Consider the following 1,153,433-nt stretch of genomic DNA (forward strand, 5'->3'; position numbering starts at 1 on the left):
TTCTGTTTTATGCCTTGGTTTTTTCGGCCATCAGGCATGTGGAATCTTAGCTCCCCAACCAGGGATTGAACCCACACCCCCTGCATTGGAAGGCAAAGTCTTAACCACTGGATCACCAAGGAAGTTCTGACATTTTGATGTACAGCCTTCATCACTTTCTTTTATGAGCACTTCCTTATTTTCTGGCAACACAGAACACTCCAGTTTCACTTTGTATATTTCCTACCCCACACCTAGAAGCAGTTTCTTTTCCAAGAAGTCCTGGTTGCCTTAGTTGGAAAACGGTATTAGAAACCAAGAACTAGGTGCTGCTGGCTGCTGCTGCTGCTAAGTCGCTTCAGTCGTGTCCAACTCTGTGCAACTCCACAGACGGCAGCCCACCAGGCTCCTCCGTCCACGGGATTTTCCAGGCAGGGGTACTGGAGTGGGTTGCCATTGCCTTCTCCTAAGAACTAGGTACTAGGTGTTAAACTCTTTTCAAACAAATCTCACATGATTCAGTGCTGTCAAGGATATATTAAAATTGATGTTTTCATCCATTATGGATGGAGTGACTGATACAATTAAATTGTTCTGGAAAAATAAATTTTCAATATGTATACAGCCTTAGAACTTTTTATGCAGGCTTTTATGTTGTATTTTCACATCTTAAATGCAAAACATTTTGCTGTATTATTTACAATAGCACAATATTAGAAAAGTCAAACAACATGGAAATGGTTAAATAAAAGAGTAAGAATCATTAAAAAAGAAAGTTTAAGCCATCTTAAATTATTTCTTGTATAAGATGGCTAGGAAAATATATAGATACATAAATTTATGAATACCATAGAGCAATGGTTTTTATGGGATGAGGCATAATAACACTGTGTGTCTGTGTGTGTCTGTACTGAAATATATGCTATAATTTGTTTATAGGGAAATATCTTTTAAGACAGGAGGAAATTTTCCAAAATATTAATAGTGATGGCCTCTGGATTATGTAATTTTAATAATTATATTGTGTAATTTTACTCTTATATTAATTATAAATTAGTACATATAATACATATTATATATAATATAGAAAACTATGTAATTTTTACTCTATTTTTTCTGTTTTTCAAAAATTCTTTTAAAGGCTGGTACTTATAAACATCCAACACTAAATACAAAGACATTTTTTTATTTTGTTTATATATAGTTTATTTTGTCTTAAATATAAATTATATAATAACAAAAATAATAGTATATAACGTAGCTCTTACATAATTGATATGATAGGAAATCTAATACCATGCATCAATCATTTGGATTCAAAAAAACAATTCAGTGGCTTGAAAATGATATATTAAGTTCTGAGGCTGAAAATATACTTATTTAGATACCTGAAAAATGAAAATAAAGTTTTTAATAAAATCTGCAAAAGGATATATACACTCATGACTGTCCTGTGTTTATAAGTTTGTCATTAAGTGGCACAAAGTGGCCATCTAAATAATTTTATTGTTGTTATCTAATTGCTCAGTCGTTTTCAACTCTTTTGTGACCCAATTACTATCGGGCTATTTGTATTCTATGGATGACTAATTTACCATGATTTTTTCTTATTAACTTATTATTTATCATTGGCTGCAGTGGATCTTTGTTGATGTTCTCAGGGTTTCTGTAGTTGTGGCAAGTGGTGGCTTCTCTCTAGTTGTGGTGTGCAGGCTTTTCATTGCAGTGGTTTCTCTTGTGGCAGAGCATGGGTCTAGGGCACACGGGCTTAGTAGCTGCTGTTCACTGCCTTAGTTGCTCTGCAGCATGTCAATGTTCCTGGACCAGGGATCAAATCCGTGTCCCCTGCAATGGCAGGTGGATTCTTAACCACTGGCCCATCAGGGAAGCCCAACACCATGATTTCTTGACCGTAAGGGCTCGTATCTGCAATATAGGAGGGAGACCTTAACCAGGAGACAGATTTTGGGGATAGATCTCAAAATCACATGGCAAGTTGATGGCAATGATTGAATTCAACAAAGCATTAAACACTAGAAAGAGCCCTGGACTAAGGGTTGGGCCATCAAAATTCCTCTGGGTTGATTGGCTTTATCACTCTTCTCCTGGCCTTGCTAATGCCTTAGAAACAGACATACCTTTCTGGGTCATGGGGAGGGTGAGGGAAGGCAACACACAAATTTGAGAGTTATTACAGGGAGTGGAGCATGTTGAAATTACAAAGTCAAACAAACTTGGCTTTCAGATGATGGCAAGGCGGGTAATTAATTCACTTGGTACTTTGAGTTCTGGTTTTGTTTTTCTCTTATGCAAATCTGGGTTTGTTTTGGTGAAGAAGTAAGTAATAATTTCGTGTTGTCTTCCCCAGCTACAGAGCTAGGTCACGTGACCCAAAGTTTTACCAAAAGCAGCACTTTTATTCTGTAAAGTTGCCAAGGCAACACCAGCTGCTTATGACATCATGTGACTGAGGGGACACAGGCTGATTTTAGAAGCCTAAAATTATCACTCAATCTGCTCACCAAAATTCTGAAACAGCCAAGACGGCCTCAAGCCCAAAGAAAAGCTTCATTAATACAGTTCTGTGAAAATGGTGGTGGTAATGAATTATGTATTCTTCTCAAAAGTCTGGTACCACAGCCTCAAATCACATACTAAAATACTCAAGATCAACACATGCTGGGCACGCAGGACATACTTGCTAATCTGTTTTCAATTAAAGTTTTTCCAACACCGTGATGAATAAAAATAATTTTCAGTTTCCATGAAATGGAGTTGAAAAATTCAAATTTATTTGTATTGAACTCAAATTATATCTCAAATTGTTCAAGATCTATTAGACATGAAGAAAAAAAGAATGATATATGGACTTCCCTGGTGGTCCAGTGGTTAAGAATCCACCTTCCAATGCAGGGGACAAGGGTTCAATTCCTGGCTAGGGAACTAGGATCCCACATGCTGCAGGGCAACTAAGCTGGAGTGCCTCAACTACTAAGCTGGTGCACCATGCTAGAGAGAAGCCGGTCCAGTGTGACGAAGTTCCCACGTGCCACAACTAAGACCTGATACAGCCAAAAATAAATGAATACTTTGTTAAAAAAGAATTATATTTTTATATTATAGTATATAATTATATAGTAATGGGGAACATATATAGTCATTGTTTCAACACTTTTATGATGATTAACTGTAGCCCAAGGGCCATAGTAAAAGTCTAAATTTTAGGATCTCTCAGAATGAATTGCACACATGGACACACTGAAGAGGACTAAATCACTTGCCAGGCATTTAGAAGCTCGGACACTGGTCTCAACCTCATGTCACCTTCTCTTCAGTCAGTCAGTCAGTCAGTTGAGTCGCTCAGTCGTGTCCAACTCTTTGCGACCCCATGAATCGCAGCACGCCAGGCCTCCCTGTCCATCACCATCTCCCGGAGTTCACTCAGACTCACGTCCATCGAGTCAGTGATGCCATCCAGCCATCTCATCCTCTGTCGCCCCCTTCTCCTCCTGCCCCCAATTCCTCCCAGCATCAGAGACTTTTCCAATGAGTCAACTCTTCACGTGAGGTGGCCAAAGTATTGGAGCTTCAGCTTTAGCATCAGTCCTTCCAAAGAACACCCAGGACTGATCTTTAGAATGGACTGGCTGGATTTTCTTGCAGTCCAAGTGACTCTCAAGAGCCTTCTCCAACACCACAGTTCAAAAGCATCGATTCTTCGGCACTCAGCTTTCTTCACAGTCCAACTTTTACATCCATACATGACCACTGGAAAACCATAGCCTTGACTAGATGGACCTTTGTTGGCAAAGTAATGTTTCTGCTTTTGAATATGCTATCTAGGTTGCTCATAACTTTTCTTCAAAGGAGTAAGCGTCTTTTAATCTTCTCTTAGAGGAGAAATAAATTAGAATGAAAAGTAAAAACTAGACTAACAGCAAATGTAAGACTTTAATCATATCATGGTGCCCTGGCTTTCCTCTTTTTCATTCTCAAAAACTCACTTTTAAGTTAAAATAGTTGCATCGAAATGTATGCTTATGTTGACAAATGAGTAAGCTTCTTGTTGAAGGAAAATAACCACCATATAAGCACTCCTTGAAAACAGAAAGACTTCTCAGCTCTTTACATTTAATTGTGTAAAGATGAATAGCTGAGCACCTACTATGTGCAGGACAATGTAGTGGGTCCTACGAGGGTACCAAGATGACGCAGACGTCACCCTTTCCTCCAAGGAGACAAAATAAATGTACAAATAGCCCAACAAAAGTTAAAATAATTAAAACTAAGAGCAGGGACTTGCCTGGTGGTCCAGAGGTTAAGTTTACCTTGCAAGGCAGGGAACATGTGTTCAACCCCAGGTTGGGGAACTAAGATCCCATGTGCCTCGGGGCAACCAAGCCCACACACCACTAAGTCCACTCTGCAACTTGTGATGCAATGACAATCCTGTGTGTCATAAGTGAATAGTTAAAATATTTTTTCAAAACAAAACAAAAATCCCTAAAAGCAGTAGAGCCATGAGAGCACAGGAAAAGCAAAGGTCCTCACCTAGAAGGACCAGGCGCGGTATCATGGGGAAAAAAAGATATTTTGGACTGAAATGAAGGATTAGAAAGACTATAACAAGCTGAATGGGGAAGAGCATGCCAAGGAGGAGGCACAGTGTGAGTCAAGGTTAGGGAGCCATGGGGAGAGCTCAGGTGCCAAGCGAAGAGGCAAAATGTACTCAGGAAGCTGTTCAGTGGGAATGGAAGGGTAACGGAAATATTGCAGGGAGAAGTCAATTCTGACTCCGTGTTGGAACTGTTTCTTTGACTGGCTTTTGTTACTATAATCATGCATAATGACCTGCCTTGGAGGACTCTGCCCCTAACTGTTAAACTAAAGTGCCTTTGTTCAGAAACCTGTCCACCTGTAGATGGCAGGAAGGAAGAAATTAACACACCCCTGCCTGAGGCTTGCCCTTTTAGGAGATATTTGCGAGATTTAATGGCCTTTTTTTCTTTGTTTCCTCACCTCCACAGTCTCTGATCTGTAGAAGAATCTGGCATCCAGACCCAGAGAAGATGGTCAGCTGGCTCTCTGGATGAAGTCGTATTTCTTACCTCAACCCCTCATCTCTGAGTCATTTGGCCTGTTGCTCTGCGAGGAGAATGAGTTTGGACTCAGTAATACAAAGACTGGGACCAGGCCCCAGAAGATGCTGAATGCCATCCTGAGGCACTTGGACTTGACTCCAAGAATAAAAGGAAAGGACTGAAGACTTTGGGCAGAAGAGCAACAAATATAACAAAAAGCTTAATTGGGGGACTGTCCACTGTAGGAAGGCTAACCGGGAGGAGTAGGAGTCACATCTAGAGCTGGTGGAAACCACCCATGAGAAGCAGAGGAGATGCAAACTGGATGAGGATGAGCAAGCAAATACCCTGAAGAGGAATGGGGGATAATCAGCAGCACATGATATCCAGCTGCACCAGTGTGAGCGCAAGGAAGTACATCACAGCAACACAGATAGGTATTCGTTATTGTTGTTCGGTTGCTAAATCACGTCCCACTCTTTGCTGCCCCATAGAGTGCAGCACACCAGGCTTCCCTGTCCTTCACTGTCTCCCAGAGTTTGCTCAGACTCATCCATTGAGGCAGTAATGCCATCCAACCATCTTATCCTATGCTGCCCCCTTCTTCTCCCGCTTTCATCTTTCCCAACACCAGGGTCTTTTCCAATGTATCAGCTTCTCGCATCAGGTGGCCAAAGTATTAGGTATTATATGAAGACAAACAACACTCCGACCCCCTGTGCTTGCTAAAAGGTTCAGGCTTTGTCTATTGAGCTTTTACCCACTGGCTTCCTTCCAAGGAGGAGTGTATATGGGTTTGCGCCCCTGTGCGTGTGTTCACATGTCTATGTGATCAGACTAGGGAGGAAAGAAAGAGGAGAAACAGACTTAACAGGGCTAGAGGAAAAGCTGTCAGGAAATCTAGAAGAGAGAGAAAGCAGGGGATGTAACAAGAGAACTGAGAAGGACAGAAAGTTAATGCAAAAGTGGGGGTGCAACATCGATCCCTTAATGCAGAATAGAGCAAAGAATCCGATTCAATTAAAATTATTTTCCCCTAATTTCTCTAATTTTTCCCTGCTTAAGTCTGCAGGCCACACACCAGAATTGAAGCATTTGGATCACAGCTTCAAAAGGGTGACATATATCATCAACCATGGTTTGGTTGTGTATCGTCCTGAGAATGGCAAAGGGAGAGATTTTTTCATTTATTAATATTTTTATATTAAATGTAAAGGTGCAGGTGGCAATGTCTAGAAGCAATTTTAATCATTATAACAGAAATAATTGCCATGAGATCCATCATCATTGTTGAAATGGATTTGTTCATCTGACCAAAATGACACGTGGCTCAAGAAATTAGGTAAATTAGTCAAAATTCAGATTCTAGCTATAGCTGCAAAATTAGCTCTCAGAATATTAATCTGATATAAAATATACATGACCATTCTAAAAATTATACCTGTATCTAAATACAAATTAAAAGAAACTGTATAGTATTACGTAAGCAATCATATCAAATAATTCATTTGCATTTGGGAGAGAGACCTGATTAAACCAAAGTTGTCTGAGTAATCATTTAAACTATATAAATTTGAAGTTAGTTAGGTGTGTATCTTTTTTCAGAGAATTCAAGGGCTTTGCTGGTCAGTGGTAAAGAATCTCCAACTCAGGAGACACACGTTTGATCCCTGGTCCAGGAAGATCCCACATGCCTCAGAGCAACTAAGCCTGGGCGCCACCACTCCTGAAGCCTCTGCTCTCGAGCCTGGGAGCCACAACTGCTGAGCCCACGCGCGGCAGCTTCAGAAGCCTGAGCGCCCTAGAGCCCATCCTCTGCAACTACAGGAGTCGGGAAAGTGAGAAGCCCGAGCGCCACAGCCAGGGCGTAGCCCCCGCCTCGCACAACTAGAGAAAAGATTGCGCACTAACAAAGACCCAGAACAGGCAAAAATCATTAACTAACTAACTGGCTTGAAAGTCTTCAAAAAATATGTAATTCAGTTTCATTTTAGAGAATTTGAAAAGTGGACAAAAGTTATCTTTTGCCCACCATCCAAATAACAACTGCATGTTGATATATTTAATCCTTTTTCTTTATATAGATTTCTTGGTTGCTTTATATAGTTTAAATTATATTTTATGTGTAAATTTGTGTCACTTAATATGAGTATTTTCATGTTATAAAATCTTCATAATGATTTTAACAGATAAGTAACAGTCCATCAAGTCAGTATACCATGATTATTTATTCCTCTGTCATTGAAACTGTAGATATCTGATATTTTTCTGTAATAGAGAAACATCTCATTGCATATTTTTTTCATAGTTAGGTTTGTTCCCTTGAAATGAATTCTCAGAAGCAGGATTGCTAATGTAAATGTAATTTGATTTTAATAAAAATATCTCACCTGATGTATAAATTCACTCTGTCTCATTTCTAACTTTGGGATGCTTGGTAGGAAAGAACAAAGACTCATAAAGCTGCACATAGCAATCCCTAGCATGACATCATTTTCTCTCTTTTTTTAAACTTATTTTTGGCTATGCTGGGTCTCCCTTGCTAGGAGGGATTTTCGCTAGTTGTGATTGGGGGCTTCTCGCTGCGGTGGCTTCTCTTGCTGCAGAGCATGGGCTCTGGGAGTCTGGGCTCAGTAGTTGAGGAGCACGGGCTTAGTTGCTCCAAGGTATGTGGGATATTCCCAGATCAGGGATCGAACCTGTGTCTCCTGCATTGGCAGACGGATTCTTATCCACTGGATCACCAGGGAAGTCTTCATTTTCTCTTTTTCTGCTTTTCTCACTGTCAAGCAATCAAGAACTAAAAGCAAGAAGGGTAAACTTTGAGGCTGGTGTCACATGTACTGTGCAGAGGAGAGGGAAGTGTGTGGGGATCACTTGCTTTCCCCTGGCTCTAGCTGTGGTCTGTCTTCTCCATCTAGTTCTGACTGGCCACTCTGAAACTCTGAGACTCTGAAACTCACATCTAAAGCTTTCCTTCAGCCTCCTCTGTCTGGTACCCCTGGCCTGTATCTCAAAGCCCCAGAGTCATGGAGAAAAGCAATAATGCCTGAACTCTTTTAACTAACTCAAACCCAGACTGTAATATCTATATGTGTCTCTTCTCCCCAAAAAAGCATTCTGCGGCTGTGGCACTGTTTGGCCACTAAGTTGTGTCTGACTTTTTCGCAACCCCAGGGACTGTAGCCCTCGAGGCTCGTCTGTTCATGGGCTTTTCCAAACAAGAATACTGGAGTGGGTTTCCATTTCCTTCTCCAGAGGATCTTCCCAACCCAGGGCCTGAACCTGCGTCTCCTGAATTGACAGGCGGGTTCTTTACCGCCTCTTTACCGCCTTCAGTAAAGAATCACCTGCTCTTTACTGAACCACCAGAGAAAACCTAGAAAGCATTCTAGGCTCCACTTAAGAAAAATTGACGTCTGTTTGTGTACCTCATTCGTGTTGTTGCCCCAAACTATAATTTATTCGTATTGAACACAGTCAACCAGTGTTTTCCAAAATTCAACGTGTCAGAATCATATGAAGGGCTTGATAAAACAGCATTGAGCCTCACCTCCGGAATTTCTAATTCACTAGGTCTGAAGAGGGGACCAAGGATTTGCATCCCTGACAAATTCCCAGGTGATGCTGAAGCAGCTGGTCCATGGTCCACGCTCTTGAGAGTCACTACTGAAGAGTTTTCCATTATGTGAGGATGCTGCAATGTGTTTATACTTTCTACTGTTGATGGACATCTCGATTGTAATCATTTAGGAGCTATTATAAATAATAGCTCTGTGAATTTCCTTGTACACATAACTTGTTCACATACGTAACACATTTCTGTTGGGTCCCTGGGAATTACTGGGTTATAGAGTGTATATATATTCAGAGTAAGTAGATCCTGCCAACAAGTTTCCCAAAGTAGCTGAACTAACTTATACTCTCAGGAGCAAAAAGTATTTGAGACTTCCTGTAACTTACAGGATCTCCACCAACATTTAGGCTTGCGGAGCTTTTAAGTGTCTGCCAATCTGTTGACGATGGGTGATTTCTCATTGTGGTTTTAATTTTCATTTCCCTGATGACTAATGAGGTGGAGGCCTTTTAATATGTCTATTGGGCATTAGGATTTCCTTTCATATGAAGTGCTTCTTCAAGTTTTTGCCCATTTTTCTAATTGATCTCAATGAGTTCTTTATACATTTTAGAGACTAGGTCTTTGTCAGTTCTATGTGTGGCAAACATTTTCTTCCATTGTGCAGGATGTCATTTCATCTTTGCAGGACCTTCTTGTGAATAGCATTTCTTGATTTTCATGGAGTCTATTTCAGTGTTTCTCAGACTATCTTGGCGAAGCACTATTCCCCCCACCCCCCGCCCACTCAAATCAAATGGGAACTGAAATTTTTGAAAATGCAGTAAAATGACTGAATATAAACAGGAAATTTTTTAAAGGGCTTTCCTGATAGCTTACTTAGTAAATAATTCCCCTGCAACGCAGGAGACCCCGGTTCGATTCCTGGGTTGGGAAGATCCACTGGAGAAGGCATAGGCTACCCACTCCAGTATTCTTGGGCTTCTCTGTGGCTCAGCTGGTAAAGAATCCACCTGCAATGTGGGAGACCCGGGTTTGATCCCTGTGGGAAGATCCCCTGGAGAAGGGAAAGGCTACCCACTACAGTAAAGTGACTGAATATAAACATGAAAAAAATTTTAAGGCATTCAAAAAACTTTAAGCATTTTATTATCAAGCAGTATATTCAGGAGACCCCTCTCCTTCTCCCTAAGTCTCAACTGATTTTCTGAGAATATTGTACCTAGAATGAAGTGAAATTCAGGAGAGAGTGGAAATTTTGAGCTTAATACTCATCAATTAACCCTTAAACAAAAGAACATTCAACTGCCAAGTTTTTTTATTGCTGAATAAATGTCACAAAATATACTCTTCCCTTATTCCCCTGAGTTTCTTTTCACCTTGTTCTTTACTTTCACTCCATTTCTCTCCCCACTGATGACCTCCAATCACCCTGAAGCACAGGGATGGTTAAAGTCATGGATATGTACACATGATACTTAGCAACAAAACCACATAACCCTGCAATCCCATTCCTGGGCATATACCTGGAGAAAAACATGGTCTGAAAGGATACGTGCACCCCAGTATTCACTGAAGCACTTAGCAGCACTGTTTACAACAGCCAGGACAAGTGAGCGATATAAGTATCATCTACAGGGCAGTGGATAAAGAAGCTGTGGTGTACACACGCACACACGTATATGTATAATCAAATATTACTCAGCCATTAAAAACAATGAAATAACGCCATTTGCAGCAGCATGGATGGACCTAGAGATTGTCACACTGAGTGAAGTAATTCAGACAGAGAAGGAGAAGGATCATATGACATCCCTTGTCTACCGAATCTAAAAAGAAATGATACAAATGAACTTATTTACAAAACTGAAAGAGACTCACAGACAGAGAACAAACTTATGGCTGCTGGGAGGGAAGAACAGGGGGATGGAGTAGTTAGGGAGTTTGCGATCGACACTGGATAACTGGGCTTCCCTGGAGACTCAGTGGTAAAGACTCCAGCTGCCAATGCAGAAAACATGGGTTCAATCCCTGGTCCAGGAAGATCCCACAGGCCTTGGAGCACAAGAGCCTGAGCGCCACAGCTATTGAGCCTGTGCTCTACAGCCTGGGAACTGCAGCTATGGAAGCCCCTGTACCCAGAGCTCTTGCTCCACAGCAAGAGAAGCCACCACAATAAGAAGCCCGAGCGCTGCGTCCGGAGATAGCGCCCCCTCGTCACAACTGGAGCAAAGCCCTTGCAGCCGCGAAGATCCAGTACAACCAGAAAATAAAATTAATTAATTAATTAATTAAAAATAATTTTTTGAAAAAGGCTAACCAACAAGGACCTACTGTACAGCACAGGAACTCTGCTCAATGTTGTGTGGCAGCCTGGATGGGAGAGGCGTTTGGGGGAGAATGGGCACCTGTATGTGTATGGCTGAGTTCCTTTGCTGTCCACCCAAAACTATCATAACATTGTTAATCAGCTATACACTGCTACAAAGTTAAAAGTCTAAAAAATAAAAATAAAGTGATTACCAGTTAAAATATTATTTTATCAAAATGTCTCCAGAATTTCTTTTACTCTGAGTTAAAATTTCATGTACACTAGGTAAATGACCTACTCAGACTGTTGCTTGATTTTTAACAGAGCATTTAAAACTCTCTTATAGGACCTATTTATAGATAAAATGGTGCAATGAAACAGGAATATTATATGGTTAGGTAAGAGAAAAGGGAATGTTTGAGCAATATTATTATACAAAAAGAAATTAGAATGTAATGACTGATTTAATTATGCGACTCTTATTTTCTTCTCTGTTAAGATGACTTACAAGGATGATTATGTGATTCATACACTGTTTCTGTGTTCATCTCCTAATTTTGAACCTTTTGTGGGCAGAGGTTATGTCTTATTCATCTTTGCAGTAGATTTTTTTGTAGGTAAACTTTAACAGGTTAAGAAAGTTCCTTTCTAGTCCTAGTTCATTACAAATTTACCATGAATAGAACTTCCTTGGTTGTCCAGGGGTTAAGACTCCCCTTCCAGTGCAGAGGGTGTGGGTTCAAACCCTGGTCTGGGAGCTAAGATCCCACATGACTTGGGGCCCCCAAAAAATGGAACATAAAACAGAAGCAATATTGTAACAAACTCAATAAAAGACTTTAAAACTTTTCTAAAGCTTAAAAAAAAATGTTACCCTGAATGAATGCTTAATTTTTTTACATGTTTGCCCTGCATCTATTGTAATGATCATATGGTTTTCTGCTTTAATCAGTGAATATAAAAGAATGCATGAATAGATTTTCTAAATTAAACTTTTCTTACATTCCTGGGACAAATCCAGTTTGGCTGTGATGTACTGTTACCTCTACACATGGCTGGATTCAACTTTCTAACTTTTTGTTCAGAAGTCCATGTGTGAAACTGGCCGGAAGTTTCCCTTCTTCTTACTGTCTTTGTCTGACTTTGATACCAATGTTACGCTTGCTTTATTAAGCAAGTAACAGAAAATTCCCCTTTTCCCCTATTTTATGAAATATTTATGTGAGACTAGAAAAGCATGTTCTTTAACTTACACTTAACTGTTAGATCCCAACTTTAAAGTCTTTAGACTTTAAGTACTCAGTTTGGGGAAAGTTTTTAACTATTGATTTCTTTCTTTAATGGTTTGTAGGACAATTTACATTTTGCATATTTCTTGGGTCAATTTGATAAGTTATATTTTTCTACAAAATTGTGCATTTTATCCATGTTTTAAAGTGGGGCACAGAATGAAATTAGAATACTTCCTCACACCATACATAAAAATAAATTCAAAATCGATTAAAGACCTAAATGTAAGACCAGACACTATAAAACTCATAGAAGAAAATATAGGCAGAACATTCTTTGACATAAATTACAGCAAGATCTTTTTTTGACTCACCTAGAGTCAATGAAATGAAAATAAAAACAAAAATAAATGAGACCTAATTAAACTTAAAAATGTTTTTATATAGCCAAGGAAACCATAAACAAAACAAAAAGACAACCCTCAGAATGGGGGAAAATATTTGCAAGTGAGCCACCAATAAGGGATTAACCTCTAAGATATACAAACATCTCAGAGTTCCAGGTGGTTCAGTGGTAAAGACTCCACCTGTCGATGCAGAAGATGCAGGAGACATGGGTTTGGTCCCTGGGTTGGGAAGATCCCCTGAAGGAGGAAATGGCAACCCACTCCAGTATTGTTGCCTGGAAAATGCCACGGACAGAAGAGCCTGATGGGTTACAGTCCATAGGGTCTCAATAAAGTCTGACATGACTTAGAGACATACAATACAAACAGCAATACAAAACAACAATATAAACAGCTCATGCAGCTCAAAAAAAAAAAAAAAAAAAAACTACCTTGAGGAAATCAGGGTTGAAAAAGACACATGTATCCCTCTGTTCTTTGCAGCACGATTTACAATAGCTAGAACATGGAAGCAACCTAGATGTCTGTCGACAGATGAATGGTAAAGAAGTTGTGGTGCATATACACATTGGAATATTACTCAGCCATAAAAAGGGATGCATTTTAGTCAGGTCTGATGAGATGGATGAACCTAGAACCTATTATACAGAATGAAGTGAGTCAGAAAGAGAAAGATAAGTATCATATTCTATGCATATATACAGAATCTAGAAAAATGGTACTGAAGGAATCTATTTACAGGACAGCAATGGAGAAACAAACATAGAGAATAGACTTACGGACATGAGGAGAGGGGAGGAGAGGCTGAGATGTATGGAAAGAGTAACACGGAAACTTACATTACCTTATGCAAAATAGATAGCCAACAGGAATTAGCTGTATGGCTCAAGAAACTCAAACACGGGCTCCGTATCAATCTAGAGGGGTGGGATGGGGAAGGAGATGGGAGGGAAGTTCAAAAGGGAGGGGATGTATGTGTACCTATGGCTGATTCATGTTGAGGTTTGACAGAAAACAACAAAATTCTGTAAAGCAATTATCCTTATATAAAAAAATAAATTGAAAATAAAAACAATCAAAAATGGGACACAGAGTTGCCCATAATACTATCTTATTACATTTTAATCTCTGCAGTATATGTTCTTACGTTGTGCTGCTTTAAGCCAGTTTTGTGATATGTATGGAAGCCACAGAAAACTAATACACCACCCCTTAATATTAGTGTCCTTAGGCTCTCTCTTTGCCAAACTGACCTTCAAATTTTACATTTCTCTGGGGATGTTGTCAAGATTTAAAAAAAAAAAAATCTGTGTGCTGATATCTCCTAAATCAGCATATTCTGTCTGACATTCTGCTCAAATTTGTACACCCAGCTGCTCACTAGATATGTTCACCTCCACATTCCATGATTCCTCAAATTCAATGCAAACAGAACTCACCGAAACATACTCCTCTGCATCGCTCTTCTCTGAATCAGAGGCTTTGACCCAAATACTTTGGCCTCCTGATGCGAAGAGCTAACTCATTGGAAAAAACCCTGATGCTGGGAAAGACTGAGGTTAGAAGGAGAAGGAGGCGACAGAGGATGAGATGGTTGGATGGCATCACCAACTCAGTGGACGTGAGTTTGAGCGAACTCTGGGAGACAGTGAACGACAGGGAAGCCTGGCATGCTGCAGTCCATGGGGTCCCAAAGAATTGGACATGACTGAGCACCTGAACAACCATCTATGATAACAGCAGGCACAGAGAACACGGTGAGGGAAACACTGGCACTGCGCTCAAGGAGCTGGCAATCTAGCCCACAGTAAACTTCCATTGAGGGGCCCAGCTGTCTTTACAGGTGATGCGGCTGAGTATCACAGATACCGCTCTTCTCTGGCTCCACCCCCCAGTGGCAGCTCACACTCTGATTGGTGCAGCCGTGCACAACTCGGCTGCTCTCAACCACTGGCAATCCGGCAGGAAAAGGGATTCCGGGGTGGTACTCCTCTTCTGCCCTGTCCTGTTTTCCAAACCAGGGTGTGTTTCCTTGCATGCTTCACCACCACAGTTACTCTGGAAAGGAAGCTACAGGCGAGAGATTAGTTGCTTCCTCCCTTCCTGCCTTCTGGTCCGCTCTTGACAGAACTGGGTAGATTTCTCCAGACTATCGCCTGTGGGTGGCCTCTTTTCTGAGACAGAATTTCCCGTGTTTAAGATCCTTTTTTGATTTTCAATTCGAATGGATTTGGAGCAAAATGGTGAAAGTAATTTCATATATATACTATTCATACATGATAAATTATATGTTAAGTAATTCTATATGAAATAACTTTATATATATATTATATTACTATAAATTAATATAGATAGTCAATCGTAAAGGAAATCAGTCCTCAATATTCATTGGGAGGACTGATGCTGAAGCTGAAGCGTCAATATCTGCCCTCCTGATGAGAAGAGCCGACTCATTGGAAAAGACCCTGATGCTGGGAAAGATTGAGGTCAGGAGGAGAAGGGCGCGACAGATGAGATGGTTGAACGGCATCATCAACTCAATGGACATGAGTTTGAGCAAACTCTGGGAGATAGTGAAAGACAGGGAAGCCTGGCATGCTGCAGACGGTGGGGTCACAAGGAGTCGGACACGACTGAGCCACTGAACAAGATAAAGATACATACATGAGAAAGCTACCATTGTACCCAGAACTGGAATGAGCTGAGAGATGGAAGAGAGAAAGAAGACTGGAAGCTAATGGCTACTTAATAGCAGAATAAGGAACTGAAAACGGCCTACTTTATTATTTGTCCTCCCTGAATTACAAAATAAACAGGATAAAACAGTATTTCATCTATACAGACTGCAAAGCATGACATTAAGATGCTCTGCTAATTAAACTTAATTGGAACCAGATTTATAAAACGGGCCATGAGCTGTGGAGGACAAGGACTCTGTGTCATTCACCTTCCTCTTCTGTCCATGCTGGCTATTGTTACTATTGTCTAGCTGCTATCTTAATTATCATGTGTAACAGAATTTAGAAATAGTCGCTTTGGAGAATGATCAAAATGAGATTTTACTTTTATTGATGATTATAAGATTTTTCTGAGCTCCCCTATGGGTGAACTAAAAGACCACGGACCTCCTTGTAAAAGGTGGCTTTCTACAGCAGGATTGATGATAACTAAATGCTGTGAATCCGATTTTTGTTAAGCTCTTAGAAGAGTAAATCATTCAAAACCAATTTCTCCTTTTTTATCAACTGCACAGTCAGCACTTTATTGTTGTTGTTAAGTCACTGAATCCCATGGACTACAGCATGCCAGGCTTCCCTGTCTTTCACTATATCCCAGAGTTTGCTGAAACTCAAGTCCATAGAGTCAGTGATGCTTTATAGCTGCTTTATAGCACTTTATATATGTGCGTGAAAAAGAAAACTGCATGTCTGTAAACATAGTCAGCTGCCCCTGGTTCAGACTGACTTGTTCCATCAAGGCAAAGGAGTGCTGTGTCACAAAAGCCAACAGGGGGTCCACATAGCATACAGAGCACTTGGGAGATGGGAGGGTGGCAGGGAAGCACGGGCAGAGCGCACAGAAGGGGATAAATGCAGGATGACAGTGTGTCAAAAGAGGATGGGAACCACGTGGGGGAAAGGCGAGGTGGCGCCTCAGAGAAAGAGAAAGGAAAATAAGAGCAAGAGGGGAAAGCAGCAGAAAACATGAGTGAGAAGTGTGTGGGGAATGGATCTGGCCAAAAGGACACTGCAGTGGGAGTTCTCCTCCACGCCTGGGTCAGAACAAAGGGACAGACCAGACGGAGTAGGATGTGTGGGGGACGTGAAATGAACTCTCAACTTTCTATTTCCGGTTCCAGAGTGTTCTTGATGGGATTGTGTGTTCTTGATGGGATTGTGTGTTCTTGATGGGATTGTGTGTTCTTGATGGGATTGTGTTATATCCATTTTCATCCATGTAGCAAGCACCATGCATGTCTTATCTAGGACAGATGATTCTGAAACTAGTATTTATTGAGCAGCTGTTATTATGGGTCTTTCCCTCCACCCAGGCACATTGCATATTGTTATTTCATTTAATCGTCATAAGTAGCCTGTGATAGAGTGTTTATCCTCCTGTTAAGGGTAGGGGAAATTAGTCTGAAGGGAGTTAAATAATTCTCCTCATGGTTGGACCTTGAGTGATGTTTGTGTGTGTTTAAAAAGCCCTTGTCCTGAACAAGAAGACCTAACGTGCTTTCAAAGCAAAAAGTCAGAGAAACACATTGTCCCTAAAGCCACAGGTTCATCAGACAGAGACCTTGTTTTTAAAATTATCAGTGGTGGAACTTCTCTGGTGGTCCAGAGGTTGCGTGTCTGAGCTTCCAATGCAGGGGGCACAGGTTTGATCCCTGGTGGAGGAACTAAGATTCCACATGTGTAGCCAAAAATATAAATAAATAAAATGTTTTTAATTAAAAGAAATAAAATAAATCACACAAAAATTAACAGTGTTAACAGCTTCACTGAATGTTTGTCACTGCCTCATGTGGGCCTTTGTCTTTCCATCATCTGATAGCCATTTTCCTGCTATGTGATTAAGACCTAAGAAAAGTGATGTAGATGATCTTATTTGCAAAGCAGAAACAGAGACACAGACATTGAAAACAAACATATGAACACCAAGGGGAAAAGAGGGGGTGGGATGAATTGGGGGACTAGGATCGACATATACACACTATTGATATGATACTATGTGTAAAAAACATAACTAATGAGAACCTACTGTATAGCACAGGGAAATCTACTTGGTGCTCTGTGGTGACCTAAATGGGAAGGAAATCCAAAAAAGATGGGATGTATGTGTAACTGATTCAGTTTTCGGTGGAGCAGAAACTGACACTGCAGTGTAAAAGAACTATTAATATACTCCAATTAAAAAAAAGAAAGAAATATTTTACCAAAAAAAAGTAAGCCAAGGACATATATTGTAGGTTTTTGTTAGAGCATCACCTCACTCCAAGATACTGGGTGCCAATTTCTGAACTAAATAAGTCACCCAGCTGCAACACAGCAGATAAACCACAAAATCTCATGGCATAAGAGAATATTAGCTTATTTCTGAATCATATTAATCCAAAATAGGCATTTCTGATTAGCAAGCTCTACTCTCTCAGCGAAAATTCAGGAATCCAGAATCCTTCCATCTTGTATCAACAGCTACCATCTCCAAGGTTGATGCAGAAGGTCAAGAAAAATGTGTGGGAGGCCTGAGTATTAGGCAAGTCTCCTGAGCTCGCATTTCATTGGCTAGAACTCAAACACATGACCACATTCATTGTGAAGGAGGCTGGGAATTGTAATTTAACTGTATTCTCAGAAAGAAGAGAAAATCTATTAATATATGGTTATCGCTACCGATGCCACATACACCCAGTTACCAAATTTTAATTTAGCATTCTCTTCTGGTTTCCAGATATAGAAAGAGCCAAAATAATCATGGACTGTTTAAAGTACTTTTGCCTCAAATATACACCGAGCGTATACTGTATGGAAATGAGTGGACTAGACAGGATATGAAATCTGCTTGGAACCATGGATGTCAGTGGAAACTTCTCTGTAATATCCATTGTGTTATTTGCTAACCGTCTTCTTTCGAAAAGAAGGAAAGAAACACGTGCTATGTCCTAGGCCTTTTATCAGGAGGGAAGATGGAAGCAATCGTTTTGATGGGGGCCAGTTTTCACTGGGAGAAAATGATGCTCTGGCTAAATGCTCACCAGAGGGTTCTGGTTTCCAACCTCTGCCCATCCTAGAAACACCAGGGACCCTCCCTGTACTTCTTGGTACCAGGACGCTCCTGCCTGATCCTCAGGGATACCCAGGCGTCTCCCGGCTCTCTTCTCTCACACAAGCAGGACTGCCGTGGCAAGTTCAGACTCGGCTGCAGGCAGATGACTGGACTACAATTTCCCTCCTCCCACCCCTTCCAACTTCATTAGAAACCCTGTATCATCCAAGATGGTTTTCCCGAGCCTCTACAGATTCAATTCCCCAGGCCTGTGTCATGGACAATGGATACTGCAAGCTCCAGAGCATCCTAGCACATCTGCCAACTGTAACCTGGGCATCCTTTGCCCATGCCCCTAGGCTGGAGCTTCCTGAAAGGGACACATGTCCTTCTTCCTTCCTCTAAGTTCTCTGAAGGTGCCCATGCCCCAGGACCCACCAACCTCCCCTCTTCCCTGGTCCTTCACAACCTCCCCTCTCCCGTGGTCCTCCCCTCTCCCCTGGTCCTTGTTTGGGGGGTGTATGTGAGGGGAGACGTAGGGTTTTTGTGTATTTTTTTTTTGCAAACACATAGTCTCTCTTTTTAAAAATATTTTTTAATTGAAGTATAGTTTATTTATAGTGTGTGTTAGTTTCAGGTATACAGAAAAGTATAACTGATTCAGTTACATACATCTGGACAGAGGAGCTTGGTGGGTTACAGTCCATAGGGTTGCGAAGAGTCAGACACGACTGAAGTGACTTAGCACACATGTCATATATATTTATATTCTTTTTCAGATTCTTTTCCCATAAAGGTTATTCCAATAGTTCCCTGTACGATACAGCAAGTCCTTGTTTATCTACTTTACATACAGTTACTACCAAATTCCTAATGTATGCTCCTCCCCCACCCCCACCTTGGGCTTTCCTGGTGGCTCAGATGGTAAAGAATCTGCCTGCAATGCAGAAGACCCAGGTTTGATCTCTGGGAAGATCCGCTAGAGAAGGGAATGGCAACCCACTGCAATATTCTTGCCTGGAGAATTCCATGAAAAGAGGAGCCTGGTGGGCTATAATCTGTGATGGTCACTAAGAATAGGACTCAACTAAACGACTTTCCCCCACCTTGGAAACAAGTCTGCTTGTTTTGTTCTAGACGTCACATCTCAAAACTGATTACGCCATCCCAAATGAAAATAGAAGCCTGAATATGACTGATTCAAGGCCCAAAGCCAATAGAAGTGTTCCCAGTCCATAGAGCTCCTGGGGATTCCCAGTGGGGCAATCCAGGGAAGACCCCTGAGAGCAGAACCCAACAGGGATGATGTCATATAGCCAACGTCCATGTGAAGAGACTCCCGCTTTGCTCCTGCTCAGCACCCTTTCCCCTGACTTTTCCAAAGACAGACTGAGCCCAACACCCACACGCCTCTGGTCCTGGCATTCGTCTTTATGCTCCTCCCCAGAGTCAGATGCAACTGAGCGACTAAGCACACAGCACACCCTGGGTCTTCTCTCTTTGCCTCGGTGTCCAGAGAAGGATCAGAATTGGAGCTAGTAGCAAAGCATTATGGCAGTCAGCCTCTCTCCCAGCCTCTGGTTTCCCTGTGAGAGAGGAGCCCACAGCCGCTGGAGGCCAGCAGAGAGTACATGGACGCAGCCCAGCCGACAGCATTCACCTCCTCCCATTCATTATCTAATTCATCTGATCAATCTACAGACATATGCTGATGCCTTCTCTCTGCCAGGCCTGCTGCTGGACCGTGAGGACATGATGACTCACACAGCCTCTCTGCCCAGACTTCATCCTGGGGGGTTTTCCTCCCAGGAGCATCTTGGTCCCTTCTAGCACAATCCCTTGTGAAAACAGAGTCAGGGAGGGCCCCTTCTCAGCACGTTGGGCAACAGTCGGAGATTAGAATGGTAATGGATTTTCCCCCCCTGGAGGTATGGGTGAGGGCTTTTAATTTCAAAAAAAAAACAAACCAGTCCCCTTCAGGCCAAATAGCCTTGGATTCTGAGTATGCATGTCTTCCTGTATCACACTATCCTCAGTTCTTTGCGAGGATCTCGGGATACACGTTTTCTCTGCTCTGGTGGGGGATGATGGGGAGAAAGGGGATGATGGGGAGAAAGGGGATGATGGTGTTCCTTAGAAGAAGAGAAATAAACTCATATCTCCTGCCCATGAGATTTCCTTACAGCCTGGCAGCTGCTCTGATTTCTTCACATTTCGAAGAACTGTTTCCCTGGGTCAAAGGTCAGCCCCCTACGCCCAACAGCTGACATTCCTAGAACCTCTTCCGTCCACCCATTACCCATAGAAATTTCTCTCCCGTTAGTAGTGCAGCTCCTGCAGGGTGCTGATTAGGGTCTGCTTCCACTCTCTGCTCTTGGGCTTGGGTGTCTCTCTAAGGTCAGCTATTCTGAGACTCTTCCCAGAGCACCTGCTCCTGGGGCCAGACCTGCTGGGCCACCCAGAGTGGGAGGGGAGATGTGTGGCCAATTCAAAGGTCCCTGCTGCGGAGCCTTGGAAAAAGAGGCCAAAACATCCCACTTGGTTGATTTCTCTTCCTAAGTTGAAGATCTTTTTATCCTCAGTCTCATCTTAGGAGCAGGGGGTTCCTTGTCCTTCTGCCAAGGCTCCTGTTTTTTGCAGGCTGTCCAGCTGTTTTTCCAGCCTGTGCAGCTGCTGTCTGTGCTCACCCAACTGCTCTTACAGGACTGGACATGTTTCTTTCTTTGCCTTCTCTTATCTCTTGGCAGCAAGCCAAGCAGCAGAAGCCACTAATAGTAACCAGCTACTCCAGCGGAGGTCACCGCCTGGGGCCTTTCTTTCTCCTCCATCTCAGGAACAAGCTCTGCTAGTTCAGATTCTATCTTGTCTCCAAGGATCCCCATGGAACTGTCCAGGGGTCCGGAGTTAGTTTTGCCTATTGGAGAACACTGCCTTCTCCTGTAAGCTCAAAGACTCGGCATGGAGGAAGGGGGCCCTCAAGGGGTTAAAGACATGGTCCCTGCCTCCCATTCAATGCCCCCCTCCTTTAGGGTCCTCCACTGATTCTCTGATGCCTCACAGTCCAGTCTGTTAACCTCGGTTAAAACTTCTCCTTCACTGCCCTTTTCCTGGGTAGATTCTCCATTTGGAGGATCCAGCCAAGAATATTCTTTCTCTTCCATAGTGGAAATCCCCGTGATGTCTCTGAACCCCCCTGCTTGTCTATGCTGCTGCTAAGTCGTTTCAGTTGTGTCCAACTCTGTGCGACCCCATAGACGGCAGCCCACTAGGCTTCACCGTCCCTTGGATTCTCCAGGCAGGAACACTGGAGTGGGTTGCCATTTCTGCTTGTCTATAACATAGGGCAAATTCTCAAGCAGAGGCAATTTGACACTCCTGCCAAGGAATATTTGGTAATAACCTGCAGACATTCTTTTTTTACAATTTTATTTATTTATTTTTGACTGTGCTGGGTCTTCGTTGCTGCACAGGCTCCTCTAGTTGCGCTGCCTGGGTTTCTCACTGTTGCAGAGCACACGCTCTAGGGTGCATGGGCGTCAGTGCCTGCAGCAAATGGACTCAGGTCATTGAGTTCAATGGTTCCCCAGCTCTAGGGGACAGGCTCAGCAGTTGCGGTGCATGGGCTTAGTTGTTCTGTGGCATGTGGGATCTTCCCAGACCAGAGATCAAACCCGAGTCTCCTTCATTGGCGGGCAGATGCTCTACCACTGAGCCACCAGGGAAGGCCTGAAGACATGCTTGATTGTCACATGAGGGTGGAGGGATTCTGCTGGTAGAGGTGGTGAAGGGCAGAGGTCAAGCACTCGAGTAAACAGCTAAGAAGCACAGGACTGCTCGCTCAACAAAGGTTACCTGCACTAAAATGTCAGTGGTGGGGAGGCTGAGAAACTTTGCCCTGTGGGTTTTGGTCTCAAGGGATCTGTGAGGTTCTCTCCAGCCTGGCAGTCTATGAAATCCCAACAACTTTGTCCCACTCCCACCCCAGGGGCTAACTCTTCATTTCAAGTTCTGAAGGCATATTACTTGGGGAATATTCAGTTAGTGTGCGATTTCAAACAGACTAATAATAGTAATACCTAATGACAAAATTGTATTCAACTTGAATAAAACATAACTTGTTTGTAGATGTTGTGGCCCATTTTGTGCACTTTGGGTTTGTAGAGTCCTTATCAGTTTGTTTTTAATTCCAACATTTGGCTTTTTTAATCAAGCAGAAGTGCAAATATTTGTCATTGCCTTCTTTTTTAAAATTAGTTTCTATTGGCATATAGCTGCTTGACAATGTTCTGTTGGTTTCTGCTGTACAGTAAAGTGAACCAGCCATACATTTACATATATCCCCTCTCTTTTGGGTTTCCTTCCTGTTTAAGTCACACACAGTTTGGGGTAGAGTTCCCTGTACTATACATTACGTTCTTATTAGTTACCTGTTTTATACATAGTATTAATGTATATGGGCTTCCCAGGGGGCAAGGAGAAGGAAATGGCAACCCACTCCAGTATCCTTGTCTGGAAAATCCCATGAACAGAGGAGCCTGGTGGGCTACAGTCCATGGGGTCGCAAAAAGTTGGGCACGACTGACTGACTAACACACTTAGGGGCCACTAGTGGTAAAGAACCTGCTTGCCAATGCAGGAGATGTAAGAGACATGGGTTTGATCCCTGGGTTAGGAAGATCTCTTGGAGGAGGGCATGGCAACCCACTTCAGTATTCTTGCTTGGAGAATCCCATGGACAGAGAGCCTGGCTGGCTACAGTCAATAGGGTTGCAAAGAGTCGGACACGACTCAGTGACTTCACACACACATACACACACACACACACACACACACACACACACACACACACACACACACATCAAATAGTGTATATATGTCAATCCCAGTCTCCTAGTTCATCCCAACCCCAATATTTGTTGACTGTTGGATGAAGCTGTCCACTGGGACCTGGAATTTTTTTTTTTAACTAAACTTTCAAAATGCAGTTTTATCTCAATAGAGAATGTGATTTTCCTTAGTCACGTTCTAGTTTAAGTAGAAGAAATATTGACCTCTTTGAAGGTAAGACATTTTACATCCACAAACATATTTAAGGAAGAAGGACGGATCTTTTCTTTTTGTTAAGGTCACAAGATTTCCTGATACAGAGGTTTTCGCTTTTCCCTCTTGATCATGTTCCAGTAGGTTATCTGTAGACTTGAAAGTAATGAAATTGCCTTTCTCTACATATTTGCCTGTCAAGTCAAAGTTCTTGCATCCAGATTAACCCCTAGAGGGGAGTCAAATAATTGACATCTGCTGGGTCTGGAATCTTTGAAGTCAGAAGCCAATTCCTCAATCCAAAGCAGGGCTCAGGGAACTCAAAGGGAAGAAGAGTTTGTGAAAGTTTGTGTGTGTGACTGTGGTATGTTAGGATGGCAGGGCTGCAGCAGGAAGTGCGGGGTATCTGTCAGGAAGGGCAAAGGAAGAGGGAAGGGAAGCAACCGGAAGAGTGAAAGGAAAAGAGAAAAACAAGGGTCAAAGAGGAGCGTTGGGAGAAGCCATGGGAAGAGGAGAGGATGGAGAAAGGGAAGGGGGACAACACAGGGCAATAGGCATGTGGGGCCAGGAAAGATGTACAAACAGTGAACCATGGCAGGATGCCAGGGTGGAACAAGAAACTCCATGTACTCAAATTAGGCAAATTTTTTTCAATAAGAAAAATGTGACTGCATAAAGAAGATGTGGTGCATACATACAGTATTACTCAACCATAGAAAAGGGATGAAATTGTGTCATTTGCAGAGACAAGGATGGACCTAGAGACTGTCATACAGAGTCAAATAAGTCAGAAAAAAAACGTTGTATATTAGCACATAGGTGGAATCTAGAAAAATGGTACAAATGATCTTTGCAAAACAGGAATAGAAACACAGACATAGAGAACAAACGTATGGATACCAAGAAAGGAAGGAGGGGTGGGATGAATCGGGAGCTTGGGATTGACATGTATAGATGTGAAGTTGCTTTAGTCGTGTCTGACTCTTTGCAACCCCGTAGACTGTAGCCCACCAGGCTCCTCTGTCCATGGAGTTTCCCAGGCAAGAATACTGGAGTGGGTTGCCATGTCTTCCTCCAGGGGATCATCCTGACCCAGGGATCAAATCCAATGTTTCCTGTGTCTCCTGCATTGGCAGAAGGATTCTTTACCACTGCGCCACCTGGGAAGACCATTCAGTCCCTGAGCACTTCTTAATACAGGGATCCAATGCTGCCATCTTGCTCACCCCTCGATGTATACACTGACTCTCAACACGTCTTCTTTTGCTTAGTCCAGTCACTTTCTCTGAGATGCTCCATCTCTGCTTCCCTAAGCACCTCCCATCAAGAGCTCCCTTTCCCTCTTAGAATGGTGAGAAATAAGGTCTACAAGGCCTTTACTCAGTGGTAAATTTCTGATTCCTCTTGGCACATCACCTTTTGAGGATTCCTTGTTGAGCCACAGGACTCATGTCAGAGTAAACCCCTCCAAAGAGGTTTCTGGGTATGTGCTAAGTTGTTTCAGTTGTGTCCGACTCCTTGTGACCCCAGGGACCATAGCCTGCTAGGCTCCTCTGTCCATGGAATTCTCCAGGCAAGAATTCTGGAGTGGATTGCCATGCCCTCCTCCAGGGGATCTTCCTGACCCAGGAATCCAGCGTGGGTCTCTTATGTCTCCTGCATTGGCAGATTTTTTTTTAACAACTAATGCCACCTGTGAAGCCCAAGAAGAGATTCCTAAACCCCAGTAAACCCCAGGCAGTTCAGTCAGCCCTGATGACTTCCTTCATCCTGGAATTCCTCTTAGAACAGGATGACTCACTGTGAGATCAGCAAAGAGGACCTCATCTCTACTGGAGTGTGGGCACATCCCCTGGCACAAGGTGGCTACCTAATTGCTATAGATTTCACAGCTGGTAACCTGAGATGTGGGCTTCACAGGTGGCTAAGTGGTAAAGAATCTGCCTACCAAGCAGCAGACTCAGGTTCGATCCCTGAGTCAGGAAGATCTCCTGGAGGAGGAAATGGTAAACCATTCCAGTATTCTTGCCTGGAGAGTCCCACGGACAGAGCCTGGTGGAAGAGGACAGAGGAGTTCACATGGTCACAAAGAGTTGAACACAACTGAACACGCATGCCCTCATGAAAAATGTAGATTCCATCAAGGTAACGTTATGTCCAGCTAAAATATTTGATTTCCCAACCACATGGACAGTTCTGGTCAGTGAGAGGGTAGACCCTGAATGAAAAGGCCAAGGTGTAGCAGGAACATGCCTCTTTATGGTCTCCTTTGCCCTTTCACCCCAGCTTTTTCATGTTGGAACCACAGATAAGAGACCTGGGGCTGGAGCAGCCATTTTTTGACCCCGAGGCATTAAGCACATAACAGATGACAAAGCAGAAAGATAGAAAGAGCTGTGATTCTGGTTGTGGCTCTGAGCCACCAAATGAGTGCTGAACTGCTTACTCTGGGACTGCCTATATGTAAATCCACTCAAATCCTGCTTAAGCCACTATAGAAAGTGTTATGGATCGATTTATATCCCCTGGAAAAAAATATGTTGTGGTCCTGGTCTCCAGGAGCTCAGAATGTAACCTAATGTGGAGATAGTGTCCTTACAGAAGTAATCAAGTAAAAATGAGGTCATGAAGGTGGACCTGAATCCAGCATGGCTGAGGTCCTCATTTTCAAACGAGGAAAATAGATAGATATGTAGAGTATATACAGATACTGGTTTCATCAAACCAGTTAATCCTAAAGGAAATCAATCCTGACTATTCATTGGAAGGACTGATGCTGAAGCTGAAACTCCTGTACTTTGGCCACCTGATGCAAATAACTGATTCATTGGGAAAGACCCTGATGCTGGGAAGGATCGAGGGCAGGAGAAGGGGGCAAAAGAGGATGAGATGGCTGGATGGCATCATTGACTTCATAGACATGAGTTTGAGCAAAGTCCAGGAGATGGTAAAGGAGAGGGAAGCCTGGTGTGTTGCAGTCCATGGGGTCGAAAAGAGTTCGACACAACTGAGCAACTGAACAACAACAATTTGCCATGAAATAATGGGACTGGATGCCATGATCTTAATTTTTTGAATGTTGAGTTTTAAGCCAGCCTTTTCACTCTCCTCTTTCACCTCCATCAAGAGGCTCTTGAGTTTCTCTTCACTTTCTGCCATTAGGGTGGCATCATCTGCATCTCTAAAGTTGTTGATATTTCTCCCTGCTGTCTACAAATCAAAGGGACCAACAAGAGAGGCTTTACTCAGAGTCCTCAGAAGAAACCGACACTTCTGACACCTTGCTCTCTGACTTCACACCTCCCAGAACTGTAAGACAATAAATTCCTGTTGCTTCAGCCCCTCGGTGTGGTGTTTAGTCAGCCCCCACAAACAACTACAGGAGGGTTTTCTGTTATTTGAAACAAGATACCTGCCTATATGATACGGCCACACAACCCCCCCTCCTCCCGTCTCCGCTGCCTCCCCCACACTCACCCTACCTATGACCTCAACCATCATCTGATCTAATCCAACATTTGAAAAAAAAAAAAATCCTCTCTGACATAAGATGACTGTTCAGTGAGCTGTGGGGATAATCAGTAAATTGTATTTAAACTTAATGAGCCATTAAGAACTGAACCACCAGAGAGATTTTTCAGAGCTCTTAACAAAAGCCAAGAGTTGAGTTCCTCCCACTCATGGTGGAGCCCATTGCTTTTGGAAAAGCATCAACTTGTGTACAGACTGCCTGTGGCCACAGTCCTATCGCAGTTTTGAGTCAATAAGATAGGGCCAGACAATAACATGGTTTTGCATTCTGACTGTCCTGGGCTCTAAATTCTGCCCGTGTCTGTCTCTATCTTGAGAAGCTTTCTAAGATTGATGGATTCATTTTGGAGATTCGTTTGGAAGCAGGAGTTTCAATATTCTAACCATTTGTTGTTGTTCAGTTACTAAGTCGTGCCTGACTCTTTGTGACTCTATGATCTGCAACACGCCAGGCTTCCCTGCCCTTCACCACCTCCCTGAGTTTGCTCAAACTCACGTCCATTGAGTCGATGATGCCATCCAACCATCTCATCCTATGTCGCCCACTTCTCCTCTTCAGTTCAGTTCAGTTCACTCGCTCAGTTGTGTCCAACTCCTTGCAACCCCATGAACCGCAGCAAGCCAGGCCTCCCCATCCATCACCAACTCCCGGAGTTCACCCAAACTCATGGCCATTGAGTCGGTGATGCCATCCAACCATTTCATCCTCTGTCATCCCCTTCTCCTCCTGTCCTCAATTTTTCCCAGCATCAGCATCAGGGTCTTTTCTAACAAGTCAGCTCTTTGCATCAGGTGGCCAAAGTTTTAGAGCTTCAGCTTCAGCATCAGTCCTTCTAACCATTAAGGGAGGATTAAATGGTATGCCAGAGAAGGCAATGGCACCCCACTCCAGTACTCTTGCCTGGAAAATCCCATGGACGGAGGAGCCTGGTAGGCTGCAGTCCATGGGGTTGCGAAGAGTCAGACACGACTGAGCGACTTCACTTTCACTTTTCATTTTCATGCATTGGAGAAGGAAATGGCAACCCACTGCAGTGTTCTTGCCTGGAGAATCCCAGGGACAGGGGAGCCTGGTGGGCTGCCGTCTATGGGGTTGCACAGAGTTGGACATGACTGAAGTGACTTAGCAGCAGCAGCAGCAGCAGCAGCAGCAGCAGCAGCAGCAAATGGTTTGCCCCAGGAAGGACTTCATTCGGGTTTCCAAATTTAATATATAGCCTGGTTCCACCAAGAATGTGGAGGCCTGGATTATTCTTCACTCTCTTATAGTGAGTTACCTGGCAGCTCCAACTTTATAAAGCAAAGGGCAAGATACTTAGACAGTAAATTCAGATTCCCACCATCCACGAGGTACTCAGTCCCAAACTTTTCATAAATGCTTGAGTGAAATTTGAGGTGCTCTTTCTCCCCCAAATGGAAAATATAGATTGGAGGCTTTCATTCATTTTGATCTCTTCTTTAGAGTGAAAGTGCTGGAATCTAGCTGGCACTTAGTTCTAAATGTATATGAATGAAGACTGAGCTCTTGAAATTAAACTTTAATGACAATAACACATTGATGTACACGCTCATACAAACAAAAGATTTGAAAACACCACTACTAATGACAAATGGTTCTTAAAAGCTTCCTAGGAACAAATGTTGGTCTTAGATATTTAATTACACATAAGCTGAATCCTGTGTAAGATACACTGTTCAGCAAATTCTAATGGTGACTGCTGCTGCTGCTGCTAAGTCACTTCAGACGTGTCTGACTCTGTGCAACCCCACAGATGGCAGCCCACCAGGCTCCTCCGTCCCTGGGATTCTCCAGGCAAGAACACTGGAGTGGGTTGCCATTTCCTTCTCCAATGCATGAAAATGAAAAGTGAAAGTGAAGTCGCTCAGTCGTGTCTGACTCTTCGCAACCGCATGGACTGCAGCCTACCAGGCTCCTCCGTCCATGGGATTTTCCAGGCAAGAGTACTGGAGTGGGGTGCCATTGCTGCAAAACTATTGTGATTCTTTATTTTGACATGTCATTTTAAATACAGTCAGCATTTTTTTTCCTTCTCAGATTGAACATTTAGTGAGTCTGGGGGTCAAATATATTCCCTTTATGTGCCTTACTGCTTACTCTGCTATCATATATATAGTATTGTTTGTAAACCTGCTTACAGATTACACTGTGATTCTCACAATAAAGTGCCTCAGACAGGGCCCAAGTTTTAAAAGCTATATTTCTCTACTTCTTATAAATCTTCAACTTTTGTGTCATAAAGCCTTGGAAACACAAGATTCTTCTAAAAGCTCTTTTAGTTACTGTAGTAAATTCAAAATCAATGACAGATATTTAACTTTAATTGTTGTAGAATTTCTAAACAATTTCAAAAAAGATTAAATAAATGAACTCTCAGAAATGTAATCAACCCTATAAACAGAAATCATATCCCTGTCACCTATTAGTATCAATATGTGTATAAAGCAGCAATGGGGATTTTCAGATAATCTCTGAAAATGATATATTCATTGGTTAAAACAGTTACATAAAAACCACAGCCATGAGAGAATGGGTGCATGTATGGCTGGGTCACTTTGCTGTGTACCTGAAACTATCACAAAATTGTTAATCAGCTTTACTTCAACATAAAATAGGTTTAACTTTAAAAAGTATCATGAAAGCACTAAAATGATGATGCATATCTGCATTAATTGGTATAGTATTATGTCTATGGCATATCTTTAAGGAAAAAGGTAGATTTCAATTTTATCATGTGTAGTACGATCTCATTAAAATAAATATTTTTAAATTTATTTTTAATTGGAGGATAATTGCTTTATATTGTTGTTAGTTTCTGCCTTACAACAACATGAATCAGCCATAAGTAGACATATGCCCCCTTCCCTCTTGAAACTAAAATAAATATTTTTAAAATAAATCAAATATATATTTTTAAAAACACCCATGAGAAGACTGGAAAACTTTAAGCTACACACACACACGCGCACACACACACACGCACACACACGCATCATTTTGAAATAAACAAGCACACTGAGCTCTCTCTAGATACTCACTTCTCCTTTATATGCCTGTCATGTCTTTGCTTCCAAATGTATCGTTTGCCTAAGGATATGGAAACAGACTCTTTAATATACATAATCAAGATAAACCTAGCACAAATTGTTCCAAGTTGTATACAAACCCTGGTCCCCAATCTTCCCATTGAAGAGCAGTTTTTTTTCTTATTTGAAATCATCCTCAACAGGTGGAGACTACACCAAGTCCTTACCTGACTCTCAGGTGAGCCTGTGGGTAGAGGTGAGGATGGTCGGACTTCTCAACTCGGTCAGAGTATTACTAGACTCACATACAAAACCTCCTTTTCCCTGGACCAGCTTTTTTCCTACCCATCTTCCCTAGTGGGAAGGAAGTCTGTGATAAACAGGAATATAAAGAGAGGGTGGTGACTTAGAATACACAGTCGAATTCATAGAGGCAGAAGGTGGAATGGTGGTCACCAGGACCCGGGAAGAGGGAAGTAATGGGGAGTTATTTCTTGTTTCCTGAGTACTGAGTTTCAGTTTGAGATGATGGAAAGGTTCTGGGGGCTTCTCTAGTGGCTCAGAAGTAAATAATCTGCCTGCTAAGCAGGAGACCTGGGTTCAATCTCTGGGTCAGGAAGATCCCCTGGAGAAGGAATTGGCTCCCCACTCCAGTATTCTTGCCTGGAGAATCCCAAGGACAGAGGAGTCTGAGGGGCTAGCACAATGAGGTAAATGTACTTAAAGCCGCCGACTTGTACACTTCAAAAGAAGCTATGATATATGTGTGTATCTATACACAATGGAATATTATTCCTCCAAAAAAAAGAATGAAATTTTGCCATTTGCAACAGTAGATGGACCTAGAGGGTATTATGGTTAGTGAAATAAGTCAGACAGAGAATGACAAGGATGTTATCACTTAAACTTGGAATTAAAAAATAAAAATAAAAACAGATAAATACATATAACAAAGCAGAGACAGATTCACAGACACTAAGCACAAACTCATGGCTACCAGTGGAGGGAGGAGTAGCGAGAGGCAAGATGGGGGAAGGGACTGAGGCCCAATTTACTATAGATAAAATAAATAAGCTGTCGGTACAAAAATATATTGTCATTTTAAAAGTCAGATTCTTAGCTTCTAACCCAGACCTATTGCACCAAGTATTTGTTGCAGAAAAAATCAAGCATCTGTATTTTAGACATTCCCCCAGGTGATTCTTACACACAGCAAACTTTGAGAAAGACCCTATCAGGTAAATAGAAGCCCAAGGCAGTCAGCTTAAACTCCCAGATGAAGTTAATTTTCTCTACCTTTAGAGTATGATCTAAAGGATAAGGTGAAGATAGGGGTTCTCAGCACAGATGATATTTCCCCCAGTGGTACTGGGCAATATTCGGACATATTTTGGGTTGTCAAATTTGGGACTATGCTGCTATTTAAAAAAAAAAAAAAAAGGTGGTTAAAATGATAAGTTTGTGTTAAGTATATTTTCACCACTGTTTCTTTTTAAAGTTGTGTTAGTCACTCAGTCGTGTCCGACTCTGTGACTCCCTGGACTATAGCCCATCAGGTTCCTCTGTCCATGGAATTCTCAAGAATACTGGAGTGGGTTGCCATTTCCTGCTCCATCTTTTTAAAGTTAAACATAAACAAAGAAGGGCATGTTGGTCAAACAACATCTAGACTTGTCATGTCTGACTCTGAGACACCATGCACTGTAGCTCACCAGGCTCCTCTGTCCATGGGATTCTCCAGGCAAGAATACTGGAGTGGGTTACCATGCCCTCCTCCAGGGGATCTTCCTGACCCAGGGATTGAACCTGCATCTCTTATGTCTCCTGCACTGGGAGGCGGGTTCTTTACCACTAGCACCACCTGGGAAACCCTTTTCTACTCCTCTCCAATGAGTCCCCTTAGGAATTTGGAAAAAGATGTGGACCCTATAGATGACTTCTTCAGCTGGCCCACAGCCAGGGTTTATGGCAGAGCCCCTGCTTGGAGAGCAGGTCTAGTCCTCACTAACCTCCACATCCAGTCACTCACCAAATCTTGTCACACAGCTGGCAGCAAGTGTGCTGCACGCCCCATGGTTTGTGTCAGGACCGCTCGGCATGGGCCGGGGTGACTAAGCCACCAAGAAGGGGGACATGAATGGAGACAGGTGCCCCAGCTCTGCTGCTGTGTGAGCACACCTGAGCACGAGTGTCCAGTCACGTGCTACCGGACCTCAGGGTGAACAAAAGCCCGTCGTCTGCAGAAAGGTGAAAGCCCTGGAGCTACACAGCATGGAAGAGCGAAGATTCGAGTCTCATAGTGTCTTTCAAGTCACTGGTGAGCCGTCAGGAAAAAGGTTAGCATAACTTGGTTCATTACATGAAGGCTGCTGGGTGGAGTTTCAGCTTTAGATTCTGGACAAGGACCAGCTTTCTCACAGTTAGATAGGCCCAAAGGCAAAAGGGTGATGAGGTTCCAGACAGAGAATGACAAATACTGTGTGATTTTACTTATATGTTGTATCTAAAAAAAAAGAGTGAAGATAACAAAACAGAGTCATAGATTCAGAGAACAAACAGGCAGTTGCCAGAGGGGACAGGGTGGGGGGAGCAGAGAAACAGGGGAGGGGGATTGAGAGGTATAAACTTTCAGGGCTTCCTGGTGGCTCAGTGATAAAGAATCCATATGCCAATGTAGGAGACATGGGTTCAATCCCTGGTCCAGGAAGATTCCACATGCCACAGAGCAACTAACCCTGTGGGCCACAGTTACTGAAGCTCACGTGCTCTAGAGCCCATGCTCAGCAACAAGAGAGAAGCCCCCACACCCACAACTGCTCCCTGCAAGGAGAGAAAAAACCCACACAGCCATGAACACCCAGCACGGCCAAATAAATACATAAATGAAATTTTTTTTTAAAAGGTATCAACTTTCAGTTACAAAATAATTGAGTTACAGTATGAAATGCACAGTGTGTGGAATATAGTCAATAATTATGTAACATCTTTGTATGGTAACAGATGACAACTAGACTTATCATTCTGAAACATATAGAAACACCGCAACACTATGCTGTATACCAGGAGCTAACATGGTTTTGTAGGTCAATTACACTCCAAAAACAAACTCCTAGAAAAAGAGATCATACCTATGATTACCAGAGGAGGCAGGTGGGGGGAGTGGAAATTGGATAAAGCAGTTATAAAATAAATAAGTACCAAGGAGATAACAGACAACATGGTAAAGATAATTAACACTGCTCTATGCTATCTCACATTGTTAACAGACTAAATCATGAGTTTGCATAACAAGGAAAATAGGTCTATTTCTTTAAGGTTGTATCTCTGTGAGATGATGCATGTTCACAAACCTATTGTGATAATAATTTCACGATATATATGTCAAATCACTGTGCCATACACCTTAAATATATGCAGTGCTATAGATCAATTATATCTTAGTAAAATTGGAAGGGGGAAAAAAATGATGACTTCTCAAAACTCTTCAAGAAAACGGTGGCTCCAGCATTGGTGGAGGTGTTCTTTGAATTAGATTACATTTATTTATTTTTAGCAAAAAATAATAATTATTATATCACTATCATGTAGCATAAAATTGTGGAATTGATTAACTTATTTAATTCCTTTTTTCAATTAAAAAATGTCTTGTTGGAGAATAGTTGCTTTACAATGTTGTGCTAGTTTCCGCCATACACCAAGGTGGATCAGCTATACGTACACATACATCCCCTCCTTTCTGAACCCCCTTCCCATTTTGGTCACCACCCAACACTGAGTAGAGCTCCCTGTGCGATACAGGAGGTTCTCACTAGCTGCTGCTGCTGCTGCTAAGTCACTTCAGTCATGTCCGACTCTGTGCAACCCCATAGACAGCAGCCCACCAGGCTCCCCCGTCCCTGGGATTCTCCAGGCAAGAACGCTGGAGTGGGTTGCCTTTTTCTTCTCCAATGCACGAAAGTGAAAAGTGAAAGTGAAGTCGCTCAGTCGTGTCCGACTCTTCGAGACCCCATGGACTGCAGCCTACCAGGCTCCTCTGTCCGTGGGATTTTCCAGGCAAGAGTACTGGAGTGGGTGCCATCGCCTTCTCCGTCTCACTAGATATCTATCCTATTGTTTAGTCACTCAGTCGTGTTGAACTCTTTGCAGCCCTGCGGACTGCCAGGCTCCCCTGTCCTTGGGATTTCCCAGGCAAGAATACTGGAGTGGGTTGCCATTTCCTACTCCAGAGATCTTCCCGACCCAGGGATCGAACCCAAGTCTCCTGTGTCTCCTGCATTGGCAGGTGGACTCCTTACCACTGAGCCACCTGGGAAGCCCATTAATAGTGTATATACATGATTTAAACTCCCTTCTGTGCCAAGATTCTCTAATCGCCTCATTTCATTCCCTCCCTCTGAGTCCAGCTGCTATCTCCCTGGGGTGGGGCGCTCACCACCTCATCTTGGGTCACTGATCTTTTTTTGTGGATACTCAACCCTGCCTACTACCAGCAACCTCATCTTCTTAAAATATCATGTTCCTTTGGGTGCTGCTCCATTCCAAGTTTCCTTCCCAAGCCTGTCCAATGTACATGCTTCTCTCAGCCTTCCAAATTTTCCATAATCTTCCTCCACCCCAATGAGTTCATAAACTACACTCCAGGTAGATCTTAGATCTTTCATGTTTCTTTTTTAGCAGTATATATATATATATATATATATATATATATATATACCTATATCAGCACCTTTCCTAGGCAGAGGAACGGTTCAGACAAAGGCATAAATTCGTAAAAGCACAAGATATAGTCAGGAAATAGTAGGCAAAAGCTTACTCTAAGCTTGCACTAAAATTCCATGACACTCCATTTAGTCATCACCTCAAACATCCTCTTTCCTCTATTTTTAATAAGTTTTCTAGCCACTGAGGCTTAAATCCCCAAATCACCCTGCCCAACCTCACCAGAAATGTCCTCTGCCCCATCACACTGTTGATTCTATTAGGTTGAATGCATGAAATAATGGTCCAATATCAGCAATTTCACATGACTCAGCCTAATACTTTTTCTCAGCTCTCTCTTCTCTCATCATCCCGGATGCTCTGCTACTTAGGGCCTCACCACCTACCTCCTGGCTCTCCACTGGACTCCCCACTCCAACCTGTCCTGGAGTTTTCCCAGCACATCTGGCTCACGGTTCTCAGAAAACACTATGGGATTTCCCTGCTGGTCCAGTGGTTAAAAATCTGCCTGCCAATGCAGGGGACCCAGGTTCAATCTCTGGGCTGGAAAGATTCCATATGCCACGGAGCAACTAAAGCCCGCGTGCCACAGCTCCTGAAGCCCACAGACTCCAGAGATCGTGCTCTGCAACGAGAAGCCACCACACTGAGAAGCCTGTGCACCACAACTCGAGAGCAGCTCCTGCTCCCTGCAACTTAAGAAGGTCGCTGCGTCACAGCCAAAATAGACAAGTAAATAAATGCATACTTTAAAAAAGGAAGCGAACACTATGGAAACCACGTCCCCTGATGCATGCAAGACACACCAAACCCCCATTCGCACTTTCCAGGCTCTCCACAGCCTGTATCCAAACTGCTTTTGCAAACTTACCTTCTACTTTACGGTTCACCTGGAACCATTGGTGGAAGGGGCCTTATACTCAGCCGGTCCAGTGATTCCCAAACCTAGCTACACATCACAATCTCAAAGGGAGATTTTACTTTGTCAGCCCATCAATCCATCAATTCATACATGGGTCTACCATGGCTAGCACTTTTAAAAATTTTGTTTTCATTAATAGACCTTATTTTTAGAGTCACCACCTACATTGGGAAGAAAGTAGAGTTCCCATCTCCCCCCACACCCCCCGCCCACCCCGCCACACATGGCACACACACACAGCCTCCTCCACCATCAACAAATACATATGTTACACTCAGTGAACCAACAGGGACACATCATTAACAACTACAGAAAATGTTTTTGAATAGGTAACACCTAATTTTTTTCTAAAAGATCCAAATGCTACAAAAAGATACAAGTCTCTCTCCAGCCCCAGGCTCCTGACCGCCAGTCTCCCTCCCCAGAGGTCAATTTTATGAAGATACAATTATACTTGTAGTAAGTCTCCATATACAATTTTAATACAAATGAATAGCATGGCATACTATATATACTCTAATGTACCTTAATGATTTCCTCTGAAGAATACATATTGTCAATATCAACACAAATCAATCTGCTTAACTCTGCAGGGTTGTCTAAGGTCTAGTATTTTTATCTTTAACTAACCATCCCCTATTGAAAGAATTGTCATTTAGTTACTAAATCGTGTCCGACTCTTTTGTGACCTCCATGGACTATAGCCTGCCAATCTCCTCTGTCCGTGGGATTTCCCAGGCAAGAATACTGGAGTCGGTTGCCATTCCCTTCTCCGGGGGATCTGCCTGACCCAGGGATTGAACCTAAGTCTCCCGCATCGGTAAGCATATTCTTTACCACTGAGCCACCAGAAAAGAGAAGGAATGGAAGGAACTTTTTAAACTGCAGTTTTCCAGACCTCATCCCAATTGTACTGATTAAGAATTCCAAAGGGATAAACCCTGAAATATCTATCTCGTATATGTTTTCCAGGTTCTTCTCATATAGGGATTAATATGCTGAGAAAACTGGAAATGGAGGATGTATAGTGATTTTCCCAAAGGCTCAGAGCAAAGAGGGTAAGAGAACCATGGGATTTCCTGAATAGGAAGTGTGGATGCCTGATTAGATCTAGGAGGTATACCATAAAAGTGTGACTGTGATCAGTAACCCCAAATGTCATGGTCCCTTTTATCAAGAGATTTTCAGTGATTATATTCTTGCTGTACAATTCACTGGTGTTGAAGTGCTTTCTGAGTCATCGAAGGAATATTAAGGCAATATCATCATGATTTTTAATGAGAAGTATGTTTTACTGGCCTCTAAATCCATGGGTGGTAGGTTTGGATATTTTCAGCAAGCAGTCTATTAAATTTACTCATAACTCATTGGAGTCACTCTGGGCTGTTCTGTAAAAGCAAGAGTCTTCTGTGTATCTGCACAGGGCATGTTTAGAGAGAACTAGCTTTCCAGAAATCTCTAGTCTCCACTTCACCAAAGACGCCCTGTTGGGCAACGCATTTAAGCTCAGTTTCTCAGGCTGTAAAATGAGGATAATAATGAAAGCCATATTATTCACTACTTCACGGGGTGACTATGAGTTGATTCATATGAAAGCATTTTGAAAAGTATAATGTCTCCTCTATGAAACAAAATAATATCATTGTATCACTTTAAAGATATGTTGTGCATCAAAATGTTCAGGGGCTTCCCTGGTGGCTCAGATGGTAGAGAATCTGCCTGCAATGCACGAGACCCAGGTTCAGTCCCTGGGTTGGGAAGATCCCCTAGAGAAGGGAAAGGCTACCCACTCCAGAATTCTTGCCTGGGAAATGCCGTGGCCAGAGGAGTCTGGCAGGCTACAGTCCATGGGGTCGAAAAGAGTCAGACACAACTGTACGACTAACATTTTCTTTCACTAAAATGTTCAGATGTAGAAGATCAGGCCCAGACAAAATTGACTAACATTACTCACGCATCCAAGTCTAAATTCTTCAAATTATTTTCAACCTATGAAAGTGATATAATCACATAGTAAAAAAAGTTCAAAGGTCATGGGGATATTAAATGAAAAAATAATGATAGCATAAGGACTGATAGATAGATGGAGGGTAACATACCACAAGCCATGCATTATCCTCAATGCTTTTCAGAGTAATCTTTTGAGGTACCATTATTGTCTTCATTTCATAAGTGAGGCACATAACACAACATTATGAAGCAACTACACTCCATTAAAAATTAATTTTAAAAAAGTGAGGCACAGAGAAGTTGAGTAACTTTCCCAGGATCCACAGCTAGGACGTGGCAGTGCTACTTTTATGTCTTCGCCCCCAAATGTCAGCCTTCTTCTCCAAGGGTGACCACTGTTTACAGTGAATTACCTGTCCGTATTCATTGTCTGTTTCTACAGAGCAAATAGCCCTAAAACCTAGTGGCTTAAAAGAATGAACATTTATTATCTCACTGTTTCTGCGGATCTAGAATCAGGGTGTGGCTTAGCTGGGTGTCTCTCTGATGTTGCCCAGGGCTGCAGGCTCAGCTGAACACTGGACTTGGAGAAGGTGTGTCTCCAAGTATATTCACATGGTGGCTGGTGGGTCTCAGTGCCTCACAGACTATTGGACTCAGCATCTCAGTTTCTCATGGCCAAGGGCCCCCCCTCAGTTTCTCAGGACATGGACTTCCTCACTGGCTTGCCTCAGGACATGGCAGCTAGCTCCGTCCAGTGTGAGAGATCTGAGATCACACCCAAGAAGCCGGTCACTTCATAGCCTAATTTCGTAAGTGATATCCCATCACTTGTGCCATACTCCGTTCACTAGAAGCAAGTCACAAAGGTCAACCCGCTCTTGAGGGCTGGAGGTTACACAAGAGTCTGAACACCAGGAGGGTAGGGGATCTTTAACGGCCATCTTAAAGACTGTCTATTGTGGGACTTGCCTGGTGGTCCAGTGATAAGAGTCTATCTTGCAGTGCAGGGGCTACGAGTTCAGTCCCTGGTCAGATCCCACATGCCGCAAAGCAACTAAACCTGTGCGCCACAACCACTGAAGCCTGAGCGCTCGGTCCAGTCACAACTAGAGAGCCTGTGCACAGCAATGAAGGGTCTCATTTGACCCAATGAAGGTACTGCATGCTACAACAAAGACCCAACACAGCCAACTAAATAAATTAAAAAAAAATTCTTTTCAAAGACTGCCTATCATGATAGCTTTCTAAAACTTGTTTGTGCATGCAAAGTGAAAGTGTTAGTCCTTCAGCCGTGTCTGAGTCTTCGACCCCATGGACTGTAGCCTGCCAGGCTCCTCTGTCCATGGGATTCTCGCCATTTCCTTCTCCAGGGGATCTTCCTGACCCAGGGACTGAACCCGGGTCTGCTGCATTGCAGGCAGATTCTCTACCATTTGAGCCACCAGAGAATCCCAACGCATACAAAACTTCTTTCCCAAGATAATATCCTTGGCATGTGCCTTTACAAACATCAAGAGGATCCTCGCATTTATTATAACACAAAGAATTCCACCGAGTGGCAGTCGCATAACTTAAGTCCGCGATTGATGGGCATGCAGGCTTTTTCCGGTAAAATACCCTTTCTACTAGTTTTCCTGGTGTGTATTAAGCACCCTTGTGGGCAAGGCTCTGTGCTGGATGTGGGGAACACAGAGATGGAAAGATAAGACCCCTAACCTCAAGGCATCCTCAGCCAAGTAGAGAGAAAAGACAGAGATGAAGAACTGTGAAGGCCCCAGCAGACATGACTGTGGCAGGAGGTTCAAGGTGTCCTGTAAGACCCAAAGAGGGACTAAGCACGTCTGATAATTCCAGAGGGAAGGAAACCCTTTCTCTTCCCACAGATAAGCAAACTAAATCACAAACTTGCCATTTTTCTCACCCACACCTTCCCTGAAAATACACGCTCTTGTTGGAAACAGTATCACAGACTCCTGGGGTGAGCAGCATGCATGGGTGTGTGCTAAGCCACTTCAGTCGTGTCTGACCCCAGGGACTGTGGCCACCAGGCTCCTCTGTCCACGGGATTCTCCAGGCAAGAATACTGGAGTGGGTTCCCATGCCATCCTCCAGGGGATCTTCCCGACCCAGGGATCAAAACTGTCTCTAATGTCTCCTGCATTGGTCTCCATAATGCCATGTCTAGACCATGTCCTAGAAAAATGATGTCAGTGTGAAAGAGAGAAAAAACAAAAAACAAAACACAGAGCTTGGCATTCTGGAAATCAAACAACTGACTATATTTCATTTTTCAGTCAGGACAGTTTGGGCATCTTTTAGTCACTGTCTAAATTAGCTCATGTGACATTTTTATGGATTTTTTTTTTTAGAGAAAGAGAATTCCATATTCACTTTACCCTCATTAAATACTAATTTATTTTGTCTACCTGAAAAGACTAATAGTACAGAATTAGCTTATTGTTCATTGTTCAGTTGGTTACAAAACAGTCACTTTAGAATACATGTCGAAGAAATACCCCTGTGTGTGTAAGGTATTAATGATGCTTTGTGTTTTCAGCAGCATTGCTGTGTGTCCTAAAGTCATTGTAGCAACTGGGCCCTGCTCCATCTTTCAGATCAGTTAAAGGTCCGTAGAGTCATAGCAATGTTTTTTCCAGTAGTCAGGTATGAATGTGAGAATTGGACCATAACAAAGACTGAGCACCAAAGAATTGATGCTTTCTAACTGTAGTACTGGAGAAGACTCGTGAGAGTCCCTTGGACTGCAAGGAGATCAAACCAGTCCATCTTAAAGGAAATCAATCCTGAATATTCATCGGAAGGACTGATGCTGAAGCTCCAATACTTTGACCACCTGATACAAAGAGCTGACTCATTGGAAAAGACACTGATGCAGGGAAAGATTGAAGGAAGGAGAAGGGGACGACAGAGGATGAGATGGGTTGGATGGCATCACCGACTCAATGGACATGGGTTTAAGCAAACTCTGGGAGACAGTGAAGGACAGGGGAGCCTGGTGTACGATAGTCCATGGGGTCACAAAGAGTCAGATATGTCTGATATCTGACTTAGTGACTGAACAACAACACTTATCAGTAAGAAGGGAACATCATTCCCATGGTTGACCATTTTGTAACAAATGAGTGCTGTTTTTTTCTGAAAATATCTCATTAAAAAAACACTTTTCTCAGGAATTCCCTGGTGGTCCAATGGTTAAGATTCCGTGCTCCCAATGCAGGGGGTCCGGTTCCATTCTCAGTCAGGGAACTAGATTCCACATACCGCAACTAAAACCTGGAGCAGCCAAATAAAGAAATAAATATACAATTTTTTTTTTTTCTCAAGTGGTGATAATGGGGGCTTTGGATTTAGGTACCCAGGTAGGAATCCTAGGTCTAATGCTTAGGATTATATGACCCGAGGTTAAGTCATTTAACTTCCCTCCAACTTAGTTTCCTTATGTTTGAAATGGGCTTAGTCACACCTACCCCACTGGGTTGGATTAATGTAAAACAGTGCCTGATTCAGAATGAGGGCTTATTGAACTATAGCAGTCATCACCGATGTCCACTAGACCAGTGTAAGAGATGCTTAATTCTCTCACATTCCACTCCCTGGAAAACAGATGGTTCTTAACAGAGGCAGGAAAGAGACATTAGCTCTTTAAATATCACTGGTCAGGTTTTGACTGGGTCAGGGGAAAGAGGAAGGCAAAAGAGGGGCAGGATTCAGCCCTAGCAGGGCCCTTGCTGCCTCAGCCAGGGAGGGAGGGATTCCCTTCAGGTGAGAAGGAGTGAGTGAACTCATCTGTTCGTTGTTGGTGGTTAGTTGCTCAGCTGTGTCTGACTTTTTGTGATCCCATGCACTGTAGCCCACCGGGCTCCTCTGTCCATGGGCAAAAATTTCCCATTTCCCATTTCCCAGGCAAGAATACTGGAGTGGGTTGCCACTTTCTTCTCCAGGGGATCTTACAGACCCAGGGATCAAACCTGCGTCTCCTGTACAAACCCATCTCCTCCCAAGTTGCCTTGGCTCTATAAAGCTTTAAGGATAATTACTACAAGCATTGCACTGGCCAGCAGCTCAAAACCCTCTTGATATGGAGCAAATTTGTTCACATTTCTTGGAAAGATAAGGCTTAAGAGACAAAAGTTCTGCATCACTTCGTGCCTGTTATTCACTGACAATAACAGAGCCAATGTTGGTAGGATAAGCGGGCCCCATGCAATAGAGAAAGAAGGAAGAAGAGTGGCTAGCCCAGACCCACTTCTCGAGTTTACCCACAAATCTGCCTCATAGCTACAGGCAGCCTGCCATGACAAAAAGAGTGCAAACAGAGGCTAGAAAACCCAGGTTTGAGTCTGCAAGGGCTATAGAGTATTCATGTTTTACTACAAACATGCACCAGAGAATCAGTGGTTTTTCCCTTAGGTTGTAGGAAGGACCACTGGAGAGAATGGGAAAGAAAACATTTTGAATACTCCATGCAAACATTTTAAATTTTATTAAAAAAATAAAAAATCACTACCGAGTACAAGCTACCTCTGTTTGGTGAATAAAAGTGATTTCCTTCATTTGGACCCCCTGTGCTCACACATCTGCTTTTGACTTTCCCTATAATATTCCCTGGGAGGAGGAAATGCTAACCCACTTCAGTATTCTTGCCTGGAAAATCCCATGGACCAAGAAGCCTGGTAAGCTACAGGCCATGGGGTTGCAAAGAGTCGGACATGACTGAGCGACTTCACTTCTCTATAATATTCCCTGATAATATCCCTGGTGGCTCAGTTGGTAAAGAATTCACTTGCAACACAGGAGCCCCGGGTCTGATCCCTGGGTCAGGAAGAGTCCCTAGAGGAGGAAATGGCCATCCACTCCAGTATTCTTGTCTGGGAAATCCCAGACAGAGGAGCCTGGCAGCCTACAGTCCATGGTGTCACAAAGGATCGGACACAACTGAGTGACTGAACCACATAAATCACAAAGTATTCCTCATATCACTAGAGGTACCCTGGGTCATGCTGCTGCTGCTAAGTTGCTTCAGTCGTGTCCGACTCAGCGACTCCATGGACTGCAGCCTACCAGGCTCCTCCATCCATGGGATTGTCCAGGCAAGAGTACTGGAGGGGGTTGCCATTGCCTTCTCCGCCCTGGGTCATGGACAATCCCAAAACACTACTGAGGGTCAACCTTTATGCATTTCCTAAACTTTTAAATTATTTATTTTCATCTGGTTGTACTGAGTCTTAGTTGCAGCATGCTGGATTTAGTTCCCTGACCGGGGTGAAACCCAGGCTCCCCTGCATTGGGAGCGCAGAGTCTTAACCACTGGACCTCCAGAGAAGTCCCAAACTTTATGCCTTTAAATGTCAGGACAATGTCACCAATTTGAAGGCAGTGAAAAGACAGCAGGAATATCCATTTTCTTTGTCTACATCAGGGTTTCTCAACCTGGGCTGGATAATTCTTTGTTGGGGTTTGTAGGCTGTTCAGCAGCATCCCCAGCTGCTACCCACTAGACACCAGTAGCACTACCTGACGTAGTCATAACCCAAAGAGTCTCCAGAGAATGCCAAATCGGGAGCAGGGGTGGGGTGGGGGTTGAGAACCAGTCAGTCAGTCAGTTCAGTCACTCAGTCGTGTCTGACTCTTTGCGACCTCATGAATCGCAGCATGCCAGGCCTCCCTGTCCATCACCAACTCCCGGAGTTCACTCAGGCTCGCGTCCATCAAGTCAGGGATGCCATCCAGCCATCTCATCCTCGGTCGTCTCCTTCTTCTCCTGCCCCCGATACCTCCCAGCATCAAAGTCTTTTCCAATGAGTCAACCGTTTGCATGAGGTGATAAACAAGGGACACGTACCCGTGCACTAGTAATTTGGGGCAGAGATGTCTGCTGGCTGATATTTTGTCTCTGCAGAAAGATTTCAGGTGGGTAGATCCCCCGGAGAAGGAAATAGCAACCCACTCCAGTATTCTTGCCTGGAGAATTCCATGGACAGAGGAGTCTGGCGGGCTATAGTCCACAGGGTTGCAAAGAGTCAGACTTGACTGAGCCACTGAGCATGAGCATGAGAGCAGGAAGTACAGAGGATATCTGATGGCTCCTCTCATGTTCCCAGGTGAACTGTCACCTCCGCAGCCACTGACCACCTCCACAGTTGTCATTTGGGGAGACCTGGGGAATGGAACAAAAGGCCTCCCTTGGATCAGAAGTCAATATTATCTAACCTCACGAGCAGGACTTCCCTGGTAGCTCTGACGATAAAGAATCCACCTGCAGTGCAGGAGACCTGGGTTTAATCCCAGGGTTGGGATTCACGTGCCCACATCCTCTGCTCTTGACAAGGGCCTGCCCTGCAGAGGAAACCAATGATGGAAAGCTCCCTCTCTTCTCAAGAATCCTAGTTTTACTAATACATCTCCAAACTTTATGTCAGCCAAGGGGACCCCTCACCTCAAAGAAATACAAGCCATCCAAGGGCATATCAGTAGCCTCCAAATCTGATATTTTTTTCTTTCTCATTTGCTAAAGCTTTTCAAAATCTGATTTTTTTTTTCATTTTTATGGACCACACAAAATCTCAGTGAGCAAGAGCCCATGAGAAATTCAACCAATGGAGGCTTTGATTTTTCCTCACCTTCTGATCCTTCTGCTAAAACAGCAAAGCAAAGCTGCGTTATTAAAGATGTAAGTGCAAAAAAGACTCTTGGTTCTGTTCTAGGCACTTCGGAACAGCTGAAAGAAAGAGAGAATTGGACCATCATGTTGCTCCTTGCCAGGCCTCAGCTAACCTCCAGTCCTTGAGGGAGTGAAAAACGGGGGTAAACACTGCCTGGGAACTTTCCAGAGCTGAAGATGATGCCAGAAAATTCCCAAGCAGGGCCTCTCCTTTTTCTCCTCCCACCCCAAAGGCTGTCTCCTGCCTTTGTACAGAATCATTCAAACCAAACAAATCAGGAGCTATGATGTAGGCAGCGACTACACTTCTGGACAAATACAGATGAATACAAAGGGGAAAAGAGGAACCGTCAACAGAGGTTATAGTCTGCTCTTTGGACTCACCTGCTAAATGTTACCCATCAGCAAAGATTAAAAGCCTGCCACATTCCAGGCAGACATGGTTCTCCAGGAGCAGCTGAGCCTGGAAGTCAGCTGGCAGTTCCGTGGCATGGTCTGGTCATTCCTAAGTACTCTCTAGAAGGCAGAGTTGCGGGTCAAGTGAAAGCACGCTGGCTCCAGCCCTTGACAAAGCCCCACAGCCAGGGAGCAGGTGTAGCCTGCCAAAAACAAACAAAAACTTCTCCCAAACAACAACACACAGTTAACACCCGCAGCCTGTCAACACCAATTAGCCTGCCCGACAAGCAGAAGCCTATTAAGACCAGCACTCCAACCCAGCCAAGGTTCCCTGCAAGCAGAAACTGTCATCTCCCGGCTTCCCTTAAGGAAGTGACCTTCAGTGGAAACCCACCACAGCCCGCACAGCCCTCAGGTCCCCTGTACTTTTAGGGGGTCTTGCTGGGTGCAATTATGACTTTCCTGGGCTCTAGGTACTTTGATTCCTTCCTCCATAATAATATTAAAATTTGTGATACAACTTTCAATACTTTGATACCTGTTTTTTTAATGTCAGGCAAAAGTGAATAGATTTTCGAGGGCCTGAAGATACTTTTCAATATTTTCATTTTGTTTTTTTTTTTCCTTCGAAGAGAAATTAAACATTTTCCTGGGTCCCAAAAAGTTTCTCAGATCCTTGGCACTGTGCCCACAATATCTAATGAAGTCAGCTCTGATTCAGTAGATGACTTGCAATTAAAAAAAAAATACCGTTACCCACAGCCTAACCATCTAACTAGGTACAACCTTAGCCTTTCTAAAGTCCATTCCATTGATAAAATACGGATACAACACACCTAGAAGTTGTTTCAATTCATCACTTAAGAATGATTCCTTACAAAGGGAGATGCTGAGAAGCTTAAAAAAAAATCAACTCACCACACAAGATAGATTTTCTTCAATATTTTATTTATATAGAAATACTTAAAAAATGAAGTAGCACCATTACTTAAGTTTTACCTTTATTATGTAGAACTTTAAATGTCAGAAAAATAAAACTCTTGATACAATTTCAAATCTTGTCTCAGCAAATATAATATTAGTATTTGACCATGAGGTTAAAGGCCCTTTATCATAAAATAAAATATACTTTGTTTTTTAAACTTTGCTCAGTAAAGTACATTTAAGCTCAAGTAACGTCACCTACATATACATAAACAAGTGGTAAACAAATGTATTAAAATAGAAATACTAAAACTATAGTGGTGCAACAGAATTTTTGTAACTTGCACTGAATTCTATTTATACAAATGTTAGAAAGCATCAACAGTTCCTTTTGACATGTTTATACATTTCCGTTTTTTTGTAATAATATAGAATAAAATATGCTTTATATCACTGAATAGAAAATATGCTGGGTGAAGCAGTTCTAGAAGATTTGTCTGAACCTATAAAATCTCCATCCCAACAGAATACTGTTCAAAACATTACACATTTTATGGTTTGTAATTCCGTCACAATTGTGTGATTATTAAAAAATAATACAGTGTTCTTTGCCATAAGGCCATACTAAAATAAAAAGATTTAACCCAGCTACAAAAAAGTTCACTGAACTTAAATTAAAATACTTGTAAACATCTTTGCAATATGAAATATAATTTTTCAAGTCAAAAAAGAATAAAATACTTCAATCTGTATTAATGCAATTTCTCTTTAAAACTTTTAAACGTTTTTTTTTTAATATATAAGAGATATGTTACAGTTTCTTTAACTTTAATAAAGCTGCAGTATCCTGGTATTACAGGAACTCCTGGCCCTTCTACGAACATTCAAAAAGGATCCACTGTGTTCTATAATAAGAATGGTAGGAACCCAGCCACAAAGGGGAACACACAGAAACAGTCCACACACATCCCATAGCACTATTATTATCCTCTTCATCATAATAATTATTGTTCATTTTTTTCCCTACTTTTAAGAAAATGGAAAACTTGTGGGGTTTTCTTCTTCTGGAAGCTTCCTATTAAGTACAGTGTAGAAACTATCATTGCTAGAATGTCGCCGTTCCTATTATTTATAGAGCATGCATTTCAGGTGGTTCGGAGGTTTCCCAGGCTACAGTACTCGGATGCTGATATCCTGGCAAGTTCCTTTGTTTAAAAATTTAAAAAAAAAAAAAAATGAGCGGATACTACAGCTTTCCAAGTTCCTCTTCGGATCTCAGAGTGTGAGCAGGAGGGCGGGGAGAAGGTGGGACACCTCGAGTTAGGCAGAGAGGCGTCGCCAGGGAGTGAGGACTGAAGGGGGGGTGGTCCTCCTTCGCCCCGCGGTGCGCGCCAGCGCGCGCTGCCTTCAGGAAAAGATGCGGATGGCCTGAGTGACCGCGGTGTGGCAGACCGGGCACTCGGGCTCGCTCTTCTCGCAGATGCGGTTAGCGCACTCCATGCAGAAGAGGTTGTGGCCGCAGGGCACCAGTGCGGCGATGACTTCGCTCTCAAAGCACACAGAGCAATCGCGGCTGCCCTTACGCCGCAACCCGGAGGAGGAGGACGAGGAAGAGGACGAGCTGGAGGACGAGCTGGACGAGGATGAGGAGCCGGACGCGTCCGACGACGAAGGCTGAAGGCCCGCCGGCAGCTGCGCCCCCAGCCCATTGGCATAGGCGGCGTAGGCCAGGCCCCCTCCGCCTGGGTCGCTGCGCACACGACGAGCCAGGTGGTGCTCGCCAGCCCCCGGGGCCATGTGCAAGGGCGGGGACAGGCGCGGGCAGCTGGCACCTGGGTGCAGTCGGCGGTGCACCGGCAGCCCCAGGTTGGCGCTGGAGGGCGCGCTGGCTCCGCCCCCGGGAAAGACCACCGAGGAGGACGAAGCAGCGGACGAAGATGCGGAGGACGAGCAGGAAGAGGACGGGGGAGCTGCAGGTCCGCCTCCCGGGGACCGCTCGAACTGGCCCCAGAGAAGGGGCGCCCCGGGCGGTGGAGCGGGAGCCGGGTCAAAGGCGGGCGGAAGCTCGGGGCAGCTGTCGGGGGAAGGCACCGAAGCCTCCCCCGCCGCCGCCGCCGCGTAGGTGTATCCACTGCCGTTGTTGTTGTTGTTTCCATTGTGAGCAAAGCTGAGCGCTGGGCTGGGGGGGCTGTAGTCCGCCAGGCGCGGGGTGGCGGCCGCGCTGCCGCTGGTGCCCGCGCCGAAGTAAGAGTCTGTGGAGGCGCTGCCGAGCGAGCTGGAGCTGTCGTTGCGGTAGCTGGAGAAGGGCTTGCGGCCCGGAGTGGGCGTGATGCTGGGGGTGGGCTTGCTCCAGAGGCTGCCTGGGCCGGACCCGCCGGACCCATGATGCAGATCGAAGCCCACATCCGTGCCGTTGGCGTGGAAATCGTTCTCGTCGGTGAGCTCAATGATGCCGCCGGTGCGTAGGGCGATGTGGGCCTCGATCTCCTCGCGGGCGCGGTCCACGTTCTCCGGCATACCCGTCACCTCGAACACCGGCTCCTTGTCGCGGCTGGGCGTCACGATGTATGTATGCGTCTGCTGCTGGATGCGCTTGATCGTGGCGCCCTTGGGCCCCACCACGAGCCCCACCACGCGATAGGGCACGCGCACCTGGATGGTGGTCTGCCCTGGCAGGTTAGGCGGCCCGGGCACTGCGCCGTTCAGCGCCGTGTTCTTATTGCGCGAGGCGCGGATCATGGAGAAGTGCTCGGCGGCGGAGATGATCTCCCTCCGGGCCATGGCCACATCCTCCTTCCTGCCCGTCACAACAAAGACAGGCTCCTCCCCGCGAACTGGGGTCTTGATATAAGTGTTGGTCTTTGCCCGCAGCGCTTTGATTTTACAACCTGGGAGTCCGGGTGCAGGGGAGGGAGTGGGAGAGATAGACAGACACGCCCATTAACCGCGGAGACCAGGGACTGCCCGCACCGGGAAGCTGGAAGACCGAACGCGCGATGGGCGAAAAGGGGGCGGCTCCCTCAGAGACCCCCCGGCCGCGCCACAGGGATGGGAAGCCGGTTCCACCCGCAAGGCGCTAGAGGACCAGCGCACTGGCTGCCCAGCCCTCCCCCAGTGACTGCAGTCAAATCCGAGAATCCCAGAAAAAGTCAGCTGGGGAGATGCCGCTGGGACCCAGCGGGACGCGCCGTCCGCCCAGAAGACGCGGCAGAGGGGTTCGGGGAGGACGACCAAAAGCCGGGATCCTCCGGCGCGGGGTCCTTGGTGGGAAGTCGGGGGGGTGGGGAGCAGTCCCGGGACCCATTGTTCCTCCTCGGGGCTCCATTCCGCTTTGCAGAAATCCAGAACCCTCCTCCCATCCGATGCTCACTCCTCCTCCTCCACCCTCCCCAAGGACCGCTCGGAGGCCCCCTCCCCCAAGCATCTATTTAAATTTTGTTTCCCCGGAGTGGGCTGGGTGGGGGGCGCCAGGGGAGAAGGCGGTGATTTTCTCATGAGAGAGTGTCTCCCGCCGTGGCCGCGGCGCAGCTCTGGGAGACAGCCTGCCTGCACTTTCTTTGTCTGGGGCGCCGGCCCATCGCGCGGCTCTGCCTTCCTCCTCAAGGCTCCCCGGCACCGTGGGTCTCCCAGCCTCCCTCTCCCGCCCTCCCCGAGGGGCGGTGGCCCGAGACCCTCTCTCCTGCATCCGCCCATCCCCGGCCGGACCCACCTTGCCGCCCCACGATCTCGGCGACATGCTCGGAACTGGGCACCGGAACGCACTCGGTCATGTTCACGCTCTTCTTTCGCGGCTCGCTGTCGTACAGAGACGCGCCCTCGTCACTGTCCAGCCCTAGCAGGGAGAGCTGGTCGAGTGCGAGCTGCAGAGCTCTTTGGTCATCCAGGGTCTCTCCGCCGCCGCCTCCGCCGCCGCCGCCGCCGCCCCCTCCGCCGCCGCTGCCGTTGCGCTCCAGGTCTGCAAACAGCGAGCTGGGCATCTCTCGGCCGTGCGCGCCGCGCCCCCGCCGGCCCTGGGCTCGGCGGCGAGAAGCTTCGGCCACAAAGGCAGCCGGGAATCGAGTGGTCAGGGGCGGGGAGGCCGGCCGGCTGCAGACAGCTCCGTGGCTCTTTCCTCGGCTCCGGGAGGAGTGGATCGTTCCTGGCGGTCCGCGCCGGACAGTGGCTGCGGGAGCCGCCGCCTGGGTCCCCACCCCAGATCTGCTGGCGGGTGGGGTGGGGGCAGAGCTCGAGCGGCAGCCGCGCGTGCCCCCCGAGTGCCCGGCTGGCTGGCCACAATGCCGAGCGAGAAGCGAGCAGGCGAGCGACAGCAGCGTTTCTTTAAGGAGCCCCTCCCCGGCTCCTCCACTCCCTCCCTCCCGCCCGCCCGCCCGCCCTCACTCAGCGCTTTTTCCTCCTCTCCTCCCCGCCTCTAGACTGAGCCTCTGCAGCCAGACGGCTCCGGAGGGGGACGAGGGAGGCGCAACGTCACCGGCGGGAGCTGACACTACAATGCTACTGACACTATCGCTGGGGGAGGCGATTGGCGCGCGCCGGCCGGGGGCGGGCGGAGGCCGCAGGCTGAGCGAGCTGAGAGCTAGCGCCCCCAACCCCCGCGCTAGCCGCAGCCCGCCCCGTCCTCCTCCCGCCCGCGCCCCTCCCCCGCCGCCGCTAACGCCTCTCTTTGTTGTCTAATGCGGGACCGACCGGCCCGGGACACTTTCCTGCACCTCTCAGCCGAGGACAGTCAGTATCCCCAGGTCTCCTCCCTCGCCAGACTGAGAAAAGGAAACGCGCCCAACTCTGATGCCAGGGCCCCAGCTCCAAGACAGCGGTCCTTGGAAAGTCCCGTTAGCGTCCCCAAATAAAGCACCCCTAGAGCCAACGATGCCTCCGGGAGAAAGGTCTATTGTCTGCCCCCCAAAAGACAGACCGATCCCTCGGACACGGAAGACAGGTCTCGAGATCCTTGTGTGCACTGGCCAAGTGGCCCCCGGCCGGGGCTGCCCACCTGCACGCGAGCGCAGGAGACACAAAGGCATACGCCCGCTCGCATCCCCACTCGTGCGCGCGCGCGCCCGCAATTCTGTCCCCTTGGGCGGCAATTTGCCCAACTGGCCCCGAAACTGCGGATCAGAAAGCCAGAAACAGGCTGCAGTGCCGACCTGGCCCTCCCGGCCTCCGGCGACTTCTGGAATGCACCGCGCAGAGGTCCTGCCCGTGCCCGGCGCGCAGGCAGAGACCCCGCGGGCGCTGACACGCGCACGAGCGCCGCGCCGCCACAGCGGGGACGCCAGTCATACCTCCAGCGGGCGCGGGCGCGGATGTGCGCGCCCACCGCTCTCCGGTCCCTCCCATGCCCCACGGTCGGGCATGCGCAGTGCGCGCGGCGAGCGGGCGGGCCCTTTAAGGCGAGCGCGGCGGAGCTCCCCGGCCCCTCCCGCGGCCCCGCCCCAACGGGAGGTGTGTGCTCGCAGCCCGGCCGCTCTTTGTGCGCTCCTCCGGGTGGGGGTGGCGGCGGAGGGAGGGTGCGATGGGACCGGCCGGCGGGGATGGCGAGCTGCGCCCCCTCCCGGATCTCCCGGGGGCCGCCTCCGAGCGCAAGGGAGAAGAAAGGAGGCTTTGAGGGGCGGGCCGGAACGGGGCGCGCTGCCCGGCCGCCCCGCTGCTCGGTCCCTCTCCGCCCGAGTCCCCCCCTCCGCCGCCGGCCCGAGCGGGTGCCCCCGGATCTTGGCGCGCGCGCTCCCCTCTTTTGTTCTGGGCTCCGCCTGGCTCGCCGGGCCCCTTGCGCCTGACCCTGGCCGTTCCGCAGAGCGGCCGGGGCCGCGAATCGCTAGGATGGCCAGCGTCCGCGCGGCGGGGCTTCTGATGAAGACAATGAGGCCATGTGGCCGAACCCATAGACGGGTTAACTATGGAGTCCTTGCGGGGCCACGGGGCGATCTCGGGGCTCGAAGGCAGAGGCTCCCCAAAGTGCCCCCTGCGTGACCCAGGGACGAGTGAGGGAGCGCCCTGGGTGGTCTTCGAATCTTTCTAATCCATAAAATAGGGGAAATCAGACAGCCCTCCCCACCTCGTGGGTTCTGGAAATTAGATGTGACAATGGACGGGAGCGCGCCTAGTAGGCAGTCAGGCACATGCCTAGACTTCTGAGAACGCGAAGGTGTTTTTCCTGCCTCGCTCACCTGGAGCTGTCTTGGCGAAGAGGTGCTGATTATTTCCTTAGGGAAATGAGACTTGGAAGCCACTTGCAGTGGTTATTTCCGCAGGATGTTTACATCAGCTTCCTGGTGTGTGTGTTTCTTCAAAGGGGAAGGTTGGTGAGGGGGTGGGGATCGGGATAGGGGTGCTGAGCCTTCCCAGAGAGTCACCACCTAGACCCCCCCAGTAGAGAGTTCTATTTTTTAACCTAGTTTTTGTACTCAAACCCTACCAATTTGAGAACCAGGAGGGAGTGTCCTTGAAGATTCCTGAGGGCTGAGAATAAAGGGTCCTGGCTAGGAGTAGAGGGGTGGCACAGAGAAGGCTCAGCCTGGAGCCCCTCACTAAAGGTCTGAAACGCCAAAGCAGACAGGAGAAGCCCTCCTGTCAAAGGCCTCAGTATTTGCATCTTGCCAACAGAATCTACTTTTGGCCTCTCAATTCAGTTTCTAGGAGCTTCATACACTCCCGATCAGGCCAACTGAGGTTTCTTTTTTCAAATAACAGACTTGATGAAGGTCAAATTTTTGCTGGACTTCCATGGCTGATGAGGCCTGCGCCCAGGTGAATGAAGACCACCGCCCCCACCTGTTTCCTAGGCAACAGTCCTGTCATACATCCTCCCCTTCACACTGAAAGCAGTGTGAAGCTTTCAGATGGTCAGTTCAGAAACTGGTCTGGAGATCTGAATGCTTCCAAGTCCCTGAGTCCTCCCCAGGAAGGTGAATACACTTTGTGGACGTGGAAGTGACACATGTGAAATCTTCCTTCCTTACTAAATCAGGAAGCCAGGAACTCCACCTGCCTGCAGTGCAAATGCTCCATGAAATCTCAGCCCCCGTGAAGGATAAGCTAAAACTCTGACCACGGGAGTTCATGGAACGTGCCGGTCCCAAGGTGCCCATGACCTGCCACGCAGCTCAGGTCACCCTCCACGGACCAGAATTCTTCAGTTGAAATGTGTGCAAAGATAGCACATTTTTGGAAGATACCCATGAAGTCTAAGGGCCTCTGGAGAGTAGGAGGGGTATGATCCTGGTGGCCGAAGCTGGGACGGCCGACAGATCTGGTTCCCAGTCCAGTTCTGCCCCAATGTTTCTTGCCTACAAAAAGAAGCTAGTATCTAGCTTTCCATTTACTTTCCAAGAAGGAGGGGGTTGGTTTAGCAGGTAGATAATGACAGTGAAAAATGATTCATTGTATGTTGCAAAGTCCTAAGCAGAAGTATTGGAAAATGGGTGTTTTCCCCACAGCCACTTCTTACCTACTTGTATTTATTAATAATACTGACTAGTCAGGGTATCTTCTGACACTTGAATGCTGTTATAAAAGTAACACTCTGGAAATTTTAATTCTCAATTAATGGCTTTTATAAGCCAAGACATCTTAGAGCTTGCAAGTCTAGTTCTGTTTTTAAATAGATAATAACACCCAACCCCAAAGTTTCTGGTTAGACTTTCCCAGGCTCCTTCAGGACCCCAGAGCTTAACTGCTTTTCCTGACACAGGACATGTTCCCTAAGGACATCCCCGATGTGGCCATATTATTTTTTGTTGTTGTTAGCACAAGAGAGAAACTTGCAGAATGTGATCTGGTAAGAATATAGGGAAATTCAGTTGTCATAAGGAAAGGTAAAGTCACGCAAAAACAAGATTAGCAAGAGACCGCCCTGTTCTCCAGAAGCTCAGAACTGTTTTGCAAACATCTTGCTTCCCCTTGACAAACTAATTAGCTGGCAAAAGAAACTAAAATCCTCATGGGAACACAAGTGCACTTTCAATCAATTCATTCAACATTATCAAGCAGCTACATTATTATAGGTGCAGAGTAAAGTGCTGAAGCTACAGAAATGAACAAGGCGGAGGAATCTTTCCCTTGGACCCCCTGCATGCATGGGTACATGTGTGCTAAGTCGCTTCAGTTGTGTCCGACTCTGTGTGACCCTATGGACTGCAGCCTGCCAGCCTGTCCATGGGATTCTCCAGGCAAGAATACTAGAGTGGATGGCCATTTCCTTCTCCAGGGGATCTTCCCGACCCAGGGATCAAACCTGCATCTTACGTCTACTTGCAGTGGCAGGCAGGTTCTTTACCACCAGCACCACCTGTGAACCCCTCCCTTGGACACCGATCCAAATCCAGTTCACAGCAGAGGTAAGTGTCCAGATGGTACTGAATCTGCTTAAGGTTCCAGGAAGACTTCTCAGTGGACATTTGAGTTGTGCTTTCAAAGGATGAGGTGGGTAAATTAATGGAAACTAGTGGGTAGTATAGCATATGATAGGACCTCAATAAGTGTTTATTAAGTGAATGAGTGAACCAGGCTGAAAAGGCCTAAGGCATAATTTTCTTAATTATATGGATGAATACCAGTGTCTGGGAAATAGCTCAGACGACTTCAGCCACAACTACATGATTCTTTATAATAATATTCACAGGTAATAATCATTAAGCACTTATTATATGCCTGGCACTGTTAACAAATGCTTATAATACAATATCTTAATGGGCTTCCCAGGTGGCTCAGTGGTAAAGAATCCACTTGCCAATGCAGGAGATGTGGGGTTGCTCTCTGGGTTGGGAAGAGCCCTTGGAGAAGGAAATGGCAACCCGCTCCAGTATTCCTGGCAGGCTACAGTCCATGGGGTTGCAAGAATTGGACATGACTTAGCAACTAAACCACCACCACCACCAGTATTCGTGCCTGGGAAATCCCATGGACAGAGGAGCCTGGCGGGCTGCAGTCCATGTGTTCACAAACAGTTGGACACAACTGAGCGGCTAAACACACATACACACATACACACAGATGCAGCTTAAGCCTCTGGAGCCTTCCCTTACACAGGCTGTTCCTCAACCTGGGAGGTCAGTTCAGTTCAGTCGCTCAGGCTCAGTCGTGTCTGACTTTTTGCCACGCCATGGACCAGAGCACACCAGGCCTCCCGGTCCATCACCAACTCCCAGAGCCTACTCAAACTCGTCTCCATTGAGTCAGTGATGCCATCCAACCATCTCATCCTCTGTTGTCCCCTTCTCCTCCTGCCTTAAATCTTTCCCAGCATCAGGGTCTTTTCAAATAAGTCAGCTCTTCACATCAGGTGGCCAAAGTATTGTAAGTTCAGCTTCAGCATCAGTCCTTACAATGAACACCCAGGACTGATCTCCTTTAGAATTGACTGGTTGTATCTCCTTGCAGTCCAAGGGACTCTCAAGGGTCTTCTTCAACACCACAGTTCAAAAGCATCAATTCTTCGATGCTCAGTTTTCTTTATAGTCCAACTCTCACATCCATACATGACTACTGGAAAACCATAGCCTTGATGAGATGGACCTTTGTTGGCAAAATAATGTCTCTGCTTTTTAATATATCTGCCTAGGCTGGTCATAACTTTCCTTCCAAGGAGAAGCATCTTTTAATTTCATGGTTGCAGTCACCATCTGCAGTGATTTTGGAGCGCCCCAAAATAAAATCAGCCACTGTTTCCATTGTATCCCCATCTATTTGCCTTGAAGTGATGGGACCAGATACCATGATCTTCGTTTTCTGAATGTTGAGCTTTAAGCCAACTTTTTCACTCTCCTCTTTCACTTTCATCAAGAGGCTCTTTAGTTCTTCTTCACTTTTTGCCATAAGGGTGGTGTCATCTACATATCTGAGGTTATTGATATTTCTCCCGGCAATCTTAATTCCAGCTTGTGCTTCTTCCAGCACAGCATTTCTCATGATGCACTCTGCATAGAAGTTAAATAAGCAGGGTGACAATATACAGCCTTGAAGTACTCCTTTTCCTATTTGGCACCAATCTGTTGTTCCATGTCCAGTTCTAACTGTTGCTTCCTGACCTGCATACAGGTTTCTCAAGAGGCAGGTTAGGTGGTCTGGTATTCCCATCTCTTGAAGAATTTTCCACAGTTTGTCATGATCCACACAGTCAAAAGGCTTTGGCACAGTCAATAAAGCAAAATAGATGTTTCTCTAGAACTCTCTTGTTTTTTCGATGATCCAGTGGATGTTGGCAATTTGATCTCTGGTTCCTCTGCCTTTTCTAAAACCAGCTTGAACATCTGGAATTTCATAGTTCACATATTGCTGAAGACTGGCTTGTAGAATTTTGAGTATTACTTTGCTAGCATGTGAGATGAGTACAATTGTGTAGTAGTTTGAGCATTCTTAGGCATTGCCTCTCTTTGGGATTGGAATGAAAACTGACATTTTCCAGTCCTGAGGCCACTGCTGAGCTTTCCAAATTTGCTGGCATATTGAGTGTAGCACTTTCACAGCATCATCTTTTAGGATTTGAAATAGCTCAACTGGAATTCCATCACCTTCACAAGTTTTGTTCATAGTGATGCTCCCTAAGGCCCACTTGACTTCCCATTCCATGATGTCTGGCTCTAGGTGAGTGATCACACCATCGTGATCATCTGGGTCATGAAGATCTTTTTTGTATAGTTCTTCTGTGTATTCACCAGGGATCCCCTAGTGGCTCAGATGGTAAAGCGTCTGACCACAACGTGGGAGACCTGGGTTCGATCCCTAGGTTGGAAGATCCCCTGGAGAAGGAAATGGCAACCCACTCCAGTGCACTTGCCTAAAAAAATTCCATGGATGGACGAGCCTGGTGAGCTACAGTCCATGGGGTCGCAAAGAGTTGGACACGACCAAAGAGTTGGACACGACTGAGTGACTTAACTTTCTTTCTTTCTGTGTATTCTTGCCATCTCTTCTTAATATCTTTTGCTTCTGTTAGGTCCATACCATTTCTGTCCTTTATTGAGCCCATCTTTGCATGAAAGTTTCCCTTGGTATCTCTAATTTTCTTGAAAAGATCTCTAGTCTTTCCCATTCCATTGTTTTCCTGTATTTCCTTGCACTGATCACTGAGGAAGCTTTCTTATCTCTCCTTGCTATTCTTTGGAACTCTGCATTCAAATGGGTATATCTTTCCTTTTCTCCTTTGCTTTTCACTTCTCTTCTTTTCACAGCTATTTGTAAGACCTCCTCAGACAGCCATTTTGCTTTTTTGCATTTCTTTTTTCTTGGGGATGGTCTTGATCCCTGTCTTCTATACAATGTTACAAACCTCTGTCCATAGTTCATCAGGCACTCTGTCTATCAGATCTAGTCCCTTAAATCTATTTCTCACTTCCACTGTGTAATCGTAATAGATTTGATTTAGGTCATACATGAATGGTCTAGTGGTTTTCCCTACTTCTTCAATTTAAGTCTGAATTTGGCAATAAGGAGTTCATGATCTGAGCCACAGTCAGCTCCCGGTCTTGTTTTTGCTGACTGTGTAGAGCTTCTCCATATTTGATTGCAAAGAACATAATCAATCTGACTTTGGTGTTGGCCATCTGGTGATGTCCATGTATAGAGTCTTCTCTTGTGTTGTTGGAAGAGGGTGTTTGCTATGACCAATGCGTTCTCTTGGCAAAACTCTTATTAGCCTTTGCCCTGCTTCATTTTGTCCTCCAAGGCCAAATTTTCCCATTACTCCAGGTGTTTCTTGACTTCCTACTTTTGCATTCCAGTCCCCTATAATGAAAAGGACATCTTTCTGGGTGTTAGATCTAGAAGGTCTTGTAGGTCTTCATAGAACCGTTCAACTTCAGCTTCTTCAGCATTACTGGTTGGGGCATAGACTTGGATTACCGTGATATTGAATAGTTTGCCTTGGAAATGAACAGAGATCATTCTGTTACTTTTGAAATTGCAACCAAGTACTGTATTTCAGACTCTTTTGTTGACTATGAGGGCTACTCTGTTTTTTTTAAGGGATTCTTGCCCACCGTCTGGGAGGGGTCTTAGCAATTTATTTACAGGATCACAGATCTTAGCAAAATTTTCAAGAGCAAGGTTTTTTTTTTAAATTCTTCTCTTAAGGAGTACCCCTAAAATGATGTAACCTTCTAATCTTCGATACACTATTGCACCTAAGGTCTGGAAGCTAGTAAGTGGTACCTGAGCCTGTGATCTTAATCACCCCTAAGTTCCTTCTCATTTCTGAGACACAGTTCCTCAGCTGGAAGTTGGAAATTTTTCCAGGCTTGCTTCTGTAACAATCATGTGTGTGAGGGGATTTGACAGCATTTTGTTTTTCTGATGTTCTGTGGCTTTTATACCATTAACATGTATGTAACATATAATATGTGGAACTCACACATATATTTTAAGAATATTTTAATAATATGGGAAATGTTCTTATGTTGAACAAATGCAAATAGGGAGATAAGGTATGTGTGCGTGTGTGCTACTAAACACTCAATAAGCTTTAGAAAAAGCAAATGAATAGGCTAGAAAGAGACATCAAAGTTTGACAGTGAATATTCTTTAAGTGGTGGGTCACAATTTTATTTTCATTTTGCTTTTCTGTATGTTTCAGACTAGGCATATATCTTTATTCAATTTGTTTTTTAAAGTAATGCATGCTTAGTTTAAAAATTAAATAATGCTAGAAGTCTTAATGGGCTTCCCAGGTAGTGCTGTGGTAAAGAACCCTCCTGCCATTGCAGGAGACAGGAGAGATGTGGGTTTGATCCCTGGGTCCAAAAGATCCTCTGGAGGAGGGCATGGCAACCCACTCCAGGAAAAGACAACCAGCATAGTGAAAAGTCTCAAAATCACGATGTAAGAGAAATATTGGAGGGAATTATGACTCTTTGGACAAGAGGAGCTTGGGACTAACAATATTTACTCCTCAGAGTTGAGAGTGACAAACAGATTAAAGTAATAAAATAGGGACTTCACTGGTGGTCCAGTGTTTAAGACTCTGTGCTTCCAACGCAGCAGGCACAGGTTGAGTCCCTGGTCAGGGATCTAAGATCCCAAGTGCCCCATGGCCAAGAAGCAAACAAACATAAAACAGAAACAGTATTGTAAAAAATTCAATAAAGACTTTAAAAACGGTCCACATCAAAAAATCTAAATAATAATAATAAAACAAAAGAGAAAGTGCCTCACAGTCATAAGTCAATCCTAAAGGAAGTCAATCCTGAATATTCACTGGAAGGACTGATGCTGAAGCTGAAGCTCCAATACTCTGGTCACCTGATGTGAAGTGCCAACTCATTGGTAAAGAACCCCAGTGCTGGGAAAGATTGAGGGCAGGTGAAGAAAGGGGCAACAGAGGATGAGTCAGAGGTTTGATAGCACCACTGACTCAATGGACATGAGTTTGAGCAAACTGCGGGAGATAGTGAAGGACAGGAAAGCCTGGTGTGCTGTGTCCATGAGGCTAAAAATATTCAGACACGACTTATCAACTGAACAACAACAACAGTGTTAAGTGCTCAATAAATAGAGGTTTAAAAAATCAAAAGTGGGAAGAGACAAGGCAGGGGATGGATGTTTTTAGGATATTTAAAGAACTACTCAATGGGAGGTAAGTTCTGTGAAACTCTGTGGAGCAGAGCAAGGATAGAAGCTACTGGAAGGCATACTGGCAAAGGATAATAATTTGCTTACGCAGCAGATGATCAGGGTGGGCCACCTCACAAGGGATGCTCACAGGCATGAGGACCACTGGACCAGGAGACACCTACAGAGGGTTCATGGGCTGGCTGGGCAGATAGGTGAATTTAATCAGTGGTAAAATTTTGAGTTTTTTTTCCCTTTTGGTCTGCTAACATTCAAGTAGTCAACTAGTCTCTGAGCATCAGTTTTCTCATTTGTAAAATAGAAATATTAGTCCTTATGTAGGTAGGTAACAAATGTGAGATAGTCTTTCTTGCCAGTGGGATGTAGGCATAGTCTAGTAGGTGAGGGTTTCCTTGTTTTCTTGTCAGACCTCTTATAAAATGATAGGATACGGAATGGGAAAAAAGTAGTAAAGGCTTTTTAGTCTTTCTCAAGACTTTCTATGAGCACATTGTCTCTGATCTCAAAACTTTTTTAAAAAAGTAAGGAATACTTCTATAACCTAGAGAACTTTTCTGTGTATATTAAACATCACCCTCAAAGTCTGGATGCTATTAATAAAATGCAGCTGGTGGTCCGGTGGCAGAGACTTCACCTTCCAATGCAGGGGTTGCAGGTTCAACCCCTGGTTGGGGAGCTAAGATCCCACATACATCAGGGCCAAAATACCAAGACAAAAAACAGAAGCAATATTTAACAAATTCAATAAAACTTTAAAATGGTCCACATTTTAAAAAGAAGTTAAAAGAATAAATACAGCAATGATATTCTCACAAAGAACTCTGAGCTATTTTATCCTCTGAGCTAGTTTATCCTTCTGAGCTAGTTTATCCTCATGACAAAAGCACTTTTTCCCATGCGTTTGAGTTCAAACAATAAAAATTATGGTGAGGCTATTGAAATTTTAGCAAATAATAGAATCAGTTTTGTCATGTTAATATTATAAATCTTGGGGACGATGGTCAGTGGTTAAGAATCTGCTTTGCAATGCAGGGGATGCAGGTTTGGCTAAGATCCTAGTCAAGGATCTAAGATCCCACAAGCTGTGGGCATGCCATAACTAAGACCTGAAGCAGCCAAATAAATATGTTTTAAAAACTAAAACAAACCTTCTGCAATTTTATTAAAATTCTTCCATCAGTAAAATGTGTAGGCAGCCATATCAAGGAGATTCGCTGACTCTGACAACCAAAGAAATGCAACGGAAGTGAAAGAATGCTTTGGAGTAAGCACCATTGCTAGCAAGCCTAACCAAAGACTTAAAACAGAGGTCATAAAGTAAATCTCAGGGGTAAAAAAATAAGTGTGGTCTCTAGTTGGAAGCATTATAAATGAAAAGTAAAAAGCAAAACACAATAAAGCATACAAAATCATTGTGTGCTTAGTTGCATCCAACTCTTTGCAACCCCATGGACTGTAGCTTCCCAGGCTCTTCTGTCCATGAGCATTCTTCGGGCAAGAATACTGGAGTGGGTTGCCACGCCCTCCTCCAGGGGATCTTCTCATCCCAGGGATCGAACACAGGTCTCCCACATTGCAGGCAGGTTCTTTACCATCTGAGCCACCAGGGAAGTCCAAGAATACTGTAGTGGGTAGCCTAGCCCTTCTCCAGGGTATCTTCCCAACCTAGGAATCAAACTGGGGTCTCCTGCATTGCATGCAGATTCTTTACCAGTTGAGCTACCTGGGAAGCCCATACAAAAGCATTAAACAACCAGATAAAGCAAATGCCAACAAGTTGGTAGTAGCAAATATGAGGAGGATAGATTCCTTCTTGAAGAGAGTTTGATTCTCAGGTGAAATTTTACCTTGTAAAGGTCAAGGTCATGGTCTCTGGGGCTGGACTGCTTGGGTTTGAGAGCTTCCAGTCCTGCTAGTTATGCCTCCCCTTCCTGAGCTGTTTCCTTATCTGTAAAATAGAAGTGGTTACAGCTCCTGTCTCCCTGGGTTGATGTGAATGAAGTGTGAGGAGTGCTGCTTGCCGAGGCACAGGGTGACGCTCGCATAACTGATCAGGAAAACTCTGAAATAAAAAGAGCAGCACGTGCACTCCCGTGTGCAACTATGGTATGCAGCTGTGAAAAATTAAAACTGCATACATCAGCATCAGACGAGAGCTAGATCATTACAATGGACATCAACGTTTAGAAACAAACATACACTGTAAAAGTATTTACTCTATGACAAGGGTAGAAATGAAAATGAGTGGGGGAAAAGATTCTCCAAAACTGATGGTGAGATAGTCCAAAACTAGATACTCCAAAACTAGCTGGCTGTCTAGAAGCACTACATTGGGTTGATTTTCTTTTTAACCTCATTGCATACAATGGAATAAATTCGAGATGGGTTGAGGAATTAAGTTTGAAAAATGAAATCATGAACGAACTGAAGGGAAATCACTGTTTCTATTATTTTTAAGTTGGAAAACGGCTTTCTGAGCATGATCCTAATGGTGGAAATCATTTAGGGAAAGGCTTACGTAAAGAAACTATGAAACTGCAGTGCCGGACAAAATAATGTACAGCAGGGCTTTTTCAAATGTGAGGTGCCAGCAAGGACCTTGGGAGGCACACAGATAAGCCTCTTCTGTTTTAATCATTCTATATTTTAATTGAATTACAAGATCTTAGTATACCAAACCTTAGAATTTACTGATATCAAGGCAAGGAAGAAGCTAACGTTGATATGCATGCTTAAAAGGAAGTCAGTTTGGACAAAATATTAGATGAATAATATTAGAGTTTGTTCTCAGCTATAGTAACAAATAGATAATGAAAATGTTTACTATTTACTGTAGATAAGACATGGAAGCAACCTAAATGCCCATCAACAGATGAATGGATAAAGAGGCTGTGGTACATATATACAATGGAATACTACTCAGTCATACAAAAGAAAGAAATGCCATTCACAGCAACATGGATGGACCCAGAGATGGTCATACTGTAACTGAAGTAAGTCAGAAAGAGAAAGACAAATATCATATGATATCACTTAAATGTGGAATCTAAAAAAAGATTATGTAAATCAACATATTTACAAAATAGAAATAGACTCGCAGGAAATAAATTTATGGTGACCCAAGGGGAAAGGCAGGGGAGAGATAAATTAGGAATTTGGGATTAACAGATACACACTACTATACATAAAATAGATAAATAAGAAGGAGGTACTATGAGCACAGGGAACTATAGTCAATACCTTATAATAACCTATAATGGAAAGGAATTTGAAAAGTATAAATATATATGTAACTGAACCACTTTGCTGTACACGTGAAACAGTAAATCAAATATATATGTATATATGTATATAAACAAATGTTATATGTGTGAGTGGTGATTAGAGGTGGAATTGGGTAAAAAGGTGTTTGAACTAAGTTAATTCTCTAAAATTCATTTGTAATTATGATCTTATATTAGGGCTTCCCAGGTGGGGCTAGTGGTAAAGAGCCTGAAATGCAGGAGATGTAAGAGATGTGGGCTCGATCCGTGGAGGAAGGGGAGGAGGAGATCCTCTGGAGGAAGGACGGCAACCCACTCTAGCATTCTTGCCTGGAGAATTCCAATGGGTAGCAGAGCCTGGCAAGTTATAGCCCATGGGGTTGCAAAGAGTCAGACACGACTGAGCAACTTTCACTTCACTTTAAATCTATCACCTACTGTACCATGTGGTACAGGGAGCTCTGCTCAGTGTTATGTGGCAGGCTGGATGAGAGGGGAGTTTAGGGGAAAGTGGATACACACATATGTGTGACTGAATCCCTTTGCTGTCCACCTGGAATTATCACATTATTAACTGGTTATACTGCAACATAAAATTTAAAAAATTTTTAAAACTGAAAAACTAAAATAATAATTTTAAAAAACCTATTTGAGTTATGAGATAAGTACTAGATGGCATCAACATCTGGTACTTGGATGGCATCACCGAATCAATGGACATGAGTTTGAGCAAACTCCGGGAGGTAGTGAAGGACAGGGAAGCCTGGTGTGCTGCAGCCCGTGGGATCACAAAGAGTCGGACACAGCTTCGTGACTAACTGAACAACAATAACTAGTATTATCTCCATTTTCTCTGTGGTTAAAGATTACCAGCAACCCTATCATTGCTGGACGGGATAGCTGTAAAGAATCTTTCTACTTGCTTCTCACTAGCTACTTCTTTTCCTTCCTTTTTTTTCCTCCCCCTCCCTTCCTGCCTCTCTTCCTTCCTTCTTGTTCTTCCTTCTTGACACAAATATGTAGAGAGTGCCCTGTGCGCCAGGCACTGCCTGGGCCCTGAGATTCAAGGATAATCAAGATAAATGTTCTTGGGGAGTTTACAGCCTAATGAGGAGACTAGCATTGATCACACACAAATAAACGGATAATTCCAAACGGGGACAAGTATGCTGACAGACAAGCATGTGCTGATCTGTTGGTCGCCTTTAATTTAAGGTTTCCCACTGAGGTGGGAAGAAATGTAAATCTGTTTTTCTCTTAAAGCCAGGAGCCTTACATATTTTCACAAACCTCCCAACTCCCTACATCTATGGCCGGTGTAATGAAACCGTGAAGATTCCCCATGTAGGTTTAGGCAAAGAAGACCTGGAAACATGATTTTTAAAGGGCTTTGTGTTGAGGAGGAGGATCCTAGAAGGAAAAGCCACCTGTGCCTTTAACATAGTCAGTTTGGCTTCTGATCGCCCATTGATCTTAGATCTTTTCACTAACAGTGATTCTGGCTTCTGATCTTGGGAAAGGAATGATTATATCTTTACCATACCTACGTGGCGTTTAGGCAAATGTCCCCTAAGAGGCAGAAGCCACTGGTCTTCTCCTCTCCTCCTCCCCTGCCCCATACTGAACAATCTGCTTTTCATTTATTTAGTATATACACACAATACACACAAATACACACACACACAACTTTCCTGTACCTTTTTCAGGTTTGGCGCAGGTGCCCCAGGCTTGGGGGCAGCTGGGGTGCGCCTATGGGAACTGGCTCCCCCTAGGATGGGTTTCCTATCCTCACTATCATGTCCTCTGCTGCCAGACAGTCTCCAGAGGGCTGACCTGGCTGCTGTGAGTGAGCCCTTCCCCGCCCAGGATGCCTGGGCTCCATTCATCCTCTCTATCCTGCCTGTGGTGTGCATCTGCCAGGACTCTCTGCCAAGTCAACTACCAACTGCATAGCAGGAGTAAGTTGTTTTGGATAGTTTTGTTTTACCGTTTTTTTTTAAAAAATTTATTTATTTATTTATATATTTTTTTTGCAGGATTTGGGAAACCATCAAATACCAGAATCAGAGCTGAGACAAGAAAAAGGAAATGGCTCAGGAAGAGAGATGATCTTGTCTCCAGAGCACCTTTTATCCTTCAAGTTTGTGACTCTTTAAAAAGATGTCTTATATATCAGGTAGTGATCACTAGCTTGATCAAGGCTAAAGGCAGAGAGGATGGAAGCCAAACACCCAGGGCAGCTTCTTAAGCACTTCAGGACTTAACCCCCAACCCACCATCACCAATCACCACTATTACTATCAATGCTACTATTACTGCTATTACTAATATTATCACTGCTGCTCCTGTTATTCCTACTGTAGTACTATTGCTACTGCTGCTACTGTTACTACTGCTACTATTCCTACAGTTACTACTGCTACTACTATTACTTCTCCTTCTCCATTCCCTCTCCTCCTCCTCGCTCTCCTCTCCTCATCATCAGTATTATGACTGATCATTAGCCATTGTCAGGAAGCACTTTTAAGCTTGCAGTTTCGCTGCCACACCAGATGTGTGTAACCAGCATGATGCCGCCATGCCTCCCTTTCTCATTTGTGAAATGAGGGTGGTCCTAGGACTCACTTTGGAGACTGTTGCTTTAAGTGAGTTGATGGATCTAAAGTGCATCCCACAGCACTCGGCGCTTAGGTAGGGCTCAGTCAATGCCAGCTGCTATCATCTCAACACCCATGGGGTTTTTCCATCAACATAGTTCTCCATACCACTGCCTTGAATTCCCCTCTTATAAAAAGTCTTTTCCTCATGTAATTTTTCAGCATTCTCTTAGGCGCCATTCAAAGGTCACCTCCCTGATAAAGCTTTCCAGGCCAACCCCAGCATCAAATGCGATTTCTCTCCTTTTCATCTCCCAGCCAAGAGTTAGGGTCGGTCATCAGCACCCCTTTCCTTCAGCCTGATACAGCAAGTCCCTTACAAATGACCCTTTAAGTTGTGAACTTTCAAAGATTCGAACATGCATCTGGTTCAGCAAGGAACCAGAACCTGTGCCATCAACGTTCAGTTCAGTTCAGTTCAGTCACTCAGTCGTGTCCGACTCTTTGTGACCCCATGAATCACAGCACCCCAGGCCTCCCTGTCCATCACCATCTCCCGGAGTTCACTCAGACTCACGTCCATCAAGACAGTGATGCCATCCAGCCATCTCATCCTTGGTTGTCCCTTTCTTCTCCTGCCCCCAACCCCTCCCAGCATCAGTCTTTTCCAATGAGTCAACTCTTCTCATGAGGTGGCCAAAGTATTGGAGTTTCAGCTTAGCATCATTCCTTCCAAAGAAATCCCAGGACTGATCTCCCTTCAGAATGGACTGGTTGGATCTCCTTGCAGTCCAAGGGTCTCTCAAGAGTCTTCTCCAACACCACAGTTCAAAAGCATCAATTCTTCAGCACTCAGCCTTCTTCACAGTCCAACTCTCACATCCATACATGACCACAGGAAAAACCATAGCCTTGACTAGACGGACCTTAGTCGGCAAAGTAATGTCTCTGCTTTTGAATATGCTATCTAGGCTGGTCATAACTTTTCTTCCAAGGAGTAAGCGTCTTTTAATTCCATGGCTGCAATCACCATCTGCAGTGATAGAGTGCCTGATGAACTATGGAATGAGGTTCGTGACATTGTACAGGAGACAGGGATCAAGACCATCCCCATGGAAAAGAAATGCCATCAACATTAGGCCTGAGTGAAACAGCAGCTTGCCCTCCATCTCCTACTGCTGACAACCCTTCCGCTCCACCATCTCCCACCTCCTCTCCCTCCTCCAGTCAGTGACTCTTCTTGCCTGCTCACTCGACGCCAGCCCCTGTGTGCCTGCTGTTGTTCTGCACTACTGTGCTTCTCAAGGTAGTGTATGTAAGATTAAAAATATTTCCTTTGTTTTGTGTGTTTGCTTACTTTTTATGTATTATTTGTGTGAAGAGTATTATAAACCCATTACAGTATGGTACCATTTAGCCGACTGTGTTAGTTAGGTACCACGGCTAGCTTTGTCGGACTCATGAACAAATTGGACTTACGAAGGTGCTCTTGGGACACAGCTCATTCGTATGTAGGAGACTTACTGTATTTTTGTTCTTCGTGGATCCTCTTACTGCCCCTGCGAGGCTACAGGTTCGTTGGAGAAATCCCTACCCCGCTTTTTTCTGTTACCCCCTACTTAACCTCTGTGTCTCAGTCTCCACTTCTGAAAAATAGGGGTGCAAGTGTGCTAAGTCGCTTCAGTCATGTCCAACTCTGTGTGACCCCATGGTCTGTAGCCCACCCAGCTCCTCTGTCCATGGAATTCTCCAGGCATGAATACTAGAGTGCGTTACCATTTCCTTCTCCAGGGGATCTTCCTGACCCAGGGATTCAACCTGAGTCTCTTACATTGCCTGCATTAGCAGGTGGGTTCTTTACCTGTAGCGCAAACTGGGAAAATAGGGTGGGGGCAGGGGGATATTAACTGTAAGATGCTCATGGAGTCAGCACAAGGATTTTTTTAAATGTGACATGTAATCACATCATGTGATCCCTAGCATCAAGGAAGGAATATCACCCAGTAAGATGCTCAGAACATGTTTGTGGAGGGATGCTCATGACAGCTGACGTGGTGATGGTGAGAGGGTCTATAGCTGGAGGGCTCAGGGTCACTGTGGTGAATGGAGTCAGCAGATGTGTGGGCCACAGAGAGCCCTAACTGTCCCCACTCACAGCGGGTGAGTCTGCAGCCACACTGACGCCACTGTCCCCACCGCCCTCCAACTGCAGGACCCACTGTTCCAAGGGGGCCGCATCTGTGGCTGCAGGCCTGACACCATCTGGGCGTCTGCCCCAGCACGTGTCGGCTGGCTCCTCCAAGGCACAGGCGTCACTGTCCTCGCAGCATCACATCTGCAAGGCAACCCACCCGCCTCTCGCGGAACACGGCCAGCTGAACTTGAAACAAAGTCAAGGCCCAGAAATTGGGCAAGAAAACTGGCCATGACGAGTCAGTCTGAAGGGAGTGCTCATCCAACCTCACCAGCCTCTGCTCCTGTGTTTCAAAGAAACACATTGTATTCATCACACCTTTCTCTCTAGAGTGTAGATCTTTCCCAAGGTCAGCAATATTTTTTTAACTTCAGGTATTATTGTTATTTTTAATTTGGGGTATAGTTGCTTTAACAACGCAGTATTTTTTTTTAACTTCAGGTATTTTTTTTAATTGGGATATAATTGCTTTACAGTGAAGCAAATTTACGTTACGTTGACAAACTGTTCAGCGTGCTGTGTCAGTTGCACAGGCTGGTGTTACAGGTGTTCTAGGAAAGGCACCCCTGCAGGTAATTAACACCTCAGGGAATGACTGAGGAGGAGTGGGAGCTGGATCTGCCAAAGCCTGTAATGACTGATGTATTCAATTCTTTCTCCAGTGAGCCATCCAGCACCTCCTCCAGGCCGGGCATCAAAGATACAAATGTCAGAGACAATCTCTGTCCCAAACTTGCTTACATGACAGCTGAGAGCACAAACTTAGGTGTAGGAAGAACCTGGGTTTTATTTACTTGTTTTGAGATGTGGGTGAGTTACCAAGCTCTGAGCTTCAATGCTAAAAATGGGGGTGAGAGTAAAACTACCTCGGATGTCTTCCCTGGCACTCCTGCAGTTAGGACTCTGTGCTGCTGAAGTATGAGACAGTGGGCCTCTGGGCTGGACACCTGGTGTTTGTCAAGCAGAGTAAAACTGAGCTTTTGTTCCCACCCAGACACTCCAAGGACAAACCTAGTGGCAAAAGTTGAGCTCTGCTAAAGCAAAGAGATAAGGTGCCCACTCTGAGGTCAAGGAAGACGTCCCTGTCTGTACATGTGCAGGAAGCCTTCTGCGGGTTGAAAAGGGAGGGGTGGCTCCACCCCATAATAAGTGTGTACAGGTAGCCATAGGCCTCTGCAGTGGGATCTGTCTTAGCAAAATTTCCACATACGTCTTGGCGAGAGTCCATGGACTAGTCAGTGAGTGGTGAAGAAACAAGATAACTGGCCAAATATTAACAAAGACCTGGAAGGACTGTCCTGTAAAAGCGATGTAAACACCTCTTTATTGCAATTCTCCTCACTCAGGACCCCCACACTCCTCTCCTAGGATGCACCTCTACCTAGCTTCTGACTTCTGACTTCCTGCGAGCCTCCCCATTAGAAATGACAGCCAGCTGTTCAGCACTGCCTAGTTTTGACTTACCCTGCTCCCCACCCAAGATGCCCACATTCCTCTTCAGGAGTGCATTTCTGCCTCGCTTCTGTCCTAAATAAATAACTTGTTTCTCTGTGCTCTCTCCTATACACTGTGCTGTAACTCTAATAATAAATTTTGGGCCTGTTTTTATAGTGTTTGTCTCCTGAAAACATTCTTGCTTTCAAATGTGGGCAAGAGCCAGGGCCACTTTGCTTTTAGCCTCTAGCCCCTCGTGGTCTAGTGGCTAGAACTCTTGGTTGTCATCCAGGTTACCCATGTTCAATTACTGGGCAGGGAAATAAGATCTCTCTTCAGGATCTCTCACTGCTCTTCCTCCGAGATAACTTCCACTGCAGGGGGAGCAATTTGGATCCCCATTCAGGAAGTTCTGCATGCTGCCAAAGGGAAAAAAAAAAAAAGGCCACTTTGCAGAGTTACTCTGATGATCCAATGAGCACATTGGTCCGAAGTTAGTATAATACCTGGTCCAAGGAAACACTCCATAAATGCCGACTAGCGTGATCAGGGGGAGACAGGCACATAACCATGCATTTATTATACACTCAACCTATTGCTATCATGGTGGTCCAGAGTGCCAAGGGATCCCCAGAGATGGAGGCTCTGGGTCTTTCAAGTGGAATCGGAGATGTCTTCAGAGGAGGAATTTGAGCCAAGATTGGAATGGATGGGAGGTAGCCTGGAGGCTGAAGGGAAGGAAGAAGGAAGGAAAGGGAGGTAGCCCTCATTCCATGCAGAGGAAACTGCACGTGCAAAGCATGGATGACCAAGAGATGACAAGTCACTTCACTGTGGCTGGCCCCACAGTCAGAGGGGTTGGTCACTAGGAGGTGAGGCTGAGAAATGACCAGGGGCACCACGGCACCAGTGGTATGCAGGTAAAATTCCCTCAAACACTTGTATGCTAATGTCATCAACCACACGCCTTTGGTCAGCTGCAGACATGGGGACCAAGCATGGCTAGAACAGAGCTATCCATGCGTGTGGTCAGCTTATCCGTCTGCTTTAATAACTCAAAATGGCCAGACGCTTTTTCATGAGAAATACTCTTTTTCTGACTACAAAATGAATAACGTTCATTATTGCTCTATTACCTGATTGTGTGTGTGCTCAGTCCTGTCTGACTCTTTGCAACCCCATGAACTGTAGCCTGCCAGGCTCCTCTGTCCAAAGGATTTTCCAGGCAAGAACATTGGAGTGGGTTGCCATTTCCTTCTCCAGGGGATCTTCCCAACCCAGGGATTGAACCCACGTCTCCTGCATCTCCTATGTTGGCAGGCAGATTCTTTACCACTGCGCTATACAGAGGATTGCAAAAAGATTGTCTTTAATCTCTTCTCCCACTTTCAATTAAGAACCCCTCAGTCATGGCTTTGTTATCTGGTGTGTCGAGTCAATCAAAGGCTGGTTATAGACCTGCAGTCTCCTCGCTTCCCCCTTCCCTCCTGTCTTTGGCATATGCTGAGTAAAAACCAGCTCCCTCCATTGCCCCAGCAACACTTCTCATCTTGTTGCTTTCTTTTCTTTGGGTTGGGGAAGGGTCCTGTGATGCTAATCATACTGGTTTCCTCAAAAGTGGCCCATTTTTAAAGCAATGGATTTTGCCAAAAGTCAAATCTGAAGCTTTTCAATAAGATGCGTTCACCGTGGTTTCTGACTGGAAACTGGTGGCTGAGTTACCAGGGAGCTTTGTCAGCTCATACAGCCACGTCCTCCCCTCTTCCATCCAGCTTCATGGGGGTAGGGGCCGTGGGCTGGGGTAGGCGGCTGTATATGGGGCTATACCTCCCCCTAGGTGATGTAGAGGAACAGCCCTGGTTAAGAACCTCCCCATCAGAAGGGGTCTGTTTACTCACTTCACAGTCAATGGAAAAGGACCCCAGAGCGAACTAGTTACGCCAAACCCTAAAGCTGGAGTCCCCTCATTAGAGCTCCACTCACCCCATTGTTCCTTTAAACAGCACCGTCTCCTGGAGCTTTAAAGTGCAGTTTACTCTCAAAAAGTCAGTGTTCGCTCCTTCTCTTCCAGTAACAGGTTCGCTCAGTGAAGTCAGGCTCTATAATGTGGCCTCCACTTGGCTCCAACAGCAGTTAGTGAAAACAGCATGAAGCAGAAGTTGGGTCCATTTAGGTGGTTAGTCCTGTTCACTGTGGCTTTTCCAACATAATGCTTTTGTTTTCTGATTTCCAAAATATGATCTTACACACAGGATCATGAAATGTGGTCCACTTCACAAAAGCATTTTAAGAGTATATAAGAGTGGGCTTCCCAGGTGGCGCTAGCTAGTGGTAAAGAATCCACCTGTCAATGCAGGTGACATGAGAGCTCCAGGTTCAATCCCTGGGTCAGGAAGCTCCCCTGGAGGAGGGCATGGCAACCCACTCCAGTATCCTTGCCTGGAGAATCCCATGGACAGAGGAGCCTTGTGGGCTACAGTCCATGGGGTTGCAAAGAGTCAGATACGACTGAACCGACTGGGCACAGCACAGTAAAAGGAGAGGGTAGGTTTCCCCTTGCATGCACTGATAATTGGATCCAGTTTTCTCCATAGGTTTTATATAAAATTCTTGAGGAATGCACTTTACCCATCAAAGAGGCACAGCTATCACAAACAAGGCCTGGGTGTCCAAAGTTTTCCACGGTCCACCTTTGAATGTGAGCCATTGTTTAAAAGTCTTTATTGAATTTGTTACAGCTTTGCTTCTGTTTTATGTTATGGTTCTTTGGCCAAGAGGCATGTGGGATCTTAGTTCCCTGACCAGGGATCAAACCCACACCCCCTGCATTGGAAGGTGGAGTCTTAACCACCACACCCCCTGTGGTTTATATTAAATGTCCAGGGTAGGCAAATCACAGAGACAAAGCCGATTCGTGGTGACCAGGAACAGGGGAGGAAGCAGGGATGAGAAGCTACTACTTGACAGGTAGAGTTTCCTTTGGGGGTGATGAAAATGTTTTGGAACCAGATAGAGCTGGTAGGTGTACTAACTGCCACCAAGCTGTTCACTTTACAATGGTTCTTGTTGTTTAGTAGCCCAGTCATGTCCACACGACCCCATGTACTCTTAGCTCACCAGGCTCCTCTGTCCATGGGATTCTACAGGCAAGAATACTGGAATGGGTAGCCATTCCCTTTTCCAGGGGATCTTCCTGACCCAGGGATTGAACCCACATCTTTTGCATTGCAGGCAGATTCTTTACCACTGGCAAGCCACCAGGAAAGCCCATAAAATTGTTACTTTTATGCTGTGTGAATTTTGACTCAACAAAACACACACACACACACACACATACACACAGTTACCCATTTCCCAAAACCGTCCTCCCTGTCCTCCTCCCATCAGTTCCTGGGGTCCACCCCCAGCCTCCTGCAGTTCACCCTTCAAATCCCAGGGTGCACCCCCTGACTCCCATGCCCCTAGTCCTGAGGCCCCACTGCGCTCCCTCGACCCTGGGAACATTCCTTCTCTTCCAACAGCCAACTGAAACGCTGTTCCCTCTCCCAGCAAGTCTGAGTTTTCTGTTTTCCCGTATTTTCCCACGGATCAAAGTCTGGTTCTTTTGTATAAAGCTGTGTGTGCCCTGTCCCCATAGCTCATTAAACAGCCTCCCTTGAAAAAGAAAAAAAAAAACTTGTCTACATATTTCTCCTACCTCTGCCTTGGATCACTTCCTTTCTTTCCTTTCGGCCTCCGTGAAGATCTTGCTTTATCATTTATCCCCCTTACCTGGGCTTCCCAGGTGGCATGAAGTTTTACAAATCTGCCTGCTCAATACAGGAGACATAAGGGATGTAGGTTCAATCCCTAGGTCAGGAAGATCCCTTGCAGAAGGAAATGCAACCCACTCCAGTATTATTGCCTGTGAAATTCCATGGACAGAGGAGCCTGGTGGGCCGGAGTCCATGGAGTCGCAAAGAGTCAGACACGACTGAGCCCGGTTGCACCCTTTCCGCTCAAGCTCTCTCTATCTCCTGTGTTTTTAAATTCTCCCTCATATATGCTTGCTTCCCATTAGAAGGTTGGCCTGTCCCACTCTCTCCTTCATAAAGAATTTCCCTCCCTTCACTCCACACCATGAGCTCCTGCCCTATGTCTCTGCCTGTTCATGTAAGATTCTTGAAAGAACTATCAGTTTCCTCCAGTCACCTCTGAAGTCACAAAGGCATCCTGAAGTCAGTCTCACCCTGCTGCTGAAAGGACTCATTCTGCTAGACAATTCCACCACCTTTCTCTTCATCTAAGAAAGCTTTGCAGACGCCCAAGTCTGGGTTGAGATCTCCTGGGCGTTTCCCACAGCGCTTACGCTTACTTTGCCTAGAGCATCTGTCTTATTGCACTGAGGTTGCCTGTTCAGCCTGTGTTCCCTCCACAATGATGAACACCCGAAGGGACACATCTGTGTTAAAAAACAACGACAACAACACCACTCTACACCCAGCACCTAAAGCACTTGGCACGTTGAGTCCGTGTACTTATCCTCCTATACTTTTCCAAGTGTCTACTCCGCATTCATGCGTGTGTGTGTGTGTGTACTAAGTCGCTTCAGTCAGGTCTGACTCTTTGCGACCCCATGGACTGTAGCCTGCCAGACTCCATGGGATTTCCCAGGCAAGGATACTGGAGTGGGTTGCCGTGCCCTGCTCCAGGGGATCTTCCCCACCTAGAAATGGAACCCCACATTTCCTGTGTTTTTGCATTGACAGGTGGATTCTTCACCACTAGTGGCACCTGGGAAGACCCCAGATGTCAAGCAGCACTTATCAAATGATCTCTCATTGGTTTCTGGTTCCAAAATGCTAACTATTAAATTTTTATATTTAGCCAAGTATATTTCTGCTCTGCTCCATTCATCTATATTTAGTTTGAACTCGCACATATTTTAATATTGAATTTTAAATCATTTTATTGTAACTATTTCTTCTGTCCTTTAAAATAAAGTTTGAAATTATTTTCTGTATCTCCATTAAATAGTCTCTTGATTTTTTTATTCTGATTATAATGTCTGTAAATGCCTCATAGAAAAAAATCATCTTTCAATAGCATTTAGCCTTCCCACATGAAACATAGTATAGTTATTTATTCAAATCTTTATTTATATCTTCCAAAAATATTTTATATATTATTTTCTCCTTAGATATTATGTGCTTCCTAAACTGGGTACTGTGAACTACCACTTTCATTATTTTGCTTTGTAATTCTCTGGTGGCTCAGACAGTAAAGAATCTGCCTGCAGTGCAGGAGACATGGGTTTGATCCCTGGGTCAGGAAGATCTCCTGGAGTAGGAAATGGCAACCCACTCCAGTATTTTTGCCTGGAGAAGTCCATGGGCAGAGGAGCCAGGCAGGTTACAATCCATGGGGTTGTCAAGAGTTGGACACAACTGACCAACTAACGTGTATATATATCTTGCTTCATGTCTATGCTGCTGCTGCTGCTAAGTCGCTTCAGTCGTGTCCGACTCTGTGTGACCCCATGGACTGCAGCCCACCAGGCTCCTCCATCCGTGGGATTTTCCAGGCAAGAGTACTGGAGTGGGGTGCCATTGCCTTCTCTGTCATGTGTGTGTGTGTGTGTGTGTGTGTATGTATATATATATATATATATTCAATTATTGGTGGACCTAACAGAAGCAGAAGATATTAAGAAGAGGTGGCAAGAATACACAGAAGAACTGTACAAAAAAGATCTTCATGACCCAGATAACCATGATGGTGTGATCACTCACCTAGAGCCAGACCTTCTTGAATGTAAAGTCAAGTGGGCCTTAGGAAGCATCACTACGAACAAAACTAGTGGAGGTGATAGAATTCCCAGTAGAGCTATTTCAAATCCTGAAAGATGATGCTGTGAAAGTGCTGCACTCAGTATGCCAGCAAATTTGGAAAACTCAGCAGTGGCCACAGGGCTGAAAAAGGTCAGTTTTCATTCCAATTGCAAAGAAAGGCAGTGCCAAAGAATGCTCAAACTACCGCACAATTGCTCTCATCTCACATGCTAGCAAAGTAATACTCAAAATTCTCTAAGCCAGGCTTCAACAGTACGTGAACTGTGAATTTCCAGATGTTCAAGCTGGATTTAGAAAAGGCAGAGGAACCAGAGATCAAATCGCCAACATCTGCTGGGCCATCAGAAAAGCAAGAGAGTTCCAGAAAACATCTACTTCTGCTTTATTGACTACCCCCAAAGCCTTTGACTGTATGGATCACCACAAACAGTGGAGATTCTTCAAGAGATGGGAATACCAGACCACCTACCTGCCTCCTGAGAAATCTGTATGCAGGTCAAGAAGCAACAGTTAGAACTGGACATGGAACAACAGACTGGTTCCAGATCAGAAAAGGAGTACATCAAGGCTATATGTTGTCACCCTGATTATTTAACTTATATGTAGAGTACATCATGAGAAACGCTGGGCTGGAAGAAACACAAGCTGGAATCAAGATTGCCAGGAGAAATATCAATCACCTCAGATATGCAGATGACACCACCCTTATGGCAGAAAGCGAAGAAGAGCTAAGAGTCTCTTGATGAAAGTGAAAGAGGAGAGTAAAAAGGTTGGCTTAAAACTCAACATTCAGAAAACTAAGATCACGGCATCCGGTCCCATCACTTCATGGCAAATAGATGGGGAAACAATGGAAACAGTGACAGATTGTATTTTGGGGGCTCCAAAATCACTGCAGATGGTGACTGCAGCCATGAAATTAAAAGACGCCTGCTCCTTTTTACACAAAAGCAGAGACATTACTTTGCCAACAAAGGTCCATCTAGTCAAGGCTATGGTTTTTTACAGTGGTCATGTATGGATGTGAGCGTTGGACTATAAAGAAAACTGAGCACCAAAGAATTGATGCTTTTGAACTGTGGTGTTGGAGAAGACTCTTGAGAGTCCCTTGGACTGCAAGGAGATCCAACCAGTCCATCCTAAAGGAGGTCAGTCCTGAGTGTTCATTGGAAGGACTGATGCTGAAGCTGAAACTCCAATATTTTGGCCCTCTGATAGGAATATCTGATTCATTGGAAAAGACCCTGATGCTGGGAAAGATTTAAGGCAGGAGAAGAAGGGGATGACAGAGGATGAGACAGTTTGATGGCATCACTGATTTGATGGACATGAGTTTGAACAAGCTCCGTGAGAGTTGGTGATGGACAGGGAAGCCTGGAGTGCTGGAGTCCATGGGGTCTCAAAGAGTCAGCCATGACTGAGCAACTGAACTGAACTGAAGTATTTCATAATTTAAAAAGATCATAATATTTCAATTGTTTTATTCCCTTTTAATGAAATAATTGTATTAAATTCAAAAGGACAATTTCCTTTTAAAGAGTGTGTTCAAGAATGCTCCTTTAGCTACAGTTACCTGGCATCTAGTACTGCATGTTATTATATCTCCTTAAAATGATGACATCCTTGTCTCTCTTTCCAATATTGCACTCCTTTTATTTTTCATGTGCAATTACATTATCTAGTTTTTGTATTGCTTCAAGCAATCATCATTCATCTGTCAGACACTGTAACAAAAAATTAGAGTTCTGATGAGTGTGTGATCGAAGCTTACTCAGAGGTACAAAGGCAGTTGATTTTCCATGAGATCCTTCACTGATGGTGGTGAGAAGGAGGAGTGGTGCCAGCTGGAAGCCAGGGAACTGACAGAGAAGATTTCTTCCACTTTAACTGATATAGACATTAGGTTAAGTTCACATGCAGTTTTGATGAAAACGTTAGCCTTCCTTAGGAATGAGAGCATTGGGCAGTACACAAATACGATTCTAAGTTTCAATTTTGTACTAAATGTTCTTTAACCTTGAGAGCCAAAAATGTTTGCTTTTTCAGAAAGAGACAGAGTTAGAGAATGAACTTATGGTTGCCTGGGGGATGGGACAGTTAGGAAGTATGGGATGTATACACTGCTATATTTAAAATGGATGACTAGCAAGGACCTACTGTACTGCACAGGGAACTCTGCTCAGTGTTATGTGACAGGCTGGATGGGAGGGGAGTTTGGGGGAGAATGGATACAGGTATATGTATGGCTGAGTTCCTTTGCTATGGGTAGCAAAACTATCCTTTTTGTTAACTATCCTTTGCTATGGATAGTTCCTTTCAGGTGGATAGTTTCCACCTGAAACTATCACAAAATTGTTAATTAGCTATAACCTAATATAATATAAAAAGGTTAAAAAACAAAAGAAAAAAATCTGAAACAAAATGTTTGTTTTTTATAGGTTCTTATGCTTTGGATTAATTTCTAAATTAAGAAGGATAGACAAAAAGTTGTCTTCAAGAAGGAATATCTTCTGTTTTGAAGCCCCACCTTTTCCACCATCCCCCCAGCAGTACCTCATCTTCGCTCTCACCTAAATTGCTCTCCTTTCTGAGCATTGCTTCTCTGATTAAAAAGTCACTGGACTAGATGATTGTCATGAACTTGTGGGACTGTTGATCTATGTCGAAAGCACATTTCCTAGTGGTATTCACTGACTGATTAACAGATTTGTTGAGATACCAAAACAGAGAAAAGTGTTTCCATGGGTGTTGTTGCCAGGAGTTGCTGAAAAACCATGTTAGGGGGTAAAATTGAGGCTGGGCTAGAGATGGAACTTCTAAATTCCTTCTGAAAACAAGTGCCAAGTCCAGGACTTTAGAAACAATTATCTGAACACATTGTTCAACATTATTTCTTTTGCAAACATTTTCCAAATGTCCTTCAGACACAGAACTTCCCATGCCTTGCTGAAGGCTACTTTGTAGACACCTCTGTTCCTGTACTTTCCACACTGCACCTGAATTATCTTTTCATTTCTCTGTCCCCATGAGACAGTAAGTTCTCTGTAGTGTGGAGCTGTGGCTTATGACCTCTGTAAGACTATCAGCCTTCAGCTTAGCACGTGGCAGGTAGAAGATGCTAGGAAAACTTCTGCTGAATAAATAAGTGAGACTGAGAGTGAGTAGGTGAATAAATGACTTGAACCTACAGCTCTGGGGTATAGACCTATGCTGTATGGCAGCCACATGTGGCCACTTAAAATTTATTACAATGAAATGCAATAAAAACAGTTTCTCCACCACACTGGCCACATCTCAAGTGCTTAATAGCCACATGTGGCTGGTGACTACGGTATCAGACATCACAGATTGTAGAAAATTTCCATTATGGCAGAAAGTGCTTTTGGTGCTGGTCCAGACTATTATGTGCATTGCATACACACATACACACACCCCATGGGATTACAGGGACTCTCCAGTGGAGTTATGAGGAGGGTCATCTCACTCCGAGAGACTTAGCTGAGTCACTACCAGAATGCACGGCTCCCTGCTTTTGATGGAAGGAAGAAGAGGTTCTAGAGGAAATAAAAGGGTGTGCCTTCCACTCCCTACTTCAAACCCTCTTAGAGGTCAAAGTGCAAGGAGACACCCAACTGCCACGATGTTAGATGGGATTTCATTCCTTTCCCAGATAACAAGCCTTCCATGATATTCCCATTACTCTATACTTTCGATTTATAAAGGGAAACTCCCATGTCTCACATGATAAATCATCTTTATTTATTTAAGGCTGGGAAGAGGCCAAAAAGCAAACCGTCAGTGAACAGCACACTGTAACCACAAATGCCTGCCCAGAAAGCCCTCGTGGAGTGCACGCGTTCCCTGCAGATTCCAAAACACTCTTTGTTGAGCAATGCTTGCTGGGGCATTTTCAAGTGTGCTGTGTGTTTGTCCCTGGGGCTTGATCTTAAGCTCTGCTCATCTGTCATCTTCTGAAGGTCCACTGCTTCGGGAGAGATGCCTGGCCACGGGGGATGACAGCCCCCTTCAGCCAGTAAGGGCTGTGCTCAGACACTGCCAAACTCCCCCATTTCCTTTTTGGAAACAATAAGCAATGGTTACTGTGTGCGACAGGGAAATCCCTGGGGCGATCACTGGATTCTTAATAAAAATTCAAAACTGCCCACAATCTTCCAGGCAGCAGCTTCTATGAATGGAAGATTTTTTTACATGAAAAGGATCTCAGAATGCTGCTGAACAACAAATGCCACGTAGAGCACAGATTGTCACCATCTTAGGCTGGACATATAGAAAGGAACCTTTATATCAAGAAAGTGTCGGGCTTCCCAGGTGCTCCAGTGGTTGACTCCTTGCTCCTGATGCTGAGGGCACAAGTTCTATTGCTGGTCAGGGACATTTTGCATGCCACAAGGGGCATGGCAAAAAAAAAAAAAAAAAAAAAGAATATATCATTGAAAAAGAAAGTAAGTGTCCAACTCTGTTTGGCCCTGGGAAACACACATCAGTCCAGAACTTGGGGAAACACCCTGGGGAATTGTCTAGGGCACAGGTCCTGATGAAAGTGGCAAAGATGATGAGGAAGCATTGCCTTCCTAGGTGACTGAATGGTAAAGAATCCACCTGCCAGTGCAGGAGACACAGGAGACATGAGTTTGATCCCTGGATTGGGAAGATCCCCTGGAGGAGGAAATGGCAACCCATGCCAGTGTTCTTGTCTGCAGAATCCCATGGACTGAGGAGCCTGTGGGCTATAGTCCATGGAGTCCCAAAGAGTTGGATACAACTGAGTGTACACACACACACACACACACACATACACACACACATGCACGCACACACAACCATTGCCTTTGGCTACTAGAAACTATATTGGCTGACATTTCTCTAGACAGAAGGATGAAGATACAAAATATGCCATCAGGCTGACGTAGTGATAAAGTAGAACTCGACAAATAAGGATAAACTCTGGCAACAAAAAAGTTTATTGGGCAAAAATTAATTTGTAAAAGTAAATGCCTAAGAGTTTCAGATAACCACAAGCTCATTATAAGGCAACATAATAATTGGGATATTAAAAATAGAAATGTAAATGCTCATGAATGATATGGACTGAGTGGGGGTGGCTAAGAGTGCCCCCAATGCTGAACACCAGCATTCACCTCCAAGTGCTTTCTTAGGAAAGGGGTTCAGGGCAGCATGATCAGGATGTCATGGGCTAGGAGCACTGAGTCTGGAGAAAAAGTATTGGTGGTACTGATGGATCTCCACAGATCTCTTGAAGGTCACCTTATAGGGGAGAGATTCGATAGGCCTTTCACCTATGTGGTTCATTGTTCTGAATAGTCACTGAGCAGAGGAATGAGATGCTAGGGGAACCATGCTAGAGGCATGACTTCGTTTAGTCCTTAGGATAACTCCAGCAGATCAGTCTGATTATTCTCACTTGACACATGAGAAAGATGCTTATGAATTATCAAGCTCAAGGTCACAAGTTTGTAAGTGGCAAAGCTAGGACTCAAACCTGCACCTGGGAGTCCCCTTCCTCTAGGAAGTCTCCCCTGATTATGTTCCCCCTAACTATACAGGTCATCTGAGTTAAATTCACCCATTCCAGTCCATTTTAGTTCGCTGATTCCTAGAATGTCAATGTTCACCCTTGCCATCTCTTGTTTGACCACTTTCAATTTGCCATGATTCATGGACCTGACATTCCAGGTTCCTATGCAATATTGCTCTTTACAGCATCAGATCTTGCTTCTGTCACCACTCACATCCACAACTGGGTATTGTTTTTGCTTTGGCTCCATCCCTTCATTCTTTCTGGAGTTATTTCTCCACTGATCCACAGTAGCATATTGGGCACCTAATGACCTGGGGAGTTCCTCTTTGATATCCTATCATTTTGCCTTTTCATACTGTTCATGGGGTCCTCAAGGCAAGAACACTGAAGTGGCTTGCCATTCCCTTCTCCAGTGGACCACATTCTGTCAGTAGGCATCATGGTCAACAAAACAGTCTGAAATGCAGTACTTGGATGCAATCTCAAAAACGACAGAATGATCTCTGTCATCTCCAAGGCAAACCATTCAATATCACAGTTATCCAAGTCTATACCCCAACCAGTAACACTGAAGAAACTGAAGTTGAATGGTTTTATGAAGACCTACAAGACCTTTTAGAACTAACACCCCCAAAATATGTCCTTTTCATTATAGTGGACTGGAATGCAAAAGTAGGAAGTCAAGAAACACCTAGAGTAACAGCAAATTTGGCCTTGGAATGCAGAATGAAGCAGGGCAAAGACTAATCGAGTTTTGCCAAGAAAATGCACTGGTCATAGCAAACAACCTCTTCCAACAACACAAGAGAAGACTCTACACATGGACATCACCAGATGGTCAACAATGAAATCAGATTGATTATATTCTTTGCAGCCAAAGATGGAGAAGCTCTATACAGTCAAGAAAAACAAGACCAGGAGCTGACTGTGGCTCAGATCATGAACTCCTTATTGCCAAATTCAGACTCAAATTGAAGAAAGTAGGGAAAACTGATAGAACATTCAGGTATCAAATCAAATCCCTTATGATTATACAATGGAAGTGAGAAATAGATTTAAGGGACTAGATCTGATAGATAGAGTGCCTGATGAACTATGGAATGAGGTTCGTGACATTGTACAGGAGACAGGGATCAAGACCATCCTCATGGAAAAGAAATGCAAAAAAGCAAAATGGCTGTCTGGGGAGGCCTTACAAATAGCTGTGAAGAGAAGAGAAGTGAAAAGCAAAGGAGAAAAGGAAAGATATACGCATATGAATGCAGAGTTCCAAAGAATAGCAAAAAGAGATAAGAAAGCCTTCCTCAGTGATCAATGCAAAGAAATAGATGAAAACAACAGAATAGGAAAGACTAGAGATCTCTTCAAGACAATTAGAGATACCAAGGGAACATTTCATGCAAAGATGGGCTTGATAAAGGACAGAAATGGTATGGACCTAACAGAAGCAGAAGATATTAAGAAGAGGTGGCAAGAATACACAGAAGAACTGTACAAAAAAGATCTTCATGACCCAGATAGTCATGATGATGTGATCACTAATCTAGAGCCAGACATCTTGGAATGTGAAGTCAAGTGGGCCTTAGAAAGCATCACTACGAACAAAGCTAGTGGAGGTGATGGAATTCCAGTGGAGCTATTTCAAATCCTGAAAGATGATGCTGTGAAAGTGCTGCACTCCATATGCCAGCACATTTGGAAAACTCAGCAGCGGCCACAGGACTGGAAAAGGTCAGTTTTCATTCCAATTGCAAAGAAAGGCAGTGCCAAAGAATGCTCAAACTACTGCACAATTGCACTCATCTCACATTCTAGTAAAGTAATGCTCAAAATTCTCCAAGCCAGGCTTCAGCAATACGTGAACCATGAACTCCCTGATGTTCAAGGTGGTTTTTGAAAAGGCAGAGGAACCAGAGATCAAATTGCCAACATCCGCTGGATCATGGAAAAAGCAAGAGAGTTCCAGAAAAACACCTATTTCTGCTTTATTGACTATGCCAAAGCCTTTGACTGTGTGGATCATGACAAACTGTGGAAAATTCTGAGAGAGATGGGAATACCAGACCACCTAACCTGCCTCTTGAGAAATCTGTACACAGGTCAGGAAGCAACAGTTAGAACTGGACATGGAACAACAGACTGGTTCCAAATAGGTAAAGGAGTATGTCAAGGCTGTATATTGTCACCCTACTTATTTAACTTATATGCAGAGTACATCATGAGAAACCCTGGACTGGAAGAAACACAAGCTGGAATCAAGATTGCTGGGAGAAATATCAATAACCTCAGATATGCAGATGACACCATCCTTATGGCAGAAAGTGAAGAGGAGCTAAAAGCCTCTTGATGAAAGTGAAAGAGGAGAGTGAAAAAGTTGGCTTAAAGCTCAACATTCAGAAAACTAAGATCATGGCATCTGGTCCCATCACTTCATGGCAAATAGATGGGGAAACAGTGGAAACAGTGTCAGACTTTATTTTTGGGGGCTCCAAAATCACTGCAGATGGTGACTGCAGCCATGAAATTAAAAGATGCTTACTCCTTGGAAGAAAAGTTATGACCAACCTAGATAGCATATTCAAAAGCAGAGACATTACTTTGCCAACTAAGGTCCGTCTAGTCAAGGCTATGGTTTTTCCTGTGGTCATGTATGGATGTGAGAGTTGGACTGTGAAGAAGGCTGAGTGCCGAAGAATTGATGCTTTTGAACTGTGGTGTTGGAGAAGACTCTTGAGAGTCCCTTGGACTGCAAGGAGATCCAACCAGTCCATTCTGAAGGAGATCAGCCCTGGGTGTTCTTTGGAAGGAATGATGCTAAAGCTGAAGCTCCAGTACTTTGGCCACCTCATGCGAAGAATTGACTCATTGGAGATGACTCTGATGCTGGGAGGGATTGGGGGCAGGAGGAGAAGGGGACGACTGAGGATGAGATGGCTGGATGGCATCACGGACTCGATGGACATGAGTCTGAGTGAACTCCAGGAGTTGGTGATGGACAGGGAGGCCTGACGTGCTGCGATTCATGGGGTCGCAAAGAGTCGGATATGACTGAGTGACTGAACTGGACTGAACTGAACTAAACTATACAGGAGGGTTTCTCTGGTGGCTCAGATGGTAAAGAATCCACCTGTAATTCAGGAGACCCAGATTAATCCCTGGATCTGGAAGATTCCCTGGAGAAGGAATGTTTACCCACTCTAGTATTCTTGCCTGGAGAATCCCATGGACAGAGGAGACTGACTGGCTACCATAGGGACACAAAAAGTCGGACATGACTGAGCAGCTAAGCACGCGTGCGCACATACACACACACACACACACACAGAGCTATGCAGGAAGTCTATCCCCTTGACCTCTGACCTCTCTCTCTCTCAGGTGCACCTTTCCTCTAGGGCTGCTTCTCTCTCTCTCTTCATCCATTCCCTGGGATCTTTCCTCCTATGCCCTCCACAGAACCCCCCCACACACAGTTTCAATCTTCATCACTCCCTGTTGGCAAGTCCCAATTATTACCTCCTTAGCTTGCCAATTTCCATTGCCCCCTTTATCCCTTCAGTTCAGTTCAGTCACTCAGTCGTATCCGACTCTTTGCGACCCCATGAATCGCAGCACACCAGGCCTCCCTGTCCATCACCAACTCCCGGAGTTCACTCAGACTCACGTCCATTGAGTCAGTGAAGCCATGCAGCCATCTCATCTCTGTCGTCCCCTTCTCCTCCAGCCCCCAATCCCTCCCAGCATCAGTCTTTTCCAATGAGTTAACTCTTCTCATGAGGTGGCCAAAGTACTGGAGTTTCAGCTTTAGCATCATTCCTTCCAGAGAAATCCCAGGAGATTCCAGAGAAATCTCCTTTAGGGTGGACTGGTTGGATCTCCTTGCAGTCCAAGGGACTCTCAAGAGTCTTCTCCAACACCACATTTCAAAAGCATCAATTCTTCAGCGCTCAGCTTTCTTCACAGTCCAACTCTCACATCCATACATGACCACAGGAAAAACCATAGCCTTGACTAGACGGACCTTTGTTGCCAAAGTAATGTCTCTGCTCTTCAACATGCTGTCTGGGTTGGTCATAACTTTTCTTTTTATCCCTTAGGGCGGCTTTATCACTGGTAAGTATATAAAGTTCTGGACAATGACCAAACACAGCAATCAGCACTGCTTGAACACCTACCAGGCTCAGGGGGAGCCAGGGCGGGGGCGGGGGGAGGGGGAGAGGAAGTTATCAGAAAGCAACTGATGGGAACAAAAGATGCTCAGAAATCACCATTTGGTTGTCAAAGAGCACATTCTCTGCATAATTAGCTAGTACTCAATCCCTGACGTCTAGGTATTCCCCATCCATTGGGAGGAAAAAAGACAAAGATATGCTAACAAACAATTTCAGGTATTGTGAAGTGATGCAGGGGCTTCCCTGCTGGCTCAGTGGTAAAGGACCCACCTGCCAATGCAGGAGACATATGAGACACAGGTTCAGTCCCTGAGTGGGGAAGATCCCTTGGAGAAGGAAATGGAAACCCACTCCAGTATTCTTGCCTGGAGAATCTCATGGACAGAGGAGCTTGCCAGGCTATAGTCCATGGGGCTGCAGAGAGTCGGATACTCCTGAAGTGACTTAGCACTCATGCACAAAGTGATGTAAGGGAGTGCAGAGGTGGAAGAGTGAGGACCTGCTGAGATGTCTCGGCCACTGTTCTGGAGGAGTTTGAGGGCAGACAGCATGGCAAGGGCTTTCCACACAAAATCACATTGAAATAGAGAGTGTGGAATGCCACCCGTAGTGGTGGGCCTGCACTGTTTGGAGATGCCAACAAGTATGGGGTGACTTGGGGTGTTAATCACAAAGGTCAATAAGTTTCTCTGCCCATGGGATTTTCCAGGCAAGAATATTGGAGTGGGTTGCCATTTCCATCTCCAGGGGATCTTCCTGACCCAGGGATGGAACCCACATCACTTTCATCTCCTCCATTGGCAGGTGAGTTCTTTACCACTTGCACAACCTAGGAAGCCCCCACGAAGATCAAGCTGTCAGCTAATAATGAGCAGAGGTGAGGAGATAGGCATTTGGCATACATGTGACTTAGGTACACATGCTTGGTACTCATTAAGTTTATTTATTAGTAAAAGAGCCCAGAGACTTTGAGGAGGGAATTTGGACCCTATCTGATGATCAATTAGAGATGAGATACTTTCTGAGCCTGCAACTCCACTCTAGGACTTTATCTTACAGGAATGCCCGTTGTTCAATTCAGCACTCTTCAAATTTTTTTGGCAATAGTGGAAAAGATTCAAAAAAATGTTTTTTGCCAAAGAATAACGTGGCAAATTGTAAAACATCATACAACGGAGCACGATGGAGCTGACATAAAGGAATGAGCTGAATAAATGTGTGTCCGCATGAAGGCTTCCCTGGTGGCTCAGTGGCAAAGACCCTGCATGCCAGTGCAGGAGATGCACGTTCAGCTTCTGGGTCAGGAAGATCCCCTGGAGAAAGAAATGGTAACCAGCTTAGTATTCTTGCCTGGGAAATCCCAGAGGAGTCTGGTGGGCTACAATCCATAGGGTTGCAAAGGGCTGGACAAAAGTGAAGCAACTTAGCATGTGCACATCAAGACTTTGAGGACTTATTACAAGACCATACCATGCATTCATTCAGTCTTTCACCAAGCCCCTTACTGTATGCCAAGCCCTCTTCTAGTATATTAGTTAGCTATTATTTTTGGCTGCTAGTTATAGGGAGCCAAACAAGATATAGTGGGTGTTTTTCTCTCACATAACAGAAATCCCAGAAATAGGGAGTCTAAGACTTGTGTGGTGGCATCCTATTTCATTAATAACGTTCTATATTTCTGCTTTACCTTTTTTTCCACCATTCTGGTTTACAGTCTAAAAGTTGCCTAATGATCACAATATGACTGCTGCAATTCCAGTCATCACAGCTAAATTCCAGTCAGCAGGGAAGAGGACAGGGAAATGGCAGTAAAGGCATATTTTCCATCTGAATCAACCTCTTTCAAAACAGCTTTAATGGAAACTTTACCCAATTTTATTTGTATTTCATTGGCCATCTCTATGTGCAAGGAGAATGGGAAATGTGGATTTTTACTGTAGCTCGATACAATACAGAGGGAGGAAAGAAAGAGATGCTGGGAAGATACTTCTCACAGCTGAACACCTTGGGTGATGCAGAGATTAACACACAGCTCTGCCTTCAAGAAGCTCAACCTTCAGGGAGAATAATTTCCTTCCAAAATGGTTAAAAGAATAATTACATCTTGAGGCATAAAGTTTCATCTCAAGAAAGAGACTCTGTAATTTAGGACTGCACCATCCCAGAAGATTCTAGACCGTAGAGAATTTTGCTGAGTTTGTTTTCATTCACAAAGAATCGTATTTCTGTCTATGAAATCACTTGGGCCTTGCTCCTACCCACCAGCATTTATATTTATATTGCATGTAACTCTGTGGTAGGAAATGGGAGAATTATTTGCTGATAGCAAATGTCCACAGAAATTCTGGGCAGATTTCCCTGGGAGACAAATGACAGGTAGAGGCAGAAGCTGTTGCACTCCTGCCTGTCCCCTCCCCTGCCTTAGGTTAACCCCAGTCGTACTCAGGTTGTGGGTACCGTGGCTTTAAGAGAGGGATTCCTGTAGGCGGGGTGCAAAACCCCCTGTCTGTGCATTATGTAGCTCCAACTCCAGACACAGGAGAGACACGTTTTTCTCTCTGTTTTGTTTTACGCAGATCCCTTGTTTTTAGACAAAGTCAATGTGGTGGGCTCTGGTGGTTTTCTGCCCCCAAGGGAAAAAAGTGATTTTTTTTTTTTAAGCTGGTTTCTTCTATTTCTATCTTGGCCAGGGGTGAGGATTTCCCCCAGAGCTAAGAATAGAGAAAGTATTAGTTGCTCAGTTGTGTCAGACTCTTGCAGATTCCATGGACTATAGCCTGTCAGACTCCTCTGTCCATGGGATTTTCCAAGCAAGAATACTGGAGTGGGTTACCATTTCCTCCTACAAGGGATCTTCCTGACCCAGGAAACAAGCCCATGTCTCCTGAGTCTCCGCATTGGCAGGCGGATTCTTTACCACTTAGCCACCTGGGAAGCCCCATTTTTTTAAGCAAGGAAGGGCCAAAATCTGTGTGACTGGCTAGGTAGAGCACAGCTTTACAGCAGGGCCACTCAGCGGCCCATGACAACCTAGAAGTACAGCCCGAACTTAGACTAACCAAGACACTAGAGAGGAGGGGGCAGGTACACAAGCTGCCGAAGGGATAAACCAATAACCACTGGTGGGTGATGGGTATCAGGAGCCTGGAGGAAGACTTGGTTTGGAACTGAGCGACTCTGTCCTAGCCTCCCATTCTGTGCAGGGGAAAGATGAGTCCAAAGAGTCTCTGTGAGTGAGGGGTTTCGTGGTCATCACAGAGAACCCTCGGTCAGTTTTGGGCTCTGGGAAGACTATTTCCTCTCTTCTGCTGCCCCATAGGTCTAAAGACAAAAGAAGGGCTTCCCTGGTGACTCAGTGATACAGAATCCACCTGCCAATGCAGGAGACTCGCATTCGATCCCTGGGACTGGAAGATTCCCTGGAGGAGGAAATGACAGCCCGCTCCAGTATTCTTGCCTGGAGAATCTCCTGGACAGAGGAGCCTGGCAGGCTACAATTCATGCAGTGGCAAAGAGTCATACACGACCAAGCAACTGAACAACAACATGAGCATAGGGTGCCATAAGAATGAAGCAGATGCCTCAAAACTCAGCAGGGGTGGAGGCAGAGGGGAATTTATATGGAGACGTTCTTGTCACTTGCTACAGGAAGCGCATTTCTTCAGAACGCCTTGATAGGGGAGTCCTAGAATGAGCTTCATTTGACTCACAATGAACCTGGGATCAGAGATGGAGAGTGACTTACTCAAGGTGACCCAGCCGATTAGGGACAAACAAACATCAGGCTCCAGTCTTTTGATACTTGGGTCAGATCCAGGCAGGGAGTTTCACCCAGTGGTCCCTACATGGACTTTGGAGTTTGGTTTGACTTCATACTCTCCTACCTGCTCACATCTCTGAGCCTCTGCTTAGTTATTTGCAACTTGAGGATAAGGATTCTGTCTTCTCACAGGGATGCTGAAGGACAAGACTGAGATAAGGCACACCTGTAACACACTTCACACTGCACCTGATGCTAGAGCTGCAAAATTGCCACCATGACTTAATAAAGGGACTAATGGGACATCCCTGGCAGTGTAGTGGTTAGCCTTTGCCTTCCAATGCAGGGGGAGAAGGTTTGATCCCTGGTCAGGGAGCTAAAATCCCACATGCCTCAAGGCCAAAAAACGCACAAAACAGAAGCCATATTGTAACAAATTAAAGACTTTTTAAAAAGATCTGCATTAAAAAAAAAAAAAAAAACAAAAACTAGAGTGGACCCTGCCCCTACGACAGAGGGAGCTGGTCAAAGGAATGTGAATTTCTCTGGATCAAAAAAGCTGAGTTCATCCTCCCTTCAAAGCTTCATGCAGACCAGAGTCTGGCCCCCAACTAGGATTCGAAGGGGAATTTAAAACCCGCCCTCCTGGTGAGCCTGACTTAGCCAGATACAGCAGACAACACCCCTCGCCTGGCGGACACAGCCAGGCTCCTCTGTGGACCCAGTGGGCTCAGCGACTCGGTCCACACTTCCCGGCCCCTCTTGCTCCTCCCTTCCTGCGCGGTCCTCCCCTCTTGGAGCCGGCCGGCTGGAGCCACGCCCAGGAGTGGGGATGCCCTGGCAGCAGGGCGGTGAGCCGGGGCCTCAGGCAGGGGCGTGGCCAGCGCGGGCGGGGGCGTGGCCAGCGCGGGCGGGAGCGGGCCCCCGGAGCGCCGGGGGAAGCATCTCTGTGGGAACCGCCTTCCGCCGAGCGGATGCCAAGGCAAGCAGAAGGTCTGACTCAGCCCAGCTGCTTCATCCGAGCCCCTCGTCACATGCTCGCGGTCGGGACCACAGGCCCCAGCGACGATGGCACTTAACCGTGAACAAGCCAGCTGACGGCCCCGCTGTCCCATTCCTGGTAGGGCCCCTGAGGATTTCGTGAAATCTTGTTCCTGTGGTTGCTACGGACCACTCTTTGAGTTCTAAAGTTCAAATGTAGCTTTTTCTTTTCAAAAAATCTGCCACAATTTAAAGTGAACTGTGTTTCTATAAAAAGGAAAAAAAGTAGTACTTTTTCGGAAAAACCATAGCCCAAACTGGAACATTTAAATATGAGATTGATGTATAAATATGCATACCCTCTCATAAAAATAGAGTGGTTTCGACTTATGCTTATTTTTTCCCTTCATGTGTTAAGTGTCATTGAAAATCCACCAAAAGCCATCTTGTGGGGAGTAGAGTCAGTGGGTCATGCCCCTCGCCTACTGCTGGAGACAATTTTTTTAGGCATTATTTATTATTAGCCATTTTATTCATTTGGCCACCTGGGATCTTAGTTCCTAGACCAGGGATGGAACCCACCCCCTTTGCATTGGCATTACAGAGTCTTAGCTATTGGACACCAGGAAAGTGACCAGAGACAACTGTTAATCCAGGGAATGGATCTTCACGCTGCTTACAGAGGCACGATTTCTTGACAAATAGTCATCCAGTCACCCATTTCCATTACCTCGCACGGAGGTGTGTTTCCAGATCCCCAAGCAGAGATGAGGGATGGGCGTGGCCTGAAAGGGATGGGTGTGAAGGGCCCACAAGGAATGTTTCAAAGGAAGGAAGAGTGGGGAAGGCTTGGAGGTCCGTGTTCCCCTCAAAGAGATGCTAGGACTGTGCTTGCTCCAAGAAGACGCTAAGGGAACACCTCCTCCAAGTCACGGCCACTGCGTTGTGTAAGAGAAGCCTCGGGTTCAGGTCCCACTGCCTCTCTGCATGGTTCTGGCCTAATTCCTTCATGTTCCTGACTCACTCTAAGAGGAGCCGGATGGTGCTGATGCAGAAGTGTGCTGGGGTGACTAACTGAAAACATGCCTGCTCAGCCAGGAAGAGATGTGGGCAGTCCCTGGGTCACCCACGGGAGAGGGCTGGGCGTGTTTGGTGCTCTGGCAGTCGAAGCATTTACTTTATTTCAGGAGAAAAAAGAATTGAGAACAAGACCAAGAATAGCCAAGAGTGGGGATGACAGGACAAGAAGAGAGGATCTTGTAGTGCCCAAAAGTAAAAAGTGATTAAACACCCAGGCACAGGTATGCACAGGAGTTTGTCAAAGGACCGCAGGGAGGATGAAAGAGCCCCCATTACGGCCAAAGCTGGACCGATCTGAGTAACACAATTAAGGGACATTGGATTATAAACCAAAGTATAAAATAAATGGGCTTCCCTGGTGGCACAGTGATAAAGAATCCATCTGCAATGCAGGAGACGCAGGAGATGTAAGTTCAGTCCCTGGGTGGGAAAGATCCCCTGGAGGAGGGGATGGCAACCCACTCCAGTATTTTTGCCTACAGAATCCCCATGGACAGAGGAGCCTGGTGAGCTGTAGTCCTGGGGTCGCAAAAGAGCAGGAAAGAGCAGAGTGTCTACACCACCACAACATGAATAAAGGCCCCTGCCTCATACTGACGGAAATAAAAGACTAAGTGACTGAGTGAGAGAGGAGAGACCAGCGCCCCACGCCGAAGGATCCGAAATCATTCCTGTTTACACTGGCCCTTCCAGGAGTTGGGCAAAACTCCCCATTCCTTATGTGTGCGCCATGTGTCCTGGCTTCCTTCAAAAGACCAGAGGATGGAAAAGCGGGGGAAGGGGCAAAAAGAGTAGCTTTGGGACTTCCCTGGCCGTCCAGTGGCTAGGACTTCACCTTCCTATGTAGGGGGTGCTGGTTCGATCTCTGGGGAAGCTAAGATCCCACGTGCCTCAGGGCCCAAAACCAAAACAGAAAACAGAAGCAATATTGTTACAAATTCAGTAAAGACTTTAAAAATGACCCATATCAAAAAAGACTTTAAAAAAAAACAGAAATACAGTAGCTTTATGGTGCAGAAGCTGACAAACACTGTGTTTTCCAAGTGATCAAGGCCAATGTGGGCAGCCGCACTTCACATTGAGAGCACTTACTATTGATGTCGGTGTCATAGTATCTTTCTTGCAAAAACCCATAACCCCAGTCTAATCATGAGTAGCTCATCAGATCTATTCCAAAAGAGGGACATCCTACAAAATACCTGACCAGAATTCCTGAAAACTGTCTAGGCCACCAAAAACAAGGAAAGTTTCATGAATTGTCAGCCAAGAGGAACCTAAGGAGATGCAAAGACTAAATGTAATGTGCTGTCCTCAATGGGATTCTGGAACAGAGAGAGGACATAGGGAAAAACCAAGAGAATCCAAATAAACAGTGGACTTTAATTAACAATAAGGGACCACTGGGCGTATATCCAGAGAAAACAATGTCCGACTCTTTGTGACCCTGTGGACTGTAGCCTACCAGGCTCCTCAGTCCATGGAATTTTCCAGGCAAGAGTACTGGAGTGGGTTGCCATTTCCTTCTCTTGGGGATCTTCCCAACCCAGGGATTGAACCCAGGTCTCCCGCACTGCAGGCAGACGCTTTACTGTCTGAGCTACCAGGGAAGCCCAAATGGGAAGGAAATCCAAAAAAGAGGGGAGATATATATACACACACATACATATATATATCTGATTCACTTTGTTGTACAGCAGAAACTAAGACAACATTGTAAAGCAATTATACTCCAATAAAAATAAATAATGGACCACTATTGTTCCATTAATTCTCACAAGTGTACCATGCTGGTAGGTAAGGTGACTATAATAGGAGAAACTTTGTTGGGGGTCAGGGGGTGTGTAGAACAGTCGGTACAATCTACTCAATGTTTCTATAAGTCTATAGCTCTTCTATGCTTAAAAAGTAGAGTCTATTAATATAAAGAAGGAGGAGGAGGACAGGAGGGAAGATAATTTTTAGTACATGCCTCCATAAAGAGCTGACTGAGAGAGGGTATGGTCGGCAGAGGAGGTGAGAGTGACTCAGAAAAGGGGAAAGTGGGGTATCCTCATACCCCCCAAAGTTTCAGGGGGATAGACAAACCTCCAAGGTGAGGCAGGGGGAGGAACTGGCATCAGGGACCTGAGTCCAGGGCTGTCCGTGTGCCTGCAAGGCAGTAGGAACACCCAAGGTGGGGAATTTCTGGTTCTTGAAACTTGATTCTGTAAAGGAGGAAAATGTCTTTGCTATTTATAACCACAATAGCCCTCTAAGGAAGGGGTGCTCTGGCCCACAAAGACTCTTTTGTTCTGCCAAGCACCTCTATGAATGCAGACCCGCCTGAAGCTGACTCTGGAAGGGGATGAAAGGCAGAGGGAGGAAGAGAAGAGATGGAGAAGAACCAGCAAAGTGGCAGAAGGCTGAGGGCTCTGCAGGGTGAAAGGGCCAGTGAGGAGCCCTCCCGTAGGTCGGTCAGAAGGACTTTTATAACAGGAATGTCAAGCGTGCTGTTTTAAGATGCTTGCACTCAAATCCACCACATGAGCTTCCTTGGTGACCCACAGCTCATCCATAGATGCTCCAAAAGCAATGGCCTGGGACATCCCCAGTTGATTTCCTGGAAAAGAAAGAAGGTGGAGAGTTTCCATGGGTCATCACTTGGGTGGAGATATAGAGGAATGTTCAGGGAACAGAGCGTCAGATAATTCAGTAGATGTGCAACACTGGGTGTGGAGGTGACTGTGGGGATGGAGGCCCCCAGGGAACCCCAGGCATCTTGGGGAGAGTTGAGCCTTGCTTGCATCCTTTGGGGAGGGACTACATGGAACAAGGTGTCAGCCAGGATCTCCTGGACCTCCATGGGCTAGGAGATGCCCGCTGACAACTGGGCTCTCTGCAGCACTTTCTTAGTGTTGGAGGACTTGCCACGGTGACCAGGTCCATGTGGACAGAATGGCTGGGTTCATATGTCCAAGAAGGTGTGCCTGGGGCCCTTCCTAGGGAAGACAGGCACTCAGAACTTGCAAACTCAGCTCACACCACGGAGCCCTGCAACTAGTAGGTGCTCTAACCCTGCGCACCTAGTTCCTTCTCCAGTGAAGCTTTGCTTAAAGAACACAGCAGCCTGATTGCATCACAAGAGCACAGCGCAGTGCCGCTCCTTCCATCCGGGCGTGTGTTTGCTTCATTGCTGACAGTCATCTCTGGTAGGTAATGACGAACACACCATTCACTAATTAACACCCCCAGAAAACATCTGTTTTTCTTCTTTCTGGTTGGCATTTGGAAATAGAAATCACCGAGGATCTAAACTGTCCGTGTGTGTGTGTGTGTGTGTGTGTGTGTGTGTGTTGGCGGGGTGCAGGGTGGGACAGCAGGCAGGCAGCCAAGAGTGACTCTATTTAAAATCTCCCCGACCAGCCGCAGCTTGCTGCCTGGCACAGAATAGCTGGCGTGGGTTAGGCTTTCAGTAAGTGGTGGCTGTGGTTGACTGTGGTTGTTACTGTTGTCGGGAGCCACTGAAGGGTTGGGATGGTAGGAGGTGAGCATCCGTCTCTGGTGGTAGAGTGAAGGGGACAGTGTGTTAGTCGCTCAGTCATGTCTGACTTTTTGTGACCCCACAGACTGTAGCCCACTGGGCTCCTCTGTCCATGGGATTCTGTAGGCAAGAATACTGGAGTGGGTTGCCATTCCCTTCTCCAGGGGATCTTCCTGACCCAGGGATCGAACCCGGGTCTCCCATATTGCAATGGGTTCTTTACCGTCTGAGCCACCTGGAAAGTCCTTGGGTTCTGGCAAAGGATAAGCTTTAGAACATCACCTCTGATGCTGGACGCAGGAGGATGAGCTTGTGGTTGGATGTGAGATATTTTCATCGGGACCAGAATCCTTATTTTTATTTTCTTAATTGGAATATGATTGCTTCGCAATGTTGTGCTGGTTTCTGCTGCACAATAAAATGAATCAGCTGTATGTATACATACGTCCCCTTCCTGTTGAGCCTCCCTTCCACTGCCTCCCACCCCTCTAGGTCATCAGAGCCCCGAGCTGAGCGCCCTGTGCTGCACAGCAGCTTCCCACGAGCTTTCTGTCTCACACATGGTGGTGTGTGTATGTCAGTGCTCTTCTCTCAGTCTGTCCCCCCTCCTCTTTCCCTTCTGTGTCCACACGTGCATTCCCTATGTGGACCAGACTTCGTAATACTTACGTGTGATGAGTAAGTTTATGTTTCTGGGATGACATTGAAAAGAATGAAAAGAACTGCACAGCTGAAGTTGGGATTTTTTTTTTGACTGCTCCATGTCTATACCCCCTTGAGTTCAGACTGATAAACCAGTTATATAGGTACAGATGTTCATGTGGGCACGTTTAGAAAACATTTGTCTGGAGAAAGATGGACATAAAAGTCAGCTAGATAAGGAAAGAAAAATATTCACTTTTTTGTGAATAATGTTACAGTTTTGATGCAGTTTCTTTGTAACATCTTATTTTGACGTAATGTCAAACTTGCAGAAATGTTGCAGGATAAGGTGTCCCCTGTACTCTCCACCCAGATTCACCAATTGTTCACATTTTGCCTCATTTGCTTGATTTTTCTCCCTTTATTCTCCCTTTATTCTTCCTTTTTCCTCTTTCTCCCTGGAGATTATATATATATACATATATATATGTATATATGTATATATATGTGTGTGTATATTGATATATCCAATTATTTTTATAATATGCAAAGTACATTCTAATATCTTTATAAATATATTAAAAGTTATTGTGACTATTCAGTTCAGTTCAGTTCAGTCGCTCAGTCGTGTCTGACTCTTTGCGACCCCATGAATCGCAGCACCCCAGGCCTCCCTGTCCATCACCATCTCCTGGAGTTCACTCAGACTCACGTCCATCGAGTCCGTGATGCCATCCAGCCATCTCATCCTCGGTTGTCCCCTTCTCCTCCTGCCCACAATCCCTCCCAGTATCAGAGTCTTTTCCAAAAATAATAAATTTTAGCAATGTACTCATGTAATTTAGACAAACAATTTCTGAACCGTTTGAAATTAGAGATACCAAGCCCTTTATCCCTAAATACTTTAGTGTCTATTTCCTAAGAATAAGGCTCTTTCAAACCCACAGTGCCAGTATCAAAATCAGGAAACTTAGTATTAGTGCTATTATGTAATCCACAGTCTGTATTCAAGTGATATCAGTTGTCCTGATCATCGTCTTTTTAGGTTTATTTTATTTTGGTTATATTGGTTTTTCACTGTGGCACAGGATTTTCTCTAAATGTGGCATGCAGGCTTATTTGCCCTGAGGCACATGGGATCTTAGTTTCCTGACCAGGGATCAAACCCAAGTTCTCTGCATGGGAAGGTGGATTCCTAACCACTGGACAACAGGGAAGTCCCCTAATAATCTTTATAGTAGCTCCCTGCCCCCCGGATCAGCAACCAACCCAGAATGTCACAATCCATTTAATTTTCGTGTCTCTTTAGTCCCCCTAATCTATAAGGGTTCCTCAGTCTTCACCTCCCATGATCTTGATATTTTAAAGTACAAGCCAGTTAATTTATAGGAAGCCCCTCAGTTAGGGATGGCCTGACGTTTCCTCATGTACAACCCATTCAGGTTACACATTTTTTTTGGTTAAAAATGCCCCAGAAGTAATGAGTCTTCACTGTGTCTTATCATGGTGCATATGAAATGGACTTACCTTGCTGTCAGTGATGTTAACATTCTCACCCAGTGATGGTCAGATATTAAGGAAATTGTGTTGCACTAGAGGACACTGTTTTATAAACTGCTTTTTCACTTAACAATTGATTACAAATGTTTGGCATACTTTAAATATTCTTATACAGAATCATTCTAATAGATGCATCATTTTCCACTGTCATATCATATTTACTTATTACAATTCCTATTATTTTGCCAAATTTTAATGTTTTGCCAAATATCTCCTACCATGAGCAATGCAATGCTGAATATTTTTATAAATAATTCTTTTCTATATCAAAGACTACTTCCTGAGAGTAAATCCCTAGAATTGGAGTTGACAAAGGTTACGAATAATTTTGGGCTTCCCTAGTGGCTCAGACGCTGAAGAATACCTGTAATGCACGGGACCTGGGTTCGATCCCTGAGTCAGGAAGATCTCCTGGAAAAGGAAATGGTAACCCACTCCAGTAGTCTTGCCTGCAGAATGCCATGGACAGAGGAGCCTCGAGGGCTACAGTCCATGGGGTGGCAAAGAGTCGGACACAACTGAGCAACTGAACACGCGTTTTTGTTGTCATCGTTTCACACACTTGTAAATGTAGTTGTAAATAATTGTTCCACTGGTAAGTAATTTGTGGAGTTAGGTCTTTAGTTAAAGAGCACAACCAAGGGACTTCCCTAGTGGTCCAGTAGTTAAGAATCCTCCTTCCAATGCAGGGAATGTGGGTTTAATCCCTGGTCGGGGTGGGCAATGAAAGATCCCGCATACAACTAAGACCCGACACAGCCAGAAAAAAAAAAAGAACATGACCTGACCTAAAAGCTCGGTGGTGAAGAGTATAGGCTCTGGGGTCAGGCTGACCTGATGCTGAGTCCTGGCTCCGCTGGGTGACTCTGGGTGGGTCAGTCACATTGGGTCTCAATTTTCTCAACTGTAAACTAGGAGATAATAATAGGGTCGTGGTGAAGATTAAATGAATTATTCTGTGTAAAACGCCTGCTCCTGGGCACTCAGTAAATGTTGGTTGTAATGGTTGCTTTGTTAGTGTAACCCAGTCTACTGAGGACTGCGTTCAGAGAGATTTTTACTCACCAGGAAGTGTGTACAGGAGATGAGAAGAGCAGACAGAGTCCAAAAAGGAGCAGCAAAGGACAAGAAGAGAGGCTTTCAGAGACGTTCTCGGTGGGGCTGGGTCCTTGTTATGCCACATCCTGCATTGATCTGCTTTACCAGCCCTTTCCAGGCTCAAAGTTAAGGAGTCTGAGTGGTTAGAAAAAGTGTTGAAGTGTTAGTCATTGAGTCATGTCCAACTCTCTGTGACCCCATGGACTGTAGCCCGCAAGGCTCCTCTGTCTGTGGGATTTCCCAGGCAAGAGTATCGGAGTGGGTTGCCATTCCCTTCTCCAGGGGATCTTCCTGACCCAGGGATCTCCTGCATTAGCCGGCAGATTATTCACTATCTGAGCCACCAGGGAAGCCCTCTGAGTGGTTAAGGGGTTGTCATTGTTTTTCTTTAAGTATTTTTTTAACTTTTAATTTTATATTGGAGTATAGCGAATTAACAACACAGTGATAGTTTCAGGTGGACAGCAAAGGGATTGTATCCATTCTCCCCCAAACTCCCCTCCCATCCAGGCTGCCGCATAACACTGAGCAGAGTTCCCTGCGCTGTACAGTAGGTCCCTGTTGGTTATCCATTTTAAATATAGCAGAGTGTACCTGTCTACCTCAAACTCTCCAACTCTAAGGGGCTGTCATTTGGATGGGTTTACTTTTCTGTGCCATGTGGACGCCGGTCCCTTGGTGACTTGCAACAGCTATTTAAGGTGCCTGCAGGCTGCTGACTTGGTGTTTCAGCCTCAGTCAGGAGCACTTTGCCGTTGTTGCTCTTCTCCTTCCATCTCCTTCAGCATCAGACTCTTCCAGCGAGTTGGCTCTTTGCGTCAGGTGGCCAAATGATTGGAGCTCCAGCTTCAGCATCAGTCCTTCCCATGAATATTCAGGACTGATTTAATTTAGGATGGACTGGTTTGATCTGCTTGCTGTCCAAGGAATTCTAAAGAGTCTTCTCCAACACTACAATTCGAAAGCATCAGTTCTTCAGCACTCAGCCTTCTTTATGGTCCAGCTCTCACATCTGTACACGACTACTGGAAAACCCACAGATTTGACTCTACAGACCTTTGTTGGCAAAGTGATGTCTCTGCTTTTTAATACTTAGGAACCCCTAAGTGATGAATGAACTTGGAAAATATTGAGCCCAGTGCCTGGTACATAGTAGGGGCTCATCTAAGGCAACCTGCTTCCGTTTCCCCCACCCCCTGTCTCCCCCTTCCTCACAGACACAGCAGATGATGGATAAAAGCATGAACCAGCACTGTGGTCCCAGTCTGGTCCTGCTCATTACCTGCTGTACGATACTGGGCAGGTCAGGTACACTACCCTCTGAACTTCTCTTTGCTCCTCTATGAATCATGGTTTGGGAACAACATGCTTTCAAAGGGGCCTTTCAACTCTAATATTCTATGATTTTATCATAAAAGATTTGATAGAACTGCTTTTTCCTGGAAGCTCACACCTTTGCGATATTTACACACAGGAATCAAAATATAAAGCGAAGGGTGCAAACTGCTCAAAGAAGGAATGCCCGAGGGTGTTCAAAAGGACCTCCATCCGCTTAGCCTCTTATCATCTGACCTGCTTGCCAGGCACTAAGTGCCTCCGTAGAAGCTCCCAGTTGCCAGTCCCCCTCAGAAGCCGGGTTTCCTATGGTGGCTCCACTAGCTTAGTACTTGTCAGACCCCAGCTATGCAGCTGTCGGTAGGGAGGGTGGAATTCTTTCCAGCCTCACGATGGAAATTTCAAGAAAATCATGTGAGTCCTTCACAGAGAGCTGCACCCTCACCACCGCAAATGCTATCATGGCAAAGACAAATATGTAACATTTCAGAACTCGGGAGTGACCCACGCTCAGAAAGGGAGCAATCTGGCTGATGCACGGCCATCCTGTGGTCCAGCAGAGGGAAAAGAAAAACAATGAAGTTTCTAATTACCCGGCCACAATCCTGTATTTTGATGGCAAAGAAAGGAAATAACAGAGTTCTCCTCTAGTCCCAGGCATGCCAAAGGGGCCAGGAGAAAAGCCTTCAGCCGAGACGACTGCTGAGCCCACGGCTGGCCCACAGCTGGCCCTTGGCCCAGTCAGCCCCAGTCAGCACCCCTCAGATGAACCCCCAGAAGCCGATGGTGGTCCCCACTTCCTCCTCTGCCCCTTTTGCAGGAGTATCAGCAGCAATTACCTCCTCGAAACCTCTTAACTCTCTTCCATGTCCTTTCTCAGACATATGTATTGGGGTGGGAGGAATTGGGGTCAGGGAGATCAAGCAACAGCCCTAACTTACTCAGTGATAAACCAAATCACAGCTCGTCCACCCAGGGCATTTCTGATCTGGGCTCCCATTGCTCCTTCGCTCTGCGCTCCCTGAAGCTCTGACACATCCTTTAGTTCTGATGTCACCTGTGGCCATGAGGTCCTCGAAGCTCTCCTGGCTTACTGGACTGCAACAGTGGTGGGCTGGAGCTTCAGTCCTAAGATTTTTAGAGCATGACTCATACCCCACCTCAAGAATTGGTCAGAAGCATCAGCACAGAGAGTCTGGCATGAAAGGATGCTGCTGTTGTTTATTCACCAAGTCGTGTCTGACTCTTTACAACCCCATGGACTGTAGCCCCCAGGCTCCTCTGTCCATGGGATTTCCTAGGCAAGAATACTGAAGTGGGCTGCCATTTTCTTCTCCAGGGGATCTTTCCGACCCAGAGATTGAAACCCGAGTCTCCTGCATTGGCAGGTGGATTATTTACCACTGAGCCACCTGGGAAGACCTGCCTGTCGCTATACCCATCCTTTAATCAATGGGAACCCTGAAACCTCTCCCAGGACTTTGCAGCACATGAAGGGCAGAGTTGGACTGGGTGTCCTGGGCCAGATCCTAAACTTTGCTAGGGTGTCACCTGGCTGTTCTTAACTTCACGAGCCTAAGCCTGCAGGTTCTCAGGGAGCAGGGATGGTCGCTGGGGGACATATTAGAAACACAGATCCCCTGGCCCCTGACCCACTAACTCAGCAACTCTGACTGTGGGTCCCAGAACTCTGTGTTTAGCAAGTCCTACAGGAGATTGTGAGGCTTCCTAGGCGACGCTAGTGGTAAACGCAGGAGACGTAAGAGATGCGGGTTGGATCCCTGGGTTGAGAAGATTCCCTGGGGGAGGAAATGGCAACCCACTCCAGTATTCTTGACTGGAGAATCCCATGGACAGAGGAGCCTGGTGGGCTACAGTTCATGGGCTCGCACAACTGAAGTGACTTAGCATGCAAGCACAGGTGATGCTGAGTCAGGGTCAAGTTTAAGAATTTGTACGGGGAGGGAGGTGGGAGGGGGGTTCAGGATGGGGAACACGTGTACACACGTGGCAGATTCATGTTGATGTATGGCAAAACCAATACAATATTGTAAAGTAATTAGCCTCCAATTAAAATAAATAAATTTATATTAAAAAAAAGAATTTGTATCCCTCAAGATGTGGATTTTTCTGGAACACTGAACTCCTCAAAAGCAATAGTATATGACTTTTCACTCTTCTTCCCATATCTAGCATGGGACCTGGCGGTCAGGCAAGTCTCAGCAACCGGCTGTGGTCCTGCGGCCCCCACAGCCTCCAAAGGAGGTGACCTTGATGGAGGGGAGAAGCAGCGGGCTCGTTTTCCAGAAGGGGCATCTATTTAGTGATTGCTATTTAAGATAAAATGGAGATTGTTAGGACTACACTGAAAAGATATTAGGGGAAGTGGATGAAACCAGATGGTGAGAAAGGCGGAGAGAGCAGGCAGAAGCTGGGGCCTGTTTTAAGTGATCACTTCCCACCAAAGCAGCCTGCCCTTGTCCAGTTCACTCACTGACTTGCTTTTTGTTTGTTTGTTTCTTAAATATTTACTTATACGGCTGTTCAGGGTCTTTGTTGTGGCACGCAGGATCTTTCCGCTGTGGCATGTAGGATCCAGTTCCCTGCTCAGGGATCACCCATGCGGCCTGCATTGGCAGCATGGAGTCTTAGCCACTGGACCACCAGGGAAGTCCTCACTCACTGTTTGTAGAGCCCCTCCAAGAGCCTGTATTCAGGAACAGTGTCACCTGAACAAACTGACTGCTGGGGAAAATTCCTCAAAGCACTTCGCCCAAACAGATCAACGTTTAATTTCTAATGAGCAGCTTTCAATTAGATTCTCGGTTTGACCACTGTCGCCACGGCAGGCCTCGTGCTCCAGCCAGTGGCCAGGTGTGGCTGACTTCACAGCCGTGTTACCCTGGTGTTCCGTCCCACTGTTACACCTGGGCCAGTGGTTCCTAACTGGGGCAGCTTCACCATCCAGGAGACACTTGACGATATCTGGGGATATTTCTGGTTGTCACAGCTGAATGATCTAATGGCCCCTAGTGGAGATAGAACTGTGGATGGTGCTGGACATCCTTCAGTGCACAGGACAGACGCCCCACAACCAAGTGGCCTGGCCCCAGATGTCCATCATACTGAGATAGAAGAACCCTGCTCGAGGCTTCCTCTCCCTGGTGATTAGTCACCTTCTTAACGGCCTCTCTACCTCCAATCTCATTCTTTTTTGTTTTTCAATATTTATTTTTAATTATTTGGCTGCCTGAGGTCTTAGTTCTGGCACACGGGATCTTTGTTGCAGCGCTTTCAGCTTCTCTGTAGTTGTGGCATGAGGGTTTAATTGCCCGGAGGTGTGTAGGATCTTAGTTCCCTGACCAGGGATGGAACCCCTGCCCCTGCATTGGAAGGAGGATTCTTAACCACTGGACCACTAGGGAAGTCCATCCACTCATTCTTAGAAGCTTATTTTATTTTATTTCCTAAGAAGGCTTAAGTCAAACATTTATTGCACACACAAAACTTCAGACACATGATACGGAACTCAGTCACTGCTTAGAAGCAGCTTTGTTCATGCCACAAGTGCACACGTGTACACACACACACACACACACACACACACACTGTTCACAGCACTCATCACCCACGGTCCAAACTCCAACAACTGTTTAAGCCCCGCACACTTGCTCATCTTTCCAGACTGCCCAGGTGGTGCTAGTTGTAAAGAACCGATTGCCAGTGCACAGGATCTGAGAGATGCATGTTTGGTCCCTGAGTCGGAAGGATCCCCTGGAGGAGGACATGGCGACCTACGCCAGTATTCTTGCCTGGAGAATCCCATGGACAGAGAAACCTGGCAGCTACAGTTTCATGGGGTCGCAGAGAGTCAGACACGACTGAAGTGATTCAGCACACACTCGTCTTTCCATTTTTGTGTCCTCATCTCTCTCCAGTCTCTGGACTAAAGTCCTTACCCTGCTGATTCTGCACCAGAATCTCCTGGCAGACTTGTTAAAACGGTGGTTACTGGGTTCCATCCCCAGAGGTTTTGATTCAGTCGGTCTGGATAGTGGGCTGTAGGATTTGCATCTATTCTAGATGAGACTGCTGCTGCAGCTGGGCTGGGGCCCACACTCAGAGAACCTCCACCCTCCACCAACTTCTCTTTGCCTCTGGTCCTGCCCCCCAGCCTCTGCTTCTGTCCAGAACGCTCATGCTTTCTGTCCCTAGACCCACCCAAGTTCTTCTGTCTTCACAGTCCAGCTCAAATGCCACCAGGGATCGAACCTGCATTGGAAGGCGAAGTCTTAACCGCTGGACCACCAAGGGAAGTCCCCTGGAGAGAGTTTATTTAGTCAAAGGGACTATTTATTTATTTATTTATTTATTTTAGGGTTTTTTTTTTTTAAGTTTTTTATTTTTAAATTTTAATATCTTTAATTCTTACATGCGTTCCCAAACATGAACCCCCCTCCCACCTCCCCTCCCCATAACATCTCTCTGGGTCTATTTAGAAAGACATTGGCAGGTTTAAGGGAAACTAACAAGTATGCTGAGGCATCCTAAGACTGGCCATTGCTGGAAGCCATGACCACTGTGAAGGACAAGGTGGGGGGATGGTTCCTGGAGTCAGGGGAGGGTCACCTGAGAGGAGCCCCGGGCTTGGGAAGAGGAGCACAGACAAGGCTAGAGAGCAGCCTGGCAGGCAGGGCATCTGGGGAATAAATGCCCCAGCCTTTCTCTCCAGCGCCCTCTGCTGTCCTGCTAGTGCCACCCACTGGCTGAAAGTTCGCTCAGCTGAGTCTGACTTTTTGATCCTATGGACTGTAGCCCACCAGGTTCCTCTGTCCATGGGATTTCCCAGGCAAGAATACTGGAGTGGGTTGCCATTCCTTTATCCAGGGGATCTTCTCGACCAGGGATTGAACCCCATCTCCCACACTGCAGGCAGATTCTTTACTGTCTGAGCCACCAGGGAAGCCCATTGGCTGAACCCAACAAGAAACCAGAGACAAGGGAAAGTGTTGATCCAGCCCATTGAGGTCAGCCTCCAGGGGGCCCAGAGCAGGTGGAAAAGGTTAGAGAGTGGACCTGGGCTGGGGGAGGGGTGGGGTGGCAAAGAGAGAGTCCCCAGCACATGGCTTCTTTCCCTTCTGTGAAATCCTAAAGTATAGCATCCATATCAGAATTGCCCCCTAGAACCCATGACAAGCCTGGGACTTTGCATAATAGAGTGGGTTATTAATAAATATTTGGTGAGTGAATCTTTCATCATTAGCTGGTCAGTATGTCCAGTGATTAATTTTCAGACATTTCATGGAATTTGGTCACTCAAAGAAGTTTCTCAGAATATTCTAAGAATGTTCATAACTCCAGAGAGAAACCTGCCAGCTGAGGCCCCCATGACATGGCTGGGAAAACCAGCTAATCGTATTTCCCAGCCCTGTCCACCAATTTCTCGCTTATATCACTTTATCTTTCAAAGCGAAGAATATAAAATAGCGATGTGTCAGGCTTGTGGGGGAATGTTTTCTCAGATTTCAAGTCATCAAAGAAAACAGAAAAGAATGGAATCAACGACAGAGAAACTCGTCTTCTAAAAGTGAATTATAACCAAAGTAAAATTAAAGGGAGAAAATTATTCGCAAAACATATTTGCATTAGAAATGATCATGAGTTCAAATGGATTATTGTTGTTCAGTCACTAAGCTGTGTCTGACTATTTGTGACTCCATGGACTGCAGCACACCAGGTTTGCCTGTCCTTCACTATCTCCCGGAGTTTCCTCAAACTCATGTCCATCGACAGTGATTCCATCCAACCATCTCATCTTCTATTGTCCCTCCTCCTCTTGCCCTCAATCTTTCCCAGCATCAGGATCTTTTCCAATGAATCAGTTCTTTGCATCAGGTGGCTTCAGCTTCAGCATCAGTCCTTCCAATGAATATTCAGGACTGATCTCCTTTAGGATGGACTGGTTGCATCTCCTTGCAGTCCAAGGGACTCTCAAGAGTCTCCTCCAACACCACAGCTCAAAAGCCTCAGTTCTTCAGTGCTCAGCCTTCTTTATGGTCCAACTCTCACACCCATACATGACTACTGGAAAAAACATAATTTTGACTATAGGGACCTTTGTCAGTTAAGTGATGTCTCTGCTTTTTAATATGCTATTTAGGCTTGCCATCGCTTTTCCTTCAAGGAGCAAGCATCTTTTAATTTCGTGGCTGCTATCACGGTCCGCAGTGATTTTGGAGCCCAAGAAAATAAAATCAAATGGATTAATTTCTTGTAAATATGTAAAAAAAAACAACTTGAGCTTAAGAAAGAAGTGGTCTTATATTCTAGCACAACTGGTGATCATTTATTGAGCACTTAGTATGTGCTGGGAACTATACAACGTGTTTCATGTATTTTATCTCATTGAATCTTCACAACTGGCATTTGAGCTCTGAAACATTGTGATTGTCATTTTTCACAGATGTTGAAACTGAAGTACTGAGAGGATAAGTAAGTTTTCTTGGTTCTCATAGCTGGTAAAAAGGCAGAGTTGGAATTTAAATCCAGATTTGCCTAATTAAATCCAATTCTCACTAGAAAATAGACAGCTAAATGCCAAGACTGTAATCACTGTACAAATTCAATTCAGTGACTATCTGAGTGCCATTTACACCTACTAAATTAGGTAACACTTTTTAAAAACGATTATTCTGTTCCACTGCAGATCAGGCACTAGCAAAATGTGTACCCACAGAGCTGATGACACCATGGATGGATATACACTTTGGGGAAGCAACACAGCGGAAGCCATCAGAAATGAAAACCACATTCACAGCGTTTCTTCCGTGATCAGAAGACTGGTTCACTGTGCTACTGGGACAGCATTCTGTATGAGGGGCAAGGATGTGCGGTCTGGGTCTTGGGTTTGCCTTCTTTGAGCAGGAGAAAGACAAGTGTCTTCAGATATGCCAGCCACTGTGCTCTTATCTATATGACCCAGCCCCACCTAGGAGCAGCTTCCCCCAAAGGATTGGGGAGGGGTGGAGTGTGGCATTGGTCAGCTGACTGGGCTGGACGAGGGACAGGATATGGTCCTCCTAAAGCCCTAGGATGGGGTGACCCAGGCACTAGGACCCAGACAGGTGGGCACAGCTATGTTCCGAGTTGTATCCTTCTCAGAAGACTCTTTGTTTGCTCCCAAGCCAGATTCTCACTCACCTGGCGACAGCTGCTCTTAGAGGTCCCCGTGCTGATGTCCAGATATTGAGCAGGTGGAGCCAGGAGGTTCCTAGCTAGAACGTACCATCCTTTTCTGAACTGGAGGACAGCTGTCTCCCTGTGAACTCTGGGAACTGCAAGGGGCTTTCTGACATCCCCATCCTGATTTCTTCTGGAAACGGAGCAGGAATTTTCTATTTCCTTCAGTCATCTCTTTGCCTGATCTGTATTTTCGGCTTTCCTAGTGGCTTGGTGGTAAAGAGTTCACCTGCCAGTGCATCCCTGGCTCGGCAAGATCCCCTGGAGAAGGGAATGGCTACCCACTCCAGTATTCTATCCTGGAGAATTCTAGGACTAGAATTCTCTAGGACTAGAGGAGCCCGGTGGGCTTCAGTCCACGGAACTGCAAAGAGTCGGACACTACTTAGCGACATAAACAACAACAACCTCCCCTCTATATTTTAGTGGCAGCAGCAGACTGAGCGTCCCAGCACTGCCGCTCACGCACTTAAAGTCTCGTTGCCCTGCTCCACCAGCACTATTACCTGCCTCACAAGTCCGTCCTGAAACAAAATACACTGTGTTTTGTAAGGGCTTGGCACATAACAGGCAATCAATAAATATTCACTTTCCCCTTTTCTTTATTTTCACTCCTTCAACAGATGACAGATGAAAACACCTCGGTGTGTCTTCCTTTTATATGATAAGGCCCATCTCGTGTGGGGCTTTCCCCTCCCTCGCATTTTTTCTTACAGGGTCAGAGGGCTGGACCGCGAATCCCGCCTGGTAAATCAACCAGGGGCAGGCAGGGCAGTACAACAGGGCTCCACCAGGGGGCAACCGAGAGCCAGGCTCCACCGGGCAGGGTCCGCACAGGTGACCTCAGGAGCAGGGAGACACAGGAGGCTGCAGAAGCTCTGGAGACCCTCCCAGGCTCTGTCATTAGGGACTGAAGATTTAGGGAGAATGAGCTGTGTCACCAAACTGAGAACTCTAGAGGCGCAGACCTAGGTGAGGTGAGCCCAGCATGGCTCTTAGGTTAAAGAGGAAGTAGTTCTATAAACTTCTATTATATTTATAAAATATAAGCATATTAATCTATTTATAAATATGAATATATAAATTATATTATGTATACTATAAATATGTGCCTATAAAGCTATGTGCTTTATATTTTAAAATATATTTATAATATAATATATATTTATATTTTATATTATTTATATTATAAACATATATAGAGGTTTAAGATCCCCCCAATAATATTCTTACTATATCGGCACATATGATTAATAGCATCTCTTGTTACTATTACTCCCCTGTCTGAGAGGGTTTCTTCTGGACTATATTTAGGCTGCAGCATGTGGGATCAAACCGGTGCCCCCTGCATTGGGAGCACAGAATCTTAACCACTGGACCGCCGGGGAAGTCCAACCAATATTTATTTTATCTGCGGTCATGTCTAATGTCAAACCCAGTCTACTCAGGTCATAGCGATTCTTCTGGAGCATAGAGAAGGCAGCCCAGCAGTCACAGGCTTTAGGACTGGGGACGGAGGAGGTATTGCCTTAGAGGAGGACTTGGAAATCCTGCTCTCTCCTCTCCATTGCACCACAGAAGGAAGACAGCGCAGGAGACACAGGGGAGCAGACGCGTGCGTCATGGGTTCCCCGCTGTAGCCCAGCGCACAAGATGCGGTGGGGCTGGATGTTAAGATGAGGGAGAAGCCACAAATGGAGGGAGGGACCCGCCAAAAAGGTTACAGAATCCACAGTTTAGCACGGGTCAGGTGGAGGGTGTGTCTGAGATTCAGAAGGCTCTGCAATACTGAGAACAGCTGGCCAGGGAGAAAAACCAGACTTCAACTGCAATAAGAACACAGGCTTCGAGTTAATGTCCATAGCCAGGGAGAAGTAGCCCACGGGGAGGGTGGGCATCCCTGCCTCTGTGTCTGCCTTCCAGCTGCGCCCCCCCAACCCCTTCACACCAATGTTCTCAGGTTCCAGTGCTGGCAGGCTGTCACCAGCCACAGGACCTTTGCACATCCCCACTCTCCTCCCTCCACACTCAGCCTCCTGGCTCGGTCATCTTCTTCTCCACGCTTTCCTTTATGACAACACTTGTCATTTTATTGACTTGTAATTCTGCCTCTTTTTTAAAATTCATTTTTAATTGGCACATAGTTGCTTTACAGTGTTGTGTTTGTTTCTGCTGTGCAACGAAGTGACTCAGCTACGAGTACACGTTTGCCCCTCCTTCTTGGGCCTCCCCCCACTCCCGTCACCCCCATCCCACCCCCTAGGTCGTCACGGAGCACCAGGCGGGGCTCCCTGTGCTATGCAGCAGCTTCCCACTCTAACTGCTTTCTATATGGTGATGTATACGTCTAAATGCTGCTCTTTCCATTTGTCCCACCCTCTCCTTCCCGTCTCTGTGTCCACAAGTCTGTTTTCTACATCTTTCTATTCCTGCCCTGCAAATAGGTTTATTGATACCATTTTTGTAGACTCCATATATATGCAGTAATATACAATACTGGTTTTTCTCATTCTGACTTACTTTACTCTGTGCGACAGTCTCTAGGTTCATCCACCTCAGTTCCGCCTCTGTCTTGGATTAACACCCCCCTCCCCCTCAAGATGACAAGTTCCCTGGGGGCAGGGACCATCTTTATTTTCACCCATCACTGTGTGCCCAGCACCCAACACAGACACTGGCAAAGGACAGACCCTCAGTCAACCTTTGCTGAATGACCGGACACACAGCTGAACGAGTGAACATGTGGCAACAACTTCATTTCCACTTTTGGAAGAAGGAACGGAGGTCATCGGGGAGCTATGTCCGCACAGAAGGTGGGGGAAACGGGTCAGAAGCGGGGCAGATCCTGCCCTCCTGGAAGAAGCAGCCCTGTTCCCACATCACGCCAGCTTTTCCTTCACCCCCAGTCAGAAGTAAATCTGCAGGGTCTTTTGGAGAAGGGAATGGCTACCCACTCCAGTATTCTTGCCTGGAGGATCCCCTGGACAGAGGAGCCTGGCGGGCTACAGTCCATGGGGTTACAAAGAGTCAGACACAACTGAGAGACTCACACTTTCACTTTCACTTCGGTTTTGCATTTACTTCTCATTATGAAAATTTTCAGCAGATGAGAAAAGCAAGAAGGACAGTGTAATATCCATTGGAGAAGAAATATTTTAAATTACAGGCACTTCCCTGGCGGTCCAGTGTGTAAGACTCCGCTCTTCTGCTGCAGGGGGCGTGGGTTTGAAACTTGGTCGAGAAACTAAGATCCCACATGCTGTGAGGTGCAGCTCCCTAAACAAGTTTATGACAGGACAACAGGAACAAAAAGATATTTAGAAAAATAAAGCAAATTACAGCTATCATGACAATTTTCTGTCAAGACTTCAATTTTCATCTTTGCTTTATTTATGTATCTTTGTGTCTGTTGTTAGGGGTCTAATGGTTTACGATGTCTATCTTCTTTGTGAATTGTACCTTTCATCTTTAAAAATATTCACCTTTGTTTCATTTAAAAATAAGTAAATAAATTTTAGAAGAGAGGGACACTTCCCTGCATAACCCAAATATGGACTGGGTTGATCCATAATAGGATGATCAGGAGTTTCTTAGTATCATCTCACACTCAGGCCTTGTTCAGATTTCCCCCACTGGGCTCCAAAATGTCCTCTACACTTGGTTTCCTAGAGCCAAATGAAGTTCTTGCCCAGAGCAGCATGTTTTGAAAACCATCTCAACTGTCTTAATTCAGACCATATGCTGACCAGCGTGGAACCAGATGTCTTCCATTTACACACCGGCATCCTCGGTCCTTCTTCCTTCTCATCCATTCCTGGACAGCCTTGCAAGTCCAGGGAGGAATCGCCACAGAGCCCAGATCCCTGGGGGGAGAGACCCACAGTGCTCCCCCCAACCCCAGGAGAAGCATCATGCAAGTCAGAGGAGCAGAGAGATGAGCCAAATGGAAAGTATTTTCTTTTTCCAAACTTGCCAAACCCTCCCGGGAAATCTGGCCACCCTCTTCTGAAGGAAGCTGCTGCCCCCAGGCAAATCCTGGGGGGTGCTGTGGTGAGGTCGACCTTTGCAAAGTCACCCACTTAAGAAAGGCACTTTCTCTGGCTCCCAGCCCCAGCGAAGCCGGCCTGAGGTCGGCCAGAGGGGCTGCAGACGGGCGTGTCACCAGAATGCTTGGGAGTTGAGCTGGGGGGTGGACACAGGACTTGGCTGTGCCAGTGAGATTTTTTTCCATCTTGATGGGAGTTTTGTGGTTTTCACATTGCCTTGGGATAAGGCATCTGAAGTGTCCTGCAGATGCCTCTCTTAGGTCTCCAGCTTACACTTCGTTCCTTTGGGAGCTTTGGGGGACAGCTTCCCCTGCCCCCTAACCTCGGATTCCTTGCCTGTACATGAGGGTACATGTGTGTGTGTTCAGTCACTCAGTCCTGTCCGACTCTTTGCGGCCCCATGGACTATAGCCCGCCAGGCTCCTCTGTTCATGGGGTTCTCCAGGCAAGAATACTGGAGTGGGTTGCCATGCTCTCCTCCAGAAGATCCTCCCTACCTGGGGATCGAACCTGAGTCTCAGGTGTCCTGCATTGGCAGGCAGGTTCTTTACCACTAGCACCACCTGGGAAGCCAAAAGCATCTATACCCCAATAAAATTTAAAAAACAAACAAACAAACAAAAAAAGGATAGAAGAGACTCCTGGCTCACTGTCCCTTCCTACCCCATTGGTGCAGACGCTTCTCTGAGGCAAGGCCTGTGCTGGGAGATGGAGGGTGTTCAGCAGAGGCCTGGCCTCTACCCACGAGAGGCCAGGAGCGCTTCCACACATTGTCCAATGTCCTCTGGGGGCCTAAACCATCCTCTGTGGAAAATCCCTGGTTTAGGTCCTAAACAGAGACTTGTTTAAAAAGCCAGGAAAGTTCCAGAACTGTGCACACCAGGTCAACACAGGGAACTCCGGTGATGGGGGAAACTCCTGAGCATGGTGCCTGGCAAACCTGGGAGCTCTAATGTGTCCAGAAGGAAGCTTGTCTCCCTCCCACTTCCCTCTTCATCTGGCCTGGGCTGGTGAGAAGGGGGTAGATGGAGGGTCTGGATGCAGCCGAGGTCTGACAGCCAACTCAGGAGAAGGAGGGCGGAAATAAAAGGATGAGGGGTCTGAGGGGACCAGGGAAAAGACACAGGCGGTCAGGGGGAAGTGGGTCCTCTGGCAGCCCCTGCTGGGTGAACCTGAGAGGGCTGAGGGCCATGTGAGCGCCTGGCGGAGGGGGAGCCCCTGGGATGGGGCCAAGGGGCCACGTGCAGTCCCGGCTCCCCCCATGGACTCTGATGTAAAGGCTGGACTGTACGACTCCGCTGGCCATTTTACCCCCTCTGCCATCCTCTGCAGGGGCTTGATGGTCTTGACCTGTCGGCACGTCCACCACATCCCCCTCCTCCTTCCACAGAGGGACTGTGGTGTTAGGCTCACCCGTGAGCATGTGGTTGTTTACTGTTACTTTTGCTGAGGATCCTCCAGAGGAGGTCAGCATCCTCAGGATCCAGGCAACCCTTCGCTGCTAGTTCTCCTGCCTCGCCCGGTCCCTTCTGCCACCAAACCCACCTCCCAACCTCACTGAGAGGTCTGGGCCTCTGGGTCTCCATCTCTCAGGCCCCTTCGGGCTTCAGTCCTTTCTCCAACCATCTCCAAGGAGCCCAAGCTCACCTGTCCTTGTGGCGCCTCACCTGAGTCCTCGAGCCTGCCCCGCTCAGCTCTGCTATGCCCTCTGCCTGCCTCACCCGCCTGGGAATTTACCGATTGACGCTGCTGTAAAGGTCACCGAGCCCTTCCGGTCCCCAAGCTCTCTGAGCCGCTGCTAGTCTGCCACCAGACCCTCCTCCATCTTCCATGACCCCATCCTCACTGCTGCTCTCAGGACACCAGAATCATCTCCAGACGCACTTCTCAGGAGGATCTTCCTTCCTCTTTCACTAAAGAGCAAAACCAGATGAAGCAAAGGCCATCGGAGCAAAGGCCATCATGCTCTGTTTCAAATATGACCTTCTCTCCATAATCACAGTTGCCGCCCAGGTCAGACCACTGTCACCTTCTGCCCGAAGCACCACAGTCCTTCCCATCTGACTTCTACAGAGCTGCCAGAGTGACCGCTTGTAAAAACAAATGTAAGTCCGCTCATGTCACCCCCTCTAGAATCCAAGATTTTGATTGCCCCTAGGGGAAAGATGAAATTCCTCAAATGGCCTTTTGGGCCTGGCATCACTTCCCTCCAAGCTATCTCTGCTCTGGCCATGCTGCTTCGTCTAAAGTCTTCAGACCTACAAATATTCCCCCTGCCCCAGGCCTTTGAACACTGGTGGATCTGGAACATGATTTCCTCACGCATCCTGGTCTTGTTGCTGTCGTTCAGTCGCTTGGTCCTGTCTGACTCTTTGTGACCCCGTGGCCTGCAGCACGCCAGTTTGCTCTATCCTTCACCATCTCCTGGAGTTTGCTCAAACTCATGTCCACTAAATCAGTGATGACATCCAACCATCTCATCCTCTGTTGTCCCCTTCTCCTCCTGCCCTCGATCTTTCCCAGCACGAGGGGCTGTTCCATTGAGTCAGCTCATCATATCAGGTGGCCAAAGGACTGGAGCTTCAGCTTCAGCATCAGTCCTTCCAAGGAGTATCCAGGATTGATTTCCTTTAGGATGGACTGGTTTGATCTCCTTGCTGTCCAAGGGACTCTCAAGAGTCTTCTCCAACACCACAGTTTGAAAGCATCAATTCTTTGGTAGTCAGCCTTCTTTATGGTCCAACTCTCACATCCATACATGACTACTGGAAAATCATAGTTTTGACTATACGGACTTTGTCAGCAAAGTGACATCTCTGTTTTCAATAACTTTCCTTCCAAGGAGCAAGAGTCTTAATTTCATGGCCAAGATGTGCTCCAAGGTCACTTTCTCAATAGAAGCTTTTTTCTGGTTCCCCAGGAGGTCAGGTTGCTTTGGCTTACATCCCTTCCTTCCAAGACACTTCCCCAAATAGGACCACCAATACGTCCAGAGTGCCTGGCTCAGCCTTTGGCACATGGTTGGGACCTAGTAAATGTTGCTTGTTGGATGAATCTCATCTCCAGTCCTTCATTCTCAGTGGACCTCGTCCTGATCTCTCTCTCTCCTCCCTCTCTACCCACACCCCACATCAAAGGGTCTACTAGAGGTGAACTCTTTTAACCGCCGTTCCCTTCGCCCCACGCCCAGCCAAGCTCGAACGTCAGAAGTGGGCATTTGTGCCTCCACAGCCGCTCTGAGCCGACCACGAGAACACGGGGGGTGGATTCCACAGCTGTTATCGAAAGCCTTTCAGAACGGCTTGAGTCTTTCCGCTGAACAGTAGACTGGGTGAATTTCTTGGAAACAATGTGCTTCTTACGAAAGAGATGAAGTTGAAAGTTTCTCAGCAGTTTCTTCCTGGTCTGCCAGACTGTGCCTTGCTAGCTGTGTGCTTTCTGGCATTTTCTGGCTCTCATTTCCATCAGGGGAACTGTGAGCCAACGCCCCGGGGGGCCGTGTTGAGAGCCAAGGCCCAGGAACTGGAAGGGCTGAGTCTGAGGCTCTGTTGCAACTACTTATTAGCTGTGTGACCTTTTGGGATTTATCCAAGTTCAAGGCACTTTAGATCAACATCTGTCAATGGAGAAATAACTAACATGTACCTGAGTCAGTTGGGAGGCAGGGTTTGGGAATGTGAGGTCTGCATTCTTTTTTAAAATTTTATGTATTTTTTCGTTGGCTGCACCAGGTGTTAGTTGCAGCACACAGGATCTTTAATCGCAGCACCTGGGATCTTTTTGAGTTGGGGCAGTGGAATATAGCTCCCTGACCAAGGATCGAACCCCAGGCCCCTTGCACTGGGGGCTCGGAGTCTCAGCCGCTGGACCACCAGGGAAGTCCCAAGGGCATCTGCTTTCTAAGACCTTAATTTTTGTATGTAAATAATGCTGAGACCCAGAGGGAGGGTGATGAAAGTTCACTCCATTTAATGAAAGAATGAGTGATCACTGTGTGTGCGAGTTTTCCCAGAGCCCATAAGATTTGGAAAATATACCATTTACGGCAAAGCGGAGCTTCTTCAGACCACCATCACAGGAAAACAGATGCAATCCCACCCCGCTGGCTCTCACCCACCTGCCATTATACGACCTGTAGCTCTTAAAAAGGAGGCCCCTAGTTTTTTCTTGAGGTCCCGAGAGTGTCTCTGATGTGGGCCCTTGCTCTGTGAACACGGAGCTGTGCTCTCCCGAGCCCTCTGGGTGTTGAGACTAAGCAGTGTCACGGGCGTTAGTGGGAGAGGTGTCTTTGCTCTCTCCTCAGCTGCCCTTTGGGCCAGGAGGAAGGAAATTGTGCAGTCTTATCTCTCTGGGGGCTCAGAGATTTAGCAAAGCAGCTTTTCCAGTGTCCACTCAAAGGCTGCAGTGGGTTCAGGGGGACAAATCTGAAGTGCAGATCCTCGGTGAATTCAGAGTTGCTCCAGTCTTCTTTCCTTGCCATTGTTAAGGGCATGTGTGCCAAGTTGCTTCAGTTGTGTCTGACTCTTTGAGATCCTATGGACTGTAGGATCCACCAGGCTCCTCTGACCATGGAATTTTCCAGTCAAGAATACTGGAGTGGGATGCCATTCCCTTCTCCAGGGGATCGTCTGGGCGCAGGGATCGAACCTGGCTCTCCCACATTGGCAGGCGGATTCTTTACTGTCTGAGGCACCAAGGAAGCCCTGAGTAGAGCTAGTGACGGCCAACTGAGGGCATCCCAAGCTACAGCTCAGGAGCACCTGTCTGGTCCTATGGAGAACAAGGCGCCAAGGAGCCCATTCACTCAAAACTCCATAAACTCCAGGACACCAGCTGCTGCTAAGTCGCTTCAGTCTGATTCTGTGCGACTCCAGAGACAGCAGCCCATCAGGCTCCCCCGTCCCTGGGATTCTCCAAGCAAGAACACTGGAGTGGGTTAGCCATTTCCTTCTCCAATGCATGAAAGTGAAAAGTGAAAGGGAAGTCGCTCAGTCATGACCCACTCTTCACGACCCCATGGACTGCAGCCCATCAGGCTCCCCCGTCCCTGGGATTCTCCAGGCAAGAGTGCTGGAGTGGGGTGCCATTGCCTTCTCCGCCAGGACACCAGGGCCCACCTCTTTGAGGCCTTTTGGATATACCACCACCAAAAGGAAGAGGGCACTCAGCACAGTAATCCATCCCACCTGGCTGAAGGCAGCACATCACTTAAGAAATATTAACCTTTCCTAAATCATAATTGAAAAAGACAACATGCACCCCAATGTTCATCACAGCACTATTTACAATAGCCAGGCCATGGAAGATGAATGGATAAGGAAGCTGCGGTACATATACACAATGGAATATTGGTGGTGGTTGGTGGTTTAGCCGCTAAGTCGAGTCTGACTCTTGCGACCCCATGGACTGTTACTCAGCCATAAAAAGGAACTCATTTGGCTCAGTTCTAATAAGGTGGATGAACCTAGAGCCTATTATGCAAAGTGAAGTGAGTCAGAAAGAGAAAAACAAATGTCATATATCAACGCATATATGGGCCACAGTTCATGGAGCTGCCAAGAGTCAGACATGACTGAGTGACTAAGCACAGCACCGCATATATGTGGAATCTAGAAAGACGGTTCTGATGAACCTACTTGCTGGGCAGCAATGGAGAGGCAGACATAGAGAACAGACCCAGAGGGGAAGAGTGTGGGACGACTTGAGAGAGTAGCACTGAAACATACACACATATGTAAAATAGACAGCCAGTGCTCTGTGACAATCTAGAAGGGTGGGATGGGGGTGGTGGTGGGAGGGAGGGTCACGTGGGAGGGGACATACGTATACCTATGGCTGATTCATGTTGCCGCATGGCAGAAACCGACAAGATATTGTAAAACAGATATCCTCCAGTTGGAAACAATTTTTTTTTTTTTTTAAATATTAACCTTTCCAGGGAAGGGAGTTATCACTGCAAGAGAGAAGCCCGGGCAAAGTCTCAGATTTGAGGATATTTTTACCTTCTTTGGAGAAATATTTGACCAGGAAGCACCGCTTTTTCTATATCAAATTCCATCTCAAAGGCTAAATTCTATTTATCCTGAAGGGTTGAAGGTGTGGTGGCGGTGGTGGTGGCAATTTTAAAATGTTTCAAAGCCTCTGACAACAGCCAAATGAATTCACCTCTCACTGACATTCTCAAAAGTGCAGTTGTTTTAATAAAGGAAAATAAATTTGGAAAGGATAGGCTGTAAAATTAAAAGTGTGCGTTTTCAATGATCTCATGTGCTTTGCTGGACAGAAAAATTCCCCTAGCTCTGATTTTTCTAGCTGCTCTTAAAAAGAAAGATAAAAGAAGGGGAGTAAACATTCATAACTAGACATCTCATAAGGTCATTTCTTTTTTTCTTTTTTGAATTAGGGCACATAAAAAAAGAAACATCTAAATCTGACGTTCAAACAACCTTTCAGTTTGATCCATTCTCCTTGCCTTGAGTACATTTTATAAGTGCCCCAAATCTTTGAGCCTGTTCCTCCCTTTCTTTGCTCCTACCAGGTTTGAAAGGCAAATAACTTCTTCCTCCATCAATGTTCTGTCCAGAATGAACACCATATGGATGCTCTTTTTCAAACTGAATTATTTTTGGTTAGTTCTCTCCTTTGACCTTTAGCCTCCCAATCCTAAAATAACAGTGTACACATTTGAAAAGACTTAAGAGTTTCCATATCTACCATGGGGGTGGAAGAAAGTTAATTATCCAGATGAAGCCTTGCAAATGTTACTTAAAATTGGACCTAAGAGGTATAGTGCACATTTTTGCTTGCAAATCATGAAGCAGTTAAGAAAATTTTCAAAAAGTGCAAAGTATAGCTTTATTATTACTTTTTAATTTATTTAACTGTGCTGGGTTTTAGGTGCAGCACGGGGGATTTTTACTTGAGGCATGTGGGATCTACTTCCCTGACCAGGGATCAAACTGGGGCCCCCTGCATGGAGAGTGCAGAACAACTGGACCACCAGGGAAGTCCTGGAAGTATACTTCTAAATAACTGGTAATTAAAATCTCTATGGCAGTTGCTTTCAAACTTAAGTATGCATCGGAATTACTTGGAGGCTTTGTTAAAACAGCATACTGAGTTCACCTCAGTTTGATAGAGGAAGTCTTAGATGGGGGCTGAGACTTTGCATGTCCCACAAGCTATGACAAACCTAGACAGTGTATTAAAAAGCAGAGATTCACTTTGCTGACAAAGGTCCATCTAGTCAAAACTGTGATTTTTCCACTAGTCATGTACGGATATGGGACTTGGCTCATAAAGAAGGCTGAGTGCCGAAGAATTGATGCTTTCAACTTGTGGTGTTGGAGAAGACTCTTGAGAGTCCTTTGGACTGCAAGGAGATCAAACCAATCAATCAACCCTGAATATTCATTGGGAGGACTGATGCTGAAGCTGAAGCTCCAATCCTTTGGCCACCTGATGCAAAAAGCCAACTCACTGGAAAAGACCCTGATGCTGGGAAAGATTGCGGGCAGGAGGGGAAGTGAGCAACAGAGGATGAGATGGTTGGATGGGATAACCAACTCAACAGACATGAGTCTGAGTAAACTCCAGGAGATGGTAAAGGACAGGGACTGTCTCCAGTCATCCTCATGACTCAAGATCAAGTCTCTGGCTCTCCAGCCCTGGGCCAGGATTGGCCAGGTTGGGAGGGTCTTGGTCCCTTCACTTCTGCCCTTGCAGGGAGCCCTTCTGTATGTCCTGCCCCCTTCCTTTCTTCGAGTCCATGGCATGTGACTCTCTCGTGAACTGCAGGGCACACAGGCCTTCCCACGGCTAACCCCTGAATTGAGAGAAGATGCCGTCTGTGCCACAGGCTCTGTCTGTGGAAGAGGATCAGAGGAAAGTCTTCTCAATTTCCATGGTCCAGTTTGTGTGTGTAGGTTGACATTCATAATCCTGTTTTTAGAATCTGACCTAAATGCTTGGCTTTTACTATTAATTTTATATTTTCCCCCCTAGTTTCGGAAGTCTCAAGTGCTTTTTGCCTTAAAAAGAAAGGATTACTTGGATTGCTTCACGAGGATACATCTTCTTATTCTTGGATTTAATTGTCTGTTCAGCTAGAGAGCTCTGGGCCTTACTTAAGACAGGTTGTCGCTCAGTAGAGTCCGACTCTTTGTGACCAGATGGACTGCAGCATGCCAGGCTTCCCTGTCCTTCACCATCCCCTGGAGTTTGCTCAAACTCATGTCCATTGACTCAGTGATGTCATCCAACCATCTCAAGGGAAGGAATATTTCTTACCCAGTTTTAAGGGCATGGGTTAACCTAATATCTGAAATCAATTATTTCTCTAAACTCACTGGCCATAAATCTGAGCAATATAGGTAATGATTTTTGAAACTCGGACACTGGTAGGTTTACCTAAGTTTGAGGCACAGGATAAAAATATCATAAATATGAAGATCTTCCTCTTGTCCTTTGTTACAGTGAAGATGAGGCTTCTGTGGATGAGTTCTCCGACCCTGACGCTCATCAGGCCACGGTCCCTGGAATCCTTTTGTGATGTACTCAGAGCAGGAGGTGCAGCTGCATAAGATATGGGACCTGGGCCATGCGACGTCTTCCCCGTCCTCTTCTCATACAGCACATGTGAGGATCCAGTGAGGATCTCTCTCCCTCTGTCCCCTCGCACCCCAACACATACCCCCATACCCCTGGGGTCGTAACAGATGGATATTTCTCCTCAAGCCAAGTAGTGCTAGTGGTAACGAATCCACTGGCCAACGCAGGAGATGTGGGCTCGATCCCTGGGTCGGGAAGATCCCCTGGAGAAGGAAATGGCAACCCACTCCAGTGTTCCTGCCTGGAAAATCCCATGGACAGAGGAGCCTGCAGGCTACAGTCTGTGGGGTTGCAAAAAGTCGGACAGACACGATGGAGCGACTGGGCACACTGAAGTCTCACCTACCCAGACTCGCCGCCCCTTGCCAACCTGTGCCCTGGGGTTGTCTTAGAAAAGGCGAGAAGCTGATGTTGCCTATGTCTGTCCTCTGAGATCTCAGCGCCTCAACGCCAAGGATCCTCCAGGAGCGAGGGTCTTGGTTTGATGGCATCCTCATTGCCCCTTGTCTATAAATGACTGCCAGAGACCAAGCCCAGTGTAAGAACAGCAACACCCCCATCCCACTTTGGGACAGGTTAAATACTTGGTTCAGGCTTCCCAGGTGGCCCAGGGGTTTGATCCCTGGGTGGGGAAGATCTCCCAGGGAAGATCCCCCGGTGGAGGAAATGGCCACCCACTCCAGCATTCTTGCCTTGGAAATTCCATGGACAAAGGAGCCTGGTGGGCTACAGTCCATGGGGTATTACAAGAGTTGTGCATGACTGGGCATCACAGCTTCCAGGTTCACTTTCACTGCATTTCATACGTGCATGTGAGTGTCTGAGCGTGGCCCAGGGACAAGGGGCCCCTTCGCCAGCTACATAGCATGGCAGACAACTCATGTGACGGACTGGCTGCAGCCTGTGGCCTGCGGTCACCTCCCTGCTCATTGCTGCCTCCCCAAACATGGAGAAGGAAGAGCGGCCGTCCACCAGGCTGCCGGCCTCCCCCACACCAGCCCATCTGGCAGGGCCGCAGAACGCAGTGAGCGCCCCAGCTCTCTCGGGGCTGTGCCTCTTTTCTATTAAATGCAGCGTTTGCTGATAAAGTGGAGAGTCTAGGAAGACTTTATATGGTGCATCTGGCACTTTGAATGATGTTACTCACAAATGCTATAAATCGATGTGTTAGCTCTTCTTGTGTAATTCAAGTTTTTAGATAAGCCAGTATGTGGTGGAACTCTCCTCAATTAATTCAGGTTATCAGCATCTGCTCAACTTGGACAGACAGTGAAATATCTAGCTAAACCTTCCCCAAAGGCAGGGTCAATCAGACTTGACCAGATTTGCCAGGGCTCTAGTGTTAAGAATGACCTAGTGTATATATTAAAACAAAACAAAACAAATTTAAAAAAACCCTAAACAAACAAAAAAACATTAAAAGCATTTCGAGTCTGGTCTTATAATTTTATGCATTTTGAAAAAGAATCCTTCTTTTAAGTGGCTATAAAAGGTATTAGGGAAACATCAAAAATTACAAAATCTATTTTTGACTGGATTCATTTGTCCCTTATACGGGGATCTCCCTGAATGAGGCAACTGAGGAGATTTAGGGAAGACATTTACAATAAAGGCAATAATCTCATCATGTAAGATAATACCCTTCAGTAAGGCTAAGAGGAAACAGCCAAGAGAATTACAGAAATGTACTTTTTTTTTTTTTTAATTTCAGTTCAGTTCAGTTACTCAGTCATGTCCGACTCTTTGCAACCCCATGGACTGCAGCAGGCCAGGCCTCCTTCTCCATCACCAAATCCTGGAGTTCACTCAAACTCATGTCCATCGAGTCAGTGATGCCATCCAACCATCTTCATCCTCTGTTGTCCTCTTCTCCTGCCTTCAATCCTTCCCAGCATCAGGGTCTTTTCCAATGAGTCAGTTCTTTGTATCAGGTGGCCAATGTATTGGAGTTTCAGCTTCAGCATCAGCCTTTCCCATGAATATTCAGACGTGATTTCCTTTAGGATGGACTGGTTGGATCCCGTTGCAGTCCAAGAGACTCTCAAGAGTCTTCTCCAACACCACAGTTCAAAAGCATCAGTTCTTCGGTGCTCAGCTTTCTTTATAGTCCAACTCTCACATCCATATGTGATCACTGGAAAAACCACAGCTTTGACTAGATGGACCTTTGTTGGCAAAGGAATGTCTCTGGTTTTAATATGCTGTCTAGGTTGGTCACAACTTTTCTTCCAAGGAGCAAGTGTCTTTTAATTTCATGGCTACAGTCACCATGTGTAGTGATTTTGGAGCCCCCCAAAATAAAGTTTGTCATTGTTTCCTTGCTTCCCCATCTATTTGTCTTGAAGTGATGGGACCAGATGCCATGATCTTAGTTCTCTGGATGTTGAGTTTTAAGCCAACTTTTTCACTCTCCTCTTTCACTTCCATCAAGAGGCTCTTTAGTTCTTCTTTGCTTTCTGCCATAAGGGTGGTGTCATCTGCATATCTGAGGTTATTGATATTTCTCCCAGCAATCTTGATTCCAGCTTGTGCTTCTTCCAGCCCAGCGTTTCTCATGATGTACTCTGCATAGAAGTTAAATAAGCAGGGTGACAATATATAGCCTTGTCGTACTCCTTTCCCAATTTGGAACCAGTCTGCTACTTTAATTAACATTTATTTAAATATGAGTGATGCAATATATGAAGGAATGTGAAAACAGAAGGTTTAAAGGCTAATAGTTGAACATTATATCAAAACATTGTTTGGATGGACAAATAAACCTTAAGATGAATCAGCTGTAAAAGCGACTTGGTTTAACTAATCTAAAGGTAGCTCATCTTGCAAGTTTGTGGTCTCTTCAAAGGATGTTAAATGCTGTTAACCAAAGATTACATATAAAGTATGCTTAACTGGAGGATGTAGTTGGAAGTGTGACGCTGACGACAGGCAGAGGTGGGCTGCTCAGTGCAGAGGATGCAGGCCCCACACCCTGCCCTCAGCACTGAGCAGCCTGCCCTCATCACAGCCTGAGTTTTACTGCTGGGGGCAGTTACACACAGGGTAGGGAGGACGGCATGGCAACCCACTCCAGGATTCTAGCCTGGAGAATACCACGGACAGAGGAGCCTGGCAAGCTACGGTCCATGGGGTCACAAAGAGTCGGACACGGCTGAAGCGCATACAAAGGGAGAAGGGTCCGCTGCAGTGCTCATTATAACATCTGCTTTGTAGCAGAATCAATTACAAAGAAATTCTGGAATGCCCTATGTAAAATATTATACGGATCAACTTTATTGAAAGTGAATGCACAGAGATGATGCAGCATACAGAAATTTTCCCAGTATCAAGCCTGGGTGACCTTTCCTCATTTATTACAAAGGGAAGGATCAGCCAGCAGGGGTGGTTACTTATTCTTGCTGAGGGTTCTCTGCTTTTCTGCGTGCTCCACAATCTTCTCTTCCACATAGAGACCCTTCCGCTTCCGCACCGCATTCATGTACTTCCGGGCCTGGTTCTCGGAATCGGCCTTTTCCCCAAAGTGCAGGTACTCCTCCTCGGTGGTTGGTACCCAGAAGGGGTCGCTGGGGATGATCTTGTAAAGGAAGGTGACAGAACGTGCTGCATTAGACAACTATACTTTTATTCCCAAAGCCAATTCATACAGTCTTAGTTTAAGGAACGAACGCTAAGCAATGAAGAGGTAAGCTTGCTAGAAATGGTAACAATCAATCATGAACAAATGGAGACAGATTCAATGAAACCTGTAATATACACATTAGTCTTTACTCTTAGAGCCTTTATAGAACACTAAGGAAGTAAGAAAACTATCAATTTTGAATAATAAGAAAAACTCCCCCCTACACCACGATACCCCTGGGTAGAGGTGTTATTTCATTAATTTTGCCTTTGTCCTCAGCACAGATCAACACATGGGTCTATTCTTGATTATTCTGAGTTTTTGCTCCAAAATTCAGTGCAGTACTAGGAGGTCAGTATTGCCAACATGCTGACCACATTCTATAAAATCGGCTTTACCAGTAAGGACAGTGAGATTCTGACTTTCATATGTCTTGTTCTTTTTGTTGTTTTTTTCTTATTTTCCAACTGGGCAGAAAGACGAGTTATGTCTCAAGCAGTCTCAAATCCCAATACTCTTCGGTTTGAGACACAGAAATGAAAGAAAAATTTATTTTAAAATAGTCACTCTTCAATACAACAGTAGGAAATTTCTGTGGACCAGGAAGGGAGAGAAGAGAGCCCACAGTGATAAACAGAGGTACAAGCCCCATCCACTTCCCACAGGGAGCCAAGACAGGAGTGGTCACGAGGGCCAGACTCTTACTGCCCACTGAGGATGGACGGGCCCAAAGCCACATACCCCAGGCATGTGGGGACCAGACTCCCCCAGTCTTCTTGGGAGGTGGAGTAACTATCTGCCTGGGGCTGTGGCTAGAAGTGACTAGTACGTCATGAGAGAAAAGCTATCATATCACCTTCTGAAGATGAGGCTCAGCCTGTGCAGAGTCTGTGGTCCTGCACCGTCCACACTGGGGAAGGCACTGACCTGAGCCTTGGCCCTCAGGAGGGCAGAGGAGGAGAGAAGCCCCGCTGCAAGTGACCCTGCCAGTGTGACTCTGCGAGGACAAGAGGAAATCCAGCACCATAAAAGACAGGCGCCAGACTCAACAAAAGGAGAATGAACAGTCAGAGAGATAACAAGGCAATCTGAAGACAAAGTTCTAGAGAGTTCATGTAAAAATCCTCCAAGAAATAAAGGAGATGGGGGTGGGGAACAGCAGTCATAAAACAGTAGGCAGTTGTGAAAAAGAACTAGACCACACGTCACAGTCTCGTAAGTGTGTAAAAGCACAGAACAGTGCCCTTAGGCTGAAGTACTAGACATGAGGACTCAGGTGTCCTCAAGGTATATGTCCTCAGGTCCACAGAGCATCAGCAACATCTCCAAAGGTGCCGTTAGCAAAGGACTGGCAGGAGGTTGTTATTGTTCAGCCAGTCACTAAGTCGTGTCCAACTCATTGAGACCCCATGGACTACAGCACACCAGGCTCCTCTGTCCTCCACTATCACCCAGAGTTTGCTGAAATTTATGTCCACTTAGTTGATGATGCCATCCAGCCATCTCATCCTCCACTGCCCACTTCTCCTCCTGCCTTCAATCTTTCCCCACATCAGGGTCTTTTCCAATGAGTGGCCTCTTCACATCAGGTGGCTGGAGTCCTGGAGCTTCAGCATCAGTCCTTCCAGTGAATACTCAAGGTTGACTTTCTTTTGGGACCGGCAAGTTGCTGGGGTCCTGCCCACTCCAGGTCTCATCTGACAAGGTAGCAGAGCAGTGCGAGGGGCGATGCTGCTGATCTGGAAGTCCCCACGTGTGAGAGGGCGTGGAGTGGCCAAGAGGCTGGTAGCGGCCTGGGCGCAGGACAAAGGCAGCTGCTGGTGGGGACTTCCAGAGATCAGATCCAATCTAAAGGAAAGATTCCTGAGAGTGTTTGGTACTACCATACTGGCTCTAGCAGCTAGATGGGACCGGACCAGGCAAGCCACTTCCTGGATAAGGCCACTGAGGCTCTAGAGGGCACTGTGCTAGAGCTGAAGTCCCCCCCTTCTCCCCACAGAAGGCCCTCTCTTTCTCGGAGAGGGGACGGGGACGAAGGTCAGGAAATGGACCATTTACTTGGCTGGTCATCCACAAACACTGTACTTGTAGGAGACTAGCTCTAAACCAGTGATTAGTGTCCCCCTCTAACTAGTGGGACGATAAACGCATCGTGGAATATAAAGAAGCCACATGTTCTTAGCAGGTCTCAGTGGTAACAGTGAATACATTTTTGTTGTTGTTCAGTTGCTAAGTCATGTCCAATTCTTTTCAACCCCATGTACTGTGGCACGCCAGGCTCCCCTGTCCTTTACTATCTCCTGGAGTTTGCTCAAATTCATGTCCATTGAGTCGGTGATGCCATCCATCTCATCCTCTGCCACTCCCTTCTCCTCCTGCCCTCAATCTTTTCTAGCAGTAAGTGAGGGGCTGGTTGGGAGACAGCGGACTCAGACTGGCCAGTTTAAGACCAGAGAGTCCTTTTTTCAAGAATGCAGAACCCAGGAGCTTCAGAAGGGCCCCATTTTCCCTCGGCACATATCTCTGAAGTTTGCTCAGTCTGCTTCCCGAGATTCTGGGGCCACTGTCTGTGTTCATCTCCTGCTGCCCAGGGACTTGCCTGACACAGGCCCAGTTGCCTGCACTTCCTCTGTCCTGCACGGGCAGCTGCTGTCTTCACCTGCACCCCTCCTGTATCTAGGTTCTTGCCTTGACATGTTGAACAAACTCTCAGGAGAGGGGAGATGGAGTACTCTTTGTCAGGAAGAGGCTAGCCTGGTTCAGCCCCATCTGACTGCATCAGGGTCATTATGAATTTTCTTTACGGGCGATGACAAGGTGACTCCAGACAGTACAGGTGATGCTCACAGAAAAGCATCTCTGAGGCAGGAGAGCAGAGCTTGCCATCAGTTTTGAAGAAAAGGTGCTTTCTTCTAACAGGATCACCCAGAATTCATGTGCCTGCAGGGAGGATATTTTTTGTACCTTCAGAATCTAAAGAGGACCTCATCTAACTCACAGGAAGGAAGGCACCCAAGTGCTAGTTGTTGCCCTGAGCATTAAAAAAAAAAAACAAACCTAGAAAATAAAGAAGCTTTGGGAGCCGGTTTCAATACTTGGCCCAGTTCTCCCTGTGATTACAGCTGGCAGGTGGGAAATACCACGTCCATTACATGTTTTCGATGCTACCGCAATCACTTCTGCCCCACCCTGCACGGCCTTCATCGCACCCCTGGGGGAATCTCAGCACTAAAACAGTGAGACTCGAGGTTACGCTGACATACGTGTAGAACAGCACTGACTGGCAATATTTCTTTCTGTGTCCCTTATTAGCTCCTTTTCTTCCTTTTTTTGCAGAAGGGTAAAACATAGAAAGAGAAATTATGAGACTGCTGACTTCAAAGGTTTCCTCGTGGAAAATGCCTGTAATTTTATTTTCTCTATTTTTCTGAAGCACTTTCTCTCAAAAGCTCTTGATTGTAAATTATATGGTGTGGTAGAATACAAATGAAAAACAGTGCCTTGGAGTGAGAAGCCAGATCTCGACAACTGTGTTATTTCTGAACCTAACTACGGAGGGGGCGGCGGGAAAAAACTGAGACAGCCAGAAAATATCAGATCAGTGACATTTAAGCGTAATGGATCTTCAAGACTTCCTCTGTCCTGTCCCCAAAGATTTGAAGCTTTGGGGAATGGGACCACGGCAGGTGGCAAGGGGATGACAGAGGGATGGTATAAAACTGCAGCTAATTTTCTTGACTACACTTCCCCTACAGTTGTTTACTGAAGGATCGATTTATAATAACAAGCTATAACTAAGCCCCAAACTAGCATTTTTTAAAAAACTACTATTAAGTATATAAGATTAACTTTCAACCCCTCACCTCTTTTTTCACATTTTGAGAGAGAAATAAGACTGAAGAAACCATCCTGATTTTCGTACCAACAAAAACTGCATTATTTGGTCAAAATTTGCTGTTTTATATTAACTGTTCCTAAATACCTATTCTGCTCTTTTTCTTTGGTAATAGGTATTTTGGGTGGGCATACAGACGACCGAGGTTCTGGGGGGAGGGGTAGATAGTCACACCTTTTCTATAAAGCCCAAGACAGTAGGTAAAATAGACTGTGGGCCACATGGTCTCTAACAGAGTCCACTTGAAAGCAGCCCCATAAGCTATGCAAATGAAGGGGTGTGGTTATATTTTATTTACCAAAACAAGTAATGGGTCAGCGTTTGCTGACTCCTGGTGCTAGTGCCAAAGAAACCACCTGCCAAGGCAGGAGATGCAAGAGATGCGGGTTCGATCCCTGGGTGGGGAAGATCCCCTGGAGGAGGAAATGGCAACCTACTCCAGTATTGTTGCCTAGAGAATCTCACGGACAGAGGAGCCTGGTAAACTACAGTCCATGGTGTTGCAAAGAGTCAGACTCAATATGACCCGGGTAAGACCACACTGCTAGTCTCCTTGTCAGGTGGAGCCTTGCTTGACGGGCCGGATGAGTTGTTCCGGGCACTGGGATGAAGGGGAGTGACTTGGGCAGCACCCTCTTAAAAGGCTGGAGTGCGCCCTCTGCCTATTCCTGGCTCTTACTGGCTGGAACACAGGGGTGATGGGAGGGGGTGGAATGGCCAGACCACCGTGGACGCAGAGTGCTGAGAGAGGCAGCCCTGGACTTGAGAGAACCTTCTGCTTTAGCTGAGCCATTCTGCTTTGGGATTCTTTCCACAGAGCAGCCTTTTCAGTTTCATACACAATGTATTTGCCAGCTGGGAAAGGATGAGAAGTTTTATAGATTAAAAAAAAATGTGCATTATAGAATCACTTTCAAGGATAAGAGTGACTATAAGGTGATGAAGTATTTTAAACAAATAGAATAAGCGAATTCCAATATAGAATTCTTTCAGGGATGATGTCATTTCAAGAGCTCTGAATATGTGTCTTCCATCTGCATCTACAGAGAATCCCACTGGTCAGTCAACCTACACTCTGTTCTGACCAAACATCCTGCCACCCAGTTTTTTGCACCAGGGTTGATCTAGGTCTTAATGAGATGGACTTGTCATCTCTTAAGACATTCAGAAGCATGAGCTCTAAGTTCTGAAGGCTGTTTCAGCAGTGGCAGCACAAGTGAAGAAGTGTTGCATTTCTCAAGGTCGTTGCTCTGAAGTGGAGTAAGTCTTCTGTTCTGAGCATCACTTTGCTGCACTGTCCTATAATCACACATCTGGTTGCTGGAACGTGTGTGAGACAATGCTGTTTTTCATTAGGAATGTCAGTAGTATATTTATCCTGCTCCAGTATGCTTGCCTGGAGAATCATACGGACAGAGGAGCTGGTGGACTTCAGTCCATGGGGTTGCAAAGAGTCAGACTCGACTGATTAACACTTTCACTTCTTCATAGACATAGTTCTTCAGAAACTGTCTTTATGAATCCATCTGTTCTATTTTTTACTGGTTTGTGCTCTTATGTAAAAGTTGAGTGCCAAAAACCAAAACCAAAAAGCCAGAAGTCTGGATAAGTGGGAAATTATTATCCATAAGCATGGGGATTAACAAATAACTTACATGTTTTGTGCTACTGTTTTCTACATAATGAAGTCCGGCAATGGTATCTACTCAGACACAAGCCAACAGAGCCATAGAAACGTCACTGAGTTTCGAGACAAAAATGCAAGAAAAATTTCATAGGAAATCACTGTTAAAATGTAGCTTGTACCAACAACCAAAAAATGTAACCTAAATTGGAACAATATTAACTTCAGTTCTATCAAGCACAAAAAATGTAACTTTCTTTTTTTAAGGAGAAGCAGACACAACTGGGTGTTTTGGACTAGCAACAGATTTCGATGATATAAACTTGCTCAATTAAAATCAAATTTGCCCTGTCCAAGGTTATTTTTTCTAAAGTGTCACCATTCTTTATTTTGCCAGATTCACGTGACTACAGAATTCATGTTAAAGAGAAAGCTCTTCCCCAATTATTTCCATTCCCCTGTATTGTCTAAATTTAAACTGTTCATCTGAAGTGTTCCAGAGAAGGGACCCAGTTGGCTAAAGAAAGTAAAAGTGAGAAGAACTTAGCACAGAACCTAAACCATGAGCTTTGTTTAAACTGTTTAAGGAAAAATCGGGATTATTTGTTTGAAGTTGAATTCCTTGTGCTAGACAGTAGGTCCTTGCTGGCTATCCATTTTAAATACAGCAGTGCATACATGTCCATCTCAAACTCCCTGACTACCCCTTCCCCTCACCCCTTCCCCTCCGGTAACCATAAGTTTGTTCTCCAAGTGTACGTGTTTTGATGAGTCATTTTGTGCCACAACACCTGAAGCCCATAGGAGCCCTGAGTCTCCATAATGGGGACTGAAGAACGTGAAACATGGAATAATTCAAAGTTCTCTCTTGTAAGAAGTGTAACTGTTTGCCTTTAAATGTTAGAAGTGCTTTTTCCCCAGAAGAAACATTAAAGTTCCATTTTCAAAATATCTGTGGTTTTCTTACCTACAATATATCTTTGGAAGGGGAAAAAAAGGATTAAACGTTCTGTCTTAAATTTTACATCAAATGAAAAAAAAAAAATGAGTACGTGTGTGTGTGTGTATTACAAAGCACATATAATCTCAGGTCTTCCAGTCTGGATGAAAAAATGCCATCTGCTTTGATCAAGCAGGACCAGGCAAGACTAACCGGCCTGGGAAGTGGTTGGCTCCTGGGGGCGCCCCCTGTGGGGAAGCACAGCTTGAGATGACAAGGAAGGAACTCGGATTGGCTTCTTACCTCCCAGTGGCTGAATACCAGCTGTGGGCTGGCCAGGCCACTGGTCCTTTTCCGGATCTCATCGGCAAAGCCAAAGCTCTCAGCCACGGGCAGCACAGCCTTGATGATGAACATGTCTGTCCCCTCTTTCATCTCCTCCTGCAGCACTCGTCCTTCTCTCTTTGACAGGACCGCGTAGACCCGACCTGCGAAGCCGCACATCTTTTAAATTCACTGACCGGTTACATGTCTTGAGCTGCACCGAGATGCGACTGTTCCTACACCCTCTTCACACTCGACTAATGATTAAATTTGATCCCAGTAATTCTGGCTTACAAAGGCGTGGGAAATATCCAAACATTTATTTAAAAGGATAAGCGTGACAATCAGAGAAAAATTAGAAACAAGTAACAAAAGGTGAAATCGCCCCAAAGTGCCTTACCCAAGACAATCCCCTCGACACAGCATGGGAAGAGGGGACTCTAAAAGGACCCTGGGTACACTGTCACCAGCAGCTGTCTTTGAGTATGAAATCCAATGAGTTAGTGTGACTGGGCTTTATAAATGTTAAAAGTATTTTCACAATTACAAGACATTATTAATGTGATGATAATTATAGTGATGACAAGCTATTTGGGCCTTAGTAGGACCAACAGACTGGTTCCAAATAGGAAAAGGAGTACGTCAAGGCTGTATATTGTCACCCTGCTTATTTAACTTCTATGCAGAGTACATCATGAGAAACTCTGGACTGGAAGAAACACAAGCTAGAATCAAGATTTCCGGGAGAAATATCAATAACCTCAGATATACAGATGACACCACCCTTATGGCAGAAAGTGAAGAGGAACTAAAAAGCCTCTGGATGAAAGTAAAAGAGGAGAGTGAAAAGTTAGCTTAAAGCTCAACATTCAGAAAATGAAGATCATGGCATCCGGTCCCATCACTTCATGGCAAATAGATGGGGAAACAGTGGAAACAGTGTCAGACTTTATTTTTGGGGGGCTCCAAAATCACTGCAGACGGTGACTGCAGCCATGAAATTAAAAGACGCTTACTCCTTGGAAGAAAAGTTATGACCAACCTAGATAGCATATTCAAAAGCAGAGACATTACTTTGCTAACTAAGGTCTGTCTAGTCAAGGCTATGATTTTTCCAGAAGTCATGTATGGATGTGAGAGTTGGACTGTGAAGAAGGCTGAGCACCGAAGAATTGATGCTTTTGAACTATGGTGTTGGAGAAGACTCTTGAGAGTCCCTTGGACTGCAAGGAGATCCAACCAGTCCATTCTGAAGGAGATCAGCCCTGGGATTTCTTTGGAAGGAATGATGCTAAAGCTGAAACTCCAGTACTTTGGCCACCTCATGTTAAGAGCTGACTCATTGGAAAAGACTCTGATGCTGGGAGGGATTGGGGGCAGGAGGAGAAGGGGATGACAGAGGATGAGATGGCTGGATGGCATCACTGACTCGATGGATGTGAATCTGAGTGAGTTGCGAATCTCCAGGAGTTGGTGATGGACAGGGAGGCCTGGCGTGCTGCAATTCATGGGGTCCCAAAGAGTCAGACACAACTGAGCGACTGAACTGAACTGAAGCCAGCAACTAGCACAATGACATTTTTATACTAAAAATTAAAGCCATATATATATATATATATATATAAATGCTCACTCATATTTAAGCTGATGGTGTTTCAGTGGAATAAGAATATGGGTTTTATTCCCCGAAAACTGATTGTGTTTGGAATCTTAACATCTGGTAAGAATTTTTGGTTCTGGGCTTCCTGATGGCTCAGTGGTGAAGAACCCCTGTGCTATGGCAGGAGACCTGTGTTCCAGCCCTGGGTGGGGAAGATCCCCTGGAGGAGGAAATGGCACCCACTCCAGTACTCTTGCCTGGAGAATCCCATGGAGAGAGCAGCCTGGCGGGCTGCAGTCCGTGGAGGCACAGAGTCAGACACGACTGAGCACACACAAGCTTTAGCACCACGTCACAGGAACTCTAGCATATCCTCTTGGTTAACACCTTTATTTCAACTTCAGGCATAATTCTGCCCTCCATGCAGAAGGGAGACAACCTACCCTGACTGGCCTCTGTATGAGCGCCACTGGGTGCTCCAGATACCCCTCCAATCAGTAAGCAGAACAAACTGCAAAGAGCAGATAAATCAAAAACCACGGACAGTGGCGAGGAACTTGCTCAAGTGCGGGGATACCTTCAGCCGCCACTCAGACAAAATGCTTCTAAGGACAGCGTAATCTACAAACACGTTATCCTGGAGAATTCACACTGCACCGAAGCAGAGCACAAGTCTCCTGGGACTACGGTCCTGGACTCTGTCCTCCTCAACAACTGAGCAGGGAGCTGGTGTGGAGGTCGCCCACCTTGACTTACAGTTAACTTTTTAGACTAGAAACAGTGCACAGAGCAAAACTGTCTGAACTGGCAAACTTTTGTCTCTGACTCAGATTTCCCCCTGGTGGTGGTGATGAGGAAGGAGAAAGGAAAACCAACGGCAGGAAACCCATTGTGTCACAGGCTCAAACAAACAAACAAAAGCTTAAAAACTCTGATGGGCCTTCCCATCTCCAGGCTTAGCAGAAAAACACATTAAAAACGCCCACAGTGATGACAGGGACACCTGTCCTCTTTTCTAACCCGAGGAACGCTGCGCCCCAGCCCCAGCACAGCCCTCCCCATGCACCCAAAGGGGCTGACGCGGGCTTCTCCACTGTGTGCTCTGTCTTCAACAGCCGGGCTGGACCAGCTGCCCTGGGCTCTATTAAAACCGCTTCTTTTCAAATTTCAGCCATTTTCATATTCCCCCAGGTGGCACAGTGGTAAAGAACCCCCTGCCACCACAGGAAGACGTGTTTGACCCCTGGGTTGGGAAGATCCCCTGGAGAAGGAAATGGCAACCCACTCCAGTATCCTTTCGTGGGAAATCCCCTGGACAGAGGAGCCTGGCAGGCTGCAGTCCATGGGGCTGCAGCGAGTTGGACATGACTGAGTAACTCACACACACACACCATCACCAGCCTAAGTGTCTTTTCCTCAGTCCTCTCTCTCTCTGACTCCTCTGCAGTTTCTGTAACTACTGATCAACACTCTGACAAATCTCAACCACCTTAGGGCTACTTTCCTCTGACCCCTGGCCCTCTGACCATCATTCTACTGTCTACAACAATAATTCTTAAGGGTATGATTTCTTCCTAAGAGTATTCTTTGAGGCTCCAAGCTCTTCTCCAAACCAACTTTCCCCTCAGAGAGCCCCTTCATTTCTCAATGGTGTGGTTTAGATGATTAACTTTATGTCTGGGATGCCTGGGACTCTATTTCTTAGCCAGGCCTCTCATTTGACCTCTGATCCCACATTTACTGAGACTGTGGCCCTCAGGGCATCTCCATGGTGGAGGGTGTGCTAAGTCACTCCGGTCATGTCCCACAACCCCATGGGCCTTTAAGCCGCTTGAAGACAGCATCAGCCTTCTCTCCTCCAGTCTTTCTCTGACATGACTTTCCTTTCCTCTTGCATCCTGACCACTCTCCTGTTTGAACTACTATTAATACAACTTATTCACAAAGCTTTTAGAACACAGTATCTAGAACTGAAAGCAATATTTTAGATACAGTGTGAAAAGCTCTTGAAAAAAGCAGAACAATTAGCGTCTTTATTAGCGATTCCCCTCTGGGCTGTGTAAGATTTGCCTGAAATTCGTATGAGGGAAAAAAATTCACTGGAATTAGCCAGCGAGTGAACTAGTCATCTTTATTTACTCTGCCACCTCATTCTAAGGGAAGTTTTAAGGTGGTTTATGGAAGTACAGCCAAAACAAGGCGGGAGAAAGAATGAGTAAACTGGGGCAAATGCACCATGAAGAGGTGGGCCAGTGGGGATGAGCTGCCTGATTCCATCCCACTGCAGAGGTTAGCCGCTCCTCCTCTTCCTTCACAGGATCAATAATTGTAACTGAAACTGAATGTAATAAATCATGTAAATTTGGCCCATTCCATCTTAATTCTGCTAAAACTAAAAAACTGGGACACAATGATGGATCACTGAACAAAGGAAAACAGCCACAAAAAAAAACAAAACAAAACACCCTTCCAGATACACTTGGTGCTCATGACAGGTGTGTCCAATGCTCAAGAGCACTCAGGGACCCTCTCTACAGCTGCTGTTCGGCTGGGACACAAATGCAGCCGCATCAACGAGGATTCGTGAGCCTGTGGCCCCTGACTGGGAATATTCTGACGTCCTCCTGACTGGGCATCTGCCCCATCACCCCGAGTTGTTCGTTCACTCACTAAGGAAGCTCACTGTGTGCCCAACTGTATGCAAGGCAGCAGGGGACAGGCATCCTCCAGGATGGAGCCAGCAAAAGAAAGGTTAATTGCCTGGACTGGTTGTGATCAGGGCTCCGGTTTTAATGACTACACTATAAATGTCTCAGCCTGTACTCCAGGCCCTTTATGACCTGGCGGAAACCCAACACCCCAGCTCCTGAAACGGCCAGACCCTAGTGCACGGACCCTACACTCTTAGCCAAGATAAACCATGCACTGCCCACAGGACACGTTTGAGGTTTTTCCACTCTGAGCTCAGTTTCTCCAACTCAGAGCACACTCAGCCCAACTTTACAGTCAAATCCTTTCCATTGTTTAAAGCCCATTCAAAAACAACTTGTTCCAAGAAGCACTCTGTGAGATCCTAAGATCAAAATAATCTCTTCACCATCTGGGTCTCACCTGTTCTTTTGTGGCATTATATTCTTATGTATCAATACATATTTTCTTCTTCCACGCTAGGCAGTAAGATTGGTCTGCAGATTCTACAATCTTTAGAGCTAAAGTTTGGCAATTAAAGTTGACTTTTTTTTTTCTTTTCTTCTGAATTAGCAAAGGAGGCAGTGGTTCATAGCAATGTTTTCTCTAATAGGAAACAAATAGGAAACAACGTGAATTTCCAATGTGGGGATGATAGGAAGTAAACTATAGCATATCAGATTGATAGGATATTATGCAGAGGTTAAAATGCAAATTATGACTACTAAGTAGCCAAATGGAAGTGTGTTTATAAAGTAAATAATAAATGTAAAAAGCAAAACACCTAGCAGCCTCTAGCATAATACAAAAACAGCTATGCAAAATGTACTGCTGTGGACAAAGATTGTACAAGAAAATGAAAAACGACGGGTTGATTTCCAAGAAGGAAGATTTTTCTTTCATCTTATGGTTTCTGTTACTGTTGGTGACACTTGTGGTTTAACTTCAACTAAACACACACACACACACAGAAATCGGTGGGCACTGCTTATTCCTACTACACTAACTTCCTTTTGTCACAGAACACCCAGACTGCTAAATCAAGCCAGTGCGGTTGACAGGATGCAGATGGTCTTCAACCAAACACGAGATAACGTGCACTGTGGACACAGTGGGGAGTGTGGGCTGGTAGCTGTAAGATAGATGGATTCAGCCACAAGTCTATAGGAAATGGATGTTAAGCCTCACTCCCACCCAGGATGGATGTCCTGAGTTTAGAAGGATCAGCGCTCTGCTCACAGCTCTGTCCTTACTGTGATAATCAGCTACTTAAAAACCCGGAAGGCATGGGATCAAATCCCAAGTTGGCATGAAGCTGGCAAAGGTAATAAATACTTCAACAGGATTAGGATCAGTATCTAAGAACCCAATTTAACAAGACACAGTGTGGGTAAACGCAAGGTTTTACTGTTGGGTTCAGTCAACCAGTGGCCAGGATTAGAAATATAGGGCTGCACTTGCTATTGTTGGTGATTAGTTGTTCAGCGGTGTCCAACTCTTTACCACCCCACAGACTGTAGCCCACCAAACTCCTCTGCCCATGGGATTCTCCAGGCAAGAATACTGGTGTGGGTTGCCATTTCCGTTTCCAGGGTATCTTTCCAGACCAGGGATAGAACCTGCATCTCCTGCATTGACAGGCAAATTCTTTACCACTGAGGAAGCCCCATTAATGCTGCAGAGCAGTTCCTAGAAAACCAACTAGAAAGGCATTTAAGTTCAACAGAAGTTTCTGGTGCTGCGGACAAAGACAATTTAATATCTAGTTGATAAACACAAAATTACTCCATCCATCAAAGCTTATTTCAAAGTTCAGTCACTTTCAAAAGACTTACCTGGTTTTGAATTTTGCTATCCAAATGATTCATAAAATTTTGCCAAAAATGTATACTTATTCACTAAATTCAATTGTATTTTACTAATTGTTTTACAAAATCAAGCTCTGGTCACCTTAACTCATCTCTCAAAGCAGGAACCATGCTTAATACAGCACTGGCATATACAGCTCAATGAATTTTTGTTGCACTGAATTATGAGATGCTGGTGAAATATAAAAAGAATTTTATATGAAATTTTATATGAATTTTATGTGAAATAAAAATAAGCTTATAAAAGTAAACAGTAATACTAAGTAGGCTTCTGATACATTAAAATACATATATTTATAACAGTATAAGCATTTATCCCTAAAATAAGACAGAACTACAATAATTGTAGATGTGACTAAAACTAGTACTATCTAACAGAAAAGTCATTTTTTATGTGTGAAGTTCTCACCCAAAGATAAAAAACAATGAAGAGCATGAATGACAGATGGAAATAGTTGGAAGAAGAAATATGAAGAGAGACAATTTACTAGTTACATGATGATCAATTAAAAACACAAACCAATTCTGATGTCTATTCAAGCCTATTAAAAAATTTTTCATGGGCTAAAAAAATTCTAATAAAACTACACTGCTAGGAAAGTCGATTTAAGAAGGTCATTTTCTTGGCATTATTTCCCTAGACAAAACAATTTTAAGATAACTATTTTTTCTGTAATATTTCCCATTCTGACCATAAGCAATTCTACACATTTATAAAAGGATTTCTAATTTCAGCAATCTGTGTAGAAAAAAGTTTTCAGAGACTCACTCCTCTTACTAAATAAAAAAAGCCTGAACTCGTCCTTTTGTCAATTTTTGCCAATTCTTGGAGAGTTAAAGCAACTGGCAGGCTTCCCTGGTGGCTCAGTGGTAAAGAATCTGCCTGCAATGTGGGAGATGAGGATTCAGTCTCCAGGCTGAAGTTTTCCTGGAAGATTGCTGACCATCCATGTAGGAAGCAAAAAGTCTCAGGAATATAGAGATCTCCTCATTTCTTTCTCCAGTCATAGGTGGTGATTTAGAAAGAAAAAGCAAAACGTAAGAGAACACAAGAGCTGACTACCCTGACAGAGACCTCTGATACTAAAAACTGGTTATCACAACCAAAGCATTCCCCCAAACAAGGTTTAGGAGGCAATTTTCTAGTTTAAGAAGGCTTCAAACCAATTAAAAAAAAAAATTCCAGATCAAATCTAAACAGTTTTTTATAAGGCAGTGGGTAGGGTAGTCAGTCGGTGTCTGAGAAATGTGTTGTGAAGGCCAAATCAGTGACACTGGTCCAAACTGTGTACAGTGGACCCTTGAACAACACAGGTCTGAACCGTGTGGGTCCACTTATACATCCACTTGTACACGGATTTTTCTAAGTACATACCATGCTGTTGCTGTTTAGTCACTCATGGGCTGTACCCTGCCAGGCTCCTCTGTCCATGGGATTCTCCAGGCAAGAATACTGGAGTGGGTGCCATTTCCGTCTCCAGGATCTTCCCAACCCAGGGATCGAACCCATGTCTGTTACGTCTCCTGCTTTGGCAGGCAGATTCCTTACCACTGAGCCACCTGGGAAGCCCAAGCGCATCCTACAGTACTACCCAGCCTGCATCCGAATCCACACACAGGGAAGGCCAACTCTAAAGGAGTGCACGGATGTTCAGCTGCACAGTCAGTCAGTGCCCACAACCCCCGTGCTGTTCACGGGTCAACTGTACTAACCCTTCTCCATGGTCACAGGTGAGATTTGTACCCGGATAAGGCAAGGCAAAGACGTGTTCTGCTTTGAAGGGAGAGGACGGCAAAGAACCCTGAGGGCTGAGATAAGCATTTCTTCCTAGAAAATGTCAGAACTGACTCTGCTGGCCAAGCGGAAAGTGCCAGGTGAAGATCAAAGAGCAGGATGACTAGATGCTCCAAGGACTGTGGGGCACGTGCAGGGGCCTGGTGGTGATCTCCTAACACAAACGAACACATGGGCACAGAGCACCAACTCCACAAAGGCGACTCAACAGTCTGCTGGGGACTTCTGGTAAATGCCAACAGCTGATCCTGGCTTCAATTTCTCTGCTGAAAAAGCTGTCTTCTCAGAAAGGTCAAATGTTGCTCCGAATGGATAATGCAAGGAGAGATGGCAATTTGGGAGGAGACATGTGTTCCCGTTACCCTGGGAGTGCAGTGGAGAGACAGGCAGGCACAGACCTACATGGACCCCGGACTTCAGGAAAGATCATTTCAAACACACAAAGGAAAAGAAAAAAAAACAACAAGACAGTTTTCAGGATAACAAACCCTAAGATGAAACTCCTTTCTGGGAGTAATGGGAGTCTGAAAATATCAATCATGAATGTTCCCAATGAGAAAAAAAAGGAGGAAATATCCTCCCCACCCAAAATAAAGCTGTTAGGTCACAGGAGGTACCTGCTGTGCCTCTGACTCCTGTTTGAAGAGGACACACACAGGAGATGGGAGAAGAGGAAGACAGCAACTAAGACTTGGGGGGCGGTGCACAGTACGTCCTGGATGCTGAAAACTAGAATAAGGTGAGCTGACCAAAATTACAGTTATAAGCAACAAAAGGGTCTTTTCCATGACTTTCAAAACAAGGACGAGACACACTTAAAACGTGGAGAGGCTTGTGTAATGTTAACGGAGGACAGCGGGATAGCAGAGGCTGGTTCTCCATACCTACGTTAACTCCATTTTCCCCAACAAGGAGACTGGAGAAGAAACCAGAACAAGCAGAACAAACCTCATCCAGGAAATGTTGAAGTTCAAGACAGCTGAGAAGTTGACAAGCAACTTCTTAAACCTTCTTGACCCTTCTCAAACAAGTTCAAGTCTCCAAGACCAGAAATGTGTCCTATGGTCCTAAAGAAATCTGCCCTTTTCAGAACTGATGCATAGCAGGGTAGCTGGCAAACTACACACTAAGTAACACACTTTTTAAGGATAAAGGCACTGGATTCCGTAAACTACAGACTAGAAAATCATATGCTAATTTCTTACAGAATCTTAAGAAAACATTATGAAGATCTGTATATATTTATACAAGCATGAGTTAAATGAAGACATGGACTTTCTAACATGAAGTCGTTATCAACCTAAGCTTATTTCTTCTTCTAACATGGCTAGTAAGTTGGTAATGAGGGGAATGCTATATTCAGAAAGGACCTCAACTTCATCAAAACATCTGATTCATTACTTTTCTTTTTTTGCATCATGGGGCATGCAGGATCTTAGTTGCCTGACCAGGGATTGAACCTGCAGCCCCTGCAGTGCAAGTGTGGAGTCCTAATCACTGGAATGCCAGGGAAGCCCCTGATTCAATACCTAGTGACCTTCCTTTCTCACCAGGACACCTAAAAAAAAAAAAAAAAGTTGAAAAATGAATCAATGTGTTAAGATTATAGTATTGAGAATTTTCTTGGGCAAAACCGCCAAACTTCCTCCATTATTGTAATGTTTATACTATTTTACACACACACACACACACACACACACACACACACACACACACAATCTAAGAAAAAAAAAATATATAGACCAGGTTTACTCATATGTAAATACAGGGGTTCTAGTGGGACTATATCACTTCAGTTACTGAAATTTAAATCCAGTTTTTTGGGGAACAAAATAGGAACAACAACAACAACAACAACTTATTAAAAAAAGAAATGAAATTGATCCTAACTCCTCACAAGTTAATGACAAGATGCAACTGCTCAGACTTTGTTAAAAGAATGCTGTGTCACCCGTGGGAGGTAACAGCGTGTCTGTGTTTGGTCCCAGTGAGACAGTATCTTAGGTTGCTTAATTTAAGAAGGAGGCTGACCAAATACAGTATGTCTAAAGGACAGCAACTGGATTGATGCAAGGATTAAAAAAAAAAAAAAAATGCATATCCTGAAAACCACCTGAAGGATATGGAGAGTTTTCCCCTGGATGTAAAACTAGAAAATAAATGCTACCCTCAAACATATAAAGTGCTATGCATGTGAGAGGGACCAACGGTGGGATGAATGGCGAGACACTGGCACGAAACAAGACTTTTGCTCAATTAGAAAGAAATTGTTTAATCTCAGAACTGGCTGTGAGCTACTCACCCACAGAAGTATTCAAACAGCACCTGCCAGGGTAGCAGAGATAGGATACCTCTGAAGTCTTCTTCAAATCTGAAGGAATCAAGACTATCTGGTTCTAATTCTACCTTTACCTTCTAAATTAAGACGGTTAAGCTGGCTTAAAACTCAACATTAAGGAAAAAACAAACTAAGATCATGGCATCTGGCCCCATCATTCCATGGCAAATAGAAGGGGAGAAAGTGGAAATAGTGACAGATTTTCTTTTCTTAGGTTCCAAAACCACTGCAGACAAGGACTGCGGCCATGAAATTAAGACACTTGCCCCTTGGAAGAAAAGCAATGACAAACCTAGAAAGCATATTAAAAAGCAGAGACATCACTTTGCCAATGAAAGTCCATATAGTTAAACTATGGTTTTTCCAGCAGTCATGTATGGATGTGAGAGTTGGACCTGAAAGAAGGCTGAGTGCCAAAGAATTGATGCTTTTGAACTGTGGTGCTGGAGAAGACTCTTGAGAGTCCCTTGGACAGCAAGGAGATCAAACCAGTCAATCCCAAAGGAAATTAACCCTGAATATTCACTGGAAGGACAGATGTTGAAGCTCCAAAACTGCAGCCACCTGATGTGAAGAGTCAGCTCCTTGCAAAAGATCCTGATGCTGGGAAAGACTGAAGGCGAAAGAAGAGGGCAGCAGAAGACGAGACGGTTACATAGAATCACCGACTCAATGGACATGAGTTTAAGCAAACCCCAGGAGACAGTGAAGCACAGAGGAGCCTGGTGTGCTGCAGTCCATGGGGACGCAAAGAGCTGGACAGGACTTATCGACTGAACGACAATAACAACAATGGAAATGTGAAGAAAATCTGGGAACACTGGTTTAGACCAGTGTTCGCTGAACTCAACGATGGGTTCCATGAGATATTAACAGGATGCCATACTCAAGGTAGGCTGAGAAACACTGCATGTTCCAGGCCATACCAAGATCTGACACCTGGCACACACTGACTTTCAGCCATCCAAGGATAACCAAATCTCTATGGCTTTGTTAGCTCAACTGTTTTTGAAATGCTGCTATGGGTGCTCAGTTCCTTTCACAGGAACTTTACTGTGATGCAAGTCTAACTTTCTTTTGGGGGGGAAAAAACCCCAACAACTTAGATTTATGCTTGTAGCAATTAATCAGCAAAAGAACCAAACTAAAAGGAATGCAGAGTAAGCACATACTGACTCAAAGGACCTCAAAGCTAGAGAAAATCCAGCAGTTTGGTCCACTCGCTCAAGCAGTGCAGGATCCTCCGTCTGCCCTCCTCACTGCAAAGCAGCTCCAAGACCTCAGAGGGGAAGAGAACTACTGGGTGCCAGGCCTGGTTCTGGGGCCTGTATTTGTGTTCTCATGTTACTCTCCACAACTTCCAATGAGTTATTACCTTCCTTTTTCAGAGGTGAAGAAAATATGCCTCAGTGAAGTCAAATCCTTTAAAAGTCAAAACAGCTACTGAGTCCCAGGCTCAACGTCTCCTAAAGAGATCGTAAACATTCTTCTCCCGAAGAGAGAAAAATCAGGAGTGGCATTTGGTATGTTAGCAGTGGATAAAGTCCTCAAGTCTCCTCAGAAGAGACCCAGAATTCACAGAAGCCCTTTGCATTAGGGGCATAAGAGTGTTGTCAGACTCTTTGATCGTTATCACAACTTTGCTTACCCAGATTGATATGGCGATTCCCTTGTGAAAAACTATTGCACAGGTTTGGATAGTAATGTATATGAGCAGTTTAAACCTCATTTACCAGACCTTTCATTATAGAAACGAGTCTTTCTACTTTTGCAGAATAAAATATCCTTAGTTGGCCAACTTCCACTCCCTTGCCCCCAAGATTTTTATTTTACATTTAAGGCCTCTGGCTTTCCAAGATCTTGCTGTTGTTTAGTCGCTTAGTCATGTCTGACTCTTTGTGAACCCGTGGACTGTAGCCTGCTGGGCTCCTCTGTCCCTGGGATTCTCCAGGCAAGAGAATACTGGAGTGGGATGCTGTTTCCTTCTCTAGAGCATCTTCCCAACCCAGGGATCAAACCTGCATCTCCTGCATTGACAAGAGGATTCTTTATCACTGAGCCACCTGGGAAATCCTATTCTAAGATCTTGTGCCACGTGCTCAGTCCCTCAGTTGTGTCTGACTCTTTGTGACCCCAGGGACTATAGCCCAGCAGGCTCCTCTGTATATAGAATTTTCCAGGCAAGAATGCTGGAGTGGGTTACCATTTCCTAGTCCAATGGCTTGGCTTTCCTGTTGGTAAAAGATGCAGGAATCCTATGTGGCTGGAGCCCCACACCTTGATAAAACTGAGAACACAGTAGCTACAACAAGGATGGTATTGGCCCCTCTTGGGTCCCTCAATTGAGAGCTACCCTTTCCTTTGGCTCAAGGAGTCTCCAATATTCTCTCCAGGGTCCTTCTTCCTCACCCCATCGTGGCCTACCTCAAGGGACTCAGAGCCTGAGTTTGGGGCTGTGCACTAATGCATGCAGGGTGGCCCACGGGGAGGTGGCTAAGATCTTAGTTCCTTGATAAATCAGACAACAATGTAGCTTCTGTGAAAACATATTAAATGAGTTTGGTTTTCTAATCTACTACTCAGGGCATCTGAGTCTTTCCCTCTCCCGCCTTACCGAGAACATCGCTGGTGGCCATGATATCGCACGTGTACATCGCTGCCATCAGTCGCTGTGGCTTCACTTGCAGTGCGTAGCGACAGGCTTCCTTCATGGTGGCTATGAGCTGTCCTGAGAAGGGCCCGTAGCAGTCAGTGAGTGGAGGCTCTCCTTTCTGGGAAGCCCTTTTCTCAAAGGGCTCGGAGCCATCGTCTTGCAGCTCCTGCTGTTCGTCTCCACCTGAGCGGGTGTCACCTCCCCCCTGCCCCTCCTTCGCCAGATCACCCGGTTCTTGATTCTGTTTATTACTTGCTGTCTGTTCTTCAAACTTACTCAGGTCCCATTTTTCCAGGACAAAACACACACCCATGAGCGGCTCCTCGCACATGGGGCCGGAGAGGGTGGCTAGCTGGAAGCCGCTCACAATGCTGTTGCCCAGGTCTCGGTACCGACTGGCTTCTTTTGAAGCTTTGCCATCGAGGCCTGTCCACACTGAATTCTGAAAATCCTCACTTTTATTTACTAGTATGTTGGGCCCACATTTTCTTGGGCCAAATGACCAGATTTGGTCCACTGTGTTCCTCCACTTCCTCCCGGTGAGGTGGTGCTCGAGCTTTCCTTTGAATTCCCAGATTTTCTCTTGGGTCTTCTGATGGATCATCTGAGAATTATTTTTGCCCTCATTTAGAGAGGATGTTAACTGCTCCATAGAACGAATCAGGTCACTGCTTTCTTCTAGAATCTGAGTGACCTCCTCTGGGAGCGGCAGGGCTCGGACGCTGAGTGTGGCAAGTTTGTTGGGAGTCGTCATGGTGATGAGCCCATCGGAGTCAACCTGGATTCCTTCAGGGATTTTGCTCTGATCCTCCTTTGTTTGGTGGATGACTGCAACTTTCTGTTGTTTGCCAATTTCTTCATTGACCATGTCGACTTTCGGGGGTTTTGTGATTGTTTCTCTGAACGGAATGATGGGTTCAGATACACTGATTTGAATCTTTGCAAACCTACAAAGTTGAGAGGAATAATACAAGGTTATCATTAAAATGGCATCAGAACTCCCATGGAGCAATATTACATAGTAAATATTCTGCAAAAATGCAGATATATAAAAATTATTTCACTAGGAAATATTGGTGATTTACAGTCTATCAGAATTCAAAAACCACTTTCATTTCAGATTGAAAAGACTACCTCTAGTGGGAAGTGATCTTCAGGAGTTCCTTGCATATACCAGAATCTCACTGCATTGTTCATTCATTCTCAAAACAAATAAACCATGTATTTAGATAAGACTGTTCTGAGTGGAGAATAAATGTTTTAATAAGATTGACATATTAATTCTTTAAAATAATATTTTCCAGTTGAAGAATCTGGATAAGGAAAGCTCAATGATGAAAACTTAATAATATAGAGAAAAAAAAATTCACAGAACATCAGGATATCCACTCAAATCCTGACAGTGTACTTGGCTTTGATGAGGCTCACGGTGAGGCCAACAAGGTCAAGGAGCTTGTTTAGAGTGACTCTCCCCTAAAGACCTTCTGCAATGATGGGAATGTTCCATACCTGTACTGTGATTACTGAGCACTTGAAATGCAGCTAGTACAACTAGGGAAATCAAGTTTTATTTTTATTTAATTTTAATTACATTAAATAGCCACACGTAGCTACTGAACATCTGAAATGTGGCTACTGTGACTGAATTTTCAATCTTATTCAGCTTTATTATCTGGCCACTGTACTGGACCACAGAGGTCTTGACCGCAAGTGTGGCATCGAGTTCGGAAAGCCCCTTCTCTCACATGCCATCAAGTTTAGTCTCACACTGCACTTTCTTTCAGATGAGCTGCGTCAGTTCACCAAGGGCAGACTCTGGAAACTGGCATGGTTTGACTCTGATGACGATCAAACCAGGCAATCTTTCTTTTTCTCTTATTTTCTGTCTACCTCATTCCCAGGTAATACTAAGGCTTTGGTCTGGTCTACCACCAGCAATGTGGATGGATATATGTATAAATGTACATATATATGTACATACATAAGCACATATGTATGTATACATATATACTATGAGATATCTCTGGATCCTGGAATAACGCTTTTTCCCTGGGAAATGTGATTCAATAAGGAAATTAAATACTGAAAGTAAAACGTTTTGAAATGCTTACTTTTGATTCTAGGTTTGTTTTTGCTTTCTACATTTTGTCGGTATAGGGCAGGTATTTGGTTTATCTGATTTTATACTTTTTGATAAATTCGAAAATTCAATAAATGGTTTTCTAAAAATCATGTTACCACAAGTGTTTTTAGAATACAGAACCCAAATAGAATCATAAAACGTGGAAGAAAATTAAAATGTTCTGAAACAATATTCCCTTTCAAGGAAGATTTTGGTCTTGCCAGTGAGTATGTTTACTTTCAAGGATTAGTTTATTTCAATGCTATATATATTGTTGCAGAATATACAACAAGATGGATATCTATCTACCTGATACTTTATTATTACTCTGACACTTGAACTTGATGAAGGTGGCAGACACAGACAAAACTGTAGTTCAATCTTACCTAAGAACTGGCACTTGTTTTGAAACATTCATATGCTCTGCACTGACAGGGTTTAAAGAACCTTTAGCCTGAGACATAAAATTTAAGATAAAACAACAATGAAAAAAGATGTATGATATGTGTGTGTGTGTGTGTGTGTGTGCGTGTTTTCTTCCCACTAATCACTTATTATGTACGAGGCACTGTGGTACATGGTTTACATGTGTTACTTAGTAGGTGTATTACTATCCTCATTTTGTAGAGGAGAAAACCAAGTAAGAAAGATCAAATAATTCCTCCAAAGTCACAGAACAAGTAAGCTGGGTTTCAAGTCTAGGTCTGACCTCAGAATCAGTGTGTTTAGCCGTTATGCTATCTGGAAAAATCCAATTAAACAGCATATTAAAGGAATAATTCACTACAATACTAAGTAGTTTTTATTATAGGTTATAACAATTGATTTGTATTAGGACATCTGCTAAAATATCACATTAAAAGTATCTAATAAGCTATTCAACTATCTTTACAAATGCTAAATGGCATTCAGTAAAATTTAATATCCATTCCTGGTTTTTTAAAAAGAAAAGCACTTAGAAATTTTAGACATAGGAAAATATTTTTTAAATTATCATTATTTAGAGAAAATAAGTTCATATACTGAGAACACTCAAGGAAACAGACTGCACAGCTACTAAAACTGTGAGAGTGAGTCCATCTATGACACTGTCCCATTTCCTTGTATTATAAGGTCCAAAGGACTAAAAGTCTCATTAGTCCTAATTTCTAAGGTTTCCAAGAATTCTCCCACAGCCGTCACTTGTAAGATTAATTACAATCACTCCACATCATGGAAAGGTTGGTGTGTGTATGGTTGTCATACCTACAAAGTGTCTTAGAGCTAAAGGTTCTTTAAACCCTGGCAGTGCAGAGCATGTGAATGTTTCAAAACAAGTGCCACAGGCTCAGACTACATTAGTAATTTTCCATGGCTTCCTGCCATATCTGAGCATTACTGCCTTGAGAGGTGGATGGTGAGAACTCTGACAGTTTTGCTGGCCAGAAGACCACAGGTAGCCCCCTTGTCTCCCACACCTGTACTAATGCATTCCTGAACATGTGTGTCAAAGTCAAAAGGGCTTATATATTAGAAGGCAGGTTCTGTTGTATGAGAGGTTAAAAAAAAAAAAACTTTAGAATTTTCTCTATGTTCTTATTCTAACTGCCAACTTTAACAGTCATATCAAATAGTACACAAAGCAAAACTCCACTGATCTATGGCTTGTCACAATGCGAACACTCATGTAAACCACTACTCAAGTCAAGAAACATTACTAACCGTCAGAAGGCCCCCTCATGTGTTCTCCCAACCCCACGAATGTAACCACTATCTTGATTTTCACTGTAATCCATTTAAAATTATTTTTTATCACCTAAACATGTAACCCCTATAGTACATATGTTCAGTTTGGCCTGCTTCTTGGACTTCATGTAAATAGAATCAAACTTATTTTTTTCAATTGTCTTCTTTTGCTCAATATTATGCTGTGAGATTCATCCATGTCTGCAGTTAACTTGGAGATTATTCTATAAAATTCCATAATTTTTAAAATCTATTTTGAGTTTTTTTTCAGCTTTTGCCTATTAAAATTTTTATTGCTATGAATATTCTTTTTAAAATTTATTTATTTTTTAATTGAAGGATAATTGCTTTACAATATTGGTTTCATTTCTGCCATACATCAAGCTATGAATATTCTTGATACATCTGTCCACTGTGTGTTACACACAGATAGAACAGAAACGAGAGTGGATTTGCCAAGCTATAGGAAGTAACTATCTTCCTCAGGAGATAACACCAAGTAATTGCTGACTTGAAGCAGAATTCTAAGTACCAAAAAGTATTATTATTAAAGGCAAGTTAATGACCCGAGAAATGTAAGGTTACTTAACACTGGGTTTTAATTTGGTAGCAAAAAGTGCAAAAAGAAAGAAAATAGTGCAAAAAGAAAGAAAATAGTTCAAAAACTCCAAAAAATAACATTTCAATATTATTTTAAAAATAAAATAAAATAAAATAAAATAAAATAAACCCTCTGAGGGACTTTCCTGGTGGTTCAGTGGTTTAGAATCTACCTGCTAATGCAGGGGACACTGGTTTGATCCCTGGTTGGGGAACTAAAACCCCACATGCCCTGTGGCAACTAAGCCCATCCATCACAAGTACTGAGGCCAGGCAACCTACAGCCTGTGCTCTGGAACAAGGGAAGCCGCTGCAATGAGAAGCCCGAGCACCACAGCTAGAGAGGAGCCCCTGCTCCCACAACCAGAGAAAGCCCGAGCACTGCCAAGAAGACCCAGCACAGCCAAAACTAAGTGTGTGAATAAAATCTCACATACACACACACATATATATAGAGAGAGAGAGAGAAAGAGAGAGAGAGAGAAAGAGAGAGAAAGAGAAAGAGAGAGAGAGATAAAGAAAGAGAAAGAGAGAGAGAGAATGAGAGAGAATGAGAGAGAGAGAGAGAGAGAAAGAGAGAGAGAAAGAGAGAGAGAGAAAGAGAGAGATAAAGAAAGAGAAAGAGAGAGAGAAAGAGAGAGAATGAGAGAGAGAAAGAGAGAGAAAGAGAGAGAGAGAAAGAGAGAGAGAGAGAAAGAGATACAGAATATAAACCCATGTAGGTGGTGCTGCAGAAGCAGCTCTTCTTATTCTACTGTGTTACTAGTAGTAGTAAAGTAGAACTACAATACCACCACCACCTGCTACCACTAGTACCACCACCACCAATTTTACTAGGTTGTTTTAAGAATTAAATGAGACATGCAGACTTTAACAGTGACTGCTATGTAATATTTAGTAGGTAATTATGTTGATTACTTATAATTATTATTTAACTTTAATGATTATGGTTATTAAAGCCCCAGAAAACTGAAAAACAAAAGGAAGGCAGGCCACTATAGGGCCATTCATCAAATAAAAACAAATGATCAATAAATACATTAAAAAATGTTTCAGTATCATTACTAAGCACAGAAAGTGTATACTAACAGTGAACAAACATTTCTCTTCCAGACTGATGAAATTTAAAAAAATTATGATATACAGGGCTGCCAAAAGTTTGGGAAAAGGAACACTTTCACATACATTTTGCTAGTTACAGTGTAAACTGGTACAGACTTTAAGGATAGTATGGATCATAAGCCTAAAAAATATGCCAGCAATATAATATGCCACCTTCTGAGTTAGCAGTTGTTAGCAGTTAGCAGTTTATCTGAACCGAATAATCAGAGCTGTATATATAGATATCTGTAGATATTTGAGTATGCATAGAACAGAGTAGGGATTTATCAACCCAAATGTAATGGTCATAATTATCTCTGCATGGTAACTGAATGATTCTTTTTATTCTTCTGTATTTTCCTAATTGCTATAATAAACATATATTACCTTTGGAATAAAGAGGAAAAACGTAACTCACAAAAAGTTATCTGGGAATAGTTATGCCTATTTTATGACACATATCACTATGATAGAAAAATATTAAGATATACTGAAGGTTTGTATTAAAATATTAAGATTTACTGTGGAGATAACATCAATAAGGAAGGAAGTCTACCCTAATTACAGCCTAAGTTCACAAAATATGATTTTGTTTTGTTGCATATATGCTTAAATTTTGTGGGTATATGCTTAAATACGTATTTATGAAAATATTTTATGACTTACACTAAAAATGCAAAATCATGCAAGCAGAGCAGTGAATACTATTAGTAAAATTAAATCTATGATCCAATAACACAATAACAATTCATGTTTAAGTTGAGGGCACTTAATTTTTCTCCAACAACAAACAACATTATAAATTCAAGGGATTTAGCAAACACTAAAATATCCCATTGATTTGGGGGCTCCATCTCGGTCATCACCTAACCTTTCTTTTAAGTCATCCAGGCAGCGCTGAAGATGGACTTCCCCTGCTGTGACTAAAACGTGCTCTCCTGTTTCCTGAATTAAGATCTGGACACAAGGATCAGCTTGGTTTAACAGCTTCATTCCTTTGACGAGTTGAGGCATTTCACCTAGGTTAACACAATGAAATATTGATTAAACACAAGGTAACGACTAACATTATCTAAAGACAGCATCCATGGGAAAACTCATGACAAATTCTGAAGGGAAAAGCATAATGCGATGAACTTTTACGATAATGGTTTACTCTGTTTTTCCAAATAATATAGCAATGTGAAGAAAACTATCCTCTAATAATTTATTTGTACAGACAGCTAACATGAGACACATGTCACAAACTTATCATCATCAAGGCTTCCAAAGCTGAGCCATACCACTTCTTCAAACTCTCAGCAGATATAAATTACCATTATTATACTTGTAAATCATCAAAATATATTACAAATGTATATATACATAGAAATGTAATAGAACTCTTTCCATACAGTACCTATAAAACTATAAAATCACTATTCTAATTAGTATGAGAAAAACTGAGGTCAGAAAAAAAAAATCACCATCTTCATTTCATCAAAATCTGTGTAACTGGTGAGTGGGACTATAAAAATTGATATCACGACTTAGTCAAGCCAATGACGCATGTCTTCCGTTGGACTGTGCGTAACTTTGTGAGGTGCATTTTTTAGTAATAACAGTCACTATAACCAAGTGCTACAGTAAATGGAGCCTAGAAGCAGATCTGTGCAGCTATCTTATAAAGTGTTATGGTAAGGTTTTAAAAACTAATGAAGCCTCACTGTGGAAGACAGACTCCAAGATGGCCCCAAGCCACCCTGGTCTTCTGCTAGCCACACTCCAGTGCAGTCCCCTCCCACAGGGAACCGGGCTGGCCTGTCGGACCAACACAATACTGCAGAACTGGTGCGTGACTCTTACGGCAGTCACAGAAGGCTTCTGCTTTAGTGTCCTGAACCCCTGGGGAAAGCCAGTCACCACACTGCACTCCAGGATCACCAAGCACCGTGAGGAGAGGTCCCTGTGGAGGAGCCCAGGCCCCCAGTGAGCACCGACTTGTGAGGCCCTGTGAGTGAACCACCTTGCAAGTCCAGGTACACTTTCAGATGGCTGCGGCCTGTGGTCACACACAGCTACAACTGCATAAGACCCCCTAACTAAACCCTTCCAGAACTCCTGACCAGAAGAACTGCCAAAATAATAAAGGAGTAGTTACTGTTCTCTCAAGTCACCAAATTTTGGAGCAACATGTTAGGCAATCCTAGGTAACTAACAGAATTATAAACCACAATTACAAATGTTTGGGCTGGCCAAAAAGTTCATTTGGGGTTCCCTGTACCATCATACACATCTGTTAAGGGTCTCCGGGATCCTCAGTAGCTAGGATATGTCTCAGAACCTGGGGCAGAGACAAGCTTTCTGAAGGCCCGGCTCTGAGGAGAGAGGGGATATACAGATGCAGGGGCAGTGAGGCTACTACACACGCCAACAGAAATCTGTGTTTGTGAGCAAATCACACGTTTGCTCTCTGGTTCCCCTAGAGCAGTCTGGAAGACACTTCACTGGCTACCCCTGAACACTGGGAACAGCAGAGTCCCTGGGAACAGGGGGTGAGTGACAGGCACAGGAAGTAAAGTACAAGAGTCAGTGAGGACTGGCCAGGCACATGGTAGGAACCGAAGACTAAGTATTAGTTATTGGTACTAGAGGGCCTGGTGTGTGTGGGTATCACACAGTCAGACAGAAAGGGGCAGGGAGTGCTTTCCAAACACAAAGGGAATGCCAGATGATCTAGCACACCCACGGGGGAGCAGATGTGAATTCTGAATCAAGCAGTCTTGTATAAGATTCTAAAGAACCAGTCACATAAAACATGAGCTTTGCTGAGACACAACCCTGTGCCAGGGTTCTGGGGGATGCAAAGACGACCGTGTTTCTGCCATAAAGAAGAAGATAAAGTCTCCCTGGATAGCAAAGGTGCCTAAAGACGCCAGGTTCCTAAGACAGACGTTAGATTCCCCTGGAAATGGTGGTGGTCTGTATGGCCTAATGGCTGTGTAAGTTATATACCCCTGTTATGTACCTCCAGGAAAATTCACAGTCTACTACTGAAACAAACCAGGAGAAACCAAGCATTAAATGCATGCATTAAAAAAATGTAATGAACATCACATGAACATTAAAAACAAGGTCATCTTACTTGGGTGTTTTGGTTCAATAGCAACCCTCACAATAGGGGTGGCTTCGAAGTTGAGAGGTATGAACGGGGGGCAGGATGGTGAGGTACACAGTGTGGCCGACTTCAGCACGAAGTCCTGAAGGCCTCCAATTCCTGCAGGGAGGAAAAGACCCATGGAGTCACTAAAAGAAGACAAATTCTGAATTTATGTTAGAAAAATAACGTCAACCCAGTATATATGTCACAGATAAAAAACACTTAAGAAATCAGGCTAAAACGTATCTACTTTGACCACAGCAGTGATCCTGTTGAGATATGTATGTTTGAAGACATCAATTACTTTTTAAATTGGAACTCTAAAATTTTTAAATACATTAATTTGATGAAGATGAGTCTCTACTGAAATAATCTCTTTTGCCAAATCGACTTCCATGTGGGTAAACAGAATTTTAGAGACTTTCAGATGGGACTATCAGTTACCCCCCACCCCACCCCTCTCCTGCCCTGATCCACTTCAGGCTCCCAGCTGGGAGTTGCATAAGCTTCTAGAGCAGGGGTTTCCACCCTCTGGGCTGCATACAGGTATCTCCTGTCAGATCGGGTGGTGGCATCAGACTAGAAATAAAGTGCACAATAAACATAATGTACTTGAATCATCCTGAAATCATCCCCACACCCCCAGTCTGTGAAAAAACTGTCTTCCATGACACTGGTCCCTGGTGCCAAAAAGGTTGGGGACCCCTGCTCTAGGGGATACATATTTGTCTTTGAACAGATAGGAACAGAGAGAATGCCTCCAAAAGTGAGATGAAGGGGTCATACTGAACATCACATCCAGAGTAAGAGCAGACAACACTTTAGAACAAATTAAGAAACATATGGGCTTCCCTGATAGCTCAGCTGGTAGAGGATCCACCTGCAACGTGGGAAGATCTGCTGGAGAAGGGATAGGCTACCCACTCCAGTATTCTTGGGCTTCCCTTGTGGTTCAGCTGGTAAAGAATCCACCTGCAATGCGGGAGACCTGGGTTCAATCCCTGGGTTGGGAAGATCCCCTGGAGAAGGGAAAGGCTACCCACTCCAGTATTCTGGCCTGAAGAATTCCATGGACTGTATAGTCCATGGGGGTAGCAAAGAGTCAGACACGACTGAACAACTTTCACTTTCACTTTAAGAAACATATAGAAGGGCCATTTTTGTGCTTTTGGTTTCAGTTCAGTTCAGTTCAGTCACTCAGTCACGTCCGACTCTTTGCGACCCCATGAATCGCAGCACGCCAGGCCTCTCTGTCCATGCTGCTAAGTCACTTTAGTCGTGTCCGACTCTGTGCAACCCCATAGACGGCAGCCCAAGAGGCTCCCCCGTCCCTGGGATTCAAGGAAGAACACTGGAGTGGGTTGCCATTTCCTTCTTCAATGCATGAAAGTGAAAAGTGAAAGTGAGGTCACTCAGTTGTGTCCAACTCTTAGCGACCCCATGGTCTGCAGCCTACCAGGCTCCTCCGTCCATGGGATTTTCCAGGCAAGAGTACTGGAGTGGGGTGCCATTGCCTTCTCCCTCCTGTCCATAAGGTAAACAGTAAAGAGGGCATGGAAGGAGAGGTCACCTGTTTTAGGAGAAAGTGACACAGGTGAAAGGGGCAGGGATATTCAAGCAGCATTCTGCTTCTCCATCTCCAGTTTAGAGACAAGTATGGAAAGCAAACAACCCTGCTGCTGTTGGCTGACAAATGGATGTAAAGGTATAGGATGCTGGGGTGCCACACTATGAACCACCCGTCCTGGAGGAGGGAACTGAAGCAGAGCCTTCTGACATACAAGCCCAGAAGGTGGCAGAGGCCTCTGAGTCTGATCACACAGGGTGAAAAGCCCCCTCCAGCTGCCCCTCCTGAAAGTCTCCAGGCGTCACTCTCCCCACTACATTACAGGGTCACTCCAGCTATAGGAACACCTTCTTCACATTGGGCTGGAATAGGTCTCCCCCATCTCTACACACTGTTCTGAGTTCCATTCCTCAAAGGTCCACAGAAAACGTGCTTCTTCCACTTTTACCAACTACCCTTAGGTTTCAGAGGCATCTGTCAGGCCCTTTTAATCCCTGTCTGTCTCACACTAAACCTCATTAGGTCCTTTGACTTTAACTCATGACATGACCGCTAGAACTTTTCTGTGCAGGGGACGCTCTTCAGACTGATGTCTCCAAGGTGCCGCCAGTTCATTTCCTTGGTCAAGGTCTACACTTTTTACTGCTGTGCGTCTTGGCCCAGCACACAGAGACATCTATGCCTGGCTATGGCTTCCTGTTAACGTCCCTCACGTACCATGGCAGACCCGGGTCTGCCCAAACCTCCATCAAGTCTACTAGAAATAACAACATCTGCCATGAATACAGGGGGTGAGGACAACCTCACAGTAAATACTCCCCCTCAAACCTCATCCATCCTGCTCTGACCTCTGGCGAGCAGGCACTTCCTTCCTGCTCAGATAGCACATGGTTTCAAGGAAAAGATAAATGCTGGTCTCTCCTCTGTGTCACCAGGGAAGCAGGCTGCAGATGGTCACTATATTCTGAACACTGTCTCTGTAAAACCTTCTGGTTTACATTTTTGCTGTTCTTGCTACTTAGATATGCTCAGATTTGTGAACATGATTGCAACTCCCCTAAAAACAGAAAAACAAAAAGTCAATACTACAGTATTCCTAGTCAAGATGAAGATTTTAAGGAAAAAATTATGCTCCAATGACAGTCTTTGGAGTTATTTGAGTGAATCACAATAAAATGATTTAAAACTCACTTTGAGAATTTCTTGTTGCACTATCAGATAATTATTAAGTATAGAACTTTACACAAAACACATTTTAAAACAAGCTTTCTGTTTTAAAAATGATGCCATCAGATACAATTAAAAAAAAACAAAAACCAAAAAACAGGGACTTCCCTGGTGGTCCAGTGGCTAATACTCTTTGCTCTCATTGCAGGGAGTCAGGGTTTGATCCCTGGTCAGGGAACTAGATCCCACAAGCTGCAACTACGAATCTGCATGATGCAACTAAAGATCGCACATACCACAACTAAGACCCAGTGCAGCCAAAAAAATAAATAAAAATTGAAAAAAATAAATAAACCACCACATCCCTATGTAATACCATTCTAATACTGTCACTATATTCATTTGATATATTTCCCTTTTTAGTCCTTCCTCTATTGGCACACATAATTTACACCGTTATAATCTCCATATAGCATCACTGACTCAATGGACATGAATTTGAGTAAACTCTGGGATGCCTGACATGCTGTAGTTCATGGGGTCACAAAGAGTCGGACACGACTTAGTGACTGAACAACAACAAAATTTCCATATAATTCTGTGCCATTTCCCCCCCCTATTTAAATCATGGGATTTTCACTTCACTTGTTTAAATCACAACTGTATCAGTTAAGGAGGAATGATTCCTTCACATACAGTACACCTGCTCAATCATTTTTCAACTGCGCGACTGAAGGACATGTTCCCTTCAGAGAATTATTTTTAGAATTTCTGGAATAGGAGACTTGATAGGTCAGAAAAAAAATATGTAAAATTAGCATTGCATGAATTTGTTTCAAGGATTAAAGAGGATGCAAAGTTTTTTCCATGCATATTTCTAAAAAAGCATATGATTTAAAGAGAAGAAAGAAAAATCAGGCTGAGGAATATGAAGCAAACAGAATTTACTAAACAGCAAGAATTCTAGCTTGTTTTCATACAAACGCCAGTAACTTTTGTCTGACTGTAGATGAAGGATCCAAGTCCTCGCTGGTCCCAATTCTTCTCTATATAGCAAGGAATATTAGCTATTTTGGGAGAGTGAACTCTGGCTTGGGCTTCCCAGGTAGCTCAGCGGTAAACAATCTGCTTGCCAATGCAGGAGAGGCAAGAGACACCACTTCAATCCCTGGGTTGGGAAGATCCCCTGGACGAGGAAGTGGTAACCCAATCCAGCATCCTTGCCTGGGAAATCCTATGGACAGAGGAGCCAATTGGGTTACAGTCCATGGGGTTGTAAAGAATCGGACACGACTGAGCATGCACTCATAAACTCTAGCTCACAGACCGGGGTGACACCCGAGTAAACACCGAGTTCTCCCACTGGGCACACTGGTCCTTACCAGAGTATATACCATACCCTTCAAATGCTTCTTAATCAAAAATCAGCATTTTTGCAAACACCATCAGACCAAAATTTTTTTCCAAGCTGTCTCTGTTTCCTGTTACTAATGATTCCATTTTTAGTTGTTTGAGAAACTACTATACTGTTGTCCACTGGCTGTACCAATTCACATTCACACCAACAGTGTAGAAGGGTTCCCTTTTCTCCACATCCTCACCAGTATTTGTTATCTTGTGTTGTTTTTGATGATGCCCATTCTGACAGGTGTGAGGTGGTGTCTCATCATGCTTCTGATTTGCGCTTCCCTGATAATTAGCGATGCTGAGCATCTTTTCAAGGGTCTGTTGGCCATCTGTTTCCCCTTTGGAAAAATATCTGTTTAATTCTTTGGCCCATGTTTTTAGTCAGATTGATTCTTTCTCATGCTGAGTTACGCTGGCTGTTTATATATGTTGGCTATTAACCCCTTATTGGTTGTATCATTTGCACATACTGATATGCAAGAAGATATTTCAAACAAAAAGCAAATGTGTTATTTACAGTAGCCAAGATTTGGAAGCATATCTTGGCTATGAATGGATAAAGACTGTATGTATACAATGGCATACTACTAAGCCATAACAAAGAGTGAAAATATTGCCATTTGCAGCAACATGGAAGCACTCGATGGGCATTATGCTACCTGAGATAAGTCAGAGAAAGACAAACACTGTATGGTATCACTTACTCTTGGAATCTAAAAAGTGCAGCAAACAAAGAAGCAGACTCCCAGATACGGAGAACAAACTAGTGGCTCCCAGTGCGGAGGGACGCGGGCAATACAGAGGAGGGGGAGGCCAAGGCACAAAATCACTGCGTGTACAACAGGCCTAAGGCTCTACTATACCACAGGGGGAGTACAGTCAATACGTTATAATAACTGTCAATGGAAAGTAATCTTTAATATTTGTATATAAATTGTTTAAAAAGTATTCCGTAAACAAGCAACATGAAGGGGCACAGCTTTTATGATGTGAGACTGGAAATACTGTGTGGGGCTGGAGAGACGGATGGGCCTTTTGTCAACAACTGTTTTCCTTTAATGACCCCCTGCTGCACAGGTTCAATCAGTCGAAAATGAGGTCACACTGGCAGCAGGAACTGGTGAAGTCACTACTGAGTTCTAACGCCGCTTCGTGGGGACGAGACTGCGAGCTGTCTGGACAGAGGACAGCATTACTATCTTTAGCAAAGTTTAGATGTGTAAAGTGGTCTTTCATTGCCAGTATAAAAATATTATTGGAATTGAAAAAAACCCACAAACTTTGTGGTAAAACATGTTAGGGCTCTAGACAGAATATGGTCACCTAACCTCCAAAGTTTTATTTCAGGCCAACTTGGACATCACTACACCCAGAACCACCAGCCTGTTCCTCCTAAACTGTTTAGTAAGCCCAAGTTAATGGATTTCTTTAAATCTTCACAGTAAATCCAAGGTATGTACCGTGGATGTCTATAGAGCCTCAGGCCTATGACAGTAATAAACACTGCTTTAGAAGACACATGAGGGTTCAGACAACTATCACACACAAGAAATGTCTTTTCTAAAGTACAGGTTCGAAGAGTAGTTGTTGAGAACCCAGAAAACCTTCGTTCTGGTCCTTCTGTCTTTGAATACCAAGGAAGCCCACATCCTCTGCCTCTCATGTGTGTCTTTATTCTGTACCTTTCCTATCAAACTCGGATTCTACTCTCTGTGAGTCAACTACAAAGGCTATCAGGGGATCCATGTGCTTTATAACCCTTGTCATGGAGGCAGCAGGCAGGCAGCTATGATATAATAAATAAGAAATAGGCCTTTTCCAAGCCTGCTTGCCTAGCATCTCCAGCACAGACCAGTACTGCTAATGTTTTCAGAGGATTATCAAGTCTGTCTATTATGCTAAACACGTTTCTTAAATCAACTGCCCTTTAGCTTCTTGGTGTTAAAAGGAGGCCCAAGGGAAAACTCTCGCAAAATGACATCACTGTGTCAGGATTTTTTTTTTCTTCTCCTAGGGACAGATGGAGCTCATAACCAGCTAATAACAGTTTTTAAGAAAGTTTCATCAGGATCTGGGGCCTTTTTCTCAACAGAGGGACTACAATAAATGGAAAATGTAACACCTTAAGAATCAAAGCCTTTTTTCTTTTTTTAAGTGCTATAGGCTTGCTGTCTTCGTCTATACTTGAGAACAGGTGGAAACTTGGCGTCAGGGTCCTGAACCAGGTTAAGGGAGCTATAACTAGGGTTCACTGTGGAGTTTCAATTTGTGCATCAGTACCACTTTCATTTATGCCCCCAACCACCATTCCTGTGAAACAGAATCACTTGGTAGAGCTGGCTGTCACTAAGGGAATTAACACAGTTGGAAGGGTCTAGGATTCAACAGGGGAAGAAATTTCATCGTGGACCTGGAGGCAACGCAGAGTACCTGAATGGTGTATCTCAAGGTGAATGAAAGGGCAGTCAGTATAAAACAGTCTTCTGGTTGTCTCTGGGCATGTGATGTCGTGATAAAGAATCTACTGATGCTAACCCGGGAGAAAGGATGATGCACATGATTAAAATATTTGAAAACGTTTTCCATTAGAACAGAAATAGATGTGAAGGAACCCAGCATATATTAATACAAAAGTGCTGGGATGCAATGGGAACCCAAAGTGGTTTCAGAATACCTGGTGCACAGAACACAGTCAGGGGGCTAGTGAAACAGGAGGCTGAAGGAAAGCAGAGACAGACTGTCAAGAGATGTGGATATCAACTGAGTTTAGACTTTAATGAGCTAGATGAAGCGAGGGTAAGGTGTCAAGTCTTGGTGGTTACTTAGGAATTGGAAAGAAGGGACAAGGAGAAATGAGGATGAAATCCAGACTTCTAACTTGGAAAACTAAGCAGATGATTACTTAGTCAAAGCATTTCTGAACTCTTGAGGTTCATGATTTTTTCCTACCATTTTTACTAGTTCTTTATGTAATAAACACTTTAACTCATCACATTTTTTCCTTCAGACTACAGTTTCCCTGTTTATTTTGCTTCTATTTTTTCTTTTTAGTATCTTTTTGAGCTTTTTCTATTTGGCATCTAAACTCCAGAGCTTATAAAGTTGTGCTTTCAAAGAACTGAAATTGATTCAATATTCAGTTACTTTTCTAATAACTTAGTTTTAAGGGCAGGGGCACTTTATGAAGTTTCTTCAGTGAACAAGTAAACCTGGGGGACTTCCCAGGTGGTCCAGTGGTTAAGACTCTGAGCTTCCACTGGAGGGGATACGATTCCTGGTCGGAACTAAGATCCCCATGCCATGTGTGGCCAAAAAATGGTGGTGGTGGGGGGGAATCTGAAGGGGGACAAAGGCAGATGCATAAGCAATTGCAATGTAATGTCGTAAGAGTCACAACAGCAACAATACAAGGTGTGTTTATGTGGGGAGAGAAATTGAGAAGTTACAGACTTCCCAGAGAAGCTGACACTCAGGAGTATTTGAGATAACTCTGAGGGCTGAGTGGGGGAAATGGCAACAGTGGAGGCCCAGGTGAGAATCCAAAGTCATTACATACAGCTGCAGTGAGGATCAGAAAGCAGGAATGAAGAGACACTGGCACCCCATTCATGCCTGTTTCTCCGAGATCTTGCAGCTGCCATCAATACTTTCCCTTAGGCAACACGCATTCTTGTTATGTTCGATTTGGAATCAGAGGGACTTGAATTTAATTAAAGCTCTAAGCTTATGCCAGTGACCTGATCCCTCTCTAGTTTTAGTTTCCATATATACTTATGGCACATGGTACTTTCGTAGGGTTACCATGAGCCTCAAGTAACTTAAAAGAATAAGAGAGTCCCTGGCACAGAGTCAGCACTCATAAATGGAGGTGGTGGCAGTGGTGGTTATAATGGTCATGGTAGTATCAGCAGCTGTCTTAGTAACAGTTTTATTAATTAGGGTTTTCTGGTGTATGTATGAAGAGCATATTTAATTTTTTATATATACCATTAGTTAGTTAACTGTAATAAAGGTTGTAACAACTTCTTGAAAGACACAAGCTTATAATCATATCCATTTATAAGCTTTGAATCCCATCCCACTGACCTAAATTTATATTTTGTATAGCAACACATGGTTTTAAGTGATGCTCCTTCAAAGATGTGATTCCAATTCAAAGATTTCAATAAAATGGAGGAAATGTACGATGTTTAGAATGTAAAGAAAATAAAACGCCTAGTACAATTTTAAACAAAAACAGAAATTTGTTTCAAGATTTGAAACTGTAACTGGATTTCTTCTAGCTTTAAACTAAAAATATTTCCAATTAAAAACAGGAGGCAGAGACCCTTCTGGATGAAATGGCAACTTCATCACAAGTATACAAAAGACTCTAACTGAAATGACCTAAGGAAGGAAACAAAGGAAGAACTGGATGACCACTGAAACTATAGAGGCCACTTCAAATTGTGAGCCCTCTCTGTTAACTGCAGAGCACATCAAAGAAAAACAGCAAGTGTCAGTTCATGACTCAGTTCTTGAGAAATCAACACAACTAAAAAAAAAGACTGTATACACGATGTACTAGTGGTGGTCTATTTGATAACAGATCAACAGAGATGAACGAAGAGCCCAGAAACATGGACGTGTGAAAGTGAGAAAGTTAATGAAATGGAAAAAATAATACAACTGTATCTATACCACACACCATCTAGAAAAATAAATTTCATGTGGACTTGAAAGCACAAGTCAGGATGACATCATGAGACTGCAAAGTCTTACTCTATTATAAAATCTATAAAACAAAAATACCATAAACAAAGTAAAAAGTAATAAAATAATGATGATTTCAATGTCAAAACAAGACAAAGGATTAGTAGGCATAACATATAAAGAACTAGTACAAATCAATGAAAAGGAAGGCAACCAACAGGAATGTAGGCAAAGAATATAAACAGCTTTAAGAAAAGAGACCAGAAGAAAAGGAAGCTCAAAACACTGAGAAAACATACCAAAAAACTTAATCTCATTGATAGTAAGTTAACGTAAATGAAAACCACGAGATACTATTTGACACCGATACAACTGGTATAAATCTGAAGAATCCACATGCTGGCAAGGTCTTATGAACTGGACATGGGAACAAAAATTGCTATAATCATATGAATCAAGTGAGAGAACAAGTTTGTGATGTAATGTTCCACCAAATACGGTAGATGTGTAATTCACTGGTTTGATTTCTGCTTGTATTTCCCAAATCAGTGTGAGCAGAAGGCTCACTAGTGTACCAGGAACATACCACAAACAGTGGCACAACCCTAGGTGACTTGGTAACTGGTGGGAACATTTGTGGTTGGGGCCGACTGCCGGCATTCGTGGGCAGGGCCAAAGATGAGGGCCTTAGAGCATGTGCAAACATCCCACACAAAGAAGTTTCCTGAGCTGCGTGGCCTTTGAGTATTCTAGACAAGCCTGTTTATAATGATCTGAGTTCAAATTTAACTTCATTTGAAAAACAAGGTACTTCTGGCACAAATGAACACATGTTGCATTTTCGGGAGTTTTACTCTTTTCACCATGAAAATGAGCCAGTCACTGTTTTAGCAGCAGCCACTTCTGGCTCCAAGTCATCAGCACAGCACGTGAGCATGATGCTGCAGCCACGGCCATCACACACACGGCGACCACAATCATGTCTCTCACTCGATCTGTCATCTAGCATAGTCAGACTGGAACGTTTATCACTGCAGGGTGACAGCGAAAGTTGCTCAGTCAAGCCTGACCCTTTGCGACCCCACGGACTATACAGTCCATGGAATTCTTCAGGCCACAATACTGGAGTGGGCAGCTTTTCCCATCTTCGGGGATCTTCCCAACCCAGGGATCAAACCCAGGTCTCCTGCAATGCAGGTGGATTCTTTTTCAGCTGAGCAGGTTACTTTATCATAAAACAACAAAAAAAATTTTTTTTAACAGTAAGAAAACAACCTTTCTGAGGCTTCAGCACCTGAATACTTGCATTGTTTTGAATTATCACACAGCCATAGACCCTGGGATTATGTCATAAACACATTACATTCGCATTAGTGAATTTAGGCCCTAGAAACCGAAACTGCTCTCACCTCTAGACTGCCAGCCACGGACTTCCCTGGAGCCTGGTGTGCGCGGAAGGAGTCTTGGATTTCTACCCGATAGGGAGCTGGAATGTTTCTCGAGGTTAATCAAGGTCCTCAGAGCGAAGCATACGGCAGCCCCAGACTCAAGGCCCTGCTCATTCTCAGTTCCACAGGAAGCCCCTAATCTCCAGGTCCACCCACAGGCTGCCCTGGCAGGAGAAGTGAGCCTGTGTCACCTAATGCCACCTCTGTGGCCTTTACCATCTATAAAGATTACTTTTTCAGTGGTAAACATTTTCCTCAAAGTCAATTCAGGAATTACGGAATTTAGTGGGGTCTATTGAACCTACGTGTTGTTGTTTAGTTGCTCAGTCGTGTCTGACTCTTCTGAGACCCCTTGGGCTGCAGCACGCCAGGCTCCTGTGTCCATGGGATTCTCCAGGCAAGAATACTGGAGTGGGTTGCCATTTCCTTCTCCAGAGGATCTTTCCAACCCAGGGATCGAACCCACATCTCCTGCATTGGCAGGAGGGTTCTTTACTGCTGAGCCACCAGAGAAGTCCTGATGTCATTATTAATTTGAGAGTAAGGCTCAAAACAGCTAGTGAAGGAATATTTCACAGAATTCCTGAGCTTCTTAAGATTTATGTCAACAATTTCTACATTTATAGGTCTGTGCTGAGCACCACGGAGGAGGCAGAGATGAAGCCAACCAAGATCCCACAAATTTCTCTCATTTAATATTATAAGCACTCCTAAAACATTTTTAAAACTCAGCCACATTATTGCTGATAATTTATTCCAATCCTTGAACCTTGGAGCTGGAGATTTTTGTGACCATTGCCACGTGTCCAGGTCTTGACGTGGCACAGTTACTGTGGCATGGCACACGTACAACTTACTTGATACCAGAACTCACTGAAGAAATGTAATCCTATGGTGAAAAGGTAACAATGCTAGAATGTTAATAAAACTTTAAGCAAATACAAGTTATTTTAATCCAAGCCAATACTTTTGCCAGTGAATCCATTCCTTCTCTGTGAGAAGCAGCTTTCAAAGTGGTTCTGTTATTGTGGCCTGATCACTTCAAAGATCAATGAAGTAAGAATTTTTGATTGAATTTTTAAAAAATGTTAATAGTACAACAAAGCTACAGTAATCAAAACAGTATGGCACTAACAAACACAACACTGTAATACAACTATAGTCCAATGAAAACATAATAAAAATAATAATTTAAAAAAAAAACAGGATGGTACTGGCACAAAACATAACGTAGATCAATGGAACAAGACAGAAAGCCCAGAGATAACCACGCTCCTATGGTCCCTAACCTATGACAAAGGAGGTAAGAATACACACTGGAGAAAAACAGTCTCTTCTCTAAGTAGTGCTAGGAAAACTGGGCAACTACACGTAAAAGAACAAAGTTAGAATATTCCCTAACACCATGTGCTAAGTCACTTTAGTTGTGTCTGACTCTTTGTGACCCTATGGACTGTAGCCTGCCAGGCTCCTCTGTCCATGGGACTCTCCAGGCAAGGATACAGGAGTGGGTTGCCATTTCCTTCTCCAATACCATACACAAAAACTCGAAATGGATTAAAGACCTATTATGTAAGGATGGGCACTAAAAAACTCTTAGAGGAAAACATAGGCAGAACACTCTTTGATGTGAATTGCAGCAAAATCTTTTTTGATCCACCTCCTAGAGTAGTGAAAATAAAAACAAAAATATATAAAAGGGATCTAATTAAACTGAAAAGCTTTTGCACAGCAAAGGAAACCATAAACATAACAAAAAGACAACCCTTAGAATGGGAGAAAAGATGTGCAAATGAAGCAACTGATGAGGGATTAATCTCCAATGCATACAAACAGCTCATGCAGCTCAATATCAGAAAACCCAAATAACCCCATGAAAAAATGGCCAGGAAATCTAGACATTTCTTCAAAGAAGATATACAGATGGCCAAAAGCACATGGAAAGATCCTCAACATCACTAATTATTAGAGAATGCAAGTCAAAACTACAATGAGGTATTCCTTAACACCAGTCAGAATGGCTATCATCAAAAAGTCTACAAACAATAAATGCTAGCGAGGGTGTGGGGAAAAGGGAACCCTCCTACACTGTTGGTGAGTATGTAAACGGGTACAGTATGGAGATTCCTTAAAAAACTAAAAACAGAACTACCATATGACCCAGCAATCCTAGTCCTGGGCATATACCCAGAGAAAATCATAATTTGAAAAAAGCACATGTACTCCAATGTTCACTGCAGCACTGTTTACAACAGCCAAGACATGGAAGCAACCTAGATGTCCACTGACAGAGGAATGGATAAAGAAGACGTGGTGCACAGACACAATGGAGTATTACTCAGCCAAAATAATGCCACTTACAGCAACGCGGATGAACCTACTGGTATTGTAAAGAAATCAAAATGCTCTGTAAAGAACAAAGGAATCTATACTAAAGAGCTGGATTAGTGTAGCCTCAGTTAAAAAAACAAGTGAAAATAATTAAAGCAGGATTTTACTCAGAAGATAAAAGAATGCCTACAAATCACCACAAAAAGGCAGACAATCTTTAAAAAAATGTAGGTAAAGACTTAATGACAATTCACAAATGGCAAGAATCAATAGTTAATAAATAAAAAGGAGTTTAACATCCCTGGTTATCAGGAAAACCAACTACTACTCCATAGACATCAGAGTGGCTCAAACAAGAACAAAACCAAGTGCTGGCAGAGAGATGGAGCAACTGAAACTTGCAGGCACTCCCGGTGGAGCATAAACTTGTCCACTCACCAGGCCTCAACGTAAACCTGCCCTATCACAGCAACTTCTCTTCCAACAGATATGTACAGACGTTCAGCAAAAAACACGCACATGAATATTCAAAGCAACAATACTCCTAACAGACCAACACCGGAAATAAACTACAATGTCCACCAACACAAGAACAGAAAAATAGTGGCAGTCACACAATACAGCTACTGGAATGAACAGATTACAACTGTGTGCAATGACATGGGTGAATCTCACACTCAGAGTGAATGAGTACGAAAAGCCCAAATGCCTTCTCTATAACTCAGCTTGTACAAAGTTTAAAAATGTGTAAAAGTAACCTATGTTAGATGCCAGGGCAGTTGCTGCTCTTTGGGGTGGAGGGTGCAGGTACCAGTGACTGGAAATGCAGGTGGCTTCTGCACTCGGGCAGTGTTCTATTTCCGGGGCTGGATGCTACCGACGCTGGCCTATGTTCAGTTTATGAAAACCTATCAACCTGCGGTTTAAGGTTTGCATTCTTTTCTATGTGGCTATTATGCATTAATAAAGTTACTTAAGGGTGCAATTTGGCACAAATTACATGGGTATTTAAGGTGCTTCTGAGTCTTTCAGAGACGCCATTAGCTGTAGCTAATAAAGATAAACCTTTTTTAGAGCGTTTCAAAAAGAACTGGCAGGAAGAGCCAGCAGATGGTTTGTCTTGTTCACTGTGTCCTTTCTCTGCACATCACCCGAGGACTAATGAAAGGTATCGTTCACGTCAACGTCCTTACATAGATTCTTCTGAACATGTCTGCCCTTGAGCAAATCACTTCTTTATTCAAGCAAGTGCATCCAGGAGGAGACTGGCCACCCTCTGTTGTTCACACTCTGGTTCTTCACTCAGAGGTTGGTCTTTTTAAAACATCCACTGGAAGATAATATAAACGGTTTAGAAAACTACTCTTTGGGTTTTGGTCTGTTTCATTTGTTCTTGTTCAGACTCTAAGTTGTGTCCAGCTCTTTGCTATCCCATGGACTACAGCACACCAGGCTTCCCTGTACTCCACTATCTCTCAGAGTTTGCTCAAACTCACGTCTGGGGTGGGGTTTGCTTGAGTTGATGATGCCATCCAACCATCGCATCCTCTGTCGCCCCCTTCACCTCCTGTCCTCAATCTTTCCCAGCATCAGGGTCTTTCCCAAATAACTTGGCTCTTTGCATCAGGTGGCCAGAGTATTGGAGTTTCAGCATCACCATCAGTCCTTCCAGTGAATATTCAGGGTTGATTTCCTTTAGGATTGACTGGTTTGATCTCCTTAAGTGAAGTGAAGCCGCTCAGTCGTGCCTGACTCTTTGCGACCCCGTGGACTGTAGCCCACCAGGCTCCTACGTCCATGGGATTCTCCAGGCAAGAATACTGGAGTGGGTTGCCATTTCCCTCTCTAGGGAATCTTCCCGACCCAGGGATCGAACCGAGGTCTCCCGCATTGCAGGCAGACGCTTTAACCTCTGAGCCACCAGGGAAGCCCCTTGATCTCCTTAATGTTCCTTAATCTCCTTGAATTTCCCTTAAGGGAATTTTAAGAGCCTTCTCCAGCACCACACTTTGAAAGCATCAATTCTTCAGAGCCTGGTCTTCTTTATGGTTCAGCTCTCACATCTGTACAAGTTTCACTGGGGGTGGGGGACCAATCCCCAGCAAACACCACATAATTCTCTAAGACTGCCTTTATTTATATATAAAAAACATTCATCACAATACCCAAGAATTTCCAAGGGTCTCATCCCATTTTTACCAGCTACCACTGCTGAAAACTAAGGACCATTAGAGTAAAATAATCTCAGCTCCATCATCAGAAATGTTCCTTGGGCTCTAAGAAAAACAGAGTAAGTGCTATGAAAAGTAGGTCAGCAAAGTAATGTGAAAGTTGTTTCCAGTTGACTATTTCCATAATATGATCCATGGCGGCCTTGTGTATATTGGTCTCTTCAGCAAATATCCCAGAAATACTGTGAGGTAAGATGATCATTTCTAACTGACCCCAAATAGGAGTCCTGCAATAAGGGTACACCAGGCGGCCCTCCTTGACTCTCCCAAGGCACTTGGCTTTGTTTTCTCAAACAGCCACAGGTGTCCTTCTGATTTATGAACAAGCTCTGTCTCCAGTGAAACCTGTGGCAAACGAAAGAATCCCGCCATGACAAAAAAGGCAGAAATGCCAACTCAGCATCTATAAAGCAGCTTTCACAATAGAGACTAATGGGAACCATTGGCTCAAGACTTCCCAGACTGTGCCGACTAGGTGGAGCTGGATGACCAATAACCAAATCCCATTGGTGCCCTGGTCCCCACCAGTTCACATAGGATCTTCACCTTTCTGACCATCACCTTCTCTGGGAATCCCAGGGGCTGGTCCTCACAGGCTCATGAGCCCACACCTGCCACAGATACTCAGGCATTTGTGTTCTCACAGTGCAGAAACTCTGAGGGATCTCCGATGCAGGGGCAATGTTTCCTTTGAATGCCATACGCCTTTAGAGGGCAGACAATGCTAGTGACCCAATGTCTTAGAGTCAACTCTTCCGGGGTTTACTCCTGCCTTCGAAGGTCTCCGTCATGGGCGCCACAAGGCAAATCCAGTGATAGGTATCATGCCATTCCTCCCTTAGCTACTGGACTCTCCTGCCACATCTGATTTCTTGTTCCTTAGGAGCAGTTTCCTTCCAGGAGGGCTCAGTCATTTTCAAGGGCCCCTTCCACTAATACCTTCATATGCCCCTCATCTGCATCCTGGAAGGTGATGCAGCCCGTGCTGAAGCTGATCCTTGGTACTTCAAGTGTTTGAGTTACTACTAATCAAGTTACTATTCTACAGTAAGAAAATGACTTGCGGTATTTGGCTCAGGAGCAGTAGAGAAGGGAGCAGTGACAGTACGGTCACTGAACACCGCAGGCTGTAGGGAAAGCCCTCAGGGAGATGGGAAAGCGGCTAGCTTCCCAGATTGAGTACCAGGTATTAAGTAGGTCACTGCTTCATGGAGGATAAAATCTACTCTAGAAGCATCTAACATTTGCACACAACTTTCACAGCTTGCTTGTAAAAACATCACTGTCCCCAAATTAAAGACAGAAACATCAAATTTCTACTTCAGCAAGTTTTGGGGCTTCCCAGGTGGCACAGTGGTAAGAACCTGCCTGCTAATGCAGGAGATGCAGGTTCAATCCCTGGGTCAGAAGATCCCCTGGAGAAGGGAATGGCAACCCAGTCCAGTATTTTTGCTGGGAGAATCCCATGGATAGAGGACCGGGCAGACTACAGTCCATGGGGTTGCAAAGAGTCAGACACGACTGAGTGTCTGAGCATGCACCCCTCAGCACTCCCTAGTGCTCCTCCCTTTCAGAGGTGGGGAATGTGAGGGGTACAGAGGGGAGAGACTGATCTCACATCAGTTTCTGGCAGTTCCAAAAAGAGTCCAGTTTTCCTGACTCCCAGGACAGGACTTTTCCTCTGTGCCTTGCTTCATCAGTGGATTGCACAGAAGATGAATTACATTTTTCCAGCACCAATAAATAGCCATGATATTTCTGCTCCTTTCCAAAATCCCTAAAATCTCATTCAGATTGCCTGTCCTTCAGTGAAGGAAAAGTAAAAATGATGAATCTGGTAAAGAAGAAGAGAGGAGGAGGAAGAACTGGTGGGGACAAAGAGGCGATGGATCCCTCTGTCCCCGCAGAGCTGGTTACAGCAGGGCGTAGGAGCACCGTGCAGCAGGGTGGAGGGGACGAGGTGTAATTCCTGAAGACTCCAGTACCTGAGCCCCTGCACGCACACTGCTGGGGGCACAGGTTCGATCCCTGGTCGGGGAACTAAGCTCCCAGGATGCTGAGAGACACAGCCAAAAGATCTAAAAATAAATAATTTTTAAAAATCGTATTCCTTGTTCTTAATACAACACCATTGCCTCTAGTTGTGCTCTTTGGAATAAAACAAGCCTTTAAATACTTTTGAAAGCTAGCTACCATCTCCCGGAACACTTCTGTTTCCAGAAAACTCCCTAAAATCTTCTTAAATTTTTTTTAAATTTAATTTTGGCTGCACTTGGATCTTGGTTGCTGCGCACAGGCTCTCTCTAGTTTCAGCAAGTGTGAGTCTGCTCTCCAGTTGTGGTTCCCAGGCTTCCCACTGTTGTGGCTTCTCTTGTCGCCCAGCACAGGCTCTAGGTGCCTCATCTTCAGCAGTTGCGGCCCACGGGCTCCAGGCACGCGGGCTCAGTAGTGGTGGTGCATGGGCTTGGATGCTCTGTGCCATGTGGGATCTTCCTGGACCAAGGATCAAACCTGTGTCCCCTGCACTGGCAGGCAGAGTCTTATCCCCTGTGCCGCCAGGAAGTGGCCCCTAAAAACTTCTATTTCCTCTGTGCTCCATATATAAATTTAACTAAGTACTACATTTAGGTCGAAAAATAAGCTGCCCACACTGGTGCAATTTCAGGCAGTCCAGTCATCTGTGTGAAAAAGGTCTATGGTGTGTGGATGACAACAGGTGTGCTGCAAGCTAGCAGTCTGAGGTAGCTGCGAGTCCAGTCTGAGGTTTCCTTCATGAAGCCTGGGAACCAGTTCATAAAGTAAAAGGTGTCAGCGACAGTCACCTGTATGTGAAGGACAAACCGGAGTCCAGACAGAAATGGCAGGAGAGGATGTCTGTGAACCATGTTCTATAGTCATGAAGCATGAGGAGCCAAAATGCGGTCTGAAGTCTGGCTCAGTCACCAGAGCAGTCGGCCTGTGGAGGCAGCGGTAGACCAGCAAGTGGGGGGAAAACCTGGGCACCCACCCTGCCATCAGGGCCACGGCCTCTCTGGCATGGGGCATTTGTCAAGGGCACGGGCTGGGGAGACAGTGAGGGGGCTGCAGGGTAAAAGGGGTCAGCCGGCAGGAGAGGGGAAACGGCGCTGACAGTCGCTGAGGCGCAGGTCTGTAGGGGAGATGGCAAAGCCAAGTGAGGGCTTGTCCAGGGAATTGTACTATAAACGCCCTTTGGCTATAATGTGAGGTATTCAAATGATCGATTTCTCCAGTGCGGGAGAAAGAAAAGTGGATAATCATATTTTATAATAATTTTGCCCTGAAGAGCTAAACTTTGTTTTCTTTAGTAACTCATATAGCACTTTACATATGCCAGGGTATATCTGCCTAATTCTTCAAGCACATGGGATAAAAATAAATATGGTAGTGAAGTCTTTTTTTTTTTTAAAGCAGGCAGCTCTCTCACTTGCTTCTTTGGTAAGTTCATCTCTTTATTTTGCAGCGGGTAGGGGTGGGGGAGTGAAAGTGAAATGTGTTAGTCGCTCAGTTATGTCCAACTCTTTGGGACCCCATGGACTGTAGCCCGCCAGGCTCCTCTGTCCACTGGATGCTCCTGGCAAGAATACTGGAGTGGGGTGCCATGCCCTTCTCCAGGGGAATCTTCCCAATCCAGGGATTGAACCTGGGTCTCCTGCATTGCAGGCAGATTCTTTACCTGCTGAGCCACCAGGGAAGCCCATTTTGCAGGGGAGGCGGGGAATACCTGACTCCTTGGGATGCGGTGTCACACCAGCACTCAGGGCACCTTCCACTGGTACTCATCCCTGGTCCTGGCCCTGCTGTCCCTGCTCGACTGGGTGTGTCACGCCACTGCTCCACTGACCACAGCAGAAGCCAGCCGAGAACAGGACTGGTGACAAACTGCACCCACCTGGCCCAAACCTAATGGAAGGGGCTGAAAGAAATGGAAGAACAAAAGTTCAAAGGATGGGCCAGCAAAATGCATCCTGCGGCTCCGAAGCACTGAATTTTAAGCCATTCTGAATATTATTGCTGGGTTTACAATAGGCCCTTGTGTTCTCTGTTTGTGAGCCAGGTCAGCTGGTAGCTGGCCGGGTGCATTTCTCTGGGCGCTACTGAAGGCGACAGTAACAGAATTCCCTAAGAAGTGCAGGGCAGTGGGAAGTGGCCCAAACACTGTCAGCTTATCTTAGGCGTCTACGAGCAGCACACCGAACGGTACTTATTATTATTACTGAAGGGCTCACCTTTCCGGGGAGGTGGGAAAGGTACTCATTATTACTGAAGGGCTCACCTTTCCAGGGGTTGGGGGCACTCCAGGACCTCAGAGGTGAGGAGAGATGTGAGGCAGCTAGAACAGGTGCTCAGCAAAGTGACCCACTCTTAACAGCTATCATTATAATCAGTGCTCATCATTACTTTTAATCGAAATGTTTCGTCTTTGACAGTTAGGGAAGTCATCATCATAGACATCTATCTCAGAAAGCACTGACTGCTACATTACTATGCCAAGACCCGCAGCTGAGACATCCAGGATTCTCAACAGTAAATACTCCTGGTACCCACAGGAATGGGTTTCCCAGGTGGCTCAGTGAGCAGTAAGGAATCTATCTGGCTGCCAAGCAGAAGATATGGAGAAGACATGGAGTTCTCAGTAATGGGGTGTGTGTGTGTGACATGGAGAAGACATGGGGTTCTCAGTAATGGTGTGTGTGTGTGTGTGTGTGTACACACCCTTCCCCACCATTCTGAATCAGAACATTAGGTCACCTATTTTCAATGATAAAAACTAAATCACACCTCTATTCCACAGGTAAGCCAACGTAACAATCCAGATGGGTTTAACAGTGACACATGCATACATTTTTTTGCTTGCATATGCAATACATACTATACAAAAATGGGGTGTTTTATCAGGAGAAAGGGCAAGACTCTCCACTTTTCTCTATGTGCCACTGCTTTGCTTAATTCACTATATTGCTTATCCCCCTAAATAAAAAGAGAAGAAATGAACTAAAAATATATAATTTAATTTTTAATGATGCTTGGATATAACAATCAGTTAGCAGAATTCCTGCAAATTTAACAACTAGCTCTTATAAGCTGTCTGCCTTTTCTGTGCCCTACAGGGCTTACCCTAGATTTTCTAGGCCTGAACTTTCTAGAAATGGCTTTTCGGAGCTCCCAGTTTGCATGAGTTCCTGTGAAGCAGCCTGTAGCCCTCAGGTCCTTGAGTCTTTGATGACTAAGGCTCACTCTGCTGTTACTTGCAAGTCTACCCCCGAATTGACCCCTCAGGATGACACGCACCAATGCCAGTAACGCAGGCGCTTGCTGAGGTGGCCTTTCCAGCACCACCCCCGTGGCCTCACTGAAACCATAGCCTGGAGTGACTTTAGTTAATGTCTAGAGCTACGCTGGTTGTCATTTCCGTGAACTTGAAACAGAAATCACCATACCACTTTGGATGTTCTATTTCACCTTCTTACATAAGCTATTTTTAACCTATTTTTAAGAGTGATGTCATACATGCTCTCTATTATACATCACCCTTGGAAGGAAGCTAGCAGGGGGATGATAAGGACCGGAGCTACTGTAGTGCTCTTCTACAGAGGAGGCATCTGCAGGTGAGCAAAGGAAGAAATGCTGTGACGTGTATTTGGAGTTCAAGTTTCATTTTTTTTAATAGTGAGAAAAAATATTATGAAATGGGTATCACTTCCACTAAGGCTATTTGGATAAGATAAAATGCAAATGTTTTAAATCAAGGGATTGCTTATATCCTATAGTTGCAAATTTAATTTCTATTTTGTTCCAAAAGTGACTTAAACTGTATTTTAATATCAAACTGGTGAGAACCTTTTTGAGTAACTTTTTACTACTAATTTCAAGTTTTAGTTTATAACAGCCTGTGCAGTTTCTATTAGGAGGGCTTCACTAAAATTTTGGGCTTCCCAGGTGGCACTAGTGGTAAAGAACCTTCCTGGCAAAGCAGGAGACTTAAGAGACAAGGGTTTAATTCTTGGTTCGGGAAGATCCCCTGGAGAAGGGCATGGCAACCCACTCCAGTATTCTTGCCTGGAGAATCCCCATGGACAGAGGAGCCTGGTGGGCTACAGTCCATGGGGTCGCAAAGAGTCTGACATGACTGAAGCGACTTAACACACACAGCATTAAGATTTACTTGTGACCTAGAATCTAATTTTAAAATTTGATTTCTACATAGAACACAATGTTTCATGTATACCTAGTGAATCCACCTTACATTCTAATAGGGGAAACAGACAAGCCCAGAAGGTTCCAGAAGTTATGAATCACATTTTCCTCCCTCTCAGAGTTCTGGAGACAGAAAGAGAGGCTTGATGCTAACTTCACTTTCTTTTCTTTATTTTTTAAGTGGGTGTTCTGCTTTAAGCTACCTGGATTTTCTGTAATATTTTCTTTATTCTTGAAATTTAGATTTTTGTCTGACATATTTCTAGGGGTCTTCTTTTTCCTACAACCATGCCTATTACTAAGGGTGTCTTTTCACTACAAGGACTCAAGTCCACAGAAAACTTCGTATTATTTCTTTCAAGCATAGACACATATACACATATACACATTAGTATACACTACTTACACTGAATTGTGTTTATTTTCCACGTTTTCAATCTTTTCACTGAGGATTTAAACCTTTTTACTTTTCGGTTCTACTAGAATTTTTTAAGCTTTCTTTTCATTCACTGATTCAGGTTTCTTCAGTACTGAATCTGCTCCTCATTGCTTTGTTTTAAAATTCTACAGCCATGTTTTTAATTTCCAGTAATTTTTTTTCCTTGTCTCAGATCCTTTATTTTTGGTGACTGCTGGCTCTGGTTTTATCAATGTAGTAGTTTCCTAATCTTACTAATAGTTCATTTTTCTAAGTTTTTTCTAGGTCAAATAGTCCTATCCACTCCTGATGGTCAAACTGGTCTTTTTCTTTTGAATTGTCTTCTATTTCCCTAGATCTACTGGCATCTTCTACATTCACTCCAAGAGAGGAAGTGACCATGTTAGTTTTCTGAGTGATGGACTGTAATAGATAGCACACATTGTCTGTTCTAATCTGGAGCTGTCACAAAACGAGGAGGGAAGAGTTATTGGAAATTTCTTTGCCATCTTGGTGATGAGATCATCTCTATGGTGTAACAAAGGGCCAGCAAGCAGAATTAGGGAAGAGCGTTTACTTCTGTCTCAAATAGTGTCATTCTCATGTCCCGAGTTAAATAAGCGCTAATACTGATTTAATAGAGGTATAGGGGTATATGTATGTGTGTGTGCGTGCATGCACAAATTACGTTTAATATCTGCAGAACATTTTAAAAACGGACTCTATGTCAAAACTGAAACCTCACTGAAGTCCTCAAAATATATTCTGTACAGCTATTATTTTAGGCTCTGATCTTCCATGACTTTTTCCTTCCTAGTTTACATGCTTATATGATTAAAAAAAAGAATGATTATATAAAACGAAAATTATTAAAACTGTATTCCCTTCACCTTAAGTACTTAAGGAAAAGTGACAGTTTTCTTTGCCCCTCTTTTCTCCTTGGCTGTACCCACAGCTTTCCCTAAGCATATTACTTATTATCTACATCTCAGTAAATTATATATATTTGTTATAAAAACGAATAATAACAACAGAAGAACTGAGCTGCTAATTTCTAAGATTACTCCAAGCAATAAAGTTTTCTTTTACAGAAAAGAAAGTTTAAAGTTTCATTGTTCAAATGTAGCCTATCTGGAACACCTGGAAATAATTTCAAAGTTTTCAAAGTCACTATTCTAATAGATACTACTTCCAACCTTACCATTACTGGCCTTTGAAATATAGAAACTGAAAGCTGACTGGACAGATCAAATACTGTAGATAAAAGCATTGTGAAATGCATACAGTGCTATAAAAACGTAAGGTGGTGGTATTAAAAATGGATTTGAACATGAAACCCCAAACTCATTCATTTCAGTGATTGCCTTAAATCTTGGAACAAAGGCAGAAAATAGTGAGACTAATCCAGACCCAGTTCTGCATCTCCCTGGGATCATTTCAGGCCGGTCAACTCTAATCAAATTACACTCCATCCGCCAGGATTAGAAACAAACTGAGAGGTTTTGGTCAAGTGCCACGGTTTTTCACTCAAAGCCATCATGCTCACTTTATCGGGGGAAGTCTGGAAATTTTGTGATCAAATCTGAAAGTAACTTTTCAAGAGCTGTGTCCGGTTGTTCTGACAAAGAAGAGCTTTATACTCGTGGTCAAATTAACATCTCTGGCTGTAACTAAGTAGCTGGCGAGAAAATAATCATGTTGACAGTGGACAGGGGATACAAAACCTAAAAAACCTCAGACTTTTAACACACGCATGGTAACTGAATAAAATTTACGGTCCCACTCTCATCCATCCAGAAATACATGGCCAAGATATAGTCAAGAATGTGGAAGAAAAGGACTGCTGAAGATTCAACTAATGGGATTTTTTTTACAACATCTGAAAAGGCAAAGAAAATGAGGCACACTGCATCTTAAAGTAACAAATACAGTAAGAAAGATCAGGTGCAGGAATGTACAGGACCTAGTGAAATAATTCAAATATAAGCAGATGTACCATTGGTCCTTCTAGAACTATTCACAAATAATTATTAGTAATCATGGTGTTGACTAAACAAAGTGCTTCATGCTTAACCAAATGCTTTAATAAACATTGCCTTATTAGGGTTTCACAACAGCATAGTGAGGAAGCCCCCAGGTGAACTGTCAGGGGGTTAACAATGGTAATGAACTCGAAATGTGTCAAAGGAGACTATACACTCATAGTGCAGTGCCTCTTGACAATGTGAGTGAGAGCCCAATGTGCAAGTGCCGAACTGCACTAAACTAATAATATGTTCACTAACAATCTTATAAGACAGATGAAAGATGCAAAACCACGTGCGTACCTGTGCACTGTGTAAAGAAAACCTTCGGAAGGACACGTACTGGTTTGTTTTCAACAATTATATCAGAGAAGAGGCTGCAGACAGGAAACTACTAATTTTTGACATTTCTATTCTGCCTGGATTTTTTATAGACATGTATTACTTTTGAAACCCAAATGAATGAAATCAAAATAAAATGTACCAGCTAAATTTGCCAACAAAGAAAGGGTATAATTCTGAAGACAGAAAACAAACTGTGTTTGTGTGTGTGTGTGTATATATATATATATATATTTTTTTTTTTTTTTAAATAAACACAACCTAGGATTATGCTATGGTTTCTGAAATTATTGGAACTTAAGAACTGAATAGTGAACTTCATCATCAAATATACTTGCTAGAGGGAAAGAACACAGATTCACCCGTATTTATTGTGCCTTAACCATCATATGCTAAGCAGCTACCTACCAACTTAGGACTCAGCGAATTCTATTTGCACTCAATTTACCCAGAGCCTTCCTTATTTATACCCAGTTAGATCACTTCTAGCTTTGCAGATGAGCAACCCTCACACCCTGAATATAAATTCAAAGATTGCTATACTTTCTAAATATCAAGGTTTTAGTCATGAACGTCTACAGCATTATTATATGTAAGCTCAGTTAAGCTGTCTACATTCTTCCTAAATTTGGAGGCAGGCACTTAGCTAGAGTAAAATTTGGCAAAGCCTTTAAAAAGCCTAATTTTTTCCTAGTGTTGTAAACTGCCTATTATGATTAAGTACAAGGCATATTTTGCAACTCAAATTCTAAAAAAGGGCATTCTTCCCTCTTCTGGCTCACGTGTGATTAACTGTTACTAAACACACCTAGCTTTCAAATCAAGAAGCCAAACTTATTCCTTAGAAATACATGTGGTTTGACCAACGGGATATGCTCACAAAAACCTCTTTTGTGAACCTGCACGGCTCCAACTCCCATCCCACTTGGTCTCTCCCACCTAACCTGGTTCCCGCACCCCCTCCCCGACCCTGTCACCTCCTGACCCTACACACAGTGCTGTCGCCGACACTGCTGGGGCCACAGTGGCTGAACCAAGCTGCTCTCTATCTCGACCCCGAAAAACCCCTCTGCCTTTACAGTTAGCAGGAATGTAACCTTCTATGAAGAAAGTCAAAGTATTAGTTGCTCAGTGGTGTCCGACTCTCTGTGACCCTACAGACTGTCGCCCACCAGGCTGGGATTTCCCAGGCGAGAAAACTGGAGTGGGTTGCCATTTCCTTCTCCAGGGGTTTTCCTGATCCAGGGATGGAACCTGGGTTTCCTGCATTACAGGTGGATTCTTTACCATCTGAGCCACCAGGGAAGCCCTGTAACCTTCCAGAAAGGACTTTAATTTAAAAAGTTTATTGAAAACTTCCTTGAGAGTCTCCAGGAAAGAAAACAAGACAAACGGGATCTCTTCGACAACTGAGTTTGGGCAGTGGCACTGTGGGACTGACTGGATCCTCAGCCCCAGCCCCTTTACCTGAAGGACGCTATTCCCAGACAAGATCAAAACTCATCCTTCCTTCTGTCAGCCCAAAGGGTCTCCTAAGGCTCATTCCACAAGTATTTCTTGAGCACTTACTTAGTTCAAAGCATACTGCTGGGAACTGTCAGAGACTCAAGGACCAGGGGCCATCCTGAGAGAGTTTACAGTCTAAGTCTTATTTATGTGGTGGGGCACGTAACATTTCAGTGTTGACTCTTAAGTTCAAAGACTGCTTTGAAAAACACAGAGGCCAGCTATTAACAGAATTAAAAATATAATAGGAAATGCCTTCTGAAACATTAGAGGATCTAAAAACAGAGGAAACTAATGCAATACACACTACAGAAGCATTAAAACCCAGCATAAAACAGAACAATCAGGGACAAAGCATGTCAGCCATAACTAGAGTGACAACAGAATTCATTACCCAAGCTAGCATTTTCAAAGTGAAAGGGGGCGCTATCAGTAACATCTCCAAGACAACAGGCATAAGCCAGGATGTCTGTCTGAGCAAGCCAGGCAGTGAGGTTTGCCTACTTACAAAAACAGCTGCTTTACTAAGAAAGGAAAATGGAGTTAATTGGTTCAAATGATTATCTTCCTTTCAGAATCTGAAAACCAACGAGGCATACTGAAAAAAATGGAAAACAAAATCAGATACACAAAAAAACATTCTTTCTACAATTTTTGCAATGAACAAAGCTCCGACTTGTTATATTTTAAAATAAATTTAAATTTGGTCATAATACTGTGAGTTTGGAAAATATTTTTATATTATTTAAAGTCAGTATATCCAAATGATCTATAACTATATCAGCAAGCTAACACCTTCTACTTGTTCAGGCTTTTAATTTTTAAAGACAACTCCATATTTTAACATAGGTTTAACATACTGGGTTCATTTATAAACTTGTCTAACCTCATAAAGGGAAATCCTTCCAAATTTATTATGAAAAAAATCTTTGAATATATTAATGTAGAAAATTAAGACTTTTATGGGCCAAACAAATGCAGAAAACACTCAAAGGTACTCAAAATATGAAGATCTTTTGAAAGTCCTGAGAAGACTGATGTTACGTTGCTTACAATGAGATCCTACAGCCATGAGATCTCAGGCGTGAACAGCCCTAAGGGATCTCACACCTGTAAGGCAGACGCCACACTTCTGTCCCGGCACCCAGCCTAGATGCCTGCCCCAAGTTCTACACCTCTAAATTAGTGCAGGTCCTTGGGAGAAAGTAACCCCTGGTGAGCACGCTGACCATCAGCAACAACAAAGCAGCAGCCCGGGAGCACCCGGCGTGGCCATGGGCCAGAAGCTCAAGTTCTTAGTGCTCTGGTCTTCCGCTTGCCCATTCCTGATCTGCAGTCCCTCCGTTTCCCCATATGTAATCTAAAAGCCAAAATGCCAACAGACTGGTGAATAACTGTAATAAGATCTCCTAGAACTTCCACAGACTTTCTTTTCCTCCTGCTCAAAATTCTGTCATCTCTGTGCTCAGAAGGTCCAAGTGGGAGCACCTGTCTATTCACTCACACTTCAAGTGTCCCAGCAAAGTGCACTCAGTGTGCAATAGGGCTGGGCTCACCACAAGAGATGCCCAAAAGACGGTCCTTGGCCCAGAAGCTCAGAAACACCATCTGAAAACGCAAATGGTGGAATGGAAGAAACGCTTTAACGTTTAACATGTTAAAAGAGGTATAAGGAACTGGAAGCAAGGAGCCAGATGTCTCTGCCTGGAGCAGCTGGGGAGGCTTCAGGGAAGGTGCCTGTGAGCCGGGTCTAGATTCCAAGTTGATCAGGCAATAAAGGGAAAAAGAACACGTGAGGAGCAGAAACAGCAGGTGCTGAAACACAGGGTGATAAAAATCCTGATCTATTCACAGTTGGTGGGAATGTAACTGGTGTAGCCACTATGGAAAACAGTATGGATGCACCTCAAAAAGTTAAAAATAGTATGTATGTACGTATGATCCAGCAATTCCCACTTCTGCATATACACCCAAAAGAAATGAAAACAGGCTATCAAAGAGAAGCCTGCACTCCCACGTTTATGGCAGCATTATTCACAGCAGCCAAGATTCGGAAACAATCTAAGTGTCCGTCAACAGATGAATGGATGGAAAAGTTGCCGCACACACTTCAGCCATGAGAAGAAGGAAATCTTGCCTTTTGCAGTAATACGAATGAACCTTAAAGACTATTACAGTTAGATAAACCAGAGGAAGACAAACATGGTATGAGATCACATATACACGGAATATGAACAAGCCAAACTCAGAGAAACAGAGAACAGAACGGTAACCAGGGGAAACTGGGAAGGTGGTATTTAAAGGCACAAACTTGCAAGTAGCAGGCAGTCAGTCCTGGGGTCTAAACCACAGCACGGTGATTACAGACAAGAAGACTGTGTAATGAACTTCAAAGTTACCAAGAGATAGATCTTAATTGTTCCCACCACAAAAAAGATACACAAAAAAGAACCCCTCCTGTGAATGCAGGAGGCAAAAGGCGCGGGTTCTATCCCTGGGTCGGGAAGATCCCCTGGAGAAGGGCACGGCAACCCACTCCCATATTCTTGCCTGGAGAATCCCATGGACAGAGGAACCTGGTGGGGTATAGTCCAGAGGGTCACAAAGAGTCGGACATGACTGAAGCGACTTAAGACAATAACAACAACAACAAAGACACAGTAATCACGTGACATGATGGGGGGAGAGCTAACACTACTGTGGCGATATCCTGCAACATACAGATGTATCAAATCCATGTGTTTTGTACACCTGCAATACAAACACTGTTCAATGTCAACTGCATCTGAAAAGAAAAATTTTAAATGTTCTGATGGACTCAGGAGTGGTGAGAACTGAAGCCCAGGCTTGAGGTGGGGGAGCAGACAGTGAAGGGTCTATGAGGCATGGGCGAGAGAAGTCCAGGCCCCCAGGCATGTGGCGGCAGCAGCGAGGAGGAACAAGGGGAACACTGCTCCTTGTGGGAGGGGAGGGGGGCTCACCACGTCACCTGTGTGGCCTCTCTTTCCCAAACTGGGTGCAACCGACACAGTCTCACTGTTCAGCTTCTCTCTCCGCTTCTGAGAGGAGCCGAGCTATTTCTCCTCCTCTGCTTCCCAACAGCTTTCTTCCTCCTTATAAAAGGAGAGACCTGAATTCTGGTCTTAACTCTCCCTTCACAAGCTTTCTGAAGACCCAATCTTGGCCTGAATCTTGAGCTCCTGGTTTCCCTTTTTTCAGGAAGGAGGGACCGGACTACACGAACCATGAAATTCAAGGACACCGTGAGCCAAATGCCCGGAATCATTATAGCATATTTTTGTTTCAACACTCACAGGAAGTGAGGAGACCCTGTAACGGAAATACTCTGAACAATCTCAGCTACCCTACCGTCTAGGACACAGCATCTGCCTCCTATAAAGGATGGCTGGGATGGTGTAAAAAAGCCACCTCACTCTCGGTCTTCTCACGTGCAAACTGAAGATAATGCATCTACCACTCGAGTCTGCTGTGAGACTTAAGCGTCACTGGACATCTGGCACGCAATAGGTGCTAAGTCAATGTTGGTGAAATTTAGTTTGATATATTACCTTTCAAGTACATTTCTGTAAGTGACATCTCTATGAGTAGCAGTTAACAAAAGATACGCAAACACAATGACATTGATTAAGTAGACTATTTAGAAAACGAAATTTCACAATTCTCATTTTAGAAAAATTGAAGGCTTGTGGTACTGAAGAAAAACAACCATTATACAATAAATCTCACTGCCACTTCTGTAAAGAACTAAAAGGTCCCACTCATTACCCTACTCCCACCCCCGGGGGAGAGGGGCTTTGCCTTTGATTTGCAAAGCATATCTGATTTCTTCCAGCCATCAGAGAGTCAAATAAGATGGATTTAGATACAGCAGTGGAGGAATAATAACTCTTACTTCAATTCTGCACTTGAACCAATAGACCCAAACCCTTTGAAATATGATCATCAATGCAATTACATGCTGAACTGCTGTAAATTAACAAACAGTCATCTGGGAAACATAAAGCAAAACTGGTGACAATGTGCTTCTAATTGCACAGTAGAAGACGGGAGATCAGGATATTAGTGCTATTTTATATGCTGCTTCACTGCCCACTGACCAGCATAGATTTTCATAATAATGTTTTTTTCAACTAGAAACAACCCAAGGAGTCATAACTCAGCTTCCAAGGTGAAGAGGAGACTGAAGGGAAAAAAAATGCAACTGAAACAATCCCTTTAGTATTTGGAAGAAAGTGGGGAGTGGAAGGAGAAATGAAAGGGCCAAAATAAATTTAAATGACTGCTTGGAAATCAATCTTCGGGTTCACACAAGGAGCTTAACTGAGTTCAACTTCCTTATCTTAGTGATTCAGACATCTCTCTGATGATAGAAAAAAAATGCCTGCCTTCATGTCTGCAAGACTCTGACCTGGGCAAGAGGGGGCAGTTTACAGCGCCTGCATAGAATCCTATTTGTACTGACAAACTCAGTCCAGCTAAGCACAGAACCTACTCAGCACTCAGATGCCCTTCACCTGACTGTTTCATACTCTTCATACAGATGTAGAGGCTACAGATTTTACATGGGGATCTGGCGTGGTGCACAGGCTCGAGCACAGGCTCACTCACACGCTCAACACACAGAAACCCCAGTCTTTGTTCCTCTGGTCTCTGATGTGGTGAAAATCCGTGGGAAAGGCTGCCCCCTGGTGGTCACCTAGGTGAAGCGCCACCCTTGCTGGAGGAGGAATAACTGGATAGCTGCACATGGCCTTCCACCATCCTAGGATGGCTTCAGAGAGCTAGCCCACTCCACCCCTGCCCAGAAATCTAGGCTGGTATAAAGGATGATCTTCCCCTGCGCTTTCAGTGAAACTGGCAACACTGCTGAGTTGGTTCAAGTCCAAGAAAACCATTCTGCACCTCAATTAAGGCACAGCCATGTGCAGCTGGTCCTTGTATATACAATCAGGATGAGAACTGCTTTCTGAAAGCTCCTGGTAGTTAGAGATGTTTAGAGGGAGGGAGTTCCTATCTGTCAAGTGGCCTCTGAAACTCTGGTTTTCTGAATGTCATCCAGAGAAATCCACAGATGGGGGTGGGAGTCGGGACAGAGAGGGTACTGAGAACAGCAAAGCAACCAGAAGAGGGAGGAAAGCCCAATTTAGCGGCAATTTGGAAGTTCCTGGAACACCAGTGAGAGAGAAGGAAAGGCTTATCCTAAGAGATCATCTGACCCAAGGTTATTTTCTATGGATGTGCCTTCAGGTCTGGAAGTTTCCACAAAAATGGTCAACTTGCCAGAGGTCTCAGATGGCGTGACTGAGTGCCTTTTCTCATGTAAGAGGCAATCTTATTGGCTAGTTTGGGAGCAAAGCTGTGAGGGCCTAGAAATAATTTGGAAGATTAAATGTAAGCACTCAGCATAAGAAATCTAACCTACTGGTTAATATGTTAATAGAACCAAAATATAGTGAGAATGAAATCCACATATGTAAGAGAATGACAAGCCTATAAAATTAAGAAAATAAAGATTTGTCTTTTCCAAGCAAATGACAGTTCACTACATGTTTAAAAAAAAAAAAAAAACTCCATCTTATTTTTTTTCTTTTAAGAGACTTGGGTTCCCAAGAAAGAAGGCTTATCAGAGATACTGATAGCCCCTCCTCTCTTCCCTGAATCCCTAAACCTCCAAATCTCAAGTGAAATGTCAAAAGGGAAAAACTAGGGAAAGGCTATGTCAACTCAGGAAAAGGTTTCATCCAAATGCCAGAAAAGTGTGAAAAATGGAGCTAAATTAAAGGTCACCCAGGCATCCTAGAATTAATATATGCCACTCAGGGCGCAACTGGTCTCTCCACAGTTGAAAATAGATTCTGAGCCTCATAAATACCTACAGTAAGAAAGCCCAGGGCAGGCGTCTTCATTCCAGGCAAGACCCTGGCTGGGGCAGAATCAGTCATTCTGGATGCTGGCCAGTGGACTCAGTCTGAGACAGCCAGACCCGGGGCCCACAGCAGAGGCGCTTAGGAAAATAGGAAGAACTTCTCCCCAGACAGACTGGTACTGGCACAATTTAACGGTTTAAGATGATTCGGTCATAATCAAGTTAGGAGGCCAGAACAACACAGTGCTGGGTTTAAGTCACAGCCCGTTCCTAAGCTCCCCATCACTAGAAAGGCTTAACATGTTAAGGATGTCATCTCTTCCCAAATGTATCAATTCACACATATAAAATTATTTCTTACTATAAGACATATGTATGTAGGAAAAAAACTTATGCATGGACAGAAGTTTGGAAAAATATACATTATACTGTATATTCTAAACACCTACAGTAATTACCTCTAGGACAGTAATTCACCTAGTTTTTTCAATATTTACTGAGCTTTACAGTAAAAGCAGGTGATCACAATTTACTTCTGTAAATAAATCAAATGTCCCAATACAGATATTTAATTTACTGGGATGAAATAAAATGATTTCAAGTTCATATGGAAAAATAAATGTTCAAGAAGAGCCAGGAAAAAAAAAGTATTAAAACAAAAAGTGATAAAACCTGATTAAGAAAGAACTGACTAAAACCATCAAAACCAGACAATACAGACTGAGGATAGAAAACCAGAGCCTGGAATCAGACAAGTACAGTATTAGAAATTTAACAGTGACAGAAGTGGTAGTGAAACTCAGGGTTTGGGGGGAAGGTTTATTTGAGAAACTGAGGGCAGAACAGCTATGCTGCTGGAAAAAAGAAAACAAAAAAATGCTGGAATATTCGGCCAGTGGGTAACCTGGTCCACGCCAGAGCTTAGCTGGGCACACAGGAGCTATGCGACATGAAACAGTCCAAGAACAATGTAAGAAAGAGTGTAACTGCCAAAAGTATGTGACACAGGATAAGAAAATTAAACAAAAAGAAAAGAGGAAAAGTATCACGCGTGGTCCCTAAATACCACACATCCGAGAAAATGATGCAGCAAGTGGGGACAATCCAGTTCTCAGCTATGGGGGCTGAGTTCTGCCTTATCTAGGGAACTCAATCTTAGTCAGGACGCTGGAAAGGGGCCTCAATTGGCTCCTGGGAGGGGGGCAATTCTGGCCTTTACAAAGCCTAGGACAACGCTCTTCTCTTGCCTGGACCAAGGCACACAGAAAAGAACCAAAAAAGACTCAGATATCTCTGCTTCTCCAACACCAAAAAGCCTCTTGTAGCCCAGAACTTACCCTGTGAATCTCCCAGAACACCGGGGATACACGGAGTGGAGGAAGAAGCAATTCGTTTCAGGGTCTACAGGAGCCAAAGGAAGAATCTCCAGTGATGGCAACACCCGGCGCTGGGCCCGCGGACCGCCTTACCGCATTAAACGCCACTCTCCTGATGCACTTTCAAATGAGAAACGCTCAGACCAAGCAAGGAGTCTGCTCTCATCTACGCAATCACAGAGTATTTATGATGAAAAGCAAATGTGTTCACTTCTAAAGGGAAGTTTTCCACACCCTTTCTCTTGTACTTGGGAACATTTTAAACTCTGGAGAAGTAAACGATCAACACTAAGTAGCTCCGGCTGCTCATGTGTTCTTTCAACTCAACTCAGTGATCTTCCTATCTGATCAACTGATTCATTCGACCAATATTCTCTGAATGCAGTGCAGAGACTCATGAGGCCCAGCTGGAAAGGTGTCTGCAGTCAGTGCCTTATGCCCAAATTAGAGCTTGTGTGAGGTATTAGGATGGTATAAGCTAAGTGTCCACCAATGATGGAGAAAAGGGCTTACTTCCCTAGGAAAAGGTGAACTGACCTTCCTCCCCATGCTATAGAACTGGAAAAAGGACAAGTACTTTTCAAAAGACCACAATATATTTTATTCCAGGGCAGAACATAGCTGCTTTCAGCCCCTACTGCTCTTAATACAATTCTAGAGATCCAGCTAAGGATGTACCTTACAAATGACAGTTTAAGAAAATTAATATATTTCCTTTTAAGAAAACAAACTATTCTGCTTTTTTGTGAAGTGCTTTATATTCAGTAACCACTATTATTTTCAGAATAACATTTCAGAAGAATATATACCCAATTTATAGTTAATACCTTCTTGAAAAGGGCTCCCCAAGTGGCTCAGAGGTAAAGAATCCACCGGCCAATGCAGGAGACGTCGGTTCAGTCCCTGGGTCGGGAAGACACCCTGGAGAAGCGAATGGCAATTTGATTCAGCATTCTTGCTTACGAAATCTCAGGACAGAGGAGCCTGGCGGGTTATAGTCCGTGGGCCCATAGGAGAGTTGGACATGACTGAGTGTGTACACACACACACACACACACACACACACCCTCCTTGTGGGGGAAAGAAAAAATTAAACGTTAACTCTGAATCTACCCCAAACAGCTCATGGCTTTGTTGAGGCACATAACGTGGCTTCTCAGGGAAGAATATGGGATGATACCACTTCACTCTGGGTTCAAGCTGGCACACGTGCTTCTTAGAACTTCTCTAGCTCCCAACTTGCAAGCCAGTGCCTCTGCCTCAGCCACTCCTCCTCTCTAAAACACCACTTCTGGAGTCAGGCTCTGACCCAAACGCAACAGCGTTCTTGACATCAATGGTGGCAATTCTGAAGTTTCAAGGATTCACCCTTTCTGCCTTGCTTCTCTGGGAAACTAATTCCTTCGGCCATCTCTACTTCAAGCTTTCTCTTGAGGAAGTTACTGAAAGTTCTAATTCTCTGTTAACTCTGAATAACGAAGGATGAGAGGGAGAGTCAGAGAAATAGTTTCAGTAGGAACCAAAGCTTTCCTGGTGGCTCAGGCAGTAAAGAATCTGCCTGCAATGCAGGAGTCCAGGGTTTGATCCCTAGGTTGGGAAGATCCTCTGGAGAAGGAAATGGCAACCGACTAGTATTCTTCCCTGCAAAATCCCATGAACAGAGGAGCCTGGCGGGCTACAGTCTATGGGGTTGCAGAGTTAGACAAGACTGAGCGACTTAAACCACCACAGGAGCCAAAGCACCTGATTTCTTTTCTACACACATTTTTTGGGAGGATTTTTTCAAACAGCCTTCAGAAGAACAACAGAATGTTTATGGTGGCCGGCCTGAATTTTTTCAATTAGATCAAAAGAGCTGCATTTATTAATAAATTGAGCGACAAGCTAAATTAGGAAAGTGTTCTTTAATCTTCATAATTATATGCTTCACTTATGATTTATTTTCTTAATATGTGTGACTATTGGCAGTCAATTAGCTAATGATAATGTTTCCCATGGAAATCAATGGTAAATAACCATGTTACTTAATTAACATTTTGCCTTTTGATATTTTTTGTAACAAAATAAAGGGCATCCTCCTGCTGCTTTCCATTATCTTCATCTGTAAGATGAAATGAAGGATCAGAGGGGTTAAGTACCTTGCCCAAGGCTACAAAGCTGAAAAGTTGCTCAGCTGGAATTTTAACCCAGAGGGTCCTATTTCTAATCCATATACTTCATACTCCTCCACTGAATAGCATAATTTCTATAAAATTGCACCAATGGTGTCAAAGAAAGACATTAACACTGTCGTCTCTTCCGATCTTTTAAAAAAACAAATTGGATGATGTTTAAGGTATAAAAAAGGTAAGAAGAAAAATAAAACAGGTGTCTTGCTGTCACCTGTTCTTCAAAGCAGTTGTACCAATGTACAAATTACATTAAAAGGTTATAAGTTTCCAAGGTCTCATCCCTACAACATAGGATATTGCCAGATTTTAAGAATTTCACCATTCTAACAGCTATCATGATTGAAAAATATATGCATTTCCTTGATTACGTTCACATCTAATGAGTCTGCCACAGTTTAGACATACTAGAAACATATTTCTCTCTCCAACATCACACCTTCCTCTCAACCACATAGTTTGTCTTTTCTGAAAAAAAAAAAAAAAAAAAAAAAAACAAGAGATATTGAGCCTTTATAATTACTGCCACTACTCAAAATCACTTCAAACTATTTCAAGAGTCTTTACAAATACTTCCTTTCTGGAAATTAAAAAAACATTCTATTGAACAATTTACCCTCTCTCCCAAGACTATAATACATATCTTCCTAGCCAAATCTTTGTGCACAATATTAATAATTTCCCTCTGAATCAATTCATAAAGGTAGCACTTTTGGGTCAAAGGATATGATGACTTTCCAAGGTGTAGTTATCTTTAAAACTCTTGATACATATGCCAAGTGGTACTCCAATGGAGGGTAACAATTCAGGGGTATATGAGTGTGTCTTGACAGTCAGCCGTCAGTCAGCTGGACAAAACTGAATTTGGCCTTGTCAACCAGACTACTGTGTGACTCATCACAGATATCTTCCTTAACTGCATAAGCCATTTACAGAAGTAAAATTATTTCCCCATTCGGCAGGCATTAAAAACACTAAGAGGTCCAGTGCCTCACTGTCAGTTTTTTAAACTTGACCTTTGCTTCATCCATCACCACCTACTCTTTCCTACTTCCTATATCTGACATTTGATTTGTTAGTATCTTGGCAGCTTAGTTAACTTCCAGGCTCTGACTTCCCTGGCCTCCCCAGGGTTGGCATGAAAATTATGCAGACCCAGCTCACAAGTATGTTTCCAATATCACCTGAAGTGGAATATGACCTGCAGTACATTTACTACTATGTGTAAGTTCTAAATACAACTGTTCACTTTTTCAATTACTGCATCTGAAATAGGCTTGGCCGGTAGGGCCAAAATCAAATAGAAATGAGGAAACCACAACAAGCTGACGAGCTGAGTCTGTCGAGGTGGCTCAGTGATAGGTGAGCTCGCCCCTTCCCTGCCAAGTAGGTCTCGGTGGTACTTCCTCCAGGTTTACACCTGGGACAGCTCCAAAATGTCTAAGAATAGTCTACAGTCCCTCCCTGACGGGTACTAGACTCAGGGCAAACTTCTATTGCCACATCTGAGCAATCCTCACTAAACATCTCATCTCCATTTCTTCCCAAACCATCTAGCAGTCCCACCTAGTCAAGGTAAAATCCTATGGTGGTGTTCAGTCACTCAGTCGTGTCTGACTCTTTGTGACACCATGGACTGTAGCCTGCCAGACTCCTCTGTATATGGGATTCTCCAGGCAAGAATACTAGAGAGGGTACAATCCTATGATCTAACAGCTAGCAAAAGTTCACTGTGGTTTCTCCGTAAGTTATCACATGCTTTGAAATTTTCCAAATCTTCCTTCCTCTTACAGTCAACCAGGTCTTTCACACTGTTGAGTTGGAGAGGTTATAGTCTACATACCACTCACCACTGGAGCTGGCACTGCATCCTTCACCTTTCCCCTTTCACGACCTCTTTTTCACTCTGAAAAACAGCTATCATCAAACTGTCTCTCTCTCTCTCCCCACCTTTGCTTTCACCCAACCACTCCTTCAGACTATTAACCCACAGCTTGCCTTTCTTTACTGAAAAACTTCAGCAAAAATCATTTCAATTATCTGTTCCTTTATTTCCTCTGGCAAGCTAGTCTCTATAACTACCATGTAAGAGTAAAAGAGAAATATAGTATTTGGAGATGGATACCCTTCACATACTCATTTGTTCTCATATAATGTCTAGAGTGGCAGCAGGCTAATTAACAGTCAATTTCTAGGTTATGGAGTTGTATTCATCAACTTATTCAAAAGATGTTATGCAGTTTTAGCCAGTTACTCCAGTGAGTAAAAATGTGGATTCAACAGACACATCTGAAAATGAGCATTTCACTAAACCATATGGTAACAATTCCATCCGAGGTAACAGACAAGAGGGCTCCAGCCATCCCATAACCTCAGCTGCCTCGAGGCTAAAAGGAACAACAGCTTGTCACATTTGTTAAGCGCAACTGCAGTACGCGGGTTGCAAAGTGCTGAACTAGAGGACATGTAAAAATGTAATAAGAATAAAAATGCTGCATATTAAAACTAAAGAAATCTAGCCAAAGTTATCAGTAAGATTCAGGCTATGAATACTTTCACTTGGAAAAAAAAAAGAAAAAAGATGAGCCAACTCTTCTAAATAAAAAAGAAAGAGACAGTAACAATTGATAACATTATAGAATCACAACCTGGCAACCAACCAGGTATAAATTTCTTTTAAATGTAAACTGGTAATTTTTTGTTTTTGTTTTTTTGCTGTGCCGCACAGAATGCAGGATCTTAGTTTCCTGGTGAGGGATCGAATCTGTGCTGATGCAGGTATAAGCTGCTTTCTTGAGGTTTGATTAAACACAATGAAAATATCCCCTAATTTGTTATTCCTGAATATAGCTTAGTATAAAGCTGATATTTAAACTACACAAATATAAAATATTCAAAAAACTATAGACTGGGCAAACTTACAAATACTATAAACATTTTACAGAAAAAACTACCAAAAAATTGAATTCACTGTTCTATTAACATATTGAAATATACTCATCAAATAGTTTATCCCAGGAATATAAAGTTGGTTTTATATTAGAAAACATATTGAAGTAATTCACAATGTAAGTGGATCAAAACAGAGAAATATCACCTGAAAGATGTGGAAAATAACTCTTGATAAATCTCAACATCAACCCACATTTAAAAAATTAATCTAGTAAGCAGAAACAAGAAGATACTTTATTTTCATCATATAGACTAACCAAATCCAATCTGACGGAAACACTGTTTACAGGAATTCCTCTACCTTAAAAGAAATAAGACACTGTTCTCACACTACTCTTCAACATTGTTCTAAGAGTTACAGAAACCGCACTGAAACAAAAGGGAAAAAGCTATAAATGTTCTGAGAAGAGATTATCTCAGAGAGAAAACTAAACAGGCTATAAAACTGTACAGAAAGTATGATTTTTTTGTATTAAAAGTATACTACAGGGATTCCCCTTGTGGCCCAGTGGTTAAGAATGTGCACTTCCTCTGCTGGGGGCACAGATCCGATCCCTCATCAGGAAACTAAGCTCTTTCACTCTGCAGCACAACAACAACAAATTCCCAGTTTACACTTAAAAATCATAGAAGGTAAATTTTGTGTAACTACATTTCATCACAATTTAAAACCTAAGCATACACATGTAGAGATTTTAAAAAGACTGGTGGCTACCCCCATGTAAGAGAGAATTCTTATTTGGCTTCTCTGACTTCTCAAACAGATCTCTACTGTGACCCACATTATGCTGAAAACTTTTAAAGATGATTATCATATTCTATAGAAACTTCTCCAGAATGACACTGTCCAAAATGGTAGCCATTAGTAACATGTGGTTACTGAGTTCTTGAAATGTGACTGGTGCATTTGATGAAGTAAGTTTTCTTAACGTTATCTGATTCTAATCTTTAATGGCATATGGCAAATGGCTAACAACCGAACAGTCTAGTAGAGGGTAGAAAAGATGGAAGTTTCCCATTTTGGAATCACCATGACACAAAGAAAATAATGGTAATTTTATTAATCATACAAGAAAAGTCTGTATGAAATACTGGGAAATTGAATATAACAGTGTATGAAGAAAATATGCAATGCTCAAGTATTATTTTCTTCCAGAAACACAAGACATCTTAATAATCAGGAAATAACTAAATATAATTCATGACATCAATTATAGCTAGGAGAAAAGCTCTATAACCCTGTCTTCAGATGCTGAGAATGTATCAGTAAGATTTAAGTATTTATTCCTGATTTTCAAAAATCTCAGAACTTTCCCAGCATGATTAAAAAATACAAATCTTTGGGCATCAGCAAACCTGTAACTAACATACTAGGAATATTTCCATTAAAGTCAGGAGGAACATGACAGATGAGCAGCGATAACTATTTTATCATACCTTTACAGGCAATACAAAAATAAAAAGAAATAAGGCAATTATTACAAAATCAGAGAATAAATTATCTATAAAACAAAAGTTATTAAAAATCAGCTGAAACTATTAATACTAAGAAATGAATAGTAAGGCTCCTGGTTATTCTTTCCAAGTGGAAATGCTGATAAGTATATTTAAAAGAAATCCACTAGTAAGTGAATTTAAAGTATTACAAAAGTACTACAAAGGCTTAAGAGTCACAAAATGTTGAGCTTTCCCTTGAAACAATCAAATCAAATCTGCTAGTAAACTCTTCAAAGGTTTCTGACTCTTCAGTCACTCCACATGAGTAAGGATACAAATACTCTCTCCCCATTCAATGCACACTGACTTCCTACCAACCCAGCAAACAACCATGGCAAAACTAAAACCATTTCAGAAAAAGGCTAATTAATATTTATTTTCTTTATGTTGAAAAAAGAGAACTATCATGTTTCCTCTTGGAATATGCCCCTGAAATGTTAAAGAGTTAACCATATGGAAGAGATCTAAAAGTGTACGAGAGAAAGCTAAAGATTTGGAATCCTAATTCAATTTCCCCTCACATTTTAATAGGAGCCTGGAGCAAACATTTATTTTTAGAGATACTCTCAGCAGAGAACTGAACAAAAGACTATTGTGTGTTCAACCTGGTAAGGTCTCTGTGGTCCCATCTCCACCAACTTTTCAAACATCAGGTTGGAGTTAAATGATTTTCAACTTTCAACTGACTATTTCCAGACCATAAAATCTAACCACACTTATCAGACGGCTCCAAGTATTCCAAGTGAGTTATAGCTGAGTTCAAATGTGAAATCTGCATTTTTCAAGTGCCAGTAAAAGAACTTTACTTTAGACTTTGACTCTAAACACTGACTTGCTCAAGAATGCCATATAATGTTTTCATTTCCTTCTCCAACAAAAATTTTCATCTGCAGCTGATAAATCTGACTTGGTATCATTTTGGATGAAAAGCATATGGGTATCAGTCTTATCACTCTACGATTTTCTTATTAAAATAAGAACTGTACCTTTTTCCCTAAGTTAACAAGAATAAAAAAGATGAAGTTAACAGGCATGCCTGATCACTATAAACAAAGTCTCTGTTTGTAGTATGTGTCCAGCCACAGGCCTGCTACAATGTAAAAAGAAAGAAGAAACCACCTTTGATCCATGGTGTGGTCATCTTAAAACATGTCCTCGAATTCTCTGAGGTATCTCCCATTTAAGGGGAGCTAGTTCCCTCCCTGTGAGTCTGGGCCAGGCTTAGTGACTCTTACCTCTTGATGAAGAAAATGTGGCAAAAATGAGGCTGAAGGCGTTACGGGTTAGGCCACAGAGGCTGATGCAGTTTCCTCCTGGGATGCTCAGCTGCAGAACCCTATCAGTGTGCTGCAAGGAAGCCAAGTAGTCATGTGCCAAGGTCACACGTTCCAGCCCTAGTGGCACATCCACACAAGGTCCCAGCCAACAGATAGCATCAGTCAGCAGACACGGGAGTGAAAAGCACCTTCACAGGATTCAGCGCCCAGGCTTTGAGCACTTCAACAGACACCGTGCGGCATGGAAACAAGCGTCCCACCAAACCTGCCTGAATAGCAGATTCATGAAAAATTAAAGACTGCCTTTGTTTTAAGCCACAAGGCTTTGGGTCGTTTGTTTTGCAGTAACAGATAACTAGAACATGTAGACTAATACAACCATATTCGGCCATTCAGTTTATTCTCCTCATTCACACCCCACCCCATCCCACTCTCCCCCTGCCCCCTCCCCTCCCTGCTCATCCCCTATGACAGGAAACCTTTTCAGTTAACAACAACTATGCCGGCATACCTGGTCTCAGTCAGCTCACTCTAGAAACCACAGCCAGAACCCCAGCATTTATTACCCTTGCTGGCAATCAGCTTTCTCTTGTTCTGCTTGCTTCTCACCTCTTAGCACACCCCTGTCGGGCCTTAAACTTACTCCCCACTCTAAAAGGTTGTATTAAACACCCGGCTTATGAAACTGCTAGTACTGCTACATATACTCCAGGTTTTAAATCAACGAACAAGTGAAATTTGCCTTACAAACTGGTAACTAGTTCAAGATGTTTTGATGGAGCCACTGAAATGGGTTCTCAACCCAACCTAGTAACCATATCAAAAATGTACTGTGCCTCTAATGAATACTAGGAAGAGAAATGTCCTAATAACTGACCTAAGATTTTTCTTTAAAAAACACAAGCCTGAAAAGTTAAAGCTAGAGGGGACCTTGGAGATGATCTAGTCTAGGACTTTTTTTCAATCAGTGGTATACTGACATAATCCAGGGACAATTTTTATGACAAAAGTACTAAGCATTTTTATCTCACTCTATCCTCACTGAAATGTCAACCTGCCATAATATAATGGCAATGATAAACTTGAATTTTGTTTGTATTTTATTTTTACATTAGTTTGTATCTTACAAACATGATGTACATAGGATTTTGTTTATATTTTAGAGTACAGTAATAAAATGTATCCATACAATGCTGTTTAATGTTCTAGCCTTAAAGTTTATATGATAAATATAATAAAAGAAGCTCTGAAAGTCTGTAACAGTATTAGAAAAAAAATTAAAGTAGCTGTTCTATTTTTACAATAAGATTGTTAGTAAAAATTACTCTAGTCCAGATTATTTTGGAGAGCTGGGGACCAGAAAGCTTATACAACTGGCCTGAGGCTATATATTACTTAGTGGCAGAACTATGAGCAGAATTTTGGTATACTTGTGCTTTACAGTCAAGCACAGGGCTCAAAGAGATCTAGGTTAACAGAAAACAATTTCTGTATGCTTCAATTTAGAAGGTAAGCTGAAGTGGCTGGTTGGATTCCAAACCCTTCAATGTTGCATTTATAACCACTCTGGCAGACTATCTTCCTCCCTAATGTAGAGAAACAGAACCGTAACGAAAGGGCTTCAGGCAACACTAGGCAAATGTGGAGGAAATGTGGTTGAGAGTGTGGACAGGCTCTTCAAAAACCATTCACCATCCCATATTCCCTGCCTTACTTGTAGAAACTGTAAGAGACTCAACCTTTGGCTTTCACTGCAGCTAGGGATGACCACATGACAAAATCACAAAGAAGCGAGGATATATACTACACTGGTCACTAACAGGGCACTTCTTCCCAAATAAAAACACCAGCGCTTGCTCAACAGGGACCCCAGATGTGCCAAACTTAACCTGTTAGCCCTGGATTATGGGGAAGTCCAGGGGGAAAAAAGGTGCCAGGCAGTGGGGGTCAGGGAGCAGTGCCTGCTAATTCCAACCGCAGGTTGTGGTGTTTCCATATGTTAAGACTGGCACCAGTGTGTGCTGGCTGAACACCAGCTCCGCTTCACACCTGCCCACACTTCCCACATCCAAACCGCTGAACTTCCTCATCACTCCACAGAGCAAACCAGACCTTTTCATCCTAAACATATCTTAGTTTCTAATTGCCTACTGAGAGAGGTAAAACCTGGCATAATGGAATAATCAGAACACACATGAGAACTGATATTTACGAGAGATGTATAAAGCCTCTATTTATGAGCACTTCTTTGTAAGAGATATTTTAGATATCTAATAGACCATATATGGGGTAGTCACTGCCAAAGGGTTTTAAAGTAACATCAACCAAATCATCCAAAATAAATAAACTAATGACCACAAAAATAAATGAAACATCAGTGCTGTGAGAAGGCCTTTGGCCCGTGTGCCGTCTTCCTGCAAGGAATGTCGATGCAGATGCCACCTTGGTTCCATGGGGACAAAGCCCCAGGCTAAGGACTGCGAACAGGTAAAAAGAGGGAACCTGCTCCTCGATGACATAAGACAGCCACGGCATCAGTCCTTAACTGTCTATCCTCTACCCTGATCTTCCCACTGAGGGAAACTGAACACTATGCAGTTGGTTTTTTGATCACTGGCAGTTAGACACAATCCTAATGAATCACTGCAGATGGTGACTGCAGCCATGAAATTAAAAGACGCTTACTCCTTGGAAGGAAAGTTATGACCAACCTAGACAGCATATTCAAAAGCAGAGACGTTACTTTGCCAACAAAGGTCCATCTAGTCAAGGCTATGGTTTTTCCAGTGGTCATGTATGGATGTGAGAGTTGGACTGTGAAGAAAGCTGAGCGCTGAAGAATTGATGCTTTTGAAGTGTGGTGTTAGAGAAGACTCTTGAGAGTCCCTTGGATTGCAAGGAGATCCAACCAATCCATTCTGAAGGAGATCAGCCCTGGGATTTCTTTGGAGGGAATGATGCTGAAGCTGAAACTCCAGTACTCTGGCCACCTCATGTGAAGAGTTGACTCACTGGAAAAGACTTTGATGCTGGGAGGGATTGGGGGCAGGAGCAGAAGGGGATGACAGAGGATGAAATGGCTGGATGGCATCACTGACTTGATGGACGTGAGTCTGAGTGAACTCCGGGAGTTGGTGATGGACAGGGAGGCCTGGCGTGCTGTGATTCATGGGGTTGCAAAGAGTCGGACACAACTGAGCGACTGAACTGAACTGAATGCTTCTACAAAATATATCTCACTTTTCTGTTTAATTCACTTTATCCCAAAGTTGTGTGTCCATCTTATTTTTTTAACAACTGAATTTGGTAAACAAATGTTTAACCAACAGGCACCTTTACCAACACCCTAGCTCCTACCACTGCTCCCAAATAACTTCAAAAGATCAGTACAAGACAGTGAGGTATTTCTCTCTTCCCCAAGATGAAGAAAGCTTTAATCTGTGGTAGGTCTCCTGCAGATAGCAGGGTTACGGCTGCCTTAGGAGGCAGATGAGAGAGATGGTCTCCCTGCTCATAACACAGCTGGCCTCAGGGCTGAGCAGCACATGGCAATCTAGAAACAGACAGAAGGAAACCAGAACTACTGCACGTCATGTTCCTAACCTTTGCTGGGGAGAGAGCACAAGCAACGACCCTTCACTGGAGGGGATACGACAGAAACCACGCACTGAACCCTTCTTCAGAACTTCTCTTTTCACTTGAACGTTGTGTTAGAGATCTTCCACTTCACCTTCCATTTCAGAAACAAAATTAACTGAGTGTGAGGAATACAGGAATCAGGAGGAAGGCTTATAAACAAAAACAGAGTGCTTTCTATTCACCTTCCCATGTCCTTCCTGATAAAAAATGTCTGCTGGTTATGGAAGCTCATAAGTCATGTCAATTGTTAGGGTTCAACAGCATTTTCCAAAGGGGGTGAAAGGAATGGGTAACACTGAGGAGAGGCTAGAAATTCATGCCCCCGAAAAAAGCAATGAAAAAAAAGTTTTTAATTACATATTTCTGCAAGGGAGCATCAACACACAAATTTCTTGGACTAAAGTGGACAAAATCCAGCAGCTCCAGACCAGTAGTCTAGACCATTTCTCTACAACATGAAAAGAAGCTGGAGTCCAAGAAGTCCCCCCATAAATAGCTAAACACCTGACAAGTACTCCAAGGGTTCAGAATGGGACCCAGCATTCCATATCACACTCAGAGTGACTATGATGATCCAAGGAAAATTCCTTCATCTGATTCAAGTTCGTACTGAGGACCTTTAAAAGTGAAGTCTGCAAAGAAGTAATGAACATTATGGAGATGAGGAACAGTATTTATGAATTTATAATATAAAACAACATTCAATGGATTAAAAAATCCTGGAAGAAGACAGACCCTTTTATCAAAATAGTTTCTGATACTTTAGAACCAGAAGTGTCTTATTCATCTGAACTGACTTTACTATGAGCAGAAATTCTTTCTCATCCCCAAATGAATGGAACCTCAGCTTATTCACTGATTTCTTAAGCAGTTACTTTATGGGCTTCCCTGGTAGCTCAGTTGGTAAAAAAATCTGCCTACAATGCAGGAGACCTCAGTTCAAGTCCTGAGTTGGGAGGACACCCTGCAGAAGGGACAGGCTGCATACTCCAGTATTCTTGGGCTTCCCTGCTGGCTTACAAAGTAAAGAATCCTCCTGCAATGCGAGAGACCTGTGTTCCATCCCTGGGTTAGGAAGAACCCCTGGACGAAGGTATGGCAACCCACTCCAGTACCCTTGGCTAGAGAATCCCCATGGCTAGAGAAGCCAGGTGGGCTCCAGTCCAGGGAGTTACAAAGAGTTGGACGTGACTGAGCGACTAAGCATAGCACAGCACTACTGTACATGCTAATTATCGAAAGGCACTAAGTAAAAACCAAAGGACACGACCCCAAATAAATAATCAAAAAAAGAGACGAGAATGAGATCCAAGTCATTTCCCTCAGAGATCTCACGTGGTTTGGGTGACATGTCAGGCTACGTCTCGGAACGGAGCACAGATGTGACACACAGCACCACCCTACCGAGCACGTTTCCTGGAGGCACCTCCTCGAGGTCTTCCAGCTCCCTTCCCATCAGAAGGTACAGGTGTTGCAACGTACAGCATGCCATGTGGGGGACCGGAGGAAGGTCCTCCAGTGGAGCTGAGAAGCCTAATGGCACCTGGGCAAAAAAGAAAAAAAAACAGAAGCTAAGTTAGGAGACATCAAAGGAAAACAGGTTTGGGTTAATACCTACAAAGTTACTTTGATTGCTAAGTAAGATATAGTGTAGTCACATTTCATGTAAACCCAAAACATTCAGATCTGAAATGGTGTGATATAAAAATAAGTCTCAGTTTATGAGTAAATTCTGAACTAGAGACACTTCTTATATACATAAAGCCTGTCAAGAATTACACATCAAGTTTATGATTTATCTCTAACACCCAAAAAAGATGTCCTTTTCACTATAGGGAACTGGAATGCAAAAGTAGGAAATCAAGAAACACCTGGGGTAACAGGCAAATTTGACCTTGGAGTACAGAATGAAGCAACACAAAGGTTAATAGAGTTTTGCCAAGAGAACACACTGGTCATAGCAAACACCCTCTTCCAACAACACAAGAGAATATTCTACACATGGACATCACCAGACGGTCAACACCGAAATCAGACTGATTATATTCTTTGCAGCCAAAGATGGAGAAGCTCTATACAGTCAGCAAAAACAAGACGGGGAGCTGACTGTGGCTCAGATCATGAACTCCTTATTGCCAAATTCAGACTTAAATTGAACAAAGTAGGGAAAACCACTAGACCACTCAGGTATGACCTAAATCAAATCCCTTATGATTATACAGTGGAAGTGAGAAATAGATTTAAGGGCCTAGATCTGATAGATAGAGTGCCTGATGAACTATGGAATGAGGTCCGTGATCTTGTACAGGAGACAGGGATCAAGACCATCTCCATGGAAAAGAAATGCAAAAAAGCAAAATGGCTGTCTGGGGAGGCCTTACAAATAGCTGTGAAAAGAAGAGAAGCGAAAAGCAAAGGAGAAAAGGAAAGATATACGCATCTGAATGCAGAGTTCCAAAGAATAGCAAGAAGAGATAAGAAAGCCTTCCTCAGTGATCAGTGCAAAGAAATAGAGGAAAACAACAAAAAGGGGAAGACTAGAGATCTCTTCAAGAAAATTAGAGATACCAAGGGAACATTTCATGCGAAGATGGGTTCGATAAAGGACAGAAATGGTATGGACCTAACAGAAGCAGAAGACATTAAGAAGAGGTGGCAAGAAGACACAGAAGAACTGTATAAAAAAGAGCTTCATGACCCAGATAATCACGATGGTGTGATCACTCACCTAGAGCCAGACATCCTGGAATGTGAAGTCAAGTGGGCCTTAGAAAGCATCACTACAAACAAAGCTAGTGGAGGTGATGGAATTCCAGTTGAGCTATTTCAAATCCTAAAAGATGCTGTTGTGAAAGTGCTGCACTCAATATACCAGCAAATCTGGAAAACTCAGCAGTGGTCACAGGACTGGAATAGGTCAGTTTTCATTCAAAAGAAAGGCAATGCCAAAGAATGCTCAAACTACCGCACAATTGCACTCATCTCACACGCTAGTAAAGTAATGCTCAAAATTCTCCAAGCCAGGCTTCAGCAATACGTGAACTGTGAACCTGCAGATGTTCAAGCTGGTTTTAGAAAAGGCAGAGGAACCAGAGATCAAATTGCCAACATCTGCTGGATTATTGAAAAAGCAAGACAGTTCCAGAAAAACATCTATTTCTGCTTTATTGGCTATGCCAAAGCCTTTGACTGTGTGGATCACAATAAACTGTGGAAAATTCTGAAAGAGATGGGAATACAGACCACCTGACCTGCCTCTTGAGAAATCTATATGCAGGTCAGGAAGCAGCAGTTAGAACTGGACATAGAACAACAGACTGGTTCCCAATAGGAAAAGGAGTCCGTCAAGGCTGTATATTGTCACCCTGCTTGTTTAACTTATTTGCAGAGTACATCATGAGAAATGCTGGGCTGGAAGAAGCATAAGCTGGAAATCAAGATTGCTGGGAGAAATATGAGTAACTTCAGATATGCAGATGACACCACCCTTATGGCAGAAAGTGAAGAGGAACTAAAAGTCTCTTGATGAAAGTCAAAGACAAGAGTGAAAAAGTTGGCTTAAAGCTCAACATTCAGAAAACGAAGATCATGGCATCTGGTCCCATCACTTCATGGGAAATAGATGGGGAAACAGTGGAAACAGTATCAGATTTTATTTTTTGGTGCTCCAAAATCAGTGCAGATGGTGATTGCAGCCATGAAATTAAAAGACGCTTACTCCTGGGAAGGAAAGTTATGACCAACCTAGAGAGCATATTAGAAAGCAGAGACATTACTTTGCCGACTAAGGTCCATTTAGTCAAGGCTATGGTTTTTCCTGTAGTCATGTATGGATGTGAGAGTTGGACTGTGAAGAAAGCTGAGTGCCGAAGTTTGATGCTTTTGAACTGTGGTGTTGGAGAAGACTCTTGAGAGTCCCTTGGACTGCAAGGAGATCCAACCACTCCATTCTAAAGGAGATCAGTCCTGGGTGTTCTTTGGAAGGAATGATATTGAAGCTGAAACTCCAATAATTTGGCCACCTCATGTGAAGAGTTGACTCGTTGGAAAAGACTCTGAGTCTGGGAGGGATTAGAGGCAGGAGGAGAAGGGGATGACAGAGGATGAGATGGCTGGATGGCATCACCGACTCGATGGACATGAGTTTGGGTGAACTCTGGGATTTGGTGATGGACAGGGAGGCCTGGCGTGCAATCGGGTCACAAAGAGTAGGACTTGACTGAGCGACTGAACTGAACTGATAAACTTTATCGCTAATATAAATTCTGCTGTGACCTGGTGAAAGTGAAAGTGAAGTTGCTCAGTCGTGTCTGACTCTTTGCGATCCCATGGACTGTAACTTACCAGGCTCCTCAGTCCATGGAATTTTCCAGGCAAGAGTACTGGAGTGCATTGCCATTTCCTTCTCCAGGGAATCTCAAAGTTTAAATTAAAGATTTTTATGGAGAAAATGGTAACAGTTTAAATGACCTAAATAAATGGAAAACTATACCTAATACATTTATGGATAGATGGTAACCACGATGGTAAGAAGATCACAAGTAGATTTTTATACCCCTTTTACAACACTTTTACCCTCCCCTAAAAAGTAACTCCAAACACACCAACTGCTGTACTCCTCCTTGCTAAATCTGAACATGTCACAGACTAGCACAAACTGCGCAGTGACCACTCGGCATGGCAACAAGTCCAAGGATTCACCTGCTGCTCACACTGATAGAATAAGCACTCAAGGCAGGAGGAGTCGATGGCGCAGCCTTTCTTCTGCCACCACCTCTGCCTCTCATCACAGCCAAGCACAGCAGCGGCCCTGGCTTACCTGCGCCCAGAGGAGCACGAGCATCTTAGAAGCACCCGCTCATAGCACCTCACTGATGCTGCCTGGCTCCCTGGACCTCTGGCATTCATCCTCTGACCTTTATCATCTGATTACCACATATGCACCTTCTTAGACAGCTCTAGCTTGTGGTTTATTTCCCCTTTGGTTCAAACATACTTAGATGCTGGCTGTTCACCGACTGTCAGACCTTCCTGATCAATGTCTTGGATCTGCCTGCCAAGAAACCACTGCCTATCACCTGCTCACCGCCCATGCCTTTGGCTCATGCCACCTGGGTTTTGGATCTTTATGTCTCAGACACCTGGCATCGTCCTGGAACCACCATGACATCTGTTCTTCTCAGTTCTTTCCTCTAGCCTTGAATTTCTAGAAAAGCCTTATAAATTAACTAAATAAGGTTTGAAAACCTGATTCTTGTACTAGCCTAATTTCCTAAATGCTATTAGATTAAACCCATCTACCAATAAGGTAATCACGAATCTAACAAGAATGCAGAACCATGAAACAACATACAAATGTTTTCCTTCCTGTTCTTACCTGCTGCAAAAACTCAAGAGGACTGTATTTGGGTCCCAGGACAAAAATTCTCTTTCCTCTTCGCGCCACACCACTGAACACTCGAGCGAAGGCGATAAAAGACTCCTGCTCGCTTCCTTCTGGGGGCACGGGTTTGGGGGTCTCATTTTCCACCCCCTGCTCATCACCTGCCAGAAACAGAAGCACCATGAATGCCCAAATGCTCTCTGCATCCAGGAGCTGCTGAGAAAGAGAGGGGCCAAGGAAGACACTACTGTTAGCTGAGACTGAGCAAGGAAACACCAGGATAGAAGTTTATTGATGAAAGCTACCTTCAAAGCTAAAAGCCCCAGAGCAGAAGGACAAGTGTTTCAAGTTTGGCAAAAACCCCATCCGTATCACCGAGGATGGGGAAATTACTGAGAAAAGCTGTACCTTTTGGCTCTTCTCCCTGTGGACTCATTTCAAGGGCACCTGCATCTTGGGTGGGCTCCACGGGTGCCTGGCCCTGCACCGCTGCCAACTTTTCCGCATGCCTTCGTCTTGCACGCTCTCGCCTCTCAGCAATCTCCTCCTGTGTGAGAGGTCTACAGGACACCACAGACATGTTAACACATGGCCACAGCAAAGATCTCAGTCTGTTCCAGCCAAGAAACAGCTAGTATTAACATGGACAGCAAGGAGATCAAACCAGTCAATCTTAAAGGAGATCAACCCTGAATATTCACTGGAAGGACTGATGCTGTAGCTCCAGTATTCTGGCCACCTGATGCAAACAGCCAACTCGCTGGAAAAGACCCTGATGCTGGGAAAGATTGAGGGCTGGAAGAGAAGGGGATGACAGAGGATAAGACGGTTGGGTGGCATCACTGACTCAAAGGACATTGAGTTTGAGCAAACTCCAGGAGACAGCGAAGGACAGAGAAGCCTGGCGTGCTGCAGTCCACAGGGTTGTCAAGAGTTGGACACAACTTAGTGACTGAACAGCAACGTGTCTGGAGAAGACGGTGGTGGGTCCCCAGTCCCTTCCTGGTGGAAACTTTCTCCGAGTTCTCGCTTTCACTGCAGCAAGAAAAGAGAAGGCCTACCATACTTTCTCTGGGAACACCGCTGCTGCTGCTCAGTCACTCAGTAGGTCGGACTCTTCATGACCCCATGGACTGTAGCCTGCCAGACTCCTCTATCCATGGATTTCCGAGCCAAGAATACTGGAGTGGGTTGCCATTCCCTCTTCCACTGGGAAAGCTGGGTCCCCAACTACTGTGAGCTTATGAAACGACATGCAAGAGCCCGCGTCACACACAACAGCATGGAACCTTTCTCAGGCACCCATGCTCCTCCTCTGTAGGGCAAATGGCTGGAAAAGAAAGGGAATCAGTAACAGATACCACCGCTCAGAACACTCTAACAGAGAGAGAAGCAGATGACCTCAGTAAGAAACCGAGCTTTTCTCCATGAAAGTAGGAAAATACACCTCCATGGAGGACTAGGGTCCAAGAGGAAGGGCCAGGCTGAATGCTGGCAATTCAAGCTGGACATAAGGGCCAACGGTGACCAGTCACGGTGTTAGACCCGAGTTCCACCAGAGGAAAGGTGTGAGCGCACGTCTGTGTGTTTGCTGGAGGCTCGCCTGGGGGGTGGGGCCTGCTTGATCCTGTCACGTGGTGCCCACCTCCTCAACTGCCCCCCAACTTTGGTACTATGACTCTTGCTTCACGCCTCCATCTATGGCTGATGACATCATCTCCCATCCTGCCATTCCCCTTCCCCTTCTCTCTCCTGGAAGCCACTCAGATGCCATACTGAGAATGTACTGGTCCCATGCACGCTACATGCCACATGCTCCTGGAGGTCCTAACGTCAGGTGCTCCAATCCCCTTCCTACATCATGTGGGCTGCCGCACATGTAAGGCACCAGCTGTCCACTGCTGTCCTCTTCAGACACCCACCTGCTCGACAAGACCTCCCCCCAGGACTGGACACCACTTCTATTCCCTTAGCACCTGCCCTTTGAAATGGATGAATTTGGTTCTAGAAGTCAGCCCCTTCTAGTCAGACCCACCCCAATGTAAGCGGCAGGGCTGTGCCATCAGATACAAAAATGAAAAGGGAGCGACCTTTGAGGATGGCTTGCTCAGGGCTGTCGGGAAGTCACATCTGCTGGCATTAGCTCCTCTCCACTGGAAGCTCTCAGTGTTAAAGGTCGTTCACACACAGGATGGAATTTCTAGGCTCTTGTTCTGTCTTCTCGAGCAACACCCAACAAACATACTCCCCTCTCCTCGCCTTTCAATCATCTGCCCTCATGCGCTTCCCCTCGCCCTTCTCTTCTTCAGGCTACACACTCCACCTGCCCTGTCAATCAACCCTTACGTAACTTATCTTGCTTCTAGACTTTTTATAAGAGTATCTGAAAAGTATGAATTAACCTATGGCTGATTCTTATTGATATATGACAGAAAACCACAAAATTCTGTAAAGCAATTATCCTTCATTAAAAATTTTAAAAAATATATAAACATGGAATACCTTACTATCACTATAAAGAAAGAGGTTAAAAAACAAACAAACAAACAAAAAACCGACGCACTGGTTAGTGCAGAGAGAAATGGTCTCTTCCAATGGGCTTATCAGTTCAGTTGAGTTCAGTCACTGAGTCCTGTCTGACTCTTTTCAACCCCAAGGACCGCAGCACACCAGGCCTCCCTGTCCATCACCAACTCTTGGAGTTTGCTCAAACTCATGTCCATTGAGTCAGTGATGCCCTTCAACCATCTCATCCACTGTCGTCCCCTTCTCCTTCTGCCTTCAGTCTTTCCCAGCATCAGGGTCTTTTCCAATGAGTCAGCCCTTCACATCAGGTGGCCAAAGGACTGGAGCTTCAGCTTCAACATCAGTCCTTCCAATAAATATTCAGGACTGATTTCCTTTAGGATGGACTGGTTTGATCTTGCAATCCAAGGGACTCTCAAGAGTCTTCTCCAACACCACGATTCAAAAGCATTAATTCCTTGGTGCTCAGGTTTCTTTATGGTCCAACTCTCATATCCATACATGACTATTGGAAAAACCATAGCTTTGACTAGACAGGCCTTTGCCGGCAAAGTAGTATCTCTGCTTTTAATATGCTGTCTAGGTTGGTCATAGCTTTTCTTCCAATGAGTGTCTTTTAAGTTCATAGGCGCAGTTACCATCTGCAGTGATTCTGGAGCCCAAGAAAATAAACTACTTTCATAACTATGGCACAGACAATGTGTTAATCACTCTGCACGTATTATTGAAACATACTTATCCAAACAACTATATGACACAGGTATTCTTACTCCTGTTTTACAAATAAGAACTGGAGCCTTAGGAGAATTACACAACTCGACCCAGAGTCACATGGACAATATACAGAGGAGCCGTTAATTCAGACCCAGATCTGACTCTTAATTCCATACTCATCATCTGTGGCTACACCCCCCATTCAGAAGGAATTAGAAATGGTAAAATCATCACATTAAGTAAATGTGGTTTTATTTTAGCTTTGGTTAAGAAAGAAGCATATCAGTTCACATGTAATAAATCCTCATTTTGTCAGAGCTCGTAACAAGATTACCATTTACATTCATGAAGTTAATATCAAATGTAGAGTCTTGCTGTCCATCAGCGTTATCTATCCACCCACCCAGCTGACACTTGCTATGGGTCAGGCACTGCTGTGAGTGCTGGGGGTGGTGACAGGCAAACAAAGCAGACAGAAGAGAAGGCAGCAAGGTGGTTTTGAAGAACCCATTGTGTCAACTAGTATTTACTGAGAATAAACAGGAATCACTTGCAAGAGAACTGAGCTCTACTAGTCAAGGAACGTCTGTGGGTGCTGACTTACTGGGGCTGCAGCGGAGCTAACTGTTGGTGATGGTGCCGAGGGGACGGCAGTGACCAACAGTAGAGGTGAAGGTGACCAGAGGTGAGAATGCGGACTGGAGACTCAAAGGGCAGACTGGGGAGGTGAGGCTGGAGAAGGAAGGAAAGAGGCAACAACACAAAACCACCCGCTCTCAGGAGTCCAAGCTCAATGTCCACGCCCTGGCCTCTGTGGAGCCAGCTGCAGGGGTGGGCTGGGGAGAGACAGAGACGGCCGAAGAGCTGGCTGCAGCCGGTGCTACCAGTGACCACAGCGCCAGAGAGCCGAGATGATGGCAACTAAGGGAGCAAGGAGTAGTTTCTGCCTGAACATCACATCCTGTTACAACAAGAAACTGGTTCTTAAGAAGGAAGCCAAAGCAGCAGACACAGGGATTCGGGGGGACAGGAACTGCCTGAAAACCTCCTAGCAGGATCTTACTCAACAGGCACTTAAGCATTCAGTAAGAATTTCTGATAGACTACTAGAGAAAACAGTGGTTGAGAATGGTCAGAGCAAAGGCCCCAGAATCTAAAAAGGGCAGGCAGGCTGGAAGACTGTTGTCGAGATGTAGCAGTGGAGATTAACAAGCTGCATAGATGATGGAGGCCAGATCCCACTGGTGAAGTGGTACCCGTAGGCTGTCCAGCTGGACAAATGTGGATTCACATACTCTTCTGGCCTCCTTCTAGCTATGTGACCTTGAGTACACTCAGTTCAGTTCAGTCACCCTGTCATGTTCGTCTCTTTGTGACCTCATGGACTGCAGCACGCCAGACCTCCCTGTCCATCACCAACTCCCTGAGTTTACCCAAACCCATGCCCATTGAGTCGGTGATGCCATCCATCCATCTCATCCTCTGTCGTCCCCTCCTCCTCCTGCCTTCAATGTTTCCCAGTGTCAAGGTCTTTTCAAATGAGTCAGCTTTTCGCATCAGGTGGCCAAAATATTGGAGTTTCAGCTTCAGCATCAGTCCTTCTAATGAATATTCAGGACTGATTTCCTTTAGGATGGACTGGTTGGATCTCCTGGCCGTCCAAGGGACTCTCAAGAGTTTTCTCCAACATCACAGTTCAAAAGCATCAATTCTTTGGAACCCAGCTTTCTTTATAGTTCAACTCTCACACCCAACCATGACTACTAGAAAATCAATTACTACTTCATCTTTTTAAGGCCTCTTAACTTCCCCAGGTTAGATTGAAACAGTAAATACCTGCACTGCAGAACTACTGTTAGATTTAAACGGCATAATCAACAGTGAGGCAGGAATATTATAAGGTTGAAAAACTGGAGCCAATTATTAGTGCTATTACCATTATTGTTTAGAAAGCTCCCAGAATAGATGTGGACAGTAAAGAAGAGAAGCCTTCAAACTCCTGGATAGAGTCAATCTTTTCACTCCAGACACCAAGATCCTGAAGGGAGAATGGCAAGTGGACTGGCCAAGTTAGACACTGGGACAGCGAAACCAGCTAGGAGGCTAGTGCCACGATTCCCACAAGGAACGACTGGGATCTAATCACTTACACTAGTGGGGGAGGAGGACCCGTACCAGTTCATATGATGTAAAAGAGATTCTCTAAGACTTCGGAAACTTGAGAAAGGATCCGTCTCCCACGGCTGAACTTCATCCCTCTCTCTCCACACGCACACAATACACACAAAGATCCGCAGAGGTACTCACACGTTCAAAAAACTCTAGTGAAGCAGACAGACAGGCTGAGATTACAACTTGTCTGACATTCAACAACTGTTAACCGAGGCTACCACTACTCTAACTACTCTTGTTCAAATTTATGCGAACTCAGGGACTTCTCTGTTGGTGCAGTGGTTGAGAGTTCACCTTCCAGTGCAGGCGATACGGGTTTGACCCCCAGTTGGGGAACTAAGATCCCACAGGCCATGGCACATCTCAGCCTGTCTGCTGCAACTAGAGAAGCCCGCATGCTGCAAAAAAGACCTGATGCAGCAAAAAAAAAAAAAAAAAAACAACTTTTTTTTTTTAACATGAATTTGAATTAACAGTCCCAGAGCTGATTTCAACAACTGTTTCCTCCAGAGGCATCACAAAAAGATCAAGTACTCAGTAAAATTTACGTTCCCACAGGGGCTGCTCCACATGAATTCCAGACTGAGGACAGAACCGCACCTTCCCCATCGCACACCCTCCTTGCACCCCATCAAGCCCGCCCCATCTCCCTGGCCCTACCTGGCTTCCCTATGATCCTTACCTGGGCTTATTCTGAGGCAAAGCCTTAGCATCAACTGCAAACATTTTGGAAACAAAGATAATAACTGGAGCAGTATCTTCACTTCCACATTTCATAAAAGCTAAACAGACAGGAAAGAAAAATGTTACTTTAATAATCCAGGCTTTCTGAAAACAAGAAGTTTAGAACATGGCATCATCTAAATACATAAGCAACCTATCATCTTTTACAACTATAAGAAAAATTCTATTTAGAAAAAAATAAGATTGCTAGAAAAATAGTAAAGTGAGAGCGAGAGAACTGGCAGAAAGGAGAAAAGAAAAGCAAAACTGACAGGGTGGGAGAAGAGCTGGAGGAACTCCAGGTAGGAGATGGGCTTAACTACCCACCAGAAGCCCTCATAACTGCTTCCAGTGGAGAAGGGATAGAATTAAGGAATTTTACCAAAGGACAATAGTCAACAAGGTAGCTTATTAATAAAATACATAATAGTAGTTTTTCCAACCCTTCAGAAAAGTTAGAAAATAAAACAGACAAAAATATCATGATAACCAAAAAACCTTAGAAATGAAGATTAAGATGCAATACTATAAGATATTGATTTTCCCTAAATCTATAAATTTTAACATAATTTCCTAATCAGCATATGGACATTTTTCTTAACTTACATTAAAAAAAAAAATTCGTTAAGGAAAAAAAAAACCCACCACTGGTGAGTAATTTTTTTAAATCACCCTATATCAAAATAATTTACACATAAAGAATTCAAGAGTAAAATTCAAATAAGAAAATAAGGAAGAAAGAATTAAGTATCTATCAGAAGTCTTGCCAGGGAAAACTTTGAAAGGCTTTGAGGAACAAAGCAACATACCTTGACTCCGATTTTAACAGGCTCACCCTAGCTGCAGGCAATCAAGAACAGACTCAGGGATACCAGCTGGAAGGCTACTATAATACCCAGGTGAGAGAGCATTGCTTGCCCCAGGAAGGCAGAAATGGAAATGTTGAAAGTAGTTAATTCTGGATATATTTCAAAGGAAGAGTAAACAGGATTTAAAGATGGACTGGAAATAGGGGCATGAAACCAATGTGAAAATTAAGAGCACACCATTGTCATGGGAAGCCTAGAGACTGGACAAGATGAGCAGGAGAGTGACTGCAGGTAGAAAACAGATGAGATCCAAATACCAAGCCTTGCCTGGGGCATCCCACAGTTAAAAAGTCAAGGGGATGGAGAAGAATGGGAAAGAGATCAAGACTGAACAGGCAGCTCCAACAGCAAAGATGTGGCTTGGTTTCTTGGCCTCAAGAGGCTATTAGAAGTTCAATCTGGAGATTGTTATGAAAAGTTCCAGCAAAAGAGATTTAAAAGAGCCTACATGGTGAGCTGCTATTCATGCTGAACCTATAAAGACAATCAGGCCAAGTTTAATGAAACTAAACTTATTCTGCAAACAAATGAGTCTTAATTTGGCTATCTTGGGTAGAAATGAGAGTGACTTTAGAGAGAAAAAAATTATGTTTCAACAGAAACTGTAACACACACTTGGGAATATTAGATTCTAGTTCTGTTACCATCTTTGAGGTTGTGTTTTACTATCTATAAACTGGGCTGGATCCTGAATTCTGGTTTCCTCAAATATTAGGCTATAACTCTCCAAACTAACATTTCCATTTTTTCCTCCCACTTTTGGTGTGGAAACACTGAGAACCAAAGCTGCTCCTTTCTTGAAGTTCTGCAACTTGAGATAAATTTAAGAGAGACCATCACACAATAGTCCATTTGGGGGCAATATTCTGGCCCACTGGTGTGTAAGCCACTCAGGAAGTTTACCTGAACACTGAACGACATCATCAAAGACATTTCAAATTGCAAATGATACTCGACTCTAACATCTAGAAATCTGCACTGGCTGCTCCCTAGATTCAGAAGCTGGTTTATAATTAGCTCCAACCATGAACCTTTTTGTCTTCACAGAAATGCCTCTTAGAAATACCGGATTGCTTGCACCTTAGAAGCCTAACTTTGAGAGCCCACCTGCATTACTGCTTGCAGAAATGGATTTATAGATGTCTAGTTAAACCAACTGTCAAGACTAAGAGACTGGCTTAATGAGACACAATCTACCAACTCGGCTTCTGGACTGTGAAACTCCACAAAGAAGGTTTAAAGGCAGAACTGCAGAACAGCACACTTTGCCACTCCACAAGGGGTTTCTTGAGCGGAGAGTTAATTTAGGCTCATCGTTTTTAAGGAGCAGAGAACTTAGGAAGTTGTTTTTTTTCTGTCCCCTTAGTTGTCTAATGAACTGCGATAAAGGGCCTGTTCCTGGAATATAACTATCACCAGAAATATCTGCAAAGAGAAGGGGCTGGCGTGGTGGGGAAATCGGCAGGGCCCAGTGATCGGAGCCCACTCTGTGGTCCAGCAAACACTCTTTGTAATCAGACTTTCACTTTTTCATTTTCCATGGCAAATGCCTTTCTCCCCTTTGAAGTTCTAACCCACTGACAGTATTTAAGGTGAGGGTTTCAGATATTTTAGCACGTTATTCTGTTTTCCCAGGTCTCTCCCTTGTACATGTTATTTACTTCTGTTTGATTTTTCTCCTGTTTTAATAAAAAAACTGGGGGGTTGCGGGTGGGATAAACAGCCGGGGAGACAGGGAGACAAGGAGAAACAGGTGGAAGCCCAGAAGTCAAAGAAGAAAGGGTCTCAAGGAGGAAGGAGGGATTGACTGTGTCAAATGGTAGTGACAGAGCTAGTCAGGAGGACTGGGAACTGGCTGAGAGATTTAACAAAGGAGAGTCAACCACGGGTCTGAGAACTGCAGTGATCTGAGGGCAGAGGTAGCAAACCCAAAAGAGAAAAAGAGCAGGACAGAGTGGTGCGCACAAATGAATTTCATGGAGCCATATGAGGCCGGGAGCAAATAAGGCTCCCTCTCATGGGCCAAGCATGTACAGGGCTTCAAGAGGAAACACAGACCCTGAAGTCACTGTTCCACAGGCCCTGGAGACATAGTCACCACAGGAATGCATTCCTGGCTACCTGAGAGGATGGAATAGAGCATGATGATAAGATTATGAACTGTGATCTAGGCAAAAGGGAGAGGTCTCTAGTCTCCTCACTCCACTGACAGAGCAAAATGGCTCTGGCGAAACTGAAATGTTAGAAAACAAAAAGCAACTAGAGAAATGTTTGTGAAATTGTTTACAGGGGGAGTTGGCCATTTGGCCATTTAGCAAGCTAGCATTTAGCAAATTGGTCTAGGGAAGTCTTGACTTAGGATGACCAAAAATACATTGGCTGGCGTGTCCGTCTTTACCTCACCTGCTTTCAGAGCCTGGGTTTCCGGTGGGAGAGAATCAAAAGTCTGCGATCCTGCACACATCAGTTTCTCCACTCTCTCAGCTGTAATGTCGAGGGGACTAGGAAGCTTCTGACACACCATAGCTGAAGTCTGCTGTTAAGGACTCAAAAGCCTGAGCAAGCGCTCTTCACCCTGGCAGAGACTCAGACTCTGCACGAGATACTGAAGTAACAACATATACCATGCCTGGGCTGTAAGGCAATACTCTGTAAGTCACATCTCAAAACATGGATACAATCTCAGGGAGTTCATGGACGCTCTAGAGCCCAGAAAGGGTGCTCATGGCAGATACTCTAACACTGACATCCTACGGAACAAACGAGGCAGGACCACAGAGCTTAGGAGTTTGGCCGCCTGTGACCCAGTCCTCACAAGCTTTCATACAGTTCCAGTCTCTATCAACTGGCACAAAACCACCATCAGCCGCTCACTATGATACGGGCAGGCCCTCCAACAGAGCGAGGTCGCCGTAGGGGTCTGTGTTTATTACAGCCCTGTGGTCCACTGTTGGCCCACTCCCCAGAAACTGCACCCTCAGTCCACCCCATGGGTACTGCTAAGTACACACAGATCAGTGACAAGAAGGTATTAATAGTCTAAATTCCTCTATAAAATTACTTTGGTTGGGACTTCCCTAGAGGTCCAATGGTTAAGACTTCACCTTCCAATACAGGGGGTGTGGGTTCGATCTCTGGTCGGGGAGCTAAGATCCCACAGGCCTCTCGGCCAAACAACCAAAACATAAAACAGAACAAGAGCAACACCGTAAAAAATTCAATAAAGACACTAAAATTGGCCCATATAACAAAAGTCTTGAAAAAAAAAAAAAGAAGATAGTCTAAATTCACCTACAAAGTGACTTTAGTTAAGGTAAACCGCTTAAAATCAAGTCCTTTTGGAATCACTAATTTGAGAGGAAGTATCAACAAGGTAAAGAAAATATGGGTTAAAATGAACCAGTGATCCTAACACAAACATCTAAAGTAACTACTTCTATGCAAATCTTGGTCCAGGAGTTTTGATTTTATGGATTAAGAAACAAAATTAAAATGTTTTTTAAGAACATTCAAATTTGTATTAATCTTAATTAATATTAATATAGTCACTTCTAAAGTATTTAATACAGTTTCATGGTAAAATATTAAATAACCCCAGAAAAAACTTACTCTGAATTGGCATGCGTTATTTTCAGAGGCCCTCCTGATGGCCAATAACACACTTTTTTCTTGTTCTGTCAGATCTATGATTTCATTAACAACCATTAATATAAAGGATACCAAGAACAGCTTGAGATATGGGTAGCCACTGACTGCAGATAGCATTGATCTGGACTCTAGGATCTGAATGCCGTGCCTCTCGGGCTCCAATTTTTAATCCTAAAGAAGTCACGATTTTATCAGTTTTTTCTTTGTCCCTATAGTAAACAAGAGATGGGTGGATGGGAGGTGAGAAGAGAGAAAGATCACATAAAGATACAAAGGGGCAGTGAGGAAGAGAAACACAACATCACAGGACACATTTATTCCTAATGCACTACTTGACTATAAAAAAACAAAAATGCTGGAAGGGGGCTCCTGCCATAGGGTTAAACTGCTCAACCTCTACTTTTCACTTCCAAATGAACGTCTCTTGAAAATGTCCCATGAAGCACCATTGCACAATCATCTTAAACACACTATGTCAACTGGTAAAGCGATTTTATAAATAAATACTAAAAGCAAAAATCATTATTCCACCGCTGGAACAACTTGGAAATTTACTAAAGCAAACTTTCTTTTCCACTTGTATCAGGCAAGGTTTTTTCCTTAAGTGGGGACCCCATGAGTGATCCTCAATATCAAGCAGCTTTTCTACTACATTTACTATTTTACTTTAAACTGAGTTTGTAAAAATGAAAGTCTGATGGTTCTTCCCCCCTCTTTGCCTCAGCACTCTATAAAATATTTCTCTTCTGTGCCTCCTGTCACCCTGTAATTGGGTTACACATACTCCTTTAAATGGTTTCCGAGCTTGGTAATTAAAGCCTCTGTAAAGGCTCTCTTCACTTTCCCAGTCTACCTAGCTTTCAGAAGAGTAACTCGTCAAACTGCAAATTACACTGCCCAGAGACAAACAATTTATAACAGTCTTACTTTTTCAAGACAGCATCATACAAACTCCATATATTTTCCAGGATCAACTGTACAAATAAAGGTTTCTTTCCTTTTGCCTGTTAAAAAAAAAAAAAAAAAAAAGGATGTATGGGTTTAAAATTTCTGAATATTTCATCAATATCTAACGTATTCATTCTTGATGTGCTTTACTATCGATGCTTCATTTCTACTAGAAAATACTTATTCAACAACAAAGTGGAGGAAAGTAGCTATATGAATGCTTTAAACAGCCAATAATCCAGTCAGTTACAACTCACTCTTCTCTTTCCAAACCGTGGACACCACACAAGAAACCACTCGGGGGGCGGGGTGGGGAGGTGGATACATCACTGCAGCTGCCCTCCCACTGCCATCAAGAAAACACATGGTACCCAAGCTGAGAGCTAAAACTCCACTCTAAAATGTCCATGGACTTCATTCTAAAGGATGTTCTTAAAATATGAACGCTGTTCAACTTCAAGGAAGAGGATATTAAAAAAAACAAAACCCCTATTATTTCTCTTATCAAACTATACAAAATCACAGCATAAGCACTTTGAAATGGATACTCTCATAGGTACAAGAGATGGAATATAAACTGAAACCCTCTTTCTCAAGAGCTACTGGCAAGGTATTGGGAAATTAAGTCATTACCTTTGAATGACTGGTTAAAAAAAAATCGTAAAGGCCTAAAAATGTATGCATCAAGATGCCTGTAACAGGTTTACTTAAAATATCAAAATATTTGAGAAACAGAAAGAAAAACTATGTTCAATCTTAGGAGAATGATTACACGAATGATAATGATGTAAGAGGGTGTTTATTACATGACAGGAATTGCTCTTAAGACTTTTCTTGGATATTTCATATAATTATCATAATCACTCCATGAGATAAATATTACTATCTTCAATTTGCAGAGGAAAGAAACACACAAGTGTCACAGAACTAGAAAGCAGTAGAGCTGAGACACACAGAGAATCTCAAACTATGCTCTTTGCTACTCCACTCCACTGGCTCCTTTTAAAATTTATTTTTCATTTATTTATTTTTTAAATTCTTACAATGTTGTGTCAATGCTACTTTCTCCGTTCGTCCCCTCCCCCTCCCTGTGTCCGCAAGTCCATTCTCTACATCTGTCTCCCCATTCCTTCCCTGAAAATAGGTTCATCAATACTATTTTTCTAGATTCCATATATGTGCCTTAAGATACTGTATTTTTCTCTCTCCTACTTCACTCTGTACTAATAGGCTCTAGGTTCATAAACCTCACTAGAACTCAAATTTGTTCTTTATTATAACTAATTCCATTCTATACACATTGTACCACACTGTACCCACATCTGTATCCATTCCTCTATTAATGGAATCCTAGGTTGCTTCCACACCTTGGCTACTGTAAATAGTGCTGCTGTGAACACTGGGGTGTCTGTGTCTTATTCATTTATGGTTTTCTCAGGGTATATGCCCAGGAGTGGGGCTGTTGCGTCATATGGTAGATCTGTTCCTAGTTTTTTAAGGAATCTACACACTGTACTATTTATAAAGAAATTTCAATGACAAGGGAAGATGGTCACAATAGGACGTCAAGAGGAAAAGTGTTTACATTGTATAAACAGCATAATCTCAATCGAGGGATATATGTTATCTAAACAGAAAGAAAGAAAGAAATGAAAACCATACCATTAGCAGTGTTGGCCTCTGGTATTTTTTTGCTTTCCTGTAGCTTTATACTAAGGAATACCTTCTAAAAGGAATATACATGCTCTTCAATGAGAATACATTTATAAAATCCTTAATTTTATATTTAAAAAAAAGTCTTCAAGAAAAGCATCCTTCCTTTGAGGCTAGGTAACTCAGCAGCCCTACAAGACCTCCACCGACAGAATGAAGTGCTCCAGGGAGCACCTGCCTCACCCATCAGCAATGCATGGTGACTGGCGTTCAATGAGGAGGCCTCGGCTGAGGCTAGGAATACAGGCCACACAGTGACATCTACAACAGACATCTCTTTAGAAAGGGGACACATAAATGCATGATGCAAAATATGTGTCTTCAAGTTCAGCGGCCCAGGATCTGAGATTTCTGCTCCTCTTAAATAGGAAAAACAATGACAACAACATGCAGTCCTTTGATCCTGATAAAGAACTCTATTTAAGCAATACTTGGACACAAGACACAAGAGCTTTAGCCACATATATACAGTAGAAAATCTCCCATAAACTGACTCACATAAACTGAGGCAAATTACAAGTGTGTTACAGTGCAGGTTTTCACAGGGCAAGAATGTGACCACCGATCAACAGGGACAAGAGACCACATTACCTGATCCACCTTCATAATCTTCTTAGCCTTCGTATTTATATAATAATCTCCCCACAATGTTTTCAAAAGAACTTCCTTTCTGATGCCAGTTTTTTGACTGTAGATTTTGGCAAAGTGCTCAATTCTGAAAGAAAAGCAAGTGTTCACATTATTAATAACAACAGAAATAAGTATGAGTCTAGCTAGCATTTGGGCGTTTCTGTGCTAGGTACTGTTCAACGCGCTCTGAATTCATTTCAACTCTCTTACGAGGTAGGTACTATTTATCTCCCCCCTTTCATGGAAAAGCATAATGAAGCACGAGATATCACACAGGTAACAAATGAAGTTGGGATTCAAAGCCAAGCAGTCTTGCCAGTGTTCCTGTCCAACTTTCCCTACATTCATATGAATGAGAATTCGGGCTATCAATCCCTTTCTTAATTCTGCCAGCATAAAACAAGAGGAACACTGGCCAAGCAAACAGGCCCCAGCTGTCCACTGCAACTGTGCCAACAATAAACTCTGTTTCGGCCCTTCACTGTAAGTTCCTATTGCTCATGGAGTAAATAAGCCCTACGGCCAGAACCTGCCAGAAAAGGCTCTGTAGCACCGGAGATTAAACAGGAAATACACATACACTTACTTAGCCCTCTCCAGTCCTTAGAGAAACCAGTCAGCAGCAGGCCTACTCTACTGCAAACCCCAGCCAAATGGGAGCAGTCACCGGACAAACACAGATGCTGTATATTACACCATCTGCAGTGTCTGGATAAAGGACCCCCCCAAAAAAAACCTTTTGCAGGGAACACTATGTTCCTACACAATCTAAGCTTTGAGTCCAACTCTCAAAGTACCAGCAACTTACAAGACACCTGCCGTATTTTCCAAAGCATCCAGGGGTTAACTACAACCAAGTCCAATTGGCTGACATTCTCTTATGATGACGAAAGCCTGGTGGGAGCAGTAAGAAGCTGGAGGAGTGGAAGTTGATAATTATAGTTGGAACCAGAAATATGAAGGGCATCAGGCAGCAACTTAGAAGCAAAGAGACACTACAGAAACTACTGAAGACAAAAACCCAGTGGCCCCTCTCACTGAGAGTCACAGGAGAGAAAAATATCCAATCAGGAAGCAAAATTCATATCACATGGTTATAAGCCATCAAAGTTCTGAAAGAGTTGGCCTCAAGGGTCCATCCCATGCAAAGCAATTCACTATTTAAAGCTTTATTTCTCATTTGATCTGAAAGATATTAACTTAGTAGAGGTCTTAAAATTTTTTTCTAAACGTTTAGTTTCTATTATATTACATTATTTATAACTTTCATATGTCAACTTTTATATATTTTATATTTATGTTTATAGTGATATTAAAATATAAACTATGTTATTATGCTATATGTAAATAAGTTTATACATTTACATGTTACACTGTTTCATACAAAACTTTTTATATAAGATTATAAATAAATTTGTATATACAACACGTATATAATGGGGCTCCCTGGTGGCTAAGATGGTAATTTGCCTGCAATGCAGGAGACACAGGTTCAATCCTTGGGTTGGGAAGATCCTCTGGAGAAGGGAATGGCAACCCACTCCACTATTCTTGCCTGGAGAATCTCTTAGGTAGAGGAGCCTGGCGGGCTACAGTCCATGGGGTCGCAAAGAGTCAGACACGAGTGCACAACTCATGTATATAACAATGCAGAATTTATATATAATTTATCTACGTATGTTGTTGCTTGCTCACTCATGAAAATTTTTTTTTCCTTGAAATTTCCTTCTTTTAAAAAAAACAGTATCTCCTCAACAGGGGGTACAAATACCTACTGTCACTTTTCTGATCAGGCACATTCTATTCATGCTTCTAGGATTTTTTTTAATGTTGATTTGTGCTTCCCAGACTGTTATATTTCCTGTTATCCTTTACAACATGTCAGATATATGTCCTATTTTTAACTCAAAAAGTGGTAAACAAACACTTTTGCAAACGCTAAGACTGCTATGGAATCATAAATTAAAGGAAGACACTTGCCCATCTGCTTATAGGTCACCGTCTTCCACCCTTTTCTAGTCTGTCACGTCTATACACATACCTACACATACAGACACTTATAAATCTTTGAAAATCTTGTTCTTCATCCTTTACCTCCTTTTTCATCCCCTGGTTACCACAAAAGCTGCTTATCCACATCAAACCTTTCCCCACTATTGCTTGGCACTCTTATTCCTTTTGTTAGTGACAATGACAGCTTCTAGCAGGACTTCCCCATTCTTGAGTTCTGTTTTAATTCACTTCCTCGACTGAGTAACTTCAAACAGGATTCTCAGAAAAGATCTGCAGAACATGTTTTCCAGGTCTTTACTAACTCATCAATCTTTGGCCAATCCACCTGAATGAGGATGCAGCCACATATGAAATTACTGGGCCACATATGCTTTTGAGTCCGAGGTACCCAACGGGCTAATATTAATTGCAGGATTCTAAGATGTTGTGGCATGAAGAACTACTAGGAAGGGCTTTTCATCGTGTTCTCTTTCCTGTCCCTGTTGAATAGGGTTGGGCCTCAGCTCTGTTTACCTTAACCAGAAACTATTAACAGATCGTTGTTGCCACCTACCCAAGCCACTGCGTTGCTGCTTTTTCAGAGCAGATTCTCCTGGAGTAACAACTATTAACAGGACAAAGTCAGGCTATATGGCCACTAGTCATACTTCTTAATCCTGTCCCACTATGTGAGAGTTCACAGAAACATTTTCTAAATTCTGAAATGTGCTCATTTCTCACATTTTGTGACACGTGGAGTTCCCTATTCACTGACATTTTAGAGGAAAACTGGAAGGAAAGGGTCTCCAGTGCTTTCATTTCCAACACCGTTTTCCCATAAGTTAACACGTCAACTAGGTGAGAATAGGCACTATCAGATCTTCAAAGATGACATTGTCTAATACAGAGGAATTGATCTATTGACTGAAAGTAAGTTAAAAACGTCCAAAGTTAGGAGGGATACTGAAGTTCCCCTGATTTCATTCATTTAAATCTCTCCTCATTCCTTCTTCCACGATCAACTCCCCCAATTCATGATTTAGACTAAAATTCACATAAAACATTCAATTATTTATGAAAATAAGTACTAGAAAAGGACAAGCCCCCCAGCTTGTGGCTCACTAACAAAATGCTTATCAATTAAGAAATCAATAGGTCTGACTCTCTTACATGGCGGAATGAATCACTGAACTTTTCAGCGCAAAGCTCTTAGACATTATCTTAGACCTACATTATTATTTTTCAGATGAAGAAACTGAGGACCAGAAAGTTGATAAAGGAAGTCATCAACTACATATGAAAACTACAAATGTTCAGGTTTGTTAACTTCCATTTTCACTATAATCCATTATCTGAATGTATTTAAGTCTGATATGATCTTTATAGTAAACCAAGGAATCTATAATTTATTACAAACTAACACACAAAAATTATAGTATTATAATTTATTATGCTGCCCCAGGCAGATGTGTTCAGTCAAAATGATGTTGAAGAGTAACTTCATGTAAAAAGGGAGATGAGAAATAACCAAGGTTGGTTTCACCTGGTCCCTTATTCCTGGTTCTATTATCCCCACAAACTGTATGAAAGGTTAAGCCCACAACTAAAGCAAATTTCCGGAGAAGGCAATGGCACCCCACTCCGGTACTCTTGCCTGGAAAATCCCATGGATGGAGGAGCCTGGTGGGCTGCAGTCCATGGGGTCACTAAGAGTCAGATACAACTGAGCAACTTCATTTTCACTTTTCACTTTCATGCATTGGAGAAGGAAATGGCAACCCACTCCAGTGTTCTTGCCTAGAGAATCCCAGGGATGGGGGAGCCTGGTGGGCTGCCCTCTATGGGGTCGCACAGGAGTAGGACACGACTGAAGTGACTTAGCAGCAGCAGCAGAAAGTAAATTTCATTATATCCCACAACTGTTTATCCAAGTCGAAGACATTTTTTCTCAAGGTAAAAAATCCTTTGAATTTTCTGATTCCATGAGTAAGCAATGGTCGTGGTTAGAAATGTAATCAATTACCAAGCACATTCAAAACTGCTATCACTACTACTTGGCCTGAGCATGTACATATCCAGAAGGGCAATGAGAGGAAACAAGGGTCCCAATATTCCACAGTGAAGATCCCACAGAAGTACTATGGTAAGAAAGCATGAATTTCCGTGCCAGGAAGCCTTTAAACTGAACAACAGCTCTGCCACTCAGTGGCTGGGTGATGCTTAAGAAATCATCACATCATCTTCACTGCAGCATTACTGACAATAGCCAAGGTATGGAAACCACGTAAGTGTCCATTCACAGATGAAAGGACAGAGATGATGTGGTGTGCTCATGTGTGCGCGTGCACACACACCACACACACACACACACACACACACGAATAGTACTCAGCCATAAAAAGAATGCAAACTTGTCATGTGCAACAACATGGATAGACCTCGAGAGCATTAGGAGATATGTCAGATGGAAGACAAGAATAAATACTGCATGATGTCACTTACATATGTAGAAGCTTTAAAAAACAAAACCAAAAAAACAAGCATCTTACAGATACAGAGAACAGATTGGTGGTTGCTAGAGGCAAGGAGTAGAGGGTTGGCAAAATGGTTGAAGGGGGGTCAAAAGGTACAAACTTCCAGTTATAAAATAAGTCATAGGATGCAATGTATAAAGCATGGTAAGTAAAGCTAGTAACATTGCATTGTGTAACAGAAAGGTAAGAGTCAAAGTTAAAAATCCTCATCACACACACACACACACATTTTCTAACTATGTAGTGTGACGGAAATTAGACTTACTATAGTGGTCATCTATATACAAATATAAACAAATATTTACACAATATGTACAAAGATAGATTACGTTGTATACTCGAAATCAATATAATGGTATATGTCAATTATACCTGAACAAAAACGAAGTGGGCAAAGAACGTGAAAAGACATTTCACCCAAGAGGATATATAGATGACAAATCAGCTCATGAAAAGGTTCAACCTCAGAAGCTGTTGCTGCTGCTGCTGCTAAGTCACTTCAGTCGTGTCCAACTCTTAGAGATCCCATAGATGGCAGCCCACCAGGCTCCGCTGTCCCTGGGGTTCTCCAGGCAAGAATGCTGGAGTGGGTTGCCATTTCCTTCTCCACTGCATGAAAGTGAAAAGGGAAAGTGAAGTCGCTCAGTTGTGCCTGACTCTTAGCGACCCCATGGATTGCAGTCTACCAGTCCCCTCCGTCCACGGGATTTTCCAGGCAAGAGTACTGGAGTGGGTTGCCACTGCCTTCTCCAGAAGCTGTTAGGAAAATGCAAAGTAAAACCGTAACAGCACGTCAGTATATATCTAGCAGAACAGCTAAAAAAAAAAAGAGAAACAGTGATGATACCAAATGAGGGTTAAGATGTGGAGAAATGGATCACCACACATTGCTGGTGGGAATATGGTATACCTACTCTGGAACAATTTGATAGTTTCTTTAAAAATCAAACATATGAAAAAAAAAATCAAACATATAACAACCAGCAAATGTACTTCCAGGCATTCATCCCAGAGAAATGAAAACTTATGTTCATATAAATACCTACACACGAATGCTTATAGCAGCTTTACTCACAGTAGCCCCAAACCAGAAAAAACCCAGACGTCCTTCAGTGGGTAAATATTTACAGAAACTGGTACAACCAATACTATGGAATAGGACTACACAATGAAAAGGAAACCACCAGTGATGCACGCAACAATTTAGGTGAGTCTCCAGAAAACAACGCTGAAAAAACCCAATCTAGAAAACATTCTACGTTGTTCAAGTGCACTTCTATAACATTCTTGAAATAACAAGTTACAGAAATGCAGGACAGTTAGTCGTTGAGGAGGAGCTGGGAGTGGGACGAAGTAGGTGTTGCTATGTTAGCGCAGCGCAAAGGTGCTCTGTGGTGACGGATTTTATCAGTGTTAATGGCCCAGCTGTGATGTTACACTACAGTTCTGCATGACAGTACCTTTGGAGGGACACTGGGCAAAGGAAGAACAGAACACTCCTGTATTCTTTCTTACGACTGTACGTGAATCTATGATACCTCAAGATGAAAAGTTTAATTAAAGCACCAGTTATATATAGAATCCACAGAGAGATTTCATTAGAGTCAAAAACTTACCCAAAGCCCCACCCATCTATTGCACTTGTAAACACCACATTCCCCTGGTCAGGTGAGAAGTACAGGTGGGAGTCATCCGTGTCCTCCAAGCCAGTGCTCCAGTCATACACCTGCTCTCCTTGCTCAGAATTCGGGTTCACCTGGGATTCAGCCTCTCTCTCCGCTCTTTCTTCTAGCACTTTAGAAGTAAAAAGAGTTCCTGTGAGTGCATTAATCTAGGAGAGATGGCAAAATGGCAGAAGGTCATTCGGATGCATGGCACGCCCATGACAGGAGACACTCTGTCTAACCCTCCTTAAGTCTAGACTGCTAAGTCACAGTCTGAACTCCTATGAAGCCCACGAGGATAGAACTGGTGTTTACAGCAGTCATTAACTTACATGTTATCAGCCACTTATTTCAACACCCAGTAAGACTAAACCGTAAGGCTTTTGGACGGACGGTCACTTCTTTTTTTGATGCAAACGCTGACCTGTCGTATCTTCAATGTGCTCTCCAGCATGAGGGCCAGGTGTCACTAGAACTCCTGGTTTCCAAGCCCCACAATCTGAGTTTATGACTTTCGTCAACTCCCTCTCTGTTCCTCATGTCAGATGTTTGAACTGTTCACTCCTCTCTTCAGGCCCTCTTTCTGACCTCTAAGCTCCAAAGATTCTCACTCCTAGGTGACCAATCTTATTTCCTACCTCAGAGAGAAAACAAAATCTACTGTTCAAAGATCCTGCAGGCTCCCCATCATCCAACTTGTAAGTCCATCTCTACAAACACTGCTGGTTCTCCTCCTTCCGTGGCAGGGCAGGCGTATTCCACCTGTTCCATGCCTGCCTGTCTCTTCAGGGAACTGGATCCTCTGACCCAGACTTTCTCACTGCTCCACCTTTATCATTTCCTTCCTGTAGCAAACATTCTCAACGTGGCCTTATCAATGGTGCCCCACTGTCTTGAAAAAGACATTTCAAACCTCCACACATGGCATACAGGGTTACCCAGAATCTAAACTGTATTCCTTTCTACTCCCATCTCTTATCATTACTGTACTTGATCTAGTTCTTCAATTGTAACCAATAATTTACATTCTTTGAATGAACCTTACACTATGTTTTTTCTTTTCTTTATACAACATAATTCTCTCCTGGCACGTATTACCTTTCTTCCATCTCAAGACTCCTATTATAAGACTCTCCCTACTCTCCCCTTCCTATTGACCCATTCTGGGTGAGGCAGGCCTCATTTATGTTCTCAAATCATATTTAGGGTTTATCTCATAATTGTTCCCCAAACATCTTTTACGTGTTTTTCTCCCCTAACTCACTGTGAGATCTCTGAAGATAGGGACTCTGACCTGTCTGTCTTTATATTCACAATCCTTAGCATGAAGTAAACCTTCAAGAACTCATTTATTCAACATACAGTTATGGTAATGTCTGCTGAATAAATAAATGAATGAAAGCTTTGGTAAAATTTCACCCAAATACAGGTAATAAAAAAAGCCAAAGAGTTTCCTAATGTTGGCTTCACTTAAAAACCCAACCATAAGACTTTCAACAAGAGAACATTAAGACCTACTGTTCAAGTTTTCTATTCCAGGATGCTCCCAGGAGACGGAGGGGACTCCTGAGATGATGCTGGCTCTATTGCCTCTGCTGCAGTATGATGACTCCAACACATTTAAGTGGATTTTCTGCAGCAAAGCCTCATACGCAACCTAGCAACTTCCTTACAAGTCTCCTTTGAGCCACAGTTTTTAAAGTACTGAAATAAAGGATAAAATACCTGTTCTAATATATTCTTGAGGTGAGAGTAGGCCTCCTGTGGGGTGAATTTCAGTTCCACTATCAAGCGATCTATCTTATTGATCACTAAAACCGGACGGATGTTTTCGAGCCAGGCTTGCCGCAGAACTGCCTGTGTCTGATTAAAACAGAAAAGAAAATGTAAAGCTCATGATTTAAAGTACATTAGAAAATCCTGATTAATAAGTAGCTTATTTTCGTGCTCCTCTATCACATACAACTCAGACCATGCCAGTCAGACACAGGTATTCATTAGACAGTCAAAAATATATATCACAGAAGCAAAGAACTGCAGGCAGGAAATTGTTCTTGCCTTTATGGAACTGACTATTTAAGAAGGATAAATAAAAATTGTGTACAAGATAGTAAGAGTTTTGTGAAATTAAACACACACGAGAACACACACAGTTTGTTGAATAATCATTAAAAAAAACCCACTCATGCTGTAACACACAGGTGGAAAAACAGAGTATGTCCCCAGAAGCTCCCTGTGCACACTCTCCTGACCAGAAACCACTTCTTGCCATTAACCACTATTCAGCTACTTTGAAGTCACGTCTGTTAATTTAACTTAACTTGTCAGGACACCCAGCACACTACATAGACTAAGGCTTTGCTTCTCTAGATGCAGGACCTGTGTGCTTACAGGAAATCAGAAAAGTTACAGAATACGTGCAGCACATCTTCCTGGAATGATCAGACTGTCTCCATTTCTACAAGAAAACCTCATTTCACTGTGCTCTGCTTTACTGTGTATCACAGATGTTGCTTTATTTTTTTTTTTTAACAAACTGAAGGTTTGTGCAACTCTGCATCAAGTCTACTGGCATTCCAATAGCATTTGTTCACTTCTTGTTGTTCTGTCAGATTTCGGTAATTCTCATGATACTTTACATTCTTCATAATTAATACAGTTGTTGTGATCTGCCATCAGTGATCTTTGATGTTACTATTACAACTCAATGAAGGGTCAGAAATGGTTAAGTATTTTTTAGCAAGAGTACTGTTTTAATCAAGGTATGTACATTTTTTAAGACATAATGCTATTGCATACTTAAGAGACTTCAGTATAGTATAAACGTAACTTGTATGTTCACTGGGGAACCAAACAAAGTCATGTGCCCTGCTTTACTGCAATATCCACTTTCCTGCAGTGGCTCAGGACCAAACCTGAACTATCTCCGAGGTATGCCTGCAATGTAAGCTTTTCACTCTTCTTTTTAGAAATCATTAAAGCAAACCATGGTACAATAGGAAGTAGGACCCAAAGGTGACAACACTTTTAAAGAAAAAAAATAAGGTTTCAAAGAAAAATTATTCTAAAAAGTGAGATTAGAAAGCCACTGTGAGTTTCATGCTGACCAGCTGTATGTTCACTCTGGCCTTAGGGAGAACTATTTCAACTTTGGTGGGAAAGGTAAGAAAGTGCAGATTAAGAATCTGGAAGAGGAAGAGAGGGGAGGAAGGGAAAGAGAGTGTGTGTGTGTGTGTGTGTGTGAGTGGGAAAGAGAGTGTTTGAGTGTGTGAGTGTGAGAGTATGAGTATGTGAGTGTGTGTGAGAGTGTGTGTGTGTGTGTGTGCGTGTGTGTGTGTGTGCCTGCAGACTGAGAAACCAACAGAAGAGCCTTGCCCACGTAGGGGAGAAGCAGCTCAGAATTTCACTGTCAACAACCCCTCAGAGCTGAGAGACTCTTACACTGGAGGAAAGTCCCCAGGCCCGCCTACATGCCTCTCTCATTTCCACTGAGTCCCTCTCCCAGAGAATACCACAGACATGTCAAAGGACCTTAAAGTCATTCTCTCTAATATCCCTCCAGAACTCAGGTGACTTAACTCCACCACAGGCTGGAACACAATGGAATGTGAAATGGAAACTAGCTTTCTGGTGTCACAGGAAGTCTAAAGTGCCACATCGTCACTGATGGCCAGTGCCTCCTCTCCCCCTCCCTTCTCTAACTAGTTAAACATTTCCAGGCGACCATCCACTACCTGCGGGCAGACCCCCTCCACAGCGTCCACGACGATGATGCACCCGTCACAGATGCGAACAGCCGTGGACACTTCAGAGGAGAAATCCACGTGGCCTGGAGAGTCTATTAGGTTAATCAGGTACTCCTCATCACCTGAAATGAGATTTGAAAACACGTATTGGGCAGTGCAGGTATGCAACCCTCTCCTCAGGCAACTGAGAGCAGGAGAGCTTCTAAGAAATGACTGAAGAAAGGCTCTGTCACATGAAACAAAAGCTGTGAGGGTCTCGAAACCATTCATCATTTTCATAGCCCAACCCTTCATTTCATTTTAGCTTTCACGCTAAAGCTCCCAAAAGGGAAGAGATTTACCCAAGGTCACAAAAGCAGTCACACGTCAGAAACATACCCAAGTCTATCTATCAGCTTAGTCACTTCCTGTAAAGGTCACAGGTGCCTTTAGACTTTGCAACTGGGGAAACAACACTTGTCTGTTCATCTGGCTCAGAATCAGAGTAAGAAACCCGGGAGTGAGAAAAGACTGATGTTTACTGCCTGGAACCCAAGCAAATGTCCTAAGCCTCTGTAATCTGCTTGGAAATTCTCTATGTTCATATGACCCAAGACAGAAAGTCAGAGATCAAGGACCAACTATGTTTCACTCAATTTCACACTGCTAACACGTGCCATTATCGTAAAGCACAGGGCCTGCTGTCAGAGTCACTGAAAGAGTAATATCGGTACACTTTTGTCTAAGTCTTACACACAAATACACACAATTTAAGATGAGAGGCTTGAACATGCTTAAAAGCTGACAGCGCCAGGACACAGGAGCACAAGCCTTTCACAGTGACAGCAGGCAAGCAAAGATACTAGCTATATTATACTCTGAGGCGTAATGGCAAATAGCTGAGAATTTTTCTTTTCTCTGTAAAATAGAATGGACAAATGTCTGCTGAGATTGTGGGAAAGGGATTGAGAGGTGGACTTGAAGAGACAAGAGGGTTTAAGAGAGCTCCAGTGGGAGAGAATGAGCAAGGTCTGACAGAGGACACACGAAGTCTGCCAGCAGCCCAACGACCAGCCGAGAGCCCAAGGGTACGAGGGAAATGTGCAGAGTCAGCTCTACCAAGGGTTAGAGTTTTACTGGGAGGACAGGAGGCCAAGACAGCAGATACACTGAGGGCCTCAGCGAGACTGTCAGAAAAAGACAAGTCTGGATAGGAGAAGGCAGAGATGAAATGAAGGATGCCGATGGGGCGCAGGAGACTGAAGGGCTTCCTGAAGTCAAGCGGGTCCCTTGCTACACAGGTGAGAGAGCTGGAAAAGTAAAGATTGTGCAGAATGAGTATTTAAATGGGAAAAATCAGAGGACCAGTAAGGGGTGATATTAAAATGCAGAAAGCAGCCATGCTAGGGGTGAGTGAAGCAGAGGCATACACATCACTATTGTTGAGAAGCCAAGCTCAAGCTGTTGGAAGAGGTCATTTTTCAGACACAGGAAAAGCTACCTTGGTGGATTTGGGTAAAAAGGAAAATGATAAACCAGGTGCCAAAGTCACTAATGAATGGCGACCAGGGACTGTAACCAGAAGCTGAGGTGGTGAGAAGGGATGGAGAATAACTGGATAGAAGGGAAGAGTCTCGAAGGAGAGGGAGTTTTAAAGCAACGGTGGAAGAACTAAACTGAACCAGAACCAGGGTACAGGGAGAAGGGTGATCCCATGTTCTCACCCAGGGACAGAAAGAGTATGACAGAATAAGTAGCACTCACTCAAAAGAAGGACAAGAGAGCAGCAACTAGAAAACCGCCAGGCAGGGGGAGGAGGAAAAACTGACAAAAGACGCTGAGGATGGAGGGACACACGTTCCCCTTGGAAAGTTTCAGAGAAAGGTGTGGGCGGGAAGGGAATAGTGAGGGGCTGAGGGCAGGCGTGAGAAGGACGAGATGACTGAGAGGCCAGATCACGTGACCTCCATTGTGGGCAGTGACCAAAGACAATAGAGATGGGGGTAATGCCACAAGAGGTGCCCTTACGGAGCCAGAGCACCCCTGGTGGGCAGCAGAGAATTTCACTGAAGAGGAGTCAGTGGCGGCCTGTACTGAAGACTTTTGAGAGACTCCTGGTCCAAATAAACAGGCTGGAAATGTATTAATAATTACTTGGTTCCCAGGACCCCTGAAGTAGGAAAATCCCATGGACAGAGGAGCCTGGAGAGTTACAGTCCATGGGGTCATAGAGAGTTGGACATGTCTGAGCATGCAATCATTATGCAGGACTACCGCCACATGCTAACTACTCTTTCTCTGGGAAGGCCTCTTGATCTCTCTGAACTCCGTTTTGCACACATGTAAAATGAAGAGAACCTCCATTTCCCAGGATTGCCATGAGGGTTAAACAAAACCATGCAGATGATACACACAGCTCAGAATCAAACCATGGTGCACCCATCTTCTCAGATCTTGCATCATCTGAATGCTTCACAAAGGAAAGCATTCATTATCTTTAGAGGAAAAAAACCTGACCTTTAGTCAAACTAGGCACAATGGAACCCCATCCTCCAAGCCTGGTCCCAAAGGAAAAGGACAGTGATCAGAAACACAAGTGAATGTTTACGTGTCTGGAAGCGACAGTAGCTACTGATGCGTGCTGGCCTCGTGTGCATCTGGATGGCACGAGTCAGTGTCCCCGGGGCCCAGTCTTAGAAATTAAGACCAGAGGGTCACAGAACTGAAACCCTCTACTTGCCCATAACTGCAGACCCCTACGGAGGTGTTTGCCTGGTGGCTCAGATGGTAAAGAATCTGCCTGCAATGTGGGAGACCCAGGTTTGATCCCCAGGTCGGGAAGATCCCCTATGAACAGAGGGGGCTGGCAGGCTACAGTCCATGGGGGTCACAAGGAGTCAGACACAACTTAGCGACTAATACTTTCACTTCCTGCAGGTGTTTACAGAGGGGTGAACTTACACGTGGATCTGTCTGCAGATAGCCTCCACATTCTTGGTCTCCACATTTGGAGCACATCTAAGCTACAGTATGGCTGCCTCTTGGGTAAATACTGAGTGTCCCCCTGAACCAGCCTGTCAGCTAGCACATATGCCTGAAGTACAAACTGAAAGCCTATTAGTGAAAGCCCACTACAATTTGCTCTATACTGTACTTCACCATTTTTTAATAATTGCCAGATTTTTTAAAAACTGGATGAGTTTACCAAAAATCTTGATGCCTTTTCTTAAAAAAAAAAAAAAAAAAAAAAAAGGACAAAACAAAACAGAAAAACACAGGGCACCTGTCAGTTGGAGCTAAACAGCACTAGCCCCCACCCAGGTGGAAGGGGTGTTTCATGGGTGGACCGAGTCTGTTCTCTGGCTCACAGCAGAACCCCCTGCACTGCCTCACTCATGTGGAGGTGCTGACACCAGCACCACACCAAGGACCAATGATACAGTACCTAAGAATCACGTGAGACCAGTGCTGGGGTAAGCAGTTAACTCTTGGGGGGGATTTAAGTTAGATACCTACCTCACAGCTTGCAAGCACACACATACACATGCACACTTATGACAGGATTTAATGTGAAAACATAAAATAACTGGGGGTAAAACTAGAGCAATTTTTATTTTAATCTTGTGTTTTACTGTAAATTTTCTACAACACGTATAAAATTTGTAAATTTAAAAAAAATTTTTGTAAAGATGAATCAGAATGAAAACTTCATTTTAGAAGCTCTGTGATACCAATCATTTGTTCACAGGTATAAAGAATGGCTGCTGCTGCTGCTGCTGCTAAGTCACTTCAGTCGTGTCCGACTCTGTGCGACCCCATTGACAGCAGCCCACCAGGCTCCTCCGTCCATGGGATTCTCCAGGCAAGAACACTGGAGTGGGATGCCATTGCCTTCTCCGTAAAGAATGGCTACAGAGTAGAAATGACAACAGGCCTTTTGAGACTATTTAAAGAACAGTCAATGAACTTCTAAACTCTTCAAGTTCATAAAAATAAGGAGAGATAGGAAAAAAACTGACCACTGAGCCATTTGCTGAATCACAGAATTAGGACATACTCTTTAAAATGTGAGAGGTGGTTTTTTAAAAAATTAAGGCATTACTTTAAATACATTGGGAATTCATGTACCTAAGAGCTTCAAAACTGGTTTAGTTCAAAACCGTTTTAAAGACTGACCTTAAAGAGAAGAGTCACGCCCCACACAGCACAACCCTTGGTGTCAGTGTCAGAGATGTGACACTGTGAAGGATGAGCCACAGGCCAGCCCATTAGGGAAATGAAATACGTCTTTATCACTTTCTTCTACTTATCAAAACTCACGTGCTGCGTAAAATTTCCAAACAGTACAAAATAAATATTTTGAAAACTGTGAGTTTTCACATAATCCAGTCCCTGATAATTATGGTTAAGGTTTTAGTATACAGCCTTCCAGACACCTTCATCTACATGCTTAATATATTCTTATCATCAAAACACATTCATGTCTCATAAGTATTTACTCTGCAACTTGCTTTTCATCTCTGACTTTATCTTTTCTATATAATCACACAGTTGTTGGAAGAGCTGGAGAGCACTTCACAGCGTGGATGTATCAGTCTACTCAACTATTTTCCAAAGACAGACACTAAGGCATTCTTTTCACTTATACAGACATTTGGGTGAATATCAATGAACATAAATCTCGCATGTGCGTGTGACTATGTCTGTCGGACAAACCCCTAAAAGCATTACTGTCCGAGTGGCATCCCGATCTGCGATACAAGCTACAGTGACCACGGCGATGCAGAGCCAAGTAAATAAGACTCTAGATCTAACAGGCAGGCCAGAGGACAGAACGAGGACCCAGCGAGGAAACGGGACGGTAAGACTGAGCCAGCAAGGTGCTGTGACTCCAGACCTTCCCAGAGAAGATATCTCCACAAGCACCTGGGTGGACGGGGGCAGGTGTGAACTGCCAGCGCTTCTGCCCCCAGGCCAGTCAGAGGTCCCCATCTGTACCCAAGTCTGGACAGCCTGACTCTGATCTGAAAATTGATCATCTGGAAAGGCCAGAATGAAGTTTGTGGAAGGTAAAGCAAAAAAACCTGAGGCGTGAAACTGATTTGGAAAGAGAAAGGAAGACACAAAAGATACAAAATCATTGTTCTGTAAAACGCAGACCAACTTACCTTCCGCATAATGCAGTGAGATGGCACTGGATTTCATAGTGATCCCTCGGACCTGTTCATCTTCTCTGCTGTCCATGTACCTCAACTGTAAAAACGCAGCCTTAATGTTAAAACAGACTGATGTGGATTTTTGTTTTAAATATTTAAATTTTTAGGCTTATTATTGCCATGAAGCTGTTCATTAGGTCCCACTATTATTACCTTTTAAACCTCTGCAGCATTTTTCTTGCCTGCTGCTGCTAAGTCGCTTCAGTCGTGTCCGACTCTGTGCGACCCCAGAGACGGCAGCCCACCAGGCTCCCCCGTCCCTGGGATTCTCCAGGCAAGAACACTGGAGTGGGTTGCCATTTCCTTCTCCAACGCATGAAAGTGACAAGTGAAAGTGAAGTCGCTCAGTCATGTCCGACCCTCAGCGACCCCATGGACTGCAGCCTACCAGGCTCCTCCGCTCATGGGATTCTCCAGGCAAGAGTACTGGAGTCGGGTGCCATTGGCCTGCTCCTTTTCTTGCCTAGTATCATGTATTTCTTTCTCCTTTCCTTTTTCCTTGATCAGTTTTTAGATGTTTATCAGCTGTAATGCAAGATAATCACACAATGTCTACATTGCTAGTAGTTCTTTTTAAATTAATAGACTTTCTTTTTAGACCAGTTCTAAGTTTCTAGAAGAACTGGAAAGTAAAGAGGTTCCTAAGCACTTCTACACACAGTTCCCTCCCTGTTATTTACATCTTACATTGTGTGCAGTGTGGTACACGTCACAATCAGTGAACCAATATCAATACGTTACTATCAATTAAGGTCTATAGTTTACATCAGGATTCACTCTTTAAATGTAAAATGACATGCCCATCATTACTGTATCATATTTGTTAGCTGTATGAATCTTTTGAAGAACAAACTTGGCTTCTTTGATCTTTTCTACTTCATTAATTTATGCTTTATTATTTCATCTACTTACAGTAGAGTTATTATACTTATTCTAACTTCTCAAGTAGGAAAAATAGAAGCACTTTATTACTTTATTCCACCCAGTTTTTTAAGCCTCCTCTAGACAGTATCTTGGGCCAATTTCCTGGGACCTGACCTGCCTCAAAGGCCCCATTCTTCCTTTAGCATCTCAGGTCTACTTTTCAAATTCAACTTTGCTTCTCCATCTCCTCTTCTCTGTATTACCAATCACTGGATAAATCCTTCTGCCTATATCTTAAATTCACTAGAGGAAGGAATATCTTTATTTTTCTACTACAAATAAATCATTCCAAGTCCTTTCAATTCACAGCTAGAAACAAAGGTCTCTTTCATTTCATTTCCTAAAACACGACCCTCATACTTCAGAAGCCTTTTTTTGATACTCAGGTACTTCAAGATCGTCATAATCTGATACATTTTTTTGTACCAGCACATTTTCCTTCCTCAGTAATTGCTAGGCAAATGTTCCACTCAAATCAAGTGCAACCCACAAATTAGCCTTTATCCATTTTATCCACACTATTTCCTGCTATGAAGCATCTATTCCACCTGTGAAATCTTCCACAATCATGCCAGGTTATCATCTGACTTGCTGCAAAAATTCATTCTTGCACTTATAAAATATTAATATAAACTAATATAAAAGCAATATAGAAATAATTTTTTCTCAACAATCTATTTTATCTTGCTAAATGGACTGCCAGTCTCTTAGATGCATGAACTATGCTCTATACTTTTGGGGTCTTTATGAACACAACAAATCCTTTATTGCATTGTAGATTTGCTAGTACTTACGGAAATGCAAGTATATATCAAATGTAATACCATACCTTGCCTGCTAGGCGGCTGGAGATGATTCCATTGCTAGATATAAGACAGTCAGCCAGAGTAGTTTTTCCTGTTAAAGTAACAATATTAATTTAAATAGACTTCTTTTCTTAAAGGGGGAGGTAGGTAGATTGCATCTACATATTTAACATTTAACCATAAGAACTGCTTTACCAAGTATTTCCTATTTACCTACAATAAGTGAAAGAAGACACAATGAGCGTTTTAACTAGACTTCTGAACAGCACACTATCTGGAAGGGCAAAGATTCTAGAATTCCACAGTGCTATAATCTGTATCTCTAACTCTGCGGATCAACCTCACTTTAAAAGCTGTCCAATAACTTTTTTTTCTTGGGGCATACTTTACACAGGGGCTTCCCTGGTGGTTTGGTGGTAAAGACTCTGCCTGCCAGTGCAGGAGATGTGAGTTCAATCGCTAGGGGGTGGGGAAGATCCTCTGGAGAAGGAAATGGCGATCCACTTCAGTATTACTGCCTGGAGAATCCCAAGAACAGAGGATCCTGGCGGGCTACAGTCCAGGGGTTGCAGAGTCAGATACGACTGAGCAACTAAACAACAACAACCCTTATCCTAGTGCCTCGCTGGCAGGAAGGGGTCTTCAAAATACAGCACAGCCTATCTCTTCGCTTTTATCTCCTCCTCCCTCACTTTCAGGATGGTGTATAGGTTTTATTTCACACTCCCACCTCTTACCACTTTGCTGTGACTGGGTGAACAAAAAGCAGTTTGAAATCAGGAGGCGATACTGCGGCATGAAAGCAATGTTTGTCGGGAGCTAAGCATCATGGATCAGCCCACCTTGCCCTCTTGTGTCCCAGACTCTGGTCACATACATTTCTTTCTCCCCTTCTGATACTATTCCCACTTGAAATGAGTGTCCCCATCTGCCATCCTGAATCACTCTTCAGGGTTCATCTCTAATACTAATTATGCTATAAAGCCTTTTCTTAACCCATTCCTAGCTTCCTGACTCTCCAGCTCTTTCAATCCTTATCATCTACATTTTGCATGTCTCACTTTGTGTTGCCTCAACCCCCAAATCACCTCTACAGCTGAGGGGGTGCCCTGTTCATAAATTTCTACCATCTGACATAGAGGGCAAAGAACCCTGAACTTAGAACACAGGTTCTGAGAATATTATGTTAAGACTACAGACTTGTTATATTAGAAAGCCATTTCAAAAATACTTGATAGTTTAACAAAAACTCAACTTCTCATTTAAAAACCAACACTGTATACTATCTAGAAGAACACCAATCCCTAGTTGGCTGTGTTCTACCACATCAAACTTTTAAAAGAAATAAGACTTGCAACTTAGCGGCACTCCAATGACACGTGTGGAGACACACCCCCTTAATTACTGAAACGGAGCTATTTAGAAAGGCCTCTTACCATGGTCTACGTGAGCCAAAACGCAGATATTCCGAATGTTAGCAGTGTTTTTCTGGAGCTGAATCATCTTATCCAAACTGTTGAGCACCATGGTCACTTATTTCCTGTGACTTAACAATTAAAGACGTATTACAAATGACTAAAGATCGGGACGATAAAAAAGGGGTTTTAATACTGGAAACTGACAAGATTTCTCAAGTTCCTTCAAGTAAAAACCCTTATTAAAGGCAGATACCCAACCAGACCCAAGTCCAATTTGAGCACTTCAGCAACTACTGTACTAGGACTGTGGATTTTACTCATCCTTCCGGATCTGCGATGAATCACAGAGCTCCTTAGGGCTGGGTGCCCAGTCACACCAGGAACTCTGCCCTATACTCTGTACTGGGGTGAATTTCTCCAGGTAAGTGATGACGTATCGCAAGGGTCGTAAGCAGGAGAGGAGATGCTGATATCTCTCCTTCCGCTCCTCGATCTTTTCCCAAGTCCCTCCTCCTATCACTCCCGCTTGCTTTCAGTGGAGGGGAAACATTCTGCTTGATGACTGCTACGGAGACCGAATAAAGTTTTGGGTCACGTGCTTATTTGCTGAGCAGGTGCAATGAACGTCTTTCATTTCTTCCCACATTGGGGAAAAGAAAAAAAAAAATAAACCCTCATCTCCACCTTCCCTTCTTCATCACTTCCTTCTTCTTTGAGGACTCCGGGTCCACACTGAAAAGCAGTCGGGAGCGAGCGGACACTTACGCTCGGACTGCAGCCGCTCCCAGCCCGGGTTCGCCCCCGGCCCCGCTCCGCCGCCGCGGCGCCCCGGGTCCCCCCACCGCCTGGAGCTGCCAAAGGAGGACGCCCAGCGCCCTGCGGGCCCGCACTCACCGGCTCCCGCCGCCCAACCAGCCCCGCTCGGACCCCGGCGCCGAACACACCACGCACGTCGCAGGCGCCCACAGCTAGGTATCTCCCGAAGGCCAGCGCGCCGGGGGCAGGGCTAGCGACGCACGACCTTTGACCCGCACGCGTTTCTGTTGCCGCCGGAAACCGGCGCCGCGTCAGTCTCCTGGGCTCCTGCGGTTGCCTTGACTACGGAGGGCGCGGTGGAACGGCGGAAGCTGCGAGTTTGCAGGAGCCGAGGAGCCGGGAGCATGAGGACCTGGTGTCTGTGTCAGATTTGTACTTGCGGGTAAGGAACGGCTGGCGTGGCGGCTTCCGGGCTCGGAAGTGAGCTAGAGCCGCGGGGGCGGGGACGAAGCCCTCAGAGTGGTCCCCCCGCGGAGGTGCGGGGACCCGGGCGCAGCGACATCCCCACTTATTCCCGGGTCCCCGAATGCTGGCCGCCAGCTATCTCGAGTTAAGCAGTTCTGCTTTGTGGGCTCCTGGCACTTTCCAGGTGGCGCTAGTGATAAAGAACCCGCCTGCCAATGCAGGAGACCCAGGAGACGAGGTTCCATCCCTAGTTTGTGAAGATCCCCTGGAGGAGGGCACAGCAACTTACTCTAGTGTTCTTGGCTGGAGAATCCCATGGACAGAGGAACCTGGCGGGCTACGGTCCATAGGGTCGCAAACGCGATTAAAACGACTTTGCACGCACGCATGCATTTGTGGGCTCCCATCCAGGGGCGCAAACTCCAATGCCATCCAGCGGGGGGATTTATATGCCTGTGCATCAGCGGCCGGAGGTCAGGCTGCTAAGTGGGGGAGATCTGATTCGACTGGGAGAGTGTATGCCCCACACTATTTTAAAAATTAATAAAAGGAAACAGAATAGAACGGTGTGCAAGTCGATGAGTTTTCGACACGTGTTACGCTTTCTTTTATCCCTTGCTTTCTTTTTTTCCCCACCCCTGCCTGACCGATATTTTCTTTCCCAAGCCCATCCAGCCTGCGCTCCTTTGGAATCTGACTTCCTGAAACCTAGAATTGGTCAGTGAGTCCTGCCTGACAACCTCCCATCACCTAAGAAATAGTCTTCTCCTCCTCAACTTCCCTGTTGACCCAGGGATTAGATCACTGTTTGCTCAATGAATATTATGTCAGCCTTGTGGTATTGTAATCTCCTCCAAAGGAAAGACACTTAGAATGTTGATAAAGCAGTTTTCCCCTTAGTTTCATGGTAAACGTTTATAATTAATAATCCAGTGTGGATTAAAAGATAAATTGACATTTGAGGACTTGATTCATATTTGAAAACCCTGATGTGCACAAAAATTAATTATTTCTAATCTTTCATTTCTATCCAACCCAAGTCCCTTTCCCGTCCAGCTGTCAGGAATTTTCAGTCTTCATGATGTTGGAGGATCCCTTTTCTTCAGGCAGTTAAATGATCCACGGAACTGAGGCATTAACCAGGGAACTGAGGCATTGCCAAAGCAAGAGGAATCTTCTCTGGGCTTTAAACATTGATAATGCTTCCCACTGACATGTCTCTTGCTGAAGTTCTAAGAATCCCCTCAGCAGTGGTGCCACCCCAACTTGCAAGTGTATGTTTGTGGTACAAGAATCTTGGCAAAGCCGGGAGCCACTATTGAAGGGTTCACCTGACCAACTCTTGAGATCTGGCCACCACCTGCAACTGTGATAGAGTGGGGCAACGATCCCTGCTGTTCTAAGAGAACAAACTCATTGATGTTTCAATACACTGCCTCTGTCTATCAGGATTAAGATTGTTGGGCCCCTTTGGGAAATTTAGACCTGTGTCTGTTACTTTTTCATCTTGGTATTTTAATCTTTTTTTTTTCCTATTATGTAACTAAAAATTTCCAAATGTCTATTTCTTTATCAGTCAAAACTGCCATCTATTATATTTTCCTCTGCAGTGTGCACATGCAGTTGCTCATGTGAGTTAAACTGTGATGAGTTTTTAATGTTTGCATAGGCGACATCATTGTCCACGTGGAACCACAAGGATTTATGAAAATTCTGGCGGGTCTTGTGCCACAACTGAATATTTGGAAAAATATCCTACATATGGCAGTGTTCTTCCACCTCAGAGTCTGAAGCCCAAGGAAGAATTTCGAGCATATCGTGACAAGATGGAAGGAATAACAACATTTAAGTAAATATCAAGAAACAATTTGCTTTACTTATTTTTTCACCACTCTCCTGGTTTTAATAAAGTTTTCCTTAAACTATTTAGTTGATTTAAGTTGAACCAATCTAGAAAGCAAGAAACTGGTTGAGTCACAACTTGAGAAAACCAGAAAGATGAGAACTAAGCTAAAATGACAAAAATGAGAATGTAGAAGGGAAATATAAAAAGTTCTGTTGATTTCTTTTTTAACCTAAAATATCTGTGTTTGTCTGCTTTCCAATGTGACCAGAATGCAATAACTTCCTAAGGGTTATGTTTGTATCTACTCCAGCTTTTGCATCTCTGATCTGTTTTCTAACTTTAGGTGACCAAGATGACCTCTTTCTTTTTTTAATTTTATTTTTCACTGAAGTATAGTTGATTTGTAATGTTGTCCCAATCTCTGCTGTGCAGCAAAGTGACTCGGTTATACACTTACAGACATTGCTTTTTTAACATTCTCTTCCATCACAGGATATTGAATATAGTCCCTGTGCTATATAGTAGGAGCTTGTTGTTTATCCATCCAATAGATTAATATAATAGATTACAATCTGCTAATCCGAAACTCCCAGTTTTTCCCTCCCCCACGCCCTTGGCAACCACCAGTCTGTACTCTGTGAGTCTGTTTTTGCTTTATAGATAGGTTCATTTTTGCCATATTTTAGATTCCACATACAAGTTATATGGTACTTGTCTTTTTCTTTCTGACTTACTTCACTTACTTATGATAATCTTTAGTTGCACTCATGTTGCTGCAAATGACATTATTTCTTTCTTTTTTATGGCTGAGTAGCATTCCGTTGTATATATATGTACCACAAGGTTTTTATCCATTCATCTGTCACTGGACATTTGTTTCCATGTCTTGGCTATTGTGAACAGTGCTGCTGTGAACATAGGGATGGTGCATATATCTTTTTGAATTATAGTTTTGTTGGATATATGCCTGGGAGTGGGACTGCTGAATAATATGGTAGTTCTATTTTTAGTTTTTTGAGGAACCTCCATACTATTTTCCACAGTGGCTGTACCAACTAACATTCCTACTAACAGTAGAGGAGAGTTCCCTTTTCTCCACATCCTCTCCAGCATTTGTTATTTACAGACTTTTTAATGATGACCATTCTGACTAATGTGAAGTGGTACCTCGTTGTAGTTTTGATTTGAGTTTCTCCAATAATTAGTGATGTTGAGCAAGATGACCTTTTTAAAATGCATATCCAATCTTATCACCTCCCTGCTAAAACTGCTCTTGTATTTTCCCATTATATTTAATATAGGATCAAATCCCTTCGTTGCTTAGTCCCCACTTTCTTCTCTGATTTATTTTCACTGTAATGCCCTTTGCACTCTTCTGGTTATATCCCATAGGACATTTTTCATTTCTTGAATGTACTAAATTTCCCTTGTCACATAGCCTTCCAAGATACTATTTTACCTGCCTGAAATTCTTCCTGCATCTTACCCTAGTTTATATTGGTTCAACCTATGGATCTCAACTCAATTATTACTCTGAAAAGCCTTCTCTGACACTCAGTTTTTGGTGAGGTAAAAGTCCCCTATATAAGTTCTCAAAGTATCTGCCTGTTATTTATCATTAGATTAGTCTCAGTGAAAGCAGGAACTGTGTGTCTTCTTATCTCAGCATTCTGTTTCCAGAAACCTATTACATGCCTACTAGCTCATAGTAGGTGCTCAATATTTATTCAGTGTGTGAAAGACAGAAAAGTTCTTTTAAGCCTCAACTTTTCACTTGGCTCAGCACTTTTGATCTCTTTGTATCTCTGTAAATTCAATTATTTTCTTTATTCTGTTGATGTGCACACTATATTCAAGGCACAATCTAAGGCATTAAAAAATATCAATAAACATAGGTTCTTGCTTTCAAGGAACTCGTACATCAGATTTCTATAATTTAGAGTTTTTAAAATGCTCTCGAACAATGTTAACTTTTAGTATTATCCATTTTCATTTCAAAGAAAGATCATTTTACTTACATAGCAAACTTTTAGTCCAATACTTTTACCTTTTAACATTTCAGGCAGCTCTTGTGGTTCCCTCTGTAGGTGTGTGGCTCTTCCAGAAATGTGAAGATATTCCATAGTCCTCAGACTTTTGTGTGATTTGGAATCATCAAGAAAGGTTATAGTTATAGGTTCCAGACCACCACCTAAAACAGTCAGTAGTTAATGGAGTGGATTCCAGGAATATGCATTTTTAACCAGCAACACTGGTGATTCTGTTGCTACAGACTCAATGCAGTGGGCAGGTCCTGGACTGTCCACTGGCTCTGATGTGGAATGGAAAGAAGGGCTTCCCCACCACCGTTTATAGTCTTGTGACTATAAACGGCCCCCAAGCAAAAATCAGACAAGCAAAATAATCCCAGATCATAGTCAATGAGATGAAGGAACTAAGCAGCTGGTTGAGATAGAGCCAAGGGGAAAGCTTGCTCCTTTTTTCTCCACCTCTACTCCTTTCTTCCTTGATGCCTTAGTGATTCATAATGGAGATTTGAAATAAAGTTCACAATATTCATATTTGTTGAATAAAGATTTTGCATTTAACCAACTCTAAAAAATGAAGAAAGTTTAACCTGCCACATGTTTCTTTAAAAAAGTCAATTGCTTTTCAGTTCTGGGTTTTCTCCATTGCCTTGTTCAAGTAGCCTTAATAGTAAAAATAAAATAAAACTAAATACAGATTCAAATATACCAACAAAACAAAACCTTCCATTTCTTAAATCATCTTTCCACTTAGTAAAACACTAGATCTTTTCTTTGTATTTTGGGAATTAGCAGTATAGTGACTCAGATGGTAAAGAATCCGCCTGCAGGAGGCTTGGGTTCGATCCCCTGGGTCGGGAAGATTCCCTGGAGAAGGAAATGGCAACCCAATCCAGTATTTTTGCCTGGGAAATCCCATGGACAGAGGAGCCTGACGGGCCGCAGTCCATGGGTTGCATAAAAGTTGGGCACAACTTAGCAACTAAGAAAGGAAGTAATTCCAAGGACCACATTCAAAGGATTTGGAACTCTTGCTTGACTCCCTCATGTTGACGATGTTGACTAGGCAGCAGATAGCAGCTGATTCATCTGCACAATTAAAAACTAATGTGTCATTCTGTTCTATACTTTACTGTAGGAAGAGACTGTAAAGAGCAGATGTCTAGACTTGTACAGGACTTTTGGTCCTTTGGAGGATTACAATTGAAGCACAATCAATGACTGCCAGAGTTGGCAGGAAGGCTGCTCTGAAAGTCTGAGTCCAGACATGTCCAGTGTTTTAGGATATATCAGATGAGTAAGAGTGCATTTACTCTTCCCTACGTCTCCATAGAAAGTTGCTTTGGGTTTGGAGGTAAACTTTCTAAAATGTAACTAGTCTAACGAGAAATTAAGACTTCTAAGATTTCTCTGTCCTCTCCCTGATTCTTCCACTTCCTGCTTGCATTTTAGCCTGTTCCTCTCTAGCTGGTATTTGGAAAGAGCAAAGAACAATTCAGGTATCTGGAGAAGCAGAGGTATGTGATGTCCTCTGTTGTTCATCCTCTAAATAGTATATCTCAAGCCTTTGTTAAGTGTCAGGTGCTATGCTTGGTGCCTGGGATACAGTGATGAGCGGAAACAGTCCTGATCTCTGTGCTTAGAGACACTGCAGTCTAGTGGAGGTGGCAATCAACATTCAGAATGAGTATAAAATTGCACCAGTGATCAAATCTAGGAAGGGTAGGCACCAGGTAACTTGAGAGCCAGAATAAGAGGCTTGACTTTATCAGGGAAATGAGAAGAATGATTTAAAATCTGAAGGCTGTAAAGCACTTAACTGGATTAAGAATGTAAGAAAGTGCTTTCCAGGCAAAGAGCAGCATGAAGCAGGAAGGAGAAGGCCAGCAGGGGCAGAGGAAGCATGAGGTGAGTTGAAGCTACTGGAAGGGGCCATGCTGTTTCTTCTATAGCCTTAGAGCAGTAAGAAGCCACTGAGGGTTTCCTTTGGGTGGGTGGGTGGGTGTGCTGCAGGGGGTATGAAAAGATTGGAGAGTGAACTAGTGAGTGAGTTTAGGAAGCTACTGAACTGATGTGGATGAGCTATTACAAAAGCTTAGAATATCAGGGTGGTGGATGAGACAGAGAAAAGCAGTTAGATTTAGGAAAGATTTAGGAGAAAAAGCTGATAGGAGGTGGTGATAAACTAAATTTAAGAGGGAGGTGAGACATGAAGGGGCTTCCCAGGTGGCGCCAATGATAAAGGAACCTGCCTGCCATTGCAGGAGATATACAAGACAATGGATTCAGTCCCGTGAGGCATGAAGGGTCAGTCTAGGTTCCTGACTGTGCAGCTGAGGAAGTGGTGGTGCCATTCACTAAAACAAGGAACAAGCAAAAGGGGCCAGATTTGTTGGGGAGAAATATTTTGATTAGGGGTATAGTACGTTTTGAGGTGCCATTGACTATCCGAGAGGCCTTGTGAAAACTGGTCTGGATCTAAGAGAAGTGGTCTAAGCAGAGATGTAAGTTTGAGAGGCATTTACATCTAGTTAGTGATGGCAGCTGTGGGGGTGGAGGAGCTGTGCTCAGGAGGGAACATGGGATGAGCAGAGCAGAGTGTGCAGACCCAAGTGCGGAGGAACTCTAGCACTTCATGCCTGAGTCTAGGAGGGGGAAGCGACATAGGAGACTGAGAAGAAATAATGAGGAAGACAGGGAGAAAGAGATTTCCATAAATAGAATGGTCAATAATGAAAGCTACTACTGGAGAGCTCTGGTAAGATGAGGACTAAGGTCCACACCTTGAAACTATACTAGAGAGGGCTGTGCAGTGGATTGACAGGGGTGAGTTAACAAGTCTAAGAAAGTTACATTGTGAACAGAGAAGGGATTCAGTGAGTTTTGTTTTGGGGAGGTTATGACCGCATACAGAGAATACTGATTAGTTAAAAAATGGTTTGAATAAATCATAAAAGAAGTGACCACAGCCAAAAGAAAAGAAATGCCAATAGAAGTGTCAATAGAAAGTCAATGCCAAAGAAACGAAAGCAATTTGGAAGACTTTTAGTAATAGTAGTAGTAATCAAAATAATCACTTTATGTGTACAGAACAGTCATGTGTATGCTGTACATGCATATATGTGCCAGTCCTTAAAACAACCCTGGATGACGCAGATGACATTATGGTTCTATTCTATAAGTAAGGAAACTGGAGCAGACAGGTGAAGTTATCCAATATAAAACATGTGGCGGTCTTAACAGTCCAAGTCTGTGGTCTTCTCCAATTCAACAGACCGCCTCAGTGTCTGCAATAATATAATGTTTATCAAATGCCCAGGGTGGCCAGGGTACCCTATTACCCCCATCCCTGGCAAGCACTGCTGGGGGATCAGAAGATGAGTAAGACTTATATGCTGTGAATATGATTGATGTCTAAAGGCCAGAGTCAGATGTACATGACTCCTTTAACTGATTATTTAATGATGAGCAGGAAGACAGCATGACTCAACAAAAAGACAGCACACCCAAACAGTTCATTAGAGTCTTTAATAGGATGAATAAGGGTTTTGACAAAGTAGACCCAGGGGATAGAGTTAAAATTTTTTCAGATTCATTTAAACCTTTAACCTGTGACTTTCTTCCAGATTAGACCAAAAATTCAATTGTTGGAAGATTTTATTTTATTTCTGTAAGATCCAATTAACCAATGATCTACTGTAAAGATGTTTGGAAAACTGGAATTTTTTTTATATTTATTTTTCTTAAGATATTTAGTCACTGGGTAGGACATAAAGGAATTCAATAATCTCTTTCAAGTAGTTTACCAACCATCACCCTTTTAATATCTTCTAGACTTTTCTAGTGAAAGTCTTGAAAACTTTAATACTGAATTGAAAGAGTTAAAAACAAAAGAACCTGGGAGGCTATGTTTCAAACTTATATATTTCAGGTCAGATTATCGTCCTTATGAAATAGACAAACAGCCTCGCCATGCACCAGAAGAATATAAACCAAAACAGGGGGTGATGGATCTTGGCACCACCTACAAACGGGATTTTAATTCTTACAAAGTGCATCCTGTGGTGATAGTTCGGCCTCTGGAGAGACAACAAGTTAAAAAAGGAAAGCTGGACACTGTCCCAACCTATAAAGGTAACTTGCCATTTCCAAAATTAAAGAGCCAAAAAACAAAAACTTAACCTTCAGCTTTGACATCCAACATGAAATCGCAATTCTGACAGATTGCCAAACTTAAATCTCCAAGGCTTAGGAGAAAACTTCTCTTTTGTCAAAATAATATTGTATAGTGAGGAAAAAAGACCACTTGCTTGGTTGAGAGTTAAGAGACCTGGGTTCCTGTCCAAATTCAGCCACTTAGTTTTCTTTATCTCAACCCATGAAAACAAAAGACACTGCTGAAAAACATTATGTCCTATTTGTCACATTATGCCCTTTGAGTTGGCACTTCTCCTTTCCTCCCAGTATGACACTACGGAGCCTACTGCAGCCTTTGAGAAAGTCAGATAAATAGCAACCCTCTTTACCATTCAAGTTCCAAACCAACCAAAAGAGTTAGCAGGGAGAGAACCAAAATATTGCCTTTTACACTAATAAAGGCTGGGATAAAGGATGATACTTACCTCTGTTAGCAGATGGTCCCTGATACTGAACTTCAGAATAAAACAGTCGTGTTCACCCAGTCAGACAATGTTGGATCTTCACAGGCCACCTGCTCCTCTAGGCCCTCCAGCATGGAATACCTTCTGCCTGCTGGCAACCAACTGCAGGGAGGAAGGGGCTGGACGATGTGTGACCAGTTTCTTTCCAAAAGTCAGTCTGGTCTTACAACACTGTTGCTTTGAGCAGTTCTTTATTTTCCAACAATAGGCTAATTGGTTAGTTCATACTATTTCTATATTTTTTGTTAATAATGTAATAGCATATTTAGGCTTACAATCTTTTCACTCATATGTAATATAACTGAATGGCTATGTCCTATGAAAACTTTCTATAAAAGTGATGCCATCCACAATAACAGTAATGATTTATATTTTAAATAGATAATAACTGAATACACACTTATTCTTTAAACATCACTCTTAGCAGTTTAATGGGTAAGTAAAGTGTATGTTCCCTGGAAAAGGAAATGACAACCCACTCCAGTATTCTTGCCTGGGAAATCCCATGGACAGAGGAGCCTGGTGGGCTACAGTCCATGGGGTCACAAAAGAATCACCCTTTTTAAGACTGAGTGACTAAACAACACAGTATATGGAATTAGTATATTATGATCTATAAGTCAGCTCAGTAGGGAGATCAGGAATAATGTTCTTTGTTTTGTTTTGTTTTTTTAAGCTGTGAGCATATAAGATACCATACAAGGAACACATTTTTAAGACAACACCTATAGTGAACATATCAGGGCTTCCCTGATAGCTCAGTTGGTACAGAATCTGCCTGCAATGCAGGAGACCCAAGTTCGATTCCTGGGTCAGGAAGATCTGCTGGAGAAGGGATAGGCTACCCACTCCAGTATTCTTGGGCTTCCCTTGTCCTTCAGCTGGTAAAGAATCAATCTGCAATGTGGGAGACCTGTTTTGGAATGATCCCCTAGAGAAGAGAAAGGCCACTCACTCCAGTATTCTGGCCTACAGAACTCCATGGACTGTAGGGTTGCAAAGAGTCAGACATGACTGAGTAAATTTCACAAAGATTTTCACATACAGTGAACAAATATATTTTTATAATCTAATATAGCATGTAGTAATTGCTAAGATACATATTAATTGGTATGCATAGGAGATAATGTATTATATAGTAATTTGACATAAAACTGGTGAAATGTTTGTACTGGGTCTTTTAAACAACCATAGTAAGATTGTCTTCTTTTTTTTCCTCTGTAAAGTTTACTTAAAATACAATAATACTGATAATCCTTGATGCCTTCTATTTACATGTAACATACACACACGTGCACACACACTCACACATCCAATACTAGTTCTGGCTTCTCATTACCTGGGCTTCCTATAGATTCATGTACTTCTACTCCCATAACCCAATGTTGAGGATTCCTGGGTTCCTTCTGGCCTCCTCTCTCCTGATCTTTCCTAGTGAGGAAAAGTTATCCTTGTATTTCAGGGTTGGGGGCATGAGACAAGAAAATCTATGGGCCAAGGGGACATGTTACCATCCTGTGTAATGACCACACTACAGGCTCTGTAGATCCCTCCATAAGGACAGATCTGTAGCTGACGAGGAATCAGAATGGGAAGAGCCTCTCACTATAACCTAAAGTTAGAGAATAGAGGGCAGATGGAAATGGAATGTGATTAAAAACAAAAAACTATAGGATAGTGAGAAGGGCGTCATCTAGATTCTGGAGATGTGGCTCTATGGAACTGGTGACTCTTAGACAGAAATATATCTGCCCCAGCAGCCTTGATTAGAAACTTATTCAGACTAAAGTGTACATAAAGAAAATAGGTCTATTCGATTTGATAAATACTTTTTAGGGATTACTCTTCTCTGTGCCAGGCACTACAAGGAATAGAGATCTGAATGGAGCAGGGTTGTTGACATTTAGAAACTTTATAGTTGAGGGAAAAAGAAAGCAATATAGCATGAAAAATTAAATAGTCATACAAGAAATAAATGAAACATCACAAGGAGGGGGAATGATTCACTAGAAAATTTATGAAACAACTAGTGCTTCAAAAATTTAGACTGAACAAGTGATATCTATCACTGCAGGCTAGTCTGAGAATGCATCAGAGACTAGTAAGTATTGATGTATGGAAAGAGAAGGGACATCCTAAAAGCTGGGGTGAGATGAGCAAAAAGTCATAAAGCCAGAAAAATAAAAGGGTATTCAGTGAACACGGTGTGAACCAGGGAATTTCAGGATCTGAGTGATTGGTGTCTAATTCCAAAAACATAGGTTATGATTGTGGTGTTTTGGTTGTCAGACTGAGAAGCTTAATATTTTTCTAGTAGCCACTAAAATTTTTTGAGTTCTGCTACCAGATAGGATATAGTAGATGGCAGAAAGCCATAACCTCCACTGAAACAGCTAAAAACACACATAAATTTTTAAAAATCTTTTTTTAAATAGAAGCAAAGAATTAAATTTACAGAAATGGAGGAGCCCTTCCTAGATGAGCTGAGGTGGCCAACTGTTCACTCCTCTGGAAGCATCTGTCAAGTCTAGGCAAGGCTGAAGATTGGGGTGGCATAAGCAGGGGACTCTTCTAGGGGGAAGGGAAATCAGTGGAGAACCTCACACATAGGCAGGTATGACAGATTAGAATCTATAAGTACCCCAGATGCAGGGCTGGTTTCCCTTGTGGGGTGTTTGCTAAGTGTTGAGGGGGCATGGTGGGCTAGAAGACTAGGCTAGAAAGAGCTCACAGAAATGTCCCACAGTCTCCCTTGGGAACAGGTGCTTGGAAGACAAAGCCCCGCTAGAATGAAGGCAAAACTACAAACACATCACAGGTTTTGTCCGAAGAAATTTGTAGTTAGAGGAAGACTTTGTCTAAGTAAAGATGTCACTGAGTGCCAGTCTCACTCAGTTCCTGAGTGGATCACGGTGGTCTGCCCCACATCCTATCTGCCCAACAGAAGAAAGAGGAAGCTGTCTTCTGTTGAAAGTAACACTGATTTTAGTTTCTATGATTTGCTTATGCATAACGTCCAGCATATAATAAAACCTTATAAGACCTATGAAGAATCAGGAAGTATTTGAAGAGATAATGATCAAAGAATTTCCAAATTTGGTGAAGGAATTCAGGCCACAGATTCAAGCAGCTTATCAAACTGCAAAATAAACACAAAGCCATGACTGGCAACTGTCATCAAACTTCTGAAAACCAAGTAAACATAACTTCTTAGAGGTAGTAAGAGCAAAACTACACATTATCTACAGAAGAAAAGTTGGAAACATACTTAACTTCACCAGAAACTATAGAAGCCTGAAGACAATGAATGACATCTTTAATGTTAAAAGGAAAAAAACCTGAGAATTTCAAACCCAGTGAATCTTAGAATTTTATATGTAGTGAAATCCTTCAAAATAATGTAAAATAAAGAGGTTTTTCAGTTCAGTTCAGTTGGTCAGTCATGTCTGACTCTTTGCAACCCCATGAATCACAGCACGCCAGGCCTCCCTGCCCATCACCAACTCCCGGAGTTCACTCAGACTCACGACCATTGAGTCAGTGATGCCATCCAGCCATCTCATCCTCTGTTGTCCCGTTCTCCTCCTGCCTCCAATCCCTCCCAGCATCAGAGTCTTTTCCAATGAGTCAACTCTTCGCATGAGGTGGCAGGGAAGGAAAAAAAAAGGAGAAAATTTGTTAGTAGCAGATACATACTACAAAAGTAATTAAAGGAAGTTCTTCAGGTTGAAGGAAAATGATTCCAGAGAGAAGCATGAAGAGCAGCAATCAATGAGTCTGTAAAGAGAAAAACAGTAGAGAAAATTGATGAAATGAACTGCTGATTCTGTTAAAAGATAACAAAGTTGAATAACTCTAACCACAATGACCAAGGAGAAAAATAAGAAGAGAAGACACTAACTACAAATATCAAGAATGAAATAAGGATCTTGCTGTAAACCCTATAGAACCTTATTTTACAATATTTTTTCTTCTATTTCCTTATTCTTATTTTCGATGATTTCATCAGGTTGCTACTCATTGCATGATTGCCTCAGATGGAAAAACTTATAATTTAGATAGTAAAATAAACAGGATTTGAAAATGACTTGAAACAGAAGGGAGTGAGGGAGAGAAAATTAACTGGATGAAATCTTTACATGAGATGGCAAATTCAAGTGTTTTATTACTGTTGTGTTATTTAGGGAAAATGAGTCTGAGCAAGATGGTGAACTCAGCTGGGGCAAACTAAGTTTCAATTTACCTCTTGGACATTTGAATAGAGATTGTCTAGGAGGAAGACAGATATGTTGGTTTGGATTTCAAGGGAAGTCTGGAGTAGAGACTCAAGTTTGGGAGTCATCAACTTACAGGTAGGATTAAAACTGTGGGACAAGTTTGATGATGTGTAGATTGAGAAAGAAAGGATGGAGCCCCCTGGCTTTATGAAAATTGGTCCCACATTCTTGGTGCCATAAGACAACACAGAGAACAGCGCCCCAGCTACCAAGAGAAAGAAACTGCATATGCCGCTGAGGACTTTGGTCCTCAAAGAGGAACCCAGAACAGCTCACTGTGTAAGGATGGAGTTGGAGCTCTGCATCCGGCTGTTCATGATGAGCAAACACATGCAAACACCTCATGCACTTAAAGCTGTTTAGAAGAAAGCAAACTTCCCATCTAAACTGAATGGCCCTCATCTAACACGTGCAGTACTGTAGTTGCCAAATGACCAGATGCATTGTTAGATGTAGACGGCATTATGTTTGATTTTCTTCCATAAGTATCATAAGATACTAAGAACCAATGATATTAATAAAGACCATGATGTTTTAAAGGTATTGCTAGAGTGTTACTAATAAATATTATAGGAAAACAATAAATCTCCAGACATATGAGCATAGGGATATTTAAAAGAGGCGAAACAATTTTCTGCAGATCTCTGGAATTAATACATTGCTATCAAACCTCGTCTCTCTAAATTTTTGCTTCCTTTTTGAAAACCAAACTTTTTTGGTAAGGAAGAATATTATTCTCTTCTATTTAGTTTCTCTCATGAAATTAACATCTTTTTTTGTAGACATTTTGGCAACAAAGGGTCTCCTTGTATGTTTATATTGAACCATAGACCTTCCATTAACATCCTCTGGTTTCCTTTTGGTTACTGAAAAATAGTGCTATAATTTTATACTTGTAGCAAACAACAGAGATTCCTTCATGGTGACTCAAGAAAAAGCGAGTTTGTGGTAAAGCTTCATGTGACATGGAATTGGAAAACTATTGCGTGCAGAGGAAGCTTGAAGGAGAACTACCCCTTGCCCAGCCCACCACTGCCATGAGCTAGCTGGCTTTTCTCACAGCATCCTCACTCCCCTGGACACATCTTCTCTGATCGCCCTCCAAGGTCTCGCCTTCTCTGCCTATGTATCATGTCAGTGTTTCCCCATGAGTCTGTTGCAAAGTCTTCAGCCCACCACAGCTCTCCAATTCTGCTCCATGGCACCTTTCACATTCTTCTCCCACATGCATCTGAATTTGTTTTCAAATGTAAGTTCACAAGACCAAGAATGTGCATGACCCAGATCATCTTTTCTTACCAGGTCTCTACTATCCGAAAGATTGCCTGCTCTTAGGTTATTCACTCTCATTCAAATATCAGTAGCTTGAAGGTGGTGGTTAAAAACGTGGCTATTTTGGCAGAAATGCCTGTGTCTGAGAAGTTTTTCTCTTCAAAAGAAGTATCCACAGAAGAAGCATTTGAACTTTTGCCTTTCCAATAAACACTGCATGGCCTTTAGCCTAGACTCTAATTCTTTATTATGTGTATCTTCTGTCTCTTATAAATTATTTTTTTGGTTTTAGAGATACATATTTTGGGGTGAAGTCAATTCCATAGTATTTCTCAGCTTTCTCCCTTTCTCATCTAGAAACAGAAAGCCTAAATAAACCTCAGTTGAAATATAAGCACTTCAGTTTTCCATCCATGGTCTAGGTGAGCTGCAAGAAGAAGAATTAAGGTATTTAACACGAAATCCCAGGTTCAGCCCTGATGTTCATTTCTAAATTCCATACTTAGTCTCCCATACTTTAGAGAGCATTCAGTCTGGGCCCCTCACCTCCAGATCGAAGCCAGTGCTCCTCCTAGGATAGTACAAGTTACCCTGGACCCTGTATATTTGCTCAGGGAGTCCTGTAGGCTTCCAGGGGTACAGTGGAGCTGAAGTTTTCTCTACTTTGAGGAGTCCCCCCAAAGTAAGGGGTAATATCCACATCACTCTTGCCCACACAGCAGGGCCCTTGGTTTTATGTTAATCCCTAGCTTTTATGCTTCACTTCAGCATATTATAACAAAAATCCCAACCAGTTCCTGGGAACACAACTCTAATCTCCTAAATTCTGTCTTCACCCAAAACACAACCTTTTCAGTTTTCAAAAACAACCAACAGTCAGGCTCAGATGTTCCATTCCCATGTTATATTAGAAGAATCTGAAAGTGGAAAGTTGTGTGTATTAAAGTGGGGAGATAGGAAGAGGAAAGTAGATGTGAAGGAAAAAAGGAATAAATCTGAGGGGAGATCAGTGGAACTTCCTACTTAATTGGTGTTGCAATACCTAAAGGAAATGCAAGGAAGGCAATGAGAGAAGTCAGGCACGATTTTTAGAAGGTGGTGGTGTTCTTCAGTATTTAAAAATGCTCTCTCTCTCTCTTAAATTTTCAAGATGATTATAGAGCTTGGGACATTCAGAAAAGTGAACTCTACAAGCCACAACAAACTTACTATCCCCCTACTGTGAGATTTGGAAATTCAACAACATTTCAGGATGACTATGTCCCTCGGGAGATAAAGCCCAGACAAAGCTGTAAACCCAGCCCCGCGGTCGAACGCTCTACCATCCCCTTTAGTGGTAACACAAGTCATCGCCTTGATTATGTGCCTCATCTACCCGAATTCAAGTTGGCCAGGCCAAAAGACAGCTACAAGCCACCCGACCAGCCCTTGGAGGATCTCACAACTCACCGATGTGACTTTCAGGGTCTCGTCGGTGAAACGGCAAAGATCTGCAGACCTGCACACACCAGAGTGGCCCAGGACGCTCCATTCGAAGGAAGCACCGAGTTCCGGGACAGTTTTCAAGAGTGGGCACTCCCAGCACCGCAAGTACAGAAAGCGCCGGAGTACGTCCCTCCCGCAGGCACCATGCAGCTGGAGAGCACCACCCACCTCGACTATGTCCCGCATCAGGCCACGCGTGTGCTTCCTATCAGGCCTGCTTCTCGTAGGAGAAATCATAACTTTCCTTTCCAAGGAAAGAGCACCACGAAGCAAGATTTCCCAGCATGGGAAAGCTGCCGTCAGGGACTAATTAAGCAGGAGCCGCAGATCCCCAGCCCATCCGGAAAATTCGATGGCCTGAGCACTTTCAGGTCTCACTACGTGTCCCATGAACTAATTCCCACCAAGAGCTGCAAACCTGCGGATGCTCCCTTGAAGAGGTCGCTTCCGTTTGATGACGTCACCACGTACTCTCTGGAGTATATGCCCAAGAAACTGGAGACCTGCCCGGCTAGCTACCCTTCCCCTCCTGGCTACCTGTTTGAAACTACAAATTCCCGAGGTCATAAATTCTTCCGCAAGATCCCTCCCGCGGTGAAGGCCTTCTAATTCTCAAATCACGTTTAAAAGGAAGCGGACTCACCGCATGTTGGCTTCTCAAGGACAAAATCAATTTTCTATAGTAGAAAGAAAAAATTTTTTAAGTGAAAACTAATCATTTTTTAAATTTTTAAACAAGAAATTTAGAAAATCTGTCAGAGGAAATCAGGATTTTAAAATCCATTTCGAATTAATATTTTAACCAAGATTGTTCTTTAGTATGTGTTTCTGAGACTTAAATTATGTACATTCCCATCAGAACTATTTTTAATCGCAACATACTGTTTGGTAACTTGTTTCAGTCTATTATAATTTATACTTGTGTTTATACTTATGTCAAGTATATGGTTATTCACATAGGTATTATCATTCTTCAAGTGCCTTAGGACTTTTCTAGAGCACCACGGAAAATAACACACGGATTCTTCTTTCAAGACAACAGTATTTTTCTCCTTAGACTTCAAGGCATCTACGAGGTGTTCCCTGAGTCAGGTTTTCATTGGTGGCTGTTAAGATGGCTGCACTGCTCCTCCCAGGGTTCAGGTTAGTGAGAGGTACCCTCAGGGGGAAATCTAAGCCTGCGTGGGTTGGAAATCGAAGCACCCGAGTTCACAGTTCCAATGATGTTAATTTCTATTTGTGTTACCCTAGGCAAGTGACTCTTGTCTTTGAGTCTCAGTGTCTTCATTTGTAAAAGAATGTCTGCTCTGTCTACCTCACAGAAACTTTGCTCTGAGCATCAGGTCCTGTGATGCCTTGAAATCCACAAAGAGTACAAACCAAGAATCAGGGGTTGTTCATAAGTCACCTAATCTCTTTTTGTACCTGTTCCTCCATTTTCGTATTAGGAGAATTCCCTACTCAATACTCCCTTTCTGGCCTGTAGCAAGGATTGTAGAATAACCTAACCTGCTTCGAGCTGATGAGGAGTATGATTTCTGAGAGAAGTCTTGCCCTCTACAGCTTCACAAGCACCCTAGAAATTGTTACAGAGAATGGAGAGTGTGGGTAGGGGAATAATGTGGTTTGAATGACACTATTTCCAAAAAGGAAAAAGCATTTGCAGAAGTTTAGAGTATGACCAGCAGCTCTGAAGAAAATGTTCAGGGCAACCGCAGGCAGTTATGCACCCAGTTGCCACTCCCAGAATCAGTGCAGAAGAACCAGGCTCAGTATGAGCACAGTTCTGCCCTCTTTTCCCTCCAGTGTGAAGAGCAATTCCAAGAAGGGAGGGAGGGAAGGAATGGGGGCAGCAAGTGAAGTGGACAGAACAGACTGTGTATATAAATGCTGAACATTCCCTAATGAATGAAACTCTCTCCCCCAGCCCCAGCCACGCCATGCTGCACGTGGGATCTTAGTTCCCAGACCAGGGTTCGAACCCATGCCCCCTGCATCAGAAGTGTGGTGTTCCAGCCACTGGATCGGCAGGGGAGTCCCATGAAATAAATTCTTATTGGGTGTTTTTTGGGGTAATATGATTTATTTTATCTTAAAAGTTTAGTCTTGTAGTTTTAGAATTGTTTCAAAACGTATATCCATAACTGAGAATAAGTCCATCAACATTTGGTTAAAGTATTTTTCATTATGTGGCAGTAATTTGTTTTTATTTACTTTTGTATTTATTAGGGGAAATTATGTTGAATTATATGTATCTAGTAATAAAGTATCACTAAATGAATTTTCATGAAATCATTTCTGCAACCAATTTTCTCTGGAAGAGACCTTGTTAAGAAAGTATTTTCTAGGTAAAAGTATACATAATTCACACACACACAGTCACACAACATTTTAAAAGCACTGGAAACCAGTAATATTATTTAACCATCTGCCAGATTTAGAATGAGTTTCCACTAAGCCAAACTTGGATGAATCTGATGAAGAATGGGGGACATTTGGAGACAAAAAGGAGTAGGAAATTTCACCCCTACCCCATCCCGTCTCTACCCTGTGTCCCTGCATATCCTTGTTGTGGAAAATAAGACCACAGAATTAGAAAGAAAGGCTCTGTCGTTCATAAGACCTGGAGGGACAACAACGCCAAGAGTGAACGCTAATGTGCACCGTGGACTTTGGGTGATTATGCTGTGTCAAGGTCTAGCCGCCACTGTGACATCCACACCCTCGGCACAGGCTACTAAAGGTAGGGAGCTGTGCAAGTGTGGGAGCACAGGGTAACTCTCTGTTCTTTCCACTCAGTTTTGTTGTGAACCTAAAACTGTTCTAAAACAATAAAATGATTAAAGAAAAAAACCAAAAACTAGGCGGCAGGAAGAATGGAGGGGGGTGTTCAGCAGTCAGAGGCTGGGGATCCCCATTCCCCAGCCCCTTAAAACATCTGATATATAGACTTTTGTACAAACTACCCAAGGCCCTCTCTGGGGCTTCCCTGTGGTTCAGTTGGTAAAGAATCCTCCTGCCAATGCAGGAGACACAAGAGATGCAGGTTCGATCCCTGGGTCAGGAAGATCCCCTGGAGGAGGAAACAGCAACCCTCTCTAGAATTGTTGCCGGGGAAATCCCATGGACAGAGCCAGGTGGGCTACAGTCCATGGGATTGTAAAGAGTCAGACACGACTGAGCGACTGACACACACAAGGCTCTCCCTGAGAGTCTCTGTGTGAGAGTAGCCTGGTAACGTGAGGGGAAGAGACCTCTGAACATTCATCAAAGAAAGGGAAGATGAACCTGGTAATCCTAAATTAGCAAACTTCAAAAAAAGCTGTTTAAAAAGAGTGCTGATAATATGCTTTTCGAAGGTCACAGTATCCAATACAACAAGAAACTTTCACTCCACTCAGTGCTGTTTTATACGGACATGCAGATTTTCATCTTGTGTCACAGACTTAGGATTTTCACCAATGTCACCATCCCCATCCCCTTCAACAGCACACACAGGTTCCCAGCTGCTCTCTAGGGTAGCCAGGTCTGTGTCTCCATCACCTCCAGTATCCTCAACAAGACTTCTTTACTTGAATCCATTAGGGAGTTACAGTGGTTAGCAAGGAAACATGGCCAGGAGATGCTGACAGTCAGCAAGCCTTGGAAGATGGGAGCCAGAAGAGGGGTGAAGACGCTAGTTTCTTCCACAGACAGACTAACACGTGTACCTTCCCTGTCTGAGCCCTGTTTCTTCATCTACAACACAGACTTCAAAGGCTGTGTATCCAGAATATATAAAGAGCTTTTAAAACTCTAAGAGGGAAAATGGATAAAAGATCTAAACAGCTACTTCACTAAAGATTATACACAGATGGTGTATTAGTTGTTAAAGTTGCTGTAACAAAGATTCACAAACCAGGTGGCATAACCATTTTACTTTCTCTCTGTTCTGGAGGCTACAAGTCCAAGAGCTGGTAGAGCTGGTTCCTCCTGAGGGCTGCAAGGGAAAATCTGTTCTTTTCTTCCCCCTGCTTCTGGAGCTTTGCTGGCAACCTTCAGTGTTTCTTGGCTTAGCAATCTCTGCCTTCATCTTCTCCCTATGTGCAGGCACCTGGGTCCAAATTCCCCATTTTTATAAGACTACCAGTCATGGGACTTCCCTGGTGGTCCAGTGGTTAAGATTTTGCCTTCCAGTGCAGGGGTGTAGGTTCCATGCCTGGTCAGGGAACTAAGATCTCACATGCCTCATGGACAAAAAAACAGAACATAAAACGAGCAATATTGTTACAGATTCAATAAAGGTTTTAAATAATGGTCCACATCCGAAAAAAAAAAAAATACCAGACATATTGATGTTCACAGACTCAGGTCTTTTACCCACCCTAATGTTACACACCCGAATGGTCTCATTGTTCCCTGATCATTTGCAAAGACCCTAATTCCAAATAAGGTCACATTCTAGGAGTTAGAAATTTTTTGGGGGGGAGGAGGAATGGACAAAGTTCAATCCATAAAAGATGACAGAGAAGTATATGAAAACATACTCAACATCATTAGCCAACAAGGGAATGCAAATTAAAACTACAATGACCTACCACTATATTCCTATTAGAATAGCTACAATACACACAGACACACAAACCTGACAACTGGACATCATTAGTCAATAGGGAGATTCAGATTAAAACTATGAGACCCCTGTTAGCCAGGTGTCCCACACTGCAGGTGGATTCTTTACCATCTGAGCCACCAGGGAAGCCCAATCAGACACCACTGTGCATCTATTAGAATGGCTACAAAATACACATACACGCATGCACACATGCTCAGTCGCTCAGTCATGTCTGACTCTTTGCCACCCCATGGACTGTGGCCTGCCAGGCTCCTCTGCCCATGGGATCCTCCAGGCAAGAATACTGGAATGGGTTATCATGCCCTCCTCTGGGAATTTTCCTGACCCAGGGAATGAACCTGCATCTCTTATGTCTTCTACATTAGCAGGCAGGTTCCTTACCACTGGCACCATCTGGGAAAGCCCACACACATACACATACAGACACAAACAGGACAATCTTCAGTACTGACGAGGATTTGAGCAGCTGACACCTGTATGTCATTAGTGGGAACATAAATTTTGGAAAACAGTTTGACAGTTTCTTCTAAACATGCACCTATCATATGAGCCAGAAATCCACTTCTAGGTATTTATCAAAGAAAAATGAAAACCTAAGTTTTACACAAAAGCCTGTATATGAATGTTTATGCAATTTGACTCATCCTCATTCCATACTGGAAACAATCCTGATGTCTTTTAACTGGAAAAATGACACATATATCTAGTATACTCAAACGGACTCAATTCAAGGAACAAACAATTGATTTGCCCAATATTATGCATGAATCTCAAAGGTGTTTTGGTCAGTGAAAGAAACTGGTCCTCAAAGGCCACATAATGAATGATCACACTTGCATAAAATTCTGGAAAATGAAAAACTGTAGGGACAGGAAATAAATCAGTAATTGCCAGGGGGTGGGGGATGGAGAAATTAGTGATTACCAAGAAGCAAGATAAAGGAATTTGGGGCATAAAGGAGCTGTTACATGAGAAAATGTGGTGGTTGACAAACAACTGTCTGTATTTGTTAAAACTAGGAGAACTGTAGGGGCTTACCAGGTGGTGCCAGTGGTAAAGAATTCTCCTGCCAATGCAGGAGATATGAGAAAATGTTTCAATCCCTGGGTTGGGAAGATCCTGGAGAAGGAAATGGCTACCCACTCCAGTATTCTTGCCTGGAGAATTCCATGGACAGAGGGGCCTGAAGGCCACTGTGCATGGAGTCTGCGAAGACTCAGACACGAAAGAGTGCACACACGCACACACACGCACACACACACACACACACACACACACACACACACACACACGAGAACTGTAAACCACAGAGTCAACTTGACTGCATATCAAATGATAAAAACCATCACCCAGGAGGTGGGAAGAACCCAAGAAGGCATATAGACTGTGACGAAGGAGTATAACTGTACAACAGATGAACGCCATAACCACACTGAAGGGGGTGGGAAAAAAGGGGGTGACCTGAGTTACACTGGAAGAGGGTTCTGCTTGGGAGCTCTAAGGCAACAGACAGAAAGAATGATGTAACCACTCTACATTCTCATTGGTCATAGTTTTTCTTTTCACAGGGAGTATGCATCATCAATTCTGAGACTACTTGAAGTCAAACCAGAAAAATACATTGCTGATAATGCACCCCAGGCTTGTCCCTCTCAGAGAAAGAAGTTGTCAAAAAAAAAGAAAAAGGTATAATCATATTATACTTTTACTATAGTCATGACCTTTATGGTGCTGGATTGGCATCCAAGATTTCAGCGTAAATTCCTACCTATGGAAGGAAAACAGTTGTGTGTGCATGTATGCGCTTGTGTGTGTGTGTGCACAAGCATGCGTGCGCACGCATTCATGCACTAGTTTATATGCAGTCAACCTTTCAACTCTCCCGATGACCAAAGATAAAGTGATTTGAGCAACAAAATAAAGACAGTGTTGGATTTCAACCCATTTATACGTATATATATGGAAGGAAGGCAAGAAGGAGGGAGGAAGCAATGAAGGGAGGAGAGGAAAGAGGAAGGTCGAGTGGGTTGGCAATAAAGAAGGAAAGATGGGTTAGAGAAAAAACACAAAGAGCCAAAAGACATACCAAACAGAAAAGTACAAATTACATTAAGATATAAATTTTCATCCATCAGATTGACAACATTTTTAAAACACTGGAAACCTATATAAAGTTGGTAAAAAGGGGAACTCTCATATACTGTTTGTAGAGACATTTTGATGGTAATTTAGCAGTATCCAGATAAGCATGTCTGTCAATTTAAGTCCATCTAAAATCTATAAGAGTATTACCCTTTAGGCATAAAGATATATGTTCCAGGATGTTTACTGCAGCATTTGTTTGTGATAGAAAAAAACAGAAACAATTAAATGTCCATCAGCAATGGACAAGAATGAGGTAATAGTAAATACAATTCAAAAGAATGAAGTGACTCTTATGCACTCAGATGGGGGAAAGGCAATAACATATTGATCAGTAGGAAAAAAAACAAGTTTCATACAAAATATGTCTTGTTTATTATAAAGAAAGCACAAACCATGTGTGTTTGTAATATAAATATATCTTTGAGCATGCAAAGTAAGACATCTGGGATGATACATATCAATCAGTGTGTGGTCTCTATCTTCTGAACAAAATTGGAAACTAGGTTTTCTGTTGAGAATCAGGGTAGCTGTTCTGAACATTTTCCACTCAAGGAGAATGGTTCTGGCTGGAATTGTGTTGGGAATAGGAAACGCAGCTGACACTACGTTGACAAATCTTAGTGAAGGCTCAAAATGGAAACTGAGCCAATGGTCAGGGTCATCTCATTTCCCCAGCAACTCACGATGTAGAGGAGGAAGGAAGAGCCACAGAGTGAGCATCTGCTATGATGCAGGCTGCTAGATGCTTCACAACTAAACCAGTTAATCAAAGCCTCCCAGACACAAGACAATCTACAGGGTGGGAGAAAATATTTGCAAATGATGCAACCAAGAAGGGCTTAATTTCCAAGATGTACAAAGAGCTCATACAACTCAACAACAACAATAAAAAAACCTATCCAAAAATAGGCAGAAGACCTAAATAGACATTTCTCCAAAAACAGCAATACAGATGGCCAAGAAACACAGGAAAAGGTACTCAACATCCCTAATTACTAGAGAAATGCTAGTCAAAAGTACAGTGAGGAACTACCACACACCAGTCAGAATGATCATCATTAAAGACTCTTCAAATAAACGCTAGAGAGGGTGTGGGGAAAAGGGAACCCTCCCACCCTGCTGGTGGGAATGTACACAGGTGCAGCCACTGTGGAAAACAGCACGGAGGTTCCTCAGAAAACTAACAAGAGTTACCACATGATCCAGCAACCTCACTCCGGGGTATATACTGGACAAACTGTAATTTTAAAAGATACATGCACCCCTATGTTCATAGCACCACTAGTCACATGGCCAGACATGGACACGACCTGTGTCCATCAACGGAGGAATGGATGAAGAGGTAGTAGACATGTACAATGGAATACTACTCAGCCACAAAAAGGATGGAATAATGCCATATGCAGCAACATGGATGCAACTAGATATCATACTCAGTGAAATGTCAGAAAGGAAAGACAAATGCCATGTGCTATCACTTATGAGTGGATCTAAGCAATGACACAAATGAACCTACCTATGAACAGGAACAGAATCACTGACTGAACAGACTGCTGGTCGCCAAGGGAGGGAGGCTGGGGGAGGGACTGAGTGGGAGGCTGGGGTTAGCAGACGTAAGCTTCTATATACAGGATGGATAAACAAGTTCCCAATGTGTAGCACAGAGAACTATATTCAGTATCCTATGATAAACTATAATGGAGAAGAATATTAAAAAAGAATGTGTAAATATGTATAACTAAATCACTGGAACATTTTATGCAAAGATGGGCTCGATAAAGGACAGAAATGATGTGGACATAACAGAAGCAGACGATGTTAAGAAGAAGTGGCAAGAATACACAGAAGAACTGTACAAAAAAGATCTTCACAACCAAGATAATCATGATGGTGTGGTCACTCACCTAGAGCCAGACATCCTGGAATGTGAAGTCAAGTGGGCCTTAGAAAGCATCACTACGAACAAAGCTAATGGAGGTGATAGAATTCCAGTTGAGCTATTTCAAATCCTGAAAGATGATGCTGTGAAAGTGCTGCACTCAATATGCCAGCACATTTGGAAAACTCAGCAGTGGCCACAGGACTGGAAGAGGTCCGTTTTCATTCCAATCCCAAAGAAAGGCAATGCCAAAGAATGCTCAAACTACTGCACAGTTACACTCATCTCACACACTAGTAAAGTAAGGCTCAAAATTCTCCAAGCCAGGCTTCAGCAATACGTGAACCGTGAACTTCCTGAGGTTCAAGCTGGTTGTAGAAAAGGCAGAGGAACCAGAGATCAAATTGCCAACATCCACTGGATCATGGAAAAAGCAAGAGAGTTCCAGAAAAACATCTATTTCTGCTTTGTTGACTATGCCAAAGCCTTTGATTGCTTGGATCACAATAAACTGTAGAAAATTCTGAAAGAGATGGGAAAACCAGACCATCTGACCTGCCTCTTGAGAAACCTGTATGCAGGTCAGGAAGCAACAGTTAGAACTGGACATGGAACAACAGACTGGTTCCAACTAGGAAAAGGAGTACGTCAAGGCTGTATACTGTCACCCTGCTTATTTAACTTCTATGCAGAGTACAATATGAGAAACGCTGGACTGGAAGAAACACAAGCTGGAATCAAGATTGCTGGGAGAAATATCAATAACCTTAGATATGCAGATGACACCACCCTTATGGCAGAAAGTGAAGAGGAACTAAAAAGCCTCTTGATGAAAGTGAAAGAGGAGAGTGAAAAAGTTGGCTTAAAGCTCAACATTCAGAAAACGAAGATCATGGCATCTGGTCCCATCACTTCATGGGAAATAAATGGGGAAACAGTGTCAGACTTTATTTTGGGGGGGGCTCCAAAATCACTGTAGATGGTGACTGCAGCCATGAAATTAAAAGACCCTTACTCCTTAAGAGAAAAGTTATGACCAACCTAGATAGCTTACTCAAAAGCAGAGATATTACTTTGCCGACTAAGGTCTGTCTAGTCAAGGCTATGGTTTTTCCAGTAGTCATGTATGGATGTGAGAGTTGGACTGTGAAGAAGGCTGAGCACTGCAGAATTGATGCTTTTGAACTGTGGTGTTGGAGAAGACTCTTAAGAGTCCCTTGGACAGCAACGAGATCCAACCAGTCCATTCTGAAGGAGATCAACCCTGGGATTTCTTTGGAAGGAATGATGCTGAAGCTGAAACTCCAGTACTTTGGCCACCTCATGCAAAGAGTTGACTCATTGGAAAAGACTCTGATGCTGGGAGGGATTGGGGGCAGGAGGAGAAGGGGACGACCCAGGATGAGATGGCTGGATGGCATCACTGACTCGATGGATGTGAGTCTGAGTGAACTCCAGGAGTTGGTGATGGACGGGGGGGCCTGGCGTGCTGCGATTCATGGGGTTGCAAAGAGTCGGACATGACTGAGAGACTGAACTGAACTGAACTGAAATCACTTGGCTGTAGAGCAGAAATTAACACACACTTGTGTCAATCAACTACACTTCAATTAAAAAACAACTTCCCAACCATAATTTGACACGGACAGTAATACCCCAATCTGAAGATCAGGAGCTCAGAAAGTTCAAAGTTACACCAAGAAGAGGGTGGCAGAACTCCAGCTTCCATTGGTGGCCCTCTAGGCTCTCTCTTCACTTTCTCTGGCTGGAGCACGTTCCTCTAGAGTGGTGGAGCTGCCAGATAGAAGGCGTCTGTGTCTCTGAGTGATCTCAGGGAGCAGAGCTCTTCTACCCGCTAAACCATCTACCAGTTCAGACTTTTATACAAGACAGAAGCATTCTTCTTGTGTAAGCCCCTCAACAAGATAAAAGTTTACTTTATTCTCTGCCAACCCACTGTCCCAACGTCCTAATCAAACAGTTTCTAAACAGAGGAATAAATTTAGAATAATTGAAAACATTAGGATCCAGATTAAATGTGTAAAAGAGAACTGACGAATTTTGAAAACTCAGCAGTGGCCACGGGACTGGAAAAGGTCAGTTTTCAACCCAATCCCCAAGAAAGGCAATGCCAAAGAATGTTTAAACTGTTGTACAATTGTGCTCATTTCACATGCTAGGAAGGTTATGCTCAAAATCCTTCAAGCTAGTCTTTAGCAGTCTGTGAACTGAGAACTTCCAGATGTACAAGTTGGGTTTTGAAGAGGCAGAGGAACCAGAGATCAAATTGCCAACATTCACTGGATCATAGAGAAACCAAGGCAATTCCAGAAAAATTTCTACTTATGCTTCTCTGGTAGCTCAGATGGTAAAGAATCTGCCTGCAATGCAAGAGACCTGGGTTCTATCCCTGGGTCAAGAAGATCCTCTCGAGAAGGGAATAGCAACCCACTCCAGTATTCTTGCTTGGAAAACCCGTAGGCAGAGGAGCCTGGCAAGCTACAGGCCATGGGGTCACAAGAGTCGCACATGACCAAGTGACTAACACTTCTACATCTTTGCTTCATTGACTATGCTAAAGCCTTTGATTGTGTGGATCACGTGTATCAGAACAACCTGTGGGAAACTGCAAAAAGAGAAGAGAATACCAGACCACATTACCTGTCTCCTGAGAAGCCTGTATGCGAGTCAAGAAGTAACAGAACAGGACATGGAACAACGGACTGGTTCCAGATTGGGAAAGGAGGATGTCAAGGATGTATATTGTCACCCTGCTTCTTTAACTTTTACATAGAGTCCATCATCCAAAATGCTGGCTGGATGAAGTACAGGCTGGAATCAACATTGCTGGGAGACATATCAACAACCTCAGATATGCAGATGATACCACTTCACCCTAATGGCAGAAAGTGAAGAGGAACTGAAGAGCCTCCTGATAAGGATGAGAGAGCAGAGTGAAAGAGCTGGCTTGAAACTCAACATTCAAAAGTCTAATAAGATCATGGGGTCCAGTCTCTTCATGCCAAAAGAAGGAGAAAAAGTGGAAGCAGTGACAGATTATCTTTTCTCAGGCTCCCAAACCACTGTGGATGATGACTGCAGCCATGAAATTAAAAGATGCTTTCTCCTTTGAAGGAAAGCTATGACAAACCTAGACAGCATATTAAGAAGTGGAAACATCACCTTGCCAATGAAAGTCCATACAGTCAAAGCTACGGTTTTTCCAGTAGTCATGTACTGATGTGAGAACTGGACTGTAAAGCAGGATGAGCACCAAAGAAATGATGCTTTCAAATTATGATACTTTCAAGAGAAGACTCTTTTGAGTCCCTTGGATAGCAAGGAGATCAAACCAATCAATCCCAAAGGATATCAAGGTGATGAGGTAGTTAGAGAGAATCACCAACTCAACGGACATGAATTTGAGCAAACACTGGGAGATGCTGAAGGACAGGGCTTCCCTACAGACTGCATGCTGCAGTCCATGGAGTCCTAAGTTTCCTTTCATCCTCTTTTCCTCCTCAGACACTGAGACCATCCCTGGTGAGAAGGAGTGAAAAGCACAGGGCCAATCCCTAATTGACCAGGTTAAGGTTCAGAAATCACTGTGTGTAAAAGCATAAGCTACAGCCAAGTTTGGGTTTTCCTGCTTAGAGCAAAAAAGGAGGCTTGTGTGTAGGGGTGAGCTGAATTACAGAAAAAAAACTAACATTCAGCTCTTAAATTTTTCTGTACCAGTAACCCATATCAATTTTTTCTTGTCCTTTGTTTTATGCTTGAAAAGGTCTTTCCCATTATGGTAGTTCTATTCCAGTTTAATGGCTACACTGGAGCACTTTAATCAAGGCAGAATTTGTTCTGTTCTATGCAGTGGGTTTGGGCTCTCACTTTATTTATTCCTCTTAAATTAGTTGACCACTTTCTCTCTTATACAATTTTTAAAAAATTTTCCAACAACATTATTGAGATACAATTCACATAGCCTAAAAGTCACTGTTCAATGTACACAGTTTACAGTAAGTCCCCTACACGTGAAACGTCAAGTTGAGAACTGTCAAAGATGCAAATGTGCCCCTGTATGTCGGCTACTGTAACTATACTACTATAGTTCCTCAAGGTCCTGTAATGTAAGATGAAGAATGTTTTATTTTCTGTTTGCTTTTTATGTGTTATTTTTGTGAAAAGTATCATAAACCTATTACAATGCAGAACGCTATAGCCAATTGTGTTTGTTGGTTACTTAGGCTAACTTTGTTGGACTTACAAACAGGCCTAGAAACAAGTTCCCTTTCATGTATATGATTTTTAAATATTTTCTACCATCTGCACTGTCCACTTGCTTGGTCACATTTCTTGTAGCAACAAAACTTTAAGTTTTCATGTAGTCCCATTCATCTATTTTTGTTGTTGTAGCTTGTTTTTCGAGTCATATCTAAGAAACCATCTCCTAATCCAAAGCATGAAGATGTATGGCTACAGAGCTCCTTCTAAGGGCTTTATTGCTCTAGCTCTTAAATTTAGGTCTCTGATAAATTTTGAGTTACTGCTTTGTATACCTTATATGCTAGGAGTCCAAGTTCATTCTTTTGCATTTGCATATTCAGTTGTCCTTCACCAATGAGAAAGAAATTATTCTTCCCTCATTGAATTGGTATTGTCACTCTTGTAGAAAATCAACTGACATAGATATATGGATTTGTCTCTAGACTTTCAATTCAATTTCATCAATCTATGTGTCTGTGCTAGGTTAGCACCATGTTGCTGTTCAGTCAGTAAGTCACATCTGACTCTGCAATCCCATGGACAGTGTGCACTGCAGCCTGCCAGACTCCTCTGTTCGTGAGATTTCCCAGGCAAGAATACTGGAGTGAGTAGATGCAGGGATCAAACCCACGTCTCCTTCGTTAGCAGGTGGGTTCTTTACTGCTGAGCCACCAAGGAAGCCCATGTTAGTACTGCACTGTCTTGATTGACTTGTAGTGAGTTTTGAAAGTGACATGTCTGAGCCCTCTAACTTTGTTCTTTCTCTAGATTGCTTTGGCTATCTTGGGTCATTTATATGGGTCATTCATTTCCATATGAATTTTAGGATCAGCTTGGGTCATTCATTTCCATATGAATTTTAGGGTCATTCATTTCCATATGAATTTCCATTTAGGATCATTCATTTCCATATGAATTTTAGGATCAGCTTGCCAGTTTCTGCAAAGAAGCCAGGGTTTTGATGGGGACTGTGTTGAATGTGTAGATGAATTTACTGTCACGTGAATAATATTAAGTTTTTTGATCCATACATATACAGTGCCTTTTCCATAAATAAATGCCTTTATTTAGATCTTCTTTAACAGTCCTTGGGCTTCCCTGGTGACTCAGACGGTAAAGAATCTACCTGCAATGCAGAAGACATGGGTTCAATGCTCAGGTCGGGAAGATTCCCTGGAGAAGAGAATGGCTACCCACTCTAGTATTCATGCCTGGAGGATGCCACGGGTACAGGAGCCTAGCAGGCTACAGTTTACAGGGTCACGAAGAACTGGACACAACGGAGCATCAACACATTCTTTCATGTCCTTAAAAAAACTTTCTGTAGTTTTATAATGTTCATTTTTTAAAAACTCTTCTTCCCTCTCTGACTAACTGCTTTTGGGTTTAAACTCATTTATAACGGGGCTGTTTCTGTGCTTTTCTTATACTGCACGACTTCAGTGTGTTCTGCACTGATGCTGCCCTGTTTTACTTACAGCAGTTTTGCAAGACACTCCGACATCACGTTAGGAAAGTCTACCCTCCTATCGATTTGTTTTTCTAAAAATCTCTTGTCCTCACTCACTCTCCCATATGAATGTCAAAATCATATGAGGTTCTGAGAAAAGAATTCTATGGCAATTTGAATTGGAAGCATGTGTTCTGGTTCATTTAAGGGAATGGGCTCCTTCATAGCACTCAGAGTACCTTTACTTATCCAAATTTTCTGTTATGTGTTTCAACAATATGTTGTATTTTCCTTTATGGGTTCGGCGAGGATTAATTTTGTCTGTCACTTCTCATCCGTACCTGAAAAAGTGATATTTTAATGAGGTTTGTACTTGGAATTGATGTTTGAATGGTTTAAGAATTCTGAGGATGTTGATGTAAAAAAACCAAATTAGAACATTTCCTAACACCATATACAAAGATAAACTCAAAATGGATTCAAGACCTAAATGTAAGGTCAGAAACTATAAAACTCTTAGAGGAAAGCATAGGCAGAACACTCGATGACATAAATCAAAGCAACAACCTCCATGACCCACCTCCTAGAGTAATGGAAATAAAAACAAAAGTAAACACGTGGGTCTGGTTAAACTTGAAAGGTTTTGCACAGCAAAGGAAACTACAAGCAAGGTGAAAAGACAACCCTCAGAATGGCAGAAAATAATAGCAGATGAAACAACTGACAAACAATTAATTTCCAAAATATACAAGCAGCGCATATAACTCACTACCAGAAAAACAAACCACTGAATCAAAACGTGGGGCAAAAGACCCACACAAGACATTTCTCTAAAGAAGACATACAGATGGCTAACAAACACATGAAAAGATGTTCAATATTGATTGTTATTAGAGAAATGCAAATCAAAACTACAATGAGATTATCACCTCACACCGGTCAGAATGGCCATTATCAAAAAGCATGCAAACAACAATTGCTGAAGCGGATGTGTAGAAAAGGGAACCCTCTTGCACTGTTGGTGGGAATGTAAATTGATACAGCCAGTATGGAAGATGGTATGGCAGTTCCTTAAAAACTAGGAATAAAACCACCATATGACCCAGCAATCCCACTTCTAGGCGTATACCCTGAGGAAACCAAAATTGAAAAAGACACATGTTCCCCAATGTTCGCTGCAGCGCTATTTACAACAGCTAGAACATGGAAGCAACCTAGATGTCCATCAACAGTAGAATGGATAAAGAAGTTGTGGTACATATGCACATGGAATAATACTCAGCCATAAAAGTAACACATTTGCGTGCGTCATAATGAGGCGGATGAACCTAGTGCCTATTATACAGAGTGAAGTAAGTCAGAAAGAGAAAGATAAATATCATATTCTTAAGCATATATATGGAATCTAGAAAAATCAGAAAAATGGTACTGAAGAATTTATTTGCAGCGCTGCAGTGGAGAAACAAACATAGAGAACAGATTTATGGACATGGGGAAAGGGGAGGAGAGGCTGAGATGCATGGAGAGAGTAACATGGAAACTTAATTACCATATGTAAAATAGATAGCCAATGGGAATTTACTGTATGTCTCTGAGAACGCAAACAATGGTTCTGTATCAACCTAGAGGGGTGGGATGGAGAGGGAGATGGGACAGAGGTTTAAGATGGAAGGGACATATGTATACCTATGGCTGACTCATGTTGAGGTTTGACAGAAAATAACAAAATTGTGGAAAGCAATTATCCTTCAATTAAAAAATAAATTAATTTTTAAAAAAGAATTCTGGGGATGTTGAGATGGGGTGAGTGTATCGTGCACATGAGAAGGACATACATTTGGGGGAAAATGCAGAATGTTATGGACCAAACTATATCCCTCAGAATTTATACAGTGAGGTCCTAACCACCCCTGTGACTATATTTAGAGATAGGGTCCTAAGGAGGTTAGAGGTTAATTGAGGCCAAAGGGTGAGGCCTTAGTCTGAGAGGAAGGGGCCTTGTAAGAAGTAGAAGAGACACTCAGAACTCTCTCTCTTTTCTGTGTGTACTGAGAGAAGAGGTTATGTGAGGACAGAGACAGAGGAGCCTGCCAGGCTACAGTCACGTCCATGGGGTTGCAAAAGAGCTGGACATGACTTAGCAACTCAGCAAGAACAATAGTGTCAGAAGGTGGTTGTCAATAAGCCAGTAACCGAAACCAACCCTAAGAACACCTTGATTTTGGACGTCTTGACTTCTAGAACTGTGAAAAAATAAATTTCTGCTCTTCAAGGCACCCAGTGTGTGCTTTTCTTTCATGGTGACTTGCAGACTACTGGGGCTTCCCATGTGGCACCAGTAGTAAAGAACTGGCTTGTCAATGAAGGACACCTAAGAGATGTAAGAGAAGTGGGTTCCATCTCTGGGCTGGGAGGATCCCTTGGCACTGGGCATGGCAACCCACTCCAGTATTCCTGCCTGGAGAATCCCATGGACAGAGGAGCCTGGCAGGCTACAGTCCATGGGATTGCAGAGAGTCAGGCATGACTTAGTAACTAACACTACAGACTACTAATAATACACGGTTCTACACATTTAACCTCAGATATGCAGACGACACCAGCCTTATGGCAGAAAGTGAAGAGGAACTAAAGAGCCTCTTGATGAAAGTGAAAGAGGAGAGTGAAAAAGTTGACTTAAAGCTCAACATTCAGAAAACGAAGATCATGTCATCCAGTCCCATCACTTCATGGGAAATAGATGGGGAAACAGTGGAAACAGTGTCAGACTTTATTTTGGGGGGCTACAAAATCACTGCAGATGGTGACTGCAGCCATGAAATTAAAAGACCCTTACTCCTTGGAGGAAAAGTTATGACCAACCTAGATAGCATATTCAAAAGCAGAGACATTACTTTGCCAACAAAGGTCCGTCTAGTCAAGGCTATGTTTTTCCAGTAGTCATGCATGGATGTGAGAGTTGGACTGTGAAGAAAGCTGAGCACTGAAGAACTGATGCTTTTGAACTCTGGTGTTGGAGAAGACTCTTGAGAGTTCCTTGGACTGCAAGGAGATCCAACCAGTTCATTCTAAAGAAGATCAGTTCTGGTGTTCTTTGGAAGGAATGATGCTAAAGCTGAAACTCCAGTACTTTGGCCACCTCATGGGAAGAGTTGACTCATTGGAAAAGACTCTGATGCTGGGAGGGATTGGGGGCAGGAGAAGAAGGGGACGACAGAGGATGATTTGGCTGGATGGCATCACTGTCTTGATGGACATAAGTTTGAGTGAACTCCGGGAGTTGGTGATGCACAGGGAGGCCTGGCGTGCTGCTGTTCATGGGGTCACAAAGGGTCAGACACGACTGAGTGACTGAACTGAACTGAACTTGTTAAAAGAGATAACTAATGAAAACCTGCTGTATCGCACAGGGAACTCTACTTAGCATTCTGTAGTGACCTAAATGGGAAAGAAATCCAAAGAAGAGGGGATGTATGTATACAAGTGACTGATTAACTTTGCTATACAGTAGAAAGACCTCATAAAGCAACTATCCTCCAATAAAAAATAAATAAAAGATGTTTCTGCTTATAGAGTGGACGAGGCACTCTAGAGAGGAGACAAAACTCAGGAGGCTCCTGTCGTGGGCCCTGTGAGGAATGACAAACACATTGGGAACAGTGGGAAACTGACAGAAATGGATGGAAGTGAGAGGAAAGGGGGGTGGGTAGCTTTCGATGTAGTCATTGTGATCTGAAACATGAACTAGGGGCAGATCAGATTTGGTGGAGATTATGAGTTTGATTTTGGATACTTTTAAAACTATTGATTTGTGTCATCTATGATATCGAAAGGTTATTGCACTCTAATGGCAGAAAGTGAAGAGGAACTAAAGAGCCTCTTGATGAGGGTGAAGGAACAGAGTGAAAGAGCCAGCTTAAGACTACATAGCAAAAAAAACCTAAGACCATGGCATCCGGCTGCATTTCTGCATGGCAAATAGAAGGGGAAAAGGTGGAAGTAGTGACAGATTTCCTCTTCTTGGGCTCCACAATCACTGCGGATGGTGACTGCAGCCATGCAATCAGAAGACGACTGCTTCTTGCCAGGAAAGCGATGAGAAACCTCGACAGTGTGTTGGAAAGCAGAGACATTACTACTCTGCCAACAAAGGTCCGTATAGTCAAGACTGTGGTCTTCCCAGCGGGCATGTACAGTTGTGAGAGCTGGGCCAGGAAGAAGGCAGAACACCAAAGAAGTGAGGATGCCTTTGAACTGTGGTGCTGGGGAAGACTCCTGAAAGTCCTTTGGACAGCAAGGATATCAAACCAGTCAATCTTTAGGGAGATCAACCTGAATATTCACTGGAGGGACTAATGCTAAAGCTGAAGCTCCAGCATTTTGGTCACCTGATGAGAACAGATGACTCATTGGAAAAGTCCCTGATGCTGGGAAAGATGTAGGGCAGAAGGACAAGAGGGCATTAGAGGATGAGATGGCTAGACAGCATCACCAATGCAATGAACATGAATTTGGGCAAACTCCGAGAGATGGTGAGGGGCAAGGAGGCCTGGCGTGCTGCAGTCTATTGGTCACAAAAAGACAGACATGACATACGACTGAACAACACCACCCGTGGGGGTAGAGTCTAAGGAATGGTGCTTTTCATGAGTGCCTCTTGTGATGCTGGCCTACTGCCATATCTCTGAGGTGAACCCATGAAGCCAACTTCCCTGTGCTCTTAAGGTACATTGTGAGTGCAGGGAGCAGGTGAGAGTGGCAATTAAGACCAGAAGCTCTGTTCAGACTAACCCGATTTGAATTCTGGCACTCACAACTGTGTGGCCTAGGCGAGTTTTTCCAACTGTTCAATAGAGTATGAACAACACTGGAGACATCCCTGGAGGTCCAGCGGTTAAGACTCTGAGCTTCTGGTGCACGGGACTTTGTTCAATCCCTGGTTGGTTACATGGTGTAGCATAACAAAAAAATAAAATAAAATAAAGTTTTTAAAAAAGAAAATGAACAATATTGACTTGACAGGTGACACTGAAGTGATCCACATAAACTACTTTGCTGAGCACCTAGTATAGTCCACATAAAACAAATCTTAGTGGCTGAGATATTCAGTCCAAATTACTATGCATTTTAAAACAAGTCAAACACTGGTAGCAAGGAGAGAAGAGTGACTGCACACACCTTGGGGGGCAGTCCCGGATGTTACAGGGCTGGAACGCAGCCCGTGGCTTGCGGAGCTGGTCACAGAAGGCCTCGCTCACTTCCTGCCCGTTGGCCATCAGGCACTGGGGTCTCTGAACTTGGGCTCCCAAGTGGCCGCACGTGGCAGAACAATGAGTCCAGTTGCCAAGCTCCCAGAAAGTCTCTGCAGAAAGAAAAGGAATGTCACAGATGGCTGCCGGAGGAGAAGGGAGGATGGGCTGGGGACAACCCGGCCAAAGACCACCACGAGCTGCTTTCTGGTTAGCTGCCCATCGGGCTCTCTGAGCAGCACACAGAGAATCTGCCATCAGGTGGGGTGAAGGGGTCCTTTATCTCATTTTCCCTTGACTAGCTCATTGTCATAACTGCGGGGGGTTATTACAGCCAAGATGGAGCCCTTGGTCCTATAGCTGGACTGGAACCCAGTGTGTCTGATGCCAAATCTAACTCTTTCAAAATACTACCTCACATTTCACAAAGGCCCCTTGACAGTTCAAGGCAAGACATACAGCCTGGGAAAGGGGTTGTCTCAGGCCAGCTAGGTCTGCCAGAAAAGTCCCAGAGAAGGAGGAGAAACTCTGTGCAGTGGGCCGGCTTCTCAAGACTCTCCAAGCAGAGCCAAGAGGACAAGAGAGGAGGGTCTTTCCGGGGATGCCCTAATGCATTCTCTTTCTCAAAAGTGGATCAGACTGAGAGAGACGAAAGATGATTTAGCATGGAGCAGGGATTAAGCAGACAGGTTCAAGATAAATTTGAATTCCATTCTTACTTCTCCACTAATTCTTAATTTAAACTTCAGATGAGACCTGAAGCTGAATAAATAATTTGCCATAGAGCCCTCTGGAAAGGTGAAAACGGGAGTTCCCTTTTAAAAAGCTGAAGCTGACCACCTCCAATAATCATGGTTTTTTTCCTTTTAGTGCTTGTTCCAAGCAGCCTTTCCTTTCCCTTTTGACACCTGGGTAAAAAGATGAAGTAGGACACGATGATGACAGATTTGTGTATGATCACAGAAAGTGCCAGATTTTCTTGTAATGATCCCAAGTAAGAAATAGATACCAGCTGTGTCCAGAGGCTGCTCCACGGAGAACACCTATGCCTTTAGCGTAACTGTTTTATGGTGCTTCCTTTTGATTTTGAAATTTTGTCCAGAGTTGCATATCATTTTCAAACCAGAACAATACACATTTTTAGCTGTCCTACAGTTCAGTTCAGTTCAGTCGCTTAGTCCTGTCTGACTCTTTGCGATCCCATGAATCGCAGCATGCCAGGCCTACCTGTCCATCACCAACTCCCAGAGTTCACTCAAACTCACATCCATTGAATTGGTGATGCCATCCAGCCATCTCATCCTCTGTCAGTCCCTTTTCCTCCTGCCCTCAATCCCTCCCAGCATCAGAATCTTTTCCAATGAGTCAACTCTTCACATGAAGTGGCCAATGTATTGGAGTTTCAGCTTTAGCATCATTCCTTCCAAAGAACACCCAGGACTGATCTTTAGAATGGACTGGTTGGATCTCCTTGCTGTCCAAGGAACTCTCAAGAGTGTTCTCCAACACCACAGTTCAAAAGCATCGATTCTTCGGCACTCAGCTTTCTTTGTAGTCCAACTCTCACATCTGTATGTGACTACTGGGAAAACCACAGCTTTGACTAGATGGACCTTTGTTGGCAAAGTAATGTTTCTGCTTTTGAATATGTTATATAGGTTGGTCATAACTTTCCTTCCCAGGAGTAAGCGTCTTTTAATTTCATGGCTGCAGTCACCATAAGCAGTGATTTTGGAGCCCCCCCCCCAAATAAAGTCTGACACTGTTTCCACTGTTTCCCCATCTATTTGCCATGAAGTGATGGGACCAGATGCCATGATCTTCATTTTCTGAATGTTGAGCTTTAAGCCAACTTTTTCACTCTCCTCTTTCACTTTCATCAAGAGGCTTTTTAGTTCCTCTTCACTTTCTGCCATAAGGGTAGTTTCATCTGCATATCTGAGGTTATTGCTATTTCTCCCAGCAATCTTGATTCCAGCTTGTGCTTCTTCCAGCCCAGCGTTTCTCATGATGTACTCTGCATAGAAGTTAAATAAGCAGGGTGACAATATACAGCCTTGATGTGCTCCTTTTCCTATTTGGAATCAGTCTGTTATTCCATGTCCAGTTCTAACTGTTCCTTCCTGACCTGTATATACATTTCTCAAGAGGCAAGTCAGATGGTCTGGTATTCCCATCTCTTTCAGAATTTTCTACAGTTAATTGTGATCCAAGCAGTGAAAGGCTTTGACATAGTCAATAAAGCAGAAATAGATGTTTTTCTGGAACTCTCTTGCTTTTTCCATGATCCAGCAGATGTTGGCAATTTGATCTCTGGTTCCTCTACCTTTTCTAAAACCAGCTTAAACATCTGGAAGTTCACAGTTCACATATTGCTGAAGCCGGGCTTGGAGAATTTTAAGCATTACTTTACTGGCATATGAGATGAATGCAATTGTGCGGTAGTTTGAGCATTCTTTGGCATTGCCTTTCTTTGGGATTGGAATGAAAACTGACATTTTCCAGTCCTGTGGCCACTGCCAAGTTTTCCAAATTTGCTTGCATATTGACTGCAGAACTTTCACAGCATCATCTTTTAGGATTTGAAATAGCTCAACTGGAATTCCATCACCTCCACTAGCTTTGTTTGTAGTGATGCTCTCTAAGGCCCACTTGACTTTACATTCCAGGATGTCTGGCTCTAGGTGAGTGATCACACCATCATGATTTATCTTTGTCGTGAAGATCTTTTTCGTACAGTTCTTCTGTGTATTCTTACCACCTCTTCTTAATATCTTCTGCTTCTGTTAGGTCCATACCATTTTTGTCCTTTATCGAGCCCATCTTTTCATGAAATGTTCCCTTGGTATCTCTAATTTTCTTGAAGAGATCTCTAGTCTTTCCCATTCTGTTCTTTTCCTCTATTTCTTTGCACTGATTGCTGAGGAAGGCTTTCTTATCTCTTCTTGCTATTCTTTGGAACTGTGCATTCAGATGTTTATATCTTTCTTTTTCTCCTTTGCTTTTTGCTTCTCTTCTTTTCATAGCCATTTGTAAGGCCTCCCCAGACAGCCATTTTGCTTTTTTGCATTTCTTTTCCATGGGGATGGTCTTGATCCCTGTCTCCTGTACAATGTCACGAACCGTCATTCAAAGTTCATTAGGAACTTTGTCTAACAGATCTAGGCCCTTAAATCTATTTCTCACTTCCACTGTATAATCATAAGGAATTTCATTTAGGTCATACCTGAATGGTCTGGCGGTTTTCCCTGCTTTCTTCAATTTAAATCTGAATTTGGCAATAAGGAGTTCATGATCTGAGCCACAGTCAGCTCCCCATCTTGTTTTTGCTGACTGTATAGAGCTTCTCCATCTTTGGCTGCAAAGAATATAATCAATCTGATTTCGGTGTTGACCATCTGGTGATGTCCATGTGTAGAATCTTCTCTTGTATTGTTGGAAGAGGATGTTTGCTATGACCAGTGCGTTCTCTTGGCAAAACTCTATTAGCCTTTGTCCTGCTTCATTCCGTATTCCAAGGTCAAATTTGCCTGTTACCCTAGATGTTTCTTGATTTCCTACTTTTGCATTCCAATCCCCTATAATGAAAAGGACATATTTTTGGGGTGTTAGTTCTAAAAGGTCTTGTAGGTCTTCATAGAACTGTTCAACTTCAGCTTCTTCAGCGTTACTGGTTGGGGCATAGGCTTGGAATACCATATTGAATGGATTGCCTTGGAAACTAACAGAGATCATTCTGTCATTGTTCAGATTGCATCCAAGTACTGCATTTCAGACTCTTGTTGACCATGATGGCTACTCCATTTCTTCTAAGGGACTCCTGCCCACGTTTATTTAAAACATTTTTTAGAAATAGCTAAATTTATTGAGAATTTTGCAGGTGATAGGTACTGAGTTAAACACTTTAACATCAATTTTCCATTTAATTCTCATAGCCATCTTGTGATTTAGTTTATTTTTGCTTTCAGAGGTAGAAATGTGACCTCTCCAAGGTCCTGCAGCTGGACTGGAACCCAGTGTGTCTAATGCCATACCTAACTCTATGTCAGATTTCATAAAGGCAAGACAGTTCAAGGCAAGGCATACATGCCTTTCTTAAAAAAAAAAATACACCTCTTTTTATTGAGTTATAACTCATATAAGAAAAAATGCTCATATGTCAAACATGCAATTTTATGAGTTTTCACAATTGTATGTACTTAGGTAACCATGATCCAGAGCAAGGTATATACATTTCATCACTCACAAAGCTTCCTCTTACCTATGAAAGCAGGTTAAAGCCTAACAGAGTTTTGCCAAGAGAACGCACTGGTCATAGCAAACACCATCTTCCAACAACACAAGAGAAGACTGTACACATGGACATCACCAGATGGTCAATACCAAAATCAGAGTGATACATTCTTTGCAGCTAAAGATGGAGAAGCCCCATACAGTCAGCAAAAACAAGACTGGGTGCTGACTGTGGCTCAGATCATGAACTCCTTATTGTCAGACTCAGACTTAAATTGAAGAAGGAATGGAAAACCACTACTTTCTGAATGGCAGACAATATCTGAATGGAAGACCATCAGGTATGACCTAAATCAAATCCCTTATGATTATACAGTGGAGTGACAAATGGATTCAAGGGATTAGATCTGATAGAGTGCCTGAAGAACTATGGAGGCAGTGAGCAAGACCATCCCCAAGAAAAAGAAATGCAAAAAAGCAAAATGGCTGTCTGGGGAGGCTTTACAAATAGCTGAGAAAAGAAGAGAAGCTAAAGGCAAATGAGAAAAGGAAAGATATACCCATCTGAGTGCAGAGTTCCAAAGGATAGCAAGGAGAGAGAAAAAAGCCTTCCTCAGTGACCAGTGCAAAGAAATACAGGAAAATAATAGAGTGGAAAAGACTAGAGATCTCTTCAAGAAAATTAGAGATACCAAAGGAACATTTCATGCAAAGATGGGCACAATAAAGGACAGAAATGGTATGGACCTAACAGAAGCAGAAGATATTAAGAAGAGGTGGCAAGAATACACAGAACTATACAAAAAAGATCATCATGACCCAGATTACCACAATGATGTGACTCACCTAGAGCCAGACATCCTGGAATGTGAAGACAAGTGGGCCTTAGGAAGCATCACTACGAACAAAGCTGGTGGAGGTGATGGAATTCCAGTTGAGCTATTTCAAATCCTATAAGATGATGCTGTGAAAGTGCTGCACTCAATATGCCAGCAAATTTGGAAAACTCAGCAGTGGCCACAGGACTGGAAAATGTCAGTTTTCATTCCAATCCCAAAGAAAGGCAATGCCAAAGATTGTTCTGACTACTGCACAGTTGTACTCATCTCATTCGCTAGCAAAGTAAATCTCAAAATTCTCCAAGCTATGCTTCAACAGCACATGAATTGTGAACTTCCAGATGTTCAAGCTCGATTTAGAAAAGGCAGAAGAACCAGAGATCAAATTGCCAACATCCATTGGATCATTAACAAAGCAAGAGAGTTTCAGAGAACCATCTACTTCTGTGTATTGACTACGCCAAAGCCTTTGGCTGTGTGGATCACAACAAGCTGTGGAAAATTCTTCAAGAGATGGGTATACCAGACCACCTTACCTGCCTCCTGAGAAATCTGTATGCAGGTCAAGAAGCAACAGTTAGAACCATACATGGAACAACAGACTGGCTCCAAATCAGGAAAGGAGTACATCAAGGCTGTATATTGTCACCCTGCTTATTTAACTTATATTTAGAGCACATCATGTAAAATGCTGGGTTGGATGAAGCACAGGCTGGAATCAAGATTGTTGCGAGAAATATCAATAACCTCAGATATGCAGATGACACCACCCTTATGGCAGAAAACGAACAACTAAAGAGCCTCCTGATGAAAATGAAAGAGGAGAGTGAAAAAGTTTGCTTAAAGCTCAACATTCAGAAAATGAAGATCATGGCATCCGGTCTCATCTCTTCATGGCAAATAGATGGTGAAACAATAGAAACAGTGAGAGACTTTTTTTTGGGGGGGGGGGGCTTCAAAATCACTGCACATGGTGACTGTAGCCATGAAATTAAAAGATGCTTTCTCCTTGGAAGAAAAGCTATGACCAACCTAGACAGCATATTCAAAAGCAGAGACATTACTTTGCCAACAAAGGTCCATCTAATCAAGGATATTGTTTTTCCAGTAGTCACATATAGATGTGAGAGTTGGACCATAAAAAAAGCCGAGCACCAAAGAACTGATGCTTTTGAACTGTGGTGTTGGAGAAGACTCTTGAGAGTCCCTAGGACTGCAAGGAGATCCAATCAGTCCATCCTAAAGGAGATCAGTCCTGGGTGTTCATTGGAACGACTGATGCTGAAGCTGAAACTTCAGTACTTTGGCCACATGATGCAAAGAACTGACTCACTGGAAAAGACCCTGATGCTGGGAAAGATTGAAGGTGGGAGGAGAAGGGGATGACAGAGGATGAGATGTTTGGATGGCATCACCGACTTGATGGATATGAGTTTCAGTAAACTCTGGGAGTTAGTCATGGACAGGGAAGCCTGGTGTGCTGTGGTCCATGGGGTCACAAACAGTCGGACACACTGTGTGTCTGAAGTGAAATGCACTGCTCTTCCTCCCAGGCAACTACTTTATTTCTGTCAATATACATCAGTAGTATCTGTTCTTGGACTTCATACAATATGTATTCTTTTCTGTCTGCCTTCTTTTGTTTAACATAATGTTTTTTTTCTGATCTAGATTTTTAAATTATTATTTTTACTATGAATTTATTTATTTTAATTGGAGGCTAATTACAATATTGTAGTGGTTTTCCAATTCATTGACATGAATCCGTCATGGGTATACATGTGTTCCCCATCCTGAACTCCTCTCCCACCTCCCTTCCCATCCCATCCCTCTGGGTCATCCCAGTGCACCAGCCCCGAGCACCGTGTCTCATGCATCGAACCTGGACTGGTGATTCGTTTCACATATGATAATATACATGTTTCAATGCCATTCTCCCAAATCATCCCACCCTCGCCCTCTGCCACAGAGTCCAAAAGACTGTTCTATACATCTGTATTTCTTTTGCTGTCTAGCATATAGGGTTATCATTACCATCTTTCTAAATTCCATGTATACGTGTTAGTATACTGTATTGGTGTTTTTCTTTCTGGCTTATTTCACTGTGTATAATAGTCTCCAGTTTCATTCACCTCATTAGAACTGATTCAAATGTATTCTTTTAATGACTGAGTAATATTCAATTGTGTATATGTACCAGTGCTTTCTTATCCATTCATCTGCTGATCGACATCTAGGTTGCTTCCATGTCCTGGCTGTTATAAACAGTGCTGTGATGAACGTTGGGGTACATGTGTCTCTTTTAATTCTGGTTTCTTCGGTGTGTATGCCTAGCAGTGGGATTGCTTGGTCATAAGGCAGTTCTATTCCCAGTTTTTTAAGGAATCTCCACAGTGTTCTTCATAGTGGCTGTACTAGTTTGCATTCCCATCAACAGTGTAAGAGGGTTCCCTTTCCTCCACATCCTCTCCAGCATTTATTGTTGTAGACTTTTTGATCACAGCCATTCTGACTGGCGTGAAATGTTACCTCATTGTGGTTTTGATTTGCATTTCTCTGATAATGAGTGATGTTGAGCATCTTTTTCATGGGTTTGTTAGCCATCTGTATGTCTTCTTTGGAGAAATGTCTATTTAGTTCTTTGGCCCATTTTTTGATTGGGTCGTTTATTTTTCTGGAATTGAGCTGCAGGATTTGCTTGTATATTTTTGAGATTAACTGTCAGTTGCTTTGTTTGCTATTATTTTCTCCCATTCTGAAGGCTGTCTTTTCACCTTGCTTATAGTTTCCTTTGTTGTGCAGAAGCTTTTAAGTTTAATTAGGTCCCATTTGTTTATTTTTGCTTTTATTTCCAATATTCTAGGAGGTGGGTCATAGAGGATCCTGCTGTGATTTATGTCAGAGAGTGTTTTGCCTATATTCTCCTCTAGGAGTTTTATAGTTTCTGGTCTCGTGTTTAGATCTTTAATCCATTTTGGGTTTATTTTTGTGTATGGTATTAGAAAGTGTTCTAGTTTCATTCTTTTACAAGTGGTTGACCATTTTCCCAGCACCACTTGTTAAAGAGATTGTCTTTAATCCACTGTATATTCTTGCCTCCTTTGTCAAAGATAAGGTGTCCATAGGTTTGTGGATTTATCTCTGGACTTTCTGTTTTGTTCCATTGATCTATATTTCTGTCTTTGTGCCATCACCATACTGTCTTGATGACTGTGGCTTTGCAGTAGAGCATGAAGTCAGGCAGGTTGATTCCTCCAGTTCCATTCTTCTTTCTCAAGATTGCTTTGGCTATTCAAGGTTTTTTGTATTTCCATACAAATTGTGATATTATTTGTTCTAGCTCTGTGAAAAATACCATTGGTAGCTTGATAGGGATTGCATTGAATCTGTAGATTGCTTTGGGTAGTATACTCATTTTCACTATATTGATTCTTCAAATCCATGAACATGGTATATTTCTCCATCTATTTGTGTCCTCTTTGATTTCTTTCACCAGTGTTTTATAGTTTTCTATATATAGGTCTTTAGTTTCTTTAGGTAGATATATTCCTAAGTATTTTATTCTTTTCGTTGCAATGGTGAATGCAATTGTTTCCTTAATTTCTCTTTCTATTTTCTCATTGTTAGTGTATAGGAATGCAAGGGATTTCTGTGCATTAACTTTATATCCTGCAACTTTACTATATTCATTGATTAGCTTTAGTAATCTTCTGGTGGAGTCTTTAGGGTTTTCTATGTAGGGGATCATGTCGTCTGCAAACAGTGAGAGTTTTACTTCTTCTTTTCCAATTTGGATTCCTTTTATTTCTTTTTCTTCTCTGATTACTGTGGCCAAAACTTCCGAGACTATGTTGAATAGCAGTGGTGAGAGTGGGCACACTTGTCTTGTTCCTGACTTTAGGGGAAATGCTCTCAGTTTTTCACCATTGAGGATAATGTTTGCTGTGGGTTTGTCGTATATAGCTTTTATTATGTTGAGGTATGTATGTTCTTTCTATTCCTGCTTTCTGGAGGTTTTTTTTTTTTTATCATAAATGGATGTTGAATTTTGTCAAAGGCTTTCTCTGCATCTATTGAGATAATCATATGTCTTTTTCCTTTCAATTTGTTAATGTGGTTATTATGTTGATTTATTTGCAGATATTGACGAATCCTTGCATCCCTGGGATAAAGCCCCCTTGGTCATGATATATGATCTTTTTAGTATGTTGTTGGATTCTGTTTGCTAGAAATTTGTTAAGGATTTTTGCATCTATGTTCATCAGTGATATTGGCCTGTAGTTTTCTTTTTTTGTGGCATCTTTTTCTCGTTTTGGTATTAGGGTAATGGTGACCTCATAGAATGAGTTTGGAAGTTTATCTTCCTCTGCAATTTGAAAGAATTTGAGTAGGATAAGTGTTAGCTCTTCTCTAAATTTTTGGTAGAATTCAGCTGTGAAGCCCTCTGGTTCTGGGCTTTTGTTTGCTGGAAGATTTCTGATTACAGTTTCAATATCCGTGCTTGTGATGGGTCTGTTAAGATTTTCTATTTCTTCCTGGTTCAGTTTTGGAAAGTTGTACTTTTCTATGAATTTGTCCATTTCTTCCAAGTTGTCCATTTTATTGGCATATAGTTGCTGACAGTAGTCTCTTATGATCCTTTGTATTTCTGTGTTGTCTGTTGTGATCTCTCCATTTTCATTTCCAGTTTTGTTGATTTGACCCTTCTCCCTTTGTTTTTTGATGAGTCTGGCTAATGGTTTGTCAATTTTATCTTCTCAAAGAACCAGCTTTTGGCTTTGCTGATTTTTGCTGTTATCTCTTTTGTTTCTTTTGCATTTCTTTCTGCCCTAATTTTTAAGATTTCTTTCCTTCTACTAACCCTTGGGTTCTTCATTTCTTCCTTTTCTAGTTGCTTTAGGTGTAGAGTTAGGTTCTTTATTAGACTTATTTCTTGTTTCTTTGGGTGAGCCTGTATTGCTATGAATCTTCCCCTTAGTACTGTTTTACAGTGTCCCATAGGTTTTGGGTTGTTGTGTTTTCACTTTCATTCATTTCTATGCATATTTCTATTTCTTTTTTGATTTCTTCTGTGATTTGTTGGTTATTCAGCAGTGTGTTGTTCAGCCTCCATATGTTAGAATTTTTAATAGTTTTGCTCCTGTAATCGACATCTAATCTTAATTCATTGTGGTCAGAAAAGATGCTTGGAATGATTTCAACTTTTTTGAATTTACTAAGGTTAGATTTATGGCCCAGGATGTGATATATCCTGGAGAAGGTTACATAGGCACTTGAGAAAAAGGTGAAATTCATTGTTTTAGGGTAAAATGTCCTATAGATATCAATTAGGTCTAACTGGTCTGTTGTATCATTTAAAGTTTGTGTTTCCTTGTTGATTTTGTTTAGTTGCTCTACCCGCAGGTGTGAGTGGGGTATTAAAGTCTCCCACTATTATTGTGTTATTGTTAATTTCCCCTTTCATACTTGTTAACATTTGTCTTACATATTGCAGTGCTCATATGTTGGGTGCATATATATTTATAACTGTTATATCTTCTTCTTAGATTGATCCTTTGATCATTATGTAACGTCCTTCTTTGTCTCTTTTCACAGTCTTTATTTTAAAATCTATTTTATCTGATATGAGTATTGCTACTCCTGCTTTCTTTTGGTCTCTATTTGCATGGAATACCTTTTTCCAGCCCTTCACTTTCAGTCTGTATGTGTCCCTTGTTTCGAGGTGGGTCTCTTGTAGACAACATACATAGGGTTCTTGTTTTTGTATCCATTCAGCCAGTCTTTGTCTTTTGGTTCAACCCATTTACATTTAAGGTAATTATTGATAAGTATGATTCCGTTTCCATTTATTTTGTTGTTTTGGGTTCGAGTTTATACATCCTTTCTGTGTTTCCTGTCTAGAGAAGATCCTTTAGCATTTGTTGGAGAGCTGGTTTGGTGGTGCTGAATTCTCTCAGCTTTTGCTTGTGTGTAAAGCTCTTGATTTCTCCTTCATATTTGAATGAGATCCTTGCTGGGTACAGTAATCTGGGCTGTAGCTTATTTTCTTTCATCACTTTGAGTATGTCCTGCCATTCCCTCCTGGCCTGAACAGTTTCTATTGAAAGATCAGCTGTTATCCTTATGAGAATCCCCTTGTGTGTTATTTGTTGTTTTTCCCTTACTGCTTGTAATATTTGTTCTTTGTGTTTGATATTTGGTAATTTGATTAATATGTGTCTTGGGGTTATTTTGCCTTGGGTTTATCCTGTTTGGGACTCTCTGGGTTTCTTGGACTTGGGTGATTATTTCCTTCCCCATTTTAAGGAAGTTTTCCATTATTATTTCCTCGGGTATTTTCTCATGGTCTTTCTTTTTGTCTTCTTCTTCTGGGACTCCTATGATTCGAATGTTGGGGCATTTAACATTGTCCCAGAGGTCTCTGAGATTGTCCTCAATTCTTTTAATTCCTTTTTCTTTTTTCCTCTCCCATTCATTTATTTCTACCATTCTATCTTTTACCTTACTAATTCTATCTTTTGCCTCTGTTATTCTACTATTTGTTCCCTCCAGTGTTTTTTATCTCATTTATTGCATTATTCATTATATATTGACTCTTTTTTATTTCTTCTAGGTCCTTGTTAAACCTTTCTTGCATCTTCTCAATCCTTGTCTCCAGGCTATTTATCTGTGATTCCATTTTGTTTTCAAGATTTTGGATCATTTTCACTATCATTATTCAGAATTCGTTATCAGGTAGATTCCCTATCTCTTCCTCTTTTGTTTGGTTTGGTGGGCATTTATTCTGTTCCTTTACCTGCTGGGTATTTCTCTGTCTCTTCACCTTGTTTATATTGCTGTGTTTGGGGTGGCCTTTCTGTATTCTGGCAGTTTGTGGAGTTCTCTTTATTGTATAGTTTCTTCACTGTGGGTGGGGTTGGACGGGTGGCTTGTCAAGGTTTCCTGGTTAGGGAAACTTGTGTCGGTGTTCTGGTAGGTGGGACTGGATTTCTTCTCTCTGGAGTGCAATGAAGTGTCCAGTAATGAGTTATGAGATGTCAATGGGTTTGGAGTGACTTTGGGCAGCCTGTATATTGAAGCTCAGGGCTGTGTTCCTGTGTTGCTGAATAATTTGCCTGATATGTCTTGCTCTGGAACTTGTTGGCCCTTGGGTGATGCTTGGTTTCAGTGTAGGTATGGAGGCGTTTGATGAGCTCATGTTGATTAATGTTCCCTGGAGTCAGGAGTTCTCTGGTGTTCTCAGGATTTGGACTTAAGCCTCTGGCTTCTGGTTTTCAGTCTTATTTTTACAGTAGCCTCAAGACTTCTCCATCTATATAGCATCTTTGATAAAACATCTAGGTTAAAGATGAAAAGTTTCTCCGCAGTGAGGGATACGCAGAGAGGGTCACAGAGTTACATGGAGAAGAGAAGAGGGAGGAGGGAGATAGAGGTTACCTGAATGAGATGAGGTGGAATCAAAAGAGGAGAGAGCAAGCTAGCCAGTAATCACTTCCTTATGTGCACTCCACAGTCTGGACTGCTCAGAGATGTTCACGGAGTTATACAGAGAAGAGAAGAGGGAGGAAGGATACAGAGGTGACCAGGAGGATAAGGGGGGGAATCAAAAGGAGAGAGACAGATCCAGCCAGTAATCAGTTCCCTAAGTGTTCTCCACAGTCCAGAACACACAAAGAGATTCACAGAGTTGGGTAGAGAAGAGAAGGGGGAGGGAGGAGATAGAGGCGACCTGGTGGAGAAAAGGAGAGTCCAAAGCGGGAGAGAGCAGTCAAGCCAGTAATCTCGCTCCCAAGTAAAAATGGGTACTGAAGATTGGGTTCTTAAAGGTACAAAATTGATAACAAATATCAAAAAAGCAAAGATTTAAAATCTAGAGTAGAGGTTGGATTTTCAAACATACAATATTAAAGAAAAAAACAACAAAGTCACAAAAATTATAAAATATACATACATATATATATGAAGTTTCCTTTAAGAAATAGGGTCTCTCTCTGTCTCTCTCTCTCTCTCTTTTTTTTCCAAAGTAATAGTAGGTTATAAAAATGAAAACTAAAGGAGTAATAGAGGACTTAAAATATAAAAAAATTAAAAAAAATAAAGAATGATAGTAAAAATATATCTAGGACTTTCTCTGGTGTTGTTGTGCGCAGTGTGGGGTCAGTTCTTTTTTGGATAGTTCCTTGATCTGGCGTATATTTCTCAAGATCTATAGGCCCCTTCCTATGTAGTCGGTACTAACTAGAGGGTTTTAATCTATTGCACCAGTCACTTCCAAGGAGGTTCCCTCTGTTTTAGCTTCTGTTTGCTGATCTCAGTTCAGTTCAGTCACTCAGTCATGTCCGACTCTTTGTGACCCCATGAATCGCAGCATGCCAGGCCTCCCTGTCCATCACCAACTCCCAGAGTTCACTCAAACTCACGTCCATCGAGTCAGTGATGCCATCCAGCCATCTCATCTTCTGTCATCCCCTTCTCCTCCTGCCCCCCTCCCAGCATCAGAGTCTTTTCCAATGAGTCAAATCTTCACATGAGGTGGCCAAAGTACTAGAGTTTCAGCTTTAGCATCATTCCTTCCAAAGAAATCCCAGGGTTGATCTCCTTCAGAATGGACTGGTTGGATCTCCTTGCAGTCCAAGGGACTCTCAAGAGTCTTCTCCAACACCACAGTTCAAAAGCATCAATTCTTCAGCGCTCAGCTTTCTTCACAGTCCAACTCTCACATCCATACATGACTACTGGAAAAACCATAGCCTTGACTAGACGGACCTTAGTCAGCACAGTAATGTCTCTGCTTTTCAATATGCTATCTAGGTTGGTCATAACTTTTCTTCCAAGGAGTAAGTGTCTTTTAATTTCATGGCTGCAGTCACCACCTGCAGTGATTTTGGAGCCCCCCAAAATAAAGTCTGACACTGTTTCCACTGTTTCCCCATCTATTTCCCATGAAGTGATGGGACCAGATGCCATGATCTTTGTTTTCTGAATGTTGAGCTTTAAGCCAACTTTTTCACTCTCCTCTTTCACTTTCATCAAGAGGCTTTTAGTTCCTCTTCACTTTCTGCCATAAGGGTGGTGTCATCTGCATATCTAAGGTTATTGATATTTCTCCCGGCAATCTTGATTCCAGTTTGTGTTTCTTACAGTCCATCGTTTCTCATGATGTACTCTGCATATAAGTTAAGTAAGCAGGGTAACAATATACAGCCTTGACATACTCCTTTTCCTAGTTGGAACCAATCTGTTGTACTATGTCCAGTTCTAACTGTTGCTTCCTGATCTGCATACAGATTTCTCAAGAGGCAGGTCAGGTGGTCTGGTATTCCCATCTCTCTCAGAATTTTCCGCAGTTTCTTGTGATCCACACAGTCAAAGGCTTTGGCATAGTCAATAAAGCAGAAATAGATGTTTTTCTGGAACTCTCTTGCTTTTTCCCTGATCCAGCGGATGTTGGCAATTTGATCTCTGGTTCCTCTGCCTTTGGTCTCTTCAGCGTTTAATTTCCACCCTGACACAAGGGGGGCGGTGGTGGACACTTTTTTAGGCTCACTTGTTCAGTTGTGCTGTGGGGAGGGAGGGACGCTGCAAACAAATATCACTGGCATGTGTGGGGAGTGCTCACAGTGACTCGGCCACACTGGGTTTGCCCCCGCTCACAGCATGTGTGCTTTCCCAGTCTACACTGCTCAGGCTCTAGGTTGCTCTGCTGGGAACTGTCTGAGGCAGACCCTGGGTTGCATGCACTTCCCAGGTCTAAGCTGCTCAGGTTCAGGTTCTCAGGTACTCCACAGAGGCACAGACTTGGTTGCGCCTGCGTTTTGTGCCCTTCCCAGGTCCGAGCAGCTCAGGTGACCAGGTGCTTAGTGAGCGCGGTCGCCCCCAGGTGGTGGCTGCAACTTATCACCTCCCCCGTACCTGCCGCTCAGTTTTCTGGGTGTAGAACAGGCGCGCCTTCTCAGGTGTGCTGTGTCTCTTTTCTGGGGAGCTGATCTCTGGCTGAGACCCTCCCGGCAGATGTCGACCATCCAGAATCCCTAGAAGTCTTGGTTAGCAACGAAGCCCGCTTGCAGTTTGGTAGAGAATGCCCATCTGGGGCTGCAATTGCCCCCTTCCAGCTCTGGCTGCCCTTGCCTGCCTGTCTCCAGCAGGGGATGGGCCGGTCCACGGCCAGCTAGGTCTGCTCAGTCCTTTGTTCTGTAAGTGGGCCTGGCAGTGTCTTAGGTTAGGGCTTTTCGGGGGATAGCTGTCCTACAGTGTGGGTTGCTGTCTCTAGTTTCCTCAGATTGCCCTCAGAGCATTCAGGCCCAGTCCTTACCCTAAGCAAAGCAGCATGCACCTCCCTGTCCAGCCCTGCTAGTAGTGGATGCGAGCGTCTGGGCTGTTGGGAGTTGCAATTAGGCATGTAATCTGTGGGTTTTAATTAATTTTCCTCCCAGTTATGCTGCCCTCTGAGATTCCAAGGCTCGCCACAGACCCGCTGGTGAGAGTGTTTCCTGGTGTTTGGAAACTTCTTTTTTAAGACTCCCTTTCCAGGCAGATCTCCTCTTTTGTCTCTCTTTTTATCTTTTATATTTTGTTCTCCCTCCTTTCGAAGACAATGGGCTGCCTCTCTGGATGACTGATGTTCTCTGCCAGCATTCAGAAGTTGTTTTGTGGAATTTGCTCAGCGTTCAAATGTTCTTACAATGAATTTGTTGGGGAGAAAGTGGTCTCTGCGTCCTATTCCTCTGTCATCTTAGGACCGACCCCCTGATCTCTAACATAATGTTTTTGAGATTCACCCATATTGTTATTTGTATCAGTAACTCATTCTTTTTTATTGCTGAATACTGCTCCATTGTATGAATATACCATGCTTTGTTTATCCATTGGTCATTATGGAGTAAAGACTGCAAAGAACATGCTGGTATGTTTTTTTTTGTGTGTGTGTGTGTGAACATGTTTTAATTTTTCTTGGGTAAATAACTGTGAACGGAATTGTTGGGTCAAGGGTAGGTATGTGCTTAACTTTATTAGAAACTGCCACATAGTTTTCCAATGTGGTTGTCCCATTTTATCCACCTATCTGCAGTGCATTGGGAATTTCTTTTGATGCCAAAAAGTTTACGGCATCAGTAGGTTTTCACTCTTCTGGTAGGTGCAATACTGCATCTTATTGTGCTTTCAATTTTCATTTTCCTGATTCCATCTGTCAGTCTTTTTTTTTGTGAACTTCAAGTCTTTTGCCATTGTCTTTCTCAAGGAGAGGACAGTTCATTGTTAAACTGTAATAATTCCTCATATATTCTGGATATAAGTTCTTTATCAGACACAGGACTGCCAATCTTTCTTCCAGTCTGAGACTTATCTGTTCCTATTCTTAATAGTGTCTTTGATTAGCACATTTTTGATGAGGTCCAATTTTTTTTTCATTTTATGATGAATGATTTTTGACACAAATTTGTAGATCATTATTTCCTCCCATATAGAACTCCTCAGTGGCTTCTCATGTTTTGGGAATAAAACTCCAGTCTTTATCTTGACCTTCAAAGCCTTGAATGATTTGGTCCTCAGAAGTTCTCCAGCTTCATCTCACACACCTTCTCCTTCTACCCCACTGAACCCTCACCACACAAATCTTCTTTCTGTTCCTTGACCATGCACAGCCTGTGCTCACTTTAGAGTCCTCGCACTTACTGTTCCCTCTGCCAGAAATGTTCTTTCCTCACCTCTTGGGATGGATGGCTCCACCCTATCCTTTAGGTCTGGACTCATTTATCACCTCCTCAGAAGGCTAAAGTGGTGATGCACAATCACCACGGGGCTCACCACCCTATTTGCTTTTCTTCATAGCACTTTCCACAGAGAAATAGCCTGTACACTTATTTGTTTACTGGTTTATTATCCATCTCTCCGACGGGAATGCCAAATCTTTGAGACTAGACCCATTATATACTTAGGTGCTCAGCCAGTATTTGTTAAAGTGACAAATGAATTTCTTTGAAATGCTAGCCACTGGTTCCAAATAGGAAAAGGAGTACATCAAGGCTGCATATTGTCACCCTGCTTATTTAACTTATATGCAGAGTACATCATGAGAAACGCTGGGCTGGAAGAAGCACAAGCTGGAATACGATTGCTGGGAGAAACAGCAATAACTTCAGATATGCAGATGACACCACCCTTATGGCAGAAAGTGAAGAGGAACTAAAAAGCCTCTTGATGAAAGTGAAAGAGGAAAGTGAAAATGTTGGCTTAAAGCTCAACATTCAGAAAACAAAGATCATGGCATCTGGTCCCATCACTTCATGGGAAATAGATGGGGAAACATTGGAAACAGTGTTAGACTTTATATTTTGGGGCTCCAAAATCACTGCAGGTGGTGACTGCAGCCATGAAATTAAAAGACACTTACTCCTTGGAAGAAAAGTTATGATCAACCTAGATAGCATATTGAAAAGCAGAGACATTACTTTGCCAACAAAGGTCCATCTAGTCAACGCTATGGTTTTTCCAGTGGTCGTGCATGGGTGTGAGAGTTGGACTGTGAAGAAAACTGAGTGCCAAAGAATTGTTGCTTTTGAACTGTGGTGTTGGAGAAGACTCTTGAGAGTCCCTTGGACTGCAAGGAGATCCAACCAGTCCATCTTAAAGAAGATCAGTCCTGGGTGTTCATTGGAAGGACTGATGCTGAAGCCAAAACTCCAGTACTTTGGCCACCTCATCCAGAGAGTTGACTCATTGGAAAAGACCCTGATGCTGGGGGGGAGGGGTTGGGGGCAGGAGGAGAAGGGGACGAGAGACGATGATATGGCTGGATGGCGTCACTGACTCGATGGACGTGAGTTTGAGTGAACTCCGGGAGTTGGTGATGGACAGGGAGGCCTGGCGTGCTGCGATTCATGGGGTCACAAAGAGTTGGACACGACTGAGTGACTGAACTGAACTGAAGGGTTGGCATATTCCACAATGTGCACACATGTGTGTGTGGTGCATGTGTGTGTGTGTGTGTGTGGTGCATGTGTGTGTGGTGCGTGTGTGTGTGTGCAGGAGGTGGTAGAACAATGTAGGTAGTTTCAATAAATCAAAGTTTGAAATATTCCAAAGATGTCACCTTTACCAGCAATTTCAGCCTCATGAGTATCCGATCTTTTAATTAACTGATTTGAAGGTATTCATTTGATTTTCATGTTCCATTCCACATGGAACTTCTCTCTGCCTTTGCACATCCTGATTTCTCTGCCTGGAACATTCTTCTTCCTCCTCCCAGAGCAACATTCTGACTTATGTGGAAACTTGGTTGGCTTCTCCAGAGAGCATTAGAGACCCCTCCTCAGAGCTACTATGTCTTTTGGAACTGAGTCACTGGAAAAGAGCCTGATGCTGGGAAAGACTGAAGGCAAACAGCAAACGACAAAGGAGGTGGCAGAGGATGAGGGATGAGATGGTTAGATGGCATCACCGACTCAGTGGACGTGACTTTGAGCAAACTCCAGGAGACAGTGAAGGACAGCCAAGTGTGGCATGCTGCAGTCCACAGGGTCGCACAGTGTCAGACATGACTTAGCGGCTGAACAACAAACAACTATTACTGCGTTTGTCACTCTGCTTCAAAATATCTGTTCACATGAGCATCTCCTTCTCTAGACTATGAGCCTCTCAAGGGCTAGGTCATCTACGTATTCCCAGCTCTGGCAGAAGCAAGCAAGCACTGGGCAAATACTTGTTGAACATGGCTGTGTTTGTGTCTGAATGTTTGTGTCTCTCTAAAATTTATGTGTCACATCCTAACACCCAGGAGGTGGGGGCTTTGGGGAGTAATCAGGTCTCATAGGCGGAGCCCTCATGAGTGAGATTAGTGCCCTAATGAAAGAAGCCCCAGGGAGCCCCTTTATTGCTTTGGCCATAAGAGGACACAGAGAAAAGATGACTGTCTGTGAACCAGGAAGCTGGCCCTCATCAGACATCAGATCTGGCCCTACCTTGGTCTTGGATTTCCCTGCCTTCAGAACTGCAAGAAATAAATGAAATGCCTGTTGTTTATAAGCCACCCCCTCCATGCTGGTCTGTGCTACGTTGTTATGGTAGTGCAAACAGACTAATGTTGAACGAATGGACGAAGGTGCTTGTAAGGATGGTAGCATTATGTCTAAAAGAAGAGAAAACGGTATCACGTAAATACCCCTAGATAATCATCTCATAAATAACATGAGCTGGCTTGTTGAATGGCGACTCAACACGACTTTCTCCTTCTGTGCTCTCCCTGCATCCACATCTCTAGAATCTCTATTTGCAGAGTTACATTCTACATGACCTAACCTGAAATTGAAAGACATTGGCTAAGGATTTAAAAGATTGAAACGATGCAGCCTTTACTGTTCCTATGCTGCTGCTGCTGCTAAGTCACTTCAGTCGTGTCTGACTCTGTGCGACCCCATAGGCGGCAGCCCACCGGCTCCCCCGTCCCTGGGATTCTCCAGGCAAGCACACTGGGGTGGGCTGCCACTTAGAGTAGACACAATAAAACATGAGGTCAGACAGCAACTTCTGTGTGTCCTTCTGCAATTCACTCATTTTAAGCTACAAGGAGCTGAGATCAGCAGTACGGGTTCCCTGTGATACAGGCATTTCTGTTTTTCTTTTTTATCCTAAGTACCAAGGATCTCTATTCTCAAGTCTGATATTGAATCTGCAGCTATAGACAGATGTGTGGAGCCTTGGTGTCATCCTGTATGTCATGGTGACCGGGTCCCATCTGTTCCAAGGACGAAATTTCCAGGAGCTGAGGCAGAGTGTGTTCACAGGGCTTTATTATGTGCCCGACTACCTATCATATGAAATAAGAACATTAATAGCAAGCATGCTGACCCTCAATCTGACAAACAGAGCTACTTGACCCCATCTTTGGCAGCATCCATGGGTCAAGATAGGCCAGGAGGAGCCACTCCAGCCACTCTGTGAAGAGGACTTGTTGGTGTCAGCGTGGATGTCTCTGGGCTCAAGGTGGGCCAAGAGCCAGAGCTTGAATAGATGCAGGGTGGGGTCCCATACCATCCTTGTGAACCCCTCCCTTGCCATGGAGAACTCCAGCACCAAAATTCCAGCCTCTAAGCCCTGAAGTGTCCACCTTCATACCAGCCTGGCTATTTCCAGAGGAGACCATTGGGATGCTGGATACAACCGACAATTCAAAAGACAAGATCACCAATCCTGCCACTCCCCCACCCATCCCATCTTCCTCGTGTGACTCTGGGGCCTCACTCTCCAACAGAGGCATCTATGGCATCCGAGGCACCAGCGACAGTCACGGCACCCCTGACACCCACAGCACCCAAAGCACCCACGGACGTCGTGGCACCTGCAGTGCCCCCAACACCAGTGACACCCATGATACGAGCAACACCTGTGACACCAGCAGCAAAGCCCCAGAGGGAACCCACTACCCCAAATGTGGCCAACACCGCCGGACACTCCTACCAAGCCGGGCAGTCCCACTCCCCAGCCCCTCCCTCTGGCCTCAGCAAGAAAAAGAGGGGTGTGGCTGGGGGAATATGGAGGTTTATAAGACAACATTGTTGTGGGCTGCCCAGCAAAACCCGCACAAGTAAAGTAGGCCCAGAAACCACCCATGATGACTGACCAAGACAAAAGCAGCCCTGCCGAGCTCCCTGGGACCCAGTCAAGGGGACTATGGGATTCAAATCCAGCACCTTCCTGGCCAGCTCAGAGGATGGTCTGGAGTGGCCTGGGGACCAGAGGAGGCGCCACCCTGACCCAGCTGCCCCTCCTCTGCCACTGGGTGCAACTTTGCAGACTGGGCTGTCCCCCGGGGCATGTCCCCCTTCCCCCACACTCCCCCCTTTCATGTTGGTGGTGGAGCGGATAGTTTTTGCCCACTCTGGTTCTTCATAGTTTTAATAAACTTTATTTCTCCAGAAAGATATATCACCCTCTGTTTTGCATCTTCTCCAGTTAGAGAAGTGTGTACCTTGTAGCAGTTGGAGTTAATGACTGAAGAATTAGCACAATCATTCTGAAGAGCAAGAATTGCTGCACTGCAGGGCAGAAATGCAAAAAGAGGGTATTATCCTCTTGTACTGACAATACTGAACATTTACAGAAGGGCCAAGAAGAACTTTTGGTCCTTGTAATCATGACCTGGAAGCTTAGGATGGTGCCCTTAACTAGCCAGTGTTTGGTGTGGTCAGGTCCCTGTGCAGATAAGTTTCCTGAATGTTCTGCAGGAGTTGGGCTCTCTTCTCTCTCCTGTGGGGAGGGGCCTGATGGGTGGGGTTTGATTTGTTACAACATTTGTTTTATGTTTTGGTGTTTTGGCCTCATGGCATGTGGGATCTTAATTCCCTGACCAGGGATCAAACTTGCACTGCAAAGTTGTAACCATTGAACCACATGCATTCTTAGTCACTCAGTCATGTCCAAGTCTTCGTGACCCCATGGACTATGGCCTGCCAGGCTCCTCTGCCCATGGGATTTTCCAGGCAAGAATACTGGAGTGGGTGGCCACGCCCTCCTCCAGGGGATCTTCCCAACCCAGGGATGGAACCCACATCTCTTAGGCCTCCTACATTGGCAGGCAGGTTCTTTACCACTGGTGCCATCTGGGGAAGCCAACGCATATACAACACAGACACATGACAGTTTCCAGTGCTGATGAGGATGCGAGCAGCTGGAACATCTGTATGTCATTGGTGGAAAACAGTTTGACAATTTCTTCTAAACATGCACGTATCATATAAGCCAGCAAATCCACTCCCAGGTATTTATCAAAGAAGAATGAAAACTTATTTTATACAAAAGTTTACACATTTGTAAACTTTACTCATAATTGTATAACATTTGTACAATTGAGTCTCAAACTGCATCTGTTTGAGCATACAAGAGATGTGTGTCATACAAGAGATGTGTGTCATACTAGAGATGTGTGTCATTTTCCCCATCCGTCATATGGAAAAACGACACACATCTCTAGTATACTCAAACGGACTCAATTCAAGGAACAAACTGTTGATTTGCCCAATATTATGCATGAATCTTAAAGGTGTTTTGGTCAGTGAAAGAAGCTGGGCCTCAAAGGCCACATAATGTATGATCACACTTGCATGAAATTCTGGAAAATTGCAGGGACAGAAAATGTATCAGTAATTGCCAGGGGTTTGGTTGGGACGGAGAAATTACTGATTACCAAAGAGGAAGATAAAGGAATCTGTGGGGTAATGGAGCTGTTAAGTGAGAAAATGTGGTGGTGACTGACAAACCACTGTCTGTATTTGTTAAAACTGTAAGAACTGTAGGGGCTTACCAGGTGGTGCCAGTGCTAAAGAATCCACCTGCGAAGGCAGGAGATTTATGAGATGAAGTTTCAATCCCTGGGTTGGGAAGATCCTGGAGAAGGAAATGGCTACCCACTCCAGTATTCTTGTCTGGAGAATTCCACGGACAGAGGAGCTTGGTGGGCTACTATCCACTGGGTCTGTAAAGAGTCAGACATGAAACAGTGCACATGTACACACACACACACACACACACACACACACACACACACACACACACACGAGAACTGTAAACCACAGAGCCAACTTGACTGCATGTCAAATGATAACCATCACCCAGGAGGTGGGGAGAACCCAAGAAGGCATGTAGACTGTGACAAAGGAGTGTAACTGTACAACAGATGAAGGCCATAACCACACTGAAGGGGCCAAGAAGAAAGGGGGTGACCTGAGTCACCCTGGAAGAGGGTTCTGACTGAATGCACTAAGGGAACAGCAGGAAGAATGCTGTACCCACACTGGTCATATTTTTCCCTTTCGCAGGGTGTATCATCATCAGTTCAGAGTCACCAAGAAAATACATTGCTGACAATTGAGAACCAGGCTCCCTCCCTGTCAGAGAAAGAAACTGGCAAAAAAAAGAGAAAAAGGCATAATCATACTATACCTTTACTATAATCATGACCCTTATGGTGCTGGACTGGTATCCAAGACTTCATTCAGTGTGAATTCATAGATACAGGAGATGCATGTGCACAACACATATATCTCCATGTATATATGTGGAAGGATGGAAAGTAGGAGGGAAGAAGGGATGGAAGGAGAGAAGGAATGAAGGAAAAAAAAGAAAAGGAAGTATCAGTACACTGTTGAAATACCTGCTGTGCTCCATTGCTTATCTCATGTGACCTTGCAAACTCCAGGGGGAATTCCAATTCCCACAACATGAATTTCCTGTAGAAAGACTCACTGCTAATCTTGAAGCACTATACAGTTGAGCCTTAAACAATGGGTTGGGGTTGGGTGGTGGGAGGTTGAGGCACCAGCCTTCCCTGCCATGGAAAATCCACGTATAACCTGCAGTTGACCCTCCGGTACACTCAGTTCCTCTGTGTTCACCGTTCCGCATCCATGTGTTTTTCATCCGGCTCTGGATAGTATAGTATTTACCAGTCATAGAAATCTGTGTGTAAGGGGACCCAAGCAGTTCAAACCCATCAACTGTGTAAGAGCTGGATGGTATCGGGAGAGGTTACTCACCAAAACCAAACAGGTGTTAGTTCTTCTGTGCTGCTGCTTACCCCTCTACCGCTCACCTCCATTCCTGCTCCAGCTCACACACTCGGAGCTTCCTTCCCCCCTTGACATCCTCTCAGCTGTGATTCACAGGAAGTAAGCGTCCGGGACAAGGGAGTGAGAGTGGATCTCTGTGTGTTCTGCTCTGAGTCCTGGAACCCACACTCCCAAGTTCAGCCCAGAGCACCGAGCCCACCAGGGTCCAGCCCACCTGGACCCACAGAAATGCCACCAAGGTGACATTACCCCAGGCCAACCAAAACCAGAATGCAAGTGAGTCGCCTGCATTTATGAGGATGCCACTGAATAATCAAAGTACATTTATTTTTGAATTACTAGTCAGAATCATGACAGAGAACTCTTATGTGATAGAAACAGTAGTAAAATACAGTACACAGCAATGTCGTTTGAATGAGATCAAAGACAAATGGTACACCAGCACGTGAAAAATAGCCACTTTAACTACAAAGATGAAGAAATTTAATAGGAAATTTTGTTACTAAGAAAAATATATGTCCCATATCTTTATTACATACTGTACAAAATAAAATATTGCACCTATAAATCATATAAAAATATATACAAAGAGTATTATACAAATGCTCTCTCTTTTAACTTAAAAACCTCCAGCAATCAAGTGTGATTGGTGATGAACAACTCAGGGGCTGGCGTGTCCTCGTCACATCCCTATACCCACTCCCCACTGCCACACCCTCTAGGACAGTAACGCTCATCCTGGTGTCAGTAGGCTGCAGTGACAACAAGAGCTGTGGTGCTCAGGACATGGCAGGGACTCAGCAAGCTTGTCTAGACACACCCAAAGCCAGAGCCCACTGTTCACTTACGTGTGAGCAGGGACTAGGGCCAGCACACCTGCCTCAGCAGACTCTGCTGCCACAGGCTGCAGGCAGCTGTGACCCCGAAGGAAGATGTATGACTACCTATTTGGGGCTGGGTGCCAACTAATGCCATAACTGGTAAGACGGAAGGAAAGAGCCCAGCTTTAGAACGTATAACATTCACTCCAAACTTCATCTTCACCCCGACACCGTCACTGACCCCAGCCCACACCCAAACCAACTCTGACCTAATCCTAATCCATAAAGTCAACTCCAGCCTCAACCCCAACTTAACTTCCATTCTCAACTAACCCAACCCTGAAACTAAAACCAACCCTAAACTTACTCACCAAACCCCAACTCTAACCCCTCATCCTAACTGTACATTACAGCTCAACCCTAATTCACTTTGGATTCACTGAAAAATCAGTTCAAACTAAAACAATTATTTACTATAAACGACTCTGGTCAGCTATCATGTTTCGTAGTTACATTACTTTCTTACAGTTTTTCCAAAATAAAAATCCTTAGGAATATTACTTTCTGCATAAATTAGGTCTTATAAGACTTTGATTTTCTGTTTGTGTGCAAGAGAATAGTGCTTAGAAAAGTCTCATTCACAGCTCTTAAAAGGACGCTTTGAATATACTTCAAAATCAGTAGACAAGGTGGACTTTCCCTCTCCTTTGAATTCTAAGATCCCTCATTCGCTCACACATTTCCTTCCACAGTTGTGAAACGGCAGCCACGTTTACTCTGTGTTTCCTTCCACAGGTTCTCTTAAGAGTGAGGACAAGGCGCCATTCCCCCCAGGACCTCTGGGTCAGTCAGGGTTACAAGCCTGTCCAGAGTGACTCTCTCTCACAGATGACATGTTACAATCCATAGAAATGCCATCAGAGCCAACATCTTAACGACTAGTGGCCAGAGCTTCTAAAATGTAGATGCCTTATCAACCTGCCGCAACCCTAGAACTGAGAGAAGCCATCAGCTGCTGCGTTTGCCAGGTCTTCAGGATGTCCCACTCTGTGCTCGTCTACAAACAAGGAAGAGGCAGCTAGTGACAGTGCACTGGTGACCGTGGGGGTCTCCTGAGGTCCCAAGTGCAAAGGCGTGCCTGCTGCTTACGGGATTTTATGTTAGTCCTGGAATATATCACTTAAAAGAGTTGGAATTAAAAACCAGCCATGGGGACATGACAGCATCCAATGTTAACAGCGGTGATTTTGCATCAACTTTGGTTTGATTGTAGAATTGAGAGACTTTTAGAGAAGTATTATTACACATGTTTTGGATCAAGCTACATGGGGGAAAAAAGAGCTTTTACATTTTTGTTTTACCTTCACAGCAGCATAATGACCCCCACAAAGTTTTATCCTTCTTGACACGACTGACAGCACCTTTGTTTGTAGCGGTCTAGCGAACACAAATGAAGATGCTTTACAAACGTACAGTAGTGAGTTGTGTCTGTGCAGTCTCCTGAAAAAAATATATATACATATCCATTTAACATGGAGCTCATTAGAGACCTAGTTTTATGAAAAGTAGAAACCGAGATCACAGAGTGAAGCAAAGTAACTAGGCCTGGGTTAGGGTCTTTGCTCTGCACTAGAGTCAGAATTGCCCTGAGGGCTTCCCTGGTGGCTCAGTGGATAAGAATCTGCCTGACAATGCAGGAGATATGGGGTTCAATCCCTGGTCTGGGAAGATCCCACATGCCATGGGGTAACTAAGCCTGTGAACCACATGGGCCTATGCTCTAGTGACTGGGAGCCACTACTGAGCCCACGCACCCTAGAGCCCATGCTCCGCAACAAGAGAAGATATTTCAATGAGAAGTCTGTGCACTGCAACTGGAGAGTAGGTCCCGCTTGCCACAGCTACAGAGAAAAAGCCTGTGCAGCAACGAAGACCCAAGTGCAGCCAGATGAAGAAGCAAGTGCAGCCAAAAATAATGGATAAATTAATAACACTAAAAACAAAGTGCCCTGGACCCACTTCTTAGCTGGGCCAGGTGGCTTCTCGCTGCCCTGTGGGGACTTCAGATCTCTCAGGCCACCTGCTCCTCTCACTAGCTTTGGGGGCGTCATGGACCCTGGGAAAGACTTACCAAAGCTATGGACCTGCTTTCTAGAAAAATACGTACATGATTCCATTTCACATAGAACTTCAGGACACTGGCATGCCTGCCCAACCCCATCAAGGGAAGCCCTGGCAGAGGGGCTAAGACTCCAGGCACGAGGGATTCTGTGGAGAGGTGATCGGTGTCTGCTAGAAGGCCACTGGCCACCCTACTCCTTCAACTGGTTTTTCTCTAAAGAACACCGAGCCACACCCACATCAAAGCAGCTACTCCCCGAACATCCCAAGATCCCACACCCGTTCAGAATGGCCCTGTGGACGAGACCCTGACAAGGTTGGCTCCCTGAGGTCAGGTTAGGGCAAGGTTTGGGGGTGGCTGTGATACCTGTGAGGGGTACGTACTGTCACAGGAAGGCCCCAGGCAGTGCTGCCAGGAAGCGGGTTTCTTTCCCGGTGCACAGCGTGTCTTAGTCACGGGCTTGCAGCTCCCTGGGTGGACACAGTCAACTTTCCGAGACTGGAAGCCTCGGCCACAGGCTGTGGTGCAGGGCTTCCAAGGGCCTGCACGCCAACACGCGTCACAAGCTCCCAGCAAGCAGTTCCTCCGAACAATGGGTCTGTGATAAAAACAAACAAACACAACAATGGGAAATGGGAGAAGCCTGGGATCAACTCTTTCACTGTACCGTCTTTTCAATGTGTGAAAGGTCTGACAGTTAAGACCTTATTCACTGATTGGCACTGTTCCTAGCGGACTAAGCAAAGAGGTGGAGGAATCCAGACCTTAATGAAGGCAAGCAAAGCACATGTTTCCACGAGCCTCCAACACCCACTCAAGGCCTGCACCCCAAAAGGCCACTCTCCAGAGAGAACAAGATGGCAGAGGAATAGGTGGGCATGGAGTACATTTCCATGGATACATCAGGAATACACCTTCAGACACAAAAGTGCCTGCAGAATACCAGCTGAGAGTGGACAGGAGTACCTGACAATAAGAAAAGAATATATAGAACCATGAAAAACTCAGTAGGATGAAGAAACTAGGGGAAAAAACCTGGAGTGTTAGTGAAGGAAAGTTGCTTGGCTCAAGGTAGCCTGGAGTTAAAACTCCCCTCCGGGTCCTCCCCACCATTCTAGGCAAAACAAAGAACTCTCTCACCCAAAGAAAAAAATAGACATCAGGTTGATTACACCCACCTCCAAGCCGGCCCAGCCTCTGGCCGATCTCCAGAACTCCTTGCCCTAGCTGTTTAAGAGATCACTACTCCTAGCAACCTTGAAGAAAACAGGCCCCCTTAAGACAGTAGCTTTCTACATACATGCCTATATATACTTACACTTTTCTTAGATGAGTGCAGCAGCTCGCTAATCTGACTCATGCCCCTTCTCACCTCATTAAAGGTGATCTGTTCCTGTAGAGTGCCAATCTCGTTCTTTTTCTGGACCTCGCCTACTCTAACTCCGGACCTCACAGTTGGTAAGACTGGACCTGCCCTTACCTGCCCTTACCAGGTTGGGGAAATGAAGCAGGGGGCAGGGGTCCCATCCCCACATCAGGGCATCTGTCTGAGCCAGAGGAGAAACGTTTAAGGTTGAGAGTGAAACAGCTGATCTGTGGCAGCCTAAATGGAATGAGAATCAGATAGTCCTTGCCACAGCCATACATACCCCAGACAGGGATGCAGGTCCCTTAGAAGGCGCAGCGGCTGGAAGCTGGAGTTTAGGGATTGTGGAGCAATCCCAGGGTGAGGGCTGCTGTTGACTGCGGAGACACGGAGTGAGGGGAGGTGAGGGAGGAGATTCTGGTGGGAAATGGCTGTGGAGGAAAGCCAGGCAACCATGGAAGCAAGGCGATACTGCTGAGTCACACGTGGAGGATGGAGCCATCACCACAGCCTCTCTCTCCCCACACACCAGCATCAGCAGCTGAATAATAGAGAGACTGGCCTGTCAAATACCTGACACGCTGAACTACAGTGTAGGACCCCAGCCAGGGTGCCCCTTTAAGTGTCTGATGTGCTAATCTACACAGTAGGACCCCAGCTGGGGGGGGGGTCCTCTATGTGCCTGACCTGTTGAACAACAGAGAAGCACCCCAGGCAAGGGAGCCGTCTAAGTGCCTGAACCAGTGGAGCAACAGAGAAAGACTGGCCAACGAGGCCTTCTGATCACAGCTACAAGAGGCTTGAAAAAAGATTCTGATAGGGCCATAACTCCTGTGGCAGAGGCAGTCCATGTCCCTGCACACCTGGCACCACCAGGGTCCCCATAAGCCAAGTTGCTGCACCACCTTCATGCTCTACTCTTGCTGGGGCAGAGCTGCCACAGCCAGAAAAAGTCTTGTGTCTATGCACACAGGATCGCTTCAGTCGTGTCCGACTGTGACCCTGTGAACTATGGTCTGCCAGGCTTCTCTGTCAGGGAGAAGGGGTTTCTCCAGGCAAGAATATTAGAGCGTATTGGCCAATACTGGTTGCAATACCCTTCTAGAGCATTATATTTCCTGCTGCCCTAGCTGCCAATTCCTCTGAGTACCTGCTGCTGCCAGAACCCCTGCGACCCTGGCCTTCACTGGGGCAGACCCAAGTCCTCCAGGGCAGCCTCAGGAGCAAACCGCAGTGGACAACCGACATGCAGAGGTGGCAATAAAACCACAATTGAAACCCAGGGGCAGTGTGACTAAGGAAAAAGACCCAAAACCTTCCCACCAGCTGTACAAGCTGCAGATTAAATTCACACAATCAACTAGGCAGATTCTGTGTCTATGGAATACATAAAAGGTCACTGAGAGCTCTCACAAAAGAAAATGCACTAGTTCTGACAGCTGTGGACACTGGAGGCAAGAACACATAGGAGAAGGACCAGACTAGAATCTGAGCTGCCCCCATAGCAGGTCCAGAGATCAGCACAGTGTTGGAAGGCATCCTACCTAGGGAGGTGAGGCGGACTGTGACTCCTAGCGAGGGAAAGGACTCTGACAGCAGGGACTCAAGAAAAACTCATGTTTTGACTTGTTCTGTCGATTCTTTTGCATTTTTTTCTCTTTTCATTTCCTCCCCCCTCTGTTGTAGTTGTCGATTTTATTGGCACTATGAAATCTAATTAAGCTTTTGAGGGTTATTTTTTTTTTTCCTTAATCACATTTTCTATAGTTGTTATAAACTTCTGCCTCTATGTTGGGCTTTTGCAGTTCTGTGGAGCTTTCCTTTTTCTTTTGCTTCTTTTCTCTTTTTTTAATTTTAATTTTTTAACCTATTATTTTTTTTTTTACATTTATTCCTTTGCTTTTCCTACTGTTCTTTGCCCCTTGCAGTTAATCTTTACTGTATATAAATCTTCTTCATCTACCTCTGTTTAACTTTGCATATCTATTCTTTCTTTCCTTTCCTCTCAACACTTTGTTAGCTTTATTTTCATTGCTTTATTCTCCAACTGGCACCTTGCTTTAGTTTAGTTTTTCAGTTTGTGCTTTAGTTAGTTTTGTTCTTAACTGGTAGATATAATTTTTGGTTTCCTTTGCCAGATCAATCTATTGTACTTTATTTTTGTTGGACGGTTTTGATTTTGGTCATGGGTGTATATGTATATGTGTATATTCCACTATTTTAATTATTATTTGCCTGATTTTGTAACTGCAGTTTGTCTGGGATACATCTTTGGTTTTTCATTTTTGGATATTTGTTTTAATTTCACTTAATGCCATAACAAACCACTTGTGGAATCTTCCTTCCTGACCAGAGATCAAGCCCTGAGCCTTTGGAGTGGGAGCACTGACTCCAAGACCCTAGACTACCAGAGAACTAACCCTAGGGGGTATCAAAGAGTGAAAACTCACACAAAGGAAACTACTTGAATACAAGACCTGGCATCACCCAACCACCAGATGAAGTTGTTCACCTCATCTAAACAACAAACAAAACAAAAATACAAACCCAGTCATCAGCAGACAGGATTACCACCTCACTCAGCCTTGCCCATCAGAGGAAAAACAAACAAACAAATAACTCAGCACAAATCTCACCTTATAGGAAGCTTACACAAACCACTGGACCCACCTTAGGAGGGCAGAAACCAAAAGGAAGAAACAATTCAACCTTGAAGCTTGGGAAAAGGAGACCTCAAACATAATAAGTTTAAAAAATAATGAAAAGGCAGAGAAATACTACACAAATGAAGGAACAAACTAGAAGCACAGAAGTCCAAATAAATGAAGATGAAAAAGGCAAACTACCTGAAAAATAACTCAAAAATAATGCTAGTAAAGATGATCAAAAACCTTGAAAACAGCATGGAGAAAATGCAAGAATCAATTAACAAAGATCTAGAAGAATTAAAGAATAAACATACAGAGACAAACAACACAATTACTGAAACTAAAAATACTCTGAAGAAATGAAGTTGCTTAGTCGTGTCTGACTCTTTGTGACTCCATGGACTGTAGCCTACCACACTCCTCTGTCCATGGGATTTTCCAGGCAAGAGTACTGGAGTGGGTTGCCATTTCCTCCAGAGGATCTTCCCAACCCAGAGATTGAACCTGGGTCTCCCGCATTGTAGGCAGACGCTTTACCATCTGAGCCACCAGGGAAGGAATCAGTAGATTACTGAAGCAGAACGAATCAGTGAGCTGGAAGATAAAATGGTGGAAATAACTTCTGAAGAGCAGAATAAAGTAAAAAGAATGAAAAGAACTGAGGATAGTCTCAGAGACTTCTGGGACAATATCAAATGCACCAACATTCAAATTATAGGGGCCCCGGAAAAAGAAGAGAAAAAGAAAGGGTATAAGAAGATTTTTGCAGCCATGAAATTAAAAGACGCTTATTACTTGGAAGGAAAGTTATGACCAACCTAGATAGCATATTCAAAAGCAGAGACATTACTTTGCCAACAAAGGTCTGTCTAGTCAAGGCTATGGTTTTTCCTGTGGTCATGTATGGATGTGAGAGTTGGATTGTGAAAAAAGCTGAGCGCCGAAGAATTGATGCTTTTGAACTGTGGTGTTGGAGAAGACTCTTGAGAGTCCCATGGACTGCAAGGAGATCCAACCAATCCATTCTAAAGGAGATCAATTCTGGGTGTTCTTTGGAAGGAAGATGCTAAAGCTGAAACTCCAATACTTTGGCCACCTCATGTGAAGGGTTGACTCATTGGAAAAGACTCTGATGCTGGGAGGGATTGGGGGCAAGACGAAAAGGAAACAACAGAGGATGACATGGCTGGTTGGCATCACTGACTTGATGGACGTGGGTTTGGCTGAACTTCGGGAGTTGGTGATGGACAGGGAGGCCTGGTGTGCTGCAATTTATGGGGTTGCAAAGAGTCGGACATGACTGAGTGACTGAACTGAACTAAACTGAACTGAAGAAGATTTTTGAAGAGATTGTAGTTGAAAATTTCCCCAAAATGGAAAAGGAAATAGTCAATCAAGTCCAAGAGGCACAAAGAGTCCCATACAGGATAAACCCAAGGAGAAATATGCCTAGAGACATACTAATCAAACTAACAGACTAAACACAAAGAAAGAATATTAAAAGCAGCAAGGGAGAAGCAACAAATAACATACAAGGGAAATCCCATACACTTAACAGCTGATCTTTCAGCAGAAACTCTGCAGGCCAGAAGGGAATGGCAGGATATATTTAAAGTACTGAATGGAAAAAATCTACAGCCAAGATTACTGTACCTGACAAGGATCTCATTCAAAATTGATGGAGAAATAAAATGCTTTGCAGACAAGCAAAAGTTAACAGAATTCATTACCACCAAACCAGCTTTACAACAGTTAAAGGGTCTTATATAGTCAATAAATACAAGATAAGAAAAAAGATCTACAAAATCAACCCCAAACAATTAAGAAAATGGTAATGGGAACATATATATCAATAATTAATTTAAATGTAAACAGATTAAATGCTCCAACCAAAAGACACATACTGGTTGAATGAATACAAAAACAAGACCCATATATATGCTGTCTAAAAGAAACTTCAGACCTAAAGACACATATAGACTGAAAGTGAGAGGATGGAAAAATATATTCCATGCAAATGGCAAGCACAAGAAAGCTGGAGTAGCAATCCTCATATTGGACAAAATAGACCTTAAAATAAAGAGGATTATAAGAGATAAGGAAGGACACTACATAATGATCAAGGGATCAGTCCAAGAGGAAGATATAACAATTGTAAATATCTATGCACCCAACATAGGAGCACCTCAGTACATAAGATAAACACTAACAGACACAAAAGGAGAAATTGACAGTAACATAATAATAGTAGGAAACTTTAACACGCCATTCACACCAAAGGATAGATCATCAAAACAGAAAATTAATAAGGAAACACAAGTCTTAAATGATACATTAGATGAGATGGATCTCATTGATATCTTCAGACTTTCCATCCAAATGCAGAAGGATACACCTTCCTCTCAAGTGCACATGGAATATTCTCCAGGATAGACCACATTTGGTGTCACAAATCAAACCTCAGTAAATTTAAGAAAACTTAAATTGTATCAAGCGTCTTCTCCAACCACAATGCTATGAGTCTAGATATCAATTACAAGAAAACATTTTGTAAGAAACACAAACACATGGAGATTAAACAACACATTTCTAAAAAAAAAAAACAGTTACTGAAGAAATCAAAAGGGAAATAAAAAAATTTCTAGAAACAAATGACAATGAAAACATGACAACTCATAACCTATGGGATACAGCAAAAGTAGTTCTAAGAGGGAAGTTTATAGCAATAAAATCCTACCTCAAGAAACAAGAGAAACATCAAATAGACAACTTAACTTTACACCTAAAACAACTGGAAAAGAAGAACAAAAAAAACCCCCAAAATTAGTAGAAGGAAAGAAATCATAAAGATCTGAGCAGAAATAAATGAAAAAGAAATAAAAGAAACAATAGTAAAGGTTAACAAAACTAAAAGATGGTTCTTTGAGAAGATAAAATCAATAGCCTTTAGCCAGATTCATCAAGAAAAAAAAGAGAGAAGAATCAAATCAACAAAACTAGAAATGAAAAAGGAGAGGTTACAACAGACAATGCAAAAATACAAAGGATTATAGAGACTATTATGAACAACTATATGGCAATAAAATATATAACCTGGAAGAAATGGACAGATTCTTAGAAAAGTTCAATCTTCCAAGACTGAACCAGGAAGAAACAGAAATTATGAGCAACCCAATTACAAGCACTGAAATTGAAGCTATGATTAAAAACCTCCCAAAAAACAAAAGCCCAGGACCAGATAGCATCAGAGGAGAATTCTATCAAACACTGAGAGAAGAGCTAATGCCTATCCTTCTAAAACTCTTTCAAAACTCAAAATTTCAAAAAATTGCAGAGGAAGGAATACTTCCAAACCCTTTCTATGAGGCCACCATCACCCTGATACCAAACCCAGACAAAGGCAACCGAAAAAAAGAAAACTACAGACCATTATCACTGATGATCATGGATGCAAAAATCCTCAACAAAATTTTAGCAAACAGAATTCAGCCACACATCAAAAAGCTCATACACCATGATCAAGTTAGTTTTATTCCAGTAATGGAAGGATTCTTCAATATAAGTAGATCAATCAATGTGATACACCATATTACAAATTGAAAGATAAAAACCATATCATCTCAATAGATGCCAGAAAAAGCCTTTGACAAAATTCAGCACCTATTTATGACTAAAACTTTTCAAAAAAAAAAAAATGGGCATAGAAGGAACCTACCTCAACATAGTAAAGGCCATATATGATAAGCCTACAGCAAACATTATTCTCAATGCTGAAAAACTGAAAGCATTCCCCCTAACATCAGGAGCAAGACAAGGGTGTCCACTTTCACCACTATTATTCAACATAGTTCTGGAAGTCCTAGCTACAGAAATCAGAGAAGAAAAAGAAATAAAAGGAATCCAGATTTGAAAAGAAGAAGTAAAGCTCTCAATGTTTGCAGATGACATGATACTGTACATAGAAAACCCTAATAGTATCAAAAAATTACTAGAGCTAATCAGTGAATTTAGCAAAGTTGCAGGATACAAAATCAATATACAGAAATCATTTGCATTCCTATATACTAACAATGAAGAATCAGAAACAGAAATTAAGGAATCAATCCTATTCACCATTGCAACAAAAACAATAAAATATCTAGGAATAAACTTACCTAAAGAGACAAAAGAACTGTAGCAGAAAATTATAAGACACCAGTGAAAGAAATCAAAGATGACATAAATAGATGGAGAGATATTCCATGTTCCTGGGTAGGAAGAATCAATATTGTGAAAATGACTATACTACCAAATACAATCTACAGATTCAATGTGATCCCTATCAAATTACCAATGGCAATTTTCACAGAACTAGAACAAAAAATTTCATAGTTCATATGGAAACACAAAAGACCCTAAATAGCCAAAGCAGTCTTGAGAAAGAAGAATGGAGCGGGAGGAATCAACCTTTCTGACTTCAGATTATACTACAAAGCTACAGTCATCAAGACAGTATGGTACTGGCACAAAAACAGAATTATAGACCAATGGAACAGGATAGAAAGCCCAGAAATAAACCCATGCACCTATGGGTACCTTATTTTTGACAAAGGAGGCAAGAATATACAATGGGGCAAAGACAGCCTCTTCAACAAATGGTGCTGGGAAAACTGGACAGCTACACATAAAATAATGAAATTAGAACAATTCCTAACACCATACACAAAGATAAACTCAAAATGGATTAAAGACCTAAATGTAAGACCAGAAACTATAAAACTCTTAGAAGGAAACATAGGCAGAACACTCAATGACATAAATCAAAGCAACATCCTCTATGACCCACCTCCTAGAGTAACAGAAATAAAAACAAATATAAACAAGTGGAACCTGATTAAACTTAAAAGGTTTTGCACAGCAAAGGAAACTATAAGCAAGGTGAAAAGACATCTCTCATAATGGGAGAAAATAATAGCAAATGAAACAACTGACAAATGATTAATTTCCAAAATATACAAGCAACTCATACACTCAATGCCAGAAAAACAAACAACCCAATCAAAAAGTGGGGAAAAGACCTAAACAAGACATTTCTCCAAAGAAGACATACAGATGGCTAACAAACACATGAAAAGATGCTCAACATGGCTCATTATTAGAGAAATACAAAGCAAAGCTACAATGAGACATCACTTCTCATCAGTCAGAATGGCCACTATCAAAAAGTCTGCAACCAATAAATGCTGAAGAGGGTGTGGAGAAAAGCGAACCCTCCTGCCCTGTTGGTGGGAATGTAAATCGATATAGCCACTATGGAAGACAGTATGGAGATTCCTTAAAAAACTAGGAATAAAACCACCATATGACCCAGCAATCCCACTTCTAGGAATATACCCTGAGGAAACCAAAATTGAAAAAGACACATGTATCCCATTGTTCATTGCAGCACTATTTACAATAGCTAGAACACAGAAGCAACCGAGATGTCCATCGGCAGAAGAATGGAGAAAGTTGTGGTACATACACACAATGGAATATTACTCAGCCATAAAAGGAATGCATTTGAGTCAGTTCTGATGAGGTGGATGAATCTAGACCCATTATACAGAGCGAAGTAAGTCAGAAAGAGAAAGATAAATATCGTATTCTAACACATATATACGGAATCTAGAAAAATGGTACTGAAGAATTTATTGACAGGGCAGCAATGGAGAAAGAGACATAGAGAACAGACTTATGGACATAGGGAAAAGGGAGGAGAGAGTGAGATGTATGGAGAGAGTAACATGGAAACTTACATTATGATATGTAAAATAGATAGCCAAGAGGAATTTGCCGTATGGCTCAGGAAACTCAAACAGGGGCTCTGTATCAAACTAGAGGGATGAGATAGGGCAGGAGATGGGAGGGAGGTTCAAAAGGGAGGGGATATATGTATACCTAAGGCTGATTCATGTTGACGCTTGACAGAAAATAACAAAATTCTTTAAAGCAATTATCCTTCAATAAAAATATAAATTTTAAAAAATGACTTGGTTGGGGGGGGGGGTGGGGAACCACTCTCCTGAGGAGTTGGAGTAGTCGGTTCAGGTGAGGAAGACAGTGATACATTTGTTAACAAACTAAGTTCTGTCTGTATAAGCACTTGAAATATATTCCGGTATGAGTATGAGCTTGTAGGTGAGCCCTTGTGTCCGTAATGGGACGTGCCTATGCTTCCACTGAGGTCACACTGTCACTCGGACACTGGACCAACCGACTTCCTAGCTTGGCTGGTGGCTTCTTGCCACCCTCGGGGAGCTTCATGGTCTGGCAGGCCACCTGCTCCTCTTGTGCTGACAGCAGCACCAGCTCTGTGGGCATCATGGACCCCAGGGAACACTTACCAAAGCTATGGATCTGCTCTCGAGAAGAAGACACATGTGATTCCATTTTGGTAGTGAGACTTTTGGGGAAGAAGGATCTGCCTCTAGTTGTCTTGCCCTTTAAAGCAGATCAGAAAGTTAATAGACCCCTGCTTTTGTTGTTGTCAGAAAGGGTCCACTGTGTGTGTATAACCATGCGCCAGAGAACTTTCCAAATACTTTCCCACAGACTGACTCATTTATTCTTCACAAGTACCCTACATAGTAGGTACTTTTTTTTTTTTAATGAAGTGTCAGTGATTTGCAATATTATGTCAGTTTCAGATGTACAAGGGCTTCCCTGGTGATTCATATAGTGAAGAATCTGCCTGCAAAGCAGGAGACCTGGGTTTGAGCACTGGGTTGGGAAGATCCCCTGGAGAAGGGAATTGCAACTCACTTCAGTATTCTTGCTTGGAGTCCCATGGACAGAGGAGTCTGGTGGGCTACAGTCCATAGGGTTGCAGGGTTGGACACAACCGAGTAAGCACAGCGCAGCATATAGCCTCTGCTGTATATCATACCCTCATATCTTGTTTATTTTATAGCTAGTAGCTGACACCTCTTAAACCTCCTATTCCTATCATGCCCTTCCTTCACCCCTTTCCCTGTTTGCTAACCACTAGCTTGTTTTTGCGGAGAAGGCAATGGCAACCCACTCCAGTACTCTTGCCTGGAAAATCTCATGGACGCAGGAGCTTGGTAGGCTGCAGTCCATGGGATCGCTAAGAGATGGACACAACTGAGCGACTTCACTTTCACTTTTCACTTTCATGCATTGGAGAAGGAAATGGCAACCCACTCCAGTGTTCTTGCCTGGAGAATCCCAGGGACAGGGGAGCCTGGTGGGCTGCCATCTATGGGGTCGTACAGAGTCGGACACGACTGGAGCGACTTAGCAGCAGCAGCAGCAGCTCGTTTCTGTGTCTATGAGACTGTTTCTGTTTTCGACATTCAAGTGTTTCATTTCTTAGATTCCACATATAAGTGATATTATATGGTATCTCTCTTTCTCTGTCTGACTTGCTTTACTAAGCATATGTACACTCCAGGTCTATCCAAGATGTTGCAAATGGCAAAATTTCTTTTTTTATGGTAGAATACCATTTCATTGTATACCATTCATATACACACACAAACACACACCACAACTTCTCTTTATTCATTCATTTGTTGATGGCTACTTAGGTTGTTTCCACATCCTGGCTATTACAAATAATGCTATTATGAAAATTGGGGTGCATATATTTTTTCTTTCAATGTTGTGATGGTTTCAGGTGAACAGTAAAGGGACTCAGCCATACATACATGTATATCCATTTACCCCAAACTCCTTTCCAATCCAGGTTTCCACATAACATTTTTGAATTAGTGTTTTCATTTTCTTCAGGTTTATACTCAGCACTGGAATTGCTGGATCATCTGGCAGTTGTTTTTAAGGAACCTCCATATTCTTTTCCATAGTGGCTGTACTAATTCACATCCCCACTAATAGTGTACAAGGGGTCCTTTTTTCTCATCCTCACCAACATTTATTATTTGGTGTCTTTTTGACAATAGACCTTCTGACAGGTGTGAGGTGATGTCTCATTGTGGGTTTGATATACATTTCTCTGATGATTAGTGATGTTCAGCATCTTTTCATGTGCCTATTGAATGCCCTCTGATTACTGAAAAGATATTTACCCTGGAGGGTTAGCCACCTCAGAGGACCCATTTTGGGGTATCTGTTGTTCTCTAGGGCAGAGCTCCTGGAACTAATGTATTTGTATCACATAAGAATATCTCCCCATCCCCAAAGATGACTGGAAGAGGGCCCTAATCTGAGCTAGTTGTCACTGTCTTTCTCCCAGGAATTTGGAAGTTGCTGGAACAAGACACATAAACATGAGGCTGGAGTAGCAGTGGCCATACTCTGCCATGAGGGCCAGGGAAGTAGAAAAAATAACATTCTGCAGAGATGAGAAGAGAAATGACCCTAATGACTATTCATTTCGTAGTAATAGTCCCTCCTGAGGTTTCACAGCACCATCCCTTTGGATTGGAATGTTTCTGTGTTCCTATAAAAGCCTCCTTATCCAAGCATATAATCTATAAGGAGTTGAGAAACACCACTGTAAATGTGATAAGATGAGAAAATTCTGATAACCTGAACTTCTCAAACAAAGTGTGTGTGCCTGCTAAATTGCAAGAGTATTACACATAGTTGGAAGCAATACTTTGATTAGCAGGTAGGGGAAAGACTCCATCAAAGGGTTTCCTTAAGCAATATTGTCACATCAAACTGATTATAAGATTTATAAGAGGAAGAAGGATGAAGGTTTCCTGTTAACTGGAGGGTTTTTGTTTTCCCCAGTGGGTATGAATCTTATGGGGCCAAAAGTTGGGTTCCTTTAGACAACAGGACAGAGATAGACCAAAGTTTCTACTAAAAAGAGTTGAACTAACATTCCAAGAATATTCAGAGAATACATTTTAAAAGATACCAAATTGTTGTATCTAAGAATGGCTGTCCTATCTTAAGAACTCTCCCACTATCTTTGTATAAATCATTCCAAGTTGATTTTTGTTGTTTCCAGCCCACAGGACCTTAATTAATACAGCTACTTTTTCTGCTTCAATAGAAGATAGGGTCAGTGGGAAGTCAGAAACTATTCAGCTTCCTAAATATAGAAGATGATACAGGAACATGGAGCTGGACACCAGTGAAGATGCTGAAACCCAAGAGGCTGGTCACTTGAGAACCCAGTAAAAGAATGCAAGATTGCTCCAGCAGAGAGCATCACTTCCTCATGGCCAGGGATGGGACTGCAGATGGTGATGCCCGAGCTGGGGGCTCATAGTCTGTGTACCAACACTGAGTACACAAGTGGAGCTCATGTTTTTCTATGTAAAACATGAAAGTAGAAATGGCAGCAGAAATCACAAAGTAACCGTGTTTCTAGTCTTTCTCAGTTTCTCATTCCTCTTCAGTCCAGCTCTGCTCCTGCCTCAAATAACCCCTCATCATCAGCCAGATGGAACTACTGATTCTGTAGGGCAACAGATTTCAAGTCTGCCTTATTATCAGAAGTATGTGGGCAGCTTAAAAAAGATGTAGATTCAGAAAGAATTTTAAAAAAATAAAAGACAAAAGAGATGTAGATTGCCAGCTTCCATTCCCTTCCAAAGATTCTAATTCATTAAGTCCCAATTGAGAGCCCAAGAATCTTTATTTTAAAGAAACTTTCGAGGGAATTCTGACTTGTGGCTGAGGTTAAAAATTACTGCTCTGGGGAACAAACTCTTTCAGTCCTCAATCATTTCCTCAGATCCCCGTGTTGTCTTCTCACCTATATGTTAGCTAGTTCTACCCTGATAATTCTCACTTCCTTAAAAACTCTTTCCACAATGGAAGCCACCTCCCAAACTCTTCCCAGGGTCAATAAAAGAGGCTAGCAGACACCCCGCTCACCAAAGGTTCTCTACCATGGCCATGAATAATGTTACTCCCTATTGCTGCTGCTGCTCACTCACTTCAGTCGTGTCCAACTCTGTGCGACCCCACAGATGGCAGCCCACCAGGCTCCCCTGTCCCTGGGATTCTCCAGGCAAGAACACTGGAGTGGGTTGCCATTTCCTTCTCCAATGCATGAAAGTGAAAAGTGAAAGTGAAGTTGCTCAGTTGTGTCCAACTCTTAGCGACCCCATGGACTGCAGCCTACTGATTAAACACCCTCTAATATTTACTGACAGAGAAGGCAATGGCACCCAACTCCAGTACTTTTGCCTGGAAAATCCCATGGACGCCCTACTATGGCAACTGGGTGTTGCCTACCCACTGCATTGTAAAGTGAGATTTAATGCCTCACCTATCTTCAGCGAGCCCACCCACTCAGCAGAAGAGGTCTGTGGGGGACAGTGAGGCCAGTAAACTGCAAAAGAAACCCACCCACAGAAGCTCTTTAAACTAACCTAGTCTTGCTTCCATAAACCACCAGATATTTGGGGAAAAGTAACAGCATGAAAGAAAAGCACTAGGATTAAAGCTGAATGGCCAACCTTGGGTGAAGCAGAAACAATAGAGAAAATAAAAGGCAATTTGACTCTTTTTTCCCTCCTCGGGTCAAGGAACTTTTTCTTTCTATTACTTCTTTTAAAAATGTCTCCCCTTTCATTTCTTTTCCATATCTCTTTCTCCAAAACCCTACTTAATTGGATACCCTCTTGGTAGATCTTTCCATGCCTTGTTGTCCTCTCTATTATCATGAATATTTTTTTGTTTCCTGTTCTGGCTGCCAAAAATTAGTTGGAAAGTGAATGGCATACTCAAGGAACTGAAGGAAGGACAGTGTGACTGAACACAAAGAGTGAGACAGAGTGAGGTCCCGGATGAGGCTGTGTAGGGAGGTGGGACTTGACTGTGCAATATTTTATAGGCCACATAGTCAATTTTGGTCAACCTTTGTCCTAAGAGCAAGTGAAGCCTCTAAAGTGTTGTTAATCTAGCAGGGAGATGGGTGTGGTGATGGTAAGATCAGATTTGCATTTTGGAATGATTACTGTGGCTGCAGTATGGAGCCTGGGTTAGAAGGATCATGGGTGGATGGAGGGAGATTAGCAGGATGGCTTGGCCAAACAGATTGGTGGTAAAGAAGGAAAGAAGTGGATCGGTTAGAGAAAAAACACAAAGAGCCAAAAGTCATACAAAACAGAAAAGTACAAATTACATTAAGATGTAAATTTTCATCCATCAGATTGGCAAAATTTTTAAAACATTGGAAATCTATATAAAGTTGGTAAAAAGGAGGACTCTCATATACTGTTAGTAGAGACAGTCTGATAGTAATTTAGCAGTATCCAGATGAGCATGTCTGTCAATTTAAGTCCATATCTAAAATCCATCCTATAAGAGTATTACCCTTTATGCATAAAGATATATATTCCAGGATGTTTACTATAGCATTTGTCTGCAATAGCAAAAAATGGAAACAATTAAGTGTCCATCAGCAATGGACAAGAATGAGGTAATAGTAAATATAACAGTTCAAAAGAATGAAGTGACCCTATGTACTCAGATGGGGGAAAGTCAATAACATATTGATCAGTAGGGAAAAAAAAGTTTCATAAAAAATATGTCTTGTTTATTATAAAGGAAGCACAAACTATGTGTGTTTGTAATATAAATATATCTTCTGCAAAGTAAAACATCTGGGATGATACATATCAATCAGTGTGTGGTCTCTATCTTCTGGACAAAACTGGAAACTAGGTTTTCTGTTGAGAATCAGGGTGGCTGTTCTGAACATTTTCCATTCGAGGAGAATGGTTCTGGCTGGAATTGTGTTGGGAACAGGAAATGCAGCTGACACTACATCGACAAAACTTAGTGAAGGCTCAAAATGGAAACTGAGCCAAAGGTCAGAGTCATCTCATTTCCCCAGCAACTCACGATGTGGAGGAGGAAGGAAGAGCCACAGAGTGAGCATCTGCTCTGACTCAGGCTGCCAAGTGCTTCACACTAAACCAGTTAATCAAAGCCTCCCAGACACAAGACAATCTACGGGATGGGAGAAAATATTTACAAATGATGCAACCAAGAAGGGCTTAATTTCCAAGATGCACAAAGACCTCATACAACTCAACAACAACATAAAAAAAAAAAACCTATCCAAAAATAGGCAGAAGACCTAAATAGACATTTCTCCAAAAAAAGAAATACAGATGGCCAAAAGGTACTCAACATCCTTAATTACTAGAGAAATGCAAATCAAAATTACAGTGAGGAACTACCTCACACCAGTCAGAATGATCATCATTAAAGACTCTTCAAATAAATGCTAGAGAGGGTGTGGAGAAAAGGGAACCCTCCCGCCCTGCTGGTGGGAATGTACACAGGTGCAGCCACTGTGGAAAACAGCACGGAGGTTCCTCAGAAAACTAACAAAAGTTACCACATGATCCAGCAACCTCACTCCGGGGTATATACTGGACAAACTATAATTTTAAAAGATACATGCACCCCTATGTTCATAGCACCACTAGTCACATGGCCAGACATGGACACGACCTGTGTCCATCAACGGAGGAATGGATGAAGAGGTAGTAGACATGTACAATGGAATACTACTCAGCCACAAAAAGGATGGAATAATGCCATATGCAGCAACATGGATGCAACTAGATATCATTCTCAGTGAAATATCAGAAAGGAAAGACAAATGCCATGTGCTATCACTTATGAGTGGATCTAAGCAATGACACAAATGAACCTACCTATGAACAGGAACAGAATCACTGACTGAACAGACTGCTGGTCGCCAAGGGAGGGAGGCTGGGGGAGGGACTGAGTGGGAGGCTGGGGTTAGCAGACGTAAGATTCTATATACAGGATGGATAAACAAGTTCCCAATGTGTAGCACAGATAACTATATTCAGTATCCTACGATAAACTATAACAGAGAAGAATATTTAAAAAGAATGTGTAAATATGTATAACTAAATCACTTGGCTGTAGAGCAGAAATTAACACACACTTGTGTCAATCAACTACACTTCAATTAAAAAACAGTTCCCAACCATAATCTGACACAGACAGTAATACCTCATTGTGAAGATTAGGAGCTCAGAAAGTTCAAAGTTACACCAAGAAGAGGGTGGTAGAACTCCAGATTTCATTGGTGGCCCTCTAGGCTCTCTCTTCACTTTCTCTGGCTGGAGCACATTCCTGTAGGGTGGTGGAGCCACCAGATGGAAGGCGTCTGTGTCTCTGAGTGATCTCAGGGAGCAGGGCTCTTCTACCTGCTAAACCATCTACCAGTTCAGACTTTTATACAAGACAGAAGCATTCTTCTTGTGTAAGCCCCTCAACAAGATAAAAGTTTACTTTATTCTCTGCCAACCCACTGTCCCAACATCCTAGTCAAACAGTTTTTAAACAGAGGAATAAATTTAGAATAATTGAAAACACTAGGACCCAGATTTAATGTGTAAATTAAAGACAACTGACAGATTTGGAAAACTCAGCAGTGGCCACAGGACTGGAAAAGGTCAGTTTTCAACCCAATCCCAAAGAAGGGCAATGCCAAAGAATGTTTAAATTATTGTACAATTGTGCTCATTTCACATGCTAGGAAGGATATGTTCAAAATCTTTCAAGCTAGTCTTTAGCAGTCTGTGAACTGAAAACTTCCAGATGTACAGGTTGGGTTTTGAAGAGGCAGAGGACCAGAGATCGAATTGCCAACATTTGCTGGAACATACAGAAACCAAGGGAATTCCAGAAAAACTTCTACTTTTGCTTCCCTGATAGCTCAGATGGTAAAGAATCTGCCTGCAATGCAAGAGACCCGGGTTTGATCCCTGGGTCAGGAAGATTCCCTGGAGAAGGCAATGGCAACCCACTCCAGTATTCTTGCTTGGAAAACCACACAGGCAGAGGAGCCTGGCAAGCTACAGGCCATGGGGTCACAAGAGTCGCACATGACCAAGTGACTAACACTTCTACATCTTTGCTTCATTGACTATGCTAAAACATTTGATTGTGTGGATCCTGTGGATCACAACAACCTGTGGGAAATTGCAAAAAGAGAAGGGAATACCAGACCACATTACCTGTCTCCTGAGAAGCCTGTATGTGAGTCAAGAAGTAACAGAACAGGACATGGAACAATGGACTGGTTCCAAGTTGGGAAAGGAGGATGTCAAGGATGTATATTGTCACCCTGCTTCTTTAACTTTTACATAGAGTCCATCATCCAAAATGCTGGCTGGATGAAGTACAGGCTGGAATCAACATTGCTGGGAGACATATCAACAACCTCAGATATGCAGATGATACCACTTCACCCTAATGGCAGAAAGTGCAGAGGATCTGAAGAGCCTCCTGATAAGGATGAGAGAGCAGAGTGAAAGAGCTGGCTTGAAACTCAACATTCAAAAGCCTAATAAGATCATGGGGTCCAGTCTCTTCATGCCAAAAGAAGGGGAAAAAGTGGAAGCAGTGACAGATTATCTTTTCTCAGGCTCCCAAACCACTGTGGATGATGACTGCAGCCATGAAATTAAAAGATGCTTTCTCCTTTGAAGGAAAGCTATGACAAACCTAGACAGATATTAAGAAGTGGAAACATCAACTTCCCAACGAAAGTCCATACAAAGCTATGGTTTTTCCAGTAGTCATGTACCGATGCGAGAAGTGGACTGTAAAGCAGGATGAGCACCAAAGAAATGATGCTTTCAAATTGTGACACTTTCAAGAGAAGACTCTTTTGAGTCCCTTGGATAGCAAGGAGATCAAACCAATCATACCAAAGGATATCAAGGTGATGAGATGGTTAGACAGAATCACCGATTCAATGGACATGAATTTGAGCAAACCCTGGGAGATGCTGAAGAACAGGGCTTCCCTACAGACTGCATGCTGCAGTCCATGGGGATGCAAAGAGTCGGACACGCCTTAGTGATGGAATGGCAACAGCATAACATACACCGCTGAGGATGGCGCCATAGGAAGTTATAATTGAGTAGGAACTGTGCATTATGAGAGGTGGAGCACGGGAGGGATGATGCCATTTCCAGACATCACAGTCCTTATCCGAGGTGGGGAGGTTGTGTGCTGCCCCAGGGTGGGGCCAGTACCTCTTTGTGTCATCACAGCCGGACTCAGAACTGTTGGGGTGCTGACAAATTACGTGATGCTGCTGCGTTCTCACAGTGCGACCCAGGCAACGTCCAAGACACTGAAAGGAAAGCACAGTGCAGTGTAAACAACCTTGTGTAAACCTCCCTGTCGGTCTACTGGTTAGGACTCTGTGCTCCCAATGCAGGGGGCACGGGTTCGATCCCTGGGTGGGGAACTAAGATCCTGCATGTGGTGAAGCATGGCGAAAATAAATAAAGACTGATCTTAAAAAATTAAAAGAAAACAACCTTGTGAGCTCCTGCGTGCTGGGGCACCAAAACCACGTGCTGTGGCAACGTTGCCAGAGACCAGCTACAGGGGTGAGCTGGCCAAAGGAAAGTTGCTGTTCAGTTGCTCAACTGTTTCTGATTCTTTGTGACCCCATGAACTGCAGCAGGCCACACTTCCCTGTACTTCACCATCACCATCTCCCGGAGTTTACTCAAACTCTTGTCCATTGAGTTGGTGATGTCATTCAACCATCTCATCCTCTGTTGCCCCCTTCTCCTCCTGCCCTCAGTCTTTTCCAGTATCAGTGTCTTTTCCAATGAATCAGCTCTTTCCATTAGTGGCCCAAATGTATTGGAGCTTCAGCTTCAGCATAAGTCCTTCCCGCGAATATTCAGAGAAGGTAGGGAGGAGGGAAGCCCAGCTGTAAGGATCAGATTGCTCTCCTTCAGAGCCAGACAGCTTCCTATGTTTCCTTTCATCCTCTTTTCCTCCTCAGACACAGACCATCCCTGGTGAGAAGGAGTGAAAAGCACAGGGCCAATCCCTAATTGACCAGGTTAAGGTTCAGAAATCACTGTGCGTAAAAGCATAAGCTACAGCCAAATTTGGGTTTTCCTGCTTAGAGCAAAAATGGAGGCTTGTATGTAGGGGTGAGCTGAATTACAGAAAAAAAATTAACATTCAGCTCTTAAATTTTTCTGTACTAGTAACCCATATCAATTTTTTCTTGTCCTTTGTTTTATGCTTGAAAAGGTCTTTCCCATTATGGTAGTTCTATTCCAGTTTAATGGCTACACTGGAGCACTTTAATCAAGGCAGAATTTATTCTGTTGTATGCAGTGAGTTTGGGTTCTCATTTTATTTATTCCTCTTAAATTAATTGACCACTTTCTCTCTTATACAATTGTTTTTTACAATTTTCCAATAACATTATTGAGATACAATTCACATAGCCTAAAAGTCACTGTTCAGTGTACACAGTTTACAGTAAGTCCCCTACACGTGAAACGTCAAGTTGAGAACTGTCAAAGATGCAAATGTGCCCCTGTATGTCGGCTACTGTAACTGTACTACTATAGTTCCTCAAGGTCCTGTAATGTAAGATGAAGAATGTTTTATTTTGTGCTTGCTTTTTATGTGTTATTTGTGTGAAAAGTATCATAAACCTATTACAGTACAGTACTCTATAGCCAATTATGTTTGTTGGGTACCTAGGCTAACTTTGTTGGACTTACAAACAGGCCTAGAAACAAGTTCCCCTTCATGTATATGATTTTTAAATATTTTCTCCCATTCTGTGGGCTGTCCACTTTCTTGGTCACATCTCTTGTAGTAACAAAGCTTTAAGTTTTCATGTAGTCCCATTCATCTATTTTTGTTGTTGTAGCTTGTTTTTCGAGTCATATCTAAGAAACCATCTCCTAATCCAAAGCATGAAGATGTATGGCTACAGTGTTCCTTCCAAGAGCTTTATTGCTCTAGCTCTTAAATTTAGGTCTCTGATAAATTTTGAGTTACTGCTTTGTATACCTTATATGCTAGGAGTCCAAGTTCATTCTTTTGCATTTGCATATTCAGTTGTCCTTCACCAATGAGGAAGAAACTATTCTTCCCTCATTGAATTGGTATTGTCACTCTTGTCAGAAATCAACTGACATAGATATATGGATTTGTCTCTAGACTTTCAATTCAATTTCATCAATCTATGTGTCTATGCTAGGTTAGCACCATGTTGCTGTTCAGTCAGTAAGTCACATCTGACTCTGTGATCCCATGGACAGTGTGCACTGCAGCCTGCCAGACTCCTCTGTTCGTGAGATTTCCCAGGCAAGAATACTGGAGTGAGCAGATCCAGGGATCAAACCCACGTCTCCTTCGTTAGCAGGTGGGTTCTTTACTGCTGAGCCACCAAGGAAGCCCATGTTAGTACTGCACTGTCTTGACTGTCTTGTAGTGAGTTTTGAAACTGACATGTCTGAGCCCTCTAACTTTGTTCTTTCTCTAGATTGCTTTGGCTATCTTGGGTCATTTATATGGGTCATTCATTTCCATATGAATTTTAGGATCAGCTTGGGTCATTCATTTCCATATGAATTTTAGGGTCATTCATTTCCATATGAATTTCCATTTAGGATCATTCATTTCCATATGAATTTTAGGATCAGCTTGCCAGTTTCTGCAAAGAAGCCGGGGTTTTGATGGGGACTGTGTTGAATGTGTAGATGAATTTACTGTCACGTGAATAATATTAAGTTTTTTGATCCATACATATACAGTGCCTTTTCCATAAATAAATGCCTTTATTTAGATCTTCTTTAACAGTCCTTAGGCTTCCCTGGTGGCTCAGATGGTAAAGAATCTACCTGCAATGCAGAAGACAAGGGTTCGATGCTCAGGTCGGGAAGATTCCCTGGAGAAGAGAATGGCTACCCACTCTAGTATTCATGCCTGGAGGATGCCACGGGTACAGGAGCCTAGCAGGCTACAGTTCACGGGGTCACGAAGAACTGGACACAACGAAGCAATGAACATATTCTTTAATGTCCTTAAAAAAAACTTTCTGTAGTTTTATAGTGTGCATTTTTAAAAAACTCTTCTTCCCTCTCTGACTAACTGCTTTTGGGTTTAAACTCATTTATAACGGGGCTGTTTCTGTGCTTTTCTTATACTGCACGACTTCAGTGTGTTCTGCACTGATGTTGCCCTGTTTTACTTACAGCAGTTTTGCAGGACACTCCGACATCACGTTAGGAAAGTCTACCCTCCTATCGATTTGTTTTTCTAAAAATCTCTTGTCCTCACTCACTCTCCCATATGAATGTCAAAATCATATGAGGTTCTGAGAAAAGAATTCTATGGCAATTTGAATTGGAAGCATGTGTTCTGGTTCATTTAAGGGAATGGGCTCCTTCATAGCACTCAGAGTACCTTTACTTATCCAAATTTTCTGTTATGTGTTTCAACAATATGTTGTATTTTCCTTTATGGGTTCGGCGAGGATTAATTTTGTCTGTCACTTCTCATCCGTACCTGAAAAAGTGATATTTTAATGAGGTTTGTACTTGGAATTGATGTTTGAATGGTTTAAGAATTCTGAGGATGTTGATGTAAAAAAACCAAATTAGAACATTTCCTAACACCATATACAAAGATAAACTCAAAATGGATTCAAGACCTAAATGTAAGGTCAGAAACTATAAAACTCTTAGAGGAAAGCATAGGCAGAACACTCGATGACATAAATCAAAGCAACAACCTCCATGACCCACCTCCTAGAGTAATGGAAATAAAAACAGAAGTAAACACGTGGGTCTGATTAAACTTGAAAGGTTTTGCACAGCAAAGGAAACTACAAGCAAGGTGAAAAGACAACCCTCAGAATGGCAGAAAATAATAGCAGATGAAACAACTGACAAACAATTAATTTCCAAAATATACAAGCAGCACATATAACTCACTACCAGAAAAACAAACCACTGAATCAAAACGTGGGGCAAAAGACCCACACAAGACATTTCTCTAAAGAAGACATACAGATGGCTAACAAACACATGAAAAGATGTTCAATATTGATTGTTATTAGAGAAATGCAAATCAAAACTACAATGAGATTATCACCTCACACCGGTCAGAATGGCCATTATTAAAAAGTATGCAAACAACAATTGCTGAAGAGGATGTGTAGAAAAGGGAACCCTCTTGCACTGTTGGTGGGAATGTAAATTGATACAGCCAGTATGGAAGATGGTATGGCAGTTCCTTAAAAACTAGGAATAAAACCACCATATGACCCAGCAATCCCACTTCTAGGCATATACCCTAAGGAAACCAAAATTGAAAAAGACACACGTTCCCCAATGTTCGCTGCAGCGCTATTTACAACAGCTAGAACATGGAAGCAACCTAGACGTCCATCAACAGTAGAATGGATAAAGAAGTTGTGGTACATATACACATGGAATATTCAGTTCAGTTCAGTTCAGTTGCTCAGTCGTGTCCGACTCTGCGACCCCATGAACAGCAGCACGCCAGGCCTCCCTGTCCATCACCAACTCCCGGAGTTCACTCAGACTCACGTCCATCAAGTCAGTGATGCCATCCAGCCATCTCATCCTGTCATCCCCTTTTCCTCCTGCCCACAACCCCTCCCAGCATCAGAGTCTTTTCCAATGAGTCAACTCTCTGCATGAGGTGTCCAAAGTACTGGAGTTTCAGCTTTAGCATCATTCCTTCCAAAGAACACCCAGGCCTGATCTCCTTTCGAATGGACTGGTTGGATCTCCTTGCAGTCCAGGGGACTCTCAAGAGTCTTCTCCAACACCACAGTTTAAAAGCATCAATTCTTCAGCACTTGGCTTTCTTCACAGTCCAACTCTCACATCCATACATGACTACTGGAAAAGCCATAGCTGCTCAGCCCTAAAAGGAACACATTTGCATCCATCCTAATGAGGCAGATAAACCTAGAGCCTATTATACAGAGTGAAGTAAGTCAGAAAGAGAAAGATAAATATCATATTCTTAAGCATATATATGGAATCTAGAAAAATGGTACTGAAGAATTTATTTGCGGCGCTACAGTGGAGAAACAGAGAACAGACTTATGGACATGGGGAAAGGGGAGGAGAGGCTGAGATGCATGGAGAGAGTAACATGGAAACTTACATTACCATATGTAAAATAGATAGCCAATGGGAATTTACTGTATGTCTCTGAGAACGCAAACAATGGTTCTGTATCAACCTAGAGGGGTGGGATGGAGAGGGAGATGGGACAGAGGTTTAAAATGGAGGGGACATATATATACCTATGGCTGATTCATGTTGAGGTTTGACAGAAAATAACAAAATTGTGGAAAGCAATTATCCTTCAATTAAAAAATAAATTAATTTTTAAAAAAGAATTCTGGGGATGTTGAGATGAGGTGAGTATATTGTGGACACAAGGACATAAATTTGGGGGGAAATGCAGAATGTTATGGACCAAACTATATCCCTCAGAATTTATACAGTGAGGTCCTAACCACCAATGTGACTATATTTAGAGATAGGGTCCTAAGGAGGTTAGAAGTTAAATGAGGCCAAAGGGTGAGGCCTTAGTCTGAGAGGAAGTGGCTTTGTAAGAAGTAGAAGAGACACTCAGAACTCTCTCTCTTTTCTGTGTGTACTGAGAGAAGAGGTTATGTGAGGACAGAGACAGAGGAGCCTGCCAGGCTACAGTCCTGTCCATGGGGTTGCAAAAGAGCTGGACATGACTTAACGACTCAGCAAGAACAATAATATCAGAAGGTGGTTGTCTACAAGCCAGTAACTGAAACCAACCCTAAGAACACCTTGATTTTGGACTTCTAGCTTTCTGCTGCTGCTAGGTCGCTTCAGTCGTGTCCGACTCTGTGCCACCCCATAGATGGCAGCCCACCAGGCTCCCCTGTCCCTGGGATTCTCCAGGCAAGAACACTGGAGTGGGTTGCCATTTCCTTCTCCAATGCATGAAAGTGAAAAGTGAAAGTGAAGTCTCTCAGTCGTGTCTGAGTCTTTGCGACCCCATCAACTGCAGCCTACCAGGCTCCTCTGTCCTTGAGATTTTCCAGGCTAGAGTACTGGAGTGGGTTGCCATTGCCTTTGCCATTGCCTAAAATAGGAACATCAATAGCAGGCATGCTGACCCTTGACCCGACAACCAGAGCTACTTTACCCTATCTTCGGCATCATCCATAGGTCAAGGTGGGTAAGGAGCCACTCCAGCCACTCTGTGAAGAGGACTCGGAGGTAACAGTGCAGAAGCTTCTGGGCTCTAGGTGGGCCAAAAGCCAGAGCTCAGAAAGTCTGAGCTTGAAGAGACCCAGGGTGGGGCCCCAGTCCATCCTTGTGAAGCCCTCCCTTGCCATGAAGGACTTCACCATCCAAGAACCTCAGCCTCAAAGCCTTCAGATTCCCACCATCATACCATCCTGGCTATTCCTGAGGGAGACCATTTGGATACCAGAGACAATCCACGATTCAGACGAGACCACTGACCCTACCATTCCCCCACCTACCCCATCTTCCTGGTGTGACCATGGGGCCACTCCCTCCACCCATGGCACCCCCGACAGCTGCCATACCCACCGCATGCCTGACACCCGGGGCACCAGTGATATCTGCGGCACAGGTGGCATCCGACACACCAGCAGCATCCGAGACATCAGCGGCATCCAAGACATCAGTGATAGCCGCGACAAGCGCGACACCCATGACACCAGCGGCACCCGTGATACCCGAGACAGCAGCGGCAGCCGAGACACCAGCAGCTCCCATGACATCAGTGGCACCCACGACACCCGTGGCACAAGTGACACCTGTGACACCAGCAGCACTCATGACACCCACGGCAAGAGCAGCACCCACTGCAAGAGCGGCACCCGTGACATCACTGGCACCCATGACACCCAAGACACCAGCAGCACCTCGGACAAGAGTGGCATCCAGACACCAGCAGCACCTGTGGCACCCAAGACACCCACGGTACCCGTGACATTAGCAGCAAAGCCCCAGAGGGAACCCACTACCCCTGAGTGTGGCCAACACCGCCAGACGCTCCTACCAAGCCGGGCAGTCCACTCCCCAGCCCCTTCCTTTGTCCTCAGCAGGAAAAAGAGGGGCATGGCTGGGAGAATATGGAGGTTTATAATATTACATTGCTGTTGTGGGCTGCCCAGCAAAACCCGCACAAGTAAAGTAGGCCTAGAAACAACCCATGGATGACTGACCAAGACAAAAGCAGCCCTGCCGAGCTCCCTGAGACCCAGTCAAATGGAAATTGGGGTTCAAATCCAGCACCTCCACGGCCATCAGGAGCCCTGGCCAGCTCAGAGGATGGTCTGGAGATGCCTGGGGACCAGAAGAGGCGCCACCCTGACCCAGCTGCCCCTCCTCCACCACTGGGTGAAACTTCACAGACTGGACTGTCCCCTGGGGCATGTGCCCCTTCCCCTACACTCCCCCCTTTCATGTTGGTGGTGGAGGGGATAGTTTTTGCCAACTCCTTGGTTCCTCATAGTTTTAATTAACTTTATTTCTCCAGAAAGATGTATCTCCCTCTGTTTTGCATCCTCTCCAGTTAGAGAAAGTGTATAGTCATGTAGGACTTGGAGTTAATGACCTAAGAATTAGCACAATGATTCTCAAGAGCAACAACTGCTGCACCCCAGGGCAGAAGTGCAGAAAGCGTACATTATTCTCCCACACTGACAATACTGAACACTTTCAGAAGGGCTGAGGGGAACTTTTGACCTCTGCAGCCTGTGTTAAATTGACCAGGAGGTCTAGGATAGAAGAGAACCACTGGTGTGCGGTGTGGTCGGCGCCCTGTGCAGATGAGTTTCCTGAATGTCCTGCAGGAGTCTGTGCTCTCCTCTCCGCTGTGGGGAGGGCCCTGGCGGGTGGGGCTCTGTTACGATATTGCTCGTTTTATGTTTTGGCCTCATGGCGTGTGGCATCTTAGCTCCCCGACCAGGGATGGAGCCCACATCCCTTGCATTGGAAGGCAAAGTCCTAACACTGCACTGCCAGGGGAAGCCCCTTTTTGGATGTGTGGGTTTGACCACAGGGACTGGATGATTTTTAAATACTAGGTTTGTCAGCGTTACCTGGTTCCCTTGTTCGAAGAGCCCTTGAACACAGGGGTGACTGGAACACGGTCTTCTCCCCAGAGGCCTGTCTCTGAGGATGCACACTCTCGGTGGCAATGCCTGCACCGTTCCATTGGCTCTTGTGCGCTTACATGTCACTTGCCGACTGCGGAATCCTTCACCACAAGACACAGAGCACTCTGACCACGCGCCTGTGAGCCACCTAAGAACAAAAACTACAGGAGCTTAGTGGGTCAGAACCTATGGGGACTGTCTTCCAAAGAGAAAGCCCATCCTAGCATTATGACTGTTTCAGGGCCGACACGTGTCTCTGGGAGTGGGCAGCAGCACAATAACTCGCAGCCATACTCTCAGATTTCCTTTCACTCAGAAGCAACAGAATCACCATGTAGAGACAACAGCATCGGGGCGGGACAAAGTCATCCTCAGGGATGTTAGAGCCATCAGCTGTGTGGCCTGAGAGAGCAGAGCTGGGGCAAAATTAGGTGGAAATTTTGGAAAGGTGATTTTCAACTCATGGAAACCAAAGGGAAGAAAAAAGGAGGTAGCACCTGTGTGCTCCTTGTTGTTGTTTGGTTGCTCAGACTTGTCTGATTCTTATGACCCCATGGGGTGTAGCCCACTGGGCTCCTCTGTCCATGGGATTTTCCAAGCAAGAATACTGGAGAGGTTGCTATCTCCTCCCCCAGAGGATCTTACCAACCCAGGGATAGAACCAGTCTCCTGCAGCTCCTGCATTGGGAGGCAGATTCTTTACCATTATTGCCATCTGGGAAGATGAATTGGGAGACTGGGATTGACATATGTACACTACTCTGTATAAAACAGATAACTAATGAAAACCTGCTGTATCGCACAGGGAACTCTACTTAGTGTCCTGTAGTGACCTAAATGGGAAAGAAATCCAAAGAAGAGGGCATGTATGTATACATGTGACTGATTAACTCTGCTGTACAGTAGAAAGACATCATAAAGCAACTATCCTCCAATAAAAAATAAATAAAAGATGTTTCTGCTTATAGAGTGGACGAGGCACTCTAGAGAGGAGACAAAACTCAGGAGGCTCCTGTCGTGGCCCCTGTGAGGAATGACAAAGACATTGGGAACAGTGGGAAACGAACAGGAATGGGTGGAAGTGAGAGGAAAGGGGGGGTGGGTAGCTTTCGATGTAGTCATTGTGATCTGAAACATGAACTAGGGGCAGATCAGATTTGGTGGAGATTATGAGTTCGATTTTGGATACATTTAAAACTATTGATTTGTGTCATCTATGATATCGAAAGGTTATTAATGGCTTTACCCCTGGAGATGCAGATGATACCACTCTAATGGCAGAAAGTGAAGAGGAACTAAAGAGCCTCTTGATGAGGGTGAAGGAACAGAGTGAAAGAGCCAGCTTAAGACTACATAGCAAAAAAAACCTAAGACCATGGCATCCGGCTGCATTTCTGCATGGCAAATAGAAGGGGAAAAGGTGGAAGTAGTGACAGATTTCCTCTTCTTGGGCTCCACAATCACTGCGGATGGTGACTGCAGCCATGCAATCAGAAGACGACTGCTTCTTGCCAGGAAAGTGATGAGAAACCTCGACAGTGTGTTGAAAAGCAGAGACATTACTACTCTGCCAACAAAGGTCCGTATAGTCAAGACTGTGGTCTTCCCAGCGGGCATGTACAGTTGTGAGCGCTGGGCCACGAAGAAGGCAGAACACCAAAGAAGTGAGGATGCCTTTGAACTGTGGTGCTGGGGAAGACTCCTGAAAGTCCTTTGGACAGCAAGTATATCAAACCAGTCAATCTTTAGGGAGATCAACCTGAATATTCACTGGAGGGACTAATGCTAAAGCTGAAGCTCCAGCATTTTGGTCACCTGATGAGAACAGATGACTCACTGGAAAAGTCCCTGATGCTGGGAAAGATGTAGGGCAGAAGGACAAGAGGGCATTAGAGGATGAGATGGCTAGACAGCATCACCAATGCAATGAACATGAACTTGGGCAAACTCCAAGAGATGGTGAGGGGCAAGGAGGCCTGGCGTGCTGCAGTCTATGGAGTCACAAAGAGTCAGACACGACAGGCGACTGAATAACAACACCACCCGTGGGGGTAAGGAATGGTGCTTTTCATGAGTGCCTCTTGTGATGCTGGCCTACTGCCATATCTCTGAGGTGAACCCATGAAGCCAACTTCCCTGTGCTCTTAAGGTACATTGTGAGTGCAGGGAGCAGGTGAGAGTGGCAATTAAGACCAGAAGCTCTGTTCAGACTAACCCGATTTGAATTCTGGCACTCACAACTGTGTGGCCTAGGCGAGTTTTTCCAACTGTTCAATAGAGTATGAACAACACTGGAGACATCCCTGGAGGTCCAGCGGTTAAGACTCTGAGCTTCTGGTGCACGGGACTTTGTTCAATCCCTGGTTGGTTACATGGTGTAGCATAACAAAAAAATAAAATAAAATAAAGTTTTTAAAAAAGAAAATGAACAATATTGACTTGACAGGTGACACTGAAGTGATCCACATAAACTACTTTGCTGAGCACCTAGTATAGTCCACATAAAACAAATCTTAGTGGCTGAGATATTCAGTCCAAATTACTATGCATTTTAAAACAAGTCAAACACTGGTAGCAAGGAGAGAAGAGTGACTGCACACACCTTGGGGGGCAGTCCCGGATGTTACAGGGCTGGAACGCAGCCCGTGGCTTGCGGAGCTGGTCACAGAAGGCCTCGCTCACTTCCTGCCCGTTGGCCATCAGGCACTGGGGTCTCTGAACTTGGGCTCCCAAGTGGCCGCACGTGGCAGAACAATGAGTCCAGTTGCCAAGCTCCCAGAAAGTCTCTGCAGAAAGAAAAGGAATGTCACAGATGGCCGCCAGAGGAGAAGGGAGGATGGGCTGGGGACAACCCGGCCAAAGACCACCACGAGCTGCTTTCTGGTTAGCTGCCCGTCGGGCTCTCTGAGCAGCACACAGAGAATCTGCCATCAGGTGGGGTGAAGGGGTCCTTTATCTCATTTTCCCTTGACTAGCTCGTTGTCATAACTGCGGGGGGTTATTACAGCCAAGATGGAGCCCTTGGTCCTATAGCTGGACTGGAACCCAGTGTGTCTGATGCCAAATCTAACTCTTTCAAAATACTACCTCACATTTCACAAAGGCCCCTTGACAGTTCAAGGCAAGACATACAGCCTAGGAAAGGGGTTGTCTCAGGCCAGCTAGGTCTGCCAGAAAAGTCCCAGAGAAGGAGGAGAAACTCTGTGCAGTGGGCCGGCTTCTCAAGACTCTCCAAGCAGAGCCAAGAGGACAAGAGAGGAGGGTCTCTCCGGGGATGCCCTAATGCATTCTCTTTCTCAAAAGTGGATCAGACTGAGAGAGACGAAAGATGATTTAGCATGGAGCAGGGATTAAGCAGACAGGTTCAAGATACATTTGAATTCCATTCTTACTTCTCCACTAATTCTTAATTTAAACTTCAGATGAGACCTGAAGCTGAATAAATAATTTGCCATAGAGCCCTCTGTGAAAACAGGAGTTTCCTTTAAAAAAGCTGAAGCTGACCACCTCCAATAATCATGGTTTGTTTTCCTTTTAGTCCTCATTCCAAGCAGCCTTTCCTTTCCCTTTTGACACTGGATAAAAAGATAAAGTTGGACATGACGATGACAGATTTGTGTATGATCACAGAAAGTACCAGATTATCTTGTAATAATCACAAGTAAGAAATTGCTGCCAGCTGTGTCCACTGGCTGCTCCACGGAGAACACCTATACCTTTAGCTTAACTTTTCCAGTCCTTCCTTTTCATTTTGGAATTTTGTCCTAAGTTGCATATCATTTGCAAAGCAGAACAGTACACATTTTTAGGTGCCCTACAGTTTATTTAAAACATTTTTTAGAAATAGCTAAGTTTATTGAGAAGTTTCCAGGTGATAGGTACTGAGTTAAACACTTTAACATCAATTTTCCATCCAATTCTCATAGCCATCTTGTGATTTAGATTATTTTTACTTGCAGAGGTTGAAATGGAAAGAAGCTATGTGACTTCTCCGAGGTCCTGCAGCTGGACTGGAACCCAGTATGTCTGATGCCATAACTAACTCTATGTCAGATTTCATAAAGGCAAGACAGTTTAAGGCAAGACATACATGCATTTCTTTTAATAAATACACCTCTTCTTATTGAGTTATAATTCATATAAGAAAAAATGCTCATATGTCAAACATGCAGTTCTATGAGTTTTCACAATTGTATGTACTTAGGTAACCATGATCCAGAGCAAGGTATATACATTTCATCACTCACAAAGTGTCCTCTCATCTATGAAGCAGGTTAAAAGCTAACAGAGTTTTGCCAAAAGAACACACTGGTCATAGCAAATACCGTCTTCCAACAACACAAGAGAAGACTCTGCACATGGACATTACCAGATGGTCAACACCAAAATCAGAGTGATTACATTCTTTGCAACCAAAGATGGAGAAGCTCCATACAGTCAGCAAAAACAAGACTGGGAGCTGACTGCGGCTCAGATCATGAACTCATTATTGCCAAATTCAGACTTAAATTGAAGAAGCAGGGAAAACCACTACTTTGTGAATGGAAGACCTAAATCAAATCCCTTATGATTATACAGTGGAAATGACAAATACATTCAAGGGATTAGATCTGATAGAGTGCCTGAAGAACTATGGACTGAGGTTTATGATATTGTACAAGAGGCAGTGAGCAAGACCATCCCCAACAAAAAGAAATGCAAAAATGCAAAATGGTTGTCTGAGGAGGCCTTACAAATAGCTGAGAAAAGAGGAGAAGCTAAAGACAAAGGAGAAAAGGAAAGATATACCCATCTGAGTGCAGAGTTCCAAAGAATAGCACGGAGAGAGAAGAAAGCCTTCTTCAGTGACTAATGCAAAGAAACAGAGGAAAATAATAGAGTGGAAAAGACTAGAGATCTCTTCAAGAAAATTAAGAGATACCAAGGGAACATTTCATGCAAAGATGGGCACAATAAAGGACAGAAATGTTATGGACCTAACATAAGCAGAAGATATTAAGAAGAGGTGGCAAGAATACACAGAAGAACTATACAAAAAAGGTCATCATGACCCAGATTACCATAATGATGTGGTCACTCACCTAGAGCCAGACATCCTGGAATGTGAAGTCAAGTGGGTCTTAGGAAGCATTAGTACGAACAAAGTTAATGGAGGTGATGGAATTCCAGTTACTTCAAATCCTAAAAGATGATGCTGTGAAAGTGCTGCACTCAATATGCAAGCAAATTTGGAAAACTCAGCAGTGGTCACAGGACTGGAAAAGGTCAGTTTTCCTTCCAATTCCAAAGAAAGGCAATGCCAAGATTGTTCCAACTACTGCACGATTGTACTCATCTCACATGCTAGCAAAGTAAGGCTCAAAATTCTCCAAGCCATGCTTCAATAGTATGTGAACTGTGAACTTCCAGATGTTCAAGCTGGATTTAGAAAAGGCAGAAGAAGTGGAGATCAAATTGCCAACATTCACTGGATCATTGAAAAAGCAACAGTGTTCCAGAAAACCATTTACTGCTGCTTATTGACTACGCCAAAGCCTTTGGCTGTGTGGATCACAATAAACCGTGGAAAATTCTTCAAGAGATGGGTATACCAGACCACCTTGCCTGCCTCCTGAGAAATCTGTATGCAGGTCAGGAAGCAACGGTTAGAACTGGACATGGAACAACAGACTGGTTCCAAATCGAGAAAGGAGTACATCAAGGCTGTATAATGTCACCCTGCTTATTTAACTTATATGCAGAACACATCACACAAAATCTGGGCTGGAAGAAGCACAAGCTGGAATCAAGATTGTTGGGAGAAATATCAATAACCTCAGATATGCAAATGACACCCACTCTTATGGCAGAAATCAAAGAAGAACTAAAGTGTCTCTTGATGAAAGTGAAAGAGGAGAGTGAAAAAGTTGGCTTAAAGTGCAACATTCAGAAAATGAAGATCATGGCATCTGGTCCCATCACTTCATGTCAAATATACGGGGAAACAGTGCCAGACTTCATTTTTGGGGGCTCCAAAACTGGTGCAGTTGGTGACTGCAGCCATGAAATTAAAAGACGCTTCCTCCTTGGAAGGGAAGTTATGACCAACCTAGATAGCATATTGAAAAGCAGAGATATTACTTTGCCAACAAAGGTCCATCTAGTCAAGGCTATGGTTTTTCCAGTGGTCATGCATGGATGTGAGAGTTGGACTGTGAAGAAGGCTGAGCGCCGAAGAATTGATGCTTTTGAACTGTGGTGTTGGAGAAGACTTCTGAAGAGTCCCTTGGACTGCAAGGAGATCCAACCAGTCCATCCTAAAGGAGATCAGTCCTGGGTGTTCATTGGAAGGACTGATGCTGAAGCTAAAACTCCAATACTTTGGCCACGTGATGCGAAGAGCCGACTCACTGGAAAAGACCCTGAGGCTGGGAAAGATTGAAGGCTGGAGGAGAAGGGGACGATAGAGGATGAGATGGTTGGATGGCATCACCGACTCGATGGACATGAGTTTGAGTAAACTCTGGGAGTTAGTGATGGACAGGGGAGCCTGGCGTGCTGTGGCCTATGGGGTCACAAAGAGTTGGACATGACTGAGCAACTGAACTGAACTGTACTGCCCCTCCTCCTAGGCAACTACTTCTTTATTTCTGTCAACATACATCAGTACTATCTGTTCTTGGACTTCATACAATATGTGCTCTTCTCTGTCTGTCTTCTTTTGCTTAAAAGAAGATTCACACATATTTTTGAGATTCACACATATTGTGTATATCAGTAACTCATTCTTTTTTATTGCTGAATACTACTCCATTGTATGAATATACCATAGTTTATCCATTCTTCTATTAATAGTCATTATGAAGTAAAAACTGCAAAGAACATGCTTGTATGTTTTTCTTTCTTTGTGAACATGTTTTCATTTTTCTTGGGTAAATACCTGTGTTTGGAATTGTTGGGTCAAGGGTAGGTATGTGCATAACTTTATTAGAAACTGCCACACAGTTTTCCAATGTGGCTGTCCCACTTTATCCATCTATCTGCAGTGCATTGGGAATTTCTTTTGATGCCAAAAAGTTTATGGCATCAATTGGTTTTCACTCTTCTGGTAGGCGCGATACGGCATCTCATTGTGCTTTCAATTTTCATTTTCCTGATTCCATCTGTCAGTCTTGTTTGTGAACTTCAAGTCTTTTGCCATTGTCTTTCTCAGGGAGGGGAGAGTTCATTGTTCCTCATATATTCTGGATATAAGTTCTTTATCAGACACAGGACTGCCAATCTTTCTCCCAGTCTAAGGTTTATGTGTTCATATTCTTAATAGTGTCTTTGATTAGCATATTTTTGATGAGGTTCAATTTGATTTTTTTTGTTTTATGATGAATGTTTTTTGACACAAATGAATTGAAAAAGTAGATCATTATTTCCTCCCATATAGAACTCCTCAGTGGCTTCTCATGTTTTGGGAATGAAACTCCAGTCTTTACCTTGACCTTCAAAGCCTTGAATGATTTGGTCCTCAGAAGATCTCCAGCTTCATTGCACACACCTTCTCCTTCTACCCCACTGAACCCTCACCACACAAATCTTCCTTCTGTTCCTTGACCATGCACAGCCTGTGCTCACTTTAGAGTCCTCGCACTTACTGTTCCCTCTGCCAGAAATGCTCTTTCCTCACCTCTTGGGATGGATGGCTCTACCCTATCTTTTAGGTCTGGACTCACGTATCACCTCCTCTGAAGGCTAAAGTGGTGATGCACAATCACCACGGGGCTCACCACCCTATTTGCTTTTCTTCATAGCACTTTCCACAGAGAAATAGCCTGTACACTATTTGTTTACTGGTTTATTATCCATCTCTCCGACGGGAATGCCAAATCCTTGAGACTAGACCCATTACATACTTAGGTGCTCAGCCAGTATTTGTTAAGGTGACAAATGAATTTCTTTGAAATGATAGCCACTGAAGGCTTGGCATATTCCACAATGTACACGTGTGTGTTTGTGCGTGTGTGTGTATGTGTGTGTGTGTGGTGCATGTGTGTGTGTGTGGTGCATGTGTGTGTGTGTGGTGCATGTGTGTGCGTGTGTGGTGCATGTGTGTGTGTGTGTGGTGCGTGTGTGTGTGGTGCATGTGTGTGTGTGCAGGAGGTGGTAGAACAATGTAAGTAGTTTCAATAAATCAAAGTTTGAAATATTCCAAAGATGTCACCTTTACCAGCAATTTCAGCCTCATGAGTATCCGATCTTTTAATTAACTGATTTGAAGGTATTCATTTGATTTTCATGTTCCATTCCACATGGAACTTCTCTCTGCCTTTGCACATCCTGATTTCTCTGCCTGGAACATTCTTCTTCCTCCTCCCAGAGCAACATTCTGACTTATGTGGAAACTTGGTTGGCTTCTCCAGAGAGCATTAGGGACCCCTCCTCAGAGCTATTGTGTCCGTCGGAGCTGACTCACTGGAAAAGAGCCTGATGCTGGGAAAGACTGAAGGCAAACGGCAAAGGAGGTGGCAGAGGATGAGAGATGAGATGGTTAGATGGCATCACCGACTCAGTGGACGTGACTTTGAGCAAACTCCAGGAGACAGTGAAGGACAGCCAAGTGTGGCATGCTGCAGTCCACAGGGTCGCACAGTGTCAGACATGACTTAGCGGCTGAACAACAAACAACTATTACTGCGTTTGTCACTCTGCTTCAAAATATCTGTTCACATGAGCATCTCCTTCTCTAGACTATGAGCCTCTCAAGGGCTAGGTCATCTACGTATTCCCAGCTCTGGCAGAAGCAAGCAAGCACTGGGCAAATACTTGTTGAATATGGCTGTGTTTGTGTCTGAATGTTTGTGTCTCTCTAAAATTTGTGTCACATCCTAACACCCAGGAGGTGGGGGCTTTGGGGAGTAATCAGGTCTCATAGGCGGAGCCCTCATGAGTGAGATTAGTGCCCTAATGAAAGAAGCCCCAGGGAGCCCCTTTATTGCTTTGGCCATAAGAGGACACAGAGAAAAGACGACTGTCTGTGAACCAGGAAGCTGGCCCTCATCAGACATCAGATCTGGCCCTACCTTGATCTTGGATTTCCCTGCCTTCAGAACTGCAAGAAATAAATGAAATGCCTGTTGTTTATAAGCCACCCCCTCCATGCTGGTCTGTGCTACGTTGTTATGGTAGTGCAAACAGACTAATGTTGAATGAATGGACGAAGGTGCTTGTAAGGATGGTAGCATTATGTCTAAAAGAAGAGAAAACGGTATCACGTAAATACCCCTAGATAATCATCTCATAAATAACATGAGCTGGCTTGTTGAATGGCGACTCAACACGACTTTCTCCTTCTGTGCTCTCCCTGCATCCACATCTCTAGAATCTCTATTTGCAGAGTTACATTCTACATGACCTAACCTGAAATTGAAAGACACTGGCTAAGGATTTAAAAGATTGAAACGATGCAGCCTTTACTGTTCCTATGCTGCTGCTGCTGTTAAGTCACTTCAGTCGTGTCTGACTCTGTGCGACCCCATAGGCGGCAGCCCACCGGCTCCCCCGTCCCTGGGATTCTCCAGGCAAGCACACTGGGATGGGCTGCCACTTAGAGTAGACACAATAAAACATGAGGTCAGACAGCAACTTCTGTGTGTCCTTCTGCAATTCACTCATTTTAAGCTACAAGGAGCTGAGATCAGCAATACAGGTTCCCTGTGATACAGGCATTTCTGATTTTCTTTTTTATCCTAAGTACCAAGGATCTTTATTCTCAATAAAGAATCTGTTCAGTTCAGTTCAGTCGCTCAGTTGTGTCTGACTCTTTGCGACCCCATGAATTGCAGCACGCCAGCCCTCCCTATCCATCACCAACTCCCAGAGTTCACTCAGATTCACATCCATCGAGTCGGTGATGCCATCCAGCCATCTCATCCTCTGTTGTCCCCTTCTCCTCCTGCCCCCAATCCCTCCCAGCATCACAGTATTTTCCAATGAGTCAACTCTTCGCATGAGGCGGCCAAAGTACTGGAGTTTCAGCTTTAGCATCATTCCTTCCAAAGAACACCCAGGACCGATCTCCTTTAGAATGGATCTGTAGCTGTAGATAATATGTCACTATTTTGAGAATGAAGGGTCCCATTATCTTCATGCTTTGCAAGTCCTCAGCCACAGAGTTAAACCTCATTCTCATAAACATTTTGATTTTCTTAACTCTGCCCCTCTCTCTTGGCCTCTTAAAGAGTTTTGCAAGACATACCTTGATTAGGTTCTTGTGACTAAGCACTGAAACATAACAAAGTTAATATGTGTGGGAAAACATACTTGTGAAAGAAGACCAATGAAAGAATTGATTCAACAATCCTTAGCAAATCCTGCCTCTATAGACATTTACCAAGTTAGCGATCATTTTGCAAGTAGAACCCAATACCTGTGTTACCACATATAATGATGCTCATTTGGGATATGAGCTCCCTGGGCTTCCTCAGGAATGAATTTTTTTTTAAAGGTTCCACATGGAAGGTACAAGTTGAACAGGTTCTTAGCTACACTAACACATAGCATCTCTACATGTCTTCAGGGTTTACAGCCTAACTAACAAGGTAGGAAAAAATACATTCACCAGAATTCCAGAAGGGACTGAAGGAAGCAACTGGGGCTGACAGGCTCCTCCCCACCAGACAGCTTTGGGAACAGGACAAGGGGTGGTGCTTTAGAGGGGACCTCACATGGTGACAGGTGCATGCTTTTAGGAAAGTTGTGCAGCGTAAGTGTAAGGGCAGACAATGGTGGAGGAATGCTGTATATTGTGTGACGTCAATCTTGATTCCTCAGTCACGTGACTACAGTCATGAGCTGCCCGACTGCAGAGATGTCTGAAGAGAAGAGATGTGTGGGGCAGAACTGAGACACCATGCAGACCCCTGAGTGGAGGGGGGAAGGGAGGGGTAAGGCTGGAACTGACTTCTCAGGGACCTGAGGGAAGGCACTAGCTAAGACTAGGCTTAGACAGGCTAAGCCTACCCCATCTGTTGAAAATCTTCCATATTAAGATCCCAGAGGACCACAGAGGTCTTTGGGCCTGGCGTGCTGCAGTCCATGGGGTCACAATGAGTCAGACGTGACTCAGAGACTGAACAACAACAAGAGGCATACCAAGGTCTTTCTGGCCCGCACTGAGAGTCCAGGGGGGTGATATGAGGAACACTGAAAGAGACAAATATATATTTGGGATCTAGCACACACTTTTATGAGTCTCAGGTTTCCTCATTTATACAACTGGATAGAAGATTACTGCCCCCAACATTGTGCTATTGTAAACATCAAAAGAGGTAATGACATGAAAGGGCTTCACGCGTGACTAGTCCAACTCCCCATCTATTATGTCTCTGTGCCTGCATGTGTGCTTGGCTGTCTCCAACTCTTTGCAACCTTAGGGACGGCAGCCCGCCAGACTGTTCTGTCCACGGGATTCCCAGGCGACAACACTGGAGTGGGTTGCCATTGCCTCCTCCAGGCGACCTTTCCGATCCAGGGATGAAACCTGGGTCTCCCGAATTGCAGGTGGATTTTTTTTTTTTTTTTACTGCTGAACCATCAGGGAAACCCATTTATGTCTCTGGGTTCCTCTAACTGCCAACAAGAAAAGCCATGGAGACAGCTCTTTCCATCATCCCCTTAGTTCAGCAGTGGATTCTATAATCTCATACTGGTTCTGCCACTGATCCAATATTATCCATTTATGTGACATTTATTTAATACTTACACCTGTCTGAGGTGCTGGAGATACAAAGGGGGAGTAATGAATGATATCTCATGTCAGTCTAGCTGACTTCTGGGATCAACTCTCAATTGCTTCCAAACTCTGGGGAGAAAGAGGAGCATTATTTATTGAGTCTTCAAACCATCGCAACTTGATTCTGGTGTTAAGAGTTTGCTGAGCTCCAGATATTATCCCTAAAGACAGCAGCAGAAGCATCCAAGTGCCATCCTGTTCCAGAGGCTCACTGCAATGACCTTTCCCAAACTATAATACTGACTCCACTGATTAGTAATTATTGAGCACCTGCTGGGTGCCTCATACTATATTATATTCTTAGGGCACAAAAGAAACATTAGACATGGTCTCTAGCATGAAGGGACCCACAGTTTAGTGGAGGAAACAACTGGAGACTAATGTGTGTCAGGACTCAGTCAGGGACCAAGCGGTGAGAAAGGAGAGGTCCAAAGCAATCAGAGAAGGATTCACATAGGAGATAAGAATTCAGGTGGTTTAAAGGACAGTGAAAGAGCTAATTCTTAGGTAGGTCAATAAGAGGACCAGGACCCTCGAGGAGGAGAAAGAGACAAACTTTTTTTCTACATTCCTTGTCTTAGTCACTTAAGATATTTTTTCTTAAGCTTTGAGTTGCTACAACAATCTATTTCCCCTAAGACTAACTTTCTTTAAGCCCAGAGCTAACATTACTTTGCCAACAAAGGTCCGTCTAGTCAAGGCTATGGTTTTTCCATGTATGGATGTGAGAGTTGGACTATAAAGAAATCTGAGCGCCAAAGAATTGATGCTTTTGAACTGTGGTGTTGGAGAAGACTCTTGAGAGTCCCTTGGACTGCAAGGAGATCCAACCAGTCCATCCTAAAGGAGATCAGTCCTGGGTGTTCATTGGAAGGACTGATGTTGAAGCTGAAACTCCAATACTTTGGCCACTTGATGTGAAGAGCTGACTCATTGGAAAAGACCCTGATGCTAGGAAAGATTGAGGGCAGGAGGAGAAGAGGACAACAGAGGATGAGATGGTTGAATGGCATCATTGACTCGACGGACATGGGTTTGGGTGGACTCTGGGAGTTGGTGATGGACAGGGAGGCCTGACATGCTGCGGTTCATGGGGTTGCAAAGAGTTGGAGCAACTGAGCGACTGAACTGAACTGAACTGAACTGAACTAATGATTATATAACAACAATGTATCTTGCTTGAGGACATGTTTCTCCTTCTTAAGAAAAACCTTCTGACTATTCCTGTTATTTTAAGATATATGTTGTTGGAGTGGGTCTTGAAAGACCTTTAAAACCTTGAGATATTCTCTTAATCTATTGCTAGTAACCAATTGGAAAAAGTATATAAAGCCACACCTGAACTGGTGAGTGGGGGCACTCTCCACCCACTTCTGATGTCTATGTCAGAAGCTTTCTCTGGCCCTTTTTTCACTAATAACACTTTGGCCATATGAAGTTCTGAGTGACTGAAACTGTGTCTTTAGTCCCGAAGCAAAATTCTCTCCTTCAGAGATCATGAATCTGGCACTCTTCACTGTAAGCTATCAATGGGAGGTTTTGGGGCAACATGACTAAGGCAGTGAAGGCCACTTCTTCCTGGGAGAGCAGTATGAATGGAAGCCAGATTTCCAGAGTAAGCTGCATGGTGTGTGTGTGTGGTGTTGGATCACAAGGTGGGAAGCTGTGTGTGTGTGTGTGTGTGGTGTTGAATCACAGTGCGGGAAAGTGCGTTGCCTAAAACAGAGTTTAGTGCTAGCTTAGAACAGAGGCCAGGGTTATAAATTAAGGAGATGTAGTGCCAGAATGGGCTTCCCAGGTGACGCTAGCAATAAAGAACCTGCTTGCCAATGCAGTGGATGAACGAGATGTGGGTTTGATCCCTGGGTTGGGGAGATCCCCTGGAGGAGGACATGACAACCTACTTCAGTATGCTTGCCTGGAGAATCCTACAGTCAGAGGAGGCTGGTGGGCTACAATCCATGGGGTCACAAAGAGTCAGACAGGACTGAAGCAACTTGGCACACAAGCACACACATAGAGGCAGAGTATGAAGGATCTTGATTCTGGGCAGAAAGTTTATATCTCATTGTAGGTTCTTAGGCAGAGAAGCAGCAGCAAGGTAGTCATAGCCTTCTGAGAGAAGAACAGGTAAGACAGAGTATTAGATTTAGTGCCTGTTTGTAAGTGGACAGTGACAGCAATAGTTAAAACCATATAACGTCCACTTGTTTACTCCTTGACTCCAGAATCCACAAAACCGAGTCCTACTTCGCACATATTATAGGAAACACTTGAAGACAACAAGGACTTGGTACTTACCCAGCAAGTGGAGGACGGATGTTGCCATTGCCTTTCCAAGAGCATTGGTGGCTGTGCAGACATAGGTTCCTTCATTTTCAAGGGAAAGGTTCTGCAACAACAGGGATCCATTGAAAAGCAAGGAAATATTGTCACTCAGAGATCCTCCTTTCTTCAACCAAGTTACATTAGGCTGAGGGACACCTTTGGAATAAAAACAGATATGACAAAGGCAATTCCTTTAAGAACAGAGCCACAGAATCATATGACAAATACCATTTAGCACTCTGACCACAAGCCAGCAAATGGGTTTCATCACACATAATAGGAAAGATGGCTCTTTCTATTTCTACCACTCCTCTATGGCGGGTGAGGGATGCTGCTGAAGCAAAGGGCTTTGGTCAGCTGAGCATGGGGGTAGTTTACATCTGAGTCAAAGAACAGAAGCCAAAGAGGGTGGGCTTGCTCTGCAATGGAAAGGGAGAGTAGTCTGAAGTTGAGTAAAGATAATGCAAGACTGGTTGGAAGAGAGGAGCTGATGAAGCCAGATCAATGTGGAGGCACAGAAACAGAAATTCCTAGCAGTGAGTTGTCGCAAAGAAGGCTTTTGGAAACAAAAATATCAAATGTGGACCATTAAGTGGCCCACTGTGCACATGAAATGTGACATTCCTCCTTCAGGAAGAATACAAAATCTTTAGGGAAATAGATTTTGCTCATCCCCACTTTTGTGAAAGAGGATAATATAAGGGAACACAAAGAAGGGTTGCATTTTACATTTGGGTCAGTGTAGGGTGAACAGATTGTACGTGACATCTTGGGACACAGAGGGGAACATGAGGGATTGAAAAAATTTCTTCCCTCACATCTCGAGAAGTCTTGAAGTCTCAGCAGTTTGCTGGGCTGTGGGGTATGAAGCTCAGAGGGATCGCATAAGGTTCCTTTTAAAAAAATAAGTCCATTTGCATTTTTCTAAATTGGTGTCTTTTATTTATTTATTTATTTTTTGGTCGCACTGTGTGGCATGTGGTATCTTAGTTCTCTGACCAGGGATTGAGCCCGGGCCCCCTGCATTGGAAGCACAGAGTCCTAACCACTGGACCACTAGGGAAGTCCCTCATTTGATTCTTAAGAGCTGGGGTGACCTTGGATGATGTCTGAGATCCAGCAAAGTTATTGGTTTTGAGGATGTCTCATCTTCCTGCAGTGCTCTGCCTAGAGAGACTGGCAGACACCGCAAAGCTTTCTGACAAAAAAGAGATGTCACTGCTCTAATTATGAAATCTGCTATGCATCTCACAAAAGGCAAAACACATGCTTCATGAACCCTTAGATTCTCAGTCTTTTTCCAACTCTGGGGAAGCAGCCATTGTTAGCTTTGTCTTACAGCTAAGGAAGCTGGTCAAGGCAAAATAAGCCCAGAACCTAAATATTCAGAGAAGTGCTAATCACAGGTGTACTTATCTTTTGTTGTTTCTTTTCAAATATAAACACAAGGAGAGGTTAAACTTCCCGAAGGACACCAGCTGGCAAACCCTGGATCTGAAATTCACACCCATGCACTTTCCTCCAGAACTTACTTGTTAACCAGAGGGTAGGTAGGTCCTGTATATTTCTTGATAGATTACTTCCATAGTAAGCAGGCTCTTTAAAAATATATTTTATAGTTGTTTATTGCTGACAATTAGGAAAGCAATAAACACTGGCATATTTATCTGGTATCTAATCATTTACTAAAGTTTATTATTTTGAATAGTTTTCAAGTAATTTTCTTCTTTTTTTAATAGTAATCATATCACCTCTATGTAATGACAGTTTTATCATTTTTTCCTATATTTATATTTATGAAAGTGAAAGTGTTACTCACTCAGTCATGTCTGATTCTTTGCAACCTCATGGACTGTAGCCTGCCACGCTCCTCTGTCCACAGAATTCTTTAGGCAAGAATACTGGAGTGGGTAGCCATTCCCTTCTCCAGGGAATCTTCTGGACCTAGGGATCGAACCCATGTCTCCTGTGTTGCAGGCAGATTCTTTACCATCTAAGCCACCAGGGAAGCCCTATGTATTTTTCTATTAACTATTGCATTGTATTAACTAAAGTCTCTAGAACAATGCTGAATAATAAGTTAGAGCAGGCACATTTCTCTTGCTTCCAACTCTAAAGGGAGCATTATTAATGTTTTATCCTTAAGCAGGTGGTTTGCTTTTGCTTTCTGATAGCTGTCAAATCAAAGAAATTTCCTTGTAACTCTAACTCACATGGAAATTTCTAAAACTTTGAGTTAGTATTTGTGAAAAGGGGAAAGCGTTAGTCACCAAGTCGTGTCTGACTCTTTGCGACCCCATGGACTGTAGCCCGCCAGGCTCCTCTGTCCATGGGATTCTCCAGGCAAGAATACTAGAGTGGGTTGCCATTTCCTTCTCCGGGGGATCTTCCCAACCCGGGAAATGAACCCAGGTCTCCTGCATTGCAGGCGGATCCTTTACTGACTGAGCCACCAGAGAATCGGCTTTTAAAAAACTTAAAATATTTAAACCTATTAATTTTCTTTTGAGTATAGCTTTGACTATCTTATACTTTGAAATGAAATAAATCATTACCATTGTTTCATTCATTCAAAAATGTTTACAAAATCCCTACTCTGTGTGAGACTCTATGCTGGAACTAAGGATATGATGTGCACTAGGTCTCCTCAAGAAACTTAATTTTAGAAGGGGGCTTTGCGGGGCAACAGATGATTGCAATAACATGACATAAGGGCTTCTGATAAACACTGGATGCCACTGGCACATAAAAACTGTATTTAATGCAGACTGGAGAGAGGGCTAAGATTTTAACATGCAGGAACAGCTAAGCTAATACATGAGGATAAGGGGGTGGGAATTGGGGGAAAATTGTTTTACACAGAGGGAATGGTGTACAAAAAGGCATAGACATGAACGAAAATATAATGCATTGGGGGAATCATAAATTGAGTTTTTTTATGACTGAAGTTTAAAGTACATGGAGTGGGAGTAGGAGAGATGACTAAATAGGTAAGCAGATGCCCATAAAATGAATATTTATTAATATTATCCATAGTAAGGAGTTTGGTGGAATTTATCCTAAAGGAAGTAGAAAATGGCTTAATTATTTGAAGCAGTGGTAATATTTCAGATTGGTGCTTTAGAAACATTGTCCTGGATGTGATGCAAATGGGGAAGAGTCAGGCAAGGGTCAGCAGGACCAGTTAGGTGGTCACTGAACCAATTGAGGTGAGACACAAAAGGGTGGGAGTAGGGGAACTAGAGAGAATAGATCAACTTGGTAAATACTCAAGAAGAAAAACAAATAGGACTTGGTGACTGATTTGATACAGGGGAGTGAAGGAGAAAAAGGATTTAAGGAGGACGTGCGGATAGCGGGTGGTACCATTAACTGAAACAGGGAAAATAAGAGGAAGAGCGGACCTGCATAGAGAATTTGATAAACTTTTTCTTTTAAAATAACAGCATTTTATTACTTTTTTTTTAAATGGGGGTACACTGCTTAACAATGTTGTGTTAGTTTCTGCTGTATAGCAAAGCGAATCAGCTACATGTATACATATATCCCCTCCCTCCCAACCCGTGCCCCCAACCCACCCATCATCCCGTTCCTCTAGGTCATCACGGAGCACTAAGCTGAGCTCCCTGTGTTATATAGCAACTTCCCACTAGCTCTCTGTTTTATGCATGGTAGTGTATGTATGTCAATCCTAATCTCCCAGTTAATCCCACTTTTCCATTCTCCCTACCCCATGTTTATACGTCAGTCATAAAAAGGAATATAATTGGGTCATTTGTAGTGGATGAATCTAGAGTCTGTCATGCAGAGTAAAGTAAGTCAGAAAAAGAAAAATAAATATCAAATATCATATATTAACATATATATGTGGGATCTAGGAAACTGGTACAGATGAATCTATTTTGAAGGCAGGAATAGAGAATATGATAAGTTGCTTTAAACATGTTGAGGCCTGAGGGGCAGGCATCTAATTTAACACACACTCGCAGGAGCCTGCTGGAACACTCCAGGGACACGGCCCGGCAGGTGACACCGTCATACTCCCCCTTTGCCGTGCTCCGGAGCTCCAGAATCTCCCAGAAGAGAGCTTACACTCAAGTTGGCCCTGACTTCTGTGGGTGCCATCTAGGGGACACCTCTGGATCACCTGACTCTGGAGGACAGGGGAACCTGTAATAAATGGAGTCACCTGGAAGAGAGCTCATACTCGTATCTGGCACCCTGATTTCTGTGACTGTGGTCAGGGGACACCTCCGCATCATGTGGCTCTGGTGGCTAACGGGGCTTATATTTGTGGGTCCCACAGGATTCTGACCAGTGGAGAAAGAGTTCTTAAATTCCCCCAGGGCACAGCGAGAGGCCAGTGACCCAGGTGCTCCTTCTTCCTTGAAGGAAGCCTATTAGCTAAGCATCCTGACTATGTCCACGGGACAGGTTTCTGACAAAACCTGCATCTGGGGACTGACAGTGACCCCTTCCAGAGACAACTGAGGCTGGGAGCTGTCTTCAAGCTCACCCTCTGCCATGCTCCGTGGTGCTGGTGCTCCCTGGAAGTTAGCTTTACTGTGGGTGAAAGTGAAAGTGTTTGTCACTTAGTCCTGTCTGACTCTTTGTGACCCCATGGACTGTAGCTGACCAGGCTCTTCTGTCCACGGAATTCTCCAGGCAAGAATACTGGAGTGGGTTGCCATTTTCTTCTCCAGGGGATCTTCCCGACTCAGGGATTGAACCTGGGTCTCCCATATTGCAGGCAGACTCTTTACCGACTGAGCCACCAGGGAAGACGTTACTATTGGTACCCTGGTGTGTGTGTATATATATATTATACTGGGATACAGTTGATTAACAATGTTGCGTTAGTTTCAGGTGTACAGCAAAGTGATTCAGTTATATATATACATGTATCTATTCTTTTTCAAATTCTTTTCCCATTTAGGTTGTTACAGAATACTGAGCAGAGCTCCCTGTGCTGTACAGGAGGTCCTTGTTGTTATCTGTCTTAAACATAGCACTGTATATATGTTGACCCCCAACTCCCAGTCTATCCCCCTCCACCATACCCCTTTGGTAGCCAAAGGTTCTCTTAGTCCGTGAGTCTGTTTTTGTCCTCATTTGTATCTTGTACCGTGGTTTTTGTAGCTGCCACCCAGGGGATGCACCTTGACCTGGTGGCTCTGGTGGCCAGGGGTGGGGGGTGGGGAGCAGGGACAGGGGTGGGATGAAGCAGTGGGAGGATAGGGAGGTGTAGGGGGTGGGGGGATTGCATTCCTGGGTCCCATGGGACTGTGGCAATCAGAGAGATGGTTCTTGGCAGGCTACCACCTCCCGAGCACTGCCCAGGCAGTGCCCTGAAACACACCCTCAGCCTTTCTGAGGAGGAGGTCTCTTTGCTTGTCCTGGAGCTTTGGTCTGAGAGCTAGCTTCAGGTCTGGCTCACATTTAGTGGCCCGTGTAGCTGCTTTTAGGGAAGGTAGGCTGTCAGCTGTAGTGGCCTCTTGGCGCTTGCCCTCCGCCTCACTCCATCTCACCAGCATCACCCAGAAAAGCAGCTGACATGCTCATTTGGAGCCCTAATTTCTGCAGTTGCCACTCAGGGGACACCTCCAAATCTTCTGACCCTGGTGGCCATCAGGGACCACATTTCCAGTCCCACAGGACTGTGCATGTCTGGGTATGTAGCGAAAACCTGATCCTGAGGGTCGCGCTTCCAGCCCGCCTGAATCTAGGTGACGAGAATCTCCCTGTGGGACACAGGGACACAGGTCTTGGCATGTCCTTAGTTATGCAAAGGTGTTAAAAATTCAGCAGGCTGAGGAGGGGAGGGGAGTTTGGGGGAGAAAAGACACACGTATATGCACAGTTAAGTCCCTTCACTGTTAACCTAAAACTATCACAACATTGTTAATTGGCTATACTCCAATACAAAGTTAAAAGTTGTTTGTTTGTTTGTTTTTTAAATACTGTAGGCTAGGGAAAGAGACACAGATGTGTATAACGGACTTTTGGACTCAGGGGGAGAGGGAGAGGGTGGGATGATTTGGGAGAATGGCATTCTAACATGTATACTATCATGTAAGAATTGAATCGCCAGTCTATGTCTGACGCAGAATGCAGCATGCTTGGGGCTGGTGCATGGGGATGACCCAGAGAGATGTTATGGGGAGGGAGGTGGGAGGGGGGTTCATGTTTGGGAACGCATGTAAGAATTAAAGATTTTAAAATTTAAAAAATAAAAAACTTAAAAAAAAAACAGTGCTGCGATGAAAAAAAATTAAAAAAATGTTCATTAAGTAAAATAAAATAAAATAAAATACTGTAGGCTGCTTTGACAAGCACAAATGTTAGAGACACAATCAGGAGCTGAGCTGAATGACAAATTCATCTGCATGAGGCTGCTCCTTCAAAACTGAGACATGTGGTTGCTTCAGCTACTGTACAGAAGCCAACACAGAGACACAGAGTGGTTGAATGGATGAAAAATGAAGAGCCATCCACATGCTGTCTACAAGAGACTCCCTTTAGAGGTAAGAAGGGCAGTCCAAGAGGGAGGGGTATATGTGCATATATGGCTGATTCATTTTGGTCTGCAGCAGAAACTAACACAACACTGTAAAGCAACTACACTCTAAGGGAAAAAAAAAAGAAATTGTTCTTCTCTGCAGTATATAACTCTGGCTGTCTTCTAAAGAGGGTGATGCTTTTCCTTTAGAACACCTTGGAAGGTTTAGCTGCATGAGTGTGTAGGCAGGGGCTGTATAAGAGGGAGAGAACTTCAAGTTCTCATGGCAATCCCAGGAGGTTAGGGGTGAGGACAGGAAGGCTGTGGGTGAGCAAGAACAGGGAGGAGTAGGGCTGAGAGGTGATATGCCTTTGCCATGACCCCTGAATCTTTGGCTTTTCTTGAAATATTTGCCAAATGCTTGGTATTCATGGATGTCTTACTATGAACATAAACTAGTCAAGGAAGTGAGTTGTGCATTCTTGGCTGATGGAGGGCAAAAGAGAGACCACAACAGGTCTGTGTCAGAGTGAGTGAGAAGCAGAGGGTTCAGGGCAGTGCAAGCTCCCCAAGAATGATTGGAAGTCAGTTCCAGAAGGCTTTGGAATCTCCAAACCCTGCAAATGATAGGAATCATAGATAATTCCCCTTTTTGTTGTTAATTGAAGGATAATCGCTTTACAACATTGTCTTGGTTTCTGCCATACATCAACATGAATCAGCCATAGGTATACCTATGTCTCCTCCCTCTTGAACCTCCATTCCACCCCTCTAGGTTGTCACAGAGCCCTGGTTTGTGTTCCCTGAGTCACACAGCAAATTCCCACTGGCTATCTGTTTTACATATGGTACTTTATATGTTTCCATGCTACTCTCTCCATTAACCCTCTCCTTCCTCTCCTCCCATGTCCATATGTAGAGATAATTCCACTTTAAACCTAAACCTCAGTACGGCAAGGGGTATAGGACACCGAGTTTACACAGACTGTGATGTTCTACACAGATAAGGGGTTTCAGAAAATAAAGCCAGAGTTGGCAAGTTTGTAGATGTCGAAGGGGAGATAAAGGTCTCTAGCACTGAGGGAAGGAGCATCTCAACACCTAGAGCATCACCACCACACATGGGGATGTTTTCCAAGAACTGCAGAGGCTGGGGGAAACTCGGGCAGAATTCTTTATGGTTTTTCAAACCTACAAATGTTTGCTCTGTTGAAAAAGCTATAAAATATCAGAAATAGTTTAAACTTATTTATCTAACCTCAAAGACAGGCTATTTCCCTCAAGACTTACAGCTCTGAAATATTCAATGTTCTCTTTCCACAATGCTGAAATCATTTTTGGAAGGCAAATGTTATGGGGGAGAAAAGTTCAGATCTGGAGGGGCTGTGAAACACGTGTTGTAAAACGTCTGCACCTCTGGGGTGCCTTTAAAATAGTCACTGTTTAAAAACACATTTCCTTCATCCTTGAAAGGCCCATGAATTATTCTACACTATAAAATCCTTTGGCCTCTTCAGGCCAAAATGTTAGATTTTTCTGTCAATGGATCACATACATTATACTTGTATGTTTTGTTCATTGGTTTGTTTCCTCCAGCTACTCAACACTCAGAAAATATTCTGTATTTTTTCCCACATATGAAAATTGAAAGTTTAAGCTACCATTACTGACCTTCAGGGGATGTGAAGAAATGATGCTGCTGGTTTATAAGATTAGAGGTGAATCAAATACAGTGTAGGCAAAGCACAAACGGAGTCATTACTAATAAAGAAGACAAACAAGAGTCCACACTTTCACTGTCGAATAGAATATCTCAAAGCTACTAGCACAAAGGGTAGACACCCTTCTCCACTGTAGGGTCTCCACAGTGTAGGACATTCTGCAAAGCATTTTCTTCTTCTGAGTTAGTTGTAGACCCTTTGTTCTTTTGGCAGTAAATGCAGTATAACTATGGTTTTTGGTTATAAAGGACCATCCATCAATGATGCCATATCCAGAGTGTGTGTGTGCACTCAGTTGCTCAGTCATGTCCGACTCTTGTGACCCCATCAGCTGTAGCCCGCCAGGCTCCTCTGTCCATGGGATTCTCCAGGCAGGAATACTGACCCAGGCAGGAATACTGGACTGGGTTGCCATACCCTCCTCCAGAATATCTTTCTGACCCAGGGATCAAACCTGCGTCTCCTGCATTGGCAGGTGGATTCTTTACCACTGAGCCACCTGGGAAGCCATATCCAGAACTTCCTCCACATACAAAGCTATGGCTTTTACTATTCAAATTCTCCTCTCAAATAGAGGAAGTACTTCCTCTTTTCTAGTAAAATGATGTCCACAGACTGGTGTAATCAGGTTCCCAAGTACTTTGATCTCAGGACTTTAGAGACAACCTGGGTCATCAGATCAACCCCCAGTTTCATCATCAAGAGTCCTTCCTCAAAGGTTTCTTTTTTAAATTGTGTTTATTTTTTCATCCCAGTTTGATGCTTTTCTTCTTTTTAAAAAAAAATTCTGGAAGACAATTGCTTTACAACATTGTGCTGCTTAGTGTCATGGCCTCGAAAGTTTTGAAAAGGTGATTCTTGGGATGTCCCTGGTGGTCCGGTGGTTAAGAATCCACCTTGCAATGCAGGGACCTTGGGTTTGGTCCGTGGTTGGGGAACTAAGATCCCACAAGCCTCGAGGCAACAAAGTCCGAGCACCACAGCTACTGAGCCCACTTGCTCTGGAGCCTGGGTGCCACAACCAGACACTCCAGGCGCCACAAGGAAAGGTGCCGGGTGCTGCAACTGAAAGCCAATGCAGCCAAATAACTAAATAATAAAAAGGACCTTTTTCTGCCACAGATGAAGGGTGCCAGCAAGTCCTCTTCCTAGTGTGCTCATCCCTGACCTCTCAACAGTCCTGAACGCCCGCTCTGCATGGGACCAAGCCGTTCGCTTTAGCTCCAACAGTCACATCTTGTGAGCACTACGTCGTACCTCATAGTTCATGACAGACATATCTCAGTTCACTGCTGGACAGTGTCTGTCAGGGTCCCATTTATAGTCTGGAAAGGGCCTGTGAGAGTTATACTATCTATTATCTCAAAACCAAAAACCCTCCAGTGTTCCCTGAAGAATAAGAGTCAAAGTCAAAGCTGGTGCAAATCAAGGATAATGATAACACACTGGAGTTAACCAGTGGTGAAAACCACTGACCCTGGCACAGGGAATCCCTCAACAGCTCAAACATGGACAATCTTGGAACATTCGGAGGCCCTTCCTGGTATACCCTAATTTTGGTAATCCATCAGTATAACACTGGGACGTAAATGAACAAGTAGCTTTGATATGTCCCTTAAAAGGGACATAAACAAAAAGCTTTGATTATGTCTCTACATTAACTGTACGGCTTGTTTGGCAGTCATGTACCATGATTTACAAGTTGATCTTCCTCCTGCTCCCACCAAATCCCACAGAACCTCACGTGGGTGGTGTCAGTGGAGCTCCCGGGATGAAACCTCAAGGCTTGGTTGACTCCCCAAGGTTCCCTTTCCTCCTCCCTCAAGCCATCGACTCTTCTCCTGTGTCTCTGAGCTGCTCCACTTCCTCTGTGAAGTGGTTCCCTTCTCCTTAGAAGTGATGGGGAGTAAGATTCAGTTTCCCCAGCTCCATAGCTTTGACTCTTCTTGGAGGAGAAAAGACAAAAGCCCTTCAATGTGCAGGTACCGCTGCTCACAGCAGCTCCTTCTCCAGCCCCGAGAACCTCACTGTTCCATCTAACTGTGTAATGCTAAGATTTTCTGTGTGTCTTCTCTCCCTCTTTTCACTTGGAAAATTTCTACTAATTCTTAAAGCTCTCTCTTAAGGCTGCTCGTCATGACCCTCTCTGACCCTGAAGCTGAGTTCTCCTTTGCGGAACTCTGAACATATTGACATGCCTAATTCCACCTCCAGAACAAGCCCAGAGCATGGATCCCACCCTGCCCTTTAACCCCAGCCTCCAGTTCACTCCTTATTCCCCACTGTTCCCTGGGGGAGAGGCTCTCATTCTGAGAACATTTGAGGTAAGTTCCAGAAGACTCTTTGGCCCCACTTACTGGCTAAAGCACTGGTTCTTAACCTTGGCTGCACATCAGAATTGTCTTGGGAGACTTAAAAAACCCCATTCTCAGGCCACATGGCAGAGAAATTAAATCAAACTCTCTCAGGGCAGAGGGGCATGGGGTGGGAGGTGACGTCCAGGCCTGAACTGACACTGTATCTGTCAGTTGCTCAGTCACATCTGACTTTTTGCGACCCCATGGGCTGTAGCCCATCAGGCTCCTCTGTCCATGGGATTCTCCAGGAAAGAATACTGGTGTGGGTAGCCATTCCCTCCTCCAGGGGACTTTCCAGACCCAGGGATCAAACCCAGGTTCCCTGCATTTCACGAAGATTCTTTACTGTCTGAACCATTAGGGAAGCCTCAAACTGACACTATTCATGATAATAAAATGACTTTTGTATATTACTTGCCAATCATGAAAATAAGCACATGGGTGTTGAATTATCAAATTCAGAACTACGGGAAATAAATGAATGAGAAATAAGAAAAATTAAAGGGGCTCCTAAATTGGGATGTTACTAGAGATGTTGAAATTGTATTTGGCTTGTTATCATACCAGAATGTGGGGTGTTCTCTCCCCAATGACAGTTTTTCTTCCATCAGTAGTGTCTGAATGCCTTTTTTTCCAGCCTGAACCAAGAAGCCCTCATGCTTTTTAAAATTTCTGGAGGTTGAATTCCAGTGAGATCTCCTCTCCTTCAGCCCCCACCCAGTGTGGGTCCTGTGTAGCCCTCTCTCTTACCAGGAAGGCACAGTTAGAGCCAAGGAGCGAATGTGGACAAATGAGTCATTCAGGGGCTTCTGATGGTTCTGTGTGTCTTACATGAGAGATGTCTCCAGCCTCCATAGCCATCTTGAGCTCTCCATCCACATCCAGGGGTCTCACAGCATCAAAGAGCTGAAGTCGAGACCCATGGGGCAGACAGCAAGTAAGGCCTTCCTTACAGGTAAGTAGGTATGATTGGTTTGAGGCCTTGGCTCTTACTGCCTACATTTTTTATCTATTGGCCCCACCACGTGGCATATGAGACCTTAGTCCCCCAACCAGAGCTTGAACTCCCTGCATTGGCAGCATCAAGTCTTAATCAGTGGGCCACCAGGTTAGCCCGTCTCACTGCCTTTAAAGAAAAGCTCCCTCACTACTCCCTGGCAGATCTCAGACAGGTCTGGGGAGCTCTGCACCAGACACCCAGGCTTCCACTCCCACCACATTCTGAGGAGCCAGGAGAATGCAGGGCAAGCCCAGGCACCACTCAGAGACCCATGGGAGTGAAGCCACTTGTTAGAACTCCAGCTTCAGATGATCACCAAGAGGAGACCTGACGCTGGAAAGCAGGGTGGAGGAACCAAGCCTCTGCCTCCAAGATGAGCATGCAGTCCAGCAAGTTCCGTCAGGGCTGAGTCACCTCCATCTAGGGAGTCTTAGATCGAAAAAGCAAGAGAGTTCCAGAAAACATCTATTTCTGCTTTATTGGCTATGCCAAAGCCTTTGACTGTGTGGATCACAATAAACTGTGGAAAATTCTGAAAGAGATGGGAATACAGACCACCTGACCTGCCTCTTGAGAAACCTATATGCAGGTCAGGAAGCAACAGTTACAACTGGACATGGAACAACAGACTGGTTCCAAATAGGAAAAGGAGTATGTCAAGGGTGTATGTTGTCACCCTGCTTATTTAACTTATATGTAGGGTACATCATGAGAAACGCTGGGCTGGAAGAAGCACAAGCTGGAATCAAGATTGCCAGGAGAAATATCAATAACCTCAGATATGCAGATGACACCACCCTTATGGCAGAAAGTGAAGAGGCACTGAAAAGCCTCTTGATGAAAGTGAAAGAGGAGAGTGAAAAAGTTGGCTTAAAGCTCAACATTCAGAAAATGAAGATCATGGCATCTGGTCCCATCACTTCATGGCAAATAGATGGGGAAACAGTGGAAACAGTGTCAGACTTTATTTTCGGGGGCTATAAAATCACTGCAGATGGTGACTGCAGCCATGATATTAAAAGACGCTTACTCTTTGGAAGGAAAGTTATGACCAACCTAGATAGCATATTCAAAAGTAGAGACATTACTTTGCCAACAAGTATCCGTCTAGTCAAGGCTATGGTTTTTCCAGCAGTCATGTATGGATGTGAGAGTTGGATTGTGAAGAAAGCTGAGCACTGAAGAATTGATGCTTTTGAACTGCGGTGTTGGAGAAGACTCTTGAGAGTCCCTTGGACTGCAAGGAGATCCAACCAGTCCATTCAAAAGGAGATCAGTCCTGGGTATTCTTTGGAAGGAATGATGCTGAAGCTGAAACTCCAATACTTTGGCCACTTCATGCAAAGAGTTGACTCATTGGAAAAGACTCTGATGCTGGGAGGGATTAGGGGCAGGAGGAGAAGGGGACGACAGGGGATGAGATGGCTGGATGACATCACCAACTCGATGGACATACGTTTGAGTGAACTCTGGGAGTTGGTGATGGACAGGGAGGCCTGGTGTGCTGAGATTCATGGGGTTGCAAAGAGTCGGACATGACTGAGCGACTGAACTGAACTGAAGTGAGTCTTCATATCAGAACTGTGCTAATGCACAAACCACAGGGGGAAAGCTGTGGTAAATCTGACATAAGATATCACTGTGGAGAGGTTATACACTAGTTTGGGAGCAGGAACCTGCCACAGGTCGTAAGCCCTATTCTAGTATTCCAATCAAGGGTTTGCAAATAGCAGAACCAATAAAAAAAAAATTTTTTTTTTAATATGAGGAAGTCCAATTCACAAAACTGAAAAAATGTGGCAGTCTTTTAGTTACACTGTTATGCTGGGGGAGAGAGTTGGTTTATCCACTGGTCTGTTGATGGTACATAGAAGAGAGGTAGGCAGTTATTTGCAGGGCAGAGAATAAACAGGTACAATGTGAAATGACAAGCTCAAAGGCCTGTGGGTCAGCTGTTTTCACCATGTAAAGGGCTGAAGGTTACCATGGGGCTGGGTGTCTGAAGTTTTCAGGACAGACACGTATTGGTGGGACCGAAGACAAGAGCAGGTGTAGATATCTGGGGATGAAAGCAGTGTTGCTGATGACAGGACTGGCCCACAAAAGCTCCAGTCTGAATGCTTCAAGAGATGGCAGGACTCTGTAGATACAGAAGCCCAAGCACACAGCTCTTTTGCAATAAGAATGAAATTTGCCAGGTGCTTGAACAGCCCTTTCTGATTTTCATTCTGCACATCTAGCTCTTAATACCGTATTCCAGCATTTCTTTCTTTCTTTCTTTTTTTTTTTTTTTTTTATAATTTGGCTGCACTGGTCTCTGCTGCAGCACATGGGATCTTTAGTCACATGGGAACCCTTTGTTGTGGCCTGTGGGATCTGGTTCCCTGACCAGGGCTTGAACCTGGCCTCCCTGCCTTGGGAGCACAGGGTCTTAGCCACTGGACCATCAAGCAGTCCTCCAGCATTTCTTTCTACTTCTTGATCATATAGAGACTCATGTTTCCTCCAAATGGGGAACTGAGATAGATCAAAGATGAGAAGAAAATCATGTTTCAAGGAGCATTCAGGATAGAGCTTTAGCAGATCCTCAAAGAATAGATATTTGGTTTAAAGTGAGCTTTTTCATCCAATAAACCAATAACCCAAGTGTATCAGCCTTAGGTGAGGCAGTGGGGAGTCATTACCAGACCGCTTGCCATGTTCCTTTCCTCCTACTGCAGACAAGGGGGGACCTCCGTCCTCCTGGGGACAGGGTGGGCAGACCTGGTCAGACCTCTGGCCCAGTGCTGGCTGGCACACTGCAGGCCAGCCTCTTGGTGGACTCTGCCTGGAACCTAGCCCTCCCACATCAGGCGGTCCTCTAGTGAGGTTGGGCCCTGGTTTTGCCCATGCCTGAGGCCCTGACACCTTGTCCACAAGCTGCGGTGCCTCCTCAGGCCTGCCTCAGACCTCAGCCTTGACACTCTCCTCTCTGGTTAGACCACCTGGGTCTCCATTCTGCTGCCTCAAGCCCAGAGCCTCATCCTCCCTCCAGTTCCTCAAGAGTCACACAGACTTGGGACTAAATCTCAGCTCACGCATCTGAGCATGTTTACTCATTAGCAATACAAAGATAGCAATGATATCCACCTCACATTGTTCAAGCTGACACATGTTAGGGACTCAAGTTCCGGTCAGGTTAAGGGCTATGTATTCTGAAAGCTATATGCAAAATGTTGTGGGTAAGTGTATTTTTCTGGAAAGAGAGTCTTTTTTGTGTGTGTTGGAGGTGGGGAGCAGGGGGGCAGCCAAAGGGATTTGTAACCTAAAGATGTTAAATCACCGCCATTGAGTTCCACACCATACAGTATAAACCAACACTTAATGGGGAAAAATAATTGTCAGAGAGATGAGGCTGTGCTCAGGAATTCAAGCATATCATCTTGCTGCACAGCAAAAACTGTTCTCAAAATCCTCCCCTGGAATTATTAAAGCCAGTAAAGAAAGCTAATAATTCAGTTACACATCAACAAAACTCTAGGTATATTTCACAGCATTCTAACTCTAAAAACACCCCCAATTAAGAGAGTACCTTTAAAACTGTATAATCTATTTCTTCTGAAATGGATCTCCATCTCTTATATATGAAAGGCTTTCCTTCTCTTTGCTCAACTCATGGAGTACCCAGCCCCCTGATGTTACCTGGTTAGAACCTTGCTTCTGCCATCTGCTGTACACATGCTGTGTGCACTCAATTTTGTACCTTCAACCCACTTATCATTTGAAAAGATCCTGATGCTGGGAAAGGTTGAGGGCAGGAGGAGAAGGGGACGACAGATGATGAGATGGTTGGATGGCATCATCGACTCAATGGACATGGATCTGGGTGGACTCCAGGAGTTGGTTATGGACAGGGAGGCCTGGCGTGCTATGGTTCATGGGGTTGCAAAGGGTCAGACACGACTGAGCGACTGAACTGAACTGAACCCACTTATCTCCCACAACCCCTCCTATCAGTAGGGAGCTGAAAAATGACAGGGATGTAGGGCTTAAATCTATACCACGCTAAAGTTTATATTTTTTATAAGGCAGTTTGCCCTGTTTTGTTAGTTTTTCTTTAAACAACAAAGCATTACAGCTATTTCTGTTCCCAAACCTTTATCCTTCTTTTCTCTTCTAGCAGTACCAACAATCCTGACATTGGTACATACATGTCCTTCCCATGAAAGTTTGTATATTTTTGCCATAGCTCATATGCTCACAAATAAAACATATGATTGTGCCATGGGTTTTCAAACTTTACATGTTATTATATGTGAGTATTATGATTATGATTATGATTTTAATAAGGTATAATTGAAACACTATAAAATTCACCCTCTCAAAGCCTACAATTCAGTGTTTTCTTAGTATTCATAAAGTTGTGAAACCACCAGTCCTATATCATTTCAGAACAGTTTCATCACCCCCAAAGAGATACCTGTGCCTATGAGTCATTACTCTCCACTCTCTTGTGTTTTCCTCTCCTTTTGGCCACTGGCAGCCTCCAGTCTGTCTCTATGGACTTGCCCACTCTAGACATTTCATGGAAATATAATCATATAATACGTGATCTTTCATGTCTGGCTTCTTTCACTTAACCCTGATTTTTAAAGATTGATCCATGTCTTACCATGTGTCAATATTTCATTCCTTTTTATGACCAAATAAAATCTCATTGTATGGATATACTACATTTTGATTACCTATTCATTAGTTGATGGATACTTAAGTTGCTTCGACTGTTTGGCTATTAAAAAGAAAGTTGCTTCTCTCTGGAGTGCAGTGGAGTGACCAGTAATGGGTTATGAGACGACCCTGTATGCAAGACAGCAAAAGAGACACAGATGTGTATAGTGGACTTTTGGACTCAAAGGGAGAGGGAGAGGGTGGGATGATTTGGGAGAGTGGCATTGAAACATGTATACTATCATGTAAGAATCAAATCGCCAGTCTATGTCCAATGCAGGATACAGCATGCTTGGGGCTGGTGCACGGGGATGACCCAGAGAGATGTTATAGGGAGGGAGGTGGGAGGGGGGTTCATCTTTGGGAACGCATGTACACCCGTGGTGGATTCATGTCAATGTATGGCAAAACCAATACAGTATTGTAAAGTAAAATAAAGTTAAAATAAAATAAAATAAGAAAAAAATTTAAAAAATAAAAAAAAGAAATAAAAAGAAAGTTGCTATGAGCATTTGGGTATGAGTTTTTGTGTGAACATGTGTTTTCATTTGTCTTGGGTATATACTTAGGAGTGGAAGTGTTGGGTCATATGCTTAACTTTTGGGGAAACTGCCAAACTGTTTTCCAAAGCATCTTCCTAGCTTAACCCCATTCTAAATCTGTGGACCAATAGAGTTTCTTAGAGACTGAAGAGGAGCCCAACACACGAGAACAGTTTAGAGCAGAGGCTCAGATCAGCCGCACTGCTAATGAGTTTAAGGGATAAGAATAACAAGCAACCCAACACAGACATCACAGAAAATTATAGGATAAATAATGTTCTTACTAAGCATTAACAGATGAAAAAATATGTAGCTATTGATATTTATTGGCCATTGTCCTCAGATGAGCTTCCCTTTCTTACCAGAAGGTGGCAGAAAGGGTGCAGTTTAAACTCCAACCTCCCTCATTTTTACAGGAAACTTTCTTTTTCTTTCTTTAAAGAATAAAACGATCACAATCTCCCAATTCATCCCACCTCCCCTTCCCTACTTGGTGTCCATACATTTGTTCTCTATGTATGTGTCTCTATTTCTGTTTTGCAAATAAGATAATCGATACAATTTTTCTAGATTCCACTTATATGCAATAATATATAACACTTGTTTTTCTCTTTCTGACTTACTTCACTCTATATGACATAGCTAACTAATGAAAACCTACTATATAGCTCAGGGAACCCCACTCATTGCTCTGTGGTGACCTAAATGGGAAGGAAATTCAAAAAAAAGAGGAGAAAATATACATATGTATACTGATTCACTTTGCTGTCAGTGGAAACTAACATAACACTGTAAAGCAACTACCCCCCAATAAAATCAATTTAAAAAATAAAAATAAGACAAATAACACTTGCAACTTACAGCTTTTAACCTTAAAAATACAGATTCTCAGGTCCTATTATTTACTATCATTTATTAGAAAATCACGCAAGTGTGACTAGGGAGAATCACTATTGATATCTATACCCCATGGGTTAAATAAAACATAAACTATAAGAAAGAACCAATAAATCTGTCCAAAAGTTATGAATAGATAAACCCACTCTAATTAGTATAAACATTTTAAGGGCAACTGAAAAATAAAAGTGTATACATACCACAGATTGACGGGAATAATCACAATTTGCAACATGAAATAAAATGTAATTTCAGAAAGCAGTATTCAAGTTTGTCAATGTTATGATGCCCTCATCTATCAAATCAGAGACTGAATTAGATGATAGCCAAGGTCCCTTCTTCCACCAATACAGTCTATTTCCCATTTTAGAGAGGCGAGTAGGACAGACACGTGACTCACCTGTCGTCATACACTAGGGTCACCATCTATATTTAAAAAGATGAATTTCCATGAACAACTACGTTAGTTATGGCTTCTGCCCATAAGAAAACACAGTAAGTTAACTTCAGGCTTATTTAAAATGGCACACAACTCAAAATGAGGTGTTTATTTTGAAAAGGAAAGGACTCCTGATGAGTTCCTGGGGTCTGGTCTATAGGGGTGGCTGCCAGGTAAAGACAGACTAAATGGGCCCCTTCCTAGGAAGAGCTGAAAGTGGGGTGGAGGCGGGGGTGGGGGAGGTGGGAGGGAGGAGGCAGAAGAGGCCCCGAGGGAGTGAGAACTGTACAGGGTCCAAGAGGCTGCAGGAGTCTGGAGTGGTCAGAGACGGCCCACACACTGCTGGGGCCTGGCGGGAGAGTAAACCGTGACAAGTTTAATGGTGTTAGCTGCAGGCTTCCCTCCTGAAGACAGTTTCCGCTGAATCCAGTCCCTGACCTATGACCGCAAATAACACATCCCACTCCTTCCAAAGGTTCATCCCCCACCAACCCCCATCCCTCCCGCTGCTCCAAGCCTAATTGTGAACTATTACAGGGAAATAAGAAGTTTAGAAATAATGTTAAAAGTTGAGGTTTCTCTTAATAGAAGTCAGATTTATTTTGCAGAATCCTCTGCAGGTGTAGGGCCATAGAAATTTTAGACATTTGTGGCTTGGCAAACTGCACAGTTCCATTCTGCTTTTCTCCTTGCTGCGGCCAGAGAATGCTGGCCCTCCTATAATGGTGGGTGTGTTTTGCCAGAAAACTCACATATTTGCGGGTGGAGTCAGTTGGGAGGCTGGAGAGATTTTTCAAAAGTCTGGGTAGGGACTTCAAACACTGCAGGGACTTACAAGGGGTGAAAAATAATACCTCAGAGGTAAGCAAATTTCCACTGCTGGTGAAGCTGGAGGTGCAGTTCCAGAAACATGACAGGTAAGTGACCATCACAGGGAGGCAGAGCTTCAGAACTGCAAGGCTGTGCTCTAGAATCCTGCCATCACATGCACCTTTTCTGTGGTATCTGGACCAGCAGTAAGGGCTCCACGGGTTATCCTGGGCTCTCTGGCCTTGGCAAGATTCATCTTAAGTGGCTGCCAACTACAGGTATCCCAAAAGAATGTGGAAACCAGGCAAACACAGTTCTCTCTAGAGAATTTAATCAATGCACAGTCAATAATAGGCATATGCAAGGTCACCTTAAAACACTAGATCTTCATTTTAAGGAGTTTATGATATTGATCTCAGTTTGGGGATGCACAGGATCAGGTTAAGTCTTAAGAATCTGTGATTTAAAGAGATAGAATGAGGAAGGTAAACTTCCAAAGTCATTCTATGAGGCCACCATCACCCTAATACCAAAACGTGACAAAGATGCCACAAAAACAAGAAAACTACAGGCCAATATCACTGATGAACATAGATGCAAAAATCCTTAACAAAATTCTAGCAATCAGAATCCAACAACACATTAAAAAGATCATACACCATGAACAAGTGGGTTTTATCCCAGGGATGCAAGGATTCTTCAATATCCGCAAATCAGTCAATGTAATTCACCACATTAACAAATTGAAAAATAAAAGCCATATGATTATCTCAATAGATGCAGAGAAAGCCTCTGACAAAATTCAACATCCATGTATGATAAAAACTCTCCAGAAAGCAGGAACAGAAGGAACATACCTCAACATAATAAGCTATATATGGCAAACCCATAGCAAACATTATCCTAAATGGTGAAAAATTGAAAACATTTCCCCTAAAGTCAGGAACAAGACAAGGGTGCCCACTTTCACCACTACTATTCAACATAGTTTTGGAAGTTTTGGCCACAGCAATCAGAGCAGAAAAAGAAATAAAAGGAATCCAAATTGGAAAAGAAGAAGTAAAACTCCCACTGTTTGCAGATGACATGATCCTCTACATAGAAAACCCTGAAGACTCCACCAGAAAATTACTAATCAATGAACATAGTAAAGTTGCAGGATATAATATCAACACACAAAAATCCCTTGCATTCCTATACACTAATAATGAGAAAATAGAAAGAGAAATTAAGGAAACAATTCCATCCACCATTGCAATGAAAAGAATAAAATACTTAGGAATATATCTACCTAAAGAAACTAAAGACTGATATATGGAAAACTATAAAACACTGGTGAAGGAAATCAAAGAGGACACTAATAGATGGAGAAATATACCATATTCATGGATCAGAAGAATCAATATAGTGAAAATGAGTATACTACCCAAAGCAATCTATAGATTCAATGCAATCCCTATCAAGCTACCAGTGGTATTTTTCACAGAGCTAGAACAAATAATTTCACAATTTGTATGGAAATACAAAAACCTCAAACAGCCAAAGCAATCTTGAGAAAGAAGAATGGAACTGGAGGAATCAACCTGCCTGACTTTAGGCTCTACTACAAAGCCACAGTCATCAAGACAGTATGGTATTGGCACAAATACAGAAATACAGATCAATGGAACAAAATAGAAAGCCCAGAGATAAATTCATGCCCCTATGGACACCTTATCTTTGACAAAGGAGGCAAGAATATATAATGGATTAAAGAAAATCTCTTTAACAAGTGGTGCTGGGAAAAATGGTCAACCACTTGTGAAAGAATGAAACTAGAACACTTTCTAACACCGCACACAAAAATAAACTCAAAATGGATTAAAGATCTAAATGTAAGACCAGAAACTATAAAACTCCTAGAGGAGAACATAGGCAAAACACTCTCCGACATAAATCACAGCAGGATCCTCTATGACCCACCTCCCAAAATAAAAGCAAAAATAAACAAATGGGACCTGATTAAACTTAAAAGCTTCTGCACAAAAAAGGAAACTATAAGCAAGGTGAAAAGGCAGCCTTCAGAATGGGAGAAAATAATAGCAACTGAAACAACTGACAAACAACTAATCTCAAAAATATATAAGCAACTCCTGCAGCTCAATTCCAGAAAAATAAATGACCCAATCAAAAAATGGGCCAAAGAACTAAAGAGACATTTTTCCAAAGAAGACATACAGATGGCCAACAAACCCATGAAAAGATGCTCAACATCACTCATTACCAGAGAAAAGCAAATCAAAACCACAATGAGGTACCATTTCACACCAGTCAGAATGGCTGCGATCCCAAAGTCTACAAGCAATAAATGCTGGAGAGGGTGTGGAGAAAAGGGAACCCTCTTACACTGTTGGTGGGAATGCAAACTAGTACAGCCACTATGAAGAACAGTGTGGAGATTCCTTAAAAAACTGGAAATAGAACTGCCTTATGACCCAGCAATCCCACTGCTGGGCATACACACCGAGGAAACCAGAATTGAAAGAGACACGTGTACCCCAACGTTCATCACAGCACTGTTTATAATAGCCAGGACATGGAAGCAACCTAGATGTCCATCAGCAGACGAATGGATAAGAAAGCTGTGGTACATATACACAATGGAGTATTACTCAGCCATTAAAAAGAATACATTTGAATCAGTTCTAATGAGGTGGATGAAACTGGAGCCGATTATACAGAGTGGAGTAAGCCAGAAAGAAAAACACCAATACAGTATACTAATGCATATATATGGAATTTAGAAAGATGGTAACGATAACCCTGTATGTGAGACAGCAAAAGAGACACAGATGTATAGAACGGTATTTTGGACTCTGTAGGAGACGGAGAGGGTGGGATGATTTGGGAGAATGGCATTGAAACATGTATAATATCATAAATGAAATGAATCGCCAGTCCAGGTTTGATGTGTGATACTGGATGCTTGGGGCTGGTGCACTGGGACAACCTAGAGGGATGGTATGGGGAGGGAGGTGGGAGGGGGGTTCAGGATGGGGAACACGTGTATACCTGTGGTGGATTCATGTTGATGTATGGCAAAACCAATACAATATTGTAAAGTAATTAACCTCCAATTAAAATAAACAAATTTATATTAAAAACAAAACAAAAACAAAAGAGATAGAATGGCCCTAGATTAAGATAAGATCAGATGAAAATGTAGTTTCTCCTAAAGAAAAGATAAATCAGTTAGAAAGAAGATTTATCGGCTGTTGTAAACAGAGCAGAAAGAGCCACCAAGGCATAGAATGGTGACGCTCAGCCAAGGACAGTCCAGGACAGACCAACTAGGCCAGAGGACCCTGACATTCCCCCTTGCTGACCTGGCCTTCTCCAGCACAGCTTTGGTCAAGCTGGAGGACACAGCTAATGATTTCCCACACAGCTCCTCGCTCTGACTCTGTACTCTCTAGGCAATCACCTGCTAGAAGTTGGCCTTTTGTGCAGATCTGCCACAGGGACAGAGAGCTGTGGTCTGGCCAGTATGAACATGCTGGCTACAGTGAAGTCGTGTTCATGTCCTCCTAGCCCTCACTGAGAATGAGTAAAGTGTACTCTATTTTATACACGAGCCTTATGAGCTGGTGTATGCTCACTCTTGCAAGACAGATCTTCTGTCCGAGTGCTGAAAAATCAGATTTTTAAGCCCACAAGACTGTCTGAGCCACCAAAATGCTAGCTGGTGCCTCCTGGCCACCCTGGGCTGGCCTGTGCCCTCCCACTAGAAATGGCCACACTCACCTTTTACAGGACACTGTATGGTCACATTTGCTTGCAGGGGTGCCTCCACGAAGCCGCCAATCACAACGGAGAGATGGCCATGCTCTGGTCTGGTGATGTTTCTTCCAACAGACAAGATGACAGGAGCCTCTTAATTCAAAGGGAGCAGGAAACTGTTAGATTCAGGCTTTTGCTCTGAGTGACCGCACTGCACTTGGTAAGCTCTGCCAAGCTCCTGGAGAGCAGGTGCAGACTCCTGGCTCAGTCCACATCCCCTGTGGTGCCCCATGGGGACTTGCACACTTACAGGCTGGAGGTGCTCAATGGACGGATGCACAGATGAGATATCTACAAAGAAGCATTGTAACCACCATGTACAGACTGTGAGGATATTTTGGCTTTATAACCAAAACTGGGGATAAATTAAAGGATAAAATTAGGGGATAAATTAGAGGATAAAATCCTCTTTGATCATTTGAAAAAGAAGGAAGTCAGAAATTCATTCAGAGAAAGGCATGGCAGGGCAGGAGTGACATCTCTATGGTGCATCCTTGGATGAGTAAAGGCAGGACCAAAACACACCAGGTCCTGGGACCATCTGACTCTCTTTCTGGAAGGAAAATGTGAATGAAACCTGCACAAAACTTGCATGGAAAAAAATAATAAAAACAAGGTCATAAAGAATCAGGAACTCATTCACAGACTTTTACTTTACTGGATTTTAAGAACCATGTACTTTTACCAGATTCATTTATGAAGTCATTCAGGAAATATACTCTGTGCCTGGGCTGGACAATGGAAATACCAAGTTGGAACACAAACATTCTTGTCCTCAATCAACTCAGAGACTGGTGGGAGACACCACTACCATTACAAGGTGATGGGTGATGAGGTAGAGAAAGGTGCTAGTTGCCCAGGGGTCTCTCAGGAGTATGTAGGGGTCTACCAATTACAGGGTGATGGGTGATGAGGTACAGAAAGGTGCTGGCTGCCCAGGGGTCTCTCAGGAGCATGTGTGGGTCAAGGAAGGCCACATTTCTCTACCATAGAGCCACTGCCATGAGATCCGGGTTCCCCAACCGGGATTCAACCCACATCCCCTGCATTGGAAGGCAGATTCTTAACCGATCGGCCACCAGGGAAGTTCTCACATATTTCTTTACTTTTTTTAAAATCACTAATGCATAGCAAGTGAAAGAGTAACAACATTTAGCTGTTTGGTAACCATGTCTTCTGCAGAAGAGAATTTGGGAATGATCATGTTCAGGTGACCAAATGTTCCATCTGTTCCTGGAGTGCCTGGGGCACTGAAACGGCATGCTGGGAGTTGAAAATACAGGGACTTTTGGGCTGAGAAAGGACTGTTGTTGTCATGTGTCCTCTGGCCCTTACGGACCTTGCACCAGCTCTCCCACGAATCTGGGCTATCCTAGGATGGACTTACAAGGAAACCTGGGAGCTGCAAGAGGGACTTCTGTTCCTCCCAACAATCCAGAACCTCAAAACTAAGGTTTTCTGGAAAGGAGCAGATGTTCACAGAGGAGAATCATCCAGGAGGATCAAGGCACAGGAATCAAGGTGTGAAGGCCCTACCATGGGAATGCAGCCAGGAGAGGGATGGGGCACCAAGCCATGTAGATCCAAGGAGCTTTGAAAATCAATTGGTCCCACCTCCTCAGGTTATATATGTGATGGACTGCCTACATCAATGCGTGGCTGTCTAAATGCTGGATTCCAATCCCAGATAATTGTCTTTCTCCTTATCTTATCTTAATTATTTGAGCCATAGATACCAAACCACAGAGCAGAGAGTTGGAGGGTAACTTTCTTATTTGATATTTGATCCCAGAACATGAGCCTGCCACAAGGAAGCATTGCTTACAACTTTGCCAGCTAAAAATGTTCCTTCATCAAAAAGCACACTTTAGTATTAAAATGAGTTTGTCTACCTCCTGGGACAATTTACACTAATTTACAATGACAATTTCCTGAAAGTGTTTTTAAGGATTGGGCAGAGGAGTGCCATTGGGAGGTATACATCAAACTTTAAAGGATAATTATCTCTTTTGTTGGATGGTGGCATTTTAAAAACGAAATGTCAGCACTATTAACATCTCCAATTAAACCCCATCTTGTTAATTTCCAATTCTTAGAAAGTGAACTCGAGAGCAGCTGTTTTCAAAGCGTGGTCCTTAGGCCAGCAGTGTCAGCATAACCTGGGAACATGTTAAAAAGGCACATTCTGGGACTTCCCTGGTGTTCCAGTGGTTAAGACTCCTTGCTTCCAGTGCAGGGGATCCCAGGTTGGGATCAAAGATTCTACATGCCTCAAGGCCAAAAAAAGTGCACATACTCAGACTCCACTCCAAGCCTGCTGTGTCAGAACCCCTGGGAATGGGGTCTGGAGATCTGTGTTTTAACATCTGCTTCCCCGGTGATTCTGCTGTGTGAAGCATGGAAACTGCTGCTCCAGAGTTTAATGTTAAAAACCAGACCACACCAAAACACTCCAGGCTGCATAATGGGCATTACCTGCATATAGCACAGAAGAACTTTCCACATCTGAACCGAGATGATTAGCTACAGCACATCCATATATTCCTTGGTCTTTCTTTGTAGGTTTCCGAATCTGCATTTTCCCCATTCCATCCAAAATGACTCTGTAGAACAGTTAGAAAGAGGATGTGTTCATGTGACACATTGAACTACTTGAGAACCACAGCGACCCACAGAGAATGAAGACATTGACTTTAGGCTGGCAAGGATCCAGAAGATAATCTTGTTGAGCTTCCTGCCTATAAGCAGACCACTATGGGAGAGGGCAATGGCACCCCACTCCAGTACTCTTGCCTGGAGAATCCCAGGGACGGGAGAGCCTGGTGGGCTGCAGTTTATGGCGTCACACAGAGTCGGACACGACTGAAGTGACTTAGCAGCAGCAGCGTGTACACTGGAGCTGGAGGAGGGCATGGCAACCCACCCCAGTATTCTTGCCTGGGAAACCTCATAGATAGACGAACGTGGCAGGCTATACAGTCTATGGGGTCGCACAGAGTCAGATACAACTTAGCGACTAAACAGCAACATATAAATTGGAGTGTGGAAAAGTCACTCTTCTTGGCTGAAACTCATTGAGATGGTAGAGGTGGACTATGCTCAGAGATCCAGACTTCCTATCTCACTCTGCATGCGAACAGACTCTTCCGGATGGACTCAATGCTTAATTTACCACGTTTAAAAAAAGACAAACTAGTAAGTATTAGTTTGCTGGAGGTTAAGCCCTCATTTTCTGCCCTGAGCCTAACAGACTACAGATGTGAATTTTTCAGTTCAGATTTTCACGCTGGAAGTGAGTGGACCTTTAGTTACTGCTCCTTGGAAATGGTTATTTTCTCATGGTATGAAAAGCTCAGTGGAAGTAACAAAGCTACTGCTGCATTATATTGGGTTTTGAGCATGCTGTTAAGAATCAGGGCTACACTGTGTGAACCTCTTATGGTTTCTCAATTATTGATATTCACAAACACCTGCATGTAAATACCACTTAGAAAATCAAAGCTGGTCAAGAGTATCCTCACAGGTGAGATACTGATTCAGGGGATGGGAAAGAATACTTGTTTTACTTTAATTTTTTCTTATTGATTTGAAGTTGCTAATAGATTATCTGGATCAGCAGTCCATATACTATTTTTTTACCTGCCTTCTTCCCACTTTACAGATCTTAGCAATATGGACGGTTCTGTTGTTGTTATTGTTCAGTGCCCAGTCATGTCCAACTCTTTGTGACCCCATGGACTGCAGCATGCCAGGCCTCCCTGTCCCTCACCATCTCCCAGAGATTGCCCAAGTTCATGTTCATTGCATTGGTGATCCCGTCCAGCCATCTCATCCTCTAATGCCTTCTTCTCCTTGTGCCCTCCATCTTTTCCAGCATCAGTCCTTCCAGTGAATATTCAGGTTGATATCCCTTAAGATTGACTGGTTTGATCTCTTTGCTATTCAAGGGACTTTCAGAAGTCTTCTCCAGCACCACAGTTCAAAGGCATAAATTCTTTGGTGTTCTGCCTTCTTTACAGTCCAGCTTTCACAACCATATGTGACCACAAGGAAGACCAAAGCCTTGACTATACAGACCTTTGTCAGCAGAGTAACAATGTCTCTGCTTTTCAACACACTGTCTAGGTCTGTCATCACTTTCCTGCCAAAAAGCAATCGTCTTCTGATTTCATGGCTGCAGTCACCATCCGCAGTGATTTTGGAGCCCGAGAAGAGGAAATCTGTCACTACTTCCACCTTTTCCTTTCTATTTGCCAGGCAGTAATGGGGCCAGAAGCCATGATCTTAGTTTTTTTTACTATCTAGTCTAAAGCCAGCTCTTTCATTCTTCTCCTTCACCCTCATTAAGAGGCTCTTTAGTTCCTCTTCACTTTCTGCCATTAGAGTGGTATCATCCTCATATCTGGGACAGATATGTTGGCTGACTGAGTTATACACATCTTCCAAATGTTAACACATTCCATTATACAATACCAAAAATACACGCATTCTTTAATATTACTATCCCAACTTTTCAGAAAAGTCTTTGAGCTTTGGGAAGCAGTCAGACTCCCACCTTCTGGCTTATAACTGCTCCAGCCTAGCATTTCTCAAGATGTGATTGGTGTATAGGTTAAACAAACAGGGTGACAGCAGACAGTGCTGTCGTACTCCTTTCTTGATCTTGAACCAATCAGTTGTTCCATACAGGGTTTTAACTGTTGCTTCTTGACCCTCATACAGGTTTCTCAGGAGACAGGGAAGATGGTCTGGTATTCCCATCTCTCTAAGAGTTTTCCACAGTTTGTCAAAATCTACACAGTCAAAGGCTTTATCGTAGTCGATGAAACAGAGATAGATGTTTTTCTGAAATTCCCTTGTCTTCTCTATAATCCAGTGAATGTTGGCAATTTTATCTCTAGTTCCTCTTCCTTTTCTAAACCCAGCTTGGACATCTGGAAGTTCTTGGTTTGCCTAATGCTGAAGTCTAGCATGTAAGATTTTAAGCATGACTGACTGTTTTGACCAACTGCTAAATACTCTTATGTTTCTTCATGAACTGAACTGGGCCACTTCATTTCCTGTCACTTTACATTGCTTGCTTACCCTCTGCTGTAGCTATAAAGAACCTCTAACAGTTTCCAGAACATTCCATGGTCTTTCATCACCCTGAGCTTTTGCGTATGTTGTTCACTCTATTTGGAATGCCCTTCCCCACTTCTGGCAACACTGACTTACCCACTGAGTCCCGGAGCAAATGTAATTTCCCTTGTAAACCTTTCTCCAATACTCCTAGAGTTATCTTCTTCCCCCTCCGGGCTCCTTCTGGTTTGGTTCATATATTTATTTGATGAAATATCTTTTCATTCTCATGAGATTGTGATCTTTTCAAAAGTAGGGACAAGATCTTATTCACAGCTGTGCATTTTCAATGCCTAGCACAGTACCTTTTATATAGCAGTTTTCAAAAGCATTTAATGACTCAGTGTATGAATGACTAGAGTAGAACAGAGTAATGGTAGAGAATGAATGTACTAGAGAATGCAAGCTCCCGTGCAACCCACAAATGAAGTATACAAAGGTGGGAAGAAAGCAAAACAGCTGAATTGCCCAGAACAAAAACAGGAATAAGGCAGAGGTAGCTATGACCAGGGCTAGGCTCTCACTGTTAAATCGCTGTTAAGAAACAGTTGATTAAGAAAAAAAGTAAAACTAACAACTCTATGTGACAAATGTTTATACATGAAAATCTTTTTTTAAATTATTTCATATGTATGTTTGTATGATTTAGCAATTCCCAAAGGATTCCTTTGTTTTAGGGTCTCAGTTTTACAGTACAGCAAGAAGTCACCAAGGAATAGCTGAGCACACATGAACCTTCTTGCCAGGTGATGTCACCCAGGATCCAGGCTGGACCAGTCCCTGGGCTGGAGAACCAGAAGGTAGAGTCCTTTAAGGAATCTGATCTTGACCTCCACCACAAAATCTTATTCTTTACTTGAAGTGATAATGAAGTTAATCTCTTCACAGACGTCACCCCTAGGGAATCCACCCACAGCCTTTGCTTCCTAGCTGTGATCTCTTACTCAGCTGGCATCCAAACACACTCCACGCCTACACTGTTGCCTCCTATTGGAGAGGGGCACTTGGAAACATCATTCCATTTCTGCATGACTTCAGTTGAAAAGATTTGTGAGAGTCAGAAAAATGTATTTAAACTGGAGAACTTTTCTTGCATAAAGAAATTTAAACATAAGTTGAAAAAATTAATTAGGTATATTAGAGAAAAAATGGAAATAAAAATAGATCTTTTAAAAATTCCCTTAAAATATTAAAAACAAAAACTCTTACTAGCCAAGTAGGACTGCTTCAGTGTCAAATGGCTGGTCCTTAAAGTATGCAGAAACAGGTCTGAGTTAGGATGGCAGAATCTTTATGGGATCTTCAGGAGCCTCAGCCACAGAAACTAATGCAAATTCCACTTGAGCAAGTCAGATAATCACAAAACAACTCAGTTCAACAAACACTGACTTGAACTAACCACGGTCTTCTACCATATCCCTCTAGTACTTTATGGCCACAAATCAGCTGATCAATTTTCTCAGCCTCTGTTTTCTTATAGTTTCTTTCTTTCTTTTTTTTTCTAAATAAACTTTATTTTGGAATGATGTTGGCATTACAGAAAAGCAACGAAGACAGTACAGAGGGTTCTTATCTCCTTCTTTCTTGGTTTTCCCTGATGTGAACATCTTCAGCATGTGATACTTTCATCAAAACTAAGGCACCAGCATCGGTCCATCACTGTTGTTAACGAAACTTCAGTCTTTATGTAGATTTCATTAGTTTTTCCACTAATGTTGTTATCCTGCTGCACAACCTCCCATTCAGGACATCATATTGTATTTAGACATTGTGTCTCTGTAGTCTCTTCTGGTCTGTGGCAATTTTTCTGTCTTCCCCCACCCCCTCCCTTTTTTTGATGACTTTGAACAGTTTTGAGGACTACTGATAATAAATAGAATGTTCCTCAGTTTGGGCTTCGCTCATGTTCCTTATAATTTCTAAAGGGAAATTGTTGAGCAATCCTGAAAGGGTGGTCCTTGGATCTCAGGGATCCGTGAGGTCAAAACTATTTTCATAATAGTAAATATTGATACTATACTATTATTTGCCTTTCTCACTGTGAGTGTTGACATTTGCACTGATAGTAAAAGCAGTTGTGGATAAAACTTGGCACCAGAATGGAATAAAAGCTGTGGCAGCAAAGTGTACCAGTAGGCACTGTATTCTGGCTACCACACACTTGCAGTAAAAACAAAATGCCAATTTCCCATAAGAATGTCCTTAATGAAGCAGTAGAACTTATTATTTCACTAAATCTCTACCCCTGAGTGTAAGTTTTGTAACATTCTGTACAACAAAACAGGAAACACACACCATATCTCTGCTGTCTGCCAAAGTCTGTGGGTGTGACTGTTTGAATTGCTAGCTCAACTAGCTCCTTTTTCATGGCATACTACTTTACTTGAAATAATGACTGACAGATAAGCCAGGGTATTTGGATTTAGGTATTTGGAAAATATATTTTTTTAATGAACAAAAATGAGCTGGCCAATGCAAGGAAAACAACTGACAGTAATTGTTGCCGATGATAAAATTCAAGCTTTCACGTGACAATTAGAATTTGAGAAAATCAGTCATGCTCACTGTGAGTCTGACTGCTTCCCAAAGCTCAAAGACTTTTCTGAAAAGTTGGGATAGTAATATTAAAGAATACATGTATTTTTGGTTTTGTATAGTGGAATGTGTTAACATTTGGAAGATGTGTATAACTCAGTCAGCCAACATTTTCCAAATGACCAATGTATGATGTTATAAAATCTAGTCTAGTTAAAAGATCCATTCAAAGAACAAGATAAAGCAGCAGATTTCATTTTAACAGACTACCAAAATCTCTTTACCATGGTTTTAGATTCCACATTCCACCTAACCTTTAAGAAACTACTGCTTGTCTATTTTTAATGTAGCGTTAAAGAAGAATAGCCATAATTACCTTAAAAGATTATGAATGTATTCCTTATCCTCCCAATTAACTTATCTATATATGTATGAAGCCCAATTTTCTCCATAAACTTCAATTAAAACAACATATGGCAACAGACTGAATGTAGAGTATTGAGGAGAAAACCCAGCTATGTTTTATTAAGCCAAACATTAAAGAGATTTGCAGAGATGTAGAACAATGCCATTATCATTAATCTTTAAAATACTGCTTTTCAAAAATTATGTTATTTACATGAACATGAATTGGGCTTACTACTATTCTAAATTGATTAACAAACAGCTATTTAAAATGTTTCATGGTTTTAATTTCTAACAGCATAAACATCATGAGATATATTAATATATTAACATAAAGTTAATTCAAATTAACAAAAGTTCTTTGGCTTCTCATCATTTTTTTTAAGTTTGAAGGAGTCCTAAAACCAAAAGATTTGAGCACTGCTAAGTTAGTTGATCTGGAAGGTTTATTCCAGTTCAAAAACTACATTATACTCTTAATGTTCAGAGTTCTAGGCAAAAAAATTAAAAATTAGACTTGTTCTATCTTTCCATTCTAAGACAGTCCAATGATTTATTATAAAAATTGAATTTTACCTAGATTTCTTTTAATGTTTCACACATTAGGTGATGTAGAAAAAAAAGGATGATAAAAATAAAACTTGCATTTTTCAAGTACCTTATGGATTGCAAAACAATTTAACATCTATGTCTCTTAACAATCCCTGGAGGTGGATAAGGAGCTGTTGAATGCAAATTGAAAGAAAGCAAGATGTCTACAACCCTGTGTGTGTGTTAACAACAAGATTTGGAGACAGTAGAGAACACAAAATGAGTGAATGGTTCTGTTATTCTGTTATTTTATGTAAAATGAATGAAATGTGACATTTTTGCACTGACATGGATAGCTATTACAATAAATAAGGTGACTGAATACTGTTTCAAACGTCTCAAAAAACTTTGATCCTTATCATCTTACTTTTGGATTTTGTGACATAAATCATTGCCTAATATTAGAAAATGACTTCAGGTAATCTTTCTACCAAAGCTATTATTTGTGTGACCCTCTAACCTCCCTGGCGGGGTCCAGAAGACGTGGTCCCTGGTTCTGATTGGCCATGAATTAGTCATGAGAGTCTATTCCTCAGTGATCTCATTGAGAAAGTATCAACTCCTGCCCTGCCAGACTCATGGGGCTGGTGTGAGTTCAAACGAGACACCACATCTCCCAGATATAGAAGATTCTTGCAGTTCCTGCACATTCTAAGAGAACTGCAAGTATGTTTTTTCAATGGCTTGATTGATTTCACTTTTTTGGAGGGATAATTTTTTTTAATTTTTTGGCTGCACCATGCAGCATGTGGGATTAAGTTCCCCGTCCAGGGATCAAACCTATGCCCCCCTGTGTTAGAAGCACAGAGTCTGAACCACTGGACCATCAGGGAAGTCCCTGATTTTATTTTTAAGTATTAAGTGACCTGAAAAGAGAGAGTCTGTAGATGCTTACATTTAATCTTATGGTATCCAGTTTTGTACTACACCTTCATGGTCGTGACTGTGATGGTACAATTTCATTTTTAGAATTCCAGTGCATATGTTAATGTCATGCCCTAACATTTTGGAGTTTCTTTTCCAAAGGATCCTGTTGGAAGCACATTCTTAGGAGAAGGAATTTGACAATATTTCAAGGAAAGCTGGAAGATCCATTTAGAAGGCATCTCAGAGAAAACACTGTACTCTGATTGTACTTACTTTTCTGAGGGTTGTAACAGTGCTCCATCCTTGGTCCACGTATAGGTGGCCTCACTGCGGGTGACAAGCTCACACAGTATGTTGATGACCTCCGTCCTTCTTGTAATGTAGACTGTATTTCCAATCCTTGAATTTACTGTTTTATTAAAGGAAATCAAGGTGGGTTGGCTCTGCCTCAAGAGGACAGGTCCCTTTGGCTTGAATGTCAGCTTGCCTGAGTTTTTGGAGTTCGAGCTTTGGGGCACACTTCCAGTCTCCCCCCTTAGCTGAGCCATGGGAGGAGCCTCTCCAGGGATGCCCCTCCAGTGTGCATGTGCAGGCTGCGTCTTGGTTAACTCGGCCACCAGCTGATATATCACCTGGGATGCCAGATCATCGCTGATCTCCCCCGTTTCCATGAGCTGGCTCATGTTCCTGATCAACTCATCAAACTGGGCGGTCTCCATGCTATAGGCTCCCTGTTTAACTGCTGCTTCAAACTGCTTGTTTTCAAACTCCCAGGAGTTGGCGTTTCCTGCAGAAGGGCTGCAGTGGCCCAACAGAGCTCTCAAGAGAGACTGATTGTTAATTTGGCCATTGTGCAGATAAAGCTCGTTTTTGTTGTTCCACATCAGCCTCATCTTATGCCATGTGGCTCCCAAATTATTGGCCTCATTGTTGTCCATCCCAGGATATTCCCTGGTGTGCCCTCCAAGGGCTGGGGGTGCAATGAGCCGGTTGTCGGTGCCAATGAGCTTAAGCACCACAGTCTCCTGTGCGGGGCCTGCGATGCACCGGTACTCACCAATGTCAAGGGCCGCAAGGCTGTGAATCTTCAGTGAGCCTGACTTTGTGAAGCCAAGTCGCTTGGAGTTCTGCAGACAACGGCCGTCCTTCTCCCACTGTATCCGAGATTTCTGGAATCGTCGCACTGGGCACTTAATAATCACAGATGTGTTGGGAAGCAGGTATGCTCTGCTCCCGATGGTCAGGTTAATGCGTTTCTCTTCCCTTGTCTGGATGTAGACTCTCTGGACACCGAGGATCTGAGGACCCTGCTCCCTGACTCTGGCCTTCATCTCTGGTTTCATTTCTGTTGGAAAAACAAAGAAAGCAAAACACAAATATCTTTATAATGACATTTGTCCATACTCTTCCAAGGCTGACAGAAATCAGCAAATTCTTTTCTCTTCTAAAACATTTGAGAACTTAAAAAAAAATGAGATATATAGTTATTTATGATATATATGTATGCATATATATATACACATATCCATAAATGGGGACAAATTTCACTTTAGCAGCAAAGAATGAATTGCATGAAATCATGTCAATTATTTTATAAAGGAGCTTTTGGTTTGGGGAGGCATGAGGTTAAATGGTTAAATGTTTCCATCAATAAGGGGACGTCTGATGTGCGGGGCCTCCACCATCTCGGAGGCTCTTGAGGATCTAATATGGCTCAGCCCAGGGTACCCAAAATCTGAAGGAGGCAGTGAGCATGGGGAGGTGAGTGAATGTATTCAAAGGATCTGAAAAGGAGGATGCAGCTGAGAACCACAGCAGATCACCCAAGCAGGCCAGTGAAACTAGCATGCGGGCCTGAAGAAGCCAGTGATGGAAGAAGAAGAAAAGCTCAAACTGGCACTTAGAAGCCAGCTGAATGGTCAGAGTGAATCTCAGCACTACCATCTGAATAAGTGATCTACTCGCTCTGAGCCTCAGTTTTCTCACCTATAACATGCAGGTGATATTAACACCTTCACTGGAGGAATGTGAGAAGTCAGAGCATTTTTATCAAGGGCACAGTAGTGGGATGTATGAGATCTCAGACATTACTGTCAGCTGACAAAGGCGGGTCCAGCCAGCATCAATGGGGCAAGCAGCGAGGGATCACAGGTGGGCTGACTCTTCCTTGTCCTGGGCACCAGCCACAGGTAATGGGTGGAGGCCAGAGAGGATGCTCGCCAGATCCCATCCCCCAAGAGAAGCAGCTCTCCTCCCTCCCCCACTCCCCCTGCGCTGTTGCCCCACCCCCACCCCTGCACTGCCTCTCACTTACAGGAAGGAAGGTCTCAATGCATCCTGGGGTGATACTGAAGTAAGTAGGTAGGGGGATGTGATGTGGGTGGGAATCTGATTCCTCTTTGAAGATGTAGGTAGGTACATGGGCTAGAGGGCAGGAAGCACCAGGGAGTAACAGAAGAGAGACTGGACTCACATCAATGACACTGTGGAATGAAGGTCATGAGACAGGGGCCTAAGAGCCTCAGAGGACCCCAGTTATGGTTCTTCCAATGGTTACGGCTGTAACACTGGTAGGGGTATGCTGGGAGAACTAGATTGAGACTCCATTTCTGTTTTTGTCTCTGAAACTTTTTGGCCTTGCTGCACAGCATGTGGGATCTTAGTTCCCTGGCCAGGGATCGAACCTGCACCCCCTGCAATTGAAGTGTGGAGTCTTAATCGTTAGATCACCAGAGGGAAGTCCACCTAGGACGGACTTCTCAGGCCCTGGACACTACCCAGATTGCGCTTGTTGGAATAACTCTTGATTTCTCTTGGGTGGTTCATGATCCCGTTAGGGTCTGGCTGCTGCCTGCTTGGGTGTGGGGATGGCAGTAGGTTCAGAAAAACAACCAGGGTAGATGCATAACTTCCACAGTAGAGTGTGTTCTAAATCAGGGACAGGCGTAATAAGTCTGCAAGCAAATTCCACTGAGATGCCATTTCTAGGCCAGGCCCCTTGTCCAAGGTTCTGCCAGTGAACTCTCCCTCCCCTCGGATCAGCTTGAAGTGGAGCCAGATGGCCTGTCGTGTGTACATGTTTACTGTTGGGATAGAGATTCTTCACAGAGGACATCAAGATCCCCTCAGTCAGTTAAGGCATAGAGATTTATTTTTAGGTTGGCAACACAGAATTTTAAACTTACTGCTGTTCAATAGTGGTCAAAAGCAGGAGGAGAATTCCCGCTAAATTTGTGGTTCACCTGTTATTATAGGCAGAAATGCCATCTTTTTTTTTTTTTTTCAGCAAGCCCCTTGGTCACAAAGAATCGGACATGAGTAAGGTACTAACACATTCACTTGCAAACACTGGGCTTCGCTGATGGCTCTAGCGGTAAAGAATCTGCGTGCAATGCAGGAGACATGGGTTGATCCTTGCAGGAGATCCTTGGGTTGGAAAGATCCCCTGGAGAAGGATATGGCAACCCACTTCAGTATTCTTGCCTGGGAAATCCCATGAACAGAGGAGCCTGGTGGGCTACAGTCCATTGGGTTGCAAAGAGTCAGACACGATTTGGCAACTAAACATTTATTTATTTGGCTGCACTGGGTCTTAGTTGATGTATGTGGGATCTTCAGTTGTGGTATGTGGGATCTAGTGCCCTGACCAGGGATGGAACCCAGGCCCCCTGCATTGGGAGCATGGGGTATTGCCACTAGACCACCAGGGAAGTCCCAGAGATGCCACTCATAATAGCAGTCTGCACAAGGGCTCGATCCATTGTAACAGATGGCAGCTGTAGCCCTGTACCAGGTCTTGTTGTAACACTGCTGCTCCGAGTGTCTCCTCTCCCGACAGTGTGTTGGACTACTCCCAGCAAAAGGGTCCAAGCAGCTGGGAGACAGTCCTGGGGTTCAGGCCAAGGCTATTGACTAACCACCTGGAAGTATTTCTCTACTTTCCCAAATAGTATAGGCTCACAAAGAGTCAGACAGGACTTAGCAACTGAACAACAATAACACAGACATACTGGTATGTAGAGTTTCAGTATCAACTCTGACTACAGGCAGTGGTTCTCAAACTTTGCTGTCAATTAGGAGCACCAATTGTTATTATTTTTTAATTTTACTACCCTGGGTCCCACTCTCCAGATATTCTGACTTATGGGGAACAGAAGCCTGGGCATCAAAATTTGTAAAACCTCCCCAGGAGACTCAAATGTAGAGCAAAGACTGAGAACCACCACCCCAGACTGTCTCACTGGGTTAACTCAAAGATAATTTGATGGGCTGCTACTGGTGAACAGGGAAGGGAAAATAAGAAACAGCCACTGTGTTTTCTGTGAGAACCCTGCCAAAATCTTTACAACATGCAGTGTCCTCTGTAGGAGGAAGCAGGAGGATGCTTTGTGGTCTTACCATCAGGAATCCTTGTATTTCCTCTCAGTAATTAATTCATTTCCTACCCAATGAACACTGAACTGTGTCATTGACCAGGTTGCCTTTTCCAAGACAGTGCTTATGTTATCAAGTTTAGAGCTAAATTTGTGCCTGCATATGACGGAAATGTACAATTCAAGACATAACTCTATATTAGTCTTGCTTATTTCCTTTTTTATTAGCATGGGTAACTCAGAGGGAAAAGAATCTGCCTGCAATGAAGAAAGCCTGGTTTTGATCCCTGGGTCAGGAGGATCCCCTGGAGAAGGGAATGGCAAACCACTCCAGTATTCTTGCCTGAGAATCCCATGGACAGAAGACCCTGGCGGGCTACAGTCCATGGGGTCACAAAGAGTTGGACACAACTGAGTGACTAACACTCACTAATTTTAATTAGCTGGTTGCTTTTTATGAATATTTAAAAGTGGCCTATTGTCACAATGCAGGGTGTGTAATATATGTGTATACACATACCTAGCCATAATACCTGCATACATGTGTTTATATATACTGATACCTATACAGGCATCTTTTTATTACTATTTAAAAGAATTCAGTTTAACACCCTGTCTGGTCATTGTTTCCTATAATCCATACTCCACGATGGATTATGGGAAAGACAGATGGTGAACATGGATGGTTTTGAAATTTGCTCTTTAAATCAGAGTTTAAGCTGGGTCAACGTCAGAATTTTGAACTTGTGCAACTGAGGGAGGGGTGGAGAGAGACTCTCTTAGGGCTGCTACAGATGAGGCCATAGCTTGAATATTCCTGCTTTTACTGGGAAGGGGTCAAAGCCCACACGGGGAAGGAAGCATATGCCTACCTCAGGGTTCAGGCTGGAGATGATCTGAGGCTGGTATGATCCCACACAGCATCCTGTGTGAAGATGGGTTCTAGTTACCATAGAGATGGGTTCTAAGTACCTTTAGAACTGGTAGCCAGATGTCCCCAGCTAAGCTTGGGGTTTAAGTATTAACAGATGGGGCCATGATGCCTTCAAAAGCAGGCTGGGGAGTCTGCAGGTGACAGGTGGTGTTTAGCCTTGGGAAAGGACTGGCCCATGGCTGGGTGAGCCACACGAGTAGCCCAGTTGCTTCCTCTGGCTGCATGCCCATCTGCTGGAAGGCAGATCCATTCCCAACCAGGCCTGGTTAGCCACTTCTCACACCAGGTATAGAGCAGTTCAGTGACCAGGTGTGCCTGGGCAGTGCTCTGGGACCCAGGATCTGCTAGGACTTGGGCCAGTTTCCCTCTGTGACTCCTGTCAGTCCCTTCAGAGCAGTGCCTGGAGCCTGGCATCCTCTGACACAGTTCTTGGGTAGGAATCTGGCTTGGGGTGACTGCCTCCTTCTGCATTTGTATGTGCCCCCAAACTGCCGAACCAAATAAGTCTGAGGAGATGGTGTGGACAGGAACCCATGGCATCCTACTGGGGGGCTGTGGGCAGTGTGGGGACACCAAGCCATCCCTCCATCTCTCCCATGCACTGGACATGAGAAACACCACATCGTTCAGCTTTTCTAGAAAAGGAAAAGCTCTTCCTTCTGAAGGTCCTCTTTCTGGCCTCTATGCCAGCCTTCCCTGCCCAGTTCCCAAGGCTGTTTACATGCTCGTGTCCTGCCATGATTCCAGTTGTATCCCTGCCATGACTCTGAGCCTTGGCGCCACACCAGGTTTCTGCCCCAAGCCATCTGTGCTGGGTGTTTACACTTGTCTCACCAGCACATGACTCCTGCTACTCCCAGATGGGCTTTGGCTGCAAAGGAGCCTCTAAGTTGTCTTATTCCCTGGAGCCCTGGCCCTCAGAGTCCAGCCTGCAATTCTTTAAGGCAGAAACTGGAGTCGCCTCCATTCCTCCCTGTCCACTGGTCTGCTGGCCCTTCCTCTCATTGACTCACAGGTCCATGGGATTGTTAGTGTCCATTCCCAACTCTGCAGGTGGTGATGTCACATTGGTAGCAGGAAGCCACACAATGGGAGAATCTATACCACAGAAATCAGCAAAGGTAACAAACAACAGCTCCCTCTCCCTCCTCACCACCTACTTGGTCCCAGGGTTGCTTGTTAAACACAAACATACCCTTCTCCTCTGAGCTTCCAATTCTAGCCAGGCAACGGATACTTAGATGGGATACCTGAAATGTTGGAATTCATCCTCACCACGTCTGTCCTTATATTCTCTCACCTAGATATTGTCACATCCCCTTGACTAGACTTGCATATTCATATTTTCCCAATACGTCTATGTGTACACCACTATTCACAATAGCCAGGACATGGAAGCAATTTAAATGTCCATCAACACAGGAATGAATAAAGGAGATGTGGTACATATATACAGTTGAATATTACTCTGCCATAAAAAGGAATGAAACTGTGCCATTTGCAGAGATGGAGATGGACCTAGAGACTCATACAGAGTGAAGTAAACCAGAAAGAGAAAAACAAAAATCATATAATATCACTTATATGTGGAATCTAGAAAAATGATGCAGGTGAACTTATTTGTAAAGCAGAAATAGACACAAAGGTAGAGAACAAATGTACAGACACCAAGGGGGAAGCGGTTGGTTGGGATGAATTGGGAGATTGGAATTGACATGCATACACTACCTTATATAAAATAGATAACTAATGAGAACCTAGTGTGTATAGCACAGGGAACTCTAGTCGATACTCTGTGGTGACCCAAACGGGAAGGAAATTTTAAAAAGAGGGGTATATATGTATATGAATGGTTGATTCACTTTTCTGTACCGCTGAAACTAACACAACATAGTAAAACAACTATACTCCATTAAAAATTAATTGAAAAATATATCTATATAGCCGTCCAAGTAAATAAAACAAAATAAAATCTGACTATGTCATTTCCTTCTTTAATAAAATCTAAACTCCTCAGCATGGGTTTCAAAATGCTCTCCAGCCCACTTCTCAAGCATTATTTCACCATTACCCATTTTTCAGCCTCTGTTCTAATTCTACTGACCTTTTTTTGTCAATAAAAACATTTGTTTTGCATTTTATACAGAACAACCTGGAGTCTGCATCATGACAGTTATGCAGCGGTCTACACACAGTATTATCCATTTCATCTGGGGATCAGGGATTCACACAAAAACAAGCAGGAGTTATAAGGGAGGAAGTGGGGCACAGCAAGAGTGCATTTTTAATTCTTTCTTAAAAAGAAAAAGCAGTAGAACCTTCTGAGTCTTGAAATTTGTGCGCATGAGGCTTCTAAAACAAGAGGGTATTGGTAGCTCTTGGGGAAGGGGCAGGATAAGAACTCTGATAAATAAAGGGATATTTGCTTGTGGCAGGGGATGAGAAGGGAGGTTGACTATTTTTCATGCCCTAAGCCCCAGCACCTGATATTCAAAGACGATATCCAATCTTAAGTCATTTCCCTGTTCAGAAAGAGGCACTAGTACTCCTGGGATGAGGCCATGAAGACATCATGCTGGTCATTCCCAAGTCCCTGTTCTACAGCCCACAGCATATTAAAGGGGAAAAAAAGGTCACAGGGTAATGGTTTGTGTGCAGTTTCCAGAAATGCCCCACTCCATTTGACATCCCTCACCTCTGTCGACACTGCTCTCTTTTTTCTCAGACTGTCCTGTATCCCATGTGGGTCTAATGATGGGACACATCTTTCAGAATTCCGCTCAAAGCTTCCTCCTTTATGAAGCTCTCCTTCACATCCCCTAGAGGGATCGAGCACTTCTACATCCCATTATGACATCACTGGCACTTTATTCTTCTTTATGTATGTCTCTCTCCTACTGGATTATGAGTTCTTAGAGACCAGACAATGGATTCTTTTCATTTTGTATCATAACATCTAAAACGCAGCAGCATCTGAAGAATGATTGTTGAAAGAACTGATAATGAAATACTGCCATCTGACACTGAAAACAATATATGCCCAGGCAGAGAGATCATCTCTGTCCTTAGGGCACTGCATAGTGCCTGGTACATAGTAAACTCTTACTGTTTATTGAATGAATAACAAACAAATGACAAGCAAAAGATAAAATAAATGTATGCTGTTGGATGCTGCAGGAGGTAACAACCAGCCCAAGAAAGGTGCTGGTGAGGCAGCCTAATGGCTGGCTGGGTTTCCAAGGGCTGCAGCTCTGTCAGGCAGGCAGGGCTGGGTGTTCCTGGAAGCTGAGAAGGCTTAGAGGAAGAGCAGAAGAAGGGAAGATGAGAGTCTGAGAGCTGAACAGGCTGGTACAAGGAGGACCACCAGGAGCTGCAGAGAAGTGAGAGGATTCAACTTAATCTGGGAAGGGGATAAGGCATATTTTTCTTGACATTTTGGGGCTTCCCTGGTGGCTTAGAGGGTAAAGCGTCTGCCTGCAATGCAGGAGACCTGGGTGCGATCCTGGGTCGGGAAGATCCCCTGAAGAAGGAAATGGCAATCCACTCCAGTACTCTTGCCTGGAAAAATCCCATGGACGGAGGAGCCTGGTAGGCTACAGTCCATGGGGTCACAAAGAGTTGGACATGGCTGATTGACAACATGTTTGTTTGTTTATTTATTTGTTTGTTTGTTCTCGACATTTCAATCATACAGGACATGTCTGGGTGCCTCCCTGCCCTCAACCATTTTGATGTCAATACTTGGATTAAAAATAAGAATTCTTTACCAAAATTCAGGAACCCTTAAACCAGGAGCCATCACTGAAAAAAAAAAAAAAAAAAACTAAACTCAAACATTACTTTCTTCAGATGCCTGATTAGCGGCCAAGACAGGTAGACATTTAATAGCAATCTGAGACTTTTAATAACAATCTGAGGCTGATCTAAGCCTGACACATTTGAGAAACATGTCTTTGAGTACATCTCATTATACATGCTTTGGGGGCCTATATATGAAAAAAATGTCCAGAGCTATTGCCTAACTACCCCATATAAACTCATATCCTAATGATCCAGAAGATACAATATTAGTTACCGTTACATTTTACCCCATCTTAAAGCCATGACAGGAATTAAAGGAAGGTGTAATGACATTAAAAATAACTAATATTTTTGAGCCTACAGTACATTCCTGGCACTGCTTCTAAGCACTTTCTAGGCATTAATTCTCAGAACAATTCTATGGGGTAGGTATAATTACCATTCCCATTTTATTGATGAAAAAGGCTCTGTGATGAGCCTCACAGAGATTGAGTCTGTATCAATGTTACATGATGAGATACTGAAAGAAATGAGATTAGACTCTAGTTGGCTTAACCACAATGTCATAATACCTTTCGGAGATTAAAGAAATTGAGAAATATTATAGAGGAAGGTAGGATTTGTTCTGGTCCTTCAAGAATGGGAAGAGTGACAGTCACTAGATACGGTGAAGGGAAGAATTTATGGGAGGAAAAGTTGGAGGTGGGAAAATGCAGGGAAGGTCTGGGGAGAAGCAGGAAGGAGCTTCTAACTGGAAGGACTGTATGGTGCACCACTGGCCTCCAGGGAGCGCTCAAAACATCTCGTCCACCCCCACCCCCCAGTCTTCACCCCATTGCACATCAAAGGGTCAAAATGAAGAGCAAGAAGACTCACTCTTCCAAAGAGGATAGTTTTCACTTAAACTCAAGGCACTGATTAGGACACATTTCTAAAAATGGAGCCTTGAAATGGAATAAAGATCACAGCATAGTCAGCCTTGATTTTTCTTGTCTTCAGACCCCTTCCATCACTGAGGGATCAGGCCTAAAAAGAAGACCATATATTTCCAGTATGGTGAGCAAAGCAGGTGGATGTGATGTGAAGGAGAGGGGACAGTTAGAAGGTCACTATGCTATGCCACAAGCCTTGACATTTTTAGTGGAATAAAAGTGAGTTCATCCATGGAGACATGAGAACTTGGTAGTCAGTACAGTGATTAGGAAATAACTGATATGATGAATTTCTTGGGAATTCTTAGGAACAGGGAAAAAAATCCACATACAGGTAAATCAAATAGCATGAATATGAAGTATGTCTAATCAGGATGGGGACATTATTTTCTTTAGCAAATCCCAGTAGCTCAGGTCAGGGAACTAAAAAAACAAGCCAACAAAAACCACCTAAAAGGAGGTGATCACCCATCAGGGTTGAATGAGGGTCACTGAGGCAGTGGGTTAAGGAAGGGCACAGAGATCTGACTACAGCATTGGCTAAGTGCATGATGATGACATGCCAGTCAAGAGGAGTGGTTTCTAATGCAAGAGCAGGAAGTCTCGGGACAAAAACGTGCAGGAAGGTCACAATGAAGCATTAACTAAATAGGCAGACGGTGAGATGGGGGCAGGAGGAAGAGCAGAAAGCTATTTGAGTACCAAGGAATGAGGAATGAGGATGGGGGCAGTTAGGGTGTTTGTGATGGACATGTACATTCTGTTGTATTTAAAGTGGATAACCAACAAGAACCTACTGTATAGCAAGGGAACTCTGCTCAATGTTCTGCAGTGGCCTAGATGGGACGGGAGTTTGGGGGAGAATGGATACATGTATATGTATGACTGAGTCCCTATGCTGTCCACTTGAAACTATCACAACATTGTTAATAAGCCATACCCCAACACCATGGTGTCCCTATGCCAAGGTGTGATGGTGGTCAGGGAAATTGATCACATTGGGGATTAGGGACATTAGGGTATGAGAAAGTCATGGGTGCAGTTTGTCCTGGATGTTGGCAAATGTCAGAAAGAAAGAATGGACCTGTAGTGGTCCTAGAGAAAGGTAGAAAGGATCCTGCGGGTCAAAGCATCTGAAGGTGGGGGCCATGTGCGTGCTGTGAGATGACAGAGAGAATATGGTGCCGAGGCAGCAGGGGGAGGATGTGAGTGCCAAGCTCATTCCTGGCTCATTCCTGGTGGTGGGGAGAAGAGGATGCCATTGTTTTTTCAATAATGCCTGCAGGGAGGTTCACAGAGTAAGTGCTCAGTAAATGCTATAAGGCTATGACTTAAAACAAAAAGTCATTATTGTTACTTTGTTTTGTAAGTTTCTTCAGGAAAGTTTTTGGTAAACTTAGTAGTGTGTGTGTGTGTGTGTGTGTGTGTGTGTGTGTGTGTGTGTGTGTGTGTGTGTGTGTATACCTATATTTCTTTTCCTAAGAAGCATTAAAAATAATAGCTACCTTCTGATTTTTTTCTTACCATAAGTTCAGGAGGGTACCTGAGGCAGTTAGTGTTTCTTTTTATGTGAATACTTAAAGACAGTGAGAAACAATCAGGAAAGGGACCCTATCCCAGGGTCCCCAACACCCGGCCACAGAGCAGTACCAGTTGTTGGCCTGTTAGGAACTGGGTCACACAGGTGAGTGAGCAAAGCTCCAGGTGTACTTCGGCTGCTCCCCATCACTCTCTCATCACCCCCAGATGGGACCATCTAGCTGCAGGAAAACAAGCTCTGGGCTCCCACTGAATCTGCATTATGGTGAGCTGTATAATTGTTTCATTATACATTACAAGGTAGTAATAATAGAACTAAAGTGCTCAACAAATGTAATGGGCTTAAATCACCCCCAAACCATCATTCCTCATCGGCTGTGGAAAAACTATCTTCCAAAGACTGGTCCTTGTTGCCAAAAAGGTTGAGGACTGCTGCCCTACCCCATTTCTCATGACCACACTGCTGCCCTATTTTCAGCTACCATGGGGGCAGCCCTCCGCTCATTTTTTATCACCCTCCTACAGGAAACATGCATATGCATGTACCTATACTAATTCATGTACACTGAAGATAGAGATGACTGCTACATGCATTTTAGCTTTTGGATATAATGAAACCATAATATTAACTTTTTATACTCTGCTTATTATTTATAATAAACTGAAGAAGTATCTAAACTGTCACCTTTAAAACCAAAGCTATTTCACATTTTCATCCTTGCTGGTTTTAGATTATTAGACTATCCAAAAGAAGAGATACTTCAATATTTAAAAATACTTAGCTCATCTACTTTGAATAGGATGAATCCCCACATATCATTAGTGAAGTGAATCAGAAAGTACTTCACTTAACTTATGGTTGCCAGGGGGAAGGATGGAGTAGTTAGGGAGTTTGGGATAGACAGGAACACACTGCTATATTTAAAGTGGATAACCAACAATGTCCTACTGTGTAGCACAGGGAACTCTGCTCAATGTTATGTGGCATCCTGGATGGGAAGGGAGTTTGGGGGAGAATGGATACATGTATATGTATGTATGGCTGAGTCCCTTTACTGTCCACCTGAAACTATCACAACATTGTTAATTAATCAGCTATACACCAATACAAAATAAAAAGTTAAAAAAAGGAAAGTATTTCAGCTTAACTTCTACTAGGAACACTACTGAGTTGTAAGTGGGGGAAATCATGATGAAGCGAACACAAGGACGTGTAAACCCTAGTGAGGAAGCCTAGGGGTGCATTTGTTAAGAGGGTGGACATTTCTTCAAGCTGACTTTTCTTAGAGTTGTAACTTGATCATCAATATTATACCATTTGCCACTGATAACAATGCTGAGTTCTGCTTGATTTGCTGTACCTACAGATTAGAAATGAGTTGCTCTATGGAAAATGAAGCCACTGGAGGAGGAGAATAGAATGAGCAGATTCCACAAAGTGTGGACTTTCCATACTTACTCTTGCACAAAGGCATCTGGCAAGATCTCACCAGAGGGGGTCCAGAAAGATGCCGGCACAGAGTGTCACTGAGGGGGACCCGACGGCCTTTGGCCGTCAGCTTCTGGCACATCTGCTGTCTCCGCTGGGTTCCAACACCACAACTGACAGAACACTGTAATGAGAACGGTGGTGATAGAGTCAAGCGGAGCGAGAGCAGACACGTCCCCAGCAATAGCCACGTCTCCCACAGTGAAACAGGATGTACAGGTGCGCCAATAAGTAGGCAGTTCCCAGGCCTGAACATCTTTCAGAATATGGAGACTCTCTCTCCCCACCATTCCCCTGCCCTCTCCTCTGCCTTTTCTCTTTTCCCTCCTTCCTTTCCTTTCTTCTTTCTTTTTTTAAAAAATCTATTTGCAAGGTGGGATTCCCTGATAGCTCGGTTGGTAAAGAATCCACCTGCAATGCAGGAGATGCCAGTTCAATTTCTGGGTCGGGAAGATCCGCTAGAGAAGGGATAGGCTACCCACTCCAGTATTCTTGGGCTTGTGCCTCAGCTGTTTTGTAAGGTATGAGGCCCACTGTTTTTTCCAATTTTACTGAGATATAATTGATATATAACATTGTATAGTTTAAGGTATACAACATAATGATTTATATACATATATACTGCAAAATGATTACTGCAATAAGTTAACAGCCAGAATCTCACATAGTTACAAGGTTTTTAACCTTGTGACTGAATATTTTAAATGAATGTTTATAACTGACATAGTTTTGTCATAATATGAAGCAAAAAAATTTCAGAGACAGGATAACATGTATGTTTTAAATAAATACTAAAAGCCCAATGAGATACCATTTCCCATTTCAAACCCATTAAGATGGCTATTATTAAAAAAAATAGATGTGGATACACTGGAATGTTGATGCACTGCTGATGCAAATATAAAATGGTACAGCCTCTATGGAAAAGTTTGTCGGGTCCTCAAAAAGTTACACAAAGAATTAACATATGATCCAGTAATTCCACTTCTCGAAAAATATCCCCCAAAAATCGAAAGTGGAAACTCAGATGTTTGTATACCAATGTTCACAGTAAGCATCATTTACAATAGCCGAAAGGTGGAAACCACCATACACTACATGGCCTTTTATGTCTGGCTTCTATCACTTGGCATAATTCTTTGAGGCTCATCCATGTCGTAGCAAGTATTAGAATTTCATTCCTTTCTTATGGTGCAATGATATATGTATATACCACATTTTGTTTATCCATTCATCTGTTGATGGACATTTCGATTACTTCCTTTCTTCTTTCTGAGATAGTAACTAATTTTTAGTAATTAATTGCCATAGGATTCTGGGGCCTTGTAGTTGATGTCTCATTTGTTTGTTATCTATTTATTTATATAGTAAGATGACTTTGCTTTTTAAAAATGATATAATACAGATACGTGGTATCAATTTTGTATGGGGACTAGACTTATTGTGGTGATCCTTTTGTAATGGATACAAACAATGAATTTCCATGTTGCACACCTGAAATGGAAATGCCAATTATAGTTCAATAAAAACTTTAACATTAAAAATGGCATATACCCATGATCAAGAATTGAAAAACTAGAAAAACATAAAAGGAAAGGTCTTTTAAAAAGCACCCAAGCTGCTATACATAAAATAACATTGATATGTGATAATCATTGTGTGTATAAAAATGATAGCTGATAATCATAATTACATATGTACATGTAATTTTAATTTAACATTTTACTATGGTTTTATTAGGCATATTAGGAAAAAATGAAATAAGATGAAAAGAGTTCAAGTAACTAATTCCTAAAAGAACTCTCTGCAGTTAAGGAAGATGAAAGAAACCAATAAGAGATACAGGTGGTTATTGGGTTGGCCCAAATGAACTTTCTGATCAGCCTGATATTGTTACTGATATATTCTGACATCCGAGAGTATCTATTGACTCACTGCTAAGAAGAGGGACAGGCACATTCACATTTCCATATCTCTTCTCTCCAAACATTTGATTTTTTTTTCACTTTATTTTGCTTTACAATACTGTATTGGTTTTGCCATACATTGACATGAATCAGCCACGGGGGTACATGAGTTCCCAATCCTGAACCCCCCTCCCACCTCCGACCCTATATTATCTCTCTGGATCATCCCTGTGCACCAGCCCCAAGCATCCTGTATCCTGTATTGAACATGGACTGGCGATTCGTTTCTTACCTGATAGTATACATGTTTCAATGTCATTCTCCCAAATCATCCCATCCTCTCCCTCTCCCACAGAGTCTAAAAGTCCGTTCTATACATCTGTGTCTCTTTTGCTGTCTCACATAGAGGGTTATCATTACCATGTTTCTAAATTCCATATATATGTGTTAGTATACTGTATTGGTGTTTTTCTTTCTGGCTTGCTTCACTCTGTATAATCGGCTCCAGTTTCATCCACCTCATTAGAACTGACTCAAATGTATTCTTTTTAATGGCTGAGTAATACTCCATTGTGTATATGTACCACAGCTTTCTTATTCATTCATCTACTGATGGACATCTAGGTTGCTTCCATGTCCTGGCTATTATAAACAGTGCTGCGATGAACATTGGGGTACACGTGTCTCTTTCAATTCTGGTTTCCTCAGTGTGTATGCCCAGCAGTGGGATTGCTGGGTCATAAGGCTATTCCCAGTTTTTTAAGGAATGTCCACACTGTTCTCCATAGTGGCTGTACTAGTTTGCATTCCCACCAACAGTGTAAGAGGACTCTCTTTCCTCCAAACCCTCTCCAGCATTTATTGCTTGTAGACTTTTGGATCGGTGCCATTCTGACTGGTGTGAAATGGTACCTCATTGTGGTTTTCATTTGCATTTTTCTGATAATGAGTGATGTTGAGCATCTTTTCATGGGTTTGTTAGCCATCTGTATGTCTTCTTTGGAGAAATGTCTATTTAGTTCTTTGGCCCATTTTTTGACTGGGTCATTAATTTTTCTGGACTTGAGCTGCATAAGTTGCTTGTATACTTTTGAGATTAGTTGTTTGTCAGTTGCTTCAGTTGCTATTATTTTCTCCAGTTCTGAAGGCTGCCTTTTCACCTTGCTTATAGTTTCCTTTGTTGTGCAGAAGCTTTTAATTTTAATTAGATCCCATTTGTTTATTTTTGCTTTTATTTCCAGTATTCTGGGAGGTGGATCATAGAGGATCCTGCTGTGATTTATGTCGGAGAGTGTTTTGCCTATATTCTCCTCTAGGAGTTTTATAGTTTCTGGTCTTACATTTAGATCTTTAATCCATTTTGACTTTATTTTTGTGTATGGTGTTAGAAAGTGATCTAGTTTCATTCTTTTACAAGTGGTTGACCAGTTTTCCCAGCATCACTTGTTAAAGAGATTGTCTTTAATCCATTGTATATTCTTGACTCCTTTGTCGAAGATAAGGTGTCCATAGGTGTGTGGATTTATCTCTGGGCTTTCTATTTTGTTCCATTGATCTATATGTCTGTCTTTGTGCCAGTACCATACTGTCTTGATGACTGTGGCTTTGTAGTGGAGCCTGAAGTCAGGCAGGTTGATTCCTCCAGTTCCATTCTTCTTTCTTAAGATTGCTTTGGCTATTTGAGGTTTTTTGTATTTCCATACAAATTGTGAAATTATTTGTTCTAGCTCTGTGAAAAATACCATTGGTAGCTTGATAGGGATTGCATTGAATCTGTAGATTGCTTTGGGTAGTATACTCATTTTCACTATATTGATTCTTCAAATCCATGACCATGGTATATTTCTCCATCTATTAGTGTCCTCTTTGATTTTGTTAAACTGTTTAGCTAATGTCAAGATTTTGATATTTATGTTCTGTTCTGAGATGCCGATGCTAGCCTTAATTCTACCCTTAAATGAATTTATGATGCATCTTCTGTCTTTTTTCACCAGGATCTGTGTCTTTCTGGATTTTTTACTGGGAGTCATCTTGGTGTGTCTTCTTGGCCCTGAAAGTCTTGATCCCATACCGTAAGACAGATTTATGCATGGATGATTTGACTGCCTCTCTGTTGCCTTTCCACGTGGAGAAAAACAAAATGAAAAGGAAAATACTTGGGTCATAGTTGCTTTTTTTAAAAAAAAATTATTTATTTAATCTTTTGGCCACACAGCATGCAGGGACCTTAGTTCCCTGACCAAGGATTGAACCAGTGTCCTCTGCATTGGAAGCACAGAGTCTTAACCATTGAATGGCCACGGAAGTCCCTTTCCTTCCCTTTTGAACTGTAGCAAGTTTCATTGTCTGCTGGCATCTAAGGCTACTGTGAAGATGTGTGAGGCCAGGCAGGAGATTTTTGTTGTTTGTTTGACTTTTATGCTCAGAGGCCTTTTGCTCTTGGTTTTTTTAACCCATGAAGTTCAGCACCTTATTTTCTGGCTGTGTCTTAGTGGGTAATATTTCTTGGCATGTAGTATGCCAGTCCAATTTGAAGGTTAAAGCTTTTATTAGAGGAAGCTAATTCTCCTTATTATCTCTGAATATTTTTTGTTCCACTTGTTTTGCTCTTCTCACAAATACCTATTACACTCATGTTTAATCCTTATTATCTCTGAATATTTTTTGTCCCACTTGTTCTTCTCACAAATACCCATTACACTCACGTTTAATCTCCTCTGACTTCCATATCCATCACTGCCTCTAAAAACCAATTTTACATCTTAACTCTTTTCCATATCATCTTATATGAGTCATTCCAGCTTATATATCATAGCTCTCTGTTTTCAGTTATTACTTTTTGGTGCTTGTAAAATAACTTTTATGTCTGCTATATAAAATTTTTCTTTTCAGTTTTTTCCCCCTGACTATTCCAAGTTGTCTTTTCATCTCCTTCTGTTGACTTATAACCTCTTTTTGAACTCAAACCTCATTTTATTTTATTTTTTCTTTCTTTCTTTCTTTCTTTTTTTTTTTAGGATCCTTCTTGCTTTTTATTTTATTTATTTATTTATTTTTAACTTTATTTTACTTTACAGTACTGTATTGGTTTTGCCATACATTGACATGAATCCACCACAGGTGTACATGCGTTCCCAAACATGAACCCCCCTCCCACCTTCCTCAAACCTCATTTTAGAGCCATTCTTCCCTCCACTCCCTCCACTTCCCACCCCCATCCCCCCATCCCCTGCCCCAGGCCAAGATATCATGACTATAATTTCCTTGGGAGTACAGAGACTGTTTTTTGACACTTTTCTCTGGCTAATATCATTGTGATGCTGTTGTTCATGTGACTCTTGCTCCCTGTTCCTTTCCCCATGCCCTGACTTCTTTCTGATCCTTCACTTCCCCTCTTTAAGTTTTGATGCTTAGTTTTTACGCTGGAGCTTTGAATGTAGCTGGCCATTCACCAATGTGAATAACATGGGTCAGGGGATGAGCTTGGGCATTTCCATCAGTTTCTTGTCTTCCACAGTCTGTCATCAAATTTTTATTTCCTCTTCCCACATCTCTCTTCAAACTTTGGCATTTGAAGGGCTAGGGTGACTCAGGGAACAGTCTCTTAAGTAACTATAATCACCCAGCAAGCATCCTTCATGCCACTCCATCTCTGCAGCCTTCCTGGGCTACAGGGCCTCCACACATGTTCTCTCCTGCAGCTCCATCTGCCCTACAGCTCTGGAGGGACATTCATGGTATTTTCAGGGGTGGCACATGGTCCCCCATCTAGTGTCTATAATCAAGAACTGCTGAGAAGGCCTTTTAGGACTCTCACATTTACTCCTTGGGAAATCTACCTCCTGCTCGTGCCTGAAGAAATATTTGTCAGCCCTCAGCCTTCTCTCTTTCATTTTGGTTTAGATTTTATGGTCTTTGGCAGGTGTGTTTCATAATTTATAGTTTGGGCTTGTGGCTGTTTCATTGTTCATTGAAGACAGAGTGTTCTCTCTCTTTCATTATCTTTGTGGGTTTTTTTGTTGGGTTTCAAAAAAGGGGAATGGAATTTTTTAAGTGCTTTTATTGTTCTATTCAACAGAAAGCCCTAATTATTAATATGTTTTCAGTGCCAAGGGAAGCTTTTTGTAAGCTTTTGAACAAGATAAAAATTACCATTTAGCAACTTATGATGTACATTAAATTCCTTACATAGGAAAGGGTTCGGTTCCAACAGCGCATTCGTAAGTCCAATTTGTTCCTAAGTCCAACAAGGTTACCGTAGGTACCCAGCTAACACAATCAGCTATATAGTACTGTCTGCAATAGCAATTGGTTTATAATACTTTTCACACAAATAATACATTAAAAAAATAAACATTTTTAATCTTACAGTACAGTACCTTGAAAAGTTCAGTAGTACCACCTACATCACTGCTGCTTTTTATGCTTGCTTCCAGACATCCTGGGCTTGAAATAAAGACACTGCACAACTGTATTCTACACAGGGCTGTACAGGACTCTACACACAAGCACAACCAGTTGTAGAGGAGGCATGTATGCGACAATGTACATCAGACCCTGAACTAACTTACATGATTAGACATGCAAATACACATTCTCATCTTTAAAAGTTTGCAACTTGAAGGTTTGTATGTAGGGGATTTGCTGTATTTTTTTTTTTAAACAAGTCAAATCATCATCTAGGAGTTTTCCAATAATATAAAAACAGTAGTTAAATAATTGCCAGTCACCATTCACAAGCCATTTCTAATGATCAATATTTGACTTTTTATCCCCACTATGAATGGGAGGATCAGCTGCAAACCCCTTTTCTGAATAGAGATCTTACATGATCTTGTGTCCGCTAAGTTCAAGGTTAGCATGCCACTTGCACAAGTCCACAGCGGAGAGAGTGGAGATGACAGAATCAGTGACATTAATTATAAGTTACAAAACAGCAACTTTATGCCAAAGCATTGTGATCATTCAAAAGAAATATGGTAGATTCCTCTGGAAGAGCACATGCAACTTTGTAACTATTTGTCTGTGACCTTCAAATTAGAAGGTCTGTTGGGCAGGATATAAAATCCTTGGCTCACATTTTCTTTTTCTAAATATATTGCTCCACTGTTTTCTACTGTGATGTGGCATTGTTGAGAAGTGTGATGCTAACCTGATTTCCTTTCCCTAATAAGTGACTTTGTCCTTTTGTTGAGATACACTTACACATTATTCTTTACCTTTAAAGTCCAGTGGTTTTAGTAGAGTATGTCTTGATATGGGCCATTCTGGGTTGATTTTTCCATGTATGTGGTATGCTCTTTCAATATAGTGATTTGAATTTTCTGTTTATAGTTTTGTTCTGTTGTTTTGGTTTCTTTTCTCAGGACTCTAATAATAGATACATGATTTTCTTTCTCTGTTTTTTACAGCCATCATTTTTGCTTAAATCCTTTTTGTTTTTCTTCAGTTATTTTCAATTCTCTCCTTTCTTTTGTTTCTCTTATTACACTTTCTGCGTCTGGTCATTCTTGTGTTCCTTCTAGTTTAGTCTATATGTTTCTGACTTTTCCCCCCTTAGTTTTCTAATTCTTTCCTGAACCTTGTCAGATAATTTTTCACATCCCCCTGTTATTTATTCAGCTCACTTCAGAATTTTTCTACTTTTTATTTGTTTCTATAGATGTCTTAGCTTCCTTTAGCTGATTTTATAATAGTAAGTTGTATTTTCATCCACCTCAAAGTCAAATTTTCATTATGTTGCTGCGTTATCGATACTTTTTTCTTGGGGTATCCTTCTATGGGGTTTGCAGTTGGTCTTGTTTAAATGAAACAGATTTTTCTCTGTACTTTTGAAATAGTGTAAGGGGGTGTTCAAGGGAGTTATTTCACTGTAAAGGACTCCCTCCTCTGGTGCTGAAATGAAGTATTCAAGGGTTTGGCCACAGTTTTGAAATTGGCTCTTCTAGACTCTTTTACTCCCAAGGAGCTGAAGGAACTGAACATCTTTCCTTTACCCCTTTGTTCCTTTTCAGCTTGGCTTAACATTCTGGCAGGTTTTGTTGCACATTTCTACAGTCTTAAGGATGCAAATTCCTCCAGTGCTCTCCAATCTTAAGGCCCTGAATGAGTTTGCATAATTTTTCTTGCTCTAAACCATACACAGGAGCCTTGAGTCTTCTCTTAGTTTCACTGATTATCTGAGATTGACATGTTAAAGGTTCTTCTATTCTGGAATAGGACTACTTTATTATGGTGATATTTCTCTGTTCCATGGGTATTTTTCTTGTTTCTTCTCTATTAAAAAAAAAAAAAAACAACTCCAACTGCTATACTTGCTATTACATATGGTTTGCCGTGCCCCGCCCCACTCCACTCCTTATATCACTTCCATTAGAGTTACTATCTTTTATCTTTTTCTTTCTTTCGGCAATTTTGGAATATTAAACAACTATGCTGCTATCTACTACTGTGGGCAGGAATCCCTCGGAAGAAATGGAGTACCCATCTTGGTCAACAAAAGAGTCTGAAATGCAGTACTTGGATGCAGTCTCAAAAACGACAGAATGATTTCTTTTCATCTCCAAGGCAAACCATTCAATATCACAGTTATCCAAGTCTATGCCCCAACCTGTAATGCTGAAGAAGCTGAAGTTGAACGGTTTTATGAAGACCTACAAGACCTTTTAGAACTAACACCCAAAAAAGATGTCCTTTTCATTATAGGGGACTGGAATGCAAAAGTAGGAAGTCAAGAAACACCTGGAGTAACAGGAAAATTTGGCCTTGGAATGCAGAATGAAGCAGGGAAAAGACTAATCGAGTTTTGCCAAGAAAATGCACTGGTCATAGCAAACACCCTCTTCCAACAACAAAAGAGAAGACTCTACACATAGACATCACCAGATGGTCAACACCGAAATCAGACTGATTATATTCTTTGCAGCCAAAGATGGAGAAGCTCTATACAGTCAACAAAAACAAGACTGGGAGCTGACTGTGGCTCAGATCATGAACTCCTTATTGCCAAATTCAGACTCAAATTGAAGAAAGCAGGGAAAACCACTAGACCATTCAGGTATGACCTAAATCAAATCCCTTATGATTATACAGTGGAAGTGAGAAATAGATTTAAGGGCCTAGATCTGATAGATAGAGTGCCTGATGAACTATGGAATGAGGTTCGTGACATTGTACAGGAGACAGGGATCAAGACCATCCCCATTTTCAGAAATGCAAAAAAGCAAAATGGCTGTCTGGGGAGGCCTTACAAATAGCTGTGAAAAGAAGAGAGGTGAAAAGCAAAGGAGAAAAAGAAAGATATAAGCATCTGAATGCAGAGTTCCAGAGAATAGCAGGAAGAGATAAGAAAGCCTTCTTCAGCAATCAGTGCAAAGAAATAGAGGAAAACAACAGAATGGGAAAGACTAGAGATCTCGTCAAGAAAATTAGAGATACCAAGGGAACATTTCATGCAAAGATGGGCTCGATAAAGGACAGAAATGGTATGGACCTAACAGAAGCAGAAGATATTAAGAAGAGGTGGCAAGAATACACAGAAGAACTGTACAAAAAGGATCTTCATGACCCAGATAATCATGATGGTGTGATCACTCACCTAGAGCCAGACATCCTGGAATGTGAAGTCAAGTGGCCTTAGGAAGTATCCCTATGAACAAAGCTAGTGGAGGTGATGGAATTCCAATTGAGCTGTTTCAAATCCTGAAAGATGATGCTGTGAAAGTGCTGCACTCAACATGCCATCAAATTTGGAAAACTCAGCAGTGGCCACAGGACTGGAAAAGGTCAATTTTCATTCCAATCCCAAAGAAAGGCAATGCCAAAGAATGCTCAAACTACTGCACAGTTGCACTCATCTCACATGCTAGTAAAGTACTTCTCAAAATTCTCCAAGCCAGGCTTCAGCAATATGTGAACCGCGAACTTCCTGATGTTCAAGCTGGTTTTATAAAGGAAGAGGAAATAGAGATCAAATTGCCAACATCTGCTGGATCATGGAAAAAGCAAGAGAGTTCCAGGAAAACATCTTTTTCTGCTTTATTGACTATGCCAAAGCCTTTGACTGTGTGGATCACAATAAACTGTGGGAAATTCTGAGAGAGATGGGAATACAGACCACCTGACCTACCTCTTGAGAAATCTGTATGCAGGTCAGGAAGCAACAGTTAGAACTGGACATGGAACAACAGACTGGTTCCAAATAGGAAAAGGAGTCCGTCAAGGCTGTATATTGTCACCCTGCTTATTTAACTTCTATGCAGAGTACATCATGAGAAATGCTGGACTAGAAGAAACACAAGCTGGAATCAAGATTGCTGGGAGAAATATCAATAAACTCAGATATGCAGATGACACCACCCTTATGGCAGAAAGTGAAGAGAAACTAAAAAGTCTCTTGATGAAAGTGAAACTGGAAAGTGAAAAAGTTGGCTTAAAGCTCAACATTCAGAAAACGAAGATCATGGCATCTGGTCCCATCACTTCATGGGAAATAGATGGGAAACAGTGGAAACAGTGTCAGACTTTATTTTGGGGGGCTCCAAAATCACTGCAGATGGTGACTGCAGCCATGAAATTAAAAGACGCTTACTCCTTGGAAGAAAAGTTATGACCAACCTAGATAGTATATTCAAAAGCAGAGATATTACTTTGCCACCTAAGGTCCGTCTAGTCAAGGCTATGGTTTTTCCTGTGGTCATGTATGGATGTGAGAGTTGGACTGTGAAGAAGGCTGAGCTCCGAAGAATTGATGCTTTTGAACTGTGGTGTTGGAGAAGACTCTTGAGAGTCCCTTGGACTGCAAGGAGATCCAACCAGTCTATTCTGAAGGAGATCAGCCCTGGGATTTCTTTGGAAGGAATGATGCTAAAGCTGAAACTCCAGTACTTTGGCCACCTCATGCAAAGAGTTGACTCATTGGAAAAGACTCTGATGCTGGGAGGGATTGGGGGCAGGAGAAGAAGGGGACGACAGAGGATGAGATGGCTGGATGGCATCACTGACTCAATGGCCATGAGTCTGAGTGAACTCCGGGAGTTGGTGATGGACAGGGAGGCCTGGCGTGCTGCGATTCATGGGGTCTCAAAGAGTCGGACACGACTGAGCGACTGAACTGAACCAAACTGAACTGATGCTGCTATCATGATTTTTCTTCACTGGAAGCCTTCTAAGCACTTTTAAAGGAACTGCTATTAACAATATATTCTTTGATACCAAGGCATTCATTTTTCCATTTTCAGTTACCTTTAAATGCTGATGATTCCCAAAACTATAGCTTTACTGTAGATCTTGCATGAGCTACAATTCTTTATTGATACCTTTATAGATCTTCAAACTACACCCATTTAAAAAATCAACTCATTTTCTGTCGCTTTCAAGTCAACTTCCAAGCATGTATTTCCTTCTCTAATTGTTAGTATCATCTTTGTCCATTAATTACTCAAGATAGGAATCTAGGACACTCCTCTTTTTTTTTTTTTTTTTTTTTTGCTCATTTTTATCAATTCAATTAGCAAATTTGCCAGTTAGTTCTGCTAAATCTCACTCAAAACCACCCATGTTTATTGATCCCAACTGCTCATTATCTCTCATTCTTTTTATTTCCATTTTCATCAGACATGGTCCTTCAAACTCTAGGTTCCTTCTTCTTCTAACACATTGTTCAGAACTATTGTCTAAAAACTCTGCCTTTTATTTCTCCATTCAGACACCTCCTACAATGCCCTCAGTGACTGTTAGGGATAAATCCAAAGTCCTTCACAATCTGGCTGCCACCTCTCCTTCATCTCTCACCTTCCCCCATTTCTTTAATGCATTCTATCTTAAGCCACATAAGATTGATAAGCTCACAGCCTATACCTGTGTATATACTCTTGTCTCTGCCTAGGACACCCTGCTGTCTCATTTCCACACATCTGGCACTCATCATTTAACATCCAACTCTTAATCTACATCTTCTACAACACTTTCCTGGGACCCAGGGAGACTTAGATTTTCACATAGTTCGGTAGATGGGACATCTTTATTCGTCTTACATATCTTTTTCATCCGTCTGTCTTTGAAGCCTATATTCTTGGTTGTCTCAGATTCCTGGTACCTGGGGCATTCAATCATGAAAGTTGCTCAGTCGTGTCTGACTCTTTACCAACTGAGCTATCAGGGAAGCCCACAATCAATCATAGCAGTGCTCAGTAAATGACTGTGAGGATGCAGGGCTGTGGCAACAGGCATATTCAAGTCAGAAGAAGCTTCTACAAGTGCCTTTAAGTCCACAAATAAGGGCATTTCCATCCTACATACCTGCTTATCAGTAAGCTGAAACTGTCTTATTGATAAGATAGTACACGTGTGTGTGTGTGTGTGTGTGTGTGTGTGTGTGTGTGTGTGTGTGTGTGTGTGTCTGGATAACACTTTCATGCAATTGTGTGCTAGTACATATTTTACAACAGGGTTCATGGAGAAAAGGGCCTTGCTTATAACATTTGCCAATTTCTGTGGTGTAAATACTCCCATCATGGCTGATGTCAAACTGTTATTGGAATATCACTGACTACACGGTGGGATGAGATCACAGTTAGTTCTTAAAAGCCAGTATGAACTGGCTCTAACACGTGTTGGAGTACTCCTTTCATAAGTCATAAAGAAAACATCTATTGAAAACTGGAAAGCCATGTTTGGAAATTCATGTATCCTGGGCATATCTTGAGCTGTACTTTGTAAAATGTTTCATGTATAGAGACCACTTCCTTTTTATTTAGCATATAGACAGATTTCAAGAATTGAAAGAGTTGGCAGGTATAGGTAGTTGAACACAGGAGGTGAACTGAGAGATGATCACAGGTGTTGAAAAGATAGTGCTACATGGACAGAGACAGGAAGTAGGTGGGGAAGCTGGATGGGATGAGGGTGTCCCTTTGCTTGAGGATCTATCCTACTTGAAGAGCTAAGGATAAGGTATCAAAGAGAAAATCAGAAACTGTGCCCAGAAACAGAAAATCACCTATAGAAGTCAGAGAAGAAGTCACATCACAGAGTCATCTCTGGAGGGTAAATGTAGTGATAAAAATCAAAGGGTCAAACATTGAGCTTTTTGAAGATTTGGAAGAAGACACACCAATACAAAACATGCAGTCAGGTAAATAAAAATTAAAAACACCAAGGAATATCCTGAAGGAGAATGATGAAAGTGGATGAAATGGCCAAATGCTCCATCGAAGCACAGAGAACAAAGACTGAGGAAAGGCTACTGGATTTCAGGCAGCGGGAGGGGCCACAAGACAACTTGTGGAATGACTGCCCCATAGAAGAGTCAATGTTCCTTTCTTATAGCTACAAAAGCAGCATAAGAGTTGAGGCTCCTTTCCACATAAAACTTGGTTCAGATCTAAGGAAATCAGGGAAAAGGAATGATACAATGAATGAACAAAGCCCAAACATGCCATGAACACAGTGAGTGAATTACAGCTGCAGCCTGAGAGGCTTGGCGTGATGAAAAATGGAAATTCTGGCGTGGCTTTTTGGTCTTTCTGGGACCAGGGGTAGTGGCTGGTTCCAGCGGGGAAGGGACACATCCAGAACCATGAACTGGATGGCTGCCCGGAGTGAGCCATCCCATGGCAGAGGGATGAGTCTGGCAGAAAGCTTTAGGGAGGGTGGCAATTTGGCATCAGGATCTCTGCTGAAACAAGGTAACTCAGAGATGAGAGAAAATATTAAATATCAACAGAAAAGCTGAACCATACAGGAAAATACAAACTGCAGGGCAACACATGTGCCTGACTGGACCCAAGTCTGAACACCAGCTCTGCCCAGCTGTGACATGGGCACACCTGCTCCTCCTCCAGACACAGGTTTCCTGGAGATGTGGCCTTGGCTGGGTGCAGGCAGATGTCTTGATTGGGCTTGGGCTGACCTCTTGGAGTGTGCACAAGGTTGCTCTTGCCTCATGATGGCCGCCTAGGAAACTGATCTGCCTCTGGTCCAACCCAGCTCACGTGGATAACCTCCTTTGTCTCCTTTTCTTCCTCCCAACAAAATCCCTCCCAGTGAGTGATATTTCCTGTCTTGTTAGCTAGCCTGACTTTTTCTACAGATCACGACTCCAACACACTTTAACATGTCTCCTGTCTTTGCAAAGACAGTTGAGGAAGAATGTTTATCTGCTCAGAGGTCTGCAGGGCCCAAGGACCTGTCAGCGATCTCATGGCCACTGACTGCAAGGCCACTATCAGCCAGATGAGAACACCATATGGGTGCTCAGGAAGTAGCTTCCCAATAAAATGCAATTAAAAAAAAAAGCTGGGTCATTATGAGTTAGAGCTGAGAAATGCTGTATGATTTTAGAGACTAGAAGACTTCAAAGAGGAGGGAAGCTCAGAGCTGGGCCTGGGGTTTGAGGGTATCAATAAGAGCAAAGACACAAAGCAAGTCTAAGTCAATAGAGTGATGGATGTTCATTTGGTGAAAGACAACCAGCGACTGCAAATTCCATCATTCACAGAGAGAAGGAACAGTAGAGGACAGTGAGGGTGTCACCCCCTGTCTCTCCTTTCTAAAAGGCCTGTGGGAAGAGTTTGTTCCAATAAACAAGATGCAACTGTGAAGGCCTCTGCTTTCTTGGAGAAAAGAAGAGATGAGGAGGGCACATCCAGATACAGGGACCTGCTTTCCATGCCACCACTGCTCATACCTCGTCTTTCCTTTTTTCTGCCTCTTCCTCTTGGGTTAGGACAGCATATGCCCAAAGACATTACTGCCCAGAACAATCCCTACTGTGGACACACTGAAGGGTTCAAGAACTCTCCCAAGGAGAAGGGGTAGGTGAGGAAATGCTTCCCAAAGGGTACTGTGCATGACAGCACCTGGGGAGTCTCATTCAAATGCAGATTCTGATTCTTTAGGTCTGTGTGGGACTTGAGATCATCATCTCTTCCAAGATTCCAGCTTCCAAAGAGATCCCTGTGAGTTTGGGGTTGGCATATACACACTATTATGTATAAAACAGACAACTAATGATAACTTACTGCATAGCATAGGGAACTCTACTCAGTGCTCCGTGGTGACCTACATGGGAAGGAAAACCAAAAAAACGGAGGGGATATGTGTACACGTATGGCTGATTCACATCGCGGTGTAGCAGAAATCAACACAACATTGTAAAGCAACTATACTCCAATAAAAATTTTAAAAAGAATAAGCAAGACTGGAAGATCTGGAATAACAAGAAAGGGGGCTGGGATGTGAGTCCCATCCGTTCAAGGAAAGCCCCACAAGGAATTGAAAGTTGATTTTTCAGGCAACAAGACCTTTAGGAGTTGACTTGATAGACGGAGTGGTGGGAATACTATGAGGTGTTAAGATAGTTTGGAGAGGGGGAAGATGGTACAGAGGCAAGGAATAAGGTGGGCAGTGTAATACATAAAAGAGAACCCTTGCAATAAAGCCAAAAGGCAAGGATTCTATTCCTACTTTACAGCCTATTTTAGCTATTTGGGTTTAATTTCTCCCTCTTGAAAAATGGGTATTGCTACTAGACTATATTAAGTCCTCCTGTTACTGCTGCTGCTAAGTTGCTTCAGTCGTGTCCTACTCTGTGCGACCCCATAGACGGCAGCCCACCAGGCTCCCCCATCCCTGGGATTCTCCAGGCAAGAACACTGGAGTGGGTTGCCATTTCCTTCTCCAATGCATGAAAGTGAAAAGCAAAAGTGAAGTCGCGCTGTTGTGCCTGACTCTTAGCGACACCATGGACTGCAGCCTACCAGGCTCCTCTGTCCATGGGATTTTCCAGGCAAGAGTACTGGAGTGGGGTGCCATTGCCTTCTCCGCTATTAAGTCCTAAATATGCACTAAAATGTTAGTTTGGAATTCTGCTTATTGCAATTAATGTGAGCTAGAGAGGATAAACAGTCAATTCAGCAGTGGCATCAATGGAATACAGAGGAAATAAAGGCATGAAACATTTTCAGAAAGTTGAAATGACAGGGTTTAATAAAATTCTATATAAGGAGACATAAGGCAGAGAAGAACGAAACTGATTTTGAGTTAATCCTGGGATACAATGACTTTGGTTCTCTCAAAAGACAGAAGTCATGGGATTTGGTGTAGGAGAAATATGATGAGTACAGATTAAGTAATATTGAGTAAACACTGAAAATGAATCATTATGGGTGGGTCTGGAGCAGGGCACTCACACAACCCGGAGAGTAAATGTGTCCTGAAATTCTGCGTCCTGGACATTCCACTCACATCAAAGGAGCCCCAGCTCTCATCTGAGGGAGGACATACTAAAAGGCTGAAAGGGAGGAGGAGCAGAAAAGAAGGGGCTGTAAAGTTGGGATGGCCCTTACCTTGGACCAGTCTCCCACAGTCCAGTGTGGAGGACAGTCTGTCCTGGCACAGGACTTACGGGATGAGGCCTTGGGTCCTTGGCACAGTTCCTCGGAGAGATTCAAGAAGCTGCCATCCGTTAAGAGCTGCCGACAGGTGACCCTGCGATTCTGCGTTCCCCCTCCGCAGGTCCTGGAACACTGGGAGGACACAAGGAAGTGAGTCCACGGGCTCAGCCCTCCTTGGTTTAGTGAAACACAGGGTTCTTACGATCATAAGCCTGGCAGCCATACCTGCTGCCACTCTTCAATATGCCAGCTAGGAGGGCAGTCAAACTGGTTGCATGCTTGTAAGGCATGGGGTTTCTCATCTCTGCATTCCTCAGGTGGGGAGGGGGACTCCCCAGGGTGCAGGCAGTACACTTCTCGAGTCTGGATGCCAACACCACAGGTAGCTGAGCAGGGTCCCCAAGAGCCCATGTGCCACCTGTACCAAAACAACAAGTAGGCAAAATTCACTGTTCAGTGGACTCAGTGGGACATCCAGAGCATGGACAACTGCATGCTGCTCTCTGGACTTCCAGCCTCCACCCTCCATATCCACAGCATCAATAAATGCAATTAGAGTGCAGAAATACAATGTTTAAAGGCAAGACATGTCAGAAAAGTGCTTAAAGATTTCACCTGTCTAGGAAAGTCTGGAGTGAAAGAAAAGCAGATTTCTCTCCATCCTAGCCTACCACCATACATCATTAATAAAATCTTGGTTTTGTTTTGAATAGAGCCCCAAAGCAAGGATGATTTATACAAGGTGTCAAAAGAAATTTTAAATGCTTAAAAGCACACTTCAGGAAATTTTTAGGGCACCTGGATTCATTATTTGGAATATCCCTAAGAAAATTCTTTTATGTTAGGATTGGATTTACAGCACATATATATACATAATGTGATTCCTTTCCAATAAGATCTCGGAAAAATCAGGTTTTCTCATGAAACATCTGCAAAAATGAAAAACCAGGGCAGTTGCTTTGGGTATATATTTCCAAGTTGCCTTCAAAAATGATTCTCTCAAGTCACACTTTCGCCAGAAGTAGAGAGAGCCTGGCTTCTACAGCCATATGACCACTGGACCGTATCATTTGAAAAAGGCTCTGCCCATCTGATGGGTGAAAAATTGTATATAATGATTATTTTAAAACTTGTAGATATTTAATTATTAGTAACCATGAATCTTACCCCAGCTGTAAAATATTTTTCTAAGCTCCTGGCTTATCAAAAAGACAAACTTTAACAAGAATATAGAGAATTTAATAATATATTTGAAAATTTTGATGAAATAGATAAGGTATTAGGCAACTACAAAAAGTTCTTTTGAAGAAAAGGACTAGATTGTGCTAATTTTGTGATTAAGTTCCTAAAAGTTTCTAAGAAACAAATGAATTCTTATGTTACTTAAAATGTTCCAAGGTAAAAAAGAGGATTAAAATGTAAAGAAAACATTTGATTATAATCTGTGATTATATATTCTTAATTTTAAAAAGAGAGAAATAGAAATTCTAAGTAACAAGCATATTAATCAAAGGATTAAAATAATACACAGTATGAACATTCATTTGGAAGGATTGATGTTGAAACTGAGGCTCCAATACTTTGATCACTTGATGTGAAGAGTCTACTCATTGGAAAAGACCCTGATGCTGGGAAAGATTGAAGGCAAAGAAGAGGATGACAGAGGATGAAATGGTTAGATAGTATCACCAACTCAATGGACATGAATTTGAGCAATCTCCAGGAGATAGTGAAGGACAAGGGAGCCTGGTGTGCTGTAGTCTATGGGATTGCAAAGAGTTAGACACGATTTAGTGACTGAACAACCACAGCAACACACACTGTAAACTGAACATTTGTATCCTTCTCCAAACTCCAAAGATTCCAAGAATACTTATATTATTTTCCAAATTGTTCTTATATTTTAATTTCTTCTGTAATGAATTCATCTTTCATTTGGCGAATGTGTGAACTATCTTCATTAGCATTAGATTGTTTTCATATGCTTTGGAATGCCATTTTGCAGGCTCAACAGGAAGGAGTTTTCTCTCCCTCCACCTCCTTTAATCCTTTTCTCTGTCTCTTAACCCTTTCCGTTTACAGTTTGGTTTGCTTCCACCGAGCCCTCTGGGGTATCCAGGCTAGAACCAGGTCCATGTGGATAATGTGGCATAGAAGCACTATGAAGACATTGACACCCCAACCACTGAGCCAACAGGTAAGCCAGGCCTGGAGCTGCTCCCAGGGCTCTATTGTGTCTGTCCTTTATCTTCACAGGTGAGGGGCTTCGGCTAAACAAAGGCTTCTGGTTGTGGTCAGCAGCAGCTTTTCTTCACAAAGAAGTAAAGAATATGGGTCCTTTTCCATGAATTAAAAGAAAGATGCTCAGTCTCTGTTACCCAGAGGATCTGAACTCTCACTGACCCCAAACGCTGTGGGGCTAAAGACCAGAAGAACCATAGGTCCAGTTCCACTCACCACTTCCCTCTTCTATTCCTTTCCCAGCCTATGTAGTTATTTTCACCGTTTCCCGGGTGTGATGTTTCCCTTTTTTATACTGTAGCTATCACTGATCTGTATTTGGAGCAGAATGTGAAATTAAAACATGATCTGAATTGGAAGTATATTCGCTAACCTATTAATTAGGCTACTAATATATAAAGTTCCAGTAGCTTTAGGGGTGAGGAAAATCACCAATAGTAGATACTCTGACGACAATCAGACCACACAGCTAAAAATTAGAAGGCTTTTGCTGCACTATTAAAACAACTCAGCTTAACTATGTAATTTATTAGGAGCCACTTTGGGATGGTCAGTCTTTCAAGAAAGTATATAACTACTAGAATTGATTGGTGACATAAGGGACTGGAAGGGGAACCATTCTTATTCAAGAAACAGGTAACAATTTCTTATTAAGAGACAATGAACACAGCATTTTTTGTTTTAATTCAAGACCTGGGTAACAAGTTGATACAGAAACATTTTACTCTTGGCTTTTGTCTCCCCACCTCCCTGTCTAGCCATGTTGAGTCCTGTCACAGAAGAAGAAGGCTCTTCTTGGACTAGTGGAACCATTATGTAACCCTGTCCATTTCTCTCTCCTGGAAAAAGCAAACTCCATAAATAGCAGACACTCAGCAGTTAAAGGACAGACCAAAGGGAGTAACCCCAGAAGAGCAAATAAACATACAACGCCCCACCTTGGAGAGTTCAGGCTAATACATCAAACACATTTGCCTCTGGGTAAATAAAGATCTACTGACTGTCCAACCCAATCTCACTGGTAAGTTTCACCCTGGGGTGATATTTTACTGCTATTGCCCTTGGAGTCAGTAAATATTTGTATGGAAAGTATTGTGCAACACCCTGTTCCTGTTATTCCTACACCACTGGTTTCTAGAACCTAAAACATTTTTGTAAACTTACCTTTATTTTGGCATCAACCCTTTGTCTCTGCTGGGTTTTTTCCAAAATAACTCTCAACCTTCAAAAACTTTATTAAACTTGCAACTTTGAAATGAGGAATAGTATTTCTCTTCACATAAAAACAGACCCTTAATTTTGCAAAGGGGCCAAGATATATTGTGTGCTGTATTATTCCCAGCTTGAAAGCTCTGTGGGCAAGACTGCTGAGGCAGATTATGTGCAAGATTCCTGGCCAAGGCTGAGTGATGAGGAACCTGCTCGTGGGCTAGTGCATGAATAAACCAGCATGCTCCCTTCAGTAGCATAAAGGGACAGTTTCTAGATCTGAAGTCAGATCTTGCCCCAGTTTGGTGAGCAAAGGAAGGATGGCACTGCAAACCAAGCTCAGCCCTGCCTTGGCCTCCTAGGCAGGTAAAGCAGAGGCTGGTAGTCTTATAACTAAAACAAACCCTGAGCATTTCAAAGGACTCATGAGTAGACATGAAGATAATTGCAAAAATACTAGGCAGAGTACTGCAGATGTGAGTGAGAAACGCAACCTGAAGCATGGCTCAACAATGAAAGACTAGAGCTGAAAAGGACCTTGGTGATGATAAATTCTAACACCTTTCATCAACATTCAGATGAAGAAACTGGGCCCTAAGAGCCAAGGGACACGTCTGAAGTGTCCTGATTGAGGCAGAACTGGCCTCTACTCCATGCTCCATATCCACTCCCACTTCTCTCTGCACTGTTAAGACACATCCCTATCATGTGTCCAAGGTTAGGATCCCATCTCACACCGTTGACTTCATATATCAGGGAGCAGAGAGCCGCTGATCACTTTTATGGGAGAGTACCAGCTCATTTCATGGATAAGGGCTCCAGGCAGAGGGCCGAGACCCAGAGGCATGAATGAGCAGGAGCATGGGTCAAAGTGAATAATTCAGTGTGGCTGCTGGGCAAGTTCAGGTTCCTCTGAGTGTGTGTGAGTGAGCATGTGTGTGTGTGTGTGCGCGTGCACATGGGCTGTGATAAGGTGAGAGAAGTGATGACAGGGAATGTGGTTCAAGAACCTAAAACCAGGGTCACCAAGGACTTTATCTGCTCTCATGGGTTGAACTGCTTTCTTCAAAATGAAGCTGAAGTCCTAACCACGAAAACTCATAAATGTGAACTTATTTGGAAATAGCATCTTTGCAGATGATAGACTTAGGCTGAGGTCATCAGATGTTGGGCTCTAATTCAATAGGAGCAGTGACCTTATAAAAGGGGAAATTTCAATGCAGAGACCTACAGAAGGAAGATGCTACGAAAACACACAGGGGATTTCCCTGGTGGTCCAGGAGTTTGGCTAAGACTCCACACTCCCAACGCAGAGGGCCTGGGTTCCATCCCTGGTCAAGGAACTAGATCCCACATGCCACAACTAAGAACTGGTACAGCCAAATAAATAACTAAATATTATAAAAAGAAAACACACAGGGAATGCCATCCACAAGCTGCTGCTGCTGCTGCTAAGTCGCATCAGTCGTGTCCGACTCTGTGTGACCCCATAGATGGCAGCCAGCCAGGCTCCTCCGTCCCTGGGATTCTCCAGGCAAGAACACTGGAGTGGGTTGCCATTTCCTTCGCCAGTGCGTGAAAGTGAAAAGTGAGAGTGAAGTTGCTCAGTCACATCCAACTCTTCGTGACCCCAGGGACTGTAGCCTACCAGGCTCCTCCGTCCATGTCCATGGGATTTTCCAGGCAAGAGTACCAGAGTGGGTTGCCATTGCCTTCTCCCATCCACAAGCTAAGGACGCTCAAGCTACCAGAAGTTAGGAGAGGCGCACAGAACAGGTTTTCCCTCAGAGCTGTCAGAAGGAACCAACCTTGATTAAGGGTTTCTAGACTCCCCATATGTGAGACAGTGAACTTCTGTTGTTTAAGCCACTCAACTTATAGAACTTTGTTATGGAAGCCCAAGGGAACTCATACATATGGCAAAGTAAAGACTGTGGCTTTTCCACAGAGAAAAGGAAGTCACTGGAGGGTTTTCTGTGGGAGTTCACATGGCCATTCTCCAATTTAGAATACAGTTTCACAGTCATAGGTGGACATATGGATCAGAGCAGGAAACACTAGAGGCAGGACTCAAATTTTATGATAAATGGTCGAGGATATATCTAATTTGGACTCAATCCAACGATACTTTCAGATTCACATGCAGGTGGGCTTTAAATGGGTGACACTCAGATGAATTATGGCAGGCTAGCTATTTCGGTTAAGGTAATTAATTAAAAATTTATAATTGATTTCAATATCTCTACCTTTGTTCTCCCCATCTCAGGGTTTGAGCAGTCTCTTTTAAGTGTACATTTTTTTTTTTTGGCCATGCAGTGCAGCATATTGGGAATCTTGGTTCCCCAACCAGGGATCAAACACACATCCCCTGCATTGGCAGCTCAGAGTCTTAATCATTGGACCACCAGGGAAGTCCCTAAATGTAAATTTGATTTATCAAATTCTCCAATGGCTTCCCAACAACTCTCAGGATCAAGTCCAAACGCCTGCAATGGTCCTACTATGTCTGGTCTTGTCTCTGGTCTGGTCTCTCATCTCCAGGCTTCCTCTCTATCTAGTTTCTTGGACACACCAACTTCTTCCTTTCCTTGGGACCTCTGTATATACTGTTCCTTCTGCCTAGAACACTCCTTCCTCTATGCTTCCCCTGGCCAATTTTCACTCCTCTTTTACATATCAGCTTACATAGAACCCTCAGGGAGGCCTCCTCTGAATGCCTGCACCCAATCCTCAGTCCAAACCAATCTACATTAGGTCCTTATGCAACTCTTGTTCTTGAGACTTTTTCTGTTTCTTTATAGCATGTATTATAATTTAAGTAATATATTTATTTATGTTTGTTTAACTCTTCCTCCTACCCCATGCCAAGACTCAAGTTGAAGGAACCAGATTAAAAACCTTGTACAGCATGATTCCAATTTCTTGGGACAACAGGTTGAGATATTAAACTATGCTTCTCACCTCCTGAATTTCTCCTTGTCCTTCACCCTGGTCAGACGGGTAGTTTCCATCTCATAGAGCCTCACCCGAGGGATGTGGTGGGGGTGGGGGGAGGAGAACAGAAACTAGCTTCTCCAAAAATATCTAAATCATTGCTTCTGATATTAGATTAAGACAAAACTGAGAAACCTAAGATGAGTAATTTGGATTCTTAAGGTTTTGGATTCTTAAGGTTTTCAATTCTTAACATGAGTGCTATTTCCCCTGAGATAAAGGGGATGTTCCAAATGGACAGAATCTCAGCATCACCTCCCATATACTTGATGTTCTTGGAGCGCTCCGGATAGAATTGCTGATAAAGTGAGCATCCTGACTCCCAGTTAGATCAAACCTTCTAATACTCCTACTGTGTTGTGTCTTCTGCCATTTTCTACTAGTATTCTGGTGCAGATGACTCTGGAATTCAGTAGACCTGGGGGCGGAGGTGGGAGGTCTAGGGAAGATTTCCCTATGCTGTTTCTGGGCCTTGCTCACCAAAGTAACTGTGTAGGTCTTTACTGCCTTGTCTCAGTTGAGTACAGCAAGATGGCTCTAACATAAGTCAAGAAGTTCCCTGGGGACTTCCCTAGTGGTCCAGTGGTTAAGAATCCTCCTTGCAATGCAGGGGATGCAGGTTTGATCCCTGGTCAGAGAACTAAGATTCCACATGCCTCAAGCAACTAAGCTCACACAGCAACCACTGGGGCCTTGCACCACAACTAAAGAGTCCATGTGCCACAGTGAAAGATCCCATGTGCCGCAACTAAGACCCTACACAACCAAATAAAAAGAAGGAGTTTCCCTTATTTCCTTAGCTGACAATCTAAGTCAGAAATATAGTAATGGATATAAAATGCTATGCCTGGTTCCCTGTAGATGTGGTCTCCCTAAGGATGTAGCTGGCCTCCTCCAAGACTGAGCAGGTTAGAGACCAAGACCCACAAAGAAAGGACCCATCTGCAGGACAGAGAAACATGGATCTCCAGGATGCCCTCACTCACTGGATCCTCACCACCAGCACCCTGAGACCACCAAGACAGGACTTTCTTCCTCACAGCCAACACATCTCATGGAATCAAAATCAGAAAGATCAAGAGACTTCCAGAAGCACAAATTATTTCCTGAATGACCATAAAAATCTATCTTTAGTCCTGGATGTAACAGACATAATAAATGTCCTCAATTGCTTATGATCCCAGACATAATTAAACTTACCTTTAGTGAATGCAGGTACCTAATTAAATGGGTGATATAATTACTAAGAGGCAGAAAGAGAATCTGGCAATGAGGAAGAGAGGAGGTGACTGGGAATGAGCTTTCAATTTTGGCTTTAAATATATCATAGAAGAGGGGTCAAGATTATACAGGTAAAGGATAGAGAAGAGAAAAAACTGGGGGCTGGATTTTGGAATGTCTTGTGAGAAACTAGTGATGCTGAGTTATAATCCTCTGGAGCTAACAATAGCCAGGGACAGAGAAACATGAGGAAAATCTATGCTTCCTTCTGATAAAAATCCCCAGCATCTTATAAGGACTTAAGAAAGGAAGCAGATTAATTTTTTAGGTCAACCTTTCAGGCCAAGGAGACCAAAAATAAGCCAACATTGCCCACTCTTTGGGGACTCTTAACAGTACACCCCACAATCTGAGCTCTCTGGCAGGTCAGTGGGAAGGGTGAGAACACACAGGTGTGATTTCTAGGTAACAAGTAGGAAATCACTCAGTTAGTCCACAAATATGGACTGAGCACCTTCTGTGTACCTGTGTTAACTTGACCTCAGAGCCTGTGTTCCCTGATGCGGCTTCAGGCAAAGAAGTACCCCTGAAGGGACAGACATGAGACAACAAAACTGCTGAGCTCATGGTATTGCCAGCAGCAGCCAGTTCACATTCACTCACGTATGACGCAAAAGGCCGGGTAAAGGGGATTCCTGCTTAACCTGACAGTATTCTGTATCTTAGTGAGAATCTGGCTGGCACATAGCTTGAACAGAGAAGGGAGAATTCTGATCTCCATGGGTGACTCCCCCCTCAGCCTCAATACACATGCATGATTCTCTGCGGGGAGCAGAAGACCGCACGTACCTGGGTGGGCAGGGCTCTGTGTTACAAGCCTGGCTCATTGCCGGAGGGCGGTGGACCATATCACACAAGGTGTCATTGACCGTCTGCTGGGTCTGCAGGTGTAAGCACACTGCAATGGCTTCTTGATGGCCTAGAGGTTGGAAAGAGAAAAAAAAATATGCAAATGACTTAGAATGACTCATTGTGGGGAAAAAAGAAAACAGGGAAAAAAGAAATTGACCCCTCATTCTTAAGCCACTGCCCTTTTGACTGTATTGCTTGCCTGCAGGATGCATTTCAGGGTCCACATGGAGCAAATGACTGTGCCTTTCCTAAAGTCTCCCAGGCTCTATTATTTCCTCAGTTGCTTTGTAAACTTCCAAATGGTCATTTTGAGACATCAAGGACCACCCCTGAGACCCCATCCACTGCCACACTGATCTACGTTTCAAACACACTCAAGGCCAGGAGTTCCTGCAAATGAATCATCCGCATGCTCCTTCCAAACATACACAATAATTTCCCTAAGAGGAATTTCCTATCAGCTCCTAAAGAATAACACTCTCTCACATGAGTGGAATCAAACAGTATTTGTCCGCGCCTAATGTATATTGGACTGAAAGGAGATCAAACCAGTCAGTCCTAGAGGAAATCAACCCTGAACATTCATTGGAAGGACTGATGTTGAAGCTGAAGCTCCAATACTTTGGCCACCTGATGTGAAGAGCCAACTCATTAGAAAAGACCCTGATGCTGGGAAAGACTGAAGGCAGGAGGAGGAGACAACAGAGGACAAGATGGTTGGATGGCATCACTGACTCAATGGACATGAGTTTGAGCAAGCTCCAGGAGATGGTGAAGGACAGGGAAGCCTGGTGTGCTGCAGTCCATGGGGTTGCAGAGAGTCGGACATGACAGAGCGACTGAACAACAAATGTATATTGGGATGCACTTTTAAGGTTAACTTATATCATGGTCAAATTCATAGAGTCAGAGGGTACTTTGGTAGATGCCAGGGGCAAGATGGGGGCGAGTAAGTGTTAAATGGGGACAGAATTTCAGTTTGTGCTCAGTCGTGTCTGATTCTGTGATTCCATGGACTGTAACCTGCCAGGCTCCTCTGTTCACAGGATTTCCCAGGCAAGAATACTGAAGTGGGTTGCCATTTCCTCCTCTAAGGGATCTTACTGACCCAGGGATCGAACCCTTATCTCCTACATCTCCTGTATTAGCAGGCAGATTCTTTACCACTAATGCCATCTGGGAAGCCCTTTTGTACCCAAAGGGTTCCAAAATGCAATACAGCCAACCAGCTTCCCTGTTCAAATACATACTTTCACAGGCACATTTTTCCTTTGAAGCTAGACAGGTCTGTCTGACTCCAAGGCCCAGTCTCAACCATTATTTTGTTTGTTGAGACAAATTAAAAAAAAAAAGATTATTGGGAAATCAGAACTGAGCAAAATATAAATCAAATTTTGACAGAAAAAATCAAATAAAAATTGTAATAGCAACCAACTATGCTATTTGAAATATGCAAATGTATTCAGTTTCATGCAAGAATGCGTGTTCCACATTGTGGTTCTTTTTCCAAATGCCATGTTTCGATTCAACCATTTTACAATATTTCGCAGAGTACAGTATGGACCAAAAGTATATGTAAAATGTATATTCGAGATGTTGAGTTCTTTTCCTTAAATTTTCTTTGCTTTCTTCAGTTGTAATCTCATGCTCCTGGGCATAGTAGGATGCAGTCTTAAATCTCCATGCATCTTCCAATGAATTTTTTTTTAATAAACACTAACCTGAAACATGAAGAGACACTGCTACAACATTATAACTCAGGTTCCTCCCTACAAATGTTGAACTCAGTGATTTTACAGGGACACAGATGTTCATTTTCTAGCAAGTTTCATTTCTTTTTAATCTGAGAAAAATGCAGTTATCTTTCACATATATTCTAATTTATAACCAGAATTATTTACAAAATACACTTGGAGACTATTTTGGAACATGAGTGGGTGGATCTGAAAGCACCAAAGTTACCTCATTTTAACCATTTTTATGGAATTTCACAATAGTTGTGACAAATTAAACCAAGTTTACTCAAAAGAATATAAAAGTTTAATGAGAGACTTAGGATACTTATTGAGGTGGAATGTATTTTCCAAAGATGGCCATGAGACTATCTCCCATCCCTCACACTGAACCTATGACATGACTTCAACACTTTCCACTTCAAGAGGTTTGAGCAAACCTTTATCCTCAAAAGAAAAAAGTTATAAAGATAAGTTTACTTCATCTCATTTTTAGCAAAATTTGGACAGTAATCACAAATATGCATTTAGAAGATATAAGATAAATCAAGTGTTGAAATTTCAATTCAATTTCTCTAATAAATCCTTTGGTAGCATAAGGCAACATTCTTCACTTCACAGTTGACTTCTGCAATGTCATAATACAAGGGTTATTTTATTTTTTGGCAAAAAATATCTAAAGCCTACATCAAGAAATGAATTCATAATTAAAGGGTGAAAACACAGACGCTAAGAGGGGAAGCAGAGCCAATAAATGAGCTAATACATTCTCTTGTGTTGGTTTAAGGTTAGTTCAAGTTGGGTTTCCTGCAAATAACTCTTGACTAATTCAACATGCCAAGGAACATATCACACACACACACACACACACACACACACACACACACACAGAGAAATACTCAGAGCAACAACAACAAAAAAATCTACAGTCAGAACCTTTAAGGTGTTACCCAGTACTTAATATAATAAATTACTTTTTAAAAGTTGGAAAATGATTTGAATAAGAAAATTATGTTGATATAATAACCAAATGGCCTTGGCCCTCAGAAATAGATGCAATATGCTTTTTTAAGCAGAGGAACATTAACAAAAATTGATCCGACATAAGTCTATAAAGAAAACTGTATTAAATTCCATAACCTAGAAATTATATAGGCAATATTCCTTTACCATAATAGAGTTCATCAATAAATGAAAAATAAATAATTAAACCCCCCAATCCGAACATCAGAATTTAAAAATAATCATTCCCGATAAGTGGCACTAGTGGTAAAGAATCCATCTGCCAATGCAGGAGGTGCAAGAGAGGTGGGTTCACCCCTGGGTGGGAAAGTGCACCTGGAGAAGGAAAGGGCAACCTGCTCCAGTATTCCTCCCTGGAGAACCCCATGGACAGAGAAGACTGGTGGGCTGCAGTCCATGGGGCCACAAAGAATCAGACATGACTGAGTGACTGAGAACACACACACAAAACTCCTAGCTTAAAAACAGTAATTGGTACATATTATTTGACAAGAAAAAGGAGCAGAGGAGGGCTTAAAGCAACTGGATATTAGATGAACAATGCTTGATGATGCTATTAATATTATCATGAAATGGATGACTTTTCCCAAGAAAATCTAAATTATGAAACTCACTTTAAAATTCAGTTCAGTTCAGTTCAGTCACTCAGTCATGTCCAACTCTTCGTGACCCCATGGACCACAGCATTCCAGGCCTCCTGGTCCATCACCAATTCCCAGAGTCTGCTCAAACTCATATTCATTGAGTCAGTGATGCCATCCAACCATCTCATCTTCTGTCGTCCCCTTCTCCTTCTGCCTTCAACCTTTCCCAGAATCAGGGTCTTTTCAAATAAATCAGATCTTCACATCAGGTGGCCAAAGTATTGGAGTCTCAGCTTTAACATCAGTCCTTCCAATGAATATTCAGGACTGATCTCCTTTAGAATGGACTGGTTGGATCTCCTTGCAGTCCAAGGGACTCTCAAGAGCCTTCTCCAACACCACAGTTCAAAAGCATCAATTCTTTGGCACTCGGCTTTCTTTATAGTCCAACCCTCACATCCATATATGACTACTGGAAAAACCAGAGCCTTGATGAGATGAAACTTTGTTGGCAAAGTAATGTCTCTGCTTTTTAATGCACTGTCTAGGTAGGTCATAACTTTCCTTCTAAGGAGTAAGAGTCTTTTAACTTCATGGCTGCAATCACCATCTGCAGTGATTTTGGAGCCCCCCAAAATAAAGTCAACAACTGTTTCCACTGTTTCCCACCTATTTCCCATGAAGTGATGGGACCAGATGACATGATCTTAGTTATCTGAACGTTGAGGTTTAAGCCAGCTTTTTCACTCTCCTTTTCACTTTCATCAAGAGGCTCTTTAGGTCTTCTTCACTTTCTGCCATAAGGGTGGTGTCATCTGCATATCTGAGGTTATTGATATTTCTCCCAGCAATGTTGATTCCAGCTGTACCTCATCCCGCCCAGCATTTCTCATGACATACTCTGCATATAAGTTAAATAGGCAGGGTGACAGTATACAGCCTTGATGTACTTCTTTCCCTGTTTGGAACCAGTCTGTTGTTCCATGTCCAGTTCTAACTGTTGCTTCCTGACCTGCATACAGGTTTCTCAAGCGGCAGATCAGGTAGTCTGGTATTCCCATCTCTTTCAGAATTTTCAACAGTTTATTGTGATCCACACAGTCAAAGGATTTGGCATAGTCAATAAAGCAGAAATAGATGTTTTTCTGGAACTCTCTTGCTTTTTTGATGATCCAGCAGATACTGGCAATTTGATCACTGGTTCCTCTGCCTTTTCTAAAACCAGCTTGAACATCTGGAAGTTCACAGTTCACATATTGCTGCAGCCTGGCTTGGAGAATTTTCAGCATTACTTTACTAGCATGTGAGATGAGTGCAACTGTGCAGTAGGCTGAGCATTCTTTGGCATTGTCTTTCTTAGGGATTGGAATGAAAACTGACCTTTTCCAACTCTGTGGCCACTGCTGAGTTTTCCAAATTTGCTGACATATTGAGTGTAGCACTTTCACAGCATCATCTTTCAGGATTTGAAATAGCTCAACTGGAATTCCATCACTTTTACTAGTTTTATTTGTAGTGATGCTTCCTAAGGCCCACTTGACTTCACATTCCAGGATGTCTGGCTCTAGGTGAATGATCAGACCATTGTGATTATCTGGGTCGTAAAGATCTTTTTTGTACAGTTCTGTGTATTCTTGCCATCTCTTTTTAATATCTTCTGCTTCTGTTAGGTCCATAGCATTTCTGTCCCTTATTGAGCCCATCTTTGCATGAAATATTCCCTTGGTATCTGTAATTTTCTTAAAGAGATCTCTAGTCTTTCCCATTCTATTGTTTTCCTCTATTTCTTTGCACTGATCACTGAGGAAGGCTTTCTTATCTCTCCTTGCCATTCTTTGGAATTCTGCATTCAAATGGGTATCTCTTTCTTTTTCTCCTTTGCTTTTCATTTCTCTTCTTTTCACAACTATTCGTAAGGCCTTCTCAGACAGCCTTTTTGCTGTTTTGCATTTCTTTTTCTTTGGGATGGTCTAGATCTCTGTCTCCTGTACAATGTCACGAACCTCTGCCCATAGTTCATCAGGCACTCTATCAGATCTAGTCCCTTAAATCTATTTCTTACTTACACTGTATGTGGCTCACAGCGCTGGAGAGGCAAGTGGCTGAGAGGAGATACTCTACATCCAAGGTCAGTAGCGGTGGCCCTGAGGAGATACCCCATGTGCAAGGCAAGGAGCAGTGGCTACACTTTGCTGGAGCAGCCGTGAAGAGATACCCCACATCCAAAGTAAGAGAAACCCCAGTACAACAGTAGGTGCTGAGAGAGGGAATCAGAGGATAGACAGACTGAAACCACAATCAGAGAAAACCAATCTAATCACATGGAACATAATCTTGTCTAACTCAATGAAACTAAGCCATGCCATGTAGGGCCATCCAAGACAGACAGGTCTTGGTGGAGAGTTCTGACAAAATGTGGTCCATTGGAGAAGGGAATGGCAAACCACTTCAGTATATTTACCTTGAGAACCCCATGAACAGTATGAAAAGGCAAAAAGATAGGACACTAGGAAAGGAAAGATAGGATAAGAAAGATAAACTCCCTAGGCCGGTAGGTGCCCAATATGCTATTAGAGATCAGTGGAGAAATAACTCCAGAAAGAATGAAGAGACGGAGTCAAAGCAAAAACAACACCCAGTTGCGGGTGTGACTGGTGATGGAAGCAAGGTCTGATGCTGTAAAGAGCAATATTGCAGAGGAACCTGGAATGTTAGGTCCATGAATGAAGGCAAACAAGAGATGGCAAGAGTGTACATCGACATTTTAGGAATCAGCGAACTAAAATGGACTGGAATGGGTGAATTTAACTCAGATGACCATTATATCTACTACTGTGGACAAGAATCCCTTAGAAGGAATGGAATAGCCATCATAGTCAACAGAAGATTCCGAAATACAGTACTTGGATGCAATCTCAAAAATGACAGAATGATCTCTGTTCATTTCCAAGGCAAATCATTCAATATCATGGTAATCCAAGTCTATGTCCCGACCAGTAATGCTGAAGAAGCTGAAGTTGATTGGTTCTATGAAGACCTATAAGACCTTTTAGAACTAACTCCCAAAAACGATGTCCTTTTCATTATAGGGGACTGGAATGCAAAAGTAGGAAGTCAAGAAACACCTGGAGTAACAGGCAAATTTGGCCTTGGAGTACAGAATGAAGCAGGGCAAAGGCTAGTAAGAGTTTTGCAAAGAGAACGCACTGGTCATAGCAAACACTGTCTTCCAACAACACAAGAGAAGACTCTACACATGGACATCACCAGATGGCCAACACCAAAATCAGACTGATTATATTCTTTGCAGCCAAAGATGGAGAAGCTCTATACAGTCAGCAAAAACAAGATGGGGAGCTGACTGTGGCTCAGATCATGAACTCCTTATTGCCAAATTCAGATTTAAATTGAAGAAAGTAGGGAAAACCACTAGACCATTCATGTATGACCTAAATCACTTTAAAATTAAGAGTTTGTATATGACAGTAAGTGCAGAGGGGACTTGAAAATGATCTTATAGATCCTGTAACAATTCCCCTCCCAATCCTGTCCCTAAAGGGAAAAATAAGAACTGAATTTATATAGTTGTAGAAACAAATTCTTCCAGACTTTTTAAAGAGATGTCATCTATGATAGGAACTATTTAAGATTATTGAAATGTATGCAACCTAGATGTCCATCAGCAGATGAATGGATAAGAAAGCTGTGGTACATATACACAATGGAGTATTACTCAGCCATTAAAAAGAATACATTTGAATCAGTTCTAATGAGGTGGATGAAACTGGAGCCGATTATACAGAGTGAAGTAAGCCAGAAAGAAAAACACCAATACAGTATACTAACACATATATATGGAATTTAGAAAGATGGTAATGATAACCCTGTATGCGAGACAGCAAAAGAGACACAGATGTATAGAACGGTCTTTTGGACTCTGTGGGAGAGGGATAGGGTGGGATGATTTGGGAGAATGGCATTGAAACATGTATAATATCATATAAGAAACGAATTGCCAGTCTAGGTTTGATGCAGGGTGCAGGATGCTTGGGGCTGGTGCACTGGGATGACCTGGAGGGATGGTATGGGGGGGAGGTGGGAGGGAGGTTCGGGATTGAGAACACATGTACACCCGTGGCAGATTCATGTTGATGTGTGGCAAAACCAATACAATATTGTAAAGTAATAATAATAATAGTAAATAAAAAAAGAAATGTAAGGAAAACTCCAATTCATTAAAAAAAAACTAGTATAAACCTGATGACAAAAATCTATAAAAGAAAAGAGAGCAGATCTACTTAATATAGTGTTACATGACAGATAGTTTACATGACAGATGCAAGCCTAGGGCCATACTGAAAAGGATAGTTAGTTATGTTTTCCTCTCTGCTGATTAACCAGTATGATAGAATAAATACTACTATATACTCCCAGGTAATGAAAAAAAGGAGAAGCATTATATCGTACGGACCTAGAGGAATGCCATTTTGGTGTTAAAATGCAAGTTTTATAGTACTCCAAATAGGTGAGTTCTTTTTAGGGGCCAGTTGAGGAGACAGCTGGTAAAAATTAAGGATTGTTAAAAGCCATTTGGCCTCATGAAGGGCATCATAAACATCAGTGGAGCCTGAGAGGAAGTGATCAGTTATATCAAGAGTAGCTGAAAGAAACTCCAGCTCAAGGCCTGTTAAGATTTGAAGGGATTTGAAGAGGACAAAATGGTGACTGCTAATGTACCATGTCGGAAACACATCTCCATGGGGAGTATGCCCAAATGAGCCCATGGTGGGCCAATTCAGCTTTCAGACCCCTTTCCCATTTGCAGGAAGGCATCCTTGTACTCCACCATGCTCAGTGGAGGCTACCAACTTGCATCAGTATCATTCATATCTAAATGCAAAATCCTTAGTTAAATATGGGGTTAGCCAAAAAGTTCATTTGAGTTTTTTCCATAACATTTTACAGAAAAATCTGAATGAACCTTTGGCCTACCCAATAGTAGCACACTGTAGTCAAGAGTATAATAAAAAAAAAAAAAATTACATTATGACTTCAAACCATGGGCATTCACAAATCAAATCATTCACACACAAATATTCACACACGCACAACCAGAAACAAACAGATAGGAACTTCCTATGATCCAGCAGATAAACCCACTGACCCAGCCAGCAGATAAATCCATCCACCCAGACCTTTCCCTTGCCAGTTTCCATTAAGAGATGCATCTCTAACTAGTTAAGATTGAATTCCATAGTAGGCTTTAGATTTCACTCCTTTCCATCATAGGAAGTTTGTTGACCCTTTGCGTTTCCCTTTCATTCTGGAACTTTCTCATTGCCTTTTTTAAAAAGAAAATTATTCACTTGGCTGTGCTGGGTCTTTGCAAGATCTTCAGTTGCAGCATGCAGGAACTAGTTCCCTGACCAGGGCTCCCTGCACTGGAAGTGTGGAGTCTTAGCCACTGGACCACCAGAGAAGTCCCCTCTCATTGCCTTTTAAATGCACCTGGACTCTCTGTCATGAAATGACAGCACACACACGGCCCTCCCCTAACAAACCATGCCTTCTCGCCATCTTCCTCTCTGTGGGCTCCCTGACATCTCTTGTTATCCCTTTTAATCCTTTTTTTACAATACAACTGGGCTAACCCTTCTGAAATAAACATTTGATCATTAATTTCCATTTTAATGACTTGGATGGCTTCTCATTGTTCTTAGGATAAAGACCCAAATGAACATGGCCCGTAAGACCTTCACTGTCTGGCCCCTGATTTCCTTTACAGCATCATCTCACATTAAACCCCATCTTTCTCAGTACACTAGCTGTGCCCAACTTCTTCAGCTCCTGGAATCTCCCATGTGCCCTCTTGCCACCTAGTGCCCTTCCACATGATCCTTTTCCTGCTGGAAATTCTCTTTGTACCACTGTCTTAAACTTTTGCTTAATTAATATCTCATCTTTCAGACTTAAAAGTTAAAATGTAATTGTTCTTAGGGAATCTTTCCCTGACCTCCCAAGTTAGGTCAAATTCCTCCTATTATGTGCTTTCATGGCATCATATGCTTCTTTTTAAAATTTGTTTCTAGTTATTTTTTGGTCACACCACACGGCATGTGGGATCTTAGTTCCTTGACCAGTGATCGAACCTCTGCCCCCTGTGATGGAAGTGCAGATTCTTAACCTCTGGACTGCCAGGCAAGTCCCAACCATATACTTTTTTTGTAGCTGCAATAACCAGCTGTAAGTTTAAACATATGTGTGTGTGATTATGCGATGAACACATTTCCCCCTCTAGATCTGAGTTGCAGAGGTGGGAACTATTCGTCTGTATTACTAGGTCAGCACCTTGCACAAAAAAACACACAATAAATATTTGTAGGATGTTGTTTTCGAATGAAACAATAAGAGATTCCTGCTACTGTCAAGACCGAGGCAAAGTTGGCATCATCTACCTGATTTATTATTGTTCTTGCAATTCTGGGCAGTGCAATGAGAGATAAAACCTAAACATAATAAACAACTATTGAAAGAGAAAATCATCATTAATTGCAGATGATGATTTACTTGAGGAATTCAAAGAATGCACTTGGCACAGTTAGATGCATTAAGGGGTTCAGCAATTTAGTCCATTTTCTTTTAAAAGGAAAAAACAATATTCTAAGATGAATAACTTCTTATATTATAAACTATATTATAAACATATTATAAATTCTTATATTATCCCACCAACATTTATAACACACATGTGCCAGGCACAGTGATTAAACACTTCTCCAACATAATCTTGCTTAAGAATCATATTTAATCCTTTCATTAATCCTAATAATGTAGGTGTGGCTCTTCTCATTTTACAAAAATAAACCTCTGCAAATTTAAATAACTAGCCAAAGGGAGAGGCAGAACTATGGTTCAAAATGAGGCCAAAGTCCATGTCTATGCTACTAGCCGGTGATTTTGGAAAACACAAAGGGAGAGATGAAAGGTCATAAATGCAACAAATAATATAAGACATAAGAGAAAATGTCAGTGAGGAATGTTAATCGTGTGCATGTGTGTATGTTCAGTCATTAAGTCATATCTGACTCTTTGCGACCCCATGGACTGTAGCCTTCCAGGCTCCTCTGTCCATGGGAATCTCCAGGCAAGATTACTAGAGTGGGTTGCCATTTCCTCCTCCAGGGGATATTCCCCACCAAGGGATCAAACCTGCATCTCTTATGTCTCCTGCACTGCAGGTGGATTCTTTACCACTAGTGCCACCTGGGAAGTCCATGTTGATAGTGTATAAATTACAAAACCTTATCAGTGGGTATTTAAAAGGTAAGCATAACTTTCAGGATGTACATACACACATAACATAATGCTGTATACTATATACTTCCATACACTCTAGAGACTGGAAATTGAGTATGTCAGCATTCTTTATACTTTGGGGAATTGAGAAAGAATTGTTGCCACTCCAGTATGAAAGCAGACTTGTAAAAGATTCTTAAACATCAATGATTACAACAAATTGATCTACTTTTATTTCCTGTATGTTGTGAAGGCAAGTTAAGACTATACAAATATACAATATCGGGATGGGAATCAGAGGTTTATCTTTTTTAAAATTTATCACTTGCCTATCTTATTTTTCTACCAGAAACAGGAATGCTGAAGAAATAACTGCATGCCTGTGGAAATTTTATTTTCCTGTGGTTTCCAGTCATTGCAGACTTACCCTCCCTGTTATTCAGGATGAGGGTTAAAATCCACATTCAAAGCCACACATAAGTGGGCTTGCAGAGGCTGAGCCTCTAAAACCACATGAAAATGGATTACAGAGAGGCAAGTGTCACTGCCTGTAAGTAATGCAGTAGGGACAGTAAAGCCAACATAACTGAGAGCTGTGCTCCCTCAGGACAAGGACCGTGCTTTCATTCTATATCATGGTACTGAGCCTGGAACCGAGTGGAGAGCATAGAGTCTAGCACAGAGCAGGTGTTCAGTTTCCTACATTTAGAGGATTATATAACCCTCCAAGCATTCCAAGTATTCAACAAAATTGAGTTACACATTTAAAATGAAATTTTAAGCTTGAAATCAAGAAATTAAAAACATTAAGAAAATTTAAGCCTGAACCCAAGAAATTAAACCATTGCTTTTTGCAAAGTGAAGAATCTTACTATAAGCACTTACAGTTCAACCCTTCAATAAAGAAGTTGTCCACTCTCTATTTTGGATTGTGTGATACACTCTGACTCTCAGCTTCCCTAGCCATACCATTTGGGTTCATGGGCATGCAAGGTTCATCTAATGATGTTATCCTGAATTACGCAATACAGGATAGCCTCACAAGGCTAAATTCTGTTTAACTGAGAGTTGAAAGATTAGCAAGCTGAGCCCTGTTAAAATTTGCAAAATGTGTTCCAGTTATACAAGAGGATGTCAGAAACAAATGGACACCATCCCATCCACTGTGTGAGTACTGAAATGCACTTCTAACATGTGCAAGGCCTTTCTCTCCTCACAGCTGGCCGAAGGCCCACAGTGCCAATAAGGATAAATTGAACTGGTCAAGTTTCACAAAACTTGTATGCCTTAAACAGATGCAGAGATCATTTTACTATTCCTAACTGTATATCCAAGGGAAATGAAGATGTACATCCACACAATGTGTACATGAATGTTCAGAGCAGTTTTAGGCATAGTATCCAAGACATGCGAATAAACTAAATTTTAACTGATGAATGGATAAATATGGACATATCCATACAATGGAATAGTATTCAAACCTAAAAAGAAATGAAGTGCTGACTTATTTTGCAACATGGATGAACCTTGAGAGCACACTAATGAAAGAAGGTGGTCACAAAGATTGCTTATTGTGTGATTCCATTTATATGAAACGTCCAGAAGAAATAAAAAGTAGATTAGTAGTTGTGAGAGGTTGCTGGTAGCAGGAAAACGGGGGTTTCAGAGGAAATGGGGAGGGTGATTTCTTAAGGGTACAGGGTTCTTTTGGGGTCAAAGTGTTCTAAAATTGTTTTGATGGGGTCTTCCCTGGTTGTCCAGTGGTTAAGAATCCACCTTGCAATGCAAGGGACACAAGTTCGACCCCCGATTGGGCAACTAAATCTGTGTGCTGCAATCAGAAGAGTCTGCGTGCTGCATGAAAGATCACACATGGCACAACTGGGACCCAATGCAGCCAAATATATCAGTGCTAAAAGAAGATTGTGGCGATGGGTACACAACTTCGTGAATATACCAAAAAACACCACGTTGTATACTTCAGATACATAAACTGTGGTATGTGAATTATATCTTAATAAAGTTGTTACCAAAAAAGCAGAAAATCATGCCGGGGGGTCCAGGCCTCCTGGAGGTGGAACGCAGGGCCATCTTGGTGGGCACTGGGAACACAGCAGATACGAACATTTTGGCATCAGGCTCCAAAAATGAGGTCAATTAGACTCTCTCAATTGAATCAGAATTCATCTGGTCAATTTTCCTTGGGCAACTCTATGTGGTCTGTTAAGTTCTAAGGACCCAACATGCCACGCTTTCCCATCTGGATGGCATTCTCAGTCAGGAAAAAACTGAAGTCAAGGATGACAGAGTTCTAGATGCAAGGCTAATTCTATCAATGGCAGTATTCAAAAGCTTGAGATTAATACAGTAGATCTGGAGGTATGCAAGCAATAGCTGGGGGCTTCCCAGGTGGTGCTAGTGGTAAAGAAAGTGTAGTCATTCAGTCATGTCTGACTCTTTGAGACCCCATGAACAGCAGCCCACCTGGCTCCTCTGTCCATGGAATTCTTTAGGCAAGAACACTGAGGTGGATTGCCATTTCCCTGCTGGCCAAGGCAGGAGACGTAAGAGACTCAGGTTCAATCCCTGGGTCTGAAAGATCCGCTGGAGAAGGGCATGGCAACCCATTCCAGTATTCTTATCTGGGAAATCCCATAGACTGAGGAACGTGGCAGGCTACAGTCCATGTGGTCACAAACAGTCAGACACAATTGACTGAGCAGGCATGCAAGCAAGCATGACTATCTCTGGAGGGCTTCCCCTGACTCATCTGGAAAGTACCAGTTCCCAGATTACGAAGGGCATATCAGTCTTAAGGCTTCCGAGATATAACAGAAGACATGTCCAGGACCCTGAACCCAGAGGTTTGGGCCAAAGCAGACATGAAAGTGAGCAGGAAAGTGAGACTTCGATTCCTGGGAGGGAAGAGACACAGCCAACATTTAGTGTTGGGTGAAGCAGACTAAAACTCCTGGCTAGTTGAGGTGGGCTTCTAGGAAGCAGGGAGAAAAGCAAGCAAGAGAGAGATAGAATCCGGAGGCAGATAAGAGTTCTTTTCCTAATTGCACAGGGGTACCACCATATGAAAGACAGTAGCTTAACTGAGACCTAGGGGTAAAGCACACACCATTTCACCTGGGTTTACTGATGGGCTGGTGTCCAGGATAGGTGGATTTACAGGTTGAACTACACAGGAAAGAGAAAGACAGATACCTCAAGTCAACAGCGACTGGATGGCAAGAACAGAGAATGCACTCTACCTGCCTAGGGAAGAGGCCAGGGCACAATGACTGGTACATGAATTCTTAAGACTTAATGGGGAGTGCTTAGTAAAGGGTGCAGGGCTGCCAGGAGGAGTGGCGCAGGCTGTTGAGCCAACTGCCTCCTAAGGCAGCAGCTTCCTTAGCTTTCGTACCACTGGCTGGCACTGAAGTCAGAGCACTTCTCTTTTTTTTTTTTTTTCCTTTTTTCTTTGACCATGCCACATGGCATGTAGGATCATAGTTCCCTGACTTGGGATCAAAGCCATGCCCCTTGCAGTGGAAGTGCATGGTCTTAACAACTGGACCACCAGGAAGTCTGGTTAGAGCACTTCTAGCCCCCAGCTTCAGCCACGACAGCTGACTGGAAGGCACAGTCAGGAGTCAGTGAGAGGATGTCAGGGGCCTGGATTCCTGGGAGAGGAGTCCCCTTCACGTCACTAGAGGATCTTGGTTTCCCACTGATTATTTCTGTCCTTTTACTTCCAGCAGAGAGAGAATGACTGTCTGGACCTCCCTCTGCTCATTCACTCCCTTTTGGATCCTGGAATGCTTGAAGCACCTTGGGGCTAATTTCCACCCTGAGGGGGCCACCTGACAATATGATCACTTCCTAGTCCTATCAGGGTCCCTGGCTATGTGTACACACATGTACACACACAGAAATCATGGTGATCAGTTTGCTCCATACTGGTTTCTGGCTCAATGTGCAGGTATGAACCTAAATTATTTTCTGAGGATAACTTCTGACCAAGAGAGCATCAATAAGGGAGTTCCAGGCTGATTCATTGCGTAATTCTGACTTATGCACAACACTACCTCAACTTATCATTTCTTGCATTTTCCTATTTATTCTCTATTAATCGGTGACCTCGGTAACCATCTCAGTTAGACAGATGCTTAGGAACACAGGATCTGGTCCCACTGTCCCTAATCTTTCTAAAATAATGATGATGAAAACAAAGAAAAGGCACAGTTTTCAATTATTCAAATAACTTCTCCTCCTTTGGACTTCTGCTAGTTTGTAGATGAGGCTTTACTGATTTAGTATTGCTATTTCTCAAACCATCAGCAATGCCAGACACAGCTGTCCCTTAAGTAAAAGTTCAAATACCTCCCAAACAGGTGGCGGTGCAGGGGGTGAAGCCAGCGTATTCCCAGTCGTAGGTCGTCTCACTGTCCTGCTCCTGCAGGGAGGCGGCCAGCTCTCGGGCTGCAGGGCTCTCATCACAGGGCTGCAGGAGGCAGGGCCGCTCTGTGGGCAGCCGGGGGCCCTCACACTCTTCCTCTGGCAGCTCGGTCTCAGTTTGCGTGAAGGTCAGGAGCACGCGGCACTTCACCTCTCGCACCTGAACACCTGGCCCACATGTGGCACTGCAGGTGGACCACGGCTCCGGAACGAACCTGCAGGCAACCGGGGAGCCCCAGGGATCGGAGCAGGGGAGGACACGGGCCATCAGTCCAAAGAGATCACAAAGGGGGAGTGACACATGAAGGAAAAAAGTAACTTCATTCAGAGGAGATTCAATATGTTTCAGAGGCTGTCCTTTTGTTGGTGCCTGAAAATGTGTCGTGGACAAACATTCCAACCTCATCAGCAACAGAAAGAAGCTTTTACCAGAGATCCACTGAACTTTTGCACCTATTTTATTTAACTCAAATTCTGTGCTCTGACCTTTGCATATCATCGTTAAAAGGTTTTCTGTAAGATTTGGTCATAATAAATCGTGTAGAGATAATTTCTACTCTGAGTTCTTTTATAACATGGAGATGTTCACCAGTATTTATTCAAGAAATCATTTTGGTGCTTACCCTGTCTTAACAGGCAGAGTTTTATTAAAATGTCTTGATATTTAGCAGCAAAACTGTAGGATAGCATGCTTTCTGCAGAGCGGTGGTGGTGGTGTAGTCACTAAGTTGTGTCCAACTCTTGCAACCCCATGGACTGTAGACCACCAGGCTCCTCTGTCCATGGGATTCTCCAGGCAAGAATTCTGGAAAGGGGTTGCCATTTCCTTCTCCTTCTGCAGAGTAGATGAAGTAGATGAAGCTTTAATATTCTTTTGTATTTAATATATGGGCTTCCCTGGTGGCTCAGTGGCAAATAATCTGCCTGTCATTGTGGGAGACACAGGTTTGATTCCTGGTCCAGGAAGAGCCCCTGGAGAAGGAAATGGCAACCCACTCCAGTCTTCTTGCCTAGAGAATTCCATGAACAGAGGAGCCTGGCGGGCTACAGTTTATGGGGTCCCAAAGAGTTGGACACGACTGAGCCAACTAAACAACATCAACATTTTAATATATAACAACACACAAAACTTCTGAATTTTCTTGAAACTATCACAGCTGTTGCCCAATCTGACTGAACAAAGCATGTATTTCTTATCCTGAATCTTTATCCACTTTGGCCTACAGGTCAAATCCCATCCACCTATTTCTGCACAGCCTACCTGCTAAGAATGATTTTCATAGTTTTAAATAGATGGGGAGAAAAAGGAAGGATAATACTTTGTGTCATGTAAAAATGACATAAAATTCAATGTGTGTCCATAACTAAAGATTTATTGGAATACAGTCATGGTCACTTGTTCAGCCTTGTTTACGGCTGCATTTGTGTTATGTGCCAGGTCTGAGGATTTGCAATATAGACTGTTTGGCTGGCAAAACCTAAGGTATTTATTATTTGGCTCTTTATAGAAAATGTTTACTGATTCCTGCATTGAATTTAAGACACAGACTCCATCGGGACATATAATTTTAAGACAATCTGAAGCAACACTTGCATCATGAGATATTAATAAGTGATAAGCTGGAAAGAGAGCAGTGATTGAGTAAGTCTGGAAAACACTGTTTTCAATAATGTTCAATAGGTTTATTTACCAAAAGATTTCCCCCAAAACTATGATATATGAACACATACCATACATACTCAAGGGGAGTGGATACGACGTGCATGATTTCCTAAATTTAAGTGAATATGACCTCTATTCATGGGAAAATTTTGTACTAAACAACTTCAGAAAAAATGCTGCTGAGCTGTTTGCTTCAAATACAGTTCCAAGGCTTAATGTTTAAAATCTCAGAATAGGCTGGTTGTAAAGAATCATCTAAGCATCTCTCTCTACATGAGGCTTCACCACAGTTATACACAAGAGCACAGCAGAATTGAAACATTATTGCTCTCCATGAGCAATAAAGAAATATCAATAACACCTCCCTTTTTTCATTTTGTTTTGTTGGAAATTGTTACTTGGAAACTATTTTCTAATCCTCATTTTCCATGACTCAGCTCCTTAGGATGGAGTAGTACTGGAGCAATATTTGCATCTTTACTCTTTTCTGTGCTTGCTGTTTTCCCATGGGAAAACTGGAAAGGAGACTGATAAGAAGACACATCCATACAATGTATTCAATAATAGAATGATGTCATTGAAAAGAAGGAGGTGAATCTGTGAATTGATAAGGAATATTCTCCTTTTGGAGGCTGTTAAATGAAATAAGTGTGTGGTCTTGTGCTATAAGTATCATATGCTATGATCTTTTGTCTAACTACACAAAAGGACACAGACATGCCTATATAGTGTATATATTACATATTGTTGTTGTTCAGTCGCTAAGTCATGTCCCACTCTTTGCAACCCCATGAACTGCAGTACGCCAGGCTTCCCTGTCCTTCACTAACTCCCTGACTTTGCTCAAACTCATTTCCATGGAGTCAGTGATGTCATCCAATCATCTCATCCTCTGTCACCCCCTTCTCCTCTTTCCCTCAATCTTTCCCAGTATGAGGATCTTTTCCAATAAGTTGGCTCTTTGCATCAGGTGACCAAAGTATTGAAGCTTTAGCATCATTTCTTCCAATGAATATTCAGGGTTGTTTTCCTTTAGGATTAACTGGTTTGATCTCCTTGCAGTCCAAGGGACTTTCAAGAGTCCTCTCCAGCACCACAATTCAGAAGCATGAATTCTTCAATGCTCAGCCTTCTTTATGGTCCAACTCTCACATCCGTACATGACTACTTGAAAAACCATAGTTTTGACTATACAGACCTTTGTTGGCAAAGTGATCTCTGCTTTTTAACACAATGTCTGTCATAGCTTTTCTTTCAAGGAGCAAGTGTCTTAATTTCATGGCTGCAGTTACCATCCACAGTGATTTTGGAGCTCAAGAAATTAAAATCTGTCACTTTTTTCCACTTTTTCCCCATCTATTTGTCATGAAGTAATGGGATTGGATGCCATGATCTTAGTGTTTTGAATGTTGAATTTTAAGCCAGCTTTTTTACTCTCCTCTCTCTTTCATCAAGAGGCTCTATAATTCCTCTTTACTTTTTGTCATTAGAGTGGTATCATCTGCATATCTGAGGTTGTTAATATTTCTCCCTGCACTCTTGATTCCAGCTCATGATTCATCCAGCCCTGCATTTCTCATGAGGTACTCTGCATATAAGTTAAATAAGCAGGGTGACAATATACAGCCTTGTACTCCTTTCTCAATTTTGAACCACTTTGTTATTTAACATCTGGTTCTAACGGTATAAATTTATAGCCTCTATGTTATCTATGATGATTTATATATAATTTCTCTTTTCAGGAAGTAACTGCAAGAGCTGGGAACTGGAGTTTATAGAAGGAGGCTTTTACTATATTTTGTTGCTTTTTTTAAAATTAATTTTTATTGGAGGATAGTTGCTTTACAATGTTGTGTTAGTTTCTACTGTACAGCACAGTGAACCAGCTATGCGTATACATGTATCCCCTCATTTTTTTTTTTTTTTGGATTTCCTTCCCAGTTAGGTCCCCACAGAGCACTGAGAAGAGTTCCCTGTGCTATACAGTAGGCTCTCATGAGTTTTCTATTTTATGTATAGTATCAATAGTGTATATACATCAATCCCAATCTCCCAATTCATCCCACCCCATTCTTTCTGCTTTGGTGTCCATACAGTCGTTCTCTACATCTGTGTCTCTATTTCTTTTGCAAATAGGATCATCTATATGATTTTATAGATTCCATATATATGTTAATATCTGATATTTGTCTTTGTTCATTTTCAGTTTGCACCTTTTAAAGGCTTGAACTTTCTAACCATATACATACTATACTTTTATGGTCATTAATTTTTTCTCTTTTCTCTTTCACAATAAAAACTAAAATTGGGGATTATGTTTTAATGGGAAGTAGTTTTTTTTTCATTCAGATTGGACTCTTACGTCTCATAGATTCAGAATTCTGAGAGAAGGTGGAGTAAGTGAGAAGGTCCCTCTTAATTCCCAACAGGGCAAATGATGGTTACACTTGATGTTTTTCAGGTGTCCTGAATGTTTCAAGTTGGTTATCATTTTTTTTTTTTCTTAGCTTGTGGGATCTTCATTCCCCAACCAGGGATCGAACCCCAGCCTTCAACAGTGAAAGTCTGGAGTTCTACCGGACCACCAGGAATTCTATCAAGTTGGTTTTCAAAGATCCTTGTAAGAGTCCTCTTAAAAAACAAATATCAGAACTGTCCAAATTATCCATGAGTTATCTGGGGGAGGTGAGATGGGGAGTCATGGTAACTCAAAAATGCGTGCATCATCCTGTATGATTTTTCTCCTATGCATTATTTTTTATTTAAACAAAGGACATTATCATGTTCATGCAGTTCTGAATCTTGCTTTGTCTTTGTCCCCCCCTCTACACACACACACACACACACACACACACACACACACACACAAACACACACACAGTAATTTTTTCTTTAAAGAAAAGAAAGTCATACAGCTGCACACAAGCATTTGAAAAGTGATGTCTGGGCAAAACAACCAGAGAAACAGAGCATGTTCCCTGTGTCTTTGCACAATGCATGCATGCATGCTCAGTTGTGTCCAACTCCACAACAGAAAAGATTTGTGTGTGTGTGTGTGCTCTTTTTTAAATTTTTTTATTTTTTTTTGAAAGGAAAATAGAGTTTATTAGAGTGGGAGATGCTTTTATTTTTATCTTTTTTTTGGGGGGTTTAGACAGTTTAATGGGCTTAGCATAGGTTGTAGTTCTAAAGGATTGCTTTTTCTTTCTTTTTTTTTTTTGCTTCTCTTTTTTTAAAAATTTTTTTAATTTTAAAATCTTTAATTCTTACATGCGTTCCCAAAAGAGCAATTCAGGGGACTTCTCTGACGGTCCAGTGATTAAAAGACTTAGTATTCCAATGAAAGGGTGCAGGATCAATCCCTGGTCAGGGAATGCCACATGCCTTGAGGCCAAAAACCCAAAACATAAAAAAAAAGAACAATTCACTTATAAGAGAGCCTAGGCAGGAGATGATAAAACCACAGAATAAAATAGAAAACTACAGAGCTGAAGAAACAAACTGTGAAACATAACATTATTAGAAACTAACAATTCAGAACCAAGAGAAAAAAATAAAAGAAACATGGCTGAAGGTCAAATTAATAATATAGAAGCAAGACTTGGAAGTGAATGCAGTGTTGAGAGAAAGAGAAGTTTTAAAGCAATTAGAGGGGTGAATGGAGGGCTGGGCTGCAAAGGAAGCTCCTGGGTGATGGAGATGTTCTGTATCAAGAATGGGGCTGGGGTTCTGTGTTTCGTGTCCACCTGTTTAAACTCATCACTTTAGACAGACACAGATTTTGTATGTAAATTATATCTCTCTAAAATTGATTTTAATGCAGTTTTTAGAGATAAAATGAGAGAGAATCCAATATTGAAGATAGTTGGATTCTTCAAGTAGAGGTTTCGACACATGAAACAGAAAAAAAAAAGTTCATAAATAAAATATGTGAAAAATGTGCCTAAAATACAGCCTGGAAAGGTTACACTGTCTTCCAGGAAAAAGTGATACAAAATGATTAACATAAAAACCTAGAGCTTTCAGCAGAATGCCCTCCCTAAAGATGCCCACACCCTAACCCCTAGAATATATGAATATGCTATTACATGGCAAAAGGGATTCTGCAGATGTGATTAAGGTTATGGACCTCAAGATAGGGTGATTATCCCAGTGGGCCTACTCACACAAGTCCTTAAGAACAGAAAGAATCCTCTGGCTGGAGTCAGAGAGATGCAGCAGAGCACGAGAGGCACTCAACCCGCTGTGGCTCCGGGACGGAAGGGCCAGGAGCCAAGGAAGGCAGGAGGCCTCCAGAAGTGGGGAACAGCCCCTGGCCAAGAGCCAGCAAGGAAATGGAGATCTCAGCTCTGCAACTGCGTGGATCTGCACTCTGCCAACTGCCTGAATGAGCCTGGAAGTGGCTTCCACCCTTGGCCTCCAGAGAAGAGATCAGGCTGACAGATGCCGTGATTTTAGCCTAGTGGGATTTATAGAAATCAGCTAAATCTATTTGGTTTCTGACCCACCAAACTGTGAGATAATACATTTGTGCTGTCTTAAAGCACTGTTGCTGCTGCTGCTGCTAAGTCACATCAGCTGTGTCCGACTGTGTGACCCCAGAGACGGCAGCCCACCAGGCTCCCATCCCTGGGGCTCTCCAGGCAAGAATACCAGAGTGGGTTGCCATTTCCTTCTCCAGTGCAGGAAAGTGAAAAGTGAAAGTGAAGTCACTCAGTCATGTCCAACTCTTTGTGACCCCATGGACTATAGCCTACCAGACTCCTCCATCCATGGGATTTCCCAGGTAAGAGTACTAGAGTGGGTTGCCATTGCCTTCTCCAGTCTTAAAGCACTAAGTTTATGTAAATGAATATACTTAAAAAATAAGACTTTGAGGATGAAAAAAAGAATTCCATAAGCATCTAGGTACAAAAATCAAGTCCCTTATAAGAATAAAGTCAGGTGGAATTCAGACTCAGCAACATTCAAAACCAGAAAAAGATGAACAAAATTTTTGAGAGAGAGAGTTGGGGTCCCAAGAATATTATGTCCAGTCAAACTGCTATTCAAATACAAAGGCAATAATTTCCTGTTATATAGCAACAGTAACAGTACCAACCTAATGGGGTTAGGTTGGGATTAAATGAGATATCAGAGTGAAAAGTTCAGTAATTACAACAAAAATGACAACTAACATTAATTACATTGTTATTTGTGTGAGACACTGTTCCATGTACTTCACATATGTTTCATCATTTACTCATAGCAACAACCCCATCAGGAAGTATTATTATTCCCATTGTACAGATGAGGAAACTGAGGATAATTTATCAAAAATAACATAGTAGCTACTGGCATTATTTTACCCTGCCTCAGCAGTATCATAGGTGAGAGATGCAATTTGAGATCATCCCAGATGACAATCAAAGGACCCCAGGAAAATCTGACAACACTATTTTGGGGCATTTATTTTTCTGATTTCAAAAATGAATAAACTAACACCAATATCCACTAAAATAAATTTTTGCTATTAAAGAAGAATGTAACATATATCTGTGAAAGGAAAGCATATTTTGGGAAAATATATTATCGGAAACAGAAGGAAACGCTACAGCATCTCCTTAAAAGTTTATGACAATAAAATTCAAGGAAACGTTCTATAAGACAAAAGATAAATGAAGAGATTAAGAAAGTCAAAACATGAACTTCCGTGGTGGTCCAGTGGTTAAGAATCCATGCGCCAATGTAGGGGACTAGGGTTCGATTTCCGGTTTGGGAAGAAACCACGTGCTATAGAGCAAGTAAGCCCGCGTGCCACAACTGCCGAAGCCTGCACCCTAGAGCCCATGCTCCGCAACCAGAGGGTCCTCTGCAGTGAGAAGCCTGCACGCTGCAACTAGGAAGGCCCTGTTCACAGCAACAAAGACCAAGGCAGGACAAAAACAAACAGAACACTCAAAACATGGCCGGAAAAAATCTCTGGCTTGGTTGAGAAAAGGCTGAAAAAATACAAAAATAATGCAAAGTTTGCTCTATGACAGAAGAAAATCCAAATGAATTAGTAGGAAATACATTCACGGTAAGGACAGTAAATGGTTGGTTGAAGGGCAGATGTGCATCCAAAACATGGAGGAAAAAAACACAAAAAGGTGAGGGAAGTATCACATGTTAAAAATAGAGAAGAGATTCAATACACAGAGTTGATGAACCTTTAGAATAAATAAGAAAAACAATAGAAAAGAGGCACAAATACAACAGAAGAAAACTTTCATGCACCCAAGAAAGATTTCAATCCATGTCCCCAAAATTCTGTTTACCAAAATTTGAAAAGAAAATAATACCTGGACTGATTTTTAAAAAAATTCTCTAATTGTAAGTATATGGAGAAAAATCTTACGTTTAAGTTAAAAAAAAAAAAAAGGTTCACAACACAAGTATTAAGGACAGTTTAGGCATAAAGAAGATAGTTATTAAACAAGAGTTCCTATGTCTGCTCATTTGAGGGTATAAGAAAGGGACTCTTAAATGCAGAGGGTCTGAAAGATTTATGCCATCTATATAATCTCCCAGAAAAAAAATGCACAAAGATACACTCCCATTTAATGAGAATTTAATTTTTAAAATTACCATGGGAGAAAAACAGAAATAAGATTCAGCACTGCCTGAACACTGCAGTATCTTTTGTTTAAATTTTAAAGAGGAAATTTGATGGTAGGAGTTAAATGCCTTCAATGTGTCCATCTCAGAGAAGGCAATGGCACCCTACTCCAGTACTCTTGCCTGGAAAATCGCACAGACGGAGGAGCCTGGGGGGCTACAGTCCATGGGGTTGCTAAAAGTCGGATACGACTGAGCAACTTCACTTTCACTTTTTACTTTCCTGCACTGGAGAAAGAAATGGCAACCCACTCCAGTGTTCTTGCCTGGAGAATCCCAGGGATGGGGGAGCCTGGTGGGCTGCCGTCTCTGGGGTCGCACAGAGTTGGACACGACTGAAGCGACTTAGCAGCAGTAGCAGCAGCAGCAATGTGTCCCATCTTCTGGCCCCCAAATTCCACCCCAGCAAATGTGTCCTAAGGAGACAATTAGAGATGTAGAGAGGGGCAATTTGAGATTTGCTACAGTTTTGTTTATTATAGTGAATAATTAGACACAAATTGTAGAAGGCCAGAAAGATCTTTCTAAAAATGTAATTGTTGTGATTACATCACTTGTTAAAAATCCCTAAATGACTCTCACTGCCTCCAGGTGAAGTCCAAATCCTTTATGAGCCATGGAAGGCCTCCAAGACTTGCCCACTTTCCCGACTGCCATCACCACCTCCTCAGCCTCCAGCCCCCTCTCCTCACTCAGTACCTCAGTGTCCAGGTGCGGTGGTTCCCATGGACCAGCTGGCCTACATACAACCTCAATGCCCGGCGTGCTGTTCTGATACCCATGTACATCTTAAGGCATCACTTCGTGTACCAGCTCTCCCAGGAAGCCATCCCTGAGCTTTAAGCCTCACAACGCAGCAATCTAATCGCTAACTTCTCTGTCTGCCCTATGAGACCAACCCAAGGATGGGACAGCCTTGAATTCAGTTCTCCTAACATAAAATTGGAGCTCTTCCTCAAATCACAGGCCAGAGCATCACCATCCACCACTTAGTAGATCTGAAATGTTGGAGATAATTCCTTAGTCTAAACATTTGTTTCTTCATCCCTAAAATGAAGCTAATAATAATGCCTCCTTATGGGGTCATTGTGAGAATTGGATCAGAATTAATCCATACAACACTGAGGACACAGTCTGGCACAAAGTCCTCAATATTAGTTGTTACTACCATTGTGAGAAAAACAGAATGTCTAAAATATAACCTGATTCAATTTGAGCAAACACAAATAGAGACGCTAAAATGGCACGGATACACGAAGTGTTCTGAATCTGTCTCATTTCCTTGGTTCTCATACATGCTAAACGGGAGGGAGGGCAGTGTGACTAAGGAAGCTCTGTGAATCCCATAGAAACTAGCAAGGCTCCGGGGAAGAACTTTTAAAGCAATGATGAACCATATCAACTGTCAACACATTCCACAGCTGAAAGCTAACACGGTTAAAACTGCAATTCCCCTGGCTTTGCTTTATAAGCTGTAATTTTTATTTTTCTAATTAAAAAGAAAAGCTTTTTGAACATCCGTTCTCTATGTAAAGTCAGAGCTTGAGCCATGGTAAACCACAGAGACAGAAATATTTATCTTCCCCAGGCGGCTTTGGCAGGCATTCTTCAGGGATCCAAAATACAGCTATGTTCATCTTCTCGCTCACTGTCAACAGGCAAGCATCCCCAAACCACAAAAGACAGGGGGAATAAAAGGATGAACAGGAAGCTGAGATATGTTGTGGTTTTGTTTGGAAATCAAGGGAATGACTAGAGTCAGAGTGGTGGGAGGAAACCATAAACTTCACACTAGACAGCGGGAACAGGGCAGCAACTGCCAGGCAGCGTGAATTATAAAGGAAACCTGCAGAGAGACCACAGAGAGAGGGAGAGGGATGGTGCGGAGAGGCAGCCATTCAGGCCCAGGAACAGGTGCTGGGGAGCAAGAAGCAGTCCCACAGGAGAGGGCGGATCAGCTTTGCTCAGCGAATGTGAACAGGAAGAGCCACCACCAAAGTCAGGTGGGGCTGACAGCACCTGCAGGCTTGAGGATGAACATGGGGCCAGACCCTGCTGCAGCGTACACGATATGGCCCTTTCCCAGTTAGGTAAAGCTTAAGAAAGAGCCTGGTTTCCTTGGTGGCTCAGTCGGTAAAGAACCTGCCTGCCAGGGCAGGAGACATGAGTTCAATCCTTGGGTCAGGAAGATCCCCCAGAGAAGGGAATGGCTACCCACTCAGTATTCTTGCCTGGGAAATCCCATTGACAGAGGAGCCTGACAGGCAACGGTCCACAAATAGTCAGCTATGACTGAACAACCAAAACCACCACCACCAAGAGGGACCCTAGAGATGATCTGATCCGATAGTTCCCAAATTTGGATGCACCGCCCCCCTCTCCAGTAAAACATGCTGCTGACAAATCCATAGAGCTGGAAGTAGAACAGAGATGACCATGGGCTGCAAGGAAAGGGACCAGGGATGGGGAGTCAGTGCTTCCTGGGTACAGAATTTGTGGTGGGGATGATGAAAACTCCCGGAGACGGATGGTGGCGAGAGTTGCACAATAGTGTCAATGTACTTAATACCAGTGAACTGAACACTTAAAAAGGGTTAAGATGCTCCACTTTAGGTTATGTCTATTTTACCACAATTTTAAAAAGAACTGGCAGAGCCAAAAGAAAAAAAATATGCTCCCAGAATGCCTGATTTGGTGAGGCCCAGAAATCTGCATTTTAAATAGCATTACAGGTGCTTCTAAAAAAGCAATCTGAGGACCACACTTTAAAAAGTGGTATTGTGGGAACTTCCTTGGTGGTCCAGTGGTTAAGACTCCGAGCTTACAATACAGAGGGCACAGGTTCCATCCCTGCTCAGAGAACTAAGATCCCACATGCCATGTGGCGTGGCCAAAAAACCTTTTTTACAGTGGTATTCTGATGATCAAAAACAGATCTTTCTCTTTTAAAGATACACACTTAAGTATTTATGAATGAAATGACATGCTGTCTGGGTGTGCCTCAAAAAAAGCCCCACTATGGGTGGAGGCAGTGGTGTGGATGAAACAAGAGTGACCCTGAGTTGATAACTGTTGCAGTTGAGAGTCAAACTCATGGGTGGGACTGTCATACTGTTCTCTCATTTTTCATACAGGCTTGATATTTTCTATAACCAAAAAAAAAAAGCTGTTTCAAAATCCAGGTGGATGCCATTCCCAGCAGAAAGGAGAACGTAGTTAAAGTGAAGGAGGCACCTCGTTACAGTCAAGGAACAGCCAAGAGCAGCGAATGCTGGAGCACCTCATTCCAGTCTAAGCTGGGGGTGGGGGGAGTTGTGGTCAGAGATGAAGCTGGTAGTCAGGAAGGGTGATACCTACCCCACTATGACTTGTTGGCTGGTGAACAAGCATAAGTCTTTGGGAAATGGGGAAACATTGGGATATGATGAACATTGTAAGAAAAGATTAGACTTCTGCCTTAGCCAGACTGGGTGGATCTGAGGAGATCAAAAGTGAAAGTGAAAGTCGCTCAGTGATGTCTGACTCTTGGCAACCCCATGGACTGTACAGGCAAGGAATTCTCCAGGCAAGAATACTGGAGTGGGTAGCCGTTCCCTTCTCCAGGGGATTTTCCCAACCCAGGGATCAAACCCAGGTCTCCCACATTGCAGGCAGATCCTTTATCAGCTGAGATCATCAAGTGGGGAGCAAATCAGAAGGCTGTGGTAGGTGTCCTGGTAAGTGACTTCGAGACCTGAACAAAGGTGGCAGTAGGGATGGAGAGAAGGAGAGCTGCAATGGAGAGTTTAGTAGATATGACTTCACAACTCTAGTTAATTATAGACAGGGGAAACATGAGTAAGAGGCAAGAATGATTGCAAGCTCCCAGTCTAGGGAACTGACATCAAAGCCTTTAACCAAGAGAGAACATGAAGAAGGATTAGGAACGGCAATCTAATTGTGTTTATTTTTAATTAATTCTTATTGGAGTATAGTTGCTTTACAATGTTGTGTTAGTGGCTACTGTATAGCAAAATGAATGGGCCACACATGGAATATTGCTGTGCTGTGTTTAGTTGCTCAGTCATGTCCGACTCTTGGTGAACCCATAGACTGTAGCCCAGTAGGCTCCTCTGCCCATGAGGGTTCTCCAGGCAAGAATTTTGGAGTGGGTTGTCACTGCTTTTTCCAGGGTATCTTCCCAACCCAGGGATTGAACCCAGATCTCCTGCATTGTAGGTGGATTCTTTGGCATCTGAGCCACCAGGGAAGCCCCATGGAATATTACTCAGCCATAAAAAGGAACAAGATTGGATCATCTGTAGAGGCATGGGAAATGTGGACCTAGAGAATGTCATAAACACTAAACTCAGAAAGAGAAAAAGAAATATCATCTATTAACACATACATGTGGAAGCTAGAAAATGGTATAGGTGATCTTATTTACGAAGCAGAAATAGAGACACAGATGTAGAGAGCAAATACTAGATAACATCTAAATGTGTTCTGAGAAGAGACCCTGGCAAGATGTATCATTCAAGACTGAGAGCTCCCTGACCATCCTTGCATGACAGCTACAGACTCCCTTGCAGGCGTCCAAGTTCCTTTTCTTCTCTAGATTCCATCCCTTACAGAACCATAGGAGATCAGAGCTGGGAGAAGCTTCCAGTAGCATTTAGCCTAACACCCTCCTTGTACAACTGAGACGTCTAGAGATGGTAACTGTCTAAAATCCCTATGACCTTTTTAATATGTTTAAGGTTGCCCTAACTTCAAATGAAAAGCAACAACAAAAATCAAATACATACTTATAACCCTTCCTTTTCATCAACTTGACTACCAGTCTTGTCCCATTTCCTTGTAATTCAGAATTCATTCCTTAAAGATCTGCAGCGTTTTACTTCTCTACACTTTGAACACTACTGCTCTAAAATTAACTGAATTTGCTCTGCCAGGGACTGTCTGATGCAGGCCCTGGTTATAAGCAAGATGAAAAGACAGCCTTCAGAATGGGAGAAAATAATAGCAAATGAAGCAACTGACAAAGAATTAATCTCAAAAATATACAAGCAACTCCTGCAGCTCAAATCCCGAAAAATAAATGACCCAGTCAAAAAATGAGCCAAAGAACTAAACAGACATTTCTCCCAAGAAGACATACAGATGGCTAACAAACACATGAAAAGATGCTCAACATCACTCATTATCAGAGAAATGCAAATCAAAACCACAATGAGGTACCATTTTATGCCAGTCAAAATGGCTGCTATACGAAAGTCTATAAGTAATAAATGCTGGAGAGGGTGTGGAGAAAAGGGAACCGTCTTACACTGTTGGTGGGAATGCAAACTAGTACAGCCACGATGGAGAACAGTGTGGAGATTCCTTAAAAAACTGGGAATAGAACTGCCTTATGACCCAGCAATCCCACTGCTGGGCATACACACCAAGGAAACCAGAATTGAAAGAGACACGTGTACCCCAATGTTCATTGCAGCACTGTTTATAACAGCCAGGACATGGAAGCAACCTAGATGTCCATCAGCAGACAAATGGATAAGAAAGCTGTGGTACATATACACAATTGAGTATTACTCAGCCATTAAAAAGAATACATTTGAATCAGTTCTAATGAGGTGGATGAAACTGGAGCCTATTATACAGTAAGCCAGAAAGAAAAACACCAATATAGCATACTAATGCATATATTTGGAATTTAGAAAGATGGTAACAATAATCCTATATGCGAGACAGCAAAAGAGACACAGATGTATAGAACAGTCTTTTGGACTCTATGGGAGAGGGAGAGGGTGGGATGATATGGGAGAATGGCATTGAAACATGTAAATTATCATATGTGAAATGAATCGCCAGTCCAGGTTTGATGCATGATACAGGGTGCTCGGGGCTGGTGCACTGGGATGACCCAGAGGGATGGGATAGGGAGGGAGGTGGGAGGGGGGTTCAGGATGGGGAAACACATGTACACCCATGGTGGATTCATGTCGATGTATGGCAAAACCAATACAATATTGTAAAGTAAAATAAATAAATTAATTAAAAAAATTAAATTAACTGAGGAAGACTTTGTCAAACAAAACAGCTTTTCCTCAGTCCCTGAAGCTGTTCCTTGGTTTCCTGTGAAGTCTGAATACTACCTGCTGCACCTCTCCTTTAAGGCTTTGCCCCTTGCTCCTTCTAACAGTGAGCCTTCCTTGGATCTATTCCTTCCTCTGTTGATGACTCCTACTCTTTCATGATCCACTTTTTTTTTTTTTTGAACACATGATCCACTTTTAAAAAATATTTATTGATTTGGCTGCACTGGCTCCTTGTTGCAGCATGGGGGATCTTCAATCTTCATCTTCAGTCTTACTTGTGACATGTAGGATCTTTTTAATGTCAGCATGCAAACTCTCAGTTGTGGTATGTGGGCTCTAGTTCCCTGACTAGGAATCAAACCTGGGCCTCCTGCATTGGGAGCTTGGAGTCTTAGTCACTGGACCACTAGGGCAGTTCCCAAGGTTGACTTTTGACTCCACTTTTTCCTCTAAACCTCCACACTTCCATCATGAGCCAAACACTCCTCTCTTCAGTCAGTTATTCTGGGGTCATTCACCTCACGGTGTTCACAATGTCTTCTGGGTTCACACCCAGATGTTCTGCACATGTCATAAGTGTGATATGCCAGTTCTCTTGGCCCCCTTGGCCAGTGGAAGCAAGGTGCCTTCTCAACGAAAAGGAATCCATGTGCCCATGGGGCTCACTGCTGGGTTGTACCACAGTGAAAAGGGACATTGACAGATGAGAGCCTGTTCTGAGAGGAGCAACGGGGTTGGTATTAAGGGATTTAAAAACAATACACAAAAACCGCTGAAAATGAACTTGGGAAAGATAGTACTCTAGGGATTCAGTTTTCTGCAAATTTGTGAAAACTTGTCACGTGGGATGAGGCATAGATGTATTTTTTTTCTGTTTCAGAAAGCAGAAATTGGAAGGAGGTTATATTTTGGCTCAAAAGGAAAAAAATACTGCAAATAACTCAGGTTGTTCAATCCAAGAAAGAGCTCTCAATGCAGTGAACTGTGCCCTTGCCGAAGGTGTTGAAGAGAGACTGGCCACCCAGCCTCTGAGTTCTGCTTTCCTCTGACCTCCTGTGAATTGTTCTCCCTGTGACAGCCTGTCAGCACGGCAGGCCTCACATACCTGATGTGGAATCAGCTGTCCTGTCCAATTCCTCAAGTATCACTGATGCTGTTTTGCTTCTAGATTCCTGGGAGAGATTCAACATCTTCGATTCCTCTCTCTCTTTAGGTCCCCATACCTTCACCTCCAGAATGTTTCTTGACGTGCTCTTGATACCCTATCTCCATGGGTACGGTGACAGCCCAAGCTTGCCAAATCCCATGTGGACAGAAGTCATTGGAGTTTTGATCTCTCTAGAGAGTAAGCCTGGCCTTCTCATTTTATAAGTAAGGAAAATGAGACACAGAAAAATGAAAGACTTGTCTAAGGTCACATGGTTACAAGTGGTGGTTCTAGGCTCCAAGACTCCTGGTGCCATGTTCTTCCGTGCCCCATACCACAGCAGCTCCGGGAGTTCTCCTGATAATCACTCAGGGCATTGTGTTACATTTCAGCTTAACTGGTTTGATAAACATTGGCCATGTCTTATCCATGGAATGATCAGTTTATTTGGTTAACACTGTTATGGTCTTTGGTCAAATCATTTGGGTTAATCTAGATCTAGATATTACCCCCAATCTGGTAACTGTAACAGAATACTGAGTCTGCTTTGAGTTAAAAGGCACTGTTCTTTCCTGTGCTTCTCGTAGATGTTGCCAAAGTAAGACTGCTGAATTGTGCAATAGGAGAATTCTAGCCAGTTCAGGCTCTCTAGAGTCTGCAAATCCAGGTCATTTGGATTTGAAACATATCATTGTCCTCCAATGAGTACAAAAATGACATATATCATGTTAACTGGCTAGGCCCTGAATACTCCCATAAAAGGTCCTGGACTCACGTTGGTTCTTCTGTTGCTATTCTGGTCTCTTCTAGTTCTTGAGCTTGCTTCAGCCAAGGTGATTTAGCTTCCACTGGGCTTTTTTCTAAGGAAAAAGGAACATAAACAACAAGCTTAATTACTGTTAATCATTCAAGAGTTGGACATGTGATTGTAATTTATTAGAGATTTCATCAAATTTTTTTTTTCAAATGAACAGTGCATGAAGTGGCTTCTAGACGGAACCAAAAATTTCTGTCATGTATTTTTTAAATTAACACATTATCAGAATGCAACCAAACAATCCCATGACACAGTTGAATACATTCTCCAAGTTAGCATAAAAACACCTTTTATAAATCAGTACCAATCTCTATTGTTTGCATATTAAAGCTCTGATTTCAACCAGATCAGTTTGCTTTCTTTTGCCACACAGTTTTTGCCCACTGAGTGAAGACATTAATAGAGACAAGCAAATAACATAGAAGGCTTAGAAAACTGCGAGGAGGAGTCTGTACTATGGTTTACTCAAACTTTAAAATGTTGTAGTTGTTTAGAGAGATGATTGCCAATTACAATTGGCCTGCAGGAGCAAGCTGGTGCCCTTCTCTGTCCTTTGACGCTTCCTAAGATGTGAAGAAAGCATCTAATTATGAAGGGAGAAGGGAAATAATTTTGGACTGCTTTGGAGAAATCACAGACGCTAAGAAAGTGGCTATAAAAGTACCACTGACTGCAGAAAAGAAGGAGAAAAGACTTCCCTGAATAAGTTATATAATCTGTATTTGTACCTTGCATGGAAACCAGTGATTTTTCCAGAAGACAGACATCATGAAAGAAATGAAGAATTGGTTGCTTATGAGGCTATTTGTATGAAGAATGCACCCAGAAATCATGAAGAAGAATCTTACCATCCTCTCTGATGGGCTAATAAGGACGGTTCCTTGGCACTGACACTTGGGAGTAATTCTTTTTCCATTTCCAAAAGGAAATACTTGTCACAAGGATTGGTAATACCTTACTAAAGTGTGTGTATGGAAATAATCCTGTCTAGAGGGGAATACATACATACCCCAGAGGTGGTGCCAAGGTTTGCTCACCCATGGATGCTACCCATGTCTGCTAATTCATGCAGAACAAATGGAACCACACAAAAATTTCTGAGTCCATCTATAAACCTAGACTGGAGATTTAGTCTATAAATCTAGACTTTCAGTCTAGAAAGTCTTCCTTGTTCATGGTAGACGATAGGACGTACGATGAAGAGGACACTGTTCCTTCCACTCTGGTGGAAGGCAGGTAGGAATCTTCCTATTCCTCTCTCTCTTCATCTTCCTCCTCCTTTTTCTTCAAAGCAGGCACTGCATCATGTAATTTTATGTCCACTTCTTTCTGGAGTTATTTCTCATCTGATCTCCAGTAGCATATTGGGCACCCACTGACCTGGGGAGTTCATCTTTTAGTGTCCTATCTTTTTGCCTTTTCATACTATTCATGGGGTTCTCAAGGCAAGAATACTGAAGTGGTTTGCCATTCCCTTCTCCAGTGGACCATGATTTGTCAGAACTCTCCACCATGACCCGTCCATCTTGGGTGGCCCTACACGGCAAGGCTCATAGTTTCATTGAGTTAGACAAGGCTGTGGTCCATGCGTTATGTCCAAATGTTAATATAAGCCTACACAGACAGGAGCCACTGTACCTATACAGTAAGTCTCCTACATACAACCCTTCAAGATGTGAACTTCCAAAGATGTGAATGTGAATCTGGTTTAGCAAGGAACTAGAACTTGTGCCATAAACATCAGGCAGCCTGTCTTCCATATCCTATTGCCAACAATCCTTCAGCTCGACCATCTCCCACCCCACCCCTCCTCCAGTCAGTAACTCTTCTTGCCTGTTCAATTGATGTCAGCCCATGTTCTACACTACTGTACTTCTTAAGGTACTTACTGTAAGATTAAAAGTGTTTCATTTGTGCCAGTACCATACTGTCTTGATGACTGGATAGGATGGGGAGGAAGGTGGGAGGGGGGTTCAGGATGGGGAACACATGAAAACCCGTGGCAGATTCATGTCAATGCATGGCAAAACCAATACAATACTGTAAAGTAATTAGCCTCCAATTAAAAAAAATGTGTTTCCTTTTTTTTTTTAATGTATTGTTTGTGTGAAAAGCATGATAAACCTATTACAGTACACTACTATATAACTAACTGTGTTAGTTGGGTACCTAGGCTAACTTTGTTGGACTTATAAACAAACTGCATTTATGAACCAGCTCTCAGAATGGAACTCATTCATATGTAGGGGACTTAGTGCACTGAATCAACAAGATCTAAGTTTCTCTTCAAGACCAATTAATGACATAGGTTTAACTTCTTTATCTAGGTGGACAGGTCAATCTGTCAGTGAACAGTTTTTGTAAGAAAGTTAGTATGTTTAAATGCAAATGCTGCGGTATTAGTAAGAGAGCTGGAAAGCACCACCTGATTTCACTTTAAAATGCACCAGAAATTTACCTTTTGGTTTATAACAGGGGATGGGAATGATACATTCTTCTTTGATGTGTAACTTCAGTTGTGGGTTACAGCCGCCAACGTGCTGCCCACGGTGGTTGATGCACAGCACAACTCGATAACGTAACCCTCGGCCACAAGTCACTGTGCACTTCAGAGATGAAAAGAGAAGCCAGTGAAATTCTACACGAATATTAAACACAAAAGATCACCAAATAAACATTACATAAGGAAGGGGGTGGAGGCTAATTTCCCATGATTCTTATGCTTCAGGGCCCCTCCCTTGCAAGATTACTTCCAATTTTCACTTTGAAAAGTATTTCAGGTGAGGTCACAGCACAAGAAATATTGAAATGCCCTAAAATCTTTCTATACAAATATGAAAAAACTTAATATAGGTTTTTCTCAAACTTGATTAAAAATTCACACATCATCCAAAACAATCTGTGAAGACAAAAGAAACCTTTTGAAATAGTTAATTAAAAATATATCAAATTTTGCTCAACCATGCTACAAGATTACCTTCCTATTCTGTGTATAGAAACTTATCTTGCAAAAATATCATTTGAAAAGGCTCTCTAAGAGTATTCAGCCAAAAATGTAGGGAAAAATACTACAGGTGTAATAAGGCAGTTAAAATGAATGAAAACATTATGTTATTTTCTCTAAATTTTGTGAATTTTGTGTTGTCAGCATTTCTTTTCTTGAATAATTTGTTTATGATTTAGAAGGTACTTTTGCCTATGAATGGAATTTTCTCAAGTCATGAATATCCAGGATATCTTTGCAGTTTATGTACATTATGTTGGTAAGTATATATGTATGTATGTGTGTTTCTTTTTTTAATCAAGGCTAGTTTTTAGGACTACTTAAGGTTTACAGAAAAACTGAGCAGTGATTATACTGCAATAAAAATAAAATAATTAAAAAAAAAGAAAAACTGACCAGTTAGTATAAGAGTTCCCATATGCCCCCTCTCTCTTACACACAGTGAAAGTGAAAGTGAAGTTGCTCAGTCATGTCTGACTCTTTGCGACCCCATGGACTGTACCCTACAAGGCTACTCCCTTCATGGGATTCTCCAGCAAGAGTACTGGACTGGGTTGCCATCCCCCATTATTAATATCTTGCATTAGTGTGGTACCTTTGTTACAACTGATAAACCAATACTGATACATTATTCTTAACTCAAGTCCAGAGTCACATTAGGGTCGTCAGCTTTAAAATACTTGTAATTTTTTACAATTTCATTATTCTAAATAAACATTTATTTAGATACTCAGTATTTGTGTTTTCTATTCTTTTTTCTTAAAAAGTCACCTCCTTGGTAGGGGAGGGATGGACTGGAAGTCTGAGATTAGCAGATGTAAACTGTTGCATATAGGATGAATAAACAACAAGGTCCTACTGTATAGCACAGGAAGCTATATTCAATGTCCTGTGATAAATCATACTGGAAAAGAATATGAAAAAGAATGTACATATATGTAAAACTTGATCACTTTGCTGTGCAGCAGAAATTAACACAACATTGTAAATCAACTATATTTGAACAAAGTAAAAGTTTTAAAAAGTCACCTCCATATTGTTTAAACTTCAGGCCCCACCAATCCTGGATCCACCCCTGGGAGAAGTCAAGAAACCTTGGGCACAGAACAGATAGTGCTCTGCAGACGTGATCTCACTAAGGGTTCTGATACACTGACAGGTCAACAACTTCATTCCTATTTAACAGATGAGCCAATCAACAACTCACCAACTAAGGACCTTCCTCAAAGTCAAGTAGTTCCTAAGAGGCCAAATGGAATTTCATCCCAGAGCCTCCTGCTGTCAAAATAATGACTTCACCACTGCTTCATAAAGCTTGATGATTCTTTCCTAAGCCCATAGATGTTTCTTAAAATGTCAGAGAAGAGTTTCAGAGGATATGAAGGCCTTTTGCAGCATAGACGCATCTTCAAGAAATTCTTAAAGAGATGGGAATATCAGACCACCTTACCTGCCTCCTAAGAAACCTGTATGAAGGTCAAAAAGCAACAGTTAGAACCAGACATGGAACAATGGACTGGTTCAAAATTGGGAAAGGAGTACGTCAAGGTTGTATATTGTCACCCTGCTTCCTTAACTTCTATGCAGAGTACATCACTTCAAATGCTGGGGCTGTATGAATCACAGGCTGGAATCAAGATTGCCAGGAGAAATATCAACAACCTCAGACACACAGATGATACCACCCTAATGACATAAAGTGAGGAGGAACTAAAAAGCCTCTTGACAAGGATGAAAAAGGAGAGTGAAGAAGTTGGCGTGGAACTCAACATTTAAAAAACTAAGAGCATGGCATCCAGTCCCATCACTTCATGGCAAATAGAAGGGGAAAAAGTGGGAGTAGTGAGAAATTTTATTTTCTTGGGCTCCAAAATCACCAAGGATGGTGACAGCAGCCATGAAATTAAAAGATGCTCACTCCTTGGAAGGAAAGCTTTAACAAACCTAGACATTGTATTAGAAAGCAGAAACATTACTTTGCTGACAAAGGTCCATCTAGTCAAAGCTATGGTTTTTCTAGTAGTCATGTATGGATGTGATAGTTAGGTTGAGCACCAAAAAACTGATGCTTTCGAACAGTGGTGCTAGAGAAGACTCTAGAGAGTCCCCTGGACAGCAAGGATATCAAGCCAAGTCAATCCTAAAGGAAATCAACCCTGAATATTCATTGGAAGGACTTATGTTGAAGCTGAAGCTCTTGGCCACCTGAGTAAAAGAATTGATTCATTGGAAAAGACCCTGATGCTGGGAAAGACTGAAGACAAGAGGAAAAGGGGACGACAGGGTATGAAATGGTTAGACAGCATCACCAACTCAATGGACTTGAGTCTGAGTAAATACCGGGAGTAGAGAAGGCAATGGCACCCCACTCCAGTACTCTTGCCTGGAAAATCCCATGGACAGAGGAGCCTGGTAGGCTGCAGTCCATGGGGTCGCTAGGAGTCGGACATGACTGAGTGACTTCATTTTCACTTTTCACTTTCATGCATTGGAGAAGGAAATGGCAACTCACTCCACTATTCTTGCCTGGAAAATCCCAGGGATGGGGGAGCCTGGTGGGCTGCCATCTATGGGGTCACACAGAGTCAGACATGACTGAAGCGACTTAGCAGCAGAGCAGCAGCAAACACTGGAAGATAGTGAAGGACAGGGGAGCCTGGGCTGCTGCAGTGCACAGGGCCCCAAAGAGTCAGAAACGACTTAGTGACTGAACAACAATATCTCAGTGGTTTTCAAATAGGCTGCCAGTCTCTGGGCTTTCCCAGCATCAGTCTATCTTACCTCATTTACTTAAAATATAACACATTTACTCTCTTCCACAAAAACAGTGAAGCTTCATAGTAACCACCAGATCAAGAATACATTTCTAGGGACTTCCTTGATGGTCCAGTGGCTAGAACTCAGCCCTCCCAATGCAGGAGGCCTAGTTTCAATCCCTGGTCAGGGAAAAAGAGCCCATATGCCACAACTAAAGATTCCTTATGACACAACTAAAAAGAGCCTGCATGCCACAGGAAAGATCGAAGATCCCACATGCCTCAAGTAAGATCTGGTGTAGCCAAATAAAATAAATATTCTAAAAGAGAACACACTTCCAGTGTCAGTTTTAGCATCTCTGTCTTAACCTTCCAATTCTTAATAACATCTTAATAATATCTCTTTAATCCAGATAAATTAGGGCCTTTCCAACCTCCAGTCATTCTGTGTCATTTCTGCTTTACCCCACCATCCTGGCCTAGCTACACCACACAGTGATGCTTTCTCTAGGCTCCTGCGTGGTTCGAGTCTGCGGATCTGAAACATGGGTTAAGTACTACAAGGGCAACAAAGACTTTCCAAATAACTCTGTTTCAATCCCTGTTCCTTTCAGATGTACCATGGTTCTCAATCATTTTTACCTGCTCTGATGCCTCCAACATTCTCCCTCATATCATCCTTCAACTGTCTTCTCAGCTCTTAAGGAGTAGGAACCATGTTCACATACAACTTCTGCATCCACCATGTTGCCCAGTACAGTACTGGCCACTGAGCAAATAATATTGAAGTCTGAGACTAAATTAAAAGTGGCATGTTCTCCAATCTTACCTGAGACCACTCCATGGCAATCCACTTGGGACAGTCAAACAGATTGCAGGTTTGCATCACCTTGGGTTTGGGTGCATACATGCACTTCCATTCTTCCACTTGAAGTATCTCTCCATGCATGGACTCTTCCACACACACAAAGGTCCGTCTCTGAATCCCGCCTCCACAAGACACTGAACATGCAGTCCAAGGGTTATGTTCCCAGCTCAAAAGCAAAGAAGTGAAAACACATTATTCATTTGTTGCTTGCTTCAAGTTTGCAAAGTTGATTGCAACAAGTACAGCCATAAGACTTTAATCTTTACTACTACACACACTGTGTTGTCTTAACTCCTTGGTCCTGAAGGTTATTGTCAGATGGGAGTAATACAGCTGCCCCAGTGTATTAAAACAACAGGGCCGTTGTGTGACAGCATCTTCAATCTGACTCTAAAGTATAATAGACCAATGGAGAGTATTACCAGGGAAACATACAAACTCCGAGTCAGAAAGAATCATCCTAACATGTCTAGGTATAAAAGGGAATGCAAATATCTAATCAACTGGAATGTGTTAGCTCCCTCTGTAACGTGCTGTGCTTAGTCACTCAGTCATGTCTGACTCTTTGCGACCCCATGGACTGTAGACTGTCAGGCTCCTCTGTCCATGGGGATTCTCCAGGCAAGAATACTGGAGTGGGTTGCCATGCCCTCCTCCAGGGGATCTTCCCAACCCAGGGATCAAACCCAGGTCTTCCACATTGCAGGCAGATTCTTTACTGATTGAGCCACCAGGGAAATTCCCCTCTACAATACCTAGGTATGAATGCATGCTTGACATCTTCAGGGACAGAAAATATTACCTTTGAGGCAGCCTATTCCATCTAATTCTTAGAAAGATCTTATTATGTAATTTGTTCTTTGTTCCCTTAGCTCTCTGTAAAGGGTCTAGTCTCATACATTTAAGACTACTGCTACAGATACTATGGTTTTCGCCAGTGGCTCAGACAGTAAAGAGTCTACTTGCAGTGTGGGAGACCCAGGTTCCATCCTTGGGTTGGGAAGATCCCCTGGAGAAGGAAATAGCAACACACTCCAGTATTCTTGCCTGGAAAACCCCATAGATTGAGGAGCCTGGTAGGCTACAGCCCATGGGGTCGCAAAGAGCTGGACACAACTGAGTAACTTCACTTTCACCTTTCACAGATACTAAAGCTCCTTGAAAACTGCTTAGAGCATATTACAGAAAGGAAAAGGAAACATGTAACTCACCGAGGGAGAGGCTGGAAGTGGTCATAGGGCATGATCTCTTTAAATCCATCGCTAGAAATGAAATCATGAGAATATAATTACTACTCAATACATTTACTCATTTGACTAGTACAGATGTCACATGACAAAAGACAGAGCTCTTTCAAATTATACGGACACTTAAATATGCCAACTGTTCTGAACTATTTCCCCCCAAATTCCCTTTCCACTTGCACACTTCTGCTACCGTCTCCTTAATTTTTAGGAACATCTCTGATATACAACTTACCCAATTCTATATGAAAGTGAAGCTAGCAGTATATACTTATTAAAGTAGTATATGTTCATCATCTCTTAATTTAGATAAATCTATTTATTCCCTTTTATCCTCTTAAATTATTGTGATAAAATATATCCATGATATCAACACACTGTCTTATTAGCAGGATCTTTAGAAAACCACTTTGTTTAACAAAATCTGTCTTTTGAAAAGGCCTCTATTTATGATTATGTACACCTGGGATTATAGGAAATGCACAGCCTTGTGATAGGAAATGAAATCCACTGAGAACGCTTCCCTTTCCACTTGCACACTGCCTCAGCCAGCTGGCAGAGAGCTGGGGGATTCTGGGACTTGATAGTGTGCTGTTATTTTAGGATCCTGTAGCAAAGCCAAGAAACTTCCCCAATCCAACTTCCCCAATCCAGAAGTTGGATTGCCAACTTCTGGCAATCCAAGTCACCAGGTACTAAATTATGCAGCACGATGGTTTATGCATAGCTTTTCTGCTCTGGCAGTCAAACTCTGCACTTCCTGCACTATGCATTATTTATACTGAGTTTAAGGTGAACACTTCAAAAGTCAAAATGTGGTCATCGGTAACTCAGTTTAAAAAGCTAAAATGGTGAATTATCGATATTCACAGCTGGTAGGTGGACTAGATGCACTTAAATGAAGAGACCTTTCATGTTGTATACACAAGACATGCTCAGAGAGGTTCATGACAAAAGTGAAAGGTCACATAATACGGACACAGAGCCCACAAGCACGAACCAGATGAGTGAGCAGATGAGCCTAATGCCTCCTGACCATGGTTATAAATGGGTTCGCAGGTACCTGCCACCAGGGTACGTTCAAGGTCATGCAATGGAACTGTGTTGCTTGATAAGGATGGATCAGTCCCAGCTGTTGTTGATTTCTTTTTTAAAATTTTTAATTGGAGAATAATTGCTTTACAAAATTGTGATGGTTTCTGCCATCCATCAACATGAATCAGCCTGTGTCATACAGGCTCCCTGTGTCATACAGCAAATTCCCACCAGCTGTCTGTTTTACATATGGTAATGTATGTTTTCATGTCAGTTTCTCAACTCATCCCACCCTCTCCTTTCCTCATTGCATCTACAAAGTCTGTTCTCTATGTCTGTCTCCATTGTTGCCCCACAAATAGGTTCATCAGTACCATCTTTCTAGATTTCATATATATGTGTTAATATATGATATCTGTCTTTCTCCTTCTGACTTACTTCAGTCTGTATAACAGGTTCCAGGTTCATAGACCTCATTAGAACAGACTCAACTGCATTACTTTTAATAGCAGAGTAATATTCCATTGTATACATGTACCAAAGGGCAGTGATACAAACCTTGATGGGCAAGGATCCATGCTGCATTCCTTCAGTTTGGGTTTTGGTTTCACATTTTCAGGGTAGTAATGGCAATAATGGTCAGGAACCACCCTCTTCAAGCGGATATCCACGCATTCAGCAGAATTGAGCTGATACCCTAAAGGGGCAGAACAGGAGTGTCTGAGTATTGCATTCATTTGGGATTTACTTGGCAATGTGATCGCTTGCCACACATTTTTTTTCTTTCTTCTTTAAGAAACTCAACTCAGTGGTTCTCAACCCTGGTTGTATAACAAACAGAATTGTGTGGAAGCCTTCAATACATACCGGCACCCAGGTCCCCTCCTGGTCCAATGACATCAGAAGCATTACAGTCAAGAAATCACCATTCCCACAGGTCAAAGTGGGAGGAGTGGGTCCTATCTGTTCCCACAGTCACACTGCAACTGAAGAAATATGGCCATTCCTTTATTCCCAGGCTACCTAGAAGGTCAAAGCAGCAGATGCCCACTGCTTAATCGGAAGAGGGTGTAAGGTACTTTAGCAAAAGCACTTATGGAGAGCTAGCAATTGGACTGAATGCTGCTTCCAGTTTCCCAAGCTCCTTTAGGTTTACAGTTACTGTGGGGAGTGAATAAGATCATGAGTGTCAAAGCTTTGTTAAAAATGTAAATCTTTAAACAAAGGCTGGGTGATATGGTACAGCAGCAGCTGTACCATATCAGAAAAGTTATGACCAACCTAGGCAGCATATTAAAAGCAAAGACATTACTTTGCCAACAAAGGTCTGTTTAGTCAAAGCTATTGTTTTCCAGTAGTCATGTATGGATGTGAGAGTTGGACTATAAAGAAAGCTGAGCACCAAAGAATTGATGCTTTTGAACTGTGGTGCTGGAGAAGACCCTTGAGAGTCAGAAAGGAGATCCAACCAGTCAATCCTAAAGGAAATAAGTCCTGAATACTCACTGGAAGGAAGTATTCAGTTTCAGCTGAAGCTGAAACTCCTATGTTTTGGCCACCTGATGCAAAAGAACTGACTCATTTGAAAAGACCCTGATGCTGGGAAAGATTGAAGGTGGGAGGAGAAGGGGACGACAGAGGATGAGATGGTTGGATGGCATCACTGACTCAATGGACATGAGTCTGAGTAAACTCTGGGAGTTGGTGATGGACAGGGAGGCCTGGCGTGCTGCAGTCCATGGAGTTGCAAACAAAGAGTCAGACATGACTGAGCGATTGAACTGAGCTGAACTGAAGTGAGCAGCAAGAAAAAAAGAAAAAAAAAGACTGTTTAAAAAAGACTCTCGGGTTCTTCTAAAATGACTGAAATGTTTGACCAAGACTGAGAATGACTACTTGCATTATAACCTGCATAATAACTGATTTGTGTTATACTTAGTACTTACTTTTTAAGATTTTTGTTTTGATATGGACCATTTTATTTCTAAATTCTTTACTGAATTTGCTATAGTACTGTTTCTTTTTTTTTTTAATTTTACTTTACAATACTGTATTGGTTTTGCCATACATCAACATGAATCTGCCACAGGTGTACACGTGTAATTATGTTTTGGGTTTTTTCTTTTTCTTTTTGGCGACAAGGCATGTGGGATCTTAGTTCCTCAACCAGGGATCAAACCTGAAACTCCTGCTCTGGAAGGCAAAGTCCTAACCACTGGACCACCAGGGAAGTACCTATTTTTAACACTTATGATTAGAAAGTTATAATAGACTCCTTTGAGAATTTTTGGAGCTCATGTACAGAAGGCTAGTTATTCAGTGTCGTATCTCTTTACTGTTGTCATGGCACTGTGCAAGGCTCTTGTTTCCTTATATTTCCCCTCCTTCCATTACAATCCCCCAGAGACATCTATTTATTGTTAATGTGTTAAATATACATCCATCTTTTGTAATATTGTTTCATGTGTATCTGCTTTGACTAAATAAATGATACTGTGTCTTAAATCATCTTTTGTTTACTACTTTTCTCACTCAACGTTACATTTTTGAGAAGCACCCTTGTACTGAGCTGTTGTTTCATTCTTCTGTATAATATTCCATTGCTAGTACACTTTACTCATTTCCTGCCCTGGGGTACCTAGGTTACCTCTGACAACAATGAACTTTCTAACTGGGGAAATAGCATTTCCTATACAGGGGAACAAAACCCTCCCATCTACATCAACCCCTGCTTCATAATCCTTCAAAGAAGAAGGAATGAAAACTTATTCCTGATTCTATTCAGTAAGTTTTTACAGTCTCTGAGGAAAGTGAACATTCCATATGGATAAGAGCTGTAAATTCAAAAAACAACTCACAAAATGATGCTTCTATTTCCTGAAAGATCTAATTCCAAGCTTCCAGTCACTATATAAGTGTCATGTTAAGTTTTTTTAAAAAGGTAATTTTTCAAAACCAGAATGAGCTCTTCAGAAGAAAAAAAGAGTCCAAAATTAAGTTCTCAGCCTTAGTCAACTGGTATAAAGTTCCAAAAATACATTTAAAGGCCCAATGGCTGAGAGCAATCTGATTTTATAAAACACTAGACAGCTTCCTACAAGTTGTGGCTTAAATGCAAGCTGAGTGTAGAAGGACAGACTGGTATGCATTATAAAAAGCAAGGTCAAAAACCACAGGAACGAAAATCCAAATGGCGTCAATAAAATACGACTTGGGCGCCAATATCTGCCAGAAAGTCTGCAACATCAGATGGCAGTGCCAATCCGAGTACTTTCCCTGAACTAACCTCACGTGTCCCACACAGATGACTGCAGACAAGACCGGGGAAGTCCACCCAAGTACTCGGAGGCCAGCATACTAGTCTTCCTCATTATCCCAAACTCTGAAATGCCATTTACATAAATCATGTAGATTCGATTACTAATATAATTAGATTTTGGTAATGCTTTCCTTGTGGGTTTTATGTGTGTGTATTTCCCCCAAAATAATAACAGAATGAAATTATAGCTACTCGAGTCAAAGAAAAATTTCTTTGTTCTAAATGGAAACATATTTCTAGAAGGAGACAAAGAGCATGCAGGTGTTTATAATTTGGGGGGAGAGACAATTAATTTTCCTCCTTAATTTTGTCACAGTACACAGATAACTAAAAGAGAAAGAAATAAGACAGACTGCTTTCCTACATTAAGAACAAATGTACTAAAATTCTGCTGGTATACAGGAAATGGCAGGATGTTGGGGGAAACTCCAAAAAGAGCCTAACATGTTCCTTCTGTCCTCACAGAAAACACCATCTTTGGTGATGGACTCACAGCTAGGCGAGTCCCATGAAGGCTGGAATCCTGACCAGCAGGCTGATTGTGGCTTTCCTTGGGCATCCAAATATGAGAAAACCTATTCTCCTCCCAAGAACTGAGCCAACTGAACTAAGCTGAATCCCATTGTACATGTCCCTTCCAGAATGGAAAGCATCTCTTTTAACTTCGGTGTCCAAATGAAAACACATATTTAACTGTGTGTGAAAGCTAGAAAATAAATTAAAACTAAAGAGATATTTGCTGTTTTTCTCATAGATAATTAGAATCAAAAAGAATTCTTTAGGATTAGAATTTTAAAAGACATAGAATTTGAAAGCCTCCCTATCTCTTTGCTCTTATTTTGGGGTCCATGAGAGACATGCAAACATGTTTCCAGTTCTTTGCTCAAAGGAAAGGGTGTTCTCTAAATCCAGTTTTCACCTGTTTTCAGGAATAAGGCAGATGCATGTTCATTAACCCCACTGGGTCCCAGGCCGTGGAGTAAGATGCTGCGTGGTTACATGTCTCTAATTAGCACACTAACTTAAAAGTCAGCTTCAAAAACACAAACATGTTATTTTTAACTCTGAGCTCTAAATATTTAGGAACAAAGCCTGTGCCTCACCTCCTCCACATGTCACAGTGCAGGGAAAGAAGTCAGTTTGTCTCCACTGATGGCTGATTGGCTGGTAGAAGAAGAACTGGACCACACTGTCCTTAGCCACAGTGTACCTGGTCTGGACAGAGAGAACTGTGATAACATATCTGCATGCAATGAAACAGCGCCTTCCACATCTTTCAACATGAGGTGAATACAAGTCACTTAGGTAGATAAACGTGTCTATCACAACACATTCTCATACACAAAGATTCCCGGAATGTTAAGATGTGATAGCATTTCAATTAAATTTGTCATAAACAGGATTTCAGAAGATCTTCAACCATTCTCCCTGGAGTCATTTTCCTAGGTAATTCCATGCTTGTGAATGAGTTCACAAAAACGTAGGCAGACTTTAAAAAAAAAAATGTATTGGCATATAGTTGCTTTACAATGCTGTTAGTTTCTGTTGTACAGCAAAGTGAATCAGCCATTTGTATACATATATCCGCTGTTTTGGCTTTCTTTCCCATTTAGGTCATCACAGAGCATTGAGTAAAGTTCCCTGTGCTATACAGTAAGTTCCTATTAGTTATCTATTTTATACATAGTAGCATATACATGTCAACCCCAGTCTTCCAATTCATCCCACCTCCTCTTCCCTGCTTGGTATCTGTAAGTTTGTTCTCTACGTTCATGTATTCCTTCTTTGCAAATAAGTTCATCTGTACCAATTTTTTTTAGAGTTTTCAGTCTGTTTAACATTTTTTCTTCCTGATACATACGATTTTAATTTCTATGAGAACAGGAACTGAGATGTAATCTGGGTTTGCTTCAACATGGCACATAATTAGGAATCTTACGTTTTTAATAACAACATCCCTAAGCATCTTTTAGCAGAGCCTTCTGAAAGCACAATTACAGAAACTCGAAACGTACACAAATCCACAGTGTTTGCCTATGAGCCTTGCTGCATCTAGTTAACAAAGAGAAGGTGCGTTGCTGAGCATGAGAAGGCAGTTACAGACAAAGATAAGTTTACTTTCAGCTTATTTTATTTCAGCAAGTCCTCTCCCATCTTTCTTTTCTTCTCTACTGATTGAACAAATGAGTGAATTGAGGAAAAGTCCTGGAATGCAACACAAAGAGAAAAATAGAGGGAAAACAAAGATTAAGCTTGTGGGGAACAGAACCAGAAATGCCAGTATTACATAGAGTTAAAGAGAAAGAAGAGAGGGACTTCCCTGATGGTCTAGTGGTTAAGACTCTGTGCTTCCACTGTGAGGGGTGCAGGTTTGATCCCAGGTCAGGGAACTAAGAGCCCATGAGCTGTGCAATGTGGGAAAGACAGAAGTACTCAGTCTAAAAATATTCATAAAGTTCTGAGCAGGCATCATTTAAAAATGGAACAACAAAGACAAAGAGAAATTCTAAAAGTTATCAGAAAAAAGATGATTCCCTACAAAGGAGTGAGAATCAGAATGGCATCAGATTTCTCATAGGCAATAATGGATACAAGAAAACAAACACCTTTAAGACGATGAGGGACAATAGTTTTTAATCTAGAATTCTACAACCAAATTATTCACTACCAAGCAACGATCAGTTGTCGACTTATAAACAATCTAAGATCAAATTAACAATCAGTAATCAGTGAAATAAAGTTTTCCTCAGAAACAAAATGACAGAAACTTGACCCCTCAAAGACTAGAAAAAGAAACTACTTAAGGGTATACTGGAAAACAACTAACATAAATGCACAAGAAAGCAATGATATGCAGGAAACAGTAATGATGAAATGATCAGTAAAGCTTACTACTAAATATAAATAAGACTTGACTGAAAAAGAAAAGTGTGATGTACTTACTTATAAAACAGCAAAAAGTTGTAAAATTATCAAATGAAAAATTCCAGACCGGAGATGTGTGTGGAAGAAGGCAGAGTTACAGGGATGGGATGAGGTTACAGAGTCAGAAAAGACTTCTAAGGAGTCTAAGAAGTTAAGAGTTTTTTAGATTCACGAAGCACCATGAAGCTCAAGCAGAAGAAAGTTACTAATTCCATCAATAGTCAAATTGATGAAAAACCAAGAGAAAATGGTTGAAAACAGACCAATAAGATACATTACCTTCTAAGGGACAAAAACAAGTCTGACAACTGATGTCTCAACAGACTAAATGGAAGCCAGAAGACAGTGGAGAGGTATCTTCAAGAAAGAGTTTCACAATGACAAAGAGGTCAAGTCACTACAAGAGCTAATGATTCTAAAAGTTAGTATACCTAGCCACCAAGCTTCAAAATATGTAATTCACAAGTTGACAAGAATAGAAAAAATACAGACACCTCCACAGTCATAGTGGTAGTTTTATCAGGTCTCTTGTGGTAACAGAATAAGGAGATAAAACTCAGTAAGGTTATAATTTTGAATAAAACCATTAATAAATATGACCTAATTGATATATCTATTAAAAGATGCTTACTCCTTGGAAGAAAAGTTATGACCAACCTAGATAGCATATTCAAAAGTAGAGACATGACTTTGCCGACTAAGGTCCGTCTAGTCAAGGCTATGGTTTTTCCTGTGGTCATGTATGGATGTGAGAGTTGGACTGTGAAGAAGGCTGAGCACTGAAGAACTGATGCTTTTGAACTGTGGTGTTGGAGAAGACTCTTGAGAGTCCCTTGGACTACAAGGAGATCCAACCAGTCCATTCTGAAGGAGATCAACCCTAGGATTTCTTTGGAAGGAATGATGCTAAAGCTGAAGCTCCAGTACTTTGGCCACCTCATACGAAGAGTTGACTCATTGGAAAAGACTCTGATGCTGGGAGGGATTGGGGGCAGGAGGAGAAGGGGATGACAGAGGATGAGATGGCTGGATGGCATCACTGACTTGATGGACGTGAGTCTGAGTGAACTCTGGGAGTTGGTGATGGACAGGGAGGCCTGGCGCGCTGCGATTCATGGGGTTGCAAAGAGTCGGACATGACTGAGCAACTGAACTAAACTGAATTGGTATATGTAGAATGCTGTGCCCAACAACAGAAGACTACATATCATACTCTTCCAAAATTTGCCACAAATTATTTTCACAAATTTCAAAACATTGAAATTATATAATGTTCTCTGACTACAGTAGAATTAAGGTATAAAATGATGTGATTTCTTGAAAATTCTGAAATACTTGGACACTACACTTGTAAATATACAAGTCAAATAATATATCACTATGAAAATTATAATACAATTTAACTGAATGATGAAGGAAAAGATTTCATATTAAGCTTTGTGGAATGAAATTTAAGGCATGCTTTGAGGGAAATTTATAGAGTTAAAATTGTATGTTATGGAAAAATTGGATGAAAAATCACTGATCTAACCATCCATTTCAAAAAGTTAGAAAAAGAAAAGCATATTGGATCCAGAGAAAGTACAGAGATGGTAATAATAAAGACAAAGGCAGATATTAATGATATGAGAATTAAATTACATATTAGTGGCTTATAAAGCCAAACAGTGTTTCTCTGAAAAGTTTAATAAAACTGAAAGCACTCCAACATGAATGATTAAAAAAAAAAAAGAGTAGGGACAAATAATCAATGTTAGGAATGAGACTCACCACAGATTCTCTACATAATAACAATACTATTAAAAAAAACTATGTTAATAACTTTCAAAAAGCTAGTTGAAAAAGACAAGTTCCTTGAAACAAAACTGACACATAAGGAAATCAAACATCTGACTAATTAGATAACAACAAACTCACACAAACTGTTACAGAATAGAGGAAGTATTTTTCAATGTATTTTATAGTTTATTACAGGAAGGTAAGATCAGTTTAACATCCCCAAATCAATGTAGTTCACTATATTAAAAGGAAAGAAAGAAAAAAACATAATCACTACTTCTATTGAACATTGTACTAAATGTCCTAAGTAATGCAAGAAAGCTCCAATACTTGCCACCTGATGTGAAGAGCCAACTCATTGGAAAAGAACCTGATGATGGGAAAAACTGAGGGCAGGAGGAAAAGAGGGTGGCAGAGGATAAGGTGGTTAGATAGCATCACTGACTCAGTGGACATGAATCTCAGCAAACTCCAGGAAATAGGGAAAGACAGGGAAGCCTGGCATGCTGCATATAGTCATGGGGTCTCAAAGAGTAGGACATGACTTAGTGAGTGAACAATAACAACAATGCAAGAAAATTTCTTTAAAGTATACAACAACTGGAAAAGAAAAAACCAAACTCATTATTTGTGAGTGTCATAATTGTGTATGTACATAATCCAAAAGAATTAACAAACTATTAGTATTAACATGTGAATGCAGTGAGAATATAATGTCAATATATAGAAACCAATTAGATTTTCATTCTCCAGCAGAAAACAAATAGAAAAAAAACGTAAAACATTTACAACAGCATCAAAATAATAATCAAATATTTGGAAATTAATAAAAGATATGCAAAACATACACACTGAAAATTATAACCATTATTGAGAAGAATTTCAAAATAACTAAATAAAGGGATGACTATACCATATTTATGGACTGGAAGACGATATTGGAAGGTGAATTTTCTCAAAATTGACCTACAGATTTGAAAGTAATTCAAATCAAAATAAGTAGAATAAAAGTTTAGAAGCATATTTCAAAGTTGACACGGAAAGGGAAGGAGGTAAGAATATCAAAGATAGTATTCAAGAACAAAGCTTAAGAAATTACACTGGCAGATACTGACTTGTTCTAATGTTACAGTAATTAAGTCACAATGGTATTGCTGCATATAGATGAATAGGTCAGAAGAGAATGTAAAAATCAAGCCACACATATATAATTTGGAATGTAAGATAGATGGGGAAAGGATTGTCTTTTCCACCTAATGATTTTGGTTCAACTGGATAGTCATGGGGGAAAAGATACTGATTCTATTTCATATACAAGTATCAATTCTAGTATATACCTCTCAGTGTGAAACGTAAAATAGTAATGTTTCTAGACAAAAATAAACAAGAATATTTTTATGATCCAGAATAAAGAAAAGATTTTCTAGCCAGGATACAAATAGCTTACATATAAAGTTTAAAATAAACAACCTATAGCCCAACAAAATTAAGAACTTCTGTATGGGGACTGATAGCCATAAATAAATTTAATGGAGAACAAACGTTGAAAATGAATTAAGAATTTAACTCTAGAAATTAAAAATACAATACCAAGATAAAACCCATGTAAAGAGAAAAGAAACAAAAACTAAAATTTACATGAATAGAATTCTTTATAAACTCTGAGAGTTAACAAGACTAAAATCTAGTTCTTAGGTACCTCAGAGACAAGCCTTTGGATGGTTTGAACAAACAAAAATTAGACAAGGAACCAGAGAACACGTTTAGGAATGAAAGAGACATAGGTACAGATGAGTTTTTTGTTGTTGCTGTTTTGTTTTGTTTTAGTGATAAAGGAAGGCTATGATTACATTTCAAAAGTTAAATTTGAAAAATTAGATGAATTGGACACTTTTCAAGAAAATAATAAATTGCAAACGTTTCTACCTCTGTGATTCACGGCACACGCTTAAAATGAGATGGAATTCTGACTGAGAGGAATGATGAGAAAGGTAAATTTTATTTTCTGTTAGGCACTGAACTTTATCCCCCACAAAAAGTTTTGTTGAAGTTCAAACTCACAGAACCTCAGAAATGATCTTATTTGGAAATAGGGTTTTTGCAGGTCTAGTAAAGCTAAGATGAGGTCATTAGGATGGGCCCAACCCAGTGTGACTGGTGTCCTTATGTTACCGACCAGGGTTCTTGGCCTCCTTGGTCAATAGAAATTGATCAGAGGTAAGATAAAAAATTTAGGCGAGACGTTATTGCAGCTAGCTCCTTCTGCAGCGCTGGGAAAGAGAACAAACAACAGATTCCCCTGCTCCCTAAGGGAGCGAGACGCAATCCTTACCGGGGTGAGGGTAGGGGTGTGTCCAGGAGGTCAGACTGGAGGGGTGACTTAGGTGGTCTGCACACCCCTTAGGTAGTGGCGTGTGCAGGGGGCATGCTCAATACTCTGCCTTTGTTCCTAAACCCAATTTTGCTCCAGGCTCTTCAAAAGTGGCAATTGGGCTTTTCAGTCTCTTTGGATCTTTTGTCCAGAATCTGCCCCAACTGTGCATGCACACAGTTATTTTTAGCCCCATATAATTTATTTGTATTTTGTCACATGAGAGGTGTGTCCAGGTGCAATCATTGCAGTGAAAGGTTCCAGGTCCCAGCCCGTCTCACTTATATAAAGTGAGACATTTGGGCACAGATGTGGACATGCACAGAAGCAAAGTGATATAAAGAAAAGGTAGAAAAGCTGAAGATTTAAGAAGTGAGGAGAGAGGCATGAACAAATTCTCTTTCATATCCCTTTCAAGGAAACAGTCCTGCCCACATCTTCATTTTGGACTTCTAGCCTCCAAAACTGTGAGATCAATAAACATCTATTGTTTAAGCCACCCAGTTTACTGCGCTTTGTTACTGTAGGTTCAGGAAGTGAACGCATGCCCTGACTCTGAAAACTGTTCTGCTGTGTTTTGAAACACATGTGGACATGGGGATTTAGCCACCATCTGCACCACACTGCAAGGCTAAAATCTTCTCTTTGAGAGAGAGGAAAACAGATAGTTTCAAACCCTCTCATCCCTGGGTAAGTTAGATGAGCTGCCATAGCTCCCCAGAAAGAAAAGAGAGACCGTGTAGGTAGAAAACATACACAGTATCCAGAGCTGTGGTTGGACGAAACCAGAGACAGGCTTGCCCAGCCGAAAATCAACATGAATGTACTTAGTGCCACTGAGCTGTACAGTGAACCATGGTGAAATAAAAACATTTTTCATTTTACCACAGTAAAAGACATTAAAAAAAGAAGAAATGAGAAAATATTTTTCTACAGAAATACAAAATATCCAAATAGAAGAAAGAAGAGACAACTAACATAAAAAGGAAGATTTCAGACTATGAGGAAAACTTTTTTTTTTTTCCTTGAAGAGAGACATACCTTTTAAAGACAGGAAAAGCCACCAGCAATCTTTATTAAAATAGTTAACCATGGAAATAGATACCTTTCTCAAAGCCACTTACGTTTATTTTACTAGATTATTCTCATACACATGTACTGAAAGCAGATATTCACAAACATCTACTTACAGATACCCAGTAAATTCTTACTGAAAGGATAGCGCCTCAGGGTCCCACCAATACAGCACACAGCGTCAACCACAGGCTCCAGACTCTCTACTGCTACAGGGTGGCCACATACACATTTTTTTTTTTTTAGGTTTAAACATCTCTTTTTACTGTCACAGATTTTTTCTTTTCTTTTCTTTTTTTTTTAGTTTTTTATTTTTTTTAATTTTAAAATCTTTAATTCTTACATGCGTTCCCAAACATGAAACCCCCTCCCACCTCCCTCCCCATAACATCTCTGTGGGTCATCCCCATGCACCAGCCCCAAGCATGCTGTATCCTGCGTCAGACATAGACTGGCGATTCGATTCTTACATGATAGTATACATGTTAGAATGCCATTCTCCCAAATCATCCCACCCTCTCCCTCTCCCTCTGAGTCCAAAAGTCCGTTATACACATCTGTGTCTTTTTTCCTGTCTTGCATACAGGGTCGTCATTGCCATCTTTCTAAATTCCATATATATGTGTTAGTATACTGTATTGGTGTTTTTCTTTCTGGCTTACTTCACTCTGTATAATCGGCTCCAGTTTCATCCATCTCATCAGAACTGATTCAAATGAATTCTTTTTAACGGCTGAGTAATACTCCATTGTGTATATGTACCACAGCTTTCTTATCCATTCATCTGCTGATGGACATCTAGGTTGTTTCCATGTCCTGGCTATTATAAACAGTGCTGCAATGAACAATGGGGTACATGTGTCTCTTTCAATTCTGGTTTCCTCGGTGTGTATGCCCAGCAGTGGGATTGCTGGGTCATAAGGTAGTTCTATTTGCAATTTTTTAAGGAATCTCCACATTGTTCTCCATAGTGGCTGTACCAGTTTGCATTCCCACCAACAGTGTAGGAGGGTTTCCCTTTCTCCACACCCTCTCCAGCATTTATTGCTTGCAGATTTTTGGATCGCAGCCATTCTGACTGGTGTGAAGTGGTACCTCATTGTGGTTTTGATTTGCATTTCTCTAATAATGAGTGATGTTGAGTATCTTTTCATGTGTTTGTTAGCCATCTGTATGTCTTCTTTGGAGAAATGTCTATTTAGTTCTTTGGCCCATTTTTTGATTGGGTCGTTTATTTTCTGGAATTGAGCTGCATAAGTTGCTTGTATATTTTTGAGATTAGTTGTTTGTCAGTTGCTTCATTTGCTATTATTTTCTCCCATTCAGAAGGTTGTCTTTTCACCTTGCTTATATTTTCCTTTGTTGTGCAGAAGCTTTTAATTTTAATTAAATCCCATTTGTTTAGTTTTGCTTTTATTTCCAGAATTCTGGGAGGTGGATCATAGAGGATCCTGCTGTGATTTATGTCTGAGAGTGTTTTGCCTATGTTCTCCTCTAGGAGTTTTATAGTTTCTGGTCTTACATTTAGATCTTTAATCCATTTTGAGTTTATTTTTGTGTGCGGTGTTAGAAAGTGATCTAGTTTCATTCTTTTACAAGTGGTTGGCCAGTTTTCCCAGCACCACTTGTTAAAGAGATTGTCTTTACTCCATTGTATATTCTTGCCTCCTTTGTCAAAGATAAGGTGTCCATATGTGTGTGGATTTATCTCTGGGCTTTCTATTTTGTTCCATTGATCTATATGTCTGTCTTTGTGCCAGTACCATACTGTTTTGATGACTGTGGCTTTGTAGTAGAGCCGGAAGTCAGTTGACAAAATTCAACATCCATTTATGATAAAAACTCTCCAGAAAGCAGGAATAGAAGGAACATACCTCAACATAATAAAAGCTATTTATGACAAACCCACAGCAAACATTATCCTCAATGGTGAAAAATTGAAAGCATTTCCCCTAAAGTCAGGAACAAGACAAGGGTGCCCACTTTCAACGCTACTATTCAACATAGTTCTGGAAGTTTTGGCCACAGCAATCAGAACAGAAAAAGAAATAAAAGGAATCCAAATTGGAAAAGAAGAAGTAAAACTATCACTGTTTGCAGATGACATGATCCTCTACATGGAAAACCCTAAAGACTCCACCAGAAAATTACTAGAGCTCATCAATGAATATAGTAAAGTTGCAGGATATAAAATTAACAAACAGAAATCCCTTGCATTCCTATACACGAATAATGAGAAAGTAGAAAAAGAAATTAAGGAAACAATTCCATTCACCATTGCAACGAAAAGAATAAAATACTTAGGAATATATCTACCTAAAGAAACTAAAGACCTATATATAGAAAACTATAAAACACTGATGAAAGAAATCAAAGAGGACACTAATAGATGGAGAAATATACCATGTTCATGGATCGGAAGAATCAATATAGTGAAGATGAGTATACTACCCAAAGCAATTTACAAATTCAATGCAATTCCTATCAAGCTACCAGAAATATTTTTCACAGAACTAGAACAAATAATTTCAAGATTTGTATGGAAATACAAAAAACCTCGAATAGCCAAAGCAATCTTGAGAAAGAAGAATGGAACTGGAGGAATCAACTTGCCTGACTTCAGGCTCTACTACAAGGCCACATACACATATTGCAGAAGCAAAATAAGAGTATCTCAGGAGCTCACATGCAAAATAGTGTGACTCAGTAACAGAGTGACAAGAGTCGTCCACTAGAAATAGATCATTCAGGAAAATAAGGATGCTTAGTGAGAAATCCACTGGGAAGAAGAAAAAGTGCACTTTTTCAAGAAAAGTCCAATCATGAAAATACAGCTTCTGAAAAAGTATAAAAAAAGAAATTCCATCTCATTGCTGCAGTGAGTTGCCAGATTTTAGAATCAGCACAATAGCCACAAAAGAATCCAGCATCCCATAGATGCCTTCATATTTTACTCATCACATCAGAATATAGTTGTTTTCAACATTCCATTTATTGAAAGTCCATGTTGTTGTTGCTGTTGTTGCTAAGGTGAGTCCGACACTTTGCGACCCCATGGAAGCAGTGCAACGGGCTTCCTGTCCTTCACTACCTCCTGGAGATAGTGGAGATGTCCATGAAATGAGGTCTAATCTAGGAACTGTATGCAAAGGGTGCCTTTGTATTTCAGTGCACCCAGGACTGAGCGAAATTATTAACAGCACTCTGTGGGGTAGAGCTGATGGAGGTGATATAATTATAGCTGAGCTCTTTCAAATCCAAAAAGATGATGCAGTGAAAGTGCTACACTCAATATACCAGCAAATTTGGAAAACTCAGCAGTGGCCACAGGACTGGAAAAGGTCAGTTTTCATTCTAATCCCAAAGAAAGGCAATGCCAAAGAATGTTCAAACTACCACACAACTGTACTCATCTCACATGCTAGCAAAGTAATGCTCAAAATTCTCTAAGCCAGACTTGGAGAACCAGTACATGAACCAAGAACTTCCAGATGTTCAAGCTGGATTAGAAAAGGCAGAAGAATCAGAGATCAAATTGCCAACATCCATTGGATCATAGGAAAAAAGCAACAGAGTTCCAGAAAACATCTGCTTTATTGACTACACCAAAGTCTTTGACTGTGTGGATCACAACAAACTGTGGAAAATTCTTAAAGAGATGGGACTACCAGACCACCTTACCTGCCTCCTGAGAAATCTGCATGCAGGTCAGGAAGCAACAGTTAGAACCGGACATAGAACAACAGACTGGTTCCCAATTGGGAAAGGGGTACATCAAGGCTGTATATTGTCACCCTGTCTATTCAACTTACATGCAAAGTACATCATGCGAAATGCTGGGCTGGATGAAGCACAAGCTGGAATCAAGATTGCCAGGAGAAATATCAATAACCTCAGATATGCAGATGACATCACCCTTATGGCAGAAAGTGAAGAGGAACTGAAGAGTTTTTTGATGAAAGTGAAAGAGGAGAGTGAAAAAGCTGGCTTATAACTCAACATTCAAAAAACTAAGATCATGGCATCCAGTCTCTGCACTTCATGGCAAATAGATGGAGAAACAGTGGAAACAGTGACAAACTTTTTCTTGGGTTCCAAAATCACTGCAGATGGTAACTGTAGCCATGAAATGAAAAGATGCTTGTTGCTTGGAATAAAAGCAACCTAGACAGCATATAAAAAGCAGAGACATTACTTTGCCAAAAAAGGTCCATGTATCCATGATTTATCCATTATGCATGTATGGATGTGAGAGCTGGACCACGAAGAAAGCTGAGTGCCGAAGAATTGATGCTTTTGAACTGTGGTGTTGGAGAAGACTCTTGAAAGTCCCTTGGACTGCAAGATCAAACCAGTCAATCCTAAAGGAAATCAGTCCTGAATATTCACTGGAAGGACTTGATGCTGAAGCTGAAACTCCAATACTTTGGCCACTGATGCAAAGAACTGACTCATTGGAAAAGATCCTGATGCTGGGAAAGACTGAAGGCAGGAGGAGAAGGGGATGACATAAGCTGAGGTGGTTGGATGGCATCATCGACTCGATGTACATGAGTTTGAGCAGACTCTGGGAGTTAGTGAGGAACAGGGAAGCCTGGCGTATGGCACATGGGGTCGCAAAGATTCAGACGTGACTGAGCAACTGATCTGAACTGAAATGGAACTGTGGGGTAGAGCTGGTCTTCACTTTCTCTCGGGTTGAAGCCAGTTCTTCCTATATATATATATATATTTTTTTAAGATCAGCTGTTGTTCTTAGTTGATTGGAATGGAAACAGATACAGTGAAATACAAGGCTGACCATCATCAGGGACCTCACACACATTCTTAACTTCCCACTCAAAGGAGAGCCATTACCTGATTGCCTCATAGGCCAAGGAGAGATGAATGGAAACCGAGTTTCCAATCTTAGTAACAACACAGGCTGGGTAGTACTACAGTGCTCTGACCAAAAAAAAAGTAACCCATGGAAAAGGATATTTCCTAGAAACCCACAGAATTTGGACAAGCTTGTAAGTCAGGGAAAACCATCAGAATTATTCTTGCTTCATCACAGCATCTCTGATTTGCCAAATTCTCTCCCACCAAGTATACCGCATTCATGAAAGAAAATGGTTTGGGCATGGAAGTGAGGCTTTATTTACACATGAGTCAGACAGTTGTGTGTAACACCCTCTTTGATAAACAATATATTTTTTTAAAAAAAACCTTTCTAGTCAAGAGAGATCAAAAGCTTTCCAGAAATTGAAGTTAAAACCCAGAATTGTTTATTTAATCTGAGAAAACTAGAACTCAAGAGACAGGAAAATAGAAGACTGAATACAAATTCATACAGTGGAAACATGCTAAAATGCATCCTATTAAGAGGTGAATATAGAATTTGGACATAAAGGTGTAAAGTAATTTTTGAGTGTTGTTTTTCAGTTGCTAAGTTGTGTCCGACTTTTTTTGTGATCCCATGCCCTCCAGGCCCCTCTGTCCATGGGATTTCCCAGGCAAGAATATTGGAAAGGGTTGCCATTTCCCTCTCCAGGGGATCTTCCCAACCCAGGGATTGAACCCATGTCTCCTGCATTGGCAGGTGGATTTTTTTTTTAACCACTGAGGCAACCAGGGGAAGCCCAATTTTAACTACACATGTAATATATGACTGTATTTCTAAGAATTAAATTTTAGAATATTATAGGTAAAACTAAGATCACTCCCCCAAAACACTGATACCCTCTAAAATAGCCACTATTTTCTCAGTGTTTTCAGTTTGGAATACATCCTCTCAAATCTTAAAAAAATGTATATACACACAGACATACACATATTCATATATGCACATGTATATGGGTACAGACACACTCAAAGTAAATAGTTTATGTGTGTATGTGTGTTTATGCATGAGGTCAAAAAACAACACATTTTCCATGTTAAAACCTTCACCAAACATACCGTAAAATTTTAACCTTTGTGGCTATTTTTCTCATCCCATTACTGTACTGTTTCCTACTCGGTCAGACGTCTCTAAGTTGACTTGAGAGGAATACAGATCTTCTGAGTAGGAATGAAAAGAGAATTTTTTAAGAGGGTATGTTTGTGTTTGTGTGTGTGGGTTTTACTACGTTAGCATCAAATGGGAAAATCTTAAGAGAAGCAACCCAAGCCCAGAATTTATGAACAACAATGGGTTAGAGAGAATAGAAGGAAAGAGAGATGACAGTTAGGGCTTCCCCAGAAGACTTTCCCAACACTGCTGTCAAGGAACAGCGTTGGGTTGATGCTTCAAGGGTCTGACACAAAAGTCACTTCAATGTCTAGGAAAGGCAAGTGAAGTCCAGGAATGGCAACTTAAATGTCTACAAATGTCTATGCCTTCAATGTCAGGATCACGCGAGGGCCCGGTGTGCACCATGGCAAGTGAGGACGTGTGCCCTGTGGAGAAAGCAGCTGTTGCACAGCTGCAGCCAACTATCACCATGGCAGAACGCAAGCTGGTGGTCAGACCTTCCCATTTTTAAAGTGAAGCAGGGAAAAAAAAAGAACACTGGTATTTTAATGTTAAAATAATCTCTTGATTTTTTTAAAGGTTGACAATTTAAAACCCAAAGTTTCAAAACAACAAATCCACCCAGACTGACACTTGGCTGGTCACTCTGGAGGCTGACTTGGCAAACAGGACAGCAGTTTGCAACTCTCCTCTAACTCCAAATGTCTTTCTCTGCTGGCACAGCCAATGCTTTGATGAAACTTTGACAAGTTAACATAGAGCAGTTCTTTAGAAGGCACTGGGTCTTCTCACAGGTAAATATATTCCTGGCAATTGGAGCTCTTGTCTTTCTTCCCTTTCCATTTTGAATGAGTTTCCCAAAACGGATAGATAGGACAAAACCATCCACTGAAACACCCCTTTCTGCTTGTCTTAAGTATTTTCAGTTGTATCAGAAGAATTTCAGGTTGTGTCACCTTGGAAAAACACTGGCCACTGCATTTCATGTCCTCTGAGTGAAAGAAGATGTCCCCGATTTACCCAAGAGAGGGGACACAGAGCCCTGGTCACAGGAAAGAAGAGTTCTTATGAGGGGACCTTGTGACAGGTGTCCAGACAAGTGCTCATGATGAGACATTACTGAGGAAACAGGAAAGGAAGGTAAGGGAGGGGCCTCTGTCTTCTCTGCTCTGCTTTGCAAGGAGAGCAACAGAAGAGTTGTGGTTTAAGACATGGAGCATTTAACCACGGACCATTCTCACTGAACTCCATCGAGAGGTTTAAAACTGAACACAGCAACCAGAGACTACAAATTCAAAACAATCATTCCCCTATAAGAATGAAGTTTGTTTCTTAACTATTGGGGTTAAGGAACAGAACCTTGAGAGAGCTGAATGAGTTTTAAGAACTGACTGTCAAGGTGGAAATAGTAATGACACATGCCCTGTATGATAACAGTCACTGGCTGCCGACCAAACCAACTTGTTCTTTTCCAAATTCAAGACATGCTGGGCCCCTGATGCATGACATTTTATGAAGAGACTCGTCCTACCTTGAAGATGAAATCAGCCATCAGAGGTCCTGGAATCTTAAAGGTCTGCCTCTCTGAGCCCTTCTGAAATTCCACTGTTGTGTTTTCTACAACAAAAACTCCAGGGCTGTTAAAGCTGTGCTCTCCTTTGCTTCCTTGAAGTGTTTTTGATTCAATAACTAAAATTTAAAAATAAAGTTTTAATGAAAGTATCTTAAAAGCATTTCATTTCAAAAGATATTTTAGTACATGTAATTGCATCTGATATCAATACAACATCAGTACATCCACTCAGTTTACAAACACTGATTCAAATTGGGGAAATAAATATATAAGCTTTTTGTGTGTGCATGCTAAGTTGCTTCAGTAGTGTCTGACTCTGTGCAGCTCTATGGACTGTAGCCCACCAGGCTCCTCTGTCCATGGGATTTTCTAGGCAAGAATACTGAAGAGGGTTGCCATGCCCTCCTCCAGGGGATCTTTTTAGCTGTCTATAAAAAGGAGCAAACAAGATTGCTAGCTCCAGTAAGGTCTACTCAACCGTTTGGAGTCATAAGGGCAAGAAGAAAACTTTTCTCTATATTTTTTCATGATGTAGTTATTACTTAAAGGTATGTTACTAATTTTCTCACCTCTTCAGATCATACGCTTAGACTTAACTAAACTACAATAAAATTTGAATTTGCCTTGAGATTATTTTTTTATTTTGAAATAATTATAGATTCACAGGAAGTTGCAAAAGTAGTGAAGAGGTCCTGTATACCTTTCATTCAATTTTACCCAATGGAATGGTTACATCTTATCCAACGATAATACAATATACAAACTAGGAAACAGACATCAGTACAATGTGTGCCTATAGTCCTGTGCTATTTCGTCACACATCACCACAACCAAAACACAGAACAGTGATATCAACACAAAGATCTCTCTCATGTGTCACCTCTTCAGTCACAGTGGCTTTTATTCAAGATTTATTTATTTATTTCCCCTGTCACAAGGCATGCAAGATCTTAGTTCCACGGCCAGGGACGGAACCCATGCTCTCTGCACTGGAAACACAGAATCTCAACCCCTGAATCAACAAGGACGTCCCTCACATTGTGTTTTAAATGAACACTAGTTCTTTCCGATCTCTAAAAGAACACTGCTGATGGTTTAACCAAAATAACACTCCTCCTTTATTTAAATAATTTCTTTCTTTCCGTTTCCTTTTTTTTGGGGGGGGGTATTTTATTTTATTTTTAATTGTAGTATAATTGCTTTATAATGTTGTGTTAATTTCTCCTGTACAACAATGTGAATCAGCTGTATGTGTATATATATCCCCTCCCTCTGACATGGGTATTTTATTCTATTTTTTTTTTTTAGTTTTTTAGTTTTTAAATTTTAAAATCTTTAATTCTTACATGTGTTCCCAAATTTCCTTTCATTTTATAAATGTTCCCATACTTAGTGGAGCTGATTCACCTGCATTTCTGGCTCCAGGTCTACTCCTAACTCACTGCCTTGGCTTTTTATGGCCTATTTCTAAAATGAGGAGTCAGAGCAGACAATCTCCCAGGTCCTCTTCTCTGAAATCTACACTTGACTCACTGGTTCTTTAACCATCTCGAACAAAGGACACAACAGAACTACAACTCCATTCAATCTAATAAAAAGCAACAAAATGATCTGGTTTTAAGAGGCTGCAACCCACATGCTGCTGTGCTTTGGCAGTTGTTTTTTTTTTGTTGTTTTTTTTTTGTTTTTTGCCGATTTCTCTCTGCCACTGGAGCAACTGCAGGAATTCAAGTGCCCTGGACAGACTATTTAACAGGCATTAGGAGACATCCCTGATTATCCCTGACAGGCAGGCTGGGAACTTTTCTGGGAAAATTCAAAGACTGGACACAGGCTCCTTGATCTGCAGGAGTCATTAGTGGTCAAAGAATAATTCTGGCTACCCTCAGACACACAAAACCCCAACCACTTTGGCCCTGATCTCCATGACTGCAGTAGATTTTTGGAAAGTGTGAGATTAAATTCATTTCCTAGTTCCAGTGAAGATATAAAACTGAATGCTATAAAGCGAGTTGTCAGTAAAAATGAGATGGGAAACTAGAGATGGTAAGAGAGCCCTACACTGGATGAATTAGACCTTGAAATTAAAGGAGGAAAAAATCATGAGCATTCAGGTAATATCAAAACATGAAATAAAGTGGGGCAAAATTCATCACCGCAAAGAATAAGGCATACAAAACACCAAGTTTCTCGATGGAGATTGAGCCTGAAGTGACTTGATTAAATTCAAGTAGTGTCCGATGGATTCGGCGGCTGTGTTGGGGCAGTGATTGTTTTACCACTGAGCTGACCTTCTGCATCATAGCTTGCCAAGCTCCATGTGGTTGCAGAGTTATGGCTGCGGAGGGTGGGGGGTGGGGGGCGGCAGCGGGGGTGGTGCCGGGGAGAGGTCAGAATCTGGAAAGGTGATCTGGGGGAAGGGAAGACCAACATGACACCTATCTTTTGACCCATCTGTTCATTTGGTTTTCATTGTTTTTAATGTTTATTTAATTATCTACTTGGGCTTCCCACGTGGTGCTAGTGGTAAAGAACCCGCCTGCCAATGCAGGAGATAAAAGAGACTTAGGTTCGATCTGATCCTTGGGTCGGGATGATCCCCTAGAGGAGAGCATGACAACCCACTCCAGTATTCCTGTCTGGAGAACCTGATGGACAGAGGAGCATAGAGTCACAGAGCTGGACACAACTGAAGTGACTTAGCACACATGCATGCAAGTATCTACTGCATTTTCTGCCTCCTTTAATTTTTTTTCATGACATTTTGTTGTTCTTTTGTTTTCATTTATTTTTAGGCCATGCCATACAGCATATGGGACCTGAGTTCCCCAACCAGGGACTGAACCCATGGTCCCTGCATTGGTAATGCTGAGTCTTAACCACCAGACCAACAGGGAAGTCCCTGAGGTTTTGGTTTTTGATTCTGAGTCCATTCTATTAACTTCAATGTTGTCCAAGATCTTTAGTGATGAAGATGTGAGAATACAAGGTAGAAAACCAGTTTTCAAGTGCATATGAATTACCCAAACTACTCCTCTCCTCCACTTCTCATAAAATATCTTTATTCCAATTCTTGCAAAAGGTTTCCCACTCTCTGGGTCACAAACCCTGGCTGCATACACAGGAGGTCAAAAGCAGGTACCTGGACTTCAACTGCATGACTTGGTTCAGAAATGGGTGGTCAATAAAGCTAAGGGAAGCACTCTGATGAAGCCACCTTTTGATGGTTTGTGGATCCCAGCACTGCTGACACTTCAGATTAACAAGGCCACTGTGATGAATTCACAGTGAAGCAGAGGCCAGTGTTGTTCTTCAGGAGTCATCATTTTTATGGGGGATAAACTTGCTTCTCCTTAGTGCCTATCCCTCTTAAAAGTAATTGGCAGAAAAGGGTTTTTGAAAATCAACAATTCAGACAATGTGTTGATTTATGGATATGTTTTTTAAGTTGTTATTTTAAAACTATTTATTTAAATTGGAGGATAAATACAATATTGTGATGGTTTTTGCCATATATCCACATGAATCAGCCATAGATATGTCTCCCCCATCCTGAATCACCCCCCACCACCTTCTCTCCACCCTATCCCTCCAGGCTGTCCCAGAGTGCCCTGGGTGCCCTGCTTCATGTATCAAACCCACATTTGTCATCCATCCTGCATATGGTACTGTACAGGTTTTAATGCTATTTTTTCTTTCTCTTTTTTTTTAGATATAAATTTATTTATTTTAATTGGAGGTTAATTACTTTACAATATTGTATCGGTTTTGCCATACATTAACATGAATCTGCCACAGGCATACACGTGTTCCCCATCCTGAACCTCCTTCCCACCTCCCTCCCTGTACCATCCCTCTGGGTCATCCCAGTGCACCAGCCTCAAACATCCTGTATCATGCATCAAACCTGGACTGGCGATTTATTTCATATATGATATTACACATGTTTCAATGCCATTCTCCCAAATCATCCCACCCTCTCCCTCTCCCACAGAGTCCAAAAGACTGTTCTATACATCTGTGTCTCTTTTGCTGTCTCACATACAGGGTTATTGTTACCATCTTTCTAAATTTCATATATATGTGTTAGTATACTGTATTGGTGTTTTTCTTTCTGGCTTACTTCACTCTGTATAATAAGCCCCAGTTTCATCCACCTCATTAGAACTGATTCAAATGTATTCTTTTTAATGGCTGAGTAATACTCCATTGTGTATATGTACCACAGCTTTCTTATTCATTCATCTGCTGATGGACATCTAGGTTGCTTCCATGTCCTGGCTATTATAAACAGTGCTGCGATGAACATTGGGGTACACGTGTCTCTTTCAATTCTGGTTTCCTTGGTGTGTATGCCCAGCAGTGGGATTGCTGGGTCGTATGGCAGTTCTATTTCCAGTTTTTCAAGGAATCTCCACACTGTTCTTCATAGTGGCTGTACTAGTTTGCATTCCCACCAACAGTGTAAGAGGGTTCCCTTTTCTCCACACCCTCTCCAGCATTTATTGCCTGTAGACTTCTGGATAGCAGCCATTCTGACTGGCGTGAAATGGTACCTCAGTGGTTTTGATTTGCATTTCTCTGATAATGAGTGATGTTGAGCATCTTTCGATGTGTTCGTTAGCCAGTGCTATTTTTTTCAAATTAAGGTCCAACACCCGGTGAATATGCTGCAGGCTTACACTGTGATATGCAATCCACAGCTCCTGAGAACTGCACTCATAGCCCTTCAATCCTCAGAACTCTCAAGGACCCTCTGTGTTCCTATAGTAGGACAGCTAGTGCTGGGTAAAGATCCCAGGAAATGTATAAATGCTCCCACACTGCAAAAGGCAGAGGATAACAGCCTCTGTTCCTGCTGCTGCTGCTTCCTTTTTTCTCCTCTTCAGGCTTAAATGACTGGGGTTGCAGAGAAGAGTCAAGGAAGAGATGCTAATGCATAGTCAAATAGATGAAAGAGAAATATCCTATGATATCACTTACATGAAATCTTAAAGAAAGATACAAATAAGCTTTGGCATTTGTTAGCTGGCTTAACAAAGAAATATATTGGAAATCCCCTTATCTTCTGCTGCTTACTCTGAAGAATGAAGTTAGTGTTGTCCGAAGAATAAATAAAATTACATACCAGGAAAAAGAAAAAGAGGATCAGAAACCAAGACGCTCTTTTATCCCCAAATCTTCACAACTCAAGTCTACAATAGTACCTTTACCTATTTTGATCCATATTAGTTATTTTTAAAAGAAATAACTAGAAAGATGATGACTGCTCCTAACTACTTCTAGCTGAAAGGCCTGCCCTGAGAAGTATCAGTTCAGGCTTCTTTCAGAAGAGGCAGGGTCATGCTAATTATCCCAAGAGGTCTCAAATTTTAAGAAGGCCACAAAGTATTGTTAGGTAAGTATGTAATGAGCATTTAGCATGGCTTCCTTGGTTATAAATACATCAAACTTATGCTTCAAGTTGTATTTTATAGTGTATGCACACTTTACTCAGCATCCATTTCCTTTGATGAGTCATTATGCTCATGCTTATATTTATACATCTCTATACAGTGAGTCCCCTAAATATAAACCTTCAAGTTGCAAACTTTCAGAGATCAGAATGTGTGCTCGCATGTCCAATCAGTAAGTTAGTTCACATGTCCGGCGTACATTGTCGCAGGTGTGCATCCTCAACCAGTGATCATGCTGTGTGCAAGCAGAGTAGTACAGCATCTTTATTTCAAGCCCAGGATGTCCAGAAGAAAGCATAAAATAGCAGTGATGTAGCTGGTACAATGCAGTGAATTGTGTTAGCTGGGTACCTAGGGTAACTTTGTTGGACTTACAAAACACTCTTAGGATGGACCTCGTTTGTATGTAAGGAACTTACTGTATATGGTCATCAGACAGCATTTAGACAACAAAGAAAAAACAATTCTTACAATCAATCATGGAGGTTTTCAGTTTATGGCATCTTGCCTTCTCCAGTTTATTGCCAGTCAACATATTTCATGTTGAAGTTTTGCTTCAATAAAATCCCTTTTGCAATAACCCTCTTATTAATTCCATTTTTGAAATTTTAGGGAAATCTGGAGCTGTGTGCTTGATATAATACTGAGGCCACGCTTGCAAAAGGACTGGAAATTCAGGCTCTAATCACCTTGAGGCAATATGCAAGATGGGTATTATGTAATTAAATTCCACAGCAAAGAGACTAACATTATGTTACTGAGTATCCTCGGTTTTTAATGATGTGCCTTTTTGAGGGTGGCACTTAATACAGATCTTAAAAAGAATGATTTATTTCTGCAAAGTCAGCTTAATTTCAGGACTATATCTTTGGAATAAAATTAAGAAAACTCTTATACAAATCAAGAAAATAAAACCACATCTATATTAAGATGTTGAGAAATGCTAATTAATTCCTTTGTAAATGAAGCCAGTTCATTCTCTTCACTGGCAGAGAAAGGCAATTTTCAGAAACACTTCTGAGCCAGTTTTGAGAATGTTCAGACGGAAAAATACTCCAAGCAAGAGATCTTATCACTTTTGGAGAAATGGGAATATTTTTGAGCTCTATTCTTGGGACAGTGCCAGTCTTGAGTATTAAAGTTATATTTAATATGCCAGAATAGGTATGTATGTAAATGAGTATTTTACCTCAAAGTATTCATCTTTACTAAACCTGTTTACTGCCTACTTATTCTGCTTTTTGAGCTTCTTAAGCTCTCTTTAGAGATGAATTTTAAATAACTGTCTTTAGTATCATGAAAAAATCAGGCCCAGTCATTGCATATTTTTATTTTCTAAAATATCTTTTTGATATGCTGTAAAATTCACATGCCATAAAATTCACTCATTTAAAATATAGTTTTGTGGTTTCAGCATATTCACAGAATTGTGAAACCATCACCACAATCTAAGTTTAGAACATTTTTGTCACCACTCCTCCAAAGAAACCCCATATCCATTAACAGTCCCCAGACCTGCCACCAACCCAACTCACCCTTGCTCTACGCAAGTGCTAACCAGCTTTCTGTCTCCTTAGATTTGCTTACACTGGACACTTTATATAAAGACAATCATATATTAATAACATGTGACTTTTTTGTGACTCATTTCTTTCACTTAGCACAATGTTTTCAAAGATCTTATCTATTGTAGCAGGCTTTCTGTGGCGCTAGTCATAAAGAAAATGCCTGCCAATGTAGGAGATATGAGACTTGGGTTCCATTTTTAAGTAGGGAAGATCCCTTGGAGTAGGAAATGGTAGCCCACTCCAGTATTCTTGCCTGGAGAATCCCATGCATAGAGGAGCCTGGCAGGCAACAGTCCACAGGGTCACAAAGACGTGGACATGACTGAGCACAGAGACATCTATTGTAGCACATGTCAGGGACTTCATTCTTTGTTACAGTCAAATAATATTTTACATATGCCACATTTTATTTACCCATTCATCTGTTAATGGACATGTGAGCTGTTTTCACATCTTGGCTATTATGAATTATACTGCTATGAATATCCAAGCTAGGCTTCAGCAATACGCGAACCGTGAACTTCCAGATGTTCAAGCTGGTTTCAGAAAAGGCAGAGGAACCAGAGATCAAATTGCCAATATCCACTGGATCATGGAAAAAGCAAGAGAGTTCCAGAAAAACATCTTTTTCTGCTTTATTGACTACGCCAAAGCCTTTGACTGTGTGGATCACAAGAAACTGTGGAAAATTCTGAAAGAGATGGGAATACCAGGCCATCTGTCTTGCCTCTTGAGAAACCTATATGCAGGTCAGGAAGCAAGTTAGAACTGGACATGGAACAACAGACTGGTTCCAAATAGGAAAAGGAGTACTTCAAGGCTGTATATTGTCACCCTGCTTATTTAACTTCTATGCAGGGTACATCATGAGAAACGCTGGGCTGGAAGAAGCACAAGCTGGAATCAAGATTGCCAGGAGAAATATCAATAACCTCAGATATGCAGATGACACCACCCTTATGGCAGAAAGTGAAGAGGAACTAAAAAGCCTCTTGATAAAAATGAAAGAGGAGAGTGAAAAAGTTGGCTTAAAGCTCAACATTCAGAAAACGAAGATCATGGCATCTGGTCCCATCACTTCATGGCAAATAGATGGGGAAACAGTGGAAACAATGTCAGACTTTATTTTGGGGGGGGGTCCAAAATCACTGCAGATGGTGATTGCAGCCATGAAATTAAAAGACGTTTATTCCTTGGAAGGAAAGTTATGACCAACCTAGATAGTATATTCAAAAGCAGAGACATTACCTTGCCAACAAAGGTCCATCTAGTCAAGGCTATGGTTTTTCCAGTGGTCATGTATGGATATGAAAGTTGGACTGTGAAGAAAGCTGAGTGCCGAAGAATTGATGCTCTTGAACTGTGGTGTTGGAGAAGACTCTTGAGAGTTCCTTGGACTACAAGGAGACCCAACCAGTCCATCCTAAAGGAGATCAGTCCTGGGTGTTCTTTGGAAGGACTGATGCTAAAGCTGAAACTCCAGTACTCTGGCCACCTCATGCGAAGAGTTGACTCATTGGAAAAGACTCTGATGCTGGGAGGGATTGGGGGCAGGAGGAGAAGGGGACGACAGAGATGAGATGGCTGGATGGCATCACTGACTCGATGGACATGAGTTTGAGTGGACTTCGGGAGTTGGTGATGGACAGGGAGGCCTGGAGTGCTGCTATTCATGGGGTCACAAAGAGTCGGACACGACTGAGTGAGTGAACTGAACTGAATATTCAGTACTTCATAGTTTTGAACCAAAATGTTATTTTACAATGTGATCATTCAAATCATTCACAGATCTAAATGATTTTCACCTGTTGTCAAACATCAAGTTGGCATTTACAAGGATGAAGATTTAGTCTCATTGAGTGGTGGGCTGGGACTCCCCTGGTGGCCCAGTGGCTAAGACTCTGTGCTCCCAGTGCAGGGGCCCGGGTTCCATCCCTGGTCAGGGAACTAGATCCCACATGCCACAACTAAAGATCTTACGTGCCACAACTAAGACCTGGCACAGCCAAATAAATAAATTTTTAAAAAGAAAGAGCTCTGGTGGGCTTTAAGCCATTTTAAGAAGAAGCCTTAAAAAATGTTTTGATGCATTATTCTAGAGAAGGCCTTGAGTGAACTGACCATTATATGGTTGTAAACATTTTAATATTTTAAATCAGTCACACTCTTTTAGTCATAATTCATACAATAAAGTAGGGTTAAATAAAAAGACTTTCCAATAATGGCTCACTCTCACTGTCCTAAACATATTTTCTTCCTTCCCTAATTTAGGCCCTAATGTACTATGAAGTTTTTTTTTAAGATTTTTAATCTATATCCTTGGTGACAAACACATTTTGACATAAACATTCCTCAAAGGACATTACTGTTTAGAATATCAGTACTGAATCTAAAATATACAAACACACACACATGCACATACACACTTGAAAGCTACAGAAAATGCACAACGCTGAGAAATTCATACAACTTGAAAATCTAAGATGGTGGCTCAGGAGAAACAAAAAGGCAAAATATGCAGCATTTTAATCCAGTGGACCTTGATTTGTGTAGTTTTAAAATAGCTATATTTATAACTACTTAGTGTTTTGTACTTTTTACAGAAAGATAGAGCTGAACACAGTGAGCTTCTTCAAGGTCAGGGATCCAGTCTTGGCAGAGACTCAACTTCCCCAGAAAAAGACTAAGAAAGTGCTTCGCATGGCCACAGGAAACCCTGGGAGAGAAATACACAAACTTCGGTATTACCAGTTTCTTTGGGTCTTAAGAGACCAAAAAGGGCTTCCCTCATAGCTCAGTTTGTAAATCATCTGCCTGCAATGCAGGAGACACAGGTTTGATTCCTAGGTTGGGAAAATCCCCTGGAGAAGGAAATGGCAACCCACTCCAGTATTCCTTCCTGGAGAATCCCATGGACAGAGGAGCCTGGTGGGCTACAGTCCATGGGGTCGCAAGAGTTGGACACAACTTATCAACTAAACCACCACCAAGAGACCAGAAAAGCTAAGACAGAGGAGATGCCATGTGACTTTGAACAAAGAAACATACAATCCTAACCCTTTATTGTTTCAAACTCTTAGGATTCTGGAAAACCAGTGTTTACTTTCAGTGCCCCCTAGATCTAGGCTATGATGTGCTGTCAACAGAGCTTGTACTTGTCAGCTTTATTCACTGATGCAGCTCTGTGTTTTAAATTTTGCTTTGCTGTTTTTCATTCCAAACTGTTGAGATCTCCAGAAGACTCTTGAATCTAAGTTTACTCTCCACATAAAAAATAGTTCATTTCACATATAACTTGATTTCTTCTCCTGTGAGAGGATTAATCCCAAACTGGTGTACTTCCCACTAGGACATGAGAACCAAAAAAATCAGGGTCACAGATCATTCCCTAGAGATATAGACTATTTCAGTGGGCGTGCTCGGTTGTGTCTGACTCTTTCGCGACCCCATGGACTGTAGCCCACCAGGCTCCTCTGTCCATGGGATTTCTCTGGCAAGAATACTGGAGTGGATTGCCATTCCCTTCTCCAGGGGATATTCCTGACCCAAGGATCAAATTCACGTCTCCTGAGGCTCCTGCATTGGCAGGCGGATTCTTTACCCCTGGTCCACCTGGGAAGACCTAGACTATTTCAAGGTGATAAGCAAAACCATTAAGATGTTGACCTATTCATTAATACAAAGAAGTATATATACATACATACGTTTTCTTTACTAAATAAGCTTTCAGAAAAGAAGAAAAATGTTAAGATTAAATCTTGCTTACAGAGATGTGCAGGTCCTTTCACTGTAATTCTCACACTTCGACTTCCCAAAGGAACAGCAATTACATTTTCTTCCCCTAGGAAAGAACACAAGACAAATGTATTAAAACTTCTGTACTAAAGGCCCATTGAAATAAGCAACTCAATCAAAACTAAGGGCATGCATGAAGTGTTCTTAATTGTATTTCATTTCCATCTTCAGTCAGGAAATCTTCAGAAAATGGCTATTGTGTCTAAGGCATGTTAATATATGGACATAATTCCATATAAATATTGGGTTGGCCAAAACATTCGTTTTTTTATGTAAGATGGCTCTAGTAGTGCTCAGTTGTCTTTAACTTCATTAGAAACAATTTTTTTAGACTGTATTAAGACAGCTGTCATATCAGTGTGCATTTAAAAGATAACTTACAAAACTGGTAAATTTTTGTGTAGCCATGTTAATAATAAAGATGGAAGAAAAAAAGCAACATTTTCAGCATATCATGCTTTATATATTATTTCAAGAAAGGTAAAAACACAACCGAGAAGCAAAAAAAGATTTGTGCAGTGTATGGAGAAGGTGCTGTGATTAACTGAATGTGTCAAAAGTGGTTTGTGAAGTTTCATGCTCAAATTTCTAGCTGGACAATGTTCCATGATGCAGTAGATCAGTTAAAGTTGATAGCAATCAAATAGAGTTACTGAGAACAATCTATGTTATACCACGCAGAGATAACCAACATACTCAAATATCCAAATCAAGTGTTGAAAATCATTTGCACCAGCTTAGTTATGTTAATCATTTTGATGTTTGGGTTCCACATAAGTTAAGCAAAAAAGAATCTTCTTGACTCCGCATGTGATTCTCTTCTTAAATGTAACAAAAAGTCCCATTTTTAAAAACAAATTGTGACAGGCAATAAATAGGGGATGCTGTACAGTAATGTGGGACAGAAGAGATCATGGGGCAAGGGAAAAGAATCCATCAACAACACCAAAGGCCAATCTTCATCCAAAGAAGGTGATACTGGGTGATATGGTGGAATGGGAAGGGAGTCCTCTATAATGAGCTTCTTTCAAAAAACCAAATGATTAATTCCAACAAGTAATGCTCCCATTAGACCAACTGAAGACAACACTTGATGAAAAGTGTCCTGAATTATTCAACAGAAAACCCATAATCTTCCATCAGGATAATGTAAGAGTACATGTTTCTTTGATGACTAAGGCAAAAACTGTTACATCTTGGCTGGGAAGTTCTGACTCATCCACCATATTCACCAGACACTGCTGCTTCGGATGTCCCTTCAATTTGGTCTTTACGATACTAGCTTCAGGGAAAATTTTTTAGACTGTATTAAGACAGCTGTCATATCAGTGTGCATTAAAAAAAAAACCTTACAAAACTGGTAAATTTTTGTGTAGCCATGGAAGACTGTAAAAAATTCCCTGGAAGACTGTAAAAAGCACCTAGAACAGTTCTCTGCTCAAAAAGATTAGAAGTTTTGAGAATATGGTATTATGAAGTTGCCTGAAAAATGGAAGAAAGTAGTGGGAAAAAATGGTGAATACATTATTCAATAAACTTCCTGGTGAAAATGAGAAATGTTTCTTTTACTTTAAAAAACTGAAGGAATTCTTCAGCCAATCTATTTTTTAAAAACATTAAAGAAAAATTAAAATAAATGCACTGATCAACTTGAGTGAGTCCACAAACTAGGGCCCTAAGGTCATATTCATTCATTTGAGATTGCTTTTGCCCTACAAAGGCAGAGGTGAGTAACTGTAACAAAGACAATATGGCTCACGAAGACTAATATACTTACTACATGGTTCTCGGCCAAAATGTTTTGACAATACCTGGCCAAGATAATTATTGCATGGAAATCAGGGGCCCCTGGCCCCTGAAAAGAAAACAGATTTTTTTTCTTGCTGTTACACATTCTGAAATTAATTTTCATGACCACATAATAATCCAAGGGTATATGAAATTCTCAGAGAAGGCAATGGCACCCCACTCCAGCACTCTTGCCTGGAAAATCCCATGGACAGAGGAGCCTGGTGTGCCGCAGTCCATGGGGTCGCTAAGAGTCGGACACGACTGAGTGACTTCACTTTCACTTTTCACTTTCATGCATTGGAAAAGGAAATGGCAACCCACTCCAGTGTTCTTGCCTGGAGAATCCCAGGGACGGGGGAGCCTCATGGGCTGCCGTCTATGGGGTCGCACAGAATCGGACATGACTGAAGCGACTTAGCAGCAGCATATGAAATTCTATCCCCAAGTCTCCTATTTGATAATCAAGTCTACGACTAAATGATATTAGTACATCATCAACAATATGAATTACTTCAAGCAGATGTTGTGTTTTGTTTGTTTAACTTACAGAGAAGAGTTTTTGATAGCCTCTGGGTGAAGTTCTTGAATCAAAAGATGTCACTATGTTTATTGACTTGTTTATAAGTTTTATCAAATAAAAATACTTTTTACTATTAAAATTAGAAAATTCAAAAAGCATTCCAGACAAAATAAAGCTATTTCCAATCCAACTGCCCAGAGATCACTTCTAGCACTGTGATAAATATCCTTTCCTGATTTTATATTTGTTTGTTTTTGACACACATACATGTAAAAAAATGAACACTATTTAAATGCTCACTATTTTGGGAGGAGTTAGATAAACAGTGATACGTCCAGGCTAAGGATCTTTCCAACCTAGAGATTGAGCCTGTGTCTCTTGCATCTCCTGCATTGACAGGTGAATTCTTTGCCATTAGCATCACCTAGGAAGCCCTGAAGGAATACTCTGCAACTGATAAAAGTAACAATGGGAGGCCGCATTACTTGATGTGGAAAGACTGCTAGCATATATACTGATTCATGAAAAAAGCAAGTTAATATATGTTTTTACCCAGTGTTGTCTTAGATAAGTACAATCATTTGTTTTCCTGGTAGTTGGATCACTTGTGAATGTATCCTCAAGCAGCATATTGCTTAATTTTGCTTGTTTGGGACCTTGGTTAAAATAGAAAGAAACTACATAAATATGTAGTAAGAATAAGAATCACATATTTTTATGTGATTTGCTTTTCTTTGAACAATGCTGTTTATTTGAAATCAAGTCATGTTGATGAGCCTAATTGTCCTTCATTCACTTTCACAACTGTACACAACATAATAGTTAAATTAAACATCTTTGAATCTCCTTTTCCAGAAAAAAAAGAAAAGAAAAGAAAAAAAGCAAGTTAAAAAATAATTACATGGCCAACTATATCTTGAATATGATGTCAAAACCATAGGTAACAGATGAAAAACATAAACTGGACTCCATCAAAATTAAACTTTTCCACATCAAAGGGCGCTAGCAATAGAGTGAAAAGGCAAGGCATGCAGTGGGGGAAAATGTCTGTAAATCATGTACCAAATAAGGGTTAATATTCAGAACAGATGCAGAGTTTCTACAACCCAACAACAATGACAACAAAAATCACCCCAATTCAAAAAGTGGGCAAAGGACCTGAATAGACATTTTTCCAAGAAAGGAAATGCAAATGTCAATAAGCACAAAGAAACAGGCTCAACATCCCTAATCATTAGGGAAATGCAAATCAAACCCACAAGGAGATATCACTTCACACTCAATGCTGCTGCTAAGTCACTTCAGTCGTGTCCGACTCTGTGCGACCCCAGAGATGGCAGCCCACCAGGCTCCCCTGTCCCTGGGATTCTCCAGGCGAGAACACTGGAGTGGGTCGCCATTTCCTTCTCCAATGCATGAAAGTGAAAAGTGAAAGTGAAGTCGCTCAGTTGTGTCCGACTCTTCGCGACCCCATGGACTGTAGCCTACCAGGCTCCTCCGTCCGTGGGGTGCCATTGCCTTCTCCATCACACTCACTAGGATGGCCATTATTAAAACAAACAAACAAACAAAATAACAAGTGTTGGTCAGGATGTGAAGATATTAGAACCCTTGTGAACAGCTGATGGAAATATAAAATAATTTTTCAATCACTATGGAAAACAGTTACTCAAAACATTAAATATAGAGTTATAATATGGTTCAGCAATTCTACTTCTGGGTATACCCCAAAGAACTGAAATCAGGGACTCATACAGATATTTGCACATGCACATTCACAGCAGCATTGTTTCAGCCAAAGATGAAATCAACCTAAGTGTCCATTCACTGATGAGTGGAACGCTATCACGTGGTAAATATATACAATGGGATATTTTTCAACCTTAAAAAGTAAGGCAATTCTAGGACTTCTCTTGTGGTCCAGTGGTTAAGAATGTGCCTTACAATGCAGGGGATGCAGATTCAGTCCCTGGTAGGGGAATGAGGATCCCACATGCCTCAAGTCAATTAAGTCAGCACACTGCAACTACTGAGTCCATGTGCTCTAGAGCTGATGTGCTACGACAAGAGAAACCCACATACCACATACTGCACCTAGAGAAAGCCCTCATGCTGCAACAAAGGTCTGGGGTGGCCAAAATGAAAAAAAAAATTTTAAGTATTTTTTAAAAAAGTAAGACAATTCTGACACATGCTATGACACATAGATAAACCACAAAGATACTATGCTAAGTGAAATACACCAGTCACAAAGGGATATGTATGATTCCATTTATATGAGGTATGTTAAGTTCATAGAGACAGAAAGTAGGATGGCTTTTGGCAGGGGATGGGGTAAGACATATTATCACAATCTATCTCTAGAACTTTTCTCATTTTGCAAAACTGGAAGTCTGAGCCCACTAAATAATAACTCTCCATTCTTTCTCATCAGACCATTGACAGTGGTTTCCTCCCAGGAAAGAAAAGAATTCTGGGAGTGCCTGAATGGAAACAGTTCTATATTTTTTGAGTTTTCTATAATAAAAATGCACCAATGAGTTACTTTAAAATACAATTTTTTAAAAAGCTAAAAACATTATTTACAGAGGAAAAAAAAGAAAATAAAGGACCAGGGCCAAAATGTTTTTCAAAACCTTAAGCAAACAAGCAAGTTGCAGATAATAGGAAATTGAAAGCTTCCCAGTTAGTGAATACCAGCTAAAATAACTGATACCCAAACCAAACACAGAGATCACATAAATAAATATGTGAACTAAAATTAATTATCACTATGGATGTAAAAATAATAAATACAATAAAGCAAATAAATTTCAGAACTCTATCTTAAGGATCACACATCATGACTAAATACAGTATATTATAAAAATGAATGATTGATTCAGCATCAGAAAAAGTATTAATATAATTGGTTATAATAACAAATCAAGTGAGTTAAATATTATGAACATTTTAATGAATATAAAAAGGTATCTGACAAAACTCAGCATGCATTACAATAAGATTCCTTTTAAAACCAAGGACAGAAAAAAATACCCTCAGTTTAATAAAGAATCAGAAGCCATGAGCAGATTTAATGGTGAAATATTAGAATTATTTCCACCATGGTTAGGAACACACAAAAATTATCATAATTTTCCCCCACACTCTTGTCAGTGTAAGTAGAAAATAAATTAGAGGAATATATATTGGAAATAAAAAATTTAAAACGTTAGTTGTAGATAATATAACTACTTAAAATTCAATAAGAAAAAAATTATTAGAGACCAATATTCCTAATGAATATAAATGCAACAAGTCTCAATAAAATACTGGCAACCATGATCAAGTGGGCTTTACTCCTGGGATGTAGGAGATGGGACAGTTCATCAAATACAAATCAATCAATATAATACATCATGTTAATAGAATAAAAGAAAAATCCTATTATCATCTCAATAGATAAGAAAAACCATTTGAGAAAATTCAATAATGATAAGAATAAGAACGAAACAAATTAGGCATAGAAAGAACATATCTCAAAATAACAAAGGGTGTATAGGACATACCCACAGCCAACATCATACATAATGTGCTTTTTATGCTTTGTTCTGTATTTTCCAATTTTATATAATAAAAATGTATTTTTTCTTACGATTTTTTAAATTATTTAGGAAATTTTCCAATGGCTTCAGATTTTATGATGGCATCTCCAGTAATAGAGAGTGACAAGGATTTTCAAATGGAGTCAGAAGAATAACGATTCTTAATAAGCTGAGGCTGGCCAAAATCCAAAGGACAATAACCAAAAACCTGTATACTTCATGGTGTCATTATTTAAGGTAGAAGAGTCAATTATATTTTGTTGATGAATATACAGTACAATTTAACTTTTTATTTGGTGACTTCCGTGAGAAATACCTCTATTTTAAAATGATAAAAACAAGGAAATCATAAAATAAGCTTTAAATAGGTCCACAGATACATGGTCTTCATTTTTCTTTCTTCTATAGTTTCAAAGTTCTCTGCAGTGAAAAGGGCTTGGAAGCAAAGATTCCCCAGTGACAGTAAATATTGCCTATGTTTTGGGCTCTAAATACCATTCCCCACTAAAAAGAATCAAGACTTCATGAAAAAAAAAAAAAACACACACACAGGCAATTCTAGGTCTGGAGAAGCAAAAAAAAATTCAAAGTACGCCTAGAACACCCTGTTGTCTCAGAACACAGAGCAGTGTTTAAACTCCAAAGGAATTATGTCGAAAGGGTTCAGCAGGAACTGCTCCCACTGGCCACATTTTGGACAATATGCAGCCCCACATGAATAGTGTCTATAATATGACAAAACATAAAACAAAAATCTCTGAATACAGAGTGAGAAATGAAAAACAAAAAAGACCGGGGAGCTTCTTTACAGAAGAATATCAGAAAGTAAATATAGAGGTAAGGAAAGAATTAGAAAATTGCCATTTGTAACCAAACCCCAGAATAAGCACTATTTCAAGCAAGGGTCAACAATAGATACTAAACCCCATGTGAGAAACTACTGCAAAACAGAATATTTAACACCTTGAGATAACATTCTGTAGGTTTCTTACAAGGAAACAGATCTGCATAAGATAGTGATCTGTTTCCCCACCTTAGACCACTGATCAAACTCAACACTGCTATGTCACAGACTTCCTGATGTAATACAATATACAGCACTTTGTACCATGGTTGACGTGTTCCTACCTAGACAGATGTCCAGTCCAGTTCCAATCAAGCCTTGGATCTCAGTGCTCTGTTTATAGGAAATATTGAGAGAGAACCACAAATAAAGTGGCAATCAGATAAACCCACAAGATGGGAAATTCTATAAGACAAATGGGATGAACACATTACAAAGTCAATATTATGAAAAAATAAATGGTCTAAATAAGAGACACATCTGTTGAGAAGGAATGTTATGGAGGCTTTTTCACAGAATAGCTACACTGACCAGGGCTTCCTTGGTGGTTCAGTGGAAAAGAATCCACCCGCCGATGCAGAAGACCCGGGTTCAATCTCTGGGTCAGGAAAAACCCCTGGAGAAGGTAATGTCAACCCACTCCAGTACTCTCGTTTAAGAAAATCCCATGGCCAGAAGAGCCTGGTGGGCTATAGACCATGGGGTTGTAAAGAGTCAATATGACTGAGAGACTAAACAACAACAACAACAAGAGAGACATCTATGTAACGAAAATTGTTTTGAAAATAATAAATAAGAAATCTCTCCTAAGAAATCCTCTTTGGGTAGATCAACTGGGCTAAGTAACTCTCTTAGAAAATCTTTGTGAACTTAAACTGTGGTGTCTTTGAGGAGCATTTATCCTGTGTGTGTATGTGTGTGTGTGTGTGTGCACACATTCCAACTGCTATTCACTGACAGTTGAACACTCAAGTGAAACCTCTCAGACTAGAAACCCTGGCACTTTATTTTAGTCAGGTGGTTCACACTTGGGGGAAATACATGGCTGTGTAGAGGGAAGTGAACCCTCAGTTGCTTACAATACTACCTTGTCAGAAAATGCATATTGCAGGGCAGCTGGGCAAGGCTAGGAAGGCAGCAATCTGTAACAGTCCTCACCTAAGGATTTAACATCCTGTGGTCCACTGGAGAAAGGAAAGGCAAGCCACTTCAGTATTTTTGCCTTGAGAACCCCATGAACAATATGAAAAGGAGGATACCAAAAGTGGAACTCCCCAGGTCATTAGGTGCCCAATATGCTACTGGAGATCAGTGGAGAAATAACTCCAGAAAGAATGAAGGGATAGAGCCAAAGCAAAAACAATACCCAGTTGTCGATGTGACTGGTGATAGAAGCAAGATCCGATGCTGTGGGGATGACCCAGAAAGTTGTTATGGGGAGGGAGGTGGGAGGGGGGTTCATGTTTGGTAATGCATGTAAGAATTAAAGATTTTAAAATTTAAAAAATAAAAAACTAAAATTAAAAAATAAATAAATAAATAAAATAAAAAAATAAATAAATACACAATAAAGCAATTAAAAAAAAATATTGCATAGGAACCTGGAATGTCAGGTCCATGAATCAAGGCAAATTGGAAGTGGTCAAACAAGAGATGGCAAGGGTGAACATTTATGAATCAGCGAACTAAAATGGACTGGGATGGGTGAATTTAACTCAGATGACCATTATATCTACTACTGCGGGCAGGAATCCCTCAGAAGAAATGGAGTAGCCATCATGGTCAATAAGAATCTGAAATGCAGTACTTGGATGCAATCTCAAAACGACAGAATGATCTCTGTTCGTCTCCAAGGCAAACCATTCAATATCACAGTTATCCAAGCCTATACCCCAACCAGTAACACTGAAGAAGCTGAAGTTGAACGGTTTTATGAAGACCTACAAGACCTAACACCCAAAAAAGATGTCCTTTTCATTCCAGGGGACTGGAATGCAAAAGTAGGAAGTCAAGAAATACCTGGAGTAACAGGCAAATTTGGCCTTGGAGTACAGAATGAAGCAGGGCAAAGACTAATAGAGTTTTGCCAAGAAAATGCACTGGTCATAGCAAACACCCTCTTCCAACAACACAAGAGAAGACTCTACACATGGACATCACCAGATGGTCAACACTGAAATCAGATTGATTATATTCTTTGTAGCCAAAGATGGAGAAGCTCTATACAGTCAACAAAAACAAGATGGGGAGCTGACTGTGGCTCAGATCATGAACTCCTTATTACCAAATTCAGACTCAAATTGAAGAAAGTAGGGAAAACCGCTAGACCATTCAGGTATGACCTAAATCAAATCCCTTATGATTATACAGTGGAAGTGAGAAATAGATTTAAGGGACTAGATCTGATAGATGGAGTGCCTGATGAACTATGGACAGAGGTTTGTGACATTGTACAGGTGACAGGGATCAAGACCATCCCCATGGAAAAGAAATGCAAAAAAGCAAAATGGCTGTCTGGGGAGGCCTTACAAATAGCTGTGAAAAGAAGAGAGGTGAAAAGCAAAGGAGAAAAGGAAAGATATAAGCATCTGAATGCCGAGTTCCAAAGAATAGCAAGAAGAGATAAGAAAGCCTTCTTCAGCAATCAATGCAAAGAAATAGAGGAAAACAACAGAATGGGAAAGACTAGAGATCTCTTCAAGAAAATTAGAGATACCAAGGGAACATTTCATGCAAAGATGGGCTCGATAAAGGACAGAAATGGTAGGGACCTAACAGAAGCAGAAGATATTAAGAAGAGGTGGCAAGAATACATGGAAGAACTGTACAAAAAAGATCTTCATGACCCAGATAAACATGATGATGTGATCACTAATCTAGAGCCAGACATCTTGGAATGTGAAGTCAAGTGGGCCTTAGAAAGCGTCACTATGAACAAAGCTAATGGAGGTGATGGAATTCCAGTTGAGCTATTTCAAATCCTGAAAGATGATGCTGTGAAAGTGCTGCACTCAATATGCCAGCAAATTTGGAAAACTCAGCAGTGGCCACAGGACTGGAAAAGGTCAGTTTTCATTCCAATTCCAAAGAAAGGCAATGCCAAAGAATGCTCAAACTACCGCACAATTGCACTCATCTCACATGCCAGTAAAGTACTGCTCAAAATTCTCCAAGCCAGACTTCAGCAATGCGTGAACCGTGAACTCCCTGATGTTCAAGCTGGTTTTAGAAAAAGCAGAGGAACCAGAGATCAAATTGCCAACATCCGCTGGATCATGAAAAAAGCAAGAGAGTTCCAGAAAACCATCTATTTCTGCTTTATTGACTATGCCAAAGCCTTTGACTGCGTGGATCACAAGAAACTGTGGGAAATTCTGAGAGAGATGGGAATACCAGACCACCTAACCTGCCTCTTGAGAAATCTGTATGCAGGCCAGGAAGCAACAGTTAGAACTGGACATGGAACAACAGACTGGTTCCAAATAGGAAAAGGAGTATGTCAAGGCTGTATATTGTCACCCTGCTTATTTAACTTTTATGCAGAGTACATCATGAGAAACACTGGACTGGAAGAAACACAAGCTGGAATCAAGATTGCCAGGAGAAATATCAATAACCTCAGATATGCAGATAATACCACTCTTACAGCAGAAAGTGAAGAGGAGCTAAAAAGCCTCTTGATGAGAGTGAAAGAGGAGAGCAAAAAAGTTGGCTTAAAGCTCAACATTCAGAAAACGAAGATCATGGCATCCAGTCCCATCACGTCATGGGAAATAGATGGGGAAACAGTAGAAACAGTGTCAGACTTTATTTTTGGGGGCTCCAAAATCACGGCAGATGGTGATTGCAGCCATGAAATTAAAAGACGCTTACTCCTTGGAAGAAAAGTTATGACCAACCTAGATAGTATATTCAAAAGCAGAGACATTACTTTGCTGACTAAAGTCTGTCTAGTCAAGGCTATGATTTTTCCCGTGGTCACGTATGGATATGAGAGTTGGACTTTGAAGAAGGCTGAGCGCCGAAGAATTGATGCTTTTGCACTGTGGTGTTGGAGAAGACTCTTGAGAGTCCCTTGGACTGCAAGGAGATCCAACCAGCCCATTCTGAAGGAGATCAACCCTGGGATTTCTTTGGAAGGAATGATGCTAAAGCTGAAGCTCCAGTACTTTGGCCACCTCATGTGAAGAGCTGACTCATTGGAAAAGACTCTGATGCTTGGAGGGACTGGGGCAGGAAGAGAAGGGGACGACCGAGGATGAGATGGCTGGATGGCATCACAGACTCGATGGACGTGAGTCTGAGTGAACTCCGGGAGTTGGTGATGGACAGGGAGGCCTGGCGTGCTGCGATTCATGGGGTCGCAAAGAGTCGGACATGACTGAGCGACTGAGCTGAACTGAACTGAACTGAGATTACAGAAAACTTATCTCCACACTACAGTTTTAAATGCTGTCTCTCCTAAACTGCAATTCCCGTCTGTTTCTGTAACTCTCCATAGTATATTAATATTTGATACATCTCATGTCCTTGTGGTACTTTTACAGAGCAGCACCTCCCAGAATTACCTTGAGAACTTATTAAAACACAGATTCCTGCTCCTCCCACAGAGATCCTGTCCCACAAGCTTAGGGTGGAGCCCAAGAATGTGTCCATCCAGCAGCCTCTGTGTGATGCTACTATGGAGCATCTGTGATCTGTGTTTCCGATAGCTTTGAACCAGGGTAAGGGAAAACTCCAGGTCTTTAAGACAGGAAGTCGGGTGGTTCTACAGTCCCAACTTTTCAGGATTTCTCCACCATTCTGCAGAAAGGCACAATTCTAGGTCTGACCAGAAATAGAGGGAGAACCCTGATGAGAAAGAGAATTTTAAAGAGGGAGGGGCCAGCAGCACTAAATGGTCCTCCACTGGGGCTTCAAGTGCCTTTTGGATGAAGCAGTAAAAAGCTTGCTAATGGGATTCATAGACAGTATCAACTGGGCAGTAAGCACAGGAGGCTGCCATCTGAGGAACAAATGACAAAAACGGAGACACAGGAAATGTAAACAGTTTTTCCAAAAGTTGTCAATAAAGCTAAGTGAAAGATTAGGGTGGCAGCTGGAGATGTGGAGAGTTTAAAAAATCTATATACATATACACATATATTATGTATATAATTAGGTAAAATATATGTGTTGTTGAGTTGCTAAGTCGTGTGCAACTCTTTTACAACTCCATACTGGAGTGGGTTGCCATTTCCTTTCCCAGGGGATTTTCTCAACCTAGGGGTTATACCTGCATCTCCTGCATTGGCAGATGGATTCTTTACTGTTGAGCCACCAGGGAAGATATATATATCTTATCCATACACACATAAATATATACACATATACACACACACATATATTTTGCAAATTATACTTCCATTTAAGATGGAAGAGATCTGGTCACACTTAACCCTGATGGGAAAAGGAGACAGAGAGAGAGGATAAAGGAGAGAGATGATAGGTGGGGTGAGATCTCTGAGGAAGCAGAGGGGGCTGGAATCCAGGGCACAGACGGAGGGATTAATTAGCCTTGGAAAGGAAGATGGACACTTGTTCCTCTGTAATGGGAGGGAGCAAAGAATGGATGGGCGCAGCTGCAGGGCGAGGTCTCTACTAACGGTTTCTGTTTTACTGAGCTTTGGGGGTTTTTACAATCTTCTTTGGAGTCTAGCACAGAATCAGTTTTTGTAAATTGTCCATAAATGTTTGAAAAGACAGTATGTTCTCTCAAAATGCAGTGCTCAATAATACCTGTTAATGTAACATGACTTAGTTCCTACTAAGTGTGTTCAAGTCTTCATAACAGTTTTATTTGCTTCAATTTCTTCTTACAGACCTATAGGGCTATTGTTTTCTTTGTACATTTTTTAATGTTTATTTTTGGGGCTTTCCAGGTGGTGCTGGTGGTAAAAAAAAATGTCTCCCAAGCAGGGGACATGGGTTCCATCCTGGGTTGGGAAGATTCCCTAGAGGAGGAAATGCCTACCCAGTCCAATATGCTTGCCTGGCAAATCCCATGGACAGAGGAGCCTGGTGGGCTACAGTCCATGGGGTCACAAAAGAGTCAGATCTTAGTGACTGAGCATGCATGCATGCAAGATTCTACTAGCTTTGATATTAACACTGCTAACACGCTTTCTCGTCTCCCCTGTTACACACACTGGGATACTTAAACCCCAGACAAATGGCCTCCAGGTAAATCCTCCTCAGTTTGGAGCTAACAGGAGCAAGCTGTATCTTGTGTTTCAGGACAGGTGAAGTAGGCACCACTTAAAACCTCCTCTCACAAGTTTGCATATGAGGCCACCAATCAGGTCTTATTTTGGGGCCTCTTTAAAATATTATACTCTCTAATGGTATAGAATCCAATGGTTGAGAACATGGCAGACAGCAGAAGGTTTCTTCTCTACCCCATCTAAACAATGTTCATAACAGCAGGTCCATGACTGGGAAATCTAGATTTGGTGGTGGTATTGGGAACTGGTTGCTGTTGAACACCTTCATTGTTTGGAACTACTTCAAAACATTTCCATTGAAATTTGGGGTGAGATATCCTTGATACTGCTACTTACTATGTCATCTTTCAGGGCTTCTTCTCAACACACTCTGCATTTTTTTTTTTTAATTCTACAAACTACTGGGAGAGGAAATATGGAATCATGGCTAAGATCATAGACCACAGAGTCAGGCAACCTGGGCTGGAATGCCAGCTTCACCTCTTACAACCACTGTGTGACATTGGGCAAGTTTCCTACCTTCTCTGTGCCTCAGTTACATGTGTAAAATGAGAATAGTAATACTTGTTTCAAGGAGTTGTTGAGAGGATTTGAAAACAAAATACATGCAAAGGATGTAGAAGAAAATCTAACCAGCAGTTGGGCTGGGTAAGCACGAGTCATTAAAACCAGGCTGAACACATACGATGCCCCTAGGCACGATCCTGAGTGACTTGAGAAAACTGCCTCCTTTGTTCTAACAAAAAGCCATTCCTACAATCAAGAAAACTGAACTTGTGCAAGCTTAAGTGACTTGTCCAAGATCACAGACTTTCCAAGCAGCAGGGCTGGGGTCAGAACCAAACACTGCACTCTTAACCCTTCTACTGTTGAGACCCAGGTGTCACTGTATAAACTCCCACTCTCCCAGCACAAGTACACTCATTATACTTTGATTTTATGGACCTCACTTGTTTGATTTTGCAATCACTGGGCTGACCTAACGATATGTTAAGTTTGCTTCCACTGACTTCCCTCCCACACATAAACGCTCAAGTCCAGCTGTTCCATCATATTTTCTTCTATGTCTCATTTCCTGCCACAGAGATCACCACTTTGCTAAGTAGCAAAATGTACAGGAAATAAACTGTCCACACAATATTAACTAATCAATAAACATCAGTTTCAGCCCAGGAGGACTGCAATTTATACCACATCATTTATTTACACTATAAAGTCAAGTTAGAACTGCACCCACCTAAATACATACATTCCAACATAACACGAGAAAAGAGATGAACTCTTCTATTACCCTCACTGTGACAATCTCATTCTCACTTTCCCATCTCTGGTTTGTTTTTTTTTAAACTTGGTTGGGTATTTTACTGAATAAAACTTTCGGTCATGCATAATTCATGTTATTTTTTGACCCTGAATTTTTTATTCTTCTGCTCTTTTAGGCTCAAACACATACACACACACACACACACACAAACACACACACACACACCACCCTCCATCTTCTCTCCATTCCCAAAGAATAGAGGAGCTTTTTTAAAGAAGAAAAGTATCGAATAAATGCTAATGCTAATAATAATTATATGAAAAAACTGAAAATAATATTTATCTTCCTTTTTTTATTTTTTTAAATTTATTTTTTTTAATCTTCCTTTAAAACGAGATAATGGATTGGAAGAATCAATATAGTGAAAATGAGTATACTACCCAAAGCAATCTACAGATTCAATGCAATCCCTATCAAGCTACCAGCGGTATTTTCACAGAGCTAGAACAAATAATTTCAAGATTTGTATGGAAATACAAAAAACCTTGAATAGCCAAAGCAATCTTGAGAAAGAAGAATGGAACTGGAGGAATCAACTTGCCTGACTTCAGGCTCTACTACAAAGCCACAGTCATCAAGACAGTATGGTACTGGCACAAAGACAGACATATAGATCAATGGAACAAAATAGAAAGCCCAGAGATAAATCCACACACCTATGGACACCTTATCTTTGACAAAGGAGGCAAGAATATACAATGGATTAAAGACAATCTCCTTAACAAGTGGTGCTGGGAAAACTGGCCAACCACTTGTAAAAGAATGAAACTAGATCACTTTCTAACACCGCACACAAAAATAAACTCAAAATGGATTAAAGATCTAAATGTAAGGCCAAAAACTATAAAACTCCTAGAGGAGAACATAGGCAAAACACTCTCAGACATAAATCACAGCAGGTTGCTCTATGATCCACCTCCCAGAATTCTGGAAATAAAAGCAAAAATAAACAAACAGGATCTAAGTAAAATTAAAAGCTTCTGCACAACAAAGGAAAATATAAGTAAGGTGAAAATACAGCCTTCTGAATGGGAGAAAACAATAGCAAATGAAGCAACTGACAAACAACTAATCTCAAAAATATACAAGCAACTTATGCAGCTCAATTCCAGAAAAATAAACGACCCAGTCATAAAATGGGCCAAAGAACTAAATAGGCATTCCTCCAAAGAAGACATACAGATGGCTAACAAACACATGAAAAAGATGCTCAACATCACTCATTATCAGAGAAATGCAAATCAAGACCACAATGAGGTACCGTTTCACACCAGTCAGAATGGCTGCGATCCAAAAGTCTACAAGCAATAAATGCTGGAGAGGATGCGGAGAAAAGGGAACCCTCTTACACTGTTGGTGGGAATGGAAACTAGTACAGCCACTATGGAGAACAGTGTGGACATTCCTTAAAAATTTGCAAATAGAGCTGCCTTATGACCCAGCAATCCCACTTCTGGGCATACACACCGAGGAAACCAGAATTGAAAGAGACACATGTACCCCAATGTTCATTGCAGCACTGTTTATAATAGCCAGGACATGAAAGCAACCTAGATGTCCATCAGCAGATGAATGGATAAGAAAGCTGTGGTACATATACACAATGCAGTATTACTCAGCCATTAAAAAGAATACATTTGAATCAGTTCTAATGAGGTGGATGAAACTGGAGCCGATATACAGAGTGAAGTAAGCCAGAAAGAAAAACACCAATACAGTATACTGACACATATATATGGAATTTAGAAAGATGGTAATGATGACCCTGTATGCGAGGCAGCAAAAGAGACACAGATGTATAGAACGGACTTTTGGACTCTGAGGGAGAGGGAGAGGGTGGGATGATTTGGAAGAATGGCATTGAAACATGTATACTATCATGTAAGAAACGAAGTGCCAGTCTGTGTTCGATACAGGATACAGGATGCTTGGGGCTGGTGCATGGGGATGATCCAGAGAGATGATATGGGGTGGGAGGTGGGAGGGGGATTCAGGATTGGGAGCTTGTATACACCCATGTTGGATTCATGTCAATGTATGGCAAAACCAATACAGTATTGTAAAGTAAAATAAAGTAAAAATTAAAAAAATAATTAAAAAATAAAATAAAATGAGATAATGAATGTGAAAGCATTTTGTAAATTGAAAAACATATAAACACAAAAATGGTGTTTATTAATACTCTTACACACATATAACCACTTGGCATCATTTAACCTAAAACAACATTGTATAGAACAGGGGTTGACAGCTTTCCAAATTAGGGTAGTCAAGTTTTGTTCTGTCTTGTTTTTACTTCTTGGTCTTGCACCATGGTATGTGGGATCTTAGTCTCCTGACCAGGAATAGAACCTGCACTTCCTGCATCAGAAGCATGGAGTCCTAACCACTGGACCACCAGGGAAGTCCATATGATAGTCAAGTTTATCTGTGCCTTTGTGGGTGTGGTGGAGGACTGGTAGATGAAAGAAGAGAAAGCCAGTGTGTGGTTACATGGATTCTGAAAATGCAGGGCTGATTGTATACTTCCTTTTGACACAGAGATGGGACAAATGAAATGTGCCAAGGAACAAAGTTGGGCAAAATAAAAATCAGAAATTAACAACCATCCTTTAAAAGAAGACAGGGGACTCGGCAGGGATTGGATTTGGTGAGAGAAACTGCTGCAAGCTGAAACCCAATTTCTACACCTCTGCTGTAATTACATCCCTGCCCTGAGCTGCTCATGTGCTCCAGCATGTGTGGTGTTTATTGCTACATCTGCAAATGAGTGTCCTTAGCTATTAGCCTTGGTGTCTATGTAGAAACATCTGCTCCCAGTCTGGAGGTGTAGATCTCTAATGGCTTAAAATGCCTTTACCCCAAAAGAATATGTACCAGGCAGAGTGTCTAACAGTACATGCTACTGTGCTGGTTTCCAGGACTAGTTTTGAATAGCAAGTGGCAGAGGGAACTTAGGCCTTCCCTGGTGGCTCAGCAGTGAAGAACCTGCCTTCCAATGCAGGAGACACAGGTTTGATCCCTGGGTTGGGACGATCCTCTGGAGGAGGAAATGACACCCCACTCTAGTATCCTTGCATGGAAAATCCCATGGACAGAGGAGTCTGGTGGGCTACAGTCCATGGAGTCTCGAAAGAGTCAGACACAACTTAGCTACTAAACAAGAGACGGTTCTATTTTACATAGAGCACCTGACAACATTGTTGTGTCCGATGTTTCCCAGAATCAGAGTATAACCCTTCTTCTCTGCCCTTTACACTGCAGCTAAGAAATCCAGAGCCTGGTAAGGACTAAATAGCCACTTGCCTCTGACTCTGTAATGGGATACCTGCAAATATGCTATTTTGGCATACCGATTACTGGCATACAGCCGGCAGCGGCTGCGCTTCGCTGGACTGGCCTTGAGAAGATACCCCACATCCAAGGTCAGAGAAACCCCAGTAAGACGGTAGGCGCTGGAGCAATTGTGAGGAGATACCCCACGTCCAAGGGCAAAGGAGAAGCCCCAGCAAGATGGTAGGAGGGGCGAATTCGCGTTTAAAAGCAAATCCCATTCCCGCCAGAGATGCTAAGAGGGCTCAAACAAACCTTGTGCAGGACCCAGGGACTCCACAGAGACTGAGACAGAACTGTGTCTGAGCATCTTCTGTGGAGGTACAGGTCAGCAGTGGACTGCCACAGGGACAGGGCTCTAGGTGCAGCAGACTTGGGTATGGCATAAACCCTCTTGGAGGAGGTTGCCATTAACCCCACCACAGAGCTGCGAGAACTTACACAGGACTGGGAAAAAGACTCTTGGACGCCTCAAACAGTGCCTTGTGCACCCGGACCCAGGAGAAGGGAGCAGTGGCCCCATGGGAGACTGACCCAGACTTGCCTGTGAGGGTCCAGAAGTCTCCAGCAGAGGTGTGAGTTGGTGGTGGCCTGCTGCAGGGTTGGGGGCACCGAATGTAGTAGTACATGCATGGTATCTTTCGAAGGAGGTCACCATTATCTTCATTACCCCCACTGTTTGGCCCCAGGTAAACAGCAGGGAGGGAACACAGCTCCACCCATCAACAAAAATTGGATTACAGATTTACTGAGCATGGCCCCGCCCATCAGAACAAAACCCAGTTTCCTTCTCAGTCAGTCTCTCCCATCAGGAAGCTTCCATAAGCCTCTTATTCTTCTCCATCAGAGGGTAGACAGGCTGAAAACCACAATCACAGAAAACTAACCAATCTGAACACATGGACCACAGCCTTCTCTAGCTCAATGAAACTATGAGCCATGCCATGTAGGGCCACCCAAGACAGACGGGTCATGGTGGAGAGTTCTGACAAAACATGGTCCACTGGAGAAGGGAATGGCAAACCACTACAGTATTCTTGCCTTGAGAACCCCATGAACAGCATGAAAAGGCAAAAAGATAGGACACTGAAAGATGAACTCCCCAGGTCAGTGGGTGCCCAATATGCTACTGGAGATCAGATGAGAAATAACTCCAGAAAGAATGAAGAGATGGAGCCAAAGCGAAAACAACACCCAGTTGTGGATGGGACTGGTGATAGAAGCAAGGTCTGATGGTGTAAAGAGCAATACTGCATAGAAACCTGGAATGTTAGGTCTATGAATCAAGGCAAATTGGAAGTGGGCAAACAGGAGATGGCAGGAGTGAATGTCGACATTTTAGGAACCAGCAAACTAAAATGGACTTCAATGGGTGAATTTAACTCAGATGACCATTATATTTACTACTGTGGACAAGAATCTCTTAGAAGGAATGAAGTAGCCATCACAGTCAACAAAAAAGTCGGAAACGCAGTACTTGGATGCAAACTCAAAAACAACAGAATGATATCTGTTCGTTTCCAAGGCAAACTATTCAATATCACAGGAATCCAAGTCTATGCCCTGACCAGTAAATGCTGAAGAAGCTGAAGTCAAATGGTTCTATGAAGACCTTTTAGAACTAACTCCCAAAAAAGATGTCCTTTTCATCATAGGGGCCTGTAATGCAAAAGTAGGAAGTCAAGAAACACCTGGAGTAACAGGCAAATTTGGCCTTGGAGTACAGAATGAAGCAAGGCAAAGACTAATAGAGTTTTGCCAAGAGAACACACTGGTTATAGCAAACACCATCTTTCAACAACACAAGAGAAGATGCTACACATGGACGTCACCAGATGGTCAACACCGAAATCAGATTGATTATATTCTTTGCAGCCAAAGATGGAGAAGGTCTATACAGTCAGCAAAAACAAGATGGGGAGCTGACTGTGGCTCAGATCATGAACTCCTTATTGCCAAATTCAGACTGAAACTGAAGAAAGTAGGGAAAACCGCTAGACCATTCAGGTATGACCTAAATCAAATCCCTTATGATTATACAGTGGAAGTGAGAAATAGATTTAAGGGACTAGATCTGATAGACAGAGTGCCTGATGAACTATGGACAGAGGTTCATGACATTGTACAGGAGACAGGGATCAAGACCATCCGAAAGAAAATGAAATGCGAAAAAGCGAAATGGCTATCTGAAAAAGCCTTACAAATAGATGTAAAAAGACGAGAAGTGAAAAGCAAAGGAGAAAAGGAAAGATATAAGCATCTGAATGCAGAGTTCCAAAGAATAGCAAGGGGAGATAAGAAAGCCTTCTTCAGTGATCAACGCAAAGAAATAGAGGAAAACAATAGAATGGGAAAGACTAGAGATCTCTCCAAGAACATTAGAGACAGCAAGGGAACATTTCATGCAAAGATGGGCACAAAAGGACAGAAATGGTATGAAACTAACAGAAGCAGAAGATATTGAGAAGAGGTGGCAAGAATACACAGAGGAACTGTATAAAAGGGATCTTCATGATCCAGATAATCACGATGGTATGATCACTCACCTAGAGCCAGACACCCTGGAATGTGAAGTCAAGTGGGCCTAAGGAAGCATCACTATGAACAAAGCTAGTGGAGGTGATGGAATTCCAGTTGAGCTATTTCAAATCCTAAAAGATGATGCTGTGAAAGTGCTACACTCAATATGTTAGCAAATTTGGAAAACTCAGCAGTGGCCACAGAACTGGAAAAGGTCAGTTTTCATTCCAATCCCAAAGAAAGGCAACACCAAAGAATGCTCAAACTACCGCACAATTGCACTCATCTCACACACTAGTAAAGAAATGCTCAAAATTCTCCAAGCCAGGCTTCAACAATACGTGAACCATGAACTTCCAGATGTTCAAGCTGGTTTTAAAAAGGCAGAGGAACCAGAGATCAAATTGCCAACATCCGCTGGATCATGGAAAAAGCAAGAGAGTTCCAGAAAAACATCTATTTCTGCTTTATTGACTATGCCAAAGCCTTTGACTGTGTGGATCACAAGAAACTGGAAAATTCTGAAAGAAATAGGAATACCAGACCACCTGACCTGCCTCCTGAGAAATCTGTATGCAAGTCAGGAAGCAACAGTTAGAACTGGACATGGAACTACAGACTGGTCCCAAATAGGAAAAGGAGTATGTCAAGGCTGTATATTGTCACCCTGCTTATTTAACTTCTATGCAGAGTACATCTTGAGAAACACTGGGCTGGAGGAAGCACAAGCTGGAATCAAGATTGCCAGGAGAAATATCAATAACCTCAGATATGCAGATGACACCACCCTTATGGCAGAAAGTGAAGAAGAACTAAAGAGCCTCTTGATGAAAGTGAAAGAGGAGAGTGAAAAAGTTGGCTTAAAGCTCAACATTCAGAAAACAAAGATCATGGCATCCGGTCCCATCACTTCATGGCAAATAGATGGAGAAACAGTGGAAATAGTGGCAGACTTTATTTTGGGGGGAGGGGTCCAAAATCACTGCAGATGGTGACTGCAGTCATGGTGGCTCAGACGGTAAAGCGTCTGCCTACAGTGCAGAAAACCCGAGTTCAATCCCTGGGTGGGGAAGATCTCCTGGAGAAGGAAATGGCAACCCACTCCAGTATTCTTGCCTGGAAAATCCCATGGATGGTGGAACCTGGCAGGCTATAGTCCATGGAGTTGCAAAGAGTCGGACATGACTGAGCAACTTCACTTTCACTCCTTGGAAGGATATGACCAGCCTAGACAGCATATTAAAAAGCAGAGACATTACTTTGCAACAAAAGTCCATCTAGTTAAGGCTATGGTTTTCCCAGTAGTCATGTATGGATGTGAGAGTTGGAGTATAAAGAAAGCTGAGCACCAAAGAATTGATGTTTTTGAACTGTGGTACTGGAGAATACCACAGGGGACTCTTGAGAGTCCCTTGGACTGCAAGGAGATCCATTCAGTCCACCCTAAAGGAGATCAGTCCTGAGTGTTCATTGGAAGGGCTGATGTTGAAGCAGAAACTCCAATTCTTTGGCCACCTGATGCAAAGAACTGACTCATTTGAAAAGACTCTGATGCTAAGAAAGATTGACGGCAGAAGAAGAAGGGGATGACAGAGGATGAGATGGTTGGATAGCATCACGGACTCAATGGAGATGAGTTTGAGTAAACTCTGGGAGTTGGTGATGGACAGGGAGGCCTGGCATGCTGCAGTCCATGGGGTCGCAAACAGTCAGACACGACTGAGTACTGAACTGAACTGAACTAATTATTTTGAATTAAAGGTACTAAGAAACAGCCATTGTGAGGACACTGTGTCCCTCCACTGGACGAAAGCAGGGATAAAGCTTCCAGGGGAAGGTATCTCCCTGTACTGAGGGGTAGAAGCCATCCTTATCACCAAAGACAGCGAATTTCAAGTTGAGAAGCCCATGTAAACCAATATAAACATGTAAAATTTCCTGGGCTCTTTAGGAAGACAAGCCATTTCTGTGGAACCTTTTCATTAGATCTTTGGAAAAGTCTTCCTATGAGATCCTAGGACTAACTTCTCTGACCTCCATTCCACCTCAAGGTCTGTGCTTTTTAAAATAAGGAATAAAGTATAAATATATTTAATAGATTTTCAGAACTAAAAGATGTCTTAGACATGATCTGTGCTAACAGATTCAGGACACAGATGAAAAAGTGCAAGTTCCTGTGATCTTGCCTAAGATCACAGACAGTGGCCAAGAAGAGGTTATTACCCCAGTCCAAAAATTCCAGTCCCAAAATTCTGTTGCACAATATTTAGTCTCACCGAAAACATAATGGGAAGCAGAGTTATTTCCAGTGAAGAACCTGTATTCATTCGTGCAACATTATTGAGCTCCTCTGACATGCTCAGTACCCTACAAGCTCCAGGAATAAAATGATGAAAATGATAGATACAGAATCCACTTTTGCAACATATGACCAGCAGGAGAGACGAATTAAGCAAACAAAGATAGCTCTCTCTTGAACAACACAGGGGTTAAGGGCACTGACCCTACATGCAGTTGAAAATCTGGGTATAATTTATAGTTATCTCTCTGTATCTGTATCTAAGTTTCCACATTCGGGGATTCACCCAGCTGAGGATCATGTCAGTACTGTAGTATGTACCATTGACAAAAATTTGCCTATAAGTGAACCTGTGCAGTTCAAACCCATGTTATTTAAGAGTCAACTGTAAATGAAACAATTACTCTTTGCAATAAAGACTAAGAAGGAAATAGAAAACAGAAGGGCTGACTTTAGGTAGATTGGTCAAGGAAAATATCTCTGAGGAGGTGACGCTTAAGCTCAAGGTTGAGAAAGAGACAGCCAAGTTAAGAGCTAGGAGAAGCGTGTTCTAGACTCAGGGATTGGTCAGTGCAAAAGCCATGGAGGAAAAGGTCCCTGGGAAGTAAAAAATCTTCCAGAAAATCAAGATGACTACAAACTAGTGAATGAGGGCAAGACAGCACACATGACATGACATAAAAGCCAGATAATAAGACTTTGAAAGTCATGAGAAGGGGCATGGATTTTAGAGTAAGTGTAAATATAAAGGCAATTTACAAAGAGGTATTAAGCCAGGAGTTCCTGGCCAGTGTGGATACTCTGCGAAAAACAGCCTCCATAACATTCCTTCTTAACAGAACCTACATGTCATTGTCCTCTTGTTTTTTTGTTTGTTTGTTTGTTTGTTTGTTTGTTTTGCAGAGGACATAGAAGATGCACAAAAACATGTGGAAGAGCAAGGCAAGGGTGAAAGCAAGGGCCCTACATTCTCAATCTTGAGATCTCCTTCCATGCCACGCTCTCTCTTGTGAATTAAATATCCCATGAAAATGAATGGAGTCTGGGAATTCCCTGGTGGTCCAGTGACTAAGAATCTGCCTGCCAATGCAGGGGGCAAGGATTCTGTTCCTGGTTGGGGAACTAAGATCTCCACGAGCTGTGCAGTGGGGCCAAGAATATTTTTTTTAATGTAAAAAATAAATAAAATGAACAGGGTGCTTGGTTTGAATATTCTTTTGCCAGACACAGTTCTGGCATACAGCACTATCAATCAGAATCTCACCCTACAAAGACGAAGGCAGGGAGGCAGAAAGAGACGAGGTAAAAAGGCAGGAGGAAGGGAGAACAATCTGTTTGCCACCTCAGCAAGCCTGTTATAGTCAATAACAGTCTTCTTTGTCATGGAATAAGTTAAGTATACAGATGGTTTTTGGAAATAACAGTCAAAACAGAAATGAAGAGCATATGAAGAGAAAAAAAAAGTATATGAAGAGAAAACATTGTAAGAACTGCCCTGTGAGGTAGCCCCACAGTTCGCCTAGCCCAGGATTCTGTATTTTCTCAGAGACCCAAGGATGCTTGGTAAGAAGGTTATGGGGCTGCAGGTCAGCCTCAGGTGTCACTGCATCAATAAGCTTAGCTGTCACCAGGGAAAAATGTACAGTTGACCCTTGGACAATGCAGGGGGTGGGGATGGCAGCAATTAGGAGCAACAACCCCCTCCAGTCAACAATCCAAGCATAGCATAGGGACTTTTCAGAGTGGTTAAGACTGCACTCTCAACTCAGGGGCTGGGTCAATCCCTGATTGGGGAACTAAGATCCCAAATGCCATGCATCACAGCCAAAAAAACCCCCACAAAATCTGAGTATAACTAATAGTCAGCTCTCCATATATGCTTTCTCTGTTATCTGTGGTTCCACGTGGGTGGGTCCAACCAACTACAGGTCATTTATTCATGTAGTATTTACTGCTGAAGAAAATGGAAAACCATGCAGTTCAAACCCGCATTGTTCAAGGGTCAACTCTATAAACAGGTCAGGCAAGGTGAGCTTATTTATTTATTTGTCTCAGGGGTGCATGGTCCTTCTATGGACAAGGTCAAAACAATGGCAAAATCTGGAAATACAAGTGAGTCCTCCAGTACCAAATCCAAATGCTCCAATCAGGGGTGTACGCTTTTTTGTTGCTGTTTTTAGACTCTTCTCTCCTTAAAAAGCTGAGTGGCCTCCAGCTCTCTGTTCCAACAGCCAAAGCTATGGATGCCAGTTGTGAGTTCAGCCTCTCTCCTCCTCCCTCTGAACAGGAAATGTGCATGTTGTATGTGGATTAATTTCTGATATTTCTCACAGTGAAGGTTTTGGCTCCAGGCTCTTCCACCTTGAATCTGCCTCACTGCAGGATGGAAACAGGGCCCAAGAGCAGCCTCATGCACTTTCTTGCTAGCAGGGCTCTGCCAACAGCATCTCCCTGCCCTGGCCTCCTTCAGCGTGAGACTTGGGGAAGATAGGAATGACGGCTTGGCAAGGTGAGGCCCAAGGAGCCTGGTGGACTCTGCAGGCCTGGGGATGCACACTCAGGGAGAGACGTGGCTTCATTTCCCACATTTCTTTCACACAAAGCATCATTATAGGGAAGTGCTTCCATATGGCCCATGGAAAATCTCAGCCAAAAACAGCTTCAGTTGGCCAGATTCAGAGCAGTAACAGACATGAAGGGGCCATAATGAAAAGCAAGGATGAGAAGCACCAGGTTTTCACACAGGCAGGCAGGCATCTTTGCTAACTTTAGCCTCAGCCCTAGAGCAGGCAGACAGAGCTTGGACTTGCCAGCAGCATGCCCCCAGCTCTACTAGCTCCCTTTAGGGATGTGTGTCTGAGCTCTAGCTGCTCTTCCTTTGCAGAAATTATTCAAAAGTATTAAATGTTTTAAACCTTTTTCTCAAGTCACTAAGCACCCTTCTGCCACAATTATTTCTAAAGTTTGCACGGATATTTTGTTGTACCGAAATTGTTTTTTCTACTGTTAATCCCTTTGCCAATGCTTTATCCTAAAGAAGAAGGAAGTGATGTAGAGATCATAGCTTCCAATGAAGAAAAGGTGGCTAGAGAGTAGGGTCATCTCCCTTTATCCTTCAGCCAATGTTAACTATGTGTCAGACACCTTTTCATACGTAGTTTAATTTGATCCTCACAATGACCCTAAGAGCTGAGCATAATTATTATCCCCATTGGTGAATCTGTTTGAGAGCCTTCACTCTCAAGCAGCTGATTCTACCTCCTAATGAACAGAGTGTAAAAAGAAAAGAAAAAAAAAACTGTTTTGGAACACAGTTAATTTCTCACCATGCTCTCCAAGGGGACCTAGAGTAGTTACTCAGTTCTTAACATGGTATGACTGTGTGCCCTCTCCTTTAGTCCTTGCAAAATCCTTCCCTCCATTCATTCATTCATCTTCTATTTACTTCTAAACCCACTGCAATCAGGCTTTGGTTTTAGCCAGAAATTCATTGAAACCACTCTTGCTAAGGTCACAGATTTGGCTTCAAATTGCCAATGAGAAATTTTTGGACTTTTATTCCAGTTGACCTCGAAACAGCATTTCACATGGCCGACTATTACCTCCTTTTTTGGAATTACTTATTCCTTCAGCTCCCATACTGCTCCTGCTAAGTTCTGAGTTTACCTACTCTTCTCATTATCTTTTCACTTGAATCCCCTCAAATGTTTTCCCTGGCTAAATTCTCATGCCTTCCTAATATATTGTATATACTCTCTTTGGATAAACTCAGTTAATTTATAACTAAAGGGAATTCCCTGGTGGTCCAGTGGCTAAGACTTCATGCTCCCAATGTAGGAGGCCCAGGTTTGATCTCTGGTCTAAGAGTTCGAATGCTGCAGCTAAAGATCCCATGTGTCACAATGAAGATGGAAGATCCCATTAGCTGCAACTAAGACCCGATGCAGCCATAAAAAGTTAATTAACTAAAAAAAATATGTATTAAAAAATGCATAACTAAAGACCATTAACAATGGACTGTCACATTTCAGATCAACTCTTTCACCTCAAACAAAATATAATTAACATCTGATAAAAGGTATCAGAAAAGTAACAAAGCATTGAATACTTATGGGGCCACATTTCTGGAAAGAAGAAAACCCAAAGAGGTGAACCCTTATTTTTGGTATGCATCTCCTCTCCATGCATTCCTTCCCCAGATAGACAGAAAAGAAATCCACCCAGCTGCTCAGGCTGGGAAATCTGCATCATTCTAGCTTCCTCTTCTCTTTTACAGTTCTCACTCTATGAATTAGCAAACTCTGCTGACTCTCTCTTCTAAATCTCTCTGCCCTCTCTGCTCCTTTACCTCTCCCACCTCACTACAACCCCGACGAAGATAACTGTGGCATCCTAGTTGGACTCCTTGCTTCCAGGCTCACCTCCACAAGTTGCCAGAATCACTTTATTAAAATGCAAATCTAATCAAGTCCCTCCACTGCCTAAATTGCTGTAATGACTTCACTTAACCTGAAACGTGATTCACAACAATGAAGGCCTTTATGATTCCTTCTGAATGCCACTGTGTCTTTCCTCCCACCCTAACCGATGTGCAACCCTCGGTTACTCAAGAAAGTCCAGGCTTCACTCTAGTATCACACCATGAACTTTGTGTTTCCTCTGCCTGGAAAACCCTGTCCACCCTCTACTCCTCCTCTAAGTTTCTCCCCATTTGGGGAGAATGAGTAAAATCCCCATTTCATAGACTTCCCTAGGAGTCCAATGGTTAGGACTCTGTGCTCCCAATGCAAGGGGCACAGGTTCAATACCTGGTGGGGAACTATGATCCCACAAGCCAATCAGTGTGGCCAAAAAAGTAAATAAACTTTTGGCTTCCCTGATAGCTCAGTTGGTAAAGAATCTCTTGGCAATGCAGGAGACCCTGGTTTGATTCCTGGGTCAGGAAGATCCCCTGGAGAAGGGAACAGCTACCAACTCCAGTATTCTGGCCTGGAGAATCCCATTGACCAGTCCATGGGGTTGCAAAGAGTCAGACAGGATTGAGTGACTTTCACTTTCACTTTCTGTTTCATAAGTTAAATCCAAATAAACTCAAAGGAATAAGATTTTAAAGTAGGAACACACATACAAAAAAGCACTGGCAGAAGGCATAAATATATAATTTTTTCTCTTTAAGGCAGGGGGTAGGCAAACTATACCCTGAGGGTCAAATTTAGCCTGCAGGCTAGTTTTGTAAATAAAACTTTATTGGAACACAGTTCTTCCCATTGGTTCACTGGTTGCCTGTGGCTGCTTTTCATCTGCAGCAGCAGTGCTGAGTAGCTAAGACAGAAACTATATAGGCTAAAAAGCCCTTAAATATTTCTTCTCTAACCCTTTACAGAAAAAGTTGACTGACCCCTAATTTTTTAAAAAAAATTAAGCAGCTATTACCAAACTTAAAAGGTGGAGAATTCTGGGTATCTATAATTTAGAAACTACCGATTCTACAAACAATACTGAAAGTCAAATGACAAACTGAGAATATTAAAAACAGTTACAACAAATAGTATATATTCATGATACAAGTGAGGAAAAGATCACCATCCAAATAGGGAAAAGAGTAAATGACTTCAGCAGCTAATTGAAAGATAAAAAAGTATAAATGGACAATTAATACAGGACAATATTTCAATAAATACAGGATGATATTTTCTACCTTGTTAGCAATCAAAAGGGGGAAAAATAAATAATGACTCCTAGTTTACCTTAAAAAAATCAGCAAATTAAAAATAATAGTTGTACTCTGTATTGGCAAAAGTTCAAAGAAACAGGTAATCTAAGAAGAGGTAATGGGAATAAAAATTTGACCTATTACACTTTTGGGGAGAAATGTGTCTTTTAGAACACCAGTCAAAAGTTCTTACTACCTAAAAACTTTAGCAATGGGAAAATGTTATTTTACTATCAGACAGTGTAAAGCACATGCTGTTGTATGGTAATGTTAAAACTTACTTTTTTCAGGAGACACGTGTGACTTTGACTGTCCCCGCACCAGCCTGCAGGTGGCACCGTCACCAGCACAGACACCACAGTTGTCCTCCTTAGCGTTGCTCCCCAGTTGCCGGTCGCAGCCCACTGCCTGCAGACAGAAGATGGCGGGCCAGGAGTGGGTAGAGATATGGGCATATCAGACCTTATGTATTTCAGAAATCATACTGATGGTGTTATCCTTCTTAAATGTATAAGTTGGCTCTCTTTGATGAGAACATAGATTTTAAAATATATAATAATAAATAAAGGGATTTCCCTAGGGGTCCTGGGGTTAGGACTTGGATTTGCCTCCCAATGCCCAGGACATGTGAGTTTGATTCCTGGTTAGGGAGCTAAGATCCCACATGCCTCATGGCCAAGAAAAAAAAAAATCCCCAAACACAAAACAGAAGCAATACTGTAACAAATTCAATACAGAATTTTAAAATGGTCAAAACAAACAAACAAAAAAAAACTCAAAAATAATAACATATAAAGCTTTACACCACCATGTCATTTATATATAAGATTCTTATCCAAAGACCAAAGAATTAAAGATGAATGGAGGCTGCCCCTTGACATTCTCACCCTTAGTTTTTTATTTATACTTCTATTCAGCTATTTTATGTACATAAAATGAAAGGAACATTACAAATACTTCCTCTCTCCTCTTCCCCCAACCCCTTCCCTCTCTTTCTATCCCTACCCTAGTCCTGTTCTCTCACTTCTTCCCCCAGATGACCACTATTTTGAGGTTGATATATATCCTTCTGATCCATAGTTTAACTTTTTTCTGTTTTAATCTCAATCTATACCTACATCCCTGGTCTTCATATCATAAAGAATCTGCCTGCAATGCAGGAAACCTGGGTTCAATCCCTGGGTTGGGAAGATCCCCTGGAGAAGAGAATGGCAACCTACTCCAAGATTCTTGCCTGGAGAATCCCATGCACAGAGGAGCTTGGTGGGCTACAGTCCATGGGGTCGCAAAGAGTCAGACACTACTAAGCGACTAACACACAAACCTATATCTTATTCATATTGATAAATCCATCTCTCTCAATATCCTGTATCTGGATCTTTATATCTCCTTCTGTATCATTATCTATATTTATACCTACATATCTTTACTTGAATATGTATATATATGTGTGTGTATATAATTCTTATAAAAACTTTTATAAATAATTTTTAAAATATAAGGAATTAACAAGAGAGATATCTCAGAATATGTTTATACTGCATCCTTCAGTCTCTTGTGATTATTACTTTTTTGTGAGTAAAGTGAAGTGAAAGTCGCTCAGTCATGTCCAACTCTTTGTGACCCCATGGACTTAATAGTCCATGGAATTCTTCAGGCCAGAATACTAGAGTGGGTAGCCTTTCCCTTCTCCAGGGGATCTTCCCAACCCAGGGATCGAATCCAGGTCTCCCACATTGCAGGTTGATTCTTTACCAGCTGAGCCACAAGGGAAGCCCAAGAATACTGGAGTGGGGAGCCTATCCCTTCTCCAGCAGATCTTACCGACCCAGGAATCAAACCAGGGTCTCCCGCATCGCAGGCGGATTCTTTACCCACTGAGCTATGAGGGAAGCTTTTGTGAGCAGTCTGTGTGTATCTGCTGAACTGTGAGCTTCCTTATATGAAAAAAAGGGCTACATCTTATATTCCTTTTTATTTTATTAAATATGACTTTTACATGACATACACTAACTAATGAGCTGGTTTATTTCCAACTCTCTGCATACATTCAGTGTTATTTGTATTTATATGCCTGGTGGTTAAGTGCAGAGACCTTGGAGGCAAACAGCGTGATTACAACTACCCAGACCTACCACCCTTCTCAAGATACAGGATATACAACAATGCAAACTACTCTAGGAGACTCATTTTCCTCAAGAGTGAAATAGAGACACTTGGGACATACTTCACACAGGGTCTATACTAGGAATGAAATGAGAAAATACATGTAAAACTCCTAGTACAGTGACTAGAATACTTGAAGGGCTCAACAAAAGAGAGTCCCTTGAATCACCTCTCTGTTTTTCATTTTGCCTGGACTCCCGGGTTGAGCCCCTACGCTTCAGCTTGGGGGAACTGCTGGATCAGAGTCTGTATCCAAGGTGTTGACGGGAATATAAAACTGGAGGAAGTCAAAACCACATCTATAGACTATTCTTTCCAAAATGCTGCTGCTGAAGGGAAGGAACAAGATCAAATGAAAGTTTCAGGGGGAGGTGGGAAAAGTTCCAAGGAAGTTTGAGGAAAAGCCTATGATTAGAGATATTTTCAAATTCACAGAGGGATGTCGTGAAGAAAGGCTTTACGTTTGTTCTGTGTATTTTCAAACGGTGAAAGCTACAGGTTTAGGTGTAATTTAGTTCAATATGAGAACGTATTTAGAGTCAGTTATCCAACAATAAATATTCAATCACAGGCTAGGTAGGAGACTTTGGGACAGGAAAACTGGAGAGGGTATTAAATTATTTGATGAGCAGCTGAATCCTTTGAGACCCTTTCATTCTGATTATATGAATTTTTATAAAGATAATAGTGAAATAGTAATAATAATAGTTGATTTTTATTGAATGCTGGTGCTATGCCAAGCATGTAATACACATTATTTCATTTAATTTTCATGGCCACCTTTTGATACCTTTTATCTCTATTTACAAATTAGGCATCTGACTGTTTCTGAGGTTACATGACTTTCCTACATTACACAACTAGTATATTGTTTGAATACCCAGTTCCTCTTGACACCAGAATCTTATCACTATGTTCTACCTTCCTCACCTTTAGTATCAGCAGATGGACAACAACAAACCCAGTTACACAGGCTATTATATTAATATTTACTAAATACATGTGGAATAACTTAAGAGTGATTGATTTTGGAACCATACTTGCATTTTTAAGATTCAATCAATGAGTAACTTGTGTTCAAGCAACTTTCTCCAAGGGGAGTAATTCTACCATTAAATTATAGAAATACTGTTCCTGGGCCAAGCTCTGTCCTCACACATGTGAGTCCCTGAGCACTTCACATTTCATGAGAATGAGAATCGCTCTTTATCTGGTCATCCAGGAAGGGTGTGGGTTTAGGAGCTAGGATGGGCTTATTTTGAAGAGTGTTTACAGCCTTGCAAGATCTTGGGCAATCAAATACCTCCCTGAGCACTGGTATTTATTTCATAATTTTTAAAGCCATAGTTCATCCAAATCTTGCAGCCAAAAAAAGCATGTGAAAACATCACAGAAAAATAATATCTGAAAAGATCTGATTGTCTTGTGATTCATAGGAGATAAGCCAAAACTGCCCTAGAAATTGAGGGACTACTGAATATTGGCTTTCAGATCTCATCATAATCAACAATCAGCAGCTTTTTAAGAATTGCCTGAAGTATTTTCAAGTTCAGTGACTTCTCCTGAAGTCAAGATCTCTAGCTGTAATGATTTAAAGATCACTAACTGACAAACATATCAATAAAATGTATTAACATCCACACAGCCAATTTGTATAGAGCCAAGCATTACAGAGTCTAAATTAATAAGATGGGATTCCTATTTTGCAATGCAGTTGATGAGACAAGTTACACAAGACAGGGGATAATATAAACAAAAATTTAAGATATATGAGCAGTGCTTTGGGGAATAAATACTCATATATAAATCGTCACTTCAGTGAAGGATTATTTCATAGTTCTGGCCTATGATTTCTTACACTGTTCATAGAAGTCAGTGTTTAAATCAGGGTCTTCACTCCAGATGGAGCAAATTTCCAGATCAGTTTCTGAATTTCCCAGATCAGTCAAATTTAATCCTTCATGAAGCAAATAATTTTTTGAGTCAACTTCTGTTTGAGATCTCTGAAAATTGAATTCTACATTACAAAAATTCTAACATTCTGCCTGAAAAATCAGAGTATATGGAGCTATGGCAGTCAATAGGAATATTCATAAATAATTAGTTTCTCCCTTCAGCCCATGGAGGTCTGCACTTTCCCACTCCCTTAGAAATAAGTGTGATCACTGACTGTCTTTGGCCAACGAAATATGAGTCTAAGGTCTGAATCACTTTGGTTAGAAGCTTCAAGGGTCAGGGCATGAGTCACACGTTCCCCTCCTCACTACTGTAGTTATTATGCAAAACGTGTGTGCAAATAAAGGCTCCTTCAGTCTGGGTCTCTGAGACATTCAGGGCAGAGACCCCTGCTGACCCACACTGGCCAAGTAGCATGAGTTAAAAGTAATCTTTGTTTTAAGCCATGGAGCTTTTGGGGGGTTGTTTATTACTGAAGGAAAACCTAGTCTGTATTATATTGGAGTTCTACTTAACTAATGATGGATAGAGCAAGGTCATTAACATCATGGTGTTGCTTGAAATTGAACACTTCACATTAAAATCTAGATTTCTGGCTCCTGTTGACAAAAACTGATGTTTATATATGGTTGATCCCTTGAGCACATCAACAAGCAGGTATATATTCTCCAGCTCATGACAGCCCTCGTGACTCACTATGACTACACCTGAGCAGTCTTCCTCCCTGAGGGGGGTGTAAATATTTGAGTTTCAACCTCTATCCTAAACTGTCTAAGCATCACTCATCTATTGTGCTGATTGTCGTCTACTAGAATCTCATCTCGTTTCCAGTTACAAACTTCAGTGATGCTTGCAGCAACACAAAAAGTACAAATATCATCAATATAGCCCAAAGGTTAAAAACAGATTTTGGAATTCAGTTTCTTGGGTTCAAATTCCAGCTCTACCATTTTCTAGCTGTATCATCAGGGCAAATCACTTAGCCTCTTCAAATTCCAGTTTGCTTATGAACGGAGTGAGGATAATGACAATCTCGGCTTCAGAGTGTCTGATGAGCTAACACAGCCAAGGGCTTAGACAGTGCCTGACCCTGAGTAAGCATCCAGTATGTGTTGGATGCTATTCTTTTCACTAGAAACACAGAGTGATTTCTTCATTTACCCAGTTGTCAAGGAATTCAATAAACCTGAAAGATATATTAGAATTGTTCTGCAGATCTGGTTCCAAACAGGTCTTATTTCTGGTAAAAACCAGGCCCCCAAAGCAGAAGCAAATTTCATTGAGTGAGTATAGTTGTCTAATGTTAGATGCTGTGCTCAGACTCATGGTAGGTTGTTCTTAGGAGCACAGTGACACAGTCATGTAAATAAACAAACTCTAAACACACTTGCAAAAATTATTTGTAGTCTCTGCTAAGTGAACATCAGGGCTCAGTTCATTGATTCCGAAGTAATCAGAGAGAACCACACAGTTTAATTTCTCCCATCCCGATAACTGTGGCCAGCCACAGCCACACTGTCCAGGAAAGGGAATTTATGTGAACATCATCCCGTGGAAGGAAAGATATTGAATTCAACTGAGAAGCATGTAAGTCACATCTGAAGAAGTGTACACAATTCTTTTGATCTGAATGGCCTTACCAGAAGAGCACTCAGCTTTCATCAAGGTACCACCTGCCCAAAAAAATCCACTTGCCCATCAGACTCACAAAAACATGATAGGAAGCACACATTCTACTTTAATTTTTTTTCCCATCTGATCCTAGTTCCCCAACCAAGGATCAAACCTGCACCCCACCCTCTGCATTGGAAGCATGGAGTCTTAACCCCTGAACTGCCAGGGAAGTCCCAGGAAGCACACATTCTAGAGGGACTCATTCAGCACTGAAAACCACCTTTATCCTGTGCACCTGCTCAGTCATTCAGTCGTGTCTGACTCTTTGTGACCCCATGGACTGTAGCCTGCCAGGCTCCTCTGTCCATGGCATTTCACAGGCAAGAATACTGAAGTGGGTTGCCATTTCCTCCTCCAGGGGATCTTCCTGACCCAGGGATCAAACCTCGGTCTCCTCCACTGGCAGGTGGATTCTTTACCACTGAGCCACCTGGGAAGTCCTCTTGTTATCCCAACTTAACCTATTATCTGCTCTGACCCCATCTTCCCCAGATATCTGCCACATTGCCACTTGACACTCCGCCCATGGCACTGACCTTCCTAGGGACAATCCCGACCGAGCTATTTCTTAAAAAAATTCTTCACTGGCTCCTTTCACAACTTTGAGAATCAGTTCATGATTGGTTTCCACTTATAGCTGTAGTCTCAACTCCTAGCCTTGTCCCACGGGTATTTTTTCACCTCAGCTCTACAAAATGAGTCAAAGATGCTTAAACATACCTACTGTCACATCTCTTTACAAACTCTATTCTTCCGCCTGGGATTCTCTTCCTCATCTTGGTTTATGCAACTTCTACTCAAGTCTTCAAAGCCTCATTGTCCAAACATTGACTGGATTGCATTGCTCCTCTTTAGTCCAGATTAAATTGTTTTTCATAACAATTCATTGTCAAAAATGTGTAAAACAAAAAGGCATAATTCCACTGAACAAAAATAGCTATTATTATTTCATGGAAGAGCCCAAAAGTTAACTGGTGGTTATAAAGGGAAATCACTGACAGCATATATAATAAAAGAATAAAGTCATAAACTCTGACCTTTGGGAAGATTAGTCAACAGTAAATGGCAACCCATTCCAGTGTTCTTACCTGGAGAGTCCCAGGGATGGGGGAGCCTGGTGGGCTGCCGCCTATGGGGTCACACAGAGTTGGACACGACTGAGGTGACTTAGAAGCAGCAGCAAACATCAAATAAAGATGGTTTATGAGTAGAAGAGAAAGGAAGAGAGATTGGTTAGGCCACCAAGGGAGACTGGCTAGTCTAGTTTTGGAGTAAAAAGGTGAAAGTAGAGAGGGAAAAAAAGTGAAATGTGATAAATTTGATTGAAGTATCAGGATAGAGGACATGTAAGCAAATACACTTGGTAACCACAACGTGAATTCAGGAAGGTGACACTGAGAATTGTAGTGTCATAAACAGAAATTAACAGATAGCAGTTTAAATAACTAGTGGATCTGGGAAGAACAATACTAGTTCATTTGAGAAGGGGTGGGGACTGAAGAAATTCCCATGGTGTATTGGAGGAATTTGTGTAATCTCCCAGAATGGACATCAAACTTGAACTAGAAAATTCAAGATTGGAGGCTGAGAGAGAAATAAAAGAGACCAAGAGATATGAACAACCTCTGCATCTGCAAGTAGATAAGACTCGTTTATTCAACCAGTTTTTAATTAAGGACCTTTGATGGGGACAGATATTGTGGAAGTACTGGGGTATGGCAGTGAGTTGAAATGTACAAGTTAAAAAGATAATGTCACGGTAGCTCAAAAAACAAGATCTAACTATGCTGTCTGAAGGTAGAATTGACTCAGCAATAGATTACATGTGTAGATTGAAAGAGAAAACTCAAGAATGATTATTTTTAAAAGGTACAGATAAACCTATCTGCAAAACAGAAATAGAGACACAGACGTAGAAAACAAATGTACGGACACCAAGTGGGAAAAAGGGGGTGGGATGAACTGGGAGATTGATACTGACACATATACACTATTATGTATAAGATAGATAACTAATGAGAATCTACTGTCTAGAGAGTAACACAACACTGTAAAGAACTGTATTCCAACAAAATGTTTTTAAGAAAAGAATGACTCCAAGGTGTTGTGGTAAGCAACTAGAGACTGCTTTCCAGACGGAGGGATGTAGGAAGGAGAAGCTCATCTGATAAGCAAGACCACGGTTCCTCCAAGTATAAGAAGTCAGAGATACCTGGCAGGGTCTGATACTTAGTAGATGGTTAGGGATATTTGCTACTATTACTGCTGTTTTTGTTATGAACATAATAGGGTAGATGGAATAGTAAGCATTCCCTATGTTTACAATTTTTTCCAGTGATCAAAGGAATGGAGTAGAATTCTATCCCTTCCCAACAATCCCCACACTGTCTCAGCAACCTGTCATAGTCTTCTGAGTCCTCACCCCTATTATAAGCCACGGGGGGTTATACTTCAGTCACATTCATCACAACTCTGCAAAGATCACTCTAAAAAGTCTGCTGGAGTACACTCATGCTAATTACTTAGTAAATAAGTCACTGCTCCCACAGGCCTCAAACAATGAATTACTTTTAACAAGAAAATTCAGAGAACCTATCAACACCAATAAATCAATAGTTCTCAAAGTGGGGTCTCTGGGCTAGCAGCATCAGCACCTCCTGGGAACTTGTTAGAAAGCAAATTTTGAGGCCTTACCCTAGACCTTTTGGGTCAAAAGCTCTGGAATGGGGTTCAGAACACTGTGTTTTAACAAGTCCCTCAGGTGATTCTGATGTACTTTCAAGTTGGAGAACCACTGATCTAGAAAAATCCACAAGTCATATATTATTGTCTTTTGACTCTATATGGGCACAATTTACACTATTTTGAATAAGTAAAATATAATCTACAGGTGAATAACACTCCTTAAGATATGTTTTACATTAAAATCCTCAAAGGCAATATTTCATCTGCATGAACTGAAGTACAGAAGAGAAAGGTTATCTTTACTGACAGTGGTTGCAGCACCGGCTGGAGACAGGGGCCCGGGAAGTAGGTGTGGCTTACCTGGCAGATGCCACTGATACACATGTCCAAGGAGTCAGCAGTGCACCGTGTCCCATCCAGGACTTTGGGTGCCAGCTCCACCACCAAGTTTTGTCCCCGGGCCTGACACCTGAGCGCGCAGGGGGTGGCAGGGTCGTTGTACTGTGGAAGCCATTCATAATAACGTCCCTGGTACTGAACATCATTGTAGGCTGAACACTGCTGGGCTCGGAAGTCCTCTGCATCCGGAGGGCAGTCCTAAAGCAGAGAAAAAGGGCCACAGGCACATCGTGAGGTCAGCTGGGCCAGCGCAAGGCTGAGCAAGAGTCCCATGACAGCAGACCCCCACCTCCTCTCCGGAAGTCACTTCATTCCTTCCTTTTCAAAAAAAAAAAAAACTTCAGAATCTTCAGTGTGGAATTCTACTGTGGAATTTTCTGATCACGGAGGGAATCACCTAATTTATTCTGATTATTTTTCCACTCAGGTAGTTTTTTTTCAGATAATTAAAGCTTACCCTATGTAAATGCCTAATTCTGCTCTATTTTAAACATACTGGATATAAATTTTCAAACATATTACATAACCTCTTTGTTTTTGAAACAAGGGAAATGGAATGTTTTTGGAGTTTTCCCAGTGACCTAAGGCCTTCCATAGGAAATATTAATCATCATCCATGCCTTCAGGAGCCATTTCAACGTAAATGATTATTAGCCATTATTTTAACTGGCCCCAAATTGCTGCACTAATGTGGGAACTTGCATTTGTTTCACTATTTTTGTCATCTAGTTCATGCCTTTCCTCTCTTGCTCTCAGGCCCCCAGTCATCACTTTACTGGTACCCAGTGCCTGCCTTTGACTGGCTCTAGAATGGAAAGAGACAACATGGTTTTTTCAAATCTGTCTACAATAAAAAGCTAATAAACAGCCCCAAGGAGCTCTCATGTGAAAGTCGTGGCCAACTGTTTGCGACCCTAGTCCTTGGAATTCTCCAGGCCAGAATGCTGGAGTGGGTAGCCTCTCCCTTCTCCAGGGGATCTTCCCAACCCAGGGATCAAACTCTGGTCTCCTGCATTGCAGCCAGATTCTTTACCAGCTGAGCCACAAGGGAAGCCCAAGAATACTGGAGTGGGGAGCCTATCCCTTCTCCAGCAGATCTTCCCGACCCAGGAATCGAACTGGGGTCTCCTTCATTGCAGGCGGATTCTTTACCAACTGAGCCATGAGGGAAGCCCCAAGGAGCTCTCATACTAAAGGTAAAAAGTGCTTGTACAAGTTTTGATGACTCAAGGATCTTATTTAATTACTAACCGGTCTCATCAGACATTTCCAAAGCAAGATGCTGAATGACAAAAACGCTCCTTTACTCTTCAAAACTGAGCACATACTTCCCAATTAATGGGAATGAATTCACTTTTTAATTAAATAAAATAGATTCAGAGAGGTGATTTTTTTTTTGTATTGCAAAAGAAATAAATGTTCATTGTAAAAACTTTGGGAATAGTTTCTATTCAAAAAAAGAATAAATAACAAAGATTCTCATACATAAGTCTTTGACCAAATTTTATTATTTCCCAAGGACAAACTTCTGGAAATAAAATTTCTGAGAAAAAGGGTATCTTTCATGAACATTTCAAACTAATGCTTCATTGCCCTTCAGTAAGGTCTTCTTATTATCATCAGGATACATAAGGTCCCTTTTCTCAGTATCTCTTCTTGGTTTGGATATAATTTTCTAAATTTTTTTCTAATCATAAGTGTTAAATAGAATTTCAATGTTTTTTTTTAAATTTCAATGTTTTAATTTGCATTTCTTTTCATTATTTAGGTTTAGTGTCTTTTCATGTATATTTGCTTCTTGCATTAATTCTTCAAAAATTTGGGTTTTGTCCTTCATTTATCTCTGGAATGTTTGTGTTTTTATTATTTTAACAGATAAGGCTATTAAATTTCATAGTGAAGCTATCAACTCTCTGTTGTTTGTACTGAAAATATTTTTCTCATTTAATTTTGTTTCTGGTGCTTTGTGAAGTCAAGAAGTTTTAAATTTTTATGTAGTCATATTCATATTTCCTTCCAAGGTTTCTTTCTTTACTAATGAGATACGCTTTTCCTACCCTGCCATGAAAAAGATAAACACTTAAATGTATTTTTCTAGTTCTTTAATAGTTTAGCAATTATGCTTAACTCTTAATTGCATTTGGAATTTATTTTGATCTATGGGGTAAGGTAGAACTCTAACTTTATTTTTCTGCAAATAGTTATTAACAGATTATCAGCCAGAATTTTAAAATATAATTTCTTCTATTTATCCTCTTTTCACTACTTGATTTTTATATTTTACTTGTTTATGCTTTAGACCCTTATAAAATGCCTTAAATCCTTTTTGAATATAGTACTGTCCATGGAATTCTCCAGGCCAGAATGCTGGATTAGGTAGCTTTTTCCTCCTCCAGGGGATCTTCCCAACCCAGGGATCGAACCAGGGTCTCCTGCATTGCAGGCAGATTCTTTACCAACTGAGATATCAGGGAAGCCTTTTTTGAATATAGTTAGGGAATACATAAAATATAATTAATAAACTTTCCCCTGGCATTAGTTGTATTACTTTGTTGTGAATCCATTGTGTCTACATTTTTTTGTTTTAGCAAGATTAACCCTTAACCAAGGTCACAGATATGAAAGAATCAAGTTGAAGAAGATTAAGACCAGATGACATTTTTCTCTTGGAATAAGGGCTTTGTCTTCCATCTAGCCATAGAGAAGATCATCAGTAATAAAATTATCTCAACTCCTCTTTCCTCAACCATGGCCTATTTTCTCTATATCTGACTCTTTGAAATCCAAACCAGAGAATTTTAGAGAGCAAGGTAAAAATAACTTCCCCTGCATCAGGCCCACTTACCATCCTAAGCGTGCTCCAGGAACTGCAAGTGCTAGCTGACTCTTGAATGTCTTAAACCCCCCAAACCAATGAAGCTTTACAAAATCAGCTAATTAACAGAAAGCAACTAGGAAGCTAGCCGAACCTGAGCCCTTGCTGAAGGGGTGGCCAGATTGGTCTGTGTGACCCAGCCTCCTTTGCCAAGGCTGTCAGAGGCAAACAACTAGTCCATGCTGGGTCAACCTTTCCCAGGAATTTGGAATTGCAACAGAAGAACTGAAGCTGAGAACTCACATTAGTCTGGGCTAGGCTAGTCATTTTTTAATGTGATGCATGTTGAAGTAAAGTGAGCCAGTTCCCACAGCAAAGAAAAAATAATTAGACAGGAAAGAAGGTCAGATCACAAACCATGGGTTTCAACTGAAGGAGTAAGTAACCTAGGCTTCACTTTCTGATTCCTGGGTCCTCGAGATGTGCTTATGCCTAAATTCCACTAAACATCCACCCACCCATTCAGTGAATTCCATTTCTTTAAGCTAATCTGAGTGGGCTTCTATTCCTTACAAATGATGACCCCTGCTTAAGACAGCCATATATCTGGACAGTGTTTTCTTGTTTACCAGGAAATATCACTGACATTCTCTCGTCATAACTACCCTTCGCATGGGGTATGTCAGGATTTCATCAGCCTCGTTTTCATAAAGGGAGGAAACAGATCCAGAAGGTCTTCAGTCGCTAGCTCAAAGACAGACAACTAGAATATGACAGAGACAAGACTGAGTCCCAAAGTAATGAGCATTCCATCCCATGATACTGCTTTCTAGTCATTCTGGGGGACAGTGACTGCTTATATTATTGCTTTCATTCACATGGTGCTCTTCCAGTGTCAACGTTAAGCCTGTCTAGTCTGCTTCAGCTGGGTTCCATGCCCTGGCTCGAGACAATCTAGGGATCCTTGTGTCTAAAGTTTAGTTGATGTTTAGGAAGCTTGGATGCCAAACATCCTTCTGCTTCCCTTTGCCCAAGAAGTATTTCTTCACATCAGTTAAGTTCAAGACAACACTTATTTATTAAATATACTTTATGGGTTTTGCCCAGGTGACATGCTATGAGGAACACAAAAGAAGAATATCATCCATAAACTACCTAGTGAGCTTGTTATCTTATTGGAGATGTAGAATCCATGTACATGGAATTCATTGAAACAGTAGGTTATCTATTGCTGTTTGTAGACTTACAGCAGGACTTTGCAATGAAAGAAATAAAATTTTTATCCAAAAATTAAATTTAAAATTGAATAAATAGACTTGATTAGGAAAGAATCAGTCTGATAAGGAGAGAATAAATCCTAATCAGGAAGATTTGACTCAGTCAGGAAGGAGTAGCTGGCCTGGGAGGCACAGAAATGGAAAAGGGGAAGGAGGAGGAGAGAGATGAAGAGGGAGATAAGGAGGGGAAGAGATGGGAGGAAGGGGAGAGAGGGAGGTGGAGAGGGAATGAGATACAGCGCAGACAACAAACAGCACCCATTCAAGGACATTCTAAAGACAGAGGTCTCCCTTCCTTCCTAAAGCCATGAGAATACATCAACTAGCATGGACGACTTTGGGAGAGAAGTCGAGACAGAGACTATCTGATAAACTGAGCATTTTTATGTGAGAGAGACCATTTCCTAAGAGATGATTTATATAATGGGACTGGACCAAACTTTAATTTGGATTAGATATATTCCCCTAGATAACCAATGAGTAGGGACTCAGGAGAAATACGATTTTTGTATAAGCAAATATGAACATTTTATCTTATCTTCCTATCCATATTGTAGTATGAGCTAAATTTCATGATCCTCTTACATACCAAATGCCAAATTTCCCAGCATAAAAATAAATTACCATAAGTGGCCATTATCAGCTAGAATAAGCAAATGATGCATCATGAAGAAGTAACAGTTCAGAAGGGACCTAAAGGGTGATATGATGTGAATAGGACAAGATATGAGAGACAACATAAGCAAAAGGCAAACAGTAGAAATAAGTTCAATATCTATGAGGCACAGCCTTGTCCAGTCAGGGTGAATAAGATATAAATCTCACCAACTGCTGGAGGGCCTGAAATGCAAGTGAGGGGAATTGAAAGCAATATGGTGGGGAGTGACACAAAAAAGGGACACAATACATGGCATTTTAGGAGGGCCAGGATGATAACAAGATGGGCTGGAGTTCTGAGACAGATATGAGAGGAAGAGGTCCTTGCCTAATGTAGGAGTAATGGGGGGAAAAAAAAAAACAGCTCTAAGAAAAAACTCTCAGAAATTAGCCTATGAATATGGGATCCAGAGTATACAGGATCTTTCAGGGGTCACATGAAATGTTACCTCTTCTGGAAAATTGTCAGGGAGCCCAGGGAACCCACTGTGCAGAATTACACATGCCTCAGTCTGTGTTTGTATAAAAATGGGTTCAGGCTACAAAAACACTCTTTCCCAATTATGATATACTCATTTTTAAAAATATGTTCCCTTTGCTCTCTTCTAGCTGTACCTTTAATCCCATAAAGCCTGGTATAAAAACATATGAGTGAGTGAATTCAGGTGTATGGCCTCCTTGCTGACATGCATGACTGCTCTTGGAACTTCTCCACTTCTCCATATACCCCTGATAAGGATAATTCTTCCCTGAGGCCTCAGTGGCCCAGCCCTGGCAGCAAGAGTCCACGCTGAGTGCTGATCGGAGGATCATGTCTGAGGACAGCCATTATCTGAAGCCATAGGACTGCACACAGGCATGCTCTGTTCCCTTCACCTCACAGGCCTTCCAGCCCAAAGTCTCATCTCCCCTAATCACTTTCAACTTTGTAGGGAGTATGAGGATTAAATTTACTTATTCATGAAAAGGCACTCAGAACAATGCCTAGGATTTTTAGTAGTACTTAATGAGTCTGAGCCATTATTGTTGCTATTATTACTGATCTTGATTAGGAGTTAGAAAGCTGATACACATGTGAAAAATTACATGGTCCTAAAGCTGAGAGCCTGAGCCTTCAAATAACCAGGAACAGAAAAGTATTAGCAACCTTGGGAACAGGACCGAATGTCAGGTCTCCAGAGCTCACCGGCAGTGGCTTCTGCTTCTCAATACAGCACACTCCCCTTCGTGGCCACTGAGTGACATCCCTTGGATGGAATGGGAGATCTTGCAGTCCCATCACATAGAGCTCTCAAGTCCCCAGCACTGTAGGTGCAGGCATCTTTGGATCACAAAGCAAGTTTCCCTTATAAAAGAGTGCCTGACCTGGGAATCACTGAAGGCAGCTTCCTTCAGAGGAGTGAGTGACGTGTCCCATCCCCAGGGACAGGGGAGCCACTGACTACTGAACGAGTGTGGCCTATTTCAGTGAGGACATTGGAAGCGTTGAGAAGTAACAGCAGGACTCATAACTCAGTTCTCCCTCCACTTGATGAGGGCTGCAGAACAGTCCCCACTCCTGCTCTCTGGACTCCTTGGAGATTTCAACAAGGTTATTCTAAATCCCTAATTAATAAAACAGGAGGCATCTCAAGTAATTACATGTAAAAAAAGAAACCAAGATGTGACCATATTTGTACCCTGAGTTCATTCTGGTTACATCCAGAATGGTTCTAGTGGTAAAGAACCCACGTGCCCAAGCAGGAGACATGACAGACACAGGTTTGATCCCTAGGTCAGGAAGATCCCCTGGAGGAGGGCATGGCAATCCACTCCAGTATTCTTGCCTAGAGAATCCCATGGACAGAGGAGCCTAGCGGGCTACAGTCCATGGGGTCAGGAAAGAGTTAGACACGACTGAAGCGACTCAGCATGCATGCATGCACATAGACTTACTGCATTGGACACCCTTGCAAGGTTTCTATAATCACTTCTGAAGAGGAACAGATCTTCTACAGATCATCAACCCTGCAGCTAGGGATGCCTTTATCCATGTGGTCTGCAGCAGGGCTTGAGTATCGTGGCTACAGATACTTGGCACATGGAGAGGGAGAGGCACCCTGAACACCACTGATATGAGAGACCTGCCACAGGGTGCCCTTCCTCCCTGTAAAGAATGTTGTTGGAAACTCTGCATTTGTAACGACAAGTGCAGAAACTAATGTCCTATTCTAATGAAATCTCTCTAACAACCCTCGTAGGACTCCAACTCTGAGAAACAGAAGAGGGCGACATTTACATGGCTGTCCTATCCACTAGCTCCCACCGCCTAAGCATCTCCTTCTTACCAGCCTAGAGGTGGTAAAGATTTCTGCAGATTCCTCTGAGGGGGGCATCAGTTAGATATCAAGGTACTCTCAAGACCCTCAGAGCCTGAAAGGCATCAGACCTTCACTCAAACCAAAGTTTGAGTTTGACCATTGTAACCAATACACACCAATTTTAGAGATTATGTTTTATCTCTCTCTATATATATCTCTATATTGTATGGCCCAATAATCCTAGACCTTTATCACCTTTTTATCTTGATCTGGGCATTTAAAATGAATCCCCCAGATAGCTTCACAGAGTACTGCTTGAGAGTATACTGTTGTGAAATTTATTCTGGAATGACTGCAAGGAATTTGCCATACCAATTTGTTTGAGAAGACAAGCGGTTCCATGGTGTTCATCAGAATAATGCACCTTCCCCAAAGATAGTCAAAACATAATCCCTAGGACCTGTGATTAGGCTACCTTATATGGCAAAAGGGGCTTTGCTCAAAGCATCCTTTGACTACGGTTAAGGACCCTGAGGTGGGGAGATTATCCTAGATTATCTGGGTAGGCAAAACTTGTTCAGTTGTCACCAAAGGCCAATGTGACTACATAAAAATGGACAGAGAGATGTAGTGTTGCTGGCTTTGAAGACGGAAAAGGGGTCCACAGCCAAGGAATAAGGGCAGCCTCTAGAAGCTGGAAAAGACAAAGAAACAGATCCTTCCCTGGAGACTCCAGAAGGAATGCAGATCTGCCGACACATATTAATTTTAGCCCAGTGAGGCCGTTATCAGACCTCCGACCTTCAGAACTATAAGATAAATTTGTGTTGCTGTAAGCAAGTGTGTTATAATGCATTACAGCAGCAATTAAAAAATATAATGTACCCAGGCAAAAGGCAGCAGATCTAAAAGTCGTGTGTGTAAGTCCCCCAGGCTGCTCATGCATCCACATGCTAGACTCTGCTTATACCTAAATTCCAGCCTGCATCTATGCTAAGGTCAGCTTCTCTCCCTCCTTCATCCCCTCCTGGATTCCAGCTCACTTAATTGTGTACCTAAGCACACGTGTGTTGCTCGATTCTCTAAGCTCATCTTGTCTTAAGGACACACGAAACCTATTTGCTTTGACTCCCAAAATCCCTTTTAGGACACAGTGAACACAAATATATCTACCTGAGGGCTGGGTGTCATTGTATTTTGAGTGCCCTAAAAATTTGTTGATGTCATTCAGTCGCTAAGTCATGTCTGACTCTCTGCGACCCCATGGACTGCAGCACGCCAGTCTCCTCTGTCCTTCAATATCTCCTGGAGTTTGCTCAAACTCATGTCCATTGAGTCAGTGATGCTGTCCAACCATTTCATCCTCTGCTCAATAAATAAGAATTTTTCCCACCCATGTTTGAGAAAGAAACATTTCTGCTTCGTCACTTATTAAAACAGGCTGAAACATGGCTTGAATTCCACAGACAAAAGGTCTTGCTAAAACTGTGTGTTCTCTACTCCCCAAGTCCAGAGCTGCCCATGGAAGAGAAGTTCCAGTCAGTAGAACAGAAACGCTTATTCAGGACTGCAGTCTCATACTGGCCCAGGACAGAGGAGGAGGAGAGAGGACAGTCCCCCAGTAAGTGAAATATTTAGAATAAATGGATTTAGATCTCCAGGGTTTCAGAATTTCCTTTGAACTCCTGTCATTTCAATGTGGGTATAAAATAGGATTTGTGTTTTCTGACATTTATTTTGCATTGCACATTTGTATTGGAATTTTATTTTTTGTTCATTTTGATCACTGTAGGATGAGAGCAAGGTTTAGAAAACCTTCCCAGGTGTGATTTTCTTGAGTCACGACTTTCAGTACTCCTTAATACATTTTGCAGGGGGTAGGACAGGTGTTTTGGAGCACGAGAAACAGCACTAGAGAAGATCAAGTCTGTACTCTTCCCACGTGGTCTCTGGAAAATAATTTCACCTCCCTCAACTCCAGGCCCCTCATTTGAAAAAACTAACCACACCTCATATGCCAGCATCTCAGGGATGGTTGTGAGGGTCAGGTGAAATCCCACACATAGAGCACTTTGAACTTGGAAGGCATTTATAAGTATTATGTACTGTTTCCATGAAATCAGAAATTATTAAATGCTTACCAAATTAGACCATAAAGTGACCTAAAAAAGGTAGTATAAATGGAAGGTATGAGATACACAAAACCTATCATCAATTAAACAAATATTCAAATTTTCGACAAGGAGTACCAAGAGGCCATTAGCTTTAAAATACATAATGTTATTACTTAAAACAAGAACATATTTTATGGGATTATATATTTTTATGACAGAACTTACATTATTGCTGCATGTCTTGTACCGAATATTCTGCCCTTCACAATTCCTGCAGGGGAAAAGAAAATATGGATTTCATGGAAGTTGCAAGCAGGGGAAAAAAAAGGAAAACGAGGCACTTGTAAAACTTATTCATGAACACTGACTCAAAAATTCAAAGTTTAAATTCTAAGAAATAACTTTTAGGAATCAGGAGGCCAAAAAGTCTCATAGAACTGTCACAATAGTGAATTCTTTAGCTGAATTCACGTAATAGTATTACTTAAGCACAGTTTTAACCCTAGGGTTCATATAACCACTGAAATTCATAGTATTATAGTATTGTGTATAGTGTGTGTGTGTGTGTGCACGCATGTGTATAATGTGTGCATATATGTTTTTTTTCCCCTGTGAAAAGGAAAGGAAAGGTACTGGCAGAAGCATTTTGTGTAGCACCCCTCTGCGGGAGAATTTCTCTTCCTTACTTGCTGAGGTCACCAAGTTAACTGGGCCCTCTATAACCTCCCTCTCTAATCAAAACAACCATCTCACTTATATGTGAAATCTAAAATATGACACAAATGAACATATCTATGAAACAGAAACTGACTCACAGACAAGGAGAATGGACTTAATGTTTGCCAAGGTAGGACAGTTGGGAAGAGTGGACTGGGAGCTTGGGATTAGCAGATGCAAGCTAGTATATATAGGATGGATAAAGAACAAGGTTGGACTACAGCACAGGGAATTATATTCAATATCTATGATAAACCATATGGAAAAGAATATAAAAAAGAATTAAATATGCATAACTGAGTCACCATGCTGAAGGGCAGAAGTTACATTGTAAATCAACTATACCTCAATAAAGTTTAAAAAGCAAAAAATTTTTAAAAGCATAATTCCTAAAAAACAAAAAGTTTCCTAATGCATTGAACAGGTATATTCAATCATATTTTCATATGTTACTACATTCACATTAACTGTGAAAATAGTCTAAAGAAATACAACTGTCTCTGCCAGGAATTAGCTTGTGGCAATGCTTATATTTTACTTCAGCCACTGGTCTTACTAAACAAACGCTACAAAATAGTGTTGGGGCAACTTTCTTAGACTACCGATATTGTAGGGTCTGAAGTCATATCCCCATATATATATAGGTTTGAGAATCCAGGATGACCACCACACACACTCCCCCCCTCCCCTCCAGCCACTTGCTCTGGGACCCTGCACTCATCTTTCAGGCAGACTTTCCTTCTGGACGTCTGGAATTCCATCTGGCAGGTCCCCTCCTCAGTGTAGGGCTTGCTGCTCTACATTTTCTATATACATTAACTCCTTAAGATAACTTACCTGTAAACTTTTCCAACTTTTCTATGGAGTTATGTTTTTACCCTTTATGTTTCCTTGGCCCATTCAATGGCAAATTTGGAGCCAGAAAAGCTAAACACAGGCTTAACTCCCAATCTTGAATTAAAAGTCAATTGGCACTATGTCATTTGTTTTAGAATAGTTAATCTGGGAAGAACAGAACTACTACAAATTGAGTCCAAAGAGATCATTTTTTTTTCTTTGCTGGCGTGATTTAAATATGAGCCTATATGAAATGACTGAACCAGTCTATGTCAGCAATATATAACTCACTGCATACCCTTTCTGACGATTCTATTTTTATCAACTATAAAAAGAATAAGTGAAAACTAATAATGTGCCAAGAAGTATAAAGGAGGAAAATATATCATTAAAAAAATCCCATCATCAAGACCTTTACCCTTAATATTTTAGCATTTCATCTTCCAGTGTTTCTGCTATAATTTATTTATAGATTTATAGCCAATGCAACTGTGTATTCAGTTAATTTAATATTATAGCCATATTCCTATTTTATTAATAATTCCCTGGAAAAACTGTTTAAGGACTACATAATAAACCATTATAAATACATTACTTGTCTTATAGTTTTGCATTTGAATTTTTAAAACTTGTGGTAAAATACACATCACATAAAATCTACAATCCTAACCAATTTTAAGTATACTATGCAAAGCTGTAAGTATATTCACACTGTTGTACAGATACTGGGCTTCCCTGATGGCTCAGACAGTAAAGAAGCTGCCTGCAATGTAGGAGACCCGGGTTCCATCCGTGGGTGGGGAAGATCCCCTGGAGTAGGAAATGGCGATTCACTCCAGTATTCTTGCCTGGAGAATCCCATGGACAGAGGAGCCTGGCGGGCTACAGTCCATGGGATCACAGAGAGTCAGGCATGACTGAGCGACTAACACACACACACAACACACACACACATTAACTTTTGTAGGCACTTGCGCTGTCTCTTGTTTTTCCCTACTTTTAGAATTTATGTACAGTAAAATTCACTTTTGGGATGGTTCACAATTCCATGAGATTTAACAAACCCATACAGTTGTGTAAGCACTGCCACAATCAACATGTGGAACAGATCCATCATCCCATAAATGCCCTCAGGTTGCCCCCCTGTAGCCAACTTCTCTCCACCCTCAGCTCCTGGCAGCCATTGACTTGTTTTCTGCCCCTATTAACTTTACCTTATCCTGTAAATGGAATCACACAGTATATCTTTTGACTATATCCATCCGTGTTGATATGTGTACCCGTAGTTCACTCCTTAACTGCTGTAAAGTATTCCACTGTGTGTATCACACAATTTACCTATTCACCAGCTGGATATTTGGGTTGTTTCCAGCTTTTAGCAATTATAAACACAAATGTTGTAAACATTCACACACAGGTTTTGTGTGAACACAACTTCAGTTCTCTTGGGTAAATACTCATGAGCAAGATAGCTGAGTCTTCTTATTTTATATAATAATTTTCTGCTAAATATTTTTACACTTCCATTTTTGTTCAAATTTAGGATACATATCTAGAAATGGGTAACGAATACCAGTTGTTTCATCTTATGACTCTTTCGTGCATGCATTTTTAACTCTTGGTTGGCTAAGTATTATTTGACTTGGTTGTTTCTTCAAGAAGGGTAAATGTCTCCCACATTACTGACCTTTGTGTTTCACATAGGAAAGGTAACACTGCAAGATCTATTACTTTTTTCATGATCCTTTCCCCTCAAAACTGTAGACATGCTTTATTGACCTTTGACATTTAGACATGCAGAAGACAAGTCTGAGTTTTATTCTATTGTACATGTATTTTATTTTTTTTGTGGAAGCATATAGTGTTTTGTTTCATTAACATTTTAAGCAAAAACCACAGTTAGGGTGTACCTATTAATAGTCATGTGTTTATTTTCATCTATTTTGACTAAAAATGTTTGGCCTTTTTGACTGGAATACTCAGGGTCTTTATTTTCAGTGTTGTATATTATTCTCAGAATATAATTTTGATTACTCTCTTGTTCCAAGAATATTTGTAATTCTTAAGTACTATGCAGCTTGTGGGATCTCAGTTCCCTGAGCAGGGATTGAACCTGGGCCAGGGCAATGAACATGAAAGCCTGGAATCCTAACCACAAGGTCACCAGGGAACAACTCTGATACACTTTTTCTTTCTTTGCAATCCTTCATGAACTCACCCTTCTCCATCTACATCTCAAACCATCCTCACCTAACTTTCTGTTTTAACTGCAGCTTGTATCCTAGTCTCTTCATATCTGTTTTCTGGAAGATCCAATCCCTAACGGGAGTTACAAAACATACGGGAGAAAGACATTTTGGAGTGAAATGAAGAGCACTACAGCGGCCTCCAAAAGCATTACCTAAATGATAGTTACATTTCTGAACTGAAATACAGACGAGGTACTCAATTTTCATTTGACTACCTGTTTTTATCTTTTTGGTCTTAATTTATTATATTTAAAAATGTATACATGTGTATATTCCCTTATACATTTTGAAGATGAACATTATAAAACTAAACCGATAGCATTAGAGTAACAGACCTCATACTGGTTGAGAATTACCTATCTAAGATCCAAAGACAGAATTCAATAATGTAAGATTCCGTTGTCTTTGAGGTATATGATGGTTTTAGAATAGGCAGAGGAACCAGAGATCAAATTGCCAACATCTGCTGGATCATCAAAAAAGCAAGAGAGTTCCAGAAAAATCTATTTCTGCTTTCCTGACTATGCCAAAGCCTTTGACTGTGTGGATCACAAGAAACTGTGAAAAATTCTGAAAGAGAAGGGAATACCAGACCACCTGACCTGCCTCTTGAGAAACCTATATGCAGGTCAGGAAGCAACAGTTAGAACTGGACATGGAACAACAGACTGGTTTCAAGTTGGGAAAGGAGTACGTCAAAGCTGTATATTGTCACCTTGCTTATTTAAATTATATGGAGAGTACATCATGAGAAACACTGGGCTAGATGAAGCATAAGTTCGAATCAAGATTGCTGGAAGAAATATCAATAACCTCAGAATTGCAGATGACACCACCCTTATGGCAGAAAGTGAAGAAGAACTAAAGAGCTTCTTGATGAAAGTGAAAGAGGAGAGTAAAAACTTGGCTTAAAGGTCAACATTCAGAAAACTAAGATCGTGTCAGCCAGTCCCATCACTTTATGGCAAATAGATGGGGAAACAGTGGAAACAGTGTCAAGACTATTTGGGGGGGGCGCTCCAAAATCACTGCAGATGGTGATTGCAGCCATGAAGTTAAAAGATGCTTACTCCTTGGAAGGAAAGCTATGACCAACCTAGATAGCATATTAAAAAGCAGAGACATTACTTTGTCAACAAAGGTCCATCTAGTCAAGGCTATGGTTTTTCCAGTAGTCATGTATGGATGTGAGAGCTGGACTATAAAGAAAGCTGAGCGTCGAAGAATTGATGCTTTTGAACTGTGGTGTTGGAGAAGACTCTTGAGAGTCCCTTGGACTGCAAGGAGATCCAGCCAGTTCATCCTAAAGGAGATCAGTCCTGGGTATTCATTGGAAGGACTGATGTTGAAGCTGAAACTCCAATATTTTGGCCTCCTGATGCAAAGAGCTGACACATTTGAAAAGAGCCTGATATTGGGAAAGATTGAAGGCAGGAGGAGAAAGGGACGACAGAGGATGAGATGGTTAGATGGCATCACTGACTCAATAGATGAGTTGGGTAGACTCCCGGGGTTGGTGATGGACAGGGAGGCCTGGCGTGCTGCAGTTCATGGGGTCGCAAAGAGTCGGACACAACTGAATGACTGAACTGAACTGAACTGAGGTATACGGAGGCAACAAATTAAACTAATTCAGCCTTTTGCTGAGTAGCACTCCTAAGAGTTTTAATGTCTGTTCTAATTTTCAAACAATGAATTAGGTTATATTTTATCAGTTATACATTCATTCATTTAATCAAAACTATTTGAGTACAATATATGTATTAGGCATAGGGCTGAGTACTGGTGATACAGAAATGAATGCAAATTGTTATTGAGCTAAAAAGTAAAGATACAGCTCTAAATTGATGTGATGAGTTTAATAATAAGCTATACATGGGACCTATAGAGACAAGAATCCAGGTATATAGTTCTCTTGACTGTTCACTGAGAATGTCTTTCTAGATTATCACAATAGGCCGATCCAGTCTTAGTATTTTCTAACACTGTATATTTCCATCTTTGTGACTCATCAAAGGTATAAATTAAAATTTATTAAACTCCCAACCACTAACTCCGATACATTAAATTTTAAACATTCCAGAAGCACCAAACTGGGGGTCTGGCAGGGAAAATTTATGAGGGTGGAGAACTCTCTTTCTTGGTCAAAAGGATACGGCTCCATTCTCCTGGGAAACAATAGCCAGGCCAGTGGACAAGGTCATCTACTTACATGACCCATTTCATTGTGTTTATGATGTGTGGATAAAGGAAGAAAATAAATTATAGAAAAATGTGAAAGGGTAATTTGAAGTATTCTGCTTTTTTTTTTTTTTTTGAAAGGCCCCAACTGAGGAAAGAGCTAACAGATTAGGGAGTTCAGTTCAGTCACTCAGTTGTGTCCGACTCTTTGCGACCCCATGAACTGCAGCACGCCAGTCCTCCTTGTCCATCACCAACTCCCGGAGTCTACCCAAACTCATGTCCATTGAGACAGTGATGCCATCTAACCATCTCATCCTCTGTCGTCCCCTTCTCCTCCTGGCATCAATCTTTCCCAGCATCAGGGGCTTTTCAAATGAGTCAGCTCTCTGCATCAGGTGGCCAAAGTATTAGAGTTTGTCCTAATGAACACCCTGTCCTTCCAATGAACACCCAGGACTGATCTCCTGTAGGATGGACTGGTTGGATCTCCTTGCAGTCCAAGGGACTCTCAAGAGTCTTCTCCAACACCACAGTGCAAAAGCATCAATTCTTCAGCACTCAGCTTTCTTTATAGTCCAGCTCTCACATCCATACATGACTACTAGAAAAACCATAGCCTTGACTAGATGGACCTTTGTTGACAAAGTATCATCTCTGCTTTTTAATACGCTGTCTTCTAGGTTGGTCATAACTTTCCTTCTAAAGAGTAAATGTCTTTTAATTTCATGGCTGCAATCACCATCTGCAGTGATTTTGGAGCCCAGAAAAATAAAGTCAGCCACTGTTTCCACTGTTTCCCCATCTATTTCCCATGAAGTGATGGGACTGGTTGCCTTGATCTTAGTTTTCTGAATGTTGAGCTTTAAGCCAACATTTTCACTCTCCTTTTTCACTTTCATGAAGAAGCTCTTTAGTTCTTCACTTTCTGCCATAAGGGTGGTGTCATCTGCATATCTGAGGTTATTGATATTTCTTCAGGCAATCTTGATTCCAGCTTGTGCTTCATCCAACCCAGCATTTCTCATGATGTACTCTGCATATAAGTTAAACAAGCAGGGTGACAATATACAGCTTTGACGTACTCCTTTTCCTATTTGGAACCAGTCTGTTGTTCCATGTCCAGTTCTAACTGTTGCTTCCTGACCTGCATATAGGTTTCTCAAGAGGCAGGTCAGGTGGTCTGTATTCCCATCTCTCTCAGAATTTTCCACACAGTCACAGTTTATTTAGATCACAGTTTCTTGTGATCCACACAGTCAAAGGCTTTGGCATAGTCAATAAAGCAGAAATAGATGTTTTTCTTCAACTCTCTTGCTTTTTCCATGATCCAGCAGATGTTGGCAATTTGATCTCTGGTTCCTCTGCCTTTTCTAAAACCAGCCTGAACATCTGAAAGTTCATAGTTCACGTATTGCTGAAGCCTGGCTTGGAGAATTTTGAGAAGTACTTTACTAGCGTGTGAGATGAGTGCAATTGTGCAGTAGTTTGAGCATTCTTTCGTGTTGCCTTTCGTTGGGATTGGAATGAAAACTGACCTTTTCCAGTCCTGTGGCCACTGCTGAGTTTTCCAAATGTGCTGGCATATTGAGTGCAGCACTTTCACAGTATCATCTTTCAGGATTTGAGCTATTTAGCTCAACTGGAATTCCATCACCTCCACTAGCTTTATTTGTAGTGATGCTTCCTAAGGCCCACTTGACTTCACATTCCAGGATGTCTGGCTCTAAGTGAGTGATCACACCATCATGATTATCTGGGTCATGGAGATCTTTTTTGTACAATTCTTCTGTGTATTCTTGCCACCTCTTCTTAATATCTTCTGCTTCTGTTAGGTCCCTACCATTTCTGTCCTTTATCGAGCCCATCTTGCATGAAATGTTCCCTTGGTATCCCTAATTTTCTTGAAGAGATCTCTAGTCTTTCCCATTCTATTGTTTTCCTCTATTTCTTTGTTTTTTTTTCTTTTTAAATTTTAAAATCTTTAATTCTTACATGCGTTCCCAAACATGAACCCCCTCCCACCTCCCTCCCCACAACATCTCTCTGGGTCATCTCCATGCACCAGCCCCAAGCATGCTGCACCCTGCGTCAGACATAGACTGGCGATTCAATTCTTACATGATAGTATACATGTTAAAATGCCATTCTCCCAAATCATCCCACCCTCTCCCTCTCCCTCTGAGTCCAAAAGTCCATTATACACATCTGTGTCTTTTTTCCTGTCTTGCATACAGGGTCGTCATTGCCATCTTCCTAAATTCCATATATATGTGTCAGTATACTGTATTGGTGTTTTTCTTTCTGGCTTACTTCACTCTGTATAATCGGCTCCAGTTTCATCCATCTCATCAGAACTGATTCAAATGAATTCTTTTTAACGGCTGAGTAATACTCCATTGTGTATATGTACCACAGCTTTCTTAGCCATTAATCTGCTGATGGACATCTAGGTTGTTTCCATGTCCTGGTTATTATAAACAGTGCTGCGATGAACATTGGGGTACATGTGTCTCTTTCAATTCTGGTTTCCTCGGTGTGTATGCCCAGCAGTGGGATTGCTGGGTCATAAGGTAGTTCTATTTGCAATTTTTTAAGGAATCTCCACACTGTTCTCCATAGTGGCTGTACTAGTTTGCATTCCCACCAACAGTGTAGGAGGGTTCCCTTTTCTCCACACCCTCTCCAGCATTTATTGCTTGCAGATTTTTGGATCGCAGCCATTCTGACTGGTGTGAAGTGGTACCTCATTGTGGTTTTGATTTGCATTTCTCTAATAATGAGTGATGTTGAGCATCTTTTCATGTGTTTGTTAGCCATCCGTATGTCTTCTTTGGAGAAATGTCTATTTAGTTCTTTGGCCCATTTTTTGATTGGGTCGTTTATTTTTCTGGAATTGAGCTGCATAAGTTGCTTGTATATTTTTGAGATTAGTTGTTTGTCAGTTGCTTCATTTGCTATTATTTTCTCCCATTCAGAAGGCTGTCTTTTCACCTTGCTTATATTTTCCTTTGTTGTGCAGAAGCTTTTAATTTTAATTAGATCCCATTTGTTTATTTTTGCTTTTATTTCCAGAATTCTGGGAGGTGGATCATAGAGGATCCTGCTGTGATTTATGTCTGAGAGTGTTTTGCCTATGTTCTCCTCTAGGAGTTTTATAGTTTCTGATCTTACATTTAGATCTTTAATCCATAACAAGACAAGGGTGTCCACTTTCACCGCTACTATTCAACCATAGTTCTGGAAGTTTTGGCCACAGCAATCAGAGCAGAAAAAGAAATAAAAGGAATCCAAATTGGAAAAGAAGAAGTAAAACTCTCACTGTTTGCAGATGACATGATCCTCTACATGGAAAACCCTAAAGACTCCACCAGAAAATTACTAGAGTAATCAATGAATATAGTAAAGTTGCAGGATATAAAATCAACACACAGAAATCCCTTGCATTCCTATACACGAATAATGAGGAAGTAGAAAAAGAAATTAAGGAAACAATTCCATTCACCATTGCAATGAAAAGAATAAAATACTTAGGAATATATCTACCTAAAGAAACTAAAGACCTATATATAGAAAACTATAAAACACTGATGAAAGAAATCAAAGAGGACACCAATAGATGGAGAAATATACCATGTTCATGGATCGGAAGAATCAATATAGTGAAAATGAGTATACTACCCAAAGCAATTTACAAATTCAATGCAATCCCTATCAAGCTACCAGCCACATTTTTCACAGAACTAGAACGAATAATTTCAAGATTTGTATGGAAATACAAAAAACCTCGAATAGCCAAAGCAGTCTTGAGAAAGAAGAATAGAACTGGAGGAATCAACTTGCCTGACTTCAGGCTCTACTACAAAGCCACAGTCATCAAGACAGTATGGTACTGGCACAAAGACAGACACATAGATCAATGGAACAAAATAGAAAGCCCAGAGATAAATCCACATACATATGGACACCTTATCTTTGACAAAGGAGGCAAGAATATACAATGGAGTAAAGACAATCTCTTTAACAAGTGGTGCTGGGAAAACTGGTCAACCACTTGTAAAAGAATGAAACTAGATCACTTTCTAACACCTCTATTTCTTTGCATTGATGGCTGAGGAAGGCTTTCTTATCTCTCTTTGCTATTCTTTGGAATCCTGCGTTCAAATTGGGTATATCTTTCCTTTTCTCCTTTGCTTTTTGCTTCTCTGCTTTTTACAGCTATTTGTAAAGTGATAACCAAAATCTTCTATCATGCTGACTTATAACCCTAGAATGCTTTTGATTCTAATTTCAAAATTATGGAGGAAATTATAAACCATGGTTTAAGATTGTATTTGAATTGACTTTAATATAGGAACAGAAAAACTGTGGAAACTTAGAAAGAGTGACATTTTTTTTAAAGTGTATTAGAACTTCAGAAATAATTTTTCAGATGCATTTTTAGCAATTGTTTCATTTTAGTGATTTAAATGAAAAAAAAAAAACCTAATTTTGAAAAACTTAACACTGAAAGGAAAGCACTTATTTGCTGGTGGCAGCTATGGTTATGTCTCATAACTACTGGTTATGACCATACGGTTCGGGTCTATACCCCAGTGCCGTTTGCTATATCCTAATTGTGAGGCACTAACTGGAATCTTGAATGTTGAGCCTGAAAATCTAAACCTAAAATGTAAGTGTATCTCTACTAAAAATCCCACTACAACTGAAGCAAAGTGATATGAAAAAAGAGCATTTTATTTCATGAATTCTCAAAATATAAACTACCATTTTAGACACATTCCTTCTCCAATGACTTTTTATGGTGAACCTATCATGTACTAGGATGTGGATATAAGGATACAGGAAGGTTATCTCTTGGTTCCCATAATAAGTCAGTAGTAAGGGTTTTTAAACTCAAGTATCTGGTGGGCATTTTTCACATCCTACTTCACTTTGTCCAACTGAACACATGCTGAACCCACACTGCCTGGCCTCTACTGATGTGGCATGCTTTGGTTACAATTTAGCATGAAAATGAATGGCCACTTTATGAAGAGGAATAAAGTAAAATGCAAGTTATTTTAAAGCTAAGGACACTGAAGTTCTAATTCCCCAAGCAGGAATCTGCCAGCTTATTCTGGAAATAATTCCTTTGGCTCAAAGCAGCTGAGCTGCAGAAATATGACTTCCAAGTTTTTAATTTCATTCTAATTATTATTTGTAAGAGCTAATGGTTATCAGGAGTATATAAAAATTCAAGAACATCATTTCACAATTATGTATTTTCTATCCATTACAACATTCATAACACCCTGAAATTGAAGATTTTTGAAGCCATAAATTTTATGAATATATAAAAAACATATGTTGATTCCACATGAGGATACAGTAAAAACATTAATAAAATTTCCCTGGAGTTTATAGCATTATAATTTATTGCATTCATTTGCTGATATATTGACTCAAATACTAGTGTCTTAAAAACTAACAAGCATGTGTTTTGAAGAATAGAAATATATTAATTTTTTAAAACAGTAGTTAACTTAAACCTGTCTTTCCCATGGTTGGCACTTGACTAGAATATCAAATTACAAATTTCTGCAAGCAAAAGAGTCATTCTGGCTAGCATATGGTCCACAGTGCAAAAGAACTATGTGTATTTAAATGTAATCAAATTCTGAAATAACTTTATCCACAAAGAAATACATAAGCAAAATAGCCACACTCATGTCCTTTCCTACACCATGAATTTAAAGGACACTGACAAAAAGAGAAGGCACTGAAATGCTTTCTAAAACTTTGGGATAGCTTTCTGTTGGTTTTTATGTAACCACCTCCGCATACCTCTTCCAAGAAAAGTTGACCACAAAAGCTCAATATTTATGAAGATTTAATGAGTCTCTAAGGCTGTTCAAGGATAAGGAGACCTGATAAGCTTTCCAGGGGAAGTAGATTTCTTTCTTAATAATCTCAGCATACTTCCAAAATTACAGTGAAACGTCTCAATATGCGAGTAGGTACATAAGGTTTGGGGCTGCCTAAAAGGTGCAGAACAGGAATGACAGAATTATTCATGACCCTGCTGCCTTTCCTCTGAAAAAATCTAATTTAATTTTTATGGAGAGAAATAATGTTACTGCCCCTGTTTTTTTTTTATCAGAGTCATGGAAAGAGTGAGTATATCACAGGCCTGGCCTTGTATCAGGAACTAAGCTGAGAACATAGATCCCCTCATCACACACTTGTCTTCCTGTAAACATCCTAGAACACACTACACTCTCATTTAACTTTTTTTTTTCTTATATTTGGTAAAGAATCTTCCCTACTTTCAAAAATGTATTCAAATTGGATGAGCTCAGTTCAGTTCAGTTCAGTTGCTCAGTTGTGTCCGACTCTTCAGGGAGCAAGAAAAAATTTGGAGAATCTCAGGACCAAATGTAAATTTTAAAATATAGGTTAAGATGTGTACATAAACAGACTAAAAAATACTGCTTAAGTCCTAAAAAAAAAAAAAACACTAATTCAAGAATGACTTGAAATACAATAGCAATATTTAGGATAGAACTGTTTTGGGGTCTCTGCAATTATTTGTGAAATATTTTAGGTCCAAATAAATGTCAGAAGGATGCAAACTCATGCCTACACCAGTAAGCTTCATCATTTCTTAAAAGTTTTCTTCAGATTTAAGAAACATGTCATTACAAATTTAGTGGAAGCCCCCTGCCAAACCTACTCAATCCTATTCCCCTGCCTCCTGCCCCTTGGTGAGAAGTAACCAAGTAAATAGCATCATAGTTTACATAACCTTCCACAGCTTGATTTTTTTTGTCTCAACACTGTGTTTCTGAAAATATCCATGTTGATAGATGCAATTCTAACCCATCCATTTTTATGACTCTAGAGTAATCCAGTTTATAAATACAACTCAAATTCATCAATCCTTTTTATTGATTGATTTTCTTAAAAGTCTATGAAGGTTTATGTTGGTTCTGCAATGACCAATCTTATACTGTCACCTAGGGTACTACATTTGCAGGCTTCCCTGATGGCTCAGCAGTAAAGAATACAGCTGCAATACAGGAGACATGGGTTCTACCCCTGGGTCGGGAAGATCCCCAAAGGAAATGGAAACCCTGTCCAGTATTCTTGCCTGGGAAATCCCATGGACAGAGGAGCCTGGCAGGCTACAGTCCAAAGAGTCACAAAGAGTTGAATACAACTGAGTGACTCAGCAACAACAACAAAGTGTACATTTGCACTAGTTTCTTAGGATACACACTCTAGTGGATCTGTTCCGTTGTGGGCATTTACAGCTTCACTAGTACCAGATAATGACACACTGTCCTTTAAAGTGGGAATACCAATTTTCATTCCCATTAGTAGTACAGAAAAATTCTTGTTTTTACATATCAAGGCCAATACTTGGCATTTTTAAACTGAAAAGTTTCCCAGTTTGAAGAATATGGAATATCTCACTTTGTATTTTTTTTGCATTTTTGTTGTTAGGTTAATATTTTCATGTTTTAGACTATGAAAGTTCCCCTTCTGTGAATTTCCTGTTCATATCCTTTTCCCATTCTTCTACTAGTTTGCTTTTGTTTTATTGTATTTCAGTATCTCATACACTAATTCCTTATTGGTTATATTCATTATCAAGATTTTCTCCCACTCTATGCTTTTCTTTCTTTTTTCTTTTTTTGGCCATAACACAGGGCATGCATGCAGGATCCTAGTTCCCTCACCAAGGATTAAACCCTGACCCCCCTGCAGTGGAAGTGCAGTGTCTTAACCACTGGACCACCAGGGTAAGTCCCTATAGTATATATTTTTATGATACAAAGGTGTTTGCTTAGTCTGCTTGAATTTATAAATATTTTCCTTTGTAACTTATGCCCTTTGTGTCTTAGTTAAGGACACAAAGCTCACCCAGAGATCATACAGATATTCTATATATTATTCTTCTAAACGTTTTCAAGATTCACTTTTCATAAGCAGATTTTAATCTACCTGCAATTTATTCTTTAATGGATTGACATTTTCCTATATTTTCCCTTTGGATATTAATAATCATATTTGAACCCCACGTATGGAATATTCATCCTTTCTCCACCACTTTTTAAATTGCCATAAGGTTGACAGTCAATACAGAGCACTTCTTGTATCGAGGAATCACATGGATCCCTCAAATTGTCTTCTATAGTTTGTACCTTCTTTCCACCCACCTCACCTCTTCTTTAATACCAGGCAATTACGGATGTGCTCTACATGTCTATAGCCTTTGCATTTCAAGAATATTACATACAGTTCCGGCAGGGAGCGCGGTGAGAAGCAGATGGCGGCCTTCACCCCGGCGCCCTCCAGGTCCTCTGGCCTCCGGTGGGCAGGTGAATTAGGGGCCCCCAGGCCAGGACCTCCTGAGGGCGGGTGAACCGGGGGCCCCTATGCCGGAACCCCCGGTGGGTAGGTGAACTGGGGGCGCACTCACTCGGACAGCTTGGGCTGTGTCTTGCGGGGCCTCAGAGCTCTCACCACCACCACCCACTGGAAGCCGCAGCAAACCTGACCCTCACCCTCACCTCTGCAGCCTAGTGGCGGCGGCCGCCCAGAGCCCGGATCTCGCTGACCAACCACCCGGTTTCTTGGCCCAAGGCTGGTAGGACTTAGGCCAAGCCTCTGCCAGGTACCCGCACGGATTGGATACCTGAGGTGACCGCTCACCGCGTGGGGGCTGACAAAGGCTTTAATGACACAGAAGGTGAGCGGAGCCGCGGTGGGTGACGGGTAGAAATTAACGGTTCTGCAGTTGGTGGTGATTCTACCAAGACCTTGACGTCGAAAGATACTAACAGAAATGATGGAATAACTTACCCCATGCAGCCAATAGTTACTGCTCATCGCCCTTTGGGAAGATTTACTGTCCATTATAGAAAGCCTGTGTCTATAATATGAAAAAACTGCTCTCAACTTTCCCCTCAACCTTTCAAAAGAAAACTATCTAGGCCTTCTAGATGCAAAGAGGTTGCTGAAGTATGATAAAGTCAAGTTATAAAATCACCTGTCTTGTAAATGACCTTTTTTCTTTTTTAAACCATAGAAAAGACATGTCTTCTGGAAATGATATTTCTAAATGAAGTTGTTTGACCACCTCTAGAAGTGACCTCAGTAGCCCCCAAGGTCCACGTTTGTCCAGTGGGTTAGAGGATATGGAATGGATGACAGTGAGGAAGTAAAGCAGGTTCTAGAGCAGACTGGCCATCCTTAGAAAACATTTCCATATTATAACCATTGTTTGTGTGTGCGTTTTATTCCTCACTACTGTATAAATATAGTTGACAATAAGTACTTTTTGGCAATAACTAGTCTTTCTAACGGAGAAGGCAATGGCAATCCACTCCAGTACGCTTGCCTGGCAAATCCCATGGACAGAGGAGCCTGGAAGGCTACAGTCCATGGGGTCACTAGGAGTCAGATATGACTGAGCAACTTCACTTTCACTTTCCACTTTCATGCATTGGAGAAGGAAATGGCAACCCACTCCAGTGTTCTTGCCTGGAGAATCCCAGGGACAGGGAAGTCTGGTGGGCTGCCATCTCTTGGGTCGCACAGAGTCAGACACGACTGAAGCAGCAGCAGCAGCAGTCTTTCTAAATGTTCTGAAGTCCTGATATATGTTAAAACTAGAAGTAGTAAAAAGACATTTTGTAAACATCTTTATGTTAAAATTCCTTTGAAATATTGTTGGGGGGGCAGTGGTTGTGGCCAAACCAACCTCTTTGAACACTGCATTCATTGTATCTATGTACTGGTTGAAGGTTGGGGTGGCGGGGGAAGGAGGAAATTCGAAGAGCTCGGGGCAAGACTAAGCACTGTGTTTTTTATGTTTGTGCTGTGTATATAGTGTATATAAGGGACAAGTGAGTTCTAATTTACAACATTTAGTCTTTCTAGATGTTAAAGAGATTGCTAGTGTAGGACAGAAATAGAGTTAGTAAATTAATACATTTTGTACATTTTGTGTGAAAATTTCCAGGGAAGATTGTCTTCTGAAAAATTGAGCTTTATTGGCCTCTGGGTTGGTGGAGTGGAGAGAGATGGGAAGGGGGTTGGTCTTAGGCTAGAATGCCTGTATTTTGAAGATATTTTCAGATTATAACTGTTTCATATGCACAGTTTATTCAAGACTGCTCTGTATATAGTGAACAGATGAGGTCCTTATTTGAAACATCTAGTCCATCTAGATGTTTAGAAGTGCCTGACATAGGTTAAATGTAGAAATCATAAAATATCATTTTGTAAATATCTTTTTGCTCAAATTCATAGGAACTATTGTCTTTGGGAGTATTTAATGTTAAACCACCTCCATGAGCAAGTATACTGTTGTCTGTATTTGTTCTGTGGTTTGGAGGAGGTGGGAGAGAAAGAACTGCAAAAGGTAATATGCCAGTGTGTTCATACCTGGACATATTCAGACCAAACCATTTTCTGCATGTTATATGCATTTTGTTTGGTGGTGTATATAATGGACAAATGAGTCCTAATTGTGCAACATCTAGTTTCCAGATTGAAGGCAGGAGGAGAATGGGATGACAGAGGATGAGATGGTTGGATGGCATCACCGACTGAACGGACATGAGTTTGAGCAAACTCCAGGAGGTGGTGAAGGACAGGGAAGCCTGGCATGCTGCAGTCCATGGAGTCAAAAAGAGTCGGACACTACTGAGCAACTAAACAATAACAAAGCCTCTACTTTTGTAAACATCTTTTTATTAAAATTCCTGTGAAATATTATTGTTTGAGGCAGGTGGCCAAACCACCTCTTTGAACACTGCATTGTATTTGTGCACTGGTTGAAGGCTGGGGGTGAATGAGGTTGCCAGTGAATGACAAAGTAGTCAGTAAAAAAATTAACATATTTTAAGTAAAATTAGCACATTTTGTACACATTGTGTGGAAATTCATAGGCCAGCTTGTCTTCTGTAAATGACTTTTGGATATGAATTTGTTCAGTCACTCTAAGCATTACATGCCTGTACTTGTCCACTTGATTGGTGGTGGAGAGAGGAAGTGAGGGAGGGAATCGCTCAAGCCAAACTGGTCATGTTTAGAAGGTACCCTAGATGATAAGCACTGTTTCGTGTCTTCTCTTGTGCTCATGCTCAGTCGTGTCCAACTCTTTGTGACTCTTTGGACTATAGCCCACCAGGCTCCTCTGTCCATGGGATTTTTCAGGCAAGAAAACTGGAGTGGGTTGCCACTTTCCCCTCCAGAGGATCTTCCTGACCCAGGAATCAAACCCACATCTCCTATGTCTCCTGCGTGGCAGGTGGATTCCTTACCTGATGAACTACTGGGGAAGCCCCCAAATAATTATTATTTCTTCTCTTGTTCAAGACTTAGATGAGTGAAGGTTTATTTTGCAGTGCTGTGTACACAGTGGACAAGTATCTAGTCCACTTTTACAAGTATCTAATAAAAGACAATATCTAGTCTTTTAGATATTTAGAAGTGTTTAATGTGTTGAAAGTAGAAGTAGTAGAATAATGCTTCTTATAAATAGCTTTTAAAAACTGATGGGAAATACTGTTTTTGTAAATGGGATTGTTAAACCTCGTCTCTAAACAGTACACTCTGTGTTTGTCCATTGGGTTGAAGAAGGTAGGAGGGAAGATTGCAAAGATGTTTTGCTAGTATGTACTAGAAACCTTTTAACTTATCCATTGCTGTATGTGTCACATGTATCTCATTTACCTTTACTGTATATATTATGTATGTACTGGACAGATGGGTCCCAGTTTTACAATAGCTAGTCTCTAGATATTAAAGAGGTTGCCAATATATGATCGAGTGAAGTTGTTCAGCCGTGTCCGACTCTTTGTGACCCCATGGACTATCCATGGAATTCTCCAAGCCAGAATACTGGAGTGGGTAGCATTTTCCTTCTCCAGGGGATCTTCCCAACCCAGGGATCAAACCCAGGTCTCCCACATTGCAGGCAGATTCTTTACCAGCTGAGCCACAAGGGAAGCCCAATGCATGATTAAAGTGGAGTTAATAAATTAATATGTTTTGTATACTTTGTGTTATAATTAACTGAAAGGCTGTCTTCTGAAAAGGAAATTGTAAATCACATCTAAGTGAAACACGTGAGTATACTCCACCCACTGTTGGATAGAGGGCAAATAGGAGGAATTGGGAGAAATGAAGGGTTCTAGGCTAGAATATTCCTTCATAGAAGACACTTGGATATAACCATTGTTACATGTGTGTAGTTTATTCAATACTACTGTGTATGCAGTGGACAAACAAGTCCTTATTTGAAACATCTAGGTTTTCTAGATGTATAAAAGTATACAACCTATGTTGAAAGTAGAGTTAAAGTAACACCTTTTAAGTATCTTTTCTGTTAATTCATAGTAATGGTGGTATTTGGGCAGTGGAATTATTAAACTTGAGTAAACTCTCCAAGAAAAGTAAGTTAATTGGATGGTGGGGAAGCAGGGGCAGGAAAGGAAGTACAGAGAGAAGCGGTCTGTGCCCATCAGTCTTTATACAAGTTCAGACTATATAACCATTATTCTCTTTATGCATTTTAGTGAATACTGCAGTGTTTTAATCATAATTTTGCCAATATCTTTATCTAGAGACCTGTTGCCATTTTTGTACTTTCTGAAATTTTTGTTGCTAAGAAAGTCAGGATTACATTTTTTACCTTCCAGATTGAGTTGGTATAGTATATTCTTAGTTATCAAAATACTCATAGCCTTGGGACTTTGAAATGGTAAATATTCATGGTGTATGAAAAACAAAATACATAACTAACTGTATGGTCATCCAGGTCATTGCATCTATCAGAGGTTCAATTCTTTTTACTGCTGTGTAGTATTCCATGGTATTGATATATTATAGTTTGTTTACCTGTTCACCCACTGAAGGGCATGTGGGTTGTTTCCATTTTGTGTGTGTGTGTGTGTGTGTGTGTGTTTGATATTATGAGTAAAGCTGCTGAAAACATTCAGGTTTCCATGTGAAAACAAGTCTTCATTTCTCTGGGATAAACGCCTAGGTGTACAACTGCTGGGTTGTGCAGTAGTTACACGTTTAATTTTTTAAGAAACTGCCTGTGGCCATTCTGTTTTATCTTCTCACTCCCAGTATAGGAGTGATCCAGTTTATCTGAATTCTTACCAGCATTTCATGTTGTCAAATTTTTTATTTTTTTAAAAAAGCTATTCTGATACATATGTAATAATGTCTGATTGTGACTTTAATTTGCGTTTCCCTAACAGCTAGAGATATTAAGCCCATTTTCATGTACCAATTTACCATGTGTGTATCCTCTTTAGTGAAATAACTGTTCAGCTCTTTTGTTCATTTTCTAATTGGATTCTTTGTTGTTGTTTTTTTTTTAATTGTTGACTATTTTGTTCTTTTTTTTTTTTAGTTTTTTATTTTTTTAATTTTAAAATCTTTAATTCTTACATGCGTTCCCAAACATGAACCCCCCTCCCACCTCCCTCCCCATAACATCTCTCTGGGTCATCCCTATGCACCAGCCCCAAGCATGCTGTATCCTGCGTCAGACATAGACTGGCGATTCAGTTCTTACATGATAGTATACATGTTAGAATGCCATTCTCCCAAATCATCCCACCCTCTCCCTCTCCCTCTGAGTCCAAAAGTCCATTATACACATCTGTGTCTTTTAAATATAAATCCTGGTTCTTTATCAGCTACAATGGTTTGTAAATATTTTCTTCCATTGATCTAGGTAGTAATACTACATTTTGGCTATGTAAGTCTTATATTAGGTGGACTGATTCCTTTTACTCTTATTTTTTTTCAAAATTGTGTTAAGTATTCTGTGGCTTATACCTTTTGATATAAATTTTAGAATAATCTTATTTAATTTACAAAAATAAAACTTTGTAAGAATTTTGAGTGAAATAAATCTATAAATCAATTTGGGCCCAGCTTTATGCCCCACTTGTCTCCTAGAATATTGAAATCAGAAGATCCTTGACTGAGAAATCAGAGCAGCACAAATAAAAATACCTAAAAAACATCATCAGGCAATGAGATAGACCAGCCACATCTCTTTAAAATTAAGCTCATACCTCTTTTCCTTAAATATGAACAAGAACCAACAAGGATCACCAGAAATCTTAGAAAAGTCTTTATTATGAAATATCATGACATAAACAAGACAGAAAACAGTAATTCAAAAAGAACTGAGACAATGCAAGGGAAAGAAAACCACACCCTCCCCCAAACTCTATTTATATGCTGAGAGATAAAAGAGAAGATGTTGCATCTGAAAACCAGGGACAGACTGCTTTAAAAAATTATAAATTAAGGAACAAAAAATATCTCAGAGAAAGAGGAAAAACAAAACTACTGAGAGAATTGGAATGTAAGTTCAGGTAAATCTCCCAGAAAGTAGGGCAAATGGACAAAGAGAGAAAAACAGTTAGTCTAATATCTGCATAATACATACATATACAACTTTTTAAAAATTATAAATAAAAATTAAAACTTAAAAATACCTTTTGGTTAAAATTGTAAAATCTCTAACATAGTTTTCAATATTCTTCACAAAATTACCCATTCTTACCTATCCCCTAGAGCCATACTATAGTCAAGAAGGCTGTTTAAAATCAGTCCGGGATTTATTAATTCATTCATCTATTCATTAATGGAATAAAATATACTAAATTTCCACTACATACCAGTGGTAATGTGGGACACAGCACAAAGGGGAAAAATACATCTATACCACCTAAAATTTTGTTTCAATTATTTTACAAATTTTTTAAAACACAATAAAATAAACCCTCTGATAAAACTATATTCACAAGATCCTATAGAAGCACAGAAGTACTGCATCTAACCTAGAAAATGGTAGAAACTGCCAACAAATGCTTTAAGGAAGAAATGGAGATTCAAAGGAGTTTCCAAGGTCAACTATGTGTTAACAACCAAAAGGAGAAAAAAGATGCTTCAGGCAGAAAGAAGAGCATTGACAAAAGATGTGAAGTGATAGGTGAGCACACATTCACCGTTTACCCACTCAAGTAACAATGTTTGTGTCCTAATCACATGTTAGATGTTAGACCTTAGAGTGGTAAAGTCAATGTCCCTTCCCTAAAAGGAGTCTTACCTGCCAATAATGAGAAGCATAAGAGAGGAACATCAAAGTTAGACTCAGACGTCAAGATAGATTTCCTAGATGAAGATGACCATGAAGAATAAGTAAGAATTAGCCATATATCACACTAAAAGAGACACAAAAGAATACATGACAAGATGTAGATGATTAAGACAATAGATACACAAAGAAGGACCAGGTTTAAAATGAAGGAAAGAAGTAAGGTAACGAATACAGCATAGCAGTATTTTCAAACATCATTAGAAAATAAATTAGAAAAAAATGCCAGTGGCAAGGATCTTGAAAATCATTCTCAAACACACAGGAAAATAAATAGATGAAAGTGGCTGGAGTAAAAGTAGATGAACAGAAATAACTAGCATTCATGAAAAAGAGGACAGAACAAAAAGGCAAAAACCAGCAGTAAATGATATAATAGAAGAAAATTTTTCCTATAATGAAAAAGGATCTAAATCTGTACAATAAAAATGGCCACCATGTGCCAAGAAAAAATAAAAGAGACTAATATATAGAAACAACATTGTAAAACTCTTGAGAGAAAAAGCCTTCCATAGGCAGCAAGGCAGAATAAATACATTATCTACCAAAGAAGAGCCCCCCAAAAAAAGCCAGCCTGAGAGGTCTATGAGCAACACTGTATGCCAAACTTGTGGATAAAAAACTTCTGAGGCTTAAGAGGGAAAATTTGTGTCTCAGGAATTGCATACCCAAATAAGCCATTCACTGTTTATGTGTGAAGTCAAGAGAAAAACATTTTCAGATATAGAAGGATTCATAAAGTATAAGACCTACAACTTTTTCCTGAAATTAAGAAAGCTATAAAGTCTTACTGCTTGAAGTGTGGTCCACAGACAAGCAGCATTGACATCACCTGGGAATTCATTAGAAATGAAAACTCCTGGGCCCCACTCCAGACCTACTGAATCAAAGTTTATATTTTAACAAGATCCCTAGGTGATTCATATGTGCATTAAAATTCCAGAAGCACAACTCAAAACATATCCCTGCCAACAAAGTGATGATTCAGAAAGAAGAACTGAAAGTACTGACAATGAACACTGAAATAATATATGTACACAAACTCAATTAAGTTTCGATGATGGTTTGAAATATGATTATGAAAGAAAAGATAAAAAGGGGATAAATGCTGCCAATAAATTGAGTGTAAGATACCAAGTTATAATAACAAAATCCCACTGAGTGGAAATGAAAAAGAAAAGCAGAGAACATGCATTGACTTACAAATAAGAAGAGACTGGTATTTTATTATTGGCATTGATAGTTATAAAGCAACTGTTAAAGTATGATTTTGAAACATCTTAAATTTAATCATCAGAAATATAAAAACAAAATGGCTCAGCAAGTAAAGAATTTGCCTGCAATGCAGGAGACACAAGAGACTTGGGTTGAATCTCTGGGTCAGGAAGATCCCCTGGAGAATGAAATGGCACCCCACTCAAGTATTCTTGCCTGAAAAATCCTATGGACAGAGGAGCCTGGTGGGCTACAATCCAATGTGTCACAAAGAATCAGCCACGACTGAGAAACTAAGCACGTATAATTTTGAAATTACCAGAGGTAAAGTTCAGCAAAATGAAAGAATGAAAGATTTTAAATAGAGAAGGTCATCCAAGCACATATATTGAACTCTCTCCCTCTTATAACTACCTAGTGAAATAACCAACAAAGCATATTAATAGGTTAACATCTCTACATCATAGCTAAAAATTCATAGAGGTTATACACAAGCCAGAAACTTCAATATACATATGAATAATACTGAATTAAAGGATGGTACACGAATATGCTATTCACTTACACAAAAGAGAAGCCTGCAGGAGATGCAGGTTCAATCCCAGGGTCAGGAAGATCCCCTGGAGGAGGAAATGGCAACTCTAATATTCTTGCCTGGAAAATCCCATAGACCGAGAAGCCTACAGTCCAGAGTCATGGGGTCACAATGAGTCAGACAAGACTGAATGACTGAGCATGTGCACGCACACACACACACACACACACACACACACATCTCTTCAAACAATGCTTGCATCCTATTCTCTATCTCACTTTTCCTTTTAGGACTCCAATTATACATGATTTAGACCTTTTCATCTTATATCCATACCTTTTCATCCTTGTTCTGTGTTCATTCATTTTCCCTGTGTAATTTAGCCTGGATATTTCTACAAATCTGCACTCTCTTCTGCTGTTTCTAATCTGCTGTTATGTCCATCTATTTAGTTTATGATTTTAGTTATCATTTGCTTCTATTCTCAAATTCCCATATAATTCCACTTTATGGATTCCAGTTCTTTGGTGAAATCCTATATCCTTCCATCTATTTTTGTAAATATTTATTACAAGGATTTTGTTTTTTAATACACAGGTCCTAGGACCTATTTCTAACTCTAGTACCTATTTCTATCATCTGATTTTCCTCTTGTTCTTGTCTCATGGTAAGACTGGTAATGTTTTATTGAATTATGGGCATAATCTATAAAAATTTGTATACTCTCTGGTTGGTGTCATCTTCCTCTAGGATGTTTTTTAAGCTTCTTGGGGGCAGTTGAAACAGCAACAAATTTCATTATTCAAGTTAGGGTTGAATTAATTAAGACTTGGTTTCAGTCTTTGTAATATCTAGTTTATTTAGGATTAGATTTCCCTTTCTCCTAGGGTATAGCCCTTCAAGGATACAAACTATCACGTGAGGTGTTTACCATAGCTTTGAACTCCAATTTTTATGTCCTAGGAGAAGGAAATGGCAACCCACTCCAGTGTTCTTGCCTGGAGAATCCCAGGGACGGGGGAGCCTGGTGGGCTGCTGTCTAGGGGGTCGCACAGAGTCGGACATGACTGAAGCGACTTAGCAGCAGCAGCAGCAGCAGCAGCAGCAGCAGGACTATGAAACTGCCAGTAAATCTGGTCAGTTTCTCAGCCTCTTAGAAGCTGGTTTCTGCTTGACTTATCTGCCTCTTACTGCTTAAAAACTGGTAAATGCCTGGATAAAAAATATGACTCAAAGTCATTTTCTGCATATCACTGCCTTCAGGGATCTGGCAGTCTCAAGTTCTAAGTCCATGATTATTTTTTACTTCTCAGTTTCTGATTCCCAGGCTCCCCTGGTGGCTCAGCTGGTTAAGAATCTACCTGCAATGCCAGAGACCTGGGTTTGATCCCTAGGTTGGAAAGATCCCCCAGAGAAGGGAAAGGCTACCCACTCCAGTATTCTGGCCTGAAGAATTTCATGAACTCTATAGTCCATAGGGTTGCAAAGAGTTGGACATGACTGAGCAACTTTCACTTCTGGTTCCAAATTACCCATCATTAGACTGCTAATATCTGTGATAGTTTTATTATATCCAAAGCATGGTCCAAAGTGAAGTGAGACAAATAAGGACTAAAAAGTAGATTTTTATAAACCTACATGAATTCCATTTAAAGGCAAATCTTTTAATCTAAGATTATGTCTACTTTTTTATGTCTATTTTTGCTTAAATGCAAAAATTCTGATTGTAATTCTTTCTTGAAAAGCCTGTGTTGGTGGACCATAGTTGAATTTTTGCTTTGTTTTTATTTTTGCCTTTATTTGACCAAATAAAATATTGACAACCTATATCAGTTCCAAATATGCTTTTTCTTTTTGGACAGTTTCCTAGAATTTGAAATCCAAAAATCTGAGATTCTTTTCCACAGTCTACTAATCCACCTCTTTCTTCAACACTGGCCCTTTCTGCTTTCTCCCTTATCTACTGTTTTTCAGGAATAAAAGCCTCTTTTCATTTCCTGCTCCAGCAACTTTTCATATGCTGGCTCCAGTATCTGGATTTTATGGCCCATTACCCTCCACCCTCATATAATTCACTTCCTCTAAGCAGTCAGGTCTCAAAGAAAGACTCTCAGTCCAGAGGACTTCCCTGTGTTGGCATTATCTACCCCCTTGACAAAATGTTAATTTCATATAATTTGATTACATACTTGTCTATTGTTTGTCCCTCTAGATTAGAAGAACCATCAGGGTAAGTGCTGTGCTAGTTTATTTTTTTAACTTATTCATTTGGCTGTGTTGGGTCTTAGTCGCAGCCTGCAGGATCTTTATTGCGCCATGTGGGATCTTTTGCTGCAATGCACAGACTCTCTAGTTGTGGAACTGGGTTTCCGGAGAGAGAGCCAGTAGTTGTGGCACGCAGACTTAGTTGCTTCATGGCATGTGGGATCTTAGTTCCCTGACCAGGGATTGAACTCACATCCCCCACATTGCAAGGTGGGCTCAACCACTAGACCACAAGGGAAGTCCCTCTGTGTTAGTTTAATTCACAATTGTTAAACTCCTTGCCCATACCAAGGTATAAAAAACATTTTGGAGCTGGAGACTTGGGTAGTATAAGGATTTCTGAAGATTTCTTTGAGAAATCTATGCTGGGAGCCTAATCCTCAGTCTGCTGTAACAGAAAAAGAAGAGACAAGAGCTTCGATCTGCTAACTCCCAGTCAAGAGGAAGAAATTTTGGGAATGCCAGCTGAAGAGTTCAATAGGTGTCTCTTGCAGTTGGTTGGTATCTAATTCACACTTGAGATACATAAGAGCTGAGAGCTCAGCTGCAGTGGACTGTGTAAGCAGAGAAGTGTTGCTATATTGGCTCCTAGAACTGGGAAGTTTCTTTAGCAAAGTTCAAGGAGGGTTTCCAACGAACCAGATGTGGACTGCATGCAAGACAGTCAGTGTGAGTTGTCTTAGGAACAAACATACCAAGACAGCTGCTGAGAGGGTGAGTATATATAAATAGGGAGAGGTTGGGACATGTCTAGGTGTCCTAGAATAGGAAAGAGCAGCATTACCAAGTTAGAGGATTGCGAATACCACATCTCAAGTGAACTGCACGCAAAGAATCCCAAGGGATTGGGTGGGTGGGTGGCGGGGGGCGGAAGGAGGAGATAATGTCTCAGAGAAATCCATCAAAGTGCTCACAATAGATAAAAAGTAGCTTTGAATACCTCCTAACAAGATAGTATCAATACCTGCTCCCTAAATTAATGGCGGGAGCTTCCCAGGTGACTCAGTGGTAAAGAATCTTTCTGCCAATGCAGGAGATGAGGGTTAATAATTGGGCTGGGAAGATGCCCTGAGGGGAATGGCAACCCATTCCAGTATTCTTGCCTGGGAAATCCCATGGACAGAGGAGCCTGGCAGGCTACGGTCCATGGGGTCACGAAGAGTCAGACACGACCAAGCAACTGAGCACACACACACACACACAGTCATGGCAGCACTCTACTCCTCCTCCTCTACTCTTGCCAAAATCTCTTTTTCTGAGTATGTACAGAGAAGGCAGAAAAAGCTGAAGAGTTGCCCTTCCTAACTTGAAGCCCTTCCAGTAGCAGCCAACCACAGTTAGGAGAGAAAAGACACAAATTCACACTGAGATAGACCACTTGGAAAAAATCATATTCTAGGCAAAATCAAAGCACTTTTTGAATACAGTAATAAGCATGGAAGCATTTTGGTTGTATGACAACAAGATGAAAATGACCATTCATGGTCCTTAATATATTCCTCTTATTCTTTTTAACAAATACAAGTACATACCATTTTTATTTTTTAATTTTGCCTTTATCTCTTTTGCCAGTGGATAAGTGGAATTTATGGTGTTGAACTGATCCTTGATTTGAATAAGGACCATTTATACCAGTGATTCAAATGGAACCTTGATCAAAATTTTGAGGCTAAGTAGTCTCATCTCCTCTATTCTTTCTAATTATTGCCTTGGCATTTATCACAGGATATATTTTTTATGGGGGCAGGGCATGAGGGATGATGCCAAGGAAATATAAAATGCTCTAATATATGGGGTTTGGCTTTTATATTCAGTTGTTGGTGATTGGGGAAGTACATACCACTTTTAAAAAGTAAAAGACAAACACAAATAAACCCCACTCTTTTCCTATTGAAAGTGAAAGTGTCAGTCACTTCCAACTCTTTGGGACCCCACAGACGGTAGCCCGCCAGGCTCCTCTGTCCATGGAATTCCTCAGGCAGGAATACTGGAGTGGGTTGCCATTCCCTATTCCAGGGCATCTTCCTGACCCAGGAATCGAACCCAGGTCTCCTGCATTGCAGGCAGATTCTTTACCATCTGAGCCACCAGGGAAGCCACTAAATATCTAGACATTGCAGCTGTTATACCACCAGCACAGTACTTCCGAAAGCCATGAAGCCAAGTTGTCTTCCCAACACCGCCCATCCAAAGGGGCTGACGTCCCATGGAGAAGAGCAGATAAAGCTGCCGCTTACCTGCCAGTCAAACATCTCCGCAGAGAATATGAGGCTCCTCCCCCACAAGTCCTCGAGCAGTCACTCCAGTCTCCCCAAGCGTCCCAGTTGCTATCTTTCTCTTCATCTGAACGAGTGTTTCTTGAGGTCTGGAAAGTGGAAAGCACAATAAATTATAGACAAAATGCTAGAGATATCCCAAAGGCTTTCCTAGTTTTCCCAGACTCTTAGTCTAAGCTGTTCACAAACACTAAAGTTGCCTGAAAGTGCTTTGCTTCAGAATGGTTACATCAAACACACACAATAGTTAGGGTTTTTTAAAATATATTTATTTATTTGTTTGTCTGCACTGGGTCTTAATTGCTGGTACACGGGATCTTCGATCTTTACTGGGGCATGTGGACTCTTAGTTGTGGCATGCAGGATCTAGTTCCCTGACCGGGGATTGAACTGGGGCTCACTGCATTGGGAACACAAAGTCTTAGCCACTGGGCCACCAGGGGAGTCCCACACATAAGATAGTTTTATATGGAAACTAGAGGCACATGAATACCTTTCCATTTATGAGGGTTTTATCCAGATGGCTTTCTAGCTCAGATTTAAGTGTCATATTTTATCATTTCAACATTTAAACACATTGGCTAAATATTAACAATAATATTTATTATTATTAATTTTTTATAGCTTACATAGCAGGGTCCTAGCTTGTACCTTGGAGAAGGCAATGGCACCCCACTCCAATACTCTTGCCTGGAAAATCCCATGGATGGAGGAGTTTGGTAGGCTGCGGTGCATGGGGTCTTGAAGAGTCGGACACGACTGAGTGACTTCACTTTCATGCGTTGGAGAAGGAAATGGCAACCCACTCCAGTGTTCTTGCCTAGAGAATCCCAGGGACGGGGGAGCCTGTGGGCTGCCGTCTATGGGTTGCACAGAGTCGGACACGACTGAAGCGACTTAGCAGCAGCGGCAGCAGCGGCAGCAGCAGCAGCAGCTTGTACCTAAGGCATTCTCACCTCTGTCTGTCATATAGACTGACAAACTTCAAGGAAACCTTTGTGCATGGGGATTTGTGGAACCCCCTGAGAGAGGGTCCACCCCAAGAAGACAAAATAGATAAAGCTTCAGGGTCCAAGAAAATAGAGAAAGTTCAATTATGAATACAGTTGGTTTAATTTGTATTCTGGACTTGCCACCATTGATTTATATCAATTGTGTGTGTGTGTGTGTGTGTGTGTGTGTGTGTGTGTGTGTGTGTGTGTGTGTGTTTGTATTAGTTATTCAGTCATGTCCGACTCTTTACAGCTCCATGGACTGTAGCCCACCAGGCTCCTCTGTCCATGGGATTCTCCAGGCAAGAATACTGGAATGAATTGCCATTTCCTCCTCTAGGAAATCTCTCTGACCCAGGGATCGAACCCAGGTCTTCTGCATTTCAGGCAGATTCTTTACTATCTGAGCCACCAGGGAAGCCCTTATATCAAGATACATTAGAGAAAAGAGAACTGGGAGAGTTTAAAATTTTTTAAATATATAGATGGATATAGGCTCAATGGTAAACAATCCATCTGCCAGTGCAGGAGATGTAAGAGACATGGGTTCAATCCTTCAGTCAGGAAGATACCCTGGAGAAGGAAACGGCAACCCACTCCAGTATTCTTGCCTGGGAAATCCCATGGATATGGGCACCAGGTGGGCTATAGCCCATGGAGTTGCAAAGAGTCAGATACAACTGAGTGACTGAGCATACATACACATAGAAATGAAAAGAAATGATGTGTATTACTTAAATAAAATCACAAAACTTTACAGAGAGGACTAAAGCAGAGTCAAAGAAATGGAGAAACATACCATAGTCCTAAATAGCTGGAGTCAATACTGCAAAATGTTAATTCCCTCCAAATTCATCTATAAATTTATAACAACTCCAATCAAAATCCCAAAAGGAGGTTTTCTGGATCTTAACAAATGATTCTAAAGTTCAACCAGTGGAGTAAATGTCTACAAGAGCCAAGAAAAAACTGTAAAAGATGGGAAATTAGAAGGAAATTGCCTCAATTAAAAGAGTATAGAACTGGCATAGCAATAAGCATTCATATCTATTAAGTTTTCTTAAAAAGCCCAGAAACAGACCCAACTATAAGAACATAGTCTAGAACCACAAGCCAGTGTGATGAACAGTTTAAAAGAAAACCATAGATAACTTCTTCACAAGATACACCAAGATTAATTCAGATATATTCCAGAAATCAATATTTTAAATGTGGAAACCATAAAATGGTAAAAAGTTATAGACTAAAAGTCACACAGACTTGATGTAACAAAGATTGTCCTAGATATATCAACCAAGGAAGAAATCCTAAAGGAAAAGACTAACAGATTTAATTACATTAAAATGGAAACACACATAGTATTTTCTATCTCACCTATAGATAAAGGGATAAGTATGTGAATATCCAGGTTTCCTAGGTGGCTCAGTGGTAAAGAATTCGCCTGCGAATCCAGGAGACATGAGAGACGCAGGTTCGATCCCTGGCTTAGAAATATCCCCTGGAGTAGGAAATGGCAACTCACTCCAACAGTCTTGCCTGGCAAAGCCCATAGACAGAGCCTGGCAGGCTACAGTCCATGCAGTTGCAAAGAGTCAGACATGATTTAGTGACTAAACACCACCAACAAATGTGAATATCCACACGAAAATGCAGCAATAAAAGCACAAGCATATGGGCTGGAAGAAAACCACCAAGATGCCTCTAAGGATGGAGGGAGCAGGACGAGGAGTGAAGGCTGTTGGAGTGCCGAAAAAGGAGTGCCAAAGGAACATTTTATTTTCTTCCCTCCCCCCATAAAAGATGTGACACAAACATGACAAAACATTCAATTTGATGAAGCCAGGTGGTACTAGAATGGATGCTAGTTTTCTCCAAACTTCTATGGATTTGACATTTCTTTTTAAAAATTGGAGGTTAAAGGCAATCGTTGAACATCCATAGAAGTTTGGAGAAAACAAACACCCATTCTAGTACCACCTGGCTTCATCAAATTGAATGTTTTGTCATGTTTGTGTCAGATCTTTTATGGGAGGAGTGCCCAGAGAAAAGAGTCAGACATTAATTAAAATGTTAGCAGCCACTACCTCTAAGCAAAAGGATGCTGAGCAATTTTACTTCTTTTTTATTTGTGTCTCTGCATTTTGTAAAGTTCTTTTGTAAAGCCAACACTTTAATATTTTAATCGAAAACAAGCAAGCAAACAAACAAAACCACATCCTGTTGACATACAGAAAAGCTGAAATCAGACAGGACTTCATAGGTGAGTCCTATGTTAGAGACCAGGAGAGTTTATGCAGGAAACCCTGACATCTAATAAACTGTAGCAAGAGACTCCACTAGATATTACACAGATTTCCTTAAGCCTTTAGGTCAAGTTACCTCATCCAACCAAAAAAATAAATAAAAAATTAAGAGCAGGATCTGCAGAAAGGACCTTCAAATGTGAAATGAAGAAATAATGACTCCTAGCAAGGAGGAGGTTTTCCAATAATTTTTACCCACGTCTCACCAGTCAGTCGGTTTCCTGGCTCCTTACCAAGTCACCTATTTATAGCACAGTAAGCAGCCCTACTAGAGGCAATATTTCAGCAAAAGTCAAGTGAAAGGAAAGAATAAATATCTGGCAACTGATCAAGTCTGTCATCAGGGATAAGGGCTAATTAAACCCATATTATTTACTGTTCTAATTAGACCACTGTTCAGTTCAATTTTCTGCACCAAATGTCACCACACAAAACTGTGTCCTGTCTATAATGTAATATAAAATAAAGTTTTAATTCATAAAAAATACAATAAGCAGTTTAATACATTCATCTGGGCTTTTAGGTCGGTGAGTTCAAATCATTTTAGGTAAACATTTAAAATATACACAGCTGAAATTGATTTTTCATTTTGTCACTTGATATACTGATAGGTTGAATGTGAAAAGCTGAAAAACATCATCATATATATTTTAAAGTGAAAGTCAAGAGTTCACTGCAATATTGTTTTAATTTGTTTTTATTCCCACTGTCCCATCTGTTCAGTTTAGAGTTTCTTTCCATAACTTCTCCACCTACACTTACCAAAAAAAGTATCTTGATTCTAAAATAACTAAAATAGGCAAGTTATAAAGGCAGGTCTTGTGGTCTCTCTGATTGAATCAATAAGACATTTTTTTTTCCCCCTAAGAAAACAGAAAAATGACATCTCAAAGGGGTCCTCGAGTTTGTCTCCTCTCTGGCCATGAAGACAGTCAGATTCTCCTTTGAAATGCCACTGCTATTTCCTACCAGCCAATCTTCCTGCCCATCTCATCTACTTTTCCTAGGAGTAGCAATGACATCCCATTTTATACCCACTTTTCATCTCTTCCATTTGATGCCAACAGCATGATGATAATGATGATAACACAAACATTTAGAAAAATAAAACCTCTTTTGGAGCTGAACAAAGTGCCACAGGGTCATTTCTGAACATTTATATTTGTGTGTATTCTTCCTTATAGTGAAAGAGAACTTGCTTCCCTGGAACTTTCAGCCTTCAAAAGCAGTGGATGGTGAGTCTCCATCCTCTGCTACAGAAGAGCTCTTCTTGAGATTTCTCAAACCAGCTGGTACCCTCAATTGTCCCAGCTGTCTCGGGAATGTTTCCTCTCTGCGCCAGAGGGATGGTACGGGGAGGGAGATGGGAGGGGGTTCAGGATGGGGAACACGTGTACGCCCGTGGCAGATTCATGTTGATGTGTGGCAGAATACAATATTGTAAAGTAATTAGCCTCCAATTAAAATTAATAAATTTAAGTTTAAAAAAATAAAATGTAGCATCCAGAGTATAACATTGCTATCTGAGAACAATACAGACCACACAGTGTCCCTATTCTCCAGGTTTCTTTTGATGAAATCTAAGTTTCCATATCCCTTTATTCCCTCCCTTTCCCTTCCTCCCTTCCTTCCTCCATCCCTCCCTTCCTTTCTTTCCCCTTTCTTCTTACCTTTTCCAGTCACATCATTTCTTGGATCTCATTATGGAGGCAGTATTGCATAATGGTTAAAAGTTGTATGACTCTGGTTGAGTCATAGCCTTCTTAGCCTTTCTAAAACTCATCGAAAAATAGAAATAACTTTACTCCAACAGTATTTAAATAAAATATCATCTAAATAGACTGTATCACACAGCATCTCAGTAAAGGTAATAAGTGACTGTCTCAATCTCTCTCTCACTCAATGTCACTCAGTTGTGTCCTATTCTTTGTGACCCCAAGGACTGTAGCCTGCCAGGCTCCTCTGTCCATGGGATTCTCCAGGCAATAATAGTGGAGTGGGTAGCCATTCCCTTTTCCAGGGGATCTTCCGGACCCAGGGATTGAACTTGGGTCTCCCGCATTGGAGACAGATTCTTTACTCTCTGAACCACCAGGGAAGCCAGAATGTCTCAATAAGTATAAACTTGCTATTGTTCTTCAAAATAATGTCTTTTTTTCTCCAAACAATGACAGGAGAGCCAGCTCTCTCCCATCTTAACTTAGGCAAGACTTAACATTAATGGCTACTGAATTTCCTTTTGTTGGTTTTGGCCCAGAATACCAGCCTGCTGATATCTGTTTGAACCCTGATCCTGTCACCCCTTTGACAAGTCACTTCTCTCAGCTTTGCAGTTTCCATGCTCCACCCAAGTCTCTGATACACATGCTAGACACAGCTCCCTCATCTTACAGAATTCCACATGCAGATTTCTGCTTTTTTACAATAGTAAGCAGACCCTAATGCCAAGTAAGCAGCCAACTAATCAAACTTGGAATCTGTGAACACAGTTTAACATTACAATAAAAATATGAAACAAAAACCAATCACCATCATCAAGCATTAGGAGGCAGGAAGACTGGTGGGGAGGGAAAAAGCCAGCCATCAGGAGGAACTGTATCAGAGATGCTGGGGTGGGGTCTGTATTCTTGGGCTGCATGTTGGTGGTGAGTCTCCTGAGAGAAGAGGTATTTAGCAGCCTCACTTTGGTCAGCTCCAGCTCTGAAATCTAGTGACAGTAAAGTATGTTTGACTGATATTATTTGACCTGAGGGTCACCCTGAAGAGGCAACTTCTGTTTGTAAGTTGGGTACCACTATTCCACATTCCTTCTTCTCAGACATCCCCATGAGCTGTCTGAAAAATGATTAAGTGATTAATTAAATTCCTTGTTATTAACATTTTATAAGGTAAGTTGTTATCTGAATCCTTTGTTGTTGTTGTTGTTGTTGTTGTTCAGTCACTAAGTCGTGTCTGACTCTTTGAGACCCCATGGAATGCAGCATGCCAGGCTTCCCTGTCCTTCCCTGTCTCCCAGAGCTTGGTCAAGTTCATGTCCATTGAGTCAATGATGCCATATGCTAACCATCTCATCCTCTGCCACCCTCTTCTCCTCTTGCCTACAATCTTTCCCAGCATCAGGGTCTTTTCAAATGAGTCAGCTCTTCGCATCAGGTAGCCAAAGTACTGGAGTTTCAGCTTCAGCATCAGTCCTTCCAATGAATATTCAGGGTTGATTTCCTTTAGGTTGGCTGGTCTGATCTTCTTGCAGTTCAAGGGTCTCTCAAGAGTCTTCTTCTCCAGCAACAGAATCTGCAACATCAATTCTTTGGCATTCAGCCTTCTTTATGGACCAACTCTCATATCCACACATGAACCCTATCCCTAGACTTTACCCCTAAGTCTGAGTCAACCAACATCATGTCACTCAGCGACCCTGTTCTGGGCCAGACTCTGAAATGTGCACAAAGAAAAAGCTGAAGAATCTGGTCCTGCACAAAGCAGCTACCATGTTTGTAGAGAGTGAGCATCCTTGTCATAGTTGGTGTTGCCATTTTAATTGCTAAGTTGTGTCCACCTTTTTGCAACCCCATGGACTGTAGCCCAACAGGCTCCTCTGTCCATGGGATTCTCCAGGCAAGAATACTAGGGTGGGTTGCCATTTTCTTTTCCAGGGGATCTTCCCAGGTCAGGGACTGAACCCATGTCTCCCACATTGGCATGTGGATTCTTTACCACTGAGTCACCAGGGAGGCCCATCCTTGCCAATACCTTTCCTATATTGCTTCTAACATTCTCAACAAACCCCTGAGGTGGATATTACCAATCCTCATTTTATAGATGTACACCTGCAGCTTCCAGAACCATATGCTCAAAATGTGGGGGAGCCTGCGCAGAACTCCTTCCTGCCTGACCCAGATGAAGCCTGCTTCTATTCCCAGATGCTCCTTGCCTGCCCTTCTGGACCAGGAATCCAATCAAAAGAAGCAGCAACTTATCACCACTCCCAGTTGGCATTTCACGTCTTGGATCAAACAGATCTGCTGCTGCGATTCACTTGACCACAACATTCCTTCCACATCTCAATGAAGTCTTCTTGCTTTCCTCCCCCTCTCTATGTTGTAAGCCTATTAAAAAAACAGAGACATCACTTTGCAGACAAAGATCCATATAGTCAAAGCTATGGTTTTTCTAGTAGTCCTGTATGGATGTGAGAGTTGGACCATAAAAAAGACTGAGTGTCGGAGAATTGATGCTTTCAAATTTGTGGTGCTGGAGAAGACTCTTGAGAATCCCTTGGACTGCAAGAAGATCAGACCAGCCAACCTAAAGGAAATCAACCCTGAATATTCATTGGAAGGACTGATGCTTAAGCTGAAGCTCCAATACTTCGGCCACCTGATTCTGAAGAACTGACTCACTGGAAAAGGTCCTGATGCTGGGAAAAATTGAAAGCAAAAGAAGAGGGTGAGATGGTTAGATGGCATCACTGACTTGATGGACATGAATCTGAGCAAACTGCAGGAGATAGTGAAGGACAGGGAATCCTGGTGTGCTGCAGTCCACGGGGTCACAAGGAGTCAGACACAACTTAGCAACCGAACAACAACAAAATGTTGCAAGCAGAGCTCCACTTACATTTTTCCAAAATATTTGATTTTATCTACATTATTCCATGAGGAAAGCCTGCCTTCTTTAACTTTTTATTTTGTACTGGAGTATAGCTGGTTAACAAGGTTGTGATAGTTTAAGGTGGACAGCAAAGGGACTCAGCGATACAGATACATGTATCCGTTCTCCCCTGAACTCCCCTCCCATCCAGGCTGCCACATAACACTAAGCAGAGTTCCCTGTGCTATAGAGTAGGTCCTTGCTGGTTATCCATTTTAAATACAGCAGTGTGTACATGTCCATCCCAAACGCCCTAACGATCCTTTCCCCCCATTCCTTCCCCCAGCAACCATAAGTTTGTTCTCTAAGTCTGTGAGTCTCTTTCTGTTTTAAAGTTCATTTGTAGCATTTCTTAGGAATATTCTTGACTAATGTTCACAGCCAAGATGCATTTGTTAATTCTGTCATACACACATATACAAAGGGCTTGCAATGTTCAAGGTTCAGTGAGGATGAGGATCAGGTCCTCAAGACAGTGAGTAGCAGGTGAGATCAGAATCAGCCCTCAGTCACTGAGAACCATAGACACAAGGGACCAGAGCAAGTAGATGCTGAAACGGAAACAGTTTCCACCTTGGTTACTTTCCAGTTCGCTGTTCAGTCACTCAGTCGTGTCTGAGTCTTTGCAGCCCCATGGAATGTAACCTGCCAGGCTCCTCTGTCCATGGAATTCCCCAGGCAAGAATACTGCAGTGGGTTGCCATTTCCTTCTCCAGGGAATACACTAATTCTGCTGGGAGCACTGGGCTAACCCTCGAATGTCCCCATCAACTTCTCCGATGTAGTGGGATTGCAAGTGTGTTCTTATTTTTGACTCAAATCTATTTTCTAATTATAATGGAATTACAACACTTTCTATTTTCTTCCTTTTGCTTATTTATATCTTCCAGTTTTATATAATGAACATGTATACTTTATGCAATAAAACACCCAATAAAAGTTATTTTTCTTAAGGGGGAATAAAAACACTAAAGGGCAACCTGTGAAAACACATCCAGAGTTGCAACATGTTGTGCTGTTTGGTTAAAACTATCAAGCTTCAAGATCTTTTAGGAAATCCTATTTTCCTAACTAAAGTTTTACCTAGGGAATATTCTGGAAGAAAATTTTTAAAAAGTATATTGTTTGCTCATTATATAATAGGACCAGTTAAAGCCAAGAACATTGTAGGAATAAGTGTGCTTACAATCTCATAAAGGCTTGAGGACTTCTTGCCTCCCTTGCATCCCCATGCATAAATCAAATCATAAAATATTTCCCTGACAAGTTCTTAAATCTGTGACTTATAATGAATAGTACAGTTCAACTAGTCTTACAAAAACGTTAGTAATTAAACACAGATTTCACATATAAGGTCGCTTATTGCAAATGCTACATTAACAACTCCATATTAAAAACAACTCAAAATAAAATAGGTTCCACTGGGATACAAGTGCCCAGACATCAAGTAAATGTTCATTCCAGTGTTACCACAAAGGTTATTTTAGGAGATGACAAACGGCTCAGATTTTTGTTAACAGTAAATACAGTTTTCCAGGTCAATACTACCTTAAGATCTTTAACAACAATTTCTTAATATGAATTTAGGGTAAATGTCACTCAAGCTGTCACAGTGATTCAATAATTCAGTTCAGCTAGAATACCTAAAATACCAACATATTGAAAGCTGTATGCTAGGCATACGCCTCTGTCTTCTCGGTTCATTCTACGCTGCACTGCTCCACTCCAGTGGTCAGTGACCCCTTTCCTAACCAAATGGCACCCCACTCCAGTACCCTTGCCTGGAAAATCCCATGGATGGAGGAGCCTGGTAGGCTACAGTCCATGTGGTCGCAAAGAGTTGGGCACAACTAAGCGACTTCACTTCCACTTTCACTTTCCTAACCAATGTGTTACCTATTATTTTGTCATTGTTCTTCAGTTGCCAAGTTGTGTCCGACTCTTTACTGCCCCATAGACTAGCTCTCCAGGCTCCTCTGTCCATGGGATTTCCCAGGAAAGAATACTGGAATGGGTTTCCATCTCCTTCTCCAAGGGATCTTCCCAATTCAGGGATCGAACTGATGTCTCCTGCATTGGTAGGTGGATTCTTTACCACTGCACCACTAGGGAAGCCCACCTACCTTCTGAAAACTGAAAACCCTTCACTGATCCCTCGGGACACCTGTTCTGTACCTCCAGACTCTCCATGACCTGCTCTGTCTCATCCTTCAGCTCTAGTTCCTGCAGATCAGACTCATACCACATCCCATATTCCAAGCACACCATATTTCCCATGATTGCCCAAACACATTCATCAAGTCCTGCTTACTTTTGCAAACCCCCCCAAAAAACACCAAGACACTCCTCTTGGAGCAGCTCTATTTGCAGGTGACCAGTGAGTGAAGATCTAGGACCAACCAGCCCTCTTTCCCTAAAGCTGAGGTCAGTATAGTTTGGGAGAGCTTCTGAGCAAGCCTCTTGCTTCTTGATTTTTCCTGCCATCCTATCACTACCTAGGAGGCTGGCCCCAGGTCTAGAATTCCTCACCTCACTGAGTCTCCTTCCCTAGTTAGCCAGGCATAGACTGACCTGGTTATGTACTCCAGTTACCATCACTCTCAACTTCCTGGTATAGAGGTTGATGCAGCCTATTGTTCCAGTCAATCCTAAAGGAAATCAACCCTGAATATTCCTTGGAAGGAACTATGCTGAAGCTGAAGCTCCAATACATTGGCCACTGATGCGAAGACCTGACTCAGTGGAAAAGACCCTGATGTTGGGAGAGATGGAGGGCAAGAGGAGAAGTGGGCGACAGAGGATGAGAAGGTTGGATGGCATCACTGACTCAATGGACATGAGTTTGAGCAAACTCTTGAGACAGTGAAGGACAGAGAAGCCTGGCATGCTGTAGTCCATGGGGTCACAAAGAGTAGGACACGACTGAGCGACTGAACAACAACAATTATTCTAGTAAAAGAAAAAAATCTCCAACAAATGCCATGAAGAGGTCCCAAATTATGGCAACCACAGCTTCTCTGTGTCAGGATGAAGGAAAACTAAATAAACCCTTCCAGAATTCTGAGAGTGAGGCAGGCCTTTCATATACAGCAACTTAGTCCAGCATGTTAAGTCCCAGTGGGAAAGAGGGCAGATTCAGATGGGGATAATTTGAGGAGCGATTTATTTTTTTATACATATTTTATTTTTAAAACTGATTTATTTGGCTGCCTGGTCTTAGTTGCAGCATGTAGGATCTAGTTCCCTGTTGTTTTGTTGTTTAGTTGCTAAGCTGTGTCCAACTCTTTGTGACCCCATAGACTGTAGCCTGCCAGGATCCTCTGTCCATGGGATTTCCCAGGCAAGACTACTAGAGCAGGTTGCCATTCCCTTCTCCAAGGGATCTTCCTGACCCAAGGATCGAACCCGTGTCTCCTGCATGACCAGGGATTAAACCCGGGTCCCCTGCATCGGCAACATGGAGTTTTAGCCAGTGGACCACCAGGGAAGTCCCTTGGGGAGCATTTTAAAAACACACTTTGCATACAGCATAAATTAACACAACATTATATATCAGCTGTACTCCAATCAATAAAAGAAAAGCTTACACACACTCTACTCAGATGAGACAAGGTACAGGGAAACCTCAGGGCTGGTACAGTGCCCGGTAAGACAGTCCACATTATCTGCCTGGGCCGTGCTTGCAAGACGGGGTAAAGGCAGGCAGGGGCTACATGTAAAGGGGCTGGTGGATAGAAACTAAGGCCTTTGCTCAAGAATTACAAAGGACTTCCCTGGCAGTCCACTGATTGAGACTTCACCTTCCCGTGCAGGGGGATGCAGGTTCAGTTCCTGGTGAGGGAACTAAGATACCACATGCCTCACGGCCCAAAAACCAAAACATAAAACAGAAGCAATACTGTCACAAATTCAATAAAGGCTTTAAAAATGGTCCTCATCATAAAAAAAAAAAAATCTTGGAAAAAAAAAAAAAGAATTACAGCCCACAGCAACCTCATAAAGTGAGAGCTGGGCAAACAAACACACTTCTCTCCTCCCTCCAGCCACTCCTCTGCAGTGCTCACTACTGGCCAAATCCAACCGGGAGCCAGAGGGCCTGGGGAGACCACTGATGCAGTCCGCACAGGTCAGCCTGCCGGGGTGGGCGGGGTATGCAGCACAGGGTGGGGAGCAGTGAAGAGTGGATCTGGAGGACCACGGGAAGCTTTCCAGCCCAGTAATTTATTGACTCACTGGAATATTTTTAAGCAGAGGAGTGACTTCGGTAAATTGTATTTTGGAAAAATTACTCTGGCAGGAGTGTGGGGAAGGACTGAAGGAGGAGAGCCTCACTTAAGTGCAGAGCTGGAAGGGCCACTTCATAGAGCAGACAGGAAACAAGAGCCCAGGCTAGACACTGCCAGTGTCTGAAAGAGGAGGGCATAGACGTGAGGGGCTTTGTTGTTCATTCGGAGTTTTTCATTGAGACAGAATTGACGTGTTAACGTTACATTACGTTAGTTTCAGATGTACAACATTGTTGTCATTGTTCAGTTGCTCAGTTGTGTCTGACTCTTTGTGATCCCATGGACTGCAGCATGCCAGGCTTCCCTGTCCTCCACTTGCTTGCTGCAGCTTGCTTAAGTTCAAGTTCATTGAGTCAGTGATGCCATCTAACCATCTCATCCTCTGCCGCCCCATCTCCTTTTTGCCTTCAATCTTTCTCAGCACCAGGGTCTTTTCCAATGAGTCAGCTCTTTGTATTAGGCAGACCAAGTATTGGAGCTTCAAATTTAGCATAGTATAACATCAGTTCAATCACTCAGTCGTGTCTGACTCTTTGTGACCCCATGAACCGCAGCACGCCAGGCCTCCTTGTCCATCACCAACTCCCGGAGTTTACCCAAACTCCTGTCCATTGAGTTGGTGATGCCATCCAACCATCTCATCCTCTGTCATCCCCTTCTCGTCCTGCCTTCAATCTTTCCAATGATTTGCTATTTGCACTCATTGAGAAATGATCACCATAATAAGTCTAGTTAACATCATAACCATACATAGTTATAATTTTTTTCTATGTGAGAAAAACTTTTTTCTTAATTTAATTAATTTAATTATTTTTGGCTCCACTGGGTCTTCACTGCTGCGTGTGGGCTTTCTCTAGCTGCAGAGAGAAGGCATTGCCCTTCATTTTGGTGTGCAGGCTTTTCTCTTGTTGTAGAGCACAGGCTCCAGGGAACATGAGCTCCAGTACTTGTGGCACACGGGTTTAGCTGCACCACTGCACCTGAAATCTTCCTAGACCAAGAATCGAACCCATGTCCCCTGCATTGGCAGGTGGATTCTTAACCACTGGACCATCAGGGAAGTCCAGGAATACTTTTAAGATCTATTCTTTCAGACATGAAGTTTTAGGGGGCTAGAACAGTGAAGGGGATCAAACCTGTGTCTCCTGCATTGGCAGGCAGATTCTTAACCACTGGACCATCAGGGAAGTCCAGGAAAACTTTAAGATCTGTGCTTATAGACATGAAGAGCTAGAACCAGCGGGACCTGGTAGTTGACCAGATGCAGGGAGAAAGAAGACCCTAGGATGACTCTTGGGCTTCCAGATGAAATGACTTGTGGGAGACGCTCATCTCATTCAGCTTCAAAAGCATCGTCAATGCCATCCCTGAGGTGAGATGCTCAGTGGCCTTAGGTACTGCATTCAAGCAGTACCTAGATTACAGCTAAGATAAAGAGAGCAAATTGGGGTCCCAGGAGGAATCTGGCCTGTGGGTCTGATTCATCTAACCATAATTGTGTAGCTTACCACCAAAAAAAGGAATTATTTATAATGTTTAAAAATATGGAGATTTCACATAAAAATCTATATTTCTGACTTCTCAGGAAAAGGAAAGAGAAAATCAGTACAGGACTCACATCCCAACATGGTAATAATTCAAACAAAGCATGGCCACAGAGTTTGTAAGGGGCATGTGCCCTCTAATTTGTCCCCATTCAGCCACTACAAGGATTCACACTATGTGCCTTGTCCCCAGGGTTGCAACTGGGAGTTTGCCAGTAATGAATGACTGTCGGTGTGAAGGTAATCAGTTGACATGTGTGTTTGTAACTGATTTCAGATTCTTCAGTCTTGCTACAGAACATGTTTTAGTGAGTAAAAAATACACACACAAATAACTTAAAAATGGGCTTCTCAGGTGGCGCTAGTGATAAAGAATCCGCCTGCCAACGCAGAAGACACAGGAGACACAGGTTCGATCCCCTGTCAGGAATATCCCCTTGGAGATGGAAATGGCAACCCACTCCAGTATTCTTGCCTGGAAAATCTCGTTGATAGAGGAGTCTGGTGGGCCACAGTCATGGGATTTCAAAGAGTCGGACATAACTGAGCACAGCTTAAAACAAAAGAAGAATGCTTTGTTGTCTTCATTGGAGACAGAGTCCAGCAATGTGCTCAAGTTCAAAAAGTAGAGTTTAAGAAGTTATTCCATGGTGCTTAATGTCTAAACTCTACTCTCCTTAAATCCCTGGACTTTGTCCCTGGAGTACTTCACTAATATAATGTATTAGTGTATTTAAGAAGCTCAAATAAAAATTCCCAAAGTACAGACATATCATATTCTGGAATTCACCTGTGCTATCAATAACACAGGACATCATGGTCCCCAGAGAGCCCACACCAGGAATTACACAGACCACCTCTCCACAGCACCCCTACACAATCCCATGCTAAGGATGGGAACATCTAGGCTATTTTTGCCATGAGTGCAATGTTCCTGGCTACTACACAAGTCAGAAAACAATCATAGCCTCCAACTGTAGCAAGAGACATAAATATAAGTGACCCCATACAATAGGGTTTGGTTTAGTTTTGACTGTATTTTTTGGTTAAAAAGAAATTCCTAAATACAAAGCTACTTTATAGGAAGAAAGATGTGATAGATATTATTGGCAATACTTTGGTAAGCTGGGGGAGAGTGGATACATGTCTATGTATGGCTGAGTCCCTTTGCTGTTCACCTGAAACTGTCACAATATTGTTAATTGGCTATATCCTAATACAAAATGTTTTTGGTGTTAAAAACAAATAAATAGAAATCAAATTCTTAAAAAAAGATTCTGGAAGGGGAAGAAATAGATAATATTTTGGGAAGTCATCCTGAAGCACATACGGCACAACAACAGGTAAGACTGAACAGAGAGGAAAAGCAAGCCGAATATAAAAGCCTGATGGAGAGAAATGGCGGGCTCGGTGACCAGCTATCCATGGAGAACAACTAGAAAAGCAAAACTATCCTCCGTAAATGAAATCAAGACATTTTCAGGCAAACAAAAACAGAGAGAATTCACCACTGGCAGATCAGTCCTGAAGGAAATATGAAAAGGTGTGTTTAGAGGACTTCCTTGGCAGTTAAGATTCCACCTTTCAAGCTGGGGATGCAGGTTTGATCCCTGGTGGAGGAACTGAGATCCCACATGCTGAGGGGCCACTAAGCCCTTGTGCTGCAACTACTGAGCCTGCCAGCCTCAACTACCGAGAAGCCCGCAACAAAGATCCCACATGCCGCAACTAAGACCCAATGCAGACATAAATAGATATATTTTTAAAGGTGTTTTTAGGATAAAGGAAACTTGGAGATATGGAAAGAAATGTATAGCAAAAATGGTAAAGAAGAATGTGGGTCATTATAAATAAAGAGCAACTATATAAAATGACAATTATTGTGGCTTATGGCATTTAAAATATCTCTATGGCATGAACATATCTGATAACAATGTCATATGAATCAGAAGCTTGATAAATGACATTAAAGTATCCTAAGACCCTTGTATTTCCTAGGAAGAGGATAAAAGGGCTAATTAATACTTGACTTTGATGAATCAAGAATATATGCTTTGCTAAATGTAGAATTACCATATGATCCAGCAATCCTACTCCCAGGCATATACTCGGACAAAACTATAATTCAAAAAGATACATGCCCCCATATGTTCATAGCAGCACTCTTCACAACAGCCAAAACATAGAAACAACCTAGGTGTCCATCGACAGATGAAAGGATAAAGAAGATGTGGTACATATACGCCATGGAATATTACTTGGCCACAAAAAAGATTGAAATAATGCCATCTGCAGCAACACAGACACAACTAGAGATTAACATACTAGGTGAAGTCAGAAAAAGAAAGACAAATAACACATGGTATCACTTACATATGGAATCCAAACTGTGGCACAAATGAACCCATCTATGAAACAGAAACAGACTCACAGACATAGAGAACAGACTCAGGGTTGCCATGGGGGAGATGTGGAGGAGGGAAGGACTGGAAGTTTGGGAGTAGCAGATGCAACCTTATATATATGTTAGTATTGTTGTTTTTATTCAGTTGCCCAATTGTGTCCGATTCTTTGTGACCCCAAGAACCACAGCACACCAGGCCTCTCTGTCCCTCACTACCTCCTTGAGTTTGCTCAAACTCAAGTCCATTGAGTCAGTGATGCCATCCAAACATCTTATCCTCTGTCATCCCCTTCTCCTCTTGTCCTCAATCTTTCCCAGCATCAGGGTCTTTTCCAGTGAGTTAGCTCTTTGCATCAGGTGGCCAAAGTGTTGAAGCTTCAGCTTTAGCATCAATCCTTCCAATGAATATTCAGGGTTGATTCCCTTTAGGATTGACATTAGTATATATACAATAAAAATTGGAAAGCAAGTGGAGGAGACTTGCAAGAAGTCAAGTAATATTGACTAAAAATTAAACATGAAATTTTAAAACATAATAATCCACCCTACCAATGTTTTTCATAGTCTTTTGTCATATTCTAAGAGATATCTTTGAGGAAATAACTTATTATTATTCTGTGAAGGAACTTTCATCCCAAGTTTGGCAAATCCTTCAATTTCACATTTCCTTATCATCTATTAAATTCACAAAATTTTGGATTCATGTCAATGTATGGCAAAACCAGTACAGTATTGTAAAGTAAAATAAAGTAAAAATTAAAATTAAAAAAATCTTTAAACATAAAAAATTTATATAAAATGGCATACATCATGTGATGGCACTGTTATAGAATTATGTAGATTTATTTATCCTATTCAAACTCCTATTTACACATGTGTTTGAAAATGTCTAGAAATGCTATTTACAAAGTATGAGCATTATTATTTATTCTAGAAAAGATAAAGAAGATGTTAAAAGTCAAGTTATTTCTAGAAAATGGAATATAGGGTGATTTGTAGTTTTCTATACAGTTGGAGTTTAAAATAACAAAATATAATCTTAGTGTTAATTATTCTGATAAACAAATAAATCCAACCTGCATTCAAAGAAGTCATTCCACTGTGGCTTCAAAACCCAAGGCAATTCAGGATCTCCCTAATGAATGCTTGCCAAGAAGCCTTCATTGAAGGCTGGCATTCCTGTGAGCAATACTTATGGAAACTGCCTCAGGGCATCTAGAGGCTGCGTGAACAAGGCACACAGTCCAAGGCTTCCAGCCTCAAACATCTCAACATATATTCTAGAAATGAGACAGGCTGGGACCTATGACCCTTTTGCGGCAGTGCTGCAGTGCTTGTACCTGAGCGAACGTCTCTTCAAGTAACAAAATGCAAAGAAACTATAACAGATTAAAAATAACTGGGTGTATGCACAGCTGTGGCAAATTAAGGACCACAAGATGCAACAAGACCAAAAAACCCCTACTGCCGTTTCTGAAGATCTTCGAGCAAAAGCAGGGTATTGAGCATGCCCCCTGCACACAGCATCACCTAAGGGGTGGGCAGACCTCCTAAGCCACCCCTCCAGCCCAACGGTGGACATACCCCTACCCTCACCGCATAAAAGGAACCAGCTTTCTGGGGAGGGAGCAAGTGAACACGTTAATTGTTTTTGCTATTTCCTACAGCTACAGGAGCCCCAGCAAATTCTTGCTTGAATTTCTTTTCTGGTTTCTAGTCAATTTCTATTGATTGGGGAAGGCCAAGAACCCTGGTCAATATCGGTTGGTATCAGAAGGATACTTCTTAATTGATTAGTTTTGTCCTCTGGGGCATTTGGCAATGGAGACGTTTTTGGTTGTTGCAATTAGAACAAGAATGTTTTGACTAGCATCTAATGGACAAAGTCCGGGGATGCTGCTAAACACCCTCCACTGTACAGGACAGCGCCATCTCCCCTGCTCCCAGCAAAGAATTGTCTGACCCAAAAGTCAACAGCGGCAAGAATTAGAAACCCATTCAAGAAGGATGCATGTCCATATGACCCAGATGCTTTACTCTGATAATGACTTATGTTGGTTAAAGTGAAAAAAAATTCTAAACAAACTTAACAAGTAAGCATCATTAATGCCCTCAACCTTCAGCTAAGTCTTAACAATGCAAAATGCTTACTTTCACTCCCCACACTGGAACAAAATAATACCCTGCATATGTATAACACTTCTCACCATTTTAAAGCAGGTTCATGAAGATTATATACTTTCTTGCCCTACATTAAGAACCGCAGAATCATCGTAAGAAGCTCTTAATTTCAACATACCTCAAACCATATTCAAAGCCTTCAAATTTGACAATCCACAGTAGACTGTTCTTTCCAAGGAAAAAAATAAGCATAGACTTTCATGTTTAATGATATCGAGTTTTTAAAAAATTCCTTTTTGACTTCTCTCAGTGATTTACTTCCATCCATGGTTAGCCATTGCGCATAGAAAAACACAGGTTTTGTGCCAACAACTCATCAAGAATATTACCCAGACCACATTGGAGGGGCACAGGCTTGAAATAAACTCCCACAAGAAATATTATTTGACAGCCATGAAAGTAAGTAATGAAAGAAACCAGCATATTGTTTTTATCTCATGCCTCTCCTTCTAGGATCAGCTGAATATCTGCATGCTCTGGGCCACCACGGTCACCCCAGGTAAAGAAAGAAAATTGAGACATTGTGCATATCTGAGACTGGTGACTCTGAGACTGGTGACTCTGAGACTGGAAGAGATGACAGCAAAATCCCAGTTCCTTCCTTAGAAATTGTGGTCTCTGATGGTCCAATGGTAAAAAAATCCACAGGCTCAATACCTGGGCCAGAAGATCCCACATGCCATGGACCAACGAAGCCCAAGCTCCACAACAGGAGAAAGCACCCCAAAGAGAAGACTGTGCGCTGCAAAGAGAGAGCAGCCCCTGCTCGCCACAACTAGAGAAAAGCCCTAGCAGCAACAAAGATCCAGCACAGTCGAAAGTAAATAAACAAATACATGAAAGTTTTTAAAGGAAGGATTGGGAACTTCCCTGGTGGTCTAGTGGTTAAGACCCTGTGACCCCAGTGCCAGGGGCCCAGGTTCAATCCCTGGTCAGGGAACTAGATCCCACAGGTCACAACTAAAGATGCCTCTTGTCGCACCTAAGAGCTGGCACTGTCAAGTAAATTACTTTATAAAAAAGAAAAAAAAGAACAAGGAAGGATAACTACTCCTCAGCCTGGGAGGCCAGGAGTGTTTGCTGGGAAGGTATCACTTGAGCTGAATCTTTATGGTGTGCAGGAATTTAGGAAGCCTAAAGAGTGAACTGCTGCTGCTGTGCTGTGCTCTGTCATGTCCAACTCTTGGCGATCCCATGGACTGTAGCCCACCAGGATCCTCTGTCCATAGAATTCTCCAGGCAAGAATACTGGAGTCAGTTGCCATTTCCTACTCCAGGGGACCTTCCCAACCCAGGGATCAAACTTGTGGAGAAGGAGGAAATCTTCGCATAAATTCTAGACAGTTGTATGCAGAGTTACCAAAGAAATATGGTAACATCTAGATGACTTTATTTTGGGGGGCTCCAAAATCACTGCAGATGGTGATTGCAGCCATGAAATTAAAAGACACTTACTCCTTGGAAGGAAAGTTATGACCAACCTAGACAGCATATTAAAAAGCAGAGACATTACTTTGTCAACAAAGGTCCATCTAGTCAAGGCTATGGTTTTTCCAGTAGACATGTATGGATGTGAGAATTGGACTATAAAGAAAGCTGAGCGCTGAAGAATTGATGCTTTTGAACTATGGTGTTGGAGAAGACTCTTGAGAGTCCCTTGGACTGCAAGGAGATCCAACCAGTCCATCCTAAAGGAGGTCAGTCCTGGGTGTTCATTGGAAGACTGATGTTGAAACTGAGACTCCAATACTTTGGCCACTTGATGTGAGGAACTGACTCATTTGAAAAGCCCATGATGCTGGGAAAGATTGAGGGCAGGAGGAGAAGGGGATGACAGAGGATGAGACGGTTGGATGGCATCACCGACTCATGGACATGAGTTTGGGTGAACTCTGGGAGTTGCTGATGGACAGGGAGGCCTGGGGTGCTGCGGTTCATGGGGTCACAAAGAGTCAGACACAACTGAGCGACTGAACTGAACTGAACTGAGAGATCTGTTATCATTTCTGTTGATTTTTATCTACTTCTTTAATATGACCTTATGTTTACACCAGCCTCATTTCAAGTGCTTGCTATATACACATGTGGCTACTGGCCATCACATTAGACAATGTATATACAGAAAATTTGTCATTATAAGAAGTTCTATTAGATATCAGTGGTATAAATAATTGTTGAAAATATGGTCACAAAATTGAAAGCAAAACCAAAAACTTTTTTGGAAAAGAAAGTTTGCATGTGTATGTATGTATACACACACATATGGATTTAAAATACAATCTTAGGTTAAATAAATCTTATAAATCTTACATTAAATATTTTATTTGATCATGAGTTTAATTAACTTTAAAAATATCCAGTGGGAATTTTTAATAATAGAACTTCAGCTTTCAAAGTCATCAAAGACGATGAACTCAAGTAAAATATGATCTATGAAGCAAAGTAACAAGAATAAAGAAACATATCCCAGATTTTGGCTGTCCAAAAAAATATGAACATGATAAAAAAGTAAACCAAAAGTAACAGAAATGAGAGCAAGTATTAATAAAATTAGGCACTTGGTTTTCAGCATTTTAATTTCTTTACATTCTCTGTAATTGGTTCCGTTTTCCACAATGTCAGTTTTGCTCTCCGTTGCTTCTCGTGCTGCCTAAATCCTGTTATTGCATCATCTGTTTATATTCTTTCCTTAACTCTGAAGCTCCCTTTTCATCTCATTTTGTGTTTCCATACACTCAAGTGTTTTCTTCAATTTTATCAACAGCTTAAGCAAATGTTATTTAAACTGTATTTTTTTCCTGCAAAAAATTACCTTCTAAATATTCCTGCTTTGAAATATAATTTTGTGTTCTGAGGCAGTTTTTTTCTGATTTCTCATGTTATTATTATTGACTTTTACTCATTGTACAGGGAGAAATCTCTCATAGGCTGGTGATTGTCCCACAAAGTTATGGGGTAGATTCTTGTTGACTGGACAGATTCCCATTTCTTACCTGGACACTACAGGCAAATTTCTTACATTTAGGCTTGGATGATGAATGAGGAATAGGTAGTGAATCAAGACTAAAAGTGGAAGGGAGGGGGTTGGAGGGAGACTCAAGATAGAGGGGATATATGTATACTTCAATTGATTCACTTTGTTGTACAACAGACACTAACACAACCTTGTAACAATTATACTCCAATAATAAAATAATAAAAAAATGTTTAAAGCTAAAAGTAATCCCAAAGAGAGAATATCAGCTCCATAGTGTCTCCTCTACTTTCACTAGGGACACTGCATCACAGAATGATGTTTCCAGATGTGTTTCCTGTCCATACCAGTCTCCACACCACATCAAGTGAACTTCCCAGCACAGCTGCTCACCTTCTTAGAAAGGACCCATACGTGCTGGGGAAAACCCACTTCAGAGAACGGCACAAATATCCACAGGTTTTTGTTTCATCTGTTTCCTTTTGAGCTTGATATTCCTGGACCAGGAGCTTCCAGGTATTAACTCACAACAGCCAACAAGTCTCCAGGAGCAATCACGTCCATCTCCCTGTCATCTATCTGAGACTTAATTTCAAGGCCGCTTTTAAATTTGACTGTGCTTCTAATCCACTGGATGACCCCCGGCATTTAGTTAAGTCAGTATATGTCTTTTCTGTTTCCCCATAATAATATAAAATGCCAAAATACTCAAAGATCTTGAAATTACATTCATCAGTAATTCAAAGCTACAATCCAAGTTAACTTGCATGAGTGCCAAGCCACTTCAGTCATGTCTGACTGTTTGTGACCCTGTGAATGGTAGTTTGCCAGGCTCCTCTGTCCATGGGATTCTCCAGGCAATAATACTGGAGTGGATTGCCATCTTCTTCAGAGGATCATCCAACCCAGGGATTGAACCTGCATCTCTTGGGTCTCCTGGACTGGTAGGTAGATTCTTTCACCACTAGCACCACCTGGGAAGTCCTCTAGTTAACTGAGCCCTTCAGTTTACAGCTCGGTTGTCACTTTCTCAGAGGAACATTACCTGACTTCAGCCTATAATTATAGAGCAAACCGTGTGATTCACTGATTAATGTCTGTCTCATCAACTAGGCTGTAAGCGCCATAAAGTTTGGTATTTGATCTGGTTTCATCTGCCAGTGCATCTCCAGCACTTAGCATGGACCTGACCTACAAGAGGAACTTAATGAAAGTATTTACTAAATGAATGCATGAATCAATAATTTATTTAGTAAATGCATAGAGATGATGCTTTCAATCTAATGTATTTGGGGGGGAAGTCATGTTTTGAGGTAATAAATCAAGGAATTAAAATTTCTCTAGTACAGAAAAATTTCTCTAGGAACCATTTTGAAAGAGAAGTGGGCCAGAGCCCTGAGCAGTGAATTTATCTCTTTTGTTTATTGACTGAAATTTGTTCTTCCCTAAAGTAGCCAAAGAATTGAAGCTTTTGAGTTGTGGAGCAGAAAAGACTCTTGAGAGTCTCTTAGACTGCAAGGAGATCAAACTAGTCAATCCTAAAGGAAATCAACCCTGAATACTCATTGGAAAAGCTGATACTGAAGCTCCAATACTTTGGCCACCTGATGTGAAGAGCCAGCTCATCGGAAAAACCCTGATGCTGGGAAAGATTGAGGGCAGGACGAGAAGGGGGTGACAGAGGATGAGATGGTTGGATGGCACTCAATGGACATGACTGAGCAAATTCCAACAGACTGAATAACTGAGAGTGCATGCACACACACACACACACACACACACACAGAGGGAGATAGTGGAGGACAGAGGAGATGGCACATCACAGTCCATGGAGTTGCAAAGAGTCAGACACGACTTAGCAACTGAACAACAACAAAGTAGCTGTTGATTCTGGTCATGACACCAAGCTATTCCATAGAACCCACAAGAGATAAAAAAAATATATATATACTACCCAAGACCTCAGCAAGTGTGGGCCCAAACTGGCTCATTTTTGCCAGTGTTAATCCTCTTTTTATTACTATTTAAGCAGAAGCTTAAGGAAAATTAATTCTGTCTTCTGTGGAGCTGGGTTGACTTAGCGGCTATGTTGTAATTGATAATGAAACAAAACCCTCAGGCTTGTAATAGCTGATACCTGATGCTGGTTCAGCTTGAATCTATAATCCATTGGCTTCAAAAGTCGTGTAGAAATATGGGGATTTGGAAGGTCATGAAAGTGGAGGACCCAATTAATATCTGAACATCCAAACTGAAGACTCCAGAAGTCTGGTTTTACATTAAACAAGCCTTTCATATCTTTCCCAAGGACACAATGAAGGAACATGAATAGGGATAACTTTAATGTGGAATCACAAACTGTTAGAGCTGGAAAGGGCCCCTCAGGCTTATCATGTTTACAGATGGTGAAACAAAGGGCCAAGAGGAAAAACTACACAGTCAATCGAGTGACAGAGGTCTTGGGTGAGAATATCTGCTTGCAACTCAGGACTCTTCCTCACTAAGCACAAAGCCCACTTCCATGAATGGTTAGTCAACTGCCCTCTTCCCATCTTTTCCCTTCTGCACTATTCATTCTAAACAGCTAAGCCAGATATGTCCCTTTAAACATCGTTTCACTTTCTGACTTATTTTCTGACTTACTTCACTCTATATGGTAGACTCTAGGTCCAACCACGTTTCAAGAAATAATCCAATTTCATTTCTTTTTATAGCTGAGCCATATTCCATTGTATATGTCTTCTTTACCCATTCTTTATCCATTTCTCTGTCAATGGACATTTAGGTTGTTTCCATGTCCTGGCTATTGTAAATAGTGCTGCAGTGAACACTGGGGAACAACAGACTGGTACAAAATTGGGAAAGGAGTACATCAAGGTTGTATACTATTACCCTGCTTATTTAACTTATATGCAGCGTACATCATGCAAAATGCTGGGCTGGATGAAGCACAAGCTGGACTGCAAGGAGAAATATCAATAACCTCAGATATGCAGATGACACCACCCTCATGGTAGAAAAGGGAGAGGAACTAAAGAGCCTCTTGATGAAAGTAAAGAGGAGAGTGAAAAAGCTGGCTTAAAACTCAACATTCAAAACACAAAGATCACGGCATCCTGTCCCATCACTTCATGGCAAATAGATGGGGAAACAATGGAAACAGTGACACTTTATTTTCTTGGGCTCCAAAATCACTGCAGATGGTAACTGCAGCCATGAAATTAACAGATGATTGTTCCCTGGAAGAAAAGCTATGACAAACCTAGACGGCATTTTAAAAAGCAGAGACATTACTCTGCCAGCCAAGGTCCATCTAATCAAAGCGATGGTTTTCCCAGTAGTCGTGTATGGATATGAGAGTTAGACCATAAATCTGAGCACCGAACAATTGATGCTTTTGAACTGTGGTGTTGGAGAAGACTCTTGAGCCTCCCTTGGACTGCAAGGAGATCAAACCAGTCCATCCTAAAGGAATTCAGTGCTGAATATTCACTGGAAGGACTGATGTTGAAGCTCCAATACTTTGGCAACCTGATGTGAAGAACTGATTCATTGGAAAAGATGCTGGGAAAGATTGAAGGCAGGAGAGGGGGATGACAGAGGATGAGGTGGTTGGATGGCGTCACCAACTCAATGCACATGAGTTTGAGCAACTCCGGGAGTTGGTGGTGACCAGGGAAGCCTGGTGTGCTGCAGCCCATGGGGTCACAAAGAGTGGGACAGGACCGAGTGTCTGAGCTGAACTGAACATTTGGGTGCACGTGTATTTTTGAATTACGGTTCTCTCAGGGTACAGTGCAGTGGTAAAGGATCTGCCTGCTAATGCAGGATGTACAAAAGACACATGTTCGATCCCTGGGTTGGGAAGATCCCCTGCAGTAGGAAATGGCAGCCAACTCCAGTATTCTTGCCTGGGAAATTCCATGGACAGAAGAGCCTGGTGGGCTACAGTCCATGCGGTCTCAAAGAGTCAGACACGGCTGAGTGACTGAACACACACACACTCTCACTCTCTCTCTCTCTCTCTCTCTCACACACACACACACCCCACAGGGTATATACCAGTAGTGGGATTGCTGGGTCATATGGTAGTTGTACTATATATTAGTGAATATATGTGGAATCAAGAAAAATGGTACTGATGAACCTATCTGCAGGGCAGGAATAGGGATCAGATAAAGAGAATGGACTTATGGACACAGTAGGGGAAGAGGAAGTGGGATGAGTTGGGAGAGTAGCATTAACACATATACACCACCATGTGTAAGACAGAGAGCTAGTGGGAAGCTTCTCTATAGCATAGGGAACTCAGTCAGTGTTCTGTGATGACTTGGCGGGGAAGGGGAGGTCGAAGAGGGAGGGGATACATGTATACATGTAGCTGATTCACTTCACTGTACAGCAGAAATTAACACATCATAAAGCCATTGCTGCTGCTGCTAAGTCGCTTCAGTCGTGTCCGACTCTGTGCGACCCCAGAGACAGCAGCCCACCAGGCTCCCCTGTCCCTGGGATTCTCCAGGCAAGAACGCTGGAGTGGGTTGCCATTTCCTTCTGCAATGCATGGAAGTGAAAAGTGAAAGTGAAGTCACTCAGTCACGCCCAACTCTAGTGAACCCATGGACTGCAGCCCACCAGGCTCCTCCATCCATGGGATTTTCCAGGCAAAAGTACTGGAGTGGGGTGCCATTGCCTTCTCCGATAAAGCCATTATACACCAATAGGAAAAGAATTAAAAATATCATTTCACGTCTGTCACACCCACTTACTGCTCAACTATTCAGTATATTCCTACTAGCCATAAGACAAAACCCAAAGTCTTCAGCTTGTCCATCAAGACCCTCCACCTTCTCCCCTCCTACCAGCATTCCCACATCACCTTTCTCTATGTACCAGCCACTACAGGTCAGTTTTTCTGGCCATCACTCATCATCACACTGGCTGTGCACAGATTTGCTTACACCATTCCCCTTATGGTGACACACTGATGCACGCTTGCTAAGTTGCTTCAGTCATGTGCTACTCTTTATGACCCCATGGACTGTAGCTCGCCAGTCATGGGATCCCCTGAAGATTCCTCTGTCCATAAGATTCTCCAGGAAAGAATACTGGAGTGGGTTGCTGTGCTCTCCTGTAGGGGATCTTCCCCACCCAGAGACTAAACCAGTCTGGTGCCAGGGAGTCTGCGTCCACCAGATCTGATGATCACCCCACCACAAGCTGCCCTTATCCATCTAGAGTGACCCAGAGTCTGAAACAGGAGCCACTTCTCCATCCTTGAAACAGCCAAGCAAAACTATCCCTTTTGTTTCCTTCTCATGGAGAACAATGGATGTTTGGGAGCCATGGGTTTGCCTTAAAACAAAACAGGATCATAATAACCCTTAGGAAGTAGACAAAAAATAAACAAAAGCCCATTTTGAGCAGTTAGAGCCAAGGCTTGAATTTTGTGATATATGAGCATGTTCTGAAAAGGAAGGAGGAATCTTCTTATTCGCCAGGAGAAATCTTAAAAGCTAACGCTGGAGAAAGCCCTCCTGCCAAGGTCACTGCCACCACTGCTCTGGGAAGGGAAAAGCCTTCTTTCACAGCATCCAGCCTCCCCTTCCATGTGTGGACAGATCTGGCTGGGTACCTGACAGGAAATATAACCAGTGGGAAATGGAAAATTTTACTGAGACCATTTCTCCTGCCAGGGCAGAAAGAGTCCAATGTGGGGACACTACTACTGGTTTGAAGTGCCAAATAATGAAATGTTGTTTCAACACTCTTTCCAAACGAGGGAAGAGGAAGCGAAAGATGAACAGCAGAGGAAAGCAAATCAGGAAAAGGATGCAAGGGGAGAATCAGGGAAGCAGAATGACCAGAACCAGCTCTTAGCGGACAAAAGTTTCAGATGCTTGCAGCAAGAGGGCAGCCCAATACTTCCTTAAAGAACTTCACTTCCAAATGACACCAGGACCACATTATCCAGGCAGCATCCTTTGAAACCCAATCTAGACTGTCACTTCTGCAAGTGACATTTTGGACATTTTCTTGGTGTCCAAACACAGAAAAAGTATGAGAAAGTTCCAGCCCTTTAATTATCCCTCAGAAAATTCCATAACAGAGCTTTGTTTGACATTATTGAAAATTATTTATTCTGTTGGATGTTAAGTAAGGAAAATTCCTATTTTACTTCACTTATTAGAAAAATGATAAACTACTTTAAACCTGAAGTGTACTGTCTTCACCTGAAGCTAGCTTCACGTAAACACCCTTGTAAATATCATTCACATTATACAATGCTCTTCATAAAATGACCCTGGTTCCTGGATAATAGTCAGAAGCAAGGGCTTAAAAGTGAAATAGACTTTAGTTGATGTACTGTCACCCAAGAGCCTTTGGCTTTGGTCTAGTTACTTATCCGATCTCAATTTTTTGAGACAAAAAAATTTTTTTTTGTCCCCAAGGTATGTGGGATCTTAGCTCCCCAGCAAGGGATTGAACCCACGTCCCCTGCATTGGAAGGTAGATTCTTAACCACTGGATCACCAGGGAAGTCCCAGATCCATTATTATTATATATATTAATTATTACATGACTGAAATACAGCACTTTTAATAACCTTGTAATAATCTCCTCACACAATGATTATTTATAAAATTGTGTTATGTTTTCAGACTAGTGTTAATTAGACTCTAGTAACTCATATCTACGTTTTAATTAGTTTCCCCTGCCCCCAACCATAAGAGGCAGAGAAATTAGATAGTTGTAAACATCAAATTCATTACAAATGTATATGCTTTTCTTTAGGGAAATGAATGAGTATATCATTCAAAAGGCAAAGGAAAGCACACTTTTTTTTTTAAGTACTAAAATCAAAAGAGGGTGATGTTAGATTCCTGATTTCACTCATTTAAATTGAAGGCAAATGGACACAAGGGTAGAAGAGATAAAAATGGAATGATAAGGGAACCAACTCTTACCCAAAGGGAGATGATATAGGTAGTTAGAATGTAAGGACAGTTACAATACCATAGGAGAGTTAAAAGCTAAGTACAAACAGCAACAAACAGAACAGAAAATATATAAAGAAAAATCCCATAATCAGCAGGCAAATATTAAGGCATCTCCCAGAATGCTGATGAAAAGGATAAGGAAATTCAAACAAGAAGAGAGTAAATAATACATGTGGAGATCAAAGAATAATGTTCTAATACATGGCTTGTGTTTTTAACTGTATAGAAGGAAACTTTTCTGAGATGAAGACAGATTGCCACACAAAGATTGAAGGGGTTCATTTCAGGCAAAATCATGGAAAGGAACCACACACATAAACACATTCAGACCAATTATCTGAAGTACAAAGATTTAGAACTAATCCTACAAGCTTCTAGACAGGAGAAACATACACGATTACAAACTAAGGAAAATCCTTCTAGCCAAGAATGACTTTATTATTTTTATGTTATCCATTTTTTTCTTAATTTTGTGTTATTTCTCCTTTGTTTCTTTTTTTCTTTTGCTAAGACTTATCAGAGTTTTATTTATGGTATTGCTACTTTTTTCCAAATAACTATGTTTAAATTTAGCCTTTCAAGTGCTTTTAACTATTCTAATGAACAAAATTCTGCTTTCACTTAGATTAACTTTTTTTTTAGCTTTACCATTTTATCATTTATTTTCTTTTTTTTTTTTAGTTTTTATTTTTTTAATTTTAAAATCTTTAATTCTTACATGCGTTCCCAAACTTTCTAAACTCCTTAGGTATATTTTGCTTTCCCATTGTCAGGAATTGAATGTTTGTCCAGTTCCTTTCTATTCATGCTTCCTTATGAAATTTCCTTTAATTATAGCTCAGGCTGTATATTTTAACATAAGGCATTCTTTTTATTTTTCATTTTCATTATTTTACATATAACCCACAATCATGGATTTTATTTTACCTTAGATCCGATAATTATTGGCTTAGCAAAGAGGGCTCTTTCATTTTGCATATGACTGGGCTTATTTCATTTCTACTTTTTTTACATATTCCATTTTATTGCATTGTGATAAAAATGTAGTACATATTCTAATATGGGTGATTTACTGAGTTTTCTTTGTGAGCTAGTATATAGAAATATTTTTGACTTATGCCTGGGTTTCTTTTTTTTAAGATACGCTTTCTGTTTGGAAAGCATATGGTTGAATATACATCTATTAGAGTAACTATGTTGAATATATCTCAATTTATATAATCTTACTGATTTCATCTTTCACTTTCAATAGTTCTTGAGTTGATTCTCTTAAATGTTTAGATTATAATTTCTTCAAATAATTACAGTTTTGTCTCATCCTTTATAGTCTTTCAAACACTTTTCTTATGGCATTAGCTATGTATTCTCATTTAACACATAGAATTTTTATATGGTTCTATTATTCCTCCCTTATTTCAATAAGATGTTTTAACACTAATAGGATATTAATTAACAATATTTTCAAAGAAATTTTCCTTATGGTATTACTGAACTGAAAAAATTGATTGGTATTCTGAAACTGGAGTGGCTGTAAGGAGATACCCCACGTGCAAGGGCAAAGGATAAGACCCAGCAAGATGCCTTGTCTAACTCAATGAAACTATAAGCCATGCTGTGTAGGGCTCCCAAGACGGATGGGTCATGGTGGAGAGTTCTGACAAAACGTGGTCCACTGGAGAAGGGAATGACAAACCACTTCAGTATTCTTGCCTTGAAAAACCCATGAACAGTATGAAAAGGCAAAAAGTAGGACACTGAAAGATGAACTCCCCAGGTAGGTAGGTGCCCAATATGCTACTGGAGATCAGTGGAAAAATAACTCCAGAAAGAATGAAGAGACAGAGCCAAAGCAAAAACAACACAAAGTTGTGGATGTGACTGGTGATAGAAGAAAAGTATGATGCTGTAAGCTGTAAAGAGCAATACTGCATAGGAACCTGGCATGTGAGGTCCATGAATCAAGGCAAATTGGAAGTGGGCAAACAGAAGATGGCAATAGTGAACATCGACACTTTAGGAATCAGCGAACTAAAATGGACTGGAACGGATGAATTTAACTCAGATGACCATTATATCTACTGCTGTGGACAAGAATACCTTAGAAGAAATGGAGCAGCCATCATGGTCAACAAAAGAGTCCGAAATGCACTAGTTGAACGTAATCTCAAAAAGGACAGAATGACCTCTGTTCATTTCCAAGGGAAACCATTCATATCACAGGAATTCAAGTCTATGCCCCAACCAGTAATGCTGAAGAAGCTGAAGCTGAACAGTTCTATGAAGACCTATAAGACCTTCTAGAACTAACACCTAAAACAGATGTCCTTTTCATTATAGGGGACTGGAATGCAAATGTAGAAAGTCAAGAAACACCTAGAGTAACAGGCAAATTTGGTCTTGGAGTATAGACTGAAGCAACGCAAAGGCTAATGAGTTTTGCCAAGAGAATGCACTGGTCGGTCATAGCAAATACCCTCTTCCAACAACACAAGAGAAGACTCTACACATGGACATCACCAGATGGTCAACACTGAAATCAGATTGATTATATTCTTTGCAGCCAAAGATGGAGAAGCTCTATACAGTCAGCAAAAACAAGACCAGGAGCTGACTGTGGCTCAGATCATGAACTCCTTATTGCCAAATTCAGGCTGAAATAGAAGAAAGTAGGGAAAACCACTAGACCATTCAGGTATGACCTAAATCAAATCCCTTACGATTATACAGTGAAAGTGAGAAATAGATTTAAGGGACTAGATCTGATAGAGAGAGTGTCTGAAGAAATATGGATGGAGGTTCATGACATTATACAAGAGGAGGTGATCAAGACCATGCCCAAGAAAAAGAAATGTGAAAAGCCAAAATGGCTGTCTGAGGAGGCCTTACAAATAGCTGTGAAAAGAAGAGAAGCAAAAGGCAAAGGAGGAAAGGAAAGATATACCCATTTGAATGCAGAGTTCCAAAAAATATCAAGGAGAGATAAGAAAGCCTTCCTCAGCGATCAATGCAAAGAAATAGAGGAAAACAATAGGATGGGAAAGACTAGAGATCTCTTCAAGAAAATTAGAGATACCAAGGGAACATTTTGTGCAAAGATGGGCTCAATAAAGGACAGAAATGGTAGGGACCTAACAGAAGCAGAAGATATTAAAAAGAGGTGGCAAGAATACACAGAAGAACTGTACAAAAATGATATTCAAGACCCAGATAATCATGATGGTATGATCACTCACCTAGAGCCAGACATCCTGGAATGTGAAGTCAAGTGGGCCTTAGGAAGCATCACTACGAACAAAGCTAGTGGAGGTGATGGAATTCCAGTTGAGCTATTTCAAATCCTAAAAGATGATGCTCTGAAAGTACTACACTCAACATACCAGCAAATTTGGAATATTCAGCAGTGGTCACAGGACTGGAAAAGGTCAGTTTTCATTCCAATCCCAAAGAAAGGGAATGCCAAACTACCACACAATTGCACTCATCTCACATGCTAGTAAAGTACTGCTCAAAATTCTCCAAGCCAGGCTTCAACCGTACACAAACCGTGAACTTACAAATGTTCAAGCTGGTTTTAGAAAAGGCAGAGGAACAAGAGGTCAAATTGCCAACATCTGATGGATCATCGAAAAAGCAAGAGAGTTCCAGAAAAACATCTATTTCTGCTTTATTGACTATGCCAAAGTCTTTGACTGTGTGGATCACAAGAAAATTCTGAAAGAGATGAGAATACCAGACTACCTGACCTGCCTCTTGAGAAATCTGTATGCAGGTCAGGAAGCAACAGTTAGAACTGGACATGGAACAACAGACTGGTTCCAAACAGGGAAAGGAGTACATCAAGGCTGTATACTGTCACCCTGCTTATTTAACTTATATGCAGAGTATGTCATGAGAAATGCTGGGCTGGATGAAGCACAGCTGGAATCAAGATTGCCAGGAGAAATATCAATAACCTCAGATATGCAGATGATACCACCCTTATGGCAGAAATCAAAGAAGAACTAAAGTGTCTTTTGATGAAAGTGACAGAGGAGAGTGAAAAAGTTGGCTTAAAACTCAACATTCAGAAAGCATTCAGAAAACTAAGATGGCATCCAGTCCCATCACTTCATGGCAAATATATGGGGAAACAGTGGAAACAGTGACAGACTTCATTTTGGGGGTCTCCAAAATCAGTGCAGATGGTGACTGCAGCCATGAAATTAAAAGACGTTTGCTTCTTGGAAGAAAAGCTATGACCAACCTAGACAGCATATTAAAAAGCAGAGACATTACTTTGCCAACAAAGGTCCGTCTAGTTAAAGCTATGGTTTTCCAGTGGTCATGTATGGATGTGAGAGTTGGACTATAAAGAAAGCTGAGCACTGAAGAATTGATGCTTTTGAACTGTGGTGTTGGAGAAGACTCTTCAGAGTCCCTTGGAGTGCAAGGAGATCCAACCAGTCCATCCTAAAGGAGATCAGTCCTGGGTGTTCATTGGACTGATGTTGAAGCTGAAACTCCAATACTTTGGCCACGTGTTGTAAAGAACTGACTCACTGGAACTGATGCTGGTAAAGATTGAAGGCGGGAGGAGAAGGGGATAACAGGATGAGATGGTTAGATGGCATCACCGACTCAATGGATATGAGTTTGAGTAAACTCTGGGAGTTGGTGATGGACAGGGAGGACTGGCATGCGGCAGTCCACGGGGCTGCAAAGAGTCAGACATGACTGAGCGACTGAACTGAACTGACTGGTTCTATGTTAAATAGAGCTTCCCTGGTGGTTCAGAGGGTAAAGAATCTACCTGCAATGCAGGAGTCCCAGGTTTGATCCCTGGGTCAGGAAGATCCCCTGGAGAAAAGAATGGTAACCCACTCCAGTATTCTTGCCTGGGAAATCCCATGAACAGAGGAGCCTGGCAAGTTACAGTCCATGGGGTTGTGGAGAGTCGGACTGATACAATAAACACAGAAGTTAAATACACCACATGCCTTCATGACAAATTTTGAGAAAATTCTAAAGTTTTTTTTAATGACTAAATTTTTCATCTAATAATGACTGAAGTATAAACTATTTTTTCATTCCTAGGAAAACCACATTTGGTCATGACATATTAACCTTTTAAAAAAAAAAACTTCCTGGATTTCATTGAATAATATTTAGGATTTTAGACTTTGGTTCATGAAATTGAAGTATATTTTCTTCTCTGTGCTTTCTTTGATATGTCAGTATGATACTAGTCTTTTAAAAAGCTTTCCATCTCTTTCTATACTATAGAATAGTTTATATTACATAGGACATATATGTCCCCTTAAATGATTGTTAGAATTCATATAGAAAAATACATTGATGACGTTCTAATTAACAGAAACTGGCTGCTTCAACTTTTCCAATGGATATTGCTCTATTTATGCTTCCTTTTTTATTTTAGGAGTCTAAGTTTTATTTTACAATTATCCACTGTATTCAATTTTTCCATTTTATTAGAAAATTACACACTGTAACTGCTCATGATTCATAATCCTTTCTATAGCTGTCACTCTGTTTCTGATTATTTCTGTCTTCTTTATTCCTTAATCAGTTTAGTTCAGTCACTCAGTCATGTCTGACTCTTTGCGACCCCATGAACCGCAGCACAACAGGCCTCCCTGTCCATCTCCACTCCCGGAGTCCACCCAAACCCATGTCCATCGAGTTGATGATGCCACCCAACCATCATCTTCTGTCATCCCCTTCTCCTCCTGCCCTCAATCTTTCCCAGCATTGGCTCTTTTCAAGTGAGTGAGCTCTTTGCATCAGGTGGCCAAAATATTGGAGTTTCAGCTTCAACATCAGTCCTTCCAATGAATATTCAGGACTGATTTCCTTTAGAATGGACTGGTTGGATCTCCTTGCACTCCAAGGGACTCTCAAGACTCTTCTCCAACACCACAGTTCAAAAGCATCAATTCTTCAGTGCTCAGCTTTTTTTATAGTCCAGCTCTCACATCCATACACGACTACTGAAAAAACAATAGCCTTGACTAGACGGACCTTTGTTGACAAAGTAATGTCTCTGCTTTTTAATATGCTGTCTAGGTTGCTCATAACTTTCCTTCCAAGGAGTAAGCGTCTTTTAATTTCATGGCTGCAATCACCATCTGCAGTGATTTTGGAGCCCAGAAAAATAAAGTCAGCCACTGTTTCCACTGTTTCCCCATCTATCTGACATGAAATGATGGGACTGGATGACATGATCTTCATTTTCTGAATGTTGAGCTTTAAGCCAACTTTTTCATTCTCCTTTTTCACTTTCATCAAGAGGCTCTTTAGTTCTTCTTCACTTTCTGCCATAAGGGTGGTGTCATCTGCATATCTGAGGTTATTGATATTTCTCCTGGCAGTCTTGATTCCAGCTTGTGCTTCCTCCAGCCCAGCATTTCTCATGATGTACTCTGCATGTAAGTTAAATAAGCAGGGTGACAATATACAGCTTTGACGTACTCCTTTCCTGATTTGGAACCAGTCTGTTGTTCCATGTCCAGTTCTAACTGTTGCTCCCTGACCTGTATACAGGTTTCTCAAGAGGCAGGTCAGGTAGTCTGGTATTCCCATTTCTTTCAGAATTTTGCACAGTTTATTGTAATCCACACAGTCAAAGACTTTGGCATAGTCAATAAAGCAGAAATAGATATTTTTCTGGAACTCTCTTGCTTTTTCCATGATCCAGCAGATGTTGGCAATTTTACCTCTGGTTCCTCTGCCTTTTCTAAAACCAGCTTGAACATCTGGAAGTTCACTTATTGCTGAAGCCTGGCTTGGAGAATTTTGAGCAGTACTTTACTAGCGTGTGAGATGAGTGCAATTGTACAGTAGTTTGAGCATTCTTTGGCATTGCCTTTCTTTGGGATTGGAATGAAAAATGACCTTTTCCAGTCCTGTGGCCACTGCTGAGTTTTCCATATTTGCTGTCGTAATGAGTGTAACACTTTCACAGCATCATCTTTCAGGATTTGAAATAGCTCAACTGGAATTCCATCACCTCCACTAGCTTTATTTGTAGTGATGATTCCTAAGGCCCACTTCACTTCACATTCCAGGATGTCTGGCTCTAGGTGAGTAATCACACCATCATGATTATCTGGGTCATGGAGATCTTTTTTGTACAGTTCTTCTGTGTATTCTTGCCACCTCTTCTTAATATCTTCTGCTTCTGTTAGTTTCATACCATTTCTGTCCTTAATTGAGCCCATCTTTGCATGAAATGTTCCCTTGGTATCTCTAATTTTCTTGAAGAGATCTCTAGTCTTTCTCATCCTATTGTTTTCCTCTATTTCTTTGCATTGATCGCTGAGGAAGGCTTTCTTATCTCTTCTTGATATTTTTTGGAACTCTGCATTCAAATGGGTATATCTTTCCTTTCCTCCTTTGCCTTTTGCTTCTCTTCTTTCCACAGCTATTTGTAAGGCCTCCTCAGACAGCCATTTTGCTCTTTTGCATGTCTTTTTCTTGGGGATGGTCTTGATCCCTGTCTCCTGTACAATGTCACGAACCTCCATCCATAGTTCATCAGGCACTCTTGTCTATTAGGTCTAGTCCCTTAAATCTATTTCTCACTTCCACTGTATAGTCATAAGTGATTTGATTTAGGTCATACCTGAATGGTTTAGTGGTTTTCTCCACTTTCTTCAATTTAAGTCTGAATTTGGCAATAAGGAGTTCATGGCCTGAGCCACAGTCAGCTCCCAGACTTGTTTTTGCTGACAGTATAGAGCTTCTCCATTTTTGGCTGCAAAGAATATAATCAGTCTGATTTTGGTGTTGACCATCTGGTGATATCCATGTGTAGAGTCTTCTCTTGTGTTGTTGGAAGAGGGTGTTTCCTAGTCATACTTGTCAAAAGTCAGTGTATTCTACTGGTTTTCTTAAAGGAAGTGTTTTTAGCTATATTGATGAAGTATATTGTTTTTTGGATGTTACTCTTCTATTTTATTATTTTTTTGTTCTTATCTTTACTTCCTTTGTGTTACGTTGACATCACCTTGTACACTTTTTGAGTTGAGCATATATTATTTTCATTTTAAATCTTCCCTGCTTTTGAGACCAAAACCTTTCTTTCAGTACTGCTTTTATATGGGGTCTAATTTTTTTTTTATTTTTTTTTATATCTGGTAATTTTTTTTTTAATTTTTTAAATTTTAAAATCTTTAATTCTTACATGCATTCCCAAACATGAACCCCCCTCCCACCTCCCTCCCCATAACATCTTTCTGGGTCATCCCCATGCACCAGCCCCAAGCATGCTGCATCCTGCGTCAGACATAGACTGGCGATTCAATTCACATGATAGTATACATGTTAGAATGTCATTCTCCCAAATCATTCCACCCTCTCCCTCTCCCTCTGAGTCCAAAAGTCCGTTATACACATCTGTGTCTCTTTCCCTGTCTTGCATACAGGGTCGTCATTGCCATCTTCCTAAATTCCATATATATGTGTTAGTATACTGTATTGGTGTTTTTCTTTCTGGCTTACTTCACTCTGTATAATCGGCTCCAGTTTCATCCATCTCAACAGAACTGATTCAAATGAATTCTTTTTAACTGCTGAGTAATACTCCATTGTGTATATGTACCAAAGCTTTCTTATCCATTCATCTGCTGATGGACATCTAGGTTGTTTCCATGTCCTGGCTATTATAAACAGTGCTGCGATGAACATTGGGGTACATGTGTCTCTTTCAATTCTGGTTTCCTCAGTGTGTATGCCCAGCAGTGGGATTGCTGGGTCATAAGGTAGTTCTATTTGCAATTTTTTAAGGAATCTCCACACTGTTCTCCATAGTGGCTGTACTAGTTTGCATTCCCACCAACAGTGTAGGAGGGTTCCCTTTCTCCACACCCTCTCCAGCATTTATTGCTTGCAGATTTTTGGATCGCAGCCATTCTGACTGGTGTGAAGTGGTACCTCATTGTGGTTTTGATTTGCATTTCTCTAATAATGAGTGATGTTGAGCATCTTTTCAAAAGCAAAAATAAACAAATGGGATCTAATTAAAATTAAAAGCTTCTGCACAACAAAGGAAAATATAAGCAAGGTGAAAAGACAGCCTTCTGAATGGGAGAAAATAATAGCAAATGAAGCAACTGACAAACAACTAATCTCAAAAATATACAAGCAACTTCTGCAGCTCAACTCCAGAAAAATAAACGACCCAATCAAAAAATGGGCCAAAGAACTAAATCGACATTTCTCCAAAGAAGACATACGGATGGCTAATTTTTAAAATATAACTATCTATCTGATCATTAGCTATTCTACATCTTAGGTACAGCTAATCACTGGGAGGACCTCAATGCCAGGACTAATAGAAAATCCAATATAATCCCAGCAGGATTGCTAAAGAATGGAAGGACCGCTTTCCCCTATTGTGGACTCTAGATTATTACAGAATATGACATGTCAGATAAACCTGAGGGAAATTTTTGAGACTACTGCTCATTTGTGCCTTAGCAGTATAAAGGGTAGTCAATTTTTTTCTTCCTGTCCTTATGATGCCTATTGTAGATCAAGTCAAAAGGGAATATTCTCCCTTGTTTGCACAATATGCATAGCTTCCCCATATCCCTTCTGCCCAGTAATTAGATCAAAGTAAAAGAGATTGCGGGCTTTCCAGGTGGCACAGTGGTAAGAATCCACCTGCCAAGCAGGAGACAAGGGTTTGATCCTTGGGTCAGGAAGATCCCCTGGAGAAGGAAATGCCAACCCACTCCAGTATTCTTCTTTGGATAATCCCATGGACAGAAGAACCTGTTGGGCTACAGTCCATGGGGTCGCAAAAAGTTGGACATGACTTAGTGACTGAGCATGCCCCAAAGGAACTGAGGCACTTGCAAACCTTATTGGTAACCTCTGTCTAGGCAAAGACTCCTTCAAATTCTACTGTATGTCTTAAAGGTGAGGATTCCTTCTTATTGCCAGCAGATTGTGAATATCTCAAACCCAGTTAATTTACTGAGAGTTCTTTGGTAGCTGGTTTGACAAACGCTGGGCTTCCTGGTGGCTCAGACTGTAAAGAATCTGCCTGTGATGCAGAAGACCCTGGTTCAATCCCTAGGTAGGGAAGATCCCCTGGAGAAGGAAACGGCAACCCACTCCAGGACTTTTGCCTGGGAAATCCCATGGACGGAGGAGCCTGATGGGCTACAGTTTATAAGGTCTCAAAGAGTCAGACATGACTGAGGGACTCACACTTTTCACTTTGATAGACATTGCTCAATAGCAAAATACCTACAAACAAGCATTTAGGCTACTGAGATGCAAAAATCATACATATGTTTTAGTTTATGAAAAATTTTTCATTGACCCCAGAAGTGTCTTTATAAATCTTATAAAAAGATTTTTAATGGGAGAAGCTTCTGGAACATCATCATTCATATGAATCTGGTAAGCAGGTTAAGGAATCCCAGCACTGGAATGTTTCATTTTCAAAACCAAACATCTCCATCTTTGTGGACTAAAGCCTGCTTTTTAAAATAAAATCAGTAGCTTTTTCCATCTTAAAGTAAGGAATATATTTTTGCTTATGAGAAACACTTAGGTTATTTTCTTATGGTCCCCACAAATTAGGTAACTGATTGGGTTTACCCTTCTAAGTTAGCTGGGTTTATGCCTCCAAACTGGCTTCTAGAAAGCTCAGATTTAAATATGTACCCCCTCTTATCCTGTAGTATGCATGTCCTGGTGTGCATTTCTATTTTAGTCTTATTCCTGGCTATAACATATTTTATTTTAGCCTTATTTTGGCTATAACATATGCCCCTATACTTGTCTTTTCTTTGTCACCTACTGCTGGGTTATTTCATATTAGATTTTGTATCTCTTTATAGGCTGCCTTGTTTAAAATTAGATACGTTTATTTTTTAATAAAAACTCTTATTCTGCAATATTTGCATAGTGAGGCTGCCTGATACAGTTTTACTCTCCACTAGATATACATAATTATGGGTGACGCTCAGAAAATACACATTGGAAAACCAGTACAGGGAGTAAAGGCTCCCCACTTTCTGGAGACATTCAAAGAAAAGCTGGAGGACTTCATATCAGAGTGGCATTATCAAACGTGGCATCTCTTTTCCCTCCCTACCAGCAGAGGAGAAGTTGGAGAAGAGATATTTCTACCACCTGCAGCCATCATTCACTAGGTGAGATAAGAATTATCCAGGCTGCCCTTGATGCTCTCTGGGATCTGAAAAGGAGAATCTTTTCTCCTTAGCTCCAACAATGATTTGTGCTTACATAGTTTAGAAGAGAAATGTTCTAACTCCTTTGTACCTTGGTGTGTTCATATCTATAAATCATGAGTCTATTTACTGAGCATCTCTTCCTCCCAGAAATGGCTACACCTATACCTGAGCTGGCACATATAAGTGAGCAGAGGCAACTTGTCACAAAACAGGCAAACAGGTGTTGTGATGCTCAAGAGTTGTAGTAATTTGATCAAGGAACTACTATATGAGTATCTCCAAGCCCAGGGAACCTGGACTCCCATCCCCAGCTTTCCTAGCTCTGATCTTGTTTTGCCCACACCAACTTAGAGACAGCTTGAGGATGAAAAATAATTTAATTAACAGAATGCTATTTTTTAGGTTATGATTCTTGCCAATGTCATTTATTACAGAATAATGTCTACAAATCCAAATTAGCATAATAGGTGACTCAATAATTCCTTGTGTGCTGCTGCTCAGTCACTAAGTCATGTCCAACTCTTTGGAACCCTGTGAATGGCAGCCCACCAGGCTCCTCTGTCCAGGAGATTTCCCAGGCAAGAATATTGGAGTGGGTTACCAATCATTTTCTCCTCCAGGGGATCTTCCCGACCCAGGGATCGAACCTGCTTCTCCTGCATTAGTGTTCTTTGTCACTGAGCCACCTGGGAAGCCCCAATAAATCCTTACTATTGCTATAATCAATCAGATCACAAAAACTCAAAGGAGAATTCTTTTTTTTTTCCTGAAAACTGTAAAATATGTGTTGAAGACTTTTTCCACTTGAAAGAACCCATACAGATGCATCATAAATTGCTGCCATTAAAAATTACTATTTGGACTTAATATTGTTTTGAGTTCATAGTCTATATTTTATAGTTACACTCTTTCAAGCTGTAAAGCATTATTATAAAACAAAAAATATTAACAATGTTTGTCTCAGAGACTCACTATTCCCTTTATGCTAGGAGGCTCACCACACTTTCCTCCGGTCAGAACACCAACCTTTAATTAAATGTATGTCTGCAATGTCTGTTCCTCATATACCATTCCAGATGTCTATCCAGTGAGAAGGGGTCCCTGGGCCGTTTTGTGGTTGATGTCCAAGTCACTTTCCTGCTTTTACTGGGCAGTAAGCCAAATAAATGATCTAAAGCATTCAAAGTAGACATAAAAATTAATAAATTTTATTCATATGAAATTCAGGATCATGCACCCTGTTTTATGAAGCATGAGTGCTGTCAACAAACTAGAGGGGATTTTTTTTTTAAAATAAAGTCATCCCCCTGTAAATTTACTCAACACCATTGTCTCCAGACAGGGAGACAGCTTCCTTCAGACAAAGCAGAGCGAGTAGGGCATAATCATTTGAAAGATTTGAGCTAAAATGTAGCTTATTGCAGAGCGAGTTATTTTCCAAACCTCTAGACCCACAAACTTTCTCTGGTGAGTTAAAATGACATTAAATTCCATGCATATGTGTGCAGCCCACAAAAACACCAAAGGACAATGAACTTAGCACCAGCCCAGAATTCCAATCACACTGAGAAGCTGTGACTCACAGTTTCTTCCCATCAAGGTCAGTACCTAATGTGTAGACACCCAAGTTCCTCACCCCCAGGAAGAAAATATTCCTCTCTAATTCTCTGCTTTCCATCAACACCTTCAGCCCAGCATCGCATCAGGATCAGTTTTGACCATTCGTCTGTCCTGCTGGGCTGCAAGCTAGTTGAAAACAGAAACTGTCTTGTTACTCGTTTTATCACCAAGAGCTGCTGTATCATAGGTGATCAATTTGCTGAATTGAATAAAAGATCTAGTTCATTTTTGTTTAGCAGGGTTTAAGGAGACATTTCACATTACCTTTCCCATTGCATTCTTGTGATTACACCCAGACGGTCAAATTTAATGAAATGCTGAAAATGGAAATACTGTGGCAGGTCATAATAAATGCCAGTTCAGGAATGCCTTAAAAGTGTGTTTCTCCAACACAATGCAGTATTGTGCTCTTTCCAAGGGCCATAACTTACCCAACCCATTTTGACAGACTCTAATGAACCAAATGTCGTGTGTGACAATATCCATTACCTGGGCTTACTGCAGTTTGACAGCAATTGCATCCAGAGAAACACTGTATCCTAAGCTGGCTGTTTCTAAAGAAACATACCCCTTTCACACAAAGAAAGATAAACAGGAACGCATGATGATCTGATGAAAATCCAATCTGATTTAAGAAGTAGGAAGATAACCCAGCACAAATGAGGAAAATTCAATAAATTCCATGAAATGCCAATGGAAAAAAAATAACAGCTTTCTGGAATATGATCAACTGGTTAAAAGAGAGCTGAATATTGTTTACATAGCTTCTAATATAGTTCTACAGCATTTCCTGCAATTTATACTTACTATTAAGGATAAAAGCTACAACCTTGGTATATATTATTGCCCATTATTCAAACGGAATAGAGTTTTCTTAGAAAATCCATTTTTAAGGAAGAACATGGATCCCAACATGTTTCTTTAATTTCCACTTTTACACATATGTTCTGATCTGATAAAGGAAGCATCTGTTAGATAGATGAAATATACAGAGATGACTCATTTGTCTGACACTGTTACGGAAATGAGTAATTTTCCAGATAAAGAAGGATGCCCTCCAGAGTCGCATTTTTAGCTTAACTCTTTTAAAATGGAAAGCATACATCGAAGTCTTTAAATTAGGGACCTAGAAAATAAGCTTAACAACTTCGTGATGCTCAGCATCATTTCAGGGAACATGACATAGATACACTACCATGTGTAGAATAAATAGCTATTGGAACCTGCGGCATAACACAGGGAGCTCAGCTCCAAGGCAATGGCAGCCCACTCCAGTGCTCTTGCCTGGAGAATCCCATGGATGGAGGAGCCTGGTGGGCCACAGTCCATGGGTCGCTAAGAGTCGGATACGACTGAGTGACTTCACTTTCACTTTTCACTTTCATGCATTGGAGAAGGAAATGGCAACCCACTCCAGTGTTCTTGCCTAGAGAATCCCGGGGACGGGGGAGCCTGGTGGGCTGCCGTCTATGGGGTCTCACAGAGTCGGACACGACTGAAGTGACTTAGCAGTAGCAGTAGAGGGGTGGGATGGGGGGTGGGAGGGAGGCTCAATAGAGAGGGAATATATGTATATACATCACTGATTAACTAACACAACATTATAAAACATTTATACTCCAATAATACAAATTTTAAAAATAAATAAATAAAAAGCTAACTGCTCCTAAGCACTAAGCCTTTGAGTCCTCAAGGATCGTTTTGACTTTGTTGTGAAACTGAGCTATGGTCTCAAACCCCAATCTCCACCCCACATTCTGCCCCAGTTCTTGCCCCTTTGCCACACAGAGTGACCCAGCCTCAGTCCTCTCTGTTCAACACTCCAGGCTGTGGATGGCATTTCAGATTCAGCTCTGCCAGCTTTATTCCTGGAGTCCCCACCTGGACAATCAGTTGGGCATCAGTTTGGAACCTCCTTCCCAGGCGACTCAGTCGTAAAGAATCTACCTGCCAACACAGGAGATGCAAGAGACGCAGGTTCTATTTCTGGGTTGGGAAGATCCTCTGGAGAAGGAAATGCCAGCCCACTCCAGTATTCTTGCCTGGAGAATCCCATGGACAGAGGAGCCTGGCAGGCTACAGTCCATAGGGTTGCAAAAAGTCAGACACAACTGAGCAACTGAACATAGCACATTTAAGACAAGAGAGGTAACCAATGCTCCTGGTCTTATCACTAGCGCCTTCTCTGGGTAATCAGTACCCATAGGTGGCCTAGCACCTTCTAAAATGTTCCATATCATTTTTAAACATCAGATTTTTAATGTCAGTTTTATTGGGTTGGCCAAAGAGTTCATTCAGGTTTTTCCACAAAATGTTACAGAAAAACCCAGACAAACTTTTTGGCCAACTGAATATCCATGGTGTTATCCGTCTTGTAGAGAAAAGATTTAGGACCTACAGGTCAGCTACCACACCTCTAGATTGCCTGCTCTTTGACAATTCTGTCCCTCTGAAATTAATGCAAAAAGCCTAGTCCTGGGTGGTCTTTTTCAATTTGAGATCCAGAGAAGTACAGTATTTTTGAATTTTTTATGGTGAGTTTCCATTGCTGACATAATCTGAAAAATTAATCTAAGCATGTTATGTCTCAGCTGAGGGGTGGAGGGAGGGACATCTGACAGCCAAATGGTGCCCCTGTTCCCTTTTGTATTTATGTTGCTGATTGTTTTCAAGTTGATGGGTTACCCAAAGTGATGGGTTTTACTTTCAAGGAAATTTTTCCCAAACCAGAGTGCAAGTTCTCAGATTTTGAGCATTATTGCAAGGGAACATTTCCAGAAGGTCCTCTTCCCAAGGTCAAACATATCCAACCTCAATTTTTAATACCCTTTTCATCACAAAATTATTCTATTAAATGATTTAACATGAACAACTTTAAGGTGTAATGCAAATTACTGTTTCAAACTAACACTTTATTGATTAGCATTTGTATCAATAAATAAATATTCATGTTCACGTTACAGTATGTGTGTGGGTTTATGTAGGGGAAATTGAACACCTGCACATAAACATCTCCCAAAGCTGAATCCTGCAGACATCTGTGCTCTATAAAGCAGAAAAAAGGAAAAGGTTTCCATAAGAAAATAAAGTTTCTCCATAAAAGACAAAAGTAAAGGTGCCTTATTAGTGAAGTTCTTCAAAGAAAGACAAGAAAAGAAATGATCCACGAGGCATAGAACTTGGTGGTCACTTATTCAGTGTGAGTCTTGAGTATATTCATTCCCTAATCTTTTCCATTTATTAAAACTGCCCCCACCCTTCAAAGTATCCCAGTATTGTTAGCCACTCCCCCTGAGTGACCATTCCTCACTATTTAGAAAGAATATTTATCATGTTTTAATGATCAAAGTATTGTATAGTCATCTGTAGAAAGCCTAGAGAATATACTTAAAAGAAAATTTTAAACATGCATAATTCTGCAGTCCAAAGATAACCACTATTAACAGCTTGGGGTATTTCTTGGTGTTTTTCTTTCTGTCCACATATGAAAAAAATTGGAGACTTCTATGATTTTGTGACCCAATCTTACAATCTATGGATATAATGTTAATGTTTCCCATGTTATTTTGAAAGTGCACATATAATAAAAATTTTGTAATAGTCCATGTTAGAAATCCCATAATTTATCCAACCATTTCCTTATGGTTTAATATTCAAATTGTTCCTGGTTGTCACATATTATGAATAATGATGAGATCAATGTAATCTTGCATAAAACTTAAAAAAAAAACTTAAAATATTCCCTTGACTAATTCCCAGAAAAGACATAAGTTGGCTAAAAGTAAACATATTTTTAAGGCTCTGAATAAAGATGACAAAACTGCTTATCAAAAGCATTGCACCTATTATTATTCACTAGCATCACATATGGAGAAGGCAATGGCAGCCCACTCCAGTGTTCTTGCCTGGAGAATCCCAGGAATGGGGGAGCCTGGTGGGCTGCCGTCTCTGGGGTCACACAGAGTCAGACACACCTGAAGTGACTTAGCAGCAGCAGCAGCAGCAGCATCACATGGCCTGACTTTTTGTGTCACAACTGCCAGCACGAGGTTTTCATATTGTTCCTTTTTTAAAGTAAAGTTGGGGGGGGATGCTATGTGGTCATTGCTTGGATTTACATTTTATTGATTACAAGTAAAATGGGGTTTTTCCACATGAGTTAACAGGTTTTTTGCTTTCCTTTTAGAGGAATAAATTATTTTCCTTTACTATTTTCTTTACTTTTTCTTACAAAGTATTTTACACAGTATTTTACCACAATTTGTATATGTGTTATTTTCCTTTAACTTTTCATTTGAATGATTTTCAGTAAATACTCATTTTTAAGCCTTCCTAATAGTCAAACCTACCAATACACTCTATTTTCCATTCATTCTAAGTTTCTCCATTAGAAATTTGAGAAACATTTACTTTTACAGTCTTATTATATTTTTATGGTTTAATTTTTATTTAACTCTTCAATCCATATGGAATTTATTTTGGCATGTGGAAAAGACTTTAAATTAACTTTCTCTAAATAGTTAACTGACTGTTCTATACCACATGTTGAATATAGTAAATGTGTACATTTACTGAAAGTATTTGAGACTATAAGTTTACCTCTCAGTATAAATTGTAGTTAATTATGATTTTTTGATACAGTATTCTCTTTTTGGTTATTTCCTACAAAGTGTGTAATTATATTTCTCATGTCCTCTTTGGCCAATAATTGCTTTAGGAGAATATTTTTAAATGTCCAAGAGTTTATACTTTTTGTCTTAAAAACATCCTGTCTTAATGTTTATTTGATTTATTTAGATTCAGAGAACTTGGGCTACATTCATCTCAATATGCTAATTTTTCTACATTTGCATTTCCTAAATTCTAAGATGCTGCTTCTCACTTTTTAAAAAAATCAGAATGCAATATAATTAACATATATATTAGCAATATCTGTGGATTTTCTTCACAAAATCTTTTAGTAAATCAAAAGTGACTTATAGCATGTATTTAACTTCTTCCCTTCCACTCAATCTCTTCTGCCATTTGTGAGTATATATTAATAGGTTAGCTCTCTGAGATCTGTATAACATAGCTACCATCTTCTTCTCATCAATTTTATTACCCTGTCCTCTTCCTCTGTTACTAAGTTTCTGAAATTTATTTTCATAATTCAATTTCCTGTGAAACCGGAATACTTAATACTGACTACGTCTTGATTTCTTTGACACTGTGTGTGTGTTTGCTCACCCACTCTTTGTGGCCCCGTGGACTGTAGCCCGCCAGGCTCCTCTGTCCATGGGATTCTCCAGGCGAGAATACTGGAATGGGTGCCATTTCCTACTCAAGGAGATCTTCCCAACCCAGAGATCAAACCGACATCGATGAACAAGGATTTTGGGAGAGGGGAGGAAGCAGAGGAGGATGTTCTAAGCAACCGGGACAATTTGTATAAAGACACAGATGGAGAAGAGCCACATGAATGGACACACAAAAGCTTCATTAATAAATCCAGGCCTAGACTTCCCTGGTGGTCCAGGGGTTAAGAATCCACCTGCCAATGCAGAGGACAGGGGTTTGATCCCTAGTCAAGGAACTAAGATCCTGTGTGCCACAGGGCAACTAAGCCCATGTGCAGCAACTACTGAGCCTGAGAGACACAGCTAAATAAATAAATTTTTTTTTTAGGTTTTGGCTTTTCTTCCCAAACTTATTTATTTTTAATCAAAGGAAAATTGCTTCACAATCCGGTACTGGCCTCTGCCATAGGTATAAATGTGTCCCCTCCACCTTTAACTTCCCTCCCACTTCCCACCCGTTCCCACCCATATAGGTTGTTATAGAACCCTGGTTTGAGTTCCCTGAGTCATACAGTGAATTCCCAATGGTTATCTATTTTACACATGGTATATGCTTCCATGTTACTCTCTCGAAAAACCCAGGCCTGGAAATTTATTGGAAGACAATGCCAAGAGAATGTCCAGATGGGACACCCCTAACAGCTACACTCTTGTTCCCCACTGGCTCTTGGAATGACCCACCAAGCACAGTAGCCAGCAGCACCTTAACCTCAGGTCCACTGATCTCAACTGCTAACTCCAGCCCAACAGAAATGTCCAGGTTGGAAAGCTGAGTGACCACCTGTCCCAATTTGCCTGGATGATTTCAGCCGCAAGAAAACTGGGACAGTTGGTCACCCTACGAAAGTGGACATGAGATACTTTTATATTAAAAGTATCATAAAAGGTTAGATAGAAAATAACACTAGAGACACTTTTAAAGATATTTATGATTTCTTTATTTGGCTGTGCTGGGTCTTAGTTGTTGCATGTGGGATCTTAGTTCCCTAACCAGTACCCCATGTCCCCTGTGTTGACAACATGGAGTCTTAGCCGCTGGACCACCAGGAAAGTCTCTGTGGACACTTTCAAGGTACTTTTTCAGCTGGTTTCGGGCATCCATGGCGCCAGAACCACCCGCGTACCACCTGAACAGCCTTCAAGAGGCCTCTGCTACCCAAAGTCCACATCCAAGAAATACTGTCCAGAATGATACAGCCTCAAGCACGAGCAGGCAAAAGCATCCGTGGAATGACCCAAACCTCCCAGAGCCTTAGCCCCCCAAGAACCTCTTTGCAAGCCATGCCTGTACTTTTGTGCTGTAGGCCAGGACTTGCCCAACCAAAAACAACATTTCCAAACTCCAAATCAGCCAATCAAAACATAATGCTTAAAATCCCTCATGATAGGGTATAAATTCCACTATTGCCTGGACATCTAGCCCTTCCAACTTCAGCTTGCATAGAGTCAGCGAAGTCTTTTCTGGCCTGACATGGCTCTCTCACCCAGCCAGTGAATCCACTCACCTTTGTCTTATAGCTCTCTCCATCTCTGTTCTTCCTCCTTGACAAGAGAAAGAAATAACATGCTTCCATCCTGCCACATCCAGTCTTCTACCTGCCACTTACTCCCCATCCTCATAGCAAGCCCGAAAGGCCAGCTTCCTGGCCCTAGCCCTGCCTTGGTCCAAGACAGCAGACACCACTAAAATCCACTCACATTGTTATGCCTGAAGCAGAAGAGACCACAGTAGATTGTGAACCCTGACATTCATTTAAAAGAAACTTATATTTGTAGCAAAGAAGAGACGCCCAATGGCTTTTGCATGTGTGTGCCAATAGAGTTTTATTTACAAAAACTTAAGAGCGGGGCAGGTTTTGACCTGTAGGCAATACTTTGTAGGCTACTGATTTAAGTGACTTGTTCAAGGTCATAGGTCTGATGAGTATCAGAATTTGGATAGAATTCAGATCTCCTGACTTCCAGTGTGTTTTTCCATTCCACTATGTTGTTGCCTTTATAATTTATTTTGTATTCATCACACACTACCTTGTTTTATTATTAATCCTATATGGCTACTTATGATATTTTGGTAGTCCAAGAGGCAGTGGACATCCAAGGACTGAGGATGACACAGCAGAGCGATTAGAAGTAACCTAGTCTCAAAGTGCTTGAAGACCTAGTACATCCTGGGCAGGGACAGGTCAGACCTCAGAAAGAAGAGAAATCTGGGCACAGGCAACAAGGGCTGCACTGGAAACTGTTTGGAACTTCAACGTCTTGTATCTACCATTTAACTCACCTGATGAACGTAATTTGAAAAATTACCTAGTACCCCAAAAATGAGTCAAAGAAGACAGCATTGGAAGAGGAAAATGTCTGCATGGTTCAAAAGCTCAACTGACTCTCCATTAACCAATCTTTCTCTTTAATGCTTGAGAATGAGCTGATGTGCAAAAATCTCCACGATAATGAAATTCAGAGTGCACGTATACCAAAGTGAATCAGAGTAGCACGTATGGCTACGTGTGCAGTATTCATGTATCTGTAATGTGCCTGAATTAGGAATCAAGTACAAGTCATTCCAATTAATGTGTTCCTGTCTTCTAGCATTGATCTAATGAGAAAGCAAGCTCGTGGTCTAATTCTTTGGAATACTGAAGGAGCCTAACTACATTTGACCAAGATTACTCACTAACAAAGGAATGAACTATTCAAACTCAAATGGCTCGCTGCTTAAAAACATTATACACACAGGCCAGAAACAACAAAGAAAACTCTCCTGTGCAGAGAACATGTGAGCTGCCCATTTAGATCCCCAGAGACACTGGCAATGTCCTATAGGTACAAGGGTCGTGTCTATCTCCCTTCATGGGAAACTTCAGAAGCTGGTATATACTTCCCAAGTTAAAAACTATTATATGAATAACTTGGGAACATCAAGTGATATTTCTGAGGCCTGCCAACAGTTTAACCACAATGAAGCTCCCGGCCAAGATATTCATGAAAAGTTCAGAAGAAGTTACTTTGAGAAAGATGGACTCGCAGCAAACAGATTTCTTGTCCTTAGAAAGAATACATAAATCAATACTCAAACAAGCAAAATGAAAATCCAGTTTTTTCATAATCATTGAAGAAAAGAGACATTTAGAAGTTTAGAAAGAAGACTCCACAAAGAGTTCATTATTAACATGTTATTGTTACGATGCATACTAAAAATTCATTCAAACATTGCTCTCATACTTCTTCTTCCCACAGATTAGAAGTAAAAAATGTCTTAACTGAGCTGCAGGGCAAAAAACAGACACTTGGCTTTGCTACTTCTTTACTGTGTGATCTTGGGTAAGACACTGTTCCTCTCCAAAGCTCCACTTCCTCACCTGAAAAAACAGAATCCCTAAACTTCCTTCCAACTCTGTCAATCTATAATTCCAGGGCCACACATCCTCTCTGCTGATGGAAACAGTAGAGAAAATACAAACTGAAGTAGCATTTTGCGACAAGAAATCATACAAGTAGGCAAAGAGTTAACTTGACTCCAATGATGACGTTATTCTGATTTTTGACAAACAGAGAATTTTACAATCATAGAGTTTTACAGATGTAGAATGATCAGACTCTGAATTTGACTTTAGGAAAGGAAATGGAATTTTTGAAAATAATGCTGTCTAAGGTAAGAGGGGGTATGGAGGAAGGAGATGATAGAAGTCTGACTTTAAGAGCTAAAGGAGGAGGAAAAAGCAGCAGGAGAAAATAAGAATTAGGAAATCAAGTAGTCACTGAAAGCAGTGGTAGATGACAGCATAGGTGACAGTGATTTTAACTTGAAAAAAAATCTTGAATCCACTTAAATGTGGGCAGAAAGAGACAAAAAAAAATACCAGATTGGTCAGTGACAGATGGTGACAGGGAAGAAGAGATGATGGGTATAAACAGTATAAAAGGATCTCTGCAGGGGACTTCTCTGGCTGTCCAGTGGTTAGGACTCCATGCTTCCAATGCAGGGGGTTCAGGTTCTGTCCCTGGTGGGAAGCTAAGATCCCACATGCCTTGAAGCCACAAAACCAACAAAATATAAAAGGGCCTCTGCAACACAAAATCCAGGTGGTTCTCTCCCAAATGTCCATAAGCTTACATTAAAACTTACCCTAGGTTAATTAAGCTCCAATACTTTGGCCACCTGATGCCAAGAGCCAACGCACTGGAAAAGACCCTGGTTCTGGGGGAAATTGAGGGCAGGAGGAGAAGGGGGCGAGAGAGGATGAGATGGTGGGGTGGCATCACCGACTTGATGGACATCAGTCTGAGCAAACTCTAGGAGACAGTGAAGGACAGGGAAGCCTGATGTGCTGCAGTCCGTGAGGTTACAAAGAGTCAGACACGACTCAGCAACTGAACAACAAATAGTTAATTCCAAATTCTCAGGGAGTTAAGAATGAGCTCATGAGGCAGCTCATGAATTTGAAATTATTCCCTTGGATCTGCTAAGGTCTCCAAAGTCCTATTCACTGTATAGTGGTGGTGATTTAGCTGCTAAGTGGTGTCCAACTCTTACAACTACACAGACTCTAGACCACCAGGCTCCTTTGTCCATGGGATTTCCCAGGCAAGAATACTGCAGTAGGTTGTCATTTTTTTCTCCAGGGGATCTTCCCAACCCAGGGATCAAACTTAGGTCTTCTGCATTGCAGGTGAATTCTTTACTGATTGAGCCACCAGGGAAGCCCACTGTAACAGTGGAATTTGGATTTTTAGGAAAAGAGATAATTTTGACATGAGTCTTCCAAGAGAAGCAGCTGGGTGTATCTCAGAGTGGGAGAGACTAAAGTTTAGAATATAAGTTTCAGTTTTTTTCACATAAACATCTGTGTGTCCTTGAGTAAGTCATTTACATGTTCAGAGCGTCTGTTTCCTTGACTCTTGAAATGCGGCATTTGAGAAAAGGCTCCACCAGCTACAGAATCCTACGACTCTCTAAGTAAGTTTATTGCATTGCTGGCATGACTGCCTTGCTCATCACCATCATCCAATTAACACTCTGTAATGTAGAATATTTCTGTAGTTTCAAAAAGTAGACTATTTAGGACAGGAAGGAGTTTGGAACATGAAATACAGTCACTTTGTTTTTCAAAACAAATAAGGGGGCTTTCCTGGTGGCTCAATAGTAAAGAATCCGCTGCCAAGGCAGGAGACGTGGGTTCCTTCCCTGGTTCAGGAAGATCCCACATGCCACAGGGCAACTAAGCCCGCGTGACACAGCTGCTGGGCCAGAGCCCTAGAGCCCAGTGCTCTGCAGCAAGAAGCCACCACAATGAGAAGGCTGTGTACCGCACCTAGAGAGCAGCCCCTGCTCGTGACAACTAAAGAAAAGCCTGCACAGCAACAAACACCCAGCACAGCCAAAAATACTCCTTTTTAAAAAAATGAGGACTCTGAGGTCCAAAGATGCTGAATGACTTTGTTAAATTACAAGCCAATCAGTGGCAGAAGCAAGACAAAGGCTGCCTTGCTAGTCCTGCCTGCACCAAAACGCATGGCTACCAGTTGGCTTCAGGATGGCCTACTTCACTAGAAGCTGCCCCAGTCCCCTTATAACGCATAGGGCGCCTTTTAGGTGACTCATTAAACACAGCCTACATCACAGCTGGGCTTTACTGGCCTCAGGGCTCTTAGTTTTCCAGACATCTAATCCAGGGGATATTGGAAGAGTGACCTGAAGGTCGTCATGAAAATACACCAGAATCGAGTACACTTTAAAAAGTTCTACAGGGTCATTGAAGACAACAAGTATCCACACTGTCTGCCCACTTCCCATTTTATCAAATGAGTATTTGATAGGCGGAAGTTCCTGGTGAACCCAGCCCTGACCCACAACTTCAGGAACCAGACAGCAGCCTCCACAGCATAAGCACTTTGTCACTCTGGCTTCAGGCTGCTGGGACAGTGGGATGGCTGCCCTGAAAACCTCTGAGAGGCAACCTGGGGATTTCTGTGTAGGAGCGATGCTGCCTGCCACACAATATGCTGCCACCTGCTCTGAGATGAGACAGTTGGTTGCAGAGAACGCAAGGTACAGACATCGGATCCAGCAACCTGGTTGTCTCTCTCAGATATCATAATGTGGGAAAGAAGTTGAACACAGATGAGTATGTGCTGTATGAGCCCATCAAAACTGGGTCATTTGTAAAGACAGACCTAGAGTCTCTTATACAGAGCGAAGTTATAAGTCAGAAAGAGAAAGACAAATATTGTATGTTAACATATATATCTAGGAAGATGGTATAGATAAACCTCTTTGCAGGGCGAGAATAGAGACAGCGACATGGAGAATAAACAAATGGACATTAAGTGGGAAAAGAGGAGTGTGAAATAAACTGGTAGATTGGGATTGACATACATATACTATTGATACTACATATAAAATAGATAACTAATGAGAACCTACTGTTTAGCACAGGGAACTGTACTCAGTGCTCCGCAGTGACCTAAATGGGAAGGAAATCCAAAAAAGAGGGAGTATATGTATATGTAGCGCTTCCCTGGTGGCTCAGCGGTCAAGAATCCACCTGCAATGCCAGAGACGCAGGAGACTCAGGTTCAATCCCTGGGTCAGGAAGCTCCCCTGGAGGAGGGCATGGCAACCCACTCCAGTATTCTTGCCTGGAGAATGCCATGGACAGAGGAGTCTGGTGGGCTACTGTCCATGGGGTCGCAAAGAGTTGGACATGACTGAAGCAACTGAGCATGCATGCACATATATACATATGACTGATTCACTGCTGTACAGCATAAACTAACACAACATTGTAAGGCAATTATATCCCAATTTTAAAAAAACAGAAAAAATAAACACCAAAATGAACCTATAACAGTGATAGAAGTCAGACTAGTGATTACTTCCTGGGTGAGAGATACAGAAGGGGTCCATGGAGCTTCCTGGGGTGGGGGAATGTTTAACTGCTGGATCTGGGTGGTAGTTACACAGGCATCAGTTCAGTTCAGTTCAGCTCAGTCGCTCAGTCGCTCAGTCGTGTCCGACTGTTTGTGACCCCATGAATCGCAGCACGCCAGGCCTCCCTGTCCATCACCAACTCCCGGAGTTCACTCAGACTCACATCCATCGAGTCAGTGATGCTATCCAGCCATCTCATCCTCAGTCTTCCCCTTCTTATCCTGCCCCCAATCCCTCCCAGCATCAAAGTCTTTTCCAGTGAGTCAACTCTTCACATGAGCTGGCCAAAGTACTGGAGCTTCAGTTTTAGCATCATTCCTTCCAAAGAAATCCCAGGGTTGATCTCCTTCAGAATGGACTGGTTGGATCTCCTTGCAGTCCAAGGGACTCTCAAGAGTCTTCTCCAACACCACAGCTCAAAAGCATCAATTCTTCGGCGCTCAGACTTCTTCACAGTCCAACTCTCACATCCATACATGACTACGGGAAAAACCATAGCCTTGACTAAATGGACCTTAGTCGGCAAAGTAATGTGTCTGCTTTTGAATATGCTATCTAGGTTGGTCATAACTTTTCTTCCAAGGAGTAAGCGTCTTTTAATTTCATGGCTGCAATCACCATCTGCAGTGATTTTGGAGCCCAAAAAAATAAAGTCTGACACTGTTTCTACTGTTTCCCCATCTACTTGCCATGAAGTGATGGGACCAGATGCCATGATCTTCGTTTTCTGAATGTTGAGCTTTAAGCCAACTTTTTCACTCTCCTCTTTTACTTTCATCAAGAGGCTTTTTAGTTCTTCTTCACTTTCTGCCATAAGGGTGGTGTCATCTGCATATCTGAGGTTATTGATATTTCTCCCAGCAATCGTGATTCCAGCTTGTGTTTCTTCCAGTCCAGAGTTTCTCATGATGTACTCTGCATAGAAGTTAAATAAGCAGGGTGACAATATACAGCCTTGACATACTCCTTTTCCTAGTTGGAACCAGTCTGTTGTTCCATGTCCAGTTCTAACTGTTGCTTCCTGGCCTACATACAGATTTCTTAAGAGGCAGGTCAGGTGATCTGGTATTCCCATCTCTCTCAGAATTTTCCACCGTTTCTTGTGATTCACACAGTCAAAGGCTTTAGCATAGTCAATAAAGCAGAAATAGATGTTTTTCTGGAACTCTCTTCCTTTTTCCATGATCCAGAGGATGTTGGCAATTTGATCTCTGGTTCCTCTGCCTTTTCTAAAACCAACTTGAACATCTGGAAGTTCACGGTTCATGTATTGCTAAAGCCTGGCTTGGAGAATTTTGAACATTACTTTACTAGCGTGTGAGATGAGTGCAATTGTGCAGTAGTTTGAGCATTCTTTGGCATTGCCTTTCTTTGGGATTGGAATGAAAACTGACCTTTTCCAGTCCTGTGGCCACTGCTGAGTTTTCCAAATTTGTTGGCATATTGAGTGTAGCACCTTCACAGCATCATCTTTCAGGATTTGAAACAGCTCAACTGGAATTCCATCACCTCCACTAGCTTTGTTCGTAGTGATGCTTCCTAAGGCCCACTTGACTTCACATTCCAGGATGTCTGGCTCTAGACGAGTGATCACACCATTGTGATTATCCAGGTTGTGAAGATCTTTTTGTACAGTTCTTCTGTGTATTCTTGCCACCTCTTCTTAATATCTTCTGCTTCTGTTAGGCCCATACCATTTCTGTCCTTTATCAAGCCCATCTTTGCATGAAATGTTCCCTTGGTATCTCTAATTTTCTTGAAGAGATCTCTAGTCTTTCCCATTCTGTTCTTGCATAAAGATATTTAAAAACTGGTCAACTTCTACACTTCAGATATGGATGTCATTTACTATACATATGTTATACTTTAATAAACAATGAATTTAACATATTGTGTGCAGACCCTTGATATGAATGGAGAGTATGCATCTTCCTTTTCTTTTCCATGAGAGTATCTACGATTCTCCGAATTGAATCTTCACAAATAATATTACTAGCAATAACAATAGCTACATGAAGTACCTTTATGCATCAGAACCTGTGCAGACAGACATAGGAATTACTTGAATTATCTCCTTTAATTCTTAAAACATTTCCGTGAGGTTGACCAATACCATCATATATCTCACAGATGACAAAACTAAGGCACAGAGAAGTGAAGTAACTTGTCCAAAGTCACACAGCAAGTAAAATATCAGAAATGAAATTCAAACCAAAGCAGTGTGACTCCTAAGTCTATGTTCTTAACTTTTCATCACATTTGATGGTATGTTGCATGAAGGGGGAAATTTTCAAACCGAGGAATATTTTATCTAACTTTTCTCTGATATTACAGTGCAGTGTGCAAACTCAGCATGAAGAGGAAAGAGGATCCAGGCTTGGGCCGATAGGTTAACAATTCTCTAGTTGATTACATTCTTGAGATTCATTCAACAGATACACCTAGTTTGGTAAAAATGCCCTTTTTTTTTTTTTTTTTTTTTGCCTTTAATAGCAGAGGGTAGGTGCTATTATTGGCCTGTTATAGTTTGACTTTGTTCCTTCAGTGAAAAGAAACACAGTGGGAACAACACAGAATGTTTTCATAGGCTATCCACTGGGCCCTCCAGAACACTATGTCCTAGGACAGAATTTCCACTGTGTGCCACATGCTTTTAAGGTCTGCCTTAGGCTTTTTGGAAAGACTGAAGGGGCTTAGTTTCCTCTTCAGATAGCTTTTATATTGTTATGATATTAAATATAATTTATCTGTAGAAGCTGGAGAAAGCATTAACCACTCTTTAATTAAAAAACACAAAGCTCGTGATTTTCTAGACATCCTCTTCTATTCTTTACTGGCTCCTCATTTAGTTTCTCTGAAGCTTTCCTATGAAAACCTATTAAATCATTAATTTCTCGATTAAAAGGAGACATAAATCATAGCTGAAGCTCCAACACTCTGGCCACCTGACACGAAGAGCTGACTCACTGGGAAAGACTCTAATGTTGGGAAAGGTTGGGGACAGGAGAAGAAGAGGGCGACAGAGGATGAGATGGTTGGATGGCATCACTGACTCAGTGGACGTAAGTTTCAGCAAACTCCAGGAGACAGTGAAAGACAGGGAAGCCGGGTGTGCTGCAGTCCAGGGGGTTGCAAAGAGTAAGTCACGATTTAGTGACTGAACAACAACAACAAATCATAGAGCCTCTAAAAATCCATCCAGGAGAAAGGGCAGAAAGCAGCTTGATGGTTTAGCCCCTCTTAGCAACCGGGCCCAAAGCGTTAACTGAGGTCTATATTATGAAAATGACTTCCCAGGTGGATCAGTAGTAAATAATCCGCCTGCCAGTGCAGGAGATGGGGGTTCAATCCCTGGGTTGGAAAGATGCCCTGGAGAAGGAAATGGCAACCCACTCCAGCGTTCTTGTCTGGGAAATCCCCATGGACAGAGGAGCCTGGGGGACTACAGTCTGAGGGGCCACAAAAGAGTCGGACATGACTTAGCAACTAAACAACAACAACAAGGCATCAGTGTAAATTTAGAATGAGAAGGCATAGTACCGAGGGTGCAGTTTTGCTCTCTGCATCTCAGCCAAGCTCAAGTCTTGCTCTCCAGTGGGGTTTTGTGCAGCGATTTAAACACACACCCATGTGCACACAAGCACACTCACAGAGAGGCAGGCATCTGTTTTCCTTTCTGGAAAATGGGCTTGATAAAGGTAAGTTTTGGTACTGGTCAAAAAAATTTAAATAAGAGCTCAGAGGGCAATGAAAGCAAAGCTTAATCCGAAAACAGAACTTTTAGATAATTTCAGAATCACATGATGAATTTAGCAATAGCTAAATTGAACAAATTTAAATATTTATCTTAATATTTAAATATTTCCGATGAAAATCAGAGACCGTGTCTCTCAAGCCAATGCCACAACCAGAGCAGGAGCCACACCCTGAGCAGGAAGCTACTCGCAAGCATGGGCAGCCCAGGGTTTCAGGGTCCTTCCTGATGTCACGGGTCTATTGTACTAGTTGTGCTGAGGAGGAAATAGAAAGATTTTGAAGCTATTTTTGAGAAACTGTTTCCTGCAACTGGCATATGGCAGAGCCAAAAATAGGCTCTCCAGTGAGGCTCTTACCTGGTCGTCATAGCGATACGTGAGGAACTGCTCCCCGGTCGTGTCCTCCAGAAAACTCCCCTGAGGGGAAAGTGCAAACTCAGGAAGGAAGTAGGCCCCAGGAGACTTCTCTGCTGTGGTCTGAAAGGCAAGATTGCTTAGTTACAAATAAGACCTCAGTAAGGACCCCCAGTGGGCTTCCCTGGTGGCTCAGTGGTAAAGAATCTGCCTGCCAATGTGGGAGATGCAGGTTAGATCCCTGGCTCAGGAAAATTCCTTGGAGAAGGAAATGGCAACCAATTCCATTATTCCTGCCTGGAAAATCCCATAGACAGAGGAGCCTGGCAGTCTATAGTCCATGAAGTTGCAAAAGGGTCAGACACAACTTAACAATTACACAACAATAACAAAGGACTCCCAATAGGCAGTCTCTGAAAAGGGTGAGTCCACAAGAATCCAACCACGAAAGGTTTCACCAAGAAAGGGGAAGTGCCTATTTACAATAGCCAAGACATGGAAACAACCTACTTTCTTTCTGTTGTGATTGTTTGGTGAAGGAGTAAGAAACACACTTATTTTTTCCATCCTGTAACAGAAGTGCATATATCCTCTCTTGTTTTGAGTTCCTTCTTATTTAGATCACCATAGAACACTGAGCAGAATTCTCTGAGCTATACAGTAGCTTCTCGTTAGTTATCTGTTTAGGGCACAGAATATGTCTGCTGGACATGGTTCCTAAAGTGGCCCTGGGACGAAAAGGAAGGGACGCTAAAGCCACAGCCCCTACAAAGAAAAGAAGACCCCAACACCTGTTAGCAGTGTTCCACGGAGCTCTATGTGAAATATCAGAAAAAGTAAAAAGTCTTCCTTGTATTAAAGCTTGTCACCCCTCAGTATTCATTAGTGTGGGAAAAAGAGAAGACACTTAACTACAGCTGATTACCTTCTGCTTTGTGAGCCACTGTTCTGACTTTAAATTGTATTTATTAGACTTCTACAAATAAAAGCTGGAGAGGGTGTGGAGAAAAGGGAACCCTCTTGCACTGTTGGTGGGAATGTAAACTGATAGATCCATTATGGAGATTCCTTAAAACCCATGGGTAAATCTTCCATATAACCCAGCAACCCCACCATAATTCAAAAAGATACGTGCTCCCCAGTATTCACAGCAGCACTATTTACAGTAGCCAGCACATGCAAGCAACCTAGATGTCCATCGACAGAGGAATGGACAAAGAAGATATGGTACATATACACAATGGAGTATTACTCAGCCATAAAAAGGAACAAAACTGTGCCATCCAGAGACGTGAATGGACCTAGAGACAGTCTTACAGACTGAACTCAGAGAGAGAAAAGCAAATACAGTACATTAATGCATATTTATGGAATCTAGAAAAATGGTATAGATGACCTTATTTGTAAAACAGAAAGACATAGACACAGAGAACAAACTTTTGGACACGAAGCAGGGAAAGGAGGGTGGGATGAATTGGAGATTGGGATTGACATATACACATTATTGATACCATGCATAAAATAGATACCTAATGAAAACCTACTGCATAGCACAGGGAACTCTACTCAATGCTTTGTGGTGACCTAAATGGGAAGGAAACCCAAAAAGGAGAGGATATATATATGTATAGCTGATTTGAGCTTCCCTAGTGGCTCAAATGGTAACAAAGCACTCAAATGAGTCTGCCTGCAATGTAGGAGACCCAGGCTTGATATACAGGTCAGAAAGATCCCTTGGAGAGGGAATGGCAACACACTCCAGTACTCTTGCCTGGAGAAGTCCACGGACAGAGGCGCCTGTGTGGCTATAGTCCACGGGGTCTCAGCGAGTCGGACACAACTGAGCCACTAACACACACATAGCTGATCCACTGTACTATACAGTATAAGCACTATATTGTAAAACAACTATACCCCCAATTAAAAATAAATCTTTAAAAATCACTTTTGAGGACTAGATGAATTACTAGGAGTAGACTTCTCATCTAGCTTATGTTCCTTATCGTGTAGAAACTCAAACAAATATATTTTCCTCCTCCTTTTGTTCCCCTCCAATCTCCAACAATCTGTGTAGTAATTTCCAAATACTGACGTTCATCTGGTTAAGAATTCACTGAGGAAATATGCATACAGATTTCTGGATCATATCTGGAAAAAATAATAAAAAAACTGAGATGGGAATAAAAACTTGCATATGAAAATCAAAGGTGAATTTGATGGTAAAATTCATTTCTGTATTTCCTAGAAAGCTTGAGTATTTGTAAAAGTATTGTTTTTCTCACCAAAATAAAAACACATCTAGGTAAACCTCAGGGCCAAATTTTATATAACTACTAGAAAATAATGGATTCTATCTTAAGATAATTCATGGAAGCTGATAACCAAAATGCTCAGCAAAGATCAATAAATGTTACCTGCCTCTCTTCGCTTCAGAGATCATAGAATCATAGTTTAAAATGCCTGAAGAGGCCTTAGAAGTCATCTAGGTCAAACTCCTAAATTTAGAAATGAGTGAACTAAGGCTCTGAGAGTTAAGATGCTTGCCAAACAGCACAGAGCAGGAGCCAGTGATGAAACCTGTTAGCAATCATGTGCAAAGACAAAGTTAGGTCATTTCACCAAAGGCGGGGGGCTGGGAGCAGCCTAAGATGATCACCCAAAACTAGCTCCCTAAATACACAAAGCCTCCCTGTATAACGGGCTTCTCAGATGCCTCAGCAGTACAGAATCCCCCTGAGGTGCAGAGGACGAAGGAAATGAGGGTTGGATCCCTGGGTTGAGGAGATCTCCTGGAGAAGGAAATGGCAACCCCTTCCAGTATTCTTGCCTGGGACAAGAGGAGGGACAATCCTAAGGACAGAGGAGCCTCATGGGCTACGGTCCATGGGGGTCTCAAAAGAGTTGGACATAATTTAGCAACTAAAAACTACAATCCTGTATGATGCTTATTTTTAGTTGACCATACAGCCAACACATATTTATTGAGCACCTACTATACGCCTAAAACTGTTCTGAGTGCTTTGGATACAACGACATACAAGAAAGATAAGGTGTCTCTTTTCATGGAGGTTATACTCTAGTGGAAGAGATGGGTTTTTTAAAAAAGCAAACAAATTTCTAAATGTGATAATTAAAGCTCTAAGTGCTACAAAGTAAATAAACAAGGGATATGCAAATAAAGTTGGGAGAGGGTTGTTTAACTTTATATAAGAAGTGGGGTGTTAGAGAAGGCTTTTGAGATTCTCTTGGATGGCAAGGAGATCAAACCACTCAATCCTAAAGGAAATCAACCTTGAATATTCATTGGAAGGACTGATGATGAAGCTGAAGCTCCAACACTTTGGCCACCTGATGCAAAGAGCCGACTCACTGCAAAAAGACCCTGGTGCTGGGAAAGACTGAAGGCCAAAGGAGAGGGAAGGAGACAGAGGATGAGATGGTTGGATGGCATCACCGACTCATTGGACGTAAGTTTGAATAAACTCCAGGAGACAGTGAAGGACAGGGAAGCCTGGTGGGGTCGCAAAGGGTCGGACATGACTAAAGTGTTAACACACACGCACATACTAAGTCCCAGGAATGCCTGGTTCCAAGATCATCATCCGTTTATCCCCATCATCTTCTCCAACCCTCCCCACCTCAGCTCCCTTCAGCCGTCTCACCTCCAAGCTGGCTCTCCTTCCTGGGCTCCTCTGAAGCTGCCCCACCACTGAAAAAAACATGCTGCTACATGTACTCCCAAGTGGCTGCTTTCTGCAGCAAGGGGGACTGTCCTAAGCCTCTGTAATCAGAGTATTTGTCTGCTGTGCTTCTTCTATGCTATTAACAACAACTACAAACATTTCTTAAGCTCCAAGGAGCCTTTTTTTTTTTTTTTGGAAATTCGATTGGGTAAAATGATATGTGTTTGCCTTACATTTTGTTCACTGTATTCCTATTCCAGGCTTCTGCCTCTCCCCAAAGGCATCTCAGTGCAGCATTGTGGAGGCAGTTCCAGAAGGCTGAGTGAGGGCTGTGTCTCCGTCATGTCTGTGTTCCCCATGGAGATGTCTGGTGTGATTCAGTGAGAGTCTAAGACTGATGGACACTACCTGAGCCATGCAGTAGGGGGCGAAATTTCTCGCCAAACCCATTGTGTGGGAATTAAAGGCTACCAGTTCCTGGACTAGGGCTTCCCTGATGGCTCAGACAGTAAAATATCTGCCTGCAGTGGAGGAGACCCAGGTTTGATCCCAGGGTCGAGAAGATCCCCTGGAGAAGGGAATGGCTACCCACTCCAGTATTCTTGCCTGGAGAATCCCATGGACAGAGGAGCCTGGCGGGCTAAGTCCATGAGGTCTCAAAGAGTCGGACATGACTGAGTAACTAACACTTTCACTTTTCTTTTCAGCCCCTGAGCTAGACCAGATTCTCTCTAGGCTCACATCACACCCTGTGTCACTGATGGACTGATTTTACATTCACCTCTCTTGATCAAAATCCTTCCTCCCAAGTCAATTTTCAGTCCTGTGGGAGCTGATGCTGCAGCCTGGTGCAGTCTAGTCCTCTCCATCTGTGGTGGTCAGCGTGGGCCGCCATGCTTGTGTGAAGTCTGAAGTGCTGACCCGTAGCATCCCAGGATAATGAGAGCTCAGTGCTGGAAGGGACCTTCTCAGTCATCCAATCCAGCCTGTCCCCCTCAGCAATTCTGCCCGATGCCCTGCAGCCTCTAAGTGAATACCTTTATGACAAGGAGCTTACTCCCTCAGAAGGCAACAGGGGTTTGTCAGAATCTAGCAAACTAGGGTTGGGAGAAACTGTGAGACTGAGATTGATACCACTTCCCTGGTGGCTCAGGGGTAAATAATCTGCCTATCACACAGAAGATGCAGGTTTGATCCCTGGGTCGGGAAGATTCCCCTGGAGGCAGAAATGGCAACCCACTAGTCCAGTATTCTTGCCTGGAGAATGCCATTGGCAGAGGAGCCTGGTCGGCTACAGTCCATGGGGTCACACAGAGTCAGACACAACTGAAGCAACTTAGCATGCAAAATGCATTTATACTAGGTAACTAATGAGAACCTACAGTACAGCTCAGGAAACTCCATTCAGTGCTCTGGGGTGACCTGAATGGGAAGGAAATCCATAGAAGAGGAGATACAGGTTAAAACAAAAAATAAAAGAAATCCAGCAAACTATTCTGAAGTGGCCCATTGCTCCCCAAGGGTGGAATGAGGCACCTTTCCACTTTCTGTCATCCTCCCCTACAGCCTTCCCCTGTCTTCCCCTCCCCTCTAGCAAATGCACATATTCTAAGTTGAATTCTAAAGTCTAAACACAGCAGAATCTAGGCAGGGACCAACAATTGAGTCACAGATCTATATAACTGGAAGAAACTTTTGCTGTTGCTCTTGTGCAGCCACTAAGTTGCTGTGCAGCCACTAAGTTATATCCAACTCTTTGCGACTCCATGGACTGTAGCCCAGCTGACAAGTGAAAGTTCACCCCCATCCCATCCCCCCAAGCTCCCTCCATGGGGGCAGTCTTAGGAAAACCAGACTTTTCCTTAAGGAGAAATGGCTAAGTTCTCTTATGACTTCAGAAAGCAAGCAGCCTGGGCAGCAACAAACACACACTCCCATTCTCACTGGATAGGGAGCCAACTTCCTAAATGTTGGGGAGACTTGGTGGCAGGTGGCGCCTCACAGGACAGGGTGACTGAGGAGGTCAGGCCCCTTAGGCAGCAACAATTGAAGGGAGGACGGGGAGGTGGGGTGGGGGAAGAGAGGCTGGACCAGGATATGTGCAAGCTTCCCATGACACAGATCCAGAACCAAGGAGAGAAGCTGCCAAAATGCATCATCCCCCCAAGCCACTGTCCAAAACTGCTAAGTCACGTGGACTGGGGGTCAGGAGGAATCCAGACGGCCCCTTCAGGGACCCAAGAATGCAGCTTACTCACCTCCCCCTCCAGCCAAAGGCTTTGACTTTGGCAGGAAAGAGTAAGGGATGGCAATTCAAGGACAAGGTTTGCGTGTCCTAGACTCCATCCATATAATCAGAGCTATGGTTTTTCCAGTAGTCATGTATGGATGTGACAGTTGGACCATAAAGAAGGCTGAGAGCCGAATAATTGATGCTTTCGGATTATGGTGTTGGATAAGACCCTTGAGAGTCCCTTGAACAGCAAGGAGATCAAACCAGTCAATCCTAAAGGAAATCAATCCTGACTATTCCTTGGAAGGACTGACGCTGAAGCTGAAGCTCCAATAACTTTGGCCACCTGATGTGAAGAGCCAGCTCACTGTAAAAGATTCCAATGTTGGGAAAGATTGAGGGGAGGAGGAGAAGGGGGCGACAGAGGATAAGATGGCTAGATGGCATCATCGACTCAATGGACATCAGTTTGAACAAACTCTGGGAGATGGCCAAGGACCGGGAAGCCTGGTGTGCTGTAGTCCATGCAGTCTCATAGTCGGACATAACTGAGCTACTGAACAACAAGAAGCCTCCATCAATACCCTGGGTAGGATAGAGAATGTCTCTCAAGACTTGGCAAAAGGTTTAGCTGATATGATGGAAGGAGAGACAAGTGGAGAAGTAGGTGTTTCTATACAAAAGAATGGGAACTCAATATGCCTCAAAAGTCAAGTGGTCACCGTTGACATTATACAGTGGGATTCCCACTGAATTTCAACAAGTCATTTTAAACCCTTCTCCCAAGCTTGGTCTGAGCACTATAACTGGATGTCTCTCTCTCTCCAGAGCATGAACACAGCCAAGCACCATACCACTGACCTCTACAGAACTGTGGTCAATAAAGGTCAGTAAGGTTCTTTCCTAGGCTTTCCGGTGGTTCAGACAGTAAAGAATCTGCCTGCAATGCAGGAGACCCAGGTTTGATTCTTGGGTTATGAAGATCCCCTGGAGAAGGGAATGGCTACCCACTTCAATATTCTTGCCTGGAGAATCCCATGAACAGAGAAGTCTGGCAGGCTATAGTCCATGGGGTTGCAAAGAGTCAGACACAACTGAGTGACTAACACTGACTTTTCACTTTCACCTTTCAAGGCTCTTTCCTACCTGTCACTGTGAAGTCATGTCTGTAGTGGAGAGCTGGACTGTACTATCCCTGATCATCCAGGCTCTCTTTGGATCTGACCCATCACCCCAGCCTGCCAAGGCTCTCTTTGGACCCTGACTCCATTTATCAAAGGTTGCATCGCTTTCTCCCCACTTCGTGTCAGCCTGAATTTGAACATGAGCTCTGCCTCCTTGTTTCAGCCACAAACACTTTGCTGGGACAAGACTGAGAACGAGGCTCTTCTCCAGGCTGGCAGGGACTTGACCAGCTTTGAGTCTCCTCATTTCAGAATCCTCAACTTGGTCACTACAGAGTCAACAAACAGACTGCAGATTCTGTAGTGACACAGACAACACGTGGAAGTAAGACACTAGTTCCAAGAGCTGAGACTCCAGCTGGGCTTTATAGGTCAGGACAAAAGCCAAAGGATACGAAGGCATAACCCTGAGTCACTATTTTTTTAGATTTTTTTTTATGTTAACCATTTTTTAAAGTCTTCATTGAATTTGTTACATTATTGTTTCTGTTTTATTGGGGTTTTTGTTTTTGTTTTTTTGTCATGAGGCAAACAGGAGCTTAGCGCCCCATCAGACCCATACCCCCTCTGCATTAAGAGACAAAGACTTGGCCACTGGACTGCCAGGGAAGTCCCCTAAGCTACTATGGCACTGCAATTTCCTGGGACACCAGGGTTTAAAAGAGGCCAATTAAAGTCACCATCAGGAATTTGAATGCATAAGAAGTCAGTCTCAATTAACGGCAGCTAAGGTCTACAGGGAAGAGTTAGCTCCAGGATGAAAGGTGCAGACCACTCCTACAGGTGAAAGGTCCTTTATATTTTTTTCCTTTTTTTGGCTGCACTGTGTGGTATGTTGAATCTTAGTTCCCTGACCAGGGATCGAACTTCTACCCCCTGAATCCAGAGCACAGAGTCTTAACCACTGGACCTCCAGGGAAAGGAGTTCAGCTCAGTTCAGCTCAGTCATGTCCAATTCTTTGCAATTCCATGGACTGCAGCACGCCAGGCTTCCCTGTACATCACCAACTCCTGGAGCTTGCTCAAACTCATGTCCATCGAGTAAGTGATGCCATCCAGCCATCTCATCCTCTGCCATCCCCTTCTCCTCCTGCCTTCAATCCTTCCCAGCATCAGGGTCTTTTCCAATGAGTCCCCTTAAATGATAATATTTGTTGAGTCTTAAAGTGTATGTTTTAAACAGAATCCCCGGACTCTGGGTCAGCCTGCAAGGAATATATTCCCTGGAGGGTCTCTGGGTGTTATTCCTCCCATCCTGGATTACACATGGGATTTTACAGTTTCTACCTTCCAAGGTCCATGAGGGAATAATCAAGTTAACCAACATTATTTAAATTCAGGATACCAAGTGCATTTTTGTTCCAAGATGCACGATGTGCATTTTGTTTCCTGAACCTGAAATGAAGGCTCAAAAAGAAACTTTCTGGATCATTTTGGTTTTTCAAGTAGGATGTCATCATCCCAAGATGTTTCACTTCATAATTAAATATGAAATATATTTACTTTGCCAAGATTGACAGGATTAGCTGAAAGAAAATGAGTTTTCACAATTATTTGAGTCTTTACAAAAAATGATACTAGGAGTTTAAGGTTCCTCTTCTCTATTTACCATCAACAGACGAATCCACTGGGCTTCCCCAGTGACTCAGTGGGTAAAGAACCCACATGCAATGCAGAAGGCACAGCAGATGCATGTTCAATCCCTGGTTCAGGAAGATCCCTGGGAGGAGGAAAATGGCCACCCACCCCAGTATTCTTGACTGGGAAATCACATGGACAGAGGAGCCTGGCAGCCTACAGTCCATAGGGTCATAAGAAGTCGGACATGACTGAGAGAATACATTCTCTCTATCTTACTGGGTTGAAGGGCCTATCACTTGAATAAATGCCTGAATACAAGTACATCTCAGCTAAAATATTGGATTGGTCAAAAAGTTTGTTTGAGGTTTTCCATACCATGTTACAGAAACACCAACACCAAGTCGTTGCAAACTTCACCTTCACTCTGAGTCACATTTTCCAAAGAAACATGAGTGGCAGACCCTTCTGGGTCCCTCCTAGTGCTGAGAGGAGGGTGATGCCTCTTGGGTGTGCATATTCGGAATGAGCTGTTCCTCGGAGAAGGTTTTTCCTTGAGTTTAAACTTATCCTATTAAGACTCTTTCGCTAACTGGAATGTGGATCTTATCAACGTCACTCACAGCAGCACTCTTCCACCTGCCACTAAACACATGGTGTAGCAGTGTTTAGTTGCTGAGCTGTGTCCCACTCTTGTGCGACCCCATGGACTGCAGCTCACCAGGCTCTTCTGTCCATGGGATTTTCCAGGCAAGGGTGCTGGAGTGGGGTGCCATCCCCTGCTCCAGGGGATCTTCCAGATTCCTGCATTGGCAGGCAGATTCTTTACCAGTGAGCCACCAAGGAAGCCCCACTAAACACATAGTCTCAAATTTCTCTTTCTCTCTCCTCCCATCTCCTCCCCCTACACACACACACACACACACACACACACTCACACACACTCACATATACACTCACATACACACACACACACTCACATACACACACACTCACACACACTCACATACATACACACACTCACACTCACATACACACTCACATACACACACTCGCACACACACTCACACGCACTCACACTCACACACACTCTCACACACTCACACACACTCACATACACACACTCACATACACACACACTCACACACACTCACACTCACATACACACACTCACATACACACACTCGCACACACACTCACACACACTCACATATACACTCACATACACACACACACTCACATACACACACACTCACATACACACACACTCACACACACTCACATACATACACACACTCACACTCACATACACACACTCACATACACACACTCGCACACACACTCACACGCACTCACACTCACACACACTCTCACACACTCACACACACACTCACATACACACACTCACATACACACACACTCACACACACATACACACTCACACACACTCACACTCACACACACACTCACACTCACATACACACACTCACACTCACATACATACACACACACTCACATACACACACATATACACACACTCACATGCACACACACACTCACATACACACACACACACATCTTTAGTCAGCCCTGGCAAGCAAGGCCAAAAGTAATCTGTGAAAAGATCTTGCTGGAACAGACTTCACCTTGTATTAATAGTTCCTTGAAAGGAGAAAACCTGAACATGAAATCTTTATATATGTGAACCCTCTTCAGTCCTCAGCAATAGACTTGGTGCATACAAGAATGTCAATAATTAATTGTCCTTTCTAGAAAAACCAACATAGGTTGCCCTTCCCACCCCACGGAGAGCCCGACATGACTGATGTTTGAATATTCTTTCTGCCACAGAAAGACGAGAATGCTCTGGCTGAAGACCACGCTGGCACTTCACAAGGGGTTATTTAAAAACTAGACTATTACTCTAAACGGGGAGAGGAAAGAAAGCCTGCCTGTGCCAATATACACAATATAGATCCTCTTTCCCCGGAGCCCACCCCTCCCACAAAACTGTACTTAGGAGCCCATTTTTCAAGGACTTGAAGTAAGCTCACCCATTGGAAAGAGCCTCAATCACCAAAATGTCACGTGGAAATAACTGTAAAACACCTCAGGGGAAAGAATTGGAAAATTGTATTCCCTGAACAGTACTCCACAGGTAAAGAAAAATCTAGATGGATGATCATCACAAATCTTCATCAGTTGTAAACTTCCTACCCAACTTTTTCCTGCTCCTAATCCCTCCCCTCTTCCTGGTCCAGTCATACCGGTGATCATCCGCATAGAGAAGGAAGTGATCATTTATTCGAGGAAAGTGAGCAAAACTGTGGTTGCTGAGAAGTGCTGTGTGTGAGAATAATCCAGAAGGGAAAGTGCCATGGAGAAGGGAGGTGTTTCCTGGAAGAATCTCTGTAACTCCCTCTCCAGCATCATCCACATCCACCCTATCAGGGGTACAAGGCTGAGGGAGGACCAGTCTCAGGCGGATCCACTCTGGGAAGTGGAATCTACCCTTTGATCTCAAAGTGAAATATATATTTTTCCCACAGCCCCTTCCCCATTGACACTCATGATTACCTCCCTGGCAAAGAAAAGGCATATTTGCTTTTTAAATAGAGTACAAATCACTATTTTACTTTACCCTAAATGGCAGGAGGAGGGGACTCCCCAAAACATTGCTGTCCAGATACTTCTTGATGGTATGTCCAGGGTCAACATACTGTTTGTTGAGCACCTACTAGGCCCTGAGGCTGTAGCAGACAGAAATCACTTTTCTCAAGAAGTTCATATTCTAATTAGGGGAAACAAAATGAACATAATATATGAGTTGTACAATGTCACATGGCTTCCCAAGTGGCATGGTGGCGAGGAACCCACCTGCCAGTGCAGAAGATACAAGAGATGTGGGTTTGATCCTTCGGTCGGGAAGAGCCCCTGGAGAAGAGAAGGGCAAGCTACTCCAGTATTCTTGCCTGGGAAATCCCACTGACAGAAAAACCTGGTGGGCTACAGTCCATGGGGTCACCGAGAATTGGATGTGACTGACCACACACGCATGGCACGGCATGGCATGGCATAATATCATACAGGAAAAAGAAGTTGGACATGCTGGAGGGGTATAAATTGCAATGGCTCTTTGTTTTATTTAAGGTTTTTCTTTTCATGTGGATCATTTTAAAGTTTTTATTGGATTGATTTGTTATTAATATGGTATTGCTCCTGGGTTTTTTTGTTTTTGTGTGTGTGTGTGTTTTTTTGCTCCTGGTTTTTATGTTTTGGCTCTATGGTGTCAGGGCACGTGGGATCTTAGCCCCCCAAACAGGGATCAAACCCGCCCTCCCCTGCATTTAAAGGTGAAGTTTCAACCACTGGACCCACTGGACCACCAGGGAAGTCCCTGCAGTTTTAAATAGAGCGGTCAGGATAAGGGGGGCAAGGTAGGGGAGCGTTTCTTAGGGAAACACTTCTTATTTTCCACTTTTCCAAACACACGAGTTGGAGCCTGCCCTTTTCCTTGCAGGCATCGCAGCGTTGACTCTCTCTAGGAACCTGGGATCTGCCAGGCTCTGGAGTCATTTGCTTCTACCTACAGCAGCGCTGTGACGCTTTGCTCCTTGGCCCCAAGTGCCTGTCTGCCTCCACAGCTCTCCGACTCCAGCCAGGCCAGGCCTCAGCCCTCCTCTCTGGCTGTTCCAATGTCTCCTGCACCCAGCGAGCCACAGCCCACCCTGCCCAGGCCCCAAGAGCACAAGTGCAGGCCTAAATAGGCAGAAAACACCGTTACTGGACAACAGATTGATTACATGGGCACAGTGTCTTTGTTGCCAACGTCAGAATCCAACGCTAAGCATAATGCAAATCAGTGTGTGTCCCAAGACATGAACTTGTATAAGCCCATCAGTGAGAGAGGAAAAGGAAGGAGGGAAGGGAGGCAGGGGGGAGAGAGGGAGAGAAAGGCAGGGACAGAAGGGAGGAAGGAAAAGAGGGAGGGAGTGGAAGAGAGAGAGAGCGCAGGAGACAGGGAAGGAGGGAGAGAGGAAGGGAGGGAGAAAGAGAGAAGAATGGAAGGAAGGAGGGAGGAAGGGAGAGAGAGAGGACAGAGGATGAGAAAGACAAGGAGGGAGGGAGGGAGAGAGGGAGGGAGGGAGGGAGGGAGAAGGAAGAGAGGGATGGAGAAAGAAAGGAGGAAGAAAAGGAGGAAAGAGAAAGAAATGGAGGAAAGGGAAAAATGTTACCAGTGCTTCCCCATTTGGCAACAAGACATCACCCAACCTGACAGAGTCCAGAAACACATCGGGGACACAGTCATGTTTATTCAAGGTCTTTCTCACCCTCATGGCTTTCTTTCTTTCAGGAAACAGCTCGTCTATGCAGCTGAAATCCTACAGGCTTTCAAAATGCAGGCTTCCAAGAGAAGAAAAAGATAGAAATGTGCTGTTTGCATATACTCCCCAAAACATTTATATTCATCCTAAGCCAGTTTGTTTTTCTAAGCTCAGCAGGGCAGGAAGTCTTCAGTGCTAACACGTCAGCAGAGCTGCCAGATTTGCCTTTTGGATGCTCCTGCCTTTCAGAATTCTTAAACAAGCAAGGCGATAGGAAGATGGTGATTTATAGTCAGGATGTCTCTGCTCCCTGTGCAGAAAATGGCATCACTCGAATTCCCATAAACTATCCAAAAATACTGGGGGTTTAGCATCAAATGGTAAAGACTTCTTGAAAACCCAAAGTCATGCTTTTATAAAATTAAGATGCTAACATTAATCCCAACAATTCAATGGTTAACAAAGCTATACTGGAGGCATACATCAGAAGAAATTGTAACAAACAGATTATCTTCTGTTCTTTTTTAAAAGGAGAAAGGCAAACTATAGCGTTTGTTCCAAGCAGGACATTGGCTGAGACACAGGTTTGGGGACTTGAGTTGATATATTTTTAAGGTATAATTTTAATTTTTTAATGATGTATGGAATGATAGTAATTTTCTTTTGCAGGCTTAAAAACACAACCCCATCGTTCCACATTTGTTTGACATGAAAATGTCACTGAGGTTTAAATCCTGAATAAACATAGGATTAGTTTTACGAACAGTACCAGACACATGGAAAGTCACACTCATAAGCCAAACTTGGAGATGCTGGACACCTGTTAAAAGTGGTGATGGATATTCACATTTAGAAAGGGGTCCAGATTTGTGGTGGGGAAGCCAGGGGTCCAGCCCACCTCCCCATAAACTCCATGGGCCCTGCCATGTTCTTTCATGTCTCTAGTTCTTGTTGTTTTGTTCTTGTCGTTTGTTGTTTAGTCACTAAGTCAAGTCCAACTCTTTTCAACCCCATGGACTGTAGTTCACCAGGCTCCTCTGTCCATGGGATTTCCCAGGCATGAATACTGGAGTGGGTTGCCATTTCCTTCTCCAGGGGGTCTTCCCAACCCAGGGATCAAACCCACATCTCCTGTATTGCCGGTGAATTCTTTACTGCTGAGCCACCAGGGAAGACTGGTAGTGTAATTGCAATTGCTCAATTAATCACTTAATTTGTAAGAAGCTGTACCGATGAATGCCACGATGATTCATGTCATCACAAAGTTCCCAAAACAGTGGATATGTGTATATGTATGGCTGAATCACTTTGCCATACAGCAGAAATTAATGCAACATCGTAAATCAACTATACTCCAATTTAAAATTTAATTTTAAAAAAGAAGTATGAAATCCACTGATGACTATCGAAATTTCTCAGTGTAACTTTCCATTTTAATCTAACTTGCACAATGTCTGTTACAATCCCTCTATATTTCAAATGACTTCTTAAACGTCTTCTAACAAACATGAATTTTCTTTGACCAAAAAAAATGTTCCCCAAAGAAGTTTTTGATGTCAGCAGTAATATAAGAGTGTACTGAGTATCACCTCAATGGGAGTGTTGAGCTAGTCATCAGAGACTGAACGGGAGACAGTCCACATCCTCAGGGAGCTCACCGTCTAGGGCTGGGAGTGGACTGAGACGAGATCAGCAAGTAGATCATTCAAAGTCAGGTGAGAGGGTCATCCAGGAGAGGGAGGGACAGGATGCTGCAGGGGCACATGAGAGGGACGTGGCCGAGGCAGCGGAGGCAATGGGCATAATGAACGGCAGAGCAAGCTGGATGAGCAGCGTGTGCACGTGGAGAGAGAGCAGAGGGGAGAGGCCAGAGGGGCAGACTCAGGCTGGGTCTCGACGTGGGTCTGGTGAGGCAGGTCGAAAAGTCAGTGTCTATTCCTAGGAAGCAGCCAAGGGATATTATGTAGAAAAGTGAAACTATCCTTATGGAGAATGAATTGGAGGGGAGTGAGACAGAAGGCAGGCTCCTGTAATACTCCAGGAGGGAGAAGGCAAGAACGACAGGATACAGAGAAGAATATGAGTCATAACAATTTAATATATCTCAGAACTTAGGGGCACACGTGCACCTGTGGCTGATTCGTGTCAATGTATGGCAAAAACCACCACAGTATTGTAAAGTAATTATCCTCCAATTAAAAGTAATTAATTAATTAAAAAAAGAAAACAATTATGCCAGTATATTTGAAATACTGGTATATTCAAAATTTTAAAGCTTTAGAAAAAAACTCTAAATAAGCAAAACTGACTAAAATAAAACCAAACAAACAGAAAGGGACTCCCCTGGTGGTCCAGTGGTTAAGACTCTGCACTTCCACCACAGGGGATGCAGGTTCAATCCCTGTTTAGGGAACTATGATCACACACGCAGTGCAGCTAAAAATAAAGAAATGAAACAGAAAAACCTCAATGGTCCTTTAACTATTACAGAAACAGAATCAGTATTTAATATTCTTCCCATGAATATAACAAAGGAGCCAAATGGTTTTAAGGTGAGCGCTACAAAACATTCAAAGTGTAAAGAATTTCAATCTTAAAAAAAAAAAAACTCTTTCAAAGAACAGAAAACAAGGAACACCCAATAATTCATTTTTACAAGATTATACACTTGATAACAAAACCAAACATATCAATCTCACTCATGAAATGAATATAAAACTCCTCAAGTAGATATAAGCAAAATAAATCTACTATCATATAAGAAGAGACCATCAACAGCAGAATGCATCAATAAATTTTGGTCGTACCCTGGGACACAATGGAGCAATGAAAATGAATGATCTCAGCTCCACATACCGAGAGAGATGGCATTTAAACCATAACACTGAGAAGAACAGACAACAGCATGGTTTCATTCATATAAAACTCAGAAAAGGCTAACCTCCCGTAGCGCATTATTTGGGGATAGGCACTCAAGTGGCTAAAATAAAATTCACCTTGTTGTAGCGATGTCTGAGCAGAGAGGAGGATGCAGAAGGGAAGGAACACACAAGAGGCTGCAGGGGGATTGATAGCATCCATTTCATAAGCGCCATGGTGGGTACACAGGTGTTCATTACACTATCACAGCTGCCACCTCATGTATGGCTGGGCAAGCTGGGTATTACACTCAGTATATGGCCATCTCCCCTTAAGTACCATGTTATATAAGGAATATTATCTGTGTATGCAAAATAATCATCAAAGTAAATGTTATAAAAATTAAAATATATATGCAAAATAATTATAATCAAATGATTTATGATAAATTAATAGTAATATAATAAGAAAATAAGCTTTAAGTCAAACCTGTAAGAATATGAATGTTTATACTTAACACAGGATGAACATAGCCTTTTATTTATTTTATAAACATACCCTTTTATATCAATGGAAAAGTGGTAGATTCGTCAATAAGTTCTTTGAGACAATAGGTAAATTAGGAGGAAAATGGGCAAACTCAGATCCCTTCTTCAATCAATGCATCAAAATCAATTTCATATGGATAAAAAATATAAATGTTAATATATATGTGTGTGTGTGTGTGCCTGAATGTGTGTGTATATACACACTCAATATATTCCAGAAAGTGGTGGAATTTTGTAAGATCAAGAACTGTGAAAAAAAAAGTCTGATATCTGTCTGATTGTTTACCCATTGTAAGTTACTCTATCTTTCATCTGAAAGTTTTGAACATATTTATAATATAATTACAATTATAAATGTTATAATTACAATATTTCTAATTTAAAGTATTTGTAGTGACAGACAACAACTAGACTTAATCACAGTGATCACCTTGAAATGTTTAGAAATATTTAAATATTATGTTGTACACTAGGAACTAATATGGTACCATAGGTCAATTGTACTTGGAAAACTAAGAAACAAACAAACTCAAAGAAAAAGAGGTCAGAGATGTGGGAGCATTGGATGAGACAGTTAAAATTTTCAGCTATAAGATAAATTACTAGGGATGTAATATACAAGATGTTAAATACAATTAACACTGCTGTACATTATATATGAAAGTTAGAGTAAATCCTAAAAGTTCTCATCACAAGGAAAAAAAAATTCTATTTCTTTAATGTTGTATCTATAGGAGATGACTGATGTTCACTAAACCTATTGTGATAATCATTTTATGATATATTGGGTTGACCAAAAAATTCATTTGGGGTTTTCCATTACATCTTATGGAAAACCCCGAATAAGCTTTTTGGCCAACCTAACATGTAAGTCAGATCTTATGCCATACACCTTAAATGTATACAGCATTGTATGTTAATTATGGGACTTCCCTCGTGACTCAAGTGGTAAAGAATCTGCCTGCAATGCAGGAGATGCTGGAGATGAGGGTTGGACCCTGGGTTGAAAAGATCCCGTGGAGAAGGAAATGGCAACCTACCCCAGTATTCTTGCCTGGGAAATCCCATGCACAGAGGAGCCTGGTGGGCTATGGTCCACAGGGTCGCAGGGAGTTGGACATGACTGAGCTATTGAGCGCATACACACACACACACACACACACACACACACACACGTTAATTATATATTAATAAAGTGGGAAGCAAACATAAAATTTAATCATCCAAAAAAAAAAAAGTTTAAGAATTCTAGGGAATTCCCTGGTGGCATATTGGTTAGGACTCTGCACTTTCATGGCTGAGGACCCAGGTTCCATCCTTGGCGGGGGAAACTAAGATCCCACAAGCCACGAAGCATGGCCAAAAAAAAGAAAACGAAAAAAGTTTAACACTTGGCTTCCTAAAACATTTCTACTAACTGTGTTCTGTTCCTGCATGTGAGCCACACTGTCCTGTTTCTTTGTGTGTCAAATTTTTATTGAAAACTGGACATTTTAAATAATATAAGGTGGCAACTTTTAACCATCACCCTTCGAAATCATAAATTTTACCAGAATATGTGTATATTTTCCTTTGTGTCTTTTTACATCAGTCCTGACGGTCCAGCGAGTCCTTTCAGACTCGAGTCTTTTCTTCCTTCCCTTCTCTGCATTCAAGGAAACATTCCACCAATAGCAGCTTCACTGTAGCCTCTTTTCCATCCACAGCTTTTCCTCCTTCTGCTTCCATGGTTTGAACACCAGGTCTCCAAAATCTGTTCTCCAAGTCCCTCAGCTTTTCCCTCATGATTGACACTCTGTGGTTTTCCACTGTTGCAGATGGTATTTCCTCCACTTGGACATCCTTCAATTCACCCCCTGGATTTTTTACTTTGAAAATTTCATTTGTTTTTTGTTGGGGAAAACCATTTGGGGCTGTAGTGGAATCTCTTTACATACTCTTAGTTTGTGGTTTTCCAGTTTCTTTCTGTTTCCTCCAGGGCAGTTCTATTTCTATGCAAGAGGGAAGCCCCATATAAGAGTTCTGTAATAGAGATGTCTGTTCTGAGAGGCTGCTTGTTGTACCTTTTTCTGGGTGCTGAGTCCCCTACGATGCTGCGGCTTTTAAACTCTTTTGTGTATAAATATTGGTGCTCAGATACGGCAGAACAAAGCGGCCACCATCCCACCATGCCAAGGAGGAGGCACAGTCAATGTCCCTGAGGGACCTCAGAGAACCGGCTGGCCAGGTAGCAGTCCCCTATCAAGACACCAACAGAAAAACTCTCTCAGAACTTGCCCAGTGGTCCAGTGGTAAGACCTCACCCTCCAATGCAGGAGGTGCAGGTTCAATCCCCGGTCTGGGAGTGAAGTGCCATATGCCTTACAGTCAAAACACCAAAACATAAAACAGAAGCAATATGGTAGCAAATTCAATAAAGACTTTTTAAATGGTCCACATAAAAAAAAAATTCAAAAGAAAAAAAAAGAGAGAGAGAGAGAACTTCTCTGCCCCCAAGCCCTATTCTCTTCCCAGAGGGAGAAAAGCTCAGAGCCATCATTAAGCCTGCATCAGGACCAGCCTGCCTGCCAGCCCCAGAACCTACCCATGGCCAGAGGGGCAGCTGGCATCAGATAACTACAAGATTACATGATCCTGAATTACTCTGATATAGCAACTACAGAATGAAATACATTTATATGCATATCAGATCTTGATGTGGGGAAAATCTTTAGAAGTACAACATCAAAGGCAGAAACCATACAAATATTTATACAGCTAATATTAAATTTGAAAAGTGAAAAATCAAACATGAAAATACTTGAAACACATATAACAAATGATTGTTAATGCCAGTGTATAAAAATAGCCCTTAAAAACAAGTAAGAAGATGAGGAACAGATTAATTTTTAAAATGGGCAAAAGACATGAATAGGAAACTCACAAAAGAAGAAAGGCCAACAACCAAGAAAGGTATGATATCAATAGCCATAAGAAAGAAAGTTAAAACACTTACCAGACTGGCAAAGATTTTAAAGAATATACTACTGGGCCAGCAAGCATCAGGTTTGAAACACATTTTAGCAAGTTGGACTTTCAAATGTTTAAATGCAAATGAAGAACAAACCACAATCTTAACTTTCTAAATGCACACAAAAATTATCATGATGATGTGATCACTAATCTAGAGCCAGACATCCTGGAATGTGAAGTCAAGTGGGCCTTAGAAAGCATCACTACGAACAAAGCTAGTGGAGGTGATGGAATTCCAGTGGAGCTATTTCAAATCCTGAAAGATGATGCTGTGGAAGTGCTGCACTCAATATGCCAGCACATTTGGAAACCTCAGCAGTGGCCACAGGACTGGAAAAGGTCCGTTTTCATTCCAATCCCAAAGAAAGGCAATGCCAAAGAATGCTCAAACTACCGCACAATTGCACTCATCTCACACGCTAGTAAAGTAATGTTCAAAATTCTCTAAGCCAGACTTCAGCAATATGTGAACCGTGAACTCCCTGATGTTCAAGCTGGTTTTAGAAAAGGCAGAGGAACCAGAGATCAAATTGCCAACATCTGCTGGATCATGGAAAAAGCAAGAGAGTTCCAGAAAAACATCTATTTCTGCTTTATTGACTATGCCCAAGCCTTTGACTGTGTGGATCACAAGAAACTGTGGAAAATTCTGAAAGAGATGGGAATACCAGACCACCTGACCTGCCTCTTGAGAAATCTGTATGCAGGTCAGGAAGCAACAGTTAGACCTGGACATGGAACAACAGACTGGTTCCAAATAGGAAAAGGAGTCCGTCAAGGCTGTATATTGTCACCCTGCTTATTTAACTTCTATGCAGAGTACATCATGAGAAACTCTGGACTGCAAGAAACACAAGCTGGAATCAAGATTGCCAGGAGAAATATCAATAACCTCAGATATGCAGATGACACCACCCTTATGGCAGAAAGTGAAGAAGAACTAAAAAGCCTCTTGATGAAAGTGAAAGAGGAGAACGAAAAAGTTGGCTTAAAGCTCAACATTCAGAAAACGAAGATCATGGCATCTGGTCCCATCACTTCATGGGAAATAGATGGGGAAACAGTAGAAACAGTGTCAGACTTTATTTGGGGGGGGGGGGGCTCCCAAATCACTACAGATGGTGACTGAAGCCATGAAATTAAAAGACGCTTACTCCTTGGAAGGAAAGTTATGACCAACCTAGATAGCATATTCAAAAGCAGAGACGTTACTTTGCTGACTAAGGTCCATCTAGTCAAGGCTATGGTTTTTCCTGTGGTCATGTATGGATGTGAGAGTTGGACTGTGATGAAGGCTGAGCGCCGAAGAATTGATGCTTTTGAGCTGTGATGTTGGAGAAGACACTTGAGAGTCCCTTGGACTGCAAGGAGATCCAACCAGTCCATTCTGAAGGAGATCAACCCTGGGATTTCTTTGGAAGGAATGATGCTAAAGCTGAAGATCCAGTGCTTTGGCCACCTCATGTGAAGAGTTGACTCACTGGAAAAGACTCTGATGCTGGGAGGGATTGGGGGCAGGAGGAGAAGGGGACAACCCAGGATGAGATGGCTGGATGGCATCACGGACTCGATGGACGTGAGCCTGAGTGAACCCCGGGAGGTGGTGATGGACAGGGAGACCTGGCGTGCTACAATTCATGGGGTCGCAAAGAGTCGGACACGACTGAGCGACTGAACTGAACTGAACTGAAATAAAATCTCAGCACAAATTCGTGTGAGGTGTTGTGGGGAGGGAGGTGGGAAGGGGGTTCATGTTTGGAAATGCATGTAAGAATTAAAGATTTTAAAATTTAAAAAATAAAAAACTTAAAAAAAATAAAATAAAAAAAAAAATAAATAAAAGCTTAGACAGCTAAAACCGTAACATGGTTATGAAGCTCTTGGTCTTAGCACATTCATTCACTCATTCATTCTGTACTTTTGAGCACCTGCTCCATGCCAGGCCATGGTACTAAGGATGACAGTGGTAAAGGAGACAGGTGTAGTTCTACCCTCAAGGAGTTTAAATTCTAAAGAAACTATTATGAGAGCATTTCAGGCAAATTTTGATAATTTTAAAATATGCTAATTATATGGCTGCTTGACCTCCCAATCTAAAAACTAATATTGAGGGACATGTTGAAACATTACTCAAAACACATTTAAATCATAAGTAGCTTATCAGTACAGTAAAGGGAAGAAAGACAGCTTCACTTACTCCAGTCTTTGTAAAGATTCAACTCCAGGGACTTCCCTGGTGGTCCAGTAGCTAAGACTCTGTGCTCCTAATCCAGGGGGCCTGGGTTCAATCCTTGGTCAGGGAACTAGAGCCCACATGCCACAACTAAAGATCCCGAGTGCCACAAGTAAGACCTGGCACAGCCAAATAAATAAACAAAAATAAGCATTCAAAAATTAATAGAACTTTCCTGGTGCCTGATAAATCACATCAGTCATGTCTGACTCTTTGCTATGGATTATATCCCACCAGCCTCCTTTGTCCATGGCGTTCTCCAGGCAAGAATACTGGAGTGGGTTGCCATGCCATTCTCCAGGGGATCTGCCTGACCCAAGGCTTAAGCTCATGTGTCCTGCATTGCCAGGCGGTTTCTTTACCACTAGTGCCACCTGGGAAGCCCTCTCTGGTGTTCCAGTGGTAAAGAATCTTCCTGCCAATAGAGGGGACACAGGTTCGATCCCTGGTTCAGGAAGATTCCACAAGCCACTGGGTGGCTGAGTGGAGCTCTAGAGCCCATGAGCTACCAAGCAGAGAAGCCACCACAATCAGATGCTCACTCACCACAGCGAAGAGCAGCCCCAGCTCACCACAACGAGAGCAGCCTGTGTGCAGCAACAAAGAGCTAGTGCAGCCAAAGATAATAAATAAATGAATAAATAATTTTTTAAAAATAAACTTAAAAAATGATAATAATTCAGTGTGACTGCATCTAATACTTATATTTAGTTGATGGCTGACCATTACTATGAATCTGCTGGTGCCCCCTCCATAGCAAGTCAACACCAGCAGTAAAGAACGGACTGATGTCGTTGGTTGTGTTTAGGATTAACTGAAATGCAAATGGATCACACACCTTCCTTGTGAGGAAGGCAGCCTATATACTTGTTTGAAAAGCAGTTCTGTTCTGATGAAAAGTGTCTTTAAGCGTTCAGAAGAAAAAATGGTGTAGCTGCTCAAAGGCTTGCCTGCATCTACTCAGGGATTTGTGACAGGCTATAAAAGAGAGGCGTTTGCTACTTGGCGTAGTGCAGAAACCCAGGCTGTGGAGATGAGGCCAGACCAGGAGGAAGGCAGAGGGACGATGAGCTAGCTGCCAGAAAGAACCTGGAAAGGGCCCATCATGGGTTTCTCCTTGTCCGCAGGGAAGTCGCTCGCATGGGGAGACGGTTTCATATTCCTAGAACTTTGCTGCTCTCAATTAGGAGACAAGAGAAGGAAGAAACAGCCACAGTATTGAATGGCTTATTATGTGCCAGGCATGTATTACATGCTTGACAGTTTACTAAATTAATCTCACATCAACCCTGCAAGGCAGTTCATATCACCACCACTTCTTTAAGGGGATATATTGAAGTTCCTTTGCTTTTTTTTTTTTTTTTTGGCTGCACTGGGTCTTAGTTGCAGCATATAGGATCTAGTTCCCTGACCAAGGATTAAACCCAAGCCTGCAGAGTCTTAACCACTGGACCACGAGCAAGTCTCAAAATTGAGGTTCTTGAGGTAGAGAGAGCTGCTGAGTATCACAGTTAGTGAATGTCAAAGCCTATTGAAAACTCATTTATTTCTTCTTCACAGAGCCATACAGGATATAAAATAACTTCCTTGGGCAAAAAAATATATGAGGTTAAACATTTAGAAGAAAATATAAGAAGATATCTGTGTGGTATCAAGGTAAGAAGGGATTTCTTTAAAAAGACATACAAGGTCAACTATAAATGATAAGATGAATAGACAGCTATCCATTCATTCAATACTCTTGAACATCTACCAGAGACTGCTTGAGGAACTTGGGATCCATCATTGAAAAAAAAAGACCAAAATCTCTACCAACAGAGGATTAGTATCCAGCATATATAAACAATGTCTACAAGTGAGAAGACAAAAAAGAAACTCATGGGCAAAAGGTATGACAAGCAGTTTACAGAAGTAAAAACCCACATGGCCAGTAAGCATTAAAAAATGGGTATTTAACTAGCCATCAGGAAAATACAAATTATAAACATCAAAGAAATAATGTAACAAATACAAACCTGGCAAAAATGAAAAAGCTTGAAAACACTGAGTATCATTGGAGATGATATGGTACAAGAAGGATTCCTAGATTTTTGGTCAGACTATAAATTGGTTTCCATGACCTCAGATAATAATTTGTGCAATAATAGCTAGTAAAGTTGAAGATGGCGTATTATTTCTCTCAGCAATTACTTCCCTAGGCACAGACCCTAAAGGAATTAACATATAAAAGAACATGTAATAAAATTGTCCATAAAAACAAAATTGGAAACACTTTAATTAGATGTGCGACAGGAGGGTAAAAAAAATACGTGTTCTGATGTCTTCATACAATGGACCATTACTCAGCAGCAAAAATAAATGAGTGAAAGCTACACTTAACAACATGGATGAATCTCACTAACATAATGTTGAGCAAAAAAAATATGAAGTTGCAGACTATTCACAGTATAATTTCAGTTACATAAAGTTTTAAAAGTAGAAAACCACAGTATAGGAACTTCCCTGGTGGTCCAGTGGCTAAAATTCTGCACTCCCAGTGCAGAGGGCCTAAGTTTGATCCCTGGTCAGAGAACTAGGTCCTACATGCCGCAGCTAAGAGTTCTCACGTCACAATTAAATATCTCGCACACTGCAACTGAAAGATTCAACATGCCACAACAAAGATGGAAGATTGTGGCTCAACTAAGAACTTGCACAGCCAAATAAATAAAATAAATATTTAAAAAATAAAAATAAGTAAAACAACACTACATATTTTGTTTAGGAATATGCAGTAAAAGTATAAAGAAAAGTAAGGGAATTTTAAACTCTAAATTCAGAGTAGTTATTACATCTGGGGATAAAAGAGGAAAATGTACCTACTTATTTGTACTGATAGTGTTTCATTGCCTAAGCTGGGAGGATGTACGTGAATAGGTACTGTATTAATATTTGTGTGTGTGTGCTCAGTAGTGTCCGACTCTTTGTGACCCATAGACTGTAACCCCCCAGGCCCCTCTGTCCATGGAATTCTCCAGGCAAGAATACTGGAGCAGGGTGCCATTTCCTACTCCAGCAGATCTTCCTGACCCAGGGATCGAACCCAGGTCTCTCACATCTCCTGCACTGGCACCACCTGGGAAGCCCTGTATTACTATTTAATCCAATCTAACTCTTAATGATTACATAATAATAAATTTAGCAAACTAAGTATAAATCTATAAAAATAGACCTTGCTTATGAGAAATAAGCAAGGACTCCTCAAATATAAATTAATGCTGTTCTCTGTGAGTTGTAAACAGCTAATCTTTGCTTTGGGTTTCGAATCTACCAGGAAACCCTGACTTAGAGAATCAGCACAAAACGTGCAGCCAGGGACATAAAGTACTGAAAACAGTGAAGGAGACATCTTAACAGCTTTTCCTAAAAGCACACTGAGAAAACAAAAAGTCAGATTAACGGTGTCAGGTTGTCAAAGGCTACTTTGGAGATACCTCAGGGCAAAGGCTGTAAAGTATAAGAGGCCCAGGTTTTTAAAACATGGGCAAGTGTGGGAAAGACCCAGAATGGTCTGGGGAATGGGGCACTCCTGAACTTCGAGACTGAGGGTATGGGAAAAGCAGAGGGTTCATTACTAGAAGGATTTGGGGCATACCTGGATCAGAGACCCAGCAAAGCTACAATAGGAACCACTCTGTGTTTCTCATGCTGCTTACTGGGTTGGCCAAAAAGTTAATTCAGGTTTGTCCATCACATCCTACAGAAAAAGCCAAATGACCATTTGGTCAACCCAATACTGGTCTCCCCAACTCAGTATGAACTTCTTCCAAGGCAGAGAGGAGGTCGTCAAGCGAGTTCTCACATGTCCATGGATCTGTGCTACACTGGGAGGGGCCCAAAGCTAAAGCACACAAAGACCTCAAGGAGTGAGAGAGCAGGGTCAAAGGTGAAGTCCAACAGAGGAGAAAGACATGAGGAGAATGAACTCAAAGTCAAACACGATGAGAGGGGAGATGAACGGTGGTGAGAGCACTGGGAAAGACTTTGCCAACGTCTTGAATCTTGACAGAGATAGGACTAGAAACAGAGGGGCAAGTGGAGAAAGGCTTGAGAGGAGGGGAGAATAAGCAGAGGAAAGCAGGAGGCAACAACAGTTCTATATGACTATGGCATGGAGACACACCCAAACACACCACCATTTGAAGGAGACAGTAGCCACATCCAAGGGCAGAACTCAATGATGCCTGCCTCAGTCACCAAGAAATGCTGACCCAGTGAAGTTTGCCCTCTGCATCCACAGGTTCCACATCTGCGGACAGAAAATATTCAGGAAGGGATTTCCCTGGTGGTTCAGTGGTTAACACTCCACCTTCCAATGCAGGGGTTGCGGGTTCAGTTCCTAGTCAGAGAACTAGTATCCTGCATACTGCAGGTTGCAGCCAAAATTTTCAAAAAGCAAATAAGCAAACACAACATTATAAATCAACTATACTTCAAATTTAAAATGTTTTTTAAAATGAAAAGAAAATATTTAGGACAAATTTTTCCCAGAAGTTCTGAAACAAAACTTGAGTTTGTCACGCACCATCGACTACTTACACAGCATTTACATTGTATAGATAGCTATTTCCAGAGCACTTGCATTGTATTAAGTAGTATGAGTAATCTAGAGATGATTTAAAGTCTACAGAGGATGTGCTTAAGTTACATGCACATAATTGAGCATCCTTGGATTTTGATATGTGCAGGAGGTTCTGGAACCAATTTCCCTACACACAACAAGCAGTGATGTACCTATTTCCTTTCATTCTCCCCACCAATGCTAGTTACATCTTGACTCAAAGGAATGACCTGTTTTATTGAGCCAATACTTTAACCTGAATTTGTGGCCAAAATTCAAATATTTCCAAGTGAATTCTCATAAACTTCTATACCTCTAATAAAGACTGTGCAAGCTTAAGAAGCCTGCCTGGGATGTCTTCCTCAACCAGTATTATAATAAAGGCAGTTTGGTCCAGCTGACATTGGGCTGGGTAATGACCTAGTGAGAAATGTGCTTGGGAAGCAAATCAGAATAGATTCACATTTCTTTACAAGTTATAAACAACACATTTTTGTAACCAGAGAAATAAACAGAGCTCACTTCTAAGAAAGCAAACATTTGTAGGAAAGTCACTAGATGACATCTGCTCTCTGATGGAAAATTTACGGAAAACAGCATGATCCACGCCAAGCCAAGGGAAAGACCAATTAGTATTATTTAGACTACGTCACTATTACACTTCCTTGTACAAGAAACAATCACCTTCCCTTTCACCTACAAATCTCTCTACCCTTTAACACCAATGTTCTCCAACTAGACACTAAATGTTTCCTTCTTCCAAAAGTCAGTAATCTATTCAGGGCTCAGTGCCAACAGCAAGGATGAACATTACTGGTAGGCTCCTTTGGCTGACCTAACATATATTAGGAAAGAAGGGTGAAAAGGGATGGAAGAGAAGAAAGAGTGAGAAAAGAAGTAAAATTAGTAAAGGAGGAAGTGCCTAAGACTGTGACAGGTAGAGTCCCTCTACTCAGTCACTAGCCACTTGCATTATGCTATACACTGAGAAAGACATCGAGTGAATTAGAGAAGTGAGTTTATCTTAGCTCTGACTCTCACCGGTTCTGAACCTTGGGTAGGTCTGTCTGGGGATCCATGATCTCTGAGGCACTCTTTATCCTGTCCTTGAATTTTCAAATACAACTGGTCTACCACATACTATGCCACAGAGGATACAGAGAAGCCTGTTACAAGGAGTCCAAACACAAAGTGACACAGTCACGATGTCAGCATTCATGTAACTACGGTAACCAAGTCCCCCTACCCAGAAACTGTCCCAGAAGACCACAGGAAAACAGAACACGGGACTATCAATAGTTTTGAATAACTATTTTCAAATAGTGTCAACCATATGATAAAAATCTTAAGGAAATGCAGCATTTATTTATTTATCCGGCCTCGATGGCCTTAGTTGTGGCATGTGAGATCTTGGCTGCATCGTGCAGATCTTTGGTTGTGGCACACAGACTCTGTAGTTGTGTGTTGGCTCAGCAGTTGTGGCATGCAATCTTAGTTGCTCTATGGAATGTGAGATCTTAGTTCCCCAACCAGGGATCAAATCCACATCCCCTGCATTGCAAGGTGGATTTTTAACCCCTGGACCACCAGGGAAGTCCCTTAAGGATTTTTTTTTTTTTTTTTTTGGTGTTAGGTCAAGTATAGGTAGGATCCAATAAAGAAAACGTCACCAAGGGCAGATTTTTAAATATTCATTCTTAAGAAAGTGGTACAGCTGGAGACCATGACAAAGCACAGAAAGAGCTTCACTTGAAGTCACTCTCTTACCAGGGACCAATAGCAGTCAAAGGTGGTTGGGAGAGGAGCCACATTAAAATAAGTATGCAGACAGAGCAATGACCCCAGCTCCTACAATGAGTCCTTTAGGATGCTAGATAAATCAAGTTGCAATTAAAAAAAAAAACTATATGATCAAAAATGATATTTTTTTAAGATTCTTTTGATGTTGACCATTTTTAAAGTCTTTATTGAATTTGTTACAATATTGTTTCTGTTTCATTTTGCTGCTGCAAGGCAAATGGGATCTTAGCTCCTCAACCAACAACCGCTGCATTGGAAGGTGAAGTCTTCTCCATTCGAACCACTGGGCCACCAGGCAAGTCCCAAGAATTATATTTGAAGTATTTAATGATTGTTAAAGCACAGGTACCAACCAATCAGATGGCAGCCATGATTACTGATTTGGCCAGGTAGATAGGTATGGCTGGTAGGTACTTGCTTAACTAATCCCAGATCCATTCCTGACCATCTTAAAGACAGATTTCTAGGGTATACAAACAAACCATCAAGGAGCCTGTGGTAGCCATCACTACTGTCCACTACATATTTCCAGTTCTCCTCTTGGGCCCATGGTACGAGTGCATGACGCCAACCCTTTGAAGTTAGGCATGGCCATGTCACTTGCTTTGGCTAACAAAGCAAAAAACGCCTAACAAAATGTGAGTGGTATGCGTCACTTCTATCCAGAAAATTCAGAGAACCAGCGCTCAACTTGTCACATTTCCTATTCTCCACAGAAATGGCAACCAGCAATGTTTTAGATGGCAACAGCACTGAGAAGAAATGTGATAGATATACAAATGAGTGAGAAGAAGCCCTCTGTGTATTATGCTGCTGAGATTTTCTTGAAGGTTACTGCAGAGGATCTAGCCTATCCTGACTGATGCCAGGAAAAATCTGCCCACTAGTTTTGGGAATAATCAAAAGGTGATGGGGCCATTGCAAACACCCATTCAAGGACATGTGAACAGATTAAAAGCAACTTGGAAACTACATGCATCTGCAGCATTAAACAACAGTAACAGAACATGCAAGAGGTAATATATTTTTTTTTTTTAGTTTTTTATTTTTTACATTTTAAAATCTTTAATTCTTACATGCATTCCCAAACATGAACCCCCCTCCCACCTCCCTCCCCATAACATCTTTCTGGGTCATCCCCATGCACCAGCCCCAAGCATGCTGCATCCTGCGTCAGACATAGACTGGCGATTCAATTCACATGATAGTATACATGTTAGAATGTCATTCTCCCAAATCATCCCACCCTCTCCCTCTCCCTCTGAGTCCAAAAGTCCGTTATACACATCTGTGTCTCTTTCCCTGTCTTGCATACAGGGTCGTCATTGCCATCTTCCTAAATTCCATATATATGTGTTAGTATACTGTATTGGTGTTTTTCTTTCTGGCTTACTTCACTCTGTATAATCGGCTCCAGTTTCATCCATCTCATCAGAACTGATTCAAATGAATTCTTTTTAACCGCTGAGTAATACTCCATTGTGTATATGTACCACAGCTTTCTTATCCATTCATCTGCTGATGGACATCTAGGTTGTTTCCATGTCCTGGCTATTATAAACAGTGCTGCAATGAACATTGGGGTACATGTGTCTCTTTCAATTCTGGTTTCCTCGGTGTGTATGCCCAGAAGTGGGATTACTGGGTCATAAGGTAGTTCTATTTGCAATTTTTAAGGAATCTCCACACTGTTCTCCATAGTGGCTGTACTAGTTTGCATTCCCACCAACAGTGTAGGAGGGTTCCCTTTTCTCCACACCCTCTCCAGCATTTATTGCTTGCAGATTTTTGGATCGCAGCCATTCTGACTGGTGTGAAGTGGTACCTCATTGTGGTTTTGATTTGCATTTCTCTAATAATGAGTGATGTTGAGCATCTTTTCATGTGTTTGTTAGCCATCCGTGTGTCTTCTTTGGAGAAATGTCTATTTAGTTCTTTGGCCCATTTTTTGATAGGGTCGTTTATTTTTCTGGAGTTGAGCTGCAGAAGTTGCTTGTATATTTTTGAGATTAGTTGTTTGTCAGTTGCTTCATTAGCTATTATTTTCTCCCATTCAGAAGGCTGTCTTTTCACCTTGCTTATATTTTCCTTTGTTGTGCAGAAGCTTTTAATTTTAATTAGATCCCATTTGTTTATTTTTGCTTTTATTTCCAGCATTCTGGGAGGTGGATCATAGAGGATCCTGCTGTGATTTATGTCTGAGAGTGTTTTGCCTATGTTCTCCTCTAGGAGTTTTATAGTTTCTGATCTTACATTTAGATCTTTAATCCATTTTGAGTTTATTTTTGTGTGCGGTGTTAGAAAGTGATCTAGTTTCATTCTTTTTACAAGTGGTTGACCAGTTTTCCCAGCACCACTTGTTAAAGAGATTGTCTTTACTCCATTGTATATTCTTGCCTCCTTTGTCAAAGATAAGGTGTCCATATGTGTGTGGATTTATCTCTGGGCTTTCTATTTTGTTCCATTGATCTATATGTCTGTCTTTGTGCCAGTACCATACTGTGCAAGAGGTAATATTTTGGAAGCAAAGCTTTACTCTAGGAATCTAAACTTTAGGTAGCATTTGCTGTGAATACTTAAGAAAACAAAAGTGATCTTGGACTTTGAGAAACAAGATATAAAAGATGAGTTGATAAGACAATAGTTTTAAATTAAAGGGAAGCTGGCATTAATAAAAAACAAGGAAACAATCTTAATGCATTGAAAGGAGAAAAGAACAGAAATTACAGAAAATAAACTGGATGTAGTTTTTTAGAATACTAAGATGAGAGATCAGTAAAAATGAAAAAGAGCAAGGGAAACTAATTAATCTAAACAACAAAGAGAAAATATTTTGAAGATAAAATTAACAGAGCATCAAGGACCCATCATATAATAACAAAAGATATAAAATTTATGTTATCAGAGTATAAAAGGGAAAAAAGAAATAGCATAGGGTTAAAAAATACATTTGAAGAAATAATGGCTGAAATTCTACCAATTCGGGGAAAACCATAAAACCAAAGATTCAAGAGGCTGAATCCTTAAAAAGAATAACATCAAAGAAACACACACACATACACACAAAATACCATAATCAAACATCTGAAATTAGCGGACAAATAAACACTGCCTATAGGGGAACAGCAATTAAAATGGATAGTGGATTTCTCATCTTAAACCAAAGAAGCCAGAAAGAAGCAGCAGACATTTCAAGTGCTGAAATTTAAAAAAAAAATAAAAACGTTTGGACCAGAACTCTATGCCCAGCAAAAATACCCTTCAGGAATAAAGGGGAAATCCAGACATTCTCAGAAGAAGGAAGACTAAGAATTGTCACCAGAAGACCTACCTTTAAAGAAATGATAAAATAAGTACTCTAAAAAAAAGGCGGGACTTCTTTGGTGGTGCAGTGGATAAGAATCCACCAGCCAATGCAGGGAACACAGGTTCGATCCCTGATCCAGGAACATCCCATATGCCATGCAGCAGCTAAGCCCGCGCGCATCACAACTACTGAGCCTGCACTCGAGAGCCCATATGCCATGCATCGCAAACTACTGAGCCCATGTGCTGCAACCGCTGAAGCCTGAGCACCCTAGAGCCTGTGCTCTGCAACAAGAGAAGCCACCGCAAGAGAAGTCCACGCGCCATAACAAAGAGTAGCCCTGCTCATCACAATTAGAGAAAGTCCATGATCAACAATGAAGACCCAGTGCAGCCAAAATTATTTTTATTTTATTCTTTTTAAAATTATTCTTTTAAGTTTAAATTAATTTTAAAATTAAAATTAATTAAATTCTTTTTAAAATTATTTTTAAAAGATATTTGAAAGATGGTAAATTATAACAGAAGATCTGAAACTCCAAGAAGGAAGAAAGAACAATGTAATGGGTAAAAATAGGGTAAAGAATGCCCTTGTCTTCATGAACTTATTAAAAAAATGTTTTATTTACTATTTTTGGCTGCACTGGGTCTTCATTGATGTGCACAAGCTTTCTCTACTTGCAGACAGCAGAGACTACTCTTCATTGCAATAAGCAGGCTTCTCATTGTGGACCACAGGCTCTAGAGCACAGGCTCAATAACTGTGGCACAGGGGCCTAGTTGCCCTAGGGCATATGGGATCTTCCCACACCAGAGATCTTCCCACACCAGAGATCAAACCCATGACCCGTGCACAGGCAGGCAAACTCAACCACTGAACCACCAGGAAAGTCCTTCATGAGCCTTATTAAAAACTACATTTGATAGTTGAAACAAAAAATTATATCATCTGATGTGGTGCTCAATGTATGAAAAGAATACAATTAAGATAATTATGCTATTAAAAATAGGAAAAGGTAAAACCTAAATTAAGGTAAAGTTTTGACACTTCACAGTGTCTGTGATAAGATAGCACCACCATAAGAGGGTTAAGGGAAAGAGAAAGATTCAAAACCTTTACAGATAAATCAACACGTAATTCTAAATAAATTTCAAGAAGACCACAGGAAGGCAATAAAAGGGAACCACAGGAATAAGAGACAGAGAAACAAAACATAAAATGGCAAGCTAAAACCCTAATATAGAGACTTCCCTGGTGGTCCAGTAGCTAAGACTTGGTACTCCCAATGCAGGGGCCCTGGGTTTGATCCCTGGTCAGGAAACTATATCCCACAGGTCACAACTAAGAGTCCACATGCCACACTAAAGATTCTGCATGCCACACACACACACACACACACACACACACACACACACACACAAGATCCCCCATGCTGCAACTGATACCTGGTTCAATCCAATAAATAAATAAACACTTTTAAATAAAAAATAAATAAACCCTACAAATATAACATACAGTTTTAACATCAATAATATATATTTATATAACATATAATTAAAACATATCAATAGTTACTTTAAATGGTTGAAATATACTGTGTACCAGATAGAGACTGGCTGAGTGGATTAAAAAAAAGTACACACAACTTAATTATATGCTCGCTATAAGAAATCACTGCAGATATATAGACAGGCTGAACATAAAAAATATTAAAGTAAAAGAAAAATATATTATGCTAATAGCATATTTAATACTTATTTCTTTAAAGGAGTGGCTACATTAAAAGACATAAACTTCAAAGCAAAGAAAATCTCCACAGAGGAACATTCCACCAAGGAAATATAGGCACACTAAATGTGTATGCACCAAACAATAGAGCTCTAAAATACTTAAAGCAAACACTGATAAAATTGAAAGGAAAAATATGCAAATTTACAATCAGAGTTGGAACACCCCATGTCAGCAATTGATTGATAACTAGATAGAAAGTCAACAGTGCTACAAAAGAACTAGACAACACTGTCAATCAGCACAATTTAATCGACCTTTAAAGAACACTTTACCCAGCAATAGCAGAACATACATTCTTTTCAAGTGCCCATGGAACATTCACTAAAATAGACCATATTTTTGGTCATGAAACAAACCTCAACAAATTTAAAATAATTGGAATCATACAGTGTGTTCTCTAGCCATAATGGAATTGAGCTAGAAATCAGTAACAAAAAGGTAACAGGAAATTCTCCAAATAGAAAATAAATAACATATTTCTAAATAATTCATGGGTCAGAGAGAACTCCTCAAAGGAAACAGAAAAATTCAAAAAATGAATTTTAAATTAAAACGTATCAAATTTTGTGGAATATGGCAAAACAACTTACAGAAAGAAAAATTTATAACACTAAATGCTTACATTAAAAAAAAGAAAAGATCTCAAATTAATGATCTAATTCCACTCCAAGAAAATAAAAAACAAAGAGGAAAAAATCCAAGGCAACCAGAAGAAAGAAAATAATAAAGAGCACAAGCCACGGAAACAGAAAACAGAAAAGCAGCAGAAGAAATCAATGAAAGAAAAACCTGACAATTTGAAAAGGTCAACAATATGCATCAACAAACAATAAATTGACAGAGAAAAAAATCAAGACTGATGAAGAATAAAGATATGATACAAACGACCAATGGGCTTCCCTTGTGGCTCAGCTGGTAAAGCATCCGCCTTACAAGGCGGGAGACCTGGGTTCGATCCACTGGATCATGGAAAAAGCAAGAGAGTTCCAGAAAACATCTATTTCTGCTTTATTGACTATGCCAAAGCCTTTGACTGTGTGGATCACAAGAAACTGTGGAAAATTCTGAGAGAGATGGGAATCCCAGACCACTTGACCTGCCTCTTGAGAAACCTGTATGCAGGTCAGGAAGCAACAGTTAGAACTGGACATGGAACAACAGACTAACAGTTCCAAATAGGAAAAGGAGTACATCAAGGCTGTATATTGTCACCCTGCTTATTTAACTTCTATGCAGAGTACATCATGAGAAACTCTGGACTAGAAGAAACACAAGCTGGAATCAAGATTGTTGGGAGAAATATCAATAACCTCAGATATGCAGATGACACCACCCTTACGGCAGAAAGTGAAAAGGAACTAAAAAGCCTCTTGATGAAAGTGAAAGAGGAGAGTGAAAAAGTTGGCTTAAAGCTCAACATTCAGAAAATGAAGATCATGGCATCTGGTCCCATCACTTCATGGGAAATAGATGGGAAACAGTAGAAACAGTGTTAGACTTTATCTTTTGGGGGCACCAAAATCACTGCAGATGGTGATTGCAGCCATGAAATTAAAAGACGCTTACTCCTTGGAAGGAAAGTTATGACCAACCTAGATAGCATATTCAAAAGCAGAGACATTACTTTGCCAACAAAGGTCCATCTAGTCAAGGCTATTGTTTTTCCAGTGGTCATGTATGGATGTGAGAGTTGGACTGTGCTCAAGAAAGCTGAGCACTGAAGAACTGATGCTTTTGAGCTGTGGTGTTGGAGAAGACTCTTGGGAGTCCCTTGAACTGCAAGGAGATCCAACCAGTCCATCCTAAAGGAGATCAGTCCTGGGTGTTCTTTGGAAGGACTGATGCTGAAGCTGAAACTCCAGTACTTTGGCCACCTCATGTGAAGTGTTGACTCATTGGAAAACACTCTGATGCTGGGAGGGATTGGGGGCAGGAGGAGAAGGGGATGACAGAGGATGAGATGGCTGCACGGCATCACCGACTTGATGGACATGAGTTTGGGTGAACTCCAGGAGTTGGTGATGGACAGGGATGCTGCGATTCATGGGGTCGCAAAGAGTCGGACATGACTGAGCGACTGAACTGAACTGAAGTGAATTGAAGAAACTACCAATATCAGGAATGAAACAGGGCATCACTACAGATACTGCAGTTATTAGAAGGATAATTATGGAAAGCAAACAACTCCACATGTATAAATTCAACTATTTTGATGAAATAGGCCAATTCCTTGAAAAACAGAAACAACCAAAATTCACCCAACATAAGATAATCTAAAGAGTGCTATAACTATTAAGGAAATTGAGTTCATAGTTTAAAGCTTGTCCAGTATGAAAGCTCCAGGATCACATGGTTTCTTTCACTGGAGAACTGTACCACACATTTAAAGAATTAACACCAATCCTACACAATCTGTTCCAGAAAAGAGAAGAGGAGGAAACACTCCACAACTCATTTTATGAAGACAGTATTACCTTGATATCAAAATCAGATAAAGACAGTACAAAAAAAAAAGAAAGGACAGGTGACTAAGTCTCATGAAGGGAGATGCAAAAATCCTCAAACAAAATATGAAGAAATAAAATTCATCAGTATACAACGAATGATACACCATGACCAACTGTGGTTTATCCTGAGTGCAACGCTGTTTTTATTTGAAAATCAAACAGTATAATGTATCAAATCAAGAGGGTAAAAAAGATGAGTCACAAGATCTTATCAATTGATAAAGAAAAAGGCATTTGACAAGATTAAGCACTTATTCATGATAAAAATTCTTAGCAAACCAGAAATAGAGAACTTGCTCAGCTTAATAAAGAGCAATAATCTACAGACAATGTCATACTTACTGATGTAAGACTAAATGTTTTCTCCCTCATATCAGGAATAAGGTAGAATGTCCACTCTCTGACTATAACTGGAAGTGATAGCAAGTGTATTAAGGCAAGAAAAGAAAACAAAGGCATACAGATTGAAATGGAAGAAATAAAATCTTATTTATAGATGATGTGATTGTCTGTTTAATCACTTCCTAGTCACCTTATTCATGACGAAGGGACTCCCACCTTATTGTTACAGGAATGGCCAATACATGACACATGGCATTAGACAGATGAGACAGACAACAGTTTATTAATCTTATATACTCAGAGTCCAAGGGAAGAGCCGATACAACATCCCATGCATGCGTGCTTGCATGCTAAGTCGCTTCAGTTGTGTCTGACTCTTTGCTACACTATGGACTATAACCCACCAGGCTCCTCTGTCCATGGAATTCTCCAGGCAAGAAATATTGAAGTGGGTTGCCATGCCCTCCTCCAGGCGATCTTCCCTACTCAGGGATCTAACCCCTGTCTCTTACGGCTCCTGCACTGGCAGGCAGGTTCTTTATCACTAGTACCACCTGGGAAGATCACCACATGCCATACAGGACTCCATCGTGGTCTCACCCAGGACAAAATAAACAAGAAGGGACAAGGGACAGGCTTTGTAGTATCCAGAGTGTGAGGTGACCTCTGGCTCTCTCAGGAGGATATGACTGGCTTGTTTGAGTAATTCTGCAGGCTGCAGGGAACAGAAACCCACTACTCTGCTATAAGCAGGAACTTTGCCTTGATACTTAGATAAGGAAGGTTGTATGCCTAGGAGACCATATCGATGGGAAGAGTGGGGAGGGGAACTGTCAGATACACACTCAAGGCTCTTGTGGGTTCACCAGATATCAAGGCAGCACATAATACTGGGCCTTAATTTTAGGCCACATTGTCTACATTGAAAATCCCATGGAATCTACCAAAAAACTCCTAAAACTAATATTGTGGCTCATCTGGTAAATAATCTGTCTGCAATGTGGGAGACCTGGGTTTGATCTCCAGGTTGGGAAGATCCCCTGGAGAAGGGAATGGCTACCCATGCCAGTATTCTGGCCTGGAGAATTCCATGGACTGTATAGCCCATGGGGTCACGAAGTTGAACATGACTGAGCAACTTCCACTTTCACTTTAGAATGGCTGCAGGCTACAAACTGAAAGAAAGTAAAAGTTGCTCATTTGTGTCCGACTCTTTGCAATCTCATGGACTATACAGTCCATGGAATTCTCTAGGCCAGAATACTGGAGTGGGTAGCCTTTCCCTTCTCCAGGGGCTCTTCCCAAACCAAGAATGGAACCCAGGTCCCCTACATTGCAGCCAGATTCTTTACCAGCTGAGGCACAAGGGAAGCCCAAGAATACTGGACTGGGTAGCCTATCCCTTCTCCAGCTGATCTTCCTGACCCAGGAATAAAACCTTGGTCTCCTGCATTGCAGGCAGATTCTTTAACAAACTGAACTATCAGGGAAGCCCAAAGCAACACCCAGAGTTCTACTGCATTTCTGTGTTTTAGCAAACAACATATGGATAATAAAATGAAAAGCCCAACACCATTTACAATCACTCCAAAAAATGAAATATTTAGGTACACAGACAAAAGACATTGTTCAGAATTTTACAAAATGCTAATGAAAGAAGCCAATAGATCTAAATACTAAAGAAACAGACTGTGCTCATGTTCATTGGAAGATTCAGCTTAGTAAAGATGTTAATCCTCCCCAAACCAACCAATAGGTTTAACACAATTCCTATCAAAATTCCAGCAAGATTTTCTGTATAATATAGTCAAGCTTATTCAATAGTTCATATGAAAATGCAGAAAATAGCAAAAATAATTTTGATAAAGAAGAGTAAAGTGAGAAGAGTGATTATACATAATTTTAATACTTACCATATAGATAAAATAATAAAGATGGCATGGTACCGGAGGAGGAATAAACACATAAAACAATAGAACAAAATAAAGAGTCTGGTAACTTCCCTCATGGCCCGATGGTTAAAGGCTGCCTGCCAATGCAGGGAAATTAGAGCTACCAAGGGAACATTTCATGCAAAGATGGGCTCAATAAAGGACAGAAATGGTATGGACCTAACACAAGCAGAAGATATTAATAAGAGGTGGCAAGAATACACAGAAGAACTGTACAAAAAAAGATCTTCATGACCCAAATAACCATGATGGTGTGATCACCCACCTAGAGCCAGACATCCTGGAGTGTCAAGTCAAGAGGGCCTTAGGAAGCATCACTATGAACAAAGCTAGTGGAAGTGATGGAATTCCAGTTGAGCTATTTCAAATCCTAAAACATGGTGCTGTTAAAGTGCTGTACTCAACATGCCAGCAAATTTGGAAAATTCAGCAGTGGCCACAGGACTGGAAAAGGTCAGTTTTCATTCCAATCCCAAAGAAAGGCAATCCCAAGAAGGCTCAAACTACCACACAGTTGCCCTCATCTCACACGCTAGTAAAGTAATGCTCAAAATCCTCCAAGCCAGGCTTCAACAGGACCTGAACCATGAAATTCCAGGTGTTCAAGCTAGATTTAGAAAAGGCAAAGGAACCAGAGATCAACCAGACATCCGTTGGATCATCAAAAAAGCAAGAGAGTTCCAGAAAAACATCTATTTCTGCTTTATTGACTATGCCAAAGCCTCTGACTGTGTGGATCACAACAAACTGAGGAAAATTCTGAAAGAGATGAGAATACCAAACCACCTGACCTGCCTCCTGAGAAATCTGTATGCAGGTCAAGAAGTAACAGTTAGAACTGGACATGGAACAACAAACTGGTTACAAATCGCGGGAGTACATCAAGGCTATATACTGTCACCCTGCTTATTGAACTTATATGCAGAGTACATCATGTGAAATGCCAGGCAGATTGAAGCACAAGCTGGAACCAAGATTGCTGGGAAAAATATCAATAACCTCAGATACACAGATGACACCACCCTTATGGCAGAAAGTGAAGAAGAACTAAAGAGTCTCTTGATGAAAGTGAAAGAGGAAAATGAAAAAGTTGGCTTAAAACTCAACATTCTGGAAACTAAGATCATGGCATCTAGTCCCATCACTTCATGGTAAATAGATGGGAAAACAATGGAAACTGACAGACTTTATTTTCTTGGGCTCCAAAGTCATTGCAGATGATGACTTCAGCCATGAAATTAAAAGACACTTACTCCTTGGAAGGAAAGCTATGACCAACCTAGACAGCATATTAAAAAGCAAAGACATTACTTTGCCAACAAAGGTAAATCTAGTAAAAACTATGGTTTTCCCAGTAGTCATGTACGAACATGAGCATTGGACTATAAAGAAAGCTGAGTGTTGAAGAATTTATGCTTTTGAACTGTGGTGTTGGAGAAGAACGCTTGAGAGTCCCTTGGACTGCAAGGAGATCAAACCAGTCAATCCTAAAGGAAATCAGTCCTGAATATTCATTGGAAGGACTGATGCTGAAGCTGAAACTCCAATACTTTGGCCACCTGATGCGAAGAACTGACTCATTGGAAAATACCCTGATGCTAGGAAAGATTGAGGGCAGGAGGAGAAGGGGATGAGGAGGACAGAGGATGAGATGGTTGGATGGCATCACCAACTGGATGGACATGAGTTTGAGCAAGCTCCAGGAGCTGGTGATGGACAGGGAAGCCTGGCATGGTGCAGTCCATGGGGTCACAAAGAGCTGGACACAACTGAGTGACTGAACTGAATGCAGGGGATATAGGTTCAACACTTGGTCCAGGAACTAAGATCCTAGACTAACTAACATGCCAAGGGGCAACTAAACCCATATAAGACAACTCTGAACCCTTACTTTAAAGCACATGAGTCACAACTACTGAACCGATCCACCTAGAGTCTGTACTCCACAACAAGAGAAGCCTCCACTATGAGAAGCCCGCACACTGCAACTAGAAAGTAGTCCCTGCTTGCCCCAACCAGAGAAAACCTGTGGGCCACAGTGAGACCCAGTGCAGCAAAACAAATTAAATATTTTAAATTTGTTTCTTAAATAATAGAGTCTAGAAATAGACCCACGGAAATACTCCTGGTTAATTTTTGACAAAGGAACAAAAGTACTTCAGTGGAAGGACAGTCTCACTCTAATGCTGAAACAACAGGACATCCACAGGCAAAAGTGAGTCTTGACCTGAACCTTTCACCTTATACAAAAAAAAAAACAATTCAAAATGGATCACAAACTTAACTGTAAAACTATAAAACTTTCAGAAGAAACTATAGGAGAAATTTTTCAGGACCTAGTATAGAGTTCTTAGCCATGACACCCAACACCAGCATCCACAAATGAAAAAATGATAAGCTGGGCTTTATGCATGCATATGCTTCAGTCGTGTCTGACTCTGTGCGACCCCATAGACGGCAGCCCACCAGGCTCCCCCGTCCCTGGGATTCTCCAGGCAAGAACACTGGAGTGGGTTGCCATTTCCTTCTCCAATGCATGAAAGTGAAAAGCAAAAGTGAAGTTGCTCAGTCATGTCCAACTTAGCGACCCCACGGACTGCAGCCTACCAGGCTCCTCCATCCATGGGATTTTCCAGGCAAGAGTACTGGAGTGGGGTGCCATTGCAGAATTTAAAACTTTTGTTCTGCAAATGACTATAAGAAGGGGTTAAAAAACCTAGGGACTACCCTGGTGGTCCAGTGGTTACAAATCCTCCTTGTAATGTAGGGGATGGGGGTTTGATATCTGGTGAGGGAACTAAGATCCCATATGTCATGGGAATACCAAGCCTGCAAGCAGCAACTACTAGCCATTGGGCTCAGGAGCCCTCACATCACAATGAGGGAACACCATGAACTGCAACAAAGACCCAGCACAGCCAAAAAACAAAATCAAACTACAGACCAGGAGAAAAGCATTTGTGAACCACATAGCCCATAAAAGGAATTCTAACATACCAAAATTGAAGAAAGTAGGGAAAACCACTAGACCATTCAGGTATGACCTAAATCAAATCCCTTATGATTATACAGTGGAAGTGAGAAATAGATTTAAGGGACTAGATCTGATAGACAGAGTGCCTGATGAGCTATGGACAGAGGTTTGTGACATTGTACAGGAGACAGGGATTAAGAACATCCCCATGGAAAAGAAATCCAGTGCTCGCTTCGGCAGCACATATACTAAAATTGGAACGATACAGAGAAGATTAGCATGGCCCCTGCGCAAGGATGACACGCAAATTCGTGAAGCGTTCCATATTTTTACATTTCTCCAAAGAAGACATACGGATGGCTAACAAACACATGAAAAGATGCTCAACATCACTCATTATTAGAGAAATGCAAATCAAAACCACAATGAGGTACCACTTCACACCAGTCAGAATGGCTGCGATCCAAAAATCTGCAAGCAATAAATGCTGGCGAGGGTGTGGAGAAAAGGGAACCCTCCTACACTGTTGGTGGGAATGCAAACTAGTACAGCCACTATGGAAAACAGTGTGGAGATTCCTTAAAAAATTGCAAATAGAACTACCTTATGACCCAGCAATCCCACTTCTGGGCATACACACCGAGGAAACCAGAATTGAAAGAGACACATGTACCCCAATGTTCATTGCAGCACTGTTTATAATAGCCAGGACATGGAAACAACCTAGATGTCCATCAGCAGATGAATGGATAAGAAAGCTGTGGTACATATACACAATGGAGTATTACTCAGCCGTTAAAAAGAATTCATTTGAATCAGTTCTGATGAGATGGATGAAACTGGAGCCGATTATACAGAGTGAAGTAAGCCAGAAAGAAAAACACCAATACAGTATACTAACACATATATATGGAATTTAGGAAGATGGCAATGACGACCCTGTATGCAAGACAGGGAAAGAGACACAGATGTGTATAACGGACTTTTGGACTCAGAGGGAGAGGGAGAGGGTGGGATGATTTGGGAGAATGACATTCTAACATGTATACTATCATGTGAATTGAATCGCCAGTCTATGTCTGATGCAGGATGCAGCATGCTTGGGGCTGGTGCATGGGGATGACCCAGAAAGATGTTATGGGGAGGGAGGTGGGAGGGGGGTTCATGTTTGGGAATGCATGTAAGAATTAAAGATTTTAAAATTTTAAAAATTAAAAAAAAAAAAAACATAAAAAAAAAATAAAAAAAATAAACTAAATGAAAAAAAAAAAAAAAAAGAAATCCAAAAAAGCAAAATGGCTGCCTGAAGAGGCCTTACATAGCTATGAAAAGAAGAGAAGCAAAAAGCAAAGGAGAAAAGGAAAGATATTCCCATCTGAATGCAGAGTTCCAAAGAATAGCAAGGAGAGATTTGAAAAAAAAAAAAGCCTTCCTCAGTGATCAATGCAGAGAAATAGAGGAAAAAAACAGAATGGGAAAGACTACAGATCTCTTCAAGAAAATTAGAGATACCAAGGGAACATTTCATGCAAAGATGGGGCTCAATAAAGGACAGAAACGGTATGGGCCTAACAGAAGCAGAAGATATTAAGAAGAGGTGGCAAGAACACACAGAAGAACTGTACAAAAAAGATCTTCATGACCCAGATAATCACGATGGTGTGATCACTCACCTAGAGCCAGACATCCTGGAATGTGAAGTCAAGTGGGCCTTAGAAAGCATCACTATGAACAAAGCTAGTGGAGGTGATGGAATTCCAGTGGAGCTATTTCAAATCCTGAAAGACGAAGCTGTGAAAGTGCTACACTCAATATGCCAGCAAATTGGAAAATTCAGCAGTGACCACAGGATTGGAAAAGGTCAGTTTTCATTCCAATCCCAAAGAAAGGAAATGCCAAAGAATGCTCCAACTACCACACAATTGCAGTCATCTCACACACTAGTAAAGAAATGCTCAAAATTCTCCAAGCCAGGTTTCAGCAATACCTGTATGCAGGTCAGGAAGCAACAGTTAGAACTGGACATGGAACAACAGACTGGTTCCAAATAGGAAAAGGAGTATATCAAGGCTGTATATTGTCACCCTGCTTATTTAACTTCTATGCAGAGTACATCATGAGAAACACTGGGCTGGAAGAAGCACAAGCTGCAATCAAGATTTCCAGGAGAAATATCAATAACCTCAGATATGCAGATGACACCACCCTTATGGCAGAAAGCTAAGAGGAACTAAAAAGCCTCTTGATGAAAGTGAAAGAGGAGAATGAAAAAGTTGGCTTAAAGCTCAACATTCAGAAAATGAAGATCACGGCATCTGGTCCCATCACTTCATGAGAAATAGATGGGGAAACAGTGGAAACAGTGTCAGACTTTATCTTTTGGGGGCACCAAAATCACTGCAGATGGTGATTGCAGCCATGAAATTAAAAGATGCTTACTCCTTGGAAGGAAAGTTATGACCAACCTAGATAGCATATTCAAAAGCAGAGATATTACTTTACCAACAAAGGTCCGTCTAGTCAAGACTATTGTTTTTCCAGTGGTCATGTATGGATGTGAGAGTTGGACTGTAAAGAAAGCTGAGCACCGAAGAATTGATGCTTTTGAGCTGTGGTGTTGGAGAAGACTCTTGAGAGTCCCTTGGACTACAAAGAGATCCAACCAGTCCATCCTAAAGGAGATCAGCCCTGGGTGTTCATTGGAAGGACTGATGTTGAAGCTGAAACTCCAAGACTTTGGCCACCTCATGCGAAGAGTTGACTCATTGGAAAAGACCCTATTGCTGGGAAGGATTGAGGGCAGGAGGAGAAGGGGATGACAGAGGATGAGATGGCTAGCTGGCATCACTGACTCAATGAACGTGAATCTGAGTGAACTCTCGGAGTTGGTGATGGACAGGGAGGCCTGGCATGCTGCGATTCATGGGGTCACAAAGAGTCAGACACGGCTGAGCAACTGAACTGAACTTAAATGAAGTAAATTCCTTTACATAAATTCACCTTGTGTGTGTATGCTAAGTCATTTCAGTAGTGTCCAGCTGTTTGTGACCCTATGGATCGTAGCCCACCAGGCTCCTCTGTCTTTGGGATTCTCCAGGCAAGAATACTGGAGTGGGTTGCTGTGTCCTCCTCCAGGGGATATTCCCGACCCAGGGATTGAACCCATGTATCTTTTGTCTTTTGCATCAGCAGGTGTGTTCTTTACCACTAGCACCACCTGGGAAGAAAAATTCACCCTACTATCAATGAATAAAGAAGAAAGAATCTATGAATTATGAATACTGAACACATATTAGGGCTCCATTTGCACTTTTACTGTCAATAGGGAGGGCTGGCGTGCTGCGATTCATGGGGCCGCAAAGAGTCAGACATGACTGAGCGACTGAATTGAACTGAACTAGTCTTATACTGCTGCTGCTAAGTTGCTTCAGTCGTGTCCAACTCTGTGCAACCCCATAGACGGCAGCCCACCAGGCTCCCCCGTCCCTGGGATCCTCCAGGCAAGAATACTGGAGTGGGTTGCCATCTCCCTCTCCAATGCACGAAAGTGAAAAGTGAAAGGGAAGTCGCTCAGTCGTGTCCTACTCCTACTGACCCCATGGACTGCAGCCCACCAGGCTCCTCTGTCCATGGGATTTTCCAGGCAAGAATACTGGAGTGGGGTGCCATTGCCTTCTTCGAGTCTTATACTAGTTTTTCATTAAGATGACTTTCTATCTTGACCTCAGGGATTGTCAGTCAATGGATTCATTCACTGAATCTCAGAATTATGTGTTAACCTCACAATCTTAAATTACAAAGCTCTCAGCTCAGTAAGTATTTCCACATGACAGTTTAAAAAAGCTTCCCAGGTGGCACTAGTGGTAGACAACCTGCCTGCCAATGCAGGAGACGTGGGTTGGACTCCTGGGTCGGAGAGATCCCCTGGAGGAGGACACAGCAATGCACTCCAGTATTCTTGCCTAGAGAATTTCATGGACAGAGGAACCTAGCAGGCTGTGGACTATGGGGTTACAAATAGTTGTACATGATTGAATCAGCTTAGCACCTGCACATGTCCTATGCACCATGGGTCTGTTTTTTACTATTTATTTATTTATGTGGCTGTGCTGGGTCTTAGTTGCAGCTTGCAGGATCTTTAGTTGCGACATGCAGGATCTAGTTCCATGACCAGGGATCAAACCCAGGCCCCCTGCAGCAGGAGCACAGTTTTAGCCACTGGACCACCAGGGAGGTTCCTCCACGTGTCTTTTGAAAGACAAGCTTCCTTTGGTAACTGCTGAAGTGGAAAAAAACTCAACATCTGTCTGTGCTGGCAAGGAAGAACCTTGGGAGCCAAAGCTCCCTTGATACACCTTGTGTCCTGGGGTGGGCATCAAAGAAGATCAACTGACAATACAGGAACAAATCAGCAGTGAGGTCAAAAAGAACAGAGACGTGTGGCCTGTCACACTTGAGGGATTCACTGAAGTCCCGCTGTAGAAAGATGAAGGGTTATATCAGCATATAATACGTCTTGCTCTGTCTGTGTACATATATGTGTATGTGCCTATCTATTAGACACTTTAATCAATTAACTACAAAATAAAGTGAGGCCAGTTCACTCCCTAGCATGGATTGGGCTGTTTCCCAACCCTCGTCCCCAGTCTTTCAGTTGTCTTTCAGAGTGTCTGGTTGCTCCTAGATGTCCATCAACAGAGGAATGGGTAAAGAAGATGTGGTACCTATATGCAACGGGATATTACTCAGCCATAAAAAGGATCGACACAGTGCTATTTGCAGGGATGTGGATGGACCTAGAGCCTGTCATACAGAGTGAAGTAAGTCAGAAAGAGAAAACAAATATTGTATATTAATGCATATATGTGGAATCTAGAAAAACGGTATAAATGACCTTAATTGCAAAGCAGAAACAGAGTCATGAATATAGAGAACAAACTTATGGATATCAAGGGGGATGAAATGGGAGACTGGGACTGGCATATATATACACTACTATGTATAAGATAGATAATTAATGAGAACCTGCAGTACAGCACGGACCTCTGCTCAACGCTCTGTGGTGACCTAAGTGTAACCTAAAAAAAAAGTGGATACAGGTAAACGTATCACTGATTCATTTTGCTGTACAGCAGACACTAACACAACATTGCAAAGAAACTGTATTCCAATAAAAATTTTCATAAATAAAAACCAACTAGAAAACCAGCAGCAAAAAATAAGAAAGTGTCTGGGGAAATTCCCTGGAAGTCAAGTGGTTAAGACTTGGAGCTTCCACCGTAGGGGATTTCGATCCCTGTTTAGGCAACTAAGAGCCAAATGCCGAAAAGTGCAGCCCCAAAATGAAAAAAATTATTTTTAAAGTGTCTGGTTGCTAAGAACCTCCTAAGGATCCACAAGGAATCAGCCAGATGCAGAGTGGGCATCACCCGGCAAATGGCCTCCCTGCATCAGGGGCTGCACAGAGCCCGTCAGAGCACAGCCCCTGGCCGCTGCACGCGTTCCTTCCCTGCTCAGTGCACCGAATGCTTTCCCGGCTCTGATGAGGGGAGCTCCTAACACATCCCAGAAAGTGTTTACAGAGTGAGCAGCCCCGGGTGCCCCTCCTCCCAGAGTTATGACCACAGATGCCTGCCACATGCCAGACCTTCCAGGGACCGGGTGGAGGGCCTGCAGGTCAGTCTGGAGCCCCTAGGTTTCCTCCAAGATGTCAGGCCACCAAGCCTGTCCTGAGGAGGGAAGCAAAGGACTGGCTGGGGTCCTGGGAGGGCCTGCAGTCCTCAGAGAGCCACAGAGGTAGGGAGTAAGCATATTCCACATATACGCTGGTGTCCTACCAACCACCACTTCATGGAAAGGAAGCTCCACGTTCTCAGTATGAAGTGTTTGCACTGAAAGGAATTTCACTTTAACAGCTTCAGGGCGTTGGGCCCACTTCCTTCTGCCCATTCCAATAATTCCTGCTTCTCTTCCGTTTCAGCATCAGTGAAGGGTGACTACAATAATCGCCAGCAAATGAACAACCCTTTCTCCAGAAGGATGGTCATGCCCCCATGCATCCAGTCTGGCTCCTCCCCATCGCTGGCTTCCACCTTCCATCCCAGCAAGGGAACAGTCATCCCCTGGGCATCCCCAGAGAACCAAACCAAGCAGGAAAAGGGTCTTCACAGTCCCTGCCTGTACCCCAGGGCTTTCTCCTTTCCAAACTCTCCTAGAGTCTTGCCCCCCAGATTTCACTGAGCACCAAGTCTTGCTTATAGTTTTATCCCCCTCCCTGACTGGCACCTTATTTGGGAGACTGTAATATGTAGGGGTCTCTCTTTTCATAACTTATAGTCGTTGTTGTTCAGTCCTTAAGTCGTGTCTGACTCTTTGTGACCCCATGGACTGCAGCACACCAGGCTCCTCTGTCCTCCACTATCTCCTGGAGTATGCTAAATTCATGTCCATTCAGTGGGTGATGCTATCGAACCATCTCATCCTCTGCCACCCTCTTCTCCTCCTGCCCTCAATCTTTTGCAGCATCAGAGTCTTTTCTAATGAGTCAGCTCTTCGAAGCAGGTGGCCAAAGTATTGGAGCTTCACCTTCAGCAATAGTTCTTCCAATGACTATTCAGGGTTGATTTCCTTTAGAACCGACTGGTTTGACCTCCTTATAGACTCATTTCTTATTCACTGTATAACACAGCTTAACATGGACCTTTAAATGAGCACACCACCACTCAGAATTCCCTGCTCTCATAGCCAAGGTGGCCATTTCTACCTAGATTTAAGGGTGACAGTTCTTTATTTTATTGGAGCATAATTGCTTTACAATGTTGAGTTAGTTTCTGCTGTACAATGAAGTGAATCAGCTATATGTATACACACATCACCTCTGTCTTGGACCTCCTTCCCACCCACCCCCACCTCACCCCTCTAGGTTAACAGAGAGCACCCAGCTGAGTTCCCTGTGCTATACAGCAGCTTCCCACTAGCTATCTATTTCACACATGGTAGTTTCACTTTCATGCATTGGAGAAGGAAATGGCAACCCACTCCGGTGTTCTTGCCTAGAGAATCCCAGGGACAGAGGAGCCTGGTGGGTCACCATCTATGGGGTCACACAGAGTCGGACACAACTGACGCAACTTAGCAGCAGCAGTGTATATATGTTAATGGTGACAGAGTTTAAAATGTCTGGACTGCTACTAAACTGACAACATTGTTTAGGAATATCAAATGCTGGTGGCTATACAGTGAGGGGGCTTCTTTGGTAGCCCAGGTATTAAAGATTACCCACCTGCAGTGTAGGAGACTTGGGTTTGATCCCTGCATGGGGAAGATCCCCTGGAGAAGGGAATGACAATCCATTCCATTAGTCTTGCCTGGGCAATCCCATGGACAGAGGAGCCTGGTGGGCTACAGTCCATGGGGTTGCAAAGAGTCAGACGAACACACACACACACACACACACACACACACACACACACACACACACAGAGTGAGAAGGGCCTTCTCCTAAGTCACGAGTGGGAGTATGAACAGGCACAACTTGGTAATTAAGAAAAATACTTGTGAATAAACATGTTGAAGATTTCATTATTTATCCTAATAAACTAAAAAGCAACCAAGAGGCAAGATCAGAAAATAGGAAAGCAGGGTTCAATCTCAGCTGACACCTGGACCCATTATTCCTCTTCAGGAAAGAATGAGCTCTGTGAACAAAAACAGCTAGACAAGGAATTGGTGAGTTCCTGAAGACAAAGATCAGTAAAAGCAAAGGGGGAAAAAATAAAGATACAGACCATTGCCCTCTAGAACTAAACAGGAATTAGTGTGGAGCGCGAGGAGACAGAAAGAACCGATCAAGAAAGAAAAGGGATACAGGAGAACAACACTACTTAACACAGAGCATAAAATTCACTGTCCAGTATTCACAGAAGTTTAGAAAAAATGAATTGTTAAATATGCTTGCCACATTCATAAAATGGAGCACTTCGAAACTGGGCATTGAAAAACTTAAAGCTTTACAGGCTGCATACTCTTGAGGAAAGAAAAGATCAGAAATTAAAGCAAAATAATTTACAAATTTGTTTGAAAAATGACATAATACTTCCTTTTCCTCTGTCCTATAAAATTTCTAACTTAAAAAATATATATATATATGTATTTATTTATTTATTTGGCTGTGCTAGGTCTTAGTTTGCAGCACGCAGGATTTTTAGTTGCAGCATGCAAAATTTTAGCTGTGGCATGAAGGACCTAGTTCCCTGACCAGGGATTGATCCCAAGCCCCCTTCAATGGAAGCACAAAGTCTTAGCCCCTGGACCATCAGGGAAGTCCAAAAAATTTTTCAATTTGTTTATATGGAAGACTTCTAGAAAAAGGTAAATTACCAAAATTGATTAAAGAAGCAGGAGAAAACCTGAATAATCCAATAATCACAGAAAAATGTTTAAAAAGTTGTCAAAGAACTACTTCCCTGAAAAGATCTTGGGTCCCATTTACTATTAAGGTAAAACTACCATTTATTTTGCTTTCAAACCTTCCAAGAATAGGTTATTCCTGTGCTATATAAACTGATCCAGAAAAGGAAAAAATGATGGAAAATGTTCCAATCCATTTTACAAAGTTAACAAAAATTTTGATATTAAAAACCTGGGAAATATAGCACCAACCAACATTACTTATGAACACAGATGTAGTACTTTTCAACAAAATATTTGCAAACCAAATCCAGCTGAATATTAAAAAGGCAGTATGCCATGGCCAAGTACAGTTAATGCCGGGAACACAAGGAGGATTCAGTATTAGAAAACCTATTAATATGATTCATCATGGTAGAAGGTCAGAGAAGGAGAAGAATATGATCATCTAGATAGTTCTGAAGAACCTTAATAATCAATTGTGTTGGAAACTGTAGCTTTAAATGGAAACCACTGGCAATAGTTGGTTCAGTGAGGGGACACAGCACCCCAGGAAAGCAGGCTACACTAGGTGACGGCCAACCAGAATTTAAAAGCTGTGCTAGGAGCCTCATTTTTCAACCCCCTCCTTCCAGCCAAATATCAGACGAGGAGATCAACATGCACAAAAGTAACCCTAGAATGGGGACTGTGAACTAAGGCACTGTTTGTTTTTTTCAAACTGTAAACACGGCCCATTAATGGGCGATGAAATTCATTGGGTCTTAGCCAGCCATTTTTTCATAGAATCGCTTGGAATGGAATGGATATAAAAGACAAATACCATAGTGAACCACTCTTGGAAAGAATTAGCATTGTTTTCTGAAACTTTCGTTCCAGAAATATGAATGCATAGTTATATACATGACTTGAGTCATGATGTTAAAGGCACTTTGACAGACATAGAGAACAAATGTATGGACACCAAGGAGGAAGAGGAGGTGGGATGGAGTGGGAGACTGGGACTGACACAGATACACAGCTGCTGCTGCTGCTAAGTCGCTTCAGTCATGTCTGACTCTGTGCGATCCCAGAAATGGCAGCCCACCAAGCTCCCCCATCCCTGGGATTCTCCAGGCAAGAACACTGGAGTGGGTTGCCATTTCCTTCTCCAATGTACGAAAGTGAAAAGTGAAAGTGAAGTCACTCAGTCATGTCTGACTCCTAGTGACCCCCATGGACTGCAGCCTACCAGGCTCCTCTGTCCATGGGATTTTCCAGGCAAGAGTACTGGAGTGGGGTGCCATTGCCTTCTCCAACACAGATACACTACCATGTATAAAATAGGTAACTAATGAGAACTACTGTATAGAAAAGGGAACTCTACTCAGTGCTGTGTGGTGACCTAAATGGGAAGGAAATTCAAAAAAAGAGGAGATGTATGTATACATATGGCTGATTCACTTTGCTGTACAGCAGAAACCAACACAACACTGTAAAGCAACTACCTTCCAATTTTTAAAAATCTTTCAAAAATAAAAAGTTTTTAAAAATAAAATGTACTTCCTCCTGTGGGCTACAGTTAAAAAGCTGAAGCAACACTGAACTAGGGGATTAAGAGGAATCAATTTTTAAATTTCTACTTGCTACAGACTAAAGTCTAGGGCTAGAGTTAAAATTATGAGTGAGACAGAGAAGGCTGAGCACTGAAGAATTTATGCTTTTGAAATGTGGTGCTGAAGAAGACTCTTGAGAGTCCCTTGGACTGCAAGGAGATCAAACTAGTCAACCCTAAAGGAAATCAGTCCTGAGTATTCATTGGAAGGATTGATGCTGAAGCTCCAATACTTTGGCCACCTGATGCAAAGAGCTGACTCACTGGAGAAGACCCTGATGCTAGGGAAGACTGAAGGCAGCAGAAGGGGGCAACGGAGCATGGAATGATTAGATAGCATCACCGACTCAATGGACACGAATTTGAGCAAACTTCAGGAGATAGTGGGGGACAGAGGAGCCTGGCGTGCTGTGGTCCACGGGGCTCAAGAAGCCAGACACAACTTAGCGACTGAGCAACAGTGACAAGACAGGAAGGAAGGTGTCATAACCTCCCACTCTAATAGGCACACCGACCTCATGACGGAAAGCCACTAGCTTCATGTCATGAGGTGAGCCCTGGCCACAGCTCCTCATTACTGAAACTCTTCCCAATTCAGGAACAGTAGTTTGTGACGGTGGTGTCAGCGTAGCTACTGAAGCTTGCTCTCTGGTACCATATTACCTCAAGGCAAAACCTGGCTTTGCCAGATTAGAATAGATTATTCAAAAATATTCACTCCCACCCCTCATTCCACACATACAGACGATCTCTAAGGGAGGAGCATACTTGCCCACTCAATAATTTTGTTGGGATTTTTGGGGGGGAGGCTTATAATTTAGGTAGCTTTATTTTTTATCTAAATTAATTTTTATTGGAGTATAGTTGTTTTACAATGTTGTTCCTGCTGCACAGCAAAGTGAATCAGCTATACATGTGCACATATCCCCACTTTTTTGGATTTCTTTTCCATTTACGTCACCACAGAGCATTAAATAGAGTTTCCAGTGGTATACAGTAGGCTCTCATTAGTTATCTATGGTGCCTTTCGGAAGTGAGAATGAGTTTGTTTAAGGGCTTCCCTGGTGGCTCAGACAGTAAAGCGTCTGCCGGCAATGCAGGAGACCCAGGTTTGATTCCTGGGTCAGGAAGATCCCCTGGAGAAGGAAACGGCAACCCACTCCAGTACTCTTGCCTGGAGAATCCCATGGACAGAGGAGCCTGGTGGGCTACAGTCCACGGGGTTGCCAAGAGTCGGACACGGCTGAGCGACCTCACCTCACCTCACCTTATACATAGTAGTGTATGCATGCCAATCCCAACCTCCCCATTCATCCCTCCCCCAGCTCCCCTTCTGGTGCCCATACATTCTCGACGCTCTCTCTGTGTGTTCCCCGCCTGTGTGTTCTCTATGTCTGTGTCTCTATTTATGCTTTGCAAATAAGTTAATCTGTACCATTTTTCTAGATTTCACATATAAGCAGTATTATACAATATTTGTTTTTCTCTTTCTGACCTACTTCACTCTGTATGAAACTCTCTAGGTCCATCCACATCTCTCAAAATGGCATTACGTCATCCTTCTTGTGGCTGAGTAATAGTCCATTGTATTCCATTGTGTATATATACACCAATCTTCTTTATCTAGCCCACTCCAATAATTTTGGGCTTGGCCATATAACCTGCTCTGTCCTTCCCTCTGACAGTCTTCTACATGAGTTGCTTTGGCCAGTGGGATTTTACAGAAATGACATAAGCAGAATGCATAAGGAAAACGCTTGTAGTCTTGGCCTTGCTTTCATGTGTCTCTTTCATCACCAAGAGAAGAACATCCTCTTCTTAGCCTGCTAGTCTGCTGAGAAAGATGACAGACCATGTGGGACAGAGGCTCATTAAAAGAGAATCCCTGTTGGAGCAGAACCCTCACAAGATTCATGCATACAAAGTTTTAAAAATAGAAACAAATACAAGAAAAATGCAAGCAATGAACATGTCTCACTAGATAAATTACTCAAAATAAATTATAAAGAATCTGATCTTGCTTTTAAAAAGTTCAAGAAGTAATACAAGAGTTTAAAAAAAAAACATTTTTTTCTGTCACAACATTGTAAAGCAATTATACTCCAATTTTAAAAAATAAATACAAGTAAACATTTTAAGATGACAGAAGAAGTGAGTTTAGCCAAAAAATGGCAAAAGTAAAAACATTACAGATTTGAAGAGCACACTAAAATAAAAAAACCTTTCTGGAAACACATGTACATGCTTATGAAGGTTAAAAATTATCTACATTATGTCCAGATGAGAATATGGACTTCAGGATAAGGAAGAAATCATGTACATATCATGGCAGAAAAGCGAGACACAAACAAGGGTTAAAAATCAGATTGGCCCCAAGTTCTCTTCCCTAATACTCTAATCAGTGCCAAAAACTGCAGCACCAAGATTTACAAAGACCTGAAGAAAAAGAGCGAGAAAAGTTGTATTCGACTGTGTTGTTGAATTGTTTCTGTTCTTATTGAGAAACATTAACTGCACGTTTGTTAGGTGTCCTTTGTTACCATCTAGTTTTAATCCTGTGTGTTTCCAGTTCATCTCCGAGAGTACTCGTCCTGTACCCAAAGCCTGTCCCCAGTTGCTTACTGCACTGCATTCACTTACTTCTGTCCTAGGATCGACTGTTTGCTGGAGAACAGCAGGACATGAGGTGTGAGACAGGGAATGGACCAGACTAGTCAACAGCTTCCATACCGCATTGGTGCCTGACTCCTTCTCTTATCAAAGATGCTCTTTCCTTCTCTCTAGAGTCACATCTTCCTTTTATTTTCAAAATTCAACAGTTGTGAGATTCTCAAGAAACCCCCTGGGACTTCCCTGGTGGTCCAGTGGTTAAGAATTGGCCTTGCAGTGCAGGGGACACAGGTTTGATCCCTGGTCGGGGAACCAAGACCCCACATGACTTGAGGCAATGAGCAGCAAGGAAGAACCTGTGTGCCACAGCTGTCTCAACGCAGCGAAATAAATAAATAAATACTTTAAAAAGAGAAAGAGACTTCTAGAGTAGGTAACTTGAAAATTTTAAATGTCGGTTCATCAAAAAAACATAAATAAAATGAAAATATTAATGATACAACAGAGAAATCATTTGCAATATATTAGGTACAAAAGACTAATATTCTTTATCTATAAAAGGCACACACAGGTTAATGAGAAATTCTTAGTTGAAAAATGGGCAAAAATATGAAAATAAAATCTTTTATTCTATTTCTAATGCCTCAAAGAGACCATGCACAAAAGCAGTAATACAATTGGCCCTAAAGTATTTTTAAGAATCTCTCGCTACTAAGATTTCCTTAAATCTTATACTGCCAACTATTGCGAAGTAAGATGACATTTTTATAGATCCTTTCTGAAAGGCAATTAGAAAAATTATTTATTCATTTGGCTGTGCTGAGTCTTAGTTGTGACTGACACAAGCTATCTGCAGTCTTCATTGTGACATGTGGTATATTTAGTTGTGGCATTTGGGATCTATTTCCCTGACCAGGGATCAAACATGGGCCCCTGTATTGGGAGCTTACAGTCTTAGCCACTGAACCACCAGGGAAGACCCAAGAAAAGCAATTTGATAGCATAAATCAAAGGTCTTACAACTGCACCAGGTTCCTGACCCCAAGATTTTGCTTCAACAAATACATTTTCCTAGAAATGTATTCAAAGAAAATAATCACAAATATGAGCAAAGAGGATCTGCAAACATATTTTCATAGCAGTATTATTTGCAACTTCAAAAAAACTAATGAACTTAAATGTTCAGCAGTAAAGAATCAGTTAACAAAATATAGCACACCAAGTGATGCAATATTATGAAGACATTAAATATTATAATGTGATAATAATATAAAAATGTCTTATGAAATATGCCTTATATTGTTAAATCTTTACAAAGTTATCCAAATACAGTGTAATCACTTTTTAAAAGATATATATATATGCTACTACTAAGAATATTGGAAATATATACAACAAAATCCCAACAGCTGTCAGAATGAAAGGTGATTCTATTCATCTTTGTCCTTTCCGGTATTTTCCACATTTTTTTATGAGTATGTTTCGTGCTTTTAAATCAGAAGAAAAAAAATGGAAATTTCAAAAGACAGAGTGAAGGGAATTCAGAGTCCTTTAATACTAACAATGAGTTTTTATTAATAAAATACTTATTCTTCCTTTTAAAAAAATTTTTTTCAACATAACATGTTATTATATTTATAAATGAAAGCTTAGGGAACAAATGCATTTCTGAGTATTTGACCACAATAATTTATAGCATACATTGGCTGGAGCTGTTCAGTGCTGACAAATTCCAGAAAGTAATTGCATAAAATACTTGGAGAGGAAATTGCTTTATGCTTCCATGCTATTTATGGAAATTAGCATCTTTGTAAAAATAAACTGAGAGCAATCACAATCATAGACCTTGAAATGTGGTTTCCATAAGATGTTAGCTTTGCTGCTTTAAGACCCATTAGCAATGTGGAGAGGAAACACTGCCTGGTTGTTTTTTCTTTTTTTCCTGTTATGAAACTGTTGCATATAATTGTTTTTTTCCTCTTGGATCCTTAATCCCTCCCTTTCTCCTGACGGCTGCCCTTTGGAATGCATATGCACTGAAGTATTCACTTTGCTCCTTAAAACCTTTCCAATGACCCTGTTCCCTTCTCAAAGAGTATTACCTATTTTCTTTATTCAGTGCCTCACCTTTTGCAATTTACAGCTTGCCCCAGAATGACTCCTTCAAACAGAACTGACAATTTCCCAAGATTGGGGTGAAATTTTCACCCCTCTGTGTTCCTAAAGCAAGCTCAAAACCTAAAGGAATCTTCCATACTTCCTTTGTTCTCTATCAGTCCCACATACTCACTAGTCAAGATCTATCCCTTCAGGCTCTGAAATGGTGCCCAGAATCACACCCTCTGGTCAATGACTAACTCCCTGACCCCTCTCCCCACTTAACTCCCATCTCCCACCCCATGTACTCTTGTGAACAGTTAAAGTTCTCATCATTACCAACCTGCACTGGTACCAACAATGTACCAAGCATCTCTGACTTGAATGTGCTCCTAGTGGTCCAATGGAATCATTCTAAAATTTTTAAAATATTTATTTATTTAGTTCTTTGGCTGTGCCACATCTTATTTGCAGCACACAGGATCTGGGATATTTAGTTCCAGCATGCGAACTCTTCGTCGTGGTATGGGAGATCCAGTTCCCCAACCAGGGACTGAATCTGGACCCCCTGCATTGGGAGTGTGGAGTCTTAGCCACTGGACCAGCAGGGAAGTCTCTCCAAAGGAGTCTTAATAGCATCTTTCCCATCACCTCCTGATCAACGCCCAAAGCTTCTGTACTGCCCATTGAGCCAAGCCCTCTTTATCATTTATTTATTTAGCATGCTCGGCAAGGTCCTCTCTAGTGTAGCCACAGAGTAACTTTGTTCATCCTTACTTCATACTCCATGCTGTTAAATATCTTACTCTTCAAATTTAGTGTCAGTAGAAACCAAGAGGACAAAACCGAATGAAGAACCATTTCTGAGATGGAAAAAGGGAAGTTGAGGGGTACGGGGCAGGGGCAACAGAGAAGAGGGTCTCCAGAGAGATCCCAGGAGTCTGGGTCAAATGAGCAGAACGTGGAGAATCCGGGCACTGAGACAGAGCTGGGTGGGTGGGGAGGACTTCTGTTTAGGAAGTGCTGAGGCCTCCAAGGGATATCCTGGTGGAAGCATGCAGCAGTTTATGGATATATTAATCTGCAGCTCATGGAAGAGGCAGGCGGAAATCTCTCAGAGATACTGGGCCTCTTCCATTTTAGTGAGGTCACCAAGAAGAAAGGAAGAAAGAGAGAGCGAGAAGAAGGGAGGGAGGGAGGAAGAAAGAAAGGGAGAGAGGGAAAAAAAACGAGAGAGGGAGGGAGGGAGGGAGGGAGGAAAGGAGGAAGGAAGGAAAAGAGAGAACAAGAGAGAGAGGAAGAAAGAGAAACAAAGGAAGGGAGAAGGAAGGGAGAAAGAGAGAAAAGGAGGAAGGGGGGGAAGGAAGTTATTAAAATTGTGTTTTATTTCCAATGTTTACATTTAACAGTTGATGTAAAAATACACTTTTTTATCTTTTCAATGTAGATATAATCCTATTTGAAGAGAATATTAAAAGCCTATCTTTGAAAGCCTGAATCACTATGAGACCTGACTGCTCAGATGATAACCCCAGGCAGGAGCCTCTGGAGAGAAAAACCAGCAGTGATTGGGGCTGCCCGGGGAGAGCGTGTGGACAGACAGAGAACGGGGCGAACAGCAGAACTCTGGAACTAAGCAGCTTTTAGAAACAGCCAGAAACAAGACGATGGCTCAGGTGGTAAAGAATCCTCCTGCCAGTGCGGGAGACGCTGGTTCAGTCCTCGGGTCAGGAATATCGCCTGGAGGAGGAAATGGCAACCCACTCCAGTATTCCTGCCTGGGAAATCCCATGGACAAAGGAGCCTGGTGGGCTATAGTCCATACGGTTGCAAAGAATCAGAAACCCATGCATTCAAATAAGTGATCAAAAATGTTCACTTGTTGTTGCTGTTGTTTAGTTGCCAAGTTGTGTCTGACTCTTTGCGACCCTGTGGGCTGTAGCTCGCAAGGCTCCTCTGTCCATGGAATTCTCCAGGCAAGAATACTGAAGTGGGTTGCCATGCCCTCCTCCAGGGGATCTTCCCGACCACCCAGGGATTGAACCTGTGTCTCTTGCATTGGCAGGCAGATTCTTTACCACTGCAGCACCGGGGAAGCCCCAGCCCTAGGACTAGAACCAATTAAAATTGGTTCTATCAATTAAAATCGGTATCTATCAAAATAGTCACATGGACCTTTCTCAATGCCAAAACACTGGAATTTAGGAGGCAGAGCAGATGACAAAGAGGATCTAAGTATCCACATTCTAAAGGGAACTACCAGGCTTTCCCTGGAGGTCCAGTGGTTAAGATTTGCCTTCCACTGCAGGGGGTGCAGGGTCAGTCCCTCATCAGGAAGCTAAGGGCCCACATGCCTTGTGGCCAAAAAACCAAAACAGAAGCAATATTATAAAAAATTCAATAAAGACTTTTTAAAAAATGGTCCACATCAAAAAAAACTTTAAAAAAAGTATAAGAAAAAATAAAGAGAACTACCAACGTAAGGTGGATCTCACCCTTAGAGTTCCTTAAGAAGGATCACCAGCCAACACCCCACTCCTTCCCGTCTAAGACAGAGAACTGAGATGCACTGAAGGAAAAAAAAAAGAATCACTCATAGAATCAGGGATCCCTGCAAGGAGGGACTGTCAATCCACTCTCCAGGTGGGCATCAGCTTAGACTGGATCCACTGATCTGTCCTGGCAGAGAAAGACTGGAGAACTGAAGGGAGCTGTCCAGATAGGGAGGAGGCAGCGCTGGAGCAGCCTCTACCCCCACCATCTGCACAGCATGGATGTGAACACTGTAGCCCTCCAGGCACTTCTGTCATGGAATTCTCCAGACAAGAATACTGGAATGGGTTCCCATTTCATTCTTGAGAGGATCTTCCCAATCCAGTGATCAACTCTGAGTCTCCTGTGTCTCCTGCATTGGCAGGCAGATACTTTACCACTGAACCACCAGGGAAGCCCATGGATCAAGTGGTCAACACCAAAGGATCTGGATTCAAACCATTCTGTCAGCATCCACTCAACTGGGCTGCCTGGAAGAGGATCCCAGCAGTATGAGACAAACTGGAGCTGAGCCTCCTGCTTCAGAAAAGGCAGGCGCTGCAGAACCCTTTGAAGAACTCACACGTGCCACCCAGGGGGTGCAGAGAGTCAATGAGAGCCGGACAGATGATGACAAGGACCACACAGTGGCATCCAGTTAAGAGCTGTTTGCCCTTCTCCCCATCCCCTCTCCTTGCTTCCAGCTTCAGGAGAGCTGGATCCAAAATAACTAAAAGGAAGAAAGATCTCCAAACCAATCCTCACCACTGGTTGAGGTGAGAGGAGAATGGATCTCAGTACAACCCCACTTCAGTTACCTGGAGCCCTGTGTTAAGGCTAGACTAGACAGAAGGGAGATGAGATTTAAATCAAGTGGGGAATTGAAATTTTAAATCAGACTGGACGTTTAATAAATGCAGGGTTCTCTGGTGATCCAGTGGTTGAGAATCCACCTGCCAATGCGGGGGACACAGGTTCGATCCCCAGTCCAGGAAGATCCCACATGCTGTAGAGCAACTAAATCCGTGTGCCACAACTACTGAGCCTATTCTCTAGAGCCTGGGAGCAGCAACAACTGAAGCCCGTGGACCCGAAAGCCTGCGCTCCACAAGAGAAGCCACTGCAATGAGAAGCCCGCACACCACAACTAGACAGTAGCCCCTACTCGCCACAACTAGAGAAAGCCTGTGTACAGCAACGGAGACCCAGCACAGCCAAAAATCTAAAAATAAATAAATAAAAATAAAAAAATAAATGCGAGTGAATTTGCCCAAGAGTGCACGGAGGCATGGAAACAGATTGGATTTGGCCAAGCATAGCTGGAGCCCGTGACTGGCTTTGTGTTTATATCTGCCTGAGCTGAGACTTCTCAATGAAGAAGGCTGGAAGAGGGTTGGAACAGCAGCAGCTGTCTTCTCAGGGAAGATCTGGGTCCCTGAGGAGAAGGCCCAGAGCAACAGGAAGCATCCAGGGCCAGGGCATGACAGGAAGAGGGGAGGCCTCTCCAGCTGCCTGACTGAAGGGAACAGCGAGCTCCTCCAGAAATGGTCAAGAGCGAGTTAGGAAAACACGAGGCTGCAGACCTCATGGCTTGCTCTGCAATCTATCATGATTATTGTGGTCAGTGATTATAAAGACTTCAGTTTTAGCTGATTCAATAAAGATAATCTAGTTTTTATTAAGTGAATTGGCACATCCCTTCCTCCTTGCATCTCAGCCTCACAGGGCTGTTAACTCTCCATCAGCCAACTGCAGCAAAGCCCACATGCAGCAAAGAAGACCCAATGCAGCCAAAAAAGAAAAACCCAGAATGATTCATTCAGTTCTGTTCAGTCGCTCAGTCATGTCTGACTCTTTGCTTCCCCATAAGCTGCAGCACGCCAGGCTTCCCTGTCCTTCACTATCTCCTGGAATTTGCTCAGATTCATGTCTTTTGAGTCTGTGATGCCATCCAACCATCTCGTCCTCTGTCATACCCTTCTCTTCCTGCCCTCAGTCTTTCCTAGCATCGGGGTCTTTTCCAGTGAGTCAGCTGTTCACATCCAGTGGCCAAAGCACTGGAGCTTCAGTTTCAGCATGGTGGTGGCAGCACTTATAAGGAAAAGTGAAAGTGAAGCCGCTCAGTTGTGTCTGCCGACCCTTTGCCCCCCATGGACTGTAGCCTACCAGGCTCCTCCATCCATGGGATTTTCCAGGCAAGAGTACTGGAGCGGGTTGCCATTTCCTTCTCCAGGGGATCTTCCCAACCTAGGGATCGAACCCAGGTCCCCCACATTGTAGGCAGATGCTTTTACCATCTGAGAGAGACTAAAGACGACCCCAAGAGGACTTCCCTGGCTGTCCAGCGATTAATTAAGACTCTGTGCTTCCAATGCAGGCAGCATGGGTTCAATCCCTGGTCAAGGAACTAAGATTCTACGTGCCATGTGGTGTGGCCCCCTCCCCCAATTTTTTTTCTAAGACGACTCCAAGGGTCCCCCAAACAACCAAATCCTCAGAGGAGGGGCAGCTTTAAAACAAATCCAGGCTGACACTAAGGAGATAACCAAGTATCCAACCCTCAGGAGCAGAAACTGATCTAGCCTTCACTGTAACATTCACCCAGGCCGTGTGATGGGACCACCCACAGCTGCAGAGAACCTTCCCTGAGAAGATCAAGTCCCACCTCCCAGCCTCTGCAGCATTCTCCCTTCTCAGCTGATGCCTCTTGGGTGCCCCCTACAGTTCCCCAGCAGAAATTACAGACACTTAGCTTGTTTGAAGGACATCAAATCAGTCAATCCTAAAGGAAATCAACCCTGAATATCCACTGGAAGGACTAATGCTGAAGCTGAAGCTCCAATACTTTGGTCACCTGAGGCGAAGAGCCAACTCATTGGAAAAGACCCTGATGCTGGGAAAGATTGAGGGCAGGAGGAGAAGGGGACAACAGAGGATGAGATGGTTGGATGGCATCACTGACTTGATGGACACAAGTTTGAGCAAACTCTGGGAGACAGTGAAGGACAGGGAAGCCTAGCATGCTGCACTTCATGGGGTCACAGAGTCAGACACGACTCAGCGATAGAATGACAACAACATTTGTTTTAAAAGGTTAATATATCAAGGGCCTTTACTACATGTTGCTGTTTAGTCACTCAGTCAGTCGTGTCTGATTCTTTGTGACCCAATGGACTGTAGTCTGCCAGGCTTCTCTGTCCATGGGATTCTCCAGGCAAGAATACTGGAGTGGGTTGCCATCTCCTTCTCCAGGAGATCTTCCTCACCCAGGGATCAGACCCACATATCCTATATTGGCAGGTGGATTCTTTACCTTTGAGCCACCTGGGAAGTCATGCCAGACAGCTTTTTTTCTCCGTTCACAATGGATTGACTCCTCCAGAAAAGTCTGTGAGGTAGGCACCCCCTATCTACAAATGTGGACACTGAGATGCAGAGATGTTTGTATGACAGGCCTTGAAGTGGTGCAGCTGGGATTCCAACAGCCGATGCTGCAAATGATAAAGACAACTAGCCTGAAATCTCCACTTACAGCCTCCTGTGCACACACTGCCCCACACATGGAATCAACACTGCCAAGCCACACAGATATGGAAAAATCAACAAGAGGTCAGTGAGTGATTCAAGCTGGGGAGGCACTGCCCTTGGCCAAAGGTCAACAGACTGCCTCAAAGCTCATTTTAATTTTATAGGGTGGAAGAAAACAAAACGAAACCCCGTGCCGTGAAGCCTCAGCCCCATTTGACCAGGAACAAATCTCTGTTTCAGATCTGATGAGATGGAAAAGCAAGTCTCCACCCACCATGCCCCAACCCTACACCTCGCTGACCACAGAAATCCTAAGGTTACCCTGAAAAGATTTACATCTGTTCTAATAAAAGCAATCTATTAAAATATGGATGGAGTAGCATCAATAAAGTGAATAATGGGGGAGAAGCTGTACCTCACTAGCCAGTTCTGTATGAGTCACAGAAATCATGGGACACTGGAGCTGAAAGGGGCCTTAGAAACACTAAGTCTGAGAGTAAAATGCGAAGCAGAGAGGTCTGATTAATCTCTCTCAGGGTGTATCTCTTTATTTATGTGCACAAGCCCATCTAAGAGATGTTAGAGCCTTATTAAGCGTCAGGGCCTTTGCCAGACCCTGAGAGTACAGAGGCCACTAAGCCATGTGATGACAAGTTACATGATCAGGGAGGGGCTTCCTTGTTCCAATTCACACTAGATACTGAATGGACCAGCATGTTCTAATTCACACAGGGTGCAGTATGGGTTCGAAGCAGCTCTCAGGACAAAATACTTAGATGTGCTCTGCACTTTATTATTTTTTAAAGGTTTTATTGATGTGGGCCATTTTTAAAGTCATCATTGAATCTGTTACAAAACTGCTTCTGTTTTATGTTTTGGTCTTTCAGTCACAGGGCGTGTGGGATCCTAGCTCCCCTACCAGAGATCAGACCCACACCCCCTGCATTGGAAGGCGAAGCCCCAACCACTGGATAGCCAGGAAATCTTGCTCTGCACCTTCCCTGGTGGCTCAGCCAGTAAAGAATCCACATACAATCCACACGCAGTGCAGCAGACTGCCCGAGTTCAATGCCTGGGCTGGGACGATCCCCTGGAAAAGGGAATGACAGCCCACTCCAGTATTCTTGCCTGAGAAATCCCATGAACAGAGGAGCCTGACGGGCTACAGTCCATGGGGTCGCAAAGAGTCAGACACGAGTTAGCGCCTAAATCATCAACAAACTGCTTGGCTGAATCCAGTCTACAAATATATTTGTCTGGCTTGCAACCCTTTAAAAACTGGGAGATCACATAGGAGGTCTGGATAACCAGCTATCTTGAGCAACAATATGATCCAGCAACCCTGAGTTTGCACTCTCATTTGGCAATGATGGCTGGAATTGAGTAGAGGCTGCCCTTAAGAGATGGAGAAGGTACCATCAACTTTGCCACAGTCTCAGCTATTCCCAATTGCCTCTCAGGCAAGGCAAGCTTCCTTCCTTGGTTGGCGTCTGCCCAGAAAGTATATGATGATACAGTGCTAGAGCAGTCCCCCTCCAGACTGGCGGGAAAGACGAGAGACTAAAGACAGGCTGCATAGGGCAGGCATACTGGTGGCCTCCACTCCATCTTCCGGAGCCTGCAGAAGCTGAGCCGGGCCAGTTGCTGGCACAACCAGTAGTACAGTGGGCAGCTTTGCACTTGACCTGTTGCTGGCAGCCTCATCTGGGTGCGGGGACTGTGAGCCATGGGCCACTGCTGCCCCGCCCACCAGGTGCACCAGCCTCCTCACCGGACACTGGGCTTCTCCAATGAGCACCTCATGCCCTTCCCCTCCAGCAATCCAAAAACCCAGATGGCCTCTACAGGACCCACCTGCTTGCCGTGCAGCCCAGCCCCACCAGCCAAGTGATCACCACTGACCCCAAGCTGCCTGTGGAGGCAGCGACTGAGAACTGCGCCAAGAAGCTGAGACTGGCCTTCCTAAGGGATTTCATTCTGGTTTTCAATCTGTTGATTCTGGGTGTAGATCCCGATGGCAGCCCCTGTTCACCCTTCCCAGACCCCAATCTCCTGCACGATCAGGAGTCACCCCCATCGGCGATTCCCCCAGCCACCTCAGCAGCGCGGGACCCTCACACTTCCCTGCTGAACACAGCTAGTGCTCTCATCTTCGTGGCCAGTGGAGCAGGCAAGACAGCCATTCTAAAGCACATTTGGGAGGACGAGGAGGAAAACCAGTCTCCACCACCCTGGTCCAGCTCTGCACAGGGAGACTTGGCTGGTTTCTGGAAGAGGCAGTATCCCAACTCCTGACCTTGCCTCTCAAGAAGTATTCCACTTTGTAACCAGCACCAAGAGATGCTATAGCTGAGACTATGCACAGCCCAAGTAGGAAGAGGCCTTCCGGGGCTGGGACCTGCTGCCAGCCCACTACAGACTTTATTTTAGAAAAGCAGTTTTGTGCCAGTGGAAGCTGAAAGGGTGCAGCCACCAGTGCTGCCAGGGGTCTCAGGCTATGTGCTGTGACTCAGGTGACTCAGTTACTAGAAAGAGTATTTGTGTGTATAAAGAAAGAAAGAGGGAGGGAAAGGGAAAAAAGGGAAGACAGGGAGAAAGAAAGAGTGAAAAGAACTACAAAACAGTATGTGTTGATGGACATACACACAGAATACTTTTTTAGTGGCTGAACTAAGGCCAGAACCTGGGCTCTGCCCATTCATCACGCCCTGGCCTCCAGCAGCCGTATGCCCCTCCAGGGCACATGCAGACAGCCATTCCAGACTGAAACAGACAGGATCCATCACAGCCCCAAGCCACCCCTTGTATATAGTATCCACTGTGGTATTAGGACTCAGAGAGGACCCAAGGGATTGGATTATTCTTACAGCTAAGGCAACGAGAAATACCATTTGCTGGAGGTAAGAAACAATATTAGATTCTCTTTGGTACACGATTAACATCAGCCACACTACAACTTAGGTGATTTAGAATAATACTCCTAAGTAAACTGAGGGATGCCCACCATTCCTCTTCCCCATCTTATTACCTGCAGGAGGGCAGAGTGCATGAAGACCAGCCACATTAGCAGCCACCAGGGGCTCTTCAGGGAAGCCATGGGGTCGGGTCTCCCCAGGGGTGTCTCACTTGTAGCCTAAAGAGGAGAAAAGATTTGGTTTCCATTCAGCTCCAGACCCAGCAGTGGCAACACTCATGACTTACCAGATCAACAGAGGGAGTAACCCTGAGCCCCACATACTGTCTTGGAAAGCTTTGTGTTGGCCCTTGGATGGAGCTACCTACTGTAGAGTACAGGCTGTCTGGGACTCTCTTTAGGAGGAGTCCATATCAAAGTCAGGAGGGGAGCTAGACCCGCCTGCACGGTGCAGCCCATACCTCCAGCCCTCCAAAAGCCAAGCCATCTCTGCACCAACCACTTCCCAGCGCATTTGTCAGCAGCAGGGTGTGGCTGTTGGCATCCGACTCAGGGAAGCCAGCGTGGAGCCAAGGGTTAGGGCACCTGCCAGCTTCTGCTACTTCAGGCACAAATAAGTGTAAGCCCTACTAAGCCAACCCAGAGAGGGGAAGGAGCCTGCCTAAGATCACACCGCAAGACAGTGACCATTCTAGGACTGGCATGCGGGTCTTCTGCTAGTTCCCCACCAGAAGACACCGTTCATCGTCCTCGGAGCCCCCGCCCTGCAGCCAGCGAGCTGAGTGAGGAGGGGTTCAGAGGGTACAGCCTTGGAGAAGCCCACGAGCACAATAGGTGAGGGCAAGCCAGCGGGAGGCTGGAGGGCAGCGGGGGCTTTCCTCAGAGTCCTCCTGACGGTTTGCAGGGAAATCAGGATGGGTCAAGCCTGGAAAAGCCAAAAAGCCGAGGTCACCCTCGCCTCTCGCTTCGCCTCGCGGGCGCCTTGGCGAGCTGGTGTCCGGGGGCGGGTCGGTGGCTTCTCTCCATCTGGAGAAAGCATTAAGGGCCTGGCCTAATGCGATCCGCAAATGTGCTGCTGTTTCCGACCTGAGGCGGCGACTCTGGGCCGAAGGGAGGCGGCCAGTGCGGGGCCCTGGGACTGCGCGCCCCTCTCGCTCGCTCGCACCAGCGGTCCCCAGCGCGCACTCCTCCTCCGAGTATCCGCCGCCCGGCGGTCCCCGCTCCCCCGCTGCGTCCGGGTCCCGCACGGCCACTGGCCGCGGCGGGCGCGTCGCGCAGCCCTTGGCGCTCTGGGCGCTCGCAACCCGCTTGCCAAGCGGCCGGAGCTTCCGACGCCCGAGCCCACTAGCTGCTGTCAGCCTGTTTTCTACCTAGAAAGCCCCCAATCCGAAGATTCCCCAAGTCGGTGGAGTTCCCTCACGCTCAAGCGTCCCCGAATGTCTCTCCCCTAAACCACTGGGACCCACGGAGCCTGCCCGGCCAGAGGTCTCCGAGCCTCGCCGAGGGCCCGGGTCCTGAAGTTCCCGGGAACCGAGTCGTGCCCTGCCGCTCGGAGCCCCTCAACCCCACTGCGCCGCCTTGCTCTCCCCCACACCCGCGGTGGAAGAGCCTTCGCGCCCCCGGGCGCCAAGCTCCGAGCACCCACCTGGCGCCGCAGAAGCGTCCGGGACTTGCAGCCGGGCGGCGCGGGCTCGGCGCGCGCTGGGGAGAGGCGGACGGCAGCGGCCCGGTCCACACCTCGTGCGGGATCCGGGACCCGTACCTTCCCCGACGCCGGCCTCCAGCCCGCGGCGCCGCAGTCGTCGCCGCCGCCGCCGAGAAGTTAAATGGGGCTGGGACGGGGGCCGCCCCGCCTCTCCCGCCCCCTCCGGGCGTGCGGAGCGCGGCGCTGGCCCCGGCCCAGAAGCGGAGGGCGCGCGCCGCCACCTGCACCGCCCGGCAAGTGCACAGCGCGCCCGGGCGCCCGCCCGCCCTCGCGTCGACCCCGCGCCCTCCGCCCTTGCCGGGGACGCCGCGGGCTCGAAGGGAGCGCGCGAGGGGCGGGAGCCGGGCGGCTCGGAGTGCGCGGGGCTGCGGCGACGGCGAGACTCGGCTGGAACGCTCCTCCGCCCGCTTCCTGGAAGCCACTCCTCGCCCTGGGCCGGCCGCCAGGCGTGGTGCCAAGAGCCGGGACTGCCGACGCCGCCACCGCCGCCGCCGGCAGGCGCGCAGGGAAAGGCGGCCGCTGAGCCGCGAGCCAGCCGGGACGCCCCGCCTCAGCCGGAGCCGGGAGCGGGGATGCCATCGCCAACCCCCGCCCCAACCTCCCCGAACCTCCGCCCGCCCCGCCCGGGCCCGGGCGCCGACTCTGCTAAGTCAGGCCCAGCGGCCACACGGAGGTTTGCCCGGAACCGCTGGCTCGTGCCTGCGAGCCTCCGGCGCTCCCGGCCAGGCATGACCAAAGTCGGAGACCAGTGGCCCCTCCCGGCCTGCCCGCCTTCACCTCCAGCGGCGCCCAGAGCACACTCTGGGCCTGGGCCAGTGGACTCCGGTGAGCTCGCTCCCCACTCGGACCCTTGGCTACCAGGGACCACCAGCGACCTGGTGCCTCTTGCTATGAGCCGAACTTGGGTAACAGAGCTGCGCAGCTGCCCAAACACTGGGGTGCCCGGGCCTGAGATTTGGGGTGGCGGTGTCAGGGACCCGGAGTAGGGTGAATTTCCTCGTGGAGGTGGTGAGAAGTAGGCCTTGACCTAATCTCAGAGGTGTGAATACAAGGGCCTCGGGATGGCTTTCAAAATCTCATTATGCCTAGGGCTAAGTCTTCACAGTCCCCATTTCCTTGGGTGCTTAGTGTGTGCCAGCTATGTGCCAAGCTCTTCATGTGCAGCTCATCTTCACAAGAGCCCCATGGTGTTAGTAGCATTCTTCCCATTTCATGGATGGGAAGCTGAGACCCAAGGGACACATAACTTGTAGGCAATGAGTTGCAAAGTCAAGGCTGGAGCCCTCATCTCCTTTCTCTAAAGGCTCCACTGTTCAGCCCTGAAGGTTGTCTCCTGCCTTTTCTGTGGTTGGTACCTTACAGGTGGTGGCAGAGTTTTATCCAGGGGAGCTGGTGCTGCCTGTCTACCTCCCTCATCTTCCCTTCCTTACTGTGGGACTTCCTCTGGCCCAGAGGAGGACCTCCAAGACTGTCTCTGTCTCTCCACTCCAGGTAGAATGACTGGAATCTTTTGGGAAGTGAGCAGCAGACAGTCAGTGTGAAGGGGGCAGAGGAGAGACTGGTCACTAAGTGCAGGGGAGGCTGGGCTAAACCAGAAAGATTGCAGCCATGTACAATTGATTCTCCTTATTTGCCATGTGAGTTTTGTTCTCATAAAGTCAAAAGAACTTTAAAGTGAATTTGGGAATACCAAACCATTGCTCCTGGGGAAAGCACAGGATTCAACTCCTGCCAGCCTCTGAGCTATAAAGCTACCTGGTGGCTTAGATGGTAATGCGTCCACTTGCAATGTGGGAGACCCAGGTTCTATCCCTGGGGCAGGAAGATCCCCTGGAGAAGGAAGTGGCAACCCACTCCAGTATTCTTGCCTGGAAAATTCCATGGATGGAGGAGCCTGGTGGGCTAAAGTCCATGGGGCCACCAAGAGTCAGACACGACTGAGCCTCTGAGCTACGTTCTTGTCAGCTGATCAATACATAACATTAATTTATGTGTGTTTCCCCTTAAAGACATATTTGTTGTTATTCTTGTTGTATAATCCCTAAGTCATATCCGACTCTTCTGTGTCCCCACGGACTGTAGCCCGCCAGACTCCTCTGTCTATGGGATTCTCCAGGCAAGAATACCGGAGTGGGTAGCCATTCCCTCCTCCAGGGGATCTTCCTCACCCAGAGATGAAACCCACGTCTCCTGCACTGCAGGAGGATTCTTTACCACTGGAGCCACCAGGGACGCTCTAAAGATATCTTCAGTTCAGTTCAGTTCAGTTGCTCAGTCGTGTCCGACTCTTTGCGACCCCATGAATTGCAGCACGCCAGGCCTCCCTGTCCATCACCAACTCCCGGAAGGAGTTCACTCAAACTCACTTCCATCGAGTCGGTGATGCCATCCAGCCATCTCATCCTCTGTCGTCCCCTTTTCTTCCTGCCCCCAATCCCTCCCAGCATCAAAGTCTTTCCCAGTGAGTCAGCTCTTCGCATGAGGTGGCCAGAGTACTGGAGTTTCAGCTTTAGCATCATTCCTTCCAAAGAACACCCAGGACTGATCTCCTTTAGAATGGACTGGTTGGATCTCCTTGCAGTCCAAGGGACTCTCAAGAGTCTTCTCCAACACTACAGTTCAAAAGCATCAATTCTTTGGCGCTCAGCTTTCTTCACAGTCCAACTCTCACATCCATACATGACCACTGGAAAAACCATAGCCTTGCCTAAAGACATCTTACTTAACATATATTATTGATTCATTAATGCTGAACCCACAATTTGTGCCCAAGTAAGTTTATCTCACAGGTATCTCTAACACAAGGCTTTTCTGCACAGGGCATATCACAGGATTCCTCTGCTTAGGAGCATGAGAGAGCAAATCAGCACTGCTCTTGAGGGCCATTTTAAACAGAATCACCAGGAAAAAAAAAAAAAAGAATAAAACGTGAAAAGTGGCACTGAATAGGCCATCAGAGAATGCTTATTTACAGTATGAGAGCTGAAACAAGGTGGAACATGGGGCCTGGATGAATCTGAGCTAGGAACACGTGTATCAGTTCAGTTCAGTTCAGTCACTCAGTCATGTCTGACTCTTTGCAACCCCATGAATCGCAGCATGCCAGGCCTCCCTGTCCATCACCAACTCCTGGAGTTCACTCAGACTCACGTCCATCGAGTCAGTAATGCCATCCAGCCATCTCATCCTCTGTCGTCCCCTTCTCCTTCTGCCTCCAATCTCTCCTAGCATCAGAGTCTTTTCCAATGAGTCAACTCTTAGCATGAGGTGTCCAAAGTACTGGAGCTTTAGCTTTAGCATCATTCCTTCCAAAGAAATCCCAGGGTTGATCTCCTTCAGAATGGACTGGTTGGTTCTCCTTGCAGTCCAAGGGACCCTCAAGAGTCTTCTCCAACACCACAGTTCAAACGCGTCAATTCTTCGGCACTCAGCCTTCTTCACAGTCCAACTCTCACATCCATACATGACCACAGGAAAAACCATAGTCTTACTAGACGGACCTTAGTCGGCAAAGTAATGTCTCTGCTTTTGAATATACTATCTAGGTTGGTCATAACTTTTCTTCCAAGGAGTAAGCGTCTTTTAATTTCATGGCTGCAGTCACCATCTGCAGTGATTTTGGAGCCCCCCAAAAATAAAGTCTGACACTGTCTCTACTGCTTCCCCATCTATTTCCCATGAAGTGATGGGACTGGATGCCATGATCTTCGTTTTCTGAATGTTGAGCTTTAAGCCAACTTTTTCACTCTCCTCTTTCACTTAACTCAAAATTTCACCCCTCATCAGAGAACATGAATGTGCTGCAAATCTTGATTTGGGGGACTGCAAATACATTTTAGCAAGTAGGCAAGTTCGCAGATACGGAATCTGCAAGTAATGAGGACTGACTGTGTGTGCTTCTCCTGTCAAGGTGTAAACTCAAAGCCTGAGCTGAGCATAACATGCCTGCATGATCAATTGCTCAGTCAGGTCCGAATCTTTGTGACCCCATGGACTGTAGCCTGCCAGGCTCCTCTGTCCATGGGGATTCTCCAGGCAAGAATACTGGAGTGGGTTGCCATTTTCTTCTCCAGGGAATCTTCCAGAACCAAGGATCAAACCCATGTCTCCTGCACGGTAGGCATATTCTTTACCACTGAGCCACCTGGGATGCCCCTGTCAAGGTATGGTCGAGGAATAATGATTCCAAACACAATATACCAGACTCTATTCCAGGTACTTTGCTGGTATTAACTCTGTCCTTACACCAGCCCCTGGTAGCTCAATTGGTAAAGAATCCACCTGCAATGCAGGAGCTCCCCGTTCAATTCCTGGGTCAGGAAGATCTGCTGGAGAAGGGATAGGCTACCCACCCCAGTATTCTTGGACTTCCCTGGTAGCTTAGCTGGTAAAGAATCTGCCTGCAATGTGGGAGACCTGGGTTTGATCCCTGGGTTGGGAAGATCCCCTGAAGAAGGGAATGGCTACCCACTCCAGTATTCTGGCCTAGAGAATTCCATGGACTATATAGTCCATGGGTTCACAAAGACTGAGTAAAAGACTGAGTGACTTTCACTTTCACACCAGCCTGTGGGGTATCATGTTTATTCTACTTCACAAACTAGGAGACTGATGTAGACAAAGGTTTAGACACCACATGTTCTTAGCAATTAGACAATACCACATCTCACGTCATTCACATTCCAAAATAGAGCCTATTGCAAAAATCACATGAATATTCCAAATGAAACGGAGAATTCAAAGGGAGCTTATGCTTGTGCAGTGGCAGCCGGCACTCGCTCTGACTCAGGAAGGCACCAAGAAGGCTGCTGCAGTGGAGGAGGGTGGGGTTGTTAGAAGCTTTGAGCTGCTGGGCTCTCAGGTATTAATGGCTCAGCGGGGACTTCCTGTCTCATGTTCCTTGGCACACTCTTGACTCTGGAGTCAGCCTCCAGGGACTGCTCACACCGAGGAGGAGGCCAGGGATGAGCCTTTCTCTCCCACAAGTGCCGGGGAACATCAGGCCAGCCCCCTCAAGGAACAGTTGGGAGAACAATCAGGGAACTGGTGCAAAGCAAAGGCGAAGCATCACCAGTTCCCTGATGGAAGTTCCCCTTCCTGCTCACCCTGGCGGGTTGAGTAGTCAGTCCTGTGAGTGCCATTAAGGCACTGTGAGTTAGTGTTACCCATCCGAGCTCTGTCTGCTCGCTGCACAGCAGGCCAATAATCAAGAGACCAGGTGTTGAGGCAAGGAATAGTGACTTTATTCAGAAAGCCAGGCATCTGAGAAGATGGAGGACTACAGTACCATCTTATGGGGTCTGGACGCCAGTTTCTTTTATAGAACAGAGAGAGGGAAGAGGTGAGGAAGTAAAATAAAAAGGCCATGGGTCTTGCAGAATATCTCCTGGCTTGGCCAGCACTGGGGAGCTAGGAGAAGATGTATTAATTTCTTCAGAGGTCAGGGTGTCTCCCGGGGAGCTGAACAAAGGTACTTTAGTTTAACATCAGGCAGAGGGGCAGGGTTCCCTGAGGCAGGCCATTATGTGTGCTTACAGCCACAGACCGCATCCTTTTAGTGATGAGAGTACCAAAAGCAACAGGAAGCAAAGCTTAAAAGAAACAGATCCAACATGGAGTCAGGTATGCTCTTTCCTGTTACATCAAGATAGCAAACTCCCCAAGTCTGGGAGGGTGGGCTGAACCTCACAGGTCCTATCCCCAGATTCACCGCCTAATCACCCCCAGAGAGCTCTCCTCCATCACTCTACCCAAGTATAAATGCAGAGCCATCCTTCAGTCCCTGTAACTACTCCCCCCTGCCACCCACTCCCCTCTCCCCTGAAACCTGCCACCGTGTTTAAACAAGACATTACCGAAGACATGGAGGTGGGGAAGATTGGGGAATGGTAAGAACAGAAGGGAATGAACCCCCTAAAAGCTATATCTGTCTGATCAGGCTTCTGGGTGGGACTGCAGAACCAATCTCTCTCTGGTGGGTGGGGGAGGGGAGGTGGGGGTGGGGGGATTCAGACCCCTCACTGCCTAGCTCCTGGACTCTCCCCTCATGAGAACCCCCACCACCTGGGGACAAAGGCAATGCCTTTCAATTTGGAGAGGTCTAAGAAACCAAGTTCCATTTCCTCCCTAAAATCCATCCTCCTGCCTTCCCAGTCTCCCTTATCCGTCTCCCAGCATCGCCTACTGACCACAACCAGACACAACAATGCAACATTTGTTTCAGAGATATAGAGAGAGGTAGAGAAAGAAATGGAAACCCATTCCTGTATTCCTGTCTGGGAAATCCTGTGGGCAGAGGAGCCTGTTGGGCTATGGTCCATGGGGTCACAAAGAGTCGGTCACAACTTAGAGGCTAAACAACAACATACAGAGAGGACCAGGAAGTTCCTACCAGTGATGCTGCTCTTGGGGTATGTGTGGATTTTACCCTGAGAAGTGACGTCACGTCAGGGCTTTGGCCTGAGTTTGTTCCTGATAACAGAATTACTCTTTCTGGTTGCGGGTCTTGTAGATGGGCTTGGGAAGCACACTCAAGACTGTGCTGGAGGCTTGGCGCACAGGAGCCCTTGGAGACAAATCCTAGAGAAGTTAGAGTTGACTGCAGAAGGCACGGAAGATCCACTGGGGAAACATTAGGTGAGCATGGTATCTTCCAGGTGCAAGTTTGCCCGGGAAGTGCTTTTATAGGAAAGACCTGGAAGGGAGCAAGGGGCACAAATAGGGATGGGTGGAGAGCAGAGACAGCCTGTGCACAAGGGTACGTGTGGATAGACACACAGGCAGGCTCAGAGACTGAGAGTCATGCCCTCATGGTAGTTTGAGTCACTTTTACGGAGCAGTTCTGGGTTTCCTTTGGCCAGTCGTCTCGCTTTGCCTGGTTCTGAGTCTGTATATGGTACATCTCAGGATCCTCCCAGGTTGACCCACTCTCTTAGCCAAGATGGAGTCTAGTGAAGAGGCCTATGGGTGGGTTGACATCAGCTGCTATGGCGGTGGCCCCTCCCTTTTTCACCTTCGAGCAGCCTTTCTGCGCATGTGTAGTCAGGAAGATTTCCTAGACCTTGAGAATGAGGAATATGTGGTCTTTTATCTGGGCAGGACTCAAGCTCTTCTCTTACTCCCGCTATTTTGGGGCATCTGTCCACTGGGGAGGAACTCCAGCAGCTCAGCCTGGGGCCCATCTCTCTCCTGCCTCACTCTCATAGGCCAAAATGGATGCTTCAGCGAAGGTCCCGGCTTTAAGCCCCTGACTGCCACACTCACATAAATGGGAGGTGGGTGTATGTTCCCATGACGAGGGTTTGGACAGAGCATCTGCCCCAACAGCATCTTGCACACCTGGCTTCTCAGGTGTTCCCCACCACACATGGAAAACAAGCTCAGCTAGAGGTGGTAGTTTTCTGTCTGTCCAGAGCCTGTCTTTGGAACAGAAATTTGCTTCATAAAAAGTGTTCAAGTCTCCTGCCTCATAAGCAAAAAAAAAAAAAAAAAAAAAGCCCTTGGGAAGAGGTGTGACAAGAGTGAAGGTCCTACTCGGCGAGGGGCTTTGTGCGCTTTGGCACGCCCTCATTCTTGGTTTCTGCTCTTGTCCTGCACCTAGATCCCCAGGGAGCCCCTTGGGGAGCCGGATCCATGATTTCAGGACTTCTTAGAGGTACTAGACCCATCATGTCAAGGGAGGAGGCTTGGGCATTCATACTTCTGTAGCACTGGAGGTCTGAGCCAGTCAGAATCTCTGTCAGGAGAGTGAGGTGGTGTTGGACAGACCTTTCTAGAAAGCTCCAAACCTTTGGGGTTGGGCAGGGGAGAGCTTTAGTCCCCCAAAGTGTTGCAAAGGAATAGGTGGGTTTTGGTGACCCTTCTCTGGGCCAGCAAACTCTCCAGGCCCCAGACCCAAGGCTAACTTCACGTGGCCTCTAGGGCTAGGAGGGGGCTGACTTGGCTGTTTTACGTGCATCTCATACTCTGATTGTATGTGTAAGTGTGTGTTTTGTGCTCAGTCATGTCCCAGTCTTCACAACCCTATGGACTGTAGCCCACCAGGCTCCTCTGTCCATGGGGTTTCCCAGGCAGGAATACTGGAGTGAGTTGCCATTTCCTTCTCCAGGGGATCTTCCTGACCCAGGGATCGAACCCTCCTCTCCTGAATTGCAGGTGGATTCTTTACCACTGAGCCAGGGGAAAGCCCATAAGCTTTTTGCATACAAGCAAATACTCAGGCCTCATTCAAGACTATAGCTTCTTTCTTTGCACATCATTCTAACAGGTTTGTTCATCTAGTTTTCAAGACTAAATTAGAAGCTCTGAGTTAGAAAGGGACAGAATCCCTACTCAGAAAAGGGGATACTGGCAGCCTAAACGTGCTACAGAAAACCTGTAAAAGGCACAAAAGAAGTAAAAGACACCATAGGTCTGGTACAGTTTTGTTCACACTGGTAGGGCCTGAGAGGATCAGAGGGTCACTGCAAGGGCTTTGTTCATGCTCATAAACTCAGGTTATCTGCAAATGCACTTGTTCATCATATTAAGTTTATGGATGTATGGAAATACAGGCTACGTTTCAGAAAAACAGTCACTCATCAAAGGGCTAAATTGTAAGAAAAAGAAAACAAAGGCAGGCACCATCTATTCCTTTAACAAGTTACCTTTAACTTCCTGAAAAGTTCACACCTGTCATGAACAGTCCTCCAATGAACATTGGGGTACATGCGTCTTTTTCGATTATGGTTCTCTCAGGGTATATGTACAGTAGTGGGACTGCAACAAAGGTCCATCTAGTCAAGGCTATGGTTTCCCCAGTGGTCACGTATGGATGTGAGAGTTGGACTATAAAGAAAGCTGAGCACCAAAGAATTGATGCTTTTGAACTGTGGTGTTGGAGAAGACTCTTGAGAGTCCCTTGGACTGCAAGGAGATCCAACCAATCCATCCTAAAGGAGATCAGTCCTGAATATTCATTGGAAGGACTGATGTTGAAGCTGAAACTCCAATACTTTGGCTACCTGATGCGAAGAGCTGATTCATCTGAAAAGACCCTGATGCTGGGAAAGGTTGAGGGCAGGAGGAGAGGGGGATGACAGAGGATGAGATAGTTGGATGGCATCACCAACTCGATGCACATGGGTTTGGGTAGACTCCAGGAGTTGGTGATGCACAGGGAGGCCTGGCCTACTGCGGTTCATGGGGGTCACAAAGAGTCGGACACGAACTGAGCAACTGAACTGAACTGAACTGATGGTACTTTTATTTCTAATTTGTTAAGGAATCTTCGAACTGTTCTACATAGTGGCTGTACCAATTTACATAACATGTGTAAAATAGATAACTAGTGGGTGGGGCAGCGGGAAGCTGCTATATAGCACAGGGAACCCAGCCTGGCGCTCAGTAGCGTTCCACGTTAGAGGGTGGGAGGCTCGAGAGGGAGGGGATATATATATATATATATATATAATCACTCCCAGGTGGCGCTGGTGGTAAAAACAACAACAACAACAAAAAACCCACCTGCCTATGCAGGACACACAGGAGGCATGGGTTCTACCCCTAGGTGGGGAAGATTCCCTGGAGGTAGGCATGGCAACCCACTCCAGTATTCTTGTCTAGAGAATTCCATGGACAGAGGAGCCTGGCAGGCAACAGTCCACAGGGTCGCAAAGAGTCAGACACGACTGAAGCAACTTAGCATGCATACACACACACACATATGTATATATATGTAAGAAAGTGTTAGTCACTCAGTTGTGCCTGACTCTTTGCAACCCCATGGACTGCAGCCCACCAGGCTCCTCTGTCCATGAGATTTTCCAGGCAAGGTGTGTATATATATATATTTATATTTATATATAACTGATTCACATTGATGTATGGCAGAGACCATGACAACACTGTAAAGCAATTATCCTTCAATAAAAAAAGTTCACACCTAGCACATCATCTCTGACAATTCCAGACCAAGCTTTTATTCCAGAATTGATTCATTTGAGCAAAAAGAACAGAGTGCAAAGTACTCTGTACACTTCACTGTTTAAAAATGTGATACCAGTTTTCTTACAAGTTGTCAAGAAAGTTGTGCCCCAAAGAATTTTCTCCTGCGCTGCACTGCACGCCACTCACCCCACACTGCAAAATGAGACCCGCCTGTTTAGTCTGCTTCCTTACGTGTTCCTTACTCTGTCCGCTTGGCAATATTTGGGTTGGAAACACCACAAAGAAATACTTGAAAAGTCTTTTTTCAAATATAAGTTCAATAAAAACATTTCTATGTATTACATTTTGCAAAACACACTTAACTTCAGGAGAGTCTAGATAGCCAATTAAGCATTTTTTATCCCTTCTTTACCAAGACTTGGGCAAAATTTTTCTATGGATGAGTATGAAGAACTAAATTCCTTCAGATGCAACCATTCACATCTGGTCAGTTTTAGGCTTAATGAACAATTCAGTTAAATACGGCAAAATGCAATATTTATACTTTTTGCAATATATATTAAATTTTTGCCAGGTATGTCTAGGTCCTAAGCATACAGTGGCATGATAAGATACAGCTCTTCCTGGAGGAGCAAATGAGATACAGTGTGATCAATGATTTCAGAGATATAAGCACAAGGAGCTAGAAAAGTTTTGCATAGGATGGAAACTAATTTAGTCATGGGGCTTTTAAAGATGTCTTAGGAGAAGTGATATTTCAGCTATGAACTAAACTTTCTATTTTTTGTTTGTTTGTTTTTTTTGAGAATCTCCATACTGTTTTCTACGGTGGTCCAGCTTACATTCCCACTAACAATGTAGGAGGGTTTCTTTCTTTTCCCCACACCCTGTCTGCTGCTGCTGCTGCTGCTGCTAAGTCACTTAAGTTGTGTTCGACTTTGTGCGACCCCATGGATGGTAGCCCATCAGGCTCTCCCGTCCCTGGGATTCTCCAGGCAAGAACACTGGAGTGGGTTGCCATTTCCTTCTCCAATGCATGAAAGTGAAAAGTGAAAGTGAGGTCGCTCAGTTGTGTCTGACTCTTCGCAACCCCATGGACTGCAGCCTACCAGGCTCCTCTGTCCATGGGATTTTCCAGGCAAGAGTACTGGAGTGGGGTGCCATTGCCTTCTCCCTGTCTAGCATTTGTTATCTGTAGAGGTGGCTCAGATGGAAAAGAATCTGCCTACAATGCAGAACAGGGTTTGATCCGTGGATCAGGAAGATCCCCTGAAGAAGGACATGGCTATCCACCCCAGTATTCCTGCCTGGGAAATCCCATGGACAGAGGAGTCTGGTGGGCTATAGGCCATGGGAGCTCAGAGTCAGACATGACTGAGCTACTAACACTTTCAAACTTTCATTCTGCCTGGTGTGAGGTGGTACCTCATTGTAGTTTTGGTTTGCATTTCTCTGATAATATAGCAATGTTGAGCATCTTTTCATGTGCCTGTTGGCCATCTGTGTGTCTTCTGTAGAGATCATTTTCCATTGGATTGTTTGGTTTTTTTGTTGTTGATTTGTGTGAGCTGTTTGTATATTTTGGAAATTAAGTCCTTGTCGGTCCCATCATTTGTAAATGTTTTCTCCTAGTCTGTAGACTGTCTTTTCTTTTTGTTTATGGTTTTCTTTGCTGTGCAAAAGCTTGTAAGTTTGATTAGGTCCCATTTGTTTACTTTTGTTTTTATTTCTGTTGCCTTGGGAGACTGATATTGGTATGATTTATGTCAAAGAATGTTTGTCTGGCTGTATTTTTAATAATTCAAGCAAGAGCTCATGATGGCCTAAGCTGGTACAAATGGTAGTAAAAACAGAAGAAAATAGATTTGAGACACTTGTTACAGAATTTTTAAGACTTGGTGAATTACTTAAAAGAGTAGAGAGAGACAGTCAAGGTTGATACCCTGATTCCTGCCATGGGCCATGGGTGATGGCACTGTCATTTGTGGAGACTGGGAGTGTAAGAGGAAGAGGAGTGTATTGGGTGGAAAGAGAGAGAGTGAGAGATGATGACTTAACTTGGAACATTCTGAGCTGGAAATCCCTCTGGGTCTAGAATCAGGAGGACAACCTGAGCTGGAGATTTGGCTCCATGACTCATCAGCATGTGGTTGATACTTGAAGCCATGGAAGTTGATAGTGTGGATGAAAACAGCCAGCTCATCCACCATCTATCCATACATCCATCCATCAGAAAAGGAATTTCTGTGTGTTCTCCAGTGTGCATGCAGTATATATGTGAAAGTTTGAGGGTTTAGTCACTCAGTCGTGTCCAACTCTTTGCGACCCCATGGACTGTAGCCCACCAGGCTCCTCTGTCCACGGGATTTTTCAGGCTAGAGTACTGGAGTGGGTTGCCATTTCCTTCTCCAGAGGATCTTCCTGACCCAGGGATCGAACCTGGGTCTCCCACATTGTAGGCAGACACTGTACTGTCTGAGCCACCAGGGAAGTCCCTATATGTATAATTTCTCCTAAACAGTGAAAATATCACACGTTTTTCTTTCTTAAAAAAAAAAAAAAGAGGAAAAAAAAAAAAACACCAAGGAGCCATCATTGTGAGGCACTTTTGATTTCTGTCTTCACCACTTGCTCATAGGGTTGAGTGGCTCTGGCCAGAAGGATGTTTCCTCAGCTCTGTTCTTTTGCTCTTTCATTGTGAACTTCAATCTGAAAGACACACCCACCCCTGAATTCTCCAAGGCAAAGTCTGACATTCAATCCTAGCCTGGGGCTCTGGTTTACCATCAAAGCATGAGTGGGTCTTATTCAGCCTTTCCCATGAAATTGCTAAATGCTATTTCATTAAATGTGTGCCAAAGAATTGTATTTTTATTGTTGTTTTTTAAAAACCAAGAAAGAAACCAAAAAACTCTGTGAAACAAGTATCCCCAAATTCATGTATGGTGTCAGGAAGACTGAGAACAAAATGACTAGTGTTCTACAAAGCATAAATAAGAAAAATGGGAAAGAGGTTTTTCTTTTAAAAAGGAAGTCCCTAGGTATACCTATGGCTAATTCATGTTGATGTATAGCAGAAAACAAAGCAATATTGTAAAGCAGTTATCCTTCAATTAAAAATAAATAATTTTTTAAAAAACCCTGATATTGACATGAACTGTCAGATTGGGTAGAGACTTCAGATCAAAGATGATTTAAACTCAAATGTTGTATTCAAACTACCCATTCCCCACTGAAACCACTAAATGGATACTATATCAAGTTCTCTATGAACACTGGAAGCTGAGGAAGGAAACTGCCCCCGTAACTGCGACTCTCAGGGTTGATGTGATACACCAGTAGCCATTCTCTGACAGGGGCCCTTGTGACAGAGGAAGAGAGCTGTGCGCTGTGAATGTCATCTTAGGACGCTGCCAGGAAGCGGGGGCAACTACGGTTACCTTGCGGGAGAGTCAACATCACCTGTTCTTTTCTTTTCTATTTATTTATTTTTGACTGTGCCGCACAGCATGCAGGATCTTAGTTCCCCGGCCAGGGATCAAACCCACGCCCCCTACAATGGAAGCATGGATTCCCTGTGAACCACAGGACTGCCAGGGTTAGTCCCAACATCACCTGATTCTTTTGCTACATCTGGCCTGTGGCCTCACAGGGATGGTCCCTCTGGAGGGGCATCTCCCTGTGTGGTATGCCCCTGGGCTGCCTCCTGGAGTGTGTGCAAACCGCAGACCGTGGTTTTCACAATGATCAGTTTAAGGTGACCCTTCTGGTGAAGGTTCTGAGGAGCCGCAACCCTTCCATCCTTGGAATCTCAAGAGTCACAGGAGCCTTTGAAGAGCGATCATCTTCTGAGCTGCATCTAGATGCACTGGGAGAGTCAAGAGGCAGAAGTAGTGACGGCTGAGAGCAACAGAGCCTCGTGTCCTCCCGTTATGGGTGCTCAGTTATTACCATGCCTGTGGCTTCACATGGACAGTTATTAATATGTACCTAAGGGTTGAATAGGCTTCCCAGGGGGCACTAGCGGTAAAGAACCCCCCTGCCAATGCAGGACGGCATGGCAACCCACTCCAGAATTCTTGCCTGGAGAACCCCATGAGCAGAGCAGCCTGGCGGGCTACAGTCCATGGGCTCATAAAGAGTGGGACCCGACTGAGTGACTGACACAATGCTGCATCAGTTTCCCAGGGCTGTCCTAACAAATGACCGTGGCCAGGTGACTCACAACAACAGAAACTGTCTGTCTCACTCTTCTGGAGGCCAGATGTCCAAAGTCAGTGTGTCAGCAAGTCCGTGGAGCACCTGAAGGCTCTGAGGAGAATCCTTTCTCGCCTCTTCCTTGGCTTCCGGGAGCACCACTCCAGTCTTTCTCTGTCTTCACTGCTCTCCCTGTGGCCTGCTCCCCCGTGTCTGGTCCTGGGACCTGCTCCCCCGTGTCTGGTCCTGGGACCTGCTCCCCTGTGTCTGGTCCTGGGGCCTGGTCCCCTGTGTCTGGTTCTGTGATAAACCCCCTCTCCTTTCTCTCTGGATGCCAGTCACTGGGTTCAGTGCGTATGTTTGGTCACTCAGCCATGTCTGACTTGCGACCCCAAGGACTGCAGCCCACCAGGCTCCTCTGTCCATGGGATTTTCCAGGCCAGAATACTAGAATGGGTTGCCATTTCCTCTTCCAGGAGATCTTCCCGACCCAGGGATTGAGCCCGTATCTCCTGTGTCTCCTGCACTGCAGGTGGATTCTTTACTCGCTGAGCCACTGGGGAAGCCCCGTTGGATTCAGGGCCCACCCTAAATCCAGGATGATCTCACCTTAAGACCTTTAACTTGACTCCATCTGCAGAGACCTTATTTCCAAACTCACATTTTCAGGTACTGGAGATGATGACTCAGACATTTCTTTTTGGAGGCTGTTAATCAACCCACTCCAGCCACCAATACTAATGTTTACTCTAGATTCTGTGTCCCACTTGAAATGATGCCCAAAGAAGCTGTCCAACACAGCTTATCAGAGGTTCTATGACTGAGACCAAAGGACATTAAGGCACTCTAATAATAACATACTAATACAAATGTAGACACAGACAGAATGTAGAAAGAATTCTCATGGGTCGATAATAACCAATTGAAAATGGTCAAAAGATTTGAAGAGGCACTCACAAAAGCTACACATATGCCCAATGGGCACATGGAAAGATGCCCCACATCATCACTCACCATCAGGGACTGGCCAAGGGAGGCACAAAGGGGCTTAGAGTTACGTACTGTCTATTAAACAAGAGACTTTCTACACTAAGTCCCCTACATACGAATGAGTTCCATTCCAAGACTGCATCCATAAGTCCAGTTTGCTCATCAGTCCAACAAAGTTAGCCTAGGTACCCAACAAACACAGTAGGCTATATAGTCCTGCATCGTCATAGGTTTATAATACTTTTCACAGAAATACTACATTAAAAAAAAAAACAAAATAAACATTTTTAATCTTACAGTACAGTACCTTGAAAAGTACAGTAGCTATATCACTGCTGCTTTTACGTGGTATAGGGGAGTGCAGGTTCAATTCCAGGTCAGGAAGCTAAAAACCCACATGCCTTGCAGCCAAAGAATCAAAACAAAACAGGAGCAATGGTAACAAATTCAATAAGGACTTTAAAAATGGTCCAGATTTTTTTAAAAATTAAGAAAGCAAACAACAACAACAGAAGAATATCTAGTAGCTATTTATATTTAGAATTGTGGTGGGTTAGTGTCTGCTTCCTTACCTTTGTGCACCAGTCTGGAGGTTGGCTAGAGCCATTCAGTTCTGGCCCATGCGTCTCCCTGCAGTCAGCTAGCTTGGGCATGTCCTCCTGGTGGAGATGCACAGGTGCAGAGTACAGGCAGAAAGACTTGAGGACTTTTCAAGTCTCCATTGGTATCCAGCCTGCTACCATCCACAGGCCAAACAAGTCACCAGCCTGCACCCCAGGTCAGGGTGGTCACAGGAGGAATTCGCAGCTGTACGACTGTACTTCGGAATCAATTCAACATTAAGAATGACCGAGGCCTTTTGCCAACGCAGTGTGTCATGTTTATTGGGTGATTCACAGGTCAGCTAAAACACATGAAGGGGAAAGACCGGAAGCTATCAGTCATGTCAGGAAACAAAATATTTAGCAGTTCTTAGCTTCAAGTGTTGTCTTCCATCACAGCTTGAGGAAGATGGGCCAGTCCCTGACAGAGCTGTAGTGGGTGCTGTTTATTTTTAGCAACAAGAAGCACATACTTTTATTTAACCAGTGACTTTAGGACAATCAGCAAAAGAAGAAAACTGTATTTCCATGGAGCCAAGACAAGAAAATCATTTATACAAATTAAACTGATACAAAATACATTATAAAGAGAACCACACATACAAAAGTCATTAAGTTGGTCAAAGAGCAAGAATGCCACAGAACCACCACGCTGAGAACACTGGTGTGAATTCATTTCGGTTATGAAACGTATGTCCGAGAGAGTCTGAGTTTTCACATTTACTGAGGTAAAGGCACAATCACTTCCACGTAGTTAATGGGGAAGAAGCCAGATTCCCCACGCAGAACTCCTTCATACCAGTTTTCATCTATCTGATTGGTTAACGTAATGATGTCCCCTTCTTTAAATCCTAGTTCTCCTTGGTTTTCAGGCTCAAAGTCATAGAGACCGCGACAGCAGGGCTGGTCCACGGGAGCGTTAGAACCTGTGTGCATCGCGTGGAGACAAAAAGTACATGGTTAACACGACGGAGCATCTGTGGGGCGCTGCAAAGGTGGAGAGTTGCAGAGACCAGAAACAGCAGGCCCCTGCCTGCCTTTCCAGGCCAAGGCTGGCTCAGCACCCACAGGGGGCCCTGCACTTGGGGCCTCTGCCCCCCTCAGCTCTCCCTCCTCCCCTAGCTGACCTCCTGAGCCCATGGCTTTCCTCATCAGTTCTCCTAGCCAGAAAAATTCAGGCCCAGCCCCTGTTCTTGAAGCAGCTGTTCAGCTCTGCCCGCAGCCCAAGGGAGGTGCAGAATTTTACAAGGCCTAACCCCTGCCCTCAGGGAGCTCATAGTTTCTTTCGGAGAGTGGACAACACATGAGAAACACCTGAAGAACAAAGATGAGGGACTTCCCTGGTGGTCCAGTGGTTCAGACTCCAAGCTCCCAATGCCAGGGACACAGGTTCAATCCCTGATCAGGGAACTAAGATCCCCGCATGCCACACAGTGTGGCCAAAAAATAAAATAAATTGGTACAAAACCAAGGCTAAAACAACAACAACAAAACAACAAAGACAAGGTAGTGGATCACCTATAACTCAGAGAAGAAGGGAGCAGCAAAGGCCTGGATGGTCAGGGCCATATTCCTAGAGCTGGTAACCAGGGCGTGGAACACGGCAGGGTGTGAGACTAGGAGACAAGAGCAGAATCTCTACAGGCCAGGCTTCAGCCTTGGGATCGCTGCACCAAGCCAGTAGTTCTCAGGACAACATTTTTAACGTAACTATTGTTTCACTTCAAAACCAAACTAAACACGGTAACAAGAGAAAGACAAAAAGAGAAAGCAAATACATGCAAAATTGACTGCTAATGAAGAGGTGCATGTGTGTGTGCTAAGTCATTTCAGTCCTGTCTGACTCTGTGTGACCCCATGGACTGTAGCCCCCCAGGTTCCTCTGTCCACTGGATTCTCCAGGCAAGAATACTGGAGTGGGTTGCCATGCCCACCTTCAGGGGATCTTCTGGACCCAGGGATCAAACCCACATCTCTTACAACTCCTGCATTGACAGGCGGGTTCTTTACCACTGGTGCCACCTGGGAAGCCCCAATGAAGAGGTCAGTAGTGTTAAATTAATGTGATGGCATAGAAGCTTCCAGATAACTTTATGAATATATTTGTGTATGTATTTAACATATAATTATTTTCATAAAAGAATATTCCTATTATATTACTATGAACATTTTCCAGGTTACTTTTAATTACTGAACAATTGTCAACTATATCAGGATAACATAATTTCTTTATTGTTGTTGTTTTGGCTGCGTGGTGTGGCATGTGGGATATTAATTCCCTGACCAAGGATCAAACCCCTGCTCCCTGAATTGGGAGCTCAGAGTCTTAACCACTGGACCACAGGGAAGTCCCTAACATAATTTCTTTAACTAATATCCTCTCATAGGATATTTAAAGGTCTTCCTTTCCTTCCTTCCTTCCTCTTTCTCTCTCTCTTCCCTTCTACATTCCTTCCTTTTCATTTTCCCATTTGTTTCCTCTTAGCATTCATTGATAACTCTTTGAAAAATATCATAATATATGTGTATTTACAAATAATGTACATTTAATTCCTGAGGGTAAACTTCTAGAAGGAAATTTCCTCTTCATAGACATAACTTTTTCCAAGATTTTTAAATTTTACTACCAGTATATTTTTCTATTTTCTTTGTCTTAAAAGTATTAGGTGCCCGACTGCAAGGAGATCCAACCAGTCCATTCTGAAGGAGATCAGCCCTGGGTGTTCTTTGGAAGGAATGATGCTAAAGCTGAAACTCCAGTACTCTGGCCACCTCATGTGAAGAGTTGACTCATTGGAAAAGACTCTGATGCTGGGAGGGATTGGGGGCAGGAGGAGAAGGGGACAACAGAGGATGAAATGGCTGGATGGCATCACTGACTCGATGGATGTGAGTCTGAATGAACTCCAGGAGTTAGTGATGGACAGGGAAGCCTGGCGTGCTGCGATTCATGGGGTTGCAAAGAGTCGGACACGACTGAGTGACTGAACTGAACTGAACTGAATATATTATGGACTTTTATATCATAAATATTAACCCCGTATCTGTCATGTTTGATATATACACTATTTCCAGCTTATTATCTGTATTTTTTTCCTTTCATTTTGTTTTTGGAGTGTGTACTGGGGATGGGGCAGGGATGGGGGTTTCTGTTTTATTTTGTCATCCATGCAGAAATTTTAAACCACATAAGCAAAGTGATGAAACTTTTCATTCATAGTTTCCCTTCCACAATTATATATAAATATTCAACTAAATTTATCCCAGTAATTTTTTAAAATTAATTTTTAATGTGAAGATGCTTTCCTTCAATCCATTTAGATTTTTGCAAATAAAGATATTATACATTTTTAATAATGTTTAAGCAGCTACCTGAACACAATTTATTAAATAGTAATAATCCATTATTCTCCACTGATTTCAATACTACTTTTGTCTTATGTGCGCTTGGATCTATTTTAGCATTTTCTACTTTCCCCCACTGATGCATTTCAGTAACTGTACCACACCATTTTAAATAGTGTAGCTTTAAAGTAAATGTCCCTTGGACTGCAAGGAGATCAAACCAGTCAATCCTAAAGGAAATCAACCCTGAGTATTCATGGGAAGGACTGATGCTAAAGCTGAATCTCCAACACTTTGGCCACCTGATACAAAGATCCAACTCATTGGAAAAGACCCTGATGCTGGGAAAGATTGAAGGCAAAAGAAGGGGCAGCAGAAGATGAGATGGTTAGATAGCATCACTGACTCACTGGACATAAATTTGAGCAAACTCCAGGAGATAGTGGAGGACAGGGGAGCCTGGTATGCTACAGACCATGGGATTACAGAGAGTCTGATACGACTTAGCAACTAAAGAACAACAAAAATTAAAAGCAATTAGTAGAGCAAGTTCCTCTCTATTACTCTTCTACAGGAATCCCTTGGAGATATTGCAGGTTTGGTTCCAAACCATTGCAATAAAGCAAACATCTCAATAAAGCAAGTCACACATTTTTTGGTTTCCCAATGCATATAAAAGCTGTTTACACCATCCTGTAAATAGCATTGTGTCTAAAATACAATGTATACACCTTAATTTTAAAATACTTTATTGCTGAAAAATGCTAACCATCATTTGAGCCTTCAACAAGTCAATCATTTCTGCTGGCAGAGAGTCTTACCTTGGTGTTGATGGCTGCTGACTTATCAGCCAGTTGCCGCAGCCACCCAACCACCAAAGGTTGGGTTGCCAAAGGCTGGGTGGCTGCAGCAACTTCTTAAAATAAGACAACAGTGAAGTCTGCTTCATGGATTGACTCTTCCTTTCACAAACAATTTCTCTGTAGCAGGCAATGCTGTTGGATAGCATTTTACCCACAGTAGAACTTTTCTCAAAATTAGAGTCAGTCCTCTCAAACCCTGCTGTTGCTTTATCAACTAGGTTTATGTAATACTGTAAATCCTTTGTTGTCATTTCAGCAGTCTTCACAGCATCATCAGTAGATTCCATCTCAAGAAACCTCTTTCTTTGCTCATTTATCAGAAGCAGCTCCCTGTCTGTCCAAGTTTCGTCATGAGGTTGCAGCAGTTCAGTCACATCTTCAGGCTCCACTTTGAATTCTACTCATTCTCTTGCTCCTTCCACTACATCTGCAGTTATTTCTTCCACTTGAGTCTTGAACCCCACAAAGTCATGCATGGGGAATGAAAGCGACTTCTGATAATGCTGATATTTTGACCTCGCCCCATGAATCACAAACATTCTTAATGGCAAGCAGAATCCCTTCCAGAAGGTTTTCCATCTACTTTGCCCAGATTCATTAGATGGGTCACTATATGTGGTAGCTATGTTGTTCAGTTGTTCAGTCATGTCTGACCCTTTGCAACTCCATGGACTGCAGCCCACCAGGCTCCTCTGTCCATGGGATTCTCCAGACAAGGATACTGGAGTGGGTCCCCATTTCCTTCTCCAGGGGATCTTTCCGACCCAGGGATCAAACCCGTGTCTCCTGCATTTGCAGGCAGATTCTTTACCACTGAGGCACCAGGGAAGCCCCACACAGGCAGAGTAGATTTAGCATAATTCTTAAATGCCTTAAGATCTTCAGAATGGTAAATAAGCATTGGCTTCTACTGAAAGTCACCTGCTGCAATAGCCCCTAACAAGAGAGATACTCTGTCCTTTAAAACTTTGAAGACAGGCACTGATTTTTCTTCTCTAGTTATTAAAGTCCTAGATGGCACCTTCTTCCAATAGAAAGCTGTTTCATTTACACTGCAGCTCTCTTCTTTAGTGTAGCCACCTTCATGAATTATCTCAGCTAGATCTTCCTGATAACTTGCTGCAGCTTCTACATCACTTGCTACAGTTTCAGCATCAGCATGTGCTACTTCACCTTGCAGTGGTTAAGAATCCACCTGCCAATGCCGGGGACATGGATTGAATCCCTCGTCCCAGACAATCTCACACATAGCACAGCAACTAAACCTGTGTACCACAACCAGTGAGCCTGTGCTCTAGAGTCTGCTCTGAAACAAGAGTTCCTCTGCCATCCTGCATTTTCCATTTCAATTTCCTCTTTCTATTATTATGAAACATTCTTATTTCTCTCCCCATCCAGACTTTAAGTAAGACTTGAAACAAGTTCTGCTAGAGACTGTGTTCCTTTCTCAACAAGTCTTTTCCAGCCAAGTAAAGAGAGAAGATAAATTTGGGGCTGGTCAAAAATTCAGCAAACAGCACCTGTTCTCTGGGGGAGGGCCTCCCTCAGTGCCACCCTCAGTATCAGTTCAGTTCAGTCACTGAGTCGTGTCCAACTCTGCGACCCCATGAATTGCAGCACGCCAGACCTCCTTGTCCATCACCAACTCCTGGAGTTCACCCAAACCCACGTCCATCGAGTCTGCGATGCCATCCAGCCATCTCATACTCTGTCATCCCCTTTTCCTCCTGCCCCAATTCCTCCCAGCATCAGAGCCTTTTCCAATGAGTCAACTCTTCACATGAGGTGTCCGAAGTACTGGAGTTTCAGCTTTAGCATCATTCCTTCCAAAGAACAGCCAGGACTGATTTCCTTTAGAATGGATTGGTTGGATCTCCTTGCAGTCCAAGGGACTCTCAAGAGTCTTCTCCAACACCACAGTTCAAAAGCATCAATTCTTCGGCGCTCAGCTTTCTTCACAGTCCAATTCTCGCATCCATACATGACTACTGGAAAAACCATAGCCTTGATTAGATGGACCTTTGTTGGCAAAGTAATGTCTCTGCTTTTCAGTATGCTATCCAGGTTGGTCATAACTTTCCTTCCAAGGAGTAAGCGTCTTTTAATTTCATGGCTGCAGTCACCATTTGTAGTGATTTTGGAGCCCCCCAAAATAAAGTCTGACACTGTTTCCACTGTTTCCCCATCTATTTCCCATGAAGTGATGGGACCGAATGCCATGATCTTTGTTTTCTGAATGTTGAGCTTTAAGCCAACTTTTTCACTCTCCTCTTACACTTTCATCAAGAGACTTTTTAGTTCTTCTTCACTTTCTGCCATAAGGGTGGTGTCATCTGCATATCTGAGGTTATTGATATTTCTCCTGGCAATCTTGATTCCAGTATGTGCTTCTTCCAGCCCAGCGTTTCTCATGATGTACTCTGCATATAAGTTAAATAAGCAGGGTGACAATATACAGCCTTGACGTACTCCTTTTCCTATTTGGAACCAGTCTGTTGTTCCATGTCCAGTTCTAACTGTTGCTTCCTGACCTGCATACAGATTTCTCAAGAGGCAGGTCAGGTGGTCTGTATTCCCATCTCTTTCAGAATTTTCCACAGTTTCTTGTGATCCACACAGTCAAAGGCTTGGGCATAGTCAATAAAGCAGAAATAGATGTTTTTCTGGAACTCTCTTGCTTTTACCATGATCCAGCGGATATTGGCAATTTGATCTCTGGTTCCTCTGCCTTTTCTAAAACCAGCTTTAACATCAGGGAGTTCACGGTTCACGTATTGCTGAAGCCTGGCTTGGAGAATTTTGAGCATTTCTTTACTAGCGTGTGAGATGAGTGCAATTGTGTGGTAGTTTGAGCATTCTTTGACATTGCCTTTCTTTGGGATTGGAATGAAAACTGACCTTTTCCAGTCCTGTGGCCACTGCTGAGTTTTCCAAATGTGCTGGCTTATTGAGTGCAGCACTTTCACAGCATCATCTTTCAAGATTTGAAATAGCTCAACTGGAATTCCATCACTTCCACTAGCTTTGTTTGTAGTGATGCTTTCTAAGGCCCACTTGACTTCACATTCCAGGATGTCTGGCTCTAGGTGAGTGATCACACCATCATGATTATCTGGGTCATGAAGATCTTTTTTGTACAGTTCTTCTTTGTATTCTTGCCACTTCTTAATATCTTCTGCTTGCGTTAGGTCCATACCATTTCTGTCCTTTATCGAGCCCATCTTTGCATGAAATGTTCCCTTTGTATCTCTAATTTACTTGAAGAGATCTCTAGTCTTTCCCATTCTGTTGTTTTCCTCTATTTCTTTGCACTGATCACTGAAGAAGGCTTTCTTATCTCTTCTTGCTATTCTTTGGAATGCTACCCCATGGACTGCAGCCTACCAGTCTCCACCATCCATGGGATCTTCCAGGCAAGAGTACTGGAGTGGGTTGCCATTTCCTTCTCCAGGGGATCTTCCCAACCCAGGTCTCCTGCATTGTAGGCAGATGCTTTAGCATCTGAACCACCAGGGAAGCAATCTCTCAGTATCACGCCCACTGCTAACCTTCCACCCCACGTGGGAGTGAGAGCCAAGCCCCACCCCGGCACCTCGCTTAGGGAGCATCTGTCAGTGAAGTTCCCCAGTTGGACTGAGATGGTCCCCTCTTGCCTTCCTGCTGCAGTGGTTCTCAATCTGGAGGCATGATAAACACCCCCTACCTGGACTGACCTCAGAACAACTAAATCAGAAGCTCTGGCAATGGGACCCAGACACTGGAGTTTAAAAAATTTCTCAGGTGTTTCCAATTTCCAAGAGAGGTCGTGAACCACCAGCCCCATGGTCCTCTTTCACTCCAACTCCTTTGACAAGAGGCTGGGAGTGTCTGGGAGCTAGTGGGGAAAGTGGGGGGGGGGAGTGATGGCGGGGGAGGGGAGGCTGTTCTTCCTCTTCAGGTGGGAAGCTACTTCCCAGGTGTGACTTCCAGGTAGGTCAGCATTTTAAAATCTGGGCTCCCTGGCTCATTATTTCGAGAATCTTCCTGATGCTTCCAGCATGTAGATGGCTCCTTCCATAACAGAACACTGTCCCACCCCAAGTTTGTTGTAATGACGGGAATTGGGGATTGTTTAGTCGCTCGGTAATGTCGGACTCCTGGCAACCCCATCAACTGTAGCCCGCCAGGTTCCTGTCTATAGCATTTCCCAGGCAAGAATACTGGAGCAAGTTGCCATTTCCTTCTCTAAGGGATCTCCCTGGACAAAGGATCAATCCTGTCTCTCTTGCATTGGCAAGTGAATTCTTTACCACTGAGCCACCAGGAAGCAGGAGAATTTAAATAGGGGGCCCGGTTCATGATCTTGAATGTGAACAGAATAACCTTCACTGATTTCAAAGCATTAGGGAATTGTGTGTTTCCAGGCCAGACTTTCCATTTTCCTTTGGAAATACAGCTCGGATCTAGGTGGGCTGGGGGGCTGTGGGAGCTGGTCACTGAAACCCTGCAGCAAGTCAGGCTGCTGAGTCAAAGTCAATTTTACTAGTGAATAACTGTTCCAGAGTGGTCTATTAAAACGATCAGTATTCTTTTGTCATTTCTCCCACGACCAGTTTTTGACACAGAGGGAGTCAACTGCCAAGCCCCATGATGGTTTGGGGAGGCATTTCCTGGAACACAAAACGTCCGTGCTAGAAGGGTCTTTAGTGGTCTTCCACAAGCTTTCTTCTTGAAGAAGAGGCAGTATGGGCCCCTGAGAGGTCACAACAGCCTGGCCCCAGAGCTAATGGCAAAGTCAGAAAGACACCAGGGCTCCGCCCGGGACCGCCTCTCCTGATGTCACCTCCTACATGCTCTACGCGGCTGCTAAGTCTTGCTAAGAAACTTCATAGGCTATCACACTGATTACAGGGCTGTGTGTGTATGTGTGTACGTGTGTATGTTGGGTTGGCCAAAAAGTTAGTTCTGGTTTTTCCATAACATCGCATGGGAAGACCCGAGTGAACTTTTTGGCCAATCTGTTTTTCCTCCCATTCACTTTGTAAGCCAACTGTGATGACTGACATAAATACTAAATGGCAGACATGCATTCATCCCAGCCCCCGCCTATGCATGCATACGTGTGCCCTCGCTGCACACATGCTCTGAACCAATCGGGGGAGAGACACGTCCCTCCCGTCTCACTTCATTTACTCCAGGTGAGGGACCACTGCCATACTTCCCACTTCTGCCTCCTAAGAGCTGGAACTCAACCAGCACTCACATCACACTCCATCAGCAAATCAACCCCAAACGTGGCGTCTCTCCCAAGACCCGGGAGTGGAGAGCCCCTGGGCGAGAGTTCCCCAACTCCAGTGAGGCGTGAGTGCTGGGTTCTCCCCAGCCTCTGCACTGTCCCCCCACCCCCAACATTCACCCACCGAACACAGTTCTCAACAACAGTGCAGGCACCAGGTAGGTCCACCCCCAGCGGAGCTCGGCCCACGGATCTGAACTGTACATGCAGCAAGATGATATTGGGAAGAGTCATCTGATGCCTTCATCATGCTGGGTCATCTTGGCCGTCTGGGGACCCCAACCCAGAGAGCCATGGCCTCCTGTACTTTAGGGAGAGGGTGGAACCCACACGAGGGAGTGATGTTTAACCGGTAATTTCCAAAATAATGCCATTTCAGTTGCGAGATGGTGTGGACGCTGAGGCTTTCGGGCTTTCATGCCTGAGCCAGACAGGCTTTTATGAGATTTGAAGCTGAGGTCGAGCGAGACTTCCGGGTTCCGAGGAACCAGAGGCTGAAGAACTCGGAGCACAGAGATTTGTCTGACAAGCATGGGGAGGGAGGGACTGTTTCTTGCCACCAGAGAAGAGACAAGAGCACTTCCTGGAGTCAGGGAAGAGGTGGAAGAAGAGGGCAGTTTGGAAAGGCTGAGATGCTTCCTGATCCCACCCTGGGGTGGGGGTCTTGGCCCCATTTCCCACTGGAACTGTAGGAGAAGGTAGGCTTCAAAGAGCTCTAGACTTGAGGGTGCTGAGCACAGTGGAAATGGTGGGTTGTGTAATTAAACAGGGGCTTCCCCTGTGACTCAGCAGTAAAGAATCTGCCTGCAATGCAGGAGACGCGGGTTCAATCCCTGAGTCCAGAAGATCCCCTAGAGGAGGGAATGGCAACCCACTCCAATATTCTTGCCTGGAGAATCCCCATGGACAGAGGAGCCTGGAAGGATACAGTCAATAGGGTTGCAAAGAGTCAGACACAAGTGAAGCCACTGAGCACCCTCACATGTAGTTAAACAGAGAGGGTGCCAGAGGGGGTCACCTGGGCTCCCCATGCACTGTGAACACATCTCCTCAAGGTCAGGCAGGAAGTGAGAAGCGCTGATGGGGGATCTGGACCAGAGATGCCCTGGGGGTGGGTGCACAGGCTCCCAGTGCAGAGGTCCAGTAACCCAAGGGCAAAGCCTTGGTCCCCTGACCTGGGCCCAGACCTGGTGTGATAAATCTCCTCTGTGGAAGCAGTTAAGACCCTGACAAGCTTCCCCACCCATCACCGTGATGTTCCCTAAACACCTCCTGTACCCAGGCAATATCTTGAGGGTACAGAAGGAGGTAAGAGACAGCCTTGGAGGAAAAACCAATAGCTCTGGCAGGAAATTTTAGCTGAACTGACCAGGTTTAAGTCTTGAATCGAGCAAGCAATAAATGGACAGTCTGCACTTTCTATTGGAAGAGACCGAGTTACCTTGAAATGGCCAGATTACGTTTTTTTCCACCATTAGAAGAAATGGAAAAAAGATTAATATTTTTTTTCTTTTGGCCAACAGTAGAAATGGAAAAAAGATTAAGTTGTTTCCGCCATCGGTCTGAAGGGAGGCTCACGAGCAAGTTTGGTTAACGAGGAATCGAGTTTGTGCTCAATCCGTGACAGTGTGTGAACTTTCCCTCTGCACAAAAGACAGGGCAGGACACCACAGATGGGACGCTAGAAGTGAAGGCAGAGGAGGTGACACGTGCTCAGTGGGATCTTTTCAAACTGGCCGTGCTTGGCGCAGATGTGTGCAAGGAGCCTGAGCGCTCGGTGCCCGAGGATAAGCTGCACCTCTGCCCAGATCTTCCCCGAAGAAAGGAGGGGTCCCACCCAGCGGCTGCATCTTTCCTGAACACCCACTCCCCTTTCCCCTGGACCTTCCACCACCACCTCCATATGCAAGCTGTCTCGTGCATGGTGCTTGGCACCTGAACCCGCTGAGAATCTGTGCACGTGAGCTCCTGGCAGCCGAAGCCCCAGCCCCGGGCCATCCAGTGAGGAGGCTGCCTCTCCCGCCCTGGCTGGGGAGCCTGTGTTTATTTTCTCTCACTCCTGAGGCCTGGCTTCACGTAATGTGAGAGCAGAGGTGGGGAAAACACAGTCTCTTCCTTGTTAAGGCACTGAAACAAAGATTATTTTAACAGAGAGAAGGGTGTGTCCCTATTGAATATTTATTATTCAAGCTCTGTTCCACACCATTAGGGAGTTAAAAAAGAGACCCAACCACAAGAATTTTAAGGAAGGTGGTCAGTCAGTCAGTACTGCATCGGCAACACGCAACAGGTCAGGAAATTGTGTTCTCTCTAAAAGAAATTTCACTCCCTTCTGGGCAATAATGTGGACTGGCTTCTGACAATATTTGGTCCCCTCTTGTTTTAACAGAAGGAAGATTCTCTGGAGGCTCTTCTCTGACTCCAGCTTTTATCTCCCCAAGTCCCTGCTGCAAAAAGCTACTCACGTGAACAGAACTGCCAGGCACATTTTACTCTGGTAGCCATAGTCCCACAATGAATACCACAGTCCTGGTCAGCTAGAGGGATAGAAGACTAACCCTCAGTTTTCAATATTTACCATGTGCCAAGAAAACATTCTAAATGCCTACAAGCAGACTTAATTCTCAGAGGAACCCTTTGATGAGGTACCATTTGTCACTGTTGTTCAGTAGCTCAGTCGTGTCTGACTCTTTGTGACCCCGTGGACTGTAGCCCACCAGGTTCCTCTACGGATTTCCCAGGCAAGAATACTGGAGTGGGTTGCCATTTCCTCCTCCAGAGGATCTTCGCATCCCAGGGGTCGAACCTGCATCTCCCACACTGGCAGGCGAATTCTTTACTGCTGAGTCACCTGGGAAGCCTGAGGTATTCCCCACAATGTGATAGAGAGAGAAATTGGGGTTCCAAGCATTTAAGCAGCAGTGCTGAGATCTGACCTCCATCTAGGTCCAGATTCTGAGCTCTTGATCACCATGGCATGCACCCAGTCTGAATATCGTTGGATGGTGAGTTTATGCCCACTCGGTTTCTGAGCCAACCACAGTCAACAGGGTGGTCCATCAGCTGGGTTGGAAAGAGCCATGGGTCCTCAGCAGGGCAGGCTCCTGGAGCTCCCAGGCCTGGGATGCTCTTCAAGAGTGCTCTCCACCTTAATCCTTCTCTGATCCTAGAAGGTCTGCCCACATCTCACCCCACCCTATCAGTCACTGGAGGGATGCCCTTCAGGGCCTTACTCTCTGTGCAGCTTCAAAGTGAGCAGCTCAGGCTCCAATCAAAAATACCATTAAGTCCCTATACATAAGAACGAGTTCCATTCCAAGAGTGCATTTGTAAGTCCAGTCTGTTCGTGAGTCCAACAAAGTTAGCCGAGCTAACCAACTAACTAATCGGCTATATACTGCTGCTTTTACGCTTGCTTCTGGACATTCTGGGCTTGAAATAAAGACACCGCTCTACTGTCCTCTACACAGGACTGTACGGTAAAGTGCACACAAGCACACCCACTTGTGGAGGATGCATGCACGTGACAAGGTATGCCAGCCATGAGAAGTAACTTGCAATAGCTTTGATTGGAAATGCGAACATTCACATCTTGGAAAGTTCCCAACTTGAAGGTTCATTTGTATCAGACTTAGTGTAACAAGCAAATAAAAATGGGCGTCTATTCCGGGTGGTGGGTTAGACCACAGGGTGGGGCTGGTGTGCTGGTGTTTCTGCAGCCCGGCCACCTCATGTGTTCCCTCCCTCTCTCTCTGCCACCAGCCAGGACCTGGGGGCCTGTTGTCAAAAATATATTTCCTACCCTGACTTTGAAGAAGATCATGGAGGAAGCAGAAGTGGTAAGAGGGGCAGGGACATCCTTCTCTCCATGACACTAAAAGTCACAGCTCTTTCGTTGTCCTTGAACTTGCCATATTTTCAGATCACCCAAGGAACCCACTGCACTCTTGTCTCCTCTGGTGGCCCTGACTTTGGGGATTTCATTACCTGGAAGCATCTGGTCAGAGCATCACAATCGAAAGGCAAGCGACAACCCCCTCTCCTACTTTGTGGTGAGCGGGGAAGGGGATGGAGAGGGAAGTAAAATTCACACACCTGCTGTCAACATGCGTGCCTATCAATGTACAAGGTACAGAGTCTACAGAAGCTACTGACCTGAGGAAGGTTCTTTGTCTTTTAGTAAATGCCCCAAACTGCTGTGCCTTTTAGAGATTTTGTTCCTGCTCTTTATCGTGTTTCTCTTGCCTCCCTTGTCATCAGGCTGCGACCTGTCACTTTTTCCTGCCGACAGTGGGCCTTCCCGGAGCAGTCCCCCAGGCCTTTCTAATCTGCTCCTTCCAGTCTGCTGTAGGCTGGGAAATCAGATAACCAGTTATGAAACGTTAACAACTGCTGTGTCCTGGGCACTTATACTATGTAGCAAGTACCATGTATGCCCAGTACCTCTTATTTATAGGATCTGATATAATCCTCAGAATAACCCTCTGCAGGTAAGGTGAGAATTCCTATTTTTTTGATGACAGAATTCTGACTGAGAGGGATGAAGTAAAAGCCAGGACTTGGGCCTTCCTCTGAAAGGCAGGTGACACCTGTCCTGGCCGGGTAAGCCTGTTTTCTGCTCACTTCCTGGTCTCAAGTCTGGAATGCAGGGGTGTCTACACATGACTTCTGCTTCCCATGGGGAGAGAGGAAGGTACCCGACAGCAGGTGGAATGGGCAGCCAGTTAGGAGGAGTATGGTCAGCCACCCAGAGACTCACCACACCCATACCATCTACCTAGAGAGTTCATCTCTTAACGGGTTGGGCCAAAAAAGGACTTGGAACTTTCAAGTCTATTTCTGCTTCAGACTCAAACACTGAGTGTGTACCCTGGGCCAGGCACCATCTCTCTTGAATTAGAACCAGCATATCTGGTTCAAGCTCCCTTCAAAAGTTGTCATTTTTTTCTTGATCAAAAATCTTAAGCTCTGGTAGCAAACATTTTTTTGAAGCTAACACTTTTGTTTGAGCTGACCCAGATATAGCATTGGTATATAACTCTGATGAATACTACAAAACTCATTTTTGTTCAACATCTGCAAAGGACAATTTTCGTTCATTTGGTAAGACCCTATGAGATAGACAGTTTGGATCCCTGGGTTCTAGCTCTGGGTGAGGTCACCTCTGGACCCTGGTTTCCTTACCTGCAAATTTTACGTATAGATCTATGGCTAACGCCATGGACAGAATGTCTGTGTGCCCCCAATATTCAGATGTTGAAGTCCTAATCCCCAAAGTGGTGGTATTAGCAGGTGGGGATGTTGGGGGATGACAAGGTCATGAGGGTAGAGCCCTCATGAATGGCATTAGTGCCACCAGGGACAGACGACGAGAAGACAGCCATCTGCAAACCAGGAAGGGGTCCCTCACCCGACAACGAGTCTGCCGGCACCTTGATCTTGAACTTCCCAGACTCTGAAACTGTGAGAAATAAATGTTGGTTGTTTTAAGCCACTTGATCTAGTATTTGTTATAGCAGCTCGAGCTAAGACAGTTAAGTCGTAAAGTAGTGAGTACTGTCTAGTAAAGGTTTATGAACAATCTAGAAATAAGAACTCTGTATTTATCCATAGGAGATGTGATTTGTTAAAATAACTTGTCAGTGGAACTCAAGCTTAATTATTATAATCTATAAAAATAAGCACCTTTAATTTGTTTTTGCCTTAATACCAATCCTCTACCACTCACAGATTATAGGAGATGGATTTAATTAGTGATGTTTGTGCCCTCCTCCATTCACTAACAAAGCTTTCCCTTGTGTACTAAGATAACTCGCACAGACTTCTCGGAAGCTGTGGCTCATTATTTAGCAAAGTTTCCTGGGAGGTTAGCCCTCTGCTACAGCCGGGTCCAGGGCGTGTGGGTTGCCTTTGCCACTCTGAGTTAAGGGAAAGGAGAAGATGAACAGCAGCCTTAATCAGAGGTGGCTTCCTGGCCACTGGCAGGGGGATCAGTTTGCAGACGGTGTTTTGCTTGGCCAGCTCCTTGCTTTGTACAGTGTGGATTAGTTGCCAGTATTTAAAAATCAGGAGATTGCACATAAATATGTGATTTCTGGCTTCTCTTGGAAAAATCCTAAGGGCTGGCTATCCTCGGTCCACATTCTCGGGCAACAAGCGGCTGCAGTTTGGACAGGGTGAGTACTCTATCCGCTACAGACTCCTCTGCCGCGGTGCTCCTGAGTTGGAGGCCAGTCAGACATCACTGGCCTCACTGTTTTCTCGTTATTGTTGTTGTTTAGTTGCTCAGTGGCATCCGACTCTTTGTGACCCCATGGACTGTAGCCCACCAGGCTCCTCTTTTTCCCAGGCAAGAATACTGGAGTGGGTTGCCATTCCCTTCTCCAGAGGATCTTCCTGACCCAGGGATCGAACCCATGTCTCCTGTATTGGCAGGCAAATCCTTTACCACTGAGCCACCTGGGAAGACCTTCCCACAATCTGGCATCAGGACTTGCACCGGAGGCCACACCCACTCAACTCCAGAGGGGGTGTCACCCATGTGGATTCAAACACAAGGTCCTCTGGAACTGTGCTGCATGGCCGCCCTGTTTGTAATCCTTGGAGACTGACTTCACTTGACTATTTTTTTTTTAAACATAAGTACATACATGAATATTAAGATAACATTATTTTAAGTTTGAGCTTAAAGACCAAGCATATCATTGTAGAATATAGGCTGAGATTTTAAAATATGCATCTGAGATGATAGAACCATTTCAGCCAAGGAGTATTAAAATTTTGACAACTAAATTGGAAATTATGTCAAACAGGCTTTTCAAAAACTCTTTTTACAGACTATTTAGTAGAGTTACAGGAAACCATCCCCTGCAGCAAGAAAACTTTTCCCTCTGAAGCTTTCTTGAGACAAAAAGAATAAAAAAGGACCCTTCCCCCTTTCTCACATCAATGCCTATTGATCAAGAATAATAATCAGAGCTCACACTTTACTTTTTAATAGTATTTTTTAAAATACAGAAAATAGAAAAACGTTCTGTCTGTGCACTTTGTAAATTTTTAAGAATGCTAAGCCACAGAATTTAGAGCTGGAAAAGAAACCTGGACTGTATTGAGTCCAATCACTTCATTTAGGAAAAAGTATAAATCAGTCCAGAGATGTTAAGAAACTCTCCCAAAGTCACACAGCAAATAAGTGCCAGAATTCTGAATTCCAACATGAGACTCCCATTTTTTGCTTATATCTCTTTGTCTATAACTCTGACTCTGAACCACTACTGATAATATAAAGACATGGAGATTGCAGACAGGCTGATGGAAAGGGAAAAAAAGACCAAGGAAAGAGCAGGAAGGACAGGAGAGAAAGAGTAAAAAAGGACCTGCTGACCAAGCAATCACCGTTGTCACTGCTGTGTGAAATTTTAATTTCCTCTTTGGAAATTCAGGTTAAAAATACATCCATTTCTACTTGCAGAGTGCTCGTCTTCTTTAAGTTTCACACTTCACACTTTACTTCTGAATAAATGTTTATTTTCTAATGTAATCCTAGAGATTTTACTCCAATGAGGGGAAGGACTTAAGCCCTAGACATTACATCCGAGCTCCCTAAGAAGTGTCAAGGAATTTATAAAAAGTTTCTTTATACCCAAAGGGAGTTAGAATGTCTTAATATACATCATTTGAGAGATTTATTTCACCTCGCTCTGAAATGCCTGGAGCACGTTTGAAACCAACACTTGTTCACTCATCTCTGCCTTCCACATTCTTAACGCCAGTCTCAGTTTGGTCCATATTAACCCTCAGTTGTGATTAGACAAAGTGGAGCCCTCTTTAAGAACAGCAGTGCAAAATAAAACCTCCATAGGGACTTCCCTGGGGGCGCAGTGGATAAGAACCCACCTGCCAATGCAGGGGACACAGGTTCAATCGCTGATCCAGGAAGACGCCACATGCCCGCCGGGCAACTAGGCCCATGCAGCATGACTACTGAGCCTGTGCTCTAGAGCCCAGGGGCCGCAACTGCTGAAGCCCACACACCGAGAGCCCATGCTCCACAACCAGAGAAGCCATCGCAATGAGAAGTCCACGTACCGCCACTAAACAAAGCCCGCTTGCAGCTATGAAGACCCAGCACAGCCAAAAATAAAAACAAATAAAATTAGAAAAAAGAAGGCCTTCATAAATAAGTGAGTTGATTAAAAAATGTACAATAGCCTCTGTTCTCTAGTCTTTATATTTAGAATTCAGCAAGTGACAATTTACCCAAGGTAGGGAAGATGTCTAAGCATAGGTCACAAGTTCCTTTACTATTTTCCTGAAAACCAAGGGTTTTCTGGGAACGACCCAGGCACACATTTTAGCGCGAAGACTTTTCTTGGCCTCCCTTTCTCTTTGGGGACAAAGAGGCAGCATACTCCGATGAAGCCTCATGACCCCACACTCAGGGGCTTGGACAGGCAGTGGTTTCTCCTCGCCAGAGCCTAAACTTGGATTTTGTCTGCAATCCATCATTTCAAGATGTGATTTCCACCACCACCCCCTCTCCCTTTTTGGCTCACTTTATTCATTCTCTTAAGTACCTAGAAACCATATTATCAAAGATTCCATCTCAGTCCCACCGCGGATTCAGCCTAATTGATCCACGTCCTTTCATCTCCCCCCACCTCTTTTCTTTTTTTTTTTTTTCTTTAGAAAGAAGAAATGATGAAGAAAATGTTCTTGGAATTCATTTCTGGCAGAGTCCTAGGAGCTTTGCTTTAAATTGTTAGTGAAATGCTTGACATTTTTCCTTCACTTTATAAACATTATGTGCAAATCATTCAGAATCCTAATGGAAAGTAATTTCCCATTAATGCCGGCTATAAAATGCCATTTTCTTTTGAAACTGTGCCTTAGAAACAAACAGTACGGGACCCCTTCACACTCGCAAATTCTACCCACGAATCAACGAGGAGCCCAGGGCAGGGGTTGGGGACTAAAGCGGAGGCAGATGGTACGCGGCGGCATGGCATGCGATGTGCTGGAACGGAGGCTCCAGTTGTGGACCCTGAGCCTTCCTGAAGGCCGTCTTCTACACATCTGGGATCTCTGGCTGACCATCACCCAGCTAACAACTTAATCTGCCTGGGGACTGAGCTACTGGCCAAGAAGGAGGGGACACAGTACTACGTGCACAGTCTGGATGAGGAAGCCAAGGAACGGACTGTCCTATCGCTGCTTTCTTCTTCCAAGTCAGATGCATACAACAGACTCCCTCTGCAACCACTTGCTGGCCCGATTCCCTCCGATCAAGAATCTTGGAAAGAAATCTTTCCTGATGCTCTTGAACGTTTGCTGACATTCCCCAGTATTATTTCTTAACAAGATAAAATGAAAAATCTGTAAGATGTAGAACTACCATATGACTCAGCAACCACACTCATAGGCATATACCCAGAAAGAACCATAATCCCAAAAGACACATGCACCCCATTGTTCACTGAAGCACTATTCACAATAGCCAGGACACGGAAGCTACCTGGATGTCCATGAACAAATGAATGGATAAAGAAGCTGGGGTATGTATAGACAATGGAATATCACTTGGCCATAAAAAGGAACAAAACTGTGCCATTTGCAGAGACACGGATGGACCCAGAGAATGTCATACAGGGTGAAGTAAGTCAGAAAAAGAGAAGAACAGATATCGTATATTAATGCATATATGTGGAATTTAGAAAAATGTTAGAGATGAACCTATTTGCAAAGCAGAAATAGAGACACATAGAGAACAATGTACAGACACCAAGGGAGGAAGGCAGGAGTGGGATGAATTGGGAGATTGGGGTTGACATATACACACTGCTGCTGCTGCTAAGTCACTTCAGTCGTGTCCGACTCTGTGCGACCCCATAGATGGCAGCCCATGAGGCCCCCTCGTCCCTGGGATTCTCCAGGCAAGAACACTGGAGTGGGTTGCCATTTCCTTCTCCACATATACACACTACTATGTATAAAATAGATAATTAATGAGAACATACTGTATGGCACTGGGAACTCTACCTAATGTTCTGTGGTGACCTAAATGGGAAGGAAATCTAAAAAAAAGGGGGGGACCCTTGTAAATGCATGGTTGATCCACTTTGCTGTACAACAGAAACTAACACAACATTGTAAAACAACTATACTCAGTTGTGTCCAACTCTTTGTGACCCCACAGACTGTAGCCTCTGTCCATGGGATTTCCCAGCCAAGAATACTGGAGTGGGTCGCCATTCCCTTCTCCAGGGGATCTTCCCGACCCAGGGATCGAACCTGCATCTCCAGTGTCTCCTGCATTGATAGACGAATTCTCTACCACTGAACCACCTGGGAAGCCCTTCTGGGGTCCTAGGGTCTGCTGGTTCTAATTCATTCAGATACAATACAAGGAGGAAGGCAGGCTGGGGTTGGACTTGCTTTCAACGTTTTTAGTTATATTTATAACCAGCTTCTTCCTAACAGAAATTTTGAAATGGCTCATAATAACATATGTATTCAGAAGAGAGGTTCCACAGAACAGAAAGAGAAAAGTAAAGCCATAAAAAGTAAGGAAACAATGTATTTTCATACAAACAGTAGAACTTGTGAGTAAAGGTGGGAGGGGACTATTAAAAATGATATGAGAGGGACTTCCCTGTTGGTCCAGTGGTTAAGAATCCACCTGCCAATGCAGGGGACACAGGTTCCGTCCCTGGTCCTGAAGATCTCACATGCTGCTAGGTAACTAAGCCTGCACAGCACACCTGCTGAAGTCCATGTGCCCAGAGTCTGTGCCCTGCAATAAGAGAAGCCACTGCAATGAGAAGCCCGCACACCACAGCCAGAGTAGCCCCCTGATTGCAACTAGAGAAAGCCTGCACATAGCAACAAAGACCCAGTGAAGCCAAAACTAAATAAAGACATTTTTTCAAAAATTATACTGGAGCAACAGACATATGCTGGGACCGTCCCAAGCAAACTAGGATGCAGGGTCACCCTCATTAAAGGGGAGGAGGTGCACATGGACCAGCTCTGGCTATTTTATAATGATTGCTGTGCTTGAACTTTGCATCTGGCACTAAGCTTCCTGGGGGCGGGAAGAATATGGAATACAATGGGTACACAGTTTTCTATAAAGAAGGAAGTATACCTATCCTTCAAAAGTCATCGGCTTCCCATTATTGAATACATGCTTGTTTATTCAAATACGCTTATTGAAATACAATTTAAAGAATATATCTTTAAAAAGGAAAATATTGCCCAGAATCCTACCATTTAGCCTGGGCTACATGCACATATTGATTTACAAGGATCTGTATGCAGGTCAGGAAGCAACAGTTCGAACTGGACATGGAACAACAGACTGGTTCCAAATAGGAAAAGGAGTACGTCAAGGCTGTATATTGTCACCCTGCTTATTTAACTTATATGCAGAGTACATCATGAGAAACGCTGGACTGGAAGAAACACAAGCTGGAATCAAGATTGCCGAGAGAAATGTCAATAACCTCAGATATGCAGATGACACCACCCTTATGGCAGAAAGTGAAGAGGAACTAAAAGCCTCTTGATGAAAGTGTAAGAGGAGGGTGAAAAAGTTGGCTTAAAGCTCAACATTCAGAAAACGAAGATCATGGCATCCGGTCCCATCACTTCATGGTAAATAGATGGGGAAACAGTGGAAACAGTGTCAGACTTTATTTTGGGGGGCTCCAAAATCACTGCAGATGGTGACTGCAGCCATAAAATTAAAAGACGCTTACTCCTTGGAAGAAAAGTTATGACCAACCTAGATAGCATATTCAAAAGCAGAGACATTACTTTGCTGACTAAGGTCCATCTAGTCAAAGCTATGGTTTTTCCTGTGGTCATGTATGGATGTGAGAGTTGGACTGTGAAGAAGGCTGAGCGCTGAAGAATTGATGCTTTTGAACTGTGGTGTTGGAGAAGACTCTTGAGAGTCCCCTGGACTGCAAGGAGATCCAACCAATCCATTCTGAAGATCAGCCCTGGGTTTTCTTTGGAAGGAATGATGCTAAAGCTGAAGCTCCAGTACTTTTGCCACCTCATGAGAAGAGTTGACTCATTGGAAAAGACTCTGATGCTGGGAGGGATTGGGGGCAGGAGGAGAAGGGGACGACAGAGGATGAGATGGCTGGATGGCATCACTGACTCGATGGACGTGAGTCTGAGTGAACTCCAGGAGTTGGTGATGGACAGGGAGGCCTGGCGTGCTGCGATTCATGGGGTCACAAAGAGTCGAACACGACTGAGCGACTGAACTGAACTGAACTGAATCACAGTACACTGATAACTCTATGTCTTTCTTTTCAACTTCATATCAAACCACAAACATTCAAATGTTTCGACATAATTTCCATGTCAGTGAGTTTGAAAAGCTGCACAATATCCCACTTGATATACCATCATCTACTTAACCATTATCCTAATGTTGACAAATATATATAAATAAATATTGGTTATTAGTCTGTTCCCAATTATAACTTGTTCTTCCTCTGTATAGTGCTATAATAGGTACAGGAATATGCTTTTGGTTAAATTATTTCTTTAGGGTACATTTCCAGGAATGAAGCCACTGAGCGTAGGCAAACATTTTTATTAATTTTGATTGATATTGTTGAGTTGATTTCCCAACGAGTCACCCCAGGGTGGCAAACTCTGGCCTGTGGCCCAAGTGACATTTGAATGGAATACAGCCATGCTCATCCATTTCCATACGGTCTGGGGCTGCTTTCACATCAGGACAGAGTTGAGAGGTTGCAACCAAGACCAAATAACTGACAAAGCGTAAACGTTTTATGACCTGTCCTTCTACAAAAAAAGCTTGCCAACTCCTAGGTTATCCTTAATGCACGTTCCCATACCACCCTGCATGCGGTACCACGTTCTAATGGAAATGAATTGTGTAGGGTCTGATGTGCTCTTCCACAACATATGTGTAGTAGATAGATGTGTGTGGTAGAAATTGCAAGCTGGCCACCAACACTCTCTCTCTCCTCTTCACGGTGATATAGTGGTGGGATGTGGCTCTCCAGCTAAACCCACTCCCCCAGCCTCTGCAGCTAGCTGTGGTCCTGTGACTAGGTCCATCCCAGGGGGATGGGAGTGGAAGTAACATCAACCATCTTTGGTTTACTTACCTAAAAGGAAACCTCTAGACCTGGACTTCCATTTTTAATTTCTATCTCATTTGAACCATTGCTTTCTTGAGTCTCTGTACAACAGTAACTATTCTTACCCTAACTCATGCAAAAACTGGTACCAGAAGTGGGATGTTGTCATGATAAAAGCTAAAATTAGTGGCCAAGCTGTAATGAAGAAGAAACAGATATAAATGGCATGAAAGTCGGTGATCCTAGTTAGGGTGTGGACAAATATTTGGTAAAACTTTTGCCTGTGATAACTTTCAAAGCATGCCACATATCAGGAGCCTAAAGGAAGAAATTGGGGAAAACAGAATGTGACTGGATGGTAACTGCTCCTTGGTACATCTAGCTACTTATTGTAAGAAAGGGAAGAATTGCCCGGTTTGCAAGCAAAAAGGGAAGGGACAAGAATCAGAGATTGGGTCCCGGGACATTAGAAAAGCTTCTGTACCACCAAAGAACGGACGATGGGCAGGTTGTGCTCCAGGTCATTCTCAGAGACTTCTGTAAACTGAATGAATGGACCTCATTCCACAGCAAAGATTTATCTAAAGGTATTGCCTTCCCACTCATCTGCTATTCCAGATGGCCTCAAGGTAGCCTCCATAAGCTAAGAAAGGTTAGCTGGGACTTCCCTCGTGGTCCAGCGGTTAAGAATCTGCCTTGCAACACAGAGGACACAGGTTCGCTCCCTGGTCAGGGAACTAAGATCCCACATGCTGCAGGACAACTAAGCCCACACACCTCGACTAGAGAGTCTATGGGCCACAATGAAGAGCCTGCATGATGCAAAGAAGATTCCATGTGCCACAGCGAAGACCCAAGAGAGCCAAATATAGAAATATTTAGAAAAAGAAAGGAAAGGTTAGGCAAGAAAGGAAAGAAGCAAGGCAGTCTTAAGAGCTATCTAAGAAAGAAACTTGGATGTGATTACTGGCATGTGGGAGCGCTTGGGAAACCCAGATCAGAAGCTATTACACTTTTGGAGGCCTTGAATTGGGAAAGGAAGTGCTGCTCTAACCGGAAAACACCTGCATGTATTGAACCTTGAAGAACCCTCAAGACGCCTAAGCAGCAGTAAGCACAATCGTCCAAGGAAGCGGCTTTCCAAAGGCTACTTCAGATGTGAAGATGTGGAAGCCATGAAAGACGTCTGAGAAGACAAATCTAGGGACCTGCAGGATAAAGGACAAGAGCTAGGCTTCTCACCTCTTCCACGGCGTAGAACCAGGGTCTAATCTTCTTTCACTGACTCAGTAGAGGGTCCCGCAGAATCCATCATTTCTTTGGACAAGTGTGTGCATGCTCAGTCACTAAGTCATGTCTCACACTTTGTGACCCCATGGACTGTAGCCCTCCAGGCTCTTCAGTCCATGGGGATTCTCCAGGCAATAATACTGTAGTGGGTTGTCATTTCCTTCTCCGGGGGGTCTTCCAAACCCAGGGATCAAACCCACATCTCCTGCACTGGCAGGTGGTTCTTTACCACTGAGCCACCAGGGAATCCCAGCAATCACTAAGGATTATAAAATAGGTATGTCTTCCAAGGGGGGAGAAGTGGGGTTGGAAGAATTAGGAGATAGGGATTGATACATGTACACTATTGATACTATGTATAAAGTAGACAACTAATGAGAACATACTGTATAGCAAAAGGAACTCTAATTCACTGTGGTGACCTGAACAGGAAGAAAGTTCAAAAGGGAGGGGATATATGTATATGTATGGCTGATTCACTTTGCTATACCGTAGAAACTAATAAAACATTGAAAAGCAACTATACTTCAATAAAATCAGTTTTAAAAATTAAAAAATAAAATAGGTGTGTCTTAAATTCCAAATAATGTTGGAAAACAAGAAGGACCATAAATTATGAAAACTATAAGGAATATCTGAAAGATAGAAATCAAGCAGCTGGAGAAAATGAAGCTCAAAATGGTCCCCAAAAAGAGATGCAACAAAAGTGGGTTTGGAGGGTGCCCCAACCTCAGAGTAAGTAGATTTGGGAGCTGGAGGACTAGTTGGCATTCTGGGAAAAGGGTGGCCTGATGACTCCTCCCACCCTGGCCTTGTACCAAGTACCTGGGAGACCAGGCATCTGCCTCCAGGAGGAGTACTGAGTGCAGGGACCTGAAACAGTGCCGTGAGGGAGGCAGCCAGCCAGAAAACCAGAAACCACTGCACCTCACTCAGCAAAGCATCCGTAATCCCTCAAAACCATGGGAAGTGGGCAGCAGTAACAGACACAGCACCCCAGGCAAACTGACATGGAATCTCAAATGAGAAGTTACACACAGAGCAAAGAATTGTTTATCCATTAGCACTTGGCAAAAATTGAAGTCTAATGACACAGGCAAGGGGAAGCAGGTATTGCTATATTAATAGTAGTGTACCTGTTTTAGCAGGTAATTTGGCAGTATCAATGGTCTCTTAAATGCATTCACTCTAACTCAGCAATTTCATTTCCAAGAAGGACTTGCCCATCAGCACGTAGAGACAGATAAAGGACATTCCTTTTAGAAAATAACTGGAAGCAACCTTAATGTCTATTAATAGGGGAAATGGTATCTACAATGGAAAACTATGAAGCCATTACAAAATAATAGGATAACACATACAACATGGAATATGACTCAGCCATAAAAAGAACAAAATAATGGCATTTGCAGCAACATGGATGGACCTAGATTGTCATACTCAGTGAAGTAAGTCAGACAGAGAAAGATAGTCAGACACATATATACATGTGATATAAGTAATAAAAATATGGTAGAAGTGAACTTATTTACAAAATAGAAGTAGAATCACAGATATAGAAAACAAAGTTGTGGTCACCAGGGAAGAAGGGGAAGGAGGGCTCAGCTGGGAGACTGGCATTGACATATACACTCTACTACATATAAAATAGATAACTAACAAGGACCTATCGTATAGCACCGGGAACGAGACTCAACAATCTGTAATGACCTATATGGGAAAAGAATCTGAAAAAGAGTGAATGCATGCATGTGCATAACTGATTCACTTTGCTGTACACCTAAAACTAACACATTTTAAATTGACTATACTGCAGTAAATTTTTTTTTTAAATAGTGGGATAGATCCATATGCATGATGTGGGAATAACTCCAAGAAACGATGGTACATTTACAAAAGCTAAGCGTAGCACAATACCTCTAGTACAAGATCTTGTATTTGAAAAACAGTGAAGGGTTTAAAGCAGTAAGTATACAGTATATCTATGCACATCAATAGGTATGACGGTGTTCATACCAAATTTTTAACACTGGCAACATCTAGGAAGGGGCCTGGGGTAGAGTGAGTGATCACAAGGAACTAAAGTATGACTTATACCACTTGAATGTTATTTTTCTCAGTTCAACCATTTTCTTTAGGCATATATTTGTGCTATTTGTCTAATTAAAAAATAATGATGCAACACTTATGATGGTGCCTACCACATAGCAGGTGCTCAGCCAATGCTGATTCAAATTTTTTCTTAAATTAGGAAAATATTTTACAAGAGTTAAAAATTTACATATAGAGGGTAATGCACTATGATGGTTCTATGGCCAAGGTATGACACACGAGAAGGCAGTAGATATAGATATGATAGACAGTGCCTGATAAACTATAGACAGAGGTTCATGACATTGTACAGGAGACAGGGATCAAGACCATCCCCAAGAAAAAGAAATGCTAAAAAGCAAAATGGCTGTCTGAGAAGCCCTTACAAATAGCTGTGAACAGAAGAGAAGCAAAAAGCAAAGGAGAAAAGGAAAAACATACCCATTTGAATGCAGAGTTCCAAAGAATAGCAAGGAGAAAAAAGAAAGCCTTCTTCAGCAATCAATGCAAAGAAATAGAGGAAAACAATAGAATGGGAAAGGCTAGAGATCTCTTCAAGTAAATTAGAGATACAAAGGGAACATTTCATGCAAAGATGGACTCAATAAAGGACAGAAACGGTATGGACCTAACAGAAGCAGAAGATATTAAGAAGAGGTGGCGAGAATACACAAAAGAACTGTACAAAAAATGATCTTCATGGCCCAGATAATCATGATTGTGTGATCACTAACCTTGGGCCAGACATCCTGGAATGTGAAGTCAAGTGGGCCTTAGAAAGCATCACTACGAACAAAGCTAGTGGAGGTGATGGAATTCCAGTTGAGCTGTTTCAAATCCTGGAAGATGATGCTGTGAAAGTGCTGCACTCAGTATGACAGCAAATTTGGAAAACTCAGCAGTGGCCACAGGACTGGAAAAGGTCAGTTTTCATTCCAATCCCAAAGAAAGGCAATCCCAAAGAATGCTCAAACTACTGCACAATTGCAGTCATCTCACACACTAGTAAAGAAATGCTCAAAATTCTCCAAGCCAGGCTTCAGCAATACATGAACCGTGAACTCCCTGATGTTCAAGCTGGTTTTAGAAAAGGCAGAGGAACCAGAGATCAAATTGCCAACATCTGCTGGATCATGGTAAAAGCAAGAGAGTTCCAGAAATTTCTGCTTTATTGACTATGCCAAAGCCTTTGACGGTGCGGATTACAATAAACTGCAAAATTCTGAAAGAGATGGGAATACCAGACCACCTCACTTGCCTCTTGAGAAACCTGTATGCAGGTCAGGAAGCAACAGTTAGAACTGGACATGGAACAACAGACTGGTTCCAAATAGGAAAAGGAGTATATCAAGGCTGTATATTGTCACCCTGCTTATTTAACTTATATGCAGAGTACATCATGAGAAATGCTGGGCTGGAAGAAGCACACGCTGGAATCAAGATTGCCAGGAGAAAATATCAATAACCTCAGATATGCAGATGACACCACCCTTATGGCAGAAAGTGAAGAAGACCTAAAGAGCCTCTTGATGAAAGTGAAAGAGGAGAGCGAAAAAGTTGGCTTAAAGCTCAACATTGAGAAAACGAAGATCATGTCATCTTGTCCGATCACTTGATGGGAAATAGATGGGAAACAGTAGAAACAGTGTCAGACTTTATTTTGGGGGGCTCCAAAATCACTACAGATGGCAACTAGCCATGAAATTAAAAGACACTTACTCCTTGGAAGGAAAGTTATGACCAACCTAGGTAGCATATTGAAAAGCAGAGACATTACTTTGCCAACAAAGGTCCGTCTAGTCAAGGCTATGGTTTTCCTGTGGTCATGTATGGATGTGAGAGCTGGACTATAAAGAAAGCTGAGCACCAAAGAATTGATGCTTTTGAACTGTGGTGTTGGAGAAGACTCTTGAGAGTCTCTTGGACTGCAAGGAGATCCAATCAGTTCATCCTAAAGGAGATCAGTCCTGGGTGTTCATTGGAAGGACTGATGTTGAAGCTGAAACTCCAATACTTTGGCCACCTGATGCAAAGAGCTGAGTCATTTGAAAAGACTGGGAAAGATTGAGGGCAGGAGGAGAGGGGGTCAACAGAGGATGAGATGGTTGGATGGCATCACTGACTCAATGGACATGAGTTTGGGTAAACTCTGGGAGCTGGTGATGGACAGGGAGGCCTGGCGTGCTGCAGTTCATGGAGTCGGACACGACTGAGCAACTGAACTGAACTGAACGTGGTGGAATTCATCCTTGATGTAAGTGCTCAATACAAGGAAGCAGGAAAGGGTGCATTACTAAGGGGGAAAAGGAATTTACCAAATAACCTAAGAGAGAAATTCAGGACCTCAGTGTAGCCACACAGAATATAGCAATGAGCAATGAACAAGCACTTTCAGGAGAGCCTTGCAGAAGGGCATGCGGTACCCACAGAACAGTCAGCTCACCTGTTGTCTTTGCTGAGGCGGCGGTGGACACCCCATTGAGCTCGCTGGGACTCCTTTTTATGGGCCGTGGCTTGTATTCTCGCTTGGGGACGTTGGATGCAGCCGATATCCTGTGATACACATTTTAAGATGAGTCAGACATCTGATGAAAAATTCAAAGCCTCCAAACCTACATTTGTTCTGCCTTGTGGACCTACACATTTGGGTCCTAAGGTGATGGTCATGAAGGGGTTGGTTTTTACACATTGACCCTTGAGTAGCCCAAAGTGATGGCTTTGATATCCCAAATGTAGTTTTTTGGCTATATGCAGATATACCTCATTTTATTGCACTTTGCAGATATCTGCTTTAAAAAAAAAAGAAAGAAAGAAACAGCTGAAGGTTTGTGGCAACTCTTGTACAGCAAGTCTCTGGGTGCCATTTTTCCAAGAGCATTTTCTCACTTTGCATCTCTGTATCCCATTTGATAATTCCCCAAATATTTCACACTTTTTCTTAGTTATCCTATCTTTTGTGGTGATCTGTGATTAGGGATCTTTGATGTTTACTATTGTAATTAATATGGGCCCCAGAAACAGTGGCATGTGAGCTGGCAAGCTTAATTGATAAAGTGTGTTCTGACTGTTCTACCTACCACCTCCAGCTATTCCCCCATCTCTCTCCTTCTCCTTGGGCCTCCCTATTCCCTGAGACACAACAATATTGAAATTAGGCCAACTGATAACCCTATAATGGCCTCTAAGTCTTCAAGCGAAAGTCTCATATCACTCACTTTAAATCAAAAGCTAGAAATGATTAAGCTTAGTAAGGAAGGCACATTAAAAGCCAGGAGAAGTCAAAACCTAGGCTTCTTGTACCACACAGCCAAGTTGTGGATGCAAAGGAAAAATTCTTTAAGGAAATGAAAAGTGCTTCTCCAGTGAACACACAAATGATAAGAAAGCCAAACAGCCTTATTGCTGCTATGGGGAGAGTTGTAGGGGTGTGGATGCAGCTCACGGATGACTTTGGGGGGTTCAAGACTTTGGTGAAGGAGGTCACTGCAGATGTGGTGGAAAGATTAAGAAAACTAGAAGTGGAGCCTGAAGACGTGACTGAATTGCTGCAATCCTCTGATAAAACCTGAATGGATGAGGAGATGCTTCCTATAGAGGAGAAAAGAAAGTGGCTTCTTGAGACGGAATCTATTCCGGGTGAAGATGCTGTGAAGATTGTTGGAATGGCAACAGAGATTTAGAGTATGACATGACTTAGTTGACAAAGCAGCAGCAGAGTTTGAGAGGGTTGACTTCAATTATGAAAGAGGTTCTACTGCGGGTAAAATGCTATCCAACAGCACTACCTGCTACAGGGAATTCGTCTGTAAAAGGCAGAGTCAACTGATGCTGCAAACTTCGTTGTCTTACTTTATGAAATTGTCACAGCTGCCCCAACCTTCAGCAACAACCACCCTGATTATTGAACAGCCATCAACATGAAGGCAAGATGCTTCACCAGCAGAAAAGATTAGGACTTGCTGAAGGCTCAGGTGATGCTTAGCATTTTTAACAATAAATATTTTTAAATTAAGAGTATATATTGGGTTAGCCAAAACATTCATTTGGGTTTCTTCCATAAGGTGTTACAGAAAAACCCCAAAACAAACATTTTGGCCAACCCAATACATAGTGGGTTGTTTCTTTTTTCCTTAGACATAATGCTATTTCACACTTAAAAGACTACAGTTTCGCATAAACATAACTTTTATATGCACTGGAAAGCCAGAATATTCATGTGACTCACTTTACTGAAACATTCACTTTATTGTGATAGTCTGGAACCAAATTCTCAGTGTCTCCAAGGTATGTCTGTATCTGTAAAGTATTTTCTCTCATAAAGTCTCTGAGGCATCTAGCAAGTACCAGGGATGAACTGGGCACTCAACAATGTTCACTTCCTTCTTTTTTTCCTCTTATAAAGATAGAATTAGGAAAAGACACACATGTGAGCAGGAGATGAACTACCTGCCTTCGAAAGTGGATGATTCAGAGACTGGACACACCTTGTGTCTTCCTTTTACAATTGCTGCATTGATTTAAGCCAAAATCCCTCCAAATTTACTCATTATGATAATCCCATGTAAAACAATTATCTGTTCTCAAATTTGGTCAAAAAAGGGGGTAGTATTTCAACCCAGTATTTCAATTAATAGGGTTACTAAGCATGACATCACTGATTTTCAGAAAACCATATAACATGCTCATCAGTAAAGTCATAAGGAACATGGCAATCTTTCTTTGACCATTTGGGGGCATTTTTGGCTCATTCAGTATCAGAGTCAGTATTATAAACATGCCCTGATATTTCTGCTGGGGAAGTAAAAATACATCTTGTTCGAGATAATTACATACTATCTGGAGGGCTTCCCCAGTGGGTCAGTGGTAAAGAATCCGCCTGCCAATGCAGGAGATGCAGTTTGACCCCTGGGTCAGGAAGATCCCTTGGAGTAGGAAATGGCAACCAACTCCAGTATTCTTGCTGAGAAAATCCCATGGACAGAGGAGCCTCGCAGGCTACACTCCATGGGGTCACAAAGAGTCAGATTTGACTGAGTGAGCACGCACACCAGAACCTGCTGTATAGCACAGGACTCTACTCAATGCTCCGTAATGGCCTACACAAGAAATAATCTAAAAAAACGAGTGAAAAGTGTTAGTAGCTCAATCGTACCCAACTCTTTGCAACCCTATGGACTGTAGCCTGCCAGGCTCCTCTGTCCATGGGATTCTCCAGGCAATACTGGAGTGGGTAGCCATTCCTTTCTCTGGGGGATCTTCCCAACCCAGGGATGTATGTATATGTATAACTGATTCACTTTGCTATACACCTGAAACTATTAATAATACACATTGTCTGAAGACCATCTCACTCCTCCCCACATCCCTAGATGTTGGGGAGTGGCCCTATACCATCCCACCTTCAGCTCAACTCTCATCAAGCCAGCAATGAAGACAGGACCGCTCTGAAAGGGCTGAACTCCAAGCCAAGTGTGCAACCTGGGTTGCCCTAAACACAGGTCATGGAATAAGGGACTTGAGCAAAACGAGAAAGGAGAAAAGCTGCCAGACCTCCTTTCCAGGTTCTGTCCTATTGGACAAAGTCATACAGTTATTATCTCAGCACAATCCACACCCAACCATGAAAGCCAGTGGAAGAAAATGCAACACAGGAAGGGGCAGTGGGAAGGGGGAACTGGGGAGAAGATAGAGAGATGGATTTCTGACTTCAACTCTGCAGCCCTCATCTGGCAGTCAATGGGGAGGCACTTACCTCATCTGTAGCTTGCTCTGCAGCTCCTGCAGAATCTCTGTGGACTGTCTGTGATAATCTAAAGCGGCCTCGACAAACACGGCCAGCTGGCTGACTTGTTCTACCTGCGGCACAAGTGGAAAATGACTCCGTGGAGGCCAGCGCCTGGGTCATGTTCAGATAGAGGAGACTAGTGACCCAGACCCGGCTTTTCAGGGAAGACCCCCACCCCACCACCACCACCAACCCTGTCTGCCTGGGCTCTGGTCGATTTTGTTTCATTTCATCACAAAGTAATAATCACACAGGTCATGGTAGAGAGCTAGACATGCTAGAGAAACATGTCCAAATCTAGTTTTGATTATGAAGTTGCTTTAACTCAATAAAAAAAAGTCTGTTTTTCCAATTAGATGATATTCTCAGGAGATATGTATGCTATAAAGCTCACGGATCTGAAAAAGTAGAGATAAAGCTTTTCCAATGACAACTCAAGCCAACATTTAGTAAATGAATTTGCTTCCTTAGTGAAGTGTCTCTATGGGCAATTTTGAACTAAGTCACATCAAGAAAGTAAGTAAATTAAGCTATTTTCAGGCTTCCCAGGTGGCGCAGTGGTAAAGAATCCGCCTATCAATGCAGGAGACACAGGAGATGCAGGTTCAATCCCTGGGTTAGGAAGATCTTCTGGAGGAGGAAATGGCAACCCACTCCAGTATTCTTGCCTGGAGAATCCCCATGGACAGAGGAGTCTGGTGGGCTATAGTCCATGGGGTCACAAAGAGTCAGACACAACAAGCAACTGAGCAGCACACAAGCTGTTTTCAGACAAGAAAAGAAGCCAGGGAGCAGGTCGTGCCCCAGGGCAAAGATATGCCAGCCCCCTATATGTATTTATTGCCATCAGCACAAAATAATTTCCCGGAAATAAACAACCCAAAGGAATGAACTAGGAAGACTCTGGTATCTCTCTTTCCCATGAACCAAGACATTCATGAAATTTGAGACCAAATTACAGGGGATGAAAAAAAAATCAAAAAGTTATGTTATATAGAGAGCCCCAAAGACGTGGGGATGCAAAATTTGAGGAAGAGACATTTCCAGTGGGGTATCAGAGCTCTGCCCCCAGCTTCCCTATATGTCTGGGGGGCTGCAACAAAAAAGAGGGATGAATGGAGCTGATTTCCACATGCCTCAGAGGAGGGACCACTGGGTGGAGGTGATGGGGAGGGAAGGGGTTCCAAGAGTGAATGCCGTGAACTCCAGAACGAGACAAAGCACAAACCAAAATCAATCCCGCTTTTTCCTAAACTTCCCCAGAGTGCATACCTCATCTCCTTACTTCATTTCTAAGTAACTTAGGGGAAAGTCTGCCTGCTTAGTCCCTCCTACACAATTACCCTGCAAAACCAATCATGGGCTCCTTTGCCTTCAAAGACCCAAGCTATTTTCATTTTCAATCACTGACTGTGCTTTATCTGTCTACACTTTAATTCTCCTTGCCCACGCACACCATTTTAAACACAGGCTCACTGTGTTTAAGATCTACATGGACTTCCGTTTGGGTCATTCTGTGATCCGCATCTGCACAATGAAATCCCATCATATCACATTTACATAACCACACTCTGTGGCTGGAAAAGCAACAAGCCTAAGCCTGAAATTTCCAAAAACCCAATAAACAAAACAAAGACAGCCTGGCCCCTGCGAAATTCTAAGGATTTAAGGTTCACATCTTTGGCTTTTACACACGCTTTTAAGTAAGTCCAGCACCATGGCCTAACAGGATCACAGCAGAATCTGCGTCAGGTTCCTTACAGTGCAAGAGCTGTGGCTGGTTAACAACTGCACCACACTCCCCTGTCTTTAGTAAGGTTAATTTATATATATACATACATATTTTAAAAATTTTATTTATTTACTTTTGGCTATGCTGGGTCTTCATTGCTGCACAGGCTCTTCTCTAGTTGTGGCAAGTAAGGGCTACTCTCTAGTTGCGATGCACAGCCTTCTCATTGTGGTGGTTTCCCTTGCTGTGGAGCATGGGCTCAGCTGCTCCACAACATGTGAGATCTTCACGATCAGGGGTTGAACCCATGTCTCCTGCATTGACAGGTGGATTCTTTACCACTGAGCCACCAGAGAAGCCCAACTGTTTAAAAGAGTGTATTTTTTTTTAATGTGAACCTTGTTTAAAGTCTTTATTGAATTTGTTAAAATATTGCTTCTGTTTTATGGGTTTTTTTTTTTTTTTTTTTTTGTAGCCACAAGGCATGTAGGCTCCTAGTTCCCTGACCAGGGATTGAACCCGCACCATCTGCATTGGAAGGTAAAGTCTTAACCATTGGACCACGAGGGAGGTCCCAAAAGTCATTTTCTAGGGGCATGTGACTAAGCAGAAGCAAAACCAAAACCACGTAACAGGTCTTTCCCTCTTTGTTGGATGTGTCTTTCTACTAATGCAATACTTCCTAGATGTCTTCTTCCACATATCACAAGTCCCTTGATATGTCTATAAAATAACAGTTATAAATTCCCTAATGGCTAAGCAGGTAAAGAAACCACCTGCCATACAGGAGACACAGGAGACTTGAGCGACACAGGTTCAATTCCTGGGTCAGGAAGATCCCCTGGAGGAGGAAATGGCAACCCACTTCAGTATTCTTGCCTGGAAAATCCCATGGATAGAGGAGCCTGGCAGGCTACAGTCCAAGGGTTGCAAAAAGTGGGACACGACTGAGCACACACTCATTCATTCAATAGTAATAATAGTGGTGTGGAAGTTCTATGATCAAATAACTTTGAGAAACTGCCTTGTGTATTCTCTCTAAGGACTCTCTTAGAGATTAATTTTTCATATATTCATATAATCTGAACAGCCTTGTGATAAAGAAAACCTGTTTAGTTTTGGTTAACCCAGCGTTTCCCAAACTTATTTGACTGTGGAGACATTATTGACAAAACACAAACTACATCCTGTGGAATAAATTTTGGGAAACTCCACTCTAGATCAATGAAAAGCACCCAGGAATCTGGAATCTAGTCAGTCCGCTTGTCCTGGAAGCCCATAGACAGGGGAGGGTTCCCAGGCTGGGCGTTTGTATCAAGAGCGCATACAGAATCCTACAGATGCCTGCCTTCATGGAGCTGGGGAAATGGCATCTTTGTGTGGTATTTCTGGCTCTTGCCGAAGTCAAAGACCTACATTCCGTTATGTCAAGTCATGAGGAATAAGCTTCTCTGCAAAGACAGAAGAGGAGCATGTTAACAGGTCTCCAGGTGATTCAGCAGCAGTGGGGGGACTTCCCTGGTGGTCCAGTGGCTAAGACTCCCCACTCCCAATGCAGGGGCCTGGGTGCCATCCCTCGCCGGGGAACTAGACCCCACGTGCCACGACTAAGAGTTCACGTGCGTCCACTAAACATTCTGAGCACCGTAACTAAGACCTGGCACAGCCAAACACATTAAAATAATTGGGAAAAAAAAAGGCAATGGAGACTGGGAACCAACTTCTGAATACCCTGTACCCCCACCTCAGAGCCCACTGCCGGGGGTACAAGGGCCCCTCTCCTAGGGGGTGCTGCTCTGGGTGCCTCTGAGGGCACTGGCAGTCCCAGCCTGACCCAGCGAAGGAACCATCCTAGACCTGCCCCTCTGGGCTCCTGGAAAGCTCAAGGCCCCAAATGCCTCCTGCTTGCGCCTGCGTGTAGAATAAGGAAGCTACTCGGCCCCCAGCCAGAGATGAAGCAATGCTCGATGTCTCAAGTCCTACTCTTACTGACAAGTCCCCCAGGGACAACAGTGGGGGGCCAAAGGGGACTCTTCTCGCATTCCCAACTCTGCCCCAAATTGGCAGGAAAACAGAGGCCGCTTTCCCTTAGGAGTGTTGGTGTGAACCACTCAGGTCCTTCTCACCACCCTTTCCTTCTTTCCACACCAGAGGAGAAGGAGGAGGAGGCCTGTTTGTTTGATTGATGAGATCAGGGCGAACGGACCCTGTACTGGAAAGGCAAGAGGGTCTTGGCCCAGGAGGTCTGTTTTCTTGAAGAGAGTGGGTTTGTAAAGCGACTTTTCTGCTCGGCCCACCCACTCCCCGAGGGTGGCTCTACAGGCTAGACCAGGCCTGGGGGAGGCAGCTGGAGCCCAACGTGGGCACAGGCCCAAGCCGCCCACATGATTTTCCAGACGGTCCTGTCCTCCAGGCAGGGGGCTGGTTTGTCGTCCTTGTATGCCTGCCCCCCTACCTCCCACTGGGGAGAATGTAGATGGAGAAGACAGATAGGCAACCTCACCTGGAAACCCCTACAAATGGCCCGTTGGCTAGAGAATCAAGGGGAACTGGAGAACATTTTCCAGACCTTTCCTCCTCAAAAAGACTGCCAGACCACCTGGATGTGACCAGACACTGTTGTGGAAAAAGACAAGGCTGTCCCTTTCTGGGTCCCTTTCTTGCAGTTGCCACAAGAAGAGGATGAAGGCAGTCTTCCGGAGCTTCCATAATAACTTGTGAGTCTTCTTAACTGTAAACCTGAGAGGGCAAAGTTAAGAGCAGCCTCCCTCTCATGAGTCACTCCGTAAATGGTAGCTCTCGTCACTGTCATCATCACCACCACCACCGGTCTCCTTAGCACTGTCATTATCTCGAGAATCAGCAACCACAACACAGATGGGTAAGCACCACTGTGGTTAAAAACAGCACAAGGGAAGGTGGGAAGAGAAAGAGAAGGAATCTCGTGCCAAGGAAGCCTGCAAAGGCCTTCACCCTTTCTTTATTTTGATCTCTTCCCATCTCAATAGTCGATTTCCATGGAGATGTGAGCCCAGGTCCTAAAATGAGGGAGCAGACCCTGCTCCTCAGAGCTGAATGAAACCACCCCACCTTTACCTGCTAAAGGAAACTTTAGGGGGAACCCTGAAATTCATGCCTCTGTGAGTCCTGAGTTACAAACTAGCCTTCTCCCAGGATAGCAGGATACCTCCCAGGATAGTTAACTCATTTGAGACAAGCAGAATACTGTCCCTGTCAACAAATGGACAAATGACTGAGCTTTTATCAGGAAGGGATTATTTCTGATTTTGACTGATACTAGAAGGAAAACTGAGGTCTCTTGGGTCAACCACCAAGGATAGAGAAATTGATTCAGGGCTCCCTAATGGAGTACTTTGTAATAGCTTATCACAGATTATGAATGAAGGTCACGACAAAGCACATGGGTTAGATAGCATGTTTGCCTCAGAGTTTAAATCCATCTCTAAAGGGCACAGGGCCGGAGGGGCGATCTTTACTGCAGCCCAGTAAGGAATACATGCATCTGATGCCTCTCAAAACACTCTCTAAATACTTCATTTTTGAATCAATATGGCAACCCAAGACAAAACTAAACCAAATGGCCTATGGTTTGGGGATAATTTCAAGGAAATTTGTATTTTTAAGGGAAAGCAAACAACAAGGGAAAACTGTTATACCACTTCTCATTTTTCATAAAGTGTAAAAAAGAAAAAAATCATAAAATATTTAAAAGGAGAAACAGAATGTGCTTCTCAGCACTGGGGTCTAACGGACATGGGAATTTCAAATTGTTTCCTCCAGGATTGATGTCTTGTTAACATTGAACATAATCTTTCCTTGACATCACCATGGCAGATAAAAGGTGCTCAGGAGACTTGGTTTGACTTGACTCAAAAGATGCAAGACCTCAATGTACCTTTTAATAAATTATTGTAAGTAGAACATAGTTTTGCAGATATATAAATCCTCTGACTTTTTCCAACAGGTTGGAAAGTTCAACAAATAGGACCAAAGTAATGCTGGGCTGAGGTGGCTCATGGCTTCACCAAGGCCAGGCTTAAGGCAGGAACTCCAGAGGCAGGTGGCCAAGCGTTCTTGAAAAATGCCAAATGACCTCTCATTGCCAAGGCAAAGAAGAGTGGCTTTCAACCTTCATGGTGTCCACTTGGGGGTTACCATCCCATTTAGTTTCATTTCCACCTAGTCTTTCCAGGTGGAAAAGCATGTGCCTGCAATGGGTTTGATCTCGGGGTCAGGAAGAGCCCGTGGAGAAGGGAATGGCCACCCACTCCAGTACTCTTGCCTGGGAAACCCCATGGATGGAGGAGCCTGGTGGGCTACAGTCATGGACGGCAAAGAGCTGGAAACGACTGAGCGACTGAGCATGCACACAAAATCTAACTTTACTTGCACAAATAAAATAAGAGCCGGTGGCAAGAATCACGGTACAAGAGAATGTTAGCATTTCTGAGGGATCTGTGTCAAGACCTTCACAATCCCCAAGTTCACAGGTACTACAAGGGTACAGCTGGCCATGTTTTTATATCCTGAAGGTTCACTGTGACAAGCAAAGGCATCAGAGAGCTGGATGATGAGTGAGGCGTCCCATGAGCCAAGGAAGCTGCTCCTCCTCAAACATCTGCCTCACAGAGCACATTTCAGTTTTAGCAAGACCGCAAATTACCATATTCTTGGGCTTTCCATTCACCTGCAAAACCACCAATAGTATAGCCTCAAATATCACAAGGGCAGCTCTATCACGCACCTCACCCAAGACAATCCCACCTCCCCAGGGCTGACCTAAGCGCATCTCTGAGGTAATCCCAGGATAAACAGGACCCTCTCCAGATCTGAGATTTGAGTCAGGACTTGCTGGATGTCCGAAGCTATTTCTGAGGCAGGAGATAATGGTTACGGAAAATTCCAAAAATTTGTAACAACTAAGGCTCCCAAGCTCCTCAACATGCTGACGACCCTCGTCATACAGTCAACGTTTTCATTCACATTAAAGTCTCCTGTTTGGTGTAAATACTTACATCATTTTCTAAAAAATTAAACATGCTTCTTTCAGCCAACTCCTTTGACTCTTCAAATTTTTCTACTGCTTGTCTGACTTCTTCATCTGGTATCTTACCTACTCGCTTCTTTTTATAATCGTAATCCAGGCGGCGGCCTTCCAGCTTTTTCAGGTGGTGCTAAGAGACAAAGGAGTCCTTCAAAGAACTGTTACACTCAACACAAACAAATTGTTGGCATTACAAAAATAGTCATTGCTTTTTCTCAGCATAAATTCTAGGGGGCAGGACCCCACCTTATAGTTCTTTTGCATGCACTCAGCATCTGTTAGCAGCTCCTCTCACTGCTGGTCAACAAGGAATATTTGTGGAATGATTGAATGGGTAGATGGATGGATGGAAGACAGACTAAATGAGTGTCTATATGGAACATAAAGATGCAGTATCAGGTTTTAGATTAATTTTCCAAGGTTCTCTATAGAACCCTTCAATTAAGTTCCATTAATTTCTAGGTAATTTCCAACCAAATTAACCATACTCCCAAAAATGTACATTTCTTTTGGCAACTCCTCACTAAGAAGTAGATTATAAAGCACAAATTTCTAGTGTCCTCTTGAATACTTAGGGATCTTCCATAAATTTCCCAAATAATTACAAAATAAGTTGAATAAACGCTATTGATGAATGTAATGCACACAGAGGACCGAAAGTATGATCTCTTTAACAAAGTATAACAATTTAGAGGTGTCCATTCGTGGAATCCAGTGCCTTCTGTGGTAGTAAGTTCCCCATTACAGTCTGTTTAAGCTGAGGGCTCTCATGTCAGAAATACTATAGAAGGGATCACTATACAGGTCAAGGGAGTTTACAATTATAAGCCCTGGAAAACAGATATTTGATATTGAAAGTGTAAGTCAAAACAGACTCTCCCACTGAAGCATGTGGGTAGCTTGACTATTCTTTTTAGTGGGAAGCACTGGTTCTAACTTCCACAATGGTTGGGAGAACAAAGTATGAGACAAAAAGTCAGAACCATCTGTCTTACATGTTCCGTGACTCTGGGCAAGTCTCTAAACCCCTCCATACCTCCACAACTATGGTTGTAAATGGGGACAACCAGGCTTAACCTGGCTACTTATGGGTGATGAAATGTCTGTAAAAGCTCTTTGACTCCAATAAGACCTTTTATAGATATGTCAGGGATACGTTACATGAATGGGCTTCCACTCAGGAGGTCCAGGATACATAAAGCATAGTTGAGACGATGAAAAGCCTAATGAATATTGGACACAAGTCTTGATCATCCATAGTATTAGGTTTAAATGTATACAGATTCTCCATCAAACCAGAGCTGAGTAACAAGTGGTACCACTTAAAAATTATCTTTTTCATAGGGAAAAACATCTAAGGCTATGTGTATTTTGAACATTTATCCCACTTTCTATTTAGGATCCACATTCATATCCAGCCACCCTACTGAACCAGGTTGAGTGGAAGAGCAATGTTGTCCGGTGAAGTTTCTTTCTTTCTTCAAGGACAACAGCATAAGAAGAAAGGGCATATTATGTGTTTCCACAAAGGACGTGTTTGGTTTAAAGGTTCCGCATTTGGGAAAGATACCTTGGTATCCCCACAGCTCATAATGCCTCTTCTCTAGAGTCATCTGTTCAATAATAATCTGTGAGCACAAAGGCTGTGCTAGTCATCGTGACTACAACAGTGAACAAAACCTGACTCCTTACTCCAAAGCACTTTCTCCCAAACAACAGAAACAGAGAAGCCGTGATACTCACAGCACAAGGCGCACCTGATTAAGTCCAGCAGAGAACAAGAGCTTCCCACAGGGCAGAACATCGGAGCTGAGACCCGTGAGGTGAGATGGCTCAGCCGGGAGAAGTGGGGAAAAGGAGAACGAGAAAGAACAGAGAGAGCGCCCAGTGCCATGGGGACTGTACCTAATTCAGTGAGGCTGGGCAAAGAGCTCAGTGGGAAGGCGCTATCAAGCCCAACCAGTCAATCAACAGAGAGGAGGAAGGACTGGGAATTGGGGACTAGGTGCTAGGTCTTTACTCCCCGTGGGCAGCCCCTGGAGGGCTTGTCCCTTAGGAAGACCGCTCTAGCTGCGATGTGGAGAGTGGACTGCAGGGGCCGAGATGTGAGGCTGGGAGTCAAGGTCTGCTGTGCTGATGTGTTTAAACATTAACCAGAAGAAGTCAATAGAGAGAAAGGGGAAGAAGGGAGGTTCTAGAGAGAGGATGAAGGATGTGGCAAAGGCCCTGAAGAGGTGAGGACGAAGGATTCTGGGGCCCAGTGGAGGACTGGCCTGAGGGAGCAACTACTGCTGCTGCTAAGTCACTTCAGTCGTGTCCAGCTCTGTGCGACCCCATAGACGGCAGCCCACCAGGCTCCCCTGTCCCTGGGATTCTCCAGGCAAGAACACTGGAGTGGGTTGCCATTTCCTTCTTCAGTGCATAAAAGTGAAAAGTTAAAGTGAAGTCGCTCAGTTGTGTCCGACTCTTAGCAACCTCATGGACTGCAGCCTACCAGGCTCCTCTGTCCATGGGATTTTCCAGGCAATAGTACTGGAGTGGGTTGCCATTGCCTTCTCCAAAAGAATAGACAGCAATTGCCCTGATATGGAAGAGGAAAAAGGAGGACAGTGGGAGTAAGGCTCTGAGCGAGGTGCTGGGCATAGGGTAGCAGAATGTTCTGGGAGTTCCTGAATGGATGCTTTCATTTTTCGTTCAACCTCGCCAAGTTCCCCTCCATAGCCCTTGGTCTCAGTGTGAATTCTAAACGTCTACACGGGCACCCCAGACTCTCCCCTGGGAAGCTCCGGGATACAGCCCAGGAATCTGCATTTCTAACACGAGATGATGATGCTATTGCTCGCCCTGGGACCACACCAGGAGAATCACTGGGCCTGAAAAAGGAAAAGGGGGATCTCCCCAAAGTTCAGATGACTTCCAAGCTGGTCCCCGGCTGCACTCAGATCACTCTTCAAGGCCCCAGGTGTTAGACTTCTGGGCAGCTCCTCAAGAGGGTGCCCAAAGAAGGTCTCAGTGCAGGCTGTCCCTCCAGAATAGAAGTCCCTGGTGGGGTGGATGTCTCAAGGCTGCTTTTGTGCATCTGCCAAAACACCACCAAGCAAGTGATGTGTGATTATTTGCAGGTCCCTGAAAGCTCCTAGATATGCTCTGGAGGGCCATTTTTAACATTTTCCAAACACAAAATTGGGCTTCCCTGGTGGCTCAGATGGTAAAGAATCTTCCTGCAGTGTAGAAGACTTGGGTTCAGTCCCTGGGTTGGGAAGATCTCTGGAGAAGGGAATGGCAACCCACCCCAGTATTCTTGCCTGGAGAATACCATGGACAGAGGAGCCTGGAGGGTTACATTCCATGGGGTCGCAAAGAGTCAGACACGACTAAGAGACTCACACCAACACTAAACACAAAATGCTGATTCCTAGATACTGATTTCCATGAGAAGTAATGGAAAATAATGATCCCTAGTGCAATGAATCGAAAGACGCAGCCTGGATGGGAGGGGAGTTTGGGCGAGAATGGATACATGCATACGTATGGCGGAGTCCCTTTCCGTTCTACTTGAAACTATCACAACATTGGCTATACTTCCGTATAAAATAAAACATGTTTTAAAACTAAAAAAGATTTGCGAGAGTAACACTGAAACACATACATTACCGTATGTAAAAGAGATAACCAGTGGGCATTTGCTGTGTGACACAGGGAACCAAAGCCAGCCAGTGCTTTGCGATAACCTAGAGGGCTGGGATGGGGAGGGAGGTGGGACAGAGGTTCAAGAGAGAGGGGACACGTGTATACCTATGGCCGGTTCATGCTGATGGACGGAAGAAACCATCACAACATTGTCATTATCCTCTAATTTAACATAAAAGTTAAAACAATAAATAATAGATGGTGGCATTAAAAAAAAAGGATGCAACTAGTACTGCATGACTGTGATGATCAAAAAACCAGTACAAAGTTCTGGAATCATTTTGTTATGTGAAAACGACTGTAGGAATAGGTATCTTGAGCTTGGCTTCTAGCTGGCTTCAATAAGACACAGAATAAAGGTCTGACTGTCCTGGAACTCTTTCCTGGTAAGCCAGGTTACCATAACTGAGTTATTATTTTACCACCCACAGTAAGATGATGTTTTCACTGAGTTGCTATGGAAACGTTCTAATGATTTTAAACAGTCTAAACATCATATTAAGTAGCAACAGGCAGATTTATAGCCTAGAAAACTTACCCCGATCTCTTTTAAATCTTTGTCTTGTAGTAATTGAAGTGGATCAATAAAAGTTTGCTTTACATTAATATCAAGAGAGTCTTTCACCTCAGCCATTAGCTTCATGGATTCACCAACTTCTATCAATGCACTGCCTTCAACAGAGAATACAAACAAAAAAGGCTCTTCAGCAGACTTCAAATCCAAGTGAACAGTGATATTTATTTAACTCCTTCCCCAAAGTTTGTGATGATCAATGATGTGAAATAAGGTCCTCAGTCTGGGACCTCTGAATCTTGACCCAGAGAAAAGAAAATGTTAAAATGAGAAAGTCTTTCTATTTTACACATTTTCCTCACTGCTTCTGCGCTTTTCACTGCAGAGAATTAAAACCAAAGCTCCGACAGACTGAGGCACTTGCCGTATCTGCCACTAGAGGGGGATAAAGCTCCTTGATTTTAAACTGGTGGTTTTGTGACCTGGCACCAAAGGTTCCTTAGAAACTAGAACAAAACCCCTCTTTGTAAACAGTGAAAAGGATTCATTCATGGGGGCTAAGTATTAACCAATAAAGATGACAATAGAAATAAGTGAACAAATCCTCATCTCAGCTTCTGGCTTCTAGGTCTTCTTGAGGCCTTGTATTGAATACTCCCTGTATTCTTGAGATGGTTCTAAGGCTCCCAGCCCTTTCTGATCAAAGAAAGCCTGGCAGTGTCACACACACAGCGTGGGCAGAATCTGCTCCTGCAGTGAAGAGCAGGCCAGCCACACCGGGCTTGAGCAGCCACAGGCAGCTTCAGCTGGACTGAACCCTGATATTTGGCACCAGCTAACCTGCAATAGTACGCAAGCAGGCATTCGGGGCAGGGGCGGGGAGGCGGTGATTCTAGGTGGCTCATGGTAAAGAATCTTCCTGGCAATGAAGGCAATGCAGGAGACTCGGGTTTGATCCCTGGGTGGGGAAGATCCCCTGGAGGAGGAAATGGCAACCCACTCCAGTACTCTTGTCTGGGAAATCCCATGGACAGAGAAGCCTGGCAGGCTGCAGTCTATAGGGTCACACAGAGTCAGATGTGAGTGCAGCGACTAAGCACACACGCACACATCCTGGCAGCTGAGCACAAGGAGGGCTGTAGTGACCAAGCTGACCAAACTCTCTTTGCATCGAAGCCCCTGCCCTGTCACCTGACCAGATGCCCTGCAGGGCTGTCCACGGATGTCAGGGCCTGCCTGGCGGCCTCTCCTGTTCCTTTCACTGGTCAGCCTTCAGAACAAGGAATAGGCCGTCTTGGTCCCAGTCACCCAGGAAATAAAATAAAATTCACATTATACTGCTCCAAAGGACACTGATACCCTCTGAGGCTAACATTTGAGGGTCTTTTTTTCTTTCAAGTTTTCAAAAGACTTTCCCCTCAGTTTCCTAAATGAATTACTATGGCCTAATATCTGAATTCTCAATTGCCATATCTTGCCTTGTTACCACTACAAGAGGAGCAAACATGCCAAATTCTCCGGGAAGACTTAACAATTCAATTCACCCACAATTTATCAATTTAAAGTAATCTCAATCAAATTATATATGCTTTTCTGTGGAATTCCCTAGCGGTCCAGTAGTTAGGACTTGCCTTCACTACCATGGGCCCCAAGTTCAATCCCTGGTTGGGGATCCTGCAAGCTACACAACGTGGCAAAAAATAAGATAAAATTAATATTTTTTTTTGTTTTTAGTAGAAGGAACTTAAAAGAACTCTAAATTTCATCTGGAAAAATAAAATAGGTGAGTATGTCTGTGAAATTTTTATAATTTCTAGGGGAAATTTAGTTAAATATACTTTAAAATGATGATACTTAACATGGTACTTGATCAAAGCAGAGTACAGATCCAGAAAACAGAAGAGAAAGATCAGAAACAAATTTAAAATATTATATATAAAATTTTATAACAGAAAAGCTATAGCTGAGAAAGGTTGAACTTTTCAAAAAAGTATTAGGGCAACTAGCTATGCATTTGTGAGAATACAAAATTAAAACCCTATTGTACAGTATTTGTCCATTAAACTCAAGAGCTTAGAAATTTAAAGGTAAGGAAAGAAAATATAGGTATGAAAATTAAGTATAAATAAACATTTGTACAGTTTATTAGTGCAGGGGGAGGGGTGGAAATGTTTTTCTAAACAGGATACCAAAGCCATAAACCATAAAAGAAGATCAGTGAGCCCCACTAAATCAAAAGCAAAAATCTTTCTCCATTAAAATGATCTCTGTCTACAAGAGCAGAAGGTACAGGCATACCTGGGGCCAAACTTCATCCAACATATGTGGCAGACAAAGAGTAAATATTCTGACCACTGAGAAAGGCTCACAGGGACGTCCCTGGTGGTGTACTGGCTAAGACTCTGCACTCCCAATGCAGGGGGCCCGGGGTTCCGTCCCTGGTCAGGCAACTAGATCACAAGCCACAACTAAAGGTTCCACACGCCACAACGAAGATCCTACACACTGAAACTAAGAGCCGGTGCAGCCAAATAAATATTTACAGAAAAGAAAAAGTTCACGGAACAGTAAGAAAAAAAAATGAACACCTTAATATAAAAATAAGCAAAAGACACAAATATAAAACTCACAAAGATGATGACAAACATAACTAAAAAACCTGCCTCACACACAATCCAAAAAATGAAGTTAAAACAGTGCCCAGATACCAGTTCTATTTGCTAGAAATCAGATGATCAGTTATTTAAAAGGAAACTAACAGGATAACTCTCAGAGTTAGTATAACTGTGCTGGAAAACATTCTCATACCCTCCTGGCAGGAGTGTCAATATGGTATAACCCTTCTGGAGGGTCATTTGAAATTATGCTTCAAAAACCTGAAAACTAAGCATCCTCTTGACTCAACAACTTAATTACTAGGAATTTCATCTAAGAACATAATCTTGGATATTTCCAAAGCTTTATCTAGGAAAGTGGCTATCATAAATGCTGTGTAAATTTTTTTCACATTAAAAAATCTAAATATCCAGTAAATGGAATTCATTGAACAAACTATGGATATATGGAATATTATGCAGTCTTTTAAAAAAAAAAAAAGGCCTGTGTGGAATATTACTCAGCCATGAAAAGGAATGAAACTGAGTCGTTTTTAGTGATGTGGATGGGCTAAGAGTCTGTCATACAGAATGAGGTAAGTCAGAAAGAGAAAAACAAATATATTAAGGCATATATGTGGAATCTAGAAAAATGGTCCGGATGACCCATTCCTGCAGGGCAGGAGTAGAGACACAGACACAGAGAATGGGCATGTGCACGTGTGTGGGGAGGAGGGGAGAGTGGGGTGAATCAGGAGAGCGGCTCTGACACAGACACACGGCCACGTGTAAAACCGATGGCTGGTGGGGAGCTGCCGCAGGGCACAGGGAGCTCAGCCTGGTGCTCTGTGACGCCCTACAGGGGAGGGGATGCATGCATACACATGGTGAGTCACGCTGTGTCCAATAGAAACTAACATAACATTGTAAAGCAACTATCCCCCCAAAAAACAGTGGAAAGTACTGCGGAAGATTGTTTAACAAAAGGGACCGTGTTATAGTCAGTGGGGGTAAGCAGATTACAAAAGGGAATTAGGGTATATATACCATAAGCCCACTTTAATATTTTTAAAACTGTATATGAACAAATACAAGAATAAACCAACAGTATTAATATAAAGAACAAACAACTCTTGCAAATGAAGCAACTGGCAAACAACTAATCTCAAAAATATACAAGAAACTCCTGCAGCTCAATTCCAGAAAAATAAACGACCCAATCAAAAAATGGGCCAAAGAACTAAAGAGACATTTCTCCAAAGAAGACATACAGATGGCCAACAAATACATGAAAAGATGCTCAACATCACTCATTATCAGAGAAATGCAAATCAAAACCACAATGAGGTACCATTTCACGCCAGTCAGAATGGCTGCGATCCAAAAGTCTACAAGCAATAAATGCTGGAGAGGGTGTGGAGAAAAGGGAGCCCTCTTACATTGCTGATGGGAATGCAAACTAGTACAGTCGCTATGGAGAACAACACAGAGATTCCTTAAAAAACTGGAAATAGAACTGCCTTATGACCCAGCAATCCCACTGCTGGGCATACACACTAAGGAAATCAGAATTGAAAGAGACACGTGTACCCCAATGTTCATCACAGCACTGTTTATAATAGCCAGGACATGGAAGCAACTAGACGTCCATCAGCAGATGAATGGATAAGAAAGCTGTGGTACATATAAACAATGGAGTATGACTCAGCCATTAAAAAGAATACATTTGAGTCAGTTCTAATGAAGCGGATGAAACTGGAGCCTATTATACAGAGTGAAGTAAGCCAGAAAGAAAAACACCAATACAGTATACTAATGCATATATATGGAACTTAGAAAGATGGTAACGATAATCCTGTATGCGAGAGAACAAGAGACACAGATGTATAGAACAGTCTGTTGGACTCTGTGGGAGAGGGCAAGGGTGGGATGATTAGGGAGAATGGCATTGAAACATGTATAATATCATATATGTAACGAATCCCCAGTCCAGGTTAGATGCAGGATACAGGATGCTTGGGGCTGGTGCATTGGGATGACCCAGAGGGATGGTACGGGGAGGGAGGTGGGAGGGGGGTTCAGGATGGGGAACACGTGTACATCCGTGGCGGATTCATGTTGATGTATGGCAAAACCAATACAATATTGTAAAGTAATTAGCCTCCAATTAAAATAAATACATTTAAATTAAAAAAAAAAAAAGAACAACAAAGAGTATAACTGGGCCCATCACTGGGGAGGTAACTGTGGGTGATGCTGGCATCTTCTTTTATTTTACTTGCCTGTTTTCTAAATGTCTTACGATGAACATGTATTATTTTTTAAATTTTAATTAATTTAATTTTTGACCAGGCCATGTGGCATACAGGATCTTAGTTCCCTGACCAGGGATAGAACCGCGCCTCTGTGTTGGAAGTGCAGAGTCTTAACCACTGGACTGCCAGGGAAGCCCTGAACATGCATTTCTTGATAATAGGAAAAATTAATAAGGGTTGTTAAAATGAGGGTTGTGTGCATTACCAAAACTCGACGAAGGCTGCGTGCTCAGCTCTCCCAGTGACGTGGTAATACTCACCAAAAGTGGAGCCTTCCCCGAGCTCCTTGCCATATTTCAGCATGCAGTCGCCCAGCAGGCCCTCCGTCTGCGGGTAGCCCGTGGTTTTCACCTGGCCTCGGATCTTCGACACAGTGTTCAGCATTCCTAGCTTAGCTCTGTATGCTTAAAAACATTATCATTTGTACTTCCTTAAAGTGGCACAGCAGAGTGACAGGTACACAGCATTTAACAAATGCAGCTGCGAAATCAAGGTCGCCCTAGACTCAGTGTCAGAGACCAGAGACAGGAAGGGCCCTGTGTGACCCAGTTTCTCACAAGGCTTCCTAGATTATTAACTAGGATAGGTGCTGAGGGCCATGATGAAAAAGTGAAATTAGGGCACAGACTGTTGACTCCCAAATAACATTATAGTAACCGAGGCTATCATTACCCTACCCACAGCTAACTCATTGAGTCAAGACGCAGACACTGGGGAAGACATATTTTCCTAGGGACCGACTGCAAACTAAGAATAGAATGGCTGAGGTGGGTGTTTCAAACCAATTGGTGGTTAACACCCACCCCCACCCCCAAGAGTGTATCCAGACTGATGGTCTTCAGTGTTATGGTACAAGGGCAGTGCGCGCCACACTCCCATTTAGGAAGCAGAACCAGCAGGCAACAGACACTCCCATGGTGAACAGGAGTCTGTGCTGATGGTCCCTTGGATGCAGCTCCACTTCTGGACCCAAGGGAAATGGTGGGCAGCCACTAGATCCTTTCTCTGACCTAGGCCATGAGGGTTGACTAATCCCAGCTCTGTGCAACATGCCACGCTAACTACTAGGACCTTAGAGAGACCGAAGACAGGGACGCCCTGGTGAACCAGTGGTTAAGACTGTGCTTCCACTGCGGGAGGCATGGGTCCAATCCCTGATCAGGGAACTAAGATCCCCCATGCTACTCAAGGTGGGCAAATAATAATCTTAAAAAAGAGAGACACCTAAGACACACTCTGCCCTCAGGGAGTTCACACATAGTTCTTGGAAGGCAAAAAATCTAGATGTCATTATACAAATAAAGTCTTATGCGGTATACAGAAAAGAACATATAACAATATGCTGAATAAAGATGGAAAGATGCCTCCATCTCAAAAGTTCAGAAATAGAGTAAGATGCAAAAAAGGAATGCTTATGGTTTATAACCAACAGATAAAGGGTAGGCTGCTTTGACTGAAGAAGAAATTAATACAGAACAAATCAGGAAATCCTTAGGGGAAAACTGTACTATGAACTGAACTCCAAGCTAAGGATCTGGGATTTTATTCTGCAGGCTATGTGATGTTTGAGATAATTTTAGGCAGTAACGGGATAAACTTATTTTCTCTGATTTTAATAATTACATATTTATTTTCATGTATTCTAGGCTACTGCTGCTATTGTTAAGTCGCTTCAGTCATGTCCAACTCTGTGCGACCCCATAGACAGCAGCCCACCAGGCTCCTCTCCTGGGATTCTCCAGGCAAGAACTTTAATGCGCCTGCAAAACACCCAAGGATCCTGTTAAAATGTAGAATATTTTATCCAATGTATGTTTTTAGATTTATTTCCTAGATTTTCAGATGTTTGGATGTGTGCTGATTCCTTCAGCCAAGGGAATCACAGTAATTATGTACAAATAATAAATTCATACAAAGTAAAAGCAGATTTGGAAATCCACAGAATTCAAAGCTTGGACGCCCTCTGTTGGTCTCTATAATTTAGAACTTAGGAAAACTTCATCAAGGGAATCCTGCTTCAGTGCCTAGGAACGGAAGATCTCCTGTCAAGAAGCTGCAGGAACAGCGGATATTCTCCTGTTTCTGAGGTTTATCCGATTCACTTCATCAGCGTTTGAGCCATGAAGTGAAAGCAGTTTCAAAGTCACTGACACTGTCAGAACAGGATGACAGAATTAAAAAGAAAAAAACAGAAGAAACAACTGAATAAGGAAGTATTGACAAAATATTCAGTGGGTTTCCAAAGCCTCTCTTCCTTAGAAAAGGGCCTTAGGGCTTCCCAGGTGGCACCAGTGGTAGAGAATCCATCTGCCGATTCAGGAGACGCATGTTCAGTCCCTGGGTGGGGAAGATCCCCTGGAGAAGGAAATGGCAACCCACTCCAGAGTTCTTGCCTGGGAAATCCCAGGCCACAGGAGCCTGGTGGGCCACAGTTCGTGGGGCCGCAAAGGATCGGACCCAACAGAGCACACACGCACGCCTGCAGCAGGCTCTTGCTCTCAGATCAAGGCTCCATCCAAATAACGTCTCCATAGTTCACAGAAGCCCCTGCTCTGTTTGCCATCAGCTAAGAAACACTGCAACTACCTTTAGTCACTCAACTTTAAACTACTTAATTTCATTATTTGGACATAGAGGACATTGTTTCTAGATCATGTCAACCAGACGCTCCGTAGATATTGGTTATTAGAATCTGTGATGTTCAGTAAAACTCGGTTATTAGAATCTGTGAGTGAACAACTGAATATTTCAAGACATTTTCTAACTTTACCTGGATTTGGCTGAAGATATTCTGTGGCTTTTGAAAGAATTTCTGCAACAGCTTTATTCGTAATGTCTATTTTCTTTTTAGAAAAGAAAGAAACATAAAAATATTAGTAAATGACAAATTCAACAGAAAAACAGAAGAATAAATTTCATTAAGTTAGTATTTATAACAACACTGTTATAATGATTTTTACTCCAATGAGCCTTTCAACATTTTGGGTAGACAGAATATTTTCTTAACTTTTAGATTCTGGGACATCTTTTCAATAATTGCTCCTCCCAATGACAGTAGAGAACACTAACTTCTTTTTCAGCATTAAAACGAATATTAATGTAATTTAGGAAACTTGCAAAACTTATTATGCTCCACTACATTATTGGATATACTTGAAGGTCTCTCAAAACCAAGCCAACCAATTCTGGACACTCTGGCTGTTGGTTGACCAGAAGATAAATATGAGCATATACAGTAAAGTTAACCATCCACATTTCAATAGCTTTATTTTATACCATCAATAGTCAAAAAGAGAACGTTTTAAAGTAAAAGGATATTCCACTCATGAGAACAATTTAAAAATCATCAAAATAATGAGAATAAATATTGTTTTAGGTTTGATGTTAAGTTTGAGGGAATCCTAAGCAATGCATTTGTATTGTAGTTTGAAAACTCCAAGGGACTTTGCCTAATTACATAATGAGTTGGTGATAAATGTGTATTTCATCTGTTAATGTATGACTTAATGGAACCTAAAGTGAAGTTCACTAAAAATGATCGCCAGTTTTCTATACTGAAGTTGTTCTTGTTTAGTTGCTAAGTCGTGTCCAACTCTTCGCAACCCCATGGACTGTAGCCCACCAGGCTCCTCTGTCCATGGGATTTCCCAGGCAAGAATACTGGAGTGGGTTGCCATTTCCTTCTCCAGGGGATCTTCCCGACCCAGGGATCAAACCCATGTCTCCTACAGTGGCTGACAGATTCTCTACCACTGAGCCACAAGGAAAGCCCAGTACTGAAATTACTAACTGCATTAATAAGATCCATATGTTTAGCTTAAGGCTTAAGACCTGGGTTTGAGATTTATAACTTTGTATAAATTCATTATTAATTAAAGCACAACTTGGAATGGTCATTTCAGGTACACAGTTCTCCTGGGACATGAAAAGTCACCAGGTATCTAAGAATCACCTCTGAAGGGTGAGGGTGAGAGGAGGTAGAGGCGAGAATACTTTCTACTTAGACTCTTCTATTTCTTTTGGGGGAAAACACCAAGAAACAAACAGCCCAAACTCAACAGGCCTTGCTCTGCACATACTGGCAGTGCTTCCAAGACAGCCCAGGAATGAATACAGGGAATGAATCCTTTACAAATGAAAGAGAATGCCACTAACCATGTTGGCAAATGCGGTCAATCAAGATAAACACTGAAAAAATAACTCATTGCATAAAAACAAAAAAAGTTAAAAACAAAAACCTTGCTTCTAGAATAAGTGGAAATACTGGGGGTAGGGTGGGTATATGTGTTCAGATTAAGAAAATGCAATGAAGGGATTTCCCTGATGGTCCAGTAGTTGAGACTGCCAGAATTATCTTTTTTTTTTTTGGTTTTATTGATTGATTCTACCTTTTTGCTGTTATTATTGTGTATTTGATTAATCTCTCATTTATCTGTATTGATTTCTTCCTTTCACCTAGAGTGATTTGTTTGCTGTTATTTTCCTACCTTTTGGTTTGAATGATTTATTCATTCTCTTCCAACATTTACTTTCTGTTAAATGCATTTAAGACAGCTATATATCACAGGTTTTGACACACAGAGTTCTCATGACTAAGTGATCTTTAATTTTACTTTCCATTTCCTCTTGAGATAAGAATTACTTTTGCATGTTCTTCCATTTCCAAACATCCAGAATTTGGAAACTATACCTTCCTTGTAATTCTTGTGTTCTACGATTTTACTTAGGAAATTTGTTTCTTTTTCCTACAGTCCAGTAAATAATTGATTACTGAAACTGTTTTGAAGGAATTTGAAGTGAATATAAATTCTCAATTTGAGAAATGAAGACTATATTTACTTACAATCAAATTTATTAGCCATATTTTATGCAAATTCCCTATGATCCTATTTATTATTGTCAATTTAATCTGTTATTTTATGGGAAAGCTATGCATTTTTGTCAGTTCTCTATGTATTTCTGATGGCTTTTGCCTTCTATATTTAGCTGCCATGTTATATGATGCATAATGTTGTATGATGTCACCATATTCCGATAGACCACATGATACATCTTCCTATAATGCTTTAAAATCTCCTTTTTCCAGTCAGTACTCTTTCAGCCTCAGATTTTACTTTGACATCACTTTTGTTCCCCTGTTGTGTATGGTCAGCACTTGTCATGGCATATCTTTCTCCATTGTTGTTGTTCCATCGCTAAGTCACATCTGACTCTTTGTAACCCCAGGGACTACACCACGCCAGGCTCCTCTGTCCGTGGGATTCTCTAGGCAAGAATACTGGAGTGGGTTGCCATGCCCTCCTCCAGGGAATTTTTCTAAGCCAGGGATCGAACCCACATTTCTCACGTCTCCTGCATTGGCAGGCGGGTTCTTTACCACTGAACCAACATTAACTTTGTCATTTCTATGTTATGTTTCAGGTGAGCCTAATATCATCTAATTCACCTGCTGTAGAAAGTCCTTAAAGCTTCTTGTCACCTATTAGATATTTCCATGCTTTTTGATGCTGTAGCAAAACAGATAATAATTTTATTTTTATATTTGTTGTGTCACTCACTTGGGTTTGGGGAGGAAAAAGAAGTAACCAAGAGAGGTTTCAGTCCATCAACTGAAACTAAAATTCCTGAAATGTGCTTTTAAATTTAACCTTTCAACTGAATCACTTTGTTAGTAATAACGTTGCATAAAATATATCTTTATTTGTAAAGAAATTTAAAGTAATTTTAGGTATGCCAATGATGTTTAAATGTTCTGTGTTTCTCATTCTTCCAAAACTGTTTCCAAAAGCAAAACAAAATAAGCTTTCTGTTAAAGCATTAACATTTCTAGAAAATTAACTGTGTTCACCCAGAAAACAAGAAACTCCCCGGAGGACAGTGAGACCAGGTCCAGGGCATCCTGTAGAGGGTGGCCCCCCACACACCCTGCATGGCACAATCTGGGGCTGTACTCCCTTCCCCCACATCTGCTGAAAGCCCTGCTACCTGCTACAGCCTCCATCTTACCCCCAAGGAAGCCTTTCCTTGGAAAGCAGAGAAAGCTTTGATTTCTCTCAGCCCTCTCTCATTGGGGGAGTCTGGTTGTTAACACAGGGTTATGTTTAAAGGCCCCAAGACAAAAGGGAAGGGAACTGAGGAGACTGATAAGTAGTGATGGTCCCACTTTTGCCTCCACCTAAACTATTTCACGGGCTTCCCTTGTGACTTAGTGATAAAGAACAGGCCTGCCAATGCAGGAGACACAGGTCCCATTCCTGGTTCAGGAAGATCCCCTGGAGAAGGAAATGGCACCCGCTCCACTACTCTTGCCTGGAAAATCCCATGGACAGAGGGGCCTGGCAGGATATAGCCCATGGGGTCGCAAAAGAGTTAAAAATGACTTTGACTAAACAACAACAGCAAAGGGCTTCACACAGGTGACCAGGGAGCTTGTTCAGAGACACAGAGTCCATAGTCTTCCTTTGGAATATGATAACAATCATTTCTATAGTACCCTCACTGGATTTTTTAGATGTTTTCACACATATAATTTTTTTTTGCATAATTCTTAAAACATCCATGTGAGGCAAGCAGAGCACACATTATCATCCTTGTGTCACAGGTCACGAAAGTTTGAAACAGCTTATCCAAGTAGGCGCAACTGGTTCCAGTGGCAGAACCAAGATAAAAATTGCTATGCAGCTGCTGTAACACATGGAAACAGAGTCCTCCACACATTAGATCAATGTTTACGTATTTGAAGAGTCTCCTCCCAATAATACAGTTTGACTCTCCAAGATACTTAATCATAACGACTTCGGCTTAAACTGTTCACCAAGATGGGCCATCTTTGGAGCATTCTGACTTTGTCCAGTAGAGGGCACCAGTTAGCCATAGCCCATCTCTCAAAGCCAGGGTCTTTATTTGAACTTGGAAGTAATGAAAGAACTGCCTTTTGGATTCCATAATCTACACTTTAATTCATACCTCCTAGATCCCCACTCTAATATCCTTTACGATACCAGTATATCTCATATCACAGTAAAAGTCAAATTTATGAGATAATTTACGTGAAAATGTTTTCTTACCCTTTCCATGTCAAGAAATTCGTCATCTAGTTTTGTTCCTTCAACACCACTGATTTTTTCACTAAACAGCTGTAGAAATAAACACAAGTAATTTGTTTGTACAATCATTCATTATCACAGTATTTGACTCAAATTATTACCAAAAAAATTCAATTCCAAATTGTTGGACTTTTTGGACGAAGTACTTTAAGAAAATCATTGGAGGGGGTAACCATAGCTAAGAATATGGGAAAAAACACACCCCTCACTCGTTCAACAGACACCTATTATGCGCCTACTACATGTAAAACACCGGAGAAGGCAATGGCAACCCACTCCAGTACTCTTGCCTGGAAAATCCCATAGGTGGAAGAGCCTGCTGGGCTGCAGTCCACGGGGTCGCGAAGAGTCGGACACGACTAAAGCAGCTTAGCAGCAGCAGCAGCATATGTGAAACAGAGGCAGTTTCTCTAGTAGAAACATAAATAAGATCTTTTATCTCTGCTGCGGCAAGTGGGGTCTTTACTTGCGGCATGTGGGATCTAGTTCCCTGACCAGGGATCGACCCAGGCCCCCTGCATTGGGAGTGTGGAGTCTTAACCACTGGACCACGTTATTTTGAACACACTAAGGTTCATCTGTGTTAAGGAGGAGATGGAGAATGAATGGCATAACTGATTTAATAAAGTATGAGAAGTATCTGCTTTATGTAATTAGGGGTAACTACTAAAAGCTCAAAACAATTAATATACATATAATACTACGAGTTATAACCATACCAGCACATCAGTGGAAAATCAACAATTTCCTATCCAAAAGAAAACAAGGATAAAGGATATTCAGGAGAACATAAAAGGTGACAAGTGGAAACTACAAAATTAAGATAGTAATCACAAGTCCAAAAAGGTCAGTAATCATTATCTACGCAACTAAGTTCAACACATGAAAAGCTAATGAATAGAGTTGATTTTAAAAATCCAGCTATGTAGAGCTTTTAAGAGACATACCTAAAATGCAACGCACAGGAGAGTGAAAATACTAATAGACAAATTATCTTCTTGTTGTTGTTTAGCTGCTAGGTCATGTCCGACTCTTTGTAGCCCGACAGGCTCCTCTGTCCATGGGATTTTCCAGGCAAGAATACTAGAGTGGGTTGCCATTTCCTTCTCCAGGGGGTCTTCCCAACCCAGGGATTGAACCCAGATCTCCTGTATTGCAGGCAGATTCTTTAGCATCTGCAGCCATGAAATTAAAAGACACTTGCTCCTTGGAAGAAAAGCTATGACAAATCTAGAGAGCGTATTAAAAAGCAAAGACATCCTTTTGCCAACAAAGGTCCATATAGTCTAAGCTATGGTTTTTCCAGTAGTCATGTATGAATATGAGAGTTGGGCTATAAAGAAGGCTGAGCGCTAGAGAATTGACGCTTTCAAATTGTGGTGCTAGAGAAAACTTGACAGTCCCTTGAACTGCAAGGAGATCAAACTAGTCAATCCTAAAGGAAATCAACCCTGAATATTCATGGGAAGGACTGATGCTGAAACTGAAGCTCCAATGCTTTGGCCACCTGATGGGAAGAGCCAACTCATTGGAAAAGACCCTGATGCTGGGAAATATTGAGGGCAGGAGGAAAAGGGGAAACAGAGGATGAGATGGTTAAATAGCATCATCAACTCAATGGACATAAATCTGCGCAAATTCCCGAGATAAGGAAGGACAGGGGAGCCTGGCCTGCTGTAGTCCATGGGGTCTCAGAGTCAGACACAACTTAGCGACTGAAGAATGAAAACAAAATTAATAAGGAGAGACCTGATCTAACAACAAATGGAGCAATTCATGAAAATTCTGGTATAATATAATCTGCCTAACAGCATAACTTATAAAAAAAAATAAAGCAAAAACTGAGAGAAATAACTGAAAAAACAAATCCACAATCATTAAGGAGATTTTAGCACAACTCTCTCAGAAAACTGGCAGATCAAACATGATTAAAAGAAAATAACTTGGAAGGGATACAGATAAGTTTTAATGATCAAATTAATATCCTTGATAAAATATGCACAAATATATATATCCCTCCAACTAATAAACAGATAATATATAGTCTTTGGAAGTACAGATAGAACATTAGAAACAGTGATCATTTACTAGGTCACAAATCAGTCAATACCATACAGAACACATTTTTAACCATAATTCAGTTAAATTAGAAATCAATCCAATATAAATAAATATGCAGGTATAAAGTTTTAAAATTCAGTCCTAAATAACGAGTTTAAAAGGAAGTCCCAAGAGCAGTTATCCAAAAAAAAATTTGATAATGAAGATACATCAAAACCTGTGAGATGCAGCAAAATCAGTGTTTTGAAATCAATCTGTTACTTTAAATTCATTTAAAAAAAAATCACCTCCATGTTTCAAACTGATACATGTCATTCAATCTAATTCAACAAACATCTGAAAGTCTACCAACTAGGTCAATATGCTAAACGTACAAAGATCAATCAATCTAAATACAATTTCAGGTCTTCCCTAACAGCAGCAGCTGGTGGCTCTGTGGTAAAGAATCTGCCTGCCAATGCAGGGGACATGGGTTCGATCCCTGGTCCTGGAAGATCCCATATATCGCAGATCTCATGCATCACAACTACTGAGCCTGTGCTCCAGAGCCAGGGCACCACAACCACTGAGCCCACACGCTGAACTCCTGAAGCCTGTGCTCCGCAGCGAGAGAAGCCACCACAGGGAGAAGCCCGAGCGCTGCAACTGGAGAGCAGCCCCCGCTCGCCGCAACTGGAGAAAGGCCGGTGCAGCGATGAAGACCCCGTGCAGCCAGAAATAAACAGGCCTCCTTAAATACACTGCAACCACTTACACTGAGAGGCAGAAGCAAATGGCCGTAACACAACGAGATGCGGAACAGAGAGAAGCACAATTTGTCTTCAAACCCAGACGGAGGAAAGCAAATTAAATGGATGAGAAGGTGCCAAGAAATTCCCAGAACTGACCAGAAGTGGGACAAGGAGATTCATTAGGAGATAAGGGACACACACACAATGAAGAGGCAGACAGTGGAAGAGTGTCCAAATTTTAATCTAAAACTCTATCTACCCTCTTCAGCCTTAAACACTAGTAAGCCCTCACCTATCCAGCTTCTCCATCACAAACACTGCATCTGACCTAAGTAACGAATCCAAAATACACATAGCCAAGGAGATATGTCTCCTGTGATCTTCCCCTCATGAGAAAAAGGGTCATGTTGCCCATCAGACCTGTCCCAGGATGGCCTGTTGCTATAATCAGAGATGACAATCTTCATTCACCATCTACTTCTCGGCGGGCTCCAATTTAATCAGTAATGGGAAAATAAAAACCGTTTTCAAAGACTACCACAGAGCACTGATGCAAAAGACACTTATTTGGGAGACATGAAGGTTTTGCTTTTCATCTAGATGTGTTGGGGTTTTAGTGGTAAACGTTAACACAGCCTTGGACTTCTGCTTGTGCAAAAAAATAAAATCTGTTTTCAAAGAACTCTTGGCTTCTCCAACTTCTTCCCTTTTACGAAGCAATAAATTAGACAGCAAGAAAGCCAGAACCTAGGAGAAAATGTAAAGAAGCAGGTTTTATACATCAGGATTTCAAAGTGTGCTTTGGAACGGTGTTTTCCAACACACGTGCCACAAAACACCTGCTGCACAGGATACGAGTAAGAATCGTACAAAAGAACAGCTCCTCCACCACGTCCTTGGAAACATGGCGATAAACAAAACTAAGCAGACCTCTACTAAAAGAGACTTTTCAGAGACTTTAAAGTGGAAATGGGCATCGTTGATTTCCAAGGGGGTGCATGTAAGATAGAGCATTTCCCACCCATATCTGGTCATGGGAGATGTCTCAGCTGAGTAGTATGTGCTTTGAGAAGCCCTGAACCAAAAATTTCACCTTCTCTACTGGCTCCTTTTTTTTTTTCATTCAACCAGTCAGTAGTCATGTCCTGCTGTTATCAGCTTGGAAAACAAGGCAATACTCCAGTGTAAATCTAAATCATGAAGGTTATTTATGAGTTGTTAACATTAGGAGATGAGCACAGGGCACTTGTGAGTTCTCTGTGCTAGTTTTGCAACTTTTCTGTAAGTCTAAAAATATTTCAAAATACAAGATGATTTTTAAAAGTCTCTGAAGGCAGCAGAGAGCAACCAAGGCAATCAGGATCTCAGAGGCCCAAAATCATGAAGAAGGGAAACGCACTGAGAAGAGCAGTACATTCACAGCTGCTTTTTCCCTTTGGGGAAATTCTTGCCTTGCCACACATGATATAAACAGAAAGCCTCAGCCTAGAACCTGGAGCAGCCTTGCTGGGCTGGGAAGAGGGAAACTGAAGTGCACTGTAACCTAGGAAATCAGGCTGCTGCTACTGCTGCTAAGTCGCTTCAGTCGTGTCCGACTCTGTGTCACCCCATAGACGGCAGCCCATCGGGCTCCCCCATCCCTGGGATTCTCTAGGCAAAAATACTGGAGTGGGTTGCCATTTCCTTCTCCAATGCATGAAAGTGAAAAGTCAAAGTGAAGTCTTTCAGTCGTGTCTGACTCTTAGCGACGCCATGGACTGCAGCCCACCAGGCTCCTCCACCCATGGGATTTTCCAGGCAAGAGCACTGGAGTGGGGTGCCATTGCCTTCTCCAGGAAATCAGGCTAGAAGAGGCCAAAATTCCAGGAAAAGAAAAAAGGACATATAAAGAAGTAAACCCAATAGGCTGTGTGCAATTTTTCTATCAAGGCTTTTGACAATTCTTAAGCTATATATGCACAAGACAAGATGCTTGGCTACCAGCAAAAAGTGGCTGCTAGAAGGCTAAAGATCAAAGTGGAGGTTTCTGCATCATCACAGTGATCAAGAGACAAAATTATAGAGTTCAAGATGCCCCAAAACAAGGAACCTCAGTAAACACCCTGGGTTTTTGGTTCAAACCCTGAAGGCTTAAAGGCCTAAGACTAACTGCCTAAGACTAAGATAATAAATACAGTGAAGCTGCAGGGTATAATATCAATATGAAAAAGTCTGCTGCAGACGTAGAGAGTGAGCTGACCATTGTTGGCAGGAAAGATGGGGGAAAGGGATAGTTTTATTCAATTCACATAAAATTTAAAAACACAAAAAACTAACCCATAATGATAGAAATAAATGTAATGGTTATCTTTAATGGGTTATCTTTTCAGGGTTATCTTTAATGGGTTATCTTTTCAGGGTTACCAGGGAGCATTTCAAGGAGCCGGTTACGTTCTACACTGTGAATTGGTTTTGTGGATGTGCTCATGTTGTTCAAATACATCAAGCTACATATGTGTGAGCTGTCACTTCCCTGTATGTATATTTTATTTCAATTTAAAAAAAAATGTTTAACTCACTCTCCCATGAGCCCTGCTTTCAATGCTTTCAATATTTGCAATTATCATATTTTCATGATTTATTTATCCACAAGGAAGCTTAATAAACAATACTGGTCCACTTCTTCCTCCCTTGTCTCAATAACAGAAAAAAAGTTCGTTGTCTGACTATTTACATCTGGAAGGGTCTGCTTCTTAGAACTGTGACTAAACCATACAGAATCGAATCACCTAGATTCAAAAGAACAAAAAGCCTGTAGGCTATTACGTGGTATTGCATCCACTGTGCCCTAAATGCTGCTTTCAGTTTAATCGTTACAGCAGCAGGATAAAGAAATTGACAAACGTCAACAGGAGAAAGGAGATAGATAAAAGACCTACAGAAAATGTTGCAGATATTGAATCAAGATGGTGGCTTGAACACACACATCTTCCTCTTCACTGTACCAAATACCTTTAAATAAACTTTATATATATATATATATATATATATATATATATATATATATATAAAGAGAGGCATATGACACATACATAACAGTGCTGAAAAACAAAAAGGGTGCTAGCAGCAGATCAGAAATGGTGAGAAATTCCTAGAAGACAGGAAGCAGATGGGATCAGCAAGCTGAGGAAACGGACCAATATAGACACGGCAGAAAACTGCTCCCAAGATAAAAATTAATACAGAGAGATTCCAAGTCTGAATAAAATGAGCACAGATAGAAGAGAGTCTCTTTTATCATCCAGAGACTTGATAAAAGAGCCGTATAGAAAGCTACAAGGATTGACGACGACTGTCCAGCCTGTCCCCATTCCCACAGCTGTACCTGACGGCAGGGTCTGAAGTTACTCCATTTTTGGTTCAAATCCCTAACAGACTGCTGATTAGAGAAGAACTGGGCAAATTATGGAAGCTCTCTGTGCCTCCAATTCCTTATCTGCAAAATGTAGAGACATAAGGGTTACTACATATATATACATATATATAGTCAACATTATATATGTGAATATATATAATATATAGTTAGAACTGGACACGGAACAACAGACTGGTTCCAAATAGGAAAAGGAGTACATCAAGGCTGTATATTGTCACCCTGCTTATTTAACTTATATGCAGAGTACATCATGAGAAACGCTGGACTGGAAGAAACACAAGCTGGAATCAAGATTGCCGGGAGAAATATCAATAACCTCAGATACGCAGATGACACCACCCTTATGGCAGAAAGTGAAGAGGAACTGAAGAGCCTCTTGATGAAAGTCAAAGAGGAGAGTGAAAAAGTTGGCTTAAAACTAAACATTCAGAAAACAAAGATCATGGCATCCGATCCCATCACTTCATGGGAAATAGATGGGGAAACAGTGGAAACAGTGTCAGACTTTATATGTTTGGGCTCCAAAATCACTGCAGATGGTGACTGCAGCCATGAAATTAAAAGACGCTTACTCCTTGGAAGAAAAGTTATGACCAACCTAGATAGCATATTCAAAAGCAGAGACATTACTTTGCCGACTAAGGTTCGTCTAGTCAAGGTTATGGTTTTTCCTGTGGTCAGGTATGGATGTGAGAGTTGGACTGTGAAGAAGGCTGAGTGCCGAAGAATTGACGCTTTTGAACTGTGGTGTTGGAGAAGACTCTTGAGAGTCCCTTGGACTGCAAGGAGATCCAACCAGTCCATTCTGAAGGAGATCAACCCTGGGACTTCTTTGGAAGGAATGATGCTAAAGCTGAAACTCCAGTACTTTGGCCACATCATGCGAAGAGTTGACTCATTGGAAAAGACTTTGATGCTGGGAGGGATTGGGGGCAGGAGGAGAAGGGGATGACAGAGGATGAGATGGCTAGCTGGCATCACTGACTCAATGAACGTGAATGTGAGTGAACTCCAGGAGTTGGTGATGGACAGGGAGGCCTGGAGTGCTGCGATTCATGGGGTCGCAAAGAGTCAGACACGACTGAGCGACTGAACTGAACTGAACTGAACTGATATATAGTATATAATAGATATACATGGGTGCATGTGTGCTAAGTCACTTCAGTTGTGTCTGACTCTGCGATCCTACAGACTGTACCCTCTCCAGGCTCCTCTGTCCATGGGATTCTCCAGGCAAGAATACTGGAGTGAGTTGCCATGCCCTCCTCCAGGGGATCTGCCCAACCCAGGAATCAAACCCATGTCTCCTGCATCTCCTGCACTGGCAGGCAGACTTTACCACTGTGCCATCAGGGAAGCCACAGCTATAATAACTTGCAGCCAAACTCATTCCTACTTGATAGACCTTAGTATTGATACACCTTGAATGGTTCTATTCAACCTGCTCTCACCAATGACCTTTTAGTTTCTAAACTCCCAAAATAAATCTTCACTCTTCACTAAGATGGGCTCTCTGGGTATTCTGACTCTATTGACCAGAGTCAATAGTCAACAATGAGTCAACTCTTCTTCAGAGTTCCTCTTTTCTTGGCCTGTGGAACCTAAGTCTCTTCTCTTTCATCCCTGGATGCTCCTTTATTACCACTAAAGTTATTTTTTTTTTCTCATCGTACACACACTCCTCCCCTTCCTACTCCCAACTCATCCGCCACTAACTCCTATCCTACATCCCAAACATCTCTTGATTCCATTGCCTTCTCTCCACTTCCATGAACACGTCCTCCGTTCAGGCCACTACTCTGAGAACCTCCCAGCTGGGCTCTTTCAACCCCTCCTCCACACTGCTGCCAGTCAGCTATCCGAAATGGCAACTGAATAATGTCATTCCCCACACTGATTCAGTGGCTTCCCATTGCCTTTAAAATAAATCCCACCTCAGCTTCCCTGGTGGCTCAGCGGTAAAAAATCTGCCTGCCAGTGTAGGAGACACAGGTTCGATCCCTGATCCAGGAAGATCCCACATGACACGGAGCAACTGAGCCCATAAATCACAACTACTGAGCCTGAGCTCTAGAGCCTCGGGAGCTGCAGTTACTGAGCCAGAGTGTCAAAGCCTGAGCCCTTGAACCTGAGCTACAAGAGAAGCCACCACAATGAGAAGCCCGCGTACCACAGTAGAGAGCAGACCCTGTTGGCAGCAATTAAAGAAAAAAAAAAAAAGCCCATGCAGCAAAGACCCAGCACAGTCAAAAATAAATAAATAAAATTATTTTTTAAAAGAATAATAAAAAAAGTCCTTAACAATTTTTTTTTAAAACCCATCTCCTTAACACAGAGGACCACGCCCTCCGTGATCTGACTGCTCCAGTCACTTTCCTGCCACTCTTGATCAACACTGCACACTCCTTCGTTTCTAATCCTGAGTCCCTTGGAGTATCCTGCCCTTTCCAGCCTTTGTACATGCTATTCCCAATGCCTCGGAAGGCTTTTCCCATCTAGCTAACCCCTAACGAGGCTTCAAGGCTCAGCTCAAGTGTCACAGGATGACCTAGCTGGATGCCGTTCCTGTGGTCCCCTTCACACAGTAAGTGTTAACGCAGCACTTATCCCCCTGCACTGTCAGCCAGCCCCGTGCAGTGGCCTGTGAGATCCCTGAGAGCAGGATCTTGTCTGTCCTCCGCATGACAGCATCCGTAACACTAGAAGAGTACAAGCCAAACAGTGGGCCTCCTGGCCAATAACTGCTCCCCCTCCCATTCCCCGTCAATGCACCGAAGGGCACAGAGGCAATCCGTGGAAACGTTAAGAACATTGTTTGAAATTCTATTAGTGGCTCTCTGCTCTGCTCAGTTGCTCAGTTGTGTCTGAATCTTTGCGACCCCATAGACTGTATGTAGCCTGCCAGGCTCCTCTGTCCGTGGGATTTCCCAGGCAAGAATACTGGAGTGGGTTGCCATTTCCTCCTCCAGAGGATCTTCCCAACCCAGGGATTGATCTCTCACGTCTTTTACGTTTCCTGAACTGGCAGGTGGGTTCTTTACCATTAGTACCACATGGGAAGCCCTTTCTATTAATGACACTTTTCTCCAGTAAAAGTCCAGAAAAAATTGATCCTGAATGATAGCAAAGAAATAACTATACTATGTCTAACCATGTGGTCGCCAATGAAGATAAGATTCCAGTCAGTGAAATTAAGAAGGTTAAAAAATTCTCATCATACAGTTGCTACATGGCAATACCAGAAAAGGAAAGCATGATGATTAATTGAAGGAAAGCAAACCTGTTGCTTTAGTAACTTCAAGATAAGAAAAAAACTAGTAACTTCTGATTTTGTCTGGGTCACTTTACAAGAGATATGTGGAATGAAATCTCAGAAACTTAGAAAAAAAATTCCTCCCACAGAGTTACAAGTGAAAGGCATGAACCTATATGACTTCTCTTTGGAAATCTGAAGACACATTGCTCATGAGAAAACAACCAAGAATATAGTATCTAGATTTCTTTTTAAGCCAATAGAGCAGCAACTTGTAAGTACTGAAGCTTTCAGAAGAAAATGCTGATTCACCAACACCATCTTGCAAAAAAAAAATCTCCAGGACCACAAAGGTTTAGGCTCAGATCTCCCTAACTATGCACACACTCCACTGTCACTTCCTCTCACGCTGACCTCACGCACTCCCCAATACTCCAAGAGGAGCCAAACTAGAGAATTCCCGTAGTCCAATGGTTAGGACTCAGTGATTTCACTGTCAAGGGCCCGGGGTTCAATCCCTGGTCAGGCAACTAAGAACATACAGTCTTGCAGTTCAGCAGGGGGCAAAAAAAAAAAAAAGCCAGACTTATTTGAAAATTCAAAACAGGTGGAGAAGAAATCACCTTACATAGTTTAATCCCTTTCTACGGCCTCTGTCATATCCTCTGGCCCTAGCTGTTGGGCTAAATTTAACATTCTGTATACCAAATATGACCTTCTCCGTTCACCAGATGGTTTTGGTGACCACTGGGATAGTTGGTTTTTCCCAACACATGGGCTTCAGGGAGGAGAATCCTCACTAATTTCACATTCAGTTGATATTGGAAATGTGATACCACTGAGAGATACAAAAGATAACAGCAAAATCAAAACAAAACAAAATAACCCTGCAAGTACTTGAGGCCACACCAGACGCTTAAGTTAAACTTGGGTCTGTATCTGGAGCTGAGGGCCAGATGTCATAAAAGTTCCCCAAGCTTGGCCCCAGGGAGCAAAGAAACTACTGACATGAACCCCTCTTGCAAATCCTGCACGTGTGCTCCGTCATGTCTGAGTCTTTGGGACCCCATGGACTGCAGCCCACAGGGCTCCTCTGTCCATGGGATTCTCCAGGAAAGAATACTGGAGTGGGTTGCCATCTCCTCCTCCAGGGGATCTTCCGGACTCAGGGACTGAACCCACATCTCCCACGTCTCCTGCATTGCAGGCAGATTCTTTACCTGGGAAGCCCACAAGATGACCTCTAACACAGTTGAAAACCCGAGGTAAGAAAGCCTCAGTGCTGCTTGGAATGGTTTGGGTGCACCACCCACGTCCCCTTCAACATGGCGGCCTCATGTAAGAAAAGCCAGTCTTGGCAGCTTCCTGGGAGATGCGATTCTGGCCCTCCTCTGTCTCTTCTTCGCAGAGCCTCCATTCTCCTCCAGGGCACCCACCGCGTGCTTCCTCCATATACCCTCCCACACAGCCCTGCCCTTCCAAACTCTTCTGAGGACATTTTTAAAGTACTCGCTTGTTTCCACAGGGTCATTTGAGCTCAAGGCTAAAGGACTCAAATCAAGTGAGACGTCCCTGATATTGCAGTCATGAAACTGTAACAGTACAACGTACAGCTGGTCTATTTTGAGATGCTGATAAGGGGGAAAGAAGACGTAAAAAGGAATGGTACATTCTTTTCCTTCCCATGAAAGCTTTCATGACCTTGCTCTACACTTTACAACAATACTTCCTTTCTGGCATGTGTCCCTGAAAAAATGTGTAAATCTGTTTTTTCACAATTCAAAACATGTTCTTAACTCACTTTAGCAGCTTGTTTACTTAAAGCCATCATCAAAGAACCCTTTAGTAAAATAAAACGATGCTAATGATGTAAAGATCACACTTATATCTATTGGTCATATAAATTCAGATTTGGGTACATCTTCTATTCTCAAAATGTGGACCATCTCTATGGTTTGTGGATGGGGGAAAGATAACTATTTGAGTTTTAAATTTTTTTTTCTTTTTTGTTCTTTTGTTTATTTTTAAAATATGGTTGATTTAAATTCCCGGTGGCTCAGCAGGTAAAGAATCTGCCTGCAGTGCAGGAGACACAGGAGAAACGAGTTTGACCCCTGGAATGGGAAGATCCCCTAGAGAAGGGCATGGCAACCCACTCTAGTATTCTTGCCCGGAGAATTCCATGGACAGAGGAGCCTGGGGGGGCTACAGTCCAGAGATTCGCAAAGAGTGGGACACGACTGAGAGACTCACACAGCCTTGATTTAACAACAACTAGAGTCAGACACGACTGAGCAACTTCACTTTCACTTTTCACTTTCACGCATTGGAGAAGGAAATGGCAACCCACTCCAGTGTTCTTGCCTGGAGAATCCCATGGGTGGAGGAGCCTGGTGGGCTGCAGTCCATGGGGTCACTAAGAGTCGGACAGGACTGAGCGACTTCACTTTTACTTTTCACTCATGCACTGGAGAAGGAAATGGCAACCCACTCCAGTGTTCTTGCCTGGAGAATCCCATGGGTGGAGGAGCCTGGTGGACTGCAGTCCATGGGGTCGCTAAGAGTCGGACAGGACTGTAGCGACTTCACTTTTACTTTTCACTCTCATGCATTGGATAAAGAAATGGCAACCCACTCCAGTGTTCTTGCCTGGAGAATCCCAGGGACGGGGGAGCCTGGTGGGCTGCCGTCTATGGGGTCGCACAGAGTCGGACACAACTGAAGTGACTTAACAGCAGCAGCAGCAGCAGTACAAATTTTTGTGCGTGACACAATAATTCAAAATTTTTATAAGATTTACACTCTACTTAATGTTATTGTAAAATAAGTAGCTATATTCCCTGTACTGTACAATATACCTTTGAAGCTTATTTATTTTATCCAGAGTAGTAATATTTTTTTCAGTTCTACTTGCTCTTACCCATATAGGTTTTTTCCTACAGTCACACAGGAGGTTTCACTGGACACTTTAATCAGGAAAAAGACCTTTCTGTGATCTCAATGCAGATTTCAGAGCCTGCGTGCATTTTGCCTCTTCTTTGCCAAACTGAAGCTACTGACTCAGAAAATTTAGTAATTTTGCTTTTTAAACAGCAGCTATAATGACAAAGCAAAAAAGAAAATCAATGGATCAAACTCAATTCCAGAACCAATTTAAGGCAGCAACATTAGTGTGACCACAAAGCGTATGCAATTCCCAGAAACTTGCAGAAATGGGGACAGAAAAGGCCAGTTCAGCAGCAAAGGGGCAGGAGTGTGGACTGTCTGCCCACATCATGTTTGTACAAGACGTCATTAGAGGAGACTGTCTCCAAAAATCCACACTTTGGGATCAGAGCTTCCAACTGACATCACGGTTGTTGAAGGTATCTTCTATTACAGCGCAAATAAGTAACACCCAGGATGAAAGGTGCAAGCAAATAATCAGATCAAAGGAAGAGCTTTCTGAGACTCCCCTGGCAGTCTAGTGGCTAAGATTCCACCTTCCGGTGCAGGCGATGGGGGTTCCATCCCTGGTCAGGGAGCTAAGAGCCTACACACATCGCAGCCCCAAAACCAAAACAGAAGCCATATTGTTTTTTAAAACAGAAGCAATATTGTAACAAATTCAATAAAGACTTAAAAATTGGTCCACATCAAAAAAAAAAAAGTTTTCTATCAAGATGGTCTCTCTCTCGTCTTGACAGACTCCTCTCACTTTGAAAATGCTGAGGGTCCTACAAGGTCTGGTTTCAACTCTCCCCTCAACTCTTGCATTCTCTCCTGGGAAATTACGTACACTCTCAAAATCTTCACTTACCATCAAGCACCCAAATTATTATCTTTATCCCCAAATCACTCCCCTGAGACACAGATTCACATGTCCAGCCACCTCCTTAACATCTCCATTCAAGTCACGCCCCACAAGGAGCTCGTCATTTCTCTCCTCCCTTGCCAACTTGCCCAGACAGCACCAACTTCCCAGGCAATAAGAGAGGAGACCACGTTACAATCTCCGAAGTTGTGACTTTCGGCTTTGACCTGGGAAGTGCATATACATCCCAAACTAATTCAGTTTAACTTAGAAAAATAATCAGACGCATAACAAAGAGCAAACACAGGCTTAGAGCCTCCTTCCATAGTCAGCAACACTGGCCTCCACTAGCCTCAGCTTGGACACAGTCCCTGCTGAGGGGCTGGGACATCAGAGAGAGAGGCCAAAGAGCTGACCACCACTCCACATGGACCCAGGACTGGCAATAAAATGAGCACTATAATTCTTGAACTGTTGGAGGATGTTCCAATCTGAACAGTTTGCTGCTGGGAATCTGTGCTGGTTATTTCCCTATTGACTCTCAGCCGCAGCCCCACCCTCCTGCATCTACTAGGTGATGCCAAGGCTGGGACTCTGCAATCTGCATTCGTCAGGCTTGCATGCCGCTGGCTTCTATGAGGTTCTGATGGTGGAATGAGGGAGGAGGCGGGAAAAGGCTCTGTTTCTGCTTTCAGCCTCTGTTAGCATCCACTGAGCAGCAGCACAAGCTCCGTTTCCTAGTCTTGGCTCTTGAGTACCAGCCGTGGGATGTGCCCCAGGGGATTCAAGTCCCAGCTCTCATCACTCCCTCAGGGCAGACCCCAGCCACGGCAGCCCTCCTCTGAAACCCTAGGTTTTGAGATCACAGCTCTTCCTTTTGTCCCCCAGCATCTAGATGTAGCAGCCGCTTCCACTTCCTGAAGCTACTCATGTCTGGATGACTTCAGCATCCCCTTGTGTTCTTTCAATCTTCCAAACCTGGCACAGTCAGAAACCCCACTTTTTTGCTGTTAATAATTACTTATTTTAATTGAAGGGTAATTGCTTTACAATATTGTGTTGGTTTCTGCCATATAAGAACATGAATCCGCCATAGGTACATATATATATGTCCCCTCCCTCTTGAGCCTCGTCCCACCCCCTACCCCATTCCGCCTCTCCAGGTTGTCACAGAGCACTGGGTTTGAGCTCCCTGAGTCATACAGGAAATTCCCCCTGGCTGTCTAGTTTTACGTGTGGTGGTGTGTATGCTTCCCTGCTACTCTCTCAGTTCTTCCTGCCTGCTCCTTCCCCTCTGCGTTCACAAGTCTGTTGTCTAAGTCTGCGTCTCCACTGCTGCCCTGCAAAAAGGTGCATCAGGACCATCTTTCTAGATTCCACGTATACCCTGAAGGAAACCATAGCTGAAAAAGACGCAGGTACCCCGGTGTTCATTGCCACACTATTTACAATAGCTAGGACATGGAAGAAATCTCCCTTAATTGAAACACTTCGCGTGGTTTCTGTAACCTAAATGGACCCTGAGTTATGATACAGAATTTCTTTTGCTCTGTGGTTTGTTTTCTTTTGTTATAGATTTTACATTCTCTGCTCACAAAATATCACTTCCCATGGCTGAAGTCTCTACCTTTGGTTACCATTTGTTCTGCCAAGGAGACTGCTCTCCAGCCTGGAAATGGAAGAGTACACATCAGTCAGAGGAAACTGAAATCTCATGAAGGAGGCTGGCTGGACTCACAGATAATTCTGGGCCCGCGATCCACATAACTCAACTCGCAGATTCTAAATTCAATTTTATACTGAATATTTAATAGGTTAAGAGAAGCATAGGCCTATTTTAAATGTTTGGGGTTTTCTCTTTGTGGACACAAATACATCCTAAGATCTGATGAAAAAGAATCTTGTTCTGATCCCTCTCCCTCTTGTGGCCCCTCTCCCAACAAGCCACCATCCTATGTAGTCCTGTCCATTCAGGCTCAAGCTGCAGGAACCCCAGTCCAACTCACCAGGACCTGACCCTGGACAGTCTTGCACTTGTCCAGGACATGATATTTGGATAACTGCGTGGAATTAATCGTTAGCATGGAAAATGACAAAGCTGCCCTCCCTTTACAGACAAATTAATACCAGGTAGGTTACACCGGCGTGAGATAATTCTCGCCAGATCTCTCATGTCTCTGCATGTCTTGCAAGCAGAGGCTTTACTCCCTTTGTCCCAGGCTATCTTTTCAAGGATGCCCACACAGCGACCAGTCTTAGAAGATGCGATGTTTCTCTCCAGGGAAAAGGACAGATGTGTTGTGTGCACACATGAAGCAACTTGGCACACAGGCACACAAACAAGCCCTGGAGAGAAACATCATATCTTCCACAACTGGTCGCTGTGCAAACATCCTTGAAAAGACAGTCTGGGGAAAGGGAGCAAAGCCTCTGCTTGTAAGACAGAAATAAAAGAGGGGGGTCTCCCTTTGAAGCAAAGGTAAGGCAGGCTTACTGCCCATAACAGAACGTTCAGGTGCCCTAGGCTCAGGATTCCTCTCCCACAACACAATCTACTTTGTGTACAGGAGTTACGTGACCCTCTTCACATGTCCTACAGGAATTCGGTCTTGGAAACTAGCACCAGAAAGTTCTGCTACTCTGGCTACTTCTATTTCTGTGAGTAATAAACTCATTTGTCAGGGCTTCCCAGAGGGCACTAGTCGTTAAAGGACCTGCCTGCCAAAGCAAGAGACTGAGAAACTTGAGTCAATCCCTCGGTCAGGAAGATGCCTTGGAGAAGGCATGGCAACCCACTCTAGTATTCATGCCCAGAGAATCCCATGGAGAATCCCTGGCGGGCTACAGTCCATAGGTCACAAAAAGTCGTACATGACTTAGTGACTTAGCACACACACATGCAAAGTCACTTGTCTCTGACCCAGAATCCTTGTATCTTTTGCAGCATTCATGAATGGAACAAGCTTGCAAGCAGAGGAAAGTTTCAGACACTCCACAGTTTTTAGTACACGTCAGCTAATGTGAAAACAAAAACTATCACGCTTTAGAGGATGAAGTAAAGAACTGCTTCATAATTTGGCACTGGGAAAAATGTCTTAAACAAAATACATGAAAGGAATACCAAAGAGGGAAAAAATAGATAAACTTGACTACACCAAAGTTAAGAAATTCCATTCATCAATGGACACTATTAGGACAGTGGAGATGATGTTCACAATAATAAAAAAAAAAATTGACGTACAACTGACAGAAGTAAATGCAGAACAAACATGTACCCTGTAAATCAGTAAGAAACATGTAAAATCTGATAGAAAAACCGGCAAAATAGTTGAGTGCAACCTTCACAAACAGGAAACCCTGGAGAAGGAAATGGCAACCCACTCCAGTATTCTTGCCTAGGAAATCCCACGGACAGAGGAGTCTGGCGGGCTACAGTCCATGGAGTCTCAAGAGTCGGACACTACTAAGCAAGTAAACCACCACCGATGTAAATGGTATTATGTTTTTAATTTCAAATTCCACTTGTTCTTTGTGGTTATATAGGAAAACAATCAATATTTATATATCAGTGTTGCTGTTGTTGGTTATTTGTTTCAGGAGCGTTTTATTGATTTTTTTTTAAATTTTCTGTATACATGATAAAGTTTCTCACTATTAGGAAAAAAAAAAAAAAAAGGAAACCCAAGGGCCAATAAACAGAAAAAGGTGCCTAGCCTCATTCAAAATCAACAAAATAAAAATGAAAGCACCATGGAAAATCATTTGGGAAAACAGTTTGCCATTATTTAATGATGGGCACCACAGGACCCAGCCATTCCTAGCAGCATTATCAGTATTAGCCCCAAACTGAAATAACTCAGAAGCCTACCAACAGGAAAATGGATAAATAAATCAGGTATTTTATACCCCAATAAAAATGAACGAACTACAGCTACATGAAACAACATGGATGGCTCTTACAAAATAAACGCTGAGTTGAAAAGAAGTCAAACACAGAAGGGAATATATATCACACCTTGTATTTATAAGTTAAAAAAAAAAAAACAGAGAAAAGTAACCCATTGTACTTAGGGATGTTTGGGTTGTACAATTATAAATAAAAGCAATATGCAATGGGCTAAGAAAGGCAGGATAGCAATTGCTTTTAGGGAGAGAGAGGGGTATATAACTCTGAGAAGCTACATGGGGACAGGTGGTGTCTGGGACGCTAGCAATGTACCGTCTTGTTCTTGATGGGATTACACCAGTATTCAGTCTACAAATAAACCAACAATCTGTATGTTTTATACCCTTAAAAATTAGTAAATATATACCAACAAGACTGAGGAAACGATATCCATGTCATGAAATTGAACTCAGCCCGTAAACCAGAAGCTCACACATAGCCCTTTCCAACTCAACCCTCTCCCCTACCTCATAGGTTATCACTATTCTGACTTTTGGGCTTCCCTGGTGGCTCAGACAGTAAAGAATCTGCCTGCAATGCGGGAGACCTGTGTTTGATCCCTGGGTCAGGAAGATGCCCTGGAGAAGGAAATGGCAATCCACTCCAGGACTCTTGCTTGGAGAATTCCATGGATGGAGAAGCCTAGAGGGCTACAGTCCATGGGGTTGCAAAGAGTCGGACATGACTGAGTGACTAACTCTTTCACTCTCACTTTTAACTTTTACCCTCAAGCGTACATTATCAAATACTATGGTTTACCTCGGTCTGCTTTTGATTTTTCCCTAAATGAAATCAATAAAATATTTGCATTTGAGTCTGAAAATTATTCTTGATAAATCAACTCACTCCTGTGATGCAAATGCTTCTCTGAACATAATATTTTTGTAATGAATTAAACAGTTGAAACAGAACTTTACAAATGTGTGTGGATTCATGAGAACAGCAACTGAAATTAAGCAAGAGAACCTTATCCATGGGATTCCCTGATAGCTTAGTTGGTAAAGAATCCATCTGCAATACAGGAGACCCCGGTTCAATTCCTGGGTCGGGAAGATCCCCTGGAGAAGGGAAAGGCTATGTGCGGATTCATGAGAACACCAACTGAAATTAAGCAAAGGAACCTTATCTATGACATTAACTCAGTGGTGTTCATTTGAATTTTACTGGATTAGCAGTTTTATTTGCATTTAAGTTGAATTAAGTTTGGAGTTCATGCTTAAAACTATAAGCATAAGTTAACAGTTTCAAGTTCATCCATATTTAAGTAACAATATAATAAACTAAATTTAACTCGACACATGGAGTCCCTTATAAAAAGGGGTCTGGTGTTCACACAGATTTGAGAAACCCTGCCTAGGAATTGCCCACCCCCCCCCCCACCCACGCACAATTCTCCCATCTCACTCTCCTGCCTACACCCTACTCCACCTTTACCCCAAGACAAAACCACAACTTGCTTTTTACAGCCGGGAACATTTAAGCAAAATGCTTTCCAAACCACCCATGTCATCTCTGTGAAGTATGTCAGGCACTCTGCATGTCAGCTTTGGAATTCATTCCAATTCCATTTGTCATATAGGTGATCAAAGCTGGGGACCAAAATCAGGCACAAGCAACTAAGGGAAGTGTGCAAACAGTTTATTTGGGCCGGGTGACAGATCTTTGAAACGCTAATGACAATTACCCACAGCTCATGCTTTGGCACTGCAGCTGCTTCCCTCCAAGCTGAACAGTAGAGAGCCCTCACCCAGTGCTTTTCTTGCTGACTGCTGCTGTAAAAAATTACCAAAACCTTAGGGGTTTAAAACAACACAGACTGAGACTTTCCTGGTGGTCTAGTGTTTAAGACTTTGTGTTCCAAGGCAGGGAATGAGAGTTCGATCCCTGATCACAGATCTAAGATCCCCCAAGTCTCTTGGCCAAAAAAAGCATAAAACAGAAGCAATATTGTAACAAATTCAATAAAGACTTTAAAAATGGCCCACATTGGGGAAAAAAAAATCTTGAAAAAATAAAACACGGAAGTCTACAGTTGGTGTTTCCAGGCTAATATCAGTTGCCGGCATGGCTGGTTTCTTTCAGAGGCCTGGGGGAGAAAGCGTCTCTTTGCCTCTTTGGGCTTTTAGAGGTCATATTCGCCTGCATCCTTCGCCCCTGACCCCTTCCTCGCAACCCTCCAATCTTTTACTTCCACCTTCACTTTGCCTTCTCCTCTGTCCTGCCTCTGTCTTATTAAGGACTCTGTGATTACATCAGACCCAACCAGGAAATTCAAGATAATGCCCCCATCTCAAGATCCTTAACTTAATTGATACCAAGCAAGGCCTGTGGGGCTCCTGGGCAAAAGCCTTTCCGTGTCCATTTCTTTGATTACAGGAAACAATCTTCATTCAGCTTCAATGAGCTTCCACAAGTTTCAATGGGCAGATTTGAGTATTTGTTAATTAGGGAAGGGAGGGAATGCGAGACCAGGGAGAAACAAGCAGCCTTGGGGCAAGGTCCTGGTTCCCCATCAAGGGATACACACAACAGTATCTTTGAGGTGTTCTGCAGATACTGAAACCCCCTGCAGGGGGTTAAGGAAGAAGTTAATGATTAATGATGGCATACTGCCCACAAGCAGGCAGACCCCAGACCAGCTGCACCTGAAGATTGAGGATGCTGACTCCTTCTTATCTCACCATCCACCCATCAGAAGAATGTCCACGAGCTGACGATGTCTTCTTTGAAAAATTACTATAAGACTTCTCACTATCCTCTCCAAGTGGACACATAGTTTTTCAAGGCAGGATCCTGCTGTGTCCCCATTTGCCTGGCAAAGCAATAAAGCTATCCTTTTTCTGTGTGTGCTAAGTCACTTCAGTCGTGTCCAACTCTTTGTGACCCCATGGACAGTAGCCCGCCAGGCTCATCTCTCCATGGGATTCTCCAGGCAAGAATACTTGAGTGGGTTGCCATTTCCTACTCTAGGGGATCTTCCCCACCAGGGATTAAGCTCGCGTCTCTTGCATACATCCTGTATTGGCAGGTAAACTCTATACCGCTGGCACCACCTTTTAATATGTGAGAAGCAGGAAAAATGTTGCCAGTTGCTCCTTTATCGAGTTAATGAGGATTCTCTGAGGGTTCTCTGCAGAATAATACCTTATCTGGAGGGAGCCGATGAGGGGAGAGAAGGAGTGAGGTGAGAGCCAGGCCAAGGGGAGGAACGAAGTGCAGGTCACATTGTGACTCTGTGTATGTGTGTGTGTGAGAGAGAGAAAGAGAAAGACGGGGGATGGACTTGAAGGAGGGAAGGAAGGGGAGGAAGAAAGAGAGGAACAGGGGTGAAGGTCAGGAGATGATGCTGGTGTCCGACTACATTCTTTGGCACCTTTGGTTTCACAGAAAGACAGGAGAGCTTTCTAAGACTGAGCTGGAGGAAAAGTCTTAGGTGAGCATCTTCTCAGGACCAGCTCTTCAGACGCTGGTATAGGCAGAGCTCATTCCTCCACACTGTGGCTGCTGCTCAAAAGCAAATTTTTGGAACATAAGTACCTCTAGATACTCCTGACTCTAGCAGCAGTCTTTTAAAATTTTTAATTAGAGTATAATTGCTTTACAATATTAAGTTTCTGTTGTACAATGAAGTGAACCAGCCATAGGGATACGTAGATCCCCTCTTTCCTGAGTCTCCCTCCCACCCCATCCCCATCCCAGCCCTCTAGATAATCACAGCGCACCGAGCTAAGCTTCCTGTGCTACATGGGGCTTCCCACTAGCTCTCCATTCTATCCCTGAAGTGTGTAGATGCCAGTGCCACTCTCTCAATTTGAAATGAAACTATTGGGACCCCAGAGAAGCCAAGGATTAGATCAATACTAAATAAAGGTAGAGTTTAAGAAGATGAAGATTATTAAACATCTTTTACTGGAGGTGTATTTTTAATCAACTGAACTATGTATCTCTACCTCTGACGTTATGTAGCTAGTGTGAATGTATCTGGGTTACAGAAAGGTTACCTCACCCACAGTCCCACCAAAATGCTGGCAATAAGAGCTCCTGAAGAGGTTTTTTCTCATCCTCATTAATGGAGAGAAGCAAGGATGGCCAAGTGCCCTGAAGAGACCAGTGACATTCATCCCCCTTGAGAGGACTCGTCAGAGCCATCCCACACCTCTCCACGGGACCCAGGTCTTTAGGCCCCTGCACCACATGCTTCCCTGCGGGGAACCTCACCACAGCGAGTCTGTCTTACCTACACTGTGGGTAAGTCCCTCATGCCGAGTGACTAGGCATCCAAGGGCCTGGCTCCCTTAGGTCCAGCATTTTCCCCAACTCCCCTCTGAGTCTAGACCCCTGTGAGCTCGCAGCTGTCCACCACTAGGGCACCACGATAGCCTACTGCCCTGTGGGGTGGGGGTGCTAGGAGGAGATCCCAGAAAGGATGGAGAAGGTCGAGCATGGCTTCTCAGAAGCCAAGGTGAGTTGGGCAGGAGAAGGGCACACTCTCAACACTGGGGGAGCAAACGGGCATGTTTCACTGGGACCCTAGAGATTAAGCAGCTGGTGGGGATGCTCATAGGCCAAGAGAAGAGGAGTCTCTGGACTTTGGCATTTTACAGTAGTAAATACCAATAATGGGAGTAGTAGTAATAATAATAAAAATGTAAAACATAATCTTTATCATTAATTGGAAATGGCTACCCACTCCAGTTTTCTTGCCAGGAAAATCCTGGGGGATGGAGGAGCCTGGCTCCTCCAGTCCTTGGGGTCACAAAGAGTCAGACACAACTGAACACACACACACTTTCCATTATCCAATCATATTATAAAATACTTTGTATTAAACTAAGACAATAGATACATAATAATAATAATCCTATTATCATTAAATACAATAAATTAGTGTTTGTTATATTAAATGTAATAGTGATATTATTAATTTATTATTGTTACCATATAACAAAATGTTTTTGAGTTTTCATTTTATTAGGAAAGTACACTTCTTTTTTATTGCTGTTCCATTTGAATAAAGTCCTTTCAATACTAAAATTATACATATATATTTGCACGTCTAAACATTTTTTTAAATCGGAGAAGGCAATGGCACCCCACTCTAGTACCCTTGCCTGGAAAATCCCATGGATGGAGGAGCCTGGTAGGCTTCACTTTCACTTTTCACTTTCACGCATTGGAGAAGGAAATGGCAACCCACGCCAGTGTTCTTGCCTGGAGAATCCCAGGGAAGGTGGAGCCTGGTGGGCTGCGGTCTATGGGGTCACACAGAGTCAGACACGACTGAAGGGACAGCAGCAGCAGCGGCAGAGTTGCTTTATAATGTTGCGTTAGTTTCTGCTATACAACAAAGTGAATCAGCTACATCTATATATATGTCCCCCCCTTCTTGAACCTCTCTCCCCTCAGCCCCATCCCACCCATCTAGGTCACCACAGAGCACTGAGCTGAGCTCCCTAGGAAGAAGATAATCTTTGAAATCAGGTAAATTCAGATTTGCTAGAAATTTGTTTCATTCCCTTATCTGTCTTTATATTTTTCTCACTTTGCTAAGGACCAATGACCACTTCAAAAGTGGCCAGAAGTTCACATGTGGAGCTGGAGAGTCAGAGGGACTGGACACCAGACACTTCTGCCAGCCCTGTTTCTACTTGTTCCACAGGTGGCTCTGCAGAGGACATGCCTTCTATAAACAGCAAGGCCTAAGGCTCAGACACTGGGATGCCAGGGCCCACAGTATCCCCTCATGCAATCTGCTCTTCTGATTGGCCAATTTTCTTTTGAAAGAAAGTGAAAGTGGCTCAGTCGTGTCTGACTCTTTGTGACCCCATGGACTGTAGCCCACCAGGCTCCTCAGTCCATGGAATTCTCCAGCAAAAATACTGGAGTCAGTAGCCATTCCCATCTCCAAGGGATCTTCCCAACCCAGGAATCAAAGCTGGGTCTCCCACACTGTGGACAGATTCTGTACCATCTGAGTCACCAGGGAAGCATCAGGGAGACAGAGGGCAAGCCTCCCTCCCATACTGCTGCATTCTGGTGAACATGCTCTAAGTGACCCTTCCCAGAGCCCCAGAGAAAGCATTAACTAGCTGCCCTGCTCTTTTCACTTTGGCTGCCAGGAAGCTCAACAACAAATGTGAGGATCAATAATAGCAACTCCATGGACCTTCTCACATGTGTATTTACATGAACATATATTCACATGGGGGCTTCCCAGCTGATGCTAGCATTAAAGAACCCACCTGAACGAAGGAAAAGATGGCGGAGGAATAGGACGGGAAGACCACTTTCTCCCTCACAAATTCCTCAAAAGAACATTTCAACGCTGAGCAAACTTCACAAAACAACTTCTGTAGGCTGGCAGAGGACATCAGGCAACCAGAAAAGCAGACCATTGTCTTCAAAAACAGGTAGGAAAAAATATAAAAGACAAGAAAGGAGACAAAGGAGGTGGGGAGGGAGCTCCGTCCCGGGAAGGGAAGCCCGTCCCGGGAAGGGAATTTTAAGAAGAGAGGTTTCCAAACACCAGGAAACACTCTCCCTGCCGAGTCTGTGGCGAGCCTTGGAAACACAGAGGGCAACATAACAGGAAGGAAAAATAGATAAATAATTAAAACCAAGAGATTACAAGCCCACCAGTAACTCCCCCAGCGGAAAAGCAGCACGGACGCCTGCATCCGCCATTGGGAAGTGGGGGCAGGGCAGGGACGCGCGGGAGGCGCGGGCTGCAGTGCTTTGTAAGAATCGGGCAGGAACGCCCCACGCGGAACCAGAACGACCTAACTTGGGCTAGCAAACCAGACTGTGGGATAGCTACCACGCGAAAAGCTCAAACATAAGACACCGCCAGGACCGAGCACAGAATAAAGGACGGAACGGAAAAAGCCGGCTGCAGACCATCCCCCGCCGGGGACAGGCAGCCAGAGCCGTAAGGTCTGGAAAGGGGCAATTGCAGACCCGGAGAGACTTTACTTACCTAATTGCAAGCAGGCTCCTTTGCTAATACTTCTGGGGGTGCTGGACAGTCACAATCTGCCTCACGGGGTGCACCAGTGGTCCACCCAGAAACCTGAGCAGCAGCGGCAGAAAAGGTGACAAGCCGCGGCGACCGCGCTCGCCAAACTCCTGAGCTACTCGGACCTGGGAAGGGCACAAAGCGCAGTTCCAGCCGAATCTGTGCCTCTGAGGGCTGCCTGAGCGCCGAACCTGAGCGGCTTGGACCGGGGAAGTGCACGCAGCCTAGGGCCGGCCCCAGACGGTTCCCGGCTGAGCATCGTAGAGCCGGAGCGGTTTGTGCACTGCGAGAAAGGACAGGTCAAGCGGAGCAGAGATACTGTGTGCACACGACAGTGCTATTTGTTTGCAGCATCCCCCCTCCCCACAGCGCGACTGAACTAGTGAGCCTAAAAAACCAGCAAACAGAAGAAGTTAATCAGAGGGAACCACCTTGGAAGTGATTCCACACGGCCCATAACACCAGAAAGGGCCAGATATATATATATTTTTAATATTTTTAAAAGCATTCCTTTTTTTTTTTTGCTTTTTTTTCTAACTTTTTTTTAATTGTTAAGTCTTCTATTTCTCCTCTAATTTTTATTTCTATAACCTATTATTACTATTTTTTTTAAAAGACCTTTTTTTTTTTTTTAAGGCAAATACCATATATAGTCTTTGGATGGTTGTTGATGGTTTTTTTTTTATTGTTTGTCTGTTTGTTTGTTTGTTTTTTAATAATTCTTTTTCTTTCTTTTTTTTTTCTTTCTTCCTTTTTCCTTTTGCTTCTCTTTAATATTGTATCTTTGAAAATCCAACCTCTACTCTAGATTTTTAATCTTTGCTCTTAGGTGTTCATTGCCAATTTTGTACATTTAAAAACCCAAACTTCACTACCCCAGTTTACCTGAGAGCGAGATTACTGGCTTGACCACTCTCTCCTCCTCTGGACTCTCCTTTTTCTCCACCAGGTGGCCTCTGTCTCTTTTCCCCCCCATCTCTCCTCTATCCAACTCTGTGAATCTCTGTGTGTTCCAGACGGTGGGGAACACCTAAGGAACAGGTTACTGGCAGGATTTGTCTCTCTCCTACTCATTCCTCTCTCTGATCCTCCTGGTCACCTCTGTCCACTTCCTCCCTCTCCTCTTCCCCGTATAACTCTGTAAATGCCCCTGAGCGGTCCAGACTATACAGCGCACATAAGGAAGTGACTACTGGCTAGTTTGCTCTCTTCTCTTTTGATCTCACCGCATCTCATTTCAGTTACCTCTAACTACCTCCTCCATCTTCTCTTCTCCTTATAACCCAGTGAACCTCTCTGAGTGTCCCTCAATGTGGAGAAACTTTTCATCTTTAACCTAGATGTTTTATCATCGGTGCTGTATAGATGGAGAAATCTAGAGGCTACTGTAAAAATAAAACTGAAAACCAGAAGCAGGAGGCTTAAATCCAAAGCCTGAAAACATTAGAGAACTCTTGAATTCAGGGAACATTAAGCAATAGGAGCCCATCTAATGCCTTCATACCTACACCAAAACCAAGCTCCACCCAAGGGCCAACAAGTTCCAAAACAAGACATACCACGCAAATTATCCAGCAACACAGAAACAATCCCCTGAGCTTCAATATACAGGCAGCTCAAATTTATCCCAAAACCTTTGATGTCTTGTAACCCATTACGGGTTACTCCACTGCACTCCAGAGAGAAGAAACCCAGCTCCACCCACCAAAACTCCAACACAAGCCTCCCTAACCAGGAAACCTTGACAAGCCACTGATAGAACCCCACCCAAAGTGAGGAAGCTCCATAATAAAGAGAACTCCACAAATTACCAGAATATAAAAAGGCCACCCCAAACGCAGCAATATAACCAAGATGAAGAGACAGAGGAATACACAGCAGGTAAAGGAACAGGAGAGTTGCCCACCAAACCAAACAAAAGAGGAAGAAGTAGGGAATCTACCAGAGAAGGAATTCCGAATATTGATAGTGAAAATGATCCAAAATCTTGAAATCAAAATGGAATCACAGATAAATAGGCTAGAGACAAAGATTGAGAAGATGCAAGAAAGGTTTAACAAGGACCTAGAAGAAATAAAAAAGAGTCAAAATATAATGAATAACGCAATAAATGAGATCAGAAACACTCTGGAGGCAACAAATAGTAGAATAACGGAGGCAGAAGATAGGATCAGTGAAATAGAAGATAGAATGGTAGAAATAAATGAATCAGAGAGGAAACAAGAAAAACGAATTAAAAGAAATGAGGACAATCTCAGAGACCTCCAGGACAATATGAAACGCTCCAACATTCGAATTATAGGAGTCCCAGAAGAAGAAGACAGAAAGAAAGATCATGAGAAAATCCTTGAGGAGATAATAGTTGAAAACTTCCCTAAAATGGGGAAGGAAATAATCACCCAAGTCCAAGAAACACAGAGAGTTCCAAATAGGATTAACCCAAGGCGAAACACCCCAAGACACATATTAATCAAATTAACAAAGATCAAACACAAAGAACAAATATTAAAAGCAGCAAGGGAAAAACAACAAATAACACACAAGGGGATTCCCATAAGGATAACAGCTGATCTTTCAATAGAAACTCTTCAGGCCAGGAGGGAATGGCAAGACATACTTAAAGTGATGAAAGACAATAACCTACAGCCCAGATTACTGTACCCAGCAAGGATCTCATTCAAATACGAAGGAGAAATCAAAAGCTTTACAGACAAGCAAAAGCTGAGAGAATTCAGCACCACCAAACCAGCTCTCCAACAAATTCTAAAGGATATTCTCTAGAAAGGAAACACGAAAAGGGTGTATAAACCCGAACCCAAAACAGTAAAGTAAATGGTAACAGGATCATACTTATCAATAATCACCTTAAACGTAAATGGGTTGAACGCCCCAACCAAAAGACAAAGACTGGCCGAATGGATACAAAAACAAGACCCCTCTATATGCTGCTTACAAGAGACCCACCTCAAAACAAGGGACACATACAGACTGAAAGTGAAGGGCTGGAAAAAGATATACCACGCAAATAGAGACCAAAAGAAAGCAGGAGTGGCAATACTCATATCCGATAAAATAGACTTTAAAACAAAGGCTGTGAAAAGAGACAAAGAAGGCCACTACATAATGATCAAAGGAACAATCCAAGAAGAAGATATAACAATTATAAATATATATGCACTCAATATAGGAGCACCGCAATATGTAAGACAAAAGCTAACAAGTATGAAAGGGGAAATCAACAATAACACAATAATAGTGGGAGACTTTAATACCCCACTCACACCTATGGACAGATCAACTAAACAGAAAATTAACAAAGAAACGCAAACTTTAAATGATACATTAGATCAGTTAGACCTAATTGATATCTACAGGACATTTCACCCCAAAACAATGAATTTCACCTTTTTTTCAAGTGCTCATGGAACCTTCTCCATGATAGATCACATCCTGGGCCATAAATCTAAACTTGATAAATTCAAAAAAATCGAAATCATTCCAAGCATCTTTTCTGACCATAATGCATTAAGATTAGATCTCAATTACAGGAGAAAAACTATTAAAAATTCCAACATATGGAGGTTGAACAACACACTTCTGAATAACCAACAAATCACAGAAGAAATCAAAATATGCATAGAAACGAATGAAAATGAAAACACAACAACCCAAAACCTGTGGGACACTATATAAGCAGTGCTAAGAGGAAAGTTCATAGCAATACAGGCATACCTCAAGAAACAAGAAAAAAGTCAAATAAACAACCTAACTCTACAACTAAAGCAACTAGAAAAGGAAGAGTTGGAGAACCCCAGAGTTAGTAGAAGGAAAGAAATCTTAAAAATTAGGGCAGAAATAAATGCAAAAGAAACAAAAGAGACCATAGCAAAAATCAACAAAGCCAAAAGCTGGTTCTTTGAAAGGATAAATAAAATTGACAAACCATTAGCCAGACTCATCAAGAAGCAAAGAGAGAAAAATCAAATCAATAAAATTAGAAATGGAAATGGAGAGATCACAACAGACAACACAGAAATACAAAGGATCATAAGAGACTACTATCAGCAGTTGTATGCCAATAAAATGGACAACGTGGAAGAAATGGACAAATTCTTAGAAAAGTACAATTTTCCAAAACTGAACCAGGAAGAAATAGAATATCTTAACAGACCCATCACAAGCACGGAAATTGAAACGGTAATCAGAAATCTTCCAGCAAACAAAAGCCCAGGTCCAGACGGCTTCACAGCTGAATTCTACCAAAAATTTCGAGAAGAGCTAACACCTATCCTCCTCAAACTCTTCCAGAAATTGCAGAGGAAGGTAAACTTCCAAACTCATTCTATGAGGCCACCATCACCCTAATACCAAAACCTGACAAAGATGTCACAAAAAAAGAAAACTACAGGCCAATATCACTGATGAACATAGATGCACAAATCCTCAACAAAATTCTAGCAATCAGAATCCAACAACACATTAAAAAGATCATACACCATGACCAAGTGGGCTTTATCCCAGGGATGCAAGGATTCTTCAATATCCACAAATCAATCAATGTAATTCACCACATTAACAAATTGAAAAATAAAAACCATATGATTATCTCAATAGATGCAGAGAAGGCCTTTGACAAAATTCAACATCCATTTATGATAAAAACTCTCCAGAAAGCAGGAATAGAAGGAACATACCTCAACATAATAAAAGCTATATATGACAAACCCACAGCAAACATTATCCTCAATGGTGAAAAATTGAAAGCATTTCCCCTAAAGTCAGGAACAAGACAAGGGTGTCCACTTTCACCGCTACTATTCAACATAGTTCTGGAAGTTTTGGCCACAGCAATCAGAACAGAAAAAGAAATAAAAGGAATCCATGATCCTCTACATGGAAAACCCTAAAGACTCCACCAGAAAATTACTAGAGCTAATCAATGAATATAGTAAAGTTGCAGGATATAAAATCAACACACAGAAATCCCTTGCATTCCTATACACGAATAATGAGAAAGTAGAAAAGAAATTAAGGAAACAATTCCATTTACCATTGCAACGAAAAGAATAAAATACTTAGGAATATATCTACCTAAAGAAACTAAAGACCTATATATAGAAAACTATAAAACACTGATGAAAGAAATCAAAGAGGACACTAATAGATGGAGAAATATACCATGTTCATGGATCGGAAGAATCAATATAGTGAAAATGAGTATACTACCCAAAGCAATTTACAAATTCAATGCAATCCCTATCAAGCTACCAGCCACATTTTTCACAGAACTAGAACAAATAATTTCAAGATTTGTATGGAAATACAAAAAACCTCGAATAGCCAAAGCAATCTTGAGAAAGAAGAATGGAACTGGAGGAATCAACTTGCCTGACTTCAGGCTCTACTACAAAGCCACAGTCATCAAGACAGTATGGTACTGGCACAAAGACAGACATATAGATCAATGGAACAAAATAGAAAGCCCAGAGATAAATCCACACACATATGGACACCTTATCTTTGACAAAGGAGGCAAGAATATACAATGGAGTAAAGACAATCTCTTTAACAAGTGGTGCTGGGAAAACTGGTCAACCACTTGTAAAAGAATGAAACTAGATCACTTTCTAACACCGCACACAAAAATAAACTCAAAATGGATTAAAGATCTAAATGTAAGATCAGAAACTATAAAACTCCTAGAGGAGAATATAGGCAAAACACTCTCAGACATAAATCACAGCAGGATCCTCTATGATCCACCTCCCAGAATTCTGGAAATAAAAGCAAAAATAAACAAATGGGATCTAATTAAAATTAAAAGCTTCTGCACAACAAAGGAAACTATAAGCAAGGTGAAAAGACAGCCTTATGAATGGGAGAAAATAATAGCAAATGAAGCAACTGACAAACAACTAATCTCAAAAATATACAAGCAACTTATGCAGCTCAACTCCAGAAAAATAAACGACCCAATCAAAAAATGGGCCAAAGAACTAAATAGACATTTCTCCAAAGAAGACATACGGATGGCTAACAAACACATGAAAAGATGCTCAACATCACTCATTATTAGAGAAATGCAAATCAAAACCACAATGAGGTACCACTTCACACCAGTCAGAATGGCTGCAATCCAAAAATCTGCAAGCAATAAATGCTGGAGAGGGTGTGGAGAAAAGGGAACCCTCCTACACTGTTGGTGGGAATGCAAACTAGTACAGCCACTATGGAGAACAGTGTGGAGATTCCTTAAAAAATTGCAAATAGAACTACCTTATGACCCAGAAATCCCCCTGCTGGGCATACACACTGAGGAAACCAGAATTGAAAGAGACACATGTACCCCAATGTTCATCACAGCACTGTTTATAATAGCCAGGACATGGAAACAACCTAGATGTCCATCAGCAGATGAATGGATAAGAAAGCTGTGGTACATATACACAATGGAGTATTACTCAGCCCTTAAAAAGAATTCATTTGAATCAGTTCTGATGAGATGGATGAAACTGGAGCCAATTATACAGAGTGAAGTAAGCCAGAAAGAAAAACACCAATACAGTATACTAACACATATATATGGAATTTAGGAAGATGGCAATGACGATCCTGTATGCAAGACAGGAAAAAAGACACAGATGTGTATAATGGACTTTTGGACTCAGAGGGAGAGGGAGAGGGCGGGATGATTTGGGAGAATGGGAATTCTAACATGTATACTATCATGTAAGAATTGAATCGCCAGTCCATGTCTGATGTAGGGTGCAGCATGCTTGGGGCTGGTGCATGGGGATGACCCAGAGAGATGTTGTGGGGAGGGAGGTGGGAGGGGGGTTCATGTTTGGGAATGCATGTAAGAATTAAAGATTTTAAAATTAAAAAAAAAAAAAAAAGAACCCACCTGCCAGTACAAAAGACATGAGACTTGGGTTTGATCCCTGGGTCAGGAAGATCCCCTGGAGAAGGGCATAGCAACCCACCCACTCCAGTATTCTTGCCTGAGGAACCCCCATGGACAAAGGAGCCTGGCGCACTACAATTCATAGGGTCACAAAGAGCTGGACACGACTGAAGCAACTTGGCACACATGCATACACCCACAGACCTCCACAAGCCTTGACTTTACAACAATGTACTTATATTTCCCCTGGTCACAATTACTCTTTTTCCCATTTTACTTCTAAAATTTCTCGTAAACTGTTTCAAACCCTATGTGGTACAAGAGAATATAAATACTATATGCCAAGGAAAAAAATATTTAGGTTAAAATTATAAAAGTTTGTGAAAGCAATTCACAGACAATTGAGGCAGACATGATGTCTTTTACATAATAACCAAACTGCAAAAAATCACTTAGGCCACCAGATAAGGCATCAGGGCCCAGACTTGTCTAAAGCAAAACGATATTTTTTTCCCTGAAAGATATAATATAGTGTGTTATCAGCTTAATTTAAAATGCACACAGCTTCTAAACAATAAGAGGCACTTTTCTTTTCCATGAACAAAGACGTTTTATTCATATGTGAATAAAGCAAAGATTCTTTCTGTTCTATCTACATGAAGCAACTCTGCATTTTTATACAAAATGAGGTATTTTGCACCAGGCAGAGCCGTATTATAGAACCACTGTGCATTCTGGATGAGGTTGTCTGATTGCACATGCATTAATAACAAAAAGCACTTTGTATTACCAAATAAGAAAAAAAAATACTTAAGCCCTCCATGACACTCTCTTCTGTTTCTCCTTCAACACAAGCATTGATGGGCAAACCATACATTAATGCATTCACTGCTAACCTAGCACTGGGCGTGCTCCATTAAGGGTGGCGAAAGTGTGTGGGCCCAGAGTGAAAGGACCAAATAAAAGAAACATGAACCTCCATACCGACTATTTTTGAACAGCTGTTGGTTAAATTTTTTCCAAGGGTATAATTTTAAATAGGTTTTGTGAGGCTGGGGGTCGGAGGTGAGGCCCAGGGAAGAATCTCCCCCCAAATGATTGTGAACTCACTGAGACAGCAAAGGATTGTTGCTGTTCAGTCACTAAGTCATGTCTGACTCTTTGCAACCCCACGGACTACAGCACATTAGACTTTCCTGTCCTTCACTCTCTGTCAGAGTTTGTTCAAACTCAGGTCCATTGAGTCAGTGATGCCATCCAACCATCTCGTCCTCTGTTGCCCTCTTCTCCTCCTGCACTCAATCTTTCCCAGCATCAGGGGCTTTTCCAATGACTTGTCTCTTCACATCAGGTGGCCAAAGTATTGGAGTTTCAGCTTCAGCATCAGTCCTTCCAATGAATATTCAGGGTTGATTTCCTTTAGGACTGACTGGTTTGATCTCCTTGCATTCCAAGGGACTCTCAAGAGTCTTCTCCAGCACCACAGTTTGAAAGCATCAATTCTCAAAAGATAGTTTCTATTTATTCTAGGGTTAAATCCCTGAATTATTCATATTTCAGGATAATTACAGAAGCATTATAAAAGTAGCATATTCTTTAACGAACTTTGCTCTTTCATCTCCAAAAGTTTAAACTGTCTTCTTAAGACTGTAAATAGGGGGACTTCCCTGGCAGTCCAGTGATTAAGATTCCACCTTCCAATGCAGGGGTTGGGGTTTCAATCCCTAGTCAGGGAGCTAAGATCCTACATGCCTCACGGCCAAAAGCCAAAACATAAAACAGAAGCAATATTATAACAAGTTCAATAAAGACTTTAAAAATGGTCCACATTGAGAAATCCTTTTTTAAAAAAAGAGTATAAGTATAGTCCTTAAGTTAAAGAAGATCCAACACTGACCAACCTATTAACAGGAACTGACACTTATCACAGCAATAAAACTGGATTTGAAATACGAAGTCTTAACTTAAAAGCAAATTCTTCATTTCTCCCACATTTGAGCAACAAATTACCGAGAATTCCTGATCTCCTGGGTGAATAGCTAGGAAGAAATGAGACAGAGAAAGTATAAACTAATTTAAAACTAGAATCCGGACTTCCCTGGTGGTACAATAGGTAATAATTCACCTGCCAGGGCAGAGGGCATGGGTTGCATCCCTGGCCCAGGAAGATCCCAGATGCCACAGACCAACTAAGCCCATGCACCAAAACTACCAAGCCCATGCTCTAGGGCCCATGTTCCACAACAAGGGGAGCCCGGGCTCACAGCAACTAGAGAAAGTCCTCTGGTAGCAGCAAGGATGCAGTGCAGCCAAAAATAAATAAATATTTAAAAAATAAAATAAAGCTAGAATCCACAATGATCATTTGGAAGCAAAACATGAATATCATCATGATAGTCCTCGCTGTCCCCCAGCCTTCGGCAGTGTACATGGGAGGGACTTTACTCCAATAACAATATCCTTGGGTTCTAATCTTAGTACATGCAGGGCGTGCCGCCCCAATCTTCAACTCCGAGCAGGCCAACCTATGTTATCCTGTATTCTTCACCTAAGACAAGGCTTGAGCTAAATGGCCTGCTCCATAGACAGCTCCACTGCCTCATCTTTATGTCTCATCCTTTTCCAAGAAAAATTTCTTAAATGTGTAGTTCTTTTAAAAAGCATACTCTCTTGCCCTGGTACTCAGACAGGCTCCTGCCCCTGGGCCTTTGCACAAGCTGTCCCCTCTGCTGAGCACACGTTTCCAGCAGATATCCGCACAGCCACCTTCCTCACCTCCAAGTATTTGCTTAAATGTCACCTTCACAATGAGATGTACACTGACCATCCTATTTAAAACTGCAACTGCCCCCATGCCTACCTGTATTGCCCCAACCCATCCCCCCTTCTTTAAAAAGTTATTTATTTATTTATTTAGCCACATTGGATCTTAGTTTTGATGGCAGGATCTTCACTGGGTCATGCAGGATCTTTGGTTTAGATGCACAGACTCTCCAGTTGGGGCACTTGAGCTCAGTAGGTACTCCCCAGTATATGGGATCTTAGTTCTCTGACTACTGATCAAACCCAGGTCCTCTGCATTGCAAGGCAGATTCTTAACCACTGGACCATCAGGGAACTCCCAATCCATCTTCCCTTTGTTCTACATTTTCTTTTTCTCCCAAGGCCTTATGACTTTTGAACCTACCATGTAATATACTTGTTGGGTTTTTATATAAACACATCCCAAGCACCTAGAAAAGTGTCTGGTACATAGTATGTACTCAATAAATATGTTTCAAATGAACAAGTGATTCCTTGGAAAGATCCAAGATGAATCACTGAAAAGAAATTAAAACCAATGAAAGATATCAGTAAAGGTCATTAGCTAAAAATAAGTACACACAAAATGAATTTTCAAATCTTGATAATAACCAGCTAGGAAAATTACATGTTTTTAAGCAGAAGAATTGTTTATATAAATAGAACCTATGACAGTAAATAAGGAAGAACAGAGCTATGATGCTCCCCAGCTTCTCAGCCACTCCTAGAGGCCTTTGATCTCTGAGGAAGAGGGGTTTGAAAAGTCACACACTAAAAAACACACAGAAGAGAAGAGCCAATTCATCCCAGCAACAAAAAACATTAAGTACTTCGAGTACTTAAGAATAATTTGTTAGACCTATATTGAAATAAAGCCTACAAAATTTTTACTGAGGGACATAAAAGAATTCAAAAGTAAATGGCAAAACATGGTAAATTCTTAAGTGGGAGGATTCAAAAATCCCAAACAAGCTGTTTCTCCACAGGTAATTATCTAACACACTCCCAACAACTCTTAATGGCAATAGTTTGATAAAACTGATAAATAGATCCTAAAACTTACCTCGAAAATAAAAATGCAAAAAGAAAAAAAAAAAACAGAAAATGCCCAAATCCATAGAAAGAGCAACAATCAGAATAGAAGGTATAGAAATGGAGCCAATATGTAGGATCTGGTTTGACAATTCAGGTGGCATTTAAGATCAATAGGAAGAGGCCACATTATTTAGTAAATTCACTACCCACATTATAGATAAGAAATGGCAACCCACTCCAGTATTCTTGCCTGGGAAATCCCATGGACAGAGGAGTCTGGCAGGCTACAGTCCATAGGGTCACAAAGAGTTGAACACAACTGAGCAACTAAACAGCAACAGTTAACCATATTAATGACATTGAGGGGAAAAAAGCATTGCTATAACTATGTGCTGTGCCGTGCTTAATCACTCAGTTGTGTCCAACTCTTTGAGATCCCATGGAATGTAGCCCCCCAGGCTCTTCTGTCCATGGGGATTCTCCAGGCAAGAATACCGGAGTGCTTTGCCATGCCCTCCTCCAGGGGATCTTCCCAAACCAGGGATCGAACCCAGGTCTCTCACATTGCAGGCAGATTCCTTATAGCTTCAAAAAATTTTTTCTGGTGAATTCACAGTTTAAGTATTTTAAAAATGGGGGACTTTCTTCAAGGTCCAGTGGCTAAGACTCCATGTTGCCAATGCAGGGGCCTGGGTTTGAGCCCTGGTCAGGGAACTAGATCCTACATGCCACAACCAAGACCTGGCACAGCCAAATAAATAGATAAATATTTTAAAAATGAAGCCATATAAATAAGGCCATAGGTAGGTGAAATTGGTGTAATCTCAGTTGGAAGCCTTTCTAAGTATGATTTCAAAATCAGAAGCTATGATAAGAAGGACTAATAAAAATATCATAAGTAAATAAATAAATTCTATTACATTAAAACAACAATTTCGTTTTGTCCAAAGACACCATCCAGTCATTAGAGAATGAAAAGACAAGCCAGAGAGAGAGTAGGAGAACACGTGCGCACAACATGTAACAGCAAAGGCCGGTACCCAGCATGTATTTTAAAACCGCCATAAATAAGAAAAAGAAAACCACTTTTAAATGGACAAAGCACCTGAACAGGCACGTTACTAAATGGGAAATTCAAGTGGCCAATGAATAAATAAAAATGTTCAGCCTCTTGGTCTCCAAGAAAACATAAAGTAAAACACCAATGTGTTGTCCCTACATACATACTAAAGTATTGGCAATACCAAGTGTTGATGAGGATGTAAACTATATAAAGAGGTTCTTAGAAATCAATAAAACACAAACACCATGTACGATGGGAAGCCCTATTCCTGAGCAGTAATGGGAGGCAGGTGTGCTGAGAACTGGGCGCAATACGAAACTGAATCCAGAAGTAGCAGCAGTTAAGTGCAGCAGCCGTGAAATGTGACAACTGCTACAGACATCACTTACATTGAGTACCAGAACTGCTGGAGCTCTGAGGCAGCCCAAGAAAGGTGCAAAAAGCTTTCTGTTGTGATTACCAAGCCCTGTAAATGATTCACACCTTTGATCTGCAAGTCGGCTTTCTAGTTTCACCACACCTGTGAAGAAAATGCATCATCCCCAGGAGAAGGTAATTCCTGAACACTAACTAGACCCTTGGGGCTTCCCTGGTGGCTCAGCAATAAAGAACCTATCTGCCAAGCAGGAAACTAGGGTTCGATCCCTGGGTCAGGAAGATCCCCTGTAGGAGGAAATGGCAACCCACCCAATATTCTTGTCTGGAAATCCCATGGACAGAGAAGCCTGGTGGGTTACAGTCCATGGAGTCACAAAACTGTCAGACACAGCTGAGCAGCTAAACAACAACAAAACTAGACCCTCAGAGAGAAGGCTGTAATTTAGACACGCAGTTATCACAGTCTAAAACCAAAGCCACATCTTCAGATGACTTTAAGTCATTCTTCAGATCAGAAGTTTGTATTATTCCTAGAGAGAAATCTGATCTCTATATAACTTGTCTGAAAATGAAACTACTGCAGTTAACATGATTTATAAAGTACCTATTTTTCTAATGAATCATCAAATTTCTTTCCTTTCCTACAAACTGTCTGAAAGGAGGCTAATAAGTCTTAAATGCAAGATAGGTTCTCATATTTAACTAAGATCTTACATCCTAACAAGAAAATAATAAATCAACCTTTAAATGTCTGCTCTCCTTGTGATATCAATAACTCCATTCTGAATTCCACCTTTTCCTTCCCATTAAACAGGACCATGATAAGCAAAGTGAATTTTTTTTAAAAAACTGTGTAAGTCAACAGGAGACAAAAACATTGGAGCAAAAAGTACTTTTATGATGCTCTTCACAAATCTAAACCTGAAATTTCCTTAAGATATAGCCTTCATAGTTTGGTTTATATCAGCATACCTTGGAGATACTGTGGGTTTGATTCCAGACCATCACAATAAAGTGATGAACACAATAAAATCACAGAAATTTTTGTTTTCCAGCACATAAAAAAGTTATGTTTAGGCTGTACTGTAGTCTTCTAAGTATGCAATAACATTATGTCTAAAAAAACCAGTTACATAACAATTTTTAAAAAGCATCTTGATAAAAAGTGCTCTATATCATCCAAGCCTTCAGCAAGTCATCGTCTTTTTGCTGGTGGAGAGACTCAAACAGAAGCAGGGAGAGAATCTCGTGAGATGCTCCAGGTTTGGGTTCAGTATAGAACCTTTCAAGAATTAAAGCTCTGTCCAGCTGCTTTAAGGTACTCCGTAATCACAATCAGCAATGTCTGCCCCATTCATTCATTCCTACGCATGCAATGAGTGACTACCAGGATCCTGTTCCCCCTCTGTGCTAAGTCCCAGCAAAACAGTAAGACAATTCCAGTCCTCAAGGAGACCCAAATCTACTCAAGGAAACATGCGTCATTCACTAAACAAACATTTACTGAGTGCCTAGCTGGAGTGCTAGACTCTCCTTTTGGCCTGGAGACTCCATGATTAATAGTCAATAAAATGACCACAGAATGGTAAACAATGAGAACTGTACTGATTATAACCGCTAGTAAATGACTGCACGCAAGTTCAGTCATGTCTGACTCTTTGTGACCCCATAGACTGACCCCCAGCCTCCTCTGTTCATGGGATTCTCCAGGCAAGAATACTGGAGTGGGTTGCCAGTTCCTTCTCCAGGGGATCTTCCCAACCCAGGATTGAACCCCATGTCTCCTGCCTTGGCTGGTGAGTTCTTTACCAATGAGCCACCAGGGAAGCTTGAGTAAATGATTACTAGTGTTTTAACTAGTTGCACTGGGACCTGAGTCAGGTATATGAAATCCCATCACTATGCAGGGTTTTAAGAAGCAAACAAATAAAAAACCATTATGAAGCTCCAATACTTTGGCCACCTGATGTGAAGAAACAACTCACTGGAAAAGACCCTGATGCTGGGAAAGATTGAAAGCAGGAGGACAAGGGGACAACAGAGGATGAGATGGTTGGATGGCATCATCGACTCAATGGACATGAGTTTGAGCAAACCTGGGAGATCGTGAAGGCAGGGAAGCCTGGCATGCTGCAGTCCATGGGGTCGCATAGAGTCAGACATGACTAAGGGACTGAAAAAGAACAAATACAAAACAACAGGGCCTGGGCACCAAATGGATAAAGATCTGGATAAAGTCCTGGAAAATGGAACCAGAATCCAGGAGCCTAGCAAGTCCTTGATATTTTGCAGGATGTGTTCTTTCAGGAAAAGGTGCCAGTCTGCTGAAAAACTGACCTATAAATTGGACAGGATCCCAGTGAAAGGAATGGAGTAGGGAAGTCCTGTTGACCACCTGATACCAGTGAGGGGGCCACGGAACAGACGCGAGCGCACATTGCATGATTCTGGAGGAAGGACCCACATTCTGAGTCCAGGTCCCAAACTCTAACCAGTTCCATGGAGCTTCACTACATTTTGGGTACTAATGTTTTGCAGGGGACTACAGGTGACCACAGTCCCTTATCTGGGGGGTATGGGATAAAGAAATAAGCCCCTGTATTGAATATAATGATTGTAATAAGGTATAATGACAGTAATAACTTTGTAGGCATTTCTATATGCACATACTTCATCTACTTTTTAAGCCTTATAAGAATCATACCTATTGAACCTGTAACTATAAAGTATTTAAGAGAAATTAACAGAATGTATAAATGGTATTGTGTGTGGGATTTCATTGGTTACATTTATAAAACTATTCAAAGAGCAAGTGAAATGAGTGCTTTTCATTTTCAACACCAATATTACTAGATTTACAAATGAATCTGCAAGATTTCACCTTTGGGTGATGCCATGCATGTGTGCTCCGCCATGCATGTGTGCTCCGCCATGCATGCTAAATCTTGTCCGACTCTTTGCGAACCCAAGGGCTATAGCCCGCCAGGCTCCTCTGTCCATGGGATTTCCCAGGCAAGAATACTGGAGTAAGTTGCCATTGCCTCCTCCAAGGGATCTTCCAAACCCAGGGATCAAACCAGCGTCTATGTATTGGCAGGCAGATTTTTACCGAGCCACCTGGGAAGCCCTATGGGTGCTGCCATGACCTTGCAATGCATCACATCAGGAAGTAAGGGCCTCTAAGAATGGAAGATTTGTCTAGCTTTAACCAGCTTTTCTCCTCTTTCATTGGTTGGCTAATATTCCTTAATTCAACATATTCCCAAGCAGGCTAACTTCTTCCAAACGTTATGGAAGCTCAGCAAATATGAAGTAGACAGCCAAGCTCTGTGTCATCCAAAGGTCTTGCTCGAAATTTTCAAGCAGGGTTGCTTGTGACTCAGAATACACACCCTAAAATGTCATTTATTCTCCCACTCTTCAGAGCACATTTCAAATACCAACCTCCTTTTGAAACCAACTTCCATACCGCAACAGTGCATGCACCACGTGTATCTCTCTGGCTCTGAATTCGCTTACACTTTAAGCTTCAACACATTCCAAAGAAAAGAGATGTTCAGATCCTGAAATCTTACCCACATCACTTCACAAAAGTCTGCCCTATTGCAAGAATGCATGCTCAAGAAACAGCTTAAGACTCTTGAAGAAATGCTAAAATTAAATCCAGAGAAGGTTCTAGCCCACAGAAATGCTTCACACAATACTGACAAGTTGAAAATCTTCAGTCATTGATGTTTGGTAAAGAACTTCATTGCTGTTTAATTATCCAAGGTCATTTCCACTTGCCTCCATCAAACTTTCTCCATTTCAGAGTCCCTGTTGTCAATTCACTGAATTAAAAAAAAAAAAAATGACCTAACCCTGTGAGCTCAGGAAGGGCACCAAGCTTCCTGGGAAGGAGTTCTCTTTCTCTCCCCTGTGATGCCAATTCTTTCAATGTCAACCCAGATTCACAATGTTCCAGCCTGTGTATCTTCTCACAAAAGTATCAGAGACAAGGATCCATTTTTACTCAAAACACCCTGACACCAGATGTGTGGGTTTTCATTTCCACCCAACAACCAATTCCCTAATTCTCCAATACCAACTGAGTGTCTTACAATTCAGTTCTGACACTGATTACCCAAAGCTCGCATCAGACTCCACAGGTTTCAAGGCTCCATCCCACAAGACTGCCCAGACTTCAGATACCAGGCACAAGTATGGAGTCTCCAGGTTACCCACACTTCTGTCTGACTTGGCTACTGTGGACTTAAAAAATATTCACAACCTAAAAGTGAAGAGTTATGTTTTATTCCGTGGGAATTTTTAGGACTTAAGCCTGAGAGGCAGCATTTCAAATAAGCCTAAGAGAACTGCTCAAAGGAGGGGAGGGGAGGACCCAGATTAAAAAAAATTTTGCAACAAAGAGCAGGTAGTTAGAACATCAAATGATTGTGCTTAACTGAGTCCAATTCTTTGTGACACCATGGACTTTGTGACACCTCTGTCCATAGGATTTCCCAGACAAGAATACTGGAATGGGTTGTCATTTCCTTCTCCAAGAGATCTTCCAGACCCAGGAATCAAACTCAGGTCTCCTGTGTCGGCAGGGAAATTCTTTACCACTGTGCCACCTGGGAAGCCCCTACTGACAACAGGCACAAACTGTCCAACAGGCTTAATTCCCCTTCTTGATTTCACCTGGAAAGGACACACTGGTTCAGCCTCTTCATTTTCCATCAAGGTGGAGGCCCAGATGGGTTAAGTGATTCTCCCAAGATCACAAAGCAGAGGCAGATTGAAGTCTAAAACTGCTGTGCCCCAGGGTTACTGGACCATTCAATATGAAAGGATGCTTGTGTTTCTAGTTAAACAGGAAGAAAGAAACTGTTTGCAAACACATCAAGTTACACCTAGGCTGTCAGCTACTACTGGGGACTAGGGAGAGGTTCACCCCCAACACAAGAAGCAGGAAATACCCTGGAAACGCAAACCGGATCAAAGTGGAGAAAGGGATGGAGAAATGGAGGTAACAGTAGTTAACCCTGTGTGCATGCACACTCAGACATGTCCAACTGTTTGTGACCCCATGGACTGTAGCCTGCTAGGCTCCTCCATCCATGGAATTCTCCAGGCAAGAATATTGGAGTGGATAGTCATTCCCTTCTCCAGGGGATCTTTCTGACCCAGGGATCAAACCTGGGTCTCCTCCACTGCAGGCAGATTCTTTACCTTCTGAGCCACCAGGGGAGCCTTCACCCAAGGCTCTGCCCCTTCCTTAACCTGCAAATTGTCCTGGGTCTTGCCTTCTCAGAGAGACATGACCCCATCCCAATAGCTTTCGGTTAAATGACTTGGCCCTCCCTCTCTGTTCCTCCTATGGACCCATGCATTACCTCTGCCTCACACCCACCTTTTCTCACTGCCCCAAATACCCTCAAGAGACCTCAGTGAGCAAATCAATAGCCTTATCAAAGAAAGAACATGTCATGCTGTCTATACTGCTTTTCATCCTTGGAGAAGTAAATTAAATAAATCCAATAATATTTGTTCTTTAACAATCTATCCCAGTCTTCTGATATTACAGTCCTTATTTTGATGACAAGCTTCCAAGAATTTTTCAATTATGGCAATTTCAGCTGATTTCCATTCCCAAAGAACCTCCACCTAAATCTACCAAGGAGAATAGATGCACCATATTTCTTTAAAATATGCGTGTCTGGCAACTCGAAAGGGTACCATCTGGTTCGCATAATTTCTGCATGAAATTATGCAGTTTCTGAAAAGCCTATACAACTTATATGAGGCACTCCTGCTGCAGTAGAAGCCAAAACATTCCATGGTTATTGTGCAAATTGACTCAGGTTAACTGAGGCTGAAACTGGCCATGGTCCTTAGAATGATCAACACCCTGAGAACGCGGCTCACCAATTAAAATATACATATTTAATCCATGTCATGCTAGAGAGGAAAGATAAACATGGAAATGACATCATCCTCAAGAATCATTTTTGAGCTCTGGGAAAAGTAAGTAGAGAACTGGCAAGAAAAGCAACTGGGACTCTTTCAAAATGAAGCAAAGGAGAAGGCAAAATGAAGCCGGAATAATTAAAACAAGAAAGGAGCAATCATGGAGAGGAGGGAAGCCAGTGAGGGGAATCGGTGCTGCTTCCCTGGTGAGGAATCAGTGAGAGACGCATGGCAAAACACCTAACAACCTCTACCCAACCCTAGTAAAAACATCTAGGTCATTCCTCGTCAGCAGTGTAAACTCTGGCTAGAGGAGTCCGTAGGTGTGTGACAGGTGACCTCGGGGTACTCGAGTCTCCTGAATTACAAAGTAAGAATGTATCCAGGTCACCAGGATGAATCAGACTTGTTAAGTGACTGGAAAGCCTCCAGAAACACACAAGCCAATTGCAGATGCAGACAGAACATTTTCAGCGTTCTGGCCAGGGCTTCAGGAATGCTCACACCAGCATATGTAAATTCCCTAGACGTACAGCTCAGAACAGAGGTTGGCAAACATTTTCTGTAAAGGACCAGAGAGTAATATTTCAGGCTTTGCACTCAATGTTGTCCCTTGTCACTACTAGTTGATTCTGCTTTGTGCCATAGACATATGAGCATGGAAATGAGCTGGGGTGTATATGCCAATAAAACTTTATTTACAGACACTGAAATTTTAATCATATGTCATTATCATGTGTCATTAAAAATGTGAAAATCATCCTTAGCTCACAGGTTATGCAAAAAAATAGACGATGGGCTGTCTTTGACTCATGGGCCAATTTACCAACTTCTGACTGAGAACTTCTATTCAAAAGAGGCTGAACAAGTGGCACACGGTTCAAATGAATGAAAACACCCTGAATTTATGCAAAGATTGAAAATCCTGACGAAGAGGGTGGAGGGTGGGAACAGATTATCTCATGCAATGGTGACAAATACTGGACTGCATTTGTCTTGGAATCGCAGAGGCCTGTCCTTGAGTCCTTACAAGACCACTTGCCAGCTGTATGACCTTGAGCAAGTTTCACTTAACCTTGCCAAGCCTAATTCCCTCTCTTGTAAAATAAGGAATATGATGAGCACATTATTCTTTGTCAAAAATCATTTTTAAATGAAATATAGTTCATTTATAATGTTGTGTTAGCTTCAGGTATATAGCAAAGGTATTCAGATATATCTGTGTGAGTGTGTGTGTGTATACATACATTCTTTTTTAGATTCTTTGCCATTATAGGCTAGTACCTTCTTGATAGAGGTTATCAAAGAGATGAAATGAGATGCTGCCTCTAAAAATACTCTGCACAGTACTCAGCACCTCTACAAAAAAAAAAAAGCTAATTAGCATTATTATTATACTCATAGAATGATGAGTTGATTGACTGCAAAACATTCTTCCTGGATATGAAGACAACATCTCCTGGATGAAAAAAGTTCAGACTCCTAATTTATGGAAGTCAAAGCTCAAAATAAGGTAGATGCCAGAGACGAACATAAAATACAAAAACAGAATATTTTAATTTGGTGCAACACCCCAGTTATTCACCTATTGGGACCCTGTGCTCAGTCCCTGGGATTCTCCAGGCAAGAACACTGGAGTGGGCTGCCATTTCCTTCTCCAGTGCATGAAAGTGAAAAGTGAAAGTGAAGTCACTCAGTCACGTCCAACTCTTTGTGACCCCATGGACTGTAGCCTGCCAGGCTCCTCTGTCCATGGGATTTCCCAGGCAAGAGTACTGGAGTGGGGTGCTACTTCCTCCTCCAGAGGGTCTTCCAGACTCAGGGGTCTAACTTGCATCTCTTGATTGGCAGGTGGATCCTTTGCCACTGTACCACTTGGGAGTCTCCATTTTCTATTAAAGTTGCGAGCCTGAATTCATGAGAAAAGAATGCAAGCATCAACAGTCATTCAGTCTCAATAGGCATTTCTAAAGACTTCCATGAGAGCCTGCCTGCCTGGTTGTATAAGAGGTAGCCACTGACCAAGCCTGCCTCCACTTCTGCTTCCTGTCTCTAACCTTTACTCCATGACAAAGATAGCAGCCGGCTGCGGATGGTCAAGACAGCTTCTATCTCCGCCTGCCGAGCCCTGGCCCCGACCAGCACCAAATAGACAGTGGCAGTGGCAGCAGCAGGTGACAAGGAAGACTGTGGATGGCTGCCAGCCTGCGTGGTAGACTGTGGCACAGGGCATCGCTATTAAGAAGTCAGCAAAAATGGATGAGCAAGCTCAAAGGCGGCAGATGAAATGTGTTGGTGGCCCAGAGTTTTTTGTTGCTGATGAAGCAACAGGAAAACCTTCATATGTAAAAAAAAAAAAAAAAAAAAAAAAAAAGGTCGCCAATCAGGACTTCCCTGGTGGTATAGTGGCTAAGACTCTGCACTCCCAATGCAGGGGGCCCAAGTTCAATCCCTGGTCTGGGAACTAGACCCCACATGCTGCAACTGAAAAAAATCCCACAGGCCACAACTAAAGATCTCAAGTGCTGCAACTAAGACCTGGTATGGCCAAGTAAATAAATGCATAAAAATAAATATTTTAAAAGTGGCCAATCTGCCATGGCATAGTTGAAGACTGGTACTTGATGGAAAGCTTTATGGATCAAATGATCCTTAAGAGCAGAAACTGAAGACCATTTTTTTGGATTGAATCTCCACTGAATACTCCAGACAACAGGGAATACCCTGCTGAAATAATGTTCTAGGCTTGTACATTTCTTGGCAGGCCATTCTCGCCTAAGCTGCATACTAGACCTCAAGACAAGCAGGAGAACAGTCTGTCTTTTGGTACAATACCAGACAGTGGAATCAGTATCACTCAGGTCATCCTTGTGACTGAAGGGCATGTGATTGTCAGCTATATTAAGCACACATTCCAAACACAGGATGAAATAGAACATATGTTATTCAGCAATTGCTGGGAGATGGAGACAGAGAAATCCCTCAGAGCAATCCTGGGAAACTTCAAAGAACACTATAGTATGCCTGCCCAGATTTAGTAAAAGAACTTAGTAAGTATAAACAGATGGATTAAAGTGCATTAAACAGTATACTAGAATCAATTCTATCTCAAAGAAAGAATTTTCCATTGGTGCTGCTTTTGTTTTATTTAACCTTTTGGATATCTCATTATACAGCAATTTTTAAATTTGTGTTTTATTCATTTATTGGCTACACTGGATCTTCATTGCTGAACAGGTTCTTTTCTCTAGTTGCAGAGAGCAGGGGCTACCCTCTAGTTGTGGTGTGCAGGCTTCTCATCATGGTGGCTTCTCTTGTTGCAGAGCATGGGCACCAGGCGCATGGGCTGGCGGATGGCCTGTGGCACTCAGGCTTAGCTTCCCCACAGCTTATGGAATCTTCTGGGACCGGGGATCAAACCCATGTCCCCTGCATTGGTAGGCAGATTCTTAACTGCTGGACCACCAGAGAAGTCCAGGTGTTGGTTACCGAGGGAGTCTTAGGACCTGAATTTTCTTTTCATCTAGAGTGTGCTAATTCAGGCTTTACTCAACCTATCTCAGAAGTTGTAAATGAAGGCATTAACAATTGTCCTGCTGATGTCAGACGTCGTCTCTACAAGATTTTCCTCTCTGGAGGTTCAACCATATTCAAGGACTTTGCACGTCACTTGCAAATAGATTTGAAAAGAACCATAGATGCCAGGCTGAAATTAAGGGAGGAACTGAGAGTGACGGACTGAAGCCAAGGTTTATCGATGTACAAATCATACACCCAAAACGCAGGCAGTTCAGTTCGGTGGGTCCATGCTGGCTTCCACATCAGAATTTTGCCACATGTGTGCATCCTGAGTGTGCATGCTCACTCACGTCTGCCTCTTTGCAAACCCCTGGATTGCAGTCCACCAGGCTCCTCTGTCCATGGAATTTTTTAGGCAAGAATACTTACAATTAATTAATTAATTTTTAAAAAAAGAGTGGAGGCTATATGTATACCTATGGCTGATTCATATTGATGTATGGTAGAAACCAATGCAATAGTGTAAAGCAATTATCCTTCAATTAGAAATAAATAAATAAAAATAAAGACACTTTTCAACTGCTACTGCTGCTAAGTCAGTTCAGTCCGACTCTTCGTGACCCCATGGACTGCAGCCTACCAGGCTCCTCCGTCCATGGGATTTTCCAGGCAAGAGTACTGGAGTGGGTTGCCGTTGCCTTCTCTGGACACTTTTCGAAGATATATATAAAAAAAAGAATACTGGAGTGGATTGCTATATCCTCCTCTGGGAGATCTTCCCCATCCAGGGGTAGAACCTGCATCTCCTGTGCCTCCTGTAAGTCCTGCATTGCAGGCAGATTCTTTACCATCTGTGCCATCGGGAAAGCACCATACCCACTTCTACTCCTTCAAAATAAATCTGAGCCTCCATCCACTATTTCCCAGGAGAGAAACCCACGGCTGAAAATCAAGAGAAATAAAAGTGAATTGTTGGCCCCGAGCTTCCAAATGTCTAGGTCTTCACTCAGTCTCTTCAGTCGGGTCTCTGTGCAACCCCATGGGCTGTAGCCCACCAGGCTCCTCTTGTCCATGGGATTCTCTAGGCAAGAATACTGGAGTGGGCTGTCGTTTCCTTTTCCAGGGGATCTTCCCAACCCAGGGATTGAACCCAGGTCTCCTGCACTGCAAGCAGATTCTTTACCGCTGAGCCACCAGGGAAGCCCCAAGTCTTTGCTATTTATGGCCAAATCAGGCCATTGTATAGGTTGTTTCACTCTGAAATTTCTACATTTCTACATAACTGCCAACACTGCACCTGGTCCAGAATATCATTCCATCATACGGAGAACTCAGTCCTTGAAGAGATATGACCACAAGGTTTAGACGAAAACTCTGTCTTTTCTTGGAAAAAGTGCTTGATCTAAGATGTCAATTTGAATAGCAGGGATCCAAGATAAATAAAATTCAAGGATATTGGTTAATTTTGTTAAACAAATTTAACAAGTTATTGGGTTGGCCAAAAACTTTGTTCAGGGACATCATACAGAAAAAAATGAACTTTTTGGCTAACCCAATACATAAAATTAATCAAAATCTTTCTTAAGATACATAACTTTGACTTATGAGATGCCAAGGTTCAATGAGAACATCAGGGAAGGGGTCCTATCTGCCTTAGGCTATTCTAGAAACCATCTATTCTTACATCCTCTTCTCAGATTAGTCCCAAGTAGGTCACTAAAAGCAAAGTGCTCACTCCCCCTCAATTCTTGCCAGCGTTCTCACAGTCACGTGAGGCTGCCCACTTTCTTCACAGCCTGCCTTCTGCTGCTCTGTCTGCTCAGCACTGACGAATTCATATCAGGACTCGACAGCTCTCTGCCCTCAAGCCTGATTGTTCCACAGTTCCCACATCAAGCCAGCCAAGTTCCATCAAAGAGTCTAACACAATGCACATGGGCAAACACTCAGCTTGGTTCCATCCAATCTGCCTTCCAACAAGGTTTCCAGGAAACATCCAGGACAAAAAGCCAAGAGCTGTCTCTACAGAGACCATATTCATCTCCTAAGCAAGTTCCTGGCCACACCACAAGTGACCAGGAATTATCCTTCTACTATTCAAGCTTGAGGAAAAGTTAACCTGCAGATAAACCATGTGTGCTAGTCGACCGTTTGGCGGTGCACCATGTTAACTCATCACACATGCTTCTTCTGGCCCTGCACAGCTCTTTTAAAATTTAAATGAATTGCCAATATTTCAAAACTAGGAAATTTCATTTTTTAAAAATCTGGATTTTGAACATTTCTCCCCCCTCCCCCAAATCAAGAGCATCCAGGCAAACAATAGGTTGGAGTTCAACAGAAGCAGGTTATCCAGGTTCCAATCCTCAAAACCTGCTGAATGTTCATTCAATATTAGCGGATGGTTCCAGTGGTGTTCAAAAGACTTAGGGACACAAGGGACAAACTGGGCAAGAAACGACCAGACAGTCAGACCCTCTCAGAGGGATTTGATTTGGATAACTCAAAGGACTTCTGCTTCAGGGAAGATGGAATAGATACATTTTCTCTATTCCTCTCACTAATTACAACCAAAATGCTTGGCATTATATATAACACAAACCCAGGAAGGCCCAAGCAGGTGGAGAAAAGGAGGTACACTGAGTAGGCACCCCAGGGCCCAAGAAATGACACAGTAGTGAGCTTCCATTTTCTTTTTCCTTCATAATCCAAGACTTGGAGCTGAAGAAGTGGCAGTCTAGAAATACCAACAGACACAGGAAAACAGGCAAATAAACTCAATAAAGGCCTGCTCTCTCTTGTCAAAGGACCAGGCAAGGGGCAGTCTAGCAACACAGAAAGTATTAGACAATATCTAAACTATTAGAAATTACTAGAAAATACCCACATCCCCAATGGCTCAGCAGTTAAAGAATCCTTCTGCAATACAAGAGACACAGGAAATGCAGATTTGATCCCTGTGTCGGGAAGATGCTCTGGAGAAAGAAATGAAAACCCACTCCAGTATTCTTGCCAGGGAAATCCCATGGACAGAGGAGCCTGGCGGGCTACAGACCAAAGGGGCGCAAAGAGTTGGACACGACTGAGCAACTGAGCCTGCACACACTCTACTCCAGCTTTACTCCAAACACCACAGAAAGAACTGGGACCCCATCCCCACTGACACTGTAAAGGATGAGTGGAATGCAGGAACTTGCATCTTTGCCACATTATTACAAGATGACCCAGCACCCCCCAATTCTCTCTTTCTCTGGGTGGTGCCAGAGAAAGCCAAGTAGGGAGTCCCTGCCAGGCGATAAGCTCCAGCCGGCTCCTCCCACCCCTTCAGTGTCAGTTGAGACCATGTTGGGGAGCCTGGACCTCCACTCCCACAGCAGTACTAAGGAGCCCACTCACCCTTCTTCTGGGTGAGGAGGCCAGAAGAGGCCTTGTAGGAAGTCAGGACTTCTACCACCACTCAGCAGTAAGGAGGCCACCCCTCCCATGGCCACGTGGGAAACAGCAACAAGGCACGTCTATCCACCTCAGCCAGAGGGGTGTCAGCAGAAGCTTAGTGAGGCACCAGAATGCCCTCCCACACAGCAGTAAGGAGGCACAAGCCCCAAATGTCAATAGTCTAAATGAGAAGCCTGGACACTAACCCCCACTTGGAAGTAACAAGGCAATGCCACCACCTTTCCCTGCCAGAGCAGCGGAAAAGAAAGCCAATAAAAACAGACAATTTAAATACGATCTAGAGTCTCATAAAATAATACTGAAAGGCCCGAGGTTCTATTTTAAAAATCCTGCCATCATGAGGCTATGGCCAAGCTGGTGGAGTAGGATGACCCTGAGCCCACCTACCTTGCGTACACCAAAATTATAACTATTTACAGATCAACTATGGATAAGAATGACCCAAAGACTAGCAAAGAAAGGTTTTCCACAACAAAAGATGTAAAGAATGAACCACAGTGGGAGAAGTAGGAGGGGCAGAGACATGGTGTAGTCAAGATCACACCCCCAGCTAGACATCCACGAACGGGAGGATAGTTACAATTGCAGAGATTCTACCCGAGGAGTAATGGAAACAGTGACAGACTTTATTTTCTTAGGCCCCCAAATCACTACAAATGGTGACTTCTGCCATGAAATTAAAAGATACTTGCTCCTTGTAAGAAAAGCTATGACAGTGTATTAAAAAGCAAAGATCTCATATTGCCAACTAAGGTGCATATAGTCAAAGCTATGGTTTTTCCAGTAGTCATGTACATATGTGAGAGTTGGACCATAAAGAAGGCTGAGCACTGAAGAATTGATGCTTTTGAACTGTGGTGCTGGAGAAGACTCTTGGGAGAGTCCTTTGGACTGCAAGGAGATCAAACCAGTCCATCCTAAAGGAAATCAACCCTGAATATTCATTGGAAGGACTGACGCTGAAGCTGAAGCTCTAATACTTTGGCCACCTAATGCAAAGAGCCAACTCAATGGACATGAGTTTGAGCAAACTCTGGGAGATAGTGAAGGACAGGGGAACCTGGTGTGCTGTAGTCCATGGGGTTGCAAAGAGTTGGACACAACTGAACAAATGAACAATGACAAAATATCCACAATAAGTAGGTAAATGTTAAAAAGATATAAATATGAAGTCAAATTACTAAATGTGAAGTGAGAGGGAGTAGAAATGCAAGATTGTTGAAATACATTCAAGCTTAAGAGGTTATCAATAACCTCTGTTATATATAACTGCTGTTATATATAAATTTCAGTTGGTAAAGAATCCGCCTGCAATGTGGGAGACCTGGGTTCAGTCTTGGGTTGGGAAGATCCCCTGGAGAAGGGAACAGCTACCCACTCCAGTATTCTTGCCTAGAGAATCCCATGGACTACATTCCATGGACTGTATAATCCATGGGGTTGCAAAAAGTCAGACACGACGGAGTGATTTTCACACCACATATACAAACCTCAGGAAAACAAAATCTATAATAAAACATAAACACACAAAAAAGAAAAGGGACTCCAAAACAGATTTAAAGCAGAGACTGTAAGAAGAGAAAAAGAAGGGCATAACAGAATGATAAAAGGATCAATCCAACAAGAAGATACAACGCACACATATATACATATATATATGTTCATACATCAAATGAATAAAATACATCAAAATTAGTGAAATGCAACTAAAGCAGTGCTGAGAGGAAAATACATAGCACTCACTGCATAGGATAGGAAAAAGGTCTCCAATCAATAATCTGCTTCCCTTAAGAATCTATAAAAAGAACAAAGTAAACCCGAGCAAGTAACAGGAAGGAAATAATAAAACAAGAGCAGAAATCAATGAAATTGAAAAAGCGAAACAATGGAGAAAATGAAATAACCTGGTTCTCTGAAAAAATCAATATAACTGACAAACCTCTAGTAAGACTGACAGAGAAAAAGGCTGACGGTATGGAATTATCAGTATCAAAAATCAACTCTATACACATATAATAAGGGAACTGATAATGATTAAGAGAAGAATACTACATATAATTCTCCACACATTAATCTGATAACCCTAAATGAAATGGATTGATTCCTTAAAAAATCACAAACTAATGAAATTCTCAAATGAGAAATCTCCAAGCCCAAATGGTTTTACTGGAAACTTCTACTAAATGTCTAAAAAAGAATTAACATAAGTTTTGTGTAATTTCTTCCAGAAAACAGAAGAGTAAGCATCTCCCAATTCATTTTATTAAAGCAGTATTACCTGATACTAAAATTAGACACACTGCAAAAACTAAAGACCAATATTTCGTATAGAAACAAAAATCCATGACAAACCATTAGCTGATTCACATCATACAGAAACCAACATAACACTTTAAAGCAATTATCCCCCAAGTTTAAATATATTTTTAAAATAAAAATACATGGGATTAGAAAGGAAACCATCTGTACTGAATATAGTCATCAAAATATTTATGATACAGTTTTTTCTTTTAAAGTTAAGCAACGTGGGCTTCCCTGGTGGCTCAGTGGCAAAGAATCCTCCTACCAAGGCAGGGGACACGGATTCTATCCCTGGTCTGGGAGGATCCCACATGCCTTGGAGCAGCTGAGCCCCGCGCCACAGCGACTGAGCCTGTGCTCTAGAGCCTGGGGGCTGCAGCTACTGAAGCCTGAGTGCCCTAGAGCCCATGGTCCACAGGAGAAGCCACTTCAGTGAGAAGCTCACGCATCGCAGCTGGAGAGCAGCCCCGGCTCGCCTCACCTAGAGAAAAGCCCGTGCACAGCAACAAAGACCCAGCACAGCCAAACACAAATAAATACATTATTTTTAAAATATTTTTTAAAAGTTACGCAACGTGATAGAGAGGGCATACGACATTTGAATTGCATGGTCAGGAAGACATTTCTGACAAAGTGGCCTTTAATCTGTGCTATGATCTAAACAACAATAAGGAAACACTTTGCAAAGATCTAGAGGAAAGGCATGCTAGGCTGAGGGAACAGCTCTGGCAAAGGCCCAAAGAAAAGAAGACCTCAGCACATTAAAGGAGCAAAGAGAGGCCGGTGTGGCTCAATGGCAGCAGGAGAAGGAAGGGAGAGGCCAGGTTATGTGAGGCTTCACAGGCCAGAGGAGGAAGCTTTGGTTTTATTCTAAACACAGCTGGGTGCCACTGAAGCACTGAAGACTTGTAAGCAGTCTACATTACGTTCACAGAATGACATGGTTTGAGATACATTTTCAGAAGAGCATTCAGGTCACCGTGGGTCAATGGATTGTAGCTGGTAGGAAGCTACTAGCTTCCAAAGTTCTAGAAATTGGTGAGGAGGCTCTAGCAACCATGTGGGCAAGAGGTGACAGTCAGGAGGAGGATAGTAGAAGCAGAGCCAGAGAGAGATAAATGGAAGAGGGATGTATTTTGAAAATAAAACCAATAGTTATTAGCACTCTCTGATGAATTAGGGATGAGAGGAAGAAAGCAATCAAAGATGAATCTTGTTTTTGTCTTATTTTGCTTGAGCAGTTGAACACATGTTGGTACAACTGACTTAAATAGGAACCACCAATAGAAAAACAGGTTGGGGTGGAGAAAATTAAGAGTTCAGGTTTGAACATCTTAAGTCTGACAGCCTTTTAAATATCCAAGAAGTGAGGTGCTGTAGGCAGTTAGACTTAGAAGTTTGTTATGGGTCTGTGAACAGGAGGAGTGTCTAGGCCAGAAACATAATTTAGAGAGTAATCAATGTACAGATTGTTTATAAATCTGTGAGGCTGGATAAAACACCTTGGCAGAGTTCAAGGTTGAGAAAAAGAGGAGCTATTCCAAGCCAGAGCCCTGGGGCACTCCAGGATTTAGAGTTCAAGGGGACAAGAAGGAGCCATTAAAGGAGATCTGAAGGAACAGCCACTGAGGCCAGAGGAAAACCAGACCAGCATAGAAGGGGTTGTAAGCAGAGAAAGGTACACTGGGTCAAAAGCCGCAGAGTGTCAGCTGGGGAAGTGACCCTCAGACTCAGCAACCTGGAGGTCACAACACCCAGACAAGGCAGTCTCTGCCCAAGAGCAAGGAGGAACACAGATTCAGATGAGGACATACAACTCAGATATCAGGTGCATTGGTAAAGAGTACCCACGCTATCCAGCCTGAAACAGCAGCAGCTTCTACCACTGATGGATGATTTGATCTGGCAAAGCACCTGGTGATGTCAGTGCTTGAAAAGGACTTAGCCAAATGCCGGTGGGAAAGACACTACCACCCAATGAAATACAAAGTCAGAAGGAAGGACACTGGGCTCAGGAAGGTCACTGCTGCTGGTGCTGTGGTGAAAACAAGTGGGGATGAGCCTGGGAATTGCAAGGGAAGAGCTCATGATAAAGGCCTCTCACAGAAGAACTCAAACAGAACTGCAGCAATGTCCTCCCAATACCAACTGGGTTCCTCCAGATTCTTTCCCCAATTTAACACTTTCCCAGGTTTCTAGCAAAAAGTAAGGGCTTTCCTCACAGTTCAGTTGGTAAAGAATCTGCCTGCAACACAGGAGACCAAAATCTAGCTATCCTCACTTGGCTGGTGTAGAATCTCCAGAATACATTCACCTATTATTTAGTCAAATAAAGTCGTGTATCGGTTCTGTTTATTGGCAGTTTCATTTTCTGGGTAAAGTATGCCAACAATCAGTTCAGTTCAGTTCAGTCTCTTAGTCGTGTCCAACTCTTTGCGACCCCATGAATCGCAGCATGCCAGGCCTCCCTGTCCATCACCAACCAATAGCAATCTCCAAATATATAAGATACACACACATCCCCCACTTAATTTTGGGAAATATAATTTATAGTCATTTTTTAATAAAGTTGAAAAATTAATCTGAAACAAATAGTATATCCATACACACACAAAAATCTGCTTTTAAATGCATTTTTAATCAAATTCTAAGAGATAGCCTAAATTACTTTTACTTTAGAGAAAAGGCATCAGTGGTAAGAAATGCTTGAATTATACTATGTTCTTCAGAGATTAAAAAATTAAAACCAATTTAGTTTCAACATCTACTCTAGTATCCCAAGTTAAAAATATATGGTTAACACATAGACCCAAGGATTAATTTATCAAGCAGTCTGTGTGGAAAGGAGCAAGCAAGTTTCAGCTTAACACATTTTCTGATGCACCTACATAAAAAACAAAGAATCATTATGGACTTTGCAAAGTGCATTTTTATCTTTCTCCCTAATGAGAAAATGAAACAAGAGACATTCACCGCCTCCCTAGAGATTCTCATAATTTACAAAGAATATCCTTCTCTATAGTGTTTACCCATAAATGGCCAGCCTGGGCACTTAGTCATTACAGAGAGAATGTCTTGGCCCCTTAGGACCACTCATCATTTTTCTGATTCAGGCATCAAAAGGGAAAGAGGGGGAAATTACCGAAAAAAAATAGCTTTGTTAGGAGCTCCCCACACCCTATTGTGTTTCTGGGTCACGTGATAGAACATTGCTAGTAAAAACAAGAAAATTTAACATGAAGAGTCATCACCCCTCTTATGTCCTAACTAGTTGGTTAGTTTGGGGCAAGAAGAACAAGAGGAAAGAATAAAATCAGGCTTTCATGGGATGGGGAACCAGGCTCCTAGAAGTGCAGAAAGGGAACAAATACAGCTATTAGAACAATGTCCATGTCACAGTAAGCACAGATGTGGCCTAAGCATCCTGCAGCCAAAATAAAATGCTGTCAAGAAAACTACTATGACGTGAACATAATTAATACAAATCAATGAGTGGTGACATATAATTATTATGAGTTACATTTTTATTGGTCAGGCACACCACTTAACAAGAAACCACATGACCTTTCTAAGCTATATGTGTATGTGTGTTAGTCACTCAGTCTGACTCTTTGCGACCCCATGGACTGTAGCCCACAAGGCTCCTCTGTCCATGTAATTCTCCAGGCAAGAATACTAGAGTGGGTTGCCGTTCCCTTCTTCAGGGAATCTTCCCCACCCAGGAATCAAACCCATGTCTCCTGCATTGCAGGCAGATTTTTTACCATCTGAGCCACCGGGGAAGCCCAAGCTATTTGTATTTATCTCTAATAACTCAAACTGCATCCCTACCAGTAGAAGAGTAAAGCTCTCTACTAAAAAAAACCTTCCCAAGAGAAAAAAGTATTTAATTATGATCGTGGGACCCTTAGGTTATAATCCCAAATGTTGAAGGAAAGGATTAATTAAATTTTGTTATTAGCTCAACTTGTATTCTTCTCATTTTAGTTGATTTCTTCCTCTTTCCTTTTAGTCTCCATGCTGCCAAAGTGATGCATAATCCCTGGGATTTAGAGTTCCTCATTCTCTGTAAAGTAAGGGGGCTTTTTTTTTTTTTTTCCCTGCAGAGATAGGTAAGGTATCAAGAAAGCCAGAGCACTTAACCAGGAAGTTATAAGTTATTTCACCTTTTCTATCATTGAGAAAAATCATCTCAATTTGTCAAGGTCTTGGTTCCCTTATTTATAAAAGGTCCACTTTATAATCTTTATCTTTCTCTGAAATACTTTAAGCGAATTACTTAACAATTTCAGAACTGAGATATATTAGATATAAAGATAGAGATATGGTTAGTTATATACTTTCTTGAGATATAATTTATATACTATACAATTCACAACTTAAAGTCTATAATTCAGTGGGTTTTTTAGCATATTTACAGAGTTGTGTGATCATCACAAGAAATTTTAGAACAGGAACATAGCTTCTAAGGGCTTCCCTGGTGGCTCAGCGGTAAAGAATCAGCCTGCCAATGCAGGAGACCTGGGTTTGATCCTTGGGTCAGGAAGATCCCCTGGAGGAGGAAATGGCAACCCACTCCAGTATTCTTGCCCGGGAAATCCCATGGACAGAGGCGCCTGGGGGACTACAGTCCAAGGGGTTGCAAAGAGTCAGACATGACTGAGCATGCACACATACAGCTTCTAAGTCGTCTAATTCACTATACAGATGGGTTAAATCATGTTTCCCAGGTCACAGATCTGGTCAGTGGCACAGCCAGGTCTGGATCCCTGGGAATTATTAAACCATTGACATCATCCCAGCCTCCCTTTCCCCAGCCCTGGGAAAGTTCTATGTGAATTAAAACCTGCTGTTAAAATGTTGCCTGCGAAGAACATCTGGCACTTTTTATAATCATGCTCCCTCTTATTATATTAAGCCTGGTCTAATTTCTCCACCAAATCTGTCCCACTGCAAGATTTCTTAGAAAGACTTTCAGAACAGATAAAAATGTATCTATTAGGCACTTTGACCACAAAATGTGATTTGCAAAGCCCAGAGAGTCTTTCTTTTCAGATAAAGTCACAGAAAGATTTCGGTTCATGCAAAAAGACTAAATTAGACCCTCTGCTCATTTCCTTTTTTAATGGACTGATGATGAGTAGTTAAACTAAACGACGTCATCTTTAGCATATTATTTACCAATGTCAATAACTTCCTGGGATTTCAACCACTCACTCCGGTTAGTGGTCAGAAACCAATTTCAATCCTCTTAGGACTGTGTCCTGTTCATCTCTAAGGTTTGCTCCCATGAAGTCTATTCTCAGTAAAAGAATATCTTTCAAAAGAGGTTAGTACCCTGCAGAGGATGAGATGGTTGGATGGCATCACAAACTCAATGGATGTGAATTTGAGCAAACTCTGGGAGGTGGTGAAGGACAGGGAAGCCTAGCAAGCTGCAGTCCATGGGGTCACAAAGAGGCAGACACGACTGAGCGACTGAGCTAAGAAAGCTCCTGTAGCAAGCCTAGCTAGCTAGTGATTAAGCTGATACTGCCCCGAACACAGAGGCAATAGGCCTCTGGGCTGACCCCACCCTTCAGTACTGAGCTCAAGGCAGACTTGCTAACTGCTCCCACCTTTTATTTTATTTTATTTTTACTTTCTGGCTGCATCGCATGTGGGATCTTAGTTCCCCTACCAGGGATCAAACCCACACCCCCTATTCTGGAAGTGCAGAGTCATAACCCTTATACCACCAGCGAAGTCCCTGCTCCCACCTTTAAATGCACCCACTTCTTAGGCTCCCACGATACTCTGCTCTCCTCCATCCTACTAGTTCTTCCCTTCTTGTGTTTCTCCACCCCCATGCTTTCACTTACCCAATAAATATTTATTGAGTGGTCACTGCTTATCAAGTCCCGGCCTAAATATTGTCCCTAAATGTGGGTGCTCCCTACAGTCTATGAGTATAACTCACTGTGCATTTTTTTACTTCCATTTGCACTTATATTTTAAAATCTCCACTGAGGCTGGAAATCCCCACAAGTCCATAGCTCCAATCTGGATCTCACCCACTGGCCCCCAGGTCAGAGTCATCTGAGTATCTCATGGATTTTTCAAAGTGTCCAAAGCCCGCCTGCAGTGACCCCATCATCTCCCTGATCACCTAATTGGCCCCTCATCCAGGATTCCTCATTACCCTAATAGTATCACCAATCTCCCAGCATCCCCAGCTGGAAACTGCACACCACCCAGTTTCTTCATGGAAGGGATGTGAGTGAGAGAACAGGCAGCACTTTTCAACATGAGACAGACAGAAAAGAATCTTCTAATTCCAGCTGCTTTTCAGGGACCAATGTGTGAAAGAGGCAAGATAAGACCTCATCAGAAATGTGAATTCTGAATGAAATCTGGCCATCAGACCCAGCAGTGCCAATATAGGGTTGATTTTACAATGTGAGTTCTGCCATGGCTGGGAGACTGAAATCTTAGAATACGAATTTGCTTGTCAACAAACATCCAGACACACACACACACACACACACACACACACACACACCAATCACATGCCAGCTTGCCTGTCTTCCTGTTTCCTCCGTTCAGAACGCCTATCCTTTCCACCCACACCCTCCACCACAATTCCTTCTCATATTTAATTTTCAAATGATTCGACTCTTCCTCCCGGAAGTTCTCCCTGATGCCCCTATTTTATCTGCCATCCACTGTGCGTGGAGGTGTGTCCAACACTATATGTTTACATGTCTGTCTCAGTGTCTTCCCACAAAACTAGCAGCTCTTAGAGAACTGGAGCCTGGTTGCCCAGGCCCGGGCCGACACCGGGAAGACTATGCGGGAGGAAGGACGGCTGTAGACAGCCCAGCCAGGAGCTGCGGGCAGTCAGGCAGGCGGGGTCCATGTCCAGGCCGGGAGCGCCAAGTACACAGCATCCCCGGATCCGCCGACCCCCGCGCGGCTGCCCAGGGGTGGCAGGACGTGCCCCGGGGCAGGGGGGGTCTCCCAACCAAAAGGTGGGGGACTCGAGGGAGGCCCTGCCGGCCCTGCACTCTCTGTGGTCCTCCTCCCCGCGCCGGTCCGGGAATAGAGGCACGGAGCAGAGCCTCCAGGCCTCGGGACGCCCAGTCTCTGCTCGCCCGAGCCCCTGCGGCCCGCCACCTCCCCTCCCGAGAACCTCTCGGAATTTCAGTGGCTGGGGATGGAGCAGGAGGTCTGGGGGCTAGCAAGAAGGACGCGCCAAGAAGCGGAGGAGAGCCGGCGGCCCCTCACTCCACCCCCGCGCCCTCTTAGGCGGGAAGAAATCGAACCCTCAAAGAGGACCCTAAGGGCGCCGGAGCCTCAGATGCCCCGGAGCCGCGAGGGGACCGCTGCTCCCCTAGCCCTCCTCCCTCCCTCCTCCGTGCGTCCCTACCTGGCTGGCTTTGTGGAACTGCTTTTTCAGCCCCGCCACCGACATCGCGACGGCGCGGCGGCCGGGGCTGCAGGTCCCCGGACTCGGCCGGGCCACGCGGCCGCGATGCGCTGGGGGAGCGGGCGCCGGGGCCGGTCCCCGCGCGGCTGGGCTCCGCCGGGCCGGCCTCCCACGGCCACGGCCACGGCCACAGCCGCTGTCACACGCGCACACACGCGCGCACGCCGATGGCAACACTGCGTTCCAAAGCCCATGCGCAGCCCATTGGCCAAGCCGCGGAGATATGCAAATGAGGCCGCTGGGGCCGCCCACGCTTCATTGTTGCGTGGAGACCCTGGAGGACTGGAGCTGCGGAGAAAATGGGCCTGCGAAGCTGGGCGGCGTGGGCATGTCCCCGGGTCCCGAGAGCAGAGCCATAAAGGGCTGTCTGCAGGGCGTGAGACCGGATGCATCTGGCCATAGGACTGCCCTGGATGGGACAGAGGAATCACCTCTCTATGCTTCTGGGAAATATCGCCGCCCTCAGGGGCATTTTTGGTAGGTTTCTGTTTTTAAAAACGGACGCCCTCATAATATAGGCTTCCCTGGTGGCTCAGATGGTAAAGAATCTGTCTGCAATGCAGGAGCCCCCTAATACGGCGTGTTGTTCAGTCGCTCAGTTGTGTCCGCCTGCAGCACACCAGGCTTCCCTGTCCTTCACCATCTCCCGGAGCCTGCTCAAACTCATGTCCATTAAGTTGGTGATGCCATCCAACCATCTCATCCTCTATCGTCCCCTTCTCCTCCTGCCTTCAATCGTTCCCAGTATCAGAGTCTTTCCTAATGAGTCGGCTCTTCCTATCAGGCGGCCAAAGTATCCGTCCTTCCAATGAATATTCAGGATTGATTTCCTTTAGGATTGACTGGTTTGATCTCCTTGCCGTCCAAGTGGTCCACTGGAGAAGGGAATGGCAAACCACTGCAGCATTCTTGCCTTAAAACCCCAGAAACAGTAATACACTTAAGGGGAGAGAAAGATAACAGAACACAGAATCTGTAATAGGAGGAATTGGTGTGTGGGCGGTGCATCTGTTTCTTCTCAGCCCCACTGGGTGCAATCCGGCACTCTAGGAGCCCAAAAGTTACTGGGTAATTTATTAAATACGGTGCTGCCTCCATACAGCACTTAGCCCACTGTCAACTATATTAAGAGCAACTGTCTCCAAGGAGCCCTTAAAGGAAGCTCTCTGTATCCAGGCAAACTCACCCCAGGAGGAGACCAGCTCCCTTGGTAAATCTTACCATGTCAGCTACAAGGCACCCTTTTGCATGGAGGCCTAGCCAGGGATCTGAAGCATACCATTGACTTTCGAGTCAGAGCTGCACCCAAGAAGCCAGCATCTGAGCTAGAAGCTGGCCTCCAAAGGTCCCTGAATTAGTTATGCAGTCATGTCTGACCCTTTGTGGCTCCGTGGACTGTAGCCCACCAGGCTCCACCGTCCATGGGAATTCTCCAGGCAAGAATACTGGAGTGGGTTGTCATGCCCTCCTCCAGGGGATCTTCCCAATCCAGGGATAGAACCCAGGTCTCCCACATTGCAGGCAGATTCTTTACCATCTGAGCCACCAGGGAAACCCCCAAAGGTCCCTAGGGCCCCCAAGACCTAGAAACCACTTTTAGCAGCACCTAACACTAAAAGAAACAATCATATTCCTCCTCCAGTCTCCACCTAAAAGGAAGAAGCTCCTCTTTCTGCACCTTCAACAGATCCTATCTGAGATGACCAAGTTCAGTTCAGCTCAGTTCAGTTGCTTAGTCATGTCCGACTCTGCGACCCCAGCACACCAGGCTTCCCTGTCCTTCACCAACTCCCGGAACTTGCTCAAACTCTTGTCCATGAAGTTGGTGATGCCATCCAACCATCTCATCCTCTGTCATCCCCCTCTCCTCCTGCCTTCAAGCTTTCCGAGCATCAGGGGCTTTTCCAAGGAGTCAGTTCTTCGCATCAGGTGGCCAGGCAGTATTGGAGTTTCAGTTTCAGCATCAGTCCTTCCAGTGAATATTCAGGACTGATTTCCTTTAGGATGGACTGGTTGGATCTCCTTGCAGTCCAAGGGACTCTCAGAGCCTGGGTTTACACCTGTTCCTTGGTGTCCACTCCTGATATCTGCATTTCTCCAGGATAAAAGTCACACAGCTTCTCCTTTGACATTAGCTCCCAACTCCCTTATTCCTGAGGTCATCCTAGTGAGGCTCGGCTAGTCTCTACATCTCCCTGTGCCTACGTTCCCTCACTTTCCCTTCGGAGGGTGGGACTGGGCGCATTCTTCCTCGGGTAGGGGAGGTAATGAAGGAACCTAGTGAAGGAGATGAAGGCAGCCATCCAGAGGGTTAATCAGCATGACTTGTGCAAGTGCTCGAAAGACCTACATACAGCTGACACCAGCCACAGAGAGGAAACTGGAAGGTGTGAGGGTTGTAACAGCTAGGTCCAAAGAGTATAGCAAGATGACCTGTTCATGCGACAGGCTGACCTCCACTCAACAGGAGGCTCTGCTCCAGGGGAACTGCTACTAAGGCAAGGGCAACTAGGGGCCAGGGCCACCTGGAAGAGGCTCACCTGCCTTCCTGCTCTGTGTCCAGTAATTTAAATAGAACAGGTTTGAAGGAATTTCTCCTTAAGTCAGTCTCCTTAATTTTTCCTTAAGTCTCCTTAAGTCTTCGCCCTTGGGAAGGAGGGAAGGGGTTTGAATTTTTTATTAATAAAACTTTTTAACCTTTTTCCCTTGGATGATAGCACATTCCAGTTCAGTTAATTTCGGTAATTTATCTCTTGATTTTATCAAGTGTAGAACTGTCATCATAGTCTCATCATTTCATAACTTCAGAATCACTCATATACGTTTTTCCTTCGTACAAGCATTTGTGACTTTTCTTATTTTTTTCTGTGATAAGTCTCAGAAATTTGCCAGTTTTATTGGTTGTTTAAAGCAACCAATATAAACTTGAGTTTATTCATCATTGCTAGGGTTTTTTTCTCTCGTTAATTTATGTCTTTATTATACATTCCTTCCTTCTGTTTTGTTCAGGGGATCGAAGTTATTCACAGTAGAAACTTGACCCTAGACCGGAAGAAGAATGTACCGGAGAAGGATATCGTGCAGCCCAGATGTTCAGAGGTTGTAGGGAACCAGGTGGGGGGATGAGCAGAAACTAGGAATCTGAGTAGTCAGATCCCCAGCTTGTCGGGATGTGCTGGTTGTACCACATGTCCAGGCTGCAGCTACCAGAATGACCACTAAGCTGCTCCTGTTTCTTTTAGGCACTCATTCCAAGTTCACAGTTCCAGTTCCAGGGAGCAGCATCTGATCAACAAGTCTAGATGTTCTGCCTCAGCTCTCCATGTCTGAGACCAGCATCATGGTGGATTGCCCTGATAGGAGAAGAAGCTTCAGAAGCTAGGCAGCCAAAAACAATTGCCTACAAACAAAACGCGAATGCCCACTGTTTATCTGGGGATTCCTTCGTTCCTTCAGTTGAAGGTGCTTTATTTATTTGTTATACCTTCTGGTTTTATAGTCGGCAAATGTAAAGCTATGAATTTTCCTCCTCCATATGGCTTTGGTTTCACACTTTGTTTTCATTATATAATATAGCTCTTCTGCTTGTGTTCTAAATAAATTTGTAATTGCAGTTACAAAGAGGAAATTACCCTTTGATCCAAATTTTATTCAGGACAATTTTTTAAAACCTTTTCTAGGTGGTTTGATTTTTCTTATTCATGGTGTATGAAATTTGAGACTTGTGCTACTATTGTCTTTAAGTTCTTTTCTTTCAACATAGTCTATTATGTTACATTTTATAAATGTACCACAGAGGTTAGAAATAATGTGTATTCTTGGTTTCTAGGGTATAGTTCTAAGTTCATGGGTAGCGGAAGCATGTGTTCTCCTGAAGTTCCTAGCTCAGAGGGAGATTTCAAAGTCCCACTAACTGGAGTCATGTTGGCCAATTCAAGGTTTGCCTTTTACATCACCATCAACCCTCCGGGGCCCAAACTGCCCATAGCTCCTCAATCTGCTTAGAGGAAGAGAATACAGATGTCTGGGGCTGTTTGACAGAGCTGTCTGCATGGAATGAAACCAATGGGAGAGTCTTGAGGCACAAACAAGCATCACCCTAATTTGAAGGATCTTGGGCTGTTGATGACCTTCAAGGTCCATGACAAAGAGGGATGCCGTCATGGCACTCTGGACGACGGCCCATTGCCAGAGGTTTGGGTGTTCTGTGTTCCTTTCCTTATCGTACTTGCTCCCTCTTCCCCTTTCCCTTCCCTGGTCCACAGAGGACACTGCTGCTGCGCATTCACATCTCTCTCGTCTTGTGGGCAGGCCAGCTTGTCAATTAGGCAGTCCTCACGCCTGGCCCGGTCATGAATGACACAGCTGTCTGTGTGGGCAGGAGCAGAATAACCTTGGGCAGGGGATTAGCAGGAAAGGAAGCTTGCTAATTAGCGTCTCCAAATATTATCCCATCATGCATGCTATCTGTCCCTGCCTCCCTTCAAATAGCTCCCTTGGAACTTCCCTAGTGGCCCAGCGGCTAGGACTCTGCACTCCCAATGCTGAGAGCCCGGGTTCAATCTCCGGTCAGAGAACTCTATCCCACATGCCACAGCTAAGACCCAGCACAGCCAAATAAATTACTTCTTTTAAAAAAAAAAGCTCCTTTTATCACTAGTATCTATTTGTTTCAAAGCTTTTCTCTGCTTTTCCTTCTTTATTTTTGGAAGTTATATACTCAATTTTTACCCACTAGTGGTTACCATTGTTCTATAAAATATTTGACCTTATATTCTCTATCAGCATCAATAATTAAACATTTAGGGAAGCCATAGTATGGCTAGAATGAGCTGTGGCCAGGGCACCTGGACTAGGGTCATCTCATCACCTCCGTCCACTTAAAACAGCTCATGCTCTAGCCCCAGCCAGCTGAGAAGCTTCCACCAGAGACCAGAGTGAGTCCACTTTCCTTTGTCTGAAATAGAAAATGAACCAGTTTGAGACTAGGATGCAGGGTGTTGATTTTTAAGTAAGGGAGGAAAGATGGAGAGAAGAAGACAACTTAAACAGAAATTCTAAGATAAAAGAATAATGAAATTATTTTAAATTCACAATAAAAGTTTTCACAAGTATAGATTTTCCGTGACACAGTAACACCTACAATTTGAAGCTATCAAACAGTGAAAAGGCAGGGACGTCCCTGGTAGTCCAGTGGCTAAGGTTTCGCCTCCTAGTGCAAGGGGTATGGGTTTGATCCGTAGCTGAGGAGTTGAGATCCTACATGACTTGTGACCAAAAGACCAAAACAGAAACAATATTATAACTAATTCAGTAAAGACTTTAATATTGGTTCACATAAAAAATATCTTTAAAAAAAGAAGGAAATTTTACCTTGGGAATCACCACTGAAGCAACTGCTCTTAATATTTTGGCATGTTTTTCTTTCACAGCCTTTTTCTATGCAAAAGTTAAACACAGCAGGATCGTGACTATGCATACTACTTTATTTTCTTCTTTATTCTCTTAATTATGTGAGCATTTCTACACTGTCTAGTCTTCACACACATATTCTCATGACAACTTAATAACCAATTATGTAGACATGTCAAATTATATTTGATCGTTTTCTATTACTACTCATTTAAAGGATTTTCCCCCAAATTCTTCATCACTTAAATAATGCTACATGAAACGTCTTTTTCCATATTAGAACGTACTTCTGTATTTAGGAATAGTTCCTTAGAACGGATCCCCAGATGTGAAGTTAGCGCAACAAAGACTTGAACAGCTCTAAGTGCAAACTGCCATTTCTGGAGCACAGTTATAATTGCTCTCTCTGCCCGTGGTCATTAGAGAGCAGTATTATATAAAGTCAGGGAGTGTCAAAGAGACATAGATCTATGGCTACCATTTTTCTTGAATTCCATGACATGAATCCTGTGGCATGATATAAGCTTCAGACTGCAGTTCTTGGCTGTCTTTGGAGAGCTGAGTTCAAACACATCAGCCTTGAATAAACCTAAAGTGTTAGTTTAACCATGGCCTCTCAATTTCCAACTTTACTCTTGTTTTTTCCCTGAAAAAAAATAAAAAGTTTTCACCCAGACTCTGTTCTGGGGAGGCACTGTGGGTTGCCCGTGCATGAAAGGGTGGAGCTCTGGCCCATGAAACAGCATTTGTACAATGCGCCAAGTATTTAGATAAACTTGACCCAGAAGCATTCCTCCTCCCAGTTTAATATTTTCATATACCTGCTTGCAGCAGAAAGTTGAGAGCATGGCTATGATTTTGCTTTCCTTGTAACTCCGTAGGCCTTTCACTGTGCACATGTGGGAAAGACATGTGCCCATCAATGAGGTAACAGAGAAGATATGATGAATCCCAGATGTTCACCGTGGCAGTTTGCCTTGAACTTGCAAGACCACAACTGGGAACAAACGTATAGATTTTCTTCACTTATTGTTTTACATGAAGCTGATGGAAAATCAATTGATCGGTTCAAGAAAAGGCCAGAGAAATCTTTCCATTTTAAAATGGAAAGGAAAAACACTGAAGCATTCTTGAGTGTTTCAAAATGAGGACTGGATGAAGGGCTACGATCAACAGTGACAGTAAATATATTTAACTGGTGACTTAATCCATTTCATGGTTATACACAATACATGATTCCGTTATTCTATGCTCTAAAAACATTCAGTTAAGCATTCTAGGTCATGGTGAAATTCTAATTAGTCTTTGTTAATTGCATAGTGCAGTTTTCATTTTCACATTTTACCCCACAAGATTTATTTTGAAATAAATGCCGGAGATGAGCAATTAGTGAGTGGTGCCCTGGTGGCTTTTGTAAACTAGTGCTGCCACCTTGTGGTGCTTCTGAAAAGTGGGCGAGATGAACATTGAGGAACTGTAAGTTTATCTGATGGTGGTTAGTTGTAGGTCATTTACTTACATTTCAGTTTTTTAAGAGCACACTAACACCTCTAGTCTTGTCACAGCAGCTCATCTGAATGGTGCTGAGTGCAAAAAATGTTGCTGGAGTTTGGAAACCTTGAGATTTGGGGTCACTTCTGGGACTTTGGCCAATCAAGGGTTGCCTCACAGTTCTCATTGTGTAAGAATCTCAAGAAGGGCTGCTCTGTCGCTAAGACATTATCCAGAGAGGAAGCAGAATAATAAATAGAGGGTGGTGGTCATGGTATCAAAGGAGGAATTCCAAGAAAGGAAGGAGTCAGCAGAGCCGGTGGTTGCTAAGCAGCCCCCAGCATCCCAGTTCCATCACTCTCTATCCCCCTTTCCTCCCTTTATTTCTTCTTCCATAGCTCTTTATTCTAGATGCCTGATACTTTCATAATATCTAATCTTTAATTTTGTATTATCCAACTCCACCACCAGAATGAATAAAAGCTCTTCAGCAGGGACTTCCCTTGCGGTCCAGTGATTAAGAACTTGCCTTTGCACTGCAGGTGACACAGGCTAGGACCCTCTTTGGGGAACTAAGATCCCACATGCCTCAGAGCAACTCATAAGCCCATGCGCCACAACTGAGACAGTCCATGCGCCGCAACGAAAGATCCCATGAGCCAAATAAATCTTAATTTTACAAAAAGTTATTTAAATTAAAAAAACTTTTTTAAGTTCCTTGGCAGTAGGACAGAACAGAAGTTCTAATAGGATTCTCCATGATGATGGAATGTTCTCTGCCTGTGCTGTCCAAATCTGAGAGCCACTAGCCAACTGTGGCTGTGAGTCACCTAAGAAGTGGCCACAGTGGCTCTCAATTTCTGCTTTGGCTTTAATGAATAAAGATTTAAGCAGCCACATGTGACTAGTGGCTACCGTGTTGTATGAAGCAGCCCCAGAAGGCTAAGAGCATTCTACTCTATTTCCTGCCATGCTCCCAACACCAGAAGACAATGTAGAGGCCAAGAGCCCCTCCATAAACATAATTCATTTAGTGAATACATGACTATGAAGACTCAAAGCAACTTATTCTATTTAGTAAGAAGTTGTGGTTGAGGCTTCCCTGGTGGCTCAGACAGGAAAGAATTTCCCTGCAATGCAGGAGACTTGGGTTTGAGCCCTGGGTCAGGAAGATCCCCTGGAGAAGGGGATGGCAACCCACTCCAGTATTCTTGCCTGGAGAATCCCATGGACAAAGGAGCCTGGCGGGCTTCAGTCCACAGGGTTGCCAAGAGTCAGACAGGACTGAGCAACTACCACTTTCACTTGTGTGTTGAGGTGAAGCGATCAGGGAGGAGCTGTGGTCCAGGCAGATGCAGTTAGAAAATCAAGGAGATGTGAGGGGTCATGTTCGTGTTGCATGTCCAAGGTGATGTGAACAAGGGTCCTGCCAGCACTGACTCCCACGGTCTGGTGGGCGTCAGTTCTGTGGTCAGAGACTGAACTAAGAGCCAGGAATCCTGCCAGGAGGGTCAGCAGAGGGAGGGAGCATAGGAAACCAGCTTCTCCCATGGGGCCATCTGGGCGGGTCCACAGCAGCCCTGCCATGGGGGACAGAGAACTCCTATCTGTCTGTGGCTTTGTCCTTGAACCTGCAAGTTCCCCAGGTCCTTCCTTGGACCATGAGGTTGACAACAGTGACCTCACAGGTGTGAAGGACTCGGGGAAGAGCTTTGTTAAGTGCACAAGACAGCCTCATTAGTATCATGACTACACATGGTTCCTTCCTCTTCCGGTCACTGCTCATGGAGTTGCAGAGAATTCTGTGACCCTCCCTGGCCAGAAACTCTGACCCTGGACCCCAGCAGTCCAAGCTTGCACGTCTCCTCTGCCCGTCTGCTCCAGGCACCTACTGGGACTAATGCTCTAAGTGTGTCCCCATTCCCCCCGGGGAAAAATGTCAGATTCCTTTTATAATATCCGCTAAATGAAGCACTGAAGGACATTAAGACACCAATTCTCAGGACTTAGAGGTAATAATTATGGAATTATAGATCACAGGATCATTCTAAAAAGACCCCCAAAGACACAGACGTTCGATTTTAAGAAAAGAATGCTTGTCAGGCTGCTAAAAAGTGTGTTTTCCACCCATTTTCCTATGTGTGTGTGTGTGTTAGTCGCTCAGTCATGTCTGACTCTTTGCAACCCCGTGGGCTATAGCCCACCAGTCTCCTCTGCCCAAGGAATTCTCTAGACAAGAGTACTGGAGTGGGTTGCCATTCCCTTCTCCAGGGGATCTTCCAGACAAAAGAGCCCTGGTTTCCTGCACTGCAGGCATATTCTTTAACATCGGAGCCACCTGGAACGCCCCCATTTTCCTATAAACCCCCTTATTTCAGAGGAGAAATCAATCCCCAGATTGACTTCATATTCTCTTTCCACTGCTTTGTGAGAAGAAATTGTGGTTTCCTTTAAGTGTAGTATTTGGTGCATTTACAAATGTTGCAGAAAGGTGCTTAGCATTTGGTATTTCAAGAATCTCCCATTAGTTCTTTTTTTTTAATTTATTTTAATTGAAGGATAATTACTTTACAATATTGTGGTGATTTTTGCCATACATCGACATGAATCAGCCACGGGTGCCCATGTGTCCCCCCCGTCCTGAACTCCCCTCCCACCTCCCTCTTTACCCCATCCCTCTGGGTTGTCCCAGAGCACCAGGTATGAGTGCCCTGCTTCGTGCATCGAACTTGCACTGGTCATCTATTTCACATATGGTAATATACATGTTTCAATGCTATTCTCTCAAATCATCCCACCTTTGCCTTCTCACAAATACTTTGGCCACCTGATGCGAAGAACTGACTCCTTGGAAAAGACTCTGATGCTGTGAAAAATTGAAGGCAGGAGGAGAGGGGGATGATAGAGAATGAGATGGTTAGATGGCATCACTGACTCAATGGACACGAGTTTGAGCAAGCTCCAAGGGTTGGTAATGGACAGGGAAGCCTGGCATGCTGCAGTCCATGGGGTCACCAAGAGTAGGACATGACTGAACGACTGAACTGAACTGAATATTCCATGCTGTATATGTACCGCAACTTCCTTACCCATTTATCTGCCAAGGGACATCTAGGTTTCTTCCATGCCCTAGCTATTGTAAACAGTGCTGCAATAAACACTGGTGTACACGTGTCTCTTTCAATTCTGGTTTCCTCGGCATGTGTGCCCAGCAGTGGGATTGCTGTGTCATATCGCAGTTCCATTTCCAGACTTTTAAGGAATCTTCACCCTGTTCTCCATAGTAGCCATACCAGTTTGCATTCCTACCAACAGTGTAAGAGGGTTCCCTTTTCTCCACACCCTATCCAGCATTTAGTGTTTGTAGACTTTTTGATAGTGGCCATTCTGACTGGCATGAGATGATACCTCATTGTGGTTTTGATTTGCATTTCTCTAATAATGAGTGATGTTGAGCATCTTTTCATGTGTTTATTAGCCATCTATATGTCTTCTTTGGAGAAATGTCTGCTTAGTTCTTTGGCCCACTTTTTGATTGGGTTGTTTGTTTTTCTGGTATTGAATTGCATGAGCTGCTGGTGTATTTTGGAGATTAATTCTTTGTCAGCTTTTTTCTTTGCTAGTATTTTCTCCCATTCTGAAGGCTGCCTTTTCACCTTGCTTATAGTTTCCTTCATTGTGCAAAAGCTTTTAAGTTAAATTCGATCTCATTTGTTTATTTTTGTTTTTATTTTCTTTACACTGGGAGGTGGGTCACAGAGGATCTTGCTGCGATTTATGTCAGAGAGTGTTCTGCCTATGTTTTCCTCTAAGAGTGAGTTTTATAGTTTCTGGCCTTACATTTAGATCTTTAATCCATTTTGAGTTTATTTTTGTGTACAGTGTTAGAAAGTGTCCTAGTTTCATTCTTTTACACGTGATTGACCAGTTTCCCCAGCACCACTTGTTAAAGAGATTGTCTTTTTTCCATTGCATATTTTTGCCTCCTTTGTCAAAGAAAAGGTGTCCATAGGTGCATGGATATATCTCTGGGCTTTCTATTTTGTTCCATTGATCTATATTTCTGTCTGTGTGCCAGTACCAAGAATCTCCCACTTGTTCTGAATGTGCCTTTTGTAACCCTACAAGTTTACACAGTGTCTGTGCTGGTGTGTATTTAAAAGTTGGTTTGTTGCTGTTACGATGACTGTCCATGGAGGGTAGCGAGGAACCTCAAAGCAAAACAGCAGAACTTAAAACATGGTCAAACATGATTCTGCAGCTCCATAAAGCAGTGCTTCTCAATCTTTGGCTTTCTCTGGTGGCTCAGACAGTAAAGAATCCACCTATAATGCAGGAGATCTGGCTTTGATCCTTGGGTCAGGAAGATCCCCTGGAGAAGGGAATGGCTACCCACTCCAGTATTCTTGCCTGGAGAATTCCACAGACAGAGAGGAGCCTGGTGGGCTACAGTCCATGGGGTCGCAAAGAGTTGGACACAATGAGTGACTTTCACACACTCACTCAATCTTTAATGTGTACACAAATCCCCTGGGTATCTGGGTAGAATGTAGGCTCTGATTAAAGCCTGGGTAGAATGCAGGTCTTCCCCAAGGGCTAAGATCCCACATTTCTGACAAGCCCCTGCTGCTGTTGCTGCTGCTGCTGCTGTTGCTGCTGCTGCTGCTGCTGCTGCTGCTGCCGCCGCCAAGTCGCTTCAGTCTTGTCCGACTCTGTGTGACCCCATAGATGTGCTGCTGGGCCAGGGACCACTCTTTGAGTAGCAAGGCTGTAAGTGACAAGTCCTCAACAGTCTTAGAGAAACCCCAGGATGTAGCTTTTCTTATTTAACACATGCTCGTTCTATGAGCACTGGAAATGCACTATAAACAGGATTCTTTGTATTTAAATGATCTGGACGGGCTGAGTTCCAGGTTTGTCTTTCCCTTGCCAATGGGAGCAACATTTTCTCTCCTGTGGCACAGCTACTCTTCTGGTAAACATCAGAGGCTGGTATTGTTTGTCATCACCTTCGCCCCAGTGGGTGTGGGATTCCGAACCTGATTTTGCCAGATCTTGTCCGACAGTAAAACGTGTCTTTGCCCCTGAAATATGCAACTGGTGGCTTGCAGCTACTTTCTGTGACCTGGACCATCAGAGGCCCCTGGACATGCGAAGGGAAAGAAGCCATGGTGTGTATGGGACATGCCACTGTGCACTCTGACAGCAAGCCTGGGAGATATGTACAGTTCCTCATTTAACGATGAGACCGAGCTCAGAGAGATAAAGCAGGCCCAGTAAGAGGTAACTGACCCACCTCCCAAACTCTGGCCTCAGAAGTCTACTCACTGGCCTGAAGAGAATCAGGACTTTGATGTGTATGAACAGTCCTTGCTCTAATGTACACTAGGGAGCTTCCCTGGGGGTCCGTGGTTAAGAATCTACCTGCCAATGCAGGGGGCTCAGGTTCGAGAAGACCTAATCCGAGATGATCCCACATGTCATGGGATAGCTAAGTCTGTGTGCCACAGCTACTGAGCCTGTACTCGGTGGAGTCCATGCTCCACAACTAGAGACTGGCCCCCGCTTCCTGCATCTGGAGAAAGCCCACACACAGCAAGGAAGACCAGCATGTGTGAGTGCTGAATCACTTCAGGCGTGTCTAACTCTTTGCGGCCCCTATGGACAGGAGCCCAGCCCACCGGGCTCCTGTCTATGGAAATCTTCAGGCAAGAATACTGGAGTGGGTTGCCATGCCCTCCTGCAGAAGATCTTCCTGACCTGGGGATCAAACTTACATCTCCTGCATTGCAGGCAGATTCTTTACCACTGAGCCACCAGGGAAGCCCCAAGGAAGACCTAGCACTCCAAAAATAAAAGAAAGAAAAACACCTATTTAAAAAAAAAAAAAAGGAATCTCCACACTGTTCTCCATAGTGGCTGTACTAGTTTGCATTCCCACCAACAGTGTAGGAGGGTTCCCTTTTCTCCACACGCTCTCCAGCATTTATTGCTTGCAGATTTTTGGATTGCAGCCATTCTGACTGGTGTGAAGTGGTACCTCATCGTGGTTTTGATTTGCGTTTCTCTAATAATGAGTGATGTTGAGCATCTTTTCATGTGTTTGTTAGCCATCCGTATGTCTTCTTTGGAGAAATGTCTATTTAGTTCTTTGGCCCATTTTTTGATTGGGTCGTTTATTTTTCTGGAGTTGAGCTGCATAAGTTGCTTGTATATTTTTGAGATTAGTTGTTTGTCAGTTGCTTCATTTGCTATTATTTTCTCCCATTCAGAAGGCTGTCTTTTCACCTTGCTTACATTTTCCTTTGTTGTGCAGAAGCTTTTAATTTTAATTAGATCCCATTTGTTTATTTTTGCTTTTATTTCCAGAATTCTGGGAGGTGGATCATAGAGGATCCTGCTGTGATTTATGTCTGAGAGTGTTTTGCCTATGTTCTCCTCTAGGAGTTTTATAGTTTCTGATCTTACATTTAGATCTTTAATCCATTTTGAGTTTATTTTTGTGTGCGGTGTTAGAAAGTGATCTAGTTTCATTCTTTTACAAGTGGTTGACCAGTTTTCCCAGCACCACTTGTTAAAGAGATTGTCTTTACTCCATTGTATATTCTTGCCTCCTTTGTCAAAGATAAGGTGTCCATATGTGTGTGGATTTATCTCTGGGCTTTCTATTTTGTTCTACCTTATGACCCAGCAATCCCACTTCTGGGCATACACACCGAGGAAACCAGAATTGAAAGAGACACATGTACCCCAATGTTCATCGCAGCACTGTTTATAATAGCCAGGACATGGAAACAACCTAGATGTCCATCAGCAGATGAATGGATAAGAAAGCTGTGGTACATATACACAATGGAGTATTACTCAGCCGTTAAAAAGAATTCATTTGAATCAGTTCTGATGAGATGGATGAAACTGGAGCCGATTATACAGAGTGAAGTAAGCCAGAAAGAAAAACACCAATACAGTATACTAACACATATATATGGAATTTAGGAAGATGGCAATGACGACCCTGTATGCAAGACAGGGAAAGAGACACAGATGTGTATAACGGACTTTTGGACTCAGAGGGAGAGGGAGAGGGTGGGATGATTTGGGAGAATGACATTCTAACATGTATACTATCATGTGAATTGAATCGCCAGTCTATGTTTGACGCAGGATGCAGCATGCTTGGGGCTGGTGCATGGGGATGACCCAGAAAGATGTTATGGGGAGGGAGGTGGGAGGGGGGTTCATGTTTGGGAATGCATGTAAGAATTAAAGATTTTAAAATTTAAAAAATAAAAAACTAAAAAAAATAAAATAAAAAAAAATAAAAAAAATAAAAAAGAATCTGATGAACTCTATCACCTCACAAAATCTGAGAAGTAAATGAGTGACTTAAGATCTCACCTGAGGGTCTGCAGGTCATAATTGGATGGACTTTTAAATTCATTTTGTTTTAAACAAATCTGACCTAAGCTGTTAAAAATCAGGAAACTACTGACCCATGGGAGGGGCAGTCAGGACTGGAAGGGGTCCCAGTGAGGCTTCTAGGGGCTGCTAATGTTCCATTTCTCAGGCTGGGTGCAGGGCACAGGACAGGGCTCCCCTGGCGAAAATATAGTAAGCTGTACCCGTGAAACATGTGCATTCCTCTAGCTGCACCAAAAAATTACCTAAAGTTCATAACTTGGAAGGATTTTGACTACAAAGAGCAGCCATTTTAAAAACAAATTAAATCATAATGCTTAAGTCAATGACAATGAACAAATGCCCTGAATCCCCCCCTTCTGCAGATCCATCACTTCTGCTTAAAAACAAAACAAATCACCAATTACCTAATCTCGGCCACCCCCGCGCAAATGCATTGTAAGGCTAAAAACTTCAGAAACAGCCGTCTCCTCTCTGTTTTCCATTCTGCTTTTCCTCTCTCCCCACTGATGCTTGGGGAACGACCTCACCTGATTTTTATGTAGAAAATTGAGTCCATCTGGCAATAGATCCCTCCTGCCCCCTTCCCCCAACTTGAATGTGGTCCTGGGAGTCCATGTTTTCCCACCAGGCTCCCCTCTGACAGTGAGGAGAAGGAGCCCCATCTCCTCTTGGCCTCTCTGCAGCTCACACCCCACAAGTCTGGTCCTGACACACACCTCCAGGGCAAGGGGGCGGGGGTGTGGATCCCCTCCCCACAGACAGAGGCCAGATGTTCCAGACCTGGCCCCAGCAGGTTTCCAAGGTCTTCAGTTTCAGGAAAACAACCTGAGCCACTGCCCTACTCCCTGAGGATGCTGGTAGACCCCTCCCTTGAGATCTGAGTTCACCTTTTACACAGTATTGACCCCTTGACTTTTGTCTTATTTCCTGACTTCCAGGAATACATAGGGCCTAATTTTAAATGGCTTTGGAAGTTTAGACATTCAGGCTTTTGCAAATGATTTAATTGAATGGCCAGAAATGCTCAAGTTTCTCGAAATACCTAGAACCTTTTAAACTGTTTAAACTGGGTGCTTCAGCTGTGCTTCAGAGAGCTGGAGGCCCAGGCCTGGTCTTCCTGTCCACAATACACAGATAAAGTGTCTAGCAAGGAATTTACCAGGTGTCACACAATCTGGATCCCAACCTGCTGGAGGGCCCTGGAGAAGCCTGATTTTCCTAAAAGCTAAAACATCCATTGTTGTGTGCTACGCTAAATCACTTCAGTCACATCTGACACTTTGTGACCCTTTGTTCACTTTGTGAATGTGAGGCTCATCTGTCCATCAAATTTTCCAGGCAAGAATACTGGAGTGGGCTGCCATTTCCTCCTCCAGGGGATCTTCCTGTCCCAGGGATTGAACTCCTGTCTCTTTTGTCTCCCACACGGGCAGGCAGGTTCTTTACCACTAGTGCCACCTGGGAAGCCCCTTAATGATACACTTCCCCAAAGTTCATAGTTGTGGGATCCATTCACTTCACATACGACAAAGTAGTCTCTGCTCCCATAAACCCTACAGCATTCATGTGTTCCCAGCGGCACCTAACTTGGGGAGTGGAATGCAGGTTCACTTCCTCAGCTGAACATCTTGTTCAGGATACAACCTGCACAACTGTTCACGACGCCCCTGTCTATTATTTTGGAGATATTTTAGGTAATTTTGATATCTTTCTGCTTCCTCTACTTTTAATCATATCAATAATTATTTTTAACCACTCCTTCTAAGAATACTTTAACTTTATTTTCATGCTTATGGTACATATTTAACAAATCCCCAGAATCTTTACCCAAGGTATCAGATTTATCTCTTTAAAGTGTCTTAGTTCCACTTTACTGTTTAAAAATGGATTTTTACAGAACTTGGTACACCATAGGGAATTATTTAATCAAATTACATAGCATATAGAGGGTTTATGCCAAATTACTGAGGCCTGACCAGACAGAATGAAAAGAGGCAAGAGCTGTAACACAAGTGTATTGAGCTCCATTGCACTGTTTTCAAAGCTAATATATTGCACTTTGTTTTTAAAGGTAATATATTGCAATTTGTTTTAAAACCTAATATAAATAAATAAAAGGATTGAGAAATCGCAAATGCTAATTAATACATCCAACATATTTAAAATACATTTGTGGGTTTTCTCTCCTCCATTCTTTTCCTAGAGCCCATGGCTTGCAAGGCTAATATAATTCCAAAGGATGCTCCTAACATAACCCAAGTCTGGGGAGAAGGCAGATACTCTTCAGAATAATAAAATACAGGAGATATGCCAACAGCACAGATAGCTGATGTATTTTAGATAATCCACCTGGAGACCAGATGGTCATAATGGTCTTTTTCCATCCAACCAGCAGGATGTGAGACTCCCTCCACCCTCTCTCCAACAATGAACAAAAGAGAGAAATTCTCTGCTAAGGACTGATAGATTGACAATGCACACCCAAGGCCATGAGCAAAAGCAACCATTTTAGGGAGAATATGAGGAATGAAAAAAAACTGGGAGTGGGGAGTAGGAAATGGCAAGGAAGCATTGCAAAGGGAACTGTTTTGGCTCATGCACTGAGTAGTTATTACAGACTGGGGTCAAGCATGGGAGATGTACTGAGAAGACAAACATGATTGTCCATAAAGGTCCCTTAAAACTCTATAGCCTACTGAGAGGGGGACTGACATATATACAGTACTGTGTATAAAGCAGATAACCTAGGAGAACCCATTGTATGGCAAGGAGAACACTCAGTGCTCTGTGGTGACCTAAATGGGAAGGAAATTCAAAAACAAGGATATCTGTATATGTATGGCTGATTCACTTTGATGCACAGAAGAAAACTAACACAACATTGTAAAGAACTATACCCCAATAAAAATTTTTTAAAAACCTCTATGGCTGACTACTCCTAAATGGTACAGGGCATGAACCTGGGTAGACTCACCCCTGCCACCTGTTTTGACTGCAAACAGATTGATTCTATCACTAGAACAGAAGTTAAGAATTGATTGAAGGAGGTTTTTCAGCTAAACAAAGCAGACATAACACATGTTTATCTCCACCTCTTCCCCGATCCCCACAGAAGGACACTAAGAGAATTAGAAAGAGAGTCAGAGAAGAGATGACAGACTAGAGATGTCAACCAAATTTGGGAAAACTGAAAACAGTTGAATGAATGGTGCTGCCTTCACTGAGCTCTGAGAGCAAAAATCCGACTGCCTGCAGAGGAAATGAAACTGGTTAAAAAAAAAAGAAAAAAATGATTCCCAGTGAAGAAGCCTGGAAAGTTTCAGAAATCAAGGCACAGACACCTTCAAAGAGAAAGAATAGGATGGGTCTGGCAGTGCAAGGCAGAAAGGAGAGCTGGTTTAAAGCTCTAATAAGGAGGAGTTGGGGCCCCAGATCTAAGTGCAGGCTGCAAAGCCATGGGAATGACCCTGCCTCTCTTTGTGGAAGACAGGAGACTTATTCTCCAGAAGGGCTGGACCAGAGAAACGCTGGGTGAGAGTGGAGAAGTGACCTCAGTAAGGGCCTTCTTCCCTACCCCACCCCCACTCAGTTCTGACATGTGGGCTTCAGGAGGGCTGCCTATAAGGGGAAAGCATGGAACTGATAGATGAGTTGGTGTGTTTGACCCCTGTAAGAGGATTATTTTGGCTTCTTAGATGGCACTAGTGGTAAAAAAAAAAAAAACCCTGCATGCCAATGCAGGAGATGTAAGAGAAGCAACAGGTCCAACCCCTGGGTCGGGAAGATCCCCTGGAGGAGGGCATGGCAACCCACTCCAGTATTCTTGCCTGGAGAATCCCATGGACAGAGGAGCCTGATGGGCTACAGTCCACAGGGTCGCAAAGAGTCAGATATGCCTGAAGTGACTTAACACACATCTACAAGAGGATTGTTCAGGTTCTTTGAGAATGTTTGGGGCTGAATCAATGATAAGTAACTGCTATGAAACTAAGTAAATAAAAAGTAAAGCAACTATTTTAAATTATATAACAAGGGAAATAAAATCATAATACAATACACGGTATTGTATTGCTGTGAACAATATTTGCATAATCAAAATAATGACAATGCAAAATATCAATTTGACCAAAACACTATAAATTAGGAAGATGGGGAAGGGGTATATGGTGGTTTAGGGGGAAAACAGAGGTGCAAGGTTTGTGGGACATACAGTAAATTAACCTTAAAAGTGCATCCCAGCGATTTCCCTAGTGGTCCAATGGTTAAGAATCTGTCTTGCAATGCAGGGGACACTGGTTCAATCCCTGGTTAGGGAACTAAGATCCTATATGCCGTGGAGCAACCAAGTCCATGCACTTCACGAAAGATCCTATGTGCTGCAACCAAGACTCAACCCACCCAAATAAATATTAAATACATATATAATGCATTTCAATACACATTAGGTGCAGACAAATACTGTTTGATTCCATTTATATGAGGTACTGAGAATAATCAAATTCACAGAGTCACAAAGTATTGGGTTGGGCAGAAAATTCATTCCAATGAAAAACCCAAACAAACTTCAGCCAACCCAATACATGGGTATCAGTAGATGCCAGGGGCTAGAGGATTGAAGTCATAACAGTATTGCAGTAGTAGGAAGTCAATAAATTACATCTAAAATTTAAAACATTATAACTAGTAATATATACACATTATGTAGAAATAGCAATGTTCAAAAAGAGAGAAAGAGAAGAAAAGGCTGAATGGTTCAAAAGCATGCATTCTGAGTGGTGGAGATGGGGAGCAAAAAGTAGGGTGCAGGCAGGCTGGGGAGAAGGAGCGCTTCCTTTCCTGTAAGTTGTGGGGCATTATTTGACTTCTAAAATTGTGTGCACATACCACTTCAGTAAGAATCAAGCTACATTTTTAAAAGGAATTCATTGGACATTCTTTAGAATTAGGTGTGTGTGTGCTCTGGATGGAGAGGGGATTAGACCACCTCTTTGCTCCCCTAATCACCAGCAGATGTGTGGATTTCTTCAGAGTCTGACAGAGGGGTTTTAAGAGACCACAACACAGAGACGGCCTCGCAGCTGACCAGTCAGACTGACTTGCTATACTGGTGGCTCCGTCCTTCCTTCCAGCTGAAAGGCCATAGATGTCTGGGATGATGAAGTGTGGTGCAGTGCCTGCTGTGCCCATTTGAATTTCATAAAACTTAGCCAAGAGGTTCCTGCCTTGGCAGCTGAACAGTGGTTTTCAGGGGTAAAATATCCCCAGAATGAATGGTAATGCTGCTTGGAGGGGAAAAGGGTCTATGTAGAAGCAACAGTGATATCTGAATTAGAGCTACTGGAAGGACACCCTGTGTAGCAATGGATGTGTTAGCTGAGGACTGGGATTAGACCTTATTTTGCAACATAGAAGTCACTTCCCATCCAGGCCTCCCAGAGGAGATACTACAAGCGTACAGCTTCATTGTGTGGTACAATTAGAGAGGAATGGCAAATTTATGGACGAAACAGAGCTGGTCTTGTACATGTGCTACTACAGTAACTAGGCAGGCTTCAGGGGTGCTTAATGAATGTGTGCATGGGACAGGTTTTCATCCCTTAGGTTTCACCCATGTATATCTTTATTTTAAAGCAGGTTTCCTGTAGATGGCATATAGTTTTTTTTTTTAATTCAATGTGATAATCTCTGACTTTTAATTGGAGTATTTAAAACATTACATATAATTAATCATCAATATGGTTGCATTGATAGCTACCATCTTGATATCTGTTTTCTATTTCTCCTGTCCTGTTTCCCCTTTTCCATCATAAGATATTTTAAGATATTTAAAGTGTACTATGTGATGATTTTTTACATACATATATATATATATATATATATATATATGCTGCTGCTGCTAAGTCGCTTCAGTAGTGTCCAACTCTGTGCGACCCCAGAGACAGCAGCCCACCAGGCTTCCCCGTCCCTGGGATTCTCCAGGCAAGAACACTGGAGTAGGTTGCCATTTCCTTCTCCAATGCATGAAAGTGAAAAGTGAAAGTGAAGTTGCTCAGTCGTGTCCGACTCTTAGCAGCCCCATGGACTGCAGCCCACCAGGCTCCTCTGTCCATGGGATTTTCCAGGCAAGAGTACTGGAGTGGGGTGCCATTGCCTTCTCCAATACATATATATATAGTGAAAGGATGCCTCCACTGAGTTAATTAACACATCTATCCTTCACCTCACATATTTATCCTTTTAATGAGAATATTTAGGTTCTATTTTCTTAGCATATTTCATTTATACAATACAGTGTCATCACCTATAGTGATTAGGACATATATACATTAAATCCTCAAACCTTATTCATCTTATAAATGAAAGTTTACACCCTTTCACGAACCTCTCCCTATTCCTCCCAACCCTCTGCAACCACATTTCTGCTCTATTTCCATGAGTTAAACTTTCTTCCAGAGTCCACATACAAGTAGTGCCATGAAGTATTTGTCTTTCTCTGTCTAATTTCACTCAGCAAAATGCCCTCTAAGTTCATCCATGTTATCACAAACGACAGAATTTTTTTTGATAAATAATAGCTATATGTGTGTACACACACACACTATGAATTCTTCCAATCCAAGAGCACAGAGTATTTTCCCAATTATTTCTTTCAAATTCTTTCAACAATATCTTTTAATTCTCAGTGTAGATAATTAACATTGTTTAAATGTCCATACAACCCAAAGTGCCCAAAATGTTCTATAGACTTGACTCAGTGCAATCACTATCTCAATGACATTTTTCACAGATACAGAAAAAACAATCCTGAAATTTGTATGAACCCACAAAAGACCACAAATAGCCAATGTAATCTTTAGAACGAAAAACAAATTAGGAGACATCACACCTCTTGATGTTAAACTATATTGCAAAACTATAATAATCAAAACCATATGGTATTGGGGGGAAAAACAGACACACAGATCAATGAAACAGAATAGAGAGCCAGAAATAAACCCACCTCTGTGATCAATTAATCTATGAAACAAGAGTGAAGAATATAGAATGGAGAAAGGGCAGTCTCTTCAATAAACTGTTCTGGGAAAACTGGATATCCACATGCAAAAGAATGGAACTGGACCTCTCTCTATCTTACACCACACACAAAAATCAGCTCAAATGGATTTAAGACTTGAATGTAAGAGCTAAAATAATAAAACTAGAAGAAAACGGGGGTAAGATCCTTGACATCAATCTGGGCAATGATTTTTTTTTTTTTTTTTTTTTTTTTTACTTAATACCAAAAGCAAAGACAAAATATTTGGAAGAGTTCCCCACTGTCCCACCCCCACCAGGGCTGAGATTCAGACTTTCATGGAGAGGGTGTATGGGTGTGGCCCATTGGATGGTGGAGCAGTTCACTGAGTTCACTCGGCCAGGTCTGACAAGCAATAAACCATGTGCCAGGTTGTGAACTACACTTCCTGAGGATGCGAGTGGAACTTCCTGAAAAGCTTCTGCAGGGAAATGCACTGGAAAGTTGCCCATCAGGGCACCAGCGAGGCTTGTTGGTATTCCTCCTGCTGGGTGCCTGGGAGCCTTGCCAGAAGCTGGCTGCAGTGCTAGCAGAAACCACTGGAACCACCCACTGGGGTGGCCCTGAAACTTGCATGAGGATAAGCCGCAAAAGCAAGAAGAGAGGCAGGAAAATCCAGAAGCAGGAAACGAGAAGTATCTTTGTCCTCCAGCAGCCCTCCAGCACCCTTCTGGGGCAACGCTTGGTACGATACCAGCAAATGCAGGAGCAGTGTTTACATGGTCCCCCTAGTATGACAAAGCAGAGCACAGGAGGCTAGGTAGGAACTGAGAGGCAATAAAGTGGTAACTGGCACAATTCAGGAAAATTACTTAGATCACCATCATTCATTAATTGCTTGACACAACGCGATGATACATTTTTCCTACCCTTTCTGGGCTTCATACACTTTGAGTGCTTGTTCATATGACACTGATTTTGTGACATTGTTCTCTATCGACAGGCTAGAAAAGTAATTCAGTATTTCTTCTAGCATGCTTGATGGAAATCTGTTTTTTTAGTGTTGATAATTCAGAATAGCTGCCTTCAACTTCAGAGCCTTTTGTAAATGCCCCTGAATTTGCCTGCCAATATAGGAAATGCGAGTTTGGTCCCTGAGTCTAGAAGATTCTCTGGAGGAGGGCGTGGCAACCCACTCCCGTATTCTTGATGGGAAATCCCATGGAAAGAGGAGCCTGGCACGCTAGAGTCCATGGGGTCACAGAAGAGTCAGACACTAGTGACTAAACAATAACAACCAGTTGCACTCCTGGTCTCTCCAATAGCTTGGAGTGAGGGCCTGGGGTGTTACTGGTGTTGCGTGGGGGGCATGGGGAGTGGCTTCCTAGCACAGAAGGAAGGAGGGACAGGACACACGTAGAGGACGGACATGCAGCTCAAGCATCGCGGCCTAGCAGACGTAGGCTGGGGTGGCTGCTTTCTCCACTTAGCCCTGGAGGGGAACCTGCTGACCCCAAGAAGAGACCCTAACAAGCTAGAGACTCTGAGACTTAAGCTTCATTAGCTTGAGCATCAGTCAACTTCTGTCACTACAGAACTGCAAAACTGACTTCCTACCTGTCTTTGAAGGCTTTGGAGGGGTTTCTGAAATTCTGCTTTAGCCTCAAAGGGTGTGGACTTTATTCAAAGGACATTGCACTTAAGAAGAGTTTTAGAAACAAGGTAGCCTCTTGGGATAAATGCCCAGACCCCTCCCATAAAGGGTCATTTTAGAAGCAGCAACAGTCATAGAAACTCCAGCTGGTTATTTTTTTAAAAGACAGAATATGATGATTACTAAGTCATATCGAGTAGAGATATTTTTATCTTCATTTATCAACTATATCACTTCTTTCAAACATGAAATGACTTTTGAGACAGCGATAGCTGTGGTCAAAATCAATATTCCCCTCAAGATGAGCCTCCTTCAGAGAATAATGCATCTCCTCCGGTTGTGCACAGATCTAACAGTCCCAGGTAGAGAGCAGGAGGGCAACTAATGATTTTCCAGTTTTGTCCCCTCCACTCCCCCCACAAACATCAGACCGTCTGTATTCTGGGCCACACTTTCTTGGATAGAAAACTAGAAAAACTTGACATGTCAGTTCAGTTCAGTTCAGTCGCTCAGTTGTGTCTGACTCTTTGTGACCCCATGAACTGCAGCACACCAGGCTTCCCTGTCCATCACCAACTCCCAGAGTCCACCCAAACCCATGTCCATCGAGTCGGTGATGCCATCCAGCCATCTCATCCTCTATGTCCCCCTTCTCCTCCTGCCCTCAATCTTTCCCAGCATCAGGGTCTTTTCTGATGAGTCAGCTCTTCGCATCAGGTAGCCAAAGTATTGGAGTTTCAGCTTCAACATCAGTCCTTCCGAAGAACACCCAAAACTGATCTCCTTTAGGATGGACTGGTTGGATCTCCTTGCAGTCCAAGGGACTCTCAAGAGTCTTCTCCAATACCACGTTTCAAAAGCATCAATTCTTTGGCACTCAGCTTTCTTTATAGTCCAACTCTCACATCCATACATGACCACAGGAAAAACCATAGTTAACTATAGTCCTGCTCATGGTTTTTACCCCAGATTTCCTATACTATGCTCCCGAGTAGAGAAAAATAGAAGTGCTGGAGAGTTTAAAGCTATTTTTTCCAAAGGTTATTATTAGCATGGGCCAGAGGACAGCCAGGTGGATGAAGGGGGAGCATTTATCCCATAACAGGGCAGGATTGGGGGGAATTGAGGCCCCAGAGAGGCATACCTGCTTCAGCCATGTCTGTCCTCCATCTGGTATTTTCAGATGCCAGCTATGCCAATCTCCTTAACATTCTCTGCCATTTTATTTATATTCATCTCTATCACAAGAGAAAGCTCCAACTATCACTCAATATCCAAAAGCAATCATTTCTTAATTATGTGGTTTTTTAAATGATGAAAACAAAAAGACAAATAGGAAATATTTGCAACATATCACCAACAATGAACTTCAATACCTAATACAACTAGACCCTAAAAATTCTACATACCAACATCATCCAAGTAGGAATAGACTAATATAAAAAGATACCATTTGTAGAAGCCACTGAACTTTTTGGGTGCCAGAGAAAGGCTGGGGTGTGGGAAGAGGTGGTAAAAATCTGTCCCCCAAATTCATATGCTGAAGTCCTAACCCCGAGTACATCAGAATGTGACTGTAGGGACTTCCCTCACGGAACAGTGGATAAGACTCAATGCAGGGGGCCTGGGCTCAATCCCTGGTCAGGGAACTAGATCCCACATGCCACAACTGAGACCCAGCACAGCCAAATAAATGTTGGTTGTTTTTTTTTTTTTTTAAAGAAATGTGACTGTATTTAGAGATAGGGTCTTTAAAGAGGTAATTAAGTTATAATGAAATCATTAGTGGGCCTTAGTCCATTATGATGAATTGAGTAGAGTTCTAGACACTGTGGAAAGTTCTGAGACGGAAGTGAAGAGAAAGACACACGTTTCACAAATTTAAGATATTTGCTGGATCAGCCCCTACCTTTGAGTTCTGAGAACTCTTCATGAGAGATATAGAGTCAACATACATATGTGAACTTCTCATTAGATGATAGGACCTATCTAGGACCCCCAGGGTCCTAGATTATTAAATAAAATCCACAAGTTCCTTGAAATTATTTATCTCTCAAGGTACCACAATTTCACTGTCCACTCCAAAAGAGAAAGTCAAAGAAACATAAAAAAATTCCAGCTTCTAGGTTCCATCAATTAACTTTTTTTTTTCTTTCTATTTTTTGGCTACACACAGCATACAGGATCTTAGTTCCCTAAGCAGGGATCAGACCTGTGCCTCCTGCAGTGGAAGTGTGGTATTCAAACTACTGGATGACCTTAAAATTAGGTACAAAAGCCCTGTCTTCCCTGGGTCGCCAGCTTTTAGAAGTTTCTCAATGTCAAAGTCTTACTTGTAACAAGCAGCAGTCCAACTTCATGTTGTGTAGTCATTCACTGGGATGGAGTGGTGGGAAGAGGGCTGGGAATGGACCCAGAGAGCAGGTGGTCAAGTTCCAGGAGAGCAACTAGGACAGGTGATGGTGAAGCAAGGGGTGGAGTTGGGGGTAGCCAGGGAGTTGGACCAAAAGAACCAGGGCTAAGAATTTGAGGAACAATGAGCAGAATCTCAGAGCACAAAATCTGGGTCCTAAGACTGGGCCAATGTCTAGGCAAGGAACTTGGGTGACAGGCTAGAGCAAGTCTGTTTGAGGATCCTACACAGAAGCTGATGTGCTGGAGACTTCCTTCCCTTCTGCATATGGCCCTGAACAGGGTCGAGTGCCAATGGATTTCCTGGTGTTTGTAAAACTGTCTCCACCATCCCCTGAAAGTGTTAGTCGCTCAGTCAAGTCTGACTCTTTGTGACCCCATGGACTGTAGCCCGCCAGGCTCCTCTGTCCATGGGATTCTCCAGGCAAGAATACTAGAATTGCCATTTCCTTCACCAGGGGATCTTCCCGACCCAGGGATCGAACCTAGGTCTCCCACATTGCAGGTGGATTCATTACTGTCAGAGCCACCAGCCTCAATCCTCTATTTGCCTCTGAATCTCCTTTTGACTTATTCAAAATATAGATTACAGATACTCCTCATTCAGAGCTGCCTCCTCCTACCAGGCCAACCGAAGGGCCCGTACTGAAGAAACAGCCTTTGCAGAACTCCCCACAATTATTTTTATATTTCTACATTTTTAGAACTTCACTGCAGTAGAGATTCCTGGCTTCAGAGAGTGGTAAAGAGATACAACTAGCTGGAAAGGTCATCTGGATTCTAGGACAGCAGTCAGAAACACCATTTTTCCCAACTTTGTAGACCTAGGAAGTTTTACCCATGAGCCCTGGTCTCATCCCCTGACCTTGGCCCTTCCAAGCTCCTCATTCCTACTTTCCCTACTGAAAAGCTCAGTCTGACTCCTGTATCTCAGAATGACAGACTTAGGTAGGAAGTTGTCAGGCTCCCTTCCCAAAATGGGTGTTGTTGTTCAGTCATTCAGTTGTGTCTGATTCTTGTGACCCCATGGACCATAGCCCACCAGGCTCCTCTTGTCCATAGGTTTTTCCAGGCAAGAATACTGGAGTGAGTTGCTATTTCCTTCTCCAGGAGATCTTCTTGACTAAGCAATCAAACCCGAATCTCCTGCGTCTCCTGCAGTGGCAGTGAGATCCTTTACCACTGTGCCACCTGCAAAGCCTCCAATGGATTGGGACTTAAAATAAGGTCACTGCTCCTGGCAGACTGGCTCAACACAAGGAATTCCCACCAGCTTTGGCCCCACCTCCAATATGAGGTCCAGTTCACTGAGGGGGCTGCTTGGACTCCCATCTTTAGTGTGTCTCTCCTAGAACTTTGGGGGACTGATGCCCGGCCCCAACTGCTACTGTTGGGGTTCTTTTGGCCTGAACCATTTCTGGAGACTCTGCTTTGTGCCTGGTTGTATATCCCCTTCAGACTCCATGCTAAGTGTCTGTCTAGTTCCAAACCTAGCACGTAGTAGATGCTATGAGAGGTAGCCAACATCTAAGGGTTTCCCCAGTGGCTCAGTGGTAAAGAATCTGCCTGCAGTACAGGAGATGCAGGAGACTTGGGTTTGATCCCTGGGTCGGGGAGATCCCCTGGAGAAGGAAATGGCAACCCACTCCAGTATTCTTGCCTGAGAAATCCCATGGACAGAGGAGCCTGGCGGTCCATGGGGTCACAAAAGAGTTGGACACAACTTAGTGACTAACAACAAAAACAACAAACAGGACCCATATGCTATAATGAAAGAATCATCCCCTCTCTGCTTCACTTTGATCCCCCAAACATATCTTCATTCGGAGACTCATTAAGCTATCATACTGAAATGTGAGATTCAGCCACATGAAAAAAACAATCACTCCAGTTACAAACATGAAGCATTTGAGGGAGATGAATACGTACTTACTCGATACAGCCAGGTCTCAGCTTCCCCTTCTGTAAAACAAGGCTCAGTCCCCAGATCCCTCAGGATGGACCAGCAGCTCCCGATGCCAGGAAAGTGCTTCAGCAACATCAGGTGAGCTGTACAAATGAGAGGTAATTTGACAAGGCAGCCAGCATGGAGCAGCCCATCGAGTCAATGCAGAGTGCTCTAATGCACTTAAAAGCCCAGAAGCCAGCCCAGGCTGAGTGATAATGGCCTCAACACCACCAGGGATTTCCCAAGCCTAATTTCCAGTCCTGATGGCCACAATGTTCCATCTCCGTTGGACTAATGAAGGCACAGCGGAGACAGAATCTGACAGAGAAGCTCAGCCTGGCCTTTGTCCAGATTTATGGAGAAGAGAAGTTGCCAAGCAGGTAGATTAGACGTCAGCAGGGCTTCCCTCAGTGTGATGAGGCCTCAGGGGCATCACGGCTGTGAGATTTAACGTGAGTGTAGATCAGTGCTATGTGCAGAGACCAGGAGGTGTGGGAGTTACTGAAACCTACTTCTACCTACGTGGCCCAGTACACTTCACTATTCAAATCCTTAACTTCTTCATCTGTCAACTAAAACTAACTGTTATCTATCCCCAGAGGTTGTTGAAAAAATGAAACCTATGGAAAACGGCAGTATTGGGCCTAGCACAGAACAGGTGCCCAATAAATAGTAGCTTTTTATTTTTTTTTATTTGGCTGCTCTGGGTCTTAGTTGTAGCACATGGCATCTTTGATCTTTGTTGAGGCATCCAGGTGGCTCAGCGGGTAAAGAATCCACCTGCCAGTGCAAGGGATGCAGTTCAATCCGAGGGTCGGGAAGACCCCCTGGAAGAGGAAATGACAACCCACTCCAGTGTTCTTGCCTGGAGAATCCCATGGACAGAGGAGCCTGGTGGGCTACAGTCCATGGGGGTTGCAAAGAGTCGGACACAACAGCGACTGAGCACGCCACGCATGCAAGATCTTTATTTGCAGCATGTGAACTCTTAGTTGCAACATATAGGATCTAGTTCCCTGAACAGGGATAGAACTTGACCCTCCCGCCCCCAGCACTGGGAGCGTGGAGTCTTAGTCATTGGACCATCAGGAAAGTCCCGTATAGCCATTTTTATATTATGTTATCATTGTCATATTTTCTGCTACAGTGAAATATTCACCCCAGTGACCAGACCTGAGAAGTGAAAGTCTGTTTATCTTTCAGACCCAAAGACTCAGCTGAGCCCTGAATGGGACATTTGTTCTTTTGGGGAAGATTTATTTACATGGGATGTATCTGCCTAAGACGGCTATTTTTTCTCTCAGCTTCTTCAGATACCAGTTATTAGCCAAATGTATACAATCGATCTCTCCCCCAGAACTCCCTACTTAGCTCTAGATGCTCCCCTTCCCGTTTCTAACCACCCCTTTCCCACACTGGACCTTCATACAGGAAAGCCACAGCCTGTGCTCCCTTCAAGTACAGAGAGGAGAGTCCATGCCTCTCTCTCCCACTCCCATTTTTGGCCACACCACAGTATATGAGATATTAGTTCCCTGATCAGGAATCAAACCCATGCTCCCTGCATCGGGAGCATGAGTCTTAACCACTGGACCACCAGGGACATCCCTCCTATTCATTCTTACCACTAGCTCTTCCGAAAATCAACTTATCTTTAATACATAACCTCCCCGCTTCTGAGCCAGGAAGGTAAGTGCTCGCAGTTAAAGTTTTCAGCTCAATGGAAGAAGAGTAAAGAAATTTCTATTGAGTAGAGCTGACCAATATATATACATATATATACATACATGCACACAGACTTTGTGAGAGAGAAATTCAAAGGGTCAAAGTCCAAACCAAAGTTCATACATTAAAAGACACATTGTTGTTAAGAGTTTATTTCTCCCCAAAATTAATCTGTAGATTAATTCCAATTGAATTTCCAAAGGACATTTTTGTTGAAATAGATGAGTTAACTATAAGTGGCAATGCAAAGGACCTAGAGTAGTCACAAGAATCTTAAAAAAATAACAAAGCTTAAGGATACACACAACTTTATTTCAAAATGTACTATAGGACTTCCCTGGTGGTCCAGTGGTTAAGAATCTGCCTGCCAACGCAGGGGACACAGGTTTGATCCCTGGTTGGGGAAGATTCCACCTGCTGCAGGGTTACTGAAGACTGTGTGCCCTAGAAGCCCATGCTCCACAACAAGAGAAGCTACCACAATGAAAAGTCCACACACCGCAACTAGAAAAAGCCCATGCACAGCAATGAAGAGCCAATGAATCCAACAATAAATACATTTATTCTTAAAAATGTACTATAAGCCCACAGTAATCAGGAGAATGCGGCATTAATGTAGGAACAGATAAATAGGTTACTGGCAGAGAACAGAGTCCAGAAATAGGCCCACACATATAAAGACAACTGATTTTCAACCAAGGCACCAAGGCAATTCAGTAGAGGAAAATAAATTTTTTTCAGTAAGTAGGAGCTGAAACAATCAGATGAACATGTAGGAAAAAACGAATCTTGACTCCAATCACACACCACACAAAAAGTTAATATGAGATGGATCATTGATTTAAACATGAAAGTTAAGACTACAAATTTTCTAGGATTAAAAAACCAGGAGAACAGGCAAATATTTTTTGTAAAAGACACACAACACAAAGAAATTTTTGACAAACTGGATGACATCAAAATAAAAATATTCTGCTTATCAAAAGACACCACTGAGGGACTTCCCTGGTGGCCCAGTGGCTAAGATTCCTTGCTCCCAGAGCAGGGGGCCTGAGTTCACTCTCTGGGCAGAGGCCAGAGAACTAGATCCCACGTGCCACAACTAAGACCCAGTACAGCCTAATAAATAAATAAAAATTTTAAAAAGACATCATTAAGTAGATGAAATGGAGAACCACCTGGTGGGAGAAAAATAATCACAATACATCTATCTGAAGAAAGACCTGGCAACAGGAAGACTAGAATAAACCCTGTAGTGTTGGACTGAATAAAAAGATCAGCATGAATGCCTTATAAAGTCTTTGATTTAGAGATTGATGTTTTTCCCAGCCCTGAGAGCTGGAGGGCCTAGAAACAATGATTTCAGTAGCAACGAACACTCCCAGGACCCACATGTGATTTCAAAATATTATTCTTCTATAATAGGATAATGGCTTCTTGGAAAAGAGCTGATTCCAGGAATGGAGCAAGGTATGGTACAATATACAATATATGGTACAATATACCATGAGATGAAACATCTCATCCCACCAGAAAATATGGATATGTTTTAAAAACAGTGGGAACATATTTAAAGGACACAGAAGCCTACCTGACAAGATCCCCACTGGCTAAACCTCAAATAACTTGGGAATCAAGTTAAATAATCATGAGAAAACATTTGAGCATCAAATTGGATGACTTCTAACCCATAGAATAAAACACAAAATCCACATGTGCACTCTGATATAAATAAATATGTGCTGACAGCTCTTCCTTATGCATAGAAGAAATAACAATTGGAAGAATAATTGTTTTAAAATTATCAGTGAATGCTAGAACTAGTGGGTGAAAGTTTGATATATAAAGGGATATTTATATAACCTCAAATATCTCCCATAATTACAAAGGGTAAAATAGAACTTTACAGAGAAGAAACTTGGTGGATACTGTCTTAACCAAGTGATCAAAGTTAACATCACCAATATTATGACAAACTCACATTATGTCCCTCCTAAGGCGATACACAGACAATAACACAACATCACACCTGGGGCATGTTTGCCAAACATTAAAAATTTAAATTTAATCAGTGGAAACACCATTGAGCCAAATCAAGGGACATCCTATTAAATACCCAACCTGTAGTCACTGGATAAGAGCCAAGGATGGAGAAGGACCCAACAGAAATTACAGAAGCAGGGAGAGCTAATACAACAAGACTTCAAGAGCTATCCAATTCAAACCAGGTATGAGAATAGACTTGGAAAGATGCAAAGATGCTTCTTTAGAACTTAGCAGGAAAGTGAAGATAAATCCCCTTTTAAATAGTAGGCAGGAGAACAGTATGGAGTTTCCTTAAAAAACTAAAAATATGACCCAACAATCCCACCCCTGGACGTACACCCAGAGAAAACCATAATTCCAAAAGATACACGCACCCCAGTGTTCACTGGGGGTCTGCCCTACTGGCTCAGAGGTTAAAGCCTCTGCCTGCAATGCGGGAGACCTGGGTTCGATCCCTGGGTCCAGAAGACCCGCTGGAGCAGTATTTACAATGGCCAGGACATGGACACAAACTAAATGTCCATCAAAAGAAGAATGAATAAAGAAGATGTGGTACACAGATATATACAATAGATGATTACTCAGTCATAAAAAGGAATGAACTGGGCCATTTGTAGGGATGCAGGTGGACCTAGAGACTGTCACACACAGTGAAGCAAGTCAGAAAGAGAAAACAAACACTGCAAATCAACACATATATGTGGAATCTGAAAAAATTGGTATAGATGATCTTATTTACAAAGCAGAAATAAAGACAAAACCAGAAAGAACAAATGTGTGCAAGCCAAGGGGGAAAATGGGGTGAAAATGGACACTAGGATTGAGAAACATGCACTGTTACCACCCAAGAGGGGCGGGTCATGGTGGAGAGTTCTGACAAAAGGCGGTCCACTGGAGAAGAGAATGGCAAACCACTTTAGTATTCTTGTCTTGAGAACCTCATGAACAGTATGAAAAGGCAAAAGATAGGACACTGAAAGATGAACTCCCCAGGTCGATAGGTGCCAATATGCTGCTGGAGATCAATGGAGAAACAACGCCAGAAAGAATGACGAGACAGAGCCAAAGCAAAAACAACACCCAGTTGTGAATGGGACTGGTGATAGAAGCAAGGTCTGATGGTGTAAAGAGCAATACTGCATAGGAACCTGGAATGTGAGGTCCATGAATCAAGGCAAATTGGAAGTGGTCAAATAGGAGATGGCAAGAGTGAATGTCGACATTTTAGGCATCAGCGAACTAAAATGGACTGGAAGGGGTGAATTTAACTCAGATTACCATTATATCTACTACTGTGGGCAAGAATCCCTTAGAAGAAATGGAGTAGCCATCATAGTCAACAAAAGAGTCTGAAATGCAGTACTTGGATGCAATCTCAAAAATGACAGAATGATCTCTGTTCATTTCCAAGGCAAAGCATTCAATATCACGGTAATCCAAGTCTATGCCCCAACCCGTAATGCTGAAGAAGCTAAAGCTGAACGTTTCTATGAAGACCTACAAGACCTTCTAGAACTAACACCCCCAAAAAGATGTCCTTTTCATTATAGGGGACTGGAATGCAAAAGTAGGAAGTCAAGAAACACCTGGAGTGACAGGCAAATTTGGCCATGGAGTACAGAATGAAGCAAGGCAAAGGCTAATAGAGTTTTGCCAAGAGAATGCACTGGTCATAGCAAACACCCTCTTCCAACAACACAAGAGAAGACTCTACACATGGACATCACCAGATGGTCAACACCGAAATCAGACTGATTATATTCAATGCAACCAAAAATGGAGAAGCTCTATACAGTCAGCAAAAATAAGACTGGGAGCTGACTGTGGCTCAAATCATGAACTCTTTATTGCCAAATTCAGACTTAAATTGAAGAAAGTACGGAAAACTACTAGACCACTCAGGTATGACCAAAATCAAATCCCTTACGATTGTACAGTGAAAATGACAAATAGACTCAAGGGATTAGATCTGATAGACAGAGTGCCTGAAGAACTATGGACGGAGGTTTGTGACATTGTACAGGAGGCAGTGACCAAGCCCATCCCCAAGAAAAAGAAATGCAAAAAGGCATAATGGCTGTCTGAGGAGGCCTTACAAATAGCTGTGAAAAGAGAAAGGCGAAAGACAAAGGAGGAAAGGAAAGATATGCCCATTTGAATGCAGAGTTCTAAAGAATAGCAAGGAGAGATAGGAAAGCCTTCCTCAGAGATCAATGCAAAGAAATAGAGGAAAACAATAGAATGGGAAAGACTAGAGATCTCTTCAAGAAAATTAGAGATACAAAGGGAACATTTCATGCAAAGATGGAATCAATAAAGGACAGAAATGATGTGGACCTAACAGAAGCAGAAAATATTAAGAAGAGGTGGCAAGAATACACAGAAGAACTGTATGAGAAAAGATCTTCATGACCCAGATAATCACGATGGTGTGATCACTCACCTAGAGCCAGACATCCTGGAATTTGAAGTCAAGCGGGCCTTAGGAAGCATCACTACAAACCAAGCTAGTGGAAGTGATGGGATTCCAGTTGAGCTATTTCAAATCCTAAAAGATGATGCTGTGAAAGTGCTGCACTCAATATGCCAGCAAATTTGGAAAACTCAGCAGTGGCCACAGGACTGGAAATGGTCAGTTTTCATTCCAATCCCAAAGAAAGACAATGCCAAAGAATGCTCAAACTACCGCACAATTGCACTCATCTCACATACTAACAAAGTAATGCTCAAAATTCTCCAAGCCAAGCTTCAACAGTACATGAACCGTGAACTTCCAGATGTTCAAGCTGTATTTAGAAAAGTCAGAGGACCCAGAGATCATATTGCCAACATCCGCTGGATCATCGAGAAAGCAAGAGAGTTCCAGAAAACATCTACTTCTGCTTTATTGACTATGCCAAAGCCTTTGACTGTGTGGATCACAACAAACTGAGGAAAATTCTTAAAGAAATGGGAATACCAGACCACCTGACCTGCCTCCTGAGAAATCTGTATGCAGGTCAGGAAGCAATAGTTAGAACTGGACATGGAACAACAGACTGGTTCCAAATAGGAAAAGGAGTACGTCAAGGCTGTATATTGTCACCCTGCGTATTTAACTTATATGCAGAGTACATCATGAGAAACGCTGGGCTGGAAGAAGCACAAGCTGGAATCAAGATTGCTGGGAGAAATATCAATAACCTCAGATATGCAGATGACACCACCCTTATGGCAGAAAGCACTAAAGAGCCTCTTGATGAAAGTGAAAGAGGAGAGTGAAAAAGTTGGCTTAAAGCTCAACATTCAGAAAACTAAGATCATGTTATCTGGTCCCATCATTTCATGGCAAATAGATGGGGAAACAATGGAAACAGATAGATTTTATTTGGAGGGGCTCCAAAATCACTGCAGATGGTGACTACAGCCATGAAATAAAAGGACGCTTACTCTTTGAAAGAAAAGTTATGACCAACCTAGACAGCATGTTAAAAAGCAGAGACATTACTTTGCTGACAAAGGTCTGTGTATTCAAAGCTATGGCTTTTCCAGTAGTCATGTATGGATGTGAGAGTTCGACTATAAAGAAAGCTGAGCACCAAAGAACTGATGCTTTTGAATGGTGGTGTTGGAAAAGAGTCTTGAAAGTCCCTTGGACAGCAAGGAGATCCAACCGGTCCATCCTAAAGGAAATCAATCCTGAATATTCATTGGAAGGACTGACGCTGAAGCTGAAACTCCAATACTTTGGCCACCTGATGCGAAGAACTGACTTCTTGGAAAAGACCCTGATGCTGAGAAAGATTGAAGGTGGGAGAAGAAGAGGATGACAGAGGATGAGATGGTTGGATGGCATCACTGATTCAATGGACATGAGTTTGAGCAAGCTCTGGGAGTTGGTGGTGGACAGGGAAGCCTGGTGTGCTGCAAGTCCATGCAGTCCTTGCAAAGAGTCAGAAGACTGAGCAACTGAACTGAACTGAACACTGTGTATGAAATAGATCACTAAAGAAAACCAACTGTATAAGACAGGGAACTTTACTCAATGCTCTGTGGTGACCTAAACGGAAAGGAAATCCAAAAAAGAGGCCGGAGGCAGAGGGGCAGGGGGTGGCTTCTCAGTTGGCTCAGGGGTAAAGAATCCTCCTTCAGTGCAGCAGACGCAGAGATGCGGGTTCAATCCCTGGGTCAGGAAGATCCCTTGGAGGAGGGCATGGCACTCCACTCCAGTATCTTTGCCTGGAGAATCCCAGGGACACAGGATCTTGACAGGCACACAGTCCATGGAGGCTCAAAGAGTCAGACATGACTGAAGTGAGTTAGCACACATGTATAGCCGATTCACTTTGCTATACAGCAGAAACTAACATAATAGTGTAGAGCAACTATAGTCCAATAAAAATTAAAAAATTTTTAAATGGTAAGTAGTTAAATCAGTTTATTCATGGACATCTAAAAACCTAAGATATGTTTGAAATGAGACAAAATTCTGCCCTGTTCCCAAACCTAGTTTATTTTATGACTCATGAACATAGATGAGTTTCTTTCATGTGCTGCAGAAGATATAGTAAAAAAGCTAGAAATGATACTGGGCAGACACCCCGGCATTTGTTGGTGGAAATATGGGCTTGTCACAAGTCCGAGCTGGGCTCCTGATCCAAACACCAAAGAAAATGAGGCTTTCCAACACTGTGATGCTATGCAACTTGTATTGGAATCTGGATAGTGCAATAGCCCGGCTCTTAACGGTATTCCCTTCTGTCTTTGAACCTGGATCCAAGAGATCTGTAGCAGCCCACATGGGCTGATGACAACATTCTTTATGTCTCATTAATAACTTTTTTCTCAATTACTGTGTATGCAAGATTCTCAAAAGTGATTGATTTTATGAGAGCCAGCTAGCAACAAAGAGCATGACCAAGGTAAACTATGTAACTGATTATAGGGACTGCTTGCCTTCTCCTGTCTTTTCTTTCTGCTTTGTCTTGAAGCCTAGTTTTACAACAAGAATACAGCTTCTCTCCCTCTTCCTTAGGATGTATGCTGTAGAGGACACATCCTATTTACTCCTCAGGAAGGTCCAACTTCACACTCTAGGGTACACAACCTATTTCAAGGAGTTTTGGATTATCACCCCTTCTAAAAATCTTTCATGCTGTTTGTCTCTTATGCCAGGGTTTCTCAACCTTAACACCACTGGACACGTTAGACTGGATAATTCTTTGTTGTGATGGAGAGTGGAAGAGATTCTCTCCTTTATGAAAGTTTAGCAGCATCCCTGGCTTTGACCAGAGCTTCTCCTACCAATGGTGACAAAATCTCTCTAGATAGTGCCAGATGTCCTCCCAGGGGCAAAATTGCCTCTGGTTAAGAACCACTGCCTTAGTGAGAAAGAGAAAAACGAATATCATATGTTAACACATATATGTGGAATCTAGAAAAATGGTATAGATGATCCTATTTGCAAAGCAGAAATAGAGACACAGATGTAGAGAACAAATATGGAAACCAAAGGGGAAAAGGGAAGGCGATAAATTAGGAGATTGGAATTGACATATATACACTGCTAATACTACGTATAAAATAGATAACGAATGAGAATCTACTATATAGCACAAATAACTCTACTCAGTGCTCTGTGGAGACCTAAACGGGAAGAATATCCAAAAAAGAGGGGATATATGTAAACATACAGCTTATTCACTTTGCTGTACAGCAGAAACTGACAGAACATTAGAAAGCAACTACAGTCCAACAAAATTAATTTAAAGAAAGAACTACTACCTTAAACTGAAATCTTACAAAAGACTGAAACATTTTACAGCTGCTGAACTTTATAGCCAGTCTGTTTACTCCCAATTCCAGGCTTTCATAAAAACCTGGGTGAGATGTAATCCCAACATCCGACTGTCTCCCCAGGCATCTGTCCATCTCTCTCTGATTACAAATTGCAGTACCTCATTGATCCTTCTTTTCATAGAGTCCATTATCCATTCATATGTTGACTCTAAGAGATGTTTGCTCAAATCATGTCTGCTGTGCATAATGGTCTCAGCAATTTAAAAGCTTCCTGCCAGCAGGCATTTCCCACTATTGACCATGGTCTTCTGGAAAACGTACGTACGGTGCCTTTGCATGAGTATGGTTGGGTCTCTCACTCTATTCCGTGGCTTCGAGTGTCATCTTGTCTACAAACAAATAATTGAGCATTAAGAGTTTGTGTTCATTTGCTGGCGATTTTGGTCCTGTGGAAATGCTGACTGGATAAAATCTCATGATGCTGGTACAGGACAGAAGCAGCAGCAGGCTGGGTTCACCTTTGGGGCAGAGAATGCTTCCCGACAGCCGGGGCTTGACATACTGTCCTCCATATAGTCCTGTACAGTAGCGTACACACAAGCACAACCACGCGTAGAGGATGCATGCACATCAACAAACTTACATACCAGCGCACATTCACATCTTTGAACGTTCACAACTTGGAGGGTCATATGTAGGGGACTTACTGTATCCCCCAAGAATGTAACAGTCTTCCTTCTGACCCGGACCGTAAGGGGTTTGGTCCTTCTGCTCTTCAGGAAAGGCCACAAAGATCTCTGAGATACGCATTTTACGTTAGCTTTATTCCCAACAGGGTCTGGGTTCACCTTTTGGGCAGAGGATATCTATCCTCTCCTCTGCCTTTGAGTACTAGGACTTGCTGAGTTTTGACTGAACACTTCCCTAACTATAGCCAGTATTTCCCTGCTTTGTAGCTAAGTACAGACTGGTGTCTAAGGTCAGCCGATAGTAGTGGCAGAGCTAGGATTCAAATCTACATAACAAAGAATATAGTCTTTCTATTTCTCCCCTTGTTTCCCCAGAGTGAGAATGATGGAAATGAGGAGCTTGTTTATGGGTAAAGGAGAGAATTCTTGGAGAGCAGTTTGATTGCTCTCTCCCTTTCTGGAAGTGACTATCTTTTATTGGTGTTTTTCAGTCATCCGGTGGTGTCCGATTCTTTGTGAAGTGATATGGATGGCCAAAAGGGAAGGGCTGAAAGGGGCAGGTGTCATCAGCCAGGGAAGGGGAGCTGGGAGAAGAGGCAGTGCAGGGCAGGAGAGGAGTCTGCTATGCACAGGTTCAGTGGGCAACACTGGGTATCGTGAGCAGGCCGGTTACAGGGTGGGTGGGGTGAGGTGGGAGGGAACCAGACCCAAACAGCCACATCCAGTGTGGCCCTTCCTTGACCACACCCAGCAACCTCAAGCTGCAGTGAAGGAAACAGGTGGCTATCTCAGACACAGAACCTCAGATATTACAAGTTTACAAGGGAGCCTGCCACATGTGGACACAGTGGGGAAGGGGAAGATGAGATGAATTGGGAGGGTAGCATTGACATACACAGTACCATGTGCAAAAAAGATAGCTAGTGGGAGGCTGCTGTATAACACAGGGAGCTCAGTTTGATGCTCTGTGATCTGTGATGATCTAGAGGGGTAGGGTGGGGCCGTGAGGGGTGGGGGGAGGGGCGGGTGGTGGTGGGAGGGAGCCTTAAGAGGGAGGGGATAAGTGTGTACATACAGCTGATTCACTTTGCTGTGCAGCAGAAACTATCACAATATTGTAAAGCAATTACACTTCAATAATAAAATAAAACAACCAAAAAAGGGGCCCTTGCCAGATAATTAGTGCAGCCTCTGGCTCACCATCTCCATCTCATCCTAGCACTTCTTGAGCACAACCATCAGTACAGACCCTTTGCTGAGTACCTGTTCCTTTTTTGAAAGAAAAAAAAAAAAGCTACAGAATTGTTAGAAAAAAACAATACTTCTTTTCATCCCACTTTAGGCATACATCTGGCATTATGATTTTTAAAAATTAATGTGTAGGACTTCCCTGGTGGTTCAGTTGTTAAGAATCAGCCCGTGAATGCAAGGGACTTGGGTTTGATCCCTGGGCCAGGAAGATCCCACATGCCTCGGAGCAGCTAAGCCTGTGCACCATTCCTACTGAGCCTGAGCGCCTTAGAGCCCGTGCTCCACATCAAGAGAAGCCACTGCAGTGAGAAGCCCGTGCACCACAATGAGAGAGCAGCCCCTGCTTGCTGCAACTAGAGAAAGCCCATATGCAGCAATGAAGACCAAAAATAAATAAATAATAAATATACATTATTTTAAAAATTAATATGCATGGTCAGTAACGTATTCATCTTTATTTGCAAGGCTGATTTAAATTCCACAGATACAGATACTTCCTGGATGGTCCAGTGGTTAAGACTCCACTCTTCCAATGTAGATATGCAGGGCACGTAGGTTCAATCCCTGGTAGGGGAACTAAGATCCCACATGCCATGTGGTGTGGCCCCAAAATTATTTTTTTAATTAATTTTTAAATAAATAAAATTAATAGATACATATCCTCTTTGGTGTTTGAACATGACCGTGTTTTTTCTTTAGATATTTTAAAAGGTGAGATTCTGTGGCCCAAGAATTTTCATATGTGATGCTGTCCTCCTAAAGGGATTTATGAAAAGTTATCTCAGGACTTCTGCTTTCTCACTGCTGTTAAAAGCTGCTGGCTACAATGTCTCTGCCTTGTGCAAAAAAAAAAAAAAAAAGTGGAGCTTTATTTTAAAATTAGATCCCAGGGTTAATTTAAAGATTATGCCAAGTGTATGTTGCAAATCCACTCATTCCATCTGACCTGCAGGAACACATCTGCTCTGTGTTCGCCCCACCCAACTTCTGACGGTGGCATATGTCTGATGCCTTTGATTAAAGAGAAGGGTTTGTTGGGATGTCATGTACAGTATATCAAAGGAGATCAGGCACCCGTCTGCAAGTCAGATGACAAGAGGGGTGATCAGGACTGTAACAGGCTGAGCAGACATTGTGAAGAGTCAGCTCAGCGGAATGAGTCATAATTTGGAAGTGTTCATTACCGGTGGTTTTAGCCATAATCACGCACAAGTCCCAGGGCCTGCAGTGTCAAGTGAAGCTAAGTAATCGCCTCAGCATCCATTTGTCCGAAGCACAGAATTCCAACCAAAGTGTAGAGCCAGCCTGGTAAGGGAGAGTCAGTGACATTTGGCAATAATTTTCCAAACTGGGATCTGACCAGCTGTTTAGTCCACGGGTCCAGATTAAGGAAGTGCCTTACCTTTAATCAAAGCGTGATGAAAAGCTTTTGTTCCTTCATAGCAAGGCTGGCCCAAGAATATAATTTCCTTTTTATTTGAATGGAAATATACACTGTTTTCTGTATCTTCTCTAACTTCTAGAGTAACTGGTTTCTACAGTGGACCATCATTTGCATTTTCTGTGTCTCATGAGAAGTGAGCTGTCCGTCGTGATGCTGAGAGATGGCAACAGAGTTAACGCTTCCTGCGTGGAGCTACATCCCAAACTGCTCTTTTTTTTTTAATTAATTGATTTGGTTGCATGGGGTCTTAGTCGCAGCACGAGGGCTCTTCACTGTGGCACACGGGCTCAGCAGCCCTATGGCATCTTAATGCCCTGACCAGGGATTGAACCTTCATCCCCTGAATTGGAAGATGCAGATTCTTAACCACTGGACCACTGGGGAAGTCCTTGTTAGTTTCTTACTGCTCTGATGTACCCCAGCAGCACTGGCTTGCTTGGACCATTGTTAGAAATGCAGACTCCCAGGCCCCACCCCAGACCTAGTGAATCAAAACACCATGTTTCAGGTGAGTTGGACACCGCATTCTTTTCTTTCCATGGCCTGCTCAATCTTAAGAGACAAAAGGACTGCTACTTATTAACAATACAGAGCAGGTTCTTTGTAAACTGCTTTTGTGTTACCCTCAGTCTTCAAAATGTATTTATGAAGTGATGAGTTATGTGTCAAACCCAGTTCCAGGAGCTAAGATAAAAGGTTGAATGGAGAGACTTCCCTGATCATCCAGTGGTTAAGAATCTGCCTGGCAGTGCAGGGGACATGGGATCATTCCCTGGTCCAGGAAGGACCCACATGCCTCAGAGCAACTATGCCCAGGTGCCATAACCACACCCAGCGCACTGCAACTACTGGAGTCCATGCATTCTAGAGCCTGCGCTCCAAAACAAGAGAAGCCGCCGCAAAGAGAAGCCCGCGCACCAGGCAGACAAAGCAATTAATTAGAAAAGAGTGAATGGAAAAGGGCCTGTCTTTTCCTCAGTTTCACTGTCACATGTGTCTTTTAGTGTTAGAGGTTTTTTTGCTTTTTGTTTTTTTTTTTCTTACACAAAGCTCTATTTTCCGGTGTTCCGCCCTTTAACAAACAGTGTCTCCAGGTGGACAGTGGCCAGTGTGCCTGGGAGGCTCCATCTCCCTTTCACACCTGGGGCTGAGGGCAGGTTTCCTGACCTTTGTTCTGCACCTAATAGGAATTGGGGTGGGGAGGTGATCTCCATCCCAGTTCTCCAGGCAATTCAAAGAGCCCACACCCAGCATGCCCGGAAGAACCTCCCTCTGGTGACTCTGGCTGTTGTTTCAGATGATATGGAGGGGGAAGCAGAACACGATTCTGGATTTTAAGTCCTGCCTGTGCATGAGGCCAGGAGGAAGCCTGACGGACAGATTTTAGCGGTCTCCTTTTTCTCAGCTCTGGCATCCTCTGCTGATGACAAAGTCTTCCCTGGCCCCCTCCCCAGTCTCTGGTGGACGTAGTCATTTATGTGCCAGAGGGCAAGACACCTCTAGACAGGCCAAGTGAGTCCTGCTGGCAAAGCAATGAGTTAGGGGCTGTTGGTGTGGAGAGCAGCCAAGGCTGGGTCTCACCTGGCATTGTTTTACAATCAAAGGCATGGAGGAATTAGCTGTTAATCCAGCCCCACGGAGCTGTATGTAGTATCTACTCCTCCTAGATTCTGACACATGTTTAATTTTACCCTACGTTCCTGAAGCTGAGGGAGATTTGTTTTTCTATTTGCCTATCGTAATGGATATTTGATGATAGACGGGAAAGGAAGACCATGTGCTTTTATTTTACTCTGTCAATTTCTACAGAAGTCAAGGAACTACATTTCAAGGAAAAAATTAAATAAATACTGATGAAAAGCACTTCTTAACACTTTAAAGAAGTGGCTACCCTGAAACAAAAGCCAAAACTGTATCAAATGCCTAAAAGCCAGTAGTCCGTCTAAGCAAAGGAACAGAGATTACCTAGTTCCTTCTTTATTTCTTTTTTGTCTCCTTTATTTCATTTTTTATTCATTTTAAATTGGAGGATAATTGCTTTACAACGTTGCATTGGTTTCTGCCATACAACAATGTGAATCGATGTGAATCAGCCGTATTATGTATACTTATATCCCCTCCCTTTGGAGCCCTCCTCTCACCCAACCACCTGCCATCCCATCCCTCTTCGTCATCACAGGGCACTGAGCTGAGCTCCCTGTGCTGAATAACAACTTGCCACCAGCTATCGATTTTACACATGGGAGTATATATATATCAATGCTACTGTCTCAATTCATCCCACCTCTCCATCCTCCTCTGTGTCCACAGTCTGTTCTCTATATCTGCATCTCCATTTTTCTTTTAATGTGGGTTTTTTCCAGTTTTATTGAAGTACAATTGGCAAATAAATATTATATCTATTTACGTATACCACATTGTGCACCTTAAACTTACACAATGACGTGTCGATTATATCTCAATAAATCTGGGGGAAAATTATATCTACTTAGATTTCCTAACTATATTTCATTCTTTTCTTCCTCCCACAGTAATTACTGAGCATCTACTCAGTGGAAGTAAACAAAGCCCAAACAAGTGAAGAAAGCAAAGGCTACTTATGCTGAATCTGCTCAGCTAAGGGAATCAACTACTATCACATGCATTTTGGCAGAGATTCAAAGGCAGGCAGAGAAGTGAGTAAGCTGTATGGTGGGAAAGAACAGAAGGTTTCAGGTGTGCCCTGATTGGATGCTGCTGGCAAGGGGAAGCTGGAGGTGGACTAACTAGCTGTAGTGTATCCTTTATGATGCGGTTTCCCTGGTGGCTCAGCTGGTAAAGAACCTGCCTGCCAATGCAGGAGACACAGGTTTGATCCCTGGGTCGGGAAGATCCTCTGGAGAAGGAAATGGCAACCTGTTCCAGTATTCTTACCTGGAAAATTCCATGGACAGAGGAGCCTGGTGGGCTACAGAGGTTGCAAAGAGTAGGACATGACTAAGCAACTAACACTTAACGCTTCCCAAGAGGACGAAGTCAGAGCACAGAGATGGCAAGAAACACCACCCATAATTTCTTCACTAAGCTACTGGGTGAAGCCAGCCCTCCTTCTGCTCTACAAGTTACAAAAACCAATAAATCCCTTTATTGTTTGAGCTATTTTGAGTTGGGCTTTCTCTTTCTTGACCTTGAACTTATACAGAGGGGATTCCTTTTCTGGAAGAGAGACAGGCCCAGCTGACTTCTGAGGCTGCTTCATACCTCCAAACACTTTCCAGACAAGATAAACATCTGTATCAAAGACTACTGCTGAGCAAACAAATTACATGTTTAACTCTAAATTCAAGCTAAAATGGAAACCTAGACTCTATGGGAATCAGGAATGCTCCTCTTGAAGTAAATACATACTGCATAAGGGACTGTATGGGATCTGGGGACCATATAATAGGAGGAAGAGGCTTGGCTATGGCCTGTGATATTCAGTACTTAATGTGTCCTGTATTGGAAACTGTCATAGCAATGCCCCATTTGCTGATAAATTTGGTTTTGTTTGGCAGCAGCAGCCCTGCTGTTTCTCAGACACATCAGCATCCCAGCCACTAATGATGATTAAGGTCTCAGAAGGCCTATGGTCTACCTTTCCCCTACATCCCTTCAGAGGACTCCCACTTCTCCAGCAACATCCCCACCCTGTGTATTTTATACAACAGGGTCCATGCCAGAGCCCTGCAATGGATTTAAAAAAATGTAATCTCTGGGGTCCAAGATAACTCTTTTTAAAATAAATAAAGACATGATTGTCACATGGATATTTCCCCTCTGTCTTGGCTCTTTTATCTTCTCTGGCTGAGAGGATGAGCTGATTCCTAAACCTGAATTTGAACCTAAGTATTCTTGTTACGGTTCCAGAAACACCAGGTCATGTTTCCTCCACAGCAAGGACAGAGAAGACACGGCTTGTTTCTCTTACGAAAAGGAATTCATGGGACTTCCCTGGTGGCCCAGTGGTTGAGAATCCACCTGCCAGTGCAGGGAACACAGGAGACGTGGGTTCGATCCCTGGGTGAGAAAGATCCCCTGGAGAAGGAAATGGCAACCCACTCCAGTATTCTTGTCTGGGAAATGTCATGATCAGCAGAGCCTGGCAGGGGTCACAGGGGTCACAAAGAGTTGGACAGGACTGAGTGACTCAGCAGACACCGAACTCCACTCCCAAGAAGAGCAAGGAGTGGGACGGGCGGTGAGTAGTGTCCCTCAGTGACACAAGTCCTTGCACCTGAAAACAAGGGATGCCCACATTTGCCTTGTAAACTGATAGACCCTCGTCCCATAGCAGGAATCCTCAACCTTTTTGGCACCCAGGACAGGTTTTGTAGAAGACAAGTATTTCATGGACCAGGGGCAAGAGGATGGTTTCGGGATGATTCAAGCACAGTGCATTTATTGTGCACTTTATTCCTATTATTATTACATCAGCTCCACCTCAGATCATCAGGCATTCGAGCCTGGAGGCTGGGGACCCTGCCATAGAGAACCATAATGGCTCTTTCAATAAAAGGTGTTAACACTGTGAAAAGGCAGGAGAGTCTGTGGACAAATGCTATCATTTGGCATCAGAGCTGGGCACAAGTCACTGCCAGAAGAGCTGCAGTCACAACACAGCAACTAGAAGGAGAGCTCACCTCCTTCCTTTCATACCTTCCAGGTCCAAGGTCATTACTCAGGGACATGGCCTGGGGCAGCCATGGGCTGAGCCTGGGTGGAGATCCTAGCAAGGCCCTGTGTCTATAAGTGTCTGCCTAGCAACCTCTCACAACATTTCACTAAACATGTAGAGAACCATTTGACACATACAGCCCTCTGCCTGGATCCTGCCCGTCCCTGCCCTCTGCATAATCTACTCCTCTTCATCCTTTGCTCTGAGGTTATTAGCTCACTGTTCACTTTTTCAGGAAGGCACTCTCCTAACACCCTCACCCCCTGCTCCTCAAGCCTTTCCTGTCCACTCTCAAAGAACTATGCTCCTTTCCTTTGAAACACCTACATGTGATGTGTTTGTGTGTTTAAATGTGGCTGTCGTGCTTTGGTGAATTTCTTTTTGCAATAGACTGTCAGCCTCAAGAGAATGGTGACTGTGTCTGATTTTACCTCCTGCTGTATCCTGAGCAGAGTAGCTGGCACAGTGAAGGAGTTTGAGTATTTGTGGAAGAGTTGAATCAATGAAGAAATGAATGATGCTACTAACACACCAGAGAAGGAAGATTAAAACCAAGGTAGTCCACCCTCCCCATCCATTAACACATGTGAAGATGAAAAGGGATCACAGTCAAGAGCTTGAACAATCAAGGCATAACTAGGATTTGAATCCTACATGTCAGTCATTACTGTAGCATGACCTGAAGCAAATTACATAACTTGGCATCTTTCTTTTCCTGTTATCTGAGGATAATAAGAAGACCCACCTCATACAGTTGTGAGGATGAACCACATGTAAAGTGGCTAAAAGAGTGCCCAGCACAGAATAAGCACTCAGTAAATACCAACAGTGATTGGTTCCTCAAGGAGGAAAAGTTAGTGGGTGAGTCGGAATTGAGAAAGATCCAATAGAACATATGTTTTCATATAGAGGGCTTCCCTGGTGGCTCAGACGGTAGAGAATCTGCCTGCAATGCAGCAGACCCAGGTTCAATTCCTGGGCTGGGAAGATACCCTGGAGGAGTACCCACTCCAATGGCTACCCGTTCCAATATTCTTGCTTGGAGAATTCCACAGACAGAGGAGCCTGGCGGGCTACAGTTCATGGGGTCACAAAGAGTTGGACACTACTGAGCAACTAACACACACTTTCAGATAGAAGCTGAGGTTATCTGCTGGTGATGGGGTAAAGGATAAAGCAGATGGAGCTTTGGTAATGGCTATTACAAGACTGGGCAAGGGAGTTGACGTGACTGTAAGGCAAAGCTGAGGGTCCAGCTCAGATGGAAAACTGTGGATTTCGAGTAACGGCAACCAGCAGAATTAAATAATTTCCCCAGCAGCTCTCTGCATCCAGAGAGGAGAAGCAGTAAGAGGGGAAGGCTAGAATGATGCAGGACAAGGGTTTTGTAGGATGGCATTCTCAGAATTAAAAGCAGGGCAGCGACAGGATGTTAGCAAGGAGTAAGACCTGCTGCATGCAAAAATTTATGATAAAAGTGACATTTCAAATAAGAGAGTAAAAGACCATTCAATAAACAAGAGTAGGACTGTTAGGTAACTCTTTTGAGAAAAGACAAAATTAGATTGTTGCCCAATATAACAGATTAAAATAAACTACAAATAAATTAGAGTGGATGGTGGAAGGAAGGAAGGAAAGAAGAAAGAAAACTAAGCAAACTCTAGGTGACAGTTTGTGCCATCTTGGCAAGGGAAAGGCTTATCCAAACCCAAGAACCAAGTCAGAAATCATAAATTAAAAGATTAATATGACTAGAGAAAATGTAAAGCCTCTATGCCAGAAAATTAATTCTTAGAGTTCAAACTGGGGGAAACATTTGCAACATAATAGCTAAAAGGAATTTGTGATTTGATATATAAAATATCCTTTCTAATCCGTAAGAGATGAAAGCAGTAATAGAAAAATAGGCAAAGCACATGCACAGACCATTCACCAAAAGAGAAATGCAAATGGCTAATAAATAGGAAAATTAAAAGAGGCTTAATCAAAACAATCATGTGTTAAATCTTTGGGGGCAAGACAGACTGTACGATCAAAGATGTTGGGAAAATTGGCCAAGCTTTTGAAAAAAAAAAAAAGTTAGGTTTTTAACTATGTCAGACACCAGAATAAATACAAGAGGGATTAAAGAATTAAGATTGAAATGTAGTGAGAAAATAAAAAATGAATGAGAATAGACAATTATATTTTTATATTGTTGATAAGGAGAAAACCTTTCCTGATATAACACCAAAGCTGACAATTCTGACTAAATAAATATTTAAAATTACTATAAGGAAAAAAGCTTAAAGCTATAGGAATGAAGTCTTCAAAGCATGATGAGCAAGGGGCTAATAATACTATTTCAAGAGCTCCTGAAAATTGACGAAAGAAAGCTGAACACATCAAGTAGAAAACCCTAATATCTGATACATAATAAAAATTCAACAAAATAAACAGATGACACAAACAGGCTATTTACATAGGAAGTTAAAAAGTGAAAAGATGTATTATTAATTCTTATTAAAAATCAAAGAAATGGTAATTTAAACAACTAAACATTATCTCTTTCTAGTTTCAAATTGACAAAGATTTTTAAAGATTGATAATACCATATTTTGGTGAGATTGTGGGGAAATAGATATTCCAATACTTTGTAGGTAGGAGTGTAAATTGAAACCGCCTTTCTGAAAGACAATTTGGCAATGTGTATTAAAGCCTTAAAAATGTGCCCATTATTCGACCAGTCATTATTTTCCTAGGAATTTATCCTAAGAAACTCATTGTGTATATGTACAAAATTTGCTTATAGAGCTATTCATCACAGCTTTATTTTATGGCTAACAGTTGTAAGCCACCTTAATATCCAACAGAAGAACTGGTTAAATAATTTTGAGCAGACCTACAGATATGAAGAGATTCATGATACAGTTTTAAGTTGATAAAGTAAGTTAAAAACAGTATGTATAATATACAATTATAAACAGTAGTTACCTCTGGGGATGAGCTTTTGAGTCATTTTTGTCTTCCTTCTGTGGTTTCTCTATATTATTGTCCAGTTTTCTTTTGTTTAAAGTACTAACCATTTTATTTATATATTTATTTATTTTTTTGTTCATGTCTCATTTCATGCAGGATCTTAGTCCCCCTACCAGGGATTGAAACCTTGCCCCTTGCGTTGGAAGTGCAGAGTCTTCACCACTGGATCACCAAGGAAATCCAAGTATTGTCCAAATTTTCTTTGTAAACAAATACTGATTTGTAATCAGAAAGTGAAAGTGAAGTTGCTCAGTCGTGTCCGACTCTTCACGACCCCATGGACCCTACCAGGCTCCTCTGTCCATGGAATTATCCAGGCAAGAGTACTGGAGTGGGTTGCCATTTCCTTCTCCAGGGGATCTTCCTGACACAGGGATGGAACCCGGGTCTCCCGCACTGCAGGCAGACACTTTACCCTCTGAGCCACCCAGGGACTGAACCCAGGTGTCCTGCACAGATTCTTTGCCTCTGAGGGGAGGACAAGCGAGAAATACGGGGGAATAAAATATTATATTCTTAAATATTCCAGCTTTCTCAGATTTCTCAAGTCTGTAGATACAAATGGGAACACATTCTCAAAAACTCATCTGGTTTCAGTGTCTCTTGAGCCATCTTCCTGGCGCCCTCAAAACCTCGGCACGTAATTTCTTAGAGGAGGCGGGGCGTACCACAGATGCTTTCCTCCTGAACTCCATCCCCTCCTTCAGGTGTGCTGCTCTGAAGCCACTTGGGGGCGCCTGTGACTGTGACACTGTGACCAAAGGGGCCAGCCCAGACAGGACACACACCCCAAGACGCTAGTGCCTGGAACTCTCTAACAGCAAGCCCCAGTGCAGCACAGGTGCCTGGTGTCCCCACCTACTGAGCCCCCGCCAGAGTGAGAAGTCCCCCTCTCCCATTCTGTTCCCGTTTTGAACTTGGGCCCTAATTATCCCCCAGAATCCCTCCTCCTCCACCTCCACTACCACCCCCACCTCTTGAAAACACTCCGTCTACTCCTGCCTTCAGTCCTCCCTTTAATGTACCCCTCAGAGTCCTGATCCAGTCCCAAACAGCCTGCTGTTTCTTTTTTTTAATTTAGAAAAAATAATTTTTAAATTTTATCAATCTTTCTGTATCAAAGATGTTGTAGCCATTAGATATTCCCTACACCATTAAAAAAAATTTTAATGGCATATAGTTGCTTTACAATGTTGTGTTATTAATAGCTTCTACTGTATAGCAAAGGGAATCAATTATATATATATACGTATATCCACTCTTCATTAGATTCTTTTCCCATATAGGTCATCACAGAATATTAAGTAGAGTTTCCTGTGCAATAACAGTAGGTTCTCATCATTTACCTGTTTTATATAAAGTATCAATACTGTATGGGCTTTCCAGGTGGTTCAGTGGGTAAAGAATCTGCCCACAATACAGGGGACACAGGAGATGCAGGTTCAATACCTGGGTTGGGAAGATCCCTGGAGGAGGGTACGGCTTCCTACTCCAGTATTCTTGATTGGAGAATCCCACAGACAGAGAAGCCTGGGAGGCTACAGTCCATGGGGTCACAAAGAGTCGGACACAGCTGAGCACAATACGCACATTAATAGTGTATATACGTCAATCCCAGTCTTTCAATTCATCCCACCCCCTCAGTTCACTACCCACCACCTCAAGACCCCTGCCTCCTCCCTTAGCCAGAACTGATAGAGCAAATAAGCTCTAGGAAAAATCATAGCTTTAACAGTGGACAGAGGTTTTCTGTGTTCCTACTGTGTGCACAGCGTGCTGGAAATCAGTGTGAGCACACACCCAGGTTCTCCCTCCCTGCCCCCAACCACATCCTAGCAGGGAGGGGTTTGTGCCACCACCATCTGACTAGGGAGAGACAGAGGTTGTGGTGAATCCCCACATTCTTAGCCTAAGATTCACCTGATAATTGCATCTTCTGACGCTGTCCAGAGTTTGCTTCGTGCAGTTTCCTCACTTCAAGGAAGCTGTGTGCTTACTGTGGCCCCCAAGGCACCTTGTTGCCAACAGGTCTTAGTCTCCCCGGAGACCTCTGCCAAGCACCAAAGGGTGAACCCCAGATGGGACACAGAAGGGTCAATGCTCAGGAAAGCAGGCTTGTCCGGTGCAGAGAACACCCACCAATGAACGGGCTCACCCACAGGGCTTCACTTTCTCCATCGCGGTGAGACCTGTCCCGCATCTGCGGTGCAGATGAAGCCTGGAGGGCAGGGCTGGCGCTGCCTGTAATGAATGCCCCCAAGGTGAGTTGGGAGCCCTGGGCTGGGCGGAGGGTGGTGACGGTCTCCAGGGAGAACTGAAGTGACAGGAAATCCCTAATGGGAGGATGACCTCATGCTGACGGTGCTGGGGAGCGCCCGTCCCAGGCTCAGTCTGGGAAAGGCAGTGTCCTGGCCCAGACACCCTGCCTGAGGGGCCCTCAGAGGAGGGCACAGGGAACACAGACTCCGGAGGCTGGAGTTGGCACAGTCAGGCCGCTGCTAGACCAGCGCCTTGCTGCACCCCTTGGTACTAGGCTTTTGGGGCCCTTCCACGGATGCCTAGGAGAACCTGGGAACCATGTGCAATGGGAGAAGATTCCACCCAGAGGCCCTCATTCGCCCAGAGGGCAGGGCGGGTGCCTGTCTGGTGACACGTGGAGGACCCTGGGCATGTGTCTGTGACCAGGACTCACTCCCAACCCTCACCCTGGATGGGTCATTTTCTGTAACTCTGGAATCAGCGATCGGGACACACCCAGCATAGAAACTTCCTTTTGGAGACAAGGATGGGCCAGAGGGAGAAGGAGGGGACTGCAGGACCAGGGCCGAGGGCTGGGTTGCACACTTTGGGCAAGTGGCTCTGCCTGGAACGTGCCATCAGTAGCAGATCCAGGGCTCGGGGCTCTGAAATCGTCCTGCAGAGGCTGGGGGCTCCTGAGAAAGGTGGTAGCATCTCCGGCTCTCCCTCCAGGCCCCAGGTGGCTCAGGTAGGGGTGATCAGCACCCAAGGGCAGAGGCCAGCGCTTGAGCCTCTCCCTTCCCCACCCCCAGCAGAGTGGAGGAGGCTCCTGGGCACCAGGCAGCATGGTGCACTGAGGCGTGTGGCAGAGCAAAGAGCCTTTCCTTCTCTCCTAGGGCTTAAGGTGGCATACACCCTGCGTAGGCTTCATGCCTTGTCTGTGATCTCTTCTGAAACAGGCGTGCGAGAACCCTAGTCAGACTGGGGACCGATGGATGGCCTGATGGAATCACTGTAGCAGCTGCTTCCAGATCCGGAAGCAGTTTCCCACCTCATCCAGTCCTGGAAAGGCCCAGAGGTCAAGAGCATTTCCCATCCCCGGCTTGGGGTGAGGAGGAGATGGGTGAGCTCCAGCACCCAAGGTGCTCTCCACCCAGAAGAGGGGAAGCGAAGGCCCCCTGACCCAATAGGACATGACTCCAAAAGCACTCTTGGGACTTCCCTGCTGGTCCAGTGGCTAAGACTTCGTGCTCCCAATCCAGGGGTCTGGGGTTCAATCTCTGGTCAGGGAACTAGACCCTGCATGCTGCAACTAAGACCCGGCACAGCCAAACAAATTTTTTTTTTTTTAAGCACTCTTTCTCGCCCTCCCAAGGAACTGAGCTCACAACTTAATAGTCACAGAAAAATGGGAAATGGATCATGATGTATCCAGACTACAAAAGAACCCTGTGGAGGACGATACCTGTAGAGGTTTTGCGGGGAGGGGACATTTGAGCCTATAGACTGTCTGTTCAGTACTTGCCCTTATCTGTGGTTCTTCAGCTGTTTGGGCTTCCGCAGTGGCTCAGTGGTAAAGAATCTGCCTGCCAATGCAGGAGACACAAGAGACAAGGGTTCGATCCTTGGGGCAGGAAGATCCTCTGGAGAAGGGAATGGCAACCCACTCCAGTATTCTTGCCTGGAAAATCCCATGGACAGAGGAGCGTGGTGGGCTACAGTCCATGGGGTCATGAAGAGTTGGACAAGACTGAGCGACTGAGTGCACACAGCTGTTTAGCCTGAGCAGTAAGTACAGGAGATGTAACTCTTAGGAGATCTGAGAATGTCTGATAAGGAATCACCTAATAAGCACCCCAACCTAGGGTTGGGAAAGAAGTGGGGACTGGAAATGTGGGCAAAGTGCCTGGCAAACTCATTTGCCTGCACTGCTAGAATATCAGCTTCCTGAGGGTGGGGATTTTTTTGTCTGCTTGGCTCACCCACTGTGTTTCCAGCAACTAAAACAGTGCCTGACACACAGAAGACACACAAGAAACATTTGTTGAATAAACGGTAAATAATGCAGGGAGGTAAACCCCATACTGGGCTTCCCTGTTGGCTCAGACAGTCAAGAATCCACCTGCAATGAGGGAGACCTGGGTTTGATCCCTGGGTTGGGAAGATTCCCTGGAGGAGGGCATGACAACCCACTCCACTCATGGGGTCGCAAAGATCTGGAAATGACTGAACGACTAAGCACAGCACAGCACAGCAAACCCCGTACCTGCCACTGCTCACCTCATAGCAGACTAACCACTCTGCTGGGGACCAGTCTCTGGTACAGCCCTGCGTTCTGCTGGGTCAGACCTCATCCCCTCAGTCAGTAAAACTCCACTGGTGGCCTCCACGCAACAGGAATGGCAGATGTTGGGGAGGATATTATGAATCAGATAGAGTCTCTCTCCCCTGGGTGCTCCCAGTTCAGTGGGGAAAACAGACAGGAGACAGACAGCATTAGCAGGTGTGGGGAGAGGATGTGTGTGCACAGGGTGGATACAAATGACAGGGCTGGGGGAGCCCCAGGAGACTACATCCCCTGCTTGGAAGCAGGACTCTGAGTTCCAGGCAGATCCAGGCTTGAAACCCATCTCCACCCTCGTCTAATGCTGGGTAAATTACTTAACCTGGACTTCCCGGGTGGTTCGGTAGTAAATAATCCACCTGCCAATGCAGGAGACGTGGGTTCAATTCTTGGGTTGGGAAGATTCCCTGGAGTAGGAAATGGCAACCCACTCTAGTATCCTTGCTGGGAAAACTCCGGGGACAGAATTTGGGCCAGTGGGCTACAGTCCACGGTGTTGCAAAGAGCTGGACAAGACTGAGCATGCACACAAAGCAAGGTGAGTTACTGAGCCTAAGTTTTCATTTCTTGTCTACCAAATGGACATGATGCCCTCCTCATAGTTTTCTGTGAGGATGAAACTGAGATAAATCCTGTTCAATGCTCAGCCCAGGACCAGATTTTTACCTGTTAGTGATGGTATTGTGATTATTCTTTTTTTTTTTTTTTTTTACTTTATTTTACTTTACAATACTGTATTGGTTTTGCCATACATTGACATGAATCCACCACGGGTGTACATGCGTTCCCAAACATGAACCCCCCTCCCATTATTCTTATGGTATTAAACAGGGAGTGACATTTGAGCTGGGGCTTAAACAAGGGCAGAAAAAATAAATGGGTAGCTCTAGATGAGAATGAGTGAAGTTATGATAACTGAGTATGTCTGCAGAGGAAAGGAAAGCCAAAAGAACTGCATTCATGGCCTCTGTTTGCCCTAGGAAGGTGATGGAAAATATCTGATAAGAAAGTAGGACGGAGTTTGAGTAGGAACTGGGAGACATTTGGAATAGCTGCCTTTGGGATGGGAGAGAAACCTACTAGGGAAAGCATAAGAGTTAATGGGATCTGTCAAAAATTCAGTTACTAGGCTGAACTTTCACTGTTTTTGTTTGTAATTTTATTTGGCTACGCAGGGTCTTAGTTTTGGTATGTAAGATGTTCAGTCTTCACTGTGGCATGCAGGGTCTTTAGTTGTGGGATCTAGTTCCCTGACCAGGGACGGGCCAACGACTCCAGGACGGGCCAACGACTCCAGGTTCTGGCACAGAGTCTACCATGTAGAAGTCATCCCATGAATATTCACTGAATTCATGAAGGAAGGAAGATGTGAAATTCCTAGTTTAGCAAAGAAAGCAACTGAAGACAGACAGGGGACTCTGGTCATTGCCTGCTAAACCTATTGAACTACTGATAAAAAGAACCCTGGAGAATCCCAAGGACAGAGGAGCCTGGCGTGCTGCAGACTACAGGGTCGCAAAGAGTCAGACAGGACTGAGTGACTGAACAACTGAACCTCAAGGTGACAGTTGAGTTAATGCGGCCTAAAAGTGTAGAAAACTGTAACTCCATCCAAGTTATGCACTTCCTTAAGAGAATTAGGTATGAACAAAGAGTAACTGAACCGCTCACAATTAGAGATAACTCTATTGTACATAACGAGGCAATGTAGAGTGTTTTATATTAACATTTGTATTTCATACTTTTATAGATATGAGAGTATTTAAATTTTCTGTCACATTCCTTTATTGCCTTAAATCAGCAAAGCCCAGGCTTCTGCCATGACAGGAACCAAATGTTATTTTCTAAAGAAAAGAGCTGCAAGATCAGGGAAGTGTCAGGCAATTCATCAGGGGTAAGGAGGATGGGATGCCGAGACAAGCCCTTGATGCTTTAGGGCATATTAGATACTTAACCCTTTCTGTAAAATAGAAAGTTTTTTTTTTTTTTAATGGAGAAAACATCTCTGAAGTCAGGCTTCCCCTTCAGTTTAAAGAGCATTTGCAGTCCTAACTTACAGTTTAACAACTAGAGCTAGAACAGATCTCCAGAGCTAATAATCTGAGACTGCATCTTCCTTTGCAGATAAGCACGAGTGACAGGGAGCCCTGTGTATGAGCGCTGTGCTTAGTCATTCAGTCATGTCCGACTCTTTGTGACCCCATGGACTGGGGCCCGCCTGGCTCCTCTGTCCATGGAATTCTCCAGGCAAGAATACTGGAGTGGGTTGCCATTTCCTCCTCCAGGGGAATCTTCCCAAACCAGGGCTAGAACCCACATCTCCTGCTTGACAGGTGGATTCTTTACCACTGAGCCTCCTGGGAAGGCCAGGGGGCCCTGAAACCTGGTCAGTGGCAGAGCTAGGACACTTGCCAGGCTCCCAGGTCCCTCCTCCGGCCGTGAAGCCACCACCTGGAGCCTTCCACATTTGTGCATACTTTGAAACTAAACAAAGTAGTTAGTGCTTCTAATTCACAAGGTTTCTACTAGAGACCATCATAATTAACTTTACATGTGCCCCAATCCTGAAATAAAATATAGATGGGACATGTTATTATGCTTGATCTAAAATTAATGCTCTTGAATCTAGAAAAAATGGTACAGATGAACCTATTTCCAAGGCAAGAATAGAGAAGCAGGTGAAGAAATTGGGTGTGTGGACACGGGGCAGGGGTGGGGACAGGAGGAGAGTGGGAAGACCTGGGAGACCGGGATAGACATATATGCACTACCGTGTGTAAAATAGCTAGCTAGTGAGAAGTGGCTATAAAGCACAAGAAGCTCAGCTCAGTGGTATGTGATGACCTAGAGGGGTGGAATAGAGGGTAGAATGAGAGAGAGGTCCAAGAGGGAGGGAATATATGTATACAATGGTTGATTTACTTCATTACATAGCAGAAACTAACACAGAATTATAAAATGATTATCACTGTTGCTTAGTCACTAAGTCGTGTCTGATTCTTTATGACCCTATGGACTACAGCATGCCCACTTCCCTGTCCCTCACCAGCTCCTGGAGCTTATTCAAACTCATGTCCATCGAGTCGGTGATGCCATCCAACCATCTCATCCTCTGTCGTCCCCTTCTCCTCCTGCCCTCAATCTTTCCCAGCATCAGGGGCTTTTCCAAGGAGTCAGCTCTTTATATCAGGTGGCCAACATACTGGAGCTTCAGCTTCAGTATCAGTCCTTCCCATGATCTCCTTGCTGCGCAAGGGATTCTCAAGAGTCTTCTCCAGCACCTCAATTCGAAAGCATTAACTCTTTGGCACTCACCCTTCTTTATGGTCTATACATGACTACTGGTAAAACCATAGCTTTGAGTATACAGGCCTTTGTAAAGCATATTAAAACGATTTGTTGCTAGGTTCTGCCCCCAGAATTTCTGATTTAATGAATCTAAGGTAAGGCCCAAGGATTTGCATTTCTAGTCAGTTCTCAGGTAATGCTAACACTGCTAGTCCAGAACAGAGACAGATGATGGAACATCCCGTGCATACAAAAAATCTTGGATTTTTCTCTAGCTCTTCACCGGTCAGTGTGTGGCTGAGGAGCAGCAGCATCAGTACTACCTGTGAGCTTGTTCTAAAGGTCTCAGGCCACCATTTCAGATCCGTTGAATCAGAGTCTTCAGTATAACAAGCTCATACGTAATTTATAAGCATATAAATTTGATAGGCACTGCTCTGTGTAGCCCACTGATTCTCTAGCCTGGCCCTAAACTGAATCACCTGGGGAAGCTTTTCAAAAATACGCCCAGGCCCTACCTCCAGAGACTTTCATGTAATTGATTTAGGATCCAACCTGGGCATGAGTAGAGTTTAAAAGCTCCCCAGAGGAACTTTCCTGTTGGTCCAGTGGTAAAAATCTTCCTACCAATGTCAGGGACACGGGTTGGATCTCTGATACAGGAAGATCCCACATGCAGAGCAACTAAGCCCATGTACCACAACTACTGAAGCCTGTGTGCCCTGGAGCCCGTGCTCCACAACAAGAAAAGTCACCCCAGTGAAAAGCCTACACACTGCAACAAGAGAGTAGCCCCAGCTCTCTGCTACTAGAGAAAGCCCACACACAGCAATGAAGACACAGAGCAGCCAAAGAAACAAACAATTTTTTAAAAGCTCCAAAGGGTCTTCTGATGTGCAGCCACGGCTGTGAATCAACACGCTGGCCATAACCGTTAGGTGGGAAAAAGGTTCCTTGTCAGGGCAGCTGTTGCAAATATTCAATGATGAAAGTTTGAAAGAGCACTCAAAAAGCTGCAAAGTCATCACTAACTGCCGAGAATATAACTGGGTCAGGTAGAGACAGGTTACCCCCTTTCATGGCCCCACAAATAACCTCAATCTCTTTTTCACTCCTCTCTTCATTTTGCTCGGCTTCGACCTCCTCTTCTGTGTTACTTCCTCTTTCTTACTCCTTAAACGATATATATTAGTTAGCATAAAAAATACTTTCCCTGCGAGTATATCATTTCACTATGCAAAGTGTCGTAATATATATAATCTTATTCAGTTCAATTAAGTCACTCAGTCATGTTCAGCTCTTTGTGATCCCATGGACTGTGGCATGCCAGGCTTCCATGTCCATCACCAACTCCTGGAGCTTACTCAGATACATGTCCACTGAGTCGGTGAAGCCATCCAGCCATCTCATCCTCTGTCGTCCCCTTCTCCTCCACCTTCAATCTTTCCCAGCATCAGGGTCTCTTCCAATGAGTCAGTTCTTCACATCAGGTGGCCAAAGTATTGGAGTTTCAGCTTCAGTATTGGAATATTCATTCCAATGAATATTCAGGACTGATTTCCTTTAGAATTGACGGGTTCAATCTCCTTGCAGTCCAAGGGACTCTCAAGAGTCTTCTCCAACATCACAGTTCAAAAGCATCAATTCTTCGGCACTCACCTTCCTTTATAAACTCTCACATCCATACATGGCTACTAGAAAAGCCATAGCTTTCACTAGACAGACCTTTGTCAGCAAAGTAATGTCTCTGCTTTTTAATATACTATCTAGGTTGGTCATAGCTTTTCTTCCAAGGAGCAAGTGTCTTTTAATTTCATGGCTGCAGTCACCATCTGCAGTGATTTTGGAGCCCAGAAAAATAAAGTCTGTCACTGTTTCCATTGTTTCCCCATCTATTTGTCATGAAGTGATGGGACCAGATGCCATGATCTTCATTTTCTGAATGTTTAGCTTTAAGCCAACTTTTTCACTCTCCTGTTTCACTTTCATCAAGAGGCTCTTTAGCTCTTCTTCTCTTTCTGCCATAAGGATGGTGTCATTTGCATATCTGAGGTTATTGTTATTTCTCTCAGCAATCTTGATTCCAGCTTGTGCTTCATCCAGCCTGGCATTTCTCATGATGTACTTTGCATATAAGTTAAATAAGCAGGGTGACAATATACAGCCTTGAGGTACTCCTTTCCTGATTTGGAACCAGTCTGTTGTTCCATGTCCAGCTCTAACTGTTGCTTCTTGACCTGCATTCAGATTTCTCAGGAGGCAGGTAAGGTGGTCTGATATTCCCATTTCTAAGAATTTTCCAGAATTTGTTGTGATCCACACAGTCAAAGGCTTTGGCATAATCAATAAAGCAGAAGTAGATGCTTTTCTGGAACTCTCTTGCTTTTTCGATCATCCAGCAGATGTTGGCAATTTGATCTCTGGGTCCTCTGACTTTTCTAAATCCAACTTGAACATCTGGAAGTTCACAGTTCATGTACTGTTGAAGCCCGGCTTGGAGGATTTTGAGCATTACTTTGCTAGCATGTGAGATGAGTGCAATTGTGCAGTAGTTTGAACATTTGGAGTTGCCTTTCTTTGGGACCAGAATGAAAATTGACCTTTTCCAGTTCTGTGGCCACTGCAGAGTTTTCCAAATTTGCTGGCATAGAGTGCAACACTTTAACGTCATCTTTTAGGATTTGAAATAGCTCAACTGGAATTCCATCAACTCCACTAGCTTTGTTCATAGTGATGCTTCCTGAGACCCACTTGACTTCGCATTCTAGGATATCTGGCTCTAAGTGAGTGATCATGCCATCATGGTTATCTGGATCATGAATATCTTTTCTGTATAGTTCTTCTGTGTATTCTTGCCACCTCTTCTTAATCTTATTAGATGATATGAAAAGGGGAGAGTTTTAAAGCTCCAGTTCTTAATAAAGTTATCTGGCCTTGATCTGTTATTTAAATAACAGGTGAATTGAATGGTTTGGATTTTACTCTCTCTAAAACAAAACCAATACCAACTACTAATTGAAATGCTCTGTGTTTGCACGTGGCCCATGACTGACAGTACCACCCCCACCCCCCACCGACCACCATACCTTAGAACTTAAAGCTAAACAGAGGAGTGAATCTCTCACCTTATTTCATGGGACACGTCTACACAGCATGTACTCTGAGTGCACACTTAGCGTGTGCATATTAGATTCTATAGTACCTGGGACAGTCTGACCATTTCAAATGGCTCTGCCTTCTTATAAAAGCCATTAGCTCTGAATTTCAAAAGCATTAGGCTAAGTGAAAGAAGCCACACAAAAAAGACCACCTATTGTATAATTCCACTTGCAAGAAATACCTAGGAAAGGCAATCTATAGAGACAGAAGGTAAATTAACAGTTACCTGGGTCTGGCAGGGGTCAGTACAGAAGTAACTGCAAATGGGCACTAACACGTTTTTTTTTGGGGGGGGTGTGAAATAGAAATGTTCTAAAATTAGATTACAGCTACAGTTGCACAATTCTATAAATATGCCCCAAACCACTGCATGTTGCTTAGTCACCAGGCTCCTCTGTCCATGGGATTCTCCAGGCAAGAATACTGGAGTGGGTTGCCAATTCCTTCTCCAGGGGATCTTCCCGACCCAGGGATCAAACCCATGGCTTCTGCCACTCTCCTGCACTGCAGGCGGGTTTTTTACCCCTGAGCCACGGGGGAAACCCAACCACTGCATGGTCCTGGCAAAATGGATGAATTCCATTTTGAAAATGGAATGTAAATTATGCTTCAATAAAGCTACTTTTAAAAGATAACAACAGCAACAAAACATTAGGATTAAGTATTTCTTCACTTTTAAAAAAAGTCTTTCCACCCTTATTTTCCTCTAATACTAATCATTGAAGAGGACAGGGCAAAATGGTTTTAATACAGACTGATTTAAGAAAAAATAAACATTTACATCAGACGTGGTTCGATAGCATTTTTATTTGTCTCTATTGGGCTTGGCAAGGCAAGGAAAGGAGGGAAAAGACAAAAAAGGAGGAACGTTTAAAAAGAGGAGAAACAAAACCTGTGTTAGTTGTTAAATACAGCTGCCTGGGGAAGTTTCCGGTTGGCCAAGCGGAGCTGAGCTATGGGAAAGGGTTAACCCCTCGGGGCTCCGACATCTGGCCGGAGTGAGGGCGTTGGCAGAGCCGGTCCGCCCGTACCAGTCTGTACAGGGGAGCTGTCCCGCCCGCTGATTTATCATTCCCTAATGTCACGGGGATGGGATGTTGAAATTGCGGCTAGAATGTGAAATACGAAAAACACGAAGGTTATGATTTAGCGTCTGGGGAAGATCAGCGTTAGCCTTTGGAGAACAGCTTGTAAAAGGGAGACGTCGTTGGCAATCGCCTGTGGTTTTCAAGACTCCCGATACTCAAGGAAAGCAAGCTCAGGATTTGGGCGGCCAGAAGTGTTCCGTCAGAGCAGACAGAGGCAGAGATGGAATTTCGAGCAAAACCACCTCTGTGCCTCGCACGGAGATGGCACAAACTCGGCAGGAGGACCAAAGAGAATTTTTTAATTAAACAGAGCCCTGATGTTGAAGGATAAATAAAATGATGTGGGATGTAAACAGCTTAAATCTGTGATTCAAATGACACCTGCGAGAGTCTAGACCTGAGGTGCATCCTGATTTAATTTGTAGTCTCAGAGAATATGAAGATGAGTAGAAGGAGGGGATCCCCAAATTTTGCTCATTAAAAGAAATAATAGCTTTTATTTTTAGGAGGTGCTAAATAAGAGAACTGAATGGGAAAATGTTTTTGACAGCTACCCAGGGAAGAAAAGGTAAGTTTGCAAAAAAAAAAAAAAAAAAACAATACGAAACTCTGTGTGTACTTAGTTGCTCAGTTATGTTCGACTCTTTGAGACCCCATGGACCTAGCCCACCAAACTCCTTTTTCCAGGGCATCTTCCCCACCCAGGAATCAAACCCCAGTCTCCTGCATTAGCAGGCAGATTCATTATTGTCTGAGCCACCAGGGAAGCCCAAATATAAAACTTCCTTCCTTCCTTATTGCTCAGTCGTGTCCAACTCTTTGCGACCCCATGGACTGTAGCCTACCAGGCTCCTCCCTCCATGGGATTCTCCAGGCAAGAGTACTGGAGTGGGTTGCCATTTCCTTCTCCAGGGGATCCTCCCGACTCAGGGATTGAACCCAGGTCTCCCGCATTCCAGGCAGACGCTTTAACCTCTGAGCCATCAGGGAAGCCCAAATATAAAACTGCATGTGTGTAAATCTTGAATCAAAAATACAGAGAGTCACTACTTTCTGTGATTTCTTTCTTCCCAACGAGGTTTTACATATTGTGTTGAAGGTGAGGTTTTTTTTTTTTCCCCACATGTCAGCACACCCTGGTTTACAAGGGAAAATGCAGTTTCCACATTGTTTGTCGGTTATAGAAATGAGCGTTGACAAGCATTCCCTCAATGCTTATGGTGTGTTTTAATTATTTCCTGTCATACCAAATGCATCTACAATATGGATTTTAAGAATTGGCCTCAAGACATGGGTGTGCTACATCAAAAGTTAAATAGGACAGCTTGACTACTGAATCTTGAATATTCACTCATTTGTTCATTCATTTATTCAATCATCCAGAAAAAGCGCAGCTGCAGGCACTGTACAACAATGGGCAAGTTGGACCCTGCCCTCATAAAGTACCCAGTCTGCCCAGTGGAATCCCTTGGAAATCTCAGTGTGTGTTGTGGGGGTGGGGATGCGGTGGGGGTACTGAATTCATTTAGCAATAATAGAAAAAAGTAAGTAACCATTTAAGGAGTTCTTTATCTGCCTGGCAATACTGGAACATAGCCTAGAAATCAGTATTTCAGATAACTGAGGATAATCACTCTTCAGAACCAATTAAAAATTATAAAAAGAATTTTTGTTAGGAAGCACCCTGAAATATAAGGCTCACTCCCCTCACTCCCCTGCCTGCCTCGATCTCATTTGGTCATGCTGACCCTAAATTACAGCTACCTTTGCTCGGGGAGCCAGGAGGCTGGGAGCATCCTCTTTGTTAATTTTATATCACAGAGTTACTTTCATTGCTGTGTGACTTGGAGCAGACTTGTTAACCTCTCTGATTGTGCTTCTTTCTCTGTAAAAGGAGGGGTGGATGTCACTAGATGCTCTTTAAAGGCTGCTTCTAGTGCTGGTGTCTTGTCCTTTATTTTGTGCTCTTATAGCCAAGTCCTGGGTGACTTTGCAGTGGCAGGCAGTGTGCCCCTGTGGAAAACACCCCTAGGACGTGATGATCTGAGATTCTTTACAGGCCCAGACTGTGCTCATTAGAACTGTATCCAAAGTCCCCAAAAAAAGACCCCAAGGGAGGCTCTGCCATGTTCTTGGGGGTTTCCAGGGCATGAATGGGACAGCCTGGCCCTTGTGAACTTGCTAGGGTGTGCAAATGAGCATCCTCTTTATCATTTTCCTTTTTCCTTTTTTTGCTTGTTTTTGTAGTTAGTCATTGCTAGACGATTGCTCTTTTTCTCTTTTGGCTGCACTACACAATACGTGGATCTCAGCTCCCTGACCAGAAATCGAAACTTTGCCTCCTGTATCGAAAGCACAGAGTCTTAGCCACTAGATCAGACTGCCGGTGAAGTCCTGAGGTTGCTTCAAATCTTACCTCTAGATTAGAGTATAACTTTACCTTCACACACCTACCAATTGTGCTATTGTTTCTAAGGCAGAGGGAAACTTTCCCTGGCATGCCTTCCCAAATTTCTAGAAGACTGGCACAAAACACATCGTACTTTGCATCAATCAAAGTTCATTTTATTCCTAAAACTGGTATCAAGGCATTCAGCAAGGTGTTACTAAGACTAATGCCTGTTCTGTTGCTGGAAACAGAGTCAAAAAAGCCTGTCCCAGGCAGGGTGAAGTGGCCAGGATAGGAAGCTTGGCTGGGAGAATGTCAGAAGTGAGCCCTGCACAGACTGCTGGCCACAGGACACTCTTCCTGGATTTGTATGTTTTGCCTTAAAGACCAAAAAAATGTAGATGAAGTTCCACCGTTCTCCTATGAAAACAAAAAATAAAACAGTGTTGGTATTGCTGCAGTTCAGGCCTTCTTGAGATATTTTATAGTTAAAGGCCTGCTATTGGGACTTCCCTGGTGGTCCAGTGGTTAAGACTCAGTGCTCCCAATGCAGGGGCCCCAGGTTAGATCCTTGGTTGGGGAACTAGATCCCACATGCCACACAACAACAGAAAAGGCTACTATTGTTTTCCTATCATAAATGTAAGCCATGCCTATTATGTGTGTGGGTATGTGTGCTAAGTAGCTTCAGTCATGTCCGACTCTTTGCAACTTTATGGACTGTAGCCCACCAGGCTGCTCTGTCCATGGGATTCTCCAGGCAAGAATACTGGAGTGGGTGGCCATGCCCTCCTCCAGGGGATTTTCCCAACCCAGGGATCGAACCCTTGTTTCTTGCGTCTCCTGCACTGGCAGGCAGGGTTCTTTACCACTAGCGCCATCTGGGAAGCCCCACGCTTATTATAGAAAACTAAAAAAAAAAAAAAGAGTAGAAAGAAAGAAAACAAATGAGCATGAGTTGCCTTACTTTAGAGGCAACCACTGGCAACATTTTGGCCTATTTCCTTAAGGTTTATAGTCAACATAGTTAATGAGACCCTGTGCCTGGCACTGTGCTGAGTGCTAAGCATGGGACAAGAATGGCCCATTCATCCTCACAGAACTCACAGCCTATGGAGAGAGACCCTGTGAGTGTGATGACCCAGAAGTATACACTGGAGGGGCTTGACCTCGGCACTCTTCGTCAGTCAGATTCTGGGTTTAGGAAAGGCTTTCTAGAGGAAGAGACATTTGAGACCTGGAGAGTCAAAGGGAGGTGTCCAGGCAAGGGGAGGGATGGTGATGGGAGGAAGGCATGAGTGAAATGTGGGTTCAGGATAGCTGGAGGGCAGAGGGCAGGGGCCTCTGGGAGGAGGGTTGATAAGAGATGCTGCTGGGGAGGCAAGCCAGGCCTTGCCAGGCTGGGTGTATTTATCAGCCCAGTCGTTATTATTCTGTAGCTACAACACTGAGTCCTGCTTCCTTTTCTGTTTTCTTATTTTTGTTTTTAGACTTCATGCTATAGCATAATCATGTTTCGCATAAACTATTTTAATGGATACATAATATTCCCCCACTGGATGAGGCATCATTCGCATTTGTGTTTTTTTTTTTTTTTTTAAAGAAAGCTGGTGTTTGTTTGCTTCACATTCCACTCCCTTCATAGCTCTCCAAGGTCTCCAGATAATGACAAATTGGGAAATTCTGAGCAGGATAGATGTATTAATGTCCTTTTACTCTAAATCAGAATTTGAACCACCCACCAGCTGTGTTGACTCCTGGCACCAGCTGTTTAGATTGCCTTCCAGAAGTGGAATTAACCCACAGAACCAGTTTCTAGGCAGCACCAAGTCCCACCTTCCTCCGTCCCTTGGGTTCTGAGCATCCTCACCTCCTCTCCCCTCCTCTGATGAAATCAAAGCTCTAAATCGGTTGACAAAATCAACCTTTTATTAAAGAAAAAGACTTAGAGAAAGAAAAAAAGTGTCAATCAAAAATACTGCATGAAAAAACTCACTCCTTCATCTCTTTTAACCCCCAAAATACAACAAGCAGTCATTCATACAACAGTCCTTCACTTATTCAGAAAGTACTGCTTTCTTGTTTGGCTGCCCTTTGTATAGAGGCTAAAACCTATGCAGCCACTGCGTGCAGACCTTCGCTGGGAAGACTCTGACATTCAATGAATATCAAGAAGCATTTTATGGCCAACAACAGTAGGTGCTATGAAGGAAAACATATGTGAAGGAAAAAGCAGGAAAAATCATAGCAAACTTAAGAGAATGGAAGGAGGCAATATGTCCAGAACATGGGAACAGAGTCAGGGGAGGGTGTTAGATGGACAAACGAGACTGTCTTCTTTTTACCTTTCTTTCTAACACAAGCATAGAATGTCTAATGGGAGATGGAGCATTTCTACCGATTTGGAAAACAACAGATTTGTCTTCAAACTGGGTAGACTTGGCATCAGGGTAGAGAAACAAGTCATGTCACCTTCAATTTGTTCCATTTCTTATTTCGTTTGGTTTTTTGAGACCCTGAGGGTCAAAGGTTATGAAGGGAGCCCTCAGGGCACTTAAAATGCTAAAACCACACATGAATGAAGTCGTGTTTATGTATATGACCTTTATGGATAGCTCATTGATTTTCCTTCTGTTGAATGTTCTTGAAAAGTATCTTAAGATAGAATGTTTTCATGAGCTAGATGTTAATATTAATGCTACATCCAGCAGCCACAGTTCCTCAGAGAAGTAAGCTTGCCTTTAGACTCTATTATTGATTTATTCTGCCCAATCGAATCAGTTGGAAATCTTTTGGTTACAAGTGATAGAAAGCCCCGCTCAAGTTGGCTTAAGCAAAAAGAGAATTTATTGGCTGATGTTACTGGATAGTCCTGGCGTAGTGCTAAGTGTCAGGCACAACTTAATGCAGGGGCCAACCGATATTACTAGTACTCCACACAGCTCTGTTCTTCCAGAGTGTTGATGTTGTTCTCACACAGTATCTCCCCTTGGGGTCAGAAGGCAGCTGCTAAAGCTCAGCTTGAAATCCCACTGTGAAAAGGGAGCAGAAGGCTACCAGTGCCATCTCCAAGAGCTGGAAGCAAGGAAGGAGACCCACCCAAAGTTCAAAGGCTCAGAGAGGGGGAGGTGTGGGCCCCACAGAAGAAACTGGAATTTTTTTAATAGGAGAAAAGTAAATAGATCTAAGAGCCTCACCACCCCCACCCCAAGTCACTATCAAAAAACCTAACTTTTGGTAGGACCCATTTATGCTTGTCAATAGAAGAAAAACTCACAGAATGGAAGAGCTGGAAAGCAAACAAAGAAGTCATCTGGTTTGATCCTCTTTCCTTGGGTGGGATCAAATCCAGATCTTTCCAGACGGATGAAAATGCGTCAATGTTTCCAATGAAAGAACCGAGTCCTGGGCCTGGACATCTCATGATTCTCAACCGAAACACCATTCCCTGTCACCCCTCCTCCCCTCCATGCCCTCAACAGATGAAGAAACGGATTCCCGGTTCATTTTCTCCAGTATAAATTCTGCTCTTTATGGCTTCTAAGGCTTCAAATTCCACCATAACATGTCAGATTCACATCATTTTATCATTATGTCATCCGGCTTCCTTCCTATTTTTTTCTTTCATCTTAACTCAGGATTTGTGTCTTGAAAGCATTCCTGAATTTTATAGAGAGCATAAAGCGGATACTGCATAAAATGTATTTTTTTTGCAGTAAATATTTCTCCGAAGTGTGATCTTGCTCTCATACCTTGTGTGAGTTCCTGAATCTCTCGGAGCCTCCGTTTCCATATTTATTAAAATGGGGGGGGGGGTAGTGATAATAATGATATATATATATAATAATAAGCCTGAATTTTTTGGTAAGGATTAAAGCATTTAGAAGTTTGCATCTGGCATTTAGTGGCTGTTCAATAAATGTTAGTTGCTGCTACTATTATTATATCATTATCCTTATTTTATGGCATCTCCTCCTCTTTGGGTATTTCATCCTTGTACAACCAGACTTTTCTTCAGATCTGTTTCCTCATCGCCCACAAGTCAAAAATCAAAACCGGACGTTCAAAGTTTCTCGATCCTCCTCCTGCCTGGCTTGGTTTTAATGCTGCTATTTGATTTGGTTTTCTCTTTGATCTTGTAACTGGGAACCATTCAGTGGCCCAGGGACCTAAGTAAATGGAGAGAGAGCAGAGATCCTGGCATCTGGATTCTCCACGCAGGGCCCTGGATTGGTGCATAAATAGCTTTCCTCTCCTGCCAACCCTCTCCTTGGACTGTAACCCTGGGCCCCGCTCCCAGAAGACCTCTGGGCCACCAGGGGCCGAGGCTGAATGACGCCGCCTTTGCACTGGACCTTCCAGCACAGCAGCCTTCACATTTGCCTGATGTGCCTCCGGGGGCTGCTGGCTGGACATCTGCTCTTTCAAACGTACCCTCCCCCCATCTCCTCCCACTCTTCCAAGCCTCTGGCTTCGTGCCGCTTCTAAACCTCAAGCCCTAGCCCTGGGTCTCTTCTCCTTCCCTCCAACTTTTACCCCTTCGAACTAGAAGACGTTCATGGTGTCCAGGATCTCTTCTACTCCTCCCACAAGGTTTTGCTACTTTCTCGGGCATCTGAGTGATAGCTTTCTTTCATCTTGTACCATTTATTCTCAGTCAGACAGAAATTTCTTAAAGTTTGCTGGCATTTGCTTGGCACCTTGGCACAGCTTCTAGCATGAATGCAGACTTCACCCATTTTTACGAGTTGTAAAGAAGGGCCTTGTTACCCTAAAAGCTAAGTGTCCCATTTTTTGCTTGTTCAACCTTTTTTTAAAAATTAATTTATTCGTTTTTCACTGTGCTGGGTCTGTTTCGGCACACAGGCTTTCTCTAGCTGTGGCAGTGTCGGGGGGAGGGTGCTACTCTCTAATTGCGGTGCACAGGTTTCTCATGGCAGAGACTTCTCTTGCGAAGCAAAGGCTCGAGAGCGTGTGGGCTTCAGTAGTTGTGGCATACCGGCTTAGTCATGCCTCGGCATGTGGGATCTTCCTGGACTAGGGATCAAACCCATGGCCCCTGCACTGGCAGACAGACTTCCAACCACTGGGCCACTGGGGAAACCCTATTCAACCTTCCTTAAGTGAAGAATTTCAACTTGGAAACACAACCTCTATTCCTGTTTGTAGTGGTGAGAGAGCAATAGTGAACTTTTTTTTTTGCAAAATGTTCCAGTACTGGAGCCTCAGTAAAGTCCTGCTTCTAAGCGCACCCAGGGGGAATGGGGAAGTAGTGATGCACTTCTGGGGCTCTTTTCCCTGGAATGACATGGGAGTGCTTTCTCCCAAAGACACAGGGTCCCAGCAAGTCAAGCCTTATAAAGAGGGTGGCTTTAAGTGCTCTGGCTTGCCTGTCCTGTGGGCCCATGCCTGATTAGCCACAAGAGTACTATGAGAGACTGAAAGGGAAATTCACGAACAGAGAGGATGTCATGTGTATGTTGTTGTTTTTGTTCAGGCTCTAAGTAGCATCCAACTCTTTTGCAACCCTATGGACGATAGCCCACCAGGCTCCTCTGTCCATGAGATTTCCTAGGCAAGAATATTGAAGTGGGTTACCATTTCTTTCTCCAGGGGATCTTCCGGGACAGGGGATCGAACCCATGTCTCCTGCATTGGCAGGTGGATTCTTTACCGCTGAGCCACCTGAGAAGCCCCATCATTTATATGACCACTGCTAAAAATGAGAGCCAGAATCTCCCAGTCAGGATTCTCCTCAGCTGTTCCTTGTCACAAGGGTGGAGCCTGGCCAGGTGAACTGATCTGACCATCTTCCTGTGTGCGCGCCTGTGGCTGGCTTGTGGGAGTATGTCCTTGCAGGGCTTCTTATGACTCCTCCTCAGCCTGAATGAGGATGCCCACTGTCACCTAACCAGGGTTGCAGGCAAAGTTCCTGTCCAATGCAGACAACTTGCAGGTTCCTTGGGAGGGTTGGGGGTGTTGGAAGGGGCCCTCCCCAAACATTTTCATATTTTTTTCCACAATGCCCATCTGGCCAATCTGCATTCCATACACTCTCTGAGGTCCAGAGGCTTGCAGGATAAGGTTCTAGGGAGCCCCATGGCAAGGATGGAGCCACACAGCATCACTTAGGGCTCATCACTTTGGCTTAGACTCAAAGCTGGCTGGGACCACTGAGCATACCTCACCTGCTGTCAGGCAGGCACTGAGGGGGAGGAATGCTGGCTTTTGAAATGCAGGAACTTCCAGAGGACAAGGGTGAAGCCCTGGCCCCTTTACCAAGTAACTGGGTGGCCCTGTGTGGTTTTATTTCACTCTCCCAGTCACAGTCTCCTCAAGAGTAAAGTGGGGACTGGACAAAACAATTTCTACAGTTCTTGATGGCTCTAACATTCTGAGATAGTACAATGAAAATAAACTCAAGCAATTACCTAAAAGTTTCCCAGTTCTAGGAGGAAAATGGGGACAGTTGGAACCACTGGAAGGCTTCTGTTTCCTGCTAGGGCCATAGCACAATGCCTGGAAGTGTCTCACCTCTGGGGTCCCCAAAAGAGAGAGCAGCTTGCTTATGGCACTGGGCAAGGCCACAGGGCTTGACGTCAGCATGGAGTCCTGGGTGCCCTCTACCTATACTAACAGGAAAGGCGAGGGTTACTTAAATTCAGGGACCATTCCTCACCTGCCACTGTGTGAGATACCCTATGGAAGACACTGAGAAGCAGAAAATACAGTGTCCACCTTGAAGGAGATTTCTAGCTAATGTGACTTTCTTTAGTTACTCAACACGCCTCATCTTCCTTGTTTACTTCCAAGTCTTTGCACATGTTGCACCGTCGACCCAAAACACTCTATCCCTCTGTTGCTAGGACTGCTGTCTGTAGCAAAGCAGGCTGCATACTGCGTAATTCTAGATCTGAGTACACAGATCTGAACTGTGCCCCAAAATGTGCAGTGCACAGCCTGCACAACTGTACAACGTGGCTTTGACTGCCATCTCACCCATTTCTCCTACCTATAAGTAGCTCATAGTCATCTCAGTTTTCAGCTTAGATCATTACCTTTCCTTCTTTCTGTCCCTCTTCCTTTCCTCTCTCCTTCCCTTCCTTTCTTCCCGTCTCTCACAATTGTTAAGCAGCTACTATGTGTCAGGACCTGTGCTAGAAGTTGGGTATAAAGCTGAGTATATCTGGGAACAAAATAGACAGGGTCTCTGTCTTTGTGGAACTTACATTCATGTGAAGTATTTTGGGCTTCCCTTGTGTGGATCAGCTGGTAAAGAATCTGCCTGCAATGCAGGAAACCTGGGTTTGATCCCTGCGTTGGGAAGATCCCCTGGAGAAGGAAAAGGCTACCCACTCCAGTATTCTGGCCTGGAGAATTCCGTGGACTGTATAGTCCATGGGGTCAGACACGACTTAGCGACTTTCACTTTCTTTCTTTCCTCCAGGAAGCCTTCCCCAACTACACCCATAATTGCCTCCAGTGCCTGCTGATTGATGAATGGCTCTGACTTGGGGAACTTTGGCTCTAGAACACAGTGCTTCTGGTCTGGAGAGAATCAGAGAAGGAAGGACAAGTGGAGTTAAAGAGACTAACCTGAAGCCCTGAATCCGCCTGAGCTGGAGCTCCTTCCCCTCCAGCTTCCGGTCCCTGGGAGCACCCTAGGGCATCTGTGAAGCTCATTAGTGAAGCAGCGATTAATATGAAGCCCAGAGCATGGCTTATCCCTGCCAGGGAGGCCACAAAGTTCCAGAACATCCCAGGAAGGAATGGAGCACCACCCAGGCCTGCCTCCCGGGGCTGCAAAACAATCCCTAATGAGTCCTCTCCAGGGGAGGGTGAAGTCACCTGCCAGGAGGCAGCTAAGCCTCAGGTGTTCTCCAGGAGGCTTAAAATAGCCGGGTTCCCTCCACAAACACCTTCCAACACTGTTTGGGATGGTGGATGCCAGGAAGCTAATGAATCTGAGCTTAGTGAATTAATTGTTGATGAAATAATGTGAATAGTGTGCTTCCTGTTCATCAGTCTCTACAGAAATTAATTAGCCCCGCTTGGCAGCAAGCAGGATCAAATTTTCAACTTAATTTATGAATTTGGCCAAACCGTCTATGGGAAGCTTTGCCTGGAGGACCTTCCGTGGCAGCTTCGTGTCCAGACAGGCCTTGCCTTTCATAGAAGACGTGACTGCTTTAAGAGAGTCCCAACAAGAGGAGAGGGCGGTGGGGGAGGGAAGAGGTTTGATTGGGAAACTCCAAGCTGACCCCCGCCTCTCCAGTCCTGTCTTCCTGCCTCAGCCCTCCCCATGGACCCTGCATCTGAGGAAGGTCTGTTAGCTGAATTGAGGGGGTGATGACTCAGAGCAACGGGGCTAACTTTTCAGGCACGGTCTGACTTCACGTTTAATTATTCCGTGCTGTGTGTGCTAGCTCAAATTGCAGAATGACGTGAAAGAAAAATAAATCTAATGAGAAGTGTATTGGGGGGACTATTTTTAAATAGGGCGCAGAGAAATTCTTGTGCCTGGCAAGATCAGTTTGAGCAACTGGCTGGCATGAGGCATGAATTAGAGCCTGTATGCCCAGGAGTTGGGCACAGAACTGCTGGCTATTGGGTATTCGGTCAGCTTTTGTCACTGTGGGAGTCAGGCACTCTCACTGCAGCCAGTGTGAACAGGAATCCCCACCAGGTTTTCCCCACTGAGCACTAGAATCTGATGTAAACCTATGAACAGAGTGACTTGAGTGTTGCCAGTCTCTGCAACATTTCTGAGGGTGAGTGAATAAGTGAGGATCTGTGTGTGTACATGCTTTTTTATGTTGCTAAAACTCCAGTTTTCTCATGGAAAAGCCCACGAACCACTGAGTTAAAACAGGAGCAGAGAGGATAATGGGATGGGTTGCAATCTATTATAACTGAACACTTCTGGCCAGCCTCAGGAGTGAGGAGGGGAAAGAGGCCATGTGGTCATTTCTACCACCCAGACTTATTCAGTAATTCAAGCAGTAACTAAGCAGAACTGTTGTAGGCACTGGAGATTCAGCAGGGAACCAGATAGACACCACCATGCTCCCAGGAAGCTTATTTTCTATTAGGAGAATAGACACAAGTTCTTGGCATCTGGTTTCTGATTCTGTTCAAACGTAGACTTGTTAACTTTTTATCACAGACCACTTTACTGAACTCTGAGTTCTATATTAGTTTCTGTTTTTAAAACAAAATGCAGGGCTTCCCTCGTGGCTCAGTGGTAAAGAATCTGCCTGCCAATGTGGAAGTCACAGGTTCGATCCCTGGGCCAGACAGATCCCACATGCTATGCAATAGCTAAGACCATGGACACAACTATTGAGCCTGTGCTTTAGAGCCCGAGAGCCGGAACTACTGAGCCCACGTGCTGCAACTACTGAAGCCCGTGCTCTAGAGCCCGTGCTCTGCAGCAAGAGAAGCCACTGCGATGAAAAGACCTCTCACTTCAATGAAGAGGAGCCTCCGCTCAACACAGCTAGGGAAAAGTCCGTCCAGCAACAAAGGCCCAGCACAGCCAAAAATAAATAAATAATTTGTTTTAAAAAAGCACACTGCCTAGTAGATACATACATAGTCACCTCCTGCGCGCGCCTGGTTCTTTAAATTCATATCTGCAATAGTGCCCTCAAATTGAGTCCAGAAATGTTTCGATCTTCTAAAGAGAGCCAAAATCAGCAACGGTTTTAGGACCTAGCAACCCTGGGTAGGAAGTGTGTTTGTCCAAGGCATTGGCTGTTTTGAGGTGATCTTGGGTCCCTGGGAGGCAGCCCCTTGTAGGTTTGGGTTGACTGAGAATCAAATCAGATCAGGTTGTGTGGAAGGACTCACTAGTGCACCGAATCTGCTGCTATCATCAGGAAAAGCATATTAAAGGGAGAATGTTGGAACCCAGGCAAGTGCCTACCTCCTCCCTGTAGGCGTTCGCAGCTGCAACCAGACTACCCGTGCCTTTAGAAATCTGTGATGTTATTACCAGCTCACTCTGTGACCTCAGGCTGTGTCTGCCCTTTGTTTACCTTTGTTCTCAAACTGCCAGGTATATAATTCCCTCCAGTAGCTTCTTGGGAGAAGGTAGATTGCATAAACAGGGGTGTGTAGGGACAGCTCTAGCCCGAGAGCTGGGCACAGCGGTCAGAACCCAATCATGGTCTTCCTTCAGTCCAGCTCCACTGACAGTCATGGTTCCATAACAAATGTCCTTTGCTTTCTTCTCCTCAAGTCACCTGAACCACTACTCCCCCACCTTCTCAGACTGAATGATTCTCAGGCCCCGCTCACACGCTAGTCCACCTCTCGAGGGCTGTCCCAATGGTGTTCTCTGGAGGGAATTTCTTCCTCTTTTCTGGCCTCTCGCTGTTCTTAAAAGGCAGCTATTTGTTCATGATCTTGCCTACAAATTTCAAAGTCCTCCAAGGAAAGCCTGTGCACTCTTAACAGGAATTGTTAATTGTAAACTGTCCCCGAGAGTCTTCACATCGAAGAGGGACTCAGTATGTGTCTGTTCTGTGTCTATTCCACCCTGGGAACGTTTGAGGACAAATTACTGTTTATAGGAAATGGTGCAATTTAATGAAAGAGGTCTTAATGTTAAGTCCAGTTGTGCTGAACATTCAGAATTTTTTCTTTACTGAGAGCAAATAAACAGAGTGATCCTCCTTGGCGTCCCACCACCCAGAAATGTGATTTAGTGAGATCTCCTCCTCCCGCCTCCTCCCTCATTCTTCCTGTGGTTTTTATGTCGCTCCACCAGAGATAACAGAGGCCAGGAGGCTGGCAATGAGAGCCAGAAGACCAGGGTTCAAATCCAGGCTGTGCCTCTTACTAGCTGAGGGATGCTGCAAAAGCTATTTAATTTGCCTCAGCTTCAATTTCCTCAGCTGTGAACTGGAAATAAAAATACCTGTCTTGGGACTTCCCTGGTAGTCCAGGGGTTAAGAATCTGCCTTCCAATGCAGGGGGACACAAGTTGGATCCCTGGTCTGGGAACTAAGATCCCACATGCCTTGGAGCAACTAAGCCTCCAGAACACAACTAGAGAAACCCAAGGGCTGCAACGAAAGATCCCACGTGCCACAACTAAGACCTCAACGCAGCTAAATACATAAAATATTTTTTTTATGTTCACCCTGTGGAGTTCACATAAATAAATAAAATCTGTCTTGCCTACCTCCAGGGTGGCTGTGAACGTTAAATGAGATGGTATATGGTACCAGTGCTTTAAGATGGTTTACCTCAGTGTGTTCACTGTGTGAAAGTCACCAAGCCACACAGATATAACTGTGTGTATCTATCATATTCCAGTAAAAGTACTTTATAAGGTAATACTCCATACAGACATTTCCAATTGCTATTAGACTATGTGCTGGTGAAAAGACGAAAGAATGATTTAAAGTTGGTTGCAAGTCACTAACAGTCTTGAACAGATGTTGAGTTTATAAAGAAACTGGTCACTTCGGTTCACTGAGACAACTTCATATTTTGTTAATCAATACTTCATAATTCTCAGTGTTTTCATTTTACCACAGTCAAGTACAATAGAACCACCTTTTGGTAATCTGGAGACTTACATTTGAAGAAAAATTTAGGAGCTATCTATGAAAAAATATATGATAGAAGGATGAGTTCTCTCACTCATGTACATTTTATCTCTAATAACTGGGATATGTGTGTATTAAGTCACTTCAGTCGTGTCTAACTCTTTGTGACCCCATGGACTGTAACCCTCTAGGCCCCTCCAGGCTCCTCTGTCCATGGGATTCTCCAGGCAAGAATACTGGAGTGGGTTGTCATGCTCTCCTCCAGGGAATCTTCCTGACTCAGGGATCAAACCCAAGTCGCTTATGCAGGTTCTTTACCACTACTAGTGCCACCTGGGAAGCCCAATAACTGGGATATGCTATGAGCTATTATAATTGTTTGCTTACCACTTCATACTCAGTGCCTTGTAGAGTGCCTGAACAATTGTCCCTATTTACTTAAGGACTAGGGGGTTTGTCGGACACAGAGCTTCTAGTGCTAAAACCAAAAATGTCCAGGAAAATCTGAGATGGTTGGTCACCCTCCCAGCACATGGAAGATGCTCAGATATTGGTGGAAGGAAGACAGGCAAGCAATTCAGCAGCAAAGCAGCATTGGTGGTACAGTGGTGAGCATAGCTGCCTTCAATTCAGGAATAAATTTTGGTACTACAAAGCTCTCCTTTCCTTTAACCTTTTTAAAAATGTACCTTATGCGTGCATACTGTAAATGTTTTAAGATTCATATTTAAAAGCCACTACTCTGCACTTTAAACATCATTACAGGATTAAACAGGATCAGCAGTAAAGAATCTGCCTGCAATGCAGGAGACACAGGAGATGCAGGTTCAATCCCTGGGTCAGAAAGATCCCTGGAGGAGGAAATGGCAACGCACTCCAGTATTCCTGCCATAAAAATCACATGGACAGAAGAGCCTGGCGGGCTACAATTCATGGGGTCGCAAAAAGTCAGACACGACCAAAGCAACAAAGCACACACACACATACAGTGGTTAATGTTTGGCATTTCATTGCTTGCACCTCAGATCAGTCAGTTCAGTTCAGTCAGACCATCAGTTCAGTTCAGTCGCTCAGTCGTGTCCGACTCTTTGCGACCCCATGAATCGCAGCACGCCAGGCCTCCCTGTCCATCACCAACTCCTGGAGTTCACTCAGACTCATGTCCATCTCATCCTCTGTCGTTCCCTTCTCCTCCTGCCCCCCAATCCCTCCCAGCATCAGAGTCTTTTCCAATGAGTCAACTCTTCGCATGAGGTGGCCAAAGTACTGGAGTTTCAACTTCAGCACCATTCCTTCCAAAGAAATCCCAGGGTTGATCTCCTTCAGAATGGACTGGTTGGATCTCCCTGCAGTCCAAGGGATTCTCAAGAGTCTTCTCCAACACCACAGTTCAAAAGCATCAATTCTTCAGCGCTCAGCTTTCTTCACAGTCCAACTCTCACATCCATACATGACCACAGGAAAAACCATAGCCTCGACTAGACGGACCTTAGTCGGCAAAGTAATATCTCTGCTTTTGAATATGCTATCTAGGTTGGTCATAACTTTTCTTCCAAGGAGTAAGCGTCTTTTAATTTCATGGCTGCAGTCACCATCTGCAGTGTTTTTGGAGCCCAAAAATATAAAGTCTGACACTGTTTCCACTGTTTCCCCATCTATTTCCCATGAAGTGATGGGACCGGATGCCATGATCTTTGTTTTCTGAATGTTTAGTTTTAAGCCAACTTTTTCACTCTCCTCTTTGACTTTCATCAAGAGGCTCTTCAGTTCCTCTTCACTTTCTGCCATAAGGGTGGTGTCATCTGCATATCTGAGGTTATTGATATTTCTCCCGGCAATCTTGATTCCAGCTTGTGCTCAGACCTCAGGCAGATGTAAACATGTGGCAGCTACACCATCAGACACAATGGTCCTAATTCTTTCCTCCTGACTGCAGCATTTCATTCTAAAAAAGAACCATGGAAATTTTACTGTTGCCTTTAACATTGGACAGTTAAATTCCAAATATAGGATTAAGGGTGGGTGTTGTTCTCCTGGCCAAAGGCTTGTAGGGCTGGAAGAGACCTCAACAATAACTTCAACCCCTTCTATGGGAAAGTCAGACCAGAAAAAAGTTGACAGCAGAGCCAGTCTAGGACTGTCTTCCTGATTTTCTGTGCATCTCACTTCCCACCTTGACTTTTTCTTTTTTTTAATCAGCATATAGTTGCTTTGGGGCTTCCCTGGTGGCTCAGATGGCAAAGAATCCACTTGCAATGCAGGAGACCGCAGCCCGATCCCTGGGTCAGGAAGATCCCTTGGAGAAGGGAATGGCTACCCACTCCAGTATTCTTGCCTAGAGAATCTCATGGACAGAGGAGCCTGGTGGGCTACAGCCCATGGGGGTCTCAAAGAGTCAGACACGATTGAGAAACTAAGCATGCACACATGCATAGCTGCTTTACAGTGTTGTTGGTTTCTGCCATGCAACAACATGAATCAGCTATATGTATACATATATCCCCTCTCTCTTGAACCTCCTTCCCACCCTGTCCCCCATCCCACCCCTTTTACTTTCCTGCTCTTGGCCTCCTTGCCTTCATCCTATGGCATTTTTAAGCAAATTACAAAATCAGATTAGAGGGTTTCCTGTGCTTCCAGGGCATGTACACCTACCTCCAGCCCAAACCTGACTGCTCCTCTGACCCTGCCCCCCAAAAATGTATATTTTAATTTTCTTAATAAGAAGAAGAGACACCAGAGCTCATGTTCTTGCTGCCACGTGAAGGCTCCACAAGAAGGCGACTGTCTGCAAGCCAGAAAGAGAGCCCTCACCAGAAGCCAAATCCTGCTAGATCTTCAGCCTCCAGAAGTCCAAATCTCAGGTTTCAGAACTGTGAGAAAATGAATTTCTGTTCTTTAAGCCACCCAGTCTACGGTATTTTGTTATGACAGTCTAAGCAGACTACAGAAGCTACATTCACAAGTCTCCTAATAGCCTGACCTCTCGGCTCCTTAATTGCTTATTCCTAAAACCTTGACCTCCATCCTACCTAAAGCACATACTCCCTGGACCAGAGACTCTCAACCGTGACTGCACATCAGACTCACTTGGGAAACATGGACTTCACCATAGCCCATTAGAATCAGAATAGTCTGTGATGGCCTAGAGAGGTAGGATTGGGGTGGGGTGGGAGGGAGGCTCCACAGGGAGGGGATATATTTACACATATAACTGATTCGCTTTGTTGTACGGCAGAAGCTAACACAACATTGTAAAGCAGTTATACTAATAAAAAAATAAAAATTTAAAAGAATATTTCTCAAGTTGGGACCTATTATTTACACATTCCCTAGGTGATTCAATGTGCAGTCACAATCAAAATCCAACTGAAATAAATACATTCAAACAATACTCAAATCAATAAAAAGAAAACCTTAGAAAACTGGGCAAAGCATAAAAACAAGCAAGCTACAGAAGAAATACAAATAGCTGATAAATATGTGAGGAAATGGTTAACCTTCTAATGACCAGAGAACTGTAAAATTTTTTTAAAAGATTACTCTTTGGGCAAAAATCAGAAAGACTGATAATACTGAATGTTAGTAAAGGTGAAGGGCATATTCTCAGAGAATCTTCTAACACATCCTTTAATCCAGAAATTTCATTACTGGTTATCTCTCCTATAAAAATAACCATGTATGTACACAAGTATTTACATACAATTCATAAAGCCAGTCTTTACAGCACTATTTGTAATAGAGTAGAAATCCAATAATTAGAGAATAGTTTGATAAGTGATAATAGTTAGCTTCCCTGGTGGCTCAGACGGGAAAGTGTCTGCCTGCAATGCAGGAGACCCGGGTTTCATCCCTGGGTCAGGAAGATCCCCTGGAGAAGGAAATGGCAACCCACTCCAGTACTCTGGCCTGGAAAATTCCATGGATTGAGGAGCCTGATAGGCTACAGTCCAGTCCATGGGGTCGCAAAGAGTCAGACACAACTGAGCAACTTCACTTTCACTTTTGATAACCAGAGTATATCCATACATGAAAAATTATTCAGCTATGAATAAATGGAGTAGAGTTGTAAAGTACTGACTTGGAAGGATATGAATCTATAAACACATACATGTATCAATCATATGGAAGAAATAAAGCAAATTTCAGAATAATACTTCTGGTATAATGTCATGCTTGTTAAAAAGAAAATTCTCACTGCACATAGAGGGAGACACTTATGTATTTATATATACATAGAAGACTGTCTTAAAAGACCTTTCAACAGTAATTACCCTTAGGTAATTGGAAAGGAATAAGGGGACTTTTGTGTTTTACTTTATATTTTGTGGCTGTTTTTACAATAAACAAGTATGAACTACTTTTGTAACATAAATAGTCTGATATGAGTTCAAAAGGAAACTTTATAATGAAAAGTCTTCTGCGCCAGAGGTTGGGGCCATTTCGGGGCCATGTCTTGATCATCATTTACATCTCAAAATCTTTCAGGGAATTCCACAGAATATTTGGGGAAATAGGCTGGGTTTTTGAGTTCTCTTCTAGAATTATTCTCCTCAGTTTTGGGAAAGACTGCTATGCAACTCACTGCTGGTATAGAAATACCCAACATGGCTATTTTGCCATCGATGTTTCAGTTAGGTGGATGTTAGGAGAGTCTTCCATTGTTAAATGGTGAGGATGGACATGAGCCTGTAAATGTGGTCAACAAGTGGGGACAGGGGGAAAACAAATATATAAACATCACAAAACTGGAGATCTGTGTGAAGGCATAAGATTTCCAATGTCAGAAAAGAGGAAGAATGTAATACAGAGATGATACTGGGTGCTATATAGGTTTCATCTCACAAACAAATGCAATCCATTGATTGTGATGTCTGGGAGTCAGGTTGTGAAGCCCCTGAGGCCATACTGTGGCTCAACTAGAAAGTCCTCATGATCAACTAGTGATGTCTGCCATGGACATAGGAAGGGAGGTTTACGTAGCGCAGTACCAATAGGAAAGAAGCAAGCAAATTATTTTTATTCCAACAAACCCATTCATTGGAAGGACTGATGCTGAAGGTGAAGTTCCAATACTTTGGCCACCTGCTGCAAAGAGCCAATATATATATATACCTGTGGCTGATTCATGTTGATGTATGGCAGAAACAAACACAATATTGTAAAGTAATTATCCTCCAATTAAGAATAAATAAAATTTTAGAAAAAGATCCTGCATGCTGCAACTAAGACCCCAACACAGTCAAGTAGATAAATATTTTTTTAAATGATAATGTTATTTTTAAAAACATTAATGTTAACATTAATGTTAATGTTAATTTGCATTCAGCAAATGCAAGGGCCTGTCTCTGTAATCAGAGAGATTACATGGGAAATATGTGATACATTTGACTGTGTGAAATAATAATAATACAAGCTTAGAAAATAAAATATCATGGATTTAGAAAGAAAGCCATTTCAAAGTACTTATGATACCCTTAATTTTAAAAATAAAGACCTCTGCCAAATAAGTGGATACACAGGCGATTTGCATAGGAAATAAAAGTTTTGAAACAAGTAGGCTGAAGCAAGGAAATTCAGAGTAAGCACATAAAATTAGGACTGTACAGACTGGCAGAATATCTTTTTGAAGTAATGTTGAATGAAAAAATATATATACATATATGTTATTACACCATAGGTAGAATTTATTCACAAAGGATACATCATAAGGGTACATCCCCCAAAATAGGATTTTTTTAAAGCAGTGTAACAGAAGGATGAGATTGTGGATAATGAACTGCTTTTCTTTATTACTTTTGGTGTATAATTAATAAAATTAGGGAGGAAGGACACAAAGTGAGCCATCTCACCAAACACATTATCAATTAACCATGCCTGTGGCTTAAGCTTTCAATTGAATGACATAAAGAAGGTACTTCTTTCCACCTGGGGTCAGTTTCCTCTTAATTTTTTTTTCAAATTTTATACCCATGAATGTTTTTTAAGAGCTAAAAATTCTCTGAAAAGGGATTTCTACTTCCAACAATGGCAGCCTAGCTTGTTGCCAACTGAACTTCCTGTCAAAAAGCAACGAGAGAAACTGGATAAATACTAAGGAAAATAAAACATATTTGAAGTCATCCAAGAGCTATGCAGGCAGCCGACCTGAGGGGCCAAGATCCTGGAGAGGAGGGAAGCACAGAGAGGTGAGCAGCAGGAGGCACCACTTTCCCCTGGAGGCATCTGTCAATTACAAGGCAGCCGTGGAGAGACTGGGATCCCAGTGGAAAGCTGCCAAGGGGCAGTCAAGAAGCTGAACAGAACTCTCAGTGGTCTCAGAGAGCGGGGGTGAAACGAATTTTTGAGGACCATGAAAGAGGAGGTAAACACGCCAGGCTTTCCTCTGGATGCCCTGAAGGACTATGGCTCTAGGAATTAAGGGAGAACCAGAGTCGGACACGACTGAAGTGACTTAGCAGTAGCAGCAGCAGTAGAGAGAGAGAGGTGCTCAAGAAGACTAAAGCCCAGCTTTACCTCATGGTAAGGGAATTAACAGGCGTCTCTGGTGGCTCAGGTGGTAAAGAACCTGCCTGCAATGCAGGAGATGCAGTTTTGATTCCTGGGTCGAGAAGATCCCCTGGAGAAGGAAATGGCACTCCAGAGAATTCCCTGGACAGAGGAGCCTGGTGGGCTGCAGTCTATGGGGTCACAAAGAGTCAGATGTGACTGAGCTACTAATACACACACACACACACACACACACACACACACACACACAAGGAATATTAACATGCTTCTCTCAGTAGTAACTGATAGAATAGTGAACAGAAGATAAGCAACGACATGGAAAGATTGGACTAAAGTTGATATAATTACACACACATACACTTTACCTAATAAACACACTATTCTTTTTAAGTGTACATGGGATCATTTACCAAAATTGACCATATGATTCAGGGTCAGAAATTATGTCTTAACAAATTTCAAAGTTTTGAAAGCATATGGCATATGTTCCAAGATTGCAGTACGATTACCTATACATCAATAACAAAAATAACTTAATAAATATAATGAATATATGATATGACAATGTGTGGACTACAGCTAATGCTAGGCTTACAAGGAAATTTATGTCTTTAAATGTATATGTTAGAAAAACAGAAGGTCAGTTATCTGAGTGTTCATCTTGGGAAACTGAGAAAACCCAAATAAGGGAGAATAAAGGAAATAATAAAAGTAAGAGCAAAAACCAATGAAATAAAGAGTGAAAGGACAATTGAGAGTATCTACAGAACAAAAGTTGAGTCTGTATAGACTGAGAAAAGGGGCTTCCCTGGTGGCTCAGACAGTAAAGGATCCGCCTGGAATGCAGGAGACCCAGGCTCAATACCGGGTCAGGAAGATCCCCTAGAGAAGGGAATCGCTACCCACTCCAGTAGCCAAACCCTTGGCAATATTAATTAAGAAGAAAAAAGGCATAAACAATCAATAACAGGAAAGAAAATGATACATCACTATAGTTCTCACTGGCATAGAACTTCTCAAGAAGAGAATCTCTCAATCTAAAGCTATAAAATAATAATGTTAAATTTCAAAACATTTTGTAATAGCAATTTTAAAATTGCAGATCCCACCAGCTTTCTTTCCTATTTTTAAGATGAGATTCCATACAAATAAATTTTCATTATTTCATTAATCCTGGTTTGATAAAATACTCAATACAAACTCTCGCAAGCACAGAATATCTGGTAAACCTGGAATTTCCTCAGTTAAATGTTAGGGAAGATAGAAAATCTCCAGAATTATACAACTTAGAAGCCTGAGATGCTCAAGAGACTCTCTTACTTAGACCTCACCTTTAAGGTGAAATATATAAAAATATTTGAGAAGAGAAGGTAGAACCCTGAACTCCGTCAACCATCAGTTAAACTGTCAGTACAGCCTTTTAATTTTTCATATGTATTTCTGGTGACCCTAAATGGCATTAAATCTTCACGGTGCTATATGACTAATTTTGAACACCTCTGCAATTAGAACACAAGGAAGGAAACACAGTGTTTAGATTTATAACCATTTTAAGAGCACTCATCATGGATTATGTTCCCAAGTTTTTATTAACCACCGGGTGACATTATGAATTACAACCTATTACTATGCTGCTAGTCTAAATGTTTACCTTGCTGGGACAGCAAAGCCCTTTAGATCAGTCACCATCCCTAGAATGTTTTAAAAACTTGCCTTTTGAGTGCAAACGGCTGGACTAGCTCCCTTCTTGGTTTTGCGTTTTCCAGAGGAGGGGTCTTGTTCCCAGGAAAGCGATCAACAGATGAAATAGGTGAGCAGTGTTGGGAGAAACATCAACCTCAGACATGCAGATGATACTCCTCTAATGGTAGAAAGCAAAGAAGAACTAAAGAGCCTCTTGAGGAGGGTGAAAGAGGAGAGTGAAAAAACTGGCTTAAAACTCAACATTCAAAAAACTAAGATCATGCCATCACTTTGCCAACAAAGTCCATATCGTCAAAACTATGCTTTTTCCCAGTAGTCACATATGGATGTGAAAGTTTGTATCATAAAAAAGGCTGAGCACCAAAAGAACTGATGCTTTCGAACTGTGGTGCTGGAGAAGACTGTTGAGAGCCCCTTGGACTGCAAGATCAAACCAGTCAATCCTAAAGGAAAGCAGTCCTGAATATTCATTGGAAGGACAGATGCTGAAGCTAAAACTAATACTTTGGCCACCTGATATGAAGAGCTGACTCAGAAAAGACCCTGATTTTGGGGAAAATTGAGGGCAGGGGGAAAAGGGGACAACAGAGGATGAGATGGTTGGATGGCATCACTATCTCAAAGGATATGAGTTTGAGCAAGCTCCAGGAGATAGTAAAGGACAGGGAAGCCTGGCATGCTGCATCCCATGGTGTCATTAAGATTTGGACAGGACTTAGCAATTGAACAACAACATGGTGAGTTCAGCTTCCCAGATGGCTTAGGGGTAAAGAATCTGCCTGCCAATGCAAGAGATACAAGAGACTCAGGTTTGATCCCAGGGTCGGGAAGATTCCCTGGAGGAGGAAATGGCAACCCACTCCAGTGTTCTTGCCTAGAGAATCCCAATGGACAGAGGAGCCTGGTGGGCTACAGTCCATAGGGCTGCAAAGAGTTGCATACAACTGAATCCACTTAGCACACACGCACGCACAGTGTGACTTTGAGCCCCTCTTTCCTCTACCCACTAAGAAGTCAAATGTATACCTCCGTCTCATGGGTCTTCCCACCTTTCTCCCTCATAACCCAGTTCTACACCATGTCTTGTCCATATAACTAGACCAGAAGCATGGTAAAAATCTATATTAGCTTCATGTTGAATGTCAGCTTCATGTGGCCAGCTCCACAGAACCAAAGGCATTCCAAGCACAGGTTCTAAAGCCAGTGAAGTGAAAGTGAAAGTGAAGTCACTCAGTCGTGTCGGACTCTTTGTGACCCCACGGACTGTAAGCTACCACGCTCCTCCGTCCACGGGATTTTCCAGGCAACAGTACTGGAGTTGGTTGCCATTTCCTTCTCCAGAAGCCAGTAAGAACTACTTTCAAAGACCCTCCTTATCGCTGAGTAACCTTGGGCACTTCATTTAAGGCCTCTGAACCTCTGGTTTCCTTATCTGTATAATTAAAATGATAATAGTGACTGCCTCACAGACTTTCTTGGGAAGGAGCTGAGAAGTCTTTGGGAAAGCACTTTATCAAGGAATCTCAACCCATTGGGGCAGATTAATAAAATCGTTTTATTTACTGAAAATGTATTAGTCATGCTCTGTCAGACCCTCTTTTCCTATTGGAGAGTAGCACCCTTGATGACATTTCCTTCTGGTTTATAACTTCTTGGCCACATTTTGTTCATCCATTTATTTGTTATTGTTGCTTTAAAAATAGTCTTATTTCAATTTTTAAGATTTAGTTTTGCGGACTTCTCTACTGGTCCATTCAGAGAAGGCAATGGCACCCCACTCCAGTACTCTTGCCTGGAAAATCCCATGAGTGGAGGAGCCTGGTGGGCTGCAGTCCATGGGGTCACTAAGAGTCAGATACGACTGAGTGACTTCACTTTCACTTTTCACTCTCATGCATTGGAGAAGGAAATGGCAACCCACTCCAGTGTTCTTGCCTGGAGAATCCCAGGAACGGGGGAGCCTGGTGGGCTGCCGTCTATGGGGTGGCACAGAGTCGGACACGACTGAAGTGACTTAGCAGCAGCAGCAGCTACTGGTCCATTGGTTAAGACTTTACTTTCCAATGCAGGGGTGTGGGTTCTATCCCTGGATAGGGAGCTAAGATACCACATGCCTTAGGGCCAAAAAACGAAAACACAAGACAGAAGCAATACTGTAACAAATTTAATAAAGACTTAAAAAAAGATGAATGTGAACCATCCCAACAAACACACTTAAAAAAAATATTTTGTTGGGTTCCATGAAAGACTATAGATTCTGGATCCAGCTGTGTTGGTTGGAATCCCAACTCAACACTCACTAACTGAGAACTCTGGCAATTTACTGCACCTCTCTGTGCCCCCATTTTCCTCATCTGTAAAATGGGAATAATGGTTGTACCGACCTCATAGGATTGTTGCCAGGCTTAGATGAAATGAAAGCACTAGAGGAGTGCCAGGCACACAAAATAAACACTATGTACGTTCTGCTATTATTACACCCCACTCAGAGACTTCTTCATTTTCTCCAGGTAAGGCTAGATCTGGGGCTGTGTCTGCTGAGTTCTGTGGTCTCTCTCATCAGCCTTTCCCCTCCCTCCGTCTTTCCAAAATGGGACCAGTGCTGGGGCCTGGAGGAATAAGTGAAGAATAACTACTCTCCCACTTGCCCTAGATGGGGCGACATTCTTTCTCACACAGCAGTAATACACTACACATGGGCTTAATGACAGCACGTGGTGCCTTCAATAGAGCACCTAAGAAGGGCTCCCTCCGGGGAACCTCCCAGAGCTACTGATGACCCCTTCAGACTCTTGGATTGTGTCTTCCGGCCCCAGCTCCCAGCATCCTGCTGCATACTTCTGATGCCCCATTCAGTAGTGGTCACAGGCTCCCAAACTTACCAGTCCTCAAACTTTCACTATGAAACCCCTGGGCCAGGACTTCCCTGATGGTCCAGTGGTTAAGAATCCACCTTCCAATGCAGGGGACACAGGTTCAATCCCAGGTCGGGGAATTAAGATCCCACATGCTGAAGGGCAACTAAGCCCTTGAGCCACAACTAGAAAGAAGCCCCTACACCACAATGAAGAGCTCACATGCTGCAACCAAGTCTAGACACAACCAAATAAATATTTTAAAAATAAATAAATAAATAAACGCACAGACCTGTGCAGAATAGATTTTATGTTCTGGCTGGAACTGAAACTCCAAGCCCAGAGGCCAAGGAATGGGAAGGTAGCTCCTTTCCCCTCTCTCCCACGGCCCCCACCCTGCAGCTCACCCCAAGGCCCTCTCCCACACCTAGGTACTGCTGTATCAGGCTGTGTCAAGGGCTCACTGGTTCCTGGTAAGCCAGGACCACATCAAGCTCACATCCTATCAATCTGACGAGGGTTCTCTCTGAGGCATCCGTGCCTAGGCTTCAAGAGAGAAACAGCCCTTTCCTCTTCCTGACAGGCTAAGTCTGTCCTCCTCCAGCCAGTGTCGAGAGGCTGGGGCTGCCAGGGCAATGCCCACACTTTCTGCAGAGGTGGTTTCCCCAGCATCCCTGGGCCACAGTTCCCCAACCCCAGAATGCAGGCTCCTTGTTTCTCAGCTGGAGACTTTGGTTACCAATTCAGGCACATGATACCCACACCATCCTGTGACATCTAATTAAAAAAAAAAAAAAAAGAATTTGCACATTTCTCTCAAAATATATTTGAAAGAGTAAATGAAAAATAGGCATATTACAAACCAGTATTATAAATATAATAATCAAGTTATAAATTAAGTGACAATAACTAGCAATAACAATAGGAACATGAAACACTATGTTATTTTATAAATATTTATATTAAAACTCTTTTATATCTAAATCAGAATGAGTAATATGAAATTGTTGCTTTTCGTAGGTCAAAAGCAGTCACATGTTGGTAATTTCACACAGATCAATCTAATGCTTAACTCTTCCTGTGGGCCAGGTATTATTCAAAAGCTTTACAAATAACCAGTTAATTCTAATGATGATCTTACAAGAAAAGAATTATTATCAAGGCCATGTTGCAGCTGAGGAAACTGAGGCACAATTTGTTACCCAAGAAACTAGCCAAGGGGGATGTCCCTGGTGGTCTGATGACTAAGACTCTACACTCCCAATGTAGGGGGCCCAGGTTTGACTCCTAATCAGGGAATTAGATCCTACACGGGGCGGCTAAGACCTGGCACAGGCAAATAAATAAGTATTTTTTAAAAAAAGAAACAGAAATTTGCCAAGGTCACACAGCTGGTAAGTGCCTTAGCCTGAGTTTAAACCTGAGAAGGCTGACTCCGGAAAGCATGTGCTTCCTCGGAAATGGAGAGGCAGACATACAGAATAGACTTATGGACACAGTGGAGGAAGGAGAGGGTGGGATGAATTGACAAGAGCAGCATGGAAACATATACTTTACCATATATAAAGTAGACAGCCACTGGGAATTTCCTGCATGATGCAGGGAGCTCAAAATCAGTGCTCTGTGACAACTTTAGAGGGGTGGGATGCGAAGGGAGGTGGGAAGGAGGTTTAAGAGGGAGGGGACATATGTATGTATGTCTATGGCTGATTCATCTTGATGTGTGGCAGAAATCAACACAACATTGTAATTATCCTTCAATGAAAAATAAACTTTAAAAAACTTTAAAAAAGCATGCCCTTTTGTCCAGCATAGTATATTTTGCCATTTTTATTCTAAAATCAGGGATGGATTATGGACCTAAACGCTGCAGGGCAGAGCCTATGAGCTCAGCAGGAAATGAACGCCCTCAGGCAAAAGCAACAAGGCACAGCTCTGCCTGGGCAAACACAGCTAAGCAGACAAGTCAGCATGTCTTTCTCCAGCACATTTTTTCTACCCATCTCCTCCTCGTCAGTCTTCCCATCAGGAAAATGGGCACGCATGACGTGCGCTGATGGCAATAGATGCAAGAACTAATTAGCACCTGAAACTTGTGTCAGGCTCCCCCACTGTAATAAGGGCAAAAAGTACCCTCACATAAATTCCAGCGTTGCCTCCTGTGGCCCCATCGTCTCTGGGCAGGAGGTGGTGTCTCGTCTTGTCGAGATCTGATTTCTAAATGCAACCATGTGTTTTCTTTCATCCAAATGACTGTGCTCATCTCAGGAGCAGCCTTTAATTTTCTTCTTGGATCCAAGGACCATCCTTACTTATAGCAACAAAAGGTCCCTAGGACGGTGAGGTAAGATTTGAATTAAGATACCTTGGCATATTCTACTTCTCAGCAATTAACGGGCAACCAGTTTTTAGCAGCACCCACTCTCTGAAGAGCAGTTACTCTTTGTCTCGAGAATCCCTGCGTATCATGTTATCACGTTGGCCTGATCAAGCAGCCCCCAGAGGCTGGCTCTCTGCAAAGTGATAAAACAAGTGGATGTCACTGTTGGGACCTCTGTCGGCTGAGGGCCCAGCCTGATGGAGAAGCCATGAGGTTATGAGGCATCCAACTGCATCACAGACACCAAACATGGCCCAGGCTGCGAGAGTCGGAAGGGGCTGGCTATCCACTTGGCCCATGACCCAGCATCTTCCTTACTCTCGCCCGCCTTTTTGGCCACTGCTGTTCATTAGCATCTCTCCCAAGAGAAGAGAGACAAGGGGAAAAGAGCCAACTTTTTGCTTGTCCGTTTGGCTCCTTGTCAACAGCTCTAGTAAGTGTGTAATCTGATGGAACCATGGTCCAAGATGAGAATTTGGACTCTTTCCCTCTCTCTGCCCCTTGCCAGGCATGTGAACTCCTGTTACAGCTTCAAGTCCCAGCCTTTTTCCCTAAGGCCCCAGGGGCAAAGTCAGAAGTTAGTCATTCCCTCCCTGGCTCATGGAGCCCCTCTCCAGGACCGGAGAACACTCCTCACATTGTACAGTGATAATCAGGGCCCAGGTCTGTCTGACACTGGCCGGGGAGCTACTCTGAGGGTGGGGTGTGCTCTTTCATCGGCTTAAGTCCCACGGGTTCCGGACCGGGACTTGGCAAAGGACTGCAGTGTAAGAAACGTATACTGAATGAACAAATAAACCCAGGCGGACCTTCCTTACCCTTTCCTATCAAAATCAAGAGTTAATGAGGGTTTTTGTTTGTTTGGGGTTTTTCTCCCCCTAGGTTTTGATTTGGGGAGAGGGTGCTTGTTTGCTTGTTGTTTTTAAGAAAGCAACATCCCAGGTACTTCCCTGGTGGTCCACTGGTTAAGAATCTGCCTTTCAATGCAAGGGATGCAGGTTAAATTCCTGATCAGGGAACTAAGATCCCACACGCTGCGGGGCAACTAAGCCCGCACACCACAATGATGAGTCCATAATGAAAGATCCCACATACCACAACTAAGACCCAACACAGCTGAGAAAGAAAGAAATATTTAAAAAGAAAGAAAGAAAGGAAAAATGACAGTCCAGAATTTCTAGAGATGGTAAGGCCTTTTAAACAGACTATTTCACCTCACTCATTCAGCAAATATTTGTTGACCATCCCTGTTGACCAAGTGCTGTTCTGTACTTCAAGTGCTGGAGAAACAGAACATACAAAGGGCCTTGGCCTTGGGACACTTACATTCTAAGGATGGCATTCTTTGTAGAGCACTGACTCTCCTCTATAATTTCCGACCTTATATTCACCTCTCTAGTCTTTTTCCCTGAAGATAAGGAGCCATCAGGACAGTTTTCACCAAATAAGCAAAAATACACAAGGTACAATTACAAAATAAACACTTTTGTAAAACAGCAGGCACCCCATTTTTGCCCTCTCTGTGGCCCCTCAAATCCATGCTGTTAAGGAAGAAGCTTTTCAGGAGACTGGGTGTCATAGGGAGGTGGCAGCTCTGCTGCACAGAGGCAGGTGGGAGGACAGTGGGGTCTTCCCCAGGGCCAGCCACTTCCTTTGACACCATGACAGCCAAAGACCCCTGCCCACCCGCCCCTGCCCCGCCCCCCGCAGCCAGGAAAGACCAAGGGTTTCCCGATGCCAGTCCTGAGCAGGGAGAGGAGGAGAGGAGACCAAACCACCTCCGGTTCTGCCTGAGTCAGGTCTTTAAGGGGAAGAACATTTAGTTTATCTAAAGTGCTGTGAATTCCCACAGCCTTAGGCAGACCCATGTTCCAACGTAAGCACAAAAACAAATACTAAAGCCAAGTAAATGACTGGTGATGAGCCCCAGGTGTGTATTATCATGACCACTGCTTTTTCCTGAGGAATCTCTCTGCCAGGGGAGGGATCCATCCCACAAATGTGAGGTTCAGCCCATTTTTGAGCAACTCCTTTTAGTGCCTGGTACAGAAAGGGTGACTGGCAGATGGACCTATGTGCACAGTCCCCCAAGCCTGTACTGCCAACACCCAAAGGGACAGGAACACATCGTGGATGAGGAAGTTCCTCTGGTCTTGGCATTCTGACCACTGGCTTTTAAACAACCAGAGCCGTGATTACAAAGTTCCCTGGTGGTCCAGTGGATAAGACTCTGCACTTCTGCTGCAGGGGGCGTGGGCTCCATCCCTGGTTGGGGAACGAAGATCCTCGCATGCTGTGGTGTAGCCAAAAATATAAATAAAACTTTTTAAAAAGTTAGATCCTGTGTAGACAAAAAGGCATTCATTTTGTGTGTGTGTGTGTGTGTGTGTGTGTGTTGATGAGTTGAAGTGATGACTAAAGTTGTTTTGGCTCTCCTGGTGTCTGGGTGAAAAGAGAACAGGTGTGTGCCTCTGCCAAAAATGACAGCCTACGGGCTCTATCAACGCCCGGGGAACAGAGTCCTCATGCGCCATCAGTGAATTCCACAGAGGCTGGGAGGTCTGCAGATAAAAGCACGAGGGGCACAGCTCACCAAGGCCTGTTTCTGAGCCGTAAGTGGGAATGACTGCTGAGAAATATTTCTACTTCCGCTCAGGTATATTTGCCCATGAGAACCACATACCATGACTTCTGTCTCAGAGCAGTATTTGCCGCTGTTGGCCAACCAAGGGATTGCGTGCACTTAGGGGCTTCCGGGCTTCATCTGGGGTTTCTCTACCCTTACCTCTTGTCCGTCTCTTGTCCTGAAGTACACTGTATGTGGGTGCCTCTTTCCTCTCACACCTGCAGAAGTGTGTGCTGGTGCCTGTGAGCAAGTGTGCAGGCACATTTGTTGTTGTTCCATCACTCAGTTGTGTCCAACTCTTTTGCAACCCCACGGACTGTAGTCTGCCAGGCTCCTCTGTCCATGGGATTTTCCAGGCAAGAACACTGAGTTGCCATTTTCCTTTTTGAGGGGATCTTCCCAACCCAGGAATCCAACCCCTGTCTCCTACACTGGCAGGTGGATTCCTTAGCATTGAGTCACCAGGGGAGTCACATTTACCCCTCTTTAATCAGACCAGGCAGGCCTCCTGCAAAGTCTGTCTCAGAGTTTACAACAGAGGGGCAAATCCCACACTCAGGCCATCCTACACACCTATTAACAAGAGGGGCAGGGGGCAGGCTAGAAGGCTTGCTGGGAGAAGGGAGGGGTTCTCCTGTAGGCACCCCAGGCCCCTGGAAAGCCAGATCCCGAGAGAGAACCCAGTGACTAGACAGTGTTTCCCAAACAGCATGCCATGTGGTTGCATGTGGTTGCAGTTCAAGATGATTCACAGTGACACAGAGCTCAAACTCTGCACTTGGGCACCAGCAGGCTGCTGGTCTGCTGGGCAAGGTCACTGACACACTGCTGGGTGCTGGCAAGGGTGTGGCTGCCACTCCATGCAGTTCCAGTACAGATGTTCCAGGCAGGCGGTCTCGGGATCAAGCTGACACGCATCCTATAGCCTAACAGCTGCAGCACAAGGTTCTCAGGAAGGGCTGAGTGTGTGTATTAGGTCACTGGGCTCTGTTACCATTTAACCAGCCCCGGCCTGTGCGGTGGTGACACACATCTGCTGACTGGACGGATCAGTGCATGGCGCTGTAGGCTGACGGGTGGGCCATGCTTGAAAGACTCCTGGCATGTGCCCCTGCCTGCATTTTTCACTCTTGACTGAGAGCATATGCTCTGCACAATCGGGACAGTGTTAGCACACAGGGCCAGCGCAGCTTCCTACACATCTGGCTGAGGCCGACTGAATCACTTTCCCCGGGAGGGTGGCTTCCAGCTCTGTGACATCTGGAGATGGGCAGGAAGTGTCTGGATTCATCCCAGAATGATTTTTATCTCTGAATGCTTTTCCAATTTCATCAGGACCTCCGTACCATGTCCTGAATGACATGTCCAAATTTGCTGTGGATGAGAATGACAGATGGAGAAAATCATCTTTGACCCTTAAAAATCGGTCATGTTTTATGAGGCAAGAGCTTGGGCACTGAGAGGTATTGTAGTGAGAGTCCAGAGATGGCTTGAAATATGGAAGTCACTTACATTGGCGCTTTGGAAATAAAAACTTCCTGCCCAAACTATGAGTTTATCAAAGCAATGAAAACAGCGTTTAAATTTCTCTTTCTTTTTTTTTAAATTGAGGCATAACTTAAGAGTAAAATTGCACAAATCTCACATATCTTATGTGTACACCTTTATGACTTTAAAATTTTTACATGCACACATACACACCCACCACCCAGAGCAAGGTTTAGAATCTTTCCAGCTCCCCAGAAAGCTCCTTTGTACCACCTCCCTGTCAACGGCCCACCCACGAAGGTCCCCACTGTTCTGGCCTTTATCACCATACAGTAGTGAAAAGGATATTTTTATTTTGGAGGGCCTGCTGGTTAATAGATATCTCACACTATACACAAACAACAGCAATTTTCTAAATTGGCACAAACTTTCAGAAAGGACCCAAGGTCAAGTTTCCAAAAAAATTACTTTGAAACACACATATATTATAGCACACCAGGCCTCCCTCGAGTTTGCCCAAGTTCATGTCCCTTGAGTTGGTGATGTCATCCAACCATCACATCCTCTGTCACCCCCTTTTCCTCCTGCCTTCAATCTTTCCCAGCATCAGGGTCTTTTCCAGTGAGTCATTTCTTCACACCAGGTGGCCAAAGTACTGGAGCTTCAGCTTCAGCATCAGTCCTTCCAATGAATATTCAGGGAGACCTGGCAGGCTGTAGTCCATGGGGTTGCAAAGAGTCGGACACAACGTGGCAACTGAGCAACAACAGCATGTTACAGCATGTAGGGGTCCTCCTATACCAGGTATTTCACAACTGGGAACAACGGATTCCCAGAGGAAAGCTCCTCGTCTTTATCTTTACTGGTGAGAATTCTGGATTTGTTCTTGTTCCAGAAGCCTACCCATACATTGCAGTTGAGTTCAGCACGTGTAAATGTACAGCCACATGCCTTTAGGTCTTCCCCTCTCTGAAGGGACAGCCAGGCCTCAGGCCACGAGCCCTGGCTCTCAGACCTCATTCTGCCTCTCCCCCGGGTCTTACACCCATCCAGGAATGTGGTCCTCGTTGTAGCTTGCTCCTCTCCAGAGAAAAATGCTTAGTCAGACCTAAAGCTAGTCGCTGCAGGCCCCACACTGTCCTCAGGAAATACCATGGGCAAAGGCTGCCGGAGAGAGGATTAAACCCTCTGAGTACTCTGATATCCCTGTATGTAAGTTCTGAGGCAGCAGTCCTTAGACTGAGTGGCCACAGCTGCCCACTCTGCCGACAAGCTGCCCTGACTTAGAAATACCTGTTGCCGCAAGCCCCTGACCTCAACAGGTAGAGTGGCCTCAGCAATGTGGGCCCCCCTTTCCTGGACACACCTTTTCTGGAGGCCTAGACTCTTTGTCTCTCTGCCTTTAGGTTTGAAAACAAGGACTTGGAAGGATTTTCGTTTATATTTTGGAGGGGAAGGGATGGCAGGTAGGGGTTCCTAGCCATAGGCAAGCAGCAGTACTAATGGAAGAAGCCTGGAAAAGGGGTCTAGAACCAGGGCTTCTTTGGCCCAAGTACAGCAACACTGACCCTCAAAGTAGGACCCAGACAGGCCACAGTCTCTCTGCCCCCAGATCCTCATCTATATAATGCAGGCCGCTGTACAGAAAGACTAATCGGAGCTGTCTTGCCTAGGGTGGGGAGGCGGGGAGACCTACTGGGAATGTGTCAGCTAACTGTGCATTTTTTCTTTTTTTGGCTACACTGGGTCTTTGTTGCTGCGTTGGGCTTTCTCTACTTGCAGCAATTGAAGGCTACCCTCTAACTTCAGCTCCCATACTTCTCATTGCAGTGGCTTCTCTTATGGCACAACACGGGCTCTAGGCATGCAGGCTTAGTAATTGAGGTGCCTGGGCTTAGTTGGTCTGCATGCAGCATGTGGAATCTTCCCAGACCAGGGATGGAACCCGTGTCCTCTGCGTTGGCAGGTGGATTCTTAACCGCTGGACCCCCAGGGAAATCCACAGTGTGGGTTTCCAACTAAGTTTGAAGCTGTCCTTCAGCTTCTCTAACTGTAAAATGAGGGACTGAACTCCCTTACATTCCCCCAAGGGCCTTTGTGTTCAGCCACACTGATGACCAGGCGGTTTTCCAGCTGCCCTGGAGAAACCACTCCTTCCAGGCAAGCTCCAAGGAAACAGTATGTCTGATGGTAATCCCTCTTGCAGCTACAGGAAGACTGGAACAAGCGGGGAACTCTATAGATAACTTTGAAGACCCCCAGGTGGGAGGGAGAGAATGTGCTTGACCATGCATGAAAAGGGTGGATTTTTCCTTCTTGGTAGCCAAGCTCACTGTCCACACAGGCCCACTGCCAGCAGAGCGACTCTGCATAGACTCGTCATGTTTTGAAAGTAGGGCTAGGACACATCCCTGGGAGAGAACATGCCTGGGTTTTCCTTGTCACCTCATCAAGGACTCTCACTGTTGGACCAGAGCAGGCCCTGAGGGCACTCCAATGAACACAGTGGATTCTGGTCTCTGGGTGGAGGCCACCTTGCCCAGAAATCTGCTAAGAAGTTTCTTTTTTAGAACTTTAAAGGCAGGATGAAGAATTACTGCATTTGGTCTTGTTTTTGTTATTTCCAGGTTGTATCCTCATGGATCATTTTTATTTTGTTTCTTCTTCTTTTTGGTTGTCTATTTTATTTACATTTTAAAAAGGTTTTATAATATTGTGTTGGTTTCTGCTATACAATAATGCAAACCAGCCATAATTATGCATACCTCCCCTCCCTCCTTAGCCTCCCTCCCCCACCCCCCATCTCACCCCTCCAGGTCATCACAGAGCATCAGCATAGCTCCCTGTGCTACACTGCAGCTTCTCACCAGCCAGCCATCTTACACTCGATGTTGCAGTCCCCGTCAGACCAGTGATATTTTTTCACAGAACTAGAATAAAAAATTTCATAATTTGTATGGTCTTTTATTGGAGGGGGTGGAGGGGCTTCCCTGATAGCTCAGCTGGTAAAGAATCCGCCTGCAATGCAGGAGACCCTGGTTCCATTCCTGGGTTGGGAAGATCCCCTGAAGAAGGGAAAGGCTATCTACTCCAGTATTCTGGCCTGAAGAATTCAGGCCATATGGACTATACAGTCCATGGGGTAACAAAGAGTCAGACACAACTAAGAGACTTTCACTTTCACTTCACGGTCTTTTTAAAAATATTTATTTATTTGGCTATGCCAGGTCTTCATTGAAGCATACAGGATCTTCAGTTGCAGCATGTGGGATCTAATTCCCTGACTAGGGATGCAACTCAGGCCCCGTGCACCAGGAGTACTGAGTCTTAGCCACTGGACCACCAGGGAAGTCCCTGCATTTGGTCTTTTTTATCTATTGGGCTGGTCTCCTCCAGGTAACTCATATTACTAAGAATAGAATTTATCATATAATATGTGCCAGATTCTGCTTCCAGAATAATTTGAATGATATATATGTGTATGCGTTGCTATGATGCAAACACTCTACAACACAGGGGGTTCTGTTGACCACAGCCACTTCTCCACCAATGAGACCCTCAGCCCTTTGTGAGAGAGAGAAGTCTCCTACAAGCCATTGGAATCTTCTTCTTCTGTCATTGTCTTGGAGGTACCTCACCTCCATGTCCTTTTCTGGGGCCTTTGCAATGTCATATTCAACATGGATTGCACGGTTTCTTCCCTTGTTCATTGTTTTTATATCAATAGTGATCATCTGTCTCTCTCTTACCCACCATTGCTCAGAGTTTGCTCTGTAAGCACGTCTTCATCAACAGTTCATTCAGCTCTAAGTAGACCTGTTCCTACTGGCTACTACACAGACCTGAGCCCATGCTATGAGTTCTGCTGCACAGAATACAGAATGCCCTCTGCATGGCTCTAGCAGTGCTCCATCTTCAGACCGTGCTCTGCTTGCCCAAAACTCTCTCCACCCAGCAGTCTGCATCTCTGATCATCAACTTTAGCCATGAGGGATTTTTTACTTTTTTTGTTTGTTTGTTTTGGTGAAAGGAACTATTTCCAGGCTGAGAACAACTTAAAAATGTCTCCCCGACCATGCAGATATCATCAACTTTACCAAACTTCCTGTGGCAAGCTTTCCCAGGAATTCGCTCCTTAACCATTTCATAACCACTCTACATGGGCTGCAGTAAGTTCCCTAGGAACTGGTTTGTCTCGAGCCATCCATCATTCACAGGGACACTCAGTGGTTTCAGGACAGTGACTTACATGTATTAATACAATAGGTTCAATGGATGAGTGAACAAGCTTGGCATCTTTTAACTTAAGCCAGGTCTCCATTGCAGATACTGTTGTTACTGTTCAGTCACTAAGTCATATCCAACTCTTTGAGACCCCATGGACTTCAGCATAGCAGGCTTCTCTGTACTCCATTATCTCCCACAGTTTGCTCAGACTCATGTTCATTGAGTCCATGATGCTATCTATTTCATCCTCTGACACCCCCTTTTCCTTTTGCTTTCAATCTTTCCCAGCGTTTTAACTGCAGACATATTAACCTTTAATAAAATAAACTTTGGTTCAAAAAAAAGCTGTATCTATTTTTTTTTTTTTTTTGACTACGCTGCATCTTTGTTGCAGCATGAGGGCTTTCTCCAGCTGTGGCTCGTGGGCTTCTCATCACACAGCGTGAGCTCCAGAGTGTGGGCTTCTCTAGTTTCAGTGGGTGGACTTAGCTGCCCTGTGGCATGAGGGATCTTAGTTCCCCAACCAGGGATCAAACCCTTACCCCTTGCATTGGAAGACGGATTCTTAACCACTTGGCCACCAGGGAAATCCCAGAAAGCTGTATCTGAAGTGAAGGTTTTTTCTGGGTTTGTGTGTGTATGTGTGTGTGTGTGTGTGTGTGTTTACTGTAGAAAACAGCTGCCATCCTCTTTAACAATACGGATGTCAGTAGGAGAAGCACTGGAATGAAGGTATGTTCTTCCCACTTGTGAGATCCTTCAAATCATTTTTAATTAGTTGAGTTACTTGTGAAAGTGAAAGTCACTTACTCATGTCCAACTCTTTGTGACCCCATGGATTATACAATCCATGGAAATCTCCAGGACAGAATACTGGAGTGGGTAGCCTTTCCCTTCTCCAGGGGATCTTCCCAACCCAGGCATCAAACTCAGGTTTCCCACACTGCAGGCGAATTCTCTACCAGCTGAGCCACCAGGGAAGCCCAAGCATACTAGAGTGGGTAGCCTATCCCTTCTCCAGCAGATCTTCCGGACCCAGGTATTGAACCAGGGTCTCCTACACTGCAGGCAGATTCTTTACCAATTGAGTTACCAGGGAAGCCCTATAAATAATGCCAATTTGTGTTACTTTTCTCCTTTTATTTCCTCGTCCTGAAACATCCTTTATTTTTTTACCCTATCCCTGACCAACTCTGAGTGTCTGATTATGTCTATTATCCAAGATCACCCCCTCCTTGATTTCTCCACACTAACTTCATTAAGGCATATCTCTGGCTCTGATCCAAGACATGTGGGTCTTTGCCCAATTCCCTTACTCCATGCCATGTAGAAAACTACTGGAAAAAAGGACTTCACTCTCCCCAGACAGCAGTCAACAAATATGAAGGAATGAATGGTTCCAATGGGAGTCGCTCTGCGCTTTGTTCAGTCACAGAAGTGACTCAGATTAGCTCTGGCGAACACTGACTTCAGCTGTTACAGTCTGCTTCTTTTCCATGTTTGAAAGTCAAGCCATGGAAAGTAACTTGCATACTCAATTGTTAATCTTTAGATATACATATCATAAAATTTATCTCTACATGTTCACGGCTGGATTTTGTAAAATAATTTTTATTTTATTTATTTATTTTTGGCTGCGCTGGGTCTTCATTGCTGCACACAGGCTTTTCTCTGGTTGCAGCAACAGAGGGCTACCATTTAGCTGTGGTGCCTGGGCTTCTCATTGTGGTCAGGCTTCAGTGTAGACTAAAGCCTAAATCAGGCTTCTGTTGTGGAGCACAGGATCTAGGGTGCGCCGGCTTCAGTAGTTGTGGCTTCTGGGCGCTAGAGAACAAGCTCAATAGCTGTGGCACACAGACTCAGTTGCTCCTCAGCCTGTGGCATCTTCCCGACCTGTCTTCTGTGTTGGGGTGAATTCCTTTACCACTGAGCTACCACGAAAGCCTGGACTTTTTGTTATAGTCAAAAAATGGAAACCATTCAAATGCCCATCACTAATAGAATGGATAATAGATTGTGAGATTTCACACACAGGGCAATTACAATGAGCCATTTATGACTACATTCAACAGTTTGAGTACATCCTATAATGTTGAGTGAAAAAGCCAGACACAAAAGAGTATAATTCCATTTAAATAAAGTACCACAGGAACTATGTTAATTATGAGCTAACAGGGCTTCCCTGGCAGCTCAGTTGGTAAAGAATCCGCCTGCAATGTAGGAGAGCCCAGTTCGATTCCTGGGACAGGAAGATCCACTGGAGAAGGGATAGGCTACCCACTCCAGTATTCTTGGGCTTCCTTTGTGGCTCAGCTGGTAAAGAATCTGCCTGCAATGCAGGAGACCTGGGTTCAATCTCTGGATTGGGGAGATCCCCGGGAGAAGGAAAAGGCTACCCACTCCAGTATTCTGGTCTGGAGAATTCCATGAACTCTCCTGAGTCCATGGGGTCGCAAAGAGTTGGACATGACTTTGGTGATAGGCAGGGAGGCCTGGCATGCTGCAATTCATGGAGTCGCAAAGAGTCAGACACGACTGAGCAACTGAACTGAACTGAAGCAATTTTCACTTCACCTCACTTCAAAGTACAACAACAGGCAAAACTAACCTTTGCTGTTCAAGATGATAACTGCCCTTGTAGGGGTGATGACTGGAAAGGAACTCAAGGGAGGTTCTAGGGTGCTGAGAGTGAACTATTGTTGTTTTTTTTTTTTAATAATTCATTTGGCTCTGCCGGGTCTTAGTTGTGACCTATGGGGATCTGGTTTCCTGACCAGGGATTGAACTCGGGCCCCTTGTATTGGGAGTGTGGAATCTTAGCCACCAGACCACCAGGGAAGTCTCAGTGAACTGTTTCTTGATTTGGATGTGATGGCACCTGTTTCCAGCTTGTAACAATCTACTGTAATTACATCTATGATACAAGTATCTCTCTCTAAGCAGATCTCTGTCACATGCACTGTCTCTGGAGAGATTTTGACCTGGATCCCTCTTTCCAGGTAGACGTCAAAAATCAAAAGGTATCAGGAATCAAGCTCTCCAAGAATGATAGTGCATTGGTGGAATAATTAACAACTGCTGCATAACAAATTACCCCCCAAACATAGTGGTTTAAAAGAGCAAACATTATCTCAGAGCTTCTGTGGGTCAGGAACTCAGGAGCAGCTTAGCTGGGTAGGTCTGGCCTAGAATCTCACGGGAGGTTTCAGTCAAGATGTTGGCAGGATCTTCAGCCTCTGAAGGCTTAACCAGACCTAGAGAATCCAACTCCAAGAGGACGCATTCACATGGTCATTGGAAGGAGGCCTCAATTCCTTGCCACATGGATACCTCCATAGGGCTGTCTGAGTGTCCCTGCAACATGGTAGCTGGCTTCCTCCCAGTCAGTGAGAAGGACTGCAAGGATGAGCCGGTATGTCTTTTATCATTTATCCTCAGAAGTCACATAACAGCTTTCACACTATATTGTGCTCATTAGAAAAAAGTCACCTAGTCCAGCCTACACACAATAGGGAGAGAATTACGGTCTGCCTCTTGCAGGGATAATATTTTTAAACTGTGGACATGTTTTCGAAACCACTGAAGTCCACCCTCTGACCAAAAATTATTGACATTCTTCCTACATACAAAAGACACCCACCCTTCCAAGGCCACCAGAGGTCTCATTCCATTTGAGTACCAGCTCAGAACCCAGAAGCCCATCATTAAAATCAAGCCCAGGTGCAGATGAAACTCCTCAAGTGTGGGTCCTGATTGCAGATCCTCTTGATCTGAACTAAAGATACAAGTTATCTGCACCACCCAGAGAAACACCCACTCAACGTAAGATGATGGAATAGGCATAAGATAACCACTATCAACGTTTCTGTTCAAAAAGGGGTAAAAAGGGAGTTTTCACCGACGTCACTGCTAGTAAGTAGCAGATCTGAAACTCAGCTGGCCAAATGCTGGGGGTTCCTTGATTAGGATTCAGTCCTGTTTCTGCTCAGGAGTGATCCTCATGGCTGTTAGTTCTGTGTTTTCCTTCCTTTTCCTTGAAAAGTGACCATTTGCTTCTCACTGACAGAATTCTGGGAATCTACAGGCCTCTTTTCATTTTGTACTTTCTCTGTCCCTTTCTGTCCAATTGTGATTTTTTAATTTTTTTTAACCAAAATGCTATGGAGGCAACACCCTGGCTCCAGTTCCTGAGATAAGAACCTCTCTCCTGAGACACAGGCTCTGATGCAAACGTGCCTCCATCCTTCACAGCAGTGTCTGGCCACCCTACCCCAACACATCCTCTCAGCCTGTCACTAACATAACCATGAAAACAGGGTGGGGAGGGATTTTTTTTTTCAATTCATATTGCTTAAAACTGATACCTCCTCCCCCAACCAAAAAAAAAAAAAAAAGAATCTTAGGAGGAACTGATATTAAACATAAGGCAAAAAAAGCAGACTTTTTTTAAACCTCCTTTAGTTTTCAGGTCATGGAATGATCTGGCTTCGTATCTCAAAACAGCGGTCAACAGAAGACAAGGAAAGGAAGATATCTGTACATCATCACCAGAAAACCAGGCAAGCCCACCTCTTGGGCATTCCACTACAAAACCCCTTCTTCCTGCCCCACTGCCACACCACCCGGTATAACCATCTCTACAGACCCATACAGAGAAAGGCAACCTTGGCAGAAAGAGGTCAGGCAAAGGGTGACGCATACCGAGATACATCTCAAGATATGGTCTCCATAAATGAGGCAGTGGAGACAAAAGGACGCAGGGGGAAGTACATACTGAGAATTGTAGTCTTCATGCTTTACAGTACTTCACGGCCCAAGAAGAGGGAAATTACCATAAGCTCTAAAACCAGCTAAGGGATTTCCCTGGTGGTGGGGCTTCCCTTGTAGCTCAGTTGGTAAAGAGTCTGCCTGCAGTGCAGGAGACCCAGGTTCAATCCCTGGGTTGGGAAGATCCCCTGGAGAAGGGAATGGCAGCCCACTCCAGTATTCTTGCCTGGAAAATCCCATGGACAGAGGAGCCTGATGGGCTACAGTCCATGGGGTCACAAGAGTCAGACACGACTTAGTAACCAAACCCAGTGGTTAACACTCCACCTTCTAATGCAGGATGTGTGGGTTTCATCTATGGTCAAGGAATTAAGATCCCACATGCTGCAGGGTGTGTCCAAAAAATTTTTTTAACTGTTTGCTAATTCTATCATCTGTGTCATTTCTGACTGAAAAATAATTAGTTTTTAAAAAATAAATGAAAAATAAAACCAGCTAAAACAGGGAAACTTCTAAATGAAGTAAGGTTAAATGCAAATGTGAATATTTTCTTCTTGAAGAGAATCTACATTTTGAAAAATAATAATAATCCAGATGGAGTTTCTAAATGAAAGAAAAAAAGGAGAGGAAGTTTTCTGTTTTGTTTCTGCCTTTTTTCTTTTGGCCATGCTGTGCTACATATGGGATCTCAGTTTCCCGACCAGGGATCGAACCCACACCTCCTGCATTGGACGCATGTAGTCTTAACCAGTGGACCACCAGGGAAGTCCAAGAGAAAGATTTAAACACCAGTTAACTATTGAGTCTAACAATGAAAGAACCATGAGTAAAACTTTAGGAAGACCTTAAGAATTCACAAAATTAGAGACCAAATACATGTTCCAAAACACTAGAATTCAGCCAGAGGAATTAATATACATAGGAAAAAATAAGAAAGTGTGAAAGAAGGGCAATAAGGTATAGCAGTGATTCTCAAACTCATCAGCATCACCTGGAAAGCCTGTGAAGACAGGGAGTGCTAAACCCCACCCCAGGGGCTCTAATTCAGTAGATCAGGTGAGACCCGAAAATTGGCATTCTGAACAAGTTCCCAGGTGATGCAGAAGGCTGACCGCACTTTAAGAATCACTGAAGTATACTATTCCCTGACAGAAAATGTATCATAAAATTATAATTGATGAATGGATAAACCAAATGTATATCCATAGAATGGAAACTATAAAAAGGAACAAAATATTGATTTGTCCTACAACATTGATGAACCTTGAAAACATTATGCTAAGTGAAAGAAGCCAGACACAAAAGGCCATGGAGCGCATGATTTCATTTATATGAAATATCTAGAACATGCAAATCCATAGAGACAGAAAGCAGGTTAGTGGTTTTCAAGGACTGAGAGCAGGGGGAAATGAGGAGTGATGCTAATGGGCATGGGATTTCTTTGGGGGGTGATGAAATTGTTTAGGAATTAGATAGTGGCTGTAGTTGTACAACCTGGAGAATATACTGCAAACTACTGCATTTACATTTTACAATGATGAATTCTGGCCGTCTGTGACATGAGTGGACCAAGAGAGTATTATGCTAAGTGAAATAAGTCAAGATAAACACCATTGATTTCACTTATATATAGAATCTAAAAAACAGAGAAAAGAGCAAGCACACAAAACAGAAAGACTCATAGATACAGTTAACAAACAAGTGGTTGCAAGAGGAGAAGGGGGTTAGGGGGATGCGCAAAATAGGTGAAGGGGATTAAGAGGTACAAACTTCCAGTTATAAAATGAAAAAGCTGTAAGGATGTAATGGACAGCACAGGGAGTATAATCAATAATATAATAATATTGTAATAACTCTGCACAGTGACAGATGGTAACTAAACTCACAGTGGTGATTATTTTATAATATATAAAAATATAAAATCAGTATGTTACACACCTAAAACTATACTTTATATATGTGTGTGTGTGTCTTAAACCAAGATGTATTTTACCTGCTCAACTGGCAAAATAATAAAAAAAAATAAATTTTAAAAATAAATAATTTTTCATAGGTTAAAGTACAGACTTCTGGGAGGGGGTACGATCTGACAATGTACCTCTAAAACCTTTCAAGTCTGAGACTGCAATATCATTTACATGAACTTATACTAAAGAAATAGCTAAGAATATGTCCAAACAGCTATCCTCAGGTGGTTGTCCAAGCAACCTTGTTTAAAATTTTGGAAACCAGAAAGGAACTAAATGCTAAACAATGAAGGCTATGTTGAAAAACGGTCCCTCTAGCAAATGAAATACTTGTTTAGTTGCTAACTCTGTGTCCGACTCTTTGTGACCCCATGGGACTGTAGCTCGCCAAGCTCCTCTGTCATGGGGTTCTCCAGGCAAAAACACTGGAGGATCTCCCCAACCCAGGGAATTGACCCCGAGTCTCCTGAAAGATGTTCATTACATATTGTCAAATGAAAAATACAAATTACAAAATAATATATACATTGTGAACCAACTTTTGTTTTAAAAGCTGTATGTGATATGAAAGATCCAGTTACAGAGGGTGTCTCTGGTGAGGAGAATAGCATGGATTTTTCTTCTTTTAAGCTATTTTTTTCCTGAAGGTATTATATAGTGCTTCTGTAATAAGGAAACAATTACTTTTCACTTTTTAAAGGAATTGTAAAACTGAGAGGGGCACTCCCTTCTCTGAGATGATGCTCTCAGATGTTTAGGAAATGGAAACCACGAACAGTGTGGAAACGCCAGAATAGAATAGGGATGGCCTTTGGAGGCCAAACTCTTTCAGCTGTATTCCTACTATAGAAATCTTTCTGCTGTGTTTCTACAATATCCTTCCCCCTTCATTCGTACAATAATGTTCTGTATGCTGTTTTCCTACTGTGATAGCACCAAAGAGCTCCGCTCCTGAAAACACTTGTTTAGCAATGATAGTGATACTGACAGTCACTCAGTTGTGTCCAGCTCTTTGCAACCCCATGGACTTTAGCTTGCAGGCTCCTGTCCACAGAATTCTCCAGGCAAGAATACTGGAGTGGGTAGCCATTCCCTTCTTGGGGTATCTTTGAGACCCAGTGATCGAACCCAGGTCTCCTGCATTGCAGGCAGGTTCTTTACCATTTAAGCCACTTGTTTAGCAAGCATGCAAGGAAAAGATGCTTCTTGAAGAGTACCATGCGTTCTTAGAGAATTCTTTTCCCTAAATATCTTATCTCAGGTAGAATTCAGAGACCCTAAATCACTGAGCAAAGGAGATGGTAATGACATCAAATTAGAGCAGCTTAATGGGACTCGTCTCCACTAACAAAAATAGGTAACATTCACTCAACACTTACTACTTTGACAGGCTCCATTCCAAGCATTTTCCATGTATTAACTCATTTAATTCCCACAACCCAATAGGTACTACTATTATATCCATCTTAGAATGGGAAACTGAGGCACAGAGAGGTTAAGTAACTTGCCTAAGCTCACAAGATTCTGGCTGTAGTCTTTTTAGACTTTTTAGAGTCTCACAACAAATCAATACTCCTGGGTCCAAAAAACATCTTGCCATTTCATTTGGGAAAGCTTTGTCACCTTGTCACTGGGCTATGATGACTATTTCTGAGACAGTCAGAGTGGTCCTAGAGGCATGTCCTACATCATCTTACATCCATTTGTTCCAAATCCTGGAGATGTGGGGTTCCTTGGATTGAGGGCCAGCACCTGTCCAAAATCCCAAGACATGGGCAAGAGTCTGAATTTTCAGTGGTTTTTTTTTTTCTGAACTTTCAGGAAGTTATTATATTTGACAAATGGAACAGGGAGCATGGGAGGAGTCCTCCTGGGGTGCAGGGAATAAGGGGTGCCTTGTCTGTAGAGAATTTAAAAACAACAGAACTAAGCACAAGTCAATCTGCTTTTATCTCCATCGCCAACAATTCTCAACAACGTCAGTGATAAAACACACCAACCTGGTGGACTGGACACTTCCCACCAACCCCACCCATGAGCCTTAGTACACCACAGCTTTAATTCCTAGTTTCTCTTGCATGTGTGTCTGATTCTTTGTGACCCCATGGACTATAGCCTGCCAGGTTCCTCCATCCATGGGATTCTCTAGACAAGAATACTAGGGTGGGTTGCCATTCCCTTCTCCAGGGGATCTTCCCGACCCAGGGATCAAACCCAGGTTTCCTGCACTGCAGGCAGATTCTTTACTGTCTGAGCCACCAGAGAGGCCTTTACATTCTACCATTTTATTTGTGAGGCTGACTGTCCACCCCGGATACCCTCTCTCTTCACTGGGGTTCTTGGTACCCTGAGTGATGGCTGAGTTGGATGAGAGGCTTTATTTGGGAGGAAGGGAGAGGGATGGCCTTAAAGGCTGTATCTGCCTCTTCTCCCCATGAAGAGGTCTGGGAAAGAGAAGCTGGGAAGCCTGACATGAGGTCCAACTCTGGCTTTTCCCTTGAAGGCAGATATTGTCCCCAAACTTCGAGTCAGGCTCCTGCTGGGAAAGGGAGTGTCCTGGAGACCCAGCCCTGATGTCCCAGCTTCTCTGACACGTTCTCTGTGCCCCAAGGTAGAGTTAGTCACTTCCTTCTTGTGCTCTCCTAGCACCAAGTACACCCGTTTTGTTGGGAATGCTGGGCATACAGGAGCACTCCTAGATCTCCCCACTCTCCAGGCAGCTCCCTGAGGGCACCAACTTACTTGCTTCCTTTGTTCTCTTGTTCTGATGTAGCGACTGACACAGAGCAGATGCTCAAAATGTCTAGTGGGACCAAAAATGGAATCACATCCTGTCCTCATCTTTCCCCATGAAACTTAGATGCTATGGATCTGTGAGAAATATGGTCTAGGGTGAGGCATCACTTATTCATTCATTTCACAAATACTTGTGTATGCTTATGTCACCATCATTATGCTTAGGTGTTGTTTTTCTTTATTGTCACTGATCTCAGTAATTTCATTTGTTAAAGATATTAATTTGTTCTACTATACTTAATAAGCATAAAAAAGAAAAATTAGTGCCTCATACATGTTTATGTATCTGTTTTTATGATAGATTTCAATTTACCCATGAAGGTAATCATTAAGAATACATTAGATGGAAGTGGTTGTAAGAAATAGTTCCTGCTTAGCAAGCAAGCGTACATGGAAATTATTTGAAAGGCCAGTGCATACGTGGTACAGTTTTGGCTGACTAGAACCCATGTAACCTGGAAGAGACAAAGAAATTGTATTCATGAAAGGAAAAGCTAATACTCTGAATATTATTTTTTTATTGACTTCAGTCTCTTACCCACTGCAGAACTCACTAACTTAATACAAATTACTGATCAAGAACAAGCTTCCAGACCTAGAGGGGTAGGATGAGGGAAGTGGAAAGGAAACACAGGGAGGAAATATATATATATAAGCCATATATATATAGTTATATATATATAATTTATTGGTTTATCTTGTTGTACAGCAGAAACCAACATAACATTGCAAAGGAATTCAGTTCAGTCGCTCAGTCGTGTCCTACTCTTTGCAAGTCCATGGACTGCAGCACGCCAGGCTTCCCTGTCCATCACCAACACCCAGAGCTTGCTCAAACTCATGTCCATTGAGTCGGTGATGCCATCCAATCATCTTGTCCTCTGTTATCCCCTGCTCCTCCTGCCCTCAATCTTTCCCAACAGCTTTCAAAATATTATTTAACAAAAGATTCAGTTCAGTTCAGTCGCTCAGTCGTGTCCGACTCTGTGACCCCATGAATTGCAACACGCCAGGCCTCCCTGTCCATCACCAACTCCCAGAGTTCACCCAAACTCATGTCCATTGAGTTGGTGATGCCCAGCCATCTCATCCTCTGTTGTCCCCTTCTCCTCCTGCCCCCAATCGCTCCCAGCATCAGGGTCTTTTCCAATGAGTCAACTCTTCACATGAGGTGGCCAAAGTACTAGAGTTTCGGGTTCAGCATCAGTCCTTCCAATGAACACCTAGGACTCATCTCCTTTAGGATGGACTGGTTGGACCTAACAAAAGGTAGAAAGTAGCAATTCATAAATGATACTGACTGGAAAAGTAGATGTTTTATACAGAAAGAAGTTGTAGAAAAATTTTTAAATAAATTGATAAATCTTAAAAATATATTAATTTGCAATGCTGATTGAAGAACAGCAATTTAATACAAAATGGGGAAGTTTCTGGAAAGAAATTCAGATATTTCAGGTGGGGAGATGCTGTTCATTCACCCTCTGATGGTGACTCTGGGGACCTGCAGTAGTGGAAGAGGAAGTGACCTTAACCCTAACCCAAGTGGCTGTCCCACCCAAGGCCTACCTGGGGATAAAGACTGTGAGACCTCAGCTCGGTAAAGGAATTACTTACTAATAACGGGTGGGGATGAGCTGGGAGCAAAATGTGACAGGACTCGTTCAGCCTTGTCCAGGCCACACCCAGTTTAGTCAATGATTTCTGAACCTGAAGAACGTTAAAGGGACACAGCAGAGGTCGTACCTGGGACTTTAGATTTTTTAATGTCTACCTTTTTCAATCTTCTATGAGGAAAAAAAACACACTCATGTTGCATGGATGGTCTTGAGAGGGAATCTGTCCTGAAGACTATCCAATCTTTTCTCTGAACACACTAGTGGCTGACCCGATATCCCTCCTCCCCCTTAAGCAGAAGAACTGAGTAGCTTGCTTCAACAAGAGCCATGTCAGCAGTAATCACTGTGAAAAAATCTGTCTGCCGAGATGAAATTCAACTTTTGTAGGCACCTGTGCTGCGGCGGCTTTTTTAAGAACATATTTTCTAGGCACCTTAAATGTAAAAGCATGTGAAATAAATAAGAGCCAATTAACGGTAGCATCTGGGGAGAAAGGGACTGGAATGCAGGGGAAATCCTTGGGAAGCATGCCACTGATGGCTGCAGGAGCTTCCTGAGGCCTGGCGCTGACCTACTCTGAGAATCTTCCTGGGCCTCCCAGGTGATAGGAGCGCAGGCAGGGCTTCCAAACCAAAGTCCCTCGGGTGAAATCAGGCTCACAGCTGTGTTTCATTAGATGTGAACAGTGGATTCATCTTTTAAAAGTTGGGAACCTGTAAACAGGACGTGTACTGTCCAATTTACCCCAGTCCTCGCCACTCTGAATTGTCTGACTTTGACTTGTCCACAGCCCAGCCTCTGTGGGCGCCTCGCTCTGGGACCCCTAGGCCCTAGACTCTGGTTCTCAAATTTGGCTGCCTGTTGGAACAATCCAAGGGAGCTTTATGAAGTACCCATGTCTGGGTCATACCTACAAAGATTCTGATTTACTTCACCTGGGGCACAGCCTGGGTAATAGTTTTAAAAGCTCCAAAGGCGATTCTTGTTTTTTTTCCTTTATGACTAGGAAAAACTGAAAAATTTACCAAAAAAATTTTATTAAGGTAAAATTGGTATATTACACTGTGTAAGTTCCATATGTATAACATTTTAATTTGATATCTATAAAATCTACAAAGTGGTCACCCCTAAAATTCTACTTAGCATTCATCAACATAACCCATTTGGCACACATCCCCAGTCCCCAGCCTTCTGATAATCCCCAGGTGACTCTAATGTGCCAGGGAATTTGAGAACCAATTGAGCCCTTTAAGAAGGGCTTCCCAGGTGGCACAGTGGTAAATAATCTGTCTGCCAATGCAGGAAACCCAGGTTAGGTCCCTGCATTGAGAAGATCCCCTGGAGGAGGAAATGGCAACTGATTCCAGTATTCTTGCTTGGGAAATCCCATGGACAGAGGAGCCTGACAGGATATGGTCTGTGGGGTCACAAAGAGTCAGACACGACAGAGCACTGGACACTCACGCGCACACACACACACTTTGTCATACCACTCCTATTGCTAAATGCACAACAAAGGTAATTAAAATATGGTCCTGATGCTTAAAGACCTCAAGGAAGACACAGACATTCTGAAATATTGCAATAGGATATACTGCACAATAGAAGAGGGTGTAAACTGAGTGTTGTAAGAGGATCAGAAGGAAAAATGGGGACTACCCTGGTAGTTCAGTGGTTGAGACTGCACACTTCCACTGCAGGGGGTGGGGGTTCAATCCCTGGTCAGGGAACCAAGATCTCACATGCTTTGGGGCATCACCAAAAAAGAAAAGGAGGGAAGTATATTTCTCTATTTGGAAATACCAACGAAGGCACCACAGAACTAAAGACGTTTAGATCTGTGTCAAAAAGGATAAGTAGGAGTCTCCCAGACAGAGAGTGGGTTAGGGGTGGAGGTACTTGCTGAGCAAAGGCATGGAGGTGCCCCACTGCACGGTATGTTTGCAAAACTTGGCTTTGAGTCAGGAAGAGAATTTCAGATTGCCTTGAAAGTTAGTTTACCCTGCTTATCTATAAACCTAATAGTTCAGGATGGCCTTAATTATTTTTTCAGTATTTTGGCCCATAAAGGTGAATTGCAGATGAGTTTCCCAGCTGCAAAGACAGCAATCACTGGTGTAATCACATCCTTCGTCTGTTACCCAGCACCTTTCCCTCTTCAAATAACATTCCAGAAATTTGAACATGACCCTTATCTCTAGCAGAGGGTAACCTCTTTTTCTCTCATACAGTCACGGGTACCCTGGCATTACTAATTACCTTATGTTGGCTAATTCCAACATCAGCGTTATTATAAAAATCACACAGAGAGAAATCGGGGAAAGGAGCACACAATGTAGACACTAATACTTTGGAATATTTGCTTAAAATCACTTTGGGACAGTTAGAACCTAAGTCATCCCACTAATTAATTCAGACACACTAGTGTCTGTAATTCGTCTTAACCATGTCTTTTAAAATCCACACTTTGGGGACTTCCCTGTTGGTCCAGTGGTTAAGAATTCAGCTTCCAATGCAGGGGGTGTGGGTGTGATCCCTGACTGGGAAGCTAGATTCCGAAATGACTCAAGGCCAAAACACCAAAATACAAAACAGAACCAATACTGTAACCAATTCATTAAGACTTTTAAAATGGTCCACATCAAAAAAGAAACGTTAAAAAAGTCGACACTTTGTCCTCTCCTCTGGACAACTTTCTTAATGCTCTTCAATTCAGAAATTACGGATTTTTAATATTCAGACTTAGTGAGTTATCCAGAGGCTCGTCTGATCTAATTATGGTTCCACCTTCCAAAGTGCACGCATCATCAGAAGTAGAGCATTGTCCAAGATCAGCCAAAATGTCTGTGCAAACGCTAGCATTCTCCTTTTCACGTGCGTGCATCTTAGCCCAGGGCAATGTACGCGACTTTGATATTCTTCAATATTTTCAAGCTGGAAGATCTGTGCAAGTTTAATTACAAACTTAGGGGCCTCGTGCAGCTCAGCCCTTCATTATCATTAATGAACACTTCGTCTGTACTAAAAAGAAAGCTCTAATTGGGTTTATTCTTTCAGTAGAAACACAAATATCCCTCAGAAGTTTACTTTGCCAATCTAGTTTGTGAAGTAAACCTTCGAATCCATGCAAACCAGAGGATCCGCTGAGAATAAATAAATTTCACGACATTAGCCAGGCGGAGGAAGCCACAATGAAAATCCACTGCATCACAACATATACTTGGTTCATTAATCAGTAAGTAGAACCTGGCCTTAATTATTCATGATAATAGCCCTTAATATACTAGTTCACGGCAGTGTATTCTGTATCAGTAATGGAGGTCTCCAGCCTTCAAGAACTTATTACAACCCTCTGCTATTAAATCTTCACTGGAAGGTGGGGATACAAGCCTGACCGGGGTTTTCATGGGAATGTCGTGTTCGAAGCATAATAATCAGGCTTTACTGTTCGGGGGAAGACTTTCATCCTAGGGATCTCAAAGCACTTTATGAGCCTTCATTAGTGTCAGGAATGCCCTGAAGGCATCAGGGTTTTACTATCTTCCTTTTATAGGTAAAGAAACAAGACAGGGGCTGGTGAAGTGACTTGCCCAAGGTCACAGAACAAATGGGACATCTTGGAGAACGCAGGCAGATTTAGGCAGTGACTGTTTCTCTTCAGCCTTGCAAGAAATCACTTGTGTGTCTTTTGAGCTAGAGGGTCACGGCCATGACTTTCAGTGGTGGGGTGGCCCCCATCCACTCCGGCACACTCAAGGCACATAAGAGGACTTCAGTGCCTGCTGAAGGGAGGAATAAACGGTAGTTGCACCGGTGCTTTCAATTCAAAAATTCCTTATTAGCTACTCCAACTCTTTAATTTACAATTTCTCTCCTACTTTGTACAGCATATGGAAGAGTCCTGTAAAGTATGCTAAATATGCTGCTATCGTTTTCCCAGTTGCAGTAAGAATTGTTTGCAGGTTTTTGTCCTTTAGGAAGAGAGAGATTTCCATCTTCCATATTAAGAGATTTTAATAAAAGGTCCTTTGCTCAAGTTAGCTTCTGCTGTTATAAGGGAGAGCTCTAGATAATTAAGTGGTAAGTTCTCCTTATAAATCCAGCTATTTTTTCCCCCTAAACCCTCAAGCTTCGAAAACCAAGAGAGAGCTTTTAAAATATTATTTTTTATTGCGAGTGACATCTATAATACGGGTCCCACTTTGAGGTTGGTGGGGGGATCTTTTCTGTTTGTTTTGCTTTAAATGTGTGTATTTGATCCTGGCCCGGATTTACATTTCAAGCATTTTAAAAGTGTGTGCACTCCCAGTCGTGTGGAATGCCAGGACACCGAGTTCATTCAGCAAGAAGTGAGCTTTCAGCTCTGTCCTTTGTGACGGATTGCAGAGCGTCTCTACCTTAAGGCAGGCGGGTCACCAGGCCGCTGCTGTGACCCCCCCTAACCTGTACCAGGCTGCCGGCAAGCACTCCCTGTCAGCTCTGTTTACTCTGGCAAGACTGATGGCGTCCAGGTGGACTTCTCAACCCCCGCGCCTCCCTGCTCTCCGCCCCCACTTCTCCACTCAGGCCCATGGAGATGGCTGCCTTTGCCAATGTGATCGCTAGGCAAGGAGCTGCTGTGCAAAACTGCAGCCCGTGAAAGTGGCTTTTCTCCTGAGTTAAACCAGGGCCTCCACCTGATTCCTCCATTCTCCCTACCACCAGAGCCCCAGCCCCGAACCACATGTCCTCTGGGTTTTAGGGAAATGTGCCTTGTGCTTGTTACAGCCTCTCCATCTCCCTGGATAAAGCCACTCGCCTGGGAGGGCTGGGCGGTGAGGCAGATAATCCTGTTAGGCATCTGGAGGGCCTGGCCAGGGGATGTTCAGCTCAAGAATGTCAGGATGAGATGGAATGGTGCTGGAGGTGGGCTCCTGGCCCGGGGCTGAGGGTAAACAGGCTTCTTCCCTGCTGGACGGCAGCCTCGGGCTGGCCAGCTCCCACTGGCCACTGATAAGTTGCTGACCCTAAGGACTAACTGCCATGATGGCAGTTATGTACCGACAAGTGTTGTTTTAGCCCCTTGGATGTGGCACTAAACACTAGGGACTCATGATGAGTAAGACTCCATCCCCAGGTAATGTGCGCAGAGGTGGGGGAAGGGAGGGGGGGAGGTTAAAGGTCAAGAAAGCAAACATGTGACAGAATCCAGAAAGAGAATGATCCCCAAGGAGTGGAAGGAATTGAGAGGGTGCTTGAAGGAACAAAAAGCACCAGGACACGGAGGGGGAAAGGCAGGGTGTCCTGATGGGAGAAGTGACCTAAGACAAGGTGCTGAGGCAGGAACTAATAAGCTGCATTCAGGGAACAATAACCAAGGACTATGGGAGTGCAAGAGGTCACCCAGGGGAGTGAGAGGAGAGGAGAGAGGATGGCTGGAGAGCCAGGGTTGGGCCAGGTGGAGAGGGCCAGGAGTGCCAGGTGGAGGGTTATTCAGGAGGCAAAAAGAAAAAAGTTCTGGAAGGATTACCCAGGAAGGTGGGAGGGTGACATGATTCAGGTGGTATTCTAGAAAAATTAATCTGGCACCAGTGTGTACGTGGAAAGAAACTGAAAGCAAGAAGCCAGTTGACTGTAGTAAACACATGCACCATTTGATAAGGGCTAGGAGATGGCTACTTAATCTATTGTAGAAGTCTAGAGCCTTCTCCAGGCCCTACCCTCCACACCTTTTCATGGGTGACTTCATTCACCCCTTAGGTCTTGGCTTAAATACCACTTCCTCCAGGGAGACCTCCCTGATCAACTTCCTATTAGGCAGGGTCCCTCTGCCGTATGTTCCCACAGAAGCCCATTTGCTTTGTCATAATTACTTCACTGTGATGTGTGTGTGTATGTGTTAAAAACACATATATAACATGAAATTTACCATCTTAACCATTTCTAAGTATACAGTACAGTTGTTGTTGCTATTCAGTTGCTAAGTTGTGTCCAACTCTTTGCAACCCCATGGACTGTAGCCCGGCAGGCTCCTCTGTCCTTGGGATTTCCCAGGCAAGAATACTGGAGTGTGTTGCCATTTCCTTCTCCAGGGGATCTTCCCAACCCAGGGTCAAACCTGCATCTCCTGCACTGGCAGACAGATTCTTTACCACTGAGCCACAGGGAGCCCGTACAGTACAGCAGTGTTACGTATATTCACGTTTTTGTGCAACTGTCACCATGGTGCATCACCTGAACTCTTCCATTTTGCAAAGCAGGAACTCTGCGCCCATGAAACAGTACCCAATTTCCTTCTCCCCTCTCCCCTGGCAACCAACATCCTACTTTCTGTTTCTAGGGATCTGACCACTCTCAGATATCTCATATAACAAGTGGAATTGTACAGTATCTGTCTTTTTTAACTGGCTATTTTATTTAGCATAACATCCTCAAGGTTCATCCATCTGGTAGCCTATAACAGGATTTCCATAGTTTTTAAGGTGAAATATACTCTGTTGTATACATACCACATTTTGTTTATCTATTCATCTATTGATCCACATTTGCAAACTTTTAAAAAAAATCCAATGAATCTGATAGAATAGACTAGAACAGAATAAAAGTAGCAGAGTGTACTCTTGTAACAGGGATAAGTATTGAGACAGAGAGTCCCTTATCAGAACTCCAATATAGGGTCTTCCCTGGTGGTACAGGGGCTAAGATTCCATGCTTACAATGCAGGGGGCCCAGGTTCAATCCCTAGTCAGGGAACTGGATTCCACATGCTGCAACTAAGACCCGCTGCAACCAAATAAATAGTTTTTAAAAAATAACTCCAATATGAGATTGACAACATAGGAAATAAAATTTATATAATGTGTCCAGAAGTTAGTAACATGAAACAAATCCGTTCTCTATCTTGCACATAGTACGAAACCTGTATGCAGGTCAAGAAGCAACAGTTAGAATCGGACATGGAACAACGGACTGGTTCAAAATTGGGAAAGGAGTATGTCAAGGCTGTACATTGTCACCCCTGCTTATTTAACTTCTATACAGAGTATATCATGTGAAATGCCGGGCTGGATGAAACACAGGCTGGAATCACGATCGCAGGGAGAAATATCAATAATCTCAGATAGGCAGATGACACCACCCTTAAGGCAGAAAGCAAAGAGGAATTAAAGAGCCCCTTGATGAAGATGAAAGAGGAGAGTAAAAAAGCTGGCTTAAAACTCAACAATCAAAAAATTAAGATCATGGCATCTGGTCCCATCAGTTCATGGCAAATAGAAGGGGAAACAACGGAAACAGTGAGACTATTTTGGGGGGCTCCAAAATCAGTGCAGATGGTGACTGCAGCCATAAAATTAAAAGATGCTTGCTCCTTGGAAGAAAAGCTATGACAAACCTAGATAGCATATTAAAAAGCAGAGACATTACTTTGGCAACAGAGGTTCATATAGTCAAAGCTATGGTTATTCCAGTAGTCATGTATGGATGTGAGAACTGAACAATAAAAACGGCTAAGCACTAAAGAACTGATGCCTTCAAACCATGGTGCTGAAGAAGACACTTGAGAGTCCCTTGGACTGCAAGGAGATCGAACCAGTCAATTCTAAAGGAAATCAACCCTGAATATTCATTGGAAGGACTGATGCTGAAGTTGAAGCTCCAATACTTGGCCACATGATGCAAAGAGCCAACTTATTTGAAGAGACCCTGATGCTGGGAAAGACTGAAGGCAGGAGGAGAAGGAAACACGGGATGAGATGGTTGGATGGAATCACCAACTCAACGGACATGAGTTTGAGCAAACTCCAGGAAATAAGGAAGGACAGGCAAGCCTGGTGTGCTATGGTCCGTGGGGTCACAAAGAATCAGACACGATTGAGCGACTGAACAACAATAACATTGAGCGAGTGTTAAGGTGGGTGCTGCTTACTTTAGGTACTCAGCCTTCTCACCTTAAACCACCAAAATGAGTACATGATCGGTGATGAAGTACCAGTTCTCTTGGCCACATTTCCTCAGGCATTCACTCTGTGGCATTACCCGTCCAGAAAATGCACAGGCTGGGTGAATAGGACTGGTCCTTCCAGCTGCGTGATCCTAGAGGCTCCCACAACCAGAACGTTGTCACCTGCTCACTGGCCACAGGAGTATGGATTCAGTTCCTAATAGGAGCCCGAGAGCCCTTTCTCTCCCAACGCCCTTCAGTTCATTGCTCCCAGCAATTCATATTAAACCCTAGACAGCAGTCCTTCCTTTAGAGTAGGTCAACGGTGGTTTAAGACAGCTGCTTAAAATTTATATGATACCTTGAGATCTTAATTATGTTGAAGTGGTTCATGGTGCTTTTCAGGTCTGTCCTTCTACTTTTCTTTAAATTTATCCTGTTAATTTTTGAGAGTTTGACATTGAAACTCCAATCAAAAAATCTTAATTTATCTACTGAAACTATAATTGGGATATATAATAGAAATGTATGTAACTTTGTTCTGTATTTTTCAAGTCAAATCATCACACACGCGCACGTGCGCCCTGGGGCCAAGGAAGCAAAGAAGAGAGGTAGAGGGGTTGCAAATATTCTTTGGTGACATGAGATAGAAGGAAGAGGATGTGAGTAACTTAACACCTCAAATCCTTTCCCTAGTCATTGGGACATCACCCTCCCATCCTTCAAGTTACCACTTTGTTCTGGCCATTACACAAATATTTGGTGGACACAGATAGCATGATGTAAGTGTGCACTGAGGTCTAGAGCCTCGTGGGTGCAGGAGGGGCCTCTGCTGACCTATGTCGAGTGTGCTTGATTGCCCCCAGGCTCTGGGACTGCACTGGGCCAGGAGCAAACTCATCAATAAACATCTCTGCCCGAGAGAACCAACCAAATGTGTATAAATAAGAACTGTGAGCTGGAAATAACTTAAACTGGTAGTTGAACAGAATGATCACATCCCTTGACATATACCCACAGTTCAAAGATTCATAAGGCATTTCAGTTTAGGTAGAAGCTGTGGTTGGGAGAATAATGTGTAATAAGCTTATGTGGCCTACAGATAATAAAAGAAATTCAAAATCAAAGAATCATACCTAACACTTCCTTTTCAAAACTGAACTTTAAAATTGTCCTTGGAAATCAGAACATCTATTGAAATGTAGAGACACTGAAGATATGAGATTGATACTGAACTTCTAATATAAATTATACATTTGGAATCAGGGCTTAGTCAAAATTAAGTTCACAACTTAAGCCCCTCTCTAACCAAAAGACAGTGAGAGATAAAATGTAAAAAACAGAACACTAAAAATGTATAATAATGCTCAAATAGAAAATAAGCACTTCCATGGGCTACATATTTATCAGAAATACAAGCTTGCAGGCAGTGGTACTTTTGACGAGTTCAAAAGTACCCCATGATGGGGCTTTCCTGGTGGCTCAGTGGGAAAGAATCCACCTGCCAATGCAAAAGACATGGGTCTGATCCCTGGTCTAGGAAGACCCCACATGCCGTGAAACAGCTAAGCCCGTGCACCACAACTATTGAACCTGTGCTCCAGGGCCCAGAAGCTGCAACTTCTGAAGCCCAAGCGCCCTAGAGCTTATGCTCTGCAACAAGAGAAGCCACAGCAATGAGAAGCCAGTGTACCAAGACTAGAGAGCAGCCCCTGTTCACTGCAACTAGAGAAAAGCCTGGGCAGCAACAAGGACACAGCACAACCAAATATAAAATTATCTTTAAAAATAATAAAAAAAAGTACCGCATGGGAAATGGGGAACCAAAGCCAGGATCACTGCAGAACCACACAGATCCAAACACTGAGCAATGACATGGCTTTTCTCAGGTCCTGGATGCTACGTAGAGTTTCTCTTATCTCCTTAAGAATGTGGCTACTTTAAGAACCATAGGTCCAGGTGATAGCCTTAGTCTGTTTTTTACAGGCTTCTTGAATGAGTGAGGGAGTCCCACCTTAATCTCAATTTTACACCATGATACTATATCTGGTCCCCACTCTTAAATCAACAATGAGGGGTCGCTTTAGTTGTGTCCAACTTTTTGTGACTCCATGGACTGTAGCCCACCAGGCTCCTCTCTCCATGGGATTCTCCAGGCAAGAATAATGGAGTGGGTTGCCATGCCCTTCTCCAGGTGATCTTTCAGACCCAGGGATCAAACCTGAGTTTCTTATGTCTCCTGCATTAGCAGATGGGTTCTTTACCACTAGAACCACCTGGGAAACCCAAAGAAACAAGGAGTAGATGAATTCAATCCAGATGAAATGACAATTAAAAAGCTACCTGAAAATGATTTTAAGATGACTGTTTCAGGATCTTCAAAGAGGTAAATGAATGAGTAACATGCATAAAAGAATAAAAAATTATGAAACAAAATAAGTGGAAATGAAACAAGAACAGGGGAATATGAAAAACAACTTATAATAAATCTTAAAATTGAAAAATGTATTTATTAATATAAAATATATATTCTATATTGAATACAAAAAGAATATTGAGAGATAATACAGGAAATTTACTCAAAGAGAGCATAGAAAGATAAATAACAAAGATCAGGGCTTCCCAGTGGTTCAGTGGCTAAGACCCCACACTCCTAATGCCAGGGACCTGGGTTCGATCCCTGGTCAGGGAACCAGATCCCACATGCCACAACTAAAGATCCTGCATGCCACAATGAAGATCAAAGATCCCGTGTGCTGCAACTATGACCTGGCACAGCCAAATAAATTAATAAATAATAGATGAACTATGGACAGAGGTTCGTTACATCATACAGGAGACAGGATCAAGACCATCCCTAAGAAAAAGAAATACAAAAAAAGCAAAATGGCTGTCTGAGGAGGCCTTACAAGTAGCTGTAAAAAGAAGAGAAGTGAAAAGCAAAGGAGAAAAGGAAAGATACACCCATTTGAATCAGAGTTCCAAAGAATAGCAAGGAGAGATAAGAAAGCCTTCGTCAATGATCAATGCAAAGAAACAGAGGAAAACAATAGAATGGGAAAGACTAGAGATCTCTTCAAGAAAATCAGATATACCAACAGAACATTTCATGCAAAGATGGGCTCAATTAAGGACAGAAATGGTAGGGACCTAACTGAAGCAGAAGATATTAAGAATAGGTGGCAAGAATACACAGAAGAACTGTACAAAAAAGATTTTCACAACCAAGATAATCATGATGGTGTGATCACTCGCCTAGAGCCAGACATCCTGGAATGTGAAGTCAAGTGGGCCTTAGGAAGCATCACTATGAACAAAGCTAGTGGAGGTGATGGAATTCCAGTTGAGCTATTTCAAATCCTGAAAGACGATGCTGTGAAAGTGCTGCACTCAATATGCCAGCACATTTGGAAAACTCAGCAGTGGCCACAGGACTGGAAAAAGTCAGTTTTCATTCCAATCCCAAAGAAAGGCAATGCCAAAGAATGCTCAAACTACCGTACAATTGTACTCATCTCACATGCTAGTAAAGTAATGCTCAAAATTCTCCAAGCCAGGCTTCAGAAATACGTGAACCGCAAACTTCCATATGTTCAAGCTGCATTTAGAAAAGGCAGAGGAACCAGAGATTAAATTGCCAACATCCGCTGGATCATCGAAAAGCAAGAGTTCCAGAAAAACATTTCTTTCTGCTTCATTGACTATGCCAAAGCCTTTGACTATGTGGATCACAATAAACTGTGGAAAATTCTGAAACAGATGGGAATACTAGACCACCTGACCTGCCTCTTGAGAATCCTGTATGCAGGTCAAGAAGCAACAGTTAGAACTGGACATGGAACAACAGATTGGTTCCAAATAGGAAAAGGAGTATGTCAAGGCTGTATATTGTCATCCTGATTGTTTAACTTCTATGCAGAGTACATCATGAGAAACGCTGGGTTGGAGGAAGCACAAGCTGGAATCAAGATTGCCGGGAGAAATATCAATAACCTCAGATATGCAGATGACACCACCCTGATAGAAAGTGAAGAGGAACTAAAGAGCCTCTTGATGAAAGGGAAAGAGAAGAGTGAAAAAGTTGGCTTAAAACTCAACATTCAGAAAACTAAGATCATGGCACCTGGTCCCATCACTTCATGGCAAATAGACAGAGAAACAGTGGAAACAGTGTCAGACTTTATTTTGGGGGGCTCCAAAATCACTGCAGATGGTGATTGCAGCCATGAAATTAAAAGACGCTTACTCCTTGGAAGGAAAGTTATGACCAACCTAGATAGCATATTAAAAAGCAGAGACATTACTTTGTCAACAAAGGTCCATCTAGTCAAGGCTATGGTTTTTCCAATGGTCATGTATGGATGTGAAAGTCAGACTATAAAGAAAGCTGAGCACTGAAGAATGGATGCTCTTGAACTGTTGTGTTGGAGAATACTCTTGAGAGTCCCTTGGACTGCGAGGAGATCCAACCAGCCCATCCTAAAGGAAATCAGTCCTGGGTATTCACTGGAAGGACTGATGCTGAAGCTGAAACTCCAATGCTTTGGCCACCTGATGCAAAGAGCTAACTCATTTGAAAAAACCCTGATGGTGGGAAAGATTGAGGGCAGGAGGAGAATGCATGGATGGCATCACCAACTCAATGGACATGAATTTGGGTAAACTCTGGGAGTTAGTGATGGACAGGGAGGCCTGGCATGCTGTGGTTCATGGGGCCGCAAAAAGTCGGACACAAGTGAGCGACTGAACAGAACTGAAGAGCAGTTTAGAAGCCCAGGTAGAAACCAGTTCAGAAACCCAGGATAGAGAGGTTCCAACATATATTTAATAGGAGTCTGGATTAAGAAAACAAAACAAAACAAAAAGACAGCAATAGTTGAAGATATACTGGCTGAGAATTTTTCCTCTTATAGAAATACATATCAAATATTGAGCAAGATGACTCAAATCATGCCTTGGCAAATCTTCATGAGACTGAAAAAAATCAAGGATAAGAAGAAAAAAATTAAAGCTATGTAAGTGGCAAGATAGATTTCCTGCTACAGAATGATGTTAGATCAACAGTGAACCACACATTGACAATATCACAGAAGACTTATGGAATTTTTTTTAAAAAAGAATCAGTTCAGAATTCTTCACACAGCTAAATGACCTTTTATGAGTCAGAGCAAAATAAAGTCTTTTTCAGATTTACAGTCTAAGAGCATGTGCCATTCACAATGCTCACTGAAAAGACTACCAAAGGGCTTACTTCAGTAAGAAGAAAAGTGAACCCAAAGGGATGGACAGTGGTATGAACAAAATCAACCAAACTAGGGGAAAAATGAATTGGCAGGTTAACAGCTGACTGTAACTTTGGGCCAGAAATTACCTGAGATGTATAAGATCAAAAGGAAATGCTGAAACATGAGCCAAAATAAAGAAATAATTCACCACCATTCATAAGAAAGAATTTGGTCTGCTCTAGATTCTCTTTGTTCAGCCATTCAGCAAAGGAGGAATGAGTGACCTGTATTTAATGATTGATTTATACACCAGTCTTATTCCAAGAAAGATTTAGGTTAGCTAACCTACAGCTATTCCTGGTCTATCCTTCATTTTCAGATCCAGGAACTTCCTAAGGGAGTCACTGGCAGCCTTTTGATTGAACCTTTGGCACTAGTCCCAGGGAGGGCTCTCCATGTTAAAATGAATCACGGGATGCGGTATTTTTAAAGCAATCCAGTTCCTCAAGTCTTTTAGACAAGCACAGCAAAGACTTTTTAGAAAAACTCAAAGGAAAATGGAACATGGGACTTGTAAAAAAATTCTACAGCACTAAAGAATATGTAAGACCCTAAGGGAAAATCTTCCTCAAGTAGGTAAACTTGAAGATAAAGCTGCTTCATATTTCCAATAACATAAAAGAATTTATTATGTCCATCAATGAAAAATGTCAGTATAAAAAGAATGCAACAAAAGTATACCCATAACAGCAGAAATTGGGTCTTCATTAAAAGTAATAAAAGAAGAATGAAAAATACGGAGAATCTACTCATTCAAATAGATGATAATGTCAAGAATGATACACCAAACACAGAATAAATCAATATAAAATATTTTATATGAAACAAAAGAAGACAACAGATATTAAAAACAGGACACAGACCTGACAGCCAAACTGTGAATAAACATTTCTGACAAAGAAGGAACGGCTGGTTAAGAATTAATTATCAAAGCTCTCAGAATTTGGAGGGGAAAAAACTTGACATTGGAAATCAAGAGGACACACCAGAGGTGGGTCCAGTGGCCCAGTGGCTAAGACTCCACCCTCCCAATGCAGGGGGCCCAAGTTCAATCCCTGGTCAGGGAAATAGATCTCATGTGCCACAACCAAGAATTTGCAAGCTGTAACTATTAATAAAAATCTCACTTGCCACAACTAAAAAATCCCATGTGCCAGAACTAAGACCTGGTGCAGCAAATAAATAAATATAAAAAAGAGCGAAAGGAGAAACATTATACAGTCCACTATTATGTAGAGGTGACACCCAAGGATTTCATTCCTAGCCACAAGTTTTCATAAAAAAGAAAAGAAAAAACATTCTGAGATTTGCAGAGACTCAAAAACATTAGTAAGCTCAGTGCTGTTTAAGCAGAGATTCTTCAAGAGCATTCAAATCACTGTGGTCCAAATTAGTAAAGGAACTATTAATCGTAAAGCTATAATTTAAAAATAAACAGGGGTTGTTATTGAAATTGGAGATAAGTATTAAAATCTGCATCAGGTTTTCACAAGCAACAGGGAAAGAATATTACTGACGTCTATATAACTGATATAGGGACACCCCTGGCGGCCCAGTGGTTAAGAATCTGCCTTGCAACACAGGGGACATGAGTTCAATACCTGGTCAGGGAACTAAGATCCCACATGCCTCAGAGCAACAAAGCTTGAGAGCTGTAACTAGTGAGCCCAAGGGCCACAACAAGAGAATCTTCATGCTCCAATGAAAGGTCTCACAAAACACAACCAAGATCCCACGTGCCACAACTAAGACCTGACAAAGCCAACTTAAAAATAATAATTTGTCAATGTATGGCAAAAACCACCACAATATTGTAAAGTAATTAGCCTCCAATTAAAACAAATAAAATAATAATAATAACTGATAGAGATATTGGAACAAAAGAAAGAAAAAGAAAAGAAGAATAAAGAAAGGAAGTTTTATATTGTGGGAGACAGTTTCTAAGGGGTTTCCCACAGAGCCCTTCCTCCCAGCATTCAGGTACTGGTGAAATTTCCTACCCAGTGTGAGCTGCACCTAGGGACACTCTTCTGGTAAAGGACAGCAGAAGGAATGGGATATCACTTCCGAGATTAGGTTACAAAAGGACTCTGGCTTCCACCTTGCTCATCATTTCTTGCTCTAGCCTGCTTTCTCTGAAGGAAGTACTGCCATGTTGTTGTGAGCTGCTCTATAGATGTGACGAGAAACTGATAACTGGCCAACAGCCAGCCAGGCCTGGCGCCTGCCAAGAGTCACATGAGTGAGCTTGGAACAAGATCTTGTGAGGGTGCCAACAGCCTCATGGGTGAGTGAGAGACAAATGCTGCCCCAGAGAAACCTTGGGATGACTGCAACCCCAACCAACACCTTGACTCCATCTTACTATAGACCCTGGGCCATAGGTCTTAGCTAAGCCACATTCTACAAGATAATAAATGTCTGTTCTTTTAAGTCACTACGTTTTGGGGCAATTTGTTACACTGGTTATATTTTAGAAGGATGGGAAGAGGAAGAGAAAGAAGACGAAAGCGCAGAAGAGCATAATATTTCTTTTTGCCAAAGGGAGTCAAGAAATACCAGCTTTGATTTAGTACAGAACAAAAAAATGTATAAAATGTTTAAAGAAAATTATTACTAGGTTTAACAATATAGTTGTTGGCTTCCAAATAGTCAAAGTAAAACGAACATACTTTGCATGTTGAAATAGCATGAAAAATAGCAAAGAAATACTGAAAAAGCATGTAATGAAATCCCTTAAGTCAGAGCAAGAACCAGGAACTATTTTAGAAAGCAAGGAATCTCACGTTGGGTTAAAAAAGAAAACTCAAAAATATTTATTTATTTAGTAAAAAATTTATTTATTGAGCCCCAACTGGGATACCTGATGAATAAGACTGACTCAGTCTGACATTAAATACAAACAAGCAATTATGACACAGGATAGTAAGTGCAATGGTGAAGGAAAAATAGGACATAAGAAAAGTTGGTTGATGTAACTTTTTCTCCCTTAGTATTTTTAACCCCTTTTATTTTAGGCTATCCACAAATCAGCACCACTTTCCAAACAGCCTTCCAAGATTCCCAAGACATGCCCTAAAATATACACAAACAAACACAAATTATATTTGCTACAGTCTCTGATCAAAGTGTAGTAAAGTAATAGAGCATACAGTTTAAGAACACAACAGAAGGCATTAATGAACTGTAAAGCTTTAAATAACATCTGGCTCAATGAAAAATACTGATAATACAGTAAGAGATGATCCAGAAAAATAACTGGATATATTACATAAGAAAATACAGCAAATGTGGCTAATCATACATTCAGAGTTGAAATCATAGCACAAAAATTTTTTGAAAGTAATTTAGCATTGAATTTAAAGTTCTAGATATAGAACACTAAAGAAATCCTAAGAAAAATAAGATTAAGAAAATAATGAAGATAAAAGAAACTGATGAAGGAACAAATAAAATAGACAACGTAGTGAAAAATCTGATTAAGAGGAAAAAAAGAAAAAATTAGAACTGAGAAAATTCACATAATAATAACTACACTATTTTAAATTATTATATAATGCACACAATTATGGAGAAGGCCATGGCACCCCACTCCAGTACTCTTGCCTGGAAACTCCCACGGATGGAAGAACCTGGTAGGCTGCAGTCCATGGGGTCGCGAATAATCAGACATGACTGAGCAACTTTACTTTTAACTTTTCACTTTCATGCATTGGAGAAGGAAATGGCAACCCACTCCAGTGTTCTTGCCTGGAGAATCCCAGGGACGGCGGAGCCTGGTGGGCTGCCGTCTATGGGGTCGCACAGAGTCGGACACGACTAAAGCAACTTAGCAGCAGCAGCAGTAGCAGCAGCAGCACACAATTGTGTGTTATTTAATTTTAAAACATCATTAGATTTAATTTAAAATAGTACTAGATGGACATTTCTGCCTAAAAATAAATAAACTAAGGTACAAGAAACAGAAAACCTGAAGAGTAATAAAGGAAAATGAATAGAAAAAAACCCTCTAGCCCGACCAGCAGGTTTCAGTTCAGTTCAGTTCAGTCACTCAGTCATGTCTGACTCTTTGTGACCCCATGAACCGCAGCACGCCAGGCCTCCCTGTCCATCACCAACTCCCAGAGTCCACCTAAACCCATGTCCATTGAGTCAGTGATGCCATCCAGCCATCTCATCTCTGTCATCCCCTTCTTCTCCTGCCTTCAATCTTTCCCAGCAACAGGGTCTTTTCCAATGAGTCAGCTCTTCACATCAGGTGGCCAAAGCATTGGAGTTTCAGCTTCAGCATCAGTCCTTCCAACGAACACCCAGGACTGATCTCCTTTAGGATGGACTGGCTGGATCTCCTTGCAATCCAAAGGATTCTCAGGAGTCTTCTCCAACACCACAGTTCAAAAGCATCAATTCTTCTGCACTCAGCTTTCTTTATAGTCCAACTCTCACATTCATACATGACTACTGGAAAAACCATAGCCTTGACTGGATGGACCTTTGTTGACAAAGTAATGTCTCTGCTTTTTAATATGCTGTCTAGGTTGGTCATAATTTCCTTCCAAGGAGTAAGCATCTTTTAATTTCATGGCTGCCATCACCATCTGCAGTGATTTTGGAGCCCAGAAAAATAAAGTCAGCCATTGTTTCCACTGTTTCCTCATCTATTTGCCATGAAGTTTCCCCATCTATTTGCCCATCTGTTTGCCCATCTATTTGCCATCTATTTGACCAGCAGGTTTGAATGCTGTCAAATCTTAGAGCAACATAATTTCCATGTTAAAAAAATAATAACTTTTCTATAGCATTGGGGAAAATGGGAAGCTACCAATTGATGTTATAAAACAAATATGTCCATGGACTCCAAATTTCTTTGACTTACATACACACAATTACAGGCCAATTTCCCTTATAAATAGAGATATGAAAACCTAAAATGGAACAGAATTCCAAAAGATGTTGATGCTACAATTCAGTCTCTCAACAATCATTCATTGAATAGCTATTACTGGGCAAAGATGATACACCAACCATTTTATGCTAAACCCTGGGAGATACTAAATTAGTAAGATATGGCCTTTGTCATCAAGGAGCAGAGTCTAATAGATGGGGAGGGCATGTAAGAGAACAATTTAAATGTGCTACATGCAAAGGAAACCTATTCTCAGAGTATAGCAAGGAACAGGGACATCTAGCCCAGCCTAGAAAAGGAAAACAGAGAACTTTCAGCAAAGACTTCTTGGAGGACCATGAGCTTAAACTAAGCCTAAAGGAAGAGTAGGAATTAGCCAATAGGGAGGTGGGGGAGCAATGTTCCACCTCAGCTGGTGAGGTTATTCCAGGCAAAAGAGACAGGAATGGAAGGACTTCCCTGGCAGTTCAGTGGTTAAGAATCCACCTTTGAATACAGGGACATGGGTTCAGTCCCGGGGAACTAACATCTCATATGCTGCCAGGCAACTAAGCCTGCATGACACAACTACAGAGCCTGCATGCTGCAACCGAGACCCAACACAGACAAATAAATAAATATCTTTTAAAAAAGAGAAAGATAGGAGCAGAGACATGGAGGTAAGCTTGCTTAGGAAAAAAAACTACTATGCACAATAGTGGCCTACAGGCTTAGGACGGTGTATACTGTTTATACTGTAAGTGCAGGGTCTAAACCAAAGGCGACAGAGTGTGAAGTACAAACAACAGATGATTGAGGACAGACCCTGAGGAACATCCAAAGTGCAGGTGGAGAATGAGGAACCCACGAAGCTCGTGGAAAATATCTGGTGAGAGAGGAACGAGGAGAACCAGGAGCACGAGATGCTGTGGAACTCAGGGAAGTTGCGGTCCACAGAGACTAATACAGCAGAGGACAGTGTGACCAGTGGAAGGATGCCTGTTGGATGGGAACAAGGAAGTGAGCAACAAGTGTAGACCACCTGAAAAGCTAGGACAAGAAGACAAAAGAGTGGAGAAGGTGTGAGATTCAAAGGAATATTCTGGTTTTTCTGTTGTACAGGGTTGTTTCAGATATAATTCTAAAAGTTATGACTTAAAGACATATCATTTCTCAGGATCCTATCAATTGCTCTGGTAGCTCTTCTGCTGGTCAGCTCTCCTGTGGTCAGTCTTGGGCTATATTCAACTGGTGGGTCATGTGCTTGGGCTAGTTTGGACACCAGGCTTCTCTGTCCACATGATGACAGATCCTCTCTCCCAAACTGGTCAGTCATGCTACAGGGCCTCTTCCACATGGCCACTGTGTCTAGCAGAACAGTCTGGGCATCCTTATAACATGGTGGTGGTGGTGGTGGTGGTGGTGGTGGTGCTGCTGCTGCTGCTGCTGCTGCTGCTGCTGCTGCTAAGTCGCTTCAGTCATGTCCAACTCTGTGCGACCCCACAGATGGCAGCCCACCAGGCTCCGCCGTCCCTGGGATTCTCCAGGCAAGAACACTGGAGTGGGTTGCCATTTCCTTCTCCAGTGCATGAAAGTAAAAAGTGAAAGGGAAGTCACTCAGTGGCTGGGCTCCAAAAGGGAATGCAGTAAGTCTCCTACATGCAAACTTTCAACTTGTGAACTTTCAAAGATGAGAACATGCCCTATCACGTGAATTAGTCCACGTGTCTGGCATACATCGTCACGTGCATGCATCCTCTACAAGTGGTTGTGCTTGTGTGTACTTTACTGTACAGCAGTGCAGTATCTTTATTTCAAGCCCAGGATTTCCAGAAGCAAGTGGAAAAGCAACAGTGATGCAGTGGGTACTGCTAAAAAGTGCCAGCTGTTGTTCCTTACTACTGTACTTTTCAAGGTGCTATGCTGTTAAGACTAAAAATGTTCTCTTTCTTTTTTGTTACATATTTCCTACGTGAAAAGTATTATAAACCTATTATTATAATACAGTACTATACAGTAGATTGTGTTAGTTGGGTACTTAGGCTAACTTCGTTGGACTTAATGAACAACCTGGATTTATGAACATACTCTTGGAATGGAGCTTGTTGGTATGTAGGGGACTTACTGTAAACTAAGAGAGATAAGCTCAGTGTTGCCAAGCCTCTACTTGCATCACATCTGCCAATGACCCTTTACCCAAAGCAAATTACATGGTCAAACCTAGAGTCCACACAGGAGGGGACTATGGAGCGTGTGAACACTGGGAGATTTGGAAGGAGGAGTCTACTGATACAACAGTTCACTGTAACAGTTAACTGTTTTCTTCCCCTAAAATGGGAGAGTTTAAAATGTTTATAGGCTGGGACCAACAGAACTAATTGAAAGAGCGTATCTTTCAATTAGTATTCAGTGTCTGAAGATACAACAAAGAGAAAGTATTACTAATAGGTCTCAGTAGGGGAGGGAAGAGGAACACCACCCTCTGAGACTGGAGGAGAAAATCTTTAACACATGTGTTTAGGACTTCCCTGGCAGCTCAGTGGTTAGGACTTCACACTTCCACTTCAGGGGACACGGGTTCGATCCCTGGTCAGGGAACTAATATCCCACATGCTCTATGGTATGGCCTGATAAAAAGAGAGAGAGAAGAAATAATTAAAAAATAAAAAAGTAAAACAGGTGTTTAAATGTATTTTGGCTAAATTACGGAGGGGAATAAGCAGGGGAGTTTTCCAGGAAAATGTGGCGCTGGGGTAGAGACACCAACCCCGCCATCATTCTGCTACTCCATCAACACTCAGTCTGTGTGCTGAAGCTGAGGAGGCTGATTAAGGTATAGATCCAGGTTTAGAATTTGGTTGTTGGATGCTCCAGAAGGATAGTGGTGCCAGGAAATTATGGATTATGGGAGATAATAATCTGAGTAATAGAAATGGGGTTCTTACTCATAGGTAAGAGACAGAGGCCAGGAAGAAACTAATAGGGAAAACAGAGGAGTCAGGAAACTAGATATCTTTATAGGCCAGAATACACAGATGGCAGAAAGGGAAGAGAGGTTGAAGCCCGGGGAGGTCCAAGAATCGTAGGGCCATATTACTGGATAGGCAGACCACATGAACACTGAAATCCAGGAATTAATGAAGGTCCAGGTGGGGTGGAAAATTCTAGCCAATACCTAGGGTCATCAGTAAAGGACAGGTCATGACCAAGAAGTGACAGTTCTATGGAGGGGCCGCTCATAAGGACAGAGACTGGGCCTGTTGCGGCCTCAGGCACTGGAAATGTCTCACACATACAAAGCACTCAGTATCAAAAATTATTTGTGAGAAGGAGAAATGGCATATGACATCACTTATATGAGGGATCTAAAAAGAAATACTACAAATGAACTTACAAAACAGATGCAGACTCACAGACTTAGAGAAGGAATCTATGCTTGCCAAGCGGAAGGACTAGGGGAAGGGATAGTTAAGGAGCTTGGGATGGACATGTCCACACTGGTATATTTTAAATGGATAACCTACAAGGACCTACTGTTCAACACAAGGAACTCTGCTCAATGTTATATGGCAGCCTGAATGGGTGGGGAATTTGGGAGAGAATAGATACTGTACAAAAAAGATCTTCACAACCAAGATAATCATGATGGTGTGATCACTCGCCTAGAGCCAGACATCCTGGAATGTGAAGTCAAGTGGGCCTTAGGAAGCATCACTATGAACAAAGCTAGTGGAGGTGATGGAATTCCAGTTGAGCTATTTCAAATCCTGAAAGATGATGCTGTGAAAGTGCTGCACTCAATATGCCAGCACATTTGGAAAACTCAGCAGTGGCCACAGGACTGGAAAAGGTCAGTTTTCATTCCAATCCCAAAGAAAGGCAATGTCAAAGAATGCTCAAACTATTGCACAATTGCTCTCATCTCACACGCTAGTGAAGTAATGCTCAAATTCTCCAAGCCAGGCTTCAACAATATATGAACCATGAACTTTCAGATGTTCAAGTTGGTTTTGGAAAAGGCAGAAGAACCAGAGATCAAATTGCCAACATCTGCTGGATCATCGAAAAGCAAGAGTTCCAGAAAAACATCTCTTTCTGCTTTATTGACTATGCCAAAGCCTTTGACTGTGTGGATCACAATAAACTGTGGAAAATTCTGAAAGAGATGGGAATACCAGACCACCTGACCTGCCTCTTGAGAATCCTGTATGCAGGTCAAGAAGCAACAGTTAGAACTAGACATGGAACAACAGACTGGTTCCAAATAGGAAAAGGAGTATGTCAAGGCTGTAGATTGTCACCCTGATTGTTTAACTTATATGCAGAGTACATCGTGAGAAACGCTGGGCTGAAAGAAGCACAAGCTGGAATAAAGATTGCCAGGAAAAAATATCAATAACCTCAGATATGCAGATGATACCACCTTTATGGTAGAAAGTGAAGAACTAAAGAGCCTCTTGATGAAAGTGAAAGAGGAGAGTGAAAAAGTTGGCTTAAAGCTCAACATTCAGAATACGAAGATCATGGCATCTGGTCCCATCACTTCATGGGAAATAGATGGGGAAACAGTGGAAACAGTGTTGGACTTTATTTTTGCGGGCTCCAAAATCACTGCAGATGGTGACTGCAGCCATAAAATTAAAAAACCCTTACTCCTTGGAAGGAAAGTTATGACCAACCTAGACAGCATATTCAAAAGCAGAGACATTACTTTGTCAACAAAGGTCCATCTAGTCAAGGCTATGGTTTTCCTGTGGTCATGTATGGATGTGAGAGTTGGATTGTGAAGAAAGCTGAGCGCCAAAGAATTGATGCTTTTGAACTGTGGTGTTGGAGAAGACTCTTGAGAATCCCTTGGACTGCAAGGAGATCCAACCAGTCCATCCTAAAGGAGATCAGTCCTGGGTGTTCTTTGGAAGGAATGATGCTGAAGTTGAAACTCCAGTACTTTGGCCACCTCATCCGAGGAGTTGACTCACTGGAAAAGACTCTGATGCTGGGAGGGATTGGGGGCAGGAGGAAAAGGGGACGACAGAGGATGAGATGGCTGGATGGCATCACCAACTCAATGGACGTTGAGTTTGAGTGAACTCCAGGAGTTGGTGATAGAGAGGCCTGGCGTGCTGCGATTCATGGGGTCGCAAAGAGTCAGACACAACTGAGCAACTGAACTGAACTGAACTCAACTGAGATACATGTATATGTATGGCTGAGTCCTTTCACTGTTCACCTGAAACTATCACAACATTGTTAATCAGCTATACTCCAATAAAAAATAAAAAGTTTTTAAAAAATAATTTGTGCAACAAACAAATGACTTTACTCCACCTCCATCACTTAACACATGTAGAAAACCCAGTCTCCGAAAGCTATACAGCTAGTGTTCAGCTAGCCAGTGCTTACCTCTTCCTTGCAAAACCACACTAAATATGGATTTCCTTCTCAACCTCCCAGAGGCAGTTCATGATTTTATTATTTTATTCTCTCAGAACTATTTAAGTGGCATTTGTCATTCCCTGGGTGCTGGGATGGAATATCCTGAAGCTGAATGAATAAAGGGAGTGGTTGAAAAACTTCCTTGAGGCCTAGAGGGACTTACTCACTTATTGGAAATAATACATCACATGCATTTTCAAGGCACATTTGGTCCTGTAACCATATCCTCACCAGTCTGCCTACATTTTATTGTCCTCTTCAGGTGCTGTGGTCCTACCTTCTTCATTAAGACTCAGAAAATCAGGAAATCACGTACACACATGATGGCAGCCCCTCCACAGGCATCATAGATTTTTTTTTCCATAGATTCTATAGTCTTTAAGAAATGAATCGGTCTCCAGTTGAGTAGGTCTGGGCTGTGAAAGTCTTCCTGACTCTTATATTTAAATATTAATAGAAATGAAAATATCCCCCCAAAGGCTATTGACCACTGTGGAATCCAACTGAAGAAAGAGGGTGGTGACACACGCCTCCTTCCCACTGGACCAAGATTTCAAAGCTTCAAATGTGTGGTAAATCTAACCAAAGATAAAGATTTGCAGGTGTTTTTTGCATAAAAGCAAGAAGGGCAGATGTATCCGAAACGTGCTTCTAACCAAATGGGACATCTGCAATCCATTAGGGGTGTCCTGAAGAGAGAAAGTGAGAGGAGAGGTCTGGGCAGAAAGCCTGCTCAGCAGAAACACAAGCATGAGGACATGTGTGGACCCTTCTGCCAGGATCTGAGGACGGCGAGGTTCTAAGACAGGTCACCTTTTCAGGGGTAAACTTACATCTCTGCCCAATAACCTGGTTCCTCTTTTTTTTTTTTTTTTTTGGTTCCCTTCTATTACGTTATCTTTGAAATGTCAGTGCCTTCTCTTTACTCAAGTACACCTACATGTTTTAGTATTTAAGACTTGGCAGCCACCTCAGATAAAGACAGCACTCCCCTCTGTGAGTCTGCAGACCTTCCTTTCTCAGCACTCGCGGAGAGTGATGGGTGTCCTGACTCGGCTTCTTACACTCCCACAGAACAAAGCAGAATTGTCACCACGGCATTACTGGCAGGTTACTCACTGGCTGTTATGTGCTCTGTTTCAGACTCCCAAGAAAACCACTAACTTTGATTAGAAGGTGTGTAACAAAGGCTGTTGCGAAATACGCACGGCTGTGAAAATGATTCGGAGGTGTGTGACTCCTAGAACGGACGTTACGAAGGTCACTCGATTTTAATATATAGGCTCTATGCCCAGGGCTTGCTGCTGGTCTCCCTTTGAAGTCTCAGACTGAGCTTCAGTGACTGGGTCCAAGTTGAGCATAACGTGTACCTGGGGTGCTCCTTCTGAAGGTTCCTTCATGAGCGAACAGGTCTGTTTCCTGTATAATGTCTCTTACTGACTTGCCTTTGGATAAACCATTAGTGCTGGGGCATTTTGTTAATTACTAAACTCCTGGTGACAGACAAAACTGGCCTGTTAAAACTTGTGTGGTAATTTGAGGATTTCAAGCCACACCTCTGAGAAATGTCGGTATCAAAACTGATTTGGTGTCGAGACAAGGTGTTAGAGGCCACAGTTTGACAAAGTGGATCCCCAAGTGCAGTTGGCAATTACATTTTTAGAAGTCTTCAATTACGCCATTTTATAAGAAGGTACTTTTAAGAAGCTACAAGTCAAGAATATATTTTTAAATCCCTTCATATACACATTTATAGGTGAGCCCCTATTTAAGAAGCACCAGAAGAGCACTGTTCTAGATACAGTAAGAATCAACAGTCTCTAACTTCTGAATCTCAAAAGCCAAGAAGAAAAATCTCTTCAAAAATTAAAGTATGTGGTCAGTGCATTTCTGGAAAACATTTTACTTAGGATCAAGGAGATAAGCATGACCAGAAAAATTGACGTGCTTTAATTAGAAGGATCTCCTCACCTGCCCAGGATTTGTGGATTTAAGGTCTGTGTTTGGAGATTCTCCTAATCTTTTATCATCTGAGAGTGATAGATTGAACAAAGACTGTTATAACAGAGGGCACTTGGTATTTCATTTATCCTTTATCACAGAATAATCTTCCAGTAAAACTGAATATAAGTTCTACATCAGCAGAGAAGCTTTCTATTTCTATTTCTGTAAGGAGGAAAAACTCACATTGGCTTACATGATAAAACTGGCTTAACTGTTCACAAATCTAAAAGGCTGAAGGCTTCGGGCATGGTTTGATCAAAGCTTCAGCTACAGGTAACATCAGAGATTATATGACTCCTTTATGACAATGGGGAAAGAAGAATTTGGCTTCCCATAACCGTCAAGCAAAAATACTGAGCTTTGAGCTGATTGGACTACGACAGAACCAATCCCTCTGACCAGGAAAATACCTTGGTGTTGATTGGGGCTTCCCTGGTGGCTCAGATGGTAAAGAATCTGCCTGCAACGCACGAGACCTGGGTTTGATCCCGGTGTCAGGAAGATCCCCTGGAGAAGGGAATGGCAACACACTCCAGTATTCTTTGGGAAGATTCCATGGAGAATGGAGCCCTCCATGGAATCATAAAGTCGGACACAACTCGGCAACTAACACTTTCACTTTCTTTCACCTGAACCAATCACCTGTGGGGTTCAGGTTGGGTCCCTACCTAGGAGAAACAGCTGCTACACGCTTTAGAAGGAATGAAATGGAGATTGAGGAGGCAATCACATCATAGCATCTGTTGCAATCCTTTTTCATGCATAGACTCTGGATGATACTTTTTTTTTTTTTTTTTGGCTGTGCCAGGTCTCTAGTTGCAGCACGTGGGAACTTCGTTGGGGCATGCAGGCTCTAGTTCCCCAATCAGGGATCGAACCTGGGCCCCCTGCATTGGGAGCTTGGAGTCTTAAACACTGGACCACCAGGGAAGTCCCCTAGTTAATCTTCATTCAGTCTCAGAGATGAGGGCTATCAAAAGGAATCTATTTCCTCTGAATCTGATATGAAAAATCGAACCTGGGCCCCCTGCATTGGGAGCTTGGAGTCTTAAACACTGGACCACCAGGGAAGTCCCCTAGTTAATCTTTATTCAGTCTCAGAGATGAGGGCTATCAAAAGGAATCTATTTCCTCTGAATTTGATATGAAAAATTCAAAGATGGTTTTTACTGCTTCAAAAACTTAAAATGTATAACTCTAAGTTTGTTTTTCCAACAGCTCTCTTTTCCCTTAAGAATACTCCCAAAGAAATATTTTTAGTTTGATATCAGTGGGTAATTGAGAATGATTTAAAATCCATCCTATGGTCCATCTTCCCTAACCCTTTCTTCCCAATTTCCAAAAGCAATATGACCTAATCTTGAATTCTCAGTTATAGGAACCCAAATATTTTCTCCTTTGACTTGAATAATAGGTCATTAAATTTGCAGAAGATGCCATATTCCAAGGTATAACGAACCTTACATGATTTCTTTTGACACATGTTCACTTGTTTCCCTTTCCTGATAAAACCCACTCCAAATCCATCAACTTGATATGCAAAGGGCCAATCTAAGGGATTTCCAACAACTAAGTATTTTTTCTAAACTTTACTTAGAAGAGCTCCTTGAGTTCAGAGTTGAAACCGTAGTACTACATAAAAGTGTACAGGGAGGGGTCCACTGTATTTTCTTTCCACTGCCTTGGTGAAGAGAGAATGAGCTGTTCAAAAGGCAGGCCTTCTTATGACTGTCGCCAATTGTTTAAAGGCCATGGAGGACAAATTAAATGAGAAGCTAACTTCACATTTCCCAGACATATCAAAACAACAGTAGCAGCCAAACTCGCAAAATTTTCTCCAAGCCTTACACTTGCAAGACCATCATAAGCATTCGACCTGTCTGTGTCAGAAATGAGTATTCTTTCCCAATTGTTGAGAGTGCCAATGATGCTCACACACTGCAGCACTGGCAGACGCGACCAGGGAAGCAGCTGAGTATCGGGCCTGGGTTTGTTTGCAGTTGGGAATTTACAACAGAATTTATCACTCTTCTTCTGACATCCCCTCCTTGAGATTTAGCAGTCTTGGCTACCAAACCCACAACACAAGACCCAGCGCATTCCCCACTGTGGAGCAGGACCTTCAGGGTATTGTGGTTCCCTAGTCCCTGACCTTGTGTGAGTCTCTGCCACCAAAACCCTGTGCCACCTCTCGGACAGCCTCATCTCCTTCCTCTCCATAGGGAGCAGCCCAGAGGCTGGAGGGAAGAAGTTGCAACACTTGGGCCAGGCCTGCAGCAGGCCGGCCTGCCCCTCAGCAGGCAGCTGGGGGCGGTGGGGTGGGGGGTGCAGTTGGCCTGAACGCTGCTTAGTCAGGTTCCACTGCTGAGCTGAGCTCCAGATGTGCCCAGACCTGCCGCCACCAGGTGTCTGTGTCTGGGCTGGGAGGTGACCGAGCCAATAGGACTCTTGCCTCCCAGTGTTTCCCGACACCATCCTCTGAGGAACGTGGAGGACTCAGGTGAGGCCACCTCAGAAGACGTCTGACAGAGCCATGGCTCTCTGCCCACCCTGCATGTCAGAAGCCTTTCCCTGTCCAGCCCTCTGGCGTCACAGTCCTCCTGCCAACCGCCCAAGGGCAGTTCCTCCTCCAGCCACAGGTAAGATCAGAAGAGTGGGGGGCAGCCACCCACACACCATGCTGACATACACTGTTCCCATCAGTGGTGCCCAAAACTCCACAGAGCTAAAGCTGCAGATTTTTTCCTTTTTATTATGACCCATGGTTTAAAACACCCTTTTTTAATTCAAAAAAAAATTTTTTTTCAAGTTCATTTGTTCCCACTGGAGAAAAACTTCTCGTGAGAATTAGTTTTTCAGCGAGAGGCAATTCTATATTTCATAGAACTATTATCAACTAGAGGGAGTCTCATCAGTGTATAAACACTGTAAAAGTTTACCAGCCCAGAGACTTCCCTGGTGGTCCAGTGGTTTGGAATTTGCCTTCCAATGAGGGAGTGTGCAGGTTCGATCCTTAGCTGAGGAGCTGGGATCTCATATGCCTCACGGCCAGAAAGCCAAAACACAGAGCAAGGGCAGTGCTGTAACAAATTCAATAAAGACTTTGAGAATAGGCCACATCAAAAAAAATCTTAAAAAAAAAAATAAAAGTTTATCAGCCTGTTAGTGAGCTCTGAATCCAGAACAAAAAGGTTGCTACTAATCTCCAGGTGGCTTTTTGAGAATTCCATTTAAAGCTAAGGTAGGCATTGAGCCATTTTGCATCAGGAGTGATACTCACCCTACAAATGTTTACTGCACATCTACTATATACTACAAACCCAGGCCCCAAGAAGACATCACTATATATAGCAGAGGGTGCACATGAACAGCACATAGGCCAGATTCAGCCTGAAAACATACTTTGTTTGACTCAAACAGTATTTATCAAAAATTTTAATGAGTTGCCAACTTTTAAATATCAAGATATTTCCAGCTTCTCTTGAAAACTCAGGAAATCTGGCATAAGTAAGCCCACATTCCCAGCTGATGACAAGCAGAATAAAAACTGATCACCTCACACAGGCACTGGCTCTCAGTGCACACAACCCCCACCTGTCCTGCCTACCCCAGCTCAAGCTGCCCCACCTCTCAGGATACACCAACAGTTCTCAGGGTGGGCCATCCTAGCATACCCTCCCAGGAAAGGCCTCACTCAGGGACAGGGACAAGCCTCTCACTTAAAAAGAACAGCTTTGGGCTTCCCTCGTGGCTCAACAGTAAACAATCTGCTTGCCAATGAAGAAGACATAGGGTTCGATCCCTGATCCAGGAAGATCTCACATGCCATGGAGCAGCTAAGCCCGTGTGCCACAATAAGAGAAGCCACCGCCATAAGAAGCAAGGGCAAAGGCACAGCAACTAGAGAGTAGCCCCCACTTGCCACAACTACAGAAAGGCCCATGCAGCAACAAAGACCCAGCACAGTCATAAATAAATAAAAATATTTTTTAAAGGAATTACTTAAAAAAAAAAAAAACAAAAAAACAAAAAAACAAAACAGAGCAGCTTTATGCCTCCATAAGAACAGGTCACAGGGCTTTTCTTAATTTACGCCTTCTCGACTTTTACCCTTTTTAATAAAGTTTTTTTTTAATCCCTGGTATCCTTGAAGATACTGTTTTTTTATGCTCACTACAACAAGAAACTGGACACAAACGTGAAATGGCCAGGCTGAAGCAAAGAAGCACACAGAGGCAAAAAGGGAGAACTGTGAGAACGGGGTAGGCCCTCGGGGTACACCATTCACCAGCTGAAGAAGCTGAGGCCTGGAGACAGGAAACTCATGCCCATTACTGACCAGTAGAAGAACAGAAGCATGGTCTGGATGGTCCTTACCCAGCCAGTGCCACATCCTTTTCTTCATTCAGGGATGGTTTCTCTGGCCCAGTTTCTGCTTACATGTTTCCAAGGAAAGGCAGAGAAGTCCATCAAATCTGGGAATAAATAGGAAGGCTGACGTCAGAAGTCACACTTATCAGGTATATGGTTCTCGATGAACCTGTAGAAAATAAATCAGCAATTTTCATCTAGTCCTAACTGATTCCCTATATGAGTCCAAATTGTCACATTTGGAGAAATGTATATGTGCATCCTCAGGTGTCCAGATGGCACAGTGCTAAAGCATTCGCCTGCCAATTCAGGAGATGCAGGTTTGATCCCTGGGTCAGGAAGATACCCTAGAAGAGGGCATGGCAACCTAGTCCAATCTTCTTGCTTGGGAAATCTCATGGACAGAGAAGCCTGCCGGGCTACAGTTCATGGGGTCGAAAGGAGCAGGACATCCTTGAGCATGCATGCATGCATATGTGCATCCCAACAGTGCATGTTGGAACAGACAGCCTATTTTCACGTTTTCAAGTTGTGTATTGCCAAAAATCCTCCTTGTCTGTAACTAGAGTTAAACAGGTTGATCCTGATTTTTGCTGCTAGTGAAAGGTTTTACTAAAATATAATTAAGTTGTAAATTAATTTTACAACACAAAGATACTGACTAAAATTGTCAATGAGACAGAATAAATGTATTTAACTGGGCCACTGTCTGGGTCTTTGACATTTCAGTGTATTTATAATAAGCCTATGCGGCCATTCAAGAATGCTGAAACCAAGAACTTCTCTGGAAATGAATTTAAATTAATTACAAGATCAGTTTTATGAGCAGCAGAAAGGGAGGAGAATAGCGTTTACAGAACAGAAACTATCTTATTTGACTCTACCTATCTAACTAGGGACAGGACTTCATACCTACTTTTAAAGATGAGAACAGTGAGGCCAAGAAAGCTGTCCTCAACCGGTTTCCAATTGTGGGAACCAGCTACACCCAAACCATTCTAACTCCAAAACCTGGGCTTTGTCTGCTGCAGCAACTCGTAACACAGAAGTCACTAAGATGAGTAATGACCAAAGAAGTCAAGACAAGGACACATCACGACCAGGCTAGAGAATGTAATAAGCACAATAAGAGACGCAGCTGCAAGTGCCTGGGGGTCAGAAGAGGACAAAAGCAGGCGGAGTGGAGGGCTGGTGGATCAGGGAAGGCCTCTGAGAAGCAGTGACATTTGAGAAAGGTCCTGAAGGATGCATTGCATTACAACAGGCAGAGAGGAGGAGAAAGGTCAAAATGCTGGGAGTGGGAAGGAGGATATGAACAGAAGGTAAGCTGTTTAGGTTTGCAATTCACAAAGCAACGCTTCATAATAAAAACAGCCATGTGAGAAAATGCATCTTGCCAACACCTTGCCAAGGCAGGGCAAAGAGAGACTATCACAGGAGGTCAGGCAACCTCATACCTGCACGGAAGGGCACCACGCTGCAGACCCAGGACACGACCAGGACACAAGATGTGTGTGTCCAGCCTGCTGGGCACAGGCAGCAGGAGCTCTCTCGACTACTCCATGAAGCCCAGATTCTCCTACTTTCCTCCACAGACACGACAGCTGCTCCTTTCTCTCCTTTTCCACTCAGAGGTCTGTGAGGTTCAGAGCCAGGACCCTCTGTCTGAATGACTGCAACTCCCTTCTTTTCCCTTCCATCTCATCTTTTTTCACAATGTGCAAGGTTTTGTTTTTTTGTTTTTTGTTTTCCTTTTTCTCCTTCAAAGATCTTCACTAGCAGCAAGGTAGGTGGGATAAACTGGGGGAGAAGAAGGCAGGATCCCCACTAAGTCCAGCCTTCAGAGAATTCTTTTAGGGACCTGAAAAGGGAGAAGAAGGCAAGACTCTCCTGCAGGGTCTGCGTCTGCCCCAGTGCGGGGCAGAAGAAAAGCTGGGTCCTGTTTCAGCAGCCGTAGGCCATGTCTGTCTGCTTCTAGGAGTGAAGGACGCTGTGTCCCCAGGACAGAAGGCCAGGCTCCCCCCGCAGGCCGCCTCCCCTTCTCCTCATGGGGGCCCGAGTTTCTATTAGGTTTCCCAGGACATTTCATTTTGTCCTTAACACCCCATAAGGCAGGTGAAAACTTAATCCCATTCTACACCGGAAGCAACTGAGGCTTAGAGAGCAGTCACTCGTCCTCGGGACTCGGTAAAGCGGGACCTGATTAACTCACACTACAGAAAGGCAGCGGGACTGCCCCGTTAGCGGTTGTAATAAACCTTCCTGGCGCCCTCCTTTCTCCACATCCTGGGATACGTCCCCCACCCCCACCACCACTTCCTCTGGAAATAAAGTTTTTGGTGATGAGGGTGGCACAGCCCTCTTCTTGGCCGCGGTGGGACCCCGAGTGCGCCCCGGGGCGGGCAGAGCTGCAGGATCATCGCCCGCGATGGGAGCCAGACAGAGAACTTCAGAGCTTTTCGCCCTTCCCCGGGATAGGCAAACATCGACACGTCCGTGTCTTTCCCGACAAGTGCCTTCAAGCCCGGCGGGGGCAGACACCTCCGCGCCGGCCGCCGGCGAGGTCTCCGCTGTCTGCGGGGGCCACGGCCTCGCCTCAGCTGCATCGATTTAGCGCGTTCGTGGGCCGCCCCTGCGGGAGGCGGCTTCCAGGCGGCGCAGCAGCAGCGCCTGAGCCGCGGGCGACTCGGCGGCCCGGCGGGAGGGGGAGGGGAGAGGGGGAGGGGCGCCCCCCGGGGCGCAGGGGGCGGGCGTGCGGGCACACGCGGTGCGCGGCGGGCGGGGGCGGCCACCGCGCGGCGCGGCTGGGGCGCCCGGGGAGCCGCCCACTTCGCCGCGGCGGGCCCCGACGGCCGGAGCTTGGATGAGGCGGCGCCCGCCGAGCTGGGGCGGACGCGGGGCGACCCGGGACGGGGACACGCGCCGGTAGCCCCGGCACTGCAGCTGCCGCAGGATGGCCGAGGTAAGCACGGCGCCCTCCGCGGACGCGGGGCCCTCTCAGCGCGCGGGGTGGGGCGGCCGGGGACGCCACTCGGATCCGGGGCCGCTCGGTTCTCGGGGACGCGCCCCGGGCCACCTCCCTGAAGGCCACCTGCGCGGCAGGGGCGGCGGCGGCGCGGCCCTTCCCCGGGGCCCGGCGTGAGGGAGCGCCTCCGCGGCGGGGAGGCCCCGTGGGGGCGCCCGGACCGGTCTCGCCCGACGCCCCGGAGCCGCCCGACGCGCTCCGGGTGTGAGACCCGGGTCGGCGGGCGAGGGCGGGTCCCTGGCGTCCCCGGGGCCGCGTCGAAGCGTCGAAGGTGCGGGGTCGGGAGGGACCGGGCGGCCGCGTCCTCCCTGCGCGCGTTTTCCCGCCCCCTCAGCACCTCCACCACTGTTCGGTCCAGGACGTTGGGACTGTTTCAACCGCTCTTACCGCAGAATTAATTACACAGCTGCTATTTTAAAGTGACCGTTTTTCACCTGGATTTTGTTTCTGGAGAACTGAGCGTGCCTTCGGGTCCCTCAGAGAATTGCGGAGCCGGGTGAGGGGCAGTGACGGGGGCTTCTGTCGAGATGGAGTGGTTGGATGGGGATGGGAGTCTTTTGTACAAAACTACAAATGGAGACGCGGTCGGGTCGAGGGGCTTCCCGGGACAGCAGAGAGTCGAGGGTTCAGGGTCAGGTTTTTATAAACGTTCCAGCTGACCTGCCGGGTGCGCGGAACGGTTCAGCGCGAGATGTTGCCGCAGCCCGGGGAATCGGGGTCGGGCTCAAGTGTTTACACGTCCGAGCCTAACAAACGGGGCTCTGGCCCTTTGGGGGGACGGGCTGCCTGCGGGTGACCGGGCCGGACCGGGCTGCGGAGCCGGCGGCGGTGTCGAATCGCGGGCCGCTCTCGGCTTCCCGGCTCGGAGGTGCCGCGACCTCCCTCCTCCCGCGCTCCCAAGCAGGGTCCCGGCCGGCGGAGCAGTGGACCGGGGGCCCCCCGCGGGCGGAGGAGGGGGCGGCGGCCACTGCGTGGTCCCCGCTGCTCCTCGGGCCAGACCCCGAGCCCTAGCGGCCGCCCGGCTTTGCATAAGCTCCTAAGGATTTGTCAGCCAGATGTGACAAGATTGTCGAGAGCGGCGAGTGAAGGAGGAGATCTGATATTAATCAGCGCATAGCTCGGAGCCAAACTTTCTCAAATGCGGTGTAGAAACATGTTCTTCTCATTTAAGGCATCTCTTTGTGGCGGCGGGGCTGCCACCGGCCTGACTTTGACAGTTAAATGGAATGCCAACTAGCAGCCTTAATTGTATGAGTAAAGTTGTGTGTTGTTGGGGGGAGGATCAGACACGCTAAGGTTCACTAATGTCCCCTCGTTTTATGGCTGTGCTCACCGCAGCCCTCTGAAGACAGGGCGTTTAAATGGGGCCAGACGCCTGGTCGCAGCCAGGCCTCTGCTGTTAACACTTAAGGGGCCTAAAAGAGGCCCCGCTGGTGTCCTGGGAATCCCTGTCCCGGTGTGTATGCGTGTGTGTGTGTGTGTAGGGGGAAATATGTGTTCCTACAGCTTTGGATTCATAGAGCAGATTTAGCAACCGTTTTTTTTTTTTTAAAGCATATTCTTATCAAAGCAACAAAGATTTTGGCTTGACAGTAAGTGAATTGAAAAACAGCATTTAACAGGTCATTTCTTTTTCTGGTGTCCTTCTGTTCCTTATTTTAATTTGCTGTTGGATTTCATGGCATAAGATTTCGTAGACTCTTGGTTGCAAATATGTGCTTATATGTTAACAGTTTTGTTCAGTGATTAATATGGCTTCTCCGTTGTCCCCAAATCTCTTGATTTATCAATATTTCCTTTACATTGAATATGTCAAAATAAACTTTTGTGCATCAAGTAAAAGAACATTACTTCAAATGTTACAGATTGTCCAGGATTTGATTTTTGCTTTAAATAGGTGTAGAAAGATAGCTACCGCTTTTGCTAAAATAAATTTTGGTGAATAGCTTTATCCTTTGTGGCATACCTAAAAGAATAAGATGTGTCATTATTTGATTTCTCACCTTAGAAGTTTGCTGACTTTAATTTCACCAAGGAAGTTGGTTGAACATGTTCTGTTTTAGGTAAATGCTGAGAAGTGGTGGAATCTTCACTTAGCACAAGTACTGCTCATATTTTAGGAACTCATGTTCAGACATCTGCGTAATTTGATTTGGAATATCATCTATGTCCATTGTTGTATTCCCTTCAGAATTGTAAGGATTTAGCATCATGCTTCTTTTTCAATCAGGGAGTGTAATGAGTTTGAAGTGGTGATTTGGCTGTTGATATCTACAGGAATGTGGAATGATGATCTGTTTTTCTGGTTATAATTCACACTAGACATATTAACTCAAATGGAGTTATTGCAGTAGAAGCATAAAGTTTGCACAGAGGGTTACCTTTATATTATTTTAATTTTTCACACCTCTCCCATGCAGCAGTTAGGCCTGTGTCCAAGCCCATGCTGGCATTCTGTACCTCAGCTTGGAAAGAAGGATGAACCAACCTATTGGGTGAGAAGAGCCATATGGGTTTCCCTGTGGGACAAATCATAATTGTCGTTTAAGCATACACTTATTATTTATGAACGCCTAGGGATAAATAAAATGGGAAGACATTTGAAAAGTTCAGTTTGCCAGTACAGTTAAACCACAGTGTACAGGGTGAGGGGTATAAGTGTCTTTTAGCTTTTGTGTATGGCGTTAGAAGTTATTTTGACAGTGGCCATTAGAGTTGCCCTGAAGGTTCCACGAAGTAAATTACTTGCAGGAGGAGCAAGTGCTTTACCCTGGGGTGAATTTTCACCTCTACAGATGTCATTTAGAATGAGTTACTTTTGTCAGAAACAGTCCTGTTTTAAAAGAAGGAGAAATATCACAGCTAAGGTGAAATCTCAGTGCTGAGCAGCACATCTTTTTGATATCTGAGGTTGAGATTTAGAGAGTCAATAGATTTTCAAAATTACTATTCTGAGCAGTCTATAGATTTTAAAATTTCATTTATTTAGATATTTTATTTTTGATGACTTTTCTGAGAGATGTTAAAGATAACTGGATCTGCACAGAAGAGGCATCTGGAAAGGGTTTGGTTTTTTTTTCCTTTTACATCGGTTTCCACCTGAAAAACCTTATTTGCTCTTGTCCTTCTTTGAAGCCCTTTTTCCTAATTCTGGAAATTCCAAGATTACGATGCAGCCCCATTTCTCTACTCAGACACGTGCCTGTTTTATCCAGAAATGGTGGGTCTAAACAGGGCAGACCTGCTCCGCCAGGGTCCAACTTGGGGTCTCCTCAAACTTCGCGTGAAGAAGCACACCGGCTGTCACTATTCCAGTCCACACATGGACTCATGATTATAAACCAGCCGAACGTATCACAGGAGGATTCTGCCTTGCCGGTGGGGGCTGATAATTTCAGTTAGCTAATGTGAGAGAACAGAGAGACAAATAAAATGTTGTTAAGGCCAGGTCCAAACAGCCTATGTGGGAGGAAATGGTTGTCTCAAGTAAACTTAATCCAGGCTGCTAACATTTTTCACAGAGTTATATTAGTTTGTGTACTCTTACAGATTCTTCGTGTGATCCTTCAGTAGGTGCTAGCAAACATCAAAGTTGTTTTCAACTCTGCATCAGCTTCCAGAAGTATTGTTCTCCTTCTGTAGCCCTCTGATTATTTCTTTCGTTATTCCTTATGAGTATAAAATTTTTATACAGACAACTCTGTTTCACAGTAACACCATGCTGAATGTTAAGATTGTGATCAGAATGGCATACATAAATCTGATCTTTTCTTTTTAAAAACTTCGTTTGGAAAATCTCGGGATTTTTTTTTTTTTTTTACTATAGTCTTTAAAATCTAGTTCTCAGTAAGTCCCTGAAAGGTTTGCAGAATTTTACTTAGTAATGTTCATTTCATCATTATTTTGCAACAGTAGAAAAGGTGAATTTGCATGGTTTGTGTACATAGAATTATCCTGAAGTGTAAATGTGTTGGGTTTTTTTTGTTTTGGTTTTTATTTCTTTTTCCCTAGGTTGACGGTTGTGTCCAGAAGTTCCCTACATGAATAACATTCTTCCATTTTTTGTTATCAAAGGTTTCTGAAAATCACAACTGAGCTCTCTCAAACATGAAGGAGAAAAAAATGTATCTGTACCATTTATATAACTATAGATTTTTATTGCTGTTGTTGTGGTTTTTTAAAGAAGAAATATTTGGTTTGGCTTCTATGGTCTTATTTGCATATTTTTCTGCTTTTTATATTTTCTGTTTTTAGAACTAATAATTTTAAGAAAAAAAAGGCACAGCTGTTAAATTAGTTTGGCACAGAGTTTATACTTTGATTTATAGAGATCAAAAGAACAAGTATTTTCCCCATCTCCCTCTTTGAACTGAGCAGCAAGAGAACACTCCAAGTGTGTCACGCATGCTTTCTGCTCACAGGTAGACCTGGCCCAACATCCGTTCCCTGAGTTCTACCTCCCACCTGCCCTTTTCTCTGCCAGACCCCACTCCACTCTCTCAGTCTTCTTTGACCAGCCTCTCTTTTCATCCCCATCCTTACAGTGAGAAACCAGATTCTGTCCGTTTTCCTTCAGTGTCATTTTTATATTGCAGATGCCACCTTCCCGGTTTCTGAGGCTTCTCACATCCCTCTTTGAACCATGCTCACAGTAAACGCTTGTCTTCCCATTGTTAAGAACCTGATGATTCCATGAACCTAAGAGAGAGACTCGTGGCTGCCCATCTGGACAGCCCACCCCGACCCTGACCCTGTTTTGCCTTCTGAGTCAGCTCTCATTGCCCATGACAGAAATCAGCCTCCTGGGCCTGACACACACGTTCAGGGTGAGCCTTCTCTTTGCCTAGGACTGTGGTGTTTCTTGTGTGCACTGTTGAGAGCGTGAAGACTCCTCTGGCCTCTACATAACATTGCTCCCTCCCTCTACACCATCTTACTCAAAACTAAAATTGAGGGGAGAGGTGGAGTCTTGATTTATCTTTTTTTTTTTTTCACTTTTTGTTGTTTAGAATTTTAAGCAAAATTAGATTAGTTTAAGAATGCTTGGTGATACGTGCTTGGGGGTTCCACAGTGATCAACTTTGAGTCAATCCCATTTCGTCTGTTTCTTCTACCCATTTCCCTCACCATCATCAACACTGAATTCCTTTGAAGCAAATCCTGAACATTTATACTGTTTGATTCATAAATATTTTAATATGTAGCTCTAAAATAAAAAGCTCTTTTTAAAGAAATGCAGTATACTGACTATATAGCACCTAAAAATTAACAATTACTTGGAATGTCGTTAAATTTCTAAGTGTTCAGATTTCTTCAGTTGTCTCTTGAAGTTTATATTATCATTGATTTGTTCAAATCAGGATTCAAATAAGGTCCATAAATTGTATCTGTTAATCTACAAATTTAAATTTTACTTTTTTCCTTGTAATGTACCTGTTGAAAAAGCTGGGTCATTTGTCTTATGGAGTACTCCCCGGCCTGGATTTGGGGTTTTGTTTTCTTGTGATGTCACACAAGGATGTCACACAATCCTTGTGATATCTTTGTGAGGAAAGTTTAAGCATTCCTCCATCCCCAATATCAAAAGGCTTGATCTAATTCGGATTCGAACTTCTGAGGCGAGAACACCCATATGTAGTAGTATGTATCCTCCAGCGCTGAGGCAAGTGACCTGGTTGTTGTCTTTTCATTAAGAGTTGCAGAATGCTAGTATTCTAATTCTTCATTTATTTATTCACTGGAATGTTCTAAAGAGAGTCTTTGCCTCATCAACCATTTGCTTGCTCTGCAGTACATTTTGTATAAAAAAGGATGTGTGCTTGATTCTTAACTTTTTTTTTTTTTTACCATTTTTTTGGTTCCATAGCATCCTCGAAAGGTGACCAGTGAGTTTTACATTTGTTTTTACTATCTTTTGAATTTGCTAGGTTCTAGTAATACTGAATGACTCACACTAATTTTTAGCAAATCATATTCTCTGTTCAGCAATTCTTGGTCAACCAGGATGCATGGTTTTCCTTTCCCAATGAAGCCATGTGCTTGCTCCCCTAGAGCAGACACTGGAAGTTCCTCCTCCTGTCTGCCCGAGGCTCCCCACTGTTAACTATTACTTGTTAAAAATAAATAATGACACTCCCCCGTCCCCGACAGAAAAAAAAAATTTGTTAAGATTTTGGTTTCATTTTGTCAAACTGCTATGGAAGACGATGGCACGATGCACTTCTGGTCCATGTAGAGTTCTCCAGGTGGACTTCAGTATGGTGCTGCCAGCAGCAGATAAACTGCCTCACACAAAAGGACCACATGGATTTTCTTCTCCCTTCACCCCAGCTGTCCTGGGACACCTGGCAAACAATACTACTTTTAGAATCCTAGTTGTAACTCTGTGGGTTTGCATATGTTAGAAAAATTTAATGGAAAGTGGAAGAAGTTAGAGAAAAATGGCAGGAGGGAAAGTAGGGAACAACAACAAAAAGCTAATTCTAGTAAGAGAAGTTAGAAGTGCAAAATGTGTGTAAGAGGCAAAGAGCAATGGGATAGAGATCTCCCACCCTTGAATCAAGCATTTTTCCAAACTAGGAAAGCTAGATCTGCAGCCAGGAGAGAATGGAAATACATTGTCACTGTAAATGAAAAGAAAGAAGTCCTCTCCCCAAAAGTAAGGGTGGTCCAGCCACTTTAGAAGATGTTTTGTATTATAGATTGGCAGTTTTTGATATGCAGCGTAGATTTCCAGGACTCAAACATATGAAAAGCAATTGTCTATATTCAACATTTAAAAATACAGTTTGGAACAACCTGAATCACTTTTCCTCCAAAGCTTAGTGACTTTTTAAAAGTGATTTGTGATTTATCAGACCAGATCCTTTGATTTCAAGTTGGGAAATTATGATGCTTAGAACTGAGAATCTGGCCCAGCCTTAGAATCTCACACTCAAAGAGAGGACCATAAACTCTAAACTTGGCCTCAGTGATCTCTACTATTAATAGCAGCTTTTTTTTTACATAATTTGTATGTTTCCTTCTCCACAGTCAACAGGAAGTTGTTGTTCAGTGACTAAGTCATGTCTAACTCTTTGTGACCCCATGGACTGCAGCATGCCAGGCCTTCATGTCCCTCACCATCTCCAGGAGTTCACCCATGTGAATTGGGGATGCCATCCAACCATCTCATCCTCTGCCACCCTCTTCTTTTGCCTTCAGTCTTTCCCGGCATCAGAGTCTTTTCTAGTGAGTCAGCTCTTCGCGTCAGGTGGCCAAAGTATCGGATCAGCAGCTTCAGCATCAGTCCTTCCAGTGACTTTAGGATTGACTAGTTTAATCTCCTTGCTATCCAAGGGACTCTCAAGAGTCGATAGGAAAATCAGTGTGTAAATTAGGAATGGCACTTGGCTGCTGCTTAGTGAAAAAGCTCCTAAATAATAGTTGCCATCCTTTCTGCTCAGCCATCCTTAGGGCCTGATTTCAAGGTTGGGCTCATGTTTGCACCTATGTTGTTCCAAGAGGGAAGAAGGAAGAATGGCAAAAAAAAGTCCCCTGGCTGAGTCAGCTCCCATTTATAAAGAGCTTTCTGTAAACCTCTATCCAACAACTTATACTTACACACGTCAGTCCTTAGTGATCTACCTACCAAAACTGTTAGTTGCTCCATCATGAGCAACTAACTGGACTTTGCAACCCCATGGACTGTAGCCCGCCAGGTCCTCTGTCCAGGCAAGAATACTGGAGTGGGTTGCCGTTACCTTCTCCAGGGATCTTCCCCATCCAGGGATCAAACCTGGGTCTCATGCATTACAGGCAGATTCTTTACCAAGGCAGATCAGGCAAAGGATATTGGATGTGTGTCTGTAATTAATAAGAGTGGTGCAGCTCTCTAATTGGTTCATTCCTTATTCTCTTAATACCGGTTGGAAATCTTACAGAATAGCAGACCCAATGCTAGCCACAAGGTTTGAAGTTTCACTTGTCTTGTTGCCTCTTTCAGGGATGATTCATTATGGAACAGCTTTTTGGGACGTTTTTATCATGGGTATTTTTGGTAGCTCTGTCTGTGCAGAGTCAGATCATCAGAGCCCAGAGGACCTAAGATCTGTCATAGGCCTGGTAGCAGCAGCAGTTTTGCTGTGCTCTTTGGTCTTTTCCGCTCTCTATCTGTATATCCTCATTAATGTGGTTGATCAGCCTTAGAGGTTGGCAGGAGCAGATATCCAGCCTGCTTTATAGTCAAAGAATCCAAGACATGGAGCTGAAGGCTGTATGGCTCAACAGGAAGCGAGATATAGACTGAGGTCAGTTGTAGATTGCAGTGTCTCTCAGAGAAAGATGCTCAGTATGATGAGAAGGAGTTTAGGAAGGAGCTCAGTTTCCCCAGCTATGCATCCAGAGGTGTCACTTTAGCAGGCAAATCACATTATATTAATATTAATAGTTTCATACTGTTTTCAATGACTCACTGTTAGACTCAGGACAAAATCCGTACTCCTTGGCCTGCCGCATGAGATCCTGTGCAGAGTGGTTCTGTCACCTTTCTGACCGTCATTTCCTGCCATGGACCTGGTAACTCCGCTCCAGCTGCCCTGGCCTCTTTCTGTTCCCTGAACACCTCCAGCCTCTTTTCATGCCCCAGAGCCTTTGCACTTGCTCTGCTCTCTGCCTTCGGTCTCTCCAGTTCTTTACTGGCCCCTTGCCATCCCTTGTAACTCAGTTTAGGAGTCTTCTCTTCAAAAGCCTTTAATGATGACTCTGTTTGAAAGGCACTACCCCGCCTCCCCATGCCACCCAGGAAAATTGCTAGCAAAGCTTTCTGCATGTTTTTTTAATAGCACCTGCCTTATTCTGAAAAGATATTGTCTGTTTACTTGTTTATTCTGTCTCCCTCCTCCTCAAGGGCAAGGACTTACCATTCTCATTCAACACTTTAGCCACAAGAGTTTAGAAAGCCTGGCTCATAAACAGTAAATATTTATTCAGTGAAGGGTTTCTTTAGCATGCGAAAATTTAATATTCTTATAGTTGCCGTTGAGATTAAATGAAACCATAAATACAAATGCAGTTAGTATCAAATATTGGTATTCCAAGATATAATCTGCCCTCAATATCCAAATTTGAGACCACTTTCAAGTAGCCTGGAAGTTCTTCAGCTTCCTCATCTATAAAATGGGGTGGTAATAAGAAATGAGATAGCTCATATGTACTGCTTACTACAGTCCCTCACACATGATAAATAATCACCATCACAAACTGTGTGACCTTGTGCAGATTACAAATCTTCCATAAATTTAAGTTTCCTGAGAATAATTCCTGCCCCACAGTGAGGCAGTACGGACTGAATGAGATCACCTATTCCATACAAATGCCACTGTGTGGACAGACAGATGCTGGAAGAGTAGCTCGTCTCACCATTGGACTTAGAACTGTCCAGTAGAATTTTGTGTGATGATGGAAATGTTCTTGTCTCTGCTGTCCTGTACAGTAGCCACTGGCCACCTGTGGCTCCTGAGCACTTGAAATGTGACTAGAGTGACTAAAAAACTGAATTTTTATTTTAATTAATTTTAAATAGCCGCATGTGGCTGGCGGGTACTATTAAGGCAGATTAACTTGATGCTACAAAGCTGTCTGGCTGGTATATCATTCAGTTATATTCCTGAGCCAGATTACAAATGACTCCCCTCAGATGGTCAGTCTGAAAGTCCCCAGAAGTCCTCTGATTTTTCCCCTGCCCCATTCCATCTGGTCCCCCAAGAGTATCCCCCTGAATTTATCTTCAGTGATATGAAAATGTTTGCATGTACTACAGATGAAAATAGCTTTGAAGTGGGTAGTTTCTATTCTCAAGCTCAATAATTCAAATCCCATCAAAGGCCCGCACTGTCCAGCAGTGGATGTCTGTGCATACGCCCATCCTGGCTGCTGCTAGGAACTGCAGTCAGCCTTTCTGACAAGAGGCCCATGGCAGCATCCAGCCATGCTCAAGGTAGATCACAGGTATCCAGGAGAGGGAGTGGGGCCCTCAAATCTACCTACTATCTAGGTCATAACTTTCCAGACTTGCCAGCCCACGACTACAAATAACTAAAGCATCCATCCCGTGCTAGGTGTGTCAGTAATTTCTGGGTGGATGAATGAGCAAATGTCAGTGACAAAAAAGCAAGCCAGAATTTTGAATGTTGATTTGTAGAGCATCAAAGTGACTAATAACAATTCAGAAATAGTCTGATTAAAATGAGTGCGTAAAAAGCATAATCATGCCTTGATGAATTCAGAATGTGGTAAACATCTGCTTTATGTTTCTGAAGAATGGAATGAGTATCAAAATTCTAAAAGAAAGGATGTAAGTTTTAACAGTTTTCCATTTTGATTTACATGAGTACTTTTCGTCCTATAATTAGAATTTTTGGTTTGATTTCACTCTAGGAGTTTTAATTTGTCTTTAGATAATGGTGCTATAATTCTACTCGTGGAATTCTGAGATGGGTGGAAAAACTCAAGGACTTTAATATTGGAAGTTTTCTTAGACTCTGTAATCAGCTTTTTTTGGTTCATAAATAATTCCTCTGAAATGTATTTCCATAGATGTTTAATGAGCTTTATTAAGCCTTATTCAAATAAGTTCATATAGAACTACATGATTTTTTTTAATAAAGCAGCATTCATACACTGGAATTATAGATAAAGCTGCTTAAAATTCAGGCCCCAAACTAGAATCTTCTGTATCTGAATAGTCACGTTAGATCACGGAGTCTCAGCTGGGGCCATTTGGCAATGTCTGGAGACTTTTTGGTTTTCACAGCTGGGGACGAGGGGAGGTGTTACTGTGGTAGACACCGTGGGTGCTTCTCAGTATCCTACAATGCACAGGACAGCCCTCCATCACAGAGAATTACCCAGCTCAGAATGTCTGTGATGCTGGCGAAATCCTGACTTAGGTGTCAGGAGATGCAGAAAAAATTACTTTCAACCTTAGGCTATGAAATGAGTCTGGAATTGTTCCTTCTATAGTTTTGCTGTGCTGGGTCCGAAGTAGTGAGCTTTTCAAGCACCCTTTAGGGTGTAGAGGAGGTGTGTGCTCAAGGACATCTTTCTCTGATTCAGATAGGTCCTGTTTTTTGAAATGTGAATGCACTTTGTATAGTTCAGATACCTTGTTTTTAAAGAGTGAATGCATCTTGAGGGACATTATCCAAAATAAGAACTTTTCTTCTTTTAAAAATTTCCTGGAAGACAGTCATATTTGTAGAATGTAGGTGGTGAAATATTTCAGAAGTTTAGTGCTTAGTGTGCTGGTAGCTGTTGAGATCTGTGAAAAAAAAAAAAAGAATATCGATGATTGGCTCACCTGTGAGCTGATGTTCAGAGAGTTGCGGAAGTTTAGAAGCTGGACGACATAGGAATGCCACAAACTAACCTAATGATGCTCTTCTAAATTTTGACAGTGTGTAATAGAAATTAAACCATCACTCATCTTTATCCTTTCACTTCCAGCCAAGATAACTATATAATTATGTATATATGAGTCTAGATGTGTGTGTTTATGTATGTAATACATTTGTCTATGTATATACACAAATAGAAACTCTATAATGAAAAAGTAATATAATGTCTTTCATTAGAGCAATATTTCTCAATCTTTTTTATTATTCACTCCTACACACATCTAAGGAGACTTGGGAAATTTTCTTACTAACTGTGCCTCCCCCAATGAAATTTTAGTGTCACGCCATCTACTGTATATCTGTTTATGTATGTATGTGTGTGCTTTACACATAAAAAGAATAGACCAGTTCTCACCTTTTGGGGATGGTGTTCCCCGGCTGAGAATGGTTAGAGTGAGAGACTGTTTTGGTCGTCTGGAGTTGTTTGTGTTACAGTCTATAACTTAGTACAGAGTGAAGCCGTTTCCCCCTAGATTTCCTATTTTTCCATAGCCTCTTGAAGAGACTGGGTAACACTGTTGCTACCTGCTGCACCTCAGTTATCAGCAGCCTTATTCCTTCACCTGAAAATCTCTGTATAGTTCTTCTGTTCAGGCCCATTGTAATCCAAAAGAAACTATAGAGAACATTCAAATCATGCCAATTTTAACCTGTATTTAAGTAAGGTCACTGATTTTTTAAAAAAGACTTTTTTTTTTAGTACACTTTTAGATTCACAGAAGATTTGAAAGGAGAGTGTTGCACTGTCCAAAAACTTTGAGTTTTTTGGTAACTTCTTACCGAAAAATGGAAGCAAATTTTTTGGCCAACGCAATACAAAGATTTCCCATATAACCCCTACATCCACATAGACATAGCCTGCCCTATTTTCAACATCCCTCACTGGTTGATAACAATTGATGAACCAGCATTGACAGATCACAATCACCCAAAATCCATGGTTTAACCTCAGAGGGCTTGCTTGTTGTTGTACATCCTGCGGGTTTGAAAAACATGTACAACGTTGGGTATCTATCATTATATCATTGTACGAAGCATTTTCAATGCCCTCTTGTGTTTTACCTATTCATTCCCCAACTCCTGTCAAGCCCCTGGCAACCACTGATCTTTTTTCTGTCTCCATCAGTTCAGTTCAGTTGCTCAGTTGTGTCCGACTCTTTGTGATCCCATGGATCGCAGCACACCAGGCCTCCCTGTCCATCACCAACTCCTGGAGTTTACCCAAACTCATGTCCATTGAGTCGGTGATGCCATCCAACCATCTCATCCTCTGTCGTCCCCTTCTCCTCCTGCCTTCAATCTTTCCCAGCATCAGGGTCTTTTCCAATGAGTCAGTGCTTCACATCAGGTGGCCAAAGTATTGGAGTTTCAGCTTTCAACATCAGTCCTTCCAATGAACACCCAGGACTGATCTCCTTTAGGATGGACTGGTTTGATCTGCTTGCAGTCCAAGGGACTCTCAAGAGCCTTCTTCAATACCGCAGTTCAAGAGCATCCATTCCTCGGTGCTCAGCTTTCTTTATAGTCCGACTTTCACATCCATACATGACCATTGGAAAAACCATAGCCTCGACTAGACGGACCTTTGTTGGCAAAATAATGTCTGTGCTTTTTAATATGCTGTCCAGGTTGGTCATAACTTTCCTTCGAAGGAGTAAGCGTCTTTTAATTTCATGGCTACCGTCACCATCTGCAGTGGTTTTGAAGCCCAAAAAATAAAGTCAGCCACTGTTTCCACTGTTTGCCCATCTATTTGCCATGAAGTGATGGGACCAAATGCGTGATCTTAGTTTTCCAAATGCTGAACTTTAAGCCAGCTTTTTCTGTCTCCATAGTTCTGCCTTTTCCAGAATGTTATACAGTTGGAATCGTGCAGTATGCAGTCTTTTCAGATTGGCTTCTTTCAGTTAGTAATGTGCATTTACTTTTCATCCATGTCTTTTCATGGCTTAATAGTTCATGTCTTTTAATGCTGAATAATATTCTGTTGTTTGGGCATACCACAGTTTATTTATCTGTTTGCCTGCTAAAGGACATTTTGGTTGCTTCTAAATCTTAGAAATTATGAAGAAAGCTGCCGTAAATATCCATGTGCAGTTTTTGTGTGATTTTCAATGCCTTTTAAATTCCAAGGAATGCAGTTTACTGGGTTGTGTGGTAAGAGTGTGTTTAGTTTTGTAAGAAACCACCAAGCTGAGTTTCAAAGTTGCTTTATGTTTTGTGTTGTCATCAGCAATGTATGAGATTTCTGTTGCTCCACATCCTCACAGTCTCTCGATACTGTCAGTGTTCCGGATTTCAACTATTCTTATAGTGTGGTGGGCTGATTTTTAAAAATTATATTTTTATCAAAATATAATTCACATACCATAAAAGTCAACTGAGTGGTTTCACTGTATTCATTGAGCTGTGCAACATCACTGCTAAGAACTTTAGAACATTCCATTACCTCAAAAAGAAACTGGTCAAAATTGAAAACATCTGTGTTTCAAAGGATATCATGCAGAAAGTAAAAGGATAATCCAAGGATTGGATATATATCTGGTAAGGAACTTGTACCTAGCATATATAAAGAACTCTTATGACACAATACTAAAAATACAACCCAATTTAAAAATGGGCAAAAGATCTGAATAGACACACAGATGGCCACTGAGCACTTGAAAAGATGCTGAATACCATTAGCCATCAGAGAAATGTAGATCAAAACACAAGGAGATACCACCTCATTCCCACTAGGATAACTACAATAGAAAAACAAACCATAACTAGTGTTGGCGAGGATGTGGAGAAATCAGAACCCTCATACCTTGGTGGGAAAATAAACCTTTAAAAACAGTTTGGGGGTTTCTCAGAAAGTTAAACATAGAGTTACTATATGATCACTCAGTTCCACTCCTAGGAATATATCCCAAAGAAATGAAAGCATATGTCTATCATAAACTTGTTCACAGAGTTTCTTTTGGGGATGATGGAAATGTTCTAAAATTGTATTGTGGTGATGGTTGTTCAACTCTGAATATTCTAAAAATCATTTGTTTACTTTAAATGGGTATTGTATGATATGTGAACTAGTAATATAGTCTCAACTTAAAGCTGTCTTTAAAAACAATGAAAACAATTAAAAAAATACCCCTTTCCCATTAGCAGTCACTCCTCATCCTACCTGCTCCCCACAACCCCAGTAACCACTGGTCTGCTTTGGGTCTCTATGGATTAGCCTGTTCTTGACGTTTCACATAAATTGTGAATCATTCAGCCTGTGACCTTTCGTACTTGGTTTCTTTCATTATCATAAATGTTTTCAGAGTTCACACATGTTCTAGCAGGTATCAGTACTTCATTCTTTCCTATTGCCTAGTGATATCCCACTGTATGGACATACCACATTTTGAATATCTGTTCATCAATCAATATATATGGTGGTTGTTTCCACTTTGAGGCTAGTAAATAATGCTGATTTTAAGTTCAGGTACAAGTTTTGTGTAGACATAGGTTTTCAGTTCTCTTGGGCTTAAACCTAGGAGTGGAATCAGTTGGTTGTAAGGTAACTGTGTTTTTGAGGATCGGTCAGACTATTTTCCAAAGTGGCTGCACCATTTTACACTCCTACCAACAACTGATTTTTAAGTGAAGACTAGTTAATATGGTCCTTAATGTGTCCTTGGCCAGATTCTCTCCTTCCCTGTCCGCACACAAGGCCACACAGTCCCTTAATGGTCCCATGGAGGTTAAACCCCCAGTCGTAGGGCTTTCTCATGCCAGCAAACACCCAGGCACTCCCCAGCTGTCCAAGCTCTCTTGAACCATACGATTCCATCCAGCACCTCCTCCCAGAAATCTCACTGACAGAGCTCCAGTGAGAGCTTTTTCTCTTTAATAATAGATTACATTCCTCAAGCCTCTTATCCCCTTTTGAAAAATCCATCTTAAAAATATATGTGAACCTCTGTTCTTAATCCTAGAACTTTGTTGACACGTACATCTGTATCTTCCATTTCAGTCGTATGCTTGCACACTCCACACCCCCACGCCACACCCACCACCTTAACCTGCACCTGGGCATTGGTGCAGGGCTTGTCCAGCCTGCATTTGGTGGTCAATCACACAGTCCAGTCCACGGAGTCAGGGAATGATCCCTGGTGTGGTCAGCCGTTGCATGTCCCCAGATCTGTCATGATATTCAGCATCTGCCCTGTTGGGGGAGGGAGTAACGAAGTACACATGTGCATCACTCTCAGTTCGGATCAGTCTCCTATTTACTTGTTTCAGGGCAGCCCCAGTATCCCTTTCTGGGTTGGTGTTCTGGTCAACTTATAGATTTAGTGAGAATGTGACTCTTCTTCACCTTTCCATGCCCTTTCCATAATAAGCAGGCTATCTCCTTCCTGCCTGTAATCCTTTCTTATAAAGAGTTCTAGGGTTGTAACCTATCCTTGCATGTGGAATATCTGTGTAGTGTGTTTGCTGTCTCCAGGGAGCTGCTCCTCTTTCCAGGGGACAGTATGCATGTCCAGGCCTGGCATGGAGTGGGCACAGGTCATTTAGCCAGTGCTGCTCAGTGGAGGAACGCGTTCTGTCCTGTAGATGCTGTGTGTGTTCCACACATCACTAACATCCCGGGTGTCCCCATGTTCTCTCCTGTAGGCTATTGGCTGTACTCTGAACTGCAGCTGCCAAAGCTTCAAACCAGGGAAGATCAACCACCGTCAGTGTGAGCAGTGCAGACATGGATGGGTGGCTCACGGTAACCATTTCCCCCCTTGGCCTGTAGTGTTTCCTCTAACTAACGCAGTTACTCAGGAACAGGTTTAATATCCATGAATGACAGCTAACATCTGAAGTTACTGTTGTGTGCCAGGAAACAGGCTAAGAGCTTTATATGTGTTATCTCTTTGGATCTTAACTCTGAAAAGTGTTTATCCACTGCCTTCTGAAGATGTAGAAAGTGGTGCTTCAGGGCTGTTCTGCAATGAAAGAAATATTCTGTGCATATACAGTAAGTAGCCTCTAGCCCAGGGTTGCTAGATGAAAAATCAGAATGCTCAGTTGAATTTGAATTTCAGTTAAACTATAATTTTTTTAGCCTAAGTATATCCCAATTAATATTTTTGGTGTAAGTATATCCCAGTTATTTGTTGTTTATCTGAAACCTATATTCAAGTTTAATAGGACCTTCCTGTGTTTTTATTCCTGTAGTGCTGACAACCCAGCACGACACCAGCCACACGTGGCTACGAGCCCTTGAAATGTGACTAGCATAACGGGCGAGCTGAATTTTTAGTTTTATTTAATGTTAATTAATGTAAATCTAAATTTGAACAGCTGTGTTTGACTGGTGACTGTTGCATTGGACAGCATGGGCTCAATTGCCAAGCCTGACATCTGGAGGGTGCCAGACTGGGGCTCCACCCCAGTCTGAGGTGTTGGGGGAGAACCCAAGTCTAGCTTCTCCCCCAGGCCCTGTGCTTCCTGGTTTTCCATCCTCTTGATAACACACCTGCCGCCCTCATTTTTACCAGTTTCCCAGGTGTGGTCCTTACCTGTGGCTGTTGTACTCCTTAGGCATGCCACAGGAAAGGGGGAAAAGAGGCCTCTCAGGGCGCTCCATTTTCTCTTAGAGGTTCCTCTGAATAACGTGGAGCCAAATAGCCATTAAGATTATTAATTGTTTGCATATTTGTGGCTTTTCCATTGGCACAAATAACTGAGATTAAGCCCTTAGCCTACTTCCCAAGCAGTGTTTTTCTCTTAAAGGTAGAATCTTGAAAAACAACAATTTTTCAATTTCCTTTTTCAGCTCTGAGTAAGCTGAGGATCCCCGCCATGTACCCCACAAGCCAGGTGGAGATCGTCCAGTCCAATGTGGTGTTCGACATCAGCAGCCTCATGCTCTATGGGACCCAGGCCATCCCTGTCCGCCTGAAGATCCTTCTGGACCGGCTCTTCAGTGTGCTGAAGCAAGACGAAGTCCTCCAGATCCTGCACGCCTTGGACTGGACCCTCCAGGATTACATCCGAGGATACGTGCTGCAGGTACGGGGATGTGGGTGCCACTCCCCGAGAGCAGAACAGGTGTAACCCAGTGCCACCAGTGCTCCAGCTGCCGGTAGTCATCCCTCCCTTTCATTGTCATTCGTCTTGGCCCCAGCCCTATCTCGCATTCAGGGAGAAATCCATTGCTTTCCTTGTGGCACAGTGGTAAAGAACCTGCCTGCCAGTGCAGGAGATGTGAGTTCGATCCCTGGGTTGGGAAGATCTCCTAGAGGAGGGCATGGCAACCCACTCCAGTACACTTGCCTGGGAAATCCCATGGACAGAGCAGCCTGGTGGGCTACAGTCCATGGTGTCGCCAAGAGTCAGACATAACTGAGCACACAGGCACTGGTATCTTAGACTTCAGGGAGTTGGACCATTACATGTTCTCTGATTTGGGTTTCACTCGCCAGCTTGCACAGTCAACATTGCACACTCACTCGCAGTCAGCCGTTGGCCCCATCCTTGGCACTGCTCCATTTCTTTTATCATCCTCAGAGCATTCACTGACACACGACATCAGTGGTTTCCAGTTTTACTGAGGGTGGGGGTTGAGGAACTTAACATTGCAGAAGGCACAGCAGACAGTTTCAGTTTCATCCCGTGCCTCCCTGTCCTTTAAAGCCCTCTGCCATCCACCTAATTGGTGATCATCCTTCCCAGGCCTCTCTGACTTGTGATAGTTCTGTGGGCGTGCTCTCGCTCGTTGTCTCTCCTACCAGTTCTCTTCCAGCCTTCTTGCCTCTTCTCTGCATCACTCCGTCATCCTATGCCTTTCATCCCTTCTCTCATCTCTCTTCTTTGCAGAGTAGTTTTACCTCTCTTTTGTGTTCCAGGGGTCGACTTTATGCTTCCTATCCAGAGAGGCTGTCGAAGTGTTTTCACAGGCAAAGAACATGTTTCCTGGATTTTTCTGACATAGGAAACAGCTACAGCATTTCTTCCCTGTCACTATGCTAGAAAATGTCAGCTGACTTTGGTAAAAATTTCAATCAGATGGGCAGATGAATGTATTTCCAAGACTCACATATATTCAGTCCAACTCAGCTAGGCCATAAACTTGAAACAAGCACGAAAAACCACCATTTACTGACTTAGTCCATCTTCTAGTCATCTCACAAGGTAGGTCGATTATCCCCATTTTCCAGGTGGGAAAACAGAGGCTGAGTGCTTCTGGATCTTGCTGAAGTCCCTCAGTTTGCATGCAGCAGACTGGAAATGTGAACCCATTTCTCTCTGACTCTGACAACACGCAGGCTTCCTCTGGAACCCTGTAGGCTCACCTCGAGTACAGGACCCCTAGCAGGCCAGAAACCACCTTTTATGTAGAGCAGCATTATGCTCTTACATTATGACATAGATCAATATTTAATGATCCTAATAATCTTGCTTTCTAGTGTTAGGATTAAAAATATGGAATCAATTACCTTGAACCTCCAGCGCATGAAAAATTTATGATGTTACATTCCTCATCATCTTCAGAACTCTTACATGCACTGTGAAAAATCTCAGTAGGCCATCAAATACATGTTCTGTGATAAAATATTTATTGTAGTTTTGGGAAAAGTTAGGTCTTGCTAGAGTTTGAAAAATCTCCAACACTCCAGTGTAATTACCGCTCTGCTTTGTGAACACAGGCAATAGATCAATACAGGTTCATTTGTATTTTGATGTTAGTTGCTTGGGAAAGATCATTCAACCTGCAGCAAATAAATACTTGAGCTATATCTAGGCCTGATTTCCCATCTATACTCTTTAGATAAAGAAATTACTGTTGTTCAAATGATACATATTTTAATTTTAGTGGGAGAAAATTGTATGCCTAATTCAAGACTACCAATTGGTTTGAAATAGGCTGGAAAATAATCACCAAACTTCCCTTAGGCTTGGGTGATATAGTTTTATTTCTATCTCCTGGACCACCACTCACATTTGTGCAGTTTATTTTTCCACAGGGAGTTTCTTTCCTAGGAAAGTGGGTGAGTGAGGACTGAATTTATCGAGCCCAGCACTTCCAGGGGTGTCTTTTTCTAATATATACAAAAGTGTCCCATGATGCTAGTGGAGGCCCTAACCACATGGCATGACTCCTTTCTTAGAGAAAAGGGTTGTGGTGGTTGCTGTTTAGTCATTCAGTCATATCTGAATGTTTTGCAACCCCATGGCCTGTAGCCCACCTGGCTTCTCTGTCCATGGGATTTTCCAGGCTAGAATACTGGAGTAGATTGCCATTTCCTATGCCAGGGGATCTTCCTGACCCAGGGATCAAACCCACATCTGCATTGCAGGAAGATTCTTTACTGCTGAGCCACCTGGGAAGGGTAAGGAACAGTAAATTAATTGTCCTTTTAAATTCTGGTTTGGGTTTAGGATGCATCGGGAAAAGTGCTGGATCACTGGAGCATCATGACCAGTGAGGAGGAGGTGGCCACCTTACAGCAGTTCCTTCGTTTTGGAGAGACCAAGTCCATAGTTGAGCTCATGGCAATTCAGGAGAAAGAAGAGCAGTCTGTTGTCATCCCACCTTCCACAGCCAACGTCGACATCAGGGCTTTCATCGAGAGCTGCAGCCATCGGAGTGCCAGCCTCCCCACTCCCGTGGACAAAGGAAACCCCAGCAGCGTGCACCCCTTCGAGAACCTCATAAACAACATGACCTTCATGCTGCCTTTCCAGTTCTTCAACCCCTTGCCCCCAGCACTGATAGGGTCACTGCCCGATCCCTATGTGCTAGAGCAGAGTCAAGACCAAAGCCAGGACCCCAAACAGGAAGTCCATGGAGCCTTCCCTGACGGCAGCTTCCTCACTTCCAGTTCTACCCCATTTCAGGTTGAAAAAGATCCGTGTCTCAACTGTCCCGATGCTGTCACCAAAAAGGAAGACAGCACCCACTTCAGCGACTCCAGTTCATACAGCATAGTCACGAAGCTTGAAAGGACACAGCTGTCCCCAGAGGCCAAAGTGAAGCCCGAGAGGAACAGCCTGGGCACAAAGAAAGGCCGGGTGTTCTGTACCGCATGTGAGAAGACCTTCTATGACAAGGGCACACTGAAGATCCACTACAACGCCGTCCATCTAAAGATCAAGCACAAGTGCACCATCGAAGGCTGCAACATGGTATTCAGCTCCCTGAGGAGCCGCAACCGCCACAGCGCCAACCCCAATCCCCGGCTGCACATGCCCATGAACAGAAACAACAGGGACAGAGACCTGAGGAGCGGCCTGACGCTGGCTGCCCCGGAGAGTGCCAGGCGCCCCGGCCGCGGGGTGACGCCTCCAGACTGCCGGCCTCTCCCCAGCTACGTGGGGCCCATGGAAGACTCCCGGAGCCAGCCCACCTTCCCGAGCCTCAGCCACAACGGGGTGCTCTTCCCCAACCTGAAGACTGTCCAGCCAGTCCTGCCTTTCTACCGCAGCCCAGCCACTCCAGCCGAGCTGGCCAACACCCCTGGGATGCTGCCCTCCCTCCCTCTGCTGTCCTCGTCCATCCCGGAACAGCTGGCTTCCAACGAAGCGCCATTTGACACCCGTTTGCCCAAGAAGAAATCCCGCAAGTCCAGTATGCCCATCAAAATAGAGAAGGAGACCGTGGAGACAGCAGACGAGAAGGGGCAGCCTCTGAGCTCTGACGAAGACATGCCCCTGCAGGTGGTCAGTGAAGACGAGCCGGAGACCTGCAGCCCCCAGTCAGACGGAGCCCCAGAGGAGCTGCACATGCCAGCAGGGAGCTCCGAGAGGCCTCGCCTTGAGGAAGAGAGGCCCTGCTGTCTCGGGCCAGGAATTGAGTCCAGTGGAGCCATCCGCCAGACTCCTGAGCAGGCCACGCACAACTCGGAGAGGGAGACTGGGCAGAAGTCAGTGTTGAACACTGTGCCACGGGACGCAGAGGAGGATGGCCATGAACCTCACCTCACACCCAGGCTGGAACCCTGCGTGCCTTTTCCCGACTATATCAAACTGCAGCAGCACCTGCTGGCCGGGGGCCTCTTTGGTGCCTTGTCCACCCAAGGAATGGCTTTTCCTTGTTTCGAAGATTCCAAAGAGCCGGAGCACTTGAGTCAGCCAGCATCAGTGAGGTCAAAGGAGGAGAATCGCTTCCAATGTGACATCTGCAAGAAGACCTTTAAAAACGCTTGCGGCGTGAAGATGCATCAGAAGAACATTCACTCCCGGGAAATGCACACGTGCACAGTGGAGGGCTGCAAGGCCACCTTCCCCTCCCGCAGGAGTAGGGACAGGTAAGACACCTGGCGGCGATCTTTGCTGCCAGGGCAATGGGTCTTAATCTTTAATATGCACCTGAATCACCGGGAGGGTCATTAAAGCAGCCTTTGGAGCCTCATCCCTACTCTTTCTGTCACAGCAGGTCTGGGACTGGGTATGAAGGTTTGCGTTGCTAAGTTCCCAGGGGCCATGGTCTGAGGAAGAGGGTCCTGTGGATCCAGGTCCCTGCGTTTTCAGCTCCAGTGTTTAAACTCATTTAGTCACAAGACCTGACATGAAATGACATGAGGCTATCTGATCTTTTAGAGTCTCCCTTTGTGTGGGGCTCTGTATATATTTAGTACAGAAATGTTAATGGATTTCTTATGGGGACATTACCGTGATATCACAGTGTATGCATCACTTTGCCTTTCTAAAGCCTGCGGAATTCTGGATTCAGAAACACATCTGGTTACAGTGGTTTGGGATATCAGGAACCATGAACTAGGTCACACATTAGAGGAGCAAGGGAGGCAGGGAGATTTTCACGTTAGGATCGTAGCTTCCCAAAGCTTGTCTGACTTTCATTTCAAACTGAAGTCCACAGAATGAAGCATTTTCTCTGATTTCTACTTAATTGCTCTATTTGAAAAGAAGAATAACTGCCTGATTGAAGATGTCTGAAATATTGAGCTATCAAAGAGTAAAGGCAATTAACAAGTTATTTCCATGTCTGTGACATGTAGTTGAAAGATGAGAGGTCTGTCGGTGCTGGGTTTTCTATCAGACTGCTCGCCAACTGCTGGGGGTTAGAGTACCCCTCATCACTGTGGTCACACAGCACTGGCATTCCTGTCTTATTTTTCTTGATGAACTCGGGTTGCAGAAACATGCTTCAGGTCGCCTACCTCCCCAGCCTGTAAAGGGAAGAGGAGGCTTACCGAAAGATGATACCAGGAGGCTTTCGGGAGAGAACCAGCCCTCTGATGAAACCAGCCCTCACCTGCAGCGTTAGAGATGCTAAATGGTTCACAGAACATTAAAATGTTACATTTGTCCAAACAGGCTTTATTTCAAGCAGCTCAACATCCCCATTGCCTTAGCCCAAATTGTAGCCCCTAATTTATTAACAGGGCAAAAAGGTATAGACTCCCACACACATTCCTGGACAGGGTTCCTAAGAACACACTCATTGTCTCAAGCAGAGAGGATAGGGCAGGGGTGGTATTTGTTAAAATTCCTGTTTCCGTTGCTGGATGTTGCACCCAACCTCCAGGACACCTAATTAGTGAGCTGGTCCTCCTCCTCCAGCCTCTGAGAGAAGAATTTCTTCATGAATAAGCTGTTGTTATAAAGAAGGGATAGTCCTGTCAGTCAGATTATCCTTATTTATAATACTGTTCTGACCTACATCACCTGCTAAGTTAGAAGGCATATTGTATTTAAGATACTATTCATATTTTTTTTCACATATTTAATAATTTCCTGTTTTTGGATCTATCTGAGATGCAAGCCTCCTCCCCACACCACAGGAAATCATCTTGCATGCTAAATGTAAACCACTAATTCTAGTAATCTAGAACTGGCACTGCGTTTTCCCTGGAATCTGTGATTAAAATGATACCATCTTGAACAGGACTTGGCTAGCAGTCCCAGGTCCACCACCATTTTTCTGAGTCAGAGATGAGAATTGCGTTGCTGTGAGGGAAGCTGCCTTCCTGTCTTCAAGCCACGGCTACTGCCCACAGCACTTCCTAGGACCCATCAAGGGAACTGCCACAGCACTGTGGGTACTTGGACTGCAAGTGTTTAATCACCTTCTATGTTAGGTGCTCTGGACACAGTCCCTGCCCACAAAGGCCAGTGGGGAGGCAGTAGTACACGGGTGATTACAACTGACTGTGGTGGCTGCTATAACTGGGGGGATACAGACTATAATGGGCACATGGGAGGGCATCTCACCGAATTCTTCGAGAAGTTAGGGATGGTTCCCATAAATCATTTTTACATGGCATTATGTCTAAACCAACCACTTGCAAAAGTTTTGATGTCACAACCCCTTTACGAATTCTTAAAACCTCAAGAACTTATGTCTGTTTGGGTGTATATCTATCAATATTTACTGTTAGAAATTAAAACTGAAAATTAATACATACATCGCATCACTTAATAAATCAGTTTATTACAATTTTATGAAAAATTACATTTTCCGGATCAAGAGCTTTAGTGAGAAGCGGCTTTGTTTTACTCTTTGCTAGTATCTTTAGTAGAAGACGACTGGATTCTCATGTCAGCTTCTGCATTCAGTCTATTGAAATATCACATGTCATGTGGCCTCTGGAATACCACTCCAGGTGGCACTAGTGGTAAAGAACCCACCTGCCAGTACAGGAGACTCAAGAGTCGTGGGATGATCCCCTGGAGTAGCAGCACGGCAGCCCACTCCAGTATTCTTGCCTGGAGAATCCCTGGCAAGAGGTTCCCTCTGTTACATCACATCCCTGTTACATCCCTCTTACGTCTGTATGGGGTTCCAGTAAATGTGTTTGTCTGACCTTTTTTTGACCACTTGTATATCCTGGGATCTAATTGTCAATCTAGTGTCTGGTTTTTTGCCGAGACATACCTGCCCCTTCAACCCAGGACGCTGACATAATCACAGGGCAGAGTTGCAATGGAGAAGGGCTGCTTGCAAAGTGGGTGATCTGGGAATATAATTCTGATTATGTCCCTAAAAAAGAAAGTGTACAAGGATTAAAAAGAAGTTGAGTAACAAATTCCATGCACTTTGAGTAACATCCCCCCCACAGCCCCCTGCTGAAGACATCTTTGGAGATTTCTTGTTATTTTGGTGAGGATATTTTTCCCAGTTTGACCCGGGCACGCATCCTGATCTGTATTGGAAGAGGTATGTTCCCTGCTCAGAATAATTCTCCAGCCACCTTTGAGAATATGCCCTTGTAGTAAGGGGTATTTTTGCTTGTTAGAAGTTAGGGGATCTCTGAGCAAGGCCAGCATTGATTGACAAGTTACATCCAAATGATACATTATGAGTAAAAGGCGTGTGTCATAATGGATACTCATTATCTGCCCTTCAGGACTAACCATTGGGTGGGTGATTGGCAGTGTGCTCACAGTGCTGCACTTGCAAAATTCCTGTCTGGTATATAGTGAAATGTTGCAAATATGAACTAAATTTCACACACACACATACTCACACACATATATACCACTTCTAGCCTCTCACCTGAAGAACTTCCATGTGGTGATGTTTCATTCAGATGCTCTAGTCCACGATGCAAGCCACATAGGAAATCTTAATGTTTTATGGTAGCCACAGTAAAAAAAAAAAAAAAAAAAGTGAAAAGAAACAAGTAAATTTAGTAATGTATTTCCTATCATTCAGTCTATTCAAAATATTATCATTTCAGTATATGACACTAGTCACCTTTCAGGCGCTCAGTAGCTGCTTATGAGTAGCCGTTATTTGGGATAGTACAGCTCTAGAAGAGCGTGTCTCCTGGTTTCATTGAAATAAAGTCCTCTGCTTAGTTCTTTACTGTTTGTGACCAGCTTTCTTCTGGGATCTCCTGGTTTTAGTGTACCAGTTGAATGGGCCTAACTGAAGCAGTCTAGCCATTCTCCAGAGATGAGGTGCAGGAACTTACATGTCAGTCAGACTGCAAGCTGAAGAGAACTACACATTCTGTCAGCTCCCCTGGTCAGATGCTGACTTGGGACAAGCGATGGACGGCAGTGGGCAGTGTCTACCATACAGGCACTGCATCCTGAGCCCCTTAGTGTCACTTCCCTCACGCCACAAGCTTTCCCGGTATCTACCTAGTGTCTCTACTCAGAACAAAGACTGTCTTTAAAACAACAAAGATGACAGCCCTACCCATTGCTAACCACCTTTTCACTCTTGTAGACACAGTTCAAACCTAAACCTCCACCAGAAAGTATTGCCCCAAGAAGCGCTGGAGAGCAGTGAAGACCCCTTCCGGGCAGCTTACCTCCTGAAAGATACAGCCCAGGAGGCATACCAAGAGGCAGCCTTCACACCACAAGCCTCCCAGACGTCTGTCATCTTCAAGGGGATGAGCCGGATGGGCAGTCTGGTGTACCCACTAGCCCAGGTCCACAGTGCCAGCCTACAGAGCTACGCCTCTGGTCTGCCCAGCGAGGGCACCGTCTTGGATCTGAGCACTACCTCGAGCGTAAAGTCGGAGAGCAGCAGCCACTCCTCCTGGGACTCAGATGGGGCCAGCGAGGAGGGCGCTGTGCTCACGGAGGACTGCGACGGGAGCTGTGATGGGCCAGGCCTGGTGCCCGGGGAGGACTACCCACTCTGCGTCCTGATGGGGAAGGCTGACCAGAGCCTCGCCAGCTTCCCTTCCGGGCTGCCCCTGACATGTCACCTCTGTCAGAAGACATACAGCAATAAGGGGACCTTCCGGGCCCACTACAAGACCGTGCACCTCCGCCAGCTGCACAAATGCAAGGTCCCCGGCTGCAACACCATGTTCTCATCTGTCCGCAGCCGGAACAGACACAGCCAGAACCCCAACCTGCACAGAAGCCTCACCTCCTCTCCTAGTCACCTGCGGTAACAAGACGGTAGATGACTTGGCTTGAATGAGCACTGGTCAGAATTCAGGAATAAGGTAGTCCAAAGTTTCTCACTATGTTTAATACCATTTGGGGCAAGCAAGGCAAAGAGTGTGTGGGTTGACGTCATAGTCTTCAAGAGCAGGATGAACAGAAGAGAGGCCTTGTGAGAAGCTGTCATAGGGGCAGCGTTTCCTGTTATCTTTCTCAGCCCAAGAGGTTTTTCACTGATATAGCAAACACTTGCAGAAATGCGGTTTTCCCAGATTTGTTTACACATCACCTGGGACAGTGCCAGGTTTGTGTCTTGACCACAGGGGCCCAGGACCCAGAGGGGAGCTGGAAGGGAGGTTGTAGTATTAAGGGTCAATGAAGTGTCCTGAGGACACAGACTGTCACCACAGGTGACACCAGGAGCCAGTCCCAAAGATCACATTTTTGAGTTCCTGCCTTAGTGAGTCTGAAATCCAAACTGGAGTTTGGGAAAATGACCGAGACTCTCCCTCCATTTAGATTGGAGAATTGCTTTCTTCCCCCTATAGGTCTCATGTGTTACTCCAGGGAGTTCTCAGAGAAAGTGGGTTGGCCTCTTTAATATGTAGGAACACGTATGTTCCCTGGGATGTTAGTTCTTGCTCCATAACACACGTTCAGGAAGCTAGCGGGGAGTACTTCATGCACTTAAAAATAGTGGTCTTCAATTTAATTTAAAATAAGTTTGATAGTATTTAATTTGTGTTTATGTTATGTGAGTATTTGGGGTGAGTGCAGACATGTCACAGTGTGACCTTTGAGTCTCTGCTCAGAAGCAGAGCGCGTGACAGCCTAAAATTCAAAACCACTGCCTGTTTTTGCTTGGTGAACTCCGGTATCTGTTCATTTAGAGCCCCCGTGGAACGAATGCAGGCGTGATGCTGGCAGGACCATTTGTATATAATCAGCCAAAGCATTTAGAGAATGTGGTTCTGACAGTTGTTGTGTATTTTCAGTATCACTGGATCCCTCAGTCTTCACCCTTTTACAGATGTGTAAGATTAGGATGAACTTTGGAATTTACATGGTAGAAAGAAAAGTAGGACATTATTGCCATACTGTATGTCTTAATATTTAACTTATTCTGAAATATATTCTGTACCATTATACATGTTTGCTATTGTAGAAAAGAAACTTAACAGGTCCTGTGAAAGGAGACCATCTCCTGAAATTCGGCATTTGCCCTAAAAGCCCATGGTTGGAAAAAAGAAATTGATTTTGTATTAAACTTTCAAGTTAATCACTTTTTAAACTCATGGTTGGTTTGAGTAATGAGAGTCGGGGAGTCAAAAGAGATACCGTTCCTCTGGCCCAAAGGTGAAAAAAAGCCAATAATGTGTTAATGATTATTTCAACATTTTTTAAAAAAAATAAATGTGACAACTTAAACTTTGTCTCTGCTTAAAGTGAAATGTAGCTTTGAAATGTTTTGTTACACAGCTGTTTCATATTCCAGTGTCCCCCAAATGGAAGAATTTGTATACAAATGAGTTTTCTATGATTTAATAAAAATATATGGCACACTTTTTGTTTAAAAAGGCAGACATTTGTCAGAGCAGTTTTGTCACACATCCTGCCTGTCATATGAGTGCATCCTGCATGTCATATGAGTGTGATGAGTGTGTCATCACACACACACTGAATCTGACAGATCCTGCCACTCAGGGGAGGTCTGGTGGCCGGGAATCAGTAACTACTGTGACTGAAGTGACTTAGCATGCACACGCACACCACGTCCACACAGGAACTGCAGCGGTCGTGACTTCCAGAGATATTAAGTGGTTACTTCCCTGGGAGGAGGGGCTTGGTATCAAATATCAAGGGAAAATACCTGGATTTTTAAAAATACTGTGCTGTCAAAGATAAGCCTTATGGCCAGTGCTCAAAATAAAATGCAGTTAAAGAGCTGCTGCTGCTGCTGCTAAGTCGCTTCAGTCGTGTCCGACCCTGTGCGACCCCATAGACAGCAGCCCACCAGGCTCCCCTGTCCCTGGGATTCTCCAGGCAAGAACACTGGAGTGGGTTGCCATGTCCTTCTCCAGTGCATGAAAGTGAAGTCGCTCAGTCATGTCCGACTCTTAGCAACCCCATGGACTGCAGCCTACCAGGCTCCTCCATCCAGGGGATTTTCCACGCCAGAGTACTGGAGTGGGGTGCCATTGCCTTTTCTTTCTTAAATATTCAGTTTTTTAAAGTTTTTTTTATCTTTCAACTTCTTCACGTCTTTTTTCTACCTTTCCATTATATGTTTTTGGTGATTTAGTCACTAAGTCGTGTCTGACTGCAACTCCATGGACTATAGCCCGCTAGGGATTTCAGGGATTTCCCAGGGAAGAGTACTGGAGTGGATTGCCATTCTCTTCTCCAGGGGATCTTCCTGACCCAGGGATCAAACCCAGGTCTTCTGCATTGCAGGTGGATTCTTTACCAGCTGAGCCACCCAGGGAAGCCCCTCATCAGAGGGAATGTTTTTTAATATTTATTTATTTATTTGACTGTGCTGAGTCTTAGTTGCAGGACTCGGGATCTTCTGTCTTCATTGCAGCATGCAAGCTTTTTTTTAAGATTTTTTTTTAATGTGGACCATTTTCAAAGCCTTTATTGAATTCATTACAATATTGCTTCTCTTTCATGTTTTGGTGGAGTTTTTGTTTGTTTTTGGCCCCAAGTCATGTTGGATCTTAGCTCTCTGCCAGGGAAGACCCTACATGCAAACTCTTGAGTTGGAACACTCAGACTCTTAGCTGCGGGCTGCGGGGTCTAGTTTCCCAACCAGGGATCAAACCGGGGCCCCCTGCTTTGGGAGCATGCAGTCTTCACCAGTGGACCACCAGGAAAGTCCTTCAGGCTTTCTGATTTTACCTGTGTGCCTGTGAGTGGCTGTGTTAGTCTGGGTCCTCCAAGAAGCAGATGCCAGTAGATCTAAATAGACACGGTAGATATAAACATGCACAGATTATATTAAGAGACAGTTGAGAGAAAAGAGGAAGGAAGCTGGAAAAAGCTGGAGGAGCCGGCAAACAATGCAGGTCTGACCCCAAGTGAAGGAGGGAAGGTTGGGTGAAAGTATGTGAGCCTGCCTTGTACCTGAGGAAGATTCAGCCAGGCCTTTAGCAAGTCCTTGAACCCAGATGAACCATCTGAGCAGCTTCCTACTTCCCAAGGTGGGTTCCCTGAAAATCGGGTCCCTGCCGTGCTTCATCATTGGCTGCAAGCAGCCTATGGGAAATGCAGCAATGGACATAAATCCGAGTGGCTGGAGCCCTTGGCCAGCCCTTCCCTTTCTAAAGCTCCCAGGGCCTGTTCAAGGTAGATTTAAACCTGTATTTTTCTCTGAACTCAAGTGTTCATTTTCTTTTTGAAGACTGATGCTCCCACCTCATCCCTCCAGCTGCCTCAAGGATGTCACTCCGTCACTCCTCTCTCCCATTGATTATCAAATTCATCTTTCTAAGGGTTCTGTCTCTCTAGCCTGCAACATTTGCAAATCTCTCTCATCATAATGATTAAAAGAAAGAAAAAATTACTCTCTGTCCCCTCTTCCCCAATCCCTTCTGGTGACTCTGCTTTCTTCCTCCTTGTGCAGCCAAGAACTTTAGTAGATTTTTTTAAAATATTTATTTATTTTGGCTGTGCTGGATCTTAGCTGTGGCATATGGGATCATCAATCTTTGTTGTGTCCTGTGGTTTCTTTGAGGCATGCAAAGAATGCAAACTTTGCGGCTTGAAAACTCTTAGTTGCAGCATAAGGGATCTAGTTCCCTGACCAGGGATTGAACCCAGGCCCTCTGCATTGGGAACATGGAATCTTAGCCACTGGACTGCCGGGAAAGTCCCATAATAGTGGATTTTGCTGCTCTCCTATCACTGCACACTTGTTGCTCCCAGTGACACCCAGATGGTCATGTTTATAGGACACATCTGGTTCCTTGCTGTACCCTGGTCTGTCCCTCACTCTCTTGCTTAGTTGGCTCCTTTATCCCCATGACTCAGACTACTTGCTCTCTGTAGGCTGATACCTCCTTAATCAGCAGCCCCAGCAGGATCCCTCTAGAGCTGCCCTCTTGACTATTGGTTACCACAGAATAATCCACAGCATCTCCAGCTCAACTTGTCCTCCACTCAGTTGTCATTTCCCCACCAACCATTTTTCTTTCCATTTCCTCAAATTGATGGAGTGGTGTCATTACCTGACCAAACCAAACTAAAACCCTGGGGACTATCATGAGTGTGGTTACGAACATAGCTCTTTAGTTCTGACTGACCTTGGCCAGGTAATAGCTTCCCTGGGTCTCAGTTTCCTCATCTGTATAATGGGTACAAAAATAATCTCTGCTTCAGTGGCTCATGATGAGACTCAAATGGCATGGTCACACAAAGCACTTAGCACAGTGCCTGGCACGTACACACTCATCTAACTTCAGCCGTAAGCATTGTCTTCATCAATAACATCATTTCTCTTTTAGACTTTACATCTTGCTCTCAGCAGCAGTCAGTCACCAAATCTCAACACATATATCTACAAAAAAACGCTTACAGTAAATGGGAAGGAAATCCAGGAAAGAGGGGAGGTATGTAAACATATAGCTGATCCCCTTTGCTGTACAGCAGAAACTAACACAACATGGTAAAGCACTATATTCCAATATGGAGCTTCCCTGGTGGTCTGGTGGTTAAGAATCTGCCTTCCGGCAACCTAAATGTCCATCAACAGATGAATGGATGAAGAAGCTGTGGTACACATATACACAATGGAATATTACTCAGCCATGATACACATCTGAGTTCTAATGAGGTGGATGAACCTAGAGCCTATTATACAGAGTGAAGTAAGAAAGAGAAAAGCAATAATTATTAATGCATATATATGGAATCTAGAAAGACGATACTAATGAACCTATTAGCAGGGCAGCAGAGACACAGACTAAGACAACAGACTTGTGGACATGGTGGGGAAGGAGAGGATGAGAGGAATGGAGAGTAGCATGAAGACCTAGACGTTACCACATGTAAAATACGAAGCAGGGAGCTCAAACGCGGTGCTCTGTGACAACCTCAAGGAGTGGGATGGCGTGGGAGGTGGGAGGGAGGTTTATGAGGGAGGGGACATGTGTATACCTATGACTGATTCACGTCGATGGATCTTGTAAAGCAATTATCCTCCAATTAAAAATAAATAAACTTTAAAAAATAAAGAATCCACCTTCCAACACAGGGGACACAGGTTCAGTCCCTGGTGCAGGAACTAAGATCTCATATGCCTCAGGGAAACTGAACCTGCGCACCTCAACTGAGCCTTTGCACCACCATGAAGACCTGGCACAGCCAAAAATTTTTCTAAAAAACACTCACATCCTCCCTGTTTTTCCTGTTCACCATCAATGTCAGTTCATCAAGGAGATCCTCCACTCCCTTCTCTTGAGAGTCTTTCAGCGGCCTCCTCCTTTTATTTCTCTCTCAAGCCCATCCTCCAGACAGCAGTCCAAGGTCTGACGGTGTGACCCCCTCCAGGTGCTTCCCCTGGAGCCTTCCCTCAGCCAGGCGGACACCCCTGCAGTTGCTTCACTGTCCCCAGGCTGGTCAGGTCCCGAACGCCCTGCAACTGCTGCTTTCTTTGCAGAAACTGCCTTTCCAGTCTGACCCACTGACCCTTGGTCCGCCTTGGAGACTGAGCTCAGGTGTCATCACTTTCAGAAGCCCCTGGCAACCTCCCTCTGTCTCCCTCTTGGTGTTGAGTGAAGAGAGCCGGTTCTAGGCACCCATGGGTAGTCAGGTTTACTCACTGGCTTGCCTTCCCCTGCCTCCAGACCTTCACGGGGCAGTTCTGCTGTCAACATTCACTCCTCACCAAGGGCTTTATTTGTGGCCTCTGGCTCTCAATCAGCAGAGAACTCCAAATGCAGTAGACATAGTCCCTGCTTTTGTGGAATTTAATCCCAGAAAGGAAGACAGACTGTGGAGAATTCTTAAAGAGATGGGAATACCAGACCACCTTACCTGTCTCCGGAGAAACCTGTATGCAGGCCAAGAAGCCACAGTTAGAACTAAACATGGAACAACAGACTGGTTCAAAATTGGGAAAGAGTACATCAGGGCTGGAATATTCTCACCCTGCTTATTTAACATACATGCAGAGTATATCATGGGAAATACCGGGCTGTGAATTCCAAGTTGGAACCAAGATTACTGGGAGAAATATCAATACCCTCAGATATGCAGATGACAGACACCACCCTAATGGGCTTCCATGGTGGCTCAGATGGTAAAGCTTCTGCCCACAATGCGGGAGACCCAGGTTCGATCCCTGGGTCGGGAAGATCCTCTGGAGAAGGAAATGGCAACCCACTCCAGTTTTCTTGCCTGAAAAATTCCATGGACAGAGGAGCCTAGTGGGCTACACAGTTCATGGGGTCTCAAAGAGTCGGACACGACTGAGCAACTTCACTTTCACTTTCCACCTTTATGATGGAAAGCAAAGAGGAATTAAAGAGCCTCTTGATGAAGGTGAAAGAGGAGAGTGAAAAAACTGGCTTCAAAGTCAACATTCAAAAAACTAAGATCATGGCATCCAGTCCCATCACTTCATGGCAATTAGACGGGGAAACAATGAAAATAGTGACAGACTTTTTTTTCTTGGGCTCCAAAATCACTGTGGATGGTGACTGCCATGAAATTAAAAGATGCTTGCTCCTTGGAAGAAAAGCTATGACAAACCAAGACAGCGTATTGAAAAACAGAGCCATCACTTAGCTGACAAAGGTCGGGATGGTTTTTCCAGTAGTCAGGTATGGATGTGAGAGTTGGACCATAAAGAAGGCTGAGTGCTGAAGAATTGATGCTTTTGAACTGTGGTGTTAGAGAAGACTCTTGAGGGTCCCTTGGACTGCATGGAGATCAAACCAGTCAATCCTAAAGGAAATCAACCCTGAATGTTCACTGAAGGACTGATGCTGAAGCTGAAACTCCAATACTTTGGCCACATGATGCGAAGAGCTTACTCATTAGAAAAGACCCTAATGCTGGGAAAGAGTGAAGGCAGGAGGAGAAGGGAACGACAGAGGAGGAGGTGGTTGGATGTCATCGCCAATTCAGTGGACACGAGTTTGCACAAACTGCAGGAGTTGGTGAAGGACAGGGAAGCTTGGAATGTTGTAGTCCTAGGGGTTGCAAAGAGTCAGACACGACTTAGCTGAACAACAACAAGGAAGACAGACAATAAACCAAAAAATTTTTAAAAATATATACAAATGGAATTTCCAGAAAAGAGGTCTCTGTACAACTTCTCTCCCTAGCAGCCCTCCCTGCTGTGTCCATCTGACTGAGGGCATGGGGTCATGACCTCCCCGTGACCTCCCCTTCTGGAGGTTGGGTGCTCTGTCTCCCCTCCCGGACATGTGGCTACATCAGTGTAACTTAATTGTCAATTTGCTGCACATCCCTAAACCTGCAGCTGTGTGGATCACCCTTCTGTTTATATTCACATTAAAGAAGTCCCACACTTGAAGAGAACTCATCTCAGCAGTCACTTTCTCCATCAGCCTTTGAATGTAAAAACAGCCTGAGCTTCCCAGATTCTGCAAGCAAACTCAAATCAATACAGCTTCAACTGACAGATGAAAACTAGCTTCTTTGCCCTTGGTCACAGGGATCTGATCATATCTACTCCTGCAATCAAGCTTCCAAAAACCATTCACTCTCTCCTCCAGCAGAGGGTCGAAGACCACTGGGAATCATAGAGAATGGACTTGTGGACAGGGTAGGGGAGGAAGAGGGTGGGATGAATTGAGAGAGTAGCTTTTGACATATGTACACTACCATGTATAAAAGAGATAGCTAGTGGGAAGCTGCTGTGTAACACATGGGGCTCAGCTCCATGCTCTGTGACGCTTTAGACAGGTGGGATAGTGGGAAAGGGGCAGGGGATAGATGTATACTTACAGCTGATTCACGTTGTTGTACAGCAGAAACCAACACAACATTGTAAAGCAATTGTCCTCCCTTTAAAAAAGAACCCCCCCCAAAAAATAGACCATGGGGAGGGTAAATATGACCCATCTTGGGGCTTATTCTGAATGAACTAATTCCCCTCACATCCAGATTTTCCAGATTTCTTCAGCTCTATCAGGAAATTGTATAGGTCACTGATTCTTTTTTTTTTTTAACTGAGATAAAATTCACATAATGTGAAATTTACCATTTTAGCTATTTCAAAGTGAATAATTCAGTGGCAGTTAGTATGTTTACAATATTTGCAACTACAACCTCTATCTAGTTCCAAAATATGTTCATCACCCCCAAACACAACACTGTGCCCATTAACAATCACTCTCCATCGCCCCTCACACCAGCCCCTGGAAACCACTAATGTGCTTTCTCCCTCTGTGAATTTGCTCATTCTGGATATGTCATATAAAGGGAATCATACAGTATAGCCATAAAATATCGTCTTTTGCATCTGGCTGTTTTCACTGACTGTCATGTTTTCAAAGTTCATACCTGTTGTAACATACGTCCTTCCTTCTCACGGCTAAAGTAATATTCCATTATATGGATATGCCATAACTGTTTTAATTTGTTTTTCCTCTCGTCAGCTGGTGGACAGATGGATTGTTTCCACTTTGGGGCTACTTTGAACAGTGCTGCTATGAATATTCATATACAACTTTTTGTGTAAACTTTCATTTTCAGTTCACTTGGGTATGTACCTAGGAGTAGACTTGTTGGGTCATATCGAAACTATGTGTTTAACTTTTTGAGGAATTCTGGGGACTGTTTTTTAATATCATTGATTCTTTTTTTAATTTTTACTCTTTGTTTACTGAATTAGGATCTAAGCAAAGGCCATGCACTGTGATTGCTTAACATGTTTCTTTGTGTGTGTGCGTTTCAAACTTTAAAAATTGTATTTGTAAATGTAGTTTATTATATATATATCATTTCACATATATGTTTTTATGGATTTCTTTGATAATTTTAAAATTCTATGAGAATTCTTAATAGATTAAGTTTATTTTTATCTAAATATCTCCAGTCATTTTTCAATTAATACCACATTTTTAATACAAAATATTTTCCTTGGAGGGGCTTCCCAGGTGGCTCAGCAGTAAAGAATCCCCTGCCAATGCAGATGTGGGTTCAATCCCTGGGTCAGTAAGATCTCCTGGAGGAGGAAATGACAATCCACTCCGGTATTTTTGCCTGGAAAATGCCACAGACAGAGGAGCCTGGCAGGCTACAGTCCAAGGGATTGCAAAGAGTGAGATGCGTGACCAACTCAGCATGCACCCATATTGCTTGGATTGTGTAGAGATTTGTTTTTAAGTTTTATTGGAGTAGGGTTGATCTACAATCTTGTGTTAGTTGCAGTACATGTTTCTTAAGTGTCGTAGATTCATCCTCCATTTCTTTCTTTTTTTAACATTATAATTGCTATAGATAAGGTCATGTGTGTGTGCGCTCCACCATGTCTGACTCTTGGCAACCCCATGAGCTGTAGCCCGCCGGGTTCCTCTGTCCATGAGATTTTTCCCCACAAGAATACTGGAGTGAGTTTCCATTTCCTCCTCCAGGGAATCTTCTGGACCCAGGAACCAAACCTGTGTCTCCTATGTCTCCTGCATTGGCAGTCAGATTCATTACCACTGTGCCACCTGGGAGTCCCATAGGTAAAGCGCTGATTCTTAAATGTAGTTGCACATTGAAATCACCTGGGCATCTTTTAACAGTACCACTTCCTAGATCAGAAAGTGAAAGTGTTAATCACCCCATCATGTCTGACTCTTTGCAACCCCATGGACTGTAGCCTGGCAGGCTTCTCTGTCCATGGGATTTTCCAGGCAAGAATACTGGAGTGGATAACCATTCTCTTCATCAGGGGATCTTCCCAACCCAGGGATCGAACCCAGGTCTCCTGCATTACAGACACATTCTTTACTGTCTGAGCCAACCAGGGAAGCCCATAAGAAAAATAAAATCATATATTAATGCACATTTATGGAATCTAGAAAAATGGTACAGCTGAACCTATTTGCAGGGCAGGACTAGAGACACAGACATAGAGAATGGACTTGTGGACATGGTGGGGGCAGGAGAGCCTGGGACAAATGGAGAGAGTTGCACGGAAACATATACTCTACCATATGTAAAACAGATAGCCAGTGGGCATTTGCTGTGTGACTCGGGGAGCTCAAACCAGGGCTCTGTGACAACCTAGAGGGGTGGGATGGAGCTTCAGGAGGAAGGGGACATACATATACTTATGGCTGATTCACATTTCTGTATGGCAGAAACCAACACAACATTGAAAAGCAATTATCCTCCAATTAAAAATAATTATTTTTTAACACCAATGCAGTATATTAACGAATGTATATGGAATTTAGAAAGATGGTAACGATGACCCTATATACAAGACAGCAAAAGAGACACAGATGTAAAGAACAGTCTTTTGGACTCTATGGGAGAAGGCGAGGGTGGGATGATTTGAGAGGATAGCGTTGAAACATGTATATTATCATATGTGAGGCGGATTGCTGGTCCAGGTTCCTTCCATGCATGAGACAGGGTGCTCAGGGCTGATGCACAGGGATGACCCTGGGGGATGGGATGGGGAGGGAGGTGGGAGGGGGTTCTGGATTGGGAATACATGTACTCCCGTGGCTAATTCATGTCGATGTATGCAAAAACCACTACAATATTGTAAAGTAATTAGCCTCCAATTAAAATAAATAAAATTTTTTAAATAATTGTTTTTTTTAAAGTACCACTTCCTAGGTCCCATCCTCCGAGGTTCTGATGTAATCAATCTGCCTTTTGGCCTTTGCTAGGAGGATTCTGAGGCTCCCCAGATGATTCTCCTCAGCCCTGGTTGAGAACTTCCAGTATAAACAAAGAGGACTCAGAGATGACATCGTTAACTGATAACTCCTGAACCTACTGTCAGAAGTCAGTGCTTTCAGACCTGCTTGATCATGAGAAGTTTCTGAGACACTTACTAAAAAATACTGATTCCCAGGCCCATTCTCTGGAGATGGCTTGGTTAGTGGGCCTGAGGGGGAGCCTGAGAATCTGAAGTTTCGACACACACACTTAAGGTCTCCCTCATGACCTGGCAGGTTTTGGAAGCCGTATCACAAATCCTTGCTTCTCAAAGTGTGGGCCTCAACCAGCCACATCAGCATCAGCTGGAGCTTGTAAGAAATGCAGATTCCCAGACTGCTAAACCAGAATGTGCATTTTAACAGTTTCACGGGGATTGTAAGCACACACATATCTTAGAAGCACACTTAGACTTCTAAATCTCAAGCAGGATCGCCCCTGGACAAGTGTTTCTCAAACGAGACATGCATTGTTTAGTTTCTCAGTCGTGTCTGACTCTTTGCAACCTCATGAACTATAGCCCGCCAGGCTCCTCTATCCAAGAGATTTCTCAGGCAAGAATACTGGAGTGGGTAATCATTCCCTTCTCCAGAGGATCTTCCCGACCCAGGGATCAAACCCGTGTCTTCTGCACTGCAGGCAGATTCTTTACCACTGAGCCACCAGGGAAGCCCCTGACGTGCATTATATCATTTCAAGGGCTCACCGAATGAAGCATGAGTGGTTCTCTGAGCTTCTGATCTCACAGGTCTGAGAAACAGCCAGCGAATCTACAGTTAAATAGGTGATGCTGGCGTACTTGGACTGGGGACCACGCTCTGAGAATTCTTTGTCTCTAGACTAGGGTCTCTCAGTCAGGGCACTCTTGACATTTGGGGCAGGAGAATTCTTTATTATCTGTAGGGGGCTGCCCTGTGCCCTGCAGGATGTTCACCTGCTTCTCTGGTGTCTACCCACGAGGTGCCAGTGACACCCCCAAAATTCTGATGACTGAAGATTTCTCCAGGATTGCCAAATGACCCCTGGTGGGAGTAGGTGGCAAAATAGTCCCCAGGTGAGGGCCACTGATCTAGACCATTCCTAAAAGGGATGGTCCTGTGAGTTATCCCATTCTTGGGGAGAATAGACTTGACCTCTGGCTCAGGCAGCCTCTCTCAGCCTCCCCTCCTACCCGCTCAGATCCTGGGAGGGGCATCTACAAAGGAGCCTGAGATGCCCTGGAGCAACATCTTTGAACCCTGATTTACTCATGAGGAAATGGCTTTGCTGGGGTGCAAGAGAAATATCTGGGCACTTCCCTGCTGGTCCAGTGGTTGAGAGTCAGCCTTGCGACACAGGGGACGCAGGTTCAATCCTTGGACAGGGAGCTAGGATCCTCCATGCCCCAGAGCGACTAGCAGCTACACCCGAGTGCCCAACCAGAGAGCCTGTGCACTGCAGCAAAGGGTCTCGCACGACACAGGAGGAGCCTGCGAGCCACACCTAACACCCAGCACAGCCAAATAAATTAATTTAAGAAGGAAAAAAAAAAGAGAGAAGTCTCTGAATCTCTGCCTGACAAGCAGTCCAGCCCCTGTCACCCTCCCTCCTCACCCACAACTCCTTCTTTGCAAGGTCTTCTCTTGGCTATTCTTTCAAACCATATTTTTCAAGAAACTTTTAAAGTGGCTTCACATGTACACCCGTGGCTGATTCATGTCAATGCATGGCAAAAACCACAATATTGTAAAGTAATTAGCCTCCCATTAAAATAAATTAAGAAAAAATGAATAAAATCTAGTAGGCTTGCAAAAAAAAAAAAGTGGCATCAGAAAAAATATACAAAGTACTGAATGTCTATCGGTCACCTGAGGCTTTTAAAGCTACAGCCTAGAAACCTGTGATTGATTCTTAATTGGTCTGTATTGCAGATGGCTGGGAATACTAAGAAAAAACCAACTTTTTTTCTTTTTAAAGAGCTGTTTGGGTTTCCAATCTTTGATGCCAAGCAACCTTTCAGATTGTTGGTGAATAGTGCCCTCTTCTGGAATTTCTTGGTTTTGCAGTTGGCATTGTGCGCTGCTGGAGTCCTGTCTGATCTGGGATATGTGTTTGGAAATTCCCCTCTTGTCCTCCAATGCCAGTTCAGTTCAGTTCGGTTCAGTTGCTCAGTTGTGTTCGACTCTTTGCGACCCCATGGACTGCAGCACTCCAGGCCTCCCTGTCTATCACCAAGTCCCGGAGTCTACCCAAACCCATGTCCATTGAGTCGGTGATGCCATCCAACCATCTCATCCTCTGTCCTTCTCCTCATCCTCTTCTCCTGCCTTCAATCTTTCCCAGCATCAGGGTCTTTTCCAGTGAGTCTGTTCTTCACATCAGGTTGCCAAAGTAGGAGTTTCAGCTTCAACATCAGTCCTTCAATGAACATTCAGGGTTGATTTCCTTTAGGACTGACTGGTTTGATCTCCTTGCAGTCCAAGGGATTCTCAAGAGTCTTCTCCAACACCACAGTTCAAAAGCATCAATTCTTCAGCACTCAGCTTTCTTTATGGTCCAACTCTCACATCCATACATGACTACTGGAAAAACCTTAGCTTTGACTAGATGGACCTCTGTTGGCAAAGTAATGTCTCTGCTTTTTAATATCCTATCTAGGTTGGGCATAACTTTTCTTCCAGGGAGCAAGCACCTTTTAATTTCATGGCTTCAGTCACCATCTGTAGCGATTTTGGAACCCAAAAAAATTAAGTCTGCCACTGTTTCCATGTTTCCCCATCTATTTGCCATGAAGTAATAAGACCAGATGCTACAATCTTAGTTTTCTTAATATTGAGTTTTAAGTCAACTTTTTCACTCTCCTCTTTCATTTTCAACAAGAGCCCCTTTAGTTCTTCTTCGCTTTCTGCCATACGGGTGGTGTCATCTGCATATCTGAGGTTATTGATATTTCTCCCGGCAATCTTGATTCCAGCCTGTGCTTCATCCAGCCCAGCGTTTCTCATGATGTACTCTGCATATTAGTTAAATAATCAGGGTGACAATAGACAGCCTTGACGTGCTTCTTTCCCCCTTTGGAACCTGTCTCTTGTTCCATGTCCAATTCTAACTGTTGCTTCGTGACTTGCATACCTCCAATGCCAAATCCAGCTAAAAAGACATGCTTCCTGAATGTTGTTAAACCCGCTTCCTAGAGTTGAGTGCCTCCACCTAGGGCACTGCTCTCAGGGAAAAGTTCACACAGGCTTCCTTCTATCACTCCCCAGTTTGGCACATGCCTTCCTTAGAACCAAAAGTAAAACCAAGTGACTGAGCCTCTGAGCTCTCAATCCAGGGGGCCCAGGTTTGATCCCTGGTCAGGGAACTAGATCGCACATGTTGCAACTAAGACCCAAATAAATAAATGATTTAAAATAAAAATATTTTTTTAAAGGAAGGTGAAACCAGAGGCCCACCTGCTCTCCAGTCAGCCCACACGTGGAGGAATAACGTGGTGGAAATGACATTTGGCGCCTGCAGGCTCCTGGTTTCAACTTCCACCTCTGCCCCTCACTAACTGTGGGGCCTTAAACATCTCTCATGCCTGGAGGCCTCTTTTCTCTGTGTATCACATGGCAGTTTCATATTGTATTTCAGAGTGCTCTAGGAACTTCAAGGGGCCCCACAAGTCAGAGGAGGTATGAGGAGTAACCAGGTGGGCAACGACCACCAGAGGAGTTCATTGCCCTTCTCTCTGTTCTCACATACTAGATTGTAATACTTTGTTTTGTGTTCTGCTAAAAAGAAAAAGGGAATATATATGGGTGTGTGTATGAGAGTATGTGCTGTGTGCCCAATTGCTAAGTCACGTCTGACTCTTTGCGACCCCATGGTAAAGAATCTTCCTGCCAATGCAGGAGACACAGGTTTAATCCCTGGGTCAGAAAGATCCCCTAGAGAAGGAAATGGCAACACACTCCAGTATTCTTGCCTGGGAAATCCAGTGGACAGAGAAGCCTGGCAGGCTACAGTCGATGGTCACAAAAGGGTCGGACAGGCAGAAGAGTTGGACTAAACAACATGCACACACACACACACACACACACACACACACACACATCTTCTTTGGGGCTTCCCAGGTTGTGCTAGTGGTAGAGAACCTGCCTGCCAATGCAGGAGACATAAGAGATATGAGTTCCATCCCTGGGTCAGGAAGATCCCCTGGAGGAGGGAACGGCAGCCCACTCCACTATTCTTGCCTAGGGAATTCCATGGACAGAGGAGCCTGGCAGGCTACAGAGTCAGACACAACTGAAGGGACTTAGCACGCACGCATGCATCTTGTTTATCCACTTAGGTTGTTTCTATATCATGGCTACTGTGAAGAATGCTACAACACACATAGGAATGCAGATATCGCCTCAAGATAGTGATTTTATTTCTTTTGGACATACACCCAGAGCAGGGATTGCTAGATCGCATGGTAGTTCTATTTTTAATTTTTTGAGAATCAATTCCAAAGAATCGTTGCCAAGACTAGCATCAAGGAGCTTCTCCCTTGTTTTCTTCTAGGAGTTTAACAATTTCAGGTGTTACTTTTAAGAATATAATCCATTTTGAGTCTTTTTTTTTAATACTATGAGTCTCGTTTAATTTCTTTGCGTGTAGTTGTCCAGTTTTCCCACACCATTTATTGAAGAGACTCTTCTTTCCCCCACTGTATATTATTGATGTTTGTCAAAAACTAGTTGACTGTATGTGCATGGGTTTATTTCTGGGCTTTCTGTTCCACTGGTCTATGTGTCTATTTTTATGCCAGGACCATATGGTTTTGGTGATTATAGCTTTGTACCACAGTTTGAAGTGAGGAAATATGATGCCTTGATTTCTTCTTCTTGCTCAAGATTACTTTGGCTATTCTGGGTCTTTTATAGTTCCATACGAATTTTAGGATTGTTTTCCTATTTCTATGAAAAAATGTCATTGGAATTTTTATAGGGATGGTGTTAACTTTGTTGCCCACAGTTCAGACCCCACTTGGATCTCCCAGAGCTTCTCAGGTGAGGGCTGTGCTGGCAAAGATGGCTTGAGGTCAGGATCCAAGGTGGGATGTGCCCACACACCTTCCTGAGGGACGGAAGAGGAAAGCTGTTGCACAATCCTTGGGTAAAAAAATAAACACAGTCAGGACAGCATGCCTTTCGGTAAAGAAAGGGGTCTCCTCAGACCTAAAATCCAAGCCACCAGAGTACAGACATGATATAAAGTAGTTGTTGTGGTTGTTGTTTAGTTGCTAAGTTGTGCCCAACTCTTTGCAACGCCATGGACTGTAGCTCGCCAGGCTCCTCTGTCCATGGGATTTCCCAGGCAAGAATACTAGAATGGGTTGTCATTTCCTACTCCAGGGGATCTTTCTGACCCAAGGATCAAACCCACATTTCCTGCATTGAAGGTGGTTTCTTTACCACTGTACCACCTAGGAAGCCCATAATAAGGTGACAGTGTTTCTTAAATATTGGGGGGTTTTCTGAATGCAAAATAATGAAACTCATTAGGTGCAGGATGCTGAAGGTAAATGAAAACACAGAAAAAGATACAAGTTAAAAAATCCCACCCTGCCAACATTCTTCCATCTTTTTTCTTTCTTTTGTTAAAAAAAATAATATCTGTTTAATCATTTACTTTTCATTTTTATCTAAGTAATATTTATTCCGGCTATTATGTTTATATTCTCATAGATATTTATATTTATTTATTTCTAAGAGCTCCTTATTCCAAAGGAGTAATTCTTCTTGGGATGCATGGTTTTCAACTGCCTATGTTCCTTTCCCACTTTGCTTTTGCTATTGCCATGCACTGTTCTTTCTGATGACTTTTCACCTTTGAATGGGGCTGGTTATTTGCTAAAGAATAGAGTGAGGATGAGTGGCTAAGAGGAGGGAGGAAATGGAGAGACATGCTCTATGTGTGTGCATGAAATGCTCTATAATGTTAGTCTATAACGAGGTGTCTTGTAGCACTTAGGAATGCTTTGAAGCATACGTGAGAAAATTCAAAAAATCAGTGTCAAACAGACAGAATTTATTTCAAATATCCAGAAATTCAAGCATAAGTAACTTCTGGGGTTTGTCTAGTGGCCTAGCCTGGCCAGTGCCAGCAGCAATGCAATTCTCTCGACCTTTCCTCCATTGGTCCTTCAGAGGGACACAGAGGCTGCTCTGACTCCAGCCTCCACACCTGAGCTGAAGGTAGGAGGGAGGAGTAGAGGAGTGGCATAAAGTATGTTTCTCTGTATCATCAAGAAAAACAAAAGTTCCCCCAGAAGGCCCTGGTAGATGTCTGCTTATGGATCATTGACCAGAACCATGTCATATAGCCATACTTAGCAGCAAGGGAAGCAGGGAAAGCAAATATTTAGTTCTCCTTTCTTCTATAGCCAAGCTTCCCTGGAGGCTCATAAAGAATCTGCCTGCAATGCTGGAGACCCAGGTTCAGATCCCCTGGATAAGGGAGTGGCAACTCATTCCAGAATCCTTGCCTGGAGAATTCCATGGACAGACGAGCCTGGCGAGTTACAGTCCATAGGGTTACAAAGAGTCAGACAGAACTGATCGACCTAACACTCCCACTTTCTCTATAGTCAGTAGTAAAGAATTCACCTGCCAGTGTAGGAGATGTGGGTTTGATCCCTGGATAGGGAAGATCCCCTGGAGAAGGAAATGAACATCCACTCCAGTATTCTCGCCTGGGGAATTCTATGAATAGAGGAGCCTGGCACCTACAGTCCATGGGGTTGCAAAGAGTCTCAGACACAACGTAGCAACTAAACAACAACAACATAGGGGAAGTGGCAACGAAGAAGGAGCTTGGAACTTCTGTGGAGTTAGTCAAGTAGCAGTAGTTTCAAGAACAGACTCACAGATAGAAAACAAGCTTACGGAAAGCGGGTAGGAGGAGCAAATTAAGAACCTGGAATTAACAGATACACACCACTGTGTATAAAAGAGATAAACAAGGACCTATTGCATAGCACAGGGAACTGCACTGAATACTTTAGAATAACCTATAATGGAAAAGAATATGAAAAAAGAGGGCAAAATACAAAAATGGCCGACATAACACCCCTTTTGCTATTAGAAATGAACTTTTCATCAGCCATGTTCCAGAGTAAAAACGACAACCTAGTCAGATATACTGAAAAAGAAAAAGTCAAATTTTATCTTAAAAAAAAAAGGATCTGATGCATGGATTCTTATATGAGTAAATATGTACTGTTAATAAGTAAAATTAAAATGATCTGTCCTTAAATATTTTTAGTCCAATTAAATCTCATCAGTTTACATTTTCTCCTTTAATCTGTTTTATCATTCATGACCATACCAATATTTGTATATAAATCACAGGTAATAAATATGTGTTGGGGTTGTGGTGTGTCTATTTTATTCTGGTAGTGGTTTCACCATCAAAAATGTTTGGAGAAGGACTTCCCTCGTGGCCCAGTGGATAAGAATCCATTGCCAATGCAGGGGACACCAGTTCAATCCCAGATCAGGGAGGATTCCCCATGCCATGGAGCATCTAAGCCCATGCCGCAATTACTGAAGCTCGTGCACCCAGAGCCTGAGCTCCGCAACAGGAGAAGCCACTGCAATGAGAAGCCAGTGCGCCAGAACGAGGAGTAGACCCTTCTTGCTGCAACTAGAGAAAGCCAGCTCCCAAAAACGAAGACCCAGCGCAGCCAAAAGGAAAAAAATTGGAGAAGACTGCCCCTTGCAATGAACTTTGAGGTCTCTGATCCTTCTCAGATCAGGAGGTTCTTGGTCATTAACTACATAACTCACTCAAGCTATTGTACCTCGAAAAGGAATTTATCAGAAGATGTTAAGTGGCTCACAAAACCGCCGGGGGAGCCAGACAGCAAGTCAGGTTTGGAGGCTCCGCAGCCAGGAGCAATGCTTGCCTATCCACACGGGCGACTCACCCAGCAGAGACCTCTCTTCTTCTACTGCTGCAGACCACACACCAGCTGGGACCTCAGTCACTGGTTCTGGATGCCCTGAAATTCTGCCACACTGCACCCAAGGCCAGACCCCTCCCCAGACAACCTTCCAGATAATGGAATCCACAAAGTGCCTGCTTCCTCCCAGGCTCTCTCTCTCCCCTTTTTTAATAAGTGGATTTTCTCTTTTTTTCTGAATATTTATTTCTTTTTGACTTTGCTGGGTCTTTGCTGCTGCTCAGGCTTTTTTCTAGTTTCAGAGTGCAGGGGCCACTCTCTAGTTGTGGTGCTCAGGCTTCTCACTGCAGTGGTTTCTCTTGTGCAGAGCACGTGCTCTAGGCACTCAAGCTTCAGTAGTTGTGGCACACGAGCTTAGCTGTCCTGTAGCATATGGGATCTTCCCAGACTAGGGATCGAACCCATGTCCCCGAGTTGGCAGGTGAATTCTTAACCACTGGACCACCAGGGAAGTCCTGGTCTGTCTTTTGAAACATAGAAAGTGTTATGCCCGTTGCACAGTGTAGAACATATTCTCTTTGATGGTTGCTTTTGATGAGCTTTGAGGTGGGGAATAGGAGGGGAAGAAAAAGAAATGCCTTTACTTTGCCAATTTTAATAGTAGTTTCCCAATTTGGGTAATATAAACATGTATTTTCTTTCTCCTTTCTAAATCAATCCAGTCATAAATCTGTGTTATTCTTTTTCCTTCAATTTGTTTATCAATAACACTAATTCACTTTTCTACTTATAAATATATTACTTTTATCCTTATTAATTCCTTACTCCTGCTTTTCTTCCATCTATTTTCCATTTTCATAAGTTGAATATTCAATCATTTATTCTTACTCTAGTATAAGAATTTGCTGCTAAGAATTTAATTCTTATTATGGAGGTTTAAAATATAATGTTATTATTATTACTTTCTATATAGTGTAATTTTAACTTTTATATCTTCTTTGATCCCAGATATAATAAATTCATTTTGTTTTTATTTCCAAGTATTACAAGACTCTTTCTTTCTTTGTTTAACCTTGGGTTATTACCTTATGGTTTTGTTGCATCATAATAAGATGTGGTGTGACCTATTCATTTTCAGCTTTGAGGAATTAATTGAAGTTTCTGTGTAGCCCGATACACAATTAATTTTTGTAGATGTTCCATAAATATTGGAAAAATTAGACCTAATAGAAGATTTTTAAATTTCTGGGTGGACCATTAACAATACTTTTTCAGTAATTTCTAGTTTTATTCTAAGTTATCAGAAAGTATTACTATAATAATATTTTCTACTTTATGAAATTTAATATTTCCTTTATGACTTTATACATGATCAGTTTTTCCTAATGATCTGTGTGTGCTTAAGAAAGTGTATTTTCTGCAGTCAGGATGTAAAAGTTTTATACATGCGTAAAATCTGCCCTATCGGTTATATTGTCTTCGTTACGCCTGCTGACTGTGGCCATTTGATCTGTCCTGTACTCGTGGTGGTATGTTACATCCTCCTTCTAGTAGTAGTGTTTTCCTATCTGTGCCTCCTTGTAACTCTTGTGATTATAGCTGGTTGCCATGTTACTTGGTATGCGTGAAATGTTAGTAGCTCAGTCATGTCAACTCTTTGCAACTCCATAGACTGTAGTCGGCCAGGCTCCTCTGTCCATGGAATTCTCTAGGCAAGAATACTGGAGTGGGTTGCCGTTTCCTCTTCCAAGGCATCTTCCTGACCCACAGATCAAACCTGGATCTCCTGTATGGCAGGCTGATTCTTTACCACCTGCACCACCAGGGAAGCCCTGCTTGGTGCATACCTGTCTATAATTGTTATATCTTAATTGGGAGGTGTAGTTTATCATCTTTATCTTTTATGTGTAATGCTTTTGGGCTTAAATGCTGCTTTGACTGATATCAGGACCACACCTCCAGCTTTCTTTCAATTTCCATTTACCTGGTATATTTTGGCCTATTTATTTTATTGTATTTCTTTCTCTATTGGATGTATTCTCTTTGTTCTAATTTTTAAGGTATTTAGAGAGGTTTGCCAAGTCACAGAATATTTGTTTAGCTGTTACCCTTATATTTAGACCTTTTATAATAACTTTGTTTTTTATCTTTTATTTATATATACATTTAACAATAAATATTTATTTTTCTACATTGGGTTTGTTAATTATGAAAAGTATCCAGTGACTGCCACCTGTTGCCTAAACAACAATCCATGAACTTAATTCTGTCATCCCCAAAACATATTATTCTTCCACCCTTGACCCTCTTTTGCTTTAGAGCTAAAGTTACATATATAAATGAATTTGAATTTTGTAGTGTTCTCTGTCTTCTAATACTTTTTTCCCACACCAGACAGCATTCAGGATCTTACTTCCCTGAACCAGGCATTGAACCTGTGTACCCTGCATGGAGGGTGCAGTGTCTTAACCACTGGACCACCAGGGAAGTTCCTTCTAGGCACAGGTTAGTGGTGGTTTCACTTGTTTTTCCTGTCTATCTGTATCGTCTTTGGAGAAAGTGTGGAAAGGCACAAATTTAGGTGACCACCATCATCAGAGCTACGTGGAAGTTCTCCTGAATTTTGAGAACCCAAAACAAAATGCCTCCTCTGAATGCATGTTCTTCTGACTCATGAGAACTTGACAAGCCACCTTTCAAGTCACCTAATAGAGCTTCTTTGTGTATGCATACATTTATTCGGATTTGGATGCTCAGAGTTCCATCCATGCCTTGCGTTTGCCCCCAACATTCTTCTTAGATTCCTCATGCATGATTCAGGTGCTGATGGCATTCTCCCAGCATATCCCATGGTAAAGAACTTGTTACAGTTCAGTGATCAAGCCTCTCAAAGAGAAGAGGGAGGAAGCTAGGGCTGGGGCCCAAGGTCTGTACATAGTTTCTTCTCTGTGTCTGATAGAGCTTCTGTGCCAGAACCAGGCCCTCACATGTCACTGATAGACCAAAAGATACTAGTTGAGTGTCATCTGTCTGTCCTGTAGCCTGCTCTCAGAGTTCCCTCCCATCTTAAAAAAAGAAACAACTAGGAATTCTTAGATTTAAGAATCCACCAGTTCAACTGCCTTCTTGGGAGTAGAATTACAAATTAATATTTGGTATTCTTGAGGGTGTCCCAGGTGGCTCAGCAGTAAAGAACCAGCCTGCCAAAGCAGGAAACTTAAGAGACTCAGGTAGGATCCCTAGGTGGGAAGATCCCCTGGAGGAGGAAATGGCAACCCACTCCAGTATTCTTGCCTGGAGAATCCCATGGACAGAGGAGCCTGCTGGGCTACAGTCCATGGGGTCGAAAAAGAGTTAGACACAACTGAGCAACTAAACAACAACCACAAAACTCTCCTTGATCATGTTTGTGACTTCCAGAAATTAATTTTCTGTCATGCAACAGTCCTCCTCTGTAGAAAAGAGCTAGGACATTTTCTAGGTTTTTTTTTTTTTTTTTTGCTTGTTCATTTCCATTGGGATTGAGATAGAAGGAGTAGGTTGCCTTTACTCAACTCACCATTTAACCCTGAAATCTTATATAAAGATATCACACTCATTTAACCCTGAAATCTTATATAAAGATATCACACTTTTACAGTACCATGTAAATTCCAGTGTTAAAAAAGAGTGCATAGTGTCATTCTTTTTTTAATATTTATTTATTTATATATTTGGCTCCTCCAGATCTTAGCTGCAGCATGTGGGATCTAGTTCCCTGACCAAGAATGGAACCTGGGATCCCTGCATTGGGAGCTGAGGGTCTTAGCCACTGGAACACCAGGGAAGTCCACATAGTGTCATTTTTAGTAGATGTTATCAGCTCATTAACTCCCCACCCTGTGTGCTGGACTCCAGAGAAGACACAGTTCCTTGAGAAACTTGCAGTCTTGTGCATCAGAAGGATGGATATGTAAGATAAGTGATCAATAAATGCCTAGTACAGATACCAAAGGCGTTAGCCTTTGATAGAAGTCTAAATCATAGAGGGGAATTTTGCTGCAGGAGATGAACAGAATTGGGCCCCAAAGGGTGGGAGCACTTAACCAAACAGAAGTTGGGAAAGGGGAAAGATGAGCATAGGTAGTACCTGGGGCATATGTTGTGGTCCGTATGAAGGACCGTGATTCTTTCATCATTAGCTTATGCAAATTACCTTCTTTCTTTAATAACCTGGAAGGCATTTTGGTCTTCCCAAAGCTGTGGTTACACCTATTGAGTCATCACCTCTAATTTTCTTTGCCTTCTCTTTGAATGAGTAAAATGCTACATAGTGGGTTAGCCTTAAAAAAAATTATTATTTATTTGGCTGCACCAGCTCTCAGTTGTGGCATGCAGGATCTTTAGTTGAGGCAGATGACCTCTTAGTTGTGGCTTGTAGAATCTATTCCCCTGACCAGGGATGGAATCCAGGCCCCCTGCACTGGGAGCACAGAGTCCTAGCCACTGGACCACCAGGGAAGTCCCTACCCTTTATTAAAGAGGATAGTTATTTACCACAGAAGCTTTGGGCTTCTCTAACGTTTGGTTGGCTGATGAAATCTGTTCTACACGTCTGAAGATAATTTGTCCTTTCCTGTTTACCCAGCTGCTTTCTTGATCAGTTCAATTCAGTCACTCAGTCATATCCACCTCTTCAGAACCCCATGGACTGCAGCATGCCAGGCTTCCCTGTCCGTCACCAACTCCCAGAGCTTGCTCAAACTTATGTGCATCGAGTTGGTGATGCCATCCTATCATCTCGTCCTCTGTCGTCCCCTTCTCCTCCTGCCTTCAGTCCTTTCCAGCATCAGGGTCTTTTTCAATGAGTCAGTTCTTCACATCAGGTGGCCAAAGTATTGGAATTTCAGATTCATCATCAGTCCTTCCAATGAATATTCAGGACTGATTTCCTTTAAGATGGACTGGTTGGATCTCCTTGCAGTCCAAGGGATTCTCAAGAGTCTTCTCCAACACCACAGTTCAAAAGCATCAATACTTCAGCGCGCAGCTTTCTTTATAGTCCAACTCTCACATCCATACATGACTACTGGAAAAACCTTAGTTTTGACTAGACAGAACTTTGTTGGCAAAGTAATGTCTCTGCTTTTAATATGCTCTCTAGGTTGGTCATAACTTTTCTTCCAAGGAGCAAGCATCTTTTAATTTCATGGCTGCAGTCACCATCTGCAGTGATTTTGGAGGCTAAGAAAATAAAAGTCTGTCACTGTTTCCATTGTTTCCCCACCTATTTGCCATGAAGTGATGGGACCAGATATCATGATCTTAGTATTCTGAATGTTGAGTTCTAAGCCAACTTTTTCACTCTCCTCTTTCACTTTCATCAAGAGGCTTTTTAGTTCCTCTTCACTTTCTGCCATAAGGGTGGTATCATCTGCATATCTGAGGTTATTGATATTTCTCCCAGCAATCCTGATTCCAGCTTGTGCTTCATCCAGCCTGGCATTTCACATAATGTACTCTGCATAGAAGTTAAATAAGCAGGGTGACAATATACAGCCTTGACGTACTCCTTTTCCTATTTGGAACCAGTCTGTTGTTCCATGTCCAGTTCTAACTGTTGCTTCTTGACCTGCATATAGTTTTCTCAAGAGGCAGGTCAGCTGATCTGGTATTCCCGTCTCTTTCAGAATTTTTCACAGTTTCTTGTGATCCACACAGTCAAAGGCTTTGGCATAGTCAATAAAACAGAAATAGATGTTTTTCTGGAGCTCCCTTCCTTTTTCCATGATCCAGTGGATGTTGGCAATTTGATCTCTGGTTCCTCTGCCTTTTTAAAACCAGCTTGAACATCTGGAATTTCATGGTTCACGAACTGCTGAAGCCTGGCTTGGAGAATTTTGAGCATTACTTTGCTAGCATGTGAGATGAGTGTAGTTGTACAGTAGTTTGAGCATTCTTTGGCATTGGCTTTCCTTGGGATTGGAATGAAAATTGACCTTTTCCAGTCCTGTGGCCACTGCTGAGTTTTCCAAATGTGCTGGCATATTCAGTGCAGCACTTTCACAGCATCATCTTTCAGGATTTGAAACAGCTCAACTGGAATTCCATCACCTCCACTAGCTTTGTTCATAGTGATACTTCCTAAGGCCGCTTGACTTCACATTCCAGGATGTCTGGTTCTAGGTGAGTGATCACACCATCGTGATTATCTTGGTCGTGAAGATCTGTTTTGTACAGTTCTTCTGTGTATTCTTGCCACCCCTTCTTAATATCTTCTGCTTCTGTTAGGTCCATACCATTTCTGTCCTTTATTGAGCCCATCTTTGCATAAAATGTTCCCTTGGGTATCTCTAATTTTCTTGAAGATATCTCTAGTCTTTCCCATTCTATTGTTTTCCTCTATTTCTTTCCATTGATTGCTGAGGAAGGCTTTCTTACTTTTCTCTCTTTGCTATTCTTTGGAACTCTTCATTCAAATGGGCATATCTTTCCTTTTCTCCTTTGCATTTAGCTTTTCTTTTTCCTCAGCTATTTGTAAGGCCTCCTCAGACAACCATTTTGCCTTTTTGCATTTCTTTTCCTTGGGGATGGGCTTGATCACTGCCTTCTGTGCTATGTCATGAGCCTCTGTCCATAGTTCTTCAGGCACTCTGTCTATCAGAGCTAATCCCTTAAATCTATTTGTCACTTCCACTGTATAAATCATACAGGATTTGATTTAGGTCGTACCTGAATAGTTTAGTGGTTTTCCCTACTTTCTTCAATTTAAGTCTGAATTTAGCAATAAGGAGTTCATGAGCCACAGTCAGCTCCCAGTCTTGTTTTTGCTGACTGTATGGAGCTTCTCCATCTTTGGCTTCAAAGAATATAATCAATCTGATTTTGGTATTGGCCATCTGGTGATGTCCATATGTAGAGTCTTTTCTTGTGTTGTTGGAAGAGGGTGTTTGCTATGACCAGGGCATTCTCTTGGGAAAACTCTGTTAGCCTTTGCCCTGCTTCATTTTGTACTCCAAAGCCAAATTTGCCCATTACTCCAGATATCTCTTGACTTCCTACTTTTGCATTCCAGTCCCCTATAATGAAAAGGACATCTTTTTGGGGTGTTAGTTCTAGAAGGTCTTGTAGGTCTTCATAGAACCCTTCAACTTCAGCTTCTTCAGCACTGAAAGTTGAAAGTTAAGTCGCTCAGTTGTGTCCGACTCTTTGCGAGTCTGTGGACTGTAGCCCACCAGGCTCCTCCATCCATGGGATTCTCCAGGCAAGAATTCTGGAGTGGGTTAGCCATTTCCTTCTCCAGGGGATCTTTCCGACCCAGTGATCGAACTTAGGCCTCCCGCATTGCAGGCAGACACTTTAACCTCTGAGCCACCTTAAGGCCCTTATCTTTATTACCTCAACCATAGTTTGGTCTCAGGTCAAACAATAGGGAGGGAACACAGCTCCGCCCACCAACAGAAAATTGGATTAAAGATTTACTGAGCATGGCCCTGTGCATCGGAGAAGGCAGTGGCACCCCACTCCAGTACTCTTGCCTGGAAAATCCCGTGGATGGAGGAGCCTGGTCGGCTGCAGTCCATGGGGTGGCTAAGAGTCGGACGTAACTGAGCGACTTCACTTTCACTTTTCACTTTCATGCATTGGAGAAGGAAATGGCAACCCACTCCAGTGTTCTTGCCTGGAGAATGCCAGGGACGAGGGAGCCTGGTAGGCTGCCGTCTATGGGGTTGCACAGAGTCAGACATGACTGAAGCGACTTAGCAGCAGTAGCAGCAGGCCCTGCCATCAGAACAAAACCCAATTTCCCACACAATCCATCTCTCCCATCAGGAAGCTTCCATAATCCTCTCAGAGGGAAGACAGAATGAAAACCACAATCACAGAAAACTAATCAAACTGATCACATGGACCTTGTCTGATCACAGCCTTGTCTAACTCCATGAAATTATGATCCATGCCATGTAGGGCCACCCAAGATGGACAGGCCATGGTGGAGAATTCTGACAAAATGTGGTCCACTGGAGAGAGGAATGGCAAACCACTTCAGTATTCTTGCTTTCTTGATATCACCATTCAAAAAATACTAGTCCTTTGATGGTGAATTTTGTGTCAACTTGGCTAGGCCACAGTGTCCAATTATTTAGTCAAACATTATTCTGGATATTTCCACGAAGGTGTATTTTGGATAATATTAACATTTAAACTGGTGGACTTTGAGTCAAGCAAATAACCTCTCATAATGAAGTAAAGTGTTAGTCGCTCCATCGTGTCCAACTCTTTGCGATTGCATGGACTATAGCCTACCAGGCTCCTCTGTCCAGGGGATTCTCCAGGCAAGAATACTGGAGTGGATAGCCATTCCCTTCTCAAGGGGATCTTCCTGACCCTGGGATTGAACCAGGTCTCCTGTATTGAAGGCAGATTCTTTACTGTCTGAGCCATAAGGGAAGCCCTATAACATGGGTGGGCCTTATTCAATCAGTTGAAAAATTTATAGAACAAAAACTGGCCTCCCCTGAGAAAGAGAAAATTCTGACAGCCAACTGCCTTTGGACTAAAATTATAACTCTTCCCTAAGTCTCCAGCCTGCCAGCCTACCCCGTCAGATATACCACACACACACACACACACATACACACACACACCCTATTGGTTCTGTTTGTTTGGAGAACCCTAACTAAATACAAGTACCCAGGTAACTTCTTCATGAGAATGAATTTAAGGACTAGTACTCCTTGGAAGAAAAGTTATGACCAACCTAGACAGCATATTAAAAAGCAGAGACATTACTTTGCCAACAAAGTTCGGTCTAGTCAAGGCTATGGTTTTTCTAGTAGTCAATATGGATGTGAGAGTTGGACTATAAAGAAAGCAGAGCGTCAAAGAATTGATGCTTTTGAACTGTGGTGTTAGAGAAGACTCTTGAGAGTCCCTTGGACTGCAAGGAGATCCAACCAGTCCATTCTAAAGGAAATCAGTCCTGAATGTTCATTGGAAGGACTGATGTTGAAGCTGAACTCCAATACTTTAGTCACCTTATGTGAAGAGCTGACTCATTTGAAAAGACCCTGATTCTGGGAAAGATTGAAGGCAGGAGGAGAAGGGGATGACGGAGGATGAGCTGGTTGGATGGCATCATTGACTCAATGGACATGAGTTTGAGTGAACTCCAGGAGTTGGTGATGGACAGGGAGGCCTGGCATGCTACAGTCCATGGAGTCACAAAGAGTCGGACATAACTGAGCAACTGAACTGAACTGATAATCACATCTGGGCTTCCCTGGTGGCTCAGACAGTAAAGAATACACCTGCAGTGCAGGAGACCTGGGTTTGATCCCTGGATCAGGAAGATCCCTGGAGAAGGGAATGGCAACCCATTCCAGTATTCTTGCCTGGAGAATCCCATGGATAGAGGAGCCTGGTGGTTTACAGTCCATGGGGTCGAAGAGTCAGACACAACTGAGCAACTAAGCACAGCACAGCATTATCACGTCTAGGACCTCTAGAAAAGCATTTACAAAGAACAGACTGCAATACTCTGTAATGAAGCTGTATGGGAATAGAATCTAAAAATGTGGATATATGTATAACTGACTCACCTTGCTGTACTGCAGAAACTAGCACAACATTGTAAATCAACTATACTCTAATAAAAAAGTTAATTTAAAAAAGAAATGAAGTGAAATAGATAACCAACAGGGACCTGCTGTATAGCTTAGGGAACTCTGCTCATTGCTGTAAGTCTCCTACCTGTGGACAACTTCTGTTCTAGGAGCACATAAGTAAGTCCAATTTGTTTGTAAGTCCAACAAATTTAGCCTGGGTATCCAGCTGACACAACTGGTTATCTAGTACTGGACTGGACTGTAATAGGTTTCCACAATCAAAATACTCAGGTTTAGGGATCAAGGGGTGGAAGCTGGAGTGTTTCTAATAACCCACTCACAAAGCATGTGTTTCCAAATGTGACAGGTTTCTGCTAGTTTAGAGGTCTCAGTTTCTAAGGGAAGAATGGGGATCTTAATTGATTAACATCCTTGAATTATAAGTTGAGACTACCATTGGCCAATTTGGACTTTAATGTGCCACTCAATTAACAGGAAAAGAAGGGGGTCAGCTGCTACATAGCCCTGATGAGGAGGAGGTCTACGTGTGGGGCCCATTACTGCTATCATGGCCACTTTGAATACAGAGCATTCAGTAAGCACTAAGGTGGATGGGAAAAGAGACTTATTGACCTCCTCAGATCGTGTCTTCTTATCTGCTTTATTATTTGATGGCAGATGCCCTTTGCTGAGCACCCACATAAATGTCCCTATACTCTGTGTCCTTTCAAGGAGGTCCATCTTCATGCCTGTTCCCTAGATCTCTTGCTGGGTGTGTACTAAGTCGTTTCAGTCGTGTCTGACTCTTTGCAACCCTGTGGGCTGTAGCCTGCTAGGCTCCTCTGTCCATGGGATTTTCCAGGCAAGAATACTGAAGTGAGTTGCTATGCCCTCCTCCAGGGAATCTTTCTGATCCAGGGATCAAACTCAAGTTCTCTTATTTTTTCCTGCATTGGCAGGCAAATTGTTTACAACTAGCACCACCTGGGAAGCCCATAGATCTCCTTATCACTACAGTATCGTTCCTTCCAAATCCCTGACCAACTGGCCAACTTATAAACCTCTACCAAGGGGCTTCCCTGGTGGTCCTACAACTAAGGCTCCAAGCTCCCAATGCAGGGGCCCTGGGTTCGATCCCTGGTCTGGGAGCTAGATCCCACATGTTGCAGCCAAGAGTTCACATGCCACAATTAAAGATACCTCATGCCGCAACTAAAACCTGATGCAGCCAAATAGAGAAATATCTCAAAAATAAATGAATTAATAAACCTCTTCCAAGAGGTAAATATAGATTCTCATTTCCAGGTATTACATGTTGAATGAATTGTCAGTGAAATGGACCACTTGAAGTTGCGCTAGGAGAGGGAATTTTTCTCTAATAATGTCTTTCACGAATACTTCTATTTAAGGTTGTAATACTACACACAGCAAGTCACTTCCTGAGGGTGTCAGGGTCTTGTGAAGTATCATTAAGCCTGAGCTTTTTCTTCCTTAGCTGATTGGTAGTAAGGAATTCACCAATAAAGTACAGGTATAAAAAGGAGAGAAGACAGAATTAAGCAGGAGTAGTAGGCATCATATGAGTCTGAGACAACTGCTCATGTAATTAATTTATGCCTTCAGAATTTGCTTAATTTTGAACTCTATTAAACAATGTTTATTTAATCATGAATTGTGGCTATGCCTGCTCAGCTTTATGGCTTAACGAGCCAGATAACTCCTAGTTTATGATGAGAAACTCAAATTACATAGCCATTTGATATCTCATGGTTAAACATTCTAGCTCTTCCAGAAATGAGTAGGAGCCAGTTCTCAGCTGGAGAATGGGTCACGACTTTGCTCCTCAAGTGAGACCTTACTTGTTATTCTATAGGGCTTTCCAGGGGCCCATTCACTTTGTCCCACAGCCTTTTCAAGTACATCTGGGTCATAGGAACCAAGCAGCAAAGCAGAGACCTGCTTCAGAGCCTTTTCTCATTGGAGCCCCTCTCAAAGCTGACATGGTGCCCTGTAAATGAACTGGAACACAATCAAATATAGCTTATACTTCTTCCAAGAGGAAAATCAAGCACTTCGCCTCTTTAATGGTTGGCAATGCAAGATAGTGTGTGAATTCCTTTAGAAGGGATATCCCAGCATGCTATAGACCCACGGACTTCTAAAAACCTTTTTGAGGTAAACCCCTGAAACTCTCTGACTATTATCTCCCACCTTCTGGCACACATGTTTCTTAATAAGACATCTAAGATATCTTCTACCTCTTGCTCAGGGCTTCCCAGATGGCACGAGTGGTAAAGAATGCGCCTGCCAATGCAGGAGATGCAAGAGACGCGGGTTCAATCCCTGGGTTGGGAAGATCCCCTGGAAAAGGTAATGGCAGCCCACTCCATTATTTTTGCATGGGAAATCCCATGGACGGAGGAGCCTGGTGGGCAGTAGTCCATGGGGTCACAGAGAGTCAGACACAACTGAGCATGAACACACGCACTTCCTGATCATCAGAACCAAGCATCGTTATATCATGAATGTAGTGGGCTATTTTAATTTTCTATCTCAAGACAGTATTTCAGCCAATAGATCTTGGTAGAGAACAGGAGAGTTGACATGGCCCTAAGACAAGTGAGAGTGTATTATTATAGCTGCTAGGTGGAAGCAAACTGCTTCAGGAAACCCTGCAAACTGACATAGGGAAAAAAAAATTCATTTGTTGCATCTATAGCTGTGTACTAGCAGTCAAGGCTATAGGCTTCCCTGGTGGCTCAGAGGTTAAAGTGTCTGCCCGCAATGCGGGAGACCCGGGTTCGATCCCTGGGTTGGGAAGATCCGCTGGAGGAGGAAATGGCAGCCCACTCCAGTATTCTTGCCTGGAGAACCATCCATGGATGGAGGAGCCTGGTAGGCTACAGTCCACAGGGTCCCGAAGACTCGGACACGACTGAGCGACTTCACTTTCACTTTCACTTTCATAGCTGTGTACTAAGATTTGCTCCAGAAAAGATGTTACATCTTCAAAAGCCATTGCAGTTGGCATCTTCACCTGATTAAGGATAATGAGCTGTCAGGACTTCCCTGGTGGCCCAGTGGCTAAGACTCTGAGCTCCCAATGCAGGGGGCCCAGGTTCAATCCCTGGTCGGGGAACTAGACCCCACATGTCACAATTAACATCCCATATGCTGCAATGAAGACCCAGCGTGGCCAAAAAAAAAAAAAAAAAAAGATAATCAAATGTCGTTCTTAAAGTTCCAGCCACCTTCTGTGCAGCCCAAACAGAAGGTAAATTGACACACAATAGAATCAACGTCCTTGTATCTTTTAAATCTTTGACAGTAACAGTGACCTCTGAAAACCCTTCAGATATGCTTCTGATTTATATCCTGGCAGGGGAGAAACATTTCAAAGTTTTCTATTTAACTCTCCCTATTGCAATAGTCCTCATTCAATAGATAAAGAAGCCAGTGTAGGAATTCTTAAAGTTGCTGAATAGGTCTATTTCAGTTAAACATTCAAGAACTATGGAAATAATCCAGTTTATTTTGCTAACCTCAGAATGTACTAATGAACAAAACCCAACTCATGAATCTAAAATAAAATGATTCTGAAAGACTTAAAATCAAAGTATGGGCATAGACATAGACCATATGAAAACATAAAGAATATAGTCCTTAACATCTATGTTATGATTTAGAAATAGCTTTACCCACTAAAAAGAAGCAGGGCTTCTGGGAGAAAGTACTGATTCCATATTTGGGGCAAGAAAATTAAAAAATGAAATTATGAAATCATTGATTTCAAATTTGAATGCAGACTGTAATATTGGATGATATTAGGGAATTACTGTCAATTTTAGGAGTCTTTAACTTTTAGAGGTACATATTGAAATGTTTTTATAGATGAAATTATATAATATCAGATATTTGTCTCAAAATAATCCATGTTTGAGACAGTGTTCAGAGTACAACCAAGATTGGCCATCAGTTGATAATTGTTGACACTGGACAATAGATACAATGTAGGTGCATTATACTGAGTTTTTTTTCATACTTTAGCACATGTTTGAAAATTTCCATAACAAAAGCTTTGAAGATTCAGCAAAAGGAATTATACAAGCTAATAATTTAAAATTGAGCAAGGTTAAATTAAATGAAAAAGTGGTTTAGAGAACAAAGAGAGACTTTATAATGTTAAAGGGAACAATCCACAGTGAAGTTATAGCAGTCATGAATCTTTTCGCAATAAATAAAATTCATAAGACAAAGACTTCAGAAAATAAGAAATTGGCAAAAACATAATAGCATTAAGAGACTGTAATTCATTTCTCTGAGTACATGACAGTTACAATAGATAAATAATAAGTAGGCCTATAAAGGCTCTGAATTGTATAATCAATAAGATTGGATTCTATACCCAAGCATGGTGAATACATTCTCCTCAAGTACCAATACAACCTTTATAAAAATCAATCTTTTGTAAGGCCAAAAAGAAAACCCCATAAATTCTAAAAAGTAGAATAAAATCAGACTCCATTGTGTTCTAATAATGCATTAAACCTAGAAATTTTTTTGATGTGGACCATTTTGAAAGTCTTCATTGAATTGGTTACAATATTGCTTCTAAATTATGTTTTAGTTTTTTGGCCACAAGGCATGTGAGATCTTACCTCCCATCCAAGGATCAAACCCATATACCTCTTGCATTGGAAAGCAAGTCCTAACCATTGGACCATCAGGGAAGTCCCCAAAGCAGAAGTTAATAACACAAATAGAATCTAAAACACTCTCAGGCATCACTCATGGGAATGTCAAATGGTATAGTCCCTTTACAGTATAGTTTAGCAATGTGTCAAAGGTCCGTCTAGTCAAGGCTATGGTTTTTCCAGTGGTCATGTATGGATGTGAGAGTTGGACTGTGAAGAAAGCTGAGCACAGAAAAATTGATGCTTTTGAACTGTGGTGTTGGAGAAGACTCTTGAGAGTCCCTTGGACTGCAAGGAGATCCAACCAGTCCAACCTAAAGGAGATCAGTCCTGGATGTTCATTGGAAGCTGAAACTCCAATACTTTGGCCACCTCATGCAAAGAGTTGACCCATTGGAAAAGACCCTGGTGCTGGGAGGGATTGGGGGAAGGAGGAAAAGGGGACAACAGAGGATGAGATGGCTGGATAGCATCATCGACTCGATGGACGTGAGTTTGAGTAAACTCTGGGAGTTGGTGATGGACAGGGAGGCCTGGCATGCTGCGACTTATGGGGTCACAAAGAGTTGGAGATGACTGAGTGACTGAACTGAACTGAATGTGTCAAACTTACACCTATCATATGACCCAAACATCTCATTCCTAGGTACCTACCAAAGGAAAAAAAAAAGAACACACATGTCTACATTAAAAACTTGCACATAAATATTCGTAGCAGCTTTATTTGTAATAGCCAAATTCTGGAAACACCCACTATTCCTCCACAGCTGGATGGATAAACAACTTATATTCATACAATGGAATGGCACTCAGAAATGAAAAAACTGAACCATGGATACAGGGAACAACACGGATGCATCTCAAAATAATTATGCTGAATAAAAGAAGAGTGGGCATCCCTGAGTTGGATCATAGAGAAAGTGGAGCACGGAAGAATTGATGCTTTCGAACTGTATTGCTGGAGAAGATTCTTGACAGTCCCTCGGACAACAAGGAGATCAAACCAATCAATCCTAAAGGAAATCAACCATGAATATTCATTGGAAGGGCTGACGCTGAAGCTGAAGCTCCAATACTTCTGCCACGTGATGCAAAGAGCTGAGTCATTGGATGAGATGGTAGGATGGCATCATAGACTCAATGGACATGAGTTTGAGGAAACTCAGGGAGATAGTGAAGGACAGGGAAGCCTGGCAGTCCATGGGGTTGCAAAGAGTCAGACACAACTTATTGACTAAACAACCACAACAAAAAGAAGAGTACAGTGAAAGCTGTGAAAAAAAGAGCACAGATTGCATGATTGCATTTACATGAAATTCTAGAAAAAGCAAACTAATCTGTAGTGACAGAAAGCAGATCAGTGGTAGCTTGGAGAAATGATGATCACAAAGGGTCACCAGGAAACTTCTAGGGGTATGATCATTGTCTTGATTGAATTGATGCTTTCATGATCATATACTTTTGTCAACACTTACCCAGTTGTACACCTTAAATATGTGCAGTTTACTGCATACCAATTATAACCTCAATTTATTTAAAGTCCCAGGAATAAACTTCATAAGAAACATATAGGACCTAACTGAAGAAAATCTTAAAAGTCTACCAAAAAAACCCAGAAAATAGATGTGAACCTATGGAAAGACAAACTTTACTCTTCCATGGGAATGCTAAATTTCATAAATCTGGTGCAATAAAAATACCAAGGGATGTTGATTCAGATAATTATTTGAGGTTGAAAATGATTACAAAATTATTATAGATAAATGAAAATATACAAGATATACAGAAATAGAAGAGTAACATTGGCACAGGAGCATACAAATCAACAGAAGAGAATCAAGAGTACAGAAGTATAACCTCAAAATAAGCAGGCATCTGGGATCTGATGAAGATGGTATTTTAGATCAGTGAAGAGGATGAGATAACAACTGAAATTGTATAATGACCTCTCTATTGTGGAGTTGTAATTCTCTCTCACTTTCTCTCTGTTATCACCACCCCCCCCACAAAAAAAATCTGCAACAATAAAAAATTTCAGTGTTAATGAGAGCTTCCCAAATGGCACAGGAGTAAAGAATCTGCCTGCCAATGCAGGAGATGGAAGAGACACAGGTTCGATCCCTGGGTCAGGAAGATCCCTTGGAGGAGGGCATGGCTACCCACTCCAGTATTCTTGCTTGGAGAATCCCATGGACAGAGGAGCCTGGGGGTCTACAGTCCATGAGGTTCCAAAGAGTTGGACACGACTGAGCATGCACAATCACACAGTGTAAATGAAACCATCAAGTTTCATTTGAAATGAAACCATGGGAAAGATTGGTCAGTTAAACCACAATAGTAATTTAAAACTTCTGTAATGAAAAAGTATTCCAAAAACAAATTATGAGCAATGAAAAACACATGCCATAAATATGACCAATAAAGTGCTGATTTTCTGGGTTAGCCCTCTATATATCAGTAAGATCAAGATAAATAACCCAATAAAAATAAACAAATAAGAGAGCAATTCAAAGAAAAGAGAAAATAAGTAGCCATTATGCAGACAAAAAGATGCCATCTGTTGTTAAAATTAAAGACAATGTGAATTAAAGCATCACTTTAGTTATCTATTGCCGTGGGACAAATCCCTCCCCCCAAAAAAGCTTAGTGACTCAAAACAACAATAAATGGATTTCCCTGGTGGTCCAGTGGCTAAGACTCCAGGCTCCCATTGCAGGGGGCCTGGGATTGATCCCTGGTCAGGGAACTAGATCCCACATCCACAACTAAGAGCTGGTACAGACAAATAAATAAATAAAAATTTTAAAACAACAACAGTAAATATCAATTATCTCTGAAAGTTATTACATGTGGGAATTCAGAAGGGACCAAATTGGGAAATTGTAGCTTGAGTTCTTTCATGAAGTTACAGTCAAGATGCTCACTGGGGCTGCAGTCATCTTAGGGTGGAACCAGAGGATCCATGTCCAAGGTGGTTTATTCACATGGCTGGCAAACTTGCCAACTTGTGTTGTCTCTTGACAAAACCTTCAGATCCTCCCCAAGCTGATATTTCCACACCGCTGTCTGAGACGCTTCCACAGGGCAAGCGATCCTAGATAGCAAAGCAGGAGCTACAGTGACTTGTAACCTAGCCTTGGCAGTCATGCATGTCACTTCCACCACACTCTATTGGTCACATAGGGACAGCCTCGTGGGCATGTCATCTGGGCAGTCACACAGCACCCTACATTCGGAAGAGCCCTGCACTTGGTTTAAAGTTCTGATGTTGCCATATTGATTTTCTTGATCATTTAATCTTTGGCCTTTCATAAGTGAAGTGAACAGGAACCAGGGAGTACACCTGTGAGCAGAGAAGGTAGTTGCCATATGTGTGTTCACTGCTATTCCTCACCACCCCTATACCTGTAGCATTAGCAATGCACGGAATTCTGGTGAGAAGTCAATGAGACCTAAAGCAAGGAAAACATCAGCATGTATTGAAAGCCTCCAGTTTTCAGCGTATTGGGAGAATGGGCACATATTTTTCTTTTAATGTTTATTTATGTGGTTGTGCTGGATCTTAGTTGCAGCACTTGGGATCTCGAATCATCACTGTGACATGTGAACTGTTAGTTGTAGTATATGGGATCCAGTTTCCTGACCGGGATGGAACACAGGCCCCCTGCATTGGGAGCTTGGTGTCTTAGACACTGGACCACTAGTGAAATCCCAAAATATATAAGTGAAATAAAGAGTTAATTTTGTGGTCACTTTCACTATTCTGGTTAGAAAAAAACTATGTATATATTAGCTGTGAAATTTGAATTGTGTGATTTTGGCATTTCTGCCTATGAGTTAAGTGCTCTTATATTTATTGTGCAAACTGGCATTGCACATATAAAGATGAACAGTAAAGTTTGTACTGATATTTCTATTTTTTCTTTAGTTAACATATTAAAAAGCAAATAAAAAGCATCACAATGAGCTGGTAGAGACTGCCAAAGAAAAGGAAAAGCTTTGTGTATAATACCTTTATTGGCACTTTTTCCTCCTTTTTTTAACAAGAGGTCTCAAATTTTCATTTCTCAGTGAGCCTTGCAAATTATGTAGCTGTTCACGGTCACACAAATCAGCTCTGACTCAATGTGAGATGAAACTCAGAGGTGGACATAACAGGGAGCTGTGATCATTGGAGGCCATCTCAAGGTGTGGCTACTACAAGCAATAGGCTTGTTATTTTTCTGGGCTCCAAAATCACTGCAGATGGTGAGTGCAGCCCTGAAATTAAAAGACACTTACTCCTTGGAAGGAAAGTTATGACCAACCGAGATAGCATATTAAAAAGCAGAGACATTACTTTGCCAACAAAGGTCTGTCTAGTCAAGGCTATGTTTTTCCAGTGGTCATGATGGATGTGAGAGTTGGACTATAAAGAAATCTGAGTGCAGAAGAATTGATGCTTTTCAGCTGTGGTGTTGGAGAAGACTCTTGAGAGTCCCTTGGACTGCAAGGAGATCCAACCAGTCCATCCTAAAGGAGATCAGTCCTGGGTGTTCATTGGAAGGACTGATGTTGAAGCTGAAACTCCAATACTTTGGCCACCTGATGCGAAGAGCTGACTCATTTGAAAAGACCCTGATACTGGGAAATTGAAGGCAGGAGGAGAAGGGGATGACAGAGGATGAGATGGTTGGATGGCATCACCGACTCAATGGACATGGGTTTGGGTGGACTTTGGGAGTTGGTAATGGACAGGGAGGCCTGGCGTGCTGCAGTTTATGGGGTCGCAAAGAGTCAGACACAACTGAGCGACTGAACTAACCTGAACTGAACTACCTTAAAAACTGGGAAGGACTTAAAGAGGATTATTGATGAGCATGTTGAAAAAGAGGTGTGTGTAGTTGTAAATGTCCACTAGTAAATTTTTGGAGGCAACATTGATGAATACACATACCTGCAACCCAGATAATTAGTTTTTATAAATTTTGTTCAAAAGCTCTCACCTTCAACCATTATGGAAAAGTATACATGCAAGGATATTCACTGCAGCCTTGCAAATAGTAGAGAGAAATTGGAAACAACCTAAAGACATCTTTATCTCCTGATGTGGAAAGATACCTACCGTTGATTGCTAAATAAAACAAGCAAGCTATAGATCAGTATCTTTAGGAAAATACTATTCAGGATTTTTGTAAGTAGTAGACGATAATAGAGGCTGTCACTAGAGAGTAAAATTGGGTGAAGACTAGTAGAATAGGGTCGAGGGGGAATCTTTACTTATTTCTCTCTGTGTTATTAGAAACAAACAGATATTACTTTATATTTTTAACTAAATTTTAAAATCTCTTTATAATTTTGTTCCAATGTGTTAATGATGCCTTCCAATTACGTAATCTAATAAAGGTCATCAGATCATCCATTCACATGTCTAAATCATGTTTAATTGCTGAGCAGAACAAAGCCAAATAAGTATCATGTATCTGTCACCAGTATTCTTGCTTGGGAAATCCCATGGACAGAGGAGCCTGGCAGGCTACAGTTCATGGGGTCACAAAGAGTCCACCATGACTTAGCAACAAAAAAAACAACATATTGAAGTCTCTAAGAATCCCCATAGTAAAGATGGCTTAATTATGCTTTAACCTAGCATTTGCCTAACTAACGAGACTACATAATTCTGCTCTACACTTATTACTGTACCAGACACAGATCCAGGCAAGAGGAATTCTTGCCCTGGCCCCTGCATATCCCAAACACTGTTCAGGACCCACAGAAAAGCTTCTCTGCATCACTGTCCCTTCCTCCTCAAAACCAAAGGTGACTGGGTCAAAACACAGCGAAGACTTGTGGGTGGCTCTGCTGCCAGCATGAATGATCAACACCAGATGGGACTCTGGAGAAGTTCTGAGTGGAAGAAGCCCTTGGGTAAGAGGAAAGAAAAATTAATGTGTCAAATCCTTCTCTGATAGCATGAATGCAATACATTTTTGCATAACAAAACATCTCCTCCAGGTAGGACTGTTTCCTTCTTTTCCTTTCCTTGTATTTCAATTCACTGTTTTGGTTTCAACCAACTACCGCACAGGGAGGAGAATATGTTGCAATACTAAACAGTTAGAACTAATTTTAAATGTGTATACATATATATACACATGGGCTACTCAGATGGCGCTAGTGATGAAGAACCCGCCTGCCAGTTGAAGATATGTGAGAAACACAGGTTCTCTCCCTGGGTCGAGAAAATCCCCTGGAGAAGGAAATGGCAACCCCTTCCAGTAATCTTGCCTGGAGAATCCCATGGACAGAGAAGCCTGAAAGGCTACAGTCCATAGGATCACAAAGAGGTGGATATGAGTGAAGTGACTTAGCACGCACACACACACACACACACACACACACACACACACATATATATGAAAGTGAAAGTGAAAGTTGCTCAGTCGTGTCCAACTCTTTATGACCGCATAGACTATACAGTCCGTGGAATTCGCTAGAATACTGAAGTGGGTAGCCTTTCCCTTCTCCATGCGATCTTCCCAACCCAGGGATCAAACTCATGTCTCCCACATTGCAGGTGGATTCTTTACCAGCTGAGCCACAAGGGAAGCCCATATATATATATAAATATTTTATATTTTATATAGATAAATATATATTTATATAGATGTATCATATATTGTACAATACTGATTCTTTACCTTGGCATAAAATACCCATTTTATGCTCAAATGGCAAATGCTTTTTTTTTTTCATGAAAATATTTTGTAAAGTTTAAAGTTAAAATTAAAACATTTTGGTTTTATATAAATTATGTAAGTAGTGTCAAAAATTGTTGAGGGCTATTTTTCCAAAGAAGATATACAGAGATGGCCAACAGGTATATGAAAAATATTCCATATCACTAGTCATCAAGGAAATGCAAATTAAAACCACAGTGAGATATCACCTCATACCTGTGAGAATGGCTATTATCAAAAAGACGTGAGATAGGAAGTGTTGGCAAGGATGTGGGGAAAAGGAAACCTTATGCACTGTTGGTAGGAATGTACATTTGTGCCGCCACTATGAAAAACAGCATGAAGTTCCCTCCAAGAATTCAAACTAGAACTATCATATGATCAGTAATCCCAATTCTGGGTACTATATCTAAAGGAAATAAAGTGACTCTCGTAGATGAACTCATGTATTCATTGCAGCATTATTCACAGCGGCCAAGCCCATCTATCAGTGGATGAATGGATAAAGAAAATGTTGGGGGGTGTGGTGTGTAGTTGACTGAAAGAAAAATGCACAATGTAAGAGCTGTGAGTTAAGCTTGCTGAAGACGGTAGCCTGGGAGATCTGAAGAGGATTCTGAGGAGCTGTTCTGAAGAGGTGGGAGAAGGCTAGTTTATATATGACTTTATATATATATATACATATATATATATATATGACTTTTTTTTTTTTTTGCTGGAGAATACACCCAGTCAAGTATGCATCTTTGTAGAAAATTGCCACTAGCCCCAAAGAACAAATATCACAAGTTAATGATTTTAGTGCTTCTCTAGGTATGGGAAGATGAAAGAAACTGGGTTCATTAAAATTCTTCCTGACATACATCGAACTATCTAAGGGGCCTGTTGTCCACAACACAAAGCACAGAGCATCCTCTTATCACTTTTAATTTCCTCTGTCTGAAGCACCGGGTGCTTCATCCTGTTATCACCTTAATTTCTCCGTCTGAAGCACAGAGTGCTCTGCCAGTCGGCAACTACAGTGGGTTAATCTTTGTAAACTGGATGGTGGGCAAAACACTCTGCTCTTCTTTCTCTCTCTTTTTTTTTTTTTTTTTTTGCCATACTGTGAGGCTTGCAGGATCAAATTGATGCCCCCTGCAGTGGAAGTGCAGAGTCTTAACCACTGGACTGCCAAGGAATTCTCTGCTCTTCTTTTGTATATATATATATATATATATATATATATACATATATATATATATACATATATATATATATGTATGCATGGGATTCCCAGGTGGCACTAGTGGTAAAGAACCTGCCTTCCAATGCAAGAGACTTAAGAGATGTGGGTTTGATCCCTGGGTCAGGAAGATCCTCTGGAGAAGGAAATGGCAACCCACTCCAGCATTCTTACCTGGAGAATCCCATAGACACAGAAGCCTATCAGGCTACATACATATATGTATGGAATATAATTCAGCCATAAAAATGAAAGAAGTTCTGCATTTGCAGTAACGTGGATGAAACATGAAGATTTTATGCTAAATGGAAACATGAGCTTGAACAGCATGGGTCCATTTATACTCAGATTTTTTCCAATAGTAAATACTGCAGTACTCCACAGTCTGAGTTTGGTTGAATCTGCAGATTTGTAACTGTAGATATGGAGGAAATGGATATGCAAAGAGCCAACTGTAAGTTATATGCAGGGGAAGGTCAACATTCCTAACTCCTGCATTGTTCTAGGGTCCATTGTGCTGTCTGATCTCATATATGGAAACTAGAAAAGCGGAACTTATAAAATCAAAAAGTAAATTGGTGGTCATCAGAGCGTGGGGAATGGATGATGGTGATCAAAGGATACAAATTTCCAGTTATAAGATAGGTAAATTCTAGGGAACCTGATGCACAGCATGATGACTAAAATTAACAATACTGAATCATCTACTTGCAAACTGCTGAGACCAAATATTTTGTAACTTCTTGTATTTATTTGTTTTTCGGCTGAACCAAGCAACATACAGGATCTTAGTTCCTTGAACAGGAATTGAACCTGTGGCTCACTGAACTGGGAGCCTGGTGTCTTAACCACTGGATCGCCAGAAAAATCCAGAGAGTAAATCTTAAAAATTCTTACCACACAGAAAAATAGTAATCCATGAGTGATGAGTGTGTTAACCAACCTTATCACGGTAATCATTTCACTGTGTGTGTTGTGTGCTCCGTCACCCAGTCGTCTCCAACTGTTTGCTATTCTATGGACTATAGTCCCCCAGGCTCCTCTGTCCTTGGAATTCATACTGGAGTGGGTTGCCATTTCTTTCTCCAGGGGATCTTCCAGACCCCGGAACCAAACCCAGATCTTTTGCATTGGCAGGTGGATTCTTTACCACTGAGCCACCAGGGAAACACCATTTCACTATATACATGTATATTAAATCATCACATTATGAACCTAAATATACACAATGTTATATCTCAGTAAAATTGGGGGAAAAAATCTGTCAAGGGTACTAACAGTTAATAAAGAGAAAGGTATATAAGCCAGAATTTTGGCCCAGAAGCAGAAGTATTCTTTGTGCCAACTATAGCAGATTGTTTGAATTTAGTATTAAAAGATATGGCCTTATCTGTTCTGATAAGAGAAATAGTTCAGAAGTTATATATGTTATTGTAAGAGATCAGAAGATGAGAATATGCCACCTGAAAGTATGCCTCTTTGGCATAAGGATTATTTTGAGCTGAAGGCAATTAAGAAGCTGCAAATGAAAAAAAAAAAAAAAGCTCTTTCCCAAAAAACAGGTCATAAATTTTCCTTAGTGAAAGTGTTCCCCCTCCCTCTCCTATACCAGGACGAAAACAGTTCTTATTACTGGAGACAGAAAGTCAGCACCAAGATAGGTCTGCACAAACAAATCTTACTAAAATAACCATTATCTTCCATTAGTTTCCTCCCTTTCCACAATTTACCACCCCTAGAATCTAAAAATCACTGCAGAGGTTGACTAGAGCCATGAAATTTAAAAACGCTTGCCCTTTGGAAGGAAAGTTACGGCAAACCTAGGTAACGTATTAAAAAGCAGAGACATCACTTTGCCAACAAATATCCGTACAGTCAAAGCTATGATTTTTCCAGTAGTCATATACAGATGTGAGAGCTGTACCGTAAAGGAGGCTGAGGGCCAAAGAATTTATGCTTTCAAATTGTAGTGCTGGAGAAAACTATTGAGAGTCCCTTAGATAGCAAGATCAAACCAGTCAATCCTAAAGGAAATCAACCCTGAATATTCATGGGAAGGACTGATGCTGAAACTGAAGATGAATACTTTGGCCACCTGATATGAAGAACTGACTCACGGGAAAAGACCCTGATGCTAGGAAAGATTGAAGGCAGGAGGAGCAGGAGACGACAGAGGATAAGATGGTTAGATAGCATCACCGACTCAATGGACATGAATTTGAGCAAACTCTGGGAGACAGTGAAGGACAGGGAAGCCTGGCGTACTACAGTCCATGGGGTGGCAAAGAGTCAGATATGACTTAGCAACTGAACAACAACAAAACAACAGAAGCCCAAACCCCTTTTCCTTTTTGTCTTGTCATTTTCCCATATTGATCGTCCTTTGCTAAAATGTATACAAGCTCCCAGGTCTAACTGTTTGTTTCGGGTCCTAACTGCTTTTCTATGAAGGCCTCTATGCATGTAAAAATTTAAATTTGTATTAACATTACATAAAATCTGTGTGCCTTTCCTCTTGTTAATCTGTCTTTGTCAGTTTAATTCTCAGGCCCCAGTCACAGAATTTTAAAAGACAAAGAAAGGTGGGAGGGGGGGTTCATGTTTGGGAACACATGTAAGAATTAAAGATTTTAAAATTTAAAAAATATCAAAAAAAAAAATAAAAGATAAAGAAAGTTTTTTCCTCCCCTACAATTTTTGTAGTTCTGCCCTAAGATAGAACAATATTGATGAAAATATATATAAAATAACAACCATTCTAAGACACTAATTATAGTCCAGCTGAATGTTGCTGAGGCTATTTGATTTAATTTAGACAGATATGAAATGCCCAGAAAGAGTTCACTGAAACTACAGAAAATCCTCAAATGAAAAACGAATAATGGTATTTGCTGGAAAATTAAAATAATCTTGAATTTTCATTATTTGCAATTATTTGACATAAACTGTTGCTTGCTACTAAGAGTCTTAGCAGAATTTTTTTTTTAGAATTTTATGTTTTAAATTCTTTCAAAATTTCAAAAAATCCTTCTTTCAAAAGGATTCATTTTTTTAATTTTAGAGAACATGTTTTTCTAAATCGAAAGAAGCTACAAATGAAATATGCAACAAAAGTGATAGTCCAATAAAATATTAGGATATCAGAACATGGAAACAGAATAATTTGTTTGATTCTGAAGGAGAAGACTTATTTACAAAAGATCCTAAAACTAATTCTATGAAGACTCTTCTCTGGTCAAATTAAATCAAGAGGTGGTTGTTGTTTAGTCACTAAGTCATGTCTGATTCTTTGTGACCCCATGGACTGTAGTCCGCCAGTCTCCTCTGTCCATGGGATTTCCCAGGCAAGAATACTGGAGCAAGTTGCCATTTCCTTCTCCAGGGGATCTGCCTGATCCAAGGATCAAACTTGCATTTTCTGCATTGTAGCTGGGTTCTTTACCACTGAGTCACCAGGGAAGCCCAAATCAAGAGGTAGTCTCATTTAAAGAGAAATTTGCATCAATCAAGCATTCTACAGAATATTTCAACACTGAAAAAATTTGAAAACAGCTGAATAAATACTGTATGTATACAGATATTCCTTTATAAGATGATAGAAATCATAAGTATTAACATTAAATAATGAAATTAAAATATTTTGTAATATAATATTTTATAATGTGATTTCATCATATAGCAGTATATGATGAAATTTTAAAATTTGTATAATTCTGTATTAATAATCATTTTATATATTCAACCCCATTGTTGCATATCATGATATCCATGATAAATAAAATAAGTAAAATTCTTGGTTTCTTTCTGAATGTAGGTATTATTTTGATAATATTAGCAATTGCAGTTGTTACTGCTCTAAGAGAGCAACATTTTTCCAAATTGTAATAATTAAACATTTTTTTAAAAATCATCCAAGAACTACAGTGGTAAATGACAGACATTAGTAATGTCTAATTGACATCATTATCAATAAAATGCATGTTATAGAAATATTGATTTTGCTGAAATGAGGGCAGGAAAATGAATTTTATGTGATGCACATAAAAACAACTGATTAACCATGTGTACCTTTAATTTATTACTCACCCAAACATCACTGGACCATCAACACAACAAGGCAGACATGCATGATAATAATTATCTTCATCATCCTTGATTTTTGCCATGTTTCAATCACATAAAGATTCTAGCTGCTTACACGTTTTTCAGTTTTATCATTGTGAAAGAACACTTGCCAAAGTAAGTGAGCAGAACATATTTTGTCTAACAGTATGTTAGCTTTATGTATAACTTTTAAGTACTTTTGTATGATGTTGTTGTTGTTTAGTCACTGCGTCATGTCCAACTCTCTGCAACCCCTTGAACTGTAGCCTGCCAGGCTCCAATGTCCACGAAATTTTCCAGGAAAGAATACTGGAGGGGTTGCCATTTTCTTCTGGGGATCTTCCTCACCCAGGGATCGAACCTGCATCTCCTGCATTGACAGGCAGATTCTTTACCACTGAGCTAGATTCTTTACCACTGAGCCATCAGGGAAGCCCATTCTTGTATGATACATGGTTTCAGTATATACCATTGACCTGGGTCTCACAAATATTAGGAAATCTGCTTATGAATATCATGAAAAGCAGTAATTGTTTGGGAAAAGTTGATGTATAGACATCAGAGGTCATAATGTTATCAAAAGAGTGTGGAGTCCGGCCGCTCGCAGTTCAAAAAGCCAATGAACAGGCCAGGTTGGAGGAAAGGAAAGTTTGCTTTATTTTAGATGCTGGCAGCTGGTGAGGAGGGTGGTGGTGGAAGTCTGTCCAAAAGCCAACTCCTGCCACCCGACACCAGAACTTTTTTACAGACAGACTTTGGCAGTTGTGGGGGCTACAGGCAAAAACAGCACAGTTATCCCTGACAGTCATCTTCAAATTCATCATTGGTGGTCTGACCAGCATCATCCTGATTGTTTAAGGTACAGTTAATCTTCAATTCTATGGTTTTTCCAGTGGTCATATATGGATGCGAGAGTTGGACTATGAAGAAAGCTGAGTGCAGAAGAATTGATGCTTTTGAACTGTGGTGTTGGAGAAGACTCTTGACAGTCCCTTGAACTGCAAGGAGATCCAACCAGTCCATTCTAAAGGAGATCAGCCCTGGGTGTTCTTTGGAAGGAATGATGCTGAAGCTGAAACTCCAGTACTTTGGCCACCTCATACGAAGAGCTGACTCATTGGAAAAGACTCTGATGGTGGGAGGGATTGGGGGCAGGAGGAGAAGGGGACGACAGAGGATGAGATGGCTGGATGGCATCACCGACTCGATGGACATGAGTTTGAGTGAACTCCGGGAGACGGTGATGGACAGGGAGGCCTGGTGTGCTGCGATTCGTGGGGTCCCAGAGTCAGACACAACTGAGAGACTGAACTGAACTGAATCTTCAGTTCCAGGGTCCATTTGTTTCCATTTCTTTGAGGCCAATTCTTAGAATTATAGCAGTTTATGTAATGAGTATAGTCCGGTCATCATGTAGTTAACTTCTTCCACCTGGTGTCTTAGTATCTTTAGTAAAACAGTTCACAGGAGATGGCTCAGAATATTATCTATAGCCCTTGAGAAGAAAGTAAAGGTCCCTGACTATGCTTAATGCCTACATTATTATTATTTGGTCTCCTCTGACTGTTTTCCTTTGTTTCTGCATTCCTCATTTCTCTGATTAAACTTATTCTTTGACCAAAGTTTTCCACAGACAGAAGGCAGGCAGAGGACATGGGGTGGTGAGGGGAAGGACCACAGGGACCTGCTCTGTTTCAATAAGTACTATTTCTGATTCCCCTTCCATTTCCTATGACTTACCGCCATCATCCTTTACTATTATTTTTCTTTCTATCAAAACTTCCTCCACAGTAATTAGTTCTACAGATTTGAATCATTGACTTTTCTGGGCAAACAACGCTCTTAATTCAGTGCTCTGCATCACCAGCCAAGGTCTCATGGTTGTGGCATCCTTAAGCCCCAAAGGCCAGGTTACATGTTGCATGTGCCATTATTTTGGTTTGTTTCATTTCTAGTTCTTGGCCGCCCTGTGCAACATGCAGGATATTAGTTCCCTGACCAAGGATTGAACCCCGTGCCCCCTGAAGAGGAAGCTTGATGTCTTAACTGCTGGCCCACCAGGGAAATCCCTGTGCCACTCTTTTGTATTTAGTACTCATGGTAGACATTGCAAACTGAACACAGAATCTTTCCTACTGGTTCTGGATGCAGGTTCAAATGCATTTTCCTATATGGCATTCCAGGTAAAGCCATTATTGATAATTTGCAGTTGGCACAGTTAGTGAAATCTATTTGCCATCCCTGGCCTAGAGCTAGGTCAGATCTTGTGATAGGTGATGGGCATACAGATGTAGACGAAATAGTCCCTCCCTCTTGAGAAGTTCAAATTTTCTTGGTAAGAGGTCCTTAACTGTCTAGAAAGGATTCTGTATACTTTCTAAGAATTATCTCCCATTCCTGAAGTCACTTGGAAAGTAAGAAATCCCCTTCATCCTTTAGGGATTTGTCAAGAAAAGCAAACATTTAGACACAAAAGCACATAAATGGAGTTGATTTCAGAATTTTTAAGCCATGGTATGCCAACATTCATTTTTATTTTGAAATAAACTTTATTCAAGTATAACAATTATAGAGATGGGGGGGGGGAAAGCACTTGTACAACATGATTATCATAAAGTGAACACATCTGTGTAAACAGACCCCAGACACCCAAAAGTCCCCTGTGCTCATTCACAATTATTATCTCCATCTTCCTTCCTAACGATAGTTACTCTCCTGACTGCTGGAGAAGGAAAAGGCACCCCACTCCAGTATTCTTGCCTGGGAAATCCCATGGGCAGAGGAGCCTGGCAAGCTACAGTCCATGGGGTCACAGAGTCAGCCATGACTGAGCACCAGCAGCTATCCAGGACTTCTCATACTATACATAACTTCTGAACTTTCTGTGATGGAATCTCATAGTATTTATTCTTTCATGTGCATGGCTACTTTTGCTCAACATTTTTAGATGAATCTGTATTTATTACATGTTTAGTAAGTGATAAATTATTTTCCAAATTGGTATACCAACTTATACTTCTTTCAGCCGTCTTTGAAAGTTTCAGTTACTCCACATTTCTTGCCAACACATGGAATTGTTAGTACTTTTAATTTTAGCCATTCTCTTAGGAAGGTAGTAGTATTTCATTATTAGTCTAATTTGCGTTTCTCTGATAGCTAATGATTTGAGAAGCTTTTCATTCATTTTTTTTTCACATGCCTAACATCTTTTGTGAAGTTCTTGTTCCAGTTTCTAACCATCTTGCCTTTGGATTGTTGCTTTTACTTATTGATTTATAGGAGGTTTCTTCTTTTGGTATTAATATATTCTGAATATAAGCCCCTTGTTGATTACCTGTCTTGCAAATATTTTCTCACAGTCTATGGTTTGTCTTTTTATCCATTTCTGTACCCTATGTTCCCCCTTTTTCTTTTTTTGGCCTTGCCACACGCATACAGGATCTTAGTTCCTCAACCAGAGATTGAACCCAAGCCCCCTGAAGTGGAAGCACAGAGTCTTAACCACTGGACCTCCAGGGAAGTCCTTCACTTCTTTAGTGCTGTCTTGGCTACTGTTGCCTCCTCGTATTTTTTACAAATTTTAAAATCAGCCTGTCAATTTCCACATCCTGCCTCCCCCAAAAATTGTTGGGATTTTAATTTGATTTAATTTGTTTCTAGACATCAGTTTGGGAAGGAATAACACACATTTATGATATTGAGTCTTCCAATCTCTAAAAATGGTATGTCTCTTCATTTATTTAATTCTTCTATATAAATTCTCTAAATAGTATTTTATAGTTCCTGTGCAAAGTTCTAATGATTCTTTCATTAAATTTATTCCTAAGTAGTTGATTTTTTGATGCTATTACAAGTGATAGCATTTCTAAAATTTCATTTTCTAATTGTTTATTGCTGGTGCATGGAAATACAACTGTTTTTCTGTATCGACCTTTTGTTTGGTGTTATTGTTGAATTCACTTACTAATTCTAATAGATTATTTTAGACTTAGTACACACATAATTATGTCATCTGCAAGTAACAGTACATTTATTCTTTTCCAGTCCTCATACTTTTTTTTTCATTACCTGAATTCATAAGCTAAAAATCTAGTATAATCTTGAATATAAATGGTTATAGCAGAAATCTTTCCCTTGTTTACAGTCATAGGGAAAATTTTCAGTATTTCACTATTATACATGATGTTTGTTATAGATTTTTGTATATACCCTTCATTCTATTAAGAAAGTACCTATCCCTAGTTTGCTATTGCTTAAAAAATACTCCTTGGAAGGAAAGTTATAACCAACCTAGACAGCATATTAAAAAGCAGAGACATTACTTTGCCAACAAAGGTCCGTCTAGTCAAAGCTATGTTTTTCCAGTGGTCATGTATGGATGTGAGAGTTGGACTACGAAGAAAGCTGAGCCCCGAAGAATTGATGCTTTTGCACTGTGGTGTTGGAGAAGACTCTTGAGAGTCCCTTGGACTGCAAGGAGATCCAACCAGTCCATTCTAAACGGATCAGTCCTGGGTGTTCATTGGAAGGACTGATGCTAAAGCTGAAACTCCAATACTTTGGCCACCTGATGCGAAGAGTTGACCCATTGGAAAAGACTGTGATGCTGGGAGGGATTGGGGGCAGGAGGAAAAGGGGATGACAGAGGATGAGATGGCTGGATGGCATCACCAACTCGATGGAGGTGAGTTTGAGTAAACTCTGGGAGTTGGTGATGGACAGGGAGGCCTGGTGTGCTACAGTTCATGGGGTCGCAAACTCAGACACAACTGAGCGACTGAACTGAAATGAACTGAAAAAAATACATATGCTGAAATAACTCGCCCTGAGTTTCTTAAAATGATCATGTGATTTTTCTCCTTTAATACATTAACATTGTGGGTGACATTAATTTTTAGTGTTAAGCAACCTGAAGTCTGGATTAGATGCAAATTTGTCATGTTATATTATTCTTTCTATGTATACCAGGATTTGGTTTGTTGATATTTTGGTTCAGTTTTTTTTTTTAAGTTGTATTATGAAATCCATTGGTATATAGTTTTGCTTTCCTGTGTTATACTTGTCAAGTTTTGATATTAAGATTGTGCTGGCCTTATAAAACAACTTCCCAGTCTTCTTTTTTTTTTTTGTATTATCTGAAAGAGTTTGTGTGAGTTGGCACTATTTCTTCCTAAAATATTTGCTGTGATATACCAGTGAACCCATCTGGGCCTGGAATTTTCTTTGGGGGCAGATTTCCCTTTATTGGGGCTTCCCTGGTGTCTCCGGAGAAAGCAATGGCAACCCACTGCAGTGCTCTTGCCTGGAAAATCCCATGGACGGAGGAGCCTGGTCGGCTGCAGTCCATGGGATCGCTGAGTTGGACGCGACTGAGCGACTTCACTTTCCCTTTTCCCTTTTATGCACTGGAGAAGGAAATGGCAACCCACTCCACTGTTCTTGCCTGGAGAATCCCAGGGACGGAGAGTCTGGTGGGTTGCCATCTATGGGGTCGCACAGAGTCGGACACTACTGAAGCGACTTAGCAGCAGCAGCGGCCTGATGGTTCAGACAGTAAAGAATCCTCCTGCAATGCAGGAGACCTGGGTTTGATACCTGGGTGGGGAAGAGCCCTGGAGAAGGGAATGGCTATCCACTCCAGGATGCTTGCCTGGAGAATTCCATGGACAGAGGAACCTGGGGGACGACTGTCCGTGGGGTCGCAAAGAACGCAAAACTGAGTGACTAACATTTTTTCATTTTTTCACATCCAGATGGAATTTCTTTCTATAGTAGATTTAGGACTATTCACATCTGTTTCTCCTTGTGTGAATTTTGGTAAGAAGGCAATGGCAACCCACTCCAGTACTCCTGCCTGGAAAATGCCATGGACGGAGGGGCCTGGTGGGCTGCAGTCCATGGGGTCTCTATGAGTTGGACACGACTGGGTGACTTCACTTTCGTCTTTCACTTTCATGCATTGGAGAAGGAAACGGCAACCCACTCCAGTGTTCTTGCTTGGAGAATCCCAGGGACGGGGGAGCCTGGTGGGCTGCCATCTGTGGGGTCTCACGGAGTCGGACACGACTGAAGTGACTTAGCAGTAGCAGCAGCAGCATGTTTTCCTAGAATGTTGTCAGTTTCGTCTAAATTTCTAAATACAACAGCATAAAGTCATCCACAATGCCTTTTTTCTTATTTTAAATGTCTATAGAATTTGAAATAATGTTCCCCTTTTCATTTCTCATTTATTAGTTGTTGTTTCTCTATTTCTTTTGACTAGTCTTGACAGAGGTTTATCAATTTTATTAGTCCTTAGAAAACCAGCTTTATTTATCCTCTCTATTTTTTATGGTTTTATTTATTTCTGCTTTTTGTTATTTCCTTTCTTCTCCTTTTTTGGGTGTACATTTATGTTCTTTTCCTAAGTTCCTTTAAAATATTTTTATTTATTTTATCTATTTCATTTTGTCTGTGCTGGGTCTTTGTTGGTGTTCGGGCTACTCTCTCGTTGCAGTGTGCAGGTTTCTCATTGCAGTCGCTTCTCGTGAAGTGGAGCATGGGCTCTAGGGTGCGTGGGCTTCAGTAGCAGCGGCACATGGGCACAGTAGTTGTGGCTTCCGGATTCTAGAGCGCAGGCTCAACCGTTGTGGCTCGTGGGCTTAGTTGTTCTGAGGCATGTGAGATCTTCCCAGATCAGGAATTGTATCCACGGAGAAGACAATGGCACCCCACTCCAGTACTCTTGCCTGGAAAATCCCATGGACAGAGGAGCCTGGAAGGCTGCAGTCCGTGGGGTCGCTGAGGGTCGGACACGACTGAGTGACTTCACTTTCACTTTCTCCTGCATTGGCAGGCGATTCTTTACCACTGAACAACAGGGAAGCCCCTTTTCCTAAGTTCTTGATATAAATGCTTGAGATCACTGCTTTTCATCCTTTTCTTCCTAATATGTGCATTTAAGACTCTCTACACAGTTTTAACTTCTCACAAGTTTAAATACATGATGTTTCCAGTATTATTCACATCAAAGTGTATTTTGAGTTCCATTGTAATTTCTTGACACATGGATATTAAAAATTAGACAATAAAAATATTGTTTAATCTCCAAATATTTGGGAATTTCCTAGTTTCGTCAGTGACTTCAGAACTTAATTCCACTATGGTCACAGAATCAGTTCAGTTCAGTTGCTCAGTTGTGTCCGACTCTTTGTGGCCCCATAAACTGCAGCACTCCAGGCCTCTCTGTCCATCACCAACTCCCAGAGTCTACCCAAGCCCATGTCCATCGAGTCAGTGATGCCATCCAACCACCTCATCCTCTGTCGTCCCCTTCTCCTCATGCCCTCAATCGTTCCCAGCGTCACAGTCTTTTTAAATGAGTCAGCATCAGGTGGCCAAAGTATTGGAGTTTCAGCTTCAACATCAGTCCTTCCAATGAACACCCAGGACTGATCTCCTTTAGGATGGACTGGTTGGATCGCCTTGCAGTCCAAGGGACTCTTAAGAGTCTTCTCCAACACCACAGATACACCATGCCTAGTTTTATCCTTTGGAAGCTGTTGAGATTAACTCTGAAAGTCAGCATGTGGTCAGTTTTGGTAAATGTTCCATATATTTGAAAATAATGTGTATTCTATTGATATTTGGTACTGTGTTCTAAACCTACCAATAAGATTGTGTTTATTACTTGTTGTTGTTCAGTAGCTCAGTCGTGTCCAACTCTTTGTGACCCCATGGACTGAAGGATGCCAGAGTTTCCTGTCCTTCACTATTTCCTGGTGTTTGCTCAAATTCATGTCCATTGAATTGATGATGCCATCCAACCATCTCATTCTCTTCTTTTCCTGCCTTCAATCTTTCCCAGAATCAGGGTCTTTTCCAATGAGTCAGCTCTTCACATCAGGTGGCCAAAGTATTCAAGCTTCAGCTTCAGCATCAGTCCTTCCCATGAATATTCAAGTTTGATTTCCTTTAGGATTGACGGCTTTGGTCTCCTTGTAGTCTAAGTGGCTCTCAAGAGTCTTCTCCAGCACCACAGTTCAAAGGCATCAATTCTTTAGCATTCAACCTTTTTTATTGTCTAGCTCTCACATCTGTGACTACTGGAAAAAAACATAGCTTTGACTATACAGACCTTTGTTGGTTTATTACTTACATTACTTAAAGCACATACTTTTTTTGTTCACTTCTTCTATCAGGAACTGATAGATCATGACATGAATCTTTAACTTATTAAAATGTAATATGTTAGTGCTTTAGCTACTTTCTATACTATCTTAGGACCTGGGGCCTTTTCATTCCGTTTACCTCACCTCACTTTTTGTGAATTTTATTTTTATTTTTCTATACATATAACCCAAGTAATTCAAAGTATGTTTTAATCCATAGCTTGATAGCTTTAATCAGCTTTAGAAAATTCTTGGCCAGCATGGCTTCAAATACGCTTCTATCCCATTTTCTCTCTTTCCTTAACACTGAGACTTCATATTAGGTTTTCTCACCGTATCTCACAGATAGAAAATACCTTAGAAATACTAACCAATAGAAAGCTTGTGTAGCTAGACTACATTCTTTTCTGTTTTTTCCTTCCATTTATATCTCTGGGCCTAAGTCTGAATATTTTTCCTGTTGACCTATCTTCCAGATCACAAGCTCTCTTTAGCTGTATCTAATCTGCTATGAAACTGTGATTCAGATATCTGTTGCTGCATAACAACCCATCCCAAACTGGGTGGTTTTAAACAATTGCCACCATTTACTTGCCCATGATTCTGCAACTTGAGCCAGGCTCATTACAGACAGCCTGTCTCTGTGTCTAGTGAGGGTAGCTTCCTGGGGTTGGAGGACCCAAGACGGCTTTGTTCACATGTGTGGCACCTCAACTAGAAAGGTCAGAAGAGTTGGGGGCTGGCTGGGTTTCTATCTGTGTAGTCTTTCATTCTCCAGGGCCTGTCTGCCTCCATCTTTCCCTCCCCTTTCATACCAGCAGGGTATTTATAATTTCTGACATGGGGGTCAGGTCTCCAGGAGGGTGAAAATGGAAGCTGCCACCCCTCTCAATGGCTAGGCAGGCCTAGAGCTAGCAAAGCATCACTTCTCGTACATCCTTCACTCCACACAGCAGCCCTTCAGATGGACGCTCAGAACTCCTGCAACACTACTCCATCTAACATGTTTCTGATTCCCTCACCATCCTCCTCTCCATGAGTCCTAGACCTAGAACAATGACTGACATGAAGCAGTACACAATAGATACTTGTCCAATAAATCAATGAAGAAATGGATGCTGTTGATCCAAGGCTCTCTTCAGCATCACATATGCAAATATAGGAACAATAGCAGCCAAAGTGGTAGCTAAATTTGCAAATCCTTTGTTTTTAATACTTTCTACATATTGAATCACCTCCTCTCCAAAATAGCTGGTAACTCACTGAAATTCTCCAGTTTGTTTCTCAGCCTGAGACAGGACAGTGAAGGAAGGAGAATTTATTCATTTTTACCATACCTTGAAACATGTGGGATCTCAGTTCCATGACCAGGGATCAAACCCACTTCCTGTATCGGAAGTCTCCAGAGCAGTCTTAATAGAAGCAGCCTTTGAATTCTGATTATTAGAGAGAAAAATCCCCAGGACCTAAACACTATCCCTTTCCTTCCCCAGCTAAGATCCCAGGTAACTCAAGTGTGTCTACACAGACCGTTAACCTGTATCTTGGGTCATTATTGGGGAGCTCTGTGTTTCTGTACTTGTGACCTGAGTGCAGTTGCTGCTACTACCCACCCTCACTCCAGCAATGCTGACCCCAACCTTTGACCCCTACCCTCTCTCATCGTGGCTCATGCTGATTATGATGCCTTCTGCTGACTTAGAGCTCCCTGGTGCTCACTACAAGTAGCATATTACATTTCTTTTATTTGACTGTCACTTCTTAGGACCCTTTTTCTTTCTTTTTTCTTTTAAATATTTAATTAATTAATTTGTCTGTGTGGGTGCATCTTAGTTGGGGCACACAGGATCTTTAGCTGTGGCATGCAGAATCTAGGTCCCCAATCAGGGGTGGATCCCAGGCCCCCTGCATTGGGAGCATGGAGTCTAAGCCACTGGCCCACCAGGGAGATCCCGACTCTTTCTCTTTCAAAGAATGTGAGAGTAGTTTTTCTAGGATTGGGTCAAAGGACATTGGAGAGATACCTCTAGTGGCAAAAGTAGTAGAAATGAACTCTGATGACAAGTCCAGGGAGCGCAGTTCTGACATACTGAGTGTGTGTGTAACACAAAAATTTCCCAACTTGGTTCCACAGTTATTTTCACCACATCGTGTCAACAATAACAACAAAGACAACAGAAACTAAAATTTAATGAGTACTCACTATGTGCCAGGCAGTTTCAACTGCTTTAGATATATCATCTCATATAAAACTTTGAGTGGATGAAGATTGTAGGTAATTGAAGCAACATGGAATGGATGAATTGGTGGATAGGATTTGAAGGAACTGTTAAAAGAATTTTATCAGGAAGATGAGCCAAGATATGAAAGGAGAAGGTAAAAACAGGACAGAGTTGACAAAAATGTGTGGAGGTGTGTGTGAAGATATGCTCAGATAATACCCTCAGACTCTCAGTAGTGTCCAACTCTTTGCAACCCCATGGACTGTAGCCTGCCAGGCTCCTCTCCATGGGATTTTGCAGGCAAGAATGCTGGAGAGAGTTGCCATTTCCTTCTCCAGGGGATCTTCCTGATCCATGGATCAAACCTGCTTCTCCTGCACTGGCAGGTAGATTTTTTATCACTGAGCCACCTGGGAAGCCAGGCAAGTGAAAAGAGGAGTGGCAAAAGGCAGATCAGGTAGCCAAGGGCAGGAAGATGCAGTAGCCCACTGGGATTTGAGTATGCTGAAATCAAGGGATCACTGGAAGCTGATCTTACCCCATTTGTGAATGGAGATCTTTCCAAGTTTCAAGTAAAATTAATATGTTCTATTTTGACACAGCAAATAGACCAGCTCTTGGGGCCACACTGAGTAAAATAAAATATATCAGACTCTTTTAATGGTTTTAGTGGTATCTCTAAAGGGTTACTTATTATCTGTTAAATATTTGAATAGAGCATTGTTCTGGAATAGCCACAGGAACAATCCTTTGCAGAAAAGTGGAGGAACCAGTCTGAAAGCTCTGTCTGCAGTGAAAACTGTACAGCAATGCTTCATTCCTGGCAAAACTGTGTTGACAAGGTGGTCTGCATCCAACCTGGCTGCAAAACACACAGGCTCCCAGCCAAGCACATGAGGAGATTCCCAATGACCAGTCAGAGGGAGCCTACAGGGGATCCCATGTGCGTACGTCATTAATCTGACTTCATAGGGCACAAGCGGCAGGCGAAAATGTGTGCTGAGCAGCCAGGCCAAGGCTTAATTAAATAAAAATAAATAAATAAGTTGGTAGGAACCCCCCACCAAAAGAAAACCCACCAATGTACCTATTATCAGCCAGCTTAAAACACATTAGAGCCTCATGTGCCCCTCCCTGTTCATACCACTCCCCCCACTTTCAAAGGTAACCATTCTTCTGAGTTTTGGGTTAAACACTCGTATATGTGTCTGCAGTGTTGTGTGTTTTAATAATCTTACCCTACATGTATGTATCCGTTTAAATAAATTGTTTGCCTTTTTCGAACTTAAAAAAAAAAATATATATATATATGCTATCCTTTGTGATTTAACATTTAAGACATTCTATAAGAAAACGCACTGTTCCATCAATTGAGGTAAATGCAGTAATAATTCTACCTTGGATTCAGTAGCCATTTTGATTGTTGTCTAAAAAAAAACTACAGCAATAAGTATATGCCTATATGTCAAGCTTCAAAATCAATTTAAAAGTATTTGTTTACTGTTAAAAAATAAAACAAAAAATACCTAAAACCAAAGCCTAGACTGGGAGAAGTTTCCACGTTATTGATTTAAGCAACTCCCTCCATTAAGTTTCCTTTTCTTGGATTCTGTCTTAACCACTCTACTGGCTTCCTCTAATAACAAACTCAAATTTCTCCCATCTTTAAAACCAGCCAAACAATCGCACAGAATAACTCTCCCTCCATACTTTCAGCTAATCCTTCTCCACTGCTGGGAATGAGCTGTCTACACTTCTTGCCTCCACATTTTCACCTTTCACTTGTATCTCAAGCCACTGCTCTCCGGTTTCTTCTCATCACCATTTCAGTGAGACAGTTCCCAACAAGGACACCAAGTACTTAATCATCAGATTAAATGGCACCATCTCCCTCCTTATCTTGACCTCCCTATGGCATATATCTGGACATCTCCTTCCTTCTGAAAATTCTTTAATTCTTTGGTTCCTAAGGATATGGCAACCCACTCCAGTATTCTTCTCTGGGAAATGCCATAGACAGAGGAGCCTGGCAGGCTACAGTCCACAGGATGGCAAAGTCAGACACGACTCAGCAACTAAACTACCATCTCCGCCACAGGACCACACAGGATCTCCTCTTTTTCTGCCTGACCCTTACATGTTGGTGTTACCAGGCTCCATCCTTGCCACTCCTTTTCTCATTCTACATGGTCTTCTAGAACCCCTCTCATGGTTTCAACCACAACCTACCTATTGAAATGATTCCCATCTCTGTGTTCTACCTTGACTACTTCCCCTGAGCTATATATTCATCTCCCCACTAAAACATCTCTCTCTGAATGCCCTGTGAAATCTCAACACACAAAACCACTCATGATCTCATCCCCCAAACTGCCCATTCTTCATGGATTTCCTCATCTCAGTGAATGTCAAAATTAATCATCCCATTGCTGAAGCCAGAAACCAGAAAATAGTTTTTGACTCCTCCTTCTTCCTAGCCACTGGCCACCCAGTGAGTCAGCAAGCCCTGTTTCAGCCCCTGTCTTCTCTGTCTTGGAGAGAGGTCCCCTCAACTGAGCTCCTGCCTCCAGGCTCTCACCCTCCACACAGGCCACCAGAGGAATCTGTCTAAACCCAAACTATGATCGTGTCCCTCTCCTATTTAAAGTCCTCCCATGACTTCCAACTGACCACCTTTCCCCCTCTCATTTCTCTCCCTTAGTTCCAGTCTGTGCCCACAAGGAGGGAGGACCACTTGGGGAGAGCAGCCAACAGTCAGGGCTTTGGCAGCTGGTCAGAGGGATTTAGGTTTGGCATAAGACGATATAGGAACCATTCACAGGTTCAAAGGCAGGGCATGCTGACACGATGACAGGTACACATGGCAGTCCTACAAGTGGGATACACATGAGCAGGCTGCTGCAGACTGAATGTCTGTATCCTCCCAAAATTCATGTTAAAACCTAATGCCCAATGTATTTGGAAGTGGGACCTTTGGGAGGTGATTAGGTCATGAGGATGGTGTGTGTGTGTGTGTGTGTGCTCAGTCATGTCTGACTCTTTTGTGACTTCATAAACTGTAGCCCGCCAGGTTCCTCTGCCCACCAGGCTCCTGTGCCCGTGGAATTTTCCAGGCAAGGATACTGGAGTGGGATGCCATTTCCTACTCCAGGGGATCTTCCTGATCCAGGGATCAAACCTGCATCTCTTGCATCACCTGCATTGGCAGGCAGATTCTTTACCGCTACCGCCAAGTGGGAATCCCTGTGAAGATGGAGACCTCATCAATGAGATTAAGAGATCCCAGAGAGTTTCACCCTCCTCCCCTCTACCCCTCACCCCATGTAGTAACACGAAGAAAAGACTATGTTTTTGTGAAATAGGAAGCAGGCCCTCAGGAGACAATTGAATTGCTATGCCTTGATCTTGGACCTCCCAGCCTCCAGGACTGTGAGAAATAAATTTCTGAGGTTTGAAAGTCACCCAGCCTATAGTAATTATGATAGTTTGTTATAGCAGCTCTAAGGGACTGACACAGGCAAGAGAGGCAAAAGGACCTAGTCTACAGCTAGAAAAGAGGACAATGGAGGACTATTGAGGAACGGTAAATATCTCAAGAGGAAAAAAATCACCAGATGCAATGAGTAAGGGAATGCCGTTAGCAGATAAAGTCAAGCACTATTAAAGTAAACAATTCACAGGAAGTCTAGAGAATTTAACGCCCCATTATCCGAAGCCCTGGATAAAAGACAACAGGGGTTAAAACACACACACGATTCTACAGGGCGAGTGAGGAAAGCAGATGCTGGGAGAAACTGCAGGAAAGCCTGGGAGAGGGACAGACACAAGCAAGGAAAGAAGCTGAGGACCAAAGTCCGTTACGCTCAGGAGCCGCGGCAGCCGACTTCTTAAAGGTGAGCTCCAGGATGATGAAAGAGGCGGCATTCATTCATTCGTTCTTTGGGCAGATTAAAAAACAAAAAACAAAAACTCTGTCCAAAATGTTGCCAGGATTGGAAACGAGTACCAGAAGATGTCCCTTTCACAAAACTACAGGCCTGGACGGCGGACGCACCCCGAAAGGCATAACCGCTGACGGACTCTGAAGTTACGGAGATCCGTGTTCGAATCCCGACTGTCCGGCTCGGCAAATTAGAAAACCTTCGGTGACTTCGGTTAAACGGCTTGCCCTGGGTGGGTCACACCGCACTGTGAAGGGCAGACCTAGGGTGAGGCCCACCCCGCCCCCCCTCCCACAAGGTCGCTGACCCCAGTGCTTCTTCCATCAGCCTGATGCTCTGGGCGGCCTCGCGCGGCCGGCCCCGGCCTGGGGCGCCTTTGTGCCCCCCTCAGCCGAGCGCACTCGTAGAAGCGGCCCGCGCCGGGGGGCGGGGGGGAGCCGCGCGGGAGATCTGTCGGCGGGAGGTGGGCGTGGGACTGGGGGCTGGTGGGAGCGCCCCCGAGGTGGCGCGGACCTGTGCGGAGGGGGGCGGCCAGGTGGTGATTGGCTGGGCTGCGGCTGGCAGTTCCCGGCCAAGAACAAAAGAGAGCGGGCGGCGGGCGGCCTTCGGAGTAGGCGCTGCTGCCCGCCCGGCGCGGGCTTCGGTGCTGGGGGAGGACGTACCTATCACCCGCCCGCCCGCCCGCCCGCCGAGCAGCCGGGCTGGCGCGCTCGGTTTCTGCGCGAAAGCCGGCCGTGTACCTAGGAATTAACCGGCCGGCGCTGGAGGGGAGGGGTGGGAGCGGGAAGTGGGGTGTGTGGGGGGGGATGCTGAGCGCGCGCGAGAACAATAATAAGATCGTGTTTGCGGTCGCTGCCCGAGGAGGAATTCGGAGGAGGCGCGAGGCCCGCTGCTCGCGCCGCGCCCGGGAGCCCGGGAAGGAGGCCGGCGGCGGCGGCGGCATGAGGCAGGCGACGCGGCGCCTGTGAGTAGCGCGCGGCGGCGGCGGGGACCTCGGCGCGGGCAAGAGCCGAGCGGCCGGGGGCTCCCCTCCCCCGCTGCCGGGCGGTGATTTGCCGGGCCTGCTGAGCCCCCCGCCCACCCCCTCGCCTCAGCCGCCGCCTCGACGCTTCCCCTCGTCGGAGCGGCCGCTAGTCCGCCCGCCCGCCCGGCTCGAGGCCCGCGGGGAGCGCGGCGCAGTCCGTCGGCCCGCGGGGGGGCGGCCTCCCGGCATCTTCGCGGCGCCCAAGGACGACCAAGAAGGGGAGCGGCAGGGATGGCGCGTCCGCGGCCCCGCGAGTACAAGGCGGGCGACCTGGTCTTCGCCAAGATGAAGGGCTATCCGCACTGGCCCGCCCGGGTGAGTACGGCGGCGGCGCGCGGGCCCGTCCGCCCACCATTTTCCCCTTCATGATGGCGCGCCCGCCCCTTTTCCTCATCGCCTCAGCCCGGAGCGCGGAGCCCGCCGCGAGCGGCCGACTGCGGCCGGGGCTGAGGGCTCGGGCGGCGCTGCGCAGAGAGAACTCGGCCGCGCCGGAGGCGAGGGTTCCCGCGGGCCGCGCCCGCACCCCGCGAGGGCGGCCATCCTTCCGCCCACTTTCGAAGGCGGCTCCGGCCCCTGCAGGCCAGCTGCTGCCTTCCTCCCGGAAAGCCGGCGGTGACTGGGAGCCCGCTTCGCCGGGAAGCGGGCCTGGAGCAGAGGCATCGCCCGGGGCAGGGTGGTTGGCGGACTCGGCGGTCTCGGGGCGAACGTCGGGGCACGTAGAGGAGCGTAGTGCAAATGGCTGTCCGCGAGCCGGCGGGCGCCCGCGGCGTCGATCCTGGAAAGGGGCAGTGGTCATTCCGAGCCAGCGGCAGCCTCTTGGCAGTCGTTCATCCATCTCGCAGAGCATCCTTTGCCATCCAGACTTGTTGAGTTTTCCCTGAGCGCGATTCTGGGTGCCCTGCCTGCTCCATCATTGTCCTGGGGTACAAGCATCCCCGGTGCCCCTGCTTCTTTTAAACCGACACAGAATAGTCAGGAGCTGGCAGCTTGCCACTGGCTAGTGGGTCCCGGAAGCTCCTTATGCCTTTTCACCTCCATATTTGTTTTAGGTCGGATTCCAGACCTCATCCTTGGCCCCCCACCTCAGTCCACAATAGCTCTCTCTTCCCATAAGCAGAGTTGTTGCTGTGCTTTTTCTCTAGAAAGCATCTACATGTAATACATAACATTATTTTTTTTTTACCAGGCCCTTTACTAGCATGTGTGCTTTGTGTTTTAAAATCAATCCCTTTTACTTTTATAATAGTTGGCAGTTAATTGCTTGACATAAGAAATGTAGTGGAAAGGAGGGTCAAAGCATGTTCAAGTCTGAATTGGTATCCTTGAGGAATAGAAGTAGACATGGAAAATAGTGGTAGCATAAATATGAATGAAAACCCTAAAAATGTTGTATTATATGCAAGTGAAGATACCCAAGACTCCCCCTACCCGCCCGTCCCCCCTCTCCCACCAAATACAGCCATTCACAAAAAGAAGTGATATCATGGGTGGCCAGACTGAAATTTAGTGAAGTTGAAGTAATGGACGGACATAATCCTTTTTTTTTTTTTTTTTCCAGTTTGTCATGATTGTAAAATAGGAAGAACACTGGGTCAGGAATTGGGGGACCCTGGCATCTGGTCTGGGCTCTGTTATGGGCTGATCATCTGGACTGTCTGAATATCCATTTCTGCAACTATAAAATGATCATCTCTAGGATTTCTTCCAACACTAACAACCTCAGATTTCAAGGGGAAAAAAACAGTCTCATTCAGATTTCATGACGCTGTGCAAATAACTTTTATCCGTATCTGAACTGTATCAAAGTTCATGGTAGAATAATGGATTATTTCTTCATATATATATGTGTATATATATATATATATATATATATAGGGCAAGATTTGTTACTTTAGGAGTCCTTTAGAGAATCCCTTGAATATACTCTTCAAGTAAGAAATAAACAGTTACAGGGCGCATATGTTTATGCATAGTCAAAAGTAAATTAAAAGTTATCATCACCAGTTGGTCATTTTCTTGTAACACAATGGCTTTCTTTAATCTTATCTTTGAAAAATATTTCCTGAGAGTCAAAAAGAAAATAGGCTTAAAATTTTATTAACATGTTGCTTGCATAGGTTGGCCACTTGTAGTGATTTTGAAACAAAAACGTGCTGCAGAAGTGGTCCTAGTTGTATATTTAATTGTACATAAAATTCCTAGGAGTTTTAACTCCATACCAAGGGAAAATGGAAAGTAAAATGAGGAAGTAAAGTCAATTACATTGTTAGATAAGATGCAGTAAATACAGGGGGGAAATCTGTGTCTGTCCACATTACAATGAGTTCCTCAAGGAAAGGACCTAAGTCTCCCTAATTTTCTAAAATATTTTATAATGAGTGGCATGCTGTAATTTCCAAATAAAGGTAAAGGTTAGAAAAAGAAGGAGCTATTTGAGTTTCTGCTCTTCTTGAGCTACAGTTGAATGTGTCAAGTGTTCTCATTTTATTTTCTTACCAATTCGAGGAGATAGTATCCCTACTTCACATCTAGCTATAGCTTTGTAGATGATATTATAAAATACTTACAGGGGAAAAATCCTAATCGTTCAGATTTCAATACTACTGCTTGATTTGAAGGCCAGCCCTGAATTCTATATGGCCACAAGGAGTTAAACACAGGAAGAACATGGGGGAGACAGTTTTTTTCAGGCTATGGGGAGGAGCTTTCTAATAGAGCTGATCCACGTGGAATGGAGAAGTGACTTCCCTGCTGTAGAGATGACATTTGTTTTAGTTCTAGGAATCCCCTTATGAGGAATGTGAGCCAAGAGAATTCAGACCTCTGGTAAATTTGATCAGGTTGGTTTCAGCTTTTGGCTGGGCTTCACACTCTGTGTCCTGGGGCATGTTCTGTAGTCTTTCCAAGTTTCTGTTTACTAGTCTGTAAAATAGGGATAATTCTCACCTCACAGGTATAGTGTATGTAAAAACACTAAGCAATGGTATTGAATGTTCCTTCCTTTTTTCCTTTTTGGATTTCTAACTTTTCCCCTGTATCACTACACTATTTAAAATTTTCAACTCTTGAGTAAATTTGTTTCTTGTCCAACATTTTATCATGAAAATTTTCAAATATATGGAAAAGTTTTAAAAAATTTGTACAGTGAACGGCCATATATCTTACCACCTAGATTTCCACACTTAACATTTTACTATACTTGCTCTATTTGTTTATATATCCATCCCTCTAGGTGTATAGCAGTTCATCTTATTTTAATGCACCTCACAGTAAGTTGCACCCATCATTATAATTTACTCCTACACAGTTGAGCATGTGTATCCTTAACTCAGTACAGTCAGTTCAGCCGCTCAGTCCTGTCCAACTCTTTGTGACCCTGTGGACTACAGCACGCCAGGCTTCCCTGTCCATCACCAACTTCAGAAGTTTCCTCAAAGTCATGTCCATCAAGTCATTAACTAGAGGTCAATACTTTTAATAGATCCCCTTTTTCCTTTTGAGGTAAAATTTATGTAGACTGAAACACACTTACTGTAAATGTACCATTCAGGGAGTTTGACAAGTGGGTACACTGGTGGAAGGCAAGCCCCTACCGGCACAGAACAGTACCGCCACCCAGGAAAGTTCCCTCATGCCTTTCCCCAGGCGGTTCTTGTCCTCTCACCTTTTCACATGTGTTGTTTTAACATTAAATAGCAGCTGGCTGTTTCTGATGGGAATACTTGTGAAAGTGAAGTGAGCATGTTAGTCGCTCAGTCATGTCCGACTCTTTGCAACCTCGTGGACTATAGCCCACCAGGCTCCTCAGTCCATGGAAATCTCCAGGCAAGAATATTGGAGTGGATTGCCATTTCCTTCTTCAAGGTATCTTCCGGACCCAGGGATCAAATCTGGGTCTCCCGCATTGGGGGCAGACTCTTTACTGTCTGAGCCACTGTATATAACTTTAAAAATTAGAAGTTCATTTATGCCTGAAGATAAACTAAATTAATACTAAAAAATAGTTGTGCTAAAATGAGTTTCTGAATCTTTTTGAGTATGTACATTATTGGTTAAAAAAAAATTGAGCATGGGCACCTCTAATATGTATACATTTATTTTAAAATTATATATACATGTTCTTTGCACTGTTATCTACACTGTAAAATAAAGGCAAAAAGAAACTAATAGGGATGACATGATTTAGAGGATATTTTGTGTTTTAAAATTCTTATTGGCAAAATGTCATTAATAGTACTAAATTAAGTTTATATTTTTAAAAGTTCTAAGTTTTGGAATTTTTTTGCCTACTTCTTGTGAAACCTGACTAGAATGTCAGAGTTTTTAATCTTCTAAAGAAATAAAGAATTGTCAGGTTGGCCATTTCCTTGCGTGCTTGTGCTTATATTATTCATGTCATCTTTGTAGGACCAATGTAGGGGTTTCCTTTGTGGCTCAGATGGTAAAGAATCTGCCTGCAATGCAAGAGACCCAGGTTCGATTCCTGGGTTGGGAAAATCCCCTGGAGAAGGGAATGGCAGCACTGTACAGTTTCTTGCCTGGAGAATCCCACGGACAGAGGAACATGGTGGGCTGCAGTCCATGGTGTTGCAGAGTCGGATATGACTGAGTGACTAACAGCTTTTGCAGGACTCCTTTAGCTAGCTTGTTCATTTAGGGAGAATTCTGTTAGTAGTAGATGTCCCATAATTGTGCTCAGCCAGGCACACACATATGACAATAGGTAAATAAATATAACCATCTAATAAACACACTAATGTTAAATTTATATATTAAATATTAGTAAAGTTTACTTTTTGGGCAAAAGAATAAACTAAAATAGGAATTGTACTTTTTTTCCTCATACCTATTAAAATCATCTTGTGTATTTCCTGATGTGTGAGAAATCTGCTTATGTTACTCCTCTAAAAGAAGCAATACCAAAAAATGTCTTAAAGCTCTGTGTTTCAACTAAAGAGCTTTTTAAAATTAAACTTTATGTGAGAATTCTCAAACATTGTTAATAGAGTAAACTGATACAATCACTTTAGAAAAGGGCCCTGATCTGTGGCAACCTTGTGACCTAACAGTCTGTTCTAGGCATATATCCAAGAGAAATGAGTGTTTATGTCCACCAAAAGACTTATACAGCAATACTCATAATAGCACCTTTATCCATAAAAGCAGAAGGTTGAAAACCCAGATGCCCATCAACACAAGAACAGTTAAGCAAATTTGTAGTATATGTGTACAGTGAAGTACTACTCAGCCATAAAAAGGAACAGACTACTAATGCCCACAAAAATATGGATGAATCTCAGAAATACAAGATTGAGTGAAAACAGCCAGATACAAGAGAGTACATTCTGAATGACCCCATGATATTCAAAAACAGGCAGAACTGATCAATGGTCATCAGTCTGTGGTAGGTGGAGGTGATGGTAGGGTTACTGACTGGTTGTTGTTCAGTTGCTAAGTTGTGTCCAATTCTGTGACCCCATGGATTACAGCATACCAGGCTTTCCTGTCCTTCACTATCTCCCAGGGTCTCAAACTCATAAATGTCCATTAAGTCAGTAATGCCATCCAACCATCTCATCCTCTGTCACCCTTGACTGGGAGGAGGCACTGGAAATGTTCCATACCTTGATCTGGGTTTGTACATATGTAAAAATTTATCAAACTTGCATATTTGGGGTTTTTGCACTATTGCATATATTATGGGGCTTCTCTGGTAGCTCAGCTGGTAAAGAATCTGCCTGCAATGCAGGAGACCTGGGTTCGATCCCTGTGTTGGGAAGATCCCTTTGAGAAGGGAATGGCTACCTACTCCAGTATTCTGGCCTGGAGAATCCCATGGACTCTATAGTCCATGAGGTCACAAAGAGTTGGACACAACTCAGCGACTTTCCCGTATGTAATGCCTCAATTAAAAAAAAAAAAGATAACATGCACTTTGTATGAGGTGAGGGAAAAAAAAAATACTCCAAGCTTTTTCATGGATTAAATTTCGCCCCTCTTAGCTTTTAATAAGAAATGTTTTCCTTTAAGGCTTCAGTCCTACAATGTTACATCTTCCTATTCCCTTTTGACTATTTGAGAAACTTCATTTATTACTTCATAACTTTCCTTGAGGCTTCTTTTTAGTTCTGTGTTCTACCTCTGTCTTTTGTTTAACTGCACTAGAGTCTTTCTGTTCCTTTCATACTAAATCATTCATTACTCTTCATATTTTTGATCTAGTGATCAACCTCTCACTTGTTAAAACTCAAGAATACAAGAATAAAGCATTTGACCTGCCCATCTACAACAGTTCAAAGAGCTGTACCTTTTTTGAGCACCTACTGTATGTAAGGCGCTATACTAGGTATATTTTTTCATTTTTATACCAACAGGTTAAACTTGCAGCAATTTAAAAATACTGTAATTGAATGATTAAAGTAATATACCGTGCATGCTAAGTTGCTTCCTCGGGTGTCCAACTCTTTGTGACCCTATGGGCTGTAGCCAACCAGGCTCCTCTGTGCATGGGATTCTCCAGGCAAGAAGACTGGAGTGGGTTGCCATATCCTACTCCAGGGGATCTTGCCTACCCAGGGATTAAACCCAGGTCTCTTAGGTCTCCTGCATTGGCAGATGGGTTCTTTACCACTAGTGCCACCTGGGAAGTGGTACCATACCCTCTATTAATGTGCATACTGGTTGGGAATTTTCAGTTTCTAACATAGCACTTTGCTGGTTTCTTTGTCTGTTTGTTTTTCCTTCAACAGTAGACTGCTAGGTTATGAACCTAGCAGGTTTATTTCTCCAGACCAGACGACATGTTTTCAGAGAATCAGCTGAGCCTTAAATTCTTCTTAATCTCAACATAAAGTAAGGTGTTTATAATCTTTATTACTTTTGTCCTGAGTTCATGGAGGTCCATCATTGGTTCATTCCTCGTGTAGAGTGGCACAGGCTCATGCACCCTTTCCCTGAGAGACTGTATTCGCATCACCAAGGAACTGGCACACTGTCTCATTTTTTTCTGCTCAACCCTGGGAGCAGATCAATAACTTAAATTCTCACTACCAACGTTTTCCATTGCTTCCTTTTCAACCAGGTGAATCTGTTTCTGTCATATCGCTTTTGGAATACCCTAATGACTACAGGGAGGCCTGGCGTGCTGCGATTCATGGGGTCGCAAAGAGTCGGACACGACGGAGCGGCTGAACTGAATGACTACTTGTTGCCCCATGACTAGAAAAATATTAATTCTCTTAGTTTCACTATATGAGATCATGTTTGATTCTTTTGGAAAATGATGGTTTAAAATGATACATAACTTTGTTGAAAATGTCTGTTAGCCTTAGAAAAACATTATAGACTTAATAATTATAGTAAGCATGACAAAGGAAGAGCCCAAATCTTCCTATTTGTTGGAGAAAGATTTTCTATTGCAGAAGAGTCTCCAGATGTTTGATCAAAATATAGCCCACTCGGTACAGTTATTAGTCCACTGTGAACAGGCTTAATCATTTCAAGTAGTACTACTGAAAGCATGGTCTGTGGATTGCTACCTATCACTGACAAGATAGGTATAGAAATTGAGAGCAGGAGTTTAGAATCTTTTTTAGCTATTTGATAAAGTAACCTTTTGTTTGTGAATCTGATTTTAAAATGAGGTTTGTATTTGTATGTCTTTTATTTTTCTAATAATTCATCTTTAATATATTTTACTAAAATGTCTGTAACTAATTAGAATTTTTTTTTAATTGCTCCTTCACCACAGAGTAGAGGTACTGACTGTAGATTACCATTAAAAGTCAACAGTGTTCCTTGCACCAAAAACACTTTGCTCATACTATAAACTGTTTAAACTGTCTTCATTTAAAGAGAGAATGGACTGACCTTCATGTTATGTATTAATTCCACCTGTGTAACAAAATTTTATTACACTAGAATGTTCATCCTAGAAAGATTAATTTCCCTAGACATACATGTAAGCATCATGAATATGTACCTATAACAGTAGGTACATAATTTTTGTAATATATACAGTTTTCCATCTTTTCCCCGACTAAACACTATATCTTTAGAAGACTTTCAGTGGCAGTGAATATGTTTCTGTAACATTATTTGTAACAGCCATCTGATAATTTATGGCATGGACTATTTTTATAAATTATAACTACCTATTATAGGACTTTTAGTTTATTACTAGTTTTATACTATAAAAGAATACTCTGAGAAACATTCTTTTGGCTAAATCACTAGTTATTTCCTTAGGACAAATCTCTGGAAATTATCTGAGTCGAGGGGCATATGCGTATTTTAAAGCTTTGTGTTATAAACTTTCACTATCTTAACCACAACCAGAATAAGAGAACACTTGTCTTCTCACATATTCATTAAAAGTTAGATGATTCAAACTTCTGAAAGCCTTTGTTAATTTAATAAGCACAATTATTTCTATTGTAATATGATGGCTTTACCATGTTGCATTAATTTTTGCCATACAATGAAGTGAATCAACTATATGTTTAAATACATCCTTTCCCTCTTGGACCTCCCTTCCACCCCCATCCCACCCTCTAGGTCATCACAGCGCACTGAGCTGAGCTCCTGGTGCTATGCAGCAGCTTCCCCCTAGCTAGCTGTTTTACACAGGCAGTGTATTTATGTCAGTCCTCCAGTCTCCCCATTTAACGAATACTTGATGGAATTAATTTTGGTTATTAGGCAAAATATATGTATTTATATCAATAATGTATATCATCGGATGAACTGATGCTAAAGCTGAAACTCCAATACTTTGGCACTCATGCGAAGAGTTGACTCATTGGAAAAGACCCTGATGCTGGGACGGATTGGGGGCAGGAGGAGAGGGGGACAACAGAGGATGAGATGGCTGGATGGCATCACTGACTCGATGGACATGAGTTTGGGTGGACTCCGAGAGTTGGTGATGGACAGGGAGGCCTGGCGTGCTGCAATTCATGGGGTTGAAAAGAGTCGGACACGACTGAGCGACTGAACTGAACTCATCTTGTTATCAAGTTAGAATGAGTATATATATAACACTACTATGAGATCGATATCCCCATTAGAGAACAAGGACTTTCACCTAAAGACACTTAAGTCTTAATTCTAGACTATTAAGAATACCACAGAACATAAGAAAAATGATACCAGATTGGGTTAAGGACTGAAGAAGCATTTCATGTTATGTTGGGGGTTTCCCTAGCGGCTCAGCGGTAAAGCATCTGCCTGCCAATGCAGGAGATGCAAGTTTGATCCCGGGGTTGGAAAGATCCCCTTAAGAAGGAAATGGCAACCTCTTCTAGTATTCTTCCCTGGGAGACTCCATGGATAGAGGAGCCTGGTGGGCTACAGTCCATGAAATGGCAAAAGAGTCAGACACGAGTTGGCAACTAAACAACATGGCCATACATACTGATGTGTGTTTGTAGGGCTCACGAGTTGCTGTGAAGCTAGAAATCTTAAGAGATTTACTATTATAACATTTATTATATTATCTTTAGTCCATATCTCTTTGAAAGCCCTTTGACACAAGGCAGTATAAAAATAAGTATTAGTTGTACATTTAAAGAAAGCTGAGACTCATTAAAATCAATTCTGAATGAATAGCATGGTGTTGACTTGGTGTAGTTTCCAAAACCTTTATGTGTGAGAGAACCTGTTTGCTTTGACCATCAAGTAGGGTAGTCATGAAAGTTACTGTTAAGTAGCGCCTAGAAGCTGCATCATAAGAACTACTACTAGCTTGTGCAGCTTCTTGCCAGTTTACTGCATTCCTAGACCGTATACCAGCCTTTTCCTATCTGCATTTCCTGCCATTTGTGTACATAATCTCCTTTCAGCTGATTAAAATAGAGGTAGGAATTGAGTTTTTCTTTCATCTTCTTTCTTGATCAAAATTTGCTGTAGTCAGGTAAGTAACATCTGTATGGTTACAGAGAGCCACATAGAGATAAAAAGAGTGAAATAATCTAAAGATGGGTGAGCTCAAACCTTTAGAATGACATCCTCCAGATTTCTGAGCAAGACTTCCTGCCATGTATGGAAAGACGACTAGACCAGGAGTTCAAAGATAAGCACTTTATTCTACCACTGTCATGGTTTGCTAGGTTTTTCATTATAACCTCTTTATAAAATAGGGAGAGTGCTAATTCTTACTCTCATCCTTTTCCCTAGTAATCAAATGTGAAAATATACTTGAAGGAACTGTTTGCTAATTAAGTACCTAATAATTACCTCCTAGAAATACCAGACTAGGAGCCTAGTAAAGTCTGAGTAAGTGCTTTTGTGGTTTGGCAAGTGTTTCAGCTGTTTCCTTGTGACTTTATCATGGTGGGTTGGCTCTAGGCTCTGGGAGTTGTGAGGACTTCCCATTATTACCCCTCCTTCAGATTTCTGAGTGTGATGAGCCATCTCTAGAGATTCCACATAGCTTTAGGTTGGGGACAAATTAACAAATTAAGCTGGACTGTGTTGGCAGATAAAAAGAGTCTGTGAATCAACCACTCTTCCCAGTTGATTACTGGGACTCAAGATCTGACTGGATTCTCTAAGCTTGATTATAGTCTCTAAGTCTTCCCCAAAGTGGAGGTACCATTTCAAAACGGACTGTGTAATTCTTACTAACACAGTAGTAACTTCCTTGTTTCTGTCTAGTAACATCTAGTAACTTCTATGTTTATTAACATGAGAATTGTTGTAAGTGATAGGTTCAGTTAGGTTCAGTAGTTGTTAGCAAATATATAAATGAGTTTCACAGAAGATCAAAAAACTTTTTTGTAGGGAAAAACGTCAGAAAATAAACTCATAGCTTTAGATCTCTTTTTTCCTTTTTACTGAAGTAGAATTTTTGTTCTAATGACATCTTTAATTTTGGAGGAAATGCATATTTAGAGGGAGCAGTATTATACAATCTCAGTTCAGTTTTTTCAAAGTTAGTATATGTTAAATGGATTGAAAATTAATTCCCTTTAGACTTCTGTTTGACTTTCAAAATGAGACCAGTTATTTTCAAACAAGGCATAACTGTTCTTATCTCCTTCACTGGACTGCTTCATGAGGATTAAGTCAATAATTTTGAAAAAGTATTTAGACCTTGGAAATGAGTCATTGTTGCTGATTGATTCTGTAGCAGTCTAGTCTAATGGCTTTCAAACTTTTTGGTTATAACTGACAGTAAATATTAATTTATAATATTAATAAATAATTATTAATTTTATATACACACTAGAAAAAGTTATTCACAAATCATACTAAATGTGATGCATCCTGATATTTTTATATTTCATCTTGTTTAAAATCAGGTTGTAACCCACAAAATCAGTTTCACTACCTACAGCTTAAAAAGCACTGGTCTGGTCTGTTAGGCCAAAGGGAAATTAATCTATGTGGGTGGTATGTTTATATAGAACAGTAGTAGTTGAATAGCTTACAAATAGCTGTGAAAAGAAGAGAAGCAAAAAGCAAAGGAGAAAAGAAAAGATATACCTATTTGAATGCAAAGTTCTAAAGAATAGCAAGAAGAGATCAGGGCAAAAAATAGAAGAAAACAGTAGAATGGGAAAGACTAGAGATCTCTTAAAGAAAATTAGAGATACCAAGGGAATATTTCATGCAATGATGGGCACAATAAAAGACAGAAATGGTATGGAACTAACAGAAGCAAAAGATATTAAGAAGAGGGGGCAAGAATACACAGAAGAACTGTACAAAAACAGTCTTCATGACCCAGATAATCACGATGGTGTGATCACTCACCTACAGCCAGACATCCTGGAATGTGAAGTCAGGTGGGCCTTAGGAAGCATCATAAACAAAGCTAGTGGAGGTGATGGAATTTCAGTTGAGCTATTTCAAATCCTGGAAGATGATGCTGTGAAAGTGCTGCACTCAATATGCCAAATTTGGAAAACTCAGCAGTGGCCACAGGACTGGAAAAGGTCAGTTTTCATTCCAATCCCAAGGAAAGCCAATGCCAAAGAATGCTAAAACTACCGCAAAGACAGTTGCACTCATCTCACACGCTGGTAAAGTAATGCTCAAAATTCTTCAAGCCAGGCTTCAACAGTACAGGAACTGTGAACTTCCAGATGTTCAAGCTGGATTTAGAAAAGGCAGAGGAACCAGAGATCAAATTGCCAACATCCACTGGATCACTGAAAAAGCAAGAGAGTTCCAGAAAAATATCTCTTTCTGCTTTATTGACTATGCCAAAGCCTTTGACTGTGTGGTTCACAAGAAACTGTGGAAAATTCTGAGAGAGATGGGAATACCAGACCACCTGACATTCCTCTTGAGAAACCTATATGCATGTCAGGAAGCAACAGTTACAACTGGACATGGAATGACAGACTGGTTCCAAATAGGAAAAGGAGTACGTCAAGGGTGTATATTGTCACTGTGCTTATTTAACTTATATGCAGAGTACATCATGAGAAATGCTGGGCTGGAAGAAGCACAAGCTGGAGTCAAGATTGGAGAAATACCAATAACCTCAGATATGCAGATGACACCACCCTATGGCAGAAAAGTGAAGAAGAACTAAAGAGCCTCTTGATGAAAATGAAAGAGGAAAGTGAAAAAGTTGGCTTAAAGCTCAACATTCAGAAAACTAAGATCATGGCATGTAGTCCCATCACTTCATGGCAAATAGATGGGGAAACAGTGGCTATTTTTTTGGGCTCAAAAATCATTGCAGATAGTGACTACAGCCATGAAATAAAAAGAAATTTTATTCCTTGGAAGAAAAGTTATGACCAACCTAGACAACATATTTAAAGCAGACATTACTTTGCCAACAAAGGTCCATCTAGTCAAGGCTATGGTTTTTCCAGTGGTCGTGTATGGATGTGAGAGTTGGACTGCAAAGAAAGTGAGCACTGAAGAATTGATGCTTTTGAACTGTGGTGTTGGAGAAGACTTTTGAGAGTCCCTTGGACTGCAAGGAGATCCAACCAGTCCATTCTAAAGGAAATCAGTCCTGAATATTCATTGAAGGACTGATGTTGAAGCTGAAACTACAGTACTTTGGCCACCTGATGCGAAGAGCTGACTCATTTGAAAAGACCCTGATGTTGGGAAAGATTGAAGGCAGAAGGAGAACGACAGAGGACGAGATGGTTTGATGGCATCACCGACTCAATGGACATGAGTTTGAGTAAACTCCAGGAGTTGGTGATGGAGAAGGAGGCCTGGCGTGCCGCAGTCCATGGGGTTGCAAAGAGCTGGACATAACTGAGCAACTGAACTGAACTGAGTAGTTGAATATTTGAGATGAGTTAGTAGTCCTGAGTTTTCTATTCTGCTGTAGCCATAGTCTGACATGAAGGTCACATGAACATAAGAAATGAAAATTACTTTATGTTAGGTCATTTAACCATCCTGGCCAGTGTTTTCCTTGATCTCCAAAAGTATACAGGTTAAATATTTCTGGTCTCATTGTCCTTCTAATCTTTGAACTGTAAATATACCTATAACTGTCTTGAAGCTAATTGTAGTTTCATACATATGGCTTCTTGAGGGTAAGAATCTTCGTACATTTGCTAACTAGTCAATTATAAACGTTGTTTGACACCTCGTGTTCCCTGGCTGATAATATTGAGGATCTGGGGTTTTCTTGGGTTTGTGAGACTAGACTGTGGAGGTATCAAGCTATCTATGACTGGGGTTGGTAGGCTTTTCTTAACTCCAGAAGACTTGGTGGGGTAGGTTTGTGGTACCCTCCGAGGTATATGTAAAGTCATGGGTCTAACACATTTCTAATGATTCTGTATTTTCTTTATGTCATTTTTGTCCAATCAAAAAGAGATTTGCTACTATTACATACAGCAATCTCAGAAGAGAAATCTCATGCTGATGATAGTAAGACACTCTTCAATTTCCAAAAAGTTATGGGAAACAGTTTTATATCTCACATCTGGCTGATGACTCAGAAAATAAGTACATTTCTATTGGAAAATAGCCCAACTATACTAAGTGGAAATATCTAGAAATGAAAGGGATAACATTCTGTTAATCTTTGTGTTAAGCCAGGTATTCGAGAACTCTGATGGTTCTCCGCTTAGCCTTTTGTCTCACTGCTGTTGTTTACTGGCCCTGCCTTGTGCCATGTGGGGTCGCAGGGGAAGGACAAAGCGTTTGATAGAGTTATGAAATTTGATGATCTCCACTGTTCATTTTTAATAAGCTCCTTGTCTGGGGTAAAGATTTATTTAACTACAAGAGATCAGATAACCCAGAACAAACATGTCCCTTGTTTTTTAGTTGTAAAAGCAAATTACAGCAGTAGGGTACCTCAGCAAGAGTGGACAGTTAGAGAAGTTTGTTGATAAAAGGGAGATGATGGTGACTGAAGACTCCACGCCACTAGAATTGCTTCTCATTCAGTATTATTGTAAACTCTGAAAACTCAGCCCTTGTCCTCTCTATTTCCTTGTGGTATCACAACTACCTCCTGGCTTTACTCCTTTCTTTTCAAAATTATTCCTACATGATTATTTCTCACCTTGTGCACATTTTCATGCACTTAACTGCCAAACTCCTACTAAGACCAGCTAGACATAATGACAAAGACATGCAGACGGTACTGCTCCAGGGTTAATTTCAGTTAGGACCTCTACTCTGCTCATCATTCCTTTTACTTGACCTGGTCAGCTCCCTGTCCATCCTCCTCAGGTGGTAGGAGATACTTTTACTGCCCTTTTCCAGGTCAACTTCTTTCCCCCTTCTTTTCAGCAAATTATTTTATTTTCATATTTTATATGTTCATTTTCAAGGTGCCGTGGAAGAGTAGGAGCTTCTCGCACAGGTGAAGCCATGCCTGCTTCCTGTCTCTGTCCATCAACAGATAAATGACCTTGGGTACCAAATCTCTTAGCTTCTGTGGACTGTAAAATGGAGACAGTAATGCCTACTTTTGAGGGTTATTTCAGGAATTTTGAACATAAGGAGTCTGAAGTTTAACAAATGATCAAAAAATATTTTTTTCTCTCTCTCTCCATCACCTCTTCCCCATCCTCTTTACTAAGACCCTCCCCTACTTGCTTGTCCCCACTCATTTCCTTTCTTCGTTCAACATTCAGCAAATACTTTTGAATGCTTGTTATGTCCCAGGTACCCTAAAGATACTAGGGATTAGAGAAGTGACCTAAACAAAGTTTTGTTCTCATAGACTTGAAGTCATCAGTGTCTTCCCCTCCACTAACTCTCTCTTTTCAGACTAGAAAGAACAATCTCTTCTGTCTTTCTCTATCTGCCTTTGTTGGTGGTCCAGGCTTCTTTAAATAACTGACCTTACTGTCCCTTTCTCACCCCTCAACCAGAAGTCAGCATCTCCTGCCAAATAATAGAACTCGTTTTAATCCTGATTGTTGCCTCTGTGGAAATTAACACTGCCTTTAAAAGACTGTCTTCCCTTGGCTTCCCTTATGTGTTTTTCTTCATGAGAGATTCTTCTGCTTCTCTAACCATACATTTATAGATCTGTCTTTGGCTTCAAGCCACCATTCTTGAGACCACTATCTTCTAAACCACTATTTCGGGCCCATATTCACTATTGTGAGCTTCAAATCCAGACATCCATTTACTGACCAGACAGCTCCATCTAGCTGTCCCTCAGGAACCACATGGAAGAGGAAATGGCAACCCACTCCAATATTCTTGGCTGGAAAATCCCATGGACGGAGAAGCCTGGCAGGCTGCAGTCCATGTGGTCGCAAAGAGTCGGACACAGCTGAGCAACTAACACACACACACACACAGATACCACAAGTTCATCATCAAAACTCATCTAGCCACCCCTCCCAACCCAGGTATTCCTGTTTTAGTTAGAGATTACTATTTAGGGAGTCATCCTAAAAAATAAAGACCTCAAATTATGCTCTTTTTGTTTGCCTCCATCTTACTGATCACCTAATGATATCAAGATGGGCTATACACATGGAGGTCTGGTGGTAGTTCTAATAGAGGAAAACAGTGTGAAATTTGATTTATTATACAGCCCAGGGCAATGTTAGGGTGTTAAACACAAAAGAACCCAAGGCATATTCATGTTGTAAACAGGATGTAATTTCAGAAAAACTATGACGTAAAATTATTAATTGGGTATTTTGGTGTCATTTTATTTCTAGTTAATATATAAATGTATCTTGGTTTTATAGTGTATCGTTAGAATAGTACTGCTATTATATTTGTGCACATTTCAGAACATTATGATGAAATCTGATGACAGTTTGGGATCCACATCATATTGGCATACTGTTTTTAAATTTATTGAAGTATAATTGATTTACAGTGTTGTGTTATGCAGCAGTGATTCATTTATACACACGCACACGTGTGTGTGTGTATAGATATATATATACACACATGCTTTTCCATTATAGTTTATCAGAGGATATTGGATATAGTTCCCGGTTATTAATCCATTCTATGTATGATAGTTTGCATCTACTAACCCCAGACTCCCAGTCCATCCCTCCCCATTGCCTCTCCCCTTGGCAACCACAAGTCTGTTTCCTAGGACTCTGAGTCTGTTTCTGTTTCATAGATAAGTTAATATGTGTTATATTTTAGATTACACATATAAGTGATACCATATGGTATTTGTCTTTCTCTTTCTGACTTACTCAGTAGGATAATCTGTAGGTCCATCCATGTTGCTGTGTTCATGCATGCTAAGTTGCTTCAGTTGAGTCTAATTCTTTGCGATCCTGTGGACTATAGCCCACCAGGCTCTTCTGTCCATGGGATTCTCCAGGCAAGAATACTGGAGTGGGTTGCCATGCCCTCCTCCAGGGGATCTTTCAGACTCATGACTCAAACCCCTGTCTCATACATCTCCAGCACTGGGAGGCAGGCTCTTTACCACTAATGCTGCCTGGGAAGCCCTGTGTTGTTGCAAATGGCATCATTCCATTCTTTCTTATGGGTGTGTAGTATTTCATTCTGTATGTGCCACATCTTTATCAGTTCATCTTTTGGTGAGCATTTAGGTTGACTAGAGATCTCTTCATGAAAATTAGAGACACCAAGGGAACATTTCATGCAAAGAGGGGCTCGATAAAGCACAGAAATGGTATGGACCTAACAGAAGCAGAAGATATTAAGAAGGGGTGGCAAAAATACACAGAAGAACTGTACAAAAAAGATCTTCACAAGCAAGATAACCATGATGGTGTGATCACTCAAGTAGAGCCAGACATCCTGGAATCTGAAGTCAAGTGGGCCTTAGAAAGCATCACTACGAACAAAGCTAGTGGAGGTGATGGAATTCCAGTTGAGCTATTTCAAATCCTGGAAGACCATGCTGTGAAAGTGCTGCACTCAATTTGCCAGCAAATTTGGAAAACTCAGCAGTAGCCACAGGACTGGAAAAGGTCAGTTTTCATTCTAATCCCGAAGAAAGGCAATGCCAAAGAATGCTCAAACTACCGCACAATTGCACTCATCTCACACACTAACTAGTAAAGTGATGCTCAAAACTCTCCAAGCCAGGCTTCAGCAATACGTGAACTGTGAACTTCCAGATGTTCAAGCTGGTTTTAGAAAAGGCTGAGGAACCAGAGATCGAATTGCCAACATCCATTGGATCACTGAAAAATCAAGAGAGTTCCAGAAAAACATCTGTTTCTGCTTTATTGACTATGCCAAAGCCTTTGACTGTGTGGATCACAAGAAACTGTGGAAAATTCTGAGAGAGATGGGAATACCAGACCACCTGACCTTCCTCTTGAGAAACCTATATGCATGTCAGGAAGCAACAGTTATAACTGGACATGGAATGACAGACTGGTTCCAAATAGGAAAAGGAGTCCGTCAAGGCTGTATATTGTCACCTTGCTTATTTAACTTACATGCAGAGTACATCATGAGAAACGCTGGGCTGGAAGAAGCACAAGCTGGAATCAAGATTGCCGGGAGAAATATCAATAACCTCAGATATGCAGATGACACCACCCTATGGCAGAAAGTGAAGATGAACTAAAAAGTCTCTTGGTGAAAGTGAAAGAGGAAAGTGAAAAAGTTGGCTTAAAGCTCAACATTCAGAAAACAAAGATCATGGCATCTGGTCCCATCACTTCATGGCAGCTAGATGGGGAAACAGTGGAAACAATGTCAGACTTTGGGGCTCCAAAATCACTGCAGATGGTGATTGCAGCCATGAAACTAAAAGACGCTTACTCCTTGGAAGGAAAGTTATGACCAACCTAGAAAGCATATTGAAAAGCAGAGACATTACTTTGCCAACAGAGGTCCATCTAGTCAAGGCTGTGGTTTTTCCAGTGGTCATGTATGGATGTGAGAGTTGGACTGTGAAGAAAGCTGAGTGCCGAAGAATTGATGCTTTTGAACTGTGGTGTTGGGAGGACTCTTGAGAGTCCCTTGGACTGCAAGGAGATCCAGCCAGTCCATTCTAAAGATCAGTCCTGGGTGTTCTTTGGAAGGACTGATGCTGAAGCTGAAACTCCAAAACTTTGGCTACCTCATGTGAAGAGTTGACTCATTGGAAAAGACTCTGATACTGGGAGGGATTGGGGGCAGGAGGAAAAGGGGATGACAGAGGATGAGATGGCTGGATGGCGTCACCGACTCAATGGACATGAGTTTGGGTGAACTCCGGGAGTTGGTGATGGACAGGGAGGCCTGGCGTGCTGCGATTCATGGGGTCACAAAGAGTCAGACACGACTGAGCAATTAAACTGAACTGAACTGAACTAGGTTGTTTCCATGTCGAGGCTGTTGTAAATAGTGCTGCAATGAACATCGGTGTGCACCTATCTTTTTAAATTAAAGTGTTCTCCAGATATGTGCCCAGGAGTGGGATTGCAGGGTCATATGCCAACTCTGTGTTTAGTTTTTTGAGGAACTAAATTCTGTACTATTTTCCATTGATCTATTCTTTTAATTCTTGTTTTTCAAGAATTTTTTTGGGAAGAGAAGTTAAATTTTGTCAGATTATAATAATCTTGTAAGTTTTCCCATTTGGTCTTTTTGTTAATTATATACTTTATTCAGTGTACTTGTATACCTGAAAAACTCCTTACTTTTTCGCAGTACAGTAGTCTCCCCTTATCCACAGGGAATACATTACAGTACCCCCAGTGAATGTCTGAAATTGCAGATAATACTGAGCCCTATATATACCATGTTTTTTCCTATACCTACATACCTATGATAGAGTTTCATTTATAAATTAGGCACAATAAAAATTAACAACAGCTAATAATAAGATAGTTTATCTCAATACACTGTAATAAATTTAAATGCCTTTGTATAAATTTAATGCCATTTCATCTTAACAGCACTGATCATGCAGTGTGGCCATAACTTTTGCAGTTTGCAGTGCAATAGCAAACTAGCATGGGTTTCTTTTTCCTTCACAATTTCACGGATAGACAATTCGTTCATATAGCAGATCTCAGCAAATGATGTTTTTTCTTTCCTTATTAAATCGAAACTTTCACCTTTTCACTTAGTTAATGGAAGCATCACTACTTTCCTTTATCGCACGCAAATTGCCAGCATCACTACCCTTATGTTTTGGGGCCATTATTAAGCAAAATATAGACTCCTTGAAAGAAACGCTGCAGTACTGCAACAATTGATCTGATAACTGAGACAGCTACTAAATTGTTAACAGGGTATGCTGGACAAAAGGATGATTATGTCCTATTCTAGGACAGCTTGAGATTTCATCATGCTACTCAAAATGGCATGCAGTTTAAAACTTATGAATTGTTTACTTCTGGAATTTTCCATTAAATATTTTTAGATCATGGTTGACCACAGGTTAACCAAAACCACAGAAAATGAAACTGCAGATAATGAGGAACTACAGTACATACATCTTTTTTTTGTTGAGATATAATTTAGGTAACAAATTCACCCATTTAAGTTATATAATTCAATGTTTTTTATTATATTCACAGTGTTATGCAACCATTACTAATTCTAGAACATTTTTATTACCCTCAGAGAAAACACATACCCGCTAAGCAGTCAGTCCTTATTCATGCTTACCCCAATCCATGTCAGTCAATAATCTATTTTGTCTCTAGGAGTTTACCTATTCTGGATATTTCATTAGAAAGTACCATAGAATATATGACCAAAACTATATCTGACTTTCATTTAACATGATGTTTTCAAAGTTCATCCGTGTTGTGGCATTTACCAGTACTTTTGTTCCTTTTAGTGGCTGAGTAACATTCCTTGGGTATCCCACATTTTGTTTATTTCTTCATCAATTAATGGTTATTTGGGTCACTTCCACTTTGGGCTGTTATAAATAAATAATGCTGCAATGAACATATGTGTACAGCTTTTTATGTGGATTTAATGTTTTCAGTCTCTTGAATATATTCTTTAGGAATGGAATTGATAAGTCATACAGTAACTCTTAGTTTTTAACCCTTTGTAAAATTTCTAGAGTTTTCACAGCCGTTGTGCCATGTTACATTCCATACAGCCTAATGGCCTTGATCAGAATCTCTAGTATAGTGCTGATAGAAGTAGTCAGCATGGACATCCACTGTCTTGTTCCTGATCTCACACAGGCAACTTTCAGTCTCTTACCATTAAATATGATGTTAGCTGTGAGTTTTTCATTGAGCCCTTTATCAGGCTGAGGGTATTTCCTTCTACTCCTAGTTTGTTGAATGTTTTTATCATGGAAGGATGTTGGATTTTGACAAATGCTTTCCCCACATCTATTGATATAATCATTTTGTGTTTTATCTTTTGTCTTATTAATATGGTGTATTGATTGATTTCTCTATGTTAAACCTCACGTTCTTGGGATAAAATTTCTTGGTCATGGTGCACAACTCTTTTCTATGTTGCTGGATCCTGTTTGCTAACAAAAAACAGAACCCCTGACACGCAATGATTGAACTTACAATTTTTTACTTCATGACAGTACAAAAGTGATACATATTCAGTAGAAATGACACTTGATTTGAATTTTGATCTTTTCTAAGGCCAGCGGTAGGCAGTAAGATACTTCTTGTGATGCTGGGCAACGGCAGTGAGCTGTAGCTCCCAGGCAGCCACACTGTCATGCAGATAAACAACCAATACACTTAGAACCGTTCTGTACCCTTACAACCATGCTGTATTTCACTTTCAGAATGGTATTCCATAAATCACATGATACTCAGCATTTTATTATAAAATAGGCTTTGTGTTAAATTATTTTGCCCAACGATAGGCTAATGTAAGTGTTCTGAGCACATTTAAAGAGGATAGGCTAAGCTCTGATATTTGAAATGTTAGGTGTATTAAATGCAGTTCTGTCTTAACGATAATTTCAGTTTATGATGGGTTTATTGGGATGTAACCCCGTCGTAAGTTGAGAAAGGTCTGTCTTTTTGTTGTAGAAGTTTGTATCTATAGTCATACATGATGGACTATATTTCTGTTTTCTTGTAATGTGTATTTCTGGGATCTTGGTATCACGATTAACAGTCCTTAAAAAATGAACTGGGGAGTGTTCCCTCCTCTTGTTCTTTGAAAGAGTTTGTGAAGGATTAGTATTCTTCTTTCAATGTTGGTAGGTTTTTAACCAGTGAAGTTTTCTGGACTTGAATTTTCCTTTGTGGTTAGTGTTTTTTTAAAAACAGCTTTATTAAGATGTTACTGACATAAAACATTGTGTAAATTTAAGGCTTGCAGTATTGACTTGATTCACTTACATAGTATAAAGTGATTGCCCCAGTAGTATTGTTTAGCCCTTCTGTCACCTGCATAATAACCATTTCTTTTTGTAGTGAGAATGTCTAAGATTTCCTCTCAGCTACTTTCAAGTCTATACAGTATTGTTAACTATACTCATCGTGCTGTATGTTAGATCCCCAAAACTCTAATCTCATAGCTGGAAGTTTGTGTCCTTTGACCAACATCTACCAATTTCTCCCCCTCCAGTCCCTGGCAGCCATCATTCTACTCTTGTGTCTGTGAGTTGGGTTTTTTTAGATTCTTTGTGGTAGTTTTCTTTTTTATTATGACTTCTGGTAATGTTTTTGTTACTAATTCAATCTCTTATTATAGTTCTACTCAAATTTCCTATTTCTTCTTAAGTGAGTTTCAGTAGTTTGTGCCTTTCTAGGATTTGTTCATTTTATGTAGGTTATCTGATTTGTTGGTATACAATTATCCATACTATTCCCTGATAGTCTTTTTTATTTCTCTAACTGAAAACTGAAACTGAAGTTGCTCAGTCGTGTCCAACTCTTTGCAACCCTATGGACTGCAGCCCACCAGGCTCCTCTGTCCATGGGATTTTCCAGGCAATAGTACTGGAGTGGGGTGCCATTTCCTTCTCCAGGTCTGAGCCACAAGGGAAGCCTTATTTCTCTAAGGCCAGTAGTAATGTTCTCTTTTTGTTCCTGATTTTAGTAATTTGAATCTTTCCTTTTTTTTCGTCAATCTTGCATAAGGTTTATCAGTTTTATTGATCTTTTCAAAGAATAAACTTTAGGTTTTATTGACTTCCTGTGTTTTTCTCTTGTTTGTTTTACTTATTTTCACTCTGATCTTTTATTTACTTTGAGTTAGTATGCTATTCTTTTTCCAGTTTCTTAAGGTAGAAGGTTAGGCTGTTGATTTGTGATCTTTTTTATTACAGGTGTACACGGTTACTAATTTCTCTCTAAGCATTGCTTTCAGTGCGTCCCATAGGTTTTGGTATGTTTTGCTTGTGTTTTCATTTATCTACAGGTATTTTTAATTTTACTTGTGATTTGATTTTACTTTACTCTCCTTTGCCAATTGGTTATCTAGGAGCATGTTGTCTAATTTCCACGTATCTGTGAATTTTCCAAATTTCATTCAAATAATGATGTCCAATTTCATTACACTGTGGTCAGAGTACATACTTTGTATGACTTAAGTGCTCTTAAGTTCATTGAAGCATGTTTTATGACCTAATGTGTGTTCTATTCTGTAGAATATTCATGTACACTTGAGAAGAATGTGTATTCTGTTGCTATTGAGTGGAGTGTTCTGTAGATGTCTGTTAGGTCTAGTTGGTTTATACTGTCTTCTGTTTCCTTTGTAGTCTTCTGCCGAGTTTAATTGTTCTATCCATTATTTAAAGCAAAGTTTTAAAGTCTCCATCTATTATTGTTGAATTGTCTATTCTCCTTTCTGTTCTGTTATAATAAGTCTTTTGTCTGATTTCTTTTGTAGCTTTGCTGATTTGGTAAAATATGTGGTAAGCTCTTCAATATTTAGATGCTCTAAAATAATTTCTATTTAGCCAGCAGTTATCAATGATTTAAAAAATCTTAAAACCACTTCAGGCCTGGAGACTTTCTGAGGATTTTTTTGGGGCATCTTTTAAATCATTTCATGGTTGTTGCTTTATTTACATGTTCCATTCTTCTTGAGTAAATTCTAACCATTTGTATTTCCCTAGAATAGTGTCTATTTTCGTACTATACACACACACACACACACACACCCCATCCTGTTATAATTTTTAAAGTCAGTCACTATAGTTACATCTCATTACTAATTTTATGTTTTTAAAAATTTGTATTTAATTAGATTTGTCAAAGATGTGTCAGCCTTACTGTCATTTTTTTTAACCAGAACTTGAACTCTTGGTGTTTATCCCCCTTTTATTTGGGTTAACCAGTTTTCCTATTTTTTTCCCTATATCGTGAAAAATTTCATGATGGAATTTCTGATTCCATCTTCACTACCTTTCCCAAGTATATTTTCCTTTCAAATTTTATGAAATAAATTCTTATATTTTTTTGAAAATGAAAAATTTTGAAGCTAGGAGTTTTTCTAAGGTCAGGTTTGGCTTCAACATTTAGATTTGGATAATTGGTATTTTATAATCATTTTCAGAGTAGATTTTAATTATGACTTTCTTTTTTGACCTTAGAGATGTTTTAGGAGATAATTTTAGAAATTATCATTGGTTACAAGTTTTTGTACAATGTTTAAAATTGTTTACTATAATTACCCTGTTATCAGAGTATGGAGTCTTTTATTAAACTATTTTTTGGTTTAAGTTTTCTTTTAATTTTGATCAATTTTTCAAAAATGTTCTTCATATTCCTAAAAAGAAGAGTTCTGTAGGAGCCAGTGTTTAGAGATGCAGAGGCATAGCTACTGTATTGACTATATTTCTACGTAACTCTCACAGCATTTTTGACTATTGAATAAATTTCAGAGCCTCACTTGGCACAAAAATGTTTATGACTTATAACTCCAGTGTAGTGTACCTTTGTCAAAATATAAAGATCCACTCTCTACTATTTCATGCTGTTTTTTAACCTCATAAGTTATGGTACCCGTTACCTGCTTTATTTTTGGTATGTATTTGGCTGTTGTATCTTTTTCTTTTGGGAGGTCGTGCACTTCACAGACCTTAGTTCCCCAACCAAAGATAGAGCCCATGCACCCTGCAGTGGGCAGTGGAAACGCAGTCTTAACAACTGGACTACTAGGGAAGTTCCTGGCTGTGTGGCTTTATCCAACTCATAACTTTTCTTTCCTGCTTTAAGATGTAAATTGTGTAAACAGTAGATATGTATCTTACTGTTTTTTGACCACCCCTGGGAGTTTCCCCCTATTCCTCCTCTTTGTTGGCAGTCTTCCTCAAGATTTTATCTGGGGGTTAACTCTGGGTTAGTCTCCCTGACAGACTTGATGACTTAGCTTTATGTAAAGGAGTCAGATGTAACCTTACCTTTAAAGAGCTTGAGATAGGTTAAGGAAGAGAACCATAGACTTATAAAGGAAAAGAATGAGATGTGTGTAGAGAGGGATGAGAAGATTTTCCTGTCAACAGGGCAGCTAGACTAAATGAACAAATAATAAAACTGACCAACCCAGAAGGAACATGAAAAAGAGAATGGATGGAGACATTTTTGTTGACATTTCCTGGGTTTCAGCCCCCTTCTCTGTCACAGGACATTGAAATGTAGTTTCTAGAATTATTTATTCTAAATAGTTTTTATTTATTCTAAATATTTATTGTCCTATTATTTGCAAAAGAACTTAGAATAGAACAGTCTAACTCTTACAGAGCGAGGGAATACTGCATCTTGAATGGACCTTCCTTATTTCAAATATATCTCTATTTTATTTACTTCTCTCCAATATATCTTGCCTCACCCCCAATCCTAGTCCAGGTTGGATGGACCTTCCTTTACATTTGGTGTTATTGCTTCCTGCCTCTCTGCAGTCAGTTTTGAAAGCTTTAATGAAAAGTGATAGTACCTCTGAGATGTGCAATTTAAGATGACTTCCAGTGTTGTTATTTTGAGGGATTGGATGAGAAAATTAAAATGCCTTAAAGTTTGGACCAAGTGACTTGCTCAGAGTTACAGAGCAAGTTAATAGAAAGAACTGCAGTACAGTCCATTGCCCTCTTTACTCACCCAAATAGGATGAGAGAGAGAAGTGAAAGAAAATACAGAATTCACTCTAACCATTTTGAGAGTTATTCAGAAACGCTTATGTGATTTAGAAAATTTAACACACCAGTAAGAAAAGGGTTTAAACCAGTCTTGGGATGAGCTGAAAGTGAAGTCGCTCAGTTGTGTCCGACTCTTTGGGACCCCGTGGACTGTAGCCTACCAGACTTCTCCATCCATGGGATTCTCCAGGCAAGAATACTAGAGTGGGTTGCCATTTATGTGCTAATTGTAATTTCTTCTTTTTTAATTGTGTTAAAATACACATAACAAAATTTACTGATTTTAAGCGTATAATTCAGTGGTATTAAGTACATTCACACTGTTGTGTAACCATCACCATCATCCATCTTCAGAACTTTTTCATATTGGAAAACTGAAACTCTGTACCCATTAAACAGTAACTCCCCATTCTCTTCTACACCCAAACCTCTTATCAGCCACCACTTTACTTTCTGTCTTTGAATTTGACTTCTGTGTACCTCGTATAAGTGGAATCCTATAATATATGTCTTTTTTGTGACTGGATTATTTCTCTTAGCATAATGTCCTCAGAGTTCATCCACGTTGTAGCATGTGTTAGAATTTCTTCCTTTTTGAGACTAAATAATATTTTATTGTATGTATATTTTGTTTCTTCATTCATTCATTAATGAAAACCTGGAAAGCTTCACCTTTTAGCTATCGTGAATGATGCTGCTATAAACATGTGGGTACATGTATCTGCTGGAGATCCTGCTTTTAATTCTTTTGGGTATATACTCAAAAGTAGAATTGCTGGATCATATGATAATATTTTGTAAATTTTTTTTAGGAAACACCATATTGTTTTCCATAGGGAATGCACCATTTTACATTTCCACCAACAGTGCACAGGGGTTCCAGTTTCTCTGTATCTTTGCCAACACTTTATTTTCTAGGTTTGGGGGGGGGTTATTTTTGTCTTTTGAAAGTAGGCATCCTAATGGATATGAAGTGATATCTCATTGTGGTTTCAATTTGTATTTCTTTAATGATTAGTCAGGTTGAAAATATTTTCTTGTGCTTTATTGGCAATTTGTGTATCTTTGGAGAAATATATCTCGCAGTCATTTGCCCATTTTTAAATTGGGTTATTTGTGGGGTTTTTGTTACCAAGTTGTAAGAGTTCTTTATATATTCTAAATATTATTAACTCCTTATCAGATACATGATTTGCAAATATTTTTCCCATTATGTGGACTCCCTTTTCATTTTGTTGATCATTGCACTTGGTGTAATTTATTTAAAAATAAAGCAAAGAAAAGGACTCTGAACAGATTGTCCTGGGACAGTGAATGTTTATAGATATCCATATGCAGCATATTGGGGAGGACAGGAGCAGTGAAATACAAGGTCCTGGGGTCCCTGAGATCGTATCAGAAAGATGGCAAGGTGAGAATGAAGGCAGAGCACAAGTTTGCCCAGGCCGAGCCTTACATGAGGAGTTGGGTGTAACTGAAAGCAAAGAAAGTGAGATGTCATATTGAGAAGATGCCTGTGACTGATTATTTAAATGTTTAAATATTTTGCATAGATGAGACAGTCAGGGTGGTTTGGCTAAGCTCCCACCTCTATTTGTCAAAAACAGGCAGCGTTTAAGACTATTATGTGATTTAATTTTGCTTGATGTATAGAACTACTCGAATTTTCAAGTGATGAATTTCATCCCTGAGACATAAACTAAAGGAAGGAATCTCTGAGAAAATTATCCTCTGGAATTTTTGGTGTTTTCTTTCTAGTGTCTACTTTATATTATTAAATATTTGTTTAGCAACCCTGTCAGAAACATACTCATTACAGTTTTTCAGTTTTTCTGTTTGGTAGATTAATGCTTTTAGCAGAAAGACAGAACTAATTTCACATCTTTATCCTTAAAAAGAGATGAATTACAATTGGATGCATTTAGCAGATGGTTCTAAATCCTTAGAATATTATTAATACTGCTTATAGGTTAAATTTTGGGGCACTTCATGGATTTTCATACTTGTATTTTGCTTCTTGATGTTCACCTTTTGTCTGATATTAGCAGTCTGGGGCATAGGTCCTTTTCTTCAGAGCCATTTGGGATAATTACTGCTATCCTAAATTTGAAAGTGTGCAAAGAGTATTTGCTTTTTCCAGCCTTTATGCTGTTTCTTCCCTTTCTCTCTAGCTTTTTAAAAGTCTTTTTATGCTATGCTTTATGATTATCCAAAGATTTTCTTTATGGCGCTATAACACATCTCTGTTTTTTAAACTTTTTTTTTTTTTTCAGTAAAGAACATCCTGACAAGACAAGGATGTAAACATTGACTGTATTAAATAAGAATGACCACAATAGAGAATAAACACCTCAGATAACAAGTAGCATCCATTAATTAGTCAAATAGAAGAGAGTCTTTGAAGAGCACATCTAGAATGCAAAATAAGTGTTTAGAGACAAATGGAAGGCAAGAGATTATGATAAGCACAAGTATGTTTCAGAGAGCATCAGCTTGGCAACAACATGAACCCTAGAAGACAAGACAGATAGTTCAAAATTAATTATCTGAAGTATAATAAAGGAAAATTTCTCGATTTTAATTAAAGACCTAACATTGAAAAGCTTACTCCTTGGAAGAAAAGTTATGACCAACCTAGATAGCATATTGAAAAGCAGAGACATTACTTTGCCAACAAAGGTCTGTCTAGTCAAGGCTATGGTTTTTCCTGTGGTCATGTATGGATGTGAGAGTTGGACTGTGAAGAAAGCTGAGCGCCGAAGAATTGATGCTTTTGAACTGTGATGTTGGAGAAGACTCTTGAGAGTCCCTTGGACTGCAAGGAGATCCAAACAGTCCATTCTGAAGGAGATCAGCCCGGGATTAATTTGGAAGGAATGATGCTAAAGCTGAAACTCCAGTACTTTGGCCACCTCATGTGAAGAGTTGACTCATTGGAAAAGACTCTGATGCTGGGAGGGATTGGGGGCAGGAGGAGAAGGGGACGACAGAGGATGAGATGGCTGGATGGCATCATGGACTTGATGGATGTGAGTCTGAGTGAACTCCGGGAAATGGTGATGGACAGGGAGGCCTGGCGTGCTGTGATTCATGGGGTTGCAAAGAGTTGGACACGACTGAGCGACTGAACTGAACTGAACTGAACTGAACATTGAAAATAGATAAGGCTGATTGCATTTTAGGTTATACTACATATTTTGGGTAAAAGTTTTATATCTTAAATTAAATTTATAATTCTGTATGCTCCTATCAAGGAGTGAGGTGCAAACAGTATATTAGCTTATCATGATACACAATAAACTATGATGGGATCTTTATTGAATTTGAATTGTATTTATGGTCTAATATGGGAAAAATCTGCATCTTATAATATTAAGGTTTCTAATACATAAATGTCTGTTTCTTCATTTATTTGGGCTTTCTTAAATGTTTTAAAATCATTTTATAATTTGCTGGGGTAACTTACACTTTTTGTTGCTGTTGTAAATGAGTGTTTGTTTTTAAATTATATTTTCATTTTATTGTCCTTTGAAATGTATGAGGAAGGGCAGATATTTCTGACAAGACAAGACATTTATGAACAGTAAAAATAAGATGGTGGAACTTGTCCTATCAAATATCAAACTGTAGATTTGCTCAAATAGTAATTAATAGTAAATTAAGACAGTGTTTTTGCCTCAGCGAGAGTTGTATTGACTAATAGAACAGAATGGTTACCCAGAAACTGGTCCAGATATATGGAATCATGCTGTGACAAGGGTGGCATTGCAGGTGGGGAAGGGGGAACATGGAGAGTATTTTTAAACAATGCTAGCATTAGTTATCCACATGAGTTTATTATATAGGATCCATGTGAAGTTGGGTCCCTATTTCACACTGTGTACAAAAATCATTTCCACATAGATAGAAGTGTGAAAATGCTTTTAGAGCATATGAGAGGAATATACAGTTTTTATATCCCTGGGAAAGGGAAGAATTTTCTGTGACAACATAGGAAAAAACGAGCCTTGGAAGGAAAAATTGATAAATTTTAGTACATTAAAATCAACTGCTTCTGTTCAATTCAAAAATCCTTTAATGAACTTGAAGCTGCAACCTGGAGGAAGTTGCTTGCTACACACAGAACCAAAAAAGCTTTAGAGTACAGAATGAATCAATAAGAAAAAAGACAAATAGCTGGATAGAAAAATAGGCAAAAAGACATGAATAGCCATTTCATAAAAAATACATATATAAGGCCTTGTAAATACCATAAAAGATGCTCAACCTTTTTAGTAATAAGGCAAGATAATAATGTATGCCTAAAATTAAAGAGATTTTCCAACATCATATATTGGAGAGGGTGTGGATCAACAGGAATTCTCTTTTTTTTTTTTTGGTCATTATCTGTGTTTTATTAGACTGCATGACTTTTTTTAATATATATTTTTTGACATATGGTGGGTTTACAAAGTTGTGCCAATCTGTGCTGTGCAGCAAAGTGACTCTGTTATACACATATACATGTTCTTTTTAAAAATTCTTGTCCGTATGGTTTATTCCCAGAAGATTGGATATAGTTCCCTGTGCTATGCAGTAAGACCTTGTTTATCCCAATAGGAATTCTGATACACCACTAGAGTATAAATTCGTCAGTCACTTTGGAAAACAAATTAGCTTTATGTTGTGAAGTTGAATCTTGCAACTTTCTGACTCAGCATCTGTAACCCTACAGAAACTCACATATGTGTACTAGAAGATGTGTAGAAGAATATTCACACCAGCCTGATCCATAATAGCAAAAAAAACTTGGAAGTAACCTTGATGTCCTTGATAGAGAATGGAAAATTAAATTATGGTATATTGATGTAAAAATATTAAGCATTAAAAATAAGTGAACTATAGCTATATATCGGTTCCTTTCAATGTAATTAGGCTAGCTTTGTAATTATCAGTGTCAAAAAATAATAAAGCAGTTTTATTTTTTGGGTAAGCAACATTTACCCATTTGTGGAAAAAAATTTTTACTGAATTCCTGCTGTGTGCCAGGCAGTGTTTTGGGAGCCAGTGATTTAGTAGTGAATGAGGATGGAGCCGTTTTCTGTCCCATAAAGCTTGTTTTAGGTTAGAGCTGAACAGACAACGAATAAGCAAGCAAGCACAGCAGTCTGTAGTTTAATGTAACTGTAAGAGATATGGAAAAAGATGAAGCAAGGAAAGAGGAGAGCATATGATGTGCTGCTGTGTGGGTGTGTGTTTCTGCACAATCAAGGAAGGGTTTTCTGAAAATGTGACATTTGAGCAGAGTCAGAATTTCTAGAGGAGGAAGTCATACAGCTCTCTGGGGGTAGAAGTTGGAATACACTTGGCATGTTCAGGGAAGAGCCAGAAGACAAATGCGGCTAATAAGGTATGAGCTAGGACCAGGGGCAGAAATGCAGGAGATGAGTTCAAGGAGGTTGACAAAATTCATACCAGGGTTCTTAGAGCTTTAGCAATGAGTTTAGAATTTAAAAAATAATGAAAGTCATTGGAGTGTTTTGAGCAGAATAACATGATCTGACTTATATTCAGGATCCACTGTTGGGAGCAGAGGTGGCAGGTAGGGAGGTGGATGCAAAGGGCCCAGTTAGGAGCCTTGTGTAGAAGTGTAGGCATTAGATGACAGTAGAGTAGATCAGAGGGGACAGAAGTGAATACAGGAAGAAATGGCAAGTTAGGTGATATATTTGAGGGGGTGTGATGGAAAGGAATTAGTGTTTAATGAGATATATCTGTATGGGGGAGAAGTAAATCAATAATGACTTCCAGTTTCCTAATAGGAGCAGCTGGTTGAACAGTGATGTCATTTACTTGCATTGAGCATACTGAAAGATAAATGAGTTGGACCATAAGATTAAGAGTTTGTTTTTAGACCTATTAAATTTGAAATGCCTGTGAGACACTGGAGTATGTGAGTCTGACACTCAAAAGGGAGGTCTGAAGTTTGGGGTTAGAAATTAGTCCATCAGTGTATCAGTGGCATTCATGGAATTGGATGAAATCACCAAGGGAGTAAGTGTAGGTAGAGAAGAGGAGCTGTGAAAAGAAGTGGATGGTGAGAGAGGAAAAAAATACCAGGAGAGTGTAATGTCCTGAGAAGAGAAGAAAACATTTCAATAAATGTGTTCTATAATGGAGAAATATATTTGCAGTAGAAATTATAAATATCAGGTTAATATATTACAGATGAATAGTAAAAAGACAGAAACCTATAGAGAAATGCAAAAATGATATGAATAGGCAAATCACTGAAGGGCAAATCCTAATAGCCAATAAACCTATGAAAAGATGCTTAACCTTACCATTAATCAGGGAAATGCAAATTTAAAAGAGCAATAGTACCTAATGCTGTAAAAGATTGGAAGGGAGGTCGTTTTTATACGTTGGTGGAAATGTGAATTATTATAGCCCTCTTTGAAAGCAGTCTGGCAATATCTATTAAAATGAAAAATACCTTTACTGTATGATCCAGCAGTCTCTTTTTTGGAAATCTGTCTCGTGGAAATAGAAGCACCAGTGCATAAAAATCTTACGTATGTTTACTCTAGCTTTTTTTAAGGGCAAAAATGCTAAGAATAAGGTAAATACCCATTCCTGAAGGAAAAGTTGGATAAATTATAGGTTATCCAATCACTGGATTATTATGCAGTCATTAAAAATAAATGAGTTAAATCTGCCAGTTGACTTTAAGGACTTTTAATAATGCAGAGAATTTGATAAAATATTCATTTGGTGAGCATGTGTATGTGAAACATAGCAGCCCCCCCCAAAAAAAAAAACTTCTGCCTGTGTATAAAATATTTGTATATGAACATGGAGAAATGCATACTTTGCTATGAGTAATCATGCCTCAAGACTCTCAGGGGGATTGGTTCCAGTACCCCCAAAGATACCAAAATCTGTGGACACCCAAGTCCTTTATATAAAACCCACACACACCCTCCCATACATTTTAAATCGTCTCTAGCTTACTAGTAATACCTAATACAATGTAAATGTTGTATAATTACCAGCATTTGGCAAATTCAGGTTTTACTTTTTGGAATTTTCTGGGTTTTTTTTTTTCTCAAATAATTGTCATTCCTTGGTTGACTGAATCAGCAGATGAGGAACCATGGATATGGAGGTTCCAGCTGTAATTATGACCTGGGGATAAGTAGATCTGAGGTGGTTGTAGAGGTAAACTCCTTATTTACCACTCAGTAAACTAACACACACACACATCTCTATTTAAAAGAAAAAAAGGATCTCCCTGATAAAACAGCTTTTGTGACATATCCCATTTATGTAAAATATATGTGAAAAGTGAAAGCGTTAATCACTCAGTCATGTCCAACTATTTGCGAACACATGGATGGTAGCCCGCCAGGCTCCTCTGTCCATGGGATTTTCCAGGCAAGAGTACTGGAGTGGGTAGCCATTCCCTTCTCCAGGGGATCTTCCTGACCCAGGGATCAATCCTGGGTCTCCCCTGCATTGCACGCAGATTCTTTACCATCTGAGCCACCAGGGGAGCCCAAAATATATGTGCATGTATATAAAAGACATGAAAAGATAGTCACAAAAATGGTCATCTAAAATGTAATTATTTTTAAAAAATAAAATGCTAAACTAGAATGTACTTGCCATCATTGTTTTTCCCTCTTTGATGCTGATTCAGATGGAGAACCTTGATATTGATCAGATAAATTCAGTTTTCAGATAGCATGAAGATAATTTTGAAATAAACGTAAGATTATTATCATTTTGTGCTCTTCACTAAATTCTGCTTCAGTATCCATATTTATTTTGCTGTCTTAACCAACCATTTTTGGTGAATAAACTAAATAATATGATACTCAAAATTAGAACAGGTCAGTGATCAAATCCAGAAGCAGCTAGCTGTGTTCAGTTGAGGGGTAAACCTAACTGAATGTTTGAATCGTGAACACTCTTGTCTACTGTTGCTACACATACTCGCTCAGTGGATATGGAGGGACTCTCATACTGTTCAGTTGTAGACAGAAAGTATTTAAATTATTATATCTGTTGATTTTTAAAATGAAATTGAAGCAGGTATCATGACTCTCATTAGTAATGCAAACTTCTCAGAGCACTGTGGAGACCTGTGGGTTTGGAAACTGTCATTTACAAAATGTTGGATTCTGGCCTGGCTGGTTTTCTTTTGTCTCGTCTTCATGCATTATTTAGTTCTCATCTATTTTTCCTCTTTTTAAAATGTATTGTTTTATTTTTATTGGAGTATAATTGCTTGACACTGCTGTGTCAGTTTCTGCTGTACAGCAAAATGAATCCGCTATATATTTACATATATCTCTGCTTTTTTAATTTCCTTCCCGTTTAGGTCACGTCAGAGCACCAGTAGAGTTCCCTGAGCTATGAGTAGGTTCTCATTAGTTACCCGTTATATACATAGTAGTGTATGTATGTCAGCTCCACTCTCCTGATTCATCTCACTTCCCCCCTTTCCTGCTTGGTCCATGTTTGTTCTCTACGTCTGTGTCTCTTTTTGCTATGCAGTTGAGATCATCTGTACCATTTTTCTAGATTTATTACTCATCTTGACTTGCCCCCACTTTTGTTGTTTCTCCCTATGATTCAGCTACTTTTCTTTTGTTCCTCATTTCGCTTTTTTGAAACTATTTTGCCTCTACTCTGTGTCCAAACCCATTCTGTGATGCTCACATTGCTCCTGTCCCTTTGGATGATCACTCTCTGCTAATGAGAAGTCTTCAAAGCAGTCCTAGTACAGAAGCAGGCTAAATACAAGAATTAATGTGGTCAATTCTGTATAATTATTTGAAACTTCAAACTTTATTTAAAGCCAAATTTTCTTCCTTCCAAAGAAGCTTGTGCCTCCTAAAGGTTGGTGTACTCTAGTAAGAGGAGGGGTCAACTAATTTTGTTGACCTTACCTAGTATATTGACTGCTTATCCAACATTCTTCAGCCCTCTAGGATTGAAATGGGATAGAAGGTGATAGGACAGTTCTTATTATTATGAGCTGGTGTTGGTGCTTTCTGGCCTGGGCAACATTTTAGAGCTGATTCTTTTAGCTCATGAATTCTTTTGTGCTTTCTTCAGAGGTATTCTGTTTTACCTTTGGCTACATAACAAATTACTCAAAAACTTACTGGTTTAAAACAGTGAACATTAAAGTTTCTGTGGATCAGGAATCTAGGTGTGACTTACCTGGACCCTCTGCCTCTGTATCTATCACAGTCATTAGGCTTATCTAGGGAGTGGATTTGCTTCCAAGCTTGTTCCAGTAGTTGTTGGCAGGCTTCAGTTCCTTGCGAGTTATTGGCCTTATTTCTTCATGAGCTGTTGGCCAGAGCCATCCCTGGATTCCTTGCCACATGGGCTTCTCCAGAGAGCAACTCAAGATACAGCAGCCAGCTTCCTCAGAACAAGCAACCAAGAGAGGAAGAGTCAGCAAGCTGGAAGTGATTGACTTTTGTAACATGGTCTTGGAAATGACATCCCATCTCTTGTGCCATATTCCATTCATTGGAACTAAGTGGCTAGATCTAGCCCACACTCAAAAAGGGGATTATACAGGGCCATGAATACCAGGAAATGGGGATTACTAGGAACTGATTTAGAAGCAGCCTACCACCAGTAATCCTGGGATTATCTCATCTTCACTTCTCTTGATACAGGCAAATGTATTAATATTTCCTGTGAATAGTCACTTAATCCAGTCCCTCCACCCTGGGTTTGTCATGGTACAAACCTTCTTCCTGCTGTGGTCCCCTCACCTCAGATGGCCCTCTTGGATAGAATTTAAGACATCTCTCATACTGTCTCTACCTAATGGTCCATGGAAGACCTGCATTCTTACCACAAGGAACTCTTGGAGTGCACACCAGTCTCAGTGCAGTCATCAACCATTTCGTTCTGCCATCAGAGGGGCTCACCAGGAAGTTCTGTAGTCTTCCTCAGGCTTTCTCAAACTTGAGTCAAACACCAGTCTCCTGTGACACCCAAGCTCTAGAAGATTTATCTTAAGATCTCCAAGGGTCTTGTTGAAACTTCTTTCCCTAGGTCAAGGCACTTGGGGTAAAAGAGCTTTTTCCAAAAATCCTCTCCTAATCTCCACCTCTTCTTTTGACTTCTCCAGCCTTTCTTTGTTTTGTTTTCTTACTGTGCTGAAGCTAAAGTTTACAAGGTTCTTATTCACCTCATTTTGCATGTATTATCTATGTCTTGCATCTTCAACTGAAACTGACACTCGGGTAGTGTATCTCCTGTTTGATATGTGATTTGCCTTCTTCCTACTCCTTCACTGAAGGTGTCTGCCTTAGACAGTTATAGTCACTATAACAAGAAAAGTGATTAGCAACTAATTTAGTAGACCAGACAGTAAAACAAATAGAGAAAAGATGGAGGAAAGATTAATAAAGATTGGGAAAGGGAAGAAGAGACAAGAGAACACTAAATACCTTTTTTTCAAATTAAAATAGATAAATATCATCTTAATATTATTGGTTAAATATTATTTTGGAGAAGGCAATGGCACCCCACTCCAGTACTCTTGCCTGGAAAATCCCATGGACGGAGGAGCCTGGTAGGCTGCGCTCCATGAGGTCACTAAGAGTCGGACACAATTGAGCGACTTCACTTTTACTTTTCATTTTCATGCATTGGAGAAGGAAATGGCAACCCACTCCAGTGTTCTTGCCTGGAGAATCCCAGGGACAGAGGAGCCTGGTGGGCTACTGTCTATGGGGTTGCACAGAGTTGGACACGACTGAAGTGACTTAGCAGCAAATACTATTTTAATAGTGTTCTTGAAATATAGGAAGTACTTTTTAAATTAAAAATGAGGTATTTGAGTTATAATTCATGTAATAAAAGTAAAGTTGAAGAGAAAAAACAGAAGCATAAAAAGCCAGACATTATATTACAAACAGAAATGGTCTCCATTTGTATCAATAAAGTAATGCAATGTTTATAAGAGACCAATCTTAACACGAAATAGTAGAAGACAAAAATTAGCTCCAAATTGAGAAGATACCATAATTGAATAAAACAAGAAGTGGCAGTGATTTGTATCATATAAAATAGAATTTAAGGGCGAAAAGCAGATATTATGTATCATTTTGTTGACAACATAAACCTCAGTGAATTGACACCAAAAATAAAAGATGTGCCCAAATTGGTACAGATACTGTGAATTGGATTCATAGCTATCTGTATTTAGTTTAAAATTATTTTCTTTTATTTTTTTGATGGAGAAGACAGGGTTTGGAAGATATGAGTAAAACAGGGAATTCTCTCCCCATTAAAATGTTTTGTATGAAATTTTGCTTATAATTAAGGGAACTTAGCTAGAGGAAGACCAGCTAAGACTCTCTTCAAGGGGAATGGGAAAGGAAAGGCTGAAATTCTGCAGTTATAGTATCCTTTGAAATTCAGACCAGGTTTAAAACTGGAGACTCATTCCAGACCCCCCTTGCAGTGGGAAAAGGTGCCTCTGTGTCTAATCAGAGAAAGTTCTCATTGGGGCTTCCCAGGCAGGGCTGGTGGTAAAGAACCCACCTGCCAATGCAGGAGACAAGAGACTCGGGTTGAATCCCTGGGTCAGGAAGATCCTCTGGAGAAGGAAATGGCAACCCACCCCAGTATTCTTGCCTGGGAAATCCTATGGACGGAGGAACCTGGTGGCCTACAGTTCATGGGGTCACAAACAGTCTGACACGACTGAACACACACACAAGATTCTCATTGGTCCAGAGAGGCTGACTGTTCAGAGAAAAAGTCATCCTTAGGAGAGTCTGGAAGTTTAATTGTCCTTTTGCTCTTTACCTAATATAAATTCCATTCTGCAGTTATTTTTTTTTTAAATCAGGCTTGATCGTGCATGCTCTGAGCATCAATATTTTTATTGAATTACTCTTAAAAAATAATATTTTTGTTTAGTTCTAATTATAGAAGAAGTATAGTTTTATAGCACTACCATGCCTATTCCTTTGAGGTAGCTAGTACTGACAGTTTGGTATGCACCCTTCCTCGTGTTTTACTCCACTTGTGTACACATTCACATGCATGCATGGTTTTATAGTGACCATTTTTATTCTGCATGATGCTCCTTGCTCTTGTGCTTGATATACTGCTAGCTTTCCAAGTCAACACATATGATCTTGGCTATGGATGTGCCAGAGCCTGATTGCACCGTAACTGACTTAACCACTCCTACACTGATTGATGGCCTGCTAGTTGTTTCTTCTTTGGCAGGAGAACCTCCGTGAACGTGTTGGTTTGTTTATCTTTGTATACTCACTCATGTTCTTATTTCCATAGGATAGATTGGTTCCTAAAAGTGAAATTGTTAGGCCATGTGGTATGTATGTTTTCATTTTATAACATATGCGATCATATCAGCTTCTTAAATGTTTGTAGCAGTTTATAGTTCTAGTAATTGTTTATGTGGGGTGGTGTTCACTTCCCTACACTCATTGTTAGGCACATTTCTAGCTTACAAAAATAATTCATGGAATCCTTTTGCAATGGGTGAAGTCACAAAAGAAATATGGGAGAATTTGGGGGTAATCTTGGAATACCAAAGACCTTTTAAGCACAATACAAACCTGTAAGTTACAAAGGAAATGATTAATAGTTTTTAGTATATAAAAATTAAGAATTTCTGCTAGCAAAAAAATGTTGCAGATGAAATCAAGACATGATAAATGGGTAAAATACATGTAACAAATGGTAGGAAGAGGACTGACATAGATAGACAAAATGAGCTTTTAATGATCAGTAACAAAAGTAGACAGCAACCCAGTAGAAAAGTGGGTATGGATAAGCAGTTTCTAGAAATACAATACAAATGAATTTCAGCATATGAAGGGGTACTGAGCATCACCTGTAATTAAGGAAGTGCAAATTAAAACCCCATTTTTCACACAGCACACTAGATAAGATAAATGGATCTCCATTATTAGTAAAGATGCAGGGATTTAGAGACACATTATTGGTGGAAGTGCAATGTCTAATTGACAATTTGGTGGGTTTTTTAAACTTTTAAAAAATATTTTAATTGGAATATAGTTGATATTGTGTTAATTTCAGGTATACAGCAAAGTGATTCGGATATATATACTTTCCCAAATTCTTTTCCATTATAGGTGGTTACAGGATACTGTCAGTCCCTGTGCTATACCAGAGATCCTTGTTATTTATCCATTTTCTATATAGTAGTGTGTATCTGTTAATCCCTAATTCTAATTTATCTCTTCCCTACCTTTCTCCCTTTGGTAACCATAAATTTGTTTTCAATGTCTGTAGTCTGTTTCTGTTTTGTAAATTTTTTTAAAAAGTTCAAATTATCTTTGTTTTATAGATTCCACATATAAGAGATACCATGTGATATCTTTCTCTGCCTGACTTGTTTCACTTAGTATGATAATCTCTAGGTCCATCCATGTAGCTGCAAATGGCATTATTTGATTAAAACTTCTTTAAATTCAATTGTTTTTAGCTAAAGTACATACACAGTTTTAAAACCCTTGGCATATAAGAAAGCACAGCAGTTTCCTGTCTCACATTGATTTATTGTCCAAACAATATTAGTTGATCATACTTTGAAAACAAGGTTTTAACCAACTTGTTATACCTTCGTTATCCTCTCTCCTCTCTCCTCCTCTTTTTACCAAAATATTATTACAAAATTTTTGAAATATAAAGAAAGTTGATAGAAAAAGTGGGCTTCATACCCCCACCACCTGGAATCTACATTTAACATTTTATTTTATTTTAAAACATTTCTATCCATCCATCACCCATTTATCTTACTTTTATATATTTTAAATTAATTTGTGTACATTGTTATGTTTTATTCCTAAACACTTTAGCATGCATGTAATTAACTAGGATTTAATGTTTATTTACATTTTTGAGGTAAAAAGTCACTTACAGTGAAATGCATAAATCTTAAGTGTTCCATTTGATGCATTATGACAAATTTATATACCTGTTAAAACCCAAACCCCTATCAAGATATGAAATACACCATCCTCCCAGAAAATTCTCTTATGCCTGTTTCTTTAAGTCACACCACTCCCATCTATCCCCAGAGGTAACCACTGTTCAGGGTTGTTTTTTTTTTTTTATCATAAACTAGCTTTTTCTTTTCTGAAAATTCATGTAAATGGAATCATGTAATATTCTATTTATGCTATATTCCAGTATTATTCTTTTATGTACATTTCTGTCATTTACCATGTTTTTGAGATTCATCCATGTTGTTGTGTTATTAGTACTTTTTATTACAGAATAATATTAGCTTGTAAGAATATACTACAGTTTGTTAAACCATTCTCATGTTGATGGATATCTGTGCTATTCCAGATTTTTACCATTCTGAGTGAAGCTGCCATATAGATCCTTATACAACTCTTTGTGTTAACTTGCATTTCTCTTTCTCTTTCATTTCACTTTCATTTCCCTTGGTTAAATGTGTAAAGCACTGTGACCATTTGATGTGTTAAAAGATAGATAAAACTTCATATCTATCAGAATGGCTAAAATTAAAAAGACTGGCCACACTAAATGTAGGTCAGGGTGCAGACGAGATGGAACTCATGTATTGTTCAAGGGGTTATAAAATAATATAACCACTTTGGGAAAGAGTGTGGAAGTTTCTTAGGTCGTTAAACATACACCTCTATTATTGCCCAGTAATCCTTCTCCTCAGTTGAGTTCAATTCAGTTGCTCAGTTGTGCCCGACTCTTTGCGACCCCATGAATTGCAGCACCCCAGGCCTCCCTGTCCTTCACAATCTGCCAGAGTTCACTCAGACTCACGTCCATTGAGTCCGTGATGCCATCCAGCCATCTCATCCTCGGTTGTCCCCTTCTCCTCCTGCCCCCAAATCCCTCCCAGCATCACAGTCTTTTCCAATGAGTCAACTCTTCGCATGAGTTGGCCAAAGTACTGGAGCTTCAGCTTCAGCATCATTCCTTCCAAAGAAATCCCAGGGTTGATCTTCAGAATGGACTGGTTGGATCTCCTTGCATTCCAAGGGACTCTCAAGAGTCTTCTCCAACACCACAGTTCAAAAGCATAAATTCTTCGGTGCTCAGCCTTCTTCACAGTCCAACTCTCACATCCATACATGACCACTGGAAAACCATAGCCTTGACTAGACAGACCTTAGTCGGCAAAGTAATGTCTCTGCTTTTGAATACACTATCTAGGTTGGTCATAACTTTTCTTCCAAGGAGTAAGTGTCTTCTAATTTCATGGCTGCAGTCACCATCTGCAGTGATTTTGGAGCCCCCCAAAATAAAGTCTGACACTGTTTCTACTGTTTCCCCATCTATTTCCCATGAAGTGATGGGACCCGATGCCATGATCTTTGTTTTCTGAATGTTGAGCTTTAAGCCAGCTTTTTCGTTCTCCTCTTTCACTTTCATCAAGAGGCTTTTAGCTCCTCTTCAATTTCTGCCATAAGGGTGGTGTCTTCTGCATATCTGAGGTTATTGATATTTCTCCCAGAAATCTTGATTCCAGATTGTGTTTCTTCCAGTCCAACGTTTCTCATGATGTACTCTGCATATAAGTTAAATAAGCAGGGTGATAATATACAGCCTTGACGTACTCCTTTTCCTATATGGAACCAGTCTGTTGTTCCATGTCCAGTTCTAACTGTTGCTTCCTGACCTGCATACAGATTTCTCAAGAGGCAGGTTAAGTGGTCTGGTATTCCCATCTCTTTCAGAATTTTCCACAGTTTCTTGTGATCCACACAGTCAAAGGCTTTGGCATAGTCAATAAAGCAGAAATAGATGTTTTTCTGGAACTCTCTTGCTTTTTCCATGATCCAGCAGATGTTGGCAATTTGATCTCTGGTTCCTCTGCCTTTTCTAAAACCAGCTTGAACATCAGGGAGGTCACGGTTCACGTATTGCTGAAGCCTGGCTTGGAGAATTTTGAGCATTACTTTACTAGCATGTGAGATGAGTACAATTGTGCGGTAGTTTGAGCATTCTTTGGCATTGCCTTTCTTTGGGATTGGAATGAAAACTGACCTTTTCCAGTCCTGTGGCCACTGCTGAGTTTTCCAAATGTGCTTACAAATTGAGTGCAGCACTTCCACAGCATCATCTTTCAGGATTTGAAACAGCTCAACTGGAATTCCATCACCTCTACTAGCTTTGTTCGTAGTGATGCTTTCTAAGGCCCACTTGACTTCACATTCCAAGATGTCTGGCTCTAGATTAGTGATCACACCATCGTAATTATCTGGGTCATGAAGATCTTTTTTGTACAGTTCTTCCATGTATTCTTGCCACCTCTTCTTAATATCTTCTGCTTCTGTTAGGTCCATACCATTTCTGTCCTTTATCGAGCCCATCTTTGCATGAAATGTTCCCTTGGTATCTCTAATTTTCTTGAAGACATCTCTAGTCTTTCCCATTCTGTTGTTTTCCTCTGTTTCTTTGCATTGATCGCTGAAGAAGGCTTTCTTATCTCTTGCTATTTGCAACTCTGCATTCAGATGCTTATATCTTTCCTTTTCTCCTTTGCGTTTTGCTTCTCTTCTTTTCACAGCTATTTGTAAGGCCTACGCAGACAGCCATTTTGCTTTTTTGCGTTTCTTTTCCATGGGGATGGTCTTGATCCCTGTCTCCTGTACAGTGTCACGAACCTCATTCCATAGTTCATCAGGCACTCTATCCTTCTCCTAGGATCCAAAAAAATGAGAAGCATATATTACCCTCCCAAAAAAGTCACAAGAATAATTATAGCAGTTTCATTCACAGTAGTCAGAACTGGAAACAGTACAAATGTCCATCATTACATTGGAGAACAGATGCTGTAGAATACTACTTGGCAATATAAAAGAATGATGTAGGAATGATATTACTAATATAATATGAATTCATCTCAAAAAGACATTGAGAAAAGAAGCCAATGACCAAAGACTTCTTGCTATTGTTTTTTTAAAACTTCTAAGTTCAGAAACAGGCAACATTGGTCTATGATGACAGAAATCATGAAAATAGTTGTCTTGGTAGACAGAAAGTAACCAGAAGAGAAGCTGAGAAAACGTTCTGAGACCACTTAAATGTTGCATACTTGATTAGGGGCTGCTTATATGGGCATACGCATGTATCAGAATCTCACTAGATTTATATTTAGGATCAATATGTTTCACTATATGTTAATATTATTCCAATAAAAGTGAAAGTAAACCCTAAAAGTGTATTTTATACCTCTTTAAAATTGAACCTATGTGGACAGTTGCATAAAAAACTGAGGGTAAAAAAAAAAAAACAAACTGAGGGTAAGTTGGGGGAATGGGCCAGACATTTCATTTAAAAATATGATTGCTATAATTTTTTTAAAAAAGGATCTGGCACTACAAATAAAGATCTTATATGAAGATCATAAGCCACACCCCTCGCTCTTTATTGTTCAGCCTGAGTTCTTCCAGTTGTCCAGCTGGCTCTCTGCAGGTGCACTGTGAGATGTATTAATGCCCCATGTATGCTCCTTCTGGAGAAGGCAGTGGCACTCCACTCCAGTACTCTTGCCTGGAAAATCCCATGGATGGAGGAGCCTGGTAGGCTGCAGTCCATGGGGTTGCTAAGAGTCGGACGACTGAGCGACTCCACTTTCACTTTTCACTTTCATGCATTGGAGAAGGACATGGCAACCCACTCCAGTGTTCTTGCCTGGAGAATGCCAGGGATGGAGAAGCCTGGTAGGAGGCTGTCTATGAGGTCGCACAGAGTCGGACACGATGGAAGCGACTTAGCAGTAGCAGCAGCATGCTCCTTCAGAATCAGCAGTGTCACATACCAACACGGCACCTCAGTAAGTCATCTGGCCTGCCCCCTACATAAAGCCTACAGTAAAAGCGCTGCGTTCTAAGTATATTGTGACCTCTCAAAATTACTTGAAATTTTTTAAAGGTGAAAATGGCAAGGTTTTTCAAAGTTTTATGGAGTGAAAAGCAAATTGTCTTTTAGTGTGAGATCACTCTGTCAACTAACAAGTAATGGTTTTATATTCTTAAAGATAATTAGGGACTGATTTTCAGCAGATTTTTTGAACTGTTATATCGCAAGTTATTTCCTTATCATGCTTGGGGTCCTTCTAAGAAAGTATTATTTTCAGATATTAAGATGATCAATTACCTGTTTGTTAATTCAAATATACTCAAATTTTTAAAATTCTTTTCCTGTCCTCTTGTACACATTTCCTTTTTCCATACTGTGCTTTCTTCCCCTACAGTGAATTTGTTGACTTATTCGTAGACTTCTTTTTACCTGAAACCATTTTATGATAAGATCACAAGCTTTTTTCCCCTCTGTAATTTAACCTTACTTCATAAACTTTCATAGGTAAAATGGTCTTTTTATTTCTCCACATTCTTAGTCAGCTGGCCCCCACAGTTCTTCTTACTGACATATTCAAAGAGACAAGTTGTTTGTCCTTGTTTTCTTTTCTTAAGCATAGAGATTCCTTTATACTATGACCTTATAATAGTTTTTCTTAGTAATGTTATTGAAAGTGTTCTGTGATGTACAGGTCTCTTCTCCTTCACAGCCAGGGTTACTGATTCTCTCTCTGTGCAAGTGTAGTTAGGGCTTCCTCAGATCCTGAGTGAGTAAGGAAACCTTGGTCCTCAAGGAATATTTATTATGCTCCCACCCAGCATCAGGTGCTGCTTTAGGCAGTAGAGCTGTTGTGGTGAACAAAACCAAGATTCCTTCTCACAGAGATTATATTCTAATGTGAAGACACAACAGATACTCAATGTCAGGGGAATTCTTATAATAAAAATAAAGCAGAATAAAAGAATAGAGAATGACAGGGTAAGAGGTACTATTTTAAGTTGGGTTGTAAGGGGAAAATCTTCTGATGCAGTGCTGTGTGAGTAGACATTTGAACAAAGTAAGTGCATGAATGGACCATGAGCTTTTCTGAGAGAAGAGACACTGCCAAGGGAGGGACCTTGGTATCTTTGCCTAGCCCTCTGGACCTCAAGACTTCTCATCCTCCATTCAACCACACCCCCAACTACCATCTGGACTCCTATAGTAGCTGAAACCGCTAAGGTACCACTGTGTGGAACCTCTTCCTCCAGCATTCTGATGAGATTCCCCTGATGTTGGTGCCTGTTTGTATTTTGATCACTTCCTATTCAAACTATTGATGAGAGACAGTCCCCCACATGTTTTTGGTAATGGCTCACACAAAACACTGGACAGGTAAGATAGCCAACTATTTATTAATTCTGTAAACTCACTCCCAGAGGAGGAAGACACTGCATGCCATACAGGGCAACCTAGAGGTTGCCCTCAGAAGCAGTGAACAGCTGGGACAATGGGAGGCAGGTTTTGTAGTAGCAAGAGAGTGGGGTTCCCACAGGAGGGTGTGATTGTCTTGTTTGAATAATTTGGAGACTAGAAGGGAACCAAAACCTGCTACTTAGGGATAGAAAGAGACTGTGCATGGTCCCTCTGATGAGGAGAATTTTTTGACCAGAGTACCTTGTCCACAGAGCAGAATGAGGAAGAGAAGTTGTGGGTAGGCCATTCAGAACCATCCCAATGTTACAGAATGCTGAGGCAGCACATAATATTGAGCTTGCAGTCTTATACCACAGTCTGAACCAAATTGTTTCCCAGTGAGTACTATGAACTCAGTAACATCACAGAATTATCAGACTTCATAGCTTGATTAAGATTGGAGCTTAGATATCTGAGGGTAATGAATAATGACTTAGTCAAAGTAACAACATAATGTTTTAAATAAATTAGCATTGAAGATGATGACCCCCCCCCCTTTTTTTAAACTTTAACTCTTTAGCAAGGAACTTCTGTTGTTTTTTTGTTTTGTTTTTAGCAAAATTTAAGGGTAGGAAAGAGCACAAAGTTCAGGAAGTTACTCTAGTGAGATATGACTGTCTATGCAGAGTATTCAGGAGATAGAGAATAACCTTTTGCCATATTTTGTTACAAACGGATAGAGTATTCTAAGACCAGTTTGTTATTTTAACAGAGAAAGCCAAATTCTGGTTTTGTATTAATAAGTATTTGACATTAATGGATTTATAAGCTTTCAGTTTTTAATATTACAAGTAAATCCATCAAAACTGAGCCAGCTTTGGCAAAATTTTAACTTTTCATTGCATATTTTAGACTGTTATTTGCAGTTACTGTTGTCCAGGGCAAATAAATTTCCCTTTGTACAAATCTGCAGCTTTCAGTATCCAGATTTGTCCTGTTTCTCACTATGGTACAACCTAGATACTTAACTTCAAGTATAGGACTAACCTTTTCCCATTAATAAACAAGAGCATATGCCATTCATTACCTTTGCATACATGGTTGTTCTTCTTGTCACTATGCTCTTAGTATAGTCTCAATCTCCATATTAAATTATAATTTAACCAAAGTAACTCCTATTTCACAGAGAAGTTGAGAAATTTGTCACATACAAGTGTTTTAACAAACCAGAAAAGCTCATGGATACACATAATACAGATATCCTTTCCAGTACATCTAAAAGTTAAAAGTCATATATTTGTTAAAACTACACTTGCTGAAGGCTTCCCACGTGGCACTAGAACCTGCCTGCCAATTCAGGGGACATAAGAGGTATGGGTTTGATCCCTGGGTTGGGAAGATCCCCTGGAGGAGGGCATGGCAACCCACTCCAGTATTTTTTTTTTTTCACTCCAGTATTCTTGATTGGAGAATCCCATGGACAGAGAAGCCTGGTGTGCCACAGCCCATGGGGTCACAAAGAGTTGGAAGTGACTGAGCACCTGAGCATGCAGCACACATACTTGCTGACCAGTCATTTCAGCGTTCTGTCTTAGGAATTATTCGGAGATGCAAGATATCCTTTAATTAATTTAATTATTAGTCCAAGGCCTTAAAGTTTACTATTGGAAACTGTGTTTGATCTTAACATCCCACAGAATATAATTACTGTTGATACAGGAAAGTTTGTCAGAATTGTAATTTAAGTTTACATTTTCCTGTATCCTAAACATTATATGGAAGTAATACTAGCTTATCAGTAGACTCTTTTAAGTTCAGGTGTAAATCAGTATCTTCATGAGAAACCCCAATTTTATTAGTTTTTATTTACTTATGTTACACTCTGCAATGATTAAATCCAGATAAAGACAAATAGTTGTTTTTAAACCAGAATTGTAAACCAGTCTGATTTGTTCAAAGATTCACTTTGATTACTTAAATTTGGATTCATGTATAAAAATATTCTTGTGAGAAGGGTTTTTTCCCTTAAGAGGCCATCACAGTGTAGCACTCCTTTAAAAGATTGAGAGTTGTACATACATTTTATACATTTTTTAAAAGTATTAGGCAAATAAATGTGCACTGATGCAATTTTGCAGTCTCAGTGCAAAAATGCTGCAGATTTAAGCAAACTTGGTTAATCATAGGAAACAAAGGTGGCTCACCAGGAGGACCCCCAACAGGAAGGTGGAATGTCTTATTATTAACATCAGAAACAGCTAGGGAGCCCTTCTACACTTGGTGGAAATATGATTTGGTGTAGCCACTCTGGAGAACAGTATGAAGGTTCCTTAAAGGTCTAAGCATAGAGCTGCCATGTGACCCTGCAATCCCACTCTTGGGCAAATATTCCAGAGAAAAACATAGTCTGAAAGAATGCATGCGCCCTAGTGTGCGTAGCTGGAGGTTCTTAAAACACTGATTCTTGGGCCTAACCTGCAAGGTGTCTGAGTCAGTTGGCCTGGGTTGTGGACTGAGAAGTCGCATTTTCTCCTGAGTCCTTAGGTGGTATTGATGGTGAGGGCCCAGGGGTGAGACTCAGATGAGTCTCAGAGAACAAGTTTCCTAGGAAACATGAGGCCCCTCCCTCCAGGCCCCACCTCCATGGGCCCACGGGACAGTCTCAGTTTCTGCCTGACCTCCCCGAAGTGTCTCTGCAGTGAGCAGAGCAGACGAACAAAGAACAATAACAAGTACTCTACGTTCACTGTTTTAATTTCTTAGGGATTGTTATGTTCCTTTATATTAGATTTTTGTAATCTTACTAGTATCTATAACTCAATAAAAACAAAACTCTTTCATTTTAAGAAATTTATATCTAATTTGTTAATACCCTTCCTAGAAAAAGGAAAATATTTCAAACTCCTGCAAGGAAGGGTAAAGACTCTTTCGAGTATAGACACACACAGAGGCCTCAGCTTCAGGTCTACAGCTTCAGCTGTAGGTTAAAGGACACACTAAATTCATACACTAACTGATCTGGATCTCAAAGGGCTTTTCTTCTTTCCAGTAAAAGCAGGACTTATTCTTCTAGAAACCAGAAGACTGTTGTACCAGATTATTTGCCCTGTCGTACCGAAAAGAAACTAGATCCCCATCCTCCTATTATGGGGAATAACACTGGCTGTGTGCAAACCAGAATCAGAACTGAACATAGCCAAGAACCAGAAATAAAAGTGAAAATAAAATTCAGGAAAGCAGAAACAGTAGAAAGACAAAAGCTCCAGTACTCTGGCCACCTAATGTGAACAGCCAGCTCATTGAGAAAAACCCTGATGCTGGGTAAGATTGAGGGCAGGAGGAGAAGGGGGCGACAGAGGATGAGACGGGTGAATGGCATCACTGATTCAACGGACATGAGTTTGAGTAAACTCCAGGAGACGGTGAAGGACAAGGAAGCCTGGTGTGCTATGTCTGTGGGGTTGCAAAGTCAGATACAACTTAGTGACTGAACAACAACAACTGAAGATAAAGTTCTGTTGCCACTGAGTACTCACTTTAGAAGCCAAAACAAACACAAAAACCAGTGCCTCGGAGGTGCACTCTTTAATTGGATCAAGAAAGTATATCTACTTGAACAGCTCAGTATAATTCCAAAAGTGTAATTTTCAGAACAAAGACTCTCAATTAAATACAGTGAATGCATCAACTTTAAACACCTTTTTGAGGGAACCAGAGTGATGATAAAGTCGCTGTCTTGACAGTGTGTATCACAGGAGGCATGAACTCAGATATTCAAAGAGGCCAAGCACGTCATGTACGTAAGGGAAGCAGGCATCTAAAGGCTCACCTGGAGAAAGGTAGACAGGTTACACTTGAGAGCGCAGACCATGTCTGCAGGCAGCTGTCGATCATCTTCAGCTGATAGTTGCCTTGTGGGAATCAGGCTTAGTGTTGCCCAGCCCTATCTTCAGTATTTTTTCCACAGAAGCTATTAGTCTGGATTTTAATAATGAATCTTCCAGTATTAAAGTGTTGACAACTAATTCAGTATTTTTAAAACACTATGAGCCAAACAAAGCATTTCTTCAGGCTGGACATGGGCCTAAGAGCCATCAGTTTGTAGCTTCTACAGTAGATGTTAGTTATATAACATCACAGCAGAGGAAGAGTTCAGTCACAAGTTATATCTTATGTGAAAGAAAAGTTTTAAAAGATTTTTTTAAAAGATTCACTTTCAGTTTTCTCACAGGGGTGGAAAAAAAACCTGATGTGATAGTGTTTTGTCAGCTAGCAATTCAGTGCCCCCCACATACATAAACATATGCATTTCCATATTAATTTCTATTTTTTGTTCATTTAAAATATATTCACTTTCTGGAGATCTGTACCATAGCAGTGTGAATATTCTTAACGTTACTGAACTATAAGTTTAAAAATGGGTAATATGGAAAATTTTATGTTAGGTCTTTTTTACCACAATAATATGTGTGTGTGTGTGTGTGTGTATATATATATGTATATATATAACTGAAAATATATTGAGTTTTATTCAGAATGAAATTATCATTTTAAATTGTCCTTACAGGGTAGTATATTGAATGTAACATATACAAGGTTTACACAGAAGTTGTATAGTAAGTGGGCTTCCTTAGTGGCTCAGATGGTAAAGAATCCTCCAGTAATGCAGGAGAGCCAGATTTGATCCCTAGGTCAGGAAAATCCCTTGGAGAAGGGAATGGCAACCTACTCCAGTATTCTTCCCTGGAGAACTCTATAGACAGACGAGCCTGGCAGGCTATAGTCCATGGGGTCACAAAGAGTCAGACACAATTTAGTAGCCAACACTGTATAGTAGGTAACAGGGGCAAGCCTAAGAGACAAGGAGATAATTTGAAAAGCTGCTATGGCCTTGTCAAAAGATCATGAGAACTTTTTTAGGGAACTAAATTTAGTAATGGGAATGGTATTCAATTTGGAGACATTTCAGGAGCCAAATTGGAGAAGCTGGTGAAAAACTGAACATAGTGCTTGAGGAAATAATAAAAAGATTAAGGTTTCTTTCCTGGTAACTGAGTGTGCCAATCCATAAGACAGGAAACAAAACAAATTCAGAGAAAATTAGTTCAGTTCTAGACAAGGCATGGGATTTCAGGACTTGAAGGAAACCTAGGGGTTATCTAGTACAACCATCTCATTTTGCAGATGTGAAAGTCTAATATTAAGTGATGTTTTCTGTATCAGTCAGAAGCCAGACTTAATTATACATTTCTAGACTCAAAGTCCATCTTCTCTCAGTACGCCAGGATATCTGTTCTGTGACACATGGTTCATTCAGTTCAGAGATGAATGTGTGATATTTAGTAATCTTCAGGCTGTTGGCATATGTTAGTTAAGAAGGCCTTAGATTTCTTCAAGACACTGGATACCCTTTTCCTTGCTCGATAAACTACAAGTATGTCTCTTCTTCTATTCGTAACCTTGTCTTAATTTTAAGCTGCTTGCAGGACCTATTAATGAAAATGGTTTGAAGGTATTTACAGTTTCAAGCCTGGAGTTCAAAAGAAGGGTGGGGGCTGCAGATGGAGATTTGGAAGTCAAGGACCATTTCTTGAAACATTCTAGGAAATAATGGGTCTATATGTAGCATTCTGAAGAGTTTGGAAGTTCTCAAACTCAGCTGTATATAAGAATTGATGGATCTGGGGAAGGCTAATGATCTTTACTTTTAAAAAATCCCAGAAGTTTCAGGTGCACAGCTCTGAGAAGCTGTTAAAGGATTTGACGCAATTGAATATGCTTTTGAAAACATGGTTCCAACTTCAGCTTGTGGGGAGAGTCTTGTAGTAGACTACAAGACTACTACTACTACTTGTAGTAGTCCAGGCAAGAGATACCTTTTAGCCACTATATAATATTTTGTTAATTTTCCATAATTCTCCTATATTGTAATGCTTATATTTCTAGGGAGTGTATGTGTGTATGTGTAAAAATTTGCTGCTATCCCCCCAAAGTGCATCTTTCTTGTTTCTTTGTTATTCTCTTGAAGTACTTCACAAGGACAGATTCCCAAGTGTAATTCTGTTGAGCTGAAGGATGTGAGTGGTTTCGGCTCCTGATTATGTGTTGTCATAATGGTTACTATCAGTTCACAGAGTTACTCTCCATATGATGTGTCAGTATGACCTCTAGAATCATTTTATAAGGTTCAGGGAAAAGAAAAATGACTGGGATTTTTATTAGAGTAATTTTATTTTGAAAATAGCAATAAATTATCATGACAATGTTTGTTCATGTTTATGCTATTTAACCTGATTTTATCTTTAACAGATCGATGAACTCCCAGAGGGAGCTGTGAAGCCTCCAGCCAATAAGTACCCTATCTTCTTTTTTGGCACCCACGAAACGTAAGTCAACAAAACAACATACATTTTAAACAGTTCTGATTTGATTCTGCTAGATGACATATGTTGTTAACAATCACTTATATTATTTTATATACTCTTAAAATCATCATAACCACTTATGTAAAATTACAAAGGTAATATATCTTTTCTTAATGTCAAGATTTTTCATTCATTTTGCTTTTGAACGTCATTTGTTTCTGCTTAAATGTTGGGCATGGCCCAGAAGTTTCTTTTAGGATACTTTTCAGTACTAGGGTGATTTTCTTGTCATTTCTTTTGTAGCTCTTGTATATTTCCCTGCTAGAGTTATGTCTTCCATTCATATTTCACAGTCTCTCGGGCCTCTTCACAATTTGTCAGTCTCTGAAGGAAACGTACCACCTTTATAAGTTTTTATAATTCTGTTGGTCACTTAGTACAGGTTAAATTGTTGAATAAAGGAAACTGAAAATACAGTGTCTCAAATAATATAGGCGTTCACTATTTTTTTAAAAAACAACCAGAGAGAGGCAGATACATCAAGGTGGGTAGTCAGCTCTGTTCCAGGGACCCAGGTTTCTTCTATTGTGTTTCTGCCCTTCCACGGGGGTATTGGTCTTGTCTGCTTATTTTGAAAAGTGAACAAAAAAGCAAAAACTGGCTCAGCAGCGCCCATGCATCTTCCAGATAGAGGGAAGGTGGAGAGAGAAGAGGTAAGGAAATGACAGGGAAATTGAATATGTCTCTTATACTTTTGTTTATTCCAGTGGCAAGAACTTGGTCAGTCATAAGGCCATATCAAGCTGTAAGGAAGCTGGAAACATGGTCTCTAGCCAGGCAGCGCTGTTGGGAAACAAATTGGGAGGAGTAATCCATTAAAAGGAAGAAGATAGTCATGGGTACTAGGGAACAGTAGGCAACCTTGACACACTGAGAACACATATGGTTGTTTTACAACAAGGACACAAATGGAATAGGAGTTGCAAATGGGAGCAAAAGCTAAAACTACGATGAAATCTTGTAAGTCTTCAAAGTGAGGGCTGTTCCTGTGTTTATGTGAATGTTGGCAGAGCCAGGCATGCACTTCTCCTGACGGTGCTGTCTCTAGCACCCTTACATCTTCCTTACTCTCCTACGGAAAGAGAGTTAGCCAAGAGAGGGCCCTTTAAGTCATAGTTCCTGCTTGTCTTCATCTGAGAAACATTTATGTTTCTTTTAAGAGGTTAGTTTTCTTTTCTTTGTTTTGTTTTTATCTAATAGACACTTGTGGACAATGCAACTTAACACATTTTTCTCCTTGAAGAGGTTGCTAGAGGCTTAAGAAATAAATGTTTTACCAAAGTAATAAGTGCTCAGGGCTTTGTGATACCTGTTTTTGTATTTCCCTCATTCCTAACTCTGTCTTGTGTCTATACATTATTTTGCTTTTCCTTTAGGACTTAATTTTAAGTGATCTGATTGTATATCTAGAACAAGGCAGAATTTAATAAATAAGATTGTTACATTCCCACTATATATACCAAAGTCACCCATTTACTCATATTATGTGATGACTTTCATTCACTTAGTAAACATTTTCTGGGTATTCTTTGAGGCACTTGAAATAAAAGTTGCCCTTTAAGAGCTTGCCACCTGGTATATTGCTAATAAATGTAACAGAATCATTCCAGGGAACAGTATGAAGGATTTTATGGAGCTCTTTCTTGTAGCATCCTTAATATAAGTCAGTGGCATAATTCCAAGTCTCAATTCAGTAAAAGCATTTGTACCAAGGAGCAGTGTGTTATGGTCCATTTGTGAATTTTCTGCTGGTTTGATCATCCAGGAGTAGATTTTAAAACATCTAGAGGACAGTGAACTTCAGAAAAATTGTTACAAGATTGTTTCAGCTGATCATTTACTAGGTATTGGGTGTCCTTGAACCTGAGATTATATGCCCTGGCAAGTGCCTAATATTCAGTCTCTCTATGAAGGCAAAGATTATGTGAATGTTGCTAAGCCCTGTATACACAGTGCTGTGCACAGTGCCTGGCTTATGGCAGGTGTTTTCAAAAATAGCCGTTGAATGAATTAAAATTGATTCAGTGAAATAAATGCAGTGGGGGGAAAGTATGTGAAAAGCGAGGGATTTAACAAGAAAACTATCAGCAGGAGCACCCCCCAGGCAAAGCCAGAATTCTCAGAACATGGCTCTGAATCTGTTGCTCAGACAGACAGGAGATTGGAGCCCAAATTTCTTCTGCCACATATAACTCTACCCCTGTAGTTTTAGTCTGGACAATTCTTAAGGCAGCCTTTGCCAGGAAAAAAAAAATAACATTCTTAGAGCATATTACTTTGAACAATTTTATTTTCTGGTCTACCCATTAAAATTCATAAAACATATAGCAAAGTTAACCAGTTGAAAGGAGATTTGATTTGTGGAATTATCTGTAAACCAGAAAAACCCGAGATCATCTATCAAAAATAAGAATTTGTTTTAGAATAGCTCACTCAATCAATGTCCCTCTTTCTGGCAATAGCTCACATGGCCAGTTGAATCATTAACCCTGGCTCCTGTGGCATAAAGTACAGACAAGCTCTGGTTAGCATCAATAGCTGACATGAACCTCAGGCAGCTTAGCCCACAGTTAATTCCTGTACCTAGAGTCAAGGACGACTGGAGAAAGGTCAAAAGCTGTAGTCTAATAATTTATGTCAAATTGCTCTACAAGTGAAATCACCAGACCCAAAGTCACATGTCCTTCTCATGCTCAGTTTGATTAAAATGTCCAGTAACCTAATAAACTATCTCTGGATGCAGTGAAATATAATCATGCTGAACAGTTAAAGTTGAACAACCAAAGCAGATGTGGTGATTGGGGTCAGAAAGCATGTTTGGGTAATTTTATCAACTTGAATTCTTGATCAGCTGGGCAGTGTAAGGAAGGGACCAGTACTAAGATCCAGTCAGAAAATGGAATTTATAAAATTAACAGTAAACTGTTAATCTATTGTCTCAAAGCTTTCAATATAACTTCTGCTGATAAGTTCCAAATACACACAGATGTTTTCCCTAAATTCCAGATCACCTGCCCAGTTGCCTACTTGACGTCTTCACTGGGATATCTAACTAGGTTTTCAGATTTAACATCCAGAACTGAACGTGTCACCTTCAAATCTTGTTCTCTCAAAAATTTTGCGTTTCAGTATACTAAGTCCATTCTTCTAATTTCTCAGTCTGTATCCTTGGCAGGTGTGTGTGCATGCTCAGTCATGTCCAACTCTTTTTGAGCCCATGGACTGTAGCCCGCCATGCTCCTCTGTCCCTGAGATTTCCCAGGCAAGAATACTGGAGTGGGTTGCCATTTCCTTCACCAGGAGATCTTCCTGACCCAGAGATCCACCCTCCATCTCCTGCATCAGCTGCATTGGCAGGTGGATTCTTGACCGCTGAGCCACCTGGGAAGCCCATATTATTGGAGATAGCCTTAGTTCCACCCTCTCACATACCATATACGACTCACCAATGGATCACCTTGGCTCCTTCTGGAGAGTGAATTCAGAATCCAGCCACCTGGATCCTGAATCCTCACCAACACCCTGGTCCTAGTCACCATTGTGACTTCAGTACCCTCTAATTAGTCTCTCCACTTCTGCCCTAGTACCCAGACCTTCAGTGTGTTTTCAGCACAGCCAGAGTGACCCTTTTAAAACACAAATTGTCACACTCAGAGCCGTTAATGGCTTCCCATCTGACTCAAAGCCTTTGTAGTGGCCTCAAAGCCCCATCACGATCATGCTCCCATACTGGTACCTTTCTGACCTCGTCTCACAACTCTGTCTTCACTCATTTCACTCCAGACACACTAGACATTCTTCTGTCTCAGGGCTTTTTATACTTGCTCTTTCTTCAACTTGCTCTCCTCTTCCCCAAATAACCACATTGGTCCCTTCTTCACCCTCTTCAGTTCTTGGATGTTCCCTTTTCAGTGAGGCCTTCCCTCTTGATCTGTATTTCTAAAACTGTTAAAATCCACACCAGTCCTTACTATCCCCCTTCTCTGTTTCATCAATAGACTTATTTATTTTTAGCACATGGTACTATATTTTATCTATCTTTTCTATTGTCTAGACTCCTACCCTTGCTACTAGAAGTATGCTCTATGAGGGCAGAGATGTTCATCTTTTTGTTCCCTGAAGAGCACCCAGCACCTCCGGAACAGCTGACACTTTAGAGATGTTCAGTAAAATGTGAATAAATGAGTCTCAGTTTGAAATGCATCTCAGCCAGGCTGTGGGCCTCACTATGTCATATGCCAGATTAATGTCATAGACAGTAATGCTGAAGACTTTAGTTTAAATGCTCGGATCTCTAGGCCAGCCTCAGGATTATTCTCATTTTCTTTTCATAATTATGACTAATTTAGGATTAGGTTTAAATTGGATGATTCTATCTACTTTGCCACTTCTAATTTTTTTCTTGTCTAATGCCTCATTAAACACTAATGATTTTTTAATTTATAGAAATAATAAATATACTAATGTGGCATATAGAGTTAGAATCATTTTTTACTCTAGTGTTTCTGTTTTTACACCCCTTACCTATGAAAGATTAGCATATATAAGTCTTAGTGTAAGATGATTTAAGTGGTCAAAGTAGACATCCTTAAAACTACTTGTTTAACTAAAATCAGTTTCAAAACAAAAAAGAAATTAGTAATTTAAAATCAAAGCAACACAGTCAGCGTTGCTGGCCTGTATACCTAGCTGTCCATTTTTTTCTACCTTGAATTATGTGTGCAAAACATCTTGTGATATGTGCCTAACTCAGAGAGTTTATAAATACTTATAATTTATATACTAAGATATGCTCTGACACCTGAGTTGATATTAAAAATGCCTTACATTTGAAGGTCAGATGTCAAATCTCTTTCTGATGTGTCTCTGCAGTGCTTTTCTAGGTCCCAAAGACCTCTTCCCTTACAAGGAATACAAGGACAAGTTTGGAAAATCAAACAAACGGAAAGGATTTAATGAAGGATTGTGGGAAATAGAAAATAACCCAGGAGTAAAGTTTACTGGATACCAGGTAACAATTTACTTCATTATCACTTGCTGTATCTCATTTTTTCATTTTAACTTTTTTCGATCTTTCTTGTGTGTCCTTTATATTAACAGTTACCCACCACCCATCTGAAGTCAGAATTCTGTCTTGCTCCAGTTGTATGTTGGATTAAATGTTCAGGCATACCTTGCTCTGTTTCACTTACAGACACTGCATTTTTTACAAATCAAAGGTTTGTGGCAACCCTGTATTGAGCAAGTCTGTTGACCTTGTTTTTCCACTAGCACTTGCTCACCTTGTGTCTTGGCATCATATTTTGGTAATTCGCTCAGTATTTCAAACTTTCTCATTATTCTTCATTTGTTAATAGTACCCAAATGATCTTTGATATTACCATTATAATTGTTTTGGGGTGCCACAGACCCCACCCATATAAGACAATGAACCTAATTGATGTGTGTGTGTTCATGTTGTGTGTGTTCTGAGTGCTCCAGTGATCAGCCATTCCCCTGTCTCCCTCCCTCTCCTTGAGCCACCCTGTGAGACACAATATTGAAGTTAGGCCAGTTAATGACCCTGCAGTGGCATCTTAAGTATTCAGGTGAAAGGAAGAGTCAAGTTTCTCACTTTAAATCAAAAGCTAGAAATGATTCAGCTTAGAGACTAAGGAAGTCATGTGGGAAACTGGCATGGGCCTAAAGCTAGGCCTCTTGGAGCCAAACAGTTAGCCAAGTTGTGAATGCAAAGAAAATGTTCTTGAAAGAAATTAAGAGTACCACTTTGGTGAATGCATGAATAATAAGAAAGTGAAACAGCCTTATTGCTGCTATGGAGAAGGTTTGAGTGGTCTGGATTGAAGATCAAACCAGTCATATGATTCCCTTCAGCCAGAGCCTAATCCAGAGCAAGGCCTAACTCTCTTCAGTTCTGTGAAAGCTGAGAGGGGTAAGGAGGCTGTAGATGAAAAGTGTGAAGCTAGTAGAGGTTGGTGCCAGAGGCTTAAGGAAAAAGCTGTTTCTATAACATAAAAGTGCAAAGTGAAGCAGCAGGAGCTGATACAGAAGCTGCAGCAGGTGATCCAGAAGCTCTGGCTAAGGTGCTTCATGAAGGTGGCTATACTAAACAACAGATTCTTTGGTGTAAATGACACAGCCTTCTATTGGAAGGTGCCCCCTAGGACTTCCACAGCTAGAGAAGAGACGACTTCTGCTGACTTAGCTTCAAAAGGTAGCCTGACTCTTGTTACAGGCTAATTCAACTGGTGGCTTTAAGTTGAAGCCAGTGCTCATTGACCATTCTGGAAATCCTAGAGTCTTTAACGATTATGCTGAATCTGCTCTGCCTGTGTTTTATAAATGGAATACCAAAACCTAGATGACAGCACAGTTTACTGACCACATGCTTTACTGAATATTTTTAAGGCCACTCTTGAGAACTACTGCTCAGAAAAAAAGATTCCTTTGAAAATATTCCTGCTTATTGACAGTGCATCGGGCCACCCACAAGCTCTGATAGAGATGTACCATGAGATTAGTGTTATTTTCTTGCCTGCTAACATCATATCCATCTGCAGTCCATGGATCAAGGAAAAATTTAGACTTTCAAGTCTCATTATTTAAGAAATACATCTTATAAGGCTTTAGTAGCCATACTTGGTGACTCCTCTGACAAATATGGGGAAAAGTTGATTGAAAACCTTCTAGAAAGGATTCACCATTCTAAATACCATTAACAACATTTTTGATTCAAAGGAAGAGGTCAGAATATCAACATTAAGAGGAATTTGAAAGAAGTGGATTCCAGCCCTCATGGATGACTTGGAAGGGTTCAAGACTTCAGTGGAGGAAGTAACTGCAGATGTGGTGGAAATGGCAAGAGAATTAGAAGCAGAGCCTGGAGATAGAATTTCACTGTTGCAGTCTGCTATTAAAACTTGAATGGATAAGGAATTGCTTCTTACGGATGAACAAAGAGTGTTGTTTCTTGAGATGAAAGCTATTCCTGGTAAAGATATTGTGAAGGCTGTTGATGTGACAACAAAGGATTCAGAATATTACATAAACTTAGTTGATAGAGCAGTGACAAGGTTTGAGAGGATTGACTCCAGTTTTGAAAAAAATTCTGTGGTGGCTAAAATGCTGTCAAACAGCATTGCCTGCTACAGAGAACTCATTCGTAAAAGGCGGAGTCAGCTGATACTGCAGATGTTGTTGTCTTAACTTTAAGTTGCCACAGCCACCCCAACCTTCAACCACCACCCTGATCAGTCAGTAACCATCTATGTGACTGACCCTCCATCAGTGAAAAAGTTAGGACCCACTGAAGGCTCAGATGATGATTAGCATTTTTTAGCAGTAAAATATCTTTCAGGTATATATATAGTTTTTTTAGACATAATGCTACTATAAACTTAATAGACTACAGTATGGTATAAGCATAATTTTTATATGCAGTAAGGAACCAAAAAATTCATGTGACTTGCCTTATTGTGATATTTGCTTTATTGTGGTGGTCTGGAACTGAACCTAAAATATCTCCCAGGTATGCCTGTAATTCTGTTACTATAAGAGGGTTCATGTCAAGTGGTCACTGGAAAATTGAAGTTGACAGCCCTCTATTTTGAAAATCTAGAGTAAGCTGAACTTTTTCAATTAAAATAGAATAATTGTTTTTGCAGTTTATGATCTTTGCCATTTTTCAAAATGTAATTAGCTAATATTTTATTTTTTTCTTAGGCAATTCAGCAGCAGAGCTCTTCAGAAACCGAGGGAGAAGGCGGGAATACTGCTGATGCAAGCAGTGAGGAAGAAGGCGACAGAGTAGAGGAAGATGGAAAAGGCAAAAGAAAGAGTGAAAAAGCAGGCTCAAAGCGGAAAAAGTCATACACTTCAAAGGTTACTGAGAAACCTTTCCCCTTGTTAATACACATAGAAATATATCAACTCTTTTGAGCCTCTTCCTTTAAAGACAGTAATATATCTGAAGGGAATAGGCAGGTAATCTTAGACGTGAGGGTAACTGCTATGGACTCTCGTAAGGGCTATTTGGCCCTGAAATACCGCCTTCTCAGTTGGAGGAGGACTGTTCTTCAATCAAGGGTGTAAGAGTAGGTATCCCTCTGATAACTGTCCCCAGATGAGCTCTGAAGAATTTAAGAATGTAGGAGACTTAAGTACAATTTAGGACTATGTCTGTTACTGTTGATGGAAGCATAAAGATAGACTCAGACTCTTGTCTCTTTTCTTTAAAGACTGTATTTTGGCACTTTATTTGTTCAGTCCTATTTCCTGATCACCTGTTCTATGTCAGACACTGTACTAGGTAGATCCTAGTGAGCAAATCCAACTCCACTCTTACCCTCCTATAACTTACCATCCAGTGGATTGGGGGTGGAAACACAGAGTAAAAACCAATAATGAATATAAATTCTGGAAGGGCTATGAAGGAAATGAATGGGAGCAGGGAATGACAGAGTACATCTATTGAGATAGAGTGGCCAGGCCTTCCTGAAAAGACTAAGTTTATGCTGACACCTGAAAGAGTCTGGAAGGAAGAGCCGTGTGTGGCAGAGCTCTGAAGGTGGGGAGGGTTTGACATGTTCCTGAACTGCAACACAGCAGGCATCAGGATCAGGAGGGAGAGACAAGCAGAGGCTAAACAATGGAGACTGGTATGCCATGTTGACAGCTTACTGACCAGAGATGTATTAAATATGTCTTTGATTACCTGAACGGTATTGACCAGAGACGTTTCAGTATTCATGTACATAACAAACCACTGGCCATAGGCATAGTTTTTGCCTATGGTCAATAATGTGTTAAGGAGTTTGAATTTTATTCCAAATGTAACAATAATTTATTGGAGGCATGACATGATCCTTGATTTACAAATCAGAAGTTTAGGTTTTTCATACAGTAATTCACAAATGCAGTTGAAAAAACTGATACTGTGGAAGTTTGTTCACCTTATAGAAACTTTAAGCAGGATAAATGGATCTTTGAAGATAAAGATTGGTACAAGTTTTGCTGTAATGGGTCTGTCACAAAGGTGAATCCTTAGAGAAATTACTTCCATTTAGACCGTGGCATTTAGTGACTGGATATACTTAGGAAACGCCTTAAAAACAAGTATCATGGGTTTATTAGACTGTCAGCATTTTATTTCACAGTCTATAAAACCCACCCAACTGGCATACAGGTACAGTTTTATAAATGCATATTACTTCCTGTACGCCTCATGAAGAACATGGTATCTGCCTTAAATGAGGATAAAGTTTGCAAATGACAGCAAAAGAGTTAGAAAAATAACCCCTGTGGAAGACTGGATCTCCCACAGGGATTATTTTTTAAGCTGAATTTCTTTTAGCATTTGGACTTCACTTAAACACCCAACTGAATTTATTTTATTTAATTCATGATTGTCTGCTGAGCTTCTATGAAATGTGTTGTGCCTACCCTAAATTATCTAAGCTTTCTAAGGTAGAAAGATACATATGTGACTTTTAAACATCCTTATTTCATTTCTCTTGTGAAAACCAGAAGTAATGGAACTCTGCCTAGGGTAGACTTACAGTGTAAAGCAGTGAAAAGGGAAAGGCATACTATACTTACTAAGCCTTATCTATTTTTAAATTAAAGAATCATTCCCTTTGCCTCCTTCAAGATCACAACTTTTGTGATCACTAGAGAACCATAATTTATTTTCAGTATCAACTGCATAAGCTAACACAATGGTTCTCAAACTTTCACATGAGCCGGAATCACCTGGAAACAGGGTTGTTAAAATATATATTGCCCAGCGCCACCCCACCCCAAAATTTCTATTTTAGTTGGTCTAGGGTAGGACCTTAAATATCCATGAGCTGAGGTTGCCAATCTGGGAACCACGTACCTGGGGTAACTTCACTGCTTTCTTTGGCTTTCCAAATATTTCCTTTTGGTTGTGTGTGGTGATTTTTTTTCCCCTACATCTGTTTATTAAAGTTGAATGATCTTCCTTTGTCACTGAACACCAGTGGCTCACAGACTTTTCTGACTGCATCCAAGTTAGGTTGAGGGAAGAGTCCCACGTCCCCTCTACGTCACCCAATTCTGTTTTTCTGTGGGGAAAAAAATTTACTAGGAGAACAAAAGTATTTCACCTTTTATATCATCACACTTGATTTAAACTCTAGGCACTCCACATTCAGATTATTAAATCTCTGCTTTCCTTCTATGTAAAAAAAGTAAAAACGAAGTCATTTTAAAGGGATATTTGAGGCTTGGTTGGTTGTTTCAATTAAGTAAAATAGAAACAATGTAATTATAGATTCTGTCACATAGCTAAAAGGTATTTTCTTTTTAAAAGTTGCATTTTAAAATACAGATTGTCTGAGGAAGCTCAAATTTGCTAACTTCATTTTTGTTAAGACCAAAAGTGACTTGGCTTAATGAGTTTTCTTAGCTGTTATTTGCCATGTGCTTAAAGATTCATAAAATTTTTCAGAAAGGAAGTGTAAGTAAAATGCTACATTTTATTTTCTTAAAAGTGCACAGTGGAGCCAGCTTTTGATCATTTTAATGCTGTTCTGCAAAGCAGCTCTGGCTGTGAACTCTAATTGTGTTTTCATCTTCACTGCAGAGTTCATCTTGGTTTCAGAAGCTAGATGATAAAAAAGGAGCTAGTTCACCAGTATGGCCTTCAATTCTTCAATAATTTTCCATAGTTTAAAAAATTAAAGTTAATTCAGATCACACGGTGATGCACAAGTTCTGCCAAGATCATGCCACATATACCATTGACCTGACAGCTTCCATACGTGCTCTGACGTGGGTGTCGTGTATGATCCCAGAGGGTTGATCTTGCTTCTCTGGCCTCATGCTCTGCTGTGAAATAATGGGGAAGGACAGGCGACCTTTAGTGCCTCCTAGCTCTGTAGCCTTCCTAGAGTGGTCTCCATCAGCTGTATTTATTCATTGATAGTGTTCCAGGTGTATGACTGTTCATTTTCTGCCCTTCATATCACACTGCCAGGAAGAACTAAAAGGTTATCTAGTCCACCTCTACTTCCTTTCCAGCTGGTTAAACTGAAGCCCAGGGAGGTGAGATGACTTGTCCAGGGTTGTCTAGCTCAGTCTTAGTACTCTGCATGTTGTATCATGCTGTATCCTGTATCAGGCCACACAAACTGGATATAGGCCAGCTGTTCCTACATTTCTCACTTGGATTTGTGCATTCAGGGCTCTACTTTTGACTGTAATTTTTAACTTGTCTAAACCTTTAGAAATCCTCTAAACAGTCCCGGAAATCTCCAGGAGACGAAGATGACAAAGACTGCAAAGAAGAAGAAAATAAAAGCAGCTCTGAGGGTGGAGATGCCGGCAATGACACAAGAAACACAACTTCAGACTTGCAAAAAACCAGTGAAGGGGTAAGAATATGCCTGTAACGTTTCCTACCTTCCTGTTCACCTGGAAGCACTCTGCCTCAGAAGGGGTTCGTATCTCAGCATTAGTAAACGTGGCCTTGGTGATGGAGAACATGCTCAGTTGGACCTATACATTCATTCCCTGCTCCTGAATAAGTGATGAGCTGCTCACAGTCTGAGAACAAAAGACAGCCATGTGGGAATTACACCTGCCCATCAGTTTGGAACTCAAACAGGTTTATTCTCTTTTAAACTAACTTCAGCAGCTTGTGAGTTTTTGAAAAGTTAGGCATGAAGTACTGAAATGATGAAATGCCACCTCAGAATTTGACAGTTGTTTTTCTTTTATTATAAAATGAATGGCATGTTCAAAATAGGGTATTTTATAACGCTCCTTCTTTCCTAGAAGCAGTATGTAATATAATATACCCAGGGGACTTTAAATATTTAAATATTCAAACTATATGTGAATGTAAATGTTTAAAGTAACCAAGGGGGAAAGTTGTCTTGAATCTTGTTCACTAGTATTAACCTCTGTCAGTAACTTCAAGGTCACAGGCAAGTCAACATTTGTAAAAGTTTTAGTGAAGGCAGATTTGCCCCTAGTCATTTTCCATGGATCTTTATGAAGACTAACTGGACAGCAGCAAATCATTTTAAAACAGTATCCATAAAATAAGTTATTACTCTTTAGTTCTGACTTCATTTCTGGTCTGCTTTTGTCAGTACTGTTTACCTCTCAGCTGTCTCCTGCTTCTAGTAACCCATGTTTATTCCCAAGTTATGACAATTCTAACTACTCCCTTGTTCCTCTTACACAGCGCAGCTTCACTCTGTCCTCTGCCTGCCTGCCTTCTCTCGACCTCTCCAGTAAATAGACCCCTCTCATTACCTATACACATAGCCCTCCCAGGGACACTGAGCTGCTAACAGTCACCAAAGGCTTGAGTACCTGACTTAGACTCAGTTTTCATCTCACCTGCTACCTTCACCTAGGTATCTTTAATATGCATATAGCAAAAACTCCCACCACATGTCTCCCCTTTACTACCAACTTCATGTCTGGCTGCACTTCCTGTGATAAAGAAGGAGGCAGTCTATACCCTTACTACTCCATGTGCAGCCTGCAGACCAGTAACACCAACATCATCTGGAGGCTTGTTAGAAATGCAGAATCCAGGCTCAACCCTAGACTTAACCAAGCCAGAATCTGCATGTTAACTAAACTTCCAAGTTATTCATCCACACATGACAGTGTGAGAAGCACTAAGCTCTACCTTTCTATCATCAGAGTCCAGAATATCATCTCCTCCTACCTTCTCCAAGGTTACCGCCTCACCCCCATCACTTGTCCCCCCTCTCTCCTGTGCCTTTCCTTTCTTTCCCACTGCTCCTTACTCTCTGCCTCTAAACAGTATTAGGTCTCCCTTACCCTTATAGGAGCTTCCCTTGTGGGTCACGGAGAAGGCAATGGCACCCCACTCCAGTACTCTTGCCTGGAAAATCCCATGGACGGAGGAGCCTGGTAGGCTGCAGTCCATGGTGTTGCTAAGAGTCGGACACAACTGAGCGACTTGACTTTCACGTTTCACTTTCATGCATTGGAGAAGGAAATGGCAACCCACTCCAGTGTTCTTGCCTGGAGAGTCCCAGGGATGGTGGAGCCAGGTGGGCTGCCGTCTATGGGGTCGCACAGAGTCGGACACTACTGAAGTGACTTAGCAGCAGCTTGTGGGTCAGCTGGTAAAGAATCGCCTGCAATGCAGGAGACATGGGTTCAATCACTGGGTTGGGAAGATTCCCTGGAGAAGGGAAAGGCTTCCCACTCCAGTATTCTGGCCTAGAGAATTCTAGATCGCCAAGAGTCGAATAGGACTGAGCGACTTTCACTTTCACTTTACCATTATAGATACCTCCCTTCTGCTGTATGTCCTACTCTTTCCACCTTTCTCTTCATCTCTAATTTCTTAAAAGTTATTTTTTTCCTCCCAATGTCCATTGTCTCACCCACTCATGACTTAACCCCCAACACTCTTGTTTCTCCTTTGCTATTTCATTGAAACTGCTCTTGTAAAGGTCCCTAGTGATCCTCCCATTGCCAAACCCAGTGTCTGCTTTAGTCTTAGTCTGCAGCATTTAGTACCATTGACTACTTTCTCCTTCTGGCTGTGCCTCCAGCTCACTAGTCTCTTCTGCTTCTCCCAGTTTCTTCTCAGTCTCTTTCTGGAGTGCTTTCCTCCAGGCTGTCTTGGCACACTTCTAGTCTGAAAGTTTCCCCTCTGTCCATCTTAGGCATTCTCATGGCTTCAACTGTCATATATGACTGATGGCTTCCCATTCTGTATCTCTTGTATTGTAGATTCATTTTTCTGTTAATGAAACCATCTCTACTTTAATATCTTGAAAGCCACTCAGAAGACAGTTGCCATCGGAAGTAGCAAGTCAGCGTGGTAGCAGCTGACACTTTGACTGTGTGCCCAATCTGTGCTCAGTGCTGCCCCTGCACTTAGTCCTCATGTAGATCCCAGGAGGCAGGTGCCAGGTGCTCTGTACTTTGTAGCTGGGTAAGCTGAAGCCGAAAGGATGAGCAGGGTCACACAGCTCGTCAGGGCCTGAATTAGAAGCAAGGGCCTAAGATCTTTTTATTTCTACCCTGTGTCTAATAATATTATTTTATATACAAAAGGATATATATAATATCAAGTAGTAAGCAATACCAGAGACCCTACCACTCAACCCCAAAAATAGAATATAACAATAACTTGTATCCATTTATATGTTCTTTCCCATCCCATCTTCTTCCTACCCACAGATAACCACTAGTGTTGTATTTACCATTTCCTTCCATTTTCAAAAACTTAGCCCATGCCTAACATACAGGTATATACTTAAACAATAATAAAATTTTGCTCCTTTTTGAGCTTTTTTAAAAATGATGACATTTACTCACTACTGTGCTTCCAAGATTCCTTCATGGGGTTATATGTGTTTACTCATTTCCCATTACCTTATAATACTCAATTCTATAAGTATATCGCAACTTCTTTATCCATCCTTCTGTTGACAGGCATTTTGGTCATTTCCAGCTTTTTGCAGTTAGGAATTGTGTTGCTGTGAATATTTCCATATTGTCTCCTAGTGTACACATGCAAGGGTTTCCTTAAGGGTATGTAAACTCAGACTGGACAGGCTGAGTCACAACTGTTTTTATGGTGTTTATAAGATAATGCCGAATTACGTCCCTAAGTTGTTGGACCAGCTTATATTCTACTATCCATGTATGAGTTCCCTGTCACTTGTCATTGTCAGACTTTAAAATTCTTCCCAATATAGTGGGTGAAAATTCTAGTCTTAATTTGTGATTCTTTGATCAGTAATGAAGTTGAGCCTCTTTTTACCTGTTTGACCACCTGTGCTTCCTCTTTTGTGCAGTGCTTGATTTGCAAATTTTGCCCATTTTCTTACTGAATTTATTTTCCTACTGACATGTAAAGGACTCCTTTACATATTCTGGATTCTAACAAACATGGGTGGTCATGTGCATTATAGACATCTTCTTCAAGTTTGTGGCTTTTCTGTTCAATTTCTTAATGATACCTGTTAGTGAATAGACATTTTTCATTTTATTGTAGTCAGATATATCAAAATTTTCTTGTTATGGTTGTCATTTTTGTATATTGTTTGAGAAATCCATTCCTATCCCAAAGTCAGAAAGATATTCTCCCGTATTTCATTTTAAAATTGTAAACTTTCGTTTTTAACATTTTAGTGTTTAATCCATCTAGAATTGACCTTTGTGTGGGTTACGAGATAGGATCCCACGGCATTTTCCCCACAGCATAATCATTTAACCAGTACCATGTATTAAACAGTCTCTCTATTCCTCTCTGATATGCATTGTCATCTGTTATGTAGCCATGGGTCTCTCTGGGTTCTCTATTCTGTTCCTTTGGTCAGTACTACAGTTTCTTAATTACAGTAGCTTTATAATGTGTCCTGATATCTTATAGGGCAAGTAGCCTAATGTGGGGGGCTTTCTAGGTGGTACAGTAGTAAAGAATCCGCCTGTCAATGTAGAAGACGCGAGAGACGGGTTCAATTCCTGGGTCGGAAGATCCCCTGGAGAAGGAAATGGCTACCCACTCCAGTATTCTTGCCTGGGAAATCCCATGGACAGAGGAGCCTGGTGGGCTACACTCCATGTTGCAAAGAGTTGGACATGACTGAGCACACACACAGGCAGCCTAATTTTTTTTCCTCAGATATTTTTTAGACACAGTCTAGGATAGAAGGTTAAGAGGGCCTTTTTTTCTTGATGGGAGAATTTCCAGCACATAGGCTGGTAAGAATGATCCAAATGTAGAATGATCACAAAATAATAATGTAGGAAAGAATTGCCAAAGTAGGACTCTTCAGAAGGCAAACAGGCATAAAATCCAGTGCACATCTGGAGGGCCTGCCTTAGTTCATGCACTGAAACAGGAGGAACTTACGTGCCTCTACGCTCAACACTCTGTGTTTTCCTCCTGTTGGGCGCGGGGGCAGGTAAGTGGGTACCTGGGGTGAGAGCTTGTAAAAGTTATCATCTGATTGCTTCTGTCTCCTTAGGAAGCAAGGTCAACAATTGAGAGTGAGAGCAGGAAGAAGTGTTGAAATTTTGAGAGGAGGAAAAGGGACAAAATAGTTAGAATACAAAAGTGACTGGACTTTGGAACAGCAGGAAGGGCCCACTCGAGGTTAGTGGTCATTAATTTAAGAACATTCAGATGGCTGTGTGTTTTTCTCCAGGCGTATTCAATTGTGTGATCACGAAAAGTAGAGAACCGAGTTTATCCAGAATTGGAGTTTGCCCAGAGAGCAAAGTAAAGGAAGTTTGAGGCAAGGGAGTTGAGGGTGTATGTGGGGAAGAGATTAATTATAATGTTGGACACATGGAATCCAAAACATGTTCAGAGGGAAACAGGATGTGAAGAAGGGACAGGATCAACAGATTTTGAATATCAAAGAGTTCTTGGAGTTAGAGTACTAGGTAAAGGGAATGCGCTGGAAAGACAAGTAGAGGTGAAATAGTCAGATGTCTAGATGGAATTACGGAAGCAGGCGGCAGGGCTGGTACTCTTGATGTCTTCAGTAAGATAGGTTTTCATTGTGTGAGCCCTGTTCACATCGCAGAACATTTAGTACCCTTGGCCCCTGCTCATTAAATGCCATTGAAAACTCCAACCTACAATGTTCCCGTGAAAGTGAAGTCACTCAGTCATGTCCGACTCTTTGCGACCCTGTGGACTGTAGCCTGCCAGGCTCCTCTGTCCATGGGATTCTCCAGGCAAGAATACTGGAGTGGGTTGCCACTTCCTTCTCCAGGGGATCTTCCCAACCCAGGGATCGAACCCGGGTCTCCTGCATTGCAGGCAGTTGCTTTATCCTCTGAGCCATCAGAGAAGCATAATTTCCCCCTAGAAAACAGTGACCTAGTATTTACAAATGCTCTCAGTGGTTAAAAATTGCTTGTTTAAGAAATAACCATGGAAATGAGCAGCTAAGGTGAGGTAGCAGACAATATTTTTAGGGAAGAGGAAGTCCAGGAACTAAGAGGTTATAGTATTGCAAAGACAATCTCTGTGCATGTTGACATCCAGCAGTTAGGATGCTGAATGACAGTGAGCCAGAGCTGACATCTTCAAGGAGTCAGAGAGAGTGACTGGGGAGTCTTGGAGAAGACTGCAGTAGGGAAGGGGTGGCATCTTACAGCATTGAGACTAAAGTCCAGAAGGATTTTTTTCCTGGCGGGAAGCACAGAGAGAGGAAGAATAGCTAGAAATAGTAGTAAGGTTAAGGTCACCTTCCCCACCTCCAGGGCCTGTAGTATGAGAGCTGCCATATGTATGCAGTATGTAGCAGAGGAGAAGGTTACCCCCCGGGGGGTGCAGAGAAAGCAACAGCAGGATCTCCAGGGTGAAGCTAGATTGCAGTCAGAACAAGTTGATGAATAAAGTATCTTGGGAATGAAGAAGGTTTGCTGATGGCTGACTGTAATTTCCAAGGGAAGCTAAAGGCAAAGGAGAAAAGGAAGGATATACCCATCTGAATGCAGAGTTCCAAAGAATAGCAAGGAGAGAAAAGAAAGCCTTCCTCAGCGATCAATGCAAAGAAATAGAGGAAAACGAGAATGGAAGAGACTAGAGATCTCTTCAAGAAAATTAGAGATACCAAGGGACCATTTCATGCAAAGATGGGCACAATAAAAGACAGAAATGGTATGGAACTAACAGAAGCAGAACATACTAAGAAGAGATGGCAAGAATACACAAAAGAACTATACAAAAAAGATCTTCATGACCCAGATAATCATGATGGTGTGATCACTCACCCAGAGCCAGACATCCTGGAATGCAAAGTCAAGTGGGCCTTAGGAAGTATCATTACAAACAAAGCTAGTGGAGGTGATAGAATTCCAGTTGAGCTATTTCAAATCCAAAAAGATGATGCTGTGAAAGTGCTGCACTCAATATGTCATCAAATCTGGAAAACTCCGCAGTGGCCACAGGAGTGGAAACAGTCAATTTTCATTCCAATCCCAAAAGAAGGCAGTGCCAAAGAATGTTCAAACTACTGCACACTTGCACTCATCTCACACACTAACAAAGTATTCAAATTCTCCAAGCCAGGCTTCAACAGTACATGAACCATGAAATTCCAGATGTTCAAGCTGGTTTTAGAAGAGGCAGAGGAACCAGAGATCAATTTGCCAACATTCGTTGGGTCGTCAAAAAAGCAAGAGAGCTCCAGAAAAGCATCTGCTTCTGCTTTATTGACTATGCCCAAGGCTTTGACAGTGTGGATCACAACAAAGTGTGGAAAATTCTTCAAGAGATGAGAATACTAGACGACCTTACTTGACTCCTGAGAAATTATGCAGGTCCAGAAGCAACAGTTGGGAACTGGAAATGGAAGAACAGACTGGTTCCAAATAGGAAAAGGAGTACGTCAAGGCTGTATATTGTCACCCTCCTTATTTAATTTATATGCAGAGTACATCATGCAAAATGCCGGGCTGGATGAAGCACAAGCTGGAATCAAGATTGCTGGGAGAAATATCAATAACCTCAGATATGCAGTTGACACCACCCTTATGGCAGAAAGCGAAGAAGTAAAGAGCCTCTTGATGAAAGTGAGAGGAGAGTGAAAAAGCTGGTTTAAAACTCAACATTCAAAAAATAAAAAATAAAAAAGATAAAACTTAACATTCAGAAAACTAAGATCATGGCATCTGGTCCCATCACTTCATGGCAAATACATGGGTCAACAGTGAGAGACTTTATTTTGGGGGGCTCCAGAATCACTGCAGATGGTGACTGCAGCCATGAAACAAAAGACACTCCTTGGAAGAAAAGCTATGGCAAATCTAGACAGCATATTAAAAAGCAGAGACATTACTTTGCCGAAAAATGGTCCATCTTATCAAAGCTAAGGTTTTTCTGGTAGTCATGTATGGATGTGTGAGTTGGGACTATAGAGAAAGCTGAGCCCTGAAGAATTGATGCTTTTGAACTGTGGTGTTGGAGAAGACTCTTGAGAGTCCCTTGGACTGCAAGGAGAGCAAACCAGTCAATCCTAAAGGAAATCAGTCCTGAATATTAACTGGAAGCACTGATGCTGAAGCTGAAACTCCAATACTTTGGCCACCTGATGCGAAGAACTGATTGGAAAGACCCTGATTCTGGGAAAGATTGAAGGCAGGAGAAGAAGGAGATGACAGGATATGATGGTTGGATGGCATCACCGATTCAATGGACATGAGTTTGAGCAAGCTCTGGGAGAGCGTGATGACAGGGAAGCCTGGCATGCTGCAGTCCATCGGCACAAAGAATCAGACACAACTGAGCAACTGAACTGAACCGACTGTAATATCCAAGGGACCCAGTGGAAGAGACTAAGGAATTGGGGGGCAGGGGAAGGCTGGCATTCAAGAGATGAGGTTGTAAATGAACAGAACAAAGTGTCAGGGATGAGAGTCCAGGATGTGATAGATGCTCTGGAGCCCATCTTGTGGCAGGAAGGATTGATTGCTCAGGGCAGAGGGTGTTATTGGAGTGGGTAGCCATTCCCTTCTCCCGGGGATCTTCCTGACCCAGGGATCGAACCTGAGTCTCCTGCATTGCAAGCAGATTCTTTAATGTCTGAGCCACCAGGGGAGCCCCCAAAAGGATTACTGTCTCAGGGCAGAGGGTGGGGTGGAAGTCACATATATTGGTGAAGAAAGAAGAGGTTCTTACAAGGAGCCCATAGAATTCCAAGACTCCCTTTATGTCTGGATGCTTTCTGCCTTCATCCTTCCTCTAGCAGAAGCATGAGCAGAAAGGGGCAGGCTGCAGGGCACGTAGAGCTCCCTTCTTGACTCACTGAAGTGGAGGTGACTTTGTGGCCAGGACGCCATGCAGATAATACACTGCTGTGTTAATACCTCTTGCCGTGAACAAGTAACTCCAAGACTCAGTGGCTTAAAATAGCATTTTCTATGGGTCAGGAACCAAAATAGATGTAACTTGTTGATACCTCTATCTCCACATCTCTCCAAAACTGCAATTAATGTATTAGCAGGAGCTCAAATCTTTTTTGAGTTGAGGCTTGGCTTGGGGCTTGGTCCTTTTCCAGGCTCACTCAGGAAGTTGTTGGCAGGATTTGGTCACTCATAGTTATTCGATCGAGGGCTTCAGTGCTTCACTGACTGTTGGCCAAAGGCCTCCCTTGGTTCCCTGCCACATGAGTCTCTCCATAAGGCAGCTCCAGCATGGCAGCTGGCTTCATTAGCAAGAGAGAGGGTGGGAGCAACACGGAAGTCAACCTTTTGTTCTCCAATCTCAGACGCGATATCCCATCACTTTTGCCTCATTCAGTTCATTAGACAAATGTCACCAGATCTAACCTACTCTAAAAGGTAGGGTGTTACACAAGGGTATGAATTTAAGGAGGCAGGTGTCACTGAGATCCATGTCAGAAAGCTGCCCCACCCTGAACCAAGCACTGACAACAAGGAGATAACTGGCTTAGACCAGTCAGGTTCTGCCCATCCCTGACACTGGAGTCAAGTCCCCTAATCACAAGGATGTCACATAGTTGTGAGGAGGAGCAAAGGACAGAATAAATGTGGGGTGGACAGCCAGAGGGTTCACTGTCGCCACTAATCAGTGTTCCTGCCTTTATTCTTCTGGCTCAGGACCTGTTGTTCTTCCTACCATCTGGTGCTGCTGGTGCCCTCCACATCAGGCCCAGTCTCCTGATTTCTGCATGAAATGGCCTTATCACTCTCACTTTAGTTTATCTTTTTAGCCTCACTTTTCACCATTCACTCTCATTTATTCCAGGCCGGTGGTTTATCAAGGTTTTTGGTCTCAGGACCCCTTTACTACTCTTAGAAGTTATTAAGGGCCCCAAAGAGTTTTTGTTATAGCTATTGATATTTACTTAATTAGAAATAAAAATAAAACTAATGATATTTATTTACTTTAAAATAATAGCAAACCCATTACTTAACATAAAATAACACATTTTGTGAAAAATAAATACATTTTCCAAAAAAAAAAGTTCTTGAGAAAAATTACACTTTTACATTTAAAAATATATATGTCTTTAATGTCTGCTTTAATAGAAACTCTCAGGCCATATTCTCATATCTGCTTCTGTATTGAGACTGTTGTGATATGTTATTTTGGTTGAAATGTAAGAAGAAAATGTAGTCTTCCATAGACATGTAGTTGAAAATGGAGATAGGAATATTTTAATAGTCTATTCAGGTCATTGTGTGTATTCTTTGATATTACACCAATTCTGTAAGTGGTCATTTCTTAGAGGTTAGTTGCAGTGTCGAATCTGAACCTCTTATATTCTGTTTGGTTAAAATCCATTGGACCATCTGGCACTATGAATTTCTTTTCATATTTGGAAAATATTTGTTCCCGAGTTACTTAAGTTTTCCAAATATTTCACTATGAAATTTTTTAAATCACATTTTAAATATCACTATCTTGTCCCCCCCCCAAAAAAAATCTTTACATTTTGGGAAGCTGATGATTTTAGAGAGGATTTAAGTTTTCTAGAATCCCAACCTTCACTTGCAAGCCCAAATTTTATCATTGGCAACGAATACTGTCAGTCATTTTCCATGAAGTAATAGGTTCGTTTCATTTATTTTTGACAAAATGCCAAATACTCAAGTCTGAGTAACCATAGTTTATCTGCCATATTTCCAAGAAAAATTGGTGCTCCATAAAAAGACCCTATGACTTCTCCAGCCTGTAACTTCTGCTTACTATGTTCTGGGTATCCTTCAGCCTGTTAGTGTACCTCACATTGAAATGCCTCAAGAGAGAACCCAGTGGATTAGCCAGCCGTTGTGCAAAATGAAACTGGTGTGGCGCTGAGCAGGGCAGCCAGTGCCTAAAGGCACAAGTCCTAGCTGCTTATGTTGGGGAGATCTGCAGTCTAGCAAACGGAACACTGTGCAGAATATCCACCAGTGTGAATGAGCAAGGTGTTCTTTTCATATGCAGATAGAGTGATTATGGTATGAGAAGTTAAATTAATTTGTAATTTGACTTTATTAATATAAGCACCCATTTAATAGTACCTCCACCCAAAAAGCATGTCCTTAAAGTTAGTCACATTCTGATAACCACTCTCACTGTTGGGGGCATTAATAATATTCTGAGGCTACTATCAGACCATGTGTTTTAAAAATATTCTTCAACATGGATTGAGTAGTTGTTACTGTGAGTTTTCTAACGATGTAAACATAGAATGTATTGCCTTTCACATTAATATTAATAAAGACATTGTTAAAGAAGTTTCTTTGGTTGATTAACAATTTTTCGTTGTTTTAATGGGTGTTTTCCTCCTTCACAAGGGAGGAAAATCCTCTAAGGCCTGTGAGTATAATCTTATTTCTAGTGCTTTTCTTTGTTAATAAATAATGAGAAAAATAAATAAATAAATAATGAGGAGTCACCAGGCACTATATCTTGCAAGTTCATAGATTTTTCATGTTTTTTTTAAGATTGGCTTTCTCATTTTGGTAAGAACAAAGAAGACTAAGAAATGTATTTCTGCTATCTTGAGGGGATAGTAGGTTTAGAAACTTTCCTCTTTGAAGGTTCTGGAATTAGTTGTATATTATGTATGGTGCAGGGTAGAGTTCAGCTACATAAGTGAAAACCATACCCATGAATGATGACAAGCATCATACAAACAAGTTCATTCACTTAGTGAAGTGAAGAGCTGAAGCAGGCTGTTTTCAGAAAAAGTATTGGGGGCCCGAGTTCCCTCTTTCATTTATCCCACAAGAACAGTACTAAGGGGGTTAATGTATTTGGGTTAATGATGAAGAAACAAAAATAGCATCCGGGTGGGGAAATGTAACCTGACACAATTAAAAGTGGGACCCAAACTAAAACACAGTCCTTCTAGGAAATGGAAGTATTTTATCTTTGTCAAATGGAAACAATCTAAACTTGACAAAAATCTAGGCTTCCTTTCTCTTTGTATATCTTGACTTAATATTATTAACTCTTGTATTTCATTGAGCCATACTGTCACAAGTAATTAAATTATAAATATTACACAGAATAATTTGCAATTCTGCAAATACTTTTGAAATTTTAAGAAATTTACCTTTCTTTGTGATACCAGAATCACAAAGATGAATTATCTCCATTTTTGCCTTAATTTTATGTATCCCAGCAATGCATTGTCCTAGAGTTTTACAGAGTGCACGCTACTTCAGTGTCCTGCCAGACAATAGACAAAGTTTACACTAAAAATGCCCTAGTTTTTCCTTTAGCTTTTTGCACTGATTGGTATAATGCAAACCCTTAGAGACTATTCTTGCTAAGTATTGTTAATGCTGCAATGCAGAATTGGAATCGCAAAAAATCCAGGTATATAGTATAAAGATGTGCGTAGCTTATATTGTTAATATCCAGAATCATCTAAAGGCTTGTTTTCTTTGTGTTTTTTTCCAGACCTAACCACCATAATGAATGCTGCATACTAAGAAAACCACAAGAAGGTTATACGTTTGGTTGTCCAATATTCTCAGATTTGATATGAACCAACACATAGTCCTTGTTGTCATTGACAGAACCCCAGTTTGTATGTACATTATTCACATTCCTCTCTGATGTGTTTGGGGGAAAAAAAGACATTTTAGCCTTTTTTAAGGTTATTGACTTAATTTCATGTTATTTGGTTGCATGAAGTTGCCCTTAACCACTAAGGATTATCAAGATTTTTGCACAAGCTTATACAAGTCTAGGATCCTTTATCAAGGCAGTTATGTTCATTCACTCTTCTGCCTTTTACTCCACCATCACCAAACACTCAGTTAAATATAAATTAGCATTTTTTTAAAAGGACCACTCAACATAATGCTTAAGGGATTTCTTCTCTGTGACAGAACCCAGGAACCAATTCCTAGATACATAATGTTGGCATATTGAAGGTGAACTTAAAATTGTCCTTCAGTTTTGAGGCCATGTGTAAAGTTGAATCATATTGTAAAATACCTTTTCCTTATTAGAAATAGCTAGTTGACAACTTATACTTCTCAAAACTCATGTTGTTACGTACACAAACTCAGTTTCTATATGTGAAGTTAAGTGAGTCTTTTGTGTTACTCCAAGATAAAGGCAGTGATTTATTTTCTCCCAATGCCAATACAATTTGAGCTAATCACTCAAGCTGGATACTTTACATTTTAAAGCTGGACTCAGCAGTAGCCCTATGGGAAGTAAGACAAAGCATTGACTTTTAAATATAGACTTTTAAACGATCTGTTGTTTTCTTTTGGAACTAGAATTAGAATAGTTAATACTCATCCACAAACCATTATTATGTGTACATTATTGTTGCAATTGTGATAATAGAAAATTTTATTTATTTTTATGCCAACTTATATTGTGAGAACACATTTAGTCAGTTTGGGTTTTATCAATCCTGTTATGCTTGTCCTTGGAACATCTTTCGCGTATTCAAGGTTTGTAGTTGAAAAGTTTACTGTAAAAAAAAAAATCAAAAACAAAAAAATGTATTGTTTTTACAGAATAAATTTATTGGAATGTGTACTGGGAGTAAGAGTTGAGGTTGTAAACAACTAAGTTAGTGTAATTTGGCTTCATATATGTAATGTGAGGTATTAATGTAATTCATATATTAAAGCAAAAATTGTTAACAGCAAGCTGATAAGAGAATCAAGTGCAGGTGAGGCTTTTTCTTTTCTTTTTTTAAACACTCTGGGTTTTAGGACTTGTATTTTTTTTTTTTTTTTAACACTGGGGGGTAGGGAGAGGAACTGGCTACATGACTGCTTGCGTATCTGTGTTACTCACCAGTTCAGTGGACCCCTAAATTCACACTGGACCTTATCCATGCACTGATCTGGACACCGTTTTCTTTTAGGTTTTCTTATTTTGGTGATGAGCTAGTAAATAGCATGAAGGAAAAAATGTGAGCAGCTCTGAAAGCTTAGGGCCATTAGTGATGATGCTGGTGATGATGGGAGTGGTGACGATGGCACCTGAGGGCATAAGAGTACGGATCCACTTACCACTCCTGGGCACTGAGGCGGCGGCTGTGTTTGGGGTTTGTTTCTCTCATTTAGCAAATACTGATTTTCCTCTATTATACTCGACTCACGCTTCCACATGATGAACAGTTCATTTAAAAGAGAGTAGGAAAGCCAGTCCAGTTCTTTGTCCTTACAAGGTACTTTTTAATTTTGAATATTTTAATTTAAAATCAAGGAAATTTAATTAATTCATCAAAAGTCCTCTTCATCGCTCACACTAAAACATAAGGAGAACGTAGATGACATTTCGAATTGGAACGTATAAGTGACAGATTTTTAAAACAAAACTAAAGACCACAGAACTTTTTCTGAAAAAGAAAATACACAAAATGTTTCAAATTTAATAAGATTTGTCTTCATAAAAGGCCAAAAATAATTTATTAAAAATATACACAGAAACACAATAGAAATATTTCCAGTCACCAGTAAAATAAAGGTAATAAAGTTATAGATCCCTTCTTAACTGTTTAGACTCAATAAAAAATTTCAGTGAAAGCAGTTTTTGAAACCCCAGTGAATAATTCACTTTCCTTGGGAAAACACTTCTCAAACAACATTTTTAAATATTCTGGTAATTTGTCTTTTATAGTGAGGTTGATCATAAAGCATATACATCTTATATGCAAAAATATTCCTCCATTCTGTATTTGCTCGTTTGAAATTTTTAATATGCATAGGCCATTTTCACTTTCGAATGGTTACCTTTTCATATTAATTATTATAGGAGCTAAATTGTAATTTTTCACACTTATATTTAATATATACAAACAGAATATTGAGATAGGTGGTTGTTTATTCACAAATACCCTGAAATGTATTTCTTTAAACAGACTTTCTGAGTAACTTCAACTTTCCTTCAAAAAAAGATTTACCCACATAATTCCTATGATACAGAGTACAGAACAAGAACTGATGAATTCGCAAATGTTCCTGTGCAAGAAAAGAGTGGAATGGGGCCAGATATAGGTACCAAGATAGCAAAAGTCAGTCATCTGGAGAGAAAGAACATAAAACAGTGTTTTCATTCAACTTTTTCATCTGCTTTTGTTTTTATGAAGAATTCGGGTCTGTAGATACAGCGATAGGCCAGGAGCTGGGGAAGAACTCCATATGCTATGTTTAAGGCTAAAAAAATGATTTTCGCTTCTTCAGGGACTCTGTAGACATAAGCAGTTCTAGCATGAAGAGAAGCACCGATGTGAGAAAACTGAGCCTGTCATGTTAAAAAAAAAGGGGGGCGGGGGAGGGAGGTAAGCATAAGTTCTGTGTTCAGATGCATTCCTAAAGGTCCATTCAGACCATGCTCCTCTGCCTTCAAAACCAGATTTTCAAACAATCCAGAATCCTCAATATCTCATTGAACTTGGGGTCAGTCTTGATATAACCATTCAAATAAATTAAGCCTTCTTTAGCATGTCTTTATCAGGCTAACTGATTTTTAACCCATCTAGTGCCCACCCCGCCCAGTCCCATACCAAACAGTAGTGGCTCAATTTACAAAAGAAAAATCTGAATAAAATCTGCCTTGTCCTGATTTGCATTCTGGAGATATCCTATATAGGAACTCAGCTGCAGCTCACACAGTGTGTTCTAGTAAAAATGAAGCAAGTACAGAGATTAGACAGCTGAAATATTTTTAGCATAGCTATTTAAAGAGAAGCTCTGAAAACCTCAGCTTCATTTATATCAATTCTTTCACCTACTCCTTGGAGCAAGAGCTCAAAGCCCTTAATTATGCATTTTGCTTGTTTTTTTACTTGTATATTTGTTTTTCATGCAACTTAAAAAATACTAAGGGTTGTTTTGTAAGATAAGGTGGGGGTATGGATTTGTTCGCTCTTTTATAAAATGGCAAATGTACACGCACGCAACTTTTTCACATCAAATTATTGAGATGTCCGTCCAGCTTGTCAGCAAAAGCTGAATTTACAAAACATAAAGGCAAGCACTTCCCACTTGTATTTAGATACCTGCTCAGAACATACATTCCAGAATGTGCCAGTTGGCCTTTTTTGATACTTTTCATAAGCACAGGTGAAAACTATTAGAAAAAGGCTTCTGTGAAAGTATTTCCTCAGGATCCTTGTATCTTTACAAAATGCACCCCTGGAGTCTTTATTTCATATCATAACTGAAACTCAAGATATACATGAATAAAGGATTGGGAATTTAAATGTAGTAAGTGGTGACTTACTAGTTTATCAGGATCAGAGCAAAGAGACAAAAGATAAAAGGACAGAAATCATGAGAATGAAAATGAAATAACTTGCTTTAAATACGTATAAGTTATCTTAGATTTCCTTCCATATGAAATCAGTTTATCCTAAGTGGTTAACAGAACAAAAGTGTTACTTTAGCACTTGACTTTATGACAAGAAAAGGACAAGTTTTCATAAAGCAGTATGTATAAGGATGGTATCAGCAACAGGCATTTTAGCAGGTTACATTTTTACAAAATTCCTGATACATCCTGAGGGTGTCTGGTAGTCTTGTTCTTCTCTGGAGATAGGCATTAAATTAGCGTGAGTGGTGTGTTGCCAAGGACAAAGGCCAGTGCCAAGGCAGGAATCATCTGCCTGGTGATCTGTGAGCCACTGAGAGGGCTTTATCCTCAAACATACCACCCCCAGGGCCAGTGCCCAAACACAACCCACCAAATGCTTACAAAAGAGTTAAGGAAGGGCCTTTGAGAGGCTGCCCTGAGGACCTGCTCTTGTGGACATTGTAAGAACCCCCAACAGGAACTTGGCCCCCCATCACTATTTTTTTTCCCCAGGGCCAATTTTGAATAAAAATATTTTTCTGAATATGTAACCAGACTTTTTCTTCTGGACTAGGTGCCAGATTTGACCCCTGATTTTCAGAAATGTGCATTTGTCTATCTTTTCAGACTTTACATATATCTCAGACAAATTTGGGGAAATGCAAACCACAGTTTAAGAGACTAATATGAACAGTCATGCCTACTTGCATAGGGAACCTGCTTAAAAAGTCTAATATCATAGGCTCTTTTCCTGCACTAACCAGTGCAGTTAATACCTCATTTTCACAAACAGCAAACTCATGGGAACATTAAAAAATGATCATGTCCTTTAGATTGTAAGCCCATTGGGCAGGTACTGTGTCTGAATTTTTGTGTGGCACCTCACATTGTTAGAGCTCAATAAACGTTCAACAGTAATGATCTTGTGACTGTCAAAATACAAAAAGCTTCTACAAGGCATTACTCTATTTTTATACCTATTTTAGTAGGCCTTTTGCTTCAGAATTATTTAATAAGGGGCAGAGGTGATCGAACCCAGGTCTTCTGCAGGCAGATCCTTTACCGTCTGAGCCACCAGGGAAGCCCAAGATGATTGCATTTCTAGTTAAAAGAGGTATGTAATTGAGAGAGGAGGCCTGAGGCCGGTCTTCTGTAGTTTCTGGTACTGCTCATAGTTCTGACAGGGTATTTAGAGTGGCCTCACCTATACCTGAGTGAGCAACCCAACCACAGCTTCCTCCCAAAGCTTATGGTGTCTGGTTTCCAGGATGCTGAAGTTTCAAAAGACCCTCAGTCTCACTTGAGAAGGGTTCCCTTCAAAGTACACAGCTGAGAAGGGGCTGCACTGAGCTTCCTGGTGATGTTCCCCACCAGCACACAAGACCTCCTTAGAACAGGGCCTGGAGAGCTCAACCGAGCATCCTGCTAGCATCTGGTGACCTGGTGACCTTATTGCTACTGAACTGACACATGGCCAGGATCACGGGTACAAGTTACAGGTCCCAGAAATTCCTCCAGAATTCAGAGATGTGAGTTTGAGCACCTCATCATTTTTCCTAAACTTCATTCTAATCATTTTTTACCTTAAGAGATTATGATTTTTAAAGAATGAATGGTTGGGATGGAAAATGAGGCAATAAAGGCAAAAAAAAAAAAAAGGCTTAATTTTTAATAGCTCTTGTTTTCTTACAGAGACAGCCTGGAAAGAATTTGAATAAAAATCCCAATCTTAGTTCCAGAAAAAAGAACTGAGTTGTGTGTGTCTATGTAAATGTAGGCAAAAACGAATGAGAACATGGGACAACAGCCAGGCTATTTGGCTGATACTTAAGCTAATCGAGAACCGTGTTACTGTTTCTTAGGGTTTTCTGAACACCATAGTCTTGGGGTTAAGAACACTGAATCTGGAAACAGACTGAAAGCTTCAAATCCCAATTCCACCAAAACCCAGCAATGTGACCTTGTGTTAGGTATGTAACTACCTCTGGCTCCTCGCCTGAAAAGCAAGGTAATAATGGAGCCCACCTCATAGGATTGTTACACAGGTTCAATGGCTTGATCTCTTGTCAGGTGCTTAGGACAGTGCCAAGCACATGGAGTTCTTCCATAGACAGACACAAAACCCAGCTGAAATGCTTGTTCGTGAGCTGGCACCCGACTTGGTTGAAAATCCAGGCACATTGTTTTTAGATTCCCTTGCTGATCTTTTGACAATGCCAAGACTGTGTGTCTCCACCAAAGAATAAGAAGCATATAAAGACAATAAACCCAAACTCTAGTTTTAAAACTAAATGAAGATGTTTAGAGGTGAATCAACATCAGAAGCAAATGATTAAAATGAGATTTGTAATTAGTATGCCAATTACTCATGTTCTTTCTAAACCTTTAGTCTCAGATGTTTTTTTCCTTAAAGGTTTCCATAAAGGAAAAAACTTCAAGAATTTGCCTCCCAGTAGAGTCAACTCTGGACAACCAAGTTACCCACAGATAAGCCTCCAGACCCTTTTGTGAGACAGTACATGGCACCTGAATAGATGGGGGACTGAGCGAGTCTGAACCCAGTGGGAAGGGTCATGCATTGCCTCTATGGCTGCAGCCTGCTTGCTGAATGGCACGGCAGGCTCCCAGCCACACCCACTGTGAATATGTCCCACAGCTGCTTCCAGTTTCTCTGATGTTTAGGTAACTATACACAACATACAGAGCTACAGATCACGTATCTTCTGAGAAACACAAGGCATTTCTCGAAACTTTCACTGGGGATCTTCTAACAACAGCAGTAATGAATGCAACAAAGAGGCTCACAGCTTTTGATGTGCCAGGCACTGCTCTACACCCTCTGCAGAGATTACTTCATGTAAGTAATCCTTGCAGCAACTCTATGAGGAAGGTACTGTTACTTAACAGAAGAGGAAACAAAGAGGTTAAGTAACCAAGGTCACTGAACTAATCAGTGACAGACCGAGAGCTGAACCAGTCTGCTTCCAGAGCTCACGTTCTTAACCATATTAACTACATCTTTTCAGGGATAAATTCTTCCACTGATAGAAATGGCTAATGAGTAGATCTAAGCAGCCTGTAATAAAGTTCATATGGGTTTCCAAAATATCTTAAAGGAAAACCCAAGCGAACTTTTTGGCCAACTCAATACTTTTCAAATTAGACTTGAAACTTCAATTTTGCATGGAAAGAGACTTGGGTTATGAATAAGTCCCCAGTGGGATTCTTTGGTGCCAAATGTGTCGTGGTTTTACTGTATTTTACTTCAGCTCTTGATTTATCTGATTTCTGAAGGCAGCAGGCTTGGCAGATTCCTAAATGGTCTGAAATGAGGGCCCTCATAACTACTAGCTATGTCTTCTGTTGACTTGTACTGGCCTAGAAGCTTTTCAAATATTTTTTTCTTAAGTTGCAGGTTCTTGGGAGTTTACTAGATCTTCCAGTAAAAGCAGATTTTTATAAACTCAGTGGGATCATGAATCCATAAAGCTTCTAAATCAGGAGTGGTAGTTTTTGCAAGCTAGGGGTGCTAGTCAAGCTATGGAGAGTGCTTCTATGAAGAGTGTGTCAAATGTCCTCTCACAATGAGAATTCATTTCATAAACAAGTATTTGTTTGCCAAGCAGAAATCACACAACGGTAATTCAGCCTTCTCATTGTCTGCACTGTCTTGTTGCAGTATGATTTCTAGGTCTTCCTGAGGCCAAATGCTCTGAATAGGTAGATGTTACAGCCCAGCTAGGAGCTACGGGTATGTCAGACACATGATTCTCAGGCTATCCCTGTTCTGCTGGTTGGGAGAAACATCCTTCTGACACCTACAGGATCCAGTCCACAGCCTCAGGCTACCTTTACAAATCTGTTGGTGAGGGATGAGCCCAGAGATTTCTGCAAGGCCTGGTGTATGGCTGAAACCACTGCCGCTGCCGTCTGCTCTGTGCTCCACACTGCCTTTCCCAGGACTTCTGCTAGAGTCATGGGCTTCCCTGGTGGCTCAGTCAGTAAAGAATCTGCCTGCAATGCAGGAGACCTGGGTTTAATCCCTGGGTCAGGAAGATCCCCTGGAGAAGGGAATGGCAACCCACTACAGTATTCTTGCCTGGGAAATCCATGGACAGAGGAACCTGGCGGGCTACAGTCCATGGGTTCACAATGAGTCGGACATGACTTGGTGACTAAACCACCACCACCATGTGCTAGAGTCCCAAGTGCCTGTCTGCCAGTTCAGCCTATCTAGCAGGTTTAGTGTGGGGCTGGTCTTAACTGTTACAGATTGAAGCACCTGTTCACCCCAAGCTCTGTCCATCCCAAGGCTCCTGACTGCTGACGCTATGCATGACTAGGCCTTGGCCAAGGGCTTCCTGCTTAGTTCTCTGGTTGTCTCCTGAGACCTCACCAGGTTCAGGTCTTGGCCTCACTCCTACCAGCCTCCTAGTTGGTGACACTCAGTGTTCCTACATCAGGGCCTGGTGTGGGGCAGACCAGGGGACACAGCATGTAGAGGAAGCCAGCCTGGGCAGGCAAAGCACACGGGCAGTGAGTAGATGCTACACCCTGAACAATCTAATCAAGGGACCAGTAAGAGCTGGGGGAGGCCCTCAGTACCCTCTAACTACTGCACACTCCAGCATTTAAAAGCTTCCTCAGTCTTTTCAAATCTATTCAGCCCACAAAGCCCAGAGCCCAGGTGTCACTGCCTTCTACCCCCAGCAGGTCCTCTGCCTCATCCATGCCATGTACAAAGCCCTACTCTATGCTGTAGGATGCTGGAGCTTAATTCACTGTTTGCAAGAGGAGAGGGACAGGACAGTGGGGAAGAATATGGGCTCTGGGGCCACATGGGATTCTGAATTCCTCTTCTGCCACTTCGTAATGTTGTGACCTTAGGCAAGTAACAACTAGCCTGAGTTCCACTTGCTTATCTTTAAGTGAGGCTTTAAAAAAAAAAAAAAAATTGCCGAGACGATACTCTGTTCAGCACACAGTTCCTTCCTCTGAAGCACACGGGGAGACCACATGTATCAGCTTCCTTTGCAGTTGGGTCCATGCCAGGCCTGACTTTTGAAAACATCCCACATGATCTTTGCACAAGCATAAATAAAACTTGAGTAGTTGCTCCTCCAGCAGAGCATACAACCTGCCTTTGCACAAGTAGGTGAGTAGAACACAGCGTGGCTTGCCTTGCATGAAGCAAGGTAATGAGAGCCCAGACTACAACGGAGCTGTTTAAAAAAAAAAAAAAAAGTGGCAGATTTGCAGACTTCCATAGTAGTCAAATGGTTGAGACTCTGTGCTTCCAATGCAGGGGGCACAGGTTTGATCCCTGATTCGGGAACTAAGACCCCACATGCTGCATGGCCAAAAGAAAAAAAGTGGTGGGTTTGAGAATTACTCGAGTGGGAACTAACCAGACCTAGTAATGGGCTACAGATAGAGGATGAGGGAGCGGTAAGTGTGAAGAATTACTCCAAGTGTTTAACCTGAGCTGCTAGACACCACAAAGGACTATTTACAAAGATGGGGGAAGTGGAAGAAAAGTGGGCAGGAGCAGGAGTCCTATCTTAGACATAAATCTGAGATGTCAGAGACTCGAGAATTAAATACAGGGATCAAAACAGTCTGAGCTAAAGATAGAAATTTGAAAGCCATCATCTTATAGTGGGTATTAAAAGATATGGAAATAAAGACCCAAAAACCAAGGCCTGAGAAATAGAGTAATTCAGAGGTCTGCAAGGAGGGCAAATACTAGTTCTCTTTCCTTGTGTCCTCCAAGGAAAGGACAGGAACCATGACTGGATACTGCATCAACCTATTTAAGCTCTAATTCCGTAATTAAGAAGCACATCAGATTGGAAAGATTGAGCCCACTGTATTAACCTATAAATGCCATTACCATTCTTAAACTCTGTAAATTCCAGTGTATCTTTTTGCCAGCAGGATTATTTATACCATGGATATCATTAACCATATATGCTGAGAGCTTCCAGATAAACCTCATTATTAGGCCTGCTTGACAAGAGCAAGACAAAGATAATGATTCTAAAAGATGAGTTCATCTGGGGTTTTTTTATTTATGTATTCATGCCAAGTTCCTTCAGTAATGTCCAACTCTGCAACCCAATGGACTGTAGCCCTCCTGGCTCCTCTGTCCATGGGATTCTCCAGGCAAAGAATACTGGAGTGGTTTACCATGCCCTCCTCCAGGCGATATTCCCAATCCAGAGATCAAACCAGCATCTCCTCTACCTCCTGCACTGGCAAGCAGGTTCCTTACCACTAGCGCCACCTGGGAAGCCCATTTTTTAAATTATTACAGGAAAAAAAGTAATTTTCTTCCTTGTTTCTAACATCAGTTGGTTTGATAGGTTATCTTATAAAAACTATGCTTTATATGATGCTTCCATCAATAATTACACTTCCAGTTCCATGAAGTGAGTGTTCACTGAACACCTACTCTAAGCCAGAGGCCTGGCTGAGTAGCAGAAGGGAGGAATGGAATGACAGGCCCTGTTTTCCAGGAGCTGAACTTTGTTAAAAACCAGTTTCCCTGGTCCTGTGTAGGATAGGATAGTGGACTTCCGAAACGTTAAATTCAGACAGACATCTTAAAGATAACAGCTCTCAATTCTCTTTTAGTAACTGTGGTGCTCAGAGACTGTGAAACAGCAGTAGAAAATGGCAGTGCCGCTCGCCGGGTACATGACCTTGAACAAATCATTTAATCCTGCTAGCTCAGTTTCCTCATCTGTATGACTGGATGGCGCACCTACCAGATAGTTAATTTTGAGATTTAAATAATGCAGAAACATATTCTAAAGAACTGTCAAGCAAAGAGGACGACATATCTAATAACTATTTCCTTCTCTAACACACAGGGCAGAGGTATTTTTTTTAGATGCCCAACAATGACAGCCAGCTCTCCAGTAAACAGCATATTCTCAGTACCTGAGCTAGACCTCCAGCATGTATCAGGGTTATATCGGGCATCCAGAAGCATCCAGGAACCACCAAGCCATAAAGTGCAATCACAAAGTAAGGGACGGAATAGAACAGATAGGCCAGCATCTGCACAGAACAGAGAAATAATGCCATCAGTAAATGGCAGTTAACCTAGCCTAATGAAAAGAACACACACACAAAACACTTTCAGCTGAGAAAATGTTAACTCCTCTTTGCTACATGGTATCACATTTTCCTGTTATTAAAGAAAATTAGAAAAACCTTAGGCTTCACAACCACCTGACCTGGATTTTAGGATAAGCAGCAGGATCCTTTAGGTACGGCTCCTGAAATTGCGTATATAATCGGCAGAGCTCAGCTGGGCAATCCAAGGCAATCTAAGAACAAAAATGAGTTCATTACAAGAGACAGTCACATCTGGTCCTTAGGTTTGCTGATAAGGCTAAATGTGCCAAGTTTAGTCACAAGCTGCTTTCTGTGTAACAAAAGCTACTTCAGAAGCTCATCAGTAAAAGGGAGAGAACATAAATATAGATTAAAGAGATCAAGTAGAGGATAACAGTGGAGAAGGAAATGGAAACTAATTCTCTGTACCTGGGGATCTTTCTCATGTTCAGTTTAAACATCTAGGTTTGGCTAACTAAAACACAGCTTGTTTTAAATGATCAGCTTCCCTTTTCCCGGGAATAACTAGCCAACTAGTCCCTGCAGGAAGAATAGTACATTTCTATACCAGATTCATCTTAACTATGCTGAGTCCCCTCTAACCCACTTCCCTGAGGCACCACTCCTGGTGTCCTTAACCATAAATGTTGTCCCACTTAAGTAATACATGAACACGTCAGTGGCGGAATTGGTTAAAATGGATCCCAACCTTAAAGCCCCACCTTCCAAGGGTATACGCTTTACCCCTGTTTTTCTCATGTGCACAGGGGCATGGAGATGGCTGTGCAAGAAAACAGTTGCAGCTCATTTTTATTGTTGCTGTTTTTCTTTGACTTGAGGAATTACAGCAACCAACCAGATATGGTTATCAGTGTTCTGGTCTGAGCAAAGCCTCTGCCCTGCTTTCTCCTTTACATCCTTTCCCTAGGCCACTCCTACCAGCTGACTCTGTTCCAGGAAGTTTTTGACGATCCACAGAGGGAGACAGCGCTGAGGACTACTCACCCTGACCTACCAGTCGTACAGGCCCCTTACAGCCCAAGGACCCCAAAATAATGAATCAGGTGCACCAGTTTACATTTAGCATTCTGCCCCCAACTGCTATGCAATGCCAGCAGGCTTAGAACAGTAATTGTCATTGCAGCTGAATATAATTAACCATATAATTCTGGCTGCTCAAATTTATTGCTACTGAGGATAAACCATGAAACTGGGATACTCTGAAGGACCCTTAAATAGAGCAGTCACTTACTGAGTACTTTTTAGGTATAAGGCCCTCTGCAAGTGTCTGATGTGTCATCATTTAATCTTCAAACAATACTCTAAGGTAGGTACTCTTATAGAGGAAGAAACTGAGGATCAGAGAGGTTAAGTGATGTTTCTGAGACCACACAGCCAGGAAACAGCCAGGAGTCTGACAGCTTCCTCTGATAGCCTGTCCTCAATCCCATCTCCCTGCTCCTGAGAACACATGGATGCTCTATGCCAGCTTGATTAGAGTCTTAAGTCACCATCCTTAACAAAGAGATTTCAAACAGAAACATCAAACAAATGAAAAGAATGAGAGGAATGGCTAATTTTTCAGGAGCCTTAAAGATTAATTGGTGGAGAGCTTGATCTGAGGACCTCAAGAAGATGGCATGAAACAGCCCAGAAGGGACCACACTTTGGGAGGAGAGGTTTGGGGGGAGGGTAGGAGGGTAGGAGGGTAGCAGGAAGCAGGTCCAGGCCTCTAGGCTCTAATTTGTTGTTAAGTTGCTCAGTCACGTCTGACATTTTTGCAACCCCGTGGACTGTAGCCCTCTGGGCTCCTCTGTCCATGGGATTTCCCAGGCAAGAATACTGGACTAGGTTGTCATTTTCTTCTCCACCAGGCTCTAATAGGAAGTATGTTTTGTTAGTGCCATGGAAAATCTGATTTTAAAGTTTTTTTTTTATGTTATTGTGGCCCCTTATGCTTACCAAGCCTCTAAACACGCAAAATCCAGTCGCCAGAAGGAGACATAAAACCAACATTAAATCAAAAGGTCTTCTCAGCAGGTCTTTTGCTTGGACCTCTTGAATGACCTAAAATAGAGTTGGTAACTGATGAGGTGCCAAAGAATAATCTGAGATCTACTGAAACAAAGATACCGTGATAAGAGAATTTCCAAGATTCAAAACCACTAGCAAGGTAATTTAGGAAAATAATTCCTCTCCCCAAGTCTCAGTTGCTCATCAGTGAAATGAGGAGATTGGGCCTAGTGATCTTGAAGGGCCCTTCTGCTTCTATGAGGCCATATTTTTTTAATAGCATTTTTATGATCTTAAGTGTAAAATATACTCATCTTTAAAATAAACCAGTAACCCATCATACTACTATTAACACTTGTTGTATTTTCCAGTCACAAATACATAGTTATATATAATACTACATGTGTGAGTATATATAATTTTGTTTTTTTGCCTTTCACTACCTATAAGTACTTAACCATATTGTTAAAAGTTCCATTGTTGGATATTTAGGCATTTTCACTGTTTATACTTAATGCAATGACAAGCAACTTTGTACATAAATCTTTGACAGAATCTCTGATGATTTTCTTAGGATACAGCCCTCAAAGTAGAATTACTAAGGTTAAAAAGTTAAACTTGTTAACGTTGATAACATTGCCAAGTGGCTTTGCAGAGTGACTCAGAATTTGTATTCGTATCAGCAATGTATGACGGCCTATTTCTCCCTGGCCATGACTGTGTTTTAACATTTTTTAAAAAAATTAATAGTCTGTGTGTCTTACAACATGAACAGTACAGATGTGCTAGCCTGGAGCCATCAGCGTCAGTGAAGCAAGGAGGAAGGCTGTGGTTTGCTGTTGTTTAGTCACTAAGTCGTGTCTGACTCTTTGTGACCGCGTGGACTGTAGCCCACCAGGCTCCTCTGTCCACGGGATTCTCCAGGCAGGAATACTGGAGTGGGTTGCCATTTCCTCCTCCAGGGAATTTTCCTGACCCAAGAATCAAACCTACATTTCCTGCATTGTAGGCAGATTCTTTGCCACTGAACCACTGGGGAAGCCTTTAAGGATATGGTTACTGTCTGCTTGTTTTTTTAACAACCACCTTATTCCTCCAAAGGGTATAAGGGGGCACCACTTATCAATGTCCCAAGCTGAGTTTACATAGCATGTGTCCAAACATTCACAAATGAAGTGTTTGTAAATTAAAATGTATTTTAATGAATTCTATTGTAAGTCTTTTTATAAAATGAAAAATCATGTTCTGATTATCTCTAGTAACTCATATTTTCATATATCAATTTTGCTTAAGGATTTAATACCTATGAAAGGAAGAGGAACTTAGAAAGGTGTCACTAGCTTAGAACTGAAGACCTTAACAGAGTACCTGCTGGGCCAGTATTGTTTCACCTTGACCACCTTGGCTGTGACTGGAAGGGAGGTATCTCAGAAGATGTCCTGCAGCCAGTCTCCATGTGCCTGGATCTCCTGGTAATCAGACCCTCTGACTGTGTGCTACCTGGAACAGCAGTCTCTCTCCAGCCTCCCTCTGGGGCAGTAGTGCATAGATAGCGCTGAAAGAGGTGCCCAGGTGCTCAAACTCCAGGCCATTAGCAGCCCCCAGATAAACTTCACATGCTGGGCAATAATGCGAAATCTAATGGGAAGAGCCAGTGTAACCTGTGGCACCAGAAGTTCCAAAAAGCATGGCCCAGCCAATCAAAGCAGATCTAATCACACAGAAGCAGACCATTCTAGCCGCCATAATAAGGTGTGAACCACTGCTGCAGAATCAACATAGTCATGCTGACTGACTGCCCCGAAGGCTACAGTCCCTGGAGGCCTGGTCTAGTCCAATAGCTGGTGGATACAAGTGACCTCTGAGTTTGAGAACAGGTTTACATTTAAATTAATAAAATCACCTTTGAGGGATAATTATAATTTTCTGATGGCTGGTTATAGATTCTGAAACCAGCCCAGACAGGAAGACAAGTATATGGTATGCTTAAGAAAAAGGCAGGGCAAATACGTGTTCCATATTTCCCTATTTAAAAGAAAGAAAAAGGAAAATGTCAAAAGTTTACCAAAAGTATATCCACATACATATAACATGTAGGATCCCTCCCCATCTCAAGTCATCTAAAATCCTAATATGGACCAGACAGTATTTTAAATGAGACCAGAAGCATAGGTTAATTTAAAACTATTAGGTATTTGTTAACAGGTATGCCTTATTTACAGTACTTTAAAAGTAGACTTAATATAATATCCTGATTTCTGGCACACATAAATAACTTTTATATATCAGCTTTCAAGAATCTTAATTTTCAAGTATATTTATCATGTGCCCACTGTGTGTCGAGTTAAATATAATACAGAGATGTAAGAAATATTTTCATACTGAATGTAGTGACAAACCCAATATTTACCCCACTAGATCTTTCTAGAAGTCATGAATCACTGATATTAGTCTAGTTGTTCAGTGTACACTTTTGAAAATTGCTCAACAGCATTTCTTAAAAGGAAAGTTGGAAGGGAAAAGAAGTAACTGCAAAACAGCTCTTTGGTAAACCTGGAATTTTCTTGGTTCTATCACAACCAAAATAGCTTCCCTATTTAAAAATTATTCCCATTGTTTCAGAAAAGAAAAGTGAATTTTAAGATAAAGTTTCTTACCGACAATGTTTCCTGGCACAAAAACAACAATGCTCATAATAATAGATCCGACCCAATATAGGCCAATGGTTCTATAACTTTCCCTGTAATGAAAAAAATCCTGACTTAGCACACTTGTTTTAGAATACTGTTAGTATAAGATGCTCCACAATTGATCTCTGTTGTAACTAGTAAAGTACGTGAATCGAAAATGTACTGAATCAAGAGTAATAAACCCAGTACAAGGAACCCTGGTGACTGAACAAATTGCATTTCCCTATGTGATGAGCTCTAGAATCCTCTTTATGTCCTTTTGCATAGGAAATTATGATTACTACACCAGTCTTCTGTTCAACCACACTATGGTCATCACTTTCGAAGGAGGCCTGCATTTCACTATTATTTGTGAAACTCATAGCATGAAAGGGAAAAGAAGGTTCAAAGAAGAAAATTTGATCCATTTTAAAAATCATTTTAAGTATGAGTAGTAGGATGCTAATAAATGGACTTTCCCAGGTATTACAGAATTTCAGTCAAAGTCCCAAAGATAAATACAATAAGTGACACATAATCCATGTTCGGAAGGAGCTGCTAGACACATACCTCTAATCTTAACAGGTGATGTTGGCAAAAAGTTTCTGCAACCGATAAGTGACAACCCAAGATGGTTAGATCGCATCACAGACTCAATAGACATGAGTCTAAGCAAACTCCAGGAGATGGTGAAGGCCAAGGAAGCCTGGTGTGCTGCAGTCTGTGGCATCACAGAGTCAGACGCGACTTAGGGACCGAATAACAAGTGACAGCCCACCTCCATAAGGGACTCAGAGAAATTTAAAAAGGGATTCTCTATCGGGATAGAGAAGTGAAGAATACTGTGTGCTTTCTGCCCTGCCCTACCCGCCAAGCCCAATGTATCAGATCCCAGGAGGCCCATTCACGATGACTGGGACTGTCAGCAGGGGGCAAATCAGAATCTTCTTCCCCAACAGGACCACGGAAATGCTGGCCCACTCCTGGCAGGAGGCAGAGCCTGAGCATTCTCGGCAACACCTGCTGTGTTCCCTGGAGCTTGGGAACATTCATGAAGAGATGGGCGAGAGCCTGGAAAAGTCCAGAAATCAGCTGGGACTATCTTGGGCGTGGACAACTGGGGGCTGGAGAGAGGCACAGGACAGTTGGTCAAGCTGAATTTCAACCTTGTGAGAAGCAAGAATGTGAGACTTTAACCTGGAGCCAAAGGCAGGCCTGGGAAGGTAGGTGGACTTGAGACATCTTTAAAGGACTCCACCTCAAGGGTATACCTTCTGGGTTATAGGGGTTCCAGCAGAAAGAAGCTGTGGGTGTACCCCATGGGCAGAAGAGTCGCACAATTTCAGTCCATAAGAGCATTGCTCATGTCAGGGATCAGGGTAGTGCAGAGGCACCTATGGTGCGTGTGTCTTTAAGTCACTTCAGTCGTGTCCGACTCTTTGCAGCCCTATCGACTGTACCCTGCCAGGCTTCTCTGTCCATGAGATTTCCCAGGCCAGAATCCTAGAGTGGGTTGCCATGCCCTCCTCTAGGGGATCTTCCCAACCCAGGGATCGAACCCATGTCTCTTATGTCTCCTGCATTGGCAGGTGGGTTCTTACCACTAGTGCCACCTGGGAAGCCTGGTTTCTATGGCTGGGGTCTCCAAAGACCCCACACATGCGCCCCACAAGGCAGAGCCAGCATACCACCTGGCTCCCAATACCCAGAAAAGAGCACTGGTCATGTAAGACTGTGCTCCTCTTCCTTAATTCCACATACACACACATGCTCCCAGAGGAGTGAGCTGAGAAGTAATAAAAGGACTGAGCATGTACCCCAGCCTCAGTGCAGACCTCTCAGTCTCAGGGCTAAACCTGAGCTGGAGGGAGAGAGAGAGCTCTGAACTGAAAGGAGTCTGAAGTTTTGAATTACAATGGGCTTTTACTCCTGGAAATGAAAACATTAAGGGGTCTGCCAGAACTGTCCATCGTGGCAAAAAAAAGTGTTAGTCACTCAGTCATATCTGACTCCTTGCAACCCCACGGACTGTAGCCTACCAGGCTCCTCTGTCCATGGAATTTCCCAGGCAAGAATACTGGAGTGGGAAGCCATTCCTTCCTCCAGGGGATCTTCCTGACCCAGGGATCGAACCTGGGTCTCCTTCATTGCAGGTAAATCCTTTACCATTTGAGCCACCAGGGAAGCCAGAGGGGCAGTCCAAAGGCATATGTTCAAAAGGGAGTAAGTGATGCAAAGAAAAACAGCCATGTCTCACTTGGTTCCACAGAGCCTGTACTCATGTCCGTGTGCCCCTCTCTATGTATCTGCCTCTCTATGTATCTGCCTCTGTACATCCCTGTTCCTTACACACTCGCCTATCAGTTGCTAAGGTGACCCAGGCACACCCACCAGGTTAGCCGACTTACTCCCAGGCTATGGCTGCCACCATCACCAGATACATCAAATAATGAGCAGAGCCGTCCCAGTAGCAGATCATATGTCCATAGGCCGTGTTCAGATACGGTTCACCCTGAGGAAAGCATAAGAGGTCCACTGTAGATAAAACTCAAACATTTCAAAGCAAAATACAAGACCAGTATTACATGTAAAATAAAACAGCAGAACTAACATGTTCGTCTGCTGAACTGAAACTATTCGGAATCTGAGACAATTACAAAATTGGTAGCAACATGAAAATATACATGTTTTATATACATATATATGTATACAAATATATAGGACAAGGAAGCCTGGCAGGCTGTAGTCCAGACAAAGAGTCAGACAGGACTTAGTGACTGAACAACAGCAATGAAAATAATACAAGTACCCTGGAGCCGCCGAAACTAGGGTCTGCCACAGCAGGTGGAATGAGTCTGTGCCTGTCTTATGCTAGGTCTACACAGGTGGGTTGTTGTTCAGTCACTAAGTCGAGTCTGACTCTTTGTGACCCCATGGACGGTAGCCTACCAGGCTCCTCTGTCCACGGGGTTCTCCAGGCAAGGATATTGGAGTGGGTAGCCATCCCCCTCTCTAGGAGATGTTCCTGACCCAGCGATCGAACCCACATCTGCACTGACAGATGGATTCTGTCAGTGTGTACAGTGATGCAAAACAAATGGTATCACAAGCAATCCTGCCCTTGTGGCAAACTCACTGAGGCCAAGTCCAGTCTGTGACTAAAGGTGTTTATCTCTGGCCAGGCAGGGTGGCCAGGGGAGACCCTGCTGATCAGAGTCACTTGGCTGACCTTCAAAATTCATGCTGACCCAGCAGTGTGCTGGGCTGCGTGTAAGGAAGGCAGGGCTTTCCCCTGCCGCTATCCCCAATGCAGGCATGGACGGGCTTCACACCCTGCCCCTCATTCAACCTTCCGAGCAGCACCATGGGATAGATACAAGTGACCCCATTTTACAGATGAGCAAACAGAGGTTCCAAGAGGTTACCTGACCTGCCTAAGGTCACATGGCTAATTCCTAGCAGAAGCTGTACTACCAAGAAGAGCTGTGGGCTTCCCGGGTGCCTCATTGGTAAAGAATCCACCTGCCAATGCAGGAGATACAGGTTAGATCCCTGGGTCAGGAAGATACCCTGAGAAGGGAATGGAAATCCACTTTAGTAGTCTTGCCTAGAGAATTTCACGGACAGAGGAACCTGGTGGGCTATAGTCCATGGGAGTCACAAAAGAGTTGGATATGACTGGGCAACTAAACAAGAAAAAGAGGAAGAAATATACTTCCAAGAAATTTTAACTTTTATAAACACAGATTATACGATGAGCCATTAATACACTTCCTTGTCCCAGGTGCTTTGCGTTTGCAGGCCACTACTTGAAAGCCACTGCCGAACCTGCCTGGGTGCAGTGTCATTCTGGCTCCTCCCCACCCCCTGTCTTCCCTTCTCCCATACCTGTGCTCTCCTGCCTTGTTTCAGATGTCTTCCTAAGATGCCTTAAGACCTTGCCACAATAAGGAAGAGTGCAGATCAACCAGCCCGTCAATCAGCCAACCAAGCAGGGGATTTTCTGAGCTTCCCTGGGGCAACGACTGCCTGTCGTCTTGCCTCACACAAATCGTGTGATCATCACGGGGCAGGGGTGGGGCGGAGGGAGGGAGGAAACAACATACAAGTCAGACTTTAATACTCACGCCCAGCCCACATCTTTTCTCTCTGACGTGCTTTGATCGAACAATACCATCCAAGGTCATATTGTTTTGGAGGGGTTTTTTTGGCCATCCCACATGGCAAGTGGGATCTTAGTTCCCCTACCAGGGATGGAACCTAGGCCCCTGGCAGTGAAAGCATGGAGTCTTAGCCACATGACCGCCAGGGAAGTCCATCCAAGTTCATGGTTTTCACCATGCGTGCCTACACATCTGGTTCTCTGAGCCATGCTGGCCTCACCCAGTGGCTTGCTGAGCATCTTCCACTGGATGGGTCCAGAGACCCTTCAAGCCCACCTCACCTCCTTTAACTCATCACCTTGTCCCCTCAACTGAGCCCCACTTGGCCTATGTTCATGGAGACGCCACTCAGCTCGCCCAGGTCAGAACCACAGGGTCGTTGTTCACTCCTCCTCCTCTTACGCAGTCTGCTGGCAGGTCCCACTGATCTGTCTCTATGATGTCAACCCCAGGCAATACTCCTTCTTGTCACAGCCTCATTCGAGCCCTTGGCACCCCTCACTGGGCCTTTCCTACGTGGTCGTCCCACCTCTCTCCTCTCCTTCCGATTCAACACACCCCTGCCCTAGCTCTGGACATGTCATTCTTCGGCTCAGAAACCTCGCAAAGCTGGTGGCGACTAAAAGACCAAGCCCTACCTCCTCTTCTCTGGCAGCCAGGTCCCCCAGCCTGGCCCTGCACCCCTCCCACAGTTGCACCTCAGCCCCCTCCTCATCCCCCTTTCACCACCCTCACTAGCTCAAACTCCAGGCCCTCTTGGCAGCTACCTCCTTCCTAAACCCTCCTCGCTGTGGGCTCTGTGGCCCTGCACTCCCTGGGTATTTCTGCCTCTTTTTAAAACATAGGTATTCTTTTCTGTTGTTGTTGTTTGCTCACTGGGTCTTCGTTGCTGCAGATGGGGTTTCTCTAGTTGCAGAGAATGGGGGCTACTCTCTAGTTGCGGTGCACAGGCTTCTCTTTGTGGTGTCTTCTCTTGCTGTGGAGCATGGGTTCTAGAGCGTGCAGGCTCAGTAGTTTGAGCACAAGGACGCAGTAGTCATACCCCGCAGCTTCTAGACCACGGGCTCAGTAGTGGCACACGGGCTTAGTTGCCCCACGACATGTGAAATCTTCCCAGACCAGGGATCAAACCTATATCCCCTGCATTGGTAGTCAGATTCTCGACCACTGGACTACCTGGGAAGCCCTCCTTCTGTGTTTGTGCCTGCCCCTCCCAGGCCACTTCAGAGGCTCCTGATCTTCTGGCCAAGGTCTCCAAAGTTCCACCCTCGGCCCTCCTCTCTACCTTCTCCTCTCTTCTCAGACCTTCAGGTGCCAACTCTCCTGAGATGGTCCCCTTATGTCTTTCCCGAGCTCAACACCTGCAAAGCCGTGCCTGCTGGGCCACCTGCCAGGATGTCCCTTACCCATCTGAAACTCCTCACATCCCCAGATGAACTCATCATCATCCCTGCCTGGCAGTGGGGAGCCCCATGCTGTTTCTTATCTCGAAGCCTCTGCCCACACTGTCTCTTCTCCTTGGAGTCTCTCCACCCTCAAGTCTATCTGGAAAATGTGTGTCATCCACTGCCATTGCCATTTTTTTAAAAGACTAGGGCAGGGCTTCCCTGGTGGCTCAGTAGTAAAAGAAAAATAAGCCACCTGCCAATGCAGGAGACACGGGTTCTTCCTTGGTCTGGGAAGATCCCACATGCCCGTGCACCACGACTACTGAGCCTGCTCTCGAGCCCGGGAGCTGCAACAAGTGAAGCCCTAGAGCCCATGCTCCACAACAAGAGAAGACCCTGCAATGAGACACCCAGGCGGGCCACAACTAGAGAGTAGCCCCGGCTCTCTGCAACTAGAGAAAAGCCTGTGCAGCAAAGAAGACCCAGCACAACCAAAATTAAATTTAAAAAAAAATTTTTTAAGCTAGGGAAGCGCCACGGAGGGCCCCCTTAAGTGCTCCCAGAGTCAGGATGGCATCTTAGCCCTTATTTTCCCCATTGGCCCCAGCTCATCCCTGAGACCTACTCATTCCAGCCGCTCAAATTCTCTGAAGGTCATCCCTCCTCTCCACCGTGCATGCTTGGCCTCCATCTGGGTCACCTTCATGCCCTCACTGGCCCTGCAGGACACCTCCTGGCTGGTGTCCTAGCTCACAGCACTGACCCTTCCCTTCAAGCCCATCCTTCTCTGAGCTGACTGCACTGTCCCGTTACTTAACATCTTCCCTCACACAAGGGACAAAACCCAAACTCCCTTGGCTTGCACTCGAAGCTCCCCATTACCTGAAACATGAATGATGACTACACTGCTCCTTATTTCCTATGTGACCTGGAGCATGTTATTTAACCTCTCTGGGGCTAGATTCATCACACCGTCATATAAGGAAAGAGGACCAGCTCTGCCAGGTGCCAGGTAGATTGATAATGCTGTGATGAGGGGCAGAGCGTGTATTCATCATCACAATCAAATGGCTTTATTAACTGACTCCGTGCTTGGCAGTTTACACATTTAGGACTGACTGACTTGGGCTTTCTTAAGGAGTAATGCATTGATAACAAGATACACAGATACTGAATTCATTTAAAGACCTCTGCTGCTGCTGCTGCTACTAAGTCGCTTCAGTCGTGTCCGACTCTTTGCAACCTCATGGACTGTAGCCCACCAGGCTCCTCTGTCCATGGGATTCTCCAGGTAAGAATACTGGAGTGGGTCGCCATTTACTCTGCCAGGGGATCTTCCCCACTCAGGCAGTGAGCCCTCGTATTTTACATCTTCTGCATTGACAGCTGGGTTCTTTACCACTAGCGCCACCTGAGAAGCCTTAAAGTACCCCACTTATTGTAAACACAAGTAGAGGAGGAAGGTGGTGAGTCAGGTGTGAAGACAGAGTTGTAAGACCCAACACTGAGGAGAGCTGCCTCCCGCAGTCTAATCCTAAGTTTCCGCTTTACTTTCCACATAACTGAGTGTCCTGTGTCCACGGCAGTCAGTGAAATACCACGTGCCGTGCCTTCTTACATGACATGAAAGAATTTCCAGCTAGAGCAATACTGCTGGAGTCACCGACCCTTCAGTTCGCATGGTGGCGCGTGGTGCATGGTGCACATGGTGGCTGAGTGCCCCCGTACCTCTCTCAGGTAGTGCGTCATGAACCCGTCGATGATCCCATCTTGCTCCAGTCCAATGATGAGGTTTACGACGCTGGTAAATCCGAACACCGCATACACTAGAGCAGAGAAAGCAACAGTTCAGAAAGCCGCAGCTCAGGGGGCAAAGCCTAAGAGCTTGGCGTCCACCAGTAATGATTTCTTTTTTACTTTTATTTATTCGGCGGTGCTAGGTCTTAGCTGAGGCATGTGGGATTCTAGTTCCCACATGCCAGGGATTGAACTCCAGGACCCCTGAAGTGGGAGCTTGGAGTGTTAGCCACTGGACCACTGGGGAAGTCCTCAGTAATGATTTCTTGTCATGTTTTCCAGAAGACTCTATAGATGCCATCAACACAGACTCACAGAATGTACCTCCCATGCACACAGCTGGAGCCACCCACCAGTGTCATGAACCTGCAAGAGGACGCCCATTGGGAGGAGTGCATGACAAGGTCCCAGGGGATTCTACCAGGCTGCCCAACTCCCCTCCTCCACTTCCTACACGTTGCTGCCAAGGCCACATCTGCATTCCAGCTGGGCGGCAGGAACAAAACCATTCCCCTGTGGCCCAGGGAGCACAGAGGTGACCATTGACCCAAAGAGATCATTCATATCAATGGTTACCAGGTGGCCCGACTCAGAGTGTATCCAACATGCTTGCCTTACCCCACACTGGAGATCCTATGGACAAACAGTGGTTGATGTGAAAGTAACGGTTGTTTTAGGAAGGAAGGCTAGTGATTTTTAGAAAACTGGATATGAGGTGGAACCACTGAATATTAAAGAGGGAAAGCCACAGCATCTTAGAGAATCTCACTAGGGCTGTGGGAAGCTCCTCAGTGGGCTGAAAACTACCAGCAACAACTACCAGCTGAAAACTACCAGCTAAGGAATAATACTTTTTAAACAGTGAGTGATCAAATTTAGCATGTGGCGGTTTGTCAATAAAGCTTTCTGTTCAAATCATAACAAATCGGCGTCAAACTGTGTGATGGGCATGGATGGTAAAAAAAAATCTGGTGGTGGGACTTCCCTGGTGGTCCAGTGGTTAAGATTCTGTGCTCCCAATGCAGGGGCCATCGGTTCCATCTCTGGTCGGGGAACTAAGATCCCACACACTGCATGGCACACCCCAAAAGAAAGAAATTTTAAAAAAAAATTTAATGGTGAATATAAAAGCAGCTGTGAAACAAGAAAATACCCAGGAAGGCGGGCAAGGTTAACTCATAGAGCAGAGAAGCCAGCCTTGCCCCACGTCTGCAACCAGGAGTGCAGTGTTTACACTTTCCCCAGGAAGAGCAGGAGGCCCACACGTGCCCTGCCTCCCCATGCCTCTGTGCAGCCCTTTGGTCCAGATCTCACTGACAGTGATGAGCCATTAGGTGATCAGCCATTGCGTGTCTCCCAGAAGAGGAAGCCTTCAGCAACTGATCATTCAGCTTTTCTACCGACAATCGCTGATGCCAACAGAAGGGTCAGGCTCTGGGTCACCGATGACAAGGACAGTCCCTGCCCTCCAGTCGGGGCTGCACTGACTGACATGAGGACAGAGGGCTGAGGGAGAGGAGGGTACTCAGCCCTGAGGAGCCTGGAGAAACACGAGTGCAGCTGAGCAAGGGCTCCACGGAGCACAAAGGAAGGGGAAGGAAGCCGGCAGCAGGAGGCCAGTCTGCAAACGTGGGCAGAGGCCAGACCAGCGGCAGGGGACTGGAGGCAGAAAGAGGACATGGATTCAGACAGGCCCAGCTCATCGGCTGACTGGCTGTCAGGGCTTAGGTAAGTTTCATTTCTCTAAGCTTCAGAGTTTTTTATATGCAAACTGGGAGCAATCTGGGGCATCAGTGCTGTCTCACTGGCTGTAACCTTGACCCTATTTCTCAGCACCTCTGAGCCAGATTCTTCGTGTGTGCAGGGAGGATACTTTTGTGAAAGAAAGAAAGTAAAAGTGTTAGTTGCTCAGTGTCTGACTGTGATCTCATGGACTGTATCTGCCAGGCTCCTCTGTCCATGGAATTCTCCAGGCCAGCATACTGGAGTAGGTAGCCATTCCTTTCTCTAGGGGATCTTCCTGATCCAGGGATCAAACCCAGGTCTCCTGCATTGCAGGCAGATTCTTTACCATATGAGCCACTAGGAAAGCCCTGTTTGTTTTGAGGATTAACTAAAATGATAATGCTAATGTGCTCAGAGTCATACTAGGCACACCACAGGTGCTCAATCAGTGGTGTTTTCATTTATTTAAGATACGTGCGTATTTGCCAGGCAGTGGTTCAAGTACTTTACAAACAGTATCTTATTTAATGTTTGTACCAACCCTCCACAGCAAGTACTATTATTTTCCACATTGTACAAATGAGCATACTGAGGCACCAGAAACCGCTAAGCTCAAAGCCAAATGGAAGGGGCTGCACATAGCTGGCTGAAGGCTGAAAGCCAGGAGGGAGCTGGTACAATAGCCGCGGTCAGAGGTGAGAGCATGGCTCAGGGCAGAGATGAGGAACAGAGGGGTGTCCTGCCTGGGTCCCAGCTGGGACAGGGTGGGGTCCACTGCTATCGAGAGTCCTTCCCTTAGAGGGAAGCAGGGCTGCGTCTTACGGAAATACCCTCGCACTTCGCATCGCCTTACCAGTTGGCTCAGAGTATTCACAGCCACAGTGAAAAACAGAGTCCCACATGTTGTGCTCTGAGGCGGACACAAGGGCCCCCTCCCATGGAGACATACCATAGAACAGTGGGTCCCGAGGGGGTTTTCTTTTGACCAGGACACGAGCCAGCAGGGCCACCAGGAGCAGGACGACGGCAGCAGCCCCTACAATCGTCCAGGAACTGCAATGACCAGAACAGGGAGGTGGTCACTTATCAATATAAACACACGGGTGCGTGGAATTTCCTGGCTATTGAATGCATTCTCTCCCAGCGCAGCCTCTGCCTGCAGCCCAGGCACTGTGGCGTTCATGAAGTTTGTCCACAGAGCTTGGGCCCCTCTGGGCCACCCCGTGACTTTCAGGGACCAGGACCAGAGCCACCAGGTCCTCACTCTCTGTTCATCCCGCCCACCTGGGCGAATGACGTGCCCTCTACCACTGTCCGTCTGCCATTGTCCACCTGCTCCTCCAAGCCCTGTGCCTGATGTCCGACAAGCCTAACCACTGAAGCTGCCTCCTTCCACAGGGCTGGCTGGAAACCCTCACACTGAGCTCCAGGGAGCATGCAGGAGTCAAACAACTATATCACCTTCTAAGGAAGAAAGGCCCCAGGCTGTGTGTATAATCAAAGGGACCAGAGGACCAGGCCAACCCAAGGAGAGAAGAGCTGTGGCTGGGCCCAAGGCCTGAATGAAGCCAGCGCCCCCACACCCAGGAAGCCAAGCTGAGCTAGGCTGGGCATAGCCCTGGACTTCCTCCTGGGAAAAGGCATGGCCCAAGGGGACAGGGAACAAATAAAGCCGCTCCTCAGCAGGACAGAACAAGGGTACAAGGCTTGCTGCAGTGAGAGGTCGAGGGACTGGGAGGCTGGTACCTACTCTGCCCCTGCCTGTGGGCCTTAGGAAAGTCATGTCATTGCATCATCTGTTTTTTAGTTAATTAAAACATATTGAAGGACTTCCCTGGTGGTTCAGTGGTTGGGACTTTGCTTTCCAATGCAAAGGGTGTGGGTTCAATCCCTGATTGGGGAGCTAAGATTCCCACATGCCTAGAGGCCAAACAATCAAAGCATAAAACAGAAGCAATATTGTAACAAATTCAATAAAGTCTTTAAAAATGGTCCACATCAAAAAATCTTTAAAAGAAAACATATTAAGGAAAAATGCATTACACACCCCTATAGGCCAGTCACTGTGGATGAAATAGAGAGACCCCTGTCTACACAGGAAGACCTATCTCAGTGGGCTAAGCTCCCTCACCCAGAGGTCACCTCCAGTCCTAGGAGGTATTCTCTCTCTCATACCTCCACACAGACAGGGCATCCAGTTCTAGACGAAGCACCGCCCAGCCCATTCCCAGGGCCTGCTAACACTAGGGCCTCCTCGGTAATCCTCGAGAGCTGCTCTAGAACTACCCCTTAGCCAAGACCCTTACACACCATGACAGAGGATGTCTGGATAACCTTTGCTGTATGTCCCCGGGACTTCTGGAAAGTCAGAAATCTGCTCCTAATGTCAGAGAGGGAGTGATCCATCTATGTGCAGGTAGACGAACCCCAAGGATAGTGGCCCCAGGTCCAGGAAAACTGTATCCTGTGCACCTGGCCACAGGCCCCACTTAAGAGTCGAGGAGTGGTTTCTGGGAATCAGCAGCACCCAGGCTTTCAAATGCCACTGCAGACCTACAGACTTAGAATACTTCAGGTGTGGGGTATGGGAATAGGTTAATTTTTTCAAGATTCCTGGGTGAGTATGCACAGAAAGTCTGCCTGGGGACCTCTTTTAAGAGTTTCAGGAACTGATGGATGAGTGAGGGAGGGAAGGAAAGGGAGAGAAAGAAAGGAAGGAGAAATGCATGGATGATGGATGAATGGATGTTTGGATAGATAGATGGATGGGCAGATGGATGGATGACATGATGGATAGTGGATGAATGGACAGATGAATGGATGGATGATGAATGATGGAAGAATGGATGTTTGGATGGATAGATGGATGGATGACAGACGATTGGTGGTGGATGAATGGATGGATGACAGATGGATGGTTAGATAATGGATAGTGGATGATGAATGAATGGATTGTGGATGGATGGATGGTGAATGATGGATGCATGGGTAGAGGCATGAATGGATGTTTGAATGGATAGATGCATGCATGACAGATGATTGGTGGTGGACAGTGAATGAATGGATGGGTGAAGAATGATAGATGAGCGGATGACAGATGGATGGTTAGATAATGGATAGTGGATAGTGAATGCACGGATTGTGGGTAGATGAAGAGAAGGATCCAGGGTGAATGGAGGACACAGTTCTATGATAAAAATGAAGACAACCATGTCAGTGTCCTCCTATTTCTCTGAAATAGGAGGTTTCTAGTGCCACACATCAGTGGATGCTCCAGGCTCCTCCTATAGGATGAGCCAAAGCAGGAGATGATGAAAGAGGGAACTAATGTAAGTCAGGAGCACACTGCTGGGCAGAAGCATCCTGTGAACAGAGAAGAGGTTAAGGTGCTGTGTAGGCTGAAGGGTCAGGAAGATCCTCTGGAAAAGGGAATGGCTACCCATTTCAGTATTCTTGCCTGAAGAATTCCATGGACAGAGGCCCCGGCAGGCTACAGTTCATGGGGTCACAAAGAGTCGGACACTGCTGAAGCAACTTAGCACAAACGCACACACGCATGTGTAGGCTGACAGAAGTTTTCATCACAGCCTGACTCCGGCAGGGCCCAGGAGACAACTCCCATCCCTGTTCCCATCAAGGACCCAGCTCACAGCCAGCACCATCACACAGCTGGTGCTCTTCTGGACTAGAGAACAGTATAAACTGCTTCATGGTGCCTGCTCCCACTCTCTACCTCTAGGGGAGGAGCAAAGGATGAAGAGTAACTGGGGCAACAGAGCATCTGCATCTCCCAGTGACAGCCAAGTGCAGGACCTGCTCAGAACAGGGAGAAATGGGTCCAGCAGGGACCCGGAGGTGGGGGGAGGGGTAAGGGCTCCCACTAACATGAGGGTGGAAAAGCTGTTAGTCTTGTAATGTGTGTGTTTGGGGATGAGGCTGGGGAGCAGGGGGAGAGTTTCTGATGCCCTTACATGAATAGATGGCTACTGAAAGGGATCATGTGTGGGTGAGTATGAGTTGTGTATGTATGTGTGTGTCTATGAGATACAGACAGAGAACTCAACTCTTTTCCTGATGCCTCAACTTAAGTGGCTTTTTCTATTCTTCAGGCTTTTGTAAAAGGTCTGGTGGGAAAGAAGCTTCAGCTAATTCAACTAATGCAAACTGAATGGGATGCCTGCTAGGCAGAAGTCCCCCACTCCCACACCTCTCTTCCCCGCACTGGACAGGACAATGCTAAGGGGAGCCATGGTCTGAGAAGGTAAATTCTGACCACAAAGAAGTAACTCTTGTGGAAAAAGCACAACCAACCCAACAGGGGCTCAGAGGAGGGAGAGACAAAGGGAATAGAGACTCCCCTGCTTGGGGGGTAGTCTGGAAGAGGCAGAGGTGGCATTTTACTCCAGGTTATAAAGTCCAGGTGTGGCTTCAACCATCAGTGACAGGAAGGAAGGCGTCCCAGTCCCAGTGAACAGTGTGAGCAGCAGCAAGGAGGTAGGGGTTTAAGGAGTGTCCGCGGCACAGAACCAGGTGGTTCTAGTGGTAAAGAACCTGCCTGCCAATGCAATGAGACTCAGTTCGATCTCTGGGTCAGGAAGATCACCTGGAGGAGGGCACAGCAACCCACTGCAGTATTCTTCCCTGGAATATCCCATGGACAGAGGACCCTAGCTGGCTACAGTCCATGGGATCTCAAAGAGTTAGACACGACTGAAGGGACTTGGCCCAGCAGCACAGAACAGTCCCAGTGCGGCTAAAGCACCAAAACAGCTGACTGGGCTGGGCCGGAGGGCTGAGGCAGACATGCACAGGGCAGCGCAAAGGGAAACTCCCTGGGAGGCTTTGCGAGAGAGAGGGCCAGTACCTCTGGTGGGGTGGGGGGAACAGGAAGGAGGAAACAGATGCTAGCCCAGCCTCAGGACTGATGGGGAAGGAGAGTGGGAGGGTGGGACGGAAGGAGTGGAGGAAGAAGAGGGCGGAGTCAAAGGCTACTGGGATTTTAATCTGCAGGAGGACAGGAAGAATGGCTGGAACCAGTTTTTCAGAACCCCCACAGGGCCCAGCAATGTGCTCAACACACAGCAGCACATAGTTCAGTATGTGCTCAGTAAACGCAATCACCCCCTTGCCAGGAGCCGAGATCAAAATCTCAGAGTCACCCTCAGATCCTCTCCATGCCACATGATCCTTCCATAAGCTGCGTGACCCTCCCTCCCAAAGATCCCCTCCCCAGGCCACGTCCCTCTCCCTACATTGTTCCCTGGTCCCCTATCTGGAAGGCTCTGTCCCTAGATCTTCCTGGAGCCATCTCCTGCAGCTCATGTCACCTCCTCCAAAAAGACTTCTCTGATCCCCAGTCCCCCCAATCACTCTCTCAAATTGCCCCATTTTATGTGTTGATTCCTGTCTCAACAACAACTTCCCAGATCTCTTGTGGTTTCTTGATAGCTATTTCCCCAGCACATGGAACTGTGCCAAGCATACAGTGTGTCCTCAATAAACTTTTGTTGAGCTGCCCATAATGCCATTTCAGGAGGGCAGAGTCCCCCATGCACTGTATTCACGGATCTGTGACATTCCCTGTCCAGAGATGCTTCTTTCAGGAGTTGTGCCCCAAGACTGGGTCAGACCAAAGGCAGTCATTCCCCATGCTCAGAGAGCACCCCCGTAGATGGGTGGAGTCTGGATAAGGCCCTCAGCCCCCGGAACGAGTGAGGAGGAAGTCACCGCCCCGTGGGCAGACACTTCACAGCTTGAAGGTCTGGAGAGGAGGTGCAACATACACACTGATGTAATTTCCTTAGCACCAACTGCTGTGGGAAACAGTGCAGGTTACTTCCTCCTCTCGGCTGACAGCAGGAACACCGGCAGGCTCAGAGGCCTGGCGCCTTTCCCGCCGCTGGAGCAGGCCGGCCGCTGCCGCCTACTCGGCCAGAGAGCCCTCACAGGAGAGCCAGGGCTTTGAACCAAGTCCATCTGCGGCCTCCTTCAGCCCCACCCATTTCTCTAGCATGGAACTGCCCTGCCGCTTGCCCGGCTCCCCATCCTATACTCCATGGGCGCCTTTATGGCATCCTGACAATAGGATGCAAATACAGGCCATTTGACAGACCGGAAAACTGAGGCCAGGCCTAGTGCCAAAGCCAGGCCTAGAACCCAGGCCTTTGCCTGTTCATTCCGCGCTATTTCTGCTAGTCATTCACAACAGTTTCTAAAATTAATACGAAATGAGAAGTATGTGTGTGTCCATACATGGAAACGTTCCTGTGAAATGCAAAAGGAACGAGGCGCGGCCGGGCTCCTAGCTGTTGGTGTGTGGACCGCCCCACCCCTGTCCCTGGGCACTTCAAGGGCAGAGGCATTGCCTTAATGACCCCTGTAACCCTGGACACCTGGCTGAGATACCAGCACCGCAATACTTGGAACGACACCCAGCACTCCGCCCCAGAACTAAGCCCGAATGTCAAAGATGCCAGCCCGAGCGAGGATCCCAGCCCGCGGGACTCCGAGGGCCTCCCCTCCTCCGGTCGGCCGCGGAGAGCCCTGGCGGCCGGCGAGCCTCTGCCCTGCCTGGCGGTTCAGCCCCCTCCGAAAAGTTGCTGGGGCGCCCGCCGTGCCGACCCCCGCCGCTTGCGCGCGCCCACTCACTCGTGTTGGGCAGCCAGGTGGTTGAAGACGTAGGTGACGGGGATGGCCGAGAGGGACAGCACGAAGACCCCCGTGGCCGCCGAGGCACTCATCGCCGCTGCCGCGCCGCTCGCCCTTCACCGCATCCCGCGCGGGCGCCCCGCCCCAGCTTCCGGCTGCGCCCGCGCCCCTCGCGGGTGCCCTTCCAGGCGCCCCGCGCCGCGCCGCGCCCGCCCCGCCCGCGCGCCCCCCGTGCCGCGCCCTCAGCAGCGCCCCCTCTGCGCGCCCGCCCGCAGCCGCCCGGTGCGCAGGGCCGCGGCGCAGTCCCCGGAGGCGCCCTGCCGTCCTCCCGCCCAGCAGCGCTGGGGCTCCACCGCGAGCGTGGGGCGGCGCCGAGGAGTGGCCAAAGCCCCCTGCCCGGGGACAGGTGTCCCCCGAGGCGCGCGCTCTGAGGGAAGGTGGCAGCCCGGGAGGCGGGCTCGGGGCGCCGCCGGGAGCTTGTCATCGACGACCCATAGAGGTTCTGGGCCGAGCTGTGGGCCAGCATAGGGTGGAGCCACACCCGGGGGTGTCGGAGCGGGAAGAGCCCGCGAGATCGTCCACGTGGGGAACCCTCGGGCTGGGATAGGAAGGGATAAATGATACCGAAACCTTGGAACCTCTCCATCGGCAGCCAGCAGCGAGTCCCGTTTGAATCCCGAGTTTGAATCCGGGTTTAAACCCCGGCTATGCACTCGCCAGCTGTTGACCTTGATTGAGAAACTTAACCTGTCTTTCCCCTTCTCTGCCAAACGGAGGTCACCCGCGTCAATGTGACTGTGGGATTCACGGAGTTAATGGACACGAAGTGCTTGCCCAGTACTCTTCAGTCCACTGCTATCACCTGCAATTCCCATCTTTTAATTGGAACTGAGACTCGGAGGAATATGATGATTGAAGAGACTAGAAGGCCTACTTATTTCCATTCTAGGTCGCGTTCCTGGAAGCCAGCTTACCACCAGCCAGCGTGCACAACTGGCTTCCCCACAGTCGCCCACCATAGTGGGCCCAACACCTTGTGCCTAGTCTGCCCTGGCTGCTTGACTGTGTTAGCGGGCGGCCTCAGAAAGCACCCCCTGGGACAGAGCCTGGATTCCTCTGCTACTGGGAAATGGAAGGTAAGTGTGGTTCATACAGAGAACAGCTCAGGCAACCAAGGGAAGCACCTGTACTTAGTGACCTTATAACAACTGCACCGTGTGGAAGAGGCTCATTTTAGAGAGGAGAGAAGAGAGTAGCAAAGAGACTTAGAGCCTGGGCCACTCAACTTTTCAAAAGCCAGCTCTCCCTATCCCCTCCATCCACAGCTTCTTGGAGGACTTCTCAAACTCTGAGGTCATCGTGATAAAGCCTTGGCCCAAACTGTAACATATCCAGAGCTTCCCCAAGCGATGGCCTTACCTGGACATCACTGTCTTCCACAATGACTCCTTTACCAGCTGCTTACCTCCTTCCTCCTCCCTGACACCAAATATCTCCTCCGAGACCCCTTCTCTCCTCCCAGCCAGTCTCCCAGGCCAGCCCAGCCCCTCCATCACCACCCAAATCTTGCGGAATCAGTCTTGCCTTCTCTCTTATACCGTGAACCCCTTTAGCTACCCTGGGTCCTCCCCCCACAGTCTAGACACATGTTCACGTATGAGTCAGTTTAGAAAGTGCTCCTTCGGTGACAGGCTACGACCTGAGACCTTCTGCTACTACAGTGCTTGCACCTGGACACACCTCTCCTCCAGCAACAAAATACAGGGAAACTGTATGGGACTAAAAATAACTGTGACCATGAGCAGATGGAGCAGATTCTGGACCCAAAAGATACAAAGACTGAAAAGCCCAACTGCCACTTTTGAAGAGCCTGGAACAAAAACGGTGTCAGGAGCAAAATAGGATACTGTGCATGCCCCTTTCACATATACCACCTAAGAGGTGGGCAAAACGCTCAAGCCACCCCTCTGGCCCAAGCCATGGACATACTGCTACCCTCACCCATAGAAGAAAAAAGCTCAGCACCCACCTCAGGGATCAAGAAGGGGAACCTGTTGTTTGTTTTCGCTCTTTCTAGCTGCAGACAGGTCCCAATGAATGTTTGGTCTCTTGTTGGCATGTTGTTAGTCGCTCAGTCATGTCTGACTCTTTGCAACCCCGTGGACTATATAGCATGTCAGGCTCCTCTGTCCATGGAATTCTCCAGGCAAGAATACTGGAGCGTCTGGCCTCTAGTCAATTTCTATTGAATAGGCAAAGTGAAGAACCCTGGTCAGTAAAACCTGGACCTGTGTGTCGTCTTCATTCGCCACCTTCTCTCTTTCGTTTCCCATCGTGCTGGGTTTGAATGACTGTCTCTGTGTTAGTAGACCCCAAATGATCGTTCCTAGCACTGACGTCTCCCCTCAGCACTGCCCTCTGGCCTTCCACAGGCACCTCATGCTCAACATAGCCATCTGCCTCAAGTCCACTCCAGCCTTATCTCATCCAGTGGTGCCACCATTCACCTGGTCATCCAGAATCCTGGGAATCCACATCTGCTCTGGCCAATCCCAAATATCCATACTTACCGCGGTCCTCCTAATGTTACTTTCCAAATATCTCTCAAGTCTGTTTGCGCCTCCCTATCCATGCCATTGCTGTAGCATTGCAGGTCTCTACCATCATCCAGGTTCCAGCCTCCTGCCTCATCTCCCTCCTCTGTCCTCACCTGCTCTGAAAGCCCGCCCTCCCACCCTCTTTGCTTTCTTCATAGGACTTTATTTATGCCATCCAAAACCATCTTGTTTACACATCTGCTTCCTGTTCTGTGTCCCTCTCTCCATTATGATGTAAGCACCCTGTGGTCAGGAACGTTATCTACTTTCTTTACTATTCTGTTCCCATCACTTGGACTAATAGCTGTCTAGAGCCGGTGCTCAAGAGATATTTGTTCACAGAATGAACATTCTGGAACATCATTTTCTGACAGAACTATAACACAAGCCACAAACGTGAACCTTATGTGTAGTTTTAAATTTTCTCGTAGCCACATTAGAAAAGTAAAAGACAGAGGTGAAATTAGTTCTAATAATATATTTTATCTAACATGATATGTCCAAAAGATTATTGTTTAAAAGGTCATCAATGTAAAAAATATCAATGGGAAATTTTACATTCCTTTTTTTTAAAACAAGAACTTAAAATTTTATTTATTTATTTATTTTTGGCTGCGTTGGATCTTTGTCTGGCTGCCTGTGGGCTTTCTCTAGTTACAGTACACGGGCTTCTCATTGCAGTGGCTTCTCTTGTTGCAGAGCACTGGCTCTGGAGCTTGGGATCTGTAGTTGTGGTGCACAGATTTAGTTGCCCTGCCACATGGCGGATCTTCTCAGACCAGAGATTGAACCGAACTTGTGCCCCCTGCATTGGCAGGGGCATTCTTAGCCACTGGAGCACCACTACATTCTTTTTTTTAATACTAAGTCTTTGAAATTATGTATGTATTTTATACTTAGAATATATCTCATTTCAGGCTAGTCATATCTCAAGTGTTTAATAGCCACATGTGGCCAGTGTTTCTGTATTGGACTTCATAGCTCTAGACTTGTTCCTCTTGTCAGATCAAGCTGACTTCAATTATGCTCTCTGTTTCTTTAAGAATAGATATGAACATTAAATCCCTAATAAACTTATTCAAGCATCTTCAGAGAGTCTACCATGTTTCCAGCATTATTGTAAGAAATGGTCACACAAAGATGAATTATAAATACATCTTGCCCAAGAAGACCAAAGTCTAGTGTGAGAAAAGCACATGTAAACAAGTAGCATGCAAAAGATTCATGTACAAATTGCTGTAGGCAGCACCAGTCTCTCTAAAGGAGTTAAGAAGAGCTTCAGGGAGGAGGTGAGGCTTTAGACCAGCCTTGCTAAACAAGTAGAAGCTGGCCAATCTGACGAGGAATAATGGGGTTTTCCAGGAAAGGGAAATAACACACGTTAAAGGCAGAAATGTATGAGAGACCATGTCACTCGATGAGCTTCAAGCTGTTTGCTCTGGTGGGAAGTACTCATGCATGAGATGGGGCTGGTAGGAAGTGAAGATGGAGAGCTGATCAGAGGCTCAGTCTTAGAAAACCTTAAGGGCAGGGAGTATGTAAGATTTATGACTGGGTCCTGAATGCTGCAACTAAACATCTCAAAAATGTGCAGCTCAGACCCAGCACAGAGATATGGCAGAAACCAATGCAATATTGTAAAGCAATTATCCTCCAATTAAAAATAAAGGAAAAAAATTTAAAGACCCAGCACCACCAAATAAATAAATATTTAAAAAAAGAAAAAGATTTGAGTAGGAGGAGAGGCTGACTTCATCAGAGTAACTCTTACTTTTTTTTAACCTGGGGCTGAGATAGTGAAAGTGCAGAGTCCTAACCACTGGACATCCTGGAAATCTCCCAGAGTAACATCTTTAAAACTCTGCCTGGCAGCTGATGTGGAACAAGGCTTAGAAAGAGGAGAAGTAGGAGGCAGGAAGTCCACTTAAGAGGCTTATTCTAGCAAGAGATGCTGAAGATCTGAACCAAAGTGTTGGCAACGAGAGGGAAGAATGAAGAGTAGCATCTGCTTGCCACAGCTAGACAAAGCCAGAGAGCAGCTACAAAGACCCAGTGCAGTCAAAAGTAAATAAATAAAAATTTAAAAATTAAACATTTAAAAATTAAGCAGGTATCATACAAATAAATATTGTTTTCATGCAGATGTCTTTTTTAACAACTTGTTTATTTCTTCATTTCTGAATTTTTGGCTGCACCTTGTGGCACGTGGGATCTTGGTTCCCAGACCAAGGATGGGGCCCACACTCTCTGCATAGGAAGGTGGAATCTTAACCACTGGACCACCACGAAGTAGCCCTTCTCTTGAAAAACGGTTGGATATGACTTAAAAGACATTCAAAGAATAAAGTTGTTTAGTTTTTGATATTCAGTTTGTTTGGTTTTTTTTTTTTAGGGCCATCCATCTTGCAAGCCATGAAGGTTGATATTGTTGCTGTGAAATTGGACTCCAAGCTTTCTGCAAGCAAAAATAGACACACTAAGGTCTGTCCTCTGTCCATTCCCTGATGAGAAAGACAGTTTTGTGTGTGTTGATTCAAAATAATTGACTAATCAGTAATGACAATGAAGAGCCCCTGAGAGTGCCTGCTTCTGCCATGGAGGAAAGTGAGAGCAGCTCATTAGAGAACCTGGTCACATGAGGAGAAACTAGGGAGAAGGCTGCTGGCCAGGGACTGAGGGAGCAAAGAGTCAGCCCTGTGTCCATGCTTTAGCTCCCAATCCCAGCGCCTCTTCCCTTGTTCAGTTTTCCACTTTTTTCTTCCTTTCTTCCTTTTCTTTTCTTATTGATGTATATTTGATTTAAATACAACATTGTGTTACTTTCAGGTGTACAGCATAGGGATTCAATACTTTTTGCAGATTATATGCCATTATAGGTTATTACAAGATGCTGGGTATAATTCCCTGTGCTATATAGTATATCCTTGTTGCTTATCTATTTTATATAGTAGTTTTATCTATTAATAGCATACCTCTAATTTGTCCCTCTCATTCTTCCTCTTCCCTTTTCTTCCATTTTTTATCCTTCTTTTTTTCATTTTTTTACCCTTCTGATAAAAGTTATGATTGTGATCTTTGGAAAGCCTGAACACTCTAGATGAACGTGCAAGGGGCAATCAAACAGATTGCTCTGTGGGTTATATAGAGACAGAATAAAATGACTCGAGAGTCCACTCAAACAAACATTAAAATGATCCTCAACACTGAGTTGGGATGGGCTTCCCAGGTGGCTCAGTGTTAAAGAATCCACCTGCCAACGCAGGAGACATGGGTTTGATCCCTGAATTAGGAAGATATCCTGAAGAGGAAATGGCAACCCACTCCAGTATTCTTGCCTCAGAAATCCCATGAACAGAGGAGCCTGGCAGGCTACAGTCCATGGGGTCACAAAGAGTTGGACATGGCTTAGTGACTAAACAGCAACAGCAACAACAAGCCCTTAAGTCACCTTAAACCTTGGGTTTGTCTTCAGCCTTAAGTGAGTGCTCTCATGATTTCTTTAATATGTTACAGTGATTAACATTGATATATTTTTAAATTTTTAAATTTATTATTAATTTGACTGCATGGGTATTAGCTGCAGCATGGACACTCTTAGTTGCATGTGGGATCTAGTTCCCCAACCAGGGATTAAACCCCCTGACCTCTGCATGGGGAGTGTGGAGTCTTAGCCACTGTACCACCAGAGAAGTCCCTCCGTGGATATTTTGGGGCCCTAACAGGCACAGAGCAGGTGCAATAAGTACTAACTGAAGGGAGAGGTGAAGTTAGTATGTAAAATGTTTGTCCAAAAGTCTCCTGCTAGAGACTGTACCATTGCCCTGAGTTTCCTAGCAACCAAAGCAAACAAGAATTCAGTGTCCATAAGGTAAAAACAGATCACTTGTTCCAAAGAATTCTCTCATGGCTCCTCTTAAAGGAAAGTGTGTTATATAGTATGCCCTCAGCAGCATTCCTACAATAAATATAGAATCTAATTCCACACAGTTGTCTCTCAGTATATCTTCAGTGCAGGTGGCTGGCATACTGCCAAGAGGCACTCACTGCGAAGGAGCCAAAAATCATTCCTTGCACATAAGCAACTCTCAGAAGGCTTGGCTTGGTTCAGTGATACATTTTACAGTATGTGGGGGCAGGAGTGGAAATACCTTCCTGGCAAGCACACTGTCCCTTCCAGTTTAAGCCCAGAGCAGATATCACCAGTGATCACTGAAACTCTCTCCTGTGGAGACTGGACATCACCAACAGGCTTCTTCTCTCCTGCCAACTGAAATCAATCTGCCAGCTCTGATCAAACGGTATTCATTACTATCCTTCAGGCAAGGTTCTGTGAGTATTAATTCCATGTAATAACATTTTCATACAAATGAGTTAATGGAAAGTTTGAAATTATATTGACTGACAAGAGAGGAAGCATTCTAAATGGATTAGTAAGGACAGAGCATTATGGTTTGACAGGCAAACACATGAGGGTAGTTTGACATTTTTTCATGAGAAGGATGAGCATGGGACAGTCAAACCCAAGATTGCTGCCTTGTTCAGACTGCTTCCCAGGTATAACAGAAGACCTCACATGTCAGGGTGTAGGTCAGAAAGAGCTAACTGGAAAGAAGATTGAGGGACTTCCTTGACATTTACTTTTCCTCTCAAGATACCTTGCCATCCTCTGACTAAAGAATTAACATAAAAATAGTTAACATAGGTACTTTTCTGGTGATTCAGTGACTACAACTGTGTGCTTCCATTGCAGAGGGTATGAGTTCAATCCCTGGTTAGGGACCTAAGATTCCTCATGCCAAATTGCATGGTGAAAAAAAACCCTTTTTTTCTATTTTCAAGACAACCGTAGGCAAAATGTAGAAAACAGAGTTACAAAACAAAATGTAAGTATTATAAACACATACCCTATAAGGATCATAACTGCAAAAATTAAGGGGTATTGACAGAGAAGAAAGTGTTTCAAATTCTTTTTTTCTTTTTTTAATATAAATTTATTTATTTTAATTGGAGGTTAATTACTTTACAATATTGTATTGGTTTTGTCATACATCAACATGAATCTGTTGATTCATGTTGATTCAGGTATACACTTGTTCCCCATCCTGAACCCCCTCCCTCCTCCCTCTCCATACCATCCCTCTGGGTTGTCCCAGGGCACCAGCCCCAAGCATCCAGTATCATGCTTCAAACCTGGACTGGCAATTCGTTTCATATATGACATTATACATGTTTCAGTGCCATTCTCCCAAATCATCCCACCCTCTCCTTCTCCCACAGAGTCCAAAAGACTGTTCTATACATCTGTGTCTCTTTTGCTGTCTCACATACAAGGTTATCGTTACCAGCTTTCTAAATTCCATATATATGCGTTAGTGTACTGTATTGGTGTTTTTCTTTCTGGCTTACTTCACTATGTATAATCGGCTCCAGTTTCATCCACCTCATTAGAACTGATTCAAATGTATTCTTTTTAATGGCTGAGTAATACTCCATTGTGTATATGTACCACAGCTTTCTTATCCATTCCTCTGCTGATGGACATCTAGGTTGCTTCCATGTCCTGGCTATTATAAACAGTGCTCCAGTGAAAAACCTTGAATAGCCAAAGCAATCTTGAGAAAGAAGAATGGAACTGGAGGAATCAACCTGCCTGACTTCAGGCTCTACTACAAAGCCCAGTCATCAAGACAGTATGGTATTGGCACAAAGACAGAAATATAGATCAATGGAACAAAATAGAAAGCCCAGAGATAAATCCACACACCAATGGACACTTATCTTTGGCAAAAGAGGCAAGACTATACAATGGATTAAAGACAATCTCTTTAACAAGTGGTGCTGGGAAAATGGTCAACCACTTGTAAAAGAATGAAACTAAAACACTTTCTAACACCATACAAAAAAATAAACTCAAAATGGATTAAAGATCTAAATGTAAGACCAGAAACTATAAAACTCCTAGAGGAGAACATAGGCAAAACACTCTCCGACATAAATCACAGCAGGATCCTCTATGACCCACCTCCCAGAATATTGGAAATAAAAGCAAAAATAAACAAATGGGACCTAATTAAACTTAAAAGATTCTGCACAACAAAGGAAACTATAAGCAAGGTGAAAAGACAGCCTTCAGAATGGGAGAAAATAATAGCAAATGAAGCAACTGACAAACAACTAATCTCAAAAATATACAAGAAACTCTTACAGCTCAATTCCAGAAAAATAAATGACCCAATCAAAAAATGGGCCAAAGAACTAAATAGACATTTCTCCAAAGAGGACATACAGATGGTTAACAAACACATAAAAAGATGCTCAACATCTCTCATTATCAGAGAAATGCAAATCAAAACCACAATGAGGTACCATCTCACACCAGTAAGAATGGCTGCGATCCAAAAGTCTACAAGCAATAAATGCTGGAAAGGGTGTGGAGAAAAGGGAACCCTCTTACACTGTTGGTGGGAATGCAAACTAGTACAGCCAGTATGGAGAACAGTGTGGAGATTCCTTAAAAAAACTGGAAATAGAACTGCCTTATGACCCAGCAATCCCACTGCTGGGCATACACACCAAGGAAACCAGAATTGAAAGAGACATGTGTACCTCAAATTCTATTTTTCAAAGAAAATTGAAATTGAAATCCCCTCCTCAGTCCCATTACTCTCCCTTCATCTCTAGAAGCAATCACTACCTTGAAATTGGGGGCATACCCCGCCCACATTTATATACATTTATATACATATAAACAAAATATGGGACTTCCCTTGTCACTTAGCGGTAAAGAATTTGCCTGCCAATGCAGGAGACAAGCCCCTGGTCTGGGAAGATACCCTGGAAAAGGAAATGGCAACCACTCTAATATTCTTGCCTGGAAACCCCCATGGATGGAGGAGCCTGGAAGACTATAGTCCACAGGGTTGCAAAAAGAGTTGAACACGACTTAGCAACTACACAACAACAACAAGAAACAATATGTAGTTATTTCATAAAATATACATAAATTATAATATCCTCATATATTTTTTCACTTAACATGGACTTTTTGAAATCCACTTATTTCTATACACTTATTCATTCATTTTCACTGCTAGAGCATTCTACCATATGACCATACTACGATTTATTTTTCATTCCTCTACTAATAGATCTCAGAGTTGGTTTTAACTTTTCACTTCTATAAACAATGTTGTAGTGAACATCCTATAATTCTCTCCTGTGCACATGATAAGAGTTTCTCCAGGTGACAGTGTCTAAACGTGGAATAGCAGGCAAGTTGTGCACGTTGTTGGAGCTTTACATTTGTTCAGTCCAGGCCAGCTTCCTGCAAGTTTCTTCACTCACCTGATGAGCTTTAAAAGCAAAGAATCCTTCCCAAGAGTCAGTTAGCTCAGCTTAATCAAGAAGTTCTCAAAAGGTGTCTCCAGTCTACCCTCTGAGAACCACGGTCCTAATCCATGGCTGGAGACAGATATAATCTTCAAGCCTATATCACACATCAGGAAAAGATGCAGTTGATCCTAAGAAGAAACAGATGGGGAAAGTTAATAATTTCCCCCAGAATATGTTGGTAGCAGAAATTCAGATTTCAGACAATGACTTCAGGCTAGTTTTCAGATTCAGATTCAGCCTGATTCAGATTTCAGGCTACAGTTTTACAAGGGAGAGTTCCTCCCCTACTCTGAGCTCAGAACATGACATATGATCTTTGTTTTTAGCTCCTTGTGCAGTGGGACAATTTTTTTTGTGTGTGTGTGTGCTAGTTTGCCCTTTCATCACCAGTGTGTGTCTCCTTGCAAGGTCCCAAACCTCTGCAAATGTCAGTTTCAATGTTCTGCATCCAGCGAACTCAAAGCCAGGTCTCCTAACCTAATGTAGACATAAAAACCAAGTTTCCAACTTATCGAAACAACAGCCTCCCTAGAGCTGTGGGCACTGCGTTGCTCACAAACTCCAGGCACCAGTCTTTGGCTTTAGCCTCTGGGAATTTCACTTAACTTTATTGCAGTCTAGGCTATGTATTTAAGTGATCCCATTACCTTGTACCCAGCATTTAGTTATTTGAAGCGGTAGAGATTTCAGATTATCTAGTCCAGGTTTTCAGGACTTTAACGCAAAAAAATGAAGCTCTAAGTTAGAGGTGAAAATAAAAGGGCATTTTCAGAAATGCACAGTCTCAAAAAATCTACCTCCCTTGAGCCTTTTCTCAGGAAGCTACTGGAGGACATGCTCCACCAAAACAAGGCAGTATACAATGTAGAAGGTGATGTGGGATTTGGGAAACAGGACCTCCAATCCGTGAACACGACTGAAAGATCCCCCAGGAGAATAAGGGGACAGCTTTTCAGGAGCCAGTCTGGAGAACAAGAAATCCAGATTAGGGCAAGAGAGAGGCAACCGCAGGAGAACTGTCTCTAGAAAAAAGATGTAATTGCTAGGTTACCTAGTATGTTTGAAGGTATCAAGATATGAAAAATTCCAGAAACCCTGAGGCTAAATAGTGAGAGGAAATAGAAAACTAAGCAAATGGCCTCATCTTCTATAGTAGTTAATAGATAACATCCTGAAAAAAAATCAAGAAATCCGATGTAAACATGTTATTTAGAAATATGGGGCCAAAGCAGGCATTACGAGACACTTCTTTCCGGGGCAGAATTCAGGGATGGGGAAAAGTAGAACAAAGGATTCTAGTTTTCCTTTCAGCCATAGAAATCTACTTTTATTAAATAGATGTATGCTGCTGCTGCTGCTAAGTCACTTCAGTCATGTCCGACTCTGTGCGACCCCATAGATGGCAGCCCACCAGGCTTCCCCGTCCCTGGGATTCTCCAGGCAAGAACACTGGAGTGGGTTGCCATTTCCTTCTCCAATGCATGAAAGTGAAAAGTGAAAGTGAAGTCGCTCAGTCATGTCCCACTCTTAGTGATCCCATGGACTGCAGCCTACCAGGCTCCTCCATCCATGGGATTTTCCAGGCAAGAGTACTGGAGTGGGGTGCCATTGCCTTCTCCAATAGATGTATAACTTGGATAAAAATAAATAAGTAAATAAAATAAGGATGATGGCATAATACACAACATTCGTATCATTTTTGAGTTTCGCAGCAAGATCCAAGGCAGGTGTCTTTGCATAAGTATTCAAACAGTCAGTTTTTCTTAATCCTTTGATGTACAAACCACTGTCTTTGAAGCACTTATCACATTTTAATCCCTATTGCTTATCTTCTTCATTTGTGAACTGGTTTTATAATCAAATTTTCATTTCTGAATAAGCCATTCTCCAACATCAGGTTAACTAACCTCAAGTTGAAATCCTGCAATTCCACAATCCTGAAGAGGCCAACTGACTAATCCAAAAATGTCATTTACTCAATTGCAGAGGTGAACTGTGGCTGATCCAGTGGGGACTGATTTCGTAACTGACTGGTTTGTTAGTGAACACGTTGGAGGGTTGTTGACTTCTGCTACTTTACATAAACTCCAATTATGGGATCTTTTTTTCAACTCTTTTTTTTTCATTTTTTTCTTTTTAAAATATGAAAGTATGATAACATTTATAGGAAACTTGGATAATACAGAACAAAGATACCTATAGTTCTACCGTGCTAAGTTGCCTCAGTTGTGTCTGACTCTTTGCAACCCCATGGACTACTGCCAGGCTCCTTTTTCCATGGGATTCTCCAGACAAGAATACTGGAGTGGGTTGACATGCCTTCCTCCAAGGGATCTTCCTGACCCAGAGAGAGAACCTGCTTCTCTTAACATCTCCTGCATTGGCAAGTGGGTTCTTTACCACAAGTGACACCTGGGAAGCTCACACATAGTTCCACTATATATTACAATTACTTTTTAAGTAGATAAATTAAGATTTTTAGCTGGAGTTTCAATATAAAACTCCCCAAAATTAATAGAATGAATAGAAAGATAGAAGGATATGTAGTAGACCTAAAAAGCTCTATGAACCAATAAACAAGGTGCAAAAATTTCATGGTCTAAAGATATTGAAATCATACATAGTCTGTTCTCTTATCATGGTGGAATTATATTAGAAATCAGTATCACAAGATATTTGAAAATAACCCACATATTTTGAAGTGCAGTGTGACATTTACCAAGAGAGATCTTTTGGCCCTGTCATGAGGCATGCAGGATCTTAGTTCCCCAATCAAACTGGTGTGGTGGCAGCATGGTATCTTAACCCCTGGACCACCAGGGAAGTCCCAAACTGTGGGGTCCTGACTAATAAATATTCAGACAGTAAGAATTTTGTTTATGGTAAAACTGACTGTCTGTCCCAACTGCCACACTCACTCCTCACTCAATGGTTCCCCACCTGCTAGATGTCTGGTGCAGAAGGGAAATGGCATAAAGGCAGGAAGCATAAAGGAGAAGTGGAAGGAGACGCAGGATGGGGACTCAGTACACGATATACTTTATAACCAGCCTCTGGGTGCTGGAGTGCTCACTGAATCCATATCTAAACAATCACATTTAAAACATTCATTCACTACACGTTTATTTATTGAGTGTGCAGAATGTGCCACACGCTCAACTAGGCACTGTGGTTATAAAAAAGGAAAATGTGAAAAAGTGACCAACCTGTTCACAATCTGCAGAGGACTCAGATCTATAAAAACAAAAATGACAGGTGTACTTGAGAAAGACAATAATCATACAGATTAAAGGTACCTGGGGAGGGAATGATTTTTTAAAATACGTATTTATTTGGCTGCACTGAGTCTTAGCTGAAGTATGCAGGATCTTTAGTTGTGGCTTTTGAATTCTTAGTTGCAGCATGTGGGAGCTAGTTCCCTGACCAGAGATGGAACCTGTGCCCCCTCACATTCAAAGGGTGAAATCTTAGCCACTGCACCACCAGGGAAGTCCCAGGGGAGAGAATGATTAATTCAGCCAGCGCTTCTCAGAAGAAGTAACCCTTGAAGGACTAACCCAGAGAGGGCATTTCAGAAAGAAGTTATCTACAACATGTGGAATGAAGTGTTAGTTGCTCAGTCGTGTCCAACTCTGTGACTCCATGGACTGTACCCTGCCAGGCTCCTCTGTTCATAGGATTTTCTAGGCAAGAATACTGGAGTGAGTAGCCATTCCTTTCTCCAGGGGATCTTCCTGACCCAGGGGTCAAATCTGGGTCTCCTGGATTGCAGGCAGATTCTTTAACCTTCTGAGCCACCAGAGTGAAATGGAAATGGAAATACTATAGCACAGTCTGGGAACTGCCAGCCAACACTAGGGTAGAGGAACTAGTGAAATTTTTAAAATAGAGAGGGGCACTTTTAGGTTGACCATTATAGATTATTCTAGTAGGTGGGCTGACTGAGGTGAAAGGGAATGAAACAGGAGGCAAAAGGTTGAGAGGAGCAGTAATCCAAGCAAGAAGAATGAAGGCCTCTTCTACCAGGGCAGCTTCAGTGAGGGTAGAAAGGAGACGCTACTTAAGAACAGAATATACAGATCTTGGTCATTAATTGGATGTGAGAGGCACGATACAGAGAAGAACTCAGTAGTGGCAGCTTTCTGGGGAGAAGGAAAGGGAACCAAAGGGACAAAGATACACTGAAATTTATGGAAAACTATTGTGATCTTTCATTTTTATATTTCTTTATTTGGCTGCACCAGGTCGTCACTGCAACATGTGAACTTTTAGTTGGGATCTAGTTCTCTGACCAAGAAATGAACCCTGGTCCCCTGCATTGGAAGCTCGGAGTCTTAGCCTCTGGACCACCAGGGAAGTTCCCAGACTGTGGTTTTTCTCAGAACTCTGAAGACAGAGCTTCCTTCCTTGTGCTTGTGGCTGCCCAAATAAAATCAACTTTTATAAACTAGTGAAGACTGAATACAATTGTGTTGCATACTCTTTGTGATCTGTTGAAACCAGAAGCTGAAATCAGAGAGCAAGACATTCTTTCCATCTGAGTGCCAGGATCTCAGCTAGGTTTTTTTTTAAGATAGCAGCAGTTTACCTCATAAGGAGCTGAAGGAGCTTCCAGGAAAGATGTCAGCTCAGCTTGATGTGTTTGTGGAGCTCCAGGAAGATTGCTTGTAGGTGTTTGGATATCTATTAATAAAGCAAGTATCATGGGACTTCCCTGGTGGTCCAGTGGTTAAGAATCTGCCTTCCAACTCTGGGGACACAAGTTCAATCCCTGGCTGGGGAATTAAGATCCCACATATTTTGGGTCAACTAAGTCCACATGCCACAACTAAAGAGCCCATGCACCACAAAGAAAACCCAGAGCAGCCAAAATAAAATAAATACATAAATAAAAGTTAAAAAGTAAAAGCAAGTATTATGCTTATAAGAATGATCAGAGATGAAGATACAGATTTGGGAATCACCAGCCAGGGACGGGAGCCTGGTGGGCTGCCGTCTGTGGGGTCGCAGAGAGTCGGACATGACTGACATGACTTAGCAGCATTAGCTGAAATCATGGGAATAGAAGAGATCACACAGAAAAATGTGGTAGAAGGGGAAAAAACAAGGGCACCAAGGATGGAAGCCTGAGTAAACCAACGGTAAGGGTGGGAGGAGCTTGTTGTGTAGGAAACGGAAAACGAAAAGTAAGAGACATGGGACTTCCCAGGTGGTCCAGTGGTTAAGGCTCTGTGCTGTCCAATGTAGGGGCTTGTGTTCAATCTCTGCTTGGGGAACTAAGATTCCACGTGCCACGTGGCCCCCCCCCAAAAAAAATTACAGTCATGAAAAATTATAAAAACTTATGAACCCAGGCAAGGAGAGTAAATGTAATCAAACAGTCAAAGAGGAAGTAGTCAACCATCACACCCAATGAAAATGAATTGCCAGCTTTGGCAGTTAGGAGACCCTGAGCAGCCTTCGAGGTGCTCAGTGGAGTGGTAGCCAGAGCCATCCTCTCATTGCTTGAGGACTGGCAGGAGATGAAGATGCAGAGTGAATGCTGTGATAGGAAAGAAGATGCAAAAGGGGATACTTTGAGGCTGACGCAGGGCTGAGGAACGTTTTCCTGTTAGGGGAAATAGTTACATATTGGGTTGGTCAAAAAGTTTGTTCAGGTTTTTCCATAACATCTTCTGGAATATTTGTGAGTACCAGGAAAAGATGCCAGTGGGAAGAAAGGAGAGTTTGAAGTCACCTGGAAGAAAAGTAAGAGACAGCGCAGCAAGATGGTAAGGGAATGAACTGAAGATAGAAGGTGGAAAACAGTCTCGGAAAGAAAGGAAATAAGTATCTGAGGCAGATGGAAAGACCTGCTTATCACCAGGTTGATCCAGTTGCTGTTGAAATGAAGTGGGAAATCAATAGAGACAGGCAAAGTTAAATGCAATGTGTTCACATAATCACCCTAGTCTATATTTACTTTGCTGTAACCAGAGGGGCAACATGTCCTAATGATGTGGACTCTGAAACCCAGCCTGTGGCTTTGAATTTCACTGCTGGCCATGACACGCCTTTTCGTGGAAGGTCATATTTATATCACTGCGGCAGAATCACAGCAACTCTGCTTGGTCTCTGTGGCTCATTTCAAAGATTCAAAATATGTGGGATGGATAATTCCAGCTCTTCAATGCCCTTGGAGCCCTAATATTATTTTTATGAGCATGACAACAGCCTTGATAATGTGGTGTAAACTAGACTAATTTTAGTTATTTATTTTATACATGATTGCATCAGTACAATGAGATTTAAAATAGATTGAAAAAGGGAAAAGTCACAGCTGTGACAAAAATGTGAAAACTATTCAGCTTCCACAGTAGTTACAGAAAAGTAAATTTGAAAAATGAGGCACCAGCTATTCAATGATCAAAAGCAAAGTCAAATTATTAAATCTATGTGATGTAGACTTTAGAAAAATAGAGACTGCCAGTGAGCACTGAAATTGGTTCAGTCCTTTGAATAGCTGCCAACATTTATTGATCATGTACTCCACATCAGACACTGTTTTAATGTTATCTTTTAAAAAATATTTTAAATTAAAAATCTAAAGATTTTTAATTAAAAAATAATACAATATTTTACTAAATTTTTTCATATTTTAATTTTAAAACATTTCATATTTTAGCTTAAAAACATTTTTAAGTTTTAATTTAAATATTGCTAATATTTTTATTTAAAATATTTAATATTTTACAAATATATTAATATTTTACCTTTTATTTTCTAATAACTTCAAAAATATTTATCTATTTATTTGGCTGCACCCAGTCTTAGCTGGGTGCACAGATTCTTAGTTCCAGTATGTAGGATCTAGTTCCCTGACCAGGGTTTGAACCAGAGTGCCCTACATTGGAAGCACAGAATCTTAGCCACTGGACCATCGGGGAAGTCCATAAATATTTAATTTTATGTCGTATGAATTTTACCTCAACTTTTAAAATTTATTCATAAAAAAAAGCACTGAGGACCCCAAGAACTTTTGTCTATGTGGGTTTATTTATCAACATTTCTTGTGTTAAAAATTTATCTTTATTTACCTAAAAATTATAATTAAAAAAATAGAGAGAGATAAATATTAAAAATTTAAAATGATGACAAATAACATATTTTTATTAGAAAATAACCATATTTTCCACAACAGAAAATAGTTAGAAGAATAGTATTGTTTTACATTAAAAAAAACTCTTTAATATCTGGCTTATTAGAAGACAGCTGAATTTTCTGCTTCTGAATTAAACCTGTTACAATATCACACTGTCAGGCAGCCTTGGGAAAAATGTCACTGTACACACCTAAGAG

At 42.7% G+C, this 1,153,433-nt stretch overlaps 8 protein-coding genes, 2 long non-coding RNA genes, 1 other non-coding gene and 1 pseudogene across 34 annotated transcripts; 7 read left to right on the forward strand and 5 right to left on the reverse strand.

Moving 5' to 3' along the window:
- Positions 1 to 45,571: 45,571 nt before the first annotated feature.
- On the reverse strand, positions 45,572 to 49,887 carry MEX3B (mex-3 RNA binding family member B). The gene is made up of 2 exons (XM_027957119.3): positions 49,278 to 49,887; positions 45,572 to 48,456 (listed from the first exon to the last, which is right to left on the reverse strand). The coding sequence occupies exons 1-2, from the start codon at positions 49,543 to 49,545 to the stop codon at positions 46,976 to 46,978; spliced, it is 1,749 nt and encodes a 582-aa protein (XP_027812920.1). The 5' UTR covers positions 49,546 to 49,887; the 3' UTR covers positions 45,572 to 46,975.
- Positions 49,888 to 121,294: 71,407 nt separating this feature from the next.
- On the reverse strand, positions 121,295 to 232,813 carry EFL1 (elongation factor like GTPase 1). 6 transcript variants are annotated; one of them, XM_012098550.5, is made up of 20 exons: positions 232,720 to 232,813; positions 231,844 to 231,947; positions 230,431 to 230,498; positions 228,630 to 228,714; positions 223,471 to 223,604; positions 221,462 to 221,599; positions 219,689 to 219,903; positions 213,508 to 213,631; positions 211,183 to 211,259; positions 210,328 to 210,464; positions 209,011 to 209,133; positions 205,698 to 205,797; positions 200,012 to 200,163; positions 199,598 to 199,764; positions 195,625 to 195,763; positions 150,061 to 150,192; positions 147,808 to 147,955; positions 141,350 to 142,335; positions 128,426 to 128,610; positions 121,295 to 121,618 (listed from the first exon to the last, which is right to left on the reverse strand). In XM_012098550.5, exons 2-20 carry the CDS (start codon positions 231,932 to 231,934, stop codon positions 121,430 to 121,432), a joined length of 3,390 nt encoding a protein of 1,129 aa, XP_011953940.1. In that variant the 5' UTR covers positions 231,935 to 231,947; positions 232,720 to 232,813; the 3' UTR covers positions 121,295 to 121,429. The 6 variants fall into 6 exon arrangements, with proteins under 6 accessions (XP_011953940.1, XP_004017828.1, XP_060264741.1 ...); XM_004017779.5 differs by having other exon boundaries at positions 231,844 to 231,953; XM_060408758.1 differs by lacking the exon at positions 128,426 to 128,610.
- Positions 232,814 to 232,921: 108 nt separating this feature from the next.
- On the forward strand, positions 232,922 to 250,895 carry SAXO2 (stabilizer of axonemal microtubules 2). Of its 3 annotated transcripts, none has more exons than XM_060408760.1 (4): positions 232,922 to 233,023; positions 233,231 to 234,895; positions 240,851 to 241,053; positions 248,280 to 250,895. In XM_060408760.1, the coding sequence occupies exons 2-4, from the start codon at positions 234,873 to 234,875 to the stop codon at positions 249,221 to 249,223; spliced, it is 1,170 nt and encodes a 389-aa protein (XP_060264743.1). In that variant the 5' UTR covers positions 232,922 to 233,023; positions 233,231 to 234,872; the 3' UTR covers positions 249,224 to 250,895. The 3 variants fall into 3 exon arrangements, with proteins under 3 accessions (XP_060264743.1, XP_027812917.1, XP_060264744.1); XM_027957116.2 differs by having other exon boundaries at positions 234,087 to 234,895; XM_060408761.1 differs by having other exon boundaries at positions 234,657 to 234,895.
- Positions 250,896 to 292,153: 41,258 nt separating this feature from the next.
- Positions 292,154 to 673,953, reverse strand: ADAMTSL3 (ADAMTS like 3). Of its 4 annotated transcripts, none has more exons than XM_042242633.1 (30): positions 673,802 to 673,953; positions 672,271 to 672,375; positions 607,548 to 607,667; positions 549,962 to 550,089; positions 522,764 to 522,809; positions 513,337 to 513,573; positions 504,777 to 504,903; positions 476,276 to 476,350; positions 465,444 to 465,601; positions 450,872 to 450,983; positions 447,008 to 447,146; positions 445,382 to 445,432; positions 444,132 to 444,336; positions 440,001 to 440,148; positions 437,501 to 437,585; positions 421,122 to 421,411; positions 406,049 to 406,178; positions 397,760 to 397,952; positions 397,487 to 397,666; positions 381,202 to 381,355; positions 369,221 to 369,508; positions 368,437 to 368,572; positions 361,120 to 361,247; positions 358,609 to 358,737; positions 335,827 to 336,009; positions 324,367 to 324,550; positions 321,708 to 321,912; positions 313,807 to 313,907; positions 295,174 to 295,388; positions 292,154 to 294,168 (listed from the first exon to the last, which is right to left on the reverse strand). In XM_042242633.1, the coding sequence occupies exons 2-30, from the start codon at positions 672,337 to 672,339 to the stop codon at positions 294,062 to 294,064; spliced, it is 4,323 nt and encodes a 1,440-aa protein (XP_042098567.1). In that variant the 5' UTR covers positions 672,340 to 672,375; positions 673,802 to 673,953; the 3' UTR covers positions 292,154 to 294,061. The 4 variants fall into 4 exon arrangements, with proteins under 4 accessions (XP_042098567.1, XP_060264745.1, XP_027812914.2 ...); XM_060408762.1 differs by having other exon boundaries at positions 295,157 to 295,388; XM_027957113.2 differs by having other exon boundaries at positions 368,437 to 369,508.
- LOC114109267 (U6 spliceosomal RNA) lies at positions 648,697 to 648,803 on the forward strand. The gene has a single exon (XR_003585941.1). It is a non-coding gene; the product is annotated as a U6 spliceosomal RNA (small nuclear RNA).
- Positions 670,646 to 671,569, forward strand: LOC105603111 (6-phosphogluconolactonase-like; annotated as a pseudogene).
- A 15,879-nt stretch (positions 673,954 to 689,832) lies between the features above and the next one.
- On the reverse strand, positions 689,833 to 803,642 carry SH3GL3 (SH3 domain containing GRB2 like 3, endophilin A3). Of its 9 annotated transcripts, XM_042242635.1 has the most exons (11): positions 803,405 to 803,642; positions 744,334 to 744,402; positions 740,037 to 740,109; positions 737,527 to 737,670; positions 732,382 to 732,515; positions 728,223 to 728,283; positions 721,324 to 721,427; positions 718,015 to 718,124; positions 704,471 to 704,521; positions 703,216 to 703,412; positions 689,833 to 690,503 (listed from the first exon to the last, which is right to left on the reverse strand). In XM_042242635.1, the coding sequence occupies exons 1-11, from the start codon at positions 803,447 to 803,449 to the stop codon at positions 690,298 to 690,300; spliced, it is 1,194 nt and encodes a 397-aa protein (XP_042098569.1). In that variant the 5' UTR covers positions 803,450 to 803,642; the 3' UTR covers positions 689,833 to 690,297. The 9 variants fall into 9 exon arrangements, with proteins under 9 accessions (XP_042098569.1, XP_042098570.1, XP_042098573.1 ...); XM_042242636.1 differs by lacking the exon at positions 703,216 to 703,412 and having other exon boundaries at positions 728,125 to 728,283; XM_042242639.2 differs by lacking the exon at positions 803,405 to 803,642 and having other exon boundaries at positions 737,527 to 737,663; positions 744,334 to 744,375.
- Positions 690,501 to 692,656, forward strand: LOC132659115 (uncharacterized). The gene is made up of 2 exons (XR_009599083.1): positions 690,501 to 691,620; positions 692,238 to 692,656. It is a non-coding gene; the product is annotated as an uncharacterized LOC132659115 (long non-coding RNA).
- Positions 803,643 to 803,665: 23 nt separating the features above from the next.
- Positions 803,666 to 807,095, forward strand: LOC132659114 (uncharacterized). The gene is made up of 2 exons (XR_009599082.1): positions 803,666 to 803,941; positions 806,707 to 807,095. It is a non-coding gene; the product is annotated as an uncharacterized LOC132659114 (long non-coding RNA).
- Positions 807,096 to 943,137: 136,042 nt separating this feature from the next.
- On the forward strand, positions 943,138 to 971,252 carry BNC1 (basonuclin zinc finger protein 1). The gene is made up of 5 exons (XM_042242631.2): positions 943,138 to 943,332; positions 959,478 to 959,577; positions 960,631 to 960,866; positions 963,237 to 965,104; positions 968,998 to 971,252. Exons 1-5 carry the CDS (start codon positions 943,324 to 943,326, stop codon positions 969,677 to 969,679), a joined length of 2,895 nt encoding a protein of 964 aa, XP_042098565.1. The 5' UTR covers positions 943,138 to 943,323; the 3' UTR covers positions 969,680 to 971,252.
- A 58,751-nt stretch (positions 971,253 to 1,030,003) lies between these two features.
- HDGFL3 (HDGF like 3) lies at positions 1,030,004 to 1,109,496 on the forward strand. Of its 4 annotated transcripts, none has more exons than XM_027957110.3 (6): positions 1,030,004 to 1,030,484; positions 1,081,186 to 1,081,262; positions 1,086,174 to 1,086,312; positions 1,089,024 to 1,089,182; positions 1,092,551 to 1,092,697; positions 1,104,712 to 1,109,496. In XM_027957110.3, the coding sequence occupies exons 1-6, from the start codon at positions 1,030,401 to 1,030,403 to the stop codon at positions 1,104,715 to 1,104,717; spliced, it is 612 nt and encodes a 203-aa protein (XP_027812911.1). In that variant the 5' UTR covers positions 1,030,004 to 1,030,400; the 3' UTR covers positions 1,104,718 to 1,109,496. The 4 variants fall into 4 exon arrangements, with proteins under 4 accessions (XP_027812911.1, XP_060264751.1, XP_060264752.1 ...); XM_060408769.1 differs by lacking the exons at positions 1,030,004 to 1,030,484; positions 1,104,712 to 1,109,496 and adding exons at positions 1,057,881 to 1,060,993; positions 1,067,932 to 1,067,971 and having other exon boundaries at positions 1,092,551 to 1,103,537; XM_060408767.1 differs by lacking the exon at positions 1,030,004 to 1,030,484 and adding an exon at positions 1,072,612 to 1,073,455.
- Positions 1,106,436 to 1,136,610, reverse strand: TM6SF1 (transmembrane 6 superfamily member 1). 3 transcript variants are annotated; one of them, XM_042242632.2, is made up of 10 exons: positions 1,136,107 to 1,136,610; positions 1,130,408 to 1,130,511; positions 1,127,665 to 1,127,762; positions 1,122,794 to 1,122,897; positions 1,120,374 to 1,120,456; positions 1,119,620 to 1,119,741; positions 1,117,666 to 1,117,770; positions 1,115,823 to 1,115,915; positions 1,115,524 to 1,115,643; positions 1,106,436 to 1,106,532 (listed from the first exon to the last, which is right to left on the reverse strand). In XM_042242632.2, the coding sequence occupies exons 1-10, from the start codon at positions 1,136,196 to 1,136,198 to the stop codon at positions 1,106,521 to 1,106,523; spliced, it is 933 nt and encodes a 310-aa protein (XP_042098566.1). In that variant the 5' UTR covers positions 1,136,199 to 1,136,610; the 3' UTR covers positions 1,106,436 to 1,106,520. The 3 variants fall into 3 exon arrangements, with proteins under 3 accessions (XP_042098566.1, XP_027812907.1, XP_027812908.1); XM_027957106.3 differs by having other exon boundaries at positions 1,106,436 to 1,107,528; XM_027957107.3 differs by lacking the exon at positions 1,130,408 to 1,130,511 and having other exon boundaries at positions 1,106,436 to 1,107,528; positions 1,136,107 to 1,136,252.
- Between the last annotated feature and the right edge of the window lie 16,823 nt (positions 1,136,611 to 1,153,433).

The sequence above is a fragment of the Ovis aries genome, unplaced genomic scaffold (genome assembly GCF_016772045.2).
Source record: "Ovis aries strain OAR_USU_Benz2616 breed Rambouillet unplaced genomic scaffold, ARS-UI_Ramb_v3.0 scaffold_85, whole genome shotgun sequence".
Classification (NCBI taxonomy): Eukaryota; Metazoa; Chordata; class Mammalia; order Artiodactyla; family Bovidae; genus Ovis; species Ovis aries.

Excerpts from the sequence above, each read along its gene's own strand:
- MEX3B (XM_027957119.3), bottom strand. The coding sequence starts at position 49,545 with ATGCCCAGCTCGCTGTTTGCAGACCTGGAGCGCAACGGCAGCGGCGGC. Across the intron at positions 48,457-49,277 it reads CGAGATCGTGGGGCGGCAAG|GTTGTAAAATCAAAGCGCTG; the intron begins GTGGGTCCGGCC and ends CCGGACTCCCAG.
- EFL1 (XM_060408756.1), bottom strand. The coding sequence starts at position 231,934 with ATGGTGCTCAACAGTTTGGATAAGATGATTCAGCTCCAGAAAAACACT. Across the intron at positions 219,904-221,461 it reads TCAAGAATATATTAGAACAG|ATTAATGCACTCACAGGAAC; the intron begins GTATTTTATCCT and ends CATCTCTCCTAG. Across the intron at positions 211,260-213,507 it reads AGATTATGAAGGTGGATCAG|GCAAAAGGAAAGAAACCTTT; the intron begins GTAATGTGGTCT and ends TTTTTTTAACAG.
- SAXO2 (XM_060408760.1), top strand. The coding sequence starts at position 234,873 with ATGGAAGGAATAACAACATTTAA. Across the intron at positions 234,896-240,850 it reads GAAGGAATAACAACATTTAA|GTCAGATTATCGTCCTTATG; the intron begins GTAAATATCAAG and ends TATATATTTCAG. Across the intron at positions 241,054-248,279 it reads CACTGTCCCAACCTATAAAG|ATGATTATAGAGCTTGGGAC; the intron begins GTAACTTGCCAT and ends TAAATTTTCAAG.
- ADAMTSL3 (XM_027957113.2), bottom strand. The coding sequence starts at position 672,339 with ATGGCTTCCCTGAAGAGCCCCTGGTGGCTGCTAATGTGGCTGGTCTTC. Across the intron at positions 607,668-672,270 it reads TGCACTCTGCCCTCCTGCAG|ACCACAGCAGAGAAGTCTCC; the intron begins GTAATAAGATGG and ends CTTGCCTTTCAG. Across the intron at positions 321,913-324,366 it reads ATCCGGGACTGCCCCCCAAG|GTGGCTCACAGGCGCGTGGT; the intron begins GTGTGTGCAGTC and ends TTTTGTTCTTAG.
- SH3GL3 (XM_042242635.1), bottom strand. The coding sequence starts at position 803,449 with ATGTCGGTGGCGGGGCTGAAAAAGCAGTTCCACAAAGCCAGCCAG. Across the intron at positions 718,125-721,323 it reads CAGAGCAAGCTACAGATGAG|GATATCGGCTGCATCCAACG; the intron begins GTAAGTGCCTCC and ends TGTGTATCACAG. Across the intron at positions 690,504-703,215 it reads AGACAAAGAACCTTCCTCAG|GTTCTAACGCTCCCGTGGAC; the intron begins GTCAGTAGCTTC and ends CGATGCACACAG.
- BNC1 (XM_042242631.2), top strand. Across the intron at positions 959,578-960,630 it reads ACATGGATGGGTGGCTCACG|CTCTGAGTAAGCTGAGGATC; the intron begins GTAACCATTTCC and ends TTCCTTTTTCAG. Across the intron at positions 960,867-963,236 it reads TCCGAGGATACGTGCTGCAG|GATGCATCGGGAAAAGTGCT; the intron begins GTACGGGGATGT and ends GTTTGGGTTTAG.
- HDGFL3 (XM_060408767.1), top strand. The coding sequence starts at position 1,073,126 with ATGCTCCTTCTGGAGAAGGCAGTGGCACTCCACTCCAGTACTCTTGCC. Across the intron at positions 1,081,263-1,086,173 it reads TTTTTTGGCACCCACGAAAC|TGCTTTTCTAGGTCCCAAAG; the intron begins GTAAGTCAACAA and ends GTGTCTCTGCAG. Across the intron at positions 1,086,313-1,089,023 it reads TAAAGTTTACTGGATACCAG|GCAATTCAGCAGCAGAGCTC; the intron begins GTAACAATTTAC and ends TTTTTTTCTTAG.
- TM6SF1 (XM_027957106.3), bottom strand. The coding sequence starts at position 1,136,198 with ATGAGTGCCTCGGCGGCCACGGGGGTCTTCGTGCTGTCCCTCTCGGCC. Across the intron at positions 1,119,742-1,120,373 it reads TGTGCCAGGAAACATTGTCG|GGAAATATGGAACACGTATT; the intron begins GTAAGAAACTTT and ends TCTTTTAAATAG. Across the intron at positions 1,117,771-1,119,619 it reads ATTATAATTATCCCTCAAAG|GTCATTCAAGAGGTCCAAGC; the intron begins GTGATTTTATTA and ends ACTCTATTTTAG.